Genomic DNA, 1,153,433 nt, shown 5'->3' on the forward strand with positions numbered 1-1,153,433 from the left:
TTTATTAGTGCCACACCCCTTGAGCAAGCTTCATCTAATTTTTCTTCCCACCATGATTCCCTTTTATGTACTGTTATTTCCTGAAACTCATTTGAATAAAATCTGGGAACAATGCAAAGACTTTGGAAATAAAAACACCATTTTCTCATATCAGGTGTTTCAAACCTGATAAAAGCTCTCTCTTTTTAAAAGAGAAATGTTAACAATCAAAGGTAATTTTTTTCCCAAGAACTATTTTCAAGTGTTAATAAAAGAGCATTAGAATATTTTCTAGGAAAATATTCACATAAGGATCCCTTTGTCATTGACAAAACAAATAACAAAATTAATGTCATTATGCGTCTACTTGGATTTCTTCCAAAGCCATTGTACTGAACTGCTTAAGTAATCCACCTTAGTTGTATCTTCTGAATTATCTAGCCAATTGCCTCTATTTTTTACCTTACTCTGTAAGATAAAGGCTTGGTACTTTAGTTACTTCAAAATGTACACATTTTGAAAGCTATTAGTTGTCAGATTTTGTTTGTTGTTTCCCTACTTTTCTTAACGAGTGAAACTTAGTGATTTTAGGTCAACAAACTGGGTAGATCCGCATAGACATAATAACTCTGTTTATGTCTGTATACATGAATAATACCTGCCAGTTATCTCAGAGAAAATCAGTTTCAAAATGGCTTTAACACACACAGCATCCCTTACCATTTCCAGGAAATCTAGGCCTCTGAGTAATGGGAATATCACAAAGAAAATGGTCCATCATTTTTAGGCTAAAGCTACCTCTTTCTGGTGACAGAATGAAATCACTAAATTATAGGACCTTAACTTACCCAAACCGACCCTTTCTAATGACTTAATTGACTGTCTCAGTCTCAGGTTCTTCAGAGCCATCACTGACTTTGTGGAAAATCGCATGCAATGAGGCATGATGGGGCTTAAAAAGTTGTCACCTCATAGAGCGATTTCTCAGTCTTCCTTCCACCTGAGAAACCACGCCTACTTGCTGTTCTTTACACACTACACTTCTGGGCTTTGTTTTGTGTGCCATCATTCTTTATGTAATCTAGGCTGGAGTCTCACCAGACTACAGATTATCCCTGTGATGGCCTCATTTTAAAGGTCTAAGTTTTGATGCTCCTGACGCATCAATATTGCTACTTAGGCTGTGATATTTGAGCTTCTCTCTGTTTTCACGCCCAAGACACAGAGACGCTTCAAGAATATTTGTCTTTGTATCTACTGGAATATTGAATGGTGGCCTAGAGTTCAATTTATTTCTCAATATATCCATTTGTAGAGTGATTTCCCCCTATAATATTCAGCAACTCAAATTTTCTAAATTTGCTATTGCAATTACATTGTTAATGCTCTTTTCTCTTAGGATGAAAAAAGCACTCGACTGATTGACAAGGGAACTTCGTTTTTCTCACGAGTGAGCTTTGCATTCCTATTAGAAGGCTTAATATCTTGGCTCTTTCAAATTGCTTGCCAGTCATCATCGTATTTAGGCTTATTTTGGGCATTGGATATGGTATGCTTCATTACAAACTGCAGCCCCAATGTCTAGCGCTTAACTTTAAGAGAATTTCAACAATATTTCCAACATTTAAGCCCAAATTTATCATTTTGCTTTCTTTTTGTTTTAACCTTATTGTCCAGGTCAATATTTGCTTAAGTTGGTAGAAATTCCCTTCCACTCATTTTCCTTGGCCAAACATGTCAGCAGGTCTTCATCTTGTTCTGCAATTGCTCCGCATCCTTGAAAGTCTTGTAGACAATGCCAGCTGCCAGCGCCGTCTAGTTATTGTTCCCCCAGAGGCTCGGGAGTCTCTCAAACAAATGGAAGCCCAGACATTTAGCCACTCTTTACAGCTCATTCATGGATCAATATGGAAACTCTGTGTTTTACATCAAACTCCCAGAGAGCAGCTACTAGAGCTATATTTACAAATACAACACTCAAGCAGCAAGTTGATTTTTGAAGATTTGATCAACTAACCAGTTGTTTTATTCATAGCCTGTCAAACAATCATTGCAAATATTTACTCCAAATTGATGACATAGACAGTTTTTTTCATAATGTATAACCAGAATTTTAAATTAAACTGACTATAAAATCCTATGATAGTGCATTGGTAAAGATAGGTTAACTGATGTAGCAATCCCCAAATCTCGGTAACTTAGCACAATGAAAAGGAGAGAACCCAGGCTCCTGTCCTTTTGAGCTTTCCCTTTTTCTAGGTCCCTGCACTCCTCTCTATTTACCTGGAAGATAGGGAAAGAGTACAAGAGTCATGCGTGGGAGCATTTTAAAGTCCAGTCCTGGTAATATATTACATCACTTCTGCACACATGCTCTTGTCCAGAATTTTGCCACATGAATCTCCTAATTGCAGGGCAGCTGAGAAATGTGGTCCCAAGAGGAAAGGAAACTATTCTGTTAAATGCTTATCACTGTCTGTCACAAATGGCACCTCGTAACTGTGGGCCTTTCTTATGTATTCTTTGTTCACACAGTTGGGATGATAGTGGAAATAATGATAGTGGAAATGACTATTGTCAAATAAATCTACGAAAATCTCAGGTTGGAATGTGAAGAAATTGGTGCCCACACTACAGATTCACTTCCAATATATTTAGAGAGATGTACTAAACAAGTTTGTTTCCTTGTTTCTTATTCTCAGCCTTTAACAAAATTTAAAATTTTGTTCATTTCTCTCCTTTAAAATACAAATATCTCCAATAATATTTCATGTGTGTGTAGCACTTTGATCTTCAGATTTTCCAATATATCTCTGAAATTTGAGGGATAATTTTTATTATCCTTATTTAAAGGAACTATTCATCATTTAGATCATAGAATCTATTAAAATAGAAATACAAGTCTGTAACTTCAGCTTTCTGACATTCAGTTTAGGTCTTTTTTTCTTAAATATTCCTCCTCTGTTCAGCATTTATGCCATAAGAACAAGAGAAGTAAAAGGAAGTAAACATCAAGTTCACTAGTTCATTTTGCCTCTATTTTCTAGATCTTACAGGTAAACATGAGGAATTTTTATTGGCTACATTAAGATCGGAAACATTTGTAATTTTGTTCCTCTCTAAACAGCTTAATCATGGTGACTATAGGACTATAGGACTGTTCTGTTTCCCTCAAAACTTTCTTACTTACAACAAGGATAAATTCCAGAATCAACAACAACGAAAAAACATTTTTAATGTTTTGTTCTATTCAGTCTTAAGGACCCAAAGAATCTAAATAGGTTGGACCAGCCGTCAGATGTAAGATTTCACCTTACTCCTTTGAGGATTGCCCATTTATGATTTGGAAGAGAACACACAAGTAGTATTCAAACCTAATACTGCCTAAAATGTTTTTGAAAGAATTAAAGTTAAGTCTATCCACTAGATCTCTCACTGAAATGTAAAATTTTTCTCTAGATATAAAAGTATTTATTTAAAAAATATTTTGTGGGCCAAATAATCATCTTGCAATAAAAGTCAGAAAGCAAACAGATTTTTAGTTGGGTGAAAATAAAGATGCTTACCACAAATGGGGGAATAGGATTAAAAAGGATATGAGGAGAAAATATTTCCAGGCCCACCCACTGTGAGAAGAGGTTCAGCTGGATCCAATAGCAGTAGGCTAAAGCCAACATGACAAGAAACAGAAAAAGGAATGAAAACTTGGACTTCATTCCTGCCCACACACATGCAACTGCAGTGGAAAGAATCAACAAACTAATTGGCATCTGATAGTTTGCATATTAAGGGAATCAGCAAATGCTTTCTTGCTTATGTTTGGTTTGAAAACTGTTTTCTAAGCCCACAATATAAAATTATGAACATATTAGCCAAAAGAATTTGTGTTATTTGTATTCATGAAGAAATGCAAGAAAGTACAGAAATAAATAAAAACAGTAAATAAACATCAATGGAAAGGTTACATTTCTTCTGCCATTGTTGTAAAAATTATGTATACTATATTAGAAAATGAAAGCTATAATGCAGAAAATCTTAACCATGAAGACTTGTCATATATATTTTTTATGACTTTAAGCAAAAAAAGGCACCAGATATATTGACTTATCTGTAGTAATAAATCTCTCCTGTTTAAACACTGGTAACCGATGACCATAATGATTAATAATGTAATGAAGTTTGTTGTATTAAATCATAAATATAGTCTTATTTGCTTTGTAATTCTCCCCAAATGGGCATTTCATATAGCAAAACTCAATATATAGTTGCTATAATCAATAGTAATAATCATAAGAATAATAATGGTTACTGTGGCTCAGATCATCATTTTCTTTTTGACCTAATGGTTTTCAAGCCAATCTATCATTTGGAGACCTCTGTGTACCAAGGTGTTGTATCTAAAACTTACTAAACTCATTTGAATTCCATTAACATATCAAAAGTTTTGTTTTTGAAAAAGTTTCCAATTTCGGGACTTCTCTGGTGGTGCAGTGGATAAAACTCTGCGCTCCCAATGCAGGTGGCCTGGGTTTGATCTCTGGTCAGGGAACTAGATCCCACATGCATGCCGCAACTAAGGAGCCCGCCTGCCGCAACTAAGACCTGGTGCAACCAAATAAATGAATAAATATGAAAAAAAAAGTTTCCAATTTCAACAAATATTTCTTAGGAACAAAGAAGCAGATACATATACAAGTTTGCTATAAAAATATTTGGTATGTTAATATATCCACTGACTATAACTTGCTTCAATAAAAATCCTCTGGAAAAGAAAAAGAATAATGTCATCTTAAGAACTGATGCTGAATGGCAATGGGAATAGCTAAGTAAAAACCACCAAAAACCCTCTCTTTCATAAAAGCAATAAGTTCACTGGCAAAAAGATACCCAAACCAACTTTTTTAAAACTCTGGGGACTTCCCTGGTGGTCCAGTGGGTGAGACTTCACCTTCCAATGCAGGGGGGGCAGGTTCGATCCCTGGTCAGGAGTTAAGATCCCACTTGCCTCGTGGCCAAAAAAACAAAACATAAAACAGAAGCAATATTGTAACAAATTCAATAAAGACTTCAAATAGTCCGCATCAAAAAAAAAAATCTTAAAAAAAACTTTGGAAATTAACCAAAGGCTTGCAACAATCTGGGGGTCATTTATTTAGGAAAAATGACTAAATCTCAGTAAGAACAGCAAGCTTTGTGGCATTTACCTTGTCCCAGTCCCACTCAACTTCCCCTGTTCTGTGAGTCTTAAAAACCAACAGCCTTGCAATCATGGTGAAAGCCAGCAGCGTAGCAGACTCTGGAGGCCAAAGAAGGGGTTTGAGTTCCTCCAAGGCCTCCTTCCCAGATAACTGTTATTATCTGGCCTCTCTGGCATTTCCCTAGAAAAACCCTTTCGTGAAGCTTGTCTTTATTTGACCTGAATGAGAGCTCTGTCAGTGTAAACAGCCTTTTCTCTGTGGTGTTTGTCAAAAACAATCAATGGCAGCTGTTTAGCATGACAGCTGCTTGAAGCAGTGATAAAGGTTGGGGTAAACCACAAGTGGAACAAACACGTAAATAAATACCTGGAGGATGAAATGTCCAGGGGAGGTTTTAAAAAGTTCTGACAGGGCTTCCCTGGTGGTGCAGTGGTTGAGAGTCCACCTGCCGATGCAGGGGACACGGGTTCGTGCCCCAGTCCGGGAGGATCCCACATGCTGCGGAGCGGCTGGGCCCGTGAGCCATGGCCCCTGAGCCTGCGCGTCCGGAGCCTGTGCTCCGCAACGGGAGAGGCCACAACAGTGAGAGGCCCGTGTACCACAAAAAAAAAAAAAAAAAAAAAAAAAGTTCTGACATATTCCTGAGAAGCTAAAAAACAACTTACATGAGTTGGGCTCTGTACATGTCCAGGAAAAACCTGAGAGGGCTCTACCATCTCACCTCTGGCTGACTTTGAGGCTCTGTGTAATCAGGAAGTGAAGAGTAAGACAAAGTTGTAAACTGCCTGCCTGAGCATTTAAGGCATATCCCAAAACATACATGGAGCCTTAAAGCAAAGGCTGGGAGACTTACTGGTTTCAGGCATTTAAAAATATCTCTGTCCAGTCATTATCTGACCACTTATCTAATTGAGCAAAGATTTCAGTGACCACACACCACAAAGAATACAGATTTTACAGAATTAGTTCTGGAAACAATTTTTTTTAAAGCCATATTAAAACAAAATAGCAACAACAATGAACACTGGGGAGGAGGAGGAATTTGATTTCCAGTGTTGCCACATTATATCACTAAAATGTCCAGTTTTCAAAAATAATTATAGGACATGCAAGGTAATAAGAAAGTATGGCCTATACACAGGGAGGAGAAAAGTACCCAAAGAAATTGCGCTTGGAAAAACCCAGATATTGGACTTACTAGACAAAGACACTTTGTCTAGTCTAAAATCTGCTAGTTTAAATATATCCAAAGAATTATATAAAAGAAAAATATCTCATCAAATAGAGAATATCCATATAGAGATGGGAATGATGAAAAAGAACAAAAGAGAAATTCGGAGCTGTAAAGGACAATAACCTAACTGAAAAATTCTGTAGAGAAGCTCAGTAGAAGATTCAACTGGCAGAAGAATCAGTAGACTTGAAAATAGGTTAGTTGAGATTATCTAATCTGAAAAACAGAAAGACAAAGGAATAAAGAAAAATGAATAGAACCTCAGAGTTCTGTGAGATACCATCAAATGTATCAACATACATAAAATGAGAATCCCAGAAAGAAAGGGGCAGAAATAATATTCAAAAAATTAATGGATAAGAGATATGAGAACATATGTATATGTATAACTGATTCACTTTGTTATAAAGCAGAAACTAACACACCATTGTAAAGCAATTATACTCCAATAAAGATGTAAAAAAAAAATTAATGGATGAACTTTCCAAATTTGATGCTAAACATTAGTCTACACATCCAACAAGCTCAATGAAATCCAAGTAGGAGAAATTCAAAGATATCCACATCTAGACACATCATAATCAAACTGTCAAAAGCCAAAGCCAGAGAGAGAACCATGAGAGCAACAAGAGAGAAATGACTATCACATACAAAAGATCCTCAAAAAGATGAATAGCTAATTCTCATCAGAAAATGTGGAGGCTTAAAGGGAATTACATTTTAAAATGCATAAAGGAAAAAACTCTGCCAACAAAGAATTCTATATCTAGCATACTATTCTTCAAAAAAGAAAAATAAATTAAGACATTCCCATGTAATCAAACACTGAGAGAATTTATCATTAAAAGACCTGCCCTATAAGAAATACTAAAGGGTGTTCTTCGGGCTAAAAGGAAATAGCTCTAGATAGTAACTCAAATCCATCTGAAGATATAAAGAGAAGCAGTAAAAATATTTACATAGGTAAATATAAAAGACAGTATAAATTGTTTTTGTTGTTTCTAACACTTTTCCCTCTCTGACTTAAAAGACAGCTGTATAAAGCAATAATGTTAAATTTGTACTGATGGGTATACAGTGTATAAATATGTAATTTATACAACAATAAAAGGACAAAAGAGAGAGAAGAGAATGGGATCATATAGGATGTTCAATAATAAAAGGGTCAATCCATCAAGAAGATATGACTAATATTAATATATTAATTGTTATATTAATTAATATATTGTTAGTATATTAATATATTAATTATATATATAAACCATAATCAGAGTCTCAAAATCGAGAACTAAACTGACAAAACGGAGAGGAGAAATATACCATTCAACAGTAAGTGGAGACTTCAAAACCCTACGTTCAATAATGAATAGAACAACTAGACAAATGATTATCAAGGAAGTAGAAGACTTGAACAACATTATAAATCAACTGGACCTAACAGACATTTTAAAAACACTCCACAGAACAACAGCAGAATATACAGTCTTCTCAAGTACACAAGGAACATTCTCCAAGATAGACCATATGTTAGCCTAGAAAACAAATCTCAGTAAATGTAAAAGGATTGAAATCATACAAAGTATGCTTTCAGCATTACTAGTCCAGATGCCTTCATTCAAAGACCTCTTCACCTGGAGCCTTCATTAGAGGTCTTCCTCAGTTACCTCGGCAGAGTCCACCTTACCAGGGAAAGGATTCGCGGAACCCTGATGACAGTTTTCTTCACTGTGAGTCAGTACTTTCTCACACTCTGCCTTTGCCCTTGTCCGGGTAGATAAAACTTTAGGAGACTTTTGGTTAGGGCTCCCTAGACAGTGAGATGATTCCCACATCTGTGCTAATTAACCTGGCCCTTGACCTGTGTCATTCCATAGGAAAAATGGAACAGAGGAGAATCAGCATTTTCTCCAGTTTAGCTTCTTACTATCTCAGTAAGTGATTAAAGGCTCGACGGTTACTTTGGCTTGTCATTTTAATTGGCTACTCCAACAGAAGAGCAAATTATAGACTAATATCTTTTATAAATATAAATGCAAAAGTCCTCAACAAAATACTAGAAAGGTAATCCACAGTGCATGAAAAGCATTATACAAAATGACCAAGTGGGATTTTTCCCAGAAAAGCAAGTTTGGCTCCAAAGTCAATCAATGTAATACACCAATGAATATAATGAAGGTCAAAACCCACATGATCACCTCAACATATGCTTTAAAAGCATTTGACAAAACATTCAATACACTAAGAGAGAAAGGAATTTCCTCAGACTGTTAAAGGACTTGTATAAAAACCCCAAAGCTAACATCATACTTAACGGTGAAAGACTGAATGTTTTCCCCTAAGATTAGGAACAAGGCAAGGAAGTCCATTCTATTCAACATTTTACTAGACGTCCTAGTCAGGAAAATTAGGCAAGAACAGGAAATGAACATCTTCTATATTTGAAAGGAAGAAGTAAAAGTCTCTCTACTTACAGATGCCATGATCTTACATATAGAAAATCCTAAGAATTCCTCTGCCCCCAAAACCAAAACTACAGTTTATAAGTGAGTTTAACAGGGTTACAGGGTAAAATAATAAAAATTTAAAAGTGGGCAAAGAATTTGAAAAAACATTCTGCACAGAAGATTATCAAATGCCCAATAAGTACATGAAAAGTTGCTCCACATCACTGGTCCTTAGGGAAATGCAAATCAAAACCACAGTGGGACCACTCATTACTGGCTAGGATAGTTATTTAAAGACAACAACAAACAGAAAATAACAGATATTAGGGGAGGATGTGGAGAAATTGGAACACTCATATATTGCTGGTGGGAATGTAAAATGCTACAGCCACTGTGGAAAACAGTTTGGTGGTTCCTCAATATGATAAACATAGAATTAACATACAACCCAGAAGTTCCACTCCTAGGTATATACCCAAAAGAACTGAAAACACATGTTCCCACAAAAACTTGTACATGAATGTTCACAGCAACATTCTTCATCATAGCCAAAATGTGGAAATGGCCCAAATGTTTGTCAAATGATAAATGGATGAAAAAAACGTACATTCACGCAACAGAATATTATTCAGCCATAAAAAGGAATGATGTTCTGAAATATGCTACAACATGTATGAGCCTCAAAACATTACACTAAGTGAAAGAAGCTGGTCACAAAGGTTAAATACTGTATGATTCCATTTATCTGAAATGTCCAGAATAGGCAAATAGAGACAAATAGTAGATACCAGAGGCTGGAGGAAGGAAGGAATGGGAATGATGGCTAATAGACATAGGGCTTTTTCGTGGGTGATGAAAATGTTCTGGAATTACCAAATGGTGATGGCTGCAAAAGTTTGTGAGTATACTAAAATCCACTGAGTTGTATACTGTAAAAGGGTGAATTTTATTGTGTTAAATTATATCTTAATAAAAGAGAATTATTACTGGTTTTCATCAAACTTTATGTCACCATGATATAGTTGAGATATAGCTAATGAAATTTTATTTTATATGATTAGCATAGTAGGCATCTTTCTGGTGCTTGATCTTTTGCTTTTTATTTAAAAAAATATTCAATGTAATTATTGGCATTATTACTGTATGGTTTTCCACATAGAGGAGGTATAAGAAAACCTTTATAGATGAAGACATAATTGACAAAGCAAAACAATGTAGCTAACTGGAAAGTATGGAAGATTTAAGGCAAAAATATTTGTAGATGTTAGTGATGTTTTGGGGTAGGACTGTGTGTGTTTGTGTGTGTGTGTAGAAATGGCACTGAATAAAATGTGGCTTTCTCATTAATTTGAAGGATGTATGCAGACTGAGATCTATCAGCAGCGTGGTAACTGGTGGATTAATTCCAAAGCAGAAGAATCTTTGGTGCCATTTAAAAAAAACATCTACTCTGATCAGTTTCCCATCATGTGCCACATTTATAGGGGTCCATGAGCTCACGAAAAAATGTATGGTGAAGAGTAGCAACTGCTAAAATTTTACATTGAATGACCTAGTTGTATTAGAAAAGGTTTTTTTTCATTTTGCTTTAATGATTTTTCCTAAAATAATACTTTCTCCAGCAATGCTTGATTAATATATTCATAGCAGTTATTTCTATACCTCTTCCACTCACACAATGCCAATGAAAACAGTTAGATAAGTTAACAGAAGATTCTTTTAAAATAATTAGTCTTTTATTTTCAGCATTAAATTTAAATAAATAAATATGACATTCTTATAGCCATTTCAGTTCTAAAAAAAGATGCTAACTAATTTAATGCAAAATTTAAATGTTATTTCTCAATAATTTACTATATAGTAAATTACTATTTACTATAATTTACTATTGAATATTTAAAAAACATTTTTCTTATTAGATACAATTATATCTCATGCTCCATTCTTAATTAAATTATTCTTATTCATGTTAAAATTTTGGTACTATATTGTTTGGGTTTCTAATACTTATTGTGAAAAAATTTTTTATTCTTATATCAAGTTTAACCATGTGTTTATTACTAACTGTTGTCTGTTTTGAAAGATATGTTATTCTATGTCAATGCTCTGGGGTGCCTGCATTTGTTCTTCTTAGAAAGTTGTCTGGTTATTATAAAGGGCTAAAACTATTATAGTGTGTTATTCTTCTCAGAGAAGAAATGAACTAAAACTTGCATCTTTATTTTTACTTAGGCTATAACGTTTGACTTTAGTCATTGCCCATGTTACTACTTTTTATTATATGTACTTGCCTTTGGTTCCTGCATCCTTTGTGATTGGGTATAAAATTAATGAGAAATAAATGACCATTATCTTTGGGCAGAAAAGTAGAAAAAAAGAAACAGCAGATAAGAAGTGAATTAAGGAGGGAGAAAGGGGAAGAGGGAGATTGAGAGTCAAACAAGGATTGGTTTACAGTCAGTTAAAAAGTAAAATTGAAAATACTTAACAATTTTAGCTTTGAATTAAAAATAAAAAACTGTACACAGGAAATGGGACATATTAATGTGTGTTGAACTTGTAAGGTGATTCTCACAAGTCTTTGGACAGCTAATAGAAATTTTGCCACTCAATATTTCAGCAGAATGTGTGAAGGTGAGAATAGATCAATAATGGGTTGCCTAAGCTTTGTCAGTTTACTTGTTGATGCCTAGAGGTCATAAATCATAGATATTTAGCATCATTTTTTTAATATTTGTGTAGCAGTTGAAGTTTTTCAGAAGTAAGAGACAGTCTAGGAAGTGAGGAGAGGAGCGATGAATAGACAAACCACAGAAGAGGTTTAGGACAGTAAAACTATTCTATGATACCATAATGATGACTATATGTCATTATACTTTTGTTCAAACCCATAGAATATACAACATCAAGAGTAAGCACTAATATAAACTATGGACTTCGGGTGATTGTGATGTGTCAATGTAGGTTCATCAATTGTAATAAATATACCACTTTGGCGGGGGATATTGGTAATGGGGGAAACTGCATGTGTGGGGCTAGCGGGTATGTGGAAAATCTCTATACCTTTTTTTCAGTTATATGGTGAACTTAAAACTGCTCTAAAAATATAAAGTTTTTAAAAAAGACAACTCACACTAAAAACAAACTTTTGCTGTTATTTTTATGGGAAAACATGTAAATTAATTGTGCTGTTAATTGGATGAGTATCTATGCAATATTCTATATGTCTGTTTTGCAATCTCTACAAAATAATAAAGTTATAAAGAGCCATCTGGTTTCTCTAAGTACACAAGAGTATGTCTTCAAATGCTTATTGGTTATCTTCTGCTGTATTAAAAATTACCCCAAACTTAGCAATTAAAAAAAAATTTTATTGGAGTATAGTTGATTTACAATGTTGTGTTAATTTCTGTTGTACAGCAAAGTGAATCAGTTATATGTACACATATATCCACTCTTATTTTAGATTCTTTTCCCATATAGGTCATTACAGAGTATTGAGTAGAGTCCCCTGTTCTATACAATAGGTTCTTATTAGTTATCTATTTATAAAATATAGTAGTGTGTATATGTCAATCCCAATCTCCCAATTTATCCCTCCCACTGCTTTCTTCCCTGGTAACCACAAGTTTGATTTTTACATCTGTGATTCTATTTCTGTTTTGTAAATAAGTTCATTTGTACCATTTGTTTGATTACACATATAAGTGATATCATATGATATTTGTCTTTCTCTGATTTACTTCACTCAGTATGGCAATCTCTAGGTCTACCATGTTGCTGCAAATGGCATTATTTTCTTCTTTTTTATGGCTAATAGTCCATTGTATATATGTACCACATCTTCTTTATCCATTCCTCTGTCGATGGACATTTAGGTTGTTTTCATGTCCTGGCTATTGTAAGAAGTGCTGCTGTAAACATTGGGGTGCATGCATCTTTTTGAATTACGGTTTTCTCCAAATATGTGCCCAGAAGTGGGATCGCTGGATCATATGGTAGCTCTCCAAACTTAGCAATTTAAAACAGCAAATGGTTTAGCTGGTTCAGAGCCCCTCATGTGGTTGTAGTCAAGCCACCAGCTAAGGCTGAAGACATCTCAATGCTTAATTAGGGCTGAAAAATCGACTTCCAACCTTACCATTATGGTTATTGGCAGGGCTCTGAGAAAGGGCAATGTTTTTGTGAAAGATCTGTCAAGAGAATGAAAAGACAAGAAACAGATTGGGAGAATATATTTGCAAAAGATATATCTGATAAAGGACTGATGTCCAAAATATAAAAAGAACTCTTAAAACTCAACAATAAGAAAACAAAAAACCTGGTGAAAAAAATGGACCAAAGACCTTAACAGACACCTCACCAAAGGAGATACACAGGTGGATAATAAGCGTATGAAAAGATGCTCCACGTCACGTCATGAGGGAAATGCAAAATAAAACAATAATGAGATGTTTTTCACTCCTCAAATGGCATTTGCAACCTTTAGTTCCTTGATGTGCGAGCCTTTTCATAGTGTTACTGAGAGACCTCATGATATGGGAGCTAGTTTTATCCAGTACAAGTGGAAAGAGAGGGAGAGAGAGAGGGGCAAGATATAAGCCAGTCCTTTTGTAATTTAATCTTGGAAGTACCATCCCATTACTTCTGCCATATTCCTTCTATTAGAAGTGAATCATCAAGTCCAACCACGCTCAAGGGGAGCATATTCATAAGAATGAATACCAGGGTGCAGGATCACTGATGGTCATCTTAGAGACTGCCTACAACAATACGCCAAAGTCACCTGAGATTGATAGGAAATCAGGCCACACAGAACTATCTCTCAGGTTTCTGCTGGGAGCAACTAGATAGATAGAAATGTCCGTTATTAAGCAATAGAACACTGGTGGAAGGCTGAGTTTGAGGAAGGAGACCATGAGCTTGGTTACAGATATGGTTAAGCTGGTGGTGAATTCGAGACTTCCAATTAGAGACGCTGAGTCAGCAATTTGCTAGATGTGCCTGTAGCTCAGAGGGAAAGTTTGGAATGAAGATAATTACTTGAAAGTATGCATCATATAGATGATGATTAACAATATGGGCATGGAATAAATTATGAGAGAGAGAATATAAAGTAAGAAGAAGAAGAGACCAAGTTCAAAGCCTTGAATAACTTAAGATTAAAAGTCGATAAAGGATAGTGATCTAGCCAAGGACGCTGAGATGAATTAATCCCAGAGCTAAAAGAAAACAGGGAAAGTTAGATCATGCTGAAGCCCAGACTGGAGTGTTTCAAGAAAGACAGAGTAGTCTACAATCTCAAATGTGCTGAGGGGTCCAATAACAGGAAGACAGAAAAATGCCCATTGGCTTAGCTAATAGAGAACTCACTGGTGACCATTGCAGGAGGCCATGTGGATGAAGGAGAGGGAGAGGAGCCCTGGAGAGAGTTGAGGCATAAGTGGCAGAGAAGTGAATCAGTGAGTACAGGCAACTTTTTCAAGGCTTTGTACAGGAGAGGAGAAAATACCGGAACAATCAAAAGGCAAGTAGAGGCCCCAAATGGTGTTTCTTTCTAATATGAAAGTGAATGTTTCTTCACTTTGTAAACATGTGCATATATTTAAATAATAATGAGAAGGGTGCCATAGAAAGAAGTGAAAGAAACAAGAACAAAAAAAGACTGGTGTGAGGTTCTGGGGAAAGCGTGGGGATGTGGGATCTCTATCACAGATGGAGGGTTATCTCCTGCACCCTCATAAGAGGGAATGAAAGCAGATGAGATGAGAGATAGGGATGCAGGAAGGTTTATGCATCTGATGGCAGAAAAGTGAAGGCTTTTTCAGTCTGCTGGTTTTATTTTCTCTGTGAAGTCGAAGAGGTCTCATGTGTATGTGCTTGCGTGCGTGTGCATGGAATGACACTGAAGAGATACACAAGTAAAGCACTTGTTGGGAAATCTTCAAGTAAGCTGGGACAGGAGGAAATACAATGTTTCACCGATACGGCCTAATCGTTTGGAGAAAGCCAATGCTCGGCTAGACTGTGGTGGTGAATCTGGGCCAGTCTCCCCTCATTTCTAACCTTGTCTCCTCCTTCAGGGCTTTTGTGCATCTCCTGCTGCTTCTGTCTTAACGTCAGGGATCTAATGAAGGAAGCCCTAAGTGTGAGGGACCTGAGGGACAGTGCCTCTCAGAGAGTTTGCATTTAAAACAAAAACATCTGAAGAGGGTAGTGATCTCCGCTTAATCCAAGAGAGTGAAGTGCTAATTAAAAAATTCGATTCACAGCAGAGTTTGGGGTCAACAGCTCCACCACCTGCAGGCTATGCAATCTATCTGGACCTCAACTGTCTCAGCTGTAAAGTACGGATAATAACACTTAATTTTAAAGGTTTTAAAGAGATCTGACACGTTATATATATCAAGTTCCTGACACTCAGACACTCTTATTATACTCAAGAAAAATAGTAGTAGCTCCCACAGCCACCAGCGCCGCTATTATCAACATGGTTATTATGATTCATGTTGTATTTCTATTAATTACAGGAACTTTCTCTGACATGGCGGCCCTGTGTATCAATATCTATTTGGAAGAGGAGTCAACTTGTTCATTCATTAAACAAATATTTCTGAAAGCCTGTGTGCTTCCGTAAATTCACCGTCAACTTGAGAGAGCAGGAAGGCCAGTAGTCACAATCCAACGTGCCAGGTGTGACACCAGAGACAGAACCAAGGTACTGTGGGAGCCAAGAGGGAGGCAGAGTCAAAGGTGCCTAGGAGAACTGGAGGAGCTTCACTAAGATGAAAAGTTTAAGATGGATTTTGAAGAGCAAGAGTTTGCTAGATAGAGAAAAGGTACTTACAGCAATGGGAACAGCATGGACAGAGGGCCACTGATCAAGAAAAAAGGCAGTTTTAAGTTCTCCTGAGTTTCTTGGACTTGAACCTACAACACCTCACAAATACTGCTTCTGCTACAGAAATTGGACTTTTAGTCTGAGAAATAGTTCCACAAAGAGAGAAATTGATTTTGGTCAGAAATAACTATTTCCTTAACACAAAGTTCAAGGATAAGGAGAAACACATGAAAGTCTGATTTTAACTTAATGAGTTACCAACAGGCAAACACATTCCCTTCCTACAAATGCTTTTATCACAGCAGTTATGAGACTAACCCCAGTCCACGGGGAGCACATGCAAACCAGCTCTGGCAAAGGCGGTTAGTAGCCCACCATATCTCCTCTTCTTCTACAGTAATAAAATCCCTGATTTGAGGTTGAGTATATCATCACCTGAACACCGATTTTATCTCTCAGTCTTTTCTGCTACTAGTTGTGGTAAAATGACTAAGTTCTGGCCTATAACAAGTGTAGGGAAGTGATTTGGAGATTTTTGAGACGTATTCTTAAATAAAAGTGCATTCTTTTCTTCCTCCTTTTTTTTTTTTGCGGTACGTGGGCCTCTCACTGCTGTGGCCTCTCCTCTTGTGGAGCACAGGCTCCGGACACGCAGGCTCAGCGGCCATCGCTCATGGGCCCAGCCGCTCCGCGGCATGTGGGATCTTCCCAGACCGGGGCACGAACCCGTGTCCCCTGCATCGGCAGGCGGACTCTCAACCACTGCGCCACCAGGGAAACCCTCTTCCTCCTTTTTGATCCTTAGAATGCACATGTGATGACTGGAGTTCTTAGGACCATGATCTTGAAGTCAAAGGACCATGATAGCTCACTTTTGGGATGGCGGGACAGAAAACTGGAAGTCCAGAGCCTGCGCAACAATGGGGCCAATCCTTTATGGCCTATGCATAAAATTAAATTATATTTCATATTGCTATATTATTTAAGCAACTGCTTAAAAAGCTGTAACCAAACCGTTATTTGAACTAACACATTGATTAGCAATTAAAATTCTACCTCTTTTGTAAAGTTTTAGCTAGGTTATATATTTATATGTTCTTATTTCTGCTCAAAGGGATATCTCTTTTAGTTGGTATATATTTTCTTCTAAAGGACATTGTGATAATTATTTAATAGAAGCAAATAAATAGAAAGAGAACAACTTTTAGTTCGACGTGAGAAATTAAATATGTGGGTTTTACCCTGAATTTCTCTAAAAGTATAATTAACTGCCTGGCTACTTGCTCTGAATCTTATAGTCTCTGGGATAAGTTCTTCCAGTGGATTAACTCATTCAATCTTCCCAACACTTCTATGAAGTCAGTGCTATTTTCAGCCCCATTTTACAGCTCACAGAGCTTAAGTAATTGACTAATGCCTCACAGCTGGAAAGCAATGGATTGAGGCTTTTAGTCCAGGCAGTCTGACTCCACATTTTATCTATTACACACTGGTTTCACTGCTCCACAGGTATGGATAGTCCTTTAAATTCTATGACCAGGGCTTGTCCTTGGCAGAAAAAATATAAGTAGAAACACACACGTAAATGACTTGGCCTGAGGCACTCTTGTTGATCTATTTCTTAGTTCTTCTTAGATTTTCTTCGTTGTTCCTGAGACATTTACAGAGTGGATTCCTATTTTGCCCTCGGTGACTGAATTTTCTGTTGCTGAACCCAAACTAAGTTTCCTGTAACCCTGGTTCTGTGTAGTCAGACATCTGGGACGGTAACATGATTTTGACCATTTGAAGTCCACAGCTGTCTTCTTCCTGTTCTCCTTGGGCCACTCTATGGTTTTCAGTCCTAACTTCAGATTTGTGACCCTGTCTCTTTTTCGCTTTCTTTATGGAGAAGTCAGTCACTGACTCGGAACCTTTGTTCCAATTCCATATGTAGCCTGGCTTTTGGATCTGTCTAAATTTCATTGTCTCTTGACCTTATTTCCAAACCCAAATTTTAGACACCGAGGACTGACAGCACCGATTTTGGTTTATAGTTAGATTCTACAATAAAAGTACGATTATCTATAGCATTGTTTGGCCACAATCTAGACATCCATTGGCTGGACCCGTTCACTCATTTACTCATCAAATATTCATTAAGCACTAGTCATGTGCCAGGTATTGTGCTCTGTGCTGAGATAAGACCATGCTTGGGTTGATTCCTACCCCTACAGAATAGTTACAAAGTAGTAAACAATTGTTTCAACATAAGCAGTAGTTACAATGGTAGTTACAATAGTAAACAGAAGTCACAATAATAAACAATGGTTACAAAATGGTAAACAAAAAGTTACAAAAACTGTGTGATGAGGATGGAACCTAGGAAGTAATCAACCATAAGTGGAGCTTGAGCTGGGGTTTTTTTTTTTAATTAATTAATTTGTCTGTTTCTGGTTATGTTGGGTATTTGTTGCTGGGTGCGGGCTTCTCACTGTGGTGGCTTCTCTTGCCGTGGAGCACGGGCTCTAGGCACAGGCTCAGTAGTTGTGGCTCACGGGCTTAGTTGCTCCAAGGCATGCGGGATCTTCCCGGACCAGGGCTCAAACCCGTGCCCCCTGCATTGACAGGCAGATTCTTAACCACTGTACCACCAGGGAAGTCCCTTGATCTGGGTTTTGAAAGCTGTATGGTTCACCAGGTTGACAAGGGGAGGAAGGGGATTACAACCAAGGGAGAAGAATTTACAAAGGCATGGAAGCAAAACTGAAAGCTTAGGACAGGACAGAGGGAATAGACAGAGATGATATGGAAGAGGAGTGTAGGGTTACATCAGGAAATGCCTCACATGCCATGCAAAGGAGTTTGGGTTTTGAAGGGATTTCGGCAAGCCAATAAAATGATGAGATTTGCCAGGTTTACCCACTCCTTAAAGGCTTCTACACATCAACCTGCCACCAGGCTAGTGAACACAGAGCAGTGATTAATGAGCTCTGTGACCACCCAGAAAACATTCCTGGCAGCTGCAGGCCCCAAGATACATCTAGGAATCTGCTTCTCTGGCAACATTTAGGTCAGAAATAATCTGTGTTTGAGAGTTTGGCTGTTGCCTTAGTCACATCTCTGTCTGTCTGCCCTTTTGCTGTTACCAGAGCTGACTGCTTCTTCCCACTATGGGTTATTTTCAGGGGTGGATGCATAGATTAACTGATACAAAGAAGGTTTTCATCTCCTTCGTTTTGAGGTGAGGTGAGATGGATTGTGGAAATGTAAAAATAATTTGATAGTACACACAAATTCCTATTAGTAAGAAGTAAGAAATTCCTATTAGTAAGAATTGCACTTGTTATTCCCCTGTGAAATAATAGTTTATTGAAATGGAAAGTGGCAATACCTTCGTGAGAACGGCATGCTGACAGGCTTTCTGATCCCTTTAGCCTACTCCTCACTTTCCCATGATGCCAGAAAGGGACATTTGTAGAGAGGTCCTGGAGTTACTCTTCCTGACTCCAAAATTTAAGGTTGATGGATAAAGATAGTCACACTTGATAGACCCATCATCTCTAGCTCCATTACAATTTAACTTCATGTGTCATTTTGCATCTTCTGACAGCATTGAAATATGTAGTGGATTAGTACCAGGGACTTATCAAGACAGTGTTGTTTATTGATATAAGAACCCTTTGGAGAAAATAAGAAGTACCCAAGTCTAATTTTTGGAAGATGGAGAAATTGTGTGGTCCTGAAATCATCAGATAACTGTACAGTATTCTGCTCATTTGGGGCTTTCCAAACTAGCCTAGGGGAGCTGCTTCATGTTTCCATCTTTTAAAACATGAGAAAGTGTTTCCCTCAAGTTTTACAGTGATTAGAATTCCCAATATCTCAACTCAGTCCAAAGAAAAAGAGTACAAGCGAGAGGGGAATGTTCCAGGGACAGGATACACATCTTTGTTCAATGCAGCAATACCAAGAACAGAGTATCAAGACAAGGATTATCTCCCTGGATTAAAAATAAATAAATGCACGGGTGGTTACAAGAAGAAATGAAATGTTGGCTAGCAGAAGCAGCAGGGAAGACTTCATATTGGATAGTAACTATTTCTGAGGCATTTTGGATGTCTTCCTGCAGACAAGTAATTGGAAATTAAATATCCCCCATATAAAGGAGAGGTTCCTGCTTGCAGCTGGCTCTTCTTCCTGCCTTCCTTCTTTGATGCCTGATTTCCATGTGCTTGGAATAATTCATGAGAATTACTTTAAAATTTCAGGAAAAAAGCAATGGGTGAAAGCTTGCTATCTAGAAAAATATTACACAGCTGATTTCTGAGATTAAAAAGGAATGTGGCAATCTTTTCCCCTGCACTCTCTTCAGGGGGAAAGATCAACCTGGCATCATGAAAAGGAATGATTTTAAGAGTCAGGAGTCCTGGGTACAAGACCTCACTTCAGTGCTAAGTAACTGCATATCCTTGGACAAATTCATTCACCTCTCTGAAACTCAGTCATGTGGTCTGTAAAATGATGAGGGCTGTCTGATAATCAGTAAGGGCCCTGTTAGCTTTAATGTTCTATGATCATTTGTGATATTTTAGAATAAACCTAAATGAACTGAGAAATGATGGGCACTGCCATTAATGCACTTAGAGGGATGGGAATCACACATGAAAAAAATGGAGTTGCTCTTTCCCCACACCCAAAGCTGGAATTAGCAACCACGTATTTCAAAAGGAAACTTTAGAATACAGTGAAACTAATATGTAGGACTAGAGAAGAAACCAAGCCACAGCTCTGGGGGCGGTGGAGGTCCCAATACAAACTGTACCCTGTGGTTCTCGTGTATCTGGCACTTGGAGAGTGAGATTATAATTCACAAGGGGGAGCCTTTCCTCTCTCCTGCAGACTTCAGTTCCCACTAATATTCCACATCAGTGGGAGTCCACTGTGTCTTGGAGAGAGCCAAGTCATTTCCGGGCTGGGAAGGAATAGGTATCAACACCGAATGTTGGAGTAATGAAAGAAAAATACATCCTCTAAGATCCTGGAACACGGGCCTCCAAGGCGGTCCAAGGATAGGATTCAGGGTTGTTCAAATCCTGAATTTGTTTCTTTCGTTTTTGTTCTATTACGTTGAAAATTATACTTTGGACAAACTGTTGTCAAATTAATAAGGTTGAATTATTAAAGTATTCCTTAAGGCAACTGTACAGTGGCTTGAGGCACTATTGTAGACAGCAAAATGGCACGTGCTTGTCGTGTTGCCATGTTATGATGTCTAGAATAATTTTTCTCTGATAAACATTAGGAAAAAAATGTATTCTTGCTCTTATTAGGTAGTTCTGAAATCCGTTTCTTAAATGTATTCTTTTCTTAAATTCTTTCATTTTAGATCCAAATTCCTCAGATAAAAGATGTATTTGTCCAGTCTGGGTTAGGTGTCCATCTCTTAGTTCAATGGCTGTGGCCACTGAATTGGGTCATGTTAGAGAATCATGGTAGCTCCTGTGAGCTACCACGTTTAGAGGAAAGAAGAATTTTTAGAAAGGTATGATAGACAATCCTGTAAATACTCGAAGTCCCAATGCAAAAGCCAAAGTTCTCTGTGAGTTTTTTATTGTACTGCCAAGTAGAGATGTCACATAAATTGGAGAGCCTTCAAGGAATCTATGCTTTGGAAACAGGAGAAGTGGGTTCTGCCTTGGTTTGTGGTTTGTGCCTGTCTATATCATCCACTTCAGAAATGTGAATATTTCACTTAATATTTTGAGGGAGGTTTTAGAGAATCTGGCAGATGTGCCATTTTTCTTCAGCATAAGCTAGATGGAATTACTGTCTCCAAGTGCAGATAGTTTCTAGTTTTCTTCCCTCGCAGATCACTAGAGGGCATGGGACCAGGTCTAGATTGTTTACTGCTGCATCCACAGTGAATGGCATACAGTAGGTACTCAGTATATTTGTTGAATATGTAAATTATGATGCCATCAAAAATATTTTTTATTTTGTGTCTGTTCTGGAAACTTCAAGGAAACTGATGTCTCTGGATTGTAAAAAAGAAAAATACAGTGTCTTTGACTGCAAGAAAATGTTGGGGCATCATGGTTAGGTAGAGCATTTGAAAGGTTTGGCAGTACATCTGCCTCTTTTTTGTTGGCTAAATATAGAAGTGCTACACATCATTAGGGCTCACTGCAGTAATTATCTTTCCTATTTCTTGTTATATCCTTATAGCCTAAGAGAAGTCTTGATACATAATTGGTACCTAATAAATATTTGCTAAATTAATTATTACAAATACATCAGAATGTAATGACATCAAAGATTTTTGCCAATTATCTTGAAATAAGCCATGTCTATTGCTATGAGGTCATCACCTTCATGAAAAATAAAATTTCTTCAAGAAGTGTATAAGAAATGGAAACAGAGCATACATTTATTTTTCACTATGTACAAAAATCTATGATTTTCCAGAAGACAAGTCTCAAAAAACTTGATTGAACCTGAGGAAGAAGTTTCACTTTTATTGAGGATTAAAGAAAGCCTGTTCTAAGCAATTTGACAAGGAGAGGCTCATTACTGACCTGGTTGGTTTGGTGGATAATTTTAGCCAGGCTAATCGGGTAGCTTTCTGTTTCAATGCCCTGCAATAACTAACATGCTTTTACTGAAGGCCTATAATCTCTTTTGACCAAAGTGATTCAACAGAAAAGAAAATGGAGGCTGAGTGAGATATCTAATACCAAAATAAATGCTTCCATAAAGTGCAGTTTCTAAAGCAACAAAATAAACTGCAGCAAAATTTTCTGTATATAAGTCTTATACATTTCAGGGGAGGCTATCAAAGGATTCTCAATGAGCCTTTGACTCACTGAGAATGTTAAGAACCACTGTTATCCCAATATTCAATTCACAGATGAAACTATTATATACAAAGGTTAAAAAGTACTCTGTTACAGCTTCTATGGATAATGTTCATTTTCCTCTCTTATGAGAGCCTTTAAATGAGGGTGAAGGACCCAGAAAACTGGGCTTTGACCTTCACATACATTATCTCATTTATTTACTCATCTAGATATATTTCCATACTGTCAGGACCCAGTTTTGAGGCCCTGGCTAGAAGCTGGTCCATTTCCTTTCTTGAACAGCTGATCAAGTCTGCATCCCACACACTTCCCTCAAGTTCCCACACCCCAGACCACGATACATCAGCCCTAACTGCCCCTGGGGGCAGATACCAGACAACAAGGGACAGACCCTATACCCTGGAGCCTGAAAATCATTCAAATTGGGCAATCCACTGAAAGACTGTGAAAGCGACCCCTCTCACCTGGCTCCTCATGCCAAAGGTGCCCGGCACCCTCACTGCCACCCCACCCCTTCACCCAGCCCAGCTTGCTGTCACCTTGTCTTGGAACAACTCCTGTGCTATCTTATGGAGTTGTAAGTAACTTAGAGTTTCCCCTGTCCCAGTGTCGTCATGTTGTGTCCCACCACTAAGAGTCTTTAAATCTTATAGAACGCTCTCACAATAATCCTGTGAAATGAACATCTTGGTTTCTGTATTGCCGATGAAGAAACAGCCTCAGAGAGGTTAGTACATAGCCCGAATTTAACAGTCTGTTAGTTGGTAGAACTGATATCACAATTCACATCTGTCTATGATACTACTGCATCTGGTCCTGAGAATAAGTTTTAAATTTGCAAATTCAAGTAATCTCAAAATATTGTATATTTCAATGATCATCCTAGATTTAAACACAAATGAGAAACAGAGACAGAGGGACAAAAACTACCAATATGTGGATAAGAAAAAGTGACTGAAAAAAATATGTAAGAATCAATAATCATCACAAGTGATAATGAATCTTTAACAATGAAATGTTTACATCACTCTACTACTTATCATTAAATAATTTTATGTATTCTTTCTTTGTGAAATCAAAACTAAAAGATATGAGAAAGGTTCGGCTACAAGGGTATGCATCCTGGCTATGCAGAGGTGTGCAACCTATTTTTAGGAAATTTTCAAGCCAATTGTTACACAGTTGGAAACAAAATCAGTCATGGTGAAAGTACTTACACCATGGAATTTCGCAAACATTACAGATAAGGGCTTTTTTTCCCCAGGAAACATATCAACGTATCACTGTCACCATATACATATTATGAAAAAAATGATACCTGACAACTGAAGATCAGTTAAATAAATTAATAAATTAAGGTGCATTCTTACAAAAGAAATATTACAGCCTCAAAATTTGCAATAGGGCTTCCCTGGTGGCACAGTGGTTGAGAGTCCGCCTGCAGATGCAGGGGACACGGGTTCGTGCCCCGGTCTGGGAAGATCCCACATGACGCGGAGCGGCTGGGCCCGTGAGCCATGGCCGCTGAGCCTGTGCGTCCAGAGCCTGTGCTCCGCAACGGGAGAGGCCACAGCAGTGAGAGGCCCGCGTACCGCAAAAAAAAAAAAAGAAAAAATAAAAAGAATAGTACCCTTTAGAGAGTGCTAAAGGAAACTAGGAGAAGGGTAGGAAAAAGGAGCAGCTATTAAAAAGGTAAAATGCTGCCAATGAATCTAACTGATGAAAGCAATTAATTAAGCATTAAATGTAGAGTAGGGAATATATGGCATGGCATAAATTATAGCCACAGTTCATGGTTTTTTGTTTCTTTTTTTTTTTTTTGGTCCCTAGAAGTTAACACACAAAACCCTGTGGCCTTCCAAAACAATAAATTCAGCTGTTTAAGATGCTTGTTTCCTTGTGAATTTAGCAGATGTCTCTCCAAGTGACTCAATTGCTTGGATATTATTAAAGTTATGTCACAGACAGCTGAGGCAAACTGAAGCTGTAAGTGGAAGGAATGAGGGGCAAGGGTGTGGAGGAATAGGATTTGGGCAATTAGGAGGAAAGAAAAGGAGGTTATAGAGTTAAAGCTACTCTGACTTTCTTTTCTAAAGCACCTTAACTTTTGTCAGCAAAAACGATCTCTCTGCCAGCTCTTTCACATAGCAATTATAGCAATTTCTTAATCTCCGGAGAATGCTAGTATCTTCTAAGGCAATAAAACCTGTTCTAGAATGATGTTATGGGCTTGCAAAATACTTTTTCTAAGCCTTCCTAACAATGCCATCTCAAGAAATTTCCACTTTAGAGATGACATCATACCCAACATATTTGACATATCTAAGAAGAACGGGGATTTAAAGTACAATTTATTTCTGGTGAAGACAAAACAGAAAGTGTGTTCTATATTGATTGAAAGGCAACCACGAAAATAGGTTTGTTTCAGTACTTTCTGTTGTTATTATTAGAAGCCATCAAGCTCTGATAAAAGATATATGATCTTAAATCTGAGTAGGGCCAAATAAACCTGATGGCTTTCTCTAAGCAAAAGGTGAGGACATGGCCTAGAAGCCTGTTTTGTGTGACGGTGGTGAGGTTGATCATACCAATTTAATTGGTATAAAGACTGAAACGGGTTTGCAAAGTTATTCCTCTGGGGCTATTTTATTGCCAAGATATTGTAGATTTACACCTATCTAGGTAAAACTTCTTGAAAAGGGTAATTTCCATCCTGAACCCAAAGTCTAAAAAGAGTTAAGAACAAATGCATGCAAACTTACAGTTGACAGCTGAAAAAACTGCATCTACAGAGTATAAAGTGGCCCTTCCTAACTGGATATAAATTCTGAATACCTCTCCTGCATGTATCCCATCTCAGTCAGCTACTAAAATGCATGAGTATATAAAAATAAAACAGAAAAGGGATCTTAAAGGAATTGCATTCCCTCGGGTAGTTTGATAAGTCTCTGAGGGTAATCCAGGTCCATTCGCTTTGCATAAGATCAGCTGAATCTACAGAAGGAATGTGAAAGATTAATGACATTATAATTCAACATTACAGGGTTTGCTAACAATATTTCATTCATTATCCACTAAATTAATGATGCAAGGCACTGCCAACAAGCAGCAAGACAATGCAAAGGGAGAGAAAATCTGAGACATGTTAGGTGCTCGCTAATCACTCTAAAAAGAAACCTGTTACTGCACAGTTCCATACAAACAACATCGGAGCGAGACACTTTGCCAAAGAACCCTAAAATGAATGAAGACAAAATACATTTTTACAAAGTACTATTTCCCAGAGAAATGGCAGAGATTCTTTCTTTGATCGCGCATAGAACAATGATGGCTATCTGGTCCATCTGGAATTGTTTCCTCTATATAGGGAACCAATCAATTTCCAACCAGTTATTTCATTTCACCTCCACAGCAGCTCTCTGAGGTATGAATGATCGCCCTTATGTGAAAGATGAAGACATTAAGTCTTAGAGAAGTTCAAGGGCTTCCCCCAGGTCTTTGGCCGGCAGGTTGGGAGCTAGAACCCAAGTCTTCTCAAGACCAGATCTCTCTGTACCTAGTGGGTGCTCTAAAGCGGTGCTTCTCAAATTATGCACGATAAAAGAATTTTTTAAATTCCAATTTGTCATTTTTGTGATGATGCATGGGTTAAAAGAAAAGATTTTCCTAAACTAGTTTTCTAAAAGTACTCCAAAAACACTTGTGAAGAGTTTATAACTAAAAGACGCTATTCTAAGCCCTTTGTACATGTTGACTTATATAGTCTTTGTAATGACCTTATGAACTAGCAGGTAATTAGTATGATATTATGGTCATTTTAGGGTGGAAGAAATTGAAGCTTCTATTGAAACCTTTTTCCTTTTTTCTTGCTCCTGTCTAGACTGAGATTATCTAGACCTGCCAAACAGCTTTCATCTTTGGCGTTCCCTTTACTGCTCTCTGGTGTGGGATCTACTTGAAACTGGTGTTATCCCCTTTCTTGATTTTCTATCTCCTTTAACTCTTAAGAAAGGGTACATGGGAAATAAAAATTTATGACTCATTGCATATTTGAAAATATCTTTATTCTGCCTATATAGTTAAGGGATAATTTGGCTAGAAATATAATTTTGTCTTGAAAAAATACTCCCTTAGAAGTTTGAAAGAATTGTTTTATTACCTTTAAAAGCTGTTATTTATTTTTGTTTTTATTTTCATTACTCTAGGAAGTGGGTCAAAAAAGGATTTCCTGCGGTTTATGTCAAAGAGTGCTCTGCTTCTGTTTTCCTCTAAGAGTTTTATAGTGTCTGGCCTTACATAGGCCTTTCATCCATTTTGAGTTTATTTTGGTGTATGGTGTTAGGGAGTGTTCTAATTTCATTCTTTTACATGTAGCTGTCCAGTTTTCCCAGCACCACTTATTGAAGAGGCTGTCTTTTCTCCATTGTATATTCTTACCTCTTTTGTCATAGATTAGGTGATCGTAGGTGCATGGATTTATCTCTGGGCTTTCTATCCTGTTCCATTGATCTATATTTCTGTCTTTGTGCCAGTACCATACTGTCTTGATTACTGTAGCTTTGTAGTATAGTCTGAAGTCCGCAAGCCTGATTCCTCCAGCTCCGTTTTTCTTTCTCAAGATTGCTTTGGCTATTTGGGGTCTTTTGTGTTTCATACAAATTGTAAAAATTTTTTGTTCTTGTTCTGTGAAAAATGCCATTGGTAATTTGATAGGGGTTGCACTGAATCTGTAGATTGCTTTGGGTAGTGTAGTCATTTTCACAATATTGATCTTTCCAGTCCAGGAACATGGTATATCTCTCCATCTGTTTGTGTCGTCTTTGATTTCTTTCATCAGTGTCTTATAGCTTTCTGTATACAGGTCTTTTGCCTCCTTTGGTAGATTTATTCCTAGGTATTTTATTCTTTTTGTTACAATGGTGAGTGAGATTGTTTCCTTAATTTCTCTTTCTGAGCTTTCATTGTTAATTAAACTTAAAAGCTTTTGTACAGCAAAGGAAACCATAAACAAGATGAAAAGACAACCCTCAGAATGGGAGAAAATATTTGCAAACAAAGCAACTGACAAAGGATTAATCTCTAAAATATACAAACAGCCCATGCAGCTCAATATCAAAAAACTGAACAACCCAATCAAAAAATGGGCAGAAGACCTAAATAGACCTTTCTCCAGAGAAGACATACAGGTGGCCAGGAGGCACAGGGAAAGCTGCTCAACATCACTAATTATTAGAGAAATGCAAATCAAAACTACAATGAGGTATCACCTCACACCAGTCAGAATGGCCATCATCAAAAAATCTACAAACAATAAATGCTGGAGAGGGTGTCGAGAAAAGGGAACCCTCTTGCACTGTTGGTGGGAATGTAAATTGATACAAACACTATGGAGAACAGTATGGAGGTGCCTTAAAAAACTAAAAGTAGAACTACCATATGACCCAGCAATCCCACTACTGGACATATACCTAGAGAAAACTATAATTAAAAAAGACACATGCACCCCAGTGTTCATTGCAACACAACAGCCAGGACATGGAAGCAACCTAAATGTCCATCAACAGAGGAACGGATAAAGAAGATGTGGTACATATATACAATGGAACATTACGCAGCCTTAAAAAGGAATGAAATTGGGTCATTTGTAGAGACATGAATGGACCTAGAGACTGTCATACAGAGTGAAATAAGTCAGAAAGAGAAAAACAAATATTGTATATTAATGCATATATGTGGAATCTAAAAAAATGGTATAGATGATCTTATTTGCAAAGCAGAAAAAGAGATACAGATGTGTAGAACAAATGTATGGATACCAAGGGGGAAGGAGGATGGGATGAAATGGGAGATGGTTATTGACATATATACACTATTGATACTATGTATAAAATAGATGACTAATGGAAACCTACTGTAAAGCACAGGGAACTCTACTCAGTGCTCTGCAGTAACCTAAAAGAGGAGGAAATCCAAAAAAGAGGGGATATATGTATACGTATAGCTGATTCACTCTGCTGTACAGCAGAAACTAACACAACATTGTAAAGAAACTATACTCCAATAAATTTTTTTTTAAAAAAGCTGTTATTGCTGAGAAGTGTGATAATGGTCTGTTTCTTATTCCATGGTATGTGATATACTTTTTCTACTCTAGAATCTTTTAATCACTTTGGGGTTTTAAAATTTTGTATAATAGGTCTAGTGTAGGGCTGTGCTACGAAGAATTCTAAGATTCTCTCAAGGTTTTCCACCAACCTGATCTACATGCCCTACACAATCCCAGGGTCTGTGAATGATACAGGCTTTACTTCCATTGAGTAGCTTATGTTTATGACACAGTTGAACGTAAGATAAGGAGATTACTGGGGGCTTGAATTAATTACATGAGCCCCTTAAAAACAGAGAGTTTGGGGCTTTTGTTTTTTTTCTTTTTTTGCTGGACACAGAAAAGAAAGCCAGAGATTGGAAGCACAAAAATGATTCAATGCACCATTGCTAGCCTGAAGATGGAGGGGGTCACTTGGTAAAGAATACAGGTGGCCTCTAGATTCTGGGAACTGTACTACCATGATCTCAGTCCTACAAGGAACTGAATTCTGCCAACAAGAATAAGACTGGAAGCAGATTTTTCTCAAGAGCTTCCAGACAAGGACTCAACCTGGCCAACACCTTGTTTCCAAGTCTTGGGATACCCTGGTCAGAGTGCATTTTACTTTAGATTATTAAAAAATTTTGGTTTTACTTTTTCATGTTACAATTTTTCTCATAGTCTGATAATCCTTTTAGTATTGTAAATTGCATGATAACAGAGTTTGTTTTTTCCCACTGCCTATTAAACCCTCAGCAAATATTTGTTGAATTGAGTGAATGAATGAATGAGGTTATAGAACTTTGTACACAGGAGCAAGAGCTCTGGTGAAAAAGCTCGACTTTATGGTGAACAGTCTAGGGGAAGTCTTCTGTTTTAGAGATGGAATCCTCCAATATTTTCTTGGGATAAATGTTTAGTCATGATGAACATAGAGATGATTAAAGGGAATCAGGAAGAGTCAAGTTTCTGCCTACATCTTTATTTTGTCTCCTGTTCTCAACCCCTCTTATTGCTTCTAGTCTTCATTGTAACCACCACCCCACCATACCTAACTACAAAACTTCTCCAAGGTTGTGCTGGCCACATAGGCACCCTCCTTGCCTACATTCCCTTTTCTTCACATGTTGAGCTAATTCTAGCTTTCTCTTCTGTGCTTCCTCAGTAAATGCTTTTCAAATCTACTTTCCAGAAATTTATTCACTTCTTTATCTGCCAGAGTCTCTCCATTCTCTTCATTATTGAGGATTTGTGACATTTTATGCCATTGTTTTCATTTTAATATAGCATCCAGATGGGGAGAGGAAGTGAGGACATAAACACATGCTCAGTTCATAATCTTGAATCAGAAATCTACTCTCTATTTTTCACTACTTGCCTTTATTTCTATGACACAACATATGTCTTATCAGAATTTGAAGAAAAGAACAACAAAATTAAATTGAAATATATTAAGCTGTGAGTAAATGATATTACTCAATTCAAAAAATGGTGTTTGATTGTTCACCCAGATGGATCTAATTGGTGGACTTATAGATTATTTTGAGGAAAAGCTTTTCCTTAAAAGAACTCTCAAATATACATTCTTACAAAAGTCTTGGGAAAGAAAAATGGGCCAACGAGTATTAGGATTCTACAGTGCCTGTTTCTAGTGGAAAAAGGCAGGAGAAAAATAAAACGTTAAGAAAGAAGCTCAGAACTCACAGAAGATCTCTAAATTCTTGGTCATGACTCTGGAGCAAAAGAACAAAAGAGAACTATTTGTACAATAGAAGTCCACAAATGGACTTCTCTGTTTCAGACACTGTCAGAAGTGCCAATTGCTCTAAGGCAGGGGTCAGCAAACTATGGCCTATGGGCCAAATCTGTACTGCCACCTGTTTTTATACATAAAGTATTGTTGGAACACAGCTATGCCCACTTGTTTATGTATCATATATGCCTACTTTTGCACTATAGCAGTAAAGGTGAATAGTGCAACAGATATTGTATGGCCCAAAGAGCCTAAAATATTTACCATCTAGCCCCTTCCAGAGGAAGATTATTTACCTTGGTTTAAGGCAAAGAGAATATTCCCATTCCCCTTTCTAGTAATTGGTTTAGGAAAGGGCATATGACCAAAAATTGCCAGTGAGATGTGAAGGAAAGACAGCTTTGGGACTTTGGGGAAAGGTTTCCACCCTTTTAAAGGGACATTCTTTTTTCTCCTGCTAGGTGTTGTGTCTGGAAATGTGGAAAGGGCTTGGTTCCTGGATGATGTATTTGAATCATTAAATTAATTAATTTAGGAGCTGTTCTCTCTCAGGACTTCTTGTTTTGTGAGATAATAAATGTTCCTTGTTTAAATCATTGTGAGTTGCTGTTACGTGCAGCTTTTACACGCAGCTGAAAGTCTCCTGACTGTAACACCACACTGCTTCCTGTACCAAGGCTGGCAGAAGGAGAGGTAAGAAAAACTAAGCCTCTGTTTACATTTTCTCTCCCATACTGTTTTGAGGACGGTGCTGCCCTGGCTACATCTCTACTTTTTAAGGAAGGGAGACCATTTCTGTGAATCAAGCCTCCTCAGAACTGCAGCATTGTGTCTGCCCCAGCTCCTATTTGGATCCTTTGTCTGTTGGAAGCTTCTAGAACATTAGTTCCACTCAGGGAAACTCTTGTTTTAGAAGTAAGGAATTATGTCTATCTGGATTCTTTAAGATGTCTCTAAGTTACTTTCTTTACTTGAGATTTAAAAAAAGAAAAGATGGCATTTAATGCAAACATCAAATGTATCAGGTTTTCTAGTTTCTATAAATTTTTAACACAGTTGCAGATTTCAATTCATTTTACGTGTATATATATGTTTTAAATATTTCATTTTTTCCTCCAGGTAATGGTATAAAATCATGATAGTTTCTAGAAGCATAAAGTGATTATTTCATTTTGTCTTACTAATGAATACTTAGTGAGTGAAGTGTTTTATGTGTTATCCCAAAGTAGTACCTTAAATTGAATTTAGTAAATCCAGTAACTTAAATTCCTTTGATTCATCAGCTGATCTACATAACTCAAAGTTCCTCAGAGAACTAATTGAAGCTATTTTCCCATTTGTAGCTGAAACAAGTATTTTTTCAGTGCAACCCCGTTTCATAATAAAATTCTTTCTGGCAAATTCTCTTCTAGTATGTAACTGTGATAGTCCTGAAGGCACTTATAATTTTGTTAGGGGCAAACTGTTCATGCTACTAGGTGCAAAAATCATAAAATAACGGTGAAATTCCCAAGCAATAGAGAACAATTTGGATCCCTTTATTTATATTGCTGTATTTTGTCTATTTAATCATTTATAAAGTTTCTCTTTGCTTCAAGGGGAAAAATAGACACTGACACTGAGGGGATTTTGAAGCACAAAGCAAATGCAAGTTAAAGAAATATGGTATATTCTTATATAAAAATATTCCTTTCTTTTCTTTTTTTTTTTTTGCATCATTCCCTGTAAGTACAAATTTTATCTATTCCTCAGTCTGATTTGGGCAGAAAAAGTTGTAATATTACATTCTTTTTTATTTTTATAAATTTATTTATTTATTTTATTTTTGGCTGCTTTGGGTCTTCGGTGCTGTGTGCGGGCTTTACTCTGGTTGCGGCGAGCGGGGGCTACCCTTTGTTGGGGTGCGCGGGCTTCTCATTGTGGTGGCTTCTCTTGTTGCGGAGCATGGGCTCTAGATGTGTGGGCTTCAGTAGTTGTGGTGCGTGGGCTCAGTAGTTGTGGCTCACGGGCTCTAGAGCGCAGGCTCAGTAGTTGTGACACACAGGCTTAGTTGCTCCACAGCATGTGGGATCTTCCTGGACCAGGGCTCGAACCTGTGTCTCCTACACTGTCAGGCAGATTCTTAACCACTGCGCTATCAGGGAAGCCCCTGCAATATTACATTCTTAACCTCTACTTAAAATTAAACACATAAATTCATTTAAACTTGATAATAATCCTACTACTGTTATTATCATATTATTTTGCAGAAAAAGAAACAAACAGGTTTTTTTAGGCTAAGTAAGGTAGCCAAGGCCACACAACTCATAAGTGATAGTCACCCTACAAAGCGGGTTCTGTCTTGGCAGAGAGCCACTCTGCAATATTCATAAGACATTCAAGATCAGCAAAAAGAAATGAGTCATTGATAAGAATTAAGTTAATAAGAATTTATTATGATAAGCAATAATTTTATCATGAACATATCATAATATGTTTGGATGAGTCAGCATTGGAAGGGGAAAGTTAATTATCAGTTAACAGATTTTCCATTCAATCCTCTTGTTTTTCTAATTAAAAATAATAACAATGGTGAAATAACACCTATTTATTCAGAAAAATCAAAGTATATAAAGCTTTTTCACCTCCATGGAACTCAACTTCTCTAAGACTCATAGAAACTCATACAACTCAATAGCAAAAAAAAAAACCACACCAAAACCAAATATTCTGATTAAAAAGTGGGCAAAGGACCTGAATAGACATTTTTCCAAAGAAGACATTGATCATACACATGATCAATAGGTACATGAAAAGGTGCTCAACCTCACTAATCATCAGGGAAATGTAAAGTAAAACCACAACGAGATATCACCTCATGCCTGTTAGAATGGCTATCATCAAAAAGAAAAAAATAAAAGGCAAAAGATAGTAAGTGTTGGGGCTTCCCTGATGGCGCAGTGGTTGAGAGTCCGCCTGCTGATGCAGGGGACACGGGTTCGTGCCCCGGTCCGGGAAGATCCCACATGCCGCAGAGCGGCTGGGCCCGTGAGCCATGGCCGCTGAGCCTGCGCGCCCGGAGCCTGTGCTCCGCGACGGGAGAGGCCACAATAGTGAGAGGCCCACAAACCGAAAAAAAAAAAAAAAAAAAGATAGTAAGTGTTGGTGAGGGTGCAGAAAAGAGAACCCTTGTGCACTACCTGTGGGAATGTAAACTGGTGCAGCCGCTATGGAAAACAGTATAGACGATCCTCAAAAAATTAAAAATAGAATTACCACGTGATCCAGCAATCCCACTTTTGGGTATATATGCAAAGAAATTCCAATCGCTATCTCAAAGCAATATCTGCATCCCCTTGTTCAGTGCAGCATTATTTACAATAGCCAAGACATGGAAACAACCTAAATGGCTATCACCAGATGAGTGGATAAAGAAAATGTGGTGTATATATACAATATATAAAAAGAAGGAAATCAGTCATAAAAAGAAAGAAATCCAGCCATTTGCGAAAAGGTGGATGGGCATTGAGGGCATTATGCTAAATGAAATGTCAGACACAGAAAGACAGATACTGTATGATCTCACTTATATGTGGAATCTAAAAAAAAATTGAACTCCTAGAAGCAGAGAGTGTATTGGAGGTTGGTAGTTGAGGTTGGGGGGGCGGGGTCAGGAATGGAGGAAATGGGTAAAGGTGGTTAAAGGGTACCAACTACCAGTTATAAGATGAATAAGTTCAGGGAATGTAATGTACAGCATGATAACTATAGTTAACAATACTGAATGATGTACTGTATACTTGAAAGTTGCTAAATGGTAGATCTTAAAAATTCTTACCCCCCCCACACACAAATGGTAACTGTGTGAAGTGATGAATGTGTTAGCTAACCATTATGGTAATCATTTTACAATAGATATGTATATCAAGTCATCACGTTGTATACCTTAAACTTACATAATGTTGTATGTCAATTATATCTCAATAAAGCTGGAAAAAAAATAAAATTAGACATTGCACAAGAAACCTGAAATGTTGTGATTCTTATAGCTCACAGATGAAGGAAACTAGATAGAGCTTATCATAAATCTGACAAAACTCTAAATATTTTACGTGACATTATAATGAGTTGGAAGTAAAAAAAAAATTTCTAAATCACCAATAATAAAAAAGCCCCACAAATTTCTAGCAGACTGAATTATCTTTCTCATTGCACTATAGACAGATTATAGAAAAAGATTTTATCATATAAAGAGATAGCTAAAAATTTTGAATTTATAGAGGTGTGGTAGGCAGTTCACTAGTAAACATGTTCTGTCAAATTTTTTTCTGGATTTTGTTATGTTTGTGGTATTTTTCAGCTTTTAGAATTTAGTATTTTATTATGATTTGTTACTTCATTTAAAATAAGTATTCAATTCATACTAAAAATAATAAAGCACAGGTTGTAGGTAAATATAAAGTTACATGAAAAATTTAAAAAAGGACCCATTTTATTCACCCCAGGCTATCAGTACATATTTCCCATTGCCTCTTCAGATGTCTGTCATATGCGAAGAATGAGTCAAACTGAGCCAGCTAGGGTTATGTTTTGTTTTGTTTTTTTGCGGTACGCGGGCCTCTCACTGCCGTGGCCTCTCCCGTTGCGGAGCACAGGCTCCGGACGTGCAGGCCCAGCGGCCATGGCTCACGGGCCCAGCTGCTCTGCGGCATGTGGGATCTTCCCAGACCGGGGCACGAACCCACGTCCCCTGCATCGGCAGGCGGACTCTCAACCACTGCGCCACCAGGGAAGCCCTATGTATATTTTTTAAAACAGTTTTAAAAGGCTGGAATTAAACTGAGTCAAGTACAAAAGAGAAATAAATCAGGTATAAGATATTAAATAAAGTTATTATACACTATAGATATCTTTTATCACTTAGTTTAACTTCACTGGGATTTAAAGATGACACAGTCCTTAATCTTGTCCTATGAATGTAGTATATGCAGTTTAAGTAGATATGCTTTACTTACCTCTCATCCTTTTGTATTTCCTGGGGGAAAAATAAGTGAGGGTATTATTTGGTTACCTCCTCCTTGCTAAACTACTATGATTAAAACAAAACAAAACAAAACCCAAAACTTGTGTCAGCATTCTTGATCAGTAATCCAGAAATAAAGGATGCTTCTGATGGGCAAATTTTAGGAAAATATCTTAGCTCTTCAAACCTTTTTTTTGTTGTTGTTGAAGTGTTACCTAAAGCCATATATATGCTAAATGCAGAGCTCAGTGAAATTTCACAGGCTGAATGCCTCTGTAATCAGTACCTTCTATGCTATTCAATATAGCCACGTGTGATCATCTAACTTTAAGTTAATTAAAATTAAGTACAATTTAAAATTAGTTTCTTTTTATTTCCCGACAAAATAGAGTAACAGGAGCCAGATTCACTTTGTTAACTGCCAACTGAAAGCCTGAGAAGTGTATGAAATAGTTTTCATGATATTGAACTTCAGGCAACAAAAGGAAATTATCCCCGAGAGATGAAAACTATCAAGGTAAGCCCTGCCATTGCCTCTGCTTACTGCCTGAAGGTTTCCAGGAAGCAGCACAGTGCAGGGAAACCCAGCAGAAGCTGATGAGGAGGTACACCTGGGACTCCTCAGGGTCCAGGATGACTACAGTTCATAGGACAGGGTACCACGGAGAAGAAAGCTGCCCAGAGAGAGAATCCTGGGAATTTGCAGACATTCCTTTTTGAATGTTTAGTTGAGGACTTATCAGTACGTGTATGTGAGGAAATCACCTAAGGCTGGAAAAAAAACAGCTGGAAGAATTAGAGGAAACAGTGCTCTCAACACTGTTTCAGGAATAGTGTTTGTCTCCCACAGTCAGGGCAGAAACTTCATAACTAACAGGGCATGGGTTAGAGTACTAGAAGGTTATTGGATAAGTAGTGGAAAAAAGTTAACCTTAGACTGAAAGAGATCATCACCAACAGACCTCCACAACCAGAAATGTTACAGGAAATCCTTCAAGCAGAAGGAGAATGATACCAGATGGAAACACAGACCAACACAAAGGAATAAATAGCACCATAAATGGTAACTGCATAGATAAAGTTTTTTTCTTATTATTTACATCTCTATAAACACGGTCAACTATGTAAAACAAAAATAATAACAATGTATTGTGGGGTTATAACATATGTATTGATAGTAATAAAGCAAATTAATAACACAATGACTGGGAAGGGAGAAATGGAAACACTGTTGTATACTACATATGAAGTGATATACTGTTATCTGAAGGGAGAATGTGATAAGTGAAAAATATATATTATAGACTCCAAAGCAACCACTGAAATAATATAACAAAGAGTTATAGCTAGTAAACCAATGGCAAAGATAAAATGGAATCATAAAAAAAGAATAAATAGGAAACAGATGTGACAACTAGAAAACAAATACAAAGATGGCAGATTTAAACCTAATCATATCAATATTCACATTAAATGTTAATGGTTTAAATGTCTAAAAGGCAGATGTAGGATTTAATTAGAAAGGAAGACCCAACTATAAGCCACTTACGAGAAACTCACTTAAAGTGTAAAGACAAAATTGGTTAAAAGTAAAAGTAAATGGATGAGAAAAAAATATACTGTTAACACTAAACAAATAAAAGCTGGAATGGGCTTATTGATATTAGACAAAGTAAATAGCAGACAAGTAAATCATCCAAGAAAAAGAGGGCAATTTCCTAATGATAAAGGGGTAATTCATCAAGAGGAGATAAGATTCCTAAATGTTTATGCACCTAATAACCGAGCTCAAAATAAATGCAGCAAACCAATAGAACTACAAAGAGAAATAGACAATCAAAAATGTATTTGAGAGTTCAACACTGTCTCTCCATTACTAGTAGAACAGATAGACCCCAAAACAAACAAACAAACAAAGGTAAGAGTTCGGAAGCTCTGAACAATACTAGTAACCATCTTGGCTTAATTGACGATTATAAAACATTCCTTATTCTCTGTGCCTTGACACATGCTCTTTCCTTGCCTAGAATTCCTTTCTTTGTCCCTTCACCTTGCCCCTTCTATTTTCACATTATTGACACATAAACATCCTATGTTCTCAGTACCTCTGAGAATCTTACCATTATATCTTTTGCAAATTTGGGCCTAAAAACTCCTTTTTTAACTTTCCAAGTTGCTTGTCCCATATTGCTTTAAAATCAGCTCATTTTGAGACTCTCTGGAGGGTATGGACTTTGTGCCACTACTCATACTACACTGAGAATGTAGCAAATATTTTGTGTTAAATGTGAATGACATAGCCTTGTAATTTATAAAACATATATAAATGAGAGTCTTTGTTTAGAATGCTGATTGCGAGCCATTTATAGAACTTTAGATAATCTTTGGGGCAAACTGTTCTGAACAACTCCAAAAATGCAGCTATATTCTATAGAAATACCAATCTCCAGCAGAGTTTGCAATATATATTGTGTAGTATTTAAAGGCATAATAACATTTTAGGGACTTCCCTGGTGGCGCAGTGGTTAAGAATCCGTCTGCCAATGCTTGGGACATGGGTTCGAGCTCTGGTCCGGGAAGATTCCACATGCCGCGGAGCAACTAAGCCCATGCACCACAACTACTGAGCCTGCGCTCTAGGGCCCACGAGCCACAACTAGTGAAGCCCACGTGCCTAGAGCCCGTGCTCTGCAACGAAGAGTAGCCCCCGGTCACCGCAACTAGAGAAAGCCCGCGCGCTGCAACGAAGACCCAAAGTAGCCAAAAATAAATAAATAAAATTTTAAAAAGGGATAATAACATTTTAAAAGTTATGTTATGCAGATTAACTAATACCTTTAAAATTCTGGATAGACGTGGCTTTCATTATACTCATTAGGCCTTGTAGGAGTACTACAAACATTTCAAAATACATTTACCATTTCATATACATTTTACCATTGGATCTGCTCAACAGCATTATGACAAGGCTAAGGCAGGTATTGCCATGTCATATTGTTGTATCTGCCTCAAGGAATAGTGAAATTCCTGCCACTACAGATGTTGAAGTTGAGGCTGGATGTCAGACTATCCCCAGTAGGCCTTTCTCCAGCTTCAAAAACAAAAAAACAATAAAACAAAAAAACTCCAAATTGACCACATAAAAGTCAGTGTCCTCTTGGCTGTTGACAATGAACTTTTAGGAGAAGTTTTTTTTTATATAGGTCACATGTAACATAAAACTTAAAGGCTTTCATTTTTGTCTTTAAAATTACAGAGCTATAATTTTATCCAACGAAGTCATATTTCACCAGGCACCCTTAGTGGAATCATTCATGGTTTTCTTTAGTAATTTAAAAAAGTGCCTTCTTTGTATTTTTCACAAAGCTCTTCTCCCATCTTTAATGACTTGCTGTTTAAATGGGCATGGATTAAAATATGTCTACTGCCAAATGTGTGAACCATCAATAAATATGACAAACCAAATGCTTCTGGTATCAGATGTCCAGTGCCACAAAGGGCTGGCAATACCACTTTGCATTAGACATGGTATTATTTATAGCTCCTATTGTTGACACAGGCAAGGATCAATACAGGAGGTAACAATGGGAAGCACCAATGATCATCTCCTAAACCATAGGTGTCACTCTTCCTCCTGAATCTGGACCCTATTTGCTTAGGAAGAGCTAAGGAGTTTAGCCATTCACTGTTTATAGATACTGTCTTCATAAGTCAAGACTTTTATTAGCGTGAATAGAAAATAGTGTCTCCCTTGTTGCTTATAGACAATAATCACCCACTTTACAAATTGCTGATTGAAAAGATCATGGACATTAACATTTGTTGAGCAGCCCCTGGGTACAGTGGGGCTATAACAGGAAGAAGAGAGAGGAGAAATGAATGTAAAGTGAAGGGCAGGTTCCAGAGAGTTTTTAAGCTGCCTGTCAAGACTCTTAGACATACTATGTGTGCTAAGAAATCAATTTAATTAAGTAAATATTTATTTAGTATTAACTGAAGCACTGGTATAGTATTTTTTTTTGTATAGTTTTAAAAGGTGATTTAAAAAGGCTCAGACATAGTACGCTCCCTCAAAGAATTAATGGTCCAGCTATACAGATAGGACATAAACATGTAAAAGGTAACTGATAATACCATTCAGTAAATTAGGTTCAAATGAATGATGAAGACCTATGGATGTGGACAGCTGTATAAGGAAGAATATATGACTTCTCAAAAGAAGTTGACTTTGAGATGCATCTTTAAAACTGGGCAATATTTGCTACATGGAGGAGAAAGAGAGTCAGTGATAGGCTTGCACAACTGCTGTTCATGAAGGCTATGCTGAAGAGGGTGTAGAAGTTGTTGCAGAACAAATCAAAACTACCATGAGGTATCACCTCCCTTCAGTCAGAATGGCCATCATTAAAAAGTCTACAAGTAATAAGTGCTGGAGAGGGTGTGGAGAAAAAGAACCCTCCTAAACTATAGGTGGGAATGTAAATTGGTGCAGCCACTATGGAGAACAGTATGGATATTCCTTAAAAAACTAAAAAGAGAATTACCATAGGATCAGGCGAGCCTACTGGGCATATATCTGGTGAAGACCATAATTCAAAAAGATACATCCACCCCCAATGTTCATAGCAGCAATATTTATAATAGCCAAGACATGGAAACAACCTAAATGTCCATCAACAGATGCATGGATAAAGAAGATGTTGTATATATACAATGGGATATTACTCAGCCATAAAAAAGAATGAAATAATGCCATTAGCAGTAACATGGGCAGACCTAGAGATTATCATATTAAGTGAAGTAAGTCAGAGAAAGACAAATAGCATATGATATCACTTATATGTGGAATCTAAAAAAGTGATACAAATGAACTTATTTAAAAAACAGAGATAGACTCACAGACATAGAAAACAAACTTATGGTTACCAAAGGGGAAAGGGGATGGGGCAGGGATAAATTAGGAGTTTAGGATTAACATATACACACTACTATATATGAAATAGATAACCAAAAAGGCCATACTGTATAGCACAGGGAACTAAACTTAATATCTTATAATAACCTATAATGGAAAGAATCTATAAAAGAATATATATATATATATATGTATATCTGAATCACTTTGCTGTACACATAAAACTAGGACAACATTGTAAATTAACTATACTTCAGTTACAAAAAAAGAAAATGTTGCAGAATAATGGGAGGCAACCACAGGAAGAGGGTTTGGGGTACGACTGTGGCAAACTTGGAGTAATAATAAATATATTTTTCTTTAATGGATGCTGCATGCCAAAACCATGAGGGAGATAAAATCTTTTTAAATGTTCCTTTTTGTGCTTGGAAAATTTGTTTTCCTATAGTTTTAAATAACATCCCCCCCACACTGACTTTTATTTCAACCAACTCACATATATTGGGTAACTGCTCTGGGAATGGCTCTGGGCTAAGGTGACAAAACTATGTTCAAGAGCTTATTTTGGGAAAACAGAGACCTGGAACACAAATGACTCTAATATAGCACAGCATGTACTTATCTGTTTAAGGGAGGTTTCAGGTGAGACAGAGTTCAGATAAGGAAGAATTTGCATCCAGCTGAAGGCATCAGCACAAAAATATCCTAAATTTTTTGGTCATAGAGCCTGAGATGGCATTTGGGCTTGAGGGCTTTTCCAAAGTTTCTTTGCACAACCAGGAAAGAGCTGTGAAAACCCAAGAAGTGGTGCGGTTTCAGGCTCTATGACCCAAAATTGGGATATTTAAGTGAGGACCAGCGCCAGGATATTTGACATCTTTCTCATCAGGTGATTGCCTCTCTGTCTGACGAGACTCACTGGAGCACAAGGAATCCTTAACTCTATGCACTGTAAAGAGTGGATTGCAGATAAGTAAGCAAACCTGTGGGCCTCTGAGCCACGCATGTGGGTAAGACCATGGGGTCTCCAGCTCAAGAGGAGGGAGAGTCTGCACAGGCACCTCTCAGAGCTGGTTGTGATCTTCTGGCATTAATATATAACCACTTGGAGAAAATGTCTACATCTGCTTTCATATTCAGAGGAAAAGTACACGCCTGACTTTTCAAAGAAAACTATTATGAAAGAGAGGAAATGGGGAAAACTGGCTGTCAAATGGACACGAGGGAAGACTTGCCCCTGTGTGTTAAAAGGGTCTTCCTTTCTTACAAAGAATGAAATTATTGACCTGGTTGAGAAATAACACTACAAACTAAATGTGAATTGACAAAATAATTTCTTTTATTCAAGTTAATTTTAGTAAGGAATTGTTTTCTACCTTTAACTTTTTTAAAATGATGATTCAATGACTATCACATACTATGGCAACTAAAAAATATCTGTGTAGTGGTTTTTGGTTAACTAAATATGTTTTCCTTAAAAATTTGTTTCTGCTGCACAGTAAACTTAGCTGTAGGTTGAGCAGATATTATGCTTCCTCCTTATTTTATATTAAAAAAAAAGAGGACCAAAGAAATTCCTCATCTGGAATATCTAGGAAGTCCAAATTCCATGTTCTTTCCAAATTGCAACACTAAAAACCCCATAAGAGGGCACTTTGAAATATACCTTTCTAAAATTAAGGGAGGTTAAAAATCTAGAAATGGATCTGAGTAGACATAAGAATTTAGTATACAAAATGGAATACATGAAGAGAGAATATTCTCTATTCAAGTAGAGAATACATGAAGATGATATACACACAGATTTATCACCAGAGGAATGACAGATCATTTGAATTTTATTTTCTTCTTAACTAATATCTCTAAAGCTTTACAGGGAATACTTTTGTAATAAGAACAACAATAATAAAAGTATATTTTTGTTGTTTTCTTTAAAAAAAAAGGCAAAGAAGGAGCGGGGCATGGAGAAACACTGCCACAGGCATTTAGGGAAAGTTGGTTTTAGATACTCATATGGTTGAATTCTAACATGGTAAGAGTAATTCAGATCTTATATGGCCTTGCAGACAAATATAAAGGTCTTTGTCTTTTACTCTGAAGTCAGTGCATGTTTTCAGCATAGGAGGCGCATGACCTATATGCTATAATAGGATCACCCTGGTAGTTTTCCTAATAATAGATTGAAGGATAGCAAATACTAAAGCAAGTATACCCATTATGAATATAGAGCACTAATTCAGGTGAGGATGGAGGTAGCTTGGAACAGGTTGGTGGCAAGGGATTAGGTGAGAAGTTGCTGGATTCTGAATATATTTTGAAAGCAGAGTCAACAGAATTTGCTCATGGACTGGAAATAGGGTAGCATAGGAAGAGAGAAGTTAAAAGTGACTATTGTTTTAGCATGAGCAAGGGAAGAATGGAGTTGCCATTGAATACAATGAGAAAGACTAGAGGAGGAAAAGCTTTTGAGAGGGAAGGATAAAGAGTCCATGGCTTGACATGTGAAGCTTGAGATGTCTAATAGACGTCTACATGAAGATGTCAAGGAGACAGAGGCATAGAAGGAGTTTAGGGAAGAGATTGAGGCTGGAGATAGAGACATGAACATCATCAGCATTTAGATGGTGTTTAAAGTCATGGGATAAGACAATGCTCATAGAGACTGAGTATAGATAGAGAAGAGAAGACGTTTGGGGACTCCAATGTTAAGAGACTGGGAGAATGAGGTGGAACCACCGATGGAAGAAGGAACAGTCTCTGGAGTAAAAGGAAGATTAGAAAAATATCCTGGAAGCCAAGAGGAGGAGATGTTATAAGGCGGCAGGATTGATGAACTGTCAAATGCTGTTGGTAGGTCAGGCAGAAGTAGGACTGAGAAGTGACCGCTAGATTTGGAAACATGAAAATCAGAGATGTCCATAGCAAAAGAAATTTTAGAAAAGAGGTGGGATCAGAAGCCTGAAGGGAATGGGTTCATGAAAGGATAGGAGGTGAGGAATTAGATACAACTGTTCCAAGAGTGTTGTGGTTTGAAAAATAGAAAAAAGGAAAATAAAAAAGAGGAAGAAAGTGGAGCAGATGGAGAAAGACGTGGCATCCAGATTTTTATTTTTAATATGAGAGAAATAACACTGGTCTGTATCCTTATTTTAAAAATCCAGAATAGAGAGAAAAATTGATGATGACAAAGGGGAAATTACTGGGTCAGTGGCCTTGAGAAGGCAAGGGAGTATCCAGTGCACAACAAAAATTGTCTTCGTGAAGTTCCCTAGAAAAACAAAGCTTCACATGGTGTCATTTCACTGGGAGGGCGAAGTCTCAAGGAAGCAGAAATGTGGATAAAGAGAGTGTGGTAGGAAAGGAGGAAAAACAACAGAATCTTACTGATCTGACTACACCTTTGTGTAGTGACAAACTGATCGCTCTGTCTTGAGGGACATCTACAGAGATGCCATATCAGAGACATTAAATCCTTAAAGAGTCCAGAATTTATTCAACAGTTCATGCCTCCCATCTGTCAAAGTTGTCTTGCTTAGGGGGAGAGCCGGGGTAGCAGGCGAGAGGTGTGCATGCATAGCAAAGGAGTAAAAGAAGTTGCCATTGGGTTGTGCTCACGGCAACTCTGGAGACTGACAGCAGAGCCCAGAATGGGCCCCTTGTCCTGTAACAGCAGTGGTGGCAGCAGCATACACCTGGCTCTTTGATGGTGGAAACTGTTGTTAGGGTGCTCCAGGCAGAGGACAGGACAGTGCACCGGTCTGGGTGAGGCATAAAGTAGAAATAGTACAGAAGGATCAAGCCTTTGGTTGAAGAATTGATAGTTCATCTAAAATAAGAGAGATGGCAAGTTATTTGGACATTGATGCAGATAGGTGGGTAGTGGTGGAGTTTGTGAAAATTCTATTCTGTTTTCTTCTATTTTCTCAGTAAAGTTCGCTGAGTGAGGACAGGAGATGAGGAGGTGTGGGAGGCTCATGGAGAGAGGAGGCTAAAATGATCATCTAGGAGAATGGGAAGACTTGCCGTATCTAGGGAGTCTGTAAACTCTTCCTGGGGAAGGGGATCTCGAAGCTGAGACATTAAGAATGAGCTGGAGTCAACAGAATGGACAGGGGACTTAACCTTCTAAAAAAGGGAATATAGTATATGTGCTAAGACCTGGAGACCAGGAAAAGCATAACACAATTGAATATAAATATTGCTGAGTATAGTACACAATGAGCGGAAAGCAGGAATTGAGTTTAGATAGGTGGAAGGTTTACTCTTCCTGCCTTATATTTCATGGGACTATATAGATAATATCTGTAATAAGAAAGAAAGGTTAAAATATATTAACAAAGAGATAATTATTCTTAACTACTTAATTACTTTTGACTAGGTAGGGATTTGGTCTTCTCTGACATTGATACTTGGTGAATTAGGATTCTTCAAGTGCAAGTCAAGAGTTAAGGAATTTATAAATACTTAGGAAATTCAGATACACTGGGACTTATTGATATCCACAATTAAAGTCACACTTAGTCCCACGAATGGAAAAGTAAGCATAACTGTGAAATACAAATATGAAAAGTATTAATCATTTCACAGACAATAGACTATATTATCTTTAGCTCTGTAATATCTTTATAGCTATTATATCAGATAGGAATTTAATGACATATAATCCTTCATATCTTTAGTAGTATCCTAAGAGCATACTCAGAATTACACAAACACACATCTATGCACATACATAGATATTCATAACTTTGGCAGGGAAGCTAGATAACCTGTGAAATGGAAGAGCGTAAAAATAAAACCAATTACTATCTTGGCAATAAGAGTTCTTTCGCTCTGCTTAGGCATCTCTCTGAAAATAAGAATATGCATTAACATCAATTCAGATAGTAATATGTTTTGATACTTATATCTCTAAAAGGGTTTTATTCCTCTCATAAATAATGGAAATATACTTGGACATAATGACATCTAAAACTTTAAAGAATTAAAAGCAAATTTGACAGAGTAATGAGACTCCAGTTTAAGAACAAGTCATGCTTGCAGTATATTCAAATTTTAGGTGTTCAGCTAAACTTGCTAATACTGCCCTACTTATCTTGTGTCCTGATCTAATGCATCTTTGAGGACACCCCTTTGATTTTATTCATTCTTCACTGCAGTATTTTCGTGTCTACTATGTACTCAGAGTTATGCTAAAAGCAATGGAGAATACTAAAAGAAGTACCTACTCTTGGGAAGGTTCACGGAGAAAATTTGTGAGAACTACCATTCTCCCTCCATCCTCCACTCAGATAAGATGATTGGCTTAAATCCATGAGGCTTCTCAAAGTGGAAGAGGGGTCAGGTAGAATCACATGAATCATGTATGTGTCCATCATTAGCCATTAAAACACAGTGGAAAATTCAAGTCTCCGAATGCATGGCATGCTGTGGTCCACAGAAGGGGAGAAGTAGTGTGCCTCCTTTAATTACTCCCATGGAACGGAGCATACGTCTAGCCATGGTCTTTTCTTTTACTGTTTTCCAAATAATGAGTCTTCTCATTATTGTTTCGGCCGGTGCAGCCTCCCTCATTTTAGTACTTGGCCAGCAGTGTTCTCTTCCCTACTTCCTCCCCTCTATTCTCTACACCACATTCTCCTCCCCCCCTCCCTTTCTGCCCCACCCTGCCTTTTTTGGTCTGAATTTGATGAAGTTTAAGTGGTTGAATTAAATCACAACTTGCTTTGGTTAATCATCTAGGGAGCTCTTTAGGAATTGGGGAAACATTTTATTTACGACTCAGCTTTCCACCTGTGCTGACATGGCATGGAATTTACAGCTATATTGAAAGTGTTATAACCAGCACATCAGAAATTCCACATTCTCTTGAGCTGTATTATTATGGAACATTTGTCAGGCAGCCAATTGCTGTGTCAGCCCCTAATTGATTTATATTAGCATCTGTAGGAATGAGGTGGAGTGAGGGTTGGGGGGAGCCTGGGTCCACTTCAGACTACCTAGTTCCCAAGTCTCCCGTGGACAGGAGAGGTTTGCGCACAAAACTGAACATAGACACCATGTTTTTCTGACTGTTTTATTTTTACGCGAAATGTTTAAAATTACAGATGTTAACAAAACCAGTATAAACTTTTATGACGTTTGTGAACAGTTGATTGAGCTTAGCCTCTCCCTGCCATGCTATCACTTAACTGAAAGGAACACCTGGCCCTAAAAGGTGGGCTTCATTTTTCCCTGAGGGGTGAGGATAAAGAAACCAAGAAATTCCTTCAGAACATTTTCCTCTGACAGCCTTCATTTACAAAAAAAAGAGTAGTTAGCTTTAATAGCTCTTTTTTATACTTAGATTCCACTCTTCCTGGATTAGAAACATAAATCTACATTACTCATTTAGAAACACCTGGTCTGAGGTTAGGTCCAAGTTGAGAGAAACTGGAGAAATCAGCCAAAGGGGATGGCAGTGAGAATGCCAACGGCATTCCGTTCACTGCAGCATTTGGTCCTTGGGCACAAATGGTTTATACAAGAGCTCCCAAACAGTGGAGCCCGCAGAGTGTCTTGGGCAACATGATTTTAGCTGTTGGCACCCTTAATGGATGCCACAGTCCCTGCCACTCCCTAATGTATCCTATCTGGCTCCATCACACATTTAGGTTATGTGCCTAGACTCTGTTGGTATGTGAGTTTGCAACGATTTACACAGTGCCATCCTGAAGCTTCTGCAAGATATGTGTGGCAGGGGTGGGGGATGAGAGGACATAGGCATGGTGTGAGCGTGGAGACTATGAGCTCTATGATGAAGGAAAGGAGTTACTTAGGTTTACCTGCGCCTCTGGCTGTGGGGTGGCCACAGCTGACAGTAACTCCAGGGAAGGGGCCTCTTTCTGCTGCTCCCAGAGAACTACTGGCTGGTCAACGGGGTCCTGGTGGCAGGCCAGGGGCACAGTGTGCCTGGGTCTTAGAACTCCTGGGCCACAGCAGACCTGGGTTACAGTGTTCCTTGATCCCCGTGTGCCTGGGTTACACTGGGTACACTTTGTTCATAGCATGCCTCAGTCACAGGGCTCCTTGGGTACCATTTACTTTGATCACAACTTGCTTCAGTTACAGACTCCTTAGACCTGGCACATCTTGGTCAGAATGTACCTGGGTCACACCATGATTGCGTCACAGCGCTCCTTGGTCCCCATACGACTTGGTCCCAGCATGTTGGCACAGAGCTCCTCTGACATTGTATATCTTTTTTTTTTTTTTTTTTTTTTTGCGGTACGCGGGCCTCTCACTGTTGTGGCCTCTTCCGTTGCGGAGCACAGGCTCCGGACGCGCAGGCTCAGCAGCCATGGCTCACGGGCCCAGCCGCTCCGCGGCATGTGGGATCTTCCTGGACCGGGGCACGAACCCGTGTTCCCTGCATTGGCAGGCGGACTCTCAACCACTGTGCCACCAGGGAAGCCCGACCTGGTATATCTTTGTAATGGCACCAATGTGCTTTGGTCGCATGATATCTTGGCCACAGCTTTCTTTCTCATGCAGGTATCTATGTGGATAGGGCTCAGCAGCCCTTGGTTATCGTGAGCCTCTGTCTCCATGTACTTGAGTCAGAGTATCTAGCACGCCTCGGTCACTAGTTACACGATGGTTACCGTGTACCTGGGTCACTGTGTGCCGGAATCATAGCTCATCTGGGTCACAGCACGATGTGGCTACAAGGTGGCTTCTGTTTGCAAAGTAATGGTAATTAGAAATAATCTCTTAGAGTATGGTGGTGGAGGGCAAGGGTGGGATTCCAGAAGCGAAGCAACAGAGACATAAATATAGCCGGGAAGATAGGTACTCAAAATCAGATTGATACACACAGTAAAAGATACACAGTATTTAAGTTGATACATAGTAAAGAAATTTGTGCCCCATAATGTTAGAGTGGGCATTCTGGAAATATGTATGCATACACGCAGAAGACAGCTACAGGATTTACACCCAAATGATAACAATTAGTTCTCTGGGGAGGGTATTACAGTCCACTTTTTTCTTTGTAAACTTCTATATTGTTTTTCAAAGTTCTAATTCATTTACTTTAGGGAAAATAAAGCGCTTTATTCTTCAAGACTCACCTCTGATGTGACCACCACTGGGAAATCTTGCCAGATGGTTGCCAGTGAGAATCAGTCACTTCTCCCTTTGGCTTACGGTCACTGTCTCTGCCATTGTCAGGGACCACACTGAGGTAGTGGTGGCGACGGACAGGAATCTGTCCCTTCATCTTATTCATAACTGTCTCTTTAAAAACATGCCTTTCCTTCACCAACAGAATATAACAGCGCATTTCTATTCACAAACTACTCAGTGAGGCTTTGTTGAATTAGCTGCAGCGCACTCCACTCTCCCCATCACTGTATAAATCCTGTAGAGCTTAAGGAAAAATGTATAGAGATCATTTTCTCATATTTCTTCCTTCACGTTGAAACGGGGCTGAAACCTTCTAGAGAGCAGGTCACTTTGCTATTCTGAAGAACAGAAGACAGGTGATTCTGCAACATCCTTTAGACCCCTGCAGCTGAAGAAAGCTTTCATAGTCAAATCTGCGTCCTCTTCTTCAGTGGAGGCTTACGGCTGATCCCAAGAGCAATGAAAAGACCTGCCTCAACATCCTTCAAAAACTATCAGCTCAAACACAGTAAGAACGTGGAATCCATTTTCAACTGTGGGGTCCTGGGCCCTTTACACTCAGCTGTGTCTAGGACACCGTAGTCTGAGTGCTTTCAGCTATGTCATTTTCCTGATCTCCACAACATTCCTGTGACAAATACTGTACTCATTTTATGAACAATATTTTAAAAGTGAGGAAATAAAAAATAGTTCCCAGAAACACTCAAAGTATAGTTTCAGGTCAAATGGAGAACCCAAATCTCTGTCCTCAAAGATACAGCTATTCATTCACATCTACAATTTCAGAGTGAGATAAGTATACGAGAAGGTGTTTTTTTTCCCCCATTACAAAGAAGTTGTCCAAGATTTTCACTGGCAGAAATGAAACCAGGTCTCCTATTCGCTCTATGTTATTCAATAACAAAGTAAGAGTAAAATAAATAATAATAGTAGCTATCTTTATTTAACCCAGGTGCTTGGAACCATATTCTTTTGTATAACATAATCTTCACAGAAACTCTAGAAAGTAGGTGTTATCGCCCAATGGCATATAGGGAAACTGAGGTTTGGAGATATTAAATAATTCACATCTTAGGTAATTGGAGTTAGAGCAGGGATGTCTGACTCCTGAATCTGGGACTTCACCACTAAACTGATGTGTCTCATTCAATTATAAACACTTGTTTTATTTGTAATATAATAGTCTCAATGCTTGTTCCAAAAATAAATACGAAGCACTGATGAGGTTTGATCTAATTTTTTTGTATAGGAAGTTTCTTTCTTATTTTCACCTCCTTCACACACTTCTCTCTCATTCAATAGTGAATGCTCCCCCAAAATTCCAAAAATATGGCCTCCCTGAAAATAAATTGAATTGTGCATCCTAAAAAGTTAGGTAGGTTTCATTCATACATTTCTTTCCAACTTGCCCCTCAGAAAGTTGTTGAGACTTCTTGATTACGGAAAGGTAGACACATAATTTGACCATGGTTACCAATATGTATTAAACTGGTCACAAATTAGTAATTTAATCATACAACAATTACATCATTAAAGAGTTAGCTTATCCTGTCATTCATGAAGCTTTAAAATGTGGCCAAGAGGAATCCAGAGTTTATGAGCCATCTCTTCAGGTTCTTAGAAAGCATTGTGTTGGTGGAAGTGCATTGTCTGAGTTACATCACTCTCTTACTCTGCTGAGATCAAATCAATCTCTAACATTCCTCCTTTATTTCAATCTCAGCCAACTCCTTGTTCACTGAGAAGTTAGAAGATAGTATTGACAGAAGAGAACTCCCACTATCTCCCATCACCACATGTACCCACCCTCCAGTATCAGTGTCCATATGGTCCACTTTCTCTCCTGACACCAGGGTGGATGTCACCCATGCTCAAGGTTTCATGATTAAGGTGGCCCACTGGTACACTAAACTCTGGTCCTAAAATTCTGTCTCTCTCTCTCCCTCTCTTTCTCATGCATTAGCAATTTTTAATTCTCCACTAGATTTTTCTCATTAGCCTAAAAACATACTGGGATTTTATTGACCGTCTTATAAAACAAAATCAAACAAACAAACAAAAAAACCTCTCTTTGCCTGGCTTTTCTCTTGCAGTGGCTGCCCTATTTCTCTTTTCTGTTACAGTAGAACACCTTGAAATAATCATTTATGCTTTCTGTACCTAAATTCTTTCTTTCCACTCTCCCTTGAACACACTCTAATCAAGTTTTCACACCCATGACTCCACCAAAACAGGTTACTGTCAAGGTCACAAACGATCTCCACATTGCTAAATCCAATGATAAATTCTCGGTCCTGCTCTTTCTTGATCTGAATTAGCAGATTTGACATGGTCAACTATTCCCTTCTCCTTGACACATTTTTTTTTTTCTGCTTGGTTTCCAAAGACACTGTCTTTGCTTGTTTCTCTCCTACTTAACTACTGGCTTCTCAGTCAGTGTAGATGGATTTTCCTCATCTCCCAGTCCACATTGCTGGAAAAACCCAGAGCTCAGCCTTGGACTCCTTCTCTGGCTATGCTCATTCCCTAGGTGAGCTGACTTGGTCCAAAGACTTTAAATACCATCTTTATGCTAATGATTCCTGAATTTGTAAAGCCATCCAAGACTCATTTTCAACTACCAACTTGACATTTCCACTTGGATGTCACTAAGAATTCATGGATCTGTCCAAACCCAAGCTGATATTCTCTAACCTGATCTTCCCACAGTCTTCCGCATCTGAGATAAGACAACTCCATCCCTCAGTTGCTCAGACTAGAGCCCTTATGGTGATCCTTGATTTCACTTTTTCTTTCACACCTCACATCCAACCCATCGGTAATCCTGTTAACTGTATATTCAAAATATATAAACAATATAATCCTCACTACCTTCACAACTATAACTTTAGCCCAAAGGACTATCACATCTTGCCTGGATTAATAAAATGGTCACATCATTAGTCTCTTTACTTCCAATGTGCCCTCTTTAGTTTACTGTCAACACAGCCATGAGATGAACCTGTTAACATAGAAGTCTTTCCTCAGATCAAAGCCCTTCAAGGTCTATGCCTGCTGCACTGAGAAAAGGCCAAAATCCTTGCAATGGCCCCTACAGCCACATGATCTGACCCCTGTGTTACCTCTCCAGCAGCATCACCTACTCTTCTCACTTGTCCCCTCCACCCCTACCCCAGTTGAATGCTCCTGCTTCAACACCCTTGCACTTGTTTTTCCACTCTGTGTGGACTGCTCTGCCCCCAGATATCAACGTGGCTGGATCCCTCACTTTTTTTTAAATTGGAGTATAGTTGCTTTACAATGTTGTGTTAGTTTCTACTGTACAGCAAAGTGAATCAGTTATGTATAAAATAGATAACTAGTGAGAACATACTATAGAGCACAGGGAACTCTACTCAGTGCTCTGCGGTGACCTAAATGGATGGATCCCTCACTTTTTTAAGACCACTCAAATGATAGTGAATTTTCTTTGGCCACCCCGTATAAAATTTTTAGACCCATCCCTGATACCTCTAAACCCATTTCTTTGTTTCATTTTTCTTTTTAGCATTTGTCACTAGGTAACATACTATGTATTTAACTCATTTTGCTTATTGTCTATCCTCCACATTAAGTTCAGTGAAGACAGCAACTCCAGTTATTTTGTTTGTCCTTGTATTTCCTGCAAGTGGAATAATGCTTGACATATAAAAAGTGCTCAATACATGTTTGTTAAATAAATGAATGAATACTAGGCAATTAATACATTTTAAGTCTCCTTTTTATTCTTTATTTTTCTTTTAGCTTTCTGAAAACTCTTTCCAGGCTGCATGGCTAATTCCACTTCATTGATTTGTCCCCTATACTTTTGGTTCTTATCTACTCACCCTACAAACTTTCTTGGTCTCATAACTTCTCAGGGCTTAGACTAACTTACGTGATAATGATTCACATCTCTCCATCAGGAGCATTTTTCACTCTCCTGAGCTGTATGCTCTCTTCCTAACAGCCTCCTGAAGTTTTCACTTGCTTTGCTAATAAGTTCTTCAAATTGTGTAAAATAAAATTCATTCCCCCCTCTCTCCAACCTTACCATGTTCTGTATCTTGGTTAACAGTGCTACCATCCATCTAATCACAGAAGGTAGAACTTTGGTATCTTCTTCAGTTAAATATTCATATATATATATTTGTGTGTGTGTGCATGCACACATATATGACATAGTGACTCTCAAAAATGACATGAAAATAGCTATGGACCAACTCAAGTAACAAAAAAATAGCAACACACAGCAGTTAACAGAGGCTAAAGTCATGGTTCTATTAAGCTTTAAGTCAGAAAACTAGCAGATAAAACCAGAAGTTTGACCAAGAGTCAAAAGTTTCCCAGGTGTCAAAGGGAATGAAGCCAGGCTCACTGCATGAAACTGGACACAGGGACAGGGTTTCTACCTGTGAAATGTTGTAGGAAAATCAGTGACCATTGACCAGGTCTAAGGCATTTGTCAATCTGTTCACTTGCAGTGTTTGAAGGAGACAGGCTGGACTTACCCCAAGCTGCCAGACAGCTCTTGTGACTGAATCTGAAAAGTGCCCCAGATCATGTTTAGCTGCCAATATAAAACTTCCTTCTGGACTAGGGGTCCAGCAGTGCCCCAAGGCAATTGTAAGATGACTACAGAGGGAAAGCGGTCCTTAAATAAGCAAAGAAGAATTATAAACCTGCAAACAAAAAAATCCCAAAGCACATAATTAAAACTAACACTAACAGAGATAGCCAACAAGATCTACAAGTGGAAGACTGTGTCAGTCTTGAAAAAATAAAAATAATGGAACAATCTATACATGATTCCGAAATCATTTTGTTTTAAGATTCTCAGAGACACAAAAATGTAAGACCCAGAAAAAAAATTGTGAAACACAAACTAGCAGATATAACTCAAGAAGGAATGACTAAAAACAGAAACAACCAGCAATCAAGTATAGAGTCCTTGACTTTAAAAAAGAGAACCTTCTAGAATGTCATTAAAGAATTAGAGGATTCAGATACTACTGAGCTTGTTCCTAGAAAGAACACAGAGGATAGTAAATGAAAAATGCGAAAGATTGCTTGAGGCTTCAAAACACATCTTAAAGAAATTTGAGAATTCAAAAACAAACAAAGATAAGCAGTTTTCTTGAAATTAATTTTTCAGAATTGAGGACATGCATTTTCAGATTAAAAGTACATCCTTAGTGTCAGCCATGTTAAATAAAAATAAACCCACATTTAGACCCATGCCTGTGAAATTGAAAAGCATGAAAGATAAAGTGAAACGTATTAAAAGCTACAAGAGAGAAAAGATGAATTAGCAGTAAAAAGAAAGACAATTACACTTAGAACTGATTTCAACAAATGATACTGGAAGACAATGGAGTAATATTTTTGAAATATTAAGGGACAACCGAGCATCAATTTAACAATTTACACTAAGCTAAACCGTAATTCAAGAGTGAGGACAATGTGAAGATATCTTTAGACCCACAAAGGCCATGAAAAATGTAGCTTTCAGCAGGCTAAAAGAATTCCCAAATAATATAGTTCATCATAAAAAAAGTGAACCAAACTTAATGAAATTAAATATGAAAACAAAAATGATTAAAGGGGTGGTAAAATGTGTTGGGCAATCTATACTTTATGCAAAAAAATTCCAGAAACGTCAGTAGCGATGGTGGGGGTAGTAGGACGTGGTGGGAACTCAGTGTGTAGAAAAATGTGTTTAAGTTATTACCTGGTTTGAGAGAAGGACAGAAAAGTTTCATTTTTTGTTAGGAAAAAAGAAGGAAGAGACAGAAAAAGAGAGAGAGAGAGAGAGAGAAATACATGTCAAAATTTTAGTGGTAACTTCCTAAAGAATAAAAAGAAAAAATAGAGGAAATAAAAGTATACAAGGAAAATTTCAGTAATGTAATAGAAGTCAGGAAGGGGAGAAATGAAGAAAGCAAAGAAAAAGGATGGAAAACAGAACAAAATAAAATGGCAGAAATAATTCCAAATAAAGTAGTGATCCGAAATGATAACAGCTTGAACTCCTCTATTAAAAACTAAAGAACACCACAGTGACTGGAGTCTGTCATACAGAGTGAAGTAAGCCAGAAAGAGAAAAACAAATATCGTATATTAACGCATATGCGTGGAATCTAGAAAAATGGTACAGATGAACCTATTTGCAGGGCAGGAAAAGAGACACAGACGTAGAGAATGGACATGTGGACACAGGGGTGGAAGGGGAGGGTGGGACGAATTGGGAGATCAGGATTGACATATATACACTACCATGTATAAAATAGATAGCTAGTGGGAACCTGCTGTATTGCACAGGAAGCTCAGCTTGGTGCTCTGTGATGACCTAGATGGCTGGGGTAGGGGGTGGGTGGGAGGGAGGTCCAAGAGGGAGGGGATATAGGTATACATAGAGCTGATTCACTTCATTGTACAGCAGAAACTGACACAACATTGTAAAGCAATTATACTCCAATAAAAAAACAAAAACAACAACAACAACAACAACAAAAAACTAAAGAACACCATGTAGGGAAAAATTTCAGGTACATGTTCAGTAGTGTTAAGTGTATTCACATTGTTGTGAAACGGATCTCCAGAATTTTTCCATCTTGTAAATCTGAAACTCTATACCTATTAAACAACGACTCCCATTTTCCCCCTCTCCCCGCCCATGGTAATCACTATTCTACTTACTCCTTCTATGAACTTGATTACTTTAGGTACCTCAAATAAGTAAAATTGTACTTTAAAAATTGCACAGAAAGATTGAAAATGACAGTATTGGAGAAGATTACACCAAGCAAATAAAAATTAAGTGGGTATAGAATAAATAGATGGACGTTAGGCACTCCAATCAGGTTAAGCCCTGAGCAGCATTGCTTTTGAAGGAGTGGCTCATGGAAGAAGCTTCAGTAAAGGAGAACAAGAAAAAAATGATCGGCAAAACACCAGTAGAACTAGAAGAATGTAGAGATTCAGAAAGGAAGGAGCCTGCAGCAATGTATTAGTCCAGTCAATAAGGAATATTGATGAGCTCTTTTGGTGATCTTGGCAAAAGCAAATTCAGTTAAATTCGAGCAAATTCCTAACTCCCAAGTTGAAGAGGAATTATGCTTTTGAGAAGTTTGAGGAAAAATAAGAGAGAGGATTACCTAGAGGTGAGGTTAAGGAAAGATGAATATTGCTTTATAGGACTCATATAACCATAGGTTGAGGACAAAGAGATTAAGATGGAGGGGTGGCAACTTCTCTTTTCAGTTACATCTCATTAGTCCCCCCCCCCGCACCCGACATAAATCACATTCTCTTTAACCCAAGGCCACTCACTGGTCCCTGAATAGCCTTATACCTTCACCTCTCTTTGATACTGATTACAGTTTCCAGAGCTTGGAATTCCATTCCCTTTTTTGCCACTTCTTTGGACTCAGCTCAAATATGCCCTCCTCTGGAAAATCTCTGACCTCTCCTAGGAGAAACAAACCCTCCTTCTATTGTATCCACTGAGTTAGTAAAAAGTCTTTTCTTCTATAACAAGGTTAAATATGTTATTTATATGTGGAATATAGTTACAATGAGTTTTTAAACATCCTATCTACTAATTTTATTATCTGTGTCATTTCTAGATGTGTTTCTAGCCATGGATTTTCCCCCTTTATTACGAGTCAGGTTTTCCTGCTTCTTTCCATGCCTGGTGATGTTTTATTGTATATCAAATAGTGTGAATCTGACCACGTTGAGGGCTGGATATTTCTGAATTCCTATAAATATTCTTGAGCTTTGTTCTGAAAGACAGCTAAGTTACTTGAAAACAAGTTGATCCTTTCAAGGCTTGTTTTTGAAGCTTTTCTAGGTCGAACAAGAGCAGTCTTCAGACCAGGCTTAATTTTGCCCCACTGCTGAGGCAATGTCTTTAGTACTCTCCCTGTTGCCAGTTTGAACCATGAGGTTTTCCACTCTGGTTGGTGGGCCCCTCTGGGAGCGTCGAGAATTGTTCGTTCTAATCCTTTTACAGGTTCCTCTTTCCCTGGTCTTTGATAGTTGCCTTACACGCAGATTCTGATTGGTACTCAGCCAAAGACTCGAGGGGGACCCTCTGCAGATCTCTGGGATTCTCTATCTGTGCAGTTCTCTTTTGTAGTGCCCTAGTGGCCTTGGCCTTCCCAGACTCCCAGCTCCGCCCCCAGATAGATGGCTGGCTCCATTTTCCTCCTGTGCTAATGCCTAGTACATGGGTCTCACCTGGTATCGTAGGGCTCACCTCATTTGTTTCCCTTTTCTTAGGTATCACACTGCCCTGTGATGCCTAATGCATAATGCCTGAAAACTATTGCTTCAATTATAATTATGGTTCAATGAGGAAAATAAGGGGAGGTCTAGGGGCTAGTCATTTTCAGATTAAAAAAAATAAATGTCAATAATAAAGTTTTTATGTTATAAATGTATAACTATACATTTTAAATATTATGGATAAAATTCTAACTTTTGATCACAAGGAGTTTTTGCACAGATTTAATGGCTTTTCTTTTCCTACACTGCTGTTATTATTATTAGCGTAGTTTCTTAGATATTAGCATCCATGTAACATATGTGAATTATAAGGCCACTCAAAAGAACTATGCTGCGTGGGCAACAGCACTTTTTATTTTTATTGTTTTTTTGAGCAGTGATCAGCTGTGTCATAAGAAAGGCAAATCACATCCACTAATTAACTGATCATATTAATATCTTTTATTATGACACACCTAGCCACCTGTTTACCTTTAGTAGACCTTTAATAGACTGAATGTGAGTTGATTTTCCTGATGAGTGATAGACCAAAACATCTGGTGATTTTTAAAAAAAAATCCACTGATCTTTTAACTTACTTTATTTCTTCCTAGAAAATGTCCTATTGACATACAAGTTAACTGTTCTTAGTATTTCTTGTACAATGACATCACAGCTGGCTCTGTAATTAACAGCTTCCCTGTGGTTTTTCTCACCATGGTTCATAGAAAGTCCTAAGGGAAGAAGTTTCTGTGCTCGGGGTAAAAGGAAAGGCTTGGTTTTGAAAAAGGAGCTGGATTCTGCCAGATAAGAGAAAAAACATTTCAGGGTAGTATTTCTGTCATCTGTCCAGGAGCTTTTGGGGGGAAGAATATTTGTTTTAATGGTATTACAGCTCAAGCATCTAAGACAGCGCCTAGTGTAGTAGTCCCTCAAAAACTGTTGAACCAAAGATAAAATATGCACAGGGACAACTGACAGTGTTGTTACCAAATTCCAACTCTGAGCTGTATATATGTCAAAATAAAGCCACAGAGGGGCATAGGGGCTGGTCACAGGTACTGTGTGTACAAATGTTGGGAGTTGGGGGGTGGGGAGGGGACATGGCTTGAAGGGTGGGCTGGGATCAGTGTGTAAAAGGTCTTATACACTGTAACTAGGATTGAAAGTTTAGCCATCGGAGGTTTTAAACAGAAAAGTGACCCATTTAGATCTATTTTAGAAACATAATTCTGGTAACAGTGAAACAGAGAGAGAGAGAGAGACAAGGGACAAGAAGACACCACGGCAAGAGACAGATAAGGGTCTGAAGTTGGCTATGGCAATGGGATAAGGGGGAAGATATAAACAGCTTTGAGAAAATTCAGGTGGAAAACAACAGGAATGGTGATGACTGATGATTAAACAAAAAAGGGAGTGCCCCATCTGGAATCGTTTTGGGATGCAGGTGGAAAAACCAGGTAATCAGCTTGTTCTAGGACATGCTGAGTGAGCGCATGTAACACATCGAGGTAGTTCAGTTAGAATTAGATGAAATCGGTGCCAGTGACAGGCTCCCTACTAACCCATAGCATTTAACACATTGCATGATAAGAATTCATTTATGAACCCGTTTCCTGTCCCACTGGTAATTGGGACAAGCATCATTTTAATCACTTCACATCACCTATGCAAAATAAATACATAAAAAAGTTTGACAACTGACGGTGTGTTGTTACCAAATTCCAACTCTGAGCTGTAGATAGGTCAAAATAAAGCCATATGCGGGGGGCTGGGGGGGAGAAATTAGGCATTTAGGATTAACGTATACACAACTATTATATATAAAATAGATAACAAAGACCTACTGTATAGCACAGGGAACTATACTCAACATTTTGTAATAACCTATATGGGAAAAGAATCTGAAAAAGAATATATATATGTGTACATAAATACATATATGTATAACCGAATCACTTTGCTGTACACCTGAAACTAACACAACATTGTAAATCAGCTATACTTCAATTAAAAAAAAATTTTTTTAAAGAGATAGCTCTAGGGCTTCCCTGGTGGCGCAGTGGTTGAGAGTCCGCCTGCCGATGCAGGGGACGCGGGTTCGTGCCCCGGTCCGGGAAGATCCCACATGCCGCGGAGCGGCTAGGCCCGTGAGCCATGGCCGCTGAGCCTGCGCGTCTGGAGCCTGTGCTCCACAACGGGAGAGGCCACGACAGTGAGAGGCCCGCATACTGCCAAAAAAAAAAAAAAAAAAAAGATAGCTCTAGATGATACGTTAAAAAGTGTGGATGTATATCTGTTATATGTAGTTTTACTCTGTACTATTATTTTTCTCCCACTCTGTAATGAGTGGGGGAAAAGAGCCATATGCAGAGATACCACAATAACCACCAAAACAGTGACAGTACTCTCAATGTATTGCCAAACAATGAAGGCACTAGGTGTTATATTCAAACGTGATTTAAGAAAAAAGTTAAACTTGTTCTTTAAAGGCCAAATCAACCATGAAACCCAATAAAGACAGGAGAAAAAAGTAGTTGTAGAAGAAATCCAAGAATGAAATTGTAACAGTCGTGAATTGCTTTGCCTTATGCTTTAAAATGTACTCTTAAAAATTCTTTAACTAAAAAAATAATTCTAATAAAAAGCTACAGGTGAATAGTAGATATAATTTCTGTGTTCATAGGTATCAATCATTGTATGGTAGGATATGGAATTCAGGATATAGAATTCAGATCCTTGATACTAAATAGAATACAAATGGGAAAAGAACTTGAAATTTTTGCAATGGTAAGAATGTATTCAATAAACTGTATACCTTTCAATCTATAATAGACTGTTATGTATGTTTTATTTTGATTGTATGCCTCAGGTAAAATCGAACATCTTTATTAAAAGACACCCTACCGGGCTTCCCTGGTGGCGCAGTGGTTGAGAGTCTGCCTGCCGATGCAGGGGACATGGGTTCGTGCCCCGGTCCAGGAAGATCCCACATGCCGTGGAGCGGCTGGGCCCGTGAGCCATGGCCGCTGAGCCTGCGCGTCCGGAGCCTGTGCTCCGCACCGGGAGAGGCCACAACAGTGAGAGGCCCGCGTACAGCAAAAAAAAAAAGAAAAAAAAAAGAAAAAGAAAAAAAAAAAAAAAAAGACACCCTACCAGTATCACATTTCTCAAAACAAAACAAAAACCAAAAACCAAATGGCCCCAAATATTGGGATAATTCAGTATAAATATTGTGGGCAAATCCTCTTCTCTTTTAAAAGAAAATACCTACTAAAGTACCTCTGAGCCATTTTAGGTCAAATCTGAAACCTCTCGAGACTGTTCAGTACTCTCTATACGTTAGTTTAAGAAATGCCCCACAGAAATGATAAGTTCCGGAAATGGGATATGTCTGGAATATTGAAGCTATTCAGTTCATGAAGAAACCGTACCCCTCTCTGAAGACTTTAATAGCTTCTTTGGCAGGACATTGTGTTATTCAATGTGTTAAAAGAATGCTGTCTTTAAAAATAGTGAGTTCTAAATTATCCCATTACACAGTTCCAATCACTGCAGATTCCAAGAGCAGGAGAGACAGAGCAGGCATTTTGCAATGACATTTGGTTCTCATTCTCTTTGAAAAATACCAGGGTAGCACATCTACTGTAATATTGGTTGTAAAGTGCTCCCTATCACATTAAATCAAGAGGACTAAAACTCCTCAAGTGTGTACAAATACCAAATCATCCCTTCTTTTTTCTATCAAGTTTTTAAAATGGTAACTACCATTGGCTTTATTCTGAGAAATAACTTTTGGTTTCTTTCTTTTTTTGGTTTTCTTTCTTTCTTGGTTATTTTCTAACTGAAAATAAATGGTGATGTTTCATAGAAATTTAATTTTTATAAAACGTTGCCTACCACAATTAAGGAATATTTATTCCCCAATATCTTAAAAAAAACAGGTAAGATTATACACAATAACTATCCCATCATTTAGTGTCAATAGTGGAATTGAGAGAAAATATATAAAAGTTGTGTGAACATCTATTAAGATACACTGTAAAAGAAGTCTTGTACCACAAACCACAGAAAGATCAAACTGAAAATTGTAAGCATTCTTTCTCATAAATAAGTCAAGTGATTTGATATTTATCTACATTTTTAATTAAGTCTATGTTATTTTAGGATATCTTATACTAGATTCACTTTGTTAATTCAATATGGAGTCTCAAAATTATAGATATTCTTTTCCTGCAAATTCTTTTCCTGCAAAGCTCCCACTGTTTCTCCAGACAGCTAAGATTATATGTCATCCATAAGTTTCAGCACACAAGAAAAGTAAAAGAAAAATCACGTTAATGTAGAGTGAATCTAACTTTTGAATTTCAGGTGTTAATGATTTAAACCTTTGCGCTTAAGTCCGGAAAAATTAAATCCTTTAAAAGAAGTTCCTAATCCTTGCGTAGACCCCTTAACGATGCCTGGATCACATCTGGCAATAATGAAGACAAATTAACACGATTTGGAAGATCTAGCAATATGATAATGCCAAACCATACAAAATCACTTCTCTGCTCTTAGGCACTGGTGGTCCCAGGAAGGATCAACTTCCTGTCTTGGACTCTGGTGTCTAAATTAAAGGAGGAAAATCTTACTGCAATCTGGGTTCCAGGCTTCTGGCTCACAAACAACAAAGCTCTAAACTCACTAAATAGGAAAACTTTACCCCCAACAAACCCTCTGAGAAGAATCTGCTTTTCTAATACATGCTTTTAATTTAGTTCAAAGAACTGACAATGACATAAATTCACACCTTCAACAGGTTAGTAGATTTTAAAGTTTAAGGTACTATATGAACTTCTTCAGTGCTAATAAGGGAAAAAAAAGTTTCACCGTCTGAATTATTAAACTTAATGTTTGTTTCATTCAATTACTTCAAACTATGTCACTTAATTTTGGAAATGACTATATTCTTTTTTGTATGTGTATATAGGCCAGTCACGTAATGATATTTTCACCTAAATACTGCTTAAAACAAGTATTTTAAATAACTGTATACGTTTAAGTAACAGATTTGATACTCAGTTTTTAACAAGTAGAGTTGTGGTGACCAAATTAGGAAAATATTTTAATTCTTCAAGAATGTTGCAGAATAGCTTAAGCGTACCTTTTCTGTAAGAACTGCTCATTCAGGAGAAAGCCAAGCACAGCAAAGAATTCCACCAGCATCCCATTATAACCTGGAACAGAGGATGAACACCACATCTGCTCTAGACATTTTAAATATAGAAATGCGAAATAAACCACTCTTGTTATAATCAAAGTGATGGTGGATGTGAAACTATTTGGAAAAGCACAAAGCATTAGACGACATAAAGCATTATTATAATTAAGGAAACGTGGCGTGAGCAGTGATTTCAGCAATGGTGGTTGTACGACAGTACACTGGACGACAACACATCTTTTCATTTGTAGAGTTAGAAATAAATTAATGTACCTCAGATCTCTGTAGCTCCCTGGTTTGAGTCTATATTACAACCACCCTGGGAGGTACGAAGAACAATCATGTGTTCATATTTTAACGTGCTGAATGCAATTTTCACCAACGTGAGACGTCATAATATGAAATCACTAAGCCTACAATGTGTTGAAAATAATGAAGATTGTTCTCGTATAGATGGGGCTTGGGATCAAAATGACACATTTATTAAATGTAATGTGCAAACTAAAATGAAGTGACCTCTATTCAAAAAACGTACAAGACAGTTATTGTTTAAAATGCTTTAGTACTCATTTTCAATAAAAAGGAATCTGGCATTATAAAAATACATAAAATAGTCATGAATTTATACCATTAATTTACATAAGATATTTTCTGCATAAAGCAAAGTTATAAAATAGTAAAATAGTTTTAAAAGGTATTCTTATATGAAAGTTACTCCCAGTATAAAATTTTTATAACTTTTTGTAATTTTGGTCCATTGGTATAAATAAGACATTTTATCCTTTTAAAATTCATAGCTCCGCTTAAAAACATAGGATTCTCTCTCTTTTAAATAAAAGTCCACTTGAGGTAGTATGTTAGAACTCTTCCTTGGTCCCATTCAGTCTATGTGTCCAAGTCATAAGACTGAAAATTTGAAGTCCTGTGGTTTTCTAAGGTCTGTTTATAGGTACATGCGTGATTTTCTTGCTGAAAATCTGTCCTTTCTTTCCCATCTTCCTCTGACTCACAGTCCAAGTTCGGGGAAGAACGAGCTTTCAAGTGAAAGGTTCTTGGCTGACAATCTGATGACTGTCCAGAGCTTGAAAAGGCATCCAGGTGAGGTCTTCTCAGAGGCTTTCCAAACGTTCCTGAAAGAAAGAATCCCCTTGAGCACATGGGGCCTTTCGGAGCAATCAACAAAATGCATTTCAAATGATGGAGCATCTTCTCCCATGAATGTGGATACCCCACGGACGTTCTACAAGTCCACATTATGGGAGTCAGGTGTATGGTTGTATATCTGTGCTATGGAGAAAGACCTTACAGAATGGAGCTGAGGGCACGTGTGCCCCTCTTATACACACATCCACTGAATACAAGCAGCCCTTCTTTACCACGTCTCAGGACTTATAGTAACATTCATCACTGAGCAATGAAGTTCCCCAACAGAAGTTCTCCCGAGTCCTAGCAGTATTAATTGAGAGCCCCCAATTCTCCACAAAGCGCATTTGGATAGTAACGTACAAGTCAACTGTTCCTGAGTATAGTACATTTCTCTCAAAACAACCCGTATGTCTTGCCCTTTCTTCCTTAGTAGCAAATTATTATTCCATTGACTCAAATTATTGCCTCAGTCATGTAAAAGATATTATTTTCATTTTTTCAAAAAGGAATATGAATAATTATACCATGACAAAACATGAAATTTCTTAAAAGCTGGGTAAAGTATTTTAAAATTCTATTAAAAAAAAAAAGTTGTGGTTAATGTTTCCGTATTTCCATGCAGTGAAAAGATGATCTCAGTTCTTCCATCTCATCGTCCCCCTGCACTAGACTAAAAAATCCACAGATGAACCTCAGCGCCTGCCAGTGTCCACCAGCACTACCGAGGGCTTTAGGGCTCTGACAGTCTCCTTCGCGAGAGGTAGTCCAGCTTGGTTAATGAGCAGCTGCTGCCAGGTAGGACGCCGTCTGCCCTTTGACTGTGAGTTCAGTTATAAGCCACCAGACATCCCAAACCACAGTCATGCTGTGCACACAACTCCACCCCAAAGGCTGTTGTAGCCCAAAACCACTTTTTCCACATGACTGACAAACTGCGCTAAGTCACTTCCAAAACTCTTGTCTTCCAGATGATGCCACACACAGAGTTGCCCAGAAAGTTCCTAAGGCCTAGCGCTGGATTAAATACATAATCAAGTAAAATCCGCACATCTGCCTTTGCTTTTAGAAACAAAGATACTCACTAATACAATGTCACGACAGCATCGTTAAAAAGAAAAACAAACAAAAAAAAGACACCAAAAACTATTTTTCACCAGTCTGGCATTCAAAGCTCTCATAGCTCTCCTGCATGCAACTTGGAATGTGGGTCCTGAGTCAAGGTGTCTAATAATTTAATAAACTTACCCATGAAAGATTTACTCAAAGTAACCGATGCTGACTCTGGACTTGGACTAAAATCTGCCGAAGACTTGTTCAGACATAAGTTGTTCATTCCAGGTCCTTCGTGTTGAGAGTAAGAAGAGCTGAGTAACTTCCTCACATGGGAAGGCCATCCTGTATCACTGACACTCTGCTCGCAGGATTCTTCTGAAGGATGAGGACACGGGTAGCCCTCCTTCTTCTTTATGTAACTGGACTCAAAGTGTTCCATTAAAGCTGTTCTTGGGTCAGGACCACAACCTTTTAAATTTGGGGACAATATCCGGAGACAGAGTTAATGCTTCTGGAGGTCTCTCCAGGAAACGGAACTCAGATAAGAAAACCACATACCTGTATGATAGGCTTCAAAAGGATCTGAGCCATACACACTCCCCTTCAAATACACAGGGCCTGAGGGTCCCAAAAAGGGACAAAGGAACGGGTCTGTGGCAGCTTCCACGTCGGCTTCACTGCTGTTGTCAATGTGGCATGTCCCTTTAAAAACCACATCTTAGTCACTGAATCAATTTTGTTCAAGTACCATTCAACAGTCTCTCTCCACTTCTGACAGTTTCCATATTTATAGATGAAAAGTTTAGATAGACTATTATACAAAGGAAACACTGTAGAAATTTATGGTAGAGTTTTCTCAAAATTTATTGATGCCTACGGATTAGTAACTGCGTAAATGTGTGACATCTTACTAAAGGAGGACTTGATTAACCATTGAACTGGAGCTAACCTCGTTGCTGGCCCCACCTAGTTTCCAAGAGACACTGATCTGTGTAAGGACACTGCAGCTGAAGCAGCCATGGTCTGAACCACATGATGCCGCCAGCACTGCCTGCTTCCTCCAGAAAGTCACTGATGACCAGTATAAGGCATGGGCATTTAACCAATGACCTCTTAATGGCCAGCTCAAAGATGAGCCCGGCCAAACAAACAAAAACGTATCCATGAGTATCTGAGCTAAATGATCCAGAAATGATATGCTGGTTAGTAGCGGACACAGCAGCTGAAGGACAAGAGACATCATGAGGGTGAGAGATGCCACGATGGACCATGTACCTGGGCAGCAAGAACTGGGCACTCAGAGGGTGGGTGGTGGTCTCAGCGAGAAGCAAGTGTGCAGAATGTGACTCAGTAATGCCAGTGGCCTCTAGGGCTGCTCTGAGGGGGGGCCAATCTCCAGCCCCAGCATCCAGGCAACATGGCACTACTATGCTCCAGTTCTGTCCCTTTAGACTTTTGTAAGCATCTTTTCAGTAAACCCTGCTCCAGCTGAATAAGCTTGAGCCTCTGCTCTTTGCAGCCAAATGAGTCTAACAGGGACTACAGCTATTTTTTTTTTTTTTTTTTTTTTTTGCGGTACGTGAGCCTCTCACTGTTGTGGCCTCTCCCGTTGCGGAGCACAGGCTCCGGACGCGCAGGCTCAGCAGCCATGGCTCACGGGCCCAGCCGCTCCGTGGCATGTGGGATCTTCCCGGACTGGGGCACGAACCCGTGTCCCCTGCATCAGCAGGCGGACTCTCAACCACTGCGCCACCAGGGAAGCCCGGGAGTACAGTTTTTTTGCTCAAATCTTCTATCTCTATACCCTCTATCACTGCCTTGCCAAGCACTCTGCAATTATTTGTGGAATTTTTTGTCTCACCACTGACTAAACTGTGAAACTGAAAACGAATATTCTTCCCTCCCAACTACGGAGTCCATCACAGAGCAGATATTCAATCAACACTTGTGGGAAAAGATAGTAAGATGTTTGAGAATAATGTCACTAGCTGCTAGTTACTAAGCCCTTAATATGTGTCATTTTCCGTTATCATTGTATTTAATGTTCACAACAACTTAATAGGGAAGGATCATAGCTGCCCAAGGTTACGCAGGGAATGTCAGAAGTGGGTCTTGAACCAAGCTGATGCCCTTGTATTATGCTGACTCCTTATTATTCTTTAAACAATACAGTTCTTAAAGTGAGAGTCAGTATTAGATGTCTCTAACAGAACGATTTTAAATCCTTTGACTTTTTAAGACCACACATGAAACCAGTTAATGTCATTTAAGTAAGAAGAACACCCAGGGCCAAAGAACATTTACAACGTAAAGGAAGTATTACATCGCCTGGTGGAATTAAATTTTATTTAACCTACTTGTCTTCTGTTATTGCTAGAAACAAAGATTTGTCTAGTATTTAAGAGAAGGGCATAACTATTTAATTTCAGCTTTGCTAGTGATTTTGGGCCAGGGCCCTCCATATATGCGGGTATCAATTTCTTGTGAAAATTAATATTATATTTGAATTTCCACTGGGTTATTTCAAAACAACTACAGCCCACGTTCATTTTAAGCACGTACCATTACTGCCGTGTTGTGGTAAGAAAAATCCACCTCCTGAAGAAGTGACGAACTGGTGGTGGCTTCCACTTTCTGAGGAGACGTACCCATCCTGTCTGTCAGCTAATGTTCCCTGAGATGACAAATAACTCGGGGTGTCAGCCGGCAAGTTGGTCTCATCTGGAATCAAACAACAGCATTCCATTAACCAAGAATGATCGTAAATGCCACAGGGGCTTCCCTGATGAACGGTACGTTCTGCTTGGTTTTCGGTTCAAATCACATCAGTCGACTCTTGCAAAACCTTAATGTAAGGCAAACCAGGGCTCTGCTGCTCTGGGGCACCTGAGCTGACTTTCTACTTTATGGCCTGTGGGATATTCCTCCCAAATTTCAAAAACAACAAATGCTGACAAAGGTAAAGGCAATTTTCATGGGAGCGTATCTAAGGTTTTGAATTAAGCTTGATTTCTGCCATATTCCCAACTTAGTATTATTCACTGATGTAGAAGTTTTGCACATATAAGTCAAAGCCCCTCTCCCACCAATAACTAGAATCTTCCCTAGATGCCTGTACACACACATGCACACATGACAAAACGAAAAACGACGGCACGGTGTAAGCCTCATGACTGAAGGGCTCTTCCTGGTCCTCCATCACCAGCTTGTGACAGGGTCAGACTGGTTTACACTGTGATTTGGATCGTCTCTCATAGCCAACAGGATATTCTGATGAGGTTTTGACAGAAAGCACTCATCTTTAACCATCAGCTTTATTCTGGGCCAGGGTGTTATTTTTAGCTAACCGTAGTTCTGCAGCTTTGAAACAAATGAGTCACCCTTGTGACACGGCCTGAGACTGTGAGACACACACTCAGAAGGAAATCACGGTGGGACCATAAGCACAGACACGACTCCTGCACCCTGTGCCAGGCTTCTGCTGACACACCTGTGTTGGTGATGCTGCAATCTTCGTTCCTCCGCCGTGTGTGGTATATGATGACCACCCACACGAGTGACGTGCCCACCACGCAGCAAACCACCGCGATGATCACGATGCCCACGGTGGCCCATCCATCATCGTCCAGTGACGAGGCGGTCATCTGAGGGGAGTCGCAGGTGGGGGTGGGGATCACGCTGAGGCGCACGTGGCCTCTCTCGGTGCCCAGAGTATTAGACATTTCACATGTGTACTTCCCGGCGTCCCTGACATCAGAGTCCACAATGATTAGCAGCTGGTTGCCTGCTGCAAAAAAGTGCCTTTCAGTGACCACCAAAGGGCTGTCATCCTTGGTCCAGTTCAATCTGGGAGGAGGGCTCCCTCCCGCGATGCACTGCAGGACGGCCGTTTCCCCCTTGGTTACAGTTCGATCTAACAGGGGCCGCAAAAATGATGGCGTCTCTGAAATGACAAGTTATGTTTTTAATCTCCGACATGAAATTAGGGTTCGCACAGCATAAGACCTCGTGCTTAAATTTATTCAAGTGGGAGCTGAAAACTGTATTCTCCCACAACCTCACGCCCATGCTTCTTTAAGACCCTACACACGTATACAGCATCTGGGATTTCATTTTATCATTTGGCTGTCATTTACTTATAACATCAGTTAAGGATAATATTTACTATTTCCTTTCTCTCAGTCTGTCTCACTCTTGGCAAGGCTGGGGAATGGTGGAAGTGGGGCAAAGCAAAACATTTTAGACATTTTTTAGAATTAGAAAATGTATAAAAATAAATTCAAGCACAACTGTGTGTTGATGGATGAAAAAAATCAGAATGTTTACATTTTTAAAGGGAAACTTCCTAGTGCTAGATGTCCCAGCCTATATTAAAATTCTGAAAATAATTTACTTTTATTATTTGGTGTTCATAGGTTACTCTGATTTACTCTTTCAAAGATACACAAATGATTAACATGCTCACATTTTTAAAAAGCATCTGTTTAGGTAAATGATAAAAGATGAACTCAGATATCCACAGTGGTTATGGGAGGCTGAGAAAAAAGTTAGGGCCCTTTCTATCTATTTATACACTTATTTTCTTATATTCTTTACATTGTTAAGACTTCTGGTAGAGACTGCATGACGGAAAGAGCAGAGAAAGGTGACTCCTGCAAAAGGGAAAGCATCAAAGCATTTACTTTTCCCCCTCCTCACATGGGAGGGAGCAGATTCATTTCACTGGCCACAGGCCTGAAGATGTAACACACTCGCGACTTCAAAGCTTCTGAGAAGCCATTGTCCCCTCCAGGAAAGGGCAGTGTCCTATGATCATCTCTCACCCTCTCAACTTCGGACACAACTTCTCACAGCTTCTTAGGGCCTTTGGGTGAGCTGGTATATTTAAGACTAACGTATATCACAAAATCTGAAAATATCCACTTACCAAGGACAGTCAGAGTTGCATTTGCAGAAATGCTTCCTGCACTGTTTTGAGCGGTGCAGCTATACACCCCGATGTCCTCTATCTTCACGTCCACGATAAAGAACACGTCATCCTCGGGCATTACATGCATGCGTCTCTCCCTCGCGGCCGGGAAGTCTGTGCCCCCGTCCTTCTGCCAGGCTATCTGTGGGGCCGGGTGTCCCAGGGCAGCGCACTCCAAGCGTGCCATGGCCCCAGCGCGGATGGTGAGGTCCATGGGGGTCTTGGTGAACGAAGGAAGCACTGAAATCAGAGACACAACATGGGCAATTAGCATTCTGGAGTTTGAGAGGTTCATTTTCATTCCCTTTTTGTTTTGATACTTATGAATGTCCCTGACATAGTAAGGCAGGGGTTATTTCCAACTGCAAGATGAGATGGAGTGATTAAGGTACTCCCTCAAGGTTACACAGGTACAGAAATGATGGAGTCAGGATGAAACAGGTCACTTGAGCTTCAGACTGATGGTCTTTCTGCTATTTTCCAGTTGCTTTTTAGTTTCCTCAATAATTACCTGTGAGACTTTAGGCGAATGAGTTTGTCTCTTTGTTACCCTGACCACACCATCTTTTCTTTTTTTTTTAAGTCCCTCCTGGCTCTAACATTCTATGACTTTAGACATGTGTTTTGTCCCACAATTTTTTGTTCGATGTGTCAGGCCTCAGCAACCATTTATTGAATGAATGCATTAATGAATCATATTTTCTACCATGAAAGATACAAACAATTAAATGCTAAACTGTACAACTGTCTACCTGCCACACAAAGCACAGGATGAGACACTTTTATGAACAGCAGCTAAAGCTTACTGCATTTACTGAGCACTTACTCTATTCCAGGCATTCTGCTAAGTTCTTTACACAAATTATTTTATTTAACAATTATCATACCTCTATACGGTAGGTACTATTACTCCTAACTGAAAGATGTGGAAAAGGAGGCACAGAGAGGTTAGGTAACTTGCTGAGAGTTCCACAGCTGTAAGTAGGAGTGGTAGGGTTCAAACCCAGATCTCTGAGCTAAGGGTGGTGTGCTCTCTATTGGTGGGAATGTAAATTGGTGCAGTCACTATAGAAAACAGTATGGAGGTTTCCTAAAAAACTAAAAATAGAGCTACCATATGACCCAGCAATTCCACTCCTGGGCATATATCTGGAAAAGATGAAAACTCTAATTCAAAAAGATATATGCACCCCCATGTTCAAAGCAGCACTATTTACAATAGCCAGGACATGGAAGCAACCTAAGTGCCCATCAACAGATAACTGGTTTAAGAAGATGTGGTACATATACACAATGGAATATTTACTCTGCCATAGAAAAGAATGAAATATTACCATTTGCAGCAACATGGGTGGACCTAGAGAATTTCATACTAAGTGAAGTCAGACAGAGAAAGACAAATATTATCACTTATATCTGGAATCTAAAAAATAAACTAATATGTATATAAAAAACAAACAGACTCAGACACAGAAAACAAACTTACGGTTACCAAAGGGGAAAGGGAGAGATAAACTAGGAGTATGGGATTAACAGATACAAACTACTTTACATAAAATAGATAAGCAACAAGAATTCACTGTATAACACAGGGAACTATATTCAATATCTTATAATAACCTATAATGGAAAATTATCTGAAAAAAATACATATAACTGAATCATTTTGCTGTACAACTGAAACTAACACAGTATTGTAAGTCAACTATACTTCATTTTTTTTTTTCTATACTTCATTTTAAAAAAAAAGGTGATATCCTTTAACTCTATACTTCATGGCCTCCCACATCAGACCAGTACATTGTGAACTCTCACAGAGCAAAAAGTGTCTGGTTCATCTTGGTTACCCACCATGCTAAGTATGGGGTCTTCAACACAAAAACTGCTTGCTTAACCAAGACTATTAATCTTGTGGAGTGAGAAGGGTTAGGTGGAGAACTGTAAGAGCAGAGGATAGGGTTAGCAGTAAGAAAAAGAGAGGAAATGAGAAATATGTTTCTAAAACATATCTTTAAACGCAAAAGGAAAAGTCAGATCACATACTATTTACTGTGAGCTTGGCTTTGACAGAGTAGGATGAACCAAAGTGATTGGAGATGACACACTGATATCTCCCTTCACTGGTAAATTCCACACTGCGGAGCCGAAGAATGGTGGTGTACTCCATCACCTCCCCACCTTGGGCCCGGAGGTGTGCATAATTTTCCATTTCAGCATCATGCAGTAGTTCATTGTCTTTTTTCCAAGCAAAAGTCATTGGGGAATCACTGCTGCTGGCAGCTGAGCAGATAAAACTCAAATTGGAACCTTTTATTGCCGACTGTGTTTCTGGCTGAACTGTGATCTGGGGTTTAGGAAAATCATCTGTTCAAAATGGAGAGGAGGAAACAAAACAGTTTTAAGCTTGAGTCCAAATGCTACTCAGATCTGAACACCAAGAAACTCAAAACAAACAGTGGCTTAGGCTTTTACCCTCTGTGTATGTTTCACAGATGGACCAGCAGTCCCAGTGTTGAAAATAACAGACTGGGAGAGAGTTTATAAAGTAATTCATTCATTTCAACTAGAGACTGAGCCCTATTTATCCATCATTAACTGGGAGGAGACTGATATATTGGAATACAGTTTATTGCAGACCTCTTGGCTTTTTTTTTTTTTTTTTTTTTAACATAAATACAAGAAGAAATCGGTTAAGACACTTCCAGGCTCATGGATCATCTTGAAATGCTATTAGGAACTGCATTTTTTCCCCATGTTCTTCATAAATAAGCAGAAAAATTAAGAAATTGAACATCAGTAATGATAATCAATACCACTAAAGGCAGCAAATTAACACCACTTACCAAAAATAGAACTCATTAAAAAGACCAGTCATTTTTAGGTAGAGCAGGAAAAAACAATCCTGTAGTGAAAGGAAAAGCATTTCTCAAGCTCCCTGTGAGCCCCTGGCTCCAGCCTGGAGTTTAGAGTGGACAGTCCATCAGGTCGCGGTGCCACATTGTCAGAGCTACATTATAATTACAGCTAAGCAACTCTTTCATTCCAAACAGTTATTTTTAGTTCTCTGTTACTTTTTGGAAAAGTTACCTTTTTGAACTTCAGTTTCTCAGAGATGGTCTAAACCCAGAAGGAAGCATCTTAAAGCAACCAAAATGTATTACTTGGATGCTCTGAAAAAAATTACGTGTGTGTGTGTGTGTGTGTGTGTGTTTATGAATGGGGTATGGGGGACCCTCTGACAACTGCAATGCAGGTAATTTCCAATGCCACGCCTGCATGCTGTAATCAAGATAGTTTCTTCTTCTGTGTGATTATTCTAAAATTCTCATCTGGTAAAAAATCTATGGGTACTATATAGATATGGGAAAGTGTGTGCATGCATGTGTGTGTGTGTGTGTGTGTGTCTCAAAGTAATAGAGAGTTCATATCTCGAAGACTACAGAACTGAGAAATCAAGACCATGGAAAAGGAATAGCTCAGGCCCTTACAGATGAATGCCAAATGCTTACTTAGATCCAAAAGCTACATCAGATGTTTTATTTCCAGAAACTGTTGGGACCACTTAATGCTGCAACCTAAAAAAAATATGGTTTTCTTGTACTTAGCTAAACAATCCTAGGCAAAGCAGTTTTAAATAAAATTTTAAAGGCCAACGTAGAATTAGGTTCTGCAGTATCTTAACACACATACTAAAATTCAAACAAGTTTTGATTTCATGTTCTGTACGCACATTTAGTTTTACAAAGGTCTCCATGGCAGCAAATAGTAAACGGCAGTGTAGTGCAGCAGACGTAAGACGGCACCAGAGAGAGGAAAACTTGGGTTTTTGATCCAGATCTGCTATCTGAAGTTGGGTAAGCAAATTTCTAACGCTGAGATGCTTAGATGCTAAGACAATGGACCTTACATTTATTTACAATAAACTCAAACTTTCTGTTACTTGTAATGTTTTACCCACTAATAGTAAAATTTTTAGCAGACTATAAATCACTAGCTAATAATTTTCTCTTTCTACTCACCATAAACAGCATCTGCACAGGATTTAAGTCAGTCTCTTCACTGAGCTCACAAGAGCCTCTCAACAACCCCCGGAACTGGGGAGAGCAGAGAGCAGCGCTCCCATTTCATAGATGTGAAGACTGAGATTCAGGGAATCACAGTTAAGTAGCAGGGCTGTGACTATCCTTCAGTTCTCCCAAGATCCAACATCATTCTCTTTCTACCAAACCACTCTGATGCCAATTTTATAAATTATAGAAAAAATTTTTCCTTCCATCAGTAAAACTGTGGTCCTCAGCAAGCTACAGATCCATTCTCATCTACCTCAGCAGAAATAAGAGCTTTATTAAGGGAACATAAATTTATTGAAGTCCATTATTTGGACAAATGGGAGAAAAAAAAAAAGAAGAATGAATAAAAAAGTCAAAGGCCATAGTTCCACTCACCACACACAAAGCCATCTGGGCTAACAGCAAAAATACTTCTTCCCTTCAGCAGCTGAGGATGGGCACAACTGGCATTTACAAAGCTCTGAAAGTTGTTTTCCGCCACCCACTGTGGGAGCCATTTTAGTTGGCAATCGCACAAAAGGCTTGATGTATTTAAGTGCCTGAGGAGAGTAATTACATTCAATTTGTTTTGTACGAAATGCAGATTTCTACACGTATAAACTAAACTCAAGTAAATATTAACAAAGCAATGAATGGGGAAACCAAATACACACATCCCATGGACTAAATATTCTATAGTCCATCTTAAAATGCAAGACATGGAACTCGCACTGTTTTTTTGTTGGTGGTGGTGTTCTTACCGACCAGCAGAGACAGAAGTGCTGATACACCAAAAATACCTTACTACTGAAAACTGGTTACTGTGATGAGGCACTGTACTGTATTGGGTCCCACAAATTTCAACCGCCAATTTGTAACAGAAAGAAGAAGAAACTCCTCTTTTCAACAAAGGGAACAAAAAACCAAGTCCTCTTGCTTTCTGGTAACAAAAGTTAAGTGATGTGATGAATGTGCCAGACATTTTCTATAGATACATAATCCAGGATAATCCACCCCACGTCAGTTTCCCCCTCCATGCTTTATGTGAAACTCTTGGAAGGAAAAGAAAAGCTTACAGTTGCTGAAGTTTCTTCATTTGTGAGAATGCATTGCCTTGTAATGACATGATTGCGTTGTCGCTCAGGTCTCTGAAAAAGCAAGCAAATCAAATACATTCGAGGGAATTATGGTCACTATGTGCCTTCAGGCAAAGGGTGGGCCCACGCTGCCCACGCCATTCGCCACAAAAATACTCTCTGTGCTGAGATGCACAAATGGGGGTGACTAGAACTCATTAGGAAGCCTGGATTCAAGAACAAGGATATCTGCATCAGAGGCAGGTTCTGTTACGGTGAGAGAGATTTCATATCACCACATACAGGTTTTTTGACTCTTAAGGGCCTAAGCTGTTCTGCCATGTTATTTTATTACACTTCTTATTATTCAAATTAGTAACCATTAGTAACTTTTAAATGCACAAATAAAATTCCTCGTAATTATGCTTTTAAAAAACCATCATGTATAGAATACCTTCTATGATACGCAACCATGTTAAGTGATTTACGTTTACATATTATTACATTTAATCCTCACATCGTCCCAAAAGCAGATGGTATAACTCCCTTGGCTTGGCGTGAAAGGGGCAGGTAAGATTTGAACTCAATTATTTTCAATTTCCAAACCTATGCTCTCAGTCACTAGCCTATTCTGTCACACACAACTCACTCGTGGGGAGACAGGTAGGTGTTCAGACAAGAGGTTCTCACTAAAACAAACAAAACAACAAACACTTCAGGCAGGACATTTATAAAATGAGAGAATGTTCTGGGCTGGCTTTATTTTTAACTGGTGCTTATGAGCGCTCTGGATTAAAGTCCTCTCCACAGTGATTACTACTCTGTTTTCCTTTAAAAGGGTGGAGAAAAGGGATTTTGAATGAGACAAGTGGCAACAGAAGACAGAATCGAGGTCCCAAACGTGGGCAGAGAAAGAGGCTGAGAGAGTCACGAAGGTTTAGGAAACTGAAGCAGAGGCTCATGGTCCACGGATCCACTAACTCCACTTTCCCAGAAATGAAATGGGTCAGATGACAAACCCTTTTGGCTAGTTTCCCTTTGAAAATAATTTGTTTCAGTGAGCCCAGCAATACTGGCCCGCCTTTCCAGATGACACTTTGCAGAGTTATCCCCTACAACCTGCCCTGCTACACCGTCGGCGTGGCTGGCGATCCAGAGCTCCCTGCAACCAATGAGTCATTGCGAAGACGGCAAGATGGTGGTGCACAGATTAACAGCTAAACACACGGCACCAGTGACGGTACCAAGCAAATGTGTATCTTACATGATAACTTTTGTCCAGGTTAACAGATAATACAACCTTTGGCTATAAGCATTCCTTAATAGTCAGGGTGGACACACTCTGCTGCTTCAGACTCCCACTGAACACATACACGTGCACCCACGGTTATCAGAAGCTGGTTGGCTCTGTGCTCCTGCAGGCTTTGACTCCTATCAAGGCTGTGCTCCTAGTGCCTGAAAATATTCGAGTGCCTAAGTGTCATTTCAGAAATGTGTGCCAGGAGTTACTGGGGGCAGAAGATGTGAAGGCAAGAGCTGCTATGAGAGCAGGGGCTGCCCTGGTTTGAGCCCTGCTTCTGTCAGCTGCTAACTTACAGGTTAGTTGCAAAAGAGAGTGAGAAAAAGAATAAAGGAGGAAAAACAGGTTGTATGTTTTATAATTAAACAACAGTAACAATAAACAAAATTCTCAAAGTAGTGTTAAAACTCCTGTCACTCTCCAGGACTGGAGGGATTGTCTTTTTTGAGCGTTAAGATGTGCGTTGCCTTCTTAACTGTCCGATGGAATCAATGAACCCTCAGAGCCACTGCATCTTAACTTAAAAATTAAGATAACAGTAGCTATTAAATAGTTTTCTCGTGAGGATTAAATGAGAAAATATAAATAAGTACCTAGCATAATGCCTGATGTGCAGTAGGTGTGTGATAAACGGTAGTTTTTTAAAAAAATTAAATATACCACTGCTTGAGAGAAATAACTAAGAGAAAACCCCAAAGTGATGTATAGCAATGCCCTTAAAGGCAAAAGAAATATGCACCTGTACACTTATACTTTCATATAGATATACAGACAGGTAAGTAGGTAGGTAGGTAGACAAAGGACAAAGGATAGATGTGTATATTTTATTGTACTGAGAGGATACCAACAAAATTATGTACTAGTTTGTGTTACCTTTCATGACATATAAGTAGATAACCATTTCAGACTGCCTTTAGGGTAACTAAATTCCTGCTACTCACAGATGTTCTAATGCATCCAAACCAGTGAAGGCTTTTTTGGTAATGGATCGAATCCGGTTTCCCTGGAGTATCCTTAAAAAAAAAAAAATTATAATGGAACAGTTAGTAAAAGCCATTGTGGAGTGCAACTCTCCTGAAAAGAATTGCTTTTTAAGTCATTTGTGAATATTCTGTTTTCTTCAATTAAACAAGATATCCTTAAAAAAATGTATCCGTGCCATCTATTTCAGTCATATGGTTCAGCATGGTTGCAAAGCATTCGACAGACAACCCAGCAAAAATAGGTATTCGAGAAGTTACTCTGATGGTTAAATCAAAGCAGTGATTTTTCAAAGAGGTAGAAACTTTATTCCAAGTAAAATGTCTCAGAACACTAATAAATAAAGCAGGTAATACTGGAGACTTTCTCCTTACCCACCCACCCCATGGATATCTTCATCACCCACAGAAGTTTAGGACTAAATGGAAGTCAATTTGAAGACTGCTTGCTCAAAACACAGAACTTAGCCATCTTCAAGGCCATTTTGTGGCTAAATAGAAACATGTTTTTATCCTGAATTGCTTGGAACCCACTGCAGTGTTATCACTGGTCACTGGATCGCTTCATTTAAACATTCCTGTGAGGGAAGGGCAACACTGCACGTTTCAAAATGCTGAACTTAGTGCACTAACCTTTACACAGTAGTAATCCCAAGGGTCTAAGCACTCAAAACAACTGAAAATTCTTATCTGGATACTAAAGTCAGCGGCACTAACCCAAGTGTTGAGTAAAACCACTATACCCAAGGAAGAAGATCTAATCAATACACATCTCGTATAACAGCAGTCATTTGGGGAGATGACAAAGGGTAGCAACCAGATTGAGCACCTGTTTTAAAACTTTTTAAAGATGTCAACTTGTGTGTGGAACTGAGCTCAATTAAGACAAAGTGTTTAGGGAGTTCCCTGGCGGTCCAGTGGTCAGGACTTGGCGTGGCCCCGGGCTTCAATCCCTGGTTGGGGAACTAAGACCCCGAAAGCTGCGCGGTGTAGCCAAAAAAATCCCAACATGTTTAGGTCAGAAAGCAACGCCAATTATGAGGCAAATCATACTCACAGCCGCCTCAGTTTGTCAAGCCCAGAGAAGGCACCATTCATGTCCTCAATGGTCCAAGAAATTTCATTATTCTTCAGATCCCTGGTTCAAAAAAGGGAGAGTTACGGAAAGTGGTACCAGGTACTTAATAAAAGATACAGGCATTCTTGTTAGACATATGCTTAGAAAGCGAAGATCCCCCCCCAGGTGGCATGTGATTTGGAATAATTCCTCATAACTGCCCATATCATCTCTCTCTGCCCCTTTCAAAACAATAGAAAACTGTTTCTCTCCCTAACATAGATCTTACCTCCTGCCCTCCTCCCTCAGCAGCATTTTATACTTTTGTCCGAGATGAGGAGAGTTGATTCCGGCCCTATTAACTCCTCTATCAAGATGACTAAATTCTGAAAGACTTGAATAGTCTGAAAAATACATTAAACTTTAAAACCTCTGCTCCAACCACACAAGGAGCAGCTCGCCAAAGCACACGGCATGTCTTTCAGTCATGTAATGCTTCAAACAATGAACACAGCAAAACTTTCTGACAGTGCAAAAATCAAAAGCCCGTTGCACAACGTTAAAATTCACATTTGAAAGATTTTTCAAAGGCCATTTAGTCCAACTCCCTCTTCTTCCTCTTGGGACAGAGATCAAGTCTGGATGTAACTGGTCTGATAAACAGGCGTCTTCCTTTGCTGCACTTTGTATATCTTTTTTGCTCTGGGTAATTTTTAATCTGCATTTTTACCAAGAAAAATTAGTGGATTTGAAATTGTTTTCCTCTTGAGCGGTTACCAACTTCCTGGAGATCCTGAGAAGGCTGACTGTAATCACCAAACCAATCTGATCACTGTCCTTTTTAATCCCTTTAAGAAGCACACATGGATGAAATGGACCGATCTTAATCAAACTGATCTAGGAAAGATTAAGACACTACTTCTGAGGCTGTACACATTTCCTTCATAACAAAGGAAATCTGCTTGGAGAAAAGTGGGCACATTTAGGAACCAATTAGGTTCATGGACGAACAGCAAAATGTGTAACTTACAAAGTCTTTAAACTGGAAAGCCCCCGGAAGGCACAATCAGCAATGTAGCTGACTTTGTTATTCCCAATGTGCAGTGTATTTAGCAAGCTTAGGCCCAGGAAGCTTGAATCATCCAACCTTGATAAGTGATTGAAAGTTAAGTCCCTGTAAAGGAAAAAGGAACCAAAAAACAAACGATAGCTTTTATTTTCCAGTTCAATGCAATGATTTGTTTAAAAAAAAGAACAGAAACAGGTAATATATATTGCCACAGTTACCCTTATTTTAAAACTCTGCCTTCTTAATAATACTCAGGTAAACATTATTTCTAATCCCAGTAATTAAAAAAAAATTCTCTTTATTTGAGAATCACCACCATGGCTTTAGCCCATGCGCCACAGAACTGAAACGGCAGAGCTGGCTTCAACTTATCACAAAACTATGACTAGGTTGCCTGTGCAAAAGGCTGTCACCTTGGAAACTTTGTTATGAAAATTTCACAGATCAGTGGTAAGAAGCTCATGCTCTGGCATGATTCCTGCTCTCAAACCTGAGGAGAATAAAAGGCAACTCACAGCTCACTGAGTTTCTGGCAGAACTCCCAGGCATCAGGGCTGATCCTGGTGATGGCATTTTGGCTGAGATGAAGTTCCTGCAGCATCAGCAGGCCGTAAAGCCAGCCTTTGGTAATCTCTGTTAGGTTGTTATGGTCCAGCTGCCTACATTTACAATAAGAGTCAAAAGCAGGATCCCAAGTTCATTACCTAGACTCTTCAAAGGGGACATATTACAACCTATTACATATTCCTATTGTTATGAGATGTGTAGCTTTTGTTACACAAAGACATCAGCAGAAAAGACTATGCTTATTAAATTCTCAGTCACATTACGTGAAACAAAACTTAATATTAAATTATAAGATTGTAAACGATGAGATTTTAACTTAGGATTTCAAATAAGAGCTGCTGAATGCTCACTGAGCATTCCAAGATCATACCGCCTGAGTAGGAATTGATCACCCACACTTACAAGATTTCCATGTTGCTCAGCCCCCAGAAAGCCCCATCCATAAGTTTTGTCACTCCATTTCTTTGCATTTTCAGAGACTTCAGAGCACCAAGCCCTTGGAACGTGAGCCCATCGACGTTTTTGATCTTGTTTCGGTTCAGTTCACTACATTGGATGTTACAGTTAGACAGTTAGCTTATATGACAAACTCTGGAAGCAGTAATAAAATGTGACATTACTGCAATATAGTTAAACCAGCCTGTGTTAAATTACATAGAATGCTTTAAATTTCTAAGCATTTTTATTGAGAAGAATTTTGATTTACTAGCAGTGAGTAAATTTCCTTCCGAAACATGTGATGTATTTTTGCGATCATCAAATTCTGACACCAGATTGCACTTCAATTTCTAAGCTGTTGTCCATTCAGGATGGAAGTAAACACATTAATATTGGTCTTTAAAGTATCCAGAATGGGAGTACTGAATATTACATTAGAACACAAGGTCTATTCAGGAGCAGGGTCGTCAAGTTTATCCTGTTCAACTGCTTACAAAAGTTGACTCCTCTGTGTCACAATTTGTACTGTGTTGAATGCTTCCTCTTTCAGGCAGTCATTCTCAACCTTGGTTGCACCCTGGAATCACCTGGGGAGTTTTAAAAAATTACTGAAGCCTGGATCTTACCCCAGAGGTTCTAATGTAATTGGTCTAGGGTGTGGCCTGGGCACTGGGATTTTGAAAAGCTCCCCAAGTATCTGTAATGTGCAGCCAAGGCTGAAAACCACTATACTGCAGGAGCCTGTTCACAGATTATTCCACCGTTATTAAGGAGACAGCGCTTTACAGCTCCTTAAGCTATGAGGGGCCCTGCAGTCATTGGTACGGTTCTCACGATCCACAGCTGTGGAGAGTCACCATGATGTCTTCAGTGCCATCATGATGGCTTTGTATGGAGGTTGTTCAATGATTACACTGCTCACTCTTTCAGGAACAATCCAACTTGCCTTGTCAGGCAGAAGCCTGTACCGGGTGACTTTTTTTTTTTTTCTTTTCGGTACGTGGGCCTCTCACTGTTGTGGTCTCTCCCATTGCGGAGCACAGGCTCCGGACGCGCAGGCCCAGTGGCCATGGCTCACGGGCCCAGCCGCTCCGCGGCATGTGGGATCTTCCCGGACTGGGGCACGAACCCGCGTCCCCTGCATCGGCAGGCAGACTCTCAACCACTGCGCCACCAGGGAAGCCCCCGGGTGACTTTTAAGGCTCTTTCTGATTCAGTGGTTCTACAACTCCAGCTCTCAGAGGAAAGGTGGCTACATCCTTGCTTCTAAACTCCTTCTGCCACATTGTGGATTTTAGGGGGGAGATGCCAAGGGTTTAGAGGAGGTGAGGAAACGGAATCTAAGAGGACATTTTACTTACAGGTGTTGCAGTTGAGGCAGTCTAAACATCTTGGGTGGGAGAGCTGAGATTCGGTTCCTGTTCAGCTTCAGCACCAGGAGTGTGTTGGCCAGACTGTCAAAATACCCAGGTTCCATGGATGTCACTCGGTTGCTGTTGATATACCTGTTGAAAGTCTGAAGATGAGCTTCTCTTTCTGGTTCTTTGGGAAGTTAAAGTGCATGTATTCTCTGTATATGAAAGACTCTCCAGAGAACCTACCCATCACTTGTAACAATGGACACTTAAAATAATTAACTCTTTACGCCCTTGCAGGCCAATATCGACTATGATTCACACATATCTCTGGGAGAAAAAGTGACTAAAATATTTGAAGATAACAAACATTACCCAATTTTTGTGAAATTCATTTATTAATGAAATACACGGGGGGTTTAATTTTGATTATTTTTTTACAGAATCACTTGGTTTTTCTATAACAGTCAAAGGATGTCTCCATTTTTGTAATCCAGTCGTGTAAGAATAAAATGAAGACTGTGGTTATCCGGGCTTACAGAAAATTACCAGTCAGTAAGAAAGTGACATTTTTGATCCATCAGCAGTAAGAAATGGTCAGCGTTCTGGTTCCTATCTTAAAGTTGTTTCCTTTTTTAATATAGCACAATATTTTCATCACGGGTGAAAACTGTTAAAAACAACTTGACTTACAGATATTTGAGTTGTAGGGGTGGAAGTGCAGTTTTAAGCTCTGAAATATTATTGCCACTCAGGTCCAAAGTTTCGAGGGACTGAAACCGTCTCAGATGTCCAGGTAATATTTCCACAATCTTGTTTCCAGCTCTGGATTTAAAGAATAGCACAGATAACAGGGTTAATGGTACAACAATCTGAAAGGTGAAAAATATGTTCTATTTCTAACTCGTTCTTCAGAAATTTGGAAAACTGATTGTTCTACACAGCACGTTAAAAAGTTAAACAGCAACTCTTCAGTCACTTTAATGTTGCATTAGATAGTAAATCATAATTTTAGAATTATGAAAAGCTTTCCGATATAAATCTGGGTGCGTTTAACAGCTGTGGTTATCTAAATGCGATGCACTTAAACTGATTTTTCTTTCTCTTATTTTGTTAACAGTCTTTCTTCCTCATCATTTCATGAAATGGGATATGAAATGACTAGCACCAGGTTGGCATATTCCAGGCACTGGTGTGTTAGTTCCCTATTCTTTCTTCTTGAGTCCTAATTCATTTCTAATTTTTCCCTTGGAAAGCACACACACTACGGGTGCCAATGAACTTAAGATACTCATCAGATTGGGCTTTTTAAAAGCCATCCTAGAGAAATCTCTTTTTCTTTGGAAATAGCAAGTTTCAATGCATTGCCATCGTCTTCAAAACCAGTGGATAGGCTCCAAGGCTTTGACTATTATAAAAATAAGAGCACACCAGTCTAAATAACCTCTGGGAGCAATTAGATTTTTTAAAAGTTTCACATTAACTATCTTAAACACCAGACCATGATGTCCAACATTGTAGTCACATGTGGCTCTACATTTAAATTAAAATTAAACGTTAAAGTTCAGTTCCTTAGTCATAGTAGCCACATGTCAGATCCTGAATAGGTGCCTGGTATCTGTCAAATGGGCCAGTACACATACAGAACATCTGGACTATCGTGGAAAGCTCTACTGGTGAGGACTAGACCACAAAGGAGAAAAGATAAACAAAATAAAACAAAAAGAGGCCAAGGCAAAGCTTTTAGAAGGTCATCAATACAACAGTTTCCAAGGGGGAGATTCAGCATTCAACAACAATCTTGCTAGAAAACAGGAACCAAAATGATGCGCAAGCCATCTTAACTGTCATATTAGACCAGGTAGCTTGGACTTTTTAGACATTAGGCAGGGGAAAAATGACATGTCAAGGGAGAAGGGCTGGGATGATGGCAGAGTCCAGGGCCTTCGCTTTACAGCTCAAGGAACAATGAAACAACGGAGGGCTCTAAGTAGAACTCTGTATGTCATATAAGTCACGTGCTGCCATTTTTAGGTAAACCCTCACTTAAGGGGAAAACTTAGAAAGAGATTTCATATGTGTATCTTTCTTACCAATAACTGCATTTGTATAGCGTTTTGAGTTCATTAAGTTCTTCTGCATTATTGTAACTCTCAGGCCTCTCACCGTCACAGAAGGTTCCTGAGTTAGGAGCACCTCTTACGTGTTTTCACAAGATCCTCTGCTGTGTGTGACACAGCACTTTTTACGCTGTTGGTCTTTTCTGCCATACTGTGAGCTCCTTTAAAGCAGGGCTATAGATCTATCCCCGTCTTGGAATGTATATGGAATCTAATAACGCTGACGGCATTGGATGCCAAGCCCTATGCTATGCATTCCTCATATATCATGCCATTTAATCATAATAACATTTCTCTGCTGTTGAAATTAGGAAACTAGAGCTTTTAACCTAACAAGTCCAAGTACTCCCCCCAGGCCACCTCACAGAGTAAGTCCCTATTGGTCCCAAAGCAATCCCTGAAGGCTGTTTCATAGAACACAGTTTCCAACATTCAAACAACTTAATTTTGGCAATTAAGTTCTTACTTTCTGGAGGTGAAGATGCACCTCCAGAAAGTCTCGCCACTTCCCACTCTTGCAAAAATGCCGAGCTACTGGTTCCAAACTGCTGTGGGAATCCACACCAGCTCACTGAGCCCTCATCGTGCCAACACTAAGGATGCCCTGGAAACTGGGGTCCCCCCAGTCTGTGCTTGCACCTCAGGAGGAAAAGAGGGTCACCAAGAGTTTGCATGTGTTTGGCAGCCAACAGAGTAGAAGACCAGCTTCCTGAATGTGTGCAAGTGCCAGGTGCTGCTCTCCCCAGTAAGTGGAGAAACCAGGTTGTACGTTTTAAATCTATTTAAATAACAATGAACTAACAAAACTTCTCAAAATATTGTGAAAAATCTTCCCTGTGTTACTTCTAAGGACTGTCGGGGAATCGTCTTTTTTGACCCAAGTCATCCAAAAATCTAACCCCATTTTTAAAGTAATCCTATACAAGGTAACAGGCAGGGGTGATGTATACCCTAACAGCTGAACTCTGTGATAATAGTAAGGTTAAAAAAAGCAGGGGGGGGGGGCGCGGTTAGCAGTCCCATGTACAAGTCACAACTATCAAGCCCCTCAGATTCCCATGAAGTCTTACAGATTCTGTTTAGAGTCAAGTCAGCCATGACCTCTGATTCTGACCATTTCCCACATCTGGATTCCTCAGTGTGTAAACCCCTTGATCTAGCTGTGAGGTACAGGGTAATGCAAGTGAGACAATTAGTCAATTTCTACATCCTGGAGATGGATTCAGTCCAAGAGACAAGCCACAGGGCCTCAGGGTCAGGGTGTGTGGGTTAAAGGAAACCACACTTTAGGGGACAAAAATGTTCTCTTAAAAACACAACCCAAATGTTTGCATTACCAGGAAGCCCCCCCCCCCACAAACAGCAGAGTAACCCTGAAACACCCCCCTCTCATCTCCTTCCCTCTCCCTCCCGTCCGCCGCCACTGCCGCCCATCAAATTCTGCATCTGGTTTTGGTCCCCAGGTTGTCTGGGGCTAGCTAGTACAGCTACGCTTACATTTAACAAGAAGAAACAGCCATAGGTTTTCGCAATAAATGGAGCAAACTGGTTTCTGGTGGGAGGGAGAGGGAGACCCACAGGTGTCTATCACGTTGCTCAAATAAGGCTACAAGTTAGATAACAGGCCATACAATCTTTGGTTTGTGTATTCGTTTGTTTATAAGGTAATTATGAACAAGGTATTAAAACTGCCAATTACTTGAGTGACGAATAAAATTTTCCTTGAAGTTCAAGTATGTTCCAGCCAAAGCCAGCCATTTCCTGAGCTGCACACCTCCTAAATTGCAGTGTGAAAGTGCTCAGTTATAAACGGAGCCTGTACAGTGCGTCTTTGTCAGCACTGCTTCCTAGCACAAAAATCCCTTACAACTGCCAGGATAATGGTCCCTGTATCACAAAATTTTAACTCTGTTCTAATGGAACTGAATTAAATCCAAATACCAGTTTCATATTAGCTCTCAGACTAACTGGCAAATAACCACCTAATAGGTACGAGTTTAAAATAAAAGAAAAAAAAACTTGCTTTATGTCAAACAAGAAGGGTTTAAAAAAAAGACAACTACCTTAAAAAACCAGATTAAAAAATCTTTTTAATCACCTAAAACCCTCAAAATAAACATACTTCATAATAGAGTGGGTCACAAGTAACCACTTCTAGGAGCCAAAGATTCAATTCAACTCCAGCTTCAATTTTTCTCCAAATATGGATAAATGCCAAAATTGATGAACATATTAAAGCACTGCAGTTGATTAATAGTTTTGGCAGGAAATGTGCAATGCTTCAACAAAAAACAAAACAAAACAAACTATCTTTTTCCATTACTTAAGTTAATGTGGAAATGTCATCTTTCCATTGTTCAAAAATCTGTACTCTGAGCATAGGAAGGCGTTTCAGCCTTGTGCAAATCCATCTTAACAACCACGAATATTTTGGTCATCTATGTTTGTTGATAGTACAAGGCGTTCCATGGTCAAATCACTGCTGAGGTCAAGTATAACCAGTCCCTTATAGACAAGCACAGACTTGGGGGCCTGGTCAGCTGGAATGCAGATGGTTCCCTCAGGGTTCTCAGAGGCCATGGAAATAACAGGAGGCCCAGGTATGTCAGCCTCGGCTTCTCAGGCCCAACAATCATGGTTTCACTTCGTTGCTAATTTCACCTTTCAGCCTTTGCCAAATACCTTTAAGCAGAAGCAAACCCAACTTATGATATTTACATGATGATATTTGCTCTGAGAGTCCTGAAGATCTGACAACCAACAAGACGGATATGGTCCCTGACCTCACAGCACTGAAATTCTAGTGGGGGAGAACAGGCAGGCAAAAGGGAGTGGACACCAGAGGGATAAGTGGAAGAAGAAAGGACAGTCTCCTAAAAAGTGATGGGAGGGGTGTGGGCATCAGCAAAACTTCCCGTGGCAAGGAGGAGTCTAGAGTTCCAGGCAGAAGCAAGTGAGACCAGGACAAGGCTTCTTTCCCTTGAGGAAATGAGTGGAAATGGGAGAAAGAGGAAGTTGACGAGTGAGGTGCTGGGAGAAGAGAGTAGGTCAAGTGGGACCCTGTAAACCATGTTAGGCATTTGGCCTTTGTCTCAAGATCAAGTAGAGGGAGGAGGACAGAGGATTTCGAACGGCGGGGTGACAATATTCGATGTGCATTTTGAAAAGACTTCTCTGGCAGCAGTGGGTTGAAAGACTGGGTGGGGGACAGGCAAGAGGAAGTACAGAGGACAGAGGAGGGATGGAGGGGCAATGGCGACCGTCTGCCTGGACACCCGTTTTGGGGGCGAAGCACCGTTCTTCCTCTGGTTTCCAGGGCACAGGCCGTGCTTTCCCCCTCCCCTGACATACAGGCTCAGGTTTCCAGCTCTGCAGCCTCTGGACACTGGGACCCAGTTCAGCACTACTGGAGTTCCCATCCACACTCCTCACTACCCCTGTGTTCTGTCTGCTTGTACGAGAGGCCCCCTAAAGCAGGGGGTCCCCTTTTGCTCAGGTGTGAGATGCGACTGACCAGAATAGCCCAGTTCTGGCATTCTCATGTCTGTAATCACTAGGAACATGGACAAATGTGTTATTCTTATACATAAGAAATGTGTGCGTTTGTTCTGATACTCGGAACACCTGCAATTAATGTAAACCCGGACTAGATTAATAACAGTAAAATACAATCTATGAGGTTATTGACCACTTGGTACGATGACGATTGGTTCTTTTTGACTCACGGTGATCTCCAGAAAGCACGAGCGTCTCAAAAGAACTTTATGCACACCTAGGTGGATATAAATGGTATGAGTTTATTTCTGGAGTCAGAGAAGAGAGTCCCAGAGTGGAATATTCTTTGTGAGGAACCAGAATATCAGGTTTTTTCACACTGGAATTCCTGAAACCAATTAAAGTGTAGCTTCTTGGTGCATAAGAAATATCTGTCAATAGTTTCAGGTGTCTCCTACCTACTGCACAACATAAAGGCAGCTGAAGGCTTTGCAGCTTGATGTGTAAAGACGTGCAAACTTGGCTATTTAGAGAAGGTATGCATGTGTGGCATTTTCCTTTTAGAGAGGGTATGTGCAGTGAAATTTAATCTGAAACCATTTTTTTTAACATGTTGCAATGCCCCCCTTTCTTAGAATGCATTACCCTGACCACATCCCTGAAATCCAATTCAGTTACTGCAGCCAAAAAATGGCTGAATCCGTGGTCACTGCACACAACCATAGAGCAAGCACGTTAACCATACTGCCTGGGACAGTTGGCCTGGCCCCAAGGAAATACTGATTGCTATATGTAACTTGTAAGCAACTGGTCTAACACCATTTATAAAGGTATTACAAGCTGTTAAAGAAAACACGACATTTTGCAAACATATTAAAGATCACTTATATTTCCAACAATAACTCCTCTCCCCTCCCAACCCCCCTTCCCCACCAAAAAAAAGCTTCCTTGAAAACTACCTTGGCTGGAATAACTAACACCCTATAATATTAGGCTTCTTTTAGCAGAGAGACTTAGCAAGCAAAGAACCTCTTCCATGCAGATAAAAATAAACTGTCTCTGCTCATCTTTTTTTTTTTTCTAAAAAGATAATTAAGAAGTTTCATTAAAAGAACACATGTTTAGACTGGTCCACTGGTCCTGTGGCATCTAAGGATAAAGCCAACTGAGGAAGCTTTTGCAAGGAGAAAGATTCTTGATGAAGAAGCAGAGATATTGAGCAGCAAAGGAGCCACCGTAGGAGCAAAGAATCCGTTCTTTCTGCTAAAAGTCAGGTCAACATAAAATATAATTATCTTTTGGATTGTGAACATGATAAAGTTGCCCACAATGTTTTAAAATACAGAGATCCTTCAATAATCAGGGCCCTAGTTATGTGCCAATTATAATACATGTAAGCTTGAAAGAAGAACTATAAGTTGGAAACTCATTTACACCACATAAAAAACCTTTTTTGATCCCCAAATATAAATTCTATTTAGTCCTTTTATGTAAACAGAAATTTAAGGGCAGGTCCTAGAAGACAACAGGATCCTAAACAAGATACTTACTCAATCATTATTTTAATCTGAAATAATTGAAGTATATACAGTAAAAATTAACTCTACTTTTATTTAGTAAAATTAAAAAAATTTTCCCTACCTCTCTTTTGAGGCAGGGTCTTCCACAGCCATTTTCACAGGTCAAACCACTGCTATGGTTAAGCTGTGAGTTTGAGTCTCCCCATAAGTTTGTGATTTACTTGTGATTGAAGAAAATCTCTGATTCATATTTGGTTCCCAAAACTCAGGATTAAGTGAATGGATTCAAGATGCTGAAGTGACCAAATAGTCTTAATTAGTCTTGAAACTCTAGATCAAGCTTTAGATTGGCCCATAAGGATGTACCTCAACGGTGGTTCAAGATGCATACATCCATCAGAAAGTGGTATGACCACCACAGCTGCCAGCCAGAAAAAGTAAACATAAAAGTGGGATTCCATACATCAATCAACCTGTCAAAAGTAGGATCTCTTTGAAGCAGCAGTTCATACCACAGCTCCCCAGCAAGTAGATTTTGATTCTGTTCCCAGTTGTATGTCTTGATCTACCATACTTTGTAAACCTTGATTTTCTCACTGTCAATGGGAAGAAATGGAAGGAAATGTCCTCTTCCAGCTCTAAGGAGTTGTGCATTTGGATGACAATCCGGCAAATGACCAGATTTGCTACAGAGGCTTCACATAATCATCATATAAAACTGCAGCCTCTTACAGATCCTGGCCTCACTTTTGGGGGATTTCTTTCCTAGGGGAGTCCCAATTCCTGGCTGCCCAGTCTTCCTTGGTTTACTACCTCATTTTCCTGGGGCATATCCTCCATGAGCTTTCTAAGAAACCATCTGTAGAGGTACTTTTTTTTTTTTCATACTTGGAAACGTCTTTACGGGATTGACAGTTGGGCGTGTACCGAGCTGAGATTAGAAACCATGTTCCTTTGGGTTTTGAAGACTGTTTTACCCTATCACAACACTCAAGGATGTAAGTTTGAGGAGCCAGAGGCCATTCTGCTTCTCAACTCCAGTGTTTCTTAAATTGCAACAGGCACCAGAACTGGGAGTGGGGGGCTTCTTGGAGCACAGATTGTTGAGCCCCACACTCGGGGTTTCCGTTTCGGTAGGCCTGGGTGTGACCTGAGAATCTGCATTTCTACCAAGTTCCCAGATGCTGCTGATGCTGAGGCTCACACTGGGGAGGGGAGAACCACTGTTTATCCTTACAGGTGACCTGCTTTGTATTTGATCTTTCCTCCTCTCAGAGCTTCTCTTTAACCCTGATGTTCTAAAAGAGCACAGTAATGTCCCTCACTGTAGGTTTTTTTTTTTTTCCATTTGCTGGCACTCAGTAGGTCTTTCAACCTAGAGATGTGTGTTTCATGGCTCTGGGAAATTTTTTTGCCTCTTTGATAATTTCCTCTTTTCTAGTTCCACAGATGTCTCTTCATGGAATTCCAATTAGATTTCCAAGTTGATCCTCTCATTTTCTTATTTTTTCCTCTCCAGTTTTCCATCTTTTTATCTTTTGGTTCTTCTTTCTGAGAGCTTTTCAACTGTCTTCCAACACTTCTGTTACCTTTTTAAAGTGTCTGTTATATAAATATATATATATATATATATTTTGTTATGGTTGTTTTGGCTGTGTTGGGTCTTCGTTGCTGCGCGCGGGCTATTCTCTAGTTGCAGCGAGCGGGGGCTGCGCTACTCTTCATTGTGGTGCGCAGGCTTCTCATTGCAGTCGCTTCTCTTGTTGTGAAGCACGGGCTCTAGGCGTGCGGGCTCAGTAGTTGTGGTGCACGGGCTTAGTTTCTCGGCGGCACGTGGGATCTTCCCGGACCAGGGCTCGAACCCCTGTCCCTTGCACCATCAGGCGGATTCTTAACCACTGCGCCACCAGGGAAGTCCCTGTTATTATATTTTTAACTTTTAAGGGTCCCTTTCTTATTTTCTGAAATATTCCTTTTATTATTATTATTTACTACTCTTTTCTTATTTTGTGGATATAACATCTCTCTTCTCTCTGGAGATATTGTTTTGAAGTTCCCTTCTCCTTCCATTGTCTCTGGTTCCCTCTTCCTATGTATTTCGGACTCTGACTTTATTCTTACAAACCCTTTCAAGAGACAGTGATCACTGGCTATCCACTCATATTTAGTAAAAAGCGGCCCCGGAAAGCTGGCTGAGGGCTGTGAGGTAAGGACTTGCTGACTGGTGAGTCTCACCACAGGTGGTCTGTTTCACGATGGATCCACATGCATCTGTCTAATCGCTCAGATCCTCCAACCTCCAGGCTGGTGGGGATAAGCTTGACTGCTCGTGTCTGGGAAGGTGAACAGGAACATAAGCTGAGGGGAGGACTGTCATCCTCATATTCAGATCAGACTTAATTTCCCTGACTGCAGAAGATGCTGCCCTCAATCCCCACCCCTTGCCCAGCTGGGCCTGTGCCCCAAATTCCAGAGACTTCGTTTCAACTCTCTAGAGAGTAAACTTCTAGTTTTCTGCCTCCATCGAGGGAGGGTTGGTCACTGGGCCTTAAGTTTTGGAGGGGGAACCTGGAGGTCTGCTTCTTATAAAAGAGTTTTCACCAATGCCCCATTTTCAGTCCTACTCTGCATCCCTATCTTTACCGACTTTGAATTCCTGAAGCATCCTGAGCTTCTGCAGCAAAAAAGTGTTTGCTTCTTTTGGGATTCACTCCACTCTCTCTAAATCATTTACAACTTGTGTGCAGGACTGAAAGATTTTAATGAAATCTTTCATTTGAACTGTCTCCTCTCCTGTTTGCTCTTTGCTCCTGTCTGTGTGCACTTTAGTTCTTTATTTTCATTTTAAGGAGGTTCCAGGATAGAGCAGAGTGAAACAAATGTGCTCAGTCCACCACGCCTTATAGGACGTCTTTAATGGGAATCTGATCAGTGAATAAGACCAGTTTTTCTCTAAAAACCTTCCCTCACAAGTTATTGTAATTTTTTAAATTGAAACATCATTCAACTTAGTCTAACAAAAAATTAGCCTATGTAAATTTTACCTTAAGATGACACTATGAACCAGAAAACATGGCATCATTATTCTGAACCTCAAATTAATAAACAGTTCTCATACAGGGGATTAATCCTGTATGAACACATCAGGCTAAATTAACGTCACGTTATTTTTCTGATATGGTCCACAGACCAATGGGCTAGGAACATCACAAACACAGAATGTCTTGATCTCACCAAGTACTTAACTTGTCCTTGTGAATAAGACAGAATATGCGGTGGTGATGATCACACAGACAAGTGAGTTTGCATCCCTAGTCTTTATTCAGAGACTGGCATGGACCTTTAGGGAAGATGCTAAGTGGTCTGCTACTGAGGCTGCCTGTGGCCTTGTGCTGTCAACATTTGTATGAATATGAACAGAGATGTGAATAATCAAGTGCAACTCATCCATTAGATATGATCCCAAACCTCTCAATATACTGAAATGATGGTCTAGAAGCAACTAGAGAAATTAAGCTGGGGAAAGGCAGTGTTTTGAATTTTTAATCAATCATTGAAAAAGGCCTATTTGGAAGCAATTCGTGCGAGAATGACAATAGACTTGGGGACCTCGGCTGACCGCAACTTGGTTATGTGCCAATAACACAACACGGCCCTTAAAAAGCTAACATAATGTTATGCTTCATTAACATCCCATATTCTGGTCAAGAGACACAGTCCACCATGTTCTGCATTAGACCCCATCTCAATATCTTGCTCTGGGCACTGGAGGTTAGTGTCATGCTAAAGGACGAGTGTGACAGGAGGACTTTCAGAGTCTAGACCTGCACTGCCCAGCATAATAGCCACCGGCCACATGTGGCTCTTTAAATTTAAATGAAATTTAAAATTTAATTCCTCCATCACACCAGCCACATTTCACGTGTTCAATCCCCATGTGTCCAGCGGCTACCTCAGTGGACTGCACACATTTCCATTATCGCAGAAAGCTCTACTGGACCGCACTGGTCTAGACCCCACATCGTATAGAAAATGGGAACTGGAACTTGAGCCAGGAGAAGAGAAAGCTTTAAGAAGACCTTACAGGTTAAGACTTGTCAGTTTTATGTTACGATGCGGAAAATAGACTGAAGTTGTTCTCCCCGGTCCACAGACCTAGGACAATAGGCAGAAACTACAGAAAGGCAGAGCCCAGCTTAACAAATAAAGAGTCCCAGCAATTAGAACTATTCCAAATGGAACAGCTCCTCACCCAGGAGTGAGCTTTTGTCCCTGGAAGGGCTCAAGGGGAGGTTGCATAACCTCTCTTCCAGAGAGCTCTCTTCAGTGAGAAATGTCTCGTCCAACTCAAAGTTACAAGGATTGCATGCAGACACTCAAAACTAACATGACATGGGTTCTGACCAGTTATATAATATAGTAAACCATTTCTAATTCCCTTCACCCTTTTCTTGATACTTGTATGAGGACAGAGGTGAGGAAGTGAAAGCAAGACTGACAGGAGGAGGAGAATAAGAGGAAAGAGGGATTTATACGATGAACTGATGAGTGTCCTGACTCTGTAAACATGCATTCATCTTTAAAGAGTACTGCCCTCTGTTCCCAGGCCAATACCTTATGCAGGATGACATGGCCATTGGTGATGAAGTACAAAAGCATCTTATTTTCTTCAAAAAAAAATTATGCTCGTTTTGATTCTAACTCCGTATGTTTGTTTTGTTATAAAAAATTTAAAATGGTTTGTGCATTGTAAAACTGACAGTCCCAGAATGTATACCATGTTTATCCTGTGCTGAACGGTACTTGCAGTGAATATTACCTTAATATTTCATGCTGCCTTCAGCCTCAATCTAGAGACTGCTCTATCTACCAGCTAAAGCTTTCTGGAGAGGAAGGGAGACAGCCAGGCCGGTGACTTTAAGTGCTAGAAAGGACGTGCTAATATTTATAACTGTCTTTTCTTTCATGTTTTGAATTTAGTACTTAAGCAACTTGCAGCCAGACAGAGAAGGGGAGGTGCTGGTTAGAGCCCTGTTTCATTGTTCTGGTCTCTCTAACCAACAACTAGATCCCATACCTCTAGGCTACGGAGGACAGCACAGACAGTAAAAGAAGGGAGAGAAGGAGGAAAAGTAACTAGGCCAGGACAGAGACACATGTTGAATCTTGCCTCCCAGTCATGAAAAGCAACTGCTGTAACGTTATTGTTTTGTCTGGTCTTGGAAGCACAAGCCTCACAAGCAGAGAGAGGAGCAGGAGCTGTATTTGATACTTCAAAGCAGCCAACAAAAGGCTAACATGAAGTTGAGGGAAAGGATGAGAAAATGCTGTAGGTTCAGGATAAACACTGGTAAAACAGGAGTTCTTGTGGCAAGTTATACTGGAAGGTCAAGTTCGAGGGACTGTGGGTCAATTTTATGGGCTCCAAGAGCCATCATTGAAGAAAGGTGCCCAACTGGGTCACCAAGTCAAATCTAAGAATGTTGCCACCTTGGAACAAAGTTTTATTAATGAAAATAATTTTAAGTGTGTACAGAGAGGCAGGAACAAAAAGGTTAACTGACTAGTCTCCTCTGCAATTAACTATGTATTAATTTGGACTGGGAAACTGACTCAGTCATTCATTTAGCAAACATGGACTGAGTGGCCACCATATGCCAGGCGCTGAGTTACATGACAGAGTTACAACGGGGACAAAAACAGACATGATCTCAGCTTTTATAACGTTTCATTCTGGTGGTGGGAGTGGACATTAAAGAATCACAAATATACAACTGAAAATGGGATTGCATTTATGATAACAACATAGACACTGTAAATAAATGAGATATGAAAATGTGTAAGTCTAACTTAGCAAAAGCTGGGGGAGGGTGAGTATTTCTAGGCAAAGGGACTTGAGGCAGGAACAAGCTGGCACATTCCTAGAAATGAGGAATGATTCTAGAGAAGGCTGACAGGAAAAGAGGACTCAGGTCACGCAGAGAATTGTCTATCTTGAGAAGGATTTTTGCTCCTGATTTAAGAGCAATGGGAAATTCTTGAAGGGTTTAAAGAGCCATGACACGATCACAAATTTATGTTTCAAATACAGCCACTGTAACTTGAGAATACAAAAACCTAGCAAATGTGTATTTTGGGGACCAGTTTATGATTAAATGTGAAGGTAAACTTAGAGAGTATTACACATACGGCTCTGTGTACAGTGAGCTCTCTTATGTGCAAATCACATACACACATTTTAAAATCCAATAAAAGATTACAACTTATCATATTAAGGTGTTTATGTGTTTGTTCTGTAAGACATGGGCTTCATGAGCTTACTGCTATTAAACACAGTAATGTCTGGCTTGCTTGTACTGGTGAAGGTGGTGGCCCTCGAATGCAATGTCCTTCACATATGAAGACACTAGTCCATTTATTCTCATCTGTAGAGCACACAGTTGGGGCTGCATTTTTCAGTTAAGGTGGTCAAATTCCTTGGGCTTGTCTACACCCACATGTGGGTAAAGATGGGATACAGCTTGTGTCCACTTCATCAGAACCCTGATTCCCCAGAAACTGAAGTTCTCATTTTGAGTGAAGTGTCTCCCTAATTTCCTTAATTGACATGATACACGGGTGACTGCTTTTCAAATGCTGATTTATATAGGCTTTGGTTTAAAAAAAAACCTTTGTTTTTACCTTTGAGCTTTACCTCCCGGTTATAAAATTACTTAGCTATACCATCACTTGAGAACATATAAAAATGCTTGCCTTTCCCACATGCAGCTTTATTTCTGAGCTGTGAGCTATTAAAATAACAATGTATTTTCAAAGTTATAAGCAGAATTTGGTGAATCATTTAAATAAATACTGTGCCAAGCAACCAGGCAATAGCCTCTTCAGTCTCCCAAACTGATTTTTCATTAGTCTGATTTGGGGACTGTAATGAGAATGCATGCTTCTGGATGGAATTCCCACTTGACATGGTGCCGGGTTCAGTACACAGTTAACAGAACACTGCAGACCTGACTTCTAGTCATTAGTCCAACTCTACTCCTTTCAGCATACAGAAGCCCACACTCACGTGACTCCCACGCAATGGTCAATTTCCTTTTGTGGGAAAAGGAGGTGTGGTCCTAACATACAGCAAGGCTCAGAGCAGAGAACAGTTCTAAAGGTGGATGGATAACAGGTATTCGGCAAGGCATAACTGTTAATTATCAAAGTCACATTACTGAGGGGTCTATGACACTTGACTTTGAATATGAGCACTGTTTAATGACTACTTGAGAAAAAGGAGAGAAGCAGATTTGGTGCTTAATTGAAATGTAGTTATTTCATTCCTCTGCTTAAAAAAAAAGTCAATTACTCCCCCAAAACCTGTAAAACACCGAAGCTTGATCCCTGTCAGTGTAACCAAGTCTCCTTCCCAGTCTAGACCTCACTAACCCTCTCACTCTACATACATTGAAAGGACAGCCCTCCTCTGCTTCTCTCTATTAACCAGGGCATCTCCTCCTTGGAGTATCTCTTTTTTCTTTATTGTCTGTCTGCCCATTATATTCATTCAAAGCCCCTGGGAGGCAGAGGCCGGGTGCTATTTTTCTTTGTTCTCCAGCACTCAGCACATAGTAGGTGGTGTTCTGGGGGCACTTTAAACAGCTCCAAATCCACCTTATAGTTATATAAACCCTCAGGTTAGAAACGGTGTTCATTTAGTAATTATAATTGAGTGCTCACTGATTTTTTTGGAACTATTTGAAGAGAGCAAAAGTTTTCCTGATAACTCACCCCAAATGCCAAGTTCTTCCTCCCTCCCTCATCTATTGCTACCAGGATAATGTTTCTAAATCCTGCCCTCCTCCGGTGACCCTCCTGTTCGAGAATCCACTGTGCGCCCCCCCCCCCCCCCCGCCCCAGTCTCTGTGCCTTCCCCCAGCCCACTGCAACTGTATCAGCAGCAGCTGTGGTCGCTCACGCCATCTGGAGCCCTTTCATGTACAATATGCCATTTGATCCTTCACCGGAACCATATGAGATAGACGGGCAGACATCTTACACTGTTCCTACAGATAAACAAAGCAGAGTTCATTAGCTCTGCCTGAGGTCAGACAGGTCATTAGAGTGAAACAAGACAAAAACCTGGGGGGCCCCATTTCCAGCTCAGGTCTCTCTACTTCCGCACAAGGGCCCGAGATCTCTCATCTGCTCAGATATTTAATGAGAACCTCTTATGTGCCAGAGACTGGACTGGGCTCCTGAGGCGACAGAGAGCTCAGTAAGACACGAGTCCAACCCTGGAGTGAGAGGTATGACACATGCCATGGGAGAACCACAGGTACTGCGCTTGTAGGAGTTTCAAAACTGAAGAAAGAAAGGTCACCACCCTTCTCCAAATTCTACAATGACTACTGTTCATGCTACAGGAATTGCTAAGACTCCCTACTACCCAGGATTGTTCTCCATAGCATATAAATCAGATCAGACCTCTGATGGAAGGCAGGACTCTCATCCCCAAAGCGTCTCCCCTGCAGGAGGACACATGATGTGATGGGGCCACGTCTCAGGCAGACTCAGGTTCTAAAGCCCGTGGAGGGGGGAAGATCATCTATCATTGATACACCCCTGAAAAACCCTTAAAAACACCAGCAAAGGTTTTTTATGCACACATGTGTTCTCTCTCTCTCTCTCTCTCTCAATGATTCCTGTAGGGCCAGTTTTTCCTTTGGTGTTAGGACAGATCAATTTCCTGTTTTGTTGTTGTCGTTGTTTTGTATTTTGAATTTTTAGTTCAGGACCTGATGAAGTAGTTCCCATGCACATTGGGCACAGGGGCTAGGAAATATATCTATCTCTGAAGACCAGTCATCCTCAGTCGTCTGAGATATACAAACTTCAAAAGGCAAATGGGAAAGGGGGCTTTTATTTCCTGCATACTTTCACTTCACACACACTCCAGGGCATGCGCTCGCTGGGCAGAATGGTGAGCTAAATCCTTCTGCTACTTAAATTACTTCTCTTGTGTTCTTCCTTTCTTTCTTTTAATTTTTAGCATTGCTGTTGCTATAGTTTTTTATTTTGTTTCTTGCCAAGCATGCACAGCTGAACACAGGTTAAGACACAGGTAGGCATTTTCTCCACTGTACATTTTTAGCCTCTTCTATAGACTAAGTCTCTAGGAGGAGATCTGTCTGAATCATGTTAAATGCATGTGGTTGTTCCATAAGTATTCCTTAATTCAATGCATATACGAATTAAGCCCCGATTGTATGCCATATAACCTGCATTAAGTACTAGGGAAAACAAGAGTCAGCCCCAGAGGTCTCATAGTCAGGGGAGAAAAATATGAACAGGGTCATCTCATGGCCATGTAGCAGCTGGATATACAAGGCAAGATGGGCCTGGACAGGGCAGGGGAGGCTTACGGAGATGACCCCCACCCCCAGGATGCTCCTCATGACTCCCTCCCTCACCTGCAGACCTTAACTCAAGTGTCACATTCCCAGTGGGCCCCTCCCCTCAGCCCCATTTAAAACTGTAAACTGCTCCCCCTCTTCCACCACACATACTCCTATAACTCCTCTCTCCCTAGCACTTAGTTCCTTCTGATCACATCTCTCTCTTTTTGGGGGGGGGAGGGTGCTGTGTCAGGTCTTTAGTTGCGGCATGCGGGATTTTTTTTTTTTTTTGCGGTATGCGGGCCTCTCACTGTTGTGGCCTCTCCCGTTGCGGAGCACAGGCTCCGGACGCGCAGGCTCAGCGGCCACGGCTCACAGGCCCAGCGGTTCCGCGGCATGTGGGATCTTCCCGAACTGGGACACGAACCCGTGTCCCCTGCATCGGCAGGTGGACTCTCAACCACTGCGCCACCAGGGAAGCCCAGTTGCGGCACGCGGGATCTTCACTACAGCGCACAGGCTTCTCTCTAGTTGTGGCGCACGGGCTCCAGAGTGCGTGGGCTCTGTAGTTTGCGGCACGCGGGCTCCTACAGTTGAGGCACACGGACTTAGCTGCCCCGCGGCATGTGGGATCTTAGTTCCCCGACCAGGGATCAAACCTGCGTCCCCTGCATTGGAAGGCGGATTCTTAACCACTGGACCACCGGAGAAGTCCCATCTCTTATTTATTTTACTCTCCGTCTTTTTCCTTACATGAGAAGATCAGCCCCACGAAGGCAGGGATTTCTGTCTGTTTTGTTCACTGTTGAACTTTGGCCTTAGAATAGCACCGAACACATAGCAGGATTTGATAAGTCTTCAAAAAGCAGCCTTCCTGACCATCCTAAAGGGCAGCCGACCGAGCTCTCCATCCCTTCGCCCTCCTTTCTTTTCCTTCACAGCCATTATCAAGAACTGAAGTTACCTTTTCTTTTAAAGTTTGTTTACTTATTTTTCTCTCACCCCTCACATGGACAGAAGCTTCACAGTAAGAGGGAGTTTTTTGTCTGCTTTGTTCATTGTGGTGTCCCCAGCACTCTAAACAGAACCTGGCACTGTTTGTTTCTTTGATAAATTTTCGTTGAATGAATGACTGGCATCCCCATGCCTGTGGCTCATGTCCACTGACCACTCAGCTTATGCCAGGCAGGTTTCACTACATTCTCTCTCCCAATCCTCACAACAACCTGATGCGGTGTGTGCTTTTATTATTCTCGTTTTATAGAGTAGGAAGCACAGACAGACTGTACCTTGCCCAAGGGCACAAACTACCAAAGAGAAGAGCCAGCTATTAATGGCAAGCCATCCAACCTGAGCTTTGCTTTTAATCACTGTTCTACTGACTCGACGGAAGCGGCACTATGGGACAACAGGGCCACCATCGCATCAGGTCTACTGTGGTGGCTTCCTCATTATCTGGCCCCTCTAAGCCCCCTCCTGCCACTGCCAGGCCATTCTCCACACTAAAGCCAGAATGACGTTTTCCAATTGCAAAACTAATCACCTCACTCTGCTTTAAGTCACTTCAATGGCGGTGGCGCACACCTGTTGGGGTCCCACCGGCAAAAGTGATCAGTATTTGTAATAACCTCTCTAGAAGGATGATACTGTCATCTCTGAAAAAATGACAGGTTATGAAGAAAAGGATGGACTTGGGAGAAATGCTCTACCTTCGAGATAATAATGAAAAAAGGCTTATCTGGTTATGACAACTTGGCCTCTTCAGTAATTCAGAAATATGTATGTAATATCTGATCAGAATCTCAAGTAGATGTGTTAAAATGGATTTACTTGGGCCCCACCCAAACACATTAATTCAGAATCTCTAGGGATGGGGTCAGGAAATCTACATCTTCACCAGTAATCTAGGTCTCCCTTTGACATTCCTTCATGTAAACCTTTTCAAGTCTAAGATACCAGGCAAAGCACCTGCATGTTGGACGATACCATATAAACGATCAGTGTCAAGACAAGACCCAACTAGCTCTATTTTATGACCAATAAGGCCTCTTGTTCAACAGTAATGTTACATAACTTATGGATTCAAACCTGCCCTAACTCAGGTTACAGGTTTCAAAAATGTCCAAAGTTGGGCAGCTCGTGCAACATACAAGAAGCCAGAACTATCACATCTGGTAAAATCAACTCGCTTATGCCAGGTCAACGGTTTTAGTATATAGGCTCATTCCAAAAATTATTCCACTTCTTCCCTTAAAATATACCATCCTGCCATGTGTGGCTAGGAAATTAAGAAAAATAAACACAAAACACAAACCATGTTTTGCCCACAGCGTGCCAGTTGACTTCTGAGCTACTGCTGTGTGGGATTCAAAGGAAAGCAAGTCTATTCAGGTCTTTTACCTCCTGCAGATTCCCATGGTCAGAGATGAGCTTTGTTAATGGGGAAGTTGAATGCTAATCCAACCTTCATTCCAAGATGCTGGCATTCTACCAGGCCTCCCTGACATTATCAGAACTGGTCCCTAAGTGAATTCATCTCTGGCCATGGGTGACAACTGACCCAATATTAGTTGTTGGCTCCTGCAGCTGAGAGAAGAGGAAGGTCTTACCAGGTACAGTCTTCCCTGCATCCAGGCCGTCCAGCTGGCAGAGGCCCTCACCGCACAGAGCAGCAATGGTATAAGAAAGAAATCTTGACAGAAGTCAGATTGTCTTGGGAACTACTTGGAAAGATATGGGATTTAATTGTGGTGCTATAGCAAATTTCTAATCTGAGCCATGTTATGTGGTTTAACTTTTTTTCTTTTTTGAAATTTCAGAAATGTATTTAAGTACTGACTTTTGACTCTGGTTATTTTCAAGTGCTTCTATATAAACAAAAACAGTCTACCCTACGCAAGACAGAAATGAACAGTGCTTTAGAAACAATGACTATGTATTACGAAATCCAAAGAAGCCTACAGAAGAAACAAAACATTTACAGAAAAGAACAGCCAGAGAAGTGAATTTTTCAAGATATTTCACAGATATAAAAACAATGTTTACTATGCACATGGAATTAGCAGCCCCGTGACATAAATTACTCTTTGGAGAGTCTATGTGATCTAGGCAATAAATAGGATCTATCATTATATAAGAGGAACAAAGCAATCCCTGGTTAGATGTACTAAGACAAATTAAGGGGAAGAAAGTGAGATTATTCGAGTTCAGTAAAGTTTATTCAGCACTCACTAAAGTGAAACACAAACAAAAATATGGAGAAGAGTTCAGATGTTGAAGGTTTCTAGTTTTCTAATTACAAACTACAGCTTTAAAGTGTAAAAATCACTAGGCTATTTACTTCTCATCAAACTTTCTAATTTCCTTACAAGTTCTTACGCTTTCACCTCTATACCATGCCAAAGAGAAGATTGTTTTCCTCATCCCACCCAGATTCCCAAACTCTACTGCAGACCCTCTCAGCCATGAATCATGCAGTGACCCTCAAGACCCCCTGAACATGCTGACAGTATCTGCCAATACACAGGACAAGGACAGCAGGGCAAGGAAGTGGCATTCCCTGGGATTTAAATAGGCCCCAGTGGTCAAATGAGAATAGCTAAAGATGTTAAGGATACCCAAAGCAGTATTCCATTCAGACTCCAAAATTTTAAGCAATTGGGAAAGCCAAAACAGGTATTAATGCTAGCATAAAAACCTTTTTTAAATTCAGTGTTTATTTGTCAAATACCAACTGCTTTTTCTTTTATTCCTTTCTGTTTCTGATCTTTGGAAAAACCCCATCAGTATCAAATGTCACTTAGTTCTCATTCAGACAGAGGAAAGCAGACACAGGGGCTGTACCCGTGACTTAGCTGACCTGGGCCCTCAGTAAAAACAAACCTCTATAAACCACCAGATGTAAGCAATTGGGTAGTGATCACTGTAATTAATTGAACAGATTTCCTGAAATTTACTGTACAATTTCAACCCTCCTAACACCTTTCCCAGATACAACTAACAATGGTGCTTTTTTTCTTAAGTTGTTTGAAGGAGGAAAACATTTTAAACTTCAGTGGCTTAAATATATTTTTAAATTACTCAAGATTAAGGTGGTAGATTATTTAATTTTAGAAATCAAACCATGCTCATTCTAAATGCTGTCTTTAAAGGCCAGAAGTTAACATTATTCCAAAACATCTCCACTGCATGAATATAAACACGTGATCTGCCCTAATAATACACAAAATTTAACACAATTTTACTCTTATCTGAAAACTCAGAACTGCAAAATAACATGCAATGATATTTCTAACTTCAATGACCTATTGAATTTTAACTGTATCAAGTCGATATTTTGATTTGATGTTTCTGGACCTTGATTTCCACGGCAGGCGCCACACTTAAAAGAGGATAAAAGAGGATACCTCAGTGCTTCATTATCGACTCCATTTCTCCTCCCCAAATAACTCCGATCGTTCTCCACTAGGAATTATGTAATACCGGATCCACAGATCCCATGTAGACCATTGAGTGATAACCAGAATTTAAGTCCTAGTCACCATAATTAAATACATGTCCCTATGGGGTGAAGGTGGCTTCTCTGAGTCTTGAAGGCCACAGCAGCAATAACAGCATAGTGTTAAGTGTTCTTGTTACAATGATACTTAAAATTTAGGAGCGCGCGCGTGCGAGAGAGAGAGAGAGAGAGAGAGAGAGAGAGAGAGAGAGAGAGACAGGCTAGGAAACAAGTCAACCAGTTTAAAGGAAGCTTATTTTGCTTGTAAGATCTGTACTCTAGCCCATATGGAACTGCCCCCTCCCGCCCCCCCCCGCCCCGTCCCCGCAAACATACATTCAAAACCCTCCTAACGTTCACTTACAAGGAGAGAAGTGTAATATTTGCTGAGACTGGCCCTAGATTTGGAATGGTCTCCAATTCATTGTTGTTCAGTTTCCTATAAATGCCAAAAGAGAGAGAGAGAGAGAGAAGCAGATTATGCAATCTGTAATCCACAGAGGTGAAAACTTTATAACATTATTTAAAGATCCCTCCCAAGTTAAAAGTTTTAAATAATTCCCTGTAACCCAAACGTTCTTTACAATAAAATACTGTGATAGGTGGTACATTTGATTCCAACCACAAGCAGAAAGTAGCTGAACTCACACTTCTCGAAGGCTGTGAAGGTGGCTCGTGGAACTTGCCTTGATGAAAGACAATCTGTTGTGACTTAAGTCCCTATGAAAAAACAAAAATAAAATTATAAGTAGTTTCCAAAAATCACTAATAATGCTTAATGATGGGCAAGACAGAGTGGATTTATGAACTCCTCTCAACACTAGCGACAGCATAAGAAATAATTGGTCCATCCTGCCCATAAACGAGAGGGCAAACTCCAAAATACAAACTCTGAGGACAAAGTTAGTTCAGGAGGCTGGCAGATTCAAATGCTCCAAGCCCACAAATGTTTTAGGAGATGGGTTTTGGTCCAGGGTGAACAGATCCTTTGTGAACTGGTTGTTTTGCTTCGCCCTCCCCATCCACTACCAACTCCTCACTTCCACCTTGATATGATGAAGTCATAGCTTATGAAAACTGGCTAATTAGTCAGGTTGCTGAAACTAAAACCTCGAAAGAAACCTTATTATCACAAAACTAAGCATCAGAGTCCTTATTACAGTCAAAGTAGAAATTCCTTTTCACACATATTTGTTTCCCTGGGTTAAGGCAACAAATTGTTTAAAGTACTGCTGTGTGTGTGTGTGTGTGTGTGTGTGTGTGTGTGTGTGTGTGTTGAGCAGGTAGGAAACAACCCAAACTCTCTGCTTTCCTGAATTCTCCAAATCTCAGTATCTCAATATAATGTATAATTTAAACCACATCAACCACCTAACAAAGTTTAGTAGACTGTTCAGAAATCCGTGATCAGATTTCTTTTCAATTATTAAAATAAACCTGCCTCTAACTCAGAGACTCAATGTAACTTAGTAACCATTTCCATAGGACATCAACCGAACGCCTACGTATGCAGTATTCTAGGCTAGGACGTCAGCTCAGCATTGAGGATGAAAATGTGAAACAAAATCCGGCAAATACTTGGTTATATTGGTCAATACACTAAGCGCCTTCAAACTGGTCTAAGGAAAATGAAATGGCTGAACAGCTACTGAAAACCAGGCTGCCACACAGGATGGCTGAAAGCTCTCCCAGTGAAAGAGGCATACCCACCCTTCCTAGATTAACTCCTTCAGTGCTTAAACATGAAGAGTTTTTAATAACCGAAGTTAGAGATAACCAGACTTGATTGGAGAAAAGCAGGAACCATTTGCTATATATCAATACCTAAGTATGCCTCCCGCAACAAAAAAAAAGGCAGAGAAATCACATCCAGAGAAGCGCAGTGTTACTTTGTGCACATCCATTAGGGTAACAATTAGAAATCAGAGATCCTTTCAGTCTTTGAATTTTTGTTTTGACAATAAACCTGGATTTCTCTATTTCACCTAAAAGGAAAAAAAAAAAAATTTGCAAAAGGTTTTATTTGAAACATGTTTGCCTAAAGACCTACCAGACAGTAACAGACATGAGCAGATTTGTTCCGGTAGAGTTATAACATGAAAAAAAATCTGGCACAGTCTTTAAACTATAAAAATCCTGCAATTACAACCACTGCTGTGCATGCTCCCCACGCTGGAACCAGACACTTTCCCTCACGGCCCAGCTCGCATCCATCTGGAGTTCATCAAGGAAACCATGGGCCCCACGGCTCACGTTAGGATTCAGACAAAACCTGTGTGCTTTTAGCACCCCAGACAGTCACAGATTTCCCACAGGCTTTAAAAAACAACCGTGGAAAAGAGGTCTTCACCTGGGAGGTAGCCTGAATCAACAGAAAGGCTCATTTGGACCCACTCAACTAAAGAACGTTGCACTAAGCCTACAACTGCATCCCCTATTGTTTCAAGTGTTCAGTGGAAAAGGGGCACCCATCTGGCATTCCCAGCTCACACAGGTGATTTTCTTTTTGATTAGAAAAAACAAAAATTCCACTTTTCATTTCATTTTAAGGATTATTTCTCAGGGCAATCCGGTGAGGAAAAAAATAAAAAAATAAAAAGATTGCGTGCTTTCACTTTTTTTTTTTTTCCTGACCAGTAACAGGATGAAATCTCCAACAAAAGACCTGTAAAATGAGAAACTGTGCCTTCAGAGAACAGGGCACATGCTAGGGACCCCTCACTTCTGATCCAGAAGCAGGAGCTGGCAACCTTAAATATTTCAGTTATTGTGACACACTTCCATTCCAGTGCTGTGTGTACTATTAAAACCACATTATATGGGGAAGAAAAAAAAAAAATCATCCCTGAAGTGACTTTTACTGCTAAATACTTAAAGCCATGAAACTTTTAATGCACCTAAATTTAGATTTAATACAGTTTATGTTTCAGAAACGATTAAAGGATGCCATATTTTCCTAAATCTCCTTGTATTGCTTTTTATGGCTAGACCATTAAAAACAAATTCAACTTGTACAATGTCGATGTTTTCTTAAACCCCATTACATTCAATAAGGAAGGAAGATGCTTTGTTTTTTTAGATTTCCAGTAATGACCACCTTCCCCAGAAACCTTTCCTAAAAAACTTTTTGTAATGAGGTTAATAAATGGGAAAGGTGGCGAGGTAGGGAGGTGTGAACTATTTACCCAAAACTCAGCCGGCCAAACACTTGCAAACCAAACTCTACACAATAGAGAGAAGTCTCTTTTCCTGCATATTAGCAAGCGAATAAATATATATGGAAAATAATTAATATACAACATTTGGTTCCAGCTCTCATTTTCCTCCTTTTAGCATTTGGAAATCTGACTTCCAAGTCAAATTTTAAAATGCAAATCCAGCACAGCTTCTTAATCAATCCCACTGGGGCCTGCAGAGCTGCTAATTCAGCAGAAATCTGGAAGGCTGAAAAACAAAAAGCCAAGCTGTAGCTGTTTTAAGACACTGATCCAAAGTGACTCATAAATCAGCCTGCTATGTTCAAGTTTTAGTCTGGAAAATATAGAAAAACAGCTGTGAAAATCATAAGGACTAATACCCCTAACCCGAGCCCCAATTTTGGTACGAACCAGAGGATTTATAACAGGCAGACACTAAAGAAGCCACACCAGCAGAAAGTACCTTTCAGACTTTTTTTTGCCTGAGCCCAGCTAACTCAAAGCTTTCTATGTGAGAAAACAAATAGTTCTGAAATTCCATTGAGATTTTAATAATACTTGAAACTCTTCTTGATAATTGGGCAACTTTTCCCTCTTTTGGCTAAGTAAACATATTCTAACTAGCCCTCCTCTTTGGGCTCCCAACTCGTTGTAAGCACATACTCTAGATGTAAACTCCAGTCTGCTTTTAAAGGCAGTTGTAAGGAACGCTGAAAATACTGACTGTTTTAAGAGCCACTTTCATTAAAGGATTAAAAGTTCCTTTTTGAAAAGAGAACTAACTACAATATGACGATTTTACAGCTCAAACAATTCAACTTTTCACACATGGGATTCCTATGGCCATAAATTACAACTGAATAAACTGGAAAAAAATACACGCACACACGTACATTAAATAGATTAAGTTTTTAACTTACCAATTCAACAAATGAAACAAAAGCTAGACACCAAACTTTTTCTGAAGAGTGCTCTCAAGAAGTATTTCTAAGGAGAACTTTTACTTTAATTAACTGAGGAAAAGGAAGTTAAGATATGGGGAAGAACAATATGCATTTTTCTACTTATTTCTGAACTCTGGGAACAGTCTCCTTAAAAGCTTTTCAAATTATGTAAAATTTAAGAAGCAGCTATCTTATGCCTCCTGCTCCAAATACCGAGTTAAACAGAAGTTAAGGCTCAATTCCATGTATTTTTTCTGCTCCTTTCAAAGGTGGAGAAAGGAGACCTCTAGAGCTTCAGGCACAAACAAAAGAAACATTTACAATCAAGAATTTGGACCACATGGTTTGGTGACAACTACAAAGTCACACAAGTACAAGAATGACAGAGCTGTCCAATGAGTGATCACAGCAGGGTTTCTGACAACAGGCGTAGTGCTTATTTGTACAAGTGGAACTTATTTTCGCATACATTTAAGGAATGTGGACTTGTATTAAGACAATTTACTGCTGGCGGAAATGTAATTAAAGATTGTGCTAACCAAATAAACTGTAATTTGTTTTTAGTGTGCCACCAAATTATCTGCAAAACAAAATCCTAATTAGGTCAGCTACTTTTAAGACCAGGTTTGAATAGGTATCAAACCCCTTTTGGTTTAACTCAACTTCTAATCAAGAGCAATACAGTTTGTTTTTTTTTAAGACATCCAATTTTTAAAAGAGATATTCACACACAAAAATATACTGCACCCTGGCATGATCCGATAGGCCACTTAACATTGAGAAACTACTGAATATAAGTTAGACCTGGTGAATGATTTGAGCATTTCTAAACACACCCCAGGAAGCACTGTATTCTTTCTCTTTCTCATCCCTCTATTATTCATACGTGTTCACCTCCAGTCATTCAAATGTTCAGTTCCATATGATGTCAATAGAGCCATTCACATCTCATGAATAAGGCAACATGACCTCCACAAGAGGCAATTGAACAGAATTAGCCACAACTAATTGAAAGTCTTCCTGCTTTAGGTTAAAGTCCTTATCTCCTTCTTCAACTGTAATAAAAACTACTAAACAAGACATCCCATGATAAGAGATTACATATCAACCTAAAACTCTCTACTTCTACTTTTTTTTTTATTAAACTGAGGCATATTGACACAAAGAATATGCTTTTGATGGTCCACAGTTCTACAAATAAAGACTTTGATGAGCACAATGATTTAAAAACACAATTTCTTAAACTACCTGATCAAACTTCCTACCACTATTATTTGGATGTTAGGACAGTCGACTAGAGTTGTTTCCAGAGTTTCAAATTTCCACTGCAATTCTGCTACAGCCAAATCTCAGCATTAAGGATGGACTGCACTTTTGTTATTTTAACAGGATAGCTACTTTGAAAAAAAAGAAACACAAGTTTTGACTGTTTACATTTTGCACCAATCTTCCAACTTTAACAAAAAGAGAGTGGGAGAGAACAAGATGACATTTGGAACTAAACTACATTTTCTTCCTCGTTCTGGCAGTTGGCAGTGATTTCAGGTTTTCGGACTTCACATCTAGCATCCCCAAACTTGCATAACAGCACCCAGCGCTCTCTCCTAAACCTTCTGGACCTGCTGAGAAGCTACATAAATCACGCTCTCGGTTCTGAAACAACTCTAGTTCCTTCCCTTCCTTATCCATTGATCACTCTTGCCAACTTCTTACAGTTTGGTCGAAGAGGGGAATTTACTAATGCGAAATTAAGCCCAGGGTAAAGAACAACAAAAGGATGTCCACCACAGCTTGGACAGTGACCTAACTCTGTAGAGGGGGCTTCCCAAACGAAAGGAGCGCGTTCGATTACTAGTTGGGAACGCGAAAAGTGGCATGAACCTGTTAGAAACTATTGAGCCGCGGGATCATCCTCTCAAAGTGAGAACTGCGAACTCAGGGCGGCAGCAGGTTGCCAACTCTCCCGCCCCGGCCTGGCAGGGCGCGCATCTGAGCCCCCTAGGCGAGCTCCAGGCGCAGGACGTCGATTCTGCCCCTGGGAGTTGTCAGCGGCTGCATCCCCTCGCCCACCTGCGGCCGGGTGGGGCGCTCTCAGGGCCCACCTGCGCGGCCCGCCAGGCGCCGGGGGATGGAGGGAGACTGAGGCCCGGTCGGCTCCTTTTCCATCTCCGCGGAGGGCCGCTGGAGGCCTGGGCCAAGAGGAGGTGCCCTGGAAAAAGCTGCTGCGCGCCGAGCATCCTGGCCCCTCGCCCGCAGTCCCGAATCTCGAGTGGCTCCCCCTCCGCCCTCAGGAAGAATACTTACAGCCGAGCGACCCAGGGCGGGAGCGGCTCGGGCAGACGCGACAGCCGCTGGCGACTGCAGTCCAGAAGGTCCCCGAGGCAGCGGCACGGAACGGGGCACCGGTGCTCTGCGCCGACCCCAGAAGGCGGCCCCAGGGCCCCGCGGCCGCCGCCCTCGGCAGGGCCCGCGCATCCCAGCACCGCGCACAGCAGCAATCCCAGAGCCGCCGCGGGCGCGCGGAACGTCGGCGCGCCCATCGCGGTCCTGCAGTCCCTCGCTCTGACCCGGGATCCGCGCCGGCGCGCGCTCGGGGCCCTGCACCAACTTCCAGTCCTCTAACGCTCCCAGGTAAACCCCTTTCTTTTAGTCCTGGCAGTAAAGTTCTTTCATGCCCCGGGGAAGCGAGAGGGAAACCGAAAAGAACGGCCAGCTGCGGCAGAGTTGCAGTGGGAGCAGCGTCCGCGCGCCAAGGCCTCTCCTCGCCCGCAAAAGAAACTTTTTCGCCTCCTCCCCTCAGCGGAGCGCCAGGTCCCCGCGCGGCGGAGCCGCCAAGGCCCGCGCGAGCCCATTGGCCTGCTGGGCGCTTCGCCCCCGTGGCCACGTGACAATAACAAGGCTCCCGCCCCGGGTCGGAGCGCTGAGAAAGCGGAGCTGAGATTGTAGGAAATTCCGAGTTACATTTTCCAGCCTCTCGGGCCAGAAGTCTCCACTACGTCCTGGGAAACATATATCAAATGGAGTTGAAGAGAAAAAGGGAGTGAGCAACCAAGTGAGCAAATATTAGGCCAGCTCTCGGAGTTGGAGGTATTTGGGGGCACTTAAGGGGAGTAAAGTTAGTTCTGTTATTAGGAAACCTTGCATTCCAAATTTTAAAATAAGTATAAATTATCCTACTATTCACAGAGGAAACAATGGTTTCAATAAAAATACAGTTGTTGGTTTTTTTTAACATTAACACTGGTCGCGTTTTTTCCGGATGTCAGTTCCAAAAGTAAAAAGAGTAATAAAATGAAAAAGTCATGGTATTGGAAATGGTATATTGAGTTACAAATAGACAGCGTTAGTGCATTGGATAGAGCTGGGGAGAAATTATGGGAAATGACCTTCTAATATACCGTGATGGCAATCACAGATCGCACGCCATAGGTACAAATAATAAAAGTAGTCACCATAATATTTCAAAGCCAAATGAAAACAAGGACCTTGCAGGAAAAATTAATATATGCACCATGGTTCACCTGTGCCTTGAGTGATGACAAATCCTGATTGAGAGTGCTACCAGGCTAGAAGTAGTACTTGCTGGATCCCTCCGCCAGGGGAGGATTCAGGCCTACAGGACTTGCCAGTGAAGTCTGTGCCTTGTCTTACTCTTGCAGGTGATTGAGCCCACAGGAAATGATGGAGACCTCAGAGATCATCTGGGAACACCCTCCTCCTCTGGGTGAGGAGCTACACTTGTTTGTGGCAAAAACTGAAAACTTACTTTTATACTTTCACCTCTGCACATTGTTTCTTGCATGTTGTCTGCCAAAGCATGCTTTGGGCTGCTTAAACTGCTCATTATTGAGGAGTGGAGATCGCTTGGAGAGTTGAGACTTGAACTCCAACTCATGCCCATTGATTTCCACTGTGGCAAATTACCTGTATGAACACACCATTCACGAGGGCGGGAAAAGACTCAACTGTGAAGTTGAGGCACACCACTTTAGATATGATACCCCATCCTCTTCTTTCCAGCTACTGTTAACATCCACCCCACCGCCTTTTTTTTTTTTTTGATGATGTACAATTAGAAAATATTTATAATGAGGGTACTTCAGTTTTGAGTTATTATTTTGCCTGCTTGGGAGTGTCAAGGCACACCCCAGTCATGGTATGGATTTTCCAGCCCAGTCTCTCTCATCTATTTCATATAAGGAAAATCAGGCTTAGTGCATTGGAGTTTTTAAAAAGAAGAAAGATGCCATTATACATGTGCCATTAGATGTAGGCATGGTGCCACGAGTATGGTGGCCTGCTCATTGATGTGTCACGCATGTGACAGATGATCAGAAATTGGGTACCATTTGGGGGGGGTTGGCTCATTTTCTTTCCCCATTCTATACGCTCCTTATATTACTTCATCTTCTTTTGTGAATTGCATTTACATCCATATTCTGATATTTACCACAACTATATTTCTAGCCCAGATCTTTCTCCTAAACTCTAGACGCACGTATTTCAGCCACCTGTAGGTTGTCTCAAATTGAATGTTCAAATGTAACAACATATCTAGAATTAAATTTCACCACCCCTGAAACTTACTCCTTTTCCTCCTGAGTTCACTATCTCAAGGAATGATACCTGCCTCCATTCAGATGACTACTGCCCCAGAAGCCTAATTCACATTTCCTCATTCTCACCACCACCCCTACCATCAATCAATTAGCAAGTCCTAATGAAGGTAGCAACTAAATATATCTCCTATCTCTATAGACATTATGCAAACTCAGCCCCCTATCAGCTTCTTGCTTGGATTACTGACACAGCCTCTTTCCTGTCTGGCATTCCAGTCCTTTCTCCACAGTGCAGTCAAGTGATACCCCAGAAGCTCAAATCTGCTTCTGTGACTCAACTGCCTAATTCCTTTCTCTTGCTCCCATTGTCCTCAAAGTAAAGCTTAAATTCTTTAGAGTGACTTATGCAGCGTTTTTGTGTGCTTGGCCTCTACTTACCTCTTTAACTCATTTTATTTGCTCATCTCTCTTTTACTCCAGGACCTATCTGCAGTTTTCTCCCCATGCTGTGCTCTTTCCATTTGGCCTTCCTTCACATGCTGGTCCCTCTGTCCAGATCATTCTCTGCCCCTCTTTTGTCTGATTGGTTGGCCCTTCGGCTTAAGCATCCCTCTTTTGGAGAAGGTTTTCCTGAGTCCTGTTTTAGCTATCCCTCGAATGCACTCCCAGCACATCCGGTATTCACTGGAATGTAATTGGTCATTTTCACTTTAGTACTTACTAAATAATGCTTAATGTGTGATAATGACTTTCCATGTAGCCATGTATCCTATATATCCTTTACGGGTTTTACCAGTTACGTGATGTTGATTAAGTTGCTTAAATTTTCAGTACCTCAGTTTCTTCATCTGTAAGTTGGGGATACAATAAACACTCTCTTATCTGATTTTCATTTATCAGTTTACTGGATTAGCTGTTATTCTCTGTTCCCCCTCTAAGATTTATGGACTAATGCCTAAGACTAGCTGAAATCTAGTGGCTACCGGCCCCTCCCCAGTCCTCTCTTCGCAAGTTTGCTCCTACCCACTGGAGTTCCAGTCTTGTTTATATCTATAATTACACAATTAAATATTGCATCTACCAGAAGTAACTTCATTTCTATGATAATGAATTTGAAGCTTTGGAAAGATTCTTTACAGGTAATCACTAACGTGCAATGCTGTCAGATTAGATTTGGGTGAGACAGTTGTAAAAACTGGGGAGACATTAGAAATCTAGATTTCTTCACACACCTTGCTTTGCAAGCATCTTTAAGTTCTTGTTCCACTTTAAAGGCATCATAATTGGGAATCAATTAGCAGAGGATGTTTTATGGGTGTGGCTTGTGCTTGCTCAGAAGTTCACATAGTTTTTGAGAGAGCAAACTATGATGATACAGAAAGTCATTGTCGCACATTAAATATAGCTATTCTCCATCTCAGTATATCCTGAACCATTCAGTCAATAGAAAGACGAACTAGTGCAACATGGAAACTTTAAATCAATGTAATATTTTCACAAACTAAGATTTCCCAAACCCTTCACAAACTACAGGGCAGAACCTCCATGGCGTGTCTCCCTGAGCAGGTGAGGACTGAATGTCTTTGAGGTCTCTCACAGCCCTGTGCAGTTTCTTTTAGTACCTAAACAATAGGGATGAAGACACAGTGCCAGGAAAGATGGTCTGTATTAGAGGGAAAAAAGGAACATACAATTTTGTTTAATCTCCCCAAATTTATCAGTGAATAACTGTGACCCCCAAAACAGCCTTAATGTATCACTGAATTCTCTGATCCTCTCATGGTGTAGTTATTCTGTAGTTATTCACAATAACTACATACACGCGCATGCGCGCGCACACACACACACACACACACACACACACACACACAGGGTGCAGTAGTATCAAATGGCAATTTTCAGCTCTTGTGGCTAGTCTTTCATAAACAAGGATTTAGTGTGAGGTGATCAGATTCATTTTGAATGTAGGTCTTTTAACGTTTGGATTAAAATGCGATCACGTGTTGAATTTCTCTACTCCTTAGAGGTTTATACAGGTTAACTGGGTAGTTGAAAATTGACTCTCCATTGGAAATGATCTAAATCACACTGGACAGTTTCTCATTTATAACTTTGTCTTGGAGAATGGCAAGGTCCATCTATTTTCTAAACAGCCTCCCACCCTCCATTCTGTGGTTAGTACAACTCAGCCCCAGTGCTCTTTTCAGTTTTCCTGTTTTTTTTTTTTTTCTCCCTCTGGCAAGTGTGAGACTTTCTTATCTTGAGTGCTGGCAAGGGCAATGACTCACCGATAAAAAGTAATAGAGGTGCTAAGCTGTCAGTTTTAACATCCAAGGACAAGAATGAAAGCTAAACACTCAGTACTTGCTTTATCATTACAATGAATGACACAGTTTGTGTAAGTGTGAACTGTGAAAAAGGAAAAGAGATAAGGCAAAGGAGGAAGAAAAGCACAAAAATCCCCAGATACTGATGCCAAAAGCAAATGTTGCTGTACTCTGTAACCTAACCATATCTTTCCCATTCATTAAGGCATTTTAGAAGAAATAGAGAGCCTCCTTTTCTCACAAAAAAGTTACCATGCTTCACTTAAAGAGCAGGAGAAGAGAATCTTACTTTGCAAAAACGCTGCAATGAACATGTTTGAACTCTTTAGAAAATATTTAGAAAAATGAAGATAGCCACGCATCTGTTTCTCTCAAGTTGGCCAATTGTGGGAAATTGCTTGAATTGAGAACAATGTTATCTGCGTGTTCACTTAACTATAAATTAAACATATGATACCTTTTATTTTACTCATTTCTCAAGTCACCCGCTAGGAATAATATGTGCCCTGAGGAAAACTCATATGGTGGACAAAACTGGGGTCCCTGGAAATCACCTCAGTGGAGGCTAGAGCTGCTGGGAGCTGGGAGCCCTGTGGTGGAGGTGGGAAATGGGTGAAGGCTCACAGCGGCTGTGACCCTCAGATTTTTCTCAATGGTGAGTGTCCTTCCCCAGGAACAGAGCATTTCTGTGTGTGGTCTTCAAATTTCTCCACTCCTTTAAGGACCTCAGGATATTTTCACTTCTTCCTACCCTGTTCCATGTCTTCCTCTAGCCAGCAGCAATACTAAGACTCCCCTGGGAATCTCAACACATAGATAATAGCCCACCCTGTCAGAAATGCAGAAATCCAAATGCTTGAGAATTTGTTACAGGGGCTGCAAGGTGGTCCCAAGTCTGACACTGAGGTCAGAAGCCCTGTAACTTTGGCTGACCGAACAACTCTATGCTTCATTTTCTTTACCTGTAAAACAGGGTGACGAATGTTACATCAGTACACTATAAAGCTCCTGATAGATTCTAGTGACTATTACTTAACTCTCAGATTGCTGCTTTCTTTTCATTATTCGGGGAGATAAAGTGAGTTAACTACAGAAACATTCTCCTGCTGGGATTATTGACCAAAAGAATGTTGGAATTAAATAAACCCTCAACTATTTGTCCTAAGTAACAGGAGGGAAAGAATTAATGCTAAGATGGAAAACAAACCAAAAACATTTTTTAACTTTCATATAAAACCCTTAATTTGTGTGTTAGGACAGCATACTGTACAGATCCTGAGATATTTTAATAGGAATTTTGTCATGCCGTATCAGAAAGTTACTGTATAACTCAATTTGTTATGATTTGTGCCATGAGGTCAAAAAGAATGATTAGGCATATTTACTAAAAATATTCCCATATCCCTCCTGGGAACTTTTCTGAAGAATATTTTTCTCCCACTTCTTAGATGAACAATTGGCCTATATACTAAGAATTCATTTGCATTTCCAAACCAGAAGAGGGCTTATACATGAGTTACTTACTGCTTTTATTTATAGTTTCATTCTCTTACACATTGGATATTCACCCAGGCCTGACTATCAAATTATTAAGGTGACTTTGTCATGAATATTCTCAAAATCAGGTTCCCTGAATTCAAAACTCTGTATCTGTCCCTAAATCTAAGAATCACTATCAAGCTACAGAATTCCCAATATTGTTCTGTGCAAGTATTTTCAAATAGAGAATGAAGAAGGATTTTCAGCTTTATGGGGTCCCTTTCAACATGACATTGTGCTCCTATTACACTGAGGCAGAACAAATACTTTGCTGCTAAAATCGTAAGTTTTTAGCCCAGAGATTTACACACTTCTATTATGTTTAAACATACATACAAAAAGATTTCCAGGGAAATACTGACACAGAGCATGAAGAAGCTTTCAAGGGGACCTTGCTTATCTCCTTGCCCCCAGCACAACCAAGTCTGCAGCAGGCAGCCTCCTCCACTCCCATGGCAGTGATTTCAGACTTGAACAACCTTTTCAGTCTGAGCATTTATCTTTAGAACCCACATAAATGAATTCCTTCTGCTCTCTTGCTGCCATTTGAGCTTTTCTGCTTCTTCTGGGCAAAACAGAAGCTATTACCAGAAATAGTCCTTAGCTTTCCTCTTTGCAGATTAAATAATTGCAGTTCTTTTTTTAAATTTTATATTGGAATATAGTTGATTAACAATGTTGTGTTAGTTTCAGATGTACAGCAAAGTGATTCAGTTATACATATACATGTATCTATTCTTTTTCAAATTCTTTTCCCATTTAGGTTATTACATAATATTGAGCAGAGTGCCCTGTGCTATATAGTAGGATCTTGTAGGTTATTTTAAATATAGCAGTGTGTATATGTCAATCCCAAACTCCCAATCTATCCCTCCCCCCTACCCACCCCCCCACCTGCCCCCAGTATCCATAAGTTCGTTCTCTAAGTCTTTGAGCCTGTTTCTCTTTTGTAAATAAGTTCATTTGCATCATTTTTTTTTTACATTCCCCATATAAGCGATATCATATGAGTGTGGCTTTGTCTGACTTACTTCACTTAGTATGATAATCTCTAGGTCCATACATGGTGCTGCAAATGGCATTATTTCATTCTTTTTAATGGCTGAGTAATATTCCACTGTATATGTGTACCACATCTTCTTTATCCATTCATTTGTCAATGGACATTTAGGTTGCTTCCATGTCGTGGCTACTGTAAACAGCGCTACAGTGAACACTGGGATGCACGTATCCTTTAGAACTGTGTTTTTTTCTCAATATATGCCCAGGAGTGGGATTGCTGGATCAGATGATAGCTCTATTTTTAGTTTTTTAAGGAACCTCCATATGGTTCTCCATAGTGGTTGTACCAGTTTACATTCCTACCAGCAGTGCATGAGGTTTCCCTTTTCTCCACACCCTCTCCAGGATTTATTGTTTGTAGACTTTTTGATGATGGCCATTCTGACCGGTGTGAGGTGATACCTCATTGTAGTTTTGATTTGCATTTCTCAAATAATTAGCAATGTTGAGCATCTTTTCATGTGCCTCTTGGCCATCTGTATGTCTTCTTTGCAGAAATGTATATTTAGGTCTTCTAATTGCAGTTTTTTAAAAATTGTAGAATTTTATTTATTTACTTATACAGCAGGTTCTTATTAGTTATCCATTTTATACATATTACTGTATATATGTCAATCCCAATCTCCCAGTTCATCCCACCATCCCACCTCTGCCACTTTCCCCGCTTGGTGTCCATGTTTCTTCTCTACATCTGGTCTCAACTTCTGCCCTGCACCAGTTCATCGGTACCATTTTTCTAGGTTCCACATATATGCTTTAATATACGATATTTGTTTTTCTCTTTCTGACTTACTTCACTCTGTATGACAGTCTCTAGATCCATCCACTTCTCAACAAATGACCCAATTTCATTCATTTTTATGGCTGAGTAATATTCCATTGTATATATGTACCACAACTTTTTTATCCATTCGTCTGTTGATGGGCATTTAGGTTGCTTCCATGACCTTGCTATTGTAAATAGTGCTGCAATGAACACTGGCTGCATGTGTCTTTTTGAATTACGGTTTTCTCTGGGTATATGCCCAGTAGTAGGATTCCTGGGTCATATGGTAATTCTATTTTTAGTTTTTTAAGGAACCTCCATATTGTTCTCCATAGTGGCTGTTTCAATTGACATTCCCACCAACAGTGCAAGAGGGTTCCTTTTCTCCACACCCCCTCCAGCATTTGTTGTTTGTAGATTTTCTGATGATGCCCATTCTAACCGGTGTGAGGTGATACCTCATTGTAGTTTTGATTTGCATTTCTCTAATAATTAGTGATGTTGAGCAGCTTTTCATGTGCTTCTTGGCCATCTCTATGTCTTCTTTGGAGAAATGTCTATTTAGGTCTTCTGCCCATTTTTGGATTGGGTTGTTTGTTTCTTTAATATTGAGCTTAATGAGCTGTTTATATATTTTGGAGATTAATCCTTTGTTCATTGATTCGTTTGCAAATATTTTCTCCCATTCTGAGCGTTGCCTTTTCGTCTTATTTATGGTTTCCTTTGCTGTGCAAAAACTTTGAAGTTTCATTAGGTCCCATTTGTTTATTTTTGTTTTTATTTCCATTACTCTAGGAGGTGGATCAAAAAAGGTCTTGCTGTGATTTATGTCAAAGAGTGTTCTTCCTATGTTTTCCTCTAAGAGTTTTATAGTGTCCAGTCTTACATTTAGGTCTCGAATCTATTTTGAGTTTATTTTTGTGTATGGTGTTAGGGAGTGTTCTAATTTCATTCTTTTATATGTAGCTGTCCAGTTTTCCCAGCACCACTTACTGAAGAGACTGTCTTTTATCCATTGTATATGCTTGCCTCCTTTGTCATAAGTTAGTTGACCATAGGTGCCTGGGTTTATCTCTGGCTTTGCTATCTTGTTCCATTGATCTATGTTTCTGTTTTTGTGTCAGTACTGTATTGTCTTGATTACTGTAGCTTTGTAGTATAGTCTGAAGTCAGGGAGTCTGATTCCTCCAGCTCCGTTTTTTTCCCTCAAGACTGCTTTGGCTATTCAAATTTGTGTCCCCATACAAATTTTAAGATTTTTTGTTCTAGTTCCATAAAAAATGCCATTGGTAATTTGATAGGGAGTGCATTGAATCTATAGATTGCGTTGGGTAGTATAGTCATTTTCACAATATTGATTCTTCCAATCCAAGAACATGGTATGTCTCTCCATCTGTTGGTATCATCTTTAATTTCTTTCATCAGTGTCTTATAGTTTTCTGCATACAGGTCTTTTGTCTCCCAGGTAGGTTTATTCCTAGGTATTTTATTCTTTTTGTTGCAATGGTAAATGGAAGTGTTTCCTTAATTTCTCTTTCAGATTTTTCATGATTAGTGTATAGGGATGCAAGAGATTTCTGTGCATTAATTTTGTATCCTGCAACTTTACCAAATTCATTGATTAGCTCTAGTAGTTTTCTGGTGGCATTTTTAGGGTTCTCTATGTATAGTATCATGTCATCTGCAAACAGTGACAGTTTTACTTCTTCTTTTCCAATTTGTATTCCTTTTATTTCTTTTTCTTCTCTGATTGCCATGGCTAGGACTTCCAAAACTATGTTGAATGATAGTGGTGAGAGTGGACATCCCTGTCTTGTTCCTGATCTTAGAGGAAATGCTTTCAGTTTTTCACCATTGAGAATGATGTTTGCTGTGGGTTTGTCATATATGGCCTTTATTATGTTGATGTAGTTTCCCTCTATGCCCACTTTCTGGAGAGTTTTTATCATAAATGGGTGTTGAATTTTGTCAAAAGCTTTTTCTGCATCTATTGAGATGATCATATGGTTTTTATCCTTCAGTTTGTTAATATGGTGTATCACATTGATTGATTTGCGTATATTGAAGAATCCTTGCATCCCTGGGATAAATCCTACTTGATCACGGTATATGATCCTTTTAATATGTTGTTGGATTCTGTTTGCTAGTATTTTGTTGAGGATTTTTGCATCTATATTCATGAGTGATATTGGTATATAATTTTCTTTTTTTGTAGTATCTTTGTCTGGTTTTGGTATCAGGGTGATGGTCGCCTCATAGAATGAGTTTGGGGTTGTTCCTCCCTCTGAAATTTTTTGAAAGAGTTTGAAAAGGATGGGTGTTAGCTCTTCTCTAAATGTTTGATAGAATTCACCTCTGAAGCGACCTGGTCCTGGACTTTTGTTTGTTGGAAGATTTTTAATCATAGCTTCAATTTCATTACTTGTGATTGGTCTGTTCATATTTTCTGTTTCTTCCTGGTTCAGTCTTGGAAGGTTATACCTTTCTAAGAATTTATCCATTTCTTCCAGGTTGTCCATTTTTTTTGGCATACAGTTGCTTGTAATAGTCTCTTAAGATGCTTTTTATTTCTGCAGTGTCTGTTATAACTTCTCCTTTTTCATTTCTAATTTTATTGATTTGAGTCCTCTCCATTTCTTGATGAGTTTGGCTAATGGTTTATCAATTTTGTTTATCTTCTCAAAGAACCAGCTTTTAGTTTTATTGATCTTTGCTATTGTTTTCTTTGTTTCTATTTCATTTATTTCTGTTCTGATCTTTATGATTTCTTTCCTTCTGCTAACTTTGGGTTTTGTTTGTTCTTCTTTCTCTAGTTCCTTTAGGGGTAAGGTTAGATTGTCTATTTGAGATTTGTCTTGTTTCTTGAGGTAGGCTTGTATAGCTATAAACTTCCCTCTTAGAACTGCGTTTGCTGCATCCCATAAGTTTTGGATCATCGTGTTTTCATTGTCATTTGTCTCTAGGTATTTTTTGATTTTCTCTTTGATTTCTTCAGTGATCTCTTGGTTATTTAGTAACATATTGTTTAGCCTCCATGTGTTTGTATTTTTTACATTTTTTCCCCTGTAATTCATTTCTAATCTCATAGCTTTGTGGTCAGAAAAGATGCTTGATATGATTTCAATTTTCTTAAGTTTACTGAGGCTCGATTTGTGACCCAAGATGTGATCTCTCCTGGAGAATGTTCCATGTGCACTTGAGGAGAAAGTGTAATCTGCTGTTTTTGGATGGAATGTCCTGTAAATATCAATTAAATCTATCTGGTCTGTTGTGTCAATTAAAGCTTCTGTTTCCTTATTAATTTTCTGTCTGGATGATCTGTCCATTGGTGTAAGTGAGGTGTTAAATCCCCCACTATTATTGTGTGACTGTTGATTTCCTGTTTTATAGCTGTTAGCAGTTGCCTTATGTATTGAGGTGCTCCTATGTTGGGTGCATATATGTTTATAATTGTTATATCTTCTTCTTGGATTGATCCCTTGATCATTATGTAGTGTCCTTCCTTGTCTCTTGTAACATTATTTATTTATTTATTTATTTGCGGTATTTGGGCCTCTCATTGTTGTGGCCTCTCCTGTTGCGGAGCACAGGCTCCAGACGTGCAGGCTCAGCAGCCATGGCTTACGGGCCTAGCCACTCTGCAGCATGTGGGATCTTCCCGGACTGGGGCACAAACCCACGTCCCCTGCATCGGCAGGAGGACTCTCAACCACTGCGCCACCAGGGAAGCCCCATTCTTTATTTTAAAGTCTATTTTATCTGATATGAGTATTGCTACTCCAGCTTTCTTTTGATTTCCATTTGCATGGAATATCTTTTTCCATCCCCTCACTTTCAGTCTGTATGTGTCCCTAGGTCTGAAGTGGGTCTCTTGTAGACAGCATTTATATGGGTCTTGTTTTTGTATCCATTCAGCAAGCCTGTGTCTTTTGGTTGGAGCATTTAAGCCATTCATGTTTAAGGTAATTATCAATATGTATGTTCCTATGACCATTTTCTTAATTGTTTTGGGTTTGTTTTTGTAGGTCCTTTTCTTCTCTTGTGTTTCCTACTTAGAGAAGTTCCTTTAGCATTTGTTATAGAGCTGGTTTGATGGTGCTGAATTCTCTTAGCTTTTGCTTGTCTGTAAAGGTTTTGATTTCTCCATCGAATCTGAATGAGATCCTTGCCGGGTAGAGTAATCTTGGTTATTGTTTCTTCCCTTTCATCACTTTAAGTATATCATGCCACTGCCTTCTGGCTTGTAGAGTTTCTGCTGAGAAATCAGCTGTTAACCTTATGGGAATTCCCTTGTATGTTATTTGTCCTTTTTCCCTTGCTGCTTTCAATAATTTTTCTTTGTCTTTAATTTTTGCCAATTTGACTACTGTGCGTCTCGGTGTGTTTCTCCGTGGGTTTATCCTGTATGGGACTTGCTGTGCTTCCTGGACTTGGTTGGCTATTTCCTTTTCCATGTTAGGGAAGTTTTTGTCTATAATTTCTTCAAATATTCCCTCGGGTCCTTTCTCTCTCTCCTCTCTTTCTGGGACCCCTATAATGCGAATGTTGTTGCATTTAATGTTGTCCCAGAAGTCTCTTAGGCTGTCTTCATTTCTTTTCATTCTTTTTTCTTTATTCTGTTCTGCAGCAGTGAATTCCACCATTCTGTCTTCCAGGTCACTTATCTGTTCTTCTGCCTCAGTTATTCTGCTATTGATTACTTCTAATGTAGTTTTCATTTCAGTTATTGTATTGTTCATCTCTGTTTGTTTGTTCTTTAATTCTTCTAGGCCTTTGTTAAACATTTCTTGCATCTTCTCGATCTTTGCCTCCATTCATTTTCCAAGGTCCTGGATCACGTTCACTATCATTATTCTGAACTGTTTTTCTGGAAGGTTGCCTATCTCCACTTCATCTAGTTGTTTTTCTGGGGTTTTATCTTGTTCTTTCATCTGTTACATAGCCCTCTGCCTTTTCATGTTGTCTGTCTTTCTGTGAATGTGGTTTTTGTTCCACAGGCTGCAGGGTTTTTGTTCCACAGGCTACAGGATTGTAGTTCTTCTTGCTTCTGCTGTCTGCCCTCTGGTGGATGAGGCTAACTAAGGGGCTTGTGCAAGTTTCCTGATGGGAGGGACTGGTGGTGGGTAGAGCTGGCTGTTGCTCTGGTGGGCAGAGCTCAGTAAAACTTTAATCCGCTTTTCTGCTGATGGGTAGGGCTGGGTTCTATCCCTGTTGATTGTTTGGCCTTAGGCAACCCAACACTGCAGCCTACTTGGGCTCTTTGGTGGGGCTAATGGCAGACTCTGGGAGGGCTCACACCACGGAGTACTTCCCAGAACTTGTGCTGCCAGTGTCCTTGTCCTCCCGGTGAGACACAGCCACCCCTCGCCTCTGCAGGAGACCCTCCAACACTAGCAGGTAGGTCTGGTTCAGTCTTCTGTGAGGTCACCACTCCTTCCCCTCCGTCCCGATGCGCACACTAGTTTGTGTGTGCCCTGCAAGAGTGGAGTCTCTGTTTCCCCCCATCCTGTCGAAGTCCTGTAGCGAAATCCCGTTAGCCTTCAAAGTCTGATTCTCTAGGAATTCCTCCTCCTGTTGCTGGAACTCCAGGGTCAGAAGCCTGGCGTGGGGCTCATAACCTGCACTCCAGTGGGTGGACTTCTGTGGTATGTGTTCTCCAGTTTGTGAGTCACCCACCTAGCAGTTATGGGATTTGTTTTTATTGTGATTGCGCCCCTCCTACCATCTCATTGTGGCTTCTCCTTTGTGTTTGGATGTGGGGTATCTTTTTTGGTGAGTTCCAGTGTCTTCCTCTTGATGATTGTTCAGCAGTTAGTTGTGATTCCGGTGCTCTCGCAAGAGGGAGTGAGAGCATGTCCTTCTACTCTGCCATCTTGAACCAATCTCTTCTGCAGTTCTTCTTAATTCTTTCTCCCACACACTACTGTTCCTCTAGCACCCTTGTGAGGAACAGAAATGTCTTCCTTCTGTTTATTTGCCTTGTAAGATGGAGTGGAAGTAACAGAAGCTTGCACCTCCACAAATGAGGATATTCAATATTTGTCAAGCTCTTGCCATTCTTATTATTCTCTAAATATTCAGTATGTATTAACTCAGTTATTTCTTGCATCCACCATGTAAGGTATCATCCCTGTGTTAGCAGATAAGGAAATTGAGGTATGGAGATGTTAAGGAATTTGTCTGTGGTAGAGCTGGGATTTGAACCCAGGCAGTTTGACTCCACAGTGTACTCTCTTAACCACTGTGCTCACTGCTTTCCACTAGTGTCAGAAGGAGCAAGGGTTTCCAGGGTCTTCCTTAGTGCTCAAGAGAAGGGGGATCCAGTCAGCAGACTCGGATCGGTAAGGGAAGCAAGGAAACCTGCCTGGTAATTCTTGAAGATGATCGATTGCAGTCACTCCCTCGCCTTTCCTTCCGTCCTTCTTCCCTCCTGTCTTCATTGATCCACGTTTGGGAAAACATACTTGTCTTATGCAGATGTATGAATTAGTCACCTTAGGTTCTGCTTTATAAAAGTTGGTGTCCCTGCCTGGGTATCAGAGTGGTGCTTGAAATCTCACCATTAGAGATTAACTATCTATGCTCAGGCATGACTGTCTCCCTAAAGTTCTCTTCTGTAATGTCAGTACACCCCTACTTCCAGGAATGTTGCATAAGGTGGTGTTGGCATTTAGGGTCGGTGTTCTGTGAAACTAAATATGGCTTGCAGAAGAACATTGGTGGTTGATAGTCAGAAGAGACAAAAAGATGTAGAAAGGGAAACAGGCTTTGCTTTCTTTACAATTTTGTCTAGGGCTGTACCTAACTAGGGGAACCATGAATGGGATATGTGTGATCCAAGAAGGCCAGAGAAATGAAATAGTAATACTAGAGATTATATTTCAATTGTTGAGACACTTTGCATGTGATAGCAGAGTTCTCTTTTAGTTTTTGGTTTATTAGCTAATGCTAATTTTTATGCTTTTTTAACTCTTGTATAGGATATGGAGAAATTTTTTTTTAAGTGTCCAAGATTGGCTAGTTTTGAATTCTAGTTTCCCAAACAGCTTTTTGAAAAAGGCTACCCTTCAAATCCATTGCTCCAGGAGCAACTCAAAGGCTTCCCTTCTTTAGGGAACTTTGCCCAGGTCCCTTCAGTGATGTTTGAATTAGAGTCTTTCTCTCATTCAAAGACCCAACTCAAGTTATAAGATAGTAGCTTTCATTATCTTCACTTATACTTATTAAGCCATCCATCACCATGACAAATAATTTTATTATGAATAATGTAATAGACATCATGAAAATGAACTTGCTGTAATTCCGATAAAAATCTATATTTTCTAATATTATAAGAGAAAATGCTAGAGATACAAGCTACCCTGTGTTAAAAGTTGGGAATTAATTTTTAATGGATTAGGAGCTGTCATCTATGATTTTATGAGACTCTACACAAAAATAATTAATTTAGAAGTGTATTGATTTTTTCATATATTTCTTAAATATGTTATTAAAAATAAAGTTTAGCTGAACAGTTTGTCCTAGAACATTAAATTATTTAATGTAGTGGTAAAATTTTTAAAAGCCAAGGAGTATCTTAAAAACAGAAATTTGTACAAAACCTTTATTTCACCTAATGAAAGTACACCTAGGAAGTTAATGGAAACATGGATAATTATAATTACATTAAATGCTGGCGGATCTGTTCCAAAAGGATTCTATAGCATTAGAAGTTGATAATTATTTTCCTGAAGTTTGTGATTACTCACTGAAATTCATATGCTTGGGAAGAGAACAATAAAATGTACCGTATTTTTTCCTTGTAACTTTGAATCTTTTCCTATAGTGTTAGTGAGAGTAGATGTTAATGTCTCAAGGTGCGGGTAGAATTCTCCATCTTGTTAGTAATTATACTTGACTTCTTGTGATCCAAGATGAGAATGTTAGAAACAAAATTATGCATAATGTGAACATACTGACTGCAGTCACGAAAGCTCTTCCTAAAAGTTTTGCCCTAGGCAAAAACATAATTTTTTTAAAAAATCAGCTTTTATAAAATCACTCAAATGTAGCCTGCTTGACTCCATTAGAAATAACTGGAATAGCCTAAGACAATCCATATTTGGGAACTCAGATGTGTTTTATATGTGACTAGATCTGAAATTAAGAGCAATCATCTTCTTGAAACTCTGATATTTAAAAGAATAGAAGGAGGTTTAGTTCATAGAATCTTTAAACTATCTATCATCTTTTATTATCCCTAGCTCTAAAACTTTATATTGAATATGATTCCTCTGTCTACCCTTTAGAAGGCATAGGATACAATGAAACAATTAATAGATACTAGTATTTCTCCAAGGGTGGTCAGTATAACTCTAGCATCAGTTACAGGGGAGGCTTACCCACATAAAGACTATTTGGCCCTTTTCCCAACTTACTGAATCAGAAATTCTACAGATAGGTTCTGAGGATCTGCATTTTAACACACCCTCCACAGTTTGAGAATCTGCAACGTGCTCCTCTGGAATTGTTGGGGACTAATTTTCCTGTATTACCACGTAGCATTTCTTGTGGTTTCTTTCCATGGGTGATGAAACCCTTACCATGAGTGCCTGAAACTCCTCTCTCTTCCCACCCTGCTCTGTCAAATGTAGACGAATCATAAAGAGCAAAGAAAAAGACACTATGATTCTATCGTGAGTGATTGAGGTTGCCTGGGACCAGTATGGAAATTTGGAAAAAAAGAGGGATACTTGCCCATATGTTTACACGGATGAGGAGAATACATTTTGTGGTGCCAAGCAATAGATACTTAGATGATAGAGAACAATATATGCTGCTGTACGAAGAAATGTGTACAGTTAGCCAGGACTGAAATATCAGATATCCCAACAGGCCACACTATTCAGTTGTCTAAGACAAAAGAAGTGCTTAAATAAAAGTTGTGGAAGATCCAGAGATCAGGAAATTCCTGAGTATATTTCTATTACAACACTCATCAGAGGATGTGTGACTCTGTGTGTGTGTGTGCGTGTGTACTGGCTTCTTCCCCATGATGGGAGCTCGTTGAACCTTTGAGGCTCTAGACAGGCAGACAGTGACCCGTGAACAGCCATCTCAGCTGGTAGCACTGCCTGTCCCGCAGCCACGGACTCCTCAACTCTTCTCTTTCTCTGACAGCTTACAACCTACCTCCCTCATCAGCAAGTCCTGTCAGCTGTGTTTTCAGAATGTGTGCTGATTCTCACTAGTCTCAGCACCTCCACTCCCACTCGCCTGTTCCAGCCATAATCCTCTCTGCCCTGGATTCATGGAAGAGCCTATTACCCAGTCTCTGATGCCTCTCTTGCGTCCCCATAATCAGTTCTTCACCAAGCAGCCCAAATCTTCTTTTTAAAGATAAACCAGGGGCTTCCCTGGTGGCACAGTGGTTGAGAGTCCGCCTGCCGATGCAGGGGACACGGGTTCGTGCCCCGGTCCGGGAAGATCCCACATGCCGCGGAGCGGCTGGGCCCGTGAGCCATGGCCGCTGGGCCTGCGTGTCCGGAGCCTGTGCTCCGCAACGGGAGAGGCCACAACAGTGAGAGGCCCGCGTACCGAAAAAAAAAAAAAAAAAAAAGATAAACCAGATCCCTCTCCTCTCTTGCTCAAAATCTTCCCGTGGTTTTTCTCACACTTGGAATAAAATCCAAAGTTTTCCCCGTGGTCCACGAGGCCCCACAGGATCTGCTTCTTCCCCAACCTCATCTCCCACCACTCCGCTGATATTGAACCACTCTCCCTCTGGCAACACCACCCTTGCTCCCCTTCCTTTTATTTCTGGAACATACCAAGGTTTTTCTTACTTGAGGACGGTGTCTGCTGCTGTTCACTGGACCTAGAATGTGCTTCCCTGTAGCTCGTTCACCCTCTAGCTCATTCTTGCCTCACTAAGGTCTCCGCTCAAATTTCACCTGCCAGAGAAACTTTTCTTACTACGCCTTCAAAATAGCTTCCTTCCCCTCCCTGCCCCCGGGCAATCTCTAGTCCTTACCAGACCTATTTTTCGTGTTTGTAGTATCACTTTCTGAAATTACATTGTACATATATTCTATATGTATATATATATTACTGCTTACATCCTCCACCAGAAGGCAAGCCCTCTGGCTCTCAGCTTGGTTCTGTTGACCACTGAAACTCCATGTTAGAGCAGAGTCTGGCGTGGCTTAATAATCAGTCAGACTTCATTGAAGGTCTGCATCCCCAAAGCTGTCACATAATCTGAGGTGTGTGTACCTGGCTGAATGTCTAAATGAGTGACCGTTAGAAGCTTTGCGTTTCTGGTTGCAAATATTTCCCTGGAGCAGAATGTGCTCCTTGCAGATGAGTGCCCTTACGTGGTCCTCCCCTCTGCCTCCTTGATCATATTCTCCCATTGGAACACATTTATTTTCTCCTAATTGGAAGAAGGAAGTCAAGGAGAAGGCTAGTTCTCATTAAGTGAAAAGGAATTTGGGGCTTATTTCATCCTGTAGGATAATCTGATGCCGCCCAACAGAGGGATATAGGGTGACATTCAAGTTATCATGAAACAAGTCAATATCAGAGATAAGCCAACAGAGACTTTATAATGGGCCTTTTCCATTTGTTTCTCTCTTTCTTATTCTATATCAATGAGAACCCAAATAGCCTATAAAAATCCACCTGTTATTGGTATTCTTCCTGGTACAATTTCAGATTCCTCATCAAGATTCTCAGAGGATACCAGTTTAGGTTTTAGACACTAACAGCCTCACTGTCACATTTCTAAGCAGAAAGTCTTTATGGGACAAAAAACCTTTAGAACATGGGTAATTAAAAGGCTGAGGAATCTTGGGCAGTACAGTGGTCTTATGGAAAACTGTATTGCTATTAATACTTTAAGAAGTGTCTTGAGATTATCATCTGCTGTCATAGGGGGAGAAGTATGGCCTTTGAGAATCTTATCCAAAATATTTGGAAAATGACATTAACGGTGAATGCAAATAGAATCATAAGATTGCTTTATGTTGCAATTCTCCCTCATCCTTAGAATCAGTTTGAGGATAATTTCGCATTGGTAGACAACTGCTTCCCACATGTGAATTAAGGTTAAATTATACCAATGATGTCACTGATGTGGAATAAAAAGTGTTGTGATTTTTAGTGATGGATATTTCACCACAGCTGTGAACAATGTGTTCCATAAAGACTGGTATAAGTCTCCCAGGAGCCCTGTTTAAAACCTTACCCATGCAACTCTTTTAGCAACATAATAATGATTAAAAATGGATGCAAAAGTCATTTACCCACAAGGTCAGCATTTTATGTATTTCCTAGTTAATAAGTAAGAAAAAAGGTTCCAATATTATTATACACATGATATATTAGGCTAAAGTCCAGCACATACTTTATTATTAAGCAAGTGTGCAAATTAAAATAAGAGGGTGATCAAATACAGTAAGAGTGACTTTCTGGTTTGAAATAAAAGTATAAGCACACAGTGACTTTGAACTTTAAGTATTTGAAGAAAAATAGCCTGGGTCAAAGGTAGAACTAGATTTTTTTTTCTTTAAAAGCTCTAAGACTGCCTGCTCTTATTTTGGTTGAATTAAAGCAGATCTTTAGCATTACCGTAACCTGGGTCAGAGCCAGCCTGGGGGGGATGGCTATGTGCCCAGCAGACCCACTCTGCGGGAACTGCCACGGTGGTCCTCTCCACAGGTGTCCTCCACGGAGCACAGTTCTCTCCTTGTGGGGTCTCAATGATTCACCACCGAATTTTCATTGAAGAAAGAGAGTTTCTCAAAATGGGAAAAGGAAAACAACACCCAGCAACCAAAAACAGGCAACTGTATTTAGCATAGGGAAAGTGAATTATTCCTTTTATGTGCTGTCCTTCACCTGTATGTCCAGATCGGATGTGACGTGACTCAGAGCAGATTGCAGCCTTTGCCCAAGACGTCTCTCTGTCTGGGTCCTACTTGGCCACATTTTCAGAAGGACTATTTATTTGAGTCATTTCAAAAATAAAGACTCCTGGGTTGGGGTTGTCTGGCGGTGATGGTTATCCAGGATGGTTGAAGGCTCAAGAGTGACTGTGAATAATGCGTTTGCCATCTGTGTTCCGAGCTCATGTATTCACGAGTTCGGAGAATGCACGAATTATTTCTAGATGATTTATCGCAGTATCTCCTGATCTAGCCAAGTGCCTAGCACCTAGCACATTTTATGTACTCAGAAGAATGTGTGTGTGTGTTGAAATGAATAAAAGGAAAACGAAGAAACTTAAAGTGGGAAAATGAAAATGATGCTAAGTATCAGGTCTAAAAGGTAGTATGTGGCCATTTTCAGGGAACTACCCAGAACTCTGACCCGGAAGAACGAGGCTGTTGAACACAGGACAGATCAGTGTGGGTGTTCAGGACGAAGACATGAACTTTGCAGGGTAAGGATATTGGTTGCCTTTCTCAAATGTCCTCATAGTGTGGGAACAAGGCTGGCCTGGCAGTTTCCGGAAACCTTTCATGACAGCACACACACCCCAGCGGACACATCTCCTCCTCTGGTAGGTCCCATCGAGGAATACTTGCCTCCCTGAACAGTGCCTTCTGTCCTTGTGGCATCCCCTCCTCCTGCTTTCCCGGCCAGAGAGTACATAAATCTTAAGAGCACCATGGATTGGCCTCTAGGCCTGAAAGACATAGAATGGTTTCCAAAGACGCTTAATTTGCAGTCAGGAAGTAGCTCAGACATCCAACTATTTTGGCTTAATTAAGAAAAAAGATCTTTGACAGCTACAAGTGGAAAGTTCTTGGGACGGGACAACCTTTAATAGCCCCAGACTTGGCAACTTTCAAAAGAAATGCTGCCAGTTCTGATTTTAAAACGAACGCTATATTTCTGCAACATTTAAACAATTGGTTGATTGAGTGAAACTGTCTCCCCAATGTAATTTGACGACATGTAGATGAACAGACATTTGATTAATTCATCTTCCAATCACTTGTCAAGATGTTGCAAAAGTGGGCTGATTTCTGTTTCACACAGCTGAGATTTATGATATCATTAAAGAACTAAGGTTCAGTGACTTTAAATTATGCTTGAATTATGACTTAATGTCTTACATTAATAACGGTGGGATATGAAGATTTTCTTTAAAACTTAGTGTGACTTTTTTGGCTTTTAGTGACATTTATCAAGGATAAGTAGGTGCTGAGTGCTCAAATGCACTTTAACCATGCTTTTATCTTATGCTTAGAAAACTACAATAGCCTCTTTGTTTTGCATTTTATGATGCTAATCTCTTTCCTCCAGTCTATCCTATACTGTTAAGGAGATGTCCTTAAATATTATTTAATAGTATAATTTTCCTCCTCAAAAACTTCAACACTATATATGTGTACAAATCTCATTATAACCAATCTAAGTGAACATATGGAAAATAATAAAAGTATCGACAGATATACATGAAGGTGATGAATATGGAATGTTTGGTTGCATTTTAGAAATTCTTTTTCCTTATCTGTGTTTTCTTATTTTCTGCAATGAGTACATCTTGCCTATGTAAAACTTTTTTAAATTCCCTTTCATATTTTTAAAGTTTCAATAATTCCCATTTCCTTGATTAAAAAAAGAAACAGGAAAGGGACAAAAAGTGAAAAGCATATAGGAAGAATATAGAAATAATCCAGATGTATTAGTAATCACTATCAATATAAGTAAACTAAACTCTCCAGTTAAAAAACAAATGTCATTCTCCAAAGAAGACATACAGATGGCCAAGAAGCACATGAAAAGCTGCTCAACATCATTAATCATTAGAGAAATGCAAATCAAAACTACAATGAGGTATCACCTCACACCGGTCAGAATGGCCATCATCAAAAAATCTACAAACAATAAATGCTGGAGAGGGTGTGGAGAAAAGGGACTCCTCCCACACTGTTGGTGGGAATGTAAACCGGTATAACCATTATGGAGAACAGTATGGAGGTTCCTTAGAAAACTAAATATAAAACTACCATATGATCCAGCAATCCCACTACTGGGCATATATCTGGAGAAAAGCAATTTGAAAAGATACATGCATCCCAATGTTCATAGCAGCACTATTTACAATAGCCAAGACATGGAAGCAACCTAAATGTCCATCAACAGAGGAGTAGATAAAGAAGATGTGGTACATATATACAATGGAATATTACTCAGCCATAAAATAGAACAAAATAATGCCACCTGCAGCAACATGGATGAACCTACAAATTGTCATAGTGAGTGAAGTAAGTTAGGCAGAGAAAGACAAATATCATAAGCTATCGCTTTTATGTAGAATCTAAAAAAAATGGTACAAATGAACTTATTTACAAAGCAGAAATAGAGTCACAGATGTAGAAAACAAACTTACAGTTACTGGGGGGAAAAAGGGGGAGAGGGATAAATAGGGAGATTTGGCTTGACATATACACACTTCTATATATGAAATAGATAACTAACAAGGACCGACTGTGTAGCACAGGCAACTCTACTCAATACTCTGTAATAACCTATATGGGGAAAGAATCTAAAAAAGAGTGGATATATGTATATGTATAACTGATTCACTTTGCTGTACATCTGAAACTAACACAACATTGTAAATCAACTATACTCCAAGAAAAATTTTTTTTAAAAATCAAAAAAAAAGTCAGATTGAATTTTTTTAAAATAAATTTATTTATTTTTGGCTGCGTCGGGTATCTGTTGCTGTGCGCAGGCTTCCTGTAGTTGCTGAGAGCGGGGGCTACTGTTTGTTGCGGTGTGTGGCTTCTTATTGCAGTGGCTTCTCTTGTTGCAGAGCACAGGCTCTATGGGCTCTAGGCATGCAGGCTTCAGTAGTTGTGGCACATGGGCTCAGTAGTTGTGGCTCACGGGCTCTAGAGCGCAGGCTCAGTAGTTGTGGTGCACAGGCTTAGTTGCTCTGTGGCATGTGGGATCTTCCTGGACCAGGGCTTGAACCCACATCTCCCACACTGGCAGGTGGATTCCCAACCACTGCGCCACCAGGGAAGCCCCAGGTTGAATTTTAAAACAAAAAAATTCCAGCTATATTCTTCTCATAGGATATATACTTAAAACTTTTGGATAAAATTTTAAAATCAAAGGACAGAAAAAGTTTATCATTCAGTGGTAAACAAAACAAAGTTGGTATGGTTATTTTATTATCATAAAAAGTAAACTTTAAGTCAAGAGGCATTCCTAGGGATGAAGACTTTAAGTCAATCCTAAGATATAATAGTTCTCTTTTATATGCACCTAATAATGTAGTCTCAGATTGTACTAGGGGATCTTATAATACATCTGTCAGTAACTTATAGATCAAGCAAACAAAAACATCAGCAAGGAAATAGAAGATTTGAAAAGTATGATTAACAAGTTTGCTCTATTTAACATTATCAGAGAACATTGTACTCTATAACTGAAAAAAAAATTTTTTTTCAAGCATACCAGGAACCTTATGAAAACTGACTACATTCTAAAGCATAAAAGTACTCTCAACAAACGTCAAAAGATCGGTATCATATAGCTTATATTTCTTAAACACAATCCAGTGAACTTAGAAATTGATAACAAGTTTGAATCTAAGTTTCAAACTCTTAAAACACATAAAACACTTAAAAACACAATTTCAAAGAACTCATAGATTTAAAAAAACCTAATTAAAATTATAAGTAGAAGTAAATGGTAACAAAAATATTATATAGTAAAACTTTTGGTAGAAACTAAAGTAAACTTTGGAATGAGTTTTATCTCCTTAAATACTTTCATCAGAAGTAGGCTCAAAATTAATGAGCTAGATTGTTTATCCAATAATACAATGTTGGTTTAATAGTAGAAATTATTTAATATAATTTACTATATTAACAGATTAAAGGAGAAAAAGTAATTATATTAATAAAACCAGTTAAAAACAAGTTTGACAGAATTCAGCATTCATTCATGATAAAATGCCTTAGCAAGCTTGGAATAAAATTGAACTTTCTTAACCTGAAAAAGGTCTTATACAAAAGTGTACAGTAAGTGTCATACTCAACGTGAAGTGTAAGAAGCATTCTTTTTATAACCCAGAACAAGCCAAAGATGCCTACTGTCATTGCTTCTAACCAATATGAAATCAATGAGAGAGTTTTGCAAGTTTATTTGATACTGAAATAAAAACACGAACTCAATTCTATATCCATGTACCTACAACAATCATGAAATGTAATTAAAATAAAACAGAAAAATACGTTTTTTCTGGTATCCCCCAAATCAACAACAATTGCTAATCACCGCCACCAAAAAAACCTGTCAAAATATGCATGCCTTTTGTGGAGAAAATTATAACATTTTGTTGTATGATATTAATAAGACCTAAACAGATACATATATACTATGTTCTCAGGCCTTACATTATGAAAAAGTGAATTCTCTCAAATTTTACCTAAAAATTTAAAGTAATTCTAACTTGGTTTTCATGGACTTGAATAAAGTAATTCTGAAATGTATATGGAAGAGCAGAGATGATCAATGTGGTGTTAACTTGCTCAGCCAGATGTTGGGACAGTGTGTGTTGTCATAGAAAAAGACAGTTAGACCAATAGGAACAAATAAAGAAACTGGACAGATCTCTTTCTATTTGGAATTTGAATTTTAGAAGAACAGGCATTGTAAATCAATAGGAAAAGGAAGAACAATGTAATAAATGATGCTGGGAACAGTGATAATCCCTGTGGAAAAAATAAAATTGGAGTGCTATCTCATCTCACACACAAAAATTTTAATTCCAGGTGGATTAAATGAAATGCAATATTTAAAACAAATACTTTGAGAAGACAATATAACAGAGTATCTTTATATTCTGGTGTTTGGGTATGGAAGTGTCTCTTAAGATATTTAACGTTACTTTAAATTAAGTACTTCTTTCTAGCAAAAGATAACCATAAATTAAAAAGAGTAAAAGATAAGCCAAGGGCTGGGACAAAATATTTCCAATATATGTCACTAAAAAATTATTACTAACTAGTATGTATAAAGAACTCCTATGGCTCAAAAAGGCAAAAGGAAAACTCAACAAAAACTAATAGAAAAGTTGGCAAAAGAGATGAATAAACATTTCACAGATGAGGAAACAGGAAAAGCTCATAAGCATATGAAAAGATGATAAACATCATTAGTAATTAAATCAAATTCAATTTGGTATATTTACATGTTAAACCATAATGAGGTATTTCTTTTTTTTTTCAGTTTGCTAGTATTTTGTTGGTAATTTTTTTAAATTTTAAAAATTTAATTTAATTTATTTTTTTTATACAGCAGGTTCTTATTAGTCATCAGTTTTATACACATCAGTGTATACATGTCAATCCCAATCGCCCAGTTCAGCACACCACCATCCCCACTGCCCCGCGGCTTTTCCTGCTTGGCGTCCATACGTTTGTTCTCTACATCTGTGTCTCAATTTCTGCCCTGCAAACCAGTTCATCTGTACCACTTTTCTGGTTTCCACAAAAATGCGTTAATATACGATATTTGTTTTTCTCTTTCTGACTTATTTCACTCTGTATGACAGTCTCTAGATCCATCCACTTCTCAACAAATGACCCAATTTCGTTCCTTTTTATGGCTGAGTAATATTCCATTGTATATATGTACCACATCTTCTTTATCCATTCGTCTGTCGATGGGCATCTAGGTTGCTTCCATGACCTGGCTATTGTAAATAGTGCTGCAATGAACACTGAGTGCATGTGTCTTTTTGAATTATGGTTTTCTCTGGGTATATGGCCAGTAGTGGGATTGCTGGGTCATATGGTAATTCTATTTTACCATACTGTTCTCCATAGTGGCTGTATCAATTTACATTCCCACCAACAGTGCAAGAGGGTTCCCTTTTCTCCACACCCCCTCCAGCATTTGTTGTTTGTAGATTTTCTGATGATGCCCATTCTAACCAGTGTGAGGTGATACCTCATCACAATGAGGTATTTCATATGCACCAAATTGGCAAAGATTTTAAAAGTCAGAAAATACCAAGTATTTACAAGGATATAGAATACGGGTTGGCAAACTTTTTCTGCAAAGGGTGGAAGGTAAATATTTCAGACTTTGCAGGCGAGGAGTTCTCTTGTAAGGACTCAACTTTGCCATTGTATCACAAAAGCAATTGTAGACAATATGTAACCAATTGGTGGCTGTTTCCAATAAACTTTATTTACAAATAAAAAAAACCCCCAAAACCCAGCAGGCTTGCTTTGCCTTATGGGCTGTAGATTGCTGATCCTTGATGTAAAGGAAAGAGAAATCACATGGGAGTGTAAATTTGTGTAAACCTTTTGTAATTATCTACCAGAAGAATCATGCACAGTCCACTCCTACATACATTACTGTAGAGGAACTCCAGCACGTGTACACCAGTGGCCTGTGCAAAAATGTTCATAACAGGATGTTCATGACAGCAAAATGCTAGAATCATCTCAAATGTATATCACCAATAACACGGAGATGAATTTTTAAATATTCATAGAAAGAAATACTATATAACAGAGAATATGGATGAACCATGGCTAAAGGTGGTAACAGGGATGCATGTCAAAAACATAGTGCTGAGAAAAAAGGTCACTGAGGAGTAAAAGAGGCAACACTAAAAATATACATATTTTTAGAATGTCATGCTAGGTGGCAAAACTAAATTGAGAAGCCATAGAATGATTAATATAGAATGCAGGACTATGTTCCCTTCTTGCGGGCAGGACAGAATGTAATCTGGGAAGGTCACACAAGGGTTTCTAAGGTACTGGTGCTGTTCTCCTCCTTAATGCAGTTGGTAGATCCTTGGGGGTGTCTTTCATTTTATTCTTTAAATACTAAATATATATTTTATGTTCCTTTATCTATGTGATATTTTCTGATAATATATCAATTCAATGACAGTGTGTGATCAAGGCAATTAGATTTTTTAATTTATTTTTTATTGAGGTAACATTGCTTTATAATGTTATATAAGTTTCATGTATACAACATTGTATTTCTACTTCTACATACTCTACAGTGTGCTTATCCCCCCAAATTTAGTTTCCATACATTATCATAAAGTTGATCCTTTTTGACCCATTTCACCTTCCCCTCTGCCTCTTCCCCACTGGTAACCACTACTCTGTTCTTTGTATCTACATGTTTGCTTTTGTTTGGTTTGTTCATTTATTTTGGTTTTTTTGTTTGTTTTTTATATTCCACATATGAGTGAAATCATACAATATTTGTCTTTCTCCATCTGACTTACTTCACTTAGCATGATAACCTCAAGGTCCATCCATGTTGTCAAAAGTGGCAGAATTCCATCTTTTTATGGCTGAGTAGTATTCCATTGTGTTTATATTCCACCTCTTCTTTATCCATTCATCCATGAACTGGCACTTAGGTTGTTTCCATATATTGCTGTTGTGAATAAATGCCTCAATGAACAGAGGAATGAATATATCTTTTGGTATTAGTGTTTTTGTATTCTTTGGATAAATACCCAGAAGTGGGATAGCTGGATAATATGGTAGTTCTATTCTTAATTTTTTGAGGAATCTCTGTACTATTTTCCATAGTGGCTGCACTAATTTATATTCCCACATCCTGGCCAACACATTATTTCTTGCCTTTTTGATAATAGCCATTCTAACAGGTGTAGGTGGTATCTTATTGTGGTTTTGATTTGCATTTCCCTACTAATTAGTGATGTTGGACATCTTTTCATGTGCCTGTTGGTCTCTGTGTTTTCTTTGGAAAAATATCTATTCAGCTCCACTGCCCATTTTTAATCAGGTTGTTTGTTTTTCTGTTGTTGAGTTGTATCAAGTTAACTAATGTTTTAGAACAATTACTCTGGTACAGGTATTCAGTACTAACCAGAGGGACGTAAAGAAGTATTAGGCAGACTAGTTAAGAGATTGTTAGAGTACTCCATGCATAAGGAGCCTTGGTCATGTAATTTGAGAGAAAGAAGTAAATTCAAGAAACCTTTAAGATACAGATGTAAACATCTTGGGTAGAGGTGGGAAGCTTGGGAAGCATGGAAGCATAAGGCTAGCAAACTTTTTTTGTTGTTGATGTTGTTTACATCTTTTATATTTTCTGAGCGCTTGTAGAAGATGTTAAGAAAATGAGGAAAAAAATTAATGAAGAACTTTTGAGTGATCTAACCAAGTAATTTTGCCTCAGAAAAGCCTACATGAAATGTTTACTGGAACAAACACAAAACAGGAAAAACAAAACAAATATTTATTGTAAAAATTCCCAAGAAAAGTTGAACAGCATTTATTTTGACGTAGTGATGAAAGAATAACTCACAGTAATATTAGTTAATGAATAATGACCAAACAGTTGGCACCATATAAATAGTAACTACTTTGAACAGGAAAAGGTAGGAAGAAATGTGATCAACTTACCCGTGGTGGTTAAGAGTGTGAGTTCAAACCCTGAGTGATCTTTGGCAACGTTTTTAATGTTTTTACAACTCAGTTTCCAATCTGTAAAATGGGTGTAATGATATCTATTTCAGATAATTTTTGTGGGACTTGACGTAGTGTTTTCATGTGCTTACTACATTGCATAGCACATGAGAAAAACTTGGTAAATGACAGACAACAGAAATATAATGATATAAAACATAGGAGACATTGTGTCTTTTAAAGAAGTATCTGGTAAGTTTTTTTCCCTAACATTATCTTGACCTGTTTATATCAATAATAATGTTTTTTACAAGTGGAACCATCAGCTGCCTGGCTTTGCTGCTTTGCTGGTGTTGCTCTTTTCCTCCAACACTTTGAAAAAACGCGGGATGATACAACTGGATTTATTTTAGCTCATACTTTGATACAGTTACTTTTCTCTCAATGACTTTGGAAAGGGCAAATTCACTGAATAAGTGTAGCTGTGATTTCACAAAAGTATCTCACACTTCTGTGCTTTGGAGTGTATCCTTAGAGAAAAAAGTTGAACATACCCGTCTCACTCCTAGCCATCTGCAAGAGAGAAATGGGCAAAAGCTGGGCTTACGTGCATTGAAATTCTGAGTTCTGAGCTTCTCATTTCTGTGGGAAACTCAGTTATAATAAAAAAAATAGAGTGGGTAAAAGGAAGGAAGATGAGAGCCCTTGCAGGAAGGACAACGGTCACTGTTGGGAGTGAATGATTTACATTAACTACCTATACAACTCAAATTGCACTGATAATAGTTGAATTTCCTGCTGTTTTTTTTATTGGGTACATTCAACCTTTAATGGCTCAAAACTTTTTTTTTTCTCATTTAATAGTAAGAGCAATAAAGTCATATCTTAACTACATGAAAGGGGAGTACTTTAGGATTTTAAAAATATGCATTGCCTTGGGAGAAAAACACACAACCTTCAAGGTGAAATGTGAAATATTGCCTTTCAATTATTAATTATATTTTATGGAGATACTATTTCAATCTTACTTGACTTTTGAATTAGACTATTTAACGCTTGGGGCCATATACAGCTACTATAAGAAAGTAACTTCAGAAATACTTTAAAAGAAAATAAAGAGAAAGAAAATGGAAACTTGGCTTCTTTATGAAAACCTGAAAACTCTTTCTAGTAATTTTCTCAGGTTGATCAAGCAGATAGTCTGTTAATTGTCATATTTGTGATATTTTAATAGTAAGTTACTAATCACCAAAACAGTGCCTTATTTGGAAGTGGTTTTGGTATATTTTACATAAGAGTAAAAGTTAGATTTTCCTAAAGATGTAGCTGGTCTTTGCAACTGGGGAGGTGGGTCGGGGGAGAAGTAGGTTTGTCACTTCTAACTATAATTTGTTTTCATTCACTTGTTCTTCTTATGTAGGTTTTAATATGTCAATTTAAGTAAATAATGAAAAAAGAAAAAATCAAATAAATACACAGGGAATATCAGAGAGATTCTTGACCAGGAACTCATTCATTAGAAAAATTTAGTAATAGTATTTCACAACTTCCTTTACAACTAGGACAAATAAGTAGTGACCAAAGCACCGTTTACATAGATTAAAAGCATGGATACATTCAATCATAGCAATTAAAAACATTTTTCAGTTTGGTAAAATCCAAAGTAAATTCTTGTAACTTGTTAAAAAAATAAATGATCTGAACGAATGTTTTGCTTTTGGAGAGTTGTGTAGACAGGAGCCAATCTCAATGTCAGTTTGGTAGTATATGCATCATCATCAAAGTGAAGCCACTGGTTACAGTGCCCACAGCGCTCTCTGATGGGTGACACAAGATACGATAAGCCACGGACTGAATTGGAATCTCTGTTTGCTCAGGCCGTTGGCTGTCTCTCAATGATGAAGGATGGAGGTATATGACTGGCAGGAAAACCCAAGAGTGTGTTAGTAAATAAAGTGAAAAACGAGGGCTAGGCTCAGTCTTATTAACTCCACAGCAATAAGGACACGTGGCAGAGTGTAAACTTTATTCCACAAGATTGAGAAATGATTATAATGGCCAGTACTCTTCAGTGCTTGTGATACACTAGACACTTGACTAAGAACTTCACATACCTTATGCCGTCTCTTGATTCTCGATCCTGCTGCCAACACTGTGTAGTAATTACTGTTGTTACCACCATGTTATAAGGAGGAAGCTGAGGCCAAGGAAAGCTAAATAAATTGGATCAAAGTCACAAGCTAAATAAATAAATGAACTAGGTTTTGAACTTAGGTCTCTGATTCCAGAGCCCATATTTTAAACCCCTTACTGTGGTTCTGGGGTAAGGTAAGACTAAGTGACTCCCACTGTAGGAGATTCTACTGTGAGACCAGGATTACGTGTTTGATTTGAGGATCTAGTAATAATACCTACGCCTTCTGCGTGACCAATGATAAATATGAAAGATCTGATACGATATATTGGTTGTTATCTATCATAAAAAGTCTACAAATAATAAATGCTAGAGAGGGTGTGGAGAAAAGGGAACCTTTGTACACTGTTGGTAAGAATGTAAATTGATACAGTCACTATGGCAAACAGTATGGAGTTTCTTAAAAAACTAAAAATAGAACTACCGTATGATCCAGCACTCCCATTTCTGGGTATACATCTGGAAAAGAAAGCTCTAATTCGAAAAGATATGTGCACTCCAATGTTCATAGCAGCACTATTTACAATAGTCAAGACATAGAAATAACCCAAATGCCCATCAACAGATGACTGGTTTGAGATGTATACACACACACACACACACAATGGAATATTACTCAGCTATAAAAACAATGAAACATTGCCATTTGCAGCAACATGGATGGACCTAGAGATTATCATACCAAGTGAAGTAAGTCAGAGAAAGACAAATATGTTATCACTTATATGTGGAATCTAAAAAATAATACAAATGAATCTGTATGTGCAAAACAGAAACAGACTCATAGACATGGAAAACAAACTTATGGCTACCAAAGGGGAAAGAGAGGGATGGATAAGTTAGGAATCTGAGGTTAGCAGATACAAACTACTATACATAAAATACATAAGCAACAAGGATTTACTGTATAACACAGGAAACTATATTCAGTATCTTGTAATAACCTATAATGGAAAATAATCTGAAAAAGATATATATAACTGAATCACTTTGCTGTACACCTGAAACTAACACAATATTGTAAATCAATTATGTTTCAATAAAAAAGCAATAGATCATTGAAACAAATGCAAAAAAGAAAACCCCGCGAATAAGTATTGCCTGTTATAATTTAGGTAAGCTGAAGAAAGCATTCTTTGAAAGTTCCATCTGTTTACTAGACACTTGCTTATGAACATCTGTCAAATTTCCAAGTGCCTATGGAGGGTCAGCAAGGATATAAGAATAAAGATGTCCCCAAAGAGTTCGTTTGGGGGAGGCTCTGAAATAAATGTGACAAAGTGCACTAGGTTAATTATTGCAGCCATTTAAGATAACTTAAAGTCTATATAGTATCACAAAGAAAAATGATGAGAATATTAATGGCATAGGCAGAATATAAGTTGCACATACATTATTATTATGGCTGTATTTTAAAAGACACTCTTAAAAAACCCAGAAATATACTAAATGCTAATTACTTACTATTTTTTTCTCTAATTATGAGTCTTAAATAATGTAAATTATTGTCATAATAGAAAAGAATGAATAAATAGGAAACCAAAACAGGAAAGTAAGAATGTATTTGAAAGAGACATTCAGGGCTTGGGATCCATGGGGTTTCTTGACCTGTGGCTGTGGCCGATGATGAAGCAGAAGGAGCTGAGGATGATGATTCCTAGCTTTTCTGAAGAGTGGAATGCACTCTTCAAGATAAGAGGAGCAGGTTGAGAGGAAGATAATTGAGTTCAGTTTAGACATTGTAGAGTGTTGCAATTAACCCGAATACCGAATGCAGAAGAAAGAGGAGGAGATGTGGGGGGAAGAAAATTTGTTAAGTTTTTGTTAAGTTTATTATATGCTGACTATCCACCAGACAACTGGTAATTTTATACCAGTGTTTGGAACAGAGGTTAGGAGTAGCGATTATCATAGGGGAGCTGGGGCTTCCCTGGTGGTGCAGTGGTTGAGAGTCTGCCTGCCGATGCAGGGGACACGGGTTCGTGCCCCGGTCCGGGAAGATCCCACATGCCGCGGAGTGGCTGGGCCTGTGAGCCATGTCTGCTGAGCCTGCGTGTCCGGAGCCTGTGCGCCGCAACGGGAGAGGCCACAACAGTGAGAGGGCCGCGTACCGCAAAAAAACAAAACAAACAAACAAAAAAAACAACATCATAGGGGAGCTACCGATGCATAATGACTGCAATTCTGAGAGTGTATGAAATTGTCCAGGAAAAGATCCCAGAGAGAGAACAGAGCCAAAGAAAGAACCTTGAGAAACTCAGATGGGAGTAACGGAGCAGCTGAGACTGTGGGCGTGGAGTCTGTTTCAGAGGCTGGTACTACGTGTCTTCTGTGAGTTACTGAGGGCATTAGGAATGGACTCAGGCACTGAAAGTAAAAAGTATTTAGCTGTAAATCTGAGTTAAAGAGGTGATTAAGAAAGGAAATGAGGGTAACTTCCAGGTAACTCCAGGTTTGAATGACTGAATGAATGGTGGTGTCACCAACTGATTAATGGAATGAAGAGGATTAGCAGATTTAGTGAAAATTCATGGATCTAGATTTTGAGTCTCAAATGTCTATGGTATATCTGAGAAGAAACAGCCAGTCAGCAGGGAGATCTGATTGGAGCTTAGTAAGGTCAGGGCCAGTGTGGAGATGGTGGTTGAAAACCCTGGCAGTGAGTGTTGTATCCCAGAAAGAATAGGTCAGACAGCATCCAATGCTGCAGAGACGATCAGGACAAAATATGAGAGGGAGCCACTGACTTGGCTGTGGGAGGGTCATTGGTACTTTGGTCAGGGTATAGGATCCAAAGTGCTGTTGCACTGGGTTGAGTAGTGAATGTGGAGGACGGAATGACAACAGTGAAGACAGCCCACCCTCTCAAGAATGTTGGTACATATAAGGTGCCGAGTCTTTTAGACTCAGGAAAAGATGCACCGCATGTTTTTAGAATGTAGAAAATGAACCAGAGAGGAAAGAATGGTTGAAAATACTTCAATATGGAGATGATGGATAAAGTAAGTCCTAGAGAAGGTCTCAGGGGGTCAACTGGAAGTAGAGTTGCCATGGAAAGAATAGGGATACCTACTGCTCTGAGAAGCCCACCATGAAGTGCTTTGCAAACACACATTAAAGCAATAATTCTTTTTTGTTGTTGTTTGTGTTTTTTGTGGGTTTTTTTTGCGGTACGCAGGCCTCTCACTGTTGTGGCCTCTCCCGTTGCGGAGCACAGGCTCCGGACGCGCAGGCTCAGTGGCCATGGCTCACGGGCCCAGCCACTCCGCGGCGTGTGGGATCCTCCCGGAATGGGGCACGAACCCGCATCCCCTGCATCGGCAGGCGGACTCTCAACCACTGCGCCACCAGGGAAGCCCTAAAGCAATAATTCTTGCCCTCTCTCTCCATGCCAACCTAAATCTATGTTACAACTAGACTGTCATTGTTCCAGAAAAATAATTAGCAATCTTCAAATTAATAAGTCCCGACCACTCTTCAGCCTTGAGCTAGCTATTGGAGTTACCCAAGTAAGAGCAGCTCCATTATTAATCAACTCCTGAAATGTGGATCATCTGCCCTTTTGACTTTGAAATCACAATTTATTTCCTCTCCATCCTTTGGCAGTGGAGACTCTTACTTTTGAGATGCCATTAGACCCCCAACATAAATAGTCCATGGAGCTTATATGTTAAGTCAGAGCATTCCAAATTTGGTAAAAATTCATCGAGCTGCTTTTTTGTTTTAATTCATGAGGCAGAAAATGAGAAAAAATTAAGCATACATTACGTATTTTGCATATATTGCGTCAAACCGTCATTTCCAGAATGAAGGAAAAAACTAAGATCTGAAGGGATGAAGTAACTTAGTAACTTGTGGTGACAGAACAGGAGCTGCAGGTGAGGCTTCCTGCCTTGAATTCTGGTGCTTCATCCTGTGGCATACAGTTAGAACTTTCCATTATTAAACACGGGGATGCTTTTTCCCACTTTCACTTCTTTTTCTTTAAAAGTACATTCATACTTTATTGTATTTGCCCTCAAACAGTAGGCTCATCCTCTTATTCCTGCAGATGATCTAATCTGGGTCTGTTTGAGAGTTCTGCTACTTACATACGTGACAGGATTGGGCTGTCAAATAAATAAAACGGTGTTTCCTTTGGCCTCAACTGCTGTAATTGGCTTATTTTGTAATTATCCCCTTTGCCAAGAGAATTGGTTTGAAGGACTTCTTCAGCTTTCACATTTGCATGGTATGATGTACCATGTCCTGAGTAGTACATGAGTATAAAAAATAAAAATGGAAACAAGCAAACCTGTCTTAGAACTGGTATGTTATTGGCCCCTGAATTTGGTTGTTTCTGGTTTTATAGATTTAAATGTAAAACATATGAAAAGATTCTTTTGAAATTCAACCTTTAAGCTTTTCTGAGAAGAGGAGGTTCTGCATGTGTCAATTGAATTAAACATGACGTGGGATTCCCAGAGTGGAAATCTGAGCTCTTCAGACAGTGTTAGGTGGTTGGACTGAAGGGACAAATAAATCAGAGATTTGGAAAGCTTATAGGTCTTATCAAATCTTATTTACACGCTGGAGGGTGACAGCATGTAAAACAATTTAAGATGTGTCATTATTGGTATCTAAATCCCACGGTGGTTTTTCAGCGCTTCTGTGGCAATAATCCTACTTATTTCGTTTGGGTTGATGCCATCTTATTTCAGAATTGGAAGTTCTTTTGTCTTCCATGGATTTCTGTCTTTCATTTGAATGATATTTTTGATGGTAGGGCCGGAGCACAACTAAACAGAACAAAGCAATCCCCACTGGTGACTATGTTACATTTAAGGGTATTCCTTCAAAGACAAGACATAAATAAAGTGCATCAATTAGGAGTAGGTTGGTCTAACTTTAACAATTATGTGGGCAGGAACAGGCTTAAATTATAGCTCAGCAGTTGGGGAAACCCTTCTTAGTCTAAGAAGCTGAAGTCAGTAACTTGGAAGTGACATTAGTGTGTTAGAAGCACAGTGTGTGACATGTGTTCCTTATTTGAAGTGGTAATCACTATAGTGCATACGCTTCAGCATTTCAAGGTTTGAAAAGTGTCATAGCAATATTTTGTTCATGTCTACACTAGGTGATTTCATTTTTCTTGGATTTTAAAAGCCTTGCATGAATCTCTTCCTAAATTTATAAAAAGCAGAAAAATATAAATAGAAACTAACAGTCCCATATTAAACCTACAGTGTAGAGATAACCACTATAACAATTTGGGTCCTCTTTTCTCCTTGATTAAAGAAAGTTATTAATAATAATAAAATAATAATAATATTAAAAGCAACAATAATTATAACAACAGGTAACATTTACTGAGGATTATGAACCGATAACTTCATAGTTTATTTTGCGTTTATTAAATGAGGAAATTTATATAAAGTACACAGAGTAGCGCTTTATATACATTCTATGTGCTTTATATAATTTTCTTCATTTGATCCTCACAAAGATATTATGGGATAGGTAGGTTAGTGTCCAGCGTACAGGGGACTGAAATACAGAGAGGTTAAGTAACTTGCCTAAGAGCACACAGAGTAAAGTGGTGGGGCGTTTGAATACAGATTGAAACAGTCTAACCCCGGAGTCTGAACATTTAACTATCACCCTCTGCTGCTTCATAAACATGCTCATTTATATTTAATTTAAATCATTCTTTAGAAATAATGTAACATTTTGCTTTTTCTACAGACTTATAATCATAAGGATTTCCTATGTTAATAATTCTTCATAAACATAATTTAGTCACCTAAGACATCATTATATGACTATCTTATTATATGTAATTGTTCCCTTTAAGTGAGGCATTTGGATTGTTTGTAGATTTTTCATATTATAAACAATGCAATGATGAAGTTATTTTTCCATAGATCTTAGCATTTCTGATCCTTTTCTTGGGATAGATTTCTAGAAGTAGAACTATTGCTCTGAAGACATTTTAAGGTCACACTTTTCCAAATTATGATGAGTACAAGTCAATTTTGAAAAAAACCCCACATCTACAAGTAAACTCCAAATCTTCTTTAAGAGTTAATTAATGGGAGTGCCTACATTTTAGAAGCTTTTATGACGTGATGAGAGAAGGCAGGGGGCTAAGCAATGGGGAAGCCATTCTCTTAACTCAAGCCTGACCTTTGCTCATTAATAAGCCATGGCCTTATCTCTGTATGTGACCCCTGGAGCTAATCCACCTGCGGATTGCCCATTGATTTTGAATAAGCTGTGTTTTCAGAACAGCTTTTTAAGGGGGATACAGCAAGAAGAGAAATTAGGCCAAAGATTGCAAAGCATGTACAAATGCTTAGTTGTTTTTAATCACAATTCTTTGTAAGACAAATATAAAAATCAAATTCTGTTCTAAAATAATATTCAGCATGAATATGAGAATTTCAAGATCATTATGAAATAAAAGCAGGATGAGTCTTCTGCAAACATCTTTATTCCCAGAGCAGAAGCCAGAACCAGTGAAGTGAGTTGATCTCAAGCGGTGGTCGTGTGATTCAGTAGCTGAAATGCGGTAGCTTCCTTTGGTAACCCGCCTGCTCTTCACTATTTTCTTGTTCAGTGCTTCACTTCTGTCTTTAATCCTGGCCTAATCAATCCTATCTCCAAATCTCAATCTTATTTACTCACCACGCTGTTCTCTTCTTGCCCCTGGTAGTTTCTCTTAAATTTTTTTTTTTTAATCGTGCTATCTATCTATCCTACCCTGGACTCCAAAAGAAAACCATGTACTTGGCTTTATGTTTTTATATACATGTATACATTTGCATATACACACGTACACGTGTGTGTATGTGTGTATATATACATACACACACATGAACATGTACACACACACACTTATATTTGGGGATATTTTAATTATATATTGTCTTCATTAACCAATAAGCTTGACCCCTAGGTGAAAATGTAAATCATTATTCAATGTCCCCTCTTTATTCTTTGTCTTTGTTCAGTGTTTTCTTACTGTCCTCTGTCCCAGGGTAGGTTTACCCACCTGGCCCAAACTTGTCATGACTATTTTCTGAAAAACGACAGCTGAGTAATTGAATGAGCAAACGCAAGCTAAATGAAAGGGCATGTTCCTGGCTCTAGTAAACTGACAAATGAAAGCAAGAGGATTAAATACAATATGATTACAACGAGAACACATAAATATGTAATTGCATTTAGGGCTGGCTAGGAGACTAAGTTCTTGCAGTTATACCTCGCCTTAAATAACGTACAAATGCCCCTTTTCCAATGCTCCCACAGGGAAGGTAGAACTGTGTATAATGTTACCTATTATAAAGGATCTATTGGTTCTTCATTCAGAGGCTAAGCTTTAAATTCTTGACTTTCAAGGAACACTGCGTAAAGAGCTCCCCCTCGGTGATCCTCTAAACACTAAAGAGCAGTGGCTCCCATTTGGCTGCACATTTGAATCACCTGAGGAGATTTATAAACATGCAATGGGGCCTGGGAATGTATATTTTCCAAAAGTTCTCCAACTGATTTTGTTGCTCAGCTAGGTTTGAGGACTCCTGTTGAAGTGGTTGCTTGGAGATGAGCTGAGTTGGTTTCTGTGCCTTCAGTGGGTATTCAGTAGGAGGCTAACAGTTACTGAGCGTGAAAGCTGTGCCAATAACCCTGACCTTTTATAGCTGAGGACGTTTGTCTAGGTTTGTGAGTGGCAGAGGCTGAGTTCAAAGTAAGACTGAGCACTCATTCTTATGGACCCTCTCAACGAAAGGTTGATTAAGGCACACAGAAAGGTAATGAACAGGCTCAAGTTAAAGATTTGCTCTTTAACTCTCACATCTTAATCAAACTCTTTCTTCACCGTTAAATAGAAATAATATCTTTGTAGGCTATTTTTTACTTAACTTTGTTCTAAAATAATTTTATCCTTAGAGAAGATTTGCAAAGCGAGTACAGAGACTCCCTATACACCCTTCACCCAGCTTCCTCTAATGTCAGCAGCTTATGTAATGTAATACCCAACATAAACATTTTATGGAACCGTGGTATAGTTATCAAAACTAGGAAATTGACGTTTTGGTTTCCCCAGTTTTTCCACTAATGTCTTATTTTGTTCCACGGTCCAGTCCACGATACCACATTGCCTTTAGTCATCATTGCTCCTCCACTGTGTGACAGATTCTCGGGCTTTCCTTGTCTTTTGTGACTTTGACACTTTTAAAAACTAGGGGTCAACTCTTTTTAAATTATAAACTGTTTCGTTTTCCCTTCTCTGCTTTACTTTTCTCCATGTGTAAAACTTTCGAATGAACTATACAACTTACTTACTTGTTTGGTTTATTATCTCCCTCCCTCTACTAGAATGCAAGTTTCATAAAAGCAGGGATTTCTCTCATTGTTATATCCAAACACCCAAAAGAGTGACCGGCTCATGGTCGGAACTCAGTAAACTTTCACTGAATGGAAGAATAATAAAAAAAAAAAAACCCAAACAAACAAAAAACAGAGAAAGAAAAACTGGTGGTCAGGTGTTTTTTAGAATGTCCCTTCATTTTGGGTTTATCTGATTTTTTTTTTTATGATTAGACCAATGTTACGAATTTGGGGGAAGTATACCACAGATGTGATACAGCCCTTCTTGTTGCATTGCAATAGGGCTTTTATAAGATTTCTGACAGTGGAATCCATGTGTTCCCTCCCAGTGGAGACATTCAAGCAAAAGCTAGATGATTGTTTGCAATGCTGAAGGAATCCCTGTATTATACAAGATCTTCAAGACCTCTTTCAACTCTAAAAGGTGAAAACTAATAAGTGAACAAATAAAAAGTCACACATACAAGACGAATATGAGATTTGGGTAGAGCTCAAAGAATAGAAACAATCAACTTTCCAAATAGCAACCTCCGCTGTAGACAGTACTAGGGTTCTCCTACATGGGGGCTGAATTTAGAATATCTCCGTTACACTGAGGACTTTTCCCAACATTACAGCCCAGAAGAGGCATCTGTAAGTGAGTGTTTGCTCTGGGTAATTGAAGCCACTGGGTTGCTCTTGTGGTTTTCCTCTGTGTTACAAAAAATTAAATTGATGTGTAGTTAATTAGAAAGCAATCTAATTTGAAAGAAAGCAGTGACCTGACTCTAACTATGACTCTGTGGTTTGGATATGTTAAGTAACCTATTTTGCCTTAATTTCTCTAACTGTGAATTATAATCATTCCTGACATGGATTGACTTATACTGGACTTAGAACATATGTCCAGAAATACAATGCCTACGCTTGGCAAAATGGGATGTAACATGGTTAACTCAGAAGAGTTAATACTTTATTTCAACATATGCCTAGTAAAGGTGCTTCATTACAGTATGTAGTTTAAAAATGAAGACGTCAAAAAAACTAGAGAAGTGGAGGCACGACTGTCACATTGCAAATGTTCTGTTGGAACGCTGACTGCAAATTTTGGAAAGACTGTGGTACCACGGAGGATGCTCTTGGAAATCAGAATGCCTGGTTTAGTGCCAAGGCTGCAGCTACCTTACCACATGTATGACCCCCAACAAATCATTTAATCTCACCATTTGGCTTCTTCTTCTGTTCTATTAGAGAATCAGACGTGATTTTTAAGACTCTAGTTTCTAATTTCTGTAGCTCTTTGATTTTGGGGGGGGACTTCATCCTTCATAGCTATAAAGCCATTGATTCTGTATTGCTAATACACTGTAAGTATATTGTGCTGATATTCCTTTGAAAATTCAGGAAACGCTTGGGTATACATTTTTGCAGCTTGGAAAAAAACTTGTCAATGTCTCACAGTGCTTAATCATTTCTTTGAAAAATGGATACATTTTTGTTTTTGTATTTCTTAACCAGATAAAACCACTGCTTCAATCCCCAAGGAGAGAATAGCTTTGTTATGAGATCTGAATATTTGAAATAGAAAATTACATCATAAATGAATACATATACAATTTAATGAATAAACTGTCTATCTACTCAAGATGTTCCAAGTTATTTTACTGGCGTGAAAACTGTAAAGTGTTTGGAAAAACAGTTTCATTGTGATAAGTATAATCAACACATTTCCTGTACTCTAGTTGCAGACCTGTTCATAAACAACATTAAAAGAAAAATAGAGTGACATAATGTCTGGGAAAGAATTCTCTAATAGAAACAGACTCAAGTTCAGGGGTTGTGGTTTTGCAAGTACACAATTCCTTCTGGGAGGCCCTCTTGACAGATTGGCCCGGATCAGAAAAGGAGTGTCATTTAGCTTCGCACAAAGGTGGTTCACATCAGTGTGGTCTGGCTCATTCTGTCATCCTTGCTGACCAAAGAGGGAGGAGCAAATTACCCAGACTCCGAACTATACTGCAAATGTCCTAGCTCCTTCCTGGAATTTTTGCCAGCTCTGACTAACCCTTTAACGTCCAAGATGAGATTACTTTTGAGGGACCTTCATGACACCTTCAGTGAATTATACTGAGAGGCAAATGGAGCTTTGTGATGGGCCTGATGTGTCATGAATAAGCACCTGTCACTTCAATTAACTTCTAGCCTGGGATCAATCCTGACCTGAAAGTTCATTGTTTTTCCAAGTAACAGGGAATCAAGCTCTTTATTAATGATTTTCTATAATGGTTTATAACGAACCCTGTTCAAATAAACATGTAGACTGCTTTGGTAAACAGAGTCAGAATATTTACAATCTACATAGAAAAATCAAACACTTTTGAACAATGTCCCTAAAGCCTGTCAGCACACTGACAATATGGATACTGTACCTTATACTTTGTTTTGCGGTAAATGTTTAACAGCTGGCTCTCTGGAGAAAAGCTGTGATTTTTGTAGTGTTCTGCCATGTCCATGGTGTCAGGATTCCCACCGTGGCCAATCGCAGACTCTCAGGGTTCCTGTACGTGGAACTGAGGAGAGAGGTGCGCAGTCAGCTCTCAGGAGCTGAGATGAGCAAGCTCTAGCAACAGCACTGATTATACCCAGGATGTGAATGAAGAAAGAGGAAGACCAGGTGGCAAACTCAGGACCACAGAGTCATAAACACACAGAGAAATGCCTGCTTCCTAGGTTCAGTCAGGCAAACCCAGCAATTTCACAGACATGCCTGTCTACTTTGGAACATTAAGAACAACCTTCTGCACAAAAGTAGATTAGGACTGAGATGTCATCCCTTTTTGCTAAGGTTTTTTACTACTGTTTTCAAAATTGGATCCCTAAGAATTGTGGAATTTTGATGCAAAAATGTGTGTGTAAGTAAAGAGCCCCTAAAACTACTCTTCTGACATTTGACGGGAAAAGACTCTGAAGATAAACTTGATGGATGGTGACTTAATAGTCTTATTTATGAGCGTATTCATTTAAGTGTTTTATGATGTTTGCTATAATCAAAACACATATAAGCCTCACACCTCTTTTGAATGCTGGGATTCCTTAAATGTCTGCTTAAAATCTCTCTTCCTCAGGCTAAGGACTTTTTTTTCCTCCTGTGTGGGAGGGAATGATCATTTAAATGTCAGCTTCACAAATCTTTTGAACACTTTCTCTTTTTCTCCCGTCTCCTTCCCTCTTTTCCTCTCTCTCTCTCCTTTCTGTTCTCCCTCTCTCCTCCCCGACAACCCTCTCCCTAACCTCTTTTCAGGAAGAATGAGGAGAATCAATCCAGAAAATGAATTATAATTGAAATACAAATACAGGAAATTCCAGGCTTAAGCTTCACGTGGCAGAGTTAACTTGGCCATCAGTGGGTTGCATTTTATATTTTTCGGATGCACGGACTACCTTAGGATAAGGTAACCAGATGTCCTGCATTAGGGAAGACAGTGTCTTAGGTTTCAGCTTTTTTTTTTTTTTCTCTTGACAATGTTTCTGCTCAGAAATTTCTACCAGGCCCATTCTGCTGAGTGGCTCATTTTGATTCCAGAAATGCTAAAAGCCTCCCTGACCAAAATTGTCTTTTGGAGTCCTTGAAAGTGGGCATTTGATCTGGGAGAGCTCCAGTAGAGCTCCAGAGCAGCAGAGAACTGAATTGTTCTATAGTAGGATCTCTTCCTCTCATGAATAGAGGACCACTTCTTACCTTCCAGCAGAGGATACAGCCCCATAATAACGGGCCAGGAATGTTTTCTTAGAGGAGGGAAGTAAATAAAGATTCTTTGCTTGAACAGTGACAGGGCAAATAGCGACGGGAGGCCAGAGAAGAGGAAGGCTAGACACAGGAGGAAGAAATTACCTAAAGGAGGGGTAAAGGAAAGAGGAAGAGCAAGGGGCTACCTGGGAACATTTAGCATTTCTGACTCACCCTTCGTTCTCAGAAACCTCTGCCCTGTTCCCCAGTCTTCCTATTCTTCACCCTCCCCCATTTAAAAAACTGATTTGCTTTTGCTGCTCTGTTTAAATTTGCTAATCTATAGGGCATTTATTTCTCTAATTTCCACAAAGAAGGGAAAAGTCTATCCACCTGACTCGACTCACTCTTTATTCTCTGATGGTGCTTATTGGCTGATTTTACACACCCTTCCTAAGATAGATTTCTTCACCTAGAACATGACTTGCCTGGCCACGAGCATGCATCCCACAGCTGTGCTAGGAGTCTCTATATCTGAAATCACAATTAAAATATATGGTGATTTGACAAAATTGTAATGAGGTTCCACCTCACACCGGTCAGAATGACCATTGCTAAAAAGTCTACAAATAACAAATGCTGGAGAGGGTGCGGAGAAAGGGAACCCTCCTACACTGTTGATGGGAATGTAAATTGGTGCAGCCACTCTGGAAAACAGTATGAAGGCTCCTCAGAAAACTAAAAATAGAGCTGCCATATGATCCAGCACTCCTGGGCGTATACCTGGACAAAGCTATAATTCAAAAAGATGCATGCACCCCTGTGTTCATAGCAGCACTATTCACAAGTAGCCAAGACATGGAAACCACCTAAATGTCCATCGACAGAGGAATGGATAAAGAAGATGTGGTACATATATACAATGGAATACTACTCAGCCATAAAAAGGAACAAAATAATGCCATTTGCAGCAACATGGATGCAACTAGAGATTATCATACTAAGTGAAGTCAGAAAAAGACAAATACCATATGATATCACTTATATGTAGACTCTAAAATATGATACAAATGAACCTGTCTGCAAAACAGAAATAGACTCACAGACATAGAATTGTGGTTGCCAAGGGGAAGGGGCAGGGAGAGGGATGGACTGCGAATTTGGGGTTGGTGGATACAAACTATTACATTTTATTTATTTATTTATTTATTTATTTTTAAAGGCATAAAACCAAGTTTTTATTAAGTGTCTTTATGATCTCATGGATTCACATATATTTGATATTGTTTCAAGTCCACTGAGTTGTGCTAATTGGTGCTCAGGTCACCCCATCTCTGGCCAGTGGAACTGCCTCAAGTTGGCCCCTGGGTCCCTTTGACACGACACTGGTAGTCACAGGTAAATAGTTGCTTCTAGGCCTTTCTTATAAGACAAACCTAGGTTCCAAGCCCAGCTTCACCACTTGCCAGCACTTGACCTTGTAAAGTTACCTAAATTCTGAGCTTCTGTTTGCTCAAGGCCCTACAGTATAGCACAGGAATCCAATCTCCTGGGATAAACCATAATGGAAAAGAATATTACAAAAAAGAATGTCTAGGGTTTCCCTGGTGGCGCAGTGGTTGAGAGTCCGCCTGCCGATGCAGGGGACACGGGTTCGTGCCCCGGTCTGGGAAGATCCCACATGCCGCGGAGCGGCTGGGCCCGTGAGCCATGGCCACTGAGCCTGCGCGTCCGGAGCCTATGCTCCGCAACAGGAGAGGCCACAACAGTGAGAGGACCGTGTACCACAAAAAAAAAAAAAAAAAAAAAGAATGTCTATATGTGTAAAACTGAGTCACTTTGCTGTACAGCAGAGATTGGCACAGCACTGTAAAATCAACTATACTTCTATTATGTGTATATATATATATATATATATAGTAATTAGTAATTAGATGCTAGTGATGGAACTCTAGGTTTAAATTTGTGCATCACACAGTTAGGTAAATACGGTAGAGTCAAATCCTGTACCATAATCCTGGAACACATGAGCTCTCCATGAGCTGATCCCCTCTTCCATTTCTCAATTTACCTCCTGTCACTACCTGCCACCCCTCAACATGTGCTCCTAACATCACAGTTTAATCATCAAACATACCGTGTGACTTCCTATTTTTCTGTTTCTGCAGAAGCTTTTCCTTTTTGCTGGAATGTACTCCCCTCAATGTGTCCCTTTTTTTCACCTCTGCTTGAAATAGATGTGCCTTTTCATAATGAGGAAGACAAAGTATGGTTTTTACTTTAGAACTAGGTAAGAGTATGCTAAATGTTATTTAATAAAATAAGCAAAAGGAGGTAGAAAATTTTTGAAAAGGAGTAGTAATGGGGTAGTAGTAGTAAATAGCCTACTAGGTATTAATGGTATTATCAGGTATTAAAATGGAAAATAAATGAATACAATTAAATCAGTTAATTAAAGTAAATTTTACCAAGGCTTAGGGAGTAGAGCTAAATAAACATAGAGACATAAAGATCACGGATAAGAAGACTAAATCATGAAAAAATTGTGAATTCTCCCCAAATTAGTAACTAAATACTATTTATATTATAATTTCAAAATTATTTTTCATGCAAATTAACAAACTAAATCTGATATGAAAGAGAAAATATCCAAGAATAGGCATTTTTTAAAGAAGAAAACAAAAGAGCCACTTGCCTTATCTATAGGCAAGATAACATATAAAAAGAGTTAATGGTAATTTAAACAGTGTGGGGTTAGACAAATGAATTAGTGGGATACAATAGAATCCCAGAAATGGACTATGGGTAAGTCATAATTTGAAATGATAAATGTGGCCTTTCAAATTAATGGGAAAAAGTTGTGGGACAACTGTATATTTTGAAAAAATATGTGTTTCTACTTCCCACAGTTAAAGAATAAAAGTCAAGTGTATTAAAAACTTTCAAGAAAAAAATATGGAGTAATTTTCCCTACCTTGAAGTAGGGAAAGCTTGCATTAGCAAACTGAAAATCAACTTGAAAAATAGACCCTAAACAAAGTTTAAAAAACAAATGAAACACTGGGAAATTACCACATATAACAAAAGATTGGTATCTATATTTCACATTTTAAAAACTTCCAAATTTCAATAAGAAAAAGACCAACTAACAGAAAAATGGGCAAGTATTTAACAGTCAATGTATAAAAAAGAAAGTACAGATAGATAATAAATGTGAAGAGAAATGTTTTACTTCATTAATAATCAAGAAAAATACAAAACAAAAATTAGGTGCTACTTCGTAACCACCAGATGGGCAAGCTTTTAAAAGCACGCTTGGACCAGTGTATGGGGAAATAGGCACTAACACACAGCACAGCTGAGAGAGCAATGTGGCTCCCCTCCTGGCCTCCTTATAGAAGTTCTCTCAGGGTTACTTGAGGTGCTGCCTCCCGGGCTTGAAGTCCTAAAAATTCCCCCCGAATAAAACATAACTCTCAAGAAAAAAATAAATAAATAAAATGCACATAACCTTTTGAGCCACCAATATGCTTCTCAGTAGACATCAGAGAAATGAGCACAAAGAAGCCTCTGTAAAGATATTCTCTGAACCATTGTTTGAAAGACTGAGAAACTCCTTTGGTTTTATCAGCAGAGGAGTGTCTAAACATAAAGGAATTGTAGAGTAGTGTAGACATGCAATTACATGTATGATATAGCAGATGAGAGGAGTACATTTAAGAATAAATAACATGTAATATTTGTTTAAAATGTATATATATTCTCCGTGATTTCATGTTTGTATGCAAATGTAGAGAAAAAAAAAGTTTGGAAGGATTTACATCAAACTGGTAACAGTGGCTGTTTTAGGGGATGTGCCTTGGATTGGGAAGGTATGTGGCCAAGGGGATTTCAGCTTCATCAGACTAGAACCTCCCTGCCTCTCTTCCTTTCCTTCTTGCCTTCTCTCTCCCCCCACCTCCTTCTTCTCAAGGAGAATCATTTCATGTATTACTCATTTATTAAAAAGTTTAAAATTTAATCTTTATGCATTTTGTTCCAGTAAATTCAGTTTGTAGTAATGTATTTTATGGAACCAGAGATATACACGTCTATATGAAAGAATGTTCGTTACAGCATGATTGATTAAAACACACTGCCATATTTAAAATAAAATGCCTTTCCATGAAAAAATAAATTTAAAAAAACCCCACCAAAACCCCCCACAAAGTTGGAATCAAACTAACTGTATAACAATAGAGACACACCAGCTTGTGTGGCTTCTCCTGTTCTCTTATCAAATATCAAACAGTTTCCTATTCAAACAGAGTTCTGTGTTTTCCCTTTCAAGGGGATGCTTTGCTATGTGATAAAGGAATCCAAGCAAAGGGACTACTGAATAATGATGGAAAGTGTGTTTTGATTCCATTGAGTATTTTTATTTTAACAGATATCCAGGGAGTAGTTCCCCTAGAGAAGGAATGTCTAATGGTCAGAATTTCAGACGTGAGGAGATGTTCTGGGGCAAGCCAGACTTCAGGAACTTCTTCATCTACTACTTGATAATGTGTCTTACTTTTCAGATCTGTCTGGAGATCTTAAGTCCTGAGAAATTCCATTCTCAACTTACAGGAACCTGTGTCATAAGGGAATAGCTGAAGGTATAGGGTATGTCTAGCCCAGAAAAGAGAAATTTGGGGTAGACTGGATAGCTGTCTTGAAATGTGTGACAGGTTGTCATGCAGAAATGGTTGGTTCTGTGTTGCTTTATATAGTCAATACTGGGAGTAGTGAGTGAAAATTGGAGGAGGCATTTTATAACTTTCATGAATGAAATTTCCCCCATCATGATAAAAATACAGTGAATTACTTGGACAAGAAATGATAGCCCTATTCCTTGAAGTATTAATAGATGGTGGATGAAAACTCACCAGGGATGGTGTAGACTGGATTCCCGAATTGTGTGAACAGTGGGAATGCACATCTCTCAAGTTGTTTTCAAATCTTAGACTCAATTATGTTCTGCAAACATGTATTAAGCACTTACTCTATTCTCAGCACTGTGCTTAGTAATAAGAAAATACACAGATAAAACAAGTGTGGCTAGAGAGATCCATGCTAGTATTTTCAACTCCAATCTCACCAGTTTGAGCAGAAGACACACTGTTGGAAGCACCCATTGAAATAAGAGCTAGATGGAACCTGACTGCCCCCTCAGGACCTCTGTGGAGAAGCTGAACCGTCACCTTGATTTGATCAAGGGAATTGGTGTTGGAGGAGGCCATCGAGAGGACATGACCACTGGTTGACCCAAGAGCTGGACCTGGGCAATCAGAGACTCCTCAACTTACTCCCCTGTCCTTGGAAGGTATGTTCCACCTACCATTCCCACACCAGGATGTGGTTTCAAGGATACAGTCGTGCGAAAGTAAGGTGTTGTTGAGACCATCTGGACTGAATATGTGACTGAATCCTGGTCAGGCCTCCATATGAACTTTAAGATTCTGGTGGACAGATGCAGAGATCTACTCATTTTGTGGCGTTCTAAGACAGGTCTCCTATGTAAGTTCCCTTGCTCATTAAAACTGCCACCTACCGATCTAGAGTGGTCTGCCTTGCCCTCCCTGGGTCTCTCCTTGCCCTCCCTTTGTAGCAGCCAGTTTCAGATTTTGCCTGAGAAGTTCCCGAGGTTTTGAACCAACAGTGGGTTTTGCTCATAAGCCTCAGGTTTGTTGAGTTTGCGTCTTGATCATGAGCTTCAGTGGGGCTGATGTCTTGTTCTGTTCTCACTTTGTTTTCCTGATTCTCATTTTCTGAAACAGTGGCTCTGGAACTAGGCAATGATGCATTCATGAAGGTTTGTCTTTACATTTTTATTTTCACAAAATCGTTCCTTTTGGCAAAGCTCTACATTAGATCTTCCTTGATGTCAGTAGATACATATACTGGCAAGTCAACTTCATAGGGGACCCAGAGAGCGACGAAGAAGAAAGTCCTTTCAGGATGTGTCCTGCCCTGGAGCCCTTGCTGGCAGGAGATGCCAGGAAACAAACATATGCTTTCTCCACTATGGGGTCTTCCCACGGGACTATGATGGGTGCGTATTCCACGTCCTCTCAGGAGGCTTTTCATTTAAGGAGAACCAGTGCTAACATAAAACTAAGTATTTGGGGGAAGCTTGAACATAAGATAATGCCACACGATTAAGTCCATAACATGTATTTGCTCTTAAGTTCTGAGGGGAATCCTTGCTTTCAAAAACGAATTTTTGGAAATGCGAAGTTGGAGAAACTCTTCTTTTCCTCCTTTCGCTAGTGGTTGTTTGTGGCCAAACGGGTGATTTGGGAACAATCAGTGTGACTCCTAGAGTTCTGAGCCATCGCAGGCCATATATTTCTACTCCATGGATCTCAGGGGGTCAGTATTCAGAGCTTTAGTCTTGGGGGATCACATAGCCATGGTCTCTAGTCTTAGATGATTCTTCTCTGACTTCTTAAGTGTCCTGGCTTTTTTTTCTGTGCCTAAGTTAATCAGGTGGTTGTAATTACTTAGAGTATGTGTAGATAGTTGTTCATTTTGAGTAATTGATGGTGACTGGGAAAGTGGCCACATGGAGATTTCTCTGTTGAGAATCCATGTGAACCCTGAAGGTCTGGAGCATCTGACCTATTACACAGTGGTTGAGATGGGTTTGAACTTAGTCTCTATGATGTATTTTGCCTCAGGCTCTCAATTCCTGTCATAGTTGAATTTGGAACTCGAATTTTCCAGATAAGTGTTTCAGTTCATAACTTTTCTGTGTTAGCAGAGACCTGATCTTTGTGGTTGGAAATGTTATGCCCTCTCTTATTTATTGGAGGGCCCACTGTTTAATTTGGGGAGTCCTCAATGCACCTGCGAGAGAGATGCACAACATTGTATTCATTGGAATATTTAGTATTTGATACACAAAATAATATGACATATATGTTCATTATAATTTATATCAGGCCCAGGTTATATACGATGTTGGAGATGCTTAATATTGGTAAAATCTCAAGTAATTTAAGTTCTAAGAATGGGCAATCACAGACAACACAGTTATGAAGGGCCAGTTGATGTCCAGGGTAAGTTGATATATGTGAGATGAGAATAGTCCCTTTCTTATTTCTTTCTTTGAGTTTTTTTTTTTTTTTTTTTTTTGCTGTATGCGGGCCTCTCACTGTTGTGGCCTCTCCCGTTGCGGAGCACAAGCACCGGACGCGCAGGCTCAGTGGCCATGGCTCACGGGCCCAGCCGCTCCGCGGCATGTGGGATCTTCCCGGACCGGGGCACGAACCCGTGTCCCCTGCATCGGCAGGCGGACTCTCAATCACTGCGCCACCAGGGAAGCCCTTCTTTGAGTTTTATAACTGACTTGCTGAAGGTTAAAAACTTGGAAATGAAAAGATTTTTTTGTGCCTTGATTTATCATAAACATCAATGACTTCCTCATCTTTATGTTGACAGTAGCTTGTTTCTGTTTTATTTGTCTTTCTTTCTCCTATAATATCATCTCACTTTGCTTGGGCTTTTTTTTTGCGGTACGCGGGCCTCTCACTGTTGTGACCTCTCCCGTTGCGGAGCACAGGCTCCGAACGCGCAGGCTCAGCGGCCATGGCTCACGGGCCCAGCTGCTCTGCGGCACGTGGGATCTTCCCGGACCGGGACACGAACCCGTGTCCCCTGCATCGGCAGTCGGACTCTCAACCACTGTGCCACCGGGGAAGCCGTGCTTGGGCTTTTATAATATATAGTACTTATGAGTGGATGGTGTGTGGAAAGAACATGAACTTTGGTATTAGGGAGACCAAACTTCAAAGTTTAGCTCTGACAATTGCTGGTTTACTTGTGTGACCTTGGGAAAATTTCTTAAGCCCTTCATTTAATAATAACATGTGTATTATAAGGACCTTATGATAATTAGAGAAAATTCTATGCATGCACTCATGCATACACATATACATATATATGTGTGTGTGTGTGTGTGTGTGTGTGTGTATGTGTAAGTGTGCATATACACATATATATCTAGGTGTTTTGAGACCTGGAATCTAAAGTCTATACATGAAGGTGCTTGTGAATTAATTTTCAGAAATAAAACACTTTGATGTAATAGCAATTTTTTCCTTTTCTAAAAACAAAAAATTCCATTTTTAACCTTAAGTTCCCTGGCTTCCTTTTGTAATTTTCAAGCCAGATCAAGGGCTTGGAAATCAAATCAAATCAATGACAAGAAAACACAATGCACAAGAGCTACTCTGGAGGGAGCCTCAATCACCTTCGCACCCAAATGTTTGCAATTTTTCAGCCTTGCTTCATCTGCAAGTGATTCCATTTCGGAGACCAGGAAGGGGGAAGTTAAAGGTCAAGGGAATCCAGTTCTCTGGGGTAGTTTGTAACAATCAAGAGAACACAGAAAGCCGAGGGAAGCCGATGGTCTTCCTGTCCTGGCTACAGGCACCATATGGAAATAGATTTGTTCGACAAAAAAGGGTCCGGGAGGGTGTAGGGAAGAAGCCAAAGAAAAATAAATTTAGTTCAAAATTGTAATGAGGAAAAGGGAAGCTGAAATGCAAAGCTGACAAATGCCAATAATAATTTGCATCTGCCCCCAACTCGATGTTTTGAACCTTTCAACTATTTAAGCAAGGGTGTTTTTATGCCATTCTTCTAAGGCTCTTTATTTCTTACTAGTGCAAAGACCTCAAAAATGTGAACGTTCACCCAGCAGGGGTAATTTGTGGCAATCCTAGCAGCTTCATTTGCCTGAGTAACCCCACATCAAGGTTACGTTACTGTACTGAGTTCATAGACCACACTGGCAAGAAGGGGAAGGCTCTGGTGTGCTGGGTGTGTACAGATGGCAAAGTCCCAGCAGTCCTGAGTCTGAGTATGACACACACACACACACACACACACACACACACACACACACACACACACACTGCTTACATGCAATATAGCATATTATCTATATTAGATGTAAACCTGAAATAAAAGTCTTCAAAGTATTGTTCTTTAGTTTTCCAGGGCAAATATTCCTCTTCCAAAATATAGCTTCTATAAACAGAAATGAGCCATAATAACCAAGAGCAATACATTTCATTCATTCACTCAACGATTTTTGAATGCCTACTATATGCTAGACACTGTACTAGGGAAGTAACACTGAAAGAGCAGTGACTTCACAGAGCTGATACTTTAGCAGAGGAAGGTGGAAATGATAAGAATGATAATAATATGAATAACAGTATTAACAAAAATAATAAGAAATTATAAGCAATATTTTAGGGTTATACCCAGGACACCTAAGTCAATGTAACAGGGCAAAGATGGAAGGCTTTGCTGAGAAAAATTTGTTTTTAAAAAATTTTTTGTTTTGAAAACTGGCAAATAGCAGGAGAATGTGATCAAATTTGTACTTTGTAAAATCATCCCATGGAGAATGAATTGGGTTTGGGGGTGGGGCCACACAGGGTGAAGGTAGACCTTTTCCGAGGTCTTTGGGGGGAGTCTTCTAGAAGCTCAGATCCTTTCAAGCAGGTGAAAACACATAAAGGCACTGGGAAATACAGGACTGAATGCACACGTCAGTCCATATGTGGGCATGTAGGAAGCAGGACGGTTGTGAGGCCTTGCTCAGCCTGGGTCCGGGGGAGACGCTCGTTCATTGTCAGGCAGGTTGGTGGAGGAGGCCCTCCTCGCTGGCTGCAGAGTGGACAGGTGTTCAAGTTCCTGAGTGTTCTCTTCCCTGTGGGCAGGGTGCCTCTCCTGACTTGCCCATGTTTTTTTTGTTTTTTTTTTTTTTTTGCGGTACACGGGTCTCTCACTGTTGTGGCCTCTCCTGTTGCGGAGCACAGGCTCCGGACGCGCAGGCTCAGCGGCCATGGCTCATGGTCCTAGCCGCTCCGCGGCATGTGGGATCTTCCCGGACCGGGGCACGAACCCGTGTCCCCTGCATCGGCAGGCGGACTCTCAACCACTGCGCCACCAGGGAAGCCCTTGCCCATGTTTTGACTTGTGATCAGTTTAGACCTTCACTCAGCAAACAGAACTCATCTTCCATAGGAGATTTTGCCTCCTGTTTTTCTGTCTTGTCTCATGACCCCCCAATTCTCTGAGCAGGTCTGCAACACATTTGCACAGTTGTAGAAATTTTCCTTTCTGAACTCAACTTTCTAAATGAAGCTTCAAGATTTATAAGATATTGACAAATTGCAATATAGCTCAGAAAATCTTGAGAGTTATTTAAACTCAAAATCAAAACAAAAAAACCCTTTTTTTAAATTGAGTTAGAGGTCTAGAAGTTAATGAGTAAAATAATCTCTATCCTTTAAGCTCTTCATTTGGTTGTCTTGAACCTGATTAGACAACATGTGTCCGCTGCAGATTAACCGCTGCAATGCAAGTGGGTGATGAATTTCCTTGGGACCAAAGCACACGCACGACCAGACAGCTGTTGCATGACTTCATGCCTAATCCTCTACATGTGTATAGTGAAAAAATAACAAAGGGAGCAGAAGGCCGCTTCGTTCTAGGAATATCCTAATCCTTCAAGTTGAAAGCGATCGTTGAATGAAATAAGTTGCTTCTAGTCTTAAAATGGAACAGAATTTAGGTATTCTGAAATTCAACTCTCAATGTTAAGCCAGACTTAGGACTCATCACTGAGAATGTACCAAGTGCTTGAAAGGTTCTTGCTTTGTTGTAGAGCTTTTGATGATCTTTGATACTCAGAATCACAAAGAATTATGCTCTAAGTAATCACAGATGTACTGGGAACGGATGGTTTCTCATGCATACTCATACAGTTATGTTTGGCTGTTTCATTTTTCTTTTGGCTCAATATATACCATAGTAATCAAATTCCAAGCTCTAATTTTACTTGCTGTGCTTCCACATTTATTTTATTGATGACTGATACATGATTTATGAACATGTGCACTTTTGTCTGCACATATGTGTTCATATTTCCCTTCTTTAAAGTTTTAGTGTTAGTTTCTTTAGTAAAAGAGCTATTTTTAGTGACTTACATTCCACATATTTAGGGTAAAGTTTATTTTCTTTGATAATCATTTATAATTCAAGAGGCGAGTTATAAAGTTTTTATGGAATAACATCTGAAATTATGAGAGTTTTGAAAATTCAGTTCCTGGTGAGAATTTTTATCTGATATAGACTGAATGATTTCATTAAAAGCAGAGCTCTACCTGAATCTGTCTTGTTGTCTTCGTATCTTAATTACTTATTATTCCATGAAAAAATCATCAAACTTTATTGTAATATTTGGCCTTCAGTAGTCATCGTTTGGTTTTGTATGGTAAATGCAGTATATAGGTTTTAGGCATAATCTTCACACAGTATATTTAGATTATGCAATAGATGCCTCTGGAAACATAAGGGCATATTGGTTTTTAAAAAAATATATAAAACCATTTGTAAAATGTTCTAGGGACACATTAAAAGCAATGCTGCCGCCAAACATTTTGCCATGTAAAGAATATTCATACTATGAATACAGACCACCTATTATATTTGTTTTGTCTTTCTGGATTCTTCTTTAGAATTTCCATAAAACAGGGCTGTTTTCCTCTATGAAAGGATTAGAGATGAAAGGCTGCTCTCTCCCCGATCTAACTTCTTCAGTAGCATCCTTCCCCGTTGCAACATCTGGTAAAGCAGCCTGCAGACAAGAAAGTATCTCCTGCAGGGAATGCAATTTTTGGCCCCCTTTGTAAGGAGGATTTTAAATAAAGCCAGGCCTGGTTATAAGCTACCCATCCATTTTAATATAGCCTTTGCTGATTTCACTTGGGGTAATCTTTACAATCATTTGCAAAGGAATTGTAATCTGCTGTGCTTTCTTTGTGGTTTCTGAGAGTCATTCCTGTGTCTTCTACACTCGTCTCTTAAGATTATTTTCTCTGAGCCAGCCTGTCTAGCCCAGTCCTGAGTATAAATAGCTCCAAGTTTGGATTTCTTGAGCACTAATGCCCTGCTATTGCTGGGTTATGTGAAACCCTTTCTTATGTTGAACACAAGAAGCCCATGATTATTGGTACCACAGATTCTCACATTCTTAATCAGTTCCACCTGGCCAATAAACAGTAAAGCCAGGACAGCTTCTCTTCTGTGTGGGTTTTCTACTTTATGGGTAATAAAACTGTCCTCAGTGTGATTTAGGAATCCCTTTGATGCCTGCTAGTTTACTGTATTGGTATTTCAGGGGTGTTGGCAGTCACTGGTGATACTTCACTACTGGCATCCCAGAACTGTGGCAGTGAGGTAGTTCTGCTAAATAGTGGGGAAACACAGCTGGTAATGCATTTTCTTTTACTTAGATCCATCAAAGGAAAATTTAGAAATGGTCTTGTTGAAACAAGCAAGGTCAAGGGTGGTTAGATTTCTTTCAAACATAGAGAAAGGAAATGAAGAAGGGGCAGGGAGATAGAGGGGAAGAAGAGGAGAAAAGGGACAAAGAAGATGGAATGGAATGTTATGATCCCCATGAAAATTCCAAATTGCTTTCTTGCAATGGTTCTTTCTTAAAATAAAATCATTGCTAGAAATCAAGCTCCTTGTCTGCAAGTTAAGGAAATGAAGCTGGGCTAATTCTTAGCTTTTCTGTATTGAATTAGCCGGGAAGTAAAAGTGCTGTCTGCAGATTTCAGGAAAGAGAGGAGTATTAAGAACATTCTCTCTCAGCCCCTTTCCAGCTCCAAGTTTGAGGGCTTTTTATTTTCAGTGCATGGTTTTGGTACTATGTTAATGTTTCATGGGGGGTCGGTTGTGTTTTTGTTTTTATTTTTACTTTTTCTGACCAATTCGCTAGGATGTTGGAAGTGGGAAAAACTAAATGGTGTAGGAGGTTAACTCCTATCAGATCAAAAGAGAAAAGAAACTGAGGCGTCTGGAAACAGTGAATGCTTTGCAAACTTGGGGAGCTCTCATTGGTTGGCACTATTTATTTTGAACTATTTCTTTTAACCACACTAACCATTAACTGTTAAAAATTGGAACTCCTGTGGACTTTGAAGTAGTTTTGTTACAAAGTGCCCTTCTTTGTATTAGCATTACCTACTCTTGTCTGTAATTATTTGGGTCACTTCTTGAATGAAATAAATGCCATCAGCCTTATCATTACTATCATCATCACATTTTTTTTTTTTTTTTTTTTTTTGTGGTACGCGGGCCTCTCACTGTTGTGGCCTCTCCCGTTGCGGAGCACAGGCTCCAGACGCGCAGGCTCAGCGGCCATGGCTCATGGGCCCAGCCGCTCTGCGGCATGTGGGATCTTTCCGGACCGGGGCACGAACCCGCGTCCCCTGCATTGGCAGGCGGACTCTCAACCACTGCGCCACCAGGGAAGCCCCATCATAACATTTTAAAGATAAGTAATATTAATTAGCTACAATTTAAAGAGCTTAGGGAAAGTTTTATAATGTACAAGAGAGAACGCTCCTGTGAGTGCCTAGTGCCCAAGAGTTATATTTATCAAATGCATAATTGTTGGCATCATCTATGTATATTTTTAAAGATCCAAAGTTTCTCCTAAAGTACTTTCCCCCCCAGATCAGTTAATGTACATTAATGAATATTTTTAAATAGTGGTACAATTTTCTAAAAATCTCACTGTAAAAATTTATTAATCCATATTGCAGGTGGTGAAATAAGTGGAGACAGTGCAGTGTGTTAACAATGAGCAGAATCTGTGTGTGTGTGTGTGTGTGTGTGTGTAATAAGACTTTAACAAACATGTACTGAACACCTATTACGCATGTGCTAGGTACTGTAATAAATGCCATAACTATAAAAATGAATGAGGCATAGTCTCTATCCTTGAGAATTATGGGTGTGATGGGGTGATAGATTTTCAAGTAAATAATTATAATAAAAAGAGTTAGTACTAAAATACAGACTAATTTTGCTTCAGGGAGTTGAGAAAGGCTCCCCGAAGAGGTACCTTTTGAACTGAGTTTTGCATAATGAACTCAGGTTTGGTAAGAGCAGGGCAGAGAAGAATATTTTGAAAGGAGAAGTCTGAAAAGGCGTCAAGGAGTGAAGTACACCATCTGTCTGGGAAGAGCTGGAGTATGGAAAAGAAAGACAAGAATTAAGCAATGAAAGTTCTTTTCTCTGCCTGATTTTTACTTATGAGTTGCTCTGATAAAAAGTTTATGAGGGAGCAGGTTGACACTTGTGATTAATGTTCCACAAATGTAGTTAATTGAAAGTATTATAGAAGAGTGAAAAATACAGCAATGTGAAACCAAAATAATGGATTCTCTAGCCAGTACTTCCTGACTACATATTGAATTCTTCTAGGATTATTATATCTGCTTATATTAATTCTTTATGCATTTATTAATAATGTATACCTAGTCTTTTAAAAAGTATTTGAAATAATAAAGATTGTGACAGCTTTACATATTTGATCAAAATTAACATAGCAGTTTCTTACATTTATATAAAGTCAACACTTCTAGCTGGCTTTAAAGGAGAAAACAATTTAGGCATTGAAAAAATTGGATTTCAGTAAATCCTAAGTGTGAAAGGAAACAACTTTGTTTTATCTTAGTTTTTGTCTACATGGGTTAATATTTATAATACTTTGTGTCATGTGTTTCCCATGGAAAGAGATTTACTCAAATACTAATAAATTAGTGTCATCCTAATTGAAACTTAATAAGCAAGAGAAGCTCAGTTACCCTGCTCCCATGCTGCATGCCTACCTCTTTCACACTCGGACAGCCAAAGAGTGACATGTCAAAATATCACTTGAAATGCTTATATTTTTAAACTTAAAATAACACAGAGTAAGACTTTTTGTTTAGGAAGTGATATGGGAAGCCACTGAAGAATACCTTCCTGGACTATTAGAAGTCTATTTTTTCCTGCATAATTATAATTTCCTATGGAAAGTTTAAATATTTTAGCCTGTATCCTATTATAGAAAACTTACTTATTTAAAAAAATAGAATATTATTTAGCCTTTAAAAAGAAGAAGATCTTCTTATATGCTATAACATGGATGAACCTTGAGGACATTATGCTAAGTGAAATAAGACCCTCATGAAAAACCAATACTGCATGATTCCACTTATATGAGGGATCTAAGGTAGTCAAACTCATGGAAACAGAAAGTAGAACGGTGGTTGCTAGGCATTGGGGGGAGGGTGAAAAGAGTTGTTCAATAGTATAGAGTTTCCGTTTTGCGAGATGAAAAAGTTCGAGAGATCCTGTGCATGTAGTTAACACTACTGTATACTTGAAAATGGTTAAGATGGTAAATTTTATGTCAATGTGTTGTTTTACTATGATTTAAAAAAAGCAACAAGAGGTATTCATTCTACCATGCAGATTCACATTAAAAAGAATAAGTTTCAAGATACAGCTATTTAAATCCTTGTAACGTAGTATGGACATATCTTTGAGACTGTCTGGGCACATACATTTTAAATTTAAGTCAGGGAAAATAATTGAAGATACGATTTGTAGGATTGTATATGATATGAACCTTTTTCTGCTTTAATTGATGTTTTCATTTTACAGTTGAGTATTTTACTACTCGTAGATATTGTTCCTCCATAGATGTGTTGTTTCATGTAGGCAGGAAACCATTTCCTTCCCCTGAAGTCACACTTCATTGTTGCTCTGTTTACTTCATACACAAGAAAGGCTCATCCTGCCTGCTGTGCATTGCTGCTGAATGGGTGGGAAAAACCTGGAGTGAGGAACTATAATGACCCTGGGAGTCTGAGAAGCTCTGGGTCTATTCCTGAGCAATGGCTCTTACTGCGTGATTTTGGTCAGAGCAAGGAGAAACTTGGGTGGATAGACGGTGACGAGACCATCCCAACACAGATGCCGTATTTTTGTTTGTTTGTTTCAATTAGGGCACTGGGCTAGTTACAACCAGAGTTGTAGTTGTGATTGTATTTGCCTGGGTTGTGGGATTTCCTAACTTCTGGTAGCATCCCTGGGGTACATAGGGGCAATGGCCTGCTTCCAGAGTTATTAGTCAGCCATTTACAAAACTTTAATTTTTACCCAGACTCTCTGGATCACCTCAGATGTATTAATAGTACTAAAGCTGATAGGAAACTCACTTTCCATTTATTGATGTGTCCACTAAGCAGATCATAGGAATTTTCGCAGGAGTCTTAGTAAGGGCTGGTGTTCTCTCTGCTTCTCTTCTTCCTCGAGTAGTCACCTTAGCACCATTTCACTTATCACCTTTTAACATACTATATAATTTACTTATTTATTATGTTTTTATCTGTGTTCCCTCCACCCCCCATAAGAATGTAAACTCCAGGAAGGCAGAGATCTTTTTGTCTCCTTTGTTCACTGATGTATCACGAGCATCTAGAACAGTGCCTGGTCTGAATAGATATTCCCTAAATATTTTTGGAATGGGATGGTCTCAAATTTAAACCTCAAAAGACTGAAACAATGTATCCTCTCCTTTGATTACCATCCACACACCAATGACTTTCAGATCTCTACCTCTTGTCAGAACTCCAGCTCCATCTTTAGGCTCTTGTAACCAATTACAGGGATGTTTTTAGAAATGCCCAACAACTGGCTAATACCTTGTGATTCAAATGTAGAGTTGTATACTTCTTAACAGCAAGGCCATGCTATCACATAGATGTGGGTTTGAAGCCTAGTGGTTCTGTAACTGTGGATAAGCTGTTTAAATTCTCTGAAACTCAGTTTCTTCATCTGTAAAAGTGATATTTACTTATTGTAATATTTACTTATTGGGGTGTCATGAAGTTTAAATGATTTTGTTTTGTACATAGTAAGCTCTCAATTAGTAGTAGCTGCAATGAAAAGGAATAATTATTCTGGTAGTTAGAATTCCTTTATCACAACACTACTGAAAGTAGTGCTTCACTTTCCAACATTTTAGTATGACCAGTGTTACCCTCTGGAAAATCAGCATAGCATTCACTTTTCTCATGATATTTCCCACTAGCAGTAACAGGTAGGAATTGTCCGGAATAAAAGTTACTCTTTATATGAATCAAGTTTCAGTTGGTCATTTCTTGCAAGCCATTAAGTGAATCACTTGCGAAAAATCCCACTAACTATAACGATTTCCACTGGAAGAGATCGTAAAGGTAGAGTGTTTTTTGTTTTTGTTTCTTCTACCATTGTACATTTCAGGCAAATTCTTAAATGCATTCAAGTTCCTTAAGTAGAATTCGTAGTAAATAACCAATTTCCAGCCAGATTGTTTCAATCATTTTAAATCTCCCTAATTTGTTCTCAGTGAGTTCTAAAGGTTTTTACCTTTACTTATGGGACCAGAGTATGAACACTCTGAGTGCTTTGTGAGCTGATACGGAGATTCTAGGCTACAAGTCGCTGACCAGCATTCATCTATCTCTTAAGGAACTAGTAAGAACTCAAGTAAGAACTAGTCAGAGTGTTTGCAGAGTGACTGACTTCCCTGGTCATGTCAGTAGCTGCTACATGATTTTGGGCAAGTCATTTCTCCTTTTTGGATTATATGATATTTAATGTCCTTTTAAGGTCAAAAATGCTATCCTGCAGAGGTAGTGTTTGCTGCCTTTTGAAAACCTCATAGTTTCACAAGGATAATCATTAATATGCAGTGACTTTGATCCTAAACAGTCTGATGAAAGGCATAATTTGATAAGCTCTTATTTACACATAAGATAAAAGGGTAAATGGTATGTATTAAACTACAATGACATTTAGTAAACTCCCCAAGTTAAGGAGGCGATAGCCTGGGAACCATTTAATAAAAGTTGAGAAAAATTAGATCATGTGATATCATTTTCTCCAAATTGTCCCCTTTAGCAGAATCTGATGTATTTTGATCCTGGCTTCACTTTGTGCTTTCTCAGTTGTCCACTGGTTCGGGTCCATTCTGTTAATTAGGTATAACAGGCATGGGACTTAGGGCCTGAGAGCTTTTTTAAGGCCCTTTGAAAATATGTGAGTCCTAAAAACAAATGATATGCTCCAAAATCTGAAAAAGGAAACCATAAAACTAACATTGATAAATGTTTAAATGTCTTCAGAACATAATATTAAGTCAACTTCATTAATTGTTGAAATTAGTATTCACAAAAGTTTCATATTTGGAAATGATCTGTAGCTTAGATTTCCCTTTTTGTAAGAATTCCTGAACATGCAAGTTGCTTATAAGAAAAATATAACAAATCGTAAATTCACTGAGATGCCGTAGGCAAAGAATTTCAGAAGCAAAACTATACAAATGCTTTCATGATTTTGTACTAACAAAAATCATATTTATGTGTGCTTTAGTGTATTTTAACATATTGTATATTAAGTACAGTAATAATAATAACATTTATTGAATGTTCATTATGTGCCAGATGCTATTCTAAGCTCTTGCAGTTATGTTTGCGACATGGATTTTTTTCTCTCTCCCTCTACTGCATATCTAAACAGTCTCCAGTTCACCACTTGACCTGCATTTTTCCTTAAATTCATCCAATGATTTTTCTCTCCACTGACACCTGCCCTGTCCCCCCAATCCAGAATCCCACTGTCTCTTTACTGAACTACTGCGAAAGTCTCCTTGCATCCCCACCTGTCCCCAAAGTTCAGTCTCCAGTGAAAGCCTATTTAAAACTGTTGTGTCTCCTATTACTACAATGAAAGAGTATAAAATCCTGAACATAACCTACAAATCTCAACAACTGTGTAACCAGCCTTGTCTCAGGGGCCCTGTCTCTATGCTCAGTCCAGAGGTATTGAACGTGTCATGTGGTCCTCTGCCTCGGGGACCAGGAGAGCTGGCATGAGTCTTACTCAGGAGGTGTTGGGGGTAGGGTAGGACCTACATAAAACCAAGGTTACTATCAAGGAGGGATTGAGAATTGGAGAGGGAAAGGAAGAAAGACACATTTATTGAGACATGCTGCTGCATGCAAGTCCTGGCTAGGTGCTTTACACGCACAGTCTCACTTGATAATACTCAGAATAGCCTGTGAGGTTGACGTGATGACGAGCGCACGGATGAAGACATTGACGCTAGGAGAGGCCCAGGACAGCAGAGCTTGTGGACCGCACAAGTTGGGATTTGGAACTTGACTCCAAAGCTAATGTTTTTTCCACCCACTACGCCACCTGCCTTGCTGTTGGATCAGCTCTATAACCCCAGTTGCTTCAAGACACTGAATATCCATCCAATAAATGTTGGGTGAATCGAATGCCAGGGTAAATCATCTCTAGCCTAAGGACTTCTTTGAAGCACACTGCCCCGCTTTGTCCTGGAAGCTGAGATGGTTCTGTGTAGGCTAAATGACCTTTCCCAAATAGCTCTACATTCACAACTGCACTCTAGACATCTGAGACCATGTCAGTAGTTTACCACTGCAGATCAATCTGACTTTCATATTTCTACATACACAAATTCTTTCAGCATGACTCCTGTGAAGCACTCTGTTCTCAAAAGTAAAATTCAGCAATTCCCTGAGCACAGTAGCACAGTATTTTCGTGACTTTTTAAAGTACCTGCGGGCTTCCCTGGTGGCGCAGTGATTGAGAGTTCGCCTACCGATGCAGGGGACACGGGTTCGTGCCCCGGTCCGGAAAGATCCCACACGCCGCGGAGCGGCTGGGCCCGTGATCCATGGCCGCTGAGCCTGCGCGTCCGGAGCCTGTGCTCCGCAGCGGGAGAGGCCACAACAGTGAGAGGCCCGCGTACCGAAAAAAAAAAAAAAAAAAAAGGTACCTGGGTACATTGTTTGGTTTTTATTAGCACGTACATATAAATATTTTAAAAGGTTCACTCAAGCGAGGCAGGCAGCCACTTGGAGGCTTGTCGGGCAGCTGCTTACCACCAGCCGGCACATATCTCCAGAAGCTCCTTCTCCTGGCAAAGGGGCACGTGAACCCCCAGATGATCACCACATGTGAGAGGTGCAATGTCAGCCTCCATCGGCACTCCTCAGAAACTCATCCATAATTCTAGTTTTCTTTGTTGCTTTCCCTACGCTGGGTTTAAAAAAATCTGTTTAAACATGTCACAAATACTTACGATATTTTTAGACCAACTCTGAGTAAAATAGAAACCAGCGATGGCTTCAAACTGTCTTGCAATCATTTCCTGAATCCTTTTTCTAAAAAAAAATTTTTGGCCACACAGAGAGGCATGTGGGATCTTAGTTCCCCAACCAGGGATTGAACCTGTGCCCTCGGCAGTGAGAGCGCAGAGTCCTAACCACTGGACTGCCAGGGAATTCCCTGTTTCCTGAATCCTTTAAGCCGACAACTAAGAATATTTATTTGAGAAGCTACTACTTTTTAATCTCCCTGTCGAAAGTTTTCAGTACCTTTGATTATATTTCCTTTTCAATAAGTCAAACTTCAGCAAATATCTTATATCTGATTAAATGTAGGAAGACAGGGGTGTGGGGCTGCTCAGGATAAGCACACAGGTGCTGTGGAGGAAGGCCCCAACTGATCTGCACTTTGCTTTTATTCCTGAACCCTACCTCTCCCCCCCAGGTCAGGTACTGAAAGAACTTCTAGCTCCCTACAGATGATGGCCAAAAACTGGGCGCCTCTGGGATGGGCAAGAATAATTAAGTGGAGGTGGAAGCTCTGTTGCGTAAGTCAGATGACCTTCATGCCCCCAGTACTAATGTGTGTGACATTCCCTGGGTGAGTGCCTGTTGTAGAGGGGAGCAGGGAGCCGGGGATAGGAGTCAGGAATTCAGACCTGGATGGAGTCTGTTCCTGCAGTTTTCTAGTGTGTGACCCTGACCAAGTTTTCTAACCTCCTCAGTCTTAGGATTTCCATCCGTCATTAGAGAGCCTAATTCTTTCCGTACTGTTGCTGTAGAGAATAAAGCGTGCGTATCAGTATTTTAGGGCTGCCGTAAAAAGTACCACAAACTACGGGGTTTAGAACAGCAGAAATGTATTCTCTCAAGTTCCGGAGACTAGAAATCCAAAATCAAGGTGGTGGCAGGGCCATACTCCCTCTGAACACTTTAGGAAAGAATCTTTCCTTGCCTCTTCTAGCTTCTGGTGGTTACCAGTAATCCTTGGCATTCCTTTGATTATGTAACATAAATCTCTGCCTCTGTCTTCACATGGACTTCTTCCCTTTGCACCTACGTGTCTCAAATCTTTCTCTCCCTATAAGGACACTGGTCATTGGATTTTGAGCCCAGTAATCCAGTATGACCTCATATTAACTTGAATATATCTGTAAAGGCCCTATTTCCAATTAAAGTCATGATCACACGTTCTGATCACACATTCTGGGGGCAGTGGAAGGACTTCAACATAGCTTTTTGGGGGACACAGTCTAACCCACAGCAGTATGTAAAATATTTAGTACTCTGACTATGTATATGCACATTTAATGGCGCATTACATTTTCAATTTCAAATGTGTGAAAAACACAGTTTGCTATTGGAAAGTTTTGGTCCTGTAGAAACCATTTTTGTGAGCTTTCGTTTATTCACATTTTTCTTACTTATATTCCCTGGTTTTGCAGAGCCGTAGATTCCTACTCTTGAGACTCTAAAGATCATTTAGTACGGTTACTCCATTCAGCTGGTTTTGAAACGTTTTCTAGAGCATCTCTGTCATGTTATTGTCTAGCCCCTGCTGATATGGCTCTAGGACAGGAATCTCAGGACCATGCAAGGATTCTGATTATCAGTAAGTTCTTCCACATCTGAAGTCCACATCTATATCCTTTAAATTTAGTCACCAGTCCTCTACAAGCAAGTCGAATTCCTCTTCCCTGTCTTAGCCTTTCACCTAGTCCAAGTCAGGGATCAGATACACCTGATCCCTTATTGTTTTCTACTAATCAACCCAGTGTCTTTGTCTGGGCTTCTCTGATATGATTACCAGCTTCCTCAACATTTTGGTTACGTTCTTACTGATACCCTTCAATTTGTTTATGACAAAGAGAATTATTTTCCTTGTGAGGACAAATAGTGGAGTGGAATCCCTTGCAGGTTTTAGCTCTGAAGCACGGTGATGAAATGGGTGCTGGGTCTAAAACCAAAGGGGAGTAGATCCAAAGCTGAGCCCCTGGGCTGACCAGTGGGCTAGGGAAGGAGACCAGGGGCTTCCCAGTGATTCTAGCAGTGTTTGTGGTTTGACTTGATTCTCAAATAACACAAACAAATGATACGTACGTACTTTATATAAGTAAATACTCATGGTTGTGAGCATTTTAACTCCTTGGTTAAAGCAAAATGCATTTAGACACGTAGGAACTACATTTCCTCAAATGTTAAATAATAGTACAGCAGAACCTGTGTTTTCTCTCTGAATTTCTTATCTGTGCTTTTTTTTTTTGTTTGCTAATATTGCCTCATAAGAAATAATATTTCTGATTGTTGTTATTTATTTATTTATTTTTGCGGTACGCGGGCCTCTCACAGCCGCAGCCTCTCCCGTCGTGGAGCACAGGCTCCGAACGCGCAGGCTCAGCGGCCATGGCTCACGGGCCCAGCCGCTCCGCGGCATGTGGGATCTTCCCGGACCAGGGCACGAACGCGTGTCCCCTGCATCGGCAGGCGGACTCCCAACCACTGCGCCACCGGGGAAGCCCTGTTGTTATTTTTTATCCACTTATTTGCAAGTTTCTATCAATGTCCAACAAATGGATGCACGAAATCGTAAGTATCTTTTTCATTTGTTTTGTTATCATAGCATACTTAATGAATGCTTACGGTGTGCAGAGCACTGTGAAATTCATAATCAGGATACAGGGCATGTGTGTAATCAGGATTTTAACACATACACATACAAACATAAAATACAGTCTACAAGGATATAGTGCATAAAAAAAAACTAGGACTGCTTATATCTGTCCTACTTAAATATCTTGGCTAATTTGAACATCAAATGATATAATGTGTGAAAACAAAATTAGGGAGTGATAGTAGACACGTACTGAGAATCACTGTGCCAACCTCTGTTCCACAAACTCCACATGTGTTCACTCGTTTAATCTTCACAACCACTTTATGTGGTTCATACTTACATTTTCACCAGTTTGCAGAAGAGAAAACTGAAGCACAGGATGGCTAAGTGACTAACTCAGTCACATGACTATGGAGGAGCTAGGATTCAAATGCTGGCAGTCGACCTCAGGAATCTATTCTCGTGACCACTGTGCTAAACTGCTATTTTAACACATGCATGAACATGTAAAGTGGCCTACAAAATGTGTTACAAAATGATGTGTCTTGGATGGAAATGGAATGATTGGAAACAGGCAAGGTTTAGCTACTTTTTGGAGTTTACATTTACTTGATTATTTTACTCTAAAATCAGTGAATTAGATATTGGACAGCTATATTAGGATAGGTATAAAAATTAGTTTAGTTACTAGGAAATCTTTATTATATCCCAAGAGTTTTGTGCAATATTAAGGAAGTCTTTGTACTTGGCTTGAGCTGTAAAAAATATTATCCTTTTATTGTGCCCTCTTGGAAGAAAGGTAAAGAAGCACCATTTTTTTATAACAGAAATTATATTTTACTAGTCTGAAAGATTGGTTTTATTCCTTGATTGTTAGAGGGTTTACTTCCCCAATAAAACAAAATATCCATAGTTTGCCTTAAATCCCCTTCTCATTTCTGACAATCCAATATGGACAGTCAGGTGTCACGTCTACTGTGAATGACTATGAATGTCTAACTTCTGCTTTGTACCAATTTGAAAAGGAAAACTATTGATAAAACTGGGCATCTCCCAAATTCTTCCAGTGTTTACTTACCTGACCTTGCTCTTTCAGGTCACCAATACTTTGGTGACATTGATAGATGAAGTAGCAGGTGATTCCCAGGGATGGATATCTTGTTCCAAATCTAATTGATTGTGGCACAAAAGCCTTTTATGTTTCTGTCCCATGACCAAGGAAGAGGTAAGGAGATTATACCCTCCGCTCTCACAACATGTGGGAAATCAGTGTTTGAGGAACCGTCCACAGGGGAGGTGGCTAGAGAGATAGGGTTTGAAAGTAGGATTGTTTATTTCTCCCTTTTAACTTCTGTTTTGTTTTGGGTGTTTTTTTTGACAGCTTTATTGTAATTCACATAACATGCAATTCACCCATTTAAATGTACGATTTAAAGTCTATGTAAATGATATATGTGTGCAACCACCACTGCAGTCAGCTTTAGAACAGTTTTTATCACCTCAGAAAGAAATCTGATACTTTTGAGCTATCAACCTTCATCTCCCCCAGCCCTAAGCAACCACTAAGCTACTTTCTGTCTCAATATATTTGACTACTCTGCACATTTCATATTAATGGTCTTTTGTGACTGTCTTCTTTTACGTAGCATAATGTTTCCAAGGCTCATCCATGTTGTAGCGTATGTCAGTACTTTATTTCTTTTTGTGGCCGAATAATGTTCCATTGTATGGATAGACACAGTGTTTATTCATTCATCAGCTGATAGACATTTGGGTTGTTTCCACCTGTTGAATACTTATGACTAATGCTGGTAACATTGCTGTACAAGTTTTTGTGTGGACATATGGTTTGCATTTGGGTATACACCTAGGATTGGAATTGCTGGAACATAAAATAACTCTATGTTTTTAATTGTTTGAGGAATTATCAGACTGTTTTCCAAAATGGCTACACCACTTTACATTCCCACTAGCATTGTATGAGGGTTCCAATTTCTCCACATCCTCCCAACACTTGTTATTTTTCGAATTTTTGATTACAGCCATCCTAGAGGATGTGAAGTGGTATCTCACTGTGGTTTTTTTTTTTTTTTTTTTTTTCGGTACGCGGGCCTCTCATTGTTGTGGCCTCTCCCGTTGCGGAGCACAGGCTCCGGACGTGCGGGCTCAGCGGCCATGGCTCACGGGCCCAGGCGCTCCGTGGCATGTGGGATCTTCCAGGACCGGGGCACGAACCTGTGTCCCCTGCATCGGCAGGCGGGCTCTCAACCACTGCGCCACCCGGGAAGCCCCTCTCACTGTGGTTTTGATTTGCATTTCCCTCATGACTAATTACGATGAACGTCTTTTCAGTTGCTTACCTGGTCATTTGCATATTTCTTTGGAAAAATGTTTATTCAGATCTTTTGCCCATTCTTAAATTGGGTAAAAATCCAATGTTATTATTTTATTATTAGTCCTTTATTACTGAGTTGAAGAGTTTTTCGTATATTCTAGGTACAAACCCTTTATCAGATATATACTTGCAGATACTTTCTCCTTTTCTGTGGGTGTCTTTTCACTTTCTCTAGAATGTCTCTTGAAGCACAGCAGTTCTCAATTTTGATGAAGTTCCACTATGTGTTTCTGTTGCTCATGCTTTTGGAGTCATACCTAGAAAATCCTTGTCAAATCCGAGGTCATGAAGAATTACCCCTAGATTTTTTTCTAAGAGATTTATCATTTTAGCTCTTAGATTTAGGTTTTTGATCAATTTTGAATTAATTCTTGTATATGGTGTAAAGTAAGGTTTCAACTTCATTCTTTTGCATGTGGATATCAGTTGTCCAAGAACCATTTTTTTGGGAAATGACTCTTCTTTCCCAGTTGAATGATTTGGCACACTTGTGAAAAATTAGTTGACCCATACATACATGGGTTTATTTCTGGACTCTCAATATTATGTGTTTATCTTTATGCCAGTCCCACACTGTTTTGACTAATGTTGCTTTGTAGTAAGTTTGGAAGTCAGAAAGTTCGTCTTCCAAATTTGTTCTTTTGAAAGATTGTTTTGGTTATTTGGAGTCCTTTGCAATTCCATACACAATTCTGTATTTCAGAATCAGCTTGTGAATTTTTTTTTTCACACACACACACTGTATTTTATTTTTACAAGAGATAAATAGACTGGCACCAAGCATTGTAAATGGATGACCACAACGAAAGCAACAATGATTGCAATTACCAAACACGAAGCACACTCATACTATGTCATAATATTGACATTCAGTCCAGTAATCCTCCACTGTAACAGCTCCTTTACTTTGCAGTGAAAATTGATTTGTATATTTTTTGCCTCTGAGTCCTTGTGGGATTTTTTTTTAATGCAAACAGAAAGTCACAAAAATTATAATCATCCTCATCAGTTCACTCAGTCCCATGTAATTAATTTTTTTTGTCATCTTGATCTTTTGTTAGCACTTTTATGAGTTCACCAGTTTTCCATTAGAGTTCTGAAAATGCTTATTCATTCAGTTCAGCAGTATAGTCAGTTATCAGAAAGCTGTACTTGTCAGAGTCTTTTCCATGAATTCCTTGAAGATGAAACCCTTTTATAGGAACACATTTGCAAAAGCATCAGAATTCACCCAGAACTGTCTGTAAATGACAAAAGACTTAAAAATGACCACGGTTAAAGATTTGATGAAAGTTCATAATAATGCAATTGACAAGGAAATTTAGTTATTTCTGAGATATACATTTTAAAGGAATAACTAGAATTATGACTTATAACATTATACCAAACATGTAAGATTTTTAGAAATTTAATGTCTGAAACATTTATATTAACATATTTCCATACAAATAACCCAAAGAAAACTTAGTATTAGTTATTTTGTTTGTTTGTTTGTTTGTTTATACTGCAGGTTCTTATTAATCAATTTTATACACATCAGTGTATACATGATGTGTATACACATCTTTTTGCTAAAGAACATTAATTAAATAGGAAATTAGTACAATGCAATATATTCTATAGAGAAAGAGCACATGATTATGAGCATGGGGTCTAGAATTAGATTCCTCAGATTCAAATACATCCTTTATTCCTTCAGAGCTAGGTGTCCATAGGCAAGTTATTTAATAAGTCTGGGATTTACTTTCCTCATCTATAAAACAGGAATAACACTAGTAGCCATTTCATGGTTTATTATGAGGATTGTCAGTTTATCCTTATAAAACACTCAGAATAGTAACTGACACATAGTAAGTGCTCAATGAATGTTAGTGATAACCATTATTATCAATAAATAATGCTATTATTTCTTCTTCCACTTATGACTGGTAAACCCCTACTAATTCTTGGATATCCCATTATCCCCTCCATGAAGTCTTCTCTGATGGCCATTTGCTCTTCTTTGGAACTTTCATATTAAAATTCCACCACTTTCCAAGAATATGCTTATGTATTTTTCTTCCCTACTCACTTTTGAACTCTCAGATATCAGAACTTATTTAATTTGGGAAGAATGCACGGCATACTACCCAGTATATTAGACACCTGTGATTAGTTAGTAAATAAAAATTGAGAGCATGCCATGATACAACATGGTTTTTGCTATATTTATTATCTACTCTTGGTTCTAAGTGTGCTACCAAGATGCAGTTCATTGCCAGAATCTATTATTGGCAAGATTGAGGCAACTGAATTGCCCTAAGGAAGATGATCAGAATCCCAGTAAAACTGAAGATGTAGTTTCAAGTTATACTTACTTTAGGCAGAATGGTAGGAGGCCATACAAATTATAAAAATCATAACTGGTTTCTCTGCCTCTGATTTCAATCCTTTCTAATAATTTCTATTTCTTGTAAATAGACTCTTCTTTCTAAAACACTGCTTTTAACTTTTTTTCCTGCTCCCAAACCTACAATGTTACCTAATGCCTAATAAAAATGATAATAGCTAAATTTCTGAGTGGTTATTTGGTGCCAGGTACTGTGCCAAGCACTTCCACGCATTATCTTACATAATAAACACGTGCGATATTTATTATAATATTAGCCTATTAGAAAGGAAGTTCAATGAGAATAGAACCCTTGTCTTTTTTTATTTTATTTTATTTTTGGCTGCATTGGGTCTTCGTTGCTGCACGTGGGCTTTTCTCTAGTTGCAGCGAGCAGGGGCTACTCTTTGTTGCGGTGCGTGGGCTTCTCATTGCAGTGGCTTCTCTTGTGGAGCACGGGCTCTAGGCATGTGGGCTTCAGTAGTTGTGGCACGTGGGCTCAGTAGTTGTGGCTCGTGGGCTCTAGACGGCAGGCTCAGTAGTTGTGGTGCAGGGGCTTGGTTGCTCTGCAGGCATGTGGGATCTTCCCAGATCAGGGATCAAACCCGTGTCCCCTGCATTGGCAGGTGGATTCTTAACCACTGCACCACCAGGGAAGTCCCAAGAACCCTTGTCTTTTGAAGTGAAAGACTAAACTATTTCTAGATTAATGAATGGGTGAACATGTTGAGCGAATGAGTTTGTTATCATTATTCCTGTTTTATAAATACGGAAAATAAGAAACAGAGACATGCACCCAGAAAGTAAAAGGCAGAACCAGGATTTTGACACATGTAGTCTGTCTACCTCTGGCACAGGATAGATAGCTTAAAGATTAATCTCCATGCTTTTCAGCCTAGCATTCAAGGAGCAGCAAATTCTGGGCCACCGTAAGTTTGAGACAGGCTGCTTTCCTCCACTGTGCACTGAACTTGCCATGCTCATTTACAGTAGCACAGTGTTGGCCCTCCCTAGATTGTCCTTGTATTTCTATTTGTGTTGTATGTATTGAGCTTGTCCCTCCAAAGAGATCTTAGCTCTTAGAAGGCAGTGTGTCTTACTATTCTCTATCATTTCTCCTTGGCCTAATTCAAGTAGTTGAGCTTTATATTTAAGAAACATTAAATATTCATTAGCTCAATGAATATTTATTGAGCACCTAGTATATGTGTTTTTAGACATGGAGATGAAATAATACTCATGAAAGACAATGCCCGTATTTTCAAGAAACTTATATTGGAAGGCATAAATAAGTAATGCCAAATATAACAAGATAAATAAGTAATGAACAAATATAATAAGACATAGATGGAGATAAGTACAATGGAAAAAAGTAAAACTGAGGAAAGAGGTGATAAGTGATGGGAGATAGCAATGTGAGCTTGATAATGTTGCCGGGGGGAGGGGGAAGAGTGGTGTGGTGAGGGAAAGCATCTCTTAGAAGATAGAACTTGAGGTAGGTTGGCGGGACCTGAAAGACGGAGGCAGCTGCGAGACATTCTGGGGCATAGTGATCTGGCCAGAAGCAACGGCAGGCGGAAACACGAGAGTAAGCTTGGCATGTCTGAGGAAGAAGAAGGATGGCCCACATGCTTGGAGACCACTGTGATTGGAAGGACAGACATAGGCCGTGGCCAGATTATGTGGTACCTTGTTGGCCAGAGAAAGAAGTTTTGAATTTATTTAAAGTGCAATAGAACCCCTCAGAAGGATGTTCTCAGAGAGAAGTATCTGCTTTATATTTTAAAAGATCACTCTATTAAAAGAGTAATTAGGTATGGAGCAGCAGGAACTCTCATTCATTGCTGGTGGGAATGCAAAAGAACACAGCCACTTCGGAAGACAGTTTGACAGTTTCTCACAAAACTAAACATACTCTTACCATACTATCTAGCCATCCCATTCCTTGGTATTTTTACCCAAAGGAGTTGGAAACTTATGTCCATACAAAAACCTGCACACAGATGTTTATAGCAGCTTTATTCATAATTGCCAGAACTTGGAAGCAACCAAGATGTCCTTCAGTAGGTAGGATGGATAAATAAACTGTGGTGACGGTGGTTTATAATTCAGCACCAAAAAGAAATGAGCTATCAAACCATGAAAAGACATGGAGGTGACTTAAATACGTATCGCCAAGTGAAAGAAGTTAATCTGAAAAGGATGCATACTGTATGATTTCAGCCATATGACAATCTGGGATAGGCAAAACTGTGGAGAAGTAAAAAGATCAGTGGTTGCCAGGAGTTAGGAGTGGAGCGAGGGATGAATAGGTGGGAGGAGAGGATTTGGGGGGCAGTGAGAATACTCTGTGTGATACTAATGGTGGATGTGTCATTATACATGTGTCCAAACTCAATGAATCTACAACACCAAAAGTGACCCCTAATGTAAACTATGGCCTTTGGGTGATGATGATATGTTAATGTAGGTTCATCACGTACCACTCTAGTGGGGGCGTCGGTAATGGGGGAGGCTATGCAGGTGGAGGTAGGAGGTATATGGAGACCTCTGTACCTTCCTCTAAATTTTGCCATGAACCTAAAACTGCTCTAAAACTATAAAGTCTTAAAATTGGAACTGTAGTGGAATAAGAGGGGAATAATAGAGAATCGTTAGTGATTTCTTTTTGCACTCCAGAAGAGAGCTGGTATTCCAGGGCAGAAGTGATAGAGATGGAGGGGGGAAAAATCCAAAAAAATCAAACAGGATGTAATTAAGAGGAAGAGCCAGTAGAATTTACTGATGAATTGTACGTAAAGGATGGTGAAAAGAGAATTATGGATAATTCTTAGGTTTTGGGCACGAGATCTGGGTAGACAGTGGAGCCATTTACTGAGGAGAGGATGCCTTGGGACAGAGGATAAAGAATTAATAGGTGGATCAAGGTATTAAGGAGACAGATCATAAATATTCATTTAGTTCCTTACATATTCACCACCTTGATACACAAAGGATTTGAATCCTTACAGTGGGAATACATATTTATAATAATAATAAAGTAGACATAGAAAATAAGGAGGAAGGGGAACATAAGCAGAAGTAGGAAGTCAGGTGCAGGGTAGGAAAGAGATATGCAGTTGCTTAGATTCTAAATTCTATTATTCAGTCTCAGATTTGGCTCTGAGGGAAAAGGGAGTCTTGATCAGTTAATTTTCATTATCAGATCAGAGGCAGCATCACCATGCCTCAGGAGAGGTAAACTTTTTCAGGCTTTAAGTTTTAAAAGTCTTCACTGTGAAGGTTAGAGAAGGGTGAACTGAAGAATGCAGTGTGAGAATTTTGATTCAGTTTCAGTCAAGAGCCTTCTTTGGAAAGGACTGAACAGACATAAACTGCCTAAGAGTAATGCAAAGAAGTCAAAATTTTGAATAGCACCTACACCTGAGGATTGCCTGGTTTTATGGTTTCTAAGCTCAAATTCTCCAAAGGGCTCTCCTGAATGATACTAACAGTCTTCAGTAGAGAGACCCAGCTTCCCGTCTCCCTGTTGGATTTAGCCATTATTTCCCACTGAGGGCTCTGAGTCACCTACACTAACCGGTAGTCCATATAACTTCCTACTTACTGTGTCGTGGTAAAGGTCTTGGTTTGTTCTATTCAAGTCCAGAATGACTTGGAATCTAAATTTCAAACTACTTCTACTGCTGTTTTTTTCTTCTTTTGTATTTTATTTCCCCAAAAATAATTCTTCCCATGTATTCTCAGAGACAAGTCCTAAGCAGGTCCATATGCAGTGTCATTTGTTGATAAGAGCATACACTCCTACAGTTCTACACAGACCAGGTTATCTTGACCCTTGGGCAATGTCTCAAGACACACATGTTTATTTAAACATCTGGCTGAACTGGTAATTAACAAAATTGGGTGGGGGCAGGTCTCTGTTTCTCTGAGATGAATCTGTACAACCATTTCATCTGTAATCTGTAGTTAAGGATGGAGTTAATAATAATTTGAACATGACAGTATCTCCTTAAAATGTACCAAAGATGTAGAAAGATAACTTTACAGCAAATAAATCTGCTCAAAGTTCTAATGAAACTGCTTCTTTACAACAAAATATTCAATCAAATAGCATAAAGGTTTCAAAGTGTTACCTTTGTTTGCATACGTGCTGAAAATGCTTATACTATAAAGAAATCATGATGGGAGAACTTTATAATATTCATGGAAATATAAAGTAAGGTTTCGTATCACTTAAAATTCCAGATATTAAGTATTTAGAATGGGTGATACAAACATTTTGTATACTTGTCTTGGTCTAACAGAATACTGGGTGGCTTAGCACAAAACATTTATGTTTCAATTAGGAGGCTGAAAAGTCAAAGCTCAAGATGCTGGCAGATTTGGTGTCTGGTAAGGGCCTACTTCCTGGTTCATAGATGGCCATCTTCTGACTGTGTCCTTACATGGCAGAAGGGGTGAGGGAGTATTTTGGGTCTCTTTTAGAGGACACTAATCCCATTCATAAGGACTCTGCCCTCACGACCTAGTCATCTCCCAAAGATCCCACCTCCAAACACCATCACATTGGGGATTAGATTTCAACATATGAATTTTAGGGGGACACAAGCATTCAGTTTATAGCAATATTATAATATGCAGGATTGTAAAACGAGTACCAAAAAGCATAAAGACATTAGTTTGCTAAAAAGAGTTAAGTACTTTCAAAGCAAGGTAATTCCATAGAAGCTAGAAGCAGTTTTGTTTTGTTGATTAAGATAATGGGAATAATAAAAATCACAACATACTAATATTATATATTAACACTTATCTTTGATCTCAAAATATATTGGCATATATTGTCTTAATCATCTTTTTTTCCCTGTGATGGCAGTCACATAATCAATGTTTTAAAATCATAAAATACATAAAGATACTTCTGTGCGCTAATGTATTCAATTACACAAATGTTTATTGGGCACCAATGTGCAAGGCCCTGTTAGAAATGGTAAAGATGATTTACAGTTCAATTGGGAGATCAAACACAACTAATTCTAATAAATAGCACACTTTAATAAATGCTTTAATGACGGACAATGAAATAGAAAGGAATTAGTTTCTATTATGAAAAAGGTCTTGTCAAGCTGAGAGCATTTTGAGGAAGGCAATGAGGTTAACTTTTCATAAATGGAGATGAGGAAGTTAGAAATTTACTGGAAATATATTTTAACATATTTCAACTTCTGTTCTTTACCTACTGTTCTTCCTAATAATTTTCAAATAGTATAAGGCAACATTATTGAACACCACAAAGAAAGGTTTTCTGGTTTGACTTTATATATATATATATATATCTCCAGATTTGTTTATCATTACTGTTACTCTCAGTCTAGGCAGTAGGATGAAAAGTCCTCATTCATAAATACACCTGTATTTATCTTCTGGCCTCCTCTCTTCCTCTGTTAAGAAGCATTAGAAAGCTAGCCTTCAGTGTCGGGTGTCAGAGTGCCTTTTCAATGATTACGCTGGGCACATTAGTTAACTGAATTGAAAAACATGAGATAGAGAAAGATTTTCCAGGCAAATATGAACCATGTGCTTAAGATAAAACAAAACAACAAAGCTTCATAAGGGACAGAGAGGAACAATAGATCAGGAATCTGTAGAGACCATGAATATAATTATTTGGAAGATAGGTTGGAAGCAAAGACAAAGAGCAAACATAAAGAGAACGTTGCTCATGCAGGAGAGAAAGGAAGGGGATTGGAGATAGTATTGGATGGAAGAAATAATACAAATCAGAAGAATGTGCCTGAACTAATGGTGATATATGCCATGTTTAATTCTATCCACCTGAGATTCAAAAGAAGAGAAATAAAAGGAACGAGATGCTGACGGGTGCCATGAAAAGCATCCACTTGGAAGGCTATGGGGGTGATTAGGGAGCTCTTGAATAGTCATGAAATTTGTGTATTTTTTGGTCTAATGTTTTGATGGAAAGATATCCTAATAATTATTTAAGGGAATTATCAAAACTAGCAAATAAGAGCAAGGACTTTGTCGCCAAACAGACTTGGGTTGAAATCTTGACTCCATCTGGTATTAGGTATGTGATCTTGGGGGGAGTTACTTAATCTAGGCTTTAGTTTCTTCTTTTTTAAGTGGAACCAAAGACCTATATTGTAGTGATGATAGGAAGATGAAATGAAATAATATGTGCAAACTATTTAACATAATGTTACCATAGTACCTTCAAGAAGGGAGTATGTTTGGGACATTTTCAAGTCTCTTTCATTTCTCTGACAATATCTATTGTCTTTATATTCATTTCACTGCATATAGAATTTGGAATCAGTCTTGCCATTTTCCCACTGTTTTAGGAATTCACAGTTGCAGAGAAGGATGAGAGACACCATATTTATTTCCATTGTAGGACACCTGTTTAATCAGTTTGGATTACTTTTGTAATATTTTCTATGTCTCTGCATTCCAAAACTTTGCTGATATGTATGTAAGTATGGGTACTTTTATCGGTGGTCTAATCTAGAACACGTGTGACCTTTCAATCTACGCATGGAGTTCTTTCTTCAACTCAGAAAATAGTTTATTATATTTTTGATTATTGCTTTGGTTTGAATTTTATTGTGATTTTATGTTGCAACGTACTTTTACTCCTTACAGATATTCTGTGAGCAATGAAGTACACAGTCTGATGTGTGTGCATGCATGCATGTGTGTATGTGCATGAAATCAGCCCTGTTAATTATATTATCCTCTATGTTCATGTTTATTTCTGACTATTTGAGGCTTGCCTTTTGAAATTTTAATTAGCTGTTTCTAAATTCAATAATTACTTTCTTCTCTAAAAAACAATTTTCCTACTTTAAGACTTGAATTTCGAAGACAAATGTTGATTTCACTATGGTGTATTGAAAGATAAACTTAATGCTTCTGAATTTTGATCTGTTCAAGAACAACTGTCAATACTAACTATAGTGATTTTGCCCATTTCTCCCTGTATTTAACAATATTTAATGAAACATAATTTAGGGCATACAAATGTATCTCACTTTTCCATGTACATTGTAAATTTACCCTTTATCACGTTAAAATTTCACTCTTCTAAGTTACTTATTTGATTTTTATCTCTTTTTTTCCTGTTGTTAATTTATTCTGCATTTGCATAATTTGTATTTGTTCATACTTTTCAGATTTTTATGATACTTTTTTTTAGGTGTGTTTCTTATAAAGAGCTAGTTGGATTTTTGATTCAATTCACAGGTCTTTTTTTTTTTTTTTTTTTTGCGGTACGCGGGCCTCTCACTGTTGTGGCCTCTCCCGTTGCGGAGCACAGGCTCTGAATGCACAGGCTCAGCAGCCATGGCTCACGGGCCCAGCCGCTCCGTGGCACGTGGGATCTTCCCGGACCGGGGCATGAACCCGTGTCCCCTGCATCGGCCGGCGGACTCTCAACCACTGCGCCACCAGGGAAGCCCTACAGGTCTTTTAACATAGACTGATTATCCATTTTATGCTTGCAAATTTTTAATTAATACTCTCGTCATGCTTCCCTTTGCTCTCTTTTTCTATACTTCCCTCCCTGATGTTCCTTTAAATTTTTTGTCTTAAAAAATAAATTAAAAAAATAAAATTTTTGTCTTTTTTCTGTATGGTCTACTTTCTTTGCTTATACATCCTCCACTTTTTTGGAAAGTAAAATTTTGCAAAGCAGTTTCCTTTAAATTATCCAAAGTTATGTTTAATCTCTGTTCAGCTCATTTTCAACATTGAGTAAAATACTAAAATACTATATTTGAGTGTTCCTGTTTGAGGCATGATATTTAAATTTAATTAACTCTCTTTGATCTTTTCCCTCTACCTCCTTTTTAAGATAAGATAGGATTTTACATGCAAATAATTTTTATAATATTGCAGACTTTTTACATTATACAGTTTTTTCATGAACAGAATTATATTGTTTTTAAAGTCTCAGCTCAGGTATCTCCTCCTCCCACTTCCACCCCTACTTAATAAAGTCTCTGATTTCCCTATCTGGACTCAATCACTCCTTCTTCTTTGAATCTACTACATGTGTTCTTTCTGGTCTGCTCCCCATAGGTATCATAATTATTAGTTTAGATGTGTGTCTCCTCAATCAATGGTGAACTTTTTGCTGATCAGAACCATCTCCTTTGTTCTGTATTCACAGGACATAGTATAATGAGTAATGTTTCATAGAAGCTCGGTAATATTTGGTAAACAGATGAAGGTGTAAATGAATATGGAATGTCTACATGAAATATGTAGCTTTATTTTTGGAACTCTATATGGATTTTGTTATTTTAAAAATAATAAGAAGGGGTTATGAAATAAAGTTTTTAGGTGACCTTTTCTTAGCTTCCAGAAAATCTTCAGTGACTTAGATCCTATATAACAATGAAATGACTGTCATCTTACTAGCAACAGTAAAGAGCTACAGCCTGAAAGGTACAGTCCTTGCTCTTAAAGGGTATTCATTCACTAAATATTCAGTAAGTTCAACATGTAGTAAGTGCCTACACCATGCCAGACACTGATATATAACCTACCCTCTCATAAAGGATTCTGAGATGATATTATAAACCTTGAAGATTGCTGTAAGATTGACCAGTTTTAACATGTTGATCAGTTCATTAAGGTCCAGAGGGTAAACTGGACCTTAATGAACTGATCAATATGTTAAAACTGGTAAAAATATTTAAGTAACTCACACGAATTCTTTAATTCCCTAATCCCCAGCCTTGGGATTTGTCCAGTAAAAAAGGATCGTCCACCATTTGGTTGTGAATACATGTTGTCTAAAATCATTTGGTCGTGCATCCTAGGTATAAAACTTATTGGTGGGCACCATGGAGGAGTCCTGTAAATTTAAACCACTTTCAGAAGTTTTATATTGTTGGATACAGATCACATAGCCTACTGTCTAGTTAATACTGCTTTTACCTAGTAATTTACATGGATTCTTAGTATATATTTATTCTGATTGAAATTGTCCTTTTTCTCCTAGATGGGAGATGAGGTGTGGATGGAAGGAATTTCAGATGATTCCGATTTGGCTTGAATGTGTTAAGTTCATTTTCTAACTGAGCTCCTAAACAAGTGAGATGATTTCTAAGTAAATCAAGCGTGACACTGTGTCCTTCCCTAACCAGTGCTCCGGTTTCAAACACAGTGCAGCTGCTGCTGCCGCCCCCATCCCTGGGTGCAAGCCTCTGTCCCTAAAGTTGTTAGGGTTACTGATACCATCTATAATTCCAGACACACCACTCATTGATAATGTCCTATTTTACTCTTAAAAAAACTAAGCTCATTGATTTCTAGGATGTATCTGAGTGAGGTCACAAAGTTTCAAACTTACATTTGTCAAAATTAATAGGAAATTTTTATAAGAACAATCTCATTTCAAGTGTGAAACATGTATCTGATCATTGTAATTCCAAGTATTAAATTGAAATATCAGCAATAATTTATACATGTGTATACACATACACGTGTGTGTATTATATATATATATAAAAAGATAAAAGTAGACTCATTAGCTCACATCTACTTATTACATAACTTATTTGTAATACCTTAGAACACAAAAATGAAACTTTATGATAAAAAAGAAAGAAAAGAAGAAATACAGGGTAAAAGCAGTGGACAACGAGTTTTCTCATCCACACCTTCCCAAATCTCCAATTAACTTTAATGGTATCAGTTGACTCCTCTCCCCTCCCCACTCCCCCCCTACCAAATTATAAGGCTTTGAAATTCTACTCTCTTGAAAGAAAGAGGTGATGCCCTTTGCTTACATGCTTCCTTAGCTAGGTGAGATGGGTTTCTCTTTCTCTCTTTTGTTCACATACTGAGTCTTGAAAATACAGGGAGACACTAGAGTTTTCACTGTCATTTGCTTGCTTTAAAAATGTTCTAACTTATACTTTCTCATGTCAAGTTTAAACTTTTCTTTTTTATGCTAAAAATATGTGAGAAAGTTTCAAATGACATGACTGACGGTATATTAAATGTGGAAAGCTCCATTACTTTTCTTCTTCCTAAGAGACTACTGTAGGGGCTATAAGGAAATATCTTGTCGATAGGAAATAGTTAAAACTGTGCTTTAATATGTTCTTAGCAAGAGCAATTCTTTTGTTCTGAACTCAAAGGATAGGGCCCCAGAGGGAGGGGCCAGCTGGTCTGGTTTTGTTCTCTTGAATCTCTAGTGAAGAGTTTAGCTTAAGAAGACTGCGTACATGTTGAATGAACAGTTTTTTCACAGCTTCATTAAGGAATGATGTGGTTGGATGTAGAAAATAAATAAGCAACAAGGATCTATTTGTACAACACAGGGAAATATAGCCATTGTTTTGTAATAACTTTTAATGAAGTATAATCTATAAAAATATTGAATCACTATGCTGTACACATGAAACTAATATAATATTGTAAATCAATTATACTTCAATAAAAAAAGAATGAAGTGGTTCGGCAGGAATGTTAAATAATTTTATAGTGGGTTCCTTACACATTAATGAATTAAGTATGTTTTCCTATAAGAAACTTTTCATACCTAGAGATCATATACCGCCCTCTGCATAAAAAGATACCTAAGTTCATAAACTCATATATATAACTTAAGAAACAAGTTTGGAAACTTTAACAAATTACATATACTTTTGCAACTTCTGCTTCCAAACAAAAAGGAGTAACAGGGGCTGGATTTACCCTCCCATGTGAAACAACTAGAAAACAAGATGAAATATGTGAGAAACACCAAGCATCAGACAGTGTTGGATGATAATCCTTGAGAGATGGGAAACTAATGGTGTGAGTGTGATAAGTGCCTCACTCACCACCTTGAGAGAGTTTTCAGACCATAGTACAGGTAGAGGGACCCCAGGCAGAGCTTGGTGGACTCTCTGAGTAGGAGAGATGGAGCCAGGGTATGAGGGGATCAAAAAAAGCAGGAGTTCAGGGTACAGAGTGCCAGAGGAGAGAGGGCTGCATGGAGGAGAGTTTAGAGATCTGTGTTCCATTCGAATATTCAGTGGAGTACTGTTAGGCACATGTGTGTGAGGGAAATACTTGAGGCTGAGGAAGAGCCACTTGAGAGTATCAGAGAAAAGTGACTGGCACTCACACAGGGATATGGATGGTACCTACCAGTCAGGCTGGACAACTTCATAATTCATAGGGCATTGGATAGAGAACTTTTGCCTCATTACTGAGGAATAATTAACCGTAGACTTAATGCTGTTCTGATACCACCTAGCATACCTTAAAAGTAAAACTTGAATGGATCAAACTGTTTCCAAGTAACTTAACCACATCCCAGAATAAATTTTAATGCTTAGAGGAAAACAAAAAATCTAGTGTCTGACATGGTAAAATACATAATGTCTGACATCAATCAAAGATTACCAGCCATGCAAAGAAGCAGAAAAATGCTACCAATAATAAGGAGAAAAATTAACTGCTTAAAAAATGATGTAGAATTAGCAGGTAATGACATTAATATAGCTATTATCGTTGTATTCCATAGGTTTCAAAAGTTTAGTAGAGACCAGTAAGATATAAAATTACTCAAATCGAACTCCTAAAGAAGATAGTAAAAGTTTCTAAGAGGAAAAAATATTCTGGATAGAATTAACTTGAAGATTAGATATTACAGAGGAAAGGTTAGTGAACTTGAAGGTACAGCAATAGAAACTATCCAAAATGAAACACAGGGATAAGCAAGTACAAAATAATTGAATAGAGCATCATTGAGCTATGGGACAGCTTCAAACAGCTTAATATATGTGTAATTAGAGCCTCTGAAGAGGAAAAGGCAAACAAATATCTGAAGAAATAATGGCTGAAAAGTTTCCAAATTTGATGAAAGCTATAAATGTACTACAGATCCATAAAACACAACAAATCCTAAGCACAGAAATATGAAGAAAACTATACTGACACATCAAAATGAAACTGCTCAACACTAACGATAAAGAGAAAATCCTAAAAGCAGACAAAGGGGAATAAAAAGACATGTTATGTAGAAAGATAAAATGAGAAGGATGGCAGAGGAAAAAACATGTTACGCTGAAAGGAAAGATGATAAGTATAACAGCAGATTTCTCGGACAACAAAGCAAATCAGTGGAGCCACTGAAAGAAAGGTGAAATAGACAAATCCACAATTATAAATGAAGGTGTCAGTGTCTTCACTCAACATTTGGTATAGAAAGTCAGCAAGAATATGGAAGACTTGAAAAATACTATCAACCAGTTTGACCTAGTTGACAATTGTAGAACACTCCACCAAAAACCAACAGAGTAAGCATTCTTTTTAAGTGCACAGAGAACTTTTACCAAAATAGACCGTATTTGGGGCCACAAAACAAGTCTGAATACATTTAGAAAATTATCTGGAAAATCCCCAAATGTATGGAAATGAAATAACAGACTTCTAAATAATTCATGGGTCAAAGAAAATAAAAAGTGAAATTAGAAATTATTTTGAATGGAATAAAAATGAAAGTAGAACATATCAAAATTAAATGCTACCACTTAAGAAAGTAGAAAAAAAGAAGAGCAAATTTAAGGCAGAAGAAAATAATGAAGGTCAGAGTGGGATTCCATTGAAACAGGAAACAGAAAAACAGTAGAGAAAAATACATGAAAACAAAACTGGTTCTTTGAGAAAACCAATAAAATTGATAAATCTCTAGTCCAAGTGATTAAGGAAAAAAGGCGGAAGACACAAATGACCTATATAAAGAGTAAGAGAGATAAGATGACTACAGAGTCTACAAATATCAGAAGGATAACTTTATAGGAATAAATTCAGATGAAATGGACAAATTCCTTGTAAGACACAAACTGCCAAAGCTCACTCAAGAAGAAATAAATAACTTGAATAGCCCTATACCCATTAAAGAAATTGAATTTGTAGTTAGAAACTTCTCCACAAAAACAACTCCAGGCCTAGATGCCCTAACTAGTGAATTCTACCAAACATTTAAGGATGAAATAATACAGTTTTAAACGAACTTTTCCAGAAAATTTAAGAGAAGAGAGTACTTCCCTTTTCATTCGATGAGGGTATTGTTATGCTGATTCCAAAACCAGACAGAGACATTACAAGGAAAGAAAATTACACATCATTACCCCTCATGAGAATGGAGGCAAAAATTCTAAGAAATTTTTTTAAACAAATAAAATCTAACAATTTATAAAAAGTATAATGCATTGTCACTAAATAGAGTTTATCCAGGAAATGTAGTGTTGGTTTAACATCTGAAAATCAATCAATGTAATTTATTAACTAAAAACCATATAATTATCTCAATAGATGCAGAAAAAGCATTTGAAAAAATCCAACATCCATTTCTTATAAAAATGCACTAAACTAGGTGTAGAAGGGAGTGTCTTCAACTTGCTAAAGGGCATCTAAGAAAAATCTTCAGTTGATATCATAATGGCAAAAGACTGAATGCTTGCCCCCTAAGATCAGGAACGATACAAACATTTTCACACCTATTTCTTCTATTCAGTTCTGATCTATATGTTCTAGCCAATGCAAAAGGCAAGAAAAGGAAATAAAAGAAAGATAAAGAAGGAGGTAAAAATGTCTTTATTCACAGATGGCATGATTTTCGATGTAGAGTTTGATGGAATCTGCCAAAAGCTTTCAGAATTAATAAATAAGTTCAGTAATATTGTAGGATACAAAATCAATACACAAAAATCACTTGTATTTTGATAGAGTTGTAACTAAAAATAAAAACCGAAATTAAGTAAACATGCAATTATTATAAGTATAAGCTATGAAATACTTAGGCATAAATCTAACAATAATGTGCAAGATCTGTACACTGAAAACTACATACTAATGATGAAAGACAGGAAAAAAGACACAAATGGAGAGATATGCCATGTTAATGGGCCAGAAGACTCACTATTCTTAAGATGTTAGTTCTCCTCAATTTGATCTAGAGATACAATGCAAGCCGATCAAAACTCCAACAGACTATTTTTTTTAAAGAAATTGGTAAACTGATTCTAAAATTTATATGAAAATGGAAAGGATCTAGATTTGCTCAAACAGCTTTGAAAAAGAAGAACACAACTGGCGGACTTACGCTACCTGATTTCAAAACTTATAAAGCTACAGTAATCAAGATGGTGTGATACTGGTATCAAGGCAGACACAGATCAGTTGAACAGAATAGAGAGTCCAGAAATATAGCCACACATACATGGTCAGTTAATTTTCAGTAAAGGTCCAAAGCAAGCTGGTGGAGAAAGGAGAATCTTTTTTAACAAATGGACTTGGAGCCATTGGATATGCATATGCCAAAAAATAGACTTTAACACACACTTGGTACTGAATTAAAGACTCAAAATGGATTATAGTTCTAAACATAAAATGTCAAACTATAAAACCTTTAAAAGAAAACATAGTAAGAAAATTTTGTGACTTTGGATTAGGCAAAGATTTCTTAGATATGACACTTAAAGCAAAAACTATAAAAGAAAACATTGAGAAATTGGACTTCATCAAAATTAAAAACTCTTGGTCTTTGAAAGGCAGTTAAGAGGATGAATGAAAAGATAATCCATGGACTGGGATAACATATTTACTAAGCATATTTCTGATAAAGGACTTTGATTCAGAATATGTAAAAGAACCCTCAATATTCGATAGTAAAAAGCCAAACACTCCGATACAAATGGGCAAATGATGTGAACAGATACTTCACCAAAGAAGATAATACAGATGGCAAATAGGGACATGATAAGATGCTTGATATTGTTAGTCATTAGAGAAATGCAAGTTAAAATCACAAGATTACAGTATAGGCTTATTGGAATGGCTAATATTAAAAAGATTGATCATACCAAGTATTGGTCTGGATGTGGTAATAATGTTCTCTGGAAACCAGTTGGGCAGTTTCTTTAAAAGGGAATATATAACTCCCATATGAGTTGCCATTCTACTCCTTAGAAATTTTTATCATAGAAAATAAAGCATATGTCCAAAGAGCTACATGAGTATTTTTTTAACAAACTTTATCTGTAATCGGTAAAAACTAGAAACAACCTAAATGTCCGTCACCAGATAAATGGATGAACAAATTGTATTGTATTCATATAATAGAACACTTCTCAGCAATAAAATTGTATGAACAATTGATAAACACAAGAACAGGAAAGAATCATGAAATAATTGTGCTGAGTCAATGAAGCCAGGTAAGAAAGAGTAGATACTGCGTTTACTGTACACACTGTGCCATATGGTTCCACTTATATAAAACTCTAGAATTAAAGTTAGTAAGTTAAATACTATTTTTTAACCCACTGTTTAATTTATAATTTTTACTCTAGCTACTGGGAATTTCTATAACTCCTTAGGAAAAAAATTCATAATACTGATCTTGAATCTTAATATTATAAGAGAAAATTATTAGGGACTCAGGATCATTCTTAAACTGACTTGAAAGAGTATTAAATCTTTTGGGAATCTTTGACTGAAATTAAGGAATGTGAAGTTTGAAACAGATTTCTCTTTTTAACTCACAAAGATTGGTTATACCTCTGGCTTAAATTGGATATATGGCATAAAATATCATGGAAGGTTTATGTAGAAAACTGTATGAAATATGAATTCAGAGAGCTGTAATGAATTTAACACATTTTATCTTTTTTTCATTGATGTATAATTGGCAAATAACATTGTAATACATTTAAGGTGTACAGTGTGATGATTTGATATACGCATATAGTTTTAAAGGATTCCCACCATTGAGTTAATTAACACATCTATCACCTCTGATATTTACCTTTTTTTTGTTAGTGGTGAGAACACTTAAGTTCTCTCTTAGCCAGTTTCAATTATACGATGCAATATAATCAGTTTTAGTCATCATGTTATACATTAGATCCTCAGACCTTATTCATCTTATAACTGAAAGTTTGTACCCTTTTACCAACCTCTGCTCTTTCCTCCCAGCCCCCCCCCACCCCAGCTCCTCCTGGTATCTACCATTCTACTCTCTATTCTGAATTCGACTTTTTTTTTTGGATTCCACATAAAGTGATACCATGCAGTATTTGTCTTTCTCTGTCTGGCTTATTTCACTTAGCATAATGTCCTCCAGGTTCATTCATGTTCTTGCAAATGGCAGAATTTCCTTTTTTTTATGGCTAAATAATATTCCATTTTGTGTGTGTGTGTGTGTGTGTGTGTGTGTGTGCGCGCGTGCGTGCGCGTGTATACCACTGTATTGGATAAATCACTTATCTCTGTTTTATTAAGACTGCTTTCTGGATATATATCTTTGTTCGGAACATATTCCCCTGTTTCTTATTTTCCTTGATTCTCTGTGTTGGTCTCCGTGCATTAGGTAAATGCAGGAGGTGAACCTCCTCAATCAACTTGGCCCAGACTTCTGGTTGCTTCTCAAATCTTTGTGTTTATCCAAGCCATTGTCTTTGTATTTTGTGACTCTCTGTAGTATAAAGTGTGCCAAGACCCATCAGTGTTTCAAAAGGGACGATCATAGTCAACACCTAGCTGCGGGTGGATTAGAAGCTTGCCCCGCAGGCAGCAGCTAGGAAAGTGTGCAATCAGACCCCCTCTGGGGAGAAACTGGGATTTGGGCATTTTTGCCTGTTTCTTCTGTGTTGAGCACAGGTGTGCGGCTGCAGGAGATGCTCCTGCACCTTTGTAAAAACTGCTGCTTTTTCTGCTGTAATCCTGTGGGACATGTGAATGTCAGCCCTGTTGGCTCTCAGACCTAGGTGATTAGGAAGCACGCCTCTTAGGTGGCAGCCTGAAAAGTTGGGATGCTAGATATGTGGTCCAAACCTTCACTCCTCAGGGAGAAGCTGGGAGTTAAGGGTTCCCTCCTGATTGTACGGTGCTGTGCTGGGGTGGGGGCAGGTTATGGTGATTCTGTGTCTCAGGCTTCCCTACCCATTTTCATGCAGCTGTTTTCTCTGTTGCTGAATGTGTAGGAGTCACTCAACTGGTTTTTGGATTTTCCTCAAAGGAAACTACTCTGTGTGTAGTTGTCTCTTTGGCATGTCCAGGGGAGGAGGAAAATTCAGGAGCCTCCTATGTCGCCGTCTTGGTCCAGAATCTATCTTTTTTTTCTGATCTGTTTTTATGAAGGAAACACAATGGATAAAGTGCAACTTCCATAGTTCCACCATCTGTGAGCAAACTCAAGTTGAAAATGTGCTGTTGGATGAATGCATCAGTCCTTCAGAAGCTATAGAGACTTGTTTAGGTTGGGAGCATGTTCTGACAATGCAAAGTTCTTCTAGGGATGTTTGCAAAGTGAAACTTGATTTTAGCATCAACCTCTGCACAGTTTCTAAAATATTTTAAACCAGATTTTATGGTATTTTGAACTTTAAATGAAGAGTAACTTCATATATATATATATATATATATATATATATATATACATATACATACATGTGTATATGTATATATATATCAGGGTCAATCCATTCATAAGTCCTGCAACAGATCCCAATATGAGACTTGTTAGAGATCACTGAGGTACCTGGTACCTGAAACCTCAAAAAGGATGTCTTGGCATGCGTTCTACAACGGCATCTGTGTTTTCTAGTGAAATCATTGCTCATATAGATTCTTCTTGAAATGTGAGATCATTAGGAGGAACTCACGGTGGTGTATATCCTCTTCAGAAACTCTTCGTTGTCCCATTGTGAAATTTTTCAAATTTTAAATTTGTCAATAAATTTGCTATTGGCATACCTTGACTTTATGTATTTATTATTTATTTTAGACTAATAGATGGTACCAAAAAGGGAAGGAGTAAGCCTGAAGGAAGACGTGTAAGCACTGGCAGTTAATTAAATACAATGCAAAGTGTTCTTTAAAATAATCTGTAATGTTGGACTGAATTTAGAAAAAATTTAGACAGTTAATGCAGCCAGGCTAGTTTTACAAATATACATATACACATGCTCTGTCCTCTATTGGATTTGCCGATGCAACAGCCAATGCAAAAGGATGTTCAGTTACAGTATTTAATTCCAAAACCAGTCTCAAACTAAAAATAAAAGGACAAGTTTGGGAATAATTAAGCTGGTGCTGGCCAAAAAATTTTTAAAGGCTTTCAGTCTGGCTTTGTGGGTCATGTTTTTACAGCAAATATTTCCTGAGTTTATAGTTAAGGAACAAATTATCAGCTGCTCTTTTTGATATGTTGGAAAAATGGGTGATCTAAATTGAATGTGATAATACCATGTTTAATCGGATAGATTTGGTTAAACAATCCTTGTTAAACAAACCAGGCCTTCTTGAGCCAGCCATATCAGTGAGTCAGTCTCACTCACCAATTATTGTTACTATCTATGAGATCCTTTCCTTTAAACCTATTAAATAAAAAGAAAAAAAGATGGCTGATAGTCACATAAAGAGTGTTTTCCTCTTTTTTTTTTTTTACAAGTTTCAATTTTGTTGAATTAGAGTAGAATGTGTAATTGTGTTTTTAGCCATACATCTGAGTAAACTTCCACAGTTGTACAGCATGGAGGTCATAGAACACCTCTTCAAAGCTAATTAAATCAACATGATGGTTTCCTACAGCTACTCGCTTTTTGTCTATGGCTTTCCAGTGTGTAAACCAAATGTGTTTTGGTGGGATAACAAGCCTCTTGCTTTTTCCACCACCCTCTCTCCCCTCTACAGATTTTTTTTTTTTTTTCTGTGGTATGCGGCCACTGTTGTGGCCTCTCCCGTTACGGAGCACAGGCTCCGGACGCGCAGGCTCAGCGGCCATGGCTCACGGGCCCAGCCGCTCCGCGGCATGTGGGATCTTCCCGGACCGGGGCACGAACCCGTGTCCCCTGCATCGGCAGGTGGACTCTCAACCACTGCGCCACCAGGGAAGCCCCCCTCTACGGATCTTTATGTATTTACCATCAAGCGCAATTTCATATATTCTATATTATCATCCACATTTAACACATTTTGAAGAATGTGGTTTAGTAAGACAACCATTATTTTTCCTGAACACTTTTTTTTAATCCATTTTGCTACAACAATGGCTGAATTCTTATATAGAAAATGGAATAAGCCTTTTCTGCTGAAACTATAAGCCTGAAGAAAGAATATAATTCCTACATTGCTAATATTTTAAAGTGTTTTATATCAGTTATCAATAGGCAAGATGCAAATATTTAATATTGTTATTTTATTTCCATAATAATCCTATGAGGTATTATTATCTTCAATTATCAGAAGAGAAGACTATGGTAAAAAAAAAAAGGTAGAGTGATTTTGGGGCAGAGAGAGCTGAGATTAACATTCAGTTCTTTTGATTTCCACCTTAGCTTTCTTTGCATTCAAGCAGAATATTAGCTTTGGAAATTAATTGGGGTCTCTCCATTGAGGGAATAGACTACATTCTACTGGCTTTAAATAGTTTCTTTCTATATTTAGTGGCTAACTATTCTGTGAGCAACTCATGGTCAAGTTCTTTTTTCTTTTTTGGTAACAAAGAAGTTGCTTTCCCTAAAACAGCAGCAAAAATAATGAAGTTTGGCTCATGTTGACTCATTTCTTTCAGAAGTAAAAATATTCTTCAGTTATGCACATGTTAACACTTGATTTCTTCACTCTTGTCCTTGAAAGTAGGGCAGTCAGGACACCCCATGTAATTAAAGGCAGAGCAATTTACATGTGATAAATAGAAGATACGTTCTGACACGTTTTTATTCTTTTAAAGCGGTATTGCACTGCAGCCATGCATATATAACACATTGCATACACATGTGCATACATAGAAATTTGCAAAGATGTATTTGGGGTGGAAGCCCATGCCTCAAGTTTCATGGAAGTGTTTTCCATTTCAGAGCAGAGAAGTCTCCCTCTTCTAAACCATCTGGCTCCAATTACTGCAGGTTCTGCTGTCAGCATTTACTTAAATAGGGAGAGGCTACGCCTTTGTCACCCTAGGGAGGGTCATTATTTAGTGACTGGAATGGTTTAAGGTTTTTTTTATCTACTACGACAAAATGGTAACACAAATAAATGCTTCTGAGTTAGAGATGATTCATTTTCAGTTTAATCACATTCACTTAAATATAACTTCATTGTTCATTCCCATCACAGTCTTTATGAATGGAAACTATCTTACTAGACTGTCAGATCAGCATACGATAGGCATTTTGCTATAGACATGAATACTGGATGATATAACTCTTTAAAAGTTTTGTCCAGATTCTCTGTTTTGTCAGAGTTGGTACATTTGGTAATTCCATTTCCATCGTTACAAGAAATAGTATGGTCTGGTAATTAAAACCTAGACTCTGGAAACAGACCACCTGGGTTTGAATCCTAGCTCTGCCCCCTCCCACTTATCCACTGTGTGATCTTGAACAAGCACTTTACCTATCTGTGCCTGAGAATCCTCATCTATAAAATGGAGATTTTAGAAATACCTTGTGTATGCTTGTGAGGATTAAATAAGTTAATATATGTTTAGTGCTTATATAGCATCCAGTGCATAGCATTAGTTGCTATTTTATTATGAGTATATAAAAATGACTTAAATGTTCTCTTTGAAATATACAGTATTTAATAATATTTCACCAAAGGAAATTTTGACTTATCAATAATCATTGTTAGAGTTACAAAGTATTTTCCGTCTATGTATTACAAAAAAGGCATGCGAATTCATCTTAAGGCAATTCTAGTAACTGGATATATTGAGACCAAGAAGGAAGTAAAGTTGCTTTATAACAAAACCCATTGGGGTTAGATGTAAATTCATCTCAAATTCTTTCAGAAAATTCTATTTCCTCTCTTTTGTTATTCTTCTTACTGTGAAGAGAATATTCCCTCGGGGGGTAGAGAGAAGAACTTTAATCGCCAGCTTCTCCATTTCCTTGCCCCAATTTTATTTGGTCAGATAAAATCTCCTGGGAATCTGTCCGTTTCTTTCTCCCTCCCTCTCTCCCCTTCCTGCCCTGCCTCTCCCATCCTCTTTTCTCCCAACCTCAGCTGCCTATATAAGCTCCCTTTCTTCATTTTCCTTAGTAACTCTTGCTCATTTACTCATTCTTTAAGACTCAGCCCAGTTTTCACCTCCCCCATAAAATCTTTCACTAATCTTCCAGAAAGTGTTGATTTTTCCCTCCTCTGGGTCCTCACTGGACTTTGATTATTGGGACTTATTATGTTGTAATTATTATTTAATATGTTTGTTTACCATGCTTGATGGCGACTTGAGAACACCAACCACGTCTTACTGGCCTTTGTATGTCAGTATCTAGCATAGTGTCCACTATACGTTAGGTAGTCGGTTCATATTTATTGTCTAGATGAACTGTGTAGAGCATACGCATCAGGATTTGGGCAGAGTTCCTCCTAGATGTACCTGGTGAAGGTGTCTGCCCAGTAAGTATTATTTGTAGGATACCAACGAACCCAGTCTACTCAATTTGTCTTTACAAATGGCTTGTTGCTGATCTCTGTAATTCCCTGTTAGTGATCACCTAAAGGTCTTGGTACATGTTAACCCGGTTAAGACATTATCTTGTCTAGGATTAGTAAAAAGTAACAAAGCAACAAGCCTATTAGCAAGGACTAGCTTATCTGAAAGTGAAGAGATTGGTGGACAGAAATGGTAAATTGTGATGTCGGTAGGGTGTAGTGTGGGGGTTATTAGAGGGGGCGTTGTTCAGTGAGAGTGACCTGGGGCACTGCAAACTTTGTGAGTAGGAGCCGGCATGGAAAGGAGTCCAAATGTTGATAGGAATATCCTGAAAGTCAGCTTGTGTTACTCTTCAGCTGAGATCTTGCCTGACTGAGTCATAACATTCGGAAAAGGGGAAGTTCCAGGTGAATTGTTTGCTTGAGCCTAAGTGCAGCTCTCCTCGGCTACAAAGGTGGGAAACCAATCTCCTTGTGCCAGAGATCCCTGGGTTCCTTGTGGTTTTGCAGGACAGGGCACTGCCTACCCTCAGCAAAATAAATAAGGTTCAATTAAAAACGATTCCATAATTCAATCTAGAGCAGATCTTTGCCATGTCGTTTCTTGAATCCTTGTTCAGTAGAGTTGCTCAGATAGTTCATCAGTCCACACGCAATTCATCACGTGTGTTTATATTTCAAAAAGTTGCAGAGACGGAAATTATTGGCCTTACAAACCGTGTCTGTCTCACTATTAAATCATTCACAGACTGTCAAGCAGTGCTCATTCTGGAGGGGTTGCAAGGTCCCCGAACTGCATTGCCCCCATTTCCTCCACTGGAGAAAATCTGTTGATATATGAAAAGTAGGTATTTAAATAAGCTATGTGAATGTTCAGAAATGACTCCAGGCATTTTCAGCAATATGAGCAGTTGGGTAGGGTACCTCACACAAAACTTTGGAGCCAGATTTACACAGTGTTTAAAAGAGCTCTTGCTAGAGTTTAGCCACATTTGGAAATTCCATGAACAGTTTTAAATGAGTACTCTGTTATTCCTGGGCCAGTTTTAATAGCGTTAACTGCAGCATCTTCTGATTTACTCTTTTCCACAGATACAAACAACAGCACCAGAACTGCCTGTACCTCTCCAGGATTTGATATATTACAGCAAGAGTTAATTTTCTTCCAGTGCCATTTTGATTATTCCATTTCTTTTATTTTTATATACGTGCAATGGCTCCTCCTTTATATTAAGTCCCATTTTAATTTAGTGGTTCAAGAATGGGTCTCAATACTGTAGACTACCCTCTGAGCCACATCCTGTCTCATCCTCTCCATCCTACCCAAACGGCAACTACCTCATGCTCCCCTTACCTCACTACCCCTAGATTTAGCTTATTGTGAGCCTTTGTGTCCTATTCTCATATCTAGAAAATCTTCCCTCTTCATCAGCCAGCGTTTCCTTCTTTCCATAAGACTTTTCTCTGGTTCAAGGATCAGAATAACCTGTGGCTCTTCAGTATTTAATTTGTTTATAAAGAATGAAATCAATGAATTGATTGTTTCTTTATCATGATGTTTATGCACTATGGTAAGCATTGTAAATATCATAAAATAATTATAAAAGATAGTTCTTTGCCTTCAATTTTGATAGAATTACAACTTAAAGCACACTATTAACAGGAAAGACTAAATACTGTGATATAAACACAGGTAAAATATGATGCAACTGAATGGTTGAAGAACAAGACTCTAAATCCTAAGGACATTCAATCTCTCAAGCATTTCTTTCCCTCAGACAATTGCTATTCTTCCTTTAGAGAGCGTGTCCAGGACCAACCCTAACCAGTTCTAGTTTTCTAAGCTGTTCAGTATGGTAGGCATTAGCTACACGTGGCTATGAAGCACTTGACATGTCACAATGTGACTGAGGAATACAAATTTAATTTCATTTAATTCTACTTAATTATAAATTTAGGTTTAAAAACTAATATTCAATTCAACTGTTGGAAAACTTGTATATACATTGGGAACAACTTGGGTTTGTAAGTTTAGTTTTCCAGCTGTACACTTTTAAAATCTAAATATGGATCAAATATTACCAGTGAAAATTTAACATCTGGATTAAGATGTGCTATAAGTGTAAAATATACCATGGATTGCGAAGAAAAGAATATAAAATATCTCATTAATTTTTTATATTGATTTCATGCTGAAATAATATTTTGGACGTGTTGGGTTAAATAAAATACATCCTTAAAATTTCTTTCTTTTTTTTACTTTTAAAAAGATGAGTACTAGAAAATCTTAAATTACACATGTGAGTTGCAGTATATCTCTTCTGGATGGCACTACTCTAGATAAATAAGATCTAAACTAAACTCCTACATGTACCTGGACCTCAGGGCCAGCTACTCCAGTGATGTTTATTGGTCATCTAGAACTCTAGTGCATTTTGGCCTTCTGCTGATCCTACCGTTAATCAATTTGAGGTTGCGTTTAAAAACATAGTCCTGGACTATCAGGTGCCATTGGAGTAAAACGTAGACGGCTGTTCGTTTGGCCCATTGCAAATGGATATACCTTAAACTTTCACTTTTTTTTTTTTTTTTTTTTTTTTTGCGGTATGCGGGCCTCTCACTGTTGTGGCCTCTCCCGTTGTGGAGCACGGGCTCCGGACGCACAGGCTCAGCGGCCATGGCTCACGGGCCCAGCCGCTCCGCGGTATGTGGGATCTTCCCGGACCGGGGCACGAACCCGTGTCCCCTGCATCGGCAGGCGGACTCCCAACCACTGCGCCACCAGGGAAGCCCTAGACTTTCACTTTGATGTTTGTCTCTTTATGTGAATAACCCTACTCCTTCTTGTCCATTCCCTTGTGTATTTGCTACAATGGCTTTAGTGTCTATACTAGACTTTCTTCTTTTTCCTCCATCTTGTGTGAGAAAATTAGGTCATTTTTGGCTTTAGCGTCTTGTTGCAGTCCTTACATTCTAGGAAAAAGCTGATTTTAGTTTTTGGCTTTGAGCCCTTCTTCCCTGCCCCCTCTCCACTCTATTCCAGGTAAACTGGAGGACAATAGGAGCTCTGGGGAAAACCATTCAGGTTCCATGTGCATAAATTCATGCAAAACAGTCAGTATTGTACTCATGATACTTGGAGTGCATGAGACTCTGGGGCCCTCGCTTTTTTAATTCTTATTTTCTGAAATCTTTTGTACATGGTTTTTAAAAGTCTTGTCAGCTTCACCGACAGACTATTCATCATTCATCAGATTCAGATCCAGAGTAGCAATTTCCCTAGGCAACTCCTCTCTTCTTTGGGAGATGAAGTCCAAAATATTTGCCTTATTTAACATTCTGCATAATTTAACCCCAACTAACTCCAGCAACTAACCACCTAGAGCAACTAACTAGCCCATCCTGGTCTCTGTCTTTCCTGGCTCTCCTAGAATTAATTCTTTAATATAACATTCTAATGCTGCTCTTCCTGATTTTTAGTTAAATGGAGAAAACAGTATTTAGTGTGCCTGAGAGTTGTGAACCTGTAATAATAATAATAATAGTTGACATTCATATAATCCTTAGCATGTGCTAGGCACTGTTCTAAACAATTTATATCCATCTTCTTTCACTTTCTCTCAATAACCTATGAAATAAGTAGTTATTATCTCATTTCATATTATCTCATTTCATAAAGGATTGAGGTATAGAGAAGTTAAGCACCTTGTCCAAGGCCACACAGTAATAAGTAGCAGAACTAGAATTCATTCGAGCTTTCAGGTCTACATGTATTGAGCTAAATTGTTTTGGATACTTTGTCCCAGACGTTTAACATGGATTATCTCATTTAATCTTCACAATGTGTAAGGAGAGTGACCTCAGAGTGTAAAGTAACAAAAAAGATTTTGGAAGTGAAAGATATTCCAGTGGACTGAACATATGGCAATGACTCAAGAAACATTAGTTTTGCTAATTCCCTAGCCCAGAAGTCAAGCCTGCAGGTGAATTCTGGCCCACTAGTGTTGTATAAATAAAGTTTCATTGTATCACGACCACACTCCTTCATTTATGTATTCTCTGTGGCTGCTTTTTTATTGCAATGGCAGGATTGAGTAGTTGTGGCAGAGACTTTATGGCCCCTAGAGCCTAACATATTTTCCATCTGGCTCTTTTTAGAAAAGTTTTCCAACCCCTGTATGCACCACACCTGAAGAGTACATAGACTTTGCAATTAATGTTAAGATTACACAGTAAGAGAAGTGATTGTTTAGTACTGCTTGCCCAAACCATTCTTTCTTTAAAGACTCCCTTTGTGTTCTCTGAGAGGAGATTGGGAGATACAAGGACTAATAGTTTTTTCACTTCCTGTGGCTCAAATCATCACAACAGCCCTTCATCTTCCACAACGTATTGACTCCTTAAATAGCAGGTGTCATGCTGCTTGATCCAATTGATATGTCCTTGAAAAGCTGTTGTACATCAGAGTTTGGTACATTGAAACACATTTTCTGTTCATTTATATTATAATTTGTGTGATGCTCTATCCGCTTGAAAGGATCTATACCTCTTTAAAAAACGTTGTGGATCTATACCTCTTTAAAAAACGTTGTGTGCCTGCTCGTTCACGATGCTATCTCCCCACTGCCCCAGTACTCAACACTGATGTTTCTGTCCAGTTGTCACCATTCTACAAAAGGAATTGTATCCAATTGTGGAAGGTATAATTAAAAAAAAAATCAAAACAAAACAAAAACTATGTATAATGTTCACAGGATGAGTAATCTTTCTCTGATTAAAATAATTGTACTATTAACATTTAATATTATACATTTTCTTAAATTGAGGTATGCCTCTTGCAGAAAACAATGAATAGTTATGGGCTACCTATTTTATGCCAAACAGTGTTGGGTAGCATTGGTGATTTTTTTACCATTATTAAAACATGCCAAGCAATGACAATGCTAAGGTCATGAAAACCTATCTTCATCATCATTTAAAAAATAACAGTAAATTACGCAAGTGCTACTATGTGCTGGCCCTCATTCTAAGTGCTTACCATGCATGATCTAATCATCCTAACTATCCTATGAATTCGGTTCTGTTATTGTCCTCATTTTACAATGTACTCTTTGTAGCGTGTCATTTGTAATACATATTTTACATTAATGGAGTAAAAAAGAGTTAATCCACTTTTACATAATAATATATAAAATGGAGGGTTAATTTAGGGGTTTATTTTTAAAGTGAGTTATAATGCTATATACTTAAGTATTGTGATTTTTTTAAAGCTATAGTGGTATATCAAAAAAACAAAGAGTTCCATAAACAAAGTATTACATTTGGACACTAGAAGTCATATTTTTAAGACCAGAATATTGAGACATGTGAGATGAAATCGAAATATTTGTGGGTCATTGATGCATTTATTTATTGAATATTTACTACAGTCCATTTCCTCATGATCTATAAACAGGGAAGTATTCGACAAGCAAGTAAATATATGATTAATGTGAAGATTCTGACAAGGGCTTCCAGCAGCATGAAGAGGGTGGGGATATGAAGAGTAATAGAGAGATCATATAGGTTGGTCAGAGGACATTCTTCTGAGAGAATTTCAGCTTAGAGCTTAAGAATGAAAAAGAGCCAGCCACGTGCAAGAATGTGGGAAGGAGTAGCACAGGCAAGTAGGAGGAATGGCATCTCCAAGAATATGAGGAGAGAACTTGACTTTAAACTCATTGCTTAGTGAGTTTATTTTCCCTCCAGGAAAGTTCTGTGGCCTATCTACCTGCTTACATCTGCCAGCCGCTACTGGCAAAACCACACATGCATTAAAATATTTTCATTGTCAGATTAGTTAGCAGTTATTGTAGTTGCATTTAAAGTAAACTACAATATTGATATTAACTGGTATAGAAAATGACTTTTAAAAAAAAATCCCTAACCTTTGGAGAAATGTGAGTACATGGCATACTGTCAGCTGACTCCTGGAGGGCTGACCTTTGGGTCTCCAGGGTGCACCTGCCGTTCTCTTTGCTCTTCAAGTCGACCTTCAGTTCAGTCACTTACCAGCTCTGTGAGTTTAGGCAAGTTAGGTAACCTCTCTGAGTCTTGGTTTATTTATTAGCATAACAGGCGGAAAAACATGTACTTTAATATTACTATGAAATTGATTAAAATATTTGAAAGCATCTAGCACTTATAATGTGACAGATCTTTTATATATGTTCATGATAGCAATGATTCATATTTATTGAGAACTATTATGTATCAGGTGCTCTTCAAGAACTTCCAGTGTTTTTGACTCATTTTATCCTCACAACAATCCTATGGTGTAGGAACAGTTTTACGTATTTCCTTGTGTCACATCTGAGGGACCGAAAGCACAGAGAATTAGGCATCTTGCCCAAGATCTCAGAGCGAGTAAATGGAAGAACTAGGTTTCCAACCAGGCCATCTGGTTTTGGCGCTTGTGCCCTAAAATGTGTTTTCTCGTTTAGAAAGAAATCATTAATAACTGAATCTTGTCAGTTTCTCAGGTAAGCAACTCAATGCAATGATTACTTTGGGGTGAAGTCTGAAGCTAAAACAACTTGCTTGCTTCACACAGAACCTATGCGCTCAATTTATAAGTGACCTCTGTAGCAGATTAAGGCCAGTTTTCAAAAGCAACCCCCCTCTCCACCCCCCAAAAAAAGAAAAAGAAAAAAGACAGATTAGCCATTAAGATATATAGCTTGTTATTAAAAAGTGCCCTGCATGTGTATCGCATAAAGGATTTACACAGCAATTTATTGTCAAACGGATAACAGCATGTAAATTTCCAAGAATCAACTTGGTGTCAGTGGAAAATCACACTCTGGAGACACAGACACTAGACAGTTCCACAGCAGCTGAATCATAAAGACTTTTATAGATCAATAACCCTCAACCTTGCTGCATGAAAAAGCATCTTCATCAACAAAGAGAGTTTCAGGGAGCCGCAAAAGCATAGTAGGATTATTAGAACAGGTGGGCTTTTGCATGCGTGTCTGTATGCTATTTTCACAAGGTCATTGTCGCATAGCTACATCAGGATTTAGTTTTGATATTCCAATATTATATAGTAAAATAGTACCATAGCCAAATACATGATAATGTATTCTCCTACTTTTGTGGGGGGGAATAAAATGCTTTTCAAACTATCCTCAATTAAGTAGAGGAGAGATGAGTTACTGGAATGTGTTTAGTTTTGGGCAACAGTCTTAGTTTCTATTCTGACCCTTATTGTGTCCTTGCGTCTTGGTTTCTTCATTTGTGAATTTAAAGATTAATAATAACCACTTCAAAAAGTTCTTGATCCCCAAAGGACACATCTCATTGAAGTACTTTACCTGAGAAAAATACGAATGAGGAGTTGTATTTCATACCAACGAATTCCAAGTAAAGTTGAGATTGCTAATTATCTTTCTTTACTGTATTATCCAACATGAGAGAAACAAATAAATTCATACATCTATCTAGTGAAAACATTTTAAAAATTAGTATGTATTTTTGAATGAGTGCCATCTATTAATTGTTAGTTATATGGGACAGTTAGTATTTGAAATAATCTACAAGATTTTAAAAGACATATGAACTGAGGATAATTTTTAGGTTGTTTCCATCTCATTGTTGACTATTGACTGGGAAGCTATTAAGGAAGGAATTTTATTTATCATATAGCAGATGCTTTACATACATTGAATTCAAAGAAGTTTTATGATAGTTACAATGGCATTTTTATCCCCATAATACAGATGAGGTTATTGAGACTCAGAATACTAACTAGCTGAAGTTAACAAAGGCATTAATTAAGTAGCAGAGTAGAGATTGGAACCTAGGCTTGTGTGGATTCCAAAGTTCTCTTTCCACTCTTACTGCCTCTGTGTTTTATTGGTTTGAAGTGATCTTGACATAATCTAATTGCTTAAATAGTAATCAGCTATTCTAAGGATTTCATAATCTGGCATCTATATAAGTTGACTATGATGTGGTTGATTTGGTCCAGTATATACACATTCAGATGCTTATTTTTCAGATGGTAAAACCACAAGTGGTTTTTACTGGTTTGACTATTTAATATTGCAAAAAAAGCAAAACAAAAAAAGCCCTTTAGTGCAGTTCATAACTGAATTTGCCAAATTCAATTAAAATATTAGACTTGGATGGTATAAGTATGGCCAGACTAAATATTTACACTGAAATAATAGTATTGAGATACTAAATCGTATACACTCTATTCAGTAAAATTCAACTGACAAATTTACTAGGAGACATAATAAAGTAAGACATTAAAGGACTGCATTATAATGGCAACGGAGATTATATAGAATCAATTAGATATACATATTGAAGTATTTATGGGTAATACAGCATGATGTCTGGGATTTGCTGTAAAATACTCCAACAACAACAACAAACCGTAAAAACAAAACAAAACAGTGGGTTGGATGGAAGAAACAAGATTGGTGAAAAATTGTTAAAGTTGACAGTACATGGGAATTTATCTGTTGTATATATGTGAAAACTTATACAATAAAGAGTTTGAAAAAGCAATCAACTACTCATAGCTATTAGGTTGAGGCTGAGAAACCAGAAAAGTTTGATTGCTCCAATTGAATGTATGTTCAGATTTTCAGCTCTACTTTGTATGGTTAAAAATCTGTGTTTCAAATCGTTAGCATAATCAGGCAGCATCCAGAGTGTATATTCTCAGCAAGCACTGATCTCATTAAATGGTTTTTGATAAGATATAACTTAATGATATAAAGGTATGAATCTCAGAGATATATGATAGTGTATATTCTCAACCAAAAGAGACCTGACTTTCAGATAATATTTAAACTCAAATTTTTATCCCCTGAAGATAGCACTATAATATCACTTTAATACAAATCTTATATGTTTTCACTGAATTTTAATTAAAAATAATACTTCCATTCAAATAATATTTAGATCCTAAAGGATGATGGCATATAGCTTCCTTTATGCTACTAGCATGTCATAATTTTTCTTTTGTTAATAAACTATGTCATCAAAACAATTATACCTACATTCTGCTAAATCTCATGTAATTAAAGACATCTTATTAAAATGAGATTTGCTATGTAACTTTATTTTACTATATAACAAGAGACTAAAAACTTTAGTTTTACGTTTTTAAAGTGTGCAAATGAATGAGAAATTACCTCTTCTTTTTATGCTACAAGAACAGTTTAATTCCTTGTCTTTTTCCATTCATTTTCTAATAGCATGTTCTTCTAAATCAAGTCATTGTAATTATTAAGCATCATTCTTTGACCCTAGGCAAATCGTGAAGTAAGTTTGACTTTGTTTCCCTTTAAGCTTTCCTTCTAGCCACTTGTTTCTTATGGCATCATTTTCCTCCTAGACCTATAGTCGCATTGGAGCAGCAACTCCTCGCCAGAGTTGAGGCACTTCATCTCTCATTGCTGATCCCGTCTTCACAGCATCATGCTGATGACCATTCATGGCTTAAAGGTAAGCATGCCTCAGTAGATCCAGATAAGTACTTTAATCTTCATATTAAATCAAACAGATACCTTAGGCAGCGGTAGGCACAATTTGCATGCATTTTAAAACTATATCACAAGATTTCAAAGAAATTTCAAGTTTGGAAGTGGGTTTCTTTGGGAGCTGCCCTCCAGAGCCAGGCTGTATGTATTCACTCTTCAGTCTCCTCCTCAACAGCGATGCCTCGCAGAAAAATTTGAGAAGTGCCAGAACATGACCTCTCTTAAGCACATTTATGTTTCAACTTGATTTGAATAACATGGCAAATGGCATTCTATGAAACCGTGAAAATAGAGATACTTTTGAAAGGGGTGGGGATCTTGTTTTCACATTGCCCCTCTGTAGATAATTACCTTCATTCATAGAGATTCTGGGGCATTGACGGCATATACATTTTGTTTAATACAGAGACTTGGCCATTGCCTTTAAGACGTACAAATATTAAAGGAAATTATGAAACGAAAGCAAAAATTTATTGGTGAAACAGTGTCTAGGATCAAGGGATAGTTGGTATAATTTTCCAATTTCCTATGACAATTACGGGAAAGATGTGCTTCAGAACTAGAATTTAAATAACATCTTCCCCCTTTACCATTTCCTATATCAAGTACATTAAAAAATGCACCTGGTTCTAAAGTTCACTTTTCTTTTAATTATGTTTAAAGACTAATATCTGAAATGTTAAACATTGTATCAGAAATAGAACAATAATTTGTAAACTTAAATTTTATTGCCCTCTAAGTTGTTTCCTTGTTAATACTAAGAGCTTTTTTGTCCCAAAACTTGGACTTGGAAATTAACACAAAAATGTATGGAAATGTAGGATAAAATATGCTCGGAGCTTTTCAAAATGTCTGCCAGTGGTTAACAATGAGAATCTCTGAGTTTGGGTTTTACTTTAGTCCTTTGTATTACAGTTAATATGAAAAGAAAAATAGAGGGCGGCAGGAAAGGCTCCTTGCTGGCAAATTGAGTTCCTTGGGGGAAAAAGCAAAAGAGAGAGACCAATTTAGTCAGGGGAAATTATAATACACCAATCACGGAGATTGATCCTGCGTGAGCAGAGGGCGCATGGAAATAATTTAAATGTTGTCCATAAAACTGCTGCTTTCAGGCTTAATGGCATTTTTGCTTATCGGGATCGCTGCTTTCAGGGGCACTGTAGAGATTCTGTTGTTCCAGGAAAGAATAAGAAGTTTGGCATTCTTCCTTGGGATTAAAGTTGGAAAATGTACAGGAAGCGGGAGGCCATTGGTACCACTTCTTGCTTCCTTGTCTACTGCTTCTCTAATAGTGAGAATTTCCCTCAGAAGCTCCTGTATTCAATGCTTAATTCAAATATTCCATATGGGTGAATTCTGGAGAATTTGGAAAAGGTATTTTATTTAGCGCCCCATCTCCACCTTTTATCCTTTTTGTTTAGCTGATTCAGTTTCCATCTGGGATGTAGGAATTCACTGAGGTGGGCTGGCTTTATAAAACTAAAGAAAAGATCATAATTACCATTATGTGGGTTTTACATAGAAATACTCCCTCTATTTTGAAGTATGACTCTTTCTTGGAGTCACTTGAGACATGGTAAGACAGCACACGTGTAATCCTGCATATTTTCCTTCTTACATGTATGGAAGAAAAGTAAAACCATTGCAAAGTAGTGACATTTTCAAGAAAATTCTTCTTATGATCAGTGTCTTGCTTTCATTTAAGGTAGATTTTCTCCCAGTGTTGGTAGTTTGTTTTTGAGGGAAAAAGGTAATGATTTTTTGATGATGGCATTTAGTAGAGGGATTATCTGATCTTCCAAGGTCATTTGGGACCTTTGGGCTATGGCAGGAATTTTTCAGTATTATGCTGCACTGATCCTGATGGTGAGGACTGTCAGAAAGCTGTGATTGATTGAAAGGATGGGAAACGTTCTTCTGAGCTGCTAGCAGAATAAGATGTTTATTTTCAGTTGATTTACTTTTTTTTTTTTTTTACAAAAATGGTAAACTTTGTTATTTGTATAACTTGACTTACTTGCAAGCGCTTATAGAGATCATATATCTAGAGCACATGAACAAATCCTTTTCTTGAGTTTTGCATTTAGTGTTTGAATTCTGGTTTCCCCGCTTGTTATCTTTGTGACCTTGGAAAGCTGACATCACTAAATTTTAGTTTTCTCATCTGTAAAATATGAATAATAATACCACTTGCCTCATAGTGTTGTGTTATTTAAATTAGATAATCTATTATTGCAATGCCTAGCACAATAAACATGAGCTATTATTATTCAGGTTCATAATAATATCCTGGGTTTCTTTTCACCTTTTAGGAACAGAGTGAAAATTCATAATTGCTTATGGTGAAAAAGAGAGAGGAAGGTATTCTTCTATCATATAGATTGAGAAGCTTGGGCACAGGGGACTCCAGAATACAGATTACCAATTATGTGCCTTCTGTTTTTAATATTTTGTTCCCATCATGTACATTTCTCCAACCCCAACCTTGCCAAGATCTTCTCTCTTCCTATGTCTGTTTTCCAATCCTCCCTGTTACTTGCTGTTCCTTAAAAACCCAAGGATTTTCCTTCTCTGAGCCTTTGAACATGCTATTCTTTCTGGCGGGGATGCTCTTCCTCTCTAATCTCTCTAAAATTCATTGAATTTTAAGCTATTGTTCAAAGCTTCATGCTCTTACTTCCATATATTATTTTCTGATTCACTAATTGGGTATTCTTTACCCTCCTCTGAGCACTGTGGTACTCTGAACTTCTCTTAAACAGTTTTCCTAACTCTGTGATAGTAGTCATTTATGTACTTGGTTTTATATGCCCACCAAATTGCATATTCTGAGTGATGACATATATAGGAAGTGGTGGGCCATAGAAAAGGATCCCTCAGATAACCATTTAACTCCTCAGGGATTAAGCATCTTACAGCACTTGACTTCCTGTGTTCTATCACATCTTCCATAGCCATGAGTTCTGTACCTCCCCAAACCCTGACTTTCATGGCCTCTCTTAACAATAGAACTGACCTGAATTCCTCCTGGGGATAATCACTCACCTGGACAAAGATAGGAATGTACTATATGCAGCCTAGAAATCTATGAATCTCCAGCTGCATCCTGGTACCCACCCTGTCCTCCACCAAATGGCATCAGTGGCTGTGGGACATGTGTCCTCTTCCATGATGCCGACAGTAAATGGATACCACATTTACTTCCTGGGGTCCTGGATAAATAAGAAGAAGGCTAAGAGTGGAACATATTCTCTTGATGCTTAAGTCTTAGTAGACACTTAAGGTAGTCCTTGAGATCATATAATATGGTAGGCTTTATCCTATAGCTTAACTGGTACACAAAAAACTGCCTACCAGCAACCCAAGTGGGAAACCACATCTTTATCCTCACCCTACCTCTCCCCTTCACCAGTGGTGTTCAGTATACCTCCTTCTATCCACCCCATATCCTTGTCCACACCTGTGCCAGCTTTCTCTCTAAACTGAGTCATCTCCACACTCCATCCTTCTGACAAAGATGGAAATTCTCTAAGATCCAAACGTTATATGGAGCTGCCCCTGTGTAAAAACTGCCAACAGCTCCCACTTTATTATAGGATATGTCATATAACCTCCTGGCTAGATTGTGTTTTCCTATCATCGTCCTCCTAAGATCCTCTCTAAGATCTGGACATCCTAAGATTCCCTTTGTTTTACCACATAGACATACTCATGGCCCCGCCAACACAGTCTCTCTTTTCATATATCTTAGCATTTTCATAGCTTGTTACCTGCCAAGAATGCCTTGCCCTGAATGTCACTCCCTTTTACTTAGTTGTTATTTATTCTTTTAGACTGGGTTCAAATGAAACCTTCCCCCTCATATTTCTGTGTAGCCACAGCATTTGGTATTTATCCATTATGGTGTTTCTCACATTAAATTCTAGCTATTTGCATAATTAACTCTCTCTCACCTGACTGTGAGCTCTTCATTTTTATAATCCCACCTTCCCACATATTTCAACTATCCTTTTTCTGACACCTAGCAGTACCTGTTTTATAATAGGTACTCAGTTTAATAAGAAATAAATGAATAAATGAGAATGACCACAAGTTAAATAAAGTATTGAAATATTTCCAATGATCAGATTAGTTTTAGCATAGAAATACTCCAAATTCTGTTCATGTGAGCCCAGAATGACTGGTTCATCTAATAACATTTGCTATAATAATCAGAATTCCTTGATGAGTAGGTGGACTCTCAGTGTAATAGGGAAGAACCTTTTGTATTCTGTAACAAGTTAATCACTAAAGGGATGTTGCCTATAAGCTTAACTTATACATAATGGCCCATCTCTGGGAACCCTGCTTCCCAGGTAATGAGCATTAAGCTAAAATACCTTTGGCTCACAGGAAACATCCTGACCAGGCCCACCCGTGAATGACTGCAGGGAGGAAGAAATTAACACATACTCTCTGGAGGCTGATGGGAACCAGGAAGTGTTTGACTTTACTCCCTCCCCTTTTAGTATAAAAGGAGCCTGAATCCTAACTCAGGCAAGATGGTTCCTTGGGGCACGAGTCCACCAGCTTCTTGGTTTGCTGGCTTTCCGAATAAAGTCATTGTTCCCTGCCCCAACAGCTCGTCTCTCGATTATTGGCCTGTTGTGCGGCAAGCAGTACGAGCTTAGGCTCGGTAACATTAGTGTATTTTGGCGGGGGATGGAGGCAGAAACAACCGAAAGATCCCTGTTGTTTTACTGAAATAAACTGTCTAAATAAGAGCAGATGATTTCTTTCCTCTTTAAACTATGGGACCTGAAGTCCTCAAATTGAAAAACTTAGGTTATATCAACGATCATGTATAAAGCAAAAATTTAAAAGTACAAAGTTCATAGATTAACAGAGCTGATCCATTGACATTTACTAATGTTCTAGCTAGTGAACTAGACTTTGTAGTTGAATTATAATGCCCTCCTTTTTTTTACCCAACCCCTTCAGTGTCTCTGCAGTGCTCAGTGATAATGTATGAGTTGTTAAGAAAATCCCCTGGGCCTCAGATGTTAGCCAGCTGCACAGCAGGAGGTGAGCCGCAGGTGAACGAGCTAAGCTTCATCTGCCGCTCCCCATCGCTCCCCATCTCTCACATTACTGCCTGAACTATCCCGCCTCCTCCCTCCACCCCCCAGGAAAAATTGTCTTCCACGAGACCGGTCCCTGATGTCAAAAAGGTTGGGAACCACTGATACAGACCGTAGTGTCCTGCTTCTATTTTCAAGTGTTAATGGAAAAAACTTCGAAGACCTGGATCCTTTAGTTATAACAAAAAAACAATTAGAAAGTTCTTAGCGTTATTTGTGGTTTATCTGGTTTAACTGAAATTGAGTTGTATTCTTATCTTATTGATTTTTTTCTCTTTTTTGGGCAAGATTACCCATTCCAGACTAGAACTCCTTGATATCCAATTTTAGTGCCTCATGTTTCTTCTAACTGCAAAAAGGATTAAAAAAGATGCTGGTTGAGCATTTTAAGATTTTTCTGAAGATAGTTTTCTGAATATCCAGTATTAGTTTTTCACTGTTCTGTCTTTGGGCAGAAATGAAGAGATATGAAGAAAACTGCTGAAGAAGAGTTAAATAATCAACTTTTTCCGAGCCAAACCGAGGGCCTCCCGGTTTGGGGGAGATCAAGTATCAGCAAAACATTTTCTAATTTGTGTCCTTTTAAAAGGGTTCTTTTCAGGACTCTATGAGGAATGTGAGGTTTGGCCTCCTTTTTCACATAGGAATTGCTGAAAGGAGCACTTTATGTCTTTTATGACTATATGTTTCAAGAAGAATTTTTAACTTTGTCACAGTGTACGACTAAAGTGGTATTTATTAGCATTTAGCCATGCGTAGGTGTGCACCTCCACAGCCAGACCCACTACTTCTCCTCTGTCCAGGTGCTCGTACGGTCCGTCTGCTTTATGCCTTGCATCTGACCAGCTGCCCGTTCTATGGATTTGCCATTTGAAATGCTTCTAAAACACACCCCTTCCTACCTTTTATTCCTCATCCCATGAACTCACTGCTTCACTCCATTCTTCATGGAGCCCTCACTCATCTTGGCTCCCCTTCTCCAAAGCTCCCCTCTTTATTATATCAAATGTGCATTGTTTTACCTCGTTTCCAAAATGCTCTTCAATCTGCTCTTATCTTCTACACCCAATCTTATGTTTTTACTGCTCTTTCAACATACTCACAAGTTTCCTATTTCTCAGAGCAGGGAATTAGAGCATATGCTTCGGAATCAGAGCTATTTATTAAACAATGTAGACTGTTGTTTTCAGACTTTCTGTTCCCAGCCTGGGAATCTGCATTTAAGTGGGTTCCTCAGGGGTGATTCTTATGTGTCTTAAACTGGAGAGTCTGCACACTTATCTCTTCTGTCCTCCCTGACCCAGTGTCTCTGTAACTTCTAGAAAATATGCCCCTTCTGCACAGGATGCAGGCTCTGATACATGTTAACATGTGTTGCTTTCTGATTGTGTTTCTCCACCTAGAGTATGAGTTCCCCAGGACAGAGGTCACATTTATACTTCCTGGTGAGCTAGAAAGATCACCGGGTTAGGAGTTGGGCAAGCTGACTTATGTCACAAGTTCTAACTGCGAGGAAAAACATGGGCTCCTATGGCGTCGGTTTGCTCATGGCAAGGGTGAGAACCAGTGGAGATGATGTCTAAATTCACCTATGTTTTAAAAGCCTACAGTGTCATTGTCATAGAAAGGTCAAGAGCTTCACTCTCACATCTGGGTTTAAATCTTAGCTTTGCCATTAGCCTTGTAATTTTAAATGTAGGATAATTTCTCTGCGTCTGTTTCAGTGGGAGTAATAACATATACCTTTTGAGGTAGCTATGAAGATAACATAGGTAAAGTGCTTAACACGGTAGATCTTATATGAAGGTCTTGGCATGTTTCTATTAATCTGTGTTCTCCCTCACTTCTCATAATGCTGGATAAAGACACATTCTTTCTTGAACACTGTGCTCCAGCATAGCTTTCTATCAGGAGACAGTTTAGTTTAATGATAAAACATGAAATTGGTTGGGTTCAAACTTGGCTCCAGTACTTAATAGCTCAATTACCCTGTGCATGTTACTTTAACTTTTTTGAAATGGAGACTCTAATATTTTCTTTACTATAAAGTTGTTATGAGGCTTAAGTAAGATAACACATGTAAAGGCCCAACCAATGCCTAACCCAAAGTGAATGGTAGCTATTATTAATCCTTCTGCCTAGGGTTAGCCTGATCCAACTGAAAATGTATTGTCTGGGAGTCAAAGAGACCTAACTTAAGAGCTCTGGAAGAGATCCTGGGTGCATTACATCATCTGCCTGTACTTCAGTTTCCTGTTCTACAAAATGGTACTAATAATAACCCACTCCATGGGGCACCAAAAGGATTAGATAAGGTAACACATGGGAAAATATGCTCAAAAGGCAAGGAGCTATATCAGGAATTACTTATATTTATTGTTATTATTTTCTTTGTATCCATCAAATGAAGGAATTAACCCAAATAATAGGCAATGTTTATTTAAAATTTACCAAGTTACAGGCATTTGATTCTCTAACTTAATCCTCTCAAAATCCACTGGAATAGATATTATTATTCCTCTTTTATAGCATGTGAAAATTGAGGTTCAGAGAAGCCAAGTAACGTGCTCAAGCACTCACACCCAGTAAGTTGCAGAACTGGAACTGGACACCAGGAAGGATGACACCAAAGAGCAAACATTTAACTGCTATCAAAAGACCTCGGGCTTCCCTGGTTGCGCAGTGGTTGAGAGTCCGCCTGCTGATGCAGGGGACGAGGGTTCGTGCCCCGGTCTGGGAGGATCCCATATGCCGCGGAGCAGCTGGGACCGTGGGCCATGGCCGCTGAGCCTGCGCGTCCGGAGTCTGTGCTCCACAACGGGAGAGGCCACAACAGTGAGAGGCCTGCGTACCGTAAAAAAAAAAAAAAAAAAGGGACCTCTAAGAACCCTTCTGGCCAAGTGATCCTGTTCTCTTGGTTATGGCTTTTCCATGAAGAGACTGGATGTGATGTTGGAACAAGGTGGAGGCTCTCAAAGTGAGTGGGAAAACCCCTAGAGTTTAAAATCAGAAGTAGATAGCTGTTACATGCCTGAACGTTGCCTTCATAGGAGGCTCTGGATTCTTCATGGTGGGAGATGGAACCCACCTTGGTCCTGCAGCCTTTCCCTTCATCTTCATGGAATGAAGGAGGCTGAACTATGTAGTTTCCTCACAGAAAAGACTAGCTCCTGTCTCTCCTTAATTTTCTCTATATCTTAGATCACAACCACACTGTGAGGTATTATTACCTCCATTTTGTAGATGAGGAAACTGAGGTTCAGAATGGCCAAGGGCTCTGGTCTACAAAGGTAAAACTGTTGGGACTTGAATATACGTCTCTTGATACCAAGTCCAGTATTCTTTTCATTTACCCACTCTTCTAGACATGTTTTTATCTCTAAATCTAGATATGTTTTTCTCTCTAAATGATCTGACTTGAAAAAATGTGGTTTACATAAATATTGCAGAAATGTCTTCCATTGATATCGTGTCTTATATTACGTTCATACCTTATTTGTCCTCACAACAGCTCTTGAGTGAAACTTTCACAGTGAGGAAACTAAGGTCCAAATAGGCTAAATGACTTGCCAGAATTCACACAGCTAATCAGAAATATAACATATTATATTTCTTCATGTTTTGTGTACTTTGCTACACCACTCATAGTGACTTGGTTGATAAGATACTTTAATCACCATTCATTTTATAGAAAAAGTAAGCAAATCAAAGAATATCAAGAACCCAAGTCACCAGAAAATCACACTTGAAGTTGTGTTTTTTTTCTTTTAAAGTAATTGGAGGAATTCTTTTAAAGCTCTGTTTTAAAATTTAAGAAGAATGATGGGGGTTTCAGTTGATTCAAAAGAAGTCAGTCCTTTTTCTTTTGAGAAATGAGAGAATTGTTCTCTTATAATACTCACAGGATAATCCAAAAGAGGCTTTCGGTTTTGATTGGGATCTTAGTTAAGCAAATGAGTAAAGACATCTGAAATTTATATTCTTTCACTAATTAACTAATTCTTTCATTCATTATTCAGTAACTGCATTGTGCCAAGTGCTATGCAACATTTGCTGTACTAATGATTACAAAAGAAAATGTGAGATACATTTATAAACAAACCAGAATCAAAAGTAGAGCTAAGTAGTTTGGCCTCCACGCATAGAGGATTAAACTTTATGTCATTCCTTTACTCTTCCCATGGAAATGACAATGTAGCTTAACGTCACTCCAGCTTCATTCCATCTGAGCCAAGAGGGAAAAAAAGGGAGTTCAGTTTGTAGTTGAATTGTCTTTATATCTTCTAGTTGGCAGGTTTTCTTTTCTTCCCTCCCAAAGTTGTTCTGTGTGTGTGTATGTGACTAATTTCGGGTTTATTTTCATTTAAAAAAATCTGAATTTACCAATATAAGGATAAAGATTTAAATGAAATTGATGTTGTTGCTTTAGATATTTAGAATTTATTTTTTTAAGAGCATTAGAATTTGATTTATTGAAGGAATGGAAAGGGGTATTTGACCCATACGTCATATGCCAATCCATACATCTGGAAAAAACATACCAGTACTAGTGAATACCAAGAGACCCTGACAGTGTATGTGATGGTGTTAAGATTGGCCCTATCAGAAGCCAGGATGGTGCCACCAGTCAGGTTCTGCTGGCTTTTGAAGCTCTGCTAGCCTCCTACTATCTCATCAACTCCTCTCCTGATCCTGCCTTTAGAAGCAGGCCACCATCCAGTGCCAGAACTAAGCAGGCCACCGTCCAATGCCAGAACTAAGTCCATCATTGCACAATTTAAATGAGAAACAAACAAAAAACCCTAAACAAGTCCTCACTTGTCTGATTTAGGGAAAAGCATCTCTGAGGTTCCCTATGCACAGGATTGGCTGGAGAGGCTATTCTCCATTTCCACTTCATGTCAGTCATTTTTGCTGCATGTTTGAATGTGGAATGTAGTAGAATTTTGGTTGGCCTGATGTGTTAACAATTCCTTCATACCTACATTGGGGTTTTCTGTAGGAAATTTCACCTGTGGAAATGGAATACTTCTTAGTTCTCGTGCAACATCGTCAATTCATGAGCCTTTGACTGCACGGTAATCGTGAAGACTCCTAATAACCCAAAGATGTTTCTTCACGGAGAATCAAGAGAAAAAACGTCCATGACTCCAGAATAACTTTCTTTTTTATGAGAGAATATTTCTTTTTTGACTATAACCTTACTTAAACTCTATTAACTCTAATTTAATTTAAGCTATTTAAATACTTCAAATGCTATTAAACTCAAAGAGCACATTTTTTTTAAATGTATTTAGTTCCTGGGCATTTTTCCTCCATATCACACAGCCTTAATTACTATCCACTTATTGTTAAGTATATCATAAAATGAAATATACTGTATAAATTGCATTAATCTCTATAAAAGTAAACTTGAAGCAGAGCCATAAACTAACCAAAATCAGAGGTATGATAAAAAGGCAAAGTACATAAAACATCTTCTAACACTGGGACATAAAACATCTTCTAACACTGGGACAGATTTTACTGCATTCTTCTATTATTTCTGTGCAAAAGAGAACGGGCATTTTCATCTATGGAGTATTATGTAATATTTTCATCTATTATGTGATTATTTTTTCTTTTCTCCATGCCCTATTTTAATGTCTTTTCCCCAGAGTAGAGCTTCTCTACATCTATAATAATTTTCATAGATTTGCCAAGGCATTTTTACTGAGAGGAATGAAATAAATTTCATTGTGAGGGAGTACATTTTCCTTTCATAATTACTCTTATAATTATGGCACCCTGGCACATACTAGTAAGTAGGGAAAGAGGACCACTCAGTTATATCCTAATGAACATTTGCAATTATACAATTTTTAAGATCCGTAAGAACTTAAAAAAAAATGCTTTCTATCAGGCATAATATTGCTTGAATTTTATTTTCAAGAGTGCTGTCCATTAAATCATTGAGTCAAAATTTGCATTATTATAGAACTATAGACGTCAACTTCAGAATATAGAATCACTGATGCTTGGCATTAGAAGCAGTTTTGGATGTCTTCATGTCCAGTTCTTCTATGGCCGCACTAATATATGTTTTACTAAACTTTTTCTAATTTTCAGTACACAATTTTTTTTAAACATCTTTATTGGAGTATAATTTCTTTACAGTAGTGTGTTACACCAGTCAGAATGGCCATCATCAAAAAATCTACAAACAATAAGTGCTGGAGAGGGTGTGGAGAAAAGGGAACCCTCTTGCACTGTTCATGGGAATGTAAATTGATACAGCCACTATGGAGAACAGTATGGAGGTTCCTTAAAAAACTAAAAATAGAACTACCATATGACCCAGGAATCCCACTACAGGGTATATACCCTGAGAAAACCATAATTCAAAAAGAGTCATGTACCACAATGTTCATTGCAGCTCTATTTACAATAGCCAGGACATGGAAGCAACCTAAGTGTCCATAGACAGAAGAACGTGTAAAGAAGATGTGGCACATGTATACAATGAAATATTGCTCAGCCATAAAAAGAAACGAAATTGAGTTATTTGTAGTGAGGTGGATGGACCTAGAGACTGTCATACAGAGTGAAATAAGTCAGAAAGAGAAAAATAAATACCGTATGCTAACGCATCTATATGGAATCTAAAAAAAAAAAAAAAGGTTCTGAAGAACCTAGGGGCAGGACAGGAATAAAGACGCAGATGTAGAAAATAGACTTGAGGACACGGGGAGGGGGAAGGGTAAGCTGGGACAAAGTGAGAGAGTGGCATGGACATATATACACTACCAAATGTAAAATAGATAGCTAGTAGGAAGCAGCTGCATAGCACAGGGAAATCAGCTTCATGCTTTGTGACTACCTAGAGGGGTGGGATAGAGAGGGTGGGAGGGAGATGCAAGAGGGAGGAGATATGGGGGGGTATATGTATACATATAGCTGATTCACTCTGTAATACAGCAGAAACTAACACACCATTGTAAAGCAATTGTACTTCAATAAAGTTGTTAAAAAAAAAGAAAAAAAAACAATGGCAACAACTAGAGTTTGGTTTATTCAACTTTATATCAAAACACATGAACAGCATAGAAGCCTGAGTCATGTACAGAACATTGCAAACAGTTCAGTGCCCCTGCATGCTTGCTCTTTTGTTAAGGCAGAGAGTTGAAACAGAGAGAAGTATGAAGGACTCTGATCAAGCTATTGGCTCCCAAGCTCCACCGATGCGCCTTCACAAGGTCGTGGCTCCCCCTGTGATCCTATCTGTGTATCCTTTCTGTTTTTTGCATCTTTTTGTTGTTGTTGTTTGTTTTTTAACATCTTTATTAGAGTATAATTGCTTTACAATGGTGTGTTAGTTTCTGCTTTATAACAAAGTGAATCAGCTATACATATACATATATCCCCATATCTCCTCCCTCCTGTAACTCCCTCTCACCCTCCCTATCCCACCCCTCTAGGTGGTCACAAAGCACTGAGCTGATCTCCCTGCGCTATGTGGCTGCTTCCCACTAGCTATCTGTTTTACATTTGGTAGTGTATATATGTCAGTGCCACTCTCTCACTTCTTCCCAGCTTACCCTTCCCCCTCCGTGTCCTCAAGTCCATTCTCTACATCTGCGTCTTTATTCCTGTCCTGCCACTGGGTTCTTCATGACTTTTTATTTTATTTTTTTTAGATTCCATATATATGTGAGCATATGGTATTTGTTTTTCTCTTTCTGACTTACTTCACTCTGTATGACAGTCTCTAGGTCCATCCACCTCACAAATAACTCAATTTTGTTTCTTTTTATGACTGAGTAATATTCCATTGTATATATGTGCCACATCTTCTTTATCCATTCATCTGTCTATGGGCACTTAGGTTGCTCCCATGTCCTGGCTATTATAAATAGAGCTGCAATGAACATTGTGGTACATGACTCTTTTTGAATTATGGTTTTCTCTGGATTTATGCCCAGTAGTGGGATTGCTGGATCATATGGTAGTTCTATTTTTAGTTTTTTAAGGAACCTCCATACTGTTCTCCACAGTGGCTGTATCAATTTACATTCCCACCAACAGTGCAAGAGGGTTCCCTTTTCTCCACACCCTTTCCAGCATTTATTGTTTGTAGATTTTTTGATGATGGCCATTCTGACTGGTGTGAGGTGATACCTCATTGTAGTTTTGTTTTGCATTTCTCTCATAATTAGTGATGTTGAGCATTCTTTCATGTGTTTGTTGGCAATCTGTGTATCTTCTTTGGAGAAATGTCTATTTAGGTCTTCTGCCCATTTTTGGATTGGGTTGTTTGTTTTTTTGATATTGAGCTGCATGAGCTGCTTGTAAATTTTGGAGATTAATCCTTGGTCAGCTGCTTCATTTGCAAATATTTTCTCCTATCCTGAGGGTTGTCTTTTCATCTTGTTTATGGTTTCCTTTGCTGTACAAAAGCTTCTAAGTTTCATTAGGTCCCATTTGTTTATTTTTGTTTTTATTTCCATTTTTCTAGGAGGTGGGTCAAAAAGGATCTTGCTGTGATTTATGTCATAGAGTGTTCTGCCTATGTTTTCCTCTAAGAGTTTGATAGTGTCTGGCCTTACATTTAGGTCTTTAATCCATTTTGAGTTTATTTTTGTGTATGGTGTTAGGGAGTGTTCTAATTCCATTCTTTTACATGAAAGCATCTTTAGCATTTGCCTTATGTATTGAGGTACTCCTATGTTGGGTGTGTAAATATTTACAATTGTTATATTTCCTTCTTGGATTGATCCCTTGATGATTATGTAGTGTCCTTCTTTGTCTCTTGTAATAGTCTTTATTTTAAAGTCTATTTTGTCCGATATGAGAATTGCTACTCCAGCTTTCTTTTGATTTCCATTTGCATGGAATATCTTTTTCCTTCCCCTCACTTTCAGTCTGTATGTGTCCCTAGATCTGAAGTGGGTCTCTTGTAGACAACATATATACAGATCTTGTTTTTGTATCCATTCTGCCAGTCTATGTCTTTTGGTTGGAGCATTTAATCCATTTACATTTAAGGTAATTATCGATATGTATGTTCCTATTACCATTTTCTAAATTGTTTTTGGTTTGTTATTGTAGGTCCTTTCCTCCTCTTGTGTTTCCTGCCTAGAGAAGTTCCTTTAGCATGTGTTGTAATGCTAGTTTGGTGGTGCTGAATTCTCTTAGCTTTTGCTTGTTTGTAAAGGTTTTAATTTCTCTGTTGAATTGGAATAATATCTTTCCTGGGTAGAGTAATCTTTGTTGTAGGTTTTTCCCTTTCATCACTTTACATATGTCCTGCCACTCCCTTCTGGCTTGCAGAGTTTCTGCTGAAAGATCAGCTGTTAACCTTATGGGGATTCCCTCTATGTTATTTGTTTCTTTTCCCTTGCTGCTTTTAATATTTTTTCCTTAATTTTTGATAGTTTGATTAATTTGTGTCTTGGCATGTCTCTCCCTGTATCCTGTATGGGGCTCTCTGAGCTTCCTGGACTTGATTGTTTCCTTTCCCATATTAGGGAAGTTTTCAACTATAATGTCTTCAAATATTTTCTCAGCCCCTTTCTTTTTCTCTTCTTCTTCTGGGACCCCTATAATTCGAATGTTGGTTTTTTTTTTTTTTTTTACCATGAAAAAATATTTAATGATTAAAAACATATATAGATTGGATGAATATTCGACTAGGAGGAGGAATCATAAAGAGAAGTTGAAAAAATTAAAGGACAGCTTTAAACACACCAACTGAAACAGCATTTATAATTGGCCAAATTATTCCTTTGGCATTCTTTTAGCCAAATAAAAATAAAACTTACAGATGGATAATTGAGGTTCACTAACATTAGGTAGGATCAAAGTTCAAGCTAAAAATTAACTCTATATTTGGTTGCAGAGAAATGTGAAATTTACCTATGGCAATTTTCTACTGATGCCAAATTAAAAAGCATGGGTCGACATCTTTATAACAAACGGTTTGACAGATATTTTCTTGGCTTTAAAATGTTTTTTTATATAGGCATAGAAATGTAATGAGGATAAGAATAGTCTTCTGTATTATCTGAACAGTTCATAAGGCCTTTGTCACTGTTAGTCACCTCAGATGTGGATATCTGCAGGGCTGTTAAATTAAAGCTGGCCAGAAAGGTTTACAAAGTGCTACTGTTTCCAACTGATGAGATCCTCAGTCTTCTGGATTTTCTGGATGAGGATTATTTTCAGTTCTTTTTTCTGGCGATATATACAGGAAGTTACAGCAGATATATAAAGGGAAGATCAGAAGCCTGCTGTCCAAGTTCATCACTACTTGTTCTTGGTCCTTTTCAAGTGTAAGTATTTGATAGCCAGTTGGTTCTACTCCGTATTAGTTTTCCACTACTATCAAAAGAAGCCAAACGTAATCTAAATGTTATGCTCCTTCAACGTTGTAAACTGACAGATCCACTACATGGCTGATTCAGTGTATTGCGTTTGAAAATGATGTATCGATTGGTGTAAGTTACAAGCAGGTCAAAGCCGAAGTTAAAACCTGTCCACCGCCAGCAGTATTCACCATCTTTGGCAAGCTTTCTCCCACACCTCATGCTATTTCCCTCTAGCTCTTCTTTATTGATTTCTTGAGGCCCCACCTCACTGTCTTGTTCTGCCCAGAGCATAGCAAGCCACTGCCGTTTATACACAGAAGATAGCCATTCTGAAGGTACTGGAGAATCTTGTTCGATAATTCTCGCGGAGGCCAAATCACTGATAATATACTGTAACCTTAAATGTCTGAATACTGACACAAATGGTTTTCCTTGCTCAGTTCAAGGAAGGTCATACCTTCAAAATCTTTTCTCCTCTTAGAAAACCAGACATCTGTTTCAGTCAAAAGCTGTTTTAAAGATCCATTCCAGGGCTTCCCTGGTGGCACAGTGGTTGGGAGTCTGCCTGCAGATTCAGAGGACACGGTTCGTGCCCCGGTCCGGGAGGATCCCACATGCCACGGAGCGGCTGGGCCCGTGAGCCATGGCCGCTGAGCCTGCGCGTCTGGAGCCTGTGCTTCGTAGCGGGAGGGGCCACAGTGGTGTGAGGCCCGCGTACCGCAAAAAAAAAAAAAAAGATCCGTTCCAAGAAGGCACAAGTTGAAGGAACATCCACTTTTTAAGGGCTGTGTATACATCCATCTCCACTTGCATCACAAATAAGTTAGATGAACCAATGAGTTGTTTCATGACATTTATACTGAGTTCTTTAAAAAGTTCAACATTCTGGTGAGTCATCGGATTGTTTAGAAGCCATTCAAGGCACTTTTTCTTTACAGAGTCCAGTCCATAGGTCCGTGCTGATGTGTAATAGCCACATACGGTTTTCACATTAACTGTTTCCTTCATCGTCTCACCACACTGCTGTATTAAACCATCCAACTGTAGCATACAAGCTGCTGCCAAAATGGCAATAACTGGACTGGGCTTTATTAAGACATCATCTCGATACAATGACCCAAATGCCACCTGCAGTGCTTCTATATCAATATTCTGGTCTGGAATCTCCAGTTCAATAATATTCATGCTGGACTCCTTCCATGAACCACCGAACATACTAGAAAAGTAGCCAGATTGACATAAATATATTTTGTGTAAGCTCCACTCCTCTCCTAGAGCACAAATCTTAATGCCACTGTTTTCACCATTTAAAAATAATGTTTGATAAATATATTTGGACGTACTCTTCAATTTTTTCCTTCGAGGGGTGTTGAGGAGTCGCTGCTGCCCGTCCCCTTCCTGCTCATCCTCGTCTGTCTCAGAATCGGGGTGACAGTAGCAGAAGGCCCCTCTGCTTCGCTTGCGCTTACGGCTGCCCGGACCGTAACAGAAGCCGTGGGCGGCTGCGTCGCCACCACTCTCCGGCCTCCAGGCCGAGCCCCCAGCCCCAGAACCGGGCTCCTGCTGGGCTCGGGCTCACCCCGGGTGGCACAGCACTCGGCTGCTCAACGAGCCCGTGGGTCACGGCTCGCCGAGACTTCAGGGAGCGCACCTCAGGGAGCCCAGCGAAAACGGTCTCCCGCCATGGCCCGGCCACCACTGCCGGCCTCCACGTAGCCTGTGTGCCTACACCGCCACCTTCTCACGGGCAACCCCGACTGTTGCGTTGGACACTACTGCCTCCATCCTCCGCCATGCCTGCTGCCTCTGGCCGCGCAGCGCGCGCGGACCTCAGGACCTTGCCCCCTCGGTTGGTGTGTTTAATGTTGTCCCAGAGGTCTCTGAGACTCTCCTCAAGTCTTTTCATTCTTTTTTCTTTATTCTGCTCTGCAGTAGTTATTTCCACTATTTTATCTTCCAGGTCACTTATCCGTTCTTCTGCCTCAGTTATTCTGCTATTCATTCCTTCTAGAGAATTTTTAATTTCATTTATCGTGTTCATCATTGTTTGTTTGCTCTTTAGTTCTTCTAGGCCCTTGTTAAACGTTTCATGTATTTTCTCCGTTCTGTTTCCAAGATTTTGGATCATCTTTACTATCATTACTCTGAATTCTTTTTCAGGAAGACTGCCTATTTCCTCTTCATTTGTTTGGTCTGGTACGTTTTTACCTTGCTCCTTCATCTGCTGTGCGTTTCTCTGTCTTCTCATTTTGCTTAACTTACTGTGTTTGGGGTCTCCTTTTCACAGGCTGCAGTGGTAGTTCCCATTGTTTTTGGCATCTGCCCCAGTGGCTAAGGTTGGTTCAGTGGGTTGTGTAGGCTTCCTGGTGGAGGGGACTGGTGCCTGTGTTCTGGTGGATGAGGCTGGATCTTGTCTTTCTGGTGGGTAGGACTGTGTCCGGTGGTGTGTTTTGGGGTGTCTGTGACCTTATTATGATTTTAGGCAGCTTCTCAGCTAATGGGTGGGGCTGTGTTCCTGTCTTGGTAGTTGTTTGGCATAGAGTGTCCAGCACTGTAGCTTGCTGGTTGTTGAGTGGAGCTGGGTCTTAGCATTGAGATGAAGGTCTCTGGGCGCACTTTCACTGTTTGATATTACGTGGAGCTCGGAGGTCTCTGGTGGACCAGTGTCCCGAAGTCGGCTCCCCTTCCTCAGAACACAGGCCTGACACGCGGCTGGACCACCAAGCCCCTGTCAGCCACATCGCTCAAAAGAAAAAGGAGAAAAAAAGAAAGAAAGGAAGAAAAAAAACAATAAAGTTATTAAAATAAAAACTAGAGGGCTTCCCTGGTGGCACAGTGGTTGAGAGTCTGCCTGCCGATGCAGGGGACACGGGTTCATGCCCCGGTCTGGGAAGATCCCACATGCCACGGAACAGCTAGGCCCATGAACCATGGCCGCTGAGCCTGCGCGTACGGAGCCTGTGCTCCACAACAGGAGAGGCCACAACAGTGAGAGACCCACGTACCGCAAAAAAAAAAAAAAAAAAAAAAAACTAGAAAAAATTATTAAAATTAAAAAAAATTAAAAAGTAATAAAAAAAGAAAATAAGAAAGAAGAGAGCAGCCAAACTAAAAAACAAATCCACCAATGATAGTAAGCACTAAAAACTATACAAACAACAGACAGACAGAACCCTAGGACAAATGGTAAAAGCAAAGCTATACAGACAAAATCACACAAAGAAGCATACACATACTCACTCACAAAAAGAGAAAAAGGAAAAAAAATATATCTTTTGGGAAGTCTGAGGTCTTTTGCCAGTGTTTAGTAGGTGTTCTGTAGGAGTTGTTCCACATGTAGATGTATTTCTGATGTATTTGTGGTGAGGAAGTTGATCTCCACATCTTTCTTCTCCGCCATCTTGAAGATCTCCCCAGTACACAATTGTTTATGAGACATTGCTTAAATACCATGAAGGATGTAATGTGTATCATCAGAGAGGGAAGCCTCTTCCAAGGCTGAATGATGCTAATAGGAGACAGCTCTTGAACACCTAATATGTGCAAGACACTCTTCTAGATATTACACAGGATATAAATTTGAGTCAGACTTTACGTTTGTACATAAAGTACTGACACTCAAGTTGAGGGTATAATATGTTTTCATGAAAAAATGACACTGTAATAGCAGAACTGTGTTCACTTGCCCATGTAGATTTTAGATGCTCTTACCTCCAATAGAGAGTTGAGGCAGATATCTGCTTACCAGGGCCTCTGCTTTGAACATTGTCTCTCCAGGGTCCCCTAAGTTGCATCTCCTTAAGTTTGTACCTGAACTTTCCCTTCCTGCCCAACAACTTTTAATTGATAACACATTTGCATAAATATCTGGGAATTTGATTGGCACTTCCTAGAGGCTCTTTGCCTGATTACATTTTCAGTTCCTGTCTCTCAAGTCATGGGCAAGTAATCCCCACCCTCACATCCACTGTAAGATTCCAGAACACTTGGCTACACACAGGTGCTGGCCCAGGCTCAGTGCCCCAGCCCTGCAGAAGCCGGTGGAGCCAGCTATGTGTGTCATGGAGAATAGCTGGTCACAAAGACCTGGAGAAGTGGAAAATTCTCCTTTGAAAGGGTCTATCAGGAATTGGAAAGTGAATGCAGGAGCTACCACCCTTTTCAAATATGGAGTCACTTTTAACATCTAAAACTCTCATGGCCAGTCATCTGATCCAGTTAACACTATTAGTCTCTACTGATAAAGTAAATAATAATAATTGCTGCATTCAGAATACTTTAAGTTTATTTCTTATTGTATTAATTCTAATATTTCAAAAAATAATGGCACTTATGCATGTGAGACATATCATTTACTCAACTGTCAGCAGTGCTTGGTGTATACGTAACTTTATGATATCCTGGCAATAATTCCATGGGTGCTCAGGGATACATGTTTCATAGACTTTGAACCATATAATGATAAAAATATAATTAGAGAATCATACTGTGCAAAGCAGATTACACCCATTATCTCTTTTAGTCCTCAAAACCTCTCTATGGGATCTGCACTGTCAAACTCTATTTTATGGATGGGGAAACCAAGGCTTCCAAGAGAATGAGTAACTGGCCCCGGACATAGAGCTAGAAGTGACAAAGCTGAGGTTTGACCCAGGCCTGTCTGCCCTGAGAGCCTGACTCTATGACTTTACCATCAGACACCAGGAAAGGGGTAAGAGAGTCTGAGGTGGTTGAGTGCAAGAACTGTACCCAGAATTGCCACCATGCCCAGCCCTGCCACCTCTGTTGTTGATATATCAGCCTTTCTCTGGAGCTAACTGGAGCCTGACAGTGAAGTTAAGACACACACAACAAAGGGATTTTGTTTCAGTTTCCTAGAGCAGCCACTGAGTTAATGTTAAAATTTGATTTTGAGTTGATTTCACTCATCCATGCGATTTTGTTTTCTTAGTGCTTTCCAGGTGCATTTCTGCAGCATGATAAACCACCTTGGTCGGCTGAACACATTTCTTGGTTTTACATCCTAACAAAAGCAAGGTAATTGTATAATTTTTCATCTGGGTCCTCCAAATGAGCACAAGGGCAATCAGAAATTTCAATTATGATAAAATATAGGAAGTGTCAAGGATAATAAAGAGAAGAAGCAAATAAAATACTAAAGGAGTTAAGAGGAAAGAGGCATTATTTTGACCTTCTTAGGTTGGAGAAGGCTTTGTGTAAAAATAAGTTGGCATTTTTCCTGGATGTTGAGGAATAGTGAAGCTTTGGCAACTTGAAGTTGATGAGGGGATGGGCCTCTAGGTAGGAGGATCATTCCTCTATCATCTAAATCAGGGCGTATTAGAGACTAAAAATGGGGCACTTTTAATAATTTTGTACCTAAGCAACAGAACAAACTGGGACTGTCCCGGGCAAACCTCATGTGTGGTCACCCAAAGTACAGGGGAAAGGGTAGAAGACCTCTCTGTATTTGATTGGAGCAAGAGAGGGGAGTAGTAAAAAATCGAATTAGAAAAGTGCGTTGGGACTACATTGCAAAGAACCTTGAGTGCCAGGTGATATTTTATAGACAGTCTAGTCATGGAAAGTTTGTGAATAGGTGAATACATGATATAAATGAAACTGTCTTTCAGAAAGATTAATTTGACAGTAGAGAGGAAGATGAATGACAGAGGGCAGACATGGGAATATTTACTTGATATGTCCATGATTTCTTCTCTATCTCCAAGTCTTCTTAGAGAATTTGCCTTGTCACAGTTTAAGTAAGGATAGGCCCATGTCCCATGGATCCTTGTTTTTCTTGATTACATTTGATAGAACCAGGGGTAAACATATGACTTTTGCTGGTTCAGTGAGATATTGTCCTCTTAGAAATTTGAAATCAAGACCAGAAACCAACTTTTTAAACTATAGGAATTCATCCTTTTGGGATACCTGAGGTGGGCCCTGAGTAAGAAATGAGTTTAGCAGAGAACTGGTGTGCTGTGTGCAGAGAGAGAGCAATACTGCAACAGTGCAAAGTGGAGCAGGTATGAAAGGCCATGTGCACATGTGAGAGAGAGGCAGAGAGACAGAGAGAAATGGAGACAGACAGACAGAGAGGAAGACTGAGAGAAGGAGAGGAGAGGGGAGGAGAAGGGAAGGAAGGGGAGACAGAGATAATGACTGATGGCTTTGAGGTCCTGTGGTACCTGCTGTACCTCATGCTCCATGATATTCCTCTGTGTTATTGTCATTAACTAAGTTGATCCTAGAACAATGTGGGAGTTGGGGGCACCGACCCTCCAAGGAGTTGAAAATCCACATAATCCACTTGTAATTTATAGTCAGCCCTTCGTATATACTGTTCCTCCATAGAAGCAGTTCCTCCTTATCTGTGGTTCTGCATCCTCAGATTCAACCTAGCTTGGATCGTGTAGCACTGTAGTATGTACTACTGAAAAAAAATGCGCTAATCTGTAAAAATACTGAATCACTGTGTTGTACACTTTAAACTAATATAACATTATTATAAATCAGCTATACTTCAACAACAAAAATCCACGTATAAGTGGACTTATGCAGTTCAAACACATGTTGTTCAAGGGTCAATTGTACTTTCATCTTAATCTAATTTGATTAGGTTTATTTTCTTGAAAACAAATGTGTTCTGACTAAGGTAAAGAAGGAAATGTTCCCCAGTAAGACCCACCTATTGATTCTGGATCTGTCTTTTTGAACAACACAAACAAGTCTCCTTCTCATAATAGCCCTTCAAATATTTCAAGACAGGCATTGTTTTTTTATACAGTTTCCTATTCTTGAGGCTAAATATTTCTCTCTTCAGCAAGAGCTGTTCTGTCATCTATTTCTTGTTAAAGATGGTACTCAAAATTGAGTGCCTTCTTTTCACAATCTTCTTTTCTCCTGTGTTTTTTTTCAAGGCAGGAAAATTAAAGCACTCACTGTCCCTGACTCTCTTCCAGTTATGGGGAGATGGAGAGGACCTGAAGAAAATTCTTAGCAAATGATATGTAAGTAGAAGTCTTATTACCACACCAAAGTTGGGTCCACTCACCTGTATGCAGTAAAGCCAATCTACTGACATTGGCTTGTGTTGAAGGAAAGTGCAGCATTTATTGCAGGGCACCAAGCAAGGAGTCCAGGCAGCTAATGCTCAAAAGGCCTGAATTCCTCAATGGCTTTCAGGGAAAGGATTTTGATACAGGGTGAGGGAGGGGGTTTGTAGGGTGTGTGATCAGCTCCTAGGCATTCTTCTGCTTGGTTGGTGGTGAGGTAACAGGGAACAGGGTGGTGTTTCAGAAGTCAACATCATCGACCTTCTAGCTCCAACTGGTTTGGGGTCTACTTGCTTTTGGTCAGCATGCAGTTAACTTCCACCTTGTGAGGCTTTCAGTATCTGAAGAACAGCTCAAGGATATGGCTCAGAATATTATCTATAGCCCTTGAGGAGGAACTAAAGTTCCTTGACTTTGTTTAATGGCTAAGCTATTATTATTTTGTCTTGCTTGACTGTTTTCCTTTGTTTTTGCATTTTCTCACTTCTCTGATTAAATTTCTTCTTTGTAACTCGGGGAAGCCCTAGGAGGCTAAAATTTTTCCACAAAAAAGAGGCAAAAAGAGGTCATGGGTGGGGGGGTGGTCCTTTCCTGGGAAGGCCCCATAGAGTCCTGCTCAGTTACAGTCTCTAGGAAGAACATTTTTTCCTGAACGAAAAGGCGAACGTCTTCTAGGGAGAGAACGCTTTATCCTTCTCTTGTCTAGGATGAGGAGAAGATACCTGGAAGTGTAGCATCCCTCATATGACTTTGAGGAGGTAGCAAGGATGCTGATGTTGGAGAATAAAAAAGACCTGGTTCCTAGTTACTATCTCTGAGCTGGCATATCCTCCATGGGCTGCCATTACAATACTGCTTGTTGCATGAGACAATAAGAGCCGTTTTGTATAAAGCCATGTAGCACATTTTTCTGTAACTAGCATACAAATAATAACTAATAAACTTTCTTAGGCTTGGACATGATACTTTTGTAAATATGATATAAGATTATACTGGCTTTTAAATCCTCCGTATCATATAACCACTGTAATTCATTCACTTTAGTGAAATTTCTTCTAATTGTCAAATTTGTCTTCTGTGATAAATATTCATAATTCCTAGCTATAAAGCACAGAAAGAATTTAAATTCATTTTCTTAATCCCGTCTGTTCTGTATACCTGCTTTCCTTTTCTCTTCTATAAGAAAAAAGAGAAATCAACATCTAATAAATTGATAGAAAAATATGGCAGAAGACTTGCAAATTTCTGGGGTTAGTTTATGGAGAAGGATACAGAGAAGAGTAAACCACAATTTGAAGACAGGTTTCTCTAGTAGGAAGAATAAAGCATAGTCTCAAATAAGTAAACATAAAGCAGAATGAGTGGAGTAATTGGATAATTTTAATGTCTATAACTTTTTGCTGCTCTGCAACTCTTGTCCCACAATAACATGGAGCAACTCCAGCAGAGCAGAAATGATTGTGTGTGTTCAGTCTGTAGAGCACTTGAGATGGAGCCCCTCCCACCCCTGGTCCCCTGCAGCCTGCAGCCCATGTGTGTCATGGGGAGATGCAGAAATGCCCAGGCCCAGAAGGGGAAGCAAGGAGACCTAATGTCAGGGCAAGACAAGGTCAAATGGGCAGTGTTGGGTCGGGAGCCATGGTGGGCCCTCTGGGCATCAGTAGCAGATGCATACAGGCCAGGGGAGTACCAGGAGATGCAGCAGGCAAAGAGGAATTCATCCAGTGGTCAAGTGAGGTGACATGGCTCAGTGAGACCAGTGAGGAGCTGAGGACTGCGCAGGTGACAGGGACCTCTCACCCCTGCCACCATGATGTTTTCTAGGAATCTCTTGTTGCTCAGAAGCTACTGGGAGAGAAAGACTAAGATATAGAGGTGTGAGATAACTGTGAAAACATGTACCCCAAATACACCTAGCTAAACTGCAAGAGAATAAGCTTTAAACAAAAATTGACTCTGTTACCCAGATAAGGTATTTTTTTCTGTTGCTATTCAAAGACAATAGAGGCTTGTGATTAAATAACATTTCTTTACATCTGACGTAGAGTGTGTGAACTTTAAAGTCACTTCAGTTACAGCATACTTGATTTAAGAAAGTGGTATGTACAAAGTCATAGGAGAGTTCAAATGAGGATCTCACTCGTAGCCCACGGATTAAAGGGTGACATTCGAACAAAACCATGTGGAATGTGCATGGTTTTTAATGGGAGAGAAGAAGAAGAGTAAAGATAGGTATTTTAGAGTCAGGACACTGGGGCAGAGGAACACGACCTGCATGGGAAAAACATGTTGTCTACTAGCTGGAGCACATTCATCGACTGAAGCATAACATTTCAGAAGTGGAAAGGATCTTAGACATGAATACGTTTTTAACCTGATCTTCTCATTTACAAGTGAGGCGACTGAGGCACGGGGTGGTGAAGGGCTCTGTCACTCTCGCATCAGCGTTGGGGGCCAGTCTTGAAACCTGGTCCCCCAGGCGCAGGTGAGGGCTCTGTTCTCTACGACACCCTGCCCAGATTGCCAAGGACCCTAACGTGGGCTATTTCATTGGCTATAGAAATTCACAGACTGTTTTTGAGGAGAGGATTTTTAAGAAAAGTAATGCAGCTATAGGGTAATAAGATAGATTAAGTGGATGGAATAGGATGGATAGATCTGGGGAAGAAGAAAACGGACCTGGAAAGATTATTGCATTTGTTCGGGGATGAGGTAACAGAGCCAGGGTGTAACGCTGTGATAATTATAATCTGGGGATTGTAACTATCATTGCTCATTAGGTAATTTCCTAAGGGTCTCTGGTTTCCTAGTGCCTAGAATAGTGCCTAGGGACTCCTGAATGAACTATTGAATGAATGAGTCAACAAACGAAAGTTAGTGACTATAGAAATGCAGAAGATTTCCATGAAAGAAATATTTTTTTGAGTCTCAAGACATAAACTGGAGGATTTTGGAGGAGAAATGTTGACTTGATTTGGACCTATGGAGTTTGATGTGGAGAAGTGACCTGCACAGGGATTTTGCAATCAGGCAATTAGAAAGTGAGCCTGGAGCTCTGAGAAGGGTTAGGGCTGCAGATGTACAGTTCTGGGGAAACAATCAGAAATATGGTGCCAGTGATTTCAAGGCTGTACTCAGGGCTCTTTACAGAACGAGCAGAATGAAAACTGGTCCCGTTCTCCTCTCACCAAAGTAGACTGTGCCCTCCAGTGAAAAGTGAAAAATTAGAACTTTCCCTCATATATGCTAATCAGTCTCTGGTGTGTGTGTGTTTAGTACTATTGTAGCATACATATGAAAGCTGACTGGTCTTTGAATTCAGCAGTTACAGTCAGCTAAATTCTGAACCTGAATAATGCACGGGCGGGGTGCTGTTTATAGGGAGCAAGTGATTTATTTTATTGCTTACATTTCAAATCCTTTAACATGTTTCCCAAGAAGTCGTTATTTGAAAAATTATTGCAAAAATACGACCGGAGAAAAAAAATGAAACCCATGTCGGTCAGCTGATGTGAATTATTAAGTGTGTCTGTTTTTCTAGAATACTTTTAGAAAATTGGTGTCTCCCATTCCATACTAAATAAGTGTTGAACAAAGATTTTAAATTATTAGTTTGGAGTTGTGCCAGGATTGCAGCCTGTGTGTCTCAGTCCTGTTCTTGATGGGGGAAAAAAGGAAGGAAGGAAGGAAGGAGAAAAGGAGTGAAATTGAATAGTAGAGTAGTAGCGCAAGAAGAAGGGCTCAGGGAGAGGGTTGTTTTGTATGTTTTTTTAAAGACAGGAGTCCTCACACCAGCAACCATATTACAGCGATTGTCACATCCCGGACACTCATTGTATAGAATTAATAGTAACAGTGAATGGACATGTTTTTGACTTCATAGCCCCCAGCCTGTGGATAAGCTGAGAGCCTTCACAGATCCTCCTTTGAGAATCACCACTCCGATGGCATCCATGCTGACCCTGATGTCAAGGGACTCACATTCTTGTTACGGCTCTGTCTGTGGCTAACCATATGTCCCGGGGAAAGTCATTTAGCGTCTGCTTTGGTTTCCTGTCTGAATACCTGACCCTTCCTGCTTTACGGGGTTGTTGCAAAATGAATTAGAGAAGGTATGAGAGAATGCTTTGTATTCTCATAAGAAAGGTCCTCTGTGATTCTAAAGGGTTATTATTAATTCACCCAGAATAAAGACTACAAACTAAGCTGAACGATAAATAGATCTGATGAAAGTGCTCACAGTTTCCTGCTCTGTATAACACAAATCTCAGCTTCGGCTGCTATTAGCACCAAACGATCCCAGCTACTTGTTCCAAAAGTTTAATCCGTAATTGTATGTGATTGTGCATTTGGTAATATTTAAGAGAACGTGCCTAAAGAAGAAAATAATGTTACCTGGGTACACATGGATCCAAGGATAGCATTTTTATAATTAGGAACAGTATTTGACACATCACCACCACCGCAAGCACCCAAATAATTGTTTAAACAATGGCACAGCGACCAAGTGCCTCTCGAGGCTGGATTGTTGACTTTAAAGATGAATCCCATAAATAGCCGGCCAGAATTTTAGCCTACACGGGGCTGAAGTACCTTGTGGCAAATCTTTAATTTGTGGCTAATGACTGAATCTATCTCATGTCATTTTTAAATCAGGAAATCTGAGAAAATAAGTATATGAGAGGTTGAAGATCCAAAAGTAAAAGCTATGCAACTTTTAAGCCCTCAGCACTGCAATTTATATTTAACAGTGATTAAGTACTGGGATCATATAAGGGGCTGTCATTTCATCAGGAGACATGTTCATTTTTAACTGAACAAAGCAGATTTAGTGCTTTCCTAAGAAAGGACGAAGATATTGAACTGTTAGCAAGCCACAAATAATTCTAGTTGACTTATGGTGGGCTAAATAGAAACTAATTTTTGAAGGAGTCAATAAAAATAATCTTTACTAAGAAAACCCAGTAATAATCTTTACTGGATAGTTTCTATAATATCCCTAAGTCTCTAAGTTTGTGATTTATAGATCAGCTATCCAAAGAATGTAAACAAGAATGTTTTCTCCCTATGTCTACTCCATTAAGAAGTTAAGATGAAAATAACATTAATCTGACTCCTGTCTTCTGGTTTAACCTCATCTCATGCCGCTGCTCCATAGAAGCCCGGCCATCAGGCCGATGGCAACAAGGTCTCAGAAGCAGCCATGTCTCTGCTTGGGGGGTTGCCTCTCCTTGGAATGTTCTTTTCTTCCTGCATCTGATTAACTCCTGCTCATTCTTAGAAAATCAAATCACTGTCCTTCCTTCCGTTAATCCCTCCACAAACCCGTCTCTGCTGCACTACAGTTGAGGCCCCATCCTCACCCTCTCTGTTCTCAGAGCTTTATGCATTTGCCTTTTATATTACCCTGCTTTGACTTTTTTTTTTTTTTTTTTTTTTTTGCGGTACGCGGGCCTCTCACTGTTGTGGTCTCTCCCGTTGCAGAGCACAGGCTCCGGACGCGCAGGCTCAGCGGCCATGGCTCACAGGCCCAGCCGCTCCGCGGCATGTGGGATCTTCCCGGACCGGGGCACGAACCCGCGTCCCCTGCATCGGCAGGCGGACTCTCAACCACTGCGCCACCAGGGAAGCCCTGCTTTGAATTTGAAACTTGTTTAACCTCCCTTTCCCTCTAAAGCCAGATCAATAAGCCACATTTTCACTTTTTGAGCAGCTTCCTTCTCTGTGTCGTATCACACAGAGTTCCCTCCTTCAGCCCCCACTTCATTCTAGGTCCACCCAGTATTGCAGGCTTTGGACCTGTTGCCTCATCTGAGTGTCCCACTTAGCCTTTGCATACGCATTTGCCTCTGAAGTGGACCTTTCTGCTTCTTTTCATCTCTATTATAATTTCCTGGCCTAGGCCAAGCTCTCGATGACCCAAATTCCATCTTGGGTCCATTGGACCAGAATCCTAGTGGGATGCAGGTGGAGGGGTAGGAGGCAGTTATGGCATTTCTTACATTGTTTCATGATAGCTTGTTTTCTTGTCTGTCTCCAATTAACTACCAGTTCCTTGAGGGCAGGACTTATCTTCATCTTGGCATGTAAGGACCTGACACAGTACCTAGTACATAGTAGATGATTAATAAATATTTATAAAGCATATGTGAATGGTAAACTTAGAGCATATTATTCTTAAATTTTAAGCCCTACATGAGACAATGTATTCTTCAACCAGGACAATATAGGTTTGTTTACAAGGAGGCCACATGAAAGCACATAGGTTCATTGGTCAGAAGAAAGACCTCCTCCTTCACTTCTTTGCTCTTTACCCGTGAAACCTACTTTGAAAAATATTTGTCTATAGACTCTGATTTTCAGGTTTCCTAGTTACTTATTCGTAAGCTGTCACTGTTTAGAATGGGGACCTCTGATCTGAAAGCTGGCCTCTGGTTCTCCTACCAAAGAGAACTAGGTTCTGGCCCATGAATCTAGATCTCTTGCTGACTTACTGCTGCCTGTGAACTAAGTTCCCAGATGACTCTGTCTATCATGCTGAGCACTTATGCCCCCAACATCGAGCACAGCATCTGTAACACAGTAGACGCCCAATATGTATTTGTTGAAAGACTGAATGATGACCTCCAGGGTTCTCGCCTGCCAGCTATCTCCTGGCCCAGATCCTCTGCCACAGATGATGCCCACCCACTGGGAAACCACTCTCCCACTTGGCAGGTATGGCGTCCTGCCCATCCCTAAACACCATGTTTGGACCTTGTGTGCTGTGTCTCGTGCATCTGGCTGTGCCTTCTGAGCCCATTTCTTTAGAGAAGTCATTGCTCTCGGCCTTGATTCCCCTCTCATGCTCTGGGTTTCCAGTCAAAGGCCAGCTATGTCTTTTCCCTCCCCCTCCCCAAAGCCCAGAGCGGCCCATTAACATCTTTTATCTGAGATACTTGTGATGCCTTACAGCTTTTAGCACCCAGTCCCACTTGCCCCCCAAATGTTGGCTGAATTGAGTTTGAATTTCCATAGCTGGGGGCCCCCTTCCTTGTCTTCTCATGTACTGCACGCAGTGAGACTCTAAGGTGGGGCGAGGAGAATCTGGCGAGGGCTAGGGTCCAGGCCCCTGAGAGCTGCTCTGCATAAGCTTTGGCGTAGGCCACTCCCATAGGAACCCGTGTCCTTAATAAGAGTGTATCCATTTTTACTGAGGTTAAGATTAAAATGATATTCAAGTCAAGCCAGATCCGCTCTTTAATTGTCATTCTGGTGTGAGGCAAGTTCTTAGAAGTGGGGCAAAGTCATCTTAGTGATTTTATTCACACTGTGGAGAGCCAGAATCCCAAGAGACCCAGCTTCCTTCCCTCCTTCCTCCCATCCAAGTCATTCCCTGCTGTAGTGTCACGGTGAGATATATTGTGTTGTCTGTGTTGATATAATTTTTAGATCTCTTTTTTCTAAGTTCATTAAAGCCTTTCTTCCTCCCCTGTAAGTGTAGTTGTTAGCCCTGGGCTTCTGGCCAAATTCCAATTTGAGCAATTAATTACATTTCAAGGCTCATCCCTCCCTGCAGTTTCAGGCAGGGAAGGTGCATTCTTTGTCTTCCTCAGCAAGGAACTGCTGAGGGTGAAGCAGCTGTTGCTGCCTCCCCAGAGGAGAGTCGTCTGAGAAGTGGTGAGAAAGCTTCCTGCTTCTCTGAGGGAGCTGCTTGCAAAGTGAGCCGGGACAAAAGGCCTCCCTGTGAACGTGGGGCGTTTTTACAACAGCGGCCTTCAAGCCATCCATCACTCCTCTTTTGAACCACTGGCTGAGCCCAGAACAAAATGGGAAGTGATTGTGCTTTTATTTTTGAAGAGCCATTCCTGAATGTGATGGTCTCCTTTGAAGCCCTGTCAAAGGGATGTTTTTATTTTGTTTTTGTTTTTCTGAAATCCCTTCAGGTTTTGTACCTCCTGCAAGACCTCTCACACCACAGCCTGACATCATGTTCGATACCTAAGTGGCTGCCTTCACAGCTAACAAAAGACAACGAACGCACAGATGCAGACTGTTCTAATGGAATAAATCAAAGAAATGAAAGGTGTTTTCCTTTTTAACTTCAAATAGCAAAAGCAGTGAATATTCTTTGGAAAACACAGGTGATAACAACACCAAAACTCTCTCGCCGAGGTTCCCTGTGACATGATCTAACAAGTCAGAAATGCAGTAAGTGTAGTTATATCCTGCAAGTTAGTTTGAAATGGTATGGAGAATAACCCTTTCTAGATGCGTACTCTGTGTTTTCCTTGGCCCAGGCAACAGGGTTTGATGGAATGATAATTGGATGTTGATGAAAAACATCAATCATCATTGCATTGTGACTTGAGGTGTATTTGTTTAATGTTAAACTTTAAGTTGTGAAATAAACCATTTGAGTTAGGGAATGGTGTTGCATTTCTAAAACTTCATTCTTTCATTTATTAGGCAAGAGTCAGTCATTCCTTATAGTAATATGGCTTATTGAAAATTCCAGGATTACTCACACAGGTTTGAAGCATTTATCCTGTTAAAAGAAATGCTTTTTCAGGCTGTTGTCTCTAAACTATCCTTCCTAAAGCTCTTGGGTCTTGGTGCAGTCCTATGGCTAACATTCTTGTTGCCCAGGCAAGTCGCATTTATTCTACATTTTCCAAAGCAGGTCATCTATGTTGTTCTGGGATCAGCTACCTTTGAATTCCTTTCTCAGTGGCTGATGTCAGTGTCACAGATACATGTTTCTACACGAAAACAGCCAGTTGCACTCAGCCTCCTTACATGTTTAGCCACTTCACAGAGGAAACGGAGTCTCCTCCTCGCTGTTTCATTCTTTTCCTCCCTGGCTCATTCCCTCACGGGAAGCGTGAACAAATCCTCTCACTTTTGTTTTCACCAATCACAGTTCAGTTAACATTTCATCCCGTAGGTCGTTCTCATGTATAAACACACTGCCTGTGTAAGTTGGTCCCTGTTTCCCTACCCTGACCTTCCTCCCGTTCCATCATCCGGGGAAATCCTTGTCTCCATCACTCTCACTCATTGCATTTTCAGGGGCCTTATCTCAGCCTCAAATTGTATGTTTGTTCTTAAATATCTCGCTCACTAGTCTGTAAGCAACAAGAAGACAGTTTCCTCATCTTCATTTGCTCACTGTTTTTTTTTGTGTGTGTGTGTGGTTGTTTTTGTTTTTTTCCCCCTATTTCCAGTGCCCAGCAAAATGCCTGGAAAATAGACATTTGTTAGATAAACAAACAAAAAATCACTTTCATGACTAAATGAACTTTTTTTACGTGCCAACAATCAAGATGTTTAGATTGCATGTAGGAGCACAAATTTAATTCCTCATTTAAAAAAATTTCCTCTGTTGCATTAATTAGGAATGTGGCAACAGTGTGTTTTCTTCTAATTTATTTTTTTATTGAAACAGACACATTTCAGTTATGTAGTGTGGCTATCTAGTTTTTTTGTGAGCGACTTGGAATATAATCACTGTCTCTAACATTTTGATGTTGAAAGGGAATTTATTGAGTCAGGCATCGTAGTAAGTACTTTTGCATATTTGAATCTACTCCGTCTTAACCAGAGCTATGTAAGGTTGTTTTCTTCTCTTTTTAATATATTTATTTATTTATTTATTTATTTATGGCTGTGTTAGGTCTTTGTTGCTGTGCGCAGCCTTTCTCTAGTTGGGGCGAGCAGGGACTACTCTTTGTTGCAGTGCCCGGGCTTCTCATTGTGGTGGCTTCTCTTGTTGCGGAGCACGGGCCCTAGGCACACAGGCTTCAGTAGTTGTGGCATGCAGGCTCAGTAGTTGTGGCTTGCGGGCTCTAGAGCGCAGGCTCAGTAGTTGTGGCGCACGGGCTTAGTTGCTCCACGGCATGTGGGATCTTCCCGGACCAGGGATTGAACCCCTGTCACCTGCATTGGCAGGCAGATTCTTAACCACTGCGCCACCAGGGAAGTCCCAAGGTTGGTTTTTGTATTATCATTTTATGGAAAAAGAAATTACGGTCAGGGAGGTTAACTGGCTTGCCAAGGTCACACAGATAATAAAGTTATCAGGAAGATCTGTATAACTATAAAGCCCATGCTTTCCCTGCTATATGAACTGACTTATGAATAAATATTTTGAGACCAAGAGAAGGACTTCCTAATTAAATTCTATTCTGGATTATTTGGAATCAACCTTCTGCTGAAACCAATAATAAAAGCTGGACGGATGAGTCAATAACAGAACTAAAACTTTTGTTCACCAGATTGATCCTCAGTTTGCATTGATAAAATCAAATGTAGTAGTTTTAGCATTGCTGTAGTTGCAGCCTGTGTTTAACCAGATACCAGAAATGCCAATCTGCTCTAAGTTTAATCATCAGTGAAAACCAAAAGTGAAAACCTGATAACGTGGAAGGTCAAAGGCTGGGACCAAAGCTGGTAGGCAGTTATCTGAGCGACTCTCCTACAACCACAGAGAGTGGAGCAGAGCCCCTGTTAAATACCACACACTGATGACCCTGAGTACTGGGGGCTGGGAAACTTGTCAAAAACTATGAAGCCCCTCCAGCTGAATTGCATCATTTCTGCAAAGGGGTGTGTTTGGTAGACCACTAACCACGTGATGGCTCTCATCTCACAATGTTAAAAGTGCTACCTGTCCGTGTTCCCGTGGACAGGGAAATGCCTTTCTATCTGCATGCAGTCTAAATTTCACGAGTTTAAAAAGCAAAATCATAGATGAAATCAGCAAGAAAAATTCCTTTTTTTTTTGGCTGGGGCTGTGTGATACATGATATTAAATAATCAAATTGATTGGAGTTTCCATTTTTAGTCAATCATTTCTGCATTATGCACTCACAGGTACAGGCAGAATGGATTTGATTAGAGAAAACAGCTTCCAAAGATTCATCTCTTATTTAGGCCTCCCGTATCCAGGAACATTTCTGAATGGCCAAACGAAGACTTCATTTACACACTTATATATAATTTTCTTTCATCTTGGGAATTCAAAGAGCTTTATAATGTTGCTTTTTGAGTTGATTAAACTTCACAACTTCACTAAACACTGTGTTATGAAATTATGGATGAACCAGAGGAAGAGGCAAGATTTCAGCTTCTTATGTGCATATTCTTTTTGTTTGAAATTAGTTAATAAGAAGAGTGTTGCCACAGATGAAAGTTTCATTTTTTAAATAAAATGTTTATTTTGGAATAATTTTAGATTTACAGAAGAGTTGCAGAGCTAATACTGAATTTCCATATCCTTTGTTCAGATCCTCCTGTAGTTAACACCTTATAGAACTGTGGCACACTTGCCAAAAGTAAGAAATTAGCATTGGTATATTACTATTAACTAACCTACAGAATTTATTGGGATTTCACCAGCTTTTCCTTTAATGTCCTTTTTGCGTTCCTGGCTCTAATCCAGGACAGCACGTTGCGTTTAGTTGTCACATCTTCTCAGTCTCTTCTGGACTGTGACGTTTTCTCCACCTCTCCTTGTTTTCATGACCTTGACAGTTTTGAAGAATACTAGTCCGGCATTTTGAAAAGGATCCCTCACATTTTATTTTCATGGTCAGAATAGCCATGGGGTTATGGACTTTTGGGATGGACACCACAGACGTGATGTGTCCTTCTTATCACATTACGTCAGGGGACCTGTGATATCACTGTGATGACTTATCACTGGTGAGGTTGACCTTGATCACTTGGTTAAGGTAGGATGTCACAGGTTTCACTACTGTAAAATTACCGTTTTACCCCTTTCCCCACTATGTTCTCTATAAGGGAGTCAGTAAGTCCTAAATCCAGCCCACACTCAAGACAGGAGGGAAGATCGAACAGTGGGAGGGAGAGTATCTACATATATTCCTTCATAAGGAAGATCTGTCCCTTCTCCCCCATTTATTTATTTATTTATTTATTTATTTATCTACTCAACCATTATTTATATCAGGATAGATTTGTTTATATTTATTTTATTCTTTGGGTTATAATCCAACATCACATTATTTATTGCTCAAATTGTTCTATATTTGACTATTGAGAGCTCTTTCAGATTGGCTCCTATATAAAGGCTTGTCCTTAAATTATTCTTTAAAAGTGTATATTTTTAAATCAGTCATACATTCCACCAGTATTTTGGAGGTTTTTACAATGCGAAAGATACTATGCCAAGAAAATGTTAACCTATATTTATTGAGCTCCTATTATTTGCCCGGTGCTTACAGACATTACCATGTTTAATTTTTAAAGCATTTCTAGAAGGTTCGGTTACTTCAGAGATGAGATAACTGAAGTTCACAGACTCTAACCTAGGTTCCCCAAATTAGTAAGTAGCAGAGAATTGCAGAAGTGTTATATCCTTTGTAGATGATAACTAGCATTTCTGACCAGAGTCAGTATTTTCCCAAAGATTTAAGGATATGATAATTACCAGCAAATATAGTGGGAAAGCAAATCTTGACATCAAACAAATCTAGGTCTTTTTAGTTTCCAGGAATTTCCAATCCTCCACCCACCCCTAACACACACACACACACACACACACACACACACACACACACACAGATACACTCACAAATGATTCCTGGTATACGTTCCTAGCACCCAGTTATATTAACCATACACACAAAAAAAATAGGTGATGCATATCTGTTTGGTTTATGGTTCAGCAAATTTCTGTTAAACTTGTAGGGATTTTTGTCTTATGCTCTGCTTTTTGTTTGTACCCCTATTTTGAACTGTTTTAGCCGCTGGTTTTCAAATACAGTTTACTGGAAGGCACCATCATTTGTCAGCATCCTCTTCTCTGTTTCTAAGAATAGTCTTTGCTCATGCTAGACATAGAACAGTAATGCATAACTCATGGGTTTCTTGAGTGGAAGTAGGTAGTAATCAATTTGCTGTCTTCATTTAACACAGCCATCCCTACTATACACACACAGACACACACACACACACACACGATTGCAGTTGAATCTACTTTTTGGTAACAGCAGATGGCAGAGTTATGGAGGGAAGATCAAACTCTAGAAGTAAGAATTGATGGTTAAAAAGCATTATGCATAAATGAGGGATGATACATTAATGTTTTCTTTGTTCAGGAATTTGTGAGAAAACAGTGGTTTATGTTAAAGAACTTTCAGTTAGCTGTAAATAAAGAAGAAGCTCTTACAAAACAAAGAAACTGGAGTGTAAAGCCCTTATGGGAAAAAGATAAAACAGCCTTGATGAGGTGTCATTAAGAACATCATTTTTTTTTAAGGATTGCCAAACTCAAATAGATATATATCACCAGCCATTATGTGCCAGACCTTTTTTGGGACCTTGTAAATAAGATGGGGAATAATCTTTTCTCTTAATAAAGCATGAAAGTATTTAGCGGAATCACAAACATACAGAAAATGGACACACACACACACACACACACACAATTTTAACCTGATTTTGAATATCTGAATATATGTCTCAATCAGCATGAGCTCATGGTAATATTCAGTAATTATAATGAAAGTAAGTAAAATAAGAGCACTTTTAATATTTTAATTTCAAAGCACACTAGGGATTCAAGTATCCATTGACATTTCATCTCTGGAAACTGGGTGGGTATTGGGGTTTCTCTGTGGGGTGGGGACCACATAATGGAGAATTGATACCTAACTACCAACTCTGCTTTCCAGCTAAAAGAGAAATATGCATTGACACACTTGTGGCTGGAGTGAATGTCACCATGGAGAGAAAGTGTAACATTAGCAACTGGCTTATGTGTTAAAAAAAATTTTTTTAAGGCTCATGGCCCTTCGCTGGTATGTTTTATGGGTTTGTGGGGCATTTTCATCACTTATATACCTTATGTTACCTGAAACTGGATGTTTCAGGTAACATCCAGTTACCTGAAAATGGAGAATTCTTCAAGTTGACTCCATGGAAACCCTTTTCATTCTCTAATTTTAGAATTTAAAATTCATTTTTATGCTATTCCTATTCCATTTTAAAATTGTGTAACACACTATGGTTTTTTATTTTAAATTAAAAAATTAGAAAAAGGGTTTCTGGACTATACTGGTTTGCAATAAATAGGGAAGGTAGACAAGTACATAATAAAATACAATATAACATGGAAAAATTTTCCAAACTATTTGTTAGAAGTATAAAAGAGAAAGACCCTAGAGGATGCCCTTACAAAAAGAAGAAGTATTTGGGTTTCCATCATGTAGACCAAATTTCTATGCTTCCAGAATTCCTATTTAGATCCTAGGTAGAACCCATAAATGGTTCAATCATTTACTGATTACTTGGGATAGAACATTTCTTCAGGAGAGAAAACTGACAGAATTATCTGATTTAGTTCAGACTGTAATCTCCTGGATTTCTTCCAGAAACAGAGTTAGATGGCATATTTGCAGACATGCTTATTCTTGCTGCCTTGTTTCCTATTTACCTTTCTAAGCTAAAAGTATATCCAATTAAGTTATGTTACACCATCAAATCATTGGCATTTAGGTCTTGGATGGTGTGTAGTTTGTTTTAACAACCAGTGTTAGAGACCAGACCATTATACAGGGCCAGCACAGACATGCTGCTCATTAGCCCATCTATTTTAAAGAGAAACACACTGGATGCTGAGTGAACTGAATTTCCACTCACTGGTTTGCAGCAAAATCAGCCTGAAAATGGCCACGGGGGGACCTCACTTCAGATTTTATTAAAGTTCATCAACTGCATATTATGCAGATACATAAAAATAGATTAGCAATCATAAAAGAATGACATGTTTATTAGCTTGAAGAATTATTGCATAGGACTCAAAAAAATGAACCATTGCTAAAACTTGATAAAGTTGAGGAGAACTCCTCCTTCTATCAAGCACAGCACAAATAGATTTTGGGGAGAATGCCACATTATATCTATTAGCTGAGCTATTATCATGTAAGGTTTTGTCTCATTTAAGGAAATGAGAGTCAAAATTAAATCCAGAAAAATGATTATAATTATAGAACCTTTTGTCCTTTGTGGCTAAAAACCACTTGACATGTGTTAATGTCTTGTGGAAAATGTGCAAGTATTTATGGACAACAGTTCAGTCCAATAGGAAGAAACCCCAAAGGGCCAACACCTTCATGTCTGTGTGTAGGCATTATGGGCAGAATCGTTATGGACAGAATTGTATCCTCCCCCAAAATTCATAGTTTGAACCCCTAGTACCTCAGAATGTGACAGTATTTGGAGAAAGGTCTTTACAGAGATAATTAAATTTAAATTAAGCCATTAGGGTGGCCCCTGAGCAATATAACTCGCTCTAATCCAATCAGAACAGGAGATTTGGACACAGACACATACAGGGAAGATGATGTAAAGACGCAGGGAAAAGACCATCTACAAGCCAAGGAAAGAGGCAGGCCCTGGGCAGGTCCTTCTCTCACAACCCTTGGAAGAAACCAACTCATTTGACATCTTGATCTTGGACTTCTAGCCTCCAGAACTGTGAGACAATAAATTTCTGTTGCTTAAGCCCCACAGTCTGTGCTACTTTTTTCTTTGCAGACCTAGCTAATGAAAACAGTAGGAATAACTGAAAATTAGCTATCTACCTGCCAATCAATCACTTGCTTCGTGTGTTTTGAAAGCAAGTTCAGGTCCTGCCCACTGCTAACATTTGCAGGGCCAGAGGACAGAGAACAAATGGAAACCAACAGATCACTTAAGAAAGGGAAAATACTAATTGATTAAATCATTCTCTCATATAGCATGAATGAAATAGATTATTTCAAAATAAAATATTGTTTGTCAGTAATATAAATAGTTAACATTTATGAATCAATAACTGTTAAATACAGATGTTTTATCCTTTTGCATTGACATAGTTGTACAATAGTAATAATTTTAAAATGTTTCAGCTATGCTTTTTTTTTAGCATCTTCATTGGAGTATAATTGCTTTCAATGGTGTGTTACTTTCTGCTTTATAACAAAATGAATCAACTATACATATATATATATATATATATATATATATATATATATATATATATATATATCTCCCCATGTCTCCTCCCTCTTGCATCTCCCTCCCACCCTCCCTATCCCACCCCTCTAGGTGGTCACAAAGCACCGAGCTGATCTCCCTGTGCTATGTGGCTGCTTCCCACTAGCTAGCTATTTTACATTTGGTAGTGTATATATGTCCATGCCACTCTCTCACTTTGTCCCAGCTTACCCTTCCCTCTACCCATGTCCTCAAGTCCATTCTCTATATCTGTGTCTTTATTCCTGTTCTGCCCCTAGGTTCTTCAGAACCACTTTTTTTTTTTCTTTTAGAGTCCATATAGATGTGTTAGCACACAGTATTTGTTTTTCTCTTTGTGACTTACTTCACTCTGTATGACAGTCTCTAGGTCCATCCACCTCACTACAAATAACTCAATTTTGTTTCTTTTTATGGCTGAGTAATATTCCATTGTGTATATGTACCACATCTTCTTTATCCATTCATCTATCAATGGACACTTAGGTTGCTTCCATGTCCTAGCTACTGTAAACAGAGCAGCAATGAGCATTGTACATGACTCTTTCTGAATTATAGTTTTCTCAGGGTATATGCCGAATAGTGGGATTGCTGGGTCGTATGGTAGCTCTATTTTTAGTCTTTTAAGGAACCTCCATACTGTTCTCCATAGGGCTGTATCAATTTACATTGCCACCAACAGCACAAGAGGGTTCCCTTTTCTCTACACCCTCTCCAGCCTTTATTGTTAGAGGATTTTTTGATCATGGCCATTCTGACTGGTGTGAGGTGATACCTCATTGTAGTTTTGATTTTCATTTTTCTAATGATTAGTGATGTTGAGCATTCTTTCATGTTTTTGTTGGCAATCTGTATATCTTCTTTGGAGAAATGTCTATTTAGTTCTACTGCCCATTTTTGGATTGGGTTGTTTGTTTTTTTGATATTGAGCTGCATGAGCTGCTTGTAAATTTTGGAGATTAATCCTTCGTCAGTTGCTTCATTTGCAAATATTTTCTTCTATTCTGAGGGTTGTCTTTTGGTCTTGTTTATGGTTTCTTTTGCTTTGAAAAAGCTTTAAAGTTTCATTAGGTCCCATTTGTTTATTTTTGTTTTTATTTCCATTTCTCTAGGAGGTGGGTCAAAAAGGATCTTGCTGTGATTTATGTCATAGAGTGTTCTGCCTATTTTTCCTATATGAGTTTGATAGTGTCTGACCTTACATTTAGATCTTTAATCCATTTTGAGTTTATTTTTGTGTATGGTGTTAGGGAGTGTTCTAATTTCATTCTTTTACATGTAGGTGTCCAGTTTTCCCAGTACCACTTATTAAAGAGGCTGTCTTTTCTCCATTGTATATTCTTGCCTCCTTTATCAGATATAAGGTGACCATATGTGTGTGGGTTTATCTCTGGGCTTTCTCTCGTTCCATTGATCTATATTTCTGTTTTTGTGCCAGTACCATACTGTCTTGATTAGTGTAGCTTTGTAGTATAGTCTGAAGTCAGGGAGCCTGATTCCTCCAGCTCCGTTTTTCTTTCTCAAGATTCCTTTGGCCATTCGGGGGTCTTTTGTGTAATATCACTGATGAACATAGATGCAAAAATCTTCAACAAAATACTAGAAAACAGAAACCAACAGCACATTAAAAGGATCATACACCATGATCAAGTGGGGTTTATCCCAGAGATTCAAGGATTCTTCAATATACGCAAACCAATCAATGTGATAAACCATATTAACAAATTGAAAGTGAAAAACCATATGATCATCTCAATAGATGCAGAGAAAGCTTTTGACAAAATTCAACACCCATTTATGATAAAACCCTCCAGAAAGTAGGCATAGAGGGAACTTACCTCAACCTAATAAAGGCCATATATGACAAACCCACAGCCAACATCGTTCTCAGTGGTGAAAAACTGAAACTATTTCCACTAAGATCAGGAATAAGACAAGATTGTCCACTCTCACCACTATTATTCAACATAGTTTTGGAAGTTTTAGCCACAGCAATCAGAGAAGAAAAAGAAATAAAAGGAATCCAAATCGGAAAAGAAGAAGTAAAGCTGTCACTGTTTGCAGATGACATGATACTATACATAGAGAATCCTAAAGATGCTACCAGAAAACTAGTAGAGCTAATCAATAAATTTGGTAAAGTAGCAGGATACAAAATTAATGCACAGAAATCTCTTGCATTCCTTTACACTAATGATGAAAAATCTGAATGAATGATTAAGGAAACACTCCCATTTACCACTGCAAAAACAAAAAGAATAAAATATCTAGGAATAAACCTACCTATGGAGAGAAAAGACCTGTATGCAGAAAACTATAAGACACTGATGAAAGAAATTAACGATGATACAAACAGATGGAGAGATATGCCATGTATTTGGATTGGAAGAATCAATGTTGTGAAAATGACTCTACTATCCAAAGCAATCTACAGATTCAGTGCAATCCCTATCAACTACAAATGGTGCTTTTCACAGAACTAAATCAGCTATGGTTTTAATATGACTGAAAGTAGCCAAAATGTCAGACAGATACATTTAATTATTATTGTACAGACATGGATGTTCCGTTGATGAGCTGGCAAAGTCTGGGATAATAAAAGATACGTACATAATTTGTAAATTATTAGATATTTATTAGATGAAATTTATTTTTGTCTTTATTTCAGCACAACCACTAATTACTTAACTATAATCAGGATTTTTTTCTGATTTATTTTCTATTGTAATTAATTTCAAAGTGCACATAATTTGAAGATATCTTCATCAGAATATAAATTAAACAAATTGTAATTATTTTCAAAGTGTATATAATTTGAATACATTATCTTCAGAAATATAAATTGAATAGGATGTAAAACATTCGCATTATTTTTCATGGAGTTTTTTTCTCTAAAATATGCAATATCATCTAATAAAGTTAAAATGTAGACTTCAAGTTAAAATTATTAGAAATAAAAAATCTGAATGTAAATTATTTAAATAAAGCTAACATTTAAAAATTTAATTATTTAAATATTGTAAAAGATAAGTATTCACCTAGTTGACAACATAAAGAGTATTATACTTCACTGTGTGTCAGATTTTGACATAGATAGGTAGATAGATAATAGTTGTAAATAGGTATACAAGTTTAAGAGTAATATTAATAGTTAAATCTTACAGAATGTTTCTCAGCTGCTAAGTAAACCTGTGGTGAATACTGTACTGATTCATACACCTTTTGGATCACAAATTGGATCCACAAATTAGAGCAGGAAGAGAAGTAAATGGATACTCAGCACTATGGGAAACAATACTTATGCAACAATCTGTTTCATTCATGCTATTTGAGAGGAAATATTTGTCAAGAGAATTAGTTTTCTTTCTTTCTTAAGTGTTTCTACCACGTGTACTCTTCCTGTACCCAGAAGCACTGCTACCAAGGCACATATCCATGGCGTTCACGTATAGATGCCTTTTGTTCTAAGGACATATAGGATAAATGAGGAGAAGCACTTCCTGGGGCCTGATTTGTGTTAAAGGTGATGTTTAGGCTTACAGGTTGGACGGTGATGGTGCTGACAGCCAGACTTCAAGTTACAGTGGCACTCCTCTATTGTTTAATAAACGTATTTCTGCATGTGTCTGTGGTATGTGTGGCCATATTTTTTAATTTGTTATATGTGAGGCCCTCCGAAGAGTGAGAACCAGGGTAGGGACCTCCCTTTCCTGCCCACATCTGAGAGCCTATTGTGGGTTGAATAGTGACCCCAGCCCCCAATATTCCAGTCCACCCCAAATCTCACTGTGACCTTATTTGGAAATAGAGTATTTGCAAATGTAATTAAAGGATCTTGAGATGAAATCATCCTGGATTTAGGATAGGCCCTGAATCCAGTGAGTGGTATGCTTTTAAGGAGGGTAGAGGACACGGACATACCTACACAGGAAGGAAGGCCTTGTGAAGATGGAGACAGGGATTGGAGTTATGTTGCCAAAAGCCAAGGAGTGCCTGGGGCTACCACAGACTGGAAGAGGCAAGAAAGGATTCTTCTCTAGAACCTTCAGGAGGAGCATGGTCCTGCTGGCACCTTGATTTTGGACTTCTAGCCTCCAGAACTGTGAGAGAATACATTTCTGTAGTTCTTAGGCACCTAGTTGTGGTAGGGTGCTACAGTAGTCCCAGAAAACGAACGTAGGGTGGTCCTGGTTATGATGGATAGACTCTGGACATTGACTCTTGTCTTTCTATAACCAGTAAGAATAACCCAAGAAATGTTTTCTCTCCATGCACTCTAGTAGTTATTATGTCAGCATGATGGAATCCCATTATAGCTTCATTTGGCTTAATCAGATTCAACTTTTCAAAAGTGAAGAGGAAAATGATAATTTCAACAATATTGGCAAGCATATATCCCATTCAGTGTGAGCTTTGGATTTGAAATATGAATCTGTGGCTATCAGTCTAGTTTCCCCATGCTTCTCATAGTATCAGCACCTACCCACCTATCTATCTATGTATTTATCTATCTATCTGTCTATCTGTATTTCTATCTAATAAAGCATGGTTCCTAAACAAAAACACATTCATGCAACTGTGCTCAACCAAAGAGACATCTGTTCCAATACTGGGGGGAAAACCCAGCTGCACCGTGTTTAGTCACTACTCTGTGATCTCAGAACAGATTATTCTAACTATGTCGTCCATGAACTGAATATTATGTTCTGGACCCACTCTGTGGACATTCAAACACTTATTTCCAAGCTGACTAAAGTGATATAATCCAGAGATCCAGGGCATTCTTGACTCTGCCATTGAATCTGGTCATGTTGATTACAAGTTATTTCTGTATTCTCACTATAGTGTGAGAACAAATGAAGTAGGTAGGTGTGGTTCTCAAAAGTTTCTTTAAACTATTCTTAGGCTACAGTGTTCACAGGCAAAAAATTATGAGGAAAAAGAAAATACACTCATAAATGTTTGAAAAATCTTGCACCGTATAAAACTTTATAAAACTGCCTTGTAACATGCAGCTTGTTTTAACTACATTTCATTTTGGAAGTGGGAGAGGAAATGCTCTTTGAAGAAATGTTTATGATGGACTGATGAAGGGAACTGGCATGATTACAGTTTTTGAGCAGTTCTTTGCATCTTCAGGGCAGTAAACACACTTTGAGGAGTTAGTAAGTGTGGATATGGGGACCACAAGATGGAGGAGAAGGAAACCCTTCTTCGTGTTTGTAGGCAGAATCATCAGTATCTTCAGTAGGTCCTTTAAAATATTTGATATTAAAATAGTATATTATTTTCTTAAGCTCTGAAATGTAAGTGATATTGGACTTTAAGATAACAGGATTTGAAATCCAAGAAATCTAGGCTTGAATATGTTCCAAAGCCTATTGGGTGATTGATGTTGGGAAACCTATTTAATATCTTGGGGTCTCAGTTTCATCACATAAAAATGGGCAAAATAACAATTGCTCATGGAATTCTCATAAAGATTAATAAGATAGCTTCTATAAAGTGACTAGTACAGTGCCTAAGGTAGAATAGGCACTGATCAAGTGGAATCTACTATCCTTTATCTTATTTCACAGAAATTTGTATATGTATATATTTGTATAATATAAATTGTTTTAATTAATTTTTTTTTTTCGGTACACGGGCCTCTCACTGTTGTGGCCTCTCCCATTGTGGAGCACAGGACACACAGGCTCAGTGGCCATGGCTCACGGGCCCAGCCGCTCCGCGGCATGTGGGATCTTCCCGGACCGGGGCATGAACCCGCGTCCCCTGCATCAGCAGGCGGACTCTCAACCGCGCCACCAGGGAAGCCCGATTTTAATTGAAATTTTTTAAATGAGCGCTATCCATCAATAACAGGAATGTTTTGAAATGATTCTCTGCCTGGAATGATTTTGGTTGCTGGTGATAGCTGCTTTTACTTTCAGACAATTTTGTTACATTTACAATATTTGGGGGACACAGAGGAAAACCTCTGTCAGAGTCACTCACTCCCTGTCACCAGTACTTTATTCTCTCTCCTGAATGCCTAAGATGTTAAGTCCATGGGAAACATAACCAAAGAGGAGAGGCAACAGTGGGAGCCACTGCTGGCTATGCCACTCCCCGCTCTTCCTCTTTAAAGCAATTGATGTAAGTTCACCATAGCAGAGAGCTTAAATATTATGCTATCTCAAGAGAGGCAAAGTGGAGTGTATGTGCAGTAAGACCAATTATATGGTAGATTCTAATCTGTGTTTTTCATTTTTCATTAACGATCACCACCACTTGCTAATCATCCCTGCCATCTTGGAGAGGACAGGACGAGTTTTACAGGCTGTGCTGGGAGAGCGAACAGTCTCACAGTGCTCTCTCTTGCAAGGAAAAGCACAGGAGACAACCACAGTGTTTAGAAGGCTTACAGCAAATTTTTTCCACTTAGTAGTCCTAATATTTAGGGTTCAGAAAACCAATTAATACAGTTTACTGGTAAAGAAAGGGAATTAGGTTGGATTAGGATACAAATTCAGTGCAATTTTCTCTCTTCTGCTGGTGGTGAGAAAAATTTTTTAAAGAAGAAAGATAAAAGCTTACACTGTGGCCACTGATATACCCACAGACCACCCACATATTACATCAATTTTCTATTTTTCTGAGGTCTTAATTCTAATAAAGATCTGATGAATATTATGAGATGTTTAATATTCTGTTGTTTTTCTTCAGAAGTCAAATTAGGATCTGTTAATATTTTTAGTTTTTTTTTTTTCTTTTTACTTAAGTAAACCATTTTGGTCTTGGAATGTTTCTGAGAACTATGTCTTTCAAGGACTTTAAATCACCCCTTACGTCGATCTCCTTTATATTACTAACATCACATTTCACAAAAAGCAGGAATTGCTAAGAATATGAAAACTAGAAGGCAGATCATTTTATCTTTCTTGATTTTAAAAATCAAGCGACTGAAAAATAGGCATACTTTTTCATGACCCAGTTTGAAGGCTGTGACATGGACTAGGGCCCATTTGTACATGGTGGACCTGAAATTCCAGCAGGTCATTCCTACCTTTTGCTACCTCTGAAAACACATGCACAAACATGTCACAGAGGCAAAGCAGAGAGCAAAGACGAGAGGACAGCCATCGGACTTGTTGGCTCAGGGCTGTCTCCAACAGTGTATGTGCTCTTGCTCTGTTATAAAATGATATCTTTTTTCCTTCAGTAATGTGACTTAGCATTTATATAGCATAGACTATGTGATAAAATATTGCCAGTTTCCAGCTCGTTTCTCTTAAGTGATTTAATCATTTCACGCACCCAGAACAGAAAAAACATACACTGCAGGGCAACAGGTGCTTAAAAGTGCCTTGAGGGAAATGCATCCATCATGTCATTCTATGTTTTATACGCATAATTTATTTATTTTTCCTTCCTGGTCCTGAGGTAGGGAAAGCACCTGCAACCCACAGCAATGCTTTTTGTAGGACGCTTCCAGATTCTAGGCAGTTTTCATCAAAGCATCAAATCTTTGGGGCTGTGATCTTCTTTATACACTTCATATACAGCACACTCTTCAGCTAATATAAAAATAAAGCAATAGAGCTACAGAAATTCATTTTCTTCACCACCTCTCCCACATCTAAACACCCATTTAAAAATAATATCCCTATGTCCTGGAGTGTACCTTTCCTCTTTCCCCCACTTATAACTTTCTGTCTCCCTAGTACCAGGTTGGAACACCACATACTACATAGTTTCTCAATGCATCATAATTACAGAAAGACCTGTGCTATATAGCTTTATACAGGTTTTCCTTATGATGAAAATTCAATGTGCGAAAAACCCTTAAAATTTCTCATTTCCTTCACCAAATATAATGTTTTTTTGATTTTACACAGGGGGCTGCAGCATAAAGAAGGTAAGACCATTCTGAATGGATTATAAAATAATTCTCTATGGCGACTAAACTCCATACGATTCTTCCCTTCCTCATATTAAGATTTCCTGTGTGTGAACACTTAGAAAAAAGACGCTTTAGTGTAAAGATGGTCTTTGGCTTTAGTTTCGGAGCTGATGTGAATATAATTTGTTTTTCAAGAGGTAAATTTGATAAGGGGAATCATGGAACCAAAAATTGTTAAGTGCCGGTGATATGGACCACAGCAGTGGGCTGGATGGGTAGATCTCCTTGTGTGTTTCCATTTTCTTTTCCATGTATGTACATCTACTTATTCTATTTTATTACTAGTTAGGAAATGTCAGTAAGCAAGTGTTTAGCAAAGGTGAGTGCATATCCTTCCCAGCGTAGCTTGGCTCTAAACGATATTCTTATTAGATCTCCAGTGCACTGGGCCATGGAGTAGGCTGCTGAAAGAGCACAGGGGAAGTGGTCAATAGTCTTAAGAAGCAGTCAGTGATTGTATCAATCAGGATTTTGTTTTCAACTGCTGGTGTCAGAAAGCCTAACTCAAGTTAGCATGAGGAAATAAGAGGGGATTATTGGTTCTTATAACCAAATTCAGTTCAGTATATGCATGGAGCTGGCCTTAGGAATGATGGAGACAGTGGAGGCCATCACTTTTGAGAATCCCTGCCTCTCTGTGTGGGTTAGATTTATTTTTTACTGATGCAGATGCATTTTCTCCATGTGTGGTAGGAACTCCAGACTTGCATTCCTTCAGCTCCATAATTTGAGAAGAAAGTAGTTCTTTCTCTCCCACTTCTAGACAATAAATTCTCTGATGCTAGAAGTTTCTTGAACCAATTACTCACACCTCCTATATTCCTGGGTTCTAGCTGCAAGAGAAAAAATAGGACAATTGGGATCAGTATATAAAGTCAACCACCCCAAAACAATAGATTGATTATAGAATAGGTTTATTCCTTCTTCAACCTTAAGTCTTATCACCACCCATGCTTCCACAGAATCAACTCAGTCCACAAACCTACCCAACTTCACAGAGGACTGGAGGCCAACCTCAGACTTTCCTTGGCTGGCAGAAATGAGATAGTGGGAGACATTTTGGTCAGCCTTGTCTCTAGAAAGTAGATCTTATGGACGCCAACTTTGCAACTTTGCATGGCAGCAAGAAGAAGAAGAAGAGACCATTATGTTTCTTAGAGATTGATAAAACAGGCAACATGATGAGATGGAGGAGTCTATTACTTGTTTTTAAGAGTAGTCATCACACTACATGGCCAATGAATGTCCAGCTCTGACCAATTAGATTAACCATTCGTCCTATCATGTGGAGGCATGGTAACAGTGCTCCCTTCAACACTGCCTTCTTATGGGAAGTAGATGTTCTATCTCCTTTAGAAATCAGAGGAGGGGGAAAAACAGTTCTCCTTTCCCTTCTACAAGGAAGAACCCTGAATTGTGTAGGTCAGGTCACATGCTAATCCCTCAGCCACTCATTGAGACCGGGGAACCAGGTACTATGATGGACCTGACCTGGGACAAATGTCCACACTAGCGGCAGAATGCGAGCCACAGGAATTTTACCAGAAAGAGAAGGGACAGGAGTTTTGTAGTTCAGACATGACCAGCAGTAATCATTTTGAGCCATACAGCCTTGATGGTAAGGATAAAAGTATAGGCTGGAGTGTTCATATGGAAATTTTAACAGAAGAGTCAAGATATCAGATACCAAAGTGAGAGAGAGACAGACCATATATAAAACTGTCAATGAAAACTGCCAAGAACTGGTTCCACAATTTTTAAATCCCCTCAAATGCTTTAAGAGTACAAGTCTAGGGCTTCCCTGGTGGCGCAGTGGTTGAGAGTCCGCCTGCCGATGCAGAGGACACGGGTTCGTGCCTCGGTCCGGGAAGATCCCATGTGCCGCGGAGCGGCTGGGCCTGTGAGCCATGGCCGCTGAGCCTGCGCGTCCGGAGCCTGTGCGCCGCAACGGAAGAGGCCACAACAGTGAGAGGCCTGCGTACCAAAAAAAAAAAAAAAACCCAAACCAAAACAAAAAGAGTACAAGTCTAGAGAAAGTAGAAAGGAGAGGACGATTTGTAAAAAGATTTCTTTGGGGAGAGCTGTTGCCTCATTGTAAATCTGTTCCTCCCGCTTGAAGGTGGGGATAAGGACCCGAATATGTGACCCCTGAAGTTGTGGGGATATTTGTGCCACCAGCTTCCTGGTGAGCTGTGCTGGTATAAGGTCAGGTTTAAAGAGAAAGTGGCTGCTATTTTGGGAATTGATGCTGGTTCTGTAAGATGACTGGTTAAAAGTACATGAAATCCAGGGGACAGATATAGAGTCTATGATAGAAATTTAGGCCTGGAGATGTTTCTGCCACAGAATGAAAGGCCACAAAGGGAGAGTTTGTGTGGGATGAACACTGGGTAACCAGAAGTGTAGTGCGCATCGGGGATGTCTTGTGGAAGACCTGCCCCCGTATCGTGGGAGTTGAAGCCAGACTGGGTGGTGGCCTACAGTCCTCTTCTCCCTTATTCAGTGCCTCCCCTTGCAGGAGGATTATAAATCCCTGCCCTAAAATATTTTCTTTGTAAAATCAACCAGTCCATGCATGCATGCATCCATCCATCCATCCATCCCTGCCCTGATGAACTCAGTGTGACCAATGAGGGTGAGTGGACGTTTGCGCATCTCTCATGGGCAGACGTATAAAGAGGCAGCACTTGCTCCCTGTGCTCTTTCCTCTGCTGCCTTGATCTTAGAAGAATGTGCTGTGATGTGGAGCCTCATTAACTTAAATTTCTGAATGACTACAGTAAACAGAGCCTGCTTGCCCACCCACCCTTGAGGCACATGGTGAGTAAGCTGAAACTAAACTCTGTTGTCTTGGGCCAATGATTTTGGGGGGTTAGCTGTTGCCACAGCATCATCAAGTCTATCCTGACACAAGGGACCTAGTGTGGGAGCCTCTGAAGAGCTCTGAGAACCAACTCTGTCCGTCTCACCAATTCCACAGAGTGAGCCAAGTACCAGCCAAGTAAGAATTTTCTCCTATTGCTTCATCACCCCACCTCTGCCCCCATTCTGGTAGGTCTTGGCTGGAAAGAGGGAGATGATGGGCCTCTAATGATGTCCATATTTTAGGGTATTGTCTAGGACTGAATGACCTAATGACTGAATTGAGGTTGTGTTGGCATTTTAATGTCTTCATAGGGTTATTTATTGCCTGAAAGTGAGCAGAAAAGAAGTAACCCTGGCAGAATGTTGATCTAGAAGCAAGGCAAAAACTTTTCCTTATCTCCACACCCACCAATTAAAAAAAAGAAAACTAAGACAAGCAAATCAAAACGAAACAACCCAAAACTTTCCTCCATAGGGCAGAATTATAGGAGAGTGGGAAACTGTCTTTAAAAATGAGAATCTTAAACACATCTTAAACATTGTGCTTGTTAACATACCACCTACATAAATAAATCAAGAAAGCTGATTTTAAAGTTTTAAATTGACTTCAGAACTAAAGTTTATTTTTATTTTTTTTTAAATGCATTCTATTTTAATAGTTGCATAATGCCTCATAGTATGAATATACAATAATTTATTCAACTGCTCCTATTTTTAAACATTTATTAATTTTTTTGGCCGTGTCCTGTGGCATATGGGATCTTAGTTCCCCGACCAGGGATCGAACCCACTCCCCCTGCATTGGAAGCAGAGTGTCTTAACCACTGGACCACCAGGCAAGTCCCTAAAGTGTATTTTTAAATGCAAATGAATGGATGGCACTTATATCTTGCATTTATATATAAGAACAAAATTAGACATTAAAATTTAAACAGTAATGTGTGGGTTGGTTTGTTTTTGTTACTGTGTGTATCAAGTGGTAGAAAGAAGCTGAAACACAGAAGGAAATTTGTGGTGAGAAGAATTGACCGAGTCATGTTTAAGCACAGCGCTGAGAGTCTGAGCCCCCTTTTGCAGTTTTGCCTTTTACTGATGTGCCTTACAATCTTGGGCAATTCATTTAATTTTCTATATTACAATTTTCTCATCTATACAATGAGGGTAATAACTGATTTCTCAGATTTGTGTGAGGAATATCTTATTAATGCCTATAAGAGTCTTGAAAATACAAAGTGCTCCATAAATATTAAATGGAACTAGGTGCACATCTTCTCAGTGAAAATTATAGGATTGCTAAAATTTGAAAACTTTAGATCTTCATTCCTCCAAAATGGGAATGACCATACTCCAAGGAGAGAATCTCAGAATATTTTTCAAAAATGTACTTTAAACGCTGAAACTTTTACATTTTTTTTACATCCACATAGAATGTTTTACATCCACATAGACGATTTCTTGGACATTTAATAAAAACATGCTATGCATATTTGTGATAATACTGGTATACATTTCAAAGAGCGTACATATTTATTACTTTAATTGAATCACATAATTGTAGGTTAGGAAGAAATCTTAGCCAGCAACTAGTATAGTTCCCTGTTTCTCTTTCCCACATTTGTGAACTGAGGTCATGAGAGACTCAACAACCTTATTAGTTATCACGCAGCTAATTTATCAGATACTCCCATAAGTCTGCTGAGATAAGTAGGGAACTTTATTTATCTTCATTTTCTAAATAATTTATCTGATTTAAAATATTTTGGAGGTTTTTAGAGATAAGTTTCAATTTTGGATTAAAGGCAGTGAGGTGAATTGGCTTGAATGTAGGGTTATGGACAGAATTGGCAGAGGAAACTGGGGTTCTCTGATTCTTAATTTTGCTGTTCTTTCCAGTCCACCTAGCTACAATTAATCCTTCCTGTCACATTAGGCTCCCAAGTTAAGGCCTAAACTGTGTAACCCGCAGTTTAGTTTTATATCAAATATCTCAGGGCTGGTTGAGTTTGACAGGAAAAACAAATGGCTGGCTCTGTCTAGCTTGGCCCTGGGAGAGTAGGATCCCTCAGCTGTTGAGAAACGACTTTCAGTTTTTAACCATAGAGAGATTTGGAGTGTAGTGGCTTGACTGGAGGAGTACGGCTATGGAGGTGAAGGACAATTGCATGCCCTGAGGAGGTGCTTACAGTTTCTGGCCCTGTTCTCTTTGTTGCGGTGTCTGGGACCTAAAGGGAAGGAGCTGAGAGAAACCAATCACAGCAGCAACAATAGTCACGAGGTCACTATTTCTCTGTGAAGAGGACAGTTGGGTAGAGACTAAATCTGGTGTATCCAGTGTGCTTCTTTCTGCTGTCTTACACGTAGAACATGTTGGGACGAAAAGTGGGTAGGCCAGAATGGAAAAGAGAGAAGCATTTTACCGAGATATGTGGATTATTCAAATGCTGATAGTGACTTGCTTCCATTCCTCACAGTACTGGGTACTAAGAATGGATTGGCAGGCATCGCACACTACACATCACAGGTGGAATCCATAGCAACCAGGAAGTGAGGAGATCGTGGGGGAAAACAGGGAATGGAAGTTCGTGTAATACGATAGAGGCCACCTCCCACACACATTGATGCGGATGGTGTGTTGATGCTGGTAATGGTGATGAAATGATTTTTATTCTCAGGTATCAGCAGAAATTTAATATAACCTAAAAAATATTTTTAAAAAAGAGAAAACAAAACCCTAGCCATTGTCATATCTCTCTTGGCATATTGTGAGCTTGACTGAAGATGAACACTGGGGAAGTAAAGGTGGTTTAATTTTCTGGGCAGTCTATAGAAACCTTTCCATTCACAGGCAGTCTTACTCTTTGCTGATCTTTCCAACAGTACTTTTTGTTTCTTGAGCCATCCGTACCTTCCCGTGTGAGGCCCCTTGAGATGGACAGTCTATACTTGCAGGTACGACTAGGGTAAGGAATGCATGTTATAGACCGTGGAACGTAGAAAGGTGAACTAGTTAACATAAGAATGAACTGCTTAGTGATATAGCACAATGGTCCAGCCCTGAAGGAATTTCCTAATTAGTGAGTAATAGGCTCACTAATTTTATTTGTTCAGGGCATTTCCAAATTATTGAGTTTTTGTTTGCTTTCTCCAAATGAAAGTAGAGAACAAAGTAGTCTCACTTGTAAGGTTCTAAGTTTGCTTCCTTACTGTTATTCTCCCCACTCCCGGTCACTTCTTTGACCCATCTGTCTTCCAGAAACATATTTAAGGCTATAATTAGGGAAATTAAAGAATAAATATCATTCTATTAAGAAACATCATTTATGATAACTGTCCTTTATGTACCACTGTACTCTGAATATACCATGAGCTTTATTAAGTGACCAGTTAGTGATCAATTACTTTTAAATAAAATGTAATTGCATTTTTATAGCATGTAGATACATTTTCACCCGTTCATATTGACATTTATGTATAGAATCATACGACAATTAGTCTAAATCTGGATAGCAATAACTTTGTGCATACTTTTCAAAATCTCTGTCTTTGTGTGTAGAAGCCATGCTGCTAAAACAAATATATTCTCAACGGTTCTAAAACCCATCAAAGCCCTACACGACCATTAAAAACCAAATGTGTGCTGCTGTCGTCTGGAGGTGCTGTAAAATTGTTTAAGTTAAACTTGTTTCTTAGTACTTGGGGGCAAAAACAACACACATCTAAATCAGATGGGTCCTAGGGGCAGGACAGGAATAAAGACGCAGACGTAGAGAATGGACTTGAGGACACGGGGAGGGGGAAGGGTAAGCTGGGACGAAGTGAGAGAGTGGCATGGACATATATACACTACCAAATGTAAAATAGCTAGCTAGTGGGAAGCAGCCGCATAGCACAGGGAGATCAGCTCAGTGCTTTGTGTCCACCTAGAGGGGTGGGATAGGGAGGGTGGGAGGGAGACACAAGAGGGAGGAGATATGGGGATATATGTATATGTATAGCTGATTCACTTTGTTACAAAGCGGAAACTAATACACCATTGTAAAGCAATTATACTCCAATAAAGATGTTAAAGTAATAATAATAATAATAAATAAAATAAATCAGATGGGTCATTGTGGATTTTAATGAAGAGGTTTTTTTTAAGTATGAAAATAATTCTAGCAAAATATCCTGGATACTGATATGATAAACAATATACAGGGATCCTCAAAGGATCTAGAGTTCAATGCTGTGCTGCCAGCTAAAGAACAGGAACCTAACATATTAAAGACGTGTGGATTATACCAGGAGATATGGTTTGACTCATATTTTAGCTGGATCTCTGCCATCGCACAGTGCTTTTAATTGTCTTTTGTCCTACATGCTTCTCAGTTGCAAATAATTCTGCCACACCTGGATTCAAATACTTCCAGACCTGACCCAATCCAACTTCCTCAGAGACCTCCCAGGCTCAAAAATGTCTCTCTCACCGGCTGCCACAGTACCTGAAATTTCCATTATTAAACTCATTCCTTTAGGATAAACTGACTTTTCCTTTTATAATGTGAGTATGCTATCTGGAAAGGCAAACTAATTATCATATTAAATTCATTATCAATATGGGATTGTACTGTGATATGGGCAGCCCCCTCTCATCCCTCCCCACCCCCAACTCACAAGACCCTACCTAAGAAGCAACCCTGCTTCTGGTCTTGCTGCCTTTGACTGCTCATTGGTGTGATAGTTTCCACCCAAAGTGCAGGGGATGTGCAAACAAAGGGGGAAGCGGCACCCCTTACCCAGTTCCTTTTAGGGAGACCTGACCCCACAAAGCCGGTTAAATAGGGAGAAATGATTAAAAGTGACTTTTGACAGTAGGAAGGAGAGAGCACATAAGGAATTTTTAGACTACTGTAGGGAAGGCAAGCCCAGATTGGATACTATAGAATGAAACCCCAAACAGCTGTGTGGACAGCGTGGCAATGCCAAATGCCGAAAAAGAGCCCCAAGTGGATTGGATAAGGAGAATGGATGCCAAAGACAGACTGGACCCGATTCCTAGTTTTCAGCATTCTTCCAGTAGACACCGGAGATAGAACCGAACCAGGTGGAGGAAGGAGACAGGGGAATATCAAATATTTATAGGTGTGATAAGACTTGAAGGGTTTAAAGCAGGCGGGAGAGAAAAGTGAGCGTGGACTGAGGGAGGGGAAGGGTATGTTACACAAGAGGGGGTCTTTATAACTTTCTTAAGGAAGGAGTGATGTCAATGGCGCAGGTGTGGAGGCAAATAAGACATCCAGTTCTGGTGGGTAAGTGCATATTTTCTTTTTCCACGGCTGGGTTAAATTACTTCCCCTAGGTCATCCAATTAATCACTTGGAGAGCAAGGAAGAGAGTTGAGCTCTCAAGGCTCTCATTTCACATCTGGAGCAGGCAAACCTAGCTTCTCTTTCCCCAAACACCCTCTTCATTTAAAAGAAATCTTTTGCAAATCAATGAGGTTTTGAGCTCTTTTACGGAGAATTTGCGAGACCCTCTTACTGCTTGTGTGATTTAAAACTTGAGGTAGAGTTAGTATGGAGAAACGCTATAGATTGCTTTCCGCTTTATCCTTCATTGAAGAATTTTAGATATCTGCCAAATTACTTTGATTTCCTCCCCCACCCCCCGCTCGGCCTCCAGATTCAAACTATTATTCTGAGGAGCTGAAAAAAATGAGTTACAGATCTGAGAAAGCAGTGTGTGCGGAGCTTAACTGCTGCATGACCGATCGTGTGATATATTGCTCTTTTCACTAATAACCACAAAGCAGGTAGAGGCATGACAGACTAATTTGGTTTATATGTCCAGCTGTAGGGCTAGACACTGCATCATTCTTTGCAGAAACCAGTGACTTTAGGCATGTGGAACTTGTCGTCATGACAACAATAAACCAGCTTTGAGTCTGAGTTTCAGCTCAGAAACTGCCTTGTCTCCATTACTTCCTGCTCATGACCTGACTTTTCTTACTCTCTGGGGCTGGGAGCTGGGGGTTTATGAAAGATCTATTGAACAGAGCTCCAGTATATGTTTAATGCTTGAAATGTCTGGGTTGAAAGTTGTGCTTGCACAGATGGCTAAAGGCTGCAAGGAGGCTAGATCAATCATTATTATAGCTAATGACATGGTTATAAGGGTGTACACAAAGGTGAGCTGATTTGGAAAATGGGAAAAGGCAATGTGAAAAGAGTGACTTGGAAGCATTTCTTTGAATAACGTACACATTGTTATCACAAATAAAATGTTCTTTTAAACACAGGGGAATTATGCTATGTTTCTGAGACAACCTATCCAAAGGTACAATGGAGAGTAATCAAACAAAAATTAGTACACAAAGCTGAGTGTATGCTTCTGTATGTGTTTGTGTGTGTATATACTTTTTTAAATCTGAAGACACAATTTGCAGATGCTCATGGCAAAATCTCTAAGTGATCATTTTTGTGTCCCATGTATTTCATGGATTTAATAGTGACTACAGTAAGAGACAGCATGGCTCGGTGACAAGAGTATGCCAGCACTGGGTTCAATGGCCTTCGTGTAATATCAGCTGCAATATTGGAAAGTTATCTAACTGTACACAGTCTCTGGATATTCAGCTGTAAAGAGAAATTATAGGATTTGCACTTTGGTAGTTGAGAGGTGAAATGAGATAATGGAGGGGAAGAGCTTGGGATAGAGTCAACACTCAACGACGGTTAGCTGTCATGTTGATGCTATTGGTGTCATTCTAGCAGGGTTTGTGCAGTAATTGAAATCTGTCCTTCATGTGATTAAAATGGTTCAACTGTTCACTGTTACAGAGACATGATCATGGAAACTAGATGACTTTTTCATTCTGTAGTGCTGTTTTCTGGCTTCACTATGTTCTCCATATAAACTAGACTTTAAGGAAGGTAGAGAATTAATGGCTGGAGAAGGCAGGAAGGGCAGGGTGTGAATTGCCAACATAAAAGGTGATATGTCTGGAGAACTTTGTGCCTTTTTACTGCACAGGATTTTTTTCACAGGAAGTGAGGGATTCTAGTATCATTTTTGTTTCCTATTTCTTTAGCTCATTGACCTAGTTCTATATGATTACCTTTTTTTAAGCTTCTATTTTCTAGCAACTTGGTACCACAAGCCAATAGGCAGAGAAATAAGACACAGATCAAATAAATCCTAGAGGGCAGCCAAATGCTTCCTTTCTTTTCTATGCACTGAGAAATTGAATGATTTGCTTTCCTCAGAGATCGGCTTCATGATTTCACGATCATGTGGTTAAACTTCTTAATAGATGAGATGCTGCTCAGAGACCATGTTATTCTCCATGACCTTGTAGAGTGTGGATCACCATGTAGAAATCTGATAAAGTACGTTCGGTTATTAAGTTATAATTTGAGAAATCATGGACCACAAACTGATTATGTGTTTCTTATTATAAGAGTTTAATGTGGTTGCAAATAATTGAATTTCTGTTGCATTGTCCCCGGACTGGCAGTTACAATTTATAGCAATGTCAGATTATTTTCTGAGACACACAATTAGGTCCCATTTTTATCTTACAAAGTTTATGTGAGAAATACAGTTTTGTATGTTCCTCATTAGTGTGAGAGGGTTAATACACCTCCAGAAAAAGAGAAATATGTTACTTTTCTCTAGCAACATTAATTTTTATATATTTTAGATTGATTAAAACAATGGGCTGATTAATATGGAGAAATTTAAACATTAGCAAATAAGACATTTGGAAGTATAAAATAAATGTATATTATATAATTACTGTGTTGCAGAAAAGATATGATTGAGTGAATAACTTCTGGACATCATAAGCATTATTGAAAAATATAATTGCATACCATTACAATAACATGACTATAAAAACATTATTTTTTCATCCCAAATGGACTTGTGTTGATAGTTTTTCACCATCTTTTAATTAGATTCAGATAAAAATGTAGCCAAAGTCTGGAAGATTTTTCTCATTCTTTCCAAGATCTCATAATTTCATAAATATTGGTCCTAATGTTTCTAAGCTTTGAAGGAGATTCTGAAAAGCACAGGCCTTTTTTTTTTTTTTAACCAAGTTAGAATGTCTAGTGTATGCAAAAGATAAATCTTTTGAAGATTCAAAGTCTATAATATGCCCAGAGGAAACAATTGTCTTTTTATGTCTCTTCAATATTGGTATATTTTTGTTATTGCTCACAAATGTTGCTGATAACGGCGTTTTAAGTAAGGGAATCAAAATAATGGAAAAATAAATCTATTCTTTAATATGTAACAGAAGGCCAAGTCATCAAATATGGATTGATGTTTATGATGTGTTTAACAGCCAAGAGCTTTAGTTTTCCTGTTGGACTTGTAGGAATATTAATGACAAAAGGCCAGATTCTTCCCCTTTGAATTCCCTGTGGATCTCTCTCAAGCACCAGGGCAGAAGTGGAATCCAGGGGTACAAATACAGACTTAGTCAAAGCAAACCTCTACTCCAGAGGAGCTTGGTGTATATATACATACATACATACATACATACATACATACATACATACATACATACATACATATATATAAAAGACCCAAGTTTTTTACTAATAAGTACAAAAAGTGAGTTGAATCGTGGATGCTTAATCCAAGTTATGCCATTCAGCAGCCAATCTTCTTAACTTGGGCTGGAACTAAAAACACATTATCTAGTTTGCAACAAACTTTCTGCAAAAGTAAAGATGCTCATTGCAAAGATTCATCATCATTCATTGCCAAGAATTGATATACAATAGCTGGGCTGATTTATTTGTAGTTTAAAATGCACAAATAGTGAGTCTTTGCTAAAAGGTAAATGAACATTAAATGATAGCATAAGATGGTGGTGATGATGATGCTTTGAAAACTTTCACGTGATTTTGTTTGTTTTTGTTGTTTGACTCGTGTTATCACTGTTCAATGTGAAAGAGTTTTTTTTTCCTTTCCTTTCCTTCTCACTGACCTTATCTTTTACATATTCTGATTATTCTTGAACCAGTAGCTTAAGGATAGATGCAAAAGTGATGAGAGTTTGATTTAGCTTTGGCTTTCATTGTCGGATACCCAGAAGGAAATAAAGCTTTGATCTACTTCCTTGGAAAGTTAATCCCAGTGATTATGTGGAGATGTGTGCAGTGGTAGCTACAGGGATATACATCTTTAATCTCTTGGTGTTGAATACTTAATCCAGTTTGGGTTCTTGGCAAGGAGATTTAAAGAAAGAACAAAATAATTACACTCTTCATGGAGTTTGTTTTCTGGAATGAATATTTGGTAGCTCTGCTTGCTCTTTTACAGTTTAATAAGCATGCTTAGGAAAACAGATTTAGGTTTACTTAGAGTGATATAGAAATTGGTGATTTTGGGCTTCCCTGGTGGCGCAGTGGTTGAGAGTCCGCTTGCCGATGCAGGGGACGCGGGTTCGTGCCCCGGTCCGGGAAGGTCCCACATGCCCCGGAGCGGCTGGGCCCGTGAGCCATGGCCGCTGAGCCTGCGCGTCCGGAGCCTGTGCTCCGCAACGGGAGAGGCCACAACAGTGAGAGGCCCGCGTACCGCAAAAAAAAAAAAAAAAAAAAAAAAAATTGATGATTTTTGTGGTCCTCAATAGGTAAATTTAAAGTACATCTGTTAATGATGGGGCAGTTTGTGTGGAGTTTTTGTTATTCAAGCTTGTTTATCTGGGTAGAGTGAAGGCTGAATAGAGAATACTCTACCTCCAGTGGAATACTTTAAAAATTATTCTAGAACTATATCACTCTTATTAAAAAGTACTCATCTTTTCTAATAAATAAAAACTTCATTTGCTGTTGTAGGCCATAAAATGGCCACTACATTTAAATATAATGCATCTTCATTAGAAAATGTCTTTAAGCCAAACACATTTATTCCAAAATTGCTACGCCATTTTATTGAGAAAACATAAATTGGGTTAAAATATGTTCAAGCCCACTTTATTAGTTAATCCATTTGTAAAGATAATATATATTATCTTTCAATTTACATCATAGTTATAATTTAAAATTATGTGTCAAAAAGGAAAACAGAAAATAATCAAATCTCAACCTTACATAAACATTTAGCATTCATGATATCTTAATGTCATAAACATACAAGTCTTTTTTCCAATCATTATTTATGAAGTTTTTTCCCATTGTTCCTTTTTATGTGTAAGTATGATCTTATACCTGTATAAAATGCCGTCAAGCGAATTACCGTAATTTACTCAGCTACTCCTTCAGTTTTCTTTCTCTATCATAATACTGGAACTTATTTGTATTGAAATCTGAAATGCTGGCAAAAGGAATAACATTATTTTGTTACTTACCCTAAATCCTCCTTCTTGATTAAAAGAAGTTGCAAATAGACCTCTACAAATTAATTCTGATATCAGAAAAAGTATAAGTAAAATTTTGTACATTTCTCATTCATTTCCAGTCTAATGATTCATAGTTTTAAATACATTCGTATGTAAAACAAATGTTTAAATAACGAGATTTTCCTTTAGAAGTTAATTTTCGGCTACTGTTATATTATATTAGCAGTTTCGATAGTAATTCAAATTCAGCCATCTGTGTTAATTCATCATAGACAGAGGTGGCCTCTCCCCTTCCTCCCTTCCCTAAGTAGTATAGCTCTTGTTTCTTCAGTAATTGAGGCCCCCACATTTTGTGACCATTTTAATTATCTGGTAAAAGTACATATTCCAAATGAGGTAAAATTTAATCTTCAGAATTTGTCTTGGAAATATACAGAAGAACAACTGGGCAATACTTGAATGAAAGTGTTTGTGTCATTTGGAGGAAGACATATTTGACTTTACATTCTATCAAATGTACTTTCTAGGAATTCCTGAAACACTCCCTAAAAAATATGCCATAGTTTAAATGGATCCAAACACAGTTTTCATAGAATTCCCAAAGATTTTTAGCGCAGGCACGTATGACTGAAGAATATACATAAAGCTGTGTTCTTATAGACCCCCTCCAAGGAAAGAATTCAACCAGGTGTCTAAATTGTACGAACTTTGTTTTGTTTTTGAAATGAATTGATAGAAAGTTCTGGCCTAGGTAGACAAAGGATAAAATCTGTTTGTAATCAGCTCTAAGTATTCCTTTTCTTATATATCTTTGCCTCCTGTGCTTTACCTACTCTGCTCAATGGCAATTTATAAAGGTGAGTGACCTTGGTACTTTATTTATTTTTCAGGAATTTTCCTCCAAGACTAGAGAGAATAAAATCTTCAAGCAGAATCTTTCATTTGGCATAAAACCTTCTCTTCTACTTCCTTTTTGAAGCTAACCTTAAAATTGTAGGTGACACCTGGCTGTGTCATTCCCTTTCTCCTGATGGCATGCGCCTGGCCATGGGCACACAACCTTGTGAAAAGTGTGTAGCAGTGGCAAGGGCTGAGGGAGCTGGTGGGGAGTGGAGGCTTCACGTGTGAAGAGAAACGAGTTGCCAGGTAGAGGCAGCTTTAACCTCATTCCTGGAATATGTGTGTTTCCTCAACCCAAAAGGAAAAATCAGGTGAATGTCACTTCTTGCCACTACACCTTCTGGAGTCACAATTTATAGTGATTATTGGGGTATTTTTCTCCTTGTCATCTAGATACTGCAAAATCTTTAGTGTACTCAGATTTCCAGGTCAGCTTTATAAGAATTTACATCAGTGTCACTCAACATGGGGACCAAGGACTCATGTGGGTCCTAGAACTGTTTGTTACTGACTTGGGATGAGGTAAGGAGTTGGGGCCAGTTGCTATAAGCACACTGTTTAGTTCACCTGATTTTTATTTTTTTATTTTTTATTTTTATTTTTTTGCGGTACGCAGGCCTCTCACTGTTGTGGCCTCTCCCGTTGTGGAGCACAGGCTCTGGACGCACAGGCTCAGCGGCCATGGCTCACGGGCCCAGCCGCTCCGCGGCATGTGAGATCTTCCCGGACCGGGGCACGAACCTGTGTCCCCTGCATCGGCAGGTGGACTCTCAACCACTGTGCCACCAGGGAAGCCCTGTTTTTTTTTTTTAAATGTAACAAGACTTTCTTGATTATTCCTGGAGTGCTGGTAATAAACAGCTCAAAGGCAGGCAACTTTGAGTAGCAGTTTTTTAGATTTTTCTTTCAGACTTTGTATTAATGTTAAATATGGGAAACATATAAGTACTTGATGTAAAAACTGAATGTTTACTGATAAAATTGGACAGCAGCTTGAGGTTGGGGGGGGTCAGAGAACCTGGGTCTTTGTTTAGACTCTGCCACTTACCTGTTGTGTGATCTGAAGTGAATCATGTAATCTCTGTGAGTTTCAGTTTTTCTCATTTGCAAAATGACCTGGAATTGTTCTGGATTAAATATTTAATGAAATGTAACAAATTGAAAGGAACTGAGTGCATCGATGCATCACATTTTCATATCTCTACCTATGTCGTTAGCCTATGAAAACAGGTGCTAAATGCATTAATTTTAAAATTTAAGTTGGATACCCCTGCAAGTCTCATCCTTTGATTATTTCCCACCTCTAAACACACACTTTGGTGTTTGAAAAATTCTTCCGTGGCCATAGTGTGTCTTCATTGCTTATAATAGTGTTCTGGAATTCAGCCTGTTGGTTAAAATATATCCTTTAGTCAAAAACCTCATGTATTTCCATGTCACCCTTATGAAGAACCATGACAACATCCATTTTCTCTTTCGTACAAAGTCACAAGACCTAGCAACCTGACCCTCTGGGAGAATACATTGAAAGCTGTCAACTTTTTCCGTACTTCAACATATGGTAAAACCTTACTCCTTCTTACTCATGATAAAAGCATTGTGAATAGGTATTGCAGATACTTTTAATGATGGTCCAGACTCTTCCATGGGAAGAGCAAAACCAAATGCAAAGTATGAAAAAAATAAGGAAAGATATTTTCCTAGAGATAGAAATGACATTAAAAGTGAATTGTTTGGGGAAAAGCTTGCAACATGACCCAAAAAGTAACATATGTTAATTTTCTCCTTCTTACTCTACAAGGTTTATCATTCAGTAAGCTAATCAACTCACATCCTTCCAATTTGCAGGGTGGGGGGAGAGTTTTCCAGGATGCGTGTGTGTGTGTGTGTGTGTGTGTGTGTGTGTGTGTGTGTGTAAACTGCATGGAACCAGGAGAAAGTGAGCCCTGTTTAATTTCCAAAATATATAAACTGAAATAATCATGAAGGCATAGAGCTGCCAGGGACCATCCCTCCCACCAGGAAGGGAGAATCTAATTAAGACTGAATGCAACACAAAGAAAGAAGAGCTGTGAATTTGGGGGTTGGCTAGAGAGAGACAGAGACAGAGACAGAGACAGAGAGAAAAAATGGTAAGAATGAGCATTATGATAATTATTTTGGTACCTGGATTCAGCTGTATCTGAAGTCTTTTCTATACTTCTATACTTCTATACTTTCTACACTTCTATACTTTTCAGTTCTGTGATTCAATAAAATACGTTTTTTCCCCTTATATTAGTTTGAGTTGACTCTCTTGACACTTACCAGAAAGATAGTTTCTATTCAAGATTTAAAGAGATTTAAGATTAAATTTAAGATTTAAATTTAAGATTTAAAGGGATTCAAGATTTAAAGTCATAACATTCTATAACCATAAATTTCATTATATCCCTGCAGTCCTAAAGGAGTATGTTTTCTGAACAAAGCAGATACTAAATAAATATTTTTTTAAATAAATGGAATTGTTCAACCTGCAATCCAGGGATAAAAATAGGTATACCTGGGTTCAAGAGCATGTGTTTCAAATGAATTTTATAGGTTCCTGGCAATTGACTACTTTGATAACAACCTAAAATAATTAAAACCAGTCTTCCATTGGCTTATGGATTTTTCCTGAACCAGCTGACTTCTCCTGGATCTTGTTTGGCAAGCCAGCTGCTCTAACTAGTAGATGGATGCAAACAAAGGGGTGGTTTGTGAGCCGGAAGATGAATCCTTCCTGAAATTAACAAGCAGAACAAAGGATGGAATTGTTGAGGGATAAGTAGGATGTAAAGGGAATTACCAACTATTGTGTCTGTACGAAAATATAAGGACAGAAAATTCAAAGGGGCTCTTGGAAGGAAAGAACCGAATGGCTCTCTCATTTGGGATTACATCCATTTTATATTAGATCCAATTATCCTCACACACCCACACCCACGACACAATCTCATATTCACAAAGATGAAGAGATATTCAGATGTAATGTGTGAGCAACTCACAAAGATGTGAAACAACTGCTTTCAGTTTGATAAATATGTATGCGTATATACCTGCTGCTTCTTATGTCCAAATGTATTCATATACTTAGAACCATATGGAGAAACCCCCTCTGCAGTCATCCACAGTTGAATCCTTTAAAAAGAAAACAAACTCTCTTAAATCAGTCCCGTGTGCCAGGAAGTATGCTAAATACTTTGTGCATTACCTCATACTCTTCTCAACAGAGATATGAGACAAAAAAATACCATCATCCCCATTTCATAGATGAAGCAAATGAGATCTAGGGAGTTTAATTATCTTGCCCAAAGTCTCACACCTAGTAAGTAGTGCAAATCTTTCCTGCTTTAAATGCTCACCTTTAATCACCATGCTATGCTACTCCTTCCAGATCTAATTAGTTTTATTGATAAAAATACAGAGATATTGCCTGCCCAACAAAAGGAGTGAAGAATTCAGCTGAGATAGTGTAGAACTGGGGAAATGAGAGAGAGGGAGTAGGTGTATGGTACATGGGAAAAGAATCAAGTTATAAACATTTTAGGGAGCTAATATTGGAAAAAAATAAGACTAAGATGTACAGTTCCTTCCCAAGTGATAAATCCTTTCCATTTACTGTGACTCGGTTCATTTCATGTAAATTCTATGTTTAACATGAACTCATAGTTTCATAGCTCAAACCTGCTTGCCTGCTAGCATCCTCCTTAGGGCTCTGCCAGCCAGAAAGTGAGCGATGCTGCCAGCAACAGCGAGGCAGTGCGTGCTGCAGCCTGCCAGATGTAGCTGCTGAAACCTAGCAGCAGATTTAGTGTTTCCTGTAGAGCCTTTCTGAGAAGGAAAAGTTCCCAGCTTGTTTGTATATGACAAGCTTATGTTTTCATGATGCCTTGAACCATGGCTTTTTGGGGGTTATTTCATATCATAAACATTGTTCTGACTCTATAGGGAATCAGTTACATTCATACAGCCGTGCTTATGAAAACAATGACATTTGATTTTTAAGTGGAAAATATATTGTTTATTATTAACTTACCAAAAGGACTTTTCAGAGTCATGCAAAAGATTAGGGCAGTGTTTGGTGCAACGGTCATCCATTTATGGAAGTGATGGAGACAAGGTAACACTCGCTGATGAGATAAAGCTTTAAAAGCCTTAGAAATGTGAGAGGTCTGTGGGTAAGGAACTCCACTGAGCACAACACACACAGTATTAGCTGCTCACATCTGTCTGTAGCTCAAGCAGAAATAGTGATGGAGTCTCTTAGAGCAAGGGATTGCTTCCCAATGGCCTCACTCCAAAGAGTTATATAAGCTTTGGGGAATAGCTTCAGTGCAACTGCACATGTGGTTCCTTTTTGTGACGTCAGTTGAAGAGCTGATTCCACATTACTGAACTTCAGATTTGGGGCTCAATCATTTCTCTAACAGTTCAGAAGATGCAACATTCCTTTATCCCTAGCTTAATTTGTTTGTTACTCAAGCTTCTATAATGTATGGGGTTCTGTGAAAAATACTTCACGTATTTACCTAACAAGTGTGTTGATATAATGAGATATTATATCTATTTTTTATCAATAACAGTTGCTGAAAGTTTTCTATATATTAGACACAGGATATATTTTACTCTATACTTAACATTCAGTACCTTTTTTAATTTAATTTTAATTTTATATTGGAGTATAGCTGATTTACAATGTTGTGTTAGTTTCAGGTGTACAGCAAAGTGATTCAGTTATACATATACATATATCCATTCTTTTTCAGATTCTTTTCCCGTATAGGTTATTACAGAATATTGAGTAGAGTTCCCTGTGCTATACAGTAGGTCCTTGTTGCTTATCTATGTTATATATAATAGTTGTGTATATGTTAATCCCAAACTGCTAATTTATCCCTTCCCCCAACCTTTCCCCTTTGGTAACCAAAAATTTTCGAAGTCTGTGAGTCTGTTAACATTCAGTACCTTGTATCTCTTTGTTTTGTTTATTGCTGTCTCCCTTTACTAGAGTGTAAGCATCAGAGGGGAAGGGACTTTTGTCTATCTCACCCACTGCTGGGTCCGAAGCACTTACAGTCATGCCTGGCTTAGTTAGGCTTTCAATAAATGTATTTCATACAAACGAACAGGGAATATGCTAAGGGTTTTATAGGCATATCTTTTTGAATCTTCATATCAGCCCATTCAAGCATTAAATCATTAATGTGTGTTATGCTTCCATTTCTGTTTTACTGATGAGGAAAATGAGGCTTTGAGAATTTAAATACATTTCTCAAGGCCATATAGCAGATAAATTATAAAACCTGGGTCCCAGTATAGGACTCTGTCTCCAAACTTCATGTTCTGGTTCATGCTCTTCTCCTGGGCATTTCCACATAAAGTCTGAGTCCACCTGAATAAAATATTGGGCCCTCTTCTGGGTAAAGGAAGTTCCCAGTGAGGAGAGATGGGGTTGGTCATGGTCCCTAGAATTCCAGTTGTATCTGTCATGAGACAAAGTCGTACTTTCATACTTTCATGGAGTTCCTGTGATGCCTCACTTTCTTGACCACCTGTCTGCCTGTCAGAAGTCTGTGAGAGAGGTCATCACTCCGGAGTTTCCCCTCAAACACCTGAAGGGCGGGGAAGCACGTATGTAGAAGAAAGAACCAGACTCATTGTGAAGCATTGAGAAACCTCTCGTAGCTCTGTCTCTCAATTTCAACTGCCTGGGCGTGTCTTGTATGTTAGAACTGCACAGGTTTGAACAGCGTGTGTTTGTGGTCTGGGTTTAAAGGGGACTGAGAAAAGATTAGAGGGCTGAAAAAAAAAACAAGGTAAGTAAAGACTATGAGTGCCTGCAACACTAGGGAAGAATAGCTTTATTTAATTTGCCTTTATAAAAAACAAACACTAAAACGGACTTATCCATAATGGTTACTCTCTGTCTAGAATAGGAGAAAAGTGCACCACAAGGCTGGCAACGAGAAGTACGGTCAGGTCTTCCTAGAACCTCGGGTCCTGGCCTTGTCCCAGCTACTTGTCACCCCACACCCCATTGCTGTGTCCTTGACTCCTCAGCCTTTGGTTCATGGTTTTGCGTCTCTTGTAGGGTAAGCCTGAGAGGTGGTTCAGACATACATAAGGCACATTTTCTGGGGTAAGATTTTTAAAAAATGGTATGTAGCTGCTAACCGCTTTTCCTACACAGAAGAAAGTTTGCCTAGGAATCTGTGTTGAAAAATACTGAAGAAGCTTCATCAGTGAAGTATTGATTCCTAGTACTCTGGTCCTCTCTTTGGAGACCAAGACTTAGCTTGAATATTATCTGTGACCTTTTGGTCTACTCCATCTAAACCTAATAGTTAAAACTTTTCTGTTGAGAACAGCGATCTGAAAATGACCTGTGTGGTTGGGGGGTGGGGGTGGATGAAAGGAGTGAGCATAAGGTTATATTGTTTCTTCAGATTCTGTTCCCAGAGATTCATAATGCTTTGGGTGGTAGTACACAGTTACACTACAGTTACTATCACGTGGACTGCCCATTATAATTACCCAGGGAAATTAAAAAGAAAAAAAAACAACCAAAAAACACTTAGACTTGGTCCCACCCCAAACCAATTAAATCAGAATCTCTAGGAGGGAGCCTTGGGCACTGAAATTTTTGTAAAACCTCCCCAGATGTTTCTAACATGGAGCTAGGACGGAGGGTTCCTAGATTCGAACAAGGACTGTAGGTTTTAGAGTCTGCTAGGTCTGTGTTGGAACTCCAGATATGCCACTCTTTGTGCTGTGTGACATTGGGAAGGTTTTTGAAGCTTCATAAACTCATGTGCTTATCTTGTAAAATGGAAACAGTGTGCCTTCATTAGAGGATTGTTTTAAAGATAAAGTGAGAAAATGTATGTACTGTAGCTAGTACAGTGCCTAGCATATAATTGGTGTTTAATAAATTAGAGTTATGATCACTATTACCATCATTATTAGGCTTGGAAAAGGCCGTCATGTCTGTATGCAAACTTTGCTTAGTCATAGAGAAGAGCAGGCACCCACCGGAGACCGCTGCGGCCATCTGCTCCTTGTCAGATAGAATATTGTACTACGATTATTTTTCCTCCTTTATCCAATCTAATTTTGACTCCCCGTGCTGCAATGGTTAAAACTATCCTTTTAACCATTGGATATTTCTAGACATATTTATATGTCTAGAATATAAATGTATCCATCTTTATATTCCAGACATATAAATATGTCTAGAAATATCCAGACATATTTCTGCTAAAGGGTAAAACATTCTCAATGTTCAGATGCTTCCTTCAACATTTAGATTTAGTTTATTCATTTTAATGTTGGTTCTACTATTCTTTTAGTTGTATCCTTCCAATATGCTGAAAATCTTAAAGTATTTGTATTATTCTATTGTGGACTTCTCTTCATCTCTCTTTGGCAAGATCAAAAATCAATTTTTCTCAGTACTCCCTTCAAAATACGTAAGAAGCTGTACCATGTTTTTGGTCTTTGAATAATAACTGCCTCTTGAATTCTTTGCCACGGATTCTACCCTCCTTTATGAAAACCAGGCAGTTCATTAGCTATAGAGTTGCAGCCTGGATTAACTCATCATTAAAATGTAAAAGTACAAGGATACAAAGTTCGGATGAGACTCACCTGATTTATGAACCGTCTTATACACAATAAATGTTCATGTCGCTGTTAAATTGAAAGGCAATGCTCTACCGTTAAACAGAAGCAAAATGATTTTCCTAACAATGATTTGTGTACTTAAAAAATCTACAGATGTTTCAAGGAGAATGGTTAAGACCATTTTTTCCATATTCTAGCAAGTCAGGTACACTATGTCTGTGACAGATGACACCAATGTTCTCACAGGCTGCTTTTTGGAATCATTCATGACTTGTGCCCAGTAAACCCAGTGGTTTAGCTATGTAGGCTCTACCCCTGAACCAACTCTCCAGTGTTTTACACTTTTCAGTTACTAGCGTTGTTCTAATCTTTATTACCTTTACCTTTGGTCTCTGCACTTGCCCATGCATCCCATACAGTGAATCCAGATAACTCTCTTGCTCCTTTCACAAACCTTTAATAACTCCCTGCATCTCTAATAAAGTCCCAGTCATGTGGGGGCAGATGCAAAGAGCTCAGTTTGCTTGAATTTGGAGGCAGACAGATCTGGGGTTTGACCTGGCTTTGTGGCTTTTTGGCTTTTAGCTGTGTGAATGTGCATCTATTATTTTCTTCTCTAAGCCTGTTTTATCATCTGTAAAATGAGGATAAAAATAACTACCTTAGGGTCTAATAAGCATTAAATGAAATAACTTCTGCACATTACCTAGTATAATATCTGGCTCCCAGTGGAAGCTCAGCTAAGATTAGTCACCTTCTCTGATGCTCTGATCCTAGACCTGACCTACGTTTCCAATTCCATCTCTCACAGCACCATCCCTCTGTCTTCCACATGCCCTGGTCTCTTTTCCTTCTGTACTATCACTGTATGCATATGTCTTCCACTCCCTAGCTTCTATGGTTTTATTCATCTATATATTTATGTGGCCATAAATACCTTTTTCTTAGTGTCTAACCAGCTCTTCGTTTATTTTTCCCCAAGATTGCCCATCAAAATTAACCTCCAACCTCCCACTCATTGCCCTTGTCCTACCTTCTCAGTGATCTTTCCAGCCTGCCTTGGGTTCCATCCCACGTCGGTGTTTGCATCCACCTCCTCCAACTGATTACGAGGCCCTCAAGGGCAGGGGAAGGGTCTTTCTTATCTTCGTCTACACTTGCCTACCTCCACCACTCTTTTCTGAGAGCCTAGCAGGCTTTCTTGAAAAGGAAACATTCAAAACATTTAATGGATATATTATTTTAAAAATTCATTGTATTGCTAAAACTATAAAACACTGATGTATATAAGATGGTTATCCTATTATTATTGATCACATAACTAGAAAAATTAATCAAGTCCACCAAGTGTAAGTAACTTCCCAGAGTAATACCATGAATTTTTATTCATATCTTGGGAGCTTTCATAAAAGCTCTGAACAGACCCTGGGCACTAAAGTATACCCAGCAAGCTCACAGCAGCAGTACAACACTCTTAGAAACACTAAGATTAAGGCAGCAGAAGAAAAGACAAAAGGCACGTGGTGAGACGCAGGCTGAAGTGCCCAGGACTCAAGAGTACGGCTGACTTTCGGCTAGTTGCTGAAACTTCAGGTGTGTTTATTCTGGCCTACGGAAGCCTGCAGGACAATATTCCCTTCCTTCCCACCATTCCTACTGGCAACTAGAGAAATAGAATAAATAGAGAAGAGGACTGAATTCTGAGCTTCACATAAACCAATATTCCATCTGCCTCTAGAGCTTGTATTAATCAACTCTCTTTCTTTTTCTTGTTTATATATGTTTCATGTGTAATAGATCTATGCAAATGATGTGTCCTGACTAGTATGTTTCTCTGCCATATTTTAATTCATTTGATGACCACCTTTGGTTTCTCCATTTAATGAAAACTATAATTATTCAGTGTTTCTACAATCAATCACAGATTTTCTCTGTATTATCTGATAGGGTGACCAGCCAGCCCAGTTTGCCAGGGGAATGAGAGGTTTCCTGGAACACGGGACTTTCAATGTTGAAACTGGGATAGTTTTGGGAAACTGGAAAATTCAGCACCGTGCTAAAGGCTTTTTCAGAGAAAAACGTAAGCTACTGTTCTTTTCCATAAGGTGTTTGCAGTCTCTGGAGGAAATAGGATGCAGGAAACCAAATACAGGACAATTCAAGAGAGAAAGAAATCAAGCCTAAGTGTGTGTGGTGCGGAATATAAGGGATGCTGCGATGTTTCAGAGCTGGTAGTGGGAGAATGATGATGAAGAGACACCTTCTTGGCAAAAGTGAGCCTAGAGAGGGAAGCCTCAGACAGGACAGAAGCTTAGAAGCTCAGGAGGAGGGGGTGAGAGGTACATGGAGAAAAGACAAAGTGTGAAAATGACACAGAAATGCAGCAGCCTGGCCTGGGCCTGGAGGGGGTGAGCTGGGGTGGTGCAGAAATGCAGGTCGTGAATACAAGCTGAAATAAAGTCTGACAAGTATGTGCAGTTTGGAGTAGCTTTCGTCTGGCCTTCCAGCATTTGCTTGAATAATTGAGACTTGGCTGCAATTAAGATTTACATTTGGTGGCTTCACTTCCTCAAAAGGAGAATTTATGGGTCTCGCGGAATAAACCAACATATGTGTTACTGAGCCCCATCCGTGTTTCAATGGAATGATCGCTGGGCAGTAAGTCAGAGAGAGACAACATCTACCATGAAATGTTCTGTGTGGTGAAATACTCTATTGCGAGACCAAAATGCTAGATTAAAGAAGGTTCTGCAAAGAAAACAAATAACTGCTCTTTTCACATAGAATTTGCCCTTTATCTGATATCGGCAGCCCTGAATGTTTGGTTTACAGGAAACACCCTTGCCATTTGTTTTATTGCTTCTCTGCAAGTTATTTGCCTCCAATTTTAGCTGCTGAATTATTTTTCTAATCCTTCTCAATTAACATGCCTTCTGCATCATCGAGGAACTGAAATGAATAGAGGAAGTTACATGGGAATGACATTCCATCTTTCCTAAAGAACAATTTTCCTGTCAAAAATCCAAGAGGAAGAATGTGAGATTTTTTTTTTTATTCATCTGTAGCCAGTGTCTACTTAAATTCAGATGAACTGAATTTTCTCTGACTGGTTTTGCTTCCATATAAACTCTGTAAAATATTCCATCTTCTCCTCACCACCCCTCCCCTCTCCTTGAAAGCAAGCACTTACAGAGGGGGAGAGACTCTGTTTCTCAGAGTAAACAGCCCCTGCTGAGCAGAGCCCTGGGCCCCTAGAAAGCCCACCCCTTCAGAAGGAAATCAGATCCTAGGGCAAAATAGGTGAAGAAAAAAAGGGCAGCTGTTAAAACATTTAGTCTGTTTTTCTCCTCAACCCCTGCCGGTCCCCTTGCTTCCCAGCATCCACCTCCACGTGATCCTTTCCATCCTCTGGCTTCTGTGCTGGGAAAGGAGGACCTTAGCATGGAGCGTGTATAAGAAGAACATTCCCCGGCCTCCGCATCCTCGCAGCCGTCTTTCGCCTCTCCACCCTCCGTGCCACATTCCTGGAGGATAGTCGAAAGATTGATTGGATGATTTTCTGGCAGCTCTTTGCAAAGCCTGCAGCCACAGCTTGGTTTAATTAAGGAATCAGCCTTTCTTTTATGTAGGTCACATCAGGTTTTGATTCCAAATCTCATATAGCGCTAACCTTTCTAAAAATTCAGAAATGCATGTGCAATTGGAAGATTTTTTTTAAAAAAAGGTTTTTCATAATTCTCATCAGAGTCATCTATGCTAGTATAGCTGTGGTCTCTCTCTTTGCCTAATTATCAGAATCAGGGCAGCATTCTATCTACGAAGCCTTTTCTTCCACGAGGCTCCTGTCGTCTGAAGCACATATGCCCTTATTATAAAATTATTAGCAGGGATCTGGGGCTGGGGGAAAGTTTGATGGTCTTTTGCTTGTTTCTTTGTGCATTTGTGCCCCAAAGGTTTAATGGGTTCCCTGCCTATGAAATCTAATACTAAAGAATCTATTTGCGGGGGTGGTGAGTGTAAAAACATTTAACCAGTTCATCTTTGAGATGGAATTAGAAATAAATATAAGGTAGTAAGAGAAACTGGGCATTATAATGACACTTCATGAACTGAAACCCCATAATAACCCCATAATAATTCTCAGATCGTAGGCAGCCCTTAGGAAACCTTGTCTAAAGAACTGATAATGAACAAAGAATATCCCTTGGCAGGTAGCCATGCCAGAGCCACTGATGATTTCAGAAGTCTGAATGATGAACATGGATCCTGAAACTGCCTTTGAAAAATTCTAACCTAATAATACCCTTTGCCTTTCAGAAATTTGTGACAATTAGCACATGACTCTGATTTAAATTGTTCTTCAGGTACCACATTTTATGTTTACTTTTGCTATTAGAAAGTTTGAAATTTTATCAGTCAAATAAAACATAAATACAAAACATCCAAATGTTGAAGGGCAAGACAGCCACCTTAACCTTCACCTCCAAAAAATCACATTTTCAGAGTACATGTCAACACAGGCAATGCGTACTTAATGACTAACGTGACCGCGTGTAATCTGCCACCCACAGGTAATTAATTAGGCTATTCAGCGAGTGTCATGCAAATAGGTGAACATTACCAGCTCTCAGGAGTGTGAAGCAGTGTCCTGTTTACACTTCCTGGATGGTTAGATGAAGAGCAAAACACTGACATGAAATACCATGAGCTTGCAAGTTGTGCATCTCTCATAATGTTCAGCCTCAAAGGCTGCAAGTCCAATCAATTTCAAATTGTTAAAAAGCAGCTGGATGGGCATGTCAGTCAAGGAAGGAGATGTCTGTTGGAGAAACTCACAGACTCTTGGGCTCATTATTTTCAGAATGAAAAGGGAACTGCAGCTGTCTGTTCTGATACGTTTGATTAAACTGCTCAACCGAAGGTCAGAGAGATGGAGGAAACTTCGGTTGAGTTCCCCAGCCAATAGTTTCGGTGCGTATATTGACTTTGCAGACTTTGTATTGAGCAGGAAGTATCCCAATAATAGGACTTGCTGTGAGATCTCTGGAATGTTCGTTGTTGGAACCACATCATTGAAACCGCCTGTCTCAGGATATTTTACTCTTGTTCTCCTCGCCTGCGACTCTCACCCCAATGAATACTATCCAAGAAGAATAAAATGAAATCATTATGGTTTCAAATTGCCCGAGGCAGAAACTGTGCCTTCACCTTTCAGAGGAGGAGTGAACACTGGTACCAAATATGCAGAAAGGATGGAGTTTGTATACCTCCGAATCAAATTTAAGTCACCAAAGCTCTGTTGGTTGTGGTCTTAAACCCTTAAAGAAAAGGTGTCTTGGCTATAGCTCTTTTTTTTTTTTTTTTTTTTTGCTGTACGCGGGCCTCTCACTGTTGTGGCCTCTCCCATTGTGGAGCACAGGCTCCAGACGCGCAGGCTCAGTGGCCATGGCTCATGGGCCCAGCTGCTCCGTGGCATGTGGGATCTTCCCGGACTGGGGCACGAACCCACGTCCCCTGCATCGGCAGGCGGACTCTCAACCACTGCGCCACCAGGGAATTGGCTATAGCTCTTGAATCACTTCTGCTTTCACTAAATTCATTCTGTAGCATATGGAGTTTCATATTTTTGTTATGGCTGGAGTTAAACCACAGCCCCTCTCAAATTTGCAATTGGTGATAGCTCAGTGCATCTAAATTAAAAAAAAAAAAAAAAAAATCCATGGTGTATTCTACAGGGCTGCAATGCCCCCTCCTGTCTGCTCTGCCTGGGGTGGAGAAACTCACCTGGGTTTAAGGGAGTCAACTTGACAAGTGAAAACTGTGTCTGTCTTTTCTCTATCACCATTCTCCTATACCCATGAAGGGCTGTAAAAGCCAGATCTCCTAGTAGCGAAACTGATCATGCAAATTCTATTCCGTTTTCTCACTTGGCCTTCTATAAGCTATAGGAAATAAACACACAACACTAAAGGTTGCTGCCATTTTTATAAAAGTACTCAATTATGCCCAATTATCTTTGTGATGAGGAAGATGGGTTAGTAACATCTTGTTTATTCTGATATATAAGTAATCTTAACATACTATATACCCTAATAGCAACATATCTTTTTCAACCACTAGAATCTTGATGGAAATGATCGATTGGAGTTGCCTGACCTCTGTATCTATTTTCAATAGGACTTTATTTATTCTTTATCTTATAAAACCCATGCAATAACTTATAAAATATATTCAGTGTAGATCATGTTGTAACTCCTAATAACTTCTCAAAAAGGAATTGGTGAGACCATTAAGCAGGACTAAACAAAGGAAAAAAATATCCCTGCTTTGGTCTGTATTCTCTTTTTTCACCATCAGTGTGGCTGGTGTTTCCTTGTCTGCTTTTCTGTCTTCCCTATCATTCATGCTCCCACAAGGTCTGCATGCAGCAGTTGTTTCCCTGGGCAAAGTTTTAATAAATATTGTAGAAGATTCTCAGGACCTCTTACTGCATTTGTTCAAAGTTCAGATTTTCCATGGAGTCTTCATTAAGTTTATTTTTAAAGCATGTTTTCATGTTTCTAATATATTCTGGAAACTAGCTCAAGTTTTTATGCAGAAATGAGGTATGATAAATCTTGTGAACTGCAGGGGTGTGTGTGTGTGCATGTTTGTGCATATACATGGGTATGTGTTTGGATGTGGTGTGCCTGTGTCTAGATGTCAATTGTGTCTCAATGACAGAAAGAGTTTACAAATGTGGGCTTTGTGTTGGGAAGAGAAAAGCTTTTTCTGTGAGGCATAACCTAAAAAAATTCTTCCCCATGACCTAAGAATAATGAATGCTGAAACTTCCTACACATCAATACTAATTTCTCCTTACATTTTTTTTGCCTTTAATTGTGTTCATGACAATACTTATAAGATTGACCCACTTTTAACCTAAAAAATGAGTAATAAATGAATAATACAATTCATAAAAATGAATAATAGATTCTTTTATAGATTGTTTTCAAATGAAGTTAGGCTTAGAGTCTCCAAATCCTAGATTTAGTTGCTGGGGGGAGGCCTTAAAGCTCTGCTCTGGGTACAGAAAAACGTGCCGTGTGTGGAGGTCAGTGCACAGGAGGTCAGGTATGCTTTGTAGTTAGTTTCCTTCTCACATGTTTTGGGGCGTCTATAATATTAGTAAATCTTCGTGTCACCTGGCAGGTAGCTGAGACTCAAATTGAAAAGATTGCAAATAGGAAGAGGTGACCTATTGATACCCTGTTTTCTTTAGTTCCCCTCTTTATTGAAGTCTCTGAAATGATTATAACCTAGACATGAAGCAGCAAATACTCTTCTTTGGCCCAGTCCATGTCCATAAAAGGCCTTTGGTACACAGGGCTTAGGAGGAGGCCTTTAATATCGGGATGCCTGTGTTCTGATACCACTGATGAGTCAGCTATATCTCTAGCTGGCTACAGGATCCTTGGAAAAGACATTCATTCCTGTCAAATTTTCCCTCTGGGCCTTCCAACTAGTGCTCAGTCAGAAACAGTGACCTGTTTTTTTGTGTTTTTTTTTTTAGCATCTGGTGGTAGAATTCCTTAAGATACCTCAGTATCTGAACCTTAGCCCAGAAAGTTACAACTTTTCATGACTCGCGATGAGGCTGAACCCAAATTTGAAATTCTAAGTGGGAGAGATTGATAAATATTTAAACCGCAATCTGACTCCACGAGAATGTTGCCTTTAGAAGAAAGAAACCTTTAGCTTGCCCTAGTTTTATAGTGTTCCTAAATGGGAAAAGTCTCTACCCACACTGTTATCTACTATTTGGGGGTAGCTCTCAGGCAATCGAATTTGGAATACTTTAGGTACAAAATGGGAAAAGTGACACTTTGAACTGAATAGAGAGTGTACCAGTGAATGTACCACTCTGTCATATATAAAGATCTTAATCAATGGATATCCATTAGGAAAGTTCTGCAGAAAGGGAGGGATGAAATATCTCAAGAGGAAAACTAATTAGAAAAGAAGGAGTTCAGATGCAAATTATGCCAGCTGTACTCAAGTCAAAATAAGCTGTTCCCACAGGAAAAACAATAGACTACTTTCTTTTAAGATATTTGTCATTCTTCAAAAGATATTTTCACTTCTAATTAACTGCTTTTCAAAAACTGCATGCAGTTAAGATATTATCCCCTCCTGGACATTTTGAATTTTAATTTTTGTAATAAAAAATCCAAAAATATTGTAATTATGTGCAGAAATGGTGAAAACTGAATGTTTTATAGTAATCACGGGGTCCTGGGAAGTATGCTAAGAGCTTTCCAAGTGTTCACGTATTCAGTCCTCACAGCTTTCCCAGGAGATAGGTGCTGCTATTTTATTAGAGATGAAATACTGAACCAAAAAGAGGGGGACCTTGGATTTGAATATGTGTGTCCAGTGGCAGAGATCAAAGTCCTAACTCACAGGCTTTGCTGCCCTAGTAATCATTTGGTGATATGATGCAAAGGATTCAAATACAGTGACTGTTTCTGACTTTGATGAGGTCATCTTTGGGAGACTAAAAAAAAGAAAAAAAAATATTCCAGCTCATTATTTGTTCTGAATTCTTTGTTGAACCAACCAGTAACTTCCAGTTATCTCATTTTGGATCCTTGGTCATTTGGTTAGTCAGTCAACAACACTTATTGATGATCCACTTTTTCCTTTCTTGGTTGTTCACTTTTCTCCCATAGTCTTTTTTTTTTTGTTTTGGTACGTGGACCTCTCACTGCTGTGGCCTCTCCCGTTGCGGAGCACAGGCTCCGGACGCGCAGGCTCAGCGGCCATGGCTCACGGGCCCAGCCACTCCGCGGCACGTGGGATCCTCCCGGACCGGGACACGAACCCGTGCCCCCTGCATCGGCAGGCGGACTCCCAACCACTGCACCATCAGGGAAGCCCCTCTCCCATAGTCTTGATGAAGGGAATGGAACTTTAGTGATTATATTCATCGTATTACATTTTTCACGAGCACAATAAATTCAAGTTTCCCACTTTTGGGGGCAATTCATGGAGGTGGGACATAACCCTACTCAAGTGTGGCTGCATTTAGTGAATTCCTTCCAAAGAGCATAGTATAGAAAGGGAGGGAGAAAGTGTAGCTTTGCAGTGGAGGAAGCTCATAGATACCAGCTCGGACAGGTGATCAAGGTCAACAGCCACAGTGATGTCATGTTGATGGTATGTTCCATTGATATGATATGAGGAAAATGGCATGTTACCTCAGTGTTTCTCTTCTGAAAAGCATGTTACCCCTGTATAATCATGGGAAGTACATCAGAAAAATCCCAGTTGAGGGACATTTTACAAATACCTGACAAGTATTCCTCAAAACTGCCAAGGTCATCAAAAATAAGGAAAGTCTGAAAAACTGTCACAGCCAAGAGGAGCCTAAGGAGACATAAAGAAAAAAACCTAAGTGTTATCCTAGAATGGATCCTGGGACAGAAAAGGACATTAGGTAAAAACTAAGGAAATCTGAATAAACTATGGACTTTAATAATAATATATCAATATTGGTTAATTAATTGTGACAAATAGATCACACTAATGTAAAAAGTTAATAGGAGAAACTGGGTTTGGGGTATATAGGAAATCTCTCTACTGACTTTGCAATTATTTTTCTGTAAAAACCTAAAACTGTTCTAAAATAAAAAGTGTATCTAAACAGTGCTGGGAAAAATCTTAACACTCATTTAATCATCTGTTGATTTTGGAATGTGTATAGTCATGTATTTGTTTAATTTCTTTCCCAACTTCATTAGACAGTCTGAGGGGAAAATTTGCTTATTTCTTTATTCTTTCAACAAGCATATTTTTAATAATACTAGCTAACTTGTTAAGTATTTATTATTTGCCAGACAATGTGCTAAAATCTTGGCTTACATCATCTTATTCAGTACTTAAAACACCAACATTTTGAACTAGTTATTGTTACTGCCCTATTTTACAGATGAGGAAACTGAGGCTTGGAGGAGCTAATAACTTGTCAAAGGTTATTTGGCTAAATTGTAGAGCCAGGGTGTGACTGTAGCAGCCTGTCCATGGTCTCTGTGCTATTAGACAGTTTATCAGGAAAGGTTGCATTCAGATGCATATAACAGAAGCCCAACTATAAATGCTGGGGTTTATTTTTCTCATGTGAAAAAGATCAGGCTTCTGTGGCTGATCTAGGAAATAATCAAGGGCTCAGACTCCTGGATTTCTCCTCCTTCATCCTGAGTGTATGTCTCTCCCTCTTATAATTTAGCCTCATGGATTATTCTAGGATAAAAGAAGGAAGTCATAAAGAAGAAAAGGTAAGAATGGAGCCCGCGTTTCCACAGAGCTGGAACTCCTGGCTCAGGGTCTCTTCCCTCCACTGTCACTGAACTGCCCCAGACCCCAAGGGGAGGGCGGCCTCACTGAAGCTGCCGGCTCTGGAGAGGCCCCAGCAGCCGAAGCTGCGACAGTTCTGGGGACCGCGGGCCAGTTGTTTGAACAAATAACTTAAAGACAAAATGGAAAAACAAGGTTTGTGCCTGAGATCATGTTGATGTGAAACCACGGATGGCCACCTTGTGCCAGCCGTGTGGATGACAGGCTCTTGGTGCTCCAGCCAGGCGTCAGGGCTGTGCCTCGGAGGTGAGAGAGCCAAGTTCAGGACACTGGTCCACAAGAGACCTCCCAGCTCTACATAATATCAAACGGAGAATATCTCCCAGAGATCTCCATCTCAATGCCAAGACCCAGCTCCACTCAACGACCAGCAAACTACAGTGCTGAACACCCGATGCCAAACAACTAGCAAGACAGGAACACAACCCCATCCATTAGCAGAGAGGCTGCCTAAAATCATAATAAGGTCACAGACACCCCAAAACACACCACCAAATGAGGAACTGCCCACCAGAAAGACAAGATAAAACCTCATCCACCAGAACACAGCCACTAGTCCCCTCCAACAGGAAGCCTACACAACCCACTGAACCAACCTTAGCCACTGGGAACAGACACCAAAAACAATGGGAACTACAAACCTGCAGCCTGCGAAAAGGAGACCCCAAACACAGTAAGTTAAGCAAGATGAGAAGACAGAGAAACACACAGCAGATGAAGGAACAAGGCAAAAACCCACCAGACCTAACAAATGAAGAGGAAATGGGCAGTCTACCTGAAAAAGAATTCAGAATAATGATGGTAAAGATGATACAAAATCTTGGAAATAGAATGGAGAAAATACAAGAAATGTTTAACAAGGACCTAGAAGAACTAAAGAACAAACAAACAGTGATGAACAGCAAAATAAATGAAATTAAAAATTCTCTAGAAGGGATCAATAGCAGAATAAATGAGGCAGAAGAACGGATAAGTGACCTGGAAGATAAAATAGTGGAAATAACTACTGCAGAGCAGAATAAAGAAAAAGGAATGAAAAGAATTGAGGACTCAAGAGACCTCAGGGACATCATTAAATGCACCAACAACATTCGAATTATAGGGGTCCCAGAAGAAGAAGAGAAAGAGAAAGGGACTGAGAAAATATTTGAAGAGATTATAGTTGAAAACTTCCCTAATATGGGAAAGGAAATAGTTAATCAAGTCCAAGAAGCACAGAGAGTCCTATACAGAATAATTCCAAGGAGAACCATGCCAAGACACATATCAATCAAACTATCAAAAATTAAATACAAAGAAAAAATATTAAAAGCAGCAAGGGAAAAACAAAAAATGACACACAAGGGAATCCCCATAAGGTTAACAGCTGATCTTTCTGCAGAAACTCTGCAAGCAAGAAGGGAGTGGCAGGACATATTTAAAGTGATGAAGGACAAAAACCTACAACCAAGAATACTCTACCCAGCAAGGATCTCATTCAGATTTGACAGAGAAATTAAAACCTTTACAGACAAGCAAAAACTAAGAGAATTTAGCACCACCAAACCAGCTTTACAACAAATGCTAAAGGAAATTCTCTAGGCAGGAAACACAAGAGAAGGAAAAGACCTACAATAACAAACCGAAAACAATTAAGAAAATGGTAATAGGAACATACATATCAATAATTACCTTAAATGTAAATGGATTAAATGCTCCCACCAAAAGACATAGACTGGCTGAATGGATACAAAAACAAGATTCGTGTATATGCTGTCTACAAGAGACTCACTTCAGACCTAGGGACACATACAGACTGAAAGTGAGGGGATTGAAAAAGATATTCCATGCAAATGGAAATTAAAAGGAAGCTGGAGTAGCAATTCTCATATCAGACAAAATAGACTTTAAAATAAAGACTATTACAAGAGACAAAGAAGGACACTACATAATCATCAAGGGATCAATCCAAGAAGAATATATGACAATTGTAAATATTTAGGCACCCAACATAGGATCATGTCAATACATAAGGCAAATACTAACAGCCATAAAAGGGTAAATCGACGGTAACACAATCATAGTAGGGGACTTTAACACCCCACTTTCACCAATGGACAGATTATCCAAAATGAAAATAAATAAGGAAACACAAGCTTTAAATGATAAATTAAACAAGAGGGACTTAATTGATATTTATAGGACATTCCATCCAAAAACAACAGAATACACATTCTTCTCAAGTGCTCATGGAACATTCTCCAAGATAGATCATATCTTGGGTCACAAATCAAGCCTTGGTAAATTTAAGAAAATTGAAATCGTATCAAGTATCTTTTCTGACCACAACGCTATGAGAGTAGATATCAATTACAGGAAAAAATTTGTAAAAAATACAAACACATGGAGGCTAAACAATACACTACTTAAAAACAAGAGATCACTGAAGAAATCAAAGAGGAAATTTAAAAATACCTAGAAAAAAATGACAATGAAAACACAACAAGCCAAAACCTATGGGATGCAGCAAAAGCAGTTCTAAGAGGGAAGTTTATAGTGATACAATCCTACCGTAAGAAGCAAGAAACATGTCAAACAAACAACCTAACCTTACACCTAAAGCAGTTAGAGAAAGAAGAACAAAAACCCCCAAAGTTAGCAGAAGGAAAGAAATCAAAAAGATCAGATCAGAAATAAATGAAAAAGAAATGAAGGAAACTATAACAAAGATCAATAAAACTAAAAGCTGGTTCTTTGAGAAGGTAAGCAAAATTGATAAACCATTAGCCAGACTCATCAAGAAAAAAAAGGAGAAGACTCATATCTATAGAATTAGAAATGAAAAAAGAGAAGTAACAAGTGACACTGCAGAAATACAAAGGATGCTGAGAGATTACTACAAGCAACTATATGCCAATAAAATGGACAACCTGGAAGAAATGGACTAATTCTTAGAAATGCACAACCTTCTGAGACTTAACCAGGAAGAAATAGAAAATATGAACAGACCAATCACAAGGACTGAAATTGACATGGTGATTAAAAATTTTCCAACAAACAAAAGCCCAGGATGAGATGGCTTCACAGGCAAATTCTATCAAACATTTAGAGAAGAACTAACACCTATCCTTCTCAAACTCTTCCAAAATATAGCAGAGGGAGGAACATTCCCAAACTCATTCTACGAGGTCACCATCACCCTGATACCAAAACCAGACAAAGATGTCACAAAGAAAGAAAACTACAGGCCAATATCACTGATGAACATAGATGCAAAAATGCTCAACAAAATATTAGAAAACAGAATCCAACAGCACATTAAAAGGATCATACACCATGATCAAGTGGGGCTTATCCGAGGAATGCAAGAATTCTTCAATACATGCAAATCAATCAATGTGATACACGATATTAACAAATTGAAAGAGAAAAACCATATGATCATCTCAATAGATGCAGAGAAAGCTTTCTACAAAATTCAACACCCATTTATGATAAAAACCCCTCCAGAAAGTAGGCATAGAGGGAACTTTCCTCAACATAATACAGGCCAGATATGACAAACCCATAACCAACATCATCCTCAATGGTGAAAAACTGAAACCATTTCCACTAAGATCAGGAACAAGACAAGGTTGCCCACTCTCACCACTCTTATTCAACATAGTTTTGGAAGTTTTAGCCACAGCAATCAGAGAAGAAAAAGAAATAAAAAGTATTGAAATCAGAAAAGAAGAAGTAAAGCTGTCACTGTTTGCAGATGACATGATACTACCCATAGAGAATCCTAAAGATGCTACCAGAAAACTAGTAGAGCTAATCAATGAATTTGGTAAAGTAGCAGGATAAAAAATTAATGCACAGAAATCTCTTGCATTCCTGTACACTAATGATGAAAAATCTGAAAGTGAAATTAAGAAAACACTTGCATTTACCATTGAAACAAAAAGAATAAAATATCTAGGAATAAACGTACCTAAGGAGACAAAAGACCTGTATGCAGAAAATTATAAGACACTGTTGAAAGAAATTAAAGATGATACAGATAGATGGAGAGATATACCATGTTCTTGGATTGGAATAATCAACATTGTGAAAATGACTCTACTACCCAAAGCAATCTACAGATTCAATGCAATCCCTATCAAACTACCACTGGCATTTTTCACAGAAGCAGAACAAAAAATTTCACAATTTGTATGGAAACACAAAAGACCCTGAATAGCCAAAGCAATCTTGAGAAAGAAAAACAGAGCTGGGGGAATAGGCTCCCTGACTTCAGACTATACTACAAAGCCACAGTACTGAAGACAGTACGGTACTGGCACAAAAACAGAAATACAGATCAATGGAACAGGATAGAAAGACCAGAGATAAACTCACGCACATATAGTCACCTTATCTTTGATAAAGGAGGCAAGGATATACAGTGGAGAAAATACAGCCTCTTCAATAAGTGGTGCTGGGAAAACTGGACAGCTACATGTAAAAGTATGAAATTAGAACATTCACTGACACCATACACAAAAGTAAACTCAAAATGGATTAAAGTCCTTAATGTAAGGCCAGACACTATCAAACTCTTAGAGGAAAACATAGGCAGAACACTCTATGACATAAATCACAGCAAGATCCTTTTTGACCCACCTCCTAGAGAAATGGAAATAAAAACAAAAATAAAGAAATGGGACCTAGCAAAATTTAAAAGCTTTTGTACAGCAAAGGAAACCATAAACAAGACCAAAAGACAACCCTCAGAATGGGGGAAAATATTTGCAAATGAAGCAACTGACAAAGGATTAATCTCCAAAATTTACAAGCAGCTCATGCAGCTCAATATCAAAAAAACAAACCACCCAATCCAAAACTGGGCCGAAGACCTAAATAGACATATCTCCAAAGAAGATATACAGATTGCCAAGAAACACATGAAAGGATGCTGAACATCATTAATCATTAGAGAAATGTAAATCAGAACTACAATGAGATATCATCTCACAGCAATCAGAATGGCCATCATCAAAAAATCTACAAACAATAAATGCTGGAGAGGGTATGGAGAAAAGGGAACCCTCTTGCAGTGTTGGTGGGAATGTTAATTGATATAGCCACTATGGAGAACAGTATGGAGGTTCCTTAAAAAACTACAAATAGAACTACCATATGACCCAGCAATCCCACTACTGGGCATATACCCTGAGCAAACCATAATTCAAAAAGAGTCATGTACCAAAATATTCATTGAAGCTCTATTTACAATAGCCAGGATATGGGAGCAACCTAAGTTCCATCAACAGATGAATGGATAAAGAAGATGTGGCACATATATACAATGGAACATTACTCAGGCATAAAAAGAAACGAAATTGAGTTATCTGTAGTGAGGTGGATGGACCTACAGTCTGTCATACAGAGTGAAGTAAGTCAGAAAGAGAAAAACAAATACCGTATGGTAACACATTTATATGGAATCTAACAAGAAAGAAAAAAAAATGGTCATGAAGAACCTAGGGAGAAGACGGGAATAAAGACACAGACCTACTAGAGAATGGACTTTAGGATATGGGGAAGGGGAAGGTAAGCTGGGACGAAGTGAGAGAGTGGCAAGGACATACATACACTACCAAATGTAAAATAGATAGCTAGTGGGAAGCAGCCGTATAGCACAGGGAGCTCAGCTCAGTGCTTTGTGACCACCTAGAGGGGTGGGATAGGGAGAGTGGGAGGGAGGGAGACACAAGAGGGAAGAGATATGGGGATATATGTATATATATAACTGATGCACTTTGTTATAAAGCAGAAACTAACACACCATTGTAAAGCAATTATACTCCAATAAAGATGTTAAAAAAAAAAGAAGAAGAAAAGGTGTCGCAAATATCAGGAAAGCAAAACTTCTCTCAAATTCCTAGCAATCTTCTGTTAATGTTATAGTCAGAATGCTGTCATCTAGCTACAAGAGGGACTGGGAAATCAGTTCAGTGTTTTTTGTCAATTTAACATGAAAAGTTTAAGGTGGGAATTGCTGTTCAGAACAAAACAGGATTCGATTTGTAAGGAAAAAGGGGAGGCTGTCTAGCATAGAACTGGTGAATGAATTAAAGATGAATATTGGGGATCAACTCGATTTTCTGCTGCAGTCGTTGAGCTGTGCTGGGCCCCTGGGGTACAAATCCACTCCAAACACTGCTCCCATTCTTACGTCACTCATAGTTAATTAGAGGAGACAGTCTTATAGGCCATGTGGAATTACAGAGATACTCACAGGGAGCAAGGAGTGGCACTGAAACTCAGCCTGAGAGAAGTGGAGAGGTCTTCTTGGAGGAAGGGGCATCTGAACGTACAATAAAAGGATGCATAAAAGATATGCAAAAGGAAGGGAAAATTTCAGGCGTTAAGGTGAGAACACGTGGTGCATGTTAGGGACCAAAAGCAACTTGGCATTGAGGAAACTCTGTATTAGTCTCCCCTGATGCCCTCTCCACACTATACTGGTCTTTCTTTTCCTCTCTCCCATCTCCCTAACAGCCCCTCCTCACCTGCGAGGTCTCATGTAAATGTCTTCTCAGGGAGACTTCCCCATGGTGCCACCTGTTAATCTCCAACTTAGCTGTTGTTTCTCTTTTTCTTGATATTTACTCTGTACCAAGTATATGGGAAGCAATCAACAAATATTTGTAGAATGGCAGAAATGATAGTTATTTAATTCATTTAATTTTAGAGGTATGAATCTCAAATTATCTTCTGTGTATAATTGCAGACATGCACATCAGACATGTAATCTTTGATTATCCTTTAGCATTAATCTTATAGTTTTCTCTTTTTCTTTCCTGAGAATATCTTTTACAGGCTAATTTATCAAGAACTAAGGGCATTGAAGTAGGGATCATGTCTAACATGTGTCTGGAATCTTCAAAGTATTTGATATAATATTTACTTATGGTAGATGAGCAATACTTAGTGTTACTGAATGTGCATGTAATAGAAAAGTAGGGAATCCATGAAAATGTATTAAATGTAACTATTTCTTTTGAGAAAGCAACTGGAAAGTTAATTTCTACCATCATTTAAAACTATTCTGGTCCTACTTCTCAATATATCAGTTGATATTTTTGCAAGTTCAAAGAAAATTTAGCTACTGTTGATTGCTATGACACAATAGAATAGAATGCATGACATTATTTTATGATTCAGATTGCTACATGATTGCAGAGAGATGTTTATGTATACAGTTTCTCTCCCTGCTGAGGCCCCATCAACTGCAAAGAAATACAGTAATAAGAAAAATAAATTTGTTTTTCAGAAATTCTGAAACAGTTGAATGCATGTGTAGAAATTTGTTCTCATTGTTTACTCCTCATTGATACTGGCGTAGCAAGTTTCCCAATAGCCTTATTCTTTATTTATGATGCATTTTCTTCTTTTGCCTCACACTGTGTCACAGCAAGTAATCTTGTTTTAAAATGCAATACAACAAGAGACCATGAGGCCACATCCCTAAAGCAGTCCCTTCCAGAGTGGAGTCCAAGACTCCCTCGAGAGCCCCAGGACTTCATGGAAAGTTGTCAAAGCTGAGAATGGTATCTGGGGAAAAATGGTTAAAGAGAGATTGGGAACATAGTCCAGGAGGGAACGTCAGTGGTGGGGAGAGGAGAACAAGACTAAATGATGGGCGAAAGAGAAACATTTGGAGAGCCAGAGAAAGACCTAAATGTAAATAAGCTTTGCCTTAAGACTAAGAAAAATAAAGACTAACCATGACAACTGTGTAGTTTTATTCATTGAGGTCTTAGTATAATCACAAAAGTATAGAATTAACCTCTCAAGATCAAAGTAGTTAGGCCTTTTAGTGGGGTGGGTTGCAGATGGAGATTCTGTCAGTAGGAGCCCTACAGGAAAGATATCCAGCCAAACAAATCATGACCTGGTGCCGTTTCTCAGAGATTCTCCCTGATTCTGTCCCTGTCTTTTCCTAAGGTTGCTTTAGGCCAGACTGGACCTGGTGCCTTTATCCAGGTCAGGTACATAGGACTGCTAAAAGTCATGTGATCTGCCATACCCTCTGCTTCAGTCATCACCCTTTCCCATCGCAGGTTCTCACTGCCTCCATTTCTTCCTCCTCAGTGATGTGCAGTTGTAGGTTTGAGGAGAAATTATGAGCTACCATCTTCACATAAAGAGGTGGCATTGGTAGCTTTGAATGGAATGGCTATCTAAGTATCCAAAATTTCTTATCTGACACAGATTTTGACATCTTTTCTGCATGACAACTCAGAATCATCTCTTACCCCTAATTCCTAGTGCATAATACATCCTATAGGATTGCTACATGAACTTGAATATTTTTGAGTAGTATCTTCCCCAAATAGTAGATGAACTCTTAATCGTGGTTGGAAATCAGGTTCTTTAGACTTCTATGAGGTTTTTACCAAGATTACGGCAGAAGTTGACATAATGGTTGGGGCATGCTTTCTCTTATGGGTGTTAGCCACTAGCAGAATTTAGTCTCACCCATGGGATGGGGACAAATTGAAGATTAAATTCATTGGTGATGGTATTTCAGGAGCATCCATGGTGCCTGAGGATTTTAGGAATGTTCGCAGCATAGGGTATTACAGGTGTTACCTCTGGGGAAGCAGTATCTGGAAAAAGATATTTAAACTGAAATCTGAAAAGTAAGTAGGAGTTAACCAGATTAAAGGGAACATGGGGAATCTGAGGTGAGTGGAGAAGAACATTACAGGCAGAGGCAAGAGAGTGTTTACAGGTTGGGAGTGTGTGGCACGTTTGGCAGAACGGACGGACAACTGAGGGAGGACACAGAGATGAGGATAGAGACGTGAGCCATGTGGCCATGTGGAATTACAACTGAGGGAGGACACAGAGATGAGGACAGAGACGTGAGCAAGGTGATACAGTGAACAACCCTTGAAAAGATTCAGAGTCGTGGGAAGAGATTTCGAGTTCATTTTGAAAGCAGTGGGGACCCCCTGAAGGCTGCTAACCAAGGAAGTTATGTAACCGGAGAGACGTTTGGAAAGATTCCTGTGTCCTGCAGTGAGTAGAACGGAAACCGACAAAGGGCAGGGAGAGTGTTTGGGAAGATCTTACAGAAATCTAGGCAGAAAGAATGGTGACCTGAATTTAGTTCAGTGTCTTGGTTATCCATTGTTGCATAACAATTCTCCCTCCCTCGCCTAGAATAAAATAACTTAGTGGTTAAAACAGCAACTATTCTATTGCAGTTTTGGTGAGTCAGGGATTTGTACAGGGCATGGGGGCTGGATTGTCTCTGCTGCTTGATGACTGGACTCTCAGTGAGAGATGGATGTATGTCTCCCCTGGCCCCCCTGTCTGGGGCCTTGCTTCATCTGCTGGGGCAGGGGTATCCAAAATGGCCCTTGCTTGCCTTCCTCATAATTACATGCACAGGGAACAATGAATATCTCCTTTAATCTTGGTTCCCATAAATATTTTATATATCTTTTTATTATAAATTCATCATATTGATTGTATTTTATAAATAGAATGCAATTCTATTTATTGAATAGAATTTATAAAGCAAATATTACCATACAATTTCCCCTTTTATCATTTTCAGTCTAGAACCTAGAAGCTACTCAATATATATTTTATCTCAATTGAATTTAATAGTGCAAAATAAAGAGACAGAATTTTTTTATGTAACTATTTCAGTATACAACAATTAAATTGGCATCAGCGTTTAATTTTAATTAGGATACCAGTGTAGTAAACCGCAAAGGTAAAAAATCTCAATCTTTTCACATATAAAAATTAATGTTCTTTTGTTAACTAGTGATAAGAAAAGAAGATTGTGAAACATCAGTGTGCAACTTTAGGGTACTCAAATTTTATGCTTAATCATCAAAGCAACTGAATTGTCCCCTGTTAATATTTACTGCTTCTTCTTTTAATCACCTTGATTCTGTCTTTTTATGTATTTTAATAAACTATATGGTTAATATACCCTAACTCATATCTCTTTTGAAGAGAGATGGGATATAAAAAGTAAATACATGAATAAACTCAGATAAATGGTTATATCATCAGCTAGAGAGATATCTATGCCTTTTCAAAAAGTTTATATTTTAGTTGATTAATTAATGGAATACTATTTATGGTTCCCTCCAACACATTTGCCTCTATTTAATGGTCTGGAAAAGAAAGATAGTAACAATGCAATGAAAATTTTAATGATATTAAATGTGGTGTCTTGGCAAGCAACTCTAGGAATAGAGAAACTACATGAATGAGCCTAGAGAACTTAGGAATCTGAGCAAAAGAGAAAAGTAGATTCAAGCAGGAATTAAAAGCAGATTAAGACATCTGGAGAGAGGTATTAAGTGCAGACATTCAGGAGGCAGGTAAAGGCTGTGAGAAAGCAATGGTGAGGTTATAGCACATCAGCTACTTCATTATGTAGCAGCAACATAATGACTAATTCACTTTTGTGTCTCTAATTTCGAATCCCTCTACAGAAAAGTGATAGATTATGTATCTCTTGAAAGAACTTTAGAATTCCAGAAGCTTCAGTGGAAGTGCTATATAATTACCAGAATGAGGCAAGTGCCTAGTGTTTTATTACAAGCTCTCCACCTGCTTCTCCCATTTCTTTCACACTAAAAAAGGAAGCATACCAAGCTCTCTATCAAGGGAACTGCTAGTGTGATGAATAAGAAAAGCGTTCATATACAGAGTCATGCAAACCTCAACATTCTTTATTAATTGTGGGGTTCTCATCCGCAATGTAGTTAAGAATGGTCTTATGCAAACATAACATTGCAAGGCAGGTATTGGTATCCAGTGTCTGTGTTGCCTGCTTGACTGTAAAGGGGGTACTGACTGTCCCATATTCACTTTATAAAAATTATTGAAGGCAGTCAAAAGGTACAAACTTCCAGTTGTAAGACAAATAAGTACTAGGGATGTAAGGGACAACAAGATCAATATAATGAACACTGCTGTAGGTTATACATGAAAGTTGTTAAGAGAGTAATCCTGAGAGCTCTCATCACAAGGAGAATATATTTTTTCTTTTTCTTTCATTTTGTATCTATGTGAGATGATGGATGTTCACTGAACTTACTGTGGTATCATTTCATGAGGTATGGAAGTCAAATCATCATGTCATGCACTTTAAACACATACAGTGCTGTCAATTCGATCTCAATAAAACTGGAAGAAAAAATACACAAAATCTCCCAAGGAGAAAAAAAAATGTTATTATTGAGGAAAGTTTAAAACATACATAAAGCACAGAAAATTAGTTTGGAGGACTCCCACGTACCAATTACCCAGCTTATCGAGTCATGTTCAATCTTGTTTCTGCTATACACACTCATGCCCACGCAGCCACCTCAAAGTCTAGGTTATGTTGAAGCGCATCCCACCCGTCTAGATAGTATGTAGATCTAAAGGATAAGTGTATAAATATACCACACACACACACCTATCAGCATTATAATTATGTCATTACAGTACGTGAAACGTTATTGAGACTTCCTTAATAACTTCGTATTCATTTTTATATCTTCAGTGCTCAGCCTGGTCCCCACACAGTATTGCTCAATAAATGTATGCAATTTATTAATCCAGGAACACAATATCACTACTTCCAGGTTATTGCTGCTCCTCTTTATCCCTCAAAACCCATCCCAAGGACCTCTTTTCTGTGACAGAGTCCACAATATTCCTAAGTCAAGCTAATTACTTCAACTTTTATTCCACTGTTGTAAATTCTGAATGTTTTTGAGCACTGACAGTGTACTGGGAACTGTGCTAAACACTTAGCATGGATCAATCTGTTTTGGACGTAGTTTGATTCTAGATTCCATGCTTTTCACCATTTTTATTTGTCTTTGTGCTTCACTTACTAGCAAAGTACCTGATACATTGTAGAAACGTAAAAAAAAGTCTTGAAGGAGGAAAGAATGAAAGAAGGAAGGGAGATAGAGAGATAGAGGGGAAAAGGAGAGGAAGGAAGGAGGAAGGGAAGGAAGGGAGATGAGAGAGATGGAGGGAGAGCAAGAAAGAGAAGGAAGGAAGGAAGGAGATTATTGAGATTACTTGAGAAGGAGAAAAAACAAGACAAACAGTTATACAGCACTGCACAGTTTCAAAAATGTGTTTTCATTTATCTTCTTTTCTTAATCTATTAGATGTCATAGCCATCTTGAAGATCTGACTCCGCCTTCTATTCTTTTCAGAATCTAAAAAGTCAGTGATATTTGTCTTTTGATATGACTGGAATCCCAACAGAAAGAGCTGAGTGGCCCTTGTCTAGAATATAGTACTCTAGATCAGAGGTCTGCAGTGTTTCTGAAGAGAAGCAGAATGGCTGAGCAGTTGAAGCCTCAGGATAACCAAGGCTGATGATTTGGCAGGAGGTGGTGGAAGGGTATCTACTGTCAGGGAAACCATAAGTATAATGTCGAGGACTGTGTAGGTAGGGGATATTGACAAGGCAGCATTCAGCTGCCTGTCTCTCCTTTGCATTCTGTAAACCACCTAAAGTCATGTCCCTGGAGAGCACCTGGACTACCAGCAAAGAACTACCTCTTACAAGGTGGTCTCAGTTGCAAGGTGGTTCCATATGGTAATTTATTATGTCTAAGCTCCAACTGATCTGAGCTAACCCCTCAGCCTCACCCTGTAAATTTCTCTCAGAGCTCTCTTTGATTCTTTATAACTTTTGTCAAAGTTTGTACTTCAATATTTAAATAATTTCCATTAATTGTCACCGCAATTAGGTTATAAACGCCACAGTGGCAGGAACCATGTCTGTTGTACCACCATATATAGCACTTAGAATAGTTCCTGTAACATAATAATCAACTGCTTAGTAAATATATTATGAATAAATGAATGAATGAATAAACCATGTCAAATTTTTTGTAACTTGAAGAGCATTAGTACCATTTTCACTAAGTATGACATGTGATTTTGTAAACATCGTGTACTTACAATTTCCATTTTTAGTTGAATGACCTTTCTGAGTATTGCCTTTGTGCACTATTTTATATTTTATTTTTACATTTAGGTGTAAATTGATTTTAGAGTAAATATTAATTAAAGAAAAAGAAGAAGAATATAAAAGCCCAAGGGACGATTGCACATAAGCAACGTAGGTATCTGTTTAGTCATAAAACTTACAAAGAAATCTTAGAACCTAAATAATCCAATTCCCTTTCCTCCATCATTTTAGGAATTAAGCTAAAAGTTTTACACAAGATCATAGTTAGTTAATAGTGAAACTGGGACCAGGCTGAAGGCTTTTTTCTTTTCACCCAGTAATTTTTCCTTAATTCATCCTATATCACATTGTCATAATAAATTCCCCTTTAAAATTTCTTGGTTTATGGTGGCTAAACTCTGAAAATTTAGCAATGTATTTCCAAGTGTAAAAGGAAGAGATGGTTTGAAAGGTCCGGTGGGCTAAATTGTGAAGAGCTTTGCCAAACCAAAAAGTTGGAATCTTTCTTCAATAACAAATGGAAACAAGAGTTTTGGGGTAGAAACCAAAAACTTAAAAACAATTTGAGAGTGAAGTAATCAGCTTTATTTTCTAAATTCAAAAAAACAGAGTTAAATAAAGATTTCTCTGGAAGCAACATGGGAAATGTAAGAGGAAAAAAATCAGGAGACGATTGCAACAGTTCTGGGGAGACCTGGTACAGGTTTGAATCGAAAAGCAGTGGCAGCAGAGGTCAAAAAAGAATACATTCTTTAAGAGTCATTTCTGAGCCATAACTTAGATTTGGCGCCCATCTGGATAGGAAGGCGATGAGAAAGACAGGTGAATGAGCCTATCTGGGCTTCTCGTCGGGAGACTTGGTGAAGGATTAAAGATTCTAGGAAGCTAAAGTTTTGGAAGAAATTAAATTTGAGGCATCTGTGTGCATCCAGGCGTGCTGCAGGGATGAGTGTGCCTCGCTGTGGGTCTGCAGGAGGGCTTCTGGCAGTTCACTGGGCAGGTCCTTGGTTGGGCAAGACTGGCCGCGGACTGCAGCTGAGAAGGGCTAGAACAGAACCACAGGGCTACTTCAGAATCTGCAGCTGATGGTGGTCAGTAGGCCTGCCTTCAGAGGCACAGACCTGTGAGTCTCCCACCAGATTCCTGGGCAGACTGGACTGCCCCCGGGGCTGCAGCTGAGAGGGGCTTGTACTGTGTCACGGGGCCACTTCAGGATCCGCAGTCAGACCAATGCTGGTAGGCCTGCCTCAGGGGTACAGATGAGCACGTCTCCCTGCAGGTCCCTGGGTGGCAGGACTGCTTCTGGACCATGGCTTTGAGGGGTGGAGTTGGGTTATGGAGTTGCTCCAAGATCCAGTTAGAGCAAAGTCAATGAACTTGCCTCAGGGGCACGGATGGGCATGTCTCCGTCTGGGTTCCTGGGCGGTTACGACCGGCAGCTAAGAGGGACTGGAGCAGGGTCAGGTACCACTTCAGGGTCCACATCTCGGGCTGAGGTCGGTAGGCACAGGTGGATGTGACTCTTCCCAGGTGCCTTGGTGGATTGTGAGTCCAGAGGGGTCTGTAGCCAGGACAGGACCACCGTTGAGCCTACCACCTGGGCACGGACCTGCATTCTCAAAATGGCCCTGCTTAGTCTTGGGCTCCACCAGAGTTTCACAGTCTCCTGCTTGGATCCCATACATCCACAAAGGCACCTTTGTCTGTGGATGGTTGCCAAATTCTTGCTGCTGAGTAGGGATGTGAGTGAGGGACCTCCTATTCCATCATGTTGCTGATGTCACTTTGATGAACAGGTCACAAGTATCTATTTCATTTGTTACAGTTCCCATAAAAACAGGATTTTTTGACCATTTACTAATATATAGATGGTTTACTGGTTGGGGCATATCAACGTTGTTAGTTATGCTGTTTGATCACAGTTTCAATTTTATATTTGTCCCCTTCTGGGCTGTGTATCTTAAGTAGCAGACACAAAGATGTGACCATGTTAGACTTGCTTGTGGCTTGATTTGAGGTTGTATGCAGATGCGGTTTGATAAAAAATTGAGGATAAAATATGCACATTTAAAAAATCAGTCTGTGATTATTTTGCCCTGAATACCTCTGTTAGAGAAAAAATACGTCTTTGGAAAGTAAAACTATTCCAAATTTCCTTCTGAAGCATCTATAGTATTTCTTAAACTCAACATCTTTAACTAGGCATTGTGAACTATTAGAAGCTCTACTAGTTATATATTATTTGTAACGATTTGGTTTAGAAGTAGAAAGAAAATCATCATTAACATCTGAAGCAATATGGTGTTGAGTTAATGTTTTAAAAAATTTACCACTGGGGCTTCCCTGGTGGCGCAGTGGTTGAGAGTCCGCCTGCTGTTGCAGGGGACACGGGTTCATGCCCCGGTCCGGGAAGATCCCAAATGCCACGAAGAGGCTGGGCCCGTGAGCCATGGCCACTGAGCCTGCGCGTCCGGAGCCTGTGCTCCGCAACGGGAGAGGCCACAACAGTGACAGGCCCGCGTACCGCAAAAAAAAAAAAAAAAAAAAAAAAATTAACCACTGATTAACAGTGACACAATTATTGCTCATTTTTTGGAGTTAGTCGGAAATTGCAGAAACTAGGAACTTTACTCTTGGGGGATAAATTATAATCTTCTCCATATATACATATATATTTGGTACAGCATCCTAGGACACCTATTATGGCACCTGGAATGGTGCTGTTGATTGTCATTGGCTGCAAGAATGCCCACAGCAACTTTAGTCCTAACTCCTCCCAGATATTCTGCTTCAGGCAACTCCATGGAATAGCATGGGGACCTAAGGGGATACCAAACATAAGAAGTAAGAAGAAACCCATCACAGTCATTATTTTTAACCTAGAAGCAAAATGGTTACTAAAGGTAAGATTTCTGTGAAATCTCAAATGGGCCTTTTTTTTTTTCCATCTGTATGATTTCGTAGAACTAAAAAAATCAATTAAATCTGTAATATTGTTAGAACGGAATAGAAGTTCATGTAATAAAATTAAATGTATAGCTCAAACATTTTTTTTTTTTTTTTTTTTTTTTTTTTTTGCGGTACGCGGGCCTCTCACTGTTGTGGCCTCTCCCGCTGCGGAGCACAGGCTCCGGACGCACAGGCTCAGCGGCCATGGCTCACAGGCCTAGTTGCTCTGCGGCATGTGGGATCTTCCCAGACCGGGGCACGAACCCGTGTCCCCTGCATCGGCAGGCGGACTCAACCACTGCGCCACCAGGGAAGCCCAAACATATTTTTTATAATTGGCTTCCATTCCTATTTGAATATCAGAATCATCTGTGAAGCACTGTGCACTTTAAATATATACAGTTTTATCTGCCAGTTATACCCTGATAAAGCTGAAAAAAAGAATCGTCTATGAAGATTATTAAAGCCTAGAGGCTTCAGTTCCATGCATCTCTGCCACATACTGTGGGCGAGCTGCCTAACCTCTCTGTACCTCAGTTAGCTCATCTGTTACATAAGGATAGTAACTGTATCTTCCTCATAGGGATGCTGTGAGGATTAAATGAATTAGTGTATGTAAAGCCCTTAGGACAGGGCCTGGCACATAGAAAGCATGCCCTCATATAGTGCTTGCTACCGCTCTCCCATGAACAGGTAACTTGGATCTTTGTTTCCAGGGGTTCTGGTCTGATGCTCAATATGGATTTTTTCCTAGGGGGAGCATAGTTTACCTAGTCTGGCACTGTGAATAGAGGGCTAAATGGAGAGGAAAAGTCGTGCATGCTGCTGCAGCTGTTAGGGCAGTACTCCTATTGGTTGTGTGCTGTGGGGGGAGTGCCGTGGCCGTGGAAGAGGGGGAAAGGGGAGGCATGCGGAGGCCATACTTTGGGCCTGGAAGCAGGTAATGCAACACCCTAATGATTCCAGAATGAGATTTCGCCTTGCCATTTCCCCCGAGTGCACAGCCTACTGAAACATGTGTTTACTTTAAAAAATATCTATGAAAATAGATATATTTATGCAAAGGAATCTCATTCTATAAACTTTGCTTACATTTATTTAAAGCATAGATCCAAAACTTCAAATTTGTAACAAAATGTGGAACCAGTCCTGGCGGCAGCGGAGGTTTGGCAAAGATAGTATCAAGCAGTTACCACCAGAGCTGAATGTCTTAGCAGATAGAGATACTGGACATTTCCCCTGGAAACCTATATGGACAGACACCTGGAAGATCAGATGATTTCTCCCTTCTTAATACTTTGGTCTCTGGATGCTTGACACAAATTCAGAGAGATTGGATAAACTCATGAGGTTGGATTACAATGAGGTTCGAGTTTCTTGCCAGCCCAGGAGGGATGGGGGAGCAGCGAATTAACCAAAATGTGTACAACTGTAGAAAGGCTACCTGAAATTATGGCCTGAGATGCATCCCTGTTCCATTGTAGGACTTGTCTGGTATTATTAAAAATTCTTATGCTCTGTGACAATGATCCGTTTATTACCTCTCAGCCCTCAATCTACCCTTTCGTTTCCTGCTTCGCAGCAAGTACAATGCTACACTTGTCAGTAGGGGGCGCTGGAGGGACATTACTGGAGGAAGGAATTGGTCTTTCTGGTTCCCCTGTGCTGTCAGTGTTTTTGCCTCTTGCTCCTTGTGCATTGCTGCTGTCCCATCTGTGCACCCAGCAAGCACAGCCTCCCGGCAAACTCATAGCCTCAGCCTCGCTGACTGTAACCCTCCTGATGCAGACCCCACGTGCTCTAGGCCTCTCACTGTCCTGCCATTAAGTGGGATCCCAGCGCCCCACCCAGGAGGCTGCTCCTGCTTGCACAGGGACTGTGAACCAGCTCTGGCTGGGGCAATGCAATAAACGTCACCATCTGATAGGCCCCAAGTTCACCTTCTGCAGGAGGTCTGAATCCCTGCTTTAGGAAACCAGCCCCCTTTCTAGGCTCCTCCTTTCTTCGGTTCCCTTCCCTAGCCCTAAGGTATTCTTTAGAACAGGGGTCAGCAACTTCGACCTGCTGTTGGTTTTTGTAAATAAAGGTTTATCAAAACACAGCCACACTCATTCATTTCTATTTTGTCTCTCTGGCTGCTTTGATGCTGCCACAGCAGAATTGAATACTGGTTGGAACAGAGATCTGATAGTTTGCAAAGCCTGAAATATTTACTGTCTGGCAGTTTAACAGAAAAAGTTTGCCGACTCCTGCCTTAGAGTTCTCTGTTCTCTTTTATAGTTATTCCATTGTTACAGTTAATAATTCTTTATGTTAAATGTCCTTGTTCAAATTACTATGTGGTTTCCATCTCCTAATTGGACCTTTCTGATATATGCACAGGTACTACATATCTGTGCACCCTTGGGGATTATAGCCCATGGAATTGGTACTGGTTCAATTTGGGAAAGAAGCATCTACTACTTTACCCATGACCAGCAAAAACCCCAAGGCAAGGAAACGCTGTGGACCTTGCTACTCCTTGCAAAGTGGGAAAGAAAAAAATAGGGAGAACAATCATAAGTTAGTTATATCGATAAATTGCCTCACCACATTCATACCTTATACATTTGTTACACTTAAAAGCAATCCAGATGCCTAGCACATAGTAAGAGTTTACTAAATGATTTTGAATGAATTGAGTGTATGAATGATATAAGAAATACCAAAAACACACCACAGGCAGTGTTTTCCTTTCAATGCAAAGAAGTGACAAATAATAAAGTGTAGATAAGTGACAGGTAATGTTGCCCCAAATATTTACTCTGATTGTATGAAAATTACGGAGAATATATAAAGAAAGAAGATGTGACCATGAATACATTATCTTAAGCTATATATACAAATGAAGTGGAAAACACACAAAAAATAATTTTCTCCTGAAACACTTGGATAATTGAGACAAGCACTGCATTTTTGGTTTGAATTAGCTGAGCTGAACCAGTTATTAATTTGACTTTGCTTGTGAGGCTGCAGCCATAGAGGGGTTCATACTGGCTTCACTTCAATAAACAGCCGTGGACTGGGGTCAATTCTTATTTTATTTAGCATTTTTCATTCATTCAGATTCCATATTCAGCTAATTACTTCCAGGAACGGTACGCATTAAGAAGAATAACTCATTTACATGGAAGAAGGCTACAGTTTGCCCTTTTGCTTTTATCTCCCTTCCTTCCCTTTGCCTTTATTCTTCTTTCATTTGGAGCAATGTGAAGCGCAAACATCAAATCAATGCACCTTACATTCTGATTTTTTGTTTCCAAAGCATGCAAACCTTTTTGTTGGCAGAAATTAGCCTTTGCCAGGTAATTCGAAGAAAAATGTACATTTGATTTTACCCTCGTCAAGTGAGTGTTTTGCCACGTTTATCGCATCTCCCTGGCTGTTCACAGACCACTTTGCAGATGGTTCGCTCTGCCTTCTCTTTAGCTGATTGCTGGGCAGTCAGTGAAAAGCTTCAGATGCTGGGGATATTTTCTCTACTGTTTACAAAAGCAGAAAAGAATTTCACACTTGTTTTGAGCACTGCAGCTGTCTCAGTACCTTTAAATGCCCCTTATAAGCCATTCTAAACAAACCAGCCTGCCTACTGGGAAACCAAAATACCTGTTAGCACTTTCTTTCCATGAAGAATGAAGAGTTGTCTTTAATGCACCAAATGAATTCAAGGAATGCATTTTCTCTCTAGACATGACAGAAAGAAACGTAGATAGCCCAACATTCAAAAGATAAAAGTAGTTCATACTGTTATCATCAGTAGGAACTTGATAGAAGGGGAGAGAGGTGATTATTCCCTAATAGCAATCTTATAAGAAATAGAAAATGTTAATTATCCTGTCATTTTGTTTAAACCAGCCCTGGATCTCAAACCTGTTTGCACATCGTAATAACCTGTAGAAGCTTCAAATAATAATAAGAAGAAGAACAGGAGGAGGAGAAGGGGAGGAGGATGCTTGTATCCACCCCTGGAGACTGTGATTTAATTGGTCTGGGGTATGGCCTGAGCTTTGGAATTTGACTTTGGAAGTTTCCAAGTTTGGGAACCACTGCCCCAGGTTCACCTTTAAATTCAAGGACTAGAGTAGTGCTGCCCAATAGGACTTCCTGAAGTGATAGAAATAACAACTACAGGGAGTGTTAACTACCCTGAGAGAAGGAAAACAAAGGGAAGAGGTTGGTGTTTTCACAATCAGGAAGCTTGTAAGAGGACCCGAAAGAACTGAGATCCAGACCTCAGAGAAGACGGCATTGTCCCATTGGTGCTGGTACCACTGAGTGGAATGCATCATTCTGGGAGTGAATGGAAAAAAGACAGAATCAACTGCTATTAGAATCTGCTGCTGCTGCCAGGGAGAAGAGCCAATGCTGAGAAGATGGAACAGACCAACAAGAGGAAGGTCTTTGTCATTGTCTCCTGCTTGGCAGTCTCACTCTGATGCGCCCTAGTAACAGGACCTAACAAGGAAAGAGCTGGCCAAAGGGAAACAGTTTGCAGAGTCCTAGCCCCAATCAGCATCTTCAAGCTGGGTACTGAGGAGTGAACTTGTAGCTAAAAAACAATATTTAATGCCCAACATCACTGTAACCAAAGAAGTGAACATTTAACAAATATTTTTACATATCCAATTAACATAGATTTTAAAAACAGTATTATTACAGGTTCTGTTAGCATGCATTCTTCTTTTTTTTAACATCTTAATTAGAGTATAATTACTTTACATTGTTGTGTTATTTGCTGCTGTATAACAAAGTGAATCAGCTGTACATATACATATATCCCCATATCCCCTCCCTCTTGCATCTCCCTCCCACCCTCCCTATCCCACCCCTCTAGGTGATCACAAAGCACTGAGCTGATCTCCCTGTGCTATGTGGCTGCTTCCCACTAGCTAGCTATTTTACATTTGGTAGTGTATATATGTCCATGCCACTCTCTCACTCTGTCCCAGCTTACCCATTCCCCTCCCCGTGTCCTCAAGTCCATTCTCTACGTCTGCGTCTTTATTCCGGTCCTGCCCCTAGGTTCTTCAGAACCGTTTCTTTTTTTTTTTTTAGCATCCATATATATGTGTTAGCATATGGTATTTATTTTTCTTTCTGATTTATTTCACTCTGTATTACAGTCTTTAGGTCCATCCACCTCACTACAAATAAATCAATTTCATTTCTTTTTATGGCTGAGTAATATTCCATTGTATATATGTGCCACATCTTCTTTATCCATTCATCTGTCGGTGGACACTTAGATTGCTTCCACGTCCTGGCTACTGTAAATAGAGCTGCAGTGAACATTGTGGTACATGACTCTTTTTGAATTATGGTTTGCTCAGGGTATATGCCCAGTAGCGGGATTGCTGGGTCATATGGTAGTTCTGTTTTTCGTTTTTTAAGGAACCTCCATACCGTTCTCCATAGTGGCTGTATCAATTAACATTCCCACCAACACTGCAGGAGGGTTCCCTTTTCTCCATACCCTCTCCAGCATTTATTGTTTGTAGATTTTTTGATGATGGCCATTCTGACTGCTGTGAGATGATATCGCATTGTAGTTTTGATTTGCATTTCTCTAATGATTAATGATGTTCAGCATTCTTTCATGTGATTCTTGGCAATCTGTATATCTTCTTTGGAGAAATGTCTCTTTAGGTCTTCTGCCCATTTTTGGGTGGGGTTGTTTGTTTTTTTGATATTGAGCTGCATGAGCTGCTTGTAAATTTTGGAGATTATCCTTTGTCAGTTGCTTCATTTGCAAATATTTTCCCCCATTCTGAGGGTTGTCTTTTTGTCTTGTTTATGGTTTCCTTTGCTGTACAAAAGCTTTTAAATTTTGCTAGGTCCCATTTGTTTATTTTTGTTTTTATTTCCATTTTTCTAGGAGGTGGGTCAAAAAGGATCTTGCTGTGATTTATGTCATAGAGTGTTCTGCCTATGTTTTCCTCTAAGAGTTTGATAGTGTCTGGCCTTACATTTAGTTCTGTAATCCATTTTGAGTTTATTTTTGTGTATGATGTTAGGAAGTGTTCTAATTTCATTCTTTTACATGTAGCTGTCCAGTTTTCCCAGAACCACTTATTGAAGCATCTGTCTTTTCTCCATTGTATATTCTTGCCTCCCTTATCAAAGATAAGGTGAGCATATGTGCATGGGTTTATCTCTGGGCTTTCTATCCTGTTCTGTTGATCTATATTTCTCTTTTTGTGCCAGTACCATACTGTCTTGATTACTGTGACTTTTTAGTATAGTCTGAAGTCAGGGAGCCTGACTCCTCCAGCTCTGTTTTTCTTTCTCAAGATTGCTTTGGCTATTCAGGGTCTTTTGTGTTTCCATACAAATTGTGAAATTTTTTGTTCTAGTTCTGTGAAAAATGCCAGTGGTAGTTTGATAGGGATTCCATTGAATCTGCAGATTGCTTTGGATAATATAGTCATTTTCACAATGCTGATTCTTCCAATCCAGGAACATGGTATATCTCTTCATCTGTTTGTATCATCATTAATTTCTTTCATCAGAGTCTTACAATTTTCTGCATACAGGTCTTTTGTCTCCTTAGGTAGGTTTATTCCTAGATATTTTATTCTTTTTGTTGCAGTGGTAAATGGGAGTGTTTCCTTAATTTCTCTTTCAGTTTTTTCATCATTAGTATATAGGAATGCAAGAGATTTCTGTGCATTAATTTTGTATCCTGCTACTTTACCAAATTCATTGATTAGCTCTGATTAGTAGTTTTCTGATAGCATCTTTAGGATTCTCTATGGGTAGTATCATGTCATCTGCAAACAGTGACAGTTTTACTTCTTCTTTTCTGATTTGGATTCCTTTTATTTCTTTTTCTTCTCTGATTGCTGTGGCTAAAACTTCCAAAACTATGTTGAATAAGAGTGGTGAGTGTGGACATCCTTGTCTTGTTCCTGATCTTAGTAGAAATGGTTTCAGTTTTTCACCATTGAGAACGATGTTGGCTGTGTGTTTGTCATATATGGTCTTTATTATGTTGAGGTAAGTTCCCTCTATGCCTACTTTCTGGAGAGTTTTTATGATAAATCAGTGTTGAATTTTGTCAAAAGCTTTTTCTGCATCTATTGAGATAATCATATGGTTTTTATCCTTCAATTTGTTAATATGCTGTATCACATTGATTTGCATATATTGAAGAATCCTTGCATTCCTGGGATAAACCCCACTTGATCCTGGTGTATGATACTTTTAATGTGCTGCTGGATTCTGTTAGCTAGTATTCTGTTGAGGATTTTTGCATCTATGTTCATCAGTGATATTGGCCTTTAGTTTTCTTTTTTTGTAACATCTTTGTCTGGTTTTGGAATCAGGGTGATGGTGGCCTTGTAGAATGAATGAGTTTGGAGTGTTCCTCCCTTTGCTATATTTTGGAAGAGTTTGAGAAGGATAGGTGTTAGCTCTTCTATAAACATTTGATAGAATTCGCCTGTGAATCCATCTGGTCCTGGCCTCTTTTTGTTGGAAGATTTTTAATCACAGCTTCAATTTCATTTCTTGTGATTGGTCTGTTTATATTTTCTTTTTCTTTTTTTTTTTTTTTTTTTTTTGTGGTACGCAGGCCTCTCACTGTTGTGGCTTCTCCCGTTGCGGAGCACAGGCTCCGGACATGCAGGCTCAGCAGCCATGGCTCACAGGCCCAGCCACTCTGTGGCATGGGGGATCTTCCCGGACCGGGGCACGAACCCATGTTCCCTGCATCGGCAGGCAGACTCTCAACCACTGCGCCACCAGGGAAGCCCTGTTTATATTTTCTATTTCTTCCTGCTTCAGTTTCAGAAGGTTGTGCTTTTCTAAAAATTTGTCCATTTCTTCCAGGTTGTTCATTTTATTGGCATATAGTTGCTTGTAGTAATTACTCATGATCTTTTGTAATCTCTCATGATCCTTGGTATTTCTGCAGTGTCAGCTGTTACTTCTTTTTTATTTCTAATTCTATTGATTTGAGTCTTCTCCCTTTTTTTCTTGATGAGTCTGGCTAATGGTTTATCAATTTTGTTTATCTTCTCAAAGAACCAGCTTTTAGTTTTACTGACCTTTGCTATCATTTCATTTCTTTTTCATTTATTTCTGATCTGATCTTTATGATTTCCTTCCTTCTGCTAACTTTGGGGTTTTGTCCTTCTTTCTCTAATTGCTTTAGTTGTAAGGTTAGGTTGTTTATTTGAGATGTTTCTTGTTTCTTGAGGTAGGATTGTATTGCTATAAACTTCCCTCTTGGAACTGCTTTTGCTGCATCCCATAGGTTTTGGGCCTTGGTGTTTTTATTGTCATTTGTTTCTAGGTATTTTTTGATTTCCTCTTTGATCTCTTCAGTGATCTCTTGGTTATTTAGTAGCATATTGTTTAGCGTCCATGTGTTTGTATTTTTTACAGTTTTTTTTTTCCTGTAATTGACATCTATTCTTGTAGTGTTGTGGTTGGAAAAGATACTTGCTAAAATTTCAATTTTCTTAAATTTACCAAGGCCTGATTTGTGACCCAAGATATGACCTGTCCTGGAGAATGTTCCATGAGCACTTGAGAAGAAAGTGTATTCTGTTGTTTTTGGATGGAATGTCCTATAAATATCAATTAAGTCCATCTTGTTTAATGTATCATTTAAAGCTTGTGTTTCCTTACTTATTTTCAATTTGGTTGACCTGTCCATTGGTGAAAGTGGGGTGTTAATGTCCCCTACTATGATTGTATTACTGTTGATTTCCGTTTTTATGGCTATTAGTATTTGCCTTATGTATGAGGTGTTCCTATGTTGGATGCATAAATATTTACAATTGTTATATTTCCTTCTTGGATTGATCCCTTGATCATTATGTATTGTCCTTCTTTGTCTCTTGTAATGGTTTTTATTTTAAAGTCTATTTTGTCGGATATGAGAATTGCTACTCCAGCTTTCTTTTGATTTCCATTTGTGTGGAATATATTTTTCCATCCCCTCACTTTCAGTCTGTATGTGTCCCTAGGTCTGAAGTGGATCTGTTGTAGACAGCATGTATACAGGTCTTGTTTTTGTGTCTGTTCAGCCCATCTGTGTCTTTTGGTTGGAACATTAATCCATTTACATTTAAGGTAATTATTCATATGTATGTTCGTATTACCATTTTCTTAACTGTTTTTGGTTTGTTGTTGTAGGTCTTTTCCTTCTCTTGTGTTTCCTGCCTAGAGAATTTCCTTTAGCATTTTTGTAAAGCTAGTTTGGTGGTGCTGAATTCTCTTAGTTTTTACTTGTCTGTGAAGGTTTTAATTTCTCTGTCGAATCTGAATGATGTCCTTGCTGGGTAGAGTAATCTTGGTTGTCGGTTTTTCCCTTTCATCACTTTAAATATATCCTGCCACTCCCTTCTGGCTTGCAGAATTTCTGCTGAAAGATCAGCTGTTAACCTTATGGGGATTCCCTTGTATGTTATTTGTTGTTTTTCCCTTGCTGCTTTTAATATTTTTTCTTTTTATTTAATTTTTGATAGTTTGATTGATATGTGTCTTGCCATGGTTCTCCTTTGGTTTATCCTGTATGGGACTCTCTGCTCTTCTTGGACTTGATTGACTGTTTCCTTTCCCATATTAGGGAAGTTTTCAACTATAATGTCTTCAAATATTTCCTCAGCCCCTTTCTGTTTCTTTTCTTCTTCTGGGACCCCTATAATTCGAATGTTGGTGAGTTTAATGTTGTCCCAGAGGTCTCTGAGACTGTCCTCAATTCTTTTCATTCTTTTTTCTTTATTCTGCTCTGCAGTAGTTATTTCCACTATTTTATCTTCCAGGTCACTTATCCGTTCTTCTGCCTGAGTTATTCTGCTATTGATTCTTCCTAGAGAATATTTAGCTTCATTTATTGTGTTGTTCATCATTGTTTGTTTGCTCTTTAATTCTTCTAGGTCCTTGTTAAACGTTTCTTGTATTTTCTTCTTTCTATTTTCAAGATTTTGGATCATGTTTACTATCATTACTCTGAATTCTATTTCAGGTAGACTGCCTATTTCCTCTTCATTTGTTAGGTCTGGTGTGTTTTTACCTTGCTCCTTCACTTGTTGCGTATTTCTCTGTCTTCTCATTTTGCTTAACTTATTGTGTTTGGGGTGTCCTTTTCTCAGGCTGCAGGTTCATAGTTCCCATTGTTTTTGGTGTATGCCTCCAGTGGGTAAGGTTGGTTCAGTGGGTTGTGTAGGCTTCCTGGTGGAGGGGACTAGTGCCTGTGTTCTGGTGGATGAGGCTGGATCTTGCCTTTCTGCTGGGCAATACCACGGCCGGTGGTGTCTTTTGGAGTGTCTGTGAACTTAGTATGATTTTAGGCAGCCTTTCTGCTAATGGGTGGTTGTGTTCTTGTCTTGCTAGTTGTTTGGCATGGGATGTCCAACACTGGAGCTTGCTGGTCATTGAGTGGAGCTGGGTCATAGTGTTGAGATTGCCAATTGATATTACATGAGGCCAGGAGGTCTCTGGTGGTCCAATGTCCTGAACTCAGCTCTCCCACCTCAGAGGCTAGGCCTGACACCTGGCTGGAGCTCCAAGACCCCATCAGCCACACGGTTCCTAGTGTTGGTGGGTCTCCTGCAGAGGTGGGCGGTGGCTCTGGCTCACCACAGGGTCAAGGACACTGACAGCAGAAGTTTTGGGAAGTACTCCTTGGCATGAGCCCTCCCGGAGTCCGAGCATGCATTCTTATACATTATTGTTGGATGTGTAAATTAACATCCGGGAAAGGAAGTTGCAAGTCCTGAAGTGTTTATAACCTTTGACTCAATCGCTTTGCTTTCAGAAATTTATCCCAAAGACACAATGAAAGTTATGATGTAAGATGTGTGTTTAAAATATTTACTAAGATGTTGTTCATACTAATAAAAATCTTAATGACCCAAATAAGAAATTTTAAATACATTAAGGAGTATATCTATTATTTAATTTTACAAAATCATTAAAATTGTATTTACAATGCAATTTATGGACAAAACGCATTTATGGTATAATTATTGAGATATCATCTTTTCATTTAATACTTTACTACAAGCATTATTGTTGACTTCTTATTTTCTCCTCTCTCTATTGCTATATGTTCTGTTTCTTACAATATATTACATTAATAATAATACAAATAATAAAGTAACAAAAAATAGATGTATTATTTTAATAGCATTAAAATAAAAATATTTTATGTAAACAAAATACATGAACAAAAACAATACATTGGGAAAAACCTGCAGAAAATATAAATTTTTTGTCTTTAATAAGTAATGAGTATATATAGATTCATAAGAAAAACATCAAAACTCCCAAAAGATAAATGAATGATCAAAATTATTTATGAAAGGAAAAATACATGTGATTAATGAACTCATAGGAAAACGTTGCCTATCAAATTAGCACGAATCACAGAATTTGACAAGAGCAGTATGCAAGGTATAGTATAAAATCATGGAACCCTTTTGGCAAAAAAGAAAAGAAAACTGGACTATTTTGTAATAGTTAAAAGGCACATATCTTGAACCTTGTAACAGTTTTTAGGATCTATCCTGATTATAATTTGAAATTCATGAAAGACTTTATTCCCCTAAATATTCAAACTTTATTGTTAAAAATTTTTAAACCACTGGAAACAAGCTAATGCCTAAACTTGTGAGGATATTTTAAGAGCTTAATGTTCTAAAGAATTTTATAACATTCTTTAAACTTATATTGAATTTAATATCTTATGAATTTGTCATTTTAATGAATCTATTAAAAGTATGTTTATAAAGGTTTTTAAAAAGAATTGGATAATGTTTAAGTTTTAATATTGTGTGACATCCAGGTTGCATAATTTAATATTCAGAATTATCTAAGCTAGGCAACATTATGCACAGAACAAAGTTGGAATGAACACTAAGGAGTTAAATGTGGTTGCCTCTATTTACTACAATTACACATGACCTTTTATTTCTTTATACCTCTGTCAGTTTTCAAAAAATTTCTAAAACGAGCATGTATTTTCTCATAATTTCAAAAATGAGCATTATTAAAATTCTTTAATTATTATTATTATTGTAAGAATAAGTCCCTGATTAAGTTACTCTGACCTCTCCCATTCCTAAATTCTCCAATACCAGGATGAGAGACTAGTTTTTGTAGGGTCATGACGTAGGAAACCCTGCATGAATTTTGATCATATGGCCTGGAAGGATTAGGGATATAACAGGAAGCTTAGTTCCTGTGAGGTTTGATATATTATATTCTTTCAGAGATTTGTGTTCTAGATCAGGGTTGACAAACTTTTTCTGTAAAGGTATGGATGGTAAATATTTTAGGATTTGCAGATCACTGTCACATATTTGTCTTTGTTTGTTTTTTACAACCCCTTAAAGTGCAAAAAACCATTCTTAGCTCGTGGACCTAACAAGAACAGGTCACAGACTGGATTAAGCTTGAGGGCCATGGCTTGCTGACCCCTGTTCTAGATCACATATATAGGGAACAACTAGAGATTCTGTGTGATGTTTTTCTTGAGTGCAAACACTGATACAGCTAATGAGATTCTCTGTCCTCCATATTTTCTGTGGCTCTATAACCATCAGAAGGAGGGACAGAAATTGATAAGTAAAGGTGTCTGATAGTTACTGCTAAAAACAAGTGCTGCAAAACAAATAGCCTATACTCAAGGATATCACTTATTCTTAAGAGACTTGTGTTGGTCAGTTGCTGATCTAGGCCTTGCTCAGCTGAGCAGCTCTGCGGACTCATACATCTGGGTGTTATCTGGAACCACCAGAACTGGGCTAGTCTCTGCTAGAGTTGTCTGGCTCTCCTCTAAGTATCTCTCACCCTCCTCCTGGGACCAGTCGGCTTCCCTGGGCTTGTTTTTTCCATGGCAATGGCAGGGATACAAACGAGCAAGCCCAAACATGCAAGTGCTGTTCAAGCCTTTGGTCAAACAATTGGTCAACCACAGCAGAAGCTGAAGTAGAACAAGTAGCTGAAGATCCAAGAAGCAGATAAGTTTGAGGGGAGAGGTGATATAAGACATTTTTGATACAATCCACACCTTGACCCATTCAAATCTACTTCTACCCTCCTTTTGTATCTGGTACCCATTCTACAAGGTAGGGCCATACTTTTTTGTCATAAAAAGATGTCCTTGCTCCATCCTCATTTCAAGATGGTGTGGCCGTAATCTCCTGGGAGACTTAAGAAGATTAATAATGAAATAAACTAGAATCCATACTGCTACGGCTGGTTCTATTTAGGTCAAGTGTCCTTTGGACCATTAATATGGCTAGAGGTCTGGGTACAATAATTAGCAGCCCTCCTATTTGCAGTAAGTTTAGGAGAGTGCTGTTTCTGGAAGAGAGGGGTGTTACATAACAATAGGAAAATATGTCCAATAAAATAAAAATAGCTACATATATTGATTATGTATATAGTAGAAGCTGTGTTTAGTGATCTATACACATGATACCATTCCATATTACAATCATCTAATGAAGCAGATATTACTATTTTTACTTAACATGTGAAGAAACTGAAGTATAAGAGGTAGTTTGAATGTCCGAGTATGTGGCACAGTATGTGGTGGAATCATAATTCAAATCTGGATGTTTCCATTTTAAAAAACTAAGCTCTTAGCCACAGTGGCTTTACTGCCTCCTGTCCTTGAAGTCAGATGTGTTTTCTCTAAGTTTTACCTCCAGGATTCTCTTAGAAATTATCTTTCTTCATTCTCTGTTTCCTTGTACTTCTGTTTTCAGTGAATAACCACTCTACCTACTCATCCCCAGTGTCTAGGAATCCATTAGCATTTTAGCTATTTTTGATAGTTTGACTGATTGTTCAGCAAATATTTACTCCCCATTGATGTTGGGTTTGGCTGGCTGACAGACTTTGGCTGATAGAATGTTAGTGGACCTGATAGTGTCTACAACCTGGAACAGAGCAGCCCAGTGAGTCCATCCTACATTGGAAGAATCACAGTTGACCTGAAGACTTGTGAGAATAAATGCTGTTGTGTGTCACTGAGTTTTGAAGAGGTTTGTTATGCAGCCCACACCTTCGGCTACTTAGGTAGATTAAGGACTTCTAACAAATAAGAGCTGTCTGATATATATTATATTATCACAAGATAAAGAATGTGTGGAAGTTCTCTAATGGTAGCTAGGATGGTATTGTCTCAATAGTGTTTTCTTTTCCTTTATTGGGCAATAAAAATCTGTCATTGTTGTAGGAAATTGAAAAATGGTAGATAACCATTATTAGAGAGTAATTTGTTGATACACTGTCTTTTCAGCAATTCTATCTCATAAAGAGCTTCAATTCACAGTTAGCAATTCTTGTATTTACATGCACCTCATGGTGCATTTTCCAGATATTATGTACCTATAGTCTCATTTAAAGCTAAGGCTACTACATCTTATAAATAAAGAAATTAAGTCTAGAGAAGGAAGTAATCATTGGAGGTCAAAGTGGTATCTTATGGTATCATAGACAAGTTGGGGCCAAAGATGGATCTAGAATTGTGGGTGGGATTTGGAAAGGAGCAGAACAGGGCATCCTAATTTGGGTAAAAACTACTAGAATAAGGATTGTGGAATGGTGGGGATAGAAGTCAGTTGGAATTCTAGTATACCTGGGTAGAGGATTTGATTAGGAATTGGTAATAAACATGTTATAAATGTGCAGTGGAGAAATATTGTCAAAGACATTAAAAGAATGACAGAGAAGTTTATATGTGATGGAATAGGCAGTAGAGAGCTTGTACAAAATCACATTGAAAATACTGATTTATGAAGATCTGTCTTATGATGACAGTCAGTTAAAATCTTTAGAATTTGAAAAACATGTTTTGACTGCCTACTATATGCCTATTATGTGCCAAACACTGTGCTTGGTAGTTATACTTACATAAGTGGAAAATCAGACATTGAGGGGGTTAAAAACTTGAATAAGATGTTGCCCTTTCTCTCAGTAGAGAAGACAGATATTTTAAAGCCATGATACAAGCTATACTTTAATAAGTGCTATAACAAAGGTAAAAGAATTAAGAGAATATAAATGAGAGCGAGATTAATTGCTATTAAGAGGATCAAGGAAGTTTTATATGAGGTTACAAATGGACTTGCTAATAAATTACTCATAATGGGCAAAATCAGGGCAGGATCAAAACTGATGTCAAAGCTTTTAGTCCAGGAGACTGGAATAATGGTGCTGGCACTGACAGAAATAGAAGCCTGGAAATTATGATAATATTAATTTTGCATCAATTTCATAATTGATATGGGTTGTGATGAGTCAACTATACTTTTTTGATTCAGTTCTAAATTATTTGTGTGGCATGGTTATAAAGCATTATAACATTTGTTTTTAAGAGTTAACCTCATTGAACTCAAGATATTTAACTCAAATAGGTTGATATTTAAATGAGTAAAGACTAAGGAAATATATCCCCATTTGGTTCTTCTTAGACATAAATGTGTACTGGAAAATGTGAATAAACACTTAGTTTTATTATCTTACAGGCTACCTGTAGTATCCTAACTTTTGGGAAGCTTTAGAGGTGGTGTAGAGATAAAAATTTAACTGTAACCCTAAAAAGTTTGGTGATAATCAAGACATATATAGAAACATAGACATATGAAAAGAGGAACTTCATATTGTACTGCAACGGAATTTCAGCAAACATCAGCTTTGGTCTAAGGAAAGAAAAATCTAAGCCAAGTCCATGAAGTCTTGGAAAAAATGTACAAAGACATTGCCAGTAACATTACATTCCAATCAGTAACACATGCTTTTCATGAGGTTAAAATTACTATTTTAAATAAGTCAGCAAAGACAGTAAAATTTCTGCAGATTCTTTTACTTTTTAAGTTTCTTACTAATGCTCTAAGTCAAATTCCCCTCCCCTATCTAAGATGCTGTGGCCTGGAGACTCTAACATGCTGTATCTGTAGAGTGGACCAGGCACTTTTATCGCTCAGGACTTCAGTTTCCTTGTCTGAGGATGAGAGCTTAAGACTTGACTTCCTCTCTCCCTCCCTTCTTCCCAACCTCTCTTTCTCCTTCCCTCCCTTCTTCCTTCCATGAACTTTTAGTGAGAACCTCCTTTGTCTCCCTGTTTAGATTCATACGTTTTACCCAGAATACTACAATCCGTAACAAGTCTCTCTACCGCCAGTATTGTCCCTTCAAAGTCATTCTGAAAAAATGGCCTGAGTAACGAATTTAAAATTCCAGTGCAACTATGTCCTTTCTTAGTCTGCTGTAGATAATTCTACCTGATGTGGCTCCCACTGACCTTTTCATGGCTTCATCTCAGGCTACTTTCCTGCGTTCGCTTATCTCCTAGTTACTGCAACGTTCTCTGGATATAGGGAGAGCCCTCTCTGACTGTGTCCGAGCAAACTCCTACTCATTCTTCAAACTCTTATCAAATGTCTGTTCTCCGCAATACCTTCAGGAAGAGTTAATCCTTTTCTTCTCCTTAGTCACCATGCTAGGTAGTTGCCTCTATTGTAGCACTTATTCCATTGTGTCAGACTTAATATTTTTGTATGTGTCTCTTTCAGCCCTGGGTACAGTGCCTTGCTCATAATGGGTAGTCACTGAATATTGTGTTGAGTTGCAAGCCTTTCAGTGATTTTTACTTGAACTACATAAGTGTCCTCAATTTTTAACTTCTTCTTGGTAAATTCAGAAATCACTGAAAATTAAAGGACCAGGAAAATGTGATTTTCATATTTCTTAGTGTAAGAAATTATATCTGAGATATGATTCTTTATCAATTTTAGTGTATTGATGACTAAATAAAGCAGTAAAATGTATGATCACTCTAAGGTATAGAGACACATCCAGGCTTCTTCTTCTATGTGTTGAGAAGCATTGGACAATTGTTCATATTATGGATTTTTGAACTAGTTCTTCACCAACTGCCCATAAAAGCAACACATCTATTTCCTGAGAAACATCTGTTTCCTTGAAAAAATTTTTGCTCACCAGTAACTTGACTTCATGTTATGTCTTCTGATATGTACTTGGAAAGCCTATGCGACACATTTTCCTATAAATTTGGCTACAGCTTTCATTTGAGCCAACTTGACCACTTTGCCTTATAAAAACACCGTAAATTCCACGATCTAATTGGCACAAGGATTACTTTTCCAGAGATGAGGCCAGATGTAGAGCAATTCCCCAGTTACATTCTCTTAGCTAGAACTTTTCTTGTTTTTCCTCTAATAGCATCTCTTTAAATAATATCAGAAAATTGAGCAGAAAAAAAATATTTTGGGGGGTAGTTGAGCTATAATTTAGAGAAATACACAGAAAATGTTATCTTTACTCCTTTACAACCTCTGACTGATTTTTTCAGCACTGATCAAAATTTTACCAAAATTCTACTTTTTAAATGCAGATTAATGCCTATGGCTTACTTGAAATGGTGTTAAGTATTAATATCTGAATACAAAACTTTAAGTCTTATACAGTCATTAAAAGAACCATCCTTTGGAAAAAATAACATCACAAACTTTTAGCTTTATTAATACTAAAAAATAAAAAGTTTAAAGGTAAGGCTGAGATTAGGAATCTGAAGTTGACCCACGTAATGAAAGACAAGCAAGGTCAACAATGTCACATGTAACCTGGATGGAATAGGCCTTTCAGCCGGCTGAGGAATTACTTGTTAGTAACTTTTATATGAGCATTTTTAATAAAGTTTAAACAAATTTAAGCCATTCTATAGTAGATGAAGAAGGTAATGGATGGCAAGAAAAGTCCACTGTGGTTGAAACTTATTTTAACAAACTTGGAAGAGAAAAAAAGATGCTAACCAATGGGGTAGGAGGGCATCATGGTCAAATGAAATTATTTTTCTTTATGATTATTTATAAAAAGGTGCTAGAGAGCAACCAAAAGCAGGCAGAATCTGGTGGGAATTCAACCCTTGAAATATGAATGAGCCATGTTCAGATTTGCTTAAGGGTCAGTCTATGATATGGGATGGGTAGAAGTCAAGCAGAAAACCACAGTCTTATTAGCTTGTGGTATCAAAGGAGAGGGTTTAAGGCTTCCAGAGTGCCTGAGGATTGAGGAGGAAAATCTGAAAAGGATAAATACACAGGTGGGGAACCCCCTAATCTTTTTTATTTTTTAAAATTTATTTATTTATGGCTGTGTGGGTCTTCGTTTCTGTGCGAGGGCTTTCTCTAGTTGCGGCGAGCGGGGGCCACTCTTCATCGCGGTGCGTGGGCCTCTCACTATCGCAGCCTCTCTTGTTGCAGAGCACAGGCTCCTGACGCGCAGGCTCAGTAGTTGTGGCTCACGGGCCTAGTTGCTCCGTGGCATGTGGGATCTTCCCAGACCAGGGCTCGAACCCGTGTCCCCCGCATTGGCAGGCAGATTCTCAACCACTGCGCCACCAGGGAAGCCCACTCACTAATCTTTATATAATCTTCTGACCACTTGCAAAGGCACTGTGCAGACTCTGAGGAGCTCATGGAAAGCAATAGCTGCATGGCTGAAAATATTGAAGAGAGATTTTAGCTGCTGCTAAATTAGTTTGGCTAAAAATTATAAAAATAGGTGCCCATACCAAGTGTTTTGGAGGAATTGCAGCTTGAATACCTTTCTGGTGAAAATGCAAAATGGTAAATCACTTTGGTAAAATCGGACATTTTTAAAAATAATGTTAAACATCCATTTGCTATGTGACTCAGCCATTTCACTCTTAGGCATTTGCCAAAACAAAGTGAAGCATATGTGAACAAGAAGACTTGCAATGTGAATGTTCATGGTAGCTTTATTTGTAATAGCCACAAACTGAAAACAACCCAGATGTCTCACTTGGTGATGAATAAACAAAATGCAGTGTGTCCATACAATGAAACATTATTCAGCCATGAAAATGAATAAATTATTAATACATTAATAACACAGATGAATCTAAAAATCATTCTGAGAGAAAGATGCAAGCAATAAAGCAGAGTATGCGATATTATTGCATTTATACAAAATTATAGAAATTGCAAATTAAGCTGCAGTAACAGAAAGTAAATTAGCAGATGCCTGGTGAGGGGTAGCAGGTTAGGGCAGGAGGGAGGGGCTGCAAAGGGCAGGAGGAAATTTGAAGGTGATGGAAAGATTTGTAATATTGGTATGGCAATAGTTTCATGAATGAGTTCATATGCCAAAGCTTATCAAACTGTACTCTAATTATGTGGACTTTATCATTCTTCAATTATATACCTCAACAACATTTTGTTTTAATATGTTTATATTCTCTGTTATATTTATAACATATTTATATGTTTATAATTTATAACATATTCTCTGTTATATTTTTATAACATATTTATATGTTATAAAATATGTTTTATATTTTATATATTTTATGCATAACATATAATGTATTATATAACATATAATACATATAACATATTTATATGTTATCTATATGTTATCTATATGTTATATGTTATAAATATGTTTATATTTTATATACTTTATATATGTTGCGTGTTATTTGTTATATGTATATGTTATTTATGTATTTTATAACATATTTTATTTGTTATATGTATATGTTATTTATATGTTTATATGTTATTTATATGTTATATGTTATAAAATATGTTTTATAATTTATATATTTTATATATACACATATAAAACATATTTATATGTTTATAATTTATAACATATTCTCTGTTATATTTTTATAACATATTTATATGTTATATTTTTATAACATATTTATAACAAAGAATTTATAACATATTCTCTGTTATATTTATAACAGAGAATATGTTTATATTCTCTGTTAAAACACATGCTAGTCTTTTCTCACAGCAAAATTTAATTTTCCTTGGGGACTGAAAAGTCAGTATTGGTGATAGGTAATCTTGGACCATATCCGATCCTACCTTGAACTTCTGGAGCATAAGGAGGTTGTTCCCCATTTCCATTATTCTGAAGACAAATATATTAATCCATATGAAAAGTTTTTCACCAAATGTATTACTGCCCAGAAGCTGAAAGTGTGGAATGGTGGCACATAAAAATGAATCTAAAAGAGAATTTAATTGGTGTTATTCACTATCTTACTGTTAGTCTCCATATATTCACTACCAACGTTAATATACATATTCAGTGTTGAGCAAAGAGAAAATAGTCAATCTAGCCTAACCCAACTTCCCAGGTTATTAACCATGGAACCTAGCTATGGACATAATGAGATTGGATAATCTAGGGGCATGAGACATTTAAAGGGGGAGAAGAGGCTTCCAACACTATTAGTGTCTTGTTTTTATCCAAGCTCCTTTAATAAATACTCTGCCTTGAGTTCCTTGAGGGAGATTTTGTGCCTTTCCTTTTCAATCAAGGGATTATTGAAAACTTAAATTCTGGCCACATTTTATCCTACAGATGATTAAATCTTAAAGTTTATAAACTCTCCATATGTGAAGATTGGTAAGGACTATCAAATAGAAAATATAAAGCAGCAAAACAGATAGAGGATATGAAAATGAATAAAGAAAAACCTCATTCAAAGTAGAGTCAGGAAACCCTGAAGGGGGACTTCGCATGCACACACCACTCATCACAGTTTACTTTACATACCCCAGCAGGAAGAAGGATCTTCTTCTTGCCCAGCAACAACTCAGCCAATGAGAAGCCACCACAACCCCTAACTCTCAATCTGCTCCAATGATCTTTTGTTCAAAATAGCCCCTCCCAACTTCCTTCTTTCCTCCATAAAAGATCATTGCTCTCCTTTGTTCTCTGGACTTGCCTATGGTTCTCCATAGTTTGCATGTCCTGAATTGGAACTCCTCTGCTATTCCTGAATAAACTCAATTTGGCTGGCTGAACCACTTACCTTTTTGTTTTAAAGGTTAACAAGGAGCATTGACAAGTTATTGAGAAGAAACAGTGAGTGAAAATCAGAAAATGACACCTGGACCTTTTTCAAATGTAAATCTTTTAAAATAAATTCTTATTTCCTGGGCTTCCCTGGTGGCGCAGTGGTTGAGAGTCCGCCTGCTGATGCAGGGGACGCGGGTTCGTGCCCCGGTCCGGGAAGATCCCACATGCCGCAGAGCAGCTGGGCCTGTGAGCCATGGCCGCTGAGCCTGCGCATCCGGAGTCTGTGCTCCGCAACGGGAGAGGCCACAACAGTGAGAGGTCCGCGTACCACAAAAAAAAAAAAAAATTCTTATTTCCTCAAAAATAAGAGGTATTAATTCCATATGAGTAGCCCTGATTTTGAGTGTCAATTCTCAGAGCCCAGACTCTAGGATGTAGTTTTCCAAAGAATGATTTGTCAGACAAGTTTTCACAAACTCACCAAAAGGCATTCTTGCTCCAGCCTTACAGATAGCTGTCAGGTCACCTCATCTGTACCTGGTCAATCCCACAATACTCTAAGTACGTATGAAGCTCCCTCCTCATGTATAGCTGAATAAAATGTTCAAATTACTTCATGCACTTAAAGGATGCTTTTCTAGCACTAGAATTTTTTAAAGATCTTCTTTCAACAATGAATCATTTCCCATCTCTTTACTTTTTGTCAACACTAAGGGTGTTAAAATGCTTTTTTCCTAGATATAGCCAGCCTTCACTGTGATATAGTAAATATTGTATTTCAATGATATATAACTTCAAAGTATTAATTTTTACAACACTAATTATGAGAGAGGTATGCATTTCACTCCTTATTTTCCTAGATGAAAAATTTTAGACAGAATATGCTATATGCTTTCCTTAAAGAGGCAATATTAGAGTTCATCGCAAAACTCAAGAATCCTTAAGTGATCAGATCATTAATAACGCTCTGTCTTGATAAAAAAGAAATTGTTTTATAGATGGAACCAGGGACCAGTGCATGAGTTTAATGGTGCAAAATTTCTACCAACTTTACAAAAATCATGCATAAGAACTTGATCTAAATTGTCAGTTCAGATAGTTTTCATATTTTATGTAATGGTATTTGCTTAGTTTGCTCAAAGTGTTTTTACATAACTTACATAACTTAATCTTAACAAATTATCCATGTAGAGTGAGAAATAATATAATTAATTTTTTATAGTTAAAAACGAAAGCTTAAAATGCCTGGTAAAACCCATAGCATATCTATTTAGTAGCAAAGCTTCAGGTCCAGTGACTTCTAAACCATCAGATTTTAGTTTTCCAAGCATTTCTTATTTTACTTTGAAGAGAAACTTTGACATATATTGTTAGTATGTAAGGAGAAAGCACTTGGAAGCAATTATTATTGTAATCTCTACCCATACACTACTTACCTTTAAAGGTTTTGGAATTATTGACAAATTTACTTCTCACAATGTCCCTGCAAAGTAGCTTAAATGAAGGAACAAGTCTTTTTCTAAAACTATGGAGAATCAAGTCTAGGGAGGTGATTTGAGACTAAGACTTGGTTTGGGATTAAGTGTGAGGTTTGAAACTGCAGGCTCTGCAGCAGTAACTCTGGATTTTGGGACTACGCTTCTAGAGGCGGGACTATCAGGTGGTAAACTCCGCTGATAAGAGCCCTTTGCTAACAACACAAGGTGGTCCATATAATCCCTTTAAGAATTAGTTAGGGACTTCCCTGGTGGTGCAGTGGTTAAGAATCTGTCTGCCAACGCAGGGGACACGGGTTCCATCCCTGGTCCGAGAAGATCCCACCCACGTGCCGCGGAGCAACTAAGCTCGCGCGCCACAACTACTGAGCCCGCATGCCACAACTACTAAAGCCCGAGTGCCTAGAGCCCATGCTCTGCAACAAGAGAAGCCACAGCAATGAGAAGCCCGCGCACTGCAACAAAGAGTACCCCCACTTGCCACAACTAGAGAAAACCTGTGTTGCAAGGAAGACCAAATACAGCCAAAAATAAATAAATAAAATAAATAAAAATAAATTTTTAAAAAAGAGTTAGTTTAACTTGAGTCTCTAATTTAGTGAAATCCAAACAAAAATTTTTATATAAATATATATTAAAAAATATATATCCAATACAAAATGATATCAAAATGAACAAAGTATTTTATTAATCTGGGTAAGGGGCACATTAGACAGAACTAGACATAAGAAGTTAATATGTGTTTAGAAACAAAATTCAGCTGAGTGCATTTTAAAGATCTTATTGGTTTTCTTCAATGATTCACGAATCAGGCAGCATCCAATTTGTGGGTAGGTGGGAACTCTGAAGAGCTATACAAGGCAAGAGATTTTATAAGCAGAAACAAGGAAGTTGAACACGGCAAAAATTTTAAAAATGGGTTGGTTGTTGCAAGATTACTGTCCTTTTGGGGAATGGTAAGGGAGATTACCTAACCAGGGCTCATCAGGTGATTCTTGATTAAATGGTTTAAGAATTCCATGTCTGGGAGAGCTGAAGCTGTAATTAAATCTCGATTTCGTGACGTGGGGCTTAGCATAAGCAACTCTATTTTGGGTCTTTGTCTTGTTTTTAACATATGTCATTATATCAAATTCTTTTCTTTTCTTTTCTTTTCTTTTTTTTCCATTGGAGTGTTTTCTACATTTCTAGGGTTTCAGCAGTATGGAGGAGAAATTTACATATATATGTAGTTTTTCTATTACATTTTAAAAAATGACGTCAGTTAGTTTAGATGTCTTGTATTTAGTCTGGAAATGGGTAGGTGCAGAGGGTAGCTGGCTTAGTTTGGCCTAATTTGATATTACAGATATAACCTTTGGATTTTCTTAGATTTAGTAAAATTAAGAAAGTTTAAAAGGAAAGAACAGGCACAGAAATAGCAGTACACTTTAAATTTTTATTGTAAGCAATTATATTTTAAGGTAAACTAAAATGGTATTTCCAATTATTTTAGGAGAAAGTCCTGCCATTGCCATGTTTTAAAGATCAACTTGTTATTAGACAATTTAAATCGTTTCTTAAGAGACAGTGGAAGATAGGAAGGAGTTTGAGGAGAGAAAGATAGAAGAATTGATATCACTCACAGAGCAGTTGTCAATGATTAAAGGAACGTCTGTCCATTGGAGGCTGTGCCAAAAATACCAAAGTGTATGCAGCATACGTGTAAAAAAAGAATGTTTTTCTCTGGAACTGTAATTTTCACTTGTAAGGATAAACTTCCTAACTTAGCATTTAAACTGACTAGATTAAAATGTTGTCCCCCCAAAAGTGTGCGTGTATATGGTGTGCATATGTGTGTCCCTCAGGATCATTCTAAGACTGAACTGCTTGGTAGGAATGGGATTTTTCTCCCTACTCTCACATTTTAAAACAGCTCACACAAGTCAGACAAGGACTGCAGACTCCTTGGTTTACAATAATTCTCTCTTTGTGCTGGTGGTGTTAGAGGCGGCAAGACAGAACCCGCCCTGGGAAAATAGGCTCTTTCTCATCTGCTTTCTCATTCTGCCTAGACTAGAAGAAAGAGAGAGAGAAGAAGGGAGAAGGAGAGAGAAGAGAGAGAGAAATGAGAACTTTCCATTTAACTTTTAGCACCTGAGAAAACACCCACTGAATTGAAATTATTTTCATCCCTCTGGCAAACCTGCACTTGGCCTTTGTTTTGGTTCTCTTTAGACAGAGCTTTATTCATCTGTGATAGCTGCCCACCACCTCAGCCGAGGCAATGTAGAATGAGGCCACTATTTATAATTCAAGGTATGTGTAAAACACAAATGGAGGAGATTGCTCTGAAGGAAGAGACATTGAGTAAAGGAGACAAGACAGAGATGGCTTTCTTGAATAAAATGACATTTTTAGTTATTTTTCTATGTCTTGAACTACTTCCCCGAGGCACTTTTTGGCTCACCAGTGGAGGAACTGAAGCAATCCTAAACATCCCCAGGGGTCTCTATTGATTTTCCAGATGTGGCTTTTCAAGTGGTTTGTTGCTCATAGGAAGGGGGGAACACCTTAATTATTCAATAACTCCTGAAGTTTCCCCCAAACTATGTGTCAAGTAAGTAATTTTTTTCCCTTTAACTATATGCAGCCTTCATTTGACTATAAATTCTATCAAAGACTGATTGTTCAACTTCACATTTAATTTTAAATTTAAATGCCTGTCTCCTTAACTCACTCTGTTGCATTCTTTATCTCATTATTTACTCCATGGACTGACTAGTTATCCTGAAAGAATGTGCATTAGTCCCCTTCGTTTTCAGATGCCCTCATATTTATGCCTATGTGGATCCACACCCTAATTACTTGGACTACAGGCCTGTCATGACATATAACTCTAGGCATGTAAATATGGTAGTTTCGCCCTAAAGTCAGATTTGTACCTTCAGTGTACCACAGAATTTATAGTCCAAATAGATTCCTTTTTCAAATGTTTGTTTTAAAATAAGAAATTGTAGTCTCTTGAGTTCTAGAGTTTCTGTAAGAACAACAGAAGGAACACTCAGCTAATGTTTAGTATCCACATGCTTCATTAAAGTGACCAGATGTCCTACATTTGTCAAGGGGGATGGGGAATTGTTTTTTTTTTTTTTTTTTTGGGTCTTTCCTGATTATTTGCTTCTAAAAGTCTATCATGGGTACGTTTTGTGCCTTCACTGGCCCTCCTTGCAATTCTTCTTCATGTCCTGCTCTAAAAACCTCATAATTGATAACCTACTGCTTTTTGTACTTGGGACTTCAGGGGGAAAAAAACCAAAAGCTTGCTGTTCCTCTGTGGTTCTATAGTTTATTGTGTAAAAAATTTATATCAGGATCCTCATCTTGCCTATGCAGTCCTATAAAATAAATTCATAGTCTAAAGCAAGCAAGATCCTTTTTTTTAAGGGCTGAGCTCTTCCACACATTTTAAATCTTCTCGTAAGTACTGAATTTAAATAATAAAATGTGGTCTTTTATATAGTAAATAGTGTCAGGAAAAATTGTCCAAGATTTGGAAATGGAAGAAGGAGATTACTGGTCATCCTTCAGATGGAAAGCCAAGTGTTGCCTATCAGATTCTTTAGTGATTATTCACTTCTTAGGAGATGTGCACCTGAGTAACTTTGTATTGATTAGGTCAGGTGTTTGAAAACATGATAGTCTCAGAATCCCATTATATTCTTAAAAATTGACCTCCAGGGACTTCCCTGGTGGCGCAGTGGTTAAGAATCCGCCTGCCAATGCAGGGAACACGGGTTCAAGCCCTGGTCCGGGGAGATTCCACATGCCGCAAAGCAACTAAGCCCATGCGCCACAACTACTGAGCCTGCTCTCTAGAGCCCACAAGCCACAACTACTGAGTCTGAGCACCACAACTACTGAAGCCTTTATGCCTAGAGCCTGTGCTCCGCAATGAGAAGCCACTGCAATAAGAATCCCTTAAGAGTAGCCCCTGCTCGCCACAACTAGAGAAAGCCCGTGCGCAGCAACGAAAACCCAACACAGACAAAAATAAATAAACTAAATAAATTAAAAAAAAATACTGACCACCAAATTTTTGTTTACATGGATTTTATCTATTGATATTTACTGTATTGTAAATTAAAGCTAAGAAATTAAAATACACATTTCTTAATTTATTTTAAATAATAACGAATCCATCACCTGTTACCATAGAACTGGCTTATTTTTATGACAAATAATTATATTTTCCAAAATACAATATTTAGGGGAAGAGCAATGTTGTTTTACAATTTTTGCAAGTGTCTTTAATGTCTGGCTTGATAGAAGACAGCTGTATTCTCATGTCTGCTTCTGCTTTCAATTGTATGCAGTGTGGTTTTGGTTGAAATATATATATATTAAAAAAATAGTCCCACACAGGTATGTAGTTAGGAAAAGGAGGAGACTTCTAAGAACCCTTTCATATAATTGTGATGTTCTTTGATATTACACCAACAGTTGACAAGTGGTAGTTTCTTAAAGGTTAGTTGCAATGTGGTATCTGATACCATACTAATGAACTTTTCAAACAGTTCCTTTTAAATTCATTGTCCTATCTTGCACTTTAAATGGATCATTTATCCATGTCTGATTATATAACATCGTGCATTAGTCATTCAGAAAGTATTGTTATGTGGATATATGCAGATTTTCTAAATGCTGACACATTTGACATCCAATATTAAAAAAAAATTAAATTTGTTCATATTACCCCCAATCTCATCAGCCATTTTTGCAAATCGGATGGTCTAAAGGAAGCACACGTTCATGGTGGTTCGGAGAATAGAATGCCATTAGACCCCAGGGAGCCCTCTAAAATATATTTTCTTAAAGGGATCATTACACAAGTATGTAAAAGGTATGTAAAACTATAAGCACAAAGATATTTGTCACAGCATTGTTCATAATAGAGAAAGATTGGAAATAACCTTAGATTTTCCTTAATAGATAACCTGTTAATAAAGTGTGGGAATACAAAAAATCAGATTATTTTACTCATTAAACTACACTGTATATATATATATAGGTATGAAAAGATGTACATGATTTATTGTAGAGTGGAAATTTTTATCATAAAACTGCGTTAAAGAATTTTGGAGTATGTATATTGGCATAGATAGATAGACAGATAAAGTTTTGAAGGAGATTCTCCAAAATGTTAATCATAAGTATCTCTGGGTTGAGAGGTTTGGGGGCTTTTGATTCTCTTTTTAATATTTTGATTGTTTAATTTTTGTTAATAGATGCATGTATCAATTTTTTATAGTCAGAGAAAACAGTAACACTATTCTGTTTTTGGAAAATGAAAGTTTTGTTCCTTAAATTAGAAAATATGCATGTGTTTTCTTTTTTTTTTTTTTTTGCTGTACGCGGGCCTCTCACTGTTGTGGCCTCTCCCGTCGCGGAGCACAGGCTCCGGATGCGCAGGCTCAGCGGCCATGCCTCACGGGCCCAGCCGCTCCGCGCCATGTGGAATCTTCCCGGACTGGGGCACGAACCCGTGTCTCCTACATCGGCAGGCGGACTCGCAACCACTGCGCCACCAGGGAAGCCCCTGTGTTTTCATTTTGACAGTCAGTGCCAGCAAGAGTTCAAAGCAAGGTGTTGCTTATGTACTACTAGTAGAACTATTAGTGCAATCTTCCTGACAAGTGATTTGACTTAACATTCTTAAAATTTTTATATCTGTTAACCAGCTAGCTTACCTCAATTAATTATCCTATAGAAATACTCAGAGACTTGTGTAAAACGTAAATGCCAAACAATAGGAAATGATTTGAATTTAGTATGGTTCTCTATTTGATAGGCTACCACGAAGAGGATGCTATGAATACTCTTAGATTTTTGCCTCTTTGAATGTGTATGCTGCTGTGATTTGGAAAAAGAAGGAAGAGGAAGTTGAGAGATGGGGGTCATAAGCCATCTTCCCCTCTTTTTGGCAGGTCTGTGGGATCTCTTGCCTTTTTAGTCCTTCCTTTCCTTGCTCCTACACTTTGACCTCTAGTCTCCACTGTTCTTGGTCTCTAGTTGCCACCGTCCTAGTTGTTATTGGTCCATGATTCTAGGTGTTACTTAGAATTACAGGTCCACATTCCTAAACCTTTCTGATAATGTTTTATTTCTGGGACTCAGAACTACTATTGCAGAAACTATTGAAAACAAGAAAGACTCGTTTTTAACCAAATTATTTTACAATATAAAGAGGTATAAAAATGAGTATGAGTATGCCAGGGATACTCATAGATACCAGAATATACATTTTCCATTCAGAGAGCAGAAAGAATTAAATATTTAATAGTTTTGTGTCTTTTTTAAGGGTGGTATAAATATAAATTTTCTTTTCTTGTAAAACTATTAAAAATTATTTTTAAATGCTTTTCCTAAGTACACCTGAGACGTTTTTTGGACAGTTTTTCTTTATATTCAATTTAAGTTTCTGTGCACTCAAGAGCAACCATAATAGAATCTAAAGAGCACTAAACTTATGATCCAGCATACATGGGTTCCCAGGGCTAACAGCTAGAAAAATTCCTCATGAGTAAAATTAAGTTGCTAATCTACAGGATCTCTCCATCTTTCTCCAATATCACAGTAAAAGAGAAATTCCCACTCTATCCAAAGGATTACCTTTTTCTTTTCTTTTTTCTTAAAGTAGAATTCTGTTATCCCAGGTTAAGATAGAATAATATGTATATTTTTAATATATGTGTATGAGTTTTTGTTATAAACAAGGGGTCTATATTGAATTTCTAGTAAGAAATTGTCAATCTTTAATATTAGAATGTATTTTTGAAGCCAAGCCCAGCTCTGAAGATAGGCCTTATTAATGCATCCACAGAAGTCATATTTTTTTTATTTGGCTATTCCAATATAGGAGGAGAAAAAACAAAAGACTTCTATCATTTAAAAAGCCAAGTAGAAAATAATTTTTCATCATAATCATAAATATTTAATCTTAAATAATTTTTCATCTTCATTATGAAATGATTTTTATTGTCCAAAAATATTCCTACACCTCAGTTATAAAAAGAAATTTTTACTGCCTGTGGACAATGTCAGGTTTATTTTTCATGTATTCCCATTTTGTTACTATGTTTAGTGGTTAAATCTAAAGAAAATTTAAATAGATCCCTGACTAAAAGCAAACACAAAAAGCAGCAGCAGCAATAAGGATAACAATAAAATAGCTGCCTCTCACTAAAGGAACTAGGAAAATATTCTGTTTCAGTTTCTTGGCATCTCTGATTATGGTTTTGTTGTTTAAGTCACACGCATGTGGGGAGGTTTCAAAGTAATGTAAATTTGGGGGGAAAGTTCACAGGGTTTGGAGTTTTGGTTCATGTGGATTCACCCACTCCAGTTGTATTTAGGTTAGGTTTCAGATGAAACCAGGTTTCTAAACAGGACTTGATATTACTGCCAATATTCGCATGGCTTAGAGTGAAAACTATCATTATCCCCATTGATAACAAAAGTGAGCATTATGTATTTCTAAGTACTCATTGCACACAGAATGCCTAATGACATTTTCAACTTTTTTTATATGAAATTTATTTTATTTATTTTTATACAGCAGGTTCTTACTAGTTATCTGTTTTATACATATTAGTGTATATATGTCAATCACAATCTCCCAATTCATCCCACCACCCACTACCTGCCCCCCACCCGGGTTTCCCCCCTTGGTGTTGATATGTTTGTTCTCTACATCTGTGTCTCTATTTCTGCCTTGCAAACTGGTTCATCTGTACCATTTTTCTAGATTCCACATATATGCATTAATATACGATATTTGTTTTTCTTTTTCTGACTTACTTCACTCTGTGTGACAGTCTCTAGGTCCATCCATGTCTCTACAAATGACCCAATTTCGTTCCTTTTTATGGCTGAGTAATATTCCATTGCATATATGTACCACATTTTCTTTATCCATTCGTCTGTTGATGGGCATTTAGGTTGCTTCCAAGACCTGGCTATTGTAAATAGAACTGCAGTGAACATTGGGGTGCATGTATCTTTTTGAATCATGGTTTTCCCTGGGTATATGCCCATTAGTGGGATTGCTGGGTCATATGGTAGTTCTATTTTTAGTATTGTAAGGAACCTGCATACTTTTCTCCATAGTGGCTGTACCAGTTTACATTGCCACCAACAGTGCAAGAGGGTGCCCTTTTCTCCACACCCTCTCCAGCATTTGTTGTTTGTAGATTTTCTGATGATGTCCATTCTAACCAGTGTGAGGTGATACCTCATTGTAATTTTGATTTGCATTTCTCTAGTAATTAGTGATGTTGAGCAGATTTTCATGTGCCTCTTGGCCATCTGTATGTCTTCTTTGGAGAAATGTCCATTTAGGTCTTCTGCCCAATTTTTGGTTGGGTTGTTTGTTTTTTTTAAATATTGAGCTGCATGTGCTGTTTATGTATTTTGGAGATTAATTCTTTGTCTGTTAGTTCATTTGCAAATATTTCTCCCATTCTGAGGGTTGTCTTTTCATCTTGTTTATAGTTTGCTCTGCTGTGCAAAAGCTTTGAAGTTTCATTAGGTCCCATTTGTTTATTTTTGTTTTTATTTCCATTACTATAGGAGATGGGTCAAAAAAGATCTTGCTGTGATTTGTGTCAAAGAGTGTTTTTCCTATGTTTCCTCTAAGAGTTTTATAGGATCTGACCTTACATTTAGGTCTTTAATCCATTTTGAGTTTATTTTTGTGTATGGTGTTAGAGAGTGTTCTAATTTCATTCTTTTACATGTAGCTGTCCAGTTTTCCCAGCACCACTCATTGAAGAGACTGTCTTTTCTCCATTGTATATCCTTGCCTCCTTTGTCATAGATTAGTTGACCATAGGTGTGTGGGTTTATCTCTGGGCTTTCTATCCTGTTCCATTGATCTATGTTTCTGTTTTTGTGCCAGTACCATATTGCCTTGATTACTGTATCTTTATAGTATAGTCTGAAGTCAGGGAGTGTGATTCCTCCACCTCCATTTTTTTCCCTCGAGATTGCTTTGGCTATTTGGGGTCTTTTGTGTTTCCATACAAATTTTAAGACTTTTTGTTCTAATTCTATAAAAAATGCCATTGGTAATTTGATAGGGATTGCACTGAATCTGTAGATTGCTTTGGGTAGTAGAGTCAGTTTCACAATATTAATTCTTCCAAGCCAAGTACATTGTATATCTCTCCATCTGTTTGTCTTATCTTTGATTTCTTTCATCAGTGTCTTATAGTTTTCTGAGTACAGGTCTTTTACCTACTTAGGTAGGTTTATTCCTAGGTATTTTATTCTTTTTGTTGCAATGGTGAGTGGGATTGTTTCCTTAATTTCTCTTTCTGATTTTTGCTGTTAGTGTATAGGAATGCAAGAGATTTCTGTGCATTAACTTTGTATCCTGCAACTTTACCAAATTCATTGATTAGCTCTAGTAGTTTTCTGGTGGCATCTTTAGGATTCTCTATGGGTAGTATCATGTCATCTGCAAACAGTGACAGTTTTACTTCTCTTTGGATTTGGATTCCTTTTATTTCTTTTTCATCTCTGATTGCTGGAGCTAGGACTTCCAAAACTATGTTGAATAAGAGTGGTGAGTGTGGACATCCTTGTCTTGTTCCTGATCTTAGTGGAAATGCTTTCAGTTCTTCACCATTGAGAATGATGTTTGCTGTGGGTTTGTCATATATGGCCTTTATTATGTTGAGGTAGGTTCCCTCTATGCCCACTTTCTGGAGAGTTTTTATCATAATTTGGTGTTGAATTTGTCAAAAGCTTTTTCTGCATTTATTGAGATGATCATATGGTTTTTCTCCTTCAGTTTGTTAATATGGTGTATCACATTGATTGATTTGCATATTTTGAAGAATCCTTGCATCCCTGGGATAAATCCCACTTGATCGTGGTGTATGATTCTTTTCATGTGTTGTTGGATTCTGTTTGCTAGTATTTTGTTGAGGAATTTTGCATCTATATTCATCAGCGATATTGGTCTGTAATTTTCTTTTTTTGTAGTATCTTTGTCTCTTTTTGGTATCAGGGTGATGGTGGCCTCATAGAATGAGTTTGGGAATATTCCTTCCTCTGCAATTGTTTGGAAGAGTTTGAGAAGGATGAGTGTTAGCTCTTCTCTAAATGTTTGATAGAATTCACCTGTGAAGTCATCTGGTCCTGGACTTTTGTTTGTGGGAAGATTTTTAATCACAGTTTCCATTTCGTTACTTGTGATTGGTCTGTTCATATTTTCTATTTCTTCCTGGTTCAGTCTTGGAAGGTTATACCTTTCTAAGAATTTGTCCATTTCTTCCAGGTTGTCCATTTGATTGACATAGAGTTGCTTGTAGTAGTCTCCTATGATGCTTTGTATTTCTGTGGTGTCCATTGTAACTTCTCCTTTTTCATTTCTAATTTTATTGATTTGAGTCCTCTCCCTCTTTTTCTTGAGGAGTCTGGCTAAAGGTTTATCAATTAGCAGATTTTAGTTTTATTGATCTTTGCCATTGTTTTCTTTATTTCTATTTCATTTATTTCTGCCCTGATCTTTATGATTTCTTTCCATCTACTAACTTTGGATTTTGTTTGTTGTTCTTTCCCTAGTTCCTTTAGTTTAAGGTTACATTGTTTATTTGAGATTTTTCTTGTTTCTTGAGGTAGCATTGTATTGCTATAAACTTCCCTCTTACTACTGCTTTTGTTGCATCCCATAGGTTTTGGATCATCATGTTTTCATTGTCGTTTGTCTCCAGGCATTTTTTAATTTCTTCTTTGATTTCTTCAGTCATCTCTTGGTTATTTAATAAAGTATTGTTTAGCCTCCATGTGTTCGTGTTTTTTACGGTTTTTTCCCTATAATTGAAAAGATGCTTGATATGATTTCAATTTTCTTTAATTTACCAAGGCTTGATTTGTGAGCTAAGTGTGATCTATACTGGAGAATGTTCCGTGTTCACTTGAGAAGAAAACGTAATCTGCTGTATTCAGATGGAATGTCCTATAAATATCAATTAAATCTATCGGGTCTGTTATGTCATTTAAAGCTTGTGTTTCCTAATAAATTTTCCGTCTCGATGATCTGTCTTTTGGTGTAACTGAGGTCTTAAAATCCCCCACTATTATTGGGTTACTGTCGATTTCCCCTTTTATAGCTATTAGCATTTGCCTTATGTATTGAGGTGCTCCTATGTTGGGTGCATATATATCTATAATTATTATATCTTCTTCTTAGATTGATCCCCTGATCATTATGTAGTGTCCTTCCTTGTCTCTTATAACATTCTTTATTTTAAAGTCTATTTTACCTGATATGAGTATTGCTACTCCAGCTTTCTTTTGATTTCCATTTGCATGGAATATCTTTTTCCATCCTCCCACTTTCAGTCTGTATGTGTCCCTAGGTCTGAAGTGGGTCTCTTGTAGACAGCATATATATGGGTCTTGTTTTTGTGTCCATTCAGCGAGCCTATGTCTTTTGGCTGGAGCATTTAATCCATTCACATTTAAGGTAATTATCGATATGTATGTTCCTATTACAGTTTTCTTAATCGTTTTGGGTTTGTTTTTGTAGGTCCATTTCTTCTCTTGTGTTTCTCACTTAGAAAAGTTGCTTTAGCATTTGTTGTAGAGCTGGTTTGGTGGTGCTGAATTCTCTTAGTTTTTTCTTGTCTATAAGCTTTTGGTTTCTCCATCAAATCTGAATAAGATCCTTGCCAGGTAGAGTAATCTTGGTTGTAGGTTCTTCCCTTTCAAGACTTTAAATATATTGTGCCACTCCCTCTGGCTTGTAGAGTTTCTGCTGAGAAATCAGCTGTTAACCTTATGGGAGTTCCCTTGTATGTTATTTGTCATTTTTCCCTCATTGCTTTCAATAATTTTTCTTTGTCTTTAATTTTTATCAATTTGATTACTATGTGTTTCAGCATGTTTCTCCTTGGGTTTATCTTGCCTGGGACTCTCTGTGACTCCTGGACTTGGGTGGCTATTTCCCTTCCCATGTTAGGCAAGTTTTCAACTATAATCTCTTCAAATATTTTCTTGGGTGCTTTCTCTCTCTCTTCTCCTTCTGGGACCCCCATAATGCAAATGTTGGTGCGTTTTATGTTGTCCCAGAGACCTCTTAGGCTTTCTTCATTTCTTTTCATTCTTTTTTCTTTATTCTGTTCCGTGGCAGTGATTTCCACCATTCTGTCTTCCAGGTCACTTATCTGTTCTTCTGCCTCAGTTATTCTGCTATTGATTCCTTCTAGTGTATTTTTCATTTCAGTTATTGTATTGTTCATTTCTGTTCTTTAATTCTTCTAGGTCTTTGTTAAACATTTCTTGCATCTTCTCAATCTTTGCCTCCATTCTTTTTCTGAGGTCCTGGATCATCTTCACTATCAGTATTCTGAATTCTTTTTCTGGAAGGTTGCCTATCTCCTCTTCATTTAGTTGTTTTTCTGGGGTTTTATCTTGTTTCTTCATCTGGTACATAGTCCTCTGCCTTTGCATCTTGTCTATCTTTCTGTGAATATGGCTGCAGGATTGTAGTTCTTCTTGCTTCTGCTGTCTGCCCTCTGGTGGATTGACATTTTTAACTTTGGAAAGAGCTGCTTTTATTTAAGTATACTGAGCTGAAAGGTTGGTTTTATAAGATTTTAGCATCAGTAAAATGGAAACAAACTTAATTTTGTTCCATTGAAAATATAAGGTCACTTATTATGGATCAATGAAAAATTATGCATTATTATCATGAATTGTTAAATCATACATGTATCAGACACCTAAAGAGAATATGAATACTGTTGAGGAAATGAGTTTTCCAAAAGGTGCTTTGTTTTATATTAATGCATAATGTACATCGGAGCATGTTTTTTCTCTCCAATACATCTGCTTTTATATTTTTATCAAAGTACTTTGCTTTTCAGCCATATTTCTTATAATGTCTTACTAAAGGAAAGTTCATGCAACCTATACAAAGTGTGATGGCATGACAAGGGGGGAATTTTTGCAATGAATTCATTACATTTACAAAACACTTTATATTTGCAAAGTTATTTATATATAGTGTTTCATTGCTCATCAAATAACTTGATTGTGCAAATATTATCTACTGTGATCAGATGATAACACTATGTCCCGGAGAGATTAACAGTTGCTAGTTCAATGGTGCATTTGAAAAAAGCATCCAGTTCTTCTAACCTCTTATCAAATGTTCTTTTCACTACCACACTGAGGGAGGGGATCATTAACTCAAATACTGGAGGCTGTCACACTGACATGAATCCTTGATCATAAATGACCTAAATTATTTTGATCTACAGCTGTTTAAATTAAAATTCAACAAATAATTGCTCAACTTCATTTTATGCTGACTGCAGAGACTTGGCCTTGGAGGGCCTGAAAAGGGTATCTATTACCCAGAAAATACAGAAAAGTTTTTATTGGATTGAATTAAAGTGATTCACTTCTTTTTTCTTCTTTAAAGATCTTTTCATTGATTGTTATTTTTAAAAATCCGTTAGGAAATTCTTTATAAATGAATAAGGTTGATTTTGTGATTAAACTACATTCTGCTACTTGTTGTTTTCCTCACTTGGAGTGCTTGGAACTTTCTCCCTCTCCATGTCTACTTTCACTTCGTCTATACACCTGTTACCCCAAGTAGCTTTTGCTCATTCTTTCTACCCTTTAATCTCTTTAATCTCTTTCGTGCTCACTTAAAATAGGCTTACTGTGAAGGTGCATTTCAATCTTGGGGTGGGGTATTTAAAAGTAAAAATTTAAAGAACAGAGTAATGTACTTCACAATCTTCCAGTATTAATTCTGCCTTTATAAGCATATATTGAGCTGAGAAAATTATTTTAATGACATTTTTAATCAGTTTCTTCAGGCTCTTGACCAAAATCTTTTGAGATTTTTACCAAGTGTAGAGGTCTCTCCAATATTGGGAATTAAAAAATGATTAAGACCCCGTCCTTGATCTTGAGAATCCTTGAGTTGAGTAAAATCTTCCAGTTGAGTACATTGGCATATTTATTTTTGCCCAATTTGCAGATTTTTTGCAGAATGTTTAATAGGTCTTTGATTTAACCATCACTCTGTGACTCTGACAGTCCATACAATGGAATTTCATTTGTTACATTAAATTGGAAGGGAAGGGATGGGTTAGACCACGAAGCCTTCTTGGGTAATAAAAGCGATCTTAAAGAAGAATTGATCGCTTACACTGATACAGTTTTGTCCAATTTGGAGAGCCATAATTAACTATGTATTAAAGAAAAATCACAACTCATTTTCTGACATTCTATCTGACTAGGTTAAATTCTTATTTTTTCTTTTTTCAAAATTGGTTTGAATTTTCTAGCCACTATCACTACAAATGACCTGTCTCAGTTCAGAGGGATAGTATTTTGAAGAGATTTATATAAAGCATTTCATACGCATATCAGTATTTAGGTTTTTCCTCATAAACATTTTTTAGGTTAGCTGATTAAATATTAAAATTTTTCCTAGCTGTGAAGTAGGATTTTTTCCCAAGATTTCCAAAGCCTGGTTACTGAAAATGATGAAACCCTGTATTTTATTGGGAAAGAGCTCTAAGGATTTAAACCTTTAATCAAGACTTGCTAAATGCTTGAGTTTATAAATTGTTAATGAGTTAACCAGGACTCTCCAACCAAATCTGTTCTGCTTGAGTGTAAGGGCTGGTTCTCTGCTTACAGTATCCTAGACAGTACAGGCTTCCATGTTCACATGTGACTGGAGCCAAGATGAGATGAGAGTGGTCTGATCATGTATAGAAATGCTGAAACATTGTTGGCATGGATCCACTCAAAGTTACTGGGTTTTCACTTGAGAAGGAGTCTGGAAATGTGTTTTAAATGACATTCTATCTTCTCTTCTGCTTGTCTCTTAAAACCCTTGCCTGTCCCCTGTAGCCGATGTAACACATACACTCTTCCAGGAGGACAGTCAGACAAGCACAGGGTTTGATTCATAGCCAGCTTTGTTCCAACACAGTTGTATGAGAGCCACATTCATGAAACTAATGACCCTTTTCTGGCCCTGCTGCAGAATTCCAAGTGTTCTTCCCAGATGGCTGTGCAGCTTCAGCCCCACCAGCAGGCTGGAGTCTTCATCCATCCAACAAAAGAGATGTCTGCTTCACTCTGGAATGTTAGCATGGCATTTCTAATGATGACAATACCAAGATTTATGCAACTGGAGATATATATGCAGAAGACAATACTGTTAGGTAAAGAGTGGATGTTTTTTTCTTGGCCATCCATTCTAAGAAATGATATGCAGCTGTATCCTATCTTTAACATCAGGAGAATACTTTCATTTATGCGTTCAATCAGTTATTAAAAACTCATTTGCTGAGCACCACTCACTGTGTTTGTCTCTGTGGTAGGTGCTGGGGATACGGAAACAAATAATACATGTTTCATTTCTATAGGCTATAGACCCATAAACAGTTATTAATGAGACAGATGAGGGAGGTATGCCTAAAGGTAACAAAGAGGCAAGAGTAAACAACATTGCTCTGGGGGAGAGAAAACGGGAAGCAGGAAAGGCTCCACAGAGGAAGCGGTTCGAGTGGAACATGTGATGTTTTTTATTTATTTGTTCCTGTTTCTTATTGTCTTATAAAGTGAAGGAAATTTTCCTTACTCAATTTAACATTAATAGTTTTAATTTTACATCAATGGTGTCTTTTAATTCCCGTAACAAATGCCACAGTGTGTGTGTTATTCCTTTTTACTTATCAGAAAGTTGAACTTCAGAGATTAAGTGACTTACTCAAGGTCACTTAACTGGTAATTGGAGAAACTGGAGCTAAAAATACTCCCGTGGCACCAATTCTGCTTTTTTCACCAACATACTGCCTCTATTTGATGGTATTTTGGCTTCATAGACATAATACTTCATGACTTAAATTCAGCTCACGCCTGATTATCCAATTTGATTTTAGTTGACCCAGATGCTAAGGAATTTGCTTTTGCTTTTGATTGCAAATATTAGAGGAACATAAAAGAATTATACAAGGCATGGCATTGGCACTTGAGTGATTTAGTTCACAAAAATCTTATGACGCAGCTACTTTGTTTCCATTTTACAGATAAGCAAACTGAATCTCAGAGTAATGAAGTAACTTGCTCAAAGTTGCATAGTTAGTATATAGAAGAGCTTGGGTTTAGTCTTGGCAGTCTGGTTCCAGAGCTCACCACTATGTTCTGATACCTGATAAGTCACAAGTTTAGTCCACCCTATGGTAGTTCAAGAATTAATGAAATAGATGATTCAAACTATCTGGAGATCCTTTCCAGACTTTTAAAAATATAAGATTATTCTACTGTATAAACCTGAAGAGAAAGTAGAAAAGATAGGGTATTGGGACACCTACACTCTGCTTTTTCCCAATTTACCACTTTACATCTGTTCTTCTAAAAAACATAGGATGATGTAACAGTTTCGTATTTATGCATGACAATTTGTATATTAATGATGGCTTTACGCCTTAAAAGCAAGTGTATACAAGTGTGTTAGATGCCCTTACATCCTTCCTGTCCACACTGTCAAAGAAGTGCTTTCCCCAAAACATAGTAATGCTTTGTTCCCATTTCTTTGGTTCACCTCCTCTATTTGGCTAGGAAACAGGCGAATCTATCCAACAGATTCAAATTTGTTTGTATTTCTCTATCCTAGAAGGGCTTCTGGGATTTTCTCTCAAGAGCATTTAGGAAAAAGAGGAGAAAAGGTGGGAGAGAGAAGAAAAGTAAGAGAGAATGTAAATTCCAGGAGCCTGAGAATAAGCATGCCAGTTTTTTGATTGATGACTCAGTTCGGTGTGGTATATGTGTTTGGTGTGGTATATGTGGTATATGTTTGGTGTGGTATATCACACAATCCTAAAAATTAGTGATGAGAAGACTTTCTGTGAAGAAGTCAGCCGTTTAGTGCAGCAAATGCTCTGGTTCTTATTCGCTACATGGAACCAAAAAACAAAACGCCCACTGTGACACTTAGAATGGACTTTCAGACTATCTGTTTTAAGATTATTTTTAGAATATATATAGTCTAAAATTTTAATATTTGATTAGTTTCCTTTCCTTAGCATCATACTTACATAAAATATTCAGGGGCAATTAGAGAAGATGGTAGCAGGGTGGGGAATCCAGATGTGCCATGGAGATTTTGAACCAGTTATTACTCTTTATCCATGTGATGAAGATTAGGGATCTAACTCTAACTGAAAAACGAAAGAGGCACCATTTGTCCCAGTTGGAAAGCCAGATTTCATAGCAATTATAGTTCATTGGTTAAGTAGAAGTTAAAGAGCAAGGGAAACATCAACAGCTCCATACACCTGTGACAGATGGGTGTGGCAGCCTAAGGGTGTGTGAAATATTCCATCACACAGGAACAAAGAAAAAACTTAAATCTAAGAAGAAAGAATACCATCATTGGCTCGGGATGGTGCTTGATTTAATCAGATGCCTTATATTGAGGGTCTATATTGTGTAGAAAATAATTTGAGCAGTTATGATATGCAGGATTTTGTTCAGACATAATCTTCTGAATATTGAAGTTCTTTTCTGCAGGTTTGATTTCCCTAATGGTCAAATTAATAGTGACTAGTTTACTAAGTAGATAATTCAGGGGAATCAAGTTAGCATACAATGAACCTGCCTCACAAGTTTACCTGGTAGTGGTAAAATGTCCACATTCTTAATCTCTGATTATAAAATTAATTCTAAAAAATTTAATTGTATTTCCAGCTGCTGCAGAATATGGCGTAAACTGAATGTTACGTGGGACTACTATTAATTCAGGGTTTTTTTTGCTCATCTTCTGAACTGGTTGAGTACTTTACTTTGTAGGACTGGTTGACTTAGAGAATGCTTTCAGAAAAGTGCATGGAATAAAATATTGTAGCTTGCTCCCCCCCAAAACAAAAATGTGTATATATTTAAAATGAACCTAAACAGATGGCAAAAGGACTGCTTAGAAGTTGTTTTTATTTTAAAATGGCTAAAGTAAAATAAAACATGAGAATAACTGAATTAATTGAATTACTATTGGTTTCAGCTTAGCTCTTTTGGAATTGCAGAATTATTTTTACTGCCCTTATATGAGAATCATTTTTAAAGCGTTATCTTGATATAGAAATATGTATTTTAAGTGCTAGTCCAAAATTAAAAGAAGAGTATTTTTTTAACACTATCAGAGGGAGGGAGGGAGGGAGAGAGAGAGAGGCTGTGAAGGGGCGAAGGGGAAGGGATAGAGACTGAATATTAGATAAATGTGATAAGCAAGGGAAACTATTTATGTAGCATCTGATTTCTGAATTACTCTTCTTGTGTTCTTCCATAGAAACAGGAAGTGCTATGTCACATGAAATTACTAAAATAATACATTCTCATAGCTTCTTGAGGGAAAATTATGTTGAATCTGATCAAAGAATAATGCAGTGAGCGAAGCAGGAGATTAGCAGAGACTATCATTGCCTTTGATTGTCCTTTGTTATCACCTCTAATTCCAAGGTTATTAGTCACTCACATGTAGTGAGGCATCTCATCTCCAATATCAATTGCTTTGTTAAAATCGCATAAGAATCCCTACTGCTCCCCAGAGCACTAACGTAACCCAAAGATTGACGTGTTTGTAATCAAGTTGTGTACCAGAAAAATAATATATTTGCCGAAAGTGAAGCCATTTTCCATCTTCTGTCACTAGACTTAATTAGGTAGTTAGGTGACTTAAAAGGATTTTCTTGGTGTATGTCAAGTAAAGTTAAACTTGTTGTGAATCCTCCTACTTAGAATGAGATTGTGAAAGATAAGCTTTACACAGAAAGTAATTGACTAATCACTTCTAGAATCCATTTCTCTTTCTTCAGATATTGCTATTGGGTTCAGCCTGGTTTCTCTTGCCTTATCCTAAAGTAGAATTTCAGTTGTGCTGATTATATCATAATTCATAAGATGATGACATCATAATTCATAATTCCTCCACATTCCCCAGAGTCAGAACATATACACTAAGATCATTCCGGTGGCAATTAGCCATTACAGATTCAAGATATAACAACAACACCACTGTCTACAAATTGGCACCTGCCGTCGGCACTTGCCATCTGCCTCTACAAGGATTACGTCATGAGCTGCTGCAGCCGCTGATTTTCAACACCCCCTGAAAGGAGTTCAGAGTGGAGAGCAGAAATGAGGCACTCTGTGCTCTGAGAAAACTGGCAGAACAGGTCTTCAGATAGTTAGATAGTTTTATTTTCAGAAGCCGATTTTATGAGCCCAATTCTTCCCTCATATCTAGAAAAGCACTAAAATCCTTCACGGGGACGACTGGTCCTCATGACTAGAAGAAACCTTCTGCAAGGTTTCTGCAAAAAATTTTGCAGAAATTTTTGTGCTTTCTGCAAAAAATTTGTGCTTGATTGTATGTGCTCCCCCTTCACCAAAATCACATATATACAGACCATCCCCCCTACCTCTTTGGAGCAGTTTCTCAGAGCTATCTGAAATGCTGTCTCCCAGGCTATAGTCCTCATTCTGCCCCAAATAAAACTTGACTCACAATTCTCAGGTTGTGCATTATTTTAAGTCGACACCACCAACAATAAATTAACATCATTATGCACATAATCAAGTGCAGCCACATAATATCAAAAGTACTAATGACAAATATTCAGTTAAAAAGTGAAAGTTCTGAGGAAAAGTGAAAAAATACCAAGGTATCAGTGGGACTCTTGGAAACGGTTTCCAAATTGATTTCTTCTGAGTTCAAATTTTTTAATGTGATGGAGCTTATTTTTTTTTTAGTGTTGGGCCAGAAAAATATCTTATATCTTAAAATACCAACTTAGTGATGTACAAATAAGCATAAAGTCATGAATTTTAAAGTGAAAAAGGAAACTTAGCCTTCATTTAGCCCAATGTTTACAATAATGACAGATCATCAGAATTACCTAGAATTGCACATACACACACACACATATATGTGTGTGTGTGTATATAATATATATACACATATAATGTATATATATATTTGTATTTATGGTGTACATATATATATATGTGTATGTTGTTTGGCTTCATTTCTGGAGATTCAGTTCTAATTTAGTAGGTCTAGAGACTAGCAAAGCAAGGTTTCTGATGACCATCCAGATTTGGAAGTCATTTATGTTACAACTTCCATAATTTTGCATATGAGGCAACTGAAGTCTATGTGGATTGGCCAACCTACCAATTGTCATACAGCCAATGGATAGGAGTCAGGGATAAAACCCAGGCTTCCTGATTCTTGACTTTTCCCATTAACCCAGGCTTCTTCAAGATGTTCTGTGAGAAATGGCTAATCCTGTCTCTCACTTCACTTATAGTTTTTATCTAGTTTTTGTTTAATGAAAAATTATTTATGCTGCTAATTCACTCCTTAGCCTTTGAAGGTAACTAGACATTGTGTTTGTACATAAAAATAAAGCTGCTAACACTTGGTCCTTTTGATTGGAAACAGCTTTCACGTGTTTTCTCATTTCACTTGTTAAGATTTATCTTCTAACTGGTGTTCTTTTTTCCACTTCAAATTTAAACTATTTAAATCCAGAAAAAAGCAAATTGTTTATTAAACTCATATGCTTAACAATTTCAGAGAAGTCGGCCAATGAATTGTTTATTGAGAGGGTTGTGTTCTTTCCTTCTTCCTTTCTTTCTCTCTTCTCCTCCCTCTTATAATCCCAAAAGGTAATGGCAGATTGTAATAGCTGAAACATAATGTAATATACTGATTTCTTTGCCTGGTGTATGTATGACTGCCCTCTGTTGGATGAAATTAGATCTGCTCTAATATGTTAGACTGTCTTGCCCTCTAGTGGTTTGTGCAGAAGATAGTCATGAGGACATTGGGGAACACTACCTGAAGGATCAGTCATTTCTTCGCAAATAATTGGTATTTTCACAAAATTCAACCAAAAGCCTGATTTAATAATAACTATAATTTAAAATGTAAGAACTCACCCTGACTGTGCCTCAAATTTCCTTTATGGATAAATCAATAGGATCATTAAGTTAAATTAAATGAATGTGTTTTATAAGGAATGTGAAATTTATGGTTACTTTTGATACATAACTCAATTTATCACTTATTTAACCAGAAACTTCTAATAGGTCATTTTTTGAACATGAAATTTCCTGAAGTGGAATGAATTGTATTCACTGTGACTGAGATTCTACCAACTGAAGCAGAGGCAAGCAGCAGAGATTTTTAATTTTTAAAAAACACTCATTTTTGAAGAAAAAAACATTTGTGACTTAAAATATGAAAGCCAAGTTGCCTATTGTAAATTTACTACCCTTTAAACTTAGTTGAAACATAAACTTCATAATTTATCATTTAATTAATTCAAAGTCAATTGAGCATAACCTATTTTTTCCAGCTCTCAGGTGAACATGAAATAAATAAGATTCTTGCTCTTTTAGCCTACAGTAATCAGATTTGAAGATGCTGGCAGGGCTGAGTCTTGTTTCTAAGAATAGATTAATTTTTTCCATTTGTTCTATTACCCTAAATTTACCACTCTCATGGCTCTTGTTTATCAGCTCAGTAATTCATCTCTGAATCTCCAGGGTAGAGTATAGTACATGAACCATGGTGGACCTTTAATAAATCGCTTTTTCCAACACCTCTTCTAAGCCTTACCTCTTCTCTTGCTCCCTCTGGTGTCCAAGAAACCCTGAGTCCCTATCATCAAAACCTCCACTGAAAGGTAAATCAGGCATCATTGCCTTAAAATAAAGTCAATAATTTATTTGTCCAGGAGTAAAAACATACAAAGCCTTTTCTTGAGCTTAAAATTGAGGACTGGACTTCCCTAGTGGCGCAGTGGTTAAGAAACCACCTGCTAATGCAGGGGACGCGGGTTCGAGCCCTTGTCCGGGAAGATCCCACATGCCGCGGAGCAACTAAGCCCGTGTGCCACAACTACTGAGCCCACGTGATGCAACTACTGAAGCCCGCATGCCTAGAGCCCGTGCTCTGCAACAAGAGAAGCCACTGCAATGAGAAGCCCGCGCACCGCAATGAAGAAGAGCCCCGCTGCCGCTCCCAGGAACCAGAGAAAGCCCGTGCACAGAAACTAAGACCCAACACAAGCAAAAAATAAATAAAATTTTAAAAAATAAATAAAATATAAAATTGAGGACTTACAGGTGTATATACACACACACCTATATATAGAATAGATGCCTATATATGTACATATATAAAAGCTTTGTATATACATATACACATACACATAAATAGATAAAGGATAGATTCTGGAGGAGAAAGGGTGGCTATTTCTAGCCCAGTGAAAGAGATTACCATGTAGGTATTTATGTTCTTTCTTTAGGAAAAAAAAAAATTTTGTCTTCTCACTTTATAAGACCATATGCCTTAAAAAGCAAAGCTACCTCATCTGTTGTTTTGTTCTTTTTTAAAATCTAGTGTTCATTCTTTTCATTTTTCCCAGATCATATTTGCTCCTTTTTAAAACTGTGGTTTGGACACCAGACACCTGAAATTGGAAATAATTAGGCCAAGGAACTTGCCATTTGCTGTCTGTACCAGCAGGAATGACATTCAGCCAGGTAAGTCATACAGGTTGTGTAGAGCTGGTATCTATCCTGGTTGATTGCTGTATATGTTCTGATGAGCTGGTGCTTATTACATATTTTAATGATCCCCATAGGGCAACAGGAGGTTTTCATTTGTCCACACCAGAACCTTGCATGTGCCGCTCCCTCCTTCTACTCACTTTTACTTTCTCTAATACTGAATTCTCAGCCATATTAGACCTAGAACTCTTCATATTTGTTATTCTAAAAACTCTAGGATAGAGTTGATCGCAACTGCATATGTGTACTTTGTAAGAAACCCTATTAAGGTACTTCTCATTGTCTAGCATAATTCCTGAGCGCTGGGAACTTTAGCTATGAACATTGGTTTTTAATTTAAAAATAATTGTTAAACTTATCTTGCACTTCAAAATTTTTACCTTTTCATTCTTTTGGGAGATTGTATTTTAGTCAGATGTTATATATTCTAACTAAGACCTTTTGCATTTTATCTCTTGTCTCATATGTTCTATCTTTCTATACATTCTAGATTTTTAAAAATATTCTTTCATCTTTCAATTAATTAATCTTCCAACTTTTTTTTAATTTCTAGAAGCTATTTCTTGTGCATGGATTTTTCTCATAGCATACCATTCTTATAATGTTTTAAGGAGACTATATCTTATTTAGTCTCTCTGAAAAGCAATTTGCTTTTCAACAAATTCTCTTCATCATGATATACAAATTATATGTTTCTATTGGTTTTCCTCTATCATGATGCAGATATCCTCCAGTCTGTGTTGAAGACTGGTTTTATGCTCATATTTAACAAGGAAAAAATAGGAAGCTGTGTGTGTGTGTGTGTGTGTGTGTGTAAAGTTCAGCAGACTTCAAATTACAGGAGTGGATAGGAATAACCATTAAATGAGAAAACCTCTGAATACCGAGAGCTTTACTCTATAGTTTTTCATTCAGAGAGCTGTGCTGATGATCCAGACATAAATGATGCCACTTTTTCTTTTAGAGAGAATAACCCTTTGCTTTCGTCCATTGCTAAGAGGCCTGGTAGCAGGGGTACTGCCTGTGGTGGTGGGAGACTTCTGCTCTCTGCTAACCTCAGGGTCCCTGAGTCAAAGTCACTCAAGTGTCTCCTGGAGCAGGTTAAATCTCTTCTTGACCTTGTTGCCTGAGGAGTTCTTCCCACTCATCCTAGTCTATAGTGTTCTGCCACTTCTCATCCTTTTTCCTTTTGTCTTCTTCTAAAATGCATGAGTTATTTGTCAGTTAATAGCATCTTCATCATTTTCTTCATTGTTGTAAAATTTATACCTCTTTATTTTCTATACTATCAATTTAAGATGCAGGGATGAAAAGAGATATATGCCTGGGGTCAGGCCACCATTTTGAAACGGAAGTCCTAAGAAGGACCAAGAGAGAGAACACCAAACACTTGTACTGCCCTGGTGATGAGAAAATAGAGAGTGACAGAGAGCAGTTCAGGAAGACATATGTTAAGGCCTGTCATGTTCTTAAAGCCTATCTATTGGATTAAATACACTATCCTTATTTAAATCCCATAATAAAATACTAGAATTAAACTGCTCTCTGAGGTCATCTTGCCAAACTTCAATTTGGAGGTTGGAATTCCTTCTATACCATTTCACTCAATCTGCTTCCAAAATATACTTAGTCATGCTCACTGAGTACTTAATGAAGCAATGCACATTGTTGGAAAATTTCGACTTTGTTAGAAACTAACAAAGAAATGAATTCGGCTTCTCTTTTAGTTTCACCCACTAATTTTAATCTATCCATTAAAAACATGTACTTCAGGGGACTCTGTGAACACTTGAAATTGTATATAAAAATAATTTTTAGATGTGCATAAGAACACTTTTCTGGGAAGAGGGTCCATAGGTTTCATTATGTTCTCAACTTAATCTATAACAAACAAACAAAAGACCAAAAGTCTCTAGTCTCGAAACAGTACAGAGAAAGCTGGCTTCCTTTAATTTCTGGCAGTTCTTCAAATATCCAAGGGTAGCTATAATCCATTTTTATTTTTGGTATTTATACAGTAAAATACTTTGATTGTATTTATACAATCAAAGTCATTTAAATACCATGATACTGCAGATATTTAAATAGGGTACAGATTTTAAAGAGCTCGATTTAAACTTATTATAAACCTGTTCATGTCCATACCCATAAATATAAAGAAGTCAGTTAGTAAAATAAAGCAATAAATTCAGTACATTCTAAATGATGGGAACTAGAGGCTTGTTATCTCTAAGAAGTGGGATGAACAAAATAATACAGGGAATTCTCTCTGTGCTCTGTGTTTAATCACCACACTTGTAAGCTTTTCAATAACAAAGGATGGGATCAAATCAGTGTGATTTTTGCCTTCACTCACTGATAAATACATCAGCATTATTTACAAAAACCGTTGTAAAATCTTGAGCAATTTTTAGAAAGCCTATTATTTTGCATAAAGTTATCATGGCTTCACGAAAAGTATCACAATTATCAGGACTTCGAGAAATTTCAAGTTTTTTTTCATTTTTATAGCATATAATTTTTCTTTGTTAAATTATTTAAATGAAAAATGATAATTTTAGACATAAATTTTTAAAAATTAGATACAACTAAAATTATATGAAATATCTATACCCAGTGTACCAATGCTAAGATTTTGGTGTATGTACTTTCAGAATAAAATACTATATCCCTTGACTTCTTTATTTATTAGTATATTATGGATGTCCTTTCACAAGAGTGAATATAGATCTACCTTTTAATTTTAACATATTATTCCACTGTTTGAATGTACTACAGTTTACTTATAACTGTCTAAATAAACATTTTGTTTCCATTTTTTTGCTTTTATAAACAGCAGTATAATATAAAGTTTATGCATATATATTGGGTCTTATACATGTTGCCAAACTCTCTTGAGACCAACTTATCCTCCTACCCACAGTAAATTAGAATCTTCCTTTCTTTTGCACACTCAGGCTAAACCAGGGTATCGAAGCCCATTTTAGTTTTTTCTAATCTGTTAGGCAAACTGTGTATTTGTCTTTGTTTTATGATGCCTTCTTTTGGGGGGGTATATCTCATTGCAAAAGACCACTGTTTCCTTCTAGAGGTAATAACAAGGTCAATGTGAGTTCTCCTGGGTTTTGAGACTTGTGATTCCATGAATAATAAGGGTTATTGTAAGAAGTCTGCAAAGAGCCTATGGTTTTGGAACAGCCTTTGCTTTATAATTAAAAAAGATGAATTCAATCCATCTCTATAAAGAGAATATATATCCTCATACTCTTATAAGGATGGAAGATGCTGTATAAACATCAATACCTATTATAGTAAATTCCCAATTTGAGAGTTATGAGGGTGAAAAGAAAAAGGAAAAGAATGCAGAGAAAGAAAGGATGGCTGTATTCAAAGGTAATCCAAAAGCTTCATTTTGGCCAATAGCTTATATGAATCTCTCACACCTGATATTTCCCCCCAAACTGCTAACAACGAATTATTTTTTAAAAAAGTAAAAAAATGGAAATAAAGTTGAAATTAAAATTAAATTAAGTGGTATAAAATAGATCTTCCTTATACGTTAGTTTGAAACAGTTATTCATAAGCAAAAATTATTTAAAAGAGGATAGAAATATCAGGAAGACCCAAGTTTAGATAAATTGACAGTGAATCATTTCCTGAAAATTACATTATCATACTTACTCAATTATTTCAACTGTAATACATTTTAGAAATTATTCTATTTTACTCAGATATTTTTTCACATCTAAAACCCCAGAAAATGGAGCCAATGACGTAATATATAGTAAAGTTGTTTAAACTTGTAAAAAAAAAACACAGAAGAATATTTTTCTTTATTGTATTTTAAACACAATAACCAGCCTTTAGTATATTAGAAACTGAAAGGAAGTTACTGTTACCTATATTTTTTTCTTCAGACTCAGTAGGACTTACATGTGGCTTATGGACTTTTTAAGCTGAAGTTCAACAAAAAAAGGCAATTATGTACCTGGAATGTACTGGAATTAACCTAATTTGGATTTAATATTTTCAGAATAATGTTAAGTCTGTTTCTTCTATTTCTTTTTTTTTATGGTACCTATTTCAGAAGGTTATTTGTGATGTTAAATGAGACAGCATATTTATTTATTTATTTATTTATTTATTCATATATTCATTTATTTATTTTTTGGCTGCATGGCATGTGGGATCTTAGTTTCCAGACTAGGGATTGAACCTGTGCCCCCTGCAGTGGAAGCGCAGAGCCCTAACCACTGGACCACCAGGGAATTACCTTTTTTCTATTTCTCTACCCTTACCTAGTCACAAGATTTCTAGCATAGATTGCATAACTTGATATTCAATGTTTTAAAATATATGCCCCTCAAACATCCAAATGACTGAGACCATTATACCTAGTGCTTAAACGAAGCGACCACTATGATGCCTCTGTGAGGATCCATCTTGATCCCACCTGAGATGTCTGCGTCACAGGAATTGTGCCTTTCTGGAAGCCTTGGTTGGTCATTTGCATCCTGGCCGATCATATCATCACTATGCACTGGGCACAGTGAAGGTTACTTTCATCTTAGGCCCGTCTTAACTGATAGCTCTGCAGCCTGCTACAACACTGGGCATCAGGCACTCGTCTTCAGTAGCATGCCCTTTGCTTTTAGTACATTCCCTTGCTGTTTCTCCTGTGTTGAATGTTCCACCCCCTCTTTTGGACCCCATGCTTTCTTCTTTCCTGGTTTGATCCCTTGGTTTTGTTGGAGCACATTATCCTTTAGCTTCCTGAGAAGCAGGTTTTGAAAACTACATTTTTGATTACTTGCATGTTAGAAATATTTTTCTACCCTCATCTGTGATTGAATTGTGTCAGGGCATAACACTCTGAAGTTAGAAATAGTTTTCCTTCAGATTTTAAAAATCATTATACCACTGTCTCCTAATCGCCGATGTTTATCTATGAAGTCCCATACCTTTCTGATTCCTGACACCACATGCATTACACCCTGGACCCCTATTTCTTTTAACTCTCTGGAAGCATTTAAGATCTTTTCATCTATATACTTTTGAAATTTCATGATGATGTCCCTTGAAAAACGGTGTACTTTTTCACCATTGTTTTGCAGGACAGTGTCTCAACCCAGCCATTCAGTTCTGAGAAATTTTATTTTATTATTTCTTTTTAATATTTTCCTTACATTTTCTCTGTTTCTTGATCTATTTCCAAGAACTTCTATTAGCTACATGTTGAACCTGGGTCCTTAAAATATGTATATTTTTAATATTTCTTGTCCCTTATTCTACTTTCTAGATGATTTCTCAATATTTTTTGATGTTTAAAATGCATCACCATTTTAATACTAATAGTTATTTGTTACACTCTGATCATTACTTTTTAAAAAAGAATCCTGTTCTTATTTTACAGTTGTAAAATTTTCTCTTATCCAAAAGTTATATTTTTGAAAATATCTTCTATGTACCCCCCCTGCATTTTTTCTGAGTTTCTCTGTTTCTTCTGAGTCTCATTTTTATCTGTTTGTGTTGGTCTGCTCACTCATGTTGGAAAATTTTATTTTTATAACTTGTCTGGAGATGTTTGTCCAGTAATTTCTGAGAATGAGGCTCTAAGAAATGGAGAGTAAGCTCTGTTGGCTTATAGACTCCTGTTGGGCTTTACATTAGTGTTACTGGGATAAGAACCTGACCAGGAGACCCCAAATATCAAAGTCTGGAGGTCTTTTCTCTTGGGACAGGAGGTATATGCAAAGAAACCCTTGGGTTATAAGCCAGTCTGTGGCCTCCAAGGCCCAGCACTGGGTATCTAAGCACTGTAAAATCCTAGGAAGACATGGTGGATCTCTCCTTTCAGCATGAAGACATTCACTTACTCAGTTTCTAAGGACAGGCCTTACACTACACTCCTCCTTGCCCCAAATCTAGAGACTCTTTGGTTCAGTTTCTCCAGAGTAAAACTTTCTCTTTTGTAAATAGGGAAGGAGGCTATTTCAGTTGTGAAGGAGGGAATCTGGGCTCTGTCTACTCCTAGGCACAATTCTGCTGATCCTTTTGTTTCTGTCTCCATCCTTAATAACTACCATTGTAAACTGACCTAATACAATTAGGTTATGCACAATTCTTACGTCCTTTTTGGTAGATAATAGATGCCCACTAAAAAATTTTGAGGTGAATGACACTAGCTGCTCCACTCACTACCAGGTGCCACTCTAACCTTGCTACCAGGTTATAAAAAAGGTAATTCTCAAACCAAGGGTTGCCCCTATCTACACACACAAAAGAGACAGTTCATATGATCTTTCCTGTTGAATCAAGGAAATCCCAAGCTCTTGGTTCCTTTAGATGTTTTTATTACCACTTTCTCAAGTGGTAGATTTGTCAAATGCTAAAATTCCAGGGCAGGATTCTATAAGCCATATAGTTGGAATTCTGCAAAAGAACACCCCAGAGTTCACAGCCTGATACAGGACGACAATTCCACTTAGGAATTCAGCCCAGTTCATCTTTCGAGGTAAAGGGAATAGACCTAGCTGGCTTCTCATACATGGTTACACAAGCATGGGAGAGTCTCTAGAATATTTTATACAGTGACCCTATTTTGAATAATTTAAATTTTACTAATGAGAATTCATATCCAGTATTCATCAAATGAGGCAACATATTTTACCAACATTTAGTAATATTAACCAGCCAGCTTTGGATGCTAATTAAGATACGGATAACAGAAACAAATACATTAGCTACAGCTAGAGTAGGGCCTTCCTTAAAATGCCGTCTGATCACAACTCAGTTGTACATTATTGATTTGTGTTTTAACTGACCAACCCTAGCTTGGACATTCTTGGTTAGTACCTGGGTTACAGCCTAAGCTAAGTAACACACATACCATATCACACTGCCTGTCGTCTACTTTTTTATAAAGTACATTAAGACTGCAACCTTGTCTTCTAAGGAAACTGTGCTTCTAAGAGCCGATCCAGACCTCTTCAGGACTTAATGGTTTCCTTATATAGGCATACCTTGGAGATATTGCAAGTTCAGTTCCAGACCACTGCAATAAATTGAGTGATATGAATTTTTTGGTTTCCCAGTGCATATAAAAGTTATGTTTATACTATACTGTAGTCTATTAATTGTGCAATAGCATTATGTCTAAAAAACCAATGCATACACCTTAATGTAAAAATACTTTATTGCTGAAAAATGCTGACCATCATGTGAGCCTTCAGTGAGTCATAATCTTTTAGCTGGTGGAGGGTCTTGCCTCGATGTTCATGGCTGCTGACCGATCAGGGTGCTGGCTGCTGAAGGCTGGGGTGGCCGTGGCAGTTTCTAAATATAACACAGCAATAAAGTGTGCTGCATTGGTTGACTCTTCTTTTCACAAATAATTTTTCTGTAGCATGTAGTGCTGTTTGATAGCATTTTCCCTATAGTAGAACTTCTTTCAAAATTGGAGTCAATCCTCTTAAGCCCTGCTGCTTCTCTGTCAACTAAGTTTATGTAATATTCTAAACCCTTGGTTGTCATTTTAACAATCTTCACAGCATCTTCACCAGGAATAGATTCCATCCCAAGAAACCCCCTGGGTTTTTTTTGTTTTTTTGTTTTTGGCTCATCCAGGAAAAGCAACTCCTCATCCATTCAAATTTTATCGTGAGATTGCAGCAATTCAGTCACATCCTAAGACTCCACTTCTAGTTCTAGTTCTCTTGCTGTTTTCACCACAACTGCAGTTACTTCCTCTATTGAAGTCTTGAACCCTTCAAAGTCATCCATGGCTGGAATTAACTTCTTCCAAACTCCTGTTAATGTTGATATGTTAACCTCTTCCCATGAATCATGAATGTTCTTAATGGCGTCTAGAATGGTGAATCCTTTCCGGAAGGTTTTCAATTTACTTTTCTCACATGCATCAGAGGAATCATTATAAGGCAGCTATAGCCTTACAAAATTGATTTCTTAAAGAACAAGACTTGAAAGTTGAAATTACTCCTTGATGCATGAGCTGCAGAACGGATGCTGCGTTTCCAGGTGTGAAAACACATTAATCTCCACCAGAGCTCTTGGATGACCAGGTGCATTGTCAATGAGCAAAAATATTTTGAAAGGAATCTTTTTTTTCCTGAGCAGTAGGTCTCAACAGTGGGCTTAAAATATTCAGGAAACCATGTTGTAAACAGATGCGCTGTCATCCAGGTTTTGTTGTTCCATTGATGGTGCACAGACCAAGTAGATTTAGCATAATTCTTAAGAGTTCTAGAATTTTTGGAATGGTAAATGAGCACTGGCTTCAACTTCAAGGTATCAGCTGCCTTAGCCTTTTACAAGAGAGTCAGCCTGTCCTTTGAGGCTTTGAAGCCAGGCACTGACTTCTCTCTAGCTATGAAAGTCCTAGATGACATCTTCTAATACAAGGCTGCCTCATCTACACTGATAAACTGTTGTTTGGTGTAGCCACCATCATTTATTATCTTAGCTAATCATCTGGATAACTTGCTGTAGCTTCTACACCAGCACTTGCTACTTCACCTTGCACTTTTATGTCATGAAGACGGCTTCTTTTCCCAAATCTCATGAACCAACGTCTGCTAGTTTCAAACTTTTCTTCTGTAACGTCCCCACCTCTCTCAGCCTTTGTAGAATTGAAGAAGGTTGGGGCCTTGCTCTGGATTTGGCTTCGGCTTAAGGGAATTTTGTGGCTGGTTTGATCTTCTATCCAGACAACCACAGCTCTCCATATTGGCAGTAAGATTGTTTTGCTTTCTTATCATTCGGGCATTCACTGAAGGAGCACTTTTAATTTCCTCCAAGAACTTTTCCTTTGCACTGAGAACTTGGCTAAGTGTTGGTGCAAGAGGCCTGGCTTTCAGCCTGTCTTGGCTTTTGACATGTCTTCCTCGCTAAGCTTAATCATTTCTAGCTTTTGATATAAAGTAAGAGGCATGTGACTCCTCCCTTCACTTGAACACTTAGAGGCCATTGTAGGGTTATTAAGTGGTCTAATTTCAATATTGTGTCTCAGGGAATATGGAGGCTCAAGAAGAGGGAGAGAGATGGGGAAATGGCTAGTTTGTGGAGCAGCTAGAACACACACATTTGTCTATTAGGTTTGCTGTCTTATATATGGGTGTGGTTCATGGAGCCCCAAAACAAGTATGATAGTAACATCAAAGATCACTGATCACAGATCACAACAAATATATTAATAATGAAAAAGTTTGAAATATTGCAATAATTACCAAAATGTGAAACAGAGACATGAAGTGAGCAAGTGCTGTTGGAAAAAAGGTGTCAATAGACTTTCTCAAGATGGGGTTGCCACAGACATTCAATTTTTAAGAAACCGCACAATATCTGCAAAGTGCAATAAGGGGAAACCCAATAAAAGAGGTCAGCCTGTCATGGTCTAAGTTTTCTAAGTTTCCTCCATTCCACTAAATCATCTACTTTCTCATTGACAAAAGATTGCTGACATTTACCTTCTACTGTTATATATTATCTCATTTTCCTTGTCCTTCTGGATTTGTACTCCTTTAAAAATATATTTACTTTTATATTAGTCGGGTTATAGGAATAACAAAGATAAACTTTTTTTATTTAAGCCTCACCTCTTAACCAACACTCTTATTAAATTATTTTCCTAAATGTCAAAACATTTTCTTATCTGATCATTTAGGCAGCAGTGGGTAAAACTGCACATTTACAACCAATATTTTCTATAAAACCAGGCAAAAGCTATTGAATTAATATTTCTTAACATCATCTACATCCTTATGCTTGGAATGGGAATTCTCTACAAGCAAAAGCAATGGGTTAGAATGAACAATAGGATAAATGTATAAGTTTGACTGGCATAGTTTCAGATCTTTTCTACTATTTAAATTATTGTTCAGCAGGATCCCCAAATATTTATTTAAAATAAAACATACTAATAAAGTCTCCCAATTACACCTTTAATTGTGCTCTAAATAATGAATACAGTTGCTGAAAAAATATAGCTATTGTTATGATATTGATAAGGAGATTGTTGAAGGATGTCATCATGCCTGGAAAAGTGACCAGAGAGGGTGTTGGGTGTTGCATGTAAACCAGCTCTTAGGGTTGATTATGAAGGAAAGTCCCAGAAAGAAGTGTCTATGATAGTACTGAGACTTGCCTTAACTACCTGAAAGTGACATTTTGTGTTACAGTTTTCTATAAACACACCTTTGTGCTTGAAATAATTCAAAGTTGAGTTTTAAAATCTAATCTATGTGGCTATGTCATAATAGCTGGGGTTGTTTCTGCTGTCTTTGCCTCAGTTTGGGGCACACTGACTTAAAAAAAGATTGAAGTCTATTTCTACCAATTATAATTAAAATTCTAAAATGCAAACCACACTGTAAGTTAGATTTCCAATGGGCTACACTTTACAATAATACCAGAATATTTTTGAAAAAATTGTGAATATTAGAAAATGAAGCCATACTTGTTTACAATTGGTATTTTTACACTGACTGAACTACTCAATTACCATGTGAAGACTGAATATAGGTGGCAAAAATGTAAGTTTTCTAATGGTAATAACTTTTAATACTAAACTTACAGAAAGGCAGTTTTCAAGGTTAAAGCAGACGGATTAATTCTATTTATCAGTGAAAACTTAGTGAGAAATGCAATAACATAATCAGAAGGGTAGTTGGTTCTTGAACTCATAATAATAACATCAATTTTCTGTGAACATTTAGAAAGCAGCTTTAAAAATTCAGTTTTGTACTTATAGACTTTTTCTCTGAACTTCTAACTTACTGCATAATTTGGGGATTTGAGCTGGAATCATGAAACGCCCTACAGAGTATGGCTATTGGTATATACAATAGACTAGCTCCCTGTTTACTCTGCCGGCGCTCCCTTCTTTTCCTGGCAACCACTTGGGGCCAGTATATGAACAAAGAGAACATGAGGTGTGATAAATTAAATAGGAAGCATACATTTACTTGTCGGATTTTTTAAAATAGTTGTAGGGATGAACTATTAAAAAAAAAGTTAAGACAACAGGGTTTTATTGTTACCCAGAAAATTTGAGAGTAAATAAAACTAGAAGTACTAGGAATGTTGGTACTGACATTCACAAATAAATTCCTGTATGTTATGGGAATAAATGTTAGAAGGTCTATGTGGCATAAACTTAAAGGAAAGTGAAATTTATTTTAATTTATTCATTATTTCGCTCAACCATTAAATAAACGTGCATGAATTCCTATCATGTGTTAGTCTTGTGCTGGGCCTTGCAGAAAGAATAAAGATGAATAAAACATGTCTCTTGCCTGGGGGCATTCACAGTCATGGTCTAGTGAACGATAATAAAAAACTAAGTACACGAAGAGAAGGATTTGTGTGATCAATGTGTTGGGAATTAAAGTCTGGTAGGCCATCTATCCACAATGGTTGATTTATTGATTTTTACCTTATCTTATTCTAGAAAGAATGTTTTAGGAATGAGATAGACACAATGAAACAAATATGAAATCTGGGGTGTTAAGGAAAAAAGAAAAAATAACCGTTACAAAGGTGGAAATAAATATACATCTCTTTTTCCAAAGGATAAACTGTAACCCAACCAAGTTTGAAGTGGGGATAAACAAAGAAAACACTGAGAAAGGAGAAGATGATGAGTGGAATGTTGACTTCTTTCAGATCGAAAGAATAGAACAAAATGCACGTGTTTCAAATATTGTTAAAGTTACTTGCTAATGCTTTGAAAAATTAAATATCATCTCTCAGTATGAGATGATATTTATAAATGTGCTTTAAACACTTCAAGAGGCAATATGTGGCACTTACTCTTTGCTATATTTTATCTCTTTATGTACATTTTTTATCATTTTGCTTCTTATTATGAAATCTCCATGACATTAAAAATGAAAAATAAAAAGAGATGAAAAGCTTAAGTCACCATATTTCCTTACAGCTTCAATAGAGGTTTGATGAAAAAATTTGTATTCTGGCGCCATGTTGACTGTCGAACTTACTCCCAGAGCAGCTACAAATATGTCCTATGGCCTGAGGCATCGAAACACCACAGAGCCCTGCAATAATTTCCTGTCTGATCAGACAACCCCGTTATTCCATTTTCCCGGGTGTCCTATCAACAACAAGCATTGCTTCAGCTTTAGGTTTAAAATATCTGCTGGGTTTGCAGACTCAGATTCATTTTACCATCTAGCTGAAAATGTACAGTGCACTTTAGGGTGATGGAGTTCGCCTTCATTCATTCATCCATCCTTACTTTTATTCTATTTGGTTCTTAGTGCAAAAGAAAGAGTGCCACCTCCTGGATGTGGGATAGGAAGAGCATATGAACATAAAAATGTACTGTCTTATGAAAGGCAGATTCAAAGTAATTGTGTAAGGAAAAATTTCAGAGTGTCTCATTTCACTAATAATAATTACATAAATGTGCTTAAATGCTTTTATTATCAATAAACACTGAATGGAAATTATTTTAGAATTTCCATCTAAATGTTTAGAAATAAAGATTCCTCTTGTTTTCTTATACCTTATTTTTCAAAGGAAATTTTTAAAATTTAGAGCAGTTTTAAGGTTCACTGCAAAATTAAGAGGAAGGTACAAAGATTTCTTATATAACCTACCCCTATACCTGCATAGCCTCCCGCATTATCAACATCACTCACCAGAGTGGTACATTTGTTACAATTGATGAATCTGCATTTACCAATTACAATAAACTAAAATCCACAGTTTACATTAGGGTTCATTCTTGGTGTTGTACATTCTGCAGGTTAGGACAAATGTATAATGCCATGTATCCATAATTATAATATTATACAGAGTGTTTTTACTGCCCTGAAATTTCTCTGTGCTCCACCTATTCATCCCACTCCCCCTCCCTTGTGGCAGCCACGGATCTTTTTACTGTCTCCATATTTTGCCTTTTCCAAAATGTAATATAATTGGAAACATACAGTATGTAGCCTTTTCAGATTGTCTTCTTGCCCTTAGTAATATTTAAGTTTCCTTTATGTCTTTTCATGACTCCATGGCTCCTTTCTTTTTAGCACTGTATAATATTCTGTTGTCTGGACATGCAAGTTTATTTATTCATTCACCTACTGACAGATATATTGGTTGCTTCCAAGTTTTGGCAATTATGAATCAAGATACTGTAAACATTTGTGTGCAGCTTTTGTGCGGATAAAATTTTCAACTCCTTTGGGTAAATACCAAGGAGTTGGTATTTACCAACTGATTGATGGATTGTATAGTGAGAGTATGTTTAGTTTTATAAGAAACTGCCAAATTATCTTCCAAAGTGGAAGTGTTTATACTTAGGTATAAATCTAACAAAATATATACAAGATCTGTATGAGGAAAACTACAAATCTCTGATAGACAGAATTTAAGAAGAACTAAATAAATGGAGAGATTCCATGTTCATGGATAGGAAGACTAAATATTGTCAAGAAGTCAGTTCTTCCCAACTTGATCTATAGATTGAATACAATCCCAGTCAAAATCCCAGCAAGTTATTTTGTGTCTATTGACAAATTGATTCTTAAGTTTATACGGAGAGGTAAAAGACCAAGAATAGCCAACACAGCATTGGAGGAGCAGCACAAATTTGGAGGATTGATACTATCCAACTTCAAGACTTAGTATAAAGCTATGGTAATCAAGACACAGTGCTATTAGCAAAATAATAGACAAATGGATGGAACAGAATGGAGAGTTATAGGAGAAAACCTAGATGACCTCTTTAGGCATGCCTCTGTTTACCCCTGATAACTTTCCTTATTTTGAAGCCTGCTTTGTCTATAATTAATATAGTTATTCCTGCTTTATTTTGATTAGTGTCAGCATGGTATATTTTCTCCAGCCACTTACTTTTAATCTTTATGTATCTTTACATTTAAAGTGAGTTTCTTGTGGACAACATACAGTTGGGTCATGTCTTTTCATCCACTCTGGCAATCTCTGTCTTTTAATTGGCACATATGGACCATTGACCTTCAAAGTGGTTATTTTTACATTTGGATTAATGTCTACCATATTTGTTTCTGTGTTCTATTTGTTGCCCTTCTTTGTTCCTGTTTTTGTCTTCTACTCTTTTTCTGCCTTTTGTGGTTTCAATTGAGCATTTTAAATGATTCCATTTTCTCTCCTTTTTTTAGCATATCAGTTATACTTTATTCTTTAATATTTTAGTGGTTATTCTAGAGTTTACAATATACATTTACAACGAATACAAGTCTACTTTTAAATAACACAATACCACTTCACTGATAGTGTGAGTACCTTATAATAACAAAATATTCCTAATTCCTCCCTTCCATCACTTGTATCGTTGTCATTTATTTCACTAATATATAAGCATACATAAGCATAGATATGTATATATGATATATACATAAGCATACATTATAAAATCCATTGTTACTATTATTATTTTGAAAAAACTCTTATGTGTTAGATCAATTAAGAATAAGAAAAATAAAAGTTTTGATTTAATCATCACTTAATCCTTCTTTGATGCTCTTGGTTTTTTGTGTTTTTTTTTTTTTTTTTTGCGGTATGCAGGTCCCTCGCTGTTGTGGCCTCTCCCGTTGCGGAGCACAGGCTCCGGATGCGCAGGCTCAGCGGCCATGGCTCACGGGCCCAGCCGCTCCGCGTCATGTGGGATCTTCCCGGACCGGGGCGAACCCGCGTCCCCTGCATCGGCAGGTGGACTCTCAACCACTGCGCCACCAGGGAGGCCCCGATGCTCTTGCTTTTTTTTATGTAGATTGAGTTTCTTTTTTCTTTTTTTTAAAAAACATCTTTATTGGAGTATAATTGCTTTACAGTGGTGTGTTAGTTTCTGCTTTATAACAAAGTGCCTCAGTTATATGTATACATATGTCCCCATATCTCCTCCCTCTTGCGTCTCCCTCCCTCCCACTCTCCCTATCCCACCCCTCTAGTCACAAAGCACCAAGCTGATCTCCCTGTGCTATGCGCAGCTTCCCACTAGCTTGATTGAGTTTCTGACCTGTATTATTTTCCTTCTCTCTAAAGAACTTTTAATTTTTTGCAAGGCAGGTCTGCTGGCAACACATTCTCTTAATTTTTGTTTGTCTGAGAAAGTCTTTAATTCTCTTTCACTTTTGAAGAATAATTTCACAGAGTAGAGAATTTTAGATTGGTGGTATTTTTCTCTCAGCACTTTAAATGTTTGACTGTATTCTCTTCTTTCTTGCATGGTTTCTGAAGAGAATTTGTATGTAACTCTTATCTTTGTTCCTGTATAGGTAAGACATTTCCCCCCCACTCTGGCTTCCTTCAAAAAATTTTCATCTTTGATTTTCTGTAATTTGAAAATGATATGCCTAGGTATAGGGTTTTTTTTCTTTTCCGTTTATTCTGTTTGTTGTTCTCAGAGCTTCCTAGATCTGTAGTTTGGTGTCCGACATTAACTTGGGGGAGATTACCAGCCATTATTGTTTCAAATATTTTTTCTATTCTTTTCTTTCTTCTTCTGGTGTGCTCATTAAATGTATGTCACACGTTTTTAAATTGTCCCACAGTCCTTGGATACTAAGTTCTGTGATTTTCAGTCTTTGTTCTCTTTGCTTTTCAGTTTTGGAGGTTTCTACTGAGATGCCTCTAAATTCAAAGATTCTTTCCTCAGCTGTATCTAATCTACTAATAAGCCCAACAAATGCATTCTTTACTTCTGTTACAGTGTTTTTGTTTTTATCTCTAGCATTTCTTTTTGGTTCTTTCTTAGGATTTCCATCTCTCAGCTTATGTTGCCCATCTGTTCCTGCATTTTGTCTATTTTACCTATTGGAGCCCTTAGCGTAATAATCATAATTGTTTTAAATTCCTGGTCTGATAATTCCAACATCCTTACCATGTCCGCTTTTGGTGCTTGCTCTGTCTCTTCAAATTGTGTGTTTTGCTTTTTGGTATGTCTTGTAATTTTTTTAAATAGCCAGACATGATGCAACAGGAAAAACGAACTGCTGTAAATAGGCCTTTGGTAATGTGGTTGTGAGGTGGGGTGGGGGAGGGGAAGAGTTCTATAGTCCTATGATAGTCTTTTAGGGAGCCTATGCCTCTGGACAGTATCCTTCACAGGTGTTTTTAATTTTTCTTATCCCACCCTTAGGTGGAAGGGTGTGGCTTAGAGTGGGTTGGAGTTGAGTATTTCATTTCTCCCAGGTGAATAAGGTTCTAATAAAACCCCAGCAGGTTAGGCTGTGGTTAATTAGTTTCCCCTGAGGTCAGGCCTTCTTATAAAGAGCGGAGTGCTCTGGCAAGTTTCAAGATGGTTCCTTTCCCCTTCCCTTCAGAAGCGTGAGGGCGTTTTCTGCAGGATGCTGTGGCAACCTGGTTGAGCTCCTGGATGTAAATCTCTCCAAACTGTAAGTGCTCCCCCGTGACTGGGTCCCCCTAGAGTTTTTAGCTCTCAGAGTTGTCCTCACTGAGCTTTCATCAATTCATCAGTTACGGTTCTGGTTTCCCTACGCTGGCGCTCGTTCCTGTGGTGGTTTTAGCTCATGAATCTCTGCCCCAGTGGGTTATTTTCTGTGTTCGCTTGTGTATCTTTCTGATTTTGGGGGCAGCAGTTTGCCCTGTGTTCTCACCTCTCTTATGGATCCTAGAAGGGTTGTTGATTTTTCAGTATTTTCAGCTTTTTACTTGCTGTTCTAACAGAGTGGTAGCTTACAAGATCCTTACATGCAAAACTGGGAACTGGGCGTCTGTCTTATACATTTAAAAAATTGTTTACCTTTTACCTAATAATATAGAATAATTCAATATCTTCTTATGTTGTCTATGTAAAGAAGGCTAATTTTCTTGACAGACTAATCCTATAATATGGAAAACTCAGGTTATCGAAAGACTAAAAACCCTCAAAACCTGGATTCTAGTAATTAAAGGGGGTCAAAGTTGAGGAGGAGAAAGAAGCTCTCCTGATCTAAATATGGTCAATGATTTTCATCAGCTGAAGTCAGCATATAAGGTTTAAACGGCTGGTTCTCTATATTGCTTTCTTTGAGTCTCTATTATTTACTCCATAGAATCCTAATTAACTTTAAAAATATAATCATTAGTCCCCTTTGCTTTCAGATGCTCTAATATTTATGCCTATTGGGTCTCTCTATACCCAAATACCTTGGAATACCAGCTAGTCATGAAATATAAACTCTAGGTATATAAGTATGGTAGGCTTTCCCTAAAAGTCAGATTCATGCCTTAATCTACCATGGAAGTTGTATTATCATAACCCCCCCCCCCCTTTTTTTCTGTTTGTGTTAAAATAAGGAGTTGTAGTCTCTTGAGTTCTAGAATTTCATAATCTATTATTTAGAATTTATTCACTTAACATGTACTGTGTGTATTTTATGTTGGGTGATAAGAAGCAATAATCAACACACAGAATGACCTGCTCTGATGGAATTCACAGTTTAGTGGAGAATTTTTAGGACATTGTTCAATAATTATCAAAACATAGTGTATAATCATATGCTATATATCCATAATCTAGAGGTCACATTTAGGGAGATCAGACGTAAGAGGCATCTTTTTCAGATTGGCTCATTCAGTATCCACTCATAACTCCTTCTAGACTTCCTTTTTTTTACTCTACCATCTGCAAAGGTAAAAATCTACATTTTAAAGATTTTTTAGACCTGATATTCCCCTGTAGAAGCTAGACTCCATCTGGAGAAGAACCCAAATGATACTAGAAACGCAAAAGTGGGCAATCTAAGGTAACACCTGGGGAAATCATAGCTGTGGCAGTTACTATGCAAGATCTACTGTATGATCTCCAGCAACACAGGAACTGAGCAGTGGACATTGGTTGCAGTGGGCTTTACATTGGAACGTTCCCGTGGTGTGGTTGTACATTTCTCCAGGGTGTAGGCCTCTTCCTTGGCTTTGTAACAACCAAGCTTGGCTCCCTGGCCCTTGCAGAAATTCTTTAAGGTATCTTAATACTTTTGAACTAATTTCTTTTCTTATTAACCCAGCTGAAGGAGATTCTGTTTTCTATAACAAGGACCATGACAATAGAGTATACTTTCTGAGTCTCCGTTAAAGGTCTTTCTTCAGGAACTTAGGTTTTGAACGATCCTGAATCTGATTTCATATGTGAATTTATGAGCTAGTGGTGCCCATAACCCACAGTTGTATAAACTTGGAATCTTCACCAATCTGTGTTGAGAGCTTGGAGTTTAATTTCTGGTGGGGATTTTTTTTACTGTTTTTACTTTTATTTTTTTTTACCTTCGACTCAAGACTCCAAACCAGTGGCAAACTCTCTTGAAGCATAAATATTTTCTATCCCTGTTCCACAGACTATAAACTCTCTTCAGACTCTGGGATTTATGAAGCTCCCCTGCCAAATATTGGATTTAATATCCTAAACCCTGCTCTTAAGACCTTATATCAAAGTCTGAACTCTTAAGCGTTGCTCATTTATCAGTATCCTTTTTTTCCCTTTCTTTCATCTCTAGCACATGTGGCATTTACTTTCTTTGAGTTCATGAAGTGTTAATTTTTTTTTAATTTCGTGACTTATAGTTAGTGACGTCACAATGTCTATTTTTTCTTCCATAGTGCCGTAAGTCTATGTTTAAAAATGTCCATCATTAATCAAATCAATTTGTAACATTTACAGGCTGATGATTTCCTACAAAAAGGGCAGTGGTTTGTATGAATTCATGGGGAAAGAAAAAGATATTCAAGGAGAAAAAATTTTTTTGTGCATTACCAACACCATCTAAGGTAGAAGCTATTTCGTTTTGGGACACTGGAACTGATTATCTAGAACTGTACTGTGGAATACAGTAGCTATTAGCCGAACGTGGCTATTGAAATTTAAATTAATTACATTAAATAAATTAAAAAATTCAGTTCCTCAGTCATACTAGCTACATTTCAAGCGCTCTATAACCACACGTGCTAAGGGCTACTGTGTTGGACACCTACTGTGTGTCAGACACTATTGTCTTCATAGGCATTATGAGGGGACATAGCCCCTGTCCTAAGGAGCTATCTCTAGTCTGGGAAAAGACAGAATAAACATGTAACCTAGTTTAAAAAAAAAACAAAAAACATTTAAGAACAGAAAAGAACCCTTTAGGTATTGGTATTTAATGACAAGGATAAAATAGGATAATATTATAGTGACTAGAGGGCTGCTTAATAGGTAGATTTATAAGTGAAGGCTCTCTGAATCATCAGTTGAATGGTAACAAGGCAATAACATGCAAAAATCTTGAGTGTTTACAGATACAACAATAAGTACAGAGGCTCAAGACAGAAAATACTCAACATGTTTAAGGTACAGACAGACGGCCAGTGTGACTGGAGATTAGTGAAAGGAATAAGAGTAGAGGGAGATGAAATCGGAGACATTGGCCTAAGAGTTTGGGTTTTCTTTTAGCTGCAGCAAGAAGCTACTGAAGAATTTTAAACAGAAGAGTAGTAGCATTGTCTAATATATACTTACAAAAATATCATGAATAAAATAAGAGATAGCAGGACAAATTTTATAGAAGTGACTCACCAACTGAGTTTTGAAAGCATTGCTGCTTCTTCATCATTGTTTATTTCTTTGTTCATTTCCAGGGTAGGAGGAAAGGAATTTCTGCATTATAGTCTCTAGTAATAGACTCTTTTTCCAGTCCACTTGGTGGACTGTTTTGGGCAGGGATCTTGGTATATGGAGAGAGTAGACTGGGGACTGGGATGGTGAATTAAGAGTGGAAGAACAGGTTGCATTTACTGGGGTCAGGTGTGCTAATTTAGCAGAAGTTGGAATGAGAAAATAAAAATGATCACGTGTAAAATTCCTTCAAGTAAATGAAATGTGCTCAGCTGATTTCTCATCCTATCTCACTAATATTATCAAAACTAAGGGTTGAAATCTTTTAAGGATATCAATTAGCTACCTGTGTATGACTTTTTTGAAGTCCCATAAAGGCAAATGTAATGGGGCAGATGCAACTTCAAAGCACCGGAGGATAATATTTTCAACCCTGTCTGCATTGTTTAATGAGACAATGAATTCAGTGGACTTCAAATGTGTCACGTCTTGTAAATCATTGGGTTATAAACTTTAACAGGGTAAGTGGATGCACTGTTTCTGTCTCCACTGCATAGGGTTAGTGCACTAGATAATAGCCAGGGAACATGGGGTAGTAATGCCTACATTATTGGTTTATAGGTAGAGTGACCCTCTTACATGTGAGGGATTTAGAAGGAAAATACATTTATATGCATGAGAAAAAGAGGGAAAAACTATGAAAAGTTAGATTAAAAAACCTGAATTTTACATTTTCTCTTTATTTTCATGCAGGACATTAATTGGGTGGCCAATTAAAATTTGTGTTTATGGGTACAAGTTATGGTTCACCTTTGCTTATTTCCCTAATCTTTGGTGGTTTTATAGGTTTTAATTTTAGTGTAAGAGTGAGCAAAACCGTAACATTGCTATGCCTCTCTATGTTTTACTTAGACAGAGTCTCCTGGTGTTTATTTAAGCTTTCTTGGTGGGATTGCCACTAAGTTACAGTGTTCTATAATATTGCTCTAGTCCAAAGACTTGATATCCTAGTGCCTTAGTGATTAGTGTCTGCGTGGTTGGGTAACTTAAATTGTTTTTATGTAGCTCAGGATGTTTTGAACTGATTTGACATTGGTAATAGCTGGGCTGGTTAGGGGTATGAGCAAATTTTGTGTTTCAGGGACTAATTGATGTATCAAGCGAATGCAGCTGTCAGCATTAAGAAGAAAAGACATTTAAGCCACCATAGATACAAGATACTGCTGTGATAAATTGAACTTACAAAATGTGGAGTGGCCCAGTTATGCACATGCAGTCTTGTTTTATTTAATATCTCTTCTTGTTCGGGTGTGAATCTAGCCTTAGGCACCGGGCTGAGGAAGCATTATTACTCAGTTGCCAAATGGCCTGGATTTAAGAGTCCCATCCACTCATAAGTTTGTGGGCTTTATCAAACAGGACATTATGAATAGGTAAGGAAACACTTTTGCCTTTTCTCTCAACTAAATTAATTACATCTAAATGACAAAGATTTTGTTTCTGAGTCACACTTGTCACTGAGCTGTTCTGTTAGATAAAATCGTGTGAATTTTCTGCCTATCTTCTAAAAAATGCTAATTTCTGTACCATTATTGGAATCTGAAAAAAGTGGAATGTAAGTAAAACACAGATCAAGATTAATATGGTAGTTCTCCAATTTTTGCTGGTTGAACCAATCTTGGTAATTTTGTGCTATGAATTCTTACTTGTCTATGCTAATTGGGATGAGAAGGGAAAGAAAAGTTTCCTGCCCTTTTGTTCCTCCTGGATTTCAAATCACTGAACGGATGCAGTGATATAAACCTGCATTTAAGTCCTTTATATTTTCCTTTATAGACACGATTGTAAATTGTGCTCTTCCTGCATTTGTAATTAGAGGGTGAAACAGATTGCAAAGGCTCAGTGTAAAGAAATGTCCATTAAAATAATTTATACTGCCAAGTGATTGTTCACTCCAAGAGGGGAACTCAATTTGCTCCACGCAAAAGAATGCAGTTGCACATACACATTTTGAAGAAACTTTGTTATGCAGGGCAAAGTAACTCAGTAACTGGACCATACAGTGAAAATCATAAAACTAAAGATGCATAAATGATTAAAGAAAATGAGCGTTGTTGGAAGGGAGAATTGAAGTCGTTGGAAGCCCTTCAAAGTACAGTTTAATACACTAATCATATCTGCTCCTAAGCCTGCTGTAGATAAGAAATGTGTGGTAATAGTTTTTCCCTCTCTGAAATTTTAGCCATTCTTATAGAAGCAAATGTAGCATTACTAGTGGTGATTTGAGATACATCCCTCTATGCATTCAATATATATTTAGTAAGGAAAGAGTTAAGGTGTTTTAGCTATCATGTGAGGCAGCACAACATACTGCTTAAGAATGAGGATTCTGGAGTCAGCCCTTCTGGGTTTGAATTGCATCTGCCATTGACCCTTTGAATGACGCTGGAGAAATTGTCTAACAATTCTGTGCTTCAGTTCCTTCCTGTGTCAAACTGGAATAACTAAAAATGCTAATCTCAATGGTTTGTTGTGCCCGACAACACAAATGTATTGAAATTTTATTATTAAGTAACAGCTCATGACCAGAATTTAATATCATCCAAATATTTTATATTTACTTAATCGTTTGTTTACAAAAACAACTTTAATAAAGCATTTGTTTCCAAAAGAGAGGCAACTGCAGTTTTTCTGCCAAAAAAGTGGAAGTTTAAAAAAAAATTTATTGTAAAGCAACTATACTCCAGTAAAAATTTTTTAAAAATTAATTAATTTACCTAAAATTTAAGACAGATCTGTATATAACCACAAGCCTCAAGTTCTAAGCTTGGAAAAATTCCTTGTCTGGTGCTTATGTTTTTGACAGCTTTCCTGTCTACACAGAGCTGAAAAATTTTAAATGTAAAAATGTTATCAACATGAAACTTACACCTAGAGAAAGTTTCAGGAAAGAAACTATGCAGTTATTTTGTTAGCTCGTTATGTGAGAATCTTTAATTTGAATGACATAAACATGTATGTTTCCCTTTCAAGCAGTATAAAAATATTTTTTATGCCTTTATGTTTGTACTCTACTGGGCACTGAAGTTTGAGATTGACTCAAATTCTGCTCACAGGGAGCTTGGGCCATCTGTGAGATTAGTAGAACCTGCAAATCCTAGGGTTTACTTGGTCTGTAGAACGGCAAACAGAATTGGAATGTTGTGTCAACTTCATGTGTAACCTTGGCTGTTACTTTACCTTCACTTTGAAAGTAAGATTGCAGCTCTTAGAGTTGTTAGAAGAAATAATTGCATTGATCTAGTGCAGTTTCTGGAACATGTTTGATACTCAGTAAACAGATTGAGTAACTTTCTCCCTTTTCTTTTAGATTCTACCCCAGATAACTTCAGTGCACTCTATTCAAGGTACTATTTGAAGCCTAATGCCAAAGCTATGCAATTCTATTTTTTTATTTTTCTATGGTTTAATATTATTAGAACTATGTTTTTTTTTAAGATTAAGAATATGCTGGGAACCCAACAGGTCTCGATGTCTTTGTCTATAGTAGACTTTTTTTTTAATTTTTGAATTTTATTTAATTTATTTTTTATACAGCAGGTTCTTATTAGTCATCAGTTTTATACACATCAGTGTATACATGTCAATCCCAATCGCCCAGTTCAGCACACCACCATCCCCACCTCCCCGTGGCTTTCCCCGCTTGGTGTCCATACGTTTGTTCTCTACATCTGTGTCTCAACTTCTGCCCTGCAAACCGGTTCATCTGTACCATTTTTCTAGGTTCCACATATATGCATTAATATACGGTATTTGTTTTTCTCTTTCTGACTTACTTCACTCTGTATGACAGTCTTTATAAGAAGTTAAGACGTCTTCAAAAATAAATCAGCCTCTGAGTCACCAGTACTCAGTTTGGATGAGTATAAATCTGCTATATAATACCTGCATGTCTCTACTTTTCTAGATCAGAAAGCCATGTGGCCATCTGTAGGAGGAAACTGTTTGTGGTGCCTGACGTATTGTTATTGTTATGAAGACTAGATGATCCTTGCAGTTACGTGGGAAAGGTTCTGACAATGTCTAGAGCCTAATGATAATCTTTATATATCTCTTTTTTATCTTTTATATATCTCTTTATATATCTCTTTTTAAAGTTCTGGCTTACATCATTTTTGATGATTACAACCATTTAAAGTAGCATCACCATACATTGATCATAAAACTGCTTCTCTAATGGATACTTTTAACTTCTGAGTTAAAATCTATCTTGATCAAAATCTATCTTCTGCAAAGTAATATCCTTTGGCATTTAATACATATCATCATATCACTCAGTTTTCATTCTTTACATTGAACATTTATCTGTCCCTCTGATAACTTAAAGTTGATTTTCTGAACATGTAAACTAGATTGTGCTAAGAAACAGGAGCAACATTTCAAGAAGTCCGCACAGGTGTCTGTGGATGTTTTCCCCCTAAGGATCTGACATTTCTTGCATCTGTGTTTCTTGTTTTCCTTCTTGATAAAACCTAGTGTTTGGTTTTTATGCTTTGTTCCAGAAGCACATTTGTCTCATATCTTCAGAGAATAGTTTACAATGAATTTTCACTATGAAACGTAACTGATGGTACAAAACCACTCCTTCTAATCCCTTGGGTCAGTTTGCCAAAAAAAAGTATTATTTTAGTTTTGCCTACAGTGACACTCACATGCCCTCATGGCTTCCTGAATTCTCCCCTACTGATTCACATTTTACTGTTTTAAGGGCTTTGTGTGAATCTGAAAACACATAAATTTCTCCGTGTAATTCCTTTTTAGATCATCAAAAAAGTTAAATAATTATTTTGGCATTGAGATTTCCCATCATTAACTTTTCTCTGTTCAGAAAAGTGCCTATTTGTTTCAATTTCTTGTCAGTTTTCAGATATAACAAATGTTTACCCCAGAATATACGTTTTTCTCCAAGTAGAATCAATTTGATCTTAGGGCCTTAGAAGTCATTTGTTTCTCTATCTGCCTAATGATTAGATTCAGCTGAAATATAGGAAAACCTAAAGGACTTCTCTCTGAGGCAAACCATTTTACCTTTAGACAGTATTGTCTGCTAGTTGACATTAACAAAGAAGACATTACCAAAGAGTTCACCACATATTTTCTTTAAATAGTTAAATTTTCTCATATATTGGGGGGGGGGTGTATAGAAATTAAATTTGCATAGATTTGCATGAGTCTAAAATAATGTTGTCTATTGCCATGTAACTTGCGAGAAAATCTCATTTCTTTGCAGGTATATGATTTATTTCTATTCAGGAATCTTGTTATGTCCAAATTACTCTTAGTAAAGGTCTACTCCTCTCTATTTAGTGAGCTAAAGCAGCATGACAGGATATAAAGAGCAAAGGTTCCAGGAAAAACTAAATTTTATCTTCCATTTTTTCTACTTGCCAACTCTGGACACCGAGTTAACCTCTCTGAGCCTCAGTTTATCCTTATGTAAATTGTAAGAGTAACAACATTAATATGTATATTGTCCAAGTCTCAGGATAACTGTGTGGATCTCGTATGTGAAAATCCTTTGGAAAATGAAAAACATATTTAATAAAGAAACACCAATATATTTCTAAAGTACGTGCTGTGGGATTGATTCACGTGAGGAAAAGCTGCATGCTTATTTAGTCAGAATGCCCTGAATCTTTCAGACTTCATATGAGAATGTTATAGCTCATTTTAAAATTGATACTGTATTTTTAAAGATTGAGGGTAGCCTGGGTAATCTAGCTATGCTATAAATCATAATATATGAGAAATTAAAAACAACCCTTTTGTCTGGCACTATTTTCCTAGGAGTTCATTTTGGAAAGTGCAGTGACTAGACAACTGCCAATTACTGAACTGTCAGTCAATCAGTTTTTCTCCCATGGGAAGTTTGGGATTGGTTATTTTAGGAAAACAGTAAATGTCACAATTTCTAGGATAAGCAAATGGGAACACATGTGGACGGTTACTTAAAGAGCTCTATCCCAGCCTAAGTTCCTTAGAAATAGAGCTTATTATATGCTAAAATTTTATTGGGGATGTTATTCCAGGGAAACAGAGCGAGGGAAAAGGGAAATGAGTAAAGAAAGAAGGGAAAACAAGGACACAGTGGGGCATTGCCAAGCTGGTCACAGCTTCCCAAGAAAACAGAATCAATTCTAGGTCACATGTGAAGTCTCCGGAGAAGACTGAGTCAAATTTGCTTGCTGGCTCCGCCTCCTTTTCTGTCTCTTGTCTCTCATTGATCAAAGTCTGACCCACAAGATGTTAAAGGCTCCGCACAGCTAGGTTATTGTACATTGATTTCAAGGCAGCTGCTGGAAAACCTGAAACTGTGGTGTAGATGATCTGATCTCATCCCTGAGAAGGCTGAGGCTGTAGTGTTTTCAGGAGATGAAGTGATTGTGGTTTTTGACCACCAGAACAGCTTGAGCAGTCACCAGAGCTCTTCAGCCAAACAGGAAACAGGGCACATGGCAGAGCCCCGGATGGGAGGTGGACATGTATATCGGATTTGGTATAATACACACACACACACACATACACACCAGAACTGAAAATAATTACATACTTTGCCTTATTAAATAGGAAAATGCAAGAAACTTTTATGCAAGAAACATTTCCAAACCCATAGGACTAACTAATCTCATCTACTTAGAGGAATTGTAACCTAAGGAAGTATCTTTTGATTCCTTACCAACTCCATGCTATACTTACAAAACAATCATTTATACAAACGACTCTGCATGTTGTAAATGACCGATATCATTATCATCTAATTGCAATCATCATCATTGTCTAATGGTACTTCTGAAGGGGACCACCTGCCCATTTCAAAGCAGATGCACCAAGTGATGGATTGATAAGTCGTCCATTACATTAGGTTACATTTAAATAGGTTAAGAGTTTATTTTGGAATTAGACCAAGATAAGCTTGCCACTACTTCCCTGAATAGAAAATATTTGTAGAGGAAGAGTGTTTTTGTTTGTTAGGGTTGTTGGAATTTTTAAATAGTTTTTATTTTTGTTTAATTCTTTACCTGAGAGGATAGAAGAAAATACATTACAATAAAAAACTATGTTAATTCTGACTGGGAAAAGTAGTATACATAGCGATTGGTACAATAAAGAGAGAAATAGAGCCTATTAGTCAATATATTAAAAGTGAATATTTACTGTTTGAAAATATTTGCTATTAACGTAGTCTCCTGAAATAGATAAAGGTACACTAAATTGAAAGACAAAGAAGGATAAAGACTGTCTAGCTGGATCATTATTGGAAAGTCAACAAACCAAACATTCAGGGGCCAGTTTAGTAATATAACTGCTGACTTGAGAAAAATTAATCCTTCTTTAAAATATTTGATTAAATTGTACAAATGAGATTCCAACTTAATCAAATCCAATAAATACATTCTTGAGCAGCATAAACTATGCTTTGCCTACCTTGGCACTTAAAGTTCTCAGGCTGTAGACTGCCATTTTAGAGCAAAGTACAATATTTAACTGCTTGTATCATGCCTAGTGGAAAGTATTGAACAAGATGGTTATTCCATTGAATTTTGGAGGCATTTAGGAACATTAACAGCCTCTTATTTTTCAAACATATTTAATGATATAATGAATATAAAATAATTCCCTCTGCAAATCAACATGACCTTTCTATAACAAAAGAGGAATCAGAGGATCATTACTTTACAGAAATACTCATCTGTGACAGATGCTCCATTGAATTCTATCCTTAGGATTTTATGAACAGCACAGACTGTGAGATGAAAAAATACTTTTCTGTCTCACGAATGTTAATATAAGGTGAGATTGTGAAGATTAGATGATCCAATGTTAATGGCAGATATTCCCATGTTAAAAACGTCTAACTCTCTAGGTATAGAAAACAAGAGTGAGTCAATTTTAACATGTATTTCAAGATCAGTTTTATTAGTAATTTTTAAATAAAAACTAGTGTTAATATAAATTACTAATTTATTTATACCCCATGGTGAGAGAACTGCTTGTTACAATCTGCTGGATAATCGAGAAGAATAGGTAGGCAAACTAAAGAAATTTTCCATTAAAAAAATCTTAAATATTTTGATAAAATGCTTGCAGAGAATTAAATGGAAAGTTACTCATCAAAAGTATAGATGTCACATAACATAAATTTTCACTCACGTGAGAAAATCCTTAGACACCTAATATAACAAATTATCACAATGTACAAGGACAATATTACAATGTTGTATAAAGCAAAAGATCAAAACTATAAAAACATCATGTTATAAATCAAGGATTTGGAATACAAAATAACAAGATTATTTGGTCCAAATAAAAGTTACAATAGTGACTTTTGGGGTTAAGATGATCCTTATGCTATTGCTTTAGGCATTGCCACCTCTTCCATCCATCCCCTGACTTTCTTCGTTTCAATACCCTGAACCATACCAGGCTTTAAATAATCTTTGCATTTAAGTGATTTAATCTTTTCTGAGCTGCAAATCTGCCAGATTTACTCTGACGTGTACAGAGAATAATCTTTCACCTGGAGAGCAATCATATATTATGATCTTAGGAAGAAGAGGGGTGAAAGAGAAAGAAACAAAAAGCAGCTGAATAAAATTGTTTGAGATAATTCATGTGAAGAAATGAGCACTTTGCAGAACACATTGGAATCCTCAAAAATACGAGTTATTATTATTCATGATTAGACAAAATGAATTCATACTTAGGAACATCATTAACTTGTGTTCTAAGAGGCCATTTAAAAAGCATTGAAATAATATGAAATTAAATCTTACGAATATTTATTAGAGGAATCTGTACATTTGAATGTGTGTGTTTGAATTTAAATGCTTTCAGTAATTCACTTATTTTTACGCTGTCAACTGAGAGCTCTCCATGGAAGTCGTGCACTAAATACCTCATTTCTTCTTCCTGAGGTGTTACATCTTCCGTATCATTTTATGCATATATTGACAGGAAGAATATTGCCGTAATGTTTGCCTTTTTTTCCTTTTGTACCACAAGCTAAAAAAAAGCTGAAAACAAAACAAAACACACACACACACACACACACACAAAAAAAACCCACAGAAAGTCTATGAGTATGGAAATCAGAATGGCTTCTACTTATTTTAATAAATTTATATATACAACATCAGAGCATATATGTGTGACAGAGAAGAAAATCTATTCCTAAGCCATTAGAGGGCAACAATAACAAAATTAAATGTAAGCCAGTGAAGAAGTATATATATGTGTGTGTGTCTTGGCAGATGAAAATGGGGTTGGAGAGTATGGTAGGGGGCTTGTAATTGCAATTGTCATAACACATAAAATAAAAGAGAGATGGCTATCTCATTACCAAACCAAGCAAGTACCATTTGATTGTGTCTAAATGCAAATCTATACGATAAAATACACACAGAATGAATTTCATCTAAATATAATTGTTTTCTACAAGTGTTAATTTCTATTTGAGTATTGTCACAGAATTTCACTTTTCCCTTTGAAAAATTAAAAATTTAAAGTGTAAATTCGTTCTAAATGTCTGTTAACTTTAGAATACAGAAAAGTAGATAGGAAAAAGGTAAAGATTTTTGAGATACAGATTTTCTAAGAGAAATCGTTTCTGCATTTTCAACTATTCACATGGTAACAATGTCAAGTTGAGACTGTCAGTATTTTGGGAAGGTCATTTTGCAAGTGAGGCTGCTCTAGTCCCTTAATTTGTCATAACTGACATAGTAGCTGGACAGATTTGAACATGTGCCTAAGAGTGTGTTAGACAAATCCTCAACGTGATGAGCTGATAAAACCCCGGTTCAAGAGCTTGAGTGTTCCCGTTCTTTATTTTTTACTTTTTAAAGCGTTGAATGAGACAAGGTCCCTGTTTTGAGGCATGTAAAGTCAAGCACTGTGTTATCTGACTGAGATGTTCCCATTCTTTATTGCTTCTTATCTTTGTCTTTGTGAACATTTTCTATTTCCTCAGAGACCAAAGTGACTTTTTTTCCCTTTCTTTTGCTTCCCTCACCTTCTTTACAGCGTAAAACTCTTAGCTTGCAATTTATTTCAAGGACACTGCTTCTAGCCTCAATGATATTTTGTCTGTCTGTGTATGTATGTATGTTTGCTGGGGCAGAGGAGAGGGTAGAAAAGGAGCCAACGTATGTAGTTTATTCTGAAATGAGTTCTAATTCACGAGCATTTTCAGATGTGTGGGAAAACAGATAAGTTACAAACTAAATGACCAGCTTAATCCACATCATAGCTCTCATCTGAACACGTGAGGAGAGGGATTTGAACAGATAAAATACTCTTCCTGACTATAGAGGCAAGAATCTGTAGGGCACACAACCGACAGCTGATTGATAGTGTTCTCCGTGACTTCTCTCTGGCTAAATAAAGCTCATTCTCCTCAGTCAAGCTGTAAATATATTTTCAAATCCTGGAAAAAACCAGCAGTAAAACCCAACTCTACTTTATGCCATCCTCAAAGGCACCTGGGTTAAAGTGTCAGGTTTGTTTCTTTGTTTTTTAATAAGATGACAGTAGATGGTATTTCTCGAAAGTGACTGGTTGAGCAATGTTTGGCAGTGAAACCATATGGAAGGTTACATTTTTTGTTTGTTTGATTGACTTGAGAATTTCAGAACAGGGGAGATGTTTTTTGTCATTAACAAAGATTTCATAAGGCGAGTTTGCAAGACTTTATAGCCAACTCTTTTCTATACCAACAAAGTTCTGTAAAACAAGATTTGGGATACTTCATATTTCTCTTATTTGGATTCATTTAGAACTGGTATAATTGAAACGAAAAGTTAGATGCCCTGTGATATAGAGAGACCGAAATCCTGGAAAATACTAGCAGTCAATTCTGAGCCTAGAATCCAGTAAAAATCATGAGTGATCTGTAAGCCTTGAAAATGTGTTTTTCATCCCCAATTCAAATTTCTTATTACAATGTACATCCATATCTCCTGAAAGTTTGTTTAAAGGAAGTTTCTATTCTAAAAGATTAACCTGAAATAGCTCATACCTGAACAAATGTCCTCTATTGTTTTAAGCAGACAGTTAAAGACATGACTCAGCTTACCCTCATTCAGCTAGTATACTATTCGATAGCTAAAAAAATAGAATAAGGTACAAAATAAAAAGGGGATTCTTGCCTGATTATTTGGGAACAGAAGAGTAGAGAAAGGGGGAATAATTAATTCTGGACAGAAAGCAAGGGTAGAGAATGGGAAGGAAAAACATTTTATTTGTCAACTTTAGGCTTAATTTAAAATAGAGTTCACATCAGGACTCTGTAGTATCACTGTGCAAAAGGTGCAGGACTGGCTAAGTAACTAAAAATACATGCCATAAAAATATTTGTGTTTTTTCTACCTCTCCTCATTCTTCACTCTCTTCATTCATTATAAATAGAAGACAAACTAGGTAGAGAAGCTGTATCATATGAGGTGAACCAGGTCCTGATCATCAAACCTAGCACAGACTGGGGTTATGGGAAGGTTAAGTAGTCAAATGGGAGAAAATTGACTTGTCAGGATAAGGCTATGAGGCTGGCTGGCACAGGTTGTTAGGACCCTTCGTGGGGATGCTGCACACCGACTCAGAGGTGTGCCAGGTGAGGAGGAGGTCACACCCCCTGAGGCTGAATGACAGTCAGGCGATTTAGCCACCAGCCCAGGGTCAGCCTAGTTTTACTAAGTAATATCTCAGACTAGGAGTTGTCTGACAAGGTGTGTATAAGAGGATAAATTCCAGTCAAGTGCATCCCAGAAACAAGTTCTTTTTCTGTTCCGTTAACTGAACTAGAACCGTGGGTGTGTGTTTAACTAGATAATGTGCAACGAAACACAACAAAATACCTGATGCAGAATAGTCCTATGAAGAAGAAAATTGTCTTTTTTTTTTTAAAACACAGGCTATTGAATTCCCTTCAGTAACTTATTTTCATGTTTGATATTTAAATGTGTCTCTTTGTACAATTAAAAAAAACTATCAGATTGGCAAAAATGAAAAAGTTTGACAATGTAATATGTTTGGTAAGGCTGTGGGAAATGAACAGTTTCACATATTACTGGTGGGAAAGCAAAATGTTACATGTTACATCATCTATGGAAGGGAATTAGGCACCATCCAAAAAAATTACCTACGAATACAAGCTTCCATTTCTAGAGGTCTATCCTTAAAAAACACTGGCAAAAAAAAAAAAAATCATAATCATCAGTCTAGTCACTGTAGACTTATTTTGTGATAGAAAAAAACTGGAAACAACCCAATGTCTTCAGAGGTGTACCAGTTGAAAAAAACAATGGTATAGTCAAAGGGGTAAGCAGTTGTAAAAGAAAAGGAGAAGTGTTTTTATGTATTGCTATGCAATGATCTCTGAACTTATCGTTAAGTGAAAAAGAGGAAAAAATCTGTATTGTGTACGTCTATTTATCTAAGAAAGAGGAGGGTAAGATTAAAAATAAACATGCATTTCCTTGTATTAAAAACATAAGCCAATATTGGAAAAAAAGTGTCAGTGGGAGGAAGGAGGAGGCAGTAGAGGGACAGGAATAAAAATTTCTATATTCCCTGAATATACTCTCTTTTGTAGATTTGATTTTGGCACTATATAAATATTTTGTACAACTAATTAAATTAAACTTAAAACTCCCTAAAAAGAGAAAGCCTATGAACCTAAGTCTATATTGAGGTGATGACATAATCACACAGAGTTATTTCAAGTGACGTTAATAAAACACAAGAGTTTGATTATGTATCCATTATGAGACATACTCCAAAAATAAAATTTTTAGTATAAGAAATTTGGGTATAAAAATGATTTTCAGTAATTATGATGTTGACATTTATTCTGAGGTTGTTTGGTGCAGTTGAAACCAAGCAGCTCGGATTGGGACTTGAACCCATGGGCTGGGACTTGAACCCACGTTCTTTTAACTGAGATCACACAGCTGGTCTCAGGACTCAGTGAAGCTCAGTTTCTTGATGTCTCATCACAGAAAGAATTCAGTGAGAGACAAAGTGATAGGTAAGAAGTGAATTTATTTAGAGAGAAACACACTCCATAGATGGAGTGTGGGCCATCTCAGAAGGGGAGCACAGCACCAGGGCACGGGGGTTGTCAGTTTTTATAGAGGTGGGTAATTTCATAGGCTAATGAGTAGGGGGAGAATTCCAGCTATTTGGGGGAAGGAGTGGGGATTTCCAGGAATTGGGCGACTGCCCACTTTTTGACCTTATGGTTGGCCTTGGAACTGTCATGGCGCCTGTTCGGTGTGTCATTTAGCTTGCTGATGTATTAAAGTGAACATATACTGAGGCTCAAGGTCTAGTGGATGTCGACTCGTCCTCCATCTTGGTCCTATTTGGTTCTAATCAATTTATGTCGTGTCCTTGGGCTATGTTATTCTTTTAAAGGTTGTGCCCTGCCCCCTTCCCTCCTCTTTCACAGTTGTGGAATAAAACATACATAATTACGTTGGTATTATTGAGAATTAGGATTTGGGGCATGGGAGAAAGGAGATAGAGGTATAAGATCAAAGAGGTTAGTGAAAACTCTAGTTTTGAATTTGAATTCAAAATACCAGAAGGAACTTACATTGTATTTTACCTAAAAAAAAAAAAAAAAAGAGAGAGAAAAGAAAGAAAGTAAAAAAGAAATGAAATGGCTGATTCCAGTTCTGGGATGAGAAATGTTCAAGATGAGAAATGTTCAAGATAAGTCTGGTATGTCATGTCATACCTGAAAACAAAGAGACTTTCAAAACCTAATGGAGTTGTATCAAAGGAATGAAGGTGTCCGTTTAAAGAGACTCACTTGCCAAAGACTAATTCATTTATACATGAATCAAACAGAATTGCAATGGATTAGAATACATCAAATGTATTTATTTTCATGAGTTCATAATTGTAATAAAATAATAATAACTAATTGGATCAACTTTGGCAGATGTTGTAAAAATTATAGCAAAAAATGGTAAATAAAATATAACAAAAATGTATTTTCCAAGATGATGGCAACAACATCTCTCATCCCATGTGATCTTCTTACAAAATGACATGGACATTCCTCCTGTTGAGATGTGGAGTCCATGTTTCTTCCCCTCAGTATGATGGGCCTGTGACTATGGTCTGTGATTCCCGAGGCTAGGTCATAAAAGATGACACAGCTCTCACTCTTAGAAATCAACTACCATGGTAGAGAAAGCCCAGGCCACGTGGAGTGGACATGTATAGGTGTTCCAGCTAACAGACCCATCTGAGGTCCCAGTGGTTAGTCACCATTATCCACCATACATGTGAGTGAGGATATGCTTTTGTTACCGAATTAGGTCATGTGAAGCCCTCACTTAGGCCCTAGCCTGGCAGCGAAGGTTCTTTTTCCATTTGGATTTGCACAGCCAAACACAAAACTGAAGCTAAAATTGAAGCAATGCAAGTTTTATTCAATGGGCAGAAAATGGAGAAGCAGGAATTTAGTTCATAAATCAGCTTCTCACCCAGGAGGATGATTAAGGCAAGATTTTAATGGCACGATTAAAGAAAAGGAGGCATATGCATTGGTCAGCAAGTGACCTGATCTTTTATTTTTTAATTTTTATTATAATTATTATTATTTGGTCATGCCACATGGCATGCAGGATCTGTAGTTCCCCGACCAGGGATTAAACCTGTGCCCCTGCAGTGGAAGCGTGGAGTCTTAACCATTGGACCGCCAGGAAAGTCCCTGACCTGATCTTTTAAATAAATGTATTTCAAGAGAAGAAAGAGAGAGAGCGGAAAACCAGTAGTTTAGAAGAGAGATAACAAATTGTAATAGATACTATTTTGATGCTGATTAAACTAAAAAAAAATCATTTAAAAAATGTATGATGTAATCAGGTAATTTGATGATTTAAAGCAATTATTGTTAACATTCTCGTGTGATAATGATATTGTGATTGTGTTTAAAATTTAAGAAATATCCTTATCTTTTAGATACGTATTAAAGTGCTTTGATACCTGAGATTTGCTTCAAAGTAACCTAAGGCAAGGCATAGATAAAATAAGATTGGGCTGTGTTTTGCTAATGGTACAAACTGAGTGATGGGAATATGAGAGTTTTTCATATTATTCTCCTTTTGTACATGTTTGGACTTTCCCATTGTAAATGTTTTTCTTAACATCTTTATTGGAGTATAATTGCTTTACAATGTTGTGTTAGTTTCTGCTGTATAATAAGGTGAATCAGCTATACGTATACATATATCCCCATATCCCCTCCCTCTTGCGTCTCCCTCCCACCCTTCTAGGTGGTCACAAAGCACCCAGCTGGTCTCCCTGTGCTATGTGGCTGCTTCCCACTAGCTATCTATTTTACATTTGGTAGTATATATATAAGTCCATGCCACTCTCTCACTTTGTCCCAGCTTACCCTTCCCCCTCCCTGTGTCCTCAAGTCCATTCTCTACATCTGCGTCTTTATTCCTGTCCTGCCCCTAGGTTCTTCAGAACCCTTTTTTTTTTTTTTTTTAGATTCCATGTATATGTGTTAGCGTATGGTATTTGTTTTTCTCTTTCTGACTTACTTCACTCTGTATGACAAACTCTAGGTCCATCCACCTCACTACAAATAACTCAGTTTCGTTTCTTTCTATGGCTGAGTAATATTCCATTGTATATATATGCCACATCTTTATCCATTCATCTGTCAATGGACACTTAGTTTGCTTCCATGTCCTGGCTACTGTAAATAGACCTGCAATGAACATTGTGGTACATGACTCTTTTTGAATTATGGTTTTCTCAGGGTATATGCCCAGTAGTGGATTGCTGGTTTTATTTTTTAAAGAAACCTCCATACTGTTCTCCATAGTGGCTGTATCAATTTACATTCCCACCAACAGTACAAGAGGGTTCCCTTTTCCCCACACCCACTCCAGCATTTATTGTTTGTAGATTTTTTGATGATGGCCATTCTAACTGATGTGAGGTAATACCTCACTGTAGTTTTGATTTGCATTTCTCTAATGATTAGTAATGTTGAACATCCTTTCATGTGTTTGTTGGCGATCTGTATATCTTCTTTGGAGAAATGTCTATGTAGGTCTTCTGCCCATTTTTGGATTGGGTTGTTTGTTTTTTTGATATTGAGCTGCATGTAAATTTTGGAGATTAATCCTTCATCAGTTGCTTCAATTGCAAATATTTTCTTCCATTCTGAGGGTTGCCTTTTCCTCTTATTTATGGTTTCCTTTGTTGTGCAAAAGCTTCTAAGTTTCATTAGGTCCCATTTGTTTATTTTTGGTTTTATTTCCATTTCTCTAGGAGGTGGGTCAAAAAGGATCTTGCTGTGATTTATGTCAGAGTGTTCTGCCTATGTTTTCCTCCAAGAGTTTTATAGTGTCTGGCCTTACATTTAAGTCTTTAATCCATTTTGAGTTTATTTTTGTTTATGGTGTTAGGGAGTGTTCTAATTTCATTCTTTTACATGTAGCTGTCCAGTTTTCCTAGCACCACTTATTGAAGAGGCTGTCTTTTCTCCATTGTATATTCTTGCCTCCTTTATCAAAAATAACGTGACCATATATGCGTGGGTTTATCTCTGGGCTTTCCATCCTGTTCCACTGATCTGTATTTCTCTTTTTGTGCCAGTACCATACTGTCTTGACTACTGTAGCTTTGTAGTATAGTCTGAAGTCAGGGAGTCTGATTCCTCCAGCTCCATTTTTTTCCCTCAAGATTGCTTTGGCTATTCGGGGTCTTTTGTGTTTCCATACAAATTGTGAAATTTTTTGTTCTACTTTAGTGAAAAATGCCATTGGTAGCTTGATAGGGATTGCACTGAGTATGTAGTTTGCTTTGTGTAGTATAGTCGTTTTCACAATGTTGATTCTTCCAATCCAAGAATATGGTATATCTCTACATCTGTTTGTATCATCTTTAATTTCTTTCATCAGTGTCTTATAGTTTTCTGCATACAGGTCTTTTGTCTCCTTAGGTAAGTTTTTTCCTAGGTATTTTATTGTTTTTGTTCAGTGGTAAATGGGAGTGTTTCCTTTATTTCTCTTTCAGATTTTCATCATTAGTGTATAGGAATGCAAGAGATTTCTGTGCATTAATTTTATATCCTGCTACTTTACCAATTTCGTTGATTACCTTTATTAGTTTTCTAGTAGCATCTTTAGGATTCTCTATGTATAGTATCATGTCATCTGCAATCAGTGACAGCTTTACTACTTCTTCTCTGATTTGGATTCCTTTTATTTATTTTTCTTCTCTGATTTCTGTGTCTAAAACTTCCAAAACTATATTGAATAATAGTGGTGAGAGTGGACAACCTTGTCTTGTTCCTGATCTTAGAGGAAATGATTTCAGTTTTTCACCATTGAGAACGATGGTGGCTGTGGGTTTGTCCTGTATGGCCTTTATTATGTTGAGGTAAGTTCCCTCTATGCCTACTTTCTGGAGGGTTTTTTATCATAAATCGGTATTGAATGTTTTTGAAAGCTCTTTCTGCATCTATTGAGTTGATCATGTGGTTTTTCTCCTTCAGTTTCTTAATATGGTTTATCACATTGATTGATTTGCCTACATTGAAGAATCCTAACATTCCTGGGATAAACCCCACTTGATCATGGTGTATGATCCTTTTAATGTGCTGTTGGATTCTGGGGGCTAGTATTTGGTTGAGGATTTTTGCATCTATGTTCATCGGTGATATTGGCCTGTAGTTTTCTTTCTTTGTGACATCTTTGTCTGGTTTTGGTATCAGGGTGAGGGTGGTCTCGTAGAATGAGTTTAGGAGTGTTCCTCCCTCTGCTACATTTTGGAAGAGTTTGAGAATGATAGGTGTTAGCTCTTCCCTAAATGATTGATAGAATTTGCCTGTAAATCCATCTGGTCCTGGGTGATTGTTTGTTGGAAGATTTTAAATCACAGTTTCAATTTCAGTCTGAATCTTCTAGTACTAGTGTTTTAAACATCTATATAGAGTACTCTTAAAAAATCACTTATTTAATATGCACTTGCAGTGTCTGTATATCATTGAGGGTGATATTTACCCTCCATTCCTGTTTCCATGTGAAAGAATTTCCTTTACACTCAGGTTCCTTGTGCTCCTTGCCCCTCTCACTCACTCCTAAGAGGAATGAGTCTCTTCCTTGACTGATGAGTTTGCAAAAAGTAGGTGAACTTTCTTGTCTGGCCCCTTCCCCCTCACTCTGGTCCATCAGCCTGCCCACACAGTCAACTCTGAGCCGCTGTTATCCTCCATAGGGGAGCCTGCAAATGACCAACTGCTCGAGACCAGATGAATCTGTCTTTCTCTTTTTTGTGATGATTCATTTGCAGGCCCATTTGTCTACAGGTCTAAAATTATGTCATATTTAGTAATCCTGTAAATTTTATTTACTATTCACAACCCATGCAGTAAAGTGGATTTTGTATTTTTAGTTTTATGGTTGAACAGACTAGGTTTCAGAGACATGGCCAGATCATGTTACTAGCAAATTATAAATGTCAGTCCCAATTTTTACTGGGAGTCTTCAAGAGGGTCCATTAAAGAGTATATTACCCCTTTTCCTGAACCCAGTTCTGGGAAATTTTGAAATAAATCGAAAAGTGGCAGATAGAGGACAAGAATCAACAATATTTATATGAAGAGTTAAGTTGGAGCTCAAGTGCTTGCTAATACCAAACCCCAGAATTAGGCAAATTTGCCCACATAGGACTGGGACAGACCTCCTGCCCCCACTCCTCTTGCCTCCCTTTCTTCCTTTCTCCCCCAACCCCCAGCAAGGATGGAGCCTAACAATTAACTAGTCTCGACTCTAGAGAAATGAAGGAGAAAGCTTGCTCCATGAAGTAGCTTGCTTTCAGAGTTAGAATCTCAGAGGAGGGATGAGCGCACTAAGTTTAGTCTTCCCCAGTTTGCCAATCAGATAAGTTGCTCAGCTTCCCCGGGTAGAGTAAGTGAAAGATGAGAGAGAGGCTATAGGATAAACCAAATAGTTCTGCATCCACAGGGAAGGAAACATCAGGAGTGGGAAATAAGCATTCACCCCCAAATTCCTCAGATTAAACTTTCTCTTAACCCATTACATTCAAACAGTAATGCCATGCTTAGCCCTCAGAAGAGGAAATGCACAAGCCATCAGACAGTTTCACTCTTAATCTGCATGAGGTTCTTCTCCAAATTCTTACTGCCTGCCCTTTTGGGTTCTCCTGGGAACCTTGGACCACTGTAGAATATGACTCTAGAATGCCCTGAAATGGATATGTACATCGCATTAAGTAAATCAACTTTAAGGCCAGTCTCAATCCAAAGTTGAAAGTTCATTCTCTGTTCTATTTCTATTTCCAAATTATGTCTAGCCACATTTTCCCACAGTGTGTCAGAGGTTCTTCAATGAGATTTAACGCCAACCAAAAGATAGAAAGCATGAAATTTCTCCTAGTAAGGAGATGTCAACATCAGAGAAATACCCTGAATCTGAATATAAAGACCCCCACTACTTTAAAGTCCCAGGGCAAAACTGAAGTTCAAAGATTAAATCTCCTTTCAAGTTAAAGTCAAAATATATTAAATTCCAAACGAATTAAAGTCTGATATCAAATTATTTTCCCCTATGGAATTACATATTTGAAGTTTAAAATTTCTAAGTTATAATTAAGATCCAAACTATCCTCCCAAATTTATTATTCAGCTCAGTCTCATCCAAGGGGTTCTGGTTGCCTGGGTAGAGTTGGTCTTCTTTCAACAGCTGCCTTCTGAGATACATCTCAGAGGAATAGGCGTAGTTCCTTCATCTAGGGCTTCAGAATTTGTAATGTCAAGTCTATCTCCGATACACCTCATTTTTAAAACATCCGAAGGAGTAATAAGAAACAAAATTATTACAGCATTGGCTCCACACCCACCAAATTTAGAAAACAAGCTAATTCCTAGTCCCTCGCGTTAACATCCTACATAAAATTAGGTTGCCAGAAGACCACTGCAGAGACTCAGTGCTCTCTGAGAGAAGGGAAAAAGGATGCTGGTTGGTTCCTACCAGTTGTCTGCACTCCACTACCTAGAAATTGAAACTCCACTGGGATAAATCTTCCAGCAAAAGGCTAACGGAGGCACCATCGACTTGCAGATCTGGGGGTAGGAAGGAGCCCCTTGTGCATGCTGCTTCTTCTCTTGGAGAGTGACAAAAAGCCACTGCTGTCTGAACTTCAAGTTGAGAAATTTGCATTGTTTACAGTTCTAAACATCAGGACATAACTAAGGTGCCTTTCTAGCCCCCAGTAGCGCATGAAAAACCTCTTGGTTTCTACTGCTTCTAGTACTGTGTATGGACTCTATCTAGAGCCATAGCATCTTTGTGTGTGTGTGTGTGTGTGTGTGTGTGAGCAGTTCCTGAGCCACTGTTATTACTACCATGCCCTTTCATTTAAAGTCATATTTGGGCTCCCCGAAGTTGTTTACCTGAGATTGTTTGTTACTGTAATTATAATTAACCCATCTAGAACCAAAATGAGTTTGTGCCGAGCCTCATAAGTCCAAGGCTAACCTCAACCTCAATCATTTTCCTGTAATAAAACTACCATAACCTATTTTCATCCACCAAGGTCAAAATACAATGTTGCCCAAGGCTTAACATCTCTTCCTTATGTCCCAGCAATTAAAATCTAGCTCCATACACATCTCTAAATATACAAAATAAAGAAAAGAAAAGAAAAGAAAAATACAAGTTCAAAACACCCAGCCAAAAGAGTAAACCCCAAGCCTAACATCTTATGTCTTGGTCCCTCCCAAAGCCTCCCCACATGTACATTTGGTCTCCCATTTGACACTTTGGTTTCATTTCTCAGGGTTCCTGGCCCACGCAGGAAATGCTGGGAATGTTTAAGGGAGATAGAACAAGACACTCCTCTTCCATAACTAGGTTCTGAATAAATTCAGAAATAAAACAAAGACATACAGATGGAGCTTAGTTTTGGTAAACTTCAGGTTGGAGTACATGGCTTATACATGAGCAGGTAAGCTTCCTAATACTGCATGTTAGAGTTAGAAGTAGCCATGTGGACAGGTGGCCCTGGACTGGTAGGCCTCCTGCTACAGGCTGTTAGATTGACTGTAGGCACTTGCTTCCAGCTCCCAAGAGGAAGAAGGGCAGAGCTCAGCTTTTGAAAATGCCCAATTTGTTTGTTACAAATTTAGCATTCGTTGCTTTCCTTCTCCCCAGGGAGGAGTGAGAAAGCGAATAGAGAGTATAATGCTAATGAGTTCTATGCCCAAAAAAGGAAACATCTTAGGGAATAATTCCACCCCTGTCCTCTACCACCCCTTAACAGATCCAAAAGCTTGTGTCTCCCAATCTTTCTATTAGAGAGCACCTATTTTCCTACTGGTAAAGTTTCTGTTTGTGCTATTGTTCAGATGCATATCTAATATATATATTGACAGTTATCTTTAAACAGACTACTATCTCTACTGCTATATCATGGACTAAATGTATGTAAAACTATCTATAAATCTGGCAATACATGCCCTGTCATTAGACTCAGCTGAAGCCATGAAAGTGGTGGTGAAATGAGACAACATTAAACTGGTCTTTGGCAATGTGCCTTTACCTTAGCCCCAGAATGCCAAGGTGTTAATGTAGCCCACAGGGACTGGTGACATCATCCCTTCTCTTCCCACAGCCTCTGGAATTAGAATAGAAAACAAAGTCAATGAGAGGCCATGCTTGTGAAAGGCACTGCCATAGAGTTAAGGCACAGTACATACTAATTCTCCCTCTCCTTTCCTGTGAAGAGACACATTCTTAATGCATTTGAGAATTTAAACACATGAGTGGAACTTTATGCTGAAATGACATTATTTATTTAAATGCTTGATGACACTTGGTGGAACATAATAATTATAGTTAGAGCTGAGAATAAACTATTTTCAACTTTCCTTCTCTGTTTCTTTTTTTTGGGGTGGGGGGCTCTCAATGTTGTGGCCTCTCCCGTTGCGGAGCACAGGCTCCGGACGCGCAGGCTCAGCGGCCATGGCTCACGGGGCCCAGCCGCTCCACGGCATGTGGGATCCTCCCAGACCAGGGCACGAACCCATGTTCCCTGCATCGGCAGGCAGACTCTCAACCACTGCGCCACCAGGGAAGCCCTCTTCTCTGTTTCTTAACAGAAGAAGAAATGATGAGGAATTCATTAGAATGAGGCAAGCAATCTTTATTTGACTATGCCTGTTGATTCTGATTTGGGTCACAGACATTCTCTTCCTCATTGTTTGAGATCTGTTGTTTGTAAAAGAAAAGGAGCATGTTGGAATTATTAGCACTGGGGAGTTGGAGAACAAATAATGCTAATGGAATAAATAATACATCATTTATAAGAACTGCTCTTTAGGGATTTATACCAAATCACTCTACTAGCCTCAACAGCATAATATTTAGCAATCTCTAACAAGTTTCAGGGAGAGATATTACTTTGTGATTCAACAAGGATCCTTGATATACTGCCTAAATTATACAGCATATTAAAAATTAATGGCAGGCCAATTTCCTACAATTATACTTTTAGCTAGGGAACAGTCTGCCTGGTTTCCATGAGATTAATAACTTTTGGCTGTACATCTTCTTTACAATTTCAGCTGAGTTTGTCAATGAAGATTTTTTTCACACATGAGCTTGTCAATAAGCAGACATATTTAAATATATATGTGTGGATATATATACATATATATACACACACACTTAAATAACATAATATACTTAATTAAAACAAAATATATAAATATATGTACATATTTTTTCAATTAGCAAATAATCCATTATGACTAAGTGTCGTTTATTCTAGGGTTGCAACGTTGGTTTAACATTGGAAAATCAATAAAAATATTCACCATGTTAACAGAATAAAGGAGAGATATATATGATTATGTCAGTAGGTGGTGAAAAAATATGTTTATATTCAAACTCACTCATGATTAAAATCACAATAAACCAGGAATAAAACAACTTCTCAAGCTAATTAAGGGCATCAACAAAAAGCCAACAGCTAACATAATATTGAATGCTTTCCCACTAAGATTGGGAACAAGGCAGTGTCTGCTTTGACCACTTTTATTCAGCATTGTTCTGGATATACTTTACAGAGCAGTTTGGCAACAGAGAAAAATAAAAGGCATACACATTTCTGAGACAGAGATATGATTTTACTTTTCAAACAATCTGAAAAGTTTGTCTTGTGTTATTGTTTTAAATATGTTTGTTGTTTGGTTTCTAATCCAAGTGCTCAAATTATGCCATGTTTGAATCTTTGCCTGTCTTTCATTTCCACCGTTTTTTTCTCCTATAATTTTAACTTCATTCTTTCTTATTTTTGTTTATTTTGTTGTTTTCAAGCCTTTCTTAAATTTCTCTTATTACATTACAGAATTTTTACTTGAATCTAGTACACCACATAATTGGTGTTTAGTTTTTATAAAATTATTTGTATTTTCTTCAGTTTCTTTCTCAGTTTGATCAAAATATTAAAAAAAATTTTTTTCCCGTGTTTTTGCCTATTTGTATTCTGAGTTTCTGATCTAGGTTTCATTAAATATATGCAAATGCTTGTATACGTATGTTTTATCCAGCCTGGATGCTGTTTTATAATTTTCTCCTTCCTCGTGGTTGTTTTTCTTTGAGGGTGGGGAAGGTTTTTCATCAACTGTATTGCTTTGATTTTAGTTTTCTGTTTCCTTTATAGAGAAGTTTTTATGCAAGTAGACTGGATTTTTACTGTTTATACCCGGGTCTACAATAACAATTTATGTATACAGCAATCAAGTGTTTGGGGAACATACAGGAATAAATGTTTCTTTGGGGAAATTGATGGGCATGTCTTTGGATTTTGTTCTCTTTTGTTTCTGTGAGATTCTTAAATTCTCCTCTTACTTTCTTCTTTTCTTTATCACCAAATCTGTAAAAGATGCCCTACCAATCCTATTTGTTTCATGATTTTCTAGAAGAGAGCATGTTTTGAATTTGCCTCTTCAGATTCTGTGCACCTTTCTGTAGCCAGAGCTCAGGTCTACCAAGTCTCAGACCTGTTTCAGAATTTCTGTAGTTTGATTGGGCCTTGCCATTCTGGGTCTTATTTTATATGAGCTCCATTATCCTCCTTCTACCCAGCCTCTTCAGACACCACCTCATTTCCACACAGGCTTATGGGGTGAGGTCACATTTATGTCTGCTGGAATTTGGTCTTCATTTCTTTCCTTATATTTAGTATGAGGACTGTGGCACTCTTGGTGTCCAAGTGATGCCAAAGAAGGCAGTTTTGTGTGTTTTCCTTTGCTCTCCTTGTTGATCAGTTTGCTTTTTGGAGGAAATATTGAGAGATTTTAGTCTAAGAAGCTGACATTATCCTAGAGTAACCCGGAAGTACATCCCACTGATTTAGCAAATAATTTTCTACTATTTACATTGGAGTGATTGTTGTCTATTTAAAATAACCATATATGAAATTGCCATAAAAGGCAAAATCTATAGAGACAGAAAGTCGATTTGTGGTTGCTAACAGCTGAGGAGGGATGGGGGGCTTGGGGGATGGAAACTTTCTGCTAATAGATATAGAGTATCCTTTTCTTTTCTTTCCTCTCCTCTCCTCTCCTTTCCTTTTTTTTTCATTTCTTTTCTTTCCTAATAGAATTTATTTTAAAAAGCAGTATCAGCTTCACAGAAAAATTGAGTGGAAGGTATAGAGGTTTCCTATATACCCTTTGCCCCTACACAAGTACAGCCTGCCCTACTAGCAACATCCCCCCATTAGAATGGTGCATTTGTTACAATTGATGAACCTACATTGACACATCATCACCCAAAGTCCATAGTTTACATTAGGGTTCTTTCTTAGTGTTCTACATTTTCTGGCTTTGACAAACTTGTAACGACATGTAGCCACCATAGTATCATGCAGAGTAGCTTCACTGCCCTGAAAATCCTCTGTGCTCTGTCTATTGGGTTTCCTTATGGGATGAGAAAAATGTTGAAAATTAGATTGTGCTGGTATTTGAACATCTGTGAATATACTAAAAAACACTGAGTTGTACACTAATGAGTGAATTGTATGGTATGGGAGCTAAATATTAATCAAGCTGTTAAAGTATTTTGTTAGGAGTTTCATTGTTTGGGTGCTTACATTGTTCAGATTTGGGGGTAAGTCTATACTCATAGAGTCTGGAAGCCTGTAAATTATTAGAATCTTTCCTTTTTCCTCCCTAGTAAATGGGTTCTTGCCTTGCTTGCAATTTTGTTCCCTTCACGTCTTCTTCTGAGAGTTAAAGCTGTGAGAAAAATTCTTCCTCTTTTATCCCTCATACAGGTTTTGAAAAGAAAAGGGAGTGCTATAAAAATAAGGCATGCATAGTCTAAAGTTTCAGTAGGAATTTTTCAGATAATTTGAAGAGAGGCATTTATGTTATTATAGGAAAGGGTTATTGTTAAGCATTGCTGTCACAGAAAGACCCTTTTTGACCCACCTGCTAGAGAAAAGGAAATAAAAACAAACAAATGGGACCTAATGAAACTTAAGAGCTTTTGCACAGCAAAGGAAACCATAAACAAGACAAAAAGACAACCCTCAGAATGGGAGAAAATATTTGCAAATGAAGCAACTGACAAAGGATTAATCTCCAAAATATACAAACAGCTCATGCAGCTCAATATCAAAAAAACAAACAACCCAATCCAAAAATGGGCAGAAGACCTAAACAGATATTTCTCCAAAGAAGATATACAGATTGCCAACAAACACATGAAAGGATGCTCAACATCACTAATCATTAGAGAAATGCAAATCAAAACTACAACGAGGTATCACCTCACACCAGTCAGAATGGCCATCATCAAAAAGTCTACAAACAATAAATGCTGGAGAGGGTGTGGAGAAAAGGGAAGCCTCTTGCACTGTTGGTGGGAATGTAAATTGATACAGCCACTGTGGAGAACAGTATGGAGGTTCCTTAAACAACTAAAAATAGAACTACTATATGACCCAGCAATCCCACTACTGGGTATATACCCTGAGAAAACCATAATTCAAAAAGAGTCATGCACCACAATGTTCATTGCAGTTCTATTTACAGTAGCCAGGACATGGAAGCAACCTAAGTGTCCACTGACAGATGAATGGATAAAGAAGATGTGGCACAGATATACAATGGAATATTACTTAGCCATAAAAAGAAATGAAATTGAGTTATTTGCAGTGAGGTGGATGGACCTAGAGTCTGTCATACAGAGTGAAGTAAGTCAGAAAGAGAAAAATACCATATGTTAACACATATATATGGAATCTAAAAAAAAAAAAAGTTTCTGAAGAACCTAGGGACAGGACAAGAATAAAGACGCAGATGTAGAGAATGGACTTGAGGACACAGGGAGGGGGAAGGGTAAGCTGGGACGAAGTAAGAGAGTGGTATTGACATATATACACTACCATATGTAAAATAGATAGCTAGTGGGAAGCAGCCCCATGGCACAGGGAGATCAGCTCAGTGCTTTGTGACTACCTAGGGGGTGGCATAAGGAGGGTGGGAGGGAGACACAAGAGGGAAGGGATATGGGGGTATAAATATACGTATAGCTGATTCACTTTGTTATAAAGCAGAAACTAACACACCATTGTAAAGCAATTATACTCCAATAAAGATGTTAAAATAAAAAGCCTTGCTGTAATCTAAGCATCATTTTCATATTACTTGAGAAATGCAAGTGCACATCTGCTTATTTTCAAATTATATTTTGGTTGTGAAACTGTATCCTTAATGATTACTGGACCATTTGGATCATGGCTTCAACTTATTTATAATTTTGGGGGGTGGGCATAAGGTTTGGTCCTCAGTTGAATCCCAGAAAAAAACATCCCTCTAGACTTGAACCATTTGTTCATTTTTTCCATTTTTATCAGACAGCTGGAAATAGAATCCTAAAGAATAGAGGATTGTGGGGGCGGAGCCGAGATGTCACCAGAATATTATCAAAACAGAAGAGACGTGGTTGACATCATGCTAATATCAAAGAGAAAATTGTGGGAACATTTGCTTTTCTAGACTAGAAGTACCAGCTGGAGAACCACATCATACAAAGTTTTGTGAGTCACACTAAAGTGAGAACTTGAAAAGCAAAACAAACTTAAAATGCTCTTTGGAAGTAGCAGCCTGGGAATTGCTTTTTATTCCAAAATCTGTTGACATAGACTCTTTTTAGATGCCCACAGGTGGTTAATGCTAAGTATAAAATGGCTATATGTGAATTGCATGGTCTTAAACAATTCTTAATCTCACCAAGCCTTGGGGTTTTTGTTTGTAACATGGAATTATACTAGAAATATCATGCAGTTGTTGAGAGATTTAAATGGGATAATATATTAAAAGGTACCCGGTACATAATAGTTGCTTAATAAATGCTAACTTCTCCTAACTTGCTCCCTTCTCCTTTACTCTTTATGTAGAATTTCTATTAATCTTAAAAGAAGCCATATATTTACATGTAGATCTTCTTTGGTTGAAAACCACAGGGAAAGATAATTAAGTTTAATTGATGAGCAGATATAAACACACATTAACAGATGCCCCATTTTATAGTGGCAAAGGCTGACTGCTTTACAAATGCTTGTTATAAAACATGACAGTAATCGAGAAGTCTAATTTTGGTGCTGATGTGATTTGAAGTGCTTCCACTCAAACTCCACCTAGGGAAAGTAATGAATTCACAAACAGTAGCAATTGGGGCAAATCCCTGTGGCTGATCTTACTTATATTAGCTTTTCTGCCTATGGGAATATGAGTAATTTCAAAGTGTAACACAAAGAATTGGATGCTGAGGGAACTTCAAATTTAACTTCTTGTTTAGTTAATGTTTCAGCTCTTAGGGTTTTACTTTTATTCAAGTCATTTCCCAAATTATTATTTTACATGATCTGATCTGGAATGTTCAAATACAGGAAAGCTGATAGACATCATATTTCCAGCACATATTCCTTTAATTCATCTGATAATGAAATTTAATTTTATTGTAATGCTTACCACATCATATTGTATTTGGATACTTACTTGTATGTCTTGACATCCAGGCAAATTCCAAGAGAAGGTAATACCTTTGGCTTACTCAGTATTGTTTCCCTGACGTCTAGAATCATGCTTGGTACATATGAGTGGCATATATGGAACTATCATTCTTTAATATGGGACAAATTGAGCTATGGTTGCTCAATAACATTGTTTGAAAAAAAATTCTTAAAGTTTCATTTGATATTGATTTATACCATAAATACATACGTGCTATGGACTGAAGTAAGCATAGGGATTACAGTGAACAAGAGAGAGATGCAGTCATAAAGGTTGCACTCTAGCTGTGCAGAGAGCATAGTTAATGTTAAGAGCATAGACTCCAGAACCAGCCTGCCTGGATTTGAAACCCACTTCTATTTTATAGCTGTGTGATCTTGGTCAGGTTACCCAAGCTCTATGTGCCTCAATTTTCCTCATTGGAAAAATGGACATAAGAATAGTATCCTTGGGGAAGATGGCGGAAGAGTAAGACGCGGAGATCACGTTCCTCCCCACAGATACACCAGAAATACATCTACGCATGGAACAACTCCTACAGAGCATCTACTGAACGCTGGCAGAAGACCTCAGACCTCCCAAAAGGCAAGAAACCCCCCACGTACCTGGGTAGGGCAAAAGAAAAAACTAAACAGAGACAAAAGGATAGGGACGGGTCCTGCACCAGCGGGAGAGAGCTGTGAAGGAGGAAAAGTGTCCACACACTAGGAAGCCCCTTCGCGGGTGGAGGCTTCGGGAGGCGGAGTCGGGGAGCTTGGGAGCCGCGGAGGGGAGCACAGCAACAGGGGTGCGGAGGACAAAGCGGACAGATTCCAGCGCAGAGGATCGGGCCGACCGGAACTCGCCAGCCGAGAGGATTGTCTGCTCGCCCGCCGGGGCGGGCGGGACTGGGAGCTGAGGCTCCGGCTTTTGTCGGAGCGCCGGGAGAGGACTGAGGTTGGCGGCGTGAACACAGCCTGCAGGGCGTTAGTGCACCGCGGCTGGCCGGGAGAGAGTCCGGGGAGAAGTCTGGAACTGCCGAAGAGGCAAGAGACTTTTACGTCCCTCTTTGTTTCCTGGTGCACGAGGAGAGGGGATTAAGAGCGCTGCTTGAGAGAGCTCCAGGGACGGGCGCGAGCCGCGGCTAAAAGTGCGGAGCCCAGAGACAGACATGAGACGCTAGGGCCGCTGCTGCCGCCACCGGGAGGCCTGTGTGCGAACACAGGTCACTAGCCACACGCCCTTCCGGGGAGCCTGTGCAGCCCGCCACTGCCAGGGTCCCGGGATCCAGGGACAACTCCCCCGGGAGAACGCACAGGCGCGCCTCAGGCTGCAACTTCTCGCCGGCCTCTGCCGCCGCAGGCCCGCCCCACACTCCGTGCCCCTCCCTACCCCCGGGCCTGAGTGACCCAGAGCCTCCGAATCAGCGGCTCCTTTAACCCCCGTCCTGTCTGAGCAAAGAACAGACGCCCTCCGGGGACCTACACGCACAGGCGGGGCTAAATCCAAAGCTGAGCCCCTGGTAGCTGTGAGAACAAAGAAGAGAAAGGGAAATCTCTCCCAGCAGCATCAGAAGCAGCGGATTAAAGCTCCACAATCAACTTGATGTACCCTGCATCTGTGGAATACATGAATAGACAACCAATCATCCCAAATTAAGGAGCCCTGTGGATGAAAGGCTCTTGGTGCTGCAGCCAGGAGTCAGTGCTGTGCCTCTGAGGTGGGAGAGCCAACTTCAGGACACTGATCCACAAGAGACCTCCCAGCTGCACATAATATCAAACAGCAAAAATTTCCGAGAGATCTCCATCTCAACGCCAGCACCCAGCTTCACTCAACGACCAGCAAGCTACAGTGCTGGACATCCTATGCCAAACAACTAGCAAGACAGGAACACAACCCCACCCATTAGCAGAGAGGCTGCCTAAAGTCATAATAAGTCTACAGACACCCCAAAACACACCACCAGATGTGGACCTGCCCACCAGAAAGACAAGATCTAGCCTCATCCACCAGAACACAGGCACTAGTCCCCTCCACCAGGAAGCCTACACAACCCACTGAACCAACCTTAGCCACTGGGGACAGACACAAAAAACAACAGGAACTACGAACCTTCAGCCTGCAAAAAAGGAGACCCCAAACACAGTAAGATAAGCAAAATGAAAAGACAGAAAAACACACTGCAGATGAAGGAGCAAGATAAAAACCCATCAGACCTAACAAATGAAGAGGAAATAGGCAGTCTACCTGAAAAAGAATTCAAAATAATGATAGTAAGGTTGATCCGAAATCTTGGAGATAGAATGGACAATAGAATGGACAAAATGCAAGAATCAGTTAACAAGGACCTAGAAGAACTAAAGATGAAACAAGCAACGATGAACAACACAATAAATGAAATTAAAAGTACTCTAGATGGGATCAATAGCAGAATAACTGAGGCAGAAGAACGGATAAGTGACCTGGAAGATAAAATAGTGGAAATAACTACTGCAGAGCAGAATAAAGAAAAAAGAATGAAAAGAACTGAGGACAGTCTCAGAGACCTCTGGGACAACATTAAACGTACCAACATTCGAATTATAGGGGTTCCAGAAGAAGAAGAGAAAAAGAAAGGGACTGAGAAAATATTTGAAGAGATTATAGTTGAAAACTTCCCTAATATGGGAAAGGAAATAGTTAATCAAGTCCAGGAAGCACAGAGAGTCCCATACAGGATAAATCCAAGGAGAAATACGCCAAGACACATATTAATCAAACTGTCAAAAATTAAATACAAAGAAAACATATTAAAAGCAGCAAGGGAAAAACAACAAATAACACACAAGGGAATCCCCATAAGGTTAACAGCTGATCTTTCAGCAGAAACTCTGCAAGCCAGAAGGGAGTGGCAGGACATATTGAAAGTGTTGAAGGAGAAAAACCTGCAACCAAGATTACTCTACCCAGCAAGGATCTCATTCAGATTTGATGGAGAAATTAAAACCTTTAGAGACAAGCAAAAGCTGAGAGAGTTCAGCACCACCAAACCAGCTCTACAACAACTGCTAAAGGAACTTCTCTAGGCAAGAAACACAAAAGAAGGAAAAGACCTACAATAACAAACCCAAAACAATTAAGAAAATGGGAATGGGAACACACATATCGATAATTACCTTAAATGTAAATGGACTAAATGCTCCCACCAAAAGACACAGATTGGCTGAATGGATACAAAAACAAGACCCATATATTTGCTGTCTACAAGAGACCCGTATGCTAACACATATATATGGAATTTAAGAAAAAAAAAATGTCATGAAAAACCTAGGGGTGAAACAGGAATAAAGACACAGACTTACTAGAGAATGGACTTGAGGCTATGGGGAGGGGGAAGGGTAAACGGTGACAAAGCAATAAAGAGGCATGGACATGTATACACTACCAAACGTAAGGTAGATAGCTAGTGGGAAGCAGCCGCATAGCACAGGGAGATCAGCTCGGTGCTGTGTGACCGCCTGGAGGGGTGGGATAGGGAGGGTGGGAGGGAGGGTGACGCAAGCGGGAAGAGATATGGGAACATATGTATATATATAACTGATTCATTTTGTTGTGAAGCTGAAACTAACATACCATTGTAAAGCAATTATGCTCCAATAAAGATGTTTAAAAAAAAAAAAAAAAGAATAGTATCCTTCTAAAATGTTAGGACAGTGCCTAGTACATAATGAGTGCTAAATTAGGACTTGATAAATACAGTAAGAAACAAACAAGCAGTCACAAGTAACTATGGGTAATATAAAGGGGAGTATGAGGTCTGTAGTAGACAGTTCTAAGAATAATCCTCAGTGATCCTAATCCTTGTATAGTCTCCTCCCCTTAAGCTTAGGTGGAGTCTGTGAATATGTTGAGATATCATTCTTCTTGTGATTATGTTATGGTGAGAGGAATTTTTGTGTATCTAGCTAAGGTTTCTAATCAGTTATTTTGGAGTTAATTAAAAGGAACTGTATCTGATAAGCCCAATCTAATCACATAGGCTCTTTAAAAGCAGAGAGTTTTCTCTGGCTGTGGCAACAGGGGAAGTCAGAGACATTGAAAGCATGAGAAGGATTTGCTATACCATTGGTGGAGGCCACAAAGCAGGAGTCCTCTGGCGGGTAAAAGTGGTACCTGGTTGACAGCGAGAAAGGAAATGGGGGCTTCAGTTTCAAAAGCACAAAAACCTAATTTTGCCAGCAACCTGAATGAACTCAGAAGCTGATTCTCCACAGGGCCTCCAGAGAAGAGCCCAGCCAAGTTGGCCAACACCTTGACTCAGCCTTGTGAGCCCCTAAACAGAGAACACAGTCAAGCCTGCTCAGACTTCTGCCCCATAGACTGTGAGACAATCAGTGGCTGTTATTTTAAGTTACTAACTTTGTGGTAATTGGCTTCATATCAATAGAAAAAGAAAGATACAGGGTCCTATGAAAGCGTATAGTAGGCTCATCCAACTTAGTCTAGAAAGATCCATAAGGCTTCTTAGAGGCAATGATATGAAGTTGAGACCTGAAATGATGAGTAAGAGTTAGCAAGGAAGAAGCAGTGGGAAGAGGGGCTTAGGTTGAGAGAGATGCAGAGGCCTAAAGAGAGAAATAAAGGCACATGGAATGGAGCTAAGATCAGTGGGTTACCGGGGTGAGAAGAGTGACAGATGAGCGTGCATAATTAGCAAAATGTAACCAACCAGGCCAGGATGGGTCTTTTAAGCCAAATTAGGGCATTTACATATTATCATATATGTGTGTGTGTGTGATATCCCATACACAAACATCACATACACACACATATACTTTTGGGAAGCTATTAAAGGATTTAAATAGCAGGAGAGTAGTGTGGTTAGAATTTCTTCACTTTCTTTCCCTTCCTAAGGATATTCTATTCATATTTCAAATGCATCCTCTTTTGTGAAGCTTTTTGTTATCCCCAAGGCTAACTTAACGTCTTCTCCCTCTGTTCTCCCATACGTCTAAAGTTTCCCATAGATCGAGCATAGATTGTTTCAGGAACAGTTCTAAACACTTTATACATATTAACTCAAGTATTCATTATTCCAACCCCATGAAATAGGCATGTGTACTTATCCCCATTTTACTTATAAGATGGGCTGAGTGCAGGAGATAATAGGGGTCATGAAAGTCTTCACAGCCACCAATGGTCATTCTGTGGGTAATAGCTACTTCACTTATATACACTTATGACAGATCGGTCAATAAGTATTTATTGAGTGCATTTCATAGCTTATCCAAGTCTAATTTTAGGAAGGTTTTGATGAGGCAATCTGAGAGGAATCATTAGTTAGTATGTGTTCCCGCTAAGTACATAAATTTGATTTTAAAGAAGATAAATCTTTGTAATTTTAGTTATGGTATTGAACACACGTGCATTTTAGCTCAAGCCTCTTCCTAACTAAACCATACCTTTCTATCTCTTTTCTATAATGGAAGACATATTAGCTTATTATTTTAGAGTTTCATTTACTTCCAAACTTTCCCGGAAGCTCTTTTGTTTGCTTTTCCTACTGTGAGAATATTGGAGAGTTCTGCTAGTCATTATAGACAGTTCTAATCAAGGCTTCATTGTGCACAATATATACTCGGAAAAATTCACACCTGATTATGCCAAAGCAAGTTGAGGCTTGTTTTTCATTTCACTCAGTTATGGCATTTTTATTAGGTCCCAGATGGCTTACTTTGCCTTAGACATTTCCTATGTTAATTAAACTGATGATGGTTCCACTGCTTAAATTCTCCCCTTTTAAAGAGTTGAATGAAAGGGAGAATGCCTTAGAGTATGTTTGAAACTTTTGTATATAAACTGAAATATGAATATGTAATCTCATTTCTCCTTCTTATAACCATTGAAATTCCAGAGAGATAAATATTTGATTGTTAATTGAAAAATTGCTCTTTGTCGAATAAAAGAGCATCTCTTTAGATGTCAACAAAATCAAGAACAATGTAAAAACCTTTTTTTTAATATTTCAAGATGAAAGAAAATGTTTTTAAAATAAAAGTGTGATGTTATGCCATAACATTGTCAAACAAAATTTCATATTTATTTGTAGTTAGAGTGGAGTTTTAGTCTCTGCAGTAATTTTTCTATATTTGAAAGTATACATTGATGGTTAAAAAAATCTTTAAAACCTTCTTAAAATCCTTGACACGGATTATAAAATTATTTGTTTTAGATAATATGACATTTGAGTTAAGGAGAATGAGTTGACTATTGGAGGAGTTATTATAACTATGCCAGGCATCCTCACTCCCTTCAAAGGGACAGTAAGTTGTTGTTTTCAGCGATCTGGGGGCATTTCTTTCCCTTTGGTTATAATTCTCTGGCAGTATTAGGATTAGAATAACACTTAAGTGTCCTGATGCCATGTTGGCAAATATGAAGCCAGAATCATTACATGGCTCTTGCATTAATATTTTTTGAAACAAACGAGGTAAGTTCTCCAAGTGTAAAGCACTGGGCTGAATGGCTGCTGGTCTTAAGCACAATTTCCAAGTCAATCTAGATTGATATTTGTGTTAGACCAGCCCACGAAATTTGCCCGACTAAGGCATTTGGTAAAACTGTCCATAATACACAACTGCCTCCTAAGAATTGCGTGTCTCTGCGAATTAACGGTTGTGTGATGTTTTTGAAATGCAAACACCATGTAAGGGTTGATTACATGGTGTAATCCCCTCCTTTTTCCTTCTCATTTTTGTTCTGCTGAAATATTTGGACAACTAAACACTTCTCTTTGCTTACCTGCAGTTGCTTGCAGATTTCTCCCTTTCTTTCATCTGCCAAAATAAAGGCTCTTTTCTTTAAAACCAGACCTACTATTACAAGAAATAAATACATTTTTAGAAGAAAAAAGAGCAGGGTGTAGGAATGAGGTTTTTGGTTCCAGAAGCTACAGAGGAAAAGATTTTCTTGTTCACTGAGTATTGTCTTTAAAAATCATCTTTTAAATGATTTAAATCTCAGTCAGTGGGAATTCTGTTTGACTTTGGTAGTGAATACATAAACAAGCGGTGGTGTATGGTTATATGTAAAAAAAAAAAAAAAAAAAAAAAAAAACCTGAAAGTAACAAAACTTCTGCAAAACGACTTAGAATGAAGAAATATTTTCCATAGCAGCCTTTATTGTTCATCAAATCTACTGAATTCCTATTTTACTTTTAAAAGCAGCAAATAGGATTGGATGTCTTATATCACAGGAATATACTTCTAGAAACTGGGCATTAAAAGGTAGTCTAAAATTCCATTTGTGTGCAAGGCAAGGACTTAAAACCTTAATTTTATTTGTGTGAAGTTGATATTAGTTTTGTTAAACTATTTACTGATTATAAGGAGTATTATCTAGTGCTGTGTAACAATTTGTCTGGAAACAATGTACATTTATAATCTCAGTTTCTGAGGATCAGGAGTCTGGGCAGAACTTAACTGGGTCCTCTAGAGTCTTTCACAGGCTGCAGTGAAGGTGTCAGCCAGGGCAGGGTTCTCATCTGAAGATCCAACTGAGGAAGGATCTGCTTACAAACTCACATGGTGTTGGCAGCATTCAGTTCCCTGAAAATTATCAGATTGAGGGACTCTGTTTCTTACTGGCTATTATCCAGACCCAGCCATCAGTTCTTTGTCATGTGGAATTCTCCAACATGTCCAATTTCTGTATAAAGATTGCTTATTTAGAGCTAAATAAACTTTAATTATAATTTTAGTTTTCATGGTTATCTCTCTTTCTTTCGCTTTCTCTCTGACACATACACACACACCTCTCTCCTTCCTTTTATTTGTTTCTTATTAACTGTGCCTTACCTAAGGCCTTCATAGCCTATAGCATCTCACGTTTGGGTTTGCAAGTATTTTCTATCTAATGAAATTTATGCATCTACATCTTCTGTCACATGACTTATCCCTTTTGACTCCACCTTGCCTTTCTTAAGGACACCCACAATGAAAAGAAATAACCAACCAAAAGAAAGTAATGGAAAAATATGGGAACTTAAAGGGAATCTCCTAGTTTAACTAGTTGTCTTAGAGTGTTGTCTATTAGCATTAGGTCATAAAATGCTAGAACTTAAGACCATACATCGTGTTTTATTTTCATTTCTATTTCATTCTCTAAGTGTTCACTGTAGATACTCAGTTAATGCTCGTTTTCATGCATAAGTTGGACTTGTCAAATGAGTATGAGGCACTATCCCTGATTTTGTCAATAAGCGAAGACCTCTATTCACTAACTAGAGTCTTGGAGTGCCTGAGCATATTACGACAGCAGAGAAAAGTGCCAAAAACCTTATAAAAAACAAGATCCTCAATGTGCCCTTTGGCTAGCTGGCATTGTTTTATGTCAGCTACTTTTTTTCCTTACCAATTTATATTATCCTACAAAGACAAAAATATAGTTCCTAGTAAATAAAGTTTTGTTTTATCATGATTCAAGCAAAATCATTATGAAGAAATGACTGATGAATAGAGTTGTGCCTACTAATTGTGCTCAATTGACATAATTACCTTTACTTTATCAACCATCATATTGGTATCTGATGAATCTTAACATGTTCCTTCAAGCCAATCATAACAGTAATTTTTCCACAATGAACTACTTTATTTTTCTACCACACCAACATCCTGGTATAATACAGACATGTTAAAAAAACTATATAATACCAAAACTCCCAAATAAAAATAGTCAATTAGTAATTCAAATATTTAGTTAACATCATACCAAACACGTGGACACTTGGAAGCTTCCAGGTGACTGGCAGAAGTGTTCATGTTTTACCCATATGTCTTGCTGTTTTAATGATATACTGATTAACTTTCTTCTTAGCCTATAAATTTGGTCCTTCTACCCTAAAGGAGAACTGAAAGATTGGGTGAGAAAAATTAAACAAATTTCCTCCTTTTTTCAACTTATCATTGTATTCAACAACGTGAGAGATACTGAAATTTAACAGTGTGTGGTTTCCAGCATAGTGGATGGGCGTAGCTTTGGCAAAGTATTTGGCTATCTTTAACCTGATTCCTTGAACACATAGTTCCTCTACATTTTCAAAATCGTTATGAACTTTCTGTAATGTATTAACCCCAGCTCTCCTGCACAGAAGTACATTCCTGTGAGGGTCACACCTGAAGGGAGATCTAATAATGAAGGAAATGAACAAAATAAATACTTTTGCAGGTTTTATATATATTTTACACATCTTATGTTTTAAGGGTAGCAGGAAAAATGTGAATTGCTCAAAGGCATCTAAGATTTACTATGTTTGAGAGCCACAACTTTATCCATTCAGTCTTATTTCAGCACTAGATTGCATTTATCTGTGTAGTTTCAAGGACATAATTCATCTTCGCTTTTCTTATGTTGCAGAGAAAGAAGAAGACCAACTGATCATTGCAATAAGAACCTAAACAATGAAATATAATGATAAAGCCTTTAGTAATTGTTAGAAGAATCAGGATAGGGAAAAACACGGTGGAAAGTACTATTTTGTGGCCTGGTTCCTCATAGGTTCATTTAAATATTGAGGGTCAGAGATCTAAATCTAAATCCTGTTTCACATTTTTACAGCTTCTTTTAAAGGCACAGATCTAATCTTCTGAGAAAAAATATTAAGGTGTCAATTTCCACAAAATCTAAAATAATCTGATTTCTGCTTGGAGCATTTCTAATATGTATAGGATAATATCTAGAAAGTACTATAAAGCATGAACTCCATACATAATAAATTAAAATGAATTCAAAGTCTGCATTTGGTTTCAGTTTATCTTTGGGGTAAATTATGTAAAATGACAAATTTCCTATAAGAAGTTATTGAAAACATCAAGAAAATGTTAAAGTTTAATGTTTTGCTGCTATACTGAGATTTCTAATATAGAATACTTATTTTTAAGGAACCTGATAGAACAATACATTTTAAAAGAGTTAATTACTTGTGAAATATCATTATGTTTAATTTCTATGCATTAGCTAGCTTCTGTTTTCTGACGCTCTGATCATAATTCTTCTCTGTTTTCATTCATGGGCCACAATGGGCCAATTTTCCCCATTTCTTACTAAGTATCTCACACAGTCAATTCAATTCAGTACTTTTGCCAAAATCTGCTTCAGAGACAATGACATGAGAATATATTGCAACCTTTTCAAATTTCAACCTTAAATGTTACCTTTTCCCCAAATTTCATACAGAATATTCTTTATATGTAACAAAATATCTAACAATTGGAAAGCACTTTGTTTCATATTTTCTACCTAACTTAATATTGTACCAATAAATTTCCTAACTTTATTTATTTTGAAAATTAAACAGTAGTAATTCCTTTCAATAATACTAAAATTATTTTGTTTGAGTTTTAAAATTTGACATTTTTGAGATAATTTTAGGATTGGAGTTCCATAGTCTGTTCCTTTTACCTATATAGTTCATGATTTGATTTTAATCTACAAGTATATATCTCTTAAAATAATTAAGGGAAATTAATAAGTGATATGAATAATTAGTTTCCAGAATAAGAAATATGAATTGACAGTGAATAAGTTATGTTACTCAATCTTCTTTTTTATTAATCAATTAATTTTCTTATTGGGGTATAGTTGCTTTACATCAGTCTTCTTTAATAATAAAAAAATTCACAGCAAAATGAGGCACCATTTTTTTCACCAATCAGATTAGTGAAAGTTAAAAAAAAATTACTAAATGTTTGCATGAGTGATGAGAAACAGAAGTGCCCAGCTAATTTTAGTGGGATATAAATACAATACCGTCATTTTGGTTATTAACAACTATCTTTTAAATTTTTAGATATCTATACACTTTGATCCAGAAAATTTGCTTTTAGATGGTTACCTTATTTTAAACTATATTACAAAGCTATAGAAATCAAAACAGTATGGCACAAGCATTAAAAACAGACACAGGGACCAATGAAACAGAATAGAGACCCCAGAAATAATTCTGTATATACATGGTCAACTAATCTTTAACAAGCATGTCAAGAATACAAAATTGGGAACGGATAGTCTCTTTAATAAATGGTATTGGGGAAAAAATGTCTTCATGCAAAAGAGTAAAATTGAACGCTTATTTTATTGCATACCGAAAAATTAACTTTAAAATGGATTAAAGAGTTAAGTGTAAGACTTGTGACCATAACTCTCCTAGAAGAAAACATAGGGAAAAAGTCTCTTGACATTGGTCTGGCAATGATATTTTGGATATAACACCAAAAGCACAGTAAACCAAACAGAAATAAAACAAAACAAAAACAAATGGGACTACATCAAAATAAAAAGGTTTTGCACAGCAAAGGAGACAGCCAACAAAAGGAAAAGGCAACCTACAGGATAAGAGAAAATATTTGTAAACCATATACCTGATAAGGGATAAATATACAAAATATATAAGGAATTCATACAGCTCAATAGCAAAAAGTCAAATAAGCCTGATTTTTAAAATGGACAAAGGACCTGGATAGACATTTTGTTATCAGCCTTCATGTCATGTCACCTTCAAATGTAAAGTTTGTTAATACTGCTTATGTTTTAACAACTCATGAAAACAATTTAAAAAATACGGAATGGAAAATTCACAATGTTATGCCCAATAAGACATCTTTGCATGCAGGAAATATCATCCAGACATAGTGGTGTAATCTTCCAGAAAGATATCTAAATTGCAGGGAAAAGTTTTGGTGAGTTTATAATTTTCTTGAAAGTTTAAAAGGCAAACCAAATTTATCAATTAACAAATCCTTGCTCAGTGAAGCTTTAGATAACCTTTGAATTTCCTTATTACAAATAAACTGTATATGCTTGAGATTCAAAGAAAATACATGATTGTTTTATATTTCTTGCCCTATGCTTGAAGCAGTGGACTTGGAACAGGTCAGTTAGAAGAAGTGTGTACTGGAGGAATCCAGGCTTTTAGATTTTATGGCATTAGGTCCATTCTCATGGGATTTGATTTTATGTTAGAAAGTGGAATAGTTTGAGATCAATTGTAGTGCATGGAAGGCAAAGGGAGCACAGCATACTAAGAACATATTTTGCAAATACTTTCTTTCACTGAAGCCCATGTACATTAGGGGTAGGGGGGAGATACTGAACTCTTAGCTGAACTCATCTTTCCCTCACTATTTTTAAGAGAGAAATTTTTAAAAAGGCAAATGAGAGTAATATTTCTACTGGTAACAGCACGAGGTCCTTTTGGATCAGATGATTTATGGAATTGTTAGTAACCCTGTGTGATTAGGATTGGCCCTCCCTTTTTCTTTCTGCCTTTTTATGTGGTGCTTTCTTCATTTATTCCTTCTTAACGACTCCACACATGAAAAGTAGACTAAGGTACCTGGCACCAGGAAAATCAGAGAACTTATATCAATAACAAATGGAATCTTTCTCTTTTTAATTAATGTGATTTATTAGATTTGACGCTAGATAAACAACTCCTGCTGGAGTTTCCATGTAGTTTTCTCATACTGTTTTAATTTATTGAATATCTCTACTGTATTCTCCTAGTTAATTTTGATACACTTTCCAACAATTCTAAAACCCATGACTGTTGCTGTTGTTATTTGTAAGAGCTTTTGCAATATCTAGCTTTTTTAGGTCCTGTGTAAAAACAATCAGGTAAGATAGAGAGATGTCATGTTATAAAATGATTACATTAAACAATCAAACTTCTCTTCATAACCCACAAATAAAATGGCAGAAAGGTGAGTAAGAAGAACATTGCTAGAAATTTTATTTCTCCTAAATAATTTCAACAGGAAAAATGTTTCTTTTGAAATAACTTTAACAGTTCCTAGTTTTACTCTATGAATAATGATATTAATCCTAACCCTATTGTTAAAAATGTATCTTTCTCCAGAATGATGAGACAAAATTAAATTTGTATCTTAATCTTAACCCTGGCCTAGTTCTAACATTTCATTTAATACCTCCACATAGTGGGATCTATTATTGACAATTGCATAGACTTAACTCAAAATGACATTGTGTCCATTTGACTCTATTTTTATAGACACTATTGTATAACACTTATGCATATGCTGTCAAGATCAGCACTTGGTTAGTTTTCACCTTCTCTTAAAGTCAAGTTCAAGGTCAACTATTTTAGCCCATATTGATTCTTCTACTTCTTGTTATACCAAACCCTTTATTAGCTCTATCACAAATTCTGATTCTCAATTATATGCCAGGATTTTTCATTGATTGAAAACATGTCCCAATTAGAAATTAAACTCTTTAATATAGTAATCATATAGTGTTTTTATACTCACCATTACTAACACAATCTGGAAACTCAGCAAACTAATGCTTAGTTTAGAGAACTGGAAATGTAAGTGCAGCTTCCCCAAAATAAACGTGAAAAGGAAGATTGTTTTATAGTTAAGCTTTAATATTACACTTTGCGTCAGCTTGGGAAATCTTTCTTTCAGTTTTCACAGAAACATGAATATCATGAGGTGTGTAGTCTAATTTCTTTAATTTACAGCTAACTAAGAAACGGTTGGCCAATCTCTGGTGAGAGGGAATTTACTACTTCCTAGGGCACATATACCTGTTCAGACAGCCCTGACAGCAAGTTTTATAGTAAGCTGAAATTCATCTCTCTGTGACTTCTACAGACAACAAAATCATTCACTCTACCCATCCTTTTGAAAACAGTGTTGCCATTTGGCTTTTCTTCTTTAGATTGTTTAATTCTTCCTCATCTCCCTTCATATATTGGTTAGTATGCATTCTGCTATAAGAAATAACAAACCCTCGTGCAAATAAACTTAAACAATATGGAAAATTATTACCTCACATTACAGTTAAGAGGTAGGGTGGACTCCTGTGCTGGTTGATTTATCTATTCAAAGATAGCATCAAAGACTCCAAGTTTTTCTTTTTCTCTTTTTTCTTTCTCTCCTTGGTAATTCTTAGTGGTATCTTCATCTTTAGGCTGGTTGGAAGATAGCTTCTTTTCACTTATCAGACAAGATAAAGATGAGAGATTATCTTTTCTTACACATCTCTCTTAAGAAAGAGATATATTTTTCCAGACCCCTCAGCAGGTTTCATGTCTCATTAGCAAAAATTGGGCAACATACCCATGCCTGAAGCAATTTCTGGCAATCATGATGAGATTACCGTGATAGAAAAATTATCTGCAATGAAGCAGTCAGTCACATTTCTACTTCACCTGGTTTTCACATGCTTTTTTGTTCTCTTCTTGTAAAAGCTTTTCCCAGCTCTTTTGAGATATAATTGACATATAACATGGTATAATTTTAAGGTGTACAATATGTTGATTTGATATATTTATATATTGCAATTTGATTACCACGGTAGTATTAGCTAACACTCCATCATCTCACGTAATTACTATTTCTTTTTTGTGGTGAGAACATTTAAAATCTACTTTATTTGTTCTTCTTTATCCAGGTGATTACAAACTACTGGATTTTAACCCCTTAAATATTGAAGGTCATTAATAAGTCACTATTTTGTGTTACCACCAAGCTGTACCTAGTAGGAAAGTCTTCTGATAGCACTTTGATAAATATCCAGGAAATAAACAAAAATTTCAAGTATTTATTAAGTTTAAAAAAGGTTAATTAAAAAAAAAGAAGGGGGGGAGGGATTCCTTATGGAAAAAAGAAAAAAGTGTTGATTTATTTGTATATAATCTATACATATCTTTAGAGTGTATTTTTGTATTTTTTGTACCTTGTAAATTATTTTAGATTTACATTCAGTTTAGTACATGAAAATCCCCATACACTCAAAAACAACGATCTCATGTGTTGAAATATGTCATGAGCTTATCCAAAAGTATAGTTGGTTGTTTTCAAGCAAAAACTATATTTTTGTCTCTGGTGACAAATTTTGTTCTTTTCAAGGTAAGAAAGAAAGATCTGAGGCTTTTTGATTTTTCTTTCTTTTCCACCAAGCTCATTCTGGGTAGTAATTAAAAGTATAATTGGTAAAGTAAACGGGTATTTATTATACTTTTATGCCCACAATGATTATAATGAGACTTATACAATTGCCAATATAAAAGAATAAAATCAAACAGAAGCAAAGCAAGCTATCAAATGTTTAAATTCTTTCCTAAGACAGAATTGAATGTTGAGAGAAGTTGTTTCAGTAAGCTATACTAGCTGCAGCTTCACAATAATTGAAAATTTCTGATAATACCAGGTGCTCATCAAATATACACACAAACACATTCCCTGGCGATCATAAAATCTAAGCAAGAAAAATTATCGAGTTTTTCTTTCATTGCTTAGATTATTACTTAGCTGTCACATAAATATTTGTCAGAGCCTACTACTCCAATAGTATACATATATGATACAAGAAGCCTGTTTTCTTCTCTAACTGTTGGGAGAAATTTTTTGTTTCATTTATTATTTAATTCATTTATGAAATAGTCTTGAATAAAGCCCTTTCTAGGTACCATGGGGACAGGATAAGGACTAGTTCCTGTATTCTGATTACATTATTTACAAAGCTAATACTTCTCTCTTCTGAAATCTTCTAATATGCAGTAAATGGATCATAAAAGTATGGTCCCATAAAGGCAAAGAGACTTGGAGAGGCAACATAATAGATGAGAGGTGTAGATCAACTTATGAAGGAAAAAAACCCAGAAGGATGAATAGTGACTGTCTTCGTTTTCTGTTATTCTGCTCTGCTAAGGACCAGCAGAAAGGAAAACCAACAAAACAGCAAAATGCAGAACTCGGGACAGGTTTAGGAAGTGAAGGACCCATATGTCGAGGTGTGGTGTGGATTGATTGAAAGTGTTGTAGCAAGTTGTTAAAATGGGACTCGTTTTCTGCTAAGGTCTCAACAGATGGAGAGAAAACCATAAAGCTGGAAGAATTCTTGCCTTCCAAAAGATAAACCAAAAATGACAGTGATGACAACAACGAGGTTGTAGCAAAGCACCCATCTAATAGACACAAAAGTATTAATCATGAAGGGACCAAGACGGAACTTTTTTTTTTTTTAAGGGAGTTACAAGAGCTTTGGAGACAGCGTGCTGTAATATTTCTCCTCTCTACTCTAGCCCTCCATGAGGCTGAATTTGAATTAAGAACTTTAGTTTGGTCCCAGAGTCACCTGCACTAAAGTTGGGCTCATTCTGGAGAAGTTTAAACCTTGCTGCATTGGGGGCAACTGGAGACAGGAGTTTCTTTCCATGTTCAGATGTGGACCTCCTGGGTGAGCAAGACCCACCCTGGATCATTTAATAGGGAACCTCCGTCAAGATTGCTTCTTGCCATGGACAGTACTACAAAGAGACTGCACTTGTACCCATAGAGACAGAAGCTTAAGATTTTGTTTGTTTTCATCATCTTCTATTTGAAGGTATTGTTAAATGTCCAGCCAGAGGAAAGGCACTGCCTCATTGAGGCAGCTGCAGTCAGATGTTCCCTCGGGGGGATCTCACAAGAACTAACTAACTAACTAACCTCAGGAGGAAAAGAGTCAACTTTCAACTTTCCAAATAACATGAAAACCTGATGGTGACAGAACCTGTTAAATAAGACCTTTCTTTTCCCTCCTCACTTACTCTTCTATTATCCCAACTCTGGAGGAATAAAGAACAAGGGCAGGCAGCTGGTGGAAGGGAGGAGAAGGAGCTGGGCAGGCCTGGGAAATAGAGAAGAAGGTCAGTAGCTCCCTGTCTTCCATATTGAGGTTGTTAGAGATTCCTATTGAAGGGGCATAGAACTGGGGAAAGAAGACTAAACTTTAAATTCAGACAAAAATCTTTGATTATTAAGCTTAATGCACATGTTCATTACTGAATTAAGACAGTTGTTAGGTCTACAAGTGACTGAATAATATTTTTTTTCAATTGTGAAATATCCTACATATCCAGAAGGGTGTATAAACCATATATGTGACATATATATCATATATGTGAAGTTAATCATTATAAAGCAAACACTATGTAACCACTACCCGAGTTAAGAAATATAACATTTTCAGACTTTTCTAATTTTTTCTTTAGTTTTGCCAAGATTTATTTATCTTTTTTATTCTTGATAAATATTTGTTTCCAGCATTTTTTTTCTTTTAGAATTGATGTTGCTATGAACATTCTTGTATGTGTCTCTAGGGATTATATTTCTTATACAAACTCAGAGTCAGAGAATATGCATTTCTTTACTAGAAGTTTACCAGTTTAGACCCCCTCGCAACACTGCATGAAATTTCCTGGTTGTTTTATGTGTTCACCAACACTGATTATTATCTGCCTTTTTGATTTTTGTCAATTAGTAGATACAAAATGTATTATAGTTTAACAAAGTTCTTTGATCATCAATGAAATTGATCACCTTTCCTTATGTTTATTAACTTTTTTGGATTTTCTTTTTTCTGATATGGCTGTTCAAATAATTTGCCCATTTTTAGTTTAGGTTGTTTGTCTTTTTCTTGCCAATTTAAAAGAGTTTAATATATATTCTAAATACTAGTCCTTTGTTAATTATATGTTGTGAAAGAGTATCCCACCTGGTAATTTGTCTTTTTCCTCTTCGGCTTTTCCTGAATCACAAATTTTCAATTAAACACATTTCAATTATACACACAATTCAATTTACATTTCATACATACAATTCAATTTAATGCCCTTGATTTATAGTCTTTTTATTTTTAATAAGTACTTTCTGTGTTTTAAGAAATCCTATCCTTATAAAGATGATGAAAGATGCATTCTTATTTTATCTTCTAAATTTTTTAGAAATTTCCTTTTCACATTTAGATCTTTAATCCCATTGGAATGTAGTTTTGTGTACTTTTTGAGGTAGGATCCTTTTTCTTTCCAATTTTTTTCCCTTATGGTTACCCAGTTGTCCTGGCACCATTTAATGAAAAGGTGCCCTTTACTTTGTTGATGTGTATAATCATTTTGGTTTTATAAAAAACATCCATTTTATTAGATCTGTTTCTGGGCTATTTATTCCGTTCCATTGAGCTATTTGGCTATCCCTATATAATATCGTACTGTTCAAAGAATATAACTTTATATATGCTTGAAATCTGAAGAAAAATAACCATCATGTTGTTTATTAATGGTGTCAAGAATATTCTTGGCCCTTTCTGTTTTCAAATAAATTATAGAATTATAGAATATAACTATATACTATAAGAAATATAATTCTATAAACTATAGAATTATAGAAACCAGTTTTTCAAGTCCACATGGAAGCACACACAAAAACCTCATTGGGATTTTTTTTTAATTGAAGTATAGTTGATTTACAATGCTGTGTTCACTTCTGCTGTACAGCAAAGTGATTCAGTTATGCGTATATTCTTTTCCATTATGGTTTATCAGAGGATATTGAATATATTTCCCAGTGCTATACAGTAGGACCTTGTTGTTTATCCATTCTATATATAATAGTTTGCATCTGCTAACCCCAAACTCCCAGTCCTTCCCTCCCCCAATCCACTCCCCCTTGGCAACCACAAATCTGTTCTCTATGTCTGTGTTTCTGTTTCATAGATAAGTTCATTTGTGTCATATTTTAGATTCCACATATAAGTGATATCATATGGTATTTGTCTTTCTCTTTCTGACTTACTTAACTTAGTATGATAATCTCTAGGTCCACCCATGTTCTGCAAATGGCATTATTTCATTCTTTTTTTATGGCTGAGTAGTATTCCTTTATATATATGTATCATATCTTCTTTCTCCATTCATCTGTCAATGGACATTTAGGTTGTTTCCATGTCTTGGGTATTGTGAGTAGTGCTGCTATGAAAATAGAGGTACATGTATGTTTTTTGTTTTTTGGGTTTTTTTTGTGCCGTATTCAGGCCTCTCACTGTTGTGGCCTCTCCCGCCACGAAGCACAGGCTCCGGACGTGCAGGCTCAGCGGGCATGGCTCATGGGCCCAGCCGCTCTGTGGCATGTGGGATCTTCCCAGACCGGGGCACGAACCCATGTCCCCTGCATCAGCAGGCGGACTCTCAACCACTGCGCCACCAGGGAAGCCCTACATGTATCTTTTGAATTAGAGTCTTCTCCAGATATATGCCCAGGAGTAGGATTGCTGGATCGTATGGTAACTCTATTTTTAACTTTTTAAAGAATCTGTTTTCCATGTGGCTGCATCAACTTACATTCCCACCAACAATGTAGGAAGTTTCCCTTTTCTCCACACCCTCTCCAGCATTTGTTATTTGTAGACTTTTTATTGATGGCAATTCTGACCGATGTGAGATGGCAACGCATTGTAGTTTTGATTTCATTTCTCTGATAATGAGAGATGTTGAGCATCTTTTCATGTGCCTGTGGACCGTGTGCATGTCTTCTTTGGAGAAATGTCTGTTTAGGTCTCCTGCCTATTTTTCAATTGGATTACTTTTTGTTGTTGTTGTTGAGTTGTATAAGCTGTTTGTGTATTTTGGAAATTAAGCCCCTGTTGGTTGCATTGTTTGCAAATATTTTCTCCCCTTCTATAGGTTATCTTTTCATTTTGTTTATGGTTTCCTTTGCTGTGCAAAAGCTTGTAAGTTTAATTAGGTCCAATTTGTTTATTTTTGCTTTTATCAATATTTCTATTGCCTCGGGAGACTGACCTAAGAAAACATTAGTACTATTTATGTCTGGGAATGTTTTGCCTATGTTCTCTTCTAGGAGTGTTATGGTGTCTTGTCTTGTTTAAGTCTTTTAGCCATTTTGAGTTTATTTTTGTGTGTGGTGTAAGAGTGTGTTCTAACTTCATTGATTTACATGCAGCTGTCCAACTTTCCCAACACACCTTGCAGAAGAGACTGTTGTTTTCCCATTGTATATTCTTGCCTCCTTTGTCAAAGATTTATTGACCATAGTGTGTGGATTTATTTCTGGGCTCTCTATTCTGTTTCACTGATCCACATGTCTGTTTTTGTGCCAATACCACACCATTTTGATTACTGTAGCTTTGTAGTATTGTCTGAAGTCTGGAAGTGTTATGCCTCTTGCTTTATTCTTTTCCCTCAGGATTGCTTTGTCAATTCTGGGTCTTTCATGGTTCCATTTAAATTTAGGATTATTTGTTCTAGTTCTTTGAAAAATGTCATGGGTAATTTGATAGGGATCACATTAAATCTGTAGATTACTTTGGGTTGTATGTCAATTTTAACAATATTAATTCTTCCAATCCAAGAGCAACCACATTGGGATTTTGATTTGGATTACAAGTGATCAATTGATCAATTCAGAGACAATTTACATTTTACATTACTGTCTTCCAACAGGGCATTTCTCTCATTTTTATGTAGATCTGTTTTAATATTTGCTATGGGTTGAATTGTGTCCCCTCCAATATCATATGTTAAAATTCTGACTCTCAGTGTGACTGTATTTGGAGATAGGGCCTTTAGGAGACAATTAAGTTTAAATGAGGTCATAACAGTGGGTCCCTAAATCAGTAGTACTGGGGACCTTATATAAAGAGGAAAATAGAGCCGTATCTTTCTCTCTGTGAAAGCATAAAAAGCATAGGTCATGTGAGTACATAGCAAGACAGGGGTCAATATGCCAAGAGAAGAGTGAAACCTAACTTGTGAACCCTCAGAATGAAATCTACCTCCTGGCACCTTTATCTTGGACCTCCCAGCCTCCAGAATTGGAAAGAATAAATTTCTATTGTTTAAGCCACCTAGTCTGTGGTATTTAGTTAGGCAGCAAGTAGACTAAAACAATAGTGCTCAATGTTCTCCACAGAGAGAAAGTAGATTCCTGGGCACTTCATACTTTTGATGCTAATCTACTTAAACATTTCATTTTTCTGTTTGTTACAGAAAAATGAAACTGATCTCTGTATTTGACCTTGTGTCAATAAATCTTACTAATCTCCCTTGTTAAATGCCAAGTACTAATCTAAAAATTCTTTTACAGTATTCTAAAGTGACAATAATACTTGTGAATAATGAAAGTGTATTTCTTTCTTTGCAATCTTGATTTTTCTTCCTGGTCTTACTATGCTGACAAGGACTTAATTCATAGGGCCTGAGGTAGGATCTGAGAATCTTCATTTCTGACCATATCCTGGGATGATTCTTGCAAGTTTATGGAACTCCAGCTTAAAATTATTATATTGGGTCATAAAGATCTGGCGCTATTGGCAGATGTATGTTGATTAGCTCACATTTGTTGTTTGATTCATATTTCTCTTCATAATAACAATTTATGAAAAGTTAAATGTATCTCTAGCTCAGCAAAATGCAAACAGAGGTATCTGTGTCAGAGGAGGCGCCTCCACCAGGGGAAAGGCAGAGTAGAAAACTGAAGGGCAGAGAAATAGTGAGATAGGTGACACAGAGAGGGAGATACTTAATGAAAATTAATATCAGATTTCCTCGTACACTCCAAGCTCACAAGGAGCTCTTCTTGAAGTTCTCCTTTGTCTTACAGGTCAAATATAAACTTCACCAAATCTGTTAAGCCCTCCTTTTCCCCTGAATAACTACCCCTTCTGCCTCTAAAAAAATACATTAAGTCCAACCTCAACATGCTTACTTCCACATGGCAACATGGACTACTACAAGGGGGTCGAACAAGAAATACATTTATTTTACAAGTAAAATGAAATAAATATATACTTTAAAAATAATATTTAAAGGCAGAGGTAATTTCAGGTGAATAATGGGAACAGATTCATCAAAGAGATAACAACGGAACTGAATTTTAAAAGAGGTAAGAATTCAGAATGTAGGCATGGGGACTTCCCTGGTGGCACAGTGGTTAAGAATCTGCCTGCCAATGCAAGGGACATGGATTCCATCCCTGGTCCAGGAAGATCTCACGTGCTGTGGAGCAACTAAGCCTGTGTGTTACAACTACTGAGCCTGCTCTCTAGAGCACCTGAGCCACAACTACTGAGCCCGTGTGCCACAACTACTGAAGCCCGTGAGCCCAGAGCCTGTGCTCCACAACAAGAGAAGCCACCGCAATGGGAAGCCCACGCACCACAACGAAGAGTAGCCCCCGCTCGCCGCAACTAGAGAAAGCCCGCATGCAGCAATGAAGACCCAACACAGCCAAAAATAAGTAAATAAATAAATTTATTTTTAAAAAATGTAGGCATGGGAAGGCACAAAGTATGCCATTAGCTAGAGGACATGGGTATTTAGCAGTGGATGACAAAGCTTGTGAGTCAGCTTAGTAATAGATTTTAGAGACTGTTGAGGCCAAGCAAAGATGTGAGAATATATGCTAGAGAAAGGTAACGTCATCTAAGGTTTTTGGATGGTCATGTGACACATACAAAATTAAATTGGGGCATGTTGTACAAGAAAGAATGAAGGAAGGAAAGAATTGGAGCGAAGGTAACCATCTAGTAAACTGTAACTTAGAACACAATGAGGACCCAGTGTAAAAGGGCAATGAAAGTAGAATAAAGAATGTTTAAAGAATGCTCTAAAAATTCACCAACATAAAAGTCACTGCTGGGGGAAAAATGCCTTCAGATATTACCTAACACTCCTATTTCCAGAAAGCCTCATAACGGGGACTGCTCCCCCTTTCTAAACCTAGAAAATACATTGGATGAGACTCAACATATTCTGTAGAATCAGATCACTAATCAAGAAAGTGTTCTTCTGTAGAAGGATTAAAAAAGAAACAGCCTATGATTTCTGAAATCATTGTGCTTTTGGAAAATATCAGGCCCTGGTTTGTATTCAAGAGGAGTAATTTCAGGAGATTTCTCTGATGCAATCCTCTAAAATTTTGTCAGGGTGACAATACCTTGTTTATCCCCTGATGAATGTATTATTTGTAAAGAACCACTGTGGAGATCTGATGTGTCAGTTGATGTAAATGCTGCCAGTTTGCTTTTGTTGGAGCAGCATGGCAATCACCCTCACACTGCAGTGAATAAGACCTTGACAGTTGCTTCTGTGAATGTCTGATCCATCTTCATAACTTAGGCAGACAGAGGTGGAGAGGGAAGAAGGAAGAAGGAAGAGTCCTTTTATATCCATATTTTCCAGAACTCCACTGACAGACTGTGCAATTTATGATTTAGACTGTATGGAAAGAGAGCTAGGGAATGTCTCACTTCCTTTCCAGCTTAGCTTCTTTGAAAACAAAAACAGAGCATGCTTTGTCAGCAAGTCAGGCATATGGCTTTAACTTTTATGTGGAATATTCAATTGTCTAAGTGTGTAGCCAAAAAAATATAGAATTTCTTATATTGGCATTATTTTACTTTATACATGTGGTTTGATTTAGCATATGGTACCTTGAAGAATTTATTTCTTCTTTGGACTCTCTTACCTTGGTCAGTGTCACCACCTTCTATCTGTTCAGTTGTTTATGTTAAGGATCATGGAGTCCTTCTAGACTCTTGCCCTACTTGAAACATTTACACTGTATATTCCAAGTCATTCCCAAATCCTTGCACCCCTCCCCACGTCCATGGCCTCTGCTCTATTTTGGCTTTTTTCAGCTCTACGCTAAATAATTTCAATAACGTATTAACATGTGTTCTTCACTCCAGTTTCCCCTCAGAAAACTGATCCTTTACACTGCTGCAGAGGTTGCCATATTTAAAGGTAAACTTCTTTATTCTTTATCTCATTTTCTCCTTTGTTTAACATCTCCCAATCTCCACCCTCACCTCCCAGAATTTCTTGTACAGATAAGTACAAATAACATCCATGCAATATCTTCCAAAATATGAATTCAGCAATTTTTGTGACTTCATGACTTTCACAGTTGCCTACATGAACTGCTCCCCCTTTTCTAAACCTAGAAAGTACATTGGATGAGACTCAGCATAGATGTTTCCTCCTACATGTAACTTTCCCATCTTCTCTACATTTAGGCATTGTGAACATGCCCACTCTCTGTTCCGATAGCATTTTTATAGATTTCTATTAGACATTTTTATTTCTTTGTAGTTATTTTATGATATGGCATCTTGTCCATGTATCAGACAGATTGTGCTTTCTTCCAACCTTTCGTAGCTAATTACCACTAATCACTTGCATAAAGAAATCTGGTGCTATCAAAATGAACACAACAAAAACTGCTTTATTTTTTCCCAAAAAGGAGATATATATATATATGTGTGTGTGTGTGTGTGTGTGTGTGTAGATATATATATATATATGTATATATATATAATTCTAAGCCTTCTGTAAATTCTTTAGCAATTTTTGTGAACACCTTTCCCTTGAGTAGTATCATTGGTTGAGAAGTACTGAAATATCCTTATTTATTACTTGAGTCCTTAGCATAATTCCCAGTAAAGAGAAAGCACTCAGTTGACTTGTTAAATGGCTGACTCAAGGGATACTTTTTAATTCAGTTATTTCTTATAGCTCTGGCTTATCATTGTCATAGCTCCTCAGTGCTACTTTTCAAGCATGCTCTTTGAACACACTTGTAAAAATCCTTGATCATTTGAGGATTATATAATCCAGAAACATCACCTTCTATTTCTCTTTTTTTTTCCCTTCTATTTCTCTTAATCACTGTCATCTACTGACCGGCTGACACTTACCTACTGAGCAAAATTTAGCACCAACCATCTTTTCCTTTAACCCAACTCTTAATCTGTATCCTATATTAATTTAATAGTTATATGGTTAACTTCCTGCTGTTTCTAACTTTCTATTTTCTTGAATTACTTATTTATCAACTCCTTATCATTAATTTCCTCATATGTGTTTTTTCTTCAAAATATAAAAATACTCTTATGCCCTCAGCCTTGCAGTAGCAACAAATCTTTTTCTTCTTCACAGTTAAGTCTCTTGCAAGAGTTGTATGCATTCTTCAATTTTCTTCTTTCTCTATTTTCTTCAAACTGCTGCCATCTAGCTTCTGTCTCTCTGACACCAATTAAATCATTTTCAACAGTGATCTCTTTTTTTGCTAAATTCAGTGGACAATTTTGTGTTCTTTTGTTTCTTAGTCTCTACCATGTGACATTATGACTTACTTCATTCTTTTGGAAGGCTTGCTTTGGCTATATCATTCTCTCTCTCTAATCGATCCTTTCTGTGTCTATCCAGGTTTCTCTTCCTTTTTCTGTTCCTTAAATATTGGTGTTCCAGCATTCTGCCCCTGGCCTCTTTTTATCAGACTAGTCTGAGTATATCTTTACCTGTATAAAGTCCTTCCATAGATTCCCAGTGCTTCCCAACAACGCTGCTGCTTCTCAGCCTGGAATTCTAGACTATCTGCGCCCTGGTCTTCACCAGCCTCATGTTAATTAATGTTCCCTCCCATTTCTCATGATGTGTATCTTACACAAGTGATTTAATTTCTCATTAACTCAATTTATCCAAATTTAAAATGGGAACACTAGTAATACCTGCATCAGTATTGAAAGGATTTTATGAATAAATATTTGTAATATGTAACATACAACAGTTCTCGGGACAAAGCAATTAATAACGTTATCTACTCTTCTTATTTAAGTATTTACTTTCTCCACACAATATTTTTTGGAAAGCACTCTATGGATAACATGCATCTGAATCAACCGGGGTGACTTTGTTAAAAAAATAAAAAAACAGATTCCTGGCCTCATAGTAGACCTATGAATTATAATCTCTGAGGTTAGGTTTTAAACCTGTTCATTTTTAGCTACTATCCAAGGTTATGAGCTTTAAAAAAAAAAAAAAAGGTATATATATCTCTGGAGGCACATAAAGATTTGCCAAAGAAGGGTAGGGGCTCAAATAGTTCTAAGTGAATCAATTTCCAAATTTTCAATTTCCACGAGTGCTATTCCTAAAACTAATCTGCCTGAAAATGTACTTGGGTTATCCTGGTTTTCTTTTACCACATTCCCACTTATACTGGGTCTTTTTCTAATTCACATAACTAGGCCTTATCTAACAATGGCCCAGCATCACTGCCATGTGCAATCCCCCAGGATGCCAAATACAGAGATAATTTAAAATATCAATGTTGATGTTGAGAAGGTAAATGTCACTAATGACTAGAAAATAAATCTTTCTGCAAGTACAGTGTTTTCTAATTACTTCCTTTCAACAAAATTAAAAGAGAACTAATTGAGTTGTCAGCTTTTAGATCACTGAACATAATTTTTGATAATGGATTACTGCAATTTGGGGCAGGTAACTCACAAGTAGTTCAAAGAGTCATGTTATATTGCTATTATGAAACTCCTTCCAATCTCATCTACATTTTTATGTGAACAAAGTTTGTCAGTGATTATTATTTTTAAAAGTCAGGAATTGATTGGTATTAAAACCCTTCTCATTCTGGCCAAAAAAAATATTCACCCTTGGTTACATGATCTAAATTGGAAGAGAGTACCTTATATCTCATTAAAGGTTGAATTTACAATGAAATTTTACTTCTATGTTACATTTTGTTATCAAAATTTGAAATGTATTTTCAGTCTTTTGTTAAAACATGTACTAATACTAATCACAATGATGACTCAATCCTGAAGAAAAAACTTAAGACATAGAACTTTATGGTCATAGACTGTTTTTAACATTAATTTAAAAATTATCATAGAACTATGATAATGTGAACATTAAGATTCTTGATCATAAGATATTTAAATTAAGACTAAATTCTCCAGTGAAAATAAAACAGACAAATGAGTTAAAAGAGAAAAAAATGAATATTGTTACTTTTTCAACTATTGAATGAGTTTTTCACTTTTTTTAAATGCTGGGTATCAAATCACTATGGTATTTTTATTCCATTGGATACATTAAAAAGAATGACTAAACACATATTTTTTAATGCTTGTATTTACAGTACTCTGGAGGTTGTACCCTTTGTAACTATTTAAAATTATGTTGGAAAGCTTTAGATATCAAGTTGAATATGCGAAAGGTAGTTTTCCAAAATTATCTTAGGATAATACACAAACAAAAATCAGAACCCAAAATCACTTGAAGAACACTGAAAAAAAGTGGCTCTCATATACACTAATCTTTGAGAACCAATATACTCCATGACATACTGCTTTTATAAGGGGTGTAAAAACTCAGGGGCATATCATGGGATCAAGTTACTTTGAATAGTGTCCCAAAAAGCACTGAATGCCTTAAAGAAAATGACGTTATGAGAAAGTTCTGTTAATTAGTATTACACTATTACCTAGAGAATATCATACTTTTCATTCATTCATTAGCTAATCCTTCATTTAATTAATATTTGTTGATCACCAAATGTTTTCAAGAACCTGCTCTAGTTGTGAGGACTATAGATATGAGTAAATTGGGATCTGTGAATTCAGTAAGCTCAGAAAATAGTGAGATGCACACACATACAGATAACTAAATATAATAAAATAAATAACCATAATAAAAATAAGGACATTATGCTTTGAGATGGTGGCAGGAATAGTGTTGCTTTTTTTTCAGTTATATATATATATATATATATATATATATATATATACACATACACACACACATATATATATATATACACATATATATATACCTATATATGAATATATACTTTTTCAGATTCTTTTCTGCTATAGGTTATTACAAGATATTGAGTGTAGTTCCCTGTACTATACAGTAGGTCCTTGTTGTTTATCTATTTTATATATAGTAGTGTGTATATGTTAATCCCAACTCCTAATTTATCACCCCCTCCCCTTTCCCCTTTGGTAACCATAAGTTTGTTTTCTATGTCTGTAAGTCTGTTTCTGTATTGTAAATAAGTTCATTTGTATCATTTTTTTAGATTCCACATATGAGTGATATTATATGATATTTGTCTTTCTCTGTCTGACTTACTTCACTTAGTATGATAATCTCTAGGTCCATCCATGTTGCTGCAAATGGCATTATTTCATTCATTTTTATGGCTGAGTAATATTCCATTGTATACATATACCACATCTTTATCCATTCATCTGTTGATGGACATTTAGGTTGCTTCTATGTCTTGGCTGTTGTAAATAGTGCTGCTATGAACATTGGGGTGCATGTATCTTTTCAAATTAGAGCTTTCTCTGGATATATGCCCAACAGTGGGCTTGCTTGATCATATGGTAACTCTGTTTTTAGATTTTTAAGGAAACTCCATACTGTTCTCCATAGTGGTTGTACCAATTTACATTCCCACCAACACTGTAGGAGGGTTCCTTTTTCTCCACACCTTCTTCAGCATTTGTTATTTTTAGTCTTCTCATGGCCCAGCTCAGTATTTATATTCTCTGTTAGGTAGTGGGCTACAGTAAAACTGAATCATCTATTTGTAGACAAACACACTCAGATCTGAATCTTAGCTTTTCCCTTTACTAACTGTACAGCAAGTAAATCCTATTTTTCTAATGTATAATCTCAGACTATTTCTCAAAATGTTAATTATGAAGAATAAATGAGAGAAATACAAGGTGCCCCACAGAGTGATGGGAAACATGGTGCATAAAACTGTCTACTTTCCCCCTTTTTTGTCTTTGATTCTCTTAGAATAAGATTCTAATTTTTTATCGGGAGCCCCTTTTACTTCTCCAATCTCATTTCATCTAATCTCTCCCTTACTCATTATGTACCACCCAGATGCTGCTTTTCTGCTAAGAATTCCCCTAAGGAGCTGCACATATTTTATTTTCATGTTGGAATCTTCTACTTGTGGAACAGCTAGCTTCTTTTCTTTTAGTTCTCAGATAAAATTTGGCCTCCAAAGAATCTTACCTGAATTTTTGTCTATGTAGCCCCTGAACCATTGTTTTCTATCACATTTTTTTGTTTCATTACACTTTGCTCAATTTATTTACTTAAATTTCTGTGTGTATTATATATATACATACATGTATATATGTATATACACACACATATATAAATATACATACACACATATACATATTCTATGCCTATAGATCTGAGTTCCATGAGGGCATGGATTGCATCTTCTTCTGACAAAAAACAGGTACTCTAAAATATCTGTTGATTATATGAATGGATTAATGTCATCAGTATCATAGCATATCCTAAGATCGGAAACACAGTCGTCTAACATAAATTTTACTGTACACCAAGAACAAAACATGTCAGATTTTGAATTTAAATAGTTAACTAGGTTTTTAACATACATATTTGCTTTGTTAAAAAGGGTTATGTAAAAAACTTTAAAAATAGACGTTTATGTAAAGAGACTAACTAGAAAGCATAGTAAGATGCAAATGAAGCCCCATCAATAAGATACTACATTAACTCTGTGTGACTGAAGGAAAGCAGATCAGGTACATTGCCAATAAAGGTAGGTTGTTTTTTAAATTAGAAAGTATTCCCAATAGACGTAATTTATAAACTGTTGAAGTCTAGTGAACTTTTGTCCCAGTTTTCATGGTAAAGTTTACCTTTGTATCAATTTTTACATAGGTATCAAGAAAAAATAAAAGTAATCATCAGGAATATCTCACACATTTCTTGAGTAGACGTATAGGAGCTTAAGACATATTTGTTGAGAAATGTCTACAGCAAAACACTGGCCTGTACATGATAGAAGAGTAAATTACGGAAATAGAAAAGAGATTAAGAAAAGGTTTTAAAAGCTCTGAATGCTGTTCCCTTAAATTGTATAAAAAGCATTACTTCTGAATGGAATGGCCCACTGTATTAAGATGCAATTTAAAATTTCATAGTGTATTGAGTTCAAAATATTTTAGTTCTGAAAAAAGTGGACGTTTATATTTGACCTTTTACAACGATATGTTCCCTGAGCTTAGGTGATAAATTCATAGATATAAATTGTTCTCAAGTGTCATTCATTTTAGAAAGGAAACCAAAACAAGGAGACAACTCAAAAGTCAGAATATGCCACTAGGACATTATATAGAAAATCAGTATGAGAGTAAACTAATTCATGAAAGAAGTAAGGAAAGAATGGCTATAAAATTCTATTTAAGTTTGTGGTTTTCATGCTATGCACCACTTCAGTTATCGACAAAAGCTACTGATTACCTGACTTATTCATACCTGCTAGTCTCTGAAAAAGCCTGTTTGTATATGAATAACAATAATGGCATGTAGTTCTTTTTTTACTTACAAAGGAATTTGGCATTCCTTTATTCTTTTAATATTTGCAATCATTCTTAAAGTTGCCGTCTCACCCTCATCACCCACCACTCGGCTCCTTTTTTTTTTTTTTTTTTTTGCGGTACGCGGGCCTCTCACTGTTGTGGCCTCTCCCGTTGCGGAGCACAGGCTCTGGACGCGCAGGCTCAGCGGCCATGGCTTACAGGCCTAGCGGCATGTGGAATCTTCCCGGACCACGGCACGAACCCATGTGCCCTGCATCGGCAGGCGGACTCTCAACCACTGCGCCACCAGGGAAGCCCGGCTCCATGTTTAAACTAAGCAAAATAACACCCATAGGAAAAGGTAGCTTGAACTATGTCACACAGGTGAGAAATACTTGAGTTGAGATTTCAAAGTTTTCTATGAGTTTTAATTATACAAAGTTGGAGAAACAAATTCCAATCAGATAGAACATGTACTCTCATTTAAGCAAGATGGAGGGTAGTGCATTTGAAGAGCTAAAAACAATGTGAGTTGATCACAAAGAGAGAGAATGGTGGTACAAGTGGAAGCTGGCTAGGGTCTTGCTCTCTACAAGCAATGCTTTAGTCATTTTGATTTCTTCTCTCTGTCATGCTGTCTCTCATTTCTTGCCCATTGCATACTCTGTTGCTTCTATTGGGCGTATCTTTTCTGAGTCTTTAACCCAATTCATCCTTGAACAATCAATCGCGTTTGCCTCTTCAGTTGGGTTAGGTGCTCTGCTTGTGTTCACTCCTTGGGCTGTGCATAACTCTGCCGTAGCACTTTCCGTACTGTAAAGTCATGTTGTTTTTGACTAGAACATTAATGCCTTGAGGGAAGGAGCTGAATATCGTGCCTCTTTGTATCTCTAGTACCTCGTACCATTTCTAGTGCAGTTTCATCAACAAATATTTATTGAGAATTTGTTATGGAAAGGTACTAGAATAGAAATACTGAAGAATACAAAGTTGTATAAACACCACCTTTAAGGAACTTGATGTTTATTACAAATGGTATATGATGAAGAACATCTGGGTTCATACTTTCCTGAAGCCAGATGTGCACAGAGGGGACAGATACAACAGCTTGCTTAGACTAACACTTTGAGGGCAAGTATATATTAGAGTTTAACAAATAATTATCTTTTAAGAAATAATATTCATCTTTGTGCCTTCTAGCTTTTTCTTTTTTTCTCTTAACATTCTGTGTTCAGTAGAAACTTAAGAAGGTGAGAAATCTACAGAAAAACAAGAAAAAATTTAAGAACTCTGTTAATACTTTGTTCAACCAAGCCAATGCCGTCTATCAGAATATTTAATCAAAATATTATATCAACTTTCTTTTTAACCATATAGTTTCTGTAAGCTATTTTCCTACATTCTTATATTTTATATACAATTTTCATCAAGCCTACCTTAAATTTATATCTTTCTTTCCTATTTGAACATTATTTTAACCCCACAACACCAACACAAGATCAATATTGACCTCAAAATTTCAGTTTTAGCTTTGTTCAAACCTACTGACACCATTTTTATTCAGTTGGCCTGGGTTCAGCCTTTCTGATGAAAATTCTAGCTCTTGTACCTTGATTGAGCGGGTGTAGAATACATCACAATTATAGAACCCTCTGGAGTAGAAGTGATGCCTACATCTTCAAGTGTATTTTTATAATTCCCAGCATATACTCTGGAGAACACTAACCAACAAGATAAACTGTGGAGAAATGTTGTATATCTTAATAAGTTGGGAAAGACTAGCATAGCTCTTTGTTGGAGAAAATATTTTTAATTTTAAGACTCTGATAATCCTATAATAAAGAATCTTTTGACATTGCCCAAAGTCGTTTTACCATAGACATGATATTTTCATGAATGTCTGTTAAGGCATGGAACTAAAATTTTAGGAACACTTTGGGAAATGCTAATGTGGTAAATTCTTTTAATTTTATAAATGAATCAAAAGAAACCTACATCAGTAATGACCTAATACCATCACCAAGGTAGCTACTGGTAGAATTGGGAGAGAATCCAGCTCTTCTTCCTCCCAGTCTTGACCACAAGGCTCATGTTCTTTAAGAAGACAAGTAGGTATGCAAGTGCATGAAACAATCTGTGGAATCTCTAAAATAATTAGGACACCATATACAAAATAGATGGCTTAGCTAATGCTGTGATTTAACTAAGCTTATGTTTAATATCACATTTAATGACTTTATATATATATATCAGTGAAAAGCATTTCTTATTGACATTTAGGAAGGATAATAAAGTAATCCACTTGTAAGATTATATGAGATTCATGGTATATTCTCGGTTTGTCCATGTAAGTAACTTGAAATTAAGTTCTACATGGGAGGATAAGCCAAATATAGTGCATATAATGAGACCATATTTCAATAAAGTATACAGCAGAGACTTTTTATTTTACTTGTAAAAAAAAATGGAGAAATACAGTTGGGATGGTTGTATAATTTGGTGGATTAGTATCTAGTTAAAATACTCTACTCACATAGTGCTAATTAAAGCACTGAGGATAACTTGGAGGGAAATGTTTACTTCTCTTTTCCTGATCCTGTTCTATTCAGTGCTTTTATCAGTAACCAGGAAGAAAACATAAAAGGGACAATTATAAAAATTGCTAATGGCATAAAGCTCAAAGAAACTGTGAATTAGGTAGAAATCAGAAAGTGGGTTTAAAAATATTTTGACAATGTGTTGAATCTAACATAAAATTCAACAGGAAAAATGTAAAATTCTGATAATGACTAGGAAGCAAAAGAAACAAACTAAAGACAGTACTGTATTCTGCAATCCAGAATGGGGAAAGATACGCAAGAATCTTCAGGTCAAGTATAAATGTGTAATAACGATCATTTTAATGAATTCAGTGAATTGGACGCCAAGCTCTCAAGGATGGTGAGAGTAAAAGGAAAAGGGAGGAGGAAGCATGATGTAAAGGAAAGAAGGTTGGCTTAGAATTAGGAGTTCAGGATTTGGTCTACATGTTCAAATTGCAGTTCTATGACTTATGAGTCATTTGATCTTGAGCAGGTCATTTTCCTTAGCTTTAAAGTGGAGATATTGATAACTACCTTAAAAGATCCTTCATTCTTTTTTTCTCTATGTCTTAGTCCTCTTCTCCCTTCTTCTTCAACTTATACCCTCTATTTCTCTTTTACTTTTCTTCGATAACCATAATTCCTCATTTCTTTCTTTTTTCTTTTATTCCTCTTCTTCTTTGTCTTTTATTCTAAGTTTTCTATCAAATTCATTGTCCAGTAAGTTTCACATAGCCTTGGTCTCCCAGTTTCCTACTGATGTGGTGTCCAAGTATTCTGGGCCCTGATGGCAGCTCCATTTCCCTATCACTGTTGTGGTTATGGGCTTGCCATCATCTTGTAGAACATTCATACTGATGGATCTTGGCCCTAAATTCACATTGCCAGAGAAGGTTCAGGGGACCAGTTTATAGTAAAATGAGCTGAGGGAAAGGCAAATATTCAGAACCCTATGAACACTACAATGATCTTTATGATATTGAGAAAATATGCATTTATATCAAGTTTTCTAAATATTTCAATGTAAACTCCTTTTGGACATAATTGAATGGGTGTTCAGTAACATGTTAGATTATATTTTGCTATTAATTATTAATTGATAATTGCTGCTAGAGTAAAATATTTCCGATTATTAAAATACTTTTACATTTCTGGATGAAATTGGTTGTGAGGTTATGTGTGTATCTGCATATAGACTTGTTACCTTTTTTTTTAGGTTCTGTATTTAGATACATATTTTCACAAGTGAGAATGGTCACTGGTTTTCTTTTTAGTTCCGTAGCATTTATATTTTAGTATTAGATTACACTAGCTCTACAAAGTGAATTAAGATGTTTTAAGATTTTCCTAAATTCCGTGGTAGATAACATTGGACTTATATGTTCTTTGGAAAGTTTAAGAGAAATCATCTGGAAAAACTCTGGCCCTAGGTCCATTATTAGATATAAATTTTTGATAAGTTTTTCTGATTCTTCTGTGATGCTTGGTCTATTTAGGTCTTCTAATCCTTCTCAGATATATTATTTTAAAATTATACATAAACAGAAGATTTTCCATTAAAATTATTTGCCAATTTGTTACCACAGAGTTGTGTACAGAGCGCTTATATTTACAAATCTGTATATCAATGGTTATAATACCATTTATTCTTCCATTTTTTGTTTTTGTTTTGAATATTTTTGTAGATTCTTACACTGAGTATTCCTTCTACTAGGATCTGACTCATGTCCATATTATTTTATATTATGGCCTCAGATTCTAGATTATTACTGAAATGTGGTCAACAATAACTATATGTTTAATTAATTATTTTAGTTCTTTTTTTGAATTTTATTTTATTTTTTTATACAGCAGATTCTTATTATCCATTTTATACATATTAGTGTATATATGTCAAACCCAGTCTCCCAATTCATCACCTCACCACCCCACCACCGCACCACTTTCCCACTTTGGTGTCCATACGTTTGTTCTCTACATCTGTGTCTCAATTTCTACCTTGCAAACCAATTCATCCATACCATTTTTCTAGGTTCCACATATATGCGTTAATATACAACTTTTTTTTTCACTCTTTCTGACTTACTTCACTCTGTATGACAGTCTCTAGATCCATCCACGACTCTACAAATGACCCAATTTCATTCCTTTTTATGGCTGAGTAATATTCCATTATATATATGTACCACATCTTCTTTATCAGTTCGTCTGTTGACGGACATTTAGGTTGCTTCCATGTCCTGGTTATTGTAAATAGTGCTGCAATTAACATTGAGGTGCATGTGTCTTTTTGAATTACGGTTTTCTCTGGGTATATGCTCAGTAGTGGGATTGCTGTGTCATATGGTAACTCTATTATTAGTTTTTTAAGGAACATCCATACTGTTCTCCATAGTGGCTGTATCAATTGACATTCCCACCAACAGTGCAAGAGGGTACCCTTTTCTCTACACCCTCTCCAGCATTTGTTGTTTGTAGATTTTCTGATGATTCCCATTCTAACTGGTGTGAGATGATACCTCATTGTAGTTTTGATTTGCATTTCTCTAATAATTGGTGATGTTGAGCAGCTTTTCATGTGGTTCTTGGCCAGCTGTATGTCTTCTTTGGAGAAAGGTCTATTTAGGTCTTCTGCCCATTTTTGGATTGGGTTGTTGGTTTTTTTAATATTGAGCTGCATGAGCTGTTTATATATTTTGGAGATTAATCCTTTGTCCATTGATTCATTTGCAACGGTTTCCTCCCATTCTGAGTGTTGTCTTTTCATCTTGTTTGTAGTTTCCTTTGCTGTGCAAAAACTTTTAAGCTTCATTAGGTCCCATTTGTTTATTTTTGGTTTTATTTCCATTACTCTAGGAGGTGGATCAAAAAAGATCTTGCTGTGATTTATGTCAAAGAGTGTTCTTCCTATGTTTTCCTCTATGAGTTTTATAGTATCCAGCCTTACATTTAGGTCTCTAATCCATTTTGAGTTTATTTTTGTGTATGGTGTTAGGCAGTGTTCTAATTTCATTCTTTTACATATAGCTGTCCAGATTTCCCAACACCACTTATCGAAGGGACTGTCTTTTCTCCATTGTATATCCTTGCCTCCTTTGTCATAGATTAGTTGACCATAGGTGTGTGGGTTTATCTCTGGGCTTTCAATCTTGTTCCATAGATCTATGTTTTTATGCCAGTACCATATTGTCTTGGTTACTCTAGCTTTGTAGTATAGTCTGAAGTCAGGGAGTCTGATTCCTCAAACTCCGTTTTTTTCCCTCAAGACCTCTTTGGCTATTCAGAGTCTTTTGTGTCTCCATACAAATTTTAAGATTTTTTGTTCTAGTTCTGTAAAAAAAAAAAAAAAAAAAAAAGCCATTGGTAATTTGATAGGGGTTGCACTGAATCTGTAGATTGCTTTAGGTAGTATAGTCATTTTTACAATATTGATTCTTCCAATCTAAGAACATGTTATATCTCTCTATTTGTTGATATCATCTTTAATTTCTTTCATCAGTGTCTTATAGTTTTCTGCACACATGTCTTTTGTCTCCCTAGGTAAGTTTATTCCTAGGTATTTTATTCTTTTTGTTTCAATGGTAAATGGGAGTGTTTCCTAAATTTCTCTTTCAGATTTTTCATCATTAATGTATAGGAATGCAAGAGATTTCTGTGCATTAATTTTTTATCCTGCAACTTTACCAAATTCACTGATTAGCTCTAGCAGTTTTCTGGTGGCATCTTTAGAATTATCTATGTACAGTATCATGTCATTTGCAAACAGTGACACTTTTACTTCTTTTCCAATTTGGAATACTTTTTTTCTATTTCTTCTCTAATTGCCGTGGCTAGGACTTCCAAAACTATGTTGAATAATAGTGGCGAGAGTGGACATCCTTGTCCTGTTCCTGATCTTAGAGGAAATGCTTTCAGTTTTTCACCATTGAGAATGATGTTTGCTGTGGGTTTGTCGTATATGGCCTTTATTATGTTGAGGTAGGTTCCTTCTATGCCCACTCTTTGGAGAGTTTTTATCATAAATGGGTGTTGAATTTTGTCAAAAGCTTTCTCTGCATCTATGAGATGATCATATGATTTTTTTTTTTTTTTTTTTTTTTGCGGTACATGGGCCTCACACTGTTGTGGCCTCTCCCATTGCAGAGCACAAGCTCCGGATGCACAGGCTCCAGAGCCTGTGCTGAGGATTTAATGTGTTGTTTAATGTGTATGATCCTTTTAATGTGTTGTTGATTCTGTTTGTTGAGGATTTTGCATCTGTATTCATCAGTGATATTGGTCTGTAATTTTCTGTTTTTGTAGTATCTCTGTCTGGTTTTGGTATCAGGGTGATGCTGGCCTCGTAGAATGAGTTTGAGAGTGTTACTTCCTCTGCAATTTTTTGGAAGAGTTTCAGAAGGATGGGTGTTAGCTCTTCTCTAAATGTTTGATAGAATTCACCTGTGAAGCCATCTGGTCCTGGACTTCTGTTTGTTGGAAGATTTTCAATCACAGTTTCAATTTCATTACTTATGACTGATCTGTTCATATTTTCTATTTCTTCCTGGTTCAGTCTTGGAAGGATATACGTTTCTAAGAATTTGTCCATTTCCTCCAGGTTGTCCATTTTATTGACATAGAGTTAATTGTAATAGTCTCTTAGGATGCTTTGTTTTTCTGCGGTGTCTGTTGTAACTTCTTTTTGATTTGTAATTTTATTGATTTGCATCCTCTCCCTCTTTTTCTTGATGAGTCTGGCTAATGGTTTATCAATTTTGTTTATCTTCTCAAAGAACAGCTTTTTTATTTTTTTTTTGCGGTACACGGGCCTCTCACTGTTGTGACCTCTCCCATTGCGGAGCACAGGCTCCGGATGCGCAGGCTCAGCAGCCATGGTTCATGGGCCTAGCCGCTCGGCAGCATGTGGAATCCTCCCGGACCGGGGCATGAACCTGTGTCCCTTGCATCGGCAGGCCGACTCTCAACCACTGTGCAACCAGGGAAGCCCCAAAGAACCAACTTTTAGTGTTACTGAGCTTTGCAATTGTGTTCTTTGTTTCTATTTAATTTATTTTTGCTTTGAGTTTTATGATTTCTTTCCTTCTACTAACTTTGGGTTTTGTTTGTTCTTCTTTCTCTAGTTCTCTAAGGTTAGATTGTTAATTTGAGATGTTTGTTGTTTCTTGAGGTAGGATTGTATTGCTTTAAACTTCCCTCTTAGAACTGCTTTAGCTGCATCCCATAGGTTTTGGATTGTCGTGTTTTCATCGTCATTTGTCTCCAGGTATTTTTTGATTTCCTCTTTGATTTCTTCAGTGATCTCTTGTTTATTTAGTAAATTATTGTTTAGCCCCCATGTGTTTGTGTTTTTTACATTTTTTTTTCCCTGTAATTGATTTCTAGTCTCATAGCATTGTGGTCAGAAAAGATGCTTGATATGATTTCAATTTTCTTAAATTTACTGAGGCTTGATTTGTTACCCAATGTGATCTATCCTGGGGGACATTCTATGCGCACTTGAGAAGAAAGTGTAACCTGCTGTTTTTGGATGGAATGTCCTATAAGTATCAATTAAATATATCTGGTCTGTTGTGTCGTTTCAAACTTGTGTTTCCTTATTAATTTTCTCTTTGGATGATCTGTCCATTGGTGTAAGTGTGGTGTTGAAGCCCTCCTCTATTATTGTGTTACTGTCAATTTCCTCTTTTATAGCTGTTAGCAGTTGCCTTATGTATTGAGGTGCTCCTATGCTGGGTGCATATATTTTTATAATTGTTATATCTTTTTCTTGGATTGATCCCTTGATCATTATTTAATGTCCTTCCTCGTCTCTTGTAGCATTCTTTATTTTTACGTCTATTTATCTGATATGAGTATTGCTACTCCAGCTTTCTTTCGATTTCCATTTGCATGGAATATCTTTTTCCATCCCCTCACTTTCAGTCTGTATGTGTCCCTCAGTCTCAAGTCAGTCTCTTGTAGACAGCATATATATGGTTCTTGTTTTCATGTCCATTCAGCAAGCCTGTGTCTTTTGGTTGGAGCATTAATCCATTCACATTTAAGGTAATTATCGACATGTGTGTTCCTATGACCATTTTCTTAATTGTTTTGGGTTTGTTTTTGTAAGTCCTTTCCTTCTCTTGTGTTTCCCACTTAGAGAAGTTCCTTTGGCATTTGTTGTATAGCCGGTTTGGTGATACTGAATTCTCTTAGTTTTTTCTTGTCTGTAAAGCTTTTAATTTCTCCATCGAATCTGAATGAGATCCTTACTGGGTAGAGTAATCTTGGTTGCAGCTTCTTCCCTTTCATCACTTTAAATATGTCTTGCCCCTCCCTCTGGCTTGTAGAGTTTCTGCTGAGAAATCCGCTATTAACCTTATGGGAGTTCCCTTGTATGTTATCTGTCGTTTTTCCCTTGCTGCTTTCAATAACTTTTCTTTGTCTTTAATTCTTACCAATTTGATTACTATGTGCCTTGGTGTGTTTCTCCTTGGGTTTATCCTGTCTGGGACTCTCTGCGCTTCCTGGACTTGGGTGGCTATTTCCTTTCCCATGTTAGGGAAGTTTTCGACTATAATCATTTCAAATATTTTCTCGGGTCCTGTCTCTCTCTCTTCTCCTTCTGGGACCCCTATAATGCGAATGTTTTTGCGTTTAATGTTGTCCCAGAGGTCTCTCAGGCTGTCTTCATTTCTTTTCATTCTTTTTTCTTTATTCTGTTCCGCAGCAGTGAATTCCACCATTCTGTCTTCCAGGTCACTTATCCATTCTTCCGCCTCAGTTATACTGCTATTGGTTCCTTCTAGTGTATTTTTCATTTCAGTTATTGTGTTGTTCATCTCTATCTGTTTTTTCTTTAATTCTTCTAGGTCTTTGTTAAATATTTCTTTCATCTTCTCGATCTTTGCCTCCATTCTTTTTCCGAGGTCCTGGATCATCTTCACTATCATTATTCTTAATTCTTTTTCTGGAAGCTTGCCTATCTCCACTTCATTTAGTTGTTTTAATGGGGTTTTGTCATGATCCTTCATCTGGTACATAGCCCTCTGCCTTTTCATCTTGTCTGTCTTTCTGTGAATGTGGTTTTTGTTCCACAGACTGCAAGATTTTAATTCTTCTTGCTTCTGCTCTCTTCTCTATGGTGGATGAGGCTATCTAAGAGGCTTGTGCAAGCTTCCTGATGGGAGGGACTGGTGGTGGGTAGAGCTGGATGTTGTTCTGGTGAACAGAGGTCAGTAAAACTTTAAACTGCTTGTTTGCTGATGGGTGGTGCTGGGTTCCCTCCCTGTTGGTTTTTTGGCCTGAGGCGACCCAATACTGGTGCCCACCTGGGCTCTTTGTTGGGCCTAATGGTGGACTCCGGGAGGGCTCATGCCAAGGAGTATTTCCCAGAACTTCTCCTGCCAGTGTCCTTGTCCTCACTGTGAGAAACAGCCACCCCCTGCGTCTGCAGGAGACCCTCCAACACTAGCAGGTAGGTCTGGTTCAGTCTTCTATGGGGTCACTGCTCTTTCCCCTGGATCCTTATGAGCACACTACTTTGTGTGTGCCCTCCAACAGTGGAATCTCTGTTTTCCCCAGTCCTGTCAAAGTCCTGTAATCAAATCCCACTAGCCTTCAAAGTCTGATTCTCTAGGAATTCCTCCTCCCTTTGCCAGACCCCCACGTTGGAAAGCCTGACATGGGACTCAGAACCTGCACTCCAGTGGGTGGACTTCTGTGGTATAAGTGTTCTCCAGTTTGTGAGTCACCCATCCAGCAGTTATGGGATTTGATTTCATTTTGATTGTGCCCCTCCTACCATCTCATTATGGCTTCTCCTTTGTCTTTGGATGTGGGGTATCTTTTTGGTGAGTTCCAGCGTCTTCCTGTCGATGATTGTCCAGCAGCTAGTTGTGATTCTGGTGTTCTTGCAAGAGGGAGTGAGAGCACATCCTTCTACTCCGCGATCTTGCTTCCTAATCCCCCATCATCATATTTTATAATATAAAAATTTAGAAACCATCTAAAGAGCCATTAATAGGGAATTGGTTGGAGACATTGAGTTTCATCAACCCGTAAAACGGAATACGATTTTTTTTGTCATTTTAATAAATGAAGTAAATTTGTTAAATAGTAGTTATATAGCAATAATAAATATAACTATATCAATAGCTGAAATATGCTGATTGCTCTCTAATTGCTAGGCAATGTGCTAAGTGCTTATTGTATCATATGTAGTCCTCACAATAACCCTATGAGATAGATACTGTCCTTATTTTACAGCTAAGGAAGGATTAAAATGTTAAGTAATTTACCCAATTTAATACAGTGCTGAGTGGAGGACATGGTATGTATGTCCAGATAATCCAATTACAAATCTCATGTGCATGGTTGGTACTGATTAGGTAGATACAATACCACATATTAATTTTAGAAAGCAGCAAATTGAAGAATATTCTGTATATTGTGATTCCATTTTGGAAAAATTGTGTGTGTGTGTGTGTGTGTGTGTGTGTGTGTGTGTTTTAAAAGATAGAAGTATATATAACACAGGGGGTGGAAATGGGAAGGAGAATTCAAATTACTGAGTGGTACCTACCTAACAATACCCAAAACTTTTCAAGTTGTAGGATAGAAATATGATTTAATACTCTCTTTTGTCATATCAGAAAAAAAAAAAAACCCAGATACTCTCAGAAGTGAAAGGAGATCTTGAAGATATGTTTGCAGGTAAACAGTTTATTTGTGCACAGCACAGTTTTCTACTGTACAGTCCTGGAAGGGCTTCCCCAATCTGATCATCTTGGTGTATGACAGATCTGCTGTCGTAGGTTGCTTCTAGAAAAATTACATTTGGTTCTGAACAGGAGGCAGAGAGAGACATTGAGATTGCAGGATTGGTAATGGCAGGTTTAGAAGGGCTGAGAGAATTTTTTTTGATCTGCCAGGAGAAAGAATGGTGGGGTGGAGAGCAAGGAAGCTTTTCTCTTCTCTCTCTCTAATACGGGTGTTGGGTGGGGAGAGACTTGGAGGGATTTATGACCCTGGCCTCACAGAGAAAATAGTACTCACAGCTCAAAGTGCTCATTAAACTGCCAAAGCTTGGGAGCTCCTCATATGGGGAGGCAGCAGGATACTGACAGTAACAGTCGGTGGATGGGTGTAACTATTCAGCTACTTGGAAGTGACTGAATCTTTGGAAAAAAGTTTCATGATTAGAGCCCAGCAGTTTTGACACATTGCAATCAAGCTGTAAAGAAACACAGCATAGTAGTAGGGGATATGCCTGTCAAAAGAAAAAAAAAAAACCAAGTACATTCAGGTAGAGCTGAGATACAAGCTTCTGGAAAGAGGAAAGCAAAGTAACCAAACTAATTTCAGGCAGCATTGTTTTCATCTGATTCAACTATTTGAGATGAATAAATACCTGTATGTTAGAAAGGTAAAAATAAAACTACTTATAGGGCTCTAAATACCCCAGAGAAAATCATTCTCAAATTGGAGACAAGGAGGTAAATCCTTCACTTAAAATGTATTGATGAAATAGTCTAAAGGGAATTTTTGTTATTCTGAGTAATCAATCGTGCTGTTTTAGGTATGCTTGTTGTCTAATGGTTCAATTCAAAGTCTTCTATTGTTGACAAAGAGAAATACATTTCTGACTATGGAATATAGCTGAGCTATTACAGTTAACACCAACTCATAACAGTCATTAAAGCTTATTGGACATTTATAATGTGGCAAGCAATAATCTAAGCATTTTATTCACATCTATGCATTTAGTCCTCAGAAAAAGCCTAAAATGTAAGAAATATCATTAGCTCCTGTTTGAAGAGGGAGCACTGAGGCACGTGTTAGTTAATTGACCCTTGATCCACAGCTAGTACATATTAGAGCCAAGACTTTGACCTGGGCAGTCTGGCCCCAGAATCTCAGCTCTGAGCCACTACACTGAATGGTTCTACTACCTCATAGGTAATTGATAGAGAATTAGGTGTTACCAACATACGCTAGTCTCCCTATAAGAGCCAAATACTGGAAATAGCTGTAAAATAAATAACTGTGCTAGTTTAAAATATGTCCACAAATTATCTGATACTCTTCCTTTCAAGAGGTAGATCCTAATCACATCCTCCAGAGGGTGGGCTGGATTTAGTGATTCACTTCTAATGAATAGATACAAAAAGAGGAAGTGACCGTGTGAGACTTGCAAGACTAGGTCATAAAAGCCAGGGTGGCTTCAGCCGTCTTCTCTCCTGGCTCACTCAGGGAGAAGCCAGATGACATGTTTTGAGGATATTAAGCAGGCTGTGGAAAGGCTCATGTGTGAGGACAACTGAGAGCTCTTGCCAACAGCCATGTAAATAAATAATCTTGGAAACCACTGCTACAGCCTTAATTAATCCTTCAGATGACGGAAGCCCCTACCAACATCCTGACCGCAGTGTAATGGGACCCCAGCCTGCTAAGTCTTCTCTTGAATCCCTGAACCATGGTAACTGAACTGATGAATGCTTATGGTTTTCTACCATTATGTTTTTAGGATAAATTGCTGTGCATTTGATAACTAATATAATGCTTATGAAAAAATAGTTTAAACTCATTTGACATATTTAGTTACAAAATGCATAATGAAATAAATGAGATGCTACCCGTTCACATTTTACTTACAAAATAAATGAGTGCTCTGAAAATTCAAGGATACATTTTGCAGAAAGAGGCATACCCAGTCTTATTTGATTAAAAAATTGCTCAGTGAATATTACTTAAAAAAGGAAAGAATTTTGAAGACATATTATGGTATACTTTTGTTTCTATGTGGGTTTTGCAGTTTTTTTCCTTAAAAAGAATTAGTTGCTGTTTTAAGTTCTATCAGACACACATAATTTTAATGCAGATTCTGTGCATGAATTCATAGCAGTCTAGATGATAGGTGTCTGGTTCGTTATTTACAGAGTTTATACTCACCTGCATGTGTTTTTCTGGGATGTTCTACTGAGAGTTTGCTTACTGTTATTTACATTGTCTCTTTCTCTCAGGAAATAAAGTACTGAACAAACATTAAATTCCCTCACAGCTGCCTTGCACTCTCCCCTTAAGGGGCACTTGTCTTAATCCCTAGTTTAGAAGTAAAGGTTGGCTTACTGGGGAAATCTATGCCCAAGATGAGGCAATTTAGCTTTTCACATTTGCACGGGACACTCGGTTGTCTGCATATAAATAAACAGCCTTAAGCTTTTCAGTAGTGCTACATTCCTGGATGGAGACCAGGTGCCTGAATCTTAGTATCTGGAGTGCTTTGCCATATGATAGGCACTCCAGGAGTTATTTGTTGACCTTTCAATGCATTACTTTTTTGTTTTCCCACAATCCTGTGAGAGAAGCTTCTGTTACTATATCAATTTTTAAAGTGAGGAAACTGAGTCATAGAGAAGTTATTTTGCTCAAGGACAGATATCTAGATAAGTGGAGGATTATAGAATTAAAGAGACATTTTCTTGTCAGAATTCACTATGATTTCTGTTCTACCCATCTGGAAAATCATTCTTTTTGAAGAATTTTTTGCATTAAGAGAACTAGTTTCAAAAGAGTTCTTATGCATTTTAAATGTCCATAGACACTTGCATATGTGTTCTGTTCCTCAGGAAAGGAACCCCATGGAGTCAGTACCACCTGCTAGCCTGAAAAGGAGAAGGGCTTCAGGCTCTAATCCCCACCACACACCTTCCCCCTGACTTCCTAGGAGACCCTACACACTTACCCTCTCTGCATCTCCATTTTGTTCATCTGTAAAATTACGATGTTAATTTAATTTAAGCACTGAACTTCCTTACAGGATTGCTATAATGGGCCATGGATAAAATTTCTTGAAAGATTTTGCAAACTTGGCATCCAACATAAATTTTAACCTCCAGCTTCTTATTAAACTTTCTTGTTCTTTGCCTAATATGGCTGCGGTCTACATGATTTTGGATTAAAAAAAAAATCTGAGCTTCTTTTCAAAGAAAATGCTGCTTTCTTATAAATTTACCAATTACAGAGCATGACAGTTTAACAGACGTGTTAAGGAAGACTGCATTTAAATATGATCGTAGGAAATATTATGATGACATTAAAACACAAGCTTGTTTCTCTGAGTTTTGATGTGTTGATTTTATTAAGATACTTATTCAATAGGTGTCAGTTTAACAGATATCTAGGCCATTGCTACGATAACAAGGTGTTTTGCCGTGAATGCAGAATAACACGTTATAATCTTTTACTAATTACTTCTAAGGATTATATAGCTACCCTGGGGCCAAAGTATCTTTCACACTTATCCTAGCTGGCAAATTATTATCCTTATCTGTTGTGCTAGGAATGCTAGGAAAGTTCACCTTCTGGTGAGCTAGGGAGACCTTAATTAAAGTCAACTGAGCTTGTCTGTGTGTCTTTGATACTAAAGGTGACATACTGATGAGTTCCCTTTGGAGATTGTCTCTGTGCTGCTTCCCACTGCCATTTCAGTATTGACTTTTCCTGATTTTCAAGGAAGCCATCAATGCCTTCTTTCAAAGATCTGTCCATAGTAATTTTTCTTTCAGTAACTAAGAAGTTCAAGGGGTTTGGAGGGAAAGAACTAAATAGGCATAAGTAGCCTTTGGAGGCTTCTTCTGAAACTGTGCTTTATTTTGGCATTGCCTCTTCTGCTTTCCTTTGAAACGTGACAAAAGACTAGTCCCAGATGTGACTGCTGTGTGGAGAGTGCATTTTAGCAGGGACAAGGGGGAGGCGAGGAGACAAGTGACAAGTGAGGAAGCTCTGAAAGTCATCCTGATGAGACTGGGTGGAAGCTTATCTGGACCAGAGGATGTCTTCAAGCCTTTGTCTTTCATATTCACTGTTTACAACATCTGAGCAAATTTGCAATACGTTTTATCTTCCTAAAATGAAAGTTAAAAAATGTCATTTCTTAATGTTTATGTTGATGAAAGGCTTTATAAATTCATCCAGCAAATATTTATTAGGGACTTACAGGTATTGTGCTTATTGCTGGCGATATAGTGGTGAACAAACATGCTTTGGGATATAGTGGTGAACAAGCATGCTTTCCTCTCCTTCACGGAGCTTACACTCTAATATGGGAGTCAGAGACTAGACAATTAAACAAACTAATGGATGTAAACTCTGTAGTGGTGAGAAGGGCTCTATGCCATGTGATACAAACAGAGAGAGTGAGAAGGAGCGGTCCAGAAAAAGAAACAGAATCTGCAAACGTTGAAGAGTGGGAAAGAGCTCAGCGCATTAGAGAAAGAGAAAGAATGTCAGTGTGTCTGGGGCAGAGTGAATTCAGGGAAGAAGAAGGAAGGAAGATGGAGAGTCGAACAAAACCCAGGTGATACAAGCGCTTGTAGAGTGTGGTAAGGAATTTGGATTTTTATACATTTTATTAGAAGGTTTTTCATATGATCCTGTTTGCATTTTAAAAACATCACTCTGCCTACCCTTTGGAGAATGGATTTTTGCAGATGAAGAGTAAAAAGGTTATAGAAGGGGATCTGGATAAGACCTGATGGATGACATGTACTAGAGTCATGGCAGTGCCCATAGAGAGAAGAGGAAATACGTATTTTGGAATTCAAATTAAGTATACTTGGTATACTAAGCACATGAGTATTAGATTTCAGGCTTAAAATATTGGATGTTCTGGAAAAGAATATAAAAAAGCATTGGATGTTCTGGCTATAAGCATATTGGAAGATTGGAGAAACACTATCGTGTATTGGAGGGGGAATTAAGGATCAAATGTTCAGTTTTGCACATTTAGGTATGTGATGCTTTCGGGGCACCTATGTGGAAATTTCAAAGACATATTTGATATACAAGTTGGGAACTCAGATAAGAGATTGGCTGGAGATATACATGTGGGAGTCATCTCATAGAACTGCTATGAAACTCAATGCAAAGAAATAATGTGGGATTTAACACAGAGAGGAGTGAAGGGATGTAGGAAACAGTTCTGAGAACGTAAAGATTTTGGTCTTAGAAGGAGAATGAAAAACTGACAAATCAAGCTGAGAAGGAGCAAAGAGAAGGTGGCAGGCAAGGAGAGTGTGGTGACGTGTATTTAAGAAAACCATATGTAATGAGATGTGTCGAATTCTAAGGAGAAACCTAGCAAAGATAAACACTAAAAATGTGCTTGAGATTTGTCAGAACGGTAGTTGTCTGTGTCTTTGGCCAGATCTGTAACAGTGGCTTTGTAGGGACAGAAGCCATCATGGAAGGTAAAGAAATGGAGAAAAAGCAGTGTCAGACTCCTCAGCTCTTCTGGCTCTAGTAACATTCTGCTCCCGTTGCCTTGGTCCCTCACAGCACTGTTGCGTCCATCATGAGTCATTACAATGTGGAAATGACCCCCACTGTCTCTCCCTTCTCCACCTAGAGATGCCCGAGGGGTTAGAGTCCTTTTCTTCCTCTGTTTACTTTTGTTGCAGGAATCTCTTTGCTCAGTTTTACTTATTTTTCTCCTCAGAGAATGGATGAGAACCAAGAGGCTAGAAAGACAACACATTATCACAGGGCATGTGTTGTGACATGTTTTGCACAGGCATGTGTGTATGGGAAACGCAAATCTACACCGCCCTTCAGGAAAGGACTGGCTCAGCAGAGGGAAGTTTGGTCATGAGAGGACTATAGCTGTCAGTGGCTCAGGGTATGCCTCGCTCCGGAAAACTGCCTCCTCTGAGGCCACTCCTTCAACAAGTAACTGACTGAGGTGGGGACTTAAAGGCTGGGCCATTTTGGTCTAAAGCAGTCTTTCCCTTATGGGCAAGTTTTGTTTCGGAACTTCTCATGGGGTTGACTAGGATTGTCAGACCTGCACTGCAGTTTGTCTTATTCCTCCCACTCTTGCTTTTCCATCCCCAGCCTTTCTTTCACATGTGTTGATCCCTCATAAACATCTTTATCCCCAGACTTCTCAGTGTCTGCTTTCAAAAACATCTCAATATACACCATGTATATGTGGAGGGTGACTTCTAGCACCCTCTAACAATTTTTGTTTCCTCGCATGAATTAAAATATACTGAAAGTTGAAAAAAGAAAATCATCTTTTGGACTTTTGGGATATTTCTATTTGATCTTTTTTCCTTTGTACGTTGTGCTTGTGAATTTGAGATGATATTGGACATGTGCATGTAATATGATTGAATATCCTCCTTTATCACCTAAAATCGTAACATAAATGCTTAACACCTTTATTACACTTGGATGTAAAAGTGTTAATTGTGGAAGCTTCTGGGTGCTGAGTCCAATCTTACTTAACACTTTATGATAAATATAGAGGAAGGAATACAAAGTGAAATATAAAGCTACATGATAGAGCACTTCCTCAAATAAACATAATGCATTAGTGGATTTCAAATAGATAAGTGCCAGGGAGAAAAAGTGAGGAAAGAATTGCAGTGAGACAAATGTAAAGTGATGCGTCAGATCATACCGTTTGGCTGGAATTAGCTCTCTAGCCACTACCCAAGTCAATCAGAAAAAATTCCAACATCCTTACAATTGCCTAAAAGCCCCACCATCATCTGACTTCTTATTTACTCCCCAGATCTCATCTCTTCCTACTTTCCCCTTCACACACTGGACCATATTCATTTAACTTGAAGATTGTCAAACATGTATGCATATTCCCATTGCTGGCCTTTACACCTAATGTGTTTTTTCTCCATATATCTACATGGCTCATGACCACACCTCTTTCAAATCTCATAATATCATTGAGCCTTTCCCTAACAATTCTTTTTTTTTGGTTGGGGGGGGACTGTGCCATGCAGCTCGTGGGATCTTAGTTCCCTGACTAGGGGCCGCAGCCGTGAAAGAGCTGAATCCTAACCATTGGACTACCAGGGAATTCCCAACATTTCTATTTACAATTGCAACTCCCATCCCTGCCTTTCCCCATTCCATTTTCCTCCAGATTTTTTCACTGCCATCCACTATACTCTAATAAACAACTTATTTTAGTTATTTTGACTTTTTTCTAGCTCTACCACTAGAATATGAGAGCAGATAATTTTGTCTGTTTTGTTAACTGCTGTATCCTGCACCTTAACACAATGTCTGACGTATAGTAGGTATCCAATCAATAGTTTTTGGATGATTGAATAAATTACACTGTTAGTTTCAAAAATGCAAGCGTGAACCTTTCGTCTATAGAAGCTTTAAATAGGAACAGTCTAAGTTTCCACAGATGAGGATGTGTCTACGTGAAGGAAGAATTCTGGTCAGTAGCGTTCAATTTCTAGACAGGTACCTTTTTATGTGATTTATAGAGGCAATCCACAAAGAGTGTCTACTTTTAGAATTTTGGTAATAATTAAAGCATTTTTGATACAAAATACTATCATATGAACCACGCTTCTTAAGAGCATTCACATTTTTCAAAGAAAATCTGCATAACTAAATTCATTAGAACTTTCATTTAAAGGAATCTTGTCAATAGGCCCTTATTACCCAAGTATCCTTCTGCTAGAGAGGATGCAAAACAATTTTCTAAGAAAAGTTTTTATTTTACATGTGGGTCCTACCTTTGTAACTTCCAAGGAAAGCGTGAGAATCGTTAATCAGGAATTCAATCTTGTCAGGCTCCTTAGTTTTCATCAGAGATGGGTAGTGTTATATCTAGGTTGGTTGTCTTCAAAGCCTATGAACCTGTATTTAACTGGTAACCCCAAATAGTTGCATTCTACATTAATATGTTCTCCATTATAATGTATCTCTCTACCACTAGATATTTACCGAGTCTGAGCTAAGCAAAGGACCTCTTGAAGAACAGATTATCCATTCAGTTAAAATGTATTCTTAAAAAAAAAAAAGTATTATTTTCTTTTCAGTTGACTATAGTTGGTTTACAATGTTATGTTAATTTCTGACATACAGCAAAGTGATTCAGTTGTACATATATACATTCTTTTTTTAAATATTCTTTTCCATTATGGTTTATCATAGGATATGGAATATAGTTCTCTGCACTATACAGTAGGTCTTTGTTGTTTATCCGTTCTGTATGTAATAGCTTACATCTGCTAACCCCAACTTCCCACTCCATCCCTCCTCCAATCCCCTCCCCCTTGGCAACCACAAGTCTGTTCTCTATGTCCATGAGTCTCTTTCTGTTTCATAGATATGTTCATTTGTGCCATATTTTAGATTCCACATATAACTGATATCATATGGTATTTGTCTTTCTCTTTCTGACTTCACTTAGTATGATAATCTCTAGGTCCATCCATGTTGCTGCAAATGGCATTATTTCATTCTTTTTTATGGTTGAGTAATATTCCATTGTATATATGTACCACATCTTCTTTATCCATTCGTCTGTTGATGGGCATTTAAGTTGTTTCCATGTCTTGACTATTGTGAATAGTGCTGCTATGAACATAGGGGTGCATGTATCATTTTGAATTAGAGTTTTGTCTGGATATATGCCCAGAAGTGGGATGTATTCCCACTAAAATGTATTCTTGGTTTTGTGTAAATGGACCAGGAAAAAAAAAGTTTTGATAATCATCTCTTCAAGGAAAGATTTTGACTAAATTTGTGATGTGTGCATAGCAAAGATATTCATTCCCTTATTCTCTAGCTAATTACAACCACATCATTTTGCTTCTAAAATTAATCTGTGCTTTCTTATCTCATTTATATATCATTGTAAGTTACCTTGTATTCTTTCTGGGGCAAAAGTAATAAATGTACAAATAAACACAAGCATCTTTTATTTACTTGCAAATAAATGGAATTTTATTTTTAGCAATTTCTGCTTTTTGAGGGATCATTACAGATTGAATTCTTATGAAGGGAACAGGGAAAATGTTGTCTCACTTTTTGCTGAGATGAATTTTTTTGAAATCCTCACCTGGCTACGTGTGAAGTCCAAGCTGACTGCTATGCATATTTATCATATAGAATTTTTTTAAGAAGTAAATGTGGTGTTGGCTTTGCCTTAAGTGCTGAGGACTGTGGACTGTGCTGATTAGCACATGTTTTATGAAGCTATTTGGAGAGGGTGGGACTCTGCCTTGGAGGAAAACTGAATATTATCTCAGGGAGTTGTTAGTACATTCCCTGAGGCAGGGTCAGCTAGCAGAAAGATTACAGAGCGAGGAATTAGGAATCCTAGATCCTAGGTTTTGTCTGGAAGAGTCCAATCTCTACTCACTCTTGTAATGGCTCATTTGTAAAACATTTAATTATACCAAAGTCTCTCCTGTAAAATGGAGATATTTCTATACCTCCATAACTCAAAGAATTCTGGACAGGGTGAAACGTATGGTGGAAAGAATGTATTATATAATGATGGAGTCAGGAGAAACTAACTTGAATTCTAACACTGTCCCTTACTAATTGTGACATTGGACAAATTATCTAGCCTTGGGGAACCAATTGGTACTTTCTAAAACTAACTCAATTTCATTTCCAAGTTAAATAAAGGCCTACTTTCCCAAGTTGTTATGAGGATTAAATGAGATAATGAAAGAGCTATAAAACTATAAACTCTACAGGCATTTTTATTTCTCTGGCTAGGAGGCAGAGAGAAACTTAGATGCTTTTGTTAGGCAAAAGCTTTGAGACTCTATTGGCCTACTAACTGAATTTACTGAGGGGGGAGAGAGCACCTACAGGTTTGCTCCAACAGTGCAATCCAAACAAAATAGATGCCAGTGCTTTAGCGCCACCTACCAAAGTGAAGCTGAGCTCAGCAGGCCACCAATTAGGTTCCATTAGTATTCTCATGCCCTTCCTAAATTGTTGGATTGGCTTGATAAGTTCTTGAGTATGTTGATATATTATAATTAAATTTTATTACCTTAGTATCCATGAATAGTTCACAAAGGAATCATTTTACTGTTCTAATTATAAGGACTTTATATTCCCAATCTCCATGAGATTATACCTGGTAGTCCCAAGAGAGAGAGTGAAGTCTAGGCTGTGAGTTTCAGAGAATAGAAATGAAAGGAAGCTGGGGTCGGGACAGTCTTCTTTTGAGCGCTCTGAATTCTCTCTGAACTCTTGCATTTAGAGAGATCGAGGCCTGAGGGAGAATATTCTTAGTCTGATACCTTGAGACTCCCTCATGACCTCGTGGATGTCTGGAAAGGAGAGTTCTTAACCTTTCTCACTTTGTACCTTCCCTGGACGGGGTCAGTCTTACTCAGAGAGCTTGGGGTGCACTCTTTATACCTGCAGTTCTTGATAATTTAATCTCAATAGTAAAAATCTCTATTCCCAGGAAGCTATAATAAATCTTGAGTTGGTTAATTTCAATAAAATATGAAATAAACATGAAGTATAAAGACATATGTATCCATCTACAGTTCTTCTATGTTTGATAGACTGGGCAGGAAAAAAAAAGATTTGAACAATACAATTAATGAGAATGATTTAATAAAGAAAAATGGGACCCTGTGCCCAATTATTAGAGAACATATGTTTCTCAAGAACATATTTCTGCAGATTACTGTCCATGTAAATCAAGTCTCAACACATTTTAAAGGATTGGTATCATACAGCAGTATTTTCTAACCATAATGTAATTAGGTTAGAAATCAATAACAAAAATGATAACAAAAGAGGGAAACAATATATTTAGAAATTTTTTTAGGAATTCCCCAGCAGTCCAGTGATTAGAACTCTGAGCTGTCAGTGCCAAGGGCCCAGGTTCGATCCTTGATTGGGGAACTAAGATCCTGCAAGCTATGCAGTGTGGCAAAAAAAAAAAAAAAAAATTTTAACACAAACTTCTAAGTAACCAGAAAAGCAAAGAAGAATTTTAATGCAAATTAGAGAATAGTTGTTGGAGTGATGGCAAATAAGTGTTACATAGAAGTGTATAATAACACAGGCTTACTGTAGGAAGAAATGCTGAAAGCCAATGAACTTAAAGTTCAGTTTAAGAAGTCAGAGAAACTTCTTTATCACAGAACAAATCCAGAGAAATTTAATGAATGACAATAATAAACAAGTATATAAAATAATGGGATAGGAAACAAAGCTATAATAAAGAGGATCAACAAGGCCAAAAATATGTTCTTTGACACTAATAAAGTGGACCATACATCAAAAGGGAGTAAACAAATAAATAATAAAATGAATAACAAAGTGGGGCATAACTACAGATGTAGCAGAGATTTTAAAAATAATACCAGAGAACATACCAGTTCATTCAATGGACTAGATCTCTTTATTTTTTTTATTTTTTATTTTCTTGCGGTACGCGGGCCTCTCACTGTTGTGGCCTCTCCCGTTGCACAGCACAGGCTCCGGACGCGCCGCAGGCTCAGTGGCCATGGCTCTCGGGCCTAGCCGCTCCGCGGCATGTGGGATCTTCCCAGACCAGGGCACGAACCCGTGTCCCCCGCATTGGCAGGTGGACTCTCAACCACTGCGCCACCAGGGAAGCCCCATAGATCTCTTTAGATATAAGCAGAAATGAACTTCACTTTTTCTGACACGTGTCTTGCGAAGATATAGTGAAAAATATGCTGTCTTGCCGTTGAAAAAAATCTCTGGCAAATTCTGTAATTTTTCTGATCTTAAAAATAAAAGTAAAAATAAATATTTTTAGTAATAGAAGTCCAGTCCACATTAATATGACTGCTCTGAACTTCTTAGAAGCTTTCCTTCCTCTTCCAGTTAGGGCCTGCTTCAGTCTTCAGTAAGTGGGGGGAGTGGGGAGGATGGTTGTTTTCTCTCTTCCCTTAACCTTTTGTGGAGTTTTACTCCTTTGGGGAAGATGTTAAGGTAAAGGGGGCTAAGAGAAAAGAACAAATGCTTCTTTGGCTAACACAGTTCACCTCTAGCTGTGGCAGATGCATTCTTATCTGGTGTTGATTTCATGAGCACTTGTATGTGTTCCTCAGAAATCCCCCACTGGGGATCTCCTGATAGAGGACACCCCTGCTGTCTGGCCAATTATAACTCCCCTCAGCCCTTGAGTTTCTGGCTGGGTCACATTGTTCCTCCGGATGATCCTCTTGGATTGTGTTCCTTTTAAGATAACTCTTGGCTGACTTCCTTCTGTGGACATTCGTACCTTTGTCCTTCTCTTGGAGGAAGAGCCTTTGATTTGAGTACAGCCTTTTGTCTCATTGCTATGTTAACTTCAGACTACCTCTTGTGTTTCATTTGTCCCTATGAAAATTGATCACCAATCTCTACATAGTCTCTCAGCTTCTCTGCGTGGCTCTCTTTAAGTCCTCTTTACTCAGCTTACTACGGCAAGGGGAAAGGAAACTGCTTCTGTCCCACACAGAGGAAGAAGGATGTGAAGAGCACGTTGACATGGACATGCTCCCTCCAAGCATTATTAACCCATACTCTTTTTACCGTCAACAGTGGGTGATAAAAAAAATGCTGGCAATCTCATAAATGGTAACTTGCTTTAAGAAGATGTACCTGAGAGCTATCATGTTGTTTGTGTTGGAGTTTCAGCGAAGGCTGAGACAGAAGCAGTCTCATTTTAACAACCTGTTATATTACAAGTAACTGTATGCCAATCAACTTGAAAACTTAGAAAAACCAGAATTTTTTTTGAAAAATATAGCTTAGGAAAGAAATTTTAAGAAAAAGAAAAATGAATAGACCTAATCATCAAAGAAATTAAATGAGTATTTGCAAATTTAACCTACTCCCTCAAAAGTAAAACAAACAAAGAAAGAAACAAAGAAAAGTAAAACAAACAAAGAAAGCAAAGAACCCTGTATTTCACTATGTGAAAATTTTAATGGAGATTCTAACAACTGAAGTAAGACAATACAAAGAAACAAAATCTTTGAAGATTCAAAAGAAACAGTTATCATTATTTGAAAGCAATTTAATTGTCCTACATAGGAAACCCCAGAGAATGTGTAGAAAAACTATTAGCATTTTTGAATCTAGCATTTACAGAAATCAATCATATTTCTTATATTAACACAAATAGTTAAAAATATAATTTAAGAAAAGAGGTTTAATGTGGCTAAAAATAATTCTGTCAAAAATATGGAAGAACTTTATGAAGGATTTTACAGAATTCTATTGAAACATATTAAAGAGGACCTAAGTAACTAGAGAGATATATCAGAATTATCGTGTATCAGAAGAGTTGCTGTTATGAAGATGTCAATTCTTTTGTAAAATGAGGACAGTTATGAATGAATTCACATGGAAGCTTATGATATGGAACTTTGTACCTTAAAATTACCTATATGGGTGTAACACTGGAAGGATTTTGCATGCCATCAAGGATAAACGTACTCCTGTTTCAAGACTACTGCCTTAAAGAAATTCTTATATGTGTAAAAAAGAATACTTATACCAGAATTATTGTAGCAGCATTCTTTATAATGAAAAAAAAAATGGAAACGACTAAACATTCATCAGTAGTAAAATAAATGAGTTATACACATATACAGTAAATCCCCTGCCTATGAACAAGTTCCATTCCAAGAGCGCGTTCATAAGTCCAGCAAAGTTAGCCTAGGTACCCAACTAACACAATCAGCTATATAGTACTGTACTGTAATAGGTTTATAATACTTTTCACACAAATAATACATAAAAAACAAACAAATATACAAAATAAAGAAAATATTTTAAATCTTACAGTACAGTACCTCGAAAAGTATAATAGTGCAGTACAACAGCTGGCATACAGGGGCTGGCATCGAGTGAACCGGCAAGAGGAGTTACTGACTGGAGGAGGGAGAGGAGGTGGGAGATGGTAGAGCTGAAGGATCATCAGCAATAGGAAATGGAGGGCAAGCTGCAATTTCACTCACGCCTGACGTTGATGGTACAGGTTCTGGTTCCTCGCTGGATTCAATTCTATCTATCCTCTTGAAAAAATGATCCAGTAATGTCTGGGTAGTAGCTATTTTTCTCATCATAGATGACACGGTAGCACTGGATTGCAATCTGAACGGCTGCTGCAACCTTTGTGTACCATTCTACGTTTGGGTCCTGTGCCTCAAAACTAACAGTGCCACCTCAAATAAAGAAAATCCCCTTGCCATTTCCTGCGTAGTGAATCTCTTCGGTTCTTCAGTTACTTCTTCCTCTTGTCTCTCTTCCTTCTTTCTCTGGGCCTCCAATTCCATCAGGTCTTCATTAGTATCCTCCATGTCCACATCTTTGAAAGTTTGCAACTTGAAGGTTTGTACGTAGAAGACTTACTGTAGTAACTAGAGTTACATGTTTCAATGTGTGGATAAATCTCATGAACATGGGCTGGTCAAAAAAGGCAAACTGAAGACAGATATATATAGCTTGTGATTATTCATATGAAAACAATAATTTTACATGTGTTTGTGCATATACTAAAATATATGTATATATACTTTAAAATAGAAAACATGCATGGTAAAAATTAATACCAAATATTGGATAGTAATCGTTTCCAGTGTTGGGCAGGTGGGAAGGGTGAAAAATGTGATTTATATTATATCTAAAAACAGTAAAAACAAAATATAATGGAAGTTTTAGTTTGTTTCGAGATAGTAGGATACCTCATTTTTCCTCCTTTTGTAAAATAGTAAACCCTCTTTATGAGGTACTCCTTTCAGATGGAAATAAATCCTGTTATACAGTGTACACATTTAGTAAATTTCTTAATTTTATGTTTATGTTTCTCCTTCAAAAGCAAGAAAAAACACAAAAATCTCTGTACCCTATGTAGGGTAGCAAAATTTGGGAAAGAAAAACTGTTTATTTTTACCCTAGGCGGCGAATAGCCTTCAACAATATTTTCTTTTCAAAGATTCATCAAAGAAGTCATGTGTTAAATAGCAATAGAGCCATTCCTTTTACTGTGGCTTTAATATTAGACCATTTCTTTTCTTTAATTGGTCCTCATCTCTACCATGATTAAATGAACCATGTGACACAAATAGTCAAAGGATGGATTTAGAAGATTCCCAACCTGCTAAGATATTACAGCTAGAATAGAAGACAGCATTGGCAAAACACAGAGTCATCTCAGATATAGCAGATGAAGAGAATTTTTTCTATTTATCAGTCACCTTTTTAAAAGGAACCCCTGAAGGGAAACCTGAATTCATTCTCTTTTCTTGTCATAATTAGTATTTCCTGAATGTTTTCTTTCCTTCACATCTTGAATTTTAATGCTTCACTAAAGAATAATGGAAAAATCATTTGATGAAGCCAAAGATTACATTTAGTTCTAGTGTGTGTTAATTGCCTTTATTAAAAATTAGCATTTTTGAATTTCTAATTCTCTTTCTAATTTATGAAGTGTCACTCATTTTTTCATGTATCATATTGTAATTAAATTTTCATGGGAGTAAATTTTATTTGTCTCTGTTGCTGAAGAACTGAAGATTTGTCTGCACTACAAATGCAATATATTTCTGTATTTGTATGTTGACAATAAAATATTCATTAATTTTAAACTTGGCAACAGCAGTATACATGCTGCAGTTGTAATTACCACTGCTTAGTAACAGCCTGTTTCTTAGTGACAATGGGAATTAGCTGAATACTTATTACATGTGCTTCTGCTTGCAATATTTTCTCAATGTAGTTCTGATCCCTAGGTAGAAGTTTCCAGTTTAGGTGAAGATATTTGGGCCAAATACTGATTCTGCTCCATAAACCATCAATGTAATCAGTCTAAGACCAACAGCAGTCCACAATTAATCACATAGTAATTGGATCCTTCCTTCAATGTCAATACATTAGAAGCTGCATGCAAGGGGAAAACTGTTTACCAGACTTAAATTTCTCTAGAGAAATCAAACACGGTACAATTAACAGGAAAAAATGCATTGTTCATTCTCCGGTTTAATTAGAAATGAACGACATCTGAAGTACCCTTTGCTGGCTTCTTTTATTGCCTGATTCTGCTGTTTATTCCAGCATTATCTTTCAGCCAAGTAGCTTTTGCAGCAGACCTTCACCCAAATCAATGACAAATGGTAGGCAACAATCTTCTATCAGCACTCTGATGTTCTTTATTGTAGAGGTTATAGCAATCAAGCAAATTCACTGTCGAAAAATTGTGGGGTCATTTTCATTTTTTCTCTAGAATCTGGTGTTCATTGTACATTTTAATACTTCCTTTCTTCTTATACAGTTGACACTTGGATAGAGTAAATGTTTATCACAAAACCTGAGATCAGAAGGGCTATTTTTATGATTTATTAAACACATTTGGATTGGATTCATGTGTGGCCCTTGGGAATCTTTGTGTAGTATAGGTCAACATAGGTGGCTTTTCCCATGGTCTATTTCCTCCCAAGTACTAGTGTTGGGCATTTTCCTTTCACACTACCACTGCTCCTTTTGGAATCAAAGGACACACCCCTATTTAGGGGAGATGATAATGAATGCCCTGGTCTCATGTGCCCTGGCTGTGCCTGTAGGATCAGTTTGCATGGGCACTCAGTATTCTTGGGGCAAGAGTGATCAACCTTCTCTGAATGAGCTCTGCGTAAAGAGCAAGCAACAATTGTAGAAGGCCTTCTATAAACAGTAACAGAGACCAGCAGACATACCTCCCCCAAATGGCAAAATGAGGGAAAAGATTTCAAAACTAGGAAATAAGACTAAAAAATAACTGTATGTCCTTTTAATGTCAGAGTGGAGCATTGTTTGACAAGTCTGCCTAGGAGCCATCTGACTATTTAGGGACTTGGAACTTTCTTTGACTTGCTATTGCATATTGACTAGGGTCCAGGGCCTGTAAAATTAGATGTTATCTTGGGAAAAAGAGAAATTGCAATTAACTTTTGTGCAGTAAAGATGCAAATGTCAATATATATACATATATTTACTATATCTATACATATCTATATATATCTATATATATCCAAATGTTATAGCTTTATTGCCTTTTAAACACTTTTGTCTCTAGTAATCTCATTTCAGCATCCATTCTTTTTTTTGAAAAGAAACTTGCAAGTCATATGTTTGATATTACATAGTACATATTATTATTAGTTGTACATAGCACATTAAGTCAAATCAATTCTAGTCAACATGCGTATCATATCCAATAGCTCACAAATTTAATCAGCAAGCTGCATGAAACCATCAACCGCTTGGCAGGTGTCCTTCTCACTCCGGCACCATGATTTGTGGGAGCTTCTATTAATGAACTTTATCACACATCTGGTTCTTACTTCAGGACCATCTCACCTAAAATCGCCCACTCTTTCTGCTTAAATAAAACATCTCCATGGACTAGTGACTAATCAGCCCATGTTCACACATAACTGTGGTTTCATGCATTTGGTGTTTTAAAAAAATTTTTTTAACATCTTTATTAGAGTATAATTGCTTTACAATGGTGTGTTAGTTTCTGCTTTATAACATAGTGAATCAGCTATACATTTACATATATCCCCATATCTCCTCCCTCTTACATCTCCCTCCCGCCCTCCCTGTACCACCCCTCTAGGTGGTCACAAAGCACGGAGCTGATCTCCCAGTGCTATGCGGCTGCTTCCCACTCCAGCATCCATTCTTTTGTTGACTGTTTAAACATCTCTCATAGTCTCTTGAGCCACTTTGTCATCTTGCTAGTATTGTCATTAATAAATTAATTCTCTGACACAAGCTCACTATGTATTTCTATTAGAATTAGATGTTTTCTAAAATTATAATTTGAAATAATTTTAGACTCAGAGAGAAACTGCAAAAATTCCAGAGTTCCCATTAACCCTTCACCTGGATTCCCCCAGTGATAACATCTTATATAACCATAGTATAATAGTCAAAACCAGAAAATTGGTATTAGCATAAAATACTCTTAACTATAGACCATATTCAGATTTCATCATTTTTAAAAATAAATTTATTTATTTATTTTTGGCTGCATTGGGTCTTCATTCCTGTGAGCGGGCTTTCTCCAGTTGCAGCGAGCGGGGTCTGCTCTTCATTGTGGTGCACGGGCTTCACATTGCGGTGACTTCTCTTGTTGCAGAGCATGGGCTTCAGTGGTTGTGGCACGCAGGCTCAGTAGTTGTGGCTCATGGGCTCTAGAGAGCAGGCTCAGTAGTTGTGATACATGGGCTTAGCTGCTCCGCGGCATGTGGGATCTTCCCGGACCAGGGCTTGAACCCGTGTCCCCTGCATTGGCAGGCAGATTCTTAGCCACCGGGCCACCAGGGAAGCCCTTCATCAGTTTTTTACAAGCAGTCTTTTGTGTGTATAGTTCTATGAAATTTTATCAGACATACATATTTAAGTAACCAGTACCATCAGCAGAATCAAAAATGTTCCATCATCCCAAACAAGCTGCTTCATGCTATCCCTTTGTATTCACACCCTCCATGCAAACCTAATATCCAGCGACCATTGATCTGTTCTCCATCATTATCACCTAGTTATTTTGAGAATGTTATTTAAATGGAATTGTCCATATGTATTCTTTTGGCTTTTTTCATTTAGCCTAATTCCCTTGGAATTCGTCCCAATTGTAGTAGGCATCCGTAGTATGTTTCTTTTTATTGTTGCCTAGTACTCTATTCAAAGAGTGAAGCATGGTTTGCTCATCCATTCATTCATGAAAGGACATTGGGTTGTTTCCAGTTTTTTACTGTTACGAATAAAGCCGTTATAAAATCCATGTATTCATGTACAGGAATTTGCTTGTAGATAAGCTCTTATTTCTGTAGGTTAAATACTCAGGAGTTGGATGACTCAGTCACATGATAAGTGTATGTTTAACTTTATGAGACTGCCAAAATGTTTTCCAGAATATTTGTATCATTTTACATTCCACAAGCAATGTATGCTCTTCATCCTCACCAGCGCTTGTGACAGTGTTTTGTCTTAGCAATTCTAATAGCCATAAAGCAATATCCAATTGTGGTTTTAAGTTGCATCTAATTAATGATCAATGATGTTGAACATCTTTTTGTGAATTTATTTCGTCTGTATATCCTGTTTGGATAAGCACCTGATTAAGTCTTTGCCTGGTTTTTTGTTTTGTTTTGTTTTTTAATTAGGTTGTTTTTGTTCTCACTCTAAGTTTTGAGAATTCTTTATATACTCTGGGTATATGGGCATTTGAGTCCGTCTGATGAGTTTTTACTATTTCAGTTGTTGTATTTTTCAATTATAAAATCTCCATTTGGTTCTTCTTTTGATCTATTTCTTTGCTGAGGCAGTTTTCTTATTGATTTCAAGAGAATTTATGGTTGCTTACTAGAGCATTTTCATAGTATCTGCTTTAAAGTTCTTGACAGATAATTCTAGTATCTGTGTTTTCTTAGCATTGTCATCTCCTGTCTTTTCTCATTTGACTTGAGATTTTCCTGGTTCTTGCTATGCTCAATAATTTTAGATTGTATCATGAGTATTTTGAATACTATGCTCTGTACCTCTGGTTTCTATTTAAGTCTTTCATTTGCGCTGGAGTATTTAAGTTCAGAATGCACATCCCCTCCCTCTTTCATGGACTGTGGTTCATACGGCAATTACGAAGCTTTTGCAGTGCTCTTTTGGTCAGCCTTGCTTGTGTACTACAGAGAAATCAGTTTGAAACCTGGGTGGTGTTCCATACCCACAGTTCTTCTCTCAAAGTTTTTGCTTTTTGATTATGGTTGGTTTTATGAATGGGCCACTTGGGGATGAGCCTAAGCTTCATACACAGATAAAGGATTCCTTTCCCTAGCTCCCTCCTTTCTGTAATCCCTCTTGCACTCTAGCTGAAAGGGGAAGGATACCAAGTTTCTGCTGTCATTTGCCTAGTGCAGGGCAGGGATTGTCAACAGGGATCCTCCCCAAAGTTCCTATGTTCCATTATCTATGAGATTTTCCCTTTTTATTCTTTTTTTTTTTTTGACCAGGCTGCACAGCTTGTGGGGTCTTATTTCCCTGACAAGTGAAAGCACCAAGTTCTAATCACTGGACCGCCAGGGAATTCCCTCCCTTTTTGTTCTAAACAGCTTAGTTTATATTTTGAAACCCTGAATATCAATGGTTTCTCTCTCTTTGTCTAGTAATACTCTTTTTTCTCAGTGCCACAGGGATGCTTCTGACGGCTTAAAGGCAGGTTCAAGATATATAAGGGAGAGAGAGAACACACACAAATTCATATTTCAAAATTTTATATTTCTACAGGCAGTTCTTTTTTAACCTCTTTATTGGCGTATAATTGCTTTACAATGGTGTGTTAGTTTCTGCTTTATAACAAAGTGAATCAGTTATACCTATACATATGTTCCCATATCTCTTCCCTCTTGCGTCTCCCTCCCTCCCATCCTCCCTATCCCACCCCTCTAGGTGGTCACAAACCACTTAGCTGATCTCCCTGTGCTATACGGCTGCTTCCCACTAGCTTCTACAGGCAGTTCTTAATGTTGAATGCCAGTTAGCTATGGGAATGTATGTTTTTGTTTTTGTTGTTTATTACTATGAACAGCGTCGGCCTTCTGTCTACATTGCTATTGACATATCACCCTGGGTGTTTGATCTAGTACATGCTTGCTGCTTTTATGCTAATGCTCTCTCTGGAGCTGTGCTGTGAAGTGCATGTATGTATTAGAAAGTGTATGGTTATAAAGTTTTAGTATTTTTACACAGAAACAGTGATGCAATGGAAGATTGCGTTCAGATTTAATATTTGGACACAAATAAGTCACAGATAGGATTGATAGAAGACAGTTTTAGTAGAAGCCACGAGGAATTAGAAGTTAAGCAGCCCTATTTTCAAATCTTAACTCTGCAATATAAATTTGAGGAAATCTACTACTCCCTGAGAGCCCATTTCCTCATTTAGGATGGGAGATGACCACAACAATGGAACGGTTGTTAGGCCTGGATAACATTTTATACAAAGAGACCAACTAAGATACTTCCTGGCACAATGACTGTCAATTCACTTCTCTAATAAGCATAAAAAACAAAAAAATGACTATAAGATTTGGTAGTAATATAAATTTAAAATCTAAAACTTAAAAATTATGATCTAAGCCAGAAAATTATTTCGAATCAAAAGGGACTCTCTAAGGGGGCTTGGGGGAGGGCAGAACTGGGAGTTTGGATAAGCAGATGCAAACTATTACATATAGGATAGATAAACAACAGGTCCTACTGTAGAGCACAGGGAACTATATTCAATATCCTGTGACAAACCATAATGGAAAAGAATATGAAAAGAATATATATGTATAAGTGACTCATAATATAGATGAGTCACTTTGCTGTACAGCAGAAATTAAACACAACATTGTAAATCAACTATAGTTCAATAAAAATTTTTTTTAATGTTAAAAAAAAGAAAAGGAACTCTGATGCAGCTCCCCCTTTTACAGATAGCAAAATCAGACTCCAAAGGGTTTAGTGACTTGCCAGGTGTATTTCTTGTGTCCAGGAGCAAATCTGGTGCCAGAACTCTGATCTCCTAATCAGTAGACCTTAACACCATGGCACAAACATCCCATACAAAAACCCTCTAAAATGGAATACATTGTACTCATTGATCTCTACAACAGGCCCCAACATACTATAAAATGTGCACATGGCATATAAACTACAACTGTATTGCATCATAAACTGATATCATTAACTGATATGCTAATTGCAACAAACATTTAACTAAAAACACTGCTTGCTTTAGAAAACTGGAACTCTTGGGGATGATATAGAAGATTGGGTCATTCAAAAAGGTTATCATGGGAAGCTTAAATAGATACTTTTTCTATTTGTAGACAAATGTTCTTATAGCAAAGAAACATTAAAAAATTATTTCATTGAATATTTCTTGACAAACATGGTTACTGTCTATGGAATGTTTCAAGACATCCGTAGGACTTTGGGAGCACTTGGAAAGACCTGCCTTTTTCTGTGCACCTGCAGCAGTTGCCCCAGCGTAACAGAGGGTACTGACGGAATTGGGCTGCACGCGGTCCTCTGGCAATCATGGCACCCCTGTTTGCCACAGCTACCTTGCTACCCTCGCCCCTCCTTTGTTTTTCTTCCCTAATATGGGGCACAGTTGCTTTTGTTTATCCTTTCATGGACACTCCATTTCCTCTATCTTGGCGGGCAGAGGGGGAAGAGGGGAAGCTGGACAGTAGCTTTGGGTGGGGTAGGGAACCTGGGGTTGTTTTTAATGGGAAATACCTCGCAGAGATGCTCATATGGGCTCCTTAGCGTCGCATCCCAGACTGCTTTCCATGGAGATAGGGCACTGAGTCTCCCAGTGAGGTTGGAATTGACTCCACCTTAGGGGTCTCCAGTCAGCATCCAGCCCCTTCCCCCCAGGTTGTCAGCAGCACTGATGAGATGCTGTATTTCCACCTAATTCTGGGTATATTAGTGTGTCTTGCACAACCTTAGATCATTAAAGATAAGGTAAACATTTTTTTTTTTTAAGTGCAGAGTGTGGTTCTGCACTAGCTTGAAATTTTATGGAAAGGCTTTTTCAGTTTCTGCCAGCTCATGCCTCATCTGGTACCTTGAGCAAACAACAGCAAACAAATGAGGGACACTGTGTCTACTATCCTTTCTGTTCATTCTCCCACCCATGTCATGGGAATAAACACTTTCAATTTGTAGGTGTTTTTGTTTTCAGGATGTATGTAGCCTTTGTTTAGCATTGTGCTAATACCACCTCCTAGACTGTGACTCAGTTTTGGTGGCTAGTTCTTGCCCTGAAACTAGAGGGTGCTGGAGCTGAAGCTGGGTGGGTTATTTATACATGATGCTTAAATGACCAAAGGTAGCAGGTCCTGTCTGTCTGCAGATCTCTGACTTGACAGTACTTTCCAACCCAGAACCAGCTCCTTTTCTGTTAATCAGAGCAGATGCGGAATCTTCCTAGTCCCTATATATTCTCCAAGCTGTCACTTCACTTATACAAGGATTGTTTCCTTTTGGGCTGTTTCCTCCTAAGACCTATGTGCTCTCATTTTTATCTTTATTGAATCAGATTTTTGGGGCCTAGATTATATTGACCAGTAAAATTCTCTTTGATTTATTATCCATATTTGAGGCAAAACATCCTATTGGAACTCTGACATTAGTTAAGAATCTCCATTCTGTTTCCCAAAGAGAAGAAAAGTCAAAATAATATTTCTCAGAAAATAACTTTCTTTCCCCCCCTTTTTTTTTTTAATTTTATTTTATGGTACGCGGGCCTCTCACTGTTGTGGCCTCTCCCGTTGTGGAGCACAGGCTCCGGACGCGCAGGCTCAGCGGCCATGGCTCACGGGCCCAGCTGCTCCGCGGCATGTGGGATCCTCCCGGACTGGGGCACGAACCCGCGTCCCCTGCATCGGCAGGCGGACTGTCAACCACTGTGCCACCACGGAAAGCCCCCTTTCCCCCTTTTTATTCTCCAACATTAGATAATCACAAACAGGACTTTAGCTACTAATCCAAATACGGAGCACCTTGAGCACGATTTGATATTCCTTTTTTCATTTCCCATACCATTAAGTGCTCTAAAGAAAGTCGATCATTGCAGCCTTTGCCCCCGACTGCTTTTGTGTGATATGTGTTACATGGTAGTAATTAATCAATATTTGAGTGCTGTTTATCAAAAATCCCACTTAGAATCTTTTCTGTGTTCAGCCTATCATTGAAGAACACTTGGATATGTCTGGCATTCTTGTAAGTTGAGCATTCAGGGGCCCTATTTATGTGGAAACCCCAAATCCTTATATTCTGTAAGATTCTACAAGTAAAATTGTGCTAGTCTGGTTCAAAAGCAGTAGATTCCTGCAAGAGTGCAAATTTGAATACAGCTCCATGCCTGTCACTCAAGTTGTTCTCCATCCAACACTTATAGATTTATATCTTGATCCTTGGGTAAGAAGCCTGTAATAAAAGAGCAAGTGGGGCTTCCCTGGTGGCGCAGTGGTTGAGAGTCCGCCTGCCGATGCGGAGGACACGGGTTCGTGCCCCGGTCCGGGAGGATCCCACGTGCCGCGGAGCGGCTGGGCCCGTGAGCCATGGCCGCTGAGCCTGCGCGTCCGGAGCCTGTGCTCCTAAATGGGAGAGGCCACAACAGTGAGAGGCCTGAGTACCACACACACACACAAAAAACAAAGAGCAAGTGAAAACTAAAATTTAGCTTTCTTAAAGCCTCCCCAAAGTATTGAGGGCACGGGGCATCAGAACTGTTGCCGTCAGCACTTATAAAGGCAAAGAGTGATGATGCCATCCTATGGGCCAGAATGAGAGATGATGCCAGAAGTACAGACAGAAGGGACCGTTACATCTCTCAGTAGCTGCTGCAGTGTAGAAATTGGCTGGCACTGGCCCCAGTGGTGTCACCTGCAGTGGCTAGCTGCAGTAGTGTCCACGGTAGCCGTAGCAGGGGGCAGAGCAGCCAGCGTGGTACAATCAGGAAGCAAGGGCTTAAGGGACAGGCAGCCTTGGTATGTGTCTCGGGTGGTAGGTAGCAGCAGCAGCAAAACATTCTGCGTGCTTTGGCTTGATAGCTCAGACTTCTTTTCTGGAGCATGACAGAGACACTGTCTGTTGTAGGTTTCTCCAGAGAAACAGAACTGCTACTCTGGAGGCTGAGAAGTCTCAGGATCTTCTGTCTGCAAGCTAGGGACCTAGAGAAGCAGGTGGTGTCATTCAGTTCAAGTCTGAAGGCCTGTTCTCCAGGGGAGCCAGTGATGCAATCCCAGTCCAAGGGCAGAAGATGAGATGAGGTGTCTAGCTTAGACAGGGAGGCAGGAAGTGAGGGGTGAATTCCTTCTTTCTCCAGCTTTTATTCTCTTCAGGCCCTTAATAGGTTGGATGCTGTCCACCCATGCTGAGGAGGGCAGTCTACTTTACTGAGTCCACGGATTCAAATGCTAGTCACATCTGGAAATAGCCTCACCAACCAGGCGCACCTGGAAATGTTTAATCTGGGCACCATGTAGCCAGTCAAATGAATGCATAAAATGAATCCCCATATCATCAGAATTAGCTAAGGCAGAAGAGGAGCCAAAATGTAGCCTGGAGGGTTGATTTATGGCATGTTCATTGTGTACTTCTTGGGAAATCTCATCTATGGCAGAGTTTGAAGAAAACTGGTTTTAATGATAGGAGATGGGGAAAATTCAGGAAAATAATGGTTTTGCGACCCACCCCCCATCTCTCTGCAGGCTGGTGTGTCCAGGGAAAGATAGATCACATTTCCTTAAAGAGTTATGACTCTGTTATTTTTCAAAGGGAGCTTTAGAGAGAGATAAAGAAAGGTAGAAAAGGCCACTTGAGAGACATGTAATTTGGGGAGAAAAAGAACGGTCTTTCTTTTTTGATTTGCTGCTGTTGAGGTAGTTTCAGACCATTTTATAATATCGGCTGGTAAAGAATCGTAATTCTTTTTTCTGCAGACACTGTTAAATGGGTAGATAACTGTATTGAGTTGTCTGAACTGTGACTTGAGTCCTATACCCCAAAGACACATAGATAAGGAAATTATATTTTTATTTTCTTCCTGAAAAGTCCAAATAACTCCCCCTTCTACTCTCCAAGAGAGTATGCACCAGGGAGTCTAATTCTCATGGCAGAAAATGTGTGTGAGCTTTTCTTTATGTAATAAATTCCCCTCAGGTAGTTTAAATGTTTACTACCTCGGGGCAGAAAAAATTTTGCATGAAGCAGGTGACACACTGAAAATGACGCAGTTCCATTTGGAAGCATAACTGCCAACAGTCTTTGTGATTTTTAACTTTTATCATGAGAGCTGAACACAGTATCTTTGTGAATTTCTCTCTTCCACGACACAAACCCTCCCTCTCTGTCCTCCAGACAGCATTAGCAGATCCTGTCTACTGAAGATCAAAAATGAGGCTAAAACACTTCTGAGGCAATAAAATCGATGAATAAAGATTTGATTTACAGTTCAAATTCTACTTTCTGTGACACATCTAGGTGAGGTTTCCCCACCTGCATTATTCCCTGCAGGGCTTGTTAACTGTTCCGCTAAACTAAGATGCATTGAAGAGTCTGTGTCCATTTTTTACATGTTTACTGAATACAAATACAGTGGTTTTCTTTAGAAAACCAAGTTCAACTTCTGAAACCACGATGGTAACCAAGCTTGAAGGAATTTTATGGAAAAAAAAATAAATCTCTCCATATCTGTCTAGATATATAGACAAGTCTGGGAAAAAAGACACACACACACATACATATACAAACACTATAAATACAGACATGTATAAATGTATGGATAGATAGATGGACGGACAGATAGATATAGGTAGATAAAATGAAGTGAGACTCTCTGAGATAAACACACACACATACACAGACACACAAAGATTAGGGACTGAAAATTTGCATAACTCAGAGGAAACTTTGCTGTTCTAAAATATACCAAACTATTTACGTGTAATCCAAGAAACATTTTTGTATATATTTAAGAGGACCTAGCAAATGCACCCCACTTCCCTGAGTTCACTTACAGATGGCAAAACACAATCCCCTTAACACCCAAACAGGTGGACGAGGCTCACGTGTGAAGCACCCTTGTACTCCTTAAAAAGGAACCGTAGTGTTAGATCTTTTCTGTACAGCTACAAGCAGTGCTATGCATTTCAGGCCTCCCCAGGGAGAGCTCTTGGAACCAAATGTTCCTAATATGAACATGTGTAACTATATTGACTTGAAGGTTTCCTATATGCCAGAGCCTCTTTAAGCACTATATATAAATCAATTAGTTCATAAAATATGTAGCAGATACTGATAGTCTTTATCGATTACATATACTGATGAAAAAACTGTGATATTGAAAAGTTCACTATCTTGCCTAAAGTCAGGGAGTTTATTATAAATAAGCAAACTAAGGCTCAGAGTTTAAGGAACTTGCTTAAGGTCTGAAAGCTCGGGATCAAATGCAGGGCTGCTATAATCAACAACCCAATCTGTTTCACTTCACGACATTGCCTTGCAAGGGAATGCAGTAGGCATCGTTTAAATGTTTACCTTCCCAAAGCTCCTCAGAAAACTGCCCTCATCTGAACTTTCTGAAGGGCAGCAGGTGTACTTTATATCACAAGACCCCACACCAAAAGTTAACTGGATCAGGAGTGACCCCTGACACAATGGTGAGCACCCATAGATTGCCTGGTTAACTATGATTTGTGAGGCTTGGGTCAGGAAGATGAGATCAGTTAATTGGAGTTCTTTGAAGAATTGCAACAAAGAAACTGAGAGACTGGAATTTAGGTGTGGTGGGTCATTATTATAAAGGATTCTCTGATGTTGAGTAAATCTCCTGAAGCCATGATAATTATTGAGAAACTTCAAAAGACAAGGTGAACTTCAGAAAACCCAGCACGTGATGCTATTTTCTGTATACACACTGAATTTAAATACAGAGCTTTATGTTCACTAAGAAAAGTTGTATTTTTTAGCAAATAAGTTAGCAAGTGAATGTGTATAATACTAAAAACATATAAGTAAAATTGATAAGATATTTTAAAAGTTAGATTTTAAATTTTACATTATAGTTAATTACATGATTTAATAAAATAATATTTAAAACTACCATTTTTTATTGGCCATGAAACTTAGTTAAATATGTGTCTTTTAAATATGTTTAAAATGTAAAGAAAAAAATTACCTCATTTTTTTCTCCCTTAAAGTATGGATGTTACTTAACAAGCATTGTTAAGGAATCGGTTGCAAACTACAATAAATTAACTTCTTTTTTCAGGCACTGAATTGCCCTTTAAAAATGATAATTGGTAAGTTAAAAAAAGTTCATGTGAGTTTGCCCTTTGCATGGCTGTCTATCAATATTTGTCAGATTTTATATAATGAAATGACCTTGGTATTTCTCTAGCATATCACATACCAATGACTATCAAAATTTGATAACTCTTTTTTACATAGAGATATTTTTTAATAAAACTATTTGCTTGAATAATCATCATTATCAATGATAATGGGGGGGAAACAGAAAGCAAAAGAAGAAATTATTTCAAAACCCAGTAAATAAAAAGGCAATAATGTTCTGAAGGTGGGGTGAGAAAATTAGATTTAGTGTATGAAAATTTAGGGAAGATATATGTAATGATTACTTGGATATTGGGAACATTCTATAAATACTTATCAATTTTGATAAGCATGTTTTTCAGAAACGCTAAAGATCATATGTCAACAGTTAATATTTTTGGTTTATAAATGAAAATACTTCATACATTTGCCAAAATTTTATTGACTATGAGCTGTTAGAAGAGCTTTTATATATCAAGGATCTCTGACTACCTTGGTTTACGTGTGACACTTTTATTTTTCTGTATGTAGCTTCAAAAATCGCCGTTTAGTTTTTTCTCCTTTTTGTTTAGTAGATATCAAACAAGGCTATTCAGAGATTTCCAGCTAATGCTTTTATAACAACCTCCTGAAAGAGTACTTACCTGAAAGCAACAAGAATATGAGATATACACAAATGAGACATTTATTAAATTAGTAACCATGTCTATTTTCAAAAAGATATATCCATATTTTATAACTGAGGGCTCTTTAAGAAAAATATAGTTTTCAAGGAGTTAGTAAAATAGGACAAAAGATACAACTTTCATCAAAATTCTTTGTTATTAACATTTTTTGTCATGGCCTGATTTTTTCGTCTAATCTTGTCCAATTTGATTTTTGATATCAAATTTATCATCACTAGAGAATGGGGGCCGGGCACACGTTTAGAATACCTCAGATAAGGTTTTAGAACGCTGAAGTAACGTATACCTTAAATGTTCATGGTTTTCCTTCTACAAGCCAAAAAATCCCAACTCCTAATAATGTTTCAGAGAATAACTCTTATAACCAAGAATGATATTTGGAATTATCACAATAATAGGATGTCATGGATAATGACATATGATATTCAATACAACTGAACTGGTGAAGTGTACAGTGTTAAAAAAAAAAAAAAAAAGACCTAAGGCTTTTAACTTAATTCATGTTAAGAAATAAATTCCTTGCAGCAGATGCATTGGAAATAACCTGTCTGATTTGGTGGACTGTTGTTTAAATAACTAGCTGGTATCTATTTGTAAGTAAGTGACAAAGTGACAAGTTTGAGTTAGATAGCTACTTACTTAGAACTGCTACCTACCTGCATACTGGGGAATACTGTTTGTTTTACCTAAGCAGATGTTTCGATTGACTTGAATAGGATAATTAAGTATGCACACACTAAATATTTGTGAGGTTCAAACATGTACTGATTGCTAGACTCCAGTGAAATAAATGAGCAAATCATAGAAGATATCATGTGTGTAGATTTTAGCCTAGTAAATAAGTTCCAATTAATTTAAGTGGGGAAATCCTTCAATTGAAGGATGAAATCCTTCAATCCCGGTTTTCCTTTAAAAATCAACAAGAAGAAACAGTCTTAAAGCGTAGCAACAATTCTTGGTACCCTCATTTCACGTGACTGATAAAACCAACTATCTATCCAGGCAAATAGAATGCATTATTTTTGTGGGGAAAATTGGACAATTACATCACCAATGGGTAGTAGGCTAACGTAGACCAGAAGAATAATTAGGAAAAAGTCACTTCATCCACATTGGTTTGGTTCTCTGGAATGAGATTTTTATCACTGACAGTGTGTTTTGTCTCATGTCTTGCTCTCTGGTTTTATTATCTTGCACTTTACACAATGACACATGATGGCCTGGTCCTGCACATCCAAACAATGGCATATCCAGCCAGCTACCTGCTTTCTGTGTTCTAGCTTCTTCATGTGCATCTGAGTGGATAATGCAGGCACTTAGTGAAGGAGCGTCATCTTTAATCAGGGGCCAGGGAGTAAGAAGATTCTTCATTCTTGGCTACAAATCCAATACTTTATTCTAATTTACCTTTTATAGAGTTGATATTTTAATCCCCATTTCTTTCCTCATAATTATTCTTGGTTATTTAGAACCTGGAAGGGAAGAGAAATGAGCAACTGACAATAATCTCTTACAATTTACAGTCAGCTAGTCACCTGCTTAGCAAGATGGGTGGAAAAGATTGAAGCAGAAAGATAATAGCTCAGTAGCCAACAGATTCAACTTAAAAATTTTTTTTTACTGTGTCTAGGACCTCATTTCCTCTTTTTTACTTTGAATGTATATGTCATTCCTAAGTCTTCAAGTAGAATGATAATTCTACTTGCCCTCATTTGATTCTTACAGTTTCATAATTATATCTATAAGAAGAGGGAATTTAAGTAAGAGCAGAGAAAATACCAACCGTATAAAAATGCCAATTTGGGGCAATTATAAATAAAGCTGCTATAAATAGTCATGTGCAGGTTTTTATGTAGACATAAGTTTTCAATTCATTTGAATTGAAATAACTGCGAGCATGATTGCTGGATCACATAGTAAGACGATAGTTAGCTTTATAAAACAGAGATGTACCTAAGCTACTAGCTCTGAGATGAGCACTGTATAGGGAAATGAAATATTTTTGAGGGTGATAAAGTAAACTTTTGATTATTATGTCTGCTTCTCCTTAAGATAGGTCTTCTTTTGGCCAGAGGAGTAATTTCATTCTAGCTTGTAAGTTTGTATTGTTTATTGATGAATGAAACTCAACTGTCACTCTGTCCTTTGAAATTAAAAATGGAAAAGATGTTTTGATTGTCCCAACCTATAGTCTGTCACTATTCTAAGGCCCTACTCAAGATTTCTGTTAATTTCCAGGGGCTTTTCATTTTTAGAATTAATTCTGCTTCTGAGTTTCTGGTACCTTTGAACTATCTATTTCACTTGTATCTCACAGTGCTTAGCTGTCATTCTCCTGCTGTTCTTACATGAACATAGAATTCAATCTCTTTATAAGGTTCTCCCCCCCGCTCACCACACACACACACACACACACACACACACACATATAAATACATTAAAAGGAACTTCACACAAAGCACTTGTGGGAAGAGCATATTTTTTGAGGAAAACAGGGTTTTCCTACCATGGAGTTGCTCATCCCCTTTTCCTCTCAAGACTCTGCTAAGAACCCACTTTTTTCTCTTCATTAACCCCTCAGTCTTCGGTTCCTTCACAGATACTCAAATCACCTTGTTATGCAGAACAAGTTAGTTCTCTAAATTACGCTTGGCACGACTCCAGGCTTAGTTTTACACATCCAAAGACTCCAAGCCTTTGCTAAAACAATGGGCTATTTATGCCCATTCTTCCCCTTCAGTAGCATGGAAAAGCGGGCAGAAGTTTTGACAGTTCACTTTTTTCTATTCTCTCATCCCTGTCAATCTCTGAATAAAAGGGTAGAGATCTATTTTCCCTTTAATGTGAAATATGTTATCCCTTAAGAGGGATTAAATAGTGATAATTAGTTTCATCTTTATGTATTTTCTTCTATTATCTAAATATCAGAAAGCTTTTCCAAACTGCTTTCCATAATTACAGCCACATTTTTCATCAATGTTTACAAACTTTACCATAGGTGAAATTTACTCCAAAATATGTTCCATTAAGTTAAGTAGGAGGCTATAACGTGTTGGGCCGTATTAACGACTCTTGTTCTGAGAATGACGTGTCTTCCCTTTCTGAAACCCATACACAGACACAGACATACACTCCACAGGAAAAGTTCAGAGGGCTTGAAAACTACCTAACAGAAGAATATTCATGTGATTTTTCATTACCGTTATCAATTAGGGCCATCGGTCTTCATTAGTATGTTTACTAATAACTAAGGAGATCATTACACACACACACACACACACACACACACACACACACACACAAACATATATCTGTGATGGGGATTTTACAGGGGAGAACCGACCTACAAAAGCAGAAGGGACTTTTCAGGCATCATACGAGTGTGGAAGATGTGAAGAACAGAAAATGAGTTTTATATGTGGACAAGAGGAGGTGCTAGCTGTTCAGCTTGCTCTAATTTACCTTCATCTCTTGCTCTGCTACCTCACCAGCTTCCTCCTGTGCCGTGTTGTGTTTTCCTTGCTGTACTTCTTCCTTTCCCCGAGCATGCTCTCACTGTCACCGTAGGGCCTTTGCACAGGCTCATCTTTCTTCTGGGACTACTCAATTACCACCTCAATTGCTTGTCCTCCAACACTTCGCCCACACTTCCAAGGGCTTTTACCTTTTTTTTTTCAATCTCAGTTTAATTAAATCATACTCAGAGGTCTATTCCTTCCTTTCTATCTAAATTAGGTATTTCTACCATCTTGTGTTTCTTTGTAGAAAATCTTATTTTTTTCATATCATATTTTTTTCATATCATTTGGTAAAATACATTAGTGTATTAATATAAAACTAATTATAAAATAATCATGATGAAATTTTGTTTGATTTGCTTGTTTCATGCTGTCTTTTTTTAAAAATTTATTTATTTTTATTTCTGGCTGTGTTGGGTCTTCGTTGCTGCACGCGGGCTCTCTTTGGTTGCAGTGAGCAGGGGCAACTCTTCTTTGTGGTGCGCGGGCTTCTCATTGCAGTGGCTTCTCTTGTTGTGGAGCACGGGCTCTAGGCGCCGTGGGCTCAGTAGTTGTGGCACACGGGCTTAGTTGCTCCGTGGCATGTGGGATCTTCCCAGGCCAGGGCTCGAACCCATGTCCCCTGCATTGGCAGGCGGATTCTTAACCACTGCGCTACCAGGGAAGCCCCTCATGCTGTCTTTCTCACTATGCACTAAGGTCCATGAAGGCAGAGACCACGATCCCCATTGTTGCCCCATGAAGGCAGAGACCATGATTACCATTGTTGCAGTCTGTCCTACCACATTGTCTATGTAAATAGTTATTGAATAAATGAACACAGATGGAAAAGAACATGAGAACAGGTTACAAATGGTAATATACATTGTGCCAGGCTTAAGCAATACATTATATTTGCATATTGTTAAATAAGCCTTCTTAAGCAATACATTATATTTGTTCAGAGGGATTTGATTTCAGTGGTTAAACCGCACAAGTAAGAGAAGGCTTGCTAAAGGTGAGATAGTTGCCCATTATTTTGGAAAATTATCAAATTTGGGCTTATTGATGGCTGTAAGGAAGTTCACTCTACTCCTGCATCACGGTCAGAATGTGCTATTCTGGTCCTGCCCTGGATGTGCAGGTTGTTGAAGACACTGTCACACAGCATTAGTTCATGCCTTTAACAGTTGCAGCTGGCAATCTCTGCTGGGGGGTAGGGGCAGGGCAGAAGAAATTTTTGTAGTGTTATTCGTAACGTGAATCTTGAGCCTATGTTTCAAGCAACGTTATAAGGAAAAAGGTCTCCATGGACAGAGAAAGATGTTAACTTATTTTAAATGGAGTTGTTACTCAAAAATAACGAAAGCATTATGGAGCACTAAAGTACTAACGGAAGGTTTGCACATATCGATTATGCGTCATCATCTGTCTTGTTAGCATTTTGAACATAACGCTTGTAATTTGACAGTGCTATAAACATTACTTTAAGTAAGATGATGAGAATATATACAGTTCTAAAGATTCTTTTGGTGATGTTATGCTTACTTGATGCAATAACAACTAAATTATTCTTATTTAGAATGCACTGATTTTCTGTCTTTGGGGAACTCTAATTACCTTCAAGATAAGAGACAAGCAGCCTTGCTTCCACACTGAATGCACAACTCTTCACAGTTTATGCTGCTTTCAAATGCCATCTTCTTAAACCAGTATCTTCATTTTAACTCTGGGGAATTTAAATTAAACATGCCAAGCTATTGTAAATGTAATTAGTTACGTCCACAAAGGAGCCGTATTTTGAGGTTTGGGCAATGAGTCACTCCGATTAAAGGAATTCAGTTGAAACATATCAAATGAAAGGAAGGGGCCCTGAAATTTTGTTTTTCATATCTTTCCAGAGGTAATTCAAAAAAAAAAAATCCTTTCAGTAATACAAAAAGGCATCTCATTCATAATCCTCTAATTTCACTATGTAACTCTTCCAATCTCTTTGCCTTATAAGTTTTTAACTCCTAAATTCCAAAATCTCCACCTACACTCATGTTAACAGGAATGTTCACACATTGGAAGAGCTCCCTGAAACTTCCATCTTCTGAACTCAACTTCTCTACTTCCCTCTCTGACTTAATCACTGCTTTTAAGCCCACTCCTTGGCCTCATTAAACTTTTGTTTCCTCAGTCCGTGCCTGTTCCCCAACCTATCAGCCCCTTCTGAATTTAATTTGCTTTCCTCACTTGTCTAGACATCATAGTCAATCTTGACAGTGACTACTTCCAGAACCCCTGTACCTTCTGCCCTCACCCCACCTTCAGTTTTATGCGATTGTAACTTAATAACTCCAGCATGTACGTTCTCCACTCACAGGTTTTGTAACAGCACTTGAGAAAAGCATGACCCTCTGCTAGTTCTCTAGAGACTCATTCCATCTCAACTCAGTTGCCACTTACTCATCCTTCGTTGACTCTTCACAATTTATTTTCCAAATGATACTCTTTGGCCCATCAACTGTAATTCTCCTATCTTCCCCTTTATTTAGTATATTATTCTGACTTTTTGATCAACAGAATTCATTGATCTGTGAGGGAAATACCTAACCTCCTCAAAATAATTCCTTTTCTCTACATTTTTTCCCACTTCCCGCTTTGCATCAGAAGAAAGAGTATAAAGGCCTCCTTCTTAAGACTTATCTTTTCAATGGTCTTTCTTTACATCATTTTTTATCTTCTCTAAAACCTCGCTTATTTGATTCTACCCTCCTTCTTGAACATTGACTATTTCTCCGTCGTTTCCTTCCTTGTACCCATAAACCAACCTTCTCAAATGACTTATCAAAAAGAATAACAAGTTCAAAATCCTCCTTCAACCCCACAATTATGTGAAGCTCTTCACTCTCCTGTTTTAACCATTTTCCTTAAAGATACTATATTTGTGTATTAGATTGTTTAAACAACCTAATCACCTATCGTTTAATTGGTGAGTTTAATCCATTTTATTTATTGTAATAGCCATTGTGTTAGAGTTTATTTCTGCTCTCTTATTTTATATTTTTAAATATGTTGCTTCCTTTATTGATTTTGGTTTTATCTTTCCTACTTTCCTTCAGATAGAATCTTTTTCAGAAAGGTAAATACTGTATTTAATGTGCTCTCATGTTCTTTTGATTAGCTTTTGTCTGTATCCTTTTTCTTGACAACCTTTTTTAAGCAACAATAAACTTCCCCCCAAACTGATCACAATTAGTTGACCTATCTTTTGCAGCATTCCCTTTAACCTGTTTCATATGCAAGTACATCCTCCAAAACTATTACCAATGTGGGATCTTAGATGACGCATTTCCTTGTAATGTATGTCTGAGAGTATTTTTATTATGTTCTCATAATTGAATGACTTTCACTGTATAAGCATTCTAGGTTTAAAGATTTTACTTTTATTAATACTTAAAAAAATGATTTCTTCTTCTTGGACTCTATATTGCTGTTGAGCAGTGTGCAGTCAAGCTACATGTAATTTCTCTGTAAGCAGTCTCATCTTACTTTCTGTAAGCTTTCAGAAATGATCTTCCTTTGGTATTCGTAAATTTAAAATTAATGTATCTCTGTGAGTTTTTCCACAAACCACCCCCCCATTTCATACTCTAAGAACTTCTTCAATCTGAGATCTTTGTTTTTCTTGAATTCTGCCACCTGCAAATGCATAATCTGTTTTTCTCTTGGCCCTCAGATGCATGATTTGATTTAATCATAGCCTATATTCATGATACATCACCATCATTTGTCCATGCATGGTCTTCCTTTTTATTTATATATTTAATAATTTAACGAGCAACGATGAATGTAGAATCCATCCCAATATTTAAAATATTTCTAAATAACTTATATCCCCTCAAATGCTCTTTCTCTGGCTTATAGCATCTGAACCCTGTCTGCCCCTTTCCCCCAAACCAGGTAACCAATATTTTCAATGTTGTATTTATTATATACTGTATTTTATATTTTTATACATGTATCAGAAATAATTTATCAACATTATTTTCGTAATATATATAATCATAATGTTATTTACTTTTCTTGTAGTTTATTAATTTTGACATCTTTTAAATATTCCAGTTTGTCAATATAGGGGTTATTTATTCATTCTGTTGTTGGTGAGTATTTGGATTGTTTGCACTTATTTGTTACCATGAACAGTGGTGCTTAAAACATTCTGATCCAAGGTTCCTGGAACACATACAAGAGTTTCTCTTACGTGCATGTATAGTTATAGTACTGATGGCTTGTAGAGTATGGAAATGTTAAACTTTACAAGATAATTCCAAATTGTTTTCCAAAGAGGTTGGACTAACTGATAGTTCGTTAGAAATATATGTTTGTCATTGAGGTAATATCTATTTTAAATCTTGGGATTTAAACTTTTACAATCAATGCTTATAAAATGAACACATCAACGTCTTGTTTTCCATGTCCCTGATGTGCTATATGCTTTTTTATGTTTATTGATCATATATATTTACTCTTGGGTGAAATGCCTATTCATGTTTTGCCCAGTTTTCTGTTTTTTAAAAAAATCTTTTTACGTTGCTTTTTTTCACTTTGTTTTAGGTGACTTTGTGTGGCCTCTCCCGTTGCGGAGCACAGGCTCCGGATGCGCATGCTCAGCGGCCATGGCTCACGGGCCCAGCCGCTCCGCGGCATGTGGGATCTTCCCGGACCGGGGCACAAACCCGTGTCCCCTGCATCGGCAGGCGGACTTTCAACCACTGCGCCACCAGGGAAGCCCTAAGGTGACTTTTAATAATTAAAATTTCTTCATTTTAGGGGCTTCCCTGCTGGTGCGGAGCGGCTGGGCCCGTGGGCCATGGCCGCTGAGCCTGCGCGTTCGGAGCCTGAAAAAAAAAATTCTTCATTTTAGTGAAGTAAAATGTATTAATTATTTTCATTTTGTGGTTGGCACTTACATGCCTTGTTTAAAAAAATCGTTCGTTATCACAGACTGAGAAATATACTAATACATTTTCTTCTAAAAGCTTAAAATTTATGCCTTTGAAGTATGAGCTGCTAATTCATTTAGAGTTGATTTTTGTGATGGTGTGAGATACTTATTTTCTTTCCTATATGGATAACTATTAATTCAAACTCATTTGTTTAATAATCCCACCCCTAAACTGTACCTTGCTACATCCTCTGTGTCATCTGATAAAATTCCAGATAGGCATGATATGCTTCTGTTTCAGTTGTCAGTTTGTCTAGCACTGCGCCAGTAATACATGCTTTCAAGAACTATCACTTTATAGTCAGTCTATTTTATAGGGCAAATCCTTTCTCCTCCTATTTCCTTCTTCACAGAAGTCTTGGCTAATTTTAGCACTTTGGTCTTTAAGATCAATTTAAAAATCAATTTGTCAAGTCCTGTGAATAACCCTACTAGAACTTAGACTAACATTTTATCAATGTAATAGATAAACTTGGGGAAAATGGCATCTTTAAACTCTTCTCTCCTTGTCCTTAAGCAGTAAAGGATTCTGAATATTCGATCAGTTGGTACAGAACACATCCACCTGGAACACACTTTGACCCTGTGATCAAATTGCAAACAGCCAAAAGATAAACTCAAAACATCAGGAAACTTTAAAGTTGTACTTAAAGGACAAAAGCAAACTTCTTCTTTGTTGGATGCTATGAGCACTGCTAATTTTTTTCGAAGGAAAGGCTGATTTGGGAACATAAATATAGATTTTAAAATCGCTCTCATCTATCCACTGTAAAGCGGGAAGTTTGTAGCATGGATAATTAACATATACAGATATGTGTATGGACTCTTTGACCCGTGGAGCTCACATACAGCTATTTTTGATATAGAAATATAACCCTGGAGTCCCAGAAACAGCCACAGATGCAACATTCTGCTGTCGAATGCAGCATTGTGCCACTTAACGTTATCCATAGACAATTACCGAAGATCATTACTTCCTATCACCTTCTGTACCAGAACATTTACCAGAGCTAACAAATAGCAAAACTGACTGAATGGAAATTCTCCTTCTGTTTCTCTCCTAACCATCTTGATTTGGAACAATTAAACAGTATAAATATAGGCAGAAAAGAAGGAAGTGATTAAGTTTGGATTGTAAAGCCACTAGAAAACTACTCGGTTCAAAGTTATTAGTTTCCTTAACCACCCGAGAAAATCAATAATTTAAGCAATGGATTCCATAATTTCCCCAAATGTGTAGGAATGTTTTGTAAACAGTAGTAAAACCATTATCCCTCTTTACCCAGGGAGAATAAAATTTCAATCATCTAATCAATACTTCAATATGTGAGATACAAGTTACTTCCATAAAATATATCTTTCTAAATTTCTACCTCTGAATTCAACCCAACCTTCAAGGCCCAACTAAATGTAATATTACCCTTCCCTAGTCAACCACAACAACAGAAATATGTGATGTTCTCCCCTAATCCCCATGCCACCTTATACCTATTATGACACCAATAACGTTTTACTTGTCCCTATAATAACTTTTGGATTGTCTCATTTCACACATCTACTGTTAAGGGCAGAGAAACTATTGGTAATATTATTTTTAATGGCAATTTCATAGGTTCAACCAGTGAAGTGTAGAATCTGTCTCAGCATAACACTCAAAAAACATGTCAGCCTATTAAATACTGGTATACCAAGAGAGAGCAATCTGTTGGCTTTCTCAAGTGACCAAATGTGATGATTTGTGTATCTGCATTTAATATTTGGGTCACTACGATGTGAGTTATTGACACTAATAGGAAAGGACCAACAAGGATTATCACTGACAGCTGAGGGACAGTTGGAGCCGGACATAGCTTAACAAGCTCAGTCTAGTTACAGTGACTTGATGCTGCAAGCTTAGAAGAGTGGCAGGCAGCTACCCAACTCTAATTCTTACGGCACAGAGGACAATACTTTAACTAAATCATAAAATGATTTTATATTGTGAAACTTTATCAATAGCATTGTGGTGTTTTTGTCCAAATGTGAAAAAAAATCTCTGAAATAACAGTGGAGAACTAATATATAACAAAAGACCAGACTCAGTTGATTTAGGATATGTGGTTCTTTTTTTTTTTTTTTTTTTTTTGCGGTACGCGGGCCTCCCACTGCTGTGGCCTCTCCCGTTGCGGAGCACAGGCTCTGGACACGCAGGCTCAGCGGCCATGGCTCACAGGCCCAGCTGCTCCGCAGCATGTGGGATCTTCCCGGACCGGGGCACGAACCCGCGTCCCCTGCATCGGCAGGCGGACTCTCAACCACTGCGCCACCAGGGAAGCCCATAAGTGGCTCTTTTAAAAAACTAATTTTCATTCCATTTCTTAATAAAAACAAACAGTTAGATACAATAGCCAGAAAATGACATATTGCTGGTACAGAAAGAACTGGTACCCAGGATATTAAGCCCATTTCTGTAAATCTGATGAATCAATGCATATGTGAGCCCTATCAGATTCCTTCGACCCCTCCTGCTGGTCCTCCTTAAAATACATTGGCTGCGATCATCATTAGTCAAATTTCATATGCATATTTAGATTACAAGTTTATTCTTTCAAGAAAAATGTCTCCTTTGTGCCAGGCACTGTGGTACCAGATTTTATAAATAGAAGATTAAGTAAAACTCTCATTCATGAATCTCAAATTCAGATTGACAAGAAAAAGGACATTCCAGTAACAGATGCTAAAACCCAGGATTCAATCAGAAGCATTCAATCTTTTAGTGCAACAATTCCACAAACATATATTTTTTTCTTTTCTCCTGGCCATTAGATGTGGCCAAATGTATCTAATTATAAACAATTGGTATCTTTGCTCCATGTTTAATGATGACTTCATGAAATTAAAGGAAGTAAAGATCAGCAGTTTAAGCAGTTATTTGAATAAATGAGCAGTTACTGAAGTTACTTAGCCCTTCATTTAAAAATATACTAGCAGCAGATTCGTCTTACTTTCCCAACATTACCTTTGCATTACCCCTTAAATCAGAACACCAAATACAGCCCATGAATTAATAGCATAATCTCTCAGATGAATGAGGTAAATGCAACTTTCTTTACTGATGCTTCAAATTTGTAGGCAACTATTATCAACCTGCCAAGAGAATTGTAAAATTGTATTAGAAACTGGTAAAAGGACTAGACTATTTATAACATATTGGAATTAAAATAAAACTTTTAATGTGAATAAATAGTTTTAAATTAAGTGAAACACTATGTTACCAAGGTATGGGGATTGGGGTTTGAGGAGTGATCAAGCCTGCACGTATTATTTGTGCATAAAATACCCCTGCAAAATGAGACCACTGAGACAGACGGTTACCTAAAATTGATGTTGTTGTCTGTAATAAGTTTGGGATCTGTGTGACAAACCTTCATGTTAGGTTTGGTATCATTTAGTTATATATGCCCTTATTTTGTTTTATTTTTAACAAATTTCCTAAATCTAGTTACGGGGCTGTTTCCTGACTCCTGTTTTTTGAAATCTAGAATAAGGCAGCTTGTCTAATTACATGCTTCCCTTCTTTGATTCAAATAAAAGTTAGTTTCTTTAAGATTTATGTAATTTCTCAAAAAGTAAAAAGTCATTGAAGTTTCTAGGAAGACTGTTTCCTGATATCGTTCTTATTTGTATGAAAGGGACTTGTCAAAGCATCTAGTCTCCAGAACGTTTACACTTCTAGTCAGTTATCCACTAAAAAGGAGGCAGGGGTAAAATAGTGGTGATCTTTGTTTCTGAATGATGTGGGTCCTCTTGGTCTAGAAACAAATTAGAGAGTATGTGAATTAAGTGGAGAAAATTCACTTCCAGCAGTGGAAAAAGTATGAGATTTAGAACTAGACAGACCTCCTAACTCTGCCACCTGCTGCCTGGGAGACATAATGAGTTTTACTAATTTTCCTATGAGCACAGAAATTATATAGAAAAAGCAGTAATTGAATTTGTACTGAAAGATATTGGAAGGTAAGAGGAAGCAAAACAGAGGAGTTGGTATATGATCTGGACTTACTACATGTTACACCATGTACCTTTGGGGACATTAAATTCTCAAACTTATTAGAAAATTTTTGAAAGGAAAGTGTGTACAAAGGAAACAAAAGAACACATACTGTTTTACGGAACTACAACTAATTTAAAAAAATCAGTGTGGCTGGGTATAGAATATAAGAAAGGTGGAAAGAAAAAATATGTAAAAGTGAAGATATAGAAGATGAAAAGAGCCAGATCACCTTGGATGAAAAATATAAGGAGTGTTAACATTACTTTTTAGGCAATAAGGATAGTGTTAGAATATTTCATATTCTTTAATTTAGCATCATCTGTGAGAGGATCCTGTCTCTAAGCACAAAAGAGATCGATTCTTTCAAATGGTCTGAAACACTTGGCTCCTTATATCATGAAATTATTCAGAGCAAATTACAGAGGGGATAATGTACCAGTGTTCAAGGTTGTGACTTCTATTCTTGTTACTGTATATTCCAAGGAGTCTTCTAAATGGAAGTTTCTTGGAAAATACCCAATAGATTTCCTGCCAGAGATATACTATCTCCATCTTAATTTGATGCCCCTCACTAATACTCTGAATGATAAGAGTGGAACACATCTTCATCTAAAATGTTAGTGGCAACATTTAACGTGCTTCTGACGTGGCGGATTTACTATATACTCCTTGAAGGAATTTCTTGACTTGGCTTTCAGATAACTGCATGCTTGGTCCTCCTCTGGATTTATTGGGTCCCTTCATCTCCTTTGCTGGGTAGGCTTCCTCTTCCCTATCTCTGAATGTTGGAAGGAGTGAAGACTCCAGAACATTTCTCTCCTGCTCTCTAAATTCACTTCTAGGTGACTTTATTCAAGGGTGTCACTGAATGTATGAATTGGAGATCAAAAGAGAGGCTGACACCAGTGAATAAATATTATTATTTGTAATAGACCTAAGTGTATTACAGGAAAACTTAAGAAAATTAATTGGGAATCAGAGGAAATTTAGTTTATTATGAAGGCTGTATTTCAAATCAATGGAGGGAATATTTTCTACATATTGTCTTGGGTCGACTTGGAGAGACATTTGAGGGAAAGAAAACAAAACAAAACTGAATGTCTGCTTTGCCCTGTACAAGAACAAATTCTAGTTGGAGCAAAGGTTTAAATGTAAAATAAAATAACAAAAGAAAACAACCAAAATGAACACTCACTTATAAAAACTCATACACACATAAATAATCATAAATGTAGCAAAAGAAAACAGTTATGTCATCATAATCATGTGTAAGTAATATTATTAAAACCTGGAAGAGGGCTTCCCTGGTGGTGCAGTGGTTGAGAGTCCGCCTGCCGATGCAGGGGACACGGGTTCGTGCCCCGGTCTGGGAAGATCCCACATGACGCGGAGCGGCTGGGCCCGTGAGCCATGGCCGCTGAGCCTGTGCGTCCAGAGCCTGTGCTTCACAACGGGAGAGGCCGCAGCAGTGAGAGGCCCGCGTACTGCAAAAAAAAAAAAAAAAAAACCTGGAAGAGAAGCTTATTGTTGTCAAAGGTACAAGGAAGAGTACCATGAGGTGACTAAGTCAGAGGATTCTAGAGCCAGACTTTGTTTCCCACCCTGCAACCTCATGCAAGTTATTGTTTTTTCTTCCATGCCTCCTCTTCTCATCTTTGAAAGAGAGTAAGTACTTACAAGACTGTTTTGAAACTCTAAGGATTAAAGTAGCTATTAATAAGAATGTAAAAATGCTCAAAATTGTGCTTGGCATATAGCTCATACTAAATATCAGTTAGCTATTATTATTCTAATAAATTGTGGATTTTTGAGTATGAAATACTGCTTGAGCATTTAGGGCCTAAGGTATGAAAGACAGAAAAGCAAGGCTAGAGCTTAGCAGACAGGTCAGGGTGATAGATAGATTTGTTTGTCTGCACTGAGAAGTTTCCTGGGACGTAGGACTTTAAGAGCTAAAACGATGAGTCACTCTACCTTACCTGGAAGATGAGATAAAAGTGATGAGAAAGACAGTGCTCAGCACCAAGGTCAATGTTCTAGGCTGGAGCAGTTTGTATAATCTTACGAGTAGATATCATTCCATCCTCCTCCGAGGAGACATTCTGTAATAAGACCATGCACTGTAATAAGACCATGCTCTTACCAAATCACCGTCTAGGGAGAATAAAGCATTGGGGCATTGCAGTGCTGGGGGTGAGGTTCCAAAAGCTAGCGGTGCAATTTTTGCATGCTACCAGTGTGTTCCCTGATTGAATGACCAGACCATTAGTGCCTAGAGAACTGTCCATTTTACTTCTGTTAGTCGACCTAAATGTGTCCTTGAGAATTATTAAACATACTGATTATTTTTTTAATGCCATAGTCTCTAAGCCCAGAGAATATCTGAGTGTGAAGCAACTCAATTAACAATCAGTGTTAATCCTTAGTAATGTGGTATTTTTCCTGTCCGTGGAGTTTTAAGAGAGCATGTCTCTTTCCAACCATGATTCTCTCTCAGTTCCTTAAAATCTCTCAAAAATTGCTGTTTATATCTTTGAGGTGTACCTCCACCAGAGTCCCACAAAGCAAATTTTGTGTCTGTTAGATAACCCCAAACACACCATGACAATTTACTGTAGCCAGTATTCCATGATTAGTCATTAGATAAATGGGGACAGGGACAGATACGTATATGACAGATATATAGTTTTTCTTGATCAAAGTTTTGCAAAATTTCCCTTCTCATGGAAAGTTCTTTTTTTTCCCATCAATCAAGGAAGTTTGTGTTATAGTTTGCCTTCTATGCCAAAGTACACATTGAACTTTGGTGAGGAAAACCAGATAACATTTATGAAGTTTACCAAAATATTAGAGCCAGGAGGGAGAGGGTCAGGCACTCGTTTTAACTTAGTTTGTATTTTACATTATCTTGGTCATCTCAGGAAGAGATGTCACAGATTATTTTTTTTTCCATTCAAAGCTCAAGGTGACTTTAAGCTGCAAGATATTGTATTTTAATCTCCAAGTCAGATGTGTACAACACACTCTCAAAAAAAAAATCTGTGTACAGTGTTTAAAAGAATTGATAAGAAAGTTTATGCTCAGGTGAAGTTGAAAAAGGTCAACAGAATTTGGTTTCAGTTTGTTAAAATATATGTATATACATATAACAATGGCAAGAGAAATTTACTTTTTCCTACAAACATGTTATTTATTTATTAGTTTACTCTTATGAGGAAAAAGTCCTAAATTGGAAACTATCAATAGTATTGTTTATATTAATAGATTCACACCATACTCTTAGATTAATTTTTAAACGTATTTTCTGCCAAATTGTACATGGCTACTGATGACCCAGTTTCAGTATTGAATAGCTGCCATTTAGACTCCTCAAAAGAGAGCAAAAAAATCATATTTAAAAATACAATAATCCTAAACTTCCAGTTACAAAATAAATGAGCCACAGGGATGAAATGTACAGTGTGGGGAATATAGTCAGTAATAATATAGTATCTTTGAATGGTGACCAAGGAAGTCAAAAGATCCAAACTTCCAGTTATAAGATAAATAAGTACTCAGGATGTAATATACAACATAATTAATATAATTAATAGTCTTGTAGGTTACATATGAAAGTTGTTAAGAGAGTAAACCTTGGGCTTCCCTGGTGGCGCAGTGGTTGAGAGTCCGCCTGCCGATGCAGGGGACACAGGTTCGTGCCCCGGTCCGGGAAGATCCCACATGCCGCGGAGCGGCTGGGCCTATGAGCCATGGCTGCTGAGCCTGCGCGTCTGGAGCCTGTGCTCCGCAACGGGAGAGGCCACAACAGTGAGAGGCCCACATACCGCAAAAAAAAAATAAAATAGAATAAATAAAATAAAATAAATAATAAAATAAAATAAAAAGAGAGTAAACCTTAAGAGTTCTCATCACAAAGGAAAGAATTTTTCTTTCTCTTTTATTTTGTATCTATATGAAGATGATGGACGTTCACTGAACTTACTGTGGTCATCATTTCATGATGTATGCAAGTCAAATCATTATGCCATATGCGTTACATTTATACAGAGCTGTGTATCACTTATATCTCAATAAACCTGGACAAAGAAACCCCAAATTCCTCAATATAGTATAGTAAGATGTTTATACACAGAACCATGTAAATTATCATCACCCTATGGAAAGTACTCAGCCATATCTCTTAATAAAAATTGAATCACCATCAGTGTATTCACATTGTGACATTATCAAGGCACGCAACATAGGGTATCCCATGCACAGAAGATACCATATGTCAATATATATAGCAAATACTAACATAGAATAGCTTGGTACAAAACAGATTGATATGGAGCGAACTTCAAACAGTTCTTTGAGAAGCTAATGTGAGAGGAAGAAGTGAAGGCGCACTTGACAATTGACAAGAAGTTGACAGTTCTTCATCAGGCAATTTAATGTGATAACAAGGATTGGGGTTCTTTTTCTTGCAAAAAATGCCTGTAAGAAGTAATAATTGTGGAAGCATGAGAATTTGCTGCAATAAGCTGAACAAATGCTTAAAATTCAAACTGTAATTCACCCTAAAGGGCTTGAGGTTAAAAATGGAATACAACTCAGAATATATATATTTACACTTATCTCTTATAGAGCATACGTTCCCTTCCAAGCTATTTAAGGATTTACCATTTGCCATGTTTTCACAGATTAAATATTGTTAAATGCTCCAAGGCACAGTTCATAGCTACTTTCAAGATTAAAACTAACAAAAAATCTGTTTTAAATACATCCTTGTTATTTGACACTTTAGTGCCTCTAAATCATATAAAGACAGCCTATTTTATTCCTCTATAATTCAATACTGCAAATGTTAGCATATTGAATATTAATATGATCAATAGCAAAACATCTAACCCAACTGTATTTCTTTTTTAATTCTATAAAGTAATATACTGGATACTTTTACAAAGCTGGGAGGGATATCAAAGTCTTGAATATTCATTTTACTTTGCTTTTTTTCTATGTGCAACTATGTGTTTATGCTTCTATCACTTTTTGCTTTTTTCCAAGAGCCCTTATAGGAACAAACAATAAATATTTAATATACAGGGCACCTTTTGTACAACTTTTATCTTTCCTTTTGTCTCTCAGTAGCAGGATCACTACTTTTTCAATTTGGGGGTATAATACCTTAAGTGTCATTTCTATCAAAGGGGAGCAGAACATGCAACCCCTAAATGTGCCACTTTGGCATGTGGATTATTTTGAGCTGAAGGCACTTAAGACCCAGCAGAGTCAGGGAAAACTTTTACCTCTCCCTTAAGCCTGTAAGAATTTAACTAGGGGTCCTGGTCCAGAAATTGAGCAACTACCAGAGATGACTACTTTTATCTGGAAGACTTATCTGCGTGGCAGGGCAAACATCTAATTACCAAGCATCTGTTCTTCTTATCTTCCTGTGAATTGCCCTCCTCCCCTTTGAAGCCTCAGGCCCCTACCCCATTTCTTATCTCTGGATATAGTATAGCTCGGGATATAATATATATTTTATTAATATGCCATATTATTATAGCATATTGAAGGCTCTAAGAAGTCCTTAAATAGAGACACTTGCTTTGCTGAAATTTACCTCAACATTTCCTGATCTTTTTGGAACCTATTAACACTCCACTGTTCGTTTAGGAAACAAGACTCTGACAGGTGTTCTGCCTGACTGTCCACGTTGTTTCGGCCCTCTTTAGAGGGGTGTGTGTGTGTGTGTGTGTGTGTGTGTGTGTGTGTATGTGTATGTATAAATTGTCATTTGCCACTGGCCACGGTGAAGCGTATTTTATAAAATAATTATATGAGACTTCCTGTTTCAGGTATTGGAGAGTTCAGTTTGTTGACTCTGCCCCCTAAATCACACAGGGTCCTCTTTATAGGAATCCTCTGCAGAAAGTGTCCTTGTATCTCAGGACCAGGAAAAGCAATAGTCTTATGCTGTAATTTTTTTTTAATTAATATTTAATGGACTACAAACTGAAAGCAAAATCATTTAGAGTGTAAGTAGCAAAATTATATTGTAATGATAACTTTAACATCTATACACTCAGAATTGAAAGAACATTTTATTCCTAGTTTCTAGCAGAGTCTTGGCAAATGGTAGGAAAGCAAAAAATACTTTTCTGATATCTATCACTATATTTCATCTAGACAGTTGTTTTCATAATTATAATGCAAAGCATCCTGGGAAATTATTTATCTTATTTAAAACAGTAGATGGTGTTATAACCTACACTTGCTGTGGCCTATGAAAATTCATTCCCTACCTCACCTCTCTTCATCCCCTGACCTCTCCCCAAAAGACTTGATTTTGTTCAGATTTCCATCCTCCTTTGCACTCAGAGAGTCTGACCCATCTCTAGTAAGAGCAAGCAAGTCCCAATTTGTCTAAGCTAATCATGGTAGTTATTTCTAGCCAATGGTGCGTGAAGAAAACTTATTGAGGGAACACTTAGAAAAGATTTCTTCACTCTTTAAAATGAAGATACAGAGTTTATCTCTTTTGACGATGGCCATCATTACCATGCCTGGGTGTGATATCTGGAACTGCGGGGAAACCAAAGAGCAAAGCCAATAAATGTGGGGATGGGGGTTAGAGACAGAAATACGGGAATAACTAAGTCATTAATTTTCTTATCATGTCACTGAAGACACCAACCCTGGAGTTGTCCTTTCCTGTCTTTCCCTGAGCTTCTTGTTAAGTGAGAATCTTATTAAGTAAATGAGTAAAATTCCAAATAAAGTCCAGTTGAGGCTATTTAAATGGCAGGTTTCCATTACTTGCAATCAAAGCATCCTAATTGCCATACTTGTCTAGCTTCCAACACTTTTACTCAGATTAAAACTCTGAGTAAAATTTTACTCAGAATTTTAATCACCAAATCCCATTTTTGTAGTTTAAATTTACTAGGTGTAAGAATTCATCACTAGACTTTTATTTTCCTTTTATTTTACTAAGATTACAGGTGCTAGATTATCCTCTCAGATTCAATGGCATTGTATCCTTATTAAGTTTATTTCATCTATCTTAAGTGTCAATGTGAATAGAAATATTCCATCTTTAAACACAAATGCATTAAGCTTAAGCTTCCACAATAAATAAATGTATTGAAATTTTATAAATTATCAACACTTTTCCTGATAAATTTTCAACTATTTTTCATTCACAGTGATTTTTTTTTCTTAAACATACATTCAAAATGGTGAACATTTTAGTCCTCTACTTTAACAAAACTTAAAAATCCCAGGTTTGACTGACTGACTGAAATTGAGACCTTCTATATTAACATCTTTAATGTCACATCTTAAAACTATGCCTTTCTAACTGAAATTTTCTGTCCTTACAGTGGTATTTCTTTTGAGAGGATTTATTATGTGGAATTTAGTACAGCAGACATGGCCCTTGCACTGCTCTCTATTTCTCATCCCAGTATTTGTACAATTCAGTATTTTGAATGGAACATCCTGCTGGAATCTGCTCTTTTCTGTTTGTGAAACTTACTAAATAAAAAATAGTTTATTTCTCCGGAGGAAAAAATAAGCCACGGACAGTAAATCCTGTCTTTATGTTGATATGTGTCTCCTTCATGAAGAGAAATCCAATATATCAAATATTGAAGAGACTGACACCTAAAATATTGTTTTTACTAGTTAAGTTTGGGACTTTGAAAGAAAAAGAAAAACCCAACAGGCACCCAACAGAAAATTTTAAACTGGTAGCATTTTCATTCAGTTGTGAAGTGATTAGTTTTTTTATCCATGTTGAACAATTTCTTTCCAACATTTTCTACTATGTGAGTCAGATGAGTATTGATGGACATTGAAGCTTATTAATATGACCTTCTTTAATAACCAGTCTCATACACACATAGGCAATTGATGAAAAAAGCTGGTTGTAAAGCAGAGAAATTGTCTTCAAACAAAGGGAGATGAAAACTGTTTTAGTCAGCTCATACTGATATAACAAAATACTATAACCTGGTAGCTTAAACAACAGACATATATCTCTCAGAGTTTGGGACACCGCGTAGTCGGAGATCAGGGTGAGGATATGGTCGAGTTCTGGTGAGGACCTACTTCCTGGCTTGCAGACAGCTGCCTTCTTGCTATACCCTCACATTGCTACACAGCGGAAAGAGAGCAAGCTCTTTGATCTCTTATAAGGGTACTAATCCCATCATGAGGACCCTACCTTCATAAGCTCATCTAAATCTAATTACTTCCTAGAGCCCCACCTCTTGATACAATTACATCGAGAATTAGGCCTTCAACATATGAATTTGGGTGGGAGGGAACACTCAGTCCATAACAAAAACTTAGTAATTAAGTAACTTTGGAAATGATTGATTCCACACATAAGATTACAATTTTAATCACACTCATGATCTGATGTAATTTTGCCTATGTATGTGTATATTTACTCATCACCAAACATACATTCTATAGAAGTTGGTCAGCTACTTTAGGAAGCAAACTTGCATCATTCTCAGAGAGCCTATGCTATATAGAAGTGGTCAGTCATATTTTTCTCCCAATGAACTCAGGAAATTTTTTTAAAGCCATTCATGAGAATTGTTAAACTATATTTTTTTGAAGCTCAAATTTCATGAACTTAGAGGATGTCCAGGAAGCATTTTAGGGGTCCTGAAGCCAGTGGTAGCATCAAATATATCGTATTTGGCTTCAGTGTCATATTTCGGATTTTGGAAATAGCATTTCTTGGAATTGGACTGTGGATGTGGAATGAAAAAGGAGTTCTGGCCGACATCTCTTCCATCACCGAACTCGGTGGCTTTGACCCGCTTTGGCTCTTCTTTGTGGTGGGGAGAGTGATGTTCAGTCTGGGCTTGCAGGGTGCATTGGAGCTCTTTTGTTTCACTAATTATCTTCCAGAAGTCACTGGTACCGTATGCAAAGTGTCAATATGTGTTTACGACAAAGGGTCTGTAGTCAAAATTACAAGTCACACAGTAGAAAAATCTGTATGTAATTTTCCAGTGGCTCTCTGTATCCCGAGGTTCTGCATTTGCAGATTCATCCAACCGTGGATTGTGTGGCACTCTAGTATGTATTTATTGAAAAAGGACCACATGTAAGTGGACCTTCACCATTCAAACCGTGTTGTTCAAGTGTCACCTGTATTTGGTGACTGATAACTTAAAGGTTACACTCCATGACTCATACTATAGAACTTCTTTGAGCTATTAAACTGATCATGTTTATTGTGCATATCAGGAAGGGGATAACATACACAATAGTTTCCATTCTTGTTTCACCGTGGACTCCTACATGCATGCACGCATGTGTGTTGGGGAGGTTGTTTATTTAGGCCTCTATTAACATAAGACATCATGTGGAACACAACTTAGGAAAGTGAGAAGAAGTATCAGGATGAATTGCTTGATTTTATGCTCAGATCTTTGTAGAAACCTAAGTTGATTAAATAATAATAAAATATGTAAAGGTTATTTAACAGGGTACCTATGTGTTTTTTATTCATTTAAATATTGCTATAAACCATCATCCTGTAAAATAACTTATCAACAAATTTTATCAGCAAATTTTATCAGCAAATTTTGTCCTTATTGAGCTTGTACATGGCCCTGGTCTGGTAATTTAGAAAGGGCTTGAACCAATATATTTTAGTATATTTTCCTAGAGTTTTAAGGAAATGGCTTCCCTTACAAGATATTTATTGTTATGCCTTAATTAAATAAAAGGGTTAATTTCTAAAATTAAACATTTTGTTCATTTTCTACTATATGTCTGGTCTTTTGTAATCAAAGGATCCCTATAGTCCTTACACCTTTCCCCCCATATATCTTTTGCTTGGAAAGAGGTATTTTTTACTTTAAATGTATATCACTTTAAACCAAATGTGTTTAACTTCTGTTGTGCAAAATTTCTTATTTTCTTTTAGCCCTCTTATTTGTGGACTAGCCATCTATGTCTTTGATGAAAGAGCACCTCTTGATTTTCTGACAAGGACTAACCCTACTGGAAGCAGGTTATCTCTCTCCAGAAAACTTCAGCTTTCTCATTTGAATGGTGTAATTAGCTAGTTTGTGGTCTATTTTCCCGGGTCAACACATGCGACTAGTCTTTCAGGAAATGCCTTAATAAACTTAGCTCTCCTTTTCCTTTTTAACCTCGACAATTTTTTAAAATCAATGATTGGGACACGATCCACCATAACAGAATTAGGAAACAGTAAAATCATGCCATTTTTCACCAAAAGGCCTGGTTTGAAAACTTTCTTCACCATTAGAAGCTCAGTAACTGTATTATACATCAAATTATAACTTCTGGTTTGGTCTTCTCTTTTGTAAAATTGAAATTATATTCATATGTGGTCTGGTGGGGCTATTTGGAACTTGTCAATATGTAGAAGCTTTAGTAAAGATGATGGGAGTATTTCCAGAAAGTGACTGGCTAAGGGGGAACCAAGCTAAACTCTTCTCCTTGAGGGTTTGTGAAGAGAAGCAGCTGAGTGAGCAAAACCTTCTGGAACAGAGTCATGTGATAGATATATGTCTAAAGGGTGAGTTTTGTTGTCGTTTTTTTAGAGTTTTAGGTTCACAGCAAAATTGAGAGGAAGGCACAGAGATTTCCCATATATCCCCTGCCTGTGCACATGCATAGCCTCTTACATTAACACATCTCTCACCAGAGTGGTAAATTTCTTTCTTTTATTGAAGTTGAGTTGATTTACAGTGTTGTGTTAATTTCTGCTGTACAGCAAAGTGACTCAGTTATACACATATATAATTCTTTTTTATTTTCTTTTCTATTATGGTTTATCCCAGGATATTGAATATAGTTCCCTGCGCTATACAGTAGGACTTTGTTGTTTATCCATTCTATATGTAATAGGTTGCATCTGCTAACCCCAAACTCACAGTCCTTCCCTCCCCCTTGGCAACCACAGGTCTGTTCTCTATGTCTGTGAGTCTGTTTCTGTTTCATAGATAGGTTCATTTGTGCCATATTTTAGATTCCACATATAAATGATATTATATGGTATTTTTCTTTTTCTGACTTACTTAGTATGATAATCTCTAGTTGCATCCATGTTGCTGGAAATGGCATTATTTCATTCTTTTTTATGGCGGAGTAGTATTCCATTGTATATATGTAGAGTGGTACATTTCTTACAATTGATGAACTTACACTGACACATCACAATGCATTAATAGTTAACTTAATATCCATTAGGGTTCGCTCTTGCTTTTGTATATTTTATGGGTTTGGACAAATGTGTAATCACATGTGCCCGTCATTATAGTACCATACAGAATATTTTCACTGCCCTAAAAATCCTCTGTTTTGCCTGTTCATCCCTGCCCTCACCTTAGTCCCTGGCAACCACTGATCTTTTTACTAACTCCATAGTTTAGCCTTTTCCAGAATGCCATATAGTTGGAATAACACAGTATGTAGGCTTTTCAGATTAGCTTCCTTCACTTAGGAATGTGCATTTAAGGCTTCTCCAAGTCTTTTCATGGCTTGATAGCCTGTTTCTTTTAAGTGCTGAATAATATTCCATAGCCTGGATATACCACCCTTTATTTATTCATTCACCTACTGAAGGACATCTTGGTTGCTTCCAAGTTTGGCAATTATGAACAAAGCTGCTGTAAACATCTGTGTGCAGGTTTTTCCCTAAACACAAGTATTCAACTCATTTGGTTAAACATCAGGGAGCATGATTACTACATCACATGGTAAGAGTGTGTTCAGTTTTGAAAGAAACTGCCAAACTGTCTTCCAAAGAGGTTTTACCATTTTGCATTCTCACTAGCAATGAATGAGAGTTTCTGTTGCTCCGCATCCTTGCCAGCACTTGGTGTTGTCAGTGTCCTGGGTTTTTCCATTCTGCTAAGTGTATAGTGGTTAAAGGGAGAGTCATTAATAAAAAACAGAAACAAAAAACCAGGTTGCGTTATATGACAGTTTCTGTCTAAAATACAGTAAGATGCAATAGGCACTTGTTCTTTCTTTTGTTTTTCCTTGGCTCATAGTCTTCTCTCTTGTTTCTCCTTGTCAAGCCTCACTAAGGTTTGACTCTGTTGACCTAGAACAAATAGACTGCCAGATGTTTCTCCAACAAAGATGGATTTATTGAAGATCAGCAGAGAATTGCAATTTGGGGTCTGCAACCATGGTGAGCCATGTGCAAGTTCCTGCTCAGCAAGGGAAGGAAAACATTTTATAGAGAAGAAAAGGAAGCTGGGAGCGATATAGTAAACGGAGTCCATGGCTTTTCATTGGTTGAATCCTTGCCAGGAAAGAAAAAGGAGTCTTTCTTCTTCCCTTTTGGGCTCTGTTAATGTCACAGGGTGTGAGAGCTCCCCATTGGGCCTCCTGACTCTATTTAATTGAGGTTCCTGTATATTAACTTTTTTGCAACTCTAACCTCCTTATCTTTTACTTCTTACCATAGTAAGTATTGTTTCAACAGCACTAATTAATAAGATTTTATTATTAAAATATTTTTGCTTTACATGCTCCTTGTCCTAGGTGAGCTCACATGGCAGTCTCCAGAGGTATATGTTAGGAAGACTGAACCATAGTAGGTAAAAATAAGAAGGAAATTGCCAGAGAGCAACCGAAGTTACATTCTGTGAGCCTGCTTGTGAAATCCAGGGAGTCTGAAATAGGTTTATCCAAGATATGGGGTAAAAGAAGGCTTCAAATAAGAAAAGATTATTTGGGGTCTTAGGAATTGCAATTTGGGAGATACGGATTTGGGTAAAACCGAAAGGGTGTTCCAGGGATGAGAAAGAGTCAGGGGCTTATAAAGGCAAAAGCCACAATATTGTTGAAGTTGTCTGGCAAGAATTATGACTGACTCAGACACAAAAACGGAAATATTTGTTCTTAAGGGATAGGCTATCATGAGTTATTTTAGAGTAAGCATCCAATAAGTATCTTGAGTTCCTGGAACACTGGGCAGACGTTCTGGATGCCTACAGTAAGACAATAAGTGGTCAAAATTCAGATTCCATCCAGGCTGAGACGTGCATATGTCACACTTCCTCATTAGCCTCCTGGCTCTGTTTTAGAGAGCTCTTTTAGCAATACTGACTCCATCTTGGTTTCCCTCTCATAAATTATAAGTGAAGAAAAAAATAGCATACACTGTCCTAGAATGTTCGGATAAAGGCTGTGAATCAGTAGGTCAGGGAATCCACACATATGTGGATTCTATATATGTATATTTATATATATACATTTCTATGAATATATATAAATTTGTATATATATGTATATAATATATGACAGAGAAACTATCATAAATGCTCTCTGGAGCTAACATATTGAGTTTTGAGTCCTCTGCATATAGAAGATAATTACTTGCTTTTGGTGTGAGGGAGGCAGTGTGAAGAAGAATGAGGGCATCAGGGTCTGGGAAGAAACCTGGAGAAAGTCCATCTTCCAACATTAATAGGGGAGAAAAAGCATAGGATCTAATAAAGTACATAGAATTAAGGAGAAAATCCAGAAGAGTATTATGTCACAGAAACTGAGGCACAAGTGTTTCAAGAAAGAGGAGTTCACGGGCGTCAAAATAAGGACTGAGGAATGTCAGCTGCATGTAGTGACACGGCAGTCATTGAAATCCTTAGAAGGAGTTGCTGTGGAGCAAAGAGGAGAAAGTAAGCCAGACAGGAGCAGTGCGTAAGAGGAATGAGAAGAGGTAAACGATGTCTCCTGAAAGTTTGGTTTTCAAGAGGACAACCGTGGGGCAGTAGCCGAAAGTTTTTATTTTTTACTTTAAAATAGAAGTCAAGGGCTTCCCTGGTGGCACAGTGGTTGAGAGTCCGCCTGCCGGTGCAGGGGACACGGGTTCGCACCCCGGTCCGGGAAGATCCCACATGCCGTGGAGCGGCTGGGCCCGTGAGCCATGGCCGCTGAGCCTGTGCGTCCGGAGCCTGTGCTCCGCAACGGGAGAGGCCACAACAGTGAGAGGCCCGCACACCGCAAAAAAATTAAAAAAATAAAAATAAAAAATAAATTAGAAAAATAAAATAGAAGTCAAGGTCACTTGCTAAGAGTAAGCAGGATAACTGTGGTCCAATGTTTGGAAAACAAGTAGAGAGCGTTTGAGGTAATTGTGGAGAATGCAAAAGTGAGTTATCAGAGAATCAGAGAAACGTGGCAATGCTGAGGGCCCATTTGAAATTGTTGCATTCCAGTTTACAGTAGAATTCATATATTGTCTAATGAGATATTTTCCAGTGGTTTTAGAATAATCTGTGCAGGCTTAGAGAAGACAGATAGGTTCATTAAAGGTAGGGGTTTGGGCAGGTGTGTTCAATTAAAAATGAAGGAAAATGAGTTTCGTTTTGCAAGAGGGTTGCTGAGATGATGTACCATGAAATCTAAGTAGGAAAGGAGAGAAGGGACCACCACAATAGGTGGTCTCTTTTTTGTTGAAGAACAAAAGCAAATAAGCACGTTGAAAAGAGTGTAGGTGGTATTCAGAGTGAAATGTTTGATTATTCATTTTATAGTTGTTACGCATGTTGACAAGAACCAAGGTGTGATGGTGAGAGTAGCTCAAATAGAGGAGGGGGCTGTCATTGAAGGTGAATGATTTGAATCCCTTGGAGGCCATTGGATCAAACAAACCGTTCAAGGGGACATTTAAGTCACCAGGGCAATGGCTAGAAATGAGGTATATAGGGATACAGAGGAATTGTGTAAGCCAAGCTGTGAAATTGCTAACAAATGAAAGGGGGTGACATGAAGGTTGCTAAGAACAAGGAAGGAAAGTGGGTGCTGTAGATGAATATAACACATCTCAAAGAGACTTCCTTTTCTTTAAGAAGATAGAGAAATAAAGTTTTGGCAGAGGCATTAGTGATGGGAGGAGGGGCAGAGATCATATGTCTCAGCCCCAAGATTACTGAGGAATAAGAACTTCAGCAGCTTGAGAAAACGCAAGAGAAAATGGAGTGTCAGGGGTCAAACCAATTTCACTTAAGTCAAGAGTTAGGGAGCACCTTAAGGAAATATAGGTCACAGTTTGAGTAGTGGTTTGGGAGGCCTGGGGCGGGTCAGTGAAGTACCAGAGTTTAGTGCTGGAAAGGTGCATGTGCAAGGGGAACATGTCAGCGGCGAGGAGGTAACAACCTATAGTCCAGATGTTGACTGATGAAAACTGGGATGTGGGCAGGATGGATTTGGTCTCTACAGTTACTTACTTATTTTTTTTGGCTTATAACTTTGAGCATTTATCTTTATCTTTTGTGGGTCTGTGGGTTGGCTGAGGCTCTGCTGGGATCCGCCAGGTGTAGTACCAGGCTCTGGGTTGGTATTTTCGTTTCCTAGGGCTGCCATAACAAAATACCACAGACTGGGTGGCTTAAACAACAGAAATGTATTTTCTCACAGCTCTGGAGGTTAGAAGTCCAAGATTGAAGTGTTGGTAGGACTGGTTTCTCCTGATGCCTCTCTCCTTGGCTCGCAGATGGTCTCCCCACTGTGTCCTCATGTGGTCATTCCTCTGTGTGCGTATCCCTGGTGTCTCCATGTGTGTCCAGATTTCCTCTTTATTTTTTTTTAACATCTTTATTGGAATATAATTGCTTTACAATGGTGTGTTAGTTTCTTCTCTATAACAAAGTGAATCAGCTATACATATACATATATCCCCATATCTCCTCCCTCTTGCGTCTCCCTCCCACCCTCCCTATCCCAGCCCTCTAGGTGGTCACAAAGCACTGAGCTGATATCCCTGTGCTATGCGGCTGTTTCCCACTAGCTGTCTATTTTACATTTGCCTACAGTTACTTTAAAAAGAGAATCCTGCCTATAGCAGCTACATGAACATTTATTAGCTCAGCTGATGAATCTTCATAAACTGAGAGGATTAAATAAGTTTATGCAAACACTTCATAAAATAGAATGGAATATACAAACGTCCATTATTATTTAAATATCTGAATCAACTTTAATAAAACAATTTAGGTATCAATTAAGATATTCTTTCCTCTTTTAAAGATATAAGCATTATTTCTACTGAAACTGGAGTTATTGATAATAATACAGAATAGCATATCATGACAAAATGTACATAAGATCTAAATTTGATCAAATTCTGTTTTTTTAAGATGCAAACCCATCATTATTCCAGATTCTTTACTATGTGGTTCAAATTTTTAAGGCACTTGATTGCCAAGTTTCCTTCTTCCAATTTCGCTTGATTCCAATGCTTGCTAATCCTGTTTACAGCATCATTTGGCATTTTTACTTTGAGTAGAAAAAACAATAAACCATATGGCGAGACTATTTTAAATGTCTCTTTAAGCATGTTTCTAGAGCCATGAATAATCCCCAAACATATATTATTTAAAGCCTCTTTCAAATACTGACCTTTTATTCATTGTGTATATATAATATCTATCATGTTAATTTTCTCTTGTATGCTAGATATTTTACGTATATTATCTCTAATCTTCATAACAAGCAACACAAGTGGATTTTCTAGGTTTTATTTTCCCAATGAGACAAGTAAGACTTGGAGAGATTAGGAAACCTGTCCAAAGTCTCCAGCTTACAAGTAATGAGTGTCCTGGATTCAAATCTGAACGTGTCTGATTCCAAAGCTCATGCTCTTTAATATTGTGTTGCCTCTAATTATTGCAGTCACCTTTTCTGTTAGGATAGGATTTGAAGGATCCAAGGAAAGGCTCTCGTTCCCTGAACACCTCTTTACTGACTTTTTGCAGTTCTGAATTTCCACCATTACAGAGTCAATCATTTGGGTTACCATTTTGATTTTTCTACTAAATAATTTCCAAAAAACTTAAAATATAGGCTAGAAATCACTCACACATTCCTATAAATTTGTTCATCAAAGCTGTTTCCTTTTGCAACGGTGTTCAGTGATCATGTGAGTTTGGTATATGAAAAGACTTGGGTCAAAAGATGTAATTTAGAAAGACTGCATCTTCACACGTGGGATTGTCCCTTGGTGGGACTGCACTGTGGAGAACACTGGGCTGTGCATGAGTTCTGGGTATTGTAGGGCACAAGACTTTAGAGTGAGATTCAGAAATTATATATCAAAATACTTTATAAACAAAGTACTTTCTTCACAATTTTGTTCACAAGTAGGTTTACTTTACAAACCCTTTTAAATCAAAATAAGATGCACAGCCAGGGATGAACTTTTTTTCTGCCCGCAAGAGATGTATCAAAATGTTGCAAATCATATTTGATTTTTGATATGCTGTAGATAACAAACAGATATTCCATTTTTTAGGTGTTTCAACCTGTTGTTTCAACTACTTCTTCCTTATCATGTGCATATTTTAAATAGTTGATTTTTTTTAAATATAGGGAATAATTTTTCAGTCTTTTGCAAGTATTAACATGGCAAATTGGCTTTTACTTCTTCTTTTTCATTTCATGGCCACTGCTGCATCTGCTTTGGATGGCAACTAACTGCCTAAGTATGTATACACATTAAACCAGATGCTCTCAGGACCCAAATAGTTTATATTAATTTATAAAGAGAAAAGTAAGATGAATGATTTCAGAATTAGTTTTATAAAGTTACATGAGATTATTTATTCTCCACATTTATGAGAATAGTAATCTGTAGAAATGAAATATCTTGGTTAAGTACAATATCTGGACCAGAATGTTACAAACATATATGTATATATGTCTGTATGTGTATATATGACATATATAAAATAATAATATGAAAATTGCATTCCAAATCAGAAGTAATACCTTTACCCGTTTTACTGCCATTTAATCACTGAGAGAAATCATCCTCTGCTTATAATCTTGAGCTGCTTCACTGAAATTTGACAAAACCTGTGTTACACACGTTATAGAAAGATTTAAGTAAATAATTCTTGATTTTCTTGGTGATTATAAGACCTGAAAACCCAAGACGTTTTAAGACCTTTTATAATGAGATTTATTTGGTTTAATGTTAAATGAGTAAACTCAACCACAAATTAGTACAGACAGCATACTCACTACATTCTGGTCTTGATTTTTTTCCTTTTTTCTCCTTAAATAATATGTTTTGTGAATGTACTTTGTGTTCTAATTCTTCAAGAAATAAAATTTGGAGCCCTTATGAGAAAAATGATCGTCATGTGTATAATAGAATGTAAATAGCATTTCATAATCTGAAAAGTTGCTTTATGTTCCCAAATTATCTATATTTAGATACCCATCTATTTGCTTATTTACTGTAATTTCTAGTGCCATCTGCAGACTCATAAATACAAGCTAAACTTATTTTTTGACAAAAATAGTGTGGATCCTTGTTTACAATATTTTGTTTTAAAAAGAAGCAAGGATTTTTAGAACATAAGAAATGCACTGTGTTTTACTCAGTCATTGGTAAACCGGTGTCTCAGATGCTTTAGGTTCAAAGTTTAATTTTGCAAGAAACTTGCTTTGATTGTGACACTAGAGCAAGTTTCTCTCTGCCAGTTTCCTCACTTGAAAAATGGAAAATGATGTTGACCTCATGGAGTTCTCAGATTGAAAAGCCAATGAAAGCAGTAGCTATTCTCAACTGTGGTGGCAATGATCTAAAGTGTTTAAGATCAGAACATCTGGGTCATGATCTGGATGATCTGTTAATGCCAAACAACCATGAGGTGAAATCAGAGACTTTTTTCTAACCTAATAGAAAACAGAATTCTTCCATGAACTGTGGAGGAGAGGATATGACCTGTTTAAACAACCTGTACAAATACAGGAAATGAAGATGACATTTTGTGTTGTAGGGGAATTTTACTAAACCTTGGCCATACCTTTCAGTTAGAGTCATTATTAATTCAAGGCCCTCACATGATGTATGTGACCTCTTTTCACTGTAACATGGAAAAACAGAAGCGTGATTTATTATATCTGTTACAGTTCATTGTCCAATATCTTTCCTTTCAGGTTAGTATCATAATTGATTTATCTTACATTATTAGTAATCAGTTAATTTTGTGAGGTATAGTGACGACAAATGAACCAAGGCAATTAAGATATTGTGAGAATCATAATTGGTTAATAGTAGAACTATTTTTTTATTGAGGTATAGTTGATTTACAATATTACATAAGTTTCAGGTGTACAACATAGTGATTCACAATTTTTAAAGGTCATACTCCATTTATTGTTATTATAAAATACTGGCTATATTCCCTATGCTATACAAAATATCCTTGTAGCTTATTTATTTTATACATAGTAGTTTATACTGCTTAATCCCCTACCCCTGTCTTGCTCCTCCCCACTGGTAACCATGGTTTATCCTTTGTATCTGTGAGTCTGTTTCTTTTTTGTTATATTCACTAGTTTTATTTTTTAGATTCCACATATAAGTGATATCATACAGAATTTGTCTTTCTCTGACCTATTTCACTAAGCATAATACCTTCCAAGTCCATCCTTGTTGCAAATGGCAAAATTTCACTCTTTTTATGGCTGAGTAGTACTCCATTGTATATATACTATACCTTCTTTATTCATCTGCTGATGGACACTTAGGTTGCTTGCATATCTTGGCTATTATAAACAATGCTGCTATGATATTAGGGTGCATATATCTTTTTGAATTAATGTTTTTGTTTTCTTCAAATATATACCCAGGAGTGGAATTGATGGATCATATGGTATTTCCATTTGTAGTTTTTTGAGGAACCTCCATACTGTTTTCCACAGTGCCTGCCCCAATTTACATTCCCACAACAGTGTACAAGGTTTCCCTTTTCTCCACATCCTTGCCAATATTTGTTATTTGTGGTCTTTTTGATGATAGACATTCTGACATGTGTGAGGTGGTATCTCGTTGTGGTTTTGATTTGCATTTCCCTGATGATTAGTGATGTTGAGCATCTTTTCATGTGCCTGTGTCTTTTTCAGAAAAATGTCTATTCAGGTCTTCTACCCTGTTTTAATGGATTTGTTTGGGTGTGTTTGTTTTTTTGTTTGTTTGTTTTTTTTGGCTGTATTGGGTCTTTGTTGCTGTGTGCGGGCTTTTCTCTAGTTGCTGCGATTGGGGGCTACTCTTCGTTGCGGTGCGCGGGTTTCTCATTGTGGTGGCTTCTCTTGTTGCGGAGCACGGGCTCTAGGTGCATGGGCTTCAGTAGTTGTGGCACGCGGGCTTAGTTGCTCTGCAGCATGTGGGATCTTCCCGGACCAGGGCTTGAACCTGTGTCCCCTACATTGGCAGGCGGATTCTTAACCACTGTGCCACCAGGGAAGTCCTGTTTGGGTTTTTTTGATGTAGAGTTTTAAGAGCCATTTATCTATTTTAATTTTATAAACAATTTTTTGTCTTTCCCTAATATGGTAGCATCCAGTACTATGGTTTAGAAATCTTACTTGAGGTTTCACTAGCCATTCTCTGGTCTGTTTGAACTTGACAACTTCCTGAGTCCAGCTCCTGCTGTAAATTAGCAATCATGTTCAGTCATGCTTGCTTGAGCAATCTCTTCTTAACTATTGCTATATATTTATAGAAAAGTGTAGTGGTTTGTCAGTAAACTAGTGTTTTCCATACTATATTCTATTGAATATTAGCTCTGGAAGAATATTAATCAAGATTCCTCTTCCTAAAGGGACTCCTGTGGTCAAATTGTTTCAGAAATGCTAGCCTGCAATCATTCCTCTTGGAGATTCACAGGCTAGCTTGGCATGCCAAAGAAAGACCTCAAAAAGTCTTGCAGCAAAGACACCTGATTAACTGTGACTCACTGAAGGCTATGGCTGAAGAACACACTAAACGTAGCAGGTCCCTCTTTTAGCCCTACATTAAAATATATTTCTACTATTTCTCTTGCTTCTTCTGGCATAACGTGCATGGAAATAGCTCTTTTTTGGTAATTAATCAAGATGGGAGTCATAAATAGCCCCCTACAGAACTCTGAGCCTCAAGGACCACATGCAGCAGGAAGAATTCTCAGTCCAGGGCTTTGGGGAAAGTTTATTTAAATGTAGATCTTAGCCCAACCCCATGTCTACTAAATCTGTTCTCTGAGAGTGGGGTCCAGTAATCTACATTTTAAATCAACAGTCTAATTGTTAAAGCTCACGAGCCAGACTCCATTCTGAAGACATAGCATGCCCTATGACAGCAGAATGAGAGAAATTCTAAGTGAAAGAATAACTGTGTTCCATAAAATTATATAATTCTACAAGGATAAGCTCTCCTAAAAAGAGACCGTTGATAGGGTGATGGGTAAGACTCCGGTTAAAACACAGATTTGTTTTTTTTTTTTTTTTTTTTTAGTGAATCTTAAACATCTCAGTTCACCTTCTTTGGATATTACCTGTCTGTCTGTTGCCTCAGACATTGACCTAATCCTTTTTCCACTCACTGTGCAGCTTCCCACCCAATCTTGAGGTGATTAGAACATTCTTTCTTTTTACATCTTATATGTAACCTCTTTCCATCTTTTCTGGACTTGTGTATAGTTTCTAATGGACTCCTACTCGTGTGCATGTAATCAAACCTTAGCCTTACATAATTTTGTCCATGAGTCCTACATGATTTTGATACTATTTGCTTGAATCAACTCTGGTCACACTTTGCTAGAAAGTTATGGTTGCCTTCTGCCTTCTTAGTGTATGTACATCACTGGCTCAAACCCTGACAACTCCTGAATCTATAAGTCCTCTGCATACCACTAACTTATTTTAGCCCATCCTGCTTCATTTGAAAAATCTAATAAATATTTAAGTAAGCATCTCAGAAATAAAGATACTTTGTGGGTCCCATCTTTCCTTTTGTCTCATCTGTGGTTAAAAAAAATCTAAATACTCTTTGGCTTTTCATTTGTATGCTCATCAGCTTTCTGTTTTGCCAAGAATATAGGGCTTGAGAAATATGCGGAAGTTGTGAAAGTTGTTTGCATTCCACTGAAATATTTCTTTAGCTGAAGGGGACCAAATCAATAAAGTATGATGAAACCATATGCTCATTATTTCAAAGGAGAGCAGCTGCTTCAGGGAATATTGGGAGATTTATTAATTCTACCACTACCTCTCATTAAGGCTAGATATCTCCAAACCTGATTTCCTAAGTAAAATGCACCTCAGTAGGAAAAGCACACTTGTAGAATTTGTACTGATGTTTTATTTGCTGTATTCCCACGGTTACTTTTATGGTGGAGAAAGCATTGTACAATCTGAAGATATTAAGCACACACACAAAAAAATACAATTCATTGCATCGAAAAGGTTTATAGCATACCCATGGTTTGGAAATGCCATAGAGAAATGAGTCTTGGCAAAGACGAATGCTTACTGCTATGGGCCATATGTGCATGAAAATGAGTTTGCAACTTTCCAGGCAAGATGCCAAATGAATAGTCTGCTGTCTGGTAAGAGAGGTGATGTGTTCTGTCTTCTTGTTCTCACCAATTCTAGATGTACAAGAAGACTCAGATTTGCTCTTTGGAAGACTTCTATCCAAGTACAAAATCAAGTAAATGAGCAGACCAAGTCAAATAACCAATGCATTGAAGTGTTTTATTAATTCGGTTTAAACTCATGTCCACATACCCAAGGGAGTTCAAAGTCATGAAAATTCGTTGCCCGATTAGTTAATCACAATTATAAAATTTAAAATGAATAACAGAAAGGAGACATTTAATCTAACCACCTGTGTCCCATTCTTTAAAACAAAGCAAAGCAAAAAAGGCAAAACAAATGAACAACAAAAAAACAAAATCCCTAGGAGGAAATTACAGAATCTCTATTGAATTTAAGAGAGTTTTAAACAGTGCATATTATTACAATATACTCTCTCATATAAGTAGAAGTTAAGACAAATTGTCTAAAAACACTGATTAAAAAATGTTTTTACATTTTCATTGAGGTATAATTGACATACCATAAACTGCATATATTTAAAGAGCTATTTTGATAAATTCGGATATCAACACAATCAGGACAATGAATATATCTGTTAATCCCCAAAGTTTCCTTACACCCATTGGAAATCCCTCCTTCCTGCCCCTCCCCAGCCCCACCCCCAGGTAGTCAGTAATTTGCTTTCTGTCACTATAGTGGGTTTTTTTCTAGAATTTTATACAAATGTATTCCGAGAATGGACCCTTTTTTGTCTGACTTCTTTTATACATAATAATCATTTGGGGAATAGTCAGTGACGTTTCAATTGTAACAAAAGTTCATTCTTATTTTATTGTCGAGTAATATCTCATTGTCTGACTATACCACAATTTTTTATGCACTCACCTGTTGTTGGACATCTGTGTTGTTTACAGTTTTTGACTATTACAAATAAAACCACTAGGAAATGTTGTGTACAAGTCTCTTTGTAAATGATTGCTTTCATTTCTCTTGGGTAAATTCCTTGAGGGATATGGCTGAGTCATAGAGTAGGTGTATGCTTAACTATTTAAGAAACTACCAAACTATTGTTTTTCCAAAGTGGTGTTCTACTTTTCGTTCCTGCCAGCAGGGTATGAGAACTTCCAGTTGCCCCAAATCCTCACCAGCTCTTGGTATGGTCAGCCTTTAATTTTACCCATTCTATTGACTGTGTACTATCTCTTTGTGATTTTAATGTTCATTTCCCTGATAATCAATAATGTTGAATTTATGTTAATGTGCTTCTTTGCCAAATATATATCTTCTCTGGTGGCATGTATATTTAAATACTTTACCCATTTTAAAACTTAGTCATTTATCTTCTCTTCACTGAGTGTCAAGGGTTATTTGTATATTCCTTATACACCGCCTTCATCAGATATATGTTTTACAAATATCTCCCAGTTGGTGGACTGAATTTTTACTTTTTATAAAATTTAATGAAGTCTCATTATTGATTTTTTTAAATATAGTTTTTGCTTTTGCAGTCATATTTAAGAAATCTTTACCTTAGCCAAGGTCCTTAATGATTTTCTCCTGTTTTATTCAAGATTTTAGAGTTTTAGCTCTTATATTTAGGTCTATAATACCTTGTGAGTAATGTTTTTTTACATGGTATGATATCAGGACTGAGATTCACTTGTTTTTGCCTGTGACTACCTATAAGTTCCGGAAGCATTTGTTGAAAAATTTATTTTTCCTCCATTGCATTGGCTTGTAACATTTGCCAAAAATCAGGTGACCATATATTTGTGGGTCTATTTCTTTATTTCCTATACAGTTCCACTGATTTATTAGTCTATCTTTACATTAATACCAAAATGCCTTACTAAAGCTCCATAACTCTTGAAATCATGTAGTTTATGTCCCCCGAATCTTATTTATATGTTTTCAAATTTGTTTTAGCTGTTCTGATTCTTTACATTTTCATATAAATTTTAGAATAAGCTTTCAATTCTTAAAAAAAAAGTCTGTTCAGATTTTGATTAAGATTATATTGGATTTATAATAAATTGGAAAGTATTGGTGAAGATATGGAGCAACTAGAATATTCATATATTCCAGTGAAAATACAAAATGGTACAGCCACTTTGGAAACAATTTAGCTGTACATATAAAGTTAAACATACACTTACCATATGACTTGGCAATCCAACTCTGCCTGTTTACCCAAGAGAAATGGAAACATATGTTTAAAGCAATCGTTTTACTGGAATGTTCATATCAGCTTTATTCAAAAGAGCCATAAAGTGGAAACATGTTCAGATTTATATCAGATAGTTAATACATAGAAAAATTGTGTTATATTCATATAATGAAATACTACTCAGCCATAAAAAAGAACTGTTGATATGTGCAATATAGATGAATCTCAAAAGCAATAGGCCAAGTGGAAGAAACCAAACATAAAAGACTATATTATGTATATTTTAAATTCTATTTACATGAAATCCTAGAAAAGGAAAACTATAATGACAACATAGATCAATGGTTGTCAGAGGCTGGAGTGGCAGGGAGAGAATTTGTTGCAAATGCACATTAAGGAGCTTTTTAGCATGATAAAAGTGTCTCCAAAGTATTCTACAACATGATTGCAGTGGAGGTTTCATGACTGTATATATTTGTCAAAATTCCTGTAATTGTACTGTTACAAATATTAGATTTTATTGTATATAAATTATAACTCAAAAAAGCTGGCCAAAAAATGTGCAAAACTGCATACATCTTGGAGATCTCTGGATATAATCAAAGTTGAGAAAATTCCATGTGATTCTGCCTATACAATTTAAGGTGCATTACTTTTTGGTGGTATGCTTTCTATGTACAGTGTATTAGCTATTTAATATAATTCAAACACTAAAGAAGAAAATTAACTTACCAATTAAAATTACAGGTAAAATTTAGGTAACTAGGAACCATTGATACAATATATAATCTAGTACAAACGTAAGTTCAAGAATAAAACCTTTCTGTCACAACCAAAATGGTTTCAATGAAGATTGATAATTAAAAGATATTCATATTACTATTTCTAAAATCATATTTTATGACCTTGAGGCTTAAGGACATGACATCTTTAATTTAAAGTGGTCTCACCTGATTTGAGCTGACTCAGTGAAATCTAGTGCCTAAGTGTGTTCCCTTTCTACAACCATTTTTTCCCATTATGAAAATGCTCCTCAATTTAAGAATGCTTAACATTTGGAGTGTTGCCATATAGCCTTTATTATGTAGCATCAACATTTGGTAATGATTCCAAAAATACTTTTGAAATGTTTACTTTGAGTTTTGTATTAAGTGTTGTGCATCAAGGGACCATATGGTCAGGCATTTTCTAACTTTTTTCAACTGGTGTTACGGCAAAACTACTACACTGAATGTAACTGAGAATATATAAAATCTAACTAAAATTTAAATGTTCAAACAAGAGACACATTGAGTAAGTGATGATACCAGAATACAATAAAAGCACTTTAATTTACAAGTTACCAGAGGCAAACATACTTTAAAGTTGATGTAAATCAAGAAAAAAAAATTACTTTTTGTGTGAGAAAGATACAATCAAAGGAAGTAGAGGTTTCCTTGTTAACACAAAGCCAGAATTAACATTTAGATTCCCAATATCTCCTGTAGGACATAGAGGAGAAAACTGATTTTTCCCTTTTACTCTCAATTAATTTTCAATCTGTTAAAGATAAATAGGCAGAGCCTAATTCTAAAGCTGTCTATGTTCTAGAATCTATTGATGTGGTCTAATTTCAGTGTGTACCTTTGGGGCCAATGACAACAATTATTTTCAAGGGACAATGCTAATGAAACACCAATCATAGAGCTGACACAGTGTGGTGACATGGATAGAAAATCATATAGAGAAAATGGCAAAAAGTAAAAGGAAATCTTTAATCTTATCTTGCTAATAACAGGAAAACAAATAAACACCAGACATGGACAGAAGGAGGAAGTGTTGAAAATATTATTGCTGTATCACATTTAATATCCAAGGAAATTTTGAAAAATCCAGTTTAATATTCATATATTTTCTGAAATCCAGATAGTATATATTTTATCTATATAATATCACATGTTATATGTATATAAACATTTTGACACACTGATATATAAATTTGTCTACTTTACAATCACTTCTTGAACCTTTATAACATACACTTCTTATTAGAGACACAGAAATGAATAAGATGTTTGGTCATTAAGTAAGACAGGGAAGAAATGATTATTTTATACATATTTGTGTGTGTGTATATATATATACACACACAGAAACACACACATACATATATAGATATATACAGAGAGGGAGAGAGAGAGAGACATCAGATGCAATTGGGAGCACAGAGGATAGGGTTCCCAAACTCTACTCTGACAAGTTGGATGGGTTGGAAAGCAAAGGTAAACAAAATCAGAAAGGGGATTTTGGGCACAGGAAACAGCTTATGCAAATACAAAATTATAAGAGTATAGTCATTATATAAACAGTTTTGTATGACCAAAGTATAAAATTTTCATCTTTTGAAGGGTGGTGCAGTGCAGGAAACCATTAGAAACAGGACTGGTGAACTATCAAGTCAGATGGTTAAGGGTTTATTAAGCAAGCCAAGGGGGTTAATTAATGGAAAAAAGAAGCCATTGATAAATTTTTTTCGGAGATACACCATGTTCAGATTTGCATTTATGAAAGATCTCTTGATATTGAAGGGGAGCAGAATATGCCACCTCCAAATATGCTACTTGAGCATATTAATTTTTTAAATTAAAGTTACTTAAACAACTGAAATGAGTGACACTGTGACTTCCTTTGCCCCCCTGAAGGCAGAAAATAAATCCCCCATACGAAATTTACCCTCCCTCTACCAGAAGGGTAGAAGGCATCCTTATCACCAGAGACAGAGAATTTGGGACCAAGAAGGCTGTATAAATAAACCTTGTTACTTCTTCACCAGTTTGCCACCCCAAGCCTGAACCCCTTTGTCTTGTCAGTTCTTCATAGATGTATTGTTTCCTTGCCTAATGGTATAAAAGCTGCCTGTTTTGTTCACTTCTTTGAGTCTCATATTTTTATGGGATCCCGCACATGTGAAATTAAATTTGCTTTTCTCCTATTAGTCTGCCTTATGTCAATTTAATTATTAGAACAGCCAAAGAACCTAGAAGGGAAGAAGGGAAAAGTTTCCTCCCCTACAAGATCTACAACTACTCTGACTTGCATAATTTTCGATCTCTTTTAAGGAAAATGACCATTCCTTTGCAAGCTAACACATCTATCTGGAGAACACATTTAACATTCAATAGATGCTTGTGACAGATCTCTGAACCCTGCAGACAGAAGAAATACAGTAGACTCCTGAACAACACAGGTTTGAACTGTGCAGTTCCACTTATATGCAGATTATTTTCAATAGCAAATGCTACAGTACTACACGACCAGCAGTTGGTTGAATCCATGGACGCCTGGCCACTGAAATGAAGGAAGCACATGCTGATTCTCTGATTGCACAGGGTGTCAGTCCCCCTAAACCCAACGTTGTTCAGGGGTAAACTATATTTTTATGGTTTGGATTAAATAGTATTATAATTATTTTCACATATGAGCTATTTGAAACTAGAAATCATTCTGTTCAGGTTTACGTCTACAGTAGTAGCTCTCCAATCAATAGTTGAAGATCTAAATACAAATGAACCAAAAGAAATGACTGGTAATGGAGAGCATGAAAACAAACTAGATATAAGAGTTTGGTGGGGTAAACAGAAATAGTGAAACATTTAGCAAAGAGCAGGTGTTGATGGCATGTAGGGGTTTTGACATCTTAAAAACCCCTATATATTTTTTTGCGCTATGTATTATTATGTTAGATAGCTTAGCTTATGAGCATGGAATTTGAGAAGATAGAAATGTAATTCTTATACCTACAAAGTCCAGTCCCAAGGAATGTCATAATTACTTTTACATTAACTGAAAGACTTGAGTAAAACCAAAATATTAACTGCTAACCAGGGTTTTGAATATGCAAAATTATTTGTTTGAGAATTTTAATAGGAAAATACATTTTTTGAAAGCAGGAAAAAAATGAGTCATGCATCTTATTGAGTACTCCCTGAAAAATAATATGCTATAAACTATTAAATGGAAAGAGTAATCCACTAAGATGACCAAAACAACCAATGAAAAGTGAATGACATTGACAAAGTTATATAGTAAGAATAGATAATACAACAGGTTAAAACAAACCATCAGTTTTTGTTTTTCCAAAGTAAGACTGTAAGAGGAATTTAACCAAGACTGGTAACTACTTGGTAATTCCAAATTACTATATTTTTTAAATTATTGTGACTTGTTAAAAGACATTATGTAAGAATATTATTTTGAATTTCAGTAATATCTCAGAATATGCTTTTGATCAACTACAAGGTGCTGAGGATTTCTTGAAAAAGGAAATCTTTTAAAGAAATGCTTTCTTTTCTGGAATATGTGAAAAACACATTAACAAGTAATTATACTATGGCAAATGGTATAATAGAAGCACAGCATTATTAAGTACTATGAGAAAACACACAATGAGAAAGTTCTTTTTTTCTGACCAGATACAGGAAGAAGAAATTGAAGTAGCTCCTGAGTTGGGCATTGTTGTAGGAAAAGAACAAGTGGGCAATTTGTTAATGTAGGTTTTTTTTTTTTCTTTAGTTCTTTCATTATGGGGCAAGCTGTCTATTCAATTAAAAAATGAGAAAGGAAATGGTGGCAATGAAAACTAAATATAACATAGTATGAGGCATAAACTTCAGAGTATAATCACTATTTACTTACTAGTTATTTTTGGAAAATCTCTCTCTTCAGAATGCAGCAATTCAGTGAGCATTGAGTTTTCCATGTGCCAAGCATACCTCCTGTATACCAGGCACTCCTCTAAGGACTAGTCTAGAGGCATGGAGGTCAAAAGAGCCTTTGCTGTCAGGGAGCTGGCATTCCAGTGAGGGAGACAATATACATGAGATGAAATTTGCTCAGACAAGTGAATGATGAGCAGGCATCTTCTATGTGACTGCTGGAGCCACTGGACTTGTCTAGTAGGATTCCCTGGACAAAAAAGAGATCTTGAGTTTAGGAAGTCTTGATGTGTATAAGGAAAAAGAAGCCATATTTTTTTCTGGATATAAAAAATTTTCAGTGACTTTTCAAGAATATCATACTTTTGTATTAGGGAAGGTACCTTTGAATGTAGCTTTTATTTATATAAACACTTCCCCATGTTTTTAGAAAACAAAACCAATATCAGAATGTAAATGTTTATCTTAAGAACAGCACTATTCTTGCAGGTAAAGCACAATGCCCTGTGTAATTTTTAGTGTGTCTGCAAAACTTTTGCCCATTTGGAAGAAATGTTTCTTGGTCTTGTAAGAATTTAGTGTTCACTGAACTGTAAACTGATCTTACTTGAAGTCTTATATGTATTGGTTTTCAAGTATTTGTGGACGAAGCTGATACTGCAAAAAAAGAAAAAATTCTACAGGTGTGAGCTTCGTGCCGCACAGACAGGCTGTGAATCAGAATTTGACTAATTTAAAAAAAATAATTTGCATATAGTATTATTTAGATGAGTGATTTAGAAATGTCACTCTTGGACTATTATGTTCCAATTGATGAGGCCGTGGTGACTGAAGGATGGTTCCACATCTTTTTGGGAGATAATATGGAATTTTCTCTAAATGGTGAGGCATTTAGAAGCATTCTAGGAAGGGCTTTGTTGGAGACAAAAATCTGAGATATGGGTTTAAAATAGGGACCTCTCTATAACTCAGAGCAATTTGATTTTCAATTTGGAGTCATAGATATACATAGAATTCTCCCAGTAGTTTCTCAAATTTATAAGTGTATGTGTGTGTGCGCGCGCGCGCTCATGCGCATGTGTGTTTTGAGCAAGAGTTGGCATCTTTCCACAAGTTAGACAGGGAAACAGATGCTGAGGATGGCCATGGACCTGCAGACCCTGAGAAAAGGCATATTTAGGAGCTAGTTTTACATTACTTTTGGTGCTGTATTTCTGTATTCTTGTCCTCACATCTTTCACTAAAATATTAGTAAAATGGTTGTCATCATCAGAGTTGTATAGTGGTGAATTATGAGAAAGGCTTGTTGCATGTTAAGGATGGGGTGACATTGGAGAGAATAGTAAGGCTGACCTTCCAAGAGCTTTAATATGGGGTGATCACCCTGCAGAGGCTGACTGCACCCTGCAGAGTGGTTCTCTATCGATGTATTATTATCAACATGAATGCTAATGAAGTAATGAAGAAGCTGAAGTGGAAAATTGAAGAACTTATTCCTGAGTAGTCATAGGACAGCTCCTTGGAGGGCCTCAGAAATAACTAGAGGACCTTGCATAAGGAGATTCGATATTAACTTGAATTGGGATGAGAATATAAATTAATTTTCCCCACTGTCACATGAGGCCAGGATCTGTTGGTAACTTGCAAGATAACAAATAAGAAGGATTGAGTCAACACTGAGAGAAGGGTAAGAGTCTATGTCACTTTGGGTATTGATGCTGAACCCTTTGGAAATGGAAAATTGGTGGTTTTAAAGTGAAGCCAGAATAGCCACAAAACTGAGGGCAAGTTCTACCTTCTGAGGCGTTAGGAAAGGTGACATCACTTGCTTATAGGAAGCTACTTTATTCTAACCAAAGTGACAAACTATGAAATTTCAGAGAAATTGCATTTGTCTTATTTATCTCTGTATTTCCAATTTCTAGCAGAGTACTCTACTGAATGGGAAAATTTTGAAAAAGTTGGTAAATATATAGATTTTCTCATTAAATAAAATCTAAATTATTAATTTAAAAAATTGGTCCATTCCATTGCTAAAGGAATAAATCACAAACTCCAGATCAGTGCCTGGCTCCAATCTACTTTAACAATCTCAGCTCCCAATTTCTCTGTATGAATTTATAATCATATTAACCCCCAGCCTTTCACCAATCACAAGTTACCTAATCCTATTGCTCTACTGTTGCTCAGCTCTTCCCTTAATTAAGGATGTATTTCTCCCAGTCTCAATGTCCATCTATATATTCCTCTTTGATCTTTGGAATTTGGAGGGGTGATAATTTTGGATAGGTGCTTTGGCTACTTCCACTTGTGCCCACAGTTTTTTTTTTTCACGGCATTAGCCAGAGAGAGGTTTCATGGGGTATTTTGATTTTGTTTATTTGTTTAATGTAAATTAGGTCATATCAGTCCATCTTAAAACCATCCATTGGTTTGCCATCACACTTAAAATTCAAGTCTTCATCATGTCTTTCAAGGTCCACACTTCCCTGGCACATGGCTTCCTCTCCAAAGTCATCACCCTCACTTACTCTTCTCCAGCCATATTGCTTCTTATTGTTCCTTGAGCCTGCCAACTCCACTGTAGATTCAGGGCCTTTTTTAAAAATTTATTTTATTGAAGTATAGTTGATTTACAATGTTGTGTTAATTTCTGCTGTACAGCAAAGTGATTCAGTTATACATATGTATACACATTCTTTTTTATATTCTTTTCCATTATGGTTTATCACAGGATATTGAATACAGTTCCCTGTGCTATACAGTAGGACCTTGTTGTTTATCCATTCTATATATTAATAGTTTGCATATGCTAATCGCAAACTCCCAATCCATCCCTCTCCCATTCAGACTTTTTAATTTGCTTTTTCCTCTGTCAGGAAATATCTTTTCCCAACTCTTTTTGTGGCTCATTCTTTATTTTATCCTTGTTTCTACTTAAATATCACCTTCTGAGAGAAATGTTCTCTGACTTAACTAATCTAAAATAGGCCCAACTAAAACCTTTATCCTTCCCACATCTATCCATTAATATGCAAATATTTTACAATATGTACTATAAATTCCAAAAGCTGATATATATATATATATTTTAAACTAAAATGGATTTGAAATAACTTGTTTATTAATGAAACCACTGAGAGTAAGTAATCTCACTCTCTAACCTGTGTTTAGCTATTTTGTTCAACAAATTGAACCTAAAATAAAACAAATAAAATCTCACCTTTGAGAGAGGAATGGGGTGAATCTTTTGATCAGTAAGCACTCATAATTATTGGTCTTGAATAATTACAGGATAATTACTAGCTCAAATCCAGTCTCTCTTCAGTGAAGCATATCAGGATAGAGTAAAAGTAAACATAGATTTGTAAGTGGTTTTGACCATATGCTGATGGTCTGGAAAAGGTTGATTCACTCAGCAGAAAATTTTGGTCTGGCCAACTAAAAACTGCTTCTCTTTTTTACCCTTAACTTGTATAAGTCTTCTAACCTTGGTTTAACCTTTGTCAAAACCTTAGAAAGTCTCTGCCCTTGACTTTTCAACCATGAAATTGCTTTCTGCATATAATGCAATTTTAATTTTTTCTGTTTCCCTGGATCTTCAGTTGCTCCTAAGTAGCTGCTAGAAATATGTGGCTAGCTTTAGTTGAAACTGCAAATTCTCAACTCCCTATTTGAGATGCACATAGATAGGCTTTGGGGAGTTCACCTAGTTCTCATTCCCTCAAAAGGAGAAAAAAATTTTGCAATTTATATTTCTTTGAAAATTATTTTGTGGTGCAAAATTATGCTAAATTTATGGTGTGAGGGTTATTTTTTTTCTCTAAAAGACCCAAAGAACCATAGGGTAGCAAACTATTATTTATATAGTTATTATTACTTCCATATTTCATCATTTAAAATGGTCCACCATTAATACCACTTAGGGAAAATATTTCATTTATGGATATCTATATATTATTTCACATTGGATCATGTTTAAGTATTCTTGTTCTGGAATTCAGTATTCTGTTCACAGATGAAATAACTTCTGTCAAGGTGATGGTTAGAAATCACCAGGTTCTGTGGCTCTGGTAAAGAAAGAAGGTCCATAGTTTCAGGCTTACTGTTTCTATCAACGTTGTGTCCAAAAGGCTCACCAGCTGAAAGTCTACCAACCGACATAAAATTTGTTGACTTTGCCAGATATCACACCATAAATCATTTATGAAATGATTTTGTCAAGAGTTGAGAATGGGGTAAGAAGGTTTTGTTCTTCCTAAAAAGTCTTTAATCTTCCTTTATTTTTAGAGGATATACTTGCAAAGTAGAGGGTTCTTGGTTGACTGTTTTTCTTTCAACACTTTAAAGATGCTACTACGTTGTCTTTTGGCTTACATTTCTGATAAGTCTTCTGTATATCTTATATTTGTCCTTTTGGATGCAAATTGTCTTTTTTTCTGGCTGCCTTCAAGATTTACTCTTTACCTATGATTGTCAGCAGTTTGAATGTAATATGTTTTTGTGGGGGTTTCTTGATTGTTTTGTTCTATTTTTAGTATTTATCCTTCTGAGGTCTCTCGGAGCTTTTTGGATATGTGAATTTTATTATTTTTGGAAAATTCTCAGCCATTATCTCTTCAAATATTACTTCTCCATTCTCTTTCAATTAGCTCCTGGAATTCCAATTACACATGTTACATTGTTTTATAATATCCCACAAAATGTTCGATTCTATTTTTTCTGCTAATGTATTCTTTTGTGTTATAGTGTGTGTAATTCTTATTGATCATGTGAAGGCCACTGATCCATTTCTTAGCTATGCCATATATACTGCTAAGCCTACCAAAGGCTTTCTTCAACTATGTCACTATATGTTGTCTAGCATTTTCATTTCATTTATATCTCTGCTAAAATCTTCCATCTGTTCAAGCATGTTGTTCACCTTTTCCACTAGAACTTTTAACTTATTCATTATAGTCATTTTAAATTCCCTGTCTGAACTTGATTCTGTTAATTATTTTGACCCTTAATAGTGTTTCCTTTTTGTCCCTTGATAGTAACTTGTCTCTTTGTTTTTATGTTTTATAATTTTTAGAAAATATGAAACTGAGGTAAATATTTTTGCCAGAAATTGGCATGCTTCCCTTTCTGCTATGCCTTAAGTATGCTGGGTTGAGTTAATCTAGTTAGGAGTTAAGCTGGGCTTGGGTTTTATTGTTTACTTTTGTTTGAAGTTTGTTATTGATATCATTATCCACAGTGTACTACAAGCTTCAGAGTCCTCTAACATTACCTTATACTTAATGTAGGGCTAGACTGAGTGTTTTTCTCAATATTCCTGTTCCACCCTCAGCTTTAGGTGTTTCCTCTAAGCCTCTGCCTCAAAGAAGGATTTTCTTCACACTATTGTCCATTCCCCAGTGGTAAACCACTATTACTTATTACTTAATGCATGTTAGTCTGGTAGGAAGTTGTATGTATTCTCTGTTGTCATAATTATCCTATTTTATGCAAGCTTTGTTTCTCTGGGTATTGGGGATGGGACTTGTTCAGTGATGCTGCCTCTTACAGCACACCTTTAATGGTCAAGGCCTAGGATGGTTTCTATTTGAAGTTCAGTAGTAAAGACATTTTTTCTTTTAATTTCCCCCAGCCAAAATGGGTTTTCAGTGTATCCCTGTGGGTAACAGAATTTGCTTCCCTTAAGAGTATTGTACAGTGGAACTTTGTGCCTTTCCTGCTACCCTCCTTGGGCCTACACTTAAGGGTGGCTTTCCCCATTCTACCATTCTGCCTTCCATCTTTTTCATGAGAATTTGATGAACTACATTGAGAAAAGCCTTCAAGTGGCTGCAAATTCACATGCTTACCCATATCTAGTCTTTAACGACTGGTTAAATATTTTAGCTTAATATTTTTTCTGAGTTAAGAATTCTGAGGTATAAAGATTGATTTTATCTTTTAAAATGTTGCTCCTTTGTCTTCTATCTTGTATAATTTCTTATAAGAAGTCTATGATTCTTCTTTTCTTTGTTCACCTATACATAATATATGTTTTTCCTCTGTTTTAAAATTTTTCTCTTCAATGGTTTCTAGTAATTTAATTACAGTATGCCCTGTGTGGTTGTCCTTGAATTTATACTGATTTTGGTTTATTAATCTTCCTGGATGTGTGGGTTTAATTTTCATGAAATTTAGAAATTATTATTTCAAATTGTTTTTCTGATTCTTCCCTTTTTGGTAATCCAGTTACAATGATATTAAACAGTTTGGCTTTGTCCAATATGTCCCTTAGGTTATGTATATTTCTTCAGCATATACAGAACTATGCTTTATTTTTTATAATATCTTTTACAATAACATAATGCTCACTGATTTTCCCCCTGCATTACATAACCAGACGTTTATTCTATTCAATTTTTAAATACAGATATGTGCTTTTCATCTTTAGAAATGTGTATCTTCCATTTCTTCTCTCATTATTTTCATGTTTTACTTTACATCTTTGAGCATAGTTATAACACATGTTAAGGTCTTTGTATTAACCTCATCAATTGTCACTTCTGTATCTGTTTCTATACACGGATTTTTCTCATGGTAAATGTCTCAGTTTTTCTGCATTGCACGTATCTATTAATTTGGGGTTGGATGCTGGATATTTCTGAGGGATGAATTTTGGTGTCTTCCTCTTAAGACTGTTGTAGTTTTTTTTTCTGGAAAGCAGTTAAATTTGGAGATTAGTTTGGTGTTCTTCAAAGCTTATTGCTAAGCATTGTTAGGACAGTTATAGGATAGCATTTTTTCTACATCTAGCTTAGCTCTCCTCTGAAGGCATTATCCTTCTAGAGTGTGTGCTGAATGTCCTGGTTATTTAACAAGGTTTCTTGACTTTTGATGGCCACAGTTCAAATATTCTCAGACCTGTGTTAGCTTTGAGGATTATTCTTCTTACAATTCCTTGCCATGTTTTTCACTGCACACATTTGGCTTATTACTTAGCAACAAACTCTAGGAAACTTCTATGCAGATTTATAAAACTTTTTTCACTGCTATCTCCTTTCTGGTACTCAGCCCCACAAATCCTGGCTGCCTGTACCTCCCTCATCTCCAAGCTTTGTCCTCTCAATTAAGCAGGACTTTTATGATCTATAGGGGTCTTCATCTTTGCACCACCATCTGAAAAGTTCCACCAGGCAGGAAACTGTCCATTGCAGGGCTTATTTCATTTATTTATCTTCTTTATGGATCACTTTCAACTGTTCAGTGTCTGAAAATAATATTTGCATTTTTTTTTCAGTTTCTAGTTGTTTATGGTGGGAAGGCAAGTGTGGTCCTAGTTAATTATGGCTGCTAGCAATTTTTGAGCAATTTATTTATGTATTTAGAGCTTTCCTAGATTTCAATTTATTTCATTATCCCACTTTATAATCTAAAGGCCTGGATGATTTTTCCTTGTTCCTGAAATATCTCTATACATGTCAATTCCAGCTCTCACAGATAGGGCATCCACCTGTCATGTGCATCCACCGTCATGCACAGAAGTTGCTCCTAGGCAATGTGCTCTTCTGTGACAGCTTGCTCCTCTTTGAGAATTTGGTTTATCAGGGTTTCTTTGCATTTATCACTTTTCACTATCCCCATAGAACAGTATGATTTTTATTTTGACTTATATTTCTTCTTATTACCAGGCAATGAAAATCTTTCACATCCATCTCTATCTGACCAAGAATGAAAGCCGTGTACTTTTCACAGTATATTTTAGTAAAATGTTACTAATATAACTTCTTGTTGACACACTCAATAAATTAATTGGTCTCTTTAAAAACAGTGAGGCAAGCATTCAGATTGCTTGAAACATAAATCAACCTAAAGGCATTTTTCAACACAATTCTTTATGTCACAGGATCTAAAGCCCCTCTTTTTGCTCACCTTTGCTGAACTGCAGCTTTTGGTAAAGAGATACTTTACAAGTTGAGCTCTTTTGGGAGTTCCACATAGGGATAAGGGCAATGGTTCCTCATCCTAACATGCCATTCCATTCTTGGACTTCAACACAGAGAAAGCAAATTAGGATATATGTATTACAGGTAGCCTCTACCTCTCTCGAGACAGGATTTTTCAATCTCTTCTCCTCTGGTATAGAATTAATCTCTGTCCTTTCTAAATGCAGCCTCTAGTTATAACCTTACCATTTGGCATTCATGAAAACTGGCTTACTCTAGGAAACAAATCTGTAAAGCTTTTACAAATACTCACCTGACAGTGAGACTACCTGTGAAAAGCCTTGTTTTCAAAGCAAACATATATGAAAGATCAGGATCATAGATTATAGAACTAAAGTTTTAATGAAATCACGAAAAATAAAGAATACAGACTTCTTATATACTAATTCTTTTTCTTTTTTTATTCTGAAACATTGATCTTTTGCCACAGGCAGTCCTTAGTGTTCCTCCATATGGTACTACTTGATGCAAAAAAGATAATTAAAATTTTTGTCCTGTTTTTATTCTCCAGGGTAAAAATTATGGAGGTAGCACCACTAATTTTTAGAAATTTGCTTCCTTGAATAAATTCCATAAATATGGAGGGTGGGCAGAAGTGAAAGGGAAAAACTGATTTGGGGGAGTCAACTTCTTAAGAAATCCTTATTTCTTCTGCAGGCAAGTTAAAGATTGACAAAATATATAGAGATAAACAAATACAGTTATGAAAGAATACTGATAACAGAGGTAAAGACGTATAGGAAATATATGCACAGTATTTTTGCTAATTATTAACTAATCCATTAAGCAAATTGTTTTGAAAGCCAGTACTACAGTGTCTGATACTGTAGCTGCTAAGTGCATATGAGTAAATTTAAATTAATCAAAACAGAATACAATTGAAATTCAGCTCCTCGGTCTCACTAACCACATTTGAAGGGCTCAGTAGGCACATATGTCAGGTGGCTGTCCTACTAAACTGTGTAAATATAGGACATTTCATCATTGCAGAAAATGCTATTGGACAGTACTAGCCCAAAACATACTACATTCTGTCCTAGGCCCTTGGTTATAGAAATATACAGAATTTTTCTGCCTTCATGGGACTAAATATGTTGCTATATTCAGACAATAAACATGTAAACTAATATGAGCTCATGTTAAGAATAAAATAAAAAAGGATCATAGGAATCAAAGAGAAATGTCTAGGTCAGCGGGTAGTGGTGGTTATTTTATCCAGAATGTTTAGGGAAGACTTCTTTGAGGACATGGTGTAGAAGTCTGCCTTGCCAAGACCCAAGATAAGAGCATTTGAATCAGAACAGAAAATACAAATATCCTGAGTTTTGTAAAGTTATCCTGAGACAGAAAAAAAAAACAACATTTGATGAGGGCAGTCTTTACCAATGACTTATGAAAAGCAAAGAGATCTGAGAAAAGGATTGATTTAAAGAGTTGTCTTCTCAGTGTGACCTCAAGGAGTCCCTGGAGTGGTGGTAATGGGGGTGTTAGAGGCAGGCTATTAAAGGGGACACACATGTCTTAAGGGTTAATTGCTTTTCACCCAAGTTTGGATCCCTTTGGACACACACGTCCATCCATAGTGCTATACCTTATGAAAACCAATGCTATGCCCATGGTCAGTTTCTTTCCCAAACTACATTTTTAAGGGCCTAAGCACATAAGAAGATGTGGGAGAGAACCTTTTTCTCTGTCCCAGTTCTTTCCTGACGGTTACGAGTCAGATGACCTTAGAGTCCTCTAGAGGGCAGCATTGCTTAATTCCAAATGCCATACACACAGTCTTGGGTCTTTGAAAAACACTGATGCAATACCTGTTAAGATGAAATTCTTCCAGAAGTTTCCTTGGAAATGGAAATAATTCAACACAATTTTTGAAAGATGTGCTTGGGAAATTTTCTGTGAAAAGATGTTCTTCTTCAAATGTTCACAAGGATAAATTAAACCCTTGAGGCTAGAGTTTTCTCTCTTGCCAGTTTGGTTACATCATCTCTCAGGTTCTCATCACAAAATCAAGCTCTCCCCCAAAGACTCCTATAAGTCTTCATTCACCTCCTCCTCTGTCCAGGAAACATTTATTCATCCTTCATGTTTCATTAGTCTTTGAGGAAACCTTCATGACCTCTTCCTCCCTGACCACCCCTCCCCCAACTAAAGATAAGGGACATGGAAGTGAAAGAAGTGTTCCTGGGAAAGAAACAAAGGGAAATAAGTATTTTATCACAATTTTGATGACAGTTTTATATATTTAAGGAAATAAATGGAAAATGTCTGATACTAATGCTTGAGACTAAGGTTAAAAATAAATGATTTCTTTGTGTGTTCATCTGGGGCTGAAAGAGCAAACCAATCCATTAATTAATAAGTCTTTTATATGGTTTCTATGCGCTTTGAATGGTGCTCTTGAATAGGAGATATTCTGGAGTGAAAAAGGAAATATATTTTCACTCCTGCTAATTTTATTTTAAAATATTATATCTGTTAAAACAACAACAACACAGGCCCAAAATGGCATCGCTTATGCTAAAGCCCATGATACCAAACCTAGATTTAATACCTAACTGCAGTTTCAACCTTCACCAGGAATGTAATTTTTCTTAATTGAGATACAGTTGATGTACAATATTATATAAATTACAGGTGTACAACATAGGGATTCACAATTTTTAAAGGTTATACTTCATTTATAGTTATTATAAAATATTGGCTATATTCCCCGTGTCGTATAATATATCCTTGTAGCTTATTTTATACCTAATAGTTTGTATGCCTTAATCCCCTATCCCTATATTGTCCCCACCACTTCCCTTTCCCCACTGGTAACCACTAGTTTGTTTTCTATATCTGTGAGTCTGTTTCCTTTTTGTTATATTCACTAGGTTTCTTTTTAAAATTTCGCATTTAAGTGATATCATACAGTATTTTTTTTCTGTCTCATTTCACTTAGCATAATACTCTCCAAATCCATCCATGTTGCAGGTGGCAAAACTTCATTTTTTATGGCTGAGTAGTATTCCATTGTAAATATATACCACATCTTCTTTATTCACCCATCTGTTAATGGTCACTTAGTCTGCTTCCATATCTTGGTAATTGTAAATAATGCTGCTATGAACATTGGAGTGTATGTATCTTTTCAAATTAGTGTTTTCATTTTTTTGTTTGTTTTGGATATATACCCAGGAGTGGAATTGCTGGGTCATATGGTAGTTCCATTTTTAGTTTTTTGAGAATCCTCCATACTGTTTTTCACAGTGGCTGCACCAATTTACATTCCCACCAACAGTTTGTGTCATCTTCAATTTCTTTCATCAGTGTCTTATAGTTTTCTGAGTACAGATCTTTTACCTCCTTAGGTAGATTTAATCCTAGGCATTTCATTCATTTTGATGCACTGGTAATCTTACTGAGTCCCAAGCTCGTACTGCTCGCCACATGACAGGCCAATCAAATCAAGAGACAAGTTGTTGGGCAAGGAATAGCAACTTTATTCAGAAAGCCAGCAGAGAAGATGGTAGACTAGTGTTCCAAAAAACCATCTTGCCTGGGTTTGTATGCTAGTTTCTTTCATAGAGCAAAGAGGGGGAAGTGAGGAGATAAAGTAAAAAAAAAGGCAATAAGATGTTGCAAATATTTCCTAGTTCCAGCCAGACTCTGGAGGGGGTGGATGTTAATTTCTTCTTTCCTGCAGCCATGCATAGGTGGGCCTGGTCAGGATGTTTCCTGTGAGCTAAACAAAGGTATTTTAGTTTAAGCTCAGGCATAGGAGGCAGGGTTCCCGGAAATAGGCCATTATGTATACTTTAAGCTATAGGCAGCATCCCTTTAGTGACTAACTTGTAGCAAAAGCACTAAAATACAAAGGTTAAAGTAAAAGAAACATCCAATATGGAGTCAGATTTGTTCTTCCCTCTTACAGTAAATAGAATTGTTTCTTTAATTTCTCTTTCTGATAGTTCATTGTTAGTATACAGAAATGCAACAGATTTCTATATATTAATTTTGTATCCTGCAACTTTACTGAATTTATTGATAAGCTCTAGTAGTTTTCTGGTGGCATCTTTAAAATTTTCTGTGTATAGTATCATGTCATCTGCAAACAGTGACAGTTTTCATTTTTCCTTTGCAACTTGGATTCCTTTCTACTAGATGTAATTTTTTTTTAAATAAATATATTAAATTGCAATGAAGAGTAACCCCTGCTTGCAACAACTAGAGAAAGCCCACACATAGCAACGAACACAACGCAGCAAAAAAAAAAAAAAATTTTTTAATAAATAAATTAAATAAATAAATTAAAAAAAAGGAGACCCAGGTTTCATACACTCACTCACATATCCATTGTCTTAACACATATAAAATAAATCTTACATGAATCTCTGCTCTCAGTGCTATGTACTGCTCTCAGTGCTCCTATGGTTAATGTGTGGATTTTAACAATCAAGTATGTAATTAGGAAAATAACAGTGTGACAGAGAACTTTAAAGAAGATAATGATTCCTTTTCACTTTACTTTTACCTACAAGAGGTACTGAAGAGCTTCGGGTGGTAGAGAAATCACCTCCACCTCAGGACATTTTGAGAAGTTTCAAAAGAAAAGTTGAATTTGAGGTACACCTTATAAGAGAGGTAAGATTTCTTTAGGTACCAAGGGAATAAGAGTGTGTTGGTTGGAGTGAATAGAAGAAACTAAAGTGGGAATGACACATAATGATAGCAGTCATTTATTTAGTGCTTACTATTTGTCAGGTAATTTATCTCCTATAATTCTCACAATGACCTTAAATCCTCATTCAGTAAATGGGGAAACTCAAGGTCAAAGATACTGAGTAATTTGCTGTAGACCACACAGCTCTGAGGTAACAGAGGCTGAATTCATTCCTCAGAGCTCTCTGACTCTTGATTAAAAGAGTCACCTACCTAGATCTCTTGTTCCTGGATCACAATTCATACTAAAGAGAACTCAACTTTAAGACTCAAAAAACTATTCTAGGGAAGTCTAAGTGAAAAACCACATGTGCCAGTAGCTAAGCAATGTCTTGTTTCAATGCAGAAATGATATTTACAGTGAAACTGACCTTTCTTGTATGTAAGAGATTCAATACAGGATTCCATTTACTATGGCAGGATATGAAATTAACTCATGAGATTTGAACTTCCTGGTACTTTCAAACCAAGACTTAAAAAAACCCTGAAATTTACAACAAGCGTGTTACAACTGGTGACTAAATGGGAGCACTGGGAGAAGTACAGTTGTAACAAAAGAGTTTAGATAACTTTTTATTACATTGGACTGTCTCCCTGCCTTAGTTCAAGGTTCTGATATTAGATTTCACTCGGGAAAAAATGAATTGAGATAACATCAGATAAAGCAGCATATTGTGAAAATTATGCATGGGATATCCCTATGAAATGAAATATTCCCCATCACTTAAACTAGAGTTGTATTAGAAGTATAAAGCCTTCCCATAAAATACATACAATATGGTCTAGCTCATATAACTTTGATTATATTTTCATCAGTCAAAACTGATGAAATTTAATTCAAAATTTATTCAAAACTTAATTCAAACTTAATTTGGAAAGTGAAATGTAAGTGTGTGTGCAAAACTCTGGATTTAACACTAGTGATTATGGTAGCCTAAAAATATAGAGACCTGCAATTTAGAAAATGTTACTGTGGTTGAGGATTAAAGAAGCAAAGGAAATCCATTGCTTTACTCTGACTCACATTTTCTACACAGGAAGCTTAAATTCATCTCATGCACGTGCGCGCGCGCACACACACACACACACACACACACACACACACTTTCAAGTAACTTTTGTATTCTACTAGGTAGATGCATGCTGGAATTAATTACTTTTGTCAGCCAAAGACAGCACCAATGAACATTCTCAAATGTTACCTTATCACACAAAAAAGACCTACAATTTTTATTATGATCTTTTTGTCTCTTTTTGTAGACACTTATGATGAAATTTCATCTTTAGTGATGGCATTCATTGCAGTATTAGGAAAGGATATTTTCTCTTGGAGATAAATGGTGAGTTGACATTTTTGAGTCTCACTGGATTAACACAGAACCAGCTAGGGAAAAAAAAAGTTAAAAATGAAAAGTAGAATATAAGAAGTTCAGATAAAGCTATCCTTGAGTTGACAGTTTGCTATGAAAATCCATTTCCTTAGTTCTTTTAATTTAACTAGAAATCTTTCAGTAAAGCTCACTATTTAATAAAACGGTTTTATGATACACAAAAAATGAAGATGTGATATCTAAGGGCTAATTTTTAAACTAATATGGGAAATTTTTTCTTGAATCCAATGTTATCATTAAATATAATTTAACAACTCCCTGATAATGAAAACTAAAACTAACATTGTACCAACTGTAGTTATAATGGCTTATAGAACAGGAAGATATTTCTCTTGGATATGCATATATTTTATATTGAATGAATCAAAAAGTATGTGTGTACCTGCAATCCTACACTGTAATGCACGTATTCCTTTTAAAATAATGGCTTCCTGTATAATTCAGTTAATTGACATTTAAGCAGCACAAACTTTGTAAAACAAACCAGGTGCGTTGGAGTGATCAAAAAAAATAGGCATAGCTTGTGTTTTCAGGGGATATTTAATCTCTTTTGTTTCACAACCAAATTCAGTGCTTTTCAACTTTTAGTGAGCATCAGACTCATGTGTGTGCCAGTCTAGGATTTGATTTTACTTTTCTTACAAGCTATTATATTAGTCTGTTACTTTTCCATGGATGCTGGTAGGAGACACAAGACTCCAAGTTCAGAGATAAAGGGCTTTGTTACTCACAATGTAGCAAACAGTATGTGAACATCAACAAGCGCTTCATTTCCTTGCCCCATATTCTCCAGAAGTGATGTAGAGTGCCCTGAAGGATGCCTGCACATGATCCATGTTGCTAGAATCCAGGTGACTGAAACAGAATTATGTTTCAATCTCCTAGCTTCCCTTTTGGCAAGGCTGCCACCCAGAGGGTGTACCAGTCAGGCCTACCTGAGGTTACTGGTAGGAGAAAGACACACATCATGCCCAGGAATAGTCAGGGAAGAATCCTGAATTTTCAAAATAGTTTTATATATTTCACCTCCCCTTTCCTGTGATCATTACCCAGGAGGAAGGCAAGAGGAGATCAACCCATTCTGAGATGGCCACATTCAGTGATCACACTGTTTTACCAGGAAAAGACAAGGTCGATAGAGTCCGAAATAATTTTTAGATGACTGTTTTTTAAAATGCATTCTACCTCTCAATGATGCCAGCAGCCTGAAGATGATAAGGGCCACGAATGTACATCAAATACCATGATAATCAGCCTATTTTTCAGTGGCCTTTAGGACAAAAGGCAAACCATTGTCAAACTGTAGATGGTTTGGAAAGTGGAACACGGCACAATTTAGATTTTAGAGTCATAGTTCGGTGGCCAGATTTTACTGATTGGACTGGAACAGCAACCCTACGACCAGAAAAAGTGGTGACAGTCATGAAGTACCACAGATATCCTTAAGATAGGGATCAAAGATTCCATGTAGTCAATTTGCCAGAAGGTAGAGGCAATGACTCCTGCAATGTGTCATTCCACTTGTGAGTCGGATGGGTCAACTTTTGGCAAGAGTCACAAGTTTGGCATAAAGTAATAACTTCTAGATCAGAAACATACAATTCTTTATGAACAGTCTATGAAAGTGGAGGTATTGCCATGTCCGGTCTAATGATAAATTTAGGTAGTGATGGTGGCCATCTGATCAGCAGCTTGATTCCAGTTGGTCTCATTAGAGAATGCGCCCTTACCATAGACATCTACATGAGTAACTGACTGCCAGCTGAGATTTGTTTCCACAGTTCATGGCTCAAAAAAAAGGGTGCCTTTAATCCACCAGTCTGAGGTCTTCCAAGTGGTAGACCAGATACCTGGGATATTGGCAACAACCCAAGAATTAGTAAAAATGTGAAATGATTCATCAAGGATAGTATTGGCCAGGGCTATTAAGACTACCTTGAGTTCTGAACACTGAGTAACCACATCCACCTTTGTTTACAAATATCTAGCACTAAGACTGAATACCAGTAGCGACCCAATGAACACGATTAAGTTTTTTTTTTTTAATTTAATTTATTTATTTATTTTTGGCTGCTTTGGGTCTTCATTGCTGCGTGCAGGCTTTCTCGAGTTGTGACGAGCGGGGGCAACTCTTCATTGCAGTGTGCATGCTTCACAATGCGCGTGCTTCTCGTTGCGGTGGCCTCTCTTGTTGCGGAGCATGGGCTCTAGGCACGCAGGCTTCAGTAGTTGTGACACACAGGCTAAGTAGTTGTGGTGCACGGGCTTAGTTGCTCCACGGCATGTGGAATCTTCCCGGACCAGGGCTCGAACCCATGTCCCCTGCATTGGCAGGTGGATTCTTAACCACTGCACCACCAGGGAAGTCCTAAGTTTTAATTTAGCTGAGCTATCAGTAAATCAGGCCTAGAAATTTAGAAGAACACCTGTAAGTCAAAGACCCCATTGGGCCAGCACTGTTGCTTCATGAAGGCACTGGAGTTGAAGATAATATTTCCTCCAAAGGTGTAGCTGCCTGTTTCTGATGTAAGGACAAAATGCTTCTCCAGGCAATCCAGCTGTGCTCTTGAGTGTACCATTTCCATTCAACTAGTGAGGCTTGTTGGGTCCCTTCCTTGTCAGTAAGCCTGGACATCATTTTATGTGTTTATTGTCTATTTCTACTTATTTTCTGTAGATTGTCTGTATTATTTCCCCACTTTTCTATTCAGTTGTTCACACCTGTATTGCTTTGTTGAAGTTTTTTTATATTGTTTTCCAATCTTTCATTGCTTGTCATTTATGGCATCTTTCACTATACAAAATTGATAATGTCTATAGAGTCAAGTCTATCATGTTATATCTATATGCCTTCTGGGTTGGGTGCATCACCTCAAAGATACTCTTCTACTTCAATATTGTTAAGACATTTCTGTATGTTTTCTTCCAAATATTGTTTGAATGTTTAGTCCATCTAGATTTCATTTTTATATATGATGATTAGTATTCAAACTTTATTTTCTTCTAAATAGTCAATATCCTAACAGCATGCATTTTATTATTCTTCCATTCCCCACTGATTTAAAATGCCTCCTAATTTTCATGCAAAAATTCCAAATATGCTGGAATATATATTCCAAATATATTTTGGACTCTTCATCTGAGTCTAAAATACTAACATAAGACTGTGGACAGGGCAGGGAAATAATTATGTGATATTGTTTTGAAATGAATAGTAATTTTTAAAGCTATTGCCTTGTAGCTCATAATGTCATTGCATTTCTCAAATCATGCTTAAATGTGCATTTTTTTCATTTTCTTTATAATGTTACAAGGAGTATTATTAATAGAGCTTACATTAAATTTAGGAAAAGACAGAATAAAATTTAGTTTTTATAAGCAACTATTCAATAGCAAAAACAGAGTCAATCTTAAAGCATCCTAATAACTAGGATCAGTAAGAAAAAACACTGCTTCATTCTATATTCACATTTACTCCAATGTTGGAAAATCCAAGATGTGAGTGAAGCTAAAGATGATTAAAGATATGTATTTTCTTATTGTTACTTTTCTTTATTTTTGTGTCAAGACCAAAAGCTACTGAAGTCCATATAATTGGCTTTTCAGTCTTAAGTGAAGGAAATATTCAACACTTATTATATTTAATTATGGATTACAGAGGTTTCATCATCACCAAGGAGGTAACTTCTCTAACTTACATGAAATCCCCCCAATAAATCCTATATTAATTGACTATTGATATTAGATTATATTTCAAACTTAATTCCTGCTACTTGGTTCTTGAGTTTAGCCTTCAATCATGTGTATAGAATGTAGTCATTCATAGTTTAACATTGGCTATCCTAAACCATTCTAACAAGATGGAGGCTTGCTTGCCTTTCTTTTAGGATAGAGAGTGCATGCTCGGCACTCTTTGCCTAATTATGTCATTTAATTTTCACTATATTCCAGTCAATTAGATTTTGTTATTGTTCACTTTACTGATGGGGAAAACCACAGTCAAAGAGATTAAGTGATCTGCCCAATGCCAAGAGCTAACAAAGAGCAAATTTGAAATTTAAAACCTTATCTGTCATCTTCTGAAGTCCATGATATCACTGCTGTATCATCGTTCAAATTAAGCTTCAAGGGACTAGCTTACAGGTGTACACCAATAGCTCTGAGCAATAACCCTGTGGATTGAACGAATGGGAGTGGAAAGCTTACAAAGCCAAGACACAGACATTTTCATTACTTCTGGGCACAGATCTATTAAGAAGAGTCAGAAATTTGTCATGATTTTGTTTTTAAATTCAAAGCATGTGTTCAAAATACATGTTCAAGAGTTACTTAGATCATTTCTCCCAGGCCCCCTTTTCAAGACCACTTATGTTGTTTACTGGACTATAGCTTGGCTCCTTTGTTTTCATTTATGAACATGTAAAAATCTCACGGGGACATGTTACTTCCTTCCCTTTTTCTACCCTGTTTCCTTCCACTCAGTTGCCATAGGTAAGCAATTTCTTTAGCTCTGATTTATACTTTCACTTCTCTTTTTAAAAAAGAAGCTAAAGCAGATACATGTATATTTTCTTATTTCAAACATTATCTCTTTAAAATATAAGCTGAGTTACTTACCTGCTTAAAACCCTCCAGTGGCTTCACCTTACTCTTGTGATAAATCCAAACTCCTTCTGTGATCTTCTAGAACCTAAATTATCTGCTATTTACTAACTCTCTGACTTCCTTTTCTAGCATTCCACCCTTGGTCATTCCACTATATCTACTTGAATACACACATACTCATCCTTGCTCATGGTCTTTGAACTTGCTAAACTCTGCCTGCAATGCTCTTTACATTGTTCACCCTCTTACATTTTTGCATTATCTGCTCAAATCTCACCTCAAAGAGGACCTCTCTGGCAACCCCATTATCATGCTCTATACCCTACCTTGCTTTGGTTGTTTTTCATAGCATTTGACACTACCCAACCTTTCATTATACATTTATTTGCTAGGTGATTGTTATCAGTACCACTCACTATAATTTAACCCCTGTGAGGCAAGAACATTGTATTGCTCATCATTCTATCACCTGTGCTTGCAACAGTGCCTTCAAATAGTGGGTGACCAAAAAATATTTGTTAACTGTATTGATAAACTAATGAATCAATAGTTCCTCCATGTCTCATTTTTTTCCTTGTTAATCTCATGCTGCCACCCTTTTGTCTATGACTTATGTTAAAAAAATAAAACTCTATGTTTTCTATTTCATTGTTCCACTTGTCCTCAGTATTCCCACTGAGTCTTGCTGCTTCTATTGCTTTTTAGAATTTTGCAATCATGTTTTCCCTTTCCATGCAATTATCCTTCCTGATGTCATAATTTCCCTCTTTGAGCCTGTCTTCCTCTAGCAATGTCTTCTGCCTTGCTGAAAATAAAAGATTTTCTAACATCCTACCTTCTATCTTGCAGAAACATCATTTCAAAGGATAGTTATGTCTCATTCCTCAGATTGATTCTCTTGAACTGCTGAAGCATTTCTCATCCTAGTGATTTTTTTCTCTTTGTACATCTTTACAGAGGCAGATCTGTGCTCATGCGGTCTTGTGCATTGGGATGGGTTCTCCAAAAAGACTTTGTGTATTTCTGGTAGAATCTCCCAGGCCAGGGGGCAGTTAAAGAGAGAAGGAAAATGTTTGATTTGTTGTGATTTAACTTTGCCAATTTGGACATCAAGGTGTCATATGGAAAGAATATGGAAGGAGGAAGTGTTCCTTCTAGAGGCTTTTTTACTATAGAGCAGCATCTCTTTGCTGAAGGCGGTCCTGATAAGTGTGTTGCGGGCAACTAGCTGGGCCCCTTTCTCTCTAGGTTAAATGGTCACTCTTTCAGCAAGACTACTGCCCCATGAGTATGCCATGCATGGAGTAAACATACTTTTTAAAAAAATCTTTGCTCTTTTATCTATAGCTTTCTCAAGGATATTGGTAAAGTGAAATTGTTCCCCAAATATACAATAACCTACTGTGTGGACCACTTTCACCACATATTCCTGCACTTCTAGCTAAGGATGTACTAGTAGTGTCCATTTCAGATACTGAAGGAGTTCCTTGCATGTACTTTTCAGTTTCCTGGTTTACAGACTAAAATAGACTTCCCGATATTTTTATATACCTTTCCCAAGTTCAGGGAGAATCTGGAGGAGAGGTGCCAATTAAAGATTATGTTCAAGTCACCAAAGTTAGTTGCCTAATTGCTTTTATTTTAACGTTATATAAAGATAAAGAGAATGGTAAGCAGACCTAGATACCCACCTTCCAGCTGGTTTACGTATCAAATATAATTTACCTGGTGATGGTATTTGTGTTCACATATTACAAGACTGAGAATTTTAGATCTGTTACCAACCAGGGTTCTTGGCCTCCTTAATCAATAGAAATTGATGAGGCCAGACAAGAAATTCAGGCGGGGCTTCTCTGGTGGTGCAGTGGTTGAGAGCCCGCCTGCCGATGCAGGGGACACGGGTTCGTGCCCCAGTCCGGGAGGATCCCACATGCCGCGGAGCGGCTGGGCCCGTGAGCCATGGCCGCCGAGCCTGCGCGTCCGGAGCCTGTGCTCCGCAACGGGAGAGGCCACAACAGTGAGAGGCCCGCGTACCGCAAAAAAAATAAGAAATTCAGGCAAGGCTATATTGGGCCTCCTGCTGCAGGAGGGGGGAGCAAGAACAAGAAACAGGTTCCCTTGCTTGCTGGCTGTCCAAGGCGGGCGGCAGGCTGCTTCCTTATATGGACTGAGGGTAGCGGCAGGTCCAGGGGTCAGGCCGGAGGGGTGGCTTAGATGGCTTGCCTACCCCTTTGGTGGTGGTTTGTGTGCAGGGGGCATATGTGATACCCTGCTTTTGCTCCCAACACCCTTGTTTTGCTCCTGGCTCTTCAGAAGTGTCAGTTGGGTTTTTGATCTCTTTGTGTCTTTTTGTCCAAAATTTGCCCAACTGCGCATGTATGCAGTTATTTCTAGTCCCTTATAGTTTCTTTGTATTTTATTGCTTGAGGAGACATTTGTCCAGGTGCAAGCACTGGGTCACAAGTTCCAGTCCCAACCCGTCTCAGATCCATTTTCCTATACCTTGTTTGTGATAAGAATAATATGTTACCTGGATCTTGTTTTGATCCTGAACATAACAGTATCTCAGAGCCAAGAGTTGCCTTTATCAAATGAATGCTCCTAGTAATAAAAAGGAAGCAATTACTAGTGAGAAGAGTGTATAAAGAATGAATAGTAATTTTCAAAATGTTAGCGGAAATGAATTAAGTTGGTAATTCCATCTGTTTTTCCTCTTGTTCTATACTCTTACTGTGCCCTAGAAGGCTGAGGAAAGGGAATGAGATAAATTCACAGGGGGAAATGTTTCTCAAGACCTGCTTTGTTACTTTAAATTAACCCATCCGCCCATGCCCAGTGGCTAGGAGTCCTAACACAGTATGTAGATATTGCAAATCCTGTCTCAGCCATTCCACTGGGCTCCCATTACGTTACTACTATTTCATTTTCCAGTCCTGACTGATTTCTGTCCTTCTCCTCTCCTTTTAGCTTCTGGTCACACACTCTTGGCTCTCACAGTAAAACTGATTTCTCAGGTTTTGATCCCTCAGGTTGTCTGAGCATTTGGGATGTCCTCATCCTCTGGCTCCTGGTGCTAGATTTAGCTGCTTCTGTTAAATTTTTATTTCTGATTCAGAGAGCAGGGTATGGGTACATAAGGGCATAGACAAAGCCAGAATGTCTGGATTTGAAAGCTGTCTTCACATTTAGTCAACTGAGCATCCTGGGCCAATAACTTTACCTCTCGAGTTTCCTTAACTGCAAAATGGCGACTATATAATAGTATGAACCTTATAGGCTTGTTTCAGGATAGAAATAAGATAATATTGGTGAAGTGCCTAGTACAGTGGTAGATGCATGCCAATTGTTATAACTATCTTGTAAGTAAATGAAAAATAAAATAGTCCGTTAACCCAGCCTGGCTCCTACAGGGTGAGAAGCAAACTAGATATTTCTTTGTTTCATGTTTTCAACAGAAAGCCCTAGTTATTAAGGCTAAATCATTTTCTGCTTTGGACTTATCATTTTCCAAACCAGCTGCTTTTCTCTCTGACTCTCTATGTCATGCTTCCAGAAAGCCCCAAACTTGGCACTGAACAGCAATGAAATGAATGTTTGCAGAGTTTAACATAAAATGACTTACAAACTACAAGGACTTTGCATTTAAAGGAATATAAAATTTACAGACAACATACAAACTGGATACTTCATAGGGTGTTTTCCTCAAGTGCACCTGAAAGCCAGGGCAACAGGACTGCAAATCCCCCTGTAAATAAATAAGATACCTGATTTCAAGTTGAAAGATTAACTCTACTCTTGAATAGAGCAGACACGTCTGCTTTATTCAAGAAAGTTACTTTCAGTGTTCATTTCATTCCCATGCCTCTTAAGTTTCAGCAAATAGGAACATCCAAAACACTTTTCACTTTCACACCTCATTCTCAATTAGCCTAATTCTTGACTGGATTTCAGTTTCTCTCAATTTGGAATATCTGATTGTTCCTGAATTCCTGGAACCTTACAAGATCCAGATGAGCTCGTCTGTATTGCCAACTTTCTGTTAAGGTCAAGTTGACATTTTGGTTTTTTTCCAAGTTCAGACATTACCCCAAAATTGAAAATAGCTCTCCCTATTTCAAATTAGCTTAATTAACATTTATTAACACCTAATTCTCATTGATTCCTTTTTAAAGTTCTATCAAATATTTTAATTCTAGAAAGTTTTGCTCTCACTTGTCTTTTTTTTTTAACATCTTTATTGGTGTATAATTGCTTTACAATGGTGTGTTAGTTTCTGCTGTATAACAAAGTGAATCAGCTATACATATACATATATCCCCGTATCTCCTCCCTCTTGCGTCTCCCTCCCACCCTCCCTATCTCACTTGTCTTTGATGAGTTTCTTTTTCCACTTGAGATTATTTAAACTTTTTTAAGATTATCTCTTGAAATACATTGATTTGAGGAATGAACATCTGTCTTTTATCATTAGTTTGTAAGGGATTATGCAAATGCTGGTTCTGTTTTCACAAAAAGGAAGAGAAAACATGTGAATCAAAAGATTCAGCAAGAGTTCTGTATAATGTAACTCTAGTCAGATGTGATGTCTTCTGAGTCAGTTACAGGAAAGAGAGGGTAGAAAGAATGAGGAACCCAATTCTGACCTTTTGGAAAGACCTTGTATCAGGATGAACTCTAAAATGTAGAGAAATACTAAAGTAAATGTTACAATAAATTCTCCCACAATATAACAAAGAGAATCATTGATGCAATAAATGTTGGAACTTATCTGTTTACTTGATGTCCAAAAGAATCAACAATATTCTGTTTAGTGTGTGGTAAGCAGATTTGTTAAGTAACAATTCTTTCAAGTTTTAACATGAATTTTTTTGTATAAGAATTTATTTGAATCAAAGCAGCTACTCTGTTCTCTTGCCTTATTAATCTCTCTCCCTCCAGTTCCCAATCCATTTGCCAACATTTATGACTACTGGCATCTAGTGGGTAGAGAACAGAGATTGTGCTAAATATCCTACAATGCATGGGACACCCTCCACAACAAAGAATTATCTCAACCCCAATGTCAATAGTGACAAAATGAAGAAGCCCTGAATTAGGTGTTTACAAATATAGTTAATCAAGAAAACAAGGTAACCATAACCAAGAACTCACGACATTTCGAGAAACTCTCCTCACCCTTTGGCAACAAAACAAGACTGACAGAAATTGCAAAATGCCATTCCAGAAATAGGACATATGTAGCCAGTTATGTTTCCTTTCCATTCTTCTCCTTGGTTTTCCTGCTATAGGATTTTGAAGGATGGAGGTGAGGTGGTGGTTATAATGTGTTTAAAGTGTTTTGTAATCTTTAGAGAGCTATACAGATATAAGGAGCTATTGTAAAGATAAAAGCCCAGAGCACCTTTCAACAGGCTTCTTTGTTGTCTGATGCTGTTGCAGTTTGTACAGCCACTACTCCTGGCTATTTTATTTAACCTATAGGTCATTCCCTTTGAGCATAATCTGTATCCTAACTCCTTTTGCCTAGTACTGCCTCGTGGAATTTTCAGCACAAAGCATACTGAGGCGGTTTTAGCATTAAGCTCTATTTTTCTGAAATGTTAGAGGTTGAATTTCAAATTCTATACAGATGAGTAAAACCCAGTTATTCTCCAGTAACAATATTTCCTACAGATATATCTCCTGGCAGCTGGTAGGGCAGACAGCCATTGTTGCTTCAATCTGATCAAGTGTTTTGAAGGGTTTTGGTACCACCCAACTGTCTCCAGGCCTCTGAATCATGATTTCGCAGGAAGACTTCCCATTGCTTACTCTAGGGCTTTCAGAAACAACTTCCTTAGTAGCTCCAGATGGAACTTGAAGATCAAATAAAGCAGCAAATATTAGAGGGAATATGAACCTCTGCTTCACTGGTGGTGTATGTGTGTGGGCGGGGCGGGTGAAAGAATATATTATCATTGCAGCCAGAGCAAACATCCTTACTGATTAGAAACTGGACTAATTTTAAGGCAGAAGGACTACCCCTGCAACCTGTATAAGCAGGTAATTTATGTAATGTTGACCCTAAACCCCTTAGACACAGAGATTTCTCTACTGTCCACATCTGTTACTTCATATCAAAAATGACCCATATCCTAGGGGAGGAGCTATGACTCAAACCTTAACTCTGTGTTGCTAATTCTGAGAAAGAAATTTTTCATATCTGGGCCAGATTCGGGCTATTCGAATAATTATACTTCCTGGTTCTAGATTTTGGTGAGGCATTGTGGATTAGAGATCAAAAACATCTAGGAGCAGTTAAGACTGATTTATCTTTAAATGCTTTATACTTTATATATAAAGTATATAAAATGCTTCATATATATTCTCTTTCCCCAGAGAATTCCCCAGCATTCTCTGGGGAAACAGGGCTATTTGTCTTTTCTAAAAATCTAAGGCAGTATCGCTGGTGTTCCTCTCACAGAGATGGCCCCCGACCTTTCACGGAGCCAGTTCATGTGCATTTGAAATATGACAATCTGGCTGGTCTGCTCTCCCATCTCCTAAATCTGAGAAAAGCACTTCTTGTTTTGGAAATTCTTGGCTTCCTTAGTGTCCACTTGAAGGGGAAATACATTGATGCTTTTTTTTTCTTTTTTTTGCAATGGATGCAGTAAATGGCTATTTAATTTCAAATTAGATGCAGATTTCTTTATACTTCATAGATTCCAAACAAGTGATTATACAGCTCCTGTCATTTTAGTACATTAACATAAAGCACCTTATCTTGATAATACTGAGAGAAATGCATTAGAACAAATCACAGGATAAACATCAGATTCCAAAGTGACGTGACGCCATTTTTTGAGTTGTTATATGTGGGCATAATATTCTTGGCTAGTCTTTTTTTTTTTTAATACGTCTTTACTGGAGTATAATTGCTTCACAATGCTCTGTTAGTTTCCGTTGTACAACAAAGTGAATCAGCCATATGCATACATATATCCCCAAAAAGACATAAAGTTGAGAGTAGAATTGAAGTGAGGAACATTTTTCAGAAATAAATGAAATGAAATGAAATGGAAATTTAAAGTACCTGATGGCAATGCTGTGGCATAGTGTGACCTCTGTGCTTTGATGATAACTAGTACGAGTCTAGAGCAGAGGCTACAAACTCTATGCCACTAACTCCCTGTGGCCATCAATAGTTTGAATTCCTATGGGAGCATATGTATATGTATAACTGATTCACTTTGTTATAAAGCAGAAACTAACACACCATTGTAAAGCAATTATACCCCAATAAAGATGTTTAAAAAATAGTTTGAATTCCTTATATTTCCACTCCTTTTCACTTAAAATAAAATTCTTCCCAAATTAATATTCATATTTATGCTTATCTCCTTCCCTCAAATTTCAGAGAAAGTGGTAGCATTCATTCCTCCTTTACAAAGAAAATCTTTCACCTGTGTTTTCAATCCCATCCCTTCAGCCATCTCCAGGGCCTTGTTCTAATTATTCCCCATCTCCTCTACTTTCTTTTCATTTGTCTTTTTATTGAGGTACAATAACATAAAATAAGGCATCAGATTGATCATAAGTATGCAACTTGATATTTTTACATATATATCCATGTACTCAACACATTACATATATAAAACATATATGCATATTCTATATACACAACACACACACACACACACGTACACATATCCATGTAATCAACATTTCCAACACTCCAGCAGGCTCTCTCTTGCCCAAACAGCATATACAATCCCTCAAAGGAAACTACTATTCTGATCTCTATCACCATAGGTTGTTTTTGCTTTCTTCCTAATTTCATAATTTAATTTCAACATAATATTATATACTCTTATGCCTGCCTTCTTTTGCTCAGCTTATGTCTGTATCAATCAGTCATGTTAGGGTGTGTAGGAATAGCCCATTCTTTTTCATTGCCCTACATAACTGCAGTGAACGGATACTTTGTGATTTATTTCTCTCTCCTACTGTTCATGAACACTACTGTTGTTTTCAGTATGAGGTTTTAGAATGAGGCTTACAAGTAATGTTGTCATGAACATTCTAATACAGGCTTTTGGTGAATACATTCACTCATTTCTTTTGTAGATCTACTCAGAATAGAATCAAAGGTTCAAAGATATATAGAGATATACATAGATATCGATATAGCTATGTTTTGTGTGTGTGTGTGTGTGTGTGTGTGTCTTCCACCATGGAACAGGCCCAGACTAGCCTGCTAGATGATGAGGGACACATGGCCAAGTCATCCCCTGCCTTACCTGACATAGAGCCAACAATCAGACATGTGAAGGAGGCCATCTGGAACTAACCAGAGAAAGAAAATTTAAGATCAGATCTGAAGCCTAATAGGAGTTAGCCAGCAAGTCTCTCTGTGCCAACCAGTGCCCAATATCAAGCCAGGAACTGCCTCTCAAAGAAGGTGGGCTGGTGTCAGACGTGTAACAAGACCCTCCTCAGGAGGATAGTAGTTATGTATAACGCCTGCACTAAAAGATCGGTCCACATGCTTGTCATCTCTTGGTATTACCAATTCTTCATTTTATCCATTCAGGTGAAATATAATGGTATCTCATTGTGGTTTTAATTTGCGTTTCCCTGATGACTTTGTATGCTGAGTTTCTTTTTATATATGTTTTGGCTATCAGGATCTTTTTTTATGAGGGGCCTGTTCAAGTTTTCTGCTCATTTAAAAAAATCTGAATTGTCAGTGTCATTCTTCTAATAGTTTTAAATATAATTTGAAATTAGGTTTGTGTCAGATACATGTATTGTGAATATCTTCTCTCAGTATACAGCCTGCATTATAATTTTGTCTTTTTAGAAACAGAAGGTTTTTTATTTTAAATGAAGTCCAGCTTACAAAACTTTTATTTTATGGATAGTGCTTTTGTGTCCCACTTCATACATTTTCATCTACTTCAGATCACAGAGATGTATCTAGAAGCTTTATTGTTTTACCCCTCTCTTCGAAGTCTGTATCTTTTGCAATGTGTATTACGTGTTATGAAGCAGAGGTCACGATTTAGTTTCGAATATACATACCTAATTGACCCAATAAATAGGTTTCCAAAAACCATTTATTGGAAAAATGAGCTTTATGCTCCTGAATTACCTTGGGGTCTTAGTTGTGTATCAGGTGAACATGTAAACTTTGTCTGGTTCTGGAAACTCTATTCTTGTTCTATTAGTGTATTTGTTTGTCTTTGAATCAATACCACCCTGCCTTTACTTCTGTAGCTTTATAATAATTTGTGATACCTAGTAATGGAAATCTTCCAACATTGCTGTTCTTCAAGATTTCCTTGGATATCCTAGGTCCTTCGATTTCCATATAAATTTTAGAATCAGCATTTCAATTTCACACTATTGCAATGAATATATATCAAGCTGGAGAGAGCTGGGATTTTAAAACCATTGAGTCTCTTAATATATGAAGATAATACTTTCTCCATTTATTTAGATCTTCTTTGATTTCTCTCAGAAATAACATGTAGTTTTTTGGTTGAGGTCATGCACATCTTTTGTTAAAGTCATTTCTAGGTATTCGATGTTTTGATGTTTTGTAAATATTGTTTTCAAATTGAATTTTCATATTATTTATGTCTAGTATCTAAAATACATTTGATTTTTTATATTGACCTTGTATCTAGTAACATTGCAAATTACCTCATAATACTATGGTTTTGGATTTTTTTCTAAGAAAAGTACACTTTTTCTAAGTAGAATCAAGTCATCTTTAAAAAATAGTTTTAATTCTTCCTTTTCAATCTCTATAGATATATTTATTTTCATTGTCTTACTGCACTGGATAGAACCTCCACTAGGACTTATAAAAGTTAGGCTTCTACCCTCCCACAGAGACTGGGGGACAGGGGCCCTGTCTTCAGGTGTTTGTTGATTGTAACAAAAAACACATTCATTTGGCAGCTTTGAACTTTCCCGGGCAGGCATTTTGAAGGGGATAGGGTCATGCTAGGGATAAGACTTTAGCGGCTGGAAGCCATGAGAGAGTTTAGAGAGAGTCTTTGTCACTTCTTACAAGAATTATTCATGCTTGCATCTTCACTTTTTGATTTTTTTCCTCAACCAACTATAATATGGTTTGGATTTCCATTATCCATTCAAATGATTTTTGTGGTTTTCAAAACAAAATGGACACGTTTTTGTTTTGTGACCATTCTGCTGATCTTGCCTCCTTTAGCTACCACTTCCTTCTTGAAATTTTTTTCTCCCTTGCCTACAGAAACACATGTCTTATAATTCTTCTAGCTCTTCAAATGCTTCCTTTTTTTTTTTTTTGATTAGTCAGGATTATACCTCTTAAAAACTAGTGTTTACAAGGGTTTCATCCTCAGCATTTGCTGAACTCCTTATCACTCTACTATAGCCTGGGCTTTCCCAGAACCTAAGCTTTAATCCCTCCTGAAGTCCCTCCCATATTTCCCTCCTGAAGTCCAGACATATTTCCCTCCTGAAGTCCAGACCTGGTAGAGAGCTCCTAGCTGGGTGGATCTCTGTAAGACTGTAATGGACAACATCAAGTTCTTCACTGGTACTATGTCTTTGTAATTACTTTACCTGCTTCTTAGTAGATTATTCTCTTTTCCTTCAACCAGTTCATGCCTGAACTCAATGTTCAGCAATCCAGATTTAATGCAAATATTATCTCTTGTGGGAAGCCTTCCCTAACCCTCTGAGGCTGATTTATAGTCTTTCCTTGTTTTGTCCTAGCATAACCCTTTGTTCATATTTCAATCATATGACTTATTACAGTTATTGAAATTATTGACTTATTTTTGCTCCAACAAAATATTTGTGGTAGCTTGCCTTTATTTAACATCTCTCTTAAAACAGGATTCAATCTTTGGATGTTGAGTTAGACTAAAACCTCCTTCCAATTCCTTGGGTGTTATGACTTTGTTAGTCCATATTTCTATCCCTAGCACCAAATTACCTGTCTTGCATTTGGAAAATGACCAATACAATATTTTTTTTTTTGCGGTACGCGGGCCTTTCACTGCTGCGGCCCCTCCCGCCGCGGAGCACAGGCTCCGGACGCGCAGGCCCAGCGGCCCACGGGCCCAGCCGCTCCGCAGCACGCGGGATCCTCCCGGACCGGGGCACTAACCCGCATCCCCTGCATCGGCAGGTGGATTCCCAACCACTGCGCCACCAGGGAAGCCCTAATACAATATTTTTTAATGAATGGCCACTAAGTGGCCTGTGAATAGAGGAAGGTATTCAAGGTTATCTTCTCTCACCACAATCTTGCCTGAATTTTACGGTGCTGAAGTACAGAGAAACAAAAGAGGAAAGCACAGTATACGCATCTTTAACATCACTGAATAGTAAGACTTATGAAGAAGTTTGCTAAGCACAGACTGGGACTACTGAGATCCCCCGGAAGACTCTGGTTTTCATATGGGTGACTGCCACCTACTGGACAAGATAGGGATATTTTGTTTGTATTTGGAGAACCTGCACATTTTTAAGTCACCGATTTCAATTTCAATATGTTTCTAAGTTCAGCTTATCTTTATTTAATGTGCCTCATTTAGAACAGGACTCAAGCATTAGATTTTGAATTAGATTAGTGTTTCCTTTCAATTCTAAAATTTACATTTCATAAGGCCACGGTGTAAATAAAATAAATGCATTCATCCGTACGTGAATGAATCAATTAAAGAGTTATTCACTGATTTTGCTAATTTGCAAGTGTTTAATGTTTTATCTTCAAGTTTCATCTTTACTTCTAATTTTAATAGCACCTAGACTTTTCTTTCTTTCAGAGACATTGTCAGAAACATGAAAATTTTAAAGAATTTTTGGTGTTGTTGGGTTCTTTGGAATATTGTCCCACATGCCTAATATTTTCAGCTCAAAACTTGATTCTTCAAAGTCAACCAATATTTTGTTTCCTGGACTTCTAACTACCATCTTGACCTCATCTCCATCCTGGAATTAGTAACTAAACATTTTCTTTGTTCTCTGTCATTCAACTTCCTCCTTCTCACATGGGCTTTGCTGCTCTTCTTCTCTTTAAAATATTTTATGGCTGACATGGCTGAAACAGAATATGCGCTAATATAACCCTTCTTTCAATTTGAATTAAATAATACTCATTTTCAATCCATTTTGTTCTTTCTTGTCATCACTGTGCCCTATTCACTTAGCAAACCTACTAGCATGTTTAACATCAATATTTATCTTTTACAACTGCACATACAGGAAACAATTTATGAAATAAGGCAATTTTCTTCACAACACATAAATTTGAAAAATTAAAACATATATAGTTTAAATGTCAAATATTTCCCAAATACCTTACAATTTGGAGAATAAGTTATTCATAAAGAAAAGTACAGTATTATTACAGTAATAGTGTGTAATATCTATGAAGTGATTAAGATGTGACAAGATTTCTGTTAAATGCTCAAAAGGCATCATTTCATTTAGTCTTCAAACAAGTTTATGAAGTTAGTACTTCTAATTATTCCCATTTTACAGATGAGGTTACTGAGGCTTAGAAAAATTAAGGAATGTGTCCAAGATCACATAGCATGTTGGAAGAAAAGCTATATGCCTTGCACCTTGCTCATGCTTCTAGACTTATCCATTTTTCCAGTTAAATAAATGTGAACTTTAAACAGGCTGTAGAAGGTCATAGTGATCCTGAATGAAGATGGAACTAATGCTAACAGCTTTCAATTTATCATTTTCCATTACTCAACTGTCATTTGAAATAAGGATGTCCTAGTATTTTTTAAACTAAATCCAGTCCCCAGTTTTCTGGTTTTCCTTTGGACAGAGTGGACAGTCCATCAACTAAAGTGTTGGCAAAATGGCCTTAAGATATATACTCGTCAAAAGAACAACCTGCCTCTTCAACAAGAAAATAGTGGACACTCTTTAAAAATCCAGCTGGTAGTAGAGTACTTGGGCATTTAGGAAACAACTTCAGGTGAAAGGTAAGAATCTTCATGCAATATAAAGTGACATTTTCAGGAACCAAGATGACGGAGTAGAAGGATGTGCTATCACTCCCCCTTGCAAGAACACCAGAATCACAACTAGCTGCTGGAAAATCATCGACAGGAAGACACTGGAACTCACCAAAAAAGATACCCCACATCCAAAGACAAAGGAGAAGCTACAATGAGATGGTAGGAGGGGTGCAATCAATCACAGTTAAATCAAATCCCATAACTGCTGGGTGGGTGACTCACAGACTGGCAAACACTTATACCACAGAAGTCCACCCACTGGAGTGAAGGTTCTGAGCCCCACGTCAGGCTTCAAAACATGGGGGTCTGGCAATGGGAGGAGGAATTCTTAGAGAATCAGACTTTGAAGCCTAGTGGGAATTGATTGCAGGACTTCGACAGGACTGAGGGAAACAGAGACTCCACTCTTGGAGGGCACACACAAAGTAGTGTGTTCATCGGGATGCAGGGGAAGGAGCAGTGACCCCAGGGGAGACTGAACCAGACCTACCTGCTAGTATTGGAGGGTCTCCTGCAGAGGCAGGGGGTGGCTGTGGCTCACCGTGGGGACAAGGACACTGGCAGCAGAAGTTCTGAGAAGTACTCCTTAGCGTGAGCCCTCCCAGAGTCTGTCATTAGCACCACCACAGACCCCAGGTAGCCTCCAGTGTTGGGTTGCCTCAGGCCAAACAACCAACAGGGAGGGAACACAGACCCACCCATCAACAATCAAATGGATTAAAGCTTTACTGAGCTCTGCCCACCAGAGCAGCAGTCAGCTCTACCCACCACCAGTCCCTGCCATCAAGCCTCTTAGATAGCCTCATCCACCAGAGGGCAGACAGCATCAGCAAGAAGAACTACAATCCTGCAGCCTGGGGAACAAAAACCACATTCACAGAAAGACAGACAAGATGAAAAGGCAGAGGGCTACATACCAGATGAAGGAACAAGATAAAACCCCAGAAAAACAACTAAATGAAGTGGAGATAGGCAACCTTCCAGAAAAAAAATTCAGAATAATGATAGTGAAGATGATCCAGGACCTCGGAAAAACAATGGAGGCAAAGATCGAGAAGATGCAAGAAATGTTTAACAAAGACCTACAAGAATTAAAGAACAAACAAACAGATGAACAATACAATAACTGAAATGAAAACTACACTAGAAGGAATCAATAGCAGAATAACTGAGGCAGAAGAACGGATAAGTGACCTGGAAGACAGAATGGTGGAATTCACTGCTGCGGAACAGACTAAAGAAGAAAGAATGAAAAGAAATGAAGACAGCCTAAGAGACCTCTGGGACAACATTAAACGCAACAACATTCTCATTATAGGGGTCCCAGAAGGAGAAGAGAGAGAGAAAGGACCCGAGAAAATATTTGAAATGATTATAGTCAAAAACTTCCCTAACATAGGAAAGGAAATAGCCATCCAAGTCAAGGAAGCACAGCAAGTCCCATACAGGATAAACCCAAGGAGAAACACGCTGAGACACATAGTAATCAAATTGGCAAAAAATAGACAAAGAAAAATTATTGAAAGCAGCAAGGGAAAAATGGCAAATAATGTACAACGGAACTCCCATAAGGTTAACAGCTGATTTCTCTAGCAGAAACTCTACAAGCCAGAAGGGAGTGGCATGATATACTTAAAGTGATAAAAGGGAAGAACCTACAACCAAGATTACTCTACCCAGCAAGGATCTCATTCAGATTTGATGGAGAAATCAAAAGCTTTACAGACAAGCAAAAGCTAAGAGAATTCAGCACCACCAAACCAGCTCTACAGTAAATGCTAAAGGAACTTCTCTAAGTGGGAAACACAAGAGAAGAAAAGGATCTACAAAAACAAACCCGTACCAATTAAGAAAATGGTAATACAAACATACATATTGATAATTACCTTAAATGTAAATGGATTAAATGCTGCAACCAAAAGACACAGGCTCACTGAATGGATAGAAAAACAAGACCCATACATATGCTGTCTACAAGAGACCCACTTCAGACCTAGGGACACATACAGACTGAAAGTGAGGGGATGGAAAAAGATATTCCATGCAAATGGAAATCAGAAGAAAGCTGGAGTAGCTATACTCATATCAGATAAAATAGACTTTAAAATAAAGAATGTTACAAGAGACAAGGAAGGACACTACATAATGATCAAGGGATCAATCCAAGAAGAAGATATAACAATTATAAATATATATGCACCCAACATAGGAGCATCTCAATACATAAGGCAACTGCTAACAGCTATAAAACAGGAAAACGACAGTAACACAGTAATAGTGGGAGACTTTAACACCTCACTTACACAAATGGACAGATCGTCCAAAATGAAAATAAATAAACAGAAGCTTTAAATGACACAATAGACCAGATAGATTTAATTGATATTTATAGGACATTCCATGCAAAAACAGCAGATTACACTTTCTTCTCAAGTGTGCATGGAACATTCTCCACGATAGATCACATCTTGGGTTACAAGTCAAGCCTCAGTAAATTTAGGAATATTGAAATCATATCAAGCATCTTTTCTGACCACAACGCTAATGAGGTTAGAAATGAGTTACAGGGAAAAAATCATAAAAACCACAACGCTAATGAGGTTAGAAATGAGTTACAGGGAAAAAATCATAAAAACCACAAACACATGGAGGCTAAACAATACGTTACTAAATAACCAAGAGATAACTGAAGAAATAAATGAGGAAATCAAAAAATACCTAGAGACAAATGACAATGAAAACATGATGATCCAAAACCTATGGGATGCAGCAAAAGCAGTTCTAAGAGGAAGTTTATAGCTATACAAGCCTACCTCAAGAAACAAGAAAAATCTCAAGTAAACAATCTAACCTTACACCTAAAGGAACTAGAGAAAGAAGAACAAACAAAACCCAAATTTAGCAGAAGGAAAGAAATCATAAAGATCAGAGCAGAAATAAATGAAATAGAAACAAAGAAAACAATAGCAAAGATCAATAAAAGTAAAAGCTGTTTTTTTGAGAAGATAAACACTCATCAAGAAAAAGAGGGAGAGGACTCAAATCAATAAAATTAGAAATGAAAAAGGAGAAGTTACAACAGACACCGCAGAAATACAAAGCATCCTAAGAGACTACTACAAGCAACTCTATGCCAATAAAATGGACAACCTGGAGGAAATGGACAAATTCTTAGAAAGGTATAACCTTCCAAGACTGAACCAGGAAGAAACAGAAAACATGAAAAGACCAATCACAAGTAATGAAATTGAAACTGTGATTAAAATTTTTCCAACAAACAAAAGTCCAGGACTGGATGGCTTCACAGGTGAATTCTATGAAACATCTAGAGAAGAGCTAACACCCATCCTTCTCAAACTCTTCCAAAAAATTGCAGAGGAACGAACACTCCCAAACTCATTCTATGAGGCCACCATCACCCTGATACCAAAACCAGACGAAGATACTACAAGAAAAGAAAATTAGAGACCAATATCACTGATGAATATAGATGCAAAATTCCTCAACAAAATACTAGCAAACAGAATCCAACAACACATTAAAAGGATCATACACCATGATCAAGTGGGATTTATCCCTGGGATGCAAGGATTCTTCAATATATGCAAATCAGTCAATGTGATACACCATATTAACAAATGGAAGAATAAAAACCATATGATCATCTCAAGAGATGCAGAAAAAGCTTTTGACAAAATTCAACACCCATTTATGATAAAAACTCTCCAGAAAGTGCGCATAGAGGGAACCTACCTTAACATAATAAGGGCCATATATGACCAACCCACAGCAAACATCATTCTCAAAGGTGAAAAACTGAAATGAATGGTGAAAAAATGAAAGCATTTCCTCTAAGATCAGGAACAAAGCAAGGATGTCCACTCTCACAACTATTATTCAACATAGTTTTCGAAGTCCTAGCCACGGCAATCAGAGAAGAAAAAGAAATAAAAGGAATACAAATTGCAAAAGAAGAAATAAAACTGTCACTCTTTGCAGATGACATGATACTATACATAGAGAATCCTAAAAATGCCACCAGAAAACTACTAGAGCTAACCAATGAATTTGGTAAAGTAGCAGGATACAAAATTAATGCACAGTAATCTCTTGCATTCCTATACACTAATGATGAAAAATCTGAAAGAGAAATTATTTACCACTGCAACAAAACTATTTACTATTTACCACTGCAACAAAAAGAATAAAACACCTAGGAATAAACCTACCTAGGGAGACAAAAGACCTGTATGCAGAAAACTATAAGACACTGATGAAAGAAATTAAAGATGATACCAACAGATGGAGAGATATACCATGTTCTTGGATTGGAAGAATCAATATTTTGAAAATGACTATACTACCCAAAGCAATCTACAGATTCAATGAAATCCCTTTCAAATTACCAACAGCATGTTTTACGGAACTAGAACAAATCATCTTAAAATTTGCATGGAGACACAAAAGACCCCGAATAGCCAAAGCAGTCTTGAGGGAGAAAAACGGAGCTGGAGGAATCAGACTCCCTGATTTCAGACTATACTACAAAGCTACAGTAGTCAAGACAATATGGTACTGGCACAAAAACAGAAACATAGATCAATGGAACAAGATAGAAGCCCAGAAATAAACTCACACACCTATGGTCAACTAATCTATGGCAAAGGAGTCAAAGATATACAATGCAGAAAAGACAGTCTCTTGAATAAGTGGTGCTGGGAAAACTGGACAGATACATGTAAAAGAATGAAATTAGAACACTCCCTAACACCATACACAAAAATAAACTCAAAATGGATTTGAGACCTAAATGTAAGACCAGACACTATAAAACTCTTAGAGGAAAACATAGGAAGAACACTCTTTGACATAAATCACAGCAAGATCTTTTTTGATCCACCTCCTAGAGTAATGGAAATAAAAACAAAAATAAACAAATGGGACCTAATGAAACTTAAAAGCTTTTGCACAGCAAAGGAAACCATAAACAAGACAAAAACACAACACTCAGAATGGGAGAAAATATTTGCAAACGAATCAATGGACAAAGGATTAATCTCCAAAATATATAAACAGCTCATGCAGCTCAATATTAAAGAAACAAACAACCCAATCCAAAAATGGGCAGAAGACCTAAATAGGCATTTCTCCAAAGAAGACATACAGATGGCCAAGAAGCACATGAAAAGCTGCTCAGCATCACTAATTATTAGAGAAATGCAAATCAAAACTACAGTGAGGTATCACCTCACACCAGTTAGAATGGGCATCATCAGAAAATCTACAAACAACAAATGCTGGAGAAGGTGTGGATAAAAAGGAACCCTCTTGCACTGTTGGTGGGAATGTAAATTGATACAGCCACTATGGAGAACAGTATGGAGGTTCCTCTAAAAAACTAAAAATAGCATTACATATGATCCAGCAATCCCACTAATGGGCATATACCCAGAGAAAACCATAATTCAAAAAGACACATGCACACCAATGTTCATTGTAGCACTATTTACAATAGCTAGGTCATTGAAGCAACCTAAATGTCCATCAACAGACGAATGGATAAAGAATAAGTGGTACATATATACAATGGAATATTATTCAGCCATAAAAAGGAACAAAACTAAGTCATTTTTTGAGACGTGGACAGATCTAGAGACTGTCATACAGAGTGAAGTAAGTCAGAAAGAGAAAAACAAATATCGTATATTAACGCATGTATGTGGAACCTAGAAAAGTGGTACAGATGAGCCAATTTGCAGGGCAGAAGTTGAGACACAGATGTAGAGAACAGATGTGTGGACAGCAAGGGGGGAAAACCGTGGTGGGGTGGGGATGGTGGTGTGCTGAATTGGGCGATTGGGATTGACATGTTTACACTGATGTGTATAAAATTGATGACTAATAAGAACCTGCAGTATAAAAAAAACAAATAAATGAAACAACTAATAGTAAACTTTCTTTGGGTTATTTGTATGGAAATATGTTAATATAAGTGTTTCAGATATTACATGAAATTTCTAAAAATCTTATATGTTCTGGTATAATGTTATAAGTCATAATTCTAGTTGTTACTTTAAAATGTATATCTCAGAAATAACTAAATTTCCTTGTCAATTGCATTATTATGAACTTTCATCAAATCTTTAACCATGGTCATTTTTAAGTCTTTTGTCATTTACAGACAATTCTGGGTGTACTCTAATGCTTTTGCAAATATGTTCCTATAAAAGGGTTTTATCTTCAAGGAATTCAGGGAAGACTCTGACAAGTACAGGTTTTTGGTAACTGACTATACTGCTGAACTGAATGAATAAGCATTTTCAGAACTCTAATGGAAAACTGATGAACTCATAAAAGTGCTAACAAAAGATCAAGATGAAAAAAATATTACGTGGGACTGAGTGAACTGATGAGGATGATTATAATTATTGTGACTTTCTGTTTGAATTTAAAAAATTGACATTTTCACATTGTATAAATTTACCCTGTAGCATGTCTTCTTTTATAAACCTGTATGATTTTGTTTACTCAGAAGTATTTCATGCTAATTTTTAAGTTTATTCCAAAATTAACTTTATTTTTAGTCTTCCTGAAATTTCCTTGGAAGTTCGTTTTTATATATCTCAACTGGGATTTCTTCCTCAATCTTTATTAGCATCTTTATCACAAGGATAAAGATTAGTGCTTTTTTTGCAAGTTGGAAAATATTTTCCAACTATACAACATTTTCCAGTTAAACTGGTCAAATACTATCCTTCAGAGATGAAAGTAGGATCAGGCTGGTTTAACTCCATGGCAGTGAAATTAATGAGACTGTGTGTTGAATCAATGTTCCATCTATTAACCTGATCAAATCATGTTTCAACTAATTTGATAATTGATATGCTGTTTTAGGAAGACTCTAAAAAGGGTAGAAGAATAAGCAAACTATACTCTGATATTGTGGCAAAACTTGCTGCTTTTGTCTGTTATATATGGTCTGAGGAGGCAAGTCTTGATTGATTATCAAGAAGCAATTCATGAGGACACAGGTACCTCATGGTGATAGAGAAAAGGTGAATATAAAGATCTCCCTGCTTTTATGTACACTGTTTTCCTCATAATAAGATGTACTTCCCTCTTTCCATCTGCTAAACTCTTACGTGCCCTGAGATGCTAAACTGGTAATCGGTTCAGAAATATGCATGTGGTCTCCACTCTTCGATCTCTAATTCCCTTGACGTTTCCACAATCACTACTTTGAATTAGGGAGCTAAACCTAAGTCAACTCAGAGACCACTGGCAATGTCTAACTCCATAGTTCTCTTATTTTTACCCTTTTTCTTGCAACCTAGAGAGTTTCCTGTTATTTTTAAAACTATTCCGGAGTTGGTAAAAACTAGACCAGGCAGTCTTCCAAAACACTGCATTTTATATCTCAGCATGAATTTAATGCCTGTTTTTCCCCTGGTTCTGATGTGACAACTACCTTTTGGATCAGTGGGTGCTTTATAGCTAGCTGTCAGTATGGGAAAGGGCCTCAGGAGAAAAGAAAGTACAGTGCCGTTTCCAAAATACTTCTCTTCTCATTCTATTTGGGGGTTAGTACATGTTGATCTGATAAGCATTTATTGACACATATTTCGAAGAGCTGAGTTAATTAGTAAGACACTTCTCAAAACTTAGGGCTAAGTAGGATTTTGGATGATAATCTTTCACCTTCTCTAAGACCACATTTAACCTCTACAAGGCAGAGAATTATTATATTTTCTACTTCTAATTTTATAGCCTCTGTTTATGATCCAGCATAGATATTTTTCATGCATTGAAACTATATGACCATCTCAAATTTGGTTGGGGTAAGAAAGGGTAGAAAAAAAGAACTATTGATTTATCTTTTTTGGTGATCAAACACTAGTCCAACTTGATTCTTTTTTGTTACAAATCTTTTATGATCCCAGTGTATCTTCTGCACTAATCACTTTGCCTTGTTTTTAGAGAAAAACAGTGTCAAGAGTAATAGTTAGTCATGAAACTCAAAATTTTCTGAACACTTATGGTCTAGCTACTGTGCTAGTTGCTGAGGATTCATTGCTGAGAAAGATCCAGTCTGTATGTACGTAAAACTTAAAGTCTAAAAAACGTCTTTAGAACATCAATTCTGATGCAAAAAAAAAAAAACAACAACAGTATGCCAAATGTAAAAAGCATTTTGGATTATCTACAGTTTGGGAATATCTTTTTTTTTTAGTTTTGGAATATCTTAATCAGTCCACTCATCTCTAAAGCACGGATAATGAAGGGTTCTTATTTACTGAAATGCAAACAAACACACAAGCCATGATATATTAGTCAGAGTTCTCCAGAGAAACGGAACCAATAGGATATATAGATATGTGTAAGAGGAGATTTATTATGGGAATCAGCTTATGCAGTTTATGGAGGCCAAGAAGTCCCATAAAATGCAATCTGCAAGCTGGAGAAGCAGGAAAGCCTGTGGTATAATTCAGTCCTAGTCCAAAGGCCCAAGAACCGGGGGAGCCGAAGATGTGGTTCCCAGTCCGAGGCTGTGAAGTCCTGAGAACCATGGGGCTGCTGGTATACGTTACTGAGTATGAAGGTTTGAGAACCGGGAGCTCCAAAGTCAGACAGCGGGAGAAGATGGCTGTCCCAAGTCAAGAAGAGAGAGAAAATTCCTTTGCCTGTCTATCTATGCAGGCCCTCAACAGTTTGGATGATGCCTGCCCACATCAGTGAGGGTGGATCTTCTTTATTCAGTCTACTGATTCAAATTCTAATCTCTTCCAGAAACACCCTTACAGACACGCCCAGAAATAACGTTTTTCCAGCTATCTGGGCATACTTTGGCGCAGTCAAAATGACACATAAAATTAACCATCACCCATGATGACTAAAACATATTAAATGGCAATGTAATTCTACATCAGATGTAATCGATAAAGTCATAAAACAGTCTTGGTAATTAAGAATCATCAGTTCTTTGATGCCAAATACTTCTTAAGCAAAACAGGGCTGTGGGACAGTGCTTGAAGGCATTGACTCTGGAGTCAGGCTGCTTGGGATTGGATTCCGGCTTCACCACTATAATGATTGTGTAAAACATTGTGTGACTTCATCTTTCTCAGTTGTTTCAGTTTCCTCATATCTAAAGTGAGGATAATGGTAGCATCTATTTCATGACTTGCTGCAAGGATTAACTAAGGTAACAGAAGTAAAGTGCATAGCAAAGTAAGCATACACACTTTAGCCATGAACCATTATAAATGTTACTATTCATTTGACAGTTATTTACTCAGTAGAAATGTCTAGCCCGGTGGTGAGATGTTGAAGATATATGAGACAAGGCCCCAGTGTCAGTGAGCTTACTGCCAATGACTTACTTCCAGTGAGGATGGTGAGTATACAAAGAGCTATACTTCACAAGTAGATAACAAAGATGTGCAGATTGTGCTGTGCAGAGGAAGGAATAATATCCATGGGGCAGGACAGATAAAGATGAGAACACTAAAATTGTCTGTTTATTTGAAACAAGATAGTTTTTGGTCTTCTTGAAATGGAAGAATTAAATGTTTCATGGAACTCCAACTTGAGTTTTAAATCAGGGTAAATGAAATGGTGCTATAAAACTAAGTTTATTGCTATAGAATAGATGAAGAATGGAAATAAGAAACTCAAAACTTGGCAACACTATCTCATCTAGGGTCAGGAGTTATGGAGAATATTATGAGACCACGTTTACTGAAAAATATGTTTTCCAAATAGGAAAAGAATTGTACACCTGAAAATCATAGGCAAAGAATGATTCCAAAAACAGCACTAATAGTAGTGGTTTCCCTTCGAATAACAGTTTTATCTCAAGTAGCTGGCAGGTCTAAACACATGCATGCAATAGGAATGGAAAAATCACTGATTTTTTTAGACTGAGTTCTTCAGCAGGCAATGAACAGTGTTTAATGCCATATGGAGGTAATTTAATGTGAATTTTGAAATACTTGAACAAGCATCATCACAAAATATGCTAAATGGAGTTACTGATTTTGTTTCTTTCTAGTGTGATAATTTAGTTTTGCAATGGTACTGTCACCAAATGAGATTACTCACAATAATGATGCATCTTTTTGCTAAGGACATTATCATAAATCATTCAAATACAGCCCAAGAGAAAAGGTTTCTAGTTAAACTTTCTAAATGTTATAAAATGGTTATAAAGCATGAGCTGTTGGAAGTAGACATTATTTTTATTTCATTTTGGGAGCATATGGCAAAATGATTATTCATTGACGCTGAAGTGATTTAGCAAATACACACACACATGCACAGACACTTGAGTATCTTAAGAGATATTGAAACTAATGATATTTATCCTACAATACCAATTTCATGTGGTTCCAATTACACGTATATGATGTTAGGTAACTCACTTAAAAATTGGGCCTCAGTATCCTTATCTATGAAACAAAAATAATAATATCCATTTCATAGGATTTTTATGTAGTAACATCTTAAAAATGCTCTGTTGCTCTTCTTCCTCTACTTGTCTTTCCCTTTCCTATTATTAATTAGTCATAATATTACCAGTTCAAATAGATATAATGTATACCCTCAGAAATACTTCATAAGCTTGCCTCAACATTATAGACCTAAAGCTACACTCAAAGAAAATTTTGCTGTGCTAAAGCTTAAGGTTCCAGTTTATTCTGTTTTCATAGACAATACTGTTTATCCTAAACATCTACAAACCAATCACTATAATATAGTCTCAAGTTGACAATATACTCTCTTAGCTGAGAGCTCAGCACATCAACTTTAATTTCTTTATCTTTTAATAATTACCAATTTGAAACTATTGTGCATAAAATGTGGTCTAAAATATTCAGCTGGTAGCTGATTGTAATCACACAATGCATAGTACCTATTTTCTTCACAACAGTATTGTGGAAATTTTTAAAAATTGTGAAACTCATTTCACATTCTAAATACTATTGAAATGTTACATAATGGAAAAGTGTTGGAAATATTCTTCTCAAAATTTATATTCCAAAATACTTTAGTTTTCAAGTTTGAAACTTTTTTTGGCACTGTTTTTCAGTTGAATATTAATTACTAATGGTAGATACAATGCTTAATTTACCCCCACATAGTGACTGCCAGAAGGATGAGGAGAAAATGAGTTTGGCCTCAAAGAAGAAAAGGATTAAAGTTTTAAATATTCCTTAGAAAAACAATATTTTAAAAATCTTTTAAGAAGATGGCAGAGTAGAAGGACATGAGCTCACCTCCTCTTATGGAAACACCAGAATCACAACTAACCGCTGAATAACCATCAACAAAAAACACTGGAACCTACCAAAAAGATACCCTACAACCAAAGACAAAGAAGAAGCCACTGTGAGATGGTAAGAGGGGCTCAACTGTGTTAAAATCAAATCCCATACATGCCAGGTGGGCGACCCACAAACTGGAAATAATTATACCACAGAAGTTCTCACTCAGGAGTGAAAGTTCTGAGCCCCAAGTCAGGCTCCCCAGCCTGGGGGTCTGGCAATGGGAAGAGGAGACACCAGAGAATCTGGCTTTGAAGGCCAGCAGGGTTTAATCGAGGAATTCCCCAGGACTGGGGGAAACGGAACCTCCAGTCTTAGAGGGCACATACAGGGTCTTGTGTGCACCAGGACACAGGGAAAAAAACAGTGACCTCATAAGAGACTGGGCAAGACCTACCTGCTAGTACTGGAGGGTCTGCTGCAGAGGCGGGGTGTGGCTGTGGCTCAATGCAGGGACAAAGACACTGGCAGCAGCAGTTCTGGTGAGTACTCATTGGTGTGAGCCCTTTTGGAGGCTGCATTTTCTCACTAAGAGTGGCCCCACCCAACAGCCTGTAGGTTCCAGTGCTGGGACACTACAGGCCAGACAACCAAAAGGGCAGGAACACAGCCCCTCCCATCAGCAGACAGGCAGCTTAAAGTCTTTCTGGGCACACAGCTCCCTGATAAACATACCCCCTGACATGGCCCTGCCAACCAGAGGGACAAGACCCAGGTCCACCCACCAGTTGGCAGGAACCAGTCCCTCCCACCAGGAAGCCTGTACAAGCCTCTTACAGCTTCATCCACCAGGGAGCAGACAGCAGAAGCAAGAAGAACAATGACCCTGCAGCCTACAGAATGGAAACCATATTTACAGAAAGTTAGAAAAAATGAGACGGCCAGAGGAATACGTCCTAGATGAAGGAACAAGATAAAAGCCCAGAAGAACAACTAAGTGAAGTGGAGATAGGCAATTTACTTGACAAAGAATTCAGAGTAATGATAGTAAAGATGATCCAAGATCTCAGAAAAAGAATGGAGGCACAGATCGAGAAGATATGAGAAATGTTTAACAAAGACCTAGAAGAATTAAAGAACAAACAAGCAGACATGAACAATACAGTAACTGAAATGAAAAATACACTAGAAGGAATCAATGGCAGAATAACTGAGGCAGAAGAATGGATAAGTGACCTGGAAGACAGAATGGTGGAATTCACAGCTGAGGAACAGAATAAAGAATAAAGAATGAAAAGAAATGAGGACAGTCTAATAGATCTCTGAGATAACATTAAACTCACCAACATTAGCATTATAGGGGTCCCAAAAGGAGAAGAGAGAGACAAAGGACCTGAGAAAATATTTGAAGAGAATATATGAAAACTTCCCTAACATAGGAAAGGAAAGAGTCACCCAAGTCCAGGAATCACAGAGAGTCCCAGGCAGGATAAACCCAAGGAGGAACATGGCAAGACACATAGTAATCAAACTGACAAAAATGAAAGACAAAGAAAAAATATTAAAGACAACAAGGGAAAAGCAACAAATAACATACAAGGGAATTCCCATAGGTTATCAGCTGATTTCTCAACAGAAACTCTGCAGGCCAGAAGGGAGTGGCATGATATATCTAAAGTGATGAAAGGGAAAAACCTACAACCAAGAATACTCTACCCAGCAAGGATCTCATTCAGATATGATGGAGAAATCAAAAGCTTTACAGACTAGCAAAAGCTAAGAGAATTCAGTACCACCAGACCAGCTTTGCAACAAACGCTAAAGGAACTTCTCTAGGCAGAAAAGAAAAGGCCACAACTAGAAATAAGAAAATTATGAATGGAAAAGCTCACCAGTAAAGGCAAAATTACAGTACAGGTAGGAAATCATCTGCACACAAATATGATATCAAAACCAGCAATTGTGCAGACATAGAAAATGGACTTGAGGACACAGGGAGGGGGGAAGGGTAAGCTGGGACAAAGTGAGAGAGTGGCATGAACATATATGCACTACCAAATGTAAAACAGAAAGCTAGTGGGAAGCAGCCACATAGCACAGGGAGATCAGCTCCATGCTTTGTGACCACCTAGAGGGGTGGGATAGGGAGGGTGGGAGGGAGATGCAAGAGGAAGGAGATATGGGGATACATGTATATGTATAGCTGATTCACTTTGTTATAAAGCAGAAACTAACACACCACTGTAAAACAATTATACTCCAATAAAGATGTTAAAAAACAAACAAACAAAAAACCCCAGCAATTGTGAGAACAGTAGAGCACAAATGCAGGATACTGGAAATGAATTTGAAATGAAAAGACCAGCAACCTAAAATGATCTTGTGTATATATAGACTGCTATATCAAACCTCTTGGTAACCACAAACCGAAAATCTACAATAGATACACACAAGAAAGAAAAAGGAATCCAAACACTGCACTGAAGTTAGTCATCAAATCACAAGAGAAGAGAACAAAAGAGGAAGGGAAAAAAAAACACCTACAAAAACAAATCCAAAGCAATTAACAAAATGGCAATAAGAACACACATGTCAGTAATTACCTTAAACATAAACAGATTAAATGCTCCAACCAAAAGACACAGACTGGATGAATGGATGCAAAAATAAGACCTATATATACACTGTTTACAAGACACCCACTTCAGATCTAGGGACACATACAGACTGAAAGTGAGGGAATGGAAAAATGTATTCTATGCAAATGGAAATCAAAAGAAAGCTGGAGTAGCAATACTCATATCAGACAAAATAAACATTAAAATAAATACTGTTACAAGAGACAAAGAAGGACACTACATAATGATCAAGGGAATCAATCCAAGTAGAAGATATAACAATTGTAAATATATATGCACCCAACATAAGAGCACCTCACTATATAAGGCAAACACTAAAAGCCATAAAAGGAGAAATTGACAGTAACACAATAATAGTGGGGGAGTTTAACGCCCCAATTTCATCAATGGACAGATCATCCAGACAGAAAATTAATAAGGAAACACAGGGTTTAAATGACACATTAGACAAGGAATTAATTGATATTTATAGAGCATTCTATCCAAAAGCAGCAGAATACACATTCTTCTCACTGTTTAGCCTCCATGTGCACATGGAACATTCTCCAGGATAGATCACATCTTGGGTCACAAATGAAATCTTGGTAAATTTAAGAAAATTGAAGTCATATCAAGCATCTTTTCTGACTACAACACTATAACATTAGAAATCAATTACAAGAAAAAACTGTAAAAAACACAAACACATGGAGGCTAAACAATATGTTACTGAATAACCAATAGATCACTGAAGAAATCAAAGAGGAAATAAAAAAAATACCTAGAGGCAAATGACAATGAAAACACAATGATCCAAAACCTATGGGACATGGAAAAAGCAGTTCTAAGTGGGAAGTTTACAGCAATACAATCTTACCTCAGGAAATAAGAAAAATCTCAAATAAAAAACCTAACCTTATATCTAAAGCAACTAGAGAAAGAAGAACAAACAAAATCTAAAGTTAGTAAAAGGAAAGAAATCACAAGGATCAGAGCAGAAATAAATGAAATAGAGATGAAGAAAACAATAGCAAAGATCAATGAAACTAAAAGCTGGTTCTTTGCAAAGATAAAATTAATAAACCACTTGCCAGACTCATCAAGAAAAAGAGGGAGAGGACTCAAATCAATAAAATTAGAAATAAAAAAGGTGGAGTTACTACTGACACCACAGAAATACAAAGGATCATAAGAGACTACGACAAGCAGCTCTATGCCAATAAAATGGACAACTTAGAAGAAATGGACAAATTTTTAGAAAGGTACAATCTCCCAAGACTGAACTAGGAAAAAACAGAAAATATGAACAGACCAATCACAAGTACTAAAATTGAAACTCTGATTTAAAAAACTCCCAACAAACAAAACTCCAGGACCAGATGGCTTCACAGGTGCATTCTATTAAACATTTAGAGAAGAGTTAGCACCTATCTTTCCGAAACTATTCCAAAAACTTGTAGAGAAAGGAACACTCCCAAACTCATTCTATGAGGCCACCATCACCCTGATACCAAAACCAGACAAAGATACCACATAAAAAGAAAAACAGACCAACATCACTGATGTACATAGATGCAAAAATTCTCAACAAAATACTACCAATCTGAATCCAACAATACACTGAAAGGATCATACACCATGATCAACTGGGATTTATCCCAGGAATGCAAGGATTTTTCAATATCCACAAATCAATCAGTGTGACACACCAGTGGTCCCCAACATTTTTGGCACCAGGGACCGATTTCGTGGAAGACAATTTTTTTACAGACCAGTAGCAGGTGGGGGGGATGGTTCAGGCGGTAATGTGAGTGATGGGGAGCTGCAGATGAAGCTTTGCTCTCTCGCTGCTCACCTCCTGCTGTGCAGCCCAGTTCTTAACAGGCCGCAGACCGGTACCGGTCCATGGCCTGGGAGTTGGGGACCCCTGTGATACACCACATTAATAACTGAAGAATAAAAACCATGTGATCATCTCAATAGATGCAGAAAAAGCTTTTGACAAAATTCAACACCCATTTATGATAAAAACTCCCCAGAAAGTGGGCATGGCAGGAACATACCTCAACATAAGGCCATATAGGACAAACCTACAGCAAACATCATACTCAACAGTGGAAAGCTGAAAGCATTTCCTAAGATCAGGAACAAGACAAGGATATCCACTCTTGCCACATTTATTCAACATAGTTTTGGAAGTCCTAGCCACAGCAATCAGAGAAGAAAAAGAAATAAAAGGAATCCAACCTGGAAAAGAAGTTAAACTGTCACTGTTTGCAAATACTATACATAGAAATCCAGAAGATGCTACCAGAAAACTACTAGAGCTCATCAATGAGTTCAGTAAAGTTGCAGGATACAAAATAAATACACAGAAATTTGCTGCATTTCTATACACTAACAGTGAAAAATCAGAAAGAGAAATTAAAGAAACAATCCCATTTACCATCACATCAGAAAGAATAAAATACCTAGGAATAAACCTATGTAGTGGGGCAAAAGAACTGTACTCTGAAAACTACAAGATGCTGATGAAAGAAATTGAGGATGATACAAACAGATGGAAAGATATACCATGTTCTTGCATTGGAAGGATCCATATTGTCAAAATGACTATACTATCCAAGGCAATCTACAGATTCAGTGAAATCCCTATCAACTTACCAATGCCATTTTTCACAGAACTGGAACAAAAAATCTTAAAATTTGTATGAGACATAGAGGACCCTGAATAGCCAAAGCAGTCTTGAGAAAGAAAAACAGAGCTGGAGGAATCAGGCTCCCTGACTTCAGCCTACACTAGAAAGCTACAGTCATCCAAACAGTATGGTACTCACAGAAAAACAGAAATATAGATCAATGAAACAGGATAGAAAGCCGAAAAATAAATCCACACACCTCTGATCAATTAATCTACAACAAAGGATGCAAGGCTATACAACAGATGAGAAAAGACAGTCTCTTCAATAAATGATGCTGGGAAAACTGGACTGCTACATGTAAAAAAATGAAATTAAAACATTCTTTAACACTATACAAAAAATAAACTCAAAATGGATTAAAGTGCTAAATGTAAGACCAGATATTACAAAACTCTTAGAGCAAAATATAGGCAGAATACTTTTTGACATAAATCACAGCAATATCGCTTTTTAATCTGTCTCCTAGAGTAATGAAAACAAAAATAAACAAATGAGACCTAATTAAACTCAAATGCTTTTGCACAGCAAAGGAAACCATAAACAAAACGAAAAGACAACCCACAGAATGGGAGAAAATATTTGCAAACAATGTGACCAACAGGGATTAATCTCCAAAGTTTACAAACAGCTCACATGGCTCAATATTAAAAACAAACCACCCAACTGAAAAATGGGCAGAAGACCTAAATAGACATTTCTCCAAAGAAGACATACAGATGGCCAAGAGGCACATGAAAAGCTGCTCAACAGCACTAATTATTAGAGAAATGCAAATCAAAACTACAATGAGGTATCACCTCACACCGGTTAGAATGGGCATCATCAGAAAATCTACAAACAACAAATGCTGGAGAGGGTGTGGAGAAAAGGGAACCCTCTTGCACTGTTGGTGGGAATGTAAATTGATACAGCCACTGTGGAGAACAATATGGAGGTTCCTTAAGAAACTAAAAATGGAGCTACCATATGATCTAGCAATCCCACTCCTGGGCATATATCTGAAGAAAAACATAATTTGAAAATATACATGCACCCCAATGCTCAATTCAGCACTATTTACAATAGCCAAGACATGGAAGCAACCTAAATATCATATGATATTACATATATGCAGAATCTAAAAAAAAATGATACAAATGAACTTATTTACAAAACAGACTCATAGACTTAGAGAACAAACTTATGGTTAGTGCGGTAAGGGTTAGGGGGAGGGACAGATTGGGAGTTTGGGTTTGACATGTACACACTGCTATATTTAAAATAGATAACAAGGACCTACTGTATAGCACAGGGAAATCTGCCAAATACTCTGTAATAACCTAAATAGGAAAAGAATTTGAAAAAGAATATATACATGTATATGTATAACTGAATCACTTTGCTGTATGCCTGAATCTAATACAACATTGTTAAGGAACTATAGTCCAATATAAAATAAAAATTTTAAAAATCTTTTAATCCGATACATGCTATATTTCATGTCTTTTTATTGAAATAAAAAGAATGGAGTTGATTTCAATACTACTCTCAAAAACATTTTAAATATCCAATGGTTGCATTTTTATGAATGAAACCTATAAATTGATTAACTGAAACCAAGTAATTGATCACACTACAAAATACTGGAACAGAGGAATTTGGTTTTCTGTGGTGTCTTGACTATTTAGTTTAACGGTCAGGATGGGCTTAAATGAGAGAGCTTGGGGTCCTTCGATAGGATAAAAACCCCTTGAAGGTGATCAAAGGTGATTACTTATTACCTGTAAGGGAAAGAGAAACACCAGTGTGTGTTTCTTCTAGCTGCTTATTATTTCCGTGCCTGTTCTCCCATGTATAATATGGTAATCATAATAGTATCTACCTACCTCATATTGGTACTGTAAAGAATATATAAATAAAAAGTACTTAAAAGTCTTCCAGACACAAAAGGTTAAGCAGTAGTCAGAAAAGAGTTGCCAGGCAAAAAAAAAAAGTGCTGTCTCTGTATGACTTCACATGGTTTTTAGAATAAGCTTCTTCTCACCTCCTTCACTTTACCTGTCTTCCCTTCTCTTCTGTCTCTTCTTTCTTCTCCTCTTGTGCTCTGGCCCTCCTGTAGCTATGACCATTTTATTTTTCTCTCTCACTCTCTTACTTTCTGACTCTGAATTTCATACTTTCTCTCTGAATTCCCATCCACCTGTTCTCCTCTTTCAATCTCTTTCAGTTCGTGTCTCTTCCTTTTGGATATTCAAAGACTTTTAAAAATAAAAATTCTTCTTGACCATCAGTGAATCTGATGGTCACTAGAGGGGTAGACCTTGAAGTATGAATGTTGACAGAAGAGGGTCCTCCAGAGAGATGCCCTCAGTGTTGTAAGGGGGGGCCTCTTCTGTGTGGGTAAAGGGGTCACAGTGAAGCCACCAGGGCTGCCCCAAGAGGAAAAGCATTGAGATCATAGGTTCCTATGACACAGGGTGCCTGTGCATTCAGTAAATACCTTTATCCTGACTATATGGGGTGCTGGTTATAGGTCCAGTACCAGCTATGTTCATCACTGATCTACTCATCATGCTATGGCAAGGAGCCAACATACAAATGAGTTTGTATCTTTCTCGATTGAGCATCGCAAAGCTGAACTGAAAGCTTTAGGCAGGTTGGGATCCAATTGTTTTATTGTGTCCCACTTTTCTCCTTAAAATACATCACGATTTCTTTTTTTTAACCAAATAAGTTTGAATCTTACATACCATTGGCTAAAATTTGTTAAAAATATACTCTGTGCATCAGGCTCTATAACAAGCACTTTAAAGATACCATCATATGTGATCTTTCCACAGTTCTAAGAGGTATTATTTTTATTTTACACATAAAGAAACTGACACTCAGAGGATTTATGTAATTTGCCCAAATTTATACAGGAAAAAAGTGTCACAGTACGGATTTAAACCCAAGCAGTCTGCTTCCAGAGCTCAGATTCTTAATCATTATAGATGGATAGAGGGAACAAAGTTTGTGTGGCTGCAGTTACTTGCTTCCCTGCAAGAGGTACAGAGTTGGATCTTCAATACAATTTCTATTTAGTTAGAAAATGTAGAGATATTGAGTAGATCTATGCTGTGAACTTTGAAAGGCACAAACATTTGTGCATGTATCTTCCTTATTTGTACAAAACATTAATTCAACTAGATTCTTTCTTTTAATCTTTGTTTTCTTATCTAAATTGACCTCAGCATATGTACTTAGTTTTTGTCAGAATGTGTATACAAATAACACTTAAAAAGCAATCGATTGATGAGAGCTCCCATTATATTCTGAGCTGTATTAATTTTTAATGTACCAAATGCAGGCAAGTTCCTGGACAATGCTGAATCATCTCACATCCTGTGGTTCATCGTCAAGGATGTCATGATCTTACCAGACAGTAAACCAATTCTCTGGAGAATGACCACCTTGGAGGGCCAATGTAAGCCATGACTAATGAGGTCATTATAGAAAAGGCAAGCGTTATTTTAGGATAGGAAAGCCCTTTTCTCTTCCGTGTTTGTTTTGGGCTTTGATTTTAAGTGTTCTGTTTATTTTCAAGCACAGAGTAGCACAATTTTATTCATGTGTTATCTGAACATTGAATAGATTGGAAGATCAAAAAGACCTCTGGTCATGTAAGAAATATCCTTGGAGGGAAACAGAAAATGGGAATCACTCCCAACATTTCTAAATTATAGACAAGGGTCAAGTACCTATACACTTTTTACTGTCAGGTTTGTATGTTTCATTTCCTCGCTAACCCTCCTGAGGAAATCAGTGGCACTGACAATGGAAAATTCTGTTTTATCAGTTTTACATACGTGAAAGCAATCTATTTGAATAGAAGAGATATTGGGAAACGGGGCTCTATTTCAGAATAGACTTGGATTTACAGACGTTTTATCGCCCTTCAGAGGCTGTGAGTCCTTTAATTCTTTGGTAAAACTGGAGTCACCATAGAGATACAACACAAAAAAATTGACTGAGAAAATTAACAGTAGCTCACATTTTTGAAAACTATACATTAAAATTCCTTTTTATATCTGACTTCGAATGTGTATTTCACCTCACTGTAAAATGTTATAAAATTTTGTAATAAGTAGTCAATAATTAATAAGGCAGAAACCTGTAAAAATGTGAATTACAATGAAGTGTTATATAAAAATATAATGCTAAAAATTAGATACGAATTTGTAAACCAAAAGTGAGGTGGATTGGAGATCAAAAAAGTAGAAATTTTAACAATTCACTATACCACAAGAAAATTATATTATTTGGGGGTACATCATGACTACCAATTTGTCCCAATATTTTTCTCTCTCTCTCTCTCCTCATTCCTTCCCTCCGCCACACTCCCTCTCTCTCTCTCTCATTCCATTTCTCTCAATGAGAACATTTATATTTATAGATAATGAATGTTTGAAAGTACTCATTATGAGAAAAGGAAGAGAGAGCCAGATTTTAAAGGGGTGGCTTTCTTTTTCCTAGGCTTAATTCTTCATTATTCAATTAGCTGTGCTTGCAAAATTGAATGAGAAAACAGTTTTACCTGAAACTAATTAATTGCACGTCCTTTAATTTGAATGTTCAAATCATCTAATTCAACAATTATCATACGCATGTAAAAAGGGAGCTTTAGAAAAGATGTCTTTGAAAACCTACTTCACAGTCTTTTCTGTTCATTTCTGATCCTTGCACAAAGAGAAAATACTATTAATTGAGCCATTTTTGTGACACAAAATAGCTTCCTTTATGACAGAAAGACTAACATTGTGTTTGTAAAAGCTACAAGGCTTTTAGAAAATTAGTCATTATATAAAGAAGAGTCATTAGTTGTATTTCATTTATGACATAAGTAAAATAGTCTATGGTTGATATTAAATGTAATCTTACTGGATCCTTGTGAGTCTAGAATTAATATTTAAAATATTTGTATTTCTGTTTACTCCTTCTTGTTATATACCAAGTATATTATCTGATTTGAAATAATACATAAAATTTCAGGGGCACATTGTAATATTTATAACCCTTCAAACCATTCGACTGGATGTGTTTTTATCTTGAATGTATGAAATGTCTTCCTCCTTACCTAATAGTAATTGGTATCTCTTAGCATTGAAACAACAAATTTAACAGCCAATAGATGGCACTGGAAGTATTCAGAACATACTCTTTATCTTTTCCATTCCATTGAATATGATTATTTCTGAAAGTAAATGACAGTTTTTAAATTTAAAGTAAAAACATAGGCATATTCAGAATGTCCATGGTGAAGAAACTCAAATATTTAGTTGTTGTATTCCTGTTGAAAATTTTAGCACCCTAACAATATGAAACAATGCCTCTTTCTCTACCATGCTGTAACTTATCAGTGTGTCATTCAAAGATATTTTACCACCACCCGCTAGGATTTCTGGGGAAGTCTGTATGCTCATTCGGTATGTGTGATCTCTGCAGAGATTTCATTTTTGGTACTGTGTTACTGCTTATTTTGACCCTGGTAGGGTGAGGATTACTGAGAAATGTAATTAAGTCTTTTCATTACTGGTCCTCACCTGGATCTTTCTAAAGCCAACTTCACAAGTAACCTTTTCATTCTCTGTAGTAAACAAGCCCACAAAATATTCAATGAATCACGCATTGTAAAAGAGAAAGTGCGTGACAGCACTTCAGCACAGACTGCAGTGAACAGAGTAATCCATTTATAGGATGGGACTAATTTCCCTCTAAAATTGGCTAACAACGGACTTGATTATGTAAATTTGGTACAAAAAGATCCCATGTGGAGTTCAACAAAAATGCCACATACATAGGAAGCCAAACTAGCACTATATCTGTTTTGTTAAGTGAGATCCAGTGTCTATGCCCTAATCTTTGCCTTTTTTTTTTTTCAGTTACATCGAGTGTCTCACAAAGCCAGGTGATATTTTCAGGGAAGTGTTATCAGCATGATGCAGCACCAAACATTACAGCTATTCCATCTTCATATTATATCCCACCACTTTTTCAAAGCTCTGTCTTAGGGACTTCCTGGTGGCTCAGTGGTTGAGAATCCGCCTGCCAATGCAGGGGACACGGGTTCGATCCCTGGTCCGGGAAGATCCCACATGCCGTGGAACAACTAAGCCCATGTGCCAAAACTACTGAGCCTGCGCTCTAGAGCCTGTGAGCCACAACTGCTGAGCCTGCGGACCACAACTACTGAAGCCTGCGTGCCTAGAGCCCCTGCTCCGCAACAAGAAAAGCCACTGCAATGAGAAGCCCGTGCACCACAACGAAGAGTAGCCCCCACTTGCCACAACTAGAGAAAGCCCACGCACAGCCACAAAGACCCAACACAGCCAAAAATAAATAAATAAATAGATAGATAAATTTATTAAAAAATAAATTAAAAAAATATATATGGCATTAATTTCCAAAATGTTTTTTAAAAAAAAGCTGTCTTAAAACTATTGAAGAGGGCTTCCCTGGTGGCACAGTGGTTGAGAGTCCGCCTGCCGATGCAGGGGACATGGGTTCGTGCCCCGGTCCGGGAAGATCCCACATGCTGCAGGGCGGCTGGGCCCGTGAGCCATGGCCACTGAGCCTGCGCGTCCGGAGCCTGTGCTCCGCAATGGGAGAGGCCACAACAGTACCACAAAAAAAAAAAAAAAAAAAAAAAAAAACTATTGAAGAAGCTCTTGCTTTCATCTAAAACAAACATAAATCATTGCTTTATGAAAATTCAGCACCTAGTGAAACTTACACATAGCTAGAGAAAGACCACCTTTCAATCCATTTGCTTATGCATAATAAAACATTTGTTGTTAACGTGCTGATATTCTGTTAATACTGTTTCTTTTATGTGAGACATCACCATGAAATAAATGGATACATATATTTATATTGATATGCATATTTCATGATCATTATGTATTTCATGTATGTACATATGAAGTAAGGCAATGTGTCTGGAGGGCCTAATACAGTACCTGGTTATTTTTAGAGTACCTACTAAGATAGGTTGCAGGACAGACAATCAGCTGAAATAATGTGTTGCCTATTCAAATACTAAATATATATTTTTAGCAATAATGTTTGTACACCTCCCTTCACTTTACTAAAACCATTCATCTTTAATATCAGGCTTTAAGAAATTCTCTAGATATTATTTCTCATAGGAATATTTAGTGCCTTAGAAATCCTTGCATAAATGTGATCATATTCCCCTAACTTCTTATAACCACACTAGCTTTATGTATTATACAACGAGTAGGAGAATTTTTTAATTCTTCCCAAGAAGATTAGATACATTTTCATGAGTTCTGTGACACGTGCAGCTGAACTAAGGCAATTCTTTAATGTGCCTAAGGATGTTTGAAGTTCATATATAAAGCGGGGGACACATAAAGGAAGTGTCCACAAGTGACACTCAGAGACTTCTGGAATTCTATAAGGGGAAATTCGTATAGAATACTGCACTGTGGCCTGCAGATACTTTAATCTTTAATAATACAACAGTGTGACTTTGAAGCTTGGGCGTCTAGAATGACAACATTCATCTTGATGTCTGCATTTTAGTCTCAATGATATTTCCTTCCTTCTAAAATCATTAGGTTCTCCTTTTAAACAAAGAAACAGACAGATCACAACTACTCTCTTGTTTTTCAAATTAGGTAAAAATTTTAGAGCAAAGAGTGTGGAACTGTATTAAAGTTTAAGAGTGAATATTCAGCTGTTATGCTGCAAGGTTGTAAGATGTTTGTTGCATATGAATGAATGAATGAATAGGTGCACTATATTATCCACACAACTTTGTGCCAAATTTGGTAACAGGAAGTGACTCAAACTAAGAGGATATAGGAAATTTGACTGGGAATGTTTAATTCAGTTTACAACAACAAAATAGATGTCAAAATAAAGCTACAAGTTGTCTTCATAGCCCAGGAGAAAACATATAAATCAGAGATTCTTCCTGTCTGTGTTTTCATGGACTCAACCTAATGTTTGATGAGCTCTAAGTTTAGTCAGGAAGCCAACAAATTATAGGGGGTGACTTTGGGCAAGTAAGTTACCTAGGCTCTCGAGCCCTCAGCCATCTTATTAGCATAATAATCTTACCACCTCATAGGGATGTTTTGAGAATTATATTTAAAAATGCATGTACTGAAGTGAAATGGTGCAACTACTGTTGATTAACAGTCTGGCAATATCTAGTAAGTTAAACATAGTCAGACATATGACTCAACAATTCTACTCTTAAGAATTTACCCCAAATAATTGAAAACAGGTGTTCAAATAAAAACTTGTATACAAGTGTTCACAGCAGCATTATTCACAATAGTCCAAAGAATGGGAACAAGCCAAATGTCCATCAACCAATGAGTAAGTAAACAAAATGTGGCATATACAGACAAAGGAATATTGTTCAGGCATAAAAAGAACTGGAGTATTAATACCTACTATAACATAGATAAGCCTTGAAAACTTGCTAAGTGAAAGAAACCAGGTCACATATTACATGATCTCATATAGGGGAAATACCCATAAGTAAATCCATAGAGACAGAAAGCAGATTAGCAGTTTGCAGGGGCTGGGACGAGAGAGGAATAAGGAGTAGCAGCTTATGGGCATGGAGTTTCCATGTGAGGTAATGAAAAGGTTCAGGAACCAGATAATCATGTTGTTTCACAACATTTTGAATGTATTTAGTGCCACTGAGTTGCACATTTTAAGTTCTGTGCATTTTACAATTATAAAAAATAAAAATAGAACAAAAAAATGTATACGTTAAAAGTTCTGAGCTCTCAACATTGACCAATGGACACAGTTTTGAGCTTGCCATGGTTCTTTGTGATGTGCTGCATGTGTGGAGACTAAGAATCGTTCAAGAGAATATTGATAAAAGACTCTAGCCTGGTGAAACCACAATGATGCTATAGCTCTGAGTCTTAATTTTACATCAACTGATTAGCCAAAGCTGCATTGTGAAGAGTTCGATGTCTAGTCTGGTAGAGTTTTGTAGTTGTTGATAATATTTCTAATAATAATAAGTCTACTGTGACAGAAAAGACATTTTTTCCATTATGGTTGCTCACATGAAAAGTGCTCTTTAAGGATCGTGCACAGGATCCACTTAAGTTAGAATTAAAGATAACAAAGAGCTAATTTAACCCAACTACTTAAATTTTTAGATGAGAAAACCATGACCCAGAATAGTCAAATAACTTACCTAAGTTTACTGAATGGGGATATGTGACATTTTGATGCTACCTAGCACTTTTTTTTTTTTTTTTTTGCGGTACATGGGCCTCTCACTGTTGAGAGCACAGGCTCCGGACGCGCAGGCTCAGCGGCCATGGCTCACGGGCCCAGCCGCTCCGCGGCATGTGGGATCTTCCCGGACCGGGGCACGAACCCGCGTCCCCTGCATCGGGCAGGCGGACTCTCAACCACTGTGCCACCAGGGAAGCCCCCAACACTCTTTATATATGTATTTTTGTATTAAGTTAATTTCAATAGATTAAGGTAAGATATACCTATCCTGATTAGGAAAATCTCAAGTATATTGTGTTAGATTGTTTATGTGAGTATATGCATGCACAAGTATGCATGTGTTCAGTGCCTGTAATGCGGTGAGGGAGGAAAGGAGGTGTGGAAAGAGGTATGAATAAGACACAATTCCTGCCCTCAAAACACGTTTTTTGCCTTAGAAGCAGTTAAATAAAGAAAACTTATTTTGATTTCTGTATAAGCAGCTTTGATTAATATTTGCTTAAACACTGAAATGGAGAAAGTGTCATCATATGAAAAATTCACTTGCCTTCTGTGCAACTTAGCAGTTCTTTTATCCATACCTAATTGACTTCCTACTAAATTTCCCACCAAACTAATTTCAAATTCCCTCTAATCTTCTCAAACGGTCTGATCAACCCCTGTTTTTCTTTCCTACAAGCAGACAACCCTGCATTGACTTAATTATTGAGATTAAGGTCATCAGATAAGAGCTCCCTGAACTATCTTTCCCTTGTGACAAAATTGTCTCTGAATTATTACCCATGTGTTTCTATAGTTCTTTTTCCCTAAGAAGCGTCCTTTCTGAACTAAGTTTTCTCTGCAAATAACATTCCTGTGCTGTTATTCTACATTTCCTCCTCCCGATCCGTACGTGATTTCTCTGCCTTCCTCTGCCCTGCTCCGAGTTACTGGAGACTAGCCCCTTCAGACTAACTCACTCAGCCACTCACACGCTCTGATTTTCAGTTCGGTTTGGGAAATGGCAAGCAGTGAAAGGAAATTAGAGAGTGGGAGGAAGAAGATACCAGGAGATTTATTCCCCTACACCTGTCTTTTGCTTAGCTCCTATGGGTAACCCTCTTCCTCTGCTTCAGCTCTCACTTGGACTTGGCTAAACCATTCATCCCCCAAACCCCGGACCCCCTCAGGCCAAGAGGTTGTAAAGACTTCCTGCTTTACAAGTCCCTGGGTGCTTCACCAGTCCTTCTGTTCCTTTAATCCTGTTCACATCTCTGTAGATGCTCCATCCCTTTCAAGTAAACCCTTTTGAACATGCCATTTGAATCTGGGTGGCACCCTGAATGTGAATGATCCAAGCTTCTTTCATCTTCTCTAGGTCCAAGCTGCAACCCTCTTTCTCTTTTTACCTTGCTCAGTTTTACATTTTTTGCTTTCATTGACTAGTGAATATGTTCAAATATTTTCAGTATTGGGAGCCTCTCCCTCATCCTTCTGACTCTTTCAACCCTATCTTCAAAGAGTTGTCTGGAAACATTAAACTGTGGTATCTGCTTATCCAACTGTTTTAATATAATTACATCTTATTTTTTACTAATAAGAAAGATAAGAAAACATAAATGCTCAGTTTAACAAACTGATGGAGGACAAACACCCTGTAACCCCCACTGAGGTCTAGACATGGAACACAGCAGGTCCCTACAAGTCTCCTACAGAGACCTTCCTGATAATATCCCCCTTCCTACTTCCTCCATTAATAACTATCCTGAATTTTATAGTATTTACTTCCCTTCCTCACTTTAGAGTTTTACTACCTAAATGTATATCAGAAAGAAAAGGTTAACTTTGTTGATTTTGAATTTTATATAAATGAAATCATACAGTACTTTTCTTAACTGTATTAATTTCTTTCCCTTAACATTATGTTTTTAAGATTCATAAATGTTTTTGTATGCATCTGCAGTTTATTTTCACTGCTGTTTAGCACTTAATCATATGAATATAATTTATTTTACAGGTGTTGGACATTTTGGTCATTTGGAGCTTTGAACTATGAATCTTCTAGTACATGTACCCTAGTGAACACATGCAAGCATTTCTATGGGTGCCCATGAATTAGGCTGTGTCATATTATGTCTGTCTTTCAGATCCACTAAATATGGCCAATTGTTTCCAGAGTGATCTTAACAGTTTACACTTCCACCAGCAAACTGTGAAAATCCCTGTTGATCTATATGCTTGTCAACACTTGCTATTATCACACTATTGAATTTTTGCCATTCTTCTCATCAGTGAGTTATATCTTATTGTGATTTTAGTTTGCATTTATTTCTATGTTTACTAGTAAGATTGAGCATTTTTTGAAGTGCTTTTTAAGAATTTTGCACATTTTTCCTCATTTTGCCCTTTTCTTATTGCATTTTAAGAATTTTTAATATATTCTGAATATGAGATTTCACTGATTACATTGATTAAAGTTATCTAACTTTTTCCTATTTGTAGGTTGCACAGTGGAAAGTATTTAAAATTGGTAGTCCCCATCCAACTTCCTACTTCTATTTCTTCTGGGTGGATTATGGATACTATTTTTATATCCTTTACTCTTTAAGTAACATCCTTTGGTGAACGTGAGTTCTTAATTTTAATGTAGTCCATTTATCAGTCTTTCTATTTTGCCTAATTCTTTTTGTATCTTGCTTAATAAATCACTCTCTATGCCCAAACTCCTAAAGATTATATTGAAAGACTACCAATATTTACCAATATATTGAGAGTTGTCCCTTGGTATTGGCAGGGGATTGGTTCCAGGACCCCACAAGGATACCAGTATCCACAGATGCTCAAGTCCCTTATATAAAATAGCTTAGTACCCTCAGCCGTCCATACATGCAGGTACCACATCCACAGATTCAATCAACTGCAGATCCTGTGGATACAGAGGGCCAGCTGTATTCTAGAAATTTTATTTGGTGCTTTTCACATTTAGGTCTGTAATTCACCTGGAATTGTGTGTGTGTGTGTGTGTGTGTTCACACATATGTGTATTCGGTGATATAAGGGTTCATTTAATTTTGTGTTTTATTTATGGATAACTAGTTTTTGCAACAATATTTTTTGCAAAGATCTCCATGTACCTCAAAGTTTTACAAAACTAGCATTACTAAAAATCAAATGTTCATATTTGTGTGGTCTGTTTCTGAGCTTCTATTCTGTTTCATTCATATCTTTGTCCTTTCACTTGTTCTCAATTACTGTATATGTATAATTAGTATGATATTTGTAGAGCAAGTCCTGTAACCTTGACCTTTTTCTTCAAGTTGTTTTAGACACTTTGGCCCTTTGTATTTCCACACAAATTTTAGAATTTCCTTTCAAGTTCCTAAAAAAAAAAAGTATTTGGTATGTTGATTATAATTGCAATAAATCCAATAAATCTATATATAAATTTGGAGACAGTTGATACAATTCTAATATTCAATTGTTCAACTCATGAACATGAAAATATGAAACACTTTGTGAATTTGTATATTAGCCTTGCACAGTGTCATGCTACTCCCTCTATTGTAATATAGACTATTATGAAATGAAATTGGAGAGTCAGCATAGAGGGGTTAGAAGAATAGGAGGTTGTAGTCAAAAAATGGGATACTTGAATTTGAGCTTTCAGAGGTGATTTGTGATGATGAAAATCAGAGGTATAATCAGGGGAGCGGGTAGCTGAAGGAAGGTGGAAGAAATCATGATTGGAGACGAGAAGTTTGAGCAACTGAGGATCTGGATCTGGGCTCCAGGTACCATTTTCAAGTTGAAGAATAAGGATAATGGAAGGACCTACCACTAAGTACCGTTGTACGGTTTAAATGAAATAATCCTTATAAAACACTAAAAATAATGTGTGGTATCTTATAAGTGCTCCCTAAATATCTGCTACCTAAAAATCTTTTTTAGGAAATTCCTCTTCTATAATTAAGGATTTTTCTCTGAGAGAACTTCCTAAGCCTATGTGTACTATTCACATTTAGGTTTTCTCCTTTGACACTAAGCTGGGCAGCTTTTGGAAATAGGGCAAATGAGATACAGGTATGTGAACTGTATGTTTTAAAATACTTATTTAGGGAAAAAAGAAAAAAGGGATAAAATTAGATATAGCTTCTGCAGTTATGTGTGAAGTAAGTATGCAGTCTGTGTATAGCCTACTTTGGTCAACCATAAATAGCATTAGTTAAAAAAATATTAAACTAAAACTATAAAAATTACATAGTGAATCATTTAATTTTTCAATACATTGCAAAATACCTTTTTGGATGCAGTGTTCTAAAATAAGCATAACCTGTGTAAACATAACAGTACTAGTGTTTATGCTTCAAGTGATTTGTTCTTTCTAAAAATAAAAATCAAAACTCCAACTCCTCTGAACACACCAATAAAAAGACTAATAATAAACAGCTGATTTGATTTCACTTCACAGTAACTCTCTTCTAAACATTCTGATCCCAGGTAAGATTAACATATAATTCATGCAGTGCAGTTCTTAGAATGATGATCTAAAAGATAGACATGCTGATTAATTGTGTACCACCATAACAGCCTACAGCCTTCTCAGAAGCATCCCATTTATAGTGTAAATTTAGTACACCTTCAGAAAAGCCCTGAAGAGTTATAGAGAAAGATGGACATCCTAAGTTGCAGCAGTGAAAAAAGAAAAAAAAACAGAGAAGGGAAGGATATAAAAATAGTATCCATAATCTACCCAGGAGAGAAACAAGTAGGAAGTTGGATGAAGGCCATCAATTTAAAATCCTTTCCACTGCACAAATAGAAAAACCTTAGAGCCACGTGTCTTAAAGCACATAACTTAAACCTCCCTAGCTATTCCCCAGCTCACCAGCGGTGGGGGAAATAACCTCTGTGAAAATTGTCAAATCAGGAACCAATTTGTGGAAATGAATGCAAATATTTTGGGATTAAAATCTCCAGGAGGAAGCAGGCATGACAAATTTGGTGGTAACAATTTACTGGTGTACATGCTTAATAGCATGGATTTTTCTTTCTGACTGCATTCAGGAGACTGCCTCTGAAGGATATAGTAGCCCTGCCCTTGGTATCTACTAGGACCTTTCCGTGTAACTGGAAGGAGGAAGTAACTGTAAATGTCCTTCTCACCCACAAGTGCATTAATATCAGACTGCCAGCTGCACTGCTGTCAATTCACTGACAAGGGCATGTTTGAGCCTTATTTAAATATGTAATGGCTTTCTTTGTTACCTATTTCTTAGAGCTTTCAGATTGGTGAGTAGCATGTGACTAAATGTTTGACCCTTGTCTGAGTTACCCAGACATTCCCAGTCCCTTCTGACATTGTTTCTTATTCATTCACTCATTCACCAAATCTCTACTAGGCACCGCCAATGTGCTAGGCACTAAGTTCCATGTAAGGTATGTTGATGAATAAAATAGACGTTCTCCATGATTTTACAGAATTAATAGTTTGGGGATAATTATTCAGTTCCTGTAGCTTTTCTCTTCTCTCATCCTCCCTAGTAGTATGTTCCATAGCACTTATTACCACTTGGCAAAAATACATTTTTCAGTAAATTGTGTTAAATCAAGGCAGTCAAAATAAGAGATCATAAAGGGCATTTGGAGCTCAGAAATTAAAGTTGCTGGAAGAAAGTTTAAGTTACTTTTCTGGAGCTAGTGTTTAGCTCCTTCCTTCCTTTCCTCCCTCCCTCCCTCCAACCCTCCCTTCCTTCCATCATTCTCCAATGCTTGGAAACTGCTACTGCTGTGACTGCAAGAAAACTCCCAAGGGAATGGCCATCTGCTCTGTATTAGGGATGTTAACGCTGTTCTCCATTAGTATAGAGGACCACGTGCTGACTGTGTGCTCAGAGAGGGAAAACCAAACAGAAGTCAGCATGATTAGGAGTTATTAAGTTACTGTTAGGAGAAGATATTCTCGTTATTTTGCTACTTGCCACATGCATCCGATAGCAAGTGTCCAAGTACCTATAATTTATTCTTCCAATGACCCTTAATATGACTTTGGGTTTGTTAATCTTTTAATATTTACTGACTGTATTTTAAAACAAATTCATTTTAGCTAAGCAAGAAACTTTCATGAATACAAAAAAATTGCAAGATATTGATTTTATCTGTGGAATATGTGAGTTATTTTGCCTTTGGAATGAATTTATTGATATGGTCTTCTGACTGTACTATTATATGTTACACTCAGTTCTAATACATTTTTTAAAATGAAAAATGATTTAATTGGCTGTCCTTTGTAGTTGTCTATCTGAATATATATAAATATAAAATGAGCTAATATCAATTTATATCTATTAAATTATCTGGTTTTGATTTAAAAAATACAGCTTATGCTGCATTGAACCAGATGATACAATCTCCAAATGAAGATGAATTTTTAAAAATAAAGATGTAGGGACTTCCCTGGTGGCACAGTGGTTAAGAATCTGCCTGCCAATGTTGGGGACACAGTTTCGATCCCTGGTCTAGGAAGATCCCACATGCCGCGGAGCAACTAAGCCCGTGCGCCACAACTACTGAGCCTGCTCTCTAGAGCTCGCGAGCCACAACTACTGAAGCCCTTGTGCCTAGAGCCCATGCTCCGCAAAAAGAGAAGCCACTACAATGAGAAGCCTACGCACCACGACCAAGACCCAACACAACCAAAAATTTTTTTAAAATTAAAAAAAAGAAAAAGAACGTGAAAAGGTAATAGAAGGGTAAGAAAAATGGTGATCCTACACCCACGGAGCCTATCCCTGCATGAACATCTACACCCTGGGTGGTTACAGAGCAAGATTAGACCTGAAGGTGAACCAAGTTCAGGTAAGTTTGGAAAAGAAGAGAGTACTCTCTAGAGAGTTTGAGAATGTAAGGTAGTTTATTTACTATGTAAAAACCCCAGACATGCAGAGGAAAGAGTAGGAATAAAGGGAAACAGAGAAATAGAACAAATTAATTTGTAGATGAGAATTTGTGAAAGATTGAGGAAGAAAGCAGCTTATACTTTCACAGAACTGAAAATGAGTGGGGTGTGAGGCACAGTGGGAATATCTAGTTTCAACTTTTCAAACAGAAGTCTATCTCACATTAGGCCCTCTATAAATATTTATTTCATGAATGAATACTGTCAATTCAATTGTAATGTCAATCCAGACAGTGGAAGGGCAGCCCCTCATGAATGGGATTGGTTCTCTTATAAAAGAGATGCCGGAGAGCTCCCTTATTCCTTCCACCTTGTGAGGACACAGGGAGAACATGACCATCTATGATCCGGGAAGGGGTGTCATCATATACCTAATATGCCGGCCTTGATCTTGGACTTCCCAGCCTCCAGAACTGTGAGAAATAAATTTTTGTTGCTTATAAACCACCCAGTCTATGGACTGAGACAGTCATTACTGCAAAGAATTAATTTCTATCAAATGCACTGTCCTCTTTTGTGCCTTTTCCTCTTCACCTTGCTGAGTCAGCAGAGAAAAAACGGGGTGGGGGGAACCCCTATTTCTCAAATGAGATTAAATTCCCTAGAGGAGATTCCTTAAATACCTGTTGTTCACTACGAATAAAAGACTAGGTAGCAAAGGATCTTGGTTTTAGTCTCAGCACCCTCAAATTTATTATTCTAGTCAATCAAACCAAGTAGCCTCTCTGAGCTTCAGTTTGCCCATCTCCAAAATAGGAATAGGACTTCCCTGGTGGCACAGTGGTTAAGAATCTGCCTGCCAATGAAGGGGACACGGGTTCAAGCCCTGGTCCGGGAAGATCCCACACGCTGCAGAGCAAGTAAGCCCGTGAGCCACAACTACTGAGCCCACATGCCACAACTGCTGAAGCCCACATGCCTAGAGCCTATGCTCCGCAACAAGAGAAGCCACCGCAATGAGAAGCCTGTGCACTGCAACGAAGAGAAGCCCCCACTCGCCCCAACTAGAGAAAGCCCGAGCGCAGCAAGGAAGACCCAACGCAGTCAAAAATTAAAAATAAATAAATAAATTTATTTAAAAAAAATAATAGAATAGGAACAATTATGACCTTTAGTTATTTGTAGATATTTGAGAGCTTGTCATGAACTGTTAATTTGAATACATAGATGGAAGATGGTACTGTATTTCTTCAATTGATAATATATTTTTCTCAAAGTGGCAATTGAAAAAGTTAACACACCATAGAAAATACCTCCTTGCAATATCTCATGGGGTTATTGTAGAAGTGAAAAAATCAGGTTTAGTTTTCCTAAGTGTTGAAATGTAATGTGATTTTACTATGTAGGTGAGCTTTCTGAGAATTAGCTAATACTGCCAAAGTAGTCAAGTTTTCCTTCTATATGCCACCCCTCAAGATCAAGCCATGCTCCTTTCAGAGAGACCGTATTTTCCACCAGAGAATTTTTTCCAAACCAAGAGAAGAATACTAGTAATACCATTAATGACAATAAAAAAATAGCTGTGATACTAATAGTCAACAGTTATATAAAACTTTCTGTGTCAAGCACTATTCTTAGCATTTTACAGCATCTTACAATGTTATTTGGGCCACTAGTCAAAAGTTGTGATGAATAATAATATGATAATAACAAGAGTTAAACAGATAGCATTTATGTGCCAAGCACCATTCTAAACACTTTAATTTGTTCAAACTTTATAAGAAAGCTTTAACATAAAAACTAGCACTATCTCAACTTTACATGTGAAGAAACTGAGGCACAGAAAGGCTAACTGACTTTGCACTGGGACACAGACAGCAAATGGTAGAGCTAGTATTCTAACCAAAGCTGGACAACTCCAGAGTGTATGCCCTTAGCCATAAATGCGAGAAACCAGTCCCTTAGACCTGGACCCTGGTAGATGTCAGGAACTGCTCCTGGATCCAGAACACTATTTTACTTTAAGGAAGCCAAATTTTATCTTTTGATAATTGAATTTCTATCATTTTGTTTTCTTTAAATGTAAGTTAATTTTGCATTTAAACTGTCCTAAGTTGGCTGCAATGTTATATTGTACATATATGTCCAGAAATTATTTCATAACATATTTTTAAAACCAAAATTAATTTTGAGAAAAGGTACATTTTTATTAGATGATCTTCAAATATGGGTGTCTATGGACTGAATAAATAATTACAAATTTATCATGTGGGAGTCCATACTGTTTTGTACTATAAAGATAAGACCCTGCTCAAAAACACTGAAAGGCCATTCATATATACCTCAACACTCAGATCTCTGATTTACTCTTTAATTAATAACTTAAAATATTTTGTAAATATGAATGGGGTATCCACTCCTCTACTTCAGAGTTGTGAGAAACTACAATTTGAACAAGTCCTTATTCAACTGCTTATAATCTATTAAATAGTAATCACATGGTTCAACCTAATAAAATCATGTGTACTAAAATGTAAATTCCCTATGGGCAGGGTATTTTGTTGTTGTTTTTGCTTTGTTTTCTATTACATACTCAGAAACACCTAAAATAGTGTTTTGACATAGTAAATAATTTTCTTTATTTGTGGAATAAATGTAAACAATGAATTTTTTAGAGACTTTTTTAAGAGCATGGCTTTTTAGAGACTTTTTAAGAGCAGATTTGGGTTTCCAATAAAATTAAGAGGAAGGTACTTTGCCCATATACCCCCAGCCCCAACATATGCATAGACTCCCCCACTATCAACATTTCCCACTAGAGTTTATATTTGTTTTAATTGATGACCCTACATCACAATCACCTAAAGTCCACAGTTTACATTAGGGTTCACTCTTGCCTTTGTATATTTGTGAGTTTGGACAAATATATAATGACATGTATTCATCATGATAGTACCATACAGAATATTTTTACTGCCCTAAAAATCCTTGTGCTCACCTATTCATGTCTCCCTTCCCCAAACCCCTAGGAACCACTGATCTTTTCTACTGTCACCATAGTTTTGCCTTTTCCAGATGTTATACGGTTGTAATCATACAATATGTAACCTTTCCAGATTGACCTCTTTCACTTAGTAACGTATACTTAAGGTTCTTTTATGCCTTTTTCTGGCTTGATAGCTCATTTCTTTTTTAGTCCTGAATAATATTCCAGTGTCTGGATGTGTCACAGTTTATTTATACATTCACCTGCTGAAGGACATCTTGATTCTTCTAAGTTTTGGCAATTATCAGTAAAGCTGATGTAGACTTTCATATGCAGATTTTCGTGTGAACATAAATTTTCAACTCCTTTGGGTAAATACCAAGGAGCATGATTGCTGGAACATATGGTATGAGTATGTTTCATTTTTAAGAAACCACCAAAAAGTCTTCCAAAGTGTACCATTTCATGTTCTTGTCAGCAATAAATGGAAGTTCCTGTTGCTCCATATCCTCACCAGTATGTGGCAGTGTCAGTGTTCCAGAGTTTGGCCATTCTACTAGGTATGTAGTGGTATTTCATTGTTGTTTTAATTTACATTTCCTCGATGACATATGATATGGAACACCTTTTAACATGCTTATTTATCATCTATTTTGGGGTTTGTTTTTTTTTTTTTCCCCCGTACACGGGCCTCTCACTGTTGTGGCCTCTCCCGTTGCAGAGCACAGGCTTCGGACGCGCAGGCTCAGCGGCCATGGCTCACGGGCCCAGCCGCTACGCGGCATGTGGGATCTTCCCGGACCGGGGCACGAACTCGTGTCCCCTGCATCGGCAGGTGGACTCTCAACCACTGCGCCACCAGGGAAGCCCAGGGCTATTTTTGAATTAGGTTATCTTCTTATTTTTGAGTTTTAAGAGTTATTTGTATATTTTGGATAACAGTCATTTATCAGATATGTCTTTTGCAAATATTTTCTCCCAGTCTCTGCCTTGTCTTCTAATTCTCTTGGTATTGTCTTTCACACAGAAGTGTTTAGTTTTAATGAAGTCCAGCTCATCAATTATTTCTTCCACGTCTTTCATGTCATGTCTTGTGTTGTATCTAAAAAAAAAAATCACTATATCCAAGGTCATCTAGATTTTATCCTATGTTATATTCTAGCAATTTTATAGTTTTATCTTTTACGTTTAGGTCTATGATCCATTTTGAGTTTAATTTTGTGAACGATGTAATGTCTGAGTCATTTTTTGCAGGTGGATGTCCAGTTGTTCCAGCACCATTTGTTGAAGAGACTGTCTTTGCTCCATTGTTAAAGATCAGTTGACTATATTTATTGGTCTATTTCTTCAATATCTATTCTGTTCTATTAATCTAGTGATCTATTCTTTTTCCAATACCTGTCTTGATTACTATAGATTTAAAGTGAGGGAGCATCAGTCCTCCACCTCTGTTCTTCAATATTGTGTTGGCTACTCTGGGTCTTTTACCTCTCCATGCAAACTTTACAATTAGTTTGTCAATATCTAAAAAAAAAATGATTTTGTAGTGTTTTGATCGGGATTTTATTAAATCTATAGATCAAGTTGAGAAAAACTGATGTCTTGACAATATTGAGTCTTCCTATCCATGAACATGGACTATCTCTCCACTTATTTAGTTTTTCTTTGATTTCATTTATCAGTTTTATAGTTTTCCTCATATAGATCTTGTATATATTTTGTTGGCTCTATACATAAGTATTTCATTTTGGGGGATGCTATTGTAAATGGTATTATGTTTTTAATTGCAAATTCCACTTGTTTGTTGTTAGTATATGGGAAAACAATTGACTTTTGTATATTAACTTTGTATCCTGCAAACTTGCTATAATTGCTTATTAGTTCCAGGAGGTTTTTTGTCAATTCTTTTGAATTTTCTCCAGATGATCATGTCACCTGCAAACAAAGACAGCTTTATGTCTTCCTTACCAATCTGTATGCCTTTTATTTTATTTTTTGCCATATTGCATTAGCAAGGATTTCCAGTACAACATTGAAAAGGAGTGGTGAAAGAGAACATACTTGTCTTGTACCTGATATTTGTGGGAAAGACTGGAGTTCACACCTTTAAGTTTAATAATAGCTGTAGGTTTCTTGTAGATAGTCTTTACTACGTTGCAAAAGTCTCCCTCTATCAGCTTAGATTTTTTTTGAGCACTTGCTATATATCAGCCACTGAGTTCAGCACTTTATGTGTACTGTTTCACTTCAGTCCTATGAATTTTGTAATATTATCTACCTTTTACAGTTACTTAGACATGTTCAATCACTTTTCAAAAGTGATAGAGCTAGTAAATTGATCTAATTTGACAAACAATACCTTCTTCACATCACAGCAGTCACTGTGTCTGCTCTTACCTCATAGTTCTTTATTTTCTGCTTTTTTCTGTGTCCTCCCACTAGAATATTAAAAAATATGATGGCAGGGACTTCTCTGGTTTTTTCACCATTTAATCCCCAGTGTCCAAAATAGTGTCTGGTCCATAAATAGTTGCTAAATGAATAAATAAATTAGCAAATTGCATCTGAGTGCAGGTATTCAATTCTGGTGCATAACTCTTAATTATTTTATACTACTTGTGAAACTGAAACATGAAAGAGTCTTACTGAATACCCTCACCCTACAGACCAAAATTGATCAGGTGATAGTGTTTTTTCCTAAGTGTCTATGGCTAAAAGTATGGGGAAAGGTGGATGGGTCCATACTGTGGAGCCACAATCCTGGGTTTGACAATATAGAATTACACCCAATGACTGGTATCACTGATTAAACCAGACTGTAAGAATTGAAACACAGAAGAAAAACCTGAAATTAAAAAAAAAAAAAAATCTCTTTATATATTTACAAACTAGTTTAAACCAAAGAACAAAGAGACTTTTGCTATTAATCTAAACTTGTTGGCTGCTGTATATCATTATTACTCTTGAGATTGTCCTATTATTTCAAAATTGTGAGCTATATTAAGTTAAAATTAGTAAGGGGATTTGAGTCTCTGTATTTCCCAGCTGGATTTCTTTTAACCTGAATAATTTGTATGTATACACTCAGGGTTTTGATTTTGCAATTTTAATGCCAGTTACAAAACAGTCAGGTTACAGCACTAAGTTAATTAGTAGAAACCACAGAAGTATTCCAACAACAGGGCCTTGGTGGCATTCCAAAGAAATCAAAGGCAAAGGTATAATGTTTGGTTCGATTCAAGCTGTATGGCTATTTAGAGTAAGTTCATTCTATACTACTTGCCTAAGGTCAGTCCAGGAATCCCCCCATTTGTGTTTCCAGGATGATACCTCACCACCATAATTAGCTATGTTCTACTCTGTGCAATTGCTGATACTGTACAGATAAGTTTGTTTAGAGCTGGTTCCAAAGCAAAGAGATTCAAGAAATCATCCTTATTAGTTTTTCAAAGTAATACATGCCCTGAAAGATATATGTGGGAGAAAAAAAGCATTAATAAAACTGGAAAATATAACTCATATTATTATTATTATTATATTTTGGTGGTACGCGGGCCTCTCACTGTTGTGGCCTCTACCGTTGCGGAGCACAGGCTCCAGACGCGCAGGCTCAGCGGCCATGGCTCACGGGCCCAGCCGCTCCGCGGCATGTGGGATCTTCCCGGACCGGGGCACGAACCCGCGTCCCCTGCATCGGCAGGCGGACTCCCAACCACTGCGCCACCAGGGAAGCCCATAACTCATATTATTTATGTGTATCCCCAGACAGTTATCCACGGGAAAAGTTTGAAAAACTTAAAATTTATGATATTTAAAAAAAAAACAACCCTCAGTTTCTTCACTCAGCAAGCCAAAGAGGACATTTTCATTTCCCACCATAGTAAATGTCAATTACTAAGGACTTATTTGCCAATAACTTAGTCGTATTATTTCTAATCCTCATTACAAACATACAAATAGCAATAATTTGGCCCATTCTTAACAGGAAACTAATGTATTTGCCTAGAGTCACATTACTAGGTTTGGAAGCCTGCTTTGTGGGACTCCAAGGCATATATTCTAAAATATAGAGTGAATAGCTTGTGATTACTAAAGTATATGGGGTTTTTTTCCTAATAAGGTCTGCTTCTGGGTCACCTGAAAGATCTGCTAACGAGTGTCTTTTGATGATGATAAGCTTCATGTCTAGTCTATCATTTGGGATGTTTTTCTGCAAAGAAACACGTATTCTCTTTTTATACTTGTTAAGCTATATTTTTTAGTCTATATCTTTCTTTCAATAGTCACATTAGGAGAGAATGAAGAAATCGAAATCATCTTTCATGAAGAAGTAAAATACAACTATATCCAATAGATTGGAGAGGGGAGTGTGGATTATTCTGTTACCAGCAGAGCCAGTTCTTCTATTCACTCAGGATATTCAGTGCATACTATGAACCAGACGCTATGCCAGGAAAGAATATTGATGATCTAACATAAGCCGTCTCATCAAGAGACCCCCATAACCTTATGAAAGTAAAGCTTCATATTTTCAGGTAAAATTGGAGAAATAGCATTCATTTCAACATTTAAATAAGTATCTATTATCTTGCAAAGTACAATGGCCTGGGGTAGTAAAGCTTTCATAGTCTTTGGAGCCAGACAGACCTAAGATCCAATCTATCTGTTACTCTTTCTTTTATAAGGTCAACTGAGATAAATTGTTTAACTGCCCTAGGTCTCCATAATCGTAAAACTGAGATCATAGAACTCATTAAATGAGATAGTGTGTGATAAAATCTGGCACGTAATCGATGCTATCATTATTATAACTGAGACACAACCTTAGGCAAATTCTAGTTAAACTTTCTAAATTTTTGGCAAAGAACGTGAGAACCAAAGACTTTCTTGGTGGCATTTCAAAGTTACAAAATAAGGCCGAGACATCATGGTCTACTGCCCATAACTCCTGATGTCTATTAGTTCAATGCTGAGTATTTTATACTTTAAAAAAACATCTGATGGAGATAGTATGCCTTTAACGAGGGTTAGGTTCTGGTTTCTCCCTCCCTCCTTCCTTCCCTATCCCCCTCTGCCTCCTTCCCCTAACCTTCCTCTCTCCCTCATAGTGTTATTCAGTAAATTGAAAGTTGTATCAGAATATACCAAAGGAATGTGAGTACTAGAGTGATTTTTTTACTTGACAAATGAATGGCTCACAGAGAAGTAGCTGGAATTAGCTTGCCTCAAAAGTTTGTAACTCCTGCCTTTTTAATCTGCCTTCTCGATTTCATATTAACAAGAATACCATTAACAGAGCGGTAATTCACAGTCACACATTATCACTTAGATCTTTCTTCTGCTTCACAACCTGGGAATGGCAGTCAGCTGATGTTGAAGGACTCTGGATCATTTGAAAATATCTATATAACCTTGATCTCTCCTGTCTCAGGAGATATTATCACTCTACTGGCCCTGAATGAACACTCAGTTTCTGAGACAGCTTGGCTCCTAGGGATGTGGGGAGGTCATTGCACTTGGGGAGTCATTCTTTCAGAACTAAATCATCTTATCCTCAGACTTCTTTCTTACTTTCGTCATTTAGGAAGCAGAAACCCTGACACTTCCACAACAGAGTCTATTAGGTGCTGCCATTTCTGTAGATGTCATTAAATACATCCTTTCCTTTTTGGATTTCCTTCTGACAGTCCTGATCCATATCATTTTTCCCTTGTAATTATTCACATCAACAATTCAAAACAGGCTCATCATGCCATAATACATTTTGTTGCAACATGATATGATGAAAAGTGATGTTCCAAAATTCTGAATCAATACACTGCATCCAGACTTGATTGTTAAAATTGAATTGAATACTAAGGCTACTTTTTCATCTAAAATGCTAATATAAATGGAGGCTCCAATGAACAGTAACGTCGCCAGGTCAGAAAAATTTTTTCTGTATATAATAATCCTTTTTGATAGTTATTTAGGACAAATATCAAGGTAAAATTAAAACCCATATTTCAGATGTGTGCAAGTCTCTTTATAATCTACTCATTTTAAAAAGACTATGATAAAGAGACATTATTAACATATGTTGCTTTATAGTGTTTATGATTATTGGGGAACAATTAAGTTAGCTTTTTAATATACTTCTTAGAAATTTTGGAAAAATACATTCCAATGCTTAAAAGAAAAAAAAATGGAGAGAAGAAAATAGTTTTAAGAAGCCTTATATTTAGATGAATGGCACACCATGGTTACAAAGCAAAGATAATTCATTTTTACCCCCATCCTAATACTCACACATCAAGTGATTTGGCACCCTGCAGGCCACCCACCTGTAAAATATATTTCTCCATTATATCTGGAAGCTCTGCCCCATTTTATTTGCTACAGAACTATAGAATTATTTCTTAGGGAAACTCTTCAGTCTGAGTTCAATAATACACATAGTGTGCAAAAAAGTCATGAAAGAGTAATCACATTGTATTAAGTCAAAAGATAAAAAATAAGTTCTACCTATTGACATAATAGAATGCTATAATGCAAGTAGCATAGTGAATGGAAAATAGCCTGGATTTTAAAACTCAACTCTGCCACTAAGAGTTTGGTGACCTAGGAAAAATTACCTAACTCCTCTCAATATAATTTTTCTTATTTAAAAAAATGAGAACAAAAAACAATCGCTTTTATCCCAACTATATTATACTATATGCTTTTAGATTGTACCATTAAGGAGAGAACATTGTTTCTCAGGACTTGTAGCAGATAAACTGAGGAATTCAGCAACCATTCTTTGACTTTGGCATGCAGGGGTCCCACATCCTCATTCTCTAAATTCAGCCCAGTGTATAAGCAGTGGTTGTAGGGGTCTGGGTAACGTGGCATCAATTTACATCCTTAGCATGTCATCTGGTTTCCTTATTGTCTTTTTTTTCCATTTTCTTCTCTTATTAGTACCCTCTCTATTCAAAGATTTGTTTTTTAGAAAAGAGAAATACAAAAGTAGTTAAAGGTAGCTTATCTCACTGAGTAGAGACTTCAGTGGTATACATAACAAAGAATACAGATATATATTATAATATATTATATTACATATTATATATTATAATATATAATGTATAATATATTTTGTATATTATATAATATATATTGTAATATATTAAATATATTACATATTATATAATATTATATAATTAGTCCAGGAAAGTCACTAAAGAAGTAAACTACAACAATGACAAAATGCAGAGAAAATCGTGGGGTGATGTCTGATTATTATAATTGCCACATTATTTTATTTAAAGTGTTCAATTTGCAATAAAAATATGAGACACAAAAAATATGGTCCATACATAATATAAAAAGCAGTCAAAGAAACTGTGCATAAAGAAACCCAAACATTAGATTTACTAGACAAATACTTCAAATCAGCCATCTTAGGTATGTTCAAAGAACATACCTTCAAAGAAGGAAAATATGTCTAAAGAATTACAGAAAAGTGTGAAAAGTATGAAAATGATGTCCTTCAAAGAATGAAAATATGTCTAAAGAATTACAGAAAAGTATGAAAATGATGTCTTCAAATGAAGAATGTCAATAAATATACAGAGATTATTAAAAAAAGACAGAACCAAATGGAAATTCTGAATAACAAATAAAGCATTTACTAGAGGCACTCAAAATCAGCTTTGAACTGGCAGAAGAAAGAATAAGGGAATTTGAAGATAGGTCAATTGCAATTGTCCAATCTGAGGAAACAAAAAGTAAAAGAATAAAGAAAATTAACAGGCTCTCAGAGACCTATAGGACAACATCAATTGTACCAACATATACAAACTGGGATCCTTAGAAAAAGAGAAAAGGAATGGAAAAACAATAATTAAATAAATAATGGCCAAAATCTTCCTAAATTTGATGAAAAGTATTAATCTGCACAACCAAGAAGCCCAACAAACTCCAGTAGGATAATTAGGAACATCACTGTCAAATTGTTGAGAACCAAATCCAAAGAGAATCTTAAAAGCAATGAGAGTAAAAGCTAATCATCATGTACAAGGAAACCTCAATAAGAAGAGCAACTGACTTCTCAACAGAAAGCATGGAGAACAGAAGGCAGCAGGATGACATATTCTAAGTACTAAAAGAAAAAACAAAAAACTATGAATGAGCAATTCTATATCCAGCAAAACTGTCCTTCAAAAATGGAGCTATTAAGACATTCCCAGATAGACAACAGACCTGCCCTAGAAGAAATACCAAAGGGAGTCCTTCAAAATCAAAGAACAGTAGAGAAAACCTCAAATCTACACAATAATGGCACAAAGGACTGGGAGGATATGGAAATATAAAGGAACAAACTTTTTGTACACTGTTGAAATCAAGTTGGTATTCATCTGAACTAAATTGTTTTATTAATTGTAATTTCCAGGTAAACTATTGTGATAATAACTCAAAAATTAGTAAAAGAAACAAGATTTCTGCTTCTAGGAAGATGGAGTAAGCACGTTTTCCTTATTTCTTTCACTAAATACAACCAAGAACTCTGGACATTATATATAAACAAACATAAGAAGACTCTGAAAAGTGAAGAGAAGAAGGAAGATCAGCTAGGGACCTTGGGGCCCAAGAACAATATGGTAGTGAGTTCTCTGTGTTTTCTTTTTGCCCCCTGTATCCTAGACTTGGAGTTGAACATGTCGACAACCTAGAAATACCAATGGGTGCAGATTATAAACAACGATAACAACAGCCTGCTCTCTCAAGCCACAGGAAAGGGAAGCCTAGCAAGATAGGAAACTTATAGACAATAACTGCTTTACTCCAGCCAAACAGAAAAAAACTACAGAAAAATCTATGGCTACATTCCCATCCATATCAGGAAAAGCTGAGTGTGGCACTTAGACTTCCACTCTTGTGAGCCTGTAAGGAGGTGCCCTACCACCCCTGGTGGGATGGTATCAAAGAAGGCCAAGTAAGACGTAAGGACTTTCATTCCCACTGGATGGCAACGAAGCCCATCACCAGAGAGGCTAGTGGAGATTGAACTTTTACATCTACTCAGCATTAAAAAAGTGCCCTACCCACTCCCCACTGGAGTGGTGTCAGGAGAGCCTAGAGGGGATAATGTCTTTCACCATCACCCAGTGGTTATAAGGCCACCCCCACCATAGTATCAATGGCAATCACATGGAGAGATCTAACAATAATAATGACACTCCCCTTGAGGGTCAATGGAGGCTGAGCAGAGAATCTGGACTCTTATCTCTCTACCTGGCAATAATGAAGCAGCCCCTCTCCTTCCACTGTAGGAGTGGTGTCACAGAAAGGCAGCTAACACAGAAGATTTAAATAAGATTCAGAGTCTCATACATATTATGAACATGTCCTCGTTTAAATAAAAAATTGCTCATGATCAAGGACCAAGAAAATCTCAAACTTAATGAAAAAAGATAATCAGTTGATGGCAGCACCAAGAAAAAGGAGACGTTAGAATGATCTTACAAGGATTTTAAAGCAGCCATGGTATAAATACTTCAACAGGTAATTGCAAACATGCTGGAAACAAATTAAAAATTAAAATGCCTCAAGAAAAGATTAGAAAGTCCCAGTAAAGAAAGAAAAGATATAGAGAGCCAAGTGGATATTTTATAAGAGAAAAATATAATAACCATAATTTTAAAGACTTATGTGCTCAGTGGCAAAATGGAAGGCCGAGGAGAAAACTCAGGAATTGCAAAATGAACAATAAAAATTACCCAGCCTGAAAAACAGAGAGAAACTAAACAAACAAAAAAATAAAAAACAGTTAACAGAGCCTCAGAGACATGTTGAGACTATAACAAAAGATCTAACATTTGTATCATTGGAGCTCTGAAAGTAGAGGAGAAAGAGGTCAGGGCTAAAAAAGTACTCAAAAAAGTAATGGCTGAAACCATCCCAAATTTGGCGGAAAAAAAAAGCATAAACCTACAGATTCAAGAAGCTGAGCAACCCCAAAAGGATAAGCCCAAAGAACTACATGCTAAGACACATCTTAATCAAACTTCTAAAAACTAAAGATAAATTAAAAACTCTGAAAGCAGCCATTGAAAAATGACACCTTACCTATAGGGAAAAAATAATTAGAATTATAACAGAACTCTCACCAGAAATCATGAAGGCCAGGAAAACGTGGCACTACATCTTCTAAGTCCTGAAAGAAAAGAACTATCAACCTAGAATCCTATGCTAGCAGAAATATACTTCAGAAATGACGGGGGAATAATGACATTCTCAGATGAAGGAAAGCTAATAGAATTTGTCACCAGCTGACTTACCTTAAATAAATGGTCAAAGGATGTCCTTTTCAATAGAAAGAAAACAATAGAAGAAGAAACTCTAGAAGACTGGGAAGGAAGAGAGAACGTGGCAAGGAAAACTATGGGTAAGTAAATAGGCTTTCCTGTTGAGTTTTCTAAATTATGTTTGGCATTTGAGGAAACATTATAGTACTATTGTACTTCTAAATATATGTAGAGAAAATATTTAAGATATTATATATATTACAAACATGGGAGGATAAAGAGACATAAAGGGGAGGTAAGGTTTCTATAAATCACTTGAACTAATTTATACCTAAAGATACCACTAAAAAGCTATATAAAGCCATATGCTCAAAAACACTATAGACAAATGAAAATGGAATTATCTTTTAGAGATATTCAAGTAGTATACAGGAAGGCAGGAAAAAGAAAACAGGGAGATGAAGAAATGGGAAAAACAAATGATAAACACAAACTACAATGGCAGACAAGTTTAACATATTAATACTTATAATATTTGAAAGAAACACAGGAAATTTACTTTTATGTGAAAATTAAGCAACACACTCTTAAATAACTAATAATATAAACTAGATGAAATTGAAGAACATAAACTTCCAAAAGGGACTCATGAAGAAATAGAAAATCTGAGTAGATTGATAATAGGAGATTGAATCAGTAATTTAAAACTTCCCACAAAAAGAAGCCCAGGCCCTGATGGCTTCATGGTGAATTCTACCAAACATTTAAAGGAAACAACACCAATTCTTCACAAACTCTTCCAAAATGGAAGAGCACGAAACACATTTCAACTCATTCTGAGTCCAGTATTACTCTGATACCAGAGTGGACTAAAGCATTACAGAAAACTACAGACCAAATCTAACACCTATTTAAGATAAAAAACACTCAACGCTATGGAATAGAATGGAACTTTCATAACTTGATATAAATTATCTACAAAAAAGCCACAACTAGCATCACACTTAGTGGTGAGAGGCTGAATGCTTTCCCCATAAGATCAGGAACAAGACAAGGATTTCTACTCTTATCACTTCTATTTAACATTATACTGGGGCTTCTAACCAGGTCAATGAGTCAAGGAAATTAAAGAATACAGATCTGAAATAAAGAAAGTAAACTCTATTTAAAGATTCCATAATCTTGAATGTAGAAAATCATAAGTAATACAAAAAATCTATTAGAGTTAATGAGTTCAAGTTTATAGGACACAAGTACAATATACAAAAATTCAGTTATATTTGTAAACACTAGCATGAATAATCTGAAAATGAAATTAAGAACACAGTTTTATTCACAATAGTACCAAAAAGAGTAAAACACTTTTAATAATCTAACAAAATAAGTGTAAAACTTTCACACTTAAATTACAAAACAACCAATCGAAACCCCTGCTGTCAGTTTTGCAGACATTGACAAGCTGACCTTAAAATTTATATGGAAATTCAAGGGACCTAGAACAGCCAAGATACTCTTGGAAAGAAGAATAAAGTTGGGGAATTTATACTCTTAGATTTCAAAAATCTTCTACATTACTACAGTAATCAAGACAATATCGTACTGACATAGGATAAACATACAGATCAATGGAACAGAACTGGAAATCAAGAAAAAAGCTCACATTTATTGTCAATTATTTTTTGGCAAGGATGCCAAGACAATATACAGGTGAAAGAATAGTCTTTTCAACAAATGTTGCTGAGGCAACTGGATTTTCACGTGCAAAAAAAAAAATCAAGTTGAGCCCCTACTTCACACCAGGTAGGGGAATTAACTCAAAATGTATCACAGAACTAAGTGTAAGAGCTAAAAGTGTAAATCTCTCATAAGAAATCATAAGTATAAATCTTTATGACTTTTGATTAAGTAATGGTTTCTTAAACACGACACCAAAAGCACAAGCAACCATATTAAAAAAATAGATAAATTGGATTTCATCATAATTAAAAATTTTCATGCTTCGAAGTATACCATAAAGAAAGTGAAAAGACAATCCAGACAATGGAAGAACATATTTGCAAAACACCTGAAAATGGTCTTATATCTAGAATACATAAAGAACACTTATAGCCCAACAATAAAAAAACAGTTAAAAATGGGCAAATAATTTGAATAGACATTTCTCCAAAGAATATACACAAATGCCTGATAAACACATAAAAAGATGCTCATTAGCTATTAAGGAACTGTAAATCACAACCAAAGTGAGACTTCACTTCACACCCACTAGGATGACTATAATAAAAATGACAGACAATAGCAAGTGTTGACAAGTATGTAGAGAAATCAGAACCCTCAGACATTAATCACAGGGATTTAAGATTGTGCAGCCATCGTGAGAAAAAATTTGGCTCAAAATATTAAAAACAGAATTACCACATAACCTAGTATTTCCACTCCTAGGTATATACCCAAGAGAGTTGAAAACACATGTCCACACAAAAGCATGTACACAAATGTTCATAGCAGCATTATTCATAATAATCAGAAAGTGGAAACAACCCAAATTGCCTTTCAGCTGATGCCTAGACATACAAAATATGGTATATCCATACAACATAATATGATCCAGCCATAAAGAGCAATAAGGTATGTGGATGAATCTTGAAAAAATATGCCAAGTGAAAGAGCTCAGACACAAATGGCTAATTCATACGAATAGAAAGTAGTTTACTGGGGGAAGTGACTGCTAATGTGTATCTTTTAGGGTTTCTTTTTGAGATGATGAAAATGTTCCAAAATTAGATAGTAGTGATGATTGCACGACTTTGTGAGTATACTTTAAAACTTCGAACTGTACTTTTAAAAGGATGAATTTCATACTGCGTAAATGATATCTCAATAAAGCTGCTATTTTTAAAAATGCATAGGCACAAATAACATCCCTCCAGTCATGGAGCTTTATAAAACCACTTTACATAGACTTTCTCAGTATAGATCACTCAGGAAGTACAGTGGATTAGAAACATGAACACAAATAGAGAGAGCTTTTAATAAAATAAAACAACCATTTCTTTTAAGATGAGATATTAATAAACTACAAGTTCCCTCTGTACAATAGTCTTAAATTTATTATTTGGCCAGCAATGCCAATAGAAGTTGACAGCAGCAATATTCTCAATAAACCTATTAGCTGATTCTGCTGAATTTTAGTTAAATATACTCCTGCATATAGCTAGTTTCATTTTCCTACTTTGTAAGTAGTTATAACTCATTAATACTTTTAACAAATACAACTCATATTCCCATCGATCTCTTTCTTTATGATTCCATTTATTGACACCTCACAATAATTCCATTGTTTTTTTTTTTCAATTTATTTTTGGCCACGTTGGGTCTTTGTTGCTGTGCACGCTTTCTCTAGTTGCAGCGAGCAGGGGCTACTCTTCGCTGCGGTGCATGGTCTTCTCATTGCGGTGACTTCTCTTGTTGCGGAGCACGGGCTCTAGGCGTGTGGGCTTCAGTAGTTTTGGTGCCTAGGCTCAGTAGTTGTGGCGTGGGTTCTAAAGTGCAAGCTCAGTAGTTGTGGTGCACGGGCTTAGTTGCTCTGTGGCATGTGGGATCTTCCCAGACCAGGGCTCGAACCCGTGTCCCCTGCATTGGCAGGCAGATTCTTAACCACTGTGCCACCAGGGAAGTCCCTCCATTACTTCTTAAGTCATGCTAATAACTTACATTCAAAATTAACTTTTGTTTATAATGTATTTTATCAGAAGGTTAGCTGTGGTTTATTTAGGAGAAAATGCAAGACACAAGGCCTAAACACTCTATTACTGTAATACTATTCTGTTTCTATTGCTTTTAATTCTACATTAAAATTTAAGTACTCTAACTCTTGGGAGAAAGAACAATTTACTTCATACTACATATCAGGTAAGACTGAGAAGTTCAGCTTAAGTCAAAAAAAACTGTATTCTTCTCTAACATAAAAGAAGTCCATGACTGGTATAGTGGCCTCACAATGTATACTTCTAGCTCTCTTCATTCCATTCTTTCATTCAGTCACAATTTTACACACACTTATAATTCTAAGAATAAAAAGGGCAAACCATATTGAAATGATTATCATCCTCCATAAACAGTGAAATAATTGTCCTCATTACATATGCATGAGATGCATATTATTACTTCTTAAAAATTAATTTTTAAATGAAAATATATCTACCCAAGTTTAAAAATCAAACATTATTAATATGTTTATTATACTAATAGTAAGAAAAATCCTGATATTAAAAACCGTCTTCTGGCCTGTCCCTCCCTATTTACCAGTTATTACCCGGGGGCAACCACTTTCAAGTCTTTAGCTGTTTCTTCTGATATTTATATCCACTTATCTAAATAGAAAATTTATACTATTTCTTCTTAATTCAATCATTTTCTCATTATCTATTGCCTTCCCCTTATGGTAGTTAAGAAGATATCTCTCTACTCTACTTCCTCCAATCTCACCTTCCCCATTCCCTCAAAACAGTTGTATCGATTAGGGGTTTTTTTGGTTAAAGTAATAGTCACAGTTCACATTATTAAGACACCTATATCACTCCTTGTATCTCCCTTCTTGTCCAGTTTTTTGTTTCTGCTATAGTTATTCATTTTCTCATCGGCTTAGTTTTCTATGTAAGCATTACAATTATTCCATGCTGCTGTGAATTTGTCAAATAAGCTATCAATAATTTTCTCCTAATATTCAAACACATCAAATAATCTATCATTTGTATTTACTTCCTGGAACATCCTCCCTTCCTCATGCAGCTTTCTGCTCTGATTGTAGAGTTGTGTTCCCTAGACAGAGAACAGAGGCTTTCCAGGAACTTCCTTTGCTATTGTTCTCTCTAGGATCCTTCTTTTCTGGACCCCTTGCCTTACTTTCTTTTTTATTGAATCCCTCATTTTGCTGAACGAGGAACATCCTCTTGCTTGAGTTGTTGTTGTTGCCATTATTATTACTGGATGCCTAGAAATGACACTTTTATGACATTTTATTTTACCCTTATACTTGATTTATTTTTTTTGCCTGGGTACAGAATTCTAGGTTAAAAAAATAGTGTTTGTTTTTTTTTTCTCAGAAGTTTGAGGGCATTCACTTCTAGTATCTAGTTGAGAGTTGTTGGTTAAAAATATGATGAAATTCTGAATCCCATTTTTTTGCTAATTGATGTATCCTTCACTTTGGAAGCTGTAGTGACTTCTCTTTATCCTGGTGTTTGTCTTGGTGGTGTGACTTGCTGATGGTCTTTTTCATTTGTTTTCCTGGGACCATCAAGGAGCCCTTTCAGTTTTCAGAATGATGTACTTTCCTTGATATATTCTACTGATAATTTTGTCCCTTCTTTTTTTCTGTCCTTTTTTCTGGACTTGTACCTACTCTTAGTTAGATATTGGACCTCCTAGATCAGAATAGTCATTTTCTTATTTTATCTGACCTATTTTCCATCTTTTTGTCCTGTGTTTCCCTTTGAATGATTACCTTGACTTTATCTTCCTTGGTTTCAGTGCCTTACCCTCACACCATCCTGTTTCTGTGCTTGTTCTGAACTGTCCCTAGTCCTGCATAAAGGATATATTAGTCAGTGTTCTCCAGAGAACAGAACCAATAGTGTGTATATTATATGACAGAGGAGTTTATTTTAAAGAATTGGCTCACGCAATTGGTTGGGGTAGGGGTGGCGGGGGGGCGCTTTAAGCCTGAAATTCGCAGAGCAGGCTGGCTTGCAGGCTGGAAGTTGTAACAGGAGTTGATGTTGTATCTTGAATCTGAAAGCAGTCTGGAAGCAGAAAAACATACCTAGGTCTTGCCTCTTAAGGCCTTCAACTGATTGGGTGGGGCCCACCTACATTATGGCAAGTAATCTGCTTCAGTCAAAGGTTATTAAAACATAACCACAAATCTGATTTCTTTTTCTATGAGTTTGTTTTTAAAGTATAATTGACCTGCAACACTATGTTAGTTCCTGTTACAAAACATAGTAATTCAGTATTTCTATACATTTCAAAATGATCACCATGTTAAGTCTAGTTACCATCTGTCACCATGCAAAGATACTATATAATTATAGACTATATTCCCCACACTGTACACTTCATACCCGTGACTCATTTATTTTGCAGCTGGAAGTTTATACCTCTTAATTTTCCACACCTATTTCTCTCCTTCCCTCTCTACCCCCCTTTCTGGCAACCACCTGTTTGTACTCTGAATCTATGGCTCTGTTTCTATTTTTTTATGTTTGTTCATGTGTTTTGTTTTTTATATTCCATGTATAGGTGAAATGATACAGTATTTGTCTTTCTCTGTTTGGCTTATTTCACTTAACATAATACCCTCTAGATCCATCCACATTGTCACAAATGGCAAGATTTCATTCTTTTTTATGGCTGAGTAATATTCCATTATATAATATATCACATCTTTTTTATCCATTCATCTATTGATAGGCACTTAGGTTGCTTCCATATCTTCGCCACTGTAAATAATGTTGCAATGAACATAGACATGCGTATATCTTTTCAAATTAGTGTTTTCATTTTATTCAGATAAATACCCAGGAGTGGAACTGCTGGATTGTATGCCAAAATATAGTTCTATTTTTAGTTTTTTGAGGAATCTCCGTACTGTTTTCCATAGTGGCTGTACCAACTTACATTCCCATCAACAGTGCAGTGGGCTCCCTTTTCCCCACATCCTTGCCAACATTTGTTTGCTGTCATTTTGATAACAGCCATTCTGATAGGTGTGAGATATCTCACTGTGGTTTTGATTTGCATTTCCCTGATGATTAGTGATGTTGAGCATCTTTTCATGTGCCTGTTTGCCATCTGTATGTCTTCTTTGGAAAAATGTCTGTCTAGAACCTCTGCCCATTTTTTAAATCAGGTTTTCATGTTGAGTTATATGAGCTCTTTGTGTATTTTGGATATTATCCCCTTGTCAGACATATCATTTGCAAATATCTTCTCCCATTCAGTAGACAGACTTTTCATTTTGTTAATAGTTTCCTTTGCTGTGCAAAACCTGTTTAGTTTAATGTAGTCCCTTTGTTTATTTTTGCTTTTGTTTCCCATGACTGAGGAAACAGACCCCCCAAAAATATTAATAAGACTAACGTAAAACAGCATACTGCCTATGTTTTCTTCTAGAAATTTTATGGTTTCAAGTCTTACATTTAAGTCTTTAATCCATTTTGAATTTATTTTTGTTCATGCTGTCATACATATATATTTTTTAATGATACCTCCAATTCCAATTCAATGTCACAGATTTTTCCCTCTTCCATATTTGTATCTTTTGTTTTCCACAGTGAGAACCTGGTTCCTAACAACGTCAATATCTGTATTCATTTGCTCATACTCCTATGATATTTCTAAAATAGATTCTGAGTTTCTACACCCATATGTAGACATTCCCTTCCTATGCTGTAAGTCAAACTTCAAAACTAGCATAACTTTTTTCAGGACACTAACAAATGATTTTATCAATTAGTCTGCTTTCAGCTATAAAAAGGAGAAAACCCTGATTCAAGCTGTCTTTAAAGTAACAAAGTTATTTATTTATTTATTTGCTTGACAAATGCTGAGTACCTACCATGCACCAGCTACTGATCTAGGCTTTGGAGATATAACTGTGAACAAAACAATGTCCTTGCTTCATAGTGTTTACATTTTGGTGGGAATGCAGACAATAAGTAAACAAACGAATGAATACAATATTTTATTATGTAACTGGAAGTTCATTGTAGGGTATGTGCTCCAGAGTTGGTATGTGAATTGTCAACTATGCTCCCACTCACCTTGCTCTAATCTGTGATCCTTGGTACCAGCTACATATTCGGGTAGGTAGCAATATGGATGCAAAATTGCCTGATATCTATCCTTTCAGTGAAAAAAGGTAAGCTATTCCTTCTTGTTGCTCTCATTTGAGAGACAGAAAAGTTTTCCCAGATCCCTCAGTTGGCTTTTCTTCACAAGATCAGGGTCACACATCCATTTCTGAACTAATTATTAGTCAGGAAAAAAAGGAATTATTGGCTTAGAAAAATAATCTAAGATGGAATGGATGTTGGTGAGTCAACTGCACTGTCTACTTCAATGGCTTTACACTAATGTATGCATAATAAATAGATTTTAAATGTAAAGGTAGTTTTTAGTAAATGGCTTTTTTAAAAAATATATTTTCTCTATTATAGAAGTCCCTGGAGAGAGAGGGGAAAAATGGATTCAGAGGATTTCATCACCCCTCTTTTATTGATAATAAACAAATATTAAATAGCTCTCTTTGAGAATCTTCTTTGTGTCTTATTTTATTACAATCTTCCTGGATAATTTTTCCTTCCAATTTCAATTAATTTGAAAACAATCTAGTCATAAATTTATTATAAGGAGAAGTCATAGCTTCAACTAACTTTTTAAATATATTCCCAGTATTAGACATTATGTGGAAAGTACATTCATACAAGGAAGTCATTTAATTTCTGACACATAGACCAAAAGGCAAACTAATTAAATTCAGTTTGATAAACATAAAATGTAGCTATTTTATAGTAGGAATGGGTACTTTTTCTGTATTTGTTGCTGAGAATACATGATTTATTTTATATTTATTTATTAGAATCCATACCAGTTGAAACAGTTGAAAACTTCACTTGCTTTGCTTGAGTCCACTTTGCATTAATATTATGGTTGGTTTCCAGGAAAGATATTTATTACTAACAACAGTGAGTATTTTTAACTAGCACTACATTGGTTGCATCTAAGTAATGCTTCACTGCTGTGCCAAGAAAACACTGGCAACATTGTTTAAAAGCAAACTAATTTTTAAAAGAGTATCTAGTATAGATATTTAACATTTACTAATGTCATCTTTATTTCTGGATTTAACGTTTATAAAGTATGCTAGTAGGCTTAACTCTGAGTAACATACATACTTAAGAGTGTAAGAAAAGAAGGTAGAGAATATTTCTGATTTTCACTAATTATTATGTGTCTTTTGAGTACTACAAATGAGTGAGAGCTAGAAATAGAGAGGGTATGAGTGCTAAGGAATTGCATCACATATAGGTTTCCTTTTAAAATCAACACACAAATTGAAAATCAAGATGAGAATACTATTGAATATGATGTTAGCTGTGGGCTTATCATATACGGCCTTTACTATGTTGAGGTATGTTCCCTCTGTGCCCACTTTCTGGAGAGTTTCTGTCATAAATGAATGTTGAATTTTATCAAAGGCTTTTCTGCATCTATTGAGATGATCATATGGTTTTTATTCTTCAATTTGTTAATGTGGTGTATCACACTGATTGATTTGTGGATACTGAAAATAGAGAAAAGCTGAAAGCATTTCCTCTAAGATCAGGAACAAGACAAGGATGTCCATTCTCGCCACTTTTATTCAACATAGTTCTAGAAGTCCCAGCCACAGCAATCAGAGAAGAAAATTTTTTTTAAAGGAATCCAAATTGGAAAAGAGGAAGTAAAACTGTCACTGTTTCCAGATGACATGATACTATGCATAGAAAATCCTAAAGATGCTACCAGAAAACTATTAGAGCTCATCAATGAATTTGGTACAAGTTGCAGGACACAAAATTAATACACAGAAATATCTTGCATTTGTATACACTAACAACAAAAGAAAGAGAAATTAAAGAAACAATCCCATTTACCATCACATCAAAAAGAATAAAATGCCTAGGAATAAACCTACCTAAGGAGGTAAAAGACCTGTACTCAGAAAACTATAAGATGCTGGTGAAAGAAAACAAAGATGACACAAACAGATGGAAAGATATACTGTGTTTTTGTATTGGAAGAATCTATATTGTCAAAATGACTATACTACTGAAAGAAATCTACAGACTCAATGCAATCCTTATCAAATTATCAATGGCATTTTTCAAAGAAATAGAACAAAAATTTTTACAATTTGTACAGAAACACAAAAGACCCTGAATAGCCAAAGCAATCTTGAGAAAGAAAAATGGAGCTGGAGGAATCAGGCTCTCTGACTTCAGACTATACTGCAAAGCTACAGTCATCAAAACAGTATGGTACTGGCACAAAAACAGAAATACAGAGCAATGGAACAGGAAAGCCCAGAAAAAAACCCATGCATCTACAGTCAATTAATCTATGACAAAGGAAGCAAGGATATACAATGGAGAAAAGACAGTCCCTTCAATAAGTGGTGCTGGGAAAACTGGACAGCTGCATGCTAAAGAATGAAATTAGAACATTCCCTAACACCATACACAAAAATATTAACTCAAAATGGATCAAAGACCTAAATGTAAGACTGGACACTATAAAACTCTTAGAGGAAAACATAGGCAGAACACTCTTTGACATAAATCACAGCAACATCTTTTTTGATCCACCTCTTAGATTATGAAAATAAAAACAAAAATAAACAACATGAGACCTAATCAAATTTAAAAACTTTTGCACAGCAAAAGAAACCATAAACAAAATGAAAAGACAACCTACTAAATGAGAGGAAATATATGCAAACGAAGCGACCAACAAGGGATTAATCTCCAAAATACACAAACAGCTCATGCAGTTCAATATCAAAAAAAACAGACAACTCAATCAAAAAACGGGCAGATGATCTAAATAGACATTTCACCAAATAATATATACAGATGGCCAACAGGCACATGAAAAGATGCTCAACATCACTAATTATTAGAGAAATGCAAATCAAAACTACAATGAGGTATCACCTCACCCTGGTCAGAATGGCCATCATCAAAAAGTCTACAAATAATAAATGCTGTAGAGGGTGTGGAGAAAAAGAAACCCTCCTACACTGTCGGTGAGAATGTAATTTGGTGCAGACAGTATGGAGGACAGTATGGAGGTTCCTTAAAAAACTAAAAATAGGGCTTCCCTGGTGGTGCAGTGTTTGAGAGTCCGCCTGCCGATGCAGGGGACATGGGTTCATGCCCCGGTCTGGGAAGATCCCACATGCCGCTGAGCGGCTGGGCCCGTGAGCCATGGCTGCTGAGCCTGCGTGTCTGGAGCCTGTGCTCTGCAACAGGAGAGGCCACAGCAGTAAGAGGCCCACGTACCACAAAAAAATAAAAAATAAATAAATAAACTAAAAATAGAGATACCATATGATGCTGCCATCCCACTCCTGGGCATATATCCAGAGAAAAACATAATTCGAAAAGATACATGCACCCTAATGCTCATTGCAGCACTATTTACAATAGCCAAGACACGGAAACACCCTAAGTGACCATCAACAGATGAATGGATAAAGAAGATGTGGTATATTTATACAATGAAATATTACTCATCCATAAAAAAAGAATGAAATAATACCATTTGCAGCAACATGGATAGACCTAGAGATTATCATACTAAGTGAAATAAGCCAGAGAAGGACAAATGTCATATGATATCACTTATATGTGGAATCTAAAAACAAAAAAAGAAAAAAAGATACAAATGAACTTATATACAAAACAGAAAAACAAAAACCAAAATTTTTCTTTGGCCAAAGAAAAGAAATTAATGGTTACCAAAGGGGTAAGGGGGGAGGGATAAATTAGGAGTTTAACATATACACACTGCTATATATAAAATAGATAACCAACAAGGACATACTGTATGGCACAGGGAACTATACTCAATATTTTGTAATAAGCTATAAGGGAAAAGAATCTGAAAAAAAGGTATATATGTATGTATAACTGAACCACTTTGCTGTATACCTGAAACTAACACAACACTGTAAATCAACTATACTTCAATAAAAGAAAAAAAATATGAGACTTCTGTAAGTATAAAGCCTTCAATGCCACTAATAATCTTTGTTTTAGCTTTTTGCATATTATTTATGAGCTAAGAAGATTAAAATGATATTAATCTTATCAGAAATTTCTACCTAAGTTAGTGCTGCATTCTACCAAATAGTTATCTTGAAAAGCAATGCTTCTCCTTCAGTGATGCTGCTTTTCCATATTATTCCATTTGTAATGCCTCTTTTTAGAATCCTTATGGTATACATGAGAAACTAGTTTAATTGCATTAAAGTCATGTCTTTTTCTCCCCACAAATGTTATTTTACAGTTTGATCACCACATAATCACACATCGTTTGCTCATGTCTCCATTAGATTTGGATCCAAGTGATATTCAGTCATTCAAAAAATAAGTAGATAAAATCTATCCTCAGTAGAGGAAAGTTTGCTTAACTTGGTCATTACTTTGAAGATAAAATACTCACTTGAATCTCACAATACTGAAAGTTGTGGGGAAAAGACTCATTTTCAAATATTTAAACACTGAACACATAAAAAATCAGTGCCTCAAGTAAATAATGGTATCGCCTGGAATATTAAATATACGTATATTATTCTTACGATCATAAAGGATGCTGATAGGGAGGGTTAAGTGTGGTTTTAGTATTTGAAACAAATACTAAATACATATGACAGGAATTGCAGTTCTCCCAGTTGGTGCCTTATTGGACACTCTCCCACTCTCCCAGCCTTTCTGGGAGCTGAGATTATTTTTTGACACTTGCTTATATTTGTGGCATGGAGAGTTGAGAGATGTTTTATCTCAGAACTTTTTATTCTGTAACACACTCTTTTGTGTCTCGAGAAGATGGTGTAACAAGATGTGAAGTGGAATTATTTTAGTCTTAGTTTGGTTAAGTCCTGAAGTCAGCATTTCTACTACTCCTCGCAATAAGACTGCCTATGCACGACTTAGAAAGGAGATGCCAGAACACTAGTTCTTGACCCTTGGTTCCTCACTCCTTCAAGGTTTATAGTATAGAGGCTAAAACACCGGAGACTAGAAGATTTGTCCACAGAAAATTATCTATGGGCTATGAGTTCCATCCTAGCCTCAGTAGAGGATAGTGGGGCATTTGAATCTCATTTTAAGTCTAGGAAAAGGTGCTTCAAGAGACTATGTGTCTTCTGGATGTTCAGTGATGTACTTATGGGTGCGGGACTCAAATCTGAAAAATCTAAAGTTTTATGGTTCTAGCTGCCCTGAATGCTGAGTAAGATATTGAAGATGGCCAGCATTCCCAGAGCTTGTTGAGGTAAAGGATGCATGACTACTTCCTGTGGAACAAAAGTGGGCCACTCGAGCAAGCAAGCAAACTGGGGCCTCACTTAGATCTTGGCCAAGAGAGCCGCGTGGAGGTGTGAGGCGACCCTGCAGAGCACACGGGGAGTGTACTACTGGTGCCTCAGGGCTGAGCAAAACATATAAATGACTATTGGAAACAGATAAATCGATTTTTGAAACAGATACAGTAATTCATTTCACAAGATCTTGAAGAGAAAGATTCCCAGTATTGCAAGGTCTCTAGAGAACCCAAAAATCATCCCACAAGAAAAGTGTCAGTTTTAAACCTCTACCAGACACAGAGGACACTACCACCAGCTCAGGACAATCTCAGTCAGGTGAGAGCTTAAGCTGCCATTCACCTCTCCTGTCTCGCAGAGACAGTCAAATGGTGGGGGAGAGGCACTGTAGGCAAGAAAATAATAATGACAGGACCACCAAGCCCTGTTTTCCACTGCAGTTAGCCCACCTGACATAGGCATGTGTTCAAAGTGACCAGAAAAAGCCTTGAACTTCCTCTAGGTTTTATTCAATGAGGAGTGGCCAAAAAAAAAAAAGTATAGTTGCGTAGAACAGGTTTGAATATGCAGTGGGAAAAAGTTTAAAATACTTTTCTTATTATCTTTGTGAGTCCAACTTATTCTGTATAACTGTTTCAATAGCCTTTTTGTTGATATAATGCCAGAATTATACTTCTTTTACTCAAATCCAAAAGTTATTTTCAAAAGAAGATGATACCCTCTGGGCTGAAATCAATGACAGTGCTAGGCCGCCAAAATAGGAAAAGGAAGAAGATAACTTGCCACATATGCCTACTATATGCCAGGACCTGTGCCCAACAGTTTACATACATTATCTGATCCTCGTGGTGATTTTAGGGGAAAAGTGTCATGATGCCCATTTTATCATCGAAGAGATCAAGGTTCAGGGAAGTCATATTTTTTTTGGTCAGGTAGCTAATTAGTGCCAGAGGCAGGATTCAATCCAAATCTGTCTAGCCTGCCTTTCTCTTTACGTCCTATGAGACAGCATGCAGCCAGCCCCCAGCCCCCAGTCCTTCCATCTACCCATCCTGCGGAATCCACCTTCTACTCCTCTCCCCTCCCCTTCCACTTGGTCATGATGCAGCCTATCATGCCAGCCCTTTCCTTGTAGAACTAGGGAGAAGGAAAAATGTAGAAAAGGACATAAATAGTGAAGAAGAAAGCCACAGCAAAACAGCCCTGCCAGCCCCTCTCGGACCCAGTGTCCAGGTACCCTCCCCCCTGATTCTCTATACTCCACACATACTGACTGTTATGAGCAAATCGGGCATAGTCCCATTTTGGACCTTTTGCACTGAGAGCCTTCTCTTCCTCCAAATATATGCAGGGCTAATTCTCTCATTTCCTACTCCTCAACGAGGCAATACCACCTCTTTTAGATCTGTACTAATCATCCTACTTAAAATTGTAATCAGTTCCACACTCTACAGCTCTGATTCCTCTTGCCTAGAGCTGTTGTTTTGTTTTGTTTTTTCCATAGCCTTTATCACTTTCCAACAGTTGCTTATTCATTATGTTCATTATTTATGGTCTCTCCCCTTCACTAGAATGTGAAATCCGTGGGGCTGTTAGGAAACCATTGACTGGAAACCGCCCACCCTGGCCAGGCACGATAATAACTGCTTGCATGAGTTGTCTCACAACAGGAGGTCCTGATAAGGAACACAGTGCTGCTGCTAAAAACAAACCAGAAGAATTCGGGTGGGGCCAAAAGGAGGGAGGAGACGCCAGCCCATAATATGTCCTGCTAAAATCCCAGAAACCCTCAGGCTAGAATCCATCTTGACTGAGAGATGTGTGTGCCACCAGGAAGGATCCTGAGTCAGACCAAATATGGGCAGAGGCAAGATGATTGGCCAGAGACAGCCCATAAACTAAGTCCATTACCATAAAACCTGAGACTGCGAGCCACATGGCAGAGCAGTTCTCCCGGGTGCCCTTACCCCGCTGCTCTCCTCCCAGGTGCACCTTCCCAATAAAGTCTTTTTCTTTTTTTTTTTTAAAGAAATATACTTTATTTTTTTATTTCCAATAAAGTCTTTTGTTTTGCCAGTATGTCTGTCTCTTCAGACAATTCATTTCCGAGTGTTAGACAAGAGCCTACTCTCAGGCCCTGCAAGGGGTCCCCCTTCTGGTAACAAGGCCACAGATTTTGTCATTACTCTACCCCAACCCTCTAAAAGATTGCCTGGTACACTTGTAGGCGTGTACCATATATTGAGGAAATGAATTACTGAATACTAACTTATAGCCTCTACAGGAATTATCACAACTACTTTGACTTCCTGGCACCTTACTTTTAGTTTTTTGCTCTGTTTCACTTGTTGGGATTCCAGTAATATTCTTGAAACGGCTCATTCTGAGGTTTCCACTTTATCCTATCAGACCTGTCTAGGTTTCAGCTATAAAGTCCCTTGATTTTGTTCATCTCAATATTGATTGAGCTCCTGCCCTCATTCCGATAAGTATTTGTTAAAGTCAAGTGGCATGAAAAAGATCTTAATTTTCATAACACTTAATACAGTAAACATATTTTAGGTTTTATAAATTATGTCCACTGCTTTTGATAGACGTGTAAATGTTAACCAAAAAAATACTAGTTTTTATCACAATAAATTTTGATATATGAGTAAATTCTAGTATGTACTAGGTAAGCTCTTTCCAAAATTTTACATTGATTTCTGATTCCACTTTATAATTAAAATATAGGCATGAACAAACATTTACATGTAATATTTGGTAGCTGAATTTGCATAAAACTCAGAAATAAATATGTGCATCTGAGATTGGAATAAAATAAGTTTAACATTGTCTATGGCTGTAAAATTCATAATCTTTGATCCTACAATGAAAGATTTGCAGAGAAAATTATGTATTCAAGACCATTCCCACGTGGATCCATTTAGTACAACTTTACTTGCAAGAATTTGTAAAAATGCTAATAAACCACATTTCTCACCAGCTTAGGTCTAGCTCTTTATTTGTTTCTGGCTTTGAGATAACTTGAAATAGGCAATATAGTGTCACCATGGGTAACGAATGATGCATGCATGAAATAGTGACCTTAAAACAGCACATTTCTCTTAAAGGAATCAATTTACACATCATTGCTTCTTAAATTTTACGAGCAATTATGTATCATGTCTTTCCTATATAAATGATAGAAAATCTATTTTAATCAACATTAATTTCCATGAAATTGTAAATTTGTTAGTGTCCATTAACAAGGATAAAGCAGATATTGGAAATAGTTTTAAGAAAATAAAGAATTTAAGGAAAAATACAGCAAATGTATAGGAAAAATGCACTTTGCTTCAAAAGTTAAATGTTTCGGGAAAAATACAGGAAATCTCAGCAATGTACCTGGGGAAGAACATTATTAGCAATCCTAAAAGATTCTCCAAATGCAGGTGTGTTCAGAAGGTACTTTTGCAAATTAGAAGAATCTCCATTACTTGCCAAAACAGAGCATATTACTATATTTCAAATAACTAGCCACATAGGATTTTTGTTTTCTCCCTTTAAATACTTTCTCCCAGTTTCAGTCTTACAGAATCAGAGTTTGATGCACTGTTATTAATTGTTTGCTTAACCATAGTAATCCAGTAATTCCTGTTGGCAATGCAATGAAGGTGAATAAAATGTAGATAGATTTAGATTTCCACTCTTGATTTGCTATTCCTTTGCAAATATCCTCAACTTTCTTTGCAAATATCATCAACTTCCTTGCCAAAACAAAATAAAAACAAAACCATTCTAACCCTAATGAACCCAACTATCCACTTCCTTTTTTCTGGACTCATTCAGCATATTATAGAAGGGGTTCGATCACAAAACCAAGCAGACTGGTATCACTATAAATTTGTTCTCACAAAACTCAAATGAGTACTTACCACCACCTGAAAATCTCACCACAGTCCTGTAAGTTTACTCTTCCATTGTCTCTAATCATTATTTCATACATTTAATGATCTCCCTTTATGTCCTTTACCACCACCATCCCTGCATTCTTCAGTTGATAACTTTGCCTTATACATCATGTAGGAAGAAGTTATCAGACAAGAAGGGATTCACCTTCCTTCCAGCAGGTCTGCAGTTTTTTTTTTTTTTTTTTTCCCAAGTGCTGAGAGGGATGCAAAAATAAACCATTTGGGTACTTGACCTCAGAGTTGACTAGACATACAAATATTGAGAATATACTTTTACTGAATTTTTTTTTTTTTAACATCTTTATTGGAGTATAATTGCTCTACAATGGTATGTTAGTTTCAGCTTCACAACAAAATGAATCAGCTATATATATACATACATTCCCATATCTCTTCCAGCTTGCGTCTCCCTCCCTCCCACCCTCCCTATCCCACCCCTCCAGGCGGTCACAAAGCACCGAGCTGATCTCCCTGTGCTATGCGGCTGCTTCCCACTAGCTATCTACCTTACGCTTGGTAGTGTATATATGTCCATGCCTCTCTATCACTTTGTCACCGTTTACCCTTCCCCCTCCCCATAGCCTCAAGTCCATTCTCTAGTAAGTCTGTGTCTTTATTCCTGTTTCACCCCTAGGTTTTTCATGACATTTTTTTTTTTTTTAAATTCCATATATATGTGTTAGCATACGGTATTTGTCTCTCTCTTTCTGACTTACTTCACTCTGTATGACAGACTCTAGGTCTATCCACCTCATTACAAATAGCTCAATTTCGTCTCTTTTTATGGCTGAGTAATATTCCATTGTATATATGTGCCACATCTTCTTTATCCATTCATCCGATGATGGACACTTAGGTTGTTTCCATCTCTGGGCTATTGTAAATAGAGCTGCAATGAACATTTTGGTACATGACTCTTTTTGAATTATGGTTTTCTCAGGGTATATGCCCAGTAGTGGGATTGCTGGGTCATATGGTAGTTCTATTTGTAGCTTTTTAAGGAACCTCCATACTGTTCTCCACAGTGGCTGTATCAATTTACATTCCCACCAACAGTGTAAGAGGGTTCCCTTTTCTCCACACCCTCTCCAGCATTTATTGTTTCTAGATTTTTTGATGATGGCCATTCTGACTGGTGTGAGATGATATCTCATTGTAGTTTTGATTTGCATTTCTCTAATGATTAGTGATGTTGAGCATTCTTTCATATGTTTGTTGGCAGTCTGTATATCTTCTTTGGAGAAATGTCTATTTAGGTCTTCTGCCCATTTTTGGATTGGGTTGTTTGTTTTTTTGTTATTAAGCTGCATGAGCTGCTTATAAATTTTGGAGATTAATCCTTTGTCAGTTGCTTCATTTGCAAATATTTTCTCCCATTCTGAGGGTTGTCTTTTGGTCTTCTTTATGGTTTCCTTTGCTGCGCAAAAGCTTTTAAGTTTCATTAGGTCCCATTTGTTTACTTTTGTTTTTATTTCCATTTCTCTAGGAGGTGGGTCAAAAAGGACCTTGCTGTGATTTATGTCATAGAGTGTTCTGCCTATGTTTTCCTCTAAGAGTTTGATAGTTTCTGGCCTTACATTTAGGTCTTTAATCCATTTTGAGCTTATTTTTGTGTATGGTGTTAGGGAGTGATCTAATCTCATACTTTTACATGTAGCTGTCCAGTTTTCCCAGCACCACTTATTGAATAGGCTGTCCTTTCTCCACTGTACATTTCTGCCTCCTTTGTCAAAGATAAGGTGACCATATGTGCGTGGGTTTATCTCTGGGCTTTCTATCCTGTTCCATTGATCTATCTTTCTGTTTTTGTGCCAGTACCATACCGTCTTGATAACTGTAGCTTTGTAGTATAGTCTGAAGTCAGGGAGCCTGATTCCTCCAGTTCCTTCTTTCTTTCTCAAGATTGCTTTGGCTATTCGGGGTCTTTTGTGTTTCCATACAAATTGCAAAATTTTTTGTTCTAGTTCTGTGAAAAATGCCAGTGGTAGTTTGATAGGGATTGCATTGAATCTATAGATTGCTTTGGGTAGTAGAGTCATTTTCACAATGTTGATTCTTCCAATCCAAGAACATGGTATATCTCTCCATCTATTTGTATCATCTTTAATTTCTTTCATCAGTGTCTTATAATTTTCTGCATACAGATCTTTTGTTTCCTTAGGTAGGTTTATTCCTAGATATTTTATTCTTTTTGTTGCAATGGTAAATGGGAGTGTTTTCTTGATTTCACTTTCAGATTTTTCATCATTAGTATATAGGAATGCCAGAGATTTCTGTGCATTAATTTTGTATCCTGCCACTTTACCAAATTCATTGATTAGCTCTAGTAGTTTTCTGGTAGCATCTTTAGGGTTCTCTATGTATAGGTCTGCAGTTTTGAGCTTAGGCTCTGGGTCAAATCCCATTTCATCATTTACTAGCTGTGGAACCTGGGCAAAGTGCTTATACTTTTTGTGTCCCATGTATGAAATGATGATAATACCAATCTTATAAGGTTATTAGAAAGATTCATACATTATATTAATTTAATTAATATATATAAATATAACATAATGTATTTGTATCATATAATAACATACACACATGTATATATACATCAGAGAAGGGTACAGCATACAGCAAAAAAGTAGTGTTAGCTATCATCATCATCATTTATCATTCTCTCTCATTAAAAATGAAAAAGTGTTAAAACAAATAATCATAAAATTTACATGGAACCATAAAAGACTCAGAATTTCCAAAGCAATCCTGAGGAAAAAGAACAAAGCAGGAGGAATAATCCTCCTAGATTTCAGTCAATAATACAAACCTACAGTAATCAAAACAGTGTGGTACTGGCACATAAATAGAAATATGGATCAATGGAACAGAACAGAGAGCCCAGAAATAAACCCACACACGTATGGTCAACTATCTTTGACAAAGGAGGCAATATACAATGGGGAAAAAGTCTCTTCAGCAAGTAGTATTGGGAAAATTGGACAGCCGCATGCAAATCAATGAAGTTAGAACACACCCTCATACCATAAACAAAAATAAACTCAAAATGGCTTAAAGACTTAACTATGAGACATGACACCATAAAACTCCTAGAAGAGAACATAGCAGAACATTCTCTGACATAAATCATACAAATGTTTTCTTAGGTCAGTCTCCAAAGCAGTAGAAATAAAAACAAAATAAACAAATGGGACCTAATCAAACTTAAAATGTTTTACACAGCAGAGGAAACCATAAACAAAATGAAAAGACAACCCACAGAATGGGAGACAATATTTGCAAATGATGCGATCGACAAGGGCTTAATTTCTCAGACATACAAACAGCTCATACAACTTAACAACAAAAAAACAAATAACCCAACTGAAAAATGGGCAGAAGATCTAAATAGACATTTCTCCAAAGAAGACATACAGATGGCCAATAGGCACAAGAAAAGATGCTCATCATCACTAATTATTAGAGAAATGCAAATCAAAACTACAATGAGGTACCACCTCACACTGGTCAGAATGGCCATCACTAAAAAGTCTACAAATAAAAAATGCAAAGAGGGTGCAGAGAAAAGGGAACCCTCCTACACTGTTGGTGGGAATGAAATTGGTGCAGCCACTATGGAAGACAGTATGGAGGTTCCTCAAAAAACTAAAAATAGAGTTGCCATATTATCCAGCAATCAAACTCCTAGGCATATACCTGGACAAAGCTATAATTCAAAAAGATGCATGCACCTCTATGTTCATAGCAGCACTATTCACAAGTAGCCAAGACGTGGAAACCACCTAAATGTCCATCGACAGAGGAATGGATAAAGAAGTTGTGGTACATATATACAATGGAATACTACTCAGCTATAAAAAGGAACGAAATAATGCCATTTGCAGCAACATGGATGCAACTAGAGATTATCATACTAAGTGAAGTAAGTCAGAAAGAGAAAGACAAATACCATATGATATCACTTATATGTGGAATCCAAAATACGACACAAATGAACATATCTACGAAACAGAAGCAGACTCACAGATACAGAGAACAGACTTGTGGTTCCCAAGGGGGAGGGTGGGTGGGAAAGGGAAGGACTGGGAGTTTGGGATTAGCAGATGTAAACTATTACACATAGGATGGGTAAACAGCGAGGTCCTATGGTAGAGCGCAGGTAACAAAGCATAATAGAAAAGGAAATGAAAAAGATTTTATATATATATATGTATGTGTGTGTGTGTGTGTATAACTGAATCACTTTGCTGTACATCAGAAATTAACACAACATTGTAAGTTAACTATACTTCAATAAAATTATTTTTAAAAATTGCAAAAGAGAAAAAGTATCCCTTCTTCTGTCATAGGTCCTCCACATGTTCCTATCTTCTCAAAAATATTTCTTTTTCCTTTACCTGTTATTTTTCCAGATCATCAATCCTCCCACTTTCTGTACCCTTCCCATTATTATTTGAATAGGCTCTACTATGTTCTGTCTAAAAGTGTCTTCCCCAATTCCCAATCTCCAAATTTTACCCGATTCCCTATACACTTTTACTGCCAAGATTTTCAGAAGGAGAATAGGCCTGAAAACTGTCCATTGGGTTGGACCATATGGAGAGCACTTCACTCCTCATCTTGTCAGCCCTCTCTGAAACCCACGACAAAACTGCTCATCCCATCCTGGAAATTCTCGCTGTTCTTTGTTTCCATGACACCATCACTGTTCTAATTTCTATTCCTCTGGCTTCTCCAGCTCAGTCTCACTTCCTCACTCCTTTCCTGCTTAACTTTGTTTCTCATTCTACACTGTCTCCTTATGGGAGCTCCTTGATGGCCATGGATTAAAATACCATCTTTGTGCTCAAAAAGACCACATGTATATATTTTCATATGATTCATTAGGAATCATTTTCAACATAAGCTTTGTCCTGATGTCCTCGCTCATCCAGTATGAAGCTCAGATGATTCTAAATTCACATGTATTTTTTTAAAGTACTCTCCATTTCTACATCTCTGTTGCCACTCTCAGTTGGTCTTATCCAACCTTTCTCATTTGAACTACTCCATAACCAAGCTGGCCTATGTACACAACACTCAGAATAATCTTTTAAAATGTAAATTGTACTCTCTTTTTCCATCTGTTTTAACAGTGAAAAATTGCCCCAAATCTTTTATTTTACCATCAAAGGACTCAGTGATCTGGTCACTGATTCCAGCATCATATTGTACTACTCACACCTTGTCCTCTAGGCTGGCCACACTGTCCTTCTTTCAGTTCCTAAAGGACCAATTCTTTTCTGCCTCATAGACTTTCTCATGGTATTCCCTCTACCTGGAATGCTTTTCCTCTCACTCTTGACTTTGCTAATCTTCCTCATACTTTATATCTTAGCTCAAATGTCACTTCTCTGGATAAGCCCTCTTTGAGTCCCAAATTTAAATTACATTTCTCCTGTTATTTTTTTTTCTTGTAGAATTTATCACAAATTATAGTATAAGTCAATTTATCTCTTTGTCTCTTAAACTAGTCTGTGAACTCCATGGGGGCAGACCCAAGGCATACTTTTTTCCACCTCATATCTAATCCCTTGTAACCATTTAATATATAAATAAATAAATGTATGAATAAATGTGTTTATCAACAAGTTACCTAACCTCTTTGTGTCTCACCTGTGAAGCTGATGTAAGAATTTCTTCCTTATCATTTTGTTTATTAACCTATAGAGCAAATCTTACTATATAGCATGAGTTTGTTTCAAAAAAGTATTGCTTTCTCTGTTCCATCTTCTGCCCCATCCAAGCCAGCAGCTGGACTTCCCACATAGTGGAAACTTTGATGTAACTAGATTTAATTTGTTTATTTTCCAGTCATTACCTGTGTAACTCTGGTAAAGTTATTTAACATCTTTGAGCCTGTTCTCTCATCCATAAAGCTGATATGATAATACCTATCTCCAAAAGATTGTGGTTAGGGTTATATTCAATGACATGTACAAAGCATCCAGTACGTAGACATTCCATAGATGTAAGTTCCCAGTTCCTAAATACCCAAGATACCATATATAGTGTAATTTCCCAAGATTTTCATCCAAATCCCCATCGATTTTTCACATTTAAGCTCAAATGTTATTTTAGAAGGCAAATAAACCTGAGAAGTGTGTCAAATCTCTTTCTTCAGAAGGCCCATGAAGCACCTGGGGAGCTTACTCAAAATGCAAATTCCAGGGCCCCCACTCACTGACATTTGAATCAAAAGACCTGGAGCGAACCCAGGAATCTGCATGTTGATAACCCAACAGGGTGAATCATGTTCCATTAACTTCATTCTGAAGACCAGTTTTATAATGCATCTAAGACTGGGACATAGAAATATTTTCAACCCTCCAAGTGTTCAAGTTTGCTAAAAGTGACAAATGAGCTGACGCTTCCTCAACGTGCACGTTTATTTCATTAAGAGTTGAGGGCTTATTCATGCTGCTTTATGAAATGAACTTAGCATTAAACTTAGGAGAAATAGACCAATTCCCTTCCCAAAGGCACCTCGCATCAGCCTATAAATAGGCCTTCTAAGTTGTACATGAATTTGAACCCCTATACCTGTACTTACTCTCTAGGAAGTCTACCTACCAATGAGAAGAGTGATATTATAGATTTATATGTTTCAGAAATAATACATTTCCTGAAAAAAAAATCTACTAGTTCTCATAAGACCGACATGTAAGCTTATATTTCATAAAGGATATACGTTAGAATAAGCATTACTACATAGTAATCATGGGATATAAAAATACCAAGAACAAGAAATGGAAGAGTGATGTAGATAAACATTTTATGTAACTTAAAAAAAAATTCGGGCTTCACTGGTGGCACAGTGGTTAAGAATCCGCCTGCCAATGCGGGGGACACAGGTTCGAGCCCTGGTCCGGGAAGATCCCACATGCTGTGGAGCAACTAAGCCTGTGCGCCACAATTACTGAGCCTGCGCTCTACAGCACGCGAGCCACAACTACTGAGCCCGTGAGCCGCAAGTACTGAAGCTCGCACGCCTAGAGCCCTTGCTCCACAACAAGAGAAGCCACTGCAATGAGAAGCCTGTGCACTTCAACGAAGAGTATCCTCCACTTGCCGCAACTACAGAAAAGCCCACGCACAAAAATGAAGACCCAACACAGTCAAAAAATAATAATAAAAAATTTTTTTAAAAATTCAAAAAAGTCACAAACATCTCTTTATAAATCTGTGCCAAACCACCACCTTATTCTTTTAATGATTGACATTAAACATTTTAAATATCAAAGACTTCATAGGTAAAAGTCATTTAGTTGTCTCTTTTTGAAACCAAAAATGAAAAAGAAAATTGAGTATCAAGTTACTATAAGCATAAAAACCTATTAAGACTATAAGAAATAACCCTCAGATGCCATATGCATGCAACAAGCATCCCAGAGTTGCTTTGGCTTTTTTATAAATATATGATTGATTTTTGCTTACTCCATAAAATATTTTTAAAAAGATGATTAAAGTGCATAAATGTATAATACTTACATTGATAAGTATAAATTTAGTCTGTAAGACATGAAAGATGAAATTTATATGTTTCCATCTTACTTTATAGGGATGTTTTTCTCCAGATAGGTGGAATAGTGTTCTGATTTTTGCATTTATAACTAAAATGACTCAAAGACATGTTGTCTTTGGTTCTTGAAGTGTCAGAAAAAATATTTTAACCTCTGGAAGCTGTCTTAGATTCTTGCTTCTTGATGCTGAAACTAAGGCAAATTTTCTCTCATGTAATTTAGAGAAACTGAAACGTAAGGCTGAAAAGAACCCTGGTCCTTGAAGGGCCTGCTCCTTTCCATGTCTGACTTTAGAAGTCTACCTGTCCTTTAGGATCCAATAGAAAGGATTCCTCCTATGAAATCAACCCAGTCAAAAGTATTTCTGAACACCTTTAACAAATTTTTTTTAACACAAATGCCAATGCATTGCCCTAAATATTCTAAATCGCCCTTGATCTATCACAGACCATATCAAATTGGTCACCAAACCTCAAATCTCAAAAAGATCTCATCTATCTATTCTCCACTTGCCATTCTCACTGGTGTGACCTTTGCGCCAACACTCTCTTATTGACCACCTGAAATAACGCACCCATCTCTTACACACCCCTAGGCTTTAGGTCTCGCGTGCTGTGTATTCTGTCTTAACACTGCAGTCATCTTAAACTATACTAAAATATAAAAATGGACACAACATCTAGTCTTCATGGTCCAGCCCATGCTGCATCCATCTTCTCATGTGCTCACATACACCAATCTACTTTCTCATCTCACAAAGCTCCTTGCCTCCCAGGATACCCACCCAAGGTATTCTGTTTATTTTTGCTTTTTTATGAATGACTTTGCATATTATATTTTCTCTCCCTCAAATGACAGTATTTATTTTATTTATCGTCAATCCTGCAACACCCTTGGGAAGTTCCAACGAATATTTCAAAAGAATATTCCAGCATAACGGATAGCAGGAACAAAGAACCTTAAAAAATGAACTTAGTATCTTCAGAGTTATTACAAAAAGGAGGCTAGTAAGGCTGAAGTAGAGTGAGCATGAAATGAGAAGAGGAGGGAAAGGGGCTGCAATAATATCTGAGATCTGAAGATATATAGTTTTGGAGATCATTATTTTATTTTACTATTCTGTAAAAAAAAACAAGAAGGAGTTGGAGGGTTTAAAACAGGAAAGTGATGTTATCTAACATAGATTTTTAAAATCACTTAAATTCTGTGTGGAGAATAGATTGTAAGAAACATAGGGAGTTGTCAGTGAGGAAAAGGGAGAAATCAACGAATATTTATAATTTATGCTCTTCATCAATATCACACTGCAGAAAGACATATGTAGACAGGAGTCAGTTAGTTATTCAGTGCAATGATATTAAGTGTCTACAATGAATGAGAGTCTGTGCTTGGGGGAAAGAGTGTTTAACTTGGAGTTGGAGAGGTATGATTCAACTCCTGGCTCCACTGCTTGCAAGCTATGTGACCCTCGGAAAATTATATAACCTCTGAAAGCCTGAGTGTCATCACCGACAAAATAGATGAAGATTCGATGAGGATTAAATGGACAGATTTAGCACGTTGCCGGGCACTTGATAATTATTTTGCTAATTTAGTGTAGTAGTAACTACACTAAATCAGTGGCAGTTGGACATTTTATCAGTTTTTAGGAATGCTTCAAGATGCAACAAACTCAATGAAATTACTGCTCCTCTCAACATACATTTAACATCCTTGGTTCTACAGAAAAGATCAAGAATCATGACTTGCTCTTCATTTTCATTTTCCTTGGGGACTTTTGTCGTTTTTTCACTATGACACATTAAAACAAAGGAAAGAAGTTCTTCTGTTTCATGCTGGTTGAGGGTAAATATCTGCAAATAGAATTGAATTTGATGTACCAAGTTTCCACATAAATTAGACTTCAATTTTTACCATGATATTCTTTCTAATATCATAGAATTGGAGCATGGAGAAAGAACTAATAATACACTGTAACTGCCACATATGTCATTTTATTACAATTTAATACAGCTCAGTAGTGAGACTTGTCCAGAAAATTTTATAAGTTTTCATATAAAACATAACTGGTAGTATTCCAGAAAATACATATTCCTCTTTTTGATAAAACTATACTTGAAATGAAAATAGTTTAGAAGCATAAACTTTACTGTAGGATGTTCATTTTGCATATTAGTAATTTACATGTAAAAAGAGTTGCTTATTCTAGAAGAAAAAATGATAGTCTTCTGTTAATTTTTGAAGAAAAATAATGTCTACAAATAAATGCCCAAATTTTAAGACCAAGAAACAATTTGGCCATTATGGAAGCTCTAGTTACAAGCTTTGTAAGAAATTAACTAAAAATGAAGAAAAGGGTGTTGTTCCCTTGGCCTATCTCTAACCCTACCCCATGCCATGTGCATGGAAACGGGCACCAGGCACACACATTTTGTGTTCTGAGAGGCATGTTTCCTTCCACCTGGGCTGTAGGTAGGAGCAGTGATGACCCGGGGTGGGGGACAAAGAAATTGTAAAGTGAAGCTAGAAGTGTTTGGATCCCTAAAGAAAATGAGTCTGTGAATATTTATGACCCTGAAGAGAAATGGGAAAGGAGAACATTCACTTCATTGATTATCCAGGAAAAATACAACTAGAAGAAGATATGACAGAAGTAATTTGTGGAATAGCTGAGAGAGATTTGAAGTGGCCAAATCCAGAAGAGGTGTAAGAGCACAGTGCATGGCCAGGAACAAAGGACTCAAAGATTGGAAGATTCATTGTCTCTCCCTGGTAACTCTGAGGTGAAAGGCATTCTGGGACTTCAAGAAACTGTGTGACCCAGTAGTACTGTATGTCACTGTAAGACTGTAAGACAGATTATTCATTATTCCCTGGCAAATTTTGTGTGAAGAGTGCTTACAAATGTAACACTCCCAATCAAGTTGTCCAATAGAATGTGCTTTTGTTGCACAAGTATTGTTTCTATCCTACCATATGCCAAAGCTCCTATAGGTAAGAGGCACCTCCGGTAGAAAAGAAACGTGACTATAATTTTTCTTTATTAGTTATCTATCTTATACATATTAGTGTATATATGTCAATCCCAATCTTCCAATTCATCCCACAAAATGTGACTATAATTGATGCACTTGAAGAAATATTTCTGGAAGAAATATTTCCCACCATGGACCCAATATTATCTGCTATCAGTTGTAAGGAACTTGAAGATTAAAATATATCTTCTCAGTATCTTTCATTCTTTTAATGAGTTTGAGAAATAATGAAAAAAATTCTTGGCTTTATATTCAAAAGCCCAGATTTAGGTTTACAACAGAAAAGATTCTGAAAGATACATGATCCAGTGGTTTGTGTGCTACCCCACACACTAAACTCAATATACCTGAATCTTTTTCAGATTATCTCTAGATTCTGTTCCATATTCTACAATTATTAGGACTTAATATATAGTCCAAGATCTGCAAATAGGTGCATCAATTTGGATTAGGCAGGTTTTGGGGGATGCAATCTTATTTTGGATAATAAAGGAAGACAACTATGGCTGACAAGAATTGAGGAATGATAGAAAATAGGTAATTATCCATGAATGTGACCTGTGTTTGGAGTGAAATAACTCAACATAATAGGGTTTCTTGATTAAAATGATGAATTCAAATATAAGTTTTGTTCTTAGTAGGTATATGGAATTACTAAATTTACTTAAATAATTTACTTTAAATTTACTTATCATCTCTGAATCTTTTAAGTAACATCTGGAGATGGAGGATTTACTGAGTTCTTTGATTGGTTTTAAATCCTCTGACATTAGGAAATACGTAAGTCTTATTCATCCCTATAGTTTCAATATCTACCAAAAACACCTGCCCAACATTCAGCACAGTTATAGAGTCCTTAAAATGGCCTATAACGTCTTAGATGACTTTCTCACTTTATTGCCTATTCTCTTCCTCCTTTACCATATGGGACTCTTCCTTTATCTCAAATACATCAAACTTGCCATTATCTCAGAGTATTTTACTTGCTGTTTCCTTCTCCTGAACTCCTTTCACCCAAATATCTAACTGACTCACTTCCTTACCTCCGTTAGACACTGCTCAAATGACATAATTATCACAAGGTCTTCTCTGGAAACTGTAAAAAAAGCACCTACCACATACTTTAACCTTCCTTACTCCCTATCCTTCTTACCCAGTTTTATTTTTTCATAGAGCTTTAAAATATATGGTATATTATATATTTCTAGTTCATTAATTCACTGTTTACCACTGGAATATAAGATGTCAAGGCAAAGTATTCGCTAATTGATTTTTATGTATTGTCACTAGTAAATGGAAAAGCCAGGATGTAAATATAAGCTTGATTGAAAAGCGTGTATCTGTGTGTGTGTTCTGAGGTAATACAGTTTCCCGTAATTTCCTAGAGTGAAACATTTCCACTGCTTTTGTGCATTTATATCATATTGTAGCTATTTAAGCTAAAATATCACCTCATATATCTACACAATACTTAGAACAGTATCAAGTAATAGTTTGTATTTAGTAGTATATATTGACCGAAAGAAATTAATAAATGATTTTCTTCTGGGCCTTTTGTACAGAAATAAATTACTATTATATTAGAATATTTCTACTTTATGATACTTCTGTGCCTTAAAATCCATTCTCTTAAAATTTCTTAAGTACTCAAGAATGATTCTTGAGAAAGAGAGACAGTGACAGAGAGAGCTCCAAATATCTTCAAAGGGCCTTTTGAGGCTTTAGCTGAATATTCATCACTGCATATGTGTGAAGGAACTACTGAAGCTGGTAAAAGAATGACTAGAAAAGATTTGAGAGACCAATCTCTGGATATCTCACACGGCTGAGAAGAGTTCCTGCTCCCATTAGCCATAGTGGAAAATCTCATGATTTGGGGGTACTGGGGAGAATACCCAGAAGGGTTTTGTTTCAATAGTGGGAAAAGTTAGGCTTGTATGAAATGTTATTCTGGCCCTGCTTAACAAAGCTTAAAATCAACATCTGAAATTAATAATTAAACTCTTCCTGCTAGGTGAATCCCAGAAAAAATGCTTAAGAGTTATTTATAAAAAATATCTTTACGCAATAAGGTAAAATTCACAATGTCTTGTCTCCAGTAAAAAATTACCAGGCATGCAAAAAGGCAAGAAAATGTGGCCCATATGAGGAGAAAAATCAATCAATCAAAATCAGCCCAGAAATGTTGCAGATAATAGAATTAATGGAAAAGAGCAATAAATCAGCTATTATACCTGGAATACATAAATGAACAGTTTATGTAGAGAGATGAAAATCAAACTTCAACTCCAGCAGATCTGTCGGACAAAAAATATGTAGTAGAAATTCCCTCAGGCAGAAGAAAATGACAACAGTTGAATATCTCTATCTACACAAATGATGAGCATCAGAAATGGTAACTACATGGGTAATATAAAAGATTTTTAAATTATGATTTACATCGATTTTAAAAATTTAATGTAGAACAAAAGAAATATAACATATGTAGAAGTGAAATGTATGACACGTATAACACAAAATCTAGAATGTGATAAATGGAAGTATAATTTTGAAGGTTGTCATACTAAAGGGGAAGAATATAACTTGAGTGTAGGCTGTGATAAGGTAAAGATGTGAACAGTAACACTGAAGCAACCACTGAGAGAGTTAATAATCCAACCAAGGAGATTAAATTAACTTATAAACAATACTCAATCCAAAATAAGGCAAGGAAAAAAAAGAAAATGAGAATTAAGAAAATTAAAAATAAATAGAAAACAAATAGCAAAGTATTATAATTAAACTTAGTCTTATTAATAATCACATTAAATGTAAATGGTCTAAACACACCACTACATAGAGCTTTTCAGAATGGATAAAAAAAATGAAGACCCCACTTCATACTGCCTACAAGAGATCTTGCTTTAAATATAAAGACACAACTAGCTTGAAAGTAAAAGAATGGGAAAACATGTTAACAGTAATCAAAAGAAATCTGGAGTGTATATATTAATATTAGACAAAATGTATTTGAAAATATGTGAGTCAGTTCATACAGAGAATACAACTTCTAAATAATTATGAATAAAACACATGAAACAAAAACTATAAAACTATAAAGAGAAATAGACATATCTATAATTTTAGTATAAAATTTCATACTCCTCTCACAATAATTGATAGAAAAAGTAGTCACAGAAATTGGTAAAGTTATAGGATATTTGAACAACGTTTCAACCATTTTAACCCACTTCATATTTACTGAATGCTCCACCCAGGAAAAAGTAGAATAAACATCTGTTAGAAGTGTACCACGTACCGTAAGCTAACACATATATATGGAATCTAAAAAAAAAACTGGTTCTGAAGAACCTAAGGGCAGGACAGGAGTAAAGACGCAGACATAGAGAATGGACTTGAGGACACGGGGAGGGGGAAGGGTGAGCTGGGACGAAGTGAGAGAGTGGCATGGACATATACACACTACCAAATGTAAAATAGACAGCTAGTGGGAAGCAGACGCAAAGCACAGGGAGATCAGCTCAGTGCTTTGTGTCCACTTAGAGAGGTGGGATAGGGAGGGTGGGAGGGAGATGCAAGAGGGAGGAGATATGGGGATATATATATATGTATAGCTGATTCACTTTGTTATACAGCAGAAACTAACGCACCATTGTAAAGCAATTATACTCCAATAAAGATGTTAAAAAAAAGAAGTGCACCAAGTAAGATCGTATTCTGTGCCATAAAAAGACTAAGTAAATATAAAGGCCTTCATGAAAAGCTCAAACGTATATCTACCGTATGACACAGCTATTACACTCAAGTATTTACTGAAGAGAAATGGAAATGTATTTCTGTACAAAGAATTGTACACAAATGCCCATAGCTATTCAGTTGTTAATAGCCTAAACTGGAAGCATCCTAAATGTCAACAACATGTAAATAGATAAATAAATTGCACTATATCTATAATACTTTTCAGCAATAAAAAGCAATGAATTCTTGACACACACAAAAACATAGATAAATCTCAGAATAATTATGCTGAGGGAAAGAAACCAAAGAGAGTACATATTGTGTGATTCCTATTATATAAAATTCTAGAAAATACAAACTAACTAATAGTAACAGAAAACAGATCAGTGGTTGCTTAGGGAAAAGAAATAAGGGCAGGAGGAATAAATTGCAACGAGGCCTGAGAAGCCTTTGGGTGTGATTAATATTTCATTTTCTTGATTGTGGAGTTAGTTTTATGGTTGTACATATACATCAAAATGTCAAACTATACACTCTAAATATGTGTAGTTTATTGCATGTCAGTTATAACTTCAATAGAGCTGTTCGAATAAAATAGCCATCTATATGACCTCCTGAAAAACATCATTGAGGTATTTGAAATTTACACACAAAAATCTAAAGAATACCAGGGTCAAAAGAAATGACCAACAAAATACAGGATCACTTATTTTCTAAAGTTGCCCCTTCATTAACTTATCCAGAAGAAACAAAAATAATGGAAGGATTTTATCATGATACTTATGAAATATTCCCTGGGAATAATTCAGGCTTACAGGAACATGCTTTCATGATTTAAACCTCTAGTGACGTTAAGTGCACAGCAGAAGTAATTCATTTAATGGTTCCTCAGTGACCTAAAAGAATGAACACACCTGTCAAGGTTTCTAACCAAGTCTTATGCCAGAAGAAGGAAACTAACTGACAAAAAAAAGCTTTTCCTTTTTAATTTTCATTAACCCTCACAAAATTACAAAGGCATATTAGTCTAATGCAGTTCCAGATTTACATAAATTACATGTAGATTAACAGTGCTTATTTTTTTTTTTTGCGAATTCCTGCATCAAATTACTTTTGTTCGGGAGTTGGATATAAATTTTGCATTTCTTATAAGTAATTAAACATAGGTTGTCTTTTCTTAGATTACTAATGTCCTTTGGATCTTTCATTTTAATAAGCTTGGTGACTTCTCCTTGTTTAGCTCTCATGTGCAAAATGCTGAATTCTCTAACGGAAAGATAATTAGAAGGAAAAAAAAATCCTGGTGGCACCAATAAGATTTCAAACAGGTTTAATAATGCCATTCTACCAATATTCAGCATATCTTTTGCTACTATATTTTAATATCTGTATCCTATACGTAAAGATGCCATAATTCAATAGAAAAACATGAGTAAACAGTGATTTAATGAATGTGGAACAAACGAATAAAAACATTCGACTAAAGTATAAATTTCATATTTATGGTTTAGTAGGGCAGAAATGGACTAGGTATTAAAAGAACTAAATTTTGAACCATGATTTACCCTTTATAAGTTATGTGACTGAGCAGTACAATATGCTATTGCCATTCTTCTCAATGTCACAATCATTGTTTTAAGATTATTTCGTAATATTCTGTTTCATGAATGTACCATGATTAACTTCACAACTTCCCTAATTTGGGACGTTTAAGTGATATCCAAGCATTACCTCCTCCACCCATAGAGTTACAAGTAGTAATATGGTAATTAGTTTTCATAGTGGTCTGTACACAGCAATATTCTCACTTCCATAACATTCGTATATCAAGATAGGCCACAAATCCCATTGATGTGAAAATGAGACTCATGGTCAGTCAGAAAACCAAAAGCTCCTCAAGATAGAAATTAAACAAAGCACATATGACCCAAAATGGTTCCACCTCTAATTCCCGATTCTTTCATCATCAGCCTCTCCAACACCATGCCTTTTGTTCCCTAATGGGCCATGATCTTTCGTGCTTCTGTGCCTTTGCACATGTGGCATCCCCTCTCCTAGAAACCACTTCCCTACTCCTCCACTCCACGTGGCAAAATATGACTTACTTTTCAAAGTTCAGCTGAAATGTACCTTTTTGATTACTCCCCAGTTCTCCAAATTGATTTAGTTACTTCTTCCTTTGTTTTCCTCAGTTTTTACCGCTCATATAATCCTATACGCTCAGTAAGATTTAGACCAGATTCTTTGAAACAACATATGTCCAGTTCTGAAGACTCACTAGTCTTGCAGCTGAATAAAAGTCAATGATTTTGGGACTTCCCTGGTGGTGCAGTGGTTAAGAATCCGCCTGCCAATGCAGGGGACATGGATTCGATCCATGGTCTGGGAAGATCCCCCATGTCATGGAGCAACTAAGCCCGTGCACCACAACTACTGAGCCTGTGCTCTAGAACCTGCAAGCCACAACTACTGAGCCTGTGCACCACAACTACTGAAGCCCGTGAGCCTAGAGCCAGTGCTCCGCAACAAGAGAAGCCACCGTGATGAGAAACCCACGCACCACAATGAAGAGTAGCCCCCTGTTGCTGCAACTAGAGAAAACCCGTGCAGCAACAAAGACACAACGCAGCCAAAAATAAATAAATAACTAAAATAAAATTTAAAAAGTCAATGACTTTAAATTTAATTGGTGTAATGGACTGAATGCTTATATCTCCCTCAAAATGTATCTGTTGAAATCCTAACCAAATGATGGTATTATGAGATGGGGCCTTTGGGAGGTGATTAAGTGGATCCTTCATGAATGAGATTAGTGCTCTTATAAAAGAGTCCCAGAGAGCCCTCTCCCCCCTTCTCCCATGTGAGAACACAGTGAGAAGATAGCCACCCATGATCCAGGAAGTGGACTGTCACCAGACACAAAATCTACCAAATCTGCTGCCTCCTTGATCTTGGACTTCCCAGCCTCCAGAACATGAAAAATAAATGTCTGTTGCTTAAGCCACCCAGTCTATGAAATTTTATTACAGCAGCCCAAACAGACGTATTGGTGACTGACACACAAAAAAAAGGAGAGGAAGACATGAGATAAGGAGGCAAAGAAAAGTTTATTATCCTACAGGGTGATTTGTCCTACAGGGTGGAGTAATTCACATTCCCTCCACACTAGTTCTTAGAATATTTTAATTTGTTTGTCAATGTAAAAATCTACTTTTTCAGAGTCTTAAAAAAAACCAAGTCAGAACTTTTTCTTCAGTGTCCACCAAATGAGCAAAAAAAAAAAAACCCCAGAAAACTATCCTCTAACATTGAAATCAACAGTGCAGAAACCTGGGGGTGAAAGTGAGGCTGAAGGTGGGGGACAGAGCAGGGGAGCAGAAACATGATTATAGACCACAGACAAGCTTGCCTTTTCCCATCTTCCAGGAGAATGTGAGTGTCAAGGACAAAGCCTATAATATTAGTAACTGGACTTCGGAGTATGGAGAGAGGAATAATGGGTATGATTATTAGGGCAAGCGATGACAGTCATTTCAATTAGCACAGGCACCAATAAAAACAAAATTGGAAATAAAAACAAGACAAAATCAACATGAAATTAACAAAAGTAGCCCCTCCCACTCTTACATGTCAAGAGTGTAACCTTACTGGTTTCTGAGCTGATAAACTGTCCTCAGAGTTGTATACTTTGCTTTACAAATAGCAATAAATAGGTCTGCAGTTTAACCCAAATCTTTAGTAAAACAAGTTTTACATTTATTTTTATAATAAGCTTATTATTTGTTTCTGTCTAGAGTACCTATTTAAGAACCAAATAGATTTAAGGTTCTTAACACCTAAATGTATAAGACCCAATCTGATGACTGCAACCATACCTCAGAAAAAGCCAATTGCCCCTAATTTGGTTCATAGTTATGGAAGACCTGAAAATTGATTAGGTGCAGTTATGGAAGCCTGAAGGAGTTTCCCAGGGGAAGCCATATATCTAGATAATTCCCAAGAAACTTGAGTTTCATAAGAAATTATTACTGAAGAGTTTTGGGATCTAATCGTATTTATTATATTAACAGAAAACACATAAGCTCTAATTGTAGGTCAGAAATTAAGATGCGAAACAAGGAAGTCTGCTTCTTCTTGGAGAATCTAACAGTACAGATCTTACAAAGTACAGAAAATCTCAAGTCTGAGATTTAAATTTCTATCTGTGTTCTAAAAAATACAGAGTCAAAGTCATATGCTGCTAGGAAAAAGTGGTCAAAATGTGAACCTTAGAAAAGGAGTATTGCATATTTATGGAGAATAAATTTTATACTGTAAATTATAAATAATGTACTATAAATTAATTTAATATGATAATGTTTTAAGTACTTTTATCTTTATTATGTATTACATAATACATTTTAATATAGGAAGATAATTTTTTATTTAAAGTTTGGCCATTCGTCAAGGATTAAAGGCTTTTTAAAAATCTGCCTTTTTGGTACATGTTTTTTTTTTTTTAAATCTCAAGATAATGTATCTGTAGGTCAAATATCTACAATTTTACATGGTTTAACCCCCAAATAATAATCTAATGAATATAACTGCAAACACAATAAAAATAATTTTAGAAAATATAAAAAGAAATTGTCCTCCAAGGAGGATAAAATGAGAATGTTGAGGCAGCTAAACTGAATAATTACAGAAAGCTAAAGGCCAAAATATGTTGCATATTGCATTAGTATTTATAATATATTCTAAAACTGAATTGTATAGCTGAGCCCATGGGTTGCATTTTAAAGAAAGAAAGAACCTGCTAAAAATCAAATTTTCAGTATTTCCTCTGCTTAGGGATTTAGTCACAAAACTGTCAATATCATCATTAAATCAGCATCAACAATATGAAACATTTGTATTTTACATATTATGTCATGTAGTGGTTCATAGTAAATCTCTCAGTGATAATGGATTCCAAAGTGTCAGATATGTTAAACATATTTTCCTCATATACTATAAAACTTACCTGCAAACGTAAGAAAATTATACCATGAATTGTGTTAAAAATTGGCTAACCAGTTGTTTTATAAATCAAGTCATTCATATTATGAGAAAATAGAAATTGAATTTCAAATAATAAAAAGTATATATTTGGGGGCTTTTGGTTACATACAGTTTACGAAGATCTTTTAACCATAAATACACACTTTGTCTTTCACCTTACATGTTTTAATTTGAGCTAGCCACAAAGGACCTCACTTAAAATGTCCTAGGAGGGATATTCTGTTTTATTTTCACTATATTAAAGTCTTTCAAAGTTTTTCTTTTGCCATGTCTACCAGAAGGAATTACATTACACTACAGGAAGCTACAGGAAGAAAGACAGGATGTGAGAGAGAGGGCAAAGTAGGAAGGAGACCTTCTGAAGTCAGGTTGCTTTCATAGGCAAAGAGTTCCTTCGTAGGAGTAAAAATGGTGAAATTATGTTGATATGTCACATTTATCTAGCACTCAATTTTCAAAATACTTTCTGTACTCTACCTTATGTGCAGAGAGGGTTAGATGTATAGTACGTTATCAAGTATCAAATGTCAACATGGCAAACGACAGACAAGGCACTGGACCAAGATACAAAACAAGCTAATAGGTAGATAAGTAGGTAGGTAAGTGATAGAGGAGATTTCTTCTAGAGCCTAAACTAGGACATAAAAATTGGTTTGCCTAGAGCATGAATTAATGCTATATGTTTTTATATACTATATGACTATATGCAGTCATACACAGTTAATTTTCTATATTTTAACACTTTATATTCACATGTAACAGTTATTTTCTACACCCAAAATTAGAGTAGTCTTGGCATTAATAATTAACCAAAGCTATCTAACACAAACACACAGCATAACCTAGTCTTCATAATTAAACATTAAATCCAAAAGATCTATTTATAGTTGATTATAAAAGATTTAAGTTTTCCATTTATAAAATTTATCACAAATATCTTAGAATATTAAAAAATTGTACCTTAGGGCTTCCCTGGTGGCACAGTGCTTGAGAGTCCGCCTGCCGATGCAGGGCATGCGGGTTTGTGCCCTGGACTGGGAGGATCCCACATGCCGCGGAGCGGCTGGGCCCATGAGCCATGGCCGCTGAGCCTGCGCTTCCGGAGCCTGTGCTCCGCAATGGGAGAGGCCACAGCAGTGAGAGGCCTGCATACTGCAAAAAAAAAAAAAAAAAAAAAAAAAAAAATTGTACCTTAAGAGACTAACTTTAAAAATAAAATTACAATTTTTACTGTCATAGATAAGAACAAGTAAAATACTCTTTCACTCAGGAACACAGCATTTGTTTCCCAAGTTTAAATAATAAGAATATTTCAATAATTTCCATTTCATAGATATAATTTTTTATTGTAACATTTCTGGGGAATTTGATCTGTCACAAATCTGAAAATATACACTAATTTGATAAATCAAGTTCTCGATATATTTTTCCATGATGCCCCACTGACCTTTAGAAAAGATATGTTATTTTCTTTCTAACATCTTATCTGATCTCGAGAAGAACATGAGTAAAACACAAAAAGGCTTTGCACTCTGAATCTCAAGGTGACATTTAAGACTGACATCCAGCTAGCAGAAGATCTCAAAATTTTTTCCTTGTCCCATGGGGATAAGCAAATCATTAATATGAGACGGTATCAGGCTAGTAAGTGCTTTAAATGTCAACAATAAAACTTTAAAATCAATGCAAACCCTGACAGGAAGCCAATATGAAAACTGGAGACAAAAGTGATGTATTTTGAACAGGTAAGTAGCCTCACACTGAATGAACTGAACCTTAGAGACTGATTTATCAAGAAATCGAAACATCAAGATGTTGAACCAGTCCAGGCTCAGTGATTATCACATTGCAGTAGTTTCAGTACCATTTACTCCTCTTTGCTCTACTCAAATGATGTGCTATAGAAGATAACTAGTTCTTAATAGATTTTAATCATTTTACACTGAAACCAATGACTAGACTCAAATTAATAGTAACACTAACCTTCATCCCAGCTTACCCTTCCCCCTCCCCGTGTCCTCAAGTCCATTCTCTACGTCTGCGTCTTTATTTCCGTCCTGCCCCTAGGTTCTTCAGAACCTTTTTTTTTTTTTAGATTCCATGTATATGTGTTAGCATACGGTATTTGTTTTTCTCTTTCTGACTTACCTCACTCTGTATGACAGAATCTAGGTCCATCCACCTCACTACAAATAACTCAATTTCGTTTCTTTTTATGGCTGAGTAATATTCCATTGTATATGTGTGCCACATCTTTATCCATCCATCTGTTGATGGACACTTAGGTTGCTTTCATGTCCTGGCTATTGTAAATAGAGCTGCAATGAACATTGTGGTACGTGGCTCCTTTTGAATTATGGTTTTCTCAGGGTATATGCCCAGTAGTGGGACTGCTGGGTCTAAGTGAGAGAGTGGCATGGACTTATATATACTACCAAATGTAAAATAGATAGCTAGTGGGAAGCAGCCTCATAGCACAGGGAGATGGGCTCGGTGCTTTGTGACCAACTAGAAGGGTGGGACAGGGAGGGTGGGAGGGAGACGCAAGATGGAGGAGATATGGGGATATATGCATATGTATAGCTGATTCACTTTGTTATAAAGCAGAAACTAACACACCATTGTAAAGCAATTATAGTCCAATAAAGATGTTAAAAAAAATAGTAACACTAACCTTTGCACAATATTTTATAGTTCACAGCATTCAAATAGAATTCTACATGATCAAGGAACAAGGAGATTCACAATTGAAAGAATATATTTACACACTTACTTTTGTGCTATTATTATGATAATGAACTTGAAATTGTTGAATACAAATGTTAAAAAGTGAGAGCTATGTGGTTCTAAAAGTTACTCCTGGTGTGCAAAATTTATAGAGAATTGTTCCAATTCCTTTTCAATATATTATTTTCCATTTCATACCTTATGTAATCATAATAATAGAATCAATAATATTAGTAACAATAATAGCTAACACTAACTGACCATTTATCGTGAGACATGCATTGACTGATTTAATCACCATTGTTACTACCCACATTTTACAGATGAGGAAACTGAGGCAGAGACAACGCGAAGTGACTAAGATTCCACAACCTGTAAATGTTAGAACTAGGATTCTGACTCCAGAAACTACTATATCACATTTGTCATATATACACACACTATTTTAATATATATGCTAAGGTATTCATATGTGTGTGTTAAACTTGAAAATCATGATATAATTGTCATATTGCAAATAGTAAAAAAAAAAAAAGCAAAGTGAGAAGTAAATACAGTCTGCAAAAAATACCACCCTTTTCTTAGTGAAAAAAATCTTTTGATGCCAGTGTTCATACACAAGTGACTAATGCATACATCATTCTATTGGGCTTTGCTTTATTGCTCTTTGCAGATATTGGTTTTTTATAAATTGAAGGTTTGTGGCAACGCTGCTTTGAGCAAGTCTGTAGGCAGCATTTTTTTTCTGACTTTGTGTCTCTGTGTCACATTTTGGTAATTCTTGCAATATTCCAAAATTTTTCATTACTGTTATATTCGCTATGATGATCTGTGATCAGTGATCTTTGATGTTACTACTGGAAAAAGAGTAGGACTTACTGAAGGCTCAAATGATGTAATAAAGTAGTTTTAAATTAAGGTATGTAGATTTTTTAGACATAATACTACTTAATAGACTACAATGTAATGTAAACATAAATTTATACCTACTGGGAAACCAAAAAGTATGTGACTCGCTTTATTGCAATGGTCTGCAACCAATCCTGCCATATCTCCAATGGATGTCTGTATTTCAAATGTCAGTGACTGGAAAAGTAGTTCTGTGGGCTTTTTTTCTTTTCTTAAAAGAACCCTACGGAGTGTGCTTGCATTTATTACATAGGATTGGGTAACTGCAAAACACACAAAACTCCTCCAGGTGTACTTACATAAGCCTTTGTTAAAAGTAAAGGATGTGGTACAACAGAAGAACGTGCAGGCAACTGTCCAGGGCTTCCAGCCCCAGGGTCCTTTCTCAGTCACATAGAATGTACTTTGTTTTTATATTGTAAACTGCCATGTTATGTACCAAGTACCTTGATTTCAAGAGAACTCAGGGAAAATTTACTCAGGGTAGAGCTCGGGTCTTTCATAACCTGCTACTCAGGTAAAAACAGCCAGGCTCTGTAACCAATTAAAACAGGTACAAAACATCAATATAAATGTTTCTACACAGTGTAGACAAGCGTGCCCCCGGCGCCTCCAGGAAGTTTGAACTTTTAACACCACATTACGTATCACTAATTAATACATCTCACCCTTACCTTGGCCAAGGATCAGTTGCAGATTTCCAGGCATCCACAGACATAAGTGTAAAACTTTCCTAGTCCAGTTGTAAGATAACAAGATCTAACACAGAGCTCACTGTTGAGTGAGGCAATTTATCGAGCAAGTGCTCAGAAAGTACCAGGGGCTCTCTGGACACTTAACTAAAACAATAACTTCTCTCTCTTTTGGTCCCATGTCCTGTTACAAATATACCACCCTCCTTTGGAAGGAGTGATGGCAAAATTAAGAAGTCGGTATTTACTACAGAACTAAGCGTGGGGGGAACGCCCACAGTCAAAAAAATGAATGATAAAGTGAAACCCATTAAAGAGAGGGGAAAAGTGAGAACATGGGAGAGAGCGCCCTACGCTGGGATTGGGAGATGCAACTTCAGTGCCCTTTTTCTTTGCTTCTTAGACAGATGCAGACACAAAATTAGATGATGGGATTATCAACAGGAAGAGACAAAGCATGAGACAACCCATCTGAGCAAGCTGGAAACTGAATATTCACTTATTGCTCAGAAACTGTAACATAAAATTCATGCTCTTCCAATGTGACTGGTGCCAATATAAATTACGTGACAGCTCAGAAGCATAATTTTTCCTAGATGTAGAAGAGGAGTTACAAGTCAGAATGTTGTTATGGTCACTTTTTCTCTGCACTGTATGTAATAAACATGTTGCATTCACCACAATCCCTACCTGAGGATGCTAACTATATGTTACATATTGACTCTACGTTATTTATTTATTGCTGATGTGGTAACCTTATTATGCATCTGATAAATATTATAACATTCCTTTTTATTTTAAAATAAATATTATAAAGTGAAATTCAAAGACAGCGAGGCTTTTTCCCCTATCGCGAGGGCTGGGTAGCTCTACAAGTGTTCAAGCCTATTGTTCAAGTAGGTGGAGGCTGATGGAGGTGGTAGAAACATGTAGGTGGTATGCATGGAGAAACTAAAATGGAGACACACGATCCTTTAAAAAGAGTGAAATGTGCAGTCAGACTATCATCTCTACTGTTACTTGTAATATGAATTATATCTTTTATAGTATATCTTCCAATGAACTTGTTATATATCTTAAAGGAAGCTGAAAGTGTTAATATCAAGAGTCATACTGACCAAAACAGCTATGATAAAAGCAGCAAACTGTCTTTACTGCTATAATATTTCCATATCCTCATTCATATCAAACGTGAACGTGAAACAGCAGGACATCAAATTACTTTTGCCTTCTTACAGCCACTCATGCGAAGTTTATGAAAAAGCTTGAATACTGATCATGCTACAGGGAGTGTGCAGAAATGAGTCTTCGAAAGTAGTGCTTATAATCAGTGAGCTACATCTTTTACTATCATCCGTTCATGCTGATATCTTCTTGGTAAGTAATTTTCTATTTCTGACTTTACTCTTTATAGCTGGGGTTGAGAGCCCTACAAAAGTAGTCAGTGGAGGTCCAAACAGTAGAAAGTAGAAGAATGGGTTGAAAATCATCCAGGAAATGCACACGAGGGATATATATTAGTAAGTAGTGGGCATCCATCCACGAAGACTGGAGTATGAGGCAGAAGTCATGGTCTCTCAAAAACATGAGATACTTTGGAGAAAATACCAACCTCCCTTCCCTGGTGAGCAGAAGCCAATGTGGTCTTGATCATCAGGAACAAAATCTGGGCAAGGGAGTAGATGAGGCAGGTTTGGTTGTTGTTGTTGTTTGTTTTGGGGTTTTTTTATAGTAGGTTGGAAGAAAGATGAAATGAATCATCCTGCCTGGGTCAGAGGGTCAACAACAGAGATGGACTGATATATTGAATGTGGTAGGATGGTGAGAGAACAAAACCTAGATCCCAATTGAAGGGTCTACAGCAGAACCAGACAAGTTAGTAAGGCTTTAGAAAGTACAGCGGGGGTTTAACAGAGGAAAATGTAAGTTGAAAGTTGGAGTAGGAAGACTTTATTAAGTACCTTGGATTGTAAAGTAGCTGTGAATAGAGCTGAGAGTAAGGCAAGACTGATGTCCCAGAGAAAGTGGAAAACTAATGTGGAGTTAATTACAGGAGAGGAGGCAGAGATCAAGTTACTGGAAGCACAAAATAAGACTTTATTTTACTTTACTTTACTTTGAGACTGAAGTAAAAGAGCTATTTTTAAAATATTACTTACAGTAATATTAAGAATAGGTAAAACTTATAGTCACTTATACTCCACCCAATGACTCTCTGACAGATTGTTCCTGCCTTTAAGTAGCTATTTCAAAACAAGAGGAATTCCTTTAAAGATGGAGAAATTTTAGAGCACTCATTTCCAAAACAATAGTCATTCACTGTTAAGTTGGAAAGAATTTCTTAAAGATGAATGTCTCAGATACATATGCTTGCCTCATTTCTAAATAACATAATCATATTTAGGAAATACGTTTGCCACAAGACTGAACATGAAAGTGTCTGTAATTATCTACAGATATAATAGTATGGAAAAAAATAAGGGACACACCCAGACTTGAATATCCAGGAGAGTTTGTATCTGTTTTAACTGTCTTTTTACCCTGGAGTAATATTGACTTGGTACAGGTACAGTAATATTGACTTGAAAATGGTTTACCATTTTCAAAATGTTTCACAATTTTAATGCCATTTTAAAGTTCTTCTTTTAAATATGTGGCAAGCTTGAAATTGCAAAGCCAAACTATCAATAAGAGAAGGATAAAAGCCATAAGAGCCAAACTAACAAAAAAGCTATCTTTGACATCTTGTACTTTTGTTACTGAGAAAGAGAAGATAATGTGTAAAGATCATCTGAGATGAAGACATTAAGAAAGGGGTAATTAAATGAAAGCATCTGAAATACATCTGGTAGTTCATTAAATACAGTATTCTGTTTTAACTAAAGACATACATGATGCTCTAGAGTGGTGCTTGAGATGTGGCTACTGGAACTGAGGAAGTGAATTTTTATTTAATTTAATTTAATTTTAAATAGCTACCTATTGAACAGCATAGGTCTAGAGAAAGTAAAAGCTGATCTCTAAACAAAGAGAGGAAACGTTTTCTTCATGTAGCACTTCATTTAAAAGTTGAGAGAAAAAATTTGAAAGCATCTTACAACATGCTCAAAACTCTCAAAATAAACTGAAATTAGTAGACAGAGTAGTTTAAGTCAAACATACATGTCAAAAAGTGAGCATTTTGCTATATACTCACATATATGGGATTATAGGAACATTTTATAGAATGGTCAACCATCAAAAGAGAGTATGAAAATTTAGAAAATATGAGATATCAACATTAACACCATTGCGTTTATTTTGTAAATAGTTTTTGTGAAACACACCTGCTGATCCTAGCTCTGTTATGAAGCTATTAGGGCAATATCATTACACAGTGGTTTAAACGTTCCCAAAGTTACAAACTGCCCATCTAAGACCTTCAATCTTACTCGAAATTGATATCTTTATTCAAGCGACAGCTCTTGATTTTTCACTATATGCATACCTTTGTACCAGGTAGTGATGGGAACTGCAAGAAAGAAAGAAAGAAAAGAAAAGGAGGTAGGGAGGGAAGGTGAAAGAACACTAGAAGATATGGAGCACTGGTTCCAAGAAGTATTTATAATCTAAGTAGGAAGCCAAAATTTACACGTCTCAAATGTTTGATGAACTCCTAAAAAATGGCATCAGTAATAAGGAAGTGATATGCAAAGTACCTGGGAGGGTTTGCAAGCTGTAGCAGTAGGAGACATAGCTGAGTGCTTAAAAAAAAATGAGAAATGGGGGTGAACAAACAAACAAAAAAACCCTGGGTCTTTTAAAGCCTCAAATGTACATATATGTGTACTTCAGCATGAGTACAAACACCTATGAAACAGTCCATCCTCCATAATTTATCTTTCTATAATCTGCCTTTGACCTAAACACGAAATGGTGAAATCTGATTAGAGGTGACAGACATTGAAGTGAGAAATAGGATGGGTTGTTATTGTTCCTTTAAGTCTTGTTCCTTTGTTTTGTTTTCCACTTTAAGCACAAGCAGCCAAGGTTATGTTGTGACTGAAATGCCTTTCAGTGAGCCCTCTGCCTGACAATCCCTATCACCGAAACTTTGTCTCAGATCTGAATATAAAAACCCATGTTATTATTAGGTTGAACCATTCAAAATTGCCAGTACTCGATCATTTCTTTATCTACAAAAATGTCAGTTTCAAATATTGCAACTTATAGAATCAGTAGGTGCAATTCAAAGAATCTTGATTTTAATAATAATAATCAGAAAAACAAAATTATACATTATTGTTTCAAACAGAATATTGAAATAAAAGCAGTTTTTATTTTTGTATAACACTGTAAATTGTTCCCATTTGCAGATTTTATTATTAAAAAATAGAAAATATTCCAACATGTTCTCAATTTCTTGTCTAAGTCCTGCTTTCGTTTGTTTGTCGTATAGTTTAATACTCCCTCCTTCATAAAAGAAAGACCTCGGTTTCCTAAAAAACAAAACTAACCAGTTTCTTTGGAACTTCAACTTTCTTAACTGGATCATCTACTCCTTAGCAATATTTTTTTAAATACTGTAATACATTGTGAAGTATTATCAAATATCAGTAATTTAATAACAGAGAAAACCTTTTAGCTAAAAAATAGTTTAAAATATTTAAGGAGTGGTAATGTATACATCACAAATATGAAAAAATCTTCAGGAAATATTAAATGACAAAAGCAAGGCACAGAACAGTGTACGGTTTGCTATCTTTTGTGAAAGAAAAAAGAGAAAATAAAACTATATCTATAAAAATGCTAACAGCATACACAATAAACTAAAAACAGTGATAAAAAGGATGAATACAGGAGTGGGAGGAAAAATAATAACTGTGTATCTTTTTATACTGTTTTGATTTTTTGAATCATGTGAATGTACTACCTACTCAAAAAATTAAATTAAATGTTAAGAAGTATATAAAATAGGCACCAGTTTGCCCTTGTATTGTTTTCAAAATAAGAGTACAGCAGTTACAAAGATGCCTGGGTTTAACTATAGCAGCAATTTAGGAAAGAAATTCTCAAAAATGTTAGGTAAAAGATAACTAGTATATAGTACAGCAGTTCTTAAATTTTATTGTGCATAAAATATCCCAGATGCTTTGCTAAAAAATCCATAATCTCGGGGCCTAACTCTGATTATAAATGACTATGTTTGAACTGGAGTTTAAGAACGTGCATTTTAACAAACCCTAGGTAAGGGTCATGTAAAAACTGATTGACCCTACTCTGAGTAACCTTGTTTTAATGTTAGGGTGTCTAATATCTTAAAATTTTATGCTATTACAACATTAACGAAAATAGTATTTCTGAAAATAGTAATTTCCTAACAGGCATTATTTTCCTTTTTAAATTTGATATGATTTTACTGTGTTCATTAGTTAATTAAAAAAGTTATTTGTGGGCTTCCCTGGTGGTGCAGTGGTTAAGAATCTGCCTACCAATGCAGGGGACATGGGTTCGATCCCTGGTCTGGAGAGATCCCACATGCCTTGGAGGAACTAAGCCCGCACACCACAATTAACTGAAGCCCACGTGCCTACAGCCCGTGCTCTGCAACAAGAGAAGCCACTGCAATGAGAAGCCTGTGCACCGCAAAGAAGATCCAGTACAGCCAAAAATAAATAAATAAAACAAATTTTTAAAAAAAATTTTAAAATAGTTACTTGCAAGTCCAAAGTTTTCTTTATATTTAATATTAACTGGTAATCTTATACAGTAACCCATAAGAAGATACTAAAGAACCTTGCAGGTTTATCATTAAAAACAAAAACAAACAAACAAAAGGCTCCGTATCAATTTTAGAGTGCGTTTCAAACTTTTTTAAAGTGGAGTAATGGATATTGTTAATCTTTGTGGTCACTCATCTTCTGAGCCTCATTTCTGTTTGGGAAATCCTCTAGTTTGTGAGTTTTGTTGACAGGCAGAAACTACCTTTTAGTACAGAAGCTGAATACTCTTTTTTTCAAAACAGTATTTAGAACTGCAACCAAACTTCACTCAGGTCCAGCGTCACAAAAACAAGAAACTGCATTGACGGCATGGCCTCCAAGTCTGGTTCTCTGGCCCTACCAGACAGTGAGCTACCCAGAATCCTTTTAATATACCCTTTCTCTGCTTAAAAAACCAGAAATATGTTGATTCTGATTTTTTTTTTTTTTAATGTCTAAGAATCCTAGCTGATACCTGTGGGCTTAGGTTTGAAAAAGCAACTGAAATATCACATAGAAGAAATAAGACTTAACAGCAGTTCATGCAAAGGAAAACTAAACATAGCTGATTTCAACTTAATACAAGTCAACAATGCTAATGTGCTTGTTCCAAAATATTCATACAGACTTGGGGAGGGAGGCGGCACTGAAAGGATAGAGACCAGGACAAGAGAAAAAATGTTAAGACTGATTCTACAGCTCTGCCTGGGCCTGTGCACATGTGGTGCAGAGTCTTAGGCTCTGGGTCCCACTTCTTAGACAAGCCTTTATAAATGTATGTTTCCAGTGAAAGGCTTGAAAATTATAACTGTCAAAGCAAACAGATATTTAGCAGTTTAAAGACAAGATTTGAGACATAAATCACAGCAAGATCCTTTCTGACCCACCTCCTAGAGTAATGGAAATAAAAACAAAAATAAACAAATGGGACCTAATGAAACTTCAAAGCTTTTGCACAGCAAAGGAAACCATAAACAAGACCAAAAGACAACCCTCAGAATGGGAGAAAATATTTGCAAATGAAGCAACCGACAAAGGATTAATCTCCAAAATTTACAAGCAGCTCATGCAGCTCAATAACAAGAAAACAAACAACCCAATCCAAAAATGGGCAGAAGACCTAAATAGACATTTCTCCAAAGAAGATATACAGACTGCCAACAAACACATGAAAGAATGCTCAACATCATTAATCATTAGAGAAATGCAAATCAAAACTACAATGAGATATCATCTCACACCAGTCAGAATGGCCATCATCAAAAAATCTAGAAATAATAAATGCTGGAGAGGGTGTGGAGAAAAGGGAACACTCTTGCACTGCTGGTGGGAATGTGAATTGGTTCAGCCACTATGGAGAACAGTATGGAGGTTCCTTCAAAAACTACAAATAGAACTACCATATGACCCAGCAATCCCACTACTGGGCATATACCCTGAGAAAACCAAAATTCAAAAAGAGTCATGTACCAAAATGTTCATTGCAGCTCTATTTACAATAGCCCGGAGATGGAAACAACCTAAGTGCCCATCATCGGATGAATGGATAAAGAAGATGTGGCACATATATACAATGGAATATTACTCAGCCATAAAAAGAAACGAAATTGAGCTGTTTGTAATGAGGTGGATAGACCTAGAGTCTGTCATACAGAGTGAAGTAAGTCAGAAAGAAAAAGACAAATACTGTATGCTAACACATATATATGGAATTTAAGAAAAAAAATGTCATGAAGAACCTAGGGGTAAAGCAGGAATAAAGACGCAGACCTCCTAGAGAACGGACTTGAGGTTATGGGGAGGGGGAAGGGTGAGCTGCGACAGGGCGAGGGAGAGTCATGGGCATATACACACTAACAAACGTAGTAAGGTACATAGCTAGTGGGAAGCAGCCGCATGGCACAGGGATATTGGCTTGGTGCTTTGTGACAGCCTGGAGGGGTGGGATGGGGAGGGTGGGAGGGAGGGAGACGCAAGAGGGAAGACATATGGGAACATATGTTTATGTATGACTGATTCACTTTGTTGTAAAGCAGAAACTAACACACCATTGTAAAGCAATTATACCCCAATAAAGATGTTAAAAAAAAAAAAGACAAGATTTGATGAAGGATATAAGAGCATCATCTTTCAATAACAATCCAAAGATTTTTCCAAAGAAATTAGAAATTTAAACTGGTACCAATGGGGGTATTTTCACAGGATATGATCTCATTGTGAGACTTACTTGACAGTTAAAGCTACATAAAGAAATAATAGAATTCAATTAAAGAAATTAATAGCAATAGAAGCCTAATGATAACTTCTCAGCATGTTCAAAGGACATATGTCACCATGTAATGAAATTCACTTAATAAACCCCAAACCTAATTGTCTATTTACTTTGTCTACTTTACATTGTCTATTTCATCAGAAGATATATGTTTTACTCAAAGTCTCTTGCTTGCCACAACACTGGAAATGAAAAATAAGCTTATAAATCCTTCCCATCGTACTAGTGCTGAGGCCACGAGCAGCCACTGTCATCACAAAGTGACAAGTTCAGTCCACACAGACCATCTGTAAGTTTTTAGGACAAGGTAAAGGGCTTCTGAAATAGTCACGTAGAGTACAGTTCTGGAGGATCTATGAATGGTTTGGTACATGAGATTTCATCGGAGGAGGCAGTGTCACTATGTATAAGGTGATGGGCAGGACTCAAGGTAGTAGGGCTTCAGCCAATGGAGAGAGCACTTGAAAGTTATGGCTGAGTGACTCACAAAACTGAAGGTGGAAAGTGTGAAATACAAAGAGAGCTGTAATTCAGCAGCTAACGTTGGAAGCCAGCGGCACTCACTGAGATACAAAATGTTGGGATCTGCTTGTGAGTAAAGGGTAATATGGGGCTCCGAAGATCAGTGTTGAGATCCATGACCTGGGACCTGGGTTCTGTTATCTGGACATGTGAAAAATCCAAATTCGTGGGAGGATCAGAGATTCAAAGCCAGGTTTAATTCTTATGTGCCTAAGTCAAAGAGTGCTGACAAGATAAACTTCCAGAGTCACGGACACCACTGGATTCAGGAATGAGCCCAGAATTCTTACCAGCACTGAACGCACTCCTTTGATGATCTCATCTAGTTCCATGATTTAAAAACTATCTCTGTGTTTATAAACGTATCTTGAGGCCTTTCGTGTCCTCTTAATTCCAGGCTCCCCTTGGATATTTAACATGTATCTCAAATGCAATCTATCTAGAACTCCCAATTTCCATCTCTATAGTTCTATATATTAATTCAAATAAGAGCAACGGTTTTCCCTATAGAGAGTTCTGTATGGTTTTCCATCAGGGGCAGTACCAGAATTTCCATACAGGTGTCCCTTTGGAACAATAATCTGATTGGAAAGGGGAGGTTGGCTAGGGAATTTGAGAAAGATGTTTTAGAAGCACTGGCATTGCAAGCACACATTTTCACTCAAATTGTATACTTATTTTAGTGAAGAGAGATTGGGGTATGATGCTGAGATGCCCCCTACCTGCAGCCACCACTCTGCATACTTGAATGAATTACCATTGACCTTAAAATAAATGAAGTATTACATTTTATAGTTTCCCGGGCACTACTTGTGCTGGCCTCTTGCCTCCTCTGATGTCATCTTGATCCACCATCCATCCCCTGCTTCACCTTTGCCAACTATATTCCAGCTAAAATACATGTGTTGCTCACACTAGACCTCGAATTTTTTCAGCTTTTTTAGTATTCCAAGCACATTCCTGGTTCAGGACCTTCCCACGAGCTGTTCTATCTGCTTGGATTACTTTTCCTTCCACTTTTTGAATAGCTGTCTCTGCCTTGTTATTTAAGTCCATTTCATTGTCACCTCTTTCTCAGAAAATGTTTCCTAACCATCTAATCTGAACTCTCTTTTCTCCCTCATCTAATATTCAAACCTGCAATTTCTATCATATCGCCTTTTTTGTTCATCTTAGCAGTCATTTATTTTTGTGTTAACTAGTGAATTTTTGTATTTCTCTATCAGAATGTAAGCTTCAAAGACAAGGAGATGGTGTATATCAGGTTTGACACCAGACTCCCAAAATCTGAAACAGTCAATAGGTGTTCGATAAACATGTATAGAAAGACTAGAAAAAGCAGAAGCAGGTAAATATGCAAAAGGATAGGTAAATCAATTTTTCAACTTTAAATACAAGTTATTACAATGTTAACATTTTATTTAAAAGGAAGGGGTAAGAATTGAAACATTGTAGTGTCAGAAGCCCTTTGATCTGTGTTAAAGGTAATGGGTAACCCCTGATATTTACTTGATGACATGGTACCCATTACTTGAACATCTCTTCAGCGTATCATTTCACACAGGGTAACAGTGAAGTAGTTCCTGCAAATGGTTGCAGTTAAATGTCTATATATTTAGTTTCTCATTGTTATATACTATAAATTGACTTGTAACTTATGATTAATCTTCCCTTGACAATAATTTTTAGTTACTAACAGATAAGCGTTTTTTCTCCACACCTTGTCAAGAAGTTAATTACATGAAAATATTTTAAATATGTAACTGGTACTTCTATTTTAACATACTTTGCTTAAATATTTTTAAGTGAAATAAGCATAATTTATCTGTGAAGAGAACTATGCTAGAATGTTTCACGAATGTTTTCATAAAATTGTGGTTTATATACTAAGTTTTCTCAAAAGAAGGGTAATCATTGCCATATATTCCATTTTGAAAAATGAATATAGTCAGGTGATCCCAGAAAACATGGATTATAATATAATTACACATAATATCACTGACTTAAAATTGTCCCAGGCTCACAGAAAAAGGAGTATTGTTTCAAAAGGAATCCAATTCAACAGATTTTCAATACAGAGCTTTCTTATTGTCTTCACATGAGCTATTGAAGAATTCTCACTGGGAAATAAGTAGACATTAACAGAGCCCCGGCAATGAAAAATCCATTTAGACCACTTTAAATATCACAGTAGATGTTATTAGACATTTATAAAGTGAATCGTGTCAACCCTCAGGAGTTCAGATTTATTTATTTTACATAATAAAAATATAACTTTCCATGAAAATTTGATGCAATATAAGAAATCGCTCTGAAAATTCAGTTTCCCTAATTTAAAAAATTCCAATTGACTTACACCTTCCAGTAGAAATATTCATAAAGTTGTCAGTTTGTGTCAGTAAGTTGCATGAGAAAGATGATATAAATTTTCAGAGAAGGCAAATTTAACCTATCATTTATAACAACTTTTCTTAAAGCCATAGTCTAAATATTCTATTTCTCATATTCACATTTCTTAAAATCCAATCCTGATGAGATATGGATTAATAAGAGTTATAGCTAAATATGTTTAATAACTCTTATGTTAATTTAATTTTGATGAAAGCTAGTATACTGCAGCAACTAGAGTTATTTTACAGAATTCAAATTCCTAAGGGATGTCCTTTTAGACTCTCTATCAAACAATAAAACACTGATCACTATATGCTAATAGACAATGTCTTAGTTCAGCTCTGGTTTGTTTAAGTATTGGGAAATAACAATCCTCCTCTTCTCTACTGTCATTTAGAGGAAAATGTCAAAATTATATAGTGAATAAATGATTTATAAAATGTTTTTCTACTGTCTACTCTCTTTAAAGGATGATAGCATTCCTGAACTAGAATTAGAAAATCTGAACTCTAGTCCCCAAATCATCTTTTAATAGATTACTCTGAATAAATAACTTTAGCTTTCTGTGCTTTCCTCTTTTTACCTATAAAATGCTGACAGCCACATTGTCCTTTTTAACCCATAAACTCTTTTAGTGGTAAAATTAATTTTAGGGTCAAATCGTGTCTATGATTTATTAAAGGAGACATGGGCACAATCCATGAAGAATTTGCTGTTTCAATGATAAAAAAGGAGAAGACATTATTTTGGATACTGGTTCAATTTTTAGCTACTTTTATTGAAATATACTTACTGGCATATGTATTTTTTTTGAGTGTGTATATGTTTTATTGCATAAGAGTGGATAGGTTTTAGTTCTATGTAATGCAAACTATGCATTTTGGACCACAACTTCCACATAAGACAATTTAAAAACTATACAAAATATTTGAAATACTTTCCTTAGAACATCAGAGAGCAAACAACTATAACTCTTACTGTTGAAAAGTAGCAACAGACTGACAGCTATCTCCTCAATAGCAAAAAGGAAGTCAAAAAACTGGAATAATTTACCAAAATGCTGAAACCAAACATTTTCTATCTAAAAAAAAAATCTCCTTTTAGAATGAGACCTGAAATAAAGGTATTCTCACAAAAACCAAAAAGCAAAGAATTCATTACTAGCAGACTGATGTTAAAAGAAATTCTACCAGGGCTTCCCTGGTGGTGCAGTGGTTGGGAGTCCACCTACCGATGCAGGGGACGCGGGTTCATGCCCCGGTGCGGGAAGATCCCACATGCCGCGGAGCGGCTGGGCCCGTGAGCCATGGCCGCTGAGCCTGCGCGTCCGGAGCCTGTGCTCCGCAACGGGAGAGGCCCCAACAGTGAGAGGCCGCGTACTGCAAAAAAAAAAAAAAAAAAAAAAAAAAAAAGAAATTCTACCAGATGACAAGTTAGTAATGCAGAAAAAACAAAGAGCACAGAAACTAATAAATATGTGAAAAAACTAAGTTAACATTGGTTTGTAAACCAATACATATGCCCATAATTTCCCATAGATAATTTCTATTATCTATTTAATAATAGATATAATAAAAATAATGTTTAAGTGCTTCTTAAAGTATATAATGTGATATTGGCTCAGGGATACAGAAACATTAATACGATAGAGGATCTAGTAACAGATCCAGCGATCTATAGACACTTGGTATATGTCAAAGATGGATTTGCATAGCAGTGCAACAATAAATAGTCCCCAGATAATTGAGCATTCATGTGGAAAAATAATATTGGACCTACTTCACATGGCTAATATTTATAGAATTAAATGTGGAAGGGAAAATAATAGACAATAAACAGTAGAAAAGAAAACAATAGACATAATAAAGGAGAATATATTCAGAATATTAGGACAGGGAAATACTTCTAAAACAGGACATAAAAATAAATAATACTAAGTAAATGATATATAAACTGGGTTACATTAAAATTAAGACTGTCTGTTTATCAACGGCACCATTAGGGATGTAGAAAAATGCAAATCACTTAATAAGAGAATACAGTTAACAACATATGTAATTGACAAAAGTCTTGTATCCAGAACATATAAAGAATATCTACAAATCAGTAAGAAAAGACAACCCAATGGAAAAATGGGAAAAATGAGGAACTGAAATTTCACAAAAGAGAATGTGTAATTGGCCATTATACATATGAAAAGGTACAACCGCATTATAAATCAGGGTAACTCAAATCTATAACGAACTATCACCTTGCAAGCACCATAATGGATGCAATGTAAATGTCTGGTGATACCAAAGTGCTGGAAAGAATGTGGAGCACCAGGAATTCATACAATGCTCATAGGAATATAAACTGGTACAACTACTTTGGAAAAAAAAAACAAACCTGAAATTATCTACTGAAGTTGAAAATATGCAAAGCCTAAGGCAAGCAAACCTATCCCTGTGTATTCAGCCATGGAAATTATGGGCATATGGTACATTAGGGAATCAGCACCAAAAAAAAGTTAATAGCAGCATTATAGGCATAAACTAAAAGTCCATTAATAGCAAAATAAATAAATATATGTTGATTCATTCGTGCAATGGAATCGAGTAAAGTGAAAAAAGTGAATGGACATGTAACACTACCAGTGAAATTATAAAAAGAATGCTGAGCAAGAGATGTCAAACACAAGAAATACACATTGTATGATTTAATCTATGTAAAGTTTTAAAACAGCAAAAACTAAATTATAGTGCTTAGGAATGCATTTTTGGGGGTGTAGAAATTATACAGCAAAACAAGGAAGTGTTTACATAAAAGTCAAGCAAGGGAGGTGAAGAGTTGAAAGTGGCAAGTGGGGAACTTCTGGGGAGCTCACAATGTTCTCTTGACCTGGGTAGTTTAATTGCTGATCACTTTTTAATAATTTGAAGCTGTATACATTTATGTTTCATGTACTTTTCTGTGTAACCTTATCACATTTTAAAAAGATAAAAATTGTAATAGAAACAGCTCAACTCTGGAAATCAAATGCTTAGACAAAAAGCTAAAATGATGTAAAGAATGAGAAAATAAAGGAAATCAAGAAATTATATGACATATATACATATGACATATTTCAAAGGAGACTGATAGATCTAAAAAGGTAAATTAATGCCTTGTTTGGATAGAACATTTAAAACACCCTTAACATGTCACAGGAAAATTGTAAGAAATGTTTTTCACATCTCAACTTTCTGATTTAATAAACATATGGGAAGAAGAGCCTGCAACCCGAGTGCATCCAAGAAAATTCATTTGTCTTCCACAATGCAAAGGGATTGTGAGAGGGGGTAATACAAAGAAGCTACAACTAGAGAAAAAGGGTTTATGGCATTAATATTATTTTTTAATGGTAAATGCAAATTAGGATAATAAAGAATCATGATTTTGTGATTAAGTGGTGTCTGGAGGGAAAATCTTAGACCATAAATGTGCTATCTAAAACTGACCAGAGAAGGTAAAATACATTAAATAAAACAGGCAGAGATAATGCTGTAAGAGAACAAGGAAAATTTGCACGTCGTATTTTTAAAAGATAGATATATGGAATGAATACAAACTGTGTGTGGTATTTCCATCCATTTCTTCAAGAAGGAGAAAATGATTGTAACTATATACAATATTAAATTTCCTTTTACAATAAAAAGTGTGAACATTAAATGAGGATGAAAGAAGAAATGATATAGTAAAGTGAATAGTAAAGGGCTGTTAACAAGAAAATAGGCTCAAAATGGAGTTGTTTATGCTAAGCCTCAACTCACCAAACTGAGACTTAACTTAATTACAGTTTCTGTTCTCCCAGAAACAGACTGTTAAACTGTCTATCAGGAATCACCAGATGAGCACAAGTTAATCTGCCTGATGGACCCCTTGCTGTGCCCCAAAGGAAGGCAACCTTGCAATAAGCAACCAACTTTTTTTGCATAGTATAGCTTCTTTGTTCCTGCGCCCTTCTGCCTATAGAAGTCTTTCATTTTGTACAGCTCCTCATAGCTCCTTTCTATCTGCTAGATTGGAATGCTGCCCAATATATGAATCATTGAATAAAGCCAATAACATCTTTAAATTTTACTTAGTTGAATTTTTTTTTAACAGGGCCAAAGAAAAAATTTTCTTTATCTTCCAAGGAATCAACCTCTATCTTCTCCTACCTCCATGAGAATTCCTTATTTAAGGGGTTTCTGCTCTTCTGCTACTCCTTAAATGAACATCTATTCCATGGTTCCATCCTCAAGCCTCTTCTGTTTTGTCTCTATCTGCTTTCCTCATCCTTTCTAGTGATTTAAATCACTTACATATCATTGATTCCCACAGTCCTTATTGCTTTCTGTTGTTCCACTTGCCTGCTGGACATTTCCACTCAAAGTCTCAATTTTCCATTTCCAAAAAGGAATGCCTAACTTTTTTCTTAAGACAGAATTACATGCCTGATTTTGGCAAACAGCATGACTATCCATGTAGTAATCCAATTAGAAATTTTGAAAATTTCCTTAGCTCTTTTTTCTCCTTAGGAACACTTTCAACCTTCTTCTGTGCATACACAGAGATCATCATCATCACCACCACCACCACCACTGTCATCATCATCATCAGTCTCCAAATAATTCTGTTCTCTATAATGCTGCCAAAGTTCCTTTATTAAAAACAAGCCTGAATGTATAATACAGTTGCCCACTTAACATTCTCTATGACTCCATAATTCTTCCAGTTGACAATTACAGAATTTTTGACACACCATATAACAATCTAGTTTCATACTTTGTTTACGTGTCTATCTCCACCAAATTGCAGATTCTTCAAGAACCAATCATAGGCTTCAATCCTTAGAACAAGCAGTATTGAATACAATAAATATTTATGGAATGAATGCATTTTTTTGCATGGCTGCTCGCTATAAATTCAGCATACTCTAATTATTAACCAAAGGCCCTTGGATCCCCATGGCATCCATGTATAGAATTTCTGAGTCATCAAAGTTGGATCAAAAGATACATACTTAATTTTTACTAACCTCTGATGAAAGTGAGCATTGTCTTCAAACCATAAACTACAGTAGTACCTACAGCTTTGACACTAATAAAATCGGAGAATTACTCATATCAGATATGAGTTATTACAGATATATTAAAATATCTTTAAGACCATAACAACTTTGGAATATGGCAATTATCGGGTCCATGCTATACCATTCTATGCAATATGTTAACAAACACATGCACATATATTAATGTATGATGATTTTAAATATTTTGGTAAACATATTCCAAAACAATACTTTTCCTTAATAACACTATGCATTTAATTTTATTTATTTAAACCTGAAAAAGAAGGGCTCCATAGGTTTCAATGGATGCCCAAATGGTTCATGACACCAAAAATGTTAAGAATCCCTATTTTAAAATGAAGTGAATAGAACACACCACTAAGAGATACATTTTAATTCTTCTATTAGATAAGGAGTTCATCCTACTATGCAAGAAATCACTGAAGACGGACCAGCAAATCAGTTGGGGGGAAAAAAAAGAGAATGTGAAGGTCAACAGTGCAAGTGGAAAGGAATGGCATTCCCATCAGTGACTGAACAAGGAGACAAACAGAGGTATGAATAGAAAGAAAGGTAAAATATAGAATTAAAGTTAAAATATAAGAATTTATAATAAGAACTGAAAACTCTTGTATAATGAAAATAATTGGACATTGAGTATTTGATTAGAATATCTAAGTGTCCTGGAAAATATAAAACAAAAGACAGAAGTATTACCACAGATAATGGTTTGCTGAGATAAAAATATAAACAATTTTGAAGCACTTAAGAAGAATACAGGTGAAGACCAAGAAAAAAAAATAAAAAGCAAAATAAGACAAAACAAGTAAACACAGATATAATTTGTAAGTTGTGAACTTTTGCAAATTCCACATGGAAAAGAAACTGGTTGCCAAAAACCAAATTGTAATTATATATACAGGAATATCACATTTTATTGCGCTTTGCAAATACTGAGGTTTTGACAATTTGAATTTTTGTGTCAACCCTGCATTAAGCAAGGCTATCAGCACCATTTTTCTAAGAGTATTCGCTCACTTTGTGTCTCTGTGTCACATTTTGGTTATTAGTGCAATATTTAAACTTTTTTATTATTATTTTACTTGTTATGATGATCAGTGATCTTTGCTGTTACTATTACAATCATTCTGGTGGGGGGGGGGGCACAAACTGTGCCCACAGAAGATGGCAAGCGTAATAAATGTATGTGCTCTGACTGACCCATGGACTAGTTGTTCCCTGGCCTCTCTCCCTCTCTTCAAGGCCTGTCTGTTCCCTGAGACACAACAATATTGAAATTAGGCCAATTAATAACCTTACAACGGCCTCTAAGTGTTCACGTGAAAGGAAGATTCTCACATCTCTCACTTTAAATCAAAAGCTAGAAATTACTAAGCTTAGTGAGGAAGGCATGTTGAAATCTGAGTAGGCTGAAAGCTGGACCTCTTGTGCCAAACAGTTAGCCAAGTTGTGAATGCAAAGGAAAAGATCTTGGAGGAAATTAAAAATGCTCCTCCACTAAACGTACTAGTGATAGGAAAGCGAAACAGCCTTATTGCTATATGGAGAAAGTTTAAGTAGTCTGGGTAGAAGATCGACAACTTCAAACCATTCTCTTAAACCAAAGCCTCATCCAGAGCAAGGCCCTAACTCTCTTCCAATCTATGAAGTCTGAGAGAGGTGAGGAAGCTGCAGAGGAAAAGTGTGAAGCTAGCAGAGCTTGGTTCATGAGGCGGAAGGAAAGAAGCTGCCTCCGTAACATAAAAGTGCAAGATGAAGCAGCAAGTGCTGATGTAGAAGCTGCAGCAAGTTATCCAGTAGATCTAGCTAAGTTAATTAACGAAGGTAGCCACACTAACCAACATAGTTTCAATGTAGACAGAACAGCCTTATATTGGAAGAAAGATGCCATGTAGGACTTTCACAGCTAGAGAGGAAAAGTGAATGCCTGGCTTTGAAGCTTCGAAGGACAGACTGACTCTCGTTAGGGGCTAACACAGCTGGTGACTTGAAATTGAAGCCAGTGCTCATGTACCATTCTGGAAATCCTAGGGCCCTTAAGAATTATGCTAAATCTACTCTGTGTTCTGTAAATGGAAAAACAAAGCCTGGATAACAGCGCATCTGTTTACAACATGGTTTACTAAATATTTTAAGCCCACTGTTGAGACCTACTGCTCACACAAAAAGTTTTCTTTCTAAAGATTCCTGCTCATTGACAACACACCTGGTCATCCAAGAATTCTGATGGAGATGTACAATGAGATTAGTGTTGCTTAGCACACATCCATTCTGCAGCCCGTGGGTCAAGGAGTCATTTCAACTTGCAAGTAATACTGTTTAAGAAATACATTTCATAAGGCTATAGCAACCATAGACAGTGATTCCTTTGATGGATCTGGGCAAAGTCAACTGAAAACTTTCAGGAAAAGGTTCACCATTCAAGATGCCATTAAGAACATTTATGATTCATGGGAAGAGGTCAAAATAGCAACATTAGCAACAGGAGTTTGGAAGAAGTTAATTCCAACCCTCATATGATGTTGAGGGGTTCAAGACTTCAGCAGAGGAAATAACTGCAGATGTGGTGGAAATAGTAAGAGAACTAGAATTAGAAGTGAGGTCTGAGATGTGACTGAATTGCTACAATTTCATGATAAAACTTGAACAGATGAGGAGTTGCTTATTACGGAGGAGCAAAGAAAGTGGTTTCTTGAGATGGAATATACTCCTGGTGAAGATGCTGTGAAGATTATTGAAATGACAACAAAGGATTTAGAATATTACATAAACCTAGTTGATAAAGCAGTGGCAGGGTTTGAGAGGATTGACTCCAATTCTGAAAGAAATTCTACTCTGAGTAAAATGTTATCAAATAGCATTGCAGGACTTCCCTGGTGGTGCAGTGGTTAAGAATCCACCTGCCAATGCAGGGGACATGGGTCCAATCCCTGGTCCAGGAAGATCCCATATGCCGTGGAGCAACTAAGCCCGTGCTCCACAACTAGTGAGCCCACGAGCCACAACTACTGAGCCCGCATGTCACAACTACTGAAGCCCGCGTGCCTAGAGCCCGTGCTCCACAAGAGAAGCCACCACAATGAGAAGCACGTGCACCACATCAAAGAGTAGGCCCTGCTCGCCACAACGAGAGAAAGCCTGCACGCAGCAACAAAGACCCAACACGGCCAAAAATAAAAAAATAAATAAATTTATATTAAAAAAAACAGCATTGCATGGTACAGAGAGATCGTTCATGAAAGGAAGAGTCAGTCAATCAATGTGGCAAGCTCCACTGCTGTCTTATTTTAAGAAACTGCCACGGCCACCCCACCCTTCAGCAACCACCACCCTGATCAGTCAGCAGCCATCAACTTTGACGTAAGACCGCACCAGGAAAAATTACAACTCGCTGAATGCTCAGATGATCGTTAGCGTTTTTTAGCAATAAAGTATTTTTCAATTAAGGTTCATATACTGTTATTTAGACACAATGCACACTGCATAGACATATAAGTATATGTTAACATAACTTTTATAGGCACGGGGAAACCAAAAAAATCGTGTGACTTGCTTTATTGCGGTGGTCTGGAATCAAATTTGCAGTATCTCTGAGGTATGCCTGTAGTTTCCTTAAATAAAGCGGCTACTAGTTTTATGCATTTGACTAGACTTAGTAAATTAAACTGCAATTTTATTGTCGATGCTACGGAATTATTTTCAAATTTCCTGCTTTAATTTATTCACATTCAAATATAGGTCAACCACTCTAAGCATCTGGTATTTACTCTGTTTACCAGTATCCAGTGATGAAGTGTTCTTGAATCTTTTTATCTCTTGGTAACATCTCTTATTACCAAGGTGAACAGAGAATGGAGAAGAGATGACAACATAGATTTACACAATGAAACAGGGGCAATTTCAAAAACACCGGGAAAATATGAGCGACTATACTAAATTATTATTTAGGGAATAGAAATATGCCACCTACCATTCGTTAAAATCACAAGATATATTATGTATTATTCTGTGTTTGTCAGGCTCTGTGTTAGATACCAATGATTTAAAAAAAAAATGATGACACCATCAGTATCTTCATGAACCTACCATCTAGGGAGAAGGAAGAATTTAATCAGATTAACACATAGCATATAGTTTAATATGATCAGTGCTACAAGCACTATGAAGGAAAGATACATTCATGTAGGACAGGGAAAATAAACTAGTCTAGATCTGTAAGGAGACAATATTGGAGCTGAGATCTGAATGATGAGTTGGCTGGAGGATGAAGGAAGCAAACTGCACAATGAGGCAGTACAGACCCAAGATAGGAAAGAACTTGACATGGTCCAAGAAGTGAAAGATAATCAATGATGTGTACTGAGCATGATGGAGGTGGCAAGAGGGAAGGCAGGGTATACCACATAGGACTTTATAGGTAGGATAACCGTATATCCCAGTTGCCTAGAATAGTCCAGGTTTAAGATAAGTAATAATTAATAATGATACTTAGTAATTAATGTCCTTTTCCACTCTCTTAAGTGTCCCAGTTTGGTGACATATTATTATTCCACTTTAAATGAGTAGGGTAGGATCATGGTATCAATTAGCAATTGCACTTAGCTGATAGTATCCCTTGTCAGAAACAATAAGAGCTCAAAAAAAGATACAGGTTTAATTTTCTCTCATTAAAAAAAAAAAAGTACAAAGGTAGGAAGCCCTGCCCTGATCTGACAGTTATCTTCTATATTTGTGTCTCAACATTCCTAGGTAACAGCTTATCATGTCATCTCATGATTCAACAAGACTTCTTAAACCTCAGCCATCTGGTCCACATTCCAGGTAAGATAAAGGAAGAACGAGGAAAGAACAAAAATGTCTACACCCTATTAAGGAGCCTTCACAGAAGACCCAGACTAAAAAACTTCCATTTACATTTTATTGACACAGTATCACTTAGTTGCAAGAAAGGTTAGAAATTGTAGTTTTTAGCTGAGCATATTGCTACCACACCAAATAAAATAGGGTTCTGTTATTAAGGAAAATGGGGAGAATAGATATTGGGTAGGGAATTAGCCATCTGTGCAAAAGACATACTAATAGTTTTAAATAAATAAATAAATATATATATATATATATATATATTCTAAGTGAAATGGAAGCCATGAAGAGATTTATGCAGGGTAGTGCATAACCTGATCATAGTTTTAAAAAATCTTTTGGCTTTCATATGGAAAGTAGGCCTGAGGAGGGCAAGTGTAGAAGTGTGGAGATCAGCCAGGGGACTTGAATTGACATGACGTAGGAAAAATATGAAATAGAGCAAATTCTACTGGAGACAGAGAACGTGTGTAGATTAAAGAGTGATTATGGAGGTTGACCAAGAGGCAGATGTTAGAGAAGACAATTATTTGTGGCTTATAGGACTGAATGAATAGTGTTACCATTTGAAGAAATACGGAACCTTGGGAGAGACACAGATTAGAGGCTAAAGAGCACAGGTTTAGCTCTGGCCATGTGAAGTTGGAAGTGCATTTGAGATATTGAAACGGAAATATCAAGTCAGTTGTTAACATATAGGCTTAAAATAAATTGGGAAATTATTGGCATATAGATGATCACTGAACTTGCAGATATTACTAAGTTTACTGAAGAAAGGCATATATAACATGAAAAGACGGCCTAGGGACAACCATAAGAAAGCACAACATCTAATTGTAGAAGATGATCTTACAAGAAGACTGAAAATATCTGGGAACAAAGTTCGAGGAAAAACAGGAGAGGGCATTGTAATGGAAGCCATGGAAGAGAGAGTTTCAAGGAGAGAGTTTACAGGTGTCACATTCTAGTGAGATATCAAATAAAACAGCTGAACAATATCCAATGGAGTTAGAAAATGAAGGTTATCAAAACTTGCTTCCAGAAAGGGGAAGTGAGAAGCGAGTACACATTATCGAGGAATAATTGGAGGTGATGTGATAGAGGTAGTAGACCCGGGTAGGATGAATAACTTCTGCAAAGGTTTGCACTGCAAAAAAGTTTAAGCATTGTGTAGAGAAAAGTAGGATCTAATGAGTATTTTCCTTTGGTTCTTTTTCTAAATGGTAGGGTTTAAAGCAAGTTTAGATGCTGCTGGGAAGGATTCTATAAACAAATGGTTTATTAAATGAGCAAAACGTGATGGGACAAACAACACATTGTTTCATATTTCTTATTTCTCTCTTCAAATACACCATGTCAGATTTACTCTCCCTGTTAAGGACATCTCTGGAAGATCCCACATTTAGCCACCACTTTCAAGAATTAAGAAGTCTGATTCTGTTTTATATTAAACATCCATCTCATTCAAGTTAAAGTTTCTTCTCGTCCTTCAATGTAGGCCTATCTTTTTTGCCTGGGGACCTGTTCTGGCAAAGAAGTAATTGATCTGGTTTTCCTTCACTTACTTTTCTGCTATTTGCACTGCCTGGAGCAGAGCAGGGATTGAAGGAAAGTAGGCAAAAGTTCTACTTGGTTAGTGCTATTTAATCCAGCCCTGTGTGAACTGTTTCCTGATGTGGGCAAATGCACAGCTGACTTCTTGCTACCTTTCTTCAGCTTCTGTCTCCTGGAGGTATTTACATCATAGAGTTTCTTAAGTGGGGTCCCTTTGAGACAACTCAAGCCCAGGTACATTCCCTGGCATCTGATTGACTTGTGGGGGATCTTACGTATCTTTGGTTTACCAAATGGTGGATGTACGGCTTCAGAAATTAGCACTCTTTCATTCTCTTCCCTGCTGTCTAAGTTTCCTTCACCAGCTCCAGCTTCAGACTTCTGCAGGCAGGAAGTAGGTATGGGTTTCACTGTTTCTAAGTCCACATACATTTCCAAGTATTTGAGAACCTACGTCCAGCCCTCCCAAAAGTACTCCCCCAAACTCTCATAGTGTACAATTAAAAGGCCAGAAAAGGGAAAACAAAAGTATTCTCTACTTTTACAAAGTCTTCCTTTAACAAACCTCCTTTTAAGTTTCTAGTCTTTCATCTAAGCTGTGGAGGCTGTGATCACTGTGTCCATTTTCTCATTTTGCAGTAAGTCCTTCACAGGTGTACCCCGTCCTGTTTTCCAGAATTCTGAGACTACTAGAAAAGTGGATTATGTCATGTTATAAAAACAGTCAAGATAGCAGAGAGCGGGCACAACAGATATATTGGACTGCCAAGAAAGTGCAGAGTGAGTGGAATGATTCCCCCTCAGAAAGCCAGGATCATTCTGTGAGGGATTAGACACGGAGGTTCTTCTGTTTTTTAAACATGGATTTCGTTCTACTGGTATCATGAGACTGTTGAATATATGGCCTGTGAACTGAAAGATTCAAATATATTCTTTAAAATGAAAATGAAACAGGGGGGAGGGTAGTGTGTGTAGGGGGGAAGAGAGAGTGTTATGGGAATAATTTAAAGGGAGTGGTAATCCTTAATAAGACAGAGACAGCTGGAAATGAGAAGAGAAGGTAGATTCAGGAGAGATTAAGGAGTTACAAATGGCAGGACCTAATGACCAGAAGAATATGAAGAAAGAAATAGGCTTAAAGGCAGTGGTAGGAAAAGGGAACTTCAGAGTTGATTTTGTTTATCACTCAAATGTTATGAATTTGAACTAGTTTTGTCATATGTGTGCTATGAATTTAGATGCAAATATCACCTCTCTGAGTCATAGAATTTTACTTTAAAATTTAAATCACTTCCATAGTGACTTGAAGGCTCTAAATTCACAAAAATTGCTAATTCCTACCTCATTTCATTTTTCTCCATGTTAAAAGGAAATTTTCTTCCTGTTTTTTAAGTTCCTGTTCAAAAATTTTTAAAAACAAATAGACAAATATTATGTGCCAGGCATGATTCTACTTGCTTTATAAATATTGGCTCTTCCAGTTTTCACAATTGACCCTATAAAACAATTGTTATCACCTACATTTTGCAGATGAAGAAATCGAACCCCTACAAGACACCCAAGATCATGCAGCTAATAAGTAGCAGAGCTTGGATTTGAATTCAAGTAGTTCATGCTTGTAATTACTGTACTGTACTCTGCTACTTTCCTCTCCCACAAGAAGCCCTAGATTCTTTCAACCACCAGAAATTGCTCCACCGTCCTCCCACTCCCAGCCTGAATTGCTATACTGCTTAACCTGGACTCTTCTGTTGGTCGTTTCTTTCCACCTTGAGTTATAATTATTTATATACATGTTCTAACTAGATTATATACTAAATTCTCTGAGGTAAGGACCACTTCTCATTCATCTTTGTACCTACGGCCTAAAAGAGCATAGTACTATAGCGTGCTGGGCTATAGTACAGCACAAACCCTAGAATCAGACAGACTTGAGTAGAGTGGATGTTACTGAGTTGTTGTATGCCTTGAGCACAGTCCTAAAATTCACGTTTCCGTCTCCTTGCTCGCAAAATGAAGAAAAAGTCTTTCTCTTGTGTTTGTTATGAAGATTAATAGATAATATAAACATTGCAACCTAGTTCCTGATACATAGTGAGCACTCATGAAATACCTATTGTTTCCATTTTTATTGCACATAAACCCTCAGCAGATGTTTGTCGAATTATTGATTCTGTTTTTGAGATTACATACAGATCTGGCTGGTAACAAGCACAGAAGAGGCCTTGCCTATTTTAAGTCACAGGTGAAGTGTTTTAAAATAATTGCAATCAAGTATTTCTACGTTCAGGTGTGTTGATTAGTCATCCATTCACGTTTTAAATTGTAAGGAACAGCTGTCAACTATTACCCAGTAGTTTATCCTTGTAAATATAAAAATTATGTTCATGAGATCATATCAGATAGGAAAGACAAAGGGACAGTTTTGTTTCAAAATTTACCCAGAATATTGCAACATTTCCATCTGTAAAAGGAATAATACATCAAAACTCAAGATTAAGACTAATTATATTTGTAATTTAGAAAACGAAAATAAGAAATATTAAGCATAATTGTTCAAATTAAATCAGTTGGGACTGAGAATGAATGGGTTTATGAGCTGTTTGTTGTTCTTAATAGCAACAAGAAAACCAAATATTTTCCATGAAATAGTAGCGGATAATTATTTTCATCCAGCCCTGAATTATAGCCTTTGTAGATTGCCCTCCTTGGATTCTTATGTGGAAACACTTAATGAAGGATGTTATGACTCAATAAGGCAAATAGTACTGCATACTTGGACTTCTTTTCTCAGACTATGGAAAGGTACAAGAACATATGATTTCCCTAATCTCCAAGTAACACTCTCCTATTATATTTATTTCTGGCTGGCTGGGAAAATATTATATGAACTACAAATTGTTGCTATAATGGAATTGCAAACATTGTATGTCTATATTTTTTCCTTGGAAGGGCTTCCCAAAAGAAAAGCTCTTGTATTACATTTGGTGGGGAACAGAGGTATTGCTTTAAGTCAATCTGCATACCATTTAAAATGTCGCACAGGTGGTTTCTCTCTAACCTTCTCTTTCTAATCCTTCACTTTCATTGGAAGATTTTAACAGGAAGAAAGATAATACTGATGCCTTTGCAAAGGATAAAATGCTGAAGGTGGAATAACATTAGAGATAGGGCAATCATTTTGAAGAGTATTTTAATCATCCAGGTGTAGCTTGATGAAGTCTTGAATTAGGATTAGTTCCTATTATATAAAAATAAACTTTTTATCCTTTATAATTTTTCAGTTCAAGTTCTAGTAGTAAAGATGTTTCCTATTAAATGGACTTACTGTTTAATGAAGCAGAAAGCCATTTAAATCTAAAAGTTATAGGAAGAAAGTAGGTGATATATAAACATAAACTCATTTGATTTCATGAGTCCTGGAGCCTCTATGTGATTACTCAGTTCAAGTGGGGAATCTTTGAGAACCTTAAAGCAATGAACTCTGAGAAAGGAGGAGCTAGCTTGACTGATTGGAAAAGGCAGAAGATAAAGCCCCAGAGCTAGGTAATATGGAAGCGGGATTAGCACATCATGTCATGCAGCAGCAGAAATGCCCTTCAGGTGAGTATAAGATGTTCCAGAAAATGCAAGGGAGCCGTTTCCTGAGGGTTTGCCCTGTTGACACTGAATTGGAATCAGCCTAAAATTCCGGGCATGATGGTGAAAGAGGATAAAGTGTCAAAAGAAAGGAAAAATGTTGCAAATTTTATCAAGATAAAATGAGTAAAAGGAAGTTGAGCTCACCTGCTCTCATGAGCACACCCAAATCACAACTAACTGCTGAACAACCATCAGTAAAAAAGACTGGAACCTACCAAGAAAGATATTCTACATCCAAAGGCATAAAGAAACCCAGCGAGACGGTAGGAGGGGGTGTATTTACGATATAATCAAATCCCATACCACCCAGCTGGTTGACCCACAAACTGGAGAACAATTATATCGCAGAAGCTCTCCTGCAGGAGTGAGCGTTCTGAGCCCCATGTCACGTTCCCCAGCCTGGGGTTCTGGCATTGGGAGGAGGAGCCCCCAGAGCATTTGGCTTTGAAGGCCAGTGGGGCTTGAGTGCAGGAGCCCCCCAGAGCTGGGAGAAACAGATACTCTACTCTTGGAGGGCACACACAAGGTCTCAGGGCAAAAGCAGTGACTTTACAGAAGCCTGGGCTGGACCTACCTGCTGGTCTTGGAGGGTCTCCGGGGAGGCAGGAGGGCGGCGGCTGTGGCTCACTGTGGGAACAATGACACTGGTGGTGGAGGCACTGGGGGAATATTCATCAGCTTGAGGTCTTCTGGAAGTCGCTATTTTGGCAACAAGACCTATCCTCACCCAACAGCCTGTAGGCTCCAGTGCTGGGCTGCCTCATGCTAAACAACCAACCGACAGGAACACGGCCCAAACCATCTACTGACTGGCTGCCTAAATACTAAAAAGCCCACAGCTGCCTCTGGGCACGCCCCTAGGCACGGCCCTGCCTATCAGAGGGCTAAGACTCAGTTCCACCCACTGGCCCCTCCCTCCACGAAGCCGGCCCAGCATCTTAGACCAGCCTCACCCACCAGGGGGCAGACACCAGAAGCAAGAATACTACCAAGCGGTAGCCTGTGGAACAAGTCCGCAAACGCAGATCAGAGCCTCCCCTGGGGCCAGCTGGTCCCTGGCCCTTGGGAGACGAGAGGGGAGTGCGGTGCTGGGACACATAGGACATCACCTACAGAGGGCCACTTCTCCAAGGTTAAGAAACATAACTAACCCTCCACATACATAAAAATAAAAATAGAAATCTAGACAAAATGAGACAGAAAAGGAATATGTTTCAGACGAAGGAAAAAGATAAAACCCCAGGGCTTCTCTGGTGGTGCAGTGGTTGAGAGTCCGCCTGCCGATGCTGGGGACACAGGTTCGTGCCCCGGTCCCGGAAGATCACACATGACGTGGAGCAGCTGGGCCCGTGAGCCATGGCCGCTGAGCCTGCACGTCCGGAGCCTGTGCTCCGCAACGGGAGAGGCCACAACAGTGAGAGGCCCGCACAAAGCAAAAAAAAAAAAAAAAAAAAAAAGATGATCCTTCGCTTGGGAGAAGAATGGATGCACAAAGTGAGAAGTTACAAGAAGAAAAAAGAAAACAGTTAAAAGGTACAAAACCAAAACCCAAATCGGTAGTTGCCAGGGACTGGGAATGCAAGAAGTGGATTGATGACTTGATTCTGGTGTGAGTTACAGGACTGTACACGTCTGTCAAAATTTATAAGACTATTTGCCTAAAAAGGGTAAATTTTCCTGGAGGTAAATTATACTTCATTAAACTTGAATTTAAAAAGTTAAGAACAAATATTATTCACTTAGAAAGATGAGCATGCTAGTAGAAGTAAAAAAAAAATTATGTGAGTGATTTAATTCACAACAATTTTAAATTATAGCATGTGGATTAAGAGATGACCAGAGTTTCAAAAGAGGAAAGGGATGGGAAATTGCATATTAACTTGACTTTTCAATTGCTGGCTTGGTGAGACTGTGTATTCTTTATGTGCAGGAATTTCACACAATTCTGTGTCTTGAATGTGGCTCCTGAGGCAGAAATAAAAGATTGTGCCCAGTTTGCCTTTATAAACTGGTATGTCATAGGTTAGGTGCTCCAGAAGTAAATGCCACCACTGCATTTAGTGAGTAACGTGTTTATTAGAGAAGGGGAAAAGGGATAAGCAAGATTGGGTAGCAAGAAATTCAGTTGTGATGGACCCAACAAAAACTTGGCCAATTCAGCATGGAGCTCCAGAGAGAACTCGGGTGATCACCATGGACATCTACTGATCCTTCCTTAACCAAATGTGACAGTAAACAGGTAGGTCCACCAACACCAGGCTGCCTAACACGTCCAGTGGTCCAAATGGCCAGGCCTTTCCACCCGTCCCTGCCTTGATCAGTCTTTAGGTGCAGGTGAAGCAGTTTGCTGCAGCTGAGGCAACTCTGAAGAAACTGACACTAGGAGGCTGTCTGGTGATGGCATCCCCACAGCAAGACGGTCTCTGAAGAGCCTCTGGGTGGTATAATCTTCACATCTGTCACAGTTCACCCTTTGTACCACGGGCATCTACTTCTCCATATTTGTTCAAGTAGCAGCTCCTAGTCGAGCTGGATTCTGCTGGGTCCCTCCCCTGAGGCATCTCTTAGAAGTGGGAGGTCAGTGAGATAAATGAGACAAATGACAGCCCCTCTCATGGCAGTTGGGCCTGGAGCCACAACTGATATTCAGTTAGAGTCTTCTCTTTACCTCAAAGACCAAGGATCCAATGTGGGAGTTGCTCCAACTGTCCAGTGTTAAAATCTTGGATCAGAAATGACCACTGAATGAATCCATTAACTTAGTGAACTCACTATAAGCTGGATCTTGGCAATACTCCATTTATTATCTGGAGCTCACGTGTCCAAATTCTAGGAAGGGGCATGATGATACTTCGGGTTTTTAGTTGTCAACGTCCACTCATTCACTCTGTCCTTCAGTCTGCATAATATCTAGGTTTCCCCTTTCCCGCGTTCCTTTGGGGAAAGACCTGGGGAATCATTCAAATACAATTGTCATGTTGTTGCAGGGTTGTTTCTCCTAAGAACCAGCCATCTCTGTAGTCAAAGTGTTCCAGTTTTAAAAACTGGCTCAGGTCTGGAAACAGGGCAAAGACTTATGATTTTTTTTTAGTGGGGTGACTTCCCTCTGCCTCCCCACCCAGTAATCCAACTTTGATTTCTTCTGCTGGCTCAAGACGAGTAGTGCCTTTGTCAGGTGTCCATCTATTATGCCCTTTTGTATGTCATGTTCTGTGAATCATCTGAATAGCTTTCTGCGGATGAGCCCCCCTAGGATGCCACACCAAGTTAATTAGTCATTGCAATAGTCTTTGTATGCTGATTTTTGGTAGTTAAGCACTGCTATCTGAACTACATTGTTTTGAGGTCTTTTCAGCCCCATTGTTATCAGTGAGCCAAGTTCTGTAACTGCCTTGTCTAAACTACAGAGGAGAGCCACCACTGAACATTCTAGTGATGCTGGTGCCCCTTGCACCAGCACATTCCTTATGGCCTTGTTGAATACTGTGCTCTGTGGGTCTCCCTATAGAATACAATAATTGGTGAGTCTTTTGGTAGTATATAACATCTACATTCCTGCATAGGCACTTCCCTGAGCTTTTAATGATTTTCTTCACCATCTGCCATGGAAATTCTGGCATTTCAGCTTTGCTCATCGTGATGGTTAATTCTGTGTGTCAACTTGACTGGGCTACGGGAGCCAGTTGTTTGATCAAATGCCAGTCTAGATGTTGCTGTGAAAGTATTTTTTAAATGCCAAACATTTAAATCAGTAGATTTCTTAAAATTATAGCCATCTGTATCTATATCCATATCTACATCTATATATAGAGAGAGACACATACTGCTTCTCTGGAGAACCTGACTAACACACTCATCTGTGGGCTACTGCTTTTTCTGTGTTTTTCTAGGAGCCTTTCTAGTAGAGAGTGCACATCATCTCCTGGGGGTAGTTGCCAGTGTGTTAAATCCCGTATCAGGAGAAACACTGCCAAGTTAATCAACTCTTTCCTATCTAATTTTAAGTTTTGACCCCCTTGATTAAGCGTTCTTAGTATCCAGTGATACAAGTACTATACCAGCTCCACTGGCTAAGTCTTGTGGCTGCTTTGGGGGTATAGTCCTGTAATCCTTAAGATACCAGTTACTCCATAATCTAAATAATCTGATACTTCACTTTCACTAGTGCAGAGCTTCCACTGGTATGCCTTCCAACACTGCTGAAAAGTTTTAATAAATGAACCACCACATTGTTCCATAAGCTGTCTGTGTTGGGGTCCTCCAGCCAGGTGATGAATAATGCAGGTCTAAGAGTCTGTAGTTACACCTGTTTTCTCAGATCCTTCCTGGTACCAACTTTCAAAGGTTGGATTACCTAAAAGCAGACTCTGAGAAGTTTAAGGGGCAACATATTTATCAGCAGTCAACATGTAAGAAGGGAAAGGGGAATTAGCATGACTGGGCAGCAGAGGAAATCAAAATGACTGGGTTTTAATACATCTGCCACCCTTGGTCACCAGATGCAGGCTACCCAAAACAGGAGGTGACATCAGACAATGTGACTTCCTGCAGCTAAGGCAGAACTTGAAGTTGATGACATGTGGAGGCTTCCTGCTAACCCCGTTCTCTGCATCTGGGCTGCATCTGGGATCTAAGAAACACAACTGTGTCTACCACATGGAATTAAATTTTCAAAGGCAGAAGACAAAACAAAAAAAAAAACCAAGAAACAAACAACAAACCACCTACCTCTTTCTCTCTATATCAGACCTGACTTTTCTAAGGAAAACTATAAGCAGGTCCATTTGTTGTTTAGCAGTTTTTGTTTGTTTGTTTTTTGCGGTACGCGGGCCTCTCACTGTTGTGGCCTCTCCCGCTGCGGAGCACAGGCTCTGGACGCGCAGGCTCAGCGGCCATGGCTCATGGGCCCAGCCGCTCCGCGGCACGTGGAATCTTCCCAGACCGGGGCACGAACCCGTGTCCCCTGCATCGGCAGCCGGACTCTCAACCACTGCGCCACCAGGGAAGCCCTTATATGTACATATTTTGTATATGATAATACCACCTTTCATTTTTGTTAAGCTTTACAATTTAGAAATCAATTCCACTTATTACATCATCTGGTTGACTCTTCTTAATAATCAAATCAAGTTTTTTACTTACAAAGAAAGTAAATTTTAAACATATTTGTGTCTTTGCCAAAGTAGTGCATTAGTAAAGTGCTCAACTAGGCCTATATCCAGTTATTCAGATGCCTAGTATCTGAAATACTAATTTCAGACATTGTATTGCTTTTTTAACACATTCTTTATTTTATGTATTAAAAATCAAACTTGATATGATAACACACGTCCACAGAAATATTTTTATTTAAATATTCATAGAGGTATTTAAATAATAAAAATCCAAATATCCTCAACATGTGAATTGATAAAAAAAATTGTGGCATTTCCACACAACAGAATACTAACCAACAAGGAAAGGAAGAACTACTGATGCATACACACAACTACATGGATGAATTAAAGATAAATATGCAGAATAAAAGAAGCCAAATAAAAAAGAATAGATATGATGTCATTCTATTCACATACCATTTTAGAGTACGGAAAACCAACTGGTCTATGATGATAAAAACCAGATTAGCCATTGCCCGGGCTTCAGGGAGGACTGAATAAAAATGGCATGAGGGAACTTTCTGGGATGATGGAAATGCTCTATATCTTGATTAGAGTGGTGATTAAATGGATATAATAATTTGTCAGAATTCACCAAACTGTACACTAATTAAAATGCATGCATTTTAATGTAACTTATATGTCAATAAAGTTTATTTAAAATAAAATAAAGCTGGTATATTAACAGAGAAATCCACAGTTGTTGTTTGAAGTCTTTGGCATCATGGAAGAAAGCTCATTCTCTTTCATAAAGGCTTCCGAGGAAAAAACTCTACATGTCTTTTTGAAACATGTTTCTGAATCTCTGGATAACCCTTCAACTCAATACTGTAACTAGGATAGTCAATTCCGGTTCAGACTGAAATTCCAGTTCAGATTGAAAAAAAATTATTAGTATCATAATAAGTGCGAAAATTAAAGAAATAGTGTATAGTCTGCTTGAGAGAACCACTACTTACATCCCAAAAGCTTATCACAGTGCCTATCATGTAATAGTTGCTTAATAAATACGTCTAATGAATAAAACTCATGAAGATTGAATTCCGTGACTCAGGACATGCATTGAGAAATGAAATTCTGGTGAATCAAGGAAAAAAAAATACAGAATCAATAAACTTCAGCTGACCACCTACATTGCTAGGCTCCAGCACAAACCACAGGGCTGGATTTGAAACCTACATCACATTTCATATAACAAATGTTATACAGATTATTTCTTGGGAAAACAATTTATAACAAGTGATAATTCAAGATCACAATCAACAAACTCCCAGAAAAATGAACCAACAGTAAGAAATCAATTAGAATTATACAGCGAAACAGCAGAAAATAAATAAGCAGTTTGAGTCAATGCCTGGCAGATGCAAATCAGCAAAAGAGCCTCTGAATGGAAGGCAAAATGGCAAAATGGCTCTAACTTTAGGCAAATAAAACAAAGTAAGGGCAGCTGAAAATCTAGCTTACTGAGAAGCAGGCAGCTGAGAGTATTTTAGCCTGAAACTATCTTGTGACCTACGAGGCATTATGTAAATGCAAACAATGACTAACCCTTCAAGGGCAGTTCAGGCACAGGGCAAGTTACACCTGGTTACAAGTTAAGCAGGTAACTTTGTGGTCGCATTCTTATGCATCTTGATCAAAACTACTCTCCAAAATATTTACAGTAAACAGTTATTTTTGGTTAATTAGAAAAAAAACCCTCTACATAAATATTTTCTTCATTTGTTAACAGTGTGCATAATATCTGTAAATCTTTGTGCCCTTGAAGTGCTTGAAAGTACCAGGGAGTTCTAAAAAGTGAAGCTAAAGTTAATAGACCCACCTAAGACCACATGTACAGGAAAAGGCACTGAAACCTAGGTTCCTTGGTACCATATTCATTCATCATTCATTCATTTGATAAAAGTCATTAAATATTAAATGCTTATAAGCCATTATTTACAAGACCCTGCTAGGAAAGTTTATAGTTTATTGTAAAAATTTTTAATCCAAGTTTTTAATTTTACATGCTTTCAGAATAATTAACATATTCAGATGAAGGCATCTATAATTAGGTTTATAATTAGAATTCATTAAGTTTACTTTATGGATAACATTAAATAAATTGTAAAATTAGAAAAATCCCAGTGGACAGGACTTTAAATGCAGAATCCACGGAGAGATTTTTGGAGCCTCAAGAGTCATTTCTTTTGACAAAAGACCTCTCTGGGCTCTTGTATAGTTATTGAAAGGCACCCCATACAACCATGTCCAACATGATTGTTTTTCCTTTTTTTATTCTTTGAAAACTGAGACTAGGTTTGCATTCTCCTCAATTCTATGGGAGGCTTCCATAGAAGAGATTTCCAAAGTAGCTGATTTGGATGCACTCAAGATATAAATCTAGAAGCAGTGGAGTGATGTCTTTCATATTTTGTATATTGTATGAAACCAGGTCAGAGCAATCATATTCACAGCTGCTAGCCAGCTACAATCTCAGTCACAGTATGCTGCCACTAGATGCTGGATGGCAGGTGCACGTTCATTTTCACTCAGGCTGAGGGGAATACTGGGACATTTGGTCTTTTATCCTTAGTTAAAACCAATCTATTGTGTGTAGTTAACACACACACACACATACCCATGCTTTGGTCTCACAGAGTCTTGCCAAGAAAAGGCTGTTATATGTTAAGTTCGGGTTGTGAGGATATGTATTTTTAGCCTTGACTTAAGAACACATTAGAGCATTCTCGTAAGCTCAATGTTTCATTGGGGTGTTATGCCATTATGATTTATAATCTTATTAAATAACATCTTGTATTGGTCAGAATAGGCTAGGCTATGTTCTCATGACAAATAAATTCTGAAATCTCAGTGGCTAAACACAATAACGGTTTCTTGCTCACACAGAGTCCAGTGCAAGACAAGCAGCCTTTCTTTATCTTTTAGTGACTCCATGTTATAGTGACTCCATATGAAACATGAGGCTATTAGAGCAGGAAAGGCGGGGATAAAGGAGAATTACTGGTTCTTAACGCCCTGCAGCCAGAAATAACGTAAGTTGCTTTCATTCATACTCTGTTAGAACTTGTCACATGGCCCCAATATAACTGTAAGAGAAGCCAGGAAATGTAGTGACATGCAGATCATGGATACTATTAGTGCCAGCAGCCTCTACTACATATCTGTTGCAAAAAACTCACACTGTCATCTCTTTCCTCCCTTGGGCAAACATTATTGATTACTTTCTATCTACAGGAATTTGTGCTGGATGCTGGAAGATTACAGGGAGGAGTAAAACGTCATTGCTACCCTCCAACAGCCTAAAAGATAGGGGAGACAAAAAAATTACAATATTGCCATACTGTGAAGCAGAAGAAAATCCCCCAATACAGACATACACCATGTACTATAGGAACATGGGAATTAATTCTTATTGAAGGAATCCTTGAAATGCTACAGAGGTGATGACATTTATGCTGGGCCTTGAAGGACACGTTTAATACAGAGAAGAGGGTGGGGAATGAGAAAAGACATGGCATGGCTGAGGAATGAAAGGGCAGAGAAACTGGAAATGAGGCTGTGGGTGTGTAATATGAGTTTGGGCTTTATTAATTTGTATGTTATGCATATATTCACTAGTTCACTTATTTATGGAACAAGAGTTGCTGGAATATTTAGTATATTGTTATCTTTTGTTTCTCCCATTGTTATTTCATCTATGAGTAGAAATCAAGGCAGAAATTTTACCATAAAAATTTCAAGTTCTGATCATATGATTTGCTTTTCCCCTAAATTGTATTTTTTCCCTCAATTTCTGAAGAATATTAAGACTGCAAGTCATAGGAGAAACTGACTGGATTTATTCCCACCTAATTCTCTTTTCAGATTCCTTTCTAAGCCAAGCAAATATTTACATAGCATGTCTAGCCATAGCAACAAGGCAATTTAGAAATGAACACCCAAATACTAATACTGGGGCAGTAGATAAATTAGATCCAGAGTTTTAATTGTTGGAAAAACAAGACTTAAAAAGACAACTTGCTACAGTTCTGATATAATACTATGGGTAGTGATGTTTAGGAGTTTGTAAATAGGTTAAAAAGGCCAAGAATATGAGGCTGTGAAAAATACAGGACGAAAAAGAAATATAGGACAAAAAAGAAAAATCAAAGAGAAGGAAAAGGGAGAGTAGGGTCAAAATTCAGGAAATATATGGTCTTTCTCCTTCTTTCTCTTCTTTGAAGTAAAATAAAAATGATGCATGAATGAGAAAAATGTCAGTAGCGAACACTCAAGAACATGACTTTGAAGTGTGTATCTTAATGTTGTTTCTTTTTAAAATTTAACATTCTTTTTTGTAATGAAAATGAAGCATTTATAGTCACTGCTAGACATTCCATCATTATCAAAAGTCTATTATATCTTATACAAGTGTCAATTTACAGATTTCTTCCTTAAAAGAAGTCTAAAGTTCTTCCTGGAGTTTCTGTCTTCGTTCCTTAGTTTCCAAACTACCCCTTTCTCTGTAATACCGTCTTCCAAACTTTCTGATGTTACTAATAATGGCCACCATTTATTCATCTCATATTATCTACCATCAACTTCACATATATCATTTCACCTAAATCTTCTGACAGCCATAAAAAGTTGATATTATTATTATTCTGTAACTGCAGAAACTAAAATTCAAGCCTACAGACTAGCTGTGGCAGAAGTAAGGCAATGTGAATTCAGCCAAATACTTAATTTGTTTCCAAATTTGTAAAATGTGAATAATCTACCAGCTACAAATGGTCACTTGCCACCTACCTCTACAAGATTGAGTCGTGAGCTGCCTGCTGCAGCTGCTGACCTTCAACACCCCCTGAAAGGAGTTCAGGGTGGAGATCAGGAATGAGGCACTCTGTGCTCTGGGAAAAACTGGCAGAACAGGCCTTCAGATAGATATTTTCAGGAGAAGATTTTATGAGCCTGATTTTTGCATCTCCTCGTATCTAGAAAAGCACTAAAGTCTTTTATGGTGACGTCTGCTCCTCACGACTAGCAGAAACCTTCTGCAAAAATGTGTGCTTGACTGCATGTACCCCGCCTTCACCAAAATCACATATATACTGACCTTCCCCCTTGCCTCTTCAGAGCGCTTTCTCCGAGCTTTCTGAAACGCTGTTTCCTGGGCTATAGACTTCATTTTGCTCCAAATAAAACAACTCACAGCTCTCATGTTGTGCATTTTTTCCAGTCAACAAATCTCATACGGCTACTGTATTGAGAAAATCCATATAAGTACTTAGAACAGTGCCTGACAATGATAAGCACTTGATAAATAAGTAATTATAATGATTATTACTACCATATTGCCATTTTGATTCTTTGTCCCTTGGACTTCAAAATTCCACTTACTTCAACTAAATTATCTTGGCTTTTTAGAAATGATTTAATTTCTAGAACAAACAAGAAAAGCTTCTAAGAAGTTATATTTTTATCTAAGGTTAATGCAACATTTTATCTTTTTCACTTTTTTGGAGCAGGAAAGGGGGGTGGGTCAGTTAAATGGACAGAAAAGCTGGAATATGAATTCTCAAATCTAAGCCCCCCCTTTTTTCTCCTGGATTGTTTCTTTTCCTCTAAGTAGTACTTCAACTTTAAAAACATTAGAGGAACCAATGTAAATGTTCATTTCCAGCCCTTCTTTCCAACTTCCCCCAAAACATGTTCTAGACAGCGGGGAAATGTAAAGGTAGAAGAAACAAAACCAAGACTGGTATTACCATTATCCCTAGCATTATGTATTGTCAAATAACTAAATCCTATTTTGAAGAATTAAATAATTTGAGAAACTAAAACTGATTCATTTATAAGTGACCTTCTTTCACTTCTTTCCTATTTTCAAGTTCTTGCGCTACGCCTCCACGCCCCGGGGTGTAAATTTTATTTTTCCCTTAGTGTGAGGGATTTGGTTGGCAAGCCAAATCTCCAACACTGAAGTCGCCCCTCCCGCCTCCCTGCCCCGGGCGCCCCCCTCCAAAGACCTCCAGTGAAAAAAGGCCCAGCACTTTGCTTGCAAGCTCAAATGAGACTCTTCTCTTCTCCCTGCCTTCGGCCAGGTTCCTCGCCTTTTGCATGGCTTTCCTCACCCCTAGGTTGCACCACTCCCTGCGGTATCTAAACAGAGCTACCACACACCTGGCTGCTAGGTTAGGTGCCAAAGTACTTCGGGTAAAGCGTGTTCCAACTGATCTGGAGCAACAGTTCTACCAGACTTGTGTCTTTCTCTCAGGGTCAAAACTAAAATCCGAAGTGGAGCGCCCCGAGCCACAGAGAGAGCGTCTACAGCGTTGACAGTGGCCTGGAGCATGCTCAGTCCGCCTGGAGTGACTGGGCGGCGGCCGGCCCCCACTCGCGGCCCCCGGACTCAGGCGGAGCCGCGGGAGCTCGCGGCCACCCTCCTCCTCCCCGCACCCCCCTCCCCCGTCCCCCCGCCCTCCGCCTCCCCCCGCGGCGCGGCGCGCGCTCCCGGGCATCCACAAGGGAGCTCAGCCGCCTCGCCTGCCCTCCCCGCCGCCTCCACCTCCTCCTCTTCCACCTCCTCCGGCTGAGGCGGGCGAGGACTCGTCCGGGGACATAAATAAATAAATAATTCCATTCACCCGGTGACAGCGAGGCGAACCGGCGGCGGCCGGCGGGGGACGGATCGCTGCAGCGCCCACCCTGTGCCGGAGACCAGGTAAAGTAAGTTACACCCCGGGAGGAAAAGAGCAGAGGACTGGGCGCCAGCGGAGAGGAAGGCGAGCGCTCATCCGTCACCCGAGCTGCCCGGGGAACCGCACGCGTGTGTGTAAATAATGGCCAACGTGTGACACGCACGCCAAAGCCATTAGCCGGCGAGCCCTTATATAGACAAAATTCCCCCAGGCGGCTGCCGGAGGAGAGTTCGCGTCACACGAGCGCGGACCTCAGCCGGGTGCAGCCCCGGGGCGCGCGCGTGCGCGAGCGTCGGAGAGGGGGGCCAGAGGGGTCCGGGGCGGAGAGCGCTCCGTGCGCCCGCGTGCTTCCGGCCAGGCGACGCCAAAGCTCCGAGCTTCTGCGCAGAGGCTCTGACGGCGCGGTGCTCCCCCCATCCTTACCCCACGAGTCCCACCGGCAGGTTCCCGCCTGGCGTGTGCCGCTTGCGCTTCTCAGCAGCATCCTGCCCCTGGCCCGCCAGCACCCCGGGGTGGCCTCGGCCGCAGGAGCTGGGGATGGGGGTTGGTGAGAGTGTGTGTACGGAGCATCTTCTCTTTTAGCAGATGGTGGGGCCTCGGAGAGGCTGGAAGGAGAGGACGCAATACCAGGGGGTTCGAGTTTTGTTCTTTTTCGGTCCACAGATAGCGTGGCGGGGGCGAGGCCAGTCGGGGGCAGAAAAGGAGTGTGACTTGACGAGGGCGGAGGAGGGCCTGCGCCTCCCGGGCTCACGCTGGGTTTCCTGCGTGAGCTGCTGCGCCGCGCTGGGGGTGCCAGCTCCGGCCAGGTAGCGCGGGAGGCTGGCGAGGTTCCTCCTTCGGGCGGATGCTGCTTCGCAGCTGCTCCCTCCACCCCCATTTTCTCCCTTACTTCCGCGAAACGGGATCGCAGACTGCCTGGAGGGAATTTTGTGGTCTACGTCAGGGATGTTAAAATTACACACACACACACACACACACACACACACACACACACACACACACACACACGTAGTACGAAAGCTAATATTTCGTGTCCTCCTTTCTTGGGTCTGTTAAGGGACGCAGCAGAGGAATAAAACCACGGGCAGTGGTGAGGGTGATGTGAAAAAGCCTGGAAACAGTGGGCACTAGGTGCCGTTTACTGGCACCTCATGCTTTATGACTAAATCCAAACTGGGAACTCGGGAGGGCTGCAAACTTTCAACAGACACGTCGGCTTGAATGTGCTGTGTCATTGAAACCTCAAGAACTACGTGTGCATTTGGGGGAGAGTGGCTGAAAAATTAGAGCTGGGTGGTGGCTGCAGAGAATGATGAGGATTGAACAAGGTGACCCTTATTTGGCCCTGGTGAGGCAATCCTAGCTCCACTTTCTGCCTCTGACCACAGTGCATTTGAAGCAGTCTAAGTCAGCTGGCCTGAATGATCTCAGTAAAAGGGAAGGATTACGGTAAGTAACTCAGTGTGTTGCATAACAATTCATAGAGTCAGAAATTAGTTTTTGCAAAATTCATAGCAACAGTTTGCAATTAAGTACTGCTCCCCCCACCCCCGCTCGGACTGTTTTAATAATGGTAAGCGATCTGAAATTTTAACACCTTCTCCCCAGTGTCCTAGTTAGTTCACCTTCCTTTAAATGCTCAGTTTATTTCTAGACATGCATTTACTCTTCTATAATATCTGGCTGATATCTTTGGCCTTGAGCCCTCCTGAAGGGAAAGAGGGCAAAGAGGCTTAAAGAAATATACTTTATCCAGAGTTATATTCCTGGTTCATGTATCTAAAGTAAAAAGTCTCCTGCAATTGCTTTTCATTCTGTATTCATTTATCAAACATGTTTTTGAGACATTCACATGGGAAAAGGTAATTAACTTTAGAGTTAGACCTAGATTTCAAGCTCAGTTCCGCACTTTTGTAAAATTGGGTAATTATTTAACAATCTCATCGTCAGTTTTTCTTATTCATAAAATGCGATTCGTGGTATCCACCCTGAAGTGCTATGGTGAGGAATAAAGTATACGGAAAACACCTAATAAATAAACTAGCTATTTCTGAACCCCTAAAATCACCCCAGACACTGTACTGTGGTTCCCAAGATGAAGGAGGTTGGAATTCTGCTCTCCAAAAACTCAACGTCTAGTCATCTAGGATAATCTTCCTCCTGTCCTCTTTGTTATCAGTCAGTTTCCTCTCAGTGGAAGAAGCATATATGTCAAATAATTTGAAAGGGATGTGGCAATTTCAAGAAATTAAGATGTGCTAAAAGGCAAATTTGAGAAGGGTACCTTGCCTCAGAAACCTGTGTGTTCAGCCCCATCCATTTGCCCATTGAGAGTGACCCAGTATAAACAGGTAATGGAGGATTTTCTCTTGTTATGAGGGCAGGACATCCCTTCCCCGAAGAAGGTCTTTGCTAATGAATTGATTTCCATTTTTTTGAGAGACTGAGCAGCAAGTTTTTTCTGCACTTTGGACAGACTAATCCACTCACTCTGAGAAGCCCAAGAGTATAGTAACTATAACAACATGTCTGTAATGCTACCATGTTCTGGGCACTGTGCTACCACTGTCTATTAACTCCTTTTATCTCCTTAACAATCCTGAGGTGGGTCTGTCAATATCCACATTTATAGAAGAGCAATTGAGGTACAGAGAGTTAAGAAAGTTGCTCAGTTTGCACAGCTAGCAAGTGGCTGAGTTGGGGCAAGCACCCAGGCAGGCTGTCTGATTTTAACCACTGAGTGGTACGGCTTATGCTGCACGAAGCTGAACGAGGGCAGGGACTTTGTCTGTCGTGTCCTCTCTTCTCAGTGCAGTGCCTCTCAGGTGATAGTCCTGAACAGCTGCTTATAGAAAAAATGAAGCGCGGAGGGACAGGAGGAGAAACAAACAAGGGAAGAGTGAGCCTCCTTTCCTGCCTACAACTCTAAATCTGGCAGGGGAATCCCTCACGGACTTTGCCTGGGGGACAGGATAGTTGAGGATCTTTTGAAGAGTTGTTTGCCTGGTCCCGCATTATTTATTCTGTGTAAGCACATGCATAGAAATAATTCATGGTAGCTAGTGTCAGGTATTAAATGTTTGGCATTAAGGCTACTAGGTTGTTATAAGGTTCACTGGCTTGTTTTTATTAACAGATTTTTGGGAACCTTTTGGAGAGCCAAGTTTCTCAATAGATGGCATGATAGTGCTGGATTGCATAATAAGCCACTGAATGGACTCTCATTGTCTGAGAGGTCATCCTTGTTTGTTCGAGGCTTTCTCAACTATTTGGATCAAAGTGTGCAGGAAATGTGTTGGGAAACGACTGCTCACTAAGTTTCAGTGTGTAATAGAATTTTTTTTTTAACTGACGGAGCAAGCTTCGTTTTCTCAGTTGGTCCCTTAAATGGTGAATCCAGGGTCCTAATCTGCCTACTTGGAAGATCCAGTAGTTTTTATTAATCTTTATTGAAATCCCAAATAAGTTCTTGAAAATTTTACAGGGCATTTGGGTGACAACTACAAAATGCTGGTGTAAAGATATTGTTGTTAAAAATTTTGTACACTTAGGATAGCCCCACAAAAAAATGACATACTGTGTGGTTCAGATATCTGAACTGGTGATTACTGTTTATTTGGCATTAAAACAGAAACTTTCAATGGAAAATATCTAGTATGGGTGGTAACACAGAGAAATATTCGTTTAAATAAATAAAGATCTGTACAAACTGTTGGTATTTTTAAAAAGCAGTTAAATTAAACATTGGCTGTTTCCTCACCTAATAACACAATGAAATGTATTCTTATTAATCATGTACACCCCTAAACAGATTCTGATTAGAGCTAATACGTAGAAGAGTTATAGATTATAAGAAGCTGCCCTACTAAATAATTTACTTGAAGACCTATTTCTTTTGGAACTAGATTAGATATGAATAAACAGTAAAACTAAAAGGCATGTATTTGCTTGAAAAGTTTCTAAGGGATGAACTGTATTAATGATATTTGCCTGTTTTTGAAACTGATTCTCCAAAATTTCAGAATCTGAAGTTCTATCAGTTTTTCTCAAATATACAAAAGGTGCATTCAGTGATAAACAGCATTATGTGACAGTGTTTCTAAACAGGTGACACTGTTGGCATTTTGGGCAGGGCTCCTCTACATGGATTAGCAATGCCTCTTCTATCGCAGGACATTTAGTGTGTATGGCCCCTGTCCTCCATATGCTGCTAGAGTCCCCTCAGTCATAATTACTGAAAATGTCCCCTGAAATACCTTTTGGAAGAATAGTACTAGATGGGATTGAAAACTATTGGCCAATAAGATCAAATTGAGAATGTTTAAGGAGATTATCCTTGAAATGCGTGTACCTTCCAATAAGAAATTCTTTTGTTTTTTCTTCAAAGGATAAAAAGAGTAATCTCCTGTGAAACTACTTTGATTTAAAGGAGTGAGTCCTTCCCCCTAAAGTATATTAAGTATTAATATTTCAGAATCAGGTTATAATTGGCCTCTGAGGGTCCAAATCTTCATTCGCTTCACACTGTCAACAGCCTCTGGTAACGTTGGCACCTGCTGCTTTTTAAACTCTTCTCTTCTGTGTGCTCTTTGTGCCCCTCTTACTTCTCTGACTGCTCATTGGTGGCTGCTTCTTCGGCTTTCCTTTCATCTCCTGCTCACTCAAGTATGTGTTCCTCAATTTCCGTTTGAGTTCTTCTCTTATCTGTATTTGATCCATTGGCAAAGCTCATCCTCTCTTGGCCTGTGTTTTGACCTCAGTAGGAGTAACGCCCAAGTCATTATCTTCAGCCCTGACTTTCCCATAGCTCCGGGCAGCCCTTTCCAAGTACCTGCTGGACGGCTTACCTCTTCTGTGCTTCTGACACGGCTAACACCCTGTGGACTCTTCTGAACACTGTCTTTCCTTTCCAATGAAAGCCCCTGTTGCTTTCATTGGTATTAACATTCTCTTCTAGAAGCTTTTGAGACCCTCAACACCCCCAGCCTTACGTCTTACAGTCAGGTGCTAAGACCTGATATCCAAAATGCTTCTTTCACCAGTTTCCTCTTTTCTGATGCTGCCACAGAGTTCAGGCACATTTGACATACTACCTAGAGTCATGTCCTAGTCTCTTAGCGGGTCTCCTCATTTCTAGTCTCTCACTGTACCAGTTAATTCTGTACGTACCACGAGATACTCTTACTGAAATACACCTCCTTTTCCTATTTGTTAATAGCACTTTGTGACTCCCATTACCTAGGTCTAAGGACCAACGTTTCAACCTCTGTAATTCCAAAAAGTTTTTCCAGGCTCGTCTCCCACTGCCACCATCCTCGAGTCAAATTGACCTGTCCCCTGTGCCTCATTTATCTTCATTCTATTTCCTGACACCACACCTTTGGTCTTGCTGTTCTTTCACCTTAAAATGCTCTAACCTCCTGCTATTTTCATATCTAGCTTCAACCTTCAAAGCTGAGCTTAAACACCACATTCAGATTTCCTCCGAAGCCTCTGGATAGGTAGAAGAAGCTTTTCTAAAATTTCGGTAACATTGCATTGTAATCTGTCTTGTGTGTTTTAAACACTGTATTATAGTTGCATATAGATTTGTATATCTTTGGTTTCCCTATATACTACAAATTTCTGGGTATTGGGAATAATAACATATCCATATTTACATATCCTTTAGCACTTTGGTGGATTACGGAGTTACATGGGACTTAGAGGACATTGGTTTCTGCTTTTCTTTATTGTTTCTTCAGCATTTTCAATATACCACCATCTATTTTTATTTTAAGTATGTTCACTGAGGCAGCCTGTTCTTTTAGAGACAGTTCCAGTTGTGACTGCATTCTTCTTGCTTCTACCTAGGACCCTTACACAGCTTTCCAGGGCCACACAAAATAAATCTTGCTCTGGGTTGATTGAGAGCCTGTACCTATGGGGTGACAGCTCACATCCTTATGTTTTCTCTCTGAATTTAACATATTCCGTTTTTCTACCTGTTCTTTACAGGACCTGGTGAAGCTATTTTTTAAGGCCATTGTGTTTCTGGAAGCATTCAAGTTTAGGAAAGTCCATATATGTACAAAAGAGTTCAAGGATGAAAATGGTTGCTTATAAATATAAATGTTTGAACTCTTGTTCATGAGCCCATTGGTCATCAATATTCTCTCTTTTCAGATGAAGTCAGAAGGTGGGAAGTAAAGGCATATAGAGGGATCCACTTTTGGAAGAACCCACTGTTACCTCAGGGCTGAACATTTTCTTTCCGTGGCCCTCAGTGTAGTGAATGAATGCATAAACCACCAAAAGGAAGCAAAGAAGGAAAATTCACTTTAAATTTTGGTTACAATTAGATATTAGCCCCTCAGTTAAATTATTTACCTTTGTAGATTAATGCCGTAAGAGGTAAAGCACCTAAGATGCTGTGTGTATCTGTGTGTGTGAGTGTGTGTGTAACAAGTGAGTTTAGAGACCAAAGATGTGGCTATTAGGTAAAGCTATAGAGATCACTTTGAGTAAAAATAGCTTGCCTTTATCAAACACTTCTATGTGTCAGGCATCAGTTTACATATTCATTTTACACATTTTAACTCATTTAATCCTCCAAACCTTATGAGGAAGCATTGTTTTGACCCTCATTTTACAGGTGAGGGAATTAGGGCAAGAGGTTAAGTATCTCGCCCAAGGTGTGTACATCTTGTCAGTGGAGGGATCTGGATTTGAATATATTAACCACAATACACCTTCTCAATATTAGTATTTTAAAATATGCAGTAGATTTTAAGAGATTCTAGAGGAAGGAAGTTTGAGAAATGTTAAAAAAAAAAAAGACTAGTCAAGGATAACGAGTCTTGATCTGTTAAAACACAGAGTCAGCAGAATGATAAGACTTCCTTACTGTTTAAAGGAAGTATCTGGAACCAAACTAAGATGCTTAGAAAAAATAATGACTTCTTATCGCGCTTAGAAAAAATGATGACCTCTTATCGCTTGTGGACTCAGGGAGGCTGGGGAACCATTAGAGACTGAAGAAACAGTAAGTCCCGGATGTTATCCCTTTAGCACAGGTAGCAAGATGATAGGGGTGGAGTGGGCATGGGGTGGCAAGTCTCCTGTGGACACCCCAGGCTGTGGGCACCAGTGGGTACATGAACAGAGTAGTGTCTAGAGAATTCCCATGGATGTATAGATGTCAGATCTGCAGTGAAGTGGGCTTTTGAATAAAGCCTATGACGTATTTCAAGCCAGACAATGTAATCCTTTAATAACAACTATTTATTCATCCACTGCGCTCCCAGACATCGTTTTAGATGTTAGAGATGGCAAACAGGTAAGCTCCTTTTAGTCTTGAGTCCCACAAATAAAGGAACATATTCTCAAAACAAGGCTAAGCAATTTATATCCTTCAGTCAGCTTTTTGTAGACCTCCGATGTCGTCTTCACTCTGTAGTTTGTCTCAGTCTGTGGTTCTCTCTTTTCTCTCTTTCCTTTTTTCTCCATCACAGTGTCACGTGGTGGATCAGAGGCTTTGTGGTTAGTTAGATAGACCTTGATGGAACTTTGACTTAGCCACATCTCAGCTGTTTAACTAAAATCAAGATATGTGAACCTTCAGAGCCCCAGTTTCCTCATTTTAAAAAATGGAAACAATAAAACCTATATCACAGGATTGTTGCTGGAGAGTAAATAAATAATTCAGGTAACTTAGAAATGGTAATCATAATCATTTTGCTTTTATCTCTACCAGTCTTTCTGGTGCATCTTGAGGCAGGGCCTCTTTATTTGTGAGGAATTCTCTTCTGTGCACAGGTATTTATGAATTATACTATTACTGTTCACAGCCTGAGCCAAGTAGGAGATTCATAAAACAACAACAACTCATTGACTTTACAGTTATGTGGGTCTTTCCCATATAGACAAAGCTCTGGTTTTTGGTACATATAGGAAGACAACTCAACACTGATATTGATGCTGCAAAAATATTTCAGTGCTAAATTTTTCACTTAAACACAATGTTAGTAACATCAATTGGGACTGTATCCCAAGGGAATTTTAAGATGGAAATTTCTTACTTTCCACTTAGAAGTAGCAGTGCACATAAGCACATTTAAAAGCTATGACAAAGAGAAAAACAATAGTCATTCTATTATCACGACTTAGAGACATTTATTCATATTAAGATGCAAACTTATGGCAACGTAATTATTGGTACCATGTAAGTGCTTCTTATGTGTCTGATCTCTTAAAAATAGAATTTCTATTCCTCATTATTACCAAGTAAGATATATTCATTTACAGGTAGAATAAAGACTCAGCAAGATGAGGCTGCCCATTAGAGAACCCTAAGAGTCAATGTCTCAGTAGACGTTTCAATGTAGGTAGGACGCTAATGGCAGCTAGATCTTGCTCCCAAATCTTAAAATCAGTTTAAGTCAGTAAATAATTAAGTATTGCTCCATGAAGTAATATGCACAGAGACCTGAAAAGATCATGTATAAGACATCTTTCCTGACCCCCCTGAGGAGACTCTAATTTCAGAGACATTCTCTATGTGTGTACAGTTAAAGGTACAATCCAGAGTAGGACTGAGTGTCAAAATAAAATGATAAAGCAGTGATTGTCTACGGCAGAGGTTGACAAAGTATAAATAACCCTTGGGCCACATCTAGCCTGCTACCTGTTTTCATAAGTAAAGTTTTTCTGGAATATAGCCACACCCATTTGTTTCTGTATTTTCTGTAGCTGATTGCCTGCTGCAGACAGAGTTGAGTAGTTGTGACTAAGTCTGCAAATCCTAAAATATTTACTATCTTTCAGTTTAGAGAAAAATACTTGTTGACCCCTGCTCTAGGAGTCCAGAAGAAGGAGACTTTACTATGTAACGGAGCAATCAAAGAAGGCTTTAATGAAAGAAGTGGAAATGTTTTTAGAGCTGAGAGATGAATAGTCTTTAAGTGAAAGGAGGAGATGGTCATTATAAGTGCCCCAAAACTCGAGAGTAAAAGCAAAAACCACATGGGTAAATACAAAAGTCTGCTGAAGTATAAGGATTATATTTCTGTATATAATTCATATAATACTCATTTATCTTTGAGTATACTTTTTGTAAGTATTCATCTAGAACTGTGATTCTTAAACTTGATGGGACATTTGAATCAATTGGTAAAAAATAAGATATATGTTTTTACTCATTGATCTGTGATACTGAACTGTGGAAAATCACTAATCTAGAATACTTATTCATTTGCTATTTTCTGTTGAGGACAGAGAATATTTTTTTCTCAAATGGTATCTCTGCCTCCTTAAAGTACATGCATGCTGGACATACATTCATAATTTTGCTAATCACTAGTTATAATAAAAATAATACTAGCTATTGAGCACACAGCTAGGTGCCAGCACTATGCCAAGAGCTTTTTATACCTTCTCACATTAAAAATTTACAGTAGCCCAATGAGGTAGATGTTATTATTCCCATTTTGCAGAAGAGAATACTAAGAATAGATGGAACAAGTGATTAATTGCCTTTATACTACAGTAGTAGTAAATAGACCCTCTTTAATATCACCAAGAAATTGACTTTTTTAAGAAGAGAAACTTTTTTGTGTGTGTATTTTTTTTTAATTAATTTATTTTATTTATTTTTGTCTGTGTTGGGTATTCGTTGCTGCGCGCGGGCTTTCTCTGGTTGCGGTGAGCAGGGTCTACTCTTCGTTGTGGTGTGCAGGCTTCTCATTGTGGTAGCTTCTCTTGTTGTGGAGCACAGGCTCTAGGCTCACGGGCTTTAGTAGTTGTGGCACGCAGGTTCAGTAGTTGTGTCTCGTGGGCTCTGGAGCGCAGGCTCAGTAGTTGTGGCTCACGGGCTTAGTTGCTTTGCAGCGTGTGGGATGTTCCTGGACCTGGGCTCGAACCCTGCATTGGCAGGCAGATTCTTAACCACTGCGCCACCAGTGAAGTCCCTAAAAAGAGAGACTTTTGGAGGTAGGGCATAGATAGGAATGGGCTTTCAGAAATTAAAAAAAAGTGAATTTGCCAATTTGTTCTATTTTGTGACTTCTTTTCTTTTAAAAGCATTGTGCCATATTTTTATAAAAGTTGAGTCTGCTTTCACTACAAATTATTCTACAAATTTTTATTGAACATACTGATTTTTTTTTGGACTGGAACTTTCTGTACCCTTTGTTTCTCTTGTTTCTGTCACTTTCTGTCCATAGATCTTAACCTTGTCTCTTAAGATTCAGTTATTTGTAATGCCCTTCCTTTCTTCCTTCTTTTTCTGTAGTATCCCTTCCTAATATCATATAGATTCCAGTTACTTATTGCCTGGTGTCTTCAATGTAGCAATAAAATGCTTGAATGCATTTTCCTAAAGCCATGGTCTCTTTCAGAAGAAAAAGAATCGATGCAACTAAATACCCGTTTCTTTTTCTGAACTTAAAAAGTGGCAGGTACTGCAAGAATATTTGCATATCACTAATTGGTATGACAACATAATAAGTAGATAGGAAAAGGTGAATGATTCGGAAGAAACCTCAGGGAATATAAGAAAATGTAAGTCCATCCCCTGTGGACCACATTAGCATCTCTGTGGGGAGTCACCTGGCCGCTGTGTCCCGGGGAGAACATTAATTACACTCAGTAATGGCCTGCTACTGGAGGATTTACAGATGTCAGATCTCAAGCTCATCTAAACATTATTTCCCTTTTTATCATTAATTTTCTTAGTAATATGTGCTGTAATTTAAGGGAAAGAAAGCACTTCAATGAGGAAGCATGCAAATTTTTATTGCTTTAAGTTTATTTTTATCAGTAACAGATATATTACTCTATTAAGCTATCTGGGCCCATTATCTACATTTATTTTCAAATATTCCAAAAAAAGGGCCTATGCACTTCTATAGCTGTATTACCAAATTAAAAATCTTATTTTAAATGCTTAGAAACCTAATTATTACTGTTCGTTGGGTTACTTCAGTACTGATGATCAAAATTATTATGCATATTTGACCTATAACTTTCACTTCAGAGTGAACGTTCCATCCAACTTTTTTAGTCTATAATCTATTTTAAATTATTTCACATTTTATTAGAACTCTTATTTTACGAGCTTTTGTCTTGAAGCAGTACTACTAATGTCTCCTCAGCTATACATTCAGATATTGAGTTGTGGTCTATAAAATCTAAATTTAAAAATGTAATTTTTGCTATTCTCTTGGTGTCCAAAGGATTTACACACTCAGATTTTTGGGATTGGGAAAGGGAAAAGAGAAGACACATATCATACTTGGTGCTGGCTGTGTGCCCGAGATAAAGCTGCGGGCGCTTTACATGTATCACCTCACATAATCCAGAAAGTCATTGTCTGACCAGCAGCCCTATAATATGGGCATCTGGCATTGTTATTACTAATTTAGAATGAAATGAAGTATCTGATATCTCAAGTAGGTTAGGTCACAAAGCTCTACTTTCAAAATCCACATTTTCCCCTATGTTCCATGTAGTTGTCCCAGGTGGGAGTAGATTCCTCCATCTTTGCACAAACATTTTATAGAAAAGGGAAATTGTAGGGAAGATAAAAGAGAAATACTTAGGATTCTGTCCTTCTGAAATGTGCTTTTTAAGAGTCATGCTTTTAAATATCAAAATCGCACCTGGAAGTCTTTCACAAAAAAACAAATGACAAAATTAAAAGGACAAGAAAAATGTTGGCAAAATTGTATTTTGTCCCTCTTCTACATTGTCTCAGTCTGTTTGGGCTGGTATGACAAAATACCACAGACTGGGTAGCTTATAAACAACAGAAATTTCTTTCTCAGCGTTCTGGAAGCTGGAAGTCAGAGGTCAGGGTGCCAGCCTGGTCGGTTGAGGGCCTGCTTCTGGGTTGCCGACTTTTAGCTGTGTCCTGGCGTGGTGGAAGGGACTCTGGAGCTCTGTGGGGTCTGTATAAGAGTACTAATCCCATTCATGAGAGCTCCATCCTCATGACCTAAGCACCTTACAAAGGCCTCACCTCCTGAAACCATCACACTGGGCATTAAGATTTGATCATGAGTTTATGGGGCCACAAGCATTCAGACCATAGCACACATACATAATCCTTCTTTCAAAAATGTCAGCTCCATGAACTGTGTATACTGGGACTGAAGTTAGTACCAAGAAATCGAGTAGGCACGGATAACACTATTGAATTAAGGCTATGTTTAAATAAATTGGGATCCGAATATTGTTTACTTTTTTTCTAGTACTTGATTATGCTTTTTTAAATAGGTACATTCAGCTCCAATTGTACCTTAATAAGAAAAACAATTCATGACACATTAAAAAAAATCTTAGTAATAATTGGTTCATTAAAGTACTGTAACTTCATTATAACTTGAAATTCAGTGTAAGAGTTCGTCTTACACAGAGTCCATTTCAAAAGTCCATTTCAAAAGGATGTTTTAGAAGGAAGTCCCCCACTATAAGCAATTTAGCTCTTTACCTTAGCCTTGTTATAGGAACGGGAGCATTCAGCTGTAGCACCTTGAAGATGGTGCTGTAATGAAATCCTAGCATCATTGTTTTAAAATGTATTCCTTTTGTAGTAGAACAACTTCAAAATATATGATTGAGGTACTACATGTTTTAAAATGTGAGGCAGTTGAATTGAACGCTATGTCTTATTTATCCAGTGTCTGATACACTTACAGTGTGAATGGGACTTTTCTTTACAGTTGAAAAGAGAATATAATTGGTTCATTGCAATTAAAATGTCCTTTCCTTGACTCCAAAAAGGAGGTGTGGGAAAATTTATCAGGTATTATTACCATCTACTGAATAGTATTTTATAGGACAGAGTTGATGGGGAAAACAGGAAATGCTCTGATGTTAATTGAACACTTGTATGGACAGTTTAAGAGCACAGACAACCTATGTCTTAGACAATCTATAGCATTTAAGTTGTAGTTTACCAAAATCAAGAGTCTAAGGCCAATAATTCAAACAAAGAGAAATTATGCAACTAAGGTATTCCTGTATGCAGAGGGCCTCTTCCACAAAGGTGGAACTAGAGATTCAAGTTGAAAACATACAGGATTATGATCAATAATCCTATGAATAATTATTAATTAATCCTGAACACAAATATAATATCCCCAAATAGTCCATTGGGGTTAGAAAAGTTTCTACATGGACTGTTTTAGCTCCTGAGAAGGGCCATCTTTTGTAATCAAATCATTAATGATTTCAAAGGAAGTGGTTCTGATATGCTCTTTATGTTATTAAAAGGCATCAGAATAATATAAGGTAGTTGAAGTGCCATGATTTTTTTTAATTGAAATACAGTATAGTTGATTTACAATGTTGTGTTAGCTTTCAGGTGTACAGCAAAGTGATTCAGTTATATACATATATATATATATATATATATATATATTCTTTTGCAGATTCTTTCCATCATAGCTTATTATAAGATATTGAGTATAGTTCCCTGTGCTATACAGTAGGTCCTTGCTGTTTAAATATTTTATGTATAGCAGTGTGTATCTATTAATCCCAAACTCCTAATTTATCACCCCTCCCCCTTTGATAACTATAAGTTTGTTTTCTATGTCTGTGAGTCTGTTTCTGTTTTGTAAATAAGTTCATTTGTATCATTTTTTTAGATTCCACATATAAGTGATATATATTTGTCTTTTTTTAAAATAAATTTATTTATTTATTTATTTTTGACTGCATTGGGTCTTCGTTGCTGTGTGTGGGCTTTCTCTAGTTGTGGCAAGCGGGGGCTACTCTTCTTTGTGGTACTCAGCCTTCTCATTGTGGTGGCGTCTCTTGTTGCGGAGCATGGGCTCTAGGCATGTGGGCTTCAGTAGTTGTGGCTCACGGGCTCTAGAGCACAGGCTCTGTAGTTATGGCGCACAGGCTTAGTTGCTCCATGGCATGTGGGATCTTCTTGGGCCAAGGCTTGAACCCATGTCCCCTGCATTGGCAGGCGGATTCTTAACCACTGCACCAACAAGGAAGCCCCCATACATTTGTCTTTCACTGACTTACTTCACTTAGTATGATAATTCTAGGCTCATTTTTTAACTTTATTTCATTAGAGAATCAAACTTTGTTTTAAAAAATTGTATATTGAGGAAACTTGCACAAGCCTTTTGGATAGCCTTATCCACCAGAGGGCAGACAGAAGAAGCAAGAAGAACTACAGTCCTGCAGCCTGTGGAACAAAAACCACATTCACAGAAAGATAGACAACATGAAAAGGGAGAGGGCTATGTACCAGATGAAGGAACAAGATAAAACCCCAGAAAAACAACTAAATGAAGTGGAGATAGGAAACCTTCCAGAAAAAGAATTCAGAATAATGATAGTTTAGATGATCTAGGACCTCAGAAAAACAATGGAGGCAAAGATTGAGAAGATGCAAGAAATGTTTAACAAAGACCTAGAAGAATGAAAGAACAAACAGAGGTGAACAACACAATAACTGAAATGAAAAATACACTAGAAGGAATCAATAGCAGAATAACTGAGGCAGAAGAATGGATAAGTGATCTGGAAGAGAGAATGGTGGAATTCACTGCTGCAGAACAGAATAAAGAAAAAGAGAATGAAAAGAAATGAAGACAGCCTAAGAGACCTCTGGGACAACATTAAATGCAACAACGTTCACGTTCTAGGGGTTCCAGAAGGAGAAGAGAGAGAGAAAGGACCCGAGAAAATATTTGAAGACATTATAGTCGAAAACTTCCCTAACATAGGAAAGGAAATTGCCACCCAAGTCCAGGAAGTGCAGAGAGTCCCATACAGGATAAATCCAAGGAAAAACACACCGAGACACACAGTAATCAAATTGGCAAAAATTAAAGACAAAGAAAAATTATTGAAAGCAGCAAGGGGAAAATGACAAATAACATACAAGGGAACTCCCGTAAGGTTAACAGCTGATTTCTCAGCAGAAACTCTACAAACCAGAAGGAAGTGGCATGATATACTTAAAGTGATGAAAGGGAAGAACCGAAAACCAAGATTACTCTACCTGGCAAGGATCTCATTCAGATTCGATGTAGAAATCAAAAGCTTTACAGACAAGCAAAAGCTAAGAGAATTCAGCACCACCAAACCAGCTCTACAACAGATGTAAAAGGAACTTCTCTAAGAGGGAAACACAAGAAAAAAAAAGGACCTACAAAAACAAACGCAAAACAATTAAGAAAATGGTAATAGGAACATACATATCGATGATTACCTTAAACGTGAATGGATTAAATGCTCCAACCAAAAGACACAGGCTTGCTGAATGGATACAACAACAAGACCCATATATATGCTGTCTACAAGAGACCCACTTCAGACCTAGGGACACATTCAGACTGAAAGTGAAGGGATGGAAAAAGATATTCCATGCAAATGGAAATCAAAAGAAAGCTGGAGTACCAATACTCACATCAGATAAAATAGACTTTAGAATAAAGAATGTTGCAAGAGACAAGGAAGGACACTACATAATGATTAAGGGATCAATCCAAGAAGAAGATATAACAATTATAAATACATATGCACCCAACATAGGAGCACCCCAATACATACAGCAACTGCTAACAGCTATAAAATAGGAAATCAACAGTAACACAATAATAGTGGGGGACTTTAACACCTCACTTACACCAATGAACAGATCATCCAAACAGAAAATTAATAAGGAAACACAAGCCAAAATGACACAATAGACCAAGTAGATTTAATTGATATTTATAGGACATTCCATCCAAAAACAGCAGATTACACTTTCTTCTCAAGTGCGCATGGAACATTCTCCAGGATAGATCATATCTTGGGTCACAAGTCAAGCCTCAGTAAATTTAAGAAAATTGAAATCTTATCAAGCATCTTTTCTGACCACAACGCTATGAGATTAGAAATCAATTACAGGGAAAAAAACATAAAAAACACAAAAACATAGAGTGTAAACAGTACCTTACTAAATAACCAAGATATCATTGAAGAAATCCAAGAGGAAATTAAAAAATACCTAGAGACAAATGATGATGAAAACACGACGATCCAAAGCCTATAGGAAGCAGCTAAAACAATTCTAAGAGGGAAGTTTATAGCTATACAAGCCTACCTCAAGAAACAAGAAAAATCTCAAATGAACAATCTAACCCTACACCTAAAGGAACTAGAGAAGGAAGAACAAACGAAACCCAAAGTTAGCACAAGGAAAGAAATCATAAAGATCAGAGCAGAAATAAATGAAATAGAAACAAAGAAAACAATAGCAAAGATCAATAAAAGTAAAAGCTGGTTCATCGAGAAGATAAACAAAATTGATAAACCATTAGCCAGACTCATCAAGAAAAAGAGGGAGAGGACTCAAATCAATAAAATTAGAAATGAAAAAGGAGAAGTTACAACAGACACTGCAGAAATACAAAGCATCCTAAGAGATTACTACAAGCAACTCTATGCCAATAAAATGGACAACCTGGAAGAAATGGACAAATTCTTAGAAAGGTATAACCTTCCGAGACTAAACCAGGAAGAAATAGAAAATATGAACAGACCAATCACAAGTAATGGAATTGAATCTGTGATTAAAAATCTTCCAACAAACAAAAGTCCAGGACCAGATGGCTTCACAGGTAAATTCTATCAAACATTTAGAGAAGAACTAACACCCATCCTTCTCAAACTCTTCCCATAAATTGCAGAGGAAGGAACTCTCCCAAACTCATTCTATGAGGCCACCATCACCCTGATACCAAAACCAGACAGAGATACTACAAAAACAGAAAATTACAGACCAATATCACTGATGAATATAGATGCAAAAATCCTCAACAAAATACTAGCAAACAGGATCCAACAACACATTAAAAGGATCATACACTATGATCAAGTGGGATTTATCCCAGGGATGCAAGGATTCTTCAATATATTCAAATCAATCAATGTGATACACCATATTAACAAATTGAATAAAAACCATATGATCATCTCAATAGATGCAGAAAAAGCTTTTGACAAAATTCAACACCCATTTATGATAAAAACTCTCCAGAAAGTGGGCATAGAGGGAACCTACCTCAGTATAATAAAGGCCACATATGACAAACCCACAGCAAACATCATTCTCAATGGTGAAAAACTGAAAGCATTTCCTCTGAGATTAGGAACAGGACAAGGATGTCCACTCTTGCCACTATTATTCAACATAGTTTTGGAGTCCTACCCATGGTAATCAGAGAAGAAATAGAAATAAAAGTATTCCAAATTGGAAAAAAAGTAAAAGTGTCACTATTTGCAAATGACATGATACTGTACATAGATAATCCTAAAGATGCCACCAGAAAACTGCTAGAGCTAATCAGTGAATTTGGTAAAGTTGCAGGATACAAAATTAATGCACAGAAATCTCTTGCATTCCTATACACTAATGATGAGAAACCTGAAAGAGAAATTAAGGAAACACTCCCATTTACCACTGCAACAAAAAGAATAAAATACCTAGGAATAAACCTACCTAGGGAGACAAAAGACCTGTATGCAGAAAACTGTAAGACACTGTTGAAAGAAATTAAAGATGATACCAACAGATGGAGAGATATACCACGTTCTTGGATTGGAAGAATCAATATTGTGAAAATGACAATACCACCCAAAGCAATCTACAGATTCAGTGCAATCCCTATCAAATTAGCAATGGCATTTTTTACAGAACTAGGACAAAAAATCTTAAAATTTGCATAGAGACACAAAAGACCCCAAATAGGCAAAGCAGTCTTGAGGGAAAAAAAACGGAGCTTGAGGAATCAGACTTCCTGACTTCAGACTCTACTACAAAGCTACAGTAATCAAGACAACATGGTACTGGCACAAAAACAGAAATATAGATCAGTGGAACAGGATAGAAAGCCCAGAGATAAACCTATGCACGTATGGTCAACTAAACTATGACAGAGGAGGCAAAGATATACAATGGAGAAAAGACAGTCTCTTCGATAAGTGGTGCTGGGAAAACTGGATAGCTACATGTAAAAGAAGGAAATTAGAACACTCCCTAACACCATACACAAAAATAAACTCAAAATGGATTAGAGACCTAAATATAAGACCAGGCACTATAAAACTCTTAGAGGAAAACATAGGAAGAACACTCTTTGACATAAATCACAGCAAGATCTTTTTTGATCACCTCCTAGAGTAATGGAAATAAAAACAAAAATAAACAAATGGGACCTAATGAAACTTAAAAGCTTTTGCACAGCAAAGGAAACTAGACACAAGACGAAAAGACAACTCTCAGAATGGGAGAAAATATTTGCAAACGAATCAATGGACAAAGGATTAATCTCCAAAATATATAAAGAGCTCACGCAGCTCAATATTAAAAAAACAACCCAATCCAAAAATGGGCAGAAGACCTAAATAGACATTTCTCCAAAAAAGACATACAGATGGCCAAGAAGCACATGAAAAGCTGCTCAACATCACTAATTATTAGAGAAATGCAAATCAAAACTACAATAAGGTAGCACCTCATACCAGTTAGAATGGGCATCATCCGAAAATCTACAAACAACAAATGCTGGAGAGGATGTGGAGAAAAGGGAACCCTCTTGAACTGTTGGTGGGAATGTCAATTGATACAGCCACTACGGAGAACAATATGGAGGTTCCTTAAAAAACTAAAAATAGAATTACCATATGACCCAGCAATGCCACTACTGGGCATATACCCAGAGAAAACAGTAATTCAAAAAGGCACATGCACCCCATTGTTCATTGCGGCACTATTTACAATAGGCAGGTCATGGAAGCAACCTAAATGCCCATCGACAGATGAATGGATAAAGAAGTTGTGGTACATACATACAATGGAATATTAGTCAGCCATAAAAAGGAACAAAATTGGGTCGTTTGTAGAGATGTGGATGAATCTAGAGACTGTCATACAGAGTGAAGTAAGTCAGAAAGAGAAAAACAAATATCGCATATTAATGCATATATGTGGAACCTAGAAAAATGGTACAGATGAACCGGTTTGCAGGCCAGAAATTGAGACACAGATGCAGAGAACAAACGTATGGACACCAAGCGGGGAAAGCAGCGGCAGGTGGGGGGGTGGTGGTGTGATGAATTGGGAGATTGTGATTGACATGTATACACTGATGTGTATAAAATGGATGACTAATAAGAACCTGCTGTATAAAAAAATAAATAAAATAAAATTCAAAATAAAATTGTATATTATTTGCCTATTCAGACATCTCCTTTCTACATTTCTGGGAATTCTCTCAAATTCCTAGAAGTCTGAAAATAAAAACATACACAACCTCATAATTTCTCAATTTGACAATGTGATTTTTGTTTCCAATATGTCAGTGATCACTAATAAAAACTTTCTTTTCCTTCGCTTGACATTGAGTTTTATCTTTTTTTATTCCCCTCCCCCCCCACAATCTCCTCTAGCAGTAGTTTCCTGATAGGATTGAAAAGAGGTATGTGGAGAGAAGTGTGTGCCAAGACTGGCAAGAATTCAGATGCTGCATTTGTTGCCTCTGTGAAACGGGTGCACCGTATAGTCACGTAATTGCGCCGATAATAATACCAGCAAAGTGACCAGGCATTCTTATCTTTAGTGACTGTTCCTGTTCTCAGAGTGTCATGGATGCTGTTGCCATTGCCCCAGAAATCTGCCTTTGGCATGTTGCTGAAACAGTGTCCTAAGCAACATAAAGACACTTGTGCCGCCGACATTTGTGTTTTCTGAACACATAAGATGTGGATTTTTCTGTGAACTTTAAAGCGCTGGAGAGTCTAAAAAGATGCGCCTCTTGGAGCCTGCTTGTTGCCTCATCCTGGACCCAGGCCTCGCTCCTGCCTCGTGACTTGACTTTGTTGGATCTTGGCATTGACCCTGGCCAGCACCTAGTGACTGTGCCCTGAAACGCCCTTTGGTTTTACTGGAAGGGGAAACTACAAATAATAGTCGTGGGAACCTAACAGTTGCCAGAAGCCAGACTGACAAAGAAAACCATAAGGACCATGCAACAGCATGATGCCTAAAGTAACTGGCTTTTAGTTTTACCACCCTGGGCCTGTAACCTTTAGCTATAAATACATAGAGTAGGGATTTCATTGTACAGCATTTTACTTGTCAGAGAACAGTTGGAAGCACTTACTAAAGTATTTACTGAAGGTGGGAAGCACTCTGATAGTTCCTAAATAACATCTTTTTATGGGAATTCTCTTGTTTGCTTCTGACCAAACCATTTGATCATTTACTTTGAACAAAACTAAAAAAATTAGATGGCAACAATAATCATTTGTCATGCAATTCAGATATTCTGGGTAGACCCCTAAAAGTGTCGAATTTGTACTTATCCTCTATAAGTAAGCTCTTAGTTTTCCCTGAGTTTATTTTAAATGTTGATAGATATTTTAGTTTTTTAATGAAAAAAATTCCAGATATTTTTTCATAAATACAAAAAAGAAATATTGTGAGTTGATTTTAAAGTTACCTTATTTGCCTTTTATTGTGTAAAAATTACCGTTATCTTCTTAAGGCTCTGCTTGATTCTGTTCTTTAGTTACTTAAGTCGTCTCAAGTCAACTGTTAATAAGGGTAAAAATAATGTTCAGTAGACTGAGGAAGGGGAACTGAGTCACTTTTATTCTGGAGAAAAGTATAGTCCATAGAAATTAAAGGAATTTCAGCATTTACAGAATAAGCCCATTACATGAGGAGAGCTAAGCTACCTGTAATGTATTTCCATATTCCTGTAACGTTCATTATTTAAAAGGTAACTAGAACTCACTTCTATTATTACCCTTAATAGCATATTTTCTAGCATCATTACCCAGTTAAAAGTTATATTCTGCCTGGGAATTTACCTAAAATCAGTGAGATTTAAATTGTTATATGTTTTGGCATAAATGTATTCTTTGGAGAGGTGGCTGGCTAACTTTATTAAATAATTAATTTGATTTTTTTTTCTACTGCATAGAATTTTGAGTTAATAAGTAGGGTGAATGAAATCAGTTTTTTTTTTTTTTAGGATTATTAGTAGGCCCTCTTCTCCGTAAAGAATGAAATAAAAAATTTAATCTGCATATGTTCTTGCTCTATTCTACAAGTCTTTAGTCATGTGAATGTATCACCTAAATTAGCGCACATTCATAAGATTTATAAAATGGTTTATTCTTATTCAATATATATACACTTCTCATCCATCATTATTAATGTACTATAAAATGCTACTTGACTTTGGACAGGCACTAGCCTCCGAACTATAGTCAGTTCAGGGAATGCCTAAATTCAGAATTTTCCAAACTTATTTACAGATGCCATTTTTGAACAGAATTTCAAAGCGTTGGAATTTAATGGAACACCACTGAGAAAATATTGCCTTGAGGAAAAGACCTATGCGTTTAAACAAAATAGAATTTTTTTTTTTTTTTTTTTTTGCGGTACGTGGACCTCTCACTGTTGTGGCCTCTCCCGTTGCGGAGCACAGGCTCCAGACACGCAGACTCAGCAGCCATGGCTCACGGGCCCAGCCGCTCCGCGGCACGCGGGATCTTCCTGGACCGGGGCACGAACCCGTGTCCCCTGCATCGGCAGGCAGACTCTCAACCACTGTGCCACCAGGGAAGCCCCAAAATAGAATTTTGAAAGTATTATTCATAAAGTCATGCCTGTGCCTGAAGAGTAACTGAATTTGGATTTCATTTTCATAATTCAAACATGTGATATATTCTCAGGTGTTTTACAGTGCATATCAAAGTAGGTAGCCCACTGTCCCTGTTTTCATAATAACACTACCAACATCAAAATCACATGGGTTGGGCTTCCCTGGCGGTGCAGTGGTTAGAATCCACCTGCCAATGCAGGGGACACGGGTTCAAGCCCTGGTCCAGGAAGATCCCACATGTCGCGGAGCAGCAATGCCCATGTGCCACAACTACTGAGCCTGTGCTCTAGCGCCTGTGAGCCACAACTACTGAAGCCCGCATGCCTAGAGTCCGTGCTCCGCAACAAGAGAGGCCACCGCAATGAGAAGCTGGCGCACCGCAACGAAGAGAAGCCCCCGCTCTCCGCAACTAGAGAAAGCCTGCACAGCAATGAAGACCCAATGCAGCCAAAAATAAATAAATTAATTAAATAAATTTATTTTAAAAAAATCATATGGGTTACTAAAATTTTTATATTAATATAACAATAATAAAAACAAAATAATGTATGGAATTATTGAGGTGGGGAATTAATTGTTGAAACCCGGGGTCTGGCCTAATCTACTCAAAATAATTTAAATATAACTTCATTATTAGGGAGCTAAATGAACACTTCTCATGTGAGGTCACTATGGTTACTTTGTTTATTATTCATAGAATCACTCTGCCTTCCCAAACCTTGAGGTTTTAATCATTAGAAAAACATTTATTTTACTAACATCTGGTTCCCTTATTTCTATGGATTGCCACATCATACACAGAGGCATTCTAAAATTTTGAACGCCTTTGCTAAAAGCTCTTAAATGAAATATAGCTTTATTTTACTATCGTTAAGTAACTGACCAAATTTTGTGCAATCCTTGAGGGTTTTGTGGGGTTTTTTTTCTTTTTTTGCTTCACAGGAAGCAAAGACATTTACTGTGTATTACAGAAATATTATGAAAAAAAATATTGGAACCATTCCCTGACATCTGTAACCCATTTTATCTTTCATTTTACAGTTATAGCATTATAGCTTGTGGCCATGTCACTGAGTTGCTTAATTATCAATACCATTTATATGCTCATCTGCTAAATAGACTTCATAGATTTCCTTAAACACACGACTCAGCATCCCTAGATCATTTTTCTCACCATATTCTAAAGCTTTATTCCATATATTACATACTCAAACATTTGTTAAACCACATGGCTAACCAACATAGATTGCTATGTTATTTTATACAATAGATTTTAAAATACAGGTGCTTAGTATGTTTTTGCTAATTGTGTTTCCATGTAAGCTTATTCCATCTTTTCTAGCATGACTGAGACCAATGAAATGAAAAATATTGTTGTACTCAATAATGGGGTTAAAAGATGAATAAAAGTCACCTGCATTCAAGCCCAAGAACAAGGCTTCCTAAATTCTGACTAATGTTTGCCAGTCTATGAAAACAGCACACTGGACTTTCCTTCCACATTTCCTGTACCCTTCAAGGAAGGGTGAAAATAAAGATTATGCAAAAACTAATTCTTTGAAAGTAGAACATTCCCCTCCAAGTCTAAAATGCATGACAGTTAACAGTACTAATTGTTCAGTAATCACACCCTTATTGGGTGTGATCTTCCTTTCTTAATAGTGCCTCTGGTAATAACGTACACATAGATACTAAGGTCGGGAACTTCCAAAGAGAAATGGTTGACTCTTGACCACTGACACCATCATCCCCATCTTCCTACCCATAACTCACTTTTTTCTTGGTTTTGTGGGAGTCACCTATCTACAATGAAATTTTGGTATAATAAGTGATATCTTTGATAGTAGAAATGCTGTTTTACTTGGAAGTTGGCTGTGTTTTCTATGTAGAATTTTATGCTGATATAATTTTGTGATTTATATATATTTTTACCTGTTCCTATATATTCCCATTTACAACACCTGGTTATAAAGAAAATTTTCATGGAAATTTTATTTTATATATTTTTTTTAATTTTTCAACTACCCTGAAAACTCTGCATGTTAGATGTATCTAAACTGAGCATTTCAAGTCACTGAGTGACTTCTTACTTAAACATGAAGATTTTACCAGTACTTTCTATTGAAGTGGGCATTTAACCTTTACCTAATCTGATTTGTGAGCTAAACCCTTTTCCTTTTCAGATTTCTAGGATTCAAACAAAGGCAAATTTAAATTGCAGACTTGTATCGAAGACTTCCAATTTTACACAGTCAGTCTGTGTAAACTGAATCATTTACTCAAACAAACTTAGAGTTATTTAAGCACATTATTTCACCCCATGTATTAATCCTACTGAATCCATTGAAAGTGATTATCTAGCTTCAGTTGACTGCTTTGCAGGCATATATTTACTCACCATCTTACAAGCAGCTCATATGTTTCTTAGCCAGCTTTGTTTGTTGGTAAGTTTATATTAATATTAACCTGAAAGGGAAAGTGCCTGTGAATTTTATTAATCTATGAATTGGAAACGTTCACACCAGAAAGGCAGATCTTTGGCTCCCTGCTGACAGATCCTGAGGGAATCTGTCCCTTTCCACAGCCCTAGTGAGGATAACCATGTGTACATCACATGACGTGGGCTGAGTAAATCAGAAATGATGGGCACTGGAGTTGTGAGAAATCAGTAACTCTGATCTAGTGGCTATGTTGGCACATATGCAAATAGAGGAAGCTGCCAGGCAGAGAGAAGACAGAGCATATGCTCAAAAGAAGCAGTTACAATTATGTTATCATAATGACTTTCGTTTATTGAGTGCGTACTGTCTCAGGCACTGTCCTAAGCCTTTTACATGCGTTATCTTGTTTAATCCTATAAGAAAAGTACTGTTACTACTTTTTTACAAAAAAAGGAACCGAGGCACTGAGACATTCAGTGACTCACCACAGTTCACAAAGTTAGTAAATAATAGAGATAATGTTTGAGACTAGACACTCTAACCTCAGATTCCACATTTTATCACTTAGATTATACTCAGCATCTGAACCCGTTCAGGGCCCTAAAGAGACAGAGGAGGCAGCTGCCTAACAACTCTACAGTTGAGTTCTGTGTTGATAATGTTTTTTTTTTCTTTCTCCCCTTTTCCTTAAGCTACACTGAGTGAATTTTGATTCCTTGCCGCCATAGATCCCTGCCCATGAAATGGATTGGATTATTCATGTTATTCTAGGTTTTGCCCGCATAAAGAACTCTTGAGTGTTGTAGATTCATTGCTGGGATTCTAGATGCAAAGCAGAACACATCAACTTGGAAATTATTTACTGCTTCATATAAAAACCCTTTTTTCTGAAAAGGTCCAGGTAACTACTGAATTTATAATGAGGGGTGTTTATGAAAAATTTGCACATGAAAGCAGCACAATGTGGTCTGCATTGGAATTAATATTAAGGACGCAGACATCAACCAAGTGGTCTTACTTATGGATTGAGAACAGTTTTCGCTATGTAGTGCTCAAGAAGTTATAACATTTCTCTTGGCTTTTTCATTAGTCAGGAACGTTGATGTCCAAAGCCCTTCTAATCACTTCCTGCTCTCTGTTTTGCAAAAATATCTGTCATTTTACCACTATAAAAGCAATATTGAATTAGACATGTGTGTCCTCTTTGGAAGGCACAGAAAACAGGAAATTGGCAAGAGAAAATGAATCAGAGCACGTGTAGCAGAGGAGAAAGTAGGAGGCAAACATTTGTGAGGAAGAGAAATCAAGTGTACAATAAGAATACATCTCAGAAGGGAATCACATTGGATTATTGATCAGAACATAAAATTATGTACAAAAGTCCACCCCTTCCAAACTGGGAGAAATATAATATTTTGTTGTAGTCATAATATTACTTTAAAAAAATTACCCTTCACACCAATGTCTGAGTTTATGGCCTTTCGTTGGCTTTCCTTAGCTATGCAGGTGGCCCACTGATTGTGTTTACAAACCCAGCCCAAACATATTCTGGTTTTGCAGGCCAATCTGAATAGAGGCAGAATATGTAATTAGTCTCTGCCCAGGATTCTAGGAAGTGGTGAGGCTAAGCTGGAATGGGGTGCTCCATTACTGACAATTGTATCCTCTAATATTTAATATGACTTGAATGTCCCATTCTCTTGCAGATGTCTAACACGATTCACCGTGTACCAGAATTGCCAACCTACTAATTGTTTTCCTCTCAGTCTTAGATTACAAAGACCTTGAGAGGTGAAATCACGTCATAGTTTCTTGAGATCCACATACAGAGTGTTCCCCATTGTTTATTTCTTTCTGACAGACTGAGTCAACTTCTAGAATCATTGGCCCTTACACTTGTCTGGGTGTGAGCAAACTATCACATGTTACTGTTTGGTATTTTGTGGTACTAACTGATAGCTAGTTTAAACTTTTTTTGAAGTTGTTTAGTATTGTTATTGTTTTACCATATGCCAGAATAAAAGGTCAACATTCCTTTAAATGCTTCTCTTACAATTTGGTTAAAACTAAGACAGTGCAAATTAGACCGTTTGGGTATGTGGTGTGAGTGCAGTTTTGTTTCAGTGTTTAAGGTACATAAACATCAGTTTTACAAATTTGTTTTATTAAAACATGAAAACTTTTTTTCTATATAGAAGCTAAGAAAGTATGATTTTTTTTTTTTTTTATCCTGTCCATTTGGGGGAGGGTAAGGAAGTGGATGGTACACAGAGAAATACCTATTCATGTTAATTCAGGGATGAAAATTTATCTTTGCTTTGAGGAAATTGCATTTGAGTTATATTTTCAGTATTTCCTCATATGTTTGTAACTTTATTTCCTTTACCATTCCATCCTCCAATCACACACGTCTTTGTGTTCTCTGACTCTTCTGATTGAAGTAAATGTGAAATTAATGCCTTAGTCACCACATTCTACACTCAGAGCGAGAAGGTGGTATAAATGTACTATGTGCCTCCCACGTATGAGTGCTCAAATAAGGTAAAGATAAATTGTTAAGTAAGCTAGAGAACTATCTTTTAATTAAGGATAAGCTAACATTAGAAGTATCTATTTAATTACATGTTCAAACATAATGATCAACCTACTTATATGTTGCTGGGATGGTGTCCAAACCAGTATAATCTTCCTTCCAGGCTGAAAAGTATGTTGTTGTTGCCCTCTTACTCTTGGTGATTTAAAATAGAACACAGAAATTTGTCAAACATTTCAATCTAACCTACTCCATATATGGATAAGATAAATCAGGCTATAATTATTTTTTTGGTCATCAAAGAGAATGAAGTACCTAAGTCTTTTATCCATTTTTCTATGTGATTATCTTTTTGTTGCTTAGAGTCTTTATATATCCCATGTATTCTATATATATATATATATATATAAAAATATAAATATTACAGATACCTTCCTTCAAATTGAGGCTTTCTTTTTCATTTTCTGTAGTGTCTTTTGACAAATGGTTCTGAATTTTAATAGCTGAATTTATCAGTTATTTTCATCCTTTTCTGCTTGTTTGTTTAATTTATTACTCCTTGCTTAATACATCCCTTCCTGACCCCAAGGTCATAATGATACTATTGTAAATGTCCCTCAGTACTGTCCAATAGACCTTTCTGCACTGATGGAAATATTTTATACCTGGCACTGCCCAGTATGGTAGCCACTAACCGCATGTTACTTTTGAGTACTTGAAATGTGAACAATGTGACTGAGGAGCTAAATTTTAAAATTTAATTTCAATTAATTTACGTATAAATTTAAATAGCCCCATGTGGCTATTGGCTATTGTATTGGCTAGATGAGCTGTGGCTTTGTTTTATCATGAAGGGTGATTCACCTTATGTTCATTTTTCTGCAGGGTGTGAGGGGAAAACCTAGGGTCATATTTTCCCATATGGATGACCAGTTGGCCTAGAACAACAGTTTTTTTCCTACTAACTGATAATACCAGTTTTGAAATAATAAATTATGTGTGTGTGTGTGTGTGTGTGTGTGTGTGTTTCCTGGCTTTCTGTTGTGTTCCTTGATGAATTCATCTACCCTGGTACCGGTGCCTCTCACTGTCAGGCACCAAAGCTTTATAATAAGCCTTGATATTTAGTCATGCTCATCCCAGTCCTTTGGTTCTATTTCAGAAACGACTTTGCCATTCTAGGCCTTTGATCTTTCAATACGTTTTATTTTATTTTATTTTATTTTTTGCTGCACGCGGGCCTCTCACTGTTGTGGCCTCTCCCGTTGCGGAGCACAGGCTCCGGACGCGCAGGCTCAGCGGCCGTGGCTCACGGGCCCAGCCGCTCCGCGGCAATGTGGGATCTTCCCGGACCGGGGCATGAACCTGTGTCCCCTGCATCGGCAGGCGGACTCTCAACCACTGCGCCACCAGGGAAGCCCTCAATACATTTTACACTCAGGTTTTCAAGTAAAAAAAAAAAAAAAGGCATTTTTCATTGCATTTGAATCAATACATCTACTTGGCATTTTTATGATATTGAAACTTTCAATTCATGAGCGTGATTTATCTCTATTCATTCAGGTCTTCTTTCACGGGCTCCATTTGTTTTTAATCTATAAAGGATTTGGTATATTTTGTTATATTTTAAAGGAAGAACTATATGTTGAAGATACTATGTTGCCTTTTTAAAACCACATATTCTAATCTCTCAAACGGGTAACATTAAGTATGATGTTACAGATTTTTGTTTAGTTTTTTGTTGTTTTTATAGATAGCAGATTGAGGAACTTTTCTTCGATATTTAGTTTGGTAGAATTTTGAGATGATTTTAAAATTTTTCCTTTATTGTGGTGAATTATAGTAATTGGTTTTAAAATATTTACTTACTTATTATTTGTATTTTGGCCCTCTGGTATTCAGAATTGAATTAAAGACTAATCATAATCTTTAGGTTGTGACATGCTCTCATCATTCATAGCTGTGTTTAATTATTTGTTAACATAATGAAAATTAATGAACCCACCAACCAGTTCAAGAATTCGAATATTAACAAAAATGTAAACTTACCTGTGTGCATCTCCCTGGTCTCATTCTTTGATCCTTATCTACCCATCCCCCCACCCCTTCCCAGAGCTAACCACTATTGGAAATTTTGTATTTATTATTCATTTGCTCTCCTTTTCTTTTGTTCGGTTTTAGTAAGTTATATTTGGGCAAAAGTCTTTTTTTTTTTAATGTTTAGTTCTTGTACAATTATTCGTGGTCTCATACTGTTTAATTATATTTTAATCCTGTTTAAAGCATGCTCAATTTATATTTTCTGGTTGATAATTTTGTTATCTAATGTATTTGTGGACCAGATTCTACTATCTGTAGTTTCTCCTGGTTCTTGCTTAATAATGCCTTTCAAATGAGTATTACTTGGATCTCCATCATGCAAGAATTATTTGAAGCTTGGACTAAGCTGGATTTCTAGTTGAGAGAATTTGTGTTTCCTTTTTCCAGGGCCTGGGATATTACCCGATACTCTAAACTGTTTTTAGATGTTTGAACCACCTTGACAGTACGAAACTGGAGGGCAAAGTCACATGAGGGATTACTGTTGGTTATGAATCCTCAGGTGATATTTTTTGTTCCCTGTCACCAGTGCCAAATTTAGAGGCAGACTGGTTTCTTTGCAGTTGCCAGCAGTGTGTAGTGTGTGTGTCTGTGTGTGTGTAGCATTGCAAACTTGCAAACTTATTTCTGGTACAATGACGGTACAGTTTTATTGGGTCACAGGAGGGAGTATCACCTTTTAGACTTTCCATCTCTGGCTGACCTTGGGCCTTGTGATCTGTTGCAGCTCTTTGGGCTGTGAAACCCCAAGTCCAAGTCTACTTCGTTGATCAAATGTCCCAAGAGGAAACCTGAATAAAGTACTCTTCTTAACCACTTGGTTTCCACTTTCAGTTAGTTTTGTTTTCTGGATGTTTCTTACTTTCTTCTAGTTTTCCTGTTTTATGTACAATTTTTTAGTTGCTTTCAATGGAGGGATTTTTATACTATAAAGGACAGAGACTTGCACAAATTAACTCAAGTTGGAAACACAGGGGATTTTCTTGGAGCCTAATTCAGGAAGTATAGTTAGATCTGGCTGGAAGAGTAACGCAGCCCTGACCTTCCCTCATGGCCTACCGATTTTCCTTTCTGTTGCAGTGCTAAATGACCTCACACTTCTAGTGTCCAACAGCATCCAACTGACTCAGTCTCTCCATGTATCACCTCAAATTCTTGAGATAGAAGATAAAATTGTCTTTGCCTCACCTATAGATGGTAGTATGGTGGTATACTATCTAAGGACAACATGCCACAATGGTTAGAGCTTGGGTTCTGCAGCTAGACTGGCTGGATTTGAAGCTCAGCTCCAAATCTTGCTAGCCTTGTAATCTTGGGAAACTTTCTGTGACTCAATTTCTTCATCTGTAAATGGGGATGATAATAATATTCACTACCTCACAGTTGTAATGAGGGTTAAATGAGTGACTGCATGTGAAGAGTAAAAAGCAAGAGCCTTGGATATAGTGGCTACTCAATAAGTATTAGTTATTTCTTTCTCCTTCTCACTCGATGTAAGCCCTGGTCTAATTGGCTATGGCCTGGGATTAGGATCATGTGGTACCTAGGTATGTTCTACCTAGCAGGTCTACCTAGGTATGTTCCTTTATCATCATTGAGAAGCAGACTGAAAGAAAGGAAGGCAGTAGCAAATGTGCCTAATACAGATTGGTGAAATAGAAACAAAACAATTTGTCAGTTTAGAAAAAACATTTTTTAATATAATTTGCTTTATATAAAAAATATACTTCAATGGTAGAATTGTTACCTAAAGAGATAGTTTGTTTTTTAATTGGTGTATAGTTGTTTTACAGTGTTGTGTTAGTTTCTGCTGTACAGCAAAGTGAATCAGCTCTATGTATACATATATCCCCTCTTTTTTGGATTTCCTTCCCATTTAGATCACCACAGAGCACTGAGTATAGTTCCCTGTGCTATACAGTAGGTTCTCATTAGTTATCTATTTTATACATAGTAGTTGTATATACGTCAATCCCAATCTCCCAATTCATCCCACCTCCCTTCTCCCCTTGGTGTCTGTACGTTTGTTTTCTACCTCTGTGTCTTTATTTCTGTGTTGCAAATAGGTTCATCTGTACAATCTTACTAGATTCCACATATATGCATTAATATACGATATTTGTTTTTCTCTTTCTGACTTACCTCACTCTGTATGACAGTCTCTAGTCATGTATACAATGGAATATTACTCAGCCATTAAAAGGAAAGAAATTGGGGCATTTGTAGAGGGACAGATGTTTTTAAAAAATTACATTGACTGAGCTATATTATGTAACATTTTACACCTGAAAATTTTCCTGTTGCAATTAATCATATACTTATTGACAGTCTGTTGTGTATGAAACACTGTATTATATGGGAGGAGCAAAAAGGAGGTAAAAGCAGAATATGTTAGTAGGTGTAATTACAGGTTATAGGAGTAGAATCATGAGCATTTTACAGAAGAAAGTGTCATTCTTTGCCTAAATATTTCTAGGAAAGCCTTAAACATTTCAAGGACTCATTTTCTCTGTCCTTTTAAGTTCCTCAGGTTTTTTTGTTTTTTGGCTTTTTTTTTTTTTTTTTATTGCTTTGTTAGTTTCTTAAGAGAAGAGCATGTAACATAAAAGTGAAGGTCTGGACTCAACCTAATTCCCTACAAATTAGTACATGCAGTTATGTTCTGGGTTATTTCCAGGCCCTTGGTAACTTAAAAATGAATTAAAAAAACTAACCATGATTTCATTTGTACAGTGTTTTACGATCAACCCAGTGTTTTCATTGATTCATCTCGTTAATTCAGTGAGGTGGATCAACGTGATAATTCTCTCCATTTTACGGATGAATACAACTGAGGGACTTTAAGTGACTCACAGTCACATAACAGATACTCAGGAGAAAGAGCCTGACTCAAACATAGGAGTTCCTGCTGCTTGCCAGCAACCAGTCCTGTCACAGAAATGCATATACTGCTGTCAGTGTATTAGAGGATGCGCCTGAGCTCAGAATGTAGCCTCTGGATTCAGCTGATGACAACTTGTTCAGATTGAAAAACAGGGAAAGCAAGTCTGGTAAAAGCAAAAGGGATATAAATTGGAACAAGGACAGTTGTAACTCCTTTGACACTGAGTAAAACATGTTTAAACTTTCCATCTGAATATATGTTATATGGGAGCTCAATGTGTACCAACAAGAGACTTTGTTCTTATAACATTTATAAATGTTATTTAATATTGGTTTCTTCTAGTCTCAAGAACATGGAGAGAAGTACTTGACCTTTAAATGCAGAGGGTGTAAATTAATTCATGTTATTTCTTCAGCTGAGTTATCTTGTAAATAAAACTTTTCCCTCATTAGAAAGGAAGCCAATCTTGCAATTCCCCATAGGTCTCATATCACTTACACCATGCTGTGCTTCATACATTGACCTGGAACCCAGGAGAATTTATGCACAGTTCGTGATTTAAACCAGAAGTAATTTCCTGTGGCATTATGTCACAACATCAACCATGGAAACAAAATCCATTCTTTTTTTGTTTCATTAGAAAAATTTAAATAAATTCCTTCAGAAGTTCATAAAATTTGATAGGCCACTGTTTTAGATTTCTTGCTCTGTGTAAAGTGCAAATCCATTTCTTATGTAAACCATGTTATCATGCAGTTATCTATATATGTGAGTGTATGTGCCAATCTTTTGATTTTTATTTATTTATCTTAGTGTCTGATGTTTGTCATTAATTTTTCTAGACAGAAACTGTAGCTTCCTGAGGAAAAGCTTCTTACCTTGAAGTAATGAAATATTTTTGCTCACAAAGCTTCAGAGAAAGTAAGGTTAAATACGGGGACTTTCTCTGGATAAATTTGTCATCTTTACTCAGTCCCTGCTCTTTTTTTACATTTTTGTGCATTTAGGCAATCTTCCTCCCCGCCTTGGTCTTTTCCCCAGACTTTGCTTTTTCTATCACCTAACACTGTTTATTTTCAAAACCTCTGCTCTTTCCTTGCTCATAATTTCAGTGACATGCCTGTCTTCAGAGTTTCAGCTCCACCCTCTAAGCTGGCGGTTTCTGAGTCTACAGCCCTTACCCTGACTGATCTCTTGCTGCAGTCCTGCATGGCCATTGCCTGTATGATGTTCTTCATTCATCCTGTGCCAGTATTGCAAATCCATTAATATCCACCCAGTCTTCCACACTGGGAACACAAGGTCGTTCTTGACATTTCTTACCATCTAGTACAACCACATTTTCATCAAACCCTTACGACTCAAGCTATAACCTTGAATCCAACATTTCTTCCCATTCTTGTTGCCACTGCTTTTGTCGGTATCTTTACCATCTTCTACCTGAACTACTCCGCAGTTCTTCCCTGCACTTCGTAATTCTCCCCATTGCCCTCAAAGCAATTTTACTGAAAAGTAAATCTCATCATATCTTTCTCAGGCTTAAAAGCCTATATAGACCTCCCTTTACTGTTGTGATCCGTAGCCTTGCTTTTGCTGTCAAGCACCATCGTATGTTTTCAGTCTCGATTCCTGCCCTTTCTGATCAGGCCTCCAATGATTCAGGGCCATCGTTTGCTACATCAGGAGTCATACCTTTGAACATTCTGCTCTTTATATCTGAAATGACTTATTCTTCTTCTCTAACTGAATGTCTTTCATGACTCTGTTCAATTCTCATTTCCTCTATGAAATCATGCCAGAGTCGTATAGGAAGCATTTATTGCTTTCATAGGACCTTAATCTACCCCTGCTGTAGCTTTTATCACATTTGACTATAATTATATGCTTATATGTCTATCTCCTCCACTATGTAGTGAGGAAAAAAACACATCATTTCTTTGTGTGTGTGTGTGTGTGTGTGTGTGTGTGTGTGTGTGTGTGTGTATTTTAACCCAGCACCTAGCTTAGGGCCTACCATATGGGATGTCCTCGGTAAATAATAACTGAATAAATAAATGAATCAATTAATTAATGTCCCACCCAGCATTCAGATTAAATTTTCCCATACTTAGGTTAGAGATATAAATAACTTTTTAAGACTACATTGATTCTCAAAAGACTCTTCTCTATCTTCATTTATATAACAATTTGTTTGTTAGTTGGTCTACTTAGTTATTTATCTGTCTTAGCTCAGGCTGTTATAATAAAATGCCATAAACTGGTGGCTTAAACAACACACAATTATTTCTCACAAATCTGGAAGCTGGGAAGTCCAAGATCAAGGTGCTGGCTAATTTGATTTCTGGCAAGAGCCCTGTTCCTGGCTTGCAGATGGCCATTGTCTCGCTGTGGCCTCCTATGATGCATGCACACGTGTGACTGAGATTGGGACCGGGAACAGGGAAAGGGAGAGGGAACAGATAGATACGGTTTTCTGGTCTCTTCTTACAGGGGCACTAATCCCATCCTGAGGACCACCCCACCCAGGACCTCATCTAACCCTAATTGCTTCCCAGTGGTTCTACCTCCCAATATCCTCACATTGGGAATTTGGGGGGAACAGAGACATTCACTCCATAACATTTTTCATCTAACTGTATCTATCTGTCTCCATTTCAGCATTATACGGTGATAGAACAATACTTGGAGAACTCATATTTCTCAAATGATAATCAAATTTTCTATCCAGAAGCTATATGCCTAACTATTAAAATGATATGCTCTAGCACAGGGAGATCAGCTCGGTGCTTTGTGACCACCTGGAGGGGTGGGATAGGGAGGGTGGGAGGGAGGGAGATGCAAGAGGGAAGAGATATGGGAACATATGTATATGTATAACTGATTCACTTTGTTATGAAGCAGAAACTAACACACCATTGTAAAGCAATTATATTCCAATAAAGAAGTAAAAATAAAACAAAAAAAACAAAAACAAAATACAAGTACATATATAATATATGCATATGTGATTATATAAATATCATATAAAATCTATAAAGATGTGTAAAAAAAATAAAATGATATGCTCTTCTCATACTTGTTTAAAATATTATACTATGACCAGTGTACCTATTACATATTAAACTACAGAAATTATCTACTCATAAGTAATAAAATGAAAGGAAATAAATTCATTTTTATGTGCAACTTTAAAATGAAAGTAGTAGATGGTATTTATACGTTGTTGCTATAAAAACCTTCTGCTACAAAGCATTTAAGAATGTGTGCCTGTGTAGAATTTCTTCAACTTCAAATTTTATTGTCATTTCCCAAATATGCTTATATGCCTTTCTGCATCCAAACTTTTGATCTCTGAATTTAGTCTATTTTCTTTTGCAGTCTGTATCTACTAATATTTAGCCTGTCCTTCAAGGGCAGTTCAAATTCCACCCTTTTCAATACTGCCTATCCTGATGACCCCAGCTAGAATAATCTGTTTTTCCTTTTGAATTTTCATAGCATTCCCTGATTGAATAATGTTTTTGGAACTCATATATTATCTTACTTTTCAACTTTTTATGCATTGCATGTAAACGTTCTGAAGAAAAACATGTTTACATCTTTCTATGCTATGCAGTAGTCACTAAAGTATCATACACCGTAGGCCCAGATCATCAGTTGTTGAAACAAGGAACAAAGGAGTGAGAACTGGATTAACTTTGTGGGAATTGTGATACCTCATGGCTCTCCCATCCTTCTCTCTTTTTTTTTTTTTTTTTTTTAGTGGTACGCGGGCCTCTCACTGTTGTGGCCTCTCCCGTTGCAGAGCGCAGGCTCAGCGGCCATGGCTCACGGGCCCAGCCGCTCCGCGGCATGTGGGATCTTCCCGGACCGGGGCGCGAACCCGTGTACCCTGCATCGGCAGGCGGACTCTCAACCACTGCGCCACCAGGGAAGCCCCATCCTTCTCTTTGTATACACCACTGATACTCCAGCAGAATGATGGCTCCCTGTTGCGGTCTATTTCCTTGATGGGGTGCACTTCCTCTTTGGGAAGCTCCTAGTCCTTGCTTTACCTTGAACGTTATTACGCTTAACATCAAGTGGCATATATTGGTTCACTAGTGGAACACTCAAAATATGAGGAGATTTTCTGCCTTTCATAGGTTAAAATGTAATACAGAACAGTCTTCAGATAGCAGTATTTTGACATAGTTGGAAGATAATACTTAAGAAGCACTGTTTACCAGTGTCATGAAAATTGGCACCTTGCTAAACATCTTTGGAGCTGTTTCCTTATTTGTAAAAGGCAGGTGGTGAAACCTCTCTTAGCAGGGTTGTTGCAGCTATTGAATGAAACACACATGGAGGTTACTTGGCTTTTACTGGGTGCTCCAAATAAGTCAGCTCCTTTCTCCCAACTAATGGCTATGGACTAAACAGTGAAAATGATTCTCACTTAGCATAGAATCAGCTAGCACTATGAGAAAACTTAACATAGTAGTTTTGTTACCTCGAGTTTTGAAAGTTATGTTCATGGAATATACATGCATTTAATCGTCAATGATTTTTTCACAATAACTGTTTCGTAATAAACTTGTAAGATTAGAATTGTATCTTTCCAGGTGCTAGTTAAACATTAAGCTAATTCTCTGATAAGAGGATTAAATGATTAAAATCAGTGGTTTTTTGGTATCCATTAGGGAAAGCCTTCAATTTCCTTTTTGTCAAATCACATATTTAGAAACTAAATATATAAGATATTTGTTTCGAGGACAAATAGCTGAGAAATTTGATTGTATATGTATTGTATTCTTTTTCAATAGAAGATATTTATAGCTATGTATTAATTACTTAGGTAGTCAGTTTATTTTTGGTTAAAATTCAAAATTAGAAATTTCGAATTCAGACTAGTTTTAAGGTTGAGGGTGAGGTAGAGGGTGATGGAAATGTGTTTTCATGCTGCATCAGTTTGGCTTCCTGAAGAGGTTGACATACTACAAGGCTATTTCTTCAGCTTTTATTAGGAATTGGATTTATTTTCTTCCTGAGTTTAGGCTCATAGCTCAGGCAAAGACATAAGCTCTTCTGCTGCTAGAACAGGTCTCTGGGAAGAAAATACATTTCATTCTGTGCTTTTGTTTATAGCAAAATGTCAAGTCAGTTACCTACTGAACACAAACCTTAAGAATTCTGGGATCTCAAACTTGAAATAGATGGACACATCTGCCAGGAGAAGAAAATTGGTACTGGATTCGACAAGGCCTAGTAACACAGTGTTATATTTAGATTCAGATAGCCAACAGGAAATATTATGGTTCATGCTATCATGTATTACTGTATATAACTGCCTTGTTGATCCAGTTAAAACATATATTGAGTTCTCTACATGTTCAAAGCACTGTTCTACATAGAGGTTCTCGGGAAAGTAAATATAAAGCAAACCTGATTCATGACTGTAGGGAGGTTAAGTCAGTGTGTGTGTATTTGTGTGCATGTTCATATGTGTGGGTGGGGCAGGGTAGGTCAGGGATAGGGAGAATTAAAAAGGCAAATAAATGACTAGAGTGTAATATAAGATACAGAGAAAGATACACAAGAGAGAGAAACAGATCTGAGAAGGGAGGAGTCACATTTTGATGGGAAGGTACCCTTGCATCTGCCCCTTAGAGGTAAATAGGGTGAGTGAGAGCTGCACCAGCAGAGGGAAGGCTGGGGCCTAAGTACAAAGGCCAGGAAGGAAATGGGTCGAGTTAATTGAACTTCATTGTAGGCTATGTGGATGGGAGTAAAATGGATTAAAGCTACCTGGTAGAATTTGGTATTATTTCACTATTAGAGACGTTAGATTTAAGAGTGTGATTTAAAATTTGTAACTTAAAGTGGAAAAGGGAGGGAATCATGTTTCCAACCCTGATCTTCTTTAGATTCTTTAAACCAGTCTGGGTTTCTCAGCCTCAGTATTATTGATATCTTGGATTGGATAATTCCTTTTATAAGGATGTTTAGAGGCAACCCTGCCCTCAACCCAGGACTGGGACTAGAGGGAGGCAAGGGAGGAAGGGAAGCCATGGTTTTAAGGAGGCACTCACTCTCAGGGCCCTATGAGCTTTAATCTTGTGTCTGGGTGACCCTAAGGGTGAGTGAGTGCCTCCTTAAATTTTGAGCCCCAGGCACCTCCCATGCCTGCCACAGTCCTGGCACTGCCTCCATCCACCAGAAGCCAGTAGCACCCTCCCAGTTGTAACAGCCAAATAAGTCTCCAAAAACCTTCCAGGTTAAGAAACACTGCAGTCTAACTGGAATAACTCAGCAGATTTCTTTTTCATTTGTAAAATGCCAAGAGGAGCAGCCAGCAGTGTGATGGAATTCAACTGAAAGGTAGCAACTAAATACAGGTACAGTTTGGGCTAAGACACACTTGGGGAGTAAGATTTGAAGAGAGGGCTGTGGAAAGAAGCTGCTGTGATTAATGGGCTGATAGGCATTGGCATTAGGAAGAGACAAGGGTTTGTATGAAAGTTACCTGAAGGTGAAGGATCCATTCTGCTGTTAATAACATACCTGACTTCTAGGCCTTGGCTGCACTGAAGAATAATAATTCTGCTGTCAATCTTGGGGTCGATATAACAAGACTTCCAAGTATGTTTTCCTGGTGCTCATACAAATGCTCAAAAAAGTCTACAGCATGCTTGTGCTTTATTTTCTTTTTACAGAATTAGGCTGTCTTTTTGGTTAATACGTCACTGTGCTTATATTTGCTGTTATCAATTCTACTCTATTCTGTTTTCTTGGGCTCTGGGGGAGCTGTGGCCTTGGTATTGTGCAGTTTGTGCAGTGTGGTTGCCAAGATTACAGACACATCAGACCCTAGTGGTCTACTAACCGTATCAGTTACTATGAGATCACAGAGACACGTAATATTGTGTGTATTTTCATGGTAGGGGTTAAATACAAGTGATATGGTTAATTAATGTTTAGCAATAGAGTTTAAATCCTGAAATTCCAGGTGTCTCACATTCAATAATGTGTCAACAGCACATAGCTCTATATATTTTTGTGGCACTTAACCACAAAAGTTGGTATGTGATAATAGTAACAACAGTTGAGTTTTATAGCTCGCTAACATGTACCAGGCAGTGTCTTATGTGTTTTATTTGCATTTATTGTTCCAGTAACCTTTGGTGGTGGCTAATATTATTATCTCCATTTTATGGATATGGAAACTAAACTTAACCAGTTTCATTAACTTGCCCACAGTCATACGGTTAGGATCACTTGATTCCAGATCTGCCAACTCCTGAGTGCATGTTCTTAAATATTGCTTCAGGGCTGCCTGTAAATGACCTTGTAGGTTGTGCAGGGCACGACTCCAGGTGTCCGCCTACACACTGTACACATTGTGAGTGCTCCAAGACTGTCCTGGTAGGTGCACACACAAAGAAGTGAATTCTAATGCTTTAAAGTGTTATTTATTTTTACATTTTTATTGCATGGTATACAGTGAGTGATGGGAACCTGGGCAGGGATTTCTTTCCCTCCCCCCCTCCTTCCTTTCTCCCTTCCCCCCCTCCCCCCTTCCCCCCTTCCTTCCTTTCTCCCTCCCCCCTCCCTCCCTCCCTCCCTCCCTCCCTCCCTTCCTTCCTTCCTTCCTTCCTTCCTCCCTCCTTTCTTTCCAGCAAGGACATGCCTGGATGTAAATTCCATTGAGGAAAGGATGGAATTCAACCAAAAGGTTGTTTCTTGCCTGTTGTTATTTCCCATATTCTAGTGCAGCTAATGCTCTTAGGAGAATGAAACTGCCCCTTTAGAAGTCCTCCTTCAGGTAGTGTTAGTGAAAATCGTATAATGCCACCCATTCTTTTTCTGAGGCCTGAGGCCAGAATATTCTCTCACTATTATTTATTATTGTCATGGAGCCATTAGCTTTTGCCATTAGAAGCTATACTTATACTAAAGGTGTTAACAGGTGGATGTATGTGCTCCAAATTCTCATTACATGCTGCCGACCTCTCCCTATAAATCTCAGCTTGGAGATACCAGCTTTCTACTTGTTGGCTCTAATTGGAAAGTTCTCTGCTATATCCAGGTACAGAATGTACTATCAGAGCTTGAATTTCTGCCCCTTATTAACATTGCCTTTGTGACTTATTTCCTCAATTCTCTTTCCATTGGCAATCCGGCTGAAACAAATTCCTCAGTTTTATATACAAAGTGAGCTTGTGGTAGAACACATTACAAATCATGCAATGCAATAAAAGAGAGCACAGTCTAATACTTTTACCATTAGAGAATATTAAAATGTCCTTTACTAATTAATTACTTGCACACCATTTTTTCACTTAATAATTTAGAAATAAATTCATGCATTTTTCATCAGTTTGAAACTCATTTTACAGTTAAAAATCCAGCTGTCAAGTATGCAATAGGAAATTTCATGAAGAGTTTGTGAGGAGTTGTGTTATAATTTCCTGAAACCTACCTACACTTCAAATGGTTTCTAATTTTATGGATATGGAAACTAAAGACTCTTGTGTAATCCAGAGGTGGCAAAGGGAATGTTTGTGACTTGATTCATCTGTCCATCAGGAAAAATATTTCCCTGAGAGAATCCTTTAGATTTCCCGTATATTTAAGCTGGTGCATTTTCCGATGGTGTATCATTATATCCTTTTTTTGAAGTAGGAAGCCTATATACCATACTTAAAAACTCTTAAACACTCAAACATTTCTGTTCTAGGTTCTTTACATATGTTAATAATGACATACTAGAAATCAGTGTTACTCAGAAAGATTCATCTTAAGTGCATACTTAGAAGTATTTTTGTCTTCAGTAGATATTTAAATATTTAAACAGTTACTTCTCAAATTTCAATCAAAAAGCACTTACTTTGAAATAATTGTGTAGGGTATGCTGAATGTGAGTTTTGTTCTCCTTGGGTTTTAATTTATTTTTTCTATGAAAAATTGATTAAACAGTTTTCAAATAAATGAAGCTCAAGCTTCATGAGGCCATGAGGTAAAATGATCAAAACTGTATAATTTCTAAATTAAGATCTATGTAGAATTATGATATTTCCAAGAAATTAAACACGAACACTTCCTTTTTCCTCAAATGAACTTATTTTCCCTAGCATTAATATCAAGAAAATAGGACAAATTTTAACTTAGAAAAATCTTCATTATTGAAGTTTGAGGTTAAATAATCATCCTCTTTTTGGAAGAGGATGGAACAAAATTTTTCCAGGCCTTTTCTGATTAAGTTATTTTACAGAACATTTAGACTATGTGCTTCTCTTGTATTTGGTGACAAAATATGTGTACAAAATAGGAATTTATTATTGGATGTTGTTACTTTCAGAATTAGAGGGGTGCTGGGCAAATTCAGCTGAAGAGACAATAGGTATATTAAAAGATAAACTTCACTCTGTATGACAGACTCTAGGTCCATCCACCTCACTACAAATAACTCAATTTCGTTTCTTTCTATGGCTGAGTAATATTCCATTGTATATATGTGCCACATCTTCTTTATCCATTCATCTGTTGATGGACACTTAGGTTGCTTCCATGTCCTGGCTATTGTAAATAGAGCTGCAATGAACATATTGGTACATGACTCTTTTTGAATTATGGTTTGCTCAGGGTATATGCCCAGTAGTGGGATTGCTGGGTCGTATGGTAGCTCTATTTGTAGTTTTTTAAGGAACCTCCATACTGTTCTCCATAGTGGCTGTATCAATTTACATTCCCACCAACAGTGCAAGAGTGTTCCCTTTTCTCCACACCCTCTCGAGCATTTGTTGTTTCTAGATTTTTTGATGATGGCCATTCTGACCGGTGTGAGATGATATCTCATTGTAGTTTTGATTTGCATTTGAGTGAAGTAAGTCAGAAAGAGAAAAACAAATACCGTATGCTAACACATATATATGGAATCTAAGAAAAAAAAAAAAAGGTCATGAAGAACCTAGAGGTAAGATGGGAATAAAGACACAGACCTACTAGAGAATGGACTTGAGGATATGGGGAGGGGGAAGGGTAAGCTGTGACAAAGTGAGAGAGTGGCATGGACATATATACACTACCAAACGTAAAATAGATAGCTAGTGGGAAGCAGCCGCATAGCACAGGGAGATCCGCTTGGTGCTTTGTGACCACCTAGAGGGGTGGGATAGGGAGGGTGGGAGGGAGGGAGACACAAGAGGGAGGAGATATGGGGATATATGTATATGTATAACTGATTCACTTTGTTATAAAGCAGAAACTAACACACCATTGTAAAGCAATTATACTCCAATAAAGATGTTAAAAAAAAAGATAAACTGAGGCATATTAAAATTCTTAAGCATTTGAGCAAAAAGCTATTGGAATTAGCACCAAACCAGAAGACGTTAGGAGTGCTCCACCAACAGGAGCCTAGGAGACACTTTTATAGAGAAAAAGCAGAAGCAAAGTAAGGAAGTTGTTGGCTGGCTACGGCTTACGGCCTAGCTGGCTGCTTGTGATTGGTTGTCTTTAGTGTTTTGATTTCATAACCGTGAGGCACTCACAAGCATAGATTTTGTTTGCTTACATAGACCTCCGCAGCATTACAGCCAGCACAGTCTAACGGCCTCCCTGTTTAATTAATTTAACAAGAAGTACACACTTTGGATATGTATTATATTATGAATTTGATTGCATGGATTTAAGAGAGATTTCAGCTTTCACGTAGCATCAAACACACTGTGTTAATCCACATGTTACTCTCTGAGCGCATAGACCTGACATTATTTTTCAGATAATATGTAGATTGTGAGAAAATAATTCCTGATTTTGAAAACTTAGAAAATTTTGTTCCTATTTCCAAAATGGATCTGTGCTAGTCAAGTACCACTGACCTCTTTGCTCATTTCTTTATACAGAAAATGGAGACCATGGTTAAGAATAGTCAGCTTCTACCTTTTGAGTATTAAAGAAGAAACTATCACCAGGTCACACCGCTTAATTGTAAACGTGGTCTTTTCTGGTTTAGTAGAAAGGTTATCTTTGTTTCAACCTCAGATGGCCCTTAGTAATCGAAGCAGCTCCCATTCTGATCTCTTTGGGTGCACATTGGAAGACAAAGGAAGAAACGTGTCACAAATATTAAAATCTGTTAAAAGTGCATAAACTTAGGATACCACTAAATGTGAATCTGTAATCTGTAATCCCCACATAAATGTCTCGGGCTCAAAGGACACTAACAGAATGCATTTGGCGACAAGAGAATTTTTTCCCCAAATACTTTTAATACAACAATAATCTGATATTTTATAGTGACTAGTCACTTCCACCTCTTTGCCTCCCTGCTCTTTTATCATTCTATTTCTCCGTTTCCTCCTTCTTCTTTCTGTCTTCGCATTCCCCTAAAAATAGGAGTGTATTCTGTTATCGTGGTCATTGCCTTTTATTTTTTAAGTTGCCATTATTTTCCAATCTTGTGATTCTTGTTTTATAGGAACTACAATTCTGGATGGAGGAAGAATTTTAAAAATAAAGTTTTTAATAGTACTTCCTTTTCTGTTGCATTTCAGTGGGTTAATAGCTTTTTCTGAAAGAAATATAATTGATAGTGCTGTGCGTTATCAAGTGCTAAGCTGTCTGCAAGTAGTATATCATTTTATTATTTCAGTGACCTATGAAGTATTTCTATTTTGGAAAGGAAGAAACTTTGACTTTCAGAAGGTTAACTAAATTTTCCAAATTCACATAGCTTGTTAGTGGTTGGCCCAAGAAAAGACAGATCCTGACTCTTAATTTTTAAATACTCTGCAAGTAATTCTTGGATGTCTTAGAATTAAGCATTACTTAAATAGTTTCTCAGTACATCAAGTGTAAATATTAAAACCTCTTCCATGATGATCTTTTAAAAAAATGTTTATATGTTTCTAAAAAAGTGGACTAGAATCTCTGATAACTGTGTTTGCTTATAATTAACATAGGAAACATAGTATTAAGTACTTGTATGAATATCAGATTATAAGAAAAGCAAAAGTATTTTCATGTGTTCATATTTCTGTACCTTATCTATTAATACATGAGTTGCATAATACCTTGGTTGTTGACATGATCTGAATTAGCATAGTTCTGTTTTCAGCTTCAAATACTGATTTGGTAGTTTGCAATCCAGTCCAGTTTTTATCTATCATTGGGAAGTATCAACTCAGTAATACACACCTGACCAAATTTTATAATCCTTTAGGCTCAAGGGCTCTGACCTTGAAGCCTTTAAAAAATATGTTGGTTTTGTTTTCCAGAGATTCTTAGCAAATCCAAGACTTGGTCCAGGATTTGAAAGCTAATTTTTCATAATGCTCTTGCAGTTCTTACCATCTTTCTTTGATTTTATCATTCCCTATCCTGGAAATTAGTCTTTAGTTTGTTAGTTTTTGTTTGCTACAGGGTATTGTTGTGCTCCTGTCTTATCCCTCCTCTTACAATGTTCTTACAGATATTACTGTTTATATGCAATAAAACAAACACAAAAACAACCCAAAACTACAACCCAAACTCTTTGTGATAGTGAGGGAGTTGAAACCATGCTGTATGACCAAAGTGATGTAGGAAAAGACAGTGTTGCCAACAAAGAATGGCAGCTATTGTCACTGGCTCATTCTCATCGTGGGCTTAAAATTCACATTTCTACTAAAAGCAACATCAGCAGATGCTAACCCATGTTTCAGCCTTGTGCCAAATTTAAATGCTTGTAAGGAAACTCAGAAATACTGCTAGAAACGAAGGAGGCATTAGACTTATGCAATTTGTAAGCAGACCGAAAGGAAATTTGTGATTTACTCTTTGTTTTTAATATTTGACTTTTGGGGGAGGGTAGATTTCATGATTGCAACTTATACATTCTATTTAAATTTTGGTGACTTTTGGTCCCTTTTTTGTCATTGGAAGTAATATGTTAACTTGAACTCTGCACTCTGACAGAAAAAAACACCTTAGAATTTCATTTTTCCAAACATTGAGATTGTTCTTTTCATTTTCTACAAGAAATTAAATGACTGAGATTCCGAAAATAATGTAGTGCTTTCTCTAAAATACTGTTGCATTCCATCTACCCAAATAGCACAAGGATCGATGCCACCGTTGGCTACTAAAGCCATTTATCATGCCAAATGTTTGCAATTGTGTAGGATTTATTTCAATGATTTTTTTTTCTTTTTTACTATTTGACTGACAGATGTAATGAAAGTTATTGGCAGCCCCTATCAAAAACAAGTGCTGCTGTGTATTAGTAACTGAAAATACCCCTTTCATCTTGGCAACCTAATAGAGAGCCTGGTATTCTAAATGTCTTCTCAAAAAGAAAAAAAAAAAAAAAATTTTAAAAAGAATATTTTGGTGCTTAGGCAAAGTCTCCTCAGAAACCTTTAAACTTCTGTTGTACGGGTTTTTTGAGAGGAGCTGCATGTATGAAAAATGACTTACATGGGCAAATTGAGAAGTCTACAAAGGTTTCTAGTTGAACAAAACACTGAGGGCAACATTTGTATAGAACAATTTTTTAGTATTTGTTTGTTTGTTTATTTTTACAGTTGACCCTTGAACAACAGGGATTTGAACTGCGCTGGTCCACTTCTACAGGGATTTTTTTCACAATCTGTGGTTGGTTGAATCTGTGGATACGGAACCTCAGATACAGAGGAACTGCGGGTACGGAGGGCCGACTATAGGTATACTGGGATTTTCAACTGCATGGAAGCTCAGCGCACCTAACCCCTCTGCATTGTTTAAAGGTGGATTGTATATACATACACGTATTACTTGAAACAATCGTGTATAAACTCTTTAAGCTTTTTCTCTGCCTTTATATTGGAGCTGTGGTAGCTGCCAGGATACGTTGTAGTAAAATAGCACACACAAAGTATTTGTTTAGGTAAATCTGTATCCTGCACCCACCTCTTCCATCTCAGAGGCCTTCCCTAATCACATTAGCTAAAAGGACCATTTCCCCCAACCCCTTATTCCTATGATACTTTAAAAAAATTTACCTCATACAAAGCAATCCTTTTAATTTGTCCGTTTGTATCCCCTACTAGGGCAGAGTACATTGTGTGTTGATTTTCTGCCAGATTCTCCTGAGTCTAGTCTTATACATAACATGCACTCATGCACTATTCATTCATTCAAAAATAATTCTTAGTACTTGTCTTGAGATGGGGAAAATGTGACGAACAAAAATGAAGACCCTGCCCTTATGGGACACAAAACTCTTTGTATTAAAAAGTAAATTTTTTTGATAGTTCCAGATTTATTCTATAACCGTGCAATAGTTTCTAGGGCTCTTATTATATATGTGTCAGAATAGAAATAAAGCTAGTCTCTTTTTTTTTTAATGTTCCCTTTATAACTTTTCTGCCTTTATTCCAGGGAGTCACTTTAGCATGGGTAAACATTATCGGTTATCATTGTTTCTTACTTTCTCCATTTGTGAAAAGAGGGAGCCAATTCCAAGGCTTTTCTACAGCCTAGGGCTTAATAAACCATTATCAATTGTGCTTTCCAATGTGTGTCAGTTTCTCTTTATAGAGAGCCTTTCTGGCCTTTTCCTACATGTTACTAAGAAGGCAGTTTAGAGTTTGTCTGGTGGGAAGATGTGCAGTAATGTTAATAGTCCACCATTTTGGAATATCGGTATTCTATCCAAGTAACCTGAAACACTGAATAAAAGTCTAACAAAACAGACGTTTCCTAATGTTGCTTTAAATGGTGTTTTAAGAAAAAAATGTTTGAATTTACAGTTTCCTTTTTAAATTAAATTTATTTATTTTATTTTTGGCTGAGTTGGGTCTTTGTTGCTGCATGCGGGCTTTCTCTAGTTGCAGCAGGCGGGGGCTACTCTTCGTTGCAGTGCGCGGGCTTCTCATTGCAGTGGCTTCTCTTGTTGCAGAGCATGGGCTGTAGGTGCGTGGGCTTCAGCAGTTGTGGTGCGGGGGCTCAGTAGTTGTGGCTCGCGGGCTGTAGAGCGCAGGTTTAATAGTTGTGGCTCGTGGGCTCTAGGGCACAGGCTGAGTAGTTGTGGCTCACGGGCTTAGTTGCTCCGCAGCATGTGGGATCTTCCCAGACCAGGGCTCGAACCCGTGTCCCCTGCATTGGCCGGCAGATTCTTAACCACTGAGCCACCAGGGAAGCCCTGAATTTACAGATTTTTAAGATTGTAACCTTAATTTATTTTAACTTAAACACAGTCTAATATAAAACCTTTCCTACCCATTTTTGTGCTGGAGTAATACTTTATGAACTGATGTGACAAGAGTTGCAAAAGTTGCTGTCTTAGCGTTTCCCGTATGAATACACTGTCATTTGTTTCTTTGCTTCATACTGACCCTTGGGCCTGGAATGTCCTTCCCCTTTTCCTTTTAGTTCACTGGTTCTTTTCTATCTTTTAAGAAACATTGCTTTTTCTAGGATTCTGTCCCTGTCCTTACTTACCTGAGGCTGGTTAATTATCATAAAGCCATGCACATCGTTATTTCTCAGTGTTTTCATAAAGCCGTGAGCATAGTTATTTCCTTTATCACATTTTTCATAATTATTTATTTCTAGCTTTGCATCCCCTAATTAGTCTGTGAGCTCTTTGATCCTAGAGACTTTATCGTGCTCTGGTTTGTAACAATCTAACCCAACACAGTGTCTGGCACATAGATTGTCGGAGACTTTTCAGGTGGCTATAACATAATACCACAGACTGGGCAGCTTATAAACAACAGAAATTTATCTTTTATAGTTCTGGAGGCTGGAAGTCTGAGATCAGGGTGCAACATGGTCAGGTAAGGGCCCTCTTTCAGGTCGCTGATTTCTTGTATCCTCATATGGTGGGGGAAGTGAGCTAGCTTTCTGGAGGCTCTTTCATAAGGGTCCTAATCCCATTTCTAATAACCTTCCAAAGGCCCTACCTCCTAATACCATCATCTTAGGTGTTAGATCTTCAACACAGAATTTTGGGAGACACACAGACATTCAGAACAGAGCATAGATCATGCTCAGTATATGTCCATAAATGGATGAATAAAAATTAAGGATTAAGATTGGATCCAATTCTTTGTGCAGAGGATAGAGCCTCAAAGAAGGTATAGTCCAGAAGGGAGAATACAATTCAACAATGATTACTTTTTCCATTATGATAATCGCTGAAGTTATGAAATATAGGGGCAATAATGAAATGAAAGTTGATTAGGGAAGAGCATGCAATTTAGGCCAGAAAATTGAACTGACAATGAACTCAGATTATGGTTATGGGGACCAATTGAGAAGGATTCTTGAATGATTATGAAGAATTTGCAAGGAGTGTACCGAGTAAAGAATGATGAAATTTAATTGAAAATAACTTGTTGAAACTTTATAATAATTGGGAAAATAGACACGAAGGTGTAGGAAAATTCATTTTAATGCTGTAAATTATTGATGAATTATCACTGCTAGCATATGCTCAAAATAGACTTATGTTGTCAATTTTTAAAAGCCCTTGGATAATTTAGATTAATATAATTCACTTAAAATCTATATAAAATATTAATAAGTGACATTACCCACCACATTAAGACCTTGCTCCATGTCATGGACTGTGCTGCATACTTTTGTATGCATTATCTTTAATACTTAATCCAGTGCAATTGTTCACATTTTACAGATGAGAAAACAGAGGGTTAGAGAGTTCATTCCACTTGTCTTTGATCACACAATTCATTAAATACCAGATCTGGCATTAAATCCATTCCATTTGAATTGAAAGTTTGTGCCTCATTACACTACACTGTAATATACGCCAGTGAGTCCCTGAAGTACGTATACATTTTCAGCATGAGCTTAAAGTGTCAAGCATAAGTGTATATAATTTAGTTATCTTTTACGTGGTCACTCATTCATTCATTTATTCATTCATCAAACATTCATTGTCTCTCTAGGCACTGAGCAAGGTACTGCATATAAAACACATTTGCATGCTCTTTTGGAATTTATAGTGGAAGAGAAAGGCATTTAGAAATATAAATAACTATGTAATAACAATCTTGATAAATTCTATGAAGAAAAATACAGTGCCTTTTGTTAAGTAGATTACAGAGCAGGGTTCACATGTACTTACTTTCCTGTGGGCAAAGGTAATTAGATTTACAATATAGCTTACTGTAACTCAAGAAGATGCTTAAAATAGCTCTAGATAAGTGGTACCACACCAGTGTAATCAAGCCGAACAGTTTGAAAACATTGCTCTTCCAGCAGCCTTTCGACAGTACAAAGGGAATTTTGGTGAATTGAAGAAAATGGTCCTGACAGGTTTTGAAACTTTACCAAATGTCATGTCTGTATTTCAGCTTTGGAAGGTGACTTTGGAACTATCTCTACAATGACCTACATCTGTTCACAAAAGATAATAAATATCCATGAAGATGATTATTGCACTGCCCTTTAGAGAGCAGTATCTATCCTGCTGCAACTCTGAGTATGTGGGAGATTTTGAACTAGACATATTGAGAGAGTATTCGATAAGTTTGGCTTCATGTATTGCTAACATTTGGCATAAAATCTAAACAGCAGTAGAACAGGAGAATTTATATCATTTAAGACCTACTAAAGCTGAATGGCCAAACTAAAACAAACAACCAAAAACATTTTTAAAAGGCAAACAAAGCAAGGCAAAACAATGTGAAACTTAACCAGGTGTTAATAGCAACATAGGTCCTGCCTTTATTGTAGTTCAAAGGTTATGACAGCCTAAATTTCAATTTCAGAAGTTACCTTAGGCCTGTGTTATAATGATGTTATAAGTAACTGGCACTTAAGGAATCTGTGAAAATTGCAGAAAAAGCAAAGTCAGTGATCTCTGTTGTTTTTTTTCTCACCAACAAATGTGTGTTGTAGTTTGACTTTTCTTTCTGCCTTCTCCGTTCAAAATCTGTTCATAAACCGATGGAAGTCTGGTAATTTCCTGACAGTTGGAGGTACTTTTGTGATTATCTGTAAATCTGAAAGGCTTGAGACTATTTATTAGCTGTCAGGGAGCCACTGAAATGCTTTTCATGAAGTAAGTGGAAATGTATGTTAAAGATAGAAGTTAAGCAAGAAATCCGATATCATAATTGAAACTCATTGTTGTCTATCAACTCTAGGTATTCTAAGTCTTCCCTATTATCACCTTTCCTGAGAGTTCCTTATCCTGTCAGTACTTCTCAGTATGCTCTCCCTTGTCTTTCTTTCCTCCTCTCACAAAAGAGGAATTGTTAAGTTGGGTCTTGAGGAATAAATAGGAGCTTTGCTAACAGAAAAGTGAGAAAAGGATTCCTTGATAGGCACTGACTTCTACCAAGGCGGTAAAAACATGAAGGTATGAAACAGCATGGGTTAAGCTGAAAACTGAATTAATTCAGTGTTGTTAGAACATATAGTGCAAGGCAAGAAGTGACAGTAGAGGAGAACGATGGGGGAAGGGGTCAAAACAGATGGCAAAACCATCCAAGATCAAGAAGAACTTATCGTATATTAGGTGAGGGCCTATTTGGTGACCAGGAAGGGGCTTACCTCTACTACCAGGGCAGGAGGGAATGAATGAAGGATTAATAGAGATACAGAAATGTGCACAGATAAGAACACATTTGTGAGATTTCATGCCTGGTCTGATGGTTTTCATTTTCTTTGCAAATAAGAAGCCTGGTTAACCACAGGTGATGACAGAGTGGTTAGGAAACTTGAGGACAGAGGAAGCTGTTTAGAACTGTATTAGAAAGGAGAGGAAGGTACCAAGAGGTGTGAAAACAGCTTACTGGGAGAGGCACTGAGAGTCCTGCTAAAACTGAAATCTATGAATGTGTATTGGCATCCGTCTGTGCACTTAATTTATATTTTTAGAGCTCTACTTAGTACTCTAATTGTAGGGCCCATTTTTGACTTTGGAATTTTCAGGTTCCTTGTTACCAGAAGACAAAGTTGACTTGAGAACATTGATGATTATAGATGATATTAATGTTTATTGAGTGCTTATTGTGCTAGGAATTGTGCTTAGTACATTATGGACATTGCCACATCTATTCCCCTCTTTCCTATGAAGTATAAGTATTATTCCCATTTTAAAAAACAAACTGAGAATCCTGTTAAGTAATTTTCCCAAGGTATTTCACCAATGAGAAGCAGAACTAGGATTTGAATGAAGATCAGCATTGCAGCTGAGTAGAAAAAAAATTGAGGTTAAAAAGCGCTAATAGTTTGGGAGAAGATGTAAGTGTCAAAACAGTGGAAAATTTCAGGGAAATTCCAGGACAGAATTGGTGGAAATAAGGTTTTTAGTGTTGTATAAAAGATGGGAAGCTAATTGGGAATCGGAATGTCAATGCTTAAGACTCCAGTAATAGAAGCATTCAGAGTGCCCATTAGCTTCAAGTTGGAAGTGAGTTACTGAAAGGAGAGTAGAAGTGGAGGTTGTGGATTCTCTGGCTAGGTTATTGATCACAGTGCATGATTATTGATCAGTATTGATTATGGTGAGACTTTGGAGTGAAGAGAAGTGGATTTTGAAGAAATGATCTGAAGGATGATAAGTCCTAGTTTTCAGGATGATATAACTTGATGAAATGAACTTAAATGAAGAAAGATTTCTTTGTATGAGTTGAAAAAGTAATGACAATAAGATGGAGAGTGGAACTAGGATTATGGTGAGCCTCTGTTCTGGACCTAATGATATGGAATTAGCATGTATTCAGGAGGACTCAATATAAGTCAGGTCTTCAAGGAGAAAAGATCATGGAGAGAATGCAATGTCTAGGTTAGGAATAAGGAAATTTATTTGAAAAAAATGGGAGCTCTAGAGGATACAGTGAAAAATATTGGGAAGGACATCAAGAGGGGTGGAGTAGGGTGGAGAGTATGAACCAATAGGAAAAAATAGTGTAGTTGTGTGAGTATGAGACTGAGAAAGAGGATTAGTGATTAGAAGAAACAAGTTAATTTAGGACCTGAGAGTATGAGAGACAGAGGCATCAGTGGAATTTGATGGCTTCAAATTTGTAAATGGAGCTTTGGTTTAAAGGTGTTTATCTATTTTGATTCCAAATAGTGCCATGATTTGACTTCAGCCGCATTAATATTTGAGCTGAGTGTGGCGCTGTCCAAAGTTCTGTAGGTGTTGAGCTGATGGAGGTACCTTGCTGGTCGGTCGTTCAATATAAGATCTGGATTAAAAATAACTGGATTTATGCTTCTGGTTCTGTCACCTGCTTAATAATATTTTACTTAAAAAATCTAATATTGATATTAGTACATATTACTTAGGCATATTTTTCTAATATTTCACTTATTCAAAGCATCACACTGCATTAATATTTAGTGTTTAGGATTGTATATCATCATCTTTTGATTATTAGGACAGGTTCCTACTTAATGATATTAATTTCTATTGCTATATTTAAAAACAACGTAGTCTTACCTAAGCACTTGAGTAACTGTAACACAAATTAAGAAATATAAATGGGGTCTGTAGATTTACTTTTTCCAAAATGTATGGAAAAGAAAGGTGGCTTATAGAAAATAAAGTAGATACAACATCATCAAGTGGATTTTCTCCAAAAATTCATCAGATTTTAGCACTGGAAGTGTTTTTACACATCACATAGTGCATCCACTCATCAATGCAAGCATTCAAGTTCTTTTTTTTTTTTTTAACATCTTTAATGGAGTATAATTGTTTTACAATGGAGTGCTAATTTCTCCTGTATAACAAAGTGAATCAGCTATACATATACATATATTCCCCATATCTCCTCTCTCTTGCATCTCCCTCCCACCCTCCCTATCCCACCCCTCTAGGTGGTCACAAAGCACCGTGCTGATCTCCCTGTGCTGTACAGCTGCTTCCCACTAGCTATCTATTTTACATTTGGTAGTGTATACATGTCCATGCCACTCTCTCACTTCGTCTCAGGGTCTTTTTATGAAAGATATATCTTCTAACTGTATGGTAGTTGTGGAAAGAGTGAGCAAAATTGAGGTTGGAATGTTGGCTCCTGCCCCTAAAATTGTGTAACCCTGAAAACTTGGCTTCTCCAAGCCTAGTGTTCCCTGTTCTATAAAATGGGAATGCTAGTATTATCAAAGAGTAATTGAGAGGATTGCAGCAGCCCATTTAACTTTTAGACACCTCTAGCTATCAGAGGTTATATTTACATGGAACAAAACTCTGTCTCTCTCTAGTTTTCTAACATATTTGCTGTACTTCAACTTCCTGGAATTGCATTAGGAAGCTGAAAAATCATCTTAACACTAAGTTTCACACAGAGTTTAATTTTTGATGTTTATGCAGCAATCAGGGCTTTGACAACTCAATAATAACAACGGTTTATTTTCCCCAAAGGTAAGTATTGAACACCCAACATACATCAGGCAATGCTATGTGGAAGCCCCCCCAGGCAAAATCAGTCATCAGAGGAGTCATGTATATCCCAGGAACCATCTGCTTTCATGGCCCTGCTGTGCTCAGGTGCAGGCTGGGAGCAGCCTGTGGGAAGTGTGGATTCTGTGCAAATCCAGCAAAGGGTTTCAGAGCTCAGCAGATTGTGCCCTTGGTCACTTACACTGCATCTAGCTGGAGGTCTTGGAAGCACCTTGTTCAGGACACCACATCATATGTGTCCACCCTAATCATATGTAAAAATAATATTGCTAAAGGGTCTGGTGTACACTTTGTTTCACAGAAGAAAAGATAAATGTAAATTTGGCTGTAGGGAAGACAGCAGCTAATAGGAGCTCCTATACATTTTGCTTTCTTCACATTTCCCCATGCCAGCCCCCTCATAGCCACCTCCACATGCATCATAAAAGTATGGTGACACCAACAAGACAAACTGATTAAGACATGCTTTTGCAATGTGGTTTGGCTTCAGCCTTCTTCATGGTTAATTTTCAATACAATACTTAAAGAAATTATATTTGTTTTCAATACTGATCAACTTTCTTTCATTTTTGACTTCTCAATTATCAGGCTGGTGATTTACATCTCCATAACAAAGATACGTGAGCAAGAATTGTGCATCAATATTTTTGCTAAAGTTCTGCAATCACAAATTTCTGTTCTTCTGTCTTCTCACTTTATGTTTACTCTAAGATGGTTTAAGTCATTTCCTTGGATTATGTAATTTTGTTGTACTTGTTTACAGATTTTAGGTTATACTACTTATTAAGGAGTGCAATAGAATTTCTTGAAGTCGGCCATGAAAATGGCTACTTACAGTAGCTGTAGATAGTGTTTCTGTAGTTGGGGTTCTCAGTTATTTTTTGCTTTATTGCTAATGCTAACTACTATCATAAAGTTTGGAATTATGATTGAAGTATTCGTGAATAATTCATTCAAGGGACTTTTTCTTAAGCCCTAATGAACACTGAATATTTCCAAATATGATTGGATGATGCTATTAAGTTAAAGGGGAAAACTCTCTCCTAGAAGAGTAGGTTTATCTGCTGTTTCTTCTGAAAATTTGAATGTGGATTTGCATAGTACTAAATATTCTTTTTAGCTCTACTATGTTTTCTAAAATAGCTTCTTATTTTTGGAGGGCTTTTTGTCCATTCTGTCAAATATATCAATAAATTTACCTATTTTAACTAATGTAATTTTTAATTTTTATCACTCGGTAGTAACCAACCATGTGTAAACATGAATGATATATTTTCCTCCTCTACATCACACTTCTTAGCCCCTTTAATAAGAACCTTTTATAAAAATAAGATCATGAACCCTGGGTAATGTATTTTAGTTGCAACAAAAATTCCTAAGTTAATTAATTATGAGATGACTGTACACCAGACATAGAACTTCCTGACACCATGAAGTATTAAAATACTGAATTAGCTGCTGTTCTTTCTAAAAAGTATGGCCATTTAAATCACCTAAATAATGGCCTCTGAAATTACAGAATTAAAAAATTATATTTTTTCTACCTGATAATTGGATAAGAGATTGGAAATTAATATAACCTTCCAGGGGCTGAGAGATTCCTGGGTTTTTTTTTACTTCCTTCTCTTGTTTGTATTGATTTTCACTATAATGGATCAAGGAATTTCTTTTAGCTTCTGGACTTTTCTAGAAGTGCGCTAAGTTTTGGGTATTGGTTTTATAGTAAGGGACCTATAACACAAATTGTTTTTTTCAATAAGTAAAAGCCTTTGTCAAACTTCTCTGTGATTTAGCCATTCATGTTTCAGAAGGTCACATATACTAACTTTTGTACAAGGTGAAGTTTACTCAGGTCAAAAGGCATGCCAAAACAAATAGAAAGCATTTTATTTCATTTTAACTACATCTCTTTAAAAAAAAAAAAGTGTTTATTTAATGGATATGATCACATGACTGTCAAATTAGTCCTTTCTTTTTTTTTTAAACATATCAGCTCACAAGCACGTACCTTTTAAGTCTGTGGCCTGTTTCTGTTTAAAAAAAAATAATAGTAAAAGTACACAGTAAAGCAAATGAGAAAACTTGTGCTGCCCTATTTTTCACAACAAAATACTGTAAATTAAGATAATTCTGGTACTCTGATGCTCTAGATTCAAATCAGGGAATTTCTAAACTCAAACTGTTAAAATAAGTTTACAGTTAAGATACAAAAGAAAGAAAGAAAACTTCCTTATCTCATTATTCTCAAATGTTAGTAACATTATTTTATCTCACATGAGAATCAAAATATGAGAGACATTGCTTTTGGGGCATGGGGTAAATAGTGAATTACTCAAATAATACCAATATATCATTGTATCTACACATGAAATGAATTCAAAATTATGTATTTCAGTGGTAGTCACTGAAGCAAAAAATTAAGTGTAGTAAGATGTTATGTCCTTAAACATGTTAACTATATTATATAAATTTTACTTATTGTGGTGTAATAATACCAGTAATTTTGTAAAATATATTTTAATATTGATTCTAAATTCAAATAAATTTAATTGTCACTACAAGGAAGTTCTTCACATATATTATAGAACTGACAAATTTTCATGAGATATTTACTAAATGAGACAGTTATATATGCATAGTCTGCTTTTTATAGTCTTGGAACTTCCACAGTAAGCAGATCGACTGCCAGTCTGAAATTCCTTCCGTTTTAGACTACAATGACAAAGTTCTCCGGTCAAACCAGGTAACACTGCAAGTGCTATCTCAGTGACATTGTATTATCTCTGTTCTCTCCTCTTAGTCTTTGCTCCTGTGAAATATATTTCAATAATCTTTGCACTACACCATACTCTGTAAAACAATCTGATTTCTCTGGATCATATCTAAAAGTTGATTAATTATATTGGTTAATAATAAGACAAATAGGACTTATGTACGTAAATAAATCTCATATTTTTCAAGTCAGGAATAAGCAAGGATCTAATATTTATTCATCTATATAAACTAATATTTTTCATTGTTTCAAGTACCAACTATTGATAATAATAATAGTTCTTATTATATTCTTCTTTTTCTTCTTCTTATTTTGTTGCCAAACACTATGCTAGTATTTTACAAAATATTAACTGACTTAATTTAGTAGTCATGATTCTGAGTTAAATACTACTACATCCCCTTTTTTTTTCCAGGTAAGGGGATTGGACAGAGAAGTCAAAAACTTGTCTTAAGGTCTATATAATCAAAGAACATACAAAGAATTGATGGTCAAATTTTGACGATCGTTTTCAAATTTTTCTGATTTATTGTTAGAGCTTAATAATCTTACTGAAATTCTCTTCAGTTTTCAAATTAATACATTTAATGTAAATAGCCTTAATGAATTTATGTAAAAATTTCAAGTTATTGATTTATAAACATACACATACACACACATTTATTTATCATCCTACCAAAAGTGGAAAGAAAAGCCTCGCAAAAGTTAAAGACAAGTTATTGTTTGTTTTGAAGTCCCAGATCCTTTGGGCTGAAGTGAATCTCTTTGATGTTTCCACAGGAATTCCTCTACACTTTGGGAAATATGACTTAGGACAGAAAATATAAAGGCAGGCACAAATAAAGGCAGTCACCATAGTTATGACGGGTTAGTGGTGATATGAAGTAATTTAACTAAACAGTCTGTCCATATCTAAAGAGGGCCTTGAAATAAAACCTTGGAGATTTAGAAAAGGCAAACAGCAATTTCAGCCAGTGCAAGAGAAAGCTACATGCTATCAACTCTTTCAGAGATGGAGTTGGATACCTTTTTCATTTTTCTTTTTATCATGCATCTCGATATTTGGGTGATTATTCTTTCATTCTTTTAGGAGTCACTCTTAAGATGTGATGCTTTCCTGTGAAACCTTAGACACAGGAATCTTGGAAACCAAAGGACTCTAGGACTCTGTGCCAATAGAGCTGCTTTGTGAGTACCCTCAGCGTATAATAACGTTTTCTTCTGTCTGAGTCATTGTAAGTCATGCCGCTGTGGAACTGGTGGATCTTAATGTGAACGGGAATGTTAGCTTGGCTGGTGTTTAAATCCATTTTCAAAACTAGAACGGATTTCAAAGTTGGCACTTTTAGCTTTTAGTCCTTCTATGAGTCTATATTCTGTGTGATCTTGGTCAAGAGATTAAGCTTCAGTTTCTCTGTATATAAAATAGAGCTAAATATACAGACTTCCTTCACCAAAAGGATATTATAAAAGTAGTAAATTTCAATAATAATAATTATATTATGTTATTATTACTAGTATGAATGCAGGTTTTAAAATAAAGGTAGAGGCTTTAGGTATATACTTTTATTATTATCTTTGTCATTTGCACCCTTTAAAAAATAACTATATTTTGAACAAAAATGTTTATGTTGGGAGTTCTCGTATTCATATTTTATTTGTATTGATACATACTCTTTATTACTCACAAAGATTTAATCTAACTTGACCCTCAAAACAATCCTGGTGTAAAGGAGGTCAGGGATTACTATCCCCACTGTGCCGATGAGAAAACTGACCCTCAGCACTGTCAGTGTCTTGTTCAAGACTGTATAACTAGTAACAGAGAGAATTTGAAGTCAGATGTTCTTAATAACCAGTCTATGCTCTTTTCAAAAACTATATTTAATTGGCCAAATTTCCTTTTTGCATTTGGATTGCTACATACTTTATATTATAAGAGTAGTGTGATAAATTTACGAAGTTGTATCACTTGTTTGTCAAGAACAGTTCCTAGACCAACTGTATGGTTATATTCTGCCTTCATTCTCATGTTCATGAACACATCTTCGTATGTCCAGGTGGTAGGCAGAATAGTGGCTCCCCACATCCTAATGCCTTCACCCTGTGAATGTTATGTTGCATGGCAAGGGAGAAGTAAGGCTGCTATTCAGATGACCTTGTGATTATCCTTGATTGTATGTATGGGCCCAATGTAATCACCAGGGACCTGAGAAATGAGAGAAATGGCATGAAAAGGATTCAGCCCAGTGTTGGTGGTTTGAAGATGGAGGAATGCAGCCAGAGTCAAGGGATGTGGGTGGCTTTTAGGAACTAGAAAAGGCAAGGAAACAGATTGTTCCCTTGGCCTCCCACTAACACCCTGATTTTAGCCCAGTGAGATTTCTGACCTCCAGAGCTATGAGATAATAAATTTGCATTGTTTTAAGCCAGTACATTTGTGGTAGTTTATTACAGCTGCGATAAGAAGCTAATACAGCCTGACACTGTGAGATTAGGTGACGAAGCTTGAGAGTAGAGTGGTTTATGCCAGGGTGACTGAAGTCAGTCACGGGGAGATTTGCCTCTGTGGTGTGTTCATTTTTTTGTCCCATGCTAAGCATATAACTGTTGAAGTAGGTTGTAATATGTCATATGGTTCCTTTTGGATACGTGGTTTACTAAGGGAACAGACTTGTCCTTGCCTATTCCTTATTAGTTAAGAGCACAGACTATGGATCCTGAGTATGAGTTGACATTCTGGCTCTGATTCTTACTACAGGCATACTTTGTTTTACTGCATTGTACTTTATTGAGATTCCCAGATATTGCATTTTTTTTCAAATTGAAGATTTGTGGCAACCATGCATCAAGCAAGCCTAGGCACCATTTTTCCAACAGCATTTGCTCACTTTGTAACTCTGTGTCACATATTGGTAGTTTTTGTAATATTTCAAACTCTTCACCAGCAAAATGATTACAACTCACTAAAGGCTCAGATGATGATCAGAATTTTTTAGCAATGAAGTAGTTTTTAATTAAGGTATGTACATTTTTTAGACATAATGCTATTATTGCACACTTAATGGACTACAGTATAGTGTAAACATAAATTTTATGTGTGCTAGGACACCAAAAAATTTATGTAACTTGCTTTATTTTGATATTCGCTTTATTATGGTGGTCTGGAACTGAATCTGCAATATTGCTGAGGTATGCCTGTAATTATGACCTGCCAGAGCGTTCGACTTTTCGTGTGAAGCAAAGACAGTAAAAAGCATCTTTTTCATAGGGTTGCTGTGAGAATGAACTGTGTTAATTTATGTTATGTACTTAGAACAGTACTTGGCACATAGTAGGAGCTATATAAATATTAGCTATTGTTATTATTATTACTTTTATTCCTTAAATACTGTATTCTCTAGGGTCACAGTCTTTGTTTTCATGGATAGACAGGAGAGTGTCCAAAATCTTGGGGAGAATGCTTTTGGGGTAGAAGGATTTTAATGAAACTAAATTCTGTCAATTTCATAATTTATCTAACATAATTTTTAAAAATTATATATATTTGATAGCTAATATTTAATATATTTTAAAATAACATATTTTACTTTTCTTTTTTTAATTGAGGTATAGTTGATGTATAATATTGTATACGTTTAAATGTACAAAATAGTGATTCACAATTTTTAAAAGTTATATACTCCATTTATCATTCTTATAAAATAGATTAAAATCTTTTACTTTTAAATAACTCCCTTCCTTGTTTGCTCTCATTATCACAAACGTGTAGATGGGGCAAGTTTTGCATATTCTATAATAATTCACGTCATTTGTCTTTCTATTTTAGACTCTATTGTGTGTCTTTAGGTTTGTTTTGATGTCACTGTTTAAGCATGCAGATTTCTTGGTGCTAGGAAAAGTATGCAGCACCCTGTAAAAAAAGGTCTTAGATTAAAAAAAAAATACTTTGCAAGTGAGAAAAACCTAGTCTGAATTTTCAGACATTCTATGAAGAGAGGAGCCTCTGAACTGGGTGAATAGAAATTGCTACTTCATTCACTGTGTCTGGCAGTGGTGTGGGGGATCTTCTAAAGGCCTGGTAGGAGCATATCTTTGATTAACTTTTTAGACTGTGGGCACAGTAGCTATATTGCAAGGCACAATATATTAATTAATTCAGCCAACAGATGCTACACACTTCCCAATGTCAACAGATAAATGATGTCTGTTCAAGGCTTTCCCAGGACAGTGGGGAAGAACCGATGATCCCTGAAATAGCATCGATTCTAGTAGTAGAGTTAGGCAGGGATGCAGGATCTGTTTATTCCATCTACCGCCCTACACACGGAGGCCAGTAGCAGCATGCCATGATTTCTTACATAGTTTTTAATCATGCATTGTTCTTATGGAATAGCTTGTCTCTGCCTGTTTTCTGACTCCCTAGGTTTTCTCTGGTAATTGGATCCTTAAAAAACTATATCACAGACCTATTGAGTATGTGGTTTAAAAACACCAATAATCACATTGTGTGCTTTTAATTAAATGTTATTTCTATTTTCCCTCAAATTTATTTGGCATCTTTGTGGTGTCCTTTAGTCTGTTTCTTCAACTTCTAATTTACAGCCTCACTGCTCCTACGCTTCACTAATTGGCATCTCATTTGCCTGCATATAGTTAAAAAATCACAGAAAATTGGGAGGGGCTTTCCCCAAGGCACTTAACTATGTGGAAATATATAGATCTTTGTGTGACCTCAGAAACTTTTGAACACTGAACATACAAAGGATATCACTCTTTCTTAACTCTGCTTTAATTTTAATCTGAGATTTGACAGAAGGGTAGCAGAAAAAGAGAGAAATTATTTGAATAAAAAAAGTCACTGGAATGAGTTAGTGGAAGGTTTCAAGAAAATTACATACCAAATACCTTGTCATGTCTTCTTTACCTCTATATGCCTTTCTACCTTGAAATCACATCAAGAAATCAGTAGGGAGGTAAGCTGAGCACACTCCACAGTATTCTTCCATTAAAACCAATGCCACTTACTCACTCACTGTGTCCTCATTTCTTTTACATAGACTGTGGATTCTGGGGGTTGATGTTAATGCTGAGAGCAAATATTCAGGCTGAACTGACATATATTTTTGGCCGTCTCTTTAACCCAATTTTTAAATTAAATATTTAGTCTTCACCATTCATGTTATACTCCGGAAATAATGAATTGAGAATTCCTGTTAAGAGTAAATCACTCACCTTTGCTAATGTATCCATGAAAAATGTGGTTAATAATGAGTACATCGGTTTCAGATACAAGGAATATTTCTAAGATATTAAATTCTGATAATCAAATCCTAACATTGCTTAACAGCTTTATGATGTTATGGCAGATGCCCTGAGCAGATAATTTTATGATTATGGTTCTTATCTATAACATGCAAATGTATGTAGAGATGAGTTAAATCACACAAGATTCTACAGTATATGACAACTCTCATAATACTTTATATCTCTATTTTAGGTTTAATAATTAGGCCTTGTTAACTGTATATGAATCTATTTTCCATCATGGAAGAGTGACTGTTTGAGAAAAGAGAACCTGTTTTATTTATCTTGGCATTCCTACTATTCATAACATAATACCTTTTGTATGCTAACTGCTTACTAAACGTTGGTTAAATTGATTAATTAACACAAGGGAAAAAGAGATTGGGCTATCCCTTTGACTCATTCATTTAATTATTAAAATTGATGCTAACCTGGAGAATGTGGCTTGGCTATGTGGTCAAATGGAGTTTCTAATTGAACTTTTCTCCAAAATTTAGGCTTTCCCTTTGTAGGAGCGCCGCCTGCCCTAGTATATACATGGTATAAACAAGACCAGAATGCAGCTCCTCTGTAGGAAGGCACATAGGGAAAAGAGAGTGCCCAGAAATGTCTGTCCTAAGCGTGCATAGTTTGTTTGTTTTTTCTCTTTTTCCAAATTCAGCAATCAGATGTGGAACAGACTGAAGTGTTATTTTACCACAAGTGTCTCCGTAAGGAAACATGAAGCCAGTAGGTAGGTGAGAAGCCTGAGACTCAGAGGGGTTAGGTACTTTGTTCAAGGTCAGAAGTCAAGTGTAGGTCTGAACCTAAGCTTTCTAACACTACATCAAATACTTTTTTAAAAAAGAATCCTTTAGAATAGGGTGAAGAAGGACAGCAAGGAGTTATGCTGCACCACAGTAGGAAATAGCTGGTTCCCCAGGGGGAGGAAGCCTAATGAGTAGGCTGGGGCTCATCACAGGGCCAAACAAAGGCAGAGAAGGTCCATGTGCTCTGTCTGTTGCTGAGGACACCGAGAGAGTGGAGCCCACACAGGGAAACCAGAGACAAATAAAATAATTGAAGCCATAGGATTTTCATCAAGCCCTAGGGTGTGGTGGTGACTCCTATAAACTTTACCTTTGTCATATGACTTTACATTACTTTTCTTCTTTTCCAGCTCTACTGAGATGTACTAATTGACCTAAAACATTGTGTAACTTTAAGGTGTACAATGTAATGATTTGATACACATATATATTGTGAAATTATTGTCATAATAAGGTTAGTTAACACATCCACCACCTCACATAATTATCATTTTGTTGTTGACATGGTGAGAACATTAAAGCTCTACTCACCCAGAAACTTTCAAGAATACAATATGGTATTCATAACTACAGTCACCATGCTGTACTTATTCACCAGAACTTATTCATCTTATAACTGAAAGTTTGTACTCTTTGACCACCATCTCCTCATTTTCCCTAGCCCTCAGCCCCTGGCAACCGCCATCCTACTATCTGTTTCTATGAGTTTGAATCCACATGTATGTGACATCACACTGTATTTGTCTTTTTCTGTCTGACTTATTTCACTAAGCATATTGCCTTCAAGGTCCATCTATGTTGTCACAAAAGGCAGAATTTCAGGCTTTTTTACGGCTGAATAGTATCTAATGTACACATATAATATATATACCACATTTTCTTTATCCATTCACTTCTATATCTTGGCTGGTTTGAATAATGCTGCAGTGAACTTGGGTGTGCAGATATCTCTTCCAGATAGTAATTTCATATTCTCGGGATGTACACCTAGAAGTGGGACTGCTGTATCATACAGTAGTTCTATTTCTAATTTTTTGAGGAACCGCCATATCGTTCTCCATAGCGGCTACACAAATTTACATTTCCACCAACAGTGTGCGAGGACTCCCTTTTTCCAGCATTTGTTATCTCTGGTCTTTTTGATAATAGCCGTTCTACTTTTTAAATTTATATGTCATGGCATCAACAATTAAAGATTTTATACTTTCATTTAAAGTAACTTTAACATGTTTTAAAGTTTTTGTTAACTTTTACTAAGGATATAAACTTATTTTGAGGTGTGGAAAAATCTCATACCTGGTGAGATGTGACTGGGCCAGTAGATGTAATGTTGCCTTAAGCTCTATTTACTCATATCTTATATTAATGTCTAATGCCTTTGTAGCATTTTTTTTAAAACCAGGAGAAATAATGGCTTCTAATTTACTAATGGCCGTGAAAAGCCAAAGCACATTAAAACTCCAATGTTAGTATTACTGACTATAGTAATAGATGGAAACTACACACTTGATCATATTATCTTATAACATATCCCCCAGGCATACTTGTGTGTGTGTGTGCGCGTGCGTGCGTGCACAAAGATGGCTGTGGGGTATAAGGGTTGGAAAGCAGCAGTGAGGAGTTATTGACCACTGTGCCATGGTCTGAACTTGTACTAACTGTCCGATTTAGGCAAAGATAGTGAGGCTTTACTCAAGTAGAGAAATTGGATGCCTGTATAACAATTGGAAAGCTACCAAATTTATTGAAATAAAATGGTACCTGTGGGAAAGAAGGGAAGGAGATGGATTTGAGTCCTTGTGGAAGTAGACTCTACCAGGATTGGTAATTTGATTTGATGTTAGAGAAGGGGAGACAGTATTGGTGATTCTGACTTTGAGCTGAGTCACTGGCAGGTGCTGCTGCGTTTACTAGAAAGCTGTGAGGCCCTGTGCACGCTGAGGGCAATGGCAGGGAGCTAAGAGGAGTCAGAGGTTCTGAGCTAGAAGGGTATTTCCAAAGTACTCTCTCTCTGAATGTGTTTCCTGTATTGGCTGACTATAGTAAGATCTATTAATTGGGTAACAGTCAAAGAAGGAAGGGTCTTAAATGTTCCCTATACTCAAATCATGCTTCCAGTAATTCTGTTCTATTAGTGAGCCGCTGTCATCAGCAAAAAGAGGGAAATCTGTTGAAATGGTAGAATACCTCTATATTATATGTTTAGGACCTCTTTGATCCCATTATATTTTCCTGTGGTATTTTGAAACCATAACGGAATTATTTTATGCAAGCAAATTTAACTAAAGACTTATTTTCCTTTTATGCTTATCAAGGTTAAAAAAAAAGGATTTCTTTTTACATTATAACTCCAAAGGATAATTAACTCAGAATAGATTTGGGTTGTTTTCTTCTATTATATGCTGATTTCAAACTCCATTATAATTCTAGAATTCAGAAAATAATGGGATCACAGTCAATTATGCTAAATGAATGTTAAGCTTACAGTACTCTTTCCAGGAAAAGAATAGGAAAAAAAATTTATCCAAATGAGAAAAGCAATCCATTAAAAGATTCCCATTGTGTTTGTGAGGTGTTTCATTAGTCTTTTGACTAGTTCACTGCTTTTCCTCACCCAAATATCTATATCTGAGCTTTCCGCCTTGCAGAATTTCTTGCAATTTTTATTCACATGAGAAACTTGGGTTTTCCCCACGAACTCAGTTTTCACTCCTTAGTCATAATGCGAAAAACATCAAAATCTCACAAGGGAAATGTGCGAATGCTGCCTAGAACTTGGGAATAATGTTATAAACAAATTCATTGCCAGGAACTCATTGTCATATTTCAAAGGCAGAATTAATAACCTGTTCCAAGAGCACACGTGCTGTTTATCAAGGTTTTCGTCTGAGAGCGTTTCCTCTCTCTCTCTCTCTCATCCCTGAATTATTGAAGAATTTTGGAAACTGGAATTTAAAAAAAAACTCACATTACCACATTTATGGAATTACTTTGAGAATTTGTAACCTTGGCAAAGGTTAGTCACCTTCAGCCATTTTCTCCCCCGGGCTCAGGGTGTATGAGTCTGTTTTGTATTTGGCTTTCCTTTCTCAAAGGTTTATGTAATAAACATCACTGTCTTTGAATAGTAATTTCTTAAGAATTTAATATTGTTGTAACAATAAGCAAAATCATACAAAATAAGTACAAAATGTATTGTTCGCACTCCTGTTCACACTCCTTTAGAATCTAAAAATTCTAATTTTTTTAGATCTTGCGTTATCAGGTTATTTTCTTGATAATGTAATTTTTACATATCAATCTTAGAATATATCTTTGTATTTCTCTTTTTATTTAACTTTAGAACTTTTTGTAATAATACTAAGTAAAAATATTAATCACACTTATGAGAGCTTTTTAAATTTAGCATTCTTGGTATAATTAATGGCCTGTTTGCTTAATAAAGTTAATAATCATTTATTTGCATAGAATTAAGTCTTATTGTCATTTGGCTTTATAGAAAAGTAGTTGATGAAGGAAATGACTAATGAAATTTTATTCTACCACCTTTTTTGAAAAAAAAAAAACTACTTCAGGTATATCTACAGAGTACAGAGTGAAGTTATTATTAATTGATTAGTCACCTATGTTGCATCAGGTAATTTTATCCCAAATAAATGTATTGAACACTTCCTAGCTACTAAGCACTTTGCTGTGTTGGGACAAAGGTATTTGAAGAGTTCTCAGTAAAGACGTCATCTGCTTTTGATTGCTATATGTACTATATAATTGTGAAATCCACATTACAGTTTATTTAGTGTGTTAAAACTTCAGTGTATGCCTAATTTTGTACAAGGCAAAATTTCCTAATGCTTTTATTTTGTTTCATTATATTTTTTGAACTTAAGGTTTTAATAGAAGACATAAAAATATCACGTCTTATTTTTAAAGGCATTTGCATTATTTAGCTAAATAAATTAGAGGAAATGTCCAGAGATTATTTGTTACTACCTGGTTATTGTAACCATTATATATGTACCTTTAGAAATGCAGTCTATTAAAATCTTTGGGAATCATATTTTATAAGTCATTGCTTATTACCTAAGTCTAAATAATGGCATCTTTCATGTAGGAAATCAAATTCTCCTCATCCATTGACCGTAGAAAGGCTGACCTGCTTTTCAGTGGAGAGGAACATGGACCTTGGACCCACATAACCAAAATTGGAATCCAGGACTCAATGTTTACTAACTATCTGACCTAAGTAACCAAACTCTGACCCTCCGTGTCCTCATACTTTAAATATGTATCATAATGTCTATCTTATGTGGTTTAAAGAATGAGGTCATGGATGTAAATTGTTTGGTACAATAACCTACGTAGAATATGGGAAACACCCACTAAACGATAGCTCTTCATTTCTCCAGAACTTATTGTAAGTTCTTCAAATCCAAAAATGGCAACACTGACCCACCATCAGATTCCCCAGTTCCTGTTGTTGTTTTTTTTTAATTTATTGATTAATTAATTTATTTTTGGCTATGATGGGTCTTCGTTGCTGCGCGTGGGCTTTTTCTAGTTGCGGTGAGCGGGGGCTACTCTTTGTTTTAGTGTACGGGCTTCTCTTTGTGGTGGCTTCTCTTTGTTGTGGAGCACGGGCTCAGTAGTTGTGGCTTATGGGCTCTAGAGCACAGGCTCAGTAGTAGTGGTGCACAGCCTTAGTTGCTCTGAGGCATGTGTGGGATCTTCCTGGACCAGGGCTCGAACCCGTTTTCCCCTGCATTGGCAGGTGGATTCTTAACCACTGCACCACCAGGGAAGTCCCCCCAATCACAGTCTTAGGGGAGGACCCTTTGTGACAGAGGGCAGACATTTACAGAATGGCTGGCCAAGTAAGGCATGTAGTTTATGATTAGGCAACAAAATGAAATTATCTGCCTCTCAAGGGATTTAACACATGACCTGGGCCTCTTTATTATTGTTCATAACTGGTCAAGTTATCTAGTCAGACTAGGTGAAGATTCACTGACAGTTTAATTTATATATTATATTACTTTTGCAGTGTGTTCTATTCATGATATTAAACCACATCATTGTACATATATTTGAAAATATGGTTATATAAACATCAGAGAAAGAGAATCAGAAGGTTAAATTTAGCAGAAATTTAATCAGAAGATTAAATTTAACGAAATTGCGAGACTTAGTTACCTTCTTTGACCCAGAATATAATTTAAGCCAAGTTAACTTTACACTATAAAAAGTATGAATTAATGGTGCATGTCAAAGCAAGACCTTCAAGAGGAGATAGAGCTACCTTTCCCCTGATTTGAGAGAAGAAAGAGGGGAGGGCAGAGCAGAGAGTCTCTTGAGATATGTGTGCAAGTTTGCTTCCAGCTAAAAGTTAATGATCAGTTGCCTCTGTTCTCAGCTCTGAGCCCTGAGAAGTGGCAAACTCATGTTCTCTCTCTATTCAGGTAACTTTTAAATTATACAACTTGTACCCATGTTAAGCTACACTTTATTTCTTTTTTTGAATTTTATTTTATTTTATTTTTTTATAAAGCAGGTTCTTATTAGTTTCTATTTTATACATATTAGTGTATATATGTCAATCCCAATTCTCCCAATTCATCCCACCGCCGCCCCCACCCCGCTTTCCCCGCTACGTGTCCATACGTTTGTTCTCTACATCTGTGTCTCAATTTCTGCCCTGCAAACCGGTTCATCTGTACCATTTTTCTAGATTCCACATATATGCGTTAATATATGATATTTGTTTTTCTCTTTCTGACTTACTTCACCCTGTATGACAGTCTCTAGGTCCAACCATGTCTCTACAAATGACTCAGTTTCATTCCTTTTTATGGCTGAGTAATATTCCATTGTATATATGTACCACATCTTCTTTATCCATTCGTCTGTCGACGGGCATGACCTGGCTATTGTAAATAGTGCTGCAATGAACATTGGGGTGCATATGTCTTTTGGAATTATGGTTTTCTCAGGGTATATGCCCAGTAGTGGGATTGCTGGGTCGTATGGTAGTTCTATTTTTAGTTTTTTAAGGAACCTCCATACTGTTCTCCACAGTGGCTGTATCAATTTACATTCCCACCAACAGTGCAAGAGGGTTCCCTTTTCTCCACACCCGCTCCAGCATTCGTTGTTTGTAGATTTTCTGATGATGCCCATTCTTACTGGTGTGAGGTGATACCTCATTGTTTTGATTTGCATTTCTCTAATAATTAGTGATGCTGAGCAGCTTTTCATGTGCTTCTTGGCCATCTGTATGTCTTCTTTGGAGAAGAAATGAACCAATCTATCCTAAACTATACTTTAGATTATAGACATTTTTTATTCCTTTAATATCAACTGATTTCATGTTCTGAGGTTAATGAAAGACAGTGAGAAAGTCTGTAAGTGTTAGCTGATAGAAAAAGATTTTGCTTTTGAGTGGTACTGAGTCAAGGCTAATGAGGTATTCTATGCTTGTATTAGGGAAATAGAGTTTTTAATGTTTTTATAAAACTAACTGTTGTCATACTTAAGCCTCTTGGCTGAAAGATGTCTTAATCACACTTACACTATATAGTACATTATAGAGTCGGCCAAGTCTTCCTTAGTAAGAAAATCTAAAATTTTACTTCACACTGGAATTTTGAAAGTAACTCTGAATCTTTAATCCCTAAAATGTCATTTTAACTTGATATTAGATAACAATATCAAAAGCAATCTTATTTTTCTTATTCTAAATCATAATGATTTATAAATGTCTATGTGTACTTTGCTAAGAAACTGTAAACATGAATTGGGTTTCATTATGAGGCTTAGGTAATTTGTTCCCCAAACATTTGGGACTATATTATAGCAAGATTTGAAGTTATTTGGGGTGATGCTATCTGTATAATTTATATGTAATTAAACACATTGCTTATTAATTTTACAGTTTTCCAAGCTGGTTTCTAAAAATAAAGGTATCTACTCTATACATTTACAGAGTAGTCATATTCCGTACTGAGTTCCCAACATAAAGAGATACATTACTTATGCCACTGGAGCCATAACTTAGATAAATGTATATATTTTCTGTTCTTTCTAAAGTGTCTGGCCATTGTTATCTTTATTCAGCAGGCATCCAAGGCCAGCAAAACTTGTTTTGGTTGTATTTAGACTCACATGATAAAGACGAGTAAACCTCAAAAGCTAAATGTTATTGTGGTGCTACTTATTGCAGATTTCCATTTATATTTCTCTTGAACTGAAATTAAATGTCAGACAGTGATTGATGATTTTGCAGTTGAAATTTGGAACTCATAGAAACCTTGAAGAACCATCACATTTTATATATGAGGATCTGGATCCAGAGAAGGAAAGTAACAAGCGCTATTGAAAGTGCTGGCACTGGTATCAAAAACTCTATTTACTGGGTGACAAATAGAGTTAATGGTTTCTTCGTGTTCACGCTGTTTTTGCAAAGGAAATCATTCTTTAGTCCTCAATACATTTCCATTTGGAGGAATAGCTATATAAGCACTGGCATTTAAGGTGTAGTTGTGCAGTGATATTTTCCAGATGCACTCTAGTGTGGCTGAAACTTTTGTTATCAATTTATTAAAACTTATATAATCCAGTCCTTTGTCTGTATATGGATTTGCTTAGGTATGTGTATGTTCTCAATGTTAGAGAAGAGAGTTTTGCCACTTCTCCTTCTGCTCTACACTAAAGCCATGCTGACAGGTTCATAATTTATAACTTAAATATTCAGGTGGCTGAAGTTTCACTAATTAAGGAAATTTTAAATATGAGTAAAATCAGCATTTGCACATATATATGAAGCATCTTCATGTAAAGTTTGAAACAATCTGCATTCAATCTAAAGATAAAACAATTATTTGACTATCATGGTCAAAAAAACTAAGTTTGAGATCCTGACAGTGTTTTTTTTAAGTTGGGTATGTATAAATTTCTTATCATGTTTTAGCAGACTCTTCAATTCACCTTTGATTATTAGATATTTATATTCAGAACCTGGCTTGCATGTATTAATATGTAGGTGCTAGTCTAATTCACTGTGTCCATTGGATATTCACCTACTTCTCAGTTTTCTACTGAGAGTATGCAAATCAAATTACCATCAAAAAGTTTGTCTCTGTTCCTTTAGCTCATTATCAGATCTACTCCAAGAATTGCTGAAAAGGTCACCAAGGTCCTTTGACAGTTACCCATAAATATTAACACACACACACATATATATATACACACATGCACACACACATGCATGCATGCATACAGACACATAAGATCCGTCTAAAAGGGAAGGAAACAGAGTATCAGTGCTTTCAATTCTGTAAAAGGTCTACACCCAAGGTGTTGGAAAACTTTGCTTAAAGTCCCAGCATCACAGTTAACTTGCTTTGCCAATCATGGGTAAATCACATAACCTGTAAGAGCCTCTGTGAAGTAAGCTATAAATGGGGGTTATAACAATAATAGGGCTTCCTTCACTTATTTTGTATGAGAATCATGTAAATTTATATAAAACCTTAGCTGGTAGACTCTAAATCCTTACTGAGCACTTCCTAGGGCTGCCATAACGAAGTACCACAGACTAGGTGGCTTGAAACAACAGAAAGGTATCCTCTCTCAGTTCTGGAGACCAGAAGTCTGAAATCAAAGTATTGACTAGGCTGTGCTTTCTTGCAAGCTTCTGGGAGAGGATCCTTCCTTTCCTCTTCTACCTTCTGATAGACCCAGGTATGGCGGCATAACTCCAATTTATGCCTCCATCTTCACATGGCATTCTCCCTGGGTTTCTGTCTTCACATGGCCATCTTCTTATAAGGACACCTGTCATATTGGATTAGAAATCCATCATACTCCAGTATGACCTTATCTTAACTAATAACACCTACACTGGCCCTATTTCCAAATAAGGTCATATTCTGAGATTGGAGGTTAGGACTTAAACATATCTGTTTTGAGGGACACAGTTCATTCCAAAACAGGTTGCCTTCTGATACTCCCAAAACTCATGCCCTTCCCATGTAAACAATATGTTCACCCAATCCCAGTATCTCCAAAGTCAACCATTCCAGCATCAACTCTAAGTCCAAATTTTATCTCAATCAGTTGTGGATGAGGCTTGGGGTATGGTCCAGCCAGGGCAAAATTCCTCTCCATCTGTGGTCCTGTGACACCTAGAAAACAAGTATTCTGTTTCCAAGATACAACAGTTAGACAGATATAGAATAGACATTCTCCTTTATAAAGGGAGAAATTGGAAGGAACAAAAGGATCACTAGTCCAAAACTCTAAAGTAGCTTTTCAGCTTAGCTGGACAAATTCCATTAGTTTTAAAACCTGAGAACAATTCTCTGTGGCTTGTTGCTCTGTCCTCTGGACCTGCTGGGGTGACCCCACTGCTAAGCCCTGCCTCCTAGAATGGGAGAGGCAGCTTCACCCTCTGGAACTGAATTGGTCCTTAGCTGAGGCATCTCCATCTGTGGTTCTCCCCTCAGAGTCATTCTTCCTTGATTTCATCTTACCTCCGTTCCTTTGAATCCATGCTGACAGTATTTCTGCTGGTACAGAATGTTTAAAACCATTGTCTGCCTCTTGTGCAATTCACGAGGGTTCTCAGACAAGACAGAGACAAGAGGGTTCTCCACAGATCTTTTCTGGATTCGCATCTTGGTCCCTGGCTTCTGACGAGTTGGTTGATTGGATCCATGAGTCACATACCTAATCCCTTTAGGAAATGGTTGTTCTTGACTGTTTCCAGAGTACATTATTTGGATAGGCTGAGGATTTTCCAAATCATCACGTTCTGGTTCCTTCTTGCTTAACCATTTCTTCAATTGCTTCAATTTTTGTCTTCTCCCATTGTACTACGCAAAGCAAGGAGTGACCAGGCCATGCCTCCCACACTTTGTTGGAAGTGACATCCTCAGCTCAGTGTCCAGTTTTATCACTTACAAGTTCTACTTTCCACCCAAAAGAAGAACACAATTCAGCCACGTTCTCTGTCACAAGGTCATCTTTCCTTCAGTAACCAATAACATATTTCTTATTTCTATCTGAAACCTCAGCAAAGGCATCTTCAACATTCATATTTCTAGCAATATTCTGGTCAAGACAATCTATGCTTTTACAGTCAAACTCCTCAGAACTCTTCCAGCCTCTACCCATTACCCAGTTCCAAAGCCACTTCCAAATGTTTAAGTATTCTTCACAGTAACTTTCCATTTCATGGTACCAAAATTTGTCAGGGTTCTCCAGAGACACAAAACCAAGAGATTAATTGTAAGGACTTGGCTCACATGATCATGGAGGCTGGCAAGTCTGAAATTTACAGGGCAGGCTGGCAGGCTGGCAATCCATGTAAGAGTTGATGTTGCAGTCTTGAGTCCAAAGTTCATAGGGCCAGCCAGCAAGCTGGAAACAGACAGGATTTTTATGTTACAGTCTTGAGGCAGAATCCTTTCTCCTTTGGGAAACCTCAGTTTTTGCTTGTATGGCCCTCAACTGATCAGATGAGGCCCACCCACATTGTGGAGGGTAATTTTCTTTACTGGAAGTCAGTTGATTGTAAATGTTAATTACATCTACAAAATACCTTCACAGCAATATCTTGACTGGTATTTGACCAAACAGCTGGGTATCATAGCTGAGTTGACATATCAAATTAACCGTCACATGGGGGTAGTATAGGAGAAAGGATATGGAGAAGCATTTGATTTTTTTCTGCAAAATGCTTCTTTCTTCCTGTCATTTTTTTTTTAGATAAGAGACTTGACTGGAAATTTTCTAGGGAAACTAATATTTTGCCACCTCAGCCTTCCTTCCTTCTTTTATGACTTATTCTCAGTGTGATACCGGCTGCTTAGAAGGTATTGGAGACTTGAATCTGTATATTGGAGACCAAAATCCATGTATAATGCATTTTTCTGTCTCCTACCCAACCAGATAGTTCTGTTAAAATAACTTGAACATTATCACTATTAAAGAATAGTTATATAACTTTTAACTTTTAATAGCAATATAACTTTTTATTGTTTACTGTGTGCCTCTACACCTCTTTCATTTTGAACTTGTCATGCACACTGCAGCCTCAGGACTTTTGCATATGTTCTTCCCTCTACCAGAACTCTTCCTCCAGGCAACCTTATATTTTATACTGACACCTATTTCTGGTTATTTGTTTAAAAGTCACTTTCTCAGTGAGGCTGTCCCCGGGAGGCATTCTCTGACCAAAAGATTTAACATTGCACCATTCTACCCCCAGCTTTCCATTACTCCCTTTTGGGTTTCATTTTACTCCATAGAGGTTATCATCATGGGAAATACTTTTCATTTAGTTGTTTCTTCTTTGCCTTCACCTATTTTTCTACTAGAAGGTAAGCGGTACGCGGGCCCCTCACTGCCATGGCCTCTCCCGTTGCGGAGCACAGGCTCCGCATGCGCAGGCTCAGCGGCCATGGCTCACGGGCCCAGCTGCCCTGCGGCATGTGGGATCCTCCCGGACCGGAACACGAACCCGTGTCCCATGCATCGGTAGGCGGACCCTCAACCACTGCACCACCAGGGAAGACCAGCCTGTTTTTTTTTTTTTTTAATCGCTATTCTCAGTGCCTAGAATAGTGCCAAGCACATAGAATGTACATAATATGGTTACTTATTGAATAATTAAATCTTATCTTAGTTCCTTAAGTCCTAATTCCTTATAGATGCAATGGAGACCCATGCTTTTCTCCTCTGCTATTGCTCCCCTTCCCTCCTTCCCTATGCCCTGTAATAATAGCCTTGCTGAATTTGGGGTTTATCATTCTCATTCGTGGTTTTATATTATTACTATATATGAATGTTTCATATATAATATTTTATAAAGTTTCTATTAGTTATCAGACCTCATATATTGGTGTACTGAATTTGTCCTCTTACCACATGCTTCGTTTATTTGAGATGGCTCAAACATATAACTTGAGCTCATCCAATTTAACTCTGTATATTCCATTCTGTGAATATACATACTTTAATTATCATTCTCCTATTGATAGACATTTAAAATCTTTCTAATTTTTTAAACTCTTATTTCCACACTGCTATAAACATTTGTTTACATGTCTTCTTGTGCAAAAATGTGCACACCTAGAAGACAAATTGATGATTGTAATATATGCATAGCTTCAACAAGCAGTTTTTGAAGTATAGGAGAGTAACCACTGCTCCACATTCTGTGCTTGTTTGGAAACTATAGACATCTAGGATGTAAGCCATGGAGTAGCTTCGTTTGATTTTTTGTTGCAAAGTTATGCCTGGGTCCCATTGACTCCAATGTAAAAAAGAAAAACAAAAACAATTGTCACAGGTGGTGATGGGCAACAGTTTTATTTTTTCTTCCTCCATTCAGGAGGGATTAAAGAGGGTATGGAATACAGCCCAGACCAGCACCTGGCTTACATCAATGAGCCAGACTCTCTTGTCTCCCATTTTGCATGGAATCCTTTAAGTCCCCTCTATCACGAAGATGAACTTCTGCTTCATTGACGGTTCCAGATTCCAGCAGCCTCATTGTTTCACCACACTATGCTTCTGACATGGAGATGTTTATTGTTGTTGTTACTATAATTATCATTTGGTTAGTTATTTCATTTGATTATCCCTTTTCAGATTTTATTTTTCATCACCATTATATCCAAACGAAAATTTACAGAAATATCTTGACCTGTTGGCTGACTTTTGACTAAATTTGAATAGCAGATAATTGAGACTAAAGAGGTGGGCAGTTCTGTATTGCCTATTGTAATAGGATAGATCTGCTTTGTGTTCTAATTATGTGGGTTGCAAAAATGACATTATTATATAAAAATCAAAGAGCCTTACTTGTATTCTTACCTAGATAGAAGGCTGTGCCGTGTCTGTACTAATATGGTTTTGCAAGAGTAGTTTACAATAGTACAAGAGCTTTAATTCAAATGCAGTTTTGGATCTAGTCAGCTATTTGAACCAAAGCTTTGATAAAGCTGTGGAATTCTATACTATAAAGTATAAAAGAGTTGACTCTGACTTGGGGTATTTTGTAAGCAGGAAGTTTCCATTTCTATTACCTCTATCATAAAATAACTTAAAAGGCTCTTATAAAATTTAGGAATTTTGAGCAGTGTAGTGAGCATGTCAGGATGATTTTGCTACATAATCTTCCCATGTATAATGAACCTAACCTGTTGGATAGAATTTTTAGCATTTTATATCTGAGTGCAGAAGAGCAACAACCAAAAATGATGAGTTAGTTTTGGCATAATTAATATTGAGCTGATCTTTCTGACAGTAATTGGTAAATAGATTCACTTGTTTCTCGAGACTAGTTGTAGAATATACTAGTAGGACCAAGTCATCAACATAGAATAAATACTGAAGATGAGACTCCCATGATGTTGAACAAAATTAAGCCTAACTCAGGAAGGAGATGCACTATGTTACTTATAAACTAGAGCAGGTGCCAATGAATATGGGTTGTCCACTAGTGGTCATTATTAGTGTATTTAATTTTTTTTAGCAGTAAAACATTTTACATTAATGTTTATTAATACTTTTTTTCTCTTCATTGTAGGCTATAATGATAGAAATAGGCTAAAATGATAGAAGTGTGAATAACTGTCTCATATAACCTAGGAGGATATTGGCAACAATGAAGAAAATATCACATATCCATTTCTTACCCATGACACTGAACTTAATATTGGTAACACTTTATAAAGATGAAACTACATGTTTCATTCAGTGTATCACTTCTTCCAAGTGACTTCAGCTCTTTTGGACTCTGCTGTAATATTTTCTGCAGCATCATTCGTTGTCTAACAGAAAGAGTCAGTTTTATCTGTTAGCTCTCTAAGTATCTCTTTTACTTGGAAGCTTTGCAAAACATTCTTGTCAGAATCACTTTTTCTCATTTCTTTTCACTTGACTAAATCATCTCATCATTCAAGACTCAACCAAAATATGTTTATGATCTCCTCAGGCTGGTTTAATTGTACCTCCAAATACAATAGTTATTATCATAGACCAGTTTTCCTCAACTAGAGTTTGATGAAAAAAATTAAACCTTTGATGAGAAAATTAAACCTAATGACATAAGTCTTAGAATGGATTAAATTAACTTATCTCCCATGCATTAAGGTGCATAATATTTATGTAACATCATTAGGAGAACTAAGAAAATGGTCACTCAAATCATTTTCTGTGTTTGATGGTTCAGACAGCTATAATTTTCCTCCTTATTTGTTGTTGTCTTCAAATAACTGTATACTCTGTGAAGGAATGGACTGCATCTTGTTCCATCATTGTACCCCTAATGCTAACACATTGAACTCCTTCCATGTAGGAGTTGTTTGATAAGTATTTGTGAAATGAATGATAGAAAGAAAGAAGGTTCTTCTGGAAGAACTTTAATGGTAGAACTGTATAAGGTGATTTATATCTCAGTGTCCAAGGAGGGATATGTGAACCTAGGTCACATACGAAGTAGTGTTAAATTTGAAGGGTCTGGTCAGGTGGGGAGAGTGGTTGTAATCAGTGGTTACAGTCCTGAGCTCTCAGGTCATGTTACTCATAAGTGAGCTAGTCTGGGTCAGCAAGAATGAAGATGGGACAAGGCCACATGTCTCATTATCCAGCAGGTTAGCATTGGTTCCTTTCAGGTAGTGATGACAAGGGTTCCAAGAACAGCAAGAGAAGAGGGGCTCAAATACACAAATGGTTTTCAAGTAACTACTTGTTTCATATCTGCAATTGTCTCTTTAGCCACAACATCATGGACTGAATATTTGTGTCTTCCCCAATTCGTATGTTGAAGTCTTAACCCCCAAAGTAATGGTATTTAGAAATGGGGGCCTTTGGGAGGTAATTAGTTTATGAGGTTGGATAAACAGAGGCACCAGAGAGCTTAATCTCTCTTGGTCTGTACCCATGTACCAAGAAAACGCAGTGTAAGCACACAGTGAGGAGGCAGCTTTCTGCACACCAAGAAAAAGGCTTTGAGCAGAACCTGACCATGCTGGCACCCTGATCTGGGACTTCTAGCCTCCAGAAGTGTGAGAAAATAAATTTCTGTTGTTTAAGCCACCCAGTCTGCCACCCAATCTATGATATTTTGTTATGGCAGCCCACACAGACAAATACACATAGCAAGTCACATGGCCAGGCCCAGAGTAAATGTGAAGAGGAATCATTTAAAGAGGTAGATACTATAGGGAGGGGAATAATTTGAGGCCAATTTTGCAATCTATCATAATTGCATCATAGTCTTTAAGTACATATGATGCATGTAGGTATCATAAATTAACAAATTATGCTTCTTTAGATGTAGACTTTTTTTTTTAAATGTGAATCCTTTAGAAAAAATGACCTGGAGTCAGATATTCTGATGTTCTTCAGTGCTTACACATTATGCACTTACTTATAAAGTGCGCTTCAGAACTATTATGTGTTTTACCAGTTTTGCAGGCTATCCCATATTTCCCGGTGGATACATACATGAGACCAACTGACAATGCAAGCTAAATTACTCATTAAATCCGCCTTCACATAATCTGTTCAGAACTTAAAGTTTCTATTATTTAATTGTCTATTGACCTTCAGGCAAATCGTTAAGAAATTTATGAGGGTAGCAGCATGAATATGTGTTCCCAAATGTCTCTTGGGTAAAATATGACTCATGGTTTTCTTGCTCCTGAAATGATTAAGCAAGAAACCTGAAGTTGACAGCAGAGTCATTGTACAGATTGATGTTTTCAATGACTAATATTTGACAGAGTTTGCTTCTGATTTATTATGCTGCTAGGTAAAAACAATTTACCTCAAGGTAAATTTTTTAGTATTTTTACTATGCTCTTTCACTAATTGGATGAAAAAGTTCAATTTCTTTTATATTGAGTAACATGCATTTTGAATAAACTAATCATTTTAAATTAAACTTTAATTTTTTAAATATATAATTTTAATGTGTTTTTTTAGTAGGTTCATGTGGTCCTGCTCTTTTCTTTTTTGATGCCATGTAGCTCCTGCTTTTCTTTTGCTTGTTCCTAACAGTAAGCCTAATACCTATATAAAATCTATTTAGTAATTATTGGATTTTTATTATCATTCATTTATTCAAGCACAGCAACTATACTTGAAAAACAATCATAGACAATAAGGTCAGCCTTTACTAATAACTGAGCTTGTAATTCCTGGAAAATAGAAAACTAGGAAATCATTTTTCTCTTACTCCTTAAGAGTACTTTGAATAATTATAGTGTTTTAAATTTATGTTTTAAAGAATTAAAGTACATTATGTTAAGAAAGGAAACAATGCAATAAATGGAAATGGAGGAAGGGAAGATAATATACAATTACTTCCTACAGTATTTTCATCTACTAACCAGATAAAAAAACATTAATATTTATTATACAGCTTCTATACCGCATGTATTTTTTGATAATTATGGATTTTAAGTAACATTTACATTAATTAGAACATTTCTTAAAGCTGAAGTGAGTCTCTTATAGGAAGCATATAGTTGAGTCTTCTTTTGTCCATTTAGCCATTCTATACCATTTGATTAAAATTTTAATCCATTTACATTTAAAGTAACTATTAATGGATGAGGACTTACTAACACCATCTTGTTAATTATTTTTTGACTAATTTGTAGCTCCCTTATTCCTTTTTTCTGTCTTGCTGTCTTCTTTTAGGAACTGATGATTTTCGTTAGTAGTATGTCTTAATTTAATTCTCTTGACCTTTTATGTGTCATCTGTAGCCTTTTGCTTTGTGGTTACCATGAGGCTAACATAAAACCTCTTATAGATATAATGGTCTATTTTATGATGATAATTTAACTTCTGTTGCATACAAAAACCCTTTACTCTCCATTCCCCACTTTATGTTTTTGATGTCACAAATTACCTCTTTTTATATTATGTATCTATTAACAGATTTTTGTAGCTATTGTTATTTTTAATAAGTCTGCCCTTCTCTCTGTCCCCATGGCTCCTGCTTTGTGATGGCTTTTCTAGATTACTGCAATAAAATTTAACTACTTTGTTGATACATCCTCTATCTCCCTTCAACCATCTTCTCTGACCTATCTCCAGGATTATTTTCTAAAATACAAACTAACTAAATCATTCCTTTGCTCCAAAAGCAGAATATAATTTCCAAAACTTTAAGATGAATGGACTATGTACCCTTCTACTCTTATTTCTCTCCAGTCATATCATGGTGTCATGCTGTCTCTCATTTCTAGAACATACCAACTGATATTTTTTTTTGGTCACCTAACACTCGCAATCTCAACCTATCTCAGTCCATCCCAGGAGAGGCTCCCGTTCATCTTTCAAGACTCAGCTCACCCAAATCAGATTTACTTCAACTCCTCTTGAGACTGTTTCTTGACTATCACCATATAGTCTAGGTTTTCCTCCTCTTAGCCTCATAGAAATCTGAATTTACCCATCTAATGATGTTTACTGTAATCATCTACTTCATAATTTACCTACTAGATTGAGTTATTTTATAGGTCTGGGACAATATCTTATGTCTTAGTCATCTTTATATTTCCAATGTCTGGCCCATTCTTTGGCATGAAATGAGATGCCCAGTAAATGTTAAGCGAGTGAATGAATGAATGAACCCTGGAAACAAGATATGAAAAACAATGTTCTACTTTGATTTCATCATCAGGGAAGAATTAGAATAAAGGAAGAAGCTTGGTAAGGTTTATCGCTAGGAATAAGAGCTCAGAATAGAAAGAGCTCATTTCCACTTTAATTATCATCTCAGACAGAGGCAGGATCTGTATTGAAGACCAGACCAGCACAGTTAATACAGCATAAGCAGTGAATCTTATACATTTTAATAATTTTTACTATTTCCATGTGTTTCCCCACAGTGATGATTAGTAATAACCTGAAAAAGAAAGGAGGAATCAAGGAAAGGCAGGTTTAAGGAGACTCTCCCACTTTGAGTTCACGACTGCAAAAGTAGAACTTTTACAAAGGACAGAGAGGCAATGGGACATGAAGATTAGAAAGCAGGCTGAGTCCCTGGGACCCACAGCCAAGAAAAAGTGAAGCAAGGGAGAAGTGAGTTTGTCCTGAGAGCTTTCAAGAACACTGGGGCTGAGCATCGTAGAGCATGGGGGACATTTTCCAATATAGTGTTTCCATATAATAGTTAACCGGATTTGAAAAACAACCTTGAACTTTATAGAAATTATATCTAGTCTTATTTCTCTTAGACTGAGAATGAATTATCTTGATTGCTGCTGTATTTTGGATTGAGAAGAAGGCAGGGAGGAGAGAAGGACGTTCTTCAGCTTCTACTCCCTAGAAGCAAGTAAAACAAGAATTCCTTCACATTTTACTTTTATCGGCTGCAATATTTGCAAACCCTTTTTTGTTTACCCCTACCCCTGGACAAGTATTCTCTATCATAGTACCCTGTTTATCTTTTTATACAAGGCATCAACCTGTAATTATCTTGTTTATATTTGTAACTTTCTTTTTGCATCTCTTCTTCACTAAAATATACGTCCATGGGTCAGAATTTGTTTTGTTCAGCACTGTAGCCACTGTGCTTGGCACATAGCAGGCTTTCAGTTGATATTTGTTGAATGTTGACTGAATATGGAGTCAGATTGCTATTAATAATCTCAGTTTTTCTGACTCTTCACCCTTCATTTGACTTCACAAGGACCTTGGATTCTCCAAAAAGTCTCCTACCAAATATTTCTGGGAATCACATGAGATCAGAGGGAGATGAAATGAGTTTTCCACTACTGTTTCTCACCATTTCTAATGCCCTCAGTGGAAACATTGCCGATAGAAAGGACCATATTTCCTGATGCTTCTGCAGTAAGTAATTCCCCAGGACCCAAATCTGGGGTACAGGCTATAATGGCCAAATTGCCCCCTGTCTAAATCTTCACCAAATTTTATCATCTGAAGCTTAAACCATCACTGTGTAAAAGCCTCAAAATCTCTCAGGAAAATAGCTGCTTTAGCTTCTGTCTTGAAACTCTGTCCCCTGGAACCTTCAGGCTGGACAGTGTGGGCACCATGCCAACCATCTTGTCTATTGTTTTACTCTCTCCTGGGTATCCATACATTCTTTCTCTACCTATGGCCACATAGCACAAGAAATAAAACAAAATTGTCAATTCATGCAAATAGATTCCTAGAATCATCTTCAGTTCACTAGGTCTGTAAGAATAGTTTGGAACCTCAGTTTTACCTGTTTCAGAACAAACTCTCTGCATAAATAAATATACTGTTCTCCTCTGAATCTAGAAACCTTCATGGCTCCTTGCAAACATTTTAAAAAATAGAACTGCTTCAAAAATTGTAGAAAAATTGTTAACGTTTTTTCCTAACCAAATTATCTACTATAATAATTTCCCTGTTCACCAGGAGGAGCATACAAACTAGAGCAAGGTGCAGGCATGGTGGGGAATGAAGAGGGATGAAGAGTGGTTCTCATTTTGCAGCCCCTTTTAAGGTCAAGTGTGACTGAACATAATATTGCAAATAGTTATTCAACCTACAGCATTTCTTAATCTCTTATATTTGGATGGGGATCTCTCTGTTACTCCTTTGAGGGGGTCAGCTGTGGGAATAACTGGAACCAATGACATTCAGGTCATTTTTTTCTTAGGTCCCTGAGGAACATGGCTTAGTCAGTGCAAACTCCTCCCAGGATAGGGTTAGGTTGAGAGAAGTACTTTTGGGAGATTAATTCTGAAGAGAAGCTTGGTGTATGGAGAGGTGTGGGAGGGAAGGATGGGAAACTGAAGTTGAGAGAGTCCCTTAGGGGACTGTGAGGGGAACAGGGGCGTGAACCATGGTGGTAAAGAAGAGGAATGGAAAGAAAGACGCATTCAAGAGCTATTAAAGAAAAAAGACATATGCAAGAAAGGGGAAGAAGAAAGGACTCAGGGTCTTTCAGCCTAGGTACCAGCTCTTATTACAATTAACAGACTTAGGGGCATTCAACATTTCCGTGGGGACATCCTTCTGAAAATGTCTAGGAAGCTATAAGAAATGAAGAATTATAACTTAGGAAAAGGACTGACACAGGGGATGGAGAATTGGAACACACCAAGTATAAAACATTAGCTGAATTTATAAAGGTAGAAGGTATCATGGAGAGCATGTAAATAGAGAAGAGAGTCAACAATATAACCTTTATGAGAACTTACACATGTTGGACCTGAAGAGAAAAACTAGCCGTGGGAGAAGGTGTAGGGATATAGTGAGATAGAAGCCAAAGTCTCAAGTACAAGGTCCAATGAAGTAATTGCTAAATACCATAAAAAATTTTAATGAGATGAGGCCTAGTGGATTTGGAGATTAGGAAGTCATTGCTCATCTTTAAGAGAAAATTTATTCAGTAAAGCTTGAGAGAGAGAAGAGAAGGTCTTACATTAGCAAGGAATTAGGAGTAGGTGGTAAGAAAAAAGAGGTTACAGAGAAGGATGGCCCTTGTGTGAAGTTTTGAAGTGAAGATGAAATATAGTGACAGCACAAGAAAAATAGAGGCTCTAGAGAAGGTTATGCTTTCCTACTATTTTTAGGCTTGAGGAGATTAACATTTTGTAAGCTAAAGAAAAAAATAACAGAAAAGACATTAATTAAAAGTGTGAAAATTATTGGAGCCAAATCCCATATGACAGGCAAGAGAGACTTCATTAACAATGAAGAGAAATATCTTATGATATCGCTTATATGCTGAATCTAAAAAGAAATGTTGCAAAAGAACTTATTTACAAAACAGGAACAGACTCACAGACTTAGAGAAGGAGCTTATGGTTACGGGGTGGGGGGGGAAGGGGGGAGAAGGGTTAGATTGGGAGTTTGGGATTGACCTGTACACACTGCTATATTTAAAATGGAGGCTCAAGAGGGAGGGAATATGGGGATATCTGTATGCATATGGCTGATTCACTTTGTTGTACACCAGTATTGTGAAGCAATTATACTCCAATAAAGATCTATTAAAAAATAAAAATAAAATGGATAACCAACAAGGACCTACTGTATAGCACAGGGAACTCTGCTCAATATTATGCAACAACCTAAGTGGGAAAAGAATTTGAAAAAGAATAGATACATGTATATATATCACTGAATCACTTTGCTGTACACCTGAAACTAACACAACATTGTTAATCAACTATACTCCATATAAAGTAAAAAGTTAAAAAAAAATGATAAGTAAATGGATAGCATGAGAAAACAAGAGGGATGCCTTTTTCTCTAGGACCCAACTGGAAGGAAAGGTTTGTTTCCAATGGCGGTAAAACATAGGAATCCCCTTCCTGTTTTTCCCAGGTTTGGAATGTTGGCATTCCTGTGAGCAGAGCAGAAAGGATGGTAGCCTGTGACTCCTATCAGCTACTTCCCATGCTGTCTGTCAGACTGGGATGTGTGGGACTGGCAAACAAGAAGTCAGAGAAAGCATCGCGCTCTCTTGTGGAGCGTGAAGGAATGTAAAGGAAGTGTTAGGGCAAGGAAGTGAGAACTCTTCATCCAACCTGCAACAAAGTTAGAACAAACCTGAGTGAATAGCCTGGAACAGAATGGTCTGCAGTCAGGCAGGAGCATATCTGGTCTGGGAGAATGAGTTGATGCTAGGATGTAAGGGGAAAGGGCAAGGCGGAAACAAAATTAAACTAATAAAATAATTTAAAGGTAGAGAAATTAAATTAGGATCAAGATGATGCTTGGGCTTATTGATATCTTCCCTGCCCAGTTGGCAGCCAAACCTGAAAGAAGGGAGCCTGCAGGCCTTTAAGAGAAAGCTAAGGGGGAGAAAGATGGATGCGGCATGCAAAGGCGAAACGTTTCCCGTAATTTCATTCCTTCTAATTTGGTGTAGTACAAGTGTGTCATCAATTCTCAGAGGACTGTGTTTGTTTGTGTATTTTTGTGGGATTCACAGTCTTGACTAATACAGTAAGGAAGAGGGAAGGAGAAAGAGTTTTTCTTTTCTCTGCATTTGGGATGATGCTCCTTTCTGGTGACCTTCTAGAAGTGACAAGCAGGATTGAACCAATTGATTTCTTTTCAGCGGCTCCTGTAGCTCTTATCTAGGTTATATTTAACTTTGGGTTCATTTTTGTTCCAGTCAGCACGACTTCATTATCGGTGTTCACTGAATATCATAACAGTAACATCCAGTTCTAAATACGAGGGCTTGAAATAGCGAATTCTGTGGAGCGTCACAGGGAGGTTTCCTTAGAGACAATCGTCATGGCGAGTCTTTACGATGGCATAAAATGTGACGAAAGTGATCACTTTCAGCTCTGCCTGTTTCAGCTAGGTTTTATCGATCCTTCATAAGAAATGACTGCAGTTAACATTCCCACGATGTCACTGTCATAAAATTTATATATGTTTGACAAGAGGAATACCTTTCGGCATGTTTGTAAATAGTCAACTCATACATTATTAATGATACCTTTAGTGACTATTTAATTTCTATTGAATGTGATACTTTTATCGACCAATACATGATTGACATGATTCCCATTTGGTAGTTGTACAATATAATTTTTTTATTTAAGTGTATAAAATTTGGCAAATATGGGAACTAAAAACATATAGTGTATGAATTGAAATATTACATCATTCTTTAAAACATTTAAAATATATAATAGGTGAGGTGCTGTTTTCATTCTATCTTTGAAAAATATCTTCATGTGATTTATTGGCAACACTGAACCAAATTGTCCCACTTTTATGGGAACATATTCTATTAAAGAACATGGAAGTATGCTTCAATATTTTATCTTAATAAATAAATGAAAAACTATTCAAATATATACCAGTTCCTTTGAGGATCTTGTACAATAACTTTTATGGTAACTAAATTGTGATTTGGAAATTGAATAAAATTCCAAGCACACTTAAGGAACTAATACTTGGCCTCTAGAAGCCTCTGTATTTCATTAAACACGTGACCCTGTCTGTGTATGTAATGGAATTCCTTCAGATGACTCTTTCAAAAGAACTTTTCTCATTCAGCCCATAGTCTGTAGAATCTTGTAAAACTTGCTCAATTAATGTCTATCTGTTCATTACTTGTTTTTGAACAGCAGATTTTTCCCAGAGAAGAGAAGAAATTTGTATTTCACATGTTAAGAAAGTCTATTAAATAGAACTATGTGTTTTAGTATCATAGAATCAAAAATGAGCTGAAAGGGACCTCAGATAACACTTAATCCTGCTCTGGCTTTTCACAAATAAGGAAACTAAGAGCCAACGTGAATGTCACTTGCTTATAGGGTTACAACACTTCTGTGACATTTATTATATGTATTTACATTTTCCATGGTGTTATATCCTGTACGTGACATAAAGCAAGTTACAAGATATTGGAGTTATTTCAATCACTTGGTCATTTGACATTTCCAACAGTCACTCTTCCTTTCCGTCCAAGGTGATAGTACATTTTATAGTATAATGTTTTGACGAGTATTTTTTAATTAGTTGGTTTCAGTTAGTGCAAATAGTAACACTCTCACTTCTTTGCGAGGCTCTAAATATACTGAATTATAGAAAACCTGAGTTTGTTAGAACTTCAGGGACTACACCATTGGTCTCTTTTCTACCCCCGCTCCTAAATATTTTTCAAACTGAAAGAATTTACTGGGATCTGACTTAGCCTGTAAGAGATTCTAAGAAAAGGTACAAAAGCCACACCGTTGGTTTGGTCTTTTCCTTGCTTTAGTAACCTTTGGATTTAGTTTTTGCCCTGAGGGAGTGTCTTCACTTGAGAAAGTTTTACCAAGCGAAAGATGGGTGGGGGGCTGGGGGATGTGTCTTTCAATCCTGCAAGTCCTATAATACATGCATTGTGCCTTTTCTCTTCTCATCCCTGCTTGCAAACAGATCAAATCTATCATGACTTCATTGCCTCTCCTAGTACTTATTAAACAGGGCTAATAACCACCAACTAATGCTACCAACGTATTTTCTCCTTATCTCTCGTCCCAGAACCCCAACTGCATTGTGTGTATTTTCTGCCTCTTTTAAGATATCATAGGCAAAATTTTACCAAATATTTTACGTTTTTCTAACCTCTTCTAACAGAGTCCTCACCACCAGCTGTCCATCTCTAAAGCCAATGCCACATATTTTAGGATTTCGTTTTAAACACCCAACCTCAAATTTTGTTGGGGCTGACAACAACAGATATTTATTTCTTGTTTTTGCTACTTGAAAGCTATGGATCAGCTATCACTCTGGTTGTCTCTGGTGGGCTTGGCTGACCTCCAAACATACTCTTATTTTTAGCCACCCAGACTAAAGGGACACGTTCTCAGATTGGAAGGTAAAGACTACAGGTGTAAAGTCAAAACATGCAAACATTTTAAGCTCACTCTTGGACATGGACTATACATCATTGGCTTATATTCCATTGACAAAACAAGTCCAAGGTCAGGGGGTATGGAGTATACTTGGCCTGCAGAGAAGCATGACAAGGATGGGTAGGGGGCAAATAATTACTATCAAAAAATAAAATTAAAAATTTAATTCACTTGTAAGTGTATAGTAGAAGAAACAACTGATAACTTGACTAGTTTCCGAAGAGTTTCACAGCCCTTCTCTTTGAAGTTTAAATCCTGACCACTAATACCATTTTCTTGAATCTGCTGAATGGTTACTTTTCTGTGGGCTCCAGCTTTTGTTTCCTCCTCCTATTTTGGCAAAATTACCAAATTAGCAACTAATTGAGTGTCTCCTGAAGTCTTTGGGAAGCACACAGCTGGAATGGATGGAGGGCAGAAAACTCAGGCAAGTGACCACAAGCAAAGCAAGTATTCGAACAGGCAAAACACAGGAGGGTGGAGAGGGGGTGGTGATATGAACACTTCAAGCAGTTCATGACTGAAAATTAACATGAAGACAATAGAAAGTGTATAGCTCTTAACTCTGTAAGGGCCTAGTTCAAAACAAATGCTGCAGGTGGACTTAAAAGATAGTTGACATGGTTGAATTTCATTTTCATTGTCTGAAAAATGGAGGTAATAGCTACTAAACAGAATTACAAGGAAATTTATGTTAAAGTATCAACTGTCTTACTCAGTGATGCTTACTTGTAACAAAATAGGTAACAGTAAATGTTATTTATATAGGTAATTGGTAATCAGCTAATGTAATTTATATCTAAATTTAAGTGTGGGGACCATCTCTGGGTATATTCTTTACAACTTATGCAAGAGCCTCATAATCTCATTTAGGCATAACTAAAAACAAAATGACATAAAACAAACAAAAAGGGAACTTAAAAAATGGAGGTGAGGTCTTTAAATAAAATACAGCTTCCAATTTCACTATATAACCTTACATTTTTTAAATGGTTGTAGACTAGTTAAAATATTTTTCAAAGTAGTTATAAAACCCCAAACTAGGGCAAATCATTAAACGTATAATATTAACTTAAAGTATTTTATATATCAGGATATTACAGGGGACTTCCCTGGTGGCGCAGTGGTTAAGAATCCGCCTGCCAATGCAGGGGACACGGGTTCAATCCCTGGTTTGGGAAGATCCCACATGCCGCGGAGCAACTAAGCCCACACACCACAACTACTGAGCCTGCGCTCTAGAGCCTGCAAGCCACAACTACTAAGCCCATGTGCCACAACTACTGAAGTCCGCGCGCCTAGAGCCCATGCTCCGCAACAAACAAGAGAAGCCACCGCAGTAAGAAGCCTGTGCACCATAACAAAGAGTAGCCCCCACTCGCCACAAGTAGAGAAAGCCCGCGTGCAGCAACAAAGACCCAACACAGCCAAAAATAAATAAATGAATAAAGTATGCACTATGATAAATCAAAAAAAATATAATAGTATTATCCTAAATTTGAATAGAGAAATATAATTTTTCTACAATCCTCACCCTCTTACTGTGTCCTATTTTTTTCTTTTTATGTATCATTTTTGTCACATATTTTGAATTTTGCAGACATGAGCTTTTCATTAAATATTATATAATAAATATTTCCCATGTTATAATTTTCATAACTATCACTTAATGTATGTATAATGGTTTATCAAGTAGATGACCGTAATATATTCACTGACTTTCCAAATTTGGGTCTTTAGGTTGTCTTTAGTTTTCCCATACCATAAACATGATTATTCAAGAGACATAAGGGGCAGCGGTCATAGAATCATGAGGTTACAGGGGCAGCAGTCATAGAATTATGAGGTTACAGCTGACAAAGTGCTATGTCATAGATGGAACTGAATATGTTCAGGATTCTGAAAAGAGCAGTGGTTCCCAGGTAGCTTCAGCCGTTCGGTAGGCAGAGGAGTCAATAGACCACGATGGCTCAAGAACTGCAGTTTATTACATTTACTGCAGCCAACACTTGTAGGTGTGTTGGAGGAAGAGCTAGACCAGCAGCTTTTACACATTAGTGGGCATCAGGATCACCTGGAGGACTTACTAAACTACAGTTTGCTGGGTCTCACTTCCAGAGCTTCGTGCAGTAAATCTGAGGTGGTACCCCAGAATCTACATTTCTAAAAAGGTACCAGCTTACGATTATTCCGCTCAACTGGAGCCGCACTATGAGAGCTACTCCATAAGATCTGTAAGCAGGGGCCAATTCCTTTTTACCTTAGTTGATTAAAATTTAGCTAGCAGAAAAAAAAGCAGTAGAAAAAAGTTATGAAAATCCTATGTAAAATACAAATAGAACTACCTGCTACAACTCACAACCAGGTTAACAACTAAGGGGATATATTTATATTTCATAATAAAGGTTTGTGTTTCAGCATTTTTGTAAAGTTTTGGAAAGAAAAATGAGATATACTTATTATGTAATTAAACATTTCAAAAATATATAACTACTTTCCAAAGTCACCTATTAATAGCTTTTTAGTATTGCTCTAATTTGTATGCAAATAGAAATATGTACACCTAAGTCTTCATGTGTAAGTCTTTATGTGTGTATTTAGAATAAATGGAATCATATTTTTTTATAGCTTGCTGTTATTGCATTTGTTATACTTTTAACGATATTATGTATCAGTGCCTATAGATCTACTTCATTCTTTTTACAGTTGTGTAGTACTTTATTATGGATGTGCAGCAATTTACCCATTTTCCTAGTGACTTTCAGTTTGCCACAGTTATAAATGATGCTCCCCTGCACATCCTGTACATGTTTCTTTGCAAAGTTGTGCGAAAGTGCTTATAAGAGAGACCTCTTTGGAATTGCTGGGTTCATGACTTTCATAAACGATGCCATCACTACTGCTGTATTAGTTTCCTAAGGCAGCTGTAACAAATTACTACAAACTTGGTGGCTTAAAAGAGTAGATATTTTTTTTCTCACACTTCACAAGGTGTCAGCAGGACCACACTCCTTAAAGAGGCTCTAGGGGAGAATTTGCTCCATGCCTTTTCTTGCTGCTGGCACCAATCAACATTCCGTGGCTTGTGGCTGCATCACTTTCTGCTCTGCCTCATTTTCATATCACTGCCTACTTTCCATGCCTTTCCTTCTGTGTCTGTCTCTAAACTCCCTTTGCCTCTCTCATAAGAATACATGGCATTTAGGGACCACCTGGATAATCCAGGATAAACTCCTCTCTTAAGATCCTTACTTTAATCACATCTTTTGCCCTCTGGGCTGCTATAACAAAACACCATAGACTGGCTTTCTGGAGGCTTGAAAGTCCAAGATTAAGGTGCTAGCAAATTCGGTGTCTGGTGAGAACCGGTTTCCTGGTTCATAGGTGGCCATCTTCTCATGTCCTCACATGGCAGAAGGGAGATTTCTTGGGCCTCTTTCATAAGGGCAATAATCCCATTCATGAGGGCTTCACCCTCATGACCTAATTGCCTTCCAAAGGCCCCACCTCCAAATATTATCACACTGGGGATTATGTATCAATTTATGAATTTGGCGGGGGCAGGGGGAGGGGACACAAACATTTTCAGTCTGTAGCATTCCATATCTGGTCTTCTAAAATTCATGTCCTTTGCACACACAAAATATATTCATTCCATCCCAATAGTCCCAAAGATCTTAACTCATTCCAGATTCAACTCAAACTCTGAAGTCCAAAGTCTCATTTGTATCATCTAAATCAGATATGGGTGAGACTTAATGTATGGTTCATTCTGAGGCAAATTGCTCTCCATCTGTGAACCTGTGAAATCTTCCAAATATAATGGTGAGACAGGCTTAGGAGAGACATTCCCATTCCAAAAGGGAGAAATGGGAAAGTAGAAAGGGGTAACAGGTCCCAAGTAAGTTCAAATTCCAACATTAAACCTTAAGGACCAAGAATGATCTTTGACTAGATGCTCTACCTATGGACCCACTGGGGCTGCAGTCTCACCCACACAGCACTCACGGGTCTGAGTTCCCTGGCTATGACTTTCCTGTGTTTAAAATCGCATTCCAGTGACCATCCCCAGGGTACACTGGGCATCACCCTAGTTGGGGCTTTCTGTAGTAGCCCCACCCCTGCAGTTCTCTGCCTGGGCTCTGCCCCTGTAGGATGGGCTCTTGCACCCATAGCTCTCCCTGAGTGAGAACTCTGCCAGGCATCTTTTGGAATCTAGGTGGATGCAGCTATGCCCCCACGGCTCTTGCACTCTGTACACTGGCAGAGATGATAGGAGAGTGTGGACACTGCCAACGTTCGCCACCTGTGTCCTCCATAGGGGTGGCCACCATGACACCAAACCGCAGCCCATTGGATCTGCACCTGAGGCAGCCAAGGAGCACAGAGCTGGAGTGCAGAGAGCAGAGCCCGTGTTGTGAGGCAGCACCTGGCAGCACACCCTAATGTCCCATAGGTTCAGGCAGCCCCTCCTTTGAATTCACTGTGCCCTTGGGGCCCTTTTACTCTGGGCCTGTGATGGGAGGGGCAGCCCTGATGATTTCTGAATTATCTTTGGGGTTATTCTTCCGTTGTTTTCCGCAATAGCTCCTGCTTCTGCTGAGATGGCCGACTAATAATATGAAATGGTGTTTTGTCCATACACTGAGTTTCTTCCAATCATATATGCTCATTCTGTTCAATATGGATGGGCTGAGAGTTGTTCAAATCTTTAAGCTCTGATTAACAATTCTGTCCTTTTGTCAATTCTCTCTTCTCTCATTTTACTGTAAGGCGTCAGGAGGAACCAAGGACACTCCTTCAACACTTTGCTTAGAAATAGCTTCAGCTAAATATCCAATTTCATTACTCACAGTTCAACACTAGAACTCGAAGATGAACACAATTCAGCCAAGATTTTTGCCACTGTATAATGAAGATCTCCTTTCTCCCATTATCCTGTAACATATTCCTCATTTACGTCTGAGGCCTCATCAGAATGACCTTTACCCTCTATAGTTCTACCAACATTCTGTTCAGGATTACTTAGGAAAGCTGAGGTTTTCTCTATAGCTCTCCTCTTTTCTTTCTTTGCTCTCACCAGAATTGCCCTTAATGATCGGTCCACTTATGGCCGTAGCCTTTTTCTAGCATGCACCTCAAAACTTCTCCAGCTTCTACCCATTACCCAGTTCCAAAGCCATTTCCACATTCTTAGGTATTTGCTGTAACAGCACCCCATTCCCAGTACCAACTTTTATCTTAGTCTGTTAGGGCCGCTATAACAGAATACTATAGACTAGGGGACTTATAAATAACAGAAATGTAGTTCTTACAGTTATGGGGGCTGGGAAGTCCAAGATCAAGGTGCCAGCAGATTCAGTGTCTGCTTGGGTCCTCTTCCTTATTCTTAGACATCCGTCTTTCAATGTATCCTCAGTTGGTGGAAGGGGCAAGGGAGCTCTCTGGGGTCTCACTTACAAAGGTACTAATCCCATTCATGAGGGCTTCACTCTGATGACCTAATTGCCTCCCAAAGGCCCCACCTCCAACTATCATTAGGTATCAATGTATGAATTTTGTGGGGGGTGGGGTGGAATATGAGCATTCAGTCTATAGGGTCACATAAAGTATATTACAGGTCCTGGAAATTAGGACATGGACATATCTTTTTGAGGGCCACTATTCAGCTCACTACAACTGCTTTTACACAATTCTAAAAGTATAGTATTATAAATCAGAGGAATTGTCTGATATGGGATATTCATCCAATTCTTCATAAATAATTAGGTGCTGGTTCATATTATTTTTTCTAATTCTCCCATTACAAAAACATCTTCAGTTAGTTTGACCCTTGTTATCAATTAGCATTCTCAGAGTCCTTTAACTACAGCACGAGTTTACACCTAAAAATAGGTTTTGTGTTACTAACATTTTGGGAACTATGCACTATTGATATCTCTGCTGTCTAGCTGTCAAAGTAAATCAGTCGGTAGGATGTAAAAGGTGGCCCACTTTGAAGAATAAAATAACCTCCCAGGATTAGATTCCAATTTGAATTCAATTACATGTTAGAAAAGAAAAGATTTGGTTCTGTTTAATTCCCATTATAAAACTGAGTGAGCTGTCACCTAAACTTAAACATTGTACATTAATTTGATGTTACTGTATCCTTTGTATAAGAAAGAGGGAATGGAGAGCAAAAAGACCAGTTCATTATTCTCTAAGGAACGTACTAATTCCTATAGGTGAAAACATAGTTCACGTTATAGGTAGGATGTGAAACACAGCTCATGCTTTATCTATAGGCTACCTAAAAGAATTTATAGTGAAGGCGGTAGTCTCCAAACATCTATTGATTTAATTTGGGACTTAGTTTGCTAAGTACATTATTTCTGGGCTATTTTGAAGCATAAACTTCTGGATTGCGTAGACTGTTGATAAGGGTTCATAAAATTGATACAGCCTGGTTAGATTTAGGAAGTTGAAGAATTATTATTCACCAAGTATATAAAGGCACATTCTGATATTCTGTACAACTGAATGAGAAAAGGGCCTTGAATATAGCACTAGGATCTAAGCATTGACCATCACTTCAATAGTTCCTTTACTCCTTTGTCCTACACCTTCTTCTCCATAGATTAATCAACCCATATTGATTTCTAGAAGGGAAGGCACAATTCTTGGGCTTCAGCACATCCTACCACATAAAGTTTTTGAAAAACACTTGAAGCAGACAGATGTTTTCGGTAGTCATCAAGCCACCTTTTTGTTAACGACAATGATATAGTCTATATACTCAAAAACATTATAGAAAGGACATGTAAATAAGCTGGAATAATGATGCATTTTCTAAAGACTTTGAAGGATAGTTGGCGTTTAGTATTCCAAAGAACAGGTATTTGAATTCTGATGGACAAGACAGACAAGCATATGTGCAAGAATAGAAATTTGGAAATTCACCATAAAAATAAAACAGAAGGAGTATATTTATAAGCAGGAAGAGCAGCCTCCAAGTTGGTGTGTTAAGGTGGAATCAGTAACAATGGGCCTAACAGAAAGATACTAGTCATGGTATCAGTGTGATCACTTATTGAATATTACACTTTGGAAAAATCTCTTCGTACCTCCGATTCCTTATGCTCTTATCTATAAATGTGATTAAAAATACCACTTCCTCTTAGTTCGTGGGATTATGATAACTAATGGAATCTTTTTAAAAAACTGAAAGCTCTAAAGCATTTTTTAAGTTCCCTGTTATAAGTAAAACCCATCATAAAACATGTGGCATATATGTGAATTGCTAACAAACCAAATTATTGATAGCTGGTACCACAGCCCAGCTTCTAGCTATAGTAATTAACACTGCTTTTGTAGGGGAGAATAAGCTTTAAGCTTTATGCCTACTTGGATTCAGTCTCCAAAATTGTTTCTTTCCTGAATTAAAGGAAAGCTTTCCTATATTAAGGATTGTTGTTTCTTCTCTTGGTTTTTTCATCAGACACACAAATTTTAAAACACTGACTTTCATTTTTAAAACTAAGGACCAATCTATGCACTGTACGAGTTTATTTGCCTAAATGTGTATAAAAATATGATAGTTTAATAGGTATTGAGAAAGAGATGTAAAATAGATTAATATAGTTATAACTATCACAGAGGATTCCTGGATTGTTGGCCAATTTGTTGAAAAAACCTCTGGATACGGGTTGGTCTTTCTGGAGGAAACTAGACCAGTCAGGTTAATAAAGCTCTGTGACGATTGTGTAGAAATGTTGGTGAGCATTTAAAATGTGGCCTTGTCATGTTCGCTTGTTCTGGCCCCTATGCTGACCTCCGTGAACCATGATGATAATTAAGCATAGATGGAGGGTCGGAGCCCAGTTGTCAGGAATGCCTGAGGCTTTCCTCTGAGGCTTTGCCCTAAACTCCAGGCAACTCTCTCTGCCAGAGGGAACTGACAGAAAATGTATTTCCTCCAAATATAAGAAGGGTTTTCTGCATTTGGATGGGCCGGTTACTTGTGGTAGGGTGGAGCTGCCACCCTTAAATTCCTCGGCTTAAAAAAGTCACAAAGGCTCCCAAGCCTCTTGGTAGGTCCAGAGCAGATGTAAGCCTCTTCTCCCTGCTGTTATCCCAGATGTAGGAGACCTACTGAGTGTGAACTCTCCATTCCTAGCGTAAGTTAAAACTTTAATTCCGGCCTTATCTATTTCTCAGATTTTATCCATGACTTTCTAATTCCACTACTAATCTTCATTCTAATCCCCACCCTCAGTTTCTCACTGACTAGGCAACTAGATCACAGGCTTTCCTCATCCTCTCATACAGACGTCATTTGGCCTGGTGGTTGCATCGACTTCAACACTTTAGGATAAGTGGCCCTGGATGCAAGGCAGGCAACTGGGTATTTAACTGACAGAGTTAACTTTTCCTTAGCTTTGATCTCGGCAAAGGAATGCTTGACCCAAGCAAAATAAACCCTAAGTACTAGCATCTGTATACTCAGTACCAGATTTAAGTTGAAATAAAGGCATTTGATGTATTAGGGAGATTTATTAGCATATTCATCTATCACCCAGATCTGATTAAGACATTTGGTTTCTAAATCATAAGATTTCTAAAATACTTTTTGTTTCATTTGCATGACTCAGTGTGTCTCATTGTAAGGCATGTATATTATTGATAGTGTTTCTAATAACTCTCTTTTAAATTTTATATTTATTTCCATTGTCAATAGATATTTTATGAGTTGAATTTTAGAGCAAATTATTTAAATGAGTATAGGGAATTATTTGAGTGACAGCTAATGAATGCCAGTAAATTTCCTTCTCACAATGGTAGATATGTAATTTACCGTTATTTATTAAAAATAAAACTAATCTTCATTTCATACTTCTAATTTTTTTCTCCTGCACACATTTCATCATTGTGTTCATACCTAATAATTCAATCAATAGATTGACAAATATATATGCACATATATATATATATATTCAATTTTGTTAATTATTAAAACAGGGTCAAAATTTATTGGATGAATTAAAGGTAGTGACCCTAATGAGGCTTCTGGACCTCAATTATATATGTAACGCCTGTTTTTCTATTTCTTTAGATAATCCAGAGTCTGCTCTACCTCTCTTCGTTTGTATTGCCTTCAAATATCACACTTCAAGCAATAGTGACAAGGTTTAACAATATCACACATAATCCAAAGAAATCTGTTCAAGAGAGCATCTGTCAACAGGTAAAATTATACTTTTCACTCTGTTTTTCTTGATTATGCCCACAAATAAAAGGAACAAGACACGACAGACATAAGTTGTATAAAATATTACAGAATTGTGCACAGGAAAATAACGTGAGGCCAATGAGTGTATATGAATTGGGTCTGAACTATTGGTTAACTCAAGAGTTGTTAATAATGAACAGGTGATAATCTTGGAAGTGGCATTTTTCAAGGGTTAATTGATTTTGGTCTACTCTGCAATGATTCAGCTAAGAGATTGTAAGATGTCAATTTAAATGGAAGAAACAAGACAGCTGGAGATAAGGAAGTGAAGAGGTATCTGAGTGGTGACTTGCAACCAGGAGGATGCAATTATAATTAAAATCAAGTAAATATGCTGGAGAAAGAGTATAAAAGATCATATACTGAGATAAACTGGTGAACTATGAAAAAATAATACAGAAAACAAAGTATTGAGGAAAAAATAACTCCATCATATAATGCTTTTTTAAAGGCCACTTCACTTTTCTATGAGCATAGATTTCTGTCTATAAAATGGAAATCCCAACATTAACCTAGATCATTAGTAAATTTCAATATTAATAACATGATTTGAATATTAGTAAACTTCAATATTTATATTGATATAATGATTTTAAAATAATGGATTTAAGAGTATTTAGAAATGTTATTTATGATTTGTGAAATGGCTGAAAAATAAATCATCCAGTTGTATTTCTAAGTGTTTACTCCAGAATATAGAGGTGATAAAAGGTACAATAGTTTAAAATCATAAATTAATAATGAAAGATGTTTTAGATTCCTTTATGCAAGCAGGAAAATCACAGAATGAGGACTTTAAACCTCATGATAGTTTTTATACTCTGATAATACAACAAAAAGTAGTTTACCGCTTACAAGTGCCATTTGGTATTTCTTTAGTATTATTCTAGATTTATTTGATTTACACGCAATAAGAAATTTGTCTACTTTAAAAATATAGTAACAAAATTCAATAATATATAAATTCAGATTATTTAGACAACTTTCAAAGACTGAGTGCTATTTTCAGCTGGTTTAGCCAATACTTACAATCTGTCTCTTTCCTCCTCTGTCTTCCTTAAGTATTATACTTTTTAAAAGATGCTATTTCTGGGCTTCCCTGGTGGCGCAGTGGTTGAGAGTCTGCCTGCCGATGCAGGGGACACGGGTTCGTGCCCCGTTCTGGGAAGATCCCACATGCCGTGGAGCGGCTGGGCCTGTGAGCCATGGCCGCTGAGCCTGCGCATCCGGAGCCTGTGCTCCGCAACGGAAGAGGCCACAACAGTGAGAGGCCCGCGTACCGCAAGAAAATAAAAAATAAAAAAAAAATAAAAAAAAAAGATGCTATTTCCAGTGCTCATATGCTGTAAATCCATCATGTTGGATTAACTGATGACCAAAGAGAAACCAAATTACATAGATAGATGATAGATAGACAAATTTTTATTGTTTCCAATAAGGCAAAAATGATTACAAAAGTAGACCATAAACATTCTGAAGACATTCAAATCTTTTCAAAATCATTCTTTGACAAGGTATGGTGTTTTGGATCGATCTGAACAGTTGGCATCTGTAGAATATTAATGAGCTTACAGAAGGTCCCTGCTGTGATGTGTCCATTTTTGAATAGGATGTACACTGTGTGCATTATTTGTCTGTGGTGAAAGCTTCTCATTTGACCTTAATGCTATAGTTTTCCTGGGTAGGTTTCTAACATACAAATGTATCCATGGAGAGAATTTTTCAAGTTATTTTCTTACAGTCTTGAAAATCGTCTTTGACTCTTTTGACCCATAAGAATATTTTAGACATGCAGAGAAGACATAATAAAAAATACCTAGTTTTTTTTTTTCTTGTTTCCTCTTCTAAATACATTAACCAAGAGTATTATTTCTAATTCTATTTATGTAATTTTAAGAGTCAGCAGTGATTAGTGAAATCCAGTCCCTGACATTATTGTTTTACTTGGGTCTAGTTTCCAATATTTCCTGAGGTTTAGTCTTATTTGAAAGATAGGTACAGCATCTTATAGGGCTTTTGTGGAAATTTAACTGAGCAAATAAATATTTAATAAGCACTTAGCAAGAGTACTCAATATTTGAGTCAGAGATCCCTTTATTCATTTTTGTATACCTATAGATTAGGTTATAGGTTAATTCGATTATAATACATTTAAATCAGTAAGGTAAGAGACAAGCAATTTGAACTTTTGAAACTATTCCATCTAATTAATGTCACTATATCTAGAGCCATACTGTCTGTGTGTATGTAGTCAGAGAGAAGTAACTTGTTATCATGCTTTTATTGTATCTTCTTGGAAAAATAAAATGGATTTGCCTTGCCTCTACCATTTAAAACTTTTTAAATTAAAAACATTTCTATTCACAGTCCCTAATAAAAAGGTAGATGCCTTTGTCACTTCTACCCCAACTTCTGAAACAATAATTTGAGGTGGCTTTCCAAACAGCACTTCTAAATGTATGGGTAAAAAAACAGATGTAAATGGATATAAAAAGAAAAAACGGGAGGGAGAAAATACTTTCTCTGTAAATCATGGTGGCAATTGAAGACTTTATTTGATAGTATTTTATTCTGGTTTATACTTTTGCATTTTCCATATTTTGTAAAAATTGGAATGTGCCACTTATCTAATCAAAACAAGAAAAAGAACTTAAAGACAAATAATAAAAAATAATAATGAAAAAGCAGTATATACAATTAGATCTGTATGATCTATATGATTACAATAGTATTTAAATTCATCAGAAATATAGGAATATAGAAAAATAATGAAAAGAGATATGCAAAATTGCTAATAATATTGTGTAAGGTTAGTGTGATTATGTACAATTTCTTTCTTTTCTTGGTTTTCTAATGGTATTCTATTACAGGGATCAGCAAACAATAAACCTTGGTCTAATTTGTAAATAAAAGTTTATTAGAACATCCACACCCATTTTTTTATAGTATTGTCTGTGGCTGCTTTTGCACTAAAACTATTAAGATGAGTAGTTATGAGAGAGACCATACAGCCTGCAGAGCCTAAAATATTTATTATCTCACCCATTACAGGAAATGTTTGCTGATTCTTGCTTTATAACTATATCAATGTTATAAAGTGAATAAAATAAAATGTAATTGTTGATCTAATTCAAAAATAGAATAGAACCTTTACCACAATTATCCAAAAGGAGAAATAAAAGAAGGCAATAGAAAAAGCCAATAGATATGCCAAAAACCTACGCGAGAATTATTCCATTCCTTGGTTCAGCATTAAACTGGAAGGAAAATCCAGAACTATAAGTATCAGTTAATGAGATCGGGACAAACAAATCGTGATTAAGTACTCGAAATCCTAGTCAGAGCAATTAGGCAAGAAAAAGAAATCAACATCCAAATTTAAATGGAAGAAGTAAAATTGTCTGTTTGCAGATGACTTGACCTTATATTACAGAAAACCCTAAAGACTCCACCAAAAAACTGTTAGAACTAATCGACAAATTCAGTAAAGTTGCAGGATACAAAACCAATATATAAAAATCAATTGTGTTTCTAAGCACTAACAACGAATTATTGGAGAGAGAAATTAAGATAACAATTTCATTTACAATAGCATCAGAAAGAATAAAATACTTAAGAATACATTTAACCAAATAGGTGAAAGATCTATACACTGAAAATTATAACACTGATGAAAGAAATTGAAGACAGAAATAAATGGAAGGATATTCCGTGCTCATTAATTGGAGGAATTAATATTGTTAAAATGTTCATACTACCCAAAGCAATCTACAGATTCAATGCAATCCTTATCAAAATTCCAATGACATTTTTTGCAGAAATAGAACAATCAATCCTAAAGTTCATATGGAGCCACAGAAGGCCCCGAATAGCCAACCAATCTTGAGAAAGAACAGCTGGAGGTATCACACTCCTTGATTTCTAACTCTAATACCAAACTAATAAAAACAGACACATAGATCAGTGAAACAGGATAGAAAGCCAAGAAATAAATCCATGTATTTTGTCAATTAATTTTTGACAAAGGTGCCAAGAATATACAATGGGGAAAAGACAGTGTCTTAAATAAATGGTGCTGGAAAAATTGGATATCCACATGCAAAAGAATGAAACTGAACGCCCATCTTACACTATACACAATAATCAACTCAAAATGGATTAAAGACTTGAACACGACCTGAAACCATAAAATTCCTAGAAGAAAATATAGGGGGTAAGCTCCTTGACATTGGCCTTGGTGATGATTTTTTTGGATTTAACATCAAAAAGCAAAGGCAACAAATGCAAAAATAAACAAGTGAGACTGCTAAATGAAAGCTAAACTAAAAGCTTTCTGCACGGCAAATTGTCCACAAAATGAAAAGGCAGCCTATGAAATGGAAAAAAATACATGTAAACCACATATCCAATAAGAGGTTAATATCTAAAATATACAAGGAACTCATACAACTCAATAGCAAAAAACACAAATAACCCAATTTTAAAATGGGCAAAGGACCTGAATAGATATTTTTCTAAACGAGATATATAAAAGGCCAACAGGTACATAAAAAGGTGCTTAACGTCACTAATCATTAGGGAAATGAAAGTCAAAACCAAAATGAGATATTACCTCATACCTGTTAGAATGGCTATTATCAAAAGGACAAGCAATAGCAAATACTGGCAAGAATGTAGAGAAAACAGAAGCTTTTATGCTGTTGGTGGGAGTGTAAACTGTTTCAGCCTCTATGGAAAAAAGTTTGGAGGTTCTTCAAAAAATTAAAAATAGAACTACCATATGATTGAGCAGTTCTACTTCTGGGTACATATACAAAGGAAAGGGAATCATTATCTCGAAGAGATATCTGTATTCCCATGTTCACTGAAGCATTACTCATGGTAGCCAAGATATGGAAACAAACTAAGTGTCCATTGACAGATGAATGGATAAAGAAATGTGTACACACACACACACACACACACAGCGAAATATTATTCAGCTTTAAAAAATGATGAAATCCTGCCATTTGGGACAACATGGATGAAACTGGAGAGCATTATGCTAAGTGAAATAAGCTAGACAGAGAAAGACAAATTCTACATAATAACACTGTAGAGATGGAGAGAGGATGGTAAAAGTGTACAAACTTTCAGTTATAAGATGAATAAGTTCTCAGGATCTAATGTGTAATATGGTATCTATAGTTGATAATATTGTACTGTATAATTGAGATTTGCTAAGAAAGTAGAATATGAATTGTTCATACCAAAAAAAGTAAATATATGGGGTGATAGATGTATTGATTAATTTGATTGTGGGAATCCTTTCATAATGTATATGTATATCAAATCATGTTACACATTAAATATATTATACTTTTATTTGTCAATTATACCTCAGTAGAGCTGAAAAAAACTCAAGAAAAAAAATGTGATTAAAGCTGAATGTCTCAGAACTTCCTTGCAGATATGTCTGACTCACATAATGTAAAATAAGCATATTAATCTTCAGCCCTGTTATCTGTTAATTGCAGATTATATCGATTTCCCTCCATCTATGAAATACTGTAAAATATTATGTTAAAAAGGCTTAAGTATATTTGCCAAAATTAACATTCAGAAAAAGAGTGAAGGTAATAGTTGTCTGCATTGTTACTTCCATTCTAATACTCATCATCATAGTATTTATTCTAGGGAAACGGTGCTCTACCTATTTTAAGTTTCATTTTTATCATTTTGCCTATATGAGTTTCTGAAGGCAAAGTCCTTGGGTAGAACTATGGACAAATTAGAAAACTTTAAAGAATGTTTTCACTCAAAATATGGAAGGTGCGTATAGAAGATCACCAAAAATATCTTAGATACAGTTTGACATCAAACAAAAATTAAACCTCTCTGTCTGTTCATAGATACCTGTTTAGTTTTTTGGTAGGTTTCCTGAATTAGTGGCAAATTTAGCTTTTATTTGCTTATTTTCTATATTGTCTTACCAAACAGACAAGCGTTTCCTTTTCACTCTACATTCCAATTGAAAAATATTCACAAATGGAATTAGAGTAGTAAAAGGAAGATGCTGAGAAATATTGGCGATTACAGCTAAAGACCAAGCAAGCAGCATCGCTCTACAAAGGAACATTGATGTTAGGGAACCAAGATTTTTTAAATTTAATTTCAGTTGTATTAAGCTATTTGTGATCATTTCTTCCACAAGAGAGTGGGTGCTCTGTACCATAAAGCTAGCAGTTAAGTGTTCCTAGGCATATCCAAAAAGAAAGTCCTTTTCTTTGAATAAAAATAACATACCATCCATTTGATTGGGAGCGTATCATTGCTATGAAGAATTCGTAAAATGTATCATTCATAAAATGATAGGTATCACCAGTTTTGGAAGTGCATTAAAATTAATTCATTAGAATCATACAATTTCTAATCCTATAATTTTAGAAAATAGATCTATGCTAAAATGTCTTTAAGTATTGTCAATTATTAAAAGTGGAGGACTTCCCTCGTGGCTCAGTGGTTAAGAATCCTCCTGCCAATACAGGGGACACGGGTTTGAGCCCTGGTCCGGGAAGATCCCACATGCTGCGGAGCAACTAAGCCCGTGCGCCACAACTACTGAGCCTGAGCTCTAGAGCCCACGAGCGACAACTACTGAGCCCACGTGCCACAACTACTGAAGTCCACGCCCCTAGAGCCCACGCTCCACAACAGGAGAAGCCACCGCAATGAGAAGCCTGCGCACCGCAACGAAGAGTAGCCCCCACCCACCACAACTAGAGAAAGCCCGCGCGCAGCAACAAAGACCCTATGCAGCCAAAAATAAATACATAAATAATTTTTTTTAAAGTGGAAAAATTCTAAAATATGCTTACTATTTAATTCTGTGAAATTCATCAGATGTAATGTAAGGTCTTCTTAACCTTTGTATAGAAAATCTTAAATGTTTTGGATTAAGAAATTATTCTAAGTGATGACAGCTTCATTTATCTTAGAAATCAGACTGAGATAGCTTTTGTTTTTTGGTTGGTACTTTAGTATAATCTGAATTCTTAACGTCTCTTTGAGTAATTGTTGTTTCCATAAACAAAATGCTTTCAATTTTTAACCCATAAGAAAGTTACATACCTCACTCCAATTTTTTGGTTAATTTTCTGATAACTTTCTGAGTACCAGAGTATTAAAAATATTTATGAAAAAATTACATAGTTGTAGTTAATAGAATAAAAATATAATAATAATATTATTTTGATAACTACCAAGAGTGATTTATGAAAATGGAAATATGGCTTAAACTGTTATTTCATTTTTTTAATGCAGGTTACTTGAATTCCAAATAGAGTGGAAATGCCACCCCCAGCAGGCTCCCCACCGCCACATCCACCTCCTGATGGAGGATGGGGCTGGGTAGTGGTTGGAGCAGCTTTTATCTCCATTGGATTTTCATATGCATTTCCCAAAGCTGTCACAGTTTTCTTCAAAGAAATTCAGCTAATATTCAACACTACCTACAGTGAAATAGCATGGATATCATCCACTATGCTAGCTGTTATGTACGCAGGAGGTAAGGTTCTTTGGACTAAATACAATTCTGGTTTAAGAAAGCAATTGCTCCATGCCACAGTATTTTACATGTAGTGCCTTGGTACATTAAAGCCCTGTTTTCATATTATCCTCACTTAAAACCAACCAGAAGTATAATTAGGACTGAAGTTTTAGTGATTTTAGTAATTCAACATCTTAAACTATTCACTTTATTCTGAGTCTTACTAGAGTATTTATTTGAATGAGGATGTCTTTGCACAAACTAAGATTTATTAAATTATGGAATTTTCAAGGGTGGTACCTTTCCATTTAATTTGGAATAGAGTCTATACTATAATGGTAGTATCATTTCCTAATATTGCTACAGTTGCTTTTTTCTGAATGAAACTCAAGTTGCTGACAATCTATAAGCCTAGAAAGTAATTCACTTTAAGTTGCAAAATAGAGTGTTATCATGTACGTTCTGGATCCATTCAAGTTCGTGTGAATAAAATAATTCCTTATCTCTGTAGTACTTACTAAATATGACATTTTTTAATTTAAATGGTTGCCTGACGATTATCTTGTTACATTCCATGTTCAAATGAGGGTATGATGCATAAGGAATAATGAATAAACAAGTACCGTATCACTTCTGTTAAAAATTATTGGAATTATTAGTTCATTGCTATGTCACCTATCTGCTTGAAATCAATCCTTACAGCAGACCAGACTGTCTACAGTTTTCTTTTAATCACTACTTAAAATATTTAGATTTTAGGGTTTTCATTTTAGATTTTTAGGGTTTTCATTTTCAGCTGGATATTTGACTTTAAGATACAGATATACACTCGGAATATAAGCACTTAAAGAAATTATACAAATCATCTTTCAATGTCTTACTTTACAGGTGAGGATAATATGGTTCGTAGTGATGGGGATATACCGTTAGGAGCAATATCCAATGCATGTTCATATTTACTTTCAGTTAAGGCCTCTCTAAATGCTTGCTATGTGTCATATGACCTGATTCTTTTAACATTCTGTGAAATAAGAATTACTTCTTTCCATTATATAGCCAAGGAGATAGAAAGATAAAGTACTTTTCCCAGGTCAAGCAGCTCATTAGTGGCAGATAGAAATTGAGACCCCACACGTGTAATCACTCTGCTCTTTGGCCTTTCTCTTACCTCCATAAAGTAAGTGGCAGAGCCAGGTCTGTGCAAGGCCTTCCACAAACCTGATTTAGGTACTGCCCCACCAAGGTCACTTGTTTAGTGACATAATAATTATTCTTTAGGGTATTATCTTTTTATTGTACTACCAAGGTAAAAATTTGATCCCCAAATAATCCTGCGTGCGTGTGTGTGTGTGTGTGTGTGTGTGTGTGTGTGTGTGTTAGTGGGTATTTTCTACTTTCTGTATGTCAGTGATTTTACGTTAATCCACTGTATGTCTCCATTACCTTTTTGGTTAGGTTAAATGATGCATTTCTGTTCCAGGACCAAAAGGTAACTTTAAAGTGCTATTTGGGTATGTCAGTGAAAACCTTTGCTTTTAAAACACTTTCTGAGATTCTCCACTAGACAGTTGCTTTAAAGGTTGTACCTGTGTTATCTCTGATGACTGTAGAAACAGTAGATACTGTACGCTGGTCATATGACGTTCTTCCACTCCCAAGCTGGCTCTAAAAGGAGGCTTAGAATGAAGAACAACGTAATTACTTTTCTCAAACCAATAAATCTCAATGCCAAATTATAAGTAAGTAAATATATATTTATCATTAAATAACTGTTTTTATTTTATTTGTGCTCTGATTTTCCCATTTTTAATACATACAATATAAATGTTAAAAAACACAAAAGAGAAGTTTTTTGAAGTTCATCAAGAAAACTTTAGTTTGGTAAAATAGCAATTTAGAAAAAACTGCCTTAAAATGTTTAGGGTAATAGATGAATAAAATAGGTGTAAATTAAAGATCCACGGGGATTTTGTATCTAGTTGTTTTAAGAAAGCAATGCTAGACACATGACAATACTTAGTACGTAGTGATTGAAGTTGATAATATCTAGGTGAGTTCTGAGTAAGTAGTTGGAAAAAGTGCTTAGAGTCCTTACTCATTAGACCTGAGGCATTTTGTACATCATCTCTGCTATGGAGAAGAGTCATCAGAAATTCACCTACCCTTTGGTCTTTCCCTTAAAAGTAGAAAAGTACGGCTTCCCTGGTGGCGCAGTGGTTGAGAGTCAGCCTGCCGATGCAGGGGACACGGGTTCGTGCCCCGGTCTGGGAAGGTCCCACATACCGCAGAGCGGCTGGGCCCGTGAGCCATGGCCGCTGAGCCTGCGCGTCCGGAGCCTGTGTTCCGCAATGGGAGGGGCCACAACAGTTAAAGGCCCGCGTACCGCAAAAAAAAAAAAAAAAAAAGTAGAAAAGTAATTCCAGGTCCATTGCCTGCTGGATAGAACAGTTACTACCTGCAATGTCCACTGTTGCATGGAGAACTCATACACTTACATGGTTTGTTGGAAATAACATCCATGTCTTACCTTGATAATTAGTTTTTAATTTTTCTAACAAGAAATATTGGTACATTTAAAACTGTAATCTCATTATGAAATCAATTCCCCTTATGTGGGTGCAGATACTTTTTTTCAGAAACATAGTAACTATTTAAAACAAAAAGTCTGATAGGCTCAATTAATCTAAGACACAGACCTTGGTCCTGTTACTAAAGTGGCAGTGCTTTTCCAAGTATGGTCCACAGATTTTCTGCTTCTGAATCATCGGTCTGTTATTAAAAATGCATAGTTCTGGGTCTTATCCCAAACCCTTTTTTATCCGAATTTCTGTTGGTAGAGTCCAGAAACTTACATTTCAACAAGTATCTCTGAACTGTTGTAAGAGCAAATCAATATTTGATTTAAAAATATTGTATTTAAATTCTTCTCTAATATTTGAAAAATCTCTACTTATAGAGGCCTTTTAGGCTGATGATTATGAAATAAATTCAAAGATGTAAAGCAAAAAGGCATATAGTTTACTATGAAGTATAATGAGTCTCTCTACCAAGTAACTGAAATATTGTGTTCAACATAGTGCTAATTACATTAGCCTAGAGAACATCTAAGATCTGACACTCATTAGGGCTTAGCACTCAACCTATTAATCACCATGGTGGGGTCACTGGGTAAGATGGAGTATGTTCAGAGGCTTGGCCTGTGATGTCAGGGCCGGAGTCTCTTGTAATAATTAGTTGGCATTTGGGCCTTGGTAGCAAGGTATTATTTTCCCTTCTTATGTCTGAATTAAAAATGAAACTAATAAAAGGCATGCAGGAAGGATGGAAAAGAATGCAAATTATGTTTACCCTTTATTTCATCCTTAGAATAACGGCATTAAATTACAGTACCCCATCTGGCCATCCGTATGGTCTCCTGGAGCTCCAACGAATTTCAGCAAATAGGTCAAGGAGAGTGGTCACCCCATTAATAAAGCACTAATTAGAGGTAGAAAACATATTACGATTTAAAGTTTCCACATTGTTTAGACAGATATAAGGATTTATTTTGTAAACAGTGATTATGTTGGATTATCTTTTAGTGCAATGTGTGTCTTTGTTACTATACCAAAAGATAATGTGAACATGGTTAGCTACTCAATGACAGAACACAGATTTGGTGCTGCCAGTCTCTGTGAGTACCTCATGTTATTTTTCTGGTAATATCTGTTATGACTTGGAAGAATCAGCCATTCTAAAGTGGAGAGTTGGCTTTATCTCCATGGCAACTTACTCTTCTGTTTTACGTGAGCAGTACCTGCCAATTGTGCTAAAGGAAGGGTGATGGTTTTATGATGGACTACTATACCCAAGGGACCAAGCATCAGACCACTGAGCTTATTTGACTGGAGGCCAACAAGCAAAAGGTTTTAGTCATAGGAGGTTGGTGGCCATAGTATATAATGTGTATTTTTCTATTCTTTTTAAAGTCTAAATAAGCTCACTATATTATTTTGCTCTGTGCTCTAAATATGTTTGCAGAATGAAGGAGACTATGAAAATAAGTCATATGGTGTTGTATCTTAGCAGCAATTAAGATAGAAAAGAAGTTCATTCTAACCTTGCAATTAAGATACCTAGGACTTTCAGCTTAGCTTTACAAAACCCAGCGTACCCAAAGTACCAGGTACACTTGGACAGCCCTGTGCAAGCAGGCTGTGTTCTTCTTATACCTACACCATGGTGGGTTATTTTTTCATCCACTAATGTAGATATTGCTAAGGTTTTCCTAGGAAATATGGTCCAGTGTGGCAGAAACCATTTTGCTCACCAAATTTCCATGTGCTCTTGAATATTTCCCATCTTCCCTTTTATTTATTTATTTTTAAATTTTATTTTTGGCTGCATTGGGTCTTAGTTGCGGCATGCAGGATCTTCACTGTGGCATGCGGGATCTTTCGTTGCGGCGGAAGGGCTCTTCATTACGGCACACAGCCTTCTCTCTAGTTCTGGCCTGCAGGTTTTCTCTCTAGTTGTGGAGCGTAGGCTCTGTAGTTGTGGTGCACAGTTTCCAGAGCGCATGGGCTCTGTAATTTGTGGCACACGGGCTGTCTAGTTGAGGCACGTGGGCTTAGTTGCTCCGTGGCAGGTAGGATCTTAGTTCCCTGACCAGGGATAGAACCTGCATCCCCTGCACAGGAAGGTGGATTCCTTACCACTGGACCACCAGCGAAGTCCCCAAGTGACTAGTTCTGACCAATGAAATGTGAGTGGAAGGATGTTTGTCATCCCTGGACACCTAGACAAGGCAGTTCCAGCTGGCATGGATCTTCCTTTTCCTTTTTCCCCACAGCCTTATTTCATATGATGTGGCTACAAGGGAAAGATCCTTGGTCCACTTTATACTTTGAATGAGTAAGAAAGAACTTTTTATTAAGCTTCTGCAGTTTTCTTATGTGGAATAAAACCTAGATTATACTGATCAGTACAAACATGAAGGCTTCGATTGTTGTGTAACCACAGTATAAATTATGTAAATTTTAAGTAAGGACTAGAACAGACGATGGGATGTCCTTAGTCATTGAGCTTATATTATGTCATGAGAAGGTTTGTACATATGCTACTTTTTCAGATCTCTGTTAGAGAAGAGGAAGCCTTCAGTATCTCAAATAGAAAAGGAGTCGTAAGTGGAAATCCCATTGCCATTTTTCATGGGAATACAAGTGAGAGGCAGGCACTTCAAGGCACAGAAATAGGGATCAAATAATGCCCACAGAACTTTCTTTGTCCCTCTCAAGGCAGGGATGGAGGAGGCAGGAATCAAGGGCAGATCCCAGGTATGTTTAGGACTTTGAGACTATTCAAGGAAATACTTTCGCTACAGAAGGCTGCTGATCCAGTCCACATACTGTTGGGTTATTACTAAAGGTTATTTTCAACAGAGAAAATTTAAGAAACTTTACTGAAATCCCTTTTGATATGTGTGCTTTAGACAGTGAACATTTTACTTACGGACTTACGAAAAGAACCTACTTACTAATTTATGGCCTGGCAAGAATAAGAATATCTTTCCTGATTTTTGGCTTAAAATTTCTCTAAAATACACTATTTTCTCATTACATATTTTATGCAGATGTGTTTTGGTTGCAAATGACAGAACCCTTATTCAAACCCCCTAAGGTCTAAAGAGAAAACATTCCTGCATACAGGTCAGAGGAGGGACTTGGGTACCAGAGTCTTCCAGGTCGACTAGCACAGATGATTTCCATCTGTCCATCACATTGTTCTCTCCCCTCTGCTGCTTCTCGTGGGGTAGCCTTGTCTATTTGCTTCGGTATCCTCCCCCGGACACAAGGAAGATGATTACCGGCTTCTCCATCTCATATTTCAGTCTCAAATTTGACATGAGAGAGATTGCCTCTCTTCCCTAAATTATACTTAGACAAATTCTAGGGAAGACTGCTAGGGTCTGGCCTCCTTTCATCTGCCCCTGCAGGCAGTGGATGAATGAGGAGCTAACATTGGCAGGCTGAGTGGAACTCTGTATTTGGTGTAGGAAAGGAGCAGTTCCCTAAAGGAAGGATGACACTCTTCCCAGAGGAAGGAAGGCTTTTGAAGAGACAAAACAATAACTGCTCACTACCCTTTTAAAAATAGAGTAATAGGGCTTCTCTGGTGGCGCAGTGGTTGAGAGTCCACCTGCCGTTGCAGGGCACACGGGTTCGTGCCCCGGTCCGGGAAGATCCCACATGCCGCAGAGCGGCTGGGCCCGTGAGCCATGGCCACTGAGCCTGCGTGTCCGGAGCCTGTGCTCCGCAACGGGCGAGGCCACAACAGTGAGAGGCCCGCGTACCGTAAAAAAAAAAAAAAAAAAAAAGAGTAATATATGATTTCCCAAGAATAAAACCACGTGTTGCTTTTACTAATCACTCATGAGTAACTTTACAATTAGATAATTTCTCTATAGCTAAGTGGCTATCTAGGTATATGTCAAAATGCTTATACCAGATTGTCTAATGAAATATAATATTTAGTAGCCAACCAGAGGACTCAACTGTACCTGACAAGAGTTGGCCCCTTGAGTGGAGCTTCGATCTGCAAAGTCCTGGGATCTCCAGAGGGTTTATTAATGGCTTAAGAGCAGAACAGAGAGGCAGAAGAACATTGCCATTAGAATAATGAGCTCCAAGATAACAGATATGAAATGTGGACTTGGCCACTTTGTTGTTTGGGCCACGCATTTGACCCTGGATCCTCAGTTTCCCCATCTGTAAAATTGCAAATGAAAGAAATGTTTGTATATGTACATATGGTATCCACGGGTCAGGGTCGTTGTCATGAATAAACGATTATAATGTATAGAAAGTACTGAGTTCCATGCTTAGGAATTTTTAGTATTTGATTCGTGGTAGTTGTTCCTGTGTTGATCTTGATATTAACCATTATAGAATGAAACTGCAGATTAGGTTCACGCAAGATAGTAAATCTGACTCAAGCAACCTGTGCCGATAAGGTTTGGAAACAGAGGGTGAAGCAAGAAATAAATAGGTCAATAATCAGTTCTAAAAGGATACTATGGACTTCACTCATATTTGCTGTGGCATCTCCCCTATGCCTCCTACTACTCAGGTGGTGAAACGGACATAGATCATTCTTTGGGGCCATCATAGATCTCTGAAAATCCTTCCTGTAAATAGGGGATGCCCAGCTTCGTGATTTCCTGCATCCCCAGGTAAAAAGCCAGAAATTTACTTTCATAGAATTCCTTTCACCTAGAGTACCCAGGACCCATTAACCCAGTGTAGCAAGGCCAGGTTTGATTCAGAAACCACTGATGTGAAGAAACAGATGCCCCAGATAACACATTCAGAGGAGATGGTTGCAGATAGTCCATGATCCAAAAGCAACACAAAAATAGTGTCAGTGTTGAGAGTCAGTGGGATTTGTGGTATAGGCGGTAGGGTCTGTGGTCATTGGTGGCAGCAGTTGGTATGCCTCCTCTGGAGCAATCCATTTTATAGTGTGATTTAGGCTGTGCTGAATTGCGTCTTCTCCGCAAATCCATAGTTGAAATCCTAACCCTCAATATCACTGTTTGAAGATAGGGCTTTTAGGAGGTAATTAAGGTTAAATGAGGTCATAAGTGTAAGGTCCTACTCCAGAAGGATTGGTGGCCTTATAAGAAGAGGAAGAGATAGATCTCTTTCTCTCCATGCCCACACACCAAAGAAAGGCCATTTGAGGACACAGCAAGAAGGCAATTGGTCTGCAAGCCAGGAGGAGAGCTCTCATCAGGAATCAAGTTGGCTGGTACCTTGACTTTGGGCTTCCAGTCTCCAGAACTGTGAGAAATAAATTCCTGTTGTTTAAGCCACCCAGTCATTGTATTTTGTCATGGCAGCATCCAAGCTTGTTTTTTTTTGTGTTTTTTTTTTATCCTCCCTTATATTCTGTGAGTTACTTTTCATGTCCTTGTTGAATGCTTTCTTCTTTAACTAACTAGAAAAGATCTATGATAGATATATGTGGGTTAAATTTCTAAAAGGTCCTAGTGAGGTCTAGCATGAAACACTTTCCTGAACTATATTGGTTAATTTGCAAACTATTTCTATGAATGTTTCTTTCAAAAGAAGGAGCCGTTCTCTGCCCCCTCAAACAATATATATATTAGGATTGGGAATATGCAACAGTTTTTTTTTCAATTAACTATTTTAAAAGGACATTATGAAAATTAAATATCATATTTTCATGTGCTGTGAGTGACTTAAGTTTGACAAATTATGTTAGGAAATTGGAAATACCCTTTGAATACTTTTTTATTTCTTACAAAAATAGTGACTTTGGCAGAGAAATTGATCTATTCCTGAGAGATTTTTAAACAATTAATCTAGATGGCTGTCCTTGAGCAAGAATTTGCTCAGCCAGCTAGAATTACATATGCAGATGTGTGATTCATGGATCTGACCCTAAGATGAGATCCCCAGCTGTGGCAGAAATACCAATTATGCACAGTATTTGTTTGTGATCAACAGAGGTGGGGATATGTAGGTAATCCAGTGTCATAATTGGGGACTAAACCTTATATAATTTCACTCATTCATTTATCTTACAGATGTACATTGAGCATCTACCATGTGCAAAGTAGTGGCTTGGCACTGGAAAGCCACACCAAGCCATCAGACACCAGATATGCTTACAGAATATGAAATAGATATTTTCACCTTTCTCTAATAACAGTTACGATACACATGAGTAAAGAAACATAGTAGTTGCCATGAAACTATATAAAAAGGAAACAGATCTCAAAGCTGTGATCAGGAAATGTTTCTTGAGCTGAACTTGAGAGTGAGGATACAGCACTAATCAAAGGAAGGGAAGTATTCAAAGCAGAAGAAATATTATAAATGAAATCCCTAAAGGGGAAGAGTTATAGAGAGTTCTAGTAGCAAAGGAGGTGAATGTGATTAATACATGAGGGCAAGATGGAGAGAGGTGTGGTTGATGGCCTAAAAGTCCACTGAAATGATCCTGGGCAACATATTTTGTGTCCATACAGACAGAAGAGATCAGAAGATGGGCATCTAGGATACCAAGATCACAACTCTGAGTACTCTCCCTGCTTTTGTTCTATTTTAAGAACATATTCATAATCCGAAAGTGCTAAGATACAGTTGATTCTCATTATGCCAATTAGTTAGTTATGTTCTATGAAATTGACATGGACACTGAAGTATTGATTACTGAGCTCCCGCTCCTAAGAGAAATACAGGGTTAGGTTCCTACGATCCGCTGGTCACAGTTTCATCAATCGATCAATACATAACTTTGTTTTATGCACGTTTCTGTTTAAAGACACCTTATTTAATATGTATCATTGACTCATTAACATGGAACTCATGACAAACAGTATTATAACTCATGCCTGAAAGAAAAATATATAACATATATATTTTCTCTGTAAGGCACATCGCAGTCTTCTTGTGCTTAAGAACACTAGCCAGCACTTCAGCGCTATGCTTGAAGGCCATTTCAAACATCAAAATCACTAATAAAAAGTACAAAAGTGTGGAAAATATGGCACTAAATAGGGAGACACTTGTTTATAGTATGAGAGCTGGAAAAAGATGGCAGAGTGTCACCTTCTTTGACCTCAGCTGGGAACATGTGTAGCTGCTGGTTCCAGTTTGTCCCCAATCTGCACATCTCTGTGGATGACAGTGAAAACACTGCAAGCATTGATTTGGGGGTTACAAATACATTTTAGTGAGTACGCAGGTTCAAAAATATGGAACCCAACGATAATGAGGATTGACCGTACCTTTAGACTTTCTGTGACAAAGTTACTGTTTCTTGTACTGTATGAAAAGATTTGGAGTTACCCAACATTTTTATTATAATTGTTTTATCTGTTGTTTTTAAGAATGCAATAAGCCTGCACAATCACAAGGCTAATTTACATTAATGTTTATGATTACATATTGATTATCACCCTCAATTTTACTGAAGTTCTTACTAGAGGAATATAAATTTCTCAAGCTATTAAAGTAATAATAATTACACTTAGAATCTTTCTAGTCACTAGGGGGGCATTAAGTGGAAAGCTTTGGGCAGCTTCTGTGGGAGCTTTGATAGATTTTGGAAGCAGTGCTCTCTAGCCTTACACTGTTCTCCTTAGGATGTGCTCTGCACTCCCTAGGAATGTTTGACGGTCATAGTGTGTTTTTGATTCATGCCATTCTTCTTTGGCCTCACCTCCCATGCAATCAGTGATTGGATTAAAGATTCATCTGAAGGAGTAAATGGAAGCAACCTATATATTTTCTCAGCACCCCAGCAATGAGTGTGCATTTCCGGAAAGCTGAATAGGAATAAAACCCAAGAAATAGAACTTGGATCTACTTTGGATTCATCTGTTCTCTTCAGATGATGAGCGAAAAGGATCTGTGAATAAGAACATGAGTGAAATCCAGATAATGAAAGGAGAAACATTACGTGTGTGTTAGTGATTTGGAGTTTCTTTTAAATTTTCCAGACGTCTACCAGGTGACACAATGTTCAGGTCCATGACTTATGTTGATGAAGAAGAATCATGTAGAGACCAAAAACATTTAGAGCAACCTTTTAGTCCTATTAATTAAGAGAAAAAAAAATCAGAGTAAGGTAAAAGTATTTGAGATTTTATCTCATCGGTTGTAAGCTGTTATGACATTAGTGGAAAGATGCAATGGTATGTGCTGTGGAAATGACAGTTGTGAAATCCATGTGGCAGAAATAACAGTTGCTAATCTGACTTCTGGGCTAAAGAAACTGTTTTTGAAACAGAGTTCTTTCTCAATGTTGCAGATTTCTGTCATCTTCCAGAGTGGACATGGATCTAGAGATTGAGAAACTTTTTAAAGTTTCTCAATTTCTTTGTCCCTTGTTGTCTGGAACAAACTTTTCTTTGTCCCTTGTTGTCTGGGACAAACAGACAACAAGGGACATGTGGGATGCGTGAGGTGCCAAGTCCATCCCAATTGCAGAGAAGTTGTTGTGTGCCGTCATTTGCTGTGAATGGCTGCATATTGTCTGAACAGATTTTAACACACTAGACACACAAAGTGAGCATCATACTTGGTAACATAATGCGGCCAGAGAAAATTCAAAACAGAGAAGCTAGAAGGATCAGAAACACATATTTGTGAGCCTGTATTTGTTTTTGAAATAGAGAATACCACTTCTATCAAGACAGACAAATCAGATTTTGTCTTTATAGGGGGGAAATACCAAGCCTGGAAAGGGAGATAATAAAACAATATGAAGTCCTGAAGGGTATGAATTGTGTGAATAGTTGTAACTAAATTCCACAATATTGGAATCGTGGTGCGAGAGAAGGAAATGTGGGGCCCAAGACAGCCTGAAAAAGGGAAATTTTATAATATGACAATGATAAGCCAATAGAATTTATGATCCCAATAAAAAAATGAATTAGACCAAAATTTTAACAGAATCAAACTTTAGATGAATGCATGAATGGTAGATCTAGATATAAATGAAAACAAAGGTCTTTAACATATATTCCTTATCAATTCACCCATATTGGGGTTGTTGAATTGTGAATTTACTGGGAATAAGATAGCATGGTAATTTTTCAAGAAAACGGGACTCATAACTTGGTCTCTCTGACTTTCATGCTCGTATTTCTGTTCACTTTTCAGTTTTAGTGATATGAGAACCTTATCCTTTTCTTTCCTGCTCTCCAGGTTGGGGTAACATGCAACAGCCATATATTCCGTCAAATCCATTATGGCATCACTGTCAAAAGAATACAAAATTGGAAGGAGAGTAGATTTGTCCTAGTTTGGAATTTTCTTACTTTATTGTTATTTGTATATTTATAGTTGACTAAAATTTCTAATTACATCACTTTTTTTTTCTTGTAACATACGTTCATGAATTTGGCCTATGTTTTCTTGCAATAGAATAGGGTCAGACTTGTGAAGGCATAATTAGTTCTCATGCCAATAGAAATATATCGTTCTATTATTGAAAAGGACCAGACATGGAAGTATGAACTTCCTATGTCACTAAAAAAACAGAGAGAGAAAAGTATAACTTTGAAGTCAGATAGGCCTAGGAATGTCCTGTGTCTAATATCTCCTGAAGCGTGTTATCTATCCCTCAAAGCTTTAGTACTTTCTCTACAAAATGGGAGGACGTTATGGATTCCAACCTGGACACTTTGTTGTAATAGAAAAGATAGTGCTGGAAGTAGTAGCTATATCATCATCATCATAATCATCATCATCATTCAGTCCCTCTCCAGTGAGAACCTAACTCCGATGTTCACATCCTTAAACTTGTCATTACCAGTAACTTTTAAACCCTTCATAATCTCAATTTTCTTGTATTTTACTCTCCAACACTAGGTTCTATCAGCCCATTTCCTCTAGTACCCCAACTCTAGTAATCCTTCAGCCCACTGGTACTATCCATCTATGTATTGATACTGCCACACTTATCAGTGCTCCCCTTATGCCATCTTCACCCTCCTTACTTAAATAGCAGATTCAATGATTATCACTTCTTTGCATACATTCTCGTTTACCTACCTTCCCATTTTCCTGCATGCCTTGATGAAACCAGCTGCCTCTTCACCTGCTCAGTGCCTGCATCTTCACAGCTCAATGTAACTGAGGAAAAACACGCTGCAGGATGTACTTGTCTCTTAATTGATGATCGGTAATCTCAAGAAGGCCCTTAAGCTGCCTGGTAACCATACTCTATTTTCTGTTGCTCTAACCCAGCCTCTCTCCCAATCCATGAGATGACTATTTCTCACTGACTTCTCATTCTTCAAGTCCACTATCATCTCCTCCTTTATTCTTTTCCTTTAAACTTTCTTATTGAAGTATAGTTGATTTACAATGTCATGTTAGTTTCAGGTGTACAGCAAAGCAATTCAGTTATACATACATATATGTCTATTTTTTCCCCTTATAGGTTAGTACAAAATATTCAGTATAGTTCCCAGTGCTATACAGCAGCTCCTTGTTGGTTATCTATTTTATATATTGTAATGTGTATATGTTAATCCCGAACTCCTAATATATCCCTTCCCCTCCTCCTTCATTTTTTTTTTTTTTTTTTTTGCGGTACACAGGCCTCTCACTGCTGTGGCCTCTCCCATTGCAGAGCACAGGCTCCGGACGCGCAGGCTCAGCGGCCACGGCTCACGGGCCCAGCCGCTCCGTGGCATGTGGGATCTTCCCGGGCCAGGGCACGAACCCGTGTCCCCTGCATCGGCAGGTGGACTCTCAACCACTGTGCCACCAGGGAAGCCCTCCTCCTTCATTCTTTATCCCAAGTGGTAACTTTGATTCTTACTTCATTCGGAAAGTTGAAGTAATCAGAAGAACTGTCACGTGCTTTACACCACATTTTCCCACCTGTGTACGTGTGAGCCTGTACACTTTACCTTCTCACCTGTACTGTCTGCATCCCAACTAAGGCCAACCCCTTTACTCATGTGCTTCACCATTTATCTCTCACCTGTTCATCACTACAGATGAAATTCTTTCTTCTCCCGCCTTCATTAACAATAGTGTCTTTACAAGAGGATCACTCCCATAGCACATAAACATGATATTTCATCTTCCAACTTGGGAAAGAAATGAAACAAGACAAATGAGAAACATTCTCTAGACCCATATTTTCTGTCAACCACGCTCTATTTCTTTCCTTCTCTTTAAGCAAAACTTCTTTAAAATGTTGCTGTATTTTTATCTCTAGTTTCTCCCTTCCCCATCTCTTTGCCCCCATTCTAATCAGATTCTTGGCCCCACCACTCATCTGAAATTGCTGTTTTCGAGATCAATCGTGGCTTCCATGTTATCAGTTTAGTGGTCGTTTCTCAGTCCTCATTATACTGGACCTTTCAGCAGCATTTGATATAGTAGTGATTGTTCTCTTTTATTAAAATTTCTTAATTTTACTTGTAAAAGTCCACACTTGTGTTTTTTCTTTTGATGCCATTAGCCACAAATGGCATCTCGGTATTTATTTCTTGTATGTATTTCCTTAAACTCTCAACATGGAAAGGTCAGCTCCTGTATCTTTTCTTTTTCCACATGTACTTGATGTGTAGGTGACTCACACTTTCTCATGACTTGTGCTATTATTTATAAATTGATGCCCCCCAAATCTCCCAAATTTATGTCTCCAGTCCCAGTCTCTCCTGACCTATAGACCTATGTATGAAGCATCTCTTCAACAGTTCCACTCAAAAGCCTCATACGCATTCTCACTTAAGTTATCTAAAATTGATCTCCTGAAATTCTTCCCCAAACCTGTTGATGAGGCCAAAAAGATTGGAGCCATCCTTGATTTCTCTGTTTATTTATTTATTTTTCTTAATCCCACTTAGCCCACCTTTTGGTTCTACCTTCTAAACAAATCCAACATTTGATCACCTCTCACTGCCTCTGCTGCCATTACCTGGTCCAAGGCATGGTTATTTGTGGTCCAGATTGTTATTGTAGCCTATGATTTGGTGTCCCTGTTTCTGAATATAGCTGCCAGTGAAATTCTGTTGGAACCTAAGTCCGATCTTGTCCCTCCTCTCTGTAGACCTACCCTAAGCTTCCAAAGCTTCCCATCTCACTCTGAATATCACCTCTCCTTCGTTACTTGCCTGACCTCATCATTCTCCCTTTTGCTCACTCTGCTCAGCTACACTGATCCACCTGCTGTTCCTAAGATATGCCAGCCCCATGGGGACATGCTTTCACCTCTGGGATTTGTACCTGTTCTTCCCTTAACCTGGAATTGCATTCCCCTGATGAATATCATTTATAGTATGGCTACCCCCATGCCTCCACTTCTTTCAGGTCTTTACTCAAAATTCACCTTCCCAGAGAGGCCATCTAGAGCTATCCTATCTAAAATTTCAACATCACATCCACACAGATCTGTCCTCTGTCCTTGCATTATTTTTCCACTCTGTGGCACTTGTCACAATTAGTTTTTTTATTAGAAAGCTTTCTGTGATGATACAAATGTCCTTTAAATCTGATTGTCCAATGTATGTTATCTATTAGCCACATGTGGCTTCTGAACACATGATATGAAGTTAGTTTGAGAAAGGAACTGAATTTTTATTGTATTTTATTTTAATTAATTTAAATTTAAAAAGCCTCAGTTGGCTAATGGCTATCCTGTTGGACAGTGTATGTTTAAAAGATAAACTTTCACACACACACACCCCCCCGCCACTGGAATATCCTCATGAGAGCAGGGATTATTTTCCCTCTTTGTTCACTGTTATATCCCCAGTGGGTAGATATGCCCTAGAATGTAGTAGGTGCTTAATATTTTGAAGGAATGAACAAATGGATCACTGTCAAAATTATTGTAAAAATCATAAAATAAGCCATGAAAAACTGGGTTCTCTTCCTGGCTATGGTACTCAATAATGGTGTGATATTCAGGGTCACTTACATTCTCGGAACCCAAATTTCTTCATTCATGTTTTTTTCTTTCATTTAATAAACATGTATTGAGCTCTTCTGTGTGCCAGGAATTATGCTATATATTGATGTCCCAAAATGAAAAAGACATGGTCCCTGACAAGGAGTTTCATCCAGTTAGGACAAAAGAGAAGTAAAAATTATTAAATCTGTGGGATACTTCTAAAGACAGAAATATGAACTGCTGTGAGAACAGAGAAAAAACAAAAAGGCAACCTTAATGGTCAAAGGAATAGTTGGTATAAAGGGGAATAGTGAGACTTCCTGGAGGATAGAGAGGATTTGAAATGTTTAGAAAGAATCGGTATTTTAGTATAATGGTAACAGAGACCATATTCAAAATTAATTCCTTCTGTAACATAAAATATGGAAACATGAGATTTTTGAGTGCAAGGCATTGCATAGTATGGCTTTGTGTGCTATTATGAGGTCATAGTGTAAGCAGAAGATACTCATAAATTCTGCAAATCCTTCAACTACTTTCTATTACGAAGTTCTAAAATAATAGTTGTTTTCAACTGTTGTTCCCCTGCTCGCATTGCTTTTTTAAAAATGTCCATTGCCTTTCTCTTTATGTACATCAAAAGGGATTTCTGGCTTATAGTTAGTGAATATTTTACAAATTCCTAAACAGGCATGCAGGTTACAAAAACTGACAACGAACATTTTAATTGTGGCGATAAAGAATATATGTATAAATAATGTCTATGTCATAGAATATCCATCTATATGACTTTAATATTATAGATATCTCATCAGCTTCATAAGAGTTTGTATATATCTTCCAAGAAAATTTTAGAGCAGAAACACCTGAAAGGCCGTGGAAGTGCAGAGCAACTTCTCTTACATCCTCAATACAGCTTTTGTGTCCATCTCATTCTAGCGCTGAGGATTAGGTGACAGTGGAAGAAAGAGTACTGTTAACCTGGTAAAGCAGGGTGCTGTTTCCCCTTTCACACCAGCCAAAGAACATATCAGGTGTCTCCCCTGAAGGCTAAGCTTATTATCCTAGTTCAATATCAGTTTTCAGGCACATACATCTGTAAGGAAAGAAGAAAATACTATTATTAAATAAGCATAATAACATTAATATTGACAATGTGCTTTAAAACCACATTTCAGTTCTTTCTCGAGGTTAGTCTTCAGGCTTCTATAACAATGATAAACAATTAAAAGAGAATTATAGTTGAAACTTGCTAATCTGATGTATTACTTCCCAGGTAAATATATGTTGTGTTTTATACGACAGAATTTATAGTAGACTTGCTGGAACTAGTTGGGTGCTTATATCTGAGATGATTGTCGAGTTGCAAAACTAACTAAATAAATAAAAATGAATAAAATGGGGTTGGAATTTAAGGCATAAATGTGACTGTAATTTAATTATATGGATCATTGTAAGCAGTTAATATTGTCATTAGAATATTTTTATTAAAAGTCCATTTAAAGAGATGGTGGAGGGTCTTTTTGCCTTTTAGGGATAATTTCTTTAAAGTTGAGATGTAGGTGGAATTTCTGCATTTGAGTAAAACAATGACAGAAAGTCCTATATAAGTTTTTTACCTGTGAAATAAAGATAATAGAACATTTTTAGTTTATGAAAATACTAGTAAATTAAATTACGGAAAGTGTAGTATACTTCCTACTATGTAACAAATTGCCTAAAAAATGATAGCTATTGAAATTCCAGGGCCAAAGGATAATAGTATATCTCCAAAAATATTGTTGAATAAATGCTTTTTCTCAAGAACACATCCATATTTAATCTCAGAGATACAGGGAATAATTCTTTGATCATATTCATAACTAAATAGATAGAATGTTGTTGTTGAGTTTATGTTAATGTCATGTTATTGTATAGTTTATCATTAAACTCTAAATATTAAATAGCTAAAATCCACTTCCAACTCCATATAATTCAATATTATTCCAAGAAACATTTCACACTTTGAATCATAATTACACAAATTTGTAAACCTTTACAAAGTGAAGGAAGGTTTTCTTCACTCTACTGCTGCTTTACTTTACAGATAAGAAAACAGACTAAGAAATTTATGAGTTTTCCAAAGCCATCCAGACAGAGGCAGTGGTAGGCTGAGGACATCTGCTTCTGACTTCCAGGCTTCTGTGATGCCATGTTTCATTCTTTAAGGATTACTTCTCCTTGTGAGGTCAATCTCCACCTTTCCTATGAAAAAAAAATGTAATAACTTTCTTCCACAAGAAATAACTTCCCTCGGTCAAATTATTTTCACCACCAAAAAAAAAATGTCTATGGATTTAAAATAATTTCTGCTCTGAGCTATGTCAGATGTATTTTGAAAATTATGCTAAAGAAATGTCAGCTATATAGTGATTATTATTATTATCCTACTTGGTGAATAATAAATGCTTTTAGTTTTCAATATGTTTAAGCCTTTCTTTAAAAAAATATGAGCCGTTATTCCGTCACCTTCCTTAGTATTGTTTGATCAACCTATTCATTCTTTGTTCTCTTAATCAGCCCTCATAAATCAGTCCCTCATCCTTTTAGACATTTCACTTGTTTCTCCCTGAACTGCCTCCTACATGTTCTTATTATTGTACTTTATTTTTTGAGTGTTGACAGTTTACTTGGCACTGTTCAAAACATAACATCTTTCTTTTTAGAGAGGTCACTCAAATTGCCACATTGTGTTTAGCATGGTCTCAACAGACCACAGAAGGAATGTGGACTAAACCATCCCAGTAGAGTTTGGATTATGAGAAAGAGATCAAAACCATTAGTTAGAGGGTAGAGTTCAGAAGCATTTTTCACCTCAATCTAATCTTTCCCCTATGTTTAAAGTTATCTCAGTTATAGTGAGGCATGAGTACATGTGGCTAATTTGGGTTGCCTTGTACCTATGGATTACCAGAATGGTACCCTGAATTCCAGCAGCATTCGTGTCTAAACTAAAAGCAACTTGAGAGAGGGAGACGCAAGAGGGAAGAGATATGGGGATATATGTATATGTATAGCTGATTCACTTTGTTATAAAGCAAAAACTAACACACCATTGTAAAGCAATTATACTCCAATAAAGATGTTAAAAAAAAAAGCACCTTGAAACTCCTTTGGGAAAGGTCTTTGGAGTATAAAGAATAGCTATTTTCAATTGGTCAAACTGTGTTTTTTAATCAATATTTTTAACTGTTTTGAAAACAGAATATTTAAAGTTTTTAGGTATATATTGATAGACATACTAAGTATATGGCTTTTTTTAAACACCTTTATTGGAGTATAATTGCTTTACAATGGTGTATTAGTTTCTGCTTTATAACAAAGTGAATCAGCTATACATATACATATATCCCTATATTTCCTCCGTCTTGCATCTCCCTCCCACCATACTACCAAATGTAAGTACACGTCTTTTAAGTAGATGTTCCAGTTTAAAAGATAGAAAGGAAAGAAAAGGTAGAGAAAAAAAGGAAAAGAGAGGAGGATACTGATTTCAGAAATTATGTTTCTTCTCACTAATCTCACTGCCTTTTAAGTAGTTTGATATCAAATTATATGGTCTAAAATCTTACTGGCCAATTTCTGATCCACTAGATTTTAATGACTCTGTTAATAGTGAGCAAGTTAGTAAATAATATTGAAAATTAAAAGGATACTGAACTGGGCACCAGGAAACCTGACTTCTAGCCTTGGATCCTCCATCTTCAGGCTCTCAGCGTAGCTGGCTGTGATGGTACAGGTTGTGCTCTGTTCTATTTATCTTAAGACCTAGTACCCTCAATTCAACTCCTCCCCAAACTCACCACTCAGTAATCATTACTTACATTTCTGGAAAAAAAAAACAATTGGGAACTTTGTATGATACAATATTTGGAAATAAGATTGCCCAAAGATTTATATTTTATGACCAATGCATAAATGGATCAGAATAGAGATATGCAAAGTCACCTTAAATAATAAGAAAGAACCTCTAGGCTGTAGTAGTAATCATTCTAAATCCTTTTATTCATCTAAGTAAGAATGATACTCAAAAGGAGTGGTCATGAGGCAAAACTTGTCAGTATCTATCCAAACACTGTCCAATGGTGAAGGGACTTTAGCCAACTGATACTGAGTATTACACTTCTGTTAGCAAGATTGTTGAAAATATGAGGTGGATATAAATGTTGTATGGCGAAGAAATATGAGTGCATGTTTAGGTAGAGTCTGGTGTTTAGACATGGAAAGGTGAGTTAATCCCTGTGATGACTTCTCCGGTCTCCATAGGCTGACTGTGGAGAGGTGGGTGCTCGAAGAGGGAGGACAGGTGCTTTGAGGACAGGTGCTTTGAGGACAGAGGGAGTGGTGTGTGAAATCCCAGAGGGTGGAAAAGCTGGATTATTAGAAAAGTATATAGCAGCACTGGGACACTGTTGAGATTCCATTTGCAGTTTGAGATCATGAAATTTAAAGGCACCAGTCAAGACAGTTTTATGATTTTTCTAAACCAATTTTCAGGTCTTTAGTGTAAGTGTGGGAAGGGGAACCTGCTGGGAACCTGCCTGAGTTCATGCTGAGTTAGGTATTTTCCAGATGAACATTATGGAGGAAGGAGTAAATGAGTCAAGGATGCTTTTGAGGGAGTTGTTATAAGCATTAACCATCCAATTTAAAATCTACAAGGGAAAGAAGTGTAGGAGAACTTGATAAATGTTGGAGGTTGGAGGGGGAAGCAATAGCCTCTACGGATTGGAAACCTTGATGAGACTGAGAAATTGTTAGTAGTGAGAGTAAGAGCAAGTGAAATGAAAGGTTCAAGCTGGTGAGGGGGATGTTTACACTTGAATTGTGGGGGGAAGGTAGTGCCGTATTGGTTGATGACAAATTCCAACTTATGACCATTCAGTGCATCATTGAGGTAGAATTCGACAAAAAAAGAGAAAGAAAGTCAAAAGGTCAGGGGAAATAAAAAGGTCAAGAAACTACAAAGCTACACGTATATTGATGTTCCTAAGAAAGATGATCGGCAGTGAGGTAGAGATAGACGCTTTGCCAGGAGCCAGCCATGAAAGTGAGTGGGTGAGACCCAGGTGACAACAGACAACAGCAAAAAGGAGGTTGGAGAAGTTGCCATAACTGGATGGAAACAGCTTCAAAGAAGCACAGATTTATAAAAGCTGGATAGGAAGTTTAGATGTTGATAGAAAACAGGGAGAACATAATATGCAGCCTCCTGGCCCTGAGTACTTCCGTGGGAGATAAAACGTTTTGAAATTGAAAGGGCAGCAAGGGAAGTAGTTTTATAATGGAACAGCCATGACACTCGAAAAAGCCAAAACAACAAAAAACAAACAGACAAAAAATGGGAGCTCCATAGTGCACAGGAGAAAGGTAGAAAATAGAGTATCAGGTGATAGATTTGATAGAACGGCAGGGCTATGAAAGATCACTTCTAAGGTGATTAGAATGAACAAGGATTTGATGCAGATTGGACTAGGACCAGATAGAAGAGTGCAGGCACTCACTCAATTCTAGTTCTCTGTTCCTAAATATTTGTTTTGTGACATGGAGGCATCCGCCGCATATTCTCCTCTTCGCTACACACAGGGTATATCCCTGATGGCTGTGTTAATGGCTGGCAGCATTTAACAGTCTGCCAATAAACGATGATGTCTTGAACTAGCATGGTGAATAGTCAAAATGAGTTTGCCCAGAGGTGATGAATATGCTCTTAGATTACTGACAAAAATAAAATTTGAGTTTATAAGACTCAGAACCTATCCTCAAACCATGTTCTAGATTATGACAGCCATGCTGTGAGACCTATGGGGTGATATTCAGCCATATTTTCCCCTGAAGGGACCCACACTTCTAGATATTGTGGTGTACTTTTCTTTTTCTATTACACAAGAAAGTAGAAACCTAGAAATTCTGAAAAGTTACCAACTTCTGAAATAAGGAAATATCAAATAGGTACATGCCCTACCTAGATATTTGTCTGAGATTGTTTTTCCAGTTTGTCTAAACTTTACCTTCTAATTCATTTTTGTAAATTAAAAATTGTGAAGTACTTTTCCACTTCAGATTGTTAGTGGCGCCATTAAGTTGGGTGAAAGTCATGCCCCCATACGTATCATCAGAGGATACTTAACGCATTCTCATTAATCATGCCCGTGCGTGGTTTGGATAATTAAGTTCATCATTACCCAATTTTCCCCTTAAAGTCATTTTTTCTTAATTTTGAGCTTAATATTAAAAGCTACACAATTTTAGAAAACCCATAGGAGGTGAGGGTATCTATTGGTATTATAACCAATAATAATAGTTGATTACCAGGCAGGTCAGGTGAGTATTTCCTTCCCTTTTCCCATCGTCTCTTTCTGACTTCTTTGTGTAAGTCTTCTGTGACAAAAAAAGAAAAATTATTGTCTGGAAAAATGGTGTCTTCACTCTCTCTGTGTCTCTTTTGTTTCTTTTTATTAAATGTCACTTTTCTAATTCCCATATCATTATTAATTCAACATTTTCATTCCTTTCATTTGATTATAATTTTATAGCCTTAATTCTTTAATTATCTGTGAAAACTAATGCTTTTATGACTCACCTTTCTCTACAGGAAGCCCAGCTTTTTTTTTTCATCCTAGTGAAGTTGAAGAGTTTTATAGTTAGAAGGTTTTATTAATCAGATGCCTTTATGGTTTTTAAAGTGGTCATGTAACAAAGGGATGAATCCTCACCTTGTAAAAAGATTTGTTTCATTAATTTTTCACTTAGACCAAGTTGTTATTCATCACTTAAACTCAGCCGGATCAAAGTAGGCATCTGAAAACAGAATGATAGTTCAGGAGAAGCTAAACACAGCTTTCAAATAGCACGATAAGGCTTGCTGACACTGTAGCTGACCTTGATACCTAGGTAGCGCTATCCAGTTGTCTGCTTCTGTGAGAAAAGTTAAAAGTAGATCTGGAAAGAGATTCATTCTTTAAAATTATTGAGAATTATTGAGAATCTACTTTTGTTGTAGTTGGTGGCCTTCAAGCTTTCACATTTGTAAAAAAACTGCAGTGTCTACACAGAGGTCAGTTGTGACCCAACTACTTGTGGGAATCTAGATTAATTTTCAGGAGAGAGCTTCTCAACCGTTAGCTCCACATCTACCAGGAATGATCTAAGGCTTACCCTGCAGGTGTCCACATCACTTATTGCTACCATATTTCCTTACTGTAGTCAGTGTTCTTTGGGATCCTAATACAAAAGGAAAAAATCCTGCAACACTTAGGTACATCTCTGTGAGCACCATCTACCAAAAAGAACTCAATCTTTTAGTCCCATCCACATAAATATTCTTAAATCTGCTCTAAAACCCTGGGCTCCCTAAAATTAAAAATAACCAGGAAACACAGCTCCTAAAATGATAAACTGCTGGAGTTTCTAAAATTTTTCTCTATTTCCTATGCTAGTATATAAATACATTTTAAGTGTGAGAATTAAGTGAGTATATATGAGACTCACTGTTATGTAGTTGCAACTGAGTAAAATATTAGTGAAGCAAAAAGCAGTATTATTAAGTAAACCAAGGAAGTCATCAAAAAACACAGAGAATGACTTAGCTAAGGAGCACTAGGTTGATGGCCATATTTCAGACAACATTTTGCCTGAGTATCTGGAACAAGTCCATATATTTTACTTTTTCTTTTCCTAATTTATTAAGAGATGTATTCAGATTCCAGGTGGCATATTTATGCTCAGCAACTCTCTCTTGAACTACATGCTTCTCAGAACGGAACGGTTTAGTACTTTTCTATTCCACTGAAATATGACTCTTAAAAGAGCTAAGGAACTTTCAAACTCTGAAGTCTCTTCACCACCTATGCTATCTACAGCAGTGTTTATCCATCCAGCCTTCCTATAGAGAGCCCAAGACCCATAGAGAGCTTTCTTTATAGATCATAAACAAAAGGGGAGGAAAATCTATCACTCTACAAAATAAATAATCATGAAAGTGTAATCTAAAACAAATAAGTTGATTAAATTTCTGCTGGACAGGTTCTAAATGTCTTTAAGCCAAGTGTCTTTTCTTGTTTTGTTTTGTTTGGTGTGATGGAGGGGCCAATCTAATTCCTTTTATAGAATAAGTAGTTAATAATGCATACTACAAGTTAAATGCAAAATATTCAAGCTCAAACATGTTTAGATATTTTATTCTTGCATATGTTCAAAACTGAGTCAAAGAAGAAGCTACCATTAAGACTTTTTCAGAAAACCTTAAATTGAGTGACAGAAAGCAGTGATATTTTATATTTGTGTAGCATTTTAAAATTTCTAACATTCTTTAATATGCATTACCTCATTTTAATTTTGAACAACTTTTGAGTTTGGGGAAGGATATGATCATCATTTTCTAGGTTACAGAACTGAAGTTTAAAAGGTTAAATGACTGGCATAAGATCACAGGACTAGTTGTAGGAAAGCAAGCCTCGCAGCCCCAAGCTCGGTGCTTTGAAGTCTTTGGCGGCAGGATAAGAGCCCCAGCTATGTCTCATTAACTTTGATCTCTACTTTTTCCAATCCTTGAGTTCATTGGCTATCTAAGCACTTTAGACTTAAAATAAAAAGACTACATTCTAGTCTTTACTATTGGTTAGCCATGTGACCCTCACGCAAGGCACCTAAACTCTGAGCCTGACCTATTCATCTCTACTGTGGTTAGCATGCAGTTCCTGGCTCTTTACACAGAGGTCATGTGATGCACACCCAACCCAGACAGTGCTCTGAAAATGACTGGGTGCTGCTCTTCTAAAATATAAATAAATACTATTTCCTAGTAGTGTACATTTCACCTTAAGGTAAAAGTCATAGGGTCAAACCTCAACTCCACCTTTGGGAGCTGTGATTCCAGACAAGTCCTTGAGCCAATGTGAGAATCTGGTTTTTTCCACTGTAAAATAATGATTTTTCAAGTGATACTTATTTATTTTTATTTTTTTTCCAGTTTTATTGAGATATAATTGACATACAGCACTGTATAAGTTTAAGGTGTACAGCATAATGATTTGACTGACACACCTCATGAAATGATACCACAGTAAGTTTGGTGAACATCCATCATCTCATATAGATACAAAATAAAAGAAAAAGAAAAACAAATTTTTTTTCCTTGTGATGAGAACTCTTAGGATCTATTCTCGACAACTTTCATCTATAACATACAGCAATGTTAATTATATTGATCACGTTGTACATTACATTCCTAGTATTTATTTATCTTATAACTAGAAGTTTGTATTTTTTGACTGCCTTCATCCAATTTTCCGTGATATTTATTCATTACAGATTGTTGTGAGAAGTCAAATGGAATAAACAAAAGAGTGAAGGTCTTCATACACTGAAATGGTGCTGCCATGCAAATATACATATATTGGAGAAAAGCCTCATTAGCATGTAGTATACTTTTAAATGTTATGTTTTTGAGTCCGTATGTCAGAAACGTAATGGTTCTTGTATCTTTATGGGTTCTAAAGGAAATAAGCCAAAGCAGGTACATGAAAGGGTGGAGGAGGACCGTCTATGACTAAAGTATAATGTGTGACTTTTAACTGGCTTGTCTTCATACTTCTGCCCTTCTCAGGGAGTTTCAACCTCCTCCTTCCGTTATTTCTTAATTTTCTAAAATACCCAAGGTTCTTATTTTTCTGCTGCTTTTTAAGGGACTTCATAAAAGTTGAAATGACATTCCATACTGACCCCTCCCTTTATGATTCATCACCGTTCACTCCATTAAAGTGACTGAGTGCTTAAGTGAGAGCCAGTTACCCTCCTAGACTGGTTAACTCTAGGCCTTCTTACCCACTCTTGCCAGCATCTATCTTGCAAAAGAGAGGGTGTTGGATGAAGAGCTAATTTCTGTAAGAGTTGACATAAGAGATCACTTTTTTTTTTTGCGGTATGTGGGCCTCTCACTGTTGTGGCCTCTCCCGCTGCAGAGCACAGGCTCCGGACGCGCAGGCTCAGCGGCCATGGCTCACAGGTCCAGCCGCTCCGTGGCATGTGGGATCTTCCCGGACCAGGGCACGAACCCGTGTCCCCTGCATCGGCAGGCGGACTCTCAACCACTGCGCCACCAGGGAAGCCCAAGAGATCACTTTTTAAAAAAATTTATTTATTTTATTTATTTATTTTTGGCTGTGTTGGGTCTTCATTGCTGTGTGTGGGCTGTCTCTAGTTGTGGCGAGCGAGGGATACTCTTCGTTGCAGAGCCGGGCTCTAGGAGCTCAAACTTCAGTAGTTGTGGCACATGGCATGTGGGATCTTCCCAGACCAGGGATCAGACTCATGTCCCCTGCATTGGCAGGAGGATTCTTAACCACTGCGCCACCAGGGAAATCCCAGAGATCACTTTTTAAATGTCTTTGTTGAAGAAGTATGCAGTTTATTCTCACTAGTATGTGAAAGATATCCCTGAGGTTTTGGCCACACTAGGGAGACAAAAGAAGGGATCTAGGAGGTGAACAAACATATTTAAATGGTAATTTTACACCCTAAATGTGCAAATGCTGCCAGTTGTCTCAATTCAAACCTGACTTTCTGGCTATAGAGGGAATTCACACAGTAATCTGAGAGATTCAGGTTAGTTAGAATCACAGATCTTCCTAAAATTTCCTTAAGATTATAATTGGTGATGTGGACTTGGAGACTTTGATGGTTTAGATTATTGTAATTATTTTATTTATGTAATTAGATACTGTTCAAAAGTTATATTTGAAAGAAAAATTATGACAAGATTAAGAAGAGTTGTTTCATGAGATTTATAACCATATTTTTAAAAATCCTCATATATTGCTATAAATTCATACATTCGTGCATTACTCTCTAGTTTCTTAAAATTCAGCTGGAAGTTTCCTTTTCTATGACACCAATAATAAAACCCAATACATTTCCTGTATAATTAAATCATCTTGAAAAGTGTTTAAAACATGATATAAAAGTGAAAGCAAAATTGTCTTTTATAGCTCATGAATATATTTTGAATGGTCTCTGTGTGCTTTGTGATTTAGGTGGCAAACAGCTAACATGTAAGTAGTATACCACTGCTAGGTTCCTGAAAAGTCATTTTGATTTGAGACATATTTAATTTCTACCTCAGAAACATAGTTTTTATAATGGAAGAAATGCTTTTGCTACTAGGAAACCTAAATAATATTCTCATCACAAGCATAACATGCTATATATCCTTCATGAAGTCGGTATATTTCATTGGACCATTTTAATGTGCTTTGACTGAAGAATATCAATTTCATTCTTCAGATGAAAGGAGTTTCCAGTAATGCCTGATGTCTAAGCATCATTTGTAATACAAATGATGGGGAGCCTGTGGCTTAATGGCCACTAATTCATTTTGAATTTATGATGCATTGCGGCCGTTAGAAGTAAGCTGCTTTACATCAGCTTATGGGGAATAAGAGTTCTCTTTATGGTGGGTTTTATTTCTTGATGCCACACAGGAAAATATGCCATTTTAAAATGAAAAAAAAAAAAAAAAAAGGAACAAGTCTGCAATAAAGTGGGATAAAGTCAGAAGTTTACCAATTCCATGTAACCATTCTCAAATATCATGCACATCACCCTGCCTTATCATAGGTAACCATGAGGGTATTTTTAAATGAAATACTGGGTGGCCCTCTGGTTTTGCATTATATTCAAACATAAATTTAACATGCAATTTCCACTGGCTCTTTTAACTGCTGCTTCTTAATATATATTTATCATGGACTATTTCAGAGTAAGTAAAATATAAATTTTATGTAATGGAGGTTACCATATATTTAAATACACACCAATATTAGACTAAAATTAAACTCTCAAGTAACATTTATCAAGTATAAACTCAAGTAACACATATCAAGTATACTATTCTATGATTGGTACCACAGGAAAAGAGAGAAGCAGAATGCATTCATTTGTCCTTCAAGGAGATGACCATCTACTTGAGATAACAAGATTTGGGTAGGAAAGTATACTTTAAGGCATGGTTTTAATAAGAACTCAAGGCAAGAGGTGGTGAGATTTATTCCCACAATTGACAATAGATGGCGTCAGTGGTTGGAAACAGGAGAGCAAGGCTCCAAGGACAGACCCTCATAGACATGGTGGAGTTTGAGTCTTAAAGGAAGAGCAAAACATGAGTAGAAACTTGAGTAGAGAGCAAAGGATAAGAGGAAGATAATAGATCATGAAAGAATGTAAAAAGCAAAGTGGAAAACTGTGAAATTGAAGACAGGTAACATGATGAATGGGCCATATCTCATTTTTAGGTATTTAGTATTTATTCTGAAGCTGATAGACAACAGTTTTAAGAAGAAAAACCATGATCAATAATAAGCTTTTTGAAAGATCACTCTGGTCATCTAGTTGTGTCTTGTAATAGGCAGTGCAGACTTCAAGTAAGAAAACAGAACAAGGATGGAAGAAGAAAATGGTTTTAAAGTATATTTAGGAACTAGAATTGACAGTACTTTGTAATTAATTTGATGTCAGATACGAAACACAAGGAGTAATTTAGGATGATGTCTAGCTTTTTGGCTTGATTGAATGGACAGTGATGTCACTAAATATAATCAGAAATACAGGAGCCAAGAAAATTTTATTTTAGAGGCTTGAATGAAGCTATATTTGTGACTCAACTAGTTTTGAGGTGTCAGTGATATACACAGCAGAAATGCTAGAAAGGGCTTGCTGTCTTGTTCCGTAATCATTAAAGAGTTCTATTTTGGAATTTTGGATTTGGAACCTCTATAGTAAAGTCTAAAGAAAGCTTAGAGAGTAAAATAAAAAGATGGTTTTCACATTTAATGTTAAGCCGAGCAAAAGCAGACTGTAAGTTAGTGTATCATTACTATTGTTATCTTCATCAAGAGGACCCATAAGGGCTTCCCTGGTGGCGCAGTGGTTGAGAGTCCGCCTGCCGATGCAGGGGACATGGGTTCGTGCCCCGGTCCGGGAAGATCCCACATGCCGCGGAGCGGCTGGGCCCGTGAGCCATGGCCGCTGAGCCTGCGCGTCCGGAGCCTGTGCTCCGCAGCGGGAGAGGCCACAACAGTGAGAGGCCTGTGTACCACACACACACACACACACAAAAGAGGATCCTTAAGAGTATCCCAGTTTAGTTCTAGCCATATCGGTATTCCTCAGAGGCTCTACACCCCTGCATTTGAATCTAGCAGGAAATTATTTTAGTTTTCCTTCGAAGAATATTGACAAAGTAGACACCAGAATAATTAGGGATTTCATGGATGAAGATGTCCTTGCAATGCTCTTTTTCCCCAAAGTCAGGCAAGCAATATTTAGTGTTCTTTGTGTTTAAAATGAATGACAGTTCACTACTAAGAAATATACATACATACATATAGTTACATAGTAATGTGAAAGAAAGGCTCTAACAATTAAGTTACCATTTAAGCAGAAATTACTACAACTATTAAACTATCTTATAATAAAGTCATTGTTGTGCTACATATTTGAATAAATCAATTATTAATTACAGTTGACCTTTGAACACAGGTTTAGGGGCACCGACCCCTTGCATGGTCTAAAATTCAGACTTCCCTAAAACTTAACTACTACTAGCCTGCTGTAGACTTACTGATGACATAAACAGTTGATAACCCATATTTTGTATGCTATATGTATTATATACTGTATTTTTATAATAAAGTAAGCTAGAGAAAAGAAAGCATTAAGAAAGTCTTAAGAAAGAGAAATACCTTTATAGTACTGACTGTATCTATCAATACTGTAAGTTTACGTCATTTGTTTACGAGATGAATCATCTGTCAGTACCTCTATCAACATTTGTCTTACACTATACAAAACACTGTAGATGTTATATGTATTACTAACAGATTTCAAAAATGAAAAGATATTGTGAAAAAGAAATTCATATTTATTTACAAGTATATTCATGCATTGATCATGAAGAAGCAGCAGTATGATTGCTTGATGGTAGCCTAGTGTAATTGATATGATTGTTTCACCATAGCCTAACCTATACACAACTGAATGCATATTATAAAATTTTTATGGCTATGTTGTTGTGGTCATATTCATAATACAATATTGGAAACATTGTTACATTTTTTAAAAAACCACTTACCTGTGATGATAGGCTGATATACACGCATACTGTACAATAATGTAATTCTTTGAAAGCCAAGTCATAAAACAGTAGGAAAATAACATATTATTTTTATATTAAATATTACTCACCTTATGTCTATATAAGAATAAACCAATATCTACATATAGTTTAGGCATTCATGACATACCTTTTTCTTAATTTTTTGATATTTCTAAGCTGTATGGTTCATCTGCAAGTTTTTTCAAATCGTCCCAAATCTCCAAAAATTTTTTCAATATATTTCTTGAAAAAAATCCACGTATAAGGGGACCTGCACAATTCAAACCTGTTTTGTTCAAGCCAGTTCTGTCAGCTAAAGACATATAACAATGAAATTATCATTTAATACAAGGATTCAAAGTATATATATCTCTATGGAAAAATAATACAGTATATTTATAATTTTTTTCTAATTGTTTTCTAACTCAGTGTTCTAATGAGTTGAAACACTAGACTGTATCTTCCTATTCCCTGATCCCCACCACATATCTAGATCTTGTGATCTTACCCGCTTCTGTCTGGCTGAATGACACAAATCCAGTAAGAAAAGAGGAACATAGAAGTAAAACCTCATGATTAAGAGGATGCAAGGTGCCTAGTTCACATTTTTTAAAGCAGATGATACCGCCAAATAGGTTCAATCCATTCTCAGACTCTAACCAATCAGGTTTGTAATTCCTTCTCTCTAGGTTTGGCGTAGGAAAAGTGTAGATGGAGCTGTATAACTGAAAAGGGTGTAAGCAGAGGTGATCTTTGTGTAGGAAGGGGAAATAGAACTTATTTCTTAAACAATTGCAGAACTCCTTCCTATTCATTACCTCATTTGATTCTCCAAAGATCCTGTGAAGTAGTCTCTAGACCATAGACCGTAGAATGAACACTGAGTTTCAGAGGCGCTGTAATTACCCTAAGTCACTAACTTACAAAGTTGATCTGAGATTTGATGATAAAGATTTCCTGATTTTTTGTAAAGCATTATATCAGAGTGATTGTGCTGTGTGCTATATTAATATACATACTTTACTTTCCATCAGATACAGCATATCCATAAGTGTGTGCCTTACAGTTAACTGATTTGGGGGCATCTATGTCTGAAAAATAAACGCATCTTCATTGGTTAGACTGCCTTAAAATAACATTATTTTAGTAGTATTTTTTTCATTTGGGGGTCTTGTTGTTATTTTTAAGGCTGTCAACTTTATTATGTAATTTAATATAAAAATATTCTTGGGTTAACGACCAGATTTTTCATGACTCTTTTGGATGGATTTTTTTCTATTTAAGGAATGACTTCTCTATTTTCTAAAAGTAGATATATTTTAATCCATTGTGTGATAATTACTGGCTATGAATATAATGACAAGCATGTAACTTGGAACTTTCATCCTTATTCAGAATGGTAAAACTAAGCAAACATCCTATCATACTATTTATGATAAAGTGTAAAGAAGTATCTAGTACAGTACCTAAATTAAAATCTGTCTATCTATCTACCTACCTGTCTATCTGTAGAGCTCCACCTTTCATAGGCGATTACATTCTTAGAAACATTAAAATAGTACCCTATTTTCTTATTCACCAAGTAAAATTTACTTCCTATTTATGGGCTTTTTTCTTAATACCTTTTGGCCATAATTAGGGAATTATTAAATTATAAATTTCACTTATGTTCCATTGTTCCTGCACAAGTTATTAGACGAAGGAAAAAATCTAGACTCCAAAAAAGGGATACAGTTTTTTTAAAATAAATAGAAATCAACATCTCTCTAGAGACCTATGGATTTAAGACTCACCAAGAAATATTTTATTGGATAACTTTGGAATAAATTCAGAGGAAAACATATTAGTTCAGTATGCTTTGATGTTCTGCCTCTGAGTGATAGAACAATGGTCTGTTTAGGGGTGAATTATGCAAACATTGAAAGCTGTGTCTTTTCAGCAGAATTATTTTAGGTCAGTCCTTATAAACTTTTTGTTTCTTCAATTGTAGTCGTTATTAGAATAACATTAAACCTAGCTATTATGTGTTTCTAATGAGATTTATCTGTGGATCAGAAATAGATGGCCTGTTGTTTTCAGTGGCCATAGAGAAACTAAGTGTTTTTGTTAGCACCCTGGGATTTTTTCACCTCCATGGACCACATTAGTTTAAAAAAATCATAGATTATAGCAGCTAAGAAGTACACAGACAATATAACTCTGCTATTCCAAGAACAAAACAGTCCAGGTTTTGTGAAACTAAAACTGTCTAATCTTGAGATTTTTATTTATATTGCAGACAAAAAATACTGGCTTTTCTAGGAGTAAATCTAGAATTCGTTGTTCCTGAAATATTGTATCTTTTGGAGGAATCTCTTTGAAAAAAAATATAAAAGCATCTTTTCATATTTTACTAAGCATACGACCTTGTGGATATATCTCTAAGCCCTTAGGCCTTGCAAGGAACCCATGCAAGTACAGGGCTCTGGAGCTTAAGTTGCTTTAGCTTTACAGTAAACCTACATTTGGAAGTAGTAAAAAGATGTGAATCAAGAAGTAAATTGGTTAATGGCTTCATTACCATTAGTTAAATATTTGATAAGGTTGTACATGGATTCGCTTGTTAAATATTAAACCAAATGTATTTGTAACCAGCTAGTTTCCAATATTTCCAATATTTAACTCCATTTGTAAGAAATTCAGATGTCTCTTGACAATATGATCTTTAATTGCAGGGATTACTACCAAAGATGCTTGTATTTGCAGGTAGAATATATTAAACTTTTCTTGATCTCTACGGCCTTCATTCAGTGCAGCTTAGTCAGAGTGAGTCCCGGGAACATGGAACTATTCATTGTTAAATAATCAGTAGATAAGATTTAGGGTTTTTTGCTTTGTGTTGTTTTTTCTTTTCCTGTGTTAGAAACATTTGTGTCCTCTCAATGTCTAACAATAGGTCTGTAACTCTTCGAATATTTGGTTCATACATTTAGTATTTAAGTTCAACTTGGGGGATATACAGAGGCATTCTTTATTGTTTGTAATGGAACATATAAAATCTCAATGCATTTGTGATTCTCCCACTAGTAGCCTGTTATAAAGATGTAAAGTTTGTTGCATCTGAGTCTATTTATTCAACCCTGCTACTTCCTTTACCTTTGTTTGGCTAACATAAATTATTTTATGTTTCTTTTTAACTAATCAGCGTGACAAATCTTCATATACAGTTTTATTTGAAGTATAGATTGCTCTCTAGAACACATACCATGAGTACCTGTGTGTATCAATGAACACCTGTATTTGGCATTTCTAGTTAAGCAATAACTATTCAAGTGAACAATTCACATTCTTAGCAAGAAACAGAAGAAAATGCTGGATGCTGAGTCATAATTCCTTGGAAATAACAATGCCAAAATGCCCAAGGAAACTCTGGGCAGGGCTATACATTTTCACATATTTCTCTATTTGTTCCCTTGGTGTCAGACCTCTAAACCAAATTCAGAGCATTTGCATGGTGTTGGGGCATAATTCCAATATTTACTCAAAGAGAAATTCTGAAGGTGGTCATTCTACGGAAAGAATAAGTAGGATGGGGCTTAGGCTTGTTGTGTTTGATCTTACCAGTTTTGCTCACTATATTCTGCTAAGGGGCTTCTTTCTTTCATTTTTTGGGCCCTCACCATATCACCCCCATATAGGATGGGTGGTACACTTTAGCTCTGGCTGAACTGTTTTCTAATATAAACTGACTCAAGCTAACACATGAAGAAAGTTTACCAATCTGCTGCTTTTTATGAACTGTGTCTAACTTTGGAGTCAAAGTTGCTCTGCCTTAATTTTGGGGAAATTCCATAAGTTGTGTATCTTAAGCCAGAATGGCATGGATAAATAAGGAGCCTTTGTCTTTATACCCTCTCTTAGAATTCATCATGGAAAGCTTTCTTATTAAGTTGTTTCATTCTGCCTTGAATATCTAAATGGAATGTCTCAAGATAAATTCATAATTACATTTTCTTTATTATAATAGTATGTATATAGTATGACATTGACTGTGAATTGGATGTTAGGTTTTATAAAATTTTGAAAATCTGCATCTGAGCTTGTGTATTATTTCTATGTATGCTTAAAATTAGCCAGTGACCTTGCAAAATGTCCGTTAGACACATTCACTATCAAGCAACAATTCCCAGAGCTCAAACATGTCTAGAGGTTTTCTTAGAATTTTCTCTCTACTACAAATTATTGTGCAAGGAAAGAATAGAAATGGTGACTTCTTTCTGAAGCAACAATGGGATCTAAATACCAAATGATTTGATGACCACTGTCATTCATATAAATGAATGAATGAGCATAGGACCATGAAATGGTAAATTTTGCATTCTGTCTTTATTTGAACTTACATTTCTATTATACTTCTGAAAATTATTTTTGTGTTTTTAAGTATTTCTAATCCCTTTTTGCTTTCTTTGCAAAAACACTGCATATAAATATAAATTTTTAAAAAAATTTTCTGGGATCATAAGGCACTACTTGTTAACAGAATTATTCTTACTGGGCTTCATTATAATATTATTACAGCAAATGTGATCAAAATAAGATAATTATTAAACAAAAAGTAAACATTTAGTGGAAAGGTATCTTTTAATGAAATAAATGGGCCTCCTATGTATCTCCAGATAAATAATCTTTGTTGCTAGCTAAGCAGATACAAGGTTTCGTCTCAATTATATTCCCTTTTTGTTTCATTTCTAAAAAAGTAAGCACTGAGTAAATTGTTCACATAATAAAGTAAACAATAATGGAAATTATTTGATTTTAGCAATATCAGTCAGTTCTTTGAAAATTGTTTGTAATGATCTATTAGCTAGCAATTCAATTAAGTCTTCCTTTAATTTTATGAAAAACAGAGAATTGGAAAGCATCTCATTTACAGAAGGATTATTTTTCAGTCAATAAGTTTCTCAACTTCTGAGAAGTTTATCAAAAACATTTACCAAATAATAAATATCTACACTGCTCTTTTATCATTTAGAGACAAATTTTTAATCCAATAAGCTTATGAAGGGTAGAGAAATTAAAATATACACCTTTTTCAATACAGTATTTGTAATTAAAAGTTTTGTCTGTCACATGTTTTAAGTCTATATTTGTGAAAATTTTGGAGATGCAGACTTAGGTCATTCAGTGTGTGGGAAAATGATGCCCTCTAACTTAATTAGTAAAGCCAGTCCCTACTCTCAAACTGATCAGTGAACTAAGATTTAATTTGTCCGAAAATGTCTGAATTGATTTTTAAATTCAAAAACATACTTTAATATGCTTTTGAGGATTATTGTAAAAGCACTGAAAATCAATATAGTATGCATCTTGTAAAAGTTAAGTCAAAATTAAAATGATAACATGAGCTCTAACATATTCATGTGTTTTTGCAAAGAGCTTAATAACAAGAACAAATCTATAGGCTGTTTCTGATACGTATTTTGAAATTATTCGGTGTAATATGCAAATAAGATTATTATTTATTTGTGAATTAAGAATATGACAAAAGACACAATATTACTTTAGTAAATATGTATCTGAAAGTGTTTTAAGAATCAGGTGTAAACATTCAAAAATACCTTACTTTATATATATGTACTTATGAGCAGATTGCAGTTTTCTCTAATTATTTCCTTATGTGTCTGAACCACTCTCATTTACTAAACTCAGTTCCTTTAGAATATGACCACCACCACTCTTTTAGTGTGAGGTAGGGTCATTTTACCCCCAGCAACTAAGGAAACTCTTAAAATGTCTAGCATGTAACCAGCGCTATCTGTATTTGTTGATTGAATAAAGGAATTCCAGAACAAGTTACAAGGGCATAGGATTGTCAAACTTTATAAAGAAAGCTTAAAAATCACTTAGCCTAGTGATTTTCAACAATCATTCAATCAAGTGAATGGAACCCTGACAGAAATAAAAAGACTTGCTTTTTCTGGGATTCTTGTAGATATGAGAACCCACCTCTGTTTGAAGATAATATCCCCATGATTGCTTGAGGGCAGATGGCTGATTGCATGATAACTGGGGATATTCAGAGATATGCCCGAGGTTGTAAAACCACAACCAATTTTTTGCTACCTTATAACCCACATTGCCATTTATTCATTTCTCCATTTGAAACGAGAAACTAGTCATCTACTACGTAGCTTCTCAGAGAGCATCCCCCTCACTACCTTCCCAACAGAGTGATAAACATCTAATTTTTGATGAGCAATTAATTAATGGAGTCAATTCCTATTAACTTAAACAGGAATGAACTGTGAATGTTCCAGAATCTAGGAATTCACGTGCATCTTTTCAAAGTTCTGTGCTTTTCTAGCATTCTTTCATAATCATGTTATTTTTTAATGCTACAAATGAAATTATGATCAATATGTCATGAATGATAACCGTTAATACTAAAATAGCAAGATTAACAGAAGGTAGAAAAGCTGATTTAGCACTTTACCTAATAATGAAACTAAAGATTGCCTATTTATTGTAGGAAACAATTTTTGATAAGTAATGTGCATTATTTTTTTAAGAAGTGTAAGCCGCTCTGGTAGGCACCATAGCAATTAAACTTAAAAACTATTTCAAAACTAGATCCAAATTAGTCATATAAGAAATTTATAGTTTAACATATTTTAAATTATAGCTTTTATTACTAACATATTTTAAAATTCTATTTGAAAATCTTGATTGAAAAAACATAAATGTCTAACCAACCTTCAGTTCTTAAGTCCCTCTACAATATTCTTAACATGTGGTCACATACTTCTGCTTGAACAGTTTAAGGCCAAGTAACTCCCTTTCAAATAATTTAAAATATCTTTCCTATACAAAAACCAACCTTCTCTAACTTTTGTCCTGTCTACTAACTCTCAATTGAAACTTTTTCAGATAATGAAAGAAAGCTATTGTTTTTCCTAAATCATCTTTATCCAAGATAAATATATACTTTTTTTTCAACCGTTCCTTATATAACATTATATCAAGTGTTCATGTGTGAAATAACTCTCCTCTTCAAATAATCCACTTCTATTTATCTAGCCCAGAGTATTTCAGTGGGAGCTTAATGGAATTTGGGTTTGGACAATTCTTTGTGTTATGGATCTTGCACATTGCAGGAAGATTAAAATCTCTGATCCCATCCATCAAACATTAAAAGTGCTCCAAATTCTAATGAAAACAGATGTGTTCTCTAACATTGCCAACTGTCCCCTACAAAGAATAGATTTTATCTCAGTTAAGAAGCTCTGATGGAAAAAAAAGTATATCAAAATCACAATGATATTATCTCACAACCCTTAGAATGTTTGTTATCAAAAAGACAAGAAATAATAAATGCTTGTGAGAATGTGGAGAAAAGGGAACCCTTGTATACTGCTGGTGGGAATGTAAATTGTTATAGGCATTATGGAAAACAATATGGAAGTTCCTCAAAAAATTTAAAATGGAGCTACCATATGATCCAGTAATCCCACTTTTGGGTACATATCTGAAGGAAATAAAGTCACTATCTCAAAGAGATATCTGCACTCTCATGTTCATTGTATTATTCACAGTAGCCAACCTAAGTGTCCATTAATGGATGAATAGATATAGAAAATGTGGCATGTATATAAAATGGAATATTATCCAGCCTACAAAAGAGGGAAATCCTGTCATATGCAACAGCATGATGAACCTGCAGGACATTGTGCTTAGTGAAGCCAGGCATAGAAAGACAAATACTGCACGATCTCACTTATATGTGGAATCTGAAAAAGTTGGACTCATAGAAGCAGAGTGGAACGGGGGTTGCCAGGGGCTTAGGAGAATGGAGGAAATGAGATGTTGGTCAAGGGTACCAACTTTCCATTACAAGTTGAATAATTCTGGAGATCTAATACATCACATGGTGACTTAGTTAATAATAAGGTATTGTACGCTTCAAATTTGCTAAGAGAGTAGATCTCAGGTGTTCTCACCACACACGCACACACACTCAAACAGTAACTATGTGAGGTGATGGGTATTTAATTAGCTTGACTATGGTAGCCATTTCACAATGTATACACATATCAAAACATGTTGTACACCTTAAATACATACAGTTTTTTAAAATCACCTCTGATAATGTAGGTGGAGTTTTTGTTTTTCTGTTTTGTTTTTGCTTTTGGTAGTCACAAGATCTCTGTTACTTCAAGTCAGCACAAGGATGTTGACCTGGGTGGGACTTGCCAATATTAATTGGTGGACCACAGAACACTTCCTATAATCTAGGTTAATATTAATTATTACCGTTCTCCTAATATATCTATTAGTCCTAAATTCAACCTGTATTTTCCATGTTGTGTGTTAGAATTTCATTAGGGATATGCTAAAATGTCTTGAAAAGATTGATGTGCTATTGTCTGTATTTCTTTGACATGAATGTACAGAAAGAAATGATTTTAGCTTTAGTTGATAAACATGCTGGGTGATCACAGTTTCTTATTCTAGATTTTCATAAAAATTCCTTTAATAATCTATTCTAATCTGTTCTTAGAAACCCTCAGAATTTATGTCAAATTCATTAACTTTTGAAAAACATACTTTTGTTTGTTTTGGAGAAGTGGATTTATATTTCCATTTTTCTGCTTTTCTCTAACGTATTCTCTGTTCTTTATACTTTAGCACATTGATTTAATTACCTTATCAGCATCTATCCATGTTTAGAGATACTCCTTTTTCATATTTTTCCATAAAAAATCTTCATTTTCTGAGATTTGATTCTCATGCCTATCAAGTATCTCAGGTGTTACACATTTGCCCGTCTTGTCCCTTCTTTGGGTTACTATTCACGACTCTAGTTTTAACTTCCTCATCTGTATTATCCCTCTTCTCTTTGAGTTTCCATTTCTACTCCAAAAATCCACACTTGGCTTCTATTTTAGTGATATTAAACTTATTTTGTATTTGTCTAACTTCTCCCTTTTCTGTATCAAATGATTAATATACTTCTCAATCTAAACTCATATTTCTAGATGTTTACAGTTACTCCTTTGTTTTTTATATTATTTCCTACATTCTGTATAAGATTTTTAAAAATCTTTTTAAAATCAAAATATACTACAAATACCTTTCTCTTTTCCTGGAGTATTGTGATGTTTGCTTCTGAAAACCAGTGTTTGCATCTCATATATCCAGTTAATTCTCTTTCTGCGTGTCTTCACTGCAGGTGCTGTTGCTACAAGTAGCATATGGTATTTTCTGGAGCTTGTTGTTTCCTCATTCAGAACATACACAGTTTATTTGTTAAAAATGGGGCTTTTTCATTCATTCATTTACGCTTGCTTTGTGAACACTAATATAGCTGGATCCACCCATAGAGGTTCTAGATGATGCCAAAAGATATAAAATGTCTTAATGTAGCTTTTTTGGATAATATTGTCTTCTGGATTAACAGCAAAGTTACATAGATTAGAAAGTATATGCCCCACAATTAATTGTAAATAATGAGACTTCAAAGACCATTCTTAACCTTTTAAAAAATTGTATTGTGAATTAAGTGTGTGTGAGAGTGTGTGTCTGTGTGTGTGTGAAGATAGTTTGTGTAAAGAGGTTAAATGTAAGCTAAACACAAAGGCAATGTCATATTTTATTTAAATCGCCATGAAGTTCAGAACACCAATAAACCCTTGTCAACTTAAAACTCTCATTTAATTTATGAATGTGTGTAATGCAATAAATTTGCATGCCACTTATTTCAGGAAACCTGTAAAACAAGCTATCGAACAAAATACCCAATTCTTCAAAGTAAAATTGAACAACAGCTTCTCAGTTGGACATGTGATTGAACCAAACCTTTTTATTCTAATTATTCTTGGTATTTCCAAATCATTATACCACAATATTTAAGGAAAAGTCATCTATTTTACTACAGGTTTATCTGCTGGGATGCTTTCAAGGTGAATACTCAATAGCCTTCCACACTAACTAAACACATTACCTCATTTAATAAGAATTTTAAATATAAGGTAACCATAGAATGGCATCATTCGGGTTCCAAGTCTACTGTGATACTCTTGGAACTGATAGCTTCTGTGTTTCAGCTTTTTCTTCAGGCCAGCTCTCTTTCTGTTCACAGGATGGCTGTTGTGGTTCAAGGCAACATATGCAAATGAGACAACATTTAGGGATTTCCTGGTAACTCCTTTTAAGCAAAGGAAAACTGTTCCCAGAAATTGCTAATAGATTTCCACTCACTGGCCAGAACTGTGTCCTAAACCCAGCCCTAACACAGTCAGTGGAGAAGGGAATGAGATTACCATGATTGGCTGTCTTAGTCAATCAGGAGTGACTCCCACCTCAATACAGAGTTTAATTCTCTGAGCACGTGGCTGCACAGTAAAAAGCAGATTCCTGGAAGGAATCAATGTTCTCCCAAAAGAGGAAGTAGGAGAAAATGGAAGCACAATCAATAACAAAGAGTGTTAGCCAAGGGAGGACTCACTTAAATATGTTATGATTTCTCTGATGATGACTATTTATACTCTGGAATAAGTAGAGAATACTAATTGTTACTACTCCATGGAACTTTATAACATGCTAGAACTTATATAAAATGTGCACAAAGAATACTTGGAGGGGCTCTTGGAGGGGCTTCCCTGGTGGCGCAGTGGTTGAGAGTCCGCCTGCCGGTGCAGGGGACACGGGTTCGTGCCCAGGTCCGGGAAGATCCCACATGCCGCGGAGCGGCTGGGCCCGTGAGCCATGGTCCCTTAGCCTGTGCGTCCGGAGCCTGTGCTCCGCAACGCGAGAGGCCACAACAGTGAGAGGCCCGCGTACCACAAAAAAAAAAAAAAAAAAACCCACAGAAAAATCATGTGTGATGAGAATTTATTTCCTTGAAACTTCATTTTTCTTGTTAATACAATAAACCGAGTTGCTTTTAAGGTCGGAGAGAGATGTCAGATGGTGTTGTGTTTTACATCTAATGTTAGATGTCTCCTCGGGCTAATATTAAGCATTTAGAGATTTTTTACAAAATAAGCTTATTTTATTCTGTATCATAATTTTAATTTTGCCTCCACAACTATTACAAAGTAGAAATAATTTATGACATTTTATAAGCATTTAATATTAAGGGGTATGGAGTGTTGATTATTTCTAAATAAATCACTTATGAAGTATATCTTTTTTGTGCTAGAAAAAGATTACACATAATTATGTAAACATATCCCTTACAGGATATCATTTAACTAAGATATATAATTTAAAATAAAGTTACTTGTTAAAATTAGAACTCTCATTGCATCTTGACTGATACCACTGTAGAATTTATCAAAGCTTGCTCAAAAGAAGTGCCAACACCTCTCAATGTTGTCTTTAGTGGCTACTCTTAATCAGTCACAGTAATGGGACACAGCTTTGACGTGGTTGTCCCAATCTATAGCTATAATTATTTCCCATACATTGCAAATGAGGTTGTGATTCATAGACTATTTTCAAATTTAAATTTACACTATTTAGGCAAACACATTTATAGAATATAGTAATCAGTTTGTTAGTTATGCGGGCATCACGTAGAAAATGGAATATATAATATCATATGTAATATCAGTGATACTGGGAAGAAACTGTTATTAGTCCAAGTATTGATAAATGCGTTTGAATTCATTCTGATAATCTAGTATTTATCAAAGCATCCGTCACAGTTCTTAAAATAACTTTGTTGATTATTTTTTCCTCTGGAAAATAATGCATTCAGGATTATATTTGTGCTTTTTATTATTTTATCCTTGGAGTCTGTCAACTGGCTTTATACCAGGAGCTCAAGAAATACTGCATTGAACTGATCTGAGTTAAATTGAATTGGTTAAGTAGTTTTAAGACAAGGAATTGACACCTAAATTCAGTAATTAATCAAGCTAATCAATTGATTCTGACTCTCCCGCTCTCAGAAAGGCTATTTGAATTTAACTTCATGCTTTTAATTAAAATGTTTATTTCCTAAACCAATGTATACGTTATAATAAATAACTATATTTTATATATAATAATATATATTATGTATATATATAATTTCTTCAGATGAGTTTTACCATATTAGGGACAGAATTCTATTCTTTTCACATCACCTTGTACAATTTTCATTGATTTTTTTCCTCTAACCCTGCTGTTCTTATAGAGCTGTCTTATATATGGCCCTTTTTAGGTTTATTTTGTTTGATATTAAATGCAAAATGTGGTATTTTGTTTTTGAGTTCTTTTTCTAAAATTATGTGTTATTATCGATATCCTTTCAAAAGATATTGTGGAGTAATATTAAAGACTGGCCACGAGTATTTATATTTATAGGTAAAGAATAAAAATATTAAGTATAGTTGTGTGAAAGAATAAGGTTGTACTGACAACTGAATCTCAATGTGTTTTAAATACCATCCATGTAGAAGCTCTCAAATGAAATGCAAATTTTTAAGTTTTAATATTAACTAAAAATTAGTTAATTTTTTCTAGGCTAAAAACTGGACTGAGAATTCTGACCTAATGTAATTTTTTTCCTCAAAGCAGTGCCCCTAGTTTCAGATGAAATATAATTTTAAGTTAAGAAGGAAATGTCAAAGCAAATAATTCACACTCGGACAGGTCTTATAAAGTGGTATACGGACTTTCAAAGAATCTAAGATAGCCTCGATTGTTAAGTTGCACCACTATTTTATGAAGTACCACTAAAGAAAAAAATGCTGCACGTTAAAATAAGACACACCAACTCTTTCTTAATATTTAGATTTTTATTTTATAATTACTAAAAGAGCTTTTTTAGACATAGATTATTTTAATCATTTTAATCACTCCTGAATATTTATATGTGCACACACACACATACAAATATATCAGAAAATGTATGTTAAATACATTGCATAAGGCATTCCTAAAACTTCATCCTGTTTAGTATCTAGCTCTTCTACAGTACGTTTTGAGTCAGAGCGCTCGATGTTCATGTTTCCCACATTAAGATTTTTCCCTTTGCTGGTGAGGCAGCCTGTCTTAATAGAGAGAGCCGCCATTTTCTCTGGCAGTTCTATCTAAACTGCTGCACCCGTTCTGTAAATTTCGATGGTGGTACTTTCTTGACCTTACCGGAATGTATCAACAGAAGCTTTTTCAAACAACAATCAGGATTCATATTCATTTCCTTTTTCAAATGGTCCTTAAATGGTCTGACTGAAATATGAGGAATTTCCATTATCTAACCAAGCCACAGAAATAACAACCAAATTCAAGCATACCTAAGCCATGGTAGCAACATACTACCTATGACTGCCCCCCGATGGACAGGAATTGTTAAGAGACCATCAGTGTAAGACATCCTCATTTCTAATATAATGAGGTATGTAAACAGTTGGTGACTTAGAATAAAAAAAATATAGTATTAAAGAAAAGTCACAGTGGAGTATAATAAAAAAAATTCAGCTGCAATTAAGGACATATGTGTGTGTACAAACATACATTATTCTAGAAAATAAAATTCTAACAGACAAGTCATTTATATAATCCCTAGATTTTTGTTAGGTAAATTTACCTGCATTTATTAGGATATTTAGGCAGTTTAGCTATGTCCTGTTGAAAAACTTTTCCATCAAAAGTTGAATAATTATGGTCCTAACAAACTCTGTGTTAAACAATTCTAATTTATTATTTTATGTGCTTGTATATATATGGGTAAAGATAACCAGTCAAATTGATTGGAAAGTATTAAAAAGTTTTCATGATATTCCATGTGACCTAATATTTTTCTTTAATCATTAAAACGTGCTTTCTCAAATTTCAAAATTAACAAATGTTACGAATAATAAATAAATTAATAAATAATAACCCAGCAACTGAATATTTCTTAATGTCCTCTCTACCTCAGGTCCCATAAGTAGTGTTTTGGTGAATAAATACGGTAGCCGGCCAGTGGTGATGGTAGGAGGTTTGTTATGCTGTTTGGGAATGGTCACAGCCTCTTTTAGTACCAGCGTAATAGAGCTTTACATCACCATGGGATTCATTTGTGGTAAGTCAAGTTTTGTTTTCATCTTATTTTCTTCTTAACAGTCCCTGTTGTTTACAAAGCTCTGTCAGAAGCACGAGCAATAGAACATTCTTATTGTTTCCTTTGAATTTCTTTTTTATATCAGACGCTATCTTAAAGTAATGTCCTCTGGTACATCAAAATACTGGCTATAGGCTGGCCAATCAAATTTCAAGCAATGGAAACAGCAAGTTATCAGACATGTTATGTGTTATTATGTAAATGTCAAAAAGAAAACCTCTTTGGTTTGTTTTTACAGTTTCAACATTTAATATTCAGCCAGACTTGTGGACACAGACTTCCTGGCATATAAATAGCTTCATTAAAGAAAATATTTTCATTACTTATTACTATTAGTGTCTGACTTATCACTCATACTAGGTTAAAAATGGTGCCAAAAAGATATTTCCTGGATTCACTGATTAGCTTTAACAATAGAATTGTTGTTGCCTGTATTTTGATTAGTGGTAGAGCTCTGCATGGATATCCCTTCTTTTTCTTACTAAAGGATTCTGTTTAAAAGCTCTGAAAGGCACATTTGCCACTAAAGACAAATATTTTAAAATGACATCCCGTCACTTGATTATAGTTGCTTCTCATGCATGTCGGTAGACGCTAGCTGACCTGCATATGTACATTTGGAAAATACTATCTTTATTAGCCTCAGCAGTAAATTGCATTACACAAATCTACACTCAGAATTTTAAGAAAAATTAGACTCCAACATATAAAGAAATTGAATCATTTCCTTTTGCCCACAGATAAAAAGGTAAATGTATTTCTCTTTTTATGACTTTAGATCAGTCTAACCTTGCATTAATGTATTATTTGATTAAAAAATTAGATGTATTAAAGCCTACAGTAATAGTGATGTTAAAATCTTTCTCTTTACAACCTATGGACAACTCTCTTCTTTTTTGATATGGTAAAACACCTTTGACATTTTTTAAAATATTTATTTATTTATTTGGCTGTGTCAGATCTTAGTTGCGGTACGCAGGATCTTTCATTGTGGTGCACGAGCTCTTCATTATGGCGCGTGGGCTTCTCTCTAGTTGTGTCATGCGGGCTCTACAGCACACGGGCTCAGTGGTTGTGGCCTGCGGGCTTAGTTGCCCTGTGGCATGTGGGATCTTAGTTCCCCGACCAGGGATCAAACCCGCATCCCCTGCATTGGAAGGCGGATTCTTAACCACTGGATCACCAGGAAAGTCCCTCCTTTGACATTTTAAATGAGAATCTTCTTATATCTAAGAACTGTCATGGTGGAGTGAATGCCCTTTCCTTTGTGCAGAAATACTACATACAGGTGACCTTGAACAACATGGGTTTGAACTGCAGGGGTCCACGGTACTACACGATCCATGGATCCATGTTTGGTTGAATCCTGAGGAGAGATGGCTATAAATGATACATAGATTTTTAGCTATGCAGAGAGTGGGCCCTCCTAAACCCCCCACTGTTCAAGGGTCAGCCATATGTCACTTGGCCATAGAATTCAGGCTGGGCCCACAAGTAGATGTATTAGGGAAAAGATGGTTTTGATGTTACTGTGTCACAAATAACAATAGCATTTTATGTTATTCTAGCTTCAGTTCCCTTCCTTTGGGCCTTAACGGCTTTGGTGCGTCTAGTCAGCCATTAAATATACCTATAAGGGATTTATCTTAAGTCATTATCAGCCAAAACTTATTGGTATCTGAAATCAGACAGGTCTAGCTTTTAAACCTGACTCCGCACACATGAGCCGTGTGATCATGGATAAATAAACCCCCTTATGCCTCAGTCTCCCTGTCTTTAAAATGGGAAAATAATACCTCTTTCCTTTGGGAGTTGTTGTCATGATTAATGTAAAAAATGAATATATGGTACTTTACAGAGAGTACCCAGCATTTTGTCACTTTTAAATAAATATTAGCATATAATAATAATCACATCATCATTATATAACATCTTAAAGTTCTAAACCTTACTCGATTTTAGCAAAATCCTTTTTTGTTATTGACGGAATTGGAACTCAAGACTAAGTATTTACCCAGTAGTACACGTAGGTAAGTAGTCGAGGCAGATTTAGATCTTTTTTTTTTTTGCAGTAGGCGGGCCTCTCACTGTTGTGGCCTCTCCCGTTGCGGAGCACAGGCTCCGGACACGCAGGCTCAGCGGCCATAGCTCACGGGCCCAGCCGCTCCGCGGCATGTGGGATCTTCCCAGACCGGGACACGAACCCGTGTCCCCTGCATCGGCAGGTGGACTCTCAACCACTGCACCACCAGGGATGCCCAGATTTAGATCTTTTGATTTCAAATCTCCTGTTCCTTTTACCATATGCCAGACAGGAAATAGATGACCACAATCTCCTAAGGAGAACTGGCATTAACATCTGAAAGCAAAATTCCCGGTGACAGAATGGGGGCACAGGCAGGGAGGATGGCTTAAGGTAAAGAAATTTGAACTTGGAAACTCAATTCCTGGGTTTTAATTTGTGTTCTTCCACTTACAAGCTGCTGCCCATAGTTTTATTATTTAAATGTTGGATCTAATTACACTCATTCTGCATACATCACAAGTATGGCTGAGGTAGAATCAGAGAGCACACTGCCCTGTCACTCTCCAAAGCATGTTCTTGGTTCCTTCTTGTCAGTTTTTAGAAACCCTATTACAAATACTTAATACAACTATTTGTATTAATTTGTATTAGAGGTGTGCAGTAAGTATTTGTACTCAGAACTCAGTGTTCCAGAATCTTAATACTTAACCAATTTGCAATACTGTCTCAATTTACATAAACTGGTAAATGCAGAAGAATTCCTACTTCTATAGATCCTAAAATAATGCAGAATAATGCCCAGGCTAAAGGGGAAAGAGAGGTATCAACAGTTTGTATAAATCAATTGTATTTACTTCTTAAACAAACATTTGTTTCTGTTGCCAAATAGTACCTTGGAGAGCTATAAGAAGTAATTCATTTCTCAAAGGCAATACTCAACACTGTCAAGGTGTCCCTAGAAAGAGTAGAAACTTTTGACTCATATAAACAATCAGCTTTAATCCCTGAAATGAGAATATGTTTCAAGCAAAACAAAAGTTACTTAGTTTTTAGTTAATACGCATGTACCTCTGTAGTCATGAAATGTGGAATGTGAGGGATAAAGAGCATGAAATCGATGGCATGAATTGATTACTGTTTTTTATTATTTGCATAGCTTTGAAAGAAATATCTCTGGGAGACCTAAGGTTATTTATAAATGACAACTTTTTTAGTCTGTTCACTCTATTCCACTCTGAAAGAAAGTATTCACATTTTAAATGCACTCTTGCCCACAAGGAAGATATTTATTCTCTATATGTGTATATAAATATAGAGAGAGGTTAATTTGTTTGTGGAATTAAGTGATTGTAACTAAGAACGAATGAATTCTGTCCCGGTTTCAACCTATTCTATGATTATTGCAACAGAAGTAGAAGTTCTTGGTTTTATTTTTGTGTTTTAAAAAGAAAGGAATATGAACCTGTCATGCCTCTCAGGTGTCCAGTTATGAGAACCTTTTTGTTTACGTGCCATCCTATTGATAATACATAATTATTAAAAATTACTACGTGCTGTTGCATTTTTAGTTCTGCCATTTTCACTTGAATGTACATTTTGAGGAGTAATTTCTTTTGAGTGGCATAATGTGTTTGTGTTTTTCTTCCTTTTGTTTTTTTTAGGTTTAGGTCTAGCCTTCAACCTGCAACCCGCCTTAACAATCCTTGGCAAGTACTTCTATAAGAAACGGCCTATGGCGAGTGGCCTCGCAATGGCAGGAAGTCCTGTTTTCCTAAGTACACTGGCTCCTTTCAATCAGTACCTCTTTAATACTTATGGCTGGAAAGGAAGCTTCTTGATTTTGGGAGGTTTACTGTTGAACTCCTGTGTGGCTGGGTCCCTTATGAGACCTGTTGGACCCAAACTAACTACTAAGAAGTCTAAACAAAAGGCTGGTGAAAAAGTGACTGATCCAGGCATGAAGAAAAGACATAGGAAGAAATCAATATGCACAAAAATTGATAAGTATTTAGATTTCTCTCTTTTTAAGCACAGGGGATTTCTGATATACTTATCTGGAAATGTCATTATGTTTCTGGGGTTCTTTGCCCCCATTATATTCTTGGCTCCATATGCTAAAGACAAAGGAATTGATGAATATTCTGCAGCTTTCTTGCTGTCTGTTATGGCTTTTGTTGATATGTTTGCCAGACCTACTGTAGGATTCATTGCAAACTCCAAATTTATCCGACCCCGAATCCAGTACTTCTTCAGTTTTGCGATTTTGTTCAATGGAGTGTGTCATCTCCTGTGCCCGTTGGCTGAGGACTACACAAGCCTGGTGGTGTATGCTGTATTTTTTGGCCTTGGATTTGGGAGCGTTAGCAGTATCCTCTTTGAAAGTCTCATGGACCTTGTTGGCGCTCAAAGATTTTCCAGTGCTGTGGGTCTCGTCACAGTTGTGGAGTGTTGCCCCGTCCTTCTTGGTCCTCCTCTTGCTGGTAAGAATATTTCTCATCAAGTAAAGCAAAAAGCATAAAATTAATATCCACTAACCAAGACTTTCTTTGTAGTGTAAAATGTGGTTTGTAATAATAGATACTAATTGCCTAAAAGACTGTGGTGTGTTAATTTTAGCCCTTACTATGTGTTTTTAAATTTCCTAATTAGTCTATTTTAGACAAAAATTTCATTCAGAGCCTGGAGTTATGAACTTAAGAATTTAAATTAGACTGATAATTAGCATAATTTTCAGGTTTTTACCTATATCAACTTGTTTTGTGTTTTTAAAAAATGTATCATAAAAATAAAATTCCACTTTATTTTATCATTGATAAACAGATTTCTCTTTTTTATTAAAATGAGTCAAAAATTTGAAGTAATGCTCTCAAAAGGTCAAGATCTGTTTTTTGTTTGTTTGTTTGTTTGTTTTTTGCGGTATGCGGGTCTCTCACTGTTGTGGCCTCTCCCGTTGCGGAGCACAGGCTCCGGACGCGCAGGCTCAGCGGCCATGGCTCACGGGCCCAGCCGCTCCGCGGCATGTGGGATCTTCCCAGACCGGGGCACGACCCCGTGTCCCCTGCATCAGCAGGTGGACTCTCAACCACTGTGCCACCAGAGAAGCCCCTGTTTTCTTATTGGTTATACTAATATAGAATTTGTTACATGCTTAAGGAAGGAATACTTTTATAATATCACTAATTGGAATATATGAATAGGAATGCAAGAATGAAGGGAAGTTCATTCAAAGTCATTTTCTTGATCAGATACTTATATTCCATATTTATAACAATTACCTTTAGATTTTAAGATCTAAAATACCGTCAGTGATGCCTATAAAAAATCTCTATGCTAAATTATGTAGTAAGGATACTGAGTAAAGACATATGTATAAGTTCATTTTTGAAGTTAAGACTTTGTTTAGTGTTAGACTTAAATGTTATAAATATTAAATACTTTTCGTTGTCCAGTCTTTTTCAGTAATCACTGTATAGCATTGCTTTAGTTAATGCTAAATGTAGGTATTTACTTAGACCTCCTGGCCTGCCCCCTAATGGTCACAGTAATTGCTGGGCTAAACATAAATTTTTTTCGTGTATTTAAAATCAGTGTTTAAAGTCTTCCTACATGACATCAAGGAATCATTTTGAAAGTGGGAAAATTCATGCTTAAATTGTTAATCTTAAGGCACCATTGACATGTACCTTTTGCTTTTTCATTTGGTCAGGAATGAGTGGTATAATTGTTGACTTTTTCTGTCCACCAGGACTGTCCTCTGGTATCTAGTACAGATGCTTTGGATGGTATATCTCTCATTATAGATATGCCAGGGCACCAAAACAATTTTCAAAGTGAATGAAGCCAGTAGGTCTTATTCATTTTGGCCAATATATGCCTATCTTTTCATACAGAATTAGTTTTACCAAATGGGTTTTAGAAGTCTATTCATTACCAATAAAATTCTTAGTATCAACAGAGAAAAATCTATTTCACCAGCCATGGTGGGATGAAAAAATATCAAGTCAGCTCAATAGGCATAGTGGATGGGTGCTATGGAAATGAATGAATCTGATTTGGCCATTTCTACCTGGGCTGAGACCTATTTTAATAATATTTACATCAATTTCAGTATCCTTGAGGGCTTATTTTGTTAATATTGCCAAACTATTGCACCAGTGGGATCAGTGGCAGTAATTGATTTGAGGCTCATTGTTGAAGCTTTCAGGCTATAGCCATAACAGAGTAGCCTTTTTTTTATCCTGTTTCTGCCTTCTGTTATCCCTGATATTCCTTGACTTTTACACTGGCTTTTCCTCTATAGCATTCAGTCACTGCTAGCATGGCATCTGGCTTATAGTAGGCACTCAATAAATACTTTCAAATGAATCGCTGTTGTTGCAGTTACTTCTTACACAGTTGCTGCTGCTGCTACTAGTCTTGTTAGTACAACAGTGAAAGGCAGGGAGAGCATGATTTTTATTTTTATTTTTTTCAACTCGAACTTCCACTGCTACATTCAAAAAGAGCTGAAACTTTAGTTCTGGAAATCATATCTGCTTTCTTGATGCTAAAAATTCCCAAAACATTTAGAAACTATGTTGATTTGGCAATACAAAGTGATGATATAATTCTGATGGGGCAAAAGACCTAATGTTTTTGTATTTAGATATGTAATAATCATTGTATGAATAGGAATATTTGACTAAAGTTAGAATGGAAAATTAAATTACACAATTTTTGTTCTGTTTTTTATCTATATATCGTACTTACTCAAATTAACTCCAATAAGTCCATTCTAACATTTACCTAATTAAAGCAGAAAACTTTGTTGAAGTAAATAATTTCACAAGTAGCTAAATTTAATAACAAGCCACTAACTAGATTCTTGTCAGAGTGATGGAAATTATTATTTTTTTAATTTAATTTTATTTATTTTTTTATACAGCAGGTTCTTATTAGTTATCAATTTTATACACATCAGTGTATACATGTTAAACCCAATCGCCCAATTCATCACACCACCATCCCCACCCCCCCACGGCTTTCCCCACTTCCTGTCCATACGTTTGTTCTCTACATCTGTGTCTCAACTTCTGCCCTGCAAACCGGTTCATCTGTACCATTTTTCTAGGATCCACATACATGCATTAACATACGATATTTGTTTTTCTCTATCTGACTTACTTCACTCTGTATGACAGTCTCTAGATCCATCCACGTCTCAACAAATGACCCAATTTTGTTCCTTTTTATGGCTGAGTAATATTCCATTGTATATATTACCACATCCTCTTTATCCATTCGTCTGTCGATGGGCATTTAGGTTGCTTCCATGACCTGGCTATTATAAATAGTGCTGCAGTGAACATTGCGGTGCATGTATCTTTTTGAATTATGGTTTTCTCTGGCTATATGCCCAGTAGTGGGATTGCTGGATCATATGGTTATTCTATTTTTAGTGTTTTAAGGAACCTCCATACTGTTCTCCATAGTGGCTGTATCATTTTACATTCCCACCAAAAGTGGAAGAGGGTTCCCTTTTCTCCACACCCGCTCCAGCATTTGTTGTTTGTAGATTTTCTGATGATGCCCATTCTAACTGGTGTGAGGTGATACCTCACTGTAGTTTTGATTTGCATTTCTCTAATAATTAGTGATGCTGAGCAGCTTTTCATGTGCTTCTTGGCCATCGTATGTCTTCTTTGGAGAAATGTCTATTTAGGTTTTCTGCCCATTTTTGGACTGCGTTGTTTGTTTTTTTAATATTGAGCTGAATGAGCTGTTTGTATATTTTGGAGATTAATCCTTCGTCCATTGATTCATTTGTGAATATTTTCTCCCATTCTGAGGGATGTCTTTTCGTCTTGTTTATGGTTTCCTTTGCTGTGCAAAAGCTTTGAAGTTTCATTAGGTCCCATTTGTTTATTTTTGTTTTTATTTCCATTAGTCTAGGAGGTGGATCAAAAAAGATCTTGCTGTGATTTATGTCAAAGGGTGTTCTTCCTATGTTTTCCTCTAAGAGTTTTATAGTGTTCAGTCTTACATTTAGGTCTCTAATCCATTTTGAGTTTATTTTTGTTTATGGTGTTAGGGAGTGTTATAATTTCATTCTTTTAAATGTAGCTGTCCAGTTTTCCCAGCACCACTTATTGAAGAGACTGTCTTTTCTCCATTGTATATCCTTGCCTCCTTTGTCATAGATTAGTTGACCATAGGTGCATGGGTTTATCTCTGGGCTTTCTATCTTGTTCCATTGATCTATGTTTCTGTTTTAGTGCCAGTACCATGTTGTCTTGATTACTGTGGCTTTGTAGTATAGTCTGAAGTCAGGAAGTCTGATTCCTCAAGCCCCGTTTTTTTCCCTCAAGACTGCTTTGGCTATTCAGGGTATTTTGTGTCTCCATACAAATTTTAAGATTTTTTGTTCTACTTCCCTAAAAAATGCCATTGGTAATTTGATAAGGATTGCATTGAATCTGTAGATTGCTTTGGGCAGTATAGTCATTTTCACAATATTGATTATTCCGATCCAAGAACATGGTATATCTCTCCATCTGTTTGTATCATCTTTAATTTCTTTCATCAGTGTTTTATAGTTTTCTGCATACAGGTCTTTTGTCTCCCTAGGTAGGTTTATTCCTAGGTATTTTATTCTTTTTGTTGCAGTGGTAAATGGGAGTGTTTCCTTAATTTCTCTTTCAGGTTTTTCATCATTAGTGTATAGGAATGCAAGAGATTTCTGTGCATTAATTTTGTATCCTGCAACTTTACCAGATTCATTGATTAGCTCTAGTAGTTTTCTGGTGGCATCTTTAGGATTCTCTATGTATAGTATCATGTCATCTGCAAACAGTGACAGTTTTACTTCTTCTTTTCCAATTTGTATTCCTTTTATTTCTTTTTTTTCTTTGATTACCGTGGCTAGGACTTCCAAAACTATGTTGAATAGTAGTGGTAAGAGTGGACATCCTTGTCTTTTTCCTGATCTTAGTGGAAATGCTTTCAGTTTTTCACCATTGAGAATGATGTCTGCTGTGGGTTTGTCGTATATGGCCTTTATTATGTTGAGGTAGGTTCCCTCTATGCCCACTTTCTGGAGAGTTTTTATCATAAATGGGTGTTGAGTTTTGTCAAAAGCTTTTTCTGCATCTCTTGAGATGATCATATGGTTTTTATTCTTCAATTTGTTAATATGGTGTATCACATTGATTGATTTGAATATATTGAAGAATCCTTGCATCCCTGGGATAAATCCCACTTGATCATAGTGTATGATCCTTTTAATGTGCTGTTGGATCCTGTTTGCTAGTATTTTGTTGAGGATTTTTGCGTCTATATTCATCAGTGATATTGGTCTGTAATTTTCTGTTTTTGTAGTATCTCTGTCTGGTTTTGGTATCAGGGTGATGGCCTCATAGAATGAGTTTGGGAGTGTTTCTTCCTCTGCAATTTTTTGGAAGAGTTTGAGGAGGATGGGTGCTAGCTCTTCTCTAAATGTTTGATAGAATTCACCTGGGAAGCCAGAATGATGGAAATTCTGACTAAACAAATAGGTGTATTTCAGAATCACCTGGAATATGCATATGATAAATAATATGGATTTGTGTATACTAAATTTTGCCAGAATTATTGTTAAGAATTAGATGCCTGCATAAGCAAGAGGCAAAACTAAGTACAAACAGTATAAACTGAAGCGTGTTTAAAAGTCAGTAAGCTTTGCAATTATATGGCAGCAGGCTTGGTTTTCAATGTTCTCAATATCAAATGGATATGGAATTTAAGAAAAAAAAAATGTCCTGAAGAACCTAGGGGTAAGGCAGGAATAAAGACGCAGACCTCCTAGAGAACGGACTTGAGGTTATGGGGAGGGGGAAGGGTGAGCTGTGACAGGGCGAGAGAGAGTCATGGACATATACACACTAACAAACGTAGTAAGGTAGATAGCTAGTTGGAAGCAGCCGCATGGCACAGGGATATTGGCTTGGTGCTTTGTGACAGCCTGGAGGGGTGGGATAGGGAGGGTGGGAGGGAGGGAGAGGCAAGAGGGAAGAGATATGGGAACATATGTATATGTATAACTGATTCACTTTGTTATAAAGCAGAAACTAACACACCATTGTAAAGCAATTATACCCCAATAAAGATGTTAAAAAAAAAAAAATCAAATGGAACAAAAACTTTCTTCCTGATTAGTTTGGCCTTAATAATTTAGATTCAGACAAAGTGGAAAACTGTGATTAGCCTAAAAAGTGACATGACACTTAACCAAGAGGTTTGGTGAAGCCATTTTACAGAGTAGTTAAGAATACAAGATGCAGACACACTGGTTAGAGCCCAGATCCTGCCACTCACTCACTGGCTGCGTAACCATGGTCAAATTACTGCGTAGTGATCTTGTAAGGATTAAATGCAAAATTACAAATAAAGCATTTAGCCTAGTGCTAGGCATAGAGAAAGCATTTAGTAAATATTACCCCCACTAGGAACCTTATAAAAGCCTCTGAATTTGTCCTAAAGAATGTAATTTTTCCTCTTTATCGAAAAGATAGTAAATGTGGAAAGGTTGAAGCAATCTCAATATGTATGCTATAAATCTATTCATATATATGTTTACATTTGTAAATACGTATGTATTTCTACACATGTAGGTTTAAAAATGTATCTCACACATTTATGTATCTATGGATATATACACAAACACATATATACCTAGCTTATCTTGGTTGTACACTTTTATTGAGGGTAGTAATTTTCAATAAACTTAATATACTAGTAATATAATGCAGAATGTGCCTGTAAATGCCTTTACTATGCATATGTGGAAGTCATAATCTAGAATATTTTTTTCTTTATTAAACTCTCATTTAGTATTAACTTAAATAAGAAATAGATATGCAGTGTGGAGAAGAATTTATTTGCAAATGTTAACATTTTATGGCTGATTTATTATGCTGTCTTAAAAGACATTCTTTGTCTCTTAGGTAAACTGGTGGATGAAACTGGACAATATAAATACATGTATGTGGCCTGTGGAGCTATTGTAGTCCTAGCCAGCGTGTGGCTGCTCATTGGCAATGCTATCAACTACAGACTGCTCGCAAAGGAAAAGCTGAAAGAGACAACGAAGAAAACACATACACCTGAGTCCCAAGAATCTGAATCCTTGAAGCCATCTAAAAGTCCTGATGTTAGTGTCAAAAGTCAAACGGCAAAAGGATCAGGGGTTAATCCCTCAGAAAGAGAAACTAATATTTAACAAGAATCACATCTCTCATTTCAGTGTTTATGACTTTCTTACGAGTATTTTTTTTCCAACATATTAGAAGGTTTTTAGTTGAAATGAGGAGTCATAAGTAAGTATGGAAAAGAGATTTTCCTTAATGGCAAAATTTAAAAAAGTTTGTTTTGTAAAATTTATTTGGGCAGTTAAAATTTGAGATTATGCATATAAAGAATTCATGCAATGGGCTTATGTCCATACATGACTCTGGCTGTGGTGGTTAAAATGATTTTAAAGTCTTCCAGTGACTTCCATCTTGGTTATAGAGATCTGAATCCCAAACCACTGGATTAAGTAGTTAGAAGGAGTATGTTTAATCCTGTTAAGACTATCCTCTCCACATTTCATTTTTTATTTGATATTAAAGGGTGAAATGGAATTGAAGGAAATGAATTTTACCCGAACATACACACACTGACACTCACACACTACTTTACAGTGTGGATTTTAAAGATAAGAACATGGGTGAAAATGAGGGTGGCCTTAATTTGAAAATACAACTAACTGCTGCAAAAAAAAAGCACATGCATATATGAAATAAATTTGAAAAAACTCCATTTTAAACTATTATTTCTGAGCATTGTCTGATTTGATTCATGCATGCACGTGATTTCTTTGAGGAGGACCACAAGTACCTGGTGCTAGTGAATAGAACCCTCAAATAATTTTCAGAATTTACTAATATGTAAATCAAATTAAAAGCCTAAATGACTCCTAGCAATGAGCTGTCTATTGATTTTAAAAGGATTTTAGTTAGTAATCCAGAAAGTAATCAGGGACTTCTTTTAACCAAACTCAATTCAGACTCACTGTTATACTGAGACATCGAAGTGGAATCAACCGGAATCCTGGTTGACAGGCTTACACATAGGCAAAATTTTAATTTTTCCCAACATACAGTGGTGATCAGAGGGTTACTGTTATCAGTAATCCATCTGAGTAAAGCTAAGAGTGGGAGGTGCTTATAGTGAGCCCTCCAAGCTCTCTCATTTCCCTCTCCTCCATGACAAGCAAAAGCAAAAAACAGAAATCCAAACAGGCTTTTTACTCAGCCACTGAAAATATCTCATATTATAGGAAAGGTAGCACTTGAAAATTCCACCCTCTACCGATAAGCTTTCCTGCTGCCTGCGAGCATAACTAAACCAGGAGACTTAAAAATGGCTTCTAGAACTGGAGGTTGTGTATGATTTGATATATACTTGGAAAGTGTAGATTTAGTTTATAACTTGAGAAAAAGAAGCCTGCAACATGCCAACCCAGGTTAATTTAGCAGTTTCTCATTTTCATAACTATATGAAAACATTTGGGACTAAATCACTCTTGAATACAGAGGCATATGATAGATCTGTGCATTCAGAACTATAAATACCATTTTGAGTAAGTACTTTTAAACAAGAAAGAATTTATACGTTAGATATAAAGTTATAAATATTCACCTTTATAAATCTGAAGTTTAAATTAAGGTCATGATTAATAAAAAGAATTTAGTTCTTGATTATTGAAGTAATGTCATTCTTAAGATGTCAAAAGGAATCTGCCGTTCTTCTTACTATTATTATTGCAATAGAGGCAGGTGCTATTCTTATTTCCTTTAGGATTGCGCTTGGATTCCAAGCATTTGTGATAGTTAACACTAGGGATTTGATTTGTAAACTTTAGGCACTGTTTAAGCATGTGGCTCATGTTTAGCAAGCTATATAAAATTCCATATTTCAATTAACATTCACTTTTTTACATAAAGATATTTGTATTTTTAAAATATTAACTAAAACAATATGTGCCAATACCATAGGTAAATAAATCAGGGAAAATGTGACAATATATATTTGTTCTTAATTTAGTTTCACCCAATCTTGAGTCTTGAATGAGCTATTTTCATATTATTAGCGTTTGTATTCAACTGTGACTTGTCATAAAACGTGTGACATCATAAATTGTTCAGTAGCTTTCCAATCTTAAATTGTTTCCCAAAAAGTGCCTTGAATTCTCTGAAGATACACATTTAAATTAATATAGATAATAGACCTCTGGGACAAGTAATGATCATGGGGTTTTAGGGCTAAGGCATAGTCCTTTTTATCACCTGCTGGTGGGTGCATTCCAGTGGCTTTCTCCATGGAAGGAGGTTTATTTACTTGCTGATGAGGTTCTTGTCAAGTCAAAACCAATTTGTATTTGTTCTATTGCTCTTTGATCATCTTCTTTAACTTTTCATTCCTAACACTGATTATATTAAATTGTTAAAAAAAGAAAGGGAAGTGAAATTGCACATTCAAAGCACATGACATGATGTATAGTCATGCCTGACAGTAGCACTGCACAAAGTTACAAATATGTATGCCTCTTAATTCCTATACATAACTGTTGAAAGTTAAATCACAACACACTTGAAACAGTGATATAAACTCACATACAGTTTTCAGAATTGTTTCAGGGTAAAATAAATGTTTCAAGTTGTTTACTCTCCCAAATCTCTTGAACTTGTTAGAATATTTGTTGCTTGAACAGAATCTTTCAGAGATTGAGAAGAAAATATCAACCTAGAACATTTATTATTATAAAGTTGCCTAAACGAAGGAGAAAATATAGTTGGCTTTCTGCAACAATTAATGATTAGTCAGAAAGTATTTCTTCCCCAAGGGAATGACAGGTTTTAGATGATCAAGACACCGTGAAGCAAAGTCAGAAACCATTAAAATACCTTTCAGTCCATTTTTCTGTTATAGAATTGTGCAGAAGGAAGGTTATCATAAACCTGGGTACCAAAATAATTCATGATCACTGGCTAGTTTAAGTATTTTTCCATTTGTGATAACAAGACTCCTCGTATTTTTCACCATTTAATCTTAAATGTTCCTTCACTAATTTATGAATGCAATATGGGATATAGACATGTCCTGACACATGCCCATCCTCTTTCTTGATCCTTTTTGGAGCCAACCAGCACACATTTAAGAGGCAGTTGGGTCAGGTTCTGGTGTCCTTCACATTGGAAGACAGGATGTTTTCTCAGTGTAAATTGACATGGCTCATAAATTTCACTTCTTTAGTACCAAGTTCTAACCACCTTATCTCATGGGTCTCCCCTGGACACTAGGAAATAAGTAAAATAATTTGGTTTGATATATTTGAATGTACACTTTAAAAATCTAGGTATTTTTTACTCATCCGTCTCTGGCTGTACATGGCAGAAAAAAAAGACCATAAGACGTATGCTGAAAATGTAAGTTTTTATATTGATGTTATAAAATGTAGAGATATACTTAATCAGTTAGTTGAAACTTATTTTCCATCCAAAAATACCTTTTAAAAAAACCCTCTTATATGTACAATGTTGCAGGCTTTTAATAAAACAAAATAATCATGATTGTTAGGCTCAAATTAATAGGGAAAAAGGATGTGAAGTGGGAAGGGAATGGATATTTATGTTTCCTGCATTTTGCCTATTTGATATTCAAATAGAATCATAGGTAGAGGCTATTGGCCTGATATAATAGATGAGTGAAACAAAACAAAAAACAGATATACAAAGAAGTTCACAAATTACCCAAAGTTAAAAGGTAGTATGTGACAGAACCAGAAGAAAAACTCAGGTTTACTTAAAAGCAGAAAGAGCCCCTAGGGTGTTCACTGCCATGTCACCTCCCCCTAGAAGCTGTAGATACAATGGTAGATAAAATATAGATACAAAAAAATTAAACACTGTGGTAAACCAATTAGATTCAACTGCAATCTGTATTATGATTTATTTAGTGTTTATTAGAGACTGCATTTGCTATAACCTGAATATATAATTTCAATTTGCCTGCTTTTCTAACCAATGCAAATTATCCCAAATAATGGTAATGATTATATAATAGCTGTAATTGCTTCAATGTGACTTTTTTTTATAAAAATAATGAAATATTTATATGACTCAGGCATAATATATTTTCCCTTAGGTTGGGTTTAGAGGAAAAATGCTATTTTCTTTATGGATAAGTAATTCCCATATTAGTTGCTACTTATTATGACTCAAAAATTAAAAGTACTTACTATGAAACATTATGTTCAGAATTATAGTGATTCTCACTTATAGGATTATCCCAACCTACCAAAAATTTGTAAAAATCTTATGAGATACAAAAGATTTGGTTCATCTACACAGTATATATTTATTGGCATCACTTAATGCAACTGCCACTACACTGTAACTAATTTTTCAAGTTTCCTGAACATCTGGATTGTTATTCTCCTTTCCGTCCCTTTGTTCTACAGAGAGAACAAATGCCATTGCTTTTGTCTTCTTCTTCTAGACTTTTGGCATCCTTGGAATATTGTTCTCTCTAGCTCTATTTCAGATGGTGCACTTCTAATGTCATACATCTTTCACAAAGTCACTCATGCTGCATCTGGTCCTATATATTGGGTTTGCAGCAATGACCATGTTCCTGGAGTCATCAGTGTATACTTTTGGCTAAGACCACTCATCTTCACCAGTAAGGGAACTCATGTGACTGTAGGCTTGAGGTTTCCTGGATAAGGAGGGTGCTTATATTCTAGAAGAGTTTTTGTTATTATGAATCTTCCTTATGCATGATAAATAGATAACTGAATATGACTTTTAAGAATCTAGAAAAATCGATCTTCCTGTCCTTGATATTTACTATTCTGGATGTTTGTAACTCTCTTGAAGTGCCGAAATTTTGAGAAACAAATCTTACCATCACAGCATAGCATCATTATATGTCATCCTGTAGGCTCTTTCAATGCAATTACATCACAGATACATTATAACAACTAGATTCTTGCCATGACAATTCACAATACCAAAAAGCATCAAAATCATTGAGATAAAAATTGAAATTAAATCTTTACTCATCCTACTTATTTTTTAGGTTTTGATTTCTACATATTTATGTGCACGATCTCACATTTGAGAAATGCACTTAAAACCTGAAAAGCCCAATTATTAGTAATTAATTATAATGCCTGTATAATCAAAATCACAAACTATCTTTATTGATAGTTTTTAAAAAATGAATAATTTGCTGAGTTCACATTCTCTTTTGTAGCTCTGATTTTCTCTTCTTTGTTATCAAATTGTACAACTTTAGGTTTTAATGCTTCAAGGTCCTATGATCTGGTCTATCTTAGTCTTCTGCTTTGCCTTCACTTTAGTTCACTTATGTTCAGTTCATGAAAGAATTATTATAGCAATGAGAATCATAACTTTAGGTCTCTACTTTAAGAGGAAAAGGAATATTGCAAAAAAGAATTTTTTACTTTAGTGGGACATAGGAAAACTTTTAGACCAAATTATTTATCCCATCCCAACCCCATGCTATGTACCTTCCTCCCCTCCTTTTTTTCCCTATGCTTATTTTTTAAAATAATTTTTAAAAATTATTTTTCTTTCATCATTTTTCATAATGTCTAGGCCAACTTCTTTAGCATTTTTTATCTAATTATGGACATTTTTAGTGCAGCATTTTTGTTTCTTTGGTGGGTTTAGTTATATCTCCACTACTTGCATAATCTCCATGTTTTTCAGTCTTCATATGTACTTGTTGATAAGGTGAGTAATATTCAGGAGTATTTCAGTAGACTATGATTCTGTGACCATAAATTCATTACCATATCAGCAAATATTTTTCTTTACATGGTAAAAAGAAAATTTTTTTTTGTTTCAAATTCAAATATGGCAAAATAAGCTAGAGAGCTCTGTATGAAAACATTGGTATTCAACATTCTATTAAGACATAAGTCAGTAAAAAGTTCTGTTCAGATGAACAAAAGAATGGGATTCTTATTGCATATGAATTTCAGGGTGAAATTTTCAAACATATTCTAAGTGTTTTATTCTGAGTTTTTAGTTGTTTTACATTTATATGCATCTTAAAAAAAACGTTTTTCAGTTAAACTCAGTTTATATAACTTGTTCATTTGAGTACAGGTTTCTGATATATTATTTAATGGACTTTATTTTTCTGCCACATGCTTTCTATTTCTAACTAAAGCATGAATATTTCTGGATTTAGTGAGAAAGGACATGTAAACTAAAATGTTTATTTTCTAAGCATTATATGTAATTGTGTTTTGATTTGTATTGCATTTTTGTTTTGATATGTTAAAGTTAGGTTTGTTAGATATCTGCATTTTGACAGAATAAGACTAGAGCAGGTAAGGTCTTTGCCTAAACATATACATGTCCTCTGAGTAAATGCAGTCTTGGAAATAGAACCAGGTCTTTTAACTTCTAACCCACTTTTTTTCTCCATTAGCCATCCTATTTGTAATAGTGAATTCTATAGGCTAAATACATATTTCTTGGAAACACATATTCTAATCTTACTTGATAAATCCTTTATTTCCAAAATGAATACATTTCTCCTAATTGAATCATCCTTTGCAAAATGACGTTTATAAATGTAATTTGAAAAATATTTGCTGATTCCCACAGCAGATAATTCTAAGTGAATTGGACGTAATAACTACTGGGATGAAGGATTTTGCACAATATCTGTTGTTATAGCAATATGTAAGTCATTAAAATAATACTCAGCAGTAACCTGTTTATAGAATCCATGTGTCCATATTCCATTAATTCCATTTATTTTGCTTATGTTCATATTTTGTTTTAGAAGCATTATTCACTCACTTCTTTTCTAAAAGTATAATGCCAGAGCAGAGTGTGCAATACAAGTTTGCTAAATTATTAATTTGTGAGAAATTTTCGCTATTGTGTAACCTTGAGGAGAAGGGAAGACCCCCACCATATTTTTTGATCTAAGAATCTGAGGATGAGTTAATAGAATAGAATAAAATCTATCTCAAAAGTTCTTGCTTTCTAAATGGTCATTTCACCTACTTAAACAATACTGAAATCTACAACAGGTGTCTGGCAACAGTAAGACTACAGTTTCTTTTATTTTAGAGATACCATCTACTTGCAGCCCCATCTTATCTAGATCTTATTTCTAGATTTTTCCCTTTTGCTTTCGTTCAAAAAAAAAAAAAAAAAAAACACTCCTAAGTAAAATCCCTGGTGAAGGGAAAGAGTGGTTGCTAATAGGAATTCACTCTGTAAAAGTGTAAAAACAGGAATCTGTACTCAGTATTTGTTTGCTTAGTTCATCAAGGATATTTACACTAAGAACATACTTTAATAAAAGTTTTGATAAACTGATGTGTCACAGTAAACTTTTTCATAAAAAGGGCCTTAAACACACTTACAGTCAGTGACATGTCTGGATGTGTTTGGTTAGATTCAGCTAAACTGACATCCAGATGCTAAATGTGCATTGTCAATTGTGATGGGGGGGTGGAGTCTGTAGCTACAGTGAGTACATCAACTTAATAACATAAGATTCTTTCTTAGTAATGATGGTAAGAATGGCATTGCACATTACTTAGATATTAGGCATAGAAATCTCTCTTTTGAAGATGGAAGAGCAGGATCTTTTCAAATATTTGCTAAACTTTTACATTCGATTTGAAGCTTTTTATTTAAAAGCACGTTCCTCCAAATATTTTAAACCAGCATGTTGGTTAACATTTCCTAGAATGAATAATTCCCCATTTTTAAGGAATTTTGGAAAACATTTCATTTACTACTTATATTTCTTCAACACGTTTTTTTTTATACCATTATTACATTTGGGCAAATATTAAAAGTAACATTATTGGGATAAAAGTTATACATAATGACATGTTTCTAATAAGACAGACATAAAGCATTCCTTGGCAATAGCTGAACTTAGATAACTTTTGCAAGAAATCTTTAGGGATTGGATTTAGGGGTTAATCTATAGAATTATTTTTTAAATATAAATTATATTTTAGGTTGTATTTTTATGAGTTTTAAGTGAAAAAAATTTAAATGTAGTCGATTTGTTTGTTCTGTAGGCATCTTCAAGACCACTGAACAAATGGTCACACTGTCACGTGGTCTATCAACTACAATTACTATGTTAGTGAATGAAAGAGAAAGGTAGCTTTGCTTGACACCAAAGGTGATCCAATCAGTTGTTTTTACATGACCTAAATCATCACTGTACATATTTCATTTTCTTAAAAAAATCAAAAAGGTATAAAATAATTAATATAAATGCCTGTCAAAGTTTAAATATAGAACCCTCTTCTTTTTGCCTTCTTACAGATGAATGTACTTAAAGTGACTGTGATTTGATCTTGGAATATATATTTATGTCTGTACTTTTTGTACATGTAGTAGTTCTGAACTGGGCAAATAAAATATGTGGGACCAAATTAACCAAAAATGAAAGAACTGGTATTTTCATACAAATATGTATTTTGTTTTTAATATATAGTGTACATTTATTTAAATCAGGAATATATTATATTGTTGATCATTTTAAAAGTTTATTTAGTTCAGTATGTTCCGACTTCATTTTTAAGCAAGCTTGTTTGACTACTGAACCATTTACTGCCGAACTTTCATTTATACTATGATGTTATACAGACAAAATGTTTTAGAAAAATCTCTATTGTGGTTTTTAAGTTTCACTGTATAACTAACTTGGAACCAAATGTTGAATTACTCTGTGGGAGTACATATTTTGCCTGTGGTTTTGAATGTATTTTCAAATTTATCTATTTCTTACTAGACTGTGAGCTCCTTGTGGACAAGGATATTATCTTAGTTATAATAACTTTAATGCCTAGCAAAGTGCTAGGCACAAAATAATTCCTTAATTGAAATGAACTGATGGACCTAGATTATTAAATGAATACTACAGTATTCTATGATGGAGACTGAATATATATTAGAAAATTTCTCTGGCTAACTTTCAAAGGCTCAGTGTATATCAAGGGAATTCTCTAGCTAATTTTTAAAAATGTGGAAAACAAACATGTAACATTTGCTTTATCTTAAAATTGATACTCTGTTTTGAAGGTTTATTTTTATTTTGTCAGTAAACATTCTATGCAAATGCTGAAATATGCAACAGCTAAACTTCATGGTACATATTAACTAGTTTTATTTTCTTTAGAAAATCAGAAATGCTCAACTTAGGCTTCCTGGAAATAAATGTTGACAATCATTTTATTAACCAAAGGTGCTACTTGTTTTCCAATATTTACCTTGATCATAAGTGCTCCTGTCTGCTGAGCTTTATTTCTTCCTTTCTGGGGGGAGTTGCAGGGAGAGGAGTGCAAAAAAAAATTACATCTTTTTTGTCTGAATTATGCAATTTAGCACTGTATGTGTTCCTTTGTACTCTATTATTATTGTATTTTAATTATTATTTCTTACTGCTCACTAATTTTTATTTCAGGCCTAGGCTGTTTCTTAAAAAGTATATGCATGTATATTTATATAATATGTAAGGAAAAAACCTGTATTTCTTATTAACTTAAAATTAAAATGACGAATAAATGTTTATGTTAAACTTTGAAATGAAATCTGCACTGCTGTTTTTTTTGAATGTACATAACCGATTAATGTCAATGGAAGTCAGACACAGCCAAAATGCAAGCCATTCCTAAGGGCTGAAATGAATGTCTGTTGTTGTTTTCACGTGTATACAGTTTACTAGATTTACACAGAGGGGACACATTCAGTTCAAGATGAGAACATTACCTGCACCACAGAAGTTTCCCCTCAAATCCCTTCCCGGCCTGCTCTCCCTCCTTTAACTTTTTAATAGACTTTAGTTTTTAGAGAAGTTTTAAATTCACAGCAAAATGGAATAGAGATACAGAGATTTCTCATATATGCCCTGTCCCACACATGCATAGCCTTCCTCATTATGAGTGTCCCCTTTCAGAGTGGTACATTTGTTACAACTGATGAGCCTACATGGATGTGTCATTATCACCCAAAGCCCATAGTTTACATCAGGGCTCAGTCTCAGTGTTGCACACTCCATGGGTTTGGGCAAATTTATAATGACATGTATCCACCTTTATAATATCATACAGAGTAGTTTCACTGTACTAAAAATCCTCTTTGCTCTGCCTCCCTCCCTGGAAAATATAGATAGGGTAACATTTGCATAAAAACCAACAGGCGGTGAAGGAATAAGACATGCAGATTTCTGAATGAAGAACATCCCAAGCGAAGGAAACTGTAAGGTGTCAAAGGTCTGAGCCAGGATCATGTCTGGCAAGTTCAAGAAAGGGCAAGATGTTCAGCCTCACTGGAACAGAGAAAATGAAGGGGAGACAACACAGTAGATGAGATCAGAGAAGGGATTAGGGATTGATTTTAGAGACATACTGGTCAAAGGATTTTGACTTGTATACCGAGGGATAGTAGCATTTTTTAATACTCATTTTTCATCAAGATAGAAGATGAAAATAAGAAAACTAATGCAACTATAGAAGAAACCTACGACCAAATCAAGTGTTCTACCATCTCCCTCTACTATACTGCCGCACTCCACCTGTGGTCTCTGTTCTAGTTGACATAGGTCTAATCAGCCTTGAGATACATGACCAAAAAAAAAAAAAAAAAGCCTATATTTAAGGTGTACGATGTGATGTTTTGATATACATCATGAAATGATTACTACAATCAAGCTAATTAATATATGCATTGGCTCACATAGTTATATTTTGTGGTGAGAATACTTAAGATTAACTCTTAGCAAATTTCAAGTATACAATATGGTATTTTTACTGACACTCACCATGCTGCACATTAGACCTCCAGAACTTATTCAGCCCTCAAAACTGAACCCATGCACCCTTTTAACAGTATCTCCCCATTTTTTCCATCCCCCAGGCCCTGGCAACTATCATTCTATTCTGTTTCTATGAGTTTGAGTTTTTTAGATTTCACACATCAGTTAGATCATGTAGTACTTGTCTTTCTCTTTCTGCCTTACTTCACTCAGGATAATGTCCTCCAGTTTCATTCATGTTGTCACAATGGCAGGATTTCCTTCTTTCTTGTGGCTGAATAATGTAATAATGTTCCATTGTATGTATACCACATATTCTTTATCCATTCATCTGTCCATGGACACTTAGGTTGCTTCCATGTGTTGGCTTTTGTGAATACGCTGCAATGAACATGTTTATACAGATATCTCTTTGAGATATTGATTTCATTTCCTTTGGATATATACGTAAAAGTGGGATTGGTGGATCAGGTGGTAGTTCTATTTGTAATTTTTTGAGAAATCTGCATGCTGTTTTCCATAATGGCTATACCAATTTACATGCCCACCTACAAAATACAAAGCTTCTTTTTTTTCCACATCCTTAATCAGCACTTGTTAACTTTTGTCTTTTTGACAACAGCCATCCTAACAGATATGAGGTGATATGTCATTGTGATTTTGATTTGCATTTCCATGATGATTAATTATGGCAAGCACCTTTTTACATACTTGTTGACCATTTTTCTTCTTTTGAAATATGTCTACTCAGCTTCTTAGCCCATTTTTTAATTGGGTTAATTTTTTTTGTTGTTGCTATTGGTTTGCTATTGGGTTAATCTGATATGAACACCTTATCAGACATATGGTTTGCAAATATTTTCTCCCATTCTGTAGTTAATATTTTTATACTGTTGAATGTTTCCTTTGCTGTGCAGAAGCTTCTTCATTTAATGCAATCCCTCTTATCTATTTTTGCTTTTGTTGCCTTTGCTTTTGGTGTCATACCCCAAAAAATCATTGCTCATACCAAGGGCAAGAAGATTTTTCCTTATGTTTTCTTCTAGGAATTTTACGGTTTGGCATCTTAAATGCAAGTCTAATCTATTCTGAGTTGATTTTTATATATGGTATAAGATGTGTGTCCAGTGTCATTCTTCTGCATGTTAATATCCAGTCTTCCCAACACCATTTATTGAAGAAACTATTTTTTCCACATTGTATGTTCTTTGCAACTTTGTCAAAGATCAGTTGACCATAAATACATGGATTTATTTCTGAGCTCTCTAGTCCAGTCAGTTTAAAACATAGAGCATCTCTTTCTAGTGGTTCCCTCATAAGCCCTGGGATTCTCTTTTATCGCATGAATCTGGGTCATATGCTCATCTTTCAACCATTCCCTGTATCTAAAGCAATTTGTTTGTCCAGGCTAAATCTCAATGCAGTCTTGCCTCTTCTCAACCTTTTTGTCTGGGTGTGAGTGTAGTACATTTTTTCAGAGGGAATCTGAAATGCTGTACTGAAAAGGAGAAGATGCTGGGTAGGCAAAACCAATAATGGCTACTGTATATTAAAAACAATTGATAACTTCTAGTTGCTATGTTTGTCTTGATTATATTTTTTCATTTCTAATTTGCTTTCATTGCGATAACTGATGCCTCATGAGGTTCGAATTAAGAACATTATCATCATTATTATTATTGTATCAACCTTCCTGACTTCTGTATGAAAGGCACACTACTAAAATGAAGTTTGCTCACGACCTGAAGCTGAAACTCACGTAACTATTTCCTATTTTAAGGAATAATTGATTATAAAGCATAACTATATTCGCTATCACAAAGTTAAACTTTCACACTGTATTTCACTCTTCAAGCTTAATTACCAACAAGAATATCTACTTCAAGAAATTTTCCGTATTTTCTTCTTTATAAATATGGTTTATACAACTTTCATTTTAAAATTAAGAAGTCAATTTAAAGCTTGAATTTGTTACCTTTTTTTTTTTTTTTTTTTTCCGGTGTGTGGGCCTCTCACTGTTGTGGTGTCTCCCGTTGCGGAGCACAGGCTCTGGACGCGCAGGCTCAGCGGCCATGGCTCACGGGCCCAGCCGCTCCGCGGCATGTGGGATCTTCCCGGACCGGGGCACAAACCGGTGTCCCCTGCATCAGCAGGCGGACTCTCAACCACTGCGCCACCAGGGAAGCCCAAGTTTTATATAATATTGAGTTGACCAAAAAGTTCATTTGGTTTTAAGTAAAAATAAAAGACACATTTTTTCATTTTCACCAAGAATTTTATTGAACAATGTATTCACTAACTGAAATCAACTTTTTGGCCAACCCAATATTAAAACCTGATGTTCTAGCAAGTAAAAATTAAATTGAAAACATAATGATCTGATACAAATCATTTGAATACTCTTTTCAAAAATATATATAACGAAATTGTATATATACATAAGGAAAATAGTGGAATCATACATATTTCTCTAAAGTGCGACTCTGTCACAGAATTTTTCATACAACACATTAGGTAACAGGTACTTTAACATAAATAGTATGCAGAGAAAGAAGTTGTGTAGCGATATCACTAGAGCAAAGTGGGGTAGAAAGATGCAGCTATCTTCAGGCTTATATCTATTAAAAAATAGCCCGTGGAATATAAAAATAAAGTCAGACTTATAGAAACGGAGACTAGAAAAATGGATGCCAGGAGTAATTGTTGGGGGAAATAAGGAGAGATTGCTAAAAGGATACAAACTCTCAGCTGTAAGACGAATACGGTCTGAGGATCTAATGTAAAACATGGTGACTGTAGTTGTTAACACTGTGTTGTGCAATCGAAATTTGCTAAGAGTAAAACTTACATGTTCTCACACACACACACAAAGATAAATGCATGCAGTAATGGATGTGTTAACTAGAGGGGGGCAGTCCTTTCACAACGTGTACCTGTATCAAATTGCCATGATGTACACGTTAAATATTTTATCATTTTATATGACAATTATACCCAATAAAGCTGAAATTTTAAAAAAAGAAACAGATGAAATATGATGTATGCTTCTGTCCCCAGGAAAACTTTCCCAGTCACTTTTAGACTGAGTTTTGCAGAGACCAAGGTGTTTTTGCAGACAGTAGAGGAGTCAGTTCTGGGGCAAAGGAAGTCCAAGAAGGTACTTACAAGACCAGGATGCTCTTTACCTGCTTCCATCCATGCAACTATTTTTTGTTGGAGGAGGATGCATCTACTATTGTATTTGAAAAAGATTCCACTGCTTTAAATAAAAGTTTGAAGACCAAAAATAATAACAATAACCTGAAATTCCTAATAATTGTATTAACCATTTCAGTTGAAAGTGACTGAGGCCCAACTTGATCCAGTTTAATTAAAAAGAAAATTTACTGACATGACAGCACACACAGCTGAAGGAAGACCTGTAGGTATGAGGATATCTCTGACATATTGAAACCTGACACTCTCAGCATAACTTGTCTCTCATCTCTTCTTTTTTCTGTGTGTATCTTCATTCTGTCTGTGTTAGACAGGAGTGTGCTTAGGTGTTCTATACACACAACTCTGACCACAGGTAAAAGAGATATCCCTCATCCCCTACACATGCATGTGTACACAATACCCCCAACTCCAACACACAGGCATGACAGTTCCAGTTAAAAATCCAGGGGAATGATTCCAATTGTCCTTTCTTGGGTTATTATGCCCGTCCTTGGACCAATGTCTTGAATCTATTTTACGAATATTCCAACTTGGGTCACATGGCTGCCCCTGGGATTGGGGACCAGGTTCTATTATCAGAAGGAGGGAAAAGGACTCTTGGGCAGATAAAAACAATAGGCACTACAATAACCAAAGAAAAAAGATTGATTAGAATAATTTGAATAATTGCTTTAATTCCTTATTTATTTTTGCTTCCCTCTGGGCTAGAAGTGTAACAAATTATTTAAGTACATAACAGCTTTGGAGTTAATGAGGGCAAGACATGAGGGGAGTGAGCATGGAGGGAGGCATGTTGGAAACTTTGAGAGCAAATTTAATTTCAAAAACTATTTTCAAAATTGTTAGTAGCTTAATGTTTATTCAAATATTTAGTCATTTTGCAATTTCAAATTTCATTAAATGAAAGATTCATATTTTTATGTTTATCAAAAGAGTCCATGGGTTTGTAAAGATTTAGAAAATTGGTGTAGCAGGACTTGTTCTGATGACAAAACATAAACTCTCAAATTGATCCCAGTGTAATGCTTGGAAACAAATTTGCTAAAAATCAGTAAATAAACAAAGGATTAACTTTCTACTCATTTGCCATCCTATATCTAGGGAATATTTAGTAAATCCTTTGCCTACTGCTCAATGACTCTAATTTCTAATTGGATGTGAGATTACATCTCCAATCTCTTTTCTTTTGTCCTATTGCATCATGACTAAGAAAAATAGAAAGCACAGTAATAGCAGCATTCCCAACAGGATTCTCAAATACTTATTTCATTCCTTGCACTTCTTTGTGAAATTTCAAATTATACCAATTGAACTTAATTTTTACTTATTGAAGATACATACTGAGAGAAGGATTTTAATGAGCCAATCCAGCTCCTGAAATATTTAACACAATTTTGCACACACATTTGTGCTTGTTTGTGAACACACATATATGGAGAGGGGACTCAGCTTTTATCAAAATTACTGAGGCATTAGTGGAAACAAAAACAACTTAAGGACCAGTAAGACTGTGGGAAACAGAGTTACTGTTTATTTGAAAAGAAATATATCAAGAATTTTAAGATTTTGGTCCTAATTCATTCTACTGGGGCCTACTAAATACTCTGAATATTAGTTCTATTCAATCATATTCTATCATATTCACAGGAATATGTCAAGTGCTTGCTATGAGCTGGCCTCTGTTACGTTCTGTACATTAACTAACTTAATACTCGGCACCAACTGTGAAATAGGTATGATCAACCTCATCTAGCAGTTGAGAATACTCCAACTCGAAAAAGTGAAGTACTTGCCAAGATCACATAACAATGAGTGAAAGAGCCACAACTGGTATCTATTTCTGATCCTCAACCCTGTCATCTTGCCAGGAGTAAATACAGTAAACACTCAATAAACATGTATTGAGTTAAATGAAAAATTTGACATGAGGAATGTGTAATAGGATAAGAATGAAACATATTCACCTCTCATTAAACTGTCCTTCAAGTAAATATACTATTCCCTTACTCCATCCCCATTCCATAAATATTATTTTTTCTGTTTTACAATATATGATAATTTTATTTAAAGTTATCTCATCATTTTGATCATTTAGAAAAAAAAAATGAGTCTCCAGAGTGAGGCAGAAACCGCTAGAAGTGCAGAGAGCAGTTGAACTATTACATCCTTTCTTCTGTGCCCTCTACTTCTATTAATGTAGCTTAAAGTAACATTAGCTCTTAGTCATACATATCACATTGTTAATTATAGTCAAGGAAACCTAATTCATTTTCATGTAAGATTCTGTAAAACTACATCTTCTTCATCTATATACCTGCAGTAAGTTTTTGGATACAACTATAGTATTTTACATTTATTTCTATGACATATTCAAATATTAGATTCAATTCAATTTTAACCTAATTAGAACTTTGAGATGCTGGATGAGATCCATATTAGTGTTCCTTTTTTTAGAGCAAAATGATTGGATTTATAGACTAATCCAAGTCAAATAGAGACAGATGCAACTTTGGCAAGGGAGAAATTGTGATTATTATCTTTTTCATCTCATTACTACTAGTTACTAATACTAATTACATCTAATTACTACAATAAAAAAAACATTTTGTTTCCCACATTTCTACTGGCCATTCTTAAACTTATTACTACTCATTACTACTAATGATGAAATCTGTAAGTAGTTATTTAGATAATACCTTCTCATTTGTCCGCAGAGGAGAGAGAATGATCAAATCTATCCACCTAGCGTTAGCCATAAAACATGATTTCATTGTTCCTTGCTGAAGACGAAAGAAAGAAAGGAAGAAAGAAGGAAGGAAGGGAGGGAGGGAGGGAGGAAGGAAGGAAGGAAAGAAAGAAAGAAAGAAAGGAAGGAAGGAAGGAAGGAAGGAAGGAAGGAAGGAAGGAAGGAAGGAAGAAGAAAGAAGGGGCAGGAGGAAGAGGGAACACAGTGTTGGAGAAACTCCAACAGGATTATGGGGTGGCTGAGGTAATAGAGAGGGTTGTAGATGAAGACATCACCTATGACTATTTTCTTTCAATCCCTGCTATACCCCTGAGGCAGCACAGACAACAGGGACTGATTAGACTTTGGCTTATTTTAAAGCCATGTGAGAAATTAATTAAACTGTTAGAGTCATTCCCAACTCGAATCACCAAAATCTCCTGCAGGCAATGATGGGAATGGAGATTAAATATGTATTTGTCATCTTCCCAGGGGCTGTCCCAGCTCAAGACACAAGAAACGCAAGTGGAAAAAAAAAAAAAATCCATGGAACGAGTTTGAGAATTACATTTTACCTGATAAATAGTTGTCAGCTGTCAAGGGACAAGAGCCAGAGTTGAATAAAGTGTGGGAGGAGGGGAGGGGCAGGGTGCTGTCTCAACCTTCTAGGTGCCTGCTTTTGAGCTCGATTAGGGAACAGATATATATTTTAAATGCACCCTGCAAAGATAAGATAGAATTTGGAGAGACATAACCTCGGGGGCACAGATAGGGAAGTATTGTCAGTATTAAAATGAGAGATTTAAAATCCATAAAGTTAAGGATACATTTTATTAAACGTCTCCTTACTCTCCTTAATATCCTGTCTTAATTCTTAACTGAAAAACTGTGTTTTGGAACTGGGAAATGAAGAGGCAGATGTTTGGGCCTTATTTTAACTTGAAGATAAAAATAGATCTCCTGGTTTAAAATTAAGTTGGAAAGAACAAGAACCATAGAGGTATCCCTCTAATATGGTTTTTCTATTTAATATTGATACTTTAAATACTCATTTATCTCTCAGTATAACTGAATTTGGAAAGGGACAATTCAACACCTTATGGAATTGCACATATGTAAAATATGTAGCAAGTTCACACTGATAAGCTATTTGGATCAGTTAGAAATGGTCAACAATCTATTTAATAGAATCATGGCCTTTAGCCCCGTGCCTTTGGTAGATGCTAAAAATATATAATCTCACATTATGCCCTTCATCTTATTTTCAGATGAGATAAATAAAAACCATTCACTCATAGATGAAATAAATAACAGAGAGCAGTTATAGCAGGCTCAAATTTGCAAATTATGAAAGAGAAAGAATTTAAATATCCAGCTTCCTCCAAGTACACAAAATTGCCTCAATTTTTCCATTTAGTTGCAGATTGGAAAATGATAACAGAGAGATAATATAACTACCGATTCTAATTAATAACTCATACTTGATAGAAATACAATATTTGCTTTGCTGACTGAATGAAAATGTTTATGTTCTTTAGTGATGAAAGAAAATAGTAGAAAGAAGCTAGGATAATCAAGAATATTGGGAAACCATGGGAAGGAATACATTAAAGGACAATTTCCATATCAATTAACTATTTTTTTTAGGTCTATGTGTATGACTCCAGCAAGAGCTATTTGTAATAGCGAGGCCAGAAGAAATTTATTTGTAAGTCTTACCTTTTAACCTCTTAACTGTGGAGCCGAGCATTAATAATACTAAATATTAATTTCCTGTGGGGCTCTCCAGGTAATAATCTTTAGAATTATCATCTATTTCATTAGTTAATAAAACATCCTTAAAACTGACTTTCTCTTTCAATTTTTTTTTTTTTTTTTTTTTTTTTTTGCTGTACGCGGACCTCTCACTGTTGCGGCCTCTCCCGTTGCGGAGCACAGGCTCCGGACGCGCAAGCTCAGCGGCCATGGCTCACGGGCCCAGCCGCTCCGCGGCACGTGGGATCTTCCCAGACCGGGGCACGAACCCATGTACCCTGCATCGGCAGGCGGACTCTCAACCACTGCGCCACAAGGGAGGCCTCTCTTTCAATTTTTAAAGCGTCCCTCTGTAATGTAAAACTAGTGATTAAGAATCTATTTTTATCCTTCAGATTTAGGGATGTAGCGTGGTGGTGCTGTTCTTTGTGATGTATGCTGAAACACTGACACACGAGACATACGACTGTTATGTCCCAAATAGTTATAATACATGGGTCTGGAATCAAGGGGTATGCATACAATTAGTCCTCTTGCCATTACTCCCAGAGACCCACTTGGAAATGTGTCTTTCCCATCCCCATAACTTTAGTCTCTACTGAATTAGAAGTCCTTATTTCCCAGGAGAGGAACAATTCCACCACTGGACACAATAATATTTTCACTGAAACTGAAGCTATTATAGCTGCATGGTCATTTGGGGTATCATATGTCAGTAGACTAGCAGACAAAGAAAATAGTTACCATGCTGGTGAGGGAAAAATCAACTCTGATTATCAAGAGGAGCTAGACTCACGCTACATAATCAGAATGGTGAGGAGATCTTGGGGAGCTATTGAAGCATCTCTTGGAGCGTCCATGCCTGATAAGAGTGAAAGGAAAATTACATCTTCCACAGCTTGACAAAAGCAGAACAGCCGCATGCTCACAACCTTCAGGAATAAAGATCTGAATCAGGCCACCTAGAATATGGAGACTTAATAGATCATTTGTCAGCAACCAAACATTGATAGGAAAATGGCAACCAAAGTCTCAGACTCCTCAAGGAAGAAGCTCTCCATCATCTGACTGGACAAATACCTAGAACAGCTGCAGTGCTGGACAAAGGTAAGAACAACCTAGAAAGGGCAATATAGAGGATGCAGATAATAATCATTATTTACGGCCTCAGAGAAAGCTGCGGCAATGGGTACTGGAGCTTGTGTCATTAATCTGATTGCTTAGTCTTATTAAGAGAATGTAATTGGTTGCCACCTTAAAGAGTAATTGACAGAGTATAATTAATGTGGGTTACAAGTAGATCTTCGTGGTGTAAGGGTGGGTTGGAGCAGATGCTTTTGCTGGCCTGAAATATATCCTCTTACCCCTGTCCCCACTTTCAGTTGCAGGGGTGACAGACATTCCTGTGTGTGCTGACAGCACCCCGTCCTCCAACATGAGCCATTCGTCTTACTGCATTTCTATCCTGTAATTTTCACTGAAGATGCAGAAGCCGACTCAGCTCACATGCAGGCATTGCCTGGCAGTACAGTAGTTCATGTTGGAGAGTTTGGGATCTGAAGCGTAATTACCCTAGCCATCCTCTCTATGGACACTGTTTGGAGACATTTTGTATATTTATAGGCGGACCTGGCTGAGTTGAGTACCTGTTGCCTACAACTGTGACCTCGAGAATGTGCCTTTTATTGGCTCTTCCTACTTCATGTCACGTCTCCCTGTAACAGCTTTCTGGAATGTACTCCCAAGTGAAATACCTGTACCAAAATTTGTGTCTCAGGTCCTGTTTATGGGAGAACTCAAACTAAGACAATTTTGATGTAACTTTGGAAAACAAGGATATGTATACACGGTAGATTGCATATAACAACGGACTTAGGTGTCTGGGATGCCAAATGGGACAAAGAATAGCAAAGTACGATTATTTCACAGGAATAAAGAGTTTTACATAAGTTGGACACTCGGGAAGCATTTTAGCGGTGGAGGAAAAGTCCATCTGTCATTTGTGTTAAGATGTTGATTATTAGTTGTCCTACACTGCTGTGCTTTGTGTACAAAACTAAAATGGATTGAGCAGAACTGTGAGCCTCTTATCTCCTCAGTGTTTTTTTAAAAAATACAGCATTTATTCCTTGTTTTCCTATTTATAAAGTGATATATATTCACCATAGAAAATTTGGATATTACAAAAATATATAGAAACATTACTTGTAAGCCTACCATCCAAGAATTTCCATCAGGTAGTGTGAAAGAAGTTTAAAATTGTACGCTATCTATATTTCAATTCTGTATATGTAAATCTAGGATGGTATTTATGTCATGTGGATATAAAGTAAAAAGTCCACATTTCAGACTCTGTGAATGTGAAGCTCAAATACTGGAATAAAGATTAAAGAATAAAGGAATAAAGATTCCTTGTCCAACATCAAAACTCCTGTCATAAGCCTGAAAATAGTATTTCAGCCTACAAATATGCCATGATTTATTGACCTACTCGTAGATGATCAGGATTTTTTTTTAGTTTAATTAGTTAATTATTATTATGTGGACAAATCTACAATGAGACTAATAGGTGAAAAGTTAGAAACGTTGTTTTTAATAACATGGCCAAATTGCTTTTCTGAAAGACTAAATCAATCACCTTTCTATCAGCTAGCAGTGAGTGAACCCTCCCATCTTCACCAACACTAGGTTTGGTTTTGTTTTTCTTAAACAGTGATAGGCCTGGGTCATCAGGGGTGTCATATTAAGAAGATATTCCAGACAAGTGCTTTTAATAGTGTAGCCCTGGGCCTTACCAGGTTCCTCCTGGTGAGAATGAATCTGAACACTTGATGACACCTTCACATGGTACTGTTGTGACCTGAACTAATCAATGGGGTTTACATCTAATTCATAATCACTTACCTATTTTTATATGTATATATTTGGTTTTACAACAGAGAACTCTATTAAAAAATATGACCTTAGGGGTGTGACATTTTAATAAGAACTAAAACTTTAACTTAAAAAAAATAACCAGATCATCCTCAATGCTGTTTAGCCCTCTGAGTCAAACTCAAGGCCTCTCTCATGAGTAATGCTGTCCTCATTAATTTTCTTTACTGCCAGATGGCTTGCTAATTTAAAATCCCTGAAGTGATAGGTGTTTTATTATAGACAACACACTTGGCTGGGAAAAGTAAGACTGCAGCCTTTCACACCTTCACTGACGAAGTTAATGAGTTCATATCAAGTTTGTGAAACTCATTTCACTTATATCAAGTTTGTGAAACTCATTTCACTTATTCAGACTTGCAGAATTGGATTCAGGGAGGATGAACATGGATTTCAAGTTCCAGGAATATTTTGATTAAGTCCATCCAGAAACAGATATGGAATCAAGAGAAAAAATATATAATATTCTTTTCCATGAACATTACGAATATTTTTATTCGTAATGGCCTTTATTAACTCACAACCAGCCTACTATCAAAGGTTCTTATTGGGCTTCCCTGGTGGCGCAGTGGTTGAGAGTCCGCCTGCCGATGCAGGGTACATGGGTTCGTGCCCTGGTCCGGGAAGATCCCACATGCCACGGAGCGGCTGGGACCGTAAGCCTGCGCGTCCGGAGCCTGTGCTCCGCAATGGGAGAAGCCACAACAGTGACAGGCCCACATACCGCAAAAAAAAAAAAAAAAAAAAAAAAAAAAGGTTCTTATGTCATTCAAGTCATCCATCCCTAAATTACCTTCCTTGAATTTTTCTGTACAAACCTGTCACTTTTGCCAAGATGAGTCCACTCACAATCAATCCAGTCATGTTAATTTTGACCGGTTCAACTCTTTTGCTTATATTTCTGGTCTTTGTTTTTCTACTCCTATTTTATTGACACTTACCATCTGAAGCCCAGCTCAGAGGCCACCTCTCTTATTAAGGCTCCTTTATTTCCTCTTCTAGGAGTTATCTCACCTCTTCTATATCTTACAGAACTTGTTTTCTGCACCACTTATGGGTAACAATTGACATATTGTCTTTTATTGTAGTTAAATTTATATGTGGTCACTGCAGATTACAAGTTATAAGAGTGCAGGAAATATGGTTTATGGATTATTTATATTCCTTATTGTACTTGCAGAGAACTTGCAAAAAGTAGGTGACAGATGAATATTTATTTATTGCAAGTCCAAATGTATTTTCTAGGTAATGCTGATAATTCTTAAATGATTCATAATAATACAGAACAGGGAGTTGCTTATCACGAAACATTCCAAAAAAATTAAATAATGTACTTTCTCAATGGCACTGCTAACTCAGGTGCACAAAGTAGAGTTTTCTAATAACGGATCTAATTCAGGCATGTGGATAATTTTAAAGTAAGAATTTAAGTATATGCTTAAAATAGTTCAGACCTAAATATGACATTTCAATGAATAAAATACCACAAAATTAGTTACAGCATCATTGTGTAACTCAGTTGCAAGTAGAGAAAACTATACTTAAGAAAATTATATAATTTCAGTTTACTGAAAGAGTGTTTTCCTTCATTAGTTAATTAACTATTAGGGAGAGGTTCAGAATTTTTTCAGGCAGTTTTTAGAGGGTCTGTATCTCTTTCAACACATTTTAGGAGAGCTCTAGCCTAATTTATATACTATGATAAGTTTAAATACAAAGGTTCTGCCTCTTTTTTCTACATCATTTACATCTTTATCCAAAAACTGTGTTCCATATTAACTATGTATTATTGCTGAAATATTAGAGTATAAATACAGAAAACCATTTTTTAAAAATTATTTATGTACTTATTTATTTGGCTGCATCAGGTGTTAGTTGCAGCACGCAGAATCTTCATTGCCACGTGCGGGAACTTCGTTGCTGCATGTGGGATCTTTAGTTATGGCATGCGGGATCTAGCTCCCTGACCAGGGATCTAACCCAGGGCCTCTGCATTGGGAGCATGGAGTCTTAGCCACTGGACCACCAGGGAAGTTCCTAGAAAACCATTTATCTCATGAACTTTGAAATAACTCCTTGCTTATCAAGAACTTAGAAAATTAAGGTGATCAAATATTCATTTATCAACAAATGTTTATTGGGCGTCTATATGTACCAGGCAGTATTTCAAATGGCAAAATATTTCAATTTTTTGTTACCAAAGTAACATGTTGTACAACTTAAATATACACAATGTTATATGATAATTTTTTTCAATTAAAAAAAATTCTGTTTTATCTGCATCCCCTTTTTAGGTCATTAGACACCATGTCAACAGGTCAAGTAGTGAGTGACCCATGAACCTGGGATTCTGGCAAGAAGTCAGGGCTGGAACTCCATACCAAAATCAGTTTTCTAAACTAAATAAATAAATTGACTTCAAATTTATGTTAGAGGTTTCTTTTGGAAATTATAGGTATATCACTCTGATTATATGCTACCAAAACTGCACAGTTTGTGGAAAATCTTGAGCAGGAGGCACTTCCGGGGAGATGATAAACAAAGGCTATTTTTTAAATTGAAATCATACGGTGGGACTGAAGAAAGTGATCTTACAACTGCAATGTCCTTACCACACTTATTGTTTCAGAATATAAATGAGTTGTCTATATAAAATCAAACATTTTTTATAGAGCCTTTAACAGTTAGGTGAAAAATTTTAATTTTAGCAACCTTTAAGGCTTTTTTGCAGGAAAAAATAAGATCTTAACTGAGGAAATGTAATCAGTATTATCAAAACCAAAGGAGAAGAACTGAAATACTTTGTATTTTAATGAGCTAATGCCTCATTGACCCCAACTTTCAATGGTTAAATCTATTTGCTTTGCTTTGCTTTTTTTCCCTTTGAAAGAAAATATTAAATTCTAAGCTCGTCAAGGGGAAATTGTGTTCATGGTGTCAGTTCATTATTTAGGATATAAGAATTATTAATACTGCCAGGATTATTTTTCCTAATTAATCACATTAAGTTTCATATTCTTCAGAACTCACTTTTTTTTTAAAACACACTCTCTAACCACAGATCAAATGGGTCTTGGATAATATCCTCATTATACTATTTCTTTCATTTTACTTCTGTTTGACTCTAACAAAAATCTCATTGCTGCCAATTTTCAAACAATTAATAGCTTTATACTCTATCGATGTCATTAAAAAAAAAACACCATGAGCTTTGGAATATATTTAGAACTAGAGTCACACTAATTTTGCTAATTGAAATCTTTAGCTTGAAAAAGTGAAAAGTACATATTTTAATGTGCTATCATTTACAAAACCTTTTTTTTAAGGCTAAAACATTCTGTAAACTGTAAAACTTGGGGGGATATAAAACAGATTAGGAAGAAACCCTGTGTTTAATATATCTGATTCCTTTAATCTTACTGTCACCAAAGGCAAACTTATACTCATTAATTAATGACTATGAAAAATATCTGATTGATGGTAAAACACTAACACTTGCAGCACTCACCTCCAGACAGAGATTATGGAGCATTTTAGGTTCCTTTTAATCCCTGCAACAAACACTTGCTGCTATTGGTATATAGCTGGACCATTCGCTTCCATCCCTTTTTTCCTCTTCTGTGACTTTTTAATTTTTATTGTACATTGCATATTCCACTACTTTGAACCCATTGTGGTGGCCTTAGAAGAATCAAAACAATGAAAAATTTAATATGTATATGAACCAGTGCTGTTTTGAGTAGAGCATATAGTCATTTTCCTGTGGAAAAAAATGTTTTTGTCTTCGTAACCTACTCTTTTTGTTTACTTCCCCCTTCTCCACAGAAGATACCAACTTTAATGCAAGTCAGTAGTATAGGTAGAGGAAATTTCAGTTTTTGTTCTTTGTTTTAAGATTTCCTATTTAATTTTTATTTAACCTTATCCAAGTAGGCCTAAAAGTCTTATCATAGATTTCTACGTACGAGATGCTAAGAAATACCTGGTATGTGCAAGAGAAGTTTATCTTCCCTCTATTTAAAACTAAACATGATGTTTATAGTCTAATTTTCCTGAGGAAAAAATCAGGTATTTAGACCTTGCTTGTTATTTATGAAATTATCTTCTTTTTGTCATAAATAAAACATAATACATTTCTATGAAACAACTGGCTTCAATCAAAATGAAGTCACATATTTCTAAAGGTAAATTTAAATTAAAGGTAAAGATATATTTTAATTTACGTGATTTACAACAGGAAAATTAATGGGAAATAATTAATAGTAAGTCTACTAAAACCTTATTTTCAAAGCAATATAAACAAAAATTTAATGTTCGACCAAACTTTTTATGACTCTGAAAAAAAATTTTTTTCCACTGAGTAACATACCAAGCTCAAATATAGGCCCAGCAGTTACACAATTAATGTGTTTTAAAATATCTTCTGTAGAAACACACACATACACAAATATATAAGCATTATTTTTAAACCAAAAATAATTAATTTACCTCTTTGCTAAGAAACCCTTGCTTTATTTTATTTATTTACTGTTGCAGAATCAAACTTGAGATAAGTGCACAAAGATCTCATTTTCAACTGACAGGAGATTATTTCTATCTTAACTTTTGGTTCTTATTAAGAATAAACTTGCAGAGTTCAGGTCTTTTGAGCACGAGCCTCCCATTCTCCTTAAGTGGCCTTTGGAATAAACCTTTCTCTGCTCCAAAAACAAAAACAAAACAAAAGAATAAACTTGCTCACCCATATAAGTGTTGAAAACTACAGCAAATTGTTCAGCACTTTCCTATGACTAGCAAGTTATTCTCCTTTCACAGAAGTTGAGATCTTGTCTTGGGACAGATTGATAAATTTCGCCTTAAATGTATGATCAGACAGCAGTTCACAATTTCTTCCTCTTTTCTCCAAGTAAAGTTCCCAGGCTGAGAATATTCAAGGAAAGGGTTGTCACCATGTTAAGCACTTACAGGGATAGTGGGTTCTGGGGGTGATGCTGTTCTTTTATACTGTGGCTCCTCCAGAGAGTTTTCAAAAAGACTTGAGAGCTACCAGTATCTCTCCTCACTCTTGGGACCAAGAGGCAGTGGAAACATTTCAAAATTTCCTTTTGCAACACAATTTTTCAAAAGATTTCATTTTCTTTTAAATCTGAGACTCTCATCACTTGAAGTCAAAACATTTTCTGAAGAGCCTTATAGGGGCTTGTTCAACTGATTTATATGATAAAAAATGTGTGCTGAGCAGACAGGTTTTTGTAGGCATTCTTCATCTTCAAAACACTCAGCAACATCTGCAATTTACCTTTCAACTCAAACCTTCTGGTAAGAATTCTGCTGCTGCTAAACCAACAGATAGCTGTCGGCAGCAGGAGAGTTCTGAGCTCTTTTCCAGGTTTTTGCAGGGTTTTTATAGCATTCCCAAGGGAACAGCCATTGTTTAATAAAGTTAACCATTTTTGTACCATCATCCACATGTTAAAAAATCTTCATTTCCAAGAATATCAGCACCTATCTGTGAAGAAAGCAGTGCATTGTGACATTATTTTACAGGAGGTGAAATGTTTCATGAGGTCAGTCATTGGATGGACACTAACAGTACAGATGCCAGCCCAATTCCTTCAAGACGAATCTTTTGTTTATGAAACTTTAAATATATCTTGCCTTTGCTTCTTTCATGCAGTTCTTTGCAACAGAAAAGGTTTTCTTGAATTTCAACATCATTTACAAATCTTACAAATGCTATAGCGTGACATTTATTGGTGAAGTCTGTTGACTCATCAACCTGGAGAGAGAAGCTGTTGTTTTTCAGTTTATTATATCCAACCTTTCCAGCATGATGTGACGCACCACCAATACATCAACTGATTTACTATTTCAAAGTGGAACCTTTCCATGTTATTATATTGTATCTTGTCATAGCATTTTACTCTTTCTCAGTTTACATGCTGGCATTATTAGTTTTCCTTTTCTGGGCAATACGTTTTGCTGTAACTAAGTAAATTATTTCCCATGCCTTTCAAATCTAGGCTTTTATTCTATTTGTTTTGGGATTCCAATAGTTGTTTAAAATGATCAGCACCTTTATTTATCAAATGGCTGTGAATTTGGTGGAAATATTAGTGTATTTGAAAGTTGTTTTCCACAGACAATGTACAATGGAATAGGAAGACTTGAATTACCGACCCACGTAAAATGCATTTTTAAGTAACTTTCATTGTAGAAACAGGTGATTTTGTGTCTCCTGTTTCATTACTGCAGTAAAATGACACATAAGATTTAAATTCCTCATCATTACCCTCACCAAAATTTCCCAGAGGCCTACAACTAGAATCCTCCTCTTCTGACACCTCATCTTCAAAAACTGTCACATTAGACTTCCTATGTTTGTAATATTATATGTGTATGTCATATGTAGCTAATTAAATGTGAAACAATAGGGCATAATAAATAACTAAACAAAAAATTGCCCCCCAAATACAAAGTATTCGAACTATAATTTACTTCTAACTGACACCATCTGCATTTTGTAACATTTAATTTGAGTAAAGAGGTAGAGGAAAGTTGGGGAGGGTAAGCAGATGAATCATGACCCTTAAGAATTTCTTCTAGAGAATACAAATCTCTGTCAGGTCTCTGACCTCACAAACCATCTCTTGGTTGCATGCACCTGGGTTAAAATCAAATAGATTGGTGCCAAAAAGGTCTTGCTACATTTAACATAAACATGAGGAGTGAAGGAAGACAGGAATCTCGTAAAGAAAACTCTGAGTATTCCATATATTGTTTAAGGAGAACCTACTTTAGGACTGGAGGGAAATTCCTCTATTATGCTAGCAAATGTTTTACAGTTTCCATTGCTTTTAATGAGCTGGAATGGAATGTACAGAAAGCCCTATTGGAAATATTCAGGAAAGCTACACAAGAAACCGCAAAACCAGACTCCCCTACTGGCTCTCAATAATCTAGACTTCAGTTCTCTCATCCATAAACCTAGTAGTTAACAGATGAGGGAACTTCAAATCCTGAGATCCTATAATTTTGCTTATTTGTCTCAACAGGAGGCTTAAATATATGAAAGAGAGCCCATTTCTCCCTTTATCATAAACTCAGATTTTGTAAAACATCCCACTTAATGCTACATTGAAGAATACCACTCCATCTGTTTTGTTCCTTGTAAAATAAGGAGGCATAGCCTTCTAAACTGTGGTATGCAGTAACAGAGAAGGAAAGGGTTAAGGTAAAGTGTCGCAGAAATTAAACAGACTAGCTGTGGTCTTGATATCACTTCTTCCCACTACTGTTCTGCCTTAGGTTTCAGATTCTGCATTTTCACGTCCTGGAAAAGATGTGGGGAAAATATCATTTGAAATGTGCTTGCACATAGGTACTCAGCCTGTTTATCTAGGACAGTCATGTCATGGCTCAATCCTCAAACTGCACGACTGAATATTCAGCATCTGTTATACTCCCTCACACTTTATTGTTGACTGGAAGCCAAAAAAATCATGCCTTCCTCTCTTCACACAACAGAAGGTAAACTGCTGGCACTCAGATGTTAAATAATGTCATTATAAAGCATGTTGTACTTGAAACATAATTAAAAAATAAACTCATAAACCACTTGAAAAGTTTTTTTTTTAAATGTTATGCTATAGTAAAAACAAATAACTATTGATCACTTTCAAATCTCTCCTAGGTGTATTAACCAAAAAATCAGGAGTTTCAAAGTTAAACTTCATGTTAGTAAACTTATTTTTTGAGCACCCATTCACTCAGATTTGCCCTTTAAAAACACTGGATTATTTATATTCATTGACATGAATAAAAGCTGGAACATCACCTTGTATATTTCTCTCTAGCTCTAAGATTGTATCTAACTTTTAAAATTAAGATTTAATTAGTTGAACTTGGAGGATACTCTGACAAGTTCATTAACAATGGTTATACAGAGGTCAAGTAATAATAAATGCAATATCCTATGTGCTTTTATATTAATTTGCTAGTTGGTGGGTGCAAACTCCATTCAAAGCAGTAGTCTAATAATAGAATTAGCACCAATAACTGTCATAATATAAACCCAAGTAGTAGAAGGTTAATATAAGAAGAAGGCTCAAACTTATATAGGATAGTAATAAAGACGAAAATCTGTCATCAGATATGTTGGGTTTGAATCCCAGCTCCATCTCTTACATGCCGAACAAGTTATTTATAGTTCTCTCATCCTCAATTTCTTCTTTGCAAAAGCAGTGATTAAATACCTCTCTCATTGGGTGGTTTAAGGATTAAAGCACACGTGTATCTAAAGTAGTGTCACACTGCTTGGTACTTAGAGAGTGTGCAGTCTATGGAAGTCGATTTTATCTGCTGCTGCAGATCACGCAGCTCTGTAGAGAAGGGTCAGTACCCCACTAACTTTTGTATTTTCATTGTGTAATCTCATGTCTGACACATAGTGGATTTGCTCCTGTTAATGTTTTTCAACTCACTTTTCTTTTTGTATTCTGTGGCCCCACCAACATACTATATTCTAAAAAACGAAAGCCCTAACTCTTACTACATTTTCTTCGATTCTTTCCTCCAATTGAGACCAGTTCCTAAGAATATGGAGAAACAAAGAAACACATATTTAGAAAGAGGCTAACAGTTGTTTTTCTAATCAAGGACATTCTTGAGAGTATGGCCCAACAGTTGGTTTCTAGCAGCCCCTGGGTTCACTGTCCTGGAGAACTAAATATAAGAACCAGTATCCTTCCAACTTCGTGCTGAGTACACACAAGAAGAAATCACATTTCTCTCACCTATGCATCTTTAATAATTGTTTCTTTGTAATGTCTCCTTGATTATGAACCATGTATATCGAGCATACCACTTGGCTATAGCCCTGCAAGGCTACACTTGTCAGCAGCCCTTGGTACCACCTCTGACACCCAGGAGCTTGGATGCCAGTCTGAACAGTAACTAATTACAAAAGTTAAATGGTAGCCAGGTTTCCCTTTCCTCTCTTTCCTGTGTATCCGAGCTAGCTTCCATTCTTTATGGATGAGTCTTTTCTTGAGTTCCTGGAGAGTTATTGTTTTAAACTTTCATGGCCAGTGCTCAGGATTGGCACTACTATGGTGGCTATTAGGACTTTCACCTAATCACTACTATTAGCAAAGATGGAGGAGCATTTCTCTCCCCCCCTACTTTTGGCTTCTGTAACGTTCACATCTTGTACCCATGGAAGAGAGGACATGCGTGCTGAAACCCACCCCACACTCCACTGATGAAGCTCTGTGCCCTCCTCAAAGCTATGCCCACCTGGAGGCGTCACCCTGTCACAATTTCACAGAGCCTCCTGGGCCACTGATGTACCTGCTTTCTTTCTCCCTGACATCAATCCCAGAGTAAGGACAGCTTTCAACTTAATTTTAATGGATCGTTGTTTAAGTCACAAACAACTATTTTTGTGTAATCATTAATTGTTACTAGTAACGAAAGCTTTTTCCTTCTTCATCTGCTAATTCGTATCAGTGCCCTAATCTTAGAGAGGCAGAATCTTTTGAATTTGGGGGAAGTTATCTGATTATACACTTTCTGACACAAATTCAGTGCAAACCTGTTTCAAAGAAACACAGTTTCATAATTTTTATTGGTATTGACGTTAAAGGTATTAAGTATGTCTTCTTAGTCTCCTCTCCAGCTTGCCTTCTTCTCTTCTCCACAGTGTTACATTACAAAATGGAAAAGGAAACAATTTCTGACATAAAATTCTTAGGCCAATTCAGAATTCTTGATTCCACAAATGTTTTATAAAGTTCCCACCTATATACCTTTTTTTCTCATTTCAAAAATCAGCAGGCTTCCCTGGTGACACAGTGGTTGAGAGTCCGCCTGCTGGTGCAGGGGACACGGGTTTGTGCCCCAGTCCAGGAAGATCCCACATGCCACGGAGCGGCTGGGCCCGTGAGCCATGGCCGCTGAGCCTGTGCTCCGCAACGGGAGAGCCCACAACAATTACCACTATAATTCTGTACTCACTGAGAAAAGTATTTTCCATGATAAAAGAAGTGTTCAGAATAAGCTATTGTGAACTTAGAATAAACTAAGATAGAGCTCTAGCAAGTCACTTGCATTACCTTGAACCAGCAAGTCATGGTCTTCTTTCAATCTATGCCTTTGTCTATATGGTACTGCGTACCAAGGAAGACCCTTTTTTACGCCACTCTCATCCTCCTCTACCTCTATCTTCACAGGATTCCAAATTTGGGTCAGGGTTCTCTTCCTTTGAGAAACGTCCCTGGGTTAAATACTGCTCTTCTGTGATCTGAGACTCCCCCATGCAGATTTCTACTAAAGCACTGACTTCTGGCTTCCTAAAAGCACTAGGGCTACAGCTTTATGCAGAGTTCTGTATCTCATCTTGCTATTATTCATGTCTTCATTTAGTAAGCATCTATTGAACGCCAGTCCACTATGTGGCTTATAGGGGAGGAAAATAATTCTCCCTCTACCCTTCTGAGTTCTTGGCTAAGACCCCTGTAATAAAAGACAGATTAACAAGAAAAAAATAAACAGATTTATTAACATCTATACCTCATGTATACTTGGGAGATACCCAGATGAAAATTCGTAACTCCCCTGGGGTGGTTTAAAATTCCAGTTTATATAGCACCTTAAACAAAGCATAATAAATTTGTGGAGAAATGACAGGACAAAGGAAAGCAGTCTCAGGCTTCCAGGGGCAGAGATACAGGCTAGTTAGTAAAGTTTATTATGTAGATTCCTTTGGTGCCTTCTCCAGGCTGATAGGATCTAAAGGTGTCTCTGAAGATTAACCTTTGTTCCTAATGGCACAGAGGGGAGAAGGGACACCTTTGTTAATTTATGCCCTGCTTTTTGGCAGACTGAGAGAGGACACAGAGCTTTTCTCGCATCTACTTCTTCTCAATTGCCTTTAGCTCAAAACAATCCTTATGCCAACGTGGCATATTTTGGGGCATCAGGTTACAATGCTAGGTGCTAAAGGGATAAATGTGAACAAATAAACCACAGTCTTTGGTCTCAAGAATTGATTGTCTAGGACCAGAATTTGGCAATTAATAGAAGTGGTAATAATAATTTTAATACTAATGTAATACTAGTAACAATGAAAAAATATGTCTACTATCTTTTACTGAGAACATATGCCATGTGCTATGCTTATTCTTTTTCATGCATTATCTTTACTGAATGAATGACTTGTCTACTTGATTCAGCAGTTGCCCTAGCATCCTGCCACTTTCCTGTCCCTCATTCGTGGTGGTGCTTAGCTGCATTTGTGACCTTTGTGTACCATAAGACCAGGCTTATTTGAGGGCGAGTGTAAAGTCACGAAGTCCATCCATGGAGAAAGGGTATCAGAATCGCTTCAGTGATGGACTCCTTTGAAGTTCTCCATACACACATACTCCCACTTTTCACTTTCTTCTTTTTTTGCCAGTTCTTGATCTTCCACTTTTAGCCACATGCCTTATTTTTGGAACTTATTGTCTTTGCATGTAGCAGTCTCATATTCTCTTCTCTTTTCATCATCTGGCCTTGAAATCTCAGTAGCCATGAATCTCTCTCTGGCTCTGACATATTGCTCCTCTCTTTCTTTCCCTAGAGATAATGTCCACACGGTTTATTGTCCTCTCTTGGATCCTGTTGCTAAGCCCACAGAACAATCTCTGAGACTGACAAATACCATACCTCACCTAGAAATCCTAAAATCAGGGAAAGCACTTTCCACTTACATAATAGACTCTAGTACTGGAATTATCTAATAAGAACTGCTTATGCTTTATTCATGATTAACATGATACACAACTTTTTTTTTTCCTCAACATTTGATGATCCTTTACCCATTTTCAACTTCTAATTTAATAGACTCTCCATCCTCACTTTGGCAAAAAATCCATTTTAAGAACTTGTCAGGCAAGTAACTGGAGATACATACACTGTTTTATCTCATGCTTGGGTTTGCAAATAATAAGAATAGCATTTTAATATTTTATACTTAAATGCGTACATTGTCTTGACATGTCTCTCTCTCCTGCTTTGGATAAAAAGCAGAGAATTGACATTCTTCCAATTTAAATTTACTCTTGTAGACAGTTTATCTCCCAAATATCCTTAGTCAAGAGCTGTGGAAGCTTTATTCTGTCTTGTAACTCTGTTCTATATATTTTCAAACTAGGAAAAAATCTCCACCATGTTCAATTGGATTGCCCTCTATAACAAAGTGCTCTACTAGTTCAGCAAGATTTCTCTTTAAGCATTTCCCACTAAGCCCTAGATTTTGATATTAAAGATACTAATTTGGTTTTCCAGTTCACTGTCTTACTGACTAAACATTTTTACGCAGCAAGCTGCTTTTACCATAGCCTCTTGCTTAAGTCTGAAGGCTTTTTCCTCCTCTCACAGCAGCCGAATTTGCTGACTTCATTCTCCATGATTTGCTTTCATAAACAGGTTACCACATAAAGGTCAACAGTAAGAGTCTAACATCCTGAAATTGAGCACATGATTATTATTTAATGTGCCTCTTTTTCTCTGATTCAGGTATGATACAAACCTAGTTTGGAGATAGGATACAAGAATATTTTGTTTTACCATATGGAACAAATATGTTTGCTAAGAGCTTAGGGCCTGAATGCTTTTACCCTCAGAATCCTTTATAGATGGCCAGAGCATCTCCATTCCACCATTCTCCCCAGACAGAAACATTACAGCACAAAAAGATACTTTCTATTATAACTGGCATTTTAAAATAAAAAATTAAGGGCTGGGAAGAGATGCCAAATGAACCATCATTTGGCCTGCCTGTCTGTAGAATAAGGCACATAGCATTGAAGTCAGGCTTCCCTGCACAATTGTCCCATTTTGCTTGAGTTCTGATCCAGAGGGATCATTGCTGAGAATTAAAGGGCCGGCCGTTTTCAGAGACCGTTGATTACTTTGCTGCTCTGTTGAGGACTTCCAGCTTCAATGTCATGTAGAAGAAGGCACACTCCAATTCACTGGGCCCTGCATTAAGGCCAGTGTGTTTCCCTCAACAGACCATTAAACAGATAAGCTCTAATATGCCGTTAGGCCACTGTCGCTTTCAGAATTAAGCTGGGACTGTAGGAGCTTGTGTCACTTGTCAAGGAAAATATATATTAGTCTTGATAAAAACAGATATTCTTATGGTCAATGGAAGTGCAAAGGCTCTTTAACATATGAGAAACTAGAGTTATATAAGTAAAGGTATCACGTTTCAAATAGTGTGTTTTCTGGGACTTCCCTGGTGGAGCAGTGGTTAAGACTCCACACTCCCAATGCAGGCTGCCCAGGTTCAATCCCTGGTCAGGGAACTAGATACCACACACATGCCTCAACTAAGAGTTCACGTGCCGCAACTAAGGAGCTGGCGAGCTGAAACTAAGACCTGGCGCAACCTAATGAATAAATATATAATTTTTTTAATAGTGTGTTTTCTTTGGTTTGCTTCTCCCTCAGAAGATGGATAGATTGGAATGAGATTAAACTGATTAATGACCGGGCTGAATTCCTCTCAAGTAAACCTTTCCATCTATTGTTTCTCACAATAATCTCTGCCCTTTGGCATCCGTGATTTTTTTCTCCCATGCTTTCATCTGCCCAAGTTATTCCTGTGTTCACGCCCCTTCTTCCTTCTCCCTGCTGATTTCCCTGAACCCTCCTCTTTTGTTTCTGCATTCCTTTAGCATTTATTAAAGGGCAGGAACATCCAAGGTGGAGCTGATTTGGATCCTTTTCCAGACACTAAAATAGGGTATTGAATGCGGTAATGATGAAATTTAACTAATAGCAATAATAGCTAACACTGCAAAAGTACTATTCTAATAAGCATTTTGCCTTATTCACTCATTTAATCCTCATGCTAATCCACTGAGTAGTTGCTATTATTATTCCCATTTTACAGAGGAGAACAGTGAGGCACAGAAAAACTAAGTGTCTCTAAGTCCACGCAAACTAGAAGGTGGCAGAGCTAGGATGTGAAGCCAGGTAGTCTAGGGCCAGAATTCTTATTTATAACATCACATCAAACTAGCAGTTGGGTAGCAATGGTGCCTATCCCACAGAAGGCTGGTCAATAAATATTATTTCTCTTCCCATTTTCTTTCCTCTTTCTGAACCTTTAAAAACAACATTTTTGTTCAACTAATTCAAACAGTAAATACTGGGTGCCTCCTATATACCAAGCACTTTTCTTCATGCTATAGATAACGCGATGACAAAGGGAAACGTGAGTATCACTCATTAGATCATGCTTGTAATATTTTTATTCTCATGAATGACATTTGTGGAATGATGTCTATTCCTCTCCTTGCGTTTTACCCACAGCCCAGACACCGCAAGCAGAGAGCAAGCTGTGTGAAAAATGGGCAAGTTATTTAAGTTATTTGCACCTTAGTTTCCACATAAGTAATTTGGGGATAATAGTGCCTACCTCTTAGGGCTGTGGAGAGTGTTAATGAGTTAATTCATGTAAAGCACTTACAGCCATCACCAGCATCTATGCAGTGCTCCTTTGCTCTATTATTGTTCATCCTGTTTGTTCCCCCCACCGCCCCAAGTGCTTTTCACATAGATTTCCTCCAGTAATTGTGGAATAGATGGACACAAAAAAAGCGGAACTACTCCCAGAACCGCTACAGATAATGCGATTCTTTGAAAGCTCTTTCTGCTTCGCTAATTTGCTTTGATTTTTTATTTCCTTCAGCACATAATGCTGAACACAGTATATATGCAAAGGTCTGCGTTTTGCCTTTACACACTATTAGTAAAAAGTGAGCTTTCATCATTAATCAGCTAATGAATCAGTGTTCATCCATTGCTGGAGAGCTCTGAACTCAGAAGGGAAAAAGGTTATTCTTTTTTTCATTGTAATGAACCTATTTACATGAGAACAGATCATTATGTCTTTGGTATGAAGTCTGTGCTTTCTGAATAGTCTCTTGAATTTTATTCCCTTTATCAGTCTCTTATTCATTACGCATTCTGTTTGAGAAAGGATACGTTCTTCCTAATGTCCGAGACAACACAGATTCAGTCTCTTGCTGTTAGCTAGATCACATTACACTTGCCAGAGAATTTGGTGGGGACATATTTAAACTTGACTTAAATTACTTAATCGTAAAAATTCCCCAAAGTTAAAAGAATTCACTATAAAAACTTCATCCAAATCACCTCTAGGTATGTTCATTACAAGGCAAGCTCTCAAGGGGTCCCTCTCCATTTATGTATAACTCTGTTAAGTCTTCTGCGACAGTGATGGTTTCACACTGGATTTGAAGCAAAGTTTGAATCAGCTAATAAATGTGAGAAATTTCAGGAAGTATTTATAATTGACCAGAAAACATTATGACATGAGTATATTCATTTAATCAAACACATTATTGCACACGTTATAACATGAGTATATTCATTCAATCAAACATATTTCGAACATCTCCTAGGCATCATGCCTAACATTGTGCTAGGTGCTGAGACCAACGATGATGAACTTACATCCTCTGCTCTAAATAAGCTCTCAGAATAGTATGGGGAAGCAGACTTGCTAACTGATTGTTTTTATTGAGGAAATGGTATTTACAAAGATATGCATAAGACACTATAGAAACACCTAACCATCCTGGTGGTGAGAAATATGTCAGGAAAACTTGGAGGAGATAATGCCGAAGCTAAGTCTTATAGGATGACAAGCATTTTAGACCAAAGATCTAGCTGGGTAGGCTCTAGCATGCACAAAGACACGGAAGTGAGAACTAGTTTAGCATGCCTACAGAACTGCAAGTTATTCTTTGTCGCTTGAGTATAAAATATATGACATGTCATGAGGTAAGGCTGGATAGGCAGGAAGAGGTTAAATTGTGGTGGCTTGCTTTTTGTTTTTTGCCTGTTAAGGAGATTTATCTTTAGGCTAAGGGCTAGGTGGAGCTAGCTGTACGTTTTAAACCTGGGAATGACACGGTCAGATTTGCATTTGGATAGATCATTCCATAAATATTGTGTGTAGACTGGATCTGAGAAACCCAAGATTGGATGTAGAGGAGCTCATAGAAAGCTGTAGTTTCAAAAGACAGTAAGAGCTTGAAATCAGGCTGTGTAGTTAAACTAGAAGGGAACAAATTTGAAAAGTATTTAGTATACGGAAACAGCTCAATGCTTATTTAGATTTGGGGGATGGTCCAAGATTTATCATTTAAGAGGTTAAATGGATAATAAGTAAGAAATCAAATATTTTAAATTAATTTCTTTTAAGTTTATTATGCAGAACACATTACTAAACATTGTCTAAAGAAAACAGTAAAACATATATGTCATAATAAGCAGAGCACAATTCCAGAATGGTCTTTTTAATGGTCTTTTTTTTTTTTTTGGCTCTAATATAAGTAAAAATAGACAAATTGAATACCTAAGAAAAAACAAATTGCAGCAGAAAAATTAGGCATTTTGTACAAATGCATGTAAATGTATCCTTGGATAACTGAAACTAAGACATGAATTAGGTGGATTTATGCTGCCAACTGTTGTCTTAATGCCATACTGGCAATGAAGCCAGACTGTCTGGTCTTGGTTTTACAATTTTGCTGCATTGACAAACCATAGAAAACCAAACAACATACAGAGTTTTGATCCAATTTCATGATAGCTGCAGAAACCTAGCCTGAGGGTTTGTTTACTATTGCTGGTGTTCAGTTTCTGCTGATGCTCCAGGTCTGGCTCAATTAGATACTATTTTAGTTGGGTTGAGGTTCCAACTGTGCATTCTTTTCCTCTGATGAAAGGAAATTAATGGCCTTTATTTTTAATCTACTTACAGTTGATATTTATTTCCTTCATTCCTTATAAAAACTCCAGTAGCAGCCCATTATACAGGTAAGTAAATGGAAGCCAGAGACATCATAAGGCCAGAAGTGAAGGAAAAGTCCTTCTGGAGTGAGCGTAAATGTCCTTATGACACTGCCTCTGACAAGCTTGGGTGGTTTCGTCACTGGGCAGAGAGGACAAAAGAGACCAATTGTCTCCATTTATTTATTTATTTTAACTGACCAAGCAGTTGTTTTCCTTTTTTTTTTTTTTTTGAATAAACACTAACATTTGTTTAAGTTAAGGGGAAAACAGGATAGGAACTAAAATATATTCGGTGCTAACCATGTGTCTCACACATGAATTAGGAACTGGAAGTTGCAAAGGTCTGTGGACATGGGTTTGACTCCAGGTGCTCCTGTGTGGCTCCAGGCATTCATTTAAACCTCTATGAGCTGCAGTCTTATTTTCATAAAATTGAGTGTTGTAAAGACTAAATGCAATGTTCCAAAAATGTTACATAAAATAGGTAGCTTCTAAAATTTCTTCTTTAACCGTTTGTCTGGGTTATTTCACACATACAAGTCTGTAGAACAATTCAATGAGGTACTTAAAAATTTTTTTTAAATGTTAAGATAACTGAGACTGGGACTTCCCTGGTGGCGCAGTGGTTAAGAATCCGCCTGCCAATGCAGGGGACACAGTTTTGAGCCCTGGTCCAGGAAGATCCCACATGCCACGAAGCAACCAAACCCATGCACCACAGCTACTGAGCCTGTGCTCTAGATCCCGCGAGCCACAACTACTGAAGCTTGTGCGCCTAGAGCCTGTGCTCCGCAACAAGAGAATCCACCGCAATGAGAAGCCCCCACACCGCAATGAAGAGGAGACCCCGCTCACTGCAACTAGAGAAAGTCAGCACGCTGCAATGACAACTCAACACAGCCAAAAATAAATTAATTAATTAATTAAAAAAAAGATAACTGAGACTGAGAGATTAAACAAAAATGTCAATGTTATATTATTAGAATGAAGCAGAAGCAAAATTTAAATTTCAAAGTAATTCCCCAAAGTATACTTTTTCTACTAAAATATGAATTAGAATATATTTATTAAAAATAGTAGATCATATTTATTGTTTACTTGAACCAAGCACTTTGCTTAATATTTGATGTATGTATTTTTAATTTAATTCTAAAAACAATCTTTTGAGGTAAATAGAATTTTTGTCCCTTTTTTTATAGATGAGAGAACTGATTTTTAGGGAAGTTAATAAACCTGCCCAATGTCACACATTAAGAAAATAGTGTGCAATTCAGCATCCTAAACACACTATTGTAAAGATACATGCTTTAAAACAGATATCTTCTATGATCAATCTATTTTTGTCAATTCATGCTTAAGACCTGTAAATACTCTAGAGAATTACAACATTAAGGCGGAAAATTATTGCACAAGTGTCTGTAACCATATATACTCTAACATATTATTTGCAGGCATCATAAACTGGTTCCAATCCATTAAGGCAGTGAAAAAAAAATTTATGGAAATAATATTGAGTAATTTACAGTCTCACCGGGAAGGCTAAGACATGGGAAATCGTCAATAATATAGCAGAGAGAGCAACATCCACAGTCAAATATCAGGAAACCAGTGCTGTGAGGCCCTCCTGCTATGAACACTGAGCCCTGCCCTCCACAGGTAGGGGCTTGGCCACCTCCTGAGCTGCCCACAGGCTACCACTGCAGGACTCTGAATCCCCTGAATTCCCAGGAACGTGTACACCTCCTCTGAAGTTGTACTGCTGGCCTCCAAACTGATTTTCCACGAGCTCTGGCCAGCTTTAGGGGAGACTGACAAAGCAAGTATCAGGCAATTTAAAATTCTGTTGTTTCAAGTGGTCTCTGCCTCCCTCTATCCTCAGAGGATAAGGGTTAAGATTCTAAGAAGCAGCCCTTCCCTACAAAAAAGACAAATGTTTACCCCACTGCATAAGCAAAAATGATCAGGCAATTCAACTTTATTTTAAATTTGTACCCATCGGGTCTTTCTGTAATATATCTGCCTGTGCCTTGCGTTTTTATTTTTAAGGCTGAGTTGATAATGAATGTACAAAATCATTCTGTAGCATACATTTTTAATTGACCTCATGTGCTTTATTCTGTTTCTTTTTTTTTTTAACGTAATTTGAAAATTTTGGAAAACTTTGTGACTCAATAACAACTAATCTAAAATACTGATGAGTAATATTCATAAGGCTATATATTAGTCAGTCAAGTGACTCATGGGATTCTAAGCATTTAAGAACAAAAAAGTCATTAAAATTAGTTATCCTATCCCAACACCATAATTTTTCAAATAAGCAGAAAAAAGCCCAGAAATGTAAAGTGAATTTTTCTAAATCCTATAGCTAGGTAGGGACAAAATAAAAAGCTGATTTATCTTTGTACCCTTATGCCAATCACAGTAGTTGCTTCTTGAACTAAATTGGTGTGATCCAAGTTTTCATGCCTCTCCAACTTTTCCACTATGGATGGTATAATCCCTTAGGTTCTTTTCTCAACTTTTTACACTCATCATTTAGTAACAGAAACTGAAGTGGTATAATTAAACTAAAGTCTATATTGAGAGCACAAGATCAGCTAAACCAGTCATGTATATTATCAAGCTCTTGAAGGTACATATGTATAAAGAAGACTTAATTATTGTTTCCATAACATATTACAGTTTTGGACTAACTGAATACTGTTACCATAAAAAGAGAAACTTAAGATAAGAGGGAGCTTGCAATCTATAGTATCTTACTAAATGAACAAATGTGTGTGTGTATGTGTGTGTGTGTCTCTCCTTTGAATATCTTACTAACCATAACCATTTCTATAAGCTATAAACTTTCCAGGTAGATCACAGAATGTTGAAAGATGCAATCTAATGCTTGAAGGTTAGCATTAAACCTTCTTGGGAGGAACCAAACATCTTTAAAAAAAAAATTCTATCTGTGAAAACAAGTTGAGGCAAGCTGGCATATTATCCAAGGGATATTTATTATAGTTACTGAAGCACCCAAATTGCCTTCTTATGAAGCACTCCCACTAATGAGGTGGTATCTTCTCTGGAGAAAAAGATATAACAAAGTTCCTTTGAATTCTAATTTTAAACCATGATCTTTGATATTGCTAATTCTATAAATTTAATCTATAAAGATCATTGAAACTTGTCTTAATATCGCATTGCGTCTATTAACGTTATAGTAATTATCCTTCATCCTCACGTAGCCACACCCACAATTCCAACAGTTTACCTTTATGAAGACACTCAAGATCACTGTGATTATTCTAGAAATCTGTCTCTTCAATAGATTCTCAAGAAGCTTTATTATTCCATTCAAAAGTCTTCAGTCTTAGTGAAAGTCACTGGCTAGCTATGATAATTCTTTCTTTTTATCTGGAGTCAGCACATTAGGAACAGATTCTTTGTGCTCCATCCTGAAGGTCTACAGCTACATAATCAAAATATATTGATTCAGTCTCCTCTAGATTCCAATACCAATCCCGTCCAGACATGAAGAAGCTTAATGCTCTTGGGCCAACATTAACCCAGTTTTGCTTTTAGTCCTATCCAATTTTAGTTTCTCTTTCTTAATGCTTGCATTTTTCATTAACTCATTCACCAAAAACTGAGTGCATTAGGTAATGTAGACTAGAAAGACCAAATATATGATATGCATGTTGCTATTCCTACAACCAGTGCCCAAGACAGACATCATTAATCAACCATGCCACTTTTGCTAGTGTAATCATCTCAACACACTGTCTTAGATAGCTAGTTACTGCCTGGGAGCTGGATTGCAAGTTGAAACATACTTACCATCCCTGCACTAGATATGGCAGGTGATAAATAAAGAACACTCTGACCACACAGAATAGTGGGGAAGATAGAGCAATAAACCATTACATACAATACAGTACTTAATAGATTTGAACATAAAAATGGCAACACATAAGAAAATTCAGACTTGGGAAGGAAGATGAGAGAATAACAAAGTCTTTTCCCATGTTAAGTGAAGCCTGAGTTTAATTTCAAGGAAAAGGTTGGAATCGACTAGGGTAAGTGGAGGTGGGTGAAGGGCAATAAAATGTGCAAAGCTAATTAGACCTGAGAGACCAGGGCTCCTCTGGAAGCAGCAGCATGCTTAACTGTGGCTGAGGACAAGAAGTTGTGACAGATTCATCAGAGTTAAGGCATAGCCAACTCTGAAAGCCATGCGAGAGTTTGGCATTTCATTCTAAAGGCAATGGGAAGCCATTGGTAAACGTATGACGAGGAATTCCTAATGGAGAAAGATCACTTTTATGCAGTGTGGAGAACAGGTTAGAAGAAGGTAGAGCAGGAGATAGGGAAACCTGTAGTGAGGCTTTTGTAGTGACTGAAAGGAATGATGTGGGCAGTGATGGACAGAAGAGTTTTTAAGTACTAAGTGACAGAACTTGGCGACCCATTAGCTATGGTTAACAAAAAAAAAGGAAGATAAGAAATCAAAGGGGAGTTCCAAGTATGACCCTGGTGCTTTATTTCTGTCCCTGAATTTTAGGGTTCCATGCACTGGTCTCTAAGACTTTTGAACTCCCACTATGGTCATACCTGTTGCTCTAAGCCCTTAAAGTTTCCCCATTTATTAGAACCTTGTCATTTGAAATTCTCCTGCTGCTTTAGAGTCTCCCGTGAACTTAGACTTAGTTTGGACCTAGGACTAAGTGTACACGTGATCCATTTGTCCTTCTGGCAGGTAGCCTGGTCCTCCAATTAGTGTTGAATTTCACGACAGGCATATTTTTTTAAAATTGAAGAGATTTCAGACACTCAAATCTCTGGTCTTGTCCTGTGTTGCAACCCCTAGTTTCTGCCTTACATGGTGTTTGTGGAGACCCCTCAAATTGGTCTCCCTTGAATTTTTAGCCCATTCGGTTATCACCTCATCCTACAGTCTTTGAAAGGAACACTTCTATTAAAAAAATGCGAAGTAACTGGTCTTTACAATGATTTTTTAATTAAAGGATAAGAATGAGATAACAGGCAAGCAGCTACCTAGCACATTTTCAGGAACCGTGTTTTACTTTTATAAGTATAGTCTGCAAAATCATAAAGCTATTATAGAGGATAATGGAGAACAGTTACCATCATCTCCTGCAGGCAAGTACCTGGAGGAGAAAAAAACAAAAGCTGTGGTTTCCACAGAGAAGGATGTATCCTCTTATGTCAATTAGGCTTTCTCGGGATTACTGACTGCAGCTGCAGAAAATTTATTTAAAATACTGCAATGCAGTTACCAACTATCAGAAAGCAAATACAGATTGTTTCTATAACTCACTGCAGGCTTTTCCAGCTAGGTCATTCCTAGTCCCTCCATTTTCATGTCACCAGCACCCTTTGTGAGGAAGCCAGAATTTACTAGTTTTCTGACTGCACTTACTGGGTCAGTTTTTCAGAAACAATGGAACAGTTTAAGAATACTCCTCAGTTGAGTTTAAAATTTCACAAATGGCACAAGAGAAGCAAACATCTTGTTTCTGCTGTAGTCTGTCACATGTATGTAATGTGCCTTCTCATAACCATTCAATGCAAAGGAATTGGTTCATTCCTCTGTATGACTGTGAATGGCAGAATACGCATCTGAATGCTGGATGAGACAGGGATGCAAAGGAGGTGAAGGTAGAGCTAAGGTGTTGGTTGGAAACCTCTGGAGCTTCTAAGGTGAAATTGGAAACTGCTCCCTGTGCACTGGAGAGCAAGGAGAAAGGGAATAAAGAGACAGACCATTTCAGATTGGTATGGGGAAGGTTTAACAAGCACCGGAGCTTACATACCAGGCTTGTCTTGGGCAGCCACGAGACAAGTAAATCTTTGAACCCGTCACCAGGATCTCTAAAGTTTATACAGAAGTCTTAACCTTGTCAGTCATGTACACTGTCCAGATGGTCTCCACACACCTTAATCTCTCAAGGATGTGTCCTTGGAACAGCTCCTAGCGTGGGCACGGTGGACAGAACATAATTCCAGAGACAGGGGAGGGAGTGAGGGGCCTCTGATTGCCTGGTTGCAGCTCTGGGTCAATTAGCGGGCACATCCTCTCGATGACCAACTCCAACACAAGGTTGGAAAGAAGGTGCTTGGGAAAGTAGGGAAGTATTAAGGCCATCTCAGAAGAACTAAATCTGTACCATTTCTTAGCAGCGCATCTAAATAATCCTCAAAGTGGTATTTTGAGAGGCAATGCTCTGTACCAAATAAGCACTAGGTTTAAGTCAACAAGGTAAAGTTGATTCTCTGTTCAAAGTTCAGGATCTCATACCATCCTGACAACTGGATGACTAAGAAACTGCTTGTAATCAATGAATCAGTGCATAGCCTCAGGTTAAGTCTGGCTTTTGGGGGATACAGTTGACCCTTGAACAACGCAGGGCTCAGGGGCACCTCCGGGAAGTGAAAACCCAAGGATAATTTACAATCAATCTTCTGTATACATGGTTCCTCCCTATCTGAGGTTCCAAGTCCATGAATTCAACCACGGATCCTGTAATACTGTAGTATTTGCTATAGAAACAAACAAACAAACAAAATCCATGAGTAAGTGGACTCATGCAGTTCAAACCCACATTGTCAACTGTATCTGAAACTCTGGTGTACGCTATGGTAGTAGCAAACTGCATTAAATAAAACTTTTTCTGCGAAACTATCAGTAAACAGTACAAAAGTCAGAAAAGTGAGAAAGAAGAATTATACTGTATTTTATTCTGGGCATCTGGGAAAGTCTAACTAGGCAAAGGGGCCCAGATACTAAACCCTTTGGCAGACAGGTCTATTTCCTTAATCAAAGATAAGTGCCAGGGGCTTACTTAGATTACCAGAATTCTTTGTTCTAATTCTGTATCTATCAAGCAGCCTTTTGATTACAATTTAACTTCCCATGTACTTTCCCAGAGGGCAGAGAATATAACTGATCTGTGAGCACTTGAGGAAATATAACTGTTTTATTTGCTATGTCCCAATGCTTGAGTGTTTTTTTTTAAAGCAGCTTTATTGAGACATAATTCACATACCATGCAATTCAACCATTAAAAATGTACAGTTCAATGTTCTTATTGCTATTTTGTATATTCACAGAGTTTTTCAATCATTACCAAAATTAAATTTAGATTTTCTATTACTTTTATCACCCCCAAAACTGTCATTAGCTGTTACTCCCTGGTTTTTTTTTTTTTTAGGATTTTCTTTTCCAGATTTATAGAACTATAACTGACATATAACATTGTATAAGTTTAAGGTGTACAATTGAATGATTTGATACACACATATATTATGACATTATTATCATAATAAGGTTGTTAACGCATACTTCACACCTCACATAATTACCATTTCTTGTTGTTATGGTGAAAACACTTAAGATGCATTTTCATGGCAACTTACAAGTGTACAACTTGGTACTTTTAACTATAATCACCATACTCTACATTAGATCCTCAGAATTTATTCATTTTTTTCACTGAGAGTTTGTACTCTTTGACCAACATCTCTTCATTTCACCACTTTTTACCCATTCATCACTTGATTCATATTTGGGTTATTTCTACTTTTTGGCTATTATGAGGATTGTTTTTATGAATATTCATATACAAGTTTAGATGTGAGCATATGTTTTCAGTTTTGGGGGTATTACCTAAAAGTGTAATTGCTAGGACCTATGGTAACTCTATGGTTAATATTTTGAGGAAGTGCCAAATTGTTTTCTAAAGGAACTGCACCATTTTATATTCCTACCCGCAATGTACGAGGGTTCCAATTTCTCCACATCCTTGCCAACACTTGATAATGTGTGGGGTTGTTTCGTTATTTTTTTTTTATTCTAAGTATCTGTCTTTTCTATCATAACCATCCTAGTGGTTGTGAAGTGGTACCTTATTGTGGTTTATGATTATTGGCCATCTGTATATCTTTCTGAAGAAATGTCTATCCAGATCTTTTGCCCGTTTTTAATTGGGTTATTTATTATTTTTTTATTATCGAGTTGTAAAAGTTCTTCATATATTCCAGACACAAGTCTTTTATCAGTTATGTGATTTGAAAATCTTTTCTCCAATTCTGTATTTTTCTACTTTCTTGATGGTATTGATTGATTCCTACCTTTTCTTTTCTTTTTTTTTTGGGGGGGGGCCATGCCACGCGGCTTGTGGAATTTAGTTCCCCAACCAGGGATTGAACCCAGGCCCTGGCAGTGAGAGCACTAAGTCCTAACCACTGGACCACCAGGGAATTCCCTGATTCCTACCTTTTTAAGCTTAGCAGAAGTGTGTCAGAATGCTCACTTTCAGTAAACTGATTATTAATTGTTTCACATCTATTTCTGCAAAGACCTCTGATTTGGGAAGCAAAGACAAATAAGATTTATGCTTTTTTTTTTTTAAGGTTTATTCTTTTCCAAGGCATTTAGAGTCTTGTAGGGAAGAGGCAAAACACAGGTATACACATAAATAATGTGGAAAGTGTAGTCACGGAGATTTGGTCCATTGTTATTGGAATACTAAAGATGAGATGTACAACTCAGTTTGTGGAGGTCAAGTAAGGCTTCCTGGAACAACTGATGGCAAACCTGAGTCTAAGGTGAACCAGGTAATTTAGAGGAATGTAGAGATTTTAGGTGTGAGCAAAAGCAAGAGAGAGAACGATGAATAGTTTGATGTTGTTGGATTATGACATGAAAGGCAGGAAATAACTGTAAAATGTGATTATAGAGGGATTGGTAGAAGCCAGATACCATCACATTGTATAGCCAGTTATAGAGCTTGAATTATGTCCTGTTATTGATAGACTGGAACTTCCCAAATTAAAGAATCACATAACTTAACTCTAAATACAAATGCATACACACACACAAATACAAATACAAATATATACCTGAAAAACTGCAATAGAGAACTGGCTTAAATTCAACAAAAACATTCAGCTCTTTCTAAATGCAATATCTTCATTTATAAAACTCAATTTGAAAATTACTTTAGCTAATCTACTCTGTTGTATATGACTACAATGAATTTATTCACCAGTACTCTCAACAATTTTGATCTTTCTCATAAATTTTTCTTCACTTTTGCCTATGCACCTTGAACATTCTGCTAGACTTTCCCAATTTTGAACATGGTTATTTTCCTGTTTGTTTTGGAGCCTTTAAGAGAGCATACAGTACTGCACTAATTTTGGTATCTTGTAAAAACCTGGTACTAGGGCAGGTAAAATAAATCTTTGGAGCAAGATGATTAGAGGACAAAGGAGAATCAGATAGATTTATTCTCATTCGAAATGCTATTTGCCTGAGAGACATCAGCAAGATGGCAGAGTAGGAAACTCTGGGTCTTCCTTCCCCCCACAAGCACACTGATTCAGCAACAATACATGGGCAAATTTCCTTTATGAAATTTCTTTTTTTAAAGATTACTTGACCATATATGCATAGGTCTATTTCTGGGCTCTCTATTCTGTTCCATTGGACTTTGTGTCTGTTTTTATGCTAGTACCATACAGTTTTGATAATTATAGCTTTGTAATATAGTTTGAAATCAGGAAATGTGATGGTATCAGCTGTGTTCTTTCTGAAGATTTCTTTGGCCATTTAGAGTCCTTTGTGGTTTATATGAATTTTAGGACTAAGAGAAGTATTTCTTTTAAGAGCAATTTGTATCATTTCTTTTAATACCTCTTTATCATGTTCAAGATAACATTCATCCTCCTTAACTTATCACCCAGTTCCATGTGACCTGATGTCTGCTTCTAATTTCAACTTCTGCTACTCGCAGGCATCAGTGCTCCATTTCAGGAAAATCCACTACATTCAACTCCTCCTTCAATTACTGGCTTGGTTGTAAACCTCCACACTTTGGCACATACTATTACGTACCTTCAAACCCTTTGGTTGCTTCTTCACTAGGCTTCTCATCATTCAGCAAAATATCACTTTATCTAAGAAGTCTAGGTCAAAAATTGAATTTAAATGCATTGGATACATACTTTGCATCAGTGTTCATGATTATGCTCTGTTGAAGTATTTTATTGACCATCTCTCCCATCTCTTCCATTCCTTGTGAAGAGTTTCCAAATTATCAATCTGAGGCTTCCTAAGTCCTAGTACAGTGCTTAACACATTGTCAGTGCTCAACCTTAAGAATAAAACAGCCAGTTATTTTACTAGAAAAATGGGTTTATTGAGGATTTGAAGAGAATTGCAGAGAATTGTAATTCAGGATATAGGCAAGCTATGGTGAATCACAGGCAAGTCTGAAGAACAAAGGAGAGGGAACTGCTTTTACTAGGTTTTAGGAGGAACTTGGGGAAGGTTGTTTTGAACAAAAGTTCATTGAAGAAGAACAAAAGTTCAAGATTGTGGTGGTTGCATTGACTGCAAGCTGTGGTTAGAGTACTGTTGCTGGGTTCGGGAAGGATCTTCCTTTGTTTTCTTAAAAGCAGAAGATCAAATTCTCATGTGATTAATGTCCTCCCCTGTCAAAATAATTCTTATCTTTTCTCTTCTTGCTGGTTATGCAGGTTGCAAGGAGTGGTACTAGTGTGAGAGTTGCCCTTTCAGGGCTTCTTGACTCCATTTTAAATGAGGTTTTCTTTATTTATTTTCACAGAATAAATATAAACAAATAAATGAATATAAATAAATAAATGAATGGATGGATGAATTGGTTATGGCCCAAAAGAGAGTGAAACAGGAAATTTATATCAATATTTAAAATCTTTTATGCTTCACTCAAAGGCATCAATCAAGATGCCTATTTCAACTCAATATTGTGGACACATAGCAGGCATTCCAAGTTTACTGAATTGAAACATTTTTTAAGTTGGCAAGAACTTTATGAAATATAAAACTTTATGTTCTGCATTTTTGTTTTGTTTTGTTTTTGTTTTTTGGTGGATGGTGGTACTGAAAAATTTACTGATCAAAAACTGGTTACTCAACCTTTGAATTGTAAGCCAAGGGATTATAATGGATTTCTTTCTCTAGAGTATCTTTTACAAATATGACAAATTATTTTTTATTGAGGGTAATTGAGATAAAAACTCAAGTCAATTGTAATCGGTAGAAAAATGCAGTTTTTTTTGACTTTTATAGATGATAATGATTATGTGTATGGCATAACCAATCAAATAGTTGAATTTCTGTGTGTATGTTTGCCTGCCAAAATGGGTGAGAAAAAAGGGTAAAAGTTGCTCTCTGTATATCTGTCTCCCTGCCTGGTGATTCTGATTTAATATTATGTTTAAAAACACTATATATGTATTTTTATTTAAGATTGTTTGGCTTCTTTTATAATGTTACTATTAGCGTATGGCATGAGAATAATACATTTTCATACACAGAACATTTGTGAAAAACAAAGATAATGCAATTAATATATATTAAGTAGAAAGCTTCAAAAGTTTTCACAACTTAATTAAAATTAATCACAATTATGAGTTTTAGCCTCCTGTAATTTAAGTATTTATGACAAAAAATAAGGTTGTGATAAGATACCTGCCAAATCCTAACATTTGTAGTAAAATAAAACAAAGGGTATATTGAGGCAGATTCTTCTTTTTTTGAGATTAACTATTTGCTAGATTTCCCTAATACTGAAGAAGATCCCTTATAATTACTATGAATTGGCATTTAAAATATTTAACATTATTGTACTCTTTCAAAATCATTTTTAAGTGTTGCTTAGTGGCCTATTTTCAAAAATAAGGAAATTTGGAAATGCATTTTTTAATAGAAATGTGATATTTTTCCCCACAACTCAATCCTGATGAACTCATCTGAGTGCAGTGCTATCTCTGCAGTCAATTAAAGTGATGAACTGGGATCCATTTTATGGATCACAAAACTGAATGAGAAAGGCCTCCTTAGAGCTATAAGACTCAACTATAATTGGTCACCTTATTTTTCAATGAAAAATAAATGTTTGGAGGATAAACTCATTCAACTCCAGCTACTTTAGATCAGGTCTGACTTATAGCTGAATTTTTCCTGTAATATATGGCTTAAAAATTGGCTGCCAAAATTGAACTACGCTGCTAAAGTATCCTTAATCACAGGCCTGATTTGTGACACTTTCATTATAAGAAATTTTAAAAGGCTGATAGAAATCAATACAAAGAGATAATTTGTATTTGAAGAGGTAACTTGTATTTGTACTGAATTGGATAGGGAAACTGTTTTCGTACATGGGGAGCTATTGTTGATATAGAGTATCAGCTTTCCATTTGTTGTTGTTTGCAGGAAAGATACTTGGTTTGCAAATATTTAAATACCGTCTGACCTTTCTAAGTTTGAGTGATAATAATTTTGTTTTCCCTTTTGTCCCTCTGCTTTATCTCTTTCATCACTCCTCCTAAGCATTTCTCCTTCCACCTTTATCCCTTTTTCTCTACCATGCCCCACTTTAGCTTCTCTTTCTATTTTCCTTGTAATCTTGCTCTGCACACACTACTTTTCCAGAGCCAATTTGTTTCCCAGAATGGAAGGGACTGCTTTTCTCAGGGAGAGGAACTTTGCCTCACAGAGCTGTTCTGGTCAGATAAGCAGGCAGCTGCTGATTGGACAGGACGAGCTCAGCTGTGGTCTCTTCTGGATAGACCCGAGTAGCAGAAGTAGAGTCACCTGATGATGGAGCCGGAGCCACAGACAGAGCTGAAAGTAGGGGATATTCGGGGGTGGGACAAACATTTCAGAGATTCTAAACCTAAGCATGTCTTGCTTGAGTTGGTCATTTTGTCACAGGTTTCTCTCTTTGGCTGCTATTCAGCATATTCCTAATGGATTTCCTACGGTAGCTCAACAGGCACTATCTCTTGTACCTGCATTTTGAAAACGTAAGTCTTCTTCAGCAGGCCCTTATGAAATACCCCCTGTATTAGCAACAAGCTTCCCATGGTGTCTTATTACTGTTCTTTGTTGGAAAATGGCTCAGGATTTGATTTGATGTATTTTCCACACTTCACAGTTGATAGGACTTTTCATAATGATAAGTTAAATACCAGTGGATCGTTTTGTTTAGGTACATAACAGGCATTTTAATTAAGAAATTATGTTTGGCTCCTTGCCAATAAAGATGATGCTTCTGACCCTGCAGCTGTGTGCAGTGGTGGCCAAATCTGCTAATCAGTGACCCTTGCTCATCACGTCACTGCTTGCATACATAAGTTAGCTTGACAACTGAGGCTGGTGCCTCTTTTCTGGCTGCCTTTCATTTTCTCCATAGGATTAGGCTATTGCCATATGCAGACAAGGCATATGAAATGGTACAGGAATTTTGTTTACGGGAGGATTTCCTGAAAAGAGACGATATTACCATGCAAATTGTTGTAATGATTCAGATAGATCAATCGTTCCCCGATTTGAGAGGGCATGAGAATAACCTGGAGGGTTAAAATACCAATCCCTGGGCTTCACCCATACAGTTTCTCTTTCAATGTGTCTACAGCGGTGGGGAGGTGGCTGGGAGCGAGAATGTGCCCTGCTAATATGTTCCTAGGTGATGCTGACGCTGCGGGTCCTGGACCACACTTGGAGAATGTCTGGAATAGATGAATGGATTATCCTAGAGATGCCTCAGCCCCCACAGCTGTATCTCATCCTCTGGTCCACTTTATGTTTGACTGCAGCCATCATTCACACTCAGGATCTTGCCATTGCTCATCAGCCCTCCTAAGCATCATTTTACAACTAGAGGCCATGCTTCAAGCTAATTCTATAAGTTTATAATCTGTCCTCATCTTCCCATTTCTGGGATGTGTCACAGTGATTCATTTTCTTCAGACAATACACTGTGTATGAATTTTCTCTCAGAGGAAAACAATTATGCCCTTTGAAGATGGACAAGAGGCTATAAGAACTTGTTAGTGGTGATGTGTCTTTTGAACGCTGAGCTGGGCACGTAGACAAGACGAATCAAAAGTGTTTGACTAAATGGGAGCTGCAGGTCTACTACCTCAGTTCTGCTCGTTGAGAAGGTGAGTGACATTAGAGATTCTGATAAGTTTGACTCAGAGATTGAAACCTCTGTTGTCTGACTGTAGGCCAGTGTGTAAAAATGAAGTATTGATTTTCTTAATTTTTTTTTTTTAACCTCACCATCTAGTTTTGAAAAGGCCTAATAAAGTCACTTCCTTAGCTTTGAAGCTGTTGATGGGGATGTTTGCAGCAGATATGATCTGTCTGGGAATGTGAATATTTGACAAGTTTGAGTTGTACCCTAGGCCCTTGCCATTTTGTTAAGATAATTAATTACTGGCTACATGTTATTCAGACAGTGATACTGCCAGAACACGGGATGGATGAAAAGTACCCCTGGAAGGATCTGGGGTGGGGGCATAACTTTGAAGCACCCAAAGTAACTAGATTTCAAGTTCCTAGAGGGCAAGAGCCATAGCTTCTTCCTTCTCAATGATCGTATTGACAAGTCTTGACTATATTGTGCCTTCAACACCCACACTTAATTCATTTATTAGACAAATGATATTAACATAGTCTTGAGAAAAGGAAATCCTGAGAGATGATGTATCTAAGTATTTCCCAAAGTTGAAAAAGTGTCTTGGAAAATCAGTGTCTTAGAAATTGTGTTCATTATCAAAGAATTTTAGAAAATTTAGAACAAAATATAACTAACCAACTCCCCACTCAAAGTCATAATACATATAAGCAAAATAAAGTCCCCAGGAGGTCCTATAGGAAAAAATATAATAAATACCTTAAAATTAAAATCGTATCTTTAGGATTGTTTAACCTGAGAGTCTTTAAGTTTATTTAAACACAAATCTTGCTTCTATCATGACATTAAAATATATCCCTTGAAACCAGTGTCATAACAAATATTATTTTCACTTCCGTTTTCTCTCCAGTCCTGTCTTCAAACAAGAATAATATCACTGTTTTCTAAAGTAGTATTTTCCTCTCCACTGGCTCCATCCAATCTCTTCCCTAGAATAATGCAATGATCTTCTCCTTGGTCATTCTAATTCCGCTCTTGCCCTTTAACTCTCCCAGATCGTTTCTCTAACTATCACCATTAGTCATTTAGCAACCGTAAATAAGATCATGTGACCACAATTAACTTTCGTGATGGTTCAAATAAAGTTCAAATTCTTTATCATGGCCCCCACTGAAAGACCTATATAATGTGACCCTTACCCGCTAATGATGCCTTATTTTATACGATTCTACCCCTCACTAAGAATAATAGGGACACACTGATCTTTTCTCAGGTTTTCAAAGAAAACAAACTCATTCCTTTTTTTTTTAATTTTAGTATAGTTGATTTACAATAGTGTGTTAGTTTCAGGTGTACAGAAATGCAGATTACTTTGCATTATAGGTTATTACAAGACATTGAATATAGTTCCCTGTGCTATACAGTAAATCCTTGTGGCTTATCTATTTTATGTATAGTAGTTTGTATCTGTTAATCCCATACTACTAATTTATCCGTCCCCTTCTCTTTCCCCTTTGGTAACCATAAGTTTGTTTTCTATGTCTATGAGTCTGTTTCTGCTTTGTATATAGATTCATTTGTATTATTTTTAAAATTCCACATATAAGTGATATCATATAATATTTGTCTTTCTCTGTCTGACTTACTTCACTTTGTATGATATTCTGTAGGCCCATCCATGTTGCTGCAAATGTCACTATTTCACTCTTTTTTTTATTGCTGAGTAATATTCCATTGTATATATGTACCACATCTTCTTAAGCCAGTTGTCTTTTTATGAGTACTTGGATTGTTTCCATGTCTCGGCTAAATTCATTCTTTCTTTACGCTCTTTGCAATGGTTCTTCTCTCTGCCTGAGATGCTCGTCTGATGCTCTTTGCATGACCAACTCCTTTTCAATTTAGGTTTCAACTCAGTTGTGCCTCCTTCAGAGGGAGCTTCTGTGACTACCCTAGCTATCCCTAAATTAACTTTCATCATATCAACATATTTCATTTTCTTTGTAGATTATCACTAGTTGAAATTATTCAATACGCTTGCTTTCATTCGAATTTTTGTGTCTTCCTCAACTGAACTGTGGGCTGCCTTCTGATTTGTTCATTTATCTGGTTGTATGCTTTGCCTTGTATGAAAGCAGAATTACAAAATAATAGCTAGATAATGAAAGGCAAAATATAAAGTGCTCTCAAAACAAATTGTATTATAGATGCATGAAACTAATGTACAGCAAAGAATGTTGCTCTCTAATGGGAAGAGTCGATTGTGTAAGGTCATTAAAAAGCAACTCAAACTCCATTACATTATCAAAAGAATAAAAGTCCATTAGGCAAGAGCTGGGAGGTTGGCTATTAATTAAACACTGCAGTGTTTGCCTGCATACATAGTCCTTAGAAACCCACCTAAAAGTTTCCTTGAAGTAAGTCAATGTAGACTGATCTTTGGCACTTAATAAATAAGACTTTTACCTAATAAAATAATGGAGCTGGCTTACGATCATCAGTGGATGCTAAAACATTAGGAGAAAGATTGATACAGAACATTTTAATGGAAGATTTAGGCTAATAATTTAGCCCTCATTAGCCTAAATGCTCAAAACTATGTTAATATCACTAAAAGAGGAAAATTTGCATATTATGTGCTTCCTGCTATGATCTGGGGGGGGGGAACCCTCACAAAACAAAAACAGAATTAAATTAAGTCTCTAGATGTAACTACCAGCTAATAGAAATATGTGGGGAGAGAGGAACATGTGAAATTATACCACAAGGATAAAATCAGCCATACCTAGAAAACTCTGTAGCACAAATGATGTACTATCTTATAATTGGAAGATATTCCATCCTTCTGATTCTGAGATTTTTTGGAAAAAAGGAACAGGGGCGTATTTAAGGAGATTAAACAGGTAAGGTACCACGTGTGTGTGTGTGTGTGTGTATGTGTGCGTGCATTCACGCGTGCACGCATTCGGGAATGGGAGAAAGCCTGGGCGAGGAGCATGCTCTTCCCAGTTGGACACCGCCTACCTCTCAGGTTCCAGTTACTCCATCCACCCCAGTGCCATGTGCCTGTGTATTCGTTATGGCAGCCACTCCACTTCTCACCATTCTCCAGATACATTTCCCCTTTCTTTGTTAAACCTTGCTTTCTTCTCCCCAAATTAGATGCTACTCCATTCATTGCATCTCAGGAACACCATTCTCATATCTCCAACAAATCACGTACCCCCCCCCCTTGTAAACTGCCTCTGCATCTGTATCAGCCACTAGTTTGTGAGGACAAATGGGCATAGACCACGTGGTATTATCATCACTAGCATGGGGTCTGTCCATATTGCTGAGTCAGCTGTTAAAGCCCCAGATGTTGTTTAAATTAGCCAGTCTTTGGCATTCTGTTGCAGCAGCCTAAACCAAGACCATATTTATACATGGACTATATGTATAGTCTGCTTTCTCTTTCTACCTCGGAGAGCTTCTCAGAATACTTTGTAACTCCCTGGGCTGCAGGTAGTAAAACATGTTAACATATGCACGTACACATAGTTAACATATACAGTCAACATATAGTTATGTCCTTTCCTTTCTTTAATGACAAAAATGGAAAAACCATGATGTTAGTGCTTTTCAAAGAAAGTCAGGCCCTGAAAAATTCATCCATCCTCAGAATTTATTCCCCAAAGGTGGGGCAAGCATTCCTGAGCTATCGATGACAATGAGTTTAACCAATGACATGATTTTATTTTATAAAAATTACGTGAACTGGATCACAAAATTGATAAGATATAAGGATTCGGTTGAACTACAATAAATCAAGTGAAAGAATAATATAAAGAGGGCAAATATGGTCTACAGCCCCACAGTGTGTTTCTGAATAATTGAAGATTTTTTTTTTTTTTACAATTCACTTGCACATGGTGCTGAAACATTTCAGGAAGAGAAAGCCAAAATTGTTTTTAAGTGAAGATAATATTGTGAAACAAACTCTCTGCAGGGCTCCATGAGTTTAAAATCCTCAAATAATTATTCTTGTTACCTGAATGGAATTACTTAGGAAGACATTTCACAGTTGGAATGTATAATTCATGATAAAGGGTTCTGCACATCACCCTTTCACAATTACTAGGCTATAGGGATATATTTATTATTATATAAACTTGCAAAACATTGAGTTGCTAGCAAGTCTGTCAACACATATTTACTGAAGGCTTCTTATGTGGAAGGAAATGCTCTAGAAATTGGAAATAACCTGATATACAAACAGGCATGGATTCACTCTAGTAGAGAAATAAGCAGACAGTAGTTAATTGTGGGATTAAGTTGAATGAGACTGTAAGGGAGCAAGGGAGAAGGAAACAAGAACAAACCTTAACCTAATCTCAGAAGATTTTCCTGAGAAAAGTACATTTAAGCAAAGCCCATAAGTATGAGTGGGTTTAAGTAGGATAAGTAAAAGGAGGGGAAGAATAATTTAAATAGAAATAACAGCCCGAAGGCCCTGAGGCAGGTAAGAGCATGCTGTGTTTAAGTTGTTGAGCAATGCTCAGCATGGCCAGGATAGTGAGAACCAGCAGGCAAGTGGTGTGAAACTAGGATCATAAGTTATGTATTGATAGATAACAAAGTACACAGACCTCTACAGCCTGTGTTTCAGATTTGGGTCTTCAATGTGTAAAAATGATCTGAAAATAGTTTATTACCTAAAAGTTAACATCAGAAATTTTAACAGACATAGAGAACAGACTTGTGTTTGCCAAGGGGGAGCAGGCAGCGGGGGGAAGGTTGGATTGGGAGTTTGGGGTTAGCTGATGCAAACTATTATATATATAGCAGATAAACAACAAGGTCCTACTGTATAGCACAGGGAACTATATTCAATATCCTGTAATACACCACAATGGAAAAGAATATATATATATATATATATATATGTAACTGAATCACTTTGCTGTACAGTAGAAATTAAAACAACATTGTAAGTCAAGTACACTTCAATTAAAAAGAAAAGAAATTCTAGTAGGCATAAAATTGTCCTTGTTTTGGACTTCCCTGGTGGCGCAGTGGTTAAGAACCTGCCTGCCAATGCAGGGGACACTGGTTTGAGCCCTGGTCCAGGAAGATCCCACATGCCGCGGAGCAAGCAAGCCTGTGCGCCACAACTATTGAGCCTGCGCTCTAGAGCCCGAGAGCCACAACTGCTGAGCCCACGTGCCGCAACTATTGAAGCCTGCATGCCTAGAGCCCGTGCTCCGCAACAAGAGAAGCCACCGCAATGAGAAGCCTGCACACCACAACGACGAGTAGCCCCCGCTCGCCGCAACCAAAGAAAGCCCGCGCACAGCAACGAAGACCCAATGCAGCCAATAAATAAGTTTATGTATTAAAAAAGTCCTTGTTTGAAATAAAAACACAAAACAAAACTTTGAAAAGTTCTTGGAGTAGAAGGCAAGTTTCCCCACTACCCCAGGGACCTCTGTGTTGGTTGGGGCCAAGATTTAAAAGAGGTGGGGTACAGGCCAGAGCTTAACATTTGCAGGCTCCACATCAAGAGATCAAATGGACACTTACATACCATATGTCTAGATATTTAAAAATTATAAATCAAGCTAACAAACTGGTAAAAAATATGTTCTATCATGCTACCTTGAGAAATATATCTTCACAATAAGTTGGAGAAACAGGTTTGAAGTTAGAGTTCTTGGACTTCTGGGAATTCTCTAATGGAATCTGATGGCACAGAGAGAGCCAATATCTCGGCCTTACTTTCAATTCTCAAACTATCCCCCATTTTTCCTACCCATACTAGGAGGAATCCTGTATGAAAGCATGCAGACACTCCAAGTTTAGATATTCATGTGACTTAGCCTGGGGGAAAAAAGCCTACCCAAGCCCTGAAATGAGCTTGGGAACTTTGGGCAGGATATTCCCAAGCCCTGAGTACCCAGAGCGTCATCTAAAGGAAGACTGCTGGCTCCAAGTGGGCAAGGTCCAGTGGCCCTGTAGATTCCTCACCACCTGGAGAGGAATGACCACAAGAAAAGGATCCTCTAAAATGAGCGGGATTACTGATGGGATGTTTCTCTGCATAACAGAAGAATAATTGGGACTTTCTAGATTAGTATAGGAAGAAAACGAGATCCTGGAAGGGGAGATAAAGAGAGGAACCAACGAGATGATAAGAGTGTGGGATAAGGTGAAATTCTAGGAGCTCTGTAGCTTGCTCTTCCATTAAAATGTGTCTGCATTGCTCTGATGTAAACCCTTCCTCAGCCTTTCCAAAAAATCTCAAGTAACATCCAATATTGGAAGATGAAAACCAGGAACCAGGGAAGTAATATATATGAATAAGGCTGGCTGAGACAGAAATAAAATAATTAGATGCATTGGGGACTGCAGCTACCTCAGGGCAAAATGTATCTATCTATATCTATCCATCTATATCTTTTTTTTTAAACAGCACATACTAAGCAAAACATGTCTGTTTGTAAGCTATGGCAATAAACAAAATAGCTGACATTTACTGAATATTTACTATGTGTCAAAATCAATTCTAAATACTTTGCATGTACTAATTAATTTATTCATCACAGCAAACTTACGTGTATTGTTATCTTCATTTACATATAAGGAAGCTCTGGCACAGAAACAGTAATAAATTTGTCCAAGGCCGTACACATGGAAAGTAAAGAGGTAGATTTAAATTCAGAAAGTTTACTTCTAGAACTTCTGCTCTTAATTATTGTACTATACCGCTTCTCAGTGGTTCTTGTGAATAATGTTTAGTTTCAAAATCTGAAGAAGAGGCTGAGTTTTATACTATGATTAATGTGGCACAGACCGAGGTCAACAGAGGAAGAGACGAAATAAAAAGTCAAGAAGGATGATGAAATGTTGAGTATCTCATTTTTATCTAGATCTCAAGGGGCTGTGCTAGTGCAATCTGACAATGAGTTAACTTCCTCAAGGCAGTGGGATGCCATAAAGGGTTTTAGGTAAGTGACATATAAAAATTGCTCTGTAAATATTACTTGAGTTGCAGAATGGATTCAGGATAAAAGCAATGGATTAGTTGGGATGCTTTTGCAGTTAGACACTCAAAAAATGTAGGTGGTTTGAATGGAGATGTAGAGGCATGGCTGTAGTTGACAGAGTTGGTGTTTTATTGGTGGTAAGGAAGATGCTGGTGTCAATGTAACATCCAGTTTTTTGGCCTGAGCACCTGGGTGGATTGTGATGCTATTTACTGAAGTAAAGGATGATGAATAAGGAGCAGCTTTTGGAAAGTAAATTATGACTTTAGGAACTGGGCTTGTTGAGCTTGGGGTACCTGGGAGAACAACTCTAAAATTGAGTAAATAAAGACAGAAAGGTGACCACTGGCTCGATTCCAGCGAGAACGATGCTGGTAAAACGAAAGTTGTGGATTTCAGATTGTCAAATGAGTGGTTAGCCATTTCCAACAGAAACAGTCATCATCAGGAAGTGAATGTTTTAATGTTTATACATAGTTAGGACTTTCTGATCAAACGTTGTTAGAGCCTGGGTTAAAGGACGAGGTGTGGAAGTTAAAGGGTGGTTGAAAAGCTAGAAATCTCTGGAGGAAGTTAGAGTTCTCTCCCTATGTGTTTATATTTCAAAGGGAAATGAAACCTGGAGCCTGGCAGCCAGTTATTTACATTCCAATGGAAGGCTAGAGAATGAGAAGATTTACTCCCTCTCTCACAAAGACAGAGGGCAACTTGTAAACTATATAAACGCCCAGATTTCATTTTAGGAGTTCTGCCCTGCAGAACAGACCCTATCTGTGCAGGTGTGACTCTGGCTCTCAGAGTTTCACCTGCGGAGCACAGGATGTGGGAAACTGGCATAGTTATTGCTGTAAGTTATAATAACTTTGATCCCTGTTCCAGAAACCTTGCATTGACTTTTAGCATAAAATCAAATAATTACAAATATTAAAAAACTTCCACAGTGGTCCAACCACTATGGAAAACAGTATGGAGATTCCTTTAAAAATTAAAAATGGAACTGTCATATGATCCAGCAATCCAACTTCTGGGTATTTATTCGAAGAAAAAGAAAACACTAGTTTGAAAAGATATATGCACCACTATGTTCATTGCAGCATTATTTACAACAGCCAAGACATGGAAACAACCTAAGTGTCCATCGATGGATGAATGGACAAAGAAATGTAATATATATATATATATATATATATATATATATATATATACACACACACACACAATGGAATATTACTTAGCCATAACACAGAATGAAACTTTGAATTTGTGACAGCACGGATGAACTGGGAGGGCATTATGCTAAGTGCAATAAGTCAGACAGAGAGACAAACACCATATGATCTTACTCATATGGGGAATCTTAAAAACAAACACAAACAAACAAAAAGCACCATGCTCATAGATATGGAGAACAGATTTGTGGTTGCCACAAGCAAAGGATGAAACGGGTGAAGGGGGTCAAAAGGTACAAACTTTCACTTGTAAAACAAATAACTCCTGGGGATGTAATGAACAGCATGGCGACTGTAGTTAATAATACTGTATTGTATATCTGAAGTTGCCAAGAGAGGAAATCTTAAAAGTTTTCATCACAAGAAAAAAAGTTTTGTAACTATGTATGGTGACAGATGTTAATTAAACTTACTGTGATGACCATTTCACAATATATTCAAATATTGAATCATTATGTTGTACACCCAAAACTAATGTTGTATGTCGGTTATACTTCAATTAAAAAAAATTGCCTGTATTCTCTTTAGTTTGCCTTCTTTCCCTTCTATTCAGAAAGATGAACCATTCCCCAAATGATGAGGACCATCCTTCCTCTATTGCTGTTCACTGATAAACTCTAATCCCCTAGTGTACTGAACACACTGGGGTGGGGTGGGGTGGGGGGTTAGTTGAATTCTACAACCATGATGGAAATTTCTCTAATGCTGATTGAGCATCCCTGATACTCAATACTTTTTCCCTCAGTGGGGGAGGGAAAAAGAGGGACATCAAGCTGAGGAGGGATCAATGGTTCACAAATGGCTAATCCTTTACTTTTCTCTCTCTCTTCTCTTCCTCACCACCCAATTCCAGAGGTGAGGATTTGTGATAAATGGGCCAAGAAGAGATTTTTTGATGACTGCCTGGGGCTGCTCCTTTTTGGCAGAGGTGTCCTAGGATGCATTAAAAGACCAAGCCTAGATGCACTCAATATTTAATCAGGAATAATGACCAATAAAACATACCAGCCAATAAGAGCTCTACTATTCCTCAACAGTTGTAGAGAGAGATGGGAAAATAAATGAGAAGAATGCTTCCTTTGCCTAAATTTAACAATACATTTTGTTAAAATGTACATTTGTACACTTCATCTTTATTCACTTTATATTATGGGGCTGTGATATATAGATACACATACAAAAAAATAAACTTATTAGAAATATAAAGTTTGATCGGTGTTTCTCTAAGTAAGACACATGGGGCTCTGTATTAAAATTACCTAGAGTACTTATTAAAAGTAGAGGTTTCTGAACCCCTCCAAAGGCTGAATCAGAATGTCTATTTATAAGGGCCTCTAAAATTACAATTTTAAAAATAGATATTCCAATAATTTTTATGAATTATTTAATTCAAGAACTACTGCTTTTATATATGTAGTTACTCTGATATTAAGGGAGTTTTGTGTATGTACCTGTGTTTGTGTCTGCATGTGAAATGAATTGTGGTTCCATAAATCATATTATACACCAGCATTTTCCTCCAAGCTGTGAAGTCAGAAAACTACTTCTTTTATCTGTTAACAAATGTTCAATACACAAACACACTCACACGTACCCAAAGGTTTTGTGGTCAAATATATTTAGCAAACTCTGTATATTACATGCCTCTTTTGGAGATTCCCAATTCACATTAGTATTTTAAAGGCCGTGAGAGCCTATAAAAATCTGGTGTTTCTCAAATCCTTCAAGCAACTGTGTGATTAGTACTTTTTATTTTTTCAAGTAAAAGTATGAGTACCCAAGGACAGTTTGGGGAACACCATTCTACGCAAGTATTATGAATATCTTAGTTGTAAGATATAAAAATCTGTGTCTTCTATTTTGACTTCAGGTACTTTTGCAAACAAGCAATGCTAGTTTGGAAGGAAGTTTTTGACTTTTTTCCTCTACCTAGCTGTAAATATAGAAACACTCTCTGTGTTGAACAAATATAAATTTACACCAGCAGACATATGAGCATAACTTTTATGCTTTTGATGGTTATTAAAATCTGTTGTTTTCATCATGTAATCTAGCAATAAACTTAGTCCGTTAATATTCAGAGAACAACTGACAGGAACACTTTTGTCTTGTACTCCAAAATTATTATCCTTGGTGTTTGAGAACAGATTCATTTAATAGCCATTAAAGAGTGAGAAAATATACAGCTTTAACCTACATTGAGAGGTTAAAAATAGAAATACTAGCAAATAGATTTAAATATATGTATCACCAGACATATATTTCAGTAAAACCCTTCCCTCCTTCCTCCCAAAAAAATCATGGGAAAAACTGCTGTATGCATTTTTATATTCTAGTTTCGATTACTAAAAACCATTCACTTCATCTTTTTCCACCTGTCAAAAATCAATTCAATATTTATGTGAATTGGGAAATAAATCTTTTCTTCCACATACATTTCTCTTTCCAATGACAATTTAGCTGTTTAACCTACGTTCTGTAACTTGTTCTTAAAGTGCAGTGGTGCCCAGTGGTTCCTGACTAGGATGGGACAATGTGGAGAGAAGTGGATTTCATCCACTATATGGAGCCTGATGAGTGTCACATGGAAGCTCAGTACAGGGATGGATTCCACCCGGAGGGAGAGGTTCCTTGAGTTCTCATATTCTGAGGATGGTAGGGAAGTTATGTAGCTACCCAGTAAGAAATGTTTTAGGTTATTTTATTGTTATGGTGAATGGTGACAAGGACCACACTCTTTCAGGTTGAGCACACATGCATGCATATTGCTGTAGCCGTACATTGCTCATCCCAGAGCAGGGGGCAGGAAGGGCACTACTAAAACCTTCCCTATGGCAGGCTGGGCATGCTAATGGAGAGGAAAAGGGATAGGATTTGTCTTTGAAGTTGGTAGTAAGGTACTTGTCTCGTCTGAGTTGAGAAACCATTGTTTTTAGCAGTGGTTTTAGCATTTTTGGAGATCCTGTGTTGCTAAGATGGTCTATGCCTATAATGAACCTCATCCCTTCTCCTTCTGTGAGGTCAGGAGGTCATGCTTCTGGATTTTATAAACCATCACAAATGGGATCAGCTGGTCCACTTCACCATCACTTCATCCAATTGAATCAATCATGTTACTCAAAATTCAAACTCACACCTGCATTATCATAACAAAACAGTTTATATTTTGTGGTCTAGATGCTTTTATTATTTCTTCAAGAAACTGATGACCCAGTAAGGGAAGCCTTAAAATCTAGGCAACCAGACCCAGAGGGAAACTCCAGGCATTTTCTTTAGCTCCAGCAACCTACTCTGTCCATCTTCTGGGTGCTATTTTTGCTTATTTCTTTGCAAACACTGCAATTCTCCCTTCTTTCTAAACATTGAACTGACCATCCTTCACACATTTCAGATCTTTACTCTGTTTCCCAAAGGCTGTGGGGTGAGCAAGACAGGACTTTGAAAAGTTGGTCTTAATTAAATGTGCACAATACAGTAACTAGAAAAACATGCTATTTTTTCTAGTACCATTACTTAGATAAGAATTTTTAATATTAACACGGAATCAGATACAACTTCTTATCTATGTAATTAAATGTGACATTAACATTTGAGATAAACATAAGGTCATTTTTTTTCTCACCATTTTTTTAAAACGAGGAGATGACTGATATAAATATGAGCCGTATGAGTATCAACTAGATCATAAAAAATTCTGGGAGGGAGTAGAGGACTTAGAATTTTCTGTTATGGAAAACTGTCTTCCATAGTAGAATTTACAGTTTTTCCATTCCCAGTTTTGTTGTGGTTTCTTGGCATTATTAACTACTTCAATGAAATAAATTGTTTTAATTACATAAACTGTATACAGTGAGATGCAGAAAAAGTAGGTAATGACTTGCTTAAAGTCATAGGAAAAGTCAAATACTTTGTAAAATGGGGATTAGAAACCAGGTTTTTTGATACCATTGTACAGGATATTTACTATCCAACAGGCTACCTTTTTAATGTGCCTTTCAAAATGTGAGGCTTATCATTATAGAAAAAAAATAGAAGGAAAAAGATCAATATATGAGAGGAAAATTGTATCAATGTGATAGATGAGGACTTTAATGGAGACCATAGATTAAAAATGTAGTTGGTATTTTTTTATCTATTGCTGTGTAACAAAACCGCCCACCAGATTTTTGTTGCTTATAATTTATCTCTTACAGTGGGTTGACTGGGCTCAGATGTCTCATAGAGTTGCAGAAAGATTGCAACTGCAACAAGAAACATCTTGAAGGTCCAATGAGGTGAATATCCATGATGGCTCCTTCACTCACAAGGCTGGTCCTTAGGCAACGTGGGAACTGACCGGATGTCTTTTGCTTTCCGTGTAGCTTTTCAACATGACAAGCTAGGGCCTCCTCAGAGCACTGCGACATCACTGTAGTTGAATTATTTACCTGGCTGCTGGCTTCCCCAGAGCAAGTGTTCTAGTGTATCCAGATCGTAGCCTTTGTTTCTTATGACTTAGCATTGGCAGTCACACATTATCACCCCTACCACATTCTACTGATTAAAGGAAGTTCACAGGAGAGTGTAGTTCACAAGAGTGGGTATCTTTGAAAACTGTCACAGTTAGTAAAGGTGATGCTGAGAAATAAGAACAATGAAGTTTCACAGAAAAATCTCGTATCTTTCTTTCCTTGTAATGTAAATTAGTCATTGATTCTTAGAATAGGGAAAGATCTTAAGTATCCTCTATTTAAAATATCTCATGTACCCTTGAAGAAACTGAAGCTCAGGTAAGGGAAAAGTCTTTGTGTCTACAAAAATTTTTAAAAAAACAGTGATTATATCTTAATATTTTTAGACTATCAGGGTGCTACAATATTTTAACAATTAATCTAAACAGAAATCTTAAAAAAATGTAGGAAAAATAATATGTCTCATCTAAAACAATATGTAGGAATTAACCTGATACAATTGAGAGAAATCTTCCAAAATGTGCCTAAAGTAGGCAATGGTTTGTTTGTTTTCTTTTTTTAAAGCTTTTTTGGATGTGGATCATTTTTTAAGTCTTTACTGAATTTGTTACAATACTGCTCCTGTTTTATGTTTTGGTTTTTTGGCCGTGAGGCATGTGGGATCTTAGCTTCCCATCCAGGGATGGAGCCCTCACCCCCTGCACTGGAAGGTGAAGTCTTAACCACTGGACCGCCAGGGCAGTCCCTAGGCAATGATTTTTAAATTTCATATTTAAAAGGAAAAATATATATATGGAGCTAGATTAAATTTTTGGTTTCTTATTTCTTTTTCTGTTATTTCATTTGCAAAAAATGTGACATGAGTTTGCAGTGATATATTTCACCATATCCTTAGTAAGGATGTTTTCATTTGAAATATTTTTATTTTGGCCAGGTACAGATGACGTGAGGAGTAATAGTTTTATTAAGGAAACTGGCGATAATCCATCTGGAATTTCCCATAGATTACCCTAGGAAATGTATTATGGAAAAACCTGAAAGAAATTTTTGGCCAACCCAATACATAATTACAGAAGATATTCAAAACTCTATGTTCGCTCTTAGTATGTGAACTCTTTAGCAGGAGCTTATTACTACTGCGAGGGGAGTGCGTGTGTCACTGTTGTTAAATGTGTAGCACATAAAAGGAGACGAGGGTCTGAGCACAGGGGCTATACTTGACCAATGGGTTTGCAATGTAAGAAGTCCCATCTGAAAACTCAGTGCACATGAAGAGAAAGAGTGTTTTATTTTGCAACATAACACTGAAATACGTCAAGCACATGCACTGAGACTTGCTGGGCTGATACGTGTTCTGAGAATAAAAGAAACATAAATTGCTAAGGCTCAGGAACGTGCCCATTCTATGAATAGAGACTGACTTTGCTGCCAAGGGAAGCAAGTTGCTTGGGTTTTAGGTGACGCATCTCCACTCTTTAGCAAGAAAAAGGTTTGGAAAGCAAACTACGTGAAATGTTTTCCCAGAGGTTTCCAATGAATACCAAACCCATCAAGCATCTCATTTATTTTAGACACAGACTCTCTATGCCTCAGGAAACTCTTTCAACTCTAATGTCATTGGAAGCACCTGTCATCTTCCTTCACCTTTTACTGTCAGGCTATCTGTGCCTTTAAGGTAGGTCACCTTTCTTTGGCATCCTGCTTCCTTATAGGATTGGAAGCTAAATTTCTTCTTCCACGTGAGCTGTATTTGGAATTTGAGGCCTCTTTGCTTCCCCAGTGTGCCCCACCCCACATATCCCATTGCATGGTCAAACTGCCACTCTCACTCATGTATTTACCCAACAGAATATTTCTATATTATAAAATATTAAATTCATATTTTATTAAGCTATTATTTATTGAACTCCTGCTATGAGGAAGAAATAGTGTTAAGGGTAGAAGAGTCAGGGAAGTAGACTTGCCCTTGCCACCACTGAGTTAGATTGGGGAGAATGATGTCAGGAAGAAGGCAAAGGGCTTTCTGCATCAACAGAATAGAATCAAGGTCTGGTAATACTCTTCTTAAAATGGGACTGGTGGGACTTCCCTGCTGGTGCAGTGGTTAAGAACCTACCTGCCAATGGTTCTTACCTCTGCCTACCTGACAAGGGTTCGAGCCCTTGTCTGGCAAGATCACACATGCCGCGGAGCAAATAAGCCCATGCGCCACAACTACTGAGCCTGCGCACCTAGAGCCTGCAAGCCACAACTACTGAGCCTGCGCACCTAGAGCCCGTGCTCCGCAACAAGAGAAGCCACCACAATGGGAAGCCTGTGCACCACAACAGAGTAGCTCCCGCTCGCCGCCAACTAGAGAAAGCCCGCGAGCAGCAACGAAGACCCAACACAGCCATAAATAAATAACAGGACTGGTGGGGGGGGGTCCCCCGTGACATATGTAGAGACCCTGCTTCCCACTATCCCTTGCGAATTTCAGTCCAACTCCTCTATGAGGAAAGTAATGAGTTGTTTTTGTAAAAAAATGGAAAACAGCTCTCCTAATTTTTTTCCTCAGATGTTTCCTAACTGGCTTAGGAATGTGATCCTTGGATTCAGTATGCAAGGTTGAGCCTGGCCAATATGTTTTTGTTTTATTATTCTAGAAACATTTCCTAGAGCCTCTCAAGGTTAATCAAGTACACCAGAGGCTTCTATGTGGGTTGCAGAATCTAATTACTATTCCTTGTGGTTCCCATACCAGCTTCCTCAACGCTACTTTTAGAACTCCTTCTGAGACAGTGAACAATTCCACAGCCAGGTGCTTATGGATAGAGTCATTCTGCCTCTTATCGGACTCTGAAGGGCAAAATGAGAAGAGGAAGGAGCCCCTTTGCTTTCAATGACTGATCAGAAGTGAGTTCCTTTACTCTAAGTTGTGTCAATAATGCAAAAAGTTGTGTCAATAATGCAAAAAGACAGTGGTTTAATAAGAATATAATGAGTAATAGGATGCCTGGATGAAACAGGAATGACTTCATTTTGAGGGAGTGTGTGATAGGGAGAGAATTATTACCACCTGCTTTGCCTTGAGAGCAGGGAAACAAATTCGCCTTGATTAAGATTATATTTCTTCAGAGAAGAATAAATAGGGAGACATCTTTAAGTTTATATTTATGGACAAATGGATACAGGAGATAATCTTATAATGCCACCTTTTGCTTTCTGACTGGTTTAGCGAATGCAAGCCAATGAGGCTCTAACAATAAAATCATTCCAAAGAAATAGTAGAGACCAGACTAGTGACCTCATCTGAAAAAGAGGGTCAAAGATTTTACTGACAAGAATTCGTTACCTAACAGGGTGGGACTGATGCTTTCATCTCCATAGAATGGTGTTTACTTTTGGGGGAACAATAAGACTGGGGGTCACAGCTAAAAATCAACTCATAACCTTCATGCCCCAAATGAAACTTGGGCAGGGACCTGGACCACTAAGTTCACCTTGTTATAGCTGCTTAAACAAAAAATAGAATCACATAAGAGTGTGAATGTACAGCAGCAACCCGTAGGCTGTGGGGCTATGTTCTCAAGAAGATGTATTGAACTTTCAGTTAAGGTGCAGCAGATGTTATTGGTTGGTTATCCCGAAGGCATTTCTCACCCATTTATCCTTTGCAGGCTTCCCATCTTATATGCAGTAAAGATAGGTCTCTTTCACTGCAGAGGTGGCAATATAAGGTAGATCTGGAAGTTGATGTGTCAGGGGATATCTGATAGGGGGAGTTTCTGGAACAGATAATTTCTAGATGAACAGTTTAGGAACAGGAGAGCTGTATCTCTTCCCCTAGCCCATGCTTCCCAGCCTCACACATGTACATGATGATATCTGTACCTGAGCCCGGCATTTACTACTGGAAAAGAGGAGGTGACAACAGGCATGTGGATGAAAAAGCTTACACCCTAAGAATAATTCACAATGAAAGGAAAGCTGGTGACCTTTACTGAACCCACTGAACCTCCAGACTTCATTTTAACTGAACAATAAATGCCCCTCTGATTTAAATAGCTTCTATTTGGATATTAATACAGTCAAAAGCATTTCTCCCTGATAAACAAAGTATGTGGGTGTTCAAGGCATCGGCTGAAAGACAAAATACATGTGAATATAGTTATTCCAAGTTTGGGAAGTGGGTTATTTTAGTTTCCTGTATTTTTCTCAAAGACATTTCACACAAATATTTATTTGGTTAACATATTACTTCTCAGAAGCAGACAAGGTTAGTGTTGATTACAGCCTCATAAACGAGGAAACTGGAATGCAGAGGTAAAGGGACTTTATTTAAAGCAACAAAACTTGATTATAGCAAAGCTAAAGCCTGAACTAAGATCTTTGATTCTTTGTCTTAAGATCCTCTGCTGGGTCATGTTGTGAGTTAAAAAATAAATAAATAAAATGACTTTGCATCAAAGAAACTGGATGACAAATGAGGGTGATTTTCTCTTTTGTTTCAAACTAGGAACCAGCAATACACTCAAGAAAATATTTTCACCTTGGTTTTCTCCATGTTCTTCGTAGAAGGGAATTTATGCAAATACCCCAGAGAACTACCTTCCTACAACAACCACCTAGATCCTGGCTGCAGTAAATGTGTTTACTGTGGTTAGAAATCTAAAACTGAACAGTTTATAAAAGAAGCTAGAGAATGTTGTAGCAGAACCATTAGAGCTCTAGTTTTCCTGTTTCTTTCAATTCAGATCCTGCTACAGAGTCACACTCCCTTTTGGGAATCCATGGTTTGCAAAGAGAAAGGACATCCAGTTTTACACATACTCTGCTGAAATGCAGCAAAATGAACAGTTTGCACCTCAATCCAATGATGTAAATCCTTAGATGGGCTAATCAGCCTCTATAGAAATCTGTTCATCTCTATACAGAAGAATGATGTATAGTGGTTTTCAAATGCCCTTTAAAAATAACTACAATTCAATTGCTTTTCTTTTATCCAGGTAATCCAATTTATTTTGGGATTGTCTTTTTATAATGGAGAAAAAAGTATTAAACACTTTTGAAATAAATGCAATAGTTCTATGAAAACAACCCACAACTGTAAATGTTCCATACTTTACCTCACGAATGCATTAATAAGTTGAGGGCAGAACCTGAAGCAGCGAAGATCCTGAAATGAATAGGCCCTACAGTGACTCACACTCGGCAATTCTGTAGTTATTAAGAAATTTATGATTTTAGATCAGCGGTCCCCAACCTTTTTGGCACCAGGGACAGGTTTTGTGGAAGACAATTTTTCCACGGGTTGGGGGGATGGTTCAGTGATAATGCGAGCGACGGGGAGTGATGGGGAGCGGCAGATGAAGCTTCCCTCACCAGCTGCTCACCTCCTGCTGTGCGGCCCAATTCCTACCAGGCCGTGGCCACTACCGGTCCACGGCCACAGGGGTTGTTGGGGACCTCTGTTTTAGATAATCTTCTGAAAAAAGTATTTTTAGATCCTCCTTGGTTTTCCTATAGATGGAGACTTTTTGGAGGGTGGGTTGAAGGAGATATTTAGCATCTCCAAAAATATTTGATAGAAATGATTTTTGCATCACAGTTTACCAAATGTAAACCATGGGGCTCATGATATAATACATATTGGAAACGTACAGGGGAGATTTCTTATGTTTTCTTTAGAGACATCTTTTTCTTTTTAATGAGTAGGTATATTGAAGAGGAAAAAGACGATTTTTTTCCCTAACAGACATCAAGAGCATTCTGTGGTTTAAGGACATGGTACGATTTAATCAGTAGAGTTCACACACAGTAGTCTGAGTCATGACTAGGGGCAATTTCCTTTTTTTTTTTTTTTTTGGCCCCCTCTCAGCTTTTGGGATCTTAGTTCCCCAACCAAGGATCTAACCCAGGCCCCATGCAGTGGAAGCACAGAATCCTAACCACTGGACTGCCAGGGAATTCCCATTATCCCATTAATTCTGAAACTGATGAGAGAATGAGGAAAAAATGCTGGAACATAGGAATGAGTAAGACAGATAGTTGGAATGAACTAAAGTGATGAATTAAGAGAGAAAAGGGAGAGACTTAGGGTCATAGAGAAGGTCACAAAAATGAAGAAAAAGCAACAGTAACAAACAAAAATCACATTTTTACATTGTGTGCTAATTAGCCACATGATAATTTATTTCTGGTGACAATTCATCACTGTACTTTTGTTTTATATCCCTGTTATTTAAATATATCTTTTAATTTTCTTTGAAAAATGCTTATTTTTCAAATTCATTGCTTGATTGGCTGACTCATTCATTCCTTTATTCATTCATCTGATATTTATTAAATATTTACTGGTTTATTTAATAAATAATGAATTAAGTCTTAGAAATTCAAATAGGGATGTTACTTTCCTAATGGTCTGATATGGGTGACATAGAAATTTATATAAATAATTAGAAATACTTTTAAAGGCATTTTGATGCAAATACATGCAAAATGCAAAAGGAGAACTTTATTTTATTTTTTGACTTTTATCTTTTTTATTGACATAGTTGATTTACAATATTGTGTTAGCTTCAGGTATACAGCAGAGTGACTGTTTTATATATATATATATATATATATATATATATACTTTTTTTTTCAGATTATTTCCCATTACAGGTTATTACAAGATACTGAATATTGTTCCCTGTGTTATACAGTAGGTCCTTGTTTTTCGTCTATTTTATGTAGTTTGTATCTGTTAATCCCATACTACTGATTTATCCCTCCCCCCTCCCTTTCCATTTTGGTAACCATAAGCTTGTTTTCTATGTCTGTGAGTCTGTTTCTGTTTTGTATATAGATTCATTTGTATTATTTTTAAAATTCCACATATAAGTGATATCATATAATATTTGTCTTTGTCTGACTTACTTCATTTAGTATGATGTTCTCTAGGTCCATCCATGTTGCTGCAAATGTCACTATTTCACTCTTTTCTATGGCTGAGTAATATTCCATTATATATATATATGTACCACATCTCCTTTATCCATTCCTCTGTTGATGGACATTTAGGTTGTTTCCATGTCTTAGCTATTGTGAATAGTGCTGCTATGAACACTGGGGTGCATGTACCGTTTAGAATTAGAGTTTTCTTCTTTTCTGGATATATGCCCAGGAGTGGGATTGCTGGATCATATGGTAACACTATTTTTAGTTTTTTAAGGAACTTCCAGACTGTTTTCCATAATGGCTGCTCCAATTTACATTCTTTCAACAGTGTAGGAGGGTTCAAAGGAAGAATTTTAAAATCCAGAATCTCGATGCTTCTCAACACCTCCACTGCTGCCTCCTTGGTCAGATACACATTATCCCTTGACTGGATTATTGAAGGAGCCTTGTCACTAACATCACCACATCCACCTTTTGCCTTTGCCCCATTGCAATCCCTTCTCAGGACAGTAGTCAAAAATAATCCCTCTAAAACATAAGTCAGGTCATATCACTCCCGTGCTCATTGATGGCTCCCACTTTCGTTCAAAGTAAAAGCTGTGGTCCTTGTAATGGTATATGAGGCCCCACAGGATCTGGTCCCAACTCCTATTCTCTCTACATTCATCTCTGCCTACTCCCCTTCTTACTTACTGTGTCCATTCACACTGGCCAGTCTTATCTTATGGTGTTTGCTCTCATAGCTCTCTCTATAAAAAAGATATCTGCTTTACTTACCTGTGGAATCTAAAATATGACACAAATGAACTTATCAATGAAACAGAAACAGACTCACAGACTTAGAGAACAGACCTGTCATTGCCAAGGGGGAGGGCGGGTGCGGGGGAGAGAAGGATTGGGAGCTTGGGATTAGCGGATGCAAACTATTATATATAGAATGGATAAACAAAAAAGTCCTACTGTATAGCACAGGGAACTATATTCAATATCCTGTGATAAATCATAATGGAAGATAATATGAAAAAGAATGTATATATGTATAACTGAATCACTTTGCTGTACAGAAGAAACTAACACAACATTGTAAACGAACTATACTTCAATAAAGTAAATTAAAAAACAAGAAATATGGGGACTGCATTTTACAGAAAAAAAAAAAAGGATATCTGCTACGCTTTCTCTCTTTTTCAAATATTTTCTCAAGTCCCACTTCTCAGTGAGGCTTATGCTGAGAACTCAGTTTAATACAGCAAACTGCCCCTTTTCTACACATATTCCCTATTTCCCCTATAATGCTCTATTTGTTTATTTTCTCATAATAATGTTCACCATCTAACATGCAACATGATCTATTTACTTATATTAATGAATGACAATGTTTTATTGTTTGTAATCCTCCCCCAGAATGGAAGCTGCAAACAGGAGGTATCTCTATTTTGTTCACTGGAGTATCCTAAACGTGGAGAACATATAGTAGGTCCCTGACAAAATGTTTCTGAAAGAAAGAATGAAATATAAGGAGTTTATTCTACTACAGGGTAGATAAGGAGAGGATGAAGAAAGGCAACCCCAAATTAAAGACCCATATATTTAGATTGGAGACATCAGTAGTTATTTGACAGTTACTCACAAGGAAAGAAACTCTCAGGCAGAGAAAGTTGTGTGAACAAAGGAGAAAAGGCTGGAAGTAAGTATGTGAAGATGTGCAAATCTGCCTCTTTTCCTAGGTCAGGGGTCAGAAAACTATGGCTTGTGAGTCAAATTCAGGCAATTCAGGCCATACTCTTTATATATAAAGAGTGTATATATATATATATGAAGAGTATATATATATATGTGTATATATATATAAAGATTTATTGGAACATACCAATGCCTATTTGTTTAAGTATTATTATTTATGGCTACAAATGGTTCACAAAAGCATTTATTTTCTGAACCTTTTAAGAAAAAAGTTTGTTGCCCCTGTCCTAGGAAATAAGTGAAGGCTTTAAGCTGGAAGGTGCCATGTTCAGAATCACGATGTGGAAAAATCATTCTCTATTCAGCTCAGTTTTCCTAGTTAATCTTTTCCTCAAGATATCTCATTAGGTTCAAGACGGTGGAGTAGAAGGACGTGTGCTCACTCCCTCTTGCAAGAGCACCAGAATCACAACTAACTGCTGAACAATCATTGACAGGAAGACACCAAAAAAGATACCCCACATCCAAAGACAAAGGAGAAGCCGCAATGAGACAGTAAGAGGGACACAATCACAATAAAATCAAATCCTATAACCGCTGGATGGGTGAATCACAAACTGGAGAACGCTTATACCACAGAAGTCCATCCACTGGAGTGAAGGTAGTGAGCCCCACGTCAGGCTTCCCAACCTGGGGGTCTGGAAATGGGAGAAGGAATTCCTAGAGAATCAGACTTTGAAGGCTAGTAGGATTTGATTGCAGGACTTTGACAGGACTCGGGGAAACAGACTCCACTCTTGGAGAGCACACACAAAATGGTGTGTGCATCAGGATCCAGGGGAAAGAACAGTGACCCCATAGGACACTGAACTAGACCTACCTGCTAGTGTTGGAGGGTCTGCTACAGATGTGGGGGGTGGCTGTGGCTCCCCACGGGGAAAAGGACACTGGCAGCAGAAGTTCTGGGAAGTACTCCTTGCTGTAAGCCCTCCCAGAGTCCGCCATTAGCCACACCAAAGAGCCCGGGTAGGCTCCAGTGCTGGGTTGTCTCAGGCCAAACAACCCAAAAGGGAGGAAATGCAGCCCCACCAATCAGCAGACAATTGGATTAAGTTTAACTGAGCTCTGCCCACCTAGCAACACCCAGCTCTACCCACCACCAGTCCCTCCCATCAGGAAGCTTGCACAAGCCTCTCAGATAGCCTCATTTACCAGAGGGCAGACGGCAGAAGCAAGAAATACTACAATTCTGCAGTCTGTGGAATGAAAACCACATTCACAGAAAGATAGACAAAATGAAAAGGCAGAGGACTATGTATCAGATGAAGGAACAAAATAAAACCCCAGAAAAACAATTAAATGAAGTGGAGATAGGCAACTGTCCAGAAAAAGAATTCAGAATAATGATAGTGAAGATGATCCAGGACATCGGAAAAAGAATGGAGGCAAGATCGAGAAGATGCAAGAAATGTTTAACAAAGACCTAGAAGAATTAAAGAACAAACAAAACAAACAAACAAAAAGGACAAAGAGATGAACAATACAATAACTGAAATGAAAAATACACTAGAAGGAATCAATAGCAGAATAACTGAGGCAGAAGAACAGATAAGTGACCTGGAAGACACAATGGTGGAATTCACCGCTGTGGAAGAGAATAAAGAAAAAAGAATGAAAAGAAATGAAGACAGCCTAAGAGACCTCTCGGACAACATTAAACACACCAACATACGCATTACAGGGGGTTCCAGAAGGAGAAGAGAGAGAGAAAGGACCTGACAAAATATTGGAAGACATTAGAGTCGAAAACTTCCCCAACATGGAAAGCAAATAGCGACCTAAGTCCAGGAAGTGCAGAGAGTCCCAGGCAGGATAAACCTGAGAAGAAACACGCTGACACATAGTAATCAAATTGACAAAGATTAAAGCCAAAGAAAAATTATTAAAAGCAACAAGGGAAAAAGGACAAATAACATACAAGGGAACTCCCATAAGGTTAACAGTTGATTTCTCAGCAGAAACTCTACAAGCCAGAAGGGAGTGGCATGATATATTTAAAGTGATGAAAGGGAAGAAACTACAACCAAGATTACTCTAACAGGCAATGGTCTCATTCAGATTTGATGGAGAAATCAAAAGCTTTACAGACAAGTAAAACCTAACAGAATTCAGCACCACGAAACCAGCTCTACAACAAATGCTAAAGGAACTCCTCTAAGTGGGAAACACAAGAGAAGGAAAGGACCTACAACAACAATTAAGAAAATGGTAATAGGAATATACATATCAAAAATTACCTTAAATGTGAATGGATTAAATGCGCCAACCAAAAGACACAGGCTCGCTGAGTGGATACAAAAACAAGACCCATATATATGCTCTCTGCAAGAGACCCACTTCAGACCTAGGGACACATGCAGAATGAAAGTGAAGGGATGGAAAAAGATATTCCATGCAAATGGAAATCAAAAGAAAGCTGGAGTACCAATACTCATATCAGATAAAATAGACTTTAAAATAAAGAATGTTACAAGAGACAAGGAAGCACACTACACAATGATCAAGGGATCAATCCAAGAAGAAGATATAAAAATTATAAATATATATGCACCCAACATAGGAGCACCTCAATACATAAGGCAAATGCTAACAGCTATAAAATAGGAAATCAACAGCAACACAATAATAGTGGAGGACGTTAACACCTCACTTACACCAATGGACAGATCATCCAAACAGAAAATTAATAAGGAAACACAAGCTTTAAATGACACAATAGACCAGATAGAGTTCACTGATATTTATAGCACATTCCATCCAAAAACAGCAGATTACACTTTCTTCTGAAGTGCGCACGGAATATTCTCCATGATAGATCACATCCTGGGTCACAAATCAAGGCTTGGTAAATTTAAGAAAATTGAAATCATATCAAGCATCTTTTCTGACCAAAACGCTATGAGATTAGAAATCAATTACAAGGAAAAAAACGTAAAAAAACACAAACACATGGAGGCTAAACAATATGTTACTAAATAACCAGGAGATCACTGAAGAAATCAAAAAATACCTAGAGACAAATAACAACAAAAACTCGATATTCCAAAACATTTAGAGAAGAGTTAACACCTATCCTTCTCAAACTCTCCCAAAAAATTGCAGAGGAAGGAACACTCCCAAACTCATTCTACAAGGCCACCATCACCCTGACACCAAAGCCAGACAAAGATACTACAAAAAAGAAAATTACAGACCAATATCACTGATGAATATAGATGCAAAAATCCTCAACAAAATACTAGCAAACAGGATCCAACAACACATTAAAAGGATCATACACTATGATCAAGTGGGATTTATCCCAGGGATGCAAGGATTCTTCAATATACACAAATCAAGCAATGTGATACAGCATATTAACAAACTGAAGAATAAAAACCATATGGTCATCTCAATAGATGCAGAAAAAGCTTTTGACAAAATTCAACACCGATTTATGATAAAAACTCTCCAGAGGGCTTCTCTGGTGGCGCAGTGGTTGAGAGTCCGCCTGCCGATGCAGGGGACGTGGGTTTGTGCCCCAGACTGGGAAGATCCCACATGCTGTGGGGTGGCTAGGCCCGTGAGCCATGGCCGCTGAGCCTGCGTGTCCGGAGCCTGTGCTCCGCACTGGGAGAGGCCACAACAGTGAGAGGCCCGTGTACCGCAACAACAACAACAAAAAAAAAACAACTCTCCAGAAGGTGGGCACAGAGGAAACCTACCTCAACATCATAAAGGCCATATATGACAAACCCACAGCAGACATCATTCTCAATGGTGAAAAACTGAAAGCATTTCCTCTAAAATCAGGAACAAGACAAGGATGTCCACTCTCACCACTATTATTCAACATAGTTTTGGAAATCCTAGCCATGGCAATCAGAGAAGAAAAAGAAATAAGAAGAATACAAATTGGAAAAGAAGAAGTAAAATTGTCACTCGTTGCAGATGACATGATACTATATACATAGATAATCCTAAAGATGCCAACAGAAAACTACTAGAGCTAATCAATGAATTTGGTAAAGTTGTAGGATACAAAATTATGCCAGAAATCTCTTGCATTCCTATACACTAATGATGAAAAATCTGAAAGAGAAATTAAGGAAACACCCCTATTCACCACTGCAACAAAAAGAATAAAATACCTAGGAATAAACCTAACTAAGGAGGTAAAAGACCTGTATGCAGAACACTGTAAGACACTGATGAAAGAAATTAAAGATGATACCAACAGATGGAGAGATATGCCATGATCTTGGATTGGAAGAATCAATATTGTGGAAATGACTATACTACCCAAAGCAATCTACAGATTCAATGCAATCCCTATGAAATTACCAATGGCATTTTTTACAGAACTAGAACAAATCATCTTAAAATTTGTATAGAAACAAAAAAGACCCCGAATAGCAAAAGCAGTCTTGAGGGAAAAAAATGGAGCTGGAGGAATCAGACTTCCTGGCTTCAGACTATACCACAAAGCTACAGTAATCATGACAATATGGTACTGGCACAAAAACAGAAATATAGGGCTTCCCTGGTGGCGCAGTGGTTGAGAGTCCGTCTGTCGATGCAGGGGACGCAGGTTCGTGACCCGGTCCGGGAAGATCCCACATGCCACGGAGCGGCTGGGCCCGTGAGCCATGGCCGCTGGGCCTGCGTGTCCGGAGCCTGTGCTCCACAGTGGGAGAGGCCACAACAGTGAGAAGCCCACATACCACAAAAAAACAAAAACAAAAACAAAAATAGATCAATGGAACTGGATAGAAAGCCCAGAGATAAACCCACGCACCTATCGTCAACTAATCTATGACAAAGGAGGCAAGGACATACAATGGAGAAAAGACAGTCTCTTCAATAAGTGGTGCTGGGAAAACTGGACAGCTACATGTAAAAGAATGAAATTAGAACACTCCCTAACACCACAGACAAAAATAAACTCTAAAGGGATTAGAGACCTAAATGTAAGACCGGACACTATAAAACTCTTAGAGGAAAACATAGGAAAAACACTCACCTCCTAGAGTAATGGAAATTAAAAACAAAAATAAACAAATAGGACCTAACAAAATGTAAAAGCTTTTGCACAGCAAAGGAAACTACAAACAAGACAAAAAGACAACCCTCAGAATGGGAGAAAATATTTGCAAACGAATCAACAGACAAAGGATTAATCTCCAAAATATATAAACAGCACATGTAGCTCAATATTAAAAAAACAAAGAACCCAATCCAAAAATGGGCAGAAGACTTAAATAGACATTTCTCCGAAGAAGACATACAGATGGCCAAGAAGCACATGAAAAGCTGCTCAACATCACTAATTATCAGAGAAATGCAAATCAAAACTACAGTGAGGTATCACCTCACACCAGTTAGAATGGGCATCATCAGAAAATCTATAAACAACAAATGCTGGAGAGGGTGTGGAGAAAAGGGAACCCTCTTCCACTCTTGGTGGGAATGTAAATTGATACAGCCACTATGGAGAACAGTATGGAGGTTCCTTAAAAAACTAAGTGTAGAATCACCATCTGACTCAGCAATCTCACTACTGGTCATATACCCAGAGCAAACCATAATTCAAAAAGACACATGCACCCCAATGTTCACTGCAGCACTATTTACAATAGCCAGGACATGGAAGCAACCTAAATGCCCAACGACAGACGAATGGATAAAGAAGTTGTGGTACATATATACAATGGAATATTACTCAGCCATAAAAAGGAACAAAATTGGGTCATTTGTAGAGATGTGGATGGATCTAGAGACTGTCATACAGAGCAAAGTAATTCAGAAGGAGGAAAACAAATATCGTATATTAACACATATATGTAGAACCTAGAAAAATGGTACAGATGAACCAGTTTGCAGGGCAGAAATTGAGACACAGACGTAGAGAACAAATGTATGGACACCAAGGCAGGAAAGTGGTGGTGGGTTGGTGGTGTGATGAACTGGGAGATTGGGATTGACATGTATATACTAATATGTATAAAATGGTTAACTAATAATAAACTGTTGTATAAAAAAATAAATAAAATAAAATTTAAAAAAAACCCAAACAACTGTATACACATTAAAAAAAAGAAACAAAAAAAGAAAAGTTTCATATTATACAGTATTTTTTTTTGTTTTAGTTTCAATCATAGTCCCCTGTTCTTTGCGGATCTTCCTTACAAATACAGCAGTTGCTACCAGTGACTAAATGGGTGATACCATGGAATACATTTCAAATTCATCAAGCATTACAGTCTGACGTGAGATGTTTCTGATTAAAACATGAAACACCAGATGGTTTCCAATGTACTTTAGTTAGTTATCTATGCCATGATTTGGATTTGGTTGGCTTTCCAACCTTCTTTTTACCTTCTTTTGTAGAAACTGGATAAAAACACTGTATCTGGAGAATAAGTTAATTGCTAAGGTGGGCCAGACATGGCTTAATCATGCCAAATACCTGGTAGTAAGTGAGCTGGAATCATCATAATAATTTAATTTATAAAATTCAAACTGGCAAGAGACTCTACAACACTAATGATAGCCAGTTGACTAATTAGCTCTGCAATAGTCTTTCCAATTTTTTAAAGCAAAATGAGCCATAGTTGTGAACCTGGGACAGCAGATAGCTTTCCTGTTAAAAATCTGTTTTAAAGCATGGGGGTGGGGGTGTGTTAACAACAGAGGTAGTCTAGTGCACATAGGTTTCTTCTGCAAATGACACCATGCACGTGGCATTTGGAAATTTAAATTATATTAACTTATGAAAAATTTGTTTCTTTATGTAAAACAATAAGCTAATCCAAGAATGATCTGAACATATTTCTCAATAAACATTAACATATTGTTAAAAAGACTCTCTTTTTGTTGTTTTTTTAAAAGGGGGGTTATTTTATTATTTATTGTTTCTTTAATTTTTTACCCAAACTGTTACTTTGCTTATTGCTTTGAGAAATAAAAAAATATGGAATCTCCTTCAACCAAGTAATTTTTAAGATTTTTATGATCGTTTGTCAGATCTCCTGTCTCTGTAATATTCAGTTTTAGTTCAGAGGATAACCCAAACTATGAACAACATGATTATGTTGCCAGTTTTAAATTTTACAACCTAGACATTTAGTTCCCTTAATACCCACGAGGATCTGACTTACAGAAATATGTAGGGTGGGAGTCATTTCTTCTGTTTTCGGAGGTTTCCAAGCATCCTGCCATGCTTTAAAAATCTGAAACTATCTAGGAGAAAAAGAGAAACAAGACTGAACAAAGGAACCAACAGTGTGAATAGGGTGGAATATTCCAGACTTGCACTTCTTGGAATAGGTAGCACAATAATATGGCACATCAGGGATACACCTTTGGGAATTGCTCATAACTCCGAAACACAAAGCCACATCAGCCAGGCATATGGACATTAGAAGCACAGATGATATGATTGGAAAAAGTCTGAGGACCTCTTTGCAACATAGAGTGGCTGTAAATTTCAGGCATACGTGGTAGATGGTAGCTGGAACAAATGACAGTTAAACACCATGTAGATATTTGACAGTTCTTTGCGAATGAATGCAGAAACATATGCATCTTTAATTAAGTTGGCAATTCAGGAGGATGAAGCAAGGTACACTTACATACCTGCAAATTGACACTAGGATTGAACAGGGTTGGAACTGGTAGGAGTGTGTTATCATTCTACCTAGTTGTTCATTCATAGATTCAGGCTATATAATTTTACTTTACAGAGGAAAAAATTTTAAGTGGCTGATTGTATTTTGTAACCAGCAGTGTCCCCGTGTATCTGATGATCAATAAAGGAACTCTAGCAAGGCAAAGAACTCTCAAGGAATCAGCAGGTTCTTCTCGGTTGCCTAGGAGAAAGACGTTCTTAACACAAGCCACGTATCCAGCGGTTTTCCAATTGAATGTAACATGCTATCCTGATTTTCCTTCTGTTGGAGTAGGTTTCCTTGCTAGAGAAAAATAAATTACTTACATGTTTCTTATGAGATCAATCTACTTCATTATTATTAAAGAGCTCACAGAAACCATTTGTTTTAACATATATTTTCAAACATCAGTGGAAGAGTAAGATGGTACCAGAATTTCAATACTCAGTTTGGAATTATTCTAATAATACTTCTGCTGCTTCAGAAATTCAGCTCTCCAGATGAAACTCTAAAATGAATGAAAACAATTCTCACTCTTAGATGAGGATTTAAATTAACTATTGAAAAATGTAAATAGCATTTACTTGGGTCACACCATACCTGTTAAGATGGTGATTGGATTATGTATGTTTAGAGGGAAAACACACAAAACAAACACCACTGTTTCTTTCATTATACATTTGATTTCTAGAACCATCTTACATGACATTTACGAACTTTCCAACTTATGAAAAAGTAGGTTGTACAATGGGGAAACTGCAAGCTTTGAAGTTTTACAGTAACTGTCAGTTACTAACTTTGCAGACCGAAGATAATTACTAAACCACTACAGGCCTTGCTGTCCACATGTCTGAAATGGGGATTAAACACTTAAATTATAGGACTTTTGTAAAGAACAATTGAGATAATGAATGCAAATCTTCTACAGCACAGTAATTACACAAAGTAACATTATATTATCATTATCAAATGGAAGCATATACAATAATTTTTCAAATAATTTATTAAGCAATATTTACCTCCATTCCTTTCGCATTGTTGAGTCTCTCTGTCCTTCTTAACCCAGTAGACATTTCTTGAGTGTTCAGATTAGTTCTGCAAAACACAAATACACACACACACAAACACTTAGTATCTTTTTCTTTAATGTTAGGTATTTTTCATAAAGCACAACACAATATTTTATTTCATAGTACAATTCAATAGCAGAATCTATGTTATTTTGTTCTTTACCATTAGCTTCTAACAGAGTTTTTAACAGAATTTATTTTAAGCATATCTTTGTGTCTATGCTTTAGTTTGATGGCTTTCAGAGTTCCTTTTTTTCCTTTTTTAGCAATCAAGCCCTCTCTCCTCCCCTTTGAAGCCAAACATTACACAGAACTTTGATATACAAAACTGACACAAGTTGAGCTTTTATTAAAGCTGAAATAATGGATCAGGAGCTATTTATTCACTTGTCCCTCCTTCCTGCCTACCTGCTCCCAGCAATCCCTGAGTCACTCTGAAAAACCTAGGCACAACAACAGACAGTTTAAAAACTGCCATTTTCATCAACCCATTGGGTGCCCTTCTCCTCTGTAGTGCTAACACAGTGACACAAACTGTACCCAACATAGTAACAAAATGTTGAGAAAATGAAAACACTGAACATCACTCTTACTAATGCATTTGACGTGCCAACACTTTTTATCTGTCCATGTTCATCATGGGATCCAGCACGACTCCAGGTATCTTTCTGATCAGTAACTTGTCTGCTCTCTTAGATCTAAAGAGTAATCCTGGCCTCGAAATGTACAATTTAAACTTCGTTTAATTGTCATCATGTTATCGTAAAGCCATTTCTCTAGTTTTTCAAGGTCACTTTGAATATCAGTTCTACATTTTCTACAACCCTGCCCTGTGTATAGACTGTCTGCCTTTTTGTGACCATCAGGATGAATTTCATGTAATGCTACCTGACCACTAAAACTAAGGGAACCACCAGATTGATCACATCTTTCTATAACTGTTGTTTAATGTGTGTTTTCTTCGGCACACTTTAAATTTCATTATGGCAACCGTATGCAAATGACTTGACCCTCCTTCCTGTCAGGATAGGAATACATCTCTCACGCGACAGAAAGATGCTGCTCTTCTTCTCCTGCCCAATCACCCTAAAATTATATACAGACTGGTGACTTGCTCTCTACCAAGAAAGAGGGAAAGCATTAAGATTCATACAGTGTTTAAAATGAAAACACACACTGCCATCAATTTACTCTATCATTTTTGATCACTAGAATGTTCTCCTTGGGAAACTTCATTACCAATTTTGCATTTTGGAATGTCATAAGGTGTTGCTGGTATTTCCAGCAGAGGCAAATATAAGGTTGTTTCAAATGAGCAAAATTTAGGTTTCTGTCTCTATACCTCATTAGCATTAGCAAGTTCCAGTCTCATAGCAACCTAGATCTGATGATGAACACCTGCCAGCCCAGATGGTTTGGGAAGAAAATTTTTAGCCGAATGGAACAAAGTTCTGCTGTTGAGCTGTCCAAGCCGTTATTTAACAGGGAGGCTACAAGAACCCTGAACTATTATTTTGGAATCGTAATAAACAAGTATCTCCAAAGTTGTCATGTTCAATTGCCATCACTTCTAATGTCTAACGCCCCTACTTTTAAAATTTGTGTAAATAATACATAGTTCTTATGTCACTACACATATTACAGATGATATTGGATGTCAATTGGTATGGACATAGCGCTGCAGCAAAATCAATCGCATCCGCACAATTATGAAAGCAATGCTGGTATTTTCATATTTGCTTCTAAATAAATTCAATCCTTGTTTCTTCTTCTAATGAACTGGCTGATGTCCAAAATACTATCTTCTGAAATAGGATCTTGAATAGAAATTAAGTCAACTATTCCAGCCTACAGTACTTTCTCCCTCATCTGAACCACAACTTTACTGTTGTGCCATTCCATTGGCAGAGAAAAAGCATATGGCAACAGAGAAAAGGCTGGACGGGAAGTCAAAAGTTCTGGGCTGTTGGTTACCCTTGTTCCGTTGCTGTTATTTTTGGTACCTGATTAAGCTAATTAATGAGTTTTCCTGTCTGTAAAATAATTTGGAGCTAAATGACTAATTGAATTTTTTTCTAATGTGGAAACAAAACTTTCTTCATTATTTTTATATGTATGTAGTTGCTTTCCACAAAAGTGAACTCCTTAGAACAAAGACTGCACTTTAATGTCCCCAACCGGTGGCACAGAGTTGTACAAAACCAAGGCTCAAGGAATATTAGTTCCTTCATGGATTTCCTCTTCGGTTAGTGGAAATTACAAAGGTTATGGACTTGGGTAGAGGATTTACTACTTTTTAGCTCTGTGATCTCCGGCAAATCACCTGAGTTCCTTGAGCCTCTCTTTCTTCATTGTACTTACCTCATGAGATTGGTAAGAGTATTAGCAAATTGACACACACATTTAGTGTGTTCTCAGTAAACTCGAGTTCTCATGCTTCACTGTCTGTGGTTGCTAGCACTGAACACTGCATAGAGTTGATATTTCGGGTGATACCATGCAGTAATTAAGAAAATCAGAAAGTTTCAAATCTAGCTTTGCCATCTCCTAGCCTTATGACATTGTGCAAGTATTTAATCTTTGTTTTTCTCAGTTTCCTCACCTTTAACGGAAACAATGGTAGTATTTACTTCATAGGACTTTTATGAAGAGTAAATAAATTTAACACAAGTAAATTATTTAAAGAGTATAAAACACAGTATTAAGTTTAGATCTTAGTTTCAGTTTTACAAATATCCATGATTTAGGGTTGTGAGAAAAATGCTCTCATAATGTGGATTGTTCTTAAACTTCTATCTTATATATTTGGTATTAATTATGTTCAAGATGAGCATGATAATTATTCTTGAATTTCGCAGATTGTGTAAAATGTACATACTATAAAATAACAGATGAATGTGTTTTTAAACAAATTTTTATAGTTTACCTTTCTTAATTACATGCTAATCAATATTTTAAAAGAATGCAAATAGATTTCTTGCTTACTCTGTACACACTGCGTTAATTTCTGTCTTTCTAATCCATGTATATTCACACATCTTCACGATACGCTAATGATAGTCTAATCTTTTTAAAACCACCAAATTCTGCTACGTTTGCTCACTTCAATGATACATGAAATTTGTAAATATAGTCTATGTGTGCTTTTTCATCAGTTTAACCCTCAACTTCTTTCAAACCAACATGACTGTAGTGTTGGGATGTTATTCAACACCATAGCCTCATAATTAAGAGGACTGTATCTTTTAAAGTTATTGAAGACCTTTCTTGTATTTGGTATGTGTCTTTTTTCCCATATGTAACAAACAAAATAAAACATAGTACATTCTAGGAGACTGTCTCCCAAGTATTTTTGGGTGTTAACTGATATGATGTTCCTTGGGTTAAGAAAGATGGACCACTGACAAGGGTGTTAATAGATGATAAAAACTCAAAAAAGCTGCTGGAATGGAAAATTGTGGTCCTTTGCCCAGGCCAGTTCAAATTAAAATCACAAACCCAGAGTCCATTGATTGAAGGAGAATCCTGGAAGCCTTGAGGAAGGACCCTACAATGCTTCTGAATATATACAATAAAAATCCTTCCCCCTTAAGACTTGTGGTTATTTGCAGATCTGTGTGATCTAACATTGATACCTGGGAAACCAAAACATCAACTAATAAGAGATTATGGAGGTCACGTGGAAATAAAGTGTTCGGTAAATCTATCTTATAACATTTCTAAGAATTTCCACAGACACTCTGTGATTATTACCCCAGTCCTGGAATGTGTACTTGGAACTGATGTATTTAGCAACTGGCAGAATAATCACATTAGTTACCTGACTAAAGAAATGAGACATTATTGTATGAAATGCCAAGTGGAAGCCCCAGAAACTACTGGAAACTATCCTGCCCCTGCCAAGATAGTAAATCAGAAGCAATAATGCCTCTGGGAAGAAATGGCAGGGGTTTTCATGTCATTACTTAATTAGCCTTTATAATCCTTCCAAAAATGAGATGAATGAATGGTCAATGAGTATTGACAGCCATAAATTTAACCAGTTGGTAGCCCCAATCTCAGCTGCCATGTTGAATGTTTATACTTTTATTTGAGCAGCTCGTTAAAGCCTCTGACACTTGGTATGTGGTCACTGATCTGGCAAATGTTTTCTTCTTGATCTCCTTCAGTAGGGAAAATCAGGAGCACTTTGCCTTTGCATAAAGCGATGGCAGCCCTCAGTTCCTGCCCTGCCCCAAGGATACGCTGACTCTCTTCCTCTCTGTTGCGATATAGTCTACTGGGATGTCATTATTTAGATGCTCCACGCATATTGTACTAGCTCACCATACTGATGACAGCCTATGAACTGAATCTGATGAGAAAGAAGAGGCACGTACTCTAGATGCACCAATAAAATACTTACATGTCAGAAGATGGGATTTAAGCCCTTAAACAGTCAAGGATCTGCCACATTAGTAAGTTTTAGGGTCCAGTACTCTAGTAGCTGAGTTAGCCGCTCTAAGTTAAAGTACAAGTTGTTCATACTTTGTCACTTTTTTCCTCTATGAAAAGGTTCAGCTCTTTGGGCCTCTTTAGATTTTTGAGGCATTACAAAGAGAATTTTAGAAAAGCACTTCAAATCATTGGTTAGGTAACATGACAGGCTTACAGCTTTGATTTGTGTATAGAGAAGACAGTGGGTCTAGGCTGCAGTGCATCTGCTCTGCCACTATAATTGGCAGATCCAGTGGTGTTAGGATCCTTGGTGGATAATGATGCTGTTTGGTCTTTGGCAAGAGTCACAGCACAGATCATGCTTTCTGCAGCTCCTTGAGTGCTACTAAGCCCTGGTGGAGACTGAGTACCTGATCATGAGACACAAAGTGACTAAGTGGCTTGAGGTCCATCATGAGTTGGGTTATCAAATCCAGAAAGTGATAAAACAGGACAGGCACAGCAGTCATTCATTTTTTGATAGAAATGAGTTTGGCATGAGTAAAGTTATAGAACCGGAAAGTAGAATGGTGGTTGCCAGATGCTGGACTGTAGGGGAAATGGGGAGATGGTGGTCAAAGGGTACAGACTTTCAGTTATGAGTACATTCTGGGGAATCTATGTACAGCATGGTGACTATAGTTAAATAGTACTGTTGTATACTTGAAATTTGCTAAAAGAGTAAATCTTAAGTGTTCTCTCACTCTCAAAAAAAATAACTGTGTGAGGTGATGGATGTGTTAATTAACTTTTATGGTACTCATTTAACAATGCATGTATAGATCAAACCATCACGTTGTACACCTTAAATATATATATATATATATATAATTATATATATAATTTTTGTCAGTTACACCTTAATAAAACTAGAAAAAATGATCTCACCCAATTAAAAAAAACAAATATGAAAAAACATTCAACCTCATCCATTTTAATGTAATGTAAAAACTAAAATAAGAAGACTTTCAGGGGACTTCCCTGGTGGCCCAGTGGTTAAGAATCTGCCTGCCAATTCAGGGGACACGGGTTAGAGCACTGGCCAGGGACGATCCCACATGCCGTGGAGCAACTAAGCCCGTGCACCACAACTACTGAGGCCGTGTGCCACAACTACTGAAGCCAGTGCACCTAGAGTCCATGCTCTGCAAGAGCAGCCACCACAATGAAAAGCCCACGCACCACAATGAAGAGAAGCCCCCACGCAACCAGAGAAAGCCCGCGTGCAGCAATGAAGACCCAACACAGCCAAAAATAAATTAATTAATTAAAAAAAAAAAGACTTTCACATGGATGAGATTAAGCAGTTTGATAATACATTGTATGACTAAGAGTAGGTAGGGAACCTCACATTCATACACTGGAAGTAGTTCTGCCTCAAAATCTGCTTCATCCTCCTTGTTCACGTTTGGATTCATATACTTCTCTACTACTCAGTGTGTTCCTCTCTTGTTAAAGATAGTAAGGAAGATTTTATTCCAGAGGGGCTTTATGTAATTGAAGTTCTGCATTAGGAGAGAGAGATTGGACTCAACTCCTAATACAGCAAGGACAAGTGGAGATTTATGGACAAGGAGTAGGGTGGGGTGGGGTCAGTGGATAAAAAATTGCTAAGAAGAAATGTCCAGTCTAGAGGGATTCTTGCTAGACCTACTCAATAGGAGGTTTTGCTGAAGGCAGGCCGGGTGATAAGACATCGGGTGGGGCAGGAGGAATTTGATCAGATATCAGGATGGGCGATTTTTCATTAAACTGGCTGAGCAGGATTCTTGCTGAAACTAGACTAAGTGGACCAAGAACAGAGACCAAAGATGAGGCCTAGTCAAAAAGGGGACTCAGGAGAGCCTAACTCAAGTTTGATCAAGGAGACAATCTTTGACCATCCTCACTTAGCTTCTGACTCTTACTTATCATCTTCTGGTTCTTCTCCTTAACTTCCCCTCGGCTTATCTGCTTTGCTACAAATCAAATCCCGGAGACAGAGTTTTAGGTGAAGTAGGAAAAGGATAGCTTTATTGCTTTGCCAGGCAAAGGGGAACACACCGGGCTTCTGCCTTAAAAAAAACTATGTGTCTCCACCCCAGAGGATGTGATGAAGGGTTTTGTAGCAGGGGTTCAAAGGTGGGGTCTCTGACAAGATTAGGGTGTGAGCAGGGCTTCCACTCCCTTCACCTCTCAGGTGGTCTTAATCTTGATGAGCTTCTCTGGCCCCTTTAATCTCGCCTCAGGTGGTTTCTTAGCTGCTCCTCCCTTGATTAGCAACTGTTCAAATCCACCCTTTGGAACTCAGGGAAGGTCATGGAGGCTGGAGCCTTGCCTGTAAGAAATGGGGGACAAAAGGAGGTCTCTGTGTCCAGGCTCCACTCGGTTTCAGTGCCTGGGAGCCCCACAGATCCCCACTCGGTTTCACCCTGTCTTACCCAAATTTCTGTAGAGGCCCAAAACTCCTCTTTTTATTCTGCAGAAAAAATTCCCTTTCAATTACATGTTTTAGCCTCTGGTCCCAGACCTGCAATTCAGAGGATTCAGCTCTGGCTCTCTTCTGGCTACACCTCTCCACTGAGGTCAAGGGGCTAAGGGGCTAAGGAAGGGGAGGATCTACCTTGAGTCCATGCCTCTTCCCCTTCTAGACTAGCTCTGGGTCCTGGGAACCCTTGAATTCCCTATCTAAATTACCCTAAGCTGAGTTCAAGGGTCTGTGCCCCAGTGCTGACTCTTCCCACACAACCAAGGAAATCCAAACAGTCTGGAAACTTCTAAGTTCAAATCTGGTCGTCCACATTGTTATAAAGACACATTAGTCAAGGTAGGGGGATAGGACATATTTTATGTAATGGTTTGTTAGCTTGCTTTATAACTTTTAAATATAAGGGCCTCTATTTGTATCTCGCTCTGGGCTCTGGCATCTTTTGGCAAGGGCTGGTCAGAACCACCAAACCTATGCTCAAGCTTAGGCAGAGTGTGGGCTCCTCCCAGACATCAGAAGGCTGGTCTCTTGCTCCCTGGTGTCATATTGAAGAAGAGTGACGCATTAAAATATCTTCTAGAAAAAGCCCTGAAGACCCGTGGGGGAGTGGGGGTGGGTAGGACCTGATGAGTAATTGCTACAGAGTGTAAATGTACTTTCAAAGCCCTTGTTCTCCTGTTCTCCCTTGGGCTCCAGCTATAGTTAAGGCCATACAGTGAGTACTCAGGTAAGAAACAAATTCTAAAGGGAAGAGGATGAGCCTGAGATGGAGCTAGGAAAAGTTCTCTGAGGCAATGGGAACATATAATTGCATTTTACAGGGCAACTCTGACCCCCTCCAAGGGCAGCTTGGTAGATAGCACACAACATTTCAACAAGGCATTAAACCTGTTTTCTTCACAACTAGTAAAAATAATCCAATTGGGTAACTGCTTATATCTTTGTGGCTCAGTGGAGAAAGAAGCTTGGATGTCTGAAGAGGTTTATGAAATCTGCATAACCCTCACCTCACGAGATAATATAGTACTCACTTATATTCCCCTCACATTGGAGATTCAAGAATAATCTCAGGGGTGGAATTCTATCTTTAGTTTTCTACTTAAAAGACAAGCAGTGAACATTTGCTCTAGGGGACGGAGTAACTCTGCCTTTCGGTTCCCATTGATGTGCAGAGCTAATCACTGGGGAGAAAGTAAAAAACAAACCAACAAACAAAAAACAAAAACACCCAAACAACTACACATGAGTGTTGAGACCATTTGTCTTTTGGAGCAAAGGAAGAGAGAATATATTCATTTGTTTTTTTAAGGCTTAGCTAATGTCTCTTGGAAGGAAAAGACAACAACGCCACCAAAAGGAAAACTGTGCCTGCGATGTCAGCCTCCCTAAACCTGGAAGGCCTGGAGCAAGCAGTGTCCTCAGGAATAAAGACTAAGCTGAATCTGTAAGGTTCTGAGCTACAAATCCTGGTAAACCTACCAAGTGTAATTCAACTCTCAGCCAAGTATAACGCAGGAGGGAGTGTCATCCTCCTTCAGAGAATCTCAGCAGCTGGGAAGCTGGTCACTAAGCCGCAGATAATGGCAAGAACAGCACAGACACAAACACAAACGATTCTTGAACGCGAAGGACAATTTTTTCATTCGGAGGACTCGTCCCTGAAGTCCAGCTTCAGCAGGACGGGATATGAGCAAGCAGGACCAGCTCCTCACCCACTGCAGTGTACCTGAATTTGCGGGGGTGGGATTCTGAACTTCCTGCTCACCTGAGCATGTGGTGGCTGAAGCAATTAATTTGAGTATTAAAATAGATATAGTCCTATATATGCTATGAGCTTCTGAAGTGGATGTAGGATAGAATCTGAGTATTATCCCAAATGTTCCCTCCCAAGGAATATCTCAGACCTCAAGCATTCATGTCATACTATCAGGGATTCTCAGAATCTTTATTTTTGTTAAGTCATTGAAAACTTTTGTTGAAATGCAAGTGTTATCTAGATCATCGACTGAACATATGTTGGCTAAATAAATGAATGCTATATAGAGAAGAGGATAGCGGAATTCCAATACAGTAGATTGGTTGCAAAAAGAAACAAGTCAAATTTAAGTAAGAAAGCAGGAACAGTTTTTCAAAGGCCGTTATTGAACAGGTAACAAACCAGAGGTATAGAAACCAAGTCTGAAAAATTCAGAGAAGCAACTTATGATGTAATTGATAGGGTTCAGGGCAGGATGTCCCAAAATATGCCACTTTGGCATGTTGATTATTTTGAATTAAAGTTACTAAGAAGCAGCCAGCACAAAAAGGACACTAACCCTCTTTTGTCCCCCTGAAAGCAGGAAATAAATCTCGCATGTGAAAGGTACCCTCCCTGTACCAGGAGGTAGAGAGACATCCTTATCACTAGAGAGAGGGAATTCAGGGCTGTTACTTCTTTACTAATTTATTATGCCAAGCCCAAACTTCTTTTTCTTGTCAATTTCTCACAAACTTATTGTTTCTTTGTCTAAAAGGTATAAACCTGTCTGCTTTGGTCACTTCTTTGAGTCTCATATTTCTATGATCTCCCATGTGTACAAAGTTTAAATGTTTTTTTCTCCTGTTCATCTACCTTATGTCAATGTAATCTTTGGCCAGCCAAAGAATCAAGAAGGGAAGAAGGAAAAGTCTTCCTCTTCTACATAATTTTTCTTTTCCTATTCTAGGTCTGCATCTTTTGTAATAATATAGTTGTACCCAAAAAGGATTCTATACTTTATGCTAAGAATAAAAACCAATAAAAAAGTCTTGAGTCCTATAAATGAGGTCATAGTTAAGAGGGCCTAGATGTCACGAGAAGTGCTTGGAAATGGGGATCAATGGTGAAGTGGGGATGTTAGGTAGACTGGGGACTAAAAGGAGGAAAACTTACAGAAAAAAATGAACAGCACAATCCTTCCTTTCTGACATCTTTGCCCTGTTGCTGAGTGCAAAACAACTTGGATTCTTCCAAATACCAAGAGGAAGAATACTGCATATTCTGTGTCTACCTGGTGAACACAGAAAACTGTCTATCCAAGACCACTTAGATCTGGGAATTCCCTAGTGGTCCAGTGATCAGGACTCCATGTTTCACTGCCGAGGGCCCGGGTTCAATCCCTGGTCAGGGAACCAAGATCCCTATGGAGTCTATGGAGATAGTCCCTAACCCAAAGTCTGGAGTCCCACCTCATCCAGCTAAGCCAATCTGAGTCTATCCAAAACTGCAACCAACCTATATAAATACTATGAATATGAAATAAACTTTCTTGATGTAATCCTCTGAGATCTTGGAGTTTTGTTTTTAATCCAGCATTATTGCAAGAAAAAAAAAATGAAACTAATATACAAGTCTTTGTTTGTACATAATCTATATATCAAGCAATATCTAGCAAATAATAGGTGCTAAATATTTATTAGATTAATCTGCTTCTATGTAGTTCTCACTTAAATTTGATGATACTAAACAAAGTTGGAAATAACCAAATTTTAAATGTTTTAAATTTAGTTTATTTTAAAAATAATGTGATTATTAGAATTTAAATGAATTAAATAGATTGTATTTCTATTGTCTGCTAGTTATTTTGTCCATTTATAAGACAGAATATACGTAAGTACGCTTATCATTGCTCTTCCTAATAGCCAAATAGATCAACTTTTCATCTAGATGAGTTTGTGGAAAGCATCTGCCTTCTTAGCAAATGTGTATAGATGAGGATCAAACTTTGCCCTGATTTGGAAATACTACCCCTATCTCTAGGATACTGCCAAATTTTCAGTTAAGATTCAGAGAAATCGATTTAAAATTTAGAAATCTATGTATTGAGTTACTGAGATAGGTTTTATCATTAATGCCTAGAAACTATTAATAGCAATAAACAGATATTTCTTGAGCAGTAACGGGGTCAAGATGAAGAGTTAATGGGTAAAAAACCCTGAAATGTCTTTTGTGATATATTAGGAAGTTATAGAGAGTCAGGCAAGCAATCATAGAAATCTCTGAAAGAGAAGATCCTACTTCGAAAGCAAAATACATCTTAATCTCCAACTGTCCTTTTGAAACTCTTTGTCTTGATAAAACACAGCGATTCATTTTAGAAAATATTTTAGTTCTTTTTAATGTAAACCTTTTCATTTCTAAAATCATTTTAAGTTTTTCCTTATGATAATTATAAATTATTTTATATCTGCTGTTTGATGATCCATCATTGATTATTAAGGGATTTAGATACATAAAATAGAGGTACCAAATAAATTATCTTTACATTATGGGTAACGCAAGATGTAATTACGTTGTCACTTCCTCATGTTTTGAGACTTATAAGAATGCATTAAACAGATGCAAAAAATACTCAAACTTTTTTAGACTATGAAACTGCCATTCATATGTGATGCTATTTATAGCAAAGGCAAAAATAGCATAGCAGAATAATACAAGAAACGCAGTGCTCACACAAATTGGCTTTGGTGTCCAGGTGTCTGTAAAAAAAAGTATTAATTTTACAGTATCTTGGGGACTAAGTTGATGCTCCACACATAATCCACAGTGTCACAAATGTCCTTAGTAAACCACACTCCCAATTGCAAAGCCTTCACACTTAATATAGAAGACTGTCACTCTGTGCTTACTGAGTTGCCAAAAAGTGCTAGCAGGGTTACCACTATATCACCTACCTTCCCCCCCGAGCAGGGAGAAAGTAGACAATTCAAATTAAGTGTAAAAGAAGGCAGTAAGTAGGGTAGTGCATTTTGATCCCAGATATTCGTTTGAATCTATGCTACATGTTGGCTAAAGTCTTATTCCAGGCATGAATGTGGTCCTACTGTAAGCTTGCAGGAGACTTAAAATATGGGGCTGGCCGAAATTTTCGGGTTTTTCCGTAAGTTGTTAAGATGTTACGAAAAAACCCAAATGAACTTTCCGGCCAACCCAATACTTTAATTAGGATGCTAAGATTCTCCTGCAACCAATAAATAGTGTCCTATGACTAAATGTTATATTGTTATCCATTTTCTCATGTTTTCACATTTTTTTCCCCACTCACAATCATGAGTTAAGTACAACTCTAAGGTGAATTTGTGCCAGATTTGGATTCATAAATATTATAATACAAGAAAAGTTATATTTCTATAAGGAATATATTTTATGAGAAAAAGTCATAGACCAAGTCAGCACTCTGATGTAGGCAGCCCAGGGGCAATAAGACATAAGGAAATATTATTGATAATGTATATCTTCTTTTAAGAAAGTGCAGCCAGGCTGCTCTGTCCTTTTGTGAGATGGGACCTCCTAAAACTTTTCAATCATCGATTAGTTGAATAAAGAGACAATCTGAGAATTCCTGATACAGTGAAGATAAGAGGTAGAAAAATTGTAGCACCGAAGTTTATGGAAACCAGTTGTACCACTAAGAAATGAAGGAACCTAAAGCAGTAACTCACATTTAATCAAAAACACCATCAGAATTTAAAACAAAAGTGGTGAGCAGAAGGAAGAGATGATTAAAGGAGAAAAATGGAGAAGTAAAACACTATTTATAGAACATATATTACTTGTAGGGCATTAATTGTAGGACACATATATATGTTGCAAGGTGGTTTTTTAAAGTTTCACTTCCCACCTTTTCAAGGATCTAGTGTTTCACGTGCATACCTCAAAAAAGTTAAAAAAAAAAAAGATATGGCCTATTCCTTACAGACATGATTTTTAAATTAAAATATTATAGAAATGTGATACAACCCTCAGTCCTCACATTTTTCATCTATAAAATGGACAGATAGAGCTAAGGTCTGAGTTCTGTTCAGTATTACATTATATGATTATTAAGTGAATAAGAAAGTTACTTAATTAATGGATAAAATATATTGAGACTATTCATAATGCTCAGTGAAGAGATTATTCAGTCTAAGCACTCAGCATCTCAAAGACTATTTGCATGACATTCCAATAGGAACTAATATTTTGCATGTTTTCCTTGGTCATATTACAAGAAGATGCACTGCACTGATTGGTTTGGCAAAAAGGATTGCACGAGAGGGATATGCTGTAGATTTCTCCATATAAGTGTATGGCAACATTTTCTATCCCTTTTCACCATATATGGGACTCCATCCTTGCTCTATCAATGGAATTTTAGGTTGCATTCAGTCTTCTGCTATCACAATTAAAGGCACAAAAATTAGCCTCACACAGAAGTCATTTTGTATTTTTGCCAACTGTATATTTTGAATACATTTCTAGTAGTTAGATTACTGGACAAAAAGTATACTTACCCATGTTTTATATTTTAGCATTTAGAAAGAATTTTAACTGCATTCTAATTATTTTCTTTATATTAATACATGTGTGCTGTACATTTGTCATATTTGTTGCCTAACATATAAAATAATAAAATAAGCTAGTATGTCCCTTCTTTCTTATCCAGTCTCTCATTTGAAACCTATGTAGCAATTAGCAAGTTTATTCTAAGTACTGTCTCCAGTCCCCCTACATGAGGCTAATCCTTGTACCATAGAAGGTAAAAAGAGATAAGAAACATTTCTGTCCACTTATATGGAGTAATTTACAGCATATCTTATTAAGTGAAAATAGCAAAGTGCTGATATTGTTTGTAGTATTCTACCTTTTAAGTAACAAAGGATGGACTTTTAAGTAATAGGGGGGATGTTTATGTATTCTAAAAGGAATGATGGACTAGAAAACCCAAAAATCAATATTAATTCTAACCTTCAGGTGGGAGGGGAAACATTGTGAAAGATGCACATAGAAGCAAGGCTTCTGTGAATGTAAATTGTTTCCAAGTTTTCATTCTGAATTCACATAAATGCATTTCCTAACTTAAGAAGAATCAAAGTGAAACCAAAAAGGGAGAAAATGAAATCCATAAAAAATTGAGAACATTGAAAAAAACACACCTTTTTATATACAAAGTTGGTGGCATAATCAGAAAAGAAAAACGTTATTTCAAGTGACTTTAATACACAGTGTTTTTTCAACAGCTTTACTGAAGTATAATTTACAACAAAAATTTTACAATAAAATTCACTCGTTTTAAAGTTAAATGTAGCTTGATGAGTTCTGGCTAATGTACATAGTCATGTAATCTTCACTATGGTCAACATGTAGACTATTTCCAGACTATTTCCTTGCGTTCTTTAAGAGTCAATATTGTCCCTCAACTCTTGACCACCAGTGATTACTGATCAATGGTCACTTTGCCTTTTATAGAATTTCATATAAATATAATTATCAGTACGTGCTGTTTTGTGTGTGTGTTTGTGTGTGTGACCAAGACTGCATTTTTAACTCTCCTCCTCACAGCAATATGTCTGCATTTTAAAGACACTTTCTCTAGCACTCCTCTTGACTCTGGAGAGTATTTTACTTTCCTTAGGTGCCTATTCAAGGCGCTGCTAGTAAGTTACCATCACTCCCTCCTTAGAGTAGAGGGTGTTTTAGTCTGAATGTGGGGACGCTTGGTTTAGGCCCCAATGTCTGTCCTATATACATTTCCCTTGAATTTTAGCAGCTCTTTTGAAAATGCTGATGCTGGCCCAACTTCTCATGAAACATGTATTGAAAATTAGATCCAAACAATGACTCTGGAATATCCTAAGAAAGTAAGTTGACTAGTCCTGAATTCTCTAGTTAATGGACTTGCGTAACTAAAGGAAGAGACATAGATAGGAACTGTCCCATATACAGGCATACCTCAGAGTTAAAAATGCAGTCTTGGTCACTTTCCTGGTGATTAGGTCCCCAGTGTAGTTCCTGAAAACTGGGATTCCAATGCCCCAAAGAGAGGGAATTCTGCTGGTTGAAACAACTTTCTATTTGTAAAGAGTTGTGCATATAAAAATCATGTTTACAGCGTACTGTAGTCTACTAAGTGTACAATAGCATTGTCTAAAAAAAGTACACGACTTAATTTAAAAATACTTTATTGCTAAAAATTACTAACCATCATCTGAACTTTTAGTGAGTTGTGTTCCTTCTGTTGGTGGAGGATCTTACCTCAGTGTTGATGGCTGCTGACTGATCAGGTCAACTGAATGTTGGGGCAGCTGTGGCAGCTTCCTATAGTAAGATAAGAATGAAGTTTGCCACATCAATTGACTCTTCCTTTCAGCAATGATTTCTCTGTAGCATGCAGTGTTGTCTGACAGCATTTTTACCCACAGTAGAACTTCCTTTGAAATTGGAGTCAATCCTCTCAAACCCTGCCACTGTTTTATCAACTAATTTTATGTAATACTCTACAATGTTCATAGCATCTTCACCAGGAGTAGATTCCATCTCAAGAAACCACTTTCTTTGTTCATCTGTAACAAGCAACTTCTCATCCATTCAAGTTTTATCATGGGATTGCAGCAATTCAGTCACATCCTCTGGTTCCACTTCTAATGCTAGTTCTCTTGCTATTTCTACCACATCTGCAGTTACTTCCTCCACTGAAGTCTTGAACCCCTCCAAGTCATCCATGAAGGCTGAAATCAACTTCTTTCAAACTTCTGTTAATGTTGATATTTTGACCTCTTCCCATGAGTCACAAATATCCTTAATGGCATCTAGAATGGTGAATCCTTTCCAGAAGGTTTTCAATTGACTTTGCCCAGATTCATTACAGGAATCACTATCTATGGTAGCTATAGCCTTATGAAATGTATTTCTAAAACAATAAGACTTGAAAGTTGAAATGACTCCTTTATTCATGAACAGGTGTTGTGTTAGCAAGCATGAAAACAATATGAATCTCATTGTACATCTCCATCAAAGCTCTTGGGCAACCAGGTTCATTGTCAATGGGCAGCAGTCATTGAAAGAAGGAGTAGGACTCAACAGTGAGCTTAAAATATTCAATAAACCATGTTGTAAACAGATGTGCTGTCATTCTTATATTGGAAGAAGATGCCATCCAGGACTTTCATAGCTAGAGAGAAGTCAACATCTAGCTTCAAAGAGCAGGCTGACTCTCTTGTTACGGTCTAATGCAGCTGGTGATATTAAGTTGAAGCCAATGCTTATTTACCATTCTGCAAATCCTACAGTCTTTAAATAATACATGACGCCCCAAAATAATTACAATAGTAACATCAAAATTCATTGATCACAGATCACCATACCAAATATAATAATAATGAAAATTTTTGAAATATTGCAAGAATTACCAAATGTGACACACAGACATGAAGTAAGCAAATGCTGTTGGAAAAACGGCACAAATAGACTTCAATTTGTGAAAAATACAACATCCGCAAAGTGCAATAAAGTGAAGTGTAATCAAATGAGTTATGCCCATACTGACCTCTGCTAGGAGCAGAGAATATTTCTCAAAGGCAGTGGACCCAGAGGCTAAGAGCAAATGCTCAGATAAGACAAGTCTTTGTTTTTAACTCAGCTTTGTCACTTGCTAAAGTTGTGACTCTTGGCAATTTACTATAACCTTACTAAACTTTAGTTTCCTCATTTACACGTGGGATAGTCACAACTGTCTCATGGGACTATTACAGGACCAAATGAAATATTATATTTAAAGTACTTTAATCGGGGTCTGACACATGGTAAATACTCAATAAATATATATATGCATATATATATATATTTAAAGTTAGATTAATGAGAGTAAAAACTGCATTATTCACCCAAATAAACTGCTTAGGCATCAGGCATTAGTCTGGTTCTTACCTTGTGCTTCACAAGTGTAATGGTACAAGGGGAAAGTAAAGTGAAATCTGAAAAAGCTCAAATCCTAAACTGACATTTTACAATTGCATATGGTATGACTTATTAATCCTACTAATCCTTAAATAGCCTCACATGGCACAAAAAATATAATGTCTACATCTTTTAGAATTAATCAACTGTCACTTGTTATTTTCGTGTACAGTTCCCTATGAGAATACAAACTTATCTAGTGATAGCTGTAGAGTCAGCCTCACAGTGGTCTATTTAGATGACAACAATTTCATGACTACAATGTTATTTTGTGTGGTGAAAAACAACTTATTGAAAATGAAGAAAAATGTAAATGATTCCTGTAAAGAAATTAAATTAATGTTAATACTAGAACACAGATGTTTTGTGTGCCATACCTATGCAACCATGTCATTAAACTCAACTCTCTAATTTAACTGACATCTGTTTCTTTTTCAATTTTGAAATGATTCATTGAGACCATTTGCAGAAACAAGTACACTTGTAAAGGAAAAAAAATGTTCCTGACATTTTCTCCCCTACTATTTTTTTCCACTTTATTATCCGTTTTCTTTTTTTTTTAATTGACTGGCTGACTGACTTAATGATTCAGAATTAAGACATATCTGACACTCCAAGGCCCCTCTATTTTATGTCTTAGCTTCAGATCCTGTAAAACAAAAGATTCTATAATAAAATCAGAAACACTAAATAATATTAAGCCATGAAAAACAGGTTGCTGAAACTTGGGCAAGATAGTCTAATTAATTTTTGAAGAAAAGCAGGAGAGCTGATTTTATACTAGCCCTGAAGCTCAGCTTCTATCAAAAATATTAATATTTTAATTTAATTAAACAAATATTGTTGTACATATATGTATTAGAAAGATAGCTATATTGCGATAAACCAGAAGAAAAATAAGGGCTTTGAATAAGAGAATTTATTCAAACTCTAATTCTGAAACTAACTTTGTAACTTTGGTAGTTAGCCTCTCTGAATTCCATTTTGCTTACACGTAAGTGGTCATAACACTAAGAACAACATCAAGGGGTACAGTGAAGAGTGACATACAGGCTGTTTATATCTGCCACTGTGGTGTATTATTCACAATAGATGCTTAATAAGTCATAATTTTAAACATTATTACTTTTATTCGTATCTACCTAGCACTTCAGAATATGCTTCCTACATGTTGGCAATTTCCCCCATTAGTCATCCATTTTGCTATGATAAAACCCTGGAAATTTGAATTGTTAGCCTCTCTTGTATCTAAGTTCTAGGCGCCAGGCAGGAGCTCAGCTGAGCTGCAGAGAGCTGTGCTGCCAGATGTAGAAATAGTTGACTAAAGCAATAAGCCAAAAATAAAATAGTCAAGCCTTTGATCTCTTACTGCAATAATATAATCAAAGTCTAAACCAGAGAAAGCACCAACGTCCCTCCCTCCCCTCCTTCCATTTTCCTTCAAGAATGGCACACAGGTCAATGACCAGGTGGACATTATAGATATAGGGGATGTCCCACTGTTGAGAGAGCCCCAAACAAAAGGTTCCTGCAGTTGTATGAAGCTAGTGGGGGAGAAGGGAGGGAAAGGAGAAAGAGCTAGGAGTGGAGAAGTACTGAGTTCTGACTCAGAGTGAAGAAAACTGTCTTCAGGTTTCCCTTCCCCCCTTTCCTCCAATAAGGAGATTTCAGAAGAGGTGCCTGAGGCAGGCCTCTGCTAAGTACCCAGATAAAGTGGGATCTGAACGAAGGTGTCTGGACCAAGAATGCAGATATGAATACGAGCAAGGCCAGCCAGGGGTTCCTGAGTCCTTGACTGCGACTCCCTTCAGAGACTGCAGTTTGCTGCTTATCCACCAAGTCAGGTGTGGAAAGGGAAGCTTTCCCCTGTGAGGTCTGCCAGGTAAAGCCTTTGTAATTGCCAACGATTGGGTCTGAAAAATCACACATAGAATTTTGGCCTGGGGCTGGACTCCTCACTAGGATCCTTCAGTCAGGTAAATTCAAAGGATGCTTAGATACAGACTTGATCAAAGTGAGGAGGTGGTCTCATTTGGGTTGGGGTAGGGGCAGTATTTTTCCTTTCAAGTACAGTTTAAAAACCAGCTAGCTGAGTTGATGTAGTAGAGGTGAAGCTTCTTGCATTCGAACCTGACCATCCTCACTGCTGAGTGATGAAAGCAGTGTTGCCACTAGAGCCTCCTGTTGTGTGGTTATTCTTGGCTGCTTCATTCTCTGAACTACCTGGCTATAGTACCATGTATAGTTTGGATGATCTCAGTACCAAAGAAAAGTATATGTTCAATCTAGAATAAGGTCTTATGTGCAGTCATCAGCAGAGATATGTATGTAGAATCTTATGATTCTGAATAGCTCTTTATAGTGTCATTTGGTGAGATTTACTTTACTTCTTTTACATTAAAAATTCTTTGTTTATAAGTTTATGCATAAGGATACATTTTATATATATATATGTATATATATACATATATATACACATATTGTGTTCAGGTTTTAGTATAGTACCAATAAATAAGCCCATAAATATTTTAAATTAGTGATGTCACAGCAAAGACATGAATGTACCTCCATTTGCATGAAGCCACCATAAAGAAGCTGATCTCAGAGTTAAGGACAGAATAACTTTATATTGCAAGTTCAGTAAACTCAGGAAATGGATAATTTTAAAATCAGTAACTTTTTATCATGATTTAGGTTCTTGTATGAATATTAACATTATTTCATTTGGAGATATTATATTTTTAAAGATAAGTAAAAATAATTTTTGTCTTTTCCCAAAGAGCACAAGTTAAAATATATTGACATAATGTCAACAGGATATTCAACTTGCTGCACTCTTTCTGGAAAAACAAACAAACAAACAAACAAACACATGTGATGATGTAGACTGAATTTGGATTGAAGTATCCAGTGTAATGGAAGTTTTAGTCTTGTTTTTTAATGTGCATGTTTAGGAAACTTGGTAGAAATACTCTCTCTGATCCTGTAGTGAAATGTTTAGGTGAAAGGGACACAAATCCCTACCTGGTTTGCTATCTGAGCAGGATGGAACACTCCCCAAATTGAATGATTTTATTGAGATCACTTTGCAGTGACATCAAAGTATATTTTCCCAACATATGGGAATATACATTTAAATATTCATTTTTCTTTACTTTTTAAAAAGATTTTTATTTATTTCCTCCTCTTAAAATGGAAATTGGTCTGAAATCAAATGCTACTGTAATAAGACAAGTCCTCTCATGAGGGGCCAGCAGGAGGTGTTGAGGGAAGAGGAATCTTTCAGTATCATTCTTCGTAGAGCTTCATATTATGGTGCTTATGATGTTTTATGACATTACATGGAGTTATCACCTCTTCCTTCTTTCCAACTTCCCAATCATGGCCCTTTGAACTATTTCAACACCAAAAGCTTCATTGTATGGCCATGATCATTACTTATGCGAAAATTTGTAGCAAGAATGGGGGAAAAAAAGCAAGAGGAAAGATAAAACACAGTTCCTTTCCTAAATCTGGATCAAACCCAGGATAAGGAGAATTCCTTAGAGGAACTTAAAATTTCCTGGAGAATCGGCTCTGCTAAAATATAGCATGGGTTCATGGATTTAACCCAAGTAATTGTAATTAGGTTAACTTATTTTACACATTATATCCTTTATCCCTGCTCTCCAAAAATACATAATCCAGTCACTCTCTAAGGAGTTACATAGCTTGCTAGCAGAGACTTTGAAGGAAAACATTGAGCTTCTTACTTAAAATCTGAAATTGAATTCTATAATATCTTAAGTGTTTAGGTGGTCTCAAGTTTAACACAGGTAAGAGATTTCTTTGGTATACATAGACAAGTTTGTCATAAATTTTACCTGCTGTACCTTGATTCCACAAGATATGCTGTTCGGTAATACTGACATGTTCTGTTCTTTGTTGCTTTTGTATTCATTTGATTAGTTATGTTAAGTGCATTTCTGATTCTATCCTTGAATCATTTTAGAAAGTAGGGCAAGGAACATTTCCTTCAGTTTTCCTTCTGTCAAATAGTATCAGAATTTGAAAACAAAGAATTAAAAGTTTAAAATGGAACTGCAAGCAAAGAAAAACAGTCCTCTGTAAACTTTAATTCCTACTAAGCTGTTTCTTTCCTTTGCTAGCTCATAAATGTGTTAAAAAAAAAGGATTATGCACATACTTTGTAAATCATAAAACTCTACATACTTAAATAAAGCATTATTAACTACACGTCAAGGGCAACAATTAATAGTTTATCCTCTTGCCTTTTGCCACTCCTACTACTTCATTTACAATTTCTAAAAATCCAGAGTACGATATTTATTCTGTAATTTAGTAAAACACCTTAATGTTTGCTAATACATTAAGAATTATTCCAGAATATTTTTGGACAGAAATTATGCTGTATGTTTAAGATAACTAAGGCTTTCTATTTTTGTTATTTCATGATGATTTTCCAAGTTCATTTAGCTTTTTCAATATAAGAAAATATGTTTTAACTCCTCCACTAATTGGACTGATACTTTTATATTTCTGCCCTTTGCTATCTTGTATATATCTTTTAGACATATGTAGGTATTAATGTGCTAACGTTTCCTAACTTTTTAGCCAATGCAAACTTTTATATTAGCTTCCCTTCTCTACCTTTCCACATGTTTCTTAAGGAGTTTTTGCTTCTTTCCCTCTACTCCAATCCACTAATCAAACACTTGAAACAGTTTCAATGCAAAAATCTGTTATGACTTTATAAAATAATTCTACATTTTATTTATGTTTAACTTTATGTTTCAGATGTTTTCTGTAACATCTTTAGCAATAACCTTGATAAAAAATGTTTTACTCGTATGAGGCAGTTACATTTTATTCAAAAGTCTGCCTTGCCAAAGTCTTTGCATAATTTAAAACTTATGTAATTCAAAACAGATCATGACAAAAATGGTGAATATCTCTATTGGTATACAGAATAATGTCATGTAGCATCAACATAAACATAGCTTAAAATCACTCCTTATTCCTCTGCTTTGGAATTATGCTAACTTTGAAGACTTTTACATTTTTGGATTCTCATTATTTCAGTCTTTGTTGATGAAGTGAGATGTATTAACATATATGTTTTTCAAATTTATAAAATATAACATTCTGAAAATAATATCCAAGTATGTAAAATGATAAACAAGTGAAATGAAATTATATTTGACTATAAGGACAAGGCATTCCTTTTAAAACTAAAATAATGTCTTTAATTTTCAAACCATGAGTTTAGTTTTATGTCACATAAAACTATCCCACAAATTTCATTTCTTCCTTTACATGATGGTCATGATGGAATACCTAGTAACAGACAAGCTCTTCTGCTGCAAATAACTATAAAAGTCACAGAACTATTAGGAAACAAGTTGTGATAGGCAGAATAATGGTTCCATAAAGATATCCAGACCCTAAGCCCCAGAACCTGTAAATATGTAACCTTACATGACAAGAAGGGGATTTGCAGGTGTGAATAGATCAAGATGTGCACCTTGAGTAAGAATATTATCCTTTTGGATTATCTGGTGGGCCCAATCTAATTTTATGAAGCTAATTATATGAAGCTGCGTTAGAGAGATGAGACAGAAGGAGAGGGAAGAGAGATGTGATGCAAGAAAGACACAACCTATTGTTGATTCTTGGAGGGTGAAGGAGAGGAGCTATGAACCAAGAGATGCTGGCAACCTCTAGGAATGCTGGAAAAGGCAAGGTAATGGATTGTCCCCCTAGACCTCTACAAAGAAACACAGGCCTGCTGATTTGTGGATGTTAGTCCAGTGAGACTCATGTCAGACTTCTGACCTGGAGAACTGTACAATAATACATCTGTACTGCTTAAGCCACTAAGTAAGTAGTAATTTGTTACAGTAGCAGTAGAATGCTAATACAGAATTTGATACCTGGGAGAAGAGTGCTGCTGTAACAAACACCTAAAAATGCAAACTGGCTTTGGAATTAGGCAGTGGGCAAAGGCTGGGAAAATGTTGTGGAACATGATAGAAAAAGCTTAGGTGGCCTTGAACAGACTGTTGGTAGAAACGTGGACATTAATGACAGCTAGTGAGGATTCAAAAGAAAGTGAGGAGCATTACAGAGAAAACATAAATTGTTCTAGAGGAAGCCTAAATAATCATGAAATGACTGTCAGGTTCATGGACATTAAAGCATTTCTGGTGAAATCTCAGAAGGAAGTAAGGAACATGTTATTGGAACCTGGAGGAAAGAGGATACTTGTTAGATAGTGGCAGAAAACTTAGTGGAATTGTGTCCTGCAGGATTTTTAAGCAATGAATTAATGCTAGTTAGCTGAGATTTCCAAGCAAAGGGTTAAAGGCGGGTCATGTTTTCTTTCTTGCTGCTTATAGTAAAATTCATGATGAGAGAAATAAAGTGAGGGTAAAACTATTAAAATGGAACCAGGACTTGGTGATTTGGGAATTTCTCAGCCCACCCAGTTGTAGAAGATGCTAAAGTTAAAAGATGTACTATCAGAAAAGAAAAAGAATACTCTTAAGAAAAAGAAAGGCTTTGCTCAACTTTTCCTTAATGATTTTGAAAAATCAAAAAGTCAGAGTATTTATTCACACAAATGGCTCTTTGAAGAGATTAATGGTGTGACTCATAGGTCCTCTCAGTCATCTCAGAAGAAACCAAAAATAGAGAGGGAATTATCTCGGAAAGTTCAGTGGGTGAGCCCCTTATCTAATCGAGTGAATCCCCGTGATGTACATGGGAGATCCAGAAAGTTCTTGAGAACTGTATATCATCAGAAATACTACCACCTTGCACCAAAGGGAAAGAAACATTAGTGAGTGAAAAAAGTTGCCAGATTCTCCAAAATTCTACAGGTAACAGGCTAATAAAGCTGCAAGTGGAAAAGGCAGGACATCTTAGAGAGCAGAGACATGAACCTAGAGAGCAGAGTTTCGAGTCCAGAGAAGAGAATTTCAAGCCCAGAGAGGGTTATTCCAAATTTTGAAACCTAATGGAATTTGCCTGGTAGATTTTTAAATTAACTGTTAACATTGACTGCTTTTTCTTTAATTATCTCCCTTTTTGAACCAGCATGTCTATAACTGTTATCACGGTCCTGTCCCATCATTGTATTTGGGACAGAAAACTTATTTCTTTAGTTTCACAGTCCAACGGATGGAGAGGAATTGTGCCCCAGAATGGACAGCACCCAAAGTCTCAACCATTCCTAATTTGGATGTTACAGACAATGAGGATTGGGACTTTTGAGTTCTTTAGATTTAGTTGTGATTTGGAAATTTGAGTTGATGCTGTAGTGGGTGAGACTTTTTGGGACCTTGGGAGGAAGTAAATGTATTTTACACATGAATGGACATATATATTTTTGAGGTCCAGAATAATGAGCCTAAAGATGTCCATGCCCTAATTACCAGGACCTGCGAATGTTACTGGTATCTAAAACTTGGCAGTTGTAATTATAAAGATACAGATACAGGTGATTCAAGTTACCTTGAGACGGAAGATTATCCTGGATTATCAGAGTGGGCCCGATCTAATCACATGAGTTCGTAAATGTGGAGAAACTTTCTTCGATGGGTCAACATGATGAGGTAAAAGGAAAAAGAAGAGAGACATGAGGTGACAAGGAGCTGATCTGCACTTGCTGGATTTGAAGGTGAAGAAAGGGAGAGGTGAGTCAAGGATTCTGTGCAGCCTCTAGAAGCTGGAAAACATAAGAAATACTACAGTTTCAAGAAGAACCACTACCATGTCATCATCTTGATTTTAGCCCAGTGATACCTGTACTGGACTTCCCATCTATAGAATTGTAAGATGATATTTGCATAGTTTGATCCATTACTACACAGTTCTTTTCAGCCATTGGACAATAGGCAACACATGACTAATTCCTGAGAGAAGGGAAACACACAAGGTAAGGCCCGTAATCGTCCAGGTTTTCTGCTTAAAGGCAGTTTATGAAGTACATACAGTCCATGGAAGCAGAATTCAAGCAAGCATCCAAACTAAAAGCACAGGAAGAAAGATGGATAAAAAAATAAACAAAGCCTCAGTGACCTATGGACAATAATATGTGGTCAAACATAATTAATTGAAGTTTTAGAAGAGAAATTGAAAAAGAAATATATTTAAATAATTAATGGCTGAAATTTTTTCAAATTAGTGGAAAATTTTCAATTCAAAGATCCGAAAGGCTCATTGTCCCCAAGTCTTAATTATATTAAAAAATACATGAGATACTGTAGTTACATTGCTTGAAAATAAAGGTAGAGATAAAAGCTTAAATACAGCCAGAGAATTAAAATAAACGTACAATATACAGAGAATCAACAATTAGCATGATCATTTATTTATTAGAAATAGAGCAAACTAGAACAAAGCAAAAGCCTTCTTTAAAGTACTGAAAGAAAAAGAAACTGTCAACCTAGAATTATCTGTACAGCATAGACATAATGAAAGGAAAAGAGATATTTTCAGATAAAAATAAAAGCTGAGAGAACTTTTCACCAATAGAACTCTGTAAGACATAATAAAGAAATTTAAATCAAAGGAAAATGAAGTTAAATAGAGTTACACAAAACAATGAACTGTATCACAAATGGAAACTATATCAATACATATAAAACACATTTTTCTTCTGTCTTAATTTTTTTAACTTCATTTCTTAAGGCAAAAATATAAATTGTGGCTTTTGGTAAGATATGTAGAAGTACAATGTGAGAGAAAATTAGCTCAAAATATGGGACCAGGGTAAGTGAAAGAATACTATTGCTAGGTTCTTCCATTACAAATGAATGCATAACTCCTAGTACACTGTTGTAAGTTAAGAATTCATATTATAAGTCCTAGACTACCACTAAATAATATAACAAACATGCATAACTAAAAACCAAGAGGAAATAAAATAGAATATTTTAAAAAAACACAAAACCTCAGTTAATGTGAAATAAAAAGGGAAAAATCAAATCAACCAATCAAATAAATTCCAGATGGGCTAAATAGAAAACAAATAGCAATTTGTTTTCTTTAAACCTAATTATATCAATGAGGTACAATTCTTTGTGATAAAGACCAGCTGTATAAGGACGCCCTAAGGCACAAACAATTTTTTTCTAATCACCTAACAGTCAAGAAACAAAAATAAAAGGAAAAGCAAAACCCTTTAGAGCAAAATGATGATAAAATTTGTTCATCATATTTCTCACATCAGCCTGGAGATTGCTGTCACTTTCATGAAAATGTCATACTTTATCCCTTGGGGTTTAGTCTGTGTAAAGGTAAATATGCCTTTCTATAAGGTGGATTCCTGAAGATTAACTTCTAGGCACCAAATCCAGAATGCTGAATAAATAAACAAGAGGGACTTCGAAGAACTATGGTTTTAGCTCCTTCCTGTTATTCTGCAGCTTGTAAAATTTATTAATAGCAAGAGTTATAAATATCTGGGTATAAAACTAACTACTTGGGCTATATTATATAAATAGGCTAAACTCCACCACCAGGATGAGTTTTCAGATTCTGTAAGACCCACCTCACATAAGCAGCTAATACTGGATGTGACGGTGATATATTAAAGTGGATAAACAAATACAGGGCATTGTATGAGGGAAAAAGCAAATACCTGCCTACAACCTCTGGGATCATCTTTTGCATTTTCCTTTGGTAGTAGGTGACGTTTCTTATTGCGCTGATATGAACTTTAGCATAGATTTAATGCCTAATCACCATTTTTAAACACATTGAAACTAAGGAGGCCCCCGCCCATATAACATGCAGTGACTGGAACATAAAAATTAATGTTGGACGCCACACTTTGTCTTAGGAAGTTGGCTCAAGTTACGACCTGCTTATTCATGTCCACTCCTGTATCTTCTTTTCTCAGCTCTGGGACCCTGATTCCCTATCCTTCCTAGCTTGTCATATGCTCATTTGGCCTAGTTCATTTTGGAAACCTACCTGGACTATACTTTCTGGCTTTCCTCTGTGTTTTTATCTCTACATGATGCCTCATTTTTGTTTTCTCTGGTGCTCCATCTTATGAGATAGCTGCAGTCATCTTTAGCCCCGTGGAACTCTTCTGTCAGGGCTGATTGGTACTTCCCACCAAGAGATGAATAATGACAACAGAACAAGAAACCTAAGGGTGAAGTGAAGTGGGAAGATAATTCTAGGATTGAAAAAGAACACAGTCCAGTAGGGATGAAACGAGTAGATAAATAGGTAAACAGAAAGAGCTGAGTAGGAGCTTGGACAAGGTTAGAGGACTGGATAGAACTTATCTCTGCGTAGTTGAAAACAAAGGTATGTCTGGGTTAGAACTAGTCAAAGCTCCAAAGAGTTTCTGATTATATCAGCACCTTCCCAGAATAATTAGGACAAATAATTCAGGTAGGATAATACGTTGGGAGGAGGCAGGGTAGAAAATCAACTTTACCTTTAAGTTTCCCTATTTTACTATTTTGGTTTCAAACACCAGAGAAAAGTCGTAGACATGGAAAAACTATCGTGGCAGGAAATTGGGAGGATAGAAATCAGTCTCCAACAGATTAATTAGCAAGAGAGTTTCTTCCCCTTGTCTATGAAGAAAGAGAGAGAAAAAAAGAGCAGAGACAGACGGAGACATTTGGGAGTCCTGAGAGCTATTGGTTCTTGTAGCCTGCTGCCCAGTGATGGTACAATGGAAGTGGAAAGACCCAAGTGATGATTATAAGATATGGCAGGCCAGATGGGATTCCCATGTCCTATATTTGGCATGTAGGTAGCGATATAGTCATGTCCAAGTCCCATGGACTACACAGAAGCTTCACTAGAATCACTGGAATTGAAGGAGCATGGAGAAATAGAATAATGGACATTTTAATAGCAGCCTGTGTGAAAGGCAAACCAAGCACCAGATGCCTTCAGCTGCTGAACTCCCTTCCAAGCATCTGAATAGGATTAAACTTTGGGACTGGGCAACACAATGGAAACTAAACCATGGATATCAAGTGAAGTCAAATGCCCTGTCATCCTGGCAGGTTGGTATTAGGGTGGGGTGGGGGTGTCAAGAAAGAAATGGAATTGTTTTAATGAAAATGGAAAAACTGACTATGTTCAGCACCTTAGCTTGTGATGGACATTCCTATTATCAGCCCAAATAGTTAATGAGTGTTTTGTGTAAGGCATTGGTGCTAAGAACATTGCATGTAGTATTTCATTTAATCTTCACAACCATCTTTTCTATGAATTGTAGAAACAATCTTTTCTACAATTACTTTAAATTGTGTAGGGCACAAGGCAATCTCTAAAAATTGTATACATACATTTCAACCTTCATGAGAAACTCAAGCCTTAGAAATGCAATTCTATCAGTCAGCCACATTGGTTTTTCTCTTTGTCCACACTAATTGTTGCGCTATACCTCCTCCTAGGCTGTGTAGAGTGAGCAAAATTTAAGAGAGGTTTCTGAACCAGCTGATGGGATCTCTCAAAAAAGAGAATTGTGGACTTGCCCGGTGGCACAGTGGTTAAGAATCCGCCTGCCAATCCAGGGGACACGGGTTCAAGCCCTGGTCCAGGAAGATCCTACATGCCACGGAGCAACTAAGCCCGTGTGCCACAACTACTGAGCCTGCGCTCTAGAGCCCACGAGCCACAACTACTGAGCCCACATGCCTAGAGCCCATACATGCTCCACAACAAGAGAAGCACTGCAATGAGAAGCCCGCTCACTGCAATGAAGAGTAGCCCTTGCTCGCCACAGCTAGAGAAAGCCTGTGCACAGCAACGAAGACCCAATGCAGCCAAAAATAAATGAAATAAAATAATTTTTTTTAAAAAAAGAAAGAGAATTGCTTGCTGAGAAGGGCTAATACGGAAGAAAGAAGCAGAATGTATGGTGTTCATTGCATTTGTTCATTTTATCTCTTCATTTCTCCATCCCAAATTGTTCTATGCATGAAGGTGAACACTTAAGACATTATTTTCTCAAATATGTTTTTTGGGACACTACTTCTACAGAATGATTATGGACATAACAAAAAGCGTTCCCAGGTCAGCATAAGTTAAAGAAACAGTAAGTACAACAGATTAAAATATGTGTGTACAGGCCTGGAGGGGGAGGGGAGGTTCTTTTTTTCTGAGTTCACAAAGGCTTTATAACTGCAGGAATTCTCAGAGGTTTTCATTAATATTTCAGTGGTAATCTCCTAGAAGGGGTAGCATTCTTAAACTCATTTGAGTATGGGTTTATAAACATATTTAAAATATCTGTTTATGTGTGTGTATGTGTATGTGCATATGCATTTATATATTTACATATGTATGTATTATCTGATGGATTATTTGCCAGATACCTCAAGGCAACAGTTGAGATGGGACGTATTGTGGGAAACAATGGTCTGGTAAAAAGGATATTCCTCACCAGCTTAAAAATCTGTGTATAAGTCTTCCGGTCCCCACACCCCAGGGCCGTTTTTGGACATGTCTAATCCTTTTACTTTGCTCCTTACCTTTGTTTCTGTGCATAAAGAGTAAGGTCTTAGATAATGGGCACTTACCTTCCAACCAGATCCTATCTTTGAGTCTTAAAAAATGATTTGAACTTTTAACAACAATGCACAAACAATCCCTCTACTGATATCTGTGAATTTCTTTGAGTCGTATATTTGCATTTCTAACCTTAGGGAAGTCAACCACTCTGCAGCTCAACTTGCCCTTCTGAAAATGAGTATTTAGCTGCAATAACCTAAGAACTTCCTTTTACATATATAATTCTCATATTCTAGAATATGAGGAGTTTAGAACGATTTTAAATTATACTAGACCACCAGCTTCTTTAGTGGCTTCCAGATTTTACCAATAAATTAGCCCCCATGGTAAATTGCTCCAAATATTTGGAGAAAGCATGCTTGTAACTCTTTGCCACTAATTAAAAATATGAAAATATGATAATGAGAACAGCTGGCATGGGGCCCAAAGCCCCACATTCAATTAACCCCCAATCTTTTTTAAGAAATAATACAGGAAGGTTTAAAACTGCCATTATTTGTGAAACATATCCTCTTTAATTATGGGTTTAGAAATGCACACTTACTGCATCTCTCCCTACACTCTCCACATTCAATCCTCATTCTCCAGAGAATGGCAGACATCTTGCATAAGACCTATTACTGTTGCCCCATGATATTTTCCTGAGGTCATGTTTTTTCTTTTTGTGCACACATTTACAAATCTATGAAAGCATATTTCTTGAGAAGAACATCTAAAAGGGAACATAGGGATGTGGATCAATAGGACCCATAGCTTTAAAAAGAGACCAGTGGGAAACTACAGAAAATGTCAATATGAAAACTCTTATCAGCTATACACGATGCTATTTAAGGAATAGGCTTTGCCTTGGGGTTCTCTAACCCAGTTATTCATTAACTAACAGGCAATGCTTGACCTGAGGGATATTATTATTGTTTCAAACTTGGTCTTTTCTTCTTCTCCCAAAGTCTACAACATCTCTATTTCAACTGAACCCTTCTAATAAAATCCTTTTTTTGTGACTATACATTTTCTAGAAAATGATAAATTGTGGGAAAAGTGGAATTTATTTTAAATGTTGTTTGAAGGTTACAATCTTATTAGAAGTCCATGAATTTGAAAAACTTTTAACTATGCAACGTATGACAGCTCCTGTATCATACAGCCCACTGGCAACAAATGAGCTTGGGCCACTCTTTCTGTGAATATCTTTATTCAGAAAAACCACCTAAAGCAATTTTATTTACTGAACATGTCACTATTGTTCCTAAGAATGTTTGATATTCTTTTCAGTTCATACTTTGTTAGTTTTTACAAAAGATCAATTGATGACTGCAAAGAACATGAACTAATGAAACGTAACATTCAATTTTATGCACATTTTTCTTTTTGTCGAAAAGTGGTGTCTTATTTCTCTTGAATACTATATATCATTTAGTGTTTAACATTTGGTTTAACTGAATACAGATGATGTTTGGTAGTATTTTGAAACTGATTCCTAACCAGGAGATGTTTTTTATGATCCAATGTTTTGTACTGAGAAAAGTTTAAAGCAGTATCTATAGCTGATAATACTATCATGTAGAATTCTGCTTTTCATTTAGTTCCTCAGTTTTGTCCCCATTATTCCAACCTTAAGCAATGAACTTTGAGATGAATTATTAGTAAAAGAAAGTATACATGCAATCAAAGTTGTACTGACAAATGATGTAAGTTTTTTTTATTGTTATGTGGTGAAATGAAATTCTACGGTAAATACGTTTAAATAGTATTTGCTATATTCCACAGCTGCTTAGGACATTGCTTTGTCAGGAAAGAGGTGGATACATAACAATTAGTGCTTCCCTGTACAACACCTATTATGCATGAATAATTGCTCCTTTGCTTGTCTTTTTGGGATATAATAAAGCACTCCTTAGTAAGGCTTGAATGACATCAAAGTGAACAATTTTTGGATTCTGACTGAAAGACAAACGAGAATACTTAATACACAGAAGAGAGAAGACTAGGGGTAATTTAAAAATACGTTATTATGAAAACATTTCAACTGGTTTCATAGGTCTCATCTATGGATTAGAAGAAGGAATGGTACAAGGCCATGGCTTTTCCAAGGATTACATTTCCAAATGTGAGTACTTTGCAGTATACTTTGAAGCATGAGTATTTTAGAGTTTATAATATAGGGAAGTAAATGATCCCTTTTTGTGCACTTATTTGTTATTGTCATAATTTTAGCCTAGGTAGAATGGATTGTCCTCTGTGACTTATATATTAATATTAAATAGTCATGTTAATATTTATTAACTATTTATCTGTCCAACTTTTATTAGTGAAACAGAATTATAAGGAAAACATTTTAGTATTATTAATGAGGTCTAAGTTCGTTGAATATTTACCATCCCAATTTAGCTCCTCTGCAGTGGTGAGACAATACCTTGCCTACTTGGGCAGAAGTGAATTAAATATAGAGTCAAGGGGATCTGAAACAATATGAAAGATGTCATTGTGGAAAAATGGGAGCACAGGGAAGCGTAGGTATTGATAAGTTGTGGCCGTGTAATAATTAGATGAGACGGCTTTTCGTCCTACTGCCCGCGCCTCCCGCAGCCAACATGGCGGCTATCCGTGTGTACTGCGGCGCAGCCGCTTCATACCGGCTTTCTTGGGGGTAGGGTTAGCTTTGCCCGAGGTCAGGGCCTCTGGAAAGCCGCAGCTGCTAAGCTGCAGAGAAGTCCCGGATGCCAAATAGTAAGGCTTAAGACACACCACAGTTGTAACAACAAGGAAAAATGTTGCAGCCTTAAAACGTGAAACTTCCACAGTGGATTTTACTAAAAAGCAGATTGAAGAATTCAACATAGGAAAGAGACACTTAGCCAACATGATGGGAGAAGATCCAGAAACTTTTACCCAAGAGGATATTGCTAGAGCGATTGCTTACCTTTTTCCCAGTGGTTTGTTTGAGAAGCGAGCCCGGCCAATAATGAAGCATCCTGAAGAGATTTTTCCAAGACAAGGACAATCCAGTGGGGAGAAGATGGCCGCCCATTTCATTTTCTCTTTTATACTGGCAGACAGTCATATTATTCATTAATGCATGGAGCATACGGAAAGCTACCAGATGTAGAAAACCGTCAAGACCAGCTGTGAGCCAAAGGTCTGTTTTCAGAAAAAACTAAAGTCAAAGACCCGACTGGCAGCAGATGGCTGATTAAGGAGAAACTGGAAGAAACGTTAGTGGAAAAACTGTAGATCAAGATTACGCACAGGGGGCTTCCCTGGAGGCGCAGTGGTTGAGAGTCCGCCTGCCGAATCAGGGGACGCGGGTTTGTGCCCCGGTCCAGGAGGATCCCACATGCCGCGGAGCGGCTGGGCCCGTGAGCCATGGCTGCTGGGCCTGCGCGTCCGGAGCCTGTGCTCTGCAACGGGAGAGGCCACAACGGTGAGAGGCCTGCATACCGCAAAAAAAAAAAAAAAAAAAAAAAAGATTACGCACAGTTCATTCGGCTGCTGGAAAGGTTATTGGCGTTGCCGTGTGACGCGGCTGAAGATTTGTCAGCAGGTTCCGCAGGAGTGTAACCAACCGAAAAAACAGCTGATTGAGCCTTTGCAGTATGACGAGAAGGGTATGGCCTTCAGCACAGGCCAAGGTAACAGAAAGACTGCAAAGGCGGAAGTGGCTGTTTATCACCATGGAAGTGGGAGGATAGAAGTAAATGGGATCGACTACCTGCTCTACTTTCCGGTAACTCAGGACAGATAACAGCTGATAACTCCCTTTCCACTTCCTCATCCGGCTTGGAGAACACCACGTGACCTACACGGCATGGGGGGGCGGGGCAGGCGGGGGGCGCAGGCGCGGACCGTCCGCTTGCAGACGGCTAGAGCCTTATGCAGCTTTGTCACCGAGGAGAAGGTCGAGTGGATACCCAAGCGGGACTGCTTACTGCTGATCCCCGTGTCAGAGAGCGGAAGAAGCCAGGCCAGGAGGGAGCCCCCGGGAAATTCACCTGGAAGAAGCGCTGAGTGTTCTGGGCGGGAAAGGAGAGGGACGCTGTGCACCTGCCATGTGGCAGACGCGCAGGAGAGAGTTGCTGGCCGGGATGAAGCAGCACCATCAGACGTTGGAGTTGTGAGATGATTTATTCTAAACTGCAATGTCGTAAAGGTTACCTTCTAAAAGTAATTATTTAAAACGGTTTAGCTTTGTTCTGCTGCTTTACTTTTAAAACTTTTTCAGATTAGAAGCATAACGCAGAATCTTGGCATATTCGACCTGAAAGGAGCATTTAGCAAAATCCAATCAGGAGACCGCCTTTTGCGGACGGAAAGGCCCAGCCCCACAGATCTGACCCACCAGAGCCACACTGCTAACTTAATGACAGGACAGACTTGGACTCACTCCCCCTAACTCTGTCGTTTTCCCAGATAGCAGTTGTTACAACATATTTTTCAAAACTGAGGGATGAGAGTGCTTGTTGAGAAGAAAGAAGTCTGTGGAGTGTCTTTGTCAGGAGCTCAGCCGAGTCTCTGTGGAAGACAACAGGCCAATCCCCTCCCCCAGCCCCTGGCAGCCATCATTCCACTCTCTGTTTCTGAGTTTGACACTTTTTTTTTTTTTTTAAAGATTCTACGTTGGGCTTCCCTGGTGGCGCAGTGGTTGAGAGTCCGCCTGCCGATGCAGGGCACACGGGTTCGTGCCCCAGTCCGGGAGAATCCCACATGCCACGGAGGGGCTAGCCCCGTGAGCTATGGCCACTGAGCCTGCGCGTCCGGAGCCTGTGCTCCGCAACGGGAGAAGCCACAACAGTGAGGCCCGCGTAACGCAAAAAAGAAAAAAGAAAATAGGAGAAAACATGTAACTAGGACAGAGGATATTATTAAAAATATAAAAGAGGGTAAATAAGACATGTAATATTTCCTAATAAATCCATTGTTATGAAAAGTGATATATTAGGAAAAACAAATTTCCAGCCAACACTGAAACAAAGTTCACGCCCCTCCCTCTCATTTTTTTAGCTCCTTAAGAAAAACCTAGACAGGCCCCCCAAAATGCTTGTCCCTTCATGCATGCCTATAATAAACACTATGTTTCTCAGCTTTCCTTGCTGTTAGTAGTGTCTTGCTGTTAAGTTCTAACCAAAAGTATGTCAGATCAAGTTATATGTGTCAGCTTCTGGGAAACTTAAGAGTTAGTTTGTACCTTTTATCTCTTCTTTTTTAGCCTCTCCTTTTCTCTGCTGACTTGAACACAGACGGATGTGGCTGGATATGGTCAAGCCAAAGTTGAACGTGAGTTGAGTGGAGCAACAGACAACATAGCTAGCAGAACAACAAGACCTAATAAGCCGGGTTCCTGACACAGAAGGTACGTCAGCCCTGAAATGATTATCTCCAAACTTTTACATGAAACAGAAATAAACTTTTGTCTTTTTAAAGCCATAGTCATTTTGAGTTTTCTGCTACTCACTGCCAAACCTAAGTTTATTTAATATATTAACATTCTGAGCCCAAGCTCTTGCTTTTTGCTAATAGTAATAATAGCTAATATTAATTGAATTTTTCTTTTCTCCATGCATTGGTCTATATGATTTGTATATATTAATTCATTTAAAATTTACAAGAATTGTATGAAGCATGATGATTGCACTTATTTTACAGATGAGCAAACTGAAGCTCCTAAACTTTAAATAAATTGACTCAAAGATCAAAAAGTGTTCAGTAGCAAAACTAGGATTTGAATTCAGTTAGTCTGGGATCAGATCACGTAATCTGAAGAACATGAAATCTCTGTACTCAAATCAAGAATTTTCAGAATATTAGAATAAAAATAATTTTATATTAAAGAAAAAAATCGAGGTTTGACTGTTGTTAATAAATACTTAAAGAGGCAGCATAGCATAAAGTTTAAGAACATGGGTCCTAGAGACAAACCACTGAGAATTTAACCTTGTCTGCTTATTAGCTACTTATTAGTTAGATAACCTTGGTCAGATCTCTTAGCTTCTCTGAGCTTTGGGTGCTTCATTAATTCAGTGAGGGATAACAACTGTATCACATAACATTGTTATACTGAGGATTAAAAAAATAATTAATGTAAAGTGGTTAGCACTGTGCCTGGACCAGTGTTAATCTTCAAAAATAAATGTAAATTATTACGGTAATTCCTGACATCCCAAAGAGAAAAAAAATCTACCACCAAACTTGTGAAAGTTTGACTAAGTTTTTAAAAATTCTTTAAACTCATATTATTTGACTTTTTTTTCTAGGATCCATTCCTAATTACATAGAGTGAATGGCCAGGTTTGAATACTCTCCTGGCACTGTAGCGAGATATATATTTTCCTCTGCAAATGGCAAAGATTTACTTTGCTATAATCCTTTTGAGAAAAAATAATTGAATATTTTTCCTTCCTACTTGGCAGTCTATGATAATGGCCTAATAAGACATAACGCATAGAATGTGACAAGTGTCAGAGATGAAGTAATTTGTAACTTGAAATAGTAGAAATTGCAATTCAAAGATCTTATATAGTTTTATTCTCTAAACATATTATGGTAGCAGGTGTGCCCAAGAGACTATTGCTGCATCAATTATTAAGCAAAAGTTTACCAGAATATTTTCATCAATTTTATTTTTTGTGTGTGCTTGTTTTATATTTCTAAGTTGAATCTAGTGTTGATTGTCTCTTACCATGTACTAGAATTGCTACAATCAAACCAGGAAAATGTAGATAAAGTGTTTAGAATAGTCCAAAACCATTTGCTCAAAGACCATAGTGACAATACACTTCATGCATGCTGAGCGTTAGCTGTGGATCTGGAATTCTTCTTGTGTTTATTTAATTCTTCTAATTTATTTAATTCTTCTAATTACCCCGAAATAGAAAATTACTACTGTTATTTTACAAATAAGGAAGCCAAATCACAGAGAGGTTGAAATACTTGTTGAAAGTCATAAAATAAGTGGCAGAGCTGGAATTTGAACCCAAACAATTGGTTTCCAGAATCTCCCTTCAACCATCATGCTATCTTGTTTCTCAATGTCTAAAATATAAGGCCAAAAGAAATTTTAAAAAATAACTAACAAGTTAATTTTGGAGTCAAAGATTCTCTATAATTTGTGCTTACATGTGATATTCACCAGCAGAGAAGTCATGTTAAGCCCTTGTTTCAAAAAAGAAATAAAATGGATAGGCAAACTGTATAGGGATAAAAGTCCACAGAAATGTGAAATTACCTCTGAAGATTATGTTCAACCATATTTTTATTATACATTTCATTAACTATCTATAGTATCTTCCACCCTGTGTATCTTGCTTAACTCAAGATAGAGAAAATCCCACACTCTAGGAGCTTTCACCTTGAAATCAGAAGTATAATCACAACTCAATCAATATTATCATCCATCCAATGTCCTCAATCCTTTAGAGTAAGAACAATGATTGAGTCTGTTTCTCTAAATACTTTGAACTGGTCATTTAAATATAGGGATTTTATACAAGGTATTTTCTCCTATCAGTCTCTAAATGTAAATGCTCTATATATCTGAGCTTCAGATGAACTTCAAGCAATGAAATTTTTATCAAGTTTTTTCTGGACTTATAAACTGCTTCAGTACACAACCACAGAGCATTAGTATTTCAAAATTAATATTAGGTATACATTAAGTACATTTTGAAATGCAACATAATTATTAGTATTTTAAAATACTCTGATCGCTATCATTAGCCTTTAAAATGTATTACTATCTCAAAGAAGCAGAGAAGTAGCACAGTGTAGATAGGAGCCATGTATTTAGGATTAAAATAAAAAGTGTAGTCTTTTGTAAAGGTACATGGTCTGCTGAGATTTTGAGCACTCTAATTAATTGCCTTCTTAGCAAATTTAGTCTTCCTAGTAGTCCTTACCTAGGGATAATTGATAGTTCAAAAAAAAATTAAAATGGAATTGTGACAAAAAAAACTTTAGGCTCTTATTGCATTAATGACGTTATTCAGAAATATAGAGCTTGCACCAATGTTTTCAGTTATTCAGTAGTTCAATAATTATTTCTGAATTCTTTGGATGTACATAATAGTTACTGTGCTAAAGAGGTTTCAGAGATAAATGAGGCGTGTTCTATACTTCAGGAGTTCAAATTTTTAATAATACGTGGTATTATAGTGAAAATACTTCCCTCATGCCAGCATTTTTCACACTGGGTTATAATCATCTATTTATGTTTCTATCTCTTACGGAATCTCTGCAAGACTGTATTTTCTTCCATTTTGGATCCCTAGCAAAAATCTCTCAGCTTGGCACAAAGGAAATCAAGATTTGGTTTGGCAAAGTAAATAGACACCAAGACACACGAGTGGATGGCCTGTTCAGAGAACAGGTAACTGCCCTACCTGTCTGGAAGGAAAATAGCAGTCATCTAAAAGGTAAGTTAAACAGAAGCCTCCTTGATAATATCCAAATAAAATGTTTTGGTAAAATTCTAAGTATTTAAATAACATTATTTTGGGTATCACAGAATATTTTTCTCACAGAAGATGCTGATTATCCTATAAAAATAACTATGGGTTTGTGAGAAACAAACAAAACTCCGTTTGATTAGTCCCAGTTCTACGAAAACATCCTTTCCTCCTACTATAATGAAGACGGCGGTCCCTCCTAGGTTAGCTATGACCTGAATCTAATTCTCTTTTTAAAATCTTGAGTATCAATCCAGAGCACTCTCTTTTTATCTGAAACTTTGTCTTTCTACAGGTACCTTTGTATGAAATTTACACATGCTTAAATCTCTTCCATCCAAAAAAAAACAAATGTGCCCCCTTGATTTCCTCTAGTAATCCAGGTGCTGCCTAGTTTGTGTTCCCTTTTATAACAGCTTCTTAAGGGGTATATTCTAAAATGCTTTTCCTCTGTTTTTTTCACTTCCCACTCACTTTCCAACCCATTCCATTTTAGACCCTTATTACTCACTCAAAGTGCTTTTATTAAAATCACCAATGTTCTCTTTGTCACCGAATAAAAAGACATTTTTTTAGATACTATCTTGTATGGTCTCTCAGCATAATTTTACCTAACTTCTCTCTCCTCGAAACACTATCCTTCTGTTAAATATCCTTTTCTATAAATTTCTATATCCTTTTCTTTACATTCCTGTTTGATTCTCTCTTACATACTCTTCTATAGCAATCCCATGTATTCCAAAGGCTTCAATTACCATCTCTATGTCAACAACTCTTATATTGTTATTTTCAGTCCAGATCTCTTTTCTGGGCTTCACATTTCCATATATGCCTGTCTACTTGACATTTCCACTTACTTATCAAAATCATATCAAAAGTGGCCCCATCTAACTGTTTAAACTGGAATTCTGTGAATCACACTTAACTACATAGCCTCTTACTCCCCACTTCTAATAAAAACTAAAAACTGGCTTTTAAAAAATACTTGCAGGATTTTATTTTAAATTTTTTATTCTTATAAAATATGTATAACATAAAATGTTACCATTTTAACAGTTTTTAAGTGTACAGCTCAGTGGCAATAAGTACATTCACATTGCTGCACAACCATCACAACTATCAATCTACAAAACTTTTTTTAGTGTCTCAAATAAAAGCTGTCATTTTAATCAAGAGCATTTCTTTAGGGTCCACTGTTTTTTTCCATATTCATTGCTACCATACTGTGTTATTGCCATTGCTTCCTAAATTATATTTCCACATCTGTACTTCATATTTTAATCTAATCTTCATATTTTAGACTGACCTTTGAAAAGTCTCTAGTCTATATAGATCCCATTGTTTCAGTAAAAAGATTAATGCATGAAGCACGTCTTCTCTAGCTTTATTTTCCACTGTCGCTTTCTGGTTCAATGCGCTTCATTGCTCCATTTACAAATTCCTTAACTTTTTCAAATGAGCTTTGCTTGCTTTCACCATATTTGGTGGTTTTTGCACTTGATATTCCATGTCTTAGAATTCTCTTGCTTGCCATCTTCCTTTATGCCTATCTACATCATACCTATAGTCAATCTAGGAGACCTTTTCCCAGTTATCTCATGCCCACCTGTTGCTCGCTTCCATACACATTGTGTGAGTCTTGATTTTATCACTCAGTGCTCTTACAAGATCAATGTTTTTTTTAATCTACTAGATTTAAATCTTTCAGAAGATTGTGGCTGCCACATTTCTGAGACTTGGTAAATATTTGTTGAATGTGTGGCTATTTCAAATATTCATTGAGTGTCTACTATGTTCCAGACACTGTTTTCTGCACTCAAGATACAGCAGTGAGCCAAACCAAGGTCAGCACTCTCTTGGAGATGCCATGCTAATAACATAAGATTGATGATACAACAAAATAAATAAATTCATATCAGTTGATAATGTGCTAAGGAGAAATTAAAGCTTAGAAGGGGAGAGTAACTGGGATGCTACGTAAAAAATAGATTAAAGTCTTTTTGATAAGATGGCATTTGATCAGATACCTGATGAAATGTGGTGTCACGGTGGATATCTAAGAGAAGAGCCATCCAGTAAGAGGGATTCTCAAATGGCATGAAGCAGTGTGTGCTTGGCTTGGTCAAGGAGGACTTCCAGGGCACGTGGGGTGGGGCTATGAGAGAGTGAAAAGAGAAGAGCAGGTGACAGGTCTGTAGGACCTTTAAAACCATGGCTAACACTTTGAGTGAAAGAGCAAGCTATTGCAGGGTTGTGAGCACAAAAGTGACATAATATGACTCACTTTCTCAAAAGAGCACTCTGTCTGCTTTGTAAAGAGTAGGCTATAGAGAGTTAGTATAGAATTAAAGAGGCCCCTTGAGAGACTATTTAAAATGGTTCTGGTGAGTGATGATGATGGTTAGAGCAAAGTGTTCTAAGTAGAATTGATGAGAATGGTTTGATCCAGGATAAATATGGTAGAACTAATAGTATTTGCTGATGAATTTGGTGTGGAATGTGGGAAAATGAAAGAAAATATTTATGATTCCAATATTTTTGAGTTGAGCAACTGGGAGGATGGTGTTGCCATTTACCGAGAAGGGAGAAATGAAGAAGCACAGATTTCGTAGTGACAATAAAGAATTCAACTTGGGACATGTAAAGTTTGAGATAATGCAAACATATCCAAGTGGAATCATAAGTAGAGAGTTGGGTATATGAATGAATGAGTTTCACTTACTTTCCATATATTCAGGAAAAAAATTACTTAATATTTTTATGCCACATTTTCTTAATCTATAAATTGGCCCTGCTGGATTGTTTAAAGGATTAAAGGTAATATACTTGCAAATACCCCAAATATGCCAACACAACATAAGCATTCAGTAAGTTTTAGGACTTTTCCCCCTTCAAAATACAGCCTATAAGATAAAGTTTTTGTGAGATACAAATGAGGCATGGGAAAATTTCCACAAACTCAGAAGTATCAAAATGTAAAATATTAGTTCCATTATTTCCATTACCATTGGTAGTAATAAGGTAATAATGTCTTAGTCCATTACGTTTGTTTTTCATACTAGCGATGCTTTTGAAAAATAAAACATGAGGAAATATAAGGTCTATTTCTTAGGCTCTTTGTATAGTAGAAGTCTCAACAAAGAGAAGCTATTTTATTTTCCTGACCTTTATATAACCTTCAAGTCAATGGAAAATTATAGTTCTTAATCATTACTTGGACAAAATTCATATGAACACCCAAGTATTATTTATGGTGTTAATTTCCTAGAAGATACACTATAAGTGGGATAATTAACTCCACAAAGAAAAAGATGTAGCCAGCTAGGAATCATGACCACTTTTCAGGCTATAGAAAGGGATGGCGTCCAGTGCTACAAATACAATTTTTTCCTGGTGTAATCTGGTTCCAGTTTGATTAGATGTCAGATAAAGGAAGCAAGGCAAGCAGAATGTCTTCTCTGATAAAACCACATTTTTATTATAGACCTATCATCGATGCTCTTCATTCCACAATCCTTGCCAATGTCAGCTACTCTAAGTCCTGAATACTCATGAGACACTGGATTCCATTTAAAGACAGTTTTACCTTTCAGCCCTCTTTATCAGAATAATGTAGAAAATGAAAGAAAGCATTTCATTCTGATATCTATCACATCAATGGTCTCAAAAAGTAAGATAGAAAAATGACATATTCATTTATTTAAGCTAATATGTTCAGTTCCAAAAGTCGGAAAGAACAGATCAAGAGCAAGATAGTCATGTCTGAGTTTAAAGAAACTGTGATTACGAACTTATAGGAACTCACTGGTAAGTGTTTAACAACTTCCTTGATGGAGATCAAAAAGAGCAATTCAAAAGATTTTCAACCAAAAGTAGAGAAAGCTATTTTTTTATACTTCTCTGAGAAGTAAGAGAGTGTTTGTTAAAACAAAAAATGGAAGAATAAAACTAACAAATAGTAAAATGTTGAAAGTGCCAACTTGAAAAATCTGAGTGAAGTTTTGTGTGGAAAGTAAGCTGAACACTAGAAAATTAAATTCTGAGTGAGAGTCAGGTAGAGCAAGAGGAGGCAGCACAGGTAGCTGCTGGATATAAAGTCACCAAAATATGCTCCTCCAACTAAAAACTCGTCTTTTTGTTCTTATTTTGTTGCGTTCAACCTAGAAGTCTAAGTTGTGATATATTTCTTATCCTGATGGTTTAATGACTTTTTTCTTTTTTAGGCTGTGTTGGGTCATCACTGCTGCGTGTGGGATTTCTTTTTTTTTTTTTTTAACATCTTTATTGGAGTATAATTGCATTACAATTTTGTGTTAGTTGCTGCTGTATAACAAAGTGAATCAGCTGTACGTATACATATAACCCCATATCCCCTCCCTCTTGCACCTCCCTCCACCCTCCCTACCCCACCCCTCTAGGTGGTCATAAAGCACTGAGCTGATCTCCCCGTGTGATGCAGCTGCTTCCCACTACCTATCTCTTTTACATTTGGTAGTGTATATATGTCAATGCTACTCTCTCACTTCTTCCCAGCTTACCCTTCTCCCTCCCCGTGCCTCAAGTCCATTCTCTACGTCTGCGTCTTTACTCCCGTACTGCCCCTACGTTCATTAGAACCAATTTTTTTTACTCTTAGAGGAAAACATAGGCAGAACACTCTTTGACATAAATCACAGCACGATCCTTTTTGACCCACCTCCTAGAGAAATGGAAATAAAACCAAAAATAAACAAATGGGACCTAATGAAACTTAAAAGCTTTTGCACAGCAAAGGAAACCATAAACAAGATGAAAAGACAACCCTCAGAATGGGAGAAAATATTTGCAAATGATGCAGCTGACAAAGGATTAATCTCCAAAATATAAAAGCAGCTCATGCAGCTCAATAGCAAAAAAACAAACAACCCAATCCAAAAATGCACAGAAGACCTAAACAGACATTTCTCCAAAGAAGACATACAGATTGCCAACAGACACATGAAAGGATGCTCAACATCACTAATCATTAGAGAAATGCAAATCAAAACTACAATGAGGTATCACCTCACACCAGTCAGAATGGCCATCATCAAAAAATCTAGAAACAATAAATGCTGGAGAGGCTGTGGAGAAAAGGAACCCTTCTTGCACTGTTTGTGGGAATGTAAATTGATACAGCCACTATGGAGAACAGTATAGAGGTTCCTTAAAAAACTAAAAATAGAACTACCATATGACCCAGCAATCCCACTGCTAAGCTTATACCCTGAGAAAACCATAATTCAAAAAGAGTCACGTACCACAGTGTTCATTGAAGCACTGTTTACAGTAGACAGGACATGGAAGCAACCTAAGTGTCCATCGACAGATGAATGGATAAAGATGTAGCACATATACACAATGGAATATTACTCAGCCATAAAAGGGAATGAAATTGAGTTATTTGTAGTGAGGTGGATGGACCTAGAGTCTGTCATACAGAGTGAAGTAAGTCAGAAAGAGAAAAACAAATACCATATGCTAACACATATATATGGATTCTAAAAAAAAAAAAAAAAAAGGTTCTGAAGAACCTAGGGGCAGGACAGGAATAAAGATGCAGACATAGAGAATGGACTTGAGGACACGGGGAGGGGGAAGGGTGAGCTGGGATGAAGTGAGAGAGTGGCATGGACTTGTATACACTACCAAATATAAAATAGATAGCTAGTGGGAAGCAGCATAGCACAGGGAGATCAGCTCGGTGCTTTGCGACCACCTAGAGGGATGGGATAGGGAGGGTGGGAGGGAAACACAAGAGGGAGGAGATATGGGGATATATGTATATGTATAGCTGATTCACTTTGTTATACAGCAGCAAATAACACAACAATGTAAAGCAATTATACTCCAATGAAGAAGTTAAAAAAAAAAGTATAAAAAAAAGAATGTAAGTCAAACACAAGGACCTACTGTAGAACATAAGGAACTATGCTCAATTCTAGTGGCCAATGGAAAGAGCCAGATATCCACAGACAATGAAGATTATTTAATCTGGATAAGAGGTTAAGAGGCAATTGAGTGTGTTTTACAGTCACTTTAACAATCAGAAGGTGCTAGCAATAGTCCTCTCAGAGTCAAAAAGCTGAGATGCATCCCTGTTATCTTTGGTTAGTCCTTTTCTTTAATGGAGAGAGAATTCCCTGACTCCAGCATGTTCTCTTAGAGGGGGGGAAAAAAAAAAAAGCTCTTGCTGGACTTCCCTGTTGGCACAGTGGTTAAGAATCCACCTGCCAGTGCAGGGGACACAGGTTCGAGCCCTGGTCCAGGAAGATCCCACATGCCTTGGAGCAGCTAAGCCCGTGTGCCACAACTACTGAGCCTGCGCTCTGGAGCTCGCAAGCCACAATTACTGAGCCCGAGTGCCACACCTAGAGCCCATGCTCTGCAACAAGAGAAGCCACTGCAATGAGAAGCACATGCAGCGCAACAGAGAGTAGCCCCTGCTCACCGCAACTAAAGAAAGCCCACGCACAGCAAATAGACCCAAAGCAGCCAAAAATAAATTAAAAAAAGAAAGGAAAAAAAGAAGCTGTTTGCAAAGCTATCAGCTCTCCTACAGAATACATTGCTTTATCCATTAAATCAGTAACTATTTCCCAAATGAGCAGAGCACTATGGTTAACATTACAAGGGATCTAAAGCAAGGTAAGTTTCAGATCTAATACCCTGATTTTATCGTGCTGGATACCTGGACCAAGAGTTCATCTCTGAATCTTGATCGCTATATACTGAGCTCATGTGGGTAGGTGGCAACTCTCATAGGCTCCACATAAAATCATACGGTGGCATCTAAGTGTCTTACTTTGTGACATTTTTCAGTCTGTATCCACTTAGAGGAGATACTATAAGTGTAGACTTAAGGAGGGAAGAAGGGAGGTACATATACTTTCACCTTATAAATTTGTAAAAACTCACATAGTGCTGAATAACGCTATAATCAGATTAAGCAACGTTAAAAGGACTTTAATGATCTGTGTAGATTTATATTTGGGGACAAAAAGGAAATCAAATTATTTTCCTAGAATAATTTTAAAATGAAATAGTTTACCAAATTAGAGTGTAAAAATATTTTTATGGGGAGTCTTGCAGTTTGACAGGCATGAGTGTATAGATGTGTATGACGATTTTTAATCATCTTACCAAAGATTTCTTTTATACCAGTATTTGAAATACCTGTTATACTGTGTTAAAAAAGCAATATTGTAATTTTTACTGTTCAGTAACTTTTAACATTCCAACTGATTAACGGCAGCTGAATTCCCTTCCCAGATTCTTTCATTAGTTACACATTCTTCTTTTGATTTATTTTACAAGTCTTTCCATAAGAAATATTTTAGAACCATTTTAGGACCAAACAATTCACTTCCAAAAGCAAATACAGCTCCAGATTCTGGACAAGGGTTGTTGATCTTAAGGTAAACGCTTCACAAATGAGGACGCTTCCATTTATATCAGGTCGTTTCTTTTCAGATTAGACCCTACAGCATAACACTTACCTATGCAGGCATTTGAGAAAGACACATAGAGTTTTAGCACCAGCTGTGTTGTCACTTTCTGGCTGTGTGACTTCTGGCAAGTCAGGTATTCTCTCCATCATCATTGTTCTTATCTGTTACATTAGGATAATAATAGTCCACACTGAACAGGGTTATTCTTAGGATAACATGTGATCATACATCTAAAGCACCTAGTTGGGGGGGGGCAATAAAATCCTTTCTCAGTCTGAGAATTAGGGAATGCCCAGGTAGAAAGGGGAGAATAGTTATTCACAGGTTTGTCTTTACATTTGCTTTATGATGGTAGTCTGGAACTGAACTTGGAGTTTCTCTGAGGTATGCCTACATATTTTCATGTGCTGAATGCATGGTATTTGGACATACTTGTTTGTTTTTTCCTGAATGAAATAGATTTTAATTGTACTATTTGCTGAGTTTGACAAATACATATACCTATGTAACTGAAACCCCAAACAAGACATTAAAATTTTCCATTCCCAGAAAATTAACTCATACCCCTTTCAGTTAATCCCCGCTCTCCATAACTAATCAACATTTTAATATCTATTAACTTAGATCAATTTTGCTTGATTTTTGGATTTCATAAAAATAAAATTATTAGTAAACTTAAAAAAAAAGAATCTATGAGAGACATCTAAATTTAACAAAACAAAGGAGGAAGAGAGAGTACATGTATACGTTGGGGGGTGTTGTGGGATAAGCAGATGATGGTTAATATGAAATTTGCACCTTGCTAAAGTCAGTTCAATAAAATATATTTAACTAGGTGTACCAAAATCTCCAGGGGACTATGGAAGTGGAGTGGAATGTACAATTTAAATAATCCATTGAGGCTCATGGGTGGGGTAGGGATAATGACACGTCCTGACTGACCACTAACCAAAACTCAGCGAGCTAAGAACTGAACTCAGGTAACCTCAATCTCAATTCTGAGCCACTTCATCTGTATTTCATACACCTCTGGAATGAGGTTCCTTGACTTTTTATTTGTTTGCATGTTTTGTTTTGTTTTACGTTAATGCAATGATTTGATGACATGAACTTCAGATGCCATGTGATAGCACATTTAAATTCTTCTATACTTTAGATTCTGGACGAGCTTAGTCCAAATTTGCATTTGTTTCTGATCAAAACAACTGTAACATCCCCAAGATAAGCAATTTGGGTTCCTGAGATGTATTCTCTTAAAGAATGACAAATTTTAAAGTAAATTATTTTGCCCATTTCTGTAACAATCTTGTCCTATTTTCTTGTTCATTTACCGAAGTATAGGAGATGACAAGCTTCCTTTGACAAGGTTTTAATTAGCTTCCATATGTGATACTTCTATACCATGTGGTCCTGAAATTTTCTTTTTGTGTGGAAGAAAAAAAGGCCACTCAAACTGTTTTAATTATTTACGTGCATCAGTTCTGATATCCCCCAAGCAGATGGCTTTGACACTTTTTTGCTTGTTTTTGCTTCTGATTTTTTTTTTTTTTTAAAGCTTTGCTCTCATTCCAGCAATTCAGATGGACCGGTTTACTTTCTGAGCAATTGAATTAAAGACAAAGTAAAAGATGAGCTGTAGGTCAACTGAAGAATTTTCTGCAGTTAAACTTAATTTCAGGCAACTACTGAAATGAATTCAAAATTACCTTTCCTGAAGGGTGAATAGATGCTGTCCCCTGATTTCTGACAGGACAGTGCTTGTAGGGCTTTTTCAAACTGAACAAGCTTTTGACATTTCTTATCGTTTGTTTGTTTGGCTGTGGGAGCTGGGTCCAGAGAAGGAAGTTATTGTTTGGTTGGAGCTTCATTCAGTTTCCACAGTTGCATTAAACCAGCAGCCAGCTTTGACAAGGTTGATTGATTCTGTATAGGCAGATGAGGCATTTCTATCTGACAGGAGTGATTTAGTTCTAACACAGATACACTTTTCCATTCTTGCAGGTGAGCGCACTAACTGGGCTACCCCTTGAGACTCAAGCGGAGATGCTTACCTTCTTTTTCTCTTCCTCTTCGACCCCGGCTAGTCTTTTGCTTGGCAGAGAGCTGCATACGGGGACCCTCAGGAAAGCTTGAAACCAAGGCTCACTCAAGAGCTCTGACAATTCCTTCCTATCTCAGTTTCCTCTATACCTCTGCCAGCTGGGAATCTTTGTTTTGCCCACCCCTCTCCTTTCTTCCAAAACTCGGCTTGAACTTCTTCTTCGAGAAACTTCTTCTATTCAAGCTCATTCACCTTAATTATTCCCCAAAGCATTTTGTTTGAGATTTACAACATGATCATTTATTCTTATTCACATATTTTTACTTAACTTGCCTGTTAACAACATATGTAAGTCTTGTGTCCTTAACTAGATTTTAAAACTTTACCTTGTCTTTCTTTGACAAAGACCTGACATGTTGTTTCTATTTCTTTCATGCTGGGTTATACATGTGTCTAATGCTCTATCAGCCAGTGTTCCAGAAACTTTGACATTTCCTCTCTTACCACTGATACTGAATTGGTGTTGCCAGTTTCCTTCCTTTCCATTTTCCTGGTTCAAACTGTTCTTTAGTTTTAGCAGGTGTGGCCACTTAGCTTCATTTGACTACCTCATTATTTATTACTCCTTTTATTTATCTCTAATTAATATTCTCTTACTTACTGGAACACTTGTCCCAAATCTTCACCAGTCTTCTCAGTCTCAGCCTTCTAACCTATCCCTGGCTTTAGCAAATGGCTTTGCCTCCTACTTTACTACAAAGTTTGAGGTACTTTACCTCCTTTCTCCCTACCCCTGATTTTCTCTGTGTTTTCGCATCTGTCTCCTCTACATCTCCTGCCTATGAAGAGGCCTTTCAGCCTCTCAGCGCCTGCTGCTCTTTCAGAAACACTGACCACCACTTCAATCTCCCTTCCCTTTGCTTTAGAATATGCTGAAATCTGTCTCTGATACATGAGTAATTTCCCAAGATGAAATGCACAAATGATTTATCTTTTCTAGTGTAAAGTCAATGGATAGAATGTGTCTTTAATTACATGAACACTATGTGAAGGTGAATACTTATTTATCTCATTAATAATAAATGGCTTGGGTGTGAGGGCATTATGCACTGGGCTGGAAGTAAAGGCAAAGTAAAGTAGACCTGCTCCCATTCCACAGGTTAGAATTCATGGGCATGTGGCCACATCACTGTAAGAGTTGTGCAGAATGTCATCCCTAGCCATGCAGCCACTTCTCAGTGACATTGCTGTAGCATGGGCAAGGGCAGCACAATGAAAGTTACTTCAGTAGTGAAGCCATCTGGGTCTAGAGTTTGCTCTACAGGTTTTTTTTTCTTTTAGCAATAGATTAAATTTCTTTAACAAATATAAAAGTCTTTCACCACCTGCATGCGCAGCTTAGGAATCAGAAATTAGAAATAGCACATAGAATATTGGATACACTTTTATGCAGTCTACATTGTCTGAGATATTGACCTATGATTCTTGACTTCCTTGCTAGCTCTGAAATCCAGTTTTTGTGTCTGCAGACCAATGAGGCTGCCACAGCTTTTGGACATTGCTTTCTGATTGGCTTTTACGCCTCATGAATAGAAATAGCAAATGATCTCAAGTGAAAAAAAAAGTTACGGCAAGCATAGGACTCGCCACAAAACATTTAGTTTTTCTTGGGAATGTTTTGTTTTCAGTATTTTTGTTCAATATAATGAACATTAAGTTGTCCTATAGCAGCACTCTAAATATGTATAATATTTATTTAGAGCATTTAGTTAACCTTCTCCCTACTGTACATTTTCATTCCCATAAAAGATTGTATGAATATTTCCTTTCAAGTGTTAGTGATATAAAGGAGCAAGATAAAATGTCAACAATGATTTGCTTCACATTCAAAAATATTTTTTTCTTGCTCAAGAAAATATATGATTGATTTATTTACATAGTATAAAACAAATCAATTCTTCTTTTAAGTATCAACCCATTTATTATTGAGATAAACAAGTATGCTTCTTCATATAATGTTCATGTATTTAAAGATAGAGCAAAGTAGTATTTATTAATTTATAGTACATCAGTTGTTTAGATCATCCAGAATTCTTAGATGTACAGATCATATTTTCCTTAAATACTTTAATTCTTCAAAAGACAGTATTTCCTCCTGCACTATTGATGGGAATGTAAATTGGTACAGCCACTATGGTGAACAGTATGGAGGTTCCTTAAAAAACTAAAGAGTTACCATATGATCCAGCAATCCCACTCCTGGGCAAATATCCAGAGAAAAGCTTAATTCAAAAATATACATGCACCCCATAGCAGCTCTGTTTACAAGAGCCAAGACATGAAAGCAACCTAAGTGTCCATCGACAGATGAATGGATAAAGAAGATATATATATACAATGGAATATTACTCAGCCATAAAGAAGAATGAAATAATGCCATTTGCAGCAACATGGATGGACCTAGAGATTATCATATTAAGTGAAGTAAGCCAGACAAAGATAAATATCATATGATATTGCTTCTATGTGGAGTCTAAAAAGAAGGATATAAATGAACTTATCTATAAAACAGAAATTTATTCACAGACATAGAAACAAAAGTATGGTTACCAAAGGGGAGGGGGAGAGAAGGATAAATTAGGAGTTTGGGATTAAAATATACACACTGCTATATATAAAATAGATAACAAGGACCTACTGTATAACTCATTATCTTGTAATAACCTATAATGTAAGAGAATGTAAGAAAGGAACACGTATTTATATATATGTATAACTGAATCACTTTACTGTACACCTGAACTAACACAACATTGTAAATCAACTATATAAAAATTTTTAAAAAGATGGTATTGCATAATGGTTAAGTATGTGTGCCCTGGAATAAATTTGCTGAGTATAAAGTTCAGCTGTGCTCCATGATAGTGGATAGTATTAACCTGGGCATATATACCTATCCTATTTTACAAGGTAACTGTGAAGCTTAAGTATGATAAACATGGAAAAATGTTAGGACCATGCTTGGCTCACAATAAACTATTCCCATTTATAAATTTAATGTAAAGAATGTCTTTATATTTGAAGGCAAACTTATCTGATATTATCCTTTTAAAATTTAAACACTCTATCTCCCTCTCAGCTACCCCATCATGGAAAAATAATCTAAGTTGATGCCAGAAGAATGCTAAGAGATTCCTTAAGCAGGTAATACTAGTACTAATACTAATACTAATACTTTCAACTGACAAATAAGCCAAAAATGCTGAAGCTCACCTTTTTCTCTTTGTTTCTGCAGTTTTACAGGAACAGCAACTGAGAAAAAAATCTTTCCCATTTCCTTTAGAAAATTGAAATATATAATTTGTTAGATGTAAATCTCTTTGAGTTTTTGAAGGTATAACATACTCTGTCAGCAACTGGATGTTTCATAATCTGGCTCAATTGCAGTTGGATTGTTGATATACCAACGTAAACTCAAAACACATAAATTATTCTGATTGATTTGTTTTACCATCAGCAAAATGACACCTCAGGCCTGCATCTGTGTACATGGTATAAGACATGGGCAGTAGAAATTGCTAGGACTGTATTCTTGTAGATGATTGTGCAGTGTATTGAAGCAAACATGTTACTAATGGGTTATAACCAGTACATAAGGTTTAGTCAGCAAGTAAAAAGCAGTTTTTGTTAATAAGAATAAACAGTAAGTGTTGACTCAGTGAAACAGTTCTAAATTTGTCAAGGGTGTTTCAGTGATAGAAAAAAAAATTGTATGTCAAGTATGCTATGGTGTCTTCCAACTTCTCATTTTCTATGATTTATTTAAAAATATTTTTGAGCACTTTTTATAAGAAGGCACAGTGACAGATGCAGAGATAAATAAGCATTATCTGTGTTGTCTTTATTTCTGGCTGTGCTGCGAGGCTTGTGGGATCTTAGGTCCCACACCAGGGCCTGAACCCAGGCCACGGCAGTGAAAGCACAGAGTCCTAACCACTGGACTGTCAGGGAATTTCCTTATCTCTATTGTCTTGATATAAGGAAGAACGTGATAGCTGATGAAAGAGGTACAAATATAAAATGTGGTACTTGAAATAAGCAAAAGTTTACTCTGGCCAGGGAGTTATAGTAAGACAACAAAAGCCAGTGTCATTTGACCTGCATTCTAACAGATAGGTTACCTCTTTGGGGATAGGGAAAAGAAATTGTAGAAAAACAAAAAGCATGAAATTAGAAGTGAGGAAAAGGAAGATCATTAGCAAGAAACAAAAAACTAGACCAAAATGTATATGAGGTTAGAAAAGTTAGGTTGGGGCCAGATTGTTGAATAATATAGAGTTTATTTTTCACTCCTGGGGCAATTTGGGACGACTGCAAGTTCTTTTTTTGTTTTTTGTTTTTGTTATTTCTGAGATATACATTTTAAAATAATAACTAGAATTACTGCAGTTTTTGAGCTGACAAGTTTTGTGGTGTATATTAAATGACTATTACTGTCTTAGCACTGCATTAGATTGATTGGAGAGAAGAAATAATTGGGGCGGAAAGACCAATTAAGAGCTCATTAAAATAGACTAGCTAAACTGATTTTAGGGCATCAACTTGACCAGGGATAAAACTAAGATAAACCCGTTTTTGTTTCTACTTAATGATCCTCCTAAATTATTGGTTCTATATAGTTTAAATTCAAATGTGATTTATTAGAAAATGAAAGTACAAGTAAAGCTATAAGTATGGAGATACGTATATATTTTTTAATTTAAGCTATGATTTCCAAGTTCCAGTAAGTGAATCCCAAAACTGGAGGAGAGAGAGTTGCATCAGTACAGCTGACGAGGTGTCCACTGCAGGCAAGCTGGCAATCTTGTTCCCTGAGTAGCAGAGTCTGAGAGAGAGATTTGCAATCAGGAAATGTGATTTGGGAAATGCTCTTGGACGATATCTGTGGGGAGCTGAGTAGGCAGAGAGGGAATCTGGGCTGCAAAGAAGGCTTCAGTGAATCCTAGAGGGAATACTGGAGCTAAGATAACCCTTCAGAGTTGTTTTGGATTGAGGCAAGAGAGCCAGCTTTGGCACCACCATACCTAACATTTGGTAAACAGTCCTCGGGGTGGGACTTGTCAGAGAGCAATTAGCAACCAGTACTCCCAGCAGCCGAAGGAATGAATGCTTCAGTCCTAAAAGAAATGGTATGACCATCTAGGCAATATACCACGATAAAGCATGGCAAGGAGTAGAGGTGAAGTGTGTTACCTGGGTTCTCTGAGAGTGTCACCATTGTGGGGTTAGCAAGAAGCAATTTCCATCCAAAGAGTTAAATAGTCATTGAGTCATACTGTGATTTAATCAACCAATCCTCTGTTGTTGAATTTTTTCTAGTATTTTACCATAACATTGTTATAAACATCCCATTAGCCATAGTCTTCTATTGGAATATTCCTTTGGAATATATGCTTATGATGTATTTCAATTTCCATACTTAGGGAAAAATATAAATACTAATTCTCTAAAGAATAGAATCTGTTCATTTCTGAAAATCTTTAACCAGACCAGTGCATGGCTCCATTTATTGAACTCCTTAATCAAACAAGAATTAATTTGCTATCTAGAAACCTGAAACTAAACAATTCTGCAACTAAAGAGTTCTGCAATATACTCTTCCTCTGAATTGAAAAAGCATGGTATGATCTGGTTCATGCTATTTCTTCATTGGCTAGTAAAATCTTGGTGGCTGAATGAGCCAGAGAGGAATCAGAGGTGAGGAATCATGAAATTATTATAGCAGGATGATTCCACAACTTGTGGTAAGAAATAATTTTGGAACTGTGCTCAATAAATGTGATTATTTTTTACCTTCTATCACTATCAGACCACTGCCTATTCTTTTTTTTTTAAGATTTTTTTGATGTGGACCATTTTTAAAGTCCTTATTGAATTTGTTACAATATTGCTTCTGTTGGGTTTTTTTTTAATTTTTAAATTTTATTTTATTTTTTTATACAGCAGGTTCTTATTAGTTATACATTTTATACATATTACTGTATACATGTCAATCCCAATCTCCCAATTAATCACACCACCACCACCACCACCCCCCACTGCTTTCCCCTCTTGGTGTCCATACATTTGTTCTCTACATCTGTGTCTCGATTTCTGTCCTGCAAACCAGTTCATCTGTACAATTTTTCTAGGTTCCATATATATGCATTAATATACATTTGTTTTTCTCTTTCTGACTTACTTCACTCTGTATGACAGTCTCTAGATTCATCCACGTCTCTACAAATGACCCAATTTTGTTCCTTTTTATGGCTGAGTAACATTCCATTGTATATATGTACCACATCTTCTTTATCCATTCATCTGTCGATGGGCATTTAGGTTACTTCCATGTTCTGGCTATCGTAAATACTGCTGCAATGAACACTGGGATGCAATGTGTCTTTTTGTATAATGGTTTTCTCTGGGTATATGCCCAGTAGTGGGATTGCTGGGTCATATGGTAACTCTATTTTCAGTGTTTTAAGGAACCTCCATACTGTTCTCCATAGTGGCTGTATCAATATACATTCCCACCAACAGTGCAACAGGGTTCCCATTCTTCCACACCCACTCCAGCATTTGTTGTTTCTAGATTTTCTGATGATGCCCATTCTAACTGGTATGAGGTGATACCTCATTGTAGTTTTGATTTGCATTTCTCTAATAATTAGTGATGTTGAGTAGCTTTTCATGTGCTTCTTGGCCATCTGTATGTCTTCTTTGGAGAAATGCCTATTTAAGTCTTCTGCCCATTTTTGGATTGGGTTCTTTGTTTTTTTAATATTGAGCTACATGTGCTGTTTATATATTTTGGAGATTAATCCTTTGTCTGTTGATTCGTTTGCAAATATTTTCTCCCATTCTGAGGGTTGTCTTTTTGTCTTGTTTGTAGTTTCCTTTGCTGTGCAAAAGCTTTTACATTTTGTTAGGTCCTATTTGTTTATTTTTGTTTTTAATTTCCATTACTCTAGGAGGTGGATCAAAAAAGGTCTTGCTGTGATTTATGTCAGCGAGTGTTCTTCCTATGTTTTCCTCTAAGAGTTTTATAGTGTTCAGTCTTACATTTAGGTCTCTAATCCATTTTGAGTTTATTTTTGTGTATGGTGTAAGGAAGTATTCTAATTTCATTCTTTTACATGTAGCTGTCCAGTTTTCCCAGCACCACTTATTGAAGAGACTGTCTTTTCTCCATTGTATATCCTTGCCTCTTTTGTCATAGATTAGTTGACCATAGGTGTGTGCGTTTATCTCTGGGCTTTCTATCCTGTTCCATTGATCTATATTTCTGTTTTTATGCCAGTACCATGTTGTCTTGCTTACTGTAGCTTTGTAGTATAGTCTGAAGTCAGGGAGTCTGATTCCTCCAGCTCCGTTTTTTTCCCTCAGAACTGCTTTGGCTACTCAGGGTCTTTTGTGTCTCCATACGAATTTTAAGATTTTTTTGTTCTAGTTCTGTAAAAAATGCCATTGGTAATTTGATAGGGATTGCATTGAATCTGTAGATTGCTTTGGGTAGTATAGTCATTTTCACAATATTGATTCTTCCAGTCCAAGAACATGGTATATCTCTCCAACTGTTGGTATCATCTTTAATTTCTTTCATCAGTGTCTTATAGTTTTCTGCATACAGGTCTTTTGTCTCCCTAGGTAGGTTTATTCCTAGGTATTTTATTCTTTTTGTTGCAGTGGTAAATGGGAGTGTTTCGTTAATTTCTCTTTCAGATTTTTCATCATTAGTGTATAGGAATGCAAGAGATTTCTGTGCATTAATTTTGTATCCTGCAACTTTGCCAAATTCATTGATTAGCTCTAGTAGTTTTCTGATGGCATCTTTAGGATTCTCTATGTATAGTATTATGTCAAATGCAAACAGTGACATTGGAATACTTCTTTTCCGATTTGTATTCCTTTTATTTCTTTTTCTTCTCTGATTGCTGGGGCTAGGACTTCCAAAACTATGTTAAATAATAGTTGTGGGAGTGGACATCCTTGTCTTCTTCCTGATCTTAGAGGAAATGCTTTCAGTTTTTCACCATTGAGAATGATGTTTGCTGTGGGTTTGCCATATATGGCCTTTATTATTTGAGGTAGGTTACCTCTATGCCCTCTTTCTGGAGAGTTTTTATCACAAATGGGTGTTGAATTTTGTCAAAAGCTTTTTCTGCATCTATTGAGATGATCATATGGTTTTTATTCTTCAATTTGTTAATATGGTGTATCACATTGACTGATTTGCGTATATTGAAGAATCCTTGCATCCCTGGGATAAATCCCACTTGATCATGGTGTATGATCCTTTTAATGTGTTGTTGGATTCTGTTTGCTAGGATTTTTGCATCTATATTCATCAGTGATATTGGTCTGTAATTTTCTTTTTTGTAGTATCTTTGTCTGGTTTTGGTAGCAAGGTGATTGTGGCCTCATAGAATGAATTTAGGAATGTTCCTTCCTCTGCAATTTTTTGGAAGAGTTTGAGAAGGATGGGTGTTAGCTCTTCTCTAAATGATAGAATTCACCTGTGAAGCCATCTGGTCCTGGGCTTTTGTTGGAAGATTTTTAATCACAGCTTCAATTTCATTACTTGTGATTGGTCTGTTAATATTTTCTATTTCTTCCTGGTTCAGTCTTGGAAGGTTATACCTTTCTAAGAATTTGTCCATTTCTTCCAGGCTGTCCATTTTATTGGCATAGAGTTGCTTGTAGTCATCTCTTAGGATGTTTTGTATTTCTGCGGTATCTGTTGTAACCTCTCCTTTTTCATTTCTAATTTAATTGATTTAAGTCCTTTCCCTCTTTCTCTCTCTTTTTTTTTTTTTTGCGGTACACGGGCCTCTCACTGTTGTGGCCTCTCCCATTGTGGAGCACGGGCTCCAGACGCACAGGCTCAGTGGCCATGGCTCACGGGCCCAGCTGCTCCACGGCATGTGGGATCTTCCTGGACTGGGGCATGAACCCGTGTCCCCTGCATCAGCATGCGGACTGTCAACCACCGCGCCACCAGGGAAGCCCTCCTTCTTTTTCTTGATGAGTCTGGCTAATGGTTTATCAATTCTGTTTATCTTCTCAAAGAACCAGCTTTTAGTTTTATTGATCTTTGCTATTGTTTTCTTTGTTTCTATTTCATTTATTTCTGCTCTGATCTTTATGATTTCTTTCCTTCTGCTAACTTTGGGTTTTGTTTGTTCTTCATTCTCTAGTTCCTTTAGGTGTAAGGTTAGACTGTTTATCTGAGATTTTTCTTCTTTCTTCAGGTAGGCTTGTATTGCTATAAACTTCCCCCTTAGAACTGCTTTTGCTGCATCCCATAGGTGTTGGATTGTTGTGTTTTCATTGTCATTGTCTCTAGGTATTTTTTGATTTCCTCTTTGATTTCTTCAGTGATCTCTTGGTTATTTAGTAACATATTGTTTAGCCTCCATATGTTTGTGTTTTTTACGTTTTTTTCCCTGTAATTGATTTCTAATCTCATAGCGTAGTGGTCAGAAACGATGCTTGATATTTCAATTTTCTTAAATTTACTGAGGCTTGATTTGTGACCCAAGATGTGACTATCCTGGAGAATGTTCCATGAGCACTTCAGAAGAAAGTGTAATCTGCTGTTTTTGGATGGAATGTACTATAAATATCAATTAAATCTATCTGGTCTGTTGTGTCATTTAAAGCTTCTGTTTCCTTATTAATTTTCTGTCTGGATGATCTGTCCATTGGTGTAAGTGAGTTGTTAAAGTCCCCCACTATTATTGTGTTACTGTCAATTTCCTCTTTTATAGCTGTTAGCAGTTGCCTTATATATTGAGGTGCTCCTATGTTGGGAGCATATATATTTATAATTGTTATATCTTCTTCTTGGATTGATCCCTGGAATATTATGTAGTGTCCTTCCTTGTCTTTTGCAACATTCTTTATTTTAAAGTCTATTTTCTCTGATATGAGTATTGCTACTCCAGCTTTCTTTTGATCTCCATTTGCATGGAATATCTTTTTCCATCCGCTCACTTTCAGTCTGTATGTGTCCCTAGATCTGAAGTGTGTCTCTTATAGACAGCATATACATGGGTCTTGTTTTTCTATCCATTCAGCAAGCCTGTGTCTTTTGGTTGGAGCATTTAATCCATTCACGTTTAAGGTAATTATTGATATGTATGTCCCTATGACCATTTTTTTAATTGTTTTGGGTTTGTGTTTGTAGGTCCTTTTCTTCCCTTGTGTTTCCCACTTAGAGAAGTTCCTTTAGCATTTGTTGTAGAGCTTGTTTGGTGGTACCGAATTCTCTTAGCTTTTGCTTGTCTCTAAAGCTTTTGATTTCTCCATGGAATCTGAATGAGATCCTTGCCGGTAGAGTAATCTTGGTTGTAGGTTCTTCCCTTTCATCACTTTAAATATGTCATGCCCCTCCCTTCTGCCTTGTAGAGTTTCTGCTGAGAAATCAGCTGTTAACCTTATGGGAGTTCCCTTGTATGATATTTTTCATTTTTCCCTTGCTGCTTTCAATAAGTTTTCTTTGTTTTTAATTTTTGCCAGTTTGATTACTATGTGTCTCAGTGTGTTTTTCCTTGGGTTTATCCAGTATGGGACTCTCTGTGCTTCCTGGACTTGGGTGGCTTTTTCCTTTCCCATGATAGGGAAGTTTTCGACTATAATCTCTTCACATATTTTCTTGGGTCGTTTCTCTCTCTCTTCTCCTTCTGGGACCACTATAATGCGAATGTTGGTGCATTTAATGTTGTCCCAGAGGTCTCTTAGGCTGTCTTCATTTCTTTTCATTCTTTTTTCTTTATTCTGTTCCTCAGCTGTGAATTCCACCATTCTGTCTTCCAGGTCACTTATCTGTTCTTCTGCCTCAGTTATTCTGCTATTGATTCCTTCCGGTGTATTTTTCATTTCAGTTATTGTATTGTTCATCTCTGTTTGTTTGTTCTTTAATTCTTCTAGGTCTTTGTTAAACATTTCTTTCATGTCCTCGATGTTTGCCTCCATTCTTTTTCCGAGGTCCTGGATCATCTTCACTATCATTATTCTGAATTCTTTTTCTGGAAGGTTTCCTATCTTCACTTCATTTAGTTGTTTTTCTGGGGTTTTATCTTGTTCCTTCATCTGGTACATAGCCCTCTGTCTTTTCATCTTGTCCATCTTTCTATGAATGTGTTTTTTGTTCCACAGGTTGCAGGACTGTAGTTTTTCTTGCTTCTGCTGTATGCCTTCTGGTGGATGAGGCTATCTGAGATGTTTGTGCAAGTTTCCTGATGGGAGGGACTAGTGGTGGGTAGAGCTGGCTGTTGCTCTTGTGGGCAGAGCTCAGTAAAACTTTAATCTGCTTGTTTGCTGATGGGTGGGGCTGGGTTCCCTCCCTGTTGGTTGTTTGGCCTGAGGCGACCCAACACTGGAGGCTTCCTGGGCTCTTTGGTGGGGCTAATGGCAGGCTCTGGGAGGACTCACGCCAAGGAGTACTTCCCAGAACTTCTGCTGCCAGTGTCCTTGTCCTCTTCGTGAGACACAGCCACCCCTGCCTCTGCAGGAGACCCTCTAACACTAGCAGGTAGGTCTGGTTCAGTCTCCCCTGGGGTCACTGCTCCTTCCCCTGGGTCCCGATGCGCACACTACTTTGTGTGTGCCCTCCAAGAGTGGAGTCTCTTTTTCCCACAGTCCTGTCAAAGTCCTGCAATCAAATCCCACTAGCCTTCAAAGTCTGATTCTCTAGGAATTCCTCCTCCCTTTGCTGGACCCACAGGTTGGGAAGCCTTATGTGGGGCTCAGAACCTTCACTCCAGTGGGTGGACTTCTGTGGTATAAGTGTTCTCCAGTCTGTGAGTCACCCACCCAGCGGTTATGGGATTTGATTTTATTGTGATTGCACTCCTCCTACCGTCTCATTGTGGCTTCTCCTTTGTCTTTGGACGTGGGGTATCTTTTTTGGTGAGTTCCAGTGTCTTCCTGTCAGTGATTGTTCAGCAGTTAGTTGTGATTCTGGCGCTCTTGCTAGAGGGAGTGAGAGCATGTCCTTCTACTCTGCATCTTGAACCAACCTGCTTCTGTTTTATGTTTTGGTTTTTTGGCCATGAGGCATGTGGGATCTTCTCTCCCCTACCAGGGATTGAACCCACAACCCCTGCATTGGAAGATGAAGTCTCAACAACTGCCTATTCTTTACTGGGAGCAAATACACATAAAAGTATTGCAGAGTTCTATTGGGTGACAGACTAAAAAGAGTAAAGGGTCTATCTTGTCAGACATGCCAACTGATTTCCTTAGGGCCCAGAACCAAGAAGTACTTTCGCCACTGTTAATCAAGAGAGAATGATATCTTTATTTGTATCATATGATCCAGGTACATTTATGTCCAATTTTCATAGCAACTCTTTGAATCAGGAGTTAATGCTATTAATTTTCAAATGTACTATGCTACATAGAAATGATAGACCTAGGACTGAATCACAGAATGTTCTGTGTCAACACCTTCATTCAGGAGTTCCCATTCCTGGCTACACATAAGAAACACATTTGGAGCATAAAAGAAATTAAGATGCTGGACTACATACCTGGGAATACTCATTCAATATGTTTTCAGTAGGAGCTCCAAATGCATGCTTTAAAAGCTGCCCAGATGGTTTTAACAAAAGCTAAGATTGAGAACTATTGCCTGTGCTCTTTTCATTCTATTTCTCTGCATTTTAATGTTAAAAAGAGAAAGCAGGCAAGTTTCCCAGATAGCTTATTGTTGAATCCAGTCAGGAGTATATGCTGAAGGTTATGTATTGAAGATATCTGATCAAAAAAGTTCCTGTTCCTGTTTAAGTTCACAATCATCTGCTATACTGATAAACTTCTAAAAAGTTTTCATAAGTTATTATATATACACATACTAATATTACACATAAATACACATATTGGTAATGTAGTAAAATTGTTGCATCAATGACACAACTAATTAAAGTACCTAAGTGGAAATCTTGTTTATTTACTTTCCCTACAGGACTTTTTCTGTTGTAAATATCTTTGCCATTCTTGACTTATTTCCATTAGCAAAATTTTACTTGTCTTTACACTAATTATCACTTAAATTATAATTTCTTAATGGTATGCAAATAGAGTTAGGGTGCTAAGTGCTACTGTGAGTGGAGATTTTCAGTCTGGGCTCATATTAAGATAACTAACACATTTATACCTGCTAAGTAATAGGTGCGTTAAATTGTCTTAAATTGCATACCTACTATGTGCCAGGAATTTTGCCAGGAATTTTATATTTATAAAAAACAACTTAGGATTTGGAGAAGCAGCCTTATGCTCCATTGTGCACATGATGTAGTGAAGGCTCAGAGAGGTTGCCCAAGAATGCATAGCACATAACTGGAGCCAAAATGAATGTAGGCTAATTCTAGTCTAAAGCACTTGCCTTTTGCCCTATATCTAAATGACTATAATGTTTATGCTTCGTGTCCTAGGCAAACATCACTTTCTTATTATTTCTGTAAACAACATTTATTTAGCAGTTGATAGAGTAGGAAGAGCCGTGTATTATGAAACAAAATATCTGGGCTTATGTTACCTCTTAACCAAATGGATTCATGGGGAGAACACACGATCATGAACTTTGGAATCAGAGAGCCTGGGATCAACGTGCTTCTACTAAGACCTCTCCTCTATTAGCTTTTTTTTTTCATTCATTGAAGTATAGTTGATTTACAGTGCTGTGCCAATCTCTGCTATACAGAAAAGTGACTCAGTTATACACATATATACATTCTTTTTTTTGTACTCTTTTCCATTATGGTTTATCACAGGGTACTGAATCTAGTTCCCTGTGCTATACATTTAGGACCTTGTTGTTTACCCATTCTAAATGTAATAGTTTGCACCTACCAAACCCAAACTGCTTTATTCAACTTCATCAGAAAAATGGGGAAAAATATGGAACTTATGTCTTAGTGTTGTTGAGAAAGTTTAATGCAAAACTAACTACAAAATATCTACTAAAAAGCAGTTAGTATAGTAGGTATTTATATTTCATAAATACAGATATTGTTGTTAACAAAAATTCGTATTAGATAATCAGCCATATTATTTCTGTTTACCTCTCTTAGCTTCAGGAAAATAGGATAAGTATATCATGTTTTAAGAACTGAAGGCTTACCTAAATAGTTGTCACTGACATTATTCTAACCTTTATATAGTAAAGGTCTATGAGCATTGTTTTTTTATACAACAACCCCAAATCTAGGGAATTTAACTGCCATCCAAATAAAATGATATAGGTATGAGAATAACTATGATTAAGAGATTACTGGGGCATGAGGGATAAATAGTCTGGGTAAATTTATATGGAAAGGGAATTGGTGACTTCGAGCTTAATGGTTCACATCCGGCTAAATCAAACAATCTTGGAAACAGGAGTATCCAAGTTCCTTTTACAAAATGTAGAGAAATAAGAGGGTTATGTTCTGGGAATACTACATGTTCAGGCCATTATTTCTGCATTTATCAAAAGGATGACAACTATCATACCACCTCCTTCTAGAAGACAGCTAAAGTAATCACAAGAAATCTGAAAAATAGCAAAAAATATTTGATTACTCTTGGAAATATAGCCACAATAGATATCTAGAAAACTGAAGCAATTTAACAAGGTTCATCATCAACAGCCATTCCTGAGAAAATGATGTAGACTATGAAAAATCAGAAGAAATCGTGACAGAATCTCATTTATACACTGACCTTTGGAAAGGTTAGTTCTAGAAATAAAGAGTTGCAGGAGAGATGCTTTTAACCATTTGGAAATTAATTAGCTGAGGTGGACCCTCCAAGAACAAACATTGCTGATTCCAAAAAAGAAAACTTGCATGGCATTTCATGGGTTTATAGTTTACCTAATGTGGCAGATTTCTTCCCTACTGCAATAAACAGTGCAAACAGGAAGGAGGCCCATATAGATATAATGTACACCATATATCTAAAGTCAAGGCCAGGTGGTATAGAAAACTGCATGTGAAAATCTGACTCCAAAAAAGAGTAAATAAATGAATGAAAAAATGTCAGAGAAGAAATTAAAATATTGATCTGAGCAAAAAGAATATTAGATTCCTGATATTAATGACAAATTGAGGCGGCATCATAGTTCAGAGAAGTATCTTAAAAAGGGAAATCAACAGAGTGGAATGATAATGAACAGGATATGGAGCTAGACTACGGGTGTACATGACTCCACAATTTAATGGCTGTATGAATCAGGCAGATACTTAATCCCTCCTTACTTCAGTTTTCTCATCTGTTAAATGGAGATAATAATAATTCTTAATTAGAAGATTATGTAGAATCTTAAATGGATCAATAAATGTAACGTGCTATTGTATTAAAAACTCTTTTATGTAGCTATTAGAAGAATTGAGAGAAGTGAAAAAAAATCAAAGGAAAAAATAGGCAGTGTAGCAGAAGAGAAAATTAAGGATATAGGAAAGAATCACAAAATTAGACCTTAAAATATTGGCATAAATAATAGTAAGCATTTCAGTCATATATGTTACATTGAGTCATATAAAAGTGATGTTTTATGGGTCATAAAATGTCAAATATCAGCAATATCATGTGAGTTAATTAACCTAAAGACATAAATGGGTTTAAAAACTTACCTTTAAGAGAGAGAAATTAATTTTTAGAAATGTATCCAGAATATAATCACCTACACTCCTCATATATTGAGATTTTAAAGTCTTCAGTAAACCTTGAAAATATTTCATGTTTTAAATCATGAAATAGAATAATCATAGTTACTACTCCTGCAACTTGTTAGTGAGATAAATAATTTCATAATTCATAATTTTATTATGAATTATAATGAGGTAATGTATTACTATTTCATTTTAATTTCAATAAGACAAACTTATTTTTAATTTCCTCCTTTTAAAACTAATTTGAAGCTAAGATGGAAGTGCTTGATATCTATTTGATGTACTTAGAACGCAGAAAATATTTTCTAGAGGTTATAGCAATTAGACATGTATAATTTTACAAAAGAGCAATTCATTTAATAAGATTTCACTAAAGGTATTTAATTTGTGATTAGATTAAATGAGATTGTAAAATATTAGTCAGTAGAATGACTCAAAACTTCTTTTCTTATTTTAGTTTATGTAATTGTGGGTGCTTGTGAAATAACTCTGAGATATGTTTAATCACATATCTGTTTTATTTTATTTTTTTAACATCTCTTCTGTTTTTAATGGATGATCCTTTAGATGGCTGTCACTCAGTAAGAACAGAAAGAAGCTGTCTATATTTGTATCTTACTATAATAGAGAATATATTAAGAAAAATGAAATTAATGATGTTCAAAATAATTTTTAAATAATGATAAGCCACCTAGGTTTGTTAACATCTCAGGTATTTTACCAGAATACTATTAGTGAGTGCATATTTTCAAGGGAATAAGCAATACCTACTTCACTGCATAATTTGGTTAAGAATTTAAAATTCTGAAATCTCATTTAGAGAAAAGCTTCTCAGTGGACTGAAAATAAAATCTGGTGGAATCTTAAATGTTTATTAATCATTTTCACTTTAAGCAAATTACAGTAGTTAAGTCAATAACTAATTTTCTGAGTCTTTAGAGAAAAATAAGTAATGGGAAATAAGCCAACCATTTCTGCTTTAATACCTTTAGGAAAAACAGTGAAGCAAGAAGCTTCCCTCCTCTAATGCAGACAAATAGAACCTTGAAGAGACGTGAACTTCGCCCTGAGGTAAGGATGCTGCTGTTGAAACATCCTCACTGTTCAGGTCTTCACTGAGATCCAACTCTCATTTGATTCTCCCACATCATGTGCATGGTCATGTGTGCCTCTAACACAACCCACATGGTCAACTGCAGTAATGCCAACACAAGAATGTCTGATCTACAGAGAATTCTGACCAGAAATGAGGCCTGGGAACAATGGGGGCATGGGCAGTGGTTATATGCCCACATTCTAGAGCAGATGGTCTATGACCAAATTCTAAATCTACTTGCTAGCTGTGGAAATATGGACCAACTTTTAAACTACTCTGTCCATCAGTTTCCTTATCTGTAACGTGGTGTTAATGGTACCTACTCATAAGATAGCTGGAGTTCAAAGAGTGATTTCATTGAAAGCATTTTGAACAGTGCTGAGCATATAGGAAGCACTCAATAAATTTTAGTAATTACTGCTACCACCACTACCACTACACCTAAGACATAGGCTTCTTTTCCATTTTTAATGTCTGGTATTGGGTGCTAAACTTATGCTATACTCCTGGTGGGGAGATAGAGAAAGATGAACATAGATTGTTTCTGATTCCTTTATCTGACCTAGAATCTATTTTCTAACTCTTAGGCATTAATATCCTATTACAAATGGAACCTGCATTTCATAGATGATTTTATTTAATCCTGCACATCTACCAGGATGTTCTTATAGTTACTCCATGTGGTTGCTCTCCTCCCCTCCACATGAGTGCTTGACACTGCTCCCATCCCTCTACCATTTTTTTCCATTTTTGTTGAATGCTTCTGACAGCACACCTTTGGGACAGGACAGTGGCAGGTGTGTGTGTGCTGTCCATTTCACTATTATTTCTTTAACTAATGTACCCATTATTTTATTTGAATGCTCAAAGTTGGTGGAGGGATTAGAGAGATGCAAGCTTTTTCAATCTACCTTATGTTGTCTTTTCTCTCAGGGAATCATACAAATTTTCAGGGCTACCAGTTACATTATTTTCAGTTTCAAGTCCCATTCTGAGAATTAAGTTCACTAAATCCTGGACACACAGGCCTTTTGGTGGCTTGTCGCAACATCCTAGTGCTTACAAGTTGAGTGTTCATAACACCGTCACTCATATTGATCTAATAAATTCAAATTAGGTCAAATAGAACTTCAATGCCCTCATAACTAAAACATAAGAAAGCAACAGAGAGTGAAAATTGAAAGAAGAGGTTATTAGGGTTGTGGCAGATGAGGGAAAAACTAGAATCAAACATATATGAACACTGGAAAGAGAATGAAAAAGTAAAAAAAAGAGAGATTAAATAAGCCTGAGAGGAAGAAGCAGGAAGTCCGAGGAACTCATACTGAATGGCTTAGGCTTTCCAGTAAAGAATGACACAAAGTCATGTAGCAACAGTGAGAGACAAAGGAACTTTGAAACTTGAGAGCAGGTATGTTTGTCATCATAGGTCTGGTAAATGCCACTTAGAGATTAGTGAATTGAATCTTATGCCATATGAAGTACTTTTTTGACCTTATAAATGTCAGTTAAAAATTAAAGTATTGGGAAAAGGTAAATACATTCACATTTGGATGGTTCTTTTTGGCCACCTACTCTCACTTCACTCAGATCTCCTAAAGTGAGTTGATCTGTCACAAATGAAGAACACATGGTACATGACTATATGCCAGGCTTTTGAGGAAAAGAGAGAAGGTATACATGTCCCCCCTGTCTCAGTTTAATTCTCTCTTCCTCTCTCTCTCTTGTTCTCTTGCCTAGTTCTCTCTCACTTTCTTCCCCTTTCTAGAGTGGCAATTTTAGTAATGAGGTTTAGGAATGAGGATGAACTCTGATTAGAAGCTCACTTAGATTAGAAAGAATCCACTTTCTTTGGCTTTAGTAAACTTAAGAGAGGCAAGGACTGAAATCAGGGGAAAGAAAACAAATTGTTAGCCTTTAATGAAGAAGGGGGTTCGTAGGTATCCAATCTACTTCACCATGAGGAAGAACGATCAGGAATTCAGGAAAGAAGCATTGCTGAAGATACAGTGTATTCATACGTGAATAGTGGCAACTGAATATTCTTTCATTTTTCATTTCTTTATACCTTAGTATGTTAGTAGGTGGATCTTACTATAGATCTGTCATTCTCAATTCAGGAAGAATGGGGAGATTTTTAAGACTACAAATACTATGTAATGATCCCTCGTGATTCTGTTTCAGTTGTCAGGGGCAGAGCCTAGGCATCAGCCTAGTAAAGATGCTCTGTGTGTAATTCTTCTATGTCGCCAGAATTCAGAACCACTGATCTAGATTCAGAACATCTCTTCTGATTCTCAATTTCTATATTACATCAGTAAGTCCTGAACCTAAATTTCCATAGTTCAGGTTTGACTCTAGAAACTGTATTCTTGGTGTTCATTTCTGGGTCAGTTCTCTGAGATTTATTTTACAGTGTTCGATAAGTAGTGTTTTCTGCAGTGTCACCCTTTGGGTGTTACAGATTTCAAATTCAGGGGTCTGAGGTTTGGACTGGTACTCCAAAGCAAAGCGATGATTCGATAGCTCTGAGACAAGAAATTACATAGCAATTCAATATTTTAGGAGCACCCCTGGATAGCACTTGGCTGTGGGTGAATCAGAATGTCAGCTGGCATATCAGCTTCACAGAGAGAGATGGCACTGCATGGTAGATAGACAAAGACCAGAGATCTCAAGAAACTGAAAGAGTGAATGAAGGGAACAGAGGATTTTGAGGGACCATGAAGCTTAGGATCTGAATACTTACTAAATCAAAGTTTTAGTTCAGTAAGATTTTCCTATAATTTTTTGCTAGCCAGGAGTCATGCTCACAGGTAGGCAGTCCATATCTTCCATAATCTTCCGGTGAGAAGATTCTGAAGAAGTGGAAGCTAAGTGGAGTATATGATATCAGAAATAAAAAGTCAGAAGAAGTAAAACATCACTTCCTTTTACATTGTTCCATTTAATGCTCACTGGAACTCTCTGAGTTACTCTGAAAATATGGTACTTAATCAATATCGGGAACAGGCATATTTTCAAGTCATTTAGTCTGGGATTAAGGCAATGCCTGGCAAGAGATATATTGCCTTTTCCACACAATGCTGTAGAATCTTGTTAGAAAATTCTGCTTTGCAAATAGGAAACTATACTACATTAATATTTACATTCCTTATATTAGCAAAATTGGGGCTTAATCACCAGTGTGGTAGACCAGACCCTGAGACCAGAAGGCTCTGTAGAAGAAGCAGGAATGGTCAAAGACTAGACACCGACCCTGCAGAGAGTAAAAACACATGTGGGACTCCAAAACAACCAAGGGACAGCAAACTTAAAGGTAGTTGACTTGTATATGATCCAGTAATTCCACTTTGGGTATATATCTGAAGGAAATAAAATGAGTATCTCAAGCAGATATTTGTACCCTCATGTTCATTGCAGCATTATTCACAATAGCCAAGATATGGAAACAACTTAAGTATCCATCAGCACATGAATGGATAAAGAAAATGTGGGGATATATATATATATATATATAGATATATATATATATAGATATAGATATAGATATCCATGTTTCTTTCTATCATCTATCATCTATAATTTATTCATAGAAAAGAAGTAAATTCTGCCATTTGCAACAATATAGATGAACCTTGAGCGCATTATGCTATATGACATGTCAGACAAAGAAAAGACAAACACTGTATGATCTCATTTACATGTGGAATCTAAACAAGTTGAACTCATAGAGACAGAGAATAGAATGGTGGTTGCCAGGGGCTGAGAGTGGGAGGAAATGGGAGATGTTGGCCAAAGGATATAAATCTTCAGTTATAAGGTGCATAAATTTTCAGGATCTAGTGTAATGTATGGTGACTATAGTTAACGATACTGTATTTTATATTTGAAATTTACTAAGAGAGTAGATCTTAAATGCTCTCACCAAACACATACAAAAAAGGTAACTATGTGAGGTGATGTATGTGTTAACTAACTTTACCATGGTAATCATTTCACAGTTATACATCAAATCATCATTTGTACATGTTGAATTTATACAATTTTATTTGTCAATTATATTTCAATAAAGCTGCGGGGGGAGGTAGCTGGTTAGTGTGTGGTGGTTCAGAGAAAGGAAGCTATCCTCTTAAAAGTGTCAGATGGTCTGGTCTTCTGCAAGATGTGGCTTTTGTAATAAAAGAAGGGAGTACTTTATTACAGAACACAAAAATAAGGCACTAGTTACTGGGACTGGGTTAAAAATGAGGGTTTATTCAGAGCATAAAAATGAGCAAAAATGGGGTACAAACTACGAGCCTGTGGAGAAGCCTAAATTAAGAAGAAACACTCAACTTGCTCCCTAATAGTCTATTAAATCCCCCAGATGGGACATGGTAGTATTGAAATCCTTACTCAGTAGCACCAGTTTGAATAATTTGAATGGTGTATCTCAACGCAATAAAAATAAGTTCAAATATTAAAATGAATATTACATATAACATGCAGCTCTTTGGTTTGTACTTAGGAGTGTATTTAAAACCTTGAATGTATCATGCAATGTATATGCTAAAAATAAATGCAAAAATTGGAATTCTGCCCTAAATTTTTCCCCCAAAGGGGTGAACCCTATATATATCCTTAACTATTAATTACATGAATATATTTGGAACTTATTTGGTAACATATTCTTCCACAGAGTTCTGTTTTTTGTTTGTTTTGTTTTGTTTTGTTTTGTGGTACGTGGGCCTCTCACTGTTGTGGCCTCTCCCGTTGCGGAGCACAGGCTCCGGACGTGCAGACTCAGCGGCCATGGCCCACGGGCCTAGCCGCTCGGCGGTATGTGGGATCTTCCCGGACCGGGGCACGAACCCGTGTCCCCTGCATCGGCAGGCAGACTCTCAACCACTGCACCACCAGGGAAGCCCCACAGAGTTTTTAGAAACAGATTTACTGAGATATAACCGACACAATAAACAGCATGTTTCAATATTTACAGTGTACTTTGATAACTTTTGACATCTATATACATCCATGAAACCATCCCCAAAATTAAGATAATACATATATGTATTACTCTTAAAAGTTATCTCCTGCCTCTTTGTAATTTCTCCCACTTGCTCTAGCCCTCCACACCCAAGCTTTCACTGATCTGAATTCTGTAAATTTAGACTAGTTTACATTTTGTGGTTTTATATAAATGGTATCAAATAATATGTACTCTTTTTTTTTTTTGCCTAGGTTTTTTTCATTCAGCATAATTATTTTGACTTGTGTGTATCATAGTTCATTTCTTTTTTTTTTTTTCCTTCTTGAGTGGTATGCCATTGTGGAGATATATCACAATTTGTTTATCTATTCATTTCTTAATGGACATTCATACTCTTTCTAGTTTTTCATGAAATAAAACTGCTCAGAATATTCATCTACAACTCTGCCACCTCTAGAATCCTTGTGTTTTTAGCATATAGCTGTTCAGCTGAGGAAGTCAGAGCAAAATACTGAAAAACTGTCCAAGAGAAGCTATAGATATGTGTGTCCTCAATGGGAATTACACTGATATCTCATCTCCTCCATGACAGCTTGTTGTGTTCCATCAAGGCAAGTACCCACTCTTTTTTATTGACTCAGGATGAATATGTGGCTAAATAAGATTCAGTGGTGTAGCAAGTGTATTGAAGCTAAATTCTCTGTTAGTTTAAGTCCTAATATCTATCATTATATTTCTTTATTTTCATATATCTTTCTAAGGAATTGTAGTGAAGATATCCAAGCTTCATAACTGTGAATATTAGAATATAATCATCTCCAAATTGTTCTAATCAAATTCTAAAGTTTTCATGTAAAAGGAAGTCATACCCATATCCTTTGATTTCTAAAATTCTCTAAAAGACAGGCTTGAAATCATCAAATTGGAAAGCATTAAGATTCATTACAAACTTTTCTTCAGAATAATGATAGTGCAAAACAAATAAGAACATTAAAACTATGTTTTCTCAGTGACCCAATAAATACTTTCCATCAGTTAAAACCATAGAATGTGAGCATTGGTTGAAAGCTTAGGGGTCATCTAATCAACGTTACTTATTTCACATTCCTGGAGGTGAAGTAATTGGCTTTGAGTCACATAAGAACAGTTACTAGTGACTATGTATTTAAGCCAGTTACCAGTCAGATTTTTGATGTAGTTTTATTTCCACAATTCCTTACTATTCCTGTTGCCTCCTCAATTTTTCAAATGGTTTCAAATTTGGGGAGACATACATTTTTATGCTAAATTTTTCATGAAAATAGATGTGCATTGTATTAGCCAAAAGGTATCATTTTACCAAGACAAGCTGTCATCTCTGCAAGAGCTACAAACTTCTGTCCACAGAGAAATCCAAAATCTATACTTTTTGTTCTTACTCTAAGTAAAATGTTGTCTTTATTTACTTTAACTCAAAGCTGCTCTTGCTGGTAGAAATAGCAAAAGTTTGCTTTAGATTAAGTGTTCTTTTAAAATGTCATAGTTCCTTTTCCTCCTACCCAAAAATCCATTCTCATCCAAGGAACTTTTCTCCATATAAAACTTTTTCTTCATTGTTTTAATAAAGAAGAAATAAACAAGTTTATTTAAGTCACATAGTGGCATATGTACCCTGAAGTAAGAATACTATTCCACTTGGTAAATGTACAAACTTGTAAATGTGAATTTAGCTCTCAAAGCTTTAATTTCACTAGAAATTGCACGTAGTATTCTCCTCTGTGCCCATTTCAAAAGACTGTCATGAGGGCTTCCCTGGTGGTGCAGTGGTTGAGAGTCCGCCTGCCGATGCAGGGGACACGGGTTCGTGCCCCGGTCCGGGAGGATCCCACATGCCGTGGAGCGGCTGGGCCCGTGAGCCATGGCCGCTGAGCCTGCACATCCAGAGCCTGTGCTCCGCAACGGGAGAGGCCACAACAGCGAGAGGCCCGAGTATAGCAAAAAAAAAAAAAAGACTGTCATGAGAAGAAATTGAGATGCTTTATGGGAGAGCACTTTATTGACTACAGCAGGCCACAGACAACATAGCTGTGATTTTATCAGTTCTTCAAAGTTGGATAAGGAAGATGTGAAAATCTTGTCAGAATGCTAGGTCTAGTCCACTTGGGTTCCTACCTGTGGCAAAATATGGAGTAAAGAACAATGAGTTTTAGAAGTGCAAGATCCACTTCTTCAAGACCACTGCAATGGTTTTAGAAAAATATGTCTAGTTCTTTGTCCCAGGGTGTGCTGAACACATGATGAGGGGTATTCTCATGCTGGTGAAAGCACTACTGAGGAGGAAAGAGAATGCAGAAGTCTCCCATAAACCCAAACATTTCTGTGTTTAAAGCAGATTCCCTCTGCTTGGTTCACATATTGGATTTGAGTTGTATAAATGTCCCACAGTTAACTGAGGCAATCACATTTTCAATTTAGATGCATTCATTCAACATGTGTGTATATAAATAACTTTCTCTGGATCAGGCATTGCTAACCCCTGGATATACAGTGATGGACCAGATCAATATACATCCTGACTTCAATAATTTATAATTGGGTACCTATATGTCTCCAGTGTTAACTTGAGCTTGTACATGGATGAAGCTATATGGTGTTTTGTGAATCTGACAAAGATTTTAAAAGTAGAGGCTCTTCCTAGCAAGCTGTGAAAAGACATGGAGGAATCTTAAATGCATTTTACTAAGTCAAAGAAATCAATCTGAAAAGCCTATACTCTGTTATATGTTGTTCTGGAAAAGACAAAACTATGGAGACAGTAAAAAGATCAGGGTGGATGAGGGGTGGAGGAGTGGGTAAAGATGGATAAGCAAAGCACAGAGGATTTTTAGGTAAGTGAAAATATTCTGTGTGATATTATAATGATGGATATATGTCATTATACATTTGCCGAAACTTATAAAATGTACAACACAAAGGGTGAATGCGAAGGTAAACTATATGGACTTTGGGTGATTATGTTGTGTCAATGTAGGTTCATCCTTGGTATAAAAATGTAACATTCTATTGTTGATGGTGAGGGAGGCTATGCATGTGTGGAGCCGGGAGTATATGAGAAATCTCTGTATTTCCCTCTCAAGTTTGTTCCTCTAAAAAATAAAGTCTTAAAAAAACCAAATAGGAAGAAAAGTAGAGGCTTTTAATTCAATAAGGGGAACACTTCTCTACATCTTCATTTGGTATCCATGCATCTAATTCCAATATGTATTTTCATTATCTATTGATGATAGTAATTTTCCATTTCTATAATATCATTTTACTTCATATTTTCAAGAGAGAATGATGAAAAAATGTATAGATAACATCTTTGACAAATTTCCAATGCATGTGATAAAATACTTTGAATTTTTGTACATAACAAATCATCCCTCCGGCAGATGATATTGGTTGATAATAAGCATTTTAAAAAACCTTTGCTTAAAATACTATAGAATATCTGATATGTGTAAATACAGCCTTCATGTGTGATGAAACTTCCAGACTGCTTCCTGAAGAATAATCCTGATTTTAGTCTGTAACTGAACTTTTAAAATACAGATGAACTTAAATCTTTTCTTGAGTAGAACTCTTTGGTTTTCACTGCAATTCTGGCTAAGGTAAAAAGAGTAATTTTAATTTAAAATATTTAGAAAGTAGATGAAACTATACCTGCTTTCAGAAATTATCTTTTCAACTGAAAGATCAAATAAATCTTGAGTAAATCCCATTTCATTGCCTTTTATTTACGATGACCTTTTTATTCATATATATTTTAATTTCTAAAACTAAAAGGTAACATTTGGAAGGAATATTATGACTTTCAAAGTTTCATTCTTTCTGTGATTGTTTTAAGTGTTAAGAAAAGTTTAAATGTTGCGTTTTATGGAGCAGCTACGGAAGCATAAATGGAAGTTATGCACAAACATCACAACATGGGTTCCCTCTCGCTAAGGCTGATCTAGCTGTTCCTGAATTCCTGAATCATAAAAAGACAGGCAAATGCTGAGTTTCAGATATGGTAACGTCTTTCAATGATCTAGCCAGGTAATTGGAACCCCACTGATTATTTCTGAACCCTTTCACTGTCGAGGTGACAAAGTTTTGATCTTGCTGGGATATTCATCTACTCAATACAGGAAGGCAAACCTTCCTGCATACATTACTTTGGCTAGCATAACTGTGATTCTTTACAGAAAATTTGACTTACTGACAAAGGATCCTGCAAAAAGAACACTTTGGATCCAACAACAAGCCTGGGGATGACAATACGTAGGGCTGGGTTGCTGTTTTTCATGAAGGAGTACAGACACTGGACGAAAACATATAAATGGCACACTTGCCCAACAGTCAGAATAAATTAATCCCAAACCAGGTTGTGGAAGTAGGATTGGCTCCTATCATCATCACTCTCAGTGACTTTGCAGATTTGAACTTTGTGCCCATGCAACCCTAGGCTCTCCTGGATTGCAGGTCCTGGTCACCAGGTGGGGTACCTCCATCAGGGTACACTGTAAGAGTTCCACTGGGCATCTCTTGGAACTTTAATGACTTTTGGCAATAGTGCATGGACAATTGCTGAAACCTAACCTGACAAGGCAAAGGGCACCAAGGACTCTGATGCCCAAAGTATGGTGAACCAACCAGATAAGCAACTTACTCCAGCTGACATGCTGGCCAAGAGTGAAGGAATATCAATTATAACCTCTGTACTAGCAGCAGATAGGAACTATAGCTTGTTTTCTTAACTCTATTATAAACAAATCTTATTTTTAGAGGTTGCAAACAGTACCACTTAGAAGAGTCAGCAATAGAGTGAACTTAGTATAAGATGCAAGCAGATTCAAATGATAAAACTGATGATCCGTGCTTGGATGCACCATGCTAAATTTCATTGTCCCACCTGAATTCAGCACAGCTATGGTATACTGTTCATTCACCTGGTCTGAGTGCCATGTTAAATATACATAGTGCAGCCTCTATGCCTTGCTGCCTTGTGGCCTTCTCCTTAGCTGCAGAAGGCTGCTTGGCATTGCACTGCTGCAACCTGAGATTCAAGGTAGTTAAAGCCCCCTGGGTCATTCCTGAACAAATATGGAACAAAAGTTGGTATATAGTTCAGCAAGCCTTTTTATCCCCAGGGAAGAAGGGTCAATTCTGAGTTGTGTTCTATGTAGTTTCCTCATAGTTTCTCCAGTGAGACCGAGCCTTAGTTTTCTACAGAGGTAACTAATTAATTAACACACACTTTATTGGCTTTTCTGTCTTCCACATCTTACATTCTTTCTTCTATATACATTTTAAGAGTTGTCACAATATAAAGTATGCAAGAACTAAAGGGAGATTCTTTAGGTTATTTTCACAGCCTCATTATTCTATACGTGTCCACATGCAAATGTGGAGTTGAATGGTGTTCCACGAGAATATTTACTTGACACATTTCATTTAATCTGACTTTGGTCCAAGTGGTCTATTGACTATCAGTTCTACATAGAATCCCAATTTCTCTACTCCAGGACGTGTCTGCATTTCAGTATTGTCTTCATATCCAGATCACAAATTTTTCATTGTCCTATAAATTGCCTTTAGATTTGGTTACTTTTATGTAACTTAAATTTCATCCCTTTCATCTCCAGATCATGGTGTTGCTGAAAATGTAATAGATGCTCTGGCAAAATGAACTGACACCAGGGAGTATGGAAAAGAATGTACATCTGTCTACGGTTAGTTTTCAGTCTCAATTTGAAATGTTAAATAATGTTTGGACTACCAAATAAGGCTGAATCAAGGGATATCAAATGAGTAACTATTTAATTTAAACCTGGCAATTTTATTCCTTCTATAATAGCGTACCAAAATTTCAAATTAATTATTCTTGAGCATGGTTTATGGTCAGTGGACTTTACACTCCTTTATTTGAAAACTGTTCTTTAGAATTAGAATAAAAGGAATTTATGAGGTGTTTCATAGTTCTACTCGTAGTATTAGGTGACTCTGAGGACAATAAAATTGAGTATGTTTATGAATATTCTTTTCTATATACCACCCCAGGAAGACTTCTTCAATAGTACAATAATTTCTATTTTTTCTTGTCAGTCTTAAAGCTTAATAATATTTTACCAATTCCAAGAAATAAAGTACTTATATAAATATTTAAAATTTTATTAGTCCATGGGTTTCATTTTTCTTATTTAATAGCAAAAATATTTATTTAAATAATGACATTGTAAGCAAATATATAATATTGTGCTAGCCAGGAAATTAATCAAAGGACAGAAAATATCTTTGATAGAAAACCTATGCAACAAATGTTTGTTGAATGCTCAGTAAGTGCCAGATACTGAGGAGAGATTATTATAATGGGTGAGCAAATGCAGTTTGAGTCTCAGCTTTGATATTTGCTGACAACGTGATTTGAACTACTTATTATTGACTTCTCTGCTAATTTATCATTAACAAAGGAGAATATGGATATTTGTCTAATAAGCTTGATGTCAGAATTAAATGAAATACTGTATGTAAAATGTCAAGCAGTGCCTGGGCAAAGGGCTCAATGAATGTTAGTTATTCTTAAACTCTAGGGATTTAGGCATAAACAGTGAGACATTTAGCATGGAGACAGCCAATGTAACATGTAATTAAATACAGTAGGATAAGTGCTCTTATAAGTGAAATAGAGGAGGCGGTCATAAGATAGAAGAGAACAGGCTTCTGGAAGAAGGTAATGTTAAAGTTAGAATCTGAAGAAAAAGAGAAAACAGGCAAAAATAAAAGAATGATAGTACTACAGAACAAAAGAAAAGGCCAGATAATGAAAGAGCACGGCAATTTCAAGGAACTAATATAACTTAATTGTAGCTGAATAGGTAGTATGATGGAAGTTTGCAACAAGAGATAAACATGGAAAGAGTAAGTGAGCTTAGATCAGTGGCTTTCGAACATTTTGGACCTCTAGCTGCTCTTAAAAATTACCAAGAACCTCAAAGGGATTTAGTTTGTGTAGGTTATGTCATTCAATATTTACCACATTAGAAATTAAAACAAAAGATTTAAAACATTTATCTATTAATTCATTTAAAAATACCAAAAACAAGCCCATTATGTGTTATGTAAATAACATTTTTGTGATCAATATATTTTCCAAAACGAACAAAAAAATTGTGGAAGAGTGGCATTTTTTTTCATTTTGCAAATCTTGTCCTTAAAGTCTGTCTGGGGCTACCCTGGTGGCGCAGTGGTTAAGAATCCACCTGCCAATGCAGGGAACACAGGTTCAAGCCCTGGTCCGGGAAGATCCCACATGCCACGGAGCAACTAAGCCTGTGTACCACAACTACTGAGCCTGTACTCTAGAGCCTGCGAGCCACAACTACTGAAGCCCACGTGCCTAGAGCCCATGCTCCACAACAAGAGAAGCCACCGCACCACAATGAAGAGTAGCGCCCGCTCACTGCAACCAAAGAAAAGCCTGTGCGCAGCAACAAAGACCCAACGCAGCCAAAATAAAATAAAATTTAAAAAAATAAAGTCTGTCTGAACAGAAGATAGCTGGATTTTTATGTCTTCTTCTGAATTTAAGCTTTTGTGATATGTTACTTTTGTTAACATTTGTAAAGCAAATACAGTCTCACATAGATATGAAATAGGAAAATGGAAGGAGTATTTGCAGGTAATTGTGGATAGTCTCCCTTTTGATGCTCTACCAAAAATCAACAAGGAGTAGTTTCTTAAAAGTTAGGTACAGTGTGAGATCTGATCCCATATCAATGAAATTGTCATACACAGTTACATTATGATTCATTTGTCTATTTTGCACTGTGGTGAATCTTTTTCTCAGGTATAATTTTGCATCATCACCCACTGGTCATTTGGAAAATATTGGTTCACTGTGTTATCCCATACTGGCCTTTCCAGAAACATCATTTAAGTATTGGGAGGATAACAAGTTCATGGTAGCAGATACAAGTTTTTAATTTTCAATTGAAGGCTAAAGTTGTATTATTGGCAACAAATATCACATATTTTTGAACAGCTTCACTTCATCAGTTTTGAGAAAATTGGGCAAATACCCAATTCCAAATAATCATCTTTTGTCTGTCAGTTGTTCACTCAAGTAAAAATGGTGTTGAATCAAGAAAGTGGCTAGTTCCACCCGCAAATCGAGCAGTTGCCAAGTGCTTCCAAAGCATTTTATGCATGCTTCCCATTTTATCACACAGATTATGGAAAAAGACTCATTCACAAGAGTTGAGGTATGGCAACCCTATGAATCTCACTTCTTCATTAAGATTATTTTTAAGTGAAGTGGATTATTTTTAACTTTTTATTTTATATTGGAGTATAATTGATTAACAATGCTGTGTTACTTTCAGGTGTACAACAAAGTGATTCAGTTATACATATACATGTATCTATTCTTTTTCAAATTCTTTTCCCATTTAGGTTTGTTTTTTTTTTTAACAGAGAATGTATAACGATGAATAAATCAATGACTGCTGGTAAGTTTGGTGCCACTGTCTCGATTCACCTAAGCTAACACTGCTTAGGTGTTAGCAGTATTATCCACCATTGTTTCTGCACCATCGGTACAAAAGGAGAAAAGATATTTTAGTATTGTTATAAAAATAGCTTTGATCTCACAGGCTCCTCTCTGGGACCCAGCAGTTTTGGATCACACTTGTTCTAAGAATGATTACATTATTAAACCCCAAAAATATCCAAGAAAAGGAAACATACATTTTAAATGGTATATAATTTATCTCTTGTAATTGTTACTTGGTCATCATATAAAGGTCTCTAAGTGTTTAGACAGCTGTTAAATAAAATAGGAATTAGATGTGTTCTATGTTTGGTTTCTGTGGATAGAATTAAACCAGTAAGCATAAATGACAATCAGATATATTAAGAGGCAGCTAAACATGACTTCTTTAAACATCACTGGCTGTCTCAGACGGTGAGACTGTTTTTGGTAAGTGATACATTTTTAGGAATTGAGCCAAGGCAGGAAAATCATCAATGCTACATAGTAGGCTTAAGTGTGGAGAAGTTGTTGGACAAAATTACTCTTAAATTTTCTTCAAGTGTTGAGACTACGATTATTTTATTTATTAGATTGCACCAAATGTAAAACAGTATAGGACACACAAAAAAATTATAAGAAAATATTTGTCAAATTAATTCTTCAGAGCTGTTTTGTTGTTTTAAACCCCAGTTCCGCAGATTCCTACAGACCAATCACTTATGGAAAGAAATTCTGTTGGTAGCTTATTTGGCTAAAGCATTTATCCAAACACAATCTGATTATCCTAAATAATGATAAAAGCTGCCCATGGTAGTGTGCTAAAACAGAAGCAAGTTATTCATAATTTTGCTTAGTGCCAGAGCTAGTTAATTTTCATGAATTCTGCTTCATTTGTCTAGTTACCATGATCACTTTCTGCTTTGTTGATTTTTTTTTTTTCAGTTTTCAAGTGAAAACTTGAAATGGAACTAGTGCATCAATTCAAAAAGAGTTGGAACAACTAGACATGAATTAAAGAGTGACATACTGAATAGGTGACAAGTTTCTTAATTGTTTTAATGAACCTTTATCTCAGGTGAAATTTATGTGATACCTAAACAACCATTTAATTCATGCTAACTTTTGATGTTGTGTAAATATACTTTGATCTAGAATAATAAATATGTTTTTTGTTAACTCTCTCTCTCTCTCTCTCGCTCTCTTTTTGTTGCAGAGCACAGGCTCCGGAACCACAGGCTCAGCGGCCATGGCTCACGGGCCCAGCCACTCCACGGCATGTGGGATCCTCCCAGACTGGGGCACGAACCCGTGTCCCTTGCATCGGCAGGCGGACTCTCAACCACTGCGCCACCAGGGAAGCCCTGTCTCTCTCTCTTAAAGTAAAAGAAAAGTTGTAAAGAGACCTGAGAAGGTAAGAGATAAAAAGATGCCTGCTAGTTCTATGATATACATGGAGGTGAAACCATGTGAGATTTTAAAAACAAATTTAAAAAGAAATGCACAGTGTTCTTTTATTCTTCATCCTCATTTGTCTCCTCGATAATATATATGAACACTGCAATCACATCACTCCTCATCTGAAGTGCTATTGTCTGTTTCCTTGTTCTTTCAGTCTTTTCTCTTTTGCATGGTAGCTTCTTTCATCTTTAGCTGTTAAAAGATAATTCTAGCCATTGTTTAAAGAACAAGTAATCTGAGGTGAAAAAAGCACTAAAGAGCATTACATTTATTGAATTGTACTTAAGATCATGTATTATGAATTTTCCATTAATGTTCTTTTGCTATTTTTTGGACACATTCTCCTATTCTTTGTTATATACATAATGCACCAAGCCTGCATGTAAGCAACATTCAGCTTCACCTTCAGTCTTGTCTCACTTTTCTCGTATGGGATTTTAGTAATTCTCTCTAAATCAATATTTGTCCTTTCTATTGAAACACAAGCTCTTACAAGCAAGAAACCATTTACTGTGCATCCTAAATCAACAGAATATAAGCTCAGAATTGTGTTAATTCTAATGTGTGAGATGTCGATATAAAGAAAAATAATTTAACTGCGATGTGAAATTTGTCTCCAACAGATGTTAGTTCAAAATTATTTAAAATATTTGTTTTAAGGTAAGCCTACCTGAACAACTTTATAAGGACATGACTGAAATAGGTTACAATGCATCCTCAATATTATGATTATGATTTTTTGGAGTTTTTTTATAAGTACCCAAATTGAACAAATTTGATACATTTTTCCTTAACTCACCATGGTTTTCATGCATCAAAGCAAAAATTGCACCAAAGTTAAAAGGCAAGAGAGACTGAACTCGACTTCCTGAAACAAAAGTCTGGAGCGATTTTAAGAGCTGGAGTGGAGGGATGATCCTCGGCCCTCTGTGTTTGCTAATTTGCTTTACTCAAAGGAAAAGTAAACTTTCTTGTATCCTCATGACAGGAAGTAGTTTTACAAATTGGAGTAAGGTACTCACAGAAGTTAGGCTACAACCTTCCACAGAAACTGAGAGATAGGGGTGCTGTCTTCCTCCATGTTTACATTTCAAAGGATTGCTCTCAGAACATTGGGGTGCATGTATCCTTTCAAATTAGTGTTTTCCTTTTCTTTGGTTATATATCCAGGAGTGGAATTGCTGGATCATATGGTAGTTCTATTTTCAGTTTTTTGAGGAACCTCCATACTGTTCTCCATAGTGGCTGCACAAATTTACATTCCCACCAACAGTGCAAGAGGGTTCCCTTTTCTCCACACCCTCACCAACACTTGTTATTTGTAGACTTTTTTATGACAGCCATTCTGATAGATGTGAGGTGTTATCTCATTATTTACAATAGGCAAGACATGGAAGCAACCTAAGTGTCCATCAACAGATGAGTGGATAAAGAGGATGTTTTTTATATATATATATATATATATATATACACACACACACACACACACACACACACACACAATGAAGTATTACTCATCCATGAAAAAAAAGAAATTCTGCCATTTGCGACAATGTGAATGGACTTAGAGGGTATTATGCTTCGTGAAATAAGTCAGACTGAGAAAGACAAATACTCTGTGTTGTCACATATGTGAAATCTAAAAAATAAAATAAATGAATAAATATAACAAAACACAAACAGACTCACAGATATAGAAAAGAAACTAGTGGTTACTAGTGGGGAGAGGGAAGAAAGGAGGGGCATAATAAGGGTAGGGGATTAAGAGATACCAACTACTATGTATGAAATAAGCAACAAGGATATATTGTACAGTACAGGGGAATATAGCCATTATTTTGTAATAAATTTAAACAGAGGATAATCTACAAAAATATTGAATCACTATGTTGTACACCTGAAACATAAATCAACTGTACGTTAATAAAAAATAATAATAATAAAAAAGGATGACTCTCTGAACCTTAAGAAAAACATTCCTGGCTTGTAAACTGGCAAGAAGCTTGGGGAAGACTTACATACATTTCAAAGAAGCAGAGAAAGAGTTTGCACTGACAAGTTTTTTAAAGTAAAACTCTAAGGAAAAGGAGGTCAGGGGCCTAGAGACAAGAAGAAGCCTGCCTAAAATTTGGTCAAGCTGTGGGAAAGGGTATGACTGCCCTGATCACATGCATAGTTTTTTTCTATTGAGACCTGTTTTCTAGTCTTAGATTGCATTGGCTCATCCCAGTTACTGATAGGAGAGACAAAGTAGTCCCTATATTACAGAATTTGGAGGCAATGGGTATTGATTTTCAGATTTTTATTATAAAAATATCTATGAAAATGTTTCTTGGCTTAGCTATTAAGGGCACACAATTTATAAATTACCCTTAAGTAACATGAAGAAACAGGGTATACAGGATATTCTCTAACCTTGAATAGCCATAATCACATATTTTTATACTAATTGGTGATCGTGATATTTCTGATATTTACAAGATGATAATTGTTGGACAGATAATTGGAATTTGTCTAAAATCTTGCCAAAGGCTCTGAGTTATCACATATACAACATACACAACCACTTGGTTTTAACAAATATTCCTTGGATTGACATATTGTCTACTCTGTGGAAGTCTGAAAGGATATAAAGAGGAAAGGAAATTAGAAACATATATCGTTAAAGTGCAATCTTAGATAATGTCAGGTTCTCCCTATTATTTTACAGATGAGGAAGAAAACAAAAGAAAAATGAGATGGTCCAGAGTCACAGGATTATCTGTAGGACTTTGGCCCTTCCCCTAAATTCTGGAATATTGCATCAAATGGCAGGAAGTACATATGGTTTAAATCTGTCTGGAGAGTTGCTAAGCACTTGATTTAAAAGCATTTCTTAGGTAATTATGGACAAGAAAAGTACAAAAGTAAAGATGGAAGAAACACTGGCACATAACACAAAATAAATATTCAACACATGGCTGAGATGGTTGTTAGTAACAAGCACCTCTTAATTGTTAAAATTTTACTTTGACCATATAGTAATGAATATTACATTTTATCCGATACTTTAAGATGTGATTTTCCCATGTGTCCTATAATTATATATTGACTCTGACCAAATGTGTGTATGAAGAAAATTCTAATCTTATATGTTAAGGAAGAGTAGTTCTTACTACCATTCTAGAGAAACAAGTCACTTTGAGTGACCCCTTTTTATATAGGTCTTGACTGCTCTTAAATTGAATTGAATGGGTAATTAGCAGGCAGAATTACCTAGAGAAAACAAGCTATTTTCAGTTCTCCAGTGGGAATTAGCTAGTAGGGATTCAGCTTATTGTGCAGAACATCTCATTCAAATTATTCTATCTTAGAAACGTCTTATGCATGGTCACAAAATGGTTTAAAGACTTTTCTGAGACTGCGGATTAAATAGGGCATTTAATAATGAAACAAAAGAACAAAGTGGCATGATATGGATGCAAACCTAATCAACCTCCTTGCCATAAGCATCCTTTTGTTGCTTCTTATTGGTAAATTTGCCTTTCCATTTCTTTTTAAGTATCGTATATAGATATCAGTAATAAAACGGGAGCTGAACAGAATATTGTTCTAATGGAGCCAAAGGCAGAGTGCATCTTCCAGTACAATTCAAATGCAACCTAGGAAATTAATTTCAAGATGCCTCACGTGACACCATCGATTTTGGCTTTAAGACAAATTAATGTGGATGGGACAAGAATATTATTTTTCCATCTTTACTGTGTATGTAATGACAGGGCTTAAGCTACATAATTAGATCATAATGGGAAGAAAATATTCCCGGATTTTAGATACTGAAATGAAGTGGTCAGGAGTGTAATGCCTCAGTCAGGAGGTGACAACTACATTTTTCACACTGTGCCTGTTCAACGTGGTTTGTAGGTAAAAGAAAAATAACCAGTTTTGGATAATTCCTTTAGTATGAATGTTTTCCTAAATGATCTGTATTAAATAAATTTAAAAAAATTATCTGACTGCTGGTGAATATGTTATTAAAGGGAGTAGTGAAGGTAATTATAAAATCTTTGAGGCTGTGTATGAGGATTCTAACTCTTGAAAGTGATGTATATATATTGGCTGTTCTTAATTTGAGTTAAATGGATAAGTAGCAGGCAGAAAGGTAGAAACAGCTAGAGAAAATAAATTATTTTTAATTATCCAATGGGAAAGGAATTAGCTAGTAGAGATTCAGCCTTCTGTTAAATGGTAGCTTCTTATTGCTTATGTCAATACTATAAAAACAAGGTAAACTCCAAATATTATTCATATTTGGCTTTAAAATATGGTCCTTGCTTATTATACAACTAATAAATAAATATATTCTTTCTATAAAAGATTTAAAGTGCACAAATATAAAGAGTAAATTGTGCACGTCTTTTCTTCCTCTCCCCAGGCCTGCTTTCGTCCTTAGTGTTACCACTCAAGAGCTTGGTATATATTCTTTTGCTGTGCATTTATATACATTTACATGTAAGCAGACAGCATACATAGCTTTTTTTTTTGACCTACATGAGATCACGGTATATGTACTTTTTGGCAACTCATATTTCAATCACTAAGTTTTGGTGGTATTTCCATGTCTGTGCATACAGGCTTCTTCATTTTTCTTAATGGCTCCATAGCCTCCCACAGTATGGATGTACCATAAATTATGTAACTATACATCTCTTAATCAACAGTTGGGTCATTTGCAATATTTAGCATTTAAAAACAAATCGGCAATGAACATTCTTTAGAACATTTGTGAACTTGTATTTCTGGGGTTTAGATTTCTAGATGGCAAATTTCCCTCTCAAATGTACAAAGTTTTAAAATCTGTTAGGTACTGCAAAAGTACCTTTCAAAAACCTTCATGGATTTAAATTCTAACCACCAGTATGCGTGTGCTCACTTTTCCCACATTCTTGCTTCTTGTGTGGCTATTACGCATTTTTGTCATGCTGTGTACATAATAGAGAAGGGCCGGTGTGATTCTTGACTTGGTGGAATATACAGTATTTCATCATATTTTGACAGCTTCTACAGTGAGCTATTCCACAGTCTTCTGGACAGGCCAGGGCATTATGAAATGACCAGTGGCATTAATTCTCTTTGAACAAACATTTTGCTGAAAACACTGCCTCAGAACCTCTAAAAGCTTTATGAACTTTTGAAATCTTCCTATGAAAGCTGCCCTTGAAGAAATAAACCCCATACGTTTATGATCTAGTGTTTGTTTTCAGATTTATTATATACATTTCCTCTACAGTTTTGTTTTTATTATTTTATCTTTATTCTTATATATCGATAGAATAAGAGCTTTAAGCCTATGTTAAAACTACAAAATATTTAGGAGAATGTTGATGGAACATGTCGCTAATAATTGCTTTCATGTAATCTCCGGTAAAACTTCTGATTAAAGTTATTAGTGTTATGAGAATGGTCTATTATCTATATAAAATAATCAGATAAAACAAATTAAAAAATTTAGATTATCTTCATATTGTTTTCTCTGGAAAGTTTTTATAGATTTATGTTATTGACTACCATTTCCCACACTTTCTTTTTGAGATCAATATATTGCTGGATGAATTGAAACACATAGTTAGCATAGGAAGCAATTTGCTTTTTGTGATGCTATTTTCATTCAGTCAATATTTCTCTATATCCTTTTAAGATCTATAAATATTAATTTTAAAATGGAAACAGTTCATATTTTCTTATCAGATACTTCATGTGGAGTATGACTGGAAAAAAACCTTGAGCAATAAAAATAAAACAGCATTTACTGAGCATCTACTATTTGCCTGATATAATGATCTAAAAATCTGTATGTCAGGGTATTAGCTGACAATTTATTTAATGTATTGTTATATAAAGACAGACGGTTGCATATTCTTATATGGTAAAATATTCTAAAACGTAATAGAGAAATCAAGAATGTCTAGCTCTTTGGCAGATAAATGTTTACTAATTGAAAATAAAATCTTCTATATTGACTTTTTTAAATGATGAATTATGCCAGAGCTCAGGGAAGTCATACATATTTCAACTGGATTTTAAAAAAATGTCTCAGTGAGCCAAGAAAGACAGATTTCTTCTCATTTTTATACATGCTCGGCTCATTTTAAATTACAGTAAAGTTTCATTATCACCAAAACTCTCAAGATAAAATTCGTAGCACAACTGCTTGCTAAGCAAAAGGAAAAACATAAATTGTATCCATGTTGAGAAAATGGATATGGAAACTGACTTTTATTTGGCTTGCAACTCCCTTTGCAGAACAAAGTTTCTGCTGATTCTGTTGAGGATGTGGCTAGGGTCAAGCAGATAATCTGACAATCAACTGATCTACAAGAAGGGTAGACCAAAACAGATGTTCTCTGTTTTATAAATAGCAGTGATTCCTTTAACCTCACCAGTTTTGATGTGGAAAAACTAACTGCTCACATTCATTTTTTTTTTCCCTAAAAGCAATGTTTTTGGGTTTTTTTGTTTAGAAACCTAACATTCCAGCTGTAATTATATTATTCCAGTAAAATTACAAAAAAAGTCTTTGTATTAATACATAGAAACGATAACTTAGAATAAAGTACATGCCCATTTCAATCTGTCCAATGAAGCTCATTTCAATCACTGATGTGTTCCTTGCAGTCTCCTCAAAAACACATTTTCTGTTTCTTAATGTGTAGGTTGCCTAAAATTTGCAAGAAGCCAAAGTAACCCACATTTACTTTCATGTACTTCCACTCCTGAGCATTTATTTTCTCATATAGTAATTGCTAGTCCACGAAAATAGATTTTTAACATGATTCTACTGCTTTCTTCAATAATATTTTTGTTTATTCAATATGCAAATTCCGAAGCTCTGCTATAAGTTACTTTGTTTCTAGTGTTGCTAGAGAGAGTGAATCAGAACAGATATTACATGGCTTCTTTTACATACATTGGATTCCCCATTTTTTTGAACCATTATTGTTTAGATCCCCCATTCAAGTTTATTCTTGTGCATACCTGTATTTTGTAATTTGATTTGACAGAGAAGGAGCTGAAAACAAATGGTCAATGCAAAAGTTGGCAGTCATGTAATATTCACTTTCTAGTGATAAGTACAGTTATTTCCTTTATATAAATAATTTATCCAAATGTAATACAAACTGGTTTCAACCTGTAGGATTGAACACATATGTTTACTTCCACTCTCCTGAAACTACACGAAAATGTAAATAAAGAGACTTTAAATAGGCATAAAATGTTAAGGACAAATAGAAGTGACAAAGACGGCAATGACATTTTGCGACTGGAAAGCAGAAATAGTAAATCACACACACACACACATCAATCTTCCCTTCTTGCTCAATTTTTCCCCTTAGCACTTATTACTTGGTTCTGGCCTAGTGCCTGAATCTCTGCCAGAGCTGGATCTACACTAACTATTAGGACATAATTTCCCAGTAGAAAGTAGAGCACGTGTTACTGTGTGCTAGAGTCTGAATCTTCTTTCCCAATAATGGTCCAGTTGGTAGAAGGTCAATTTGAATATTAGCTTATGACATTTTTTTCCACATAGTTTATAGAGTTCTTATATGATGACCCTATAATTCTGTGTCTTCATAGATATTCATAATGGAAAGTTTGGAGGCCCTTGTAGTTCACTGTCATTTAACCAGGAAGACGGGAATTCTTTTTTTTTCTTAAACATTTTTGATTTGGGGCTCTAATTTTTATGTGAGATTGTTTAGTAGGAAATGCTTCTTCCAACTTTTAAATAAAACAGTCTTGGCCAATGGAACATAAGCAAAACTAATATATGAAATTCTGGGTAAAACTCTTAAAGGGAAGTAATGTTCTGGTCCCTTCCCCTTCTCTTCATGCTGGGTGAAATGTAGATAGTGTCTCACAGTATCACCAACCTAGTCAATATATCCTATAGCTATTGGAGGAATAAGAAGAAAAAACCTGGATCAATTATTATTTTGCAGACATGCATTATGCTTGGGAAATTGAATGATCTTATTTAGCCATGCTATTTTGGCTCTCATGTATAATTTGTTATTAATTGAGTTGTGTCCTCCCAAATTTCATGTGTTGAAGCCCAAATCCTCATTGTGATTGTACTTGGAGATAAGACCTATAAGGAGGTAATAAAGGTTAAGTGAGGTCATAATGGTGGGACCTTAACCTGAAAGGACTGGTGTCATCATAAGAAGAGGAAGAGACATCAGAAATCTTTCTCTCTTGTCTCTGTCTCTGTCTCTCTCTTTCTTCCTCTCTCTCTCTATCTCCATACAGAGGAAAGCCATGTGAGAACACAGTGAGAAGTCAGCCCTCTGTAAGCCGGGAAGAGAGGCCTCACTAGAAACAAACGCTGGCACCTTGATCTTGGATGCAAATTCAATAATTTCAGTGAGGAGGGTAAATTGAAGTTTGTGCACATGAAGGACTCCCTGACATAATTAATCATGATTAGAAAAATCAAATGTATTCAGTATCAGAAAAATGACAAATGCATGGTCTGTTATTCAGAGTGCATTTTGTGGAGGTATCTAGGGAGTGTGCACGGGGCTGGTTCCTGGGCGAAAGAAGTCAGAAAGGGGAGAGAAAAGCGCTCAGCTGGCTTACCTAGCCAAGCTAGCACATGGGTTTAGAAACGCAACAATATAGGTATTTTTCTCAGAAATTAATCTAGTGATATCATTCTAGAAAAAGGCTTCCTTAATTAAATATTGTGAGCTATGCTATATAAAATATTATCAGTAATTATTTAAAGTTAGTATTAATTTTATACTGATTTTAGGGAGATTTACAAGGACTCAGTTTTATTAAGTGAATATCCTAATATTATTTAAACATCAAACAACTTTTCTCATTTTTTCATAGAGTAACTATATATTTCTTGAGGAATTGGGGCTGAGTAGAACATATATTGGGAGATACTAGTCAAGAAATCAGAATGTGTACTTCTAACGTTTAGCTAAAGCTGCTAAGCAAGTCCCAATTAGCTCTTTCCCCTGAATTCTTGTTAGAAAAGAGCAGTTTTGTACACAGTTGTTACCAAATCAGGATACATTTTTTTAAATCAATTGTTCTCAATATCTTCTAGTTTCCATTTGAGAATCCATTTAGTTTTGGGTAAACTGACTTCATAGTTCCAGGGTTGGGACCCAAAACCTAGTCTAAATATGTTGTTCCATTCTATCTTCTTGACCATAATGATTGGTTCAGAGAATGGGCATTTGCCTCTAAAACGATCTAATTAAAGAAAATCTACATACACTTGTTTGGAACACTGGGCCAAGACTTTTTCTTTTCCTCTGGGTAGTATGCTATATGGACTTTATCCTGGAATTCTGAGAGTCATTTGTTTAACCATAACTTTGGCAAGGAAGCAGACACACAGGAGATGAAGCAAATTAAAGAGGAGGGTAGTCAAGATATTTTCAGACAGGTGGACCAGGGACCTTGGTGCTACTGTGAACCCAGGATTCAAATTATGTGTGAAAACTGACATGCTATTGAGATCTTTAGTTATGTGAGATTATGAACTACTTTTATTATTGGAACTAGTTTGAATCAAACTGCTACTCGTAACATGAATAGTGCTGATATACCCATTCCAATAGGAAATGAGAGTATTGATTCTGAAGAGCTTTCTTCTAACTCTATGCACAGTACAGAGAAGAGTGTGGAGTGGAGCAAATAGCTAAGATACTGATCAGAGAAGGGCAGAGAGACCATTCAAGATATTATCACTGAGGAAGGATCAATTGAGAGGAATAATCAATAACACTGTATTGAGTAATTAAAATTTGCCAAGGGGAATTCCCTGGTTGTCCAGTGGTTAAGACTCCATGCTCTCACTGCCGAGGGTTAAATCATTGATGGGGGAACTGAGATTCCACAAGATGCGAGGCGTGCCTAAATAAATAAATAAAATTTGCCAAGAGAGTAGAACTTAAATTTTCTCATGCCCCCTCCCCCCCAAAACAGGTAAATATATGAAGTGATGGATATGTTAATTAATGGAGTAATCCTTTCACAATGTGTAAATATATGAAATCATCACTTCATATACTTTAAATATCTTACAATTTTGTCATTTATACCTTAATAAATTTGAAAAAAAAGATAATAAAATGGTTTTTAAAAAAGAAAAAAGTTTAGGGTTGAAGGATAGTCTCAAACTGAGGCAACGGTGGAGAGATCAGAAATTATATGTTACATTTGGAGTAGGAATAGAATTTTGCTGGGACTTTTATTAGAAAGCTAACTGGGCCTTCATGGTAAAAAAAAAAAAAAATTGATGTGATTAGAAAGGAAGAGAGGAAACTATATTATTTGGAGGAACTTCTGAAACAATGGAGAAGCTGGGGCTATTTTTAAAATATACAACAGAGCCTCTTTTACCCTGTAGTTTATAAGCAATTTTCAAATGATATATTTATTATACTTTGACTGTTGCTTAATTCTGGATTTACTTGGCAAAACCAAGTGGCTCAGATAGTTTTGTGTACTCCCCAAAATAAATAAATAAAAGTAGAAGTAGAATAAATGAGTTTGTAGGATCTACTGCTCTCCTGCCATTATGTAGAGATCTATCCCATGGAAAAATTTAGTTTATCTATAAATCTATTTACTTTGGCCTCATAGACTAAATTCAATAAATTGTATGGGAACTAAGGATAATGTTGGAATGAAAAGTGTGAAGACAAGCTTGTAAAAGAACAGTGGGAGATTAGATTATTATTCCAAATTCTTTATTCTCTTCCTGTTAGAAAATGATTTATCCTGACAAAGGAGACAGCATTTATTTCTCTACCCTATTGGTCTTTTGCTTGGCCATGTGACTTTTTCAGCCAATGGAATATTAGAATATTTGATACAAGTAACTTTATCTTAGTTTAAGGATTTGTTTTGCTTTCTGACACTCTTATAACCTGCCTTTAGAAGAACATACCCTAGGTAAACACCACCCCCTCAGCCTGGACTGTGGAATGAAGAAATGTGGAACAGATTTGAATTTAGTTGGACTCCTGGAGTCCATACTCGCCCAGTCAATCCAGCTCAGGTTAGTTGAACCACCGTCAACCTGGAGACCCTCGAGCATGAAAGTAAATATTTGTTTTGTTAGTTATTGAGATTTTGAGATTTTTTTCATTGTTGATACGTAGGATATTGTGGCAACAGCTGATTGATAAAAGACACCACTCACACTATTGGGAAATTGATTGATGTATTAAAGCGTCACTGTAGAACCTTTGTGTTCTACAGATGAATTTTGATTATTTTGTCAAAAAGATTTAAAGAGCCAATGTGCTGTGGTAAAAGCATTCTTGGATTAGTAGTCATATAATACAGATGAATTTTGTTTTCTTTATCAATGATATTTTCTATGTGTAGTAGGTGAATCTAATTAATTTATGGATAGATTTTAAGTAATATATTATATAGTTTTTCCATTCCTTCTGCTTTTGTTAGATTTTTCCTCTTCTTTTATAATCCATTGAATTTATTTTAAATTTCATCTTCCTTTTACATTGGTTTAGAATTTATACAATCTCTTTTCTTTTTTAATAAGCTTAATATTAAAAAATGCACACTTAATAAAAACAAGTTAATCAACATATGTAGGTTGCTTTCACTTAGTACATTTTAAATATTTTAATTTGCCTTCCCTCATTTACATGCTATTTGGTCCAGCATTTTAGTTCTACGAAAGCAAACATTATTTTTATTAAGAATTTTTTCTTTAGCTTTCCACTCACTTAACAACTTAACTGCTCAAAATTTGTTCTTCTTCTTATGTTTTTGGCTTTGAGTTCAGTTTTCTCTTCCTGAAATATAGTCTCTAGAATTTTTTTAGTGGGGAATGTTGGGGATTACCTCTTGTGTATAGGGGTGCGTCTGTGTGGGTGTGTGAAAATAGTGGCATCTCCCCTTCTTATTCTTGTATTTTTAATTAATTTGACATAAAATCCTAAGATGGTTATAGTTTTCTCTCTTCCATTTGAAATAAATTTCCATTTTCCTTGCTTTAATTACCATTATTGAGAAGTCTACTGTCAATTTTGGTTATGTATCTTTTTCCTCTGGGTGCTTTTAAAGTTTTTTTTGTTTTTGTTTTGTTTTGTTTTTTTAACTCTGTGTTTTCTCAAGGATATGGTTAAGTTGTGGCCACCATTTTAGTCTTCTGCTTTTCTGCTTCAGACTTGTTGAGACATAAATTTGAAAATTCACTTTTCATCAGTTTTGTAAATTCTCAGCCATTATTTATTTGTAGAGTAACTCTTCTTCTTTTTCTATATTTTTCTTCTAGAATTCAGTTAGCTTATTTTAAATCTTTACTCTTTCCCCATCTTAACTTTTGCCTCAATTTTTCAAATTTTTTGTTGCTCTGTGCAATTTCTTTGCATCTCTCTCCTTAATCATTTATTCTATCTTTAGCTACATGTGATCTACTGTTTAACTTGTTTAATGAAGTTTATATTTTAAAGATTATAATTTATTATATCTATAATTTCTTTTAATTATTGGTTCTTTAAGAATTCTAAATATCTCTATTTTTTATTCTGTGTCTTATAATTCCATTCAGGTCCTATTATTCAGGGTTTTGTTTGTTTTTGCTGCATTTTGTCCAGGGTGGCTTTCCCTTCTATTTCTCTGATGTTAGGAAGGGTTTTTTTTTTGTTGGATTTTTTTTTTTTTTTTTTTTGCGGTACATGGGCCTTTCACTGTTGCGGCCTCTCCTGTTGCGGAGTACAGGCTCCGGACGTGCCGGCTCAGCAGCCATGGCTCACAGGCCTAGCCGCTACACGGCATGTGGGATCTTCCCGGACTGGGGCATGAACCCGTGTCCCCTGCATCAGCAGGCAGACTCTCAACCACTGCGCCACCAGGGAAGCCCAGGAAGGGTTTTATCTTTGAGATTTCTATGGAGATTGGGGCTGCATCTCTCCAGGGACCATCAAACACTGCAGAAGCTGAGTGTACCAGAGTGCTACCTACCTTAGGAAACTTTAATTTCTCATCTTGAGGATTTTTGAAGCATGCAAAATTATAATTTGAAACTCTAACACAAATAAGGGGAGAGATGTAATTACAGACTCTCAAGGGAATTTTCTTTCTTACACAATGCCCAAGTCTAGATAGGTAAGGTATTTTGATACCTGGCATTGATGGAAGGTATATTTTTTTAATTGTCCAAATAGTCAAGGAGTTTTTGAAGTTCTCTATTCTAACCCTCTTCCACATATAAGTTCAGGTTCTTATATTTGATCCTCTATGCAGTTCTTATAACCCAGGTTTCTTGGATACTAATATTGACAAACACTTCCAGGGATTTCAACATTGGCTTGTTTCTAGGTTCCAAATCTTTTTTTTTTTTTTTTTTTTTTTGGCTTTGGACGATTTTGTTATATTTTCTCAATCTTTTTAGTATTTTACATCTTCACTTTTTTTTTTCATCCTGTCTAGTGCACTGCATTGCCAAAATGAGTTTTGTGATTTCCTCTATAACTATATATGGTACTTAAGGGATTGGGGGATGATCAAGGAAAAAGATATGACCACAGGAGGCAATAACACACAATTAACTTTACTGGGTGGTGCTTGGACAGGGTTGCATGCAAGGGAAGTCTATCACAGCATGAGACTGTCCAGAGGCTTATAGCAAGGAGGCCACCATCTAGAAGGTGAGGAGGGCAAAGGAACCCCTGGGGAGTGAGGACAATCAGACAAGGGGATTACATATTTAGGTGACGACACTCGGAAGTATGGTAGGGAGACTGTGGGTCAGGCTTATAACCACAAGGCTCTGTCTTCAAAAAGATAGCATATATGGGATGGCATTTCACAGGGTATGCAAAGCAAGCAGGCTCTAAATGGCTTAAAATCTGCTTGCTTGGGCTTTTTAAAGAATGATTGGATGTGTAAAAATTTGATTTTGACACTGGTGAGCTTTTGACCTAACATTTATTAGCCTACAGTAAAGAAATAACCTAGGGGTCAATACACAGAGGCCATCTTTGGCTCATCTGTGTAATAACTACCTGAATCCCAGTTACTTTGCTTTTATAAATACCGAAAATATAACTTTGACTAAATGTGTTTATTTGATTCTTGTTTAAGCCCTCATAATAAATATAAATAATATTTATTATTTATATTAATAATATAAATAATAGACAAGATAAATAATAGACAAACCAATGCATTGATCATTATTTCATTTTCTCATTTTGCAATTTGCCTCTCTAAATTCTAAGGAATTTGAGAAAAATAAAGAAATGTACAGACAAAAGCCATATTTATTTCTTCCTCCAATTAAAGTAGATAAAACCAGGCTTCTATTTGTGTTGACACATCAGTATTCTTGTGAACTAGTTGTTCAGGGGAAGTTAATTATGAGTGGTTGCTATCTATTTCATATAATATCTAACTGTTTGATTGGTTGGTCATTAACCTTGATGCCAGCTGTGCTCTTTCATTCTTTGGATATATGGATAAATTCAGCTAAAAACTCCAATCCCATGACCTAAAGAATCTAAATTCCTTCCAAGGATGTCTGTGAAACTCAATTGCTCATCAGCCTCCCTGCCTCTGGTTTTTACATTCACATATTCAGTGTAATTCTCTTTATTTGATGTCAATATGAATGTGAAATCAGCGGCTGACAGGTTTCTATATACCCTTAAGCCGTGTACACCAAAGATTTAGAAATCTGGGCTTATGGGTTAACATCTTTGAATGTATTACTCTATGACATTTATATTACTCTGACTTTTATCTCTTTAATATTTGCCTTTTCTCTTTTCTTCTCCTATTCTTTTGAGAACAAAAGAAAAATTTCTTCCCTTATACGTAGCAGTATAGTGATCCCCTTTGGAAATCTGAGAACATTCATCTCAAGTAGCTTCTCAGTTATTCTCTATATCATTTAGTTTTCTTACAAAAAGTTTACTATTCTTTCAAAAAGTTTTTCTGGAAAACAAAGTTTTCTTCATTATTTGCAAGAAGAGCATAGGTACATATTTATTCATATATGTATGTGAGAATAAATGCATTTATCTGGAATCCCTCAGAGTTAGTTTCATTTTTTCTTTGTTTAGGACACATACTGCAAATATATATAAATATTCTCAAGCTACTTATACTTGTCATAGAAATAAGATGATAGTATAATGTCTATCATGGTTGTTCCCATGCTGTTACTTTAAAACAGACAAAGTGCCAGAATCACTCTTAATCAATTGTAGAAGTTGTCACTAACTACAGACAAAACAAAACAAAAAAAAAAAACTAGCTCTGTTCAGAGGAGACGAACATGAACAATATTCCTATTGAACTATATCTTTTTTTTTTTTTTTAATGTTGTACGCGGGCTTCTCACTGTTGTGGCCTCTCCCTTTGCGGAGCACAGGCTCCGGACACGCAGGCTCAGCGGCCATGGTTCACGGGCCCAGCCGCTCCGCGGCATGTGGGATCTTCCTGGACCGGGGCACGAACCCGCGTCCCCTGCATCGGCAGGCGGACTCTCAACCACTGCGTCACCAGGGAAGCCCTGAACTATATCTTGAAACACTTCAAAAAGAGGTAAAAATTCCTGAGCACTGTCCCCAGTGAGTTGTTGATCATTGTGAGGAAGCAAAACGGCAATGCAGAGCATGGGTTCACAGTCGCTGCCTCTTATGGCTGTCAACACAAAACTCTTTGCAAATCTCAGTTTAATTTTTCTTTATATACTGATGTTTGATAATATGGGATGATGTCACAATCAGTAGACGGTAATTAAAACAATAATGTTTGACTATATTTTTGAATCACCAGCCAGTGCTTGCTGCTTTCTACCTGTGCTATATTCCCCACTTCTACTCTGTTAATTTAGTTTGCAATAAATTATTCTAATATTCTCACTCTCTCTTGGAATCCATAACAAAATTTTCACTAAGAATGATTATTCACAAAAGGATAAAAAATGTGATAGAAGTGATAAGCATCAATTCAGCCCTATATTTATATATAATTGTTAATATTTCCAAGTTCTATCTTAATCATCTACTCTGATATTTTGGCTATCTCATCTTTCCTAATTAACTAGACAGAAAATCTGTGCTCCAAGATTTTTTCAGAGTTTACAATTTTGAGTTCTCTGCCACCAAGTTTTTTTTTTTAAACAAAAGTGGTATGTCCATACCATAGAATATTATTTGGCAGTAAAAAGATGAAGCACTGATATATGCTACAACATGCACAAATCTTGAAAACATGATTATTGAAAGAAGTCAGTCACAAAAGACCACATATTGTATGATTCCATTATATAAAATTTCCAGAATGGGTAAATCCATAGAGACAGAAAGTAGATTTAGGGTTTGCAGAGTCTGGAAGAGAGGGAAATGAGAAACTACTGGGGTGCTGAAAATGTTCTAAAATTAGACAGTGGCCATAGTTGCACAATTCTATTGATATACTAAAATATACTTAACTGTACACTTTTTTAAGGTGTACCTCATGATGTTTTAATATGCATATACATTGTGCCACCAAGTATTTATTACAATTCTAGTTTGTTTATTCAGTCAATAAATATTTAAGTTTCTACTATATTTCAGTTGCTTTTCCAGGTGCTAAGGGGCCATAGAACTTGTGTTTCTTAATATTGATGGACATACAGTGAAGACAAACATATAAACATATAAAAATAAAATTACCATATCTGTTTTGATGGAGGTCACAAAGTAGGTCAAAACATGGAATAGTCAATGGTAGTGTATAAGGAGATTTGTTAGTAAAAACTATTTGAGTAACTTTTGCTTTAAAAATAGTATTTTGGTGTCATTCTGGGGCATAGCTTGAAAGAAGGCTACTGCTAACTATAAAACATCAAGTTCGTGACTTTTTTTGAACCCACTGAAGTGCTAAAATTACAGGGAAACTGATGCTATAATCTAAAAAGAGATAGGTTCCTTAAAATAGAGACAAAGTGTGAAGATGTGCTTACTTGGGCAAGGCACATCTGGACATGGATAAGGAATGTTAAGCTAGGGTGTGATAGGTGAACTGGTGAAGTCCAGCTTAGTGTGCACTGATGAGAGATGGCAAGCCCCAGGGACCATAAAAATAGTTGAAGTCTACAGCCTCCTATGGGCTTTTTTTTTTTAAATGTGCTCCACCAGTTGCTCACTAAAAATATCAGGAGAGTTCAAAAAATGTCTCCTCATTATGCAGAACTGGAAAAAGGAAAATGGCAGCATTGTGGAAGAAGCAGAAAACTCTACCTGGACCCCATGTCCTACTTTCTCTAGAGAACCAAAGCCTTAATTTGTGGATAGATGGCAAAAATATAGTCACATTTAGGCACTGATGAAAATGCATTGCAGTTACAGGAAGGAAAAAGGTGAAGAAAATGTTACACCACCTGGACGAAGGGTAGGAATAAGTTCTAGGCTCAGATGAGTACTGGGGAGGTGATAAGAATACAGATATGGAATAAATTAAGGTAAACATTTTAAAAAAATTTTATTGATCTAAAAGATTATTGCCTCTCTAAAGCAAAATTATTGCAATATATTTTGTGTTTGTAGCATGTGTAAAAGTAAAATATATGCCAATAATAGCCCATAGAATGAGAGGAAGGAATGGGAAACACTGTCATAATTGGGTTAAGCAAGTAAAGCAGTATACTGTTGATTTAAGGTAGATTCATATTAATTAAACTATATATTAAAAAATATAGATGACCACAGAAGAATTTTGAAATATATAAATACTAGGTCAATGGAGAAGCTAAAATAAAATTATAAAAAGTCTTAAGCATCCAAGAGAAGGTAGACTATAAAGAAAAAATATATGGAAAATAGCTAGCAATACGGTAGATATCACCATACCAATAATGATATTAGTGTCCATGGTCTATACACACCAGTTAAAAGACAGAAAATTTCAAACTGGATTAAAAATTAAGACCCAACTATATGCCATCTACAAAAAATAAAATAAAATAAAAAAACAGTTTCAATATAAAGACATACATAGGTTAAAAGAAAAAGGGTAGAAGAAGATAAACCATGCAAACTCTATCCCAAACAAGCTAGAGTGGTTATAGTTAAGTCTAAGCACAGTTAATTTAAGAATTAACAACAAGGAATATTACCAGGGATAATGATAAGTATTACATAATGCCAAAGGGAAAATTCTCAAAGAAAGTATACCATTCTTAAATGTGTATGTATATAAAAACAGAGCTTCAAAATAATGAGGCAAAAACTTAAATACAGCTGAAAGGGTAAACGGACACACACAGATGGAGACGCTAATGTTCCTTTCTTACACAGGAACAGAAAATAAATAAAATCGTACCATGTAAATTAATTTTCTACCTCTGTCTCCTCTTCTAAACAGCATCTATAACAAGACTCTGCCCACAGGGGAAAAATCTATAAATGTATTTGATCATCTCTAGAATACCTTTCTGAGTTTCTGTTTAACAGTAAATAAACAGGGTGGTAACATCAGTGAAATGACAAAATAGGTAGACCCAAGGGCTTGTCCCTTCACTGACACAGAAAAAACAAACAAAAACTATTGGAATCAACTTTGGCAGAATTCTGGAAAAAGTCAAAGGCTTACAGAAACCCAGTGAACATAGAATGAAGAAAAAGGCAACCTAAAAATGGTAGGAAATCTTTGAGGCATATTAACTTGGGCATTTTACTTCCTCTTACACTGAAGTTTTCACCTCTTCTTGATCTTTAGGCTCAGCACAAGCCAGAAGTGAAGCTAAGGCAAAGTTTAAACAGCCTGGGTAAGTGTTTAGTACCTCAACATAGAGTCAATCTCCCAAAACTAGGAAAGTTTTTTTCCTTTCCTTTCCTTTCTTTCTTCCTTTGTTCCTTCTTTCCTTCCTTCCTTCCTTCCTTTCCTTCCTTCCTTCCCCCATATTATATAAGGAAATCTCTGTCAAAACATTAGCTGACCACAAACTAAAGGAACAGAGACTTTAGAGACTACACACAACAAGGAATACAGATTTAATAATATTTAGAAAAGTCAATTAAATAACAAACAACTACAACCCACAGCAAACAATAAAACAAAACCTGAGAAGGAGGGAGGAATCTAATTTTCAGAGTTTCCACATATAATATTCAAAGTTTCCATGACAAAAATCCATGAAGCATGTAAAGAAAAAGAAAGTATGGGCCATTCATAGGAGATATTAACATGAATTTTCACTTAAGAAGCACAGACATACTTAACAGCCAAAGACTTCTCTGGTGGCGCAGTGGTTATGAGTCCACCTGCCAATGCAGGGGACACGGGTTCGAGCCCTGGTCTGGGAAGATCCCACATGCAGCCGAGCACTAATCCCATGTGCCACAACTACTGAGCCTGCTCTGTAGAGCCCACATGCCACAACTACTGAAGCCACGCACCTAGAGCCCATGCTCCACAAGAAGAGAAGCCACCAGGATGAGAAGCCCATGCACCACAACAATGAAGAGTAGCCCCTGCTTGCCGCAACTAGAGAAAGCCCGCACGCAGCAACAAAGACCCAATGCAGCCAAAATTAATTAATTAATTAAAAAACAAAATTCTACAAGAATAAAATTTTACAGGGGAGAGATAAGGACATTATCTACTGATAATATGATCAATTCATCAAGAAGATTTAAAAAATGCACCAAAAATAGAATTCCAAAATATATAATGTAAACATTAACAAACCAAAGGGAAAATAGGCACCCCTACAATATTTGGAGACTTCAATATCCCACTTTCAGTAATGGATAGAACATCCAGACAGAATGTCAGTAAGGAAACAGAGTACTTGGATAACACTACATCAGTTAGGTTAACCGACTTACATGAAACTTTCTACTCTAGTAAAGCAGCATAAAATTTTTTCTCAAGTGCACATGAAACATTCTCCAGTATAGACCATATGTTAGGTCATAAAACAAGTCTCAACAAATTTAAACAGATTGAAATTATCCAAAGCTCTTCTCTAACCACAATGCAATAAAACTGGCAATCAAAAACAGAAGGAAAAGTGGGAAAATCACAAATATGTGGAAATTAAACAACATCCCCTTAAACATCCAATGGGGCAAATAATAAATCATAGGGGAAATTAGAAAATACTTTGAGATGAATGTAAGCAACACTACAACATACCAAATGTATGGAATGTAGTAAAAGCAGTGCTTAGAGGGAAAGTTTTAGCAGAATGAAGGAAATAATAAAGTTTAGAGTAGTGATAAAAAAAAAAGAAAAGTAAAACAATAGATAAAAATAATGAATCCAAAAATTGATACTTTGTATTTTTTTTTTATTTTTATTTATTTATTTATTTTACATTACGCGGGCCTCTCACTGTTGTGGCCCCTCTCACCGCGGAGCGCAGGCTCCAGACACGCAGGCTCAGCAGCCATGGCTCACGGGCCCAGCCGCTCCACGGCATGTGGGATCTTCCCGGACTGGGGCACAAACCCATGTCCCCTGCATTGGCAAGCGGACTCTCAACCACTGCGCCACCAGGGAAGCCCCAAAAATTGATACTTTGAAGAGATCAACAAAGTTGACAAACCTTTAGGTATACTGACTAAGGAATAAAGAGACAAGACTCAGATTACCAGAATCAGAAATGAAAGTGGGAATATTATTACTATCTTTCAGAAATAAAAAGAATTATAAGAAAGTACTATGAATAATGGCATACCAACAAATTAGATGATCTTAATGAAAAGGAAATATTTTAGAAATGGACAAAGTACCAAAATAGATTAAAGATGAAATAGGAAATATAAAAAGACTTTTAGCAGGTAATTAGATTGAACTAACAATTATCAAATCTTCCAACAAAGAAAAGCGCAGGAACAGATGGCTTCATTGTTGAATTCTGTCAATCATTTAAAGAGTTAACAATAAATCTGCTCTGACTCTTCCATAAAACATGAAAGGAGGGAATACATCTCAACTCATTGCTCTGATACCAAAGCCAGACAAAGATATAACAGGAAAATAAGCAGACAACAACAACAACAAAACTACAGACCAACACCCCTTATGCATTTAAGCAAAAATCCTTAATAAAATACTAGCAAACCAAATACAGTGCATATTAAAATAATTATACCCCTTAACCTAGTGGGATTTACCCCAGGAATGCAAGGTGGTACAAAATACGAAAATCAATGTAATACACAGCATTAATATAATTGAAGGTTATAAAACAACAACAAAAAACCCATGATCATCTTAACGGATACAGAGAAGCATTTGATAAAATCCAACATTTTCCTGATAAAAACACTTAAAAAACTAGAAATAGAAGGGAACTTCCTCAAACTAAAAAAAGAGCATTTATGAGCATACCACAGCCAGCATCATACTCAGTGGCGAAAGACTGAAAGGTTTCTCCCTAAAAACAGGAATAAGATAAGAATATCCACTTTTGCGTGTTCTACTCAACATTGTACTAGAAATGATAGACAGAGAAATTAGGGAAGACAAAGAAATAAAAAAAAAACTTCCAAATTGGAAAGGAAGAAGTAAACCTATCTCTATTTGCAGATGACATGATCTTATATATGAGAAATTCTAAAGAATCCACCCATAGAAAAATTGTTAGAAGTAATAAATTTGGTAAGGATACAAAATCTAAACATAAAAATCATTTGTAGTTTTGTATGCTAGCAATGAACAATCTGAAAGGAAATTAAGAAAAATATCCATTTCTGATAACATTGAAAAGAATAAAATAGGATAAATTTAAAGGAGGTGCAAAGAGTTGTACACTGAAGTGTACGTCGTTTAGCCTCTTTTTTATACTATTGCAGTAAGGGAGTAAAGACTTGACTTAACTTTGTTTTGGCTTATTGTCTTAAGTGACTACTCTGACACCTAGCATAGCAGCTCAGCTTAACTCTTAATATGCAGCTAAGAGACAGCAAGACACAGATACTACCTGAGGAGGGGCTCTTAGGAAAACCCAAAAACAACAGAGAGTATATTGACAAGGACAATGGAAGAAATTGAAACTATGGCACTAAGAGATACAGCAAACATTAAACACAGCCCAACTATTAGCCAGATAAAACCTCACGCTAATGGCCTATTTACCTCAGTTTCTACTACCTTGATACATTATGTCTGGTTTTCAACAAAAGATTACAAGTTATTCTAGGAGGCAAGAAAAAACACAGTTTGAAGAGACAAAATAAAATCAAACAGATCCAGATACTGCACAGATGCTGGAATTATCGGATAGAGAATTTAAAATAACATTGATTATGTTAAGGGCTCTAATGGAGAAATAGACAACATGCAAGAATAGATGGGTAATGTAAGCAAAAATGTGGACACTCAGAATGAATCAAAAGCAAGTTCTAGAAGTCAAAAACAATGTAACATAAATTACAGAGTGCCTTTTATGGGCTCATCAACACATTTGGCATGGTGGAGTTAATTATCTTTGAGCTTGAAGAAACAATAGAAATTTCTCTAACTGAAATGCAAAAAGAAAAAATAATTTAAAAAAAAACCAAAACAAAATCGAGAAGAGGACGTCAAAGGATTATAGGACAAGAAAGGTTTCCTAAAAGAGGCAAAACATGAACTGAGCTTTTTTTTTTTTCTTTTTTTTTACTGTTTACATTTCCTTTTACAGAAGTAACACATGCTCAGTGCAGGAAACTTAGAAATTACTGGAATATGTGAAGGAAGAAAATACACCAATAATCCTACTGCCTAGAGACAGTTAATTTATTACATCCTCTTGTGTGTCGTGTGTGTGTATGTGTGTGTGTGTGTACAAGGTTGTGATGTTAAATTTACTTACTACTCAAGAGCCAGGCTAGTTTGAATGTATGTGCATGTGAGGCAAGAGCTGGGGCAGAGTTGGATTAATCTGCATAATAGAAGGGTAATTTATGGTCCCCAGAACATGAGAAAGCAAAGAATTTGAAAGCTACTGGGAGAGGGGGAAGCAGGAGAAAGGAAAAAAGTACCAGAGTAGAAATACAGCCTAGAAAAGACTTTGAAGTAGAGAACTCAGACAAATAAAAAAAAAAAAAATTTTAATAAAAAAAAATTTTTTAATAAAGAATTATGAGACAATTTCAAAAGGGTTAGCATAAACATGACTGGAATACCAGAAGGAGAAAAGAGAATAGAGCAGAAGAAATATCTGAACAAAGAATGGCCAAAAAGTTTTGAAAATTAATGACACACCAAAACACAAAATATAGGAAACTCAGGACCATAATATTGTTTTTGATGCATCTTAATTTCCCTGATTTATACTTATGTAGTCATTACTTGTTTCCTATTTTCTCTTTAACCTTGTAGTTTACCTGCTGTTTTCTTAAATATGCAGATGTTTTAATCCTTTTATATTAACCTCTTAAATCTTAATTCTTTCCTCAATATCTAATCCTACTGTCATGTTTATAATCTTTACCTTTTGCATTGTATCCTTTTATCATATTTCCCCTTATTTTAATATTTTAAATGTTAGTTTATTGATTTCATGCATTTGCTCTGCTATATTTAAATTGGTATAAAAATCTTTAAATTGTGCTTGAATTCCTGATTTATATTATTTTAATACAATCACTTTTCATTGTTTACCCTTAATCTGTTCTAAAATTCTTAGTATTGGCCTCTTCATCTTTTATTATTTGAAAGTTCTTTTTCTAGTAAGGGAATTCTCAGTAAAATATTATCTTCCCTCTAATCACCATAAATTGGACATAATAAAACCTTTAGCATTTATTCATTGTCTTACATTCATTTAACAAATATTTATTGATAATGCACTACCTGCTCAGGGATTTGTCTTCTCCATATATTGGGGAGACATTAGTGAAAAATACAGAGTTCTTGATTCTTAGGAAATTTATGTCCTAGTGTATATTTGTGAGAGTAGGATGGAGGAGAGCATGATCTCAGAAATAAAACAAGCAAGTAAATAAAATAACCATGATGTAGTCAGATAGTGAATATTCCCAAGAGAGAAATAAAGTAATTTGATTTGATCAATTGCCAGGGTTAGGGAGTGCTTTACATTGGGTGGGCAGGGGTGACATTTCTTACAGAAGGATAAGACTTGAATGATAAGAAAGAGACAAAGAGCTGACATATTCACACATATTCTAGGTAGAGAGAACTGTGAGAAGGCCCTAAGGTTGTAAACATCTTCCTGTCTTCAAGGAACAAAAGGCAGCCAAGGTAACTAAAAAAGGCTGAATAAGAGAGAGAGAGAGTCAGGAGATTAGACAAGAAATGTGGTCACATGCCTGATCTTCAGGGCTTTGTCAGATATGATATAAATTTTAAGTTTTATTGTAAATGTAGGGCTTCCCTGGTGGCACAGTGGTTGAGAGTCCGCCTGCCGATGCAGGGTACACGGGTTCGTGTCCCAGTCCGGGAAGATCCCACATGCCGCGGAGCGGCTGGGCCTGTGAGCCATGGCCGCTGAGCCTGCGTGTCCGGAGCCTGTGCTGCGCAACGGGAGAGGCCACAACAGTGAGAGGCCAGTGTACCGCAAAAAAAATAAATAAAGTTCCTTCTCAATTAGATTATTAATTATGTCCCACAGTGCTCAAAATTTTGCCTTGCACATATTAAGTTTTCAACTATGTGCAGGCGGGCTGGCCTCATATCAATATAAATTTAAGTATACTTAAATTTATGATTATTAAGCTCATCCTTAAACTTTCTCATTTTTAAAATTGTCCCTCCCACAAGTGTTGAAATAAGTGAAAGTAACATTTTACAGTAAAGTGCTAAATGTTATATTGTATAGTTTCCATTGTGCATAGTAGTTTTGTAAGTTTAAGAGAATTTTTGTTTTATTTTGTTTTGCATTGGGAGTAGGTAGTTGGAGAAACACATTGTACAACAGTAGAAAAAGCATGGTGTTCTGAATCAAAAGATCTAGGTCTCAATTTTGCTATTTCCTAGGTGTTTGGCTATGAGCAAATAATTTAATATCTCCCTGAATCTCTTTCCCCTCATATAGAATGTGGGTGATAATTCTAACAAAATTTAAGGCCCCTGTGGGATATTTGTCTGTTTTGATCACTGTTGTATCCCAAGTATCCAGAATAGGGCCTGGTACGGAATAAATACTCAATATATTTGTTGAATGAACAGCTTCTCCAAAAACAGTGTTTGTCAGATTGAAAAATATTAATGTTTGTGAATGTGTTCTGATGAGGGATTCCTTAGTTTTGTGCAAAATTTTATGTGAAGTCCTGAAGAAAAGGACATATCATTTACCAACTTACCCCTCGTGCCTGGCACATGGAAGATGAACTATTCACTTATAAGTTGTCTGAAGGCAGAAGTAGAGGCTGACAACAGTAATTCCTATACTTGTATTTGCCATTGAACTCATATGTCATATGTAACTTTTCTCTCATCATTTTAAATATGCTATGGTTGAAATAGTTCAGGAAACCAATTTGTATCTGGGTGTCAAAATCAGGTGCCACTAAATTACAATGTAGACTGGTAAAGCTATGTGTGAGTGTGTGATTTTTAGAAACACATTAAAATATTTAAAGACATGCATGGGAAATGGGAAAATTAACACCTCTTTGCCCTGTTATAGGATCTAGATGTTTTTCCTTCCATTTCCATTTGATAAATGTATCATATTCCCACTATGTGAACAGAGATGAATATAAAACATTCACATTCTATTTGTTTTCTTCGGAAAACTACGATAGCCCTATTTAATAAATGTATTCTTAGGCCCTCTACAAATATAATAAATAAGATTTAGAGTGGGTGAGATCACATAGTTAAAAAGAAATCAAGGTGCAAAGACAAGAATCTAGGCCATTAGTTTTCAGAGCGTGTCAAGCCATAATTATAGTAATACCAGGCCCATTTGTTTGAAGGCTGTTATGCATTCTTAAGAAACCAAAACTCCTCTGTCTTCATCATTTTATCCTCATTGCCTGTATTTTTTGAATACGTAAATAAGTAAATGAATGCTATATCAGAAGTTCAAATATGTTGTCAGGGAAGACCAAAATGAAAAGATTCCTTTTAGATGGGAGAATCTGACGACATTTTTAGAAGATAAAGAATTCTACTGGATTCAGATTGAGTAGGAATCTTGTTACATGAGGAGGGGGTTATGGGAAAAATTATTTTGTGCAGAGAATGGAACACACTCATGGATATTGAAGTAAAGAAAGGGAGCAAGTTCAGGAACTAGAGGTTTGATGATAATAGAAGGAAAAGATACAGAATGGATGGTACTTAACTAGAATATACCCTAGTACCCTGAACACAAGGCTTTAGAGTTTGAATTTAAGTTTTATGTGATAGGATCTGTACTTTAAAATTATGATTCTCATAATCCTATGTGGGGGGGTACTGGTGTCAGGAAAGACTGAACCTAAGAGTTTGTTAGAATAATATTAAAGAATAGCTCAGTAGAGAAATAACTTTTGCTTGAGATGCACTGGGTCTGGTGGGCATGGCTGTGCCGGGGCCAGCACCAGTTCTGGGGTTCTGGGAGAGCACAAAGTTATTGGTTATGGGAAGTTCCAGTCCCTGGTGTCTGCATTGGCTAAGACTGCAGGGTCCTTGGTGGAGAAGGCTGTGGTAGGGGTCTGAGGCTGCAGCAAGGGTGAGAGCTGTAGGGGTCAGCCTGCTCTAACCTTTTTCCCCATGGAGGAACTGGCAGCAGAGAGGATTCTTCTTGGTACTAGGCTGTGCTGGTCTGGGGGATGGGGTGACACAGCTAAAATGGCTCCTACCTTTTCCTCTGCTGTCATCTCCGGTCCCTATGCTCCACTGGGTTGCTGCAGCTTGTCATCTGCACTCTGGAGTTCTCCCAGAGCTACATTCATCTATGGATAGTTGGTAAATCATTGGTTTTGGCCCTGGATGGGAGGGTGGGAGCAGACAAGATCTGGGGCCTCCTTTTCCACTATCTTGCTGACATCGCTGTCTCCTAAATTCTTCCTCCGGACACAGTCTTGAGGCCCAAGCTAGAGACTGATCAGTTCCCCTTGTTGAGCAGCTGAGGAAGTTTACGCCTCAACCACTTCCCTTATCAGGTTCTCACACACTGTGCCACTGTGCACCTGCCCTAATCACCCTGGAGCCAGGTCAGACGACTAGGAAAGCCACTGAGTCCCTGAGCCCAAGAATTTATTTTAATTAGGCAATCCTCAGGGAGCTCATGGAACCCAGTTAGCCCTACCCTTCTTGCTGTTCACAAGCTGCCCCCTACAGCTCTGGCTTGCTGCTACTCAGCCCCCAGGTGGAACTCCCTGAGGGGCCCTGCCTGGCAGCCTTCTCTCTTGGAGCTATAAGTAACAAAATTCTGCCTTTCATCCATTAGAGTGTCAGTGTGTTGTGTTCTACCATCAAAAGAAACTTTATATCTTATAAAACATATCCTGAGACAGATTTAGTATTATCTGGTACCTGAAGAGAGGAGTGGAGTGAGATAACTTGGTAGAGTAGAAGGCATAAGTAACCAAGGGATTATAAAGAAAAAATAGGGAGTAGAAAGCAATCCAAGGACAGAATGTTCAATGTGCCTAATCTTAAGGAATTTAAGGAATAGACTGAGGAGGAAAATATGCAAATCACAGTAAGTGGTCTAAGATGGCAGAAGATCTGGAAGAGTGAAGGGTCTAAGCCAAGGAGTCTTATGGGGTCTGTACAGATATTAAGAATCATTATAACCATTAAGAGAGAGAAATGATCAACACAGATGAATGCTATAGCAAAGAAGAAATTGAAGGGGACTTAAAAGAGTTTAATGGCTATTTAATTCACAAAATAATCTCCGTGGCAACTTCTTCTAGCAGTTAGTGGTTTCCTCTGCTGTGTTCCCATAGCTCTTGGAGTGCATGTCCCTTATTATGGCACATACATGCCATATTGTCATAATTTGTCTGTTTTGTACATTAAAATGTAAGCACTCTGAGGATATAAATCATGGACTTATTCTGCTATTTTTTTTAACATCACATATAGCCACTGAGATAGAACTATTACTCATTGATTGTTTGTTGAAGGAAACAAATGTTTATTTTACTCTGATATTAGCATTTCAGTGATTTTCTTGGTATTCCAGAGGGATGTCCTGGAAATGGAAGAGATCCCTTGTTGATTTCCTGATTTCCCAACATAGCTCTGACATTCTACAGCAGCTCAGCTCAGCAGTTATCAATACCTGAAAATTTGTCCTGCCATGTATGTTTAACGTGTTCTTTCTAATACTGTTCCAAGCAGAGCTAGAGAAACTAGATAATCTTGTGTCAAAATTCAGTATCAGTGTACTCCTCAAATTTGTCTCATCCCCATAGCAATAGCCCCACCTCCCTCTACAAAGACATTGTGTGCAAAGGTGTTATATATGTGACATGGAATCATAAGTCCTTCGTTAGTAAGTCAGTAGGTTAAAATCTTGTGCTTATGAGAACAGTGCTATTGGAAAATAACTTCTCTAGGGACCAATTAACTTTATTTTGCCTGATGAATACTGAGTATATTCTTTACCCTAATAAATCATCTCATAAACCTGTGTTTCTGGTCACAGGGGCAACTAAATAAGAAAATATATGTCTGAATTTAAAAAGTGAAAACATACAGCAAAGTAATACAACACATATATTTATATTGATTTCCTATTCTTTGCCAGGCGATTGGACACTGGGGCTCTTCCCTATGCAAAAAGAGGATGGTAGATGGAGAGAATGTTAACTTACAGTAAGGAATGCTTATTTTGATGACAGTGGGTGTTTAGTATCATTTGCTCCTAAAAGTTAGAAGATGAGGACATGAGAATTAAGTCAATCACTTTTAAAAATCTCAACAGAATATGAGGTTTTGTGTTTGTTTTTAAAAACACTCCATGGTATTATATATATAACTGGTTAGTAACCTGACAACAGTTGCTCTCTCACTGCATGTTAATATCACCTAAGGAACTTGGAAAAAAAAAATATCGATGTCTGTTGCCCCCCTCCTAAAAGTTTTGATTTAATGGTTCTGTATTTGGCCAACATTTATTATGAAATCACAGAAAGACTGAATAGTATTTTCCTCATTCTGGGAGAATAAAGGATGACCACAAAAGTATATTACCAACATCCGGAGATTACAACAATCCCTTACTTCTAAACAGTCAGATATCCTTGTATTGGGAAAGACACAATCTGCTTTTCAAAAACAGAAGGGGAAATAAAATGAAAGAAACAAAATGTGTTCATATTTCCAAATGAAATATGAGAATGGACTTTACATAAAAATGAGCAAATATTTGCTTTATTTCCAATGTTGCTACCATTGACAATGCAAATTTCATCGTCTGATTTTATGGAGGTTTTCTGTTTGTTTATATTTTTACATTTTAGAAATTAAAAGACAAACTTGTGTGCTGGCTTTTATTTACAGATGCAGGTCTGTTTACTGAAAACAAGAAAATAAATGAAGAATTTAGACCATCCCCCAACTAGAGAAAAAGTAATTACAAATTTAGTTGTGAGCAACAAATAATTTGTATGGCAGGAGTTCAAATGTGCCACATTTCAGAGTTTTTAATGTGCAGCTGGGTTGGAGAATGCAGTCATGTTTGAAAGCACTATCCATTAATATCTAAATTTAAAAGTCATAAATAAGGATTTTATTCACAATAGAAATAACTATGTGCTAGAAGTAAACTGAACAAAAATGTTTTAAAAATAGCTGCAAGAAATACCTAAGGGACCTTGGGGAAGAATGAATAAAGGAAGAGAGATACCATGTTCCTGAATGTCAAAACATTTCCAATATTTTAAAGATGTCTGTTTTTCCCCAAAGTAATTTTCAAGCTTAATATAATTAAAGCATCCAATGAGTCATCATTATTATTTTTTAGGAGTGAGAGGGATGTCACAAAAGCAATTCTAAATGTTGTATACTTTTCTATTGACTCATCATGTTTAGGTTTTTGCTGAGCATAAAAAAGAGAATCTTAATAAATATCTGCTAATTGATATCTTGGTAGTTCAGTAAGTAATCAAGTCCTCTTACTTGGTTTTAAATACACTATATATTTGATACTGAAGTTTAGTATCAAATAGTATAACAAATATGCTATGTAGTGTATCTTTAACTGTTTCTATTAGGAGAAGTTCCTCTGAGTTTTAATAATTGAAGATTCAACAGATCTTCAACCTTCCTGTGGTCATAATTAGACCCAACATTTATTTATTTATTATTGACTTACAATATTATGTTAGTTTCAGGTGTACCACACAGTGAATTCAATATTTTTATAGCTCACAAACCATACAGTTATTATGAAGTATTGGCTATATTGCTTGTGCTGTGCATTGAATCCCTGTGACTTGCCTATTTTATAACTAGAGGTTTGTACTTCTTAATCCCCTCTTTTGCCCCTCCTCCTATCCCTCTCCCCTCTGGCAACCACTAGTTTGTTTTCTCTATCTGCAAGTCTGTTTCTGTTTTGTCATACTTGTTCATGTGTTTTTTAGATTCCACATACAAGTGAAAATGTACAGTATTTGTTTTTTCTCTATCTGACTTATTTCACTGAACATAATACCCTTCAGGTCCATCCATGTTGTTGCAAATGGCAAGATTTCATTCATTTTTACAGCTGAGTAATATTTCTGTCTGTGTCTCTATCTCTACCTCTCTCTATATCACATTTTCTTTATTCATTCATCTGCCCATGGGCACTTTGATTCCTTTCATATCTCGGCTGTTATAAATAATGCTGCAATGAACATTGGTGTGTACATATCTTTTGAAATTAGTGTTTCTGTTTACTTCAGATAAACACACAGGAGTGGAACTGCTGGATCGTATGGTAGTCCTATTTTTAATTTTTTGAGGAAACTCCTTACTGTTCTCCATAGTGGCTGCACCAATTTATATCCTCACCAACAGTGCACAAGGGTTCCCTTTTCTACCCATCCTCTCTGACACATTTCTTGTCTTTTTGATGATAGCCATTGTGACAGGTGTGAGCCGATGTCAAAAGAGGCGTCCTAAGGAAATATGACATATGAGAACCATGCCACTCAATATCTTGGGACGCAGCTTAACTTCACTCTAGATCCACTGGCAGCCAGTCCTCAGTGCACCCAATCTTACCTGTTAATCGATTCTAGCCCTGGGCCAAAAACCCCATGTAAGTGAAGCCAGCTGTCAAAAACTATTTAAAAAAATCAAATGAGCAAAACGCAGCACCTGTTTCCTTTCCTTATTTTTACTTTACTTCTTCCAGATTCCCACTTTGTTTTTTTCTTGACCTTGTATCTTTCTATCCCATCTTCCATTGACTTATAAAATATGGTTACATAAAGATACTAAGTATACTATTCATAGATTTACACAGGATGAATCAGTTGCTGTCTTCTAATAATCAAGAGTTACAAATATTCCCCTGCAGTAAAATTATAGATTGATTTCTCTGTGTTAATAGCATGTTTGAAAGATTTATCATCTGTTAATGGGTTATGATATGTTTTCCTAGAAGCATATGAAGAAAACTTTAAGAACACAAGAATATTGAAGATGGAGACATTATAATATCCAAAAATTATGTGGAATTATAAACATTCATAACTAGGTGCCATGTAGAATGGGAACCCATTTGCCACATCCATGAATGAAAATTGGGACTAGATAATTCCTAAGTTCCACTCAAATTCTTACTAAGACGGCTTTATTATTAACTTCATTTCCAAGTACAGGTATAACTTTTTTAAGTACTGAGAATTGATTAAAAAAGGGAAATATGTAAAACAGAGATTTAAAAAAAATTCTAAATATATATTTACATGAACCAAAACAAAATTGCCCAGGTGATGTATAGCCAAGTAACTAATTAAATGTCTGTCTAGACAAGAATCCCAAGTCCTCAAATCAGTTTTTCTAAACTGTACTCTGAAAACACTAGATCTCTAAGAACCTCTTCTCTAAAAAGAAAGAAAGAGGGAGGGAGCCAAGGAAGAAAGAAATAAAGAGACAAACAGAGAAAGAAAACAAAGAAAGAGAGAAAGAGTTGCTTGTTTCATTTTAAACAAGCTTGGGCTTCTTCAGGCAAAGTTTATTTCACAGAATTTCTTAATGCCATTAATATGATCCTGAGCATTGTGAATCTATAAGCAGGAATACATATTTTTCCCCCAAACTGATTTGTCCACAACAACTATTTTTATTACTCAATACTTGTTAATGTATTATGGGATTCGTTTAGGAAATACTCCCCCAGATGATTAGACATTCTTCATAGAAGAGTTAACGTTACTCTTTCAACCATTTCAATTCTATGATGCCATATTTCTTTTCAAATATTAAGCGAGATCATTCCTAAATTGCTTCTGGTAATGAGAAATGGGAAATAAACTTTTTATTGTTAGACTAATATGTAGCACATAATATTATTTCATTGAGAACTAAAACTTCAGTCCTTGGTCTAAGAGTTATGTTTTTCAAGACCAAGCAGTTATCTAATTTACCCCACAAGTGTATAATAACTGATTATTAGTGTTCAATTATCCATCATTTTTATTAATATGTCTCTTCGTTACATTTCCAATGGGAGCTTAAAATGACTTTTTTTTTTGGAGGAATTAACTATTAAATTCAAGCTGGATGCATGCTCCTTTCATTTCTTAATGCTATTCTATAAAATGGAACAGAGCTGTCACTGGTTAACTTATTTCCATGCCAAACCATTTACACTCTCCAGAGAAACTTCTGTTTAAATAAGGCATGCTTGACCAAGAAAGGTTGTCATGTATTAACTGTCTCTGTGGGGAGTTGATGTTAAAAGCATAATTGGTTCAGTGGAGGGAACAGAAAATAAGCTCTTCTATTCACAGTCAGAAAAGCAGCTCCCAGTCATTTATGTGTGTAAGTGTGCTGTCACTTCTCACTAAGAAAGTACCATCATACATAATTAGCAGTAGGAAGACTTCGGCTTTTCAAACCTTCAGGATTTTTTTTTTCTACCCCGAGGACAAAAGTTCTCCTAATATGCATTCTCTGATTGCCATTTATCTGTTTGAGTGTGAGGATGCACTTTTCAACTTTTTCTATTTCCTATCAAAGAGAGAATCAGATTTCCTCTTGTTTCCTTCTCATGTCTCTTCTCAGTTTTTCATGATATTGTATTCCTCCTGGTATTTCATACTTTCTTCTAGTATGGAGAAAGCATTTATGCCATGGGATTTCAAAGTTATTCCTATGCTGTATAAGCAGAAGTATTTTCCAATGCTAAAAAAGCAAAACCATTTTTAATGGGGGAGAAAAGATTAAAGACAACATCAATTGCGAAGAGAATCAGAATCCTCCTAGGATTTTTAATCCACTGTTCAAACAAGGTTCTAATTTCTTAATCATGGTATAGAAAGACTAATGCAACCAACAGAGAAAACCATTTATTCCCTCCCTCTTTAAACAGCTCTACTCAGCAACAGTTTCAACCTGGGGATAAAATACTTTATACAATTCTTCACTATGATTACCCAGTGTTGATACTGCAAACCACAAAGGCATCTGCAACCTAAATCTTAGTTTCTTTTAGAAAATGTTTGCTTTTCCCTTGGCAGCACAATTTATTGTTTCTATTGCCTTTCCAGCAGTGTGAATTCAGACTAACTTTTTCAGCTTTCAGAAATGATGGCTTAATACTCTCTCTATTCTTTCTTACATACAAAATGTTGTGGCTGATTTTACTTTTAACTTTTTTGTGTGGTGAAACAACATGGACTGTATGGTATCAGTTCTTTGAAATGTGTTGAGTCTTAGGAGTGACCTAGCATATAATCAATTTTTATAATAGTTTAATGTGTACTTGATAATAATGTACCATCTCTACTTGATTACAGTACCCAGAAAGATTATGTTTTGTTTTCAAAATCTTCTATATCCTGGCTAAATTTCTGATCTACTTGATCACAAGTTCCTGACGGAGTATTATAAAGATTTCCCACTATGATTAGTGAGTTTGTTACTATCTCCATATAAATCTCAACAGGTTTTGCTTCATATATTTCTTCAAGATGTCAACATTTTAATATATTCTTATCCATTTGTTTCTTTTATTACACGATGCTAATACTCATCTCTATTAATGCCTTCTACCTAGATTCCATTTTATCTAACGTTAATATTGCTAACAATTTTTATGTTTAGTAGTACATATTTTTCATATCTTTATTATTTAACTGTTCCTTTTGCTTTTGTTTCGGATGTGCTTACTTTGTATTTTGTGTTATCTGTTCCTAGCCCCTCTTCTTTGCTTCTTCCTCTTATCTCCCTTTCTTGCCTTCTGTTAATTGATATATATGCTGATAATTACCATTTGTTTCTCTATTAGTTTGAAATCTATGGATTGTATTTTAGTATTCAGTTGTTATGTTTACATTTCAATCTATATTTCAACATAAATTTTTCTGACAAAAATTAGTAAATATCTTCATCTTCCTCCAGAACATAACTTTATTATTCTCCCCTCTTACCACTCTCCCAACCTTATTATTGACATCTTGAGATGTATTTTTATCTTTATGTTGTTAGGTAATTTGTTCCATTTTACACATAGTAAAATTATGGAAAATAATTCTCTGAGTAAAAGAAAAGCTTAGATTAACTTACTTCACTCAACACAAATGTTTTTAAAAGATAACTTTTAACTTCTGCCTTTACAGTCTATTTCTGAAGATATTTATAAGCATTCAGTTGAAGAAAACCTTTCTCACTGCCAGCTCTTATGCATCCAATTTTTCTGCTTTATATCTATCTCACAAAAAGTCTTTGTATCTGAGGCTCTGTGGCATGATGGAGAGTGGTATTTAATATTATGACTTCCCTTTTCAACATGGAAAGCAGAGTAACAAAGCGTCTTGACATTTAGATGCTTTCCTAGTTTTACTTATTTTGTGTGTATCATGGAAAAGCCTGAAAGCTTATTACTCACTGAAGCAAAGTATCACGTTATTCCATAAAATAACCCCAAGATTAAGCCCATCTTCTTATTTTATAATTTACAGTTGTGTGTTTGTAGGTGACCTTTGTATAATATCCATTCTGTGTGTTCTTTTCCTAGTAAAACTTGTACTTAATGTCTAGGCAAATGGAACCATCTTCAGTTATTCATATTTTTGCTTAGTTCGTTTGAAAGTGCACCTGCAATATATCTACTGAACACAGAGAAGAGAGAATGGTTTCTCTCATCCAATTTTTGTTCCTTATTTGAGACAAGGAAGAACAGCTTATACATTAAGGGTTATATATTACAATCACCAGGAGAGAACTTTTGATATTTGGCTCCAAGATGATTTACAGACATCTGCTAAGAAGTTTATTGATCACTGCTGAGTAAGAATGAATTACTAATTTACACATATGTAGCATCTCTAATCTGGGTTCTTCCTAATTTAGAGATTCAAATGAAGAGAATATTATAAGTAAACTCATGCTTATTAACAAACAAGAGACACATTTCATTATTAGCTTATGGGAAATTCCTTTTCCATTTTTCTGGTAAAGAATAAAGTTATGAGTTGAGAATGGGGTTTTTAGGTAATTAATATATAAGAATCTTACCATCTGGTTAACTTTCCTGGGTTTATACTTTTATGATATCTGTGTATATGACTGACTCTCCCTCTTTCTCACTCTGTCCTTCTCTCTGTGTCTGTCTCTCTCTGTCTCTCTCTCTCTATATATATATATCAAAATAAGTTAAAAAACAAGTAAAACATTTGTAATCTTACACTTGAAATGAAAATATAAGTAGGATCTCATATTTTTTTTCCAACAGAATAACATTTTTTGCTCTGTGCAACTTTAAGTCCAAGAAGCAATAATAACTCAGTTGCAGTGAGCTCACCTACTACCCAGGTGATACTCTCTAAATACCACTTTCTACAAAAAGATGAGAGTTCTTTGGGGGAAACATGGTTGATTCCAGGTCCGGGGAAGAAAATATGCAAAGTTAACTTGTGATTATATTGCTGTACCAGAAAGAAAAGATGATATATAAAACAAATGAGTCATGTCAGAGGAAACAAGACAGTCTGCAGGTTGACAAAGATGGGGAAATTTTGAATTCATCAAACCAAAACACATCAAATACATAGAAATCTAGAATTCATAATGATATTCAAATGAATTTTAGGCAGCAACTAGAACACTAACTCATTATTCTGAAAAGTGGTAAAGTAAAGGTTTTATACCCTTATATTGTTGGATAACCAATAGTTAATAAGAGAAAGTCTCCTTCATAAAAAAATTAAAGGTAATAAATGTGGGAGGAATGATAAAATTGTTATACTACTATTTTGCAGTCTCTAATGAAATAATGGATCTAGTCAATGATAATAGTGAATGCTAAAAGCATTTGGTGAAAGACTGATGGGGAAATGGTAAAAGGCTGATAGGGAAATTATAAAAGGAATAAATCTGATGTATTAAATTTCTATTGTGGTCATAATAAATTATGACAAATTTAGTGGCTTAAGAGAACACATATTATTTCACAATTCTACATATTAGATGTCCAAGTACAGTGTGACTCAGTTCTCTTACCTGGATTTCACAAGTCAGAAACCCAGTTGCCAGCAGGGCTTCCTTCTTCCTGGAGGGTCTGGGGATGAATCTACTTCTAAGCTCATCTAGGTTTTTGGCAGAGTTCAGTTCCATGTGGTTCTAGGACTGAGGTCCCATTTACTTGCTGGCTTTTGCCTGGGGGTCATTCCCAGCTTTAGAGGCCATAGTCAGCAACAACAGTTTTACTCCTTTTCATGTTATGAAATCACTGACTTCCCCTTCTGCCTCATCTCTCCTGTTACCTCTTCTCTCTGACCCCAGACTGAGAAACCTTTCTGCTTTTAAGGGCTCAGGTGATTAGACTGGATCCACCCACTTAATCTAAGATAATCTCTTTCTGTAATTAGATCTCTGAAGTCCCTTCACAGCAGTACCTAGGTTAGTATTTGATTGACTAACCAAGGCCAGGAACTTGGGTGGGCTAAAAGTCTGCCTACCACAGCTGAAAATACTTGAAACTACCAATCAATCTCAATCAAATCCAACTGTAGCTTTGGTAAAAAAAAACAAGTAGAGGTTGAGTTTTCAGTTCTGTATATAAGGACCTTGGAAGTCACCATTTCAACTTAACAACAAACAGAAAGCTGAAAAGACTGAGAAATCAACAACTCTTCTTGAATTCATGAGAGAGGAGAGGACATAGGGCGAACCACTGGCCCCCAGGATTGGAGAGACAGGTGAATACAGGGAGTCGAGGTTTAGAAGGGCAGATTTACAAGCAGAAACTGCCTCAGGAACCAGTGCCGGGGTAGGAAAACCTGAACTGTAATTGATAATTGCTGAAGGCTCAGTGTGGACAAGTCTGAGAGTTAAAAATTCCAGGAGAACCCATTGATGGTCAGGGGTGTGGGGGCAGTGGGTGCCCACAAAATTGTGAGGTTTACCTATAGGAGCTCTACTAAATTCTCAGTAAATATCAAAGAATATCCCTTCCTGCTTTCAGCAGGGGGAAGCAAAAGGAACCATTTTGAAATACACCAGAGCACTCTTCTTAACATGGCCTGACCTCAGGGGAAACTAGTTAGCCTGAGCCTGAAACTATTATCAGAGCTAAACTGATCTGGGGTCGGGAAAAACCCAACTCTAGCCATATTTCGCCTACCACAAAGAAGAGAAATACTAAATACAACCCATTCTAGGCATCCTCCCCCACCTAAGGGGGAGAAAAAATACTGAGAAGCACTTGTAAAGTTTGCAGTGTAGAGGCTTAGGCTCATTAGAAGACTGAGACCTAAACACAGTACTGTAGAATGCTTCCTCTCCTCCTAAAGCTTAAAGATCTATTTACAGTAGTTTCTTTTACCCAGTACATCATGTTTGGTTATCAAGAAAAAACTACAAGGCATTCCAAAGGGTAAAAAAAACACAATTTGAAGAGACAGAGAAGGCACCAGAACCAGACATAGTAGGAATGTAGGAATTATCAGATGGTAATTTGGAACAACTATGATTAACATGCTAAGGGCTGTTATGGTAAACAGAACATGTAAAAAAAGATGGGCAATGTAAGCAGAGAGATGGCAGTCCTAAGAAAGAACCAAAAAGAAATGCCAGAGATGAAAAACACTGTAAGAGGAATGAAGAATGCCTTTGGTGGGCTCATTAGTAAAAGAGAACAGTGAAGAAAGAATCTCTAAGCTAGAGGATATATCAATAGAAACTTCAAAAACCAAAAGGAGTAGAGAACAAAGACTGAGGAAAAAAGAATGGAATGTCTATGGAATGTGGGTCAACTACAAAAGATGTAACATACACATAATAGGAATACCAGAAAGAAAAGAAAGGAACAGAAGGAATATTTGAAACAATAATGACTAAGAATTTCCCCAAATTAATGTCAGGCACCAAACCACAGATCCAGGAAGCTTAGAGAACACCAAGCAGGATAAAAGCAAAACAAAAACAAAAACCTAAAACAAAAAACTCCTACATCATTATTTTCAAACTACAGGATATCAAAGTAAAAACATAACTGGTTGCTAGGGATTAGGGCTGCAGGAGGATGAATAGGTGCAGCACAGAAGGTTTGGGGGCCAGTGTAAATACTCTGTATGATACCATAATAATGGATTCATGTCATTATACATTTGTCCAAACCCATAGGATGTACAACACCATGAGTGAACTGTAATGTAAACTATGGACTTTGGGGAATTATGATGTGTATGGCAGTGCATCAGTGGTAACAAATGTATCATTCCGGTGGGGGATGTTGATAATGGCAGAGGCAATGCATGTGTGGGAGCAGCTGAGAATATATGAGAAATCTCTGTACCACCCCTCAATTTTGCTGTGAACCTACAACTGCTGTAAAAAAGTAAAGTCACAAATAAAAAAAAAAATTAACAAAGCTAGGTAGTTTAAACCTTTCACACACACAAAGAAAAATTTTAAAGTGTTAACTGTTGATGCTGGCTGATGGGTACATGGGATTTTATGATATTACAAAATTCTTTCTTCTTTTATGTGTATGCTTCCATAATAAAAAAGAATAAATAAACAAACTTCCACCTTAGATTTTCCCAGCATAGTGCCTCAACTGCACTTAAGAATGAATCCATAGATCCTTGTTATCCAGCCTTCTCGCTTATTCTGTGTCCCCCACATTGATAACATTACCACCTTGCTTGGAGCAGAGTCTTGGTTGGTGAATGCAGTTGGTGAAACCAATCCAACCTTGAGGGAATGGGGAAGGGACCCCACCTCCAATATCTAGATGGCCATTGCTGATTATATTCCCTCTTTGTAAGTGAATCTGTAAGTTGAAATGGTCTGTTGTTATCATTTGACATCCATTACCAGTGTCCTGGTTACAGCTGCTAAAGAACCTGGCCACCTTGCTATGATTAAATTTGCTGCAGCTGGGAATAAGCATACGTACTGAGTTGGGCTCCTTCCTGACCTAGTTCCATATTGCCAGAAGGATCTTATTTCTATTCTTACAATAATTTTAACCCTTCCAAGCCTGAAAGTCTGGTTCTTAAATGAGTTTTAAAGAAATGACATTCTCACTATAAATAGAACACTAAATTAAGTTACCATAAATAGATGGTAACTATAAAAATAATCAATATAAAAACTTAGTAATGTTATTAAAATTTATCTAAATTCCCTCATTCTTTGAGTTTAGGGACTGTCAGTTGCTGCTGCAAGATAGAACTCTCCTGAGGCAAATGATGGCAAAATCAATTTCCACTATATCTGCTACTTTGTGTTCTTTCCTGTAGCCCCAATCACAATTATAATTATAAAAATATCATATTTGCTTCTTCTTTAAGATGGGATTATTCAGTATTGTCTATGGTCACATTGCTTCCTGAGGATACATATTGATCACACTTGAACATCACCAAGACATAAGGAAACTCTGGCAACAATCTTTTGAATCTTTCTAGGGGTCTGTATATTGCTCACATAATTTTCTGCTTTCTGAGTGTCTTTTTCATTCTTTAATCATAAAATGGACCCACTGTCTTCATATGTTGTAGAGATAATCAGTCATGAGAATTCTGCAAATTAGCCTAATTCCTGTTGATAAATTCATGGACAGCCTGGCTCTTTGCTTCTAGCAACCTCATGCGTTGGTAGACGTTAGTAATAATCTTCAGTTGGGTTAGTTGCCTGATCACAATCCAATCGTCTGCCAAGCGTGATAAAACACAGTTGAGAACTCTGGCATAACAGAGGCTGTGTATGGGTAATTATATCTATTATAATTTGGACCTGCCAGGTGCCCTGAATGACATGCCCAATATATCCTGAAGCAAATGATTTAAGCCATATAGTAAATATAGCCGTCAGAATGAAAGACAAGAGAAAGACAATGAATTAGAAATATTTGGGAGCTACCATCAGCAGACAAACATTCTGAAATAAATCCATTATTTGAAAGAATGGAGGAAAGAAAATAAAAAGAGTTATTAGGGTTCCAGTGAAGGTTGTTTTATTTATTTACTTTTGTTTTTACCATCAGAACCAAGGCAGACCTGCATATATTTGAAGCTATGACTTGAAGGATACAGGGAAAAGATTGGCACTTTTGGGAAAGGAGGGACTGTGTGATCCATTCGGAGTTAGGAACAGAGTAGAATGTCAGCCTATTTCAAGTGTAAATGATAACAGATTACAGAGCTGGGAGAAAATGCACAACTCTGAAATCTCCAGAAATATTGTATTATAGCAAATTTCTGAAGAAATATGACATATGAACAGTGCTCATCTGGAAGGATAGAATTGACATTGATGTAGTAGTATCTGCATTTATTCAACAGGATAGGGAAAAAGAAGATTGTTTTCAGTTCAAATAGTACCTTGGTTTGGTTCTTGTTTTCTTAGCTTGATGGTAAAGAAGATGTGGTGTGTATATCTATCTGTCTATGTATCTATCTATGTATCTGTCTATCTACATACCCACCTATCTATCTATGAAAGGGAAAGAGAGATACTGTGTGATATCACTTTTATATGTAGAATTTAAAACAGCCAAACTCATAGAAGCAGAGTAGAATGATGGTAACCAAGTGCTGGGGGGTGGGAGTATGGGGGAGATTTTGGTCAGAGTATATAAACTTCCAGTAGCTACTAATCATGAAAGTTAAAGATATTTTAAATTTAAGTTTAAAAAATTATGTATCATACCATGATCTTATGTCATAAAACTGATTTGATAATATAATATCTATACAATTAAAAATATAACCTAAATATAACTAGTTTCCTCTCTGAACTAATCCTGAAAGTCTGGTTTTGAAGAGGTCAAGGAAGTACAAGTCATCAGATTAGCGCTGTGCAGATGGGGGCACAGAAGGGACCAGACAGGTGAGAGGATGCATATGACAGTCTTTTATAAGTCTCATCACTTTGACTTGTAAAGAAGAAAATGACACCATCTGTGCTGTCATTTTTGTTAACCTTCTGCTTTGAATAAGAAAGATAAACTGAATACTGAGAATAGGTGAATGAACACAAAACAATATTTGGATCAGGGTTATTGAAAATCAAAGGATGAGTAACCTTGCCTCTCTCATGCTTATTGTTCATGTTTTTGTAGATAGTTATCTTCATGACTGAGAAACTATTTGTTTGGTGGGAAAACACTATGCATTAATTCTAGTTTGAAATTCATCTATTTTTATGCATTAAAATCATACTTTTGATGTTAGTGAGCTATTTATTAGGTAATATTTCACTATGGTTCTTATTTTTAACATCTAATTTTTAATAACCAATCAGAGAGAGAGGAAGTAATTTTGATTTTTACATGTAATTTAGCAAAAAAGGAGAAAAATTTTAATGTTAATGACACCATACATATTTTCTTGGTTTGACTAAAATTGTGAGAGAATAATATTGTCTTTTATAACTACTAGTCTTCCAGTTTTATACTATTTGAGTGATTTAATTTCTCAGACCCTTAAGACATTCATTTCTTTTCTTCTATCACATCCAGCTCAAGGGAGGAGAACTAATCTATTCAGATCCTCAAAGGTCTGTGTAATATACATTGCCAGTCACACTAGTTCCTTATGTCTCTGAGTGCCTTAGTATCAAGCCATGTGATCAACCAAGCTGTATTTCTCCATGATTCCTGTATCTTATGTTGGACTAGGTACCTGTTATTTGTATTGTTTAACTTATATAGCTACCCAATTCCCTACTTAGATTTCCTTGTCTCATCTCTAGTACATACTACATTCTTATTAAATGTGTGCTTTTATTCGCTGACCGATTTCAGTATCCACAGGATAAAACTGAAACTCCTTAGTACAGCATGTAAAGTCCTTCACCATTTGACTGAAATTGCTGTCCAGAGCCTCCTCTCCTTTGATTTCATCTCATACTCTATGTGTCAGCTGAAGCTATAATCTTGCAGTTCCTTACACACTAGTCTCTTGGCCTAGAATGTACACATCTCACCCCTCAATTGTTCGAAGGCTAATCTTCAATACCTAACCCCGCTTGGCTCACATGCCTCTCTAATGTGAATCCTCCCATAATTTCCATGGTAATGACTTGTCCAACACACTTATTTTGGTAGAGTTTACCTTCAAGTGATTTCTTCAGCAAAGAAGAATGGAAGGTAAACTTGATTCTGTGAATATTGAAGATATCTATGCTGTGTTCATATCTGATTGAGATCAAAAGTAGATTTAGATAATTGTGAAGAAAACTTTTTGCACAAGAGGTGATTTTTTTTTCAAATTTACTTATATATTTAGTGCAATTCCAATTAAATAATAAATTTAAGGAGAAGAATAAGGGAAACATACATAGCCTTTTGTAATATATGTATATCCCAAAGCTGATATTACTATATTTTTAATTGTAATACATTGTAAAATCACTTATTATAAAGAAAGGAACACAATTCTTTATAAAGTTATTTACTTTTATGTTTGCCTCTCCATTCTAGACTGGCAGACACTTGTTGACAAAAACTTTGTCCTATGGTTTTTTCTAAACATAGAGCATTGCTATAAATAAATGATTCAAATAATAAACTCTAAGTAATAAGAATTAACATTATTTTTGACATACTCAATATCTTCTCATGGTCATATTATCTTAGTTCAGATAAATAACTTAACAGAATGGAGAAACATCTAAGAGTGAAACTCCTAAGTTATGAGTCATGTCTGAAAATTTAGAAAATTCAGAAGTAGCTTCATCATAGATTCTAAGCATGATCTTTTTACTCTTTGGAGACTATAGCAATATCATTTCTAAATAACTACTGAATATTCATTTTCTTATACCCTGAGACAAAAGGTGTCTCTTTCATAGGTGTGTTAAAGAAAGTGATTTAAAATATATTACCTAGCTTTGAAGAAAATATAATCCCACATCTTGAGATTTCTGATGACAAGCAAATAGTGAGAGGGAGTGGGTTCTGACATTAGACCACATTCAAGAATTAAAAAAAAAAAAACAACAGGGAGATATGTCCACAGAGGAACCACGGTTCAGATGGGGAGAGACAAGATTTAGCAATTTCAAGTATTCAATTAGGAAAATATATAGGTAGGTGACATCCAGAATTGTGGAGACAATGATCTCATTACTTAGTTTATATAAATATCTCTTATGCTTGTTGTTAATCAAGCAGCAAAAGTAATATACAGGAAACTCAGTGTTCAAAGTCAGAATGGTCAGAAGTTGAGTAGTTTTCCCCTGGGCAACAGAGAACCAGCTGTTGAGAAAGGGTTCAAGGGCAGCGCTCAGGGAGTTCAATCTTCAAATGCAGTCAAGGGAACATATAAACACAAGTTCATAAACTGTAACTTATTGATATTATATCTGATTTTTAATGTTATTTTATGAAGAGTTAAGAATCGACTTGGAAAGTAATTTGACATTTTTCTTCTCATGATCATGTACATGACCACAGGGAAAATTTAGTGGATTTAATCATCTATGTATTTTATATACTTACCTTATTGTCATAGTCTTGGCTGTAATTTTCACTTTTCTCCAAATCCTGTTTTTAGTCCTCTCAATGTAATTAACTCTAAGTAAGTTTCTATTAAAAATTACTCACATGTGTCAAAATTTCTGTTTTTTTCAGCTTCAAATTTCATTTGGAGGTGCCATGGAGATTAAACCAAATTTAGAACCCCAAATGATTGCCATAATAGAAAGGTAGGAGTAGAAAACAAAATATATACTTCAATTCTCAGTAAAATAAAATATAAATACGAGATTTTCCCAGACATTTAGACAGCATTTAATGTGCACGCAGAGGCATTACTCGACATAATTCATTTAAACCAGGATTCTAATAGTATAAAGCAAATCCATTATACACACATGAATATTAAGACACATTAAAATTTAATTAATCTGAATAAGTTATTGTATCCTATTTTCTATCTATATTGTTAGAATGTTCAATATAAAAAAACTAAGAAAATTATTGAATATGTTCACACATATTAAATTGGGATTAAGAAAACTTCAGCTTCCATTATTGTCAATGAAATTTTTTTTTCCTATATTATGCTACCATTCAATAAATTATAGACTACAATCTCATTTTTATAACTGAAATGCAGAGGCCCAGAAAGAAGAATATGCTGAGAAAAACATTCAGAAGTCTCTGTTTTATTTTATCTTTTCTGGCTTGGAATTTAGATATTTAATAAAAATAAATTTTTTTGACATTGTTAACTATTGAGCATATCCTATTTAATTAGCTATTTGTGTTTTATTCACTGACTGCTAAAAGAGAATCAATGAGCAAATGACCAAGATGAGACACATCTTTGTGGGCCCCAACAGGGGGACAGAGGACAATCATGGACCAAGTGGCCCTTCACCAATACCATGAAGCCCAAAAGCCCCTGGGAACTTAGCTGCTACACTGGGGAGAAGGAGCAGGAGGGTAAGCATGCTCGTTTTGACTATGTTTATCTTGAAATGCCTGAAAAATAAAGTTGACTAGGTTTATCTGGAAAAAAAATTTTTTTTTAATTAATAAATAAAAGAGAATCAAAAGAAATATAAGACACCATATAAAGCCTTTAAAGATTTATCTTCCTCTTCTTGATGAGGCAAGGTGAACTCCTCAGTATCCCCTCATTGCCTTTAATATAAAGTCTGAGTCTTAACATTAATGATATGTTGCTTCAATCTCTTTGCTCTAGATCTTAGAGTTGAAAATGCAAGTGACTAGTCCAAGTAGAGTCAAGTTGTAAGCCTAGCTGGAGTGCAAAATTCATTGTTGAGTCAAGAGGGAATGAAGAATAAGAAATAATGTGAGACAGTTAAAGACCAGATAATGCAGAGCCTTGAATTTCAATATGTCCTCCAGTGTCCCATAGGCAACAGAGAACTATTAGAAAGAATATAGTTTCAGTTATGCTAGATGAATAAGTTCTAGAGATCTGCTTGTACAACATAGTGCCTATAATTAACAATATGGTATTGTGCCTTTCAAAATTTGCTAAGAGGATAGATCTCATGTTAAGTGTTCTTACCACCTACCCTCTCCAAGGAAACTTTCAGAGGTGTTGGATATATCTATTACCTTGATTATGGTGATGGTATCGTGTTTACATATGACCAAACTCATCAAATTGTATGTGTTAAATATGTACAGTTCTTTTTATATCAATTATACTTCAATAAAGCTGTTATATTTAAATGCATTTTGAAATATAAAACATGCTGTCATTAATCTTCTTTGCCGTTTCTAACTTTTTAAAAAAATATATTTATCTATGTCTGTGTTGGGTCTTCGTTGTTGCACGCAGGCTTTCTCTAGTTGCAGCGAGCAGGGGCTACTCTTTCTTGTGGTGCGTGGGCTTCTCATTGCAGTGGCTTCTCTTGTTGCGGAGCACGGGCTCTAGGTGTGCGGGCTTCAGTAGCTGTGGCATGTGGGTTCAGTAGTTGTGGCTCGCGGGCTCTAGAGCACAGGGTCAGGGTCAGTGCGCAGGCTTAGTTGCTCCGCCGCATGTGGGATCTTCCTGCACCAGGGCTCAAACCCATGTCCCCTGCACTGGCAGGCATATTCTTAACCACTGCACCACCAGGGAAGTACGCCTTTTCTAACTTTTAAGTTTTAAGTGTAGCCATATATGTATAGATGTTACATGTTCAAAATGAATGAACTGTGATGACTGCCATTTACCACACAACTGGGCTGCATGCATGTAATGAGGTTGCAGGCTTTTTTGGAGGAACTTCAAGTTCACGTGACTACTTGCCTTTCCTTTTTTTTTTTATTTAGAGCAGATATCTGTGGAATATCTAGTTTATTTGGTATCGTTTTTCTTCTTCCATAATGTCTGTATCTCTAGATTTTGTCATTGGTTTTAAAGTCCTAGTCCGATGTACAAATGTTGAATGATTCTAGTCTAGCTCTGCCCTTTGCCAGCCATGTGGCATTGGGAAAATTACTTTATCTCTCTGAACATGAGCTCTCCAAACTGCAAAAATAGGGCTCTTTACCCCTTTCATAGGAATTCTGTGTGGATGATACAACACATTTAGAGCATCTAGCAGTATCCCTTAACGATTTTAATTTAATCAATAGATAATTCACTTTCCCATCCCCTTTCTTTCTTGTTATTTATATTTTCCATCAAATATTCCATGTCTTTAATTTTTAATTGAAAAAGACTTGCATTTTATGAATATTTCAAACCAGTCAGAGAACTTTTTTCCTTCCATGTACCTATTAACAATATACAGCATGTCATATATGCTCTTTGACCTCTAAAAGCTGTGTTGTCATGGCTGCCTCTTTGCTGTCAAAGACAATTTGTGCTGGGCTATTTGCATAAATATAGTCCCCTGGAAAGTCAGCATGATTTAAAGACTGGTTTTTAAACATTTGAGTTTTTATAATAAAATATACTAATGCAATATAATTATAGATTTGTGACTATCCGAAATATACATATGTTTTCTCTGCTTTGTCATCTTTTTCTTTTCTCTTAAAACCTACGAAGCTAATTCAAAAAAACTAATTTACGAGAATAGCTGAAATTTCCAAATAAGAAGTCAGAAAAAATGCAAATGTTATTTCTCATAATATTACTTTCCTAAAGTTACACTACTGCATAATCCACAATTCATTTAACTGTCTAGCTAATAATTTATAGTAATAGCTATGTGCTGTGTTTGAATAAAATTATTACATTCGTACTTCTCATATTTCTGCAACTTCAAATTTTAAATGATCTAAATTATCATTAGCTTTTCCCCGTTTCCTGGATAACACAACATTTTTTTTCCAGTGAAGGTGGAGAAAAATGGAAACAGATTTACAGTACTTCTCTTTCATGTAGTTATTTCATTTCATTTTCTTTTTTAAAAAATGCAATCAGCAGAAGTTTTCCTATTTAGGAATTGTAAGTGTTGACTACCATCAGCCTTTCTCCATTACCTCCTAAAGCTATTCATTCCAAATTCTGTTGCTGAACTGCAAAAAGAACTGTCACATGTGCCCCTAATGGCAGTGAGTTTCCTTCCTTTCCATTTTCTGTGTATTTGTGTTGAATGGAATTTAGTATGTTAGGTCCACTGACCATATCCAAAATGATGTGACTGTCAGTTCAGTGAGAATACTGATTCTTCCTACATGGAAAAATGTGCTTGAATGGTGGTACTGCTGTTACCACTGCTATTCAACACTGAATCCCAATCCTGATGCCACCACCATCATTGTCCCAGAAAAGAATTGTTGTTTCCACAGACACCACCATCAGGGATTTTACACAGTCCATGTTTCTTTAGTCCCCAGTTCAGTGTCTGGGAGAGAGGCATCTGCTTAGTGGAGTCTAGGACTAGTACCTTTGCCTCAGACACAGGGTTATTTGTAAAGCAAATATCTGGGTTTTTTCAGGTTTTGTGGTAGGAGAAGACTCTTCTCATCAACAGGCATACTGAGGAATTGCTCAAATAACAAAGGGCAATCTCTTCACACACATCAGAACCTCCAAGAAAGCAAATATCTTAATTAAGGCAGATTGAGTTCCCTCTCCTTCTGTCTCTGTCTCTGTCTCCCTGAGCCTTTCCTCTTTCTCTCTAACTCTTTTAATTACAATGAGTTTTAATAACACTATGATCCTCCATGAATATGAGTGGATTATATAACTGGGGAAGTAGGAGGAAGTCCAACATTCAGCCCCTGATGAAAGTTGCATTATTCAGTCCAGATTTACCATTAACGAAGCTGATACCAATATCTTACTTTGAAACCTATATCTATTTCTCACTTTATGCAGAATCTATATGAAGGGAAGAGTGATGATAATTAGCACACCTCAAAACCCAATACACTTATTGCTTGAACAAGGAAGTCAAAGCGTTTTGGCTTTTAACTCAGGAAAAGATATACAGAAGCAGCCCCTCATTAGAGTTGCTATCCCATACGGTAGCATATGGCCTTGTAGTGCAGAAATTGGATTTTCCCTGTTTTCCATATATGTTTACTTTTATCAAAGTTTCATGTAAATAAAATTTACCCTATGTATATACATGTATAAAATACATCTTATATATATATATATATATATATATATAAAATCCCAATGTATTAACTGAAAGATATTCCTTTCTAAGAATCGGTGTGTTCTCTCTAGTCACAGTTCCCACAGTTCCTTACGGAAAAACTGGTGATCAAAAGTTCCTTGATGTGGCTGATCCCACTGGTTGGGTAGCACATCTTCCATTTGCAAACCGGTTCTCTCTTGCTAATTCCAACTATAGTGGCATCCTTACCTTCTCTTGAGTTAAAAATGGCCATTTGTCCCAGATATAACCAATAAGTTACCATTGAAAGTATGGGGTTCATGGGATCCTGAGAAAGCTTTTGCTTTATTGATAAAAGACTTCACGATCTGGCTGGCATTTCTCCATTTTTTTTTAACATCTTTATTGGAGTATAATTGCATTACAATGTTGTGTTAGTTTCTGCTGTATAACAAACTGAATCAGCTATATGTATACTTATACCCCCACATCCCCTCCCTCTTGCGTCTCCCTCCCACCCTCCCTATCCCACCCCGCTAGGTGGTCACAAAGAACCAAGCTGATCTCCCTGTGAGATGCAGCTGCTTCCCACTAGCTATCTGTTTTACATTTGGTAATGTATATATGTCAATGCTACTCTCTCACTTCGTCCCAGCTTACACTTCCCCCTTCCCATGTCCTCAAGTCCATTTTCTATGTCTGTTTCTTTATTCCTGTCCTGCCCCTAGGTTCATTAGAACCTTTTTTTTTTTTTAGTTTCCATATATATGTGTCAGCATATGGTATTTGTTTTTCTTTTTTTGACTTACTTCACTCTGTACGACAGACTCTAGGTCCATCTACATCACTATAAATAACTCAATTTCGATTCTTTTTATGGCTGAGTAATATTCCATTGTATATATGTGCCACATCTTCTTTATCCATTCATCTGTCGATGGACACTTAGGTTGCTTCCGTGTCCTGGCTGTTTTAAATAGAGCTGCAGTGAACATTGTGGTACATGACTCTTTTTGAATTATGGTTTTCTCAGGGTATATGGCTAGTATTGGGATTGCTGGGTCATATGGTAATTCTATTTTCAGTTTTTTAAGGAACCTTCATAGTGTTCTCCATAGTGGCTATACCAATTTCATGCCCACCAACAGTGGAAGAGGATTCCCTCTTCTCCACACCCTCTTCAGCATTTATTGTTTGTAGGATTTTTGATGATGGCCATTCTGACTGGTTTGAGGTGATACCTCATTGTAGTTTTGATTTGCATTTCTCTAATGATTAGTGATGTTGAGCATCCTTTCATGTGTTTCTTGGCAATCTGTAAATCTTCTTTAGAGAAATGTCTATTTAGATCTTCTGCCCATGTTTGGATTGGGTTGTTGTTTTTTTTTGATACTGAGCTGCATGAGCTGCTTGTATATTTGGGAGATTAATCCTTTGTCAGTTGCTTTGCTTGCAAATATTTTCTCCCATTCTGAGGGTTGCCTTCTTGTCTTGTTTATGGTTTCCTTTACTGTGCAAAAGCTTTTAAGTTTCATTAGGCCCCATTTGTTTATTTTTGTTTTTATTTCCATTACTCTAGGAGGTGGGTCAAAAAGGATCTTGCTGTGATTTATGTCATAGAGTGTTCTGCCTATGTTTTCCTCTAAGAGTTTTATAGTGTCTGGCCTTACATTAGGTCTTTAATCCCTTTTGAGTTTATTTTTGTGTATGGTGTTAGGGAGTGTTCTAATTTCATTCTTTTACATGTAGCTGTCCAGGTTTCCCAGGACCACTTATTGAAGAGGCTGTCTTTTCTCCATTGTATATTCTGGCCTCCTTTATCAAAGATAAGGTGTATCAAAGATAACCAGATTATCATATGGTTTTCATCATTCAATTTGTTAATATGGTGTATCACATTGATTGCTTTGCATATATTGAAGAATCCTCACATTCCTGGGATAAACCCCCCTTGATCATGGTGTATGATCCTTTCTTTTTCTGTTCTTCTTCTGGGACCCCTGTTTAATGTTGTCCCAGAGGTCTCTGAGACTGTCCTCACTTCTTTTCATTCTTTTTTCTTTATTCTCCTCTGCAGTAGTTATTTCCACTATTTTATCTTCCAGGTCACTTATCCGTTCTTCTGCCACAGTTATTCTGTGATTGATCCCATCTAGAGAATTTTCAATTTCATTTACTGTGTTGTTCATCATTATTTGTTTGCTCTTTAGTTCTTCTAGGCCCTTGTTAAACATTTCTTGTATTTTCTCCATTCTGTTCCCAAGATTTTGGATTATCCTTACTATCATTACTCTGAATTCTTTTTCAGGTAGACTGCCTATTTCCTATTCATTTATTTGGTCTGGTGGGTTTTACCTTACTCCTTCATCTACTGCATATTTCTCTGTCTTCTAATTTTTTTTTTAACTTACTGTGTTTGGGGTCTCGTTTTCACAGGCTGCAGGTTCGTAGTTCCTGTTGTTTTTGGTGTCTGTCCCCAGTGGGTGAGGTTGGTTTAGTGGCTTGTGTAGGCTTCCTGGTGGAGAGGACTGGTGCCTGTGTTCTGGTGGGTGGCTCTGGATCTTGTCTTTCTGGTGGGTAGGGCCACGTCTGGCAGTGTGTTTTGGGGTGTCTGTGAACTTAGCATGATTTTTGGCAGCCTCTCTGCTAATGGGTGGGGTTGTGTTCCTGTCTTGCTAGTTGTTTGGCATGGGGCGTCCAGCACTGGAGCTTGCTGGCCATTGGGTGGAGCTGGGTCTTAGAGTTGAGATGGAGATGTCTGGGAGAGCTGTTGCCAATTGATATTATGTGGAGCTGGGAGGTTTCTGGTGGTCCAATGTCCTGAACTCAACTCTCCCACCTCAGAGGCTCAGGCCTGACAACAGGCTGGATAATCAAGACCCTGTCAGCCACATGGCTCAGAAGAAAAGGTAGTAGAAGAACCTAGGGGCAAGATGGGAATAAAGATGCAGACCTACTAGAGAATGGACTTGAGGATACGGGGATGTGGAAGGGTAAACTGGGACAAAGTGAGAGTGGCATGGACATATATACACTACCAAACGTAAAATAGCTAGCTAGTGGGAAGCAGCTGCATAGCACAGGGAGATCAGCTCTGTGCTTTGTGACCACCTAGAGGGATGGGATAGGGAGGGTAGGAGGGAGATGCAAGAGGGAAGAGATGTGGGGACATATGTATATGTATAACTGATTCACTTTGTTATAAAGCAGAAACTGACACACCACTGTAAAGCAATTATACTCCAATAAAGATGTTTAAAAAAAAAAAAAAGAAGAAAAGGGAGAAAAAAGAAAGAAAAAAAAATCAAAAACAGTAAATAAAACAAATTATTAAAATAAAAAAATAAAAAATAATAGTAATTAAAAAAAGAAGAGAGCAACAAAACCAAGAAACAAATCCACCAATGATAACAAGCCCTAAAAACTATACTAAGATAGACATAAAAATCAGAAACTAATCAGTAGCAGACAGCAAATCCCAAGCCTACAGTTGCTCCCAAAGACCACCACCTCAATTCTGGGATGATTCGTTGTCTATTCAGGTATTCCACAGATGCAGCATACACCAAGTTGATTGTGAGGATTTTATTTGTTGCTCCTGAGGCTGCACAGAGAAATTTCCTTTCTCTTCTTTGTTTGGGGCTCAGCTTTGGTTTTGGCCCCACCTCTGTGTTTAGGTCACCCTCAGGCATCCGTTCCCGCCCAGACAGGATGGGGTTAAAGCAGCAGCTGATTAGGGAGCTCTTGCTCATTCAAGCCAGGGGGACGGAGGGGTATGGTAATCATAATTGGAATGTGGGGCGAGCCTGTGGTGGCAGAGGCCAGCATGATGTTGCAACAGCCTTAGGAGCACCATGTGTTTTCCCGGGGAACTTGTCCCTAGATCACGGGAGCCTGGCAGTGGCATGCTGCGCAGGCTCCTAGGGGGGTGTGGATAGCGACCTGTGCTTGCACACAAGATTTTTAGTGGCTGCAGAAGCAGCGTTAGCATTTCATGCCTATCTCTGGGGTCTGAGCTGAGAGTCGTGGCTCACGCCCAATCTCTGGAGCTCATCTAGGCTGTGCTCTGCCTTCTGTGGGCAGACAGGGAAGGAATCCCATCTCCTTGCGGACCCTGAAATAATGGTCTCTTGCCTCTTAGTCAGGTCCAGACTTCTTCCCGGACTCTTGCCTTTTGGGAAGTCTGAGGTCTTCTGCCAGCATTCAGTAGGTGTTCTGTAGGAGTTGTTCCACACATAGATATATTTTTGATGTATTTGTGGGGAGGAAGGTGATTTCCATGTCTTACTCCTCTGCCACCTTGAAGGTCCCCTTTCCTTTCCTTTTATTATTGCTGGTAATGCACATGTGGAGCTGTGGCTACCATTTTATAAAGCGGAAGGATAGCATGAAGAAGAAAAACCAACATGTTTAAGATAGTAAGGCACTAACATAGAAAGATCCCAGTTCCTTGAATACAGTGTTTAACAGCTGGGTAAATAACATCTAGTTTTATGATGTATTAATTTAACAATAAATGTCTTTATATTTCATGTGACCATTAGTCATATATTTTGTTAATTGAAACCAAAGCATTCCCCTGACACAGAGTAAACATGATATCATACAAAAGATAATAAAATATTTATTATTTTATTAGAAGGGATTATTTAGTATAAACTTTAGAAATCCCAGTGAAATAATCCTATCACACAAAATTGAGGATATTTCTTTAGAGATAAAATTGCTCCTATAGTTTTATTTCCAGTGTGTTTCTTGTGCAGACAGTATTTAATGTACTGTGGCTTTTGTCTATGTAAGCTTATTTTCCATTATTTTATGCTGGTCACCAACTGCATGGAAAAATTCACATTTCTAATTAAATTGTTTACTTTTATTAGTAGACATCGTATCTTTTATATTCAAGAGTTGATGTTCATTAGTCTCTTGATTACAATGGCATCTTACAGTTACTCCTTTGAGGGTTGAAGTCTGATTTTGCAATTAATTAGCTGTTAATCCTAAGCAAGTTATTTAACTAGAGCTTTATAAATCCATGTCTTAAATTACATCTTGGATATTTAAATTTTTAGGCATATACTGAAGCTTCTCTAGCATTGCAATATCCTAGGTTTCCCTCAAAATAAAAGCACCCTATTTCAATAAATAGTTTACAATATTTTTTGTTTCTCATAGATTTTTAAACTCTTGACTCCATAATTTTCTCTTTAGAGGCAAGAAAAACATTTAAAAGAGTATCTACTAAAATTTAAAAAATTGCAATATAGTCGAAAATATGGTTGTAATTAATAAAAAGGGAAAATAATTAATTTATATTTATTTAAAATTATATATGGAAGTCAGTGTGACTGACAGGAAAGACACACAGAATTTATGCAAAATATGAGTTTTTCCTTCTACTGCCCTCAAAGACTCAGGCATACAGATATTTACAGTTTTATTTACAGATTATTACAGTTAACCTTAATACTTACTGTATTAAGTATTACTTACGGACAGTAATACTTACTGTCCACTTTAAAAAGAGGGAAATCTGTAATGCATTTTTCAGAGAATATTATCTGCAATAAATGTCATTTAAAACGTAAGTTTGATGGTAATATGTATGATCATATTATTTAAGGTACTTAGTGAAAAACATGACTCATGTATATCTGAGATGTTTAGAGGGGCTTAATAGGCTGTTTGTAAACTGTTTTCTAAATCTTAGTGAGTTTAAAAAATACATTTCTATTTCTATCTTGAATATTGTCATTTTGATCATTGTAGTATTTGCTGGGTATTTAGAATTTCAGCTGGCTTTAATTTTTTGGTGGTGAAATAAATAGCTACTCTTTCCTCTCTTACTGTTTATACATATTCAATACTAAATTATTTAAATTCAATTTTAATGTGTGATAATTTAAGCAGATAAATTAGGCTACTCAGGATGAAATCTGATTACATGAACATTGAAAGGTAATGTATGCAGCTTGGTACAATCTATAAAATAATTCTTTATGAAGGAACTGAAACTTTAATTACACGTGTATATCATTTTATATTATTATCTAAATTGTTATACTCTCCTTTACATACAATTCTAATTTAGCTTTGGTCTCATTTAATGTGTCCCACATTCACTTCTTAATGTTCTTCAATTTTAAATTTGGGTCTTTGTCATATATTAGTATTAATGTTATATAGGCATGCATGTATTTTTATCTACCTTATTCCCAAAAGATATTTAATATTACCATAATGTTCTTTCACAAAGATATTGAATAATAATCAGAGACCACAGGGATCATTTGGAACTATAATAAAGATTGACTTCATTTTTGATGTTTGATTCCTGACAGCTTTCAAGCCCCACCATTTTTTCTCCACATTTGGTGAAGCTGGTAAAGTAAGCCTGGGTGCTCTCTCTTTTTGTGCTTATAGGATATTCAAAGTATGTAATCTCTGGCCCATGTATAACAACCCTCACTCAGTTCCACTCCCTGACCATAAAGCAGAGCCTGTCTTCATTTAGACCATCTTGGGACGTTATCCTGCTCTCACCCCAGAAAGCTTCATTATATAAGTAAGAAACTTTTTTATACCCTCTTGGTGTTTGTGTGTGTGTGTGTGTGTGTGTGTGTGTGTGTGTTTAGCACCACCAGTCTCAAGACCTGAACCAAATGCCGAGTGGGGTGTCCATCCCATCTTTGTGTGTTGGTTACAACAGTTGGCACTCTAAGCAGTTTGTCTAGGTAATGATCACTAGTCGTCATTATTTTTTGCTTTGGTTTGCTGCCTTCCGGCAACCATTTTCTTTGAGCTGTGCTTCTCTGTGCTGGATTTGTGAGTCCTACTGAGCACAGATTAAAAAACTATGCTTGAAGTTTCAATAATTGACATTTAAGGGCAGGAGTATGAGACCTGGCCCTCCTTAAAGTGACCCTAACTTGAGTGTCTTGGCCCAGACTATCTTTGTGTCTTAGATTGAATCAAGTATCTCAGTTCCAGTATAAGCCATGACTGATGCTAGGCTCAGGAGAACAACTCTTGCCCTGTGACCACTGTTAAGTGTCTAAACCCCCATTCTACAGAGTACGTAGAGGGAAAACTGATATTCTTTGCAACACATTGCTCCATTGGGTGTTCGCTTGTGTGAAGGAAGAATAGTCACCATGTGGTATGTTGAGGTCACATTCCTAAAAGCAGATGGCTACAAAATGCTTCTGCTGTTGCTGATGCTTATGCTTCTGTGGTCAAAGAAAAGATACTATTCCTTGGGGTGTTAGGGAAAAATACCCATGGCACCCCTATGGCACAATCACAGGGTTAATTCAAACTGGGGGTCCTTAAACCATATAAAGCAAACACTGCCACAAGGGAACCCCCTAACCCTCATGATATTGAGTTAAGGTTCTCTGATGGAAGAAACTTATAAATGTACCCTGGGTAGAAAGAATCCCCCCACTGGAGTAGAGCTAGTAATGAAGACGAAGAAGAAGGAAGGGGAGGGGAAGAAAGGAGATGAAGGTAGTAGTCATTGCCTAGACATAGAGGAAGGAAACAAAGAAAATAAAAGAGGCCCCAAATTTGACCCATTTGAAAATCCAAAATTTACTAAAATAATTTATACAAAAAAAAGGATAAAACAGCACTGATTTGGCTTTTATGCCACTACAACGTAGGTTCAGAATTAACTTCTTTAACATCGGCTGAAATGCACCAAATGGCAAACCTTAATAGCCTTAACTGATACTGAAGCTCAAGTTACATTCATACCTGGGATACCACTAAATTTAAATAAGCTACCCCTATTCTCTTGGGGGAGTTACCAAATTTAAAAGTCTCACCTTAACTATTGTAGCTATTGCCTTGCCTAAAATACCCCATGGTCATAGCACCTATTACCCTAAAATATCCCATAGTGAGCATGACATTCTGATCCAATGAGTAATATATTTAAATTTTTAAGTCTTGGCACTTAACAATCAGCTTGACAAAAATGGGATCTGCCATAGACCTCCCCCTGTCCCTACCCAATTAAAATAGTCAATATGATTCAATATAAATTAAAACAGGCCTTCAAGGATTAAAACCCATTATAAAAACTTATTTTGATAAGGAGTGATATTCCCCACCATTTCTCCATTTAACAGCACAATTTGGCCTGGTTTTAAACTTGGAAAGAATGAATGGAGTCTCCTTGTGGATTTCAGCAATCTTTATACTGTGGTTTCCCCCTTAAGTCACTTATATTAAATATTATTGAAATTCTTGACTCCATCCAAGCAGAAACTAATAAATACTCTGCAGTCATAGATTTGGCTAATATATTCTGTTCAGTGTCTATTTCAACAGACTCTCAGCTGCATTTTGCTTTAAGTTCAAAGAAATATAATGCACTTTTGGGAATATAATGCACCTTGGAGTACCTCAACATCCCTGCCATCTCATACAATCTTTATAGAAAAGAATTTAACCCCATTCAACTTTCTCCAGGAGTATAGTTATAATACCACATCAATGACATCATTCTCCAAGGAGATTCATTTGACGAACTCATTCAGGACATACAAAAACTCACAAAGGAGCTTTACGAAAAGGGGATGGGTCATTGACCCACCCATAGAACAAGCCCCCACATCTTGGTTAAATTTCCAAAAATTATTTAGTCAGTCAAGTTTTGCTCTGTCACTGACACAATCAAGAAACAAATATTGACCTGCTCAGTACCAGAGATGTTAACATAAGCTGGACATCTTTTAGGCCTTTTTGTGTTCTGAAGGTAATACCTTCTCAATTTATAAATTTTACATAAATCCATTTATGAAGCTACTTGCAAATCAGCCCACTTTGAATGGAGTACTTTACTAGAAAAGGCTCTAGAATACATCCAAATTGTAATACAATAGGCACTCCCTTTAATGCCTCCCAGACACTCCTTTACTGTAGAAGCTTTAGTAACCTCCTCTCATATCTCCTGGAGTAACTGGATCAACCATGACGTCAATGAATTTCCCTTGGACTTCTGAAGCATAAAGTGTCTATGGACTTCTGCACTACACACCATTAGAACATCAGTTCTGGCTGTGTACTGAGCTCACATAGGCTCTAAACCTATGAAGCTCCATATCCAGCTGCTCATTATGCCTTTGGTCATGAAAACAGCACCCACCAAGGTCTCCTTGATAAGATAAAAAGGATACCCACAAGATAGTGCTAAATCTGGGTTCTCTGACATATCCTGGCTGCAGGGGGAATGGCCTCCTTTGTCAGGTACGTAGTGCTGTAGGTGGTTACTCTCTCTCCCACCCCTCTATTTGGATAGACTTATGGAATGAATTGAGTGAATAGCAAAGGGAGTTTTATATTTTAAGTATGGCAGCAATATCCTCATATGCGATACAGCTTGCTGGAGAGCTGCTGCTTCTTACCCCTTAACCATAATATCTCTGATCAACCATGAAACCCAAGGGCTAGTACAATTGGCTGAACTTCAGTCAGTGATCCTAGCACTGGATTGGCCTGCGCCCCCATCTGTATGTTTTTATAGACTCTTTGGCCATTGTCAATGGGCTGGCTATCTTGTCCAGTCAATGCCAGCAACAATTCTTTAGCCAATATTGCTGCCTTTGGGATAGAGTTTTTGGAAACTCTTGCCTCACAGATACTCAAAATATAATTCCAGAGCACATATATACCTACTAATACAAAAACCATTATGCAAGACCTCATCAATATACTCCTCAATCCTTTCTGAGTTTAGATATTATTGAGAGTGACCAGGGCACTCATTTTACTTCTTAAAATATATATTGTTGGGCTCTTAAGTAAGAGATGCTAAGGACTTTTCACCTCCCTTGTCAGCATTGGGCTACAGGTCTCACAGAGCAACAAAATGTCTCAGGTTCAAATTCAATTAAATTAAACCTGGCAGGGGCTTCCCTTCCCTGGTGGTGCAGTGGTTGAGAGTCCGCCTGCCGATGCAGGGGACACGGGTTTGTGCCCCGGTCCGGGAAGATCCCACATGCCGCGGAGCGGTTAGGTCCGTGAGCCATGGCCGCTGAGCCTGCGCGTCCAGAGCCTGTGCTCCACAACGGGACCGAGGCCACAGCAGTGAGAGGCCCGCGTACCGGCAAAATTAAAAAAAAATTAAAAAAAAAAATTAAACCTGGCACATTTTAGTCATCAAATATCAAGATGTATTGAAATAGAGTCTAATTTCCATTTTTGATGTCTGACGGCTGACAGATTTCAACCTTTACCACTCCCCCTTCACCTTTTGCTCCCCATCTGAGCAATCTTTATAAGATATCCTGGCTGCTCTCTCTTTTGGCACCAGCAGCAAGTTCAAGCCACACAAGTCATGCAAGATTTGTGGGAAACCTCACACTGGGCCCACCCTAATCATCATAAAAGATGAACCGGTCTCCTTTCCCTACTATCTGAAGTCATTTTCAGGCCAACTTTGAATGCCACTTTGTTCTTCCCAGAAAGACTTAATTCATTAATAATGCTTTAAAAAGATTTATTGAAGTATAGTTGATTTACAGTGTTGTGATTAATCATGTTTTTTATGCCTTATAGGTGAATATGTGGTGTCTGTTTTCATCTTGACATCTGAACCAAATTTTGATTAGGTTGATCTATCCTACTTTTACGGAGTGGCTACAATAGAAACATTGTGCATCAAATGTCTTTCTATTAGAGAGTGCAGAGAAAAAAAAATCAGCGTCCTCAAAATTATTTAAGGCAGAAACCACAGTGGTTACCTGATCATCATAACAATTACAAAGATTCCCACATTACTAAAGCACTGATTGTTATTATAGATGAGTATTTTTACCCGAAGGGATAAAATAGGATGTTTAACAACAACAACGACAGACTGTTATTGCCTTTGTGGTATTGCCTAGAACCACAAAAAATATGCTTGGAAGAGAAAAAACAGTTTGCTGGTGTCCTGTTCTACATTATTAAAGTCGTTGGTTTTTATTTTATTTCTTATTTCGGTTCTAAGTGCATTATAAAAAAATTTGGAAGCATTCAGTTTTTTCTTTCCAATTATTGTAATGAGTGCAAATATGATACTTGCACAACAATCACTTCTATTAATAAATTTCTGACCCTTAGAATTACTTACATGCATATAATTTGCATGTCTATCTTTAGAACCATTTCCATCTACCAATTAATCACTAATCAACTGGTACCCATGGGAACTTGATAGCAAAAAAGAAGAGGAAAAAAAGTCAAATGAAATTTACTTTTAACAATGGAGAAAATACAATGAAACCATGAAGGCTGTACGATTAAAAACCACGTTTTATCAGCTACTAGAACGTTTTGATTCACAGATCAGGATAAGAATAATGCCCCACCTCCGCCCAAGGAGTCTCAAAGTGCAGCCATCAGTACTATTTTCCAGTTATGTATTTCTTCCCCTAGTATGTCCAGGAATGTGTGGATGCTTAAGAGTGTCCCAAAAGATAGTCTTGCTGTTTTTTGCCTCACCATGCTGAGAAAGGAACCCACATGAACTAAGAGGCTTCCTCAGTTTTTTCCCAGAAGCAGCTTGTCCTAGAATGAGCCCCTCTGAAGAGTCACTGAGTCTCTTGTACTACAGCCAAGTTTAGACAGCTGAAACCCATACAGATTTAAGGCATTCGTTTGCTGCAGGACCATTAGCCATGCTCTTACATCGCAGCATCTGTTGGAACTACAACCATGTTGCAAGATGAAGTCCTCAGGCAGGCAGTCTTCCAGTACAGGCCATTTCCTCCCTCTCTATTGTGAAATGATGCTAAGATGACAGGAGTGTTTCAAGATGTGAAATAAAATGATTTCCCCCACATCAGGGTGATGCTCAGCCAAGTGGCACCCCATACCCAAACTGACTTAAATTCCTAATATTAAAAACAAACTCTGGGGCTTCCCTGGTGGTGCAGTGGTTGAGAGTCCGCCTGCCGATGCAGGGGATACGGGTTCGTGCCCCGGTCCGGGAAGATCCCACATGCCGCGGAGCGGCTGGGCCCGTGAGCCATGGCCGCTGAGCCTGCGCGTCCGGAGCCTGTGCTCCGCAACGGGAGAGGCCACAGCAGTGAGAGGCCCTCCTACCGCAAAAAAAACCAAACTTTGGATTTACTCAGACTGCCACATTTTCAGAGTAAAGTTTGTCCACTAACTGGATTAGGTGAGGTCTCTGACCCAGAATAACCATCTTTTTTCTACTAGTGCAGTACTAGTTCTGTTGCTCGTGTCTCGTGTCTCTTTCTCCTCCCAGAGTTATTTCTTTTATTAATTTTATGGGCCTATTATCCTTCCCACCGCAGTAGACTGTAATAATTTAGAATCTCAGGGAGAAGTGGTGAGAATATATAATCTTTGTCTTTGTGTTGCACAGCAACGAAGACTCAAGGCAGCCAAAAATAAATAAATTTAAAATTTTTTAAATTAAAAAAAAGAAGATAACAGTAGCCATGCAAAATCTCACTACCCAGTGAAACATTATTAACTGAAACGTGTTTCCATCCATGCATTTTTTTATACATGTATTTGATATCATAACATATTTGTAATTCAGAATCCTGCTTCATTACTCAGAATTATAGCCTATGTATTTTCCTATCATTAAAAAGGTCAGTGTACATCATTTTAAAGGATAAAATTATGTCTTGCCAAAATTAAAAAAAAAAAATGTTGTGCATAGATAATCCAATCACCAGGTGGAGAACTGGATTGACTTCTAAGGCATCTCCCCTGAAATTCTACAGCTCGATCCTCCTGACAACTTGGTGAAGAGAGCAGAACCATTTAAGAGACATATTTTTCTACCAAATTATTAATTACCGAGACACCAAAATATGAGTACCTGTGAAATGCTTCAAGGTCTGATTATGATATTTATGTAGATTGTCCACCGATTGTTTTAGCCAATCATCTAGAATAGTGGTTTTCAAATTATGCCTATGGAGTCAGATGACCTGGGGTGATGCACAAGGAGCTGGGGCACTGCAGGAGAAAGCTCCAGCCCCCCTCCCTCCACTAATTAATACAAGTATTACTTTATTTATGAAATATATTGGATTTGTTGGCAATATATTTCATTTAAAAAACAGTTTCCTCAATGGAAAAATAAAGAGGAAAGGAAGGAAGAGGGAGAGAGAAGTGGGGGAGGGAGAAGGAAAGAACAAGGGGAAGGAGAAAGAGAAGAAGGAGAAGGACAAAGCAAAGAAAGGACAAAGCGAGGGAAGAAGGAAGGTAGGGAAAAAGGAAATTTATATGCACTAGTCGAAGCAATTCAAGGCATAAGGAAGAACAGAAACTCTCATAAGTTTGCCTGAAAAATGATGACTGAGAAATTAAAACTACTTCATACATATAGTTCAAGTAAACATGTCAATAGGGAGACAAAAATAAATGTTCCACATAGGAAATATGTATATACTTACACTTATCTTTTTGTAAATATATGAATTGATAGCCCAGAACACATTTTTATCTAGCAATTGTTTCCAAGCAAAATGTATTAAGGAAAGAGAGTAAATTGGGGGAGATAAGAGTTAATTGTCTTTTCTAACTGCTTATTCATTGTTAGAAAAAAAAGGAATATGTACTAAAAAGGAACATGCAGAATGGATAAGGGCAGAGGGTTTCTAGAACTTCTGTGTACCAAAGAACCTCTTCAGGGTAAGGTCACAGGAATAGAAGATGCCAGGACACTGGCTGGAGTTCAGAGGCAGGGTAAGGATGAGGCAAGACGTAGGGCATTATGTCACAGGTGTTTATATAATCTATCGATTGATTGATTTGTTTCATTAAGGTTTAACAGATACAGTGAAATATACAGATTTTAAGTGTAAGTCCAATAAGTTCAAATATGTATAAGATGAAACTAAAAGCTTTCTCAAAATTTACATTTCCATCATGTGTAAATATATTTGTGATAAAAGGAAACTCTGTTATTTGGGCACAGAATAACCAGTATTTATCAGAGAGAAAACTCAAATTCTAGTTACTCCTTTTTTATTTGCATATTATAAATTTAAAAATTTGCAGTAAAGGAATCACAAGCCTTTTTGTTCCCTTGTGAATAAACCTATCATATTTAGCCAATTTTGTTAAATTTTAAGTACATTTTGTTGCTTCTATTTAAATTGTTATTTGCACTTATTATAGCTCAGGTGCACAAAGTACATTTTGTTCATACACTCTACACTTATTACATATCTTCAAGTATATTTCATTATTTTCTTTCATATTTTGGTACAACCAGACCTTTCTTTCTTGTAAACAAAATATTTTACTTTTATCTCTTTTCTCTTCCTAGATAAACAACTCATTCATCCACTGATGGACACTTAGGCTGTTTTTATATCTTGGCTATTGCAAATAATGTTGCAGTGAAAATAGGAGTGCAGTTACCTCTTTGAGATACTGATTTAACTACCTTCAGATATATACCCAGAAGTGAGATTGCTGGATCATGCGGTAGTTCTATTTTTAGCTTTTTGAGGAACCTCTATAGTGTTTTCTGTAGTGGCTGTACCAATTTGTATTCTCACCAACAGTGTGCAAGTGTTTCCTGTTCTTCACATCATCACCAGCACTTCTTATCTCTTGTCTTTTTGATAACAGCCATTTTTATAGGTGTGAGGTGATATCTCATTGTAGTTTGATTTGCATTTCCTTCATGATTAGTAATGTTGAGCACCTTTTGATGTATCTGTTGGCCATTGGAATATCTTAAGAAAAATGTCTATTCCAGTCATTTGCCTATTTTTAAATTGAGTTATTTGATTTTTTGATATTGAATGTAATGGCATTTTTTAATAGAAATAGAAAAAAATGACTCTAAAATTTGTATTGTAACAAAAAAGACCCCAAATAACTCAGCAGTCCTGAGAAAGAATGAAGCTGGAAGCATCACACTTCTGGATTTCAAACTATATTACAAAGCTATAGTAATCAAAAAGTATGGTACTCACATAAAAACAGACACATAGACCAATGGAAAAGAATTGAGAGCCCAGAAATAAACTCATGTATATATGGTCAACTGATCTTTGACTAATACTCAATGGAGAAAATATAGTCTTCAATAAATGGTGCTGGGAAAACAGAATATTCACATGCAAAAGAATGAAAATGAACCCATATCTCACACCACTCACAAAAATTACCTTGAAATGGGTTAAAGACTTAAATGTAAGACCTGAAACCACAAAACTTCTAGAAGAAAGCAAAAGTAACAAGCTCCTTGACATTGGTCTTTGCAATAATTTTATGGATATGAAAACAAAAGCACAGGCAACAAAAGCAATGCTAAATAAGCAGGACTACATCAAATGAAAAAGCTTTTGCATAGGAAAAAAATGATCCACAAAATAAAAAGACAACTTATAGAATGGGAGAAAATATTTGTACACCACCTATCTGATAAGGGGTTAATATCCAAAATATATAAGGAACTCATACGATTCTTAGTCCTATACAAGGTAGAATACTGTTTGTACTGTGATAGAATTAGAAAGAAGACATAAAGAGCTGTTTTAAAACCAATATTAGTAACTCTAATTTAAAAAAAAATCTTTCTATTTATCAGAAATATACTAAATTAACTTTAAAAAATACAAATTATAAACTCTGTGTTCATAAATCATATTTTAAAAGGCTCTAAGTTATGTTAAAAAGTTCTGAATATCACACTTTTCTTTTTATCTCTAACCACAACCAAGGATGTTACCTTAATTCACAGAATTTTAGAATATTTTTTTATAGAAAAAAATCTACTGTCCAACCTGTAACAGAGCTATTTGGGTGAGAAAAAGAGTTTTCTTTAAAAGAGTCAAAACTTTTAATACATTAAAAGTTAAACATTTTTAAAAATTTCTTGAATTTTTTCATTTTCAATTTATGTAAATCCTAAATATGTATCCATTAGAACTTGAGCTCCAGTAGCTTGTAAGAGACTTTAAAATCTGATGCACTGAATCCTTGTTTTATGGAGCCTTTCAAATGAACACCCTTGTTCATATCAAAAGTTCCTGTTACTGTCACAGCAATTCCAAATTGCCCTTGGTGAAATTATGCCAATTAAAGAAATATGCATATGAGTTAAGATTGTAACAAGAGTTATGAAGGAAGCAGATATTTAGTCTGGAAGGAACACACACTTAAGAAACTTCATGAGAACTGCAATAGTCAGTAAAGATTACAGTTTTGAAACCACATGTCTCCAGAACCGGGCCAAAAATTAGTTGTCACCAAAGACTAGTTGCCCAGAGAAGCTCCCTGGCCTGGCAGAGGGAATTAAATAAAATATTCTCAGAAACATGAAGACAATACTGAGGAATGTCCTTATAAGGTTTTCAAAGTGCAACATGACATTTTGAAAGCATCAGCTTCAATCCAGTTGAGACGACAATTTTTCCAACCTCTATCTGTCTCTTGCCCTTTGAACTTCATCCTATAAACCGGGGGTCAGCAAACTGCAGCCAGAAGGTTAAACTCAGACCAACATCTGTATAAATAAAGTTTTACTGGAACACAGCCTTGTGCATTCATTACATATTGTCTGCAGTTTTCGGGCTACAATACCGATTTGAGTAGTTGCAGCAAAGACTGTCTGGCCCAGAGAACCTAAGTATTTACTACCTGTCCTTTTACAGAAAAACATTTATTGAACCTTATTAGAGACATAAATCCTTACAGACAATAGACAGGTAGAGTTGGCAGTTAGTGGTAAATTAATGCTATGGAAGATCCACGCAAAGGAAAAATGTGTGCACAGTTGACCAATGACCAACAAGTCTGGGGGATTCTTTTCTCAGAATGGAGAAGAAAACATAATGCTGAGGACTCTATGAAGTAATTGGAACTCTGATTAAGCATAAAACTTACATCATATTCACCAGCAGGCGGGCTCAGCTGGGGAAGACTCCAGGTATCTCAGATGTGCACACTGTTACAGAGGTGAGCTCCTTGTCAAGGTGAACGAGGGATGTGGCCAAGTCTCACTGGGGCTCCGTTGCTAAGACCATCCAAGTCACTCTGGTGGTAGGTTTATTAGCTTGCTACAGCAAAAGAAAATGCAAACTGTGAGGAACGATGAGGAGTCTCAAAATGGGGAAGCTGGGAAAGTTATTTATAGCATTTTGGATACCAGAATTACTCATAGGATGGTATTCACAGGGACTGAACTGATTTTGTAAAATAAGGAGCTGCTGGAAGATCAGTGCCATACCTTTAAAATACATGAGTCTCTACAGGGTAACTATTTGGTCAATTGGTCTGTGTTTTAGCTTGAAACATACAGGTCTGAATAAACTGGTGTTAAAGGGATTTGAGCTTAGATAGATTATCTTGCATGCCATGCTTTTGTACAGTTTATCTGTTTTGTGAGTCCTTTGACTGTTTTGAAAGTATGGGTTCTATTTCAAGGGTCAGTATAATAACATAAACTGGAATAATAAATACCACATTTAGGTTTGTGGGAAGAAGATGCAACTGAGGACGTGTGCAGCTTCTATTTGTACTTTTCTTAAATTGGAATAGCTTAGGTTATATTTTTTATATGATGCCCCCTCTTCCCTTGGCCTATGGACAGCCATTGATAGGGGTTAAGAGTAGAGTCACCAAACGTTAAATGCTCCTGCCAAGATCTCCCCCTCCTTCTTCCTCTCAGACATAATTCAGCTCTATTCCATTATTTTGTGCTTTAAACTCCAGGGGGAAATCTCAATGTTCCTTTTAGCCTGTCACCTCCAGAATCCCAGGTCTCCCTGGGCATGTCTTATGTTTCCGACCATAGACTATAAGCTTACAATACTTTTCCACGTGAGCATTTCTTATAACCTACTTGCTTTATTTTTTCTATGACACTTATCATCCTCTAACATAATGTGTATTTCACTTATTTTCTTAAATATCAGCACTGCCTGTTGTGGCAGGCAGAATTCTAAAGATGCCCTCACCGCAAGATTTCCGTCTGGTGGTTATTCAATCAAACATTAATATAGGTACTGCTGTGAAGGGATTTTGCAAATGTAGTAAAATCCCAAAACTGTTGACCTTAAGATGACAGAGACTATCCATCCATCCAGGTGGAGCTGACTCAATCGGACGAGCCATTTTAAAGCAGTTTCCTCTGGCTGGTAGCAGAAAGGAAAGATACATGAATTAAGAGAACTTGATATGCCATTGCTGATTTTGGAGATGGAATGGGTCACGTACAAGAAGCACTCACAAGGAGCTAAGAGTGATTCTTGGTGGAGAGCCAATAAGCAAAGGAGGACTTCAATTCTACAACTGCAAGGAAATGAACTCTGCCAACAATGTGAATGATCTTGGAAGCAGATTCTTTCTCAGAGACGCCAGATAATAGCCTATCCCTGCTGACTGGTTTTTTCAATCCTTGTGAGAACCTAAACAGAGGACCCAGCCAACACGAGTCAGACTCGACCTACAGAACTGAGATAATAAATAGGTGCTGTTTTAAGCTGTAATAAGAATAGAGATGGTTTCCCCCATTTTGTTCACTGTTATATCCTTAGCACCTAGAATTGTGCCTGACACATGAGAAACATTTTAGAAATAATTCCAAATTAATCTGCTAAACTAAACACTATGAATAATATGAGACTGTGTTTTAATCCTGTAGACTCACTCTAGATTTTTAACTGTAAATTCAGTTAAGTAAAAGATTAAGGGTTAAAAGTTTGAGGGACCATCTAATATTATATAATTTTAATCTTATTAAAATTATAAAAGGCATCAATGTTACACTTACAAATGTTTAAATCTTTTTTTAAGATGAATTGATTAGCAGACACTGAATACTTAATTTAATACATGTTTTAGTGCACTTTATGTGACACAAATTAATTTGCAATAGAGGCAGGAAACCTATCTCTAAGGTAGTTAGTCATGGTCAAGTCTTAATTATCTTCTTAAATAGGAAACAGCAGGTTTATAAAGATATCTACTATGGTATTCTTGAGTGATACTCTCTCTTATTTGTTAATAACTTTCCATTAAAATACTGAAAACATTCAATGATATAGATTTCAACACAAGGACTTTGAAATAATGATACCTATTTTTGAACACCTACAACCTTTCAGCCTCTGTACATTCCTTCCAACCACACCACAAGGTGCTTTTATTTCTATTTTAGGCATGAGGAAAGTGAGCCTCAGAGATATGAAGTAACTAATGCAACATAGGAAAAATTGAATTGGCAGGTCTTAAGATTCCAGCACAGGTAGCTGCATAACTCAAGTTTCATGTTTGTCTTATTCTGTTTCATTGTCAATCAGTGATTTTTTTGTTTATTAAATGCATCCATAATTACTATGAATATATACAAATTTACATACATGTCTGAATATTTGCAGTGTTTGTACCTGAGATTTATTATATATGAACCAGATATGATCATCATTTTCCTAGACAACAATTTTATCTTGGAAACTTGGTTAGAAAGAGTTGAAATTTTGTCATGAGAGCAGTAATCAAATTTGCAAAATAAGTGCATATGTGAGTTCATTTTGATCTACAAAATGACTGAATGACCTTAAAATGATCAGTTATTAATTGACATTTCTTATTCTTTCTTTCAGTACACGTTGATTGAGAATACACCATGTGCCTGGCATTGTACTCTAGGCTAAATTCAACATGAGATTTGCCCTTGGTATTCTGGGAGCTTTGAGAGAGGGATCAGAAGTGATATATTGACAGCTGAGGCCAAGAGATGAGTGGGTGTTAGCCTTAAGAAGGGCAGTTTAGAGGGGAAAAGAGAGTAGGAGTGCGGGAATATTCCAGACAGAGAAAGTGAATGAAAAGGACTTAAAATGAAGATCTTTCTTTTTCTGAGGAACTGAAAGCGGTGCATTGCTTTTGGATAATTGAGTCCATTGTGGGGAAAAGGAGCAATGGAGAGAGAGATTAAAAAGGATGAGATTTGTGTGTGCAATGTGTTCTAGGTCACATTAATAAAGTTGAAATTCATGTGGTGGCACTGAAGGGAATGCCATGAGTAGGTTTTGTATTTGTTCACTCACTCATTCAACAATATTCATTAAAGGCTTGCTCTGTGTACTGTGCACCAGGCACAGGCTCCTGGGTTAGGAGCTACAGACTGCAGTGAATTCGTCACTGTCAGGGTCCTTTCCCTCATAGAGCTTATTATCTGGATTGATGGTTTTGAAAGGGCAATCTGTTGCAATATACATAATAAATTGTCACAAAGAAAGACCAAATAGAGGGAGTTGGAGTAGGAAGCAAACAGGGATAATTGCCTGAGCTAAGAACACAGGATCTAGCAACAAGGAAGTCTTGGTGACAGAGATGGGGGTTGGAGGAGGCATTTAGACCCCAGCTTCTTTTGTAAAGTTTGGACTAGATGGAGAGCAGGTACTATATATCCTCATCACTGTATTTCCAGCCCTTTTTTCCTAATTTAACCTTGACTCTGAATCATAATCTTTGCCACGTCATTGCATCCAAGCATTCTTGATTTTAAAGTGTGTCCAACATCTGCCTAACCTATTAATTGGGACTGAATTTGGTGGTTTCAGGTCCTTTGCCATTAAATTCACAATTACTATATTCTGGCTAATGAAAACCTTGACTCTTTGGACATTTTTCTTTTCAGCATTACTGGGATAGAGTCACATTCAAGTAAATAGAGAGTAGCATGGTGATGAGTGGTTAGTGAATCTCTCTTTCCCCAAAATATCTACTAATCTAGTCAAAAAGTTACAAGATGGTAACTACCCAAATTGATGACCTATTTTAGTAACTATTTGTTCATTGATTTTTCTGTGCTGTGCAATTGGTTCTTGTATAGATAGGTTTGCTCTATAATATTTCATATGCAAATGTCTCTTCTCCTTCGCGGTATTTAAAACAAAAATGTTCAAATAGTTGTTTAATTTTTCTTCCCTACCCTTAAAAAGTAAATTCAGTCATTTTCTGGTTTTAGTGTGTTTTTTAGTTTTTAAATTTATATTAAGTTTATAAAGTGCATGCTTTTAAAATTACATTTTTGTTTTTTAGAAAAATAAATATATTCAACAATTTATTTAATTACTTTTTAAATATTAAAGGTAGAATATAATTATAATTTACAAAACAGTTCATTCTTCCACCACATTCTTGAAACAAAAACATAAGCATTCATACTCCCTGTTTTCAGGCTCTCATTTTCTTGCAAAAAAAAAAAAAGATATTTGGAGATTTGAAAAGTTCCAAGTTTATATTTAGATCTGACAGGAACAAATTTCAGAATAAATTCTATTTTTAAGCCCCCTGACAATTTTTAACAGGTCTATGCTTAATTTTTTATTACTTGTATTATGGCTGATCAGTACATTTAATGGAAGCCACAGGGTTGGATTTGAATATATTTGTGTTTAACTTTTCTTCTGTTAAAGTTTATTTGTTTTACTTGGACTGTCTAATCTTTGCTCTCGAGTGTTATACATTCAAACTTCAGTAGCATCATATTATAAATCATGAAGAATAAGTTTGACACTTGGAGAAAAAAGTATAGAATTATTTCTTCAAATTGTCATAGTACTTTAATGTCTTGAACTGTGTAAAAATTGAAGTGTATAACAGAAACGTTAAATATTTCTTAGACAACCTAGGGTCACTCCCATTTCTAATTTGATACACTTTCTTTACAAAAAATTCCAGCTTTATATGTTTAGTCCATTTTTTTCCTTCTTTTTCTTCTTATTTTTAGCAATACACTTAGTATCACAGTTGCATAAATGAAAAAGTTAAAATAAAAATTCTCAATCAAAACCTCCATTTTATGAATTTCATTTGATATCATAAAATTCAATATTTATAAATGTTTATAACCTGCAGCAATTAATGTAAGCTAACAGATACCTTAAAAGATCAAACATTTTAAATTACTAATAAAAACAAATAAAAACGCTTAGAACTAGTCCTATTTACGTAAGCACTCAATAAAGCTGGGCTTCTCTATTCTAATTTTTACCTTGCCTTTAACCCTTTAAAGGCAAGGTTTGTAAAATAATCCAAAGCTTTACATTGGGAAATTTATGGATACATTATAAATACTATAGGATGAGGAAGAAGTAAAGCCTTCCTTCTGGACAGTAGTTTCTAAAACAGTAAATTTCATCCGTTCCTGTGGTATTAGTTCTATGATAAATCTCCCTTGTAGAAGGTTTCTGTATAATTCAGGCAGGCTTTCATTATAATTTGCAAGAAGTTGCCTTATAAATGAAACCTATAATTTGTGCTATGTTTTCTGTCAAATTCAAATATTCTTCTATTACTTTGAAGACTTTCAAATGTTACTTGTCGGTATTAAAATTGTATTATTTTCCCACTCAAAATCGTCTCTGCTTTTGACATTCAAGCACAATAGGTGAGTGGCTATTCTCCAAAGAAATGAACAACTGTGGATTTAAAATTCTATTTTATTTTTTTCGCTTATGAAATCTTAATGGGTATCCTTTTGGCTTTATGGAAGTGGACTATAAAACTGACAAACAAGTTAAAAAGTTAATTTCACCATTATGTATAAAAACTTGATATGGAAAAGTCAGGTTTCATTAACTGTTCAAAGATTATTACTCTCCTCTCTATTGTAGACCCTTGAACATAGAGGGCGCTGTTACATTAATGAAGATCACCATTTCAAGCAGTGTTTATAGTTCCTTTTAATGGCAAGACCATCAGTTCAAATGTGTTCCATGACTGCTATGTATTAATCATTTTATCATTCTCTCAGTAAATACCTTTTTCATAATGCTTTAATGAAGTCCTTTTCATAGGCTTTCATCTGAGATAAGTAAAGATGTGAATATGAATGCATGGAAATATTTATGGAAAACATTAGCTCATAGGTTAAATGCCTCATGAAGTTTCCTGACAGCACCACTATTAATTTTTAACACATATAATAATATATCATGACAAAAATTAGTCAACATGAGTCACTAGACATTAAATATCGAAAACTATGGAAAGAGCAATAACTTACATTGACATTTTGGAAAGGCACGTGTTTTTGTCACATATATGCCAGGATATGCAGACCACCATCTTTAGTCGGAGTGATGCAAAATAATTCTGGCAATATATCAAGTATCCCCAGCTAGTTGTTACAGTGATCATTCCAAGAAAAACAAGGTTGTTTGAAATATTGTAATTTAGAATTACATTGATCTTTAAATTTTTATCTAGCTGGCTTGAAAATAATCCAGTAACGGACAGTATACCTGTGAATGTTTTCTAAAGTGAAAACAATCAGAAGAGAGGTACCAAGTTCTCAATTTGGAATATTATTTACTCCTCTCCTCCAAGCTCTTAAGTGTTTTACTCATCCTTAAATGCTGACTTCATGTTTACCAGCTGCACTGCTGCTTTCTTATGGCAAAATACTCACACTGGCCCAGCTTCAGATAATGAGCCTTAGCATACAGAATATATTTTTGGAATTCTTAGGAGATGTGGTTATTAATTATCATCTGGCTTTACAGCCATTTAGATGCCAGAAAAAAAAAACAAAACTGTAAACAGCACATGCATCAAGAGCATTAAATGTGTTTGTCTCTTTAGACACTCTAATCCCATTGTCTAGAATCTCTCCTCAAGATACTACCCTGAATCATAATGATACCTTCATGCAAAAAAGATGATTTTTGCAATGCTGTAATCATCCCAAATAATTAATACCAGTATACTACTCAGTGTGGTATAGAAATATTGAAATAATCATTTTGAAAATGATATTAACATTGACATTTCTCATGAGTTTTGAAATAGAAAAGAGTGAGCTCTCTGGTAAGGATTATTAATATGTGTATTTGATATGATATAATATGATATATAATATATAACATATGGTCAATAATGTATGTAATATATAATAATAATAAAAAATAAATTATGTTAAAGTGCAGATTCTGAAGCCTGATTGCTCAGGTTCAGATTCTAAGCCAGTCACTCAGCAGCTATGTCAGTTTCAAAAAGGAATAATGTGTCTCAGTTCCCTTATCTGGAAAATGGGTAGGAAAACAGTTTTTAAAAACTATTTACATAGAATTGTTGTGAGATTTAAATGATGTTGTCCCAACTAGAATGTTTAAAATTGTGTTTAGACCATATTAAGAGCTTGCTATTGCTATTTTGATGGTTCCTAGTATTAAAGTGATATTTTATAACAATATGTTTGCATTTATCACTCCAAATCTTAACCTTTATCCATATGCTCTGCAAAGGAAAGATGTTACAAAAAGTAAACTTTAAAAAAATGAATTGGTGTGTGCAAGGTGACATTTGAGAGGGAGGAAAATGAAGGTATGGTGACTGGTTAAAAATATACAAGCAGTACTGGAATGAGGTCATATTAGAATATTCAGTCACATCTTACTTCTGTCTGTGAATTATACAGACATCAAAGCATCCATCTATTATCATTTGGTCTTTTGCTCCCTGTCATACTTTAATTATGATGTCTGCATATCATATCATGATGTTCTAATAATGAGGTTTTTGTGGTGTCTTATGTGTCTCTTGATGGGAAGAGATATCAATCCACAATTTAGAGATTCTACGACTACAAAGTTACCCTCTTACCTGTCACTGGAAACGCTGCTTTCCATTATAGTTATATATATAAGTCATGAAATTTCAAGTCACTCTGCTTATCTTTTACAACTTGTCCCCTCACCTCACGCTACTCAGCTACCTGGGCCTCAGGGCTCTCTTTTGAGCACATTAAGCTTCTCCTATGGCAGGACTTTCCCCACTTTCCCCACACTGCCTGGCTTGCGAGAGGGCCAGTGTCCTCATTACATTCAAATCCGCTTAAATGCCACCACATTAGAGAGGCTTCTAGTAACCACATGCATTAAAATAGCATAACCCTCCCATCACTCTATATTGTATAATTTGTTAATTTTTCAACATAGCTTTTATCATAAATATATATTGTATCTATTTAATTATGATTTTTTTGTCTTCCCCTACTAGAATGTAAGTTTACTGAAGCATGAGCTTCATTTGTTCACTCTTATATCACTTGCCTCCAGAAAGTAAGAGTAGTCAATTAATACATATTAAATGGCTGAATGGACATGACTGACAAATTTTATTTAAAATCAGATAAAATTTCTTTTCAAACAATCTTGAAACTTGGTAATTGTAACTAGGTAAACTGTGTTGATAGGTTATTTCAGCTCAACATATTTACTTTAAAAAGTTGCTCACATATATAAAATGGAATATTACTCAGCCATAAAAAGAAATGAAATTGAGCTATTTGTAATGAGGTGGATAGACCTAGAGTCTGTCATACAGAGTGAAGTAAGTCAGAAAGAGAAAGACAAATACCGTATGCTAACACATATATATGGAATTTAAGAAAAAAAAATGTCATGAAGAACCTAGGGGTAAGACAGGAATAAAGACACAGACCTACTGGAGAACGGACTTGAGGATATGGGGAGGGGGAAGGGTAAGCTGTGACAAAGCGAGAGAGAGGCATGGACATATATACACTACTAAACGTAAGGTAGATAGCTAGTGGGAAGCAGCCGCATAGCACAGGGATATCAGCTCGGTGCTTTGTGACCGCCTGGAGGGGTGGGATAGGGAGGAAGGAGGGAGACGCAAGAGGGAAGAGATATGGGAACATATGTGTATGTATAACTGATTCACTTTGTTATAAAGCAGAAACTAACACACCATTGTAAAGCAATTATACTCCAATAAAGATGTTAAAAAAAAAAAAGTTGCTGTACTATTAATGGCACTTTCAAATATTTACAGGCTATTCCTAAGGGAGAATTGAGCTGGACATCATCAGTGAATTATGGAGCAATGGGGTGGGGTTGAGGTAAGCACCAAAGTAAAAAAATAAAAATAGGGCTTCCCTGGTGGCGCAGTGGTTGAGAGTCCGCCTGCCGATGCAGGGGACACAGGTTCATGCCCCGGTCTGGGAAGATCCCATATAACGCGGAGCGGCTGTGCCCGTGAGCCATGGCTGCTGAGCCTGCGCGTCCGGAGCTTGTGCTCCGCAACGGGAGAGGCCACAACAGTGAGAGGCCCGCGTACCAAAAAATAAAAAAACTTCTCTAAAAACTGAAGAATAATTTTGTTCCCATTTTAAAGACAATGAGTGGATTTAGAAATAAAGAGGAAAATAACATCTTACCTGACTTAAATCTTAATCTAAGTACTGTTCTCATTATCTGATGATCAGATATTCCCTGAATTAAAAGATAAGATAATTATAATTTGATTTATGCCACTACAACAAGATTTCTTATTTTGTCATCTAGTTAAATTGTGTGAGCTGGGCAGACAAACTGAATAAATGCGAATGCCCAAAGGGCTATTCTTAAATATTCATATTTTGTGGTCTTTCTTTAGAATAGAACATGTAGTATTTCTCTCTGAGGAAATATGTCATAAACGGCAAAGCCTTTAAGACTACCCTTTTAGACTAAAGAGCCCTCTTGACTTTCTGTAAGAAATAATAGTATCATAATCAGAGAATCTCAAGTATGGAAAAACAATTATAAACATTATTCCATTGATTCGCCACATTCTCAAATCAAAATAGGGCTTTTGTTTCTAAGTATGCTGTTTTTGCTCCATTTCCTAGATAGAATCCCTGTTTCAATCACTAAAGCATACTTCAGTGCTTATATTTTAAGTAACTGAACAACTTTTAATGATGACTGAAAATAAAGATAACTTCAAGTCAGTAAATCCTCAGAAATCCATTCAGAGGCCATGTCAGGAGAGGTGCCGTAATCTTTGGCAAGTTTCTTAACTCCTCTCCTTTTAATCTCCTTATAAATAAGACGGGTATTAATAATAATACCCAGACATTAAGGTTGTCTTAAGAATTAACTCAGTAGAAAAGCTGGCTCATTATAGGCATATACAAGGTTTGTTTGTTTGAATATAGCTGTTATTATCTTTATGGAATTTGACAATTATTTTGGAAATATGAGATTGTTCTGATCATTTATGTTAGCCAGTTCATTTGAAACATTGCTATATAATGGTAATCAAGTTCATTAAAATAAATATCTACATGAGCATCGCTGAGTCAATATTTAAAGACTACAGATGTGAGTCATGAGTTATCCGTATTCTGCTGATGCTAAGACATTCTTGCCTTCTTTAACTACTCTTTAACCTGTTTAATAACGTGACCATTGTAGATATTTACTAACCATACTTCATCCTAATAAGGAGAGAAGTGCTGGGAAGGGAGTGATAGAGGACATAAAAAATGTTTATGACATATTCATTGTCCCCTAAGGGATAGAAGAATATTCAGAATATAATTTATTTTTCAGAAGTCAGGTGTAGGTTAATTCAGTTAGTATTATGAATGTTATATTCTATGATATTTCTTCTCACTTACTAATGAATTTTCAGGTGTTTTAACAAAACTGAAGAACTCCTTCATGAAACTTAGTGACAACCTCCTTGGGGAAAACCACCCATTTAGAAGTGTTTTCTTGGGAGATATATTATGCTCTCATTGGAAGTTTGATTGATACCTTGATATTCATGTTTTGGTAAATGGCCTGCTACTGAGCTAACTAGAAAAGGATTGATATGAGTAAAATTTATATTATTTATTTTGGTTCTTCATAATATTTTACACTCAACTCTTTCAGATCTCTCTCTTCCTCTCCCTCTTTAACACACACACACACACACACATACACACACACACACACATACTCAACTGATACAAAGTATTCTCAACAGAGGCTCTAAGTAGTCTATTCATTGAGAAATGAACCATGTAAGAATATAAGGTCAGGAAAATTCAGCACTCTAGAATTTTATTCAGACATGAGGCATATTCAGTTCTTGTATGATATTTGTTAAGAATTAGTTGCAATTGATTATGTAACCCAGGTAGTATTTGTTAATACATTTTCCCCTTTTTATTTTACATCCAATTGTGCTTTCCAGGTTTGTTTTATATTATTGCTAATTTTTCTTTGACTATCAGAATAAGAGTTAAAATTACAATATGCCATTGTTATTGGTACTCTGCTTTATGTTTATTTTAACATCTTTAGTTCTGTGAGAAAAATCTGATGTACCCAATAAGTAACCTGCCACAGATATTTTTAAGATGAATCTTTTCTGGAAAATTTCTATTTGCTTTACTTATTATAATCCCATTGGTCAGTTTGTGCCCTCACTCCTTGCTCCTGGTAACACAAGTCCTATGAATTTTTGTGTTCTGGCTTTCAGCAGGTGGGTTAGATGACTCAATTCTATCAGAACTTTACTGAACAGTTGCACTGCCTCAGGTTTTTCTCACAGGGTTCTTCTAACATTTAAAAATAAAAACAAAAAATTTGAAGGCAAAACTGGAAAAGCTAAAGTCAACTATCATACAAATAGTTATTAGCTATTCAGTGAAATATAAAGTTTTATATTTATATTCAGTGATATATTGTTAAGTCCTTAAATCTTAGAATGTTATAGGTATTGATGTCTGACTCTATAGAGATTGTTCAAGTATGACCAGATGACATAGTTTAGTATTAGACCTTACAGAAGTGCCTCACTTAATAAAAATCTCATTAACATAATTATTTTTGTATCAATCAAAATATTTAAATACAGGAAGTAAAAAATTAGCTTGACTGAAGTAAGCAAAAACTAACTACATTAAAAGATCGTTGGTGGGAAAAATAATCACTAAAAAGCGTACTGGATGAGACTCAGAAGACATAAGGACAAAATCGCATCTAATATCAAGACACAGAGAAGCTGAACCTGCTCTGCCACAGACTAGATACAACTATTTGTGCCATGACCGTGACCTTTCTTTTTGTTCTTTGGAGACCACCGTTACTGAGGCAGGCTTTGCTGCCCTTGGAAACTAAGTGATGTTGCCACTGTTAAAACCTCTGCCTGGAATGACTTTCCATAGACACATCTTTCCTGTGTCACTGGCTACAGATTCTAAGTCCTGAGGAACTGTATGTCTGCAGCTGAGTCTAAGGCATATGTCTGTGTCCTAGCAGCAAGTGAACAAGAAAATAAGTATTTGGCACGTTCAACTTTTTGGAGTTATTTTCCCCAAGATGGGTGAAAGGGATCTGGCACCAGTTCCACCATCCATTTATATATCCTTCTGTAGATTCCTCCTCTTGAATTTGGTTGACTCTGTAACCTATTCTTGATCAACAAGATGTGATGGAGGTGAGGTAAAAAAAAAAAAAAACAAAAACAAACCTACGGCTTCCACTTGAGTTTTTTGGAACATTTGTTGTTGAGTTGTTGTTTACTTTGAAACCTCACTACCATATAGTGGTAAGTCCAAGAAGCCATGTGTAGATGCCCTGATTGATAGGCTCAGTTGAACTTCCATCTGATAGTCAGTTTCAACTCTCAGCCATGTGAGTGAGACCTCTTAGATATCCAGCCCAGTCAAACTCTAAGACCACTGTAGTCCCAGCTGACACATGACTGCAACGTGGTGAGAAATCACAAGCAAGAACTGGTCAACTAAGCCTAGGAAGCCCACAAAATCCACAGCCACGAGAGATCCTATACATCGTTGTTTAACTGCTATATTTTGAGATTGTTATGCAGCAATAGATATCAACAAAAGAAGAGAATTCCACAAATATGGAAAAATTTTGTAGATTCCGTGCAGGAGGGGTGGAGGGGGAGAGAGAGAGGCAGAAGGAGAGTGAGAGAAAGGAAGAGGAGGAGGAAGAGAAATAAAGATAAACTACAGATTTACAAATTCTACCTGGTTCCCTTTTCATTCATCCCATTGAACATGGACATAATAATAACTTTTTAAAGCACTCACGTTTCTCAACTGACGAGGACTATACTAGATGCTCTCTCCTAGAGGTTTTTCTCTTGACTAAATCACCACAATCCTTTTCATAAATCATCACAGTTCTTTGCATTACACAACTGTATTTTAAGAGGTAAAAAATAAGGCTCTGGGAGAATAGATAATTTGCCTAAGGTCACGTAGTTAATTGTAGCAAGGGAAGTTCTGGACTCAAGTCTTTATTAGTCCCAAGACAAAGTTTAACTTTACTAGATTGCCAAATTTGCCTTTTTTTATTCTTTTATTTGGTAGCATGAAACTAGTTTGGTAAAGTTTGCTTATTTATTTCAAAGAAAAAATATGCAAAACATCTCAGCTCAGAACTGATTGTTTAGAATTGCCCATGTGATTTTGGGAAGACAACAACAACACTTGGTGATCTATATTACAAATTATGTGTCTAGTTTCATGAAAAAGCTTGCTCAAGTTCTCTACTTCAAATTATGTTTTTGGAAATATGCTTGACTAATTATTGCTTCTATTAATATATGCCTTGAGAGCCATTCTGGAGACATACAAACACCCACTTATCCATAGGCTGTGCCCACAGACTTAAGGACTTAGACATAAGCATAACAATGATTTGTGGGGTAACGGCAGAGAGGGCAAGATTGCTCATACTTGGTATTTATTTGCTAAAAATTAAATAGTGTAGTGGGAGAGTTATTGGGCCTTTTTAGCTGGCCTGTCAAATTGAATGATTATGGGGTCACACAGTGAGATACTTACTAAAACAAATTAGCCTACTTGTAATGAATCTTTGTTTTGGCATTACTGCTAGCCAGTTGTTGTAACAGGACAGTTATAACAATGAATATGTACAAGCCCATTATTTCCTAATAGCATGCTAAACTAGAATCAAAACAGGCATATATCAACATGTATTAAAGTTGAATGGCAATTAAATAAGCACTGACACATTTTCTGATTTGCCTTCTCAAATTACTCGAACAGTTTGTTAAAAACCGTGAGAGTCAGAATGGTGCTAAGAATAAGGATCTGAAAGGTATTAATATTTACAAAATTCATATAGATAATAAAAGAATCTTATAGTCAAAAGGGAATATGAATGTATCTTTGAGCTTGCTTAACACTTTTTTTTAAATGTGTATTTTTGAAATTAAAATTTAAAAATTTTGAAATTAAAAAATTGGATAATCTTTCTAGAAATACAAAATATATCTTCAATTTTAATTTATAGTGAATATATTGTGAACACAAATTAAAATAGAGTGATTAACTAACAAAGCTTAACATGACTGACTCATATATTCCAGAGAACTTTGATATTGGCACATGGAGTGTGTACTTTAATTTCTCTAAATGTACAAACAGCAGCTTGGTATCCTACTTCCCTATCTAGTTACTGCTCTACTTCTTTTTGATCAGCACCACCTTCAGTTGGAACATCACTGTCTCTTTTGATCTCTTACTCTCTATTGCTCCTCAACAGTCTGATTTGGTATTTTCTTTGCATCTCCCATTCCTCTAAAACTCACAGTGTCCTAGGAAAAGACACTAAAACACAAGACTGCTGCCTCCCTCCCCCAAGTTGGGCTGAACTCATACACCACTATCTCTTAAACTCATGAAGGCTGACCAGAGCTGTGCCTGCCCCCCCCTCCACCCCATATACATTATTTGATAGAGAAACCATTCATCCCAGAGGCAAATGAGTTCACAAAACACAATGACAAGATATTTGCAGGGCATCTCTATTTCAAAAGGAAAGAAAAAAGGAATCTTTCTCTGTGTTTTCTTCTAGGTGTTTTACAATTTCGGGTCTTACGTTTAAGTCTAATTCATTTTGAGTTAATTTTCATGAGTGGTGTAAGATAGGGTTCCAGTTTCATTCATTTTTAAAAATTAGATACCTAGATCTTATTCATCTTATAACTGAAAATTTGTACCCTTTTACCAACCTCCCCTTATTTCCCACCCCAAGCAATCACTTTTCTACTCTCTGTTTCCATGAGTTTGACCTTTTTTTTTTAGATTCCACATATATGTGATATAATATAGTATTCGTCCTTCTCTGTCTGGCTTATTTTACTAGCATAATGCCCTCAAGTTTCATCCATGTTGTTGCAAGTGACAGGATTTCCTTCCTTTTTTAAGGCAGAATAGACTTACATTAAATACATATTCATTAAATATATTACATTAAATATATATTAATGTAATATAATTTGAAATACCCAAAAGTAGGGGTGCTGGATCATACGGTAGTTCTATTTTTAATTTCTCAAGGAACCTCCATACTGTTTTCCAAAGTGCTGTACCAGTTTACACTCCCACCAACAGTGCAAATGGGTTCCTTTTTCTTCACATTCTTGCCAGCATTTGTTATCTCTTTTCTTTTTAATAATATACATACTAACAGGTGTGAGGAGATATTTCACTGTGGTTTTGATTTTCATTTCCCTGATGATTAGTGATATTGAATACCTTTTCATGTACGTGTTGACCATTTGTATGTTGTCTTTGTTTTTTTCTTTACTGAGGGTCTGGCACTAGGCTAACTACTATGCTGATAAAGGTGAAAAAATTTGACACAGACCCTGTCCTCACAAAGTTTACAGACTGGGGAACCAGACAAGGAAACAGGCAGATACAACAGAGTTAACACAGCACAGCAGTTAAGAACATGGAGGCCTCTGGAGCCAGACTGCCTAGGTTTGAATCTGGCTCTACCCCTTAACAGTGATTTTGGGCAAGTGACAACTTCTCTGTGCTCAGTTTTCTTTTCTGTAAAGTGGGAATTATAACAGTAGTCCCTGTCTCATAGGTTGCTTTGAGGATTTAAGTAAAGCACTTAGAACAGTAACTGGCACATAGTAAAAGTAAGGTTTATATAAATATTTGATAAAGACAGTGATAAATGCTAAAGATCAGGGATATGGGAGCATAAAAGAGGTGCCTGTGGGATCCAGGGGACATGATGGTAGGTGGAAGTTGCCCAGTCAGGCCTGGGTATGGCCTTGTTGTAAGAAGGTTTCAGACCTAGGATCATGTAAGCAAGTGCTGATGCCTTCTCCCGGGGAGTTTCATTCTTTTGCATGTGGATATCCAGTTTTCCCAACACCATTTATTGAAGGGACTTAGCTTTCCCCGTGTGTGTTCTTGGCCCCCTTGTCAAAGATTAGTTGACCATGTACGCATGGATTTATTTCTTGGCACTGTGTTCTGTTCCACTGGTCTGTCTGTTTTTATGCCAGTACATATTATTTGATTACTACAGCTTTGTAATAGAGTTTGAAATCAGGAAGTGTGATGTTTCTAGCTTTGTTCTTCTTCCTCAGAATTGCTTTGGCTATTTGGGGTATTTTGTAGTTCCATACAAATTTTAGGATTTAAAAAAAGATTTCTGTCAAAAATGCCATTGGAATTATGATAGAGGCTGTACTGAATCTGTAGATGCATGTGTTAATTACCTTAATTAGGTAATCCCTTCACAATGCATATATGCGTCAAATTATTATGTTGTGCACTTGACATATACACAACTCTACTTGCCAAATATACCTCAGGGGAAAATAAAGAAAAAAGTGCACTGCATTACAAATTGTATCAGTAGAAGACATATCAATAAAGAAAGGCCTAGAATTTCATAGTAACTTAAAAATCATACTACAGGGCTTCCCTGGTAGCGCAGTGGTTGAGAGTCCGCCTGCCGATGCAGGGGGCATGGGTTCATGCCCCAGTCCGGGAGGATCCCACGTGCCACGGAGCGGCGGGCCCATGGGCTATGGGCACTGAGCCTGCGCGTCCAGAGCATGTGCTCCGCAGCGGGAGAGGCCACAGCGGTGAGAGGGCCACGTACCGCAAAAAAAAATAATAATAATAAAATAAAATAAAATAAAAATCATACTACATTGTATGAAGAAATATATTATCAAAAAATCACAAAGAAACAGCAAAATATTTGATATGAAAAATGTTAGAGTTGAAACAAGAAGTCAACAGATGAAATAGATAGAGCTAGAGATATTTTCTAGTATCTATTAGAGATATTAGAAATATTGATAGAGCTCTATCAATTAGAAAATTGTGAAATCAGAATCAGAAATTTCATAGAAGTATAAACCTCAAGAGAGAAACATAAGATATATGAATAATAAAAATAAAATGCAACATGAAGATCATAGGAGTCTCAGAAAGATTGAAAAATAAAAATGAAGAGAAAAAATATTTGAAAAACAATGAAGATAAATGCATTGTAATAAAAAAAAGCAAGAAATTGATAAGAGAGCTTATGCTATTGAAAGGACTCATGCATCACCAAAGAGATAGGAAAAACTTCAGTCCTCCATATAAAGTGAAATTTAAAATATCAAAGACAAAATGATTATAAGAAAAAAGAGAAAACCACAGATAAAAGAGCAAGACAAAGGACATGGACAATAGCTTAAAAAACATGAAAGAGAGAAGATGATGGGACTGTATTTCTAGTGTTTGAAGGAAAAGGATTTAGAATTTTATTCCAACAAATTTCCAATTAAATAGAGTGCTTGATAATACAGTCTTGGCTATACAAAGCTTTAGAAAGTTTGCTACACAAAAACTACATTGAATACAGTTATGTATGGAGTATATAAATAATAGTAGACACCAATTCAGGAGATATCTGAAGAAAAGACAAACAGATGCCTTAGTAACATTTATTACTGTCTTAAAATATGTATACCTGTATCTATTTATCTAGACCAACCTATCTGTCTATCTATCTATCATCATCTATCTATCAATAAATCATCAAAATGCAGTCTTAGAAATCTATGTAATAGTATGATGAATTTGGGTGGAGATCAAGAGTTTTAAGAATGTGGACAATTATTTTATTCTTAGGCTAAAAATATGGATACCAAATATTTTTAAAGTGAGGTAAGATGAAAAATATTAAAAAAAATCAAGACAATGTAAGATACATTATGTTTCTGAAGCAGATATAAATATATTGATATTAAGAATTAATAGAAATGGATTAAAGTCACCAGTTAAAAGACAAAGGCTGACAAATGCAATAAAGGCTTGGAGTATATCAATACTCTTTTTTTTTCTGCCTGTACTCACTACTGTGTAATGTCATTTAGTCTTGTGGCTTTAAACAACATTTAAATACTGTTAACCCCAGATTTATATTTCCAAACTGGATTCTTCCTAGAACTCTAGACTCATATACCCAATTACTTGCTCAACAACGGGTCACGTGATCCATTACTAGAGAAGTTAATGGGATTGTAAGCTAGGGTGTTCAGTGAAGGCTTCCATCAGCATTTGTAATAAAGTTTGAAGAATAAAGACAAGGAAAATTTCAAGTTGATCTGGGAGCAGGGAACCTTCAGGGGAATTGGAGCAGATTGAGCAAAGGCTCTAAATCAAGAAGGAGCCTAGCACATTTGAGGAACAGAAAAAAGATCATTGTGTCCATATGTGAGCACACAAAAAGAAAGTGTTGCAAATAAGACTCTATAGGTGGGTAGGGCAAGGATCCTCCATAGCCCTGTAAGCCTTGCTAAAGATTTTGATCTTTATCTTAACAATAAGAGATGACTGAAGGATATTATGCAGGATCACAAATTTTGGTTTGGAAAAGATTCTTAAGAAAAAAAATCAAATTTTACTCATCTGTTGCATTTAGCAAGACACAAGTTATACAGCAGAGGCTCAAAAATGTCCTTTGAACGTATGTGAAAATATTCAGAGCTACATCAGTTGTTAATAATCAAATTTTAAAGAATTTTATCATTACTTTCTAATACTGGGAAGTAGCTTTTTCGACAGCTCTGTAAAATTGTATTACTTCATGTAAACATTCCCTCTTTTTATATTATTTTAGATATACTGTGAGTTAACAATGAGTTGTACTTTTCAGGAGTCATGATTTATACATTTACTATAAACTTGAAAAGGTAGAGTGCATTTATTGGGAGCTGTGAGTATCTACTGAATGTTTAAAAGTGCTTGGGTCATTTTATCTACCTAGGTAAAACTTCAAAACCCACTTTTGACTCAGTTTCATTTTAGCACAGTGGGTTGCTAATTGAAATTAAAAAGAAAAAAATATTTTCACACATGGTCGACAGACCAAGTCTGCTGAGGTTTCTATAAGTCTAGCTTGCTGTTGCCTATTTAATTAACCAGCGTACAAATAAAATGTCCTCAGTTTAATTGCCATGCCGTAGCTCAATGCTGTAAACTATTCACAGCATAATTAAAAGCCCTGAAGTCTCTCAGGAATGATATTACCAGTAAGCAAGCAACCCATGAAATAGAGAAGCCTCACTGTTACTCTGCTAAATTGTGTGTGTTAATAAAGCGGCACAAGTGTTCTTTGCCTGATCTGACTGAGCTGAGAAAACCCCAGCTGGCATCCAACTTACCTTCTTTTAAAAACCTTCTAAGCATCTGAACTCTTGGAGAGCTTCATTAAAGTTAATATAGGAATTGCATTGTATTTTATTGAATTTCATTGAATTTTCTTTGTGAGAGAACTTACTCTCAGATAAATTCACTCCAATGTCACCAAGTATAATTATTGTCAGTTTTCAAGTTTGATCCTTATCTTGAACCAGAGGGAAAAGAAATGTAATAGAAGGTTTTAGAAGAAAAACAAAAGGGTTGCAGCTTGACTAATGTCATTTAGAAAAGGTACTCAGTTTTATGTATATGATGTTTAAAGGCTACTTCTTTTCTGGGTAGTCATTATTCAAACAATAAGTAATTTGAACTTGTAACAAAAATAGCTACACAAGGCCCCATGGACTTAAGTTACTTCAGCCTTATGCAAAGAATCTGATTACTGTATGGTGAATACCTCCAATTGCTTCAGGAGTCACAGCGAAGAAAGGATAAACAGAGAATTAATAGTGCATTTGTACAGTGTTTGTATAATTAATCTACATATTCAGGCTCTCCCTGAAAGTCAAATATTTTCAGAAACCTAGCCCACTACTTGTTGCTTTGATATTTTTGATGCAATGCATTAAAAATGTTTCATGGTTTGGATCAAATCTAGGTTTTATGAATGATGCTCCTCCATCTGAAATACCCCAATACATGATCATTTTGTTGACAAATAGAAAAAAAATTTGGCCTTATGGCTTCATTTCCTGAAGGATTGCACATTCCTTTAATTGTCAATTCCAAACTGATCTCACACTTGAAAAATTATTATTTGAATAGCACACATTTATTCAGAGTGTTAGGGTGAGTGTTTTGGGCAGGGTGCTGTGAATGAAGGAGAGGATGCATGTTGGGCTGGATTTCACGGACATTTTCTTGTCAGGTGACCAGTGCTATCGATTTTGATGCTGACTTGCATGCTGCATATTTAGAGAAAGTCAATGTCAGGATTGATTTAGGTTAACAGACTATGCAGACTAGACCATCTCAACTAATTGTCAAACTCATAGAACTTGAAGGCTGAAACAAACATACAGCAATTTCTCAGAGTTTGGTTTAGGAACCATGTGTTAAAATGGTTGTAAACATTTCAGGGAAAATGTTCTGTGATCTCCTTTGACAACTCATCCTGGTGGTCAAAAATGTTTTAGAGAAATGTTTTCCGATACCTATTCTCATGTTTTGATTTTTATCTTGGCCTGAGTGGAAATGAAGGACTGCGTTCTGAAGTTAGTATCCCCTCTTATACATGAGATATAGATAAATCTTTCCTTGTCTAGGCTGGATTAGGAGTTAAACCTGATACCCAGTTTGTGTATGGGGTTATTTTATTAGACATACTGTTTTGTTGTTGTTAACATCTAGTCTGTGTTTTAATACTTATAAGAATTGGGTTATAATAAATACAATCAGTTCAGCACTTACTATCTTACCTGGCCTACTTCATACATATAAGTTAGCATTCCTGGCAGACTTCTGAATGTGTGTTCCCTGGATTAAATTGTCTGTTTACTTTTTATTGTAAAAAATAATAATATAGTACGAAACTTGTGGGACTAGCTTCTCTCATATAACAAAATGCAGGTAAGTTTCATCTATGTTTTTGCATAGATTAAGAGTTCATTCCTTTTTATTGCTGAGAAGTATGCCATTGTATGTGTGGACCAAATATTGTTTATCCATTCACCTATTGAAGAAAAACTAGGTTGTCTACAGATATTGGTGATATGAATAAGACTGCTATGAATTTTTGCATAAAGATTGTGTGTGTGTGTGTGTGTGTGAATACACATTTTTAATCCATTTGAATGAATCCCTAAAGTAAGATTGCTAATTTTACGTTATTTGGCTAACTGCGTTTACTGCCAAATAGATTTCCAAAATTGTTGTACCATTTTGTATTAGCCAGAAATGTATGATAGTGCCAGTTATTCCCACCAGTCCTTAGTATTGTCAGTATTTTTTATGTTAGTCATTTAAATAGGCATGTACTGTAGTAGTAGGTATATTTTTAATTTGGATTTCCATAATGACTAAAGATATCTAGCATTTTTTGATACACATATTTGCCATCCATATTACTTCTTTGGTAAAATGTCTTTACAGATATTTTTTCTTATTTAAATTTTTTAAAATTATGTTTTAAGATTTCTTCATATATAGTGTGTGTGGGGGGGAAGTCCTCTATCATAATGTGATATGTAGTTATTTTCTCCCAAACTGTGGCTTGTCTTTTTATTCTCTTAAAAATGTACCTTGAAGAGTGAATGTTTTTAATATTGAAAAGTGCCATTTATCAATATTTTTAGTGGATTATGCTTTTGTTGTGGTATCTAAAAACTTTTTTGCCAAACCAAAGCTCCCATATCCTTTCTCTTGTATTTTCCTCTAAAAATTCTAGAATTTTACATTTAGGATTATTATCCAATTTGAGTTAATTTATATATAAGGTATGAACATAAGGTATGTTCCGAGGTTTTGTTTTTGCTTTTTTAATATATAGGTATTTAATGTTCCAGCACTATTTGCTGAAAAGACTATCCTTTCTCCATTAAATTGTTTCTGTTTCTTTGTAAAAAATCATGCATCTATATTTGTGTGGATCTATTTCTGGGCTCTCTATTCTGTTCTATTAGTTCTATTACTACTGCTTTTTCAAATAAAATTTAATTTTGGGAGAAATCACATCTTAATAATATTGAATCTTCTAATTCATAAACACAATATATCTCTCCATTTACATCTTTTTTGATTTCTTTCATAAGTGTTTTGTAGTTTTCAGCATACAAATGTTGTACATATTTTGTTAAATGTGTTCCTAAGTATTTAACTGCTTTGATGCTATTGTAAATAGTAATGTTTTGGTAATTTCCAATTCAAATTGTTGATTGCTGGTATGTGGTAATTTAATTGATTCTTGTATACTGACAGTTTGTTAAACTTACTATTTTTAGGAGCTATTTTGTAAAATTTTAAGATTTTCTACATAGATAATATTTTATCTGTGAATAGAAACAGTATTTTTTAATCCATTACAATCTGCATTTTTTAATTCCTTTTTACTTCTCTCTTGCCTTCACTAGGAATTCTAGTATAAATTTAAGCAGCGCCTATGAGAGAGAACATCTTTGACTTGTTCAATGTCCTTGGGGGAAAGCATTCGGTGTTTTTTCATTAAGTAGTTAGCTATATGTTTTTGTAAACACACTTTATTAGGTTACGGAAGTTCCCTCCTATTCTTGGTTTACTGAGAGTTTTTAATCATGAATGGATATTGACATGTGTCATTTTTTCCTGCATTTATTAATTATATTTTTTCTTGTTTTAGTCTACTAATATAATTTCATTGATTTATTTTTGATTATTGACCGAAACTTGCATTACTAGCATTAATCTGTTTAGTTGTGATACATTATTTTTTATATGTATTCTTGAATTAAATTTAATAAGATTTTGTTGAGAATTTTTGAATCTACATTCATGAGAGATGTTGGTCAGTAGTTGTCAGGAAATGTCTTTATCTGGTTTATCAGTGAAGGATTTATAAAAAAAGTTGCAAAGTGTTTCTTCCTCTTTTATTTTCTCAAAGAGATTTTGTAGAATTGTTATTTTTCTTTCATTGATGTGTAGTCGAATTCCCAAACCTTGGGACAATTCACCATTAAAAGAAACCAGACCTGGGATTTATATTTTTGGGATGTTCTAAGGCATAATTCAATATATCTAATAGATATAGAGCTATTTAGATTACCATTGTCCCTGGGTATCCATGGGGGATTAGTTCCAGGACCCCTGCAGATACCAAAATCTGTGAATGCTCAGGTCCCTTATATAAAATGGCCTAGCACAATCTGCCCTCCATACTCATGGGTTCGCACCCATGAATTCAACCACTGTGGACTGATCCTGGGATACAGAACCCATGGTTATGGTAAGAAGGCCCACTATACTTAATTCCTTCTTAAATGAAAGTTAATTTGTGTGTTTGTGTTGGAAGAATTTCATGCATTTTAATTTAAATTGTCCAGTTTATGGGCATATAATTGTTTGTAGTAATCCCTCTTTATCCTATTTAATGTCTGTGGAGTCCATAGTGATGTCTCATTCTTCATTCCTAATGTTGGCAATTCTTCTCTCTTCTTCTTCTTCTTCTTTTTTTTTTTGGTCAGTCTGACTAGAGATTTATCTATTTTATTGATGTTTCCAACCAATAACCTTTGGATTTGATTGATTTTCTTGATTATTAATTTTTCTTTCATATAAGTTATTTTTTATTTTAAGTGATTAATTAGATAGATTTTAATATATTTACAAAGTTGTGCAACCATTACCACTATCTAATACCAGAATTTTTTTGTTATCCCAGAAAAAATCCAACACCCATTAGTAGTCACTGCCCATTGCCTGTCCCCTCAAACCCTGGTAACCACTAATCACTTTCTTTCTCAATGGATTTGCTCATTCTAGACATTTCATATGAATAGAATCATACAACCCATGGCCATTCCTGTATGACTTTTTTCACTTGATAATGTTTTCAAGGTTCATCCACATTGTAACGTGAATCATTACTTCATTCTTTTTTGTTTGTTATGGCTAATATTTCATTACCATATATTGTTGACATACCACTGTTGTTTATCCATTAGTCAACTGATGGACATTTGGGTGTTTCCCACTCTTTTGCTATCATAAATAATCCTGCTATGAATAAGGTTTTGTATACATATGTTCTCTTGATTCTCTTGAGTATATACCTAGGAGTAGAATTGCAGGTTTATATGGTAACTCTATATTTTATTTTCTGAGTAATTACCAAACTGTTTTCCAAAGCAGCTGCACCATTTCATATTGCCACCTGAAATGTAAAAGTGTTCCAATTTTTCCACATCCTCAGAAACACTTTTTATTATCTGTCATTTTGGTTATAGGCATCCTAGTGGGTTTTTAATGACTTCTCATTGTGATTTTAATTTGCATTTCTCTAGTGCCTAATGATGTTGAACATTGTTTTATTGTGCCCATTGGCTTATAGTCCAGGTATGATAATGATGAATTCTGTTTTAATCTTTTCTCTAAATGTAATTTTTCTTTAATTTTTGAAAGATTCTATTTCTAAATACGGAATTATTGGTTGACAGTCTTTTTCTTTCAACATTTTGAATATAACATCCCTGCCTCTTGACCTCCATGGTTTTGCAGAGAAATCAGCTTTTAATATTATTGGGGATTGTTTGTACATGATGAGTTGCTTCTTTCTTACTGTTTTCAAGATATTCTTTGTCCTTTGTTTCTGACAGTTTGAATATGATGTGTCCAAGTGTGGATCTCTTTGAGTCAGAATCCTGTCTCAAATTCTTTGAACTTCTTGGATGTGTTTATTGATGTTTTTCAACAAATTTGACATGTTTTCTGACAATATGTCTTTAAGTATTCTTTATGTCTCTTTCTCTCCTTTTCTTCTTAAACTCTAATTATGTGTATGTTAGTAAGTTTGATGATCTCCAACAGATCACTGAGGATTTATACATTTTTCTTTATTACTCTTTTCATTCTGTTGTATGGACTGAATAATCTCTGTTGCCCAATTTTCAATTCACTGATTGTTTTCTTCCGCTAGATGAAATTGACTTAGCCTCCATCATAATTTTGTATTTCAATTGTACTTTTCAGCTCCAGAATTTCTATTTGGTTCTAATAAAATGTTATCTCTTTCTTTACTGATATTCTATCTTTGGTGAGACATTGTTCTCAGACATTCTTTTAGTCCCTTAAACGTATTTAATAATAGCTGGTCTAAAGTCTTTGTTTAGTAAATCTAACATCTGGGCTTCCTCAGGGACAGTTTTTATTGACAATTTTTTTTCCTGTATGGGTTATATTTACCAATATCTTTGCATATTTCACCTTGTTGTTGAAACTGGATTTTTTAATATAATGTGGCATATGCTTTCAAAATGAATTATTTATAATTTTGGGAAATCTTCATTTTCATTCCATAGTGGTATGTTATAATTTTCCTTGACATTTAGATATTGTTTTCACAGTAAACAAAAAGACAGTATGGCATCAGGATCTATGTATTTGTAACCTTCCTTTTACACTAATTTTCTTGAAATACTTTGTGCAATTTTTTAAGAGAATGTAGCAGTGTATGCCAACAACTATACAATAAATTCTAAAAGTTCATCTATTTATAATATCCTTATTAATAATCTAATATTTGGGGCTTCCCTGGTGGTGCAGTGGTTGAGAGTCCACCTGCCAATGCAGGGGACACGGGTTCGTGCCCCAGTCCGGGAGGATCCAACATGCTGCAGAGTGGCTGGGCCCGTGAGCCGTGGCCACTGAGCCTGCGCGTCTGGAGCCTGTGCTCCACAACAGGAGAGGCCACAACAGTGAGAGGCCCGCATACTGCAAAAAAAAAAAAAAAAAAATCTAACATTTGAATACATTTTATGTGAAGACTATACTCATGTGTCAAACCAAAACATTATTTTATTCACTGGAAAGTTTGTTTGTCATAAAAGTTGGATGAGTCCAAGTCTGAAAATTCTTAGAGGTCAACTGGGAACATTCTATTAGGTGAATTGCTTTACTTCCTCACTATTTATTTATCTATCTATCTTTAGTAACAGTTCTTTAGGTCCCTAAATGTGGATTTGTTGCCTATAACTCCTATTGTGCAGAGTTTTTTTTTAAATTCAATAATTTTTTTCTCAGTATAGACAGTTTATTTCTTCATATCTCTTATCATCAAGAAAACTTTCCAGCCATATGTTTGTATAATATATTGTTCATACATTATATATTACTATTCACCATTTCCTACTTTGAAGTAGCTAACATTTATGTTATAATATTGTGATGGTTAATTTCTTAGTTGGGAGAAAAAGTACATAGTCTTATGGCTAAATTATGTAGTTTTTTTCTGATTTATGAGTAAGAGATGCTATCTCATCTTTCTAAACACAGAAACAACTTTCAAAATTAAAAAAAATGTTTATTTTTTTCTAAAAAAATAAACAATTCTACCTAAATTAAAACAAAGAAAAACAGAACAAAACATGTTACATTTTCAAGGTATCAACACCTATTTTACATGTACAATTTGACAAAAATCAGTGCTTACATTAAATATATATAATCTGAAGTTGTTTGTTCATAAACATTTGCTTGTATGTAGTGTCTAACAACTGAACTAACTATTGCAGTTCCATAAAGTGGATAAAATGTTCTTGTAAAAGGCAAAGAAATAGCACATAAAGGCAGAATGTCTGGATAATAAACTCAGGGCACATAAAATTGCAGTACTTGGATCTAATATTTGTAACTTGAAAAGTTCTTAAACGGTATTTTTAAGATAGTGTAAATAAGCCAAAAGAAGAAAAGAAAAATCAGAGCATAAACTCTGTTATGTTACTACTCTAACACTAGTAGAGCCAGATAAAAATTCACATTATACAATTTTAATGCTATTGTCTACAAGGTTTCCACTTACATTCTTCACATCCAGTCAAAGTCTACTCAAAGAAAGTAGAGATACATGCCTTTTCAAGTCCCCTTGGTCTTAATGAGGTATTTTCCATGCCTTGGATTCTTGGTTCTGCAGCAGTGGACTGTTTCCTCATAGAAGGAAATATAAGTTATTGTGTATCTATACTTCTAATCAGAGGGGTATACTGAACAATTTTAGTGTTTCTCCTATTGTTCAAGTGAAGTCATGCAACTTTTATTCACCCCCTCAATCTACACTTTGTCCTTTCTTGCTTTAGGCTCCTGACTCATTGTTCAGTTAATTAGCTGTGTGCCTGGTCCTTACCCTGAGGCGAGGAGACCACTTATCCAGACACTTCTAAAACTGCTCCGGTGGCAAACTATAATGCTGTTCAGTCAAGAACAATGTGTGAGAATTATTCCTACTTCCTCCAGGATTGGAAATCATGAGTGCTTCTTGATGCTTTCAGCTTCTGTAGGTAAAGTAATTGCAATGTGTGGTATTCATTTTTTTTTTTTTAACCTGGTGTTGCCACCTTAAAGCTAAAAAAGACAATATATATTTACAAAAGTAATGCTATATTTTAAAAGGTAGAATTATTTTAGCATTTAATGATTTTAATCAATTTTAGGTGAATTTAATGATTATATATAATCTTTTTATGCTATTTGGGGTATTTTAAAAATCGAATTAGATGGATGTGTGCTGTGTAAGTATGTAAAGATGTCAAAATGTAGAACTTGACATAACTTTAACAAATTGTCTGCCAAAGCAGTAAGAGAGAATACATGATTCTGAAGTAATTCAGAAGGACAGTAGGAGAGCTAGGAAGGATCAGGAATACATTTATATATGGTTCAGAAGTGGGTTGAGACTGTAATGCAGGAACCAATAGAGGCAGAGGGATTTCTGGATTAAGATGAAAATAAAGGCAGGAAAGAGAATAAAGAGGGGTAAACAAAATGTTATCAGATGTATCAAAGCTAAAATAAATAAGTGGATAGAGCAAAAAAAGATGGACTGTGTAGAAGCAGGCAGATATATCCTAACTAAAGGCAAATTATTCTTCATGGATGCAGAGGCAGAAGAGTAGAACAGCAAGTTCAGCAGACACAGTAGAAATTCCTAGAAGGAGTTGGCATGGATCTGTGGGTGATCATTTGTTTTTAGCCTGGTGGTTATAATCGTAAAGATTTCTGCACCATCTCCCTTCATTTGACCTGATAATATTAGACAAGCCCCATTCACTTAAACAACCAAAGCTTTTAGCAAAGTATGCCCCTTGGAGCACAGGACCTACAGCCTTCCTTATAAATACACATTCATGAAATTCTTCATATTATTTCTCTCACTTTGAAATCTTCAGAGCATACTGGATATTTAGAGGCTCTGTAATCTCTTCCTTCAAACAAACGTGACTATCATGTGCAACTCAGAATTTCCCCATTTTTCTTTTTTACTTGTATTAGGATATGATTTAACATCTTACACAACACACTTTGAGAAATGATATCTTAAATATTCGGTTTTACTTAGAATAGCCCTTAGATGTTTAGAGAGAGTTTTATTACTCTTAGATATTCTTACTTTCCAGGATTCAAGTTCCAATTTCCCTGTATGAAAAGATTTCTAAATCCTTCATTGTTATAATGAAAAAAGGCATCTTAAAATTACATTTGTGGAATAATATAAAGGAATGAGAAATTGGGGGAGGCATAGAAATATGAGTTCACATTTTTTTTCTACTACTAATTTGTTAAGTTAATATGGTTCATTACTTAAAATCACTGTGCCATGTTGTCCTCTTCTGGAAGAGAGAAAAGAAAAAGACAATAATGGATCTCTCATGTTGAATTGTGAGAATTAAATAAAACAGAATAATATATATAAGCACTTATTTTTGTTCCAATCTCAAAAAAGTCATTCAGTCAATGCCATTACCTTACTATTTTCTCCTTTTATGAGATATATCTTTTTCCAAATGTTTTTATTCATGAGAATAATGTTTAATAATTTATCATAGATTGTTTTAAATCATATGCTCAAATACATATATATAAAACATTTCACTCAGATGAATTATGGGAAAAATCTTAGCAAATGAATTTATTAATAAAAAGATTTTTAGATATTTATGATGAATATTTGAGAATAGAAAAATTCACAGTACATAATTTTTAAGAAGTTGGCCTAATTTGTGTCAAAATCCTTAGAATATGTTTTTCTTCTGGTCCAAGTTTTCTAATTTTATGAATAAGGTAATAATCAGATAAGCAGACAAATATTTGTAATGAAGCTTAATGAAAAGCTATTTATAATTATAAAGTATATGATAGAATAATGTGCAGCCAATGAAACACACTGTTTAATATTTTTAAGTACTATATTTTTAGAAAATTCTGGTTGGATATATATCAAATTCTAACACTTTTTATCTCTTAGGAGTGAGAAAATAAGTCCATTTTTTTCCTTTTTGCTATCTGTATTTGCCGAATTTGTATAAAATAAGCATGGATTATTTATGTAAATTTTAAAATAATGAAAATCACTAGGCACAGAATAAGAACTAAATATTTTCTTTGATTTTTTTAAGAGCCTTTTGAATCTTTTTTAAACCATCCTAAAAAAATTCAAACTTGGTTTAAATGAAATGCTTCAAACTCAGCTTAGCCACGGAAATTGCATATTTCTCCACAGTATCCCTGAAACTCTTTGTATTTCTGTCCTCACTGAGTACAAATGACAAGATGAAGAATGGATAAATACAGAAAAATGTCCCAGAGTATTCCTGATAACAGTTATAACACTTGCCATATCAATGTTTTGTAAATCAACTGAAGACATTTTACTGATAGCTGGAGCACAATTCTGTTCCATGAAATTAGGTCACTGAAATTTCAAGCAGGACTTGATTATTTGAACCAGTCTAGCACTTTTCAGTAGTTCAAATAGACTGTAAATGTACAGGCAGAACTAGGCTTTGGTACTAATTATGTTCTGCTTTGTGTAGCATGGCCTTATTTAATATTCTTGATGCCATAGTAAATCTTACCAGTTTAGGCTGCCTGTTGAGATTTGGCCAAGAAGAATCTTGAATGGGAAAAGCTACTAATAACTCAAACATAATCTGAATATTATAGTATGTTATGGGTCAAACTGCGGAATCAGAAAACACATACAAAAAACATCAAGGGGCATGAAACCGGTGCCTATTAACTCCTGTGAATTCTGACAGGGCAGTGAGCTTACATTTTGTGTACCTGCCTTTCTCTGATTAGCCCAAGACTTATTACCATTTTGGAGAATGGCAATGGGGGTTGAAAAACAAAATCAAGTAATTATATATCCTACAAAATCTCTACTTTAGTACCATAGAAATTAGAGGATGGTGTGTCAGACAGGGATAATGAAAGATTGGTGGAGTCTGAGTGTATACTGTCAGGGTGGGAAGAGAAAGAAGGTGCTGTTGATCAAATCTATGTGTGGCAAGTACTGAACCAGAGGAGAAATAGATGGTAGTTTATAGTAGAGTGCCTGAACATAGTGGTTCTTGAAGCATTTAGGGTCTAATTCTTTCACCATAGATCAAAGTAAGTGAAAAAGCTAAACATTCTACTTGCTACTATCATTAAAAGACAAAATAGTTTATGTTGTCAAAAATACTGTTAAAAACAAATACTCAATATAGCTTATGTGGAATACTAGTGCCAAAGATTTACAAATCACCAAATGCCTAATACTAAAGGTAATATGCTTACAATTTATTATTTTCTGTTGTCAAGAATATTCCCTGATTATGTATTATCACTGAATCATAACTATTGGATAGAATTGTGTTATAAATTTTCATAATTTAAAAGCAAAGTGTACTTACGTATAAAATGTGAGAAAACTGTATTCTAAGTTTGGCTTTCTAATGAATATGTTTCTTCACATCATTATCGTTACACTTAAAGTGAAAAATCACAATTCAGAATTGTAGGCTGGAAGGAGATTTAATAAGTCATTGAGTCCAATCTCCCACATAATTCAGGAATCCCTGTATATTTTTGGGCAACAACAAAAATTCGCAAGGCAATACACTGTTGATGAAAGGTTTTATCATGAACTTTTTCCCTTAAAAGGGATTTAGAGTTAATGTAGGTTCCAGAATTTCTGTAAAGAATTTCATTGCCTGCATTACAAATTGAATGAGAACTGGAAGCCATGTATGCCTAGAACAGCTTGTAAGGTTCACAAAACCAATTGATGATATCAATGAATAGTGAGAGTCTTATTGGAATTATGGACTTTAAAACTACATCAACACTTCCTTGGAGGCATTATTGTATAGACTAGTTCAAAATGATTATCACTGGTCAGCACTTCAAATATTTAAAGATAATTATAATATGCCTTTTAACCTCTCCACATAATCATAATTCCTTCTCCCATACAGTATGTAACACAATTTCTTTACTCCCCTTGTTTCTAGTGAAGATTTACTCCTTGTTTCTAGTTAAGACTTTCAATGAGTTTCTATCTTTATGTGAAAGATGAGCTACTACCTTAAATTTCTGTTCTCAGAGACCAATTTGGCATTCAATTTATATATTTTAAATTTCTATTGTTTTGAAATAATTTCAGCTTACAGAAATATTTGCAGTAATTGTACAGAGAATTCATTCATATTTTTCACCAGCTTCCCCTACCATTAACATCTTATATAACAATACAAAAATACTCAAAACCAAAAAAGTTAACATTAGCACAATGTTATTAATTAAACTATAGACCTTATTCATAATTCACCAGTTTTTTCATGGTATAAAAACTAATAAACAGAAACCTCAATTAAATAGAGTTAGGAGGCCAGAAGAGGGAGCTCTCATGTAACCATAGCATAGCCCAACAGGAAGAATAAAGATTCCTCTTCTTTCCTGGCAAGGTCTCACCCAATGAAAAGCCATGGACTCTTTATTTACTATAGCCCTCCCAACTTCTTTTTCCTCTCTATAAAAGTGTTCTTCCCTTGCCTTGCGGGGACTTTCATGTGGTTCACCATGGTTGCAGACCCCTAACTGCAATTCTCTGCTGATCCCAAATAAACCTATTTTTGCTGGCAGTCTATTTGTTTCAGGTCAACATACTAATTCCCTTTTTATGCTCTTGACTCCAATTCAGGATCCCACATTACATTTACTTGTTAGGTCTCTTTAGTCTCCTCCAATCTGTGAGAGTTTCTCAGTCTTTCCTTACCTTTCATGAGATTGGCACTTTTGAAGGTTACTGGTTAGTTATTTGGTAAAATGTCCCTCATTTTGGATTTGTCTGTTATTTTCTCACAACTGGGGTGAGAATATGCATGCTCACAGAAATTTTCCAATTAATAAATGCAGAAAGAAAGAAGGAACTAGAAAATCATCTTTAGGAAAATATCATAGTAATAATTGCTACAGATAATGTCTATTGATTGTTGTTATAATTAGGAGCCTGATTCTTTTTATTGGAGAACTGTGTTTAGAAAGCAAGATCTGGTTGCTATGAGTGCTCATTGCTGCTGGAGTAGCATTGCATCTAGGCTCTCTCAGTGGACAGAACTAGGAATTATAAGTATCTATATTCATCCATCCATGTATACACATCTATATTTACTTCTCTATCAATTTGTCTATAAACTTAACAACATGAATTTATTTATCTTTGTGTCTTATCCAATAACACAAAGTTTATTCTAGGCTTCTCCCTTTATTAGTAACTTCTTTCTCCAAACATGAAAAAATTAAGTTCATAATATATAATATACATATTACATCCTCAATTCTAGTTTATACATAAAGGCATTTCAGAATTGCTAGGTCATACCCATGTGAGTAAACAATTTACTAACTAGACTGCAGTGTTTCTGTAGTTCCTTTTTTCTCTAGCCTTACAGTGTCAAGACACTATTCTTCAAAGTAAAATATTAGTTCCTTTCTTGATCAGTGTAGTTATGTTATTCATTTGAAATACACTTTAGTTCATTTGTTATTGTTTTTATTCCACTTTGTTCCCGTCATTCTTATATGTTTTGTTTATTTATTTATTTGAGTATTTGTGAAGCAGTACTCTAATGTTAAGAATCATGGCTATATAAAAATGTATACTAAGAGAAGTGTCATTCCTTCTCAGTTCCCAGGACTCAATAATTCTCATCTCACTCTCCTTTCCTGTCCTTTTCCTTCAGCCTCTCTAAGCAACCAATCTTTAAATTTTATGACTTATTTTTCCTGCACTTCCTTTGCAAAGATGGAAAGATAAATGTATATTTTCTTATATCCTCTTCTTTCTTACATTAAGGATGGCATTTTTTTTTAATCTAACAGTTGTATTAATTTGCAGGGCTGCTATAACAAAGTACCACAGACTAGGTAGCTTACCTCAAGCTCTTTACATGTTGGTAATGAAGCAAGAAGCCCTGTAAGTTGCTTTGAAAAGCCTAAAGCCATTCTAATTCTTTTGCCTTTGTTAATTATTTAAACATTTTGTCTGCAGGCTTAGAAGATTTATTCCTTATCTTTGAAATTTAAAAGATTTACTCTGATCAATCTCAGAGTTGATCATTTTGGATTAATTTTTTTAGGTACCCAGTGGAACTTTATAGTGTTAGCTCTTTTTTGTTACTAGCAAGTTTTCTTAGATTATAATTTTAAATAATAGCTGTATTTCATTGTTTTATTTTAGTTCTTTAAGGACTCTGATACTTTAAATATTTTTCTTCCCTGCATTTTTATTACTTCCAATATTATTCTCACTTCCATTTTCGACTTCCTTCACTCTGGTCACTTTTACTTCTTTCTTTATGTCACTGTCTTTGCTTGGTTATTTTTCTGCCTTTCTTTAATGCCCTTTATTAATTTATCATTTGAGCCCTTCCTACTTTGGGCTTCTCCCAATTTATTATTTATTTCTGAGATAATTTTGCCTTTTTTAATATTTCTTTGCTGAGTTCATTTAAATCTTTTCTTCTCTTCCTGATTTTTGTCCATTTCTGTTTGAAATTTGTGAATTTCTGATTCAAGGTGATTTCATATCATTAAATGCTTGTCCAAGTACATATAATTCTCTTTGGACTCTTGACTTATAATTTCCCTGTTTCGTGGAGTTTTTTGGTGAGGGATGTGGATTTTCCTCAGTTGATATTGTGCCATTCCTCAGTTGTATGAAATGCTGTTCTTGAATTTCTGTAATTATTATGAACTGGTCTTTCCTACTTTTCACTTTTAACATTTTCAGGCACTTTACAAGATTTCTAGTTTTACGGTACCCTTTCTGTCAGAAGACCAAGTCCAAGTACTTTCGTGGTTTTCCTTGTTCATTTTGGTGGCAGTGTGGTTGTAAATCTTCTTATTTTGTGGATTGACTTTGTCTTATAAGATCTTAAATTTTTTTTCTTATTTCTTCTTTTTCCTTTCACACCTGAGTTTAGAAGGGTGCTTCACCCTTTATTTTTGTCTTTTTCTTCCCTGGAATCTATGTGTCTCAAAGTCTAATCTTTAGATTGCATCTGGCTCTTTAAATTATGTTCTTCACCTTAAAGCAAAACTGGCCCTTTGAGTCAATTATACTTTGAGGTTTATTCCCTGTGGCCTGTATTCCATGTAGAATTACTTTTTTTTTCTGTTGTTTAGGAACTATTAGAAGGTAGGTAGCAAGGCTAGCCATAATTGTCTATCTCCATTCAGTATTTTTTTTTAACTTTTTATTTTATATTGGAGTACAGTTGATTAACCACATTGTGTTAGTTTCAGGTGTACAAAAAAGTGATTCAGTTATACATATACATGTATCTATTCTTTTTCAAATTCTTTTCCCACTTAGGTTGTTACAGAATATTGAGCAGAGTTCCCGGTGCTATACAGTAGGTCCTTGTTGGTTAGCCACTTTAAATATAGCAGTGTGTACATATCAATCCCAAACTCCCTAACTATCCCTCCTCTTCACCCTTCCCCTCTGGTAACCATAAATTCGTTCTCTAAGTCTGTGAGTCTCTATCAGTTTTGTAAATAAGTTCATTTGTATCATTTTCTTTTAGGTTCCATACATAAGCAATATCATATGATATTTGTCTTTCTGTGTCTGACTTACTTCACTCAGTATGACAATCTCTAGGTCCATCCATGTTGCTGCAAATGGCATTATTTCATTCTTTTTGATGGTTGAGTAATATTCCACTGTATATATGTACCACATTTTCTTTATCCATTCTTCTGTCGATGGACATTTAGGTTGCTTCCATGTCTTGGCTATTGTAAACAGCACTGCACTGAACACTGGGGTGCATGTATCCTTTCGGACCATGTTTTTCTCCAGGTATATGCCCAGGACTGGGATTGCAGGATCATGTGGTAGCTCTATTTTCAGTTTCTTAAGGAACCTCCATACTGTTCTCCATAGTGGCTGCAGCAATTTACATTCCCACCAACAGCATAGGAGGGTTCCCTTCTCTCCACACCCTCTCCAGCATTTATTGTTTGTGAATTTTTTGATGACAGCCATTCTGACTGGTGTAAGGTGATAACTCATTGTAGTTTTGATTTGCATTTCTCTAATAATTAGCGACGTTGAACATCTATTCATGTGCCTCTTGGCCATCTGTATGTCTTCTTTGGAGAAATGTCTGTTTAGGTCTTCTGCCCATTTTATGATTGGGTTGTTTGTTTTGAGGATATTAAGCTGCATGAGCTGTTTGTAAATTTTGGAGACTAATCCCTTGTAGGTCACATCATTTGCAAATATTTTCTCCCATTCTGTCGGTTGTATTTTCTTTTTCTCCCATTCTGTGGGTTGTGTTTTCATTTTGTTTATGGTTTCTTTTGCTGTGCAAAAGCTTTTGAGTTTAATTAGGGCCCACGTAGATTACTTTTTTCTTCTGTTGTTTTAGATCATCCTGAGAGGAACTATTAGGAGATAGGCAGCAAGGCTAATCATAATTGTCTATCTCCATTCAGTATTTTGAAAAAAAACTTTTCTATAATTTGTATGAAAAATTAGTTCTATTCTCTCCAGTGAAAAATAAAATATTAATTATTATAAATGCACATGCTTCTATGAGATTCTGATACAAGTGTTTCTCACTTTTAAAAATATAATTCTAAAACATTTATATCCCTATAAGTGATATCCACTAAGGAAGGTATTTTGGAAGCAATTTAAGTGCTTGGGAAGCATCAGTGCTTCCTCTGATGAAAGTTTCCCAACATTACTTAGAAGTGATTTCTGAACTCATTTCTATTCCACATTTAATAATTCCCTCAATCTCTTCAGTCATACCTTATCTTTGGTCCTCAGTGATAATACTCTGCTTGAGCATTAGCTTTATTATATTCAACTATTACCATAAAATTGAGTTTAGTCTCAAAGCATAAAATTTTTCTGTCTTTCAGTCTATTCATAGAATTGTTTTTATGGCACAGAAAACAATTTTAATAGAATAATTAAACATATTTTGGACAAGCAAGATGACTATCTTGAAGGAGGAAATACTAATTTAGATGCATAATACTAGTGTTTTAGCTTAAAAATTATTTTCCTTACTATATAGTTTCAATTCTCCTGTGGCTAGAAAACATGTGTTGAATATCCACAAACACAATAACATATCCAGTTAATCCTTTCTATTTCACTTTATGTATCAAATAATAAATGAAGATCAGACATTTATTTTAATTTTAGTTAAACTTCACAGTACTTTTACAAATGCTTTGTTATTATAATTGGAACCTATTCTAAAAATAAAATTGTATTAGCTCAAAAATATATTCCATACAAATCTTATTTAAGTTGGTACCATGGATAACTATATTTGTTTTTTTAAATAAGACACTTCTCAATTATGTTTATGATTTTATAATTCTTAGCATTGTGTTTTTATAAAAAGCTTTGCCAAATCAAATAAATATCTCGTCTCGTTCATAGCTGCTTTCTTGGAAATATATAGTGTTCTTTTCTATCCATGCATTTGTGCTACTAGTATATGTGACAGTTCCCTTTGACTTAAAAAAATGAAGAATAATGAATACCAAAAAAGTGCAACGGTAATCAAAATGCAAGACTCTTCTATGCTTATCATTTTCTTCTGTATCTTATCATTGCTATTCAATTTTTTTGTGACAAAATATATTAATTTTGGATTTCCCTCAGATGTTAAATGTTTTAAAGGAAGTGATCTCATTCTTTATATTTATTTTTTTTGTTTAGAATACAATTATCTGCTGTTTTTAAATATGAAACCCATGATATGCATTCAAAATGAAGATTTACACTAAAGTAAGTAATCTACATCTCTGATCATTTACCTTGTGTTTAGTCTTTCAAAGTCCCATGCACTGCAAAATCAGTACGCATCTCACATCATAAGAGCAGGGAATGGAACTAGCATTTCTGTCATTAAGAAAAAACAAAGAGAAAGATTGGCTTATTTTAGGATATTTAGATAAGAAAACTCCATAGGTCTAAGAAATTTACTTTTTAAGATAAAGATTAGACCCTCACATATTAAGATAGGCTAAAGTAATGATTATCAAAATATATTAATTACTTTTAAATTGGTGATTATAATTATCAGGTTATAAATTCTAACTCTCTGCAATATAGAGGATCCTAAGGTCTGAAGTCTAGAATTTTGCTCATTTAGTAAGGAGTCTGTATTTCAGTCAAGCAGGGTATATCACACTACAAAAACTTGGCAGACATTTTTCAGAGATTAAAAATATACATAACTTTCCTTGTTCTTTTTCTTTTGATTTGCTCACTATAGCAAATATATTCATAATTTATTTTTAAAGTAAATCAGAAGATATTTAACATTGTTTTGGTAAATCAATTTCTTTAGACTTTGGTTTGATAATATTGGTTTGCATCAAATCTCATAGCATTTTTGTTTGGAAAAATAAAACTGTTAATCTAATAGAAAGTTCTCAGTTTCACATTGATAGATGATCATTACTCTAATTAGATCCAACTAAATGTTCTTGGAGCATAATCTCCAAGTGTAATTTTCTTTTGATTTATTAAAAAAAAAGCACAATCTAATTACTTCTTATGCAGACTTTATGTGTTATATAAAGACCTTGACATATGGATTGAGTCCATTTTTTAGACTTTAATTCAACAATCACGTGTTTTCACAAGACCATCCTCACTGGATATACTTTCTATTTAGCTAGAGCATCATCCATGATAGATTTAGTACAATTTTTTATTCTATAGGGAATTTCAGGGATTTCCAAATATCCATCCTTCTAAATGTTGAAGGATTATTTAGGAAATGATGTAATTAAAGTGAACAGGAACTTTGACTGGGGAGTAAGCCATGCATGTATAAACTGTGTGTATATATGTGTGTGTGTGTGTGTGAGAGAGAGAGAGAGAGAAAGAGAGAGAGAGAGAGAGAGAAGAAGGTATGGGGGGGAGAGAAGAAGGTATGGGGGGAGAAAAAAGAAACCTAGATCAGTTGGATCTCTTACTTCCCCACTCCTCAACAGGATTTGTTTCTAGAAACAACTTTAGGGGTTAAATGCACTAAAATAGTGTAGCATTTGGGAAAATTGATATTGTTTTAGAGAGCCACTGGTTTATAGTCTTGAAAAAAAATGGTGTCAAATATTATTTTCACTTTCTTATTTGGAAAAGCAATGTAGACTCAGTGTACCTGAAGTATACATATAGATATGATCTGAGCTTTTTTTTTTAAGTAGTGCTCTGTGAAGTAAATGCATGCAAAATATTGACATAAGCTCTATGTTTTCAGTTAGTAAATTTATATAATTATAACATAGAGAAGATTCTAATCATAAGTGTGAAGGAGAGGAGGTAACAGTAGGTTGTTTCCTGTGTTTTAAAAACTTATAGCAAAGACCCATTTCAGACAGAGAAAGACAAATACTATATGATCTCACTTATGTATAAAACCTAAAAAAACAAAACAAAACAAAACTGGACTTGCAGATACAGAAAACAGGGTCAAAAGGTACAAACTGCCACTTATAAAATAAATAATGTACAGCATGGCAACTATAGTTAATAAAACCATATTGCATATTTGAAAGCTACTAGGAGAGTGGATATTAAAAGTTCTCATCACAAGAAAAAAAGTAGTAACTGTGGTGGTGGTGGTAGACATTGTGGTGATCACTTCACTATATATGTGATATATATAATCATTATGTTGTACACCTGAAACTAATAGAATGTTATATGTCAAATATATCTCCATAAAAAAGAAAAAGAAAAACCCATAGCTATTAAACTGTCATTCCAGTTTTACCACTTCTTTAAGATATCATTTATATAGTGTATATATATATATATATAATTTTTTTTAATAGAAGTCTTGCAAGCTCCAAATAAGTATAGGTAGCTTGAAAGAGTGTTAATAAAAGACAAGCTGGAAAATTTGACTACATTCCCTTTGACAGTGAAAGTGATTTATCTTTGCTTTGTGACCTTTTCTCAGGATTCTAATAAGTTAACTTCTTACTCAAGAAGGTCCTATGTTTCTGAAGGTGCTGTGTCCAAGCAATGCAGGGAGCATCTGGGAGCTTGCTAGACATGCAGAATCTCAAGACTCACCCTGAAACTACTGAATCAGAAGAAAACTTTAAATAAGATCCTCAGGTGATTTAGAGTCACTTAGTGTTTATAAGAACTATTGTCTTAGAACAAAGTGATTTCTAGAAAAGATACACATAAAACATTGTTTGGTGCAAATGACAACCCTGGTTTTAGTAAACTGTTTTCTCTTGCCTATTGTACAGGATGATCTCAAATCATCTTTCTTAATGCAATTAGACATAAAATTTGAATTTTCTTGTCCCAGATCATAAGAGCTAATGAAAAGACCATTTCTGGTTTTAAAAAAGAGACTTGCCAGCTCTTTACTTCCATCAAATAAAAATTCTAGTCAAGGACTTAAGCCATGGGAATAAGACATAATATGTTCAAATATTCTTCAGATAATTCTGGAAAACTGTCAGGGTAAAGGTTTGGTTAAATTAAGTGATTTCTTAGCAAAAAATATTCCAATATTTGCAGCATATATAGTTTGCTTTAGCAACATGACAAATACGGGTCCTATGCTTTATAATATTCAGTATGCAAATATTTAGGTAGAGCAAGAGGTAATAGAAAAAGAGGAAAAGAGCCCACAAGAAATGAGCAGGTTGAGACTTTTTGTTTTTCTTTTGTAAGCTGTGAAAATCCTTGCTGAGAATGCCATAATTTCGTACAGATTGTCATTTCTTTTGGTTATTATTACATGCTGTAAGTTAACAGGAGCTAATATATTTCCAGGAGATGCAGAGAAGACTGAGAAGTACAAAGTCTTTTATCAATGTGATGCACCTACAGTGTAAAGGGTAGGAAACAGCCTGATTAATAGAAGCTGGTTATCTCTGAAGCTGCTTCCATGCACAACGCTGCCAACACAGAGCCTGATAGGAAGGGCTGCCAGGGGAAATCAGCCAAAGAACTGTCACCAAGTTCAGTCCAGTGTTTCCTACTGGAAATGTTTCCTTACTCACTGCATGAGTACCTGGTACACATGATGACTGTACATGAACAGTAATACAAATGAGGGAAAAAATGTAGCTTACCCAGCAGAGAAATTTAAAAAGCCATCAAGAGGTAACATGTGATACAGGCCTATGAAATACATGGGCCTGTGCATAAGACTGGCTCTGCTTAACCTGGCTCTGCTTAACCAGGTGTGTGTTCTTCACAATATATATATATACTTCTTTGGGCTTCAATTATCTTATGAATACCTTGGAGTATATTATTGGTTCTCAACTCTGGCTGCACATTAGATTTATCTGAAGAGCTTTAAAAATACTCATATCTTACTCCAAATCAGCCAGAGGCTCTGAAAGTACAACTCAGGCATAGATTTTTGTTTATTAAGCTCCCTATGTGATTCTACGTATAACTGGGCATTAGAACACTGAACAATACAATCATTTAAGTCTCTTCCACATTTAATTTTCCATACTTTCTAGGAAAGCTCCATCTTTCCCAGCTTTCTCCATTCTCTTTGCTTCTTTGCATAAATACCTTCTTTACATACTGAAGACTAAGAAACATAAGATAGATATTATTTTATCTACACGTATTATAAATATTCAGCTTCTTCATATGCATACGACTCTACAGCTGCAAACTAGGTAAATCATGTCAGGAAAAGCTGTTTAATATGGACAATGGAATAACTGGGAAACAAGGTACAACTAAGATATTCTGACTAATACTCTACTCTATCCTAAAATCGCAGCCTTTTTAGTCCAGGACGTTCCAAGAAGATTTTTAGTAAAATCCTCAGTGAAAGCATTCTGCTTGACTAGGTCCAGGCTCTGATTCAACTACTAAGATTTACTAGAATTTATTACAAGCACTCTTGGGCACTCCATGGGGGAATTTCCCAACTATTCCAGAATAAGAAATGAGCACATGGGAGTTTGTGCCATTTCTTATAGTATATGCAGTGGTAGGAAGTATTTAACTACTATATGGGTCTCAGTTCTGAGTTCTATAACTAAAGCAGGATAAGTAAACATTGAGCAGTTTCTAGAAAATAGAGACTTTTAAATTGTTAAAAACCATCATACCAAATATAACCAAAAATATACATCCACTAAATAAAAATCCCAAAGTCTTGATTTGAAATCAGAAAGATTGTGAACTTAAACTATATTTTAACCAAAGCACACATTTCCTAGCTTTTATTACCGAAAAGCCTGGAAACTGACCAACTCAGTAGCAGTGAGCACACTTTGGCAAATAAATTGTGGTTTTAAATACTATTTTTCACCAAAAGGAACCCAGGCTTCCTGAAGAAATAGCTGATTAAATATCTGGGGGCAGAAATATTCAGGAAGAGCTTAGAATATTTTGTCATACTGAAATGGAGCAGGACGCTATGGTCCTTCACCACCCCCACCCCCACCATGTCCTCAGCCTACCTTTTGTCTGTGGAAAAACTTTAGCCAAAGAATAAGTTTAATCAGAGAAGTGAGAAAATACAGAAACAAAGGAAAACAGTCAAAGGAGACCAAATAATAATAGCTTAGTCATTAAGCAAGGTCAAGGACCTTTGGTTCCTCTTCAAGAGCTATAGATAATATTCTGAGCCATATCCTTTGAGCTGTCTTTTAGATACTAAAACCCCTACCAGGTGGAAGAGGTTAACTACATGATGACCAGAGACTGTAGCCATGACATAAGCTGCCACAATTCTGAGAACTGGTCTCAAAGAAATGGAAACAAACGAAACCTGGAACTGAAGATTAACTGTACTTAAAACAATCAGGATGATGTTGATCAGACCACTGCATCACCAATTTCAAGATGACTGTCAGAGCTGACTGTGCTGTTTCTCCACGTAGCTCACTCCCTTCACCTATAAAAGCCCTTGCCCACTGATAATCAGTGGGAGGGGAGTCAGCCTTTGGACGGAGTCCACCCCCCCCGCGAGGTTGTTGGCCTCTGAAATAAAGCAAGCTTTCCTTTCCACCAACTTGCCGCTTTATTGGCTTTTGAGCAGTGAGCAGCCGGACCCGCACTTTCAGTAACAATACTAGAAAACAAGAAAACTCTTAAAGACCACTAGATTATGGCAAAGTAACTCAGGTGCCACTGAGAATAAAGTATGATAGCAAAACCTGTGAATTGATATGAATAACTACTGCAAGAAGTTAAAATGAATGAAGTACATTAAAGCCATAGGTTAATCATATTAATAAAAAGGAAAAATAATGAACTCAATTTTACTCTCAGAGGATGCTACGGAGCAACTCATCATTTTAAAACTGGTGAATTAACAGAAGAAAACAGATATTAATCTTCCTTTTTTGACATAATATTTACACTGGGATAATGCAATAGTTGATGAAATCTTTATGAAATTATTCTAGCCAATAAATGCAGAAATAATGATAGATTTAAAGTATAACATTTTTCAACCTCTAAATATTAATGGATTTGAGCACTGATAATCTATGGGTGCTAACATTACAAAAAGAAAGGCTGATAGACATTAGAAATAGTCTCACTAAAATGATTAAATCTGAATCTTACCAAGTCTCTTGTTTAACAAGAGGGAAATACAGAGGAGAAATGTTAAAGGATATCACGAGGCTTAAACAAGTAAAATTCAGGTAGTGGTAGTAACAATCTGATTTCTTCAACAAAATCTTGTAAGAAAGTAAAAAAATAATAGATAAGGCAAAGAATTATAGTCTACAGTCCTACAGATACAGGCAACATGTCAACAAATCACATGTATCTACTCTATGTATAAACTGTAGAGCTATGAATACACACACGTGAGTGTTTTACATAATGTATATCTATAATACAATTAAGAAAATATGAATATTTATTTAATATTTGATGATATGCCTAGTATACACTACAAAATAATCTGGAGGGGATGGAGGGACATAATATGAAAAAGTGGCCATAATTTTCTGATCACTGAATCAAGGTTATTGGTATGTGGAGAGTCACTATACTCTACTTTTGTATAAGTTTGAAATTTTCCATACAAGTTGAAATGAATCATTTTACTTTGTCAAGTCTCAATATGTTCACCTATTGAGTGATAATAAATGAACTTTTTATATATTTAAGTATGTTGCATAATTTCTACCTGCGTCATCCATTTAGAGAGAAATCAAATTAGAGGTTTTTTGAAAGCTAAATTGCTATATAATCCCAATTCAAGAATTTACCTGAAAATAGTGATAACACTAAAAAGAGAACCCTTTGTGTTACAGTAAGGCAAATGTAAGGAAACAGCACCAAAAAGAAAAAAAAATAATGGAAAAATATTTATGTCCTCACATGCTTTTGATGGGTTAATGGGGGCAGTCATCAGACCAGCTCGATAAATCTGTGAAGGGCTATGAGGGCTATGGATTATCACCAATCAGCTAGGCCTATGACCTTGGCCATGTCATTGAATTCTTCTCATTTGTGAAATAAAGTGTTTAAACTAGATATTTTTTAATGTGATTGTCATGATCAGTACTGAATATTTACAGTAGGTTGAAAGGTAGGTGAATAGATCATGATAGATAAATAGAGAGATAATAGATAGAGATGTATAGAAGTGGCATAGGTTGGAATTGAGCTTAGATTTGTTTGCCATTGTGATGAAACTAATATAGTATCTCTTAATGCTACTTATAAACTTAAGTTAGCTGTGATCAGACAGAAAGGGCAATTTATTGCTTGCAGCCTGTATTTTAAAGATACTCCAGCTGCCAGCACTATTCACAAACACGTTCCCCTGTGACATAGTGTTCAGTTTAGCTTTAAACATTTCTCTCAGGGAACTTTCAAAGAAAATAACACTGGAGTATCTTGTCCATTTAGTATAAATGTACAATAGCTTCAAGGTGGTAGGTCAGAAATGAAAGACGATGATCAATGTTTAATCATTACAAACCTAAGTCATTGCTCTCTAAACTTCCATGCTCACACAGCCCAGGTAAAGTAGAGGACCCCTACAGTTTGGATCAGGTTCTTTCTCTTTATTCATGCTTATCCTCAGCCTACAACATTTAATGTGGAATTGTTGAAATGGAAGCCTATTCTGATATTTCAGAGTAGTTGTGCACATTTTCCTGGAGAGAAAATTAATTATAGAACAAAATGAAGAAGAAAAAAAGACAAATAAAAGGTGATAAAAATAGCAACAATAAACTGTCTTTTTAGGGACCTTTGGAAGTCTGAATATCATCTGAGAACAATAATTATTCTGAGTGTGTCTGAAAACTTCCAAATTTCTTTGCCCTTCTTAAAGGAATTTGTTATTTAACATTATTAATGAGATTTAATATTAATGAATCTTATGCTCTTTTCTAGAATTATTTTGTGTCAATCTGAATGTCAGTTTCCTCATTTTGAGATATAACTTTTTAATAACATATATGATCTAACCTTTTTTTAATCCTTCCTTCAGAAATGTCGCATTTGCTGTTCTCTCCCTTAGAACAGTCTTTCTGGATTGCCCTGTACCTAGTGCTTTACCATCATTCAAGCCTTTGTTGACTGCTAATACTTAGTGGTTGCTCTCATCTTTCCCTGGTTTATTATTTCATAGTATTAAAAACTACTTAAAAATCATCATGATAATTTGTTTTGCTATTATATTATCTGTATCACGTACAAAGTTTCTTAAAAGCGGGGACATTTTCATATCTCTTGTGTAACTCCAGTAGCTAGTACGAGCAGCACTCATTATTAAGTATTTCTGAACAAATGTTGGATGAAACTGATCTCTTAATACATATTCTAGAGGTTGTTCATAGCATCCATGTTGTCATCAATAGACATATATTAAAATTGAAAAGTTAGTCAATTATCTAGACGATTCAATAGAAACACTTGATTCAATGTTTTTTTGGAAATGTGTTTTAAAGTTCTGTCAGTGATGGAATAGGTCGGGTTAGGGGAGTCAGATATTAAGAAAATAGTGATGTTTACTAGGGTGAGCCAGGTATGAAGTTCAATTTAACTGCTGATATCCAGAAAGATATGACAGATGACTTGGTGATTCATACTAGCAGTGGATGTGTTAGAGTTTAATAAGAAGGAACAGGTAGTTACCAGCAGGCAAAACTACACAAGGACTAAGCAGCCCATATGAGGAAAAGATGCACAGAGGTGCCAGGAGCATGGAATTCTAAGAAGGAATGGAGCAGAGAGTGGGGCCTCAGGCTCCAGATGAGGTTTTAGGGCTGGACTTCCATGAGAAGAACTGGCAAGCTGGGGACCCTGTTTCTCAGGCCTTCATGTACAATGTAGGAGGAAAGCAGAAGCCTGCTTTCTGGTATGAAGACATGACATGTTGATTTTTACTTTATTTTTGAAGCCTGTTCAATATTGGAAAGATCTCCTCACCTATACTGACTAAGAATGCAACTGATTCAAGACCATGATGAAACTCAACTTGAAGGTAGAGTGAAAAGAAATGACTGGATGAGGGTAAAGGAAGCCAAGACAACCAGACAGACCACTGCACTTTCAGTTTATGAAAAGTAGTAAATGATTCTGTATGGAGATCATTTGTAGAATCTGTGTTTGGATTATTCTTCTTGATAATCACACCTTAAGGACCATTATCAAGTTCAAAGGCAATGGGTTCAATGAGGAGATAATAATCCAGTTTAGGAAAAGTCCATCTTTCTGAAAAACTATATATTAATAAGGACAGAAGGGTGGAACTTCCTGTGTGTGTGTGTGTGTGTGTGTGTGTGTGTGTGTGTGTGTGTGTGTGATAGAAAAATAAGAAAGTAAAAGTTTGGAAAATAGGCCTTTCCCAAATGGATTAAAAAGGAAGAGTCCTCTCACTCTTTTCTGTGCACATGAACTAGATTAGAAGATTATTATTAAAGGTATTTGGTAGGCATTCCTACATGTTCACAATCCTATTCTGATCCCAGTTTGAGTTTCCAAATCACTGGCATACTTTCATATCAAGCTCTGATTCTGGAAGGAAAGAAGATGGAGTAATTCCATGAATAGGATTTTTTACTGGTAATAAAATCAGCAAACCTTACATGATAGAAATATCTTAGAGTATTTTTACACTACAGGAAGACTTAGCAAAAGCAACTAGTTTATTTGACAACACATTTCCTTTTGGAAGTCAGATTTATTTGCCTTAATCCAGCCCCACAGATTTCAGTTCATTGACAAACCGACAACCTTTTAAAAAGGAGAGAGGAACTAAACTCACATGCTTCTTCAGTCATCATAGAGAGTTGAATCATTCTGATTTACTTACATCCCTGAAAAAGGCAGACAAATATAGTTCAATTAAGGATGTATAACTTGAGTCAGGTTAAAGAAGAAACTTCAAACAATTTGTGGATTTCAGGATTAAATTTTTAAGGATTATATGAACTTCAGTGGTTTCCCTAACAACTCTGAGTGAATTTACACTAAGGGTATTTAATCAGGAAGATTTGGAAAGCAGATTTTATTGCTGCCATTTCAGCTAGGCTGTCTTCACCATCTAGCTGAAATCTGCCCAGATGGTATCCTCTCTTGAGTGTTCAGGTGCTACATAAAAGACGATCCTGACAATAGTAATTAGATCTTTTTTATTGATAAGAAGCTTTTAATCTGTATGTTTCTTTGGAGCCAGTTTTTTTTTTTTTTCTTTTAGTGTAAATAGCGTTTTGTTTCCAGGTTTCTCACTAGGATAAATAGTTCTAGACTTAATTTTTAAAATGCTCTGTGGTTGTTTCAAAGTCAATTGAAGGATGCAGGTCAATTTTCTTTAGGTTCATTTTTCTTTTCCTCATTTGAAGTGTATGCTGATTTCACTCACAAGGATTTACTGTGGGGTAAACCCGATAAAATTTACCAGGAGTGAACTGGACTGTAGGATCTAATCCAAAAAAAGAAATTAAAATCAGGAGAAGAAATGATAATTTAATGAAATGTATTAATTGAGAATATTTAAATGAATAGAATCAGCATTCCTCTAAGAATATTTGACTTTATTCAATTTTCTACTGCTATTATGTCAGAGGAACTTATTCTCATTATATATAAAAAAATAGGTTAATTTATGTATTAGGAAGGTGTAGGATGATTATTTCTACCTAATAAATGGACATTTCTGCTCTACCAGATTATTTTTATAATTACTCATTCTAATAAAAAATTTTACTAGTTAAAAATATTTTAGTACATAACATGTAAATACAGAAGGATAGATAGGTAGTGATAGCCTATTTATAACTTTGGAACTATCATAATAAAATTATAAATTCATCCTCTGTGAATTTACCCACTGACTTAAGACTTAGAGTATTTCAGTAACATGAAAGTGCCTATATTCTTCTCAATGAATCTCTCACTCATGCAACTCCAGCAACAATCATGATTCTGTTTTGTGTTTATACTTCTTTGCTTCGTTGTATAGTTTTGCCATATATATGTGTTTCTCTAAACATAAAAGTTTTGTTTGACTTTTGAGTACATAAAAATCATGACATAATATATGTATTCTACAACTTTTAAAAATTTAACATTGATTTAAGTTTCATCTATGTTGTTAAATAGAAATAGTTTCACCACTGTGTTTTTTGAGCTTTATATACATTATTTCTCTTAATTCTCACCACAGCTCCATGAGGTACATACTTTTATTCTTATACTGAATGTAAGAAATCAAAGCTAAGAAAATTGAAGGACATGGCTCAAGGTCACATCTTAGGAAGGTGACACCTACCCATGGTTGGTAGTTATGCCTCTCTTGACTCTAACCTTATGCTATTTAATATAGAACAATTGAGACTTCCACGTAGCAGAAAGAGCTCAGGCCTATATTGTTTCTGAGGTTGTAGTATCACCATTTACACAAGAGCAAAGTGTGTAAAAGGGGAGGCATTTCCCAAAGGTTGCCTATTGTAGGAGGTAGAATAACGGCCCCACCAAGAGGTCTACATCCTAGTTCCCAGAACCTATGAAAATGTTATGTTACATGACAAGGGAGGCTTATGTTGATGAAATTAAGAGTGCTAATCAGCTAACCATAAAATCAGGACATTATCCTGGATTATGTGAGTGGGTTCAATGTAATCACAAGGTATCCTTTAAATGTTGAAGAGGGAGGCAGAATTGTAAATGAATACACCTGCTTGAATAAATAGATTTACAATGGGATGAAACATTTATGACTGCTAGTATATTGTATCTTCCACACATCATACTTGAAACTTTAGATTTTTTTTTTTGCTGTACGCGGGCCTCTCACTGTTGTGGCCTCTCCCATTGTGGAGCACAGGCTCCGGACGCACAGGCTCAGCGGCCATGGCTCACGGGCCCAGCCGCTCCGCGGCATGTGGGATCTTCCCGGACCCAGGCACGAACCGGTGTCCCCTGCATCGGCAGGCAGACTCTCAACCACTGCGCCACCAGGGAAGCCCGAAACTTTAAATTTTTAAATTAGTATTTTTTGTTGACGTAATACATTCACACAGTTCAAATTCAAAAGGTATAAAAGAATAAACAGTGAAAAAATCCATTTGTCATACCTGATCTCCAGTTATACACTTTCTTTCCTTGAATGCAACTTTTATTATCATTTTCTATGGTTACTTTCCACATGTATTTTATATTTATATAACCAAATGTGCATATAAATACATGTACTCATCCTCTTCTTTCACATAACTGATAGCATACTATACACTATTGTATACTACTGTACAGCTTGACTCTTTTACTTAACAATTTGTTGGAAATCACTCCATTTCATTGTGTGAAAAGCTTTCTTATAGTTTATTGACCAACTACACAGAATTTTAATGAATTGATGGACCATGATTTATTTAACCATTCTCTTATTTATGGTAATAAAAATAATGGTTTTTATTAACCATTCTCTTACTGATACACATTTAGATTGTTTCCAGTTGTTTGCTATTTCTCATCCCCCAATAATGTAAATGAAAGTCTGTTTTACCCAGACTTTGTCAACACAATGAGTTCTCAAGCTTTCTGATCTTTATCAATATTAAAGGAGAAAAAAATTGTATCAGTGTAATTTTAATTTATATTTTTTATTATGATTGAGGATAAACACGTTTTATCCTTTAAAATTCCTTTGCATTTCATTCCTTGAAAAATCTCATTATTGCTTATGTTCATTCTTCTATTATTACTGATTTTTCTCTTATTTATATATAGAAGCTCTTTATATGTTATGAAAAATGACTTTCTTTGTGAACTGAATGGCATGTATATTTTTTCTTTATAGAACTTTTTATGTAGCTGAATTACCAATATTTTACTGAAATGCTAAACGCTGAGGTTTATGTGATACGTTGCAAAATGAGGTCATCAGCAAGGCCATTCTGCTCCAACTCAGCAACCAGACAATCGCAGACAATCATGGAATAGTTCCCCAGCTTGACACTCAGAGTGGATTCATCACTCTCATGGCATATTCAAAGAGTTAGCACTGGCTCTAAGTGTGGTGTTGAGGTTTTCTGGTTAAAAGGCTAGAATAAAATAACAAGAGTAGATTTGTTTCTGAGAACTTGTTTGATTTCTTCTCCACTGATTCAACCATCCCAACCCATGTCTCTGACAAATAATGAGGCACAGGATATTATGGGGTGGAGCTGGAGTGGGCTTCGAGATATAGGTAAGCTGAAGTCCTTTGAGCAGTTCAAAACTAGAAGGCATAAGCTGGGCTTCCATATTGCTAATAACATCAACATTTAAAGATTTTGTAGGCTGGGAAATTAGATTTAAAATATACCACTAGAGACTGAGAGAGAAATATTATCATAATATACAAAGCTATGGGTCTTTATGAAAGTGCGATGTTTCTTCAATCGATGCATAAAACAGGAAGAATAACCAACTAGTCTAGGTTAAAAGAAACTTAAAATATTATAACTAAAAGTAATGTATACACTTTATTTTGAAGCTTACTTTGAACTCCAAGAGATATGTGTAAGATAATCTGGGACTTTCTTTTTTTTTTAATCTGGGACATTTTTAAATGAACTGGTTATTTGATTTTGTTCATCAGAATTTTGTGGCTTTTCTCATATAGGTCTTGTACATATTTTGCGAGATTTATACCTAAGTATTTCATTTTGGAGGATGGTAATGTAAACAGTATTGCGTTTTTAATTTCAAATGCCACTTCTACATTGCTGGTATAAATGAAAATGATTGGCTTTTATCTTTTAATCTTTTTATCCTGCAAAATTTTTATAATCACTTCTTAGTTCCAGGAGTTTTTTGGTCTAGTCTTTCACATTTGCCAAATAGAGGATGAGGTTAGTTGCACACAAAGCCAGTTTTATTTCTTCCTTCCCAATCTATACACATTTTATTCTCTTTTTTGGTCTTATTGCATTTGCAGGACTTCCAATATAGTGTTGAAAGAAGTAGTGAGAGGGGATATTCTTGCCTTGTTCCTAATAGTAATGGAAAGACTTTGAGTTTCTCACAATTAAGAATGATGTTAGCTATAGGTGTTTTGTAGATATGTTTTATCAAGTTGAGAAAGTTCCCCTCTACTTCTAGTTTGCTGAGAGTTCTTTTCATGTATTTTGGATTTTGTCATATGATTTTGGATTAATTAATTTTTTGGATTAATTAATTTGGATTTTGTCATATGATTTTTCTGCATTTATTGATATGGTCATGTGATTTTCTTCTTTTGCCTGTTGATGTGATGGATTACATTAATTGATTTTTAAATGTTGAACCAGCCTTACATACTTGTGAAAAATCCCACTTGTTCATAGTGTATAATTCTTTTTATACATTGTTGGATTTGATTTGCTAATATTAATATTTTGTTGAAGATTTTTTGTCTATGTTCATGAGAGATATTGGTCTCCAGTTTATTCTTATAATGTCTTTCTCTGGTTTTGATATTAGGAAAATACCTAAGTATTCCTTCTGTTTCTGTCCTCTGAAAGAGATTGTAGAGAATTGGTATAATTTCTTCATTAAACATTTGTTAGTATTACAGGATATTTGGTTCCGTCTAAAACATCCATTGAAACATTTTGTCCATGACTCATTAAATAATTAAACATTTAACTTCACCAAAAGATCCTTGAAATTTGGTCCTGTCCAAAATGTCCATTGAGACATTTGGTCCATGATTTGTTAAATAATACAAACATTTAACTTTTAAATGTTTAAATAAATCATTTTTATTGTAATTCATGATGAATTTTGGGTTTCACACTTATTCTTGTTCTTCCTCATCATGAATTTTGGTAGGGTTACTCTTAAGTCAGTGAGGAATTGCTCTCAAATATATATTGATGTAATTATTGGCTTTACATTTTTTATGTATGTTAACAATTTCAATTATAAAATTTGATTTTGTCTGTGTCATCATGAAATTGGTGGCCATGTTTGAATGTGGCCACCAAGAATCTGAGTGATAACTTGTTCATTGCATTTGCTGTTCATCTTTTAACACTTCAATAAATCTCAAAATTGAAGGATGATGGATGCACTATCATCAGCTTTTGAAATTTGCTATGCCAGCCTTCCTCTGCTTTTTACTGTTGGTAATGGTATACAAATATACCAAGTTTCTGGTGGAAATCTTGGAGCTTCTGGTCTTTGGCCCCTGCCACATCTTCCATAGACATACAGCCTCTCAACATAATCCATTAGGTCATCTAAATTTTCTTCTGCATTCTCCACAATGTACTCACAAGTTTCATTTACATCTTCCAAAGGTGCAAATTAAAATCCAAACAACACGGATGCATCCTTACAAGTGTTACTTTCCATTGTCATATACTTGTGTGTTAAACCCAAAGAACATATTTTTCATCACAGTGATTGTGAAAAGTAAGACAAGCACCTTTTTCCTTGCACATTTGTTAGTAGTAATCAAATCACATTCATATTTGCAATCTTGAAATCCATCATACACAAAGAAGGGTTAATGTCAAGATTTGTTTCCTGTGCAAATGCAAGTACTTTCTCATATATATATATATATATATATATATATATATATATACATCTGGGTGTCTTCTCACATTTCCATTGTTAGTGCATAAATCAATGTCATAGTATAACCCAATACTGCACCATGCACAGTAAATAACTGAATGAACTGTGTTGGTACTGTCTTGAAGGTTCCATCACCGAATAATGTGGTATTGGCACTTAAATATCGAATATTGTCCTAAGTTTTGAAAATAAGAATTCTTTTGTTATCTTGAGCAACGAAATAGTAGAATTGTGCATGAGAAATGGTTCTCCAACCTCCGGTCACTTTATATTCCTCTGGAATTTCAATTCTATGCAATAAAGTTGGTTTGGAGGTCGATGTCTCTTTTGAATTCTATTTACTAGCCTCTTTAATGAGTTTCTTTCTGGTAGCATTTATAGAACCTCTTCATCATGAATACCATGGCTAGCTCTTCAAAGCACCTGTGATGGTGTTGTGTTTGGCTCCTTTTCTGCTTGTTGATATAACCTAGTCAGGGTTTTCCTTACTTCTCCTTCAACATCAACTTGTGCTGATGTTTTTCTGTCCCATCCTGAATGATTAGAATATTATTCAAATCCTGACTAGTTGTACATAGAGCATTGCAGAGTCTCCTCTCTTCATAGCACCAGTACCTTTTACTCCCATCTCTCTTAAATGGAAATGGTAACAAAAATCATTATAATGTAGCATTTAATGCATACTTTTACTACATCCCACACATTCTGATAATTTGGGTTTTCATTTAGTTTTTATTTTCATTTTAAATTTCTCTTGATATTTCTTCTTTGGCTCATACTACTTAGAAGTATGTTATTTAATCTCCAATTATTTTGGGGTTTCCAGTTATCTTTTGTTATTGATTTCTAGTTTAATTCCATGGTGGTTTGAGAGCAGACATTATATATTTTCTATTCTTTTAAATTGTCAAGGTGTGTTTTATGACCCAGAATGTGATCTAGTTTGTTGAATGTTCCATGTGAGCTTGAGAACAATGTGAACTCTGCTGTTGTTGGATGAAGTAGTCTATAGATGTCAATTATATCCAGTTGATTGATGGTGTTGTTTCACTATGTCTTTACTGATTTTCTGATTTTCTGTCTGCTGGATTTGTTCACTTCTAAGAGTTGGGTATTGAAGCCTTGAAATATGTTAGAGATTCATCTATTTCTCCTTGCAATTCTATTGTTTTTGTCTTATATATTTTGACTCTCAGTTGGGTACATATTATACATGTTAAGGATTGTATGTCTTCTTGGGGAACTGAGTCTTTTATCATCGGGTAGTGCCTTTCCTCATCCTGATAACTTTCCACAGTTTGAAGTTTGTTTTTTTGAAATTAATACAGCTACTATTGCTTTCTTCTGACTAGTGTTAGCATGGTATATTTTCCTCCATTTACTTACTTTTAATCTATATGTATCTTTAAAGTGGGTTTCTTGAAGAGAATATATATTTGTGTCTTGTTTTCTGGTCCACTCTGGCAATCTCTTTTCTAATTAGTGCATTTAGACCTTCATATTCAAAGTGATTATTGATATAGTTGGATTAATATCTAAGCTATGCATTGCTTTTTTCTATTTTTTACCCTTGTTCTTGGTTCCAATTTTATCTTCCTTTCTTCTGTCTTTTGTGGTTTTAATTGAGGATTTTTAAAATATTATTCGAGTTTATCTCCTTTCTTAACATATCAGCTATACTACTTTTTTTTTAATATATATATTTTTAGTGGTTGTCCTAGAATAAAGTGGGTATTTGATGATTACAAAACTTTGTTATTATTGTATGCATGACATACTAGCAGAACATTTTAGTAACAAACTGCCTATTTAAAAAAATACAAACTGAGGGACTTCCCCAGTGGTCCAGTGGTAAAGAATCCACCTTCCAATGCAGGGCACTCAGGTCTGATCCCTGGTCGGGGAACTCAGATCCCACATGCCACATGCCCACAACTACTGAGCTCACGTGCCTCAACAAGAGAACCTGAGCGCCACAACTAGAGAGAGAATCCACATGTTGCAATGAAGAGCCCATGCACTGCAACAAAAAAGATCCCACATGCCTCAGTGAAGATCCCGCGTGCTGCAACTAAGACCCAATGCAGCCAAAAAAAATAAAGAAAATAAAAATAATAAAATAAAATAAATATATTTTTAAAATGCAAACTGAAACATATAGAAGTGGGGTTATATAAGTTTTGAGATTTCTCAAAATTTTAGTGAAGAAATTTTAATAACAATGGAAAGAAGAAGAAATCTTGATAATTTTTGAACATTGGATATGTGTTGCGGATTTGATTGTAGTCTTTATCCACTTTGCTGTGTTTGAAATTTTTCTTTATTAAAAAAACTACTTTAAAATTTGTAATTTAAAATATCTTTCAGATTCAAAAGTAATCAATAAATTAAGTCACAAATCTACAGATCATCCCTCTGCAAAAGCTATTATCAAAAATCTAACTTTCATGGGTAAGAAAAACTTTAGACATAGATTGGTCTAGAAATGTGCCCAATGCGACAGACTGAGTCAGTCTCAGCAGAGATACTGGTCTGGACTCATCTGCTCTTGCTGCCAGGCCACCCTTACATTAGGCTGTTATGTTCACTGACATTGCCTGAGGTTCGAGTTAGAAAACACAGGACTACATTTGAGTGATACCTTTCAAATTGATCTGAAATAATAAAAAAGTTTAAGTTTTAAGCTATCATCTTTAGTTCAAAAATAAAGCAAGTTTTCTTTTATTGCTACAGATGATTGGCAGGAAAGGTTTAAATTCAAATCTAAACTTCTAAGAACTAGCAAAAAAGAATCTCTTGTGCTTGCTATAATCACCATTTTTAGATGTACTTTATTTTCATTTCTTCGAAGAAGCAGGAAATGAACAAAGATTTATGCCATTTAATGTCACAGTTGATTACCAACAGAAATTGGAAGAATGCAATTTTTATGACTTGATGTAAAAGTAAGCTATAATTCAGGATGAAATGGAGATTGGCTAGACAGATTTTAATTTTTAAGAATATATCTTAACTTGCAGGAAATATTTATATAAATTAAGAAAGTCAAATCTCTAAATTATTTATTTTAAATAACTCATCTGACCTGGTACTAGACACATATATTCCTTAGATATAACTTCATTAAGCAACATCTTGAAATGTTTCAGATTTATATGTCTTACTACTGATATGCCCAAATTATTTTAAAAATGCATAAAATACTGAAATCTTACTTATGTAATTAATTTAGTGAATTAAGCAATTATCTGACATTTGTTTTTCAAAATTCTATAAGATCTAACATGACTGATATTAAATGTTTAGTAATCCCTTATAAATTACACCCACTTATTAATGTTGAATGGGTATGGGCATATTGTTTTATCATTCACAGCAAGATAGCCTTCGTAAGATAGTTATTCTCATCATGTTAAATAGTAAGAATTTGGTTGTGAGAGACACAACAAAGAAAAAAGTAATCATTAGACAAGCATGAATATATATTTCCTATCTTTTTCTCCCCTACCACTCCAAATTGCTGCGATTTTTCATGAATACATTTATATATTCATTAATTTCATTAAATTTTGAGGCGCTTACTATGTATACCAGGCACAGTGCTAAGTGCTACAGATAGGCTCAATTTACAATATCTCCACTGTCCTCAGAGTTTATAAATTATAATTATTGTATTATTTGACATTCTTTAAAAATATTATGTAACTCTTTGTCTCTGTACATTTGGACATGTTGATCCTTCTGCTTTAACTGTCCTTGTATATTTAGACCAACTAATGAACTTCTCTTTACCCGTCAGGTCAAATTGTGTGGTGATTAGATGTCTAGCTTTCTTTTTTTCTGAAACTCTCTGTAAATTTCACCACTTCTATAATACTGTTACCTACATTTATAAATGATACCTCCTAGCAAGCACATACCACCTCTCTGAGAAGGTTTAAATATTTTGTTACTTTGAATTTGAGGAACAGATGTATCATCTGACTTCCCTTATTTTCAATAAATATAGATCAATTCAATATTATATTATACTGTTCATATATTATTAAATCAGCACGTGTCTGTTCAATTGAAAAATGAAGAAACTGTGAAATTAAAATACTCAGCTTCATATAATGGAAATACGTGACTACAGACTTATCTAAATAGGGATCTATTTTTCTCATGTAGCAGAAAACTTCAGATATAAAGGAGATAAGAGCTAGTATGGATAGTTCTATGACACAATCAGTTTCCAAGGGTGATTTTATCTTTCTTTCCCAGTACTCTCACTCTGTTACTCATTGCCTTATGAAAGATGGCTGCTATAACTATTTTAAAAAGAATGAAAGAAAGAAGAAAAGTAGGGAGAAAGTGAAGGGCAAAAGAATAGTACCAGCCAAGTTTAATATTTAACATCTTACAAAAAAACCTGAACAAACCTTTTGGCCAACCCAATACTTTTTTTTTAGGATAGCAGCAGCTTTTTGGAAGTGCCACCAGTAGACTGAAGCTTATATCTAATTCATCAGATATATGGGTCAGTTATACAAAAGTAACTCAGTGGGAACCTAGAAGGTTTTCTTAGTGCATTATACTCCTGAAAATATCAGAATTCTATTAGAGAGAAAAAAGACTGTGAATGGGTAAGTAATAGGTACATTTAAATGTCTATCACACAGTCATGCCAAATAAATACATTCGTTGTAATATTTCTTCGTATATAAATTTCAAAGTGGTTTCAGCACATGCAAGTACTTTTTAAATACATATGTTCCCAGTGTGTATTTGATCTATGCATTGTGTTCGCCTCTAAACTGCCTTTAGCTCAGTTGGTAAAATAATTTCAGAGGCTTGATAGAAATGACTTAATAATGTTTATTGAAGTTAATGAAACAGTTAAGTAACATTTAAAAGTTTTTGCCAGAATGGTCAAAATATTTCATTGATATTTAAATATTAGCAAATAAAGTAGAACACTGAAACTAGAAATTCCTCAGTGTAACTGCTGATGTTCCAAACATAAGTTGTATATACAGACTAAAACATGTATTCTATGAAATGTAAAATCCTAGGAAAAATATATACTTGTCTAGCAAAGTACCTTCTTTCCCCACATGAAGAATTGAACCCAGGGAAATAAAATGACTTTTCTAACTCACACTTCTAGTCAATGAAAGATCAAATAATAGAAAACATTCTGGGTCTAATTTAAAAATATATACATATAAATATAAGAAAGAATATAATTTTCTTAGTCTTTACATATAGATAGACATGATAGTCAAGCAAATATCATTTAAATTGTTTCATGTGATGCTCTTTTGCATGCTTCAGTTTTACTATAAAAATATTTAAGTAAACACAACAAAATCAGGAAAAGAAGTAATATTCAGAAATTCAAGAATATTTTATTCTTGGGTGCAAGGTAGACAAAAAGGAGACTTCTAAAAATATTATAATATCTACAGGAACTTAAGAGAGTCCAATGTATACTTTCCCTTTTTAGCCCTTTGGGGAAATACAGTTTGGTTGTCATGGAAATAATAATATAACAGACAGCTCCCGTTTCTAGAAATTATTGGTAAATATCACGCTCAAGAGATTTTCTCTGCTTGCAAATGTTTATTTATAACAAGTGTAATTTAGTACTTAAATGTTATGAATAGACTTGCAATTTAATATGGAAGACTTAGCACAAGAATTTACATCCCATTATCCCTAAACTGCATACCTAACACTCCATAGAAGTAAGAGAAATAGAAAAAGAATGGAGCAAAAACAACAAAGAGAAACAACAGGGTCTTCACAGGTGGATGAGAGTTTTTAAATTTTTATGTAGTTGGACTCTGGAGAATGCTAATGGATGAAGCAGAAAGGAAATGTCAGTACGTCATGAATGCAGATTGCCTGGCCAAATGCAGACCCAGGCTTCTCTTTGGCAGTTTGTTAGAGGGCCAAGGTGAGAAGGGGTGCTGAAAACAAGGAAATTGATTGAAGTTTAATTAAGAAAACAGCTGTATCTTTTCATACACTATCTAAATGAAAAATACCATGTGATCTAGCATTCAGCCCCAAGATAAAAAATGGTAGAGGTAATTTACAAGGCATTGAACAAACCAGTGGGGACTTGCTATTGTTCTCATCATCTCAGCATTTGAGAGCCCATAGCAATAGACCGCAAACCTAACTCACTGTAAATGGAAGAAAATGCCCCTCTCATACATCAAGTTAACTATCAGCAAGCTTCTTGGTAAATGGACGTGTATTACGTGCTTAGCAGAGAAGACTCAAAACAGTAACAGAGTAAAAAAGAAAGACTGAGAAAAGAAAATAAAAAATTAAGTCATCAAGAAATCAGAGATAATTCAGGGAACAGGAAATAATTTAAAAACAAAACCTATAATTGGTTTTCAGAGCTTTTTGAAAAGATATTGCTATTGCCTTACAGAAATAATTTAATAATGTTATGAAAAATGGTGAAAAAGAGTATATTCTTAGAAATTAAAAATACAGCTGCTGAATTGAATAAAATGTATACAATTGCTTGAATATAATGGTAGAACATGTAGCAAAATGATAAAGATATAATAATCCTCAGAAGGAAAAATATTAAAAAGCCATAAGTAATCAATACAGGTGGGCCAATATTCAAGTAATAGGAGTTCCAGGATAAGAGAATAGGTAAAATGTAGGGGACAAAGTTAACAAAGAAATGATGGAAGGAAAATTCCCACTGCTGAAAAGAAACATGAGCCTTCACATTGAGTGTTTACCCAGTGTAGATGACAATACATTTTAAAATTTTCACCTAGACATACAATAGTAAAATTTCAAAGTAACAAGGGAAGACAGAATTTTTTAAAAAAATGAAGACTTCCAGCCTGGAAAAGATGGTATAGACCTGTTTTCCTCTAACCCTCCCTGCTAAGCACAACTATATTATCCCTGGAAAAGACACAAAAGACAAGCAAATGAGAACTCTGAAAGGTGCTAGGAAGGTGAGCTGGTTTGGGGATTCAGAACAGGAGGAACAGCATAGCAGCAGCCAGTCATGTATGCTCCCAGTCAGCAGAAGACTACCCAGACCTGTTTTTTTACTGACCCCCTACCTAGCAACAGAAGACTGTTCAGGTAGCTTCATTGTTTCCCTTGATGGAATGAGTGTTTTCCTAACAATAGCATGCTGACCTAATACCAATGGAAAGGGGGATAGGTTGGGAGCTCTGCCAGAAATAAGTAGCCTGGGGAAGCACTCTCCTCCACCAGGCTCCAGACTTCCCTTTTCCACTACGAGATATCAAAGAAGGTAGGCAGAGCCAACAGGAGAGATACACTACAGTAGTAGATTCACTACTGACTAGGAAGCCTCTTCGTCCTCTTAGGCCAGAGATTCTCCTCTCTTTCCCAGAGACACTGGAGCAAATGGGGGAGGGGTTGGATGGTTGGAGGATTGAATCACATTTCTCCCCTACTGGGATATATCTGTCACTCTGACCTGGAGTAAACCCTTCTGTCCTCTCAGGCATCACCAGTAAAGACCAGTGGAAGCCCTGGTGGCACCAGTTAAATGAGGCAGTTTGAAATAACACTGCAAAAGCCAGAAAATCAAACTGTCATTGGAACCACAGCCCACAGAAATAGTCTAGGATCTCAAGAGAAACAATTTTACTTTTTCTTTTCCCGTTTGGATGCCTTTGACTTCTTTTTTTCTTACCTGAGTTATCTGGCTAGGATTTTCAGTACTATGCTGAAGAGAAGTGGCAAGAGTAGGCATCTTTGTCTTGTTCCTGATTTGAGAGGAAAAGCTTTTAGCTTTTTATCATTGAGTATGATGTTACCTGTGGACATATATAAGACTTTGTGATGTTGAGATATGTTCTTCCCAATTTGTTGGGAGTTTTTATCATGAAAGGATGTTAAATTTTGTCAAATGCTTTTTCTGCATCTCTCAAGATGTTCATATGGTTTTCACCCTTCATTCTGTTAATGTGGTGTATCACATTTATTGATTTGTATACATTGAAACGTCATTGCATTCCAGGGATAAGTCCCACTTGATCATTATGTGTGATCCTTCTTATATGCTGTTTAATTCAGTCTGATAGTATTTTGTTGAGGATTTTTGCATCTATATCTATAGAGACATTAGTCTGTAACTTTTTTTTTCTTACAGTGTCCTTGTTGGTATCAAGGTAATGTCGACCTTGAAAAGTAAATTTAGAAGTGCCCCTCCTCTTCAATTTTTGGAAGAGTTTGAGAAGGATTGGAAGCAGAAGGAAGGAAATAATGAGGAATGGAAATCAATGAAATAGAAAACATTAAATTAATAGATAAAATCAATGAAACAAAGACTGATTCTTTGAAAAGACCAATAAAATTGACAAACTTCTTGTGGAAAAAAAAGAAAGAAAACACAAATTACTAGTATTAGGAATAAAATGAAGGATATCTCTAGAGAACCTGCAGTCATAAAAAGGATGACCAGGGAATAATAAAAACAGTTCTAAATACATAAATTTGAAAACAGATGAAATTGATTAATTCCTGAAAAAGACCCCACAAACTACCACACTCACCTAATGTTAAATACATATTTTTGGATGACCCTAAAACCATTAAGTAAATTGAATTCATAATTTAAAAACTCTCTCTTCCCCAATATCATACAATTCCTCAAAAACCACAAACTACCAAACCTCAAGCAAGACTAATTAGAGATCTGAGCAGCCTGTACCAACAAAGGAATTTGTACTTTGAGTTTTGTATCACTGGAGAATTCTAACAAACTTTCAAATAATGAATACAAATTTTATACAATAACTTAAAAAATAGGAAAGGAGGGAACACTTCCAAATACATTTTATGAGGCATTATTATCCTGATATCAAAACAGACCAAGACAATACACACACATATACACACACAACACACACACACACACACACAAACAAAAACTACAGTCCAACATTTCTCATGACCTTAGACTTAAAATGCTCAACAAAATATTAGCAAGTAGAATCCAATCATATCTAAAAAGAATTATACAAATTGACCAAATGAGATTTATCCTAGGTATACAAGTCCGTTTCAACATTTCAAAATCAATCAGTATAATCCACTATATCAACATGCTAAGGGAGAGAAATCATAAGATCTGCAGTAGACAAATGTCTACTCCCCCAAAGATAACCATGTCCTAATTCCCAAACTTGTGAATATGTTCATTTATATGGCAAAAGGGATTTTGAAGATGTGATTAAGTTAGGGATTTTGAGTTGGAAAGACAATCCTAGATTATTGAGTAGAACCAATGTAATCACATGAGTTCTTAAGCAATAGAGGCAGGAAGGTCAGAATTGGAAAATGAGATGTGATAATGGAAGCAAAGGTGGGAGAAGCAGTGAATGTGAGGGAAGATCTGAAGATGCTATGCTGAACATACAGAAATAGCTGTGAGCTAAGAAATGCAGGAGGCCTATAGAAGATGGAAATGCGGCAACAGCTTCTTTCCTAGTCTTCAGAATGAACAGGGTGCTGTCAACACATTGTTTTAGGACTTCTGAAATTTAGAACTGTAAGGTAATAAATTTGTGTTGTTGTAATCAAATAAGTTAATGGATGTGTTACAGTAGCAATTTGACAAAATTCCATACCTATCCATGAAAAGAACACTCAGCCAGTTAGGAATACAGTGGAATTACCTCAACTGGAAAGAAATAATCTGCAAAAATTCTACATTTATTATAATACTTAGTGGTGAAAGACTGAATGCTTTCCCTGAAGACTGGGAACAAGGCAAGAATGCTCCCACCACTCTTGTTCAACATTGTACCAGAAGTTCTAGTGATAGCAATAAATAAAAAGAAGGCATACAGTTTTAAGTTAAGAAATAAATCTATTTTTGTCTACATAAAAATTCCAACAAGTCTATAAATAATTCCTAGCACTAAGACATCAGTTTAACAGGGCTGCAGGAGGCAAGATAACACACAACTATCAATTGCATTTCTATATACTAACAGTAAATATGTGGAAACAGAAATTATAAACACTATACCTCTTACAATCACTCCAAAGAAAATTAAATACTTAGATATATACTTAGAACATGTACAAGATACATATACAGAAAATCACAAAATTATGACAGAAGAAATCAAAGAAGACCCAAGTGAATGGAGAGATAAATGATGTTCATGAATTGGAAGAGTCAACACACTAAAGATGTCAATTCTTCCCCAGTAGGCATGTAGGTTTAGTGCAACTCCTACAAAATCCCAGCAAGATTTTGTGTAGATATGGACAGATTTGTTCTAAAATTTAAAAGGAAAAGCACAGGTCCCAAGATAGCTAAAATATCTTGTGATAAAGAATAAAGTAGGAAGAATTACTCTATACAATATTAAAGCTAAATATATAACTATAATAATTGAGAGTATATTATTGGTGGAGAGATGGTAACATAGATCTATGAAGCAGAAATAGATCCACATAATATACCCAGTTGATTTTTGACAAAATTGGAAAACAATTCAAATGAAGAAAAATATCCTGTTCAACAAATAGTCCAGGAACAATTAGATATACATAAGAAAAAGAATAAACTTCAACTTAAACCTCAAACAAAAACTATATCCAAAGGAAAAAGTTATTCCATACATATGGGAATAAAAAGAAATCTGAGGTAGCAATACTTATATCAGACAATACAGACTTTAAAACAAAGACTGTATGTAATAAGAGACAAAGATGGACATTACATAATGATAAAGGGATCAAACCAACAAGAAGATACTACACCCAACACAGAAGCACAAAAATTCATAAAGCAAATATTAGCAAACATAAAAAAACGCACAGTAACACAATAATAGTAGGGGACTTTCAACACCCCACTTACATCAATGAATAGATCATCTAGACAGAAAATCAATAAGGAAACAATGGCATTAAATGACACATTAGATCAGATGAACTTAATAGATATGTATGGAACAGTCCATCGAGAAGCAGAATACACCTTCATTTCAAGTGCATATGGTACATACATATGACAGAATATTACTCAGCCACAAAAAGAATGAAATATTACCATTTGTGACAATATGGATGGACCTAGAAGGTATTATGCTAAGTGAAATAAGTCAGACACAGAAAGTGAATAAGAGAATATGATCTCACTTATATGTGGAATCTAAAACAAAACAAAAAACAAAGGAACAAACATAGCAAAACAGAAACAGACTCATAGATACAGAAAACAAAGTGGTAGTTGCCAGAGGGGAGTGTGTGGGGATGAATGAATTAGGTGAGGGCTATTAAAGAGGTACAAACTTCCAGTTATAGAATAAATAATTCACAGAGATGTAATGTACTATATAAGGAATATAATAATAATATTGTAATAACTTTGTATGTTATTAGACTAGACCTATTGTCTAACAGAGTTATCATGGTGATCATTTTGTAATGTATAAAATCATCAAAACACTATGTTGTACACCTGAAACATATAATATTGTAAGTCAATTATACTTCAAGAAAAATCTCTAAATGGAACACAGATTGAATAGTAATACATAAAAATATAGAACATTAAAAAATATAAAACCATTTTGATCTGGGGCTGGCAACAAGTTCTTAGATCTTACAAAAGCAGCATAATCCATAAAGGAAAAATTGATTAAAAATTGGATCTTATAAAAAAAATTTTTTTAAATGCTCTGTAAATGCCCATGTGAAGACAATGAAAACAAAAGCCACAGAATATATTTGCAAACCATGTGTCCAATAGAGAACTAATATCTAGAATATATAAAAATCCCAAAATTCAACATAAAAAATACAATATAAAGATGGACAAAATAAATGAACATATTTGTCACTGAAGATGAAATATAGAAGACCATTAGCATGTGAAAAGATGTTTCACATCATTAGCTCATTATGGAAATACAAATTAAAATCATGATGAGACATCACACATCTACTGGGATGGGTAAAGTAATAAAATAATGACACCACTAAATTCTGGTGAGCATTTGGACATTAGATTGCTGACGTATTGCTGATGGGAATGTAAAATAGTACAGACACTCTTGGTATAGTTTGGTAGAGTCTGAAAACACTAAACATACAGCTACCATATGACCCAGCACTTGCATCCAGGGGCATTTATCCCAGAGAAATAAAAACTTATGTTCACACACAAAAATCTATATGGAAATATTAGAAACAGCTTTATTTGTAACAGGAAAAAAGAAATCAGTCCAGATATCCTTCAGCAAGTGAATTGTTTAACACACTGTGCTACATATTTACCATGGAATACTATTCAGCAATATAAAAGAACAACCTATTGACACATAAACAACCTGGATGAATCTTCAGGGAATTATGCTTAATGGAGAAGTCAATCTAAAAGGTTATGATTCTGTTTATATAACATTCTTGAGATTATAACATTTTAGAAATGATAACATTTTAGAAAAGACCAATGGAACAAAAGAGGCAACATGCAGACTTAGATTATTCTATGCCCATCCAAAGAACAATCAAGCATGAAGTTAAAATAAATATATTTTCAGACATACAAGAACACAAATTTTCTTCCCTATATTCCTTTCAGAGGAAGACAGCTGACAATAAACCACAACAAAACAATGCAAAAAACAAAACAAAAACAAAAACAACACAGAGGAAGATTGAGATTCCAGTAAACCCAGAAGATATTCAAGTAAAGAATTTTGGAATGTGTCAAGAAAGCAATTAGTCCAGATTAAAACTTCAGGGCTTCAGAAGAGAAAATAAATGGACCTAATGTAATAGGAAATATGATTTTAAGACTAGATATACATAAGTTGAATAAGAAGTTACATTATTTGCTACTTTTTTTTTTTTTTTTGGTCAGCAGTAAGAAATGAAAGCTTTTCAGTAATTTCAAGAAAACAGAAAAACATGGTTCACATTTGGAGCAAACTAACATGTGGCATTGTTTCAAAGAACTGAAGTGTATGGTAAACGAGTACATTTGACTTTTATACTAGGGACTTTCTCTGTTTATTATAGAGACATTCTCTATTGATTTAGAGTTTCATAATCAGTTCCTCATTATATGGCTACTGGACTTTCTGAAGTTGATTAGCCTTTGCCAGTATTAAACGTACATTTAAGCTGCAGTTTTAGTCACGTTCCATCTAAGCTGTATAATTTTAGCAAATGTGAGAACTGCTTAAAATTTTTAAAATGTTGATTTCTTCCAAAATTCAAATTAAGATAAACTTTGATTACAACCAAATTGAATTACTGAGTCTGTTTTATTAAATGTGTTTTCATTCACGGTAATCATTAACATTTCTTTAAATAAAATGTAATATTTCAAACCCAGTAATAACCAGTGGGTCTAAATGGCTATCTGTTATTTCTACAAAATGTTATTTCCTTCTCAGAAATGAATGGGAGTTTGCAAGTCACATTAATTAGGTGTGATTGTTTATCTGGATGACAATATGTTGGACATTTAATAGGTTCAGAGAAATCTGTGAGCATCATGTAACAGTCATATAAAAAAAAGCCAAGCTGATATGAAGAAGGGAATTGTGGATGGTGGAAAATGAGCTATTAAAATAGAAACATGCAGCTGGCAAAGAAGCAAATAGAAAACATTAAACTGATGAGTAGCTTCTTAACCTTGGGAATAGGGTCAGGATGAAAAATGTTACTACAGTGGAATCGTGTCTCTTAACTATTACATTTGCAGTTTCCCTGTAATGAGTGAGAAATCCTTATCAAGGAAAAGCAATTACTAAAGAATGTACCTTCTGGGAAGCAAATTTATAAGGTGAACACACTTAACCTAAAGATTAAATCTGAAGAAAAAATAAAAAGATCACTAATGTTCTCTCAAAACACTAACATTTTATTTGTTGCCAGAAGTTGCTGACAGGCCATTAATAACAATAACAAGTGTTGAAAAGAATGTGGAGCTTCCTGTTAACCAGTCCATGTGGTTGCCAATTTTAGAGATTCATTTTATTGTGTGTACACATTACCAGCTAAAACCAGTAGGTGGGTTGGTTTTGTCCCACCCCCGCCCCACTTTGACTTGAGAAACAGCACTGATATTTCTATTCAGCTATGCACTAATGCACCTGACTCCTTCCTGAAACATTAATCAACCACAGCCAGAATGAAAATCAATATAACCCTGAAACATAGCTCCAGATACCAAAAATAAGTGTGAAAAAAGACAGAGAACATGGCATCTTTCTCAGTGTTTTGGAGAATTGTGCTGGCGTTGCAAAGTGCAACTGTTCTTTTTCCCCCTGTAAACAGTTATGGATATGAATTTTATATGACATTTTCAGTGCTAGGTGATGTATTCCCAAAACAATATTATTAAAGGCTGAGTGTACTCTCTTGGATGTTATTTATGATAACTGCTTTGTGGCAAACAAAACACCAAACACAAGTAAATAATGGTATGTGGTGTATGCTGTGTATGTGCTTCCCCCTCCACAGTATAAAAAATAAAAGTATACATTTTGGTATTTGCTCAGGAAAGGGGTTATTGATGTATAACAACAGTCCTTTTAAGAGGGTGTGTAAGGAAGTAAAACTAAGCTAGACAACAAATTCTGTTACATGAATTTATTGACTGATTCAGCTGATAACAGAATCTGGGGCATGACAGATGGAAAACAGTCCATTACAACTGAAAAAGGAGGCCACGCCTACTTATTCTCTCTCTCTCTCTCTCCCTCTCTCTTTCTGTCACACATATACTAGACTGTTAAATACAAAAAAGGTATCGGTAAAATCACCGATTTTGTGTTGATTTTAGATGTTTAATTGGCAGTTAATTTAGTTGTTCATTCAACCATATTTAGTTTTCTTATTGAAATAAATACATGGTATCCTTCAGTAATGGTAGATCCTGGCTTTATCATTAGTACCTTAAAAAAAAAAGGAATAGTAGAAAAATAGTGATAATGTGCCCATATTTTAGTTTAAAATTGATACATAAAAACATGGTATTGGGAATTCCCTGGCAGTCCAGTGGTTAGGACTCCACGCTTCCACTACAGGGGCCACAGATTCAATGCCTGTTTGAGGAACTAAGATCCCATAAGCCATGAGGTCTGACCAAAACAAAACAAACAAAAAAACATGGTATTTGCTCACAGACCAATAAAATAGTAGGGATTTGATGATTAAATTTTGTTCACAATCCTGGTAAATTAAATACCAAACTTAGGGAAATAATATTTCATTTTATTACAGATTTAGTTGTATTGGGATTTGTGTTCTCCTACATTACATCATTTTCACTAAAACACTGACATTATTCATCTGCCACCAATTCCATAACTATTGCCTTCTATTTTTTCATGTTGTTTCTCATGCATTATCTCAGTTGTCTATCACAAAAAAGTGAAAAGAATATGTGTTGTTACCTACACTATTTTACAGATGAGGAAACTCGGGTTCAAAAAACCTAGAATGTATATACCAAAGCATCTTATCCAAACAAATTATCCCAAGTTTATTCAGGTGTAACTCTCTCTGTATTCCTTAAACATTCACCTATCTCACAATTTCAGGGAGGTTCTGCCTCCTTGGACGTGTAACAGATTTCTCTTGCTTTCTGTTTTCTGCATGTTACACGTCCTTCTTCTTTACTGATGCTCAGTCAGAACCTTATTCCATTGGATAACCACTAAACTGTTGAGTTTGTTTTCCTCTTTTTCACATTCCTCCATGTTAAAGTTCTTGACAACAATTTGATTCCAGTTCAACATAGGATAACATTTTTCTCTCATTACTTTCTAGGATTATTGCTTTTATCCTGTCAATTCACATCTCTCCTGTGTTGGAAGTAATAAGACATTTTGCAAAGAGATTAGTGCACACATAAAGTGCACGTGATCATTGATCACCTCAAGTTTGAGGAGTGGATAATTCATCCTTCTGTGGCACCACCTTCCCTGCAGGTTCTATAACTCTGGCACATCAAGTTGACCTATGATCTTTATTCTTTATTTCTGAGAGTCTACACTTCTGTTGTATTTGGAAATAGACTGACAAAACTCCCTCGATTTATGTTCTTTAAAACCTATTCAGGAATAAGATTCTGGGCACATGGGAATATTGTATTTACATCAGTCTAACTGTTCCCATCTCTGTTAACATCTGCTAGATAGCACTGATTTTTAGCATTAAATATAAGCTCGGGCCATTTAGCAACAGGAACTGTGGAAGGTGTTAAAAACTAGTAAAAAAGAAAGAGTTAATTTGAGTTACACCTCTCACCCCTATTATTTCTTCCCCATTGCTAAAGAATGTAGTTGCTCAGCAAGTATTCAAAGAAATTCTCAGACAGGAGCCAAGGGCAGATATAAATCCCTAATAATGAATAATATGGTGCAGGCTATAAAAATGATATCAGAACAATTTGTATTGCTTTAGATGGATCTTGAAATTCCTCAGGAATAGGAAAGATTTCTAATCCCTACAATTATGATATTTTGATAACCAAAGCCTGTTTTTTAAAATAATTGGTTTTTTTAAAATAATTGGTTGTAATATTTTCCAAGTTTCACATATTTTTGGGGGTCCATTTCTCAAAAAAAATATGACAAGCTTCTGAATTTTTCACAATTATATCATTATCTTCACTGGTCCCATCCTGAAATGCTGATAGGAACTTGTATTTTTCCAGATATTATTCATAAAGCTTCTAAGCAAGGACTACGTTTCTTGTTTGTTTGTGTTCTTGCAGCCACACCCTGGCTACACATGGCTATGCATGAGTGAATATTACAGGTCTTCAGGAAATTTGCCTTAAAATTACTTCAGGGCCTCATCCTGTGTTAATCTTTTTTGCCTAGTTCTGGGCATTCTGAACCATTCTGGAGTTTTTAGGATCTCTAGAAGAGCTTTATAACAAAGAATCAGTAATTGCCAATTTTCATGTGATTGAAGAATCGTGAATAACAAGAATTACATATTATATACCTGCCTAATACTGAAAAAGAGAACTATTAGATTTGGTGTTTTGTTCTCCAAACAGCACTGATGATTTTTTCTTCTCATGTGATTTGCATGCTCAAAGTGCCATAAAGTTTTATCATTAGGCTAATAGAATCTATCCTGATTATGTATATCAGATTCTATCCTAAAAATTATATATATAATATATATATACATGATTTACATAAATAATATATGGAAAGAGTTTAGAACCTACCCTGGCACATAACAGACACTATGATAGTGTTTTTTGGTATGTTATATCATTGAAGTCTTACAGTGTGACATAAGTGATTGTGCCCCACTTTGCAGATAAGTAATTAAGATTCACAAATTAATTGAGTTCTATAAGTTAACATACTTAATGAATTATCTGTTCTGTGATTTAAATTCATATTTCTGACTCCAAAGCAGGTACTAATTTCACTAGATCATTTTATCTCCTATTTAAGGAAAAAGCATAATTTCAGTTACAGAACAACTTGGAAATAATTATTCTTGTGTAAATCTTTTTTTTCAATAGAGAAGTGTCTCACTTTTACACAGATTTGATTTCTGTGAATATCAGTCCCACAGAACAAATTACATGATTCTGAAAATACATGAAAAGAAAAAAAATGTTTAGGAACAAAATTTTTTATTGCAAAGCTCCTCAACCAAAGTCTTGAATTCTACTCATATGTCTTCATTTTGTGCTATATTGATTCTTATATTAAATATAACTCATAAGAAGATTTGATATATTTTTTACTAGCCAACGACAGATTAAAGGCAGCAGAAAAGGCATAAAGGCTATTTGAAATAAGCAGCATTACTGTTGAATTTTCAATGATTGACACAAAGAACATGAGAAGAATTAAAAAAATAAAATTTCACAAAGAAACACGTGGTACAAAATATGATGCTCAAAATAGAACTCGAGGCATCAAAACAAAAAAAATGTGAACAACGTGTTCTCTGTTTTTAAAGACCATTACATTTATAATGCAGTTGATGAAGAGCACCATGAATTACCATTTCAAAAGTATTGGTGATAGAACTAAGCTTCAGTTTCCTTGGAAAGTTCATTACACTCATTATATTTTTTCTCAGCAATGTTACACATTCAAACACACACATACTCTCAAATAATACCATTTGTGAACAGTCTTCAACCACAACCAGAATGTAGTAAGATAAAATCAGGATTGCGCCTGTAGGAAGATAAAGTCAGGATTGCGCATGTAAATGTAGCAAGATTAAATGGCTAGCCAATGACTAGGAAATACATTTCCCCTTATTGTGCATTAGCCAGACAATGAGTGTTTACGGAGCCATTTCCAGAGTGAATTAGAATGTCATTTAGCTTTTTACTCATCATTATTTCTCAGTATTATTGATATCTAAAGTGTAAAATAATGAAGAAAAGAGTAGAATATCTATTAGTGGCCAGAGTGTCAATGGAATGCAAAAGACTGTTGCAAAAGTCTCGTACCCTGAAGTAGTGGGCAAATTACACATAAAGGCAGGAAGTATATAACGTACACTCCTAATATGATGTGTATTATTAAAATACGATGCACAAACCTCAATGTAGTCTTCCAGCTAAAGTATAAATATATAGTGTTTCTAGCAAAAGAGAGACAATGTTGGAAATGCTGATAAAAGAAAATGCATGCAGTTCACCTGTATTTATGAATTTATTATGGAGTGTGAGTAATTCTGTAGCTCTTTGGTATTTCATAACTAAAACTCTTTATTGCATATCTATTATGTGCCAGGCACTGGGAGAACTATTTGGGATAATGGGACTACATACTACTGAGTCTCTGTTTTTGTTTGCAGATTCATTGTTTCATTATTTGGTTCACCAAATATTTATCATACAACCAACATCTACAAAGAAAAGTAGGGCTTCCCTGGTGGCGCAGTGGTTGAGAGTCCTCCTGCCGATGCAGGGGACACGGGTTCGTGCCCCGGCCCGGGAAGATCCCACATGCCGCGGAGCGGCTGTGCCCTTGAGCCCTGGCCGCTGAGCCTGCGCGTCCGGAGCCTGTTGCTCTGCAACGGGAGAGGCCACAACAGTGAGAGGCCCGCGTACTGCAAGATATATCAAATTCTTGCTCCTATAGAGCTTAAACTCTAGATGAATATAAATAATTTTGCTAAGTTCCATGTTAGAGTTAAATATGGACAGCTCTGGATGCACTAAGGAAAACAGAGTAGAGAAGAATAGAAAGCACTCTTTTCTCTTATGGTGTGGGGATCATGACAGGTAAAGCTTTTCAGAAGCAACACGAATATATTCTTTAAGTGGGAATAGGTATATTCAAGGAGAAGAGGATTAGAAAAAGAAGTTCCAAACTAAAGGAAAAGCTTAAAATAATTGTTCACCACATTCTGATACTTTATACCTAAATTCAAAACAGACCTATAGGGCTTCCCTGGTGGCACGGTAACGCAGTGGTTGAGAGTCCGCCTGCCGATGCAGGGGACACGGGTTCGTGCCCCGGTTCCGGGAAGTTTCCACATGCCGCGGAGCGGCTGGGCCCACGAGCCATGGCCGCTGAGCCTGCGCGTCCGGAGTCTGTGCTCCGCAACGGGAGAGGCCACAGCAGTGAGATGCCCGCGTACTGCAAAAACAAAACAAAACAAAACAAAAAACCCCAAAAACAGACCTGTATATCCAGACTCCTCCTGGACATCTCCATCTTCAGCATGATGAGCAACTGGAAACTTAGCGTTAAAATAGATCAAATTGATTCATTATCTCTATGTTTTCCCATTCACTGATCTTTCTCTCATATCCCCTCAATTGGTAATTAGACGTGCCTTTCAACCCTGACTCTTCATGCTCCTTTACTTCTGCATTCTCAGCTAGATACTCAGCTTCAAGGATGGTACCTTATAAACTGCAATTAAATCTGTCCCTTTCTCTTCATTCCATTACCAATTAATTCAGGTCTTTTTATTTCTCACCTGGATTGTTACAATTGATCTCTGTGCTTGAAGTTCACTCTTCTCGTATTTATTCTCGTCACAGATACCAGCATGTTTTTCTTAACTAAAGCACACATTAGCTCATGTCCATTCTACTTTAAATGCTTCAATAATTTTCTATTTCTTCATAATTAAATCCATATTACTTACATGGGCTAACAGGTCATTTAAGATCTGGTTCTTGTCTACCTCTGCTGTTTTATATACAGTAATTTTCTCACTTAATCTGTCTTTCCAATTCCAGTGAACCATTTATAGCTCAGAATATATGAAATTTAGTTGTATGTATCTGTACCTTTGAACCTGGTAGTGCATTGATTTATTTAAATAAAAATTTATTAAAGTTAACATTGAAGTGAGTATCTCTTATTTTTGCCTACTTTTTGTACAGCAGGAACCAGAGTAACTCTCTTACTCTTGTCAGAGAAGTGTGGACATAACCAAAATAAGGCCAATCAGATTTTCTCTTGGGAAATTTGCATGTTGAGTGAAGACAAATAGGAGTGAAAGGCAATTAGAGAAGAACATATCTTAGAGATGGCCCAAATATTCTTGTTAGTGAGAAGGTAATGCTTATCAAATACTTCTTTCCAATAACAGTATTTATCAATTGCTTTAACTACATCTACTGAAATGGTTATATGGGTTTTTTCTCCTCCATTCTGCTAGTCTGGTGAATGGCAGTAATTTCTTTTTAAATTTTAAATCTATCTTGCTTTCTTAGAATAAACTCTACTTTGTTTTGATGGGTAATCAGGATTCACATAGAAGATTTTAAAAAGTTTTGATGTCCAAAAATACATACAAAAATGTTTACAATTTAGTGTGCAGCTCAGTGAATATCCAAAAGCAAAATACATTCCTGTAACCAAAGCCAGATTAATAAACAGACTCATATAAGCACCCCCAGAAACATACTTAGTCTGTCCTTCCGGTCAATGCTTCTACCAATTAAAAACTCTCCTGATGTCTATCACCATAAAATAGTGTGTCATGTTTATCAACTCTATATGATTGAACAGGAGTCTCTGGAGAAGCCTGAATGCTGTGATTGGTTGACACAGGCTATAAAGGGCTGAACTCTCTCCCTGCTCACAATTGGGACAATTCTGAAGGGCCATTCCAGCTTCAGAGCATCCCACTGGCACCTGTGAGGCCTACTGTATCTGTGACACTTAAGTTACTTTACCTCTCTGAGCTTCTGTTTCTTGTTTTTTAAGTAGAGATAGTTATAGTACATAAATATAGGGTTATTATGAGAATTATATGCAATTATGCATATAAGGTCATTAGCATAGTCTTAGGGTACAGTGAGCACTTATTACATGGTTCTTACTATATGCAATTAGAGTGTGCATTCAGAGCCCATCATTTGAATCCTAAATTCATATAGAGTTAGTTCTTTGTCCAAATTCTAAAGTGTCCTTGTGATATTTCCATTATTTTCCATGTTTCAGTTACTACTGCTTTGTAACAAATTATCTCCAAACTTCGTGACTTAAAACAACAAACATGTTACATTCACAAATTCTGAAGATCAAGGATTTCGAAAGGTTCTAGTGGGGACAGCTTGGCTCTGCTCCACAATATCTGGAACCTCAGGTGCAAAGACTCCAAGGCTGGGGTGGCTCATGACTAAGGGCTGGAAGCATCTGAAGGCTCATCCATTTACATGCTTGGCACCTAGGCTTGGAGGCTAAAAACTATGTACACTGATTGGAGCACCTATGTGTGGCTTTTCTTTGAGGCTTGGCTTACCTGTAAAGCTCCATCTGTGAATGTTTGCATAAACTAAGCTGGAAACTGTGCTGCCTATTCTAAAGTAGCCTCAGAAATCACACAGCATAATTTCTGCCAATTTTATGCTTATAAGAAAGCCATAAGCCCACGAAGGCCTGACCAAAATAGCTAGTATCTCAGTTATATCCTTGCATAACTATTTTTTAAAATTTTACAAGCGTAGGTCCTAAAGTTGCATAAGTCTGTACTATATCTAGTCTATAAGAGATTTTAAAACCTAATTTGGGGACATAATTGCAAACTGTGTAAGTGGTAGAAATGAAAATTGAAAGGTATAATGGAGACTATAACTCAGGGTCTTGATTTAGTTTAGAGTTTCATGAGGGCTTGTCTAAGGAAGTGACATTTAGGCTTAAACACCAGTGATTCTTGAAATTATAAACCCCCAATCTTACCCACTATTAATCCTGAAGAAAACATAGTTGTCTAGTAACAAACATCTCTCAACTAGATGAACCATGCTTCAGAAAACTCCCTCTCAAAGACTAGTGACTAAGTGGTCATTGTTTACCAGAAGATGATTTAACACACTTGTATTGGAATAAAATACAATCAAATGCTCTCTGAAAACCTTCAAGAGAGTCTCTGTCAACAAAACAGACTTAATTGGTTGGAGTCTTTTGTGCTCATTTGCTACATTAACAATCAGATGTGCTCTAGATCATCACTCCCAAAGGAGACCAGTGAGAGTTGGTCCTTTCCTCTAAGGTTACTTCTGAATTTTGTACAATGCTTAATAATAGGCCATAGAGCATTACAGAAGACACTGTGACATCTAAAGGTTTCTGTGAGTTGTGCTTAATACTACAGAAACAATGACAAAGAAACTCTACCATCACCTTACCATCACCATCATCATCATTGCTAATATTGAGTGATTTCTACATGCTATGTACCTTTTCAAAAACTACAAAAAAGAGCTATATTATTTTCCTTCTTTTATTATTAAAAAAACTTCAACCAAAATTAGGATGCTTAGTTTTCCCAAAGCCACACATCTTTGAAGTACAGTTTTGTTTTTCACATCAAATCCTATGTACTGACACTTGATTATTTTGTTTCTTGAAAATCTAAGTAACTTTTTTTGCGGTCTGCGGGCCTCTCACTGTTGTGGCCTCTCCCGTTACAGAGCACAGGCTCCGGACGCGCAGGCTCAGCGGCCATGGCTCACGGGCCCAGCCGCTCCGTGGCATGTGGGGTCTTCCCGGACCGGGGCACGAACCCGCGTCCCCCGTCGGCAGGCGGGCTCTCAACACTGCGCCACCAGGGAAGCCCCTAAGTAACTTTTGAGGTTAACCCAACTTTCGTAAATACTATTCTTCATGACAATAAATATTTTCCAAACAGGTTCAGGTCACAGGATATTATCCCTGATGATTGCATATCTCCATTGCCTGAATATCTCCTATTACTGGACCATACTGAAAGAATTTCAAACTACAGAGGGTAGTTTTGTTAACCTGCCATTATGGACTTCTACACCTAAATATGTGCAATGAAAGGAGTACAAATGTTGGTGCAGCTTTCCATATTATTGATTCCTAAAACTTTCAGATGACTTACAATTTCAACTCTGACATGTAAACGGTGTGGAAGTAATCACTCTCATATTTATCACAAGAAAAAAGATGAAACCTAAAGTCAATAATATTCCTTGGACCCATCAAATATTTGAGATTACCAGGCAAACTACCAATGTAATATGCGTAATTGGAATACCAACAGAAGGAAACAGAATAGAGGAAAAGAAATATTTGAAGTAATAATGGTTAAGATTTGGGTGGAAAGACACATCTTAACAAATTTAAAGGAATAGAAAACATATGTTTGACAACAATGAAATTAAAGTAGAAATTAATAACAAAAAATCATGGGAAAAAATCCTAATATTTGGAGATTAAACAATATATTTCAAAGTGAAACATGGTCAAATAAGTCTCAAGGCAAATTTTAAACTAAATTAAAGTGAAAATACAACTTATCAAAATTTGTGGCATGCTTAGAGGGTAATTTATATCACTGAATACATATTTTAAAAAAGAAGAAAGATCTAAAATCAATAATCTAAGCTCCTACCTTAGAAAACTAGAGAAAAGAGAGCCATTACTGCCTAAAGCATGTAGAAGAAGAGAAATAATAAAATTTAGGGTAGAAAATTAGTTTGAAAACAAGAAAATAGAGAAAATCAATGAAATAAAAAACTGGTTATTTGTAACGCTCAGTAAGACTGATAAACCTCTAACCACACTAATGTAGAAAAAAAATAAATAAATTACCAATGTCAGATATAAAGTAGGGACCTTCACTACTGATCCAATAAATGCATAATGAAGGAAGTCTATAAAACTGTATGCCCTAGAATTTGATATCCTTGATAAAGTGGACCATTTCCTTAAAAAACAAAAATTACCAAAATCCACACAGGAGAAATAAATAATCTAAAAAGCTGTTTATCTATTAAAGAAATCAAATAAAAAATTAATAATCTCTAAAAAAAGAAAACATCTGTCTCAGTTTGTCTCACTGGTGACTTTTATCAAATATTTAAGGAAGAAATGATACCAATTCTCCATAGCCTCTTCCAGAATGTAGAAGCAGAGGGAACACTACACTTCCACACTCATTCTTTGAGGCAAGCATTTTTCTAATATGAACACCAGATGAGGATATTACAAGGAAGGAAAAGCAGACAAATATTGCTCATGAACATAAATGCAAAAGTTTTCAACTATATATTAGCAAATCTATCCTACAATGTATAAAATGTACAAAAAATATTATACAGCGAGATTTACTGTAAAGCTACAGTAAGACAGTGTGTTATTGATGAAAGAATAAACACATAGACCATGTGTCCTTTATATTCTGGATGCAAAAATTAACTCAGAGTGTATTACAGACTTAAATGATAAATGCAACACTGTAAAATTTCTAGAAGCATATATAGGAGAAAATATATTTGATTTTTGGTTTGCTGATAAGTTTCCAAATATAACACCAAAAACACAAGATATAAAATATTGATAAACTGAATTTATTAAACTTTTTTTAAGTTTGCTCTGGAAAGAAACTTAATAGAATAAAACAACTAGTACAGACTGGGAGAAAATATTTCCAAAACATGTATCTAATAATGGATGTGTTTAAAATATTAAAAAATACCTCTTAAAACATAGAAATAAGAAAACAAACAACCCAACCTAAAAATAAGCAAAATATGTGAACAGATACCTCAACAAAATGTACAGATAGAAAATAAATATAATGTAGACACTTAACATTGTTTTTAATGAATTAGAAATTGAAATAATAATTAAATACCTCTACACACCTATTAGAATGTCTCAAATTAAAAAAAAAAACTGACAATACCAATTGCTGATGTAGCTGAACAGTATTATGAACTCTCATTCATTGCTGGTGGAAATGCAAAATGGTATAGCCATTTTGGACCACAGTTTGGGAGTTTCTTAGAAAGCTAAAAGTAATCTTACCATGAGATCCAGCAATCACACTTCTAAATATTTACCCAGCTGATTTGAAAATCATATCCACATAAAAACTTGCACATGGATGTTTAAAGCAGATTTATTTATAATCTCTAAAAATTGGAGCCAACTGAAATAGCTTTCAAGGACTGCAAAAAGCAGTCCTTCAGTGGGTACACAAATAAACATAATACTATTCAACACTGAAAGAAAATGAGCTATCAAGTCAGAAAACAAAAATAAGTGAATGCTAAATGCATACTGATAAGTGAAAGATGTGAGGGTGAAAAGGCTACAGACTGTATGATTCCAATAACTGGACATTTGGAAAAGGCAAAACTATAACTACAGTAAATTGATTCGCAGCTGCCAGGGATTCAGAGGGAAGGTTGAACATTGAGTAGATTGAAGCACAGGGGAATCTTTAGGGTGATGAAACTATTCTGTTTGATACTGTAATTGTGTACCCATAATATTATGCATTTGTCAAAACCCATCGAACTTTACAGCACAGAGTGAGCCTTAATATATACAAATTTTTTAAATATTTAGAAGTCTGGGGAATCCCAAGATGGAAAGAAGACTGTGACAATTTAAGTGTATTACAAATACAGTTGACCCTTGAACAACATGGGTTTGAACTGTGTGGGTCCATTTATACAGAGATTTTTTTTCAGTAGCAAATGCTATAGTACTGCATGATCCAGAGTTGGTTGAATCCAGGAATGCAGAACCCCAGATACAGAGGAACCATGTATATGGAGGGCTGACTATAAGTTATACATGGATTTTCGACTGCGAGGAGGGTCGGCACCCCTAAACTCCAAGTTGTCCTAGGGTCAACTGTATATGTGCTATCCTCACTAATGGGACACAAGGGGGTTACTGCTGGTGGCAGTAGTAACTTTGGAAATGACTGAAGTCTATAATACTAAAGGCAAAATGAACTCCACATACTCACTGTACTCTAGTTGATAAAATTTCTTCCCAAGAAAGTACAGGTTAACAATTCTGATACTGCTATTAAACAGTTTAGGAAATTGATGGTGGACCGTGGGAGCCAGGTTTCTACTGTCAGAGTGGGAGATTAAGATAAGCAAGGGGAGGATGCTATGATGACCCATGTGGTAATGGATTAGAGATGAGGATATGGGTCACCAACTCATGTTTGGTTTCATATACATACGGAGATTTATCTAATAGAAATATTCATAGTTATATGTATACACACAGGTGAGTACACACATTTATTGCAATGATATACTTAGCATTCATACCTTGCTATGATACCAATAAAAGGAGACATTGCTGTTTTTAGGACTGGGACAGGAAATATATAGGGACTATACAAGATGAGCCTCTTGCAGTGCCAGAAAGTAAGTGCTCAAAAAAAAAATTTAAAAAAGCCACGACAATGGGGTATGTCAAAGGGCCACGGGAGCCAACTGAAATAGCTCTCAATGTCCAAAGCTGAAAAAATTTAAACAAAATAATAAAGTAGTAAGAGATTATAGTTTAAAATATAAAATACCCATGAATCCATAGTGATATAAATAAATGCTTAAATAATAAACAAATGGGGGAGAAGAGACAAAATGCTCTTACACAGAAGAATTTCAAACAATTTATGGAGATACTCTGTCCTGAGTAGGGAGCATAAATCCTTACTCCTTAAGTGTGATCTTCTCATGGTGACTTCCTTCCAAAAGAGCACAGTATGGAAAGTGGGGAAAAAGTTTAGCTTTACAGTAGAGAAACCTGACAAACACTGCCTCAGCCATGTGACCAAGATCAACATTAACAGTGTACAAGTTAAGTTGATAGTATGTACCCTTGATAATGATGTGATGAAAATGGTACGATATTCTTCCCCCAAAACACAGCATCAGTCCAATCATGAGAAAAACATAATAGTAGCTCCAATAAAGACGCGTCCTCAAAATACCTGAGCAGTACTCTTCAAAACTGTCAAATTCGTGAAAAATAGGAAAAGTCTGAAAAACTGTCACAGCCAAGAGGAGCCACAAAGAGACACAACTCCTAACTATAATGTGATATTCTGGATGGTATCCTGGAATAAAAAGGATGCTAGATAAAACCTGAGGAGATCTGAATAAACTATTGACCTTAATAATAATTCACCAATAATTCACCAATAATAATTCACCAATAATTCACCAATAATAATTCACCAATTAGTTCATTAATTGTGACAAACACACTATTCTAATATAAGATGTTAATAATAAGAGAAATTGAGTGTGGGGGTATACGAGAACTTTGTATACTATCTTCTGTAAGTCTAAAACTGTTCTTAAATAAAAAGTTTATTTAAAATTATCCCTCCCCCTTATCCCCTGGTAACCATAAGTTTGTTTTCTACATCCGCGACTGTACTTTTGTTTTGTAAATAAATTCATTTGTACCTTTTTAGATTCTACATATAAGCGATATCATATGATATTTGTCTTTCTGTGTCTGACTTACTTTACTCAGTACGACAATCTCTAGGTCCATCCATGTTGCTGCAAATGGCATTATTTTGTTCTTTTTATGGCTAGGTAATATTCCATTGTATATATGTATCACACCTTCTTCATCCATTTCTCTATTGATGGACATTTAGGTTGCTTCCATGTCCTGACTATTGTAAACAGTGCTGCAATGAACAATGGGGTACACATATCTTTTCAGATTATGGTTTTCTCCGGGTATATGCTGAGGGGTGGGATTGCTAGGTCATATGGTAGTTCTATTTTTATAAGGAACCTCCATACTCTTCTCCATAGTGGCTGTGGCATTGACATATACACACTTCTATATATAAAATAGATAACTAATAAGAACCTGCTGTACAGCACAGGAAACTCTACTCAATACTCTGTAATATAGGAAAAGAATCTAAAAAAAAAGAGTGGATATATATATATGTATAACTGATTCACTATGCTGTTCACCTGAAACTAAAAAAACACTGTAATTCAACTATACTCCAATAAATTTTTTAAAAAAAATATCACAGAAAAGAAAGTTTATTTTAAATTACTTTTCAAAATATTTTACTTTAAAAAAATTATCTACAGATTCACGGATATTTTATATCCGTGAATATTTTATATTTTGGGCTGTAATTATATAACTATGTAATTAATCATATAACTCTAAAACTAATTATATAACTGTAATTATATAACCATATACCTAATTATATAACTATATGACTATATCTATGTGTCTATCTATCTAAACTCATTATTTCTTATTACTGTACCTGTTCCAATTCCTCATGGGAGCCATTTGAGGTTGTCAATTACATGACTTGTGCTTCCTTTGAACTCATATAACTAATATTTAAAGAGGTCTGCCCATGAACTGCAAAGGTCCAAGCATTCTCATTACATTATTTAAAAACCTCTCCTCGGGCTTCCCTGGTGGCACAGTGGTTGAGAGTGCGCCTGCCGATGCAGGGGACATGGGTTTGTGCCCCGGTCCGGGAAGATCCCACATGCCGCGGAGAGGCTAGGCCCATGAGCCATGGCCACTGAGCCTGTGCGTCCGGAGCCTGTGCTCCGTAACGGGAGAGGCCACAACAGTGAGAGGCCCGCATACCACAAAAAAAACAAAAACAAAAACAAAAAACAAAACCTCTCCTCAAGACTATCTTCTTTTTAGGAGCTATGTGAATTAGCCAAATGAAAAATTCTCATATGTGACCTTATCAAGCTGTGATTCTGAAGAATGAGGATATTTTAAGAATTTCTCATGTAGTTTCCATCTAAGTTACTGTCTGATTCCTACTTCCTTTAAGACATTATAAGCCTCTTATTTATTCATAATCATATTTCCTTGTGGCAGACCATGGCCTATTCTCATCCCACCTAGTCTTTCCTTCTTTCCTTTCTTCTTTCTTGCCTGCCTGCATGCAAGTGGCTAACATATGTAGAAGATTAGACAGAGATATTAGTTATATCCTTTCGGAGCCTACAACTGGCTAAGAGGAGAAAGACATTAAAATGAAAAAGCACAGTGATAGAAAGATGTACAACATATAGAAAGGGTACACGAAGGAATTTGCTGTAAATTACTCTAGTATACAAAAGACAGAAATATTAAAATGCTATCCAGAAAGACTAATTTATTTAAGGTAGAAAATCCAGTGGTTTTTGCCTGTTTCTATTAACTCTGCCACATACCATTTCAAAAAATATTTTTCATCTTGCCAAAAATAGAAACAAACAAAGAAATCCAAAAACAAACTAATTTGTGGGTCATAGGCAATGCAATAAAAGTTATTTCTTAGGTTTAGATGTAAGGATACCTACATGTACAAAGGCTTAAATTAAATGAAATGTATTTCTTTTTCATATAAAAGTCAGGATGTAGGCAGTTCTAGGCCAGTATGGTGGCCCTGCTCCATGAGGTTTCCAGGAATTCAGGCTTTTCTCTACTACTGCTTCTAACCCTAGTGGGTAGCATTGTTCTAATCATTGAATATAGTAATTAGGGCTTGGAACACATTATCCACATTCAGGCAGCAGATTGGAAGGGCCTAGGAAAACAGAACAGAAATGAGAGCACACTGTCTTTTACGGAAAACGCCAGGAATTTGACATATAACACTGCCATTTATATCTATCTTTGACCTAGCTGTAAATGAGGTAGGAGGAGATGGCCTTTATTCTGGTCAATTATACTACTAGCTAAAAATTGTGTGAAAAGGAAGAATAGATATTAGGAACAGCTAACAGTTTCTACCATATCCACAGGGAGATAGTTTGGTCTCTATGTATGAAAGCACCACTACTTACATCCAGTCACACAGAGTTTATGTCTAAAAAACAATGCTGATTAATAGAACATTATACAAACATGGAAAATTTCTGCATCTGCATCCTCCAGATGCAGTAGCCACATAGAATATTATAAAGCACTTGAAATTTGTCTTGTATGATTGAAAAACTAAAATTTTAATTTAATTTATTTTATTAAATATAGATTTAAATAGCTACATGTGGCCAGAGATACTACACTGAGGGCATAGCTATAAAACTTTAGAATGCTCCCATGGCTATGATCAATTTACACTTTCCTTCCAGCTTCTACTGGACCATGTGTAGCTTTATTTGCTTAGTTACCTGTTAAGAGCAAGCTTTCCAACTTATAGGATACATGTTCTCTTCCTTTTTCCTATTACCCCCATCAAGATTTTACTCTAGGCTCCCTTTGGAACATCTCGCTGTCTTTTATGTTTTTCAATTAAAAAATTAGCAATAAAAGTGAAAAAAAGTATCTGGTATGACCCTTTATATGAATTTGTAGCATTGTCTAGTGGCATTTGAGTACTCACCCAACTCAGTAGGTCATGTCCTTAGGATACAAGGACAAGGCTAGAAACCATCCAAAAATTCTGGGAAATGCAATATTATCATTCTTATTGCAACAACTCTGTTGGAGCATAGATCTTTGATGAATTCAAGGATTTCTATCCTCCCTCTCATGACCATTTAACATATTCAACAGAAGTTATATTAGTAACTTTCCCTATGGGCATACGTATGCATTTCTATGTGTGAACATGTGTGCATATGCACATATTCGTATGAGAAGAGTGGAATGACCAAAGTGAGAAGCAGCAAGTTTAATATGTATAAAGAAGAGACATATGAGGTATCCTGGCTGGTAAATGCATATAAAAGGAGAAGCTATTTCAAAGACATTAAGAAGGGGGAAAAGATGAAAAGAAAATTTCATTTCTTAACAAATAAGGAAATTTAAAACTATAGCCTCATTTGCAATAAGAATAAAAACTGCACAGAGAAAAAAGCAATTCATCAAAACTTAGCCAGCATATGTATTTTCTGCAGCATACTTGCTTAAATTCTTTTTCCTCCTTACTATATTTTCTTTCAAAACAATCTTCCTGTTCACTACAGTTAGAAATTTGAGGTTTGCTCATCTTGTTCTTATAGTTCCAAAATTTAGTTCCTGCTAGGAGTGAATTATGCATATCTACATGTTGAGCTTCAGGCAGAACATCAAGAAAAAGCAATTGCTATTTCAATTTATTAAATGTACTGCAAGCAAATTTCTGACTATAGGACATCTCTGTCAAGAAAATTAGAGTTTTAGAAGTGGAAACTTCCAACTAGTACACATTTACCGTTAGTTTATTCTTTACTTGGAAAGAAGAACATAGTGGGGGAACCAGAATACAGTATTTAGTTTTAGGTGGTAGACGAAAAAGAAATATTATTTTATTCAAATTTGATTTTCCATAGCTTATATTAAAATTATCATTTTTGTTTATGAGGAAAAATTCCTTTCACATTTCATGTAAAAATTCTTATTACAAGTATAATATGGATAGCTAACATATTTATATGTCTAGAAATATAATCTGTAAGATATTCTCCATGTGTATGGAAAAAGAGTTTGGGTTAGGGAGGAATTATGTACATAAATGATCATACAATCAAAGGGGTGAACTAATAAAGAAATGAAAGATTTCTAGGGAAATTTACTAAGAAAAAATACAATCAGGTATTGTGTGTCTGTGTGTGTGATGTGTATAAAGTCTTGCTCAAACAATAAATTAGAATGACTGGATAAACCCTTAAGCTTCTCAGATGTTATAGTCAGGAAAGAGAAAGAAAAGGTTTGCTTTGAGGAGTTTCCATTCGTTCTTAAGTGGGGAAGGATAATTCTGTGTTTCAGTGCCTTAGAACCAAGTTTGCCCTGGAGATGATCACAACTAGAAAAGAGAGCAGTTTGGAGAAGTTAGGATAAGACTTACAGCTTCTCTCCGAGAGAGGGAAAACAATTCAGTTCTTTTTCTAAGAGCAGAGTTTTAGAAGGAGTGGAATGGGGTTAGGGGTAGGAGATGAAGGCACTGAATAACTTAGGAAGGGTAAACCACATTCAGGGAAAAGAGAAGGGCACACCTCAGCTGAGGTTCATGAAGTAAGATACCCAAGACCATTCATGTTATAAAAATAAAGTATTTTAAGTTTCAAACTTTTCTAAAAAGGTATGGCCTAAGATCATTATGTTTTCATTAAGATAAAATGCACTAAACCATAACTTAGTATTTAATTTTGGGGATTAATTATATAAAATTATTACCATTAAAGACCTAGAACATGTTTATTCAGAATTAAACATTATTTCAGTAAGGGATATCTTTGCATTGCTGAGGGTTTGAACACAGTATTCTTTTAAAGAAAAAGATGAAATAGAGCACTGCTGGCTCTTTTAGAATTACGCCTCTAAAGTAGAGGGTGGAGGAGTTTTCCCTGATAGCTATGGAGACCATTAAAATTAGCTTCATACAAACATATGTGTGATAATAGAATATGTCCTTATCTGCTTTGCTGTGTTTTAAAAAAAGTATATACATCACAGGTGTTCAACATTATAACTGGACATCTGTATACATTGCAAATGATCACCGCCACAAACCTCACTACCATCCATCACTGCAGAGCTGGTCCTCTTCACCCACTTTGCAGACCCCCAACCCTTTCCCTTCTGGTAACCACAAGTCTGATCTCTGTATCGGTTTGTTTTTGTTTTATTTTGTTCGTTTGTTTGGCTTTCTTAGATTCCACACGTAAGCGAGATCATATAGCATTTGTCTTTTTCTGTCTAAAATATTTCACTTAGCATACCTTCAAGGTTCATTCATGTTGTTGCAAATGAAGGATTTAATTTGTTTTCATGGCTGAGTAGTATTCCATCATGTACACATCTTCTTTATTCATTCATCCATCGATGGACACTTAGGTTGTTTCCATATCTTGGCTAATGTAAATAATGCTGTAATGAACATAGGGGTGCATATATCTTTTCAAATCAGTGTTCTTGTGTTCTCTGGATAAATACACAGTTGAGGAAGCACTGGATCATATGGTAGTTCTATTCTTAATTTTTTTGAGGAATCTACATACTTTTTTGCCATAGTGGCTGCAAGAATTATGGTCCCACTAACAGTGTAAAAGGGTTTCCTTTTCTCTTTTTTGATAATAGCCATTCTAACAGGTATGAGGTGACATCTCATTGCTATTTTGATTTTCATTTCCCTAATAATTAGTGATGTTGCACATCTTTTCATGTGCCTGTTGGTCATCTATAAGTCTTTGGAAATATATCTATTCAAACTTTCTGCACATTTTTTAATAGGGTTGTTTTCTCACTGTTGAGTTGTTTGAGTTCTTTATATACTTTAGATATTAACTGCTTAATGGTTATATGATTTGCAAATATCTTCTCCCATTCAGGAGGTTGCTTTTTTGTTTTGATGATGGTTTTCTTCACTGTGCAGAAACTTTTTAGTTTGATATAGTCCCATTTGCTTATTTTTGTTTTTGTTTCCCTTGCCTTTGGAGTCAAATCCACAAAATCATTGCTAAAACCAATGTCAATGATGTTATTACCTAAATTTTCTTCTAGGAATTTTACATTTTTTTTTTTTTTACATTAAAGTACTTAAACTATTTTGAGTTAATTTTGTGTATGATGTAAGATACTGGTCTAGTTTCATTTTTTTGCATGTGGCTGTCCAGTTTTTCCAACAACATTTATTGAAAACACTATCCTTTCTTCAGTGTATGTTCTTAGCTCCTTTGTGGTAAGTTAATTGTCCATACATGTGTGGGTTTATTTCTGGGCTCTCAATTCTGCTCCATTCATCTGTGTTTCTGTTTTGTGCCACTACCATACTACTTTGATTGTTGTAGTTTTGTAGTGTAGTTTGAAACCAGGGAGGGTGATACCTCCAGCTTTGCTCTTCTTTCTCAAGACTGCTTTGGCTATTTGGATCGTTTGTGGCTCCATACAAATTTTAGAATTATTTGTTCTTGCTGTGTGAAATATGCCATTGGAATTTTGATAGGGATTGCATTGAATCTGTAGATTGTTTTGTGCAGTACAGCCATTTTAACAATGTTAATTTGTCCAATCAATAAACATGGAATATCTTTCCTTTTATTTGTGTCTCCTTCAGTGTCTTGTAGTTTTCAGTGTACAGTTCTTTCCCCTCTGTGGTTAAAATTATTCCTTGGTATTTTTTTCTTTTTTATGCAATTGTATATGGGATTGTTTTTATTAATTTGTTTTTTTTTAGAGCCCAGTATTACTGTACAGAAAACCACAGATCTCTGTATATATGATATTAGCTGTGGGTTTGTCATATATGGCCTTTACTATGTTGAGGTGTTTCCCTCTATACCCACTTTGTTGAGAGTTTTCATCATAAATGGATGTCAAATTTTGTCAAAAGATTTTTCTGCATCTATTGAGATGATCATATAATTTTTACCCTTGATTTTTTTAGTGGGATGTATCATGTTGATTGACTTGCAATTATTGAACCATCCTTGTATCTCTGGAATAAAACCCACTCAATCGTGGTGTATGATCCTTTTAATGTATTGTTGGATTTGGTTTGCTAATATTTTGTTGAGGATTTCTGCATCTGTGTTCATTAGTGATACTGGCCTGTAATTTTCTTTTTTGTGTGGTGTTTTCACCTGGTTTTGGTATCAGAGTAATGCTACATTAATAAATGTATTTGGAAGTTTTCCCTCTTTTTCAATTCTTTGAAACAATTTGAGAAGAACAGATACTAAATATTCTTTGAATTTATCATAGAATTTGCCAGTGAAGTCATCTGGTCCTAGAGTTTTGCTTGTTAGGAGATTTTATTGATTACTGTTTCAATCTCCTTACTAGTATTGGTCTATTCAGATTTTCTATTTCTTCATGATTCAGTCTTAGAAGATTGTATGTTCTGGGAATTTATCCATTCTTATAGTTTGTCCATTTGTTGGCGTATAATTGTTCATAATAGTCTCTTATGATTCTTTGTGTTTCTGTGGTATCTGTTGTAACTTCTCCTCATTCATTCTGATTTTATTTGAGTCCTCTCTTTTTGTTAGTCTAACTAAAGGTTTGCTAATTTTGTTAATCTTTTCAAAGCACAAGTTCTTCATCTCATTGATCTTTCCTATGTTTTTTCATCTCCATTTCATTTATTTCTGCTCTGATCTTTATTATTTCTTTCCTTCTACTAAACAGGGCTTTGTTTGTTCTTATTTTTCTAATTCCTTTAGCATTAAAGTTAGGTTGTTTATTTGGGATTTTTCTTGTCTTCAGGTAGGCCTATATTGGTATGAACTTCCCTCTTAGAACCACTTTTGCTACATTCCAGAGATTTTGGAATGTTTTATTTCTGTTTTTCACTTGTCTCTAGGTATTTTTTGATTTCTCCTTTGGTATCTCCAATGACCCATTTGCTGTTCAGCAGCATGCTGTTTAATGTTAATATTTTTGCCATTTTTCCCATTTTTTCCCTGAGATTGGTTTCTAGTTTCATACCATTTTGGTCATAAAATTGCTTGATATGATTTTAATCTTCTTGAATTTATTAAGACTTGCTTTGTAACTAAAATATATCTATCATAGAGAATGTTTCATGTGCATGTGAGAATAATATGTATTCTGATGTATTTCAATGGAATTCTTGAAATACAAGAATTGTATTTGAAAATACAAATTCCTGAAATATATATCTGTTGTCTCTCTGGTGTAATATGTCATTTAAGTTCACTGTATCCTTGTTGATTTTCTTTCTGAATGATCTATCCGTTGATGTCAATGGTATATTAAAGTCCCCTACTATGCCTCACTGATATTAAGAAGTTAGAGGAAGAATTCCAAAATGGTGCCTACCAGCACGAGCATTAACAAGGTAGCCTGATGTCATAAAAATGGTTCCTGCCAGTGTCTCAGTTTCCAGGGAGCAGCCCAACTGGTCCCTGCATCTGGCAAATGCTTTGAGATTAGTAAGTGTGCTGGTTTTTGTGTTAAGTGAATCTGTGTGAAAGCCCTTCAAGAGTGGGCTTTCCATTTCCTATAATTCTACAGTTTTCCCCATTTGTTTTCAAAATCGGTTGTTTTGGGTACCTGTCTCTCTGGTGCAAGATCTAGGGATTGGAGTGGAGCTTGAATTTGATTGTGCATCACAACAGCTGGGGTACAGTTTGTTCCCTGGTGAGACTATATCTCTGCCTCTCTTACCTGTCTCATTGTTGTCATTTTACCCTTTGTTTTGGAGGCTCTGTTCATCCAGTTTTCAAGTTCCTTTCCAAGGAAATTATTTAATAGGTAACTGTAGGTTTGTTGTGTCCATGGGAGGAGGTGAGTTCAGAATCTTCCCATGTCATCTTAAACCCTCCTCCTCCTTTGCTGTATTCTTTAAATAACAGTTTCCTAAGTTGGAAAAAAATAATGTAACAATATTACTTCAACAGGAAAATATTAACTGGCTTGGACAATAGAAACCTTAAACTTCAGAGTTTAATAGTGGTATCATTATGTGGACTGCATTTCCAAAACATGTTGAAATAGAAATTTTATTTCTTTGATATTTTTATTTCTAAACAATTTTTATTATTACTGAAAATTTTTCCTAAGGAAAATGCAATTGAACTTTGATTACTGACTTCAAGATTCTAATAACTTTCATTTTAGATGAATCATGGTGCATGCTGTCAAACATATATTGTTCACAAAACACTGTCACACTACTCTTGCTTTTCTTTCCAGCATCCAAGAACAGATTTAAACACAAATCAAACATTTCCTGAGAAAGAAAGACTAATTTAATGAATACTCAGATGAAAACAAAGAGCATTTTGTCTTAAATGTTATACAAGAATTCCCCATAAATTGATCAAGATAAGGAGCCCAGTGGTACATGGTAATATTGTGCATGGCTACTAAAGGACAATATTTTTAACTAATATTTTTCAAAAGCCAGTGACATTTAGTAGAACTATTCTCATAAATATATTATTTCCCATTAAATTACTTAGTGATATCCTTGGTTGTATGTCTAACAGTTAAAATGTTATTTGGCTGTATTTGCTCTAAATTATACATAATTCACTGCAGAATATTTCAACCTGAGCTAAAGAACAGATACTAGACATAAAATGTGAACTAGTGGGTTCAAATTTGATGAACACTAGGGCCTCTTATTACTGCAAGAATGTGTATCTATAAAAAATGGAAATAGGTCAAAATCCTTAAGAGTTATCTATTACTGTGTAACAAATTACCATAAACTTAGACACTTAAAAGAACATACTTTTGTATCTCACAATAACTGTGGACAAGGAATCACAGATTAGTTTTGTTCCCTGAAAGGTGGGAAAGTACTGGTTAGGACTGACTTCTTATCCAAAGGCTCAACTGAGGAAGAATTTGTTTCCAAGCTCACATAGCTGTTGCCTACATTTAGCTCATTGTAGACTGTTAGGCTGAGTACTTCAGTTTCTTGCTGTCTGGAGGCTGAAGTCTTGTCTAATTTCTTACATTTATCCACACGAAACAAAGTTCACTGAATGTGAGGATGTGTAAATGAATGGATGATAGATGGTTTGATAGACAGGAAAATGGATATTTAGCTATATTTTTAGTGTTAATATTCTTTTCATTTTCTTGGCTTCAATATTCTAAATTTATAAATGTTAATCATTATTTAAACCATTTATTTATGAACCCTTTAGCAATAATAATATTAGCATTTGGTTATTACCTATATTATATGTTTTTAAAGACTCTAAAATCCTTCTACTCCTACAATTTGTTCTACTTTTTTGAAAAGGTATCTGGAAGTTCTGGATAATTCACTTTTTTCAGTTAATATATTAAAAATCCCTTTACCACACGAATATAACCTGGGAGAGTTAACAAAAGTATCCATTAGCATCCATATATGACAGCATAAATCAGCTTGGAATATCAATCCAGTAACCTCAGAAGTTCCAGAGAATTCCCATGTTTGCATCAGAAAAATATGTACAAGAATATCTTATGCTCAGGACACTCCTTGGAAGAAAAGATCTAGATGTGATATGAGATGGCCCTGATTTTTATTAATTGATCAGTTATTTAATATTATAACATAATCTTTAATAATTTTCCTGATGAATGGAAATCCTTAGGGCTAAGCAATCCCCTATTAAGCCTGTATTTTTACCCAACAATCACTTCTTGAAGTTTACTGAAATTATGAAGGCCTATCCTCTGCTATTAATGAATTTATGGTCTAGAGAAGACTTTTGGCATCTACTCCTTGGTAGCCTTGGCTGAAACCTCTCTTCAATCCAAAAGCTAAGAGTACTCTACAGCACAGAAAAATAAAATCAAAGTACTCTCTCCCACAAATTGCCCTCTAATGTTTAGGGGTCTATATATATGTGTGTGTGTTGTAATGAATCTGTTGGGAAAAAAACACTCCTCACTCTTCAGCAGTGTTGGCAAAATGCATGTCATACTTAGGTGAATGTGTGTCTTAAACTAAGGTTTTTGTGTTTAGTGTTCAAAGATGGGTAAACTGAAGCAGCAGACCAGGAGCCATGGGCAAGGCAATTAACGAGTGAGATAAGCATGAAAACCAAGAAGGTAGAAGGAAATCATTTACTTACAGGGAAATAAAATGTATCCCCTTCCTATTTTGGTCTTAACCCAGGCTATAAATTGGGTCAGAAATACTAACTTCTGAAAAGACCGAGAAGTTACTTCTTTTTTCTCTAAGACATTGACCAAACATTGATGGACTGAGAAATAGACACATATATGGAACTGGAAGAAGAGAATGGAAAAAAAATTCTTAGTATAGTAACGAGAGGCTTTCTTAATTGAACAACTGATTTACTCATGGTATCTTCCTTAATTTTTACACAAACCCCTTAGATAGATGCTGTTATCCCTATTTTACGGTAGAGGAAACTAAGCTGCAGAGTTGAGCGATTTCACTAGGGCTCACAATTGGGAAATGGCTCATATAGGATTTGAATCAAGGTCTCTTTAACTCTAAAGACTAAGCTCTTGGTTTAACGTGTTTTTTTCAGAGATAAATTAAGCACACACCTTGTTAAGTGATAGTCCACTGGCTAAGAACATAGACACGTATAATCCCACTAAAAATCCTGACTAATATACAAAGGAGATCTCTATAATGTCACAGCAATTTTCAGAACTTTTTCTGCAGGACACGAAGGACATGGGTTTGAATGAGAAAACTCTCACATTTACACATTTTTACAACTCCTTTAGAAAATCCACAAAGTACTCTTGAATTTAAGAAGAAATTTCAAGGATATCATTGGTAGCCTCAGGAGGGTATTGCTGGCTCCCTTGGTAGAGAATTAAAGATGTTGTGATTTAAAAGGCACGCAGCAGTTAAGAAGCATGTTACTAGACAACTCTGAGATTGGAAGTTGCCTAGTAGATAATACGGGAGCTTTCAAAGGAAAATCCATAATATCCTTGGAGAAATTGTTAAAGCTACTCAAGGAATTCGGTTTCAAGGATATTTAGAATATCCATTTAGTTTTCCTGTTTATAACATGATATATAAAAGCCTCATAGTAAATGATAGTGGTTTAATATTTTGGACTTCAGATACCATACAAAGCACATACTAAACAGCAATGGAAAAACATACAACTTGGCTCCTAGGAACTCACTTTTTCTTAGTTTACTCCTACCTAAGTACTGATAATGCAGAAGTTCTCACTTTTTTTTTTTTGGTTAACCTTTTAAATTATTGAGGATCTTAAAAATCTTCTTTGTTTCTGCAGGTTATATCTATTAATACTAAACCATTAAAATATTTATTTATTAATTCACTTAAAATAATAATAAGTATAAAACATGTTAATTTCAACAAAATACTTTAATTAGAAAATAGTTCTATTTTCCAAATAAAAAATAGTGAAAACAGTGCTGCTTTATATAAAACACATTAATCTCAACAATATACTTTAATTAAAAATAGTTATATTTTCCAAATAAAAAATATTGAAAACAGCACTGTTTTAATTTTTTTTTAATCTCTTTAATTTGTGGCTTAATAGAAGAGAGTCCCATTCTGATATCTGCTTCTGCATTTATCCTGGGGCAATGTTTGTAGTAGGCTGAATAATGGCCATCCAAAGATATGAGGTACTAATCTTGAACCTGTAAATATTACCATTTCCATGTATATATATATGGAGAAAAGGTTTTTGCAGATGTGATTAAGGATCTTGAGATGGGAAGATTATCTTGGATTATCCGGGTGGGCCTTAAATGTAATTACAAGTGTCTTTGTAAGAAAGAGGCCAGGAGAGATGTGAGTCTTTACCAGACCAGTAATGGAGCGTGACATAGAAAATAATTCTTGCTGATTAGCAAGGCTGATTCCCTGATCTACTAGAGAATCTATGAGTTATTCAATATTGTTTTAATAAATCACAATTGTCTTATATCAACCAGGATCACTATCACTAAATGCAAGCAATTAAGAACTCCAATACACAAAATTGTTGAACTTCTTAGTATGCAAATCAAACTCCTTATCCCCTATATTATTTTATATACTCTAAGATTCTTAAAGATAGAACTAACATCCTATTTATGGTTCTAACTTATACTTTGACATAATGCACAGTACATCATGGGCCCAAATTAAATGATTGTTGACTGAAGAATGTATAATTGATTATTCCACTGCAATGTATAGAAGAAAGAAAATCAATGCTTTCCATTACTTTCAAAGTAATGTTCAAACACATGGAAAGCCCTTTAAAATCTAGCCTCTGATTTTCATACCAGCCTTATATATACCTGATCATTATATCTTTAATAACTTAGGCAAAAATAAAACTAAATTACTATCCTTTCTCTTAAAGCAAAATGCTATTTCTTGCCTTAAATTATGTAACAAATATTGACTGAATTACCACTGAAACATGAAGCATTTTACTAGGTGCTGGGGGTAAAAATGAGTTAAGTGTGAAACTTCTACTTCTGTCTGTGTGGTAGATCACCTCATTCCTCCTGCTGAGAACATTTAGAAGATTTTATGAAATCAAAACAGAAGAAAACAATCGCTTGGAAGACTTTGGAAAACTACCAACTTAGTCAAGACTTGAAGGACCAAGATCCTAGCTACAAGGGAAATTCAGAGAAATGACCCTGACATTCTGTGCCTCTTTTTCCTTTATGGCATTTGCCTTTACCAAGCTGTACCTTAGAGGCTGAGAAGCAAAGAAGTTGAGCAGAGATTTACATGGTAAAGGGGACAGGGAGACAAAAAATTACAGTTCAAGACCCAAGAAGAATGAGTAAACACCCCAAGCTTTCAGTTTGACCCTTAAAGGCTATACTTTAGGAAAAGGGTATAGAAAAACACTAACACGGAGTTTCAAATTAGCTAAATCTTAAATGGATTAAAATGATGTTCCTTACACTAACTTCCTATTGGGTGGAAAAGTAAATTCTCTACACAAAAAAGGTAATATATGGAGTCTTAAAATTATCTCTACAGCTTACAATATTCAGACTTCAATAAAAATAATCAGACAGTCAAAAAAAAACACACTTAAACAAGCAGAAAACAATCCACATAACTTAAACAGACTCACAGGAGGGAGGTCTAGGTTTTGGAGTTAACAGAAAATAACTTAAAATAAATATCATTCATATTTTAAGAGATTAAAATATGGAGGGTTAACAGAGAAGACAAAAGAAGAATTGAAAGTACAGATGAGACTGTAAGAGACATACCAGACCTAAAGAATAGGCCAAACATACATATGCTGAGATTCTCAGGTGGAGAAGAAAAATACATGGGGAAGAGGCAATATTTGAAGAGATAATGTATGAGAATTTAAAAAAATATATATACAATGTATATATTTAAGAAGGAAGAAAGAAGTATGAACCCCAATCAAGATAAATTTGAATAAGGCTATGCTGAGGCACCTGATAGTAAAATTACTGAAAATCACAATGAAGAGAAAATCTTAAATGCAGTCAGAAGCGGGGTGGAGGGGAAAGACAGACTATTTTTAAAGGAACAAGATTGAGAATGGTAACTGACTTGTAAACAGAAATGAGGGAACCCAAAATGTAATGAAATGAATTTTTTTAAAGGATAAAAGGAAATAACTGCCCATCTTTGATTCTATATCCAACAAAAATGATGTTCAAAAAAACCCAAGAAACAAAAGCTGAAAAAGAACCTTCAAAAACAAAAAACTAAGAAGATTAGTTAAGAGAAATCACGTAATAAGGAGTTCTTCAGGCAGATAAATATTGATTCCAAATGGAAACATGTAAATGAAGGCAGGAATGAAGAACAAAGGGAACAATATATGTATGGATAAATACAAAGGAGAGTTGACTCTATAAAATGAGAATAACAGTTATTTTTGAGGTTTAAAAGTATGTAGAAGTAACATATACATGAATAAGATCACAAAAGCAAGAGGGAGAGGATTAGATTTAAAGTATTGTAAGATCCCACAGACATAGAAAACAAACTTATGGTTACTAAGGGGGAATGGGGGGGATAAATTAGGAGTTTGGGATTAACAGATACACACTACTATATATAAAATAGATAAACAACAAGGACCTACTGTATAGCACAGGGAACTATACTCTATAACTTGTAATAACCTATAATGAAAAAGAACCTGAAAAAGAACATATATATATATATATATAAAACATATATATTACATATATATAAAACTGAATCACTTTGCTGTACACCTGAAACTAACACAGCATTGTAAATCAACTATACTTTAATAGAAAAAAATTTTTTTAAATCCCTGAAGTAAAGCCTATTTGAGTAACCTTTAGAAAAAAAAAGTGTTTTAAGTGCCTTGTATTGTATAAGATGCAAAAAGACTATTTTACATCAATTAAAAGTCAGGAATGTCAAAACAGGAAAACAGTATTTAATTAGCAAATTCATAGAATGGAAAAATAAATAATAAATGAAACAACCCAAGAGAAAAATGAAAAAATAATAAAAACAAATTTTAAAAACCTGGTAAACCAAATAAAAACAAATAGTAAGAAGATAGTTGTCAAACTAAATGCATCAGTGATTATCTGAAATGTAAATGGACTGAATACATTAATGGATAAATAAAGATTGTCAGACTGGATAAAAAGATATTTATATGCTGCTTACTAGACACACTTCTTAAATATTATAATGTAGTAAGGTTAAAAATAAAATTATAGAAAGACACCCATAAAAACTCTAACCAGGGCCTCCCTGGTGGCGCAGTGGTTGAGAGTCCGCCTGCCGATGCAGGGGACACGGGTTAGTGCCCCGGTCCGGGAAGATCCCACATGCCGCGGAGCAGCTAGGCCCGTGAGCCATGGCTGCTGAGCCTGCGCGTCCAGAGCCTGTGCTCCGCAATGGGAGAGGCCACAGCAGTGAGAGGCCCACGTACTGCAAAAGAAAAAAAAAAAAAACTCTAACCAGAAGAAATCTAATATAAAATATAAAAAGTAGACTTTGCAACAAGATGTAGATCTCACATTCTCTGGACAGCCAACTCAGATGGAAATCAGCTGAAATTTTTTGGAGGAATACTCTTAGGATGAGCAACTGTAGGGAGAATAAAGGAAGCAGGTATGGGAATGAGGTAAGATGGGTTCCACCACAGTCAGAATGTGGGCTGAGGCAACTCCATGCATGGAATGAAGCTGATAAAGCCCTTCAGAGTTGCCTGATTCGGAGGGAGATGACTAAGAATTATAAAGTTTCCATCAACCAATTGCTACGTATAGGCTGTCATTTGGAAGGGAGCTTGACCTTGGGCTAATTGGCTTACTTTAGCTGAAGACTAAAGTCGAGGACTGTCAGTCAGAAGCACTTCCGGTAGCTGGGAGAATACCTCCTTCAATCCTGAAGGGGAAATTAGGGAGAACAGCACAGACTCAACTACACATGACTTGTTTGTTCAGGAACAGAAAATGGCACCACTTATATGTACTTATTTGTCCCAAACATCATTTGTGACTCTAATTTTCACAATAATCATATAAGATGAGTATGTATTCTTATCACAATCTTATTGATGAGAAAATTGAGAATCTGAAAGGTAAGGTCAAGAAAATATTAAAGTTGGAAATCAAACCTAAGTTGACATGACTCTAAGGTTTCCATCTTTCTGCCATATATACTATTTCTAGACTAGTAAGAAATTAAGTTAACTTTAAGAGGAATTTCACGACAAAAAACCATATTTAAACATTAAGCATAGAGCTTATTTTTCTAGTATATTTCCATCTATTTCATTTTTCTGTGCTATTTTTTTCTAAACAAATGACACTTTAACTCCCTAAATAGTTTTATTTCAGTCTGAAGGAATGTGATTCTATGACTTAAAAGCACTCTAGAAGCTAGATTCAAACACTTTAAGATTATTTAGTATAGGTAGACCCAAAGGCAAGCCAGTATGAGAAGTACTAATAGTATGATTTTCTCTACATAAGAGGGACCATGAATTAAATTTTTCTTTATTCTCAAGAGATTTCAATTGTGAGCATTTCCAATCAAGAGTTTTCAAATGTGATCATTTCCAACGACCAGCCATACCATTCTAGTGCTACCATCTTGGAGTATATTGCATACAATTGCCCGAGTGTTTGGAATCAAGATATAAAATGAAAAAATCACTGTGTACTTTGGCTTAATTTGGAGAGATTCTGCAATGGTCACATTAATCCTCTAAAATTCTATTTATACTGAGAAGTATAGATCTCTTGGGGGAGATTAAAAATACGTGTAGGAGATGAAAATGTAAGTTAATTTTACTTGATAATTCAAAGAAAAAGAAGTCAAGGTCAGGACTTCCCTGGTGGCGGGAGTGGTTAAAAATCCGCCTGCCAGTACAGGGGACACAGGTTTGATCCCTGGTCTGGGAAGATCTCACATGCCACAGAGCAACTAAGCCTGTGCACCACAACTACTGAAGCCCGCACGCCACAACTACTGAAGCCCACCCACCTAGAGCCCGTGCTCCACCACAAGAGAAGCCACCGCAATAAGAAACCCATGCACAGCAACAAAGAGTAGCCCCCCTTTGCCGCAACTAGAGAAACCCCATGCACAGCAACGAAGACCCAAACACAGCCAAAAATTAATTAATTAATTAAAAAAGAAGCAAGGTCAATTATGGCATCTATTTCTAATAGAATCATATGGTTAGATATCCCCTTAAGAATCAATGTGTGTGTGTGTGTGTGTGTGTGTGTGTGTGTGTGTGTTAGGCTTCACATATATTTAAATGCTATGGCAAGGTGATATCACTCTGTTGAGCATCTATAAACTTGACAGAGATGCCACCAGGTATCTATACATCTTGAAAGCTAACACAAAATCAGTTGGTGCAATTATGCAATTTAGCTGCATTTGTGGTGCTAATTTATCTACTGGCATCTGTAAATGACTTTATTATAAAAAATTCAAAGGCTCTGCTAAAAGCCAAATTAGGCTTGGTAGCAACACAAAAACATTATCAACCAGGGAAATCTCTAAAAGAACCAGCAAACAAGGAAACATCAAGTAATGTCTGGAAAGACATAATATGTGATATCAATTCATTAAGTGCTGACTATTGTTTTAGTTGAGATCTGAGTAAAAGTGTATTGCTGGTGGGTATGCCGAGTGTCTCTACTGGGATCTAATTTACCTTTTTCCTCAGATATTTCACAGGCAAGGTAACTAGGGCCTGAAGTTATTAGCAAGTTACAGATGTCAAAGTTCAATGACCGCTCAATGAAGGAGAGGAAACAAATAAAGAAAAAACATGCCTTTATATCACAATTCCTATATATATATTTGGTACACTTTGAACATCAATCAAAAGAATAAATTAGAAAGCATTTGATCAAAAGGTAATGAGCCTTCAAAATTCATACAGAAAGTAATTGACATATTAATAATGTTGATATTTGGACTGCTGATGCCAATGACAAAGTGAGATACTCATTGAAGAAAAGGGTAGAAAAGAAGTTTTTGTAAAGGCAAGAATAAAATTATTTCTTTTATTTGAATCTCATAAAGTCTGTCAGATTTAGTCACAGATATAACTTCTGTCTCATGAAGTTCCTGGTAAAATGTTAATTTGACAAGAAATTTAAAGGTTATTTGAGCTGACATCCTCATTTTTAAAAAAGATTCAAAAAGTTTAATGGTTGCTCCACTTGTGATTGAGATTGAAATCCATCAATCTATTAGCCAATGTCCTTTCTTTCTCAGCTGTCTTTCTTTCAATCATATTTAGCAATAGAAAAAGCCTCCCCCTTTCGGGGCAATTTTTAGCGAAAGGAATTTATTCACTAAACAGTGATCTTTATTTAAAGGCCAGTGGCAGATTTAAAGTCTTAGAATTACACCTACAATCAAACTTCAAGAAAGTTCACAAATGCAAGCCACTGAGCAAATAAAAAGAATGGCTTATGGGTGGGCTTTCAAATAGAACATGGCTCATTCTTCAAATGGCTAGAAGGGACAATAAATTCAAGACTTATTAGATCAGAAATGTTGGTCTTTGGTCTTTGAATGAAAACGCCACAGTAGCCTGAGTTTCAGATCTTACGAACAGGTGTTCCTAATGCTTTCTATGCACATGAGGAGAGATATCTACAAAGGTTGTAAGGCAAGTTGACAATATTCTTTTATAGATGAAATCTAGCAATTTACATTGATTTTATTTCCAGACAAATCAATAACCAGATGATGTGTATAGGGAAGGAAGATACTTAAAACTTAGGCACTAATTATCATTTAGTAGTGCCATACAGGTGTACCCAAGTCATTTATATAGCTGAATTTATCATTTGGATAAACAAAGTACATTTAAATGTTACCAGCAGAAGGAATTGCTTAAAACGATATAGTTGAGTTTTCTGCGAATGGTAAATGGGTAAATTGACCTATGGCAATAATCACTATAATCACAAAGAATGCTGTTGCAGTCTTTGCCCTTTAGTGCAGTATGCTATGCACTGTATGTAATAGGTATAGAATAGGATTGAAATAAAGTATGCAGGACATCATCAAAATGGAATTCAGAGTGTCATCATCCTCTTCCTCCTTCTACAATGTGGTTAATGATTTGTAACTGTGTCATAGCTTGATTCAAATTAGATATACTATAAAACATTAAAATCTGTTGGTTCATAAATTGAGTGACATTCACATATTTACATATTTATACACTAAATGATATCTCACTGTTCCAATGTGATTGTCAGAAAGGAAGAGATTTTCCTCTACTCTTCTAGGTTACTCTGACTGGTCTAGGAATTAAGTTGATGTGAGACAGACTAACAGGGGAAAATCAAGCAGAAGTTTAATAACATATACATTGGAGAGACCCAGGAAAACTGAGCAACTCACCAAAATGATTGAAACCCTCACCTTAAATGCTGTCTTCAGCTAAATACAAAAATGGTTTTGGGAGTAGTGGTTTGGGACTTCAAAGGGGAGGAAGGCAATTGACAAGGAGACAGAAAAGCAAATGTTTGGTAATCAAATATTTGTTGCACCTTGCAGAGACAATGTGACGCAGAGAGGAACAACAAACAGGCTTAACAGACTTTGCTAGGTTCTTCCCTGTCTACCACACCTAGTTTATACTGAAGTTACCTATGGCGATAGCTCCCTTCCTGGAACATATCCTCTTTTTATATTCTTTTAGGCATTTAAGAGGAAAGTCAAAGGTTCTTCCTGAATCTTTTGGGCCTTAAAAATAATGAGGCTAAATTAATCCTTATGCCAAAGAGACACATTTTGGGGTGGCAAATTTTGCTCACCTACATGATATATTTGACAACCTTATGTATCTAAAGTGAAATTGACAATAGAGGAGGGAAAAAATCATTACTTCAGCCTGGTGGAATCAAGGACCACTGTATGGAAGTGATGCCTCTGACCAAGAAGTTGAAGATTTGGTGAGAAAATGAAGGTATCCTAGGCCATAAATTGTTTGTAGCACAATCACCCAAATCCAACTGACAGAAAATGGTGACTTGATACCAGTGTACTCAACCATTATTTATCCTGATTCTGTGTTTGACTAGGATATCTAATGACATTTCACCTATATTCAATCACTTTTTAATGTTTTAATATTTGTTCAGGTATCCTTTGGGCTTTTGTTAAAACTGTTTTGAGGATAATTTAAATTTTTATATGTATCACATTTTTTACCATCTTAAGAATGCGAAGATTGTTGTATATTTGGATTTTTTTCAATTTTATTTGCTTTCAGTCACATTACTATATGTGTGCAATTTGTATGATCTTGTAGTCAAAAATTTAATTACTTAAATTTTACTTTTTGAAAGACATCCCAGTGAACGATTTTTTAAAAATCCAAAACATTTAAAAGGTATTTCTTTTTAGGAAAATTAGCCATTTGTCAAACTGATGATTAGACAGAATGATTTAAGTAAAATTTAAGTTTGATTAAATAATTGGAATTTAATTAAATTTAAATATAATTTTGGGACTTCCCTGGTGACGCAGTGGTTAAGAATCCACCTGCCAATGCAGGGGACAGGGGTTCATGCCCTGGTCTGGGAAGATCCCACATGCCACGGAGCAAGCAAGCCTGTGCGCCACAACTACTGAGCCTGCACTCTAGAGCCCGAAAGCCACACTACTGAGCCCACGTGCCACAACTACTGAAGCCCGCGTGCCAAGAGCCCAAGCTCTGCAACAAGAGAAGCCACTGCAATGAGAAGCCTGCTCACCTCAACAAAGAGTAGCCCCTGCTTGCTGCAACTAGGGAAAGCCTGTGCAAAGCAACGAAGACCCAACGCAGCCAAAAATAAATAAATAAGTTAATTAATTTAAAATATATATATATATTTTAGGACTGCAAAATATATGCAAAAACCCTCAAAGACATCTGGTCATTTTTTTTCAAGTGATTTTAAATAAAGTTGCATTTTCTTATTGCTTTCTAGTGTTCCCTAACTTCAATTGTTGTTTGATCAATATGTAGAAGGAGATAAGGGAAAGACTACTCTATAGTATAATGTTCTAATTCAAGCTAACCATATACTTCACACTTGGCCAATATCGTAAATTCTTAGTTTATATAAGAGCATGTATTACCATATCATATTTATGTTTTAATAACTGCATTTCAATAAAATTGATTTTATGAGCAGTCAAATATATACCATTTTATGTGTTTAAAATGATTATCATAGACTTCATGGGGCTGCAACTGCTATGACATGTGGTTGGAATAAGCAAAGCCTTATGTAGTGTGATATGAATGACATTTTTTGCTAAAAATGTGCTAGATTCCAGAGGACCTTTGTAAGATAAAAACAGCCCAAAGGTCCTGAAGGAAAGCACATTTTGACAGTCACCATTAGCAAAGTTCATGTGTGATTGAATGGAAAGAACACTAGTCTATAAGTCTTGATTTTGTCTTAACTCTGTCTTAGGCAACTCAAACTTTCTAGGCCCCTTTTCTATTGCAAAATGTTGGATTTTTATTTGATGACTCTAATCTTGCTTTAAATGTGAGTATATGTTTCTGGTTTAACATTGAGCTAAGAGGAAATGGGAGGTTCAGACAGGGATACGTAAGGGTTGATTCAAATTACAAGAATGAATTTTGAGAGATAGACCCGCCAAAGAGAGTGAATGACTCTATGTGGATCTGGGTCTCCAGGAAGAAGTCATAAGAGAAATATTTGAAACCGAGTTGAGAGAGAACTGATGTATATTTTAGCAATTCTATCTTTCTCTCTTGGCATTACTTCCTGTTATAATAGAAATATATTATTTTTATTATATTTCTCTGTATACCTGAGGCTTACAGATTTATGCTAATTTTTAAGGGGAGGAAGCTATTCTCTCTGGATTACTGAACTTTAGCCAATATATTTAAGGAACAATTAATTGACCTGTACCTTCCAAAGCAGTGGCTGCATTAACTGAATTTCCTGAATTATGCTTGTGATTAGACTGCATGATTTAGGCATTATGTGTATACTTGAAAAAGCTATTTCTGAGATATTAATAGTGCTTTTATTTGATTCAGAAATCAAAGTAAAGTCTTTCTTAAGGCATTCTATAACTGGCATTAACTCTTCTACCACAAAGAGGTTATCTTAAGTTGTAAAAATGATAATTATAAATATTTCTAGGTCTTGGAATCTTCAGTAATAGCTGTCATGTAGCTCATTTTAAGGTTCAATTTTCCACCCTTTGTCTAACTTCTTCTTGAGATTTCACTTTTGGTTTGTCAAATATTTTTCTTGAGAGTGCTATCTAGTGTAAAATGGTGCATGACTGTTTAAATTGTGTTTACGTAAATACCAGAATCACATTATGAACCTCTGATATAACCATGAAATGGTACAGTATCTCTTATCAAATATGTCTGAAGAGGGCATAAATCAAGCTTCAAAGATAGTGCTAGTATTCATGAATAGTTTACAAGAGTCAAGCAAAGCTACTGGAAGATGAGAGCAGACATGAGCCATCTCTACCAAGCTACACAACCATGAGACCATTCAGACCGCAAATTATCAGACATTTGGGTGAGGTCACCCTAGACCATCCAGCCACAGGGAAGATAGCCCAGACAAGAAGAACTACTCAGCCAACTTAGAGAATTATGAAAATAATGAATGTTTACTCTTTTAGGCCACTAAGTAGTTTCTGAGTAGTATATTACACAACAAAAGCTAAGTGATGGAAGGATAGTGTGATCCAGTAGTAATTCCAGGGTGTTAATTTTTTTGGTGGTGTAGACATTTTTAAATTTTGGTTTTGGTTAATTTTTAAACAGGCTTAAGGGCTAATGAGTAGAAATCAATCTAGAAGACGTGTCTATGTTCCAGGAAAGAGAAGTGATATTTCTAGTTAACACTAAATGAAAAATAAACAAATAGTGTCTAAATAAGAAAAGTTGTATGTGGGAAGATCTATTGTAATAGAAAGAAAAGCGAATGGATTATTCTGTTGGGGTTTGGTGTTGGGAAGTTGAGGTAAGAATTATTTGTTCGCTTTCCATTTTCTTGTGAGGTAGGTTGTAGGGCCACCCACTAAGCCTGAGAAGAAGGCAATTCAGTGTTTTTAAATA

At 36.8% G+C, this 1,153,433-nt stretch overlaps 2 protein-coding genes, 2 long non-coding RNA genes and 2 pseudogenes across 11 annotated transcripts; 3 read left to right on the forward strand and 3 right to left on the reverse strand.

The window, feature by feature from the left end:
* Nucleotides 1-62,286: 62,286 nt before the first annotated feature.
* On the reverse strand, nt 62,287-108,964 carry LRIG3 (leucine rich repeats and immunoglobulin like domains 3). Of its 6 annotated transcripts, none has more exons than XM_067697186.1 (19): nt 108,472-108,962; nt 102,675-102,746; nt 102,391-102,465; nt 81,707-81,838; nt 81,020-81,163; nt 79,623-79,766; nt 79,169-79,312; nt 78,615-78,758; nt 77,585-77,665; nt 76,489-76,560; nt 74,248-74,319; nt 73,568-73,731; nt 71,301-71,486; nt 69,081-69,362; nt 67,644-68,096; nt 66,716-66,874; nt 64,712-64,855; nt 64,346-64,621; nt 62,297-63,084 (listed from the first exon to the last, which is right to left on the reverse strand). In XM_067697186.1, the coding sequence occupies exons 1-19, from the start codon at nt 108,705-108,707 to the stop codon at nt 62,840-62,842; spliced, it is 3,225 nt and encodes a 1,074-aa protein (XP_067553287.1). In that variant the 5' UTR covers nt 108,708-108,962; the 3' UTR covers nt 62,297-62,839. The 6 variants fall into 6 exon arrangements, with proteins under 6 accessions (XP_067553289.1, XP_067553288.1, XP_067553290.1 ...); XM_067697184.1 differs by having other exon boundaries at nt 71,166-71,486; XM_067697190.1 differs by lacking the exon at nt 108,472-108,962 and adding an exon at nt 100,138-100,248 and having other exon boundaries at nt 62,310-63,084; nt 71,166-71,486; nt 102,675-102,732.
* A 5-nt stretch (nt 108,965-108,969) lies between these two features.
* On the forward strand, nt 108,970-566,192 carry LOC137202134 (uncharacterized). The gene is made up of 9 exons (XR_010932464.1): nt 108,970-109,254; nt 109,827-109,891; nt 128,751-128,844; nt 209,434-209,543; nt 229,996-230,081; nt 231,968-232,057; nt 349,017-349,134; nt 560,245-560,361; nt 562,817-566,192. It is a non-coding gene; the product is annotated as an uncharacterized lncRNA (long non-coding RNA).
* LOC137202860 (germ cell-less protein-like 1 pseudogene) lies at nt 224,359-226,652 on the reverse strand (annotated as a pseudogene).
* On the reverse strand, nt 520,066-665,820 carry LOC137202135 (uncharacterized). Its single transcript, XR_010932465.1, has 3 exons — nt 665,454-665,820; nt 623,747-623,938; nt 520,066-520,331 (listed from the first exon to the last, which is right to left on the reverse strand). It is a non-coding gene; the product is annotated as an uncharacterized lncRNA (long non-coding RNA).
* On the forward strand, nt 664,839-825,364 carry SLC16A7 (solute carrier family 16 member 7). 3 transcript variants are annotated; one of them, XM_067697192.1, is made up of 7 exons: nt 664,839-665,058; nt 721,911-722,008; nt 760,423-760,554; nt 767,902-768,145; nt 811,636-811,779; nt 815,506-816,324; nt 822,805-825,364. In XM_067697192.1, the coding sequence occupies exons 4-7, from the start codon at nt 767,929-767,931 to the stop codon at nt 823,077-823,079; spliced, it is 1,455 nt and encodes a 484-aa protein (XP_067553293.1). In that variant the 5' UTR covers nt 664,839-665,058; nt 721,911-722,008; nt 760,423-760,554; nt 767,902-767,928; the 3' UTR covers nt 823,080-825,364. The 3 variants fall into 3 exon arrangements, with proteins under 3 accessions (XP_067553293.1, XP_067553292.1, XP_067553294.1); XM_067697191.1 differs by having other exon boundaries at nt 664,839-665,053; XM_067697193.1 differs by lacking the exon at nt 721,911-722,008 and having other exon boundaries at nt 664,839-665,053.
* A 111,779-nt stretch (nt 825,365-937,143) lies between these two features.
* On the forward strand, nt 937,144-938,557 carry LOC137202918 (small ribosomal subunit protein uS9m-like; annotated as a pseudogene).
* The last annotated feature ends 214,876 nt before the right edge of the window (nt 938,558-1,153,433 follow it).

The sequence above is a fragment of the Pseudorca crassidens genome, chromosome 11, assembly GCF_039906515.1.
Source record: "Pseudorca crassidens isolate mPseCra1 chromosome 11, mPseCra1.hap1, whole genome shotgun sequence".
NCBI classification, from domain to species: Eukaryota; Metazoa; Chordata; class Mammalia; order Artiodactyla; family Delphinidae; genus Pseudorca; species Pseudorca crassidens.

Coding starts and splice junctions, on each gene's coding strand:
- LRIG3 (XM_067697184.1), bottom strand. CDS start 108,707: ATGGGCGCGCCGACGTTCCGCGCGCCCGCGGCGGCTCTGGGATTGCTG. Junction 78,759..79,168: donor TGCCAGAAACTCAGTGAGCT/GTGAGTTGCCTT, acceptor TTTCCTTTACAG/GGACTTAACTTTCAATCACT. Junction 63,085..64,345: donor TTTGAGTAAATCTTTCATGG/GTAAGTTTATTA, acceptor TCTTTCTTTCAG/GAACGTTTGGAAAGCCTCTG.
- SLC16A7 (XM_067697192.1), top strand. CDS start 767,929: ATGCCACCCCCAGCAGGCTCCCCACCGCCACATCCACCTCCTGATGGA. Junction 768,146..811,635: donor AGCTGTTATGTACGCAGGAG/GTAAGGTTCTTT, acceptor TCTCTACCTCAG/GTCCCATAAGTAGTGTTTTG. Junction 811,780..815,505: donor CACCATGGGATTCATTTGTG/GTAAGTCAAGTT, acceptor TGTTTTTTTTAG/GTTTAGGTCTAGCCTTCAAC.